This window comes from Pongo abelii, chromosome 2, assembly GCF_028885655.2.
Source record: "Pongo abelii isolate AG06213 chromosome 2, NHGRI_mPonAbe1-v2.0_pri, whole genome shotgun sequence".
NCBI lineage: Eukaryota > Metazoa > Chordata > Mammalia > Primates > Hominidae > Pongo > Pongo abelii.
This window is the reverse complement of record NC_085928.1, coordinates 106,017,737-107,118,991: the sequence shown is the minus strand read 5'-3', so window position 1 is coordinate 107,118,991 and position 1,101,255 is coordinate 106,017,737. Positions and strand designations below refer to the sequence as shown.

General features: G+C 45.5%; 16 protein-coding genes, 2 long non-coding RNA genes, 2 other non-coding genes and 8 pseudogenes across 136 annotated transcripts; 15 read left to right on the top strand and 13 right to left on the bottom strand.

Annotated features, from left to right (window-relative positions):
* Positions 1 to 33,777: 33,777 nt before the first annotated feature.
* On the top strand, positions 33,778 to 67,642 carry PTPN23 (protein tyrosine phosphatase non-receptor type 23). 6 transcript variants are annotated; one of them, XM_009239088.4, is made up of 25 exons: positions 33,778 to 34,054; positions 50,188 to 50,262; positions 58,757 to 58,884; positions 59,110 to 59,186; positions 59,856 to 59,905; positions 60,023 to 60,154; positions 60,433 to 60,513; positions 60,589 to 60,720; positions 60,811 to 60,858; positions 61,239 to 61,295; positions 61,427 to 61,485; positions 61,660 to 61,739; positions 61,854 to 61,968; positions 62,047 to 62,112; positions 62,502 to 62,647; positions 62,933 to 63,244; positions 63,320 to 63,474; positions 63,574 to 63,725; positions 63,812 to 63,991; positions 64,085 to 65,897; positions 65,994 to 66,178; positions 66,305 to 66,409; positions 66,494 to 66,632; positions 66,725 to 66,838; positions 66,917 to 67,642. In XM_009239088.4, the coding sequence occupies exons 1-25, from the start codon at positions 33,971 to 33,973 to the stop codon at positions 67,394 to 67,396; spliced, it is 4,965 nt and encodes a 1,654-aa protein (XP_009237363.4). In that variant the 5' UTR covers positions 33,778 to 33,970; the 3' UTR covers positions 67,397 to 67,642. The 6 variants fall into 6 exon arrangements, with proteins under 6 accessions (XP_009237363.4, XP_009237361.4, XP_063578602.1 ...); XM_009239086.4 differs by having other exon boundaries at positions 33,783 to 34,054; positions 60,053 to 60,154; XM_063722532.1 differs by lacking the exon at positions 33,778 to 34,054 and adding an exon at positions 34,063 to 34,564.
* A 259-nt stretch (positions 67,643 to 67,901) lies between these two features.
* On the bottom strand, positions 67,902 to 134,335 carry SCAP (SREBF chaperone). Of its 6 annotated transcripts, none has more exons than XM_024244270.3 (23): positions 134,137 to 134,335; positions 100,163 to 100,382; positions 92,242 to 92,371; positions 82,399 to 82,556; positions 81,332 to 81,552; positions 81,042 to 81,147; positions 79,864 to 80,036; positions 79,351 to 79,477; positions 77,798 to 77,910; positions 76,311 to 76,405; positions 74,797 to 74,895; positions 74,420 to 74,638; positions 73,210 to 73,586; positions 72,539 to 72,727; positions 72,205 to 72,406; positions 72,001 to 72,116; positions 71,170 to 71,689; positions 70,988 to 71,073; positions 69,291 to 69,373; positions 69,020 to 69,186; positions 68,765 to 68,845; positions 68,372 to 68,578; positions 67,902 to 68,291 (listed from the first exon to the last, which is right to left on the bottom strand). In XM_024244270.3, the coding sequence occupies exons 2-23, from the start codon at positions 100,282 to 100,284 to the stop codon at positions 68,046 to 68,048; spliced, it is 3,837 nt and encodes a 1,278-aa protein (XP_024100038.2). In that variant the 5' UTR covers positions 100,285 to 100,382; positions 134,137 to 134,335; the 3' UTR covers positions 67,902 to 68,045. The 6 variants fall into 6 exon arrangements, with proteins under 6 accessions (XP_024100038.2, XP_024100037.2, XP_063578604.1 ...); XM_024244269.3 differs by having other exon boundaries at positions 71,170 to 71,692; positions 134,137 to 134,273; XM_063722534.1 differs by having other exon boundaries at positions 133,977 to 134,149.
* LOC112132945 (small nucleolar RNA U13) lies at positions 124,945 to 125,044 on the top strand. Its single transcript, XR_002914645.1, has one exon. It is a non-coding gene; the product is annotated as a small nucleolar RNA U13 (small nucleolar RNA).
* LOC129058268 (uncharacterized) lies at positions 133,641 to 140,780 on the top strand. Its single transcript, XM_054550884.1, has 2 exons — positions 133,641 to 134,690; positions 140,646 to 140,780. Exon 1 carries the CDS (start codon positions 133,842 to 133,844, stop codon positions 134,439 to 134,441), a length of 600 nt encoding a protein of 199 aa, XP_054406859.1. The 5' UTR covers positions 133,641 to 133,841; the 3' UTR covers positions 134,442 to 134,690; positions 140,646 to 140,780.
* Positions 140,781 to 146,739: 5,959 nt separating this feature from the next.
* Positions 146,740 to 168,087, bottom strand: ELP6 (elongator acetyltransferase complex subunit 6). Of its 4 annotated transcripts, none has more exons than XM_002813804.4 (7): positions 167,606 to 168,087; positions 165,206 to 165,284; positions 164,237 to 164,307; positions 158,376 to 158,494; positions 156,021 to 156,222; positions 152,623 to 152,769; positions 146,740 to 150,549 (listed from the first exon to the last, which is right to left on the bottom strand). In XM_002813804.4, exons 1-7 carry the CDS (start codon positions 167,657 to 167,659, stop codon positions 150,421 to 150,423), a joined length of 801 nt encoding a protein of 266 aa, XP_002813850.1. In that variant the 5' UTR covers positions 167,660 to 168,087; the 3' UTR covers positions 146,740 to 150,420. The 4 variants fall into 4 exon arrangements, with proteins under 4 accessions (XP_002813850.1, XP_054406850.1, XP_054406851.1 ...); XM_054550875.2 differs by lacking the exon at positions 167,606 to 168,087 and adding an exon at positions 167,390 to 167,538; XM_054550876.2 differs by lacking the exon at positions 167,606 to 168,087 and adding an exon at positions 166,006 to 167,321.
* LOC129058768 (bolA-like protein 2) lies at positions 153,223 to 154,523 on the top strand (annotated as a pseudogene).
* A 48,053-nt stretch (positions 168,088 to 216,140) lies between the features above and the next one.
* On the bottom strand, positions 216,141 to 232,788 carry CSPG5 (chondroitin sulfate proteoglycan 5). Of its 3 annotated transcripts, none has more exons than XM_024244358.3 (5): positions 232,523 to 232,788; positions 230,766 to 231,861; positions 226,611 to 226,799; positions 223,004 to 223,160; positions 216,141 to 216,660 (listed from the first exon to the last, which is right to left on the bottom strand). In XM_024244358.3, exons 1-5 carry the CDS (start codon positions 232,617 to 232,619, stop codon positions 216,499 to 216,501), a joined length of 1,701 nt encoding a protein of 566 aa, XP_024100126.1. In that variant the 5' UTR covers positions 232,620 to 232,788; the 3' UTR covers positions 216,141 to 216,498. The 3 variants fall into 3 exon arrangements, with proteins under 3 accessions (XP_024100126.1, XP_024100127.1, XP_054406848.1); XM_024244359.3 differs by having other exon boundaries at positions 223,085 to 223,160; XM_054550873.2 differs by lacking the exon at positions 232,523 to 232,788 and adding an exon at positions 232,185 to 232,248.
* Positions 232,789 to 239,792: 7,004 nt separating this feature from the next.
* On the bottom strand, positions 239,793 to 436,612 carry SMARCC1 (SWI/SNF related, matrix associated, actin dependent regulator of chromatin subfamily c member 1). Of its 11 annotated transcripts, XM_054550866.2 has the most exons (30): positions 435,859 to 436,134; positions 433,824 to 433,941; positions 427,462 to 427,581; positions 400,162 to 400,247; positions 392,276 to 392,357; positions 390,286 to 390,378; positions 383,298 to 383,367; positions 375,017 to 375,086; positions 368,726 to 368,801; positions 365,023 to 365,148; positions 361,983 to 362,075; positions 360,784 to 360,905; positions 355,654 to 355,778; positions 347,688 to 347,747; positions 343,898 to 343,935; positions 340,569 to 340,690; positions 336,581 to 336,652; positions 334,341 to 334,454; positions 332,775 to 332,928; positions 331,629 to 331,742; positions 325,381 to 325,440; positions 317,085 to 317,343; positions 316,049 to 316,210; positions 292,679 to 292,734; positions 289,923 to 290,037; positions 289,093 to 289,247; positions 276,048 to 276,182; positions 263,900 to 264,161; positions 244,584 to 244,760; positions 239,793 to 242,217 (listed from the first exon to the last, which is right to left on the bottom strand). In XM_054550866.2, the coding sequence occupies exons 2-30, from the start codon at positions 433,830 to 433,832 to the stop codon at positions 242,120 to 242,122; spliced, it is 3,225 nt and encodes a 1,074-aa protein (XP_054406841.1). In that variant the 5' UTR covers positions 433,833 to 433,941; positions 435,859 to 436,134; the 3' UTR covers positions 239,793 to 242,119. The 11 variants fall into 11 exon arrangements, with proteins under 11 accessions (XP_054406841.1, XP_054406835.1, XP_054406843.1 ...); XM_054550860.2 differs by lacking the exons at positions 433,824 to 433,941; positions 435,859 to 436,134 and adding an exon at positions 436,321 to 436,569; XM_054550868.2 differs by lacking the exon at positions 361,983 to 362,075 and having other exon boundaries at positions 435,859 to 436,210.
* LOC129058265 (uncharacterized) lies at positions 246,533 to 264,329 on the top strand. The gene is made up of 4 exons (XR_008523322.2): positions 246,533 to 246,618; positions 248,371 to 248,562; positions 252,090 to 252,906; positions 263,663 to 264,329. It is a non-coding gene; the product is annotated as an uncharacterized LOC129058265 (long non-coding RNA).
* Positions 317,370 to 318,792, top strand: LOC112132593 (HIG1 domain family member 2A, mitochondrial). The gene is made up of 2 exons (XM_063722657.1): positions 317,370 to 317,387; positions 318,287 to 318,792. The coding sequence occupies exons 1-2, from the start codon at positions 317,370 to 317,372 to the stop codon at positions 318,632 to 318,634; spliced, it is 366 nt and encodes a 121-aa protein (XP_063578727.1). The 3' UTR covers positions 318,635 to 318,792.
* Positions 436,613 to 436,716: 104 nt separating the features above from the next.
* Positions 436,717 to 512,554, top strand: DHX30 (DExH-box helicase 30). Of its 10 annotated transcripts, XM_063721529.1 has the most exons (23): positions 436,717 to 436,881; positions 453,847 to 453,994; positions 467,892 to 467,986; positions 473,225 to 473,279; positions 480,583 to 480,678; positions 489,892 to 490,022; positions 491,616 to 491,726; positions 503,244 to 503,545; positions 503,986 to 504,106; positions 505,472 to 505,621; positions 508,064 to 508,216; positions 508,529 to 509,365; positions 509,639 to 509,714; positions 509,798 to 509,902; positions 510,147 to 510,322; positions 510,546 to 510,752; positions 510,835 to 510,916; positions 510,985 to 511,178; positions 511,281 to 511,440; positions 511,553 to 511,710; positions 511,812 to 511,915; positions 511,991 to 512,130; positions 512,228 to 512,554. In XM_063721529.1, the coding sequence occupies exons 4-23, from the start codon at positions 473,252 to 473,254 to the stop codon at positions 512,479 to 512,481; spliced, it is 3,585 nt and encodes a 1,194-aa protein (XP_063577599.1). In that variant the 5' UTR covers positions 436,717 to 436,881; positions 453,847 to 453,994; positions 467,892 to 467,986; positions 473,225 to 473,251; the 3' UTR covers positions 512,482 to 512,554. The 10 variants fall into 10 exon arrangements, with proteins under 10 accessions (XP_063577599.1, XP_054406201.1, XP_054406199.1 ...); NM_001131834.2 differs by lacking the exons at positions 436,717 to 436,881; positions 453,847 to 453,994 and adding an exon at positions 465,733 to 465,779; XM_054550227.1 differs by lacking the exons at positions 436,717 to 436,881; positions 453,847 to 453,994; positions 467,892 to 467,986 and adding exons at positions 465,762 to 465,779; positions 481,796 to 481,824.
* A 491-nt stretch (positions 512,555 to 513,045) lies between these two features.
* On the bottom strand, positions 513,046 to 741,817 carry MAP4 (microtubule associated protein 4). Of its 49 annotated transcripts, XM_054550401.2 has the most exons (22): positions 741,372 to 741,817; positions 689,297 to 689,418; positions 657,497 to 657,738; positions 636,791 to 636,859; positions 589,029 to 589,151; positions 582,574 to 582,687; positions 579,745 to 579,867; positions 577,078 to 578,223; positions 575,949 to 576,071; positions 570,158 to 573,541; positions 564,057 to 564,107; positions 540,222 to 540,328; positions 538,481 to 538,696; positions 534,652 to 534,835; positions 534,006 to 534,065; positions 533,590 to 533,882; positions 531,982 to 532,095; positions 529,932 to 530,024; positions 519,737 to 519,818; positions 517,552 to 517,664; positions 515,518 to 515,707; positions 513,046 to 515,394 (listed from the first exon to the last, which is right to left on the bottom strand). In XM_054550401.2, exons 2-22 carry the CDS (start codon positions 689,416 to 689,418, stop codon positions 515,387 to 515,389), a joined length of 6,957 nt encoding a protein of 2,318 aa, XP_054406376.1. In that variant the 5' UTR covers positions 741,372 to 741,817; the 3' UTR covers positions 513,046 to 515,386.
* On the bottom strand, positions 617,599 to 627,013 carry LOC103890191 (vacuolar protein sorting-associated protein 26A-like; annotated as a pseudogene).
* Positions 741,818 to 741,827: 10 nt separating the features above from the next.
* LOC129058264 (uncharacterized) lies at positions 741,828 to 812,704 on the top strand. Of its 2 annotated transcripts, XR_008523321.1 has the most exons (7): positions 741,828 to 742,060; positions 753,451 to 753,550; positions 754,747 to 754,862; positions 799,485 to 799,600; positions 811,512 to 811,630; positions 812,053 to 812,282; positions 812,507 to 812,704. It is a non-coding gene; the product is annotated as an uncharacterized LOC129058264 (long non-coding RNA). The 2 variants fall into 2 exon arrangements; XR_008523319.2 differs by lacking the exon at positions 754,747 to 754,862 and having other exon boundaries at positions 741,891 to 742,060.
* Positions 776,923 to 777,512, bottom strand: LOC100460844 (large ribosomal subunit protein uL22-like; annotated as a pseudogene).
* Positions 812,705 to 814,898: 2,194 nt separating the features above from the next.
* Positions 814,899 to 846,273, bottom strand: CDC25A (cell division cycle 25A). Of its 5 annotated transcripts, XM_009239075.4 has the most exons (16): positions 846,192 to 846,273; positions 845,607 to 846,037; positions 844,580 to 844,656; positions 842,450 to 842,492; positions 841,592 to 841,628; positions 840,722 to 840,823; positions 838,517 to 838,636; positions 835,624 to 835,758; positions 835,143 to 835,214; positions 832,042 to 832,215; positions 825,625 to 825,723; positions 823,619 to 823,681; positions 823,424 to 823,522; positions 822,054 to 822,184; positions 817,090 to 817,201; positions 814,899 to 816,818 (listed from the first exon to the last, which is right to left on the bottom strand). In XM_009239075.4, exons 2-16 carry the CDS (start codon positions 845,774 to 845,776, stop codon positions 816,678 to 816,680), a joined length of 1,575 nt encoding a protein of 524 aa, XP_009237350.1. In that variant the 5' UTR covers positions 845,777 to 846,037; positions 846,192 to 846,273; the 3' UTR covers positions 814,899 to 816,677. The 5 variants fall into 5 exon arrangements, with proteins under 5 accessions (XP_009237350.1, XP_054406847.1, XP_009237351.1 ...); XM_054550872.2 differs by having other exon boundaries at positions 845,607 to 846,240; XM_009239076.4 differs by having other exon boundaries at positions 840,722 to 840,820; positions 845,607 to 846,207.
* On the top strand, positions 817,655 to 821,333 carry LOC129058767 (small nuclear ribonucleoprotein F-like; annotated as a pseudogene).
* Positions 838,126 to 838,187, top strand: LOC112132872 (U7 small nuclear RNA). Its single transcript, XR_002914577.1, has one exon. It is a non-coding gene; the product is annotated as a U7 small nuclear RNA (small nuclear RNA).
* LOC129058263 (NADH dehydrogenase [ubiquinone] 1 beta subcomplex subunit 1-like) lies at positions 839,024 to 839,606 on the top strand (annotated as a pseudogene).
* Positions 846,274 to 869,383: 23,110 nt separating the features above from the next.
* CAMP (cathelicidin antimicrobial peptide) lies at positions 869,384 to 885,031 on the top strand. 6 transcript variants are annotated; one of them, XM_054550856.1, is made up of 7 exons: positions 869,421 to 869,770; positions 874,130 to 874,765; positions 879,533 to 881,241; positions 882,663 to 883,256; positions 883,898 to 884,005; positions 884,144 to 884,215; positions 884,834 to 885,031. In XM_054550856.1, the coding sequence occupies exons 4-7, from the start codon at positions 883,047 to 883,049 to the stop codon at positions 884,963 to 884,965; spliced, it is 522 nt and encodes a 173-aa protein (XP_054406831.1). In that variant the 5' UTR covers positions 869,421 to 869,770; positions 874,130 to 874,765; positions 879,533 to 881,241; positions 882,663 to 883,046; the 3' UTR covers positions 884,966 to 885,031. The 6 variants fall into 6 exon arrangements, with proteins under 6 accessions (XP_054406832.1, XP_054406834.1, XP_054406831.1 ...); XM_054550857.1 differs by lacking the exon at positions 879,533 to 881,241 and having other exon boundaries at positions 869,384 to 869,770; XM_054550859.1 differs by lacking the exons at positions 879,533 to 881,241; positions 882,663 to 883,256 and adding an exon at positions 875,276 to 875,493 and having other exon boundaries at positions 869,384 to 869,770.
* Positions 885,032 to 900,095: 15,064 nt separating this feature from the next.
* ZNF589 (zinc finger protein 589) lies at positions 900,096 to 930,234 on the top strand. Its single transcript, XM_054551154.2, has 4 exons — positions 900,096 to 900,441; positions 906,899 to 906,951; positions 920,044 to 920,170; positions 927,160 to 930,234. The coding sequence occupies exons 1-4, from the start codon at positions 900,096 to 900,098 to the stop codon at positions 928,620 to 928,622; spliced, it is 1,989 nt and encodes a 662-aa protein (XP_054407129.2). The 3' UTR covers positions 928,623 to 930,234.
* LOC100458027 (large ribosomal subunit protein mL66-like) lies at positions 915,655 to 916,245 on the bottom strand (annotated as a pseudogene).
* Positions 930,235 to 949,520: 19,286 nt separating the features above from the next.
* LOC129058261 (rRNA-processing protein FCF1 homolog) lies at positions 949,521 to 950,816 on the bottom strand (annotated as a pseudogene).
* Positions 950,817 to 953,468: 2,652 nt separating this feature from the next.
* NME6 (NME/NM23 nucleoside diphosphate kinase 6) lies at positions 953,469 to 961,605 on the bottom strand. 8 transcript variants are annotated; one of them, XM_009239059.4, is made up of 7 exons: positions 960,751 to 960,810; positions 959,830 to 960,030; positions 957,840 to 957,936; positions 956,134 to 956,236; positions 955,530 to 955,569; positions 954,480 to 954,640; positions 953,469 to 954,208 (listed from the first exon to the last, which is right to left on the bottom strand). In XM_009239059.4, exons 3-7 carry the CDS (start codon positions 957,927 to 957,929, stop codon positions 954,042 to 954,044), a joined length of 561 nt encoding a protein of 186 aa, XP_009237334.3. In that variant the 5' UTR covers positions 957,930 to 957,936; positions 959,830 to 960,030; positions 960,751 to 960,810; the 3' UTR covers positions 953,469 to 954,041. The 8 variants fall into 8 exon arrangements, with proteins under 8 accessions (XP_009237334.3, XP_009237333.3, XP_009237329.3 ...); XM_009239058.4 differs by having other exon boundaries at positions 960,694 to 960,767; XM_009239054.4 differs by having other exon boundaries at positions 960,677 to 960,765.
* Positions 961,606 to 966,220: 4,615 nt separating this feature from the next.
* On the bottom strand, positions 966,221 to 997,600 carry SPINK8 (serine peptidase inhibitor Kazal type 8 (putative)). Its single transcript, XM_002813794.5, has 6 exons — positions 997,254 to 997,600; positions 996,376 to 996,455; positions 989,163 to 989,212; positions 987,618 to 987,739; positions 975,624 to 975,666; positions 966,221 to 966,382 (listed from the first exon to the last, which is right to left on the bottom strand). Exons 2-6 carry the CDS (start codon positions 996,440 to 996,442, stop codon positions 966,371 to 966,373), a joined length of 294 nt encoding a protein of 97 aa, XP_002813840.3. The 5' UTR covers positions 996,443 to 996,455; positions 997,254 to 997,600; the 3' UTR covers positions 966,221 to 966,370.
* A 42,572-nt stretch (positions 997,601 to 1,040,172) lies between these two features.
* FBXW12 (F-box and WD repeat domain containing 12) lies at positions 1,040,173 to 1,064,409 on the top strand. Of its 11 annotated transcripts, none has more exons than XM_054550843.2 (13): positions 1,040,175 to 1,040,401; positions 1,040,511 to 1,040,629; positions 1,040,733 to 1,040,933; positions 1,041,380 to 1,041,417; positions 1,041,621 to 1,041,778; positions 1,043,432 to 1,043,550; positions 1,046,437 to 1,046,646; positions 1,047,515 to 1,047,673; positions 1,048,819 to 1,049,029; positions 1,049,817 to 1,049,995; positions 1,050,072 to 1,050,202; positions 1,062,789 to 1,062,843; positions 1,063,431 to 1,064,409. In XM_054550843.2, exons 3-13 carry the CDS (start codon positions 1,040,844 to 1,040,846, stop codon positions 1,063,503 to 1,063,505), a joined length of 1,425 nt encoding a protein of 474 aa, XP_054406818.2. In that variant the 5' UTR covers positions 1,040,175 to 1,040,401; positions 1,040,511 to 1,040,629; positions 1,040,733 to 1,040,843; the 3' UTR covers positions 1,063,506 to 1,064,409. The 11 variants fall into 11 exon arrangements, with proteins under 11 accessions (XP_054406822.2, XP_054406818.2, XP_054406819.2 ...); XM_054550844.2 differs by having other exon boundaries at positions 1,063,614 to 1,063,816; XM_054550845.2 differs by lacking the exon at positions 1,063,431 to 1,064,409 and having other exon boundaries at positions 1,062,789 to 1,062,951.
* Positions 1,064,002 to 1,064,346, top strand: LOC112132655 (putative ribosomal protein eS26-like; annotated as a pseudogene).
* A 10,249-nt stretch (positions 1,064,410 to 1,074,658) lies between the features above and the next one.
* PLXNB1 (plexin B1) lies at positions 1,074,659 to 1,100,873 on the bottom strand. 8 transcript variants are annotated; one of them, XM_054550827.2, is made up of 39 exons: positions 1,099,515 to 1,100,010; positions 1,099,321 to 1,099,419; positions 1,096,068 to 1,096,120; positions 1,094,291 to 1,095,403; positions 1,093,551 to 1,093,733; positions 1,093,117 to 1,093,245; positions 1,092,891 to 1,092,991; positions 1,092,459 to 1,092,591; positions 1,092,013 to 1,092,169; positions 1,091,633 to 1,091,741; positions 1,091,450 to 1,091,558; positions 1,090,364 to 1,091,044; positions 1,090,032 to 1,090,154; positions 1,089,705 to 1,089,827; positions 1,089,237 to 1,089,330; positions 1,088,979 to 1,089,151; positions 1,088,699 to 1,088,850; positions 1,087,139 to 1,087,244; positions 1,086,824 to 1,086,960; positions 1,086,376 to 1,086,552; positions 1,085,969 to 1,086,140; positions 1,085,592 to 1,085,834; positions 1,084,724 to 1,084,900; positions 1,084,499 to 1,084,647; positions 1,083,893 to 1,083,993; positions 1,083,566 to 1,083,783; positions 1,083,267 to 1,083,445; positions 1,083,063 to 1,083,129; positions 1,082,687 to 1,082,833; positions 1,081,704 to 1,081,872; positions 1,081,292 to 1,081,395; positions 1,081,133 to 1,081,217; positions 1,080,742 to 1,080,914; positions 1,080,384 to 1,080,544; positions 1,080,142 to 1,080,289; positions 1,077,835 to 1,077,899; positions 1,077,631 to 1,077,706; positions 1,076,529 to 1,076,603; positions 1,074,659 to 1,075,396 (listed from the first exon to the last, which is right to left on the bottom strand). In XM_054550827.2, the coding sequence occupies exons 4-39, from the start codon at positions 1,095,395 to 1,095,397 to the stop codon at positions 1,075,292 to 1,075,294; spliced, it is 6,408 nt and encodes a 2,135-aa protein (XP_054406802.2). In that variant the 5' UTR covers positions 1,095,398 to 1,095,403; positions 1,096,068 to 1,096,120; positions 1,099,321 to 1,099,419; positions 1,099,515 to 1,100,010; the 3' UTR covers positions 1,074,659 to 1,075,291. The 8 variants fall into 8 exon arrangements, 7 of the variants coding, with proteins under 7 accessions (XP_054406802.2, XP_024100699.3, XP_054406800.2 ...); XM_024244931.3 differs by lacking the exons at positions 1,099,321 to 1,099,419; positions 1,099,515 to 1,100,010 and adding an exon at positions 1,100,779 to 1,100,873; XM_054550825.2 differs by lacking the exons at positions 1,099,321 to 1,099,419; positions 1,099,515 to 1,100,010 and adding an exon at positions 1,100,024 to 1,100,269.
* Positions 1,100,874 to 1,101,255: the final 382 nt, after the last annotated feature.

Genomic DNA, 1,101,255 nt, shown 5'->3' with positions numbered 1-1,101,255 from the left:
AATCAGCATCTCCAGTTCCTTTTTTATACTCTAGGCGAGAGGTGCTTTAACTTTGGTGCACATAAAAGTCACTGGAAAATGTTTAAACCACAGATCCGTTTCTAAGTCCCTCTCTAGAGACAGGTTCCCTAGGGCTGGGGTGCAGCTCGGCATTCTGGCGTGAGCAAGTTTCCTTGGTGATTTGCATGCTCTTCAGTGTGAGAACTATACTCCCATCTTCAGTTTCACTTCCCCAAATACAGCCGCCTTCCAGATCTGCCCTTCCAAGATTACACTGTGGTTAGTGTGGTTTTGCCTGTTGGGAAACTCTTCAGTCACACTTTTCCAAAAGTCAGCTTGTGATCAGTCTTGTCCATTGGACTCTTGGATGGCAACTTTATTTTTTCAAGTTTTTGGAAGGCATTTCACTCCCACACACACCCACCAGGACATGTCTTACATATAAACACTATTATCAGTTGAATCTCACGTGGTCCTCAGTAATCCCCATGGAGCAGGTAACATTTTAGCATAAGGAAACTGCCTCAGAATGGCCAAGTAATTGACCTGACTCCAGCTAACCAGTGGTATTGTGAGAAATTGAGACCAGATCTCCACACTCAGAGTTCAGTCTGCCTAAGGACAGCAGTGTCTTCCACCTATGAAGGGAGCAGCATTCCTCCCAAAAGTCATAGACCTTGGAAAAGCAGACTGGGCAGCAAGGGGAAGAGTGAAGAAGCAGGTGCCTTCATGCTGAAAGAGATAGCCAGACTGTCTGGGAACTCTGCCCTCTGGGAGAAAGGCCGGTTGCTTGTAAAGTGGTAGCAGCCCTTTCCATGTAACCTATGCCCCCTTGACCAGAGCCAAAGAGCCCCATGGGTGAAGAGTGGACTGCTAAGTCAAACTGGACTCATCTGCTTGACTTTCCATTTCTTTTTTCTTTCTTTCTTTGTTTTTGTTATTTGGACTCCTTTCCCCCTCATGACCAACAGCAGAGCCCACTCCATTTCACCCCAAAGTCCAGCACTGCTGCTTTTTATTAAGCTACTCACAATAATATAGCAGTACACAACATTGCTTACTGCAGCCTTGAACTCCTGGGCTCAAGCGATCCTCCCACCTCAGCCTCCTGAGTTGCTGAGACAGCAGGTATGCACCATCATGCCTGGCTATTTTTTTTTATTTTTTGTAGAGAAGCGGTCTCACTATGTTGCCCAGGCTGGTCTTGAATGCCTAGCTTCAAGCAATCCGCCCGCCTTGGCCTCCCTAAGTGTTGAGATTACAGGTGTGAGCCACCATGCCCAGCTTAGTTCTGCAGTTCATAAAACCTAAACTTCATAGCATGACATAGAATGTCACTGAGATACTGACAGTTCCTCTCAGCTGCCCAGCAACGGTCTTCAGGATCTCAGTTTAGATGTTACCTTCATGAAAACGTCTCTGGTCAGCGTGGCGCTCCTCCACCTGCTGTGCTGGCCCTTGGCCATATTCTGCCATGCAGTGACCTGTTTGCCTGTTTTACCTGCTACGTGGTGAGCTCTGTGAGACTCTCCATTACTGTAGACACAGCATTGGGCATGAAGAAGAGGCTGAACAATAGCTTCTTGAAGAATTTAGGGACAATCAGGTATATCCACATTCAAATGTAACCTAATCATGCTCCCCTTGTCTTCCTCCTTTTTACATCACTGATTTTTTAATAGTTTCATTGTCATAGTTTACATACCTTAAAGTTCATTCATTTTAAGTGTCCAACTCAATGACTTTTAGTAAGTGTACAGAGCTGTGCAACCATTATCACCATCTTGTTTTAAAATATTTTAATCACTCAGTTAATCCCTTTTGCAGTTAGTTCCCCTTTTCACCTGCATCATCAGGCAACCACTATTTTATTTTGTCTCTATAGATTTTCCTATTCTGGACATTTCACATAAGTGGAATCATATAATATGTGGCCTTCTGTCTCTGGCTTCCTACTTTAGAATAATTTAGAAGTTCATTCATTTTGTAGAATGTACCAATAGTTCCTTTTATTGTTTTTAAATTGTATTCCACTGTATGTCTATACCATATTTTGTTCATTCACCGATTTATGAATGTTTAGATTGTTTCCAATTTGGGGCTATTATGAATAATACGGCTATGAACATTCATGTATAAGTCTTTGTTAGACATATATTTTCATTCCTCTTGGGTAGATCCTAGGAGTGAAACTGCTGGGATCATATAGTAGGTTTAGGTTTAACTTTTTAAGAACTTGCCAAGCTTTTCCAAAGTGGCTGTCCCTCTTTACATTTCCACCAGCAATGTATAATGGTTCAGGTTCCTCCACATTCTTGTGAGCACTTGCACTTTTCTGTTTTATTGTAGCCATTCTAGTGGATGCAAAGTGGCATTTCATTGTGGTTCATTTGCATTTCTCTGACAACTAATGATTTTGAGCATCTTTTCATGTGATTGTAAACCGTTTGTATATCTTTAGTGAAATATCTATTCAATTCTTGCCCATTTTTAAATTGGTTCACATGTCTTATTAATGAATTGTAAGAAAGTTTTACATATTCTGGATACAAATCCTTTATTTATCAAATATATGATTTGCAAATGTTTTATCCCAGTCTTGTCTTTATTTTCATTTTCTTTCTTTCTCTCTTTTTTTTTTTTTTTTTTTTTTTTTTTGAGACAGTCTTACTCTGTCGCTAGGCTGGAGTGCAGTGGCATGGTCTTGGCTCACTGCAACCTCCGCCTCCCAGGTTCAAGCAATTCTCCTGCCTCAGCCTCCTGAGTAGTGGCACTACAGGTGCCCGCCACCACGCCTGGCTAATTTTTGTATTTTTAGTAAAGACGGGGTTTCACCATGTTGGACAGGATGGTCTTGATCTCCTGACCTCGTGATCTGCCCTCCTCGGCCTCCCAAAGTGCTGGGATTACAGGCGTGAGCCACTGCGCCCAGCCCTTTCTCTTTTTTTTTTTACTCACCATTATACTAACAAGGACTCTTTTCATTTTCTTAGTGGTGGTGGTTGAATTGTAAAAGTTTTTTACTTTGATGAAATTTAGTTTATCGGTTGTTTCTTTTATGGATCATGCCTTTAGTGTCGTATCTTAAGAACTTTTTGAAGTCTTCTTGTTTTATTCTTACATGTAGGTATGTGATCCACTTTGTGTTCATTTTTGGCATGGTGTAAGGGAAGAGTCTAAATTCATCTTTTCATGGGCGGATTTCCATTTGTCCCAGCACCGTTTGTTGTAGAGTACCTTTTCCCCATTGAATTGCTTTGATACCTTTGTCTAAATCAACTGGGCATAAATATAAGGGTTTATTTCTAAACTCTTAGTTCTGTTCCATTGATCTGTGCCTGTCCATGATTGTGTGTTATTGATGACTCTGGCTTTAAAGTATTCGTAAGTCATTAAATCAGGTAATGTAACACCTCCAACTTTGTTCTTTTTCAAAATTCTTTTGACTTTTCTAGATACTTTGCATTCCCATGTCACTTTTATGATCAGATTGTCAGTTACTACAGAAAAGCCTTCTGAGGTTTTAAATATATATTGTGTTTAATTTACAGATCAATTTGAGAATTGCCATCTTGACAATATAAAGTCTTCCAGTCTGTGAACATGGAGTTTGTGTCCATTTATTTAGATATTCCTTGATTTCTCTTAGCAATATTTTGTTATTTTCAGTATATACGTCTTACACTCCTTTTGTTAAAATGTTCATATTACTTTGCTATTATGAATGGAATTGCTTGCTGAATTTTGTTTTCAGACTTTTTGGTGCTAGTATATAGAAATACCATTGATTTTTGTTTATTGATCTTATATCCTGTGACCTGTCTAAATCAATCTGTTAGTTTTATCATTTTTTTAAAAAATGTCTGTGTGTGTCTTCCTTGAGATTTTCTACATTATCGTGTCATCTGCAAATAAAGACATTTACTTCTTTCTTTCCAATCTGTATGCCTTTAATTTTTTCCTGTCTTATTGTACTGGCTAGAAATCCAGTACAGTGTTGAATGAAAGTGGCAAAAGTGGACATCCTTGCCTTGTTCTCAATCTTAGGGAGGAAAACCTTCAGTCCATCACTGTTCAATCTGATGTTAACCTGTGGGTTTTTCATCTATACCTTTTCCAAATTGAGGAAGTTTCATTCTGTTATTAGTTTCTTGAGAGTTTATATCATGAATTGGTGTGAGATTTCATCAGATGCTTTTTCTGCATCTATGAGGTGACATGTGGTTTTTGTTCTTTAGCCTGTTAATATTGTTATAACATTAATTTATTTTTAAGATGTTGATCCAACATTGCATTCCTGAGATAAATCCCACTTGGTTATGGTGTATACTTATTTTTTATGTTGTCGGATGTGGTTTGCTAATATTAAGTATTTTTGCATCTGTGTTCACTTGAGATATTTTCTGTAGTTTCCTTTCCATGTGATGTCTTTGGTCAGTAATACCAGCTTTCAGAATGAGTTAGGGAGTGTTGCTTACATCTCTATTCTGAAAGAGTGTGTGAAAGATTGGTATTTTTTCTTTTTAAAATATTTGATAGAATTCACCAAAGGAGCCATCTGGGCCTCTGTTTTTGTGGGCAATTTTTAAATTTCTAATTCATTTTCCTGACTCATCTGGGGTCCCCCTTAGGGTGGGCACCTGCTTCTCTTAGGGGGTGGGACCCTTGTGGTTAGGGAGATTCTTGCCCCACCAGCAGGGATTGAGATCACCAGAGTGAGCATGGTGTGTATCCTTACAAGCTCCTCACTTTTCCTCTCTCCCTTGCCTTAGGGTGCTCACCTCTCCTTGTCTCAGAGACCATCCCTGGTCTCCACTCTTATACTGCCCACCACCACCTTTTTCTAACTTCTGAATATAAGAGGCCTTAGAGCTCAGCCCTGGGTTCTGATTTCACTCCATGCGTTCTCCCTAGCTGGTACCACCTTATCCCACATGTGAGGAAGGTGTCTGGAATCTTATTTTTTGGACTGGCCCAGATTCATGCATTCACTTGGATATGTCCAATATGATCATAGTTCAAAGTGGAAATTTTGATTTTATCCTCAAACCCGGTCATCCCCCAGTTTTCCCCAATCATCTCACCTACCCAGTTGCTCATTCAGGAACCCAGCAGTGGGTTTTGAAGGTGGGAGAAGTTGAGGGTCATTCATTTCCTTCTTCCTCCTCTCCAATAACCAAGTCATGACCTAGTTCTGTTGACACTACTTCCAATCCAGTTCTCTCCTCTCTTGCCACACTAGTCCACACCATCAGCATATCTTTTAGAAGCTGGATTATGGGCTGGGCGCAGTGGCTTACGCCTGTAATCCCAACACTTTGGGAGGCCGAAGAGGGCAGATCATGAGGTCAGGAGTTCAAGACCAGCCTGGCCAACATGGTGAAACCCCGTCTCTACTAAAAATACAAAAATTAGCGGGGCATGGTGGCAGGTGCCTATAATACCAGCCACTTGGGAGGCTGAGGCAGGAGAATCGCTTGAACCCAGGAGGCGGAGATTGCAGTGAGACGAGATTGTGCCACTGCACTCCAGCCTGGGCAACAGAGCAAGACTCCGTCCCCCTCCCCCAGCCCAGAAAAAAAAAAAAAAAAAAACCTGGATTACTACAATGATCTCCTAACTGGTCTTGCTACTTCCCCTTGCTCCCCCTCCAATCTATAGACAGCAGAGCAGCCAGAATGAAATTGTAAAGTTGAAAATTGCAGTGTGCTCAGATCCCTCCAGTGGCTCCCAGGACCTCAGGGCCTATTCTCCTATTGAGATGGCCTGGGGAACAGTTCACACATAGCTCCCCTAACAGACAGGATGTGTGCCCCTGACCCAGGATGGAGGGGCTGGGGCACTTAGCCCCTGCATTCCAAGCAGAGCTCTACTTCATTCTTGATTTTTTTTTTTTTTTTTTTTTTTTTTTTTTGAGATGGAGTCTTGCTCTGTCACTCAGGCTGGAGTGCAATGGCGCGATCTGGGCTCATTGCAGCCTCCGCCTCAGGTTCAAGCAATTCTCCTGCTTCAGCCTCTCGGGTAGCTGGGATTACAGGCACCTGCCACCACGCCCGGCTAATTTTTGTATTTTTAGTAGAGATGGAGGATTCACCATGTTGGCCAGGCTGGTCTTGAACTCCTGACTTCAGGTGATCTGCCTGCCTTGGCCTCCCAAAGTACTGGGATTACAGGTGTAAGCCACCGTGCCCAGCCTCACGATTTATTTTTTAATTAAAAATACTGAATTTTAGGTATGGGGACAAAGCAGTAAACAAAACTGATAAAATTCCCTGCATCTTAGAGCTTAAACTAGAACAAGACTTGTCTTTCCGTCGTATTCAGATCTAATTTTGTGTGTTTTAATAAGATTGGGCTCTAATTTGGTTGAACTGAATCTGCAAGACTCTAGAGGAAGCCTAAACTGGGAGTTTTAGGGTAGGAAAGGATTTGGCTTCATATCTGCTGGGTGTAACAGTGTGGGTGAAGGACCCTGGGAGAGCAGGGCCACGGACGCTATTCCCAGCATTACTTTTATTATTTGCCAGTAGACTATGGCAAACTTGTTCATAATGTTATTTTTTATACTATCTAAGTTTTAGCATTAAGCATGGATTGAGGAGCTTTACATCTTTCTCCTTGATTTTGAATTAAATAACTTTTTTTTTTTTTTTTTTCCTGAGATGGAGTCTTACTCTGTTGCCCAGGCTGGAGTGCAGTGGTGTGATCTCAGCTTACTGCAACCTTCTCCTCCCTGGCTCAAGTGATTCTCCTGCCTCAGCCTCCCAAGTAGCTGGGATTACAGGCATGCACCACCACCACACCCGGCTAATTTTTGTATTTTTAGTAAAGACTAGTTTTCACCATGTTGGCCAGGCTGGTCTTGAACTCTTGGCCTCAAGTGATCCACCCACCTCAGTTTCCCAAAATGCTGGGATTACAGGCATGAGCCACTGTGCCTGGCCAAATTAAATAACTATTATCTAGGTGCTCACACATAAATTATTTTATGTAAACTATTGGCAAAGTTTAAATAATTTTGGATGTGCATGTCCTTTAAAGCCTCACTACTCAACATGTAGTCCATGGACAGGCAGCATCAGCATCACCCGGAAGCAGGGCCTTGTGGCTGGTCCTACAGGCCAGCCTCATCTTGCAGGGCCAGTTTCCCCAGACCTTGTGTGATGTGTGATGTTGACCACCATAGATGGGCCCTGAGTTTCCTGGGAGAAGTCACCCAACCCAGTCCCATCATGTGCAGGATCCAAGAGGCTGGGCCTAGTGACCCACAGAAGACCTGGATGAGGCCAGTAAGCACTCTTTTTTCGTAGTGGAGGGTTCTGCAAGGGAGTGATATGGTATGAATGTGATACGTTTGCATTCTGTGGGCCTGCAAGGGTTGGAAGTAGCCTTTGCCAGCTGAGCATCAGTTTCTCCACTGTGGGAGAGGATCTGAGGGTCTCGACTTATCTTGCTCAGCCCAAACCTGCCCATTTCCCAACATCACTCCAGAGTCACCTCTTGCAGCGTCCCTTTTCCCCTCCTCTTACCCACCAGTGAGTGCCAACCAGGATTTAGGTGCCAAACAGGCCGGGCGTGGTGGTTCATACCTGTAATCCCAGCACTTTGGGAGGCTGAGGCAGGCAGATCGCTTGAGGCCAGGAGTTCGAGACCAGCCTGGGCAACATAGCAAAACCAAGTCTCCTCAAATAATACAAAAATCAGCCGGATGTGGTGGTGTGTGTCCATAGTCCTGGTCTGCTGTTCAGGGAGAAGTTCTGGCTGGAGCTGTGTTATAAAGGTGGGGGCATTAAGAAACTAAAGGGGCTGAGGGGGCTGGCAGCCGACTCCTTCCTGAGCCTCTAAGCCTGCCCTCTGATGGCCCCCAGTTTCTCTCCACGGTTCCTACCCTGACCTCAGGGAGTCCCCCGACCCCCACCCAGAGCCTGACTCATTGGTCTCCTTACCCCACATCAAGCCAGTCCAGCCTCTCTCTAACACTTTATTCATTCACTCATTCACTTAAATCATTTTTTTCAGAAATGTTTTATTAAGCCTCACTTGTGGTTCTCTCCCAAGGGTGGGCTGCCCCCTTTGGGGGTGTCCGGATATGTGAAAGGGCATTTGGTTGTCACGTGACTGGGCAGGGAGCAGAGGTGTTCAGGTCCCTCACAAAACAAACTGCCTCCCAGGATGCCAGGAGCACCTTATAGAGAACCTTGTTCCACAGCCACCTACAGCTGGTTTAGGAGGGTGCGCTGTGAGCCAACACAGTACTGTCTGAACATTGAGAGTAAAAAGATAAGGGAAGGGCATTTCTAACCGGGAGAGCAGAGAGGCTTCCTGGAGGAGGTGACTTTTGAGCTGTGCCTTGAAGGATGAGTAGGGTTTACAGATACAGGATGGGGCAGGAATTCCAGGCAGAGGAAAGCAGGTGTGCGAAGGCAGAGGAGTGTGGACAGGCTCAGAGTTTTGGGGGCTCTCTAAAGGGGACACCCCCGGACTGTGCAGGACAGGGGTGCTGAAGGCCCCAGAGTGAGCTGGATAGGTAGGGAAAGGGAGGTCTGTGGCAGGCCTCTCCTCCTTTTTCCAGCCCTAGAAATGACTTAGGATGTTGGTGATGGTGTCTACTTGACTTTCTCATATAGGTCCCTGACCACAGGCGGTAGCTTGGTGTTCTCAGGCTGGGAGGAGGGCATGGCTGCCTCAGAGGACCCACAACTCCCTGGAGGCACCTGCAGAAGCTACGCTGAATAGTCACCACCATCACCTTCACTGACCGACCCCTCCCAAAAGGCCTGGGTGAGGGGGCTGAGGCGCCGGCAGGCAGGGCTAAAGGATAGGGCTAGAGGTGGCCCCTGGCTGAACTCCCTTCCCCAGAGCCCAGAGGGCCCAGACTCTGAGACTTGTTTCCGTCCTGGCTGCTCTTCTCAATTGCCAGGAGGCTCCACTTCTGCCACCAGTTTTCCCAAATGTGGGATTAAGGGGAGGGTGGGTTTCCAAGGAATCTCTTGGGGCCGGAGCCCAGCCAGGGCCCTGAGAGCACCGAGCGCCCTCAGCCAGCCCGGAACCCTCCTCTTCGCCTCCTGCGGAGGACTAGCAACCACCGAGACCCTCGCATTCCCCACACACTACAAGCCTCCCCCTTCCCAACAGCTTGCGTTAAGAAGTGCTGGATCCGCCCCCACTTTCCAGATGAGGAAACTAAGGCGCCATACTCTAAATTGCCGGCCCAGGCGGCGGCACCCCAGTGGTCGGGAGGTAACCAGGCTAAAGCCGCCGGCGAGGGGAAGGACTGGGTTCGCGGCGGAGTTTCAGGGAGGCGCGTCTGCGGGCTGGAGGAGGGACCCGGGGGACCACACCGGGGCGGGCTCGCCTCTGGCTCGCGCCGGGATCTTTGTTGGAACCGAGGGTCAGGAATCGCAAATACCGCATGAAGAATTCCCCCATGGCCAATCTGCACCCACCCCGCACAATCTCGGAGGGTCACCCACCCCGAGAGTGGCGGGACTGCCCGAGCCCAGGACCCCTGCCGTCCAGGGAAGCCGGAGCCTGGAGGGCCGTGTAGACCCATGGGAACCCCATGCCCCACCGTGGGATTTTCCCCTAAGTCATCCTCAAACCGTAGATGCAAGCCAGAGCCAGGAGAGAGAGACAATCGCTAGGAAGAACCCCAGTGGACTAGATGCGCGTCCATTAAAATAAAGGATGGCCACTTATTTATTTATTTATTTAGATACAGGGTCTCGCTCTGTCGCCCAGGCTGGAGTGCAGTGGTGAGATCTCAGTTCACTGCAGCCTCGGCTTCCTGGGCTCCAGCGATCATCCCACCTCAGCCTCCCCAGTAGCTGCTACCACAGACCAGCACCGCCACACTCTGCTAGTTTTTGTATTTTTGGTAGAGAAAGGGTTTCCCCATGTTGCCCAGGCTGGACTCAAACTCCTGAGTTCAAGCGATCCAGCCGCCTCAGCCTCCCAAAGTGCTGGGATACAGGCTTGAGCCACCCTGTCAGGTGTGTTCTTTTTATATAAATTTAGTAATTTTTAAAGTATGTATTGCTTTTATAAATAAGGATTTGCAATAATTTATAGCAAGAAAAAACAATGAGAAAAAATCATTTTTTCCACATTTGAACCTCAGGTGAAGTGATCAGGTGAGGTGGGTGGAGGGAGACACACATCTTCTTTAGAGCAAGAGAGGAGGGGATCTTTTGCTCACAGGGGCTGGGAGCTGGAGGGATGAAGACTCAGTTGCCCTCCCTGAAGGCACATTTTTGGGGCCATCTCCCAGCTGGAAACACATGCTATCTCTTTAATCCTAAAGCTGAGTTCTAAAGAAGCAACAAAAAAGTCATGATCATCTCCCTTTTACAGGTGAGGGAACAAAGGCACAGAGAGGTTAAGGTTACACAGCTGGAAGGGTGTTAGCCCAGGTCTGCACTTTTCACCAAAGCCAGGGGGCTTGTTAAGTGGTCTCAGCAGAGGTTTAAGGTGCTTCAGCTTTTGGAAAGTAGCCAAAGGATACCGCTTACTAAATGTACAACCCTGAGGGGTCATGATATAGTTTGAGCGTATCTTCCTGCCAAATCTCATGTTGAATTGTAATCCCCAGAGTTGGAGGTAGGACCTGGTAGGAGGTGTTTGGATCATGGGGACTAATCCCTCATAAATGGCTTGGGCCATGCTCTTGGTGGTAAGTGAACTCTCGCTCTGAGTTCACACAAGATCTGGTCATTTAAAAGTGTGTGGCAACTCCCCCTCCATTCCGTCTCTTGTTTCTGCTTTCACCATGTGCCTGTTCCCACTTCACCTTCCACCATGATTGCAAGCTTCCTGAGGCCTCCCTGGAAGCCAAGCACATGCCAGCACCATGCTTCCTATAAAGGGGGCAGAACTGTGAGCCAGTTAAACTTCTTCTCTTTATAAATTACCCAGTCTCAGGTATTTTTTTTAATCTAGCAATGCAAGAACGGCCTAATACAGAAAATTGATAACAAGGATTGGGGCATTACTATAAAGATACCTGAAAGTGTAGAAGTGACTTTGGAACTGGGTAACAGGTAGAGTTTGGAAGAGTTTGGAGGGCTCAGGCCGGGTGTGGGGCTCACACCTGTAATCTCAGCACTTTCAGAGGCTGAGGTGAGTGGATCACCTGAGGTTGGGAATTCAAGACCAGCCTGGCCAATATGGTGAAACCCTGTCTCTAACCAAAAATACAAAAATTAGCCGGTCGTGGTGGCACGTGCCTGTACTCCAAGCTAATCGGGAGGCTGAAGCAGGAGAATCACTTGAACACGGGAGGTGGAGGTTGTAGTGAGCCGACATCATGCCACTGCACTCCAGCCTGGCAACAGAATGGCACTCCATCTCAAAAAAAAAAAAGAGTTTGGAGAGTTTGGAAGAAGACAGGAAAATGAGGGAAAGTTTGGAACTTCTTAGAGACTGGTTAAATGGCTGTGACCAAAATGCTGATAGTGATATGGACAACGAAGTCCAGGCTGCCAAGGTCTCAGATGGAAATGAGGAACTTATTGGTAACTGGAGCAAAAGTAACACATGTTATGCCTTAGCAAAGAGCTTGGCTGCATTGTGTTCGTGCCATAGGGATCTGTGGAAGTTTGATTTAGGGTATCACAGAAGAAATTACTAAGCAGCAAAGCGTTCAGGATATGGCCTGGCTGCTTCTAACAAACTACATTCAGATGTGGGAGCAAAGAAATGACTTAAAGTTGGAACACACATATATATATATATATATATATATATATATTTGTTTGTTTGTTTGTTCATTTATTTGTTTGTTTTTGAGATGGAGTTTCACTCTTGTTGCCCAGGTTGGAGTGCAATGGTGAGTCCAGGTCTCAGCTCACTGCAACATCCGCCTCCCAGGTTCAAGCAGCTCTCCTGCCTCAGCCTCCCAAGTAGCTGGGATCACAGGCATGCACCACCACACCTGGCTAATTTTTTGTATTTTTAGTAGAGACGGGGTTTCACCATGTTGGTCTGTCTGGTCTTGAGCTCCTGACCTCAGACAGTTCACCTGCCTCAGCTTCCCAAAATGCTGGGATTACAGGCATGAGCCACCATTCCTGGCCAGAACTTATATTTAAAAGGGAAGCAGAATGTATAAGTTTGGAAATTTTACAACCTGGCCATGTGGTAGAAAAGCAAAGCCCGTTTTCAGGGAGAGAGTTCAAGCAGGCTGTGGCACAATGACTTGCTAGAGATATTTGCATAGCTAAAAGGCAGCCAAATGCTAATAACCAAGACAATGGGGAAAAGGTCTTGAAGGCTTTTCAGAGACCTTCGTGGCAGCCCCTCCCATCACAGGCCCTGAGGCCTAGTGAGGAAGAATGATTTCATGGGCCGGGCCTAGGGCCCTGCTGCCCTGCACACCCTCAGGACACTGCTTCCCACATCCCGACCACTCCAGCTCCAGCCAGGGCTCAAAGGGGCCCAAGTATAGCTCAAGCTGCTGCCACTTTGCAGTCTCACTTTGGAGAATGCAAGTGGTAAGCCTTGGCAGCTTCCATATTATGTTAATCCTGTGGCTACACAGAGTCCAAAAGTGAAGGCTTGGCAGCCTACGCCTAGATTTCAGAGGATGTATGAGGAAAGCCTGGGTGTCTGGGCAGAAGCCTGCTGCAGGGGCACTGCCCTCACAGAGAATCTCTACTAGGGCAGTGCCAAGGAGAAATGTGGAGTTAGACCCCACACACAGAGTCCTCAGTGGGGCACTACCTGGTGGAGCTGTTGGAAGGAGGCTGCCATCCTCTAGACCCAGGAATGTTAGAGCCACCACCAATGGCTTGCAATTTCAGCGTGGAAAAGTCACAGGGGCAGAGCTGCCCAAGGCCTTGGGAACCCACCCCTCCCACCAGTGTGCCTTGAATGCAGGATATGGAGTCAAAGAAGATTATTTTGGAGCATTAAGATTTAATGAATGGGCTGGGTGCAGTGGCTCATGCCTGTAATCCCAGTGTTATAAATAAAGTTTTGGTGCAGCAAAAGAAATAGCACTTGAATATAAATTTTCTTTTTTTCGTCTCAGCAAGGCAATTTACTTCTATAGAAGGGTGCGCCCTCACAGATGGAGCAATGGTGAGTGCAAACCTGGGCAAGGGAGTGGAAGAGTTTCTCCTGCTGCTGTGTTGTTCCCCTATTGGCTAGGGTTAGACCGCACAGGCTAAACTAATTCTGGTTGGCTAATTTAAAGAGAGTGATGAGGTAAGTGGTTTGGCAGGAAAAATGGTTATGGAATGAGTCAGGGTGGAGAATGAGTCAGGGTGGAGCAGGTAATTGAAATGAGTCAGGGTGGAGCAGGTAATTGAAATGAGTCAGGGTGGAGCAGGTGATGGAAAAAGGTTGCTTTATGAGGAAGTTAAGTTTAAAGTAGAAGGCAAAGAATGGAACATACTGACATATTGATTCTTTGAAGAGAAATTTAGGACTCATAACTAACACCAGGACTTTGGGAGGCTGAGGTGGGCAGATCACCTGAGGTCAGGAGTTCAAGACCGGCCTGGCCAACCTGGTAAAACCTCATCTCTACTAAAAATGCAAAAATTAGGCAAGGTGCGGTGGCTCATGCCTGTAATCCCAGCACTTTGGGAGGCCAAGGCAGGTGGATCACCTGAGGTCAGGAGTTTGAGACCAGCCTGACCAACATAGTGAATCACTGTCTCTACTAAAAATACACAAAAAATTAGCTGGGCGTGGTGGTGGGCACCTGTAATCCCAGCTACTCAGGAGGCTGAGGCAGGAGAATTGCTTGAACCCAGGAGGAGGAGGTTGCAGTGACCCGAGATCCCACCATTGCACTCCAGCCTAGGCGACAAGAGCAAAACGCCATCTCAAGAAAAAAAAAAAATTAGCTGGGCGTAGTGGCACATGCCTGTAGTCTCAGCTACTTGGGAGGCTGAGGCAGGAGAATGGTTTGAACCTGGGAGGCGGAGGTTACAGTGAGCCGAGAGCTCGCCATTGTACTCCAGCCTGGGTGACAGAGTGAGACTCCATCTCAAAAAAAAAAAAAAAAGATTTAATGAATGGCTTCTGGATTTTGGACTTGCATGGGGCCTGTAGCCCCTTTCTTTTGGCCAAATTCTCCCTTTTGGAATGATAATGTTTACTCAATGCCTATACCCCCACTGTATCTTGAAGGTAAATAACTTCTTTTTGATTTTACAGGCTCCTAGGTGGAGGGGACTCATCTCTAGATGAGACTTTGGACTTGAGACTTTTTTTTTTTTGAGTTGGATTCTTGCTCTGTCACCCAGGCTGGAGTGCAGTGGCTCTGTCTTGGCTCACTGCAACCTCTGCCTCCCGGGTTCAAGCGATTCCCCTGCCTCAGCCTCCTGAGTAGCTGGGATTACAAGCATGTGCCACCACGCCTGGCTAATTTTTGTATTTTTAGTAGAGACAGGTTTTCACCATGTTGGTCCGGCTGGGGGACTTCTGAGTTAATGCTGGAATGAATTAAGACTTTGGACTCTAAGTGCTTGGGAGTTGATAAAACAATTTTTAAAATAAATAAATAAGTAGGCCAGGAGCAGTAGCTCATACCTGTAATCCTAGCATTTTGGGAGGCTAAGGTGGGAGGATCACTCGAGTCCAGGAGTTCAAGACCAGTGTGGGCAACATGGTGAAACCCCAACTCTACAAAAAAAATATAAAAATTAGCCAGGCATGGTGGCATGTGCCTGTGGTCCCAGCTACTTGGGAGGCTGAGATGGGAGGAGCACTTGAGCCTGGAAGGTGGAAGTTGCAGTGAGTCGAGATAGCACCACTGCACTCCAGCCAGGGTGACAGAGCAAGAACTTGTCTCAAAAAAATAAAATTGGGCCAGGCACGGTAGCTCATGCCTATAATCCCAGCATTTTGGGAGGCCGAGGCAGGTGGATCACCTGAGGTCAGGAGTTCAAGACCAGCCTGGCCAACATGGTGAAACGCCGTCTCTACTAAAAATATTTAAAAATTAGCCAGGCATGGTGGTGGGCACCTGTAATCTCAGCTACTCCAGAGACTGAGGCAGGAGAATCACTTGAACCTGGGAGGTAAAGCTTGCAGTGATCCGAGGTCGCACCATTGTACTTCAGCCTGGGCAACAAGAGTGAAACTCCGTCTCAAAAAAAAAAAATTAAACAAATAAATAAGATTTTAGGGGACTGTCGTAAAGGCATAATTGTATTTTGCAATGTGAGAAGGACATGAGATTTGGGGGGGCCATGGGCAGAATGATATAGTTTGACTGTATGTCCCTACCAAATCTCAAGTCAAATTGTAGTCCTCAGTGTAGGAGGTAGGGCCTGGTGGGAGGTGTTTGGATCATGGGGGCGGATCCCTTATGAATGACCTGGGCCATCCCCTTCATGATAAGTGAGCTCTTTCTCTGAGTTCACACAAGATCTGGTAGTTTAAATGTGTGTGGCACATCCCCTCCACCTTGTTCCTGCCTTCACCATGTGACATGCCTGCTCACCTTTCACCTTCTGCCATGATGGCAAGCTACCTGACGCCTCCTCAGAAGCCAAGCAGATGCCAGGACCATGCTTCCTGTAAAGCCTGCAGAACTGTAAACCAATTAAACCTCTTTTCTTTATAAATTACCCAATCTCTGGTATTTCTTTATAGCAATGCAAGAACAGCCTAATACAGGTCACTTCCTGTCTTTGTCCCTCAATTTCCTCCTCTGTGTGAGGAAACAGGAAGAAGAATCCCTGCCCTGAGTATTCAGCTGCCACGTGAGGTAATAGTGCAGGAAGGGGAAACTGGAAACCCCCAAAGGTGTTGGTGAGACCAATCCCCTTCCTGTCTGTCCTCTGAAACAGCTCTGCATATTCCCCCAAGCCCAGGGCCTGAGTATAGTCTGGATCCCCAGACTTCACTGGATGAAGCTCTAAATTTACCAGCCAGCCAGCTTTCAGGGCCAAGATTACTATCTTGTCTTACCTTCAGGTGAGAGAGACATTATAATAACATCAATAACGAACAGTAACCAAGCACTTGGTGTCTGTGCCAGGCATTCTTTCCTGCCAGCCATCCTCACAGGTATGAGGCAGGTAATACCTGCTTCCCCACCATCTCCTACCCGAGCCTGGGCCCTCGAGACACTCACCAACCTAGCTAATGGGATGGCCTCCAGCAGTCGCAACAGGGCTCTCTCCATTATTCCCATGGTAGATTTTTAAGGCCTGGGTGACAATCTCATAGCTCAACAGCACTGGGCCACCACTGTCAAGCCTACCAACTGTCAAGCCCTGCAGGCCCCTGCCATTATCCCTTGTCTGATAGACTGCCACTTTTAGGCAGAAGAGATATGTAACTTACTACTCTTTATATATAGCTATTAGAATGCATCTCTTGAAATGATACACATTTTCTAACACCCCCAAAATGCCAGTAAGAATGATTAAAGGGCTGGGTGTCGTGGCACACACCCATAGTCCCAGCTACTCCAGAGAAAAGAGGGAAAATGCTTGAGCCTTCTCAGGAGTTCATCAGCCTGACCCCAACACAGCAAGAGCCCATCTCCACAAAAAATTTAAAAATTAGTCAGGCATGGTGGCACACACCTGTAGTCCTAACTATTCAGGAGACTGAGATGGGAGGAGTGCTTGAGCCTAGGAGTTAGAGGCTCAAGTGTGAGAACAGACACTCATAGCTCATGGCATAAGCTATGATCATGCCACTATATGTATTTAAAAAAAGATTAAAGGTTGAGGGGGTGGAAAATGGGATGGGTAAGGAAATGGGGTGGGAAAAATAAAAATAAAAGCAGAGAGGGGGATTGCGCAGACCAAGGAAGATAGCATGTCAACCCAACCTCCAATTTAGGCATAACTCCTTGTATATAAAATTGAGCACCAATCAACATCCTAACAATATAATTAGTAGCGCATCTGAAAGGATGTTCACTAAAGTTAACAATGCTTATCTCTCTGTTTCTTCTTTTAGCTTTTATTATTTGAAAACTTTAAAAATAATAAACAACTTTCAGTTTTACAAAAATAACAAAAGTATTTTTAAAATGCCTGTGCGGAGTCCGCATTTTATTCCACAATACATCTGCAACTTTTTTTTTTGTTTTTTTGAGGTGGGTCCTGCTCTGTTGCTCTGTAGCTGGGTGCTCTGCATCTGTAGCTACAGGCATGCGCCACCAAGCCTGACTAATTTTTTGAGGAGGCAAGGGTCTCACTATGTTGCCCAGTCTGGTCTCAAACTCCTGGGCTCAAACAATTCTTCCTCCTTGACCTCCCAAAAGTGCTGGGATTGCAGGCATATGAGCCACCATGCCTAGCCAGCTTTTTATTTTTTTATTTTTTATTTTTTTTGAGACAGAGTCTTGCTCTATCGCCCAGGCTGGAGTGCAGTGGTGCCATCTCGGCTCACTGCAACCTCCACCTCCCGGGTTCAAGTGATTCTTGTGCCTCAGCCTCCCGAGTAGCTGGGATTACACGTGCCTGCCACCACACTGGGTTAATTTTTTGTATTTTTAGTAGAGACAGGGTTTCACCGTGTTTGCCAGGCTGGTCTCAAACCCCTGACCTCAGGTGATCTGCCTGCCTCGGCCTCCCAAAGTGCTGGGATTACAGGAGTGAACCATTGCGCCTGGCCAAATTATTATATTTTTATGTTGAGTTGTCCATAAATGTTTTAACATTGAAATATTTTGTATTGGGCCGGGCGCAGTGGCTCACACCTGTAATCCCAGCACTTTGGGAGGCCGAGGTGGGTGGATCACAAGGTCAGGAGATTGAGACTATCCTGGCTAACATGGTGAAACCCCGTCTCTACTAAAAATACAAAAAATTAGCCGGGCGTGGTGGCGGGCACCTGTAGTCCCACCTACTCGGGAGGCTGAGGCAGGAGAATGGCGTGAACCCGGGAGGTGGAGCTTGCAGTGAGCCGAGATCGCGCCACTGCACTCTAGCCTGGGTGACAGAGCGAGACTCCGTCTCAAAAAAAAAAAAAAAAAGACATATTTTGTATTAATATTTCCATGGTGGGGCAGAAACTCCAGTAAAATCAAGCCTTTAGAGGCTGTGGATGTGTTTGTTCAGGGACTGTGTACTCCCTATACGTGACCCACCGTCAGATTGAGAAGCTTAGATTGCCCCCAGCATTGACAGATGAGGAAAATGAGGCCCCTAGCCAGCTTTTTAAAAAGTTCAATAGAACTCTTTTTATTGAGATAAAGTTTATGTACCATAAAATACACCCTTTTAAAGTGTACAATTCAGAACATTATCATCAACCCCAAAAACAAACTTTGTACCATTAGCCGTCATTCTCCCATGTTGCCCTCCTCTCAATCCCTGGCAACCAATCCACTCTGCCTTTATGGACTTGCCTATTTAGGACATTTCATGTAAATGGAATCGTGTCAATCTGTGGCATTTGGTGTCTGGCTTCTTACACTTAGTGCGGTATTTTCAAGGCTCATCTATGTTCTGGCGTGTGTTAGTACTTCATTCCTTTTTATGGCTGAACTGTATTCTGTGGTATGAATAGTCCACATTTTATTTATTCATTCATCAGTTTATAGCCATTTAGGTTGTTTCCATGTTTTGGCTATTATGAATAATGCTGCTATGAATATTCATATACGAGTTTTTGTATGGAGATATGTTTTCAATTATCCGGAAATGTATAGCTAGGAGTAGAATTTCTGGGTTATATGGTAACTCTATGTTTAACTTTTTGAGGAACTGCCAAACTATTTCCCACAGAGGCTGTGTCATTTTACATTTCCACCAGCAATCTGTGAGGGTTCCAATATTCCCATATCCTTGCCAACATTTGTCTCTCTCGCTCTTTTTTTTTCTGAGACAGACTCTGTTGCCCAGGCTGGAGCACAGTGGCACGATCATGACTCATTGCAGCCTTGAACTCCCAGGTTCAAGCAATCCTCCACCTCAGCCTCTCGAGTAGATGGGACTACAGGTGCATGTCATGACACCTGGCTAATTTTTTTTTAATTAAAATTTTTTGTAAAGATGGGATCTCACTATGTTGCCCAAGCTGGTCTTGAACTCCTGGGCTCACATGATCCTCCTGTCTTGGCCCCCAAACTGCTAGGATTACAGCTGTGAGCCACCGTGCCCAGTCTGCCCCTCTTTTTTTATTATAGCCATCCTAGTGTGTATGAAATGATATTTCACTGTGGTTTTGATTTGCATTTTCCTAATGGCTAAAGATGTTGAATATCTTTTCTTGTGCTTATTGTCCATTTACATATCATCTTTGAGAAATGCCTACAAGTCCTTTGCACATTTTAAAATTATTATTACTATTATTATTAATTTTTTGAGACAGTCTCGCTTCGCCCAAGCTGGAGTGCAGTGGTGTAATCCCAGCTCACTTCAACCTCCACCCCCCGGGGTTCACATGATTCTCCTGCCTCAGCCTCCCGAGTAGTTGGGATTGCAAGCGCCTGCCACCACACCCAGCTAATTTTTGTATTTTTAGTAGAGACTGGGTTTCACCGTGTTGGTCAGGCTAGATTCAAACTCCTGACCTCAAGTGATCCACCTGCCTCAGCCTCCCAAAGTGCTGGGATTACAGGTGTAAGCCATTGCACCCAGCCAAATTATTATGTTTTTTATTGTTGAGTTGTCCATAACTGTTTTAACATTGAAACATTTTGTATTAATATTTCCACGGTGGGGCAGAAACTCCAGTAAAATCAAGCCTTTAGATGCCGTAGTGTGTTTGCTCAGGGACTCTGCACTCCCAATATGTGACTCCCCATCAGTTTGAGAAGCTTGGATTGCCCCCAGCGTTGACAGATGAGGAAAATGAGGCCTGTACAAGTTAGGAAACTGGCTGGGTGTGGTGGCGCATTCCTGCAATCCCAACACTTTGGGAGGCTGAGGCGGATTGCTTGAGCCCAGGATTTCAAGACTAGCCTGGGCAACATAGCAAGACCCCATCTCTACAAAAAATAAAAAATTAGCCAAGGGTGGTGGCATGCACCTGTAGTCCCAGTTACTCAGGACGCTGAGGTGGGAGGATTCTTTGAGCCCAGGAGTTCAAGGCTCCAGTGAACTGTGATTGCACCACTGCACTCTAGCCTGGGTGACAGAGGAAGATCTTGTCTCTTAAAAAAAAAAAAAAAAAAAAAAAATGTTGGCTGGGCGTGGTGGCTCATGCCTCTAATCCTAGCACTGTGGGAGGCCAAGGTGGGCGGATCACCTGAGGTCAGGAGTTTGAGACCAGCCTGGCCAACATGGTGAAACACCATCTCTTCTACAAATACAAAAATTAGCTGGGCATGGTAGTGTGCGCCTGTAATCCCAGCTACTCAGCAGGCTGAGGCATGAGAATCGCTTGAACCTGGGAGGCGGAGGTTGTAGTGAGTCGAGATCACGCCACTGCACTCCAGCCTAGATGACAGAGTGAGACTCTGTCTCAACAACAACAATAACAACAAAAGTTAGGAAACTTGTTCAAATTACACAGCCAAGTCTTATGTAGAATAATGGGAAACTGGGAAGATTTACCTGGAGGAGAGGTGCAACAAGGAGATTTCAGTTCCCGGCTCTGCCTTTGAAAGGCTGCAACAAACAAGACAACCAGAATGTTTTTGTGGCCTCAGAGCCAGAATCAGAGATTGGATTCTCAGAGGGAGACATGTCAGTGGGAAAGGCCTCCTGACAACAGTTGCAGCCTAGCATGACGGAGGCGGCTTGGGAGACATTGAACTATGTCTGGACAATCCATTGGCAGGAAAACCGTAGGAAACTGTAGGGGCCATCTGATGCTTGGCCTCTTCGGCATCTATTTCCCCTACCTTTTTTCCCTTCAAATCGGGCCCCAATATTCTTTTGAGGATCTGCATGGTTCTAGGAGTGGAACTTAGACTAACTAGACTTAGTCGAAGTCTACCAGTACCTCCCATCCCTCCATTAATGTGGGTCAGGGTATGCATGTGATTGGCTTGTCCAATTAGAATACATCTCAAAACTTTTGGTGGGAACACAGAACACTTTCTCTTTCTTTCTTCCCTCCCGTCCCTCTCTTCTTCTTCTTCTTTTTTTTTTTTTTTTTTTGAGACGGAGGAGTTTTGCTCTGGTTGTCCAGGCTGGAGTGCAGTGGCGCGATCTCGGCTCACTGCAACCTCTGCCTCCTGGGTTCAAGTGATTCTCCTGCCTCAGCCTCCCGAGTAGCTGGGATTACAGGTGCCTGCCAAAACACCTGGCTAGTTTTTTGTATCTTTAGTAGAGACAGGGTTTTGCCATGTTGGGCAGCCTGGTCTTGAATTCCTGACCTCGGGTGATCCGCCCACCTCGGCCTCCCAAAGTGCTGGGATTACAGGCGTGAGCCACCATGCCTGGCCTGCCTGGCCTGCCTGCCTGCCTGCCTGCCTTCCTTCTTTCCTTCCTTCCTACCTTCTTTCCTTCCTTCGTTTTTTCTTTCTCTTTCTTTCCTCCTCTTCCTCCTCCTTCTTCTTTTTTCTCTTCTTCCCTCTGTTTCCTTTCTTCTCTCTCTCTTTCTTTCTTTTGAGACAGACACTCTGTTACCAAGGCTGGAGTACAGTGGCACAATCCTAGTTCATTGTAGCCTCAACCTCCCAGGCTCAAGCAATCCTTCTGCTCAGCTTCCTGAGTAGCTGAGACTACAGGCATATACCACCACACCCAGCTAATCTTTTTAATTTTTTGGTAGAAATGGGGTATCACTATGTTGCTCAGGCTGATCTCAAACTCCTAGACTCCAGCAGTCCTCCCACCTTGGCCTCATAAACTGCTGGAGTTACCAGTGTGTGACACTACACCAGACCAAGATATTTCCTGCTACTTGGAAATAACAAGGGAGCCTGACTAGATGTGACAAAGAAGACATCTTGGATATGAGGTGGGCTGCCCTTAAAATGAGATCAGCAGCACAGAAGGCACGGAGGAGAGAGAGAAAGAAACAAATCCTTACTGATATTGTTGGCTGCTGGGTCACACTTTGCCTGAAGGTGGAGGGGGCCTCTGGAGTTTACTGTTCAAGCTAGTTTGAGTGGGCTTTTCTGTTATTGGCAACATGAATGCAATAAATATAGGGCTCAGGCATCCAATGGAGAGGGGTGGGGACAAAACCTTGTAGCCTTTATGATCCTGTCAAACCCTAAGCCTCTATAACATGTCCAAAGACTTGGGGTTGGAAGGCAGTAGAGTCAGTCTTGGGAACTCAGGTGGGAGGCTCTCAACTGGAAGAAAGGTGTTTTTGATAGGTAGACTTTACAGGGTATGAGTTCAAATGATCAAACTCTGTTATAGCTACATGAAAACCCTTCAATAACCTGTGCTTGATAATCAACCCAGAGCAGCTTCAGGGTACAGCTGTATGAGCCCCTCCTCTGCTCCAGGGTCCCATAGATCTGGGTTCAAATCCCACCTCTGCCACTTCCCCACTGCTTCTTAGTCAATCTCTCTGGGATTCAGTTTCTTCATCTATAAAGCAGACAGAAAGCTAATATGGGCAACCTGGGCCAATGTGGGAGGTAGGGGAAGCTTCAGGTATGGTGGCTTTTGCTGCAGTGATGGCGCAGAGATGCACTGGAAACCCTTATCAAACACAGAGCTCTTACCCCTGCCAGGCATAGACAAGGGGACTACCATTAACTCGATTTTGCAGATGAGGAAACAAAGGCCCTGGGAGGTTAGGAATGGGACCCAGGCCAGGCGCAGTGGCTCACGCCTGTAATCTCAGCACTTGGGGAGCCAAAGCAGGTGGATCACCTGAGGTCAGGAGTTCAAGACCAGCCTGGCCAACATGGTGAAACCCCATCTCTACTAAAAATACAAAAAAAAAAAAAAAAAAAAAAATAGCCGGGCATTGTGGCGAGCACCTGTAATTCCAGCTACTCAGGAGACTGAGGCAGGAGAATCGCTTGAACCCAGGAGGTGGTGGTTGCAGTGATCTGAGATCACACCACTGCACTCCAGCCTGGGAAACAAGAGTGAAACTCCATCTCCAAAAAAAAAAACAGGACCCAGGCACAGAGCTGGTAAGTGGAGGTGCTGGGGATCCACCCCAGGGTAGTGTCACCCCCCTAGGCTGCTCTGCTCTCAGAGGAGGAGCGGCAGTCTGATGTTGGTTTGGCTGCTGGGGCCTGAGCTGCAGAAGGCGAGGGCAGGATTCCAGGCACCCAGCAAGAGCTTTCTCCAAGACCCATCCACATGTGACTTGACCCTGGGGCCTGAGGTTGGGTGACAGCTGGAAGGTGCAGAGAGCCGGAAGTGGATTCCCCCACCTCACCCTGGGAAAAGTCTTCACCTGCAGGAGATGAAAGATCCCTTTTAGGTGAGTGGTTCCACTCCACAGTTATTACTCCCATCTTCTCCACACAGAGCCAGCACTACAGGCAGCTGAGACCTGTGACTCCTTTTGTATGCCCCCAAAGCCTCTACACCTCCCTTGAGAAGATGGCTGGAGCAAAAAGCTTTCACAAGGGCTGAAGAACTATGATGAAAGAACCCTGGTGGGCCTGTGTAAGCCCCGGACCTCAGTGGCAGCTTCTCTTTGCTATAATGAAGTAGCCAGGAGGCGGGCGCAGATTCTAGGAACCCTTGACTAAGTGGCCTGCACAAGTCGAATGGGGTGAAGAAAGCGGCTGTGGCCACAGTGGGGCCACATGGGGCACCACCTGATGTTCCAAAACCCAAATGGTGGATACAAGTCACTCTACTACCCATGGAGACAGAGACCTTGGCTAGGAAGGCTTTGCATCTGAGAGTCCCACAGGTGATCCTAGTCCTGACCCAGTGGCTTTGGCACCCTCAAGACGGTGCTGCCCAGCCAGCCTGCAGGGTCTCACTGCAAAGGCGAGGATGTCTCAAAGTTCTACCACGTTCTGCTGTGCTGTAGCTCACTGCCTGGCACCAGACAACCTCAGAGGGTGTACTTGGGCAATCCCGAAGGCCCCATCCGCCCCGGAGGCCCTTCCTTCCTTTCAGTGGCCTGAACTTGGGAGTTTGTACCAGCCAGGAGAGGAATAAATTCTCCATTGCTACCTTTCCTTTCACAGACACTGGTACCAAAGGGCCACTTGCATAAGAATTAAATCTGGTCCTGAGCAAAAAAAAGCCCTGATTTTAAATATTTGGGTGTGTTTTTGTGCAGCCAAAGGCCCCTCCAGGATTGTGGCCGTGTTGTGGCAACATTGTGGCCTTGGCGCCATCTGCTGGCCAAGTGACATCCCGCACTCCCCCCAACACCCCCAACCCCTAGTCTGGGAGCTGGGGAGGGGTTGTGATTTTGTGGATGGATTCAGAGGCTTCCAACCTTCCTGAATATTTGCAAACCCAGGATGTTGGATCCTTTCCTAGGGAGAATGTGCCCAGCGCTCCGAGGGTTCCTGGAGGGTCTGGGACCCTCTGGAGGGAAGAGGAGTGCTGCACCACTGAGCAGCCTCTTTTCTGCTCTGACGGGGAAGGTCCCCACTGCTCTCTAGGCCAGTGGAAGAGGGCTGCCTCAGAGGCCCCTCCCCGAGCTCTAGGATCCTGGCTGGTGGCTGGGAGGGAAGGAATAAGATGGGGATTCTTTCTGCTCTGGCCTCCACTCTGCCAAGTGTGAGACCAAGAGAACTCCCCTTCCCCCTTTCCCCTTCTCTTATCCTCCTCCCCACTTCTCCTGCCATAGCAGACCTCTCTTCTGGCCCTCCCTCAGAGCCCACGTGGTGTTTTGGACAGCCCCTTTCCCATCGCACACCTCAGTTTCCCCACCTGTAATGCAGTGGTTCTGGATTCTCATCCACGGGAGATGGCAGCAGGGGAGGACTCCATGTTTCCTGTATGGGTGGCTATGACTATTCCTTCCTGACACAGCTCCTGGTGCTGTACGCAGGAGTCTTTCAACGGTATACAGGCACCCAGCAGGTCACAGGGGCTGATAGTGTCAACTTGACTAAATAAGGCCAGTTTTCCAAAATGGTGGCACCAATTCACAGCCCTATCTACAGCCCCATCTCACCAACACTTATTATTGACAGGATGTATACTCATCATTCTGATGAGCATCAAGTGGCATTTCAGTGTAGTTGGGGTTTGCATTTTCCTGGTTACTGATGAGGTTGGACATCTTTCCATGTGGTTTTGGCTGTTCCCGTAAGTTCCCATCCAAGTTGTGTGCCCATTTTTCCATTGGATTGTTTGTCTCTCTTGAGAACTCATCAGACTTTTTTACATATCCTTAATGGTAATCCTTTTTTGATTATGTCTCACAAATATCTTCTCCTAATTTGGTCTTGTCAGTTCATTTTCTTTATGATGTCCTGTTTTTCTTTTTAACTTTTTATTTTGACATAATCTCAGACTTACATCGAAAAGTTGCATGAATAGTGCAAATAATTTCTTCATACCCTTTACCCCAGTTCCCCAAATGTTAACATTTGACATTTGTGTCCCTCTCTCTTTCTTTCAGTGCCCCCATATATACACACATATCTCCCCCTCCCCTTTCCTGAGCCCCAAGTCACTTGGGAGTAAGGGGCAGAATACTGCCTTTTTACTCCTAAATACTTCAGTGTATATTTCTTTTTTTTTTTTAGACGGAGTTTCACTCTTGTTACCCAGGAATGCAGTGGTGCAATATCTACTCACTGCAATCTCCCAGGTTCAAGTGATTCTCCTGCCTCAGCCTCCTGAGTAGCCAGGATTACAGGCACACACCACCACACCCAACTAATTTTTGTATTTTTAGAAGAGATGGGGTTTCACCATGTTGGCCAGGCTGGTCTCAAACTCCTGACCTCAAGTGATCTGCCCGCCTTGGCCTCCCAAAGTGCTGGGATTACAGGTGTAAGCCACTGCGCCTGGCCTGGTGTATATTTCTTAAAAACAAGAACATTATCCTATATGTAAACATTACCACAGAACAACTGTCAAATCAGGAAATTAACACTGAAACACTACCATTATCTAATCTACAGACTTTATTCAGATTTCATCACTCATACTAGTAATGTCCCTTGGAGCCGAGGTCCCCAGCCCCTGGTATCAGTCCATGGCCTGTTAGGAACCGCACAGCAGGAGGTGAGTGGTGGGTGGCGAGCATTACCACCTGAGCTCCACCTCCTGTCAGATCAGCTTCATTAGATTCTCATAGGAGTGCAAATCCTATTGTGAACTGCACAGGTGAGGGATCTAGGTTGTGTGCTCCTTATGAAAATCTAATGCCTGATGATCTGAGGTGGAACAGCTTCATCCTGAAACCATCCCCTGCCCCTCATCCATGGAAAAATTGTCTTCCATGAAACGGGTCCCTGGTCCCAAAAAGGTTGGGGACCGCTTCCTTAGAACAAAAAGAACATCCCATATCATGTGTTACACTTCTTTAGTATGCTAAAGAGGTATGTCTATGTTTCTTTATACTTTAATCTAGAATAGTATTACTTTGTGTTTCATAAGACTGACTTTTTGGAGATGATAGACCAGTTCTTTTACAGAATGTCCTTCAATTTGGGATTATCTAATGTTTCTTCATGATTAGATTAAGGTAATGCATTTTGAGTACTGTGTCCTCAGAGCATCATACCAGAAGGCACATGATCCAGATTTCTCTCATTGCTGGTGATATTAAACTTCATCATGTGGGTAAGGTGAGGTCTACTAAGTTTCTCCATATATAAAGTTACTGTTTTGTGATTACTAAGTATCTAGGGGAGATACCATGGACTGTGTAATTACCCTATTACTTTATTTCTCAAGTCTACTGGTTTTTATGTCCATTGATGATTTTCGTCAAATTATTAATATGGCTGCCAAATAGTGATTTTCTAATTTTATCCTTCCTCATACTTCATACATCTATTAGTTGGCTTTTGGTTGTTTGTTTGTTTTGTGATGGAGTCTCGCTTGTAGCCTAGGCTGGAGTGCACTGGCACAATCTCAGCTCAGTGCAACCTCTGCCTCCCATGTTCAAGCGATTCTCCTGCCTCAGCCTCCCAAGTAGCTGGGATTACAGGCACCTGCCACCATGCCCAGCTAGTTTTGTATTTTTAGTAGAGACGGGGTTTCACCATCTTGGCCAGGCTGGTCTTGAACTCCTGACCTTGTGATCCACCCACCTTGGCCTCCCAAAGTGCTGGGATTACAGGCGTGAGCCCACCATGCTTGGCCTGATTAGAAACTATCTTAATCCAGTATGACCTCACCTTAATTTGATTATATCTACAAAGACCTTATTTCCAAATAAGGCCATATTCATAGATACTGGTGGCGGGTGCTAAGGCTTCAATATATCTTTTAAGGGGAACAATTCAACCTATCACAGACTCCAATTTGTTGTGTTTTTTTTTTTTCATATGGATGACCAGTTAGCCTGCATCATTTATTCAGTAGCCATCCTTCCTCACTGGCCTGCAATACTATCTCTGAGTCCATTAAGTAGATGTGGATGCCTTGGGTCTATTTCTGGGTTTTCTGTTCAGTTCTGAGGGTCTAATGTTGCATTCCTGAACAAACACCCACACTGTCCCAATTACTCAGCTTTCTAGCAGGCCTAGATATCTGGTAAAACAGGTCTGCTCATTTTGTTTCTCTTCAAGACTGTCTAGTGGCTGGGCACCAGTGGCTCATGTCTATAATCCCAGTACTTTGGGAAGCTAAGGCAGGAGGATTACTGGAGGCCAGAGTTTGAGACCAGCCTGGGCAACATAGCAACACCCTTCTCCACAAAAAATTAAAAAATTAGCCAGGCATGGTGGCACACACCTGTAGTCCTAGCTACTTAGGAGGCTGAGACCGGTGGAGTACTCGAGCCTAGGAGTTTCAGGCTGCAGTGAGCTAGGATCATGCCACTGCACTCCAGCCTGGACAATAGACCAAGACCTTGTCTCTTAAAAAAAAATAAATAAATAAAAGAGAGAGAGACTGTCTAGGCTCTTCTAGGGTCTTTGCTTTTCCGTATAAATTTGAGAAACAGTATGCCAACTTTCTCACAAAAAAACTTGGGAGTTTGGCAGGAATTGCACTGAGCCCATGGATCACGTCTCTTCTTCCAGGAAACCTTCCCTCCTCACTAGCTCCATTAGGCTCTCTGTCCCCTCTGGTTTCACACTATCCCCACCCCATTCTGTGGGGGTGATCTGGCCCCCTTGACTGGCCTGAATACTGCAAACCACAAGAGTATGTTCCTTTCAAAAGTCTCCTTCATGTCTCTTGCGTGTGTCCAGACCAAGATCTGACTATGACGACCCTGAAAGCTAGATCTGAGTGATGCAGTCCTCCTGTCTCCACTCTCCCCTCTACAGAGCCCAGAGTGTTGTCTTAGGAATCCTTGGTAGGGCTCTTCCTCTAATCCCCTGCTCAGTCTATGTAACCCTTAAACAAACTTAGGCCAGATCATATCCCTAGGTCTATTCAAACCCTCCCCATGGTTCCCCAGCTTGTCCAAAGAAAACCCACATCCTCATCATGGTCTTCGAGACCCGACTCCATCTGCAACCACCCGACTCCATCTGCAACCCCTCACCTCACCCCTCCTCATTGCCTCTGTGACCCAGTCTCCTCTATTCCACACATTCACTCGACCTCAGACACTCTGGCCTCCCTGCTGTTCTTCAGGTATGCCAGACACAGTCCTGGTTCAAGAACTTTGCATTTGCTGTTCCCCCTTTCTGAAATACTCTTCCCCTAGTTATGCCCTGTCTTGCTCCTTCACTTCGTTCAGATCTCCGCTCAAATAGTATCTTCTCAGTGAAGCCTCCCCTGACCACCCAATATAAAATTGCATTGTCCCCTACCTATACTCCCACCTTCCACTCCCTGTTTGATTTTCTTCCAACCACAGCAGTTGTTGCCATCTAACATACTGTCTATTCTTTATTGTGTTAATGTCTATGTCCCTCCCTAAAATGGGACCTCATGTGGGCAGAGCTCTTTACCTGTTTTGTTCAACAGCACCTAGAACAATGTCTAGGACACAGTGGGTGTTGAATAAATATTTGTTGAATAAAAGAACTGAGAGAGATGAGACTCACGTCTAGCCCAGACTCTTTTTTTTTTTTTGAGACAGAGTCTCGCTCTGTCACCAGTCTGGAGTGCAGTGGCATGATCTCGGCTCACTGCAACCTCTGCCTCCTGGGTACAAGCGATTCCTCTGCCTCAGCCTCCCAAGTATCTGGGATTACAGGTGCCTGCCACCATGCCCGGCTAATGTTTGTATTTTTTAGTAGAGATGGAGTTTCACCATGTTGGCAAAGCTGATCTTGAACTCCTGACCTCATGTGATCTGTCTGCCTCTGCCTCCCAAAGTGCAGCCCAGACTCATTTATATTCACTTGTTGAGAGACTTTGGGTGGTCCTCTCCCCAGTCCAGGCCTGGGTTTCTACATTGGTAAAATGGGGAAGGGTGTGTGTGTTTTTAAGGGCCCATCCAACTGTGTTGGGTGTGATGGGGAGGCTGTCTTGAGAAAAGGGTGTGCTGCCCCCTCGTGATGAGGCAGACTCTTCCCCAGGACCATCAAGTCTTAGGCTTCTAACTCCCAACTCTGCCTGGAAATACACGTTAGGAGGGCACTCCCTGCCCCGGAGTCACCTTTTCTGCTGTCTCACCTCCACCAACCCATCCCTGCCCTCAGCATTCCAGGCCTGTGAAGGTCCTCTTGGTCTTTGATGCCTTTCATACCAATTGCCCTTCATGTCACTGTGACCCTGTATTATGGGCTAAACGTTGCCCCCTCCATTACTCCTCATTTCATGTTTGAAGTCCTAACCTCCAGTACCTCAGAATGTGACTGAGTTTAAAGGCAGGGTCACCAGGCCCAGGGATAAGATGGCCATTAACAAGCCAAAGAGAGAGGCCTCAGAAGAAACCAACTCTGCTAATACCTTATCTCAGACCTCTAGCCTCCAGAACTGTGAGGAAATACATTTCTGCTTAACCCACTCAGTATGTGGTACTTTCTTATGGCCACTCTAGCAAATGAATACACCCTGGAACTCACAGAATAATTTATTTCATTTGTTGTAGTTCAACTGCAGAAGCACCGTGTGGGGACAAGATGTTCCCATTCCACCTTGGGAGTGGAGGCCAGGGGAAGGAAAGGCAGTAGGGCCAAAGCTATCACTGTAGGAAGCTCATGAGATAGGGACCCATCTGCCCGGCTCTCCTGAATCCTGGAGCCTAGCCAGACCTCCCTCTTGCATCTGCAATTCCACCTACCTGGAATGCCCATCTCTATACGTCTTCTCTGTCTTGCAAGGCCCAATTTAGGGCTTCCTACTTCTCCCCTTCCTCTCTCACTTCCTGTTCCAGCCCATACTGAACTGCAACAGCTTAATCCTGACCCCTTGCTGGCCTCAAGTTTGGGTCCTGGGCTGTCTGTGTCCTGTGGCCAAGCGGCCGCTTCCTTCTTTGCTCAGTAATGCTATGATGTAGTCTCCCAATTCCCAGCCTGCTCTGGACTCAGCTGTTGTGCCTAGGTCTTGCAGCTCCCTTATGGCTGACCACTGCCTCACCATCAGAAAGCCCCAAGGTAGGCTGCTTTATGCTTTTGTATTTTACTTACTACAAATTGTGTTCGGGCAGTTTTGCAGGGTGTGGGCCTTCCCATAATTTCTTTCTTGTGTTTGTTTTGAGATAGAGTCTTGCTCTGTCACTCAGGCTGGAATGCAGTGGTGCAATCTTGGCTCACTGCAACCTCCACCTCCCAGGTTCAAGCGATTGTCTTGCCTCAGCCTCCTTAGTAGCTGGGACTACAGCCACACGCCACCACACCCAGCTAATTTTTGTATTTTTAGTAGAGATGGGGTTTCACTATATTAGCCAGGTTGGTCTTGAACTCCTGACCTCAAGTGATCCGCCTGCCTTGGCCTCCAAAAGTGCTGGGATTACAGGCGTGAGCCACCATGCCTGGCTTTGCCCGAAATTTCTCTATCTCTGACCAGGTGACCTCAAGATGGTCTTCCAGGCTGGGTGCAGTGGCTCATGTCTGTAATCCCAGCACTTTGGGAAGTTGAGACAGGCAGATTGCTTGAGCCTAGGAGTTCAAGACTAGCCTGGGCAACATGGCAAAAACCCATCTCTACAAAAAATACAAGAAAAAATTAGCCAGGCCTGGTGGCACACGCCTGTACTCCAGCCACTAGGGAGGCTGAGGTTGGAGAACTGAGTGAGCTCAGGAGGCCAAGGCTGCAGTGAGCCGACATCACACCATTGCACTCTGGCCTGGGCAAACAGAGCGAGACTCTGTCTCAAAAAAAAAAAAAAAAAAAAAAAAGTCTTCCAGAAACAAGCTCTTCTAAGATGCTGAAAGAACTGGCAAAATTTTTCTTTCTCTTTAAATAAATTATTTGCAAGGTCTTATATATATATATTTTAAACTGTGGTAAAATATACCTAACAAAGTTTACTTTTTTTTTTTTTTTTTTTTTTTGAGACGGAGTTTCGCTCTTTGTTGCCCAGGCTGGAGTGCAATTGTGCAAATCTTGGCTCACCGCGACCTCCGCTTCCCGGGTTCAAGCGATTCTCCTGCCTCAGCCTCCCGAGTAGCTGGGATTACAGGCATGCACCACCACGCCCGGCTAATTTTGCATTTTTAGTAGAGATGGGGTTTCTCCCTGTTGGTCAGGCTGGTCTCGAACTCCCAAATCAGGCGATCCACTTGCCTTGGCCTCCCAAAGTGCTGGAATTACAGGTGTGAGCTACCGTGCCTGGCCACAAAGTTTACAATTTCAAGCGTACAGTTCAGTGACATTAAATTGTTCAGATTGTTGTACAGCCATTAAACAGTAACTCTCCATTCTCCCCTCCCCTAGCCCAACAAACACCATTCTACTTTCTGTCTCCATAAATCTGACTAACTAGGTATCTTAAATAAGCAGAATACAGTATTTGTCCTTTTGCAACTGGCTTATTTCACTTAGCATAATGTCTTCAGGGTTCATTCATGTTGCAGCATGTAACAGAATTTCGTTCCTTTTTAAGGCTGAATAATATTCCATTGTATGTACACACATCATCTTTATTCATGCATCCATCCATCACTGCATGGATTGCTTCTCCCTTTTGGCTACTGTGAAATGGTACTGCTATGAACATTCATGTAATTTCATTTTCTTCTGCTCTAACTCCAACTGGAATGAAGCTAGGCCCTTGACTAAGTCTTGAAAAGGTTTGAGGTTGAAAAGGTTTGAGGTCTCATAACAAAGGGACCTGGGCTCTACCTTGTGGGTGAAGCCTGTCTTAGAATCCCAGATCCCACCCACATCCCACGTTCTCCACAATTTTTCTTTTTCTTTTTTTTTTTTAACACATGGTTTCACTTTTGTCGCCCAGGCTGGAGTACAATGGCACAATCACGGCTCACTGCAACCTCTGCCTCCCAGGCTCAAGGATCCTCCCGCCTCAGCCTCCTGAGTAGCTGGGACTACTCAGTCCCATGCTCATGTACATGAGCCACCATGTCCTGCTAATTTTTGTATTTTTTGTAGAGACGGGGTTTGGCCATGTGGGCCAGGCTGGTCTTGAACTCCCGGGCTTAAGCGATCCGCCCGCCTCGGCCTCCCAAAGTGATGGGATTACAAGCGTGAGCCACCGCACCCGGCATCGTGGTCTCAATATTTCATCCAGAAAGAGTCAAAGGCCTTGACCTCGAGCTTAACACGGACCTGAACCTTTGCTCTTCCCCCGTTTTCCCTTATCAGTAAACAGCCCCACAGCCACCCAGCTGCACAAGCCAGAAGCTTGGAAATCATATTCGACGTCCTCATGCCCTTACATCCATCCATTCCAAGTTCTGATACTTTTGTCTCCAAAATATTCCTCAAATATTTCTCAAAGTGGGCAAAATATTTCTTTGCTCACTTTTTACTTCCCTCTGCTCCAAGCCACAATCACCTGTCTCCTGGAAGACTACAAAAGGCTCACTGATCTCCCAGCTCGCACTTTTGCACTCACTATCTCCAGGCCACTCTCTGTTATTTATTTCTATTGTTACTATTATTATTTTGAGACGGAGTCTCGCTCTGTCGCTCAGGCTGGAGAGCAGTGGCACGATCTAGGCTCACCGCAATCTCCGCCTCCCAGGTTCAAGCGATTGAACCTCCAGCCTCAGCCTCCCGAGTAGCCTATTATTTATTTCTAAAAGTAGGTGATACAGCCATATGATTTAACAATTCCTGCTCTATAGGTCCCCTCTCCAGAGGCAACAGGTGCTCTCCATTCCGTGGTCTCCTTCCAGATACTGTGGGCGTCCCTGGTGCTCACCTGGCCGGATATCTTCCCCCACCCACTTCCCCACAGAGCCCGGGGCCTCCTCGCTCCGCTTGAGAACCTCCATCCAGGCGCTCCCTCCCTATCGTCCGTCTCCCTTGGGCACTGCCCGGTCTCCCAGGCTGGGCTGAGTAGGCCAGTCTCCGGTCAGTCATTCTTCTGTTCCAAAGCTCGAAAGCCTTCGCAGCACTGGGACTGAAACCCCCTGCTCTCAGCTCCGACTCCTTCAGGCCAGGTGCTCCCTCCGCAACCTCTCTAAGGCCCGTTTTCGCGTCATCTCTTCCCAGCGGCCCGCCCTCCACGTCATCTCTACCACAGCACCAGTCCTCCATGGCCCTTGACAATACTTGGGAGGGCAAGTTCATAGGTGAGGGCTCATGCTCTTCCTAGGAGGGAGGAGCGCGGCGGGCGGGACCGGCAGGTGGGCTTTGCCCGGGAGCGCGGAATAAGCTCGCTCCGCGCCTCTCAGTTTAGTGGAGGAAGACTACTATCCCAGAAACCCTTTCGCCTCGGCCTGGCAAGCTCCGCCTCGGCCTGGCGAGCTCCTCCCCGCCCTACTCCCTCCGCGCGAAGAAGACTGAGCACGCGCAACAGGGACTGCGCCTGCGCAAAAGTCTACGCGGGCGGGTGGCTGGGGGCACCGCAACTCCCGGCAGGCCGGTGGCATTTTTCATTCCCTCCCGTGACCAGTGACTTCCGGCACGAAGGGGCGGGGCTGGGCTCGTGGCTGAGCCAGCAGCTGCAGCAGCTACGGGAGTGGCCGGGTGGCCGGCGGGTGCCAGGCGCCATGGAGGCCGTGCCCCGCATGCCCATGATCTGGCTGGACCTGAAGGAGGCTGGTGACTTTCACTTCCAGCCAGCTGTGAAGAAGGTGAGCTTGCCTTCCATCTTCCCCCCTATCCGCCGCGTATCTCCGTCGTCTGCAAGCGCGTGACGCCCCCCTGCGCGCCCATCACCTCCTCAGGCCCGGTCGCAGGGTCCGGTGAGGCCAGGAGGGGCCTCCGCCGGTTTTCCTCAGCCTGTCCCACACTCCGGCGCCCGCAGGCCATTCTTCTCCTCCCCGATAGCCCCGTGCTAGCACCTGCATCTTCATCTGAACCCGCTTCCCGACTTCTGCCCCGAGTCATCCGCGGTTCCCACTGAGGCACCACACTTCCTCCTTCTGACGCTCGGGACCCAGTTCTGCCCCGCCCCTCCTCCATGCCAGGACCGCCCCGCGCGGGAGCGGTGGGCGGCCCTGACCGTGCGGATTCTTCTGCTGCGCCTGGCCCTCGGTGCGCTGTCAAGTCCGCGACCCACCTGGGACAGACACTGGGGATGGCTCAGGGCGTGTGTTTAAAACGTGAGCCCCGGTGGCCCAGGGAGATGCCCGACCCCTGCGGTGAGGGTTTGTTTTACAATTGCTGCGATTCTGTATGGTCTCCCATTCGGGAGTCTCTTTGGACCAAACAATACAATCCCATGACATTTTTAGGAGGATTACTGCTTTTCGTAACCGACTGGAGGGCATAAACAGTGTTGTAGAGCTCGGAGAAATCTTACTGTGTTGGAAGAACAGACGGGCAAGTTTGGCGTTGACTAAGGCAAGGAACTTCCGTGGAGAGGTCCAGGTTTGGTGATTGAACACAGGTGCCCTCCGAGACATCCGCTGTATTGGTAGCACTGAGGGCTAGAGCAGAAATGAAAAGGAACAACCAGGAGGCCGTCGCAGGTGGGGGGCCTTGTGGGCTTAGCACAGCAGATGCCAGAGTAAGCCCCCATCTAGATGGTGCACCATTTAGCGAGACGCTTGGGAAAACAAATAGGAAAAAGAAAATGGGTTTGGAAGTAGTTTCCCAAGAAGCTGTCTCCCCTCTAATCGCCATACACCATTGCCTTAGTTCAGACAGTGTTTGAGTCCATCATCTAGCCTCTTGGGCCCGGGAAATGAGGACAATTGATCCAAAATTCTAGAATTTTGTTAACTGTTATCCAGACGTTGCTCTCTTCTTCATCTGCTGTTTCTTTTTTTTACCTTTTTTTTTTTTTTTTTTTTTTGAGACGGAGTTTCGCTCTTGTTGCCCAGGCTGGAGTGCAATGGCACGATCTCGACTCACCGCAACGTCAGCCTCCCGGGTTTAAGCGATTCTCCTGCCTCAGCCTTCCAAGTAGCTGGAATTACAGGCATGCGTCACCATGCCCGGCTAATTTTGTATTTTTAGTAGAGATGGGGTTTCGCCATGTTGGTCAGACTGGTCTCGAACTCCTGACCTCAGGTGATCCGCCTGCCTCGGCCTCCCAAAGTGCTGGGATTACAGGCCTTCATCTGCTCTTTCATACAAATACAATTGGATGAATTTTTCTAAGACACAACAAAACTCCTGTTTTCTTTTTCTTTTCTTTTTTTTTTTTGAGACAGAGTCTCACTCTGTCACCCACGCTGGAGTGCAGTGGCGCGATCTCAGCTCACTGCAAGCTCCGCCTCCCGGGTTCACGCCATTCTCCTGCCTCAGCCTCCCAAGTAGCTGGGACTACAGGCACCCGCCACCATGCCTGCCTAATTTTTTGTATTTTTAGTGGAGAGGGGGTTTCATCGTGTTAGCCAGGATGGTCTCGATCTCCTGACCTCGTGACCCACCCACCTTGGCCTCCCAAAGTGCTGGGATTACAGGCATGAGCCACCGCGCCTGGCCAAAACTCCTGTTTTCTATTTTACAGAATAGATCCAGTATCTTTTTTTTTTTTTTTTTTTTGAGATGGAGTCTTGGAATAGAGCCAGTATCTTTAGTTTTCCATTAGAGTTCTTCCAGACTTATCCCAGTTCTTTCAGCATTTATTGAGTCCCCACTGTGTGCTTCATCTACTGTGTGCATCTGATAGAGGTACCCTAGATTCTGTTCTCAGTCACTTGCTGTTTCCTTACCATACTCTGTTTCCTCTTCTGTGCCTTTGGTCATGGAATTCCTCCTGCCTAGAAGAGCTCTCATTTTGCCCTGTGTGGTGGTGAGGTGCCCTTCTTCAATCTCTGTGAATTCCATTTTCTTGTCTCCCATCCAACTTTCAAGGTCTACTTAAGCTCTCCTTTCTGCAGAGCCTTTCTTAATCTTTCTACCTGGATTAATCTTTCTCTTCTCTTAATTCCTTAACTCTTTTCATCCTTTCCCTGGTGACAGTTATGTATTCTGTGTTTTAACCCCCCTGTTCAAGTGTGTGTTACCTGAGAAGCATCTCTGTGTTCCCCAGAGCCTAACTGTACCCTCTACATAGTTGGCAGTCAGAAAAATATTTCTCAAATGATTGAATTACAGCTGAGCAGAAATTTAGAGATGGCGACCATAAATATATGGGAATGCAGTAGGTAAAATCTTGGCCCAGAAACTCCTAGGAAGTATTTTTGTTTGAACTTAGCCTTTGCTGCTCTGACCATTCACACCGAGCCCAAAGGGTATTGTGTGACCAGTGACTTCCCTCCATGCACTTGGGCCTCCAGGAGAGGAGTTGCTTATTAGCCCTTTAGCCCGAGGTGGTATCGGATATGAAACAAGTCCTCCTATAGACATTGGAGGAGACTGTGCAGACACCACTGCAGCCTGGGGACTCTTCCCAACCTGCACCCCCTTCCCCAACTGCAGAGCCCCTTCTCTGCCTTCTGCCGCTGGCACCCTTGTCCTGCTTTATCCTTGCTCTGAGCTGCGGGAACCTCTGCCAGTGAATTGGAGCTGAGGGTTAGAATTTAATTTAGAATAGAAGGGTGAAAATTGGTTCTGTTTACATCAACTGGTTAAGTACTATGCTGAACCCTGATAAGCAGACAAATAAGAGACAGCCTTTTTTTTTTTTTCAAGGAATTCATAAAGGAAATTTAAAAATTATAGTGATGACATTAAGAGTAGAAGTATTTGTAGGCCGGGTGCGGTGGCTCACGCCTGTAATCCCAGCACTTTGGGAGGCCGAGGCGGGCGGATCATGAGGTCAGGAGATCAAGACCATCCTGGCTAACACGGTGAAACCCCATCTCTACTAAAAATACAGAAAATTAGCCGGGCATAGTGGCGGGTGCCTGTAGTCCCAGCTACTCGGGAGGCTGAGGCAGGAGAATGGCGTGAATCCGGGAGGCGGAACTTGCAGTGAGCCGAGATCGTGCCACTGCACTCCACCCTGGGCGATAGAGCGAGACTCCGTCTCAAAAAAAAAAAAAAATGATTAAAAGTATTTGCAGTGTATAGAAATACCAGCCTGAGGAGGGGCCATCAGGGAAGGCTTGCCAGAGATGGATTTTAAGGGATGAATAAGAGTTTTCCAGACAGGTAAAGGGGTTCGTTGTTTGAGAGGGCTGGGCTTTTGACATATCTTTCATGGTGGCTAGTACTGATTTTCACTCCCAGTGGACAAGCCTTCCATTATGGCATAATGTGAAATAGAAGCCAGAAAAGCAGGATGGTTTTGACCTGCAGTGGCAAACTTTAGGTTAGGATATTGGACCCGTGTGATTTTTTTTTTTTTTTTGAGATGGAGTTTTGCTTTCATTGCCCAGGTTGGAGTGCAATGGCACCATCTTGGCTCACCACAACCTCTGCCTCCCGGGTTCAAGCGATTCTCCTGCCTCAGCCTCCCAAGTAGCTAAGATTACAGGCATGCACCACCACGCCCGGCTAATTTTGTATTTTTAGCGGAGACGGGGTTTCTCCATGTTGGTCAAGCTCGTCTTGAACTCCTGACCTCAGGTGATCTGCCTGCCTTGGCCTCCCAAATTGCTGGGATTACAGGTATGAGCCGCCACACCCAGCCAGACCCACGTAATTTTTTAGTGAGGAAATGCTGCTGGCCTTGCATCTTCTTAACTTGTGCTTTGGAGGCCAGAGTGCTGATTCACTGGAAACTGATGATGGATGACTCTTGTCCTCTTTATCAGTGAGTGATTTGGCCTCAGGTATTACTGTTTGAAGTTCTTTATTGTTTCTGGCCCAAACACTTGCCCTTAACCAGCTGTACTTGAGCTCAAGTCCGGCTTACTTGGACTGAGCTGTTACATTCATCCCTGATTCATTCATTGAACAAATAGTTATTGAGTGCCTCTCATGTGCCAGCCCTGGGTACAGTGGTGACAAAAACCTGTGTCTTGGCTGGGAGCAGTGGTTCTCACCTGTAATCCCAGCACTTTGGGAGGCTGAGGCGGGTGGATTGCTTGAATCCAGGAGTTTGAGACCAGCCTGGACAATATGATGAAACCCCATCTCTACTAAAAATACAAAAATTAGCTGGGCATGGTGGTGCGTGCCTTGTAGGCCCAGCTACTTAGGAGGCTGAGGTGGGAGGATCACTTGAGCCCAGAGGTGGATGTTACAGTGAGCCAAGATCACACCACTGTACTCTAGTCAGGGCGACAGAGTGAGACCCTGTCTCCAAAAAAACACCACAAAACCCTGTCTTCATGAAACTTACCTTCTGGTAATCTACACAGTAACCCTCATCCTCAAGTGCAGGTGTACATCTGGCTGGTAGCCACCCTGCCTGTCACTTGGCTTCTCTTCATCTCCCATCCTCCCACTCTGGCTGAGTTGATCTCTAAATCTCTACTTTCCCATCAGGCTGCTCATGGCCTGTCCCCAGCTTGCTTCAGCCTGCCTCTCTAACTTCACTCCCCAGTCCTCTCCTATGAGAACTTTCAGCTTCTCTTCCTTCCACATCTGGTCACTGCCCTTGCTCAGGCCCTTACTGGAATTCCCTTCCTCCTGTTTATCACATGGGTTGAACTGTACTTCATTAGGGTCCTCTCAGCCACCCAGCCAGTGTTTGGGCCAGAAACAAGAAAGAACTTTTCCCTCCTCTGAATTCAGACTGTCTTGCTGTCCACCACTAGGTTAGCCTGCACTACACAGTGCACACTGTTTTTTTTTTTTCTTTTTTTTTGGAGACAGAGTCTCGCTCTGTCACCCAGGCTGGGGTATAATGGCGCAATCTTGGCTCTCTGCAACCTCTGCCTCCTGGGTTCAGGCAGTTCTTGTGCCTCAGCCTCCCGAGTAGCTGGGATTACAGGTGTGTACCACCACGCCCAACTAATTTTTGTATTTTTAATAGAGATGGGGTTTCGCCGTGTTGGCTAGGCTGGTCTTGAACTCCTGACCTCAAGTGATCCTCCCACCTCAGCCTCCCAAAGTGTTGGGATTACAGGCATGAGCCACCGTGCCCAGCCCACAGTGCACACTCTTGTTGCCTTTTTTTACTATTCATTTTATTCACATCCAGGTAGAAGCCTGGTTTTTCAGGCTTATGGAATTTTTTCCCCTTCCAGATTTTCCATGGGATGGCTGGCTCTTGAAAAACTAGCTTGCACATGTATGTACATACACAAACACACACATAGAAAGGTAAATAAGAGGACTAGAGGCCTAAAAGGCCTCTGGCTGCTCAGCAGTGAGGGGCATGGGACATTGCCAGTTACCTGTGGTGGTGACCTGTCTTATCTCTTGTCACAGATTTGGAGTCACCCAGTTGCCTGAGCCTGTCTGTTCACTTGTATTTGCAGCAGAACAGCTCCAGGCACAGATGACCTGGATTGTCCATTATTCTCTGACTTGAATCTCATACACCAGAGGCCTATATCCATTTCAGTTAGAGTTTAGACCAGATTCTTTCCTTTAGTCAGGACATAATAAAATATTTGTGTATAGGGAGTGCTTAATAAGCATTGGTTGAATGACCTAGTCTAGTTCTAGGACCTTCTGGGAGAGGTAACCTGAGTCTTCCTCACTGTTGTTCAGACAGGCAAGGGGCCATTCAGAAAAGATGTGGGAACGAGGCCTTGAGTATTATTGTAGGGATTAGACAAGGGGAGGATGAAGGTATGTTTTTATCCCCAGTACTCTTGGCCTGTGGCGGTTTTCTTTCAGGCTTGCTGACATGGAGCAAGGAGCTGAAGATTTCACTTGGCAATACGCCATTCTCTGAATATAGTTAGTCTCATTTGAAATTTAGTAGCTGAACATATACTGTATTAATTAACAATACTGGTCAGGCATGTTGGCTCATGCCTGTAATCCCAGCACTTTGGGAGGCCAAGGCAGGAGGATCACTCAAGACCAGGAGTTTGAGACTAACCTGGGCAACAAAGCAAGACCCTGTCTCTACAAAAAAAAAAAAAAAAAAAAAAGAAAGAAAGGTCAGGTGTGGTGTGGTGGCACACACCTGTAGTCCCTGCTACTCGGGAGGCTGAGGTGGGGGGTATGGCTTAAGCCCAGGAGGTCGAGGCTGTGGTGAACCAAGATCTCGCCACTCCAGCCTGGGTGTCAGACACCCTGTCTCAAAAAAAAAAAGTTTGTTTCTTAGAGTAACCCAAGGAATGCCCTACATTTGAGTCAACTCTGGAACTGGAGAAAAAAGAAACATAATGTAATTGGTGAACAAAAACTAACACATGTGATGCCTTTTAATTGCCTTTTCTTCTTGTCTTATTGCTTTAATTAGCATGATGAAATTCCAAATGTTATATAAAATTAAGAGCAAAGCATACATAGAAGAATGAGAACATACTAGTACAAGAGAAGGTGACACAGAGGGATTAATATTAGGTCTGGAGTCAGGAAATCTGTCTTGGGGTCCTAGCACTATCATTGCTCATCTGTGGTTTCCCCTTTCTCTAATCTGCAAAATCATGGCAGGACCAGGATGGATGTTTCCAGTGATCTCACCTAGCTACAAAATTCTCTACTGTTTGGTGCTCAGTAAAATAGCAGAGTAGCATCATGGAAATAGCATAGCTATTGGAATCAGACCTTGGTTTAGGTCCCCTCTCATTCCTTTAATAGCTGAATGACCTTTAGCTACCACAAAGATTACATAACTAATCCAGTCCTCACTTTTCTTACCTGAAACATGGAACTAATAATGTACCTCATAAGCTTCTGAGAATCAAAATTAATGCTTCTAAGTTCTTTTTTATTTTTATTTTTTTTAGAAATGGGGTCTTGCTGTAACACCCAGGCTGGAGTGCAGTGGCGCGATCTCAGCACACTGCAGCCTCTACCTCCAGGTCTCAAGTGGTCCTTCCACCTCATCCTCCCGAATAGCTAGGACCACAGGCACGCACCACCATACTCTGCTAATTTTGCTTATTTTTTTTAGAGATAAGGTCTCACTGTGTTGCCCAGGCTGGTCTCAAACACCTGGGCTTAAGTAGGTATATAAGTATATACACCTACTATGTACCCACAAAAATTAGTGGGGTACTTGATATGGCCAAACATGTATAGTAATCACATCAAGGTAAATGGGGTATTCATTACCACAAGCATTTATCCTTTCTTTGTGTTATAGACAATCCAATTATACTTTTATTTTTAAATGTAATAAATTATTCCTGACTAGAGTTACCCTGTTTTGCTGTCACATACTAGATCTTTTTTTTTTTTGAGACAGAGTTTCGCCTTGTCACGCAGGCTGGAGTACAGTGGCACAATCTCGGCTCACCACAACCTCCGCCTCCCGTGTTCAAGCGTTTCTACTGCCTCAGCCTCCTGAGTAGCTGGGATTACAGGCACCTGCCATCATGCCCAGCTAATTTTTGTCTGTTTAGTAGAGACTGGGTTTTGCCATTTTGGACAGGGTGGTCTCGAACTCCTGACCTCAGATGATCCACCCGCCTTGGCCTCCCAAAGTGCTGGGATTACAGGTGTGAGCCACCACGCCCAGCCTCAAATACTAGATTGTATTCATTCTGTCTAACTATATTTTTGTACTCATTAACCATTCCCACTCCACCCCCCCCCCAACTCCCACTACCCTTCCCAGCCTCTGGTATTCATCATTCTACTGTCGGTTTCCATGAATTCAGTGGTTTTAATTTTTAGCTCCCACAAATAAGTGAGAACATGCAGAGTTTGTCTTTCTAATGCTTGTAAGTTCTTAGTACAGGTCTTGGCCTATTGTAAACAATATTTTCACCTGAGCATCTTCCTTCCCTGTTTAGGAAATAACTCGAATCCTTATGACAGCTCTGAGCTAGATGTAGCAAGTGATATTAACCCCATTTTACACATGAAAAAAGCCAAGCCTAGGCTGGGCATGGTGACTCACGCCTGTAATCCCAGTGCTTTGGGATGCCGAGGTGGGAGGATAGCTCAAGGCCAGGAGTTCGAGACCAGCCTGGGCACCATAGCAAGACCCCTGTCTCTACAAAATAAAAATAAAAATTAGCTGGGGCCAGGCATGGTGGCTCACGCTTGTAATCCCAGCACTTTGGTAGGCCAAGGCGGGTGGATCACGAAGTCAAGGGTTCGGGACCAGGGCCGGGCGCAGTGGCTCATGCCTGTAATCCCAGCACTTTGGGAGGCTGAGGCGGGTGGATCACGAGATCAGGAGATCAAGACCATCCTGGCTAACATGGTGAATCCCCGTCTCCACTAAAAATACAAACAATTAGCCAGGCGTGGTGGTGGGCGCCTGTAGTCCCAGCTGCTCCGGAGGCTGAGACAGGAGAATGGTGTGAACCCGGGAGGTGGAGCTTGCAGTGAGCCGAGATGGCACCACTGCACTCCAGCCTGGGGGACAGAGCGAGACTCTGTCTCAGGAAAAAAAGAAAAAAAAGAGTTTGAGATCAGCCTAGCCAACATGGCAAAACCCCATCTCTACTAAAAATACAAAAATTAGCCAGGTATGGCGGCATGCACCTGTAGTCCCAGCTACTTGGGAGGCTTAGGCAGGAGAATTGCTTGAACCCAGGAGGTGGAGGTTGCAGTAAGCCGAGATGGCGCCATTGCACTCCAGCCTGGGTAACAGAGCGAGACTCCGTCTCAAAAAAAAAAAAAAAAAATAGCTGGGCATGGTGGCACACAGCTGTAGTCCTAGCCACACAAGAGGCTGAGGTGGGAGGATCACTTGGAGTTTGAAGCTTCATTGAGCTATGATAGTACCACTGCACTCCAGCCTGCCTGACAGAGCAAGACAATTTCTAAAAAAAAAAAAAAACCAAAAAACAAAAACCAAGTCCAGATTTCACAGCAACTCAGGGGCACTGTTTCCCACTTGTAATCTGGTAACTCCTTTCTTTTCTTTTTCCCCTCGGTGGCTGTGATCCCTGGATGTGCCCTCACTGAGAGCTCTCCATGGGTCTTCTCTTATTCCTTCAGAAAAGGATCCCCAGGTACTCCAAAGCCTGGCTGTTTTTGGAGGTTCTCTGGTCTTCTTCCTGTTAGTTGTGTAGGTACTGGGATCCTGTCAGGGCCTCTGGTTCTTTCTCCTGGTCTGCTGCTGGGCCTGCCTTCTCGGCCTCCATTGGAACTTCATACTTCTCGCTAGACTGTTCCGAGTTCTGCAGAGTCCCAGACCATAGCAAAATGGGGACAAGGTCTCTGTCCCTTACTCCAGGAACTTCACCCAGCCTCTTTCTTCTTTTTTAGTGGAGGAGTGATCAGCAGTCACAGAGGATTTTGTTAGGGTTTTAAAAATATCCTTTTTGCTTCTAACAGGCTGCAAATAATAATAATAACATAAATATCCTGGCTGCTCCACTGACTCACTGTGTGGCCAGGGATTCATTTTCTGTGCCTGTTTTTCAGAGTTGTTTGTAAGAACCATATTTTTAAAAAATAGAAATGCTCTGGGAGGTTGATGTGGGTCAACTGCTTGAGCCCAGGAGTTTAAGACCAGACTGGGCAACATAGTGAGACCCCCATCTCTATAAAATAAAAAAAAAGTTTGGGCGTGATGGCTTATGTCTATAATCCCAACACTTTGGGAGTCTGAGGCAGAAGGATTGCTTGAGGCTAGAAGTTCCAGACCAGCCTGGGCAATATAGCAAGACACTACCTCTACAGAAAATTAGCTGAGTATGGTGGCATGTGCCTGTAGTTCTGGCTTCTTGGAAGGCTAAGGAAGGAGAATTACTTGGACCCAGGAGTTTGAGACTGCAGTGAGCTATGGTTGCAGTACCACTGTAATTCCAGCCTGGGCAACAGAACAAGACCTTGTCTCGAAAATAAAATAAAATAAAGTAAAACAATAAAAAATAACTTAAAAACAATTTAAATAGAAATGAAATGGTCTAATATGGAAAGAACATGGGCTCTGGAGCCCAAATGCCTGGGTTTCAGTCATATCCCCATCAGTTATTAGCACCGTGACCTTGGTGAATACCCTAACTCTTTGCCTCAGTTTCCTCATTTCCTCATCTATAAAGTGGTGATGATAATAGTGTCTACCTCTTAGGGTTGTTTTAAGGACGGAGTGATTACTAGGCACTCAGCACAGTGCCTGACCTGTGGTAAGTTCTCAGTAAGCATCTGCTGCTGATCTTAGAGGAGGACCGAGATGAGATTCAGATAGAATGTGACCTCTAGGCATGATTTGCTAGGGGTGGGAGCAGCATCTTTCTGTCACCATTGTGTGAACAGCAGGGTCAGATGTTCCTAGTGATATCACGGGAAGCCTTGTTTCTAGGACATAGGAGTCTCCTGTTCATCTGATTCCTTTGGCCTCTATCCCACGAGACCTCTGAGCTACACTTTTACTCATTTTCTCTAACCTAAGGGTGGGCAAAACCTCTTACTGCAAAGGAGTTAACCACAGAACATTCTCTCATATAGTCAAGTTTTACCTCATAGTTTAGGCCACATTAAAAAAAATATTTTAGTTAATTAATTATTTTTGAGATAGTGTCACACTCTGTCACCCAGGCTGGAGTGCAGTGGCACAATCATGGTTCACTGCAACCTTGAACTCCTGGTGTCAAGCAGTCCTCTCACCTCAGCCTCCCAACTGGCCAAGAGTATAGGCGCACACCACCACACCTGGCTAATTTTTGTGCTTTTTGTAGAAATGGGGTTTCGCCATGTTGCCCAGGCTTGTCTTGAACTCCTGGGCTCAAACGATCTGCCGACCTCAGCCTCCCAAACTGCTGGGATTACAGGCATGATCCACTGTGCCTGGCCTATTTTTATTTTTTAATACGGACAGGGTCTCACTCTGACACCTCAGCTGAAGTGAGGTGGTGCTATCATAGCTCACTGCAGCTTCAAACTCCTGAGCTTAAGCAGTCCTGCCTCAGCCTCCCAACTAGCTGAGACCACAGGCATGCACCACCACTCCTGGCTAATTTTTAAATTTTTTTTCGTAGAGATGGGGGTCTCGCCATATTGCCCAGGCTGGTCTGGAACTCCTAGCCTCAAGTGATCCTCTCACCCCAGCCTACCAAAGTGCTGGGATTATAGTCATGAGCCGTCATGCCCAACCCAAGGCCACTTTTTTTTTTTTTTTTTTAAGTATTTATTGATCATTCTTGGGTGTTTCTCGGAGAGGGGGATATGGCAGGGTCATAGGATAGTAGTGGAGAGAAGGTCAGCACATAAACACATGAACAAAGGTCTGTGGTTTTCCTAGGCAGAGGTCCCTGCCAAGGCCACTTTTTATAGTTGTGTTTTTGTTGTTGTTGTCGTAATTATTTTTGAGGGAGGGAGTGGAGAGGGGGTGGAGTTGGATAGATCAGAGTGAGGATTGTTAAATGCCTGTCAGCTCCCTAAAGTTCTTGGTAAATCCTTATGTTTGTGCATAGTTGAAAATTTCTAGGGGGATTTATTTCATGGCTTTTATCATATTCTCAAAGGACCCACAAAAGGCTAAATAAAAACCACCGATAGGGGAAAGTGGTATTCAGGTACCATTTAGCTCTTCAGCAACTCTTAAGACATTTGTTTTCCAAATTTCAAACATATAGAAAAATTGGAAGAATAATTCAGTGCTCACCCAAATTCTCACTATCTAGTTTTTTTGTTTTGTTTTGTTTTGTTTTTAGAGACGGGATTTACTGTATGTTGCCCAAGCTGGACTTGAACTGCTAGGCTCAAGTGATCCTCCTGCCTCAGCCTCTGGAGTAGCTGAGACTACAGATGTGCGCTGCGCCTGGCTGATTCATTTTTTAATTTTTGTAGAGATGGGATTTATTGTTATGTTGCCCAGTGTGGCCTTGAACTCCTGGGGTGAAGTGATCCTCTGGACTCGGCCTCCCAAAGTGCTGGAAGTACAGGTGTGAACCACTGCACCCAGTGCGTTACCTAGTTTTTTTTGTTTGTTTGTTTTGTTTGTTTTGTTTTTTTAAGATGGAGTCTTGCTGTGTGGCCAAGGCTGGAGTGCAGTGGTATAATCTCAGCTCACTGCAACCTCCCCCTCCCGAGTTCAAGTGATTTTCCTGTCTTAGCCTCCCGAGAAGCTGGGATTACAGGTGCCCACCACCATGCCTGGCTAATTTTTGTGTTTTTAGTAGAGATGGGGTTTCACCATGTTGGTCAGGCTGACCTCAAGTGATCCACCTGCCTTGGCCTCCCAAAGTGTTGGGATTACAGGCGTAAGCCACTGTGCCCAGCTACCTAGTTTTGATGGATGTATTTCACCTTATTTGTTTTCTCTCCAGATAGATAGATAGAGAGAGAGAGAGAGAGAGAGAGAGAGAGAGAGAGAGAGATCCCACAAGCCCTTTGAAAGTAAGTTTTGGACATCACTTTTCCCAGACACATCTCAGCATGTATTTCCTAAGAGTGAGGACATTCTACACAATCACAATATTACTATCATACCTAAGAAAATCTACAATAATTTTCCCCTATCTTTTTTTTTTTTTTTTTTTTTTTTTTTTTAAATTTCGATTTCAGGTTATCAACACATTTAGTATACATTTTAGTATAAGTATATTCCAAATATCACATGGTATATTTAGTATAAGTATCACATAAACATATTTATACTAAAAATTATGTGTTTTTTTTTTTTTTTTTTTTTAAATTTATGAAGTATTTATTGATGATTCTTGGGTGTTTCTCGGAGAGGGGGATATGGGAGGGTCATAGGATAATAGTGGAGAGAAGGTCAGGAGATAAACACATGAACAAAGGTCTCTGGTTTTCCTAGGCAGAGGACCCTGCGGCCTTCTGCAGTGTTTGTGCCCCTGGGTACTGGAGATTAGGGAGTGGTGATGACTCTTAAAGAGCATGCTGCCTTCAAGCATCTGTTTAACAAAGTACATCTTGCCCGCCCTTAATCCATTTAACCCTGAGTTGACACAGCATATGTTTCAGAGAGCATGGGGCTGGGGGAAAGGCCATAGATCAACAGCATCCCAAGGCAGAAGAATTTCTCCTAGTCAGAACAAAATGGAATCTCCTATGCCCACCCCTTTCTACACAGACACAGCAACAATCTGATCTCTCCTTCCTTTCCCCACACTTCCCCCCCCCTTCCTTTCAACAAAACCGCCATCGTCCTCATGGCCGGCTCCCGATGGTCGCTGTCTCTTCGGAGCTGTTGGGTACACCTCCCAGACAGGGCGGCCGGGCAGAGGCGCTCCTCGCTTCCCAGACGGGGCCGCCCGGGCAGAGGCGCTCCTCGCTTCCCAGACGGGGCCGCCCGGGCAGAGGCGCTCCTCGCTTCCCAGACCGGGCCGCCCGGGCAGAGGCGCTCCTCACTTCCTCCCAGACCGGGTGGCAGCCGGGCAGAGGCGCTCCTCACCTCCCAGATGGGGCGGCCGGGCAGAGGCGCTCCTCACTTCCCAGAGGGATTTTCCCCTATCTTTTATGACTTTTCTTTTTTTTTGCAGACTCAGATCCAGCTGGGGTTCTCATATTGCATTTAGTTGTGTTCTGTCCCTTTAATCACTTATTTATTCATTTGTTATTATTATTATTATTTTTTGGAAACAGATTGGAGTGTGCACACAGCTCACCACAGCCTCAACCTCCCAGGCTGATTCTCCCACCTCTCCCTCTTGAGTAGCTGGGACTACATGCGTGGGCCACCATACCCAGCTAATTTTTTTTTTTTTTTTTAATTTGTAGAGATAGGGTCTCATTATGTTGCCCAGGCTGCTCTGGAACTCCTGGGCTCAACAGTCCTCTGACCTCAGCCACCCAAAGTGCTGGGATTACAGGCTTGAGCCACCATATCCAACTTGTTTAATCATTTTTAATCTAGAATAGTCCACTGCTCAACCCCCTCCTTTTACATGACATTAATTTTTTGAAGAGAGTGGGTTCATTGTTGCCCAATTTTCTGAATTTTTCTGAGTGTTTCCTTTTCGTGTTCATCTGTCCTCTGCATTTCCTGTAAAAGCAATCATTTGCTGAGTATACAACACATCTGATAAGGCCCCTCCCATTCCTTAATGCTTATTGTTTGAGGTTGGGGTCACTGGCATGACCCTGCCGTCGGCACACAGTATGATGGAGGCATGTTTGGAATGTGAGCGGAAGAGCAGCTAATATTCAAGGCAGTGACATCTCGGCTGAGTCTTAGTAGAGAAAGTAGGGACAATGTAGATAAGCATTGATACCTGAGAGCAGTAATTCCCAAGTACTATTGGCTAGTTGTCCCTGGGAGGTGCCAGAGGAAAATCCTTGAAGGTTGTGGGGAGCAGGTTGTTTATTTTTGTAGAGACGGGTCTTGCTCTGTTGCCCAGGCTGATCTCTAATTCCTGACCTCAAGTGATCTTCCCACCTTGGCTACCCAAAGTGTTGGGATTACACGCTTGAGCCACCTCACCTGGCCAGGAACAGGTTGTGCAGGGTCATAAACTCTGTGCCAAGATTAGATTTGGTCCTAGAGGCTTTGGGAAGCTACTGCACGCATTCTTTTTAGATTACACATCATTTCCTATCATCTCACTGTCCTGAGATAAGCATGTTTTGGTCTGTCTTCTCCCTAATGGTGTGTGTGTGTTTCAGAAGGATTTAAAGCTAGAAGTGACCTCAGAGTTGTGTTAGAAATAACAATTCTGGCCACTTGGTAAGGGACGGATTTGAAGGGGTGGGTTGTCCAGGACAGAGGTGGCATGGGGAGACAGAAAAGAGCTTATGGACACAGGGACTTTCAGGAGCTGAAACCAACAGGAGAACCAGGGTTAGACTCAGAGGTTTGGGAAAGGGTTGCTTGGTGCTGTAATTAGCTCAGCTGTCGCCTCCCTGCCATTTGTTCCTCTTCTCCCTTTGCTCACCAGGCAGACAGAAGCTGTCACACCGGCTTCCCAGTTCCCATGTGGCTGATTCCTTAGCCATGCATCCTGGGTCCTGGGAAGGGACCTCAGGAAAGATAGGTGGGCCACACACATGATGTGAGTGAGTGTGCTCCCAGACAGAGCAGGCTGCCTCATCTCAGCCTTTCTCAGCCACCTCTCTCTACCTTGCAAACCTTGGTCATGGCCTTAAGGAGCCCTGTGAGGTGGGTATCAGCGCTCTTAGTGTTTGTGGCGTGAGTGGATCTGGCCTCCCAGATTGCTAGCCAAGACACCAGCAGCGAGTACTGCAACAGGGACAGTTGCAGTTGCCTTAGTCTGGTGATCTGAGTTGAACAGGGGGCCCTTTGGGCTGAGCCTCTGCCTCCAGGTGGGTGTGTATGCTCACTGTCCAAGACAGTCTGCTCTGGAGGTGGTGAGTGCCACTGTGGACAGGCACTCTGGTGCTCTCTCTGATGTGGGGAGGTCACTACCCTTCTCACCTCCCACCTGGGCCATTCTCCTCACACAGCTGTAGGTCTTTCCTCACAGATGAGGACACTGCAGATCACATATTTCTATGCTATCCTTTCCCAGGCCAGGAGAATGGGTTGGTAAGAGAGGCTTTCTGTTCCCACTCTTGTTTGGTGCCTCTTGCCTGCAGTTGCTATCAGCTTAGGGTTATGGTTGTCACCCCAAAACACAGCAGGGCCCGATCTTCTAGGGAGGCTTGAGTTCGTGACCCTTTCGGAATCCTTATTAGGACTCCATTTCAGTCAGCTGAGTTCCTTGGCTTCCTGAGCTGGCAGACTCCTGGACTTTGTAGAGAGGCTGCAGCGTTAGGAGGACCTGCCAGAGTGTTGGTGCAGGGTCAAGGCTCTCGTGGTCAGCATTTTGGTGCTGCCTGTTGAGGAGGTGAAGTTCCTGGTGGTCCAGGAGACACGCTTATGGCTGTAGGTCTGCACTTAATCCTGAGCCCTGGTTGGTGCTTGCCCAGGACTCAGAGGGCAAGGCGGGGGTCTTCTCTGCCACTGGCTTATGTTCTTCTCTCTCTATAGTTTGTCCTGAAGAATTATGGAGAGAACCCAGAAGCCTACAATGAAGAACTGAAGAAGCTGGAGTTGCTCAGACAGGTAGGAGGATAGTATTGTCTTTTTATGCATGGGTAGACAGGATTGGTTTGACAGGGAGATAAAGAAACTGCCTAGGCCGGGCACGGTGGCTCAACGCCTGTAATCCCACCACTTTGGGAGGCCGAGGTGGGCAGATCATTTGAGGTCAGGAGTTTGAGACCAGCCTGGCCAACATGGTGAAACCCCATCTCTACTAAAAATACAAAAATGAGGCGGGTGTGGTGTCATGTGCCTGTAGTTCTCAGTAGCCTGTAGGCTACTCAGGAGTCTGAAGCAGGATAATTGCTTCAACCCAGGAGGTGGAGGTTGCAGTGAGCTGAGATCATGCCACTGCACTCCAGCCTGGGTGACAGAGCGAGACTCCATCTCAAAAACAACAAAAAAGAAACCACCCGGCCCATTTCTAGCTTTTGATGTAAAGTGAAGGACAGCTGGACGTGTGACTCATGCCTATGATCCCAGTACTTTGGGAGGCCAAGGCAGGAGGATTGGTTCCTCCTGGAGCTCAGGCCCAGGAGTTTGAGACCAGCCTCAACATAGTGAGGCCCTGTCTCTACAGAAAACAAAAAAAATTAGCCAGGCATGATGGTGCACACCTGTGTCCCCAGCTACGCAGGAGGCTGAGGAGGGAAGATCACTTGAGCCCAGGAGGTTGGGACTGCAGTGAGCCAACCATGTTCATACCACTGTACTCCAGCCTGAGTGACAGAGTGAGATCCTGGCTGTTTAGAAAACAAAACAAAACAAAAAAAGTGAAAGATGTGTGACTCTTCCTTTCACTTAAACACTTAAGAGGCCATTGTAAGGTTATTAATTGGCCTAATTTCAGTATTATTGTGTCTCAGGGAATAGGGAGCCTGAGGAGAGGGAGAGAGGTAGGAAAAGGCCAGCCAGTGAAGCAGTGAGAAAACACGGAACATTTATAAGTCTGCCGTCTTCTATGGGTGCAATTCATGGCACCAAAAACAATTATAATAGTAACATCAAAATCACCAATCACAGATGACCATAACAGATATATAACAAAAAGGTTTGAAATATTGTGAGAATTACTAAAATGTGACACAGTCATGAAATGAGCGCATGCCGCTGGAGAAATGGTGCCGACAGGCCTGTGTGATGCAGAATTGTCACAAACCTTCAGTCTGTAAAAAACACAGCACCTGTGAAGTGCAATAAAATGAGGTATGCTGTATTTTTTTCCTGATTATTGTATGTACTATTGGATAGCAACATGTTTTCCCTTATGTTTTTGTTAGAAGTGTGAGAGTCTGCACCGGCATGACTGAGCTTGAGTACTAGTGATGTAGATACATGCCATAGAAATTAGTAGCTGTTAGTGTTTTCTTGTCTGTCATGGACCACATACCAATCCTTGCAATAACCCAGCAGTATTAGCAACTATTGTCAGTATACTACCCCTCAGTAAATTTTTGGATACATTTTCATTTAGTCTACACTGAGTGAAGATATTTTCTTTTTTCTTTTTCTGAGACCTAGTCTCACTCTGTCACCCGGGCTGGAGTGCAATGGCGCGATCTCAGCTCACTGCAACCTCCACCTCCCAGGTTCAAGCGATTCTCCTGTCTCAGCCTCCTAAGTAGCTGGGACTACAGGCGTCTGCCACCATGTCCGGCTAATTTTTTGTATTTTTAGTAGAGATGGGGTTTCAACATGTTGGCCAGGCTGGTCTCGACCTCCTGACCTCAGGTAATCCACCCATCTCAGCTTCCCAAAGTGCTGGGATTACAGGTGCGAGCCACTGCGCCCGGCCTGGTGAAGATATTTTCTATGTCAGTTATTCAAAATTAGTACAAGGCCAGGTGCAGTGGCTCACGCCTGTAATGCTATCACTTTGGGAGGCTGAGGCAGGTGGATCACTTAAAATCAGGAGTTCGAGACCAGCCTGGCCAACATAGCGAAACCCCCTCTCTGCGAAAAATACAAAAATTAGTCGGGCATGGTAGCAGCGCATGCCTGTAATCCCAGCTACTAGGGAGGCTGAGGCAGGAGAATAACTTGAACCCGGGAGGCGGAGGTTGCAGTGAGCCAAGATCGCACCCCTGCATCCAGCCTGGGCGACAGAGTGAGACTCTGTCTCAAAAAAGAAAAGCTAGAAATTATTACACTTAGTAAGGAAGGCATGTGAAAAACTGAGATAGGCCAAAAGCTAGGCCTCCTGCACTAGATCACCAAGTTAGGAATGCAAAGAAAAAATTCTTGAAGGAAATTAGAAAAGAATTGAATGATGTCATATCTCTGGATATCAGATTCTCCCCCTTCTCCGGGATTTGCTGGTTTTGTTTTTGTGTTTTTGATTGTTGTAGGCTACCCCTGTGCCAAGAATCAGCCTGAAATGTAAACTTAAAGTTTTTTTTTTTTTTTTTTTCCCCGAGATAGGGTCTTGCTCTGTCGTCCAGGCAGGAGTGCAGTGGCACAATCACGGCTCACTGCAGCCTCCATCTCCCCAGTTCAAACCATCCTCCCACCGCAGCCCCCAAGTAGCTGGGACTACAAGTGCACACCGCCGCATCCAGCCAATATTTAAATTTTTTGTAGAGATGGGGTCCCCCTGTGTTGCCCAGGCTGGTCTCAAACTCCTGGGCTCAAGTGATCTGGCCCCAGCCTCCCAAAGTGTTGGGATTAAAGGCATGAGCCGCAGCACCTGGCCTTGTAAACTTAAGGTCTTCACAGGTCTTTTCTGAGCCTGTACCATTCCCTGCACATGCGCAGTGACTTTCTCATTTGCCCTATATATGTGGTTGCTTTTGAACATCTTACTCTTTAGTGTCTGCCTCCCAAAGGAGGAAAAAGAGAAAAATGAAGGAGAAGGGAAAAGATGCCAGGCCTTTAGATCCCTTGGAAGTTATTTCAGCTAGAGGTGAAGAAGCTTACAGCCATGGCGGGAGGTGCAGTAGTGGAGGAGCTGCCTCTTTCTCTGTACCTCTGTGATCAGAAGCAGCAATCAGCAAGATCTCCTGTATTTGGAGGACAGAGTCCTTTTTGTCCATGCTGGCTCCCACAAGCTGCTCCTGGACTGGTGCACAGCTACCTCCCAGGTGCTGGGGGTGGGGGATGGGTGGCTGCTACTATGGTAGGGGCTGAAATTGACCAAAATTAATGGCAGTGAACTGTACTGTCAAAGCCTTCGCCTAGAAGTTGCAAGCCTTTAATAGACTCCAGAGTTAAGTCAGATTCTGCCAGTGCAGCTTGTCTTGGTGGGGAGACCAAGCTTCTTCTTATGCTGTCTTCTCAGAACGCTCCTCATAAATTGAATCTTTAAAAAGGGTTTATTTGAACAAAGTTTGAAAACCAGTGAGATAATCTTAGCCCCTGGGACAACCATCATTTTGCACACACAGGCACACACTACACACAAGGACGCAACACACCCTAGAAGGAGCATTACCACCAATCTCCAAAGCATCCTCTGAGACATATCCTCCAAAGCAGAAGGAAGGCAACCTGCACAGAGCAATGGGCTGGGTAGAGCAGCCCCTGAGAGAGCTGTGAGCCAGCAGCCTTCAGACCTGTGCTTTTCCAGCGCAAAAAAAGCTCACACAAGGCCATCTGGGGTAGCCACTTCCCCTTCCTGGGACTTGGTTTAATTTATCCCAGCAATGTGGGAGTTGGACTAGATCACTGTTTTTTTTTGTTTTTGTTTTTAAAGACAGAGTCTCACTCTGTCACCCAGGCTGGAGTGCAGTCTATCTTGGCTCATTGCAACCTCTGCCTCCTGGATTCAAGCGATCCTCCTACCTCAGCCTCCTGAGTACCTGGGACTACAAGTATGCACTACCATGCCTGGCTAATTTTTGTATTTTTTGTAGACATGGAGTCTCGTATATTCCCCAGGCTGGTCTTGAACTACTGGCCTCAAGCAGTCCTCTGCCTCAGCCTCCGAAAATGCTGGGATTACAGGCGTGAGTCACCATGCCTAGTCTAGATCACTGTTCCTTAAACTTGTGAAACCCCAGAACAAATTTTCTTACATAGGACACAGATAATAATCTTTCAGTGAAAAAGTTATTGGAAGCTTTAGGGAGTCCTCTTTCCCTGATCTGAGCCTCAGTTTCCTCATCTGTAAAACCAGGGTTTGAATAGTTGTTTCTAGGAAGACTTTACTTTTTAAACTCTGAAATAAATTCTTGGCTCTGCGATTACAGGGAATAAAACTGACAGGTGCAGGGGATGCTATGGGGGCGTCACAGCATCAAGCTCTCTCTCAGACTCCTCTGTGCAGCTCTGCGCAGCTCGTCTGAGAGTCTGACAGACCAGGCTAGAACCACAGGGGGCTGCATTCTTGGGTGGATTAAAGGGTACAGGTGATCTCTTGGATCTGGAGGGGAGACTGCTTCCATTGTTTCCCAAAGATGGTTTTAGGAAGTACAAGACAAATTTTATTTTATTTCATTTTATTATTTATTTATTTTTGAGATAGAGTTTCACTCCTATTGCCCAGGGTGGAGTGCAATGGCACAACCTCGGCTCACCGCAACCTCTGCCTGCAGGGTTCAAGTGATTCTCCTGCCTCAGCCTCCCGAGTAGCTGGGATTACAGGCACACGCCATCACGCCCAGCTATATTTTGTATTTTTAGTAGAGACAGGGTTTCTCCATGTTGGCCAGACGGGTCTCAAACTCCCAACCTCAGGTGATCCACCCGCCTTGGCCTCCCAAAGTGCTGGGATTATAGGTGTGAGCCACCGCACCCGGCTTTTATTTTATTTTATTATTTTATTTTTTGAGATGGTGTCTCACTCTGTTGCCCAGGCTGGAGTGCAGCGGCGCAATCTCGGCTCACTGCAAGCTCTGCCTCCCGGGTTCACGCCATTCTTCTGCCTCAGCCTCCCAAGTAGCTGGGACTACAGGCGCCCGTCACCATGCCTGGCTAATTTTTGTATTTTTAGTAGAGACGGGGTTTCACCTCGTTAGCCAGGATGGTCTTGATCTCCTGACCTCGTGATCCGCCTGCCTCGGCCTCCCAAAGTGCTGGGATTACAGGCATGAGCCACTGCGCCCGGCCCTTATTTTATTTTTTGAGATAGGGTCTGTTGCCCAGGCTGAAGTGCAGTGGCATGATCATGGCTTACTGCAGCCTCCACCTCCCAGGCTCAATCACTTCTCCCCCTTCCCAAGCCTGTAGTCCCTGGGACTACAGGTTATGCATCACCACACCTGGCCAATTTTTGTATTTTTTGTAGAGGCGGAGTCTTGCCATGTTCCCCAGACTGGTATCAAAATCCTGGGCTCAAGTGATCCTCCCACTTTGGCCTCCCAAAGTGCTGGGATTGTAGGCATGAGCCACCATGCCCGGCCAAGATTTTTCAATATTTTTATATGTGTTACTTTAGTGAGTATTGAAAAAAACTGTGTGGCTAGCGCGTCACACCTGTGATTTTAGAGCTGTTATTGCTTAGGATGTGGCTCTTAATTTTAAAAATGGGTTGTTTAAAGAAAAATGTTAAGTACAAGTGGTATTTGGATATGGCAGAGGTCATGATGGAGGGGTATGATAAGAATGACTAGATTTGAGAAGCATTGGCCTAATGCTGTGAGCTGCAGCTGTGACATGCCTTATCCTTGCACTGGGCATTCCAGAGGCCTCACTACCAGGGAGATTATCATCCCTGTTTAAAGAAGAGACTGAGTTTCAGAGTCTCCCAAGACACTGCTGGGAAGTGGTGTAGAGTACAACTGGTGCCTGACTCTTCTGTTCCACTATCCCCAGGGTGTATGTACCCCTTCTGAGAGCATCCCTGCTGGCAGCTCAGAGCCGAGCTCCCAGAGTGGAGTGTCCTGGAGGATTTCTTCTGGCTAAGTCCTAGTGAGGGGCTCTGGTCCTCTCTGCAGGGGGCTGAGGGCAGACAGGTGTCAAGCCATCCCCCTCACTGTGCACCTGCTCCTTGGAGGGTGTATTGTTTGCTTTTCTGTTTGTTTAAGCAGAGGGTTCATTTGTTTTTTTGTTGTTTTCCCCCCAAAATAAGAATAGCTCTGTTGTTTATCATAAATATTGAAAATGTTTAATATAAAGAATACATAAACAATATGAAGAATTAAATACATGTCTCTGTCAGATGTATACATATCTATCTATCTATTTATTATTATTATTATTGTTTGAGACCAAGTCTCACTCTGTCACCCAGGCTGGAGTGCAGTGGTGCAACCTCAGCTCACTGCAACCTCTGCTCCCTGGATTCAAGTGATTCTCCTGCCTCAGCCTCCTGAGTAGCTGGAATTACAGGTGTGCACCATCATGCCTGGCTAATTTTTGTGTTTTTAGTAGATACGGGGTTTCACCACGTTGCCCAGGCTGGTCTCGAACTCCTGGGCTCAAGCGATCCACCCGCCTCGGCCTCCCAAAGTGTTGGGATTATAGGCGTGAGCCACCTCACCCGGCCATATCTATCTATTTATATAGAATAAGATAAATTACTTAAATCCTGTCATTCAGAGATAATCATGGTTAACATGGTGTACAGTCTTCTGAATTTTCTTTTTGTTTATGTACCTATTTGTGGGTTTTTTGTTTTTTCTTTTGAGACAGAGTTTTGCTCTTGTTGCCCAGCCTGGAGTGCAATGGCATGATCTCAGCTCACTGCAACCTCCACCTCCCGGATTCAAACGATTCTCTTGCCTCAGCCTCCCAAGTAGCTGGGATTATAGGCAAACACCACCATGCCCAGCAAATTTTTGTATTTTTAGTAGAGACAGGGTTTCACCATGTTGGCCAGGCTGGTATCGAACTCCTGACCTTAGGTGATCTGTCCGCCTCGGCCTCCCAAAGTGCTAGGATTACAGGTATGAGCCACCTTGCCTGGCCTGTGTACCCATTTGGATATCAGTATTTGTATGATCCCATTTGTTACATTCTTTTTTTTTTTTTTTTTTTTTTTTAAGACAGAGTCTCGCTGTTGCCCAGGCTGGAGTGCAGTGGCGCGATTTCGGCTCACTGCAGGCTCCGCCCCCTGGGGTTCACAACATTCTCCTGCCTCAGCCTCCCGAGTAGCTGGGACTACAGGTGCCCGCCACCTCGCCCGGCTAATTTTTTGTATTTTTAGTAGAGACGGGGTTTCACCGTGTTAGCCAGGATGGTCTCGATCTCCTGACCTCGTGATCCTCCCGCCTTGGCCTCCGAAAGTGCTGGGATTACAGGCGTGAGCCACCGCGCCCAGCCACATTCTTTTTTTTTTTTTTTTTTTTTTCCCCCAATAGCATGCCATAGGCGTCTTAACATATGAATAACTAGAGACTCTTGTCTTTAGTTTTCATGGCTGCAGAATATTCTCTTGTGAGGCGCCTTGACATAATTAATTTAAAACAGTCCTCTTTAGTGGGAATTTTGGTGGGTATCCAGTTTTGCCTTTTTTTTTTTTTTTTGAGAGACAGGGTCTTGCTTCATCACCCAGGCTGGAAAACAGTGGCACAACCATAGCTCACTGCAGCCTTAACCTCCCAGGCTCAATCGATCTTTTCCCGTCGGCCTCCCAAGGAGCTGGGACCAAAGGCACCATCACGCCTAGATAATTTTTAAAATTCTTTTTTGTTGAGACAGGGTCTTGCTACATTGCCCAGACTGGTATCTTAACTCCTGGCCTCAAGCAGTCCTCCCACCTTGGCCTCCCAAAATGCTGGGACCACATGTGTGAGCCACTGCACCTGACCTGGAGTCCAGTTTTTGATCCTGGTAATAATGCTGTGATAAATATCCTTGCGTTCATATCCAAGCATTTGCTTTCCTGGATGTCTGTTACTGTAAACTTTTAGATACAGAACTGTGGGTCATGCTGAGTGTGGCAGCTCACACCTTTAATCCCATCACTTTGGGAGGTAGAGATGGGAGGATCACTTGAGCCCAGGAGTTTGAGAACAGCCTGGGCAACATGGCAAAACCTTGTCCCTATTAAATTCAAAAAATTGTGGGCCAAAAGTTAAGTACAGTAAAAAACTTAAAACATGTTGCAAACTGCTTTTCAGATATTTGAGATGGGCTGGGCACAGTGGCTAATGCCTGTAATCCCAGCACTTTGGGAGGCTGAGGCGGGTGGATCACAAGGTCAGGTGTTCGAGACCAGCCTGGCCAAAATGGGTAAACCCCATCTCTACTAAAAATACAAAATTAGCCGGGCATGGTGGCGTATGCCTGTAGTCTCAGCTAATTGGGAGGCTGAGGCAGGAGAATTGCTTGAACCTGGGAGGTTGCAGTGAATACTGCATTCCAGCCTGGGTGACAGAATGAGACTCCATTTTTTTAAAAAAAAAAAAAAAAAAGAGAAAAACTATGTGGGATGGATTCAGTCGGCCAGCTGCCAGCCCTGGCTTGTGGAATGTTTTGTTGAACGACTATAGGTGTAGCCATGGACTTTTTGGGATCCCTTGGTGTGTGCAGTCGGCCAGCTCTGATGCATTTTCCTGGCATTTGTGGGTTAGCTGGCCTGCCTGTCCACTGCCCCATATAACAACAGGCCTGCTTCTCCCATCCTGCCCCCCAGAATGCTGTCCGTGTCCCACGAGACTTTGAGGGCTGTAGTGTCCTCCGCAAGTACCTCGGCCAGCTTCATTACCTGCAGAGTCGGGTCCCCATGGGCTCGGGCCAGGAGGCTGCTGTCCCTGTCACCTGGTGAGAGCCGCAGGCAGGGCTGGAGGATCCCAGGGGGAGTCTGGGTGGTGGGGGTGCTCCTCCCCTCCCTTCCCCCATCTCCTTGCTGCATAGGATGGGGAATGGCCTCATATGGTCCCCCCAGGCCTCCCCACATCCCCACACTGGGGTATTTAGTCCCCTTACCTAATCTCAGGGCCCTGGCCAGCTCCTGCCCTCGAGATAACTGGGGTGCCATGTCTGCAGGACAGAGATCTTCTCAGGCAAGTCTGTGGCTCATGAGGACATCAAGTACGAGCAGGCCTGTATTCTCTACAACCTTGGTGAGCTGCCTGATCCCTTCCCCATGGCCCTACTCCCCAGTCCTGCCAGCCTAGCTTTCAGCCCTTCAGATGGCCACAAAGGCAGTGGGCTGATAAAGGGAGGACTCCAGGATTCCCGCCCCTCCACTGACTTCCCCACAGCCCTGCCAGCTCCTCCACTGTTTTCTGAGCTGGGCCCGGGGGGAGCCTCTGCTGGGGCGAGGTTCTACTGGGCTGGCTGCCACACAGAGTTGCCACTGTGTGCTCTGTCTGGGAGAGAGGGCCTTTCTTCTTTGACTGGACAGCCCCTCCCCACTGTGGTTTTGGGCTGCTTCAGGCAGGAGGAGAGCGTGGCTGGCCTCAGCTTGCCCTGCTAGTCAGCCTTAGCCTGGCTCAAGGAAGAAGCTTGGGGAACCCCAGAGTTCTGTGCAAACATCCCTGAAGCTTCAAGATTGGACCCCTTAGACAGGAGCCCTTCCATCCTCTGCCAAATGCAGAGCAGGAGACTGAGGGCTGGGCAGGACTTCTGAGTTTCCTTGTTCCCTCCAGCTTGGGTGTCCTTGGACTCGTTGCCCTGGTTCTCAGAGCCGTGTTGTCCTGATTGTGGATAACAACAGTGCCCCCTTGGCCTCACCTTCACATGGGTGTGAGCAGCGCCAGGCCCCCTAACACTGTCCCCTCCCTCCCCAGGAGCGCTGCACTCCATGCTGGGGGCCATGGACAAGCGGGTGTCTGAGGAGGTGAGGAGAGGGGCAGTAGTGGAACATGTGGACATACCAGGGAGGGGCAGCCTCCCAAGTATGGATGAATCCTGACCCATGGAGTGGACACAGGCCATCCCTCCCACTCCCTCCCAGGGCATGAAGGTCTCCTGTACCCATTTCCAGTGCGCAGCTGGCGCCTTCGCCTACCTACGAGAGCACTTCCCTCAAGCCTACAGCGTCGACATGAGCCGCCAGATCCTTACGCTCAACGTCAACCTCATGCTGGTGAGGAGGCACCCTGTTTGGAGTGGAGTTGAATCCAGGAAAGGGGATGGCTGGGGAGGGGGCAGTTGGGCCTGGATCCTGGACCAAGGCAGTGAGGGACAAGCAAGGGGCCTTGGCTTTGTTGAATCAGGAGCACAGTGGTGCTGCTTGGAGTGGAGGCAGCTGGGGGAGAGGGCAGTGAAGAGAGATCCCTCAGTCTGCCCCTGGGGAAGGATAAAGGGAAGGGGAAGGGGGAGGCCTTGGGTGAGTGAGGGAGTGCACCTCACATGTCGCCCCAGGGCCAGGCTCAGGAGTGCCTCCTGGAGAAGTCGATGTTGGACAACAGGAAGAGTTTTCTAGTGGCCCGCATCAGTGCACAGGTAGGGACGGGGCTGAGGGGAGGCCTTCACTTTACTGCTGATCCCCCCACTCATTGGGCCCCACCCTGTTCTCAGGTGGTAGATTACTACAAGGAGGCATGCCGGGCCTTGGAGAACCCTGACACTGCCTCACTGCTGGGCCGGATCCAGAAGGACTGGAAGAAGCTTGTGCAAATGAAGATCTACTACTTCGCAGCTGTGGCTCATGTGAGGTCCTGGGGCCCCAGGGTGGGGCAGGGCGGGGCTGAGTGGCCACAGCTCAGGAAGCAAGTCATGGCATCTCTTCTTCTTTCCCAGCTGCACATGGGAAAGCAGGCCGAGGAGCAGCAGAAGTTCGGGGAGCGGGTGAGTGAGTTACAGCGAGGAGGGGCCTGGGGACCAATAGCAGCCTTCAGTGAGATGCTGGTGTGCTCCCACTCCTTACACACCGGAGGGTGGCCTTCTCTGTCTCACCCTGGCCATCACCCTGCTGGAGGCCTGGTGTCTTAAGTGTCGTCCCATCTGTGCAGCCCTCGTCCCTCGGGGTCTGAGGAGGTGGGGCAGGCTCCCTACAGAGCAGGTGGCTGGGGCAGGGTGTGGCACCACCTTGCTGCTGTTGGCTGGGGTGGTGCCCGGCTACCTTCTGAGCTGCTTGTCATCTGATGGACAGGCAGGGCCGGGTGGGAGGCAGGAGGAGAAGGGGTCCAAGCAGAGGACAGAGTAGGCTTTCCTGCCACCCTCCACAGGTTGCGTACTTCCAGAGCGCCCTGGACAAGCTCAATGAAGCCATCAAGTTGGCCAAGGTAAAGCTGAGGAAGGCCTGGCTGCCCCTTAGACCCCTGAGGGTATAGGAGCAAGCCCGGTAGGACTGAGGGGGTGTCCTGGTGCCAGCCTTGGTTGTGCTAAGGCCCCACCCCTGTCCATAACCCCACAGGGCCAGCCTGACACTGTGCAAGACGCGCTTCGCTTCACTATGGATGTCATTGGGGGAAAGTGAGTCTGTGGGGGTGGCCTTGGTTCCTTCTTTTTGTGAAGGGTCTTGTCCCTCTGCTGGCATCTTTGGGAGGAAGACTCCAGTGCCAGAGAGCAGTGTCCCACATGGGAAGTAGGTTCTGGATCCCCGCTGACACCCCGTGACTGCCCACTCCCCCTGTTCCTGATCCCCAGGTACAATTCTGCCAAGAAGGACAACGACTTCATCTACCATGAGGCTGTCCCAGCATTGGACACCCTTCAGCCTGTAAAAGGTCGGGGAGCTGAGAGGTGGGGGCAGAGGTGACGGTGGGGTGGGGACAGGACACAGGAGGCTGCCTCAAGGACTCTGCGTGGGCCTGATCTCCACAATTCCCACCCTCCCCCAGGAGCCCCCTTGGTGAAGCCCTTGCCAGTGAACCCCACAGACCCAGCTGTTACAGGCCCTGACATCTTCGCCAAACTGGTACCCATGGCTGCCCATGAGGCCTCGTCACTGTACAGGTGGGTGGAGGGTGGCACAGAGGGAGGTGGGGTGTCTTGAGATGTGGGTCTTCAGCAAATGCTCTGTCACTTCTGCAGTGAGGAGAAGGCCAAGCTGCTCCGGGAGATGATGGCCAAGATTGAGGACAAGAATGAGGTCCTGGAGTGAGTGTGGGACTTGGGCCAGGAGGCGGAGGCAGGCAGCACTTCCCGGGCCTCTGGGGGCCCCAGGGCTGCCTATGCTGGGAGAGGAATGAAATGTCCATTCCAAACAGGTTTCCCAATGCTGCCTTCCCACCCAGGGTGGTGGGGCTAGTGTGTAAGGCAGGAGTCATGTCTTGGGAGGATGAGGTGCCTTCTGTTCCACCGTTTCCAGCAGTGCCCTGTGCATGTTCTGTGAGACCAGGCCAGACCTGGTAGTAGGGGTCCGAGGTCACAATTTGCTCTCTGCTGAGACCTCAGATTCAGTGGTGGGGCTCGCCCTAGCGGCTCCTTTGACATGGTCAGAGTTGGATCAGCATCCAGCACCCACCTGGCCCTGTTGCTCCCCACAGCCAGTTCATGGATTCAATGCAGTTGGATCCCGAGACGGTGGACAACCTTGATGCCTACAGCCACATCCCACCCCAGCTCATGGAGAAGTGTGCGGCCCTCAGTGTCCGGCCCGACACTGTCAGGAACCTTGTCCAGTCCATGCAAGGTGAGTAAGGGGCAGAGCAAGCAGGTGGAAGGGAGTGTGGAGGTCATCTGCTGTGGCCTCCTCCGTGTCCCTGGTCACCGAGGATGGAGACTGCACCCCTCTAGGCCCTGGCTTGGGCATCCACACCCACTCCTCTGAATCAGCATACCTCATGCACCCTGCTCAGTGTGCGCTGGGCCTCACTCAAGCCCTGACCTGAGGGGGCGGTTCTGTCTCTTGGGGGAGGGGCCCATGGGTGCCCAGTCAGCCTGCCTCAGGGGCTGCCTGTACGATCCACAACCCCAGTGCTGTCAGGTGTGTTCACGGATGTGGAGGCTTCCCTGAAGGACATCAGAGACCTGCTGGAAGAGGATGAGCTGCTAGAGCAGAAGTTTCAGGAGGCGGTGGGTCAGGCGGGGGCCATCTCCGCCCCCTCCAAGGCTGAGTTGGCAGAGGTGAGGCGAGAATGGGCCAAGTACATGGAAGTCCACGAGAAGGCCTCCTTCACCAACAGTGAGCTGCACCGTGCCATGAACCTGCACGTCGGCAACCTGCGCCTGCTCAGCGGGCCGCTTGACCAGGTCCGGGCTGCCCTGCCCACACCGGTCCTAACCCCAGGTGAGCCCCACCAGACCCCATTGGGAGACTTGAGCTGGGGGTTTCTCTGGCCTCACTGACCACTGCTGCCCACAGAGGACAAGGCCGTGCTGCAGAACCTAAAGCGCATCCTGGCCAAGGTGCAGGAGATGCGGGACCAGCGCGTATCCCTGGAGCAGCAGCTGCGTGAGCTTATCCAGAAAGATGACATCACTGCCTCGCTGGTCACCACAGACCACTCAGAGATGAAGGTGGGCTGGGTGAGCAGGGTGGAGGGGCTCTGGCTCCGGGCCCAACCCTTAGGAGTCGAGGCCCTGAGTGTCCGTTCCCGGCCCCCACCCCTCCCTCAGAAGCTGTTCGAGGAGCAGCTGAAAAAGTATGACCAGCTGAAGGTGTACCTGGAGCAGAACCTGGCCGCCCAGGACCGTGTCCTCCGTGCACTGACAGAGGCCAACGTGCAGTACGCGGCCGTGCGGCGGGTACTCAGCGACCTGGACCAAAAGTCAGTGCCCAGTCCTCTGCTCTTTCCCGGAGCCGCCTGGAGCCCACCCCCATGGTTCACCTGGAGCTGGCCCTTCTGCCCACCAGGTGGAACTCCACGCTGCAGACCCTGGTGGCCTCGTATGAAGCCTATGAGGACCTGATGAAGAAGTCGCAGGAGGGCAGGGACTTCTACGCAGATCTGGAGAGCAAGGTGGCTGCTCTGCTGGAGCGCACGCAGTCCACCTGCCAGGCCCGCGAGGCTGCCCGCCAGCAGCTTCTGGACAGGTTTGTGTGGCCCTGGGGCTGTGGTGCGGCTCGGGTCCAGACAGGCTGGGGTGATGGGAGCCTGGCCCCACTTTTTCCCTGCCTGTCCCACAGGGAGCTGAAGAAGAAGCCGCCGCCACGGCCCACAGCCCCAAAGCCACTGCTGCCCCGCAGGGAGGAGAGTGAGGCAGTGGAAGCAGGAGACCCCCCTGAGGAGCTGCGCAGCTTCCCCCCTGACATGGTGGCTGGCCCACGACTGCCCGACACCTTCCTGGGAACTGCCACCCCGCTCCACTTTCCTCCCAGCCCCTTCCCCAGCTCCACAGGCCCAGGACCCCACTATCTCTCAGGCCCCTTGCCCCCTGGTACCTACTCGGGCCCCACCCAGCTGATACAGCCCAGGGCTCCAGGGCCCCCTGCAATGCCCGTAGCACCTGGGCCTGCCCTCTACCCAGCCCCTGCCTACACACCGGAGCTGGGCCTTGTGCCCCGATCCTCCCCACAGCATGGCGTGGTGAGCAGTCCCTATGTGGGGGTAGGGCCGGCCCCACCAGTTGCAGGTCTCCCCTCGGCCCCACCTCCTCAATTCTCAGGCCCCGAGTTGGCCATGGCGGTTCGGCCAGCCACCACCACAGTAGATAGCATCCAGGCGCCCATCCCCAGCCACACAACCCCACGGCCAAACCCCACCCCTGCTCCTCCCCAGCCCTGCTTCCCTGTGCCCCCACCGCAGCCACTGCCCACGCCTTACACCTACCCCGTAGGGGCCAAGCAACCCATCCCAGCCCAGCACCACTTCTCTCCTGGGATTCCCGCAGGTTTTCCAGCCCCGAGGATTGGGCCCCGGCCCCAGCCCCAGCCCCAGCCCCAGCCCCAGCCCCAGCCCCATCCCCATCCTCAGCCCCATCCCCATCCTCAGCCCCATCCTTCACGAGCGTTTGGGCCTCAGCCCCCACAGCAGCCCCTTCCACTCCAGCATCCACACCTCTTCCCACCCCAGGCCCCAGGACTCCTACCCCCACAGTCCCCCTACCCCTATGCCCCTCAGCCTGGGGTCCTGGGGCAGCCGCCACCCCCACTACACACCCAGCTCTACCCAGGTCCTGCTCAAGACCCTCTGCCAGCCCACTCGGGGGCTCTGCCTTTCCCCAGCCCTGGGCCCCCTCAGCCTCCCCATCCCCCACTGGGATATGGTCCTGCCCCTTCCACCAGACCCATGGGCCCCCAGGCAGCCCCTCTTACCATTCGAGGGCCCTCGTCTGCTGGCCAGTCCACCCCTAGTCCCCACCTGGTGCCTTCACCTGCCCCATCTCCAGGGCCTGGTCCGGTACCCCCTCGTCCCCCAGCAGCAGAACCACCCCCTTGCCTGCGCCGAGGCACCGCAGCTGCAGACCTGCTCTCCTCCAGCCCGGAGAGCCAGCATGGTGGCACTCAGCCTCCTGGGGGCGGGCAGCCCCTGCTGCAGCCCACCAAGGTGGACGCAGCTGAGGGCCGTCGGCCACAGGCCCTGCGGCTGATTGAGCGGGACCCCTATGAACATCCTGAGAGACTGCGGCAGTTGCAGCAGGAGCTGGAGGCCTTTCGGGGCCAGCTGGGGGATGTGGGGGCTCTGGACACTGTCTGGCGAGAGCTGCAAGATGCGCAGGAACATGATGCCCGAGGCCGTTCCATTGCCATCGCCCGCTGCTACTCACTGAAGAACCGGCACCAGGATGTCATGCCCTATGACAGTAACCGTGTGGTGCTGCGCTCAGGCAAGGATGACTACATCAATGCCAGCTGCGTGGAGGGGCTCTCCCCATACTGCCCCCCGCTAGTGGCAACCCAGGCCCCACTGCCTGGCACAGCTGCTGACTTCTGGCTCATGGTCCATGAGCAGAAAGTGTCGGTCATTGTCATGCTGGTTTCTGAGGCTGAGATGGAGAAGGTGAGAAGAGGGGGTGGGTGCCCACGAGGGCAGTGTGGGGCAACAGGGCAGGGGATCCTGGAAAACCAGCTCTGTCTTGACTTGTCTGTCCCTCAGCAAAAAGTGGCACGCTACTTCCCCACCGAGAGGGGCCAGCCCATGGTGCACGGTGCCCTGAGCCTGGCATTGAGCAGCGTCCGCAGCACCGAAACCCATGTGGAGCGCGTGCTGAGCCTGCAGTTCCGAGACCAGAGCCTCAAGCGCTCTCTTGTGCACCTGCACTTCCCCACTTGGCCTGAGTTGTGCGTCCACTGCTCTGGATGGTGGTTGGGGGTCTAAGTGCTGTCCAGTCCTTGGTGCTGGGAGGGATGAGAGCCTCAGGTCAGGCCTGGCTCATAGGCTCTTCCCTGCCCCATCCTGTCCCACAGAGGCCTGCCCGACAGCCCCAGCAACTTGCTGCGCTTCATCCAGGAGGTGCACGCACATTACCTGCATCAGCGGCCGCTGCACACGCCCATCATTGTGCACTGCAGGTAGAGGGTGGGCCTGAGGGTCTCTCCTCTATGGGCTCTTGGCCTAGCCTCATACCCCGGCCTCATACCCGCTTCTTGGTACAGCTCTGGTGTGGGCCGCACGGGAGCCTTCGCACTGCTCTATGCAGCTGTGCAGGAGGTGGAGGCTGGGAACGGAATCCCTGAGCTGCCTCAGCTGGTGCGGCGCATGCGGCAGCAGAGGAAGCACATGCTGCAGGAGAAGGTGAGGATCTGGGCAGGTGGGGCTGGGATGGGCCTTCTGTCCCAGGGTGACGGGCCCCTGTCCAGCTGACCTGGCCAAATGCACCTGTGCAGCTGCACCTCAGGTTCTGCTATGAGGCAGTGGTGAGACACGTGGAGCAGGTCCTGCAGCGCCATGGTGTGCCCCCTCCATGCAAACCCTTGGCCAGTGCAAGCATCAGCCAGAAGGTAAGGAAGGTTCCCTGGAAGCTGCTGGGAGAGCCACAGCCTTGGGACTCCCTCTCCTCACTCACTCTGTCTTCTCAGAACCACCTTCCTCAGGACTCCCAGGACCTGGTCCTCGGTGGGGATGTGCCCATCAGCTCCATCCAGGCCACCATTGCCAAGCTCAGCATCCGGCCTCCTGGGGGGTTGGAGTCCCCGGTTGCCAGCTTGCCAGGCCCTGCAGAGCCCCCAGGCCTCCTGCCAGCCAGCCTCCCAGAGTCTACCCCAATCCCATCTTCCTCCCCGCCCCCCCTTTCCTCCCCGCTACCTGAGGCTCCCCAGCCTAAGGAGGAGCCGCCAGTGCCTGAAGCCCCCAGCTCGGGGCCCCCCTCCTCCTCCCTGGAGTTGCTGGCCTCCTTGACCCCAGAGGCCTTCTCCCTGGACAGCTCCCTGCGGGGCAAACAGCGGATGAGCAAGCAGAACTTTCTGCAGGCCCATAACGGGCAAGGGCTGCGGGCCACCCGGCCCTCTGACGACCCCCTCAGCCTTCTGGATCCACTCTGGACACTCAACAAGACCTGAACAGGTTTTGCCCACCTGGTCCTTACACTACATCTTCTCTCATGCCCGCCTGCCCACATCCAGCAGAGCTTCTCAGTGGGCACACTCTCTTACTCCCCTTTCTGCTGCCTTTGGCCCTGCCTGGCCCAGCCCGCACCCCTGTGGGGTGGAGATGTACTGCAGGCTCTGGGTCAGGTTCTGCTCCTTTATGGGACCTGACATTTTTCAGCTCTTTGCTATTGAAATAATAAACCACCCTGTTCTGTGGCTCGTGTCTGAGTCTGCCCATTGCTGCCTCAGCTCCAGTAGCACTGCCAGGAACTTAGCACCTTTTGTGGATGACAAGATGGTACCAAACTGCCACACTACCAGGACAGTTCTTTAAAGGCCCTGCAGTTCTGGCTTGCTCATCCTCCCCGTGCCACACTGTATGTATGTTTCCTCAGCAGCTCTGAGGAGGGTCCAGGCAGAGTGTGTGCACAAACAATTCCAAGAGACACAAGTAGCTCCCAAAGTGCCTGAGAGATGTGGTTTTTTAAAAAAGTTTAATATTATTACAGTCAGGAGGCAGCGGCTGGAAGATACTCAGCTCTTTCCCCCAAGTCCAGGTTCAGTGCACTGGCCCCCACACAGCACCCCAGCCTCCTGCCTGGGCAAGGAGGCCCCGCACTCAGTCCAGCTTCTCCAGCACAGAGGGCACATACACCAGGCTGAGCTCACTGCCAAAGTTGCAGACAATGGCAGCATTGTCCAGCACCAGGATCTGGCGGGCAGGCTGGGCCTCACTGTTCTTCCCCAGGTAGACTGTCTGTAACAGGTCCCCGTAGTTTAGGTCCCAAAAGGAGACACAGCCCTGGCCGCCGGTCACCAGCAGGTTGTCTGAGATGACACCCAAGCTTGCACCACAGCCCAGGTCCTGGAGGCAAGGACATGACAAGCTCAGTCCTGAGTCCTTCCCTAAAATCCCAAGAATCCTATGATCCCCACCTCCTCTACCTGCTGAATGGAGTAGAACTTGATGCCTGTGCTGCGGTCCCAGATGCTGATGAGGTCATCCAGGCCACTGCTGATGACACAGGAGGTGGTACAGGTGAGGGAAGTGACATCCCCACGGTGAGCAAACACATGGCTTACCCGGCTGCCAGTCAGTACATCCCACAGGCAGATGGCCCCATCTTGTCCTCCACTGGCCAGCACCATGGTCTGGGGAAACATGCCAGGGGAGTGGGGTCACCGTGGTATAATACCTCTGTCAACAATGGTGTCCCTGTGCCCCGGTGGGTGGGGCCCTGACTGCTTCCTGGAAGGCCCCTGGGGACCAGTTCCCAGGAGTCAGCAAACATGGGTCACAGGCTCTGTACCCCCCTACCCCACCTGCAGGCCCCTTACCTGGTCAATGTACACGGTCGTGATGGCCCCCGAGTGGCCCTGAAGGGTGAAGAGGCAGCACGAGTCCTCCAGACGGAACACCTGGGACAGGGATGGGCCTCAGGTTCTGGTCTCTGGGATTTTCCAAGTTATACTTTGGCCGGGAAACACCCTCTGTTCTTCACCAGGACTCCTCCAGCCTCTCCCTGATGAATGTATCAGGCTCCCACCCCATGCTGGGCCACTCCAGCACCCAAGAGATGAGACAATACTCACTCTCAGTGTGTGGTCTTGGCTCCCAGTCACCAAGCGCCCAGCAGCGGCTTTCAGGGCTGTGATGGGTTTTTGGTGTGCACAGGGCACTGTGTGGGTCAGGCGACAGGCCACTGTGTCGCTGCTGCTGTACACTGGAGAGGCAGGGGAACTGCCCCGCCCTGGGGTCCCTGAGGACAAAAGGCCAAGTGAAGGATCTCTGAGAAAGCAATGGGCAGACGGCCCCTGCCCATCCCACCAAGTGTGAACACCTGCCCACCCCAGGCCCTCCAACCTCTAAACTGCAGGGGGCTGAGGGCAGTGTGGGTCTCCAAGGAGAAGAAATCAAGGGAACCGTTGAGCCGTGCAGCCACAATCCTGGAAGAGAAGAACAGCTGCCAGGGGACTCTCCCTTACAGCCCCAGCCCTGGGGCTGAGCGTGTGGACACAAGAGAGTTAAGGGCCAGTTCAAGAAGGCACAGGAGGGACATGGCCAAGAGGAAAGCACATGGTGCCAGAACAGATGCTGGAGCCAGAGGGCAACTCCAAATATTAACCTCCTTGTGCCTGTTTCTTCATCCGTAAAATGGGGATAAGAGTACCCACCTCACAGGGTGGTCATGAGAATCAAGTGAGCTAACGTATAAGGTGGTACCTGGTGAATATCACGTAAGTTTGTAAATTAAAAACAAGCAGAGGGCTCCATGTAGCCTGGAGCTGAAGGGAAGGCTGCTGAGGGGAAACAGGATGTAGGGTGGGCTATGTTGGGTGTTGCGGAAGCCTGCATTCGCCACATAAAAGCAGCTTCAACCCAAGCACAGCCCACACCAATTCCTTTTTCCACAAACAAGGATTTTCTTTGCTCTCCAAAATTCCTAGGTACAGTCTGACAGGCAGGGATGGGTATATTTGCCCAGTAACCCCAAAGCCTCAAAGCAGGTGGGGTTCAAAATCTTACTGCAGGGAAAGGCAATGCATGTCTACAACCTCTGCCCATGAATTTGAAGGGCCTACACCAGAGCTGGGGAAGTCACAGTTTTATGATTGGAAGTGGGTGGACAAGGAGAGACCACAGTCACCAGGAACCCTGATGGTCAGGTTGAGACATCGGGGCTTTCCTTAAAGCTAAAACAAGCAGCAAAGGAGAATTTCCAAGAAGCATGGAGGGACCTGGTGAAATTGGCCAGGCTGGAGGGGAAGATGTCAGTCAAGGCCCATGCAGAACCTGTGGTGACAGGAATGACGGCAGCAGCCCACTGGCAGAAATCAACAGCACTAAGGGCAAGGGACGCCCCCTCCCCAAGGAAAAAGAAAGACTCCAGCCCTAGGTCAGATGGTGCTGCCACCAACAGTCAAGGAGCCTTGGAGGAGGAGCCAGTGTGGGACAGGCAGGCGAAGGCGTCCGGCAGAAGGCACCTGGCCATTGGGTGGAGACCCAGGTTCACCAGCTCGGAGGTGAGGCCAGAACCCAGGTGGCTGAGACTCCCCAAGGAGTGTGCATGCAGACGGAGTCCTGGGGACACCCACAGCCAACAGGCTTGCTGAGGAGGCCAAGCACGACAGAGGCAGGGAGAGCAGAGAACAGCTGCCAGCGGCCAAGGAGAAGACAGGGTTCTGCAAGCGCACTCTGTAACTAAAAATGCAACCAAGATACCCCAAAGCCTCAATATTGACAAGCTAATCAGAGAAACTGGCTTCATTGAGAAGGGCGAGAAAGGACAGGAGTTTATCACTCCCTACTGTCACTGCTTAAGGCCCTGGGAGGTCACCATGTGCCATGCCCTATTCCAAGCACATCACACCCCTAATGCTTTTGTTATCTTCCCATCCAAGTGGACTGCCCTCTGCTCCCAGGTGTGGAGCTGGGCACCAAGAAGGTCAATCGAATCATACAGTACAGCAGTGGAAGGGAACCAGGACTCAAGACTCAAGAGAGTATGGCCTAGCCAACAAAGGCTGGGGACATCTGGGGCTGAGGCAGGCCACGCTCACCTTTTGTCCAAGAAGACCAGAGCGGTAATGCCTGAGGAGACCTCCTCGCTGCTGCAGCACAGCACCCCTTCAATGGCGTCCCACACCTACGAGTCCAGAGGCTGTGAGCACCTGCCAGCCAGACAGGCCCACATTCCCCGGGGCGGACAGCCGCTCTGCCCACCTTTAGCCCCTCTGCCCACCTCCAGCCGGCCGCTGCTCCGCCCCACCACGATGAGGTTGCCCTGCAGCTCCAAGCTCCAGATGGAACCCTCCGCACTGGGGGCCCAGGCGAGGGAAGGGGAGCCTTTCTCAGGGGAGCCACCCTCATCCTCAAGAGCCTGGGGCAGCACCGGCCCAGGCGAGGGTGGGCGCAGGGCTGGTGTGCAGACGGCCGCCAGCCCCTCCTCCTGGTACACCCGCTGCACCAGGCGGCTGAAGTCATAGCCTGGGGAGTCCCGAGCGCGGCCACAGACCGCCCGGTGCCGGGGCTCGGGCTGAGTGGGCTGTGAGGACCGAGGCTGCGCCGAAAAGTTGGTGTCAATTAAGCAGGTGAGGTCAGGCTGGTCCCCGAAGAGGGAAGGCGGCGGAGGGCCCCGGGGGCGGTGTCTCAGGGGAGGGCTGTCCCCAGGCTCCTCTGGGCCAGCCTTCCCACCATCTGAAAGTCGTTCCCAGCTCTCCTGAGCCTCAAGCCCGCTGCCCACGCCACTGTCCCGGCGCTGCCTGCTGGGGGCCAGGAGGGCGGAGTGAGAGGGGGCGCGGAGGAGGAGGGTGAGAGGGGGCGCGGAGGAGGGGGGTGAGAGGGGGCGGGGGAGAAGTGAGAGGGGGCGGGGGAGTGAGAAGGGGCAAGGGAAAACGGGTGGGGGGAGAGGGGGGTACGGGGTGGCGGGAGGGGGTGCGGGGGTGGGGGGAGAGGGGGCCTGGTGGGGTTGGGAGATACCTCGGAGGAAGAAAAGAGGGGAGATACGTGGCGGCGGGGGGTGGGGTGAGGGGGGTTGGGGGGGCACAAAGGAGGAAAGTGCAGCCGCACCTACCCTGGGCGCGGAATGCGCGTTAGGCAATCCCCGGTCTGCGCGTCCCACACGCAGACGTGGCCTGCCAGGCAACAGCTCACCAGCAGCATGCCGTCGCTGGCCAGGCACTCGATGTCCTGCGGAAGTCCGGTGTTGGTAAAAGCCCAGTGTTGGTATGGGCCAGGCCCCGGCCCTCCCCTGCCCGGCCACTGTGCCCCTGCTCACCATGAGGTGGCCGCGCAGCACCAGCGGCACGATCTCCGTCTCGGGTGGCGCATAGCCGTAGTCGTCGCAGGGCAGCTCCCCGCGCCTCCGCCGCCCGGGCCCACCACCCGGCTGCCCGTAGTTGCGCGGGCACAGCACGCGGTAGAGGCAGAGAAGCAGCAGCACCAGCACGATGCCGGCGGCCAGGCCCAGCGCCGCCACCCTGCACGGGAGGGCGGACTGCTGTGAGACACACCTCACAGCCTGTCCCCTCCCCTCTGCTCTCTCCCCTACTTTTGCCCACCCGTCCCCCTCCCCGCACTCTATCCCACCCCACCCCACCCAGCAGCCTTACTTGTACAGAGTGACGTCTCCATGGGCCTGCACTCCACCTGGGCCCTTGGGTCCCGCTTCCCAGTGCCCAACAGGTACGGGCCCCGGTGGGGGCCAGGCACTGCGGCCGTCCTGAGGGTGCCGGCCCTCCAGAGCCTCCCTCGGGTTCAGGCGGAGCGTGACTGGGATGACGGGCAGCAGGCTGATGTACCTGGATCCCGACAGTGGGCAGCCTCAGCGGGGGGGGCCTCCCAGGGCTTCCTCCTGCTGTGCCTGCCACCCAGTCCTCTCCCTCCTCCCCAGGCAGGCCTCAGCTCCACCGGCCAGACTCTCCCAGGGGGGTTGGGGACAGAGGTAGGTCCCTCCCCAGCCCAGCTTAGCAGCCAACTTGCTGTCCCAGATACCAGCACCCAAGCAGCCCTGGTGGCCGTGTGGGGTATCTCCCTCCCCACTCCTGGCACAGGTGGGTGGGTCTCATTCTGGTGAGGGCTGGCAGCCTCCGGTGACTCCTCAGAGCAACCTGGGACTCCTCTCTTGGTTTATGGCTGCCTAGACCACCAGTTCCCACCTCACAACCTTATGAATTGTTTTAATTATCTGCATAATTCAAACCTGTGGGCCTCCTGCATTGGGGAAAGGGGATGGGGAGCTGACACCATCGAGTGAGGTGGCACCTGGCACGGCCCAGCTCACCTCTTGGCCAGTGTGATGTTGTAATAGCTGAAGAGCGTCGGCCAGTGGCGGAAGGACAATTTCCTCCAAAGTTCCTCATCCTCAGGCCCCCAGGTTACCTCTGGGACTGGGCTGTCATGGACAACCTCTGCTGGACCTCCACGCTCAGGTGACTCGCCCGGCGACGTCTGGTTCTCAGGTAGCTTAGGGGCATCAGGTGGGAAGATGGAGAAGGCAGGGTCCGGGTGGCTGGCGGGCAGCATGCCACTAGGCACGGGCATGGGAGCCAGGGCTCCCTCACCCAGTGGGCTCTGTTCCGTCACCTGGGCAGCGAGGTAGTTGCGCAGCCCTGCTGGGTCTGTGTATACCAGGATGCCAATCCAGACAACGGTGCCAGCCTGCAGTGGGGCAGGGGGTACTCAGTGGGAGGAATAGGCTCCAACCCCCAGCAGCTTCAGCCCTCATGCTGAGAGGAAGCAGCACAGGGACCTCAGGCCTGGGGATGGAGAGAGGACACAGGCCCCACTGTGTCCTTTCCTCCTGCCTCTCCAAGTCCTCCTGCTAACACTTGCCACTGGAGGGGCCTGCTTCCCTTTCCACAGTTAGAGGCTGAGTTTCTTGGCCTGGAAATACACTGAAGCACCCTGAGGTTTGACACAGAATGTCCCCGCCCCTAATCTCCACCTCAGCTGGAGCCGGAAAGCTGCTACCATTCCTACCGTCAGAGGGCCAGCTGCCTGACCTGCTCCAGAGTCCCCCAGAGGTCCTAGTCCCAGGGGGCCTCAGCCTTCCTCCCGTCTCAGTTCAGCTCCCTGGAAGAGGCACTGCTGCCCCACGGCCAGCCCAGCCCGGCTGGTGACTGATTTTGCCCAGCACTTTCCAGTGTCTGCACACCATGCAGCGGCCGATGAACCCGACCCAGGGAAATGTGGTGGCCACAAGTGGGTCCATCCCAGAGCACTCAACTAACAGGCTCCTGTCCTGGGCCACTCTGGGGAGAGGATGGCTCCTGTACCTGAGAGCCCTGGAGCTTATCTCCCACAGGCTTATCTCCTCAGAAACCACCAGGGTCTGGGCAGGGAGGACACAATGGGCAGCTCCCCGGAGCCAGGCTTCCAGGGGCCACCAGGGCCTAAAGAATACCCCTCGCCACTCTAAGGCCAAGTGCAGCACCACAAGGGGCCTGCAGCGCCGGCCCTCCAGAAGAGGGCAGGGCAGGGGTGGCAGGTACCATGATGAGGCGCTGTGCCAGGCGGGTGCGGGCCAGGAAGTAGACAACACGCAGCCTCTTGGGGAGCCGCAGGTTTCGGAAGGAAGACGGCTGCAACGTGATGGTGTGGGGTGTGGATGGTCGCACAGCCAGCTGCCGCTCATAGCGTGTTGGCTGCCCCACTGGCTTGGCTGAGGGCAGGCAGGCCTCAGGGGGCAGCCGCTTGTTCAGGTCCGCTAGCTGTTGGGGGCACAGTGGTCAGGGCCTGAGTCCACCGTCCAGAGGCTGCCCGCACAGGACTGCTGCCCTGCCCGAGGTCTACACCCTTCTCACCCAGGACTCCCTCAGTACAGCCAGGGCTGAGGAAGCGGGCAGGGCAGGGCTCAGCCCACTCCTACCTCCATCCGGCGAATGTCAATGGACAGGACAGTGGTGAAAAACAGCATCTGAAGGAAGAAGTCAGACACCAGCCCCACGACGGCAAAGAGACAGAACTCCTGGAATCAGAGCACATGGGGGCGGGGGGTGCCGTGACCTCACTGTCCCAGCCCTAGAGGAGCAGTGCCCAGACTGCAGCCACTTCAGAACCGGCAGGGCCGCAGCAGGCAGGACACAGCAGAGATGAAGAGAGATGCTGGTTGGTTCTCAGCTCACATACCACCAGCAGCTCACCCCATCTCCACCAGGGGGCAGCAGAAACCGTCACACTTTCTTCAGAAAGTGCTGAAAGGGAAGGGGGAGTACCTCCCCTGAATCTTCCGGTCCCTCTAGAGAGGACTGAAGGCCTGATCCAACCTGGAAACCTCTAAGCCCCACCAGCCTGCTCCCCAAAAAGTCCTTCCCCACTGAGCCCCCGCCCTGCTCATGCATCACCAACCCAGCTAGAGACCAGGCCTGATTCAGGGGCTCTCAGAAAGGTTCCCAGCCAGCAACTACCCCGGAACAATGAAGAGAGAGAGAGGGATTAATTCTCCTCTAAAACTGAAAAAGGGTGAGCTCTCTGCTCCCCAAGCTCTGTCAGCAGACAAAATTTTCTGAGATGTCGGTGTTGAGACCTCTGGCACATCACCACAGTGCTACTCGGATCTGGGGTAAGACCATGGGGTGCAGATAGTGGCACAGTGGTTGTCTCAGCTCTAACGTCCCAAGACTGTACCCTATCCTGCAGATACTACTGTTTTTCCACGAGAAGCAGCCCACAGCCCATCTGTTCTCTGCTCACCCCCATCCCTCAGCTGGCCTGCCAGCCCTGGGGAAAAGATGGGAGAGAAAAGATGGCATCCTCCCCTTCCTGCAACTCCTTTTGGAATGGCTGGCATCAGTCTGGAGTTCCAGCTCAGTGCAGGGCCACTTCCACCTCTGCTCACAGCCCACAGCTGAGTGAGGGCACTTTGCCAAGAGCAGGGTCACTCTGGGCAATGGGTGGTGGCCCTCCCACCCGTCAGGCCAGGCAAGGCCATGAGTCTGGCAACTGCAGCACAGGCCAGGGCCAAGGGAGGAGACTGGAGGAAGGGTCTAGGAACCCCATGGTGCTTCTCCCTCAGAAATGGGAAACAGGTGTGACAAACTGCACAGCCAGTCCCCAGCTCCTGCCATGCCCTTGCAGCCTCCTCCTGCCACTTGGCTGAAGGGGAAGCAGGCAGGGAGGGGTAGGAAGACAGGGTCAAGGGCAGAGTCTGCCTGGCTAGGTGCTCAATCTCAGAACCCAGCCAGGGTTTGCTGAGCACTTCTGAGCCAGGCATGCCAGGGGCCATCTGTGTGCTGTAGTGATCCGCTTGCCAGGCAAAGAGGTCCCACCTCAGAGGCAAGGATGCCTGTGCTGAAGAGGGGAGCACCCTGCCCATGGCTGCACAGCTAGGGAGCACAGCAGTTGCTTCCATGCTCATCCAGGTGGCAGGCCTTGGGGCCTTACCTGGATGGCGGGCACTAGGGTGAAGTAGCCAATGAGGATGATGCCCAGCTCCGTGGCCATGTTCTTCATGATGGACCAGCTCTCGCTGCTTAGGCCTGCAGAGGGCAGCAACAGGGCACAGGGCAGCACGTGGCCACTCTGCGACATGACTCACACAACCTCATGAGCCTCGGAGTGGCAGAGGCATGGGGAGGCCCCCCAGCCCTTTGAAGCAGCCATTCCACCAAAGCACCCCAACCCTCAGGGTCGTGCTAATGCCCAGGCTTTAAGGGGCCGTCACCACCACACAGCTGCTACAGGAACGGGTGTTCACAGCCTGGAGGGTGCAGGGGAGAGCTATAATCATCAAAAGAGGGAAGAAGCAGAGTGTGGAGATGAGAAAATCCACGAGGAAAGCCAAGTGCCACCCACAACAACCACATCCAACCTCCGCATGTGGTTCTTGTCTGGTCTGCACGGGCCAGCATGACAGTGTGCCCATCAGCCACATGGCAGAAGCACTCGGCGGGTAGAGGACCTGGCTGCGTTCTTCCTCAAGCCCCTTCCTGTGGTAAGCCCTGATCCCACACTATCACACTGCCGCATGTCTAAGGCTCTGTCCTCCTACTGGGTAAGGACTATTTCGCCCCATCTCTTCCTAACTCCATATCCAGCACAGGGCCTGGCTTATCACAGAGGCTGACAGAGGTCTGCTGAATGAATGGACGGCTGCCTACAGCCCCATTCCTCACAGACATGGGGTGACGAGGAGGAAGAGGCTCAAGTGACCAGGCCTCCAAGGCCAGGCTCTCCCTTTTCTCATTTTCCCTAGATCCCCAGCTTCTACCAGCAGGGCCAGAGGGAGCTTTTCTGGCAGCCATGAAGGCAGCATCTCTGAAATGGCCAGCCCCCAGGGCTTGGGCCTAGTGTGCTGCAGTGAGGCAGTAAGAGAAAATACTAGGCGCTAAACTCCCCAGACAGAAAGCCACCACCAAACAGAAGCCCCACCCACACTGAAGTGCAGTGGTGTGATCACGGCTCACTGCAGCTTTGACCTCCCAGGCTCAAGCAATCCTCCCGCCTCAGCCTCTTGAGTAGGTGGGACCACAGGTGCATGCCACTATGCCCTGCTAATTTTTGCATCTTTTGTAGACACGGGGTTTCACCATGTTGCCCAGGCTGGTCTTGAACTCCTGGGCTCAAGTGATCCACCTGCCTCAGCCTCCCAAAGTGCTGGGATTACAGGTGTGAGCCATGGCACCCAGCCTGGTTTACTTTCTTATTGACACATGAACCAGGACGAAGTACAGTCCAGTGGCCCCATGGCTCCCCAGGGCACACACTCAAGAGCTGCCAGGGCCCAGTGGCCCACTGCATATTATGCCGGAGGCAAGAGCAAGGGACATTTCAGGGACTCTGTGTTTGCTTACAGAGCGTTAACAGCAAGAGGAACAGGCCCCTCTCCAGCCCCTCCTGCAGCCCTCTGCCCAACTCTCCCACTGCATTACCTTGGGCGATCCGCAGCTTCACCTCCAGGTCTACCGGGGTTGAGACCACAGACTTGGTGAGCACCAACACATTCTCTAACCCAATAACCACCACAAGGTAGGGAAAAATCTCGCTGGGGACAGAGAAGGAGAAGGTAAGGACAGTGTTGTGGTGGTTCCCAACAGACTTGGGCCCTCGGGAAGGCTGTGGGGTTTCCAGCCTGTCACGGGGGCTGCTGAGTGACTCCCACAGGTGCTGGGCAGAAACCCTCCCTTGTCCACCTCACCCAACAAGACCTGCATCTCCACAGCACTCAGCTTTCAGGCAGGCTCCAGAGCCTTGCAGAGGGGCCAGCAGCCATCCTGTCTCTAGCCATCCAGCACAGGAGGGCTGGAAGAGGCCCCTCAGTGACAGCTGTGCAGCACCACCGCTAGACCACACTTCTGCCGGCCCTTCCCAGGAGAAGACTGCTGGCTAAAGACAATGACTGCTGCAAAGACCCACACCAGTAACTCTGGGCGGACCCATCACAGCTAAATGCAAGGAGATGAAACCACCATGAAGGCCCACTCACCTTTGTTGAGAAGCTGTGTGTGGAGAAGAACGACTGTTCCTACAGAAAGCTCTACCAGCTATCTGGGCCCACCGTCCCACACTCCCCGCAGCAAACCCTAAGAAAGTCTATGTGCGAGGAACGCCAGCCAAGTTATACCTTGCAGGACCTCTGCTTTGGAGCCGAAGGAAGGGAGGGCCCTGTGGAGGGTATGGCAGATGGTATGGGGGAGGGTGGTGTTTAACACCATCAGGCTCAGGAAAGGGAGCCGGTATCTAAGAGCAAGGAAACTACCAGAAACAAAACATGACGTTGCTTTTCATACGACCAGCCTGATGGGCCAAAGTGGGGGACAGGCCAATCCATAATCCATTAATAACCATTAATAGACAGGCAGGCGGGCCTAGCCAGAGCCAAGATCAAAGCCTGAGGACAAGCCGAGGGAAGGGATTCCAGACTAAGGTTCAGAGAGGAGTGGCAAGGGGAAAGTAAACATCAGTGAAAAAGGCGACAAATTACAGTGTGCTCATATCTTCCAAAGAGCTTCCTCTAAAATGACCTATTTCATTAGGCATTTAAATGTTCTAATCATGAAAAAAAGAAATGTTCTCTTCTCTATCTCACACCTCCAGTGGCTTAAGCCATCAAGCTGCAGTGTGTGTGCGGTGTGTGTATATAGAATATATAAACACAGACACACAAATCCGACTACACACATGGAATACATACTCATATATACACAAACATACCAACACCCACCCCATATATACACACCCAGCCCACAAATACACACTTTTGTACATATGGACACTCACTATAGCTAGATATGCTATATACAAACACAAGTATGAATACAAGCCAGACAAAGAACAGGAAGAAAATGTACGTCTTAAATGACAAAAACAACAATGTGAAGACGTGAGGTCACAGCAAAGTCCAGGGAAGGCCAAGTACCCAGAAGTGCAAGGCTCTCTGGCCTGAGCCCACCCTGTGGCCCAGTGGAGCCTGCTGGGGACCTACCCGCCATTCAGGGTGGGTGTCAGGCCGAAGAGTGTGCAGAGTCCCACAGACATGAGCAGCGAGCTGAGCACTGTGACCACGGCAGCCAGGGCCAGCCCCCACTTGGACTTGACCATGTCGATCTTCCCTGGAGGGCAGAGAGGGCATATCAGGGTGGCCCCTCCCCCAGCCCCCGGCCCACTGGGGCTCCCGGGAGTAGGTTGCCCTGACAGTCGAGGAAGGGAAAACTCCTGGTTTCACCAAAGGAAAGGGACAGGCACAAGCACTTCCCAGTGTCATGGACACAGTACACCTTTTAGGAACCCTAACTCAGGAAGGGGCTGAAAGTGGGAAGGGCCCCTGGCCCCACCCAAGCTCCCAAGACCCTGCTGGGGGATGAAGCCCTAGCTCTGATGACCACCAGGTGTGTTCTATCTCTCTACCCCAAGCCACCTCCAGAGCCAGGGAAGCAGGTGACATGGAAATGCCCGTTCAGCTTGGAGAAAGCCCTCAGCTTCCCTGCCATGAACCTACGCGTGGAGAAATAGATGTAGGCAAACAAGATGATGTAGGTGGTCACGAGGGGAATGAGCTCAGCCACACCAATCTCCTCCTTGAAGTGCACGTGGACCAGGCTCTCCGCCCGAAGGCTGCAGTTGGGGCTGGGGTGCAGAAGCATCAGGCGGGCACGCAGGCTGCCCAGGAACCTGGTCAAGGAGCAGGGTGGGGGTAGATGGAAGTGTTGCTCTTGGTTCTGGGGACAAAGACAATCCCTGGACAGAGGGTCCATCAGGACCTCCCTCCTGCCCCTGTGTTGGAAGGGAACTCCTCTACGGTGCCTGAGCTTCTCTATAGTCTCCAGGGGCACTGGGAAAATCACAAAGGGGACAAAGTTTTCTCAGGAGCTCCCCCTGCTCCTTTCTTAGTCTCCCTTTCCGGACCTACTCCAACACTCTCTTTTTTATTTATTTTATGTTTTATTTTTTGAGAGAGTCTCGCTGTCACTCAGGCTGGAGTGCAGTGGCGCCATCTGGCCTCACTGCAAGCTCCACCTCCTGGGTTCACAGCATCCTCCTGCCTCAGCCTCCCGAGTAGCTGGGACTACAGGCGCCTGCCACCACGCCTGGCTAATTTTTTGTATTTTTAGTAGAGATGGGGTTTCACTGTGTTAGCCAGGACGGTCTCGATTTCCTGACCTCATGATCCGCCTGCCTCGGCCTCCCAAAGTCTGCGATTACAGGCATGAGCCACTGCGCCTGGCCTCCAACACTCTTGATTGCCAGAGGCCTAGGAGAGCCGATCAGAAGCACCTCAAGTGCCCTTGCCAATTGGGGAGCTGCCTGCAGTGCCCCACTGGGAAGGATACAGGCCATACAGGGCTCAGTAGTAACCAACTGGGGATGCCTGCCCTAGGCTCAAGAGAGACCATAGGAGGCACCAGGACACTGAGACCGCCAGCCCTGCCTTAGTCCCCTATGCTTAACCAGCTGTCAGGTCATCCCCATTAAAATGTGGTAGACAGCATCATCTAGTCTGAGGGATGTAAACATTCAACAGGAGGCCTGGAAACTCTCCCAAGTTTCCAGGGGGCATTCAGAACACTCTAACCAGAAGAGGGACTACTCAAAGCCACTCTAACCAGAAGAGGGACTACTCAAAGCCTCATGTCACCCAGCAGACCAGTCAAGAGCCCAGGGTGCTGTCAATCTTACTTGGCATGGTAGTGCTGGAAGACCAGGGTGATGGTGTAGGAGACCATCCTCTTCCTGGTGTAGAGGCTCACCCCGCTGTACTTCCCGGGAACACCAAACAACAAGTCTGCAAGCAGAAACCAGCAGGAACTGACAAAGAAATGACAGCTACTGCAGAGCCACCAAGGACCCCTTTTTCACCCCCACCCTGGGAAACAAAGGGTAAACCCTGATCTGCCTAAGCACACATCAAAAAGACGGTGACCAATGGGCACCCTTGCAGGTCTGAAGGGAACTTGTACTGGGGCTACCTTTGAGTGTGGCTGAAGTCTGCAGGGTTTTAGGCTCGTGCTGGTGGATGGTCCCAATGATGTCAGGATCAGCATGGAAGCGTTCCCAGTCATTCTGCCAGAAGTTCCCAGGGGAGAGCAGCAGGCATCCATGCTCAGGGAGTAGGTTCCTGAGCTTCCTGAGGCCTGGCAGCAGGTCGGTCACTTGCAGACACAACTCCTCCAAGCTCCTGGTCCCAGAGCTGCACAGGAGACAGGACAAGGCACCTGCTGTGTCTGCCACCACAGGGCAGACCTGCTGTACTTAGGGGACGTCCTATGTCTGTTCTTCAATGCCCCATATTTGCTCTCTGGTATCGCCAAAGAGCCTGACCACTAGGGCAGCAGGGGGAAGTACTTCCAGGTGGCCAATAACCTAACCATGTGGCTGTCTGACTTTCAAAGTGCATCTGAGGCCCAAAAGCCCATCAGCTCTGAGGATGGGCAAGTGTACTATAAGAGCATGCACAACCCCGCCCACTAAAACACCCTGGCCAGTTCAGTGGATGAGCAGGGACTGGGGTAAATTAGGGGCTTCATTTAGTTCACCAAAATATCTGTCAACGCCACTAGCTAACTAAAACCTGGCAGTGATGCAGCTTGCCAATTACACACATTGTATGCCAAGCCAGCATAACCCAGGGACCCACTGATAGGCAGGGGAGCACAACTTGGGCTGGGGCTTCAGAAGGTAACCCCCAGGTAGAGCTTGCTTCTCGTCGGCAGAGACACCACCATTACATTCACACCATAACCCACAGGCAGGAAGCCATGTGGGTCATGAGTTAGCTCAGTGGACACTGACTCCATCTGAGATGTAAGGATGAGACTCAGGGCTATGTGTGTGCCATCTGCATAGGTCCAAGAGGAATGCAGCCACTGTAGACCCACAAGGATGCTGAGAAATTCAAGGCTAGCTCACCCTCCATCCTTCTTGCTTGTTCTATCTCTGCAGAGCTGACTGGCTCATTGCAGTTACACTGAGGACTATAACTCTCCCTTCAGTATAGAATGGGATTCAGGGAGGCCAGGGTCCCTGAGAGGGGTACCTGTCTCTCAGCACGTGGTTCCGGATCTCCTCCACCAGTTGGAATGCCCGGGACAAAGGTGAACGAAATACATCTACTGCCAGGAGGTTCTTGTGCCAGGGAAACACTGAGGACTTCACAAATATCTGCTGGACATAAGCCACCGGGGCACCCACATACTGCAGAAGAAATGAGGGAGGGCAGAAAGGGCAGCTGAGCACAGGAGGAAGAAACATGGTCCAATTCAAGGGATTTAATGGGCATTGGAAACCGTGCCCCACAGAGTTAAAGAAACCAATGACTAACACAAGTTCTTGAGTTTGCAGGATGGCAGATAAGAAAAGAAACAATTTGCTGAAACCCAGAAACTCCCTCCGCTTATGAGATAAAAGAACTGGCTGAAATAAGCTGGAACCAAGATGGCCGACTGGGGTTGTGCAGAATGAGCTTGCCGATATCACAGCCTGAATTTCCACTGCATGTTTCATACTAACTCCCCCGGAATTTGCACATGGGACCTGTGAGGTGGCATCAAGAGATAACTGAGCATGCTCAAAGACTTCCCAGAAATCACCCTTCCTTCCACCAATCATCTGCTAATCCTAGTATCCACCCTCTAAACCTTTTCTAATAAAATTACTGCCTTAAAGCCAGCACAGGGAGACAGATTTGAGCTGGACTCCTGTCTCCTAGGGAGTCAACCTTCAATATAAAGCTTTTCTTTTCCCCAAATCCCGGTGTCATAGTATTGGCTTCTAGCACATTGGGCAGCGAGCCTCTTTTGCTCAATAACACATCTACTATGGGCAAAGCACTGTGGGACCAGGTGTAGGCAAACTATGGCCTGTAGGCCAAATCAGGGCCCATGCCTGTTTTTCTTTTTGAGACAGGGTCTTGCTCTGTTGCCCAATCATGGCTCACTGCAACCTCAATCTCCCAGGCTCAAGAGATCCTCCCACCTCAGCACCCCCACCCACCAAGTAGCTGAGACTAGAGGTGTGCACCACCACCATGCCTAATTTTCAAAAATGTTTTGTAGGGACAGGGTATCACTATGTTGCCAGGCTGGTCTCGAACTCCTGGGCTCAAGCGATCCTCCCATTTTGTCCTCCCAAAGTGCCACACCTGGCTAACTTCTTTATTTTCTGTAGAGATGGGGTCTCACTATGTTGCCCAGGCTGGTTAGTGCCTGTTTTTCCACTTCCAATTTTTACTGAAGCACAGCCACACCCCTACCATTACTATTGTCTATGGCTGCTTTCACTCTACAACAGCAGGGTCAAATGGCTGCAACAGAGGCCGTCTGGCCCGCACAGCCTAAACGTTTACTGTCTTTATGGAACATGTCTGCTGACCGCACTATAGACTCTACACTCCCCAAAGCGTGTAACCTGTCTTACTGATTCAGGTTTTGTCACTTGCAGCAGAGTAGCGGGTTTTGAGGATCAAAGGACCCAATTTTAAATCACAGCTTTCCAAACATATGGCCTTGAAAACACTTTTGACATCTCTGGATTTCAATTTCCTCATTGTGAAAGAGGAATAACGACATTCACCCTGCAGCATCAAGATGTATGCACACACCACACACACATACAAACAGTGTCTAAGAGATTAGCAGAAATATTAACAATGAACAATCAGGCATTTCACTTCATCTGACCCTCACAACAGCCTGATGAGAAGCAAGGAGAGGCTCAGGCATTGTGCCTGCCTAGAGCTTCACACTCCAGGCAGGGTGGTGCAAGGACTCAAACCAAGGTCTCCTCACTAAATATCACACACTTTTCTCACTAGAATCTGCCATCTACCCTTCAAGAGCTTAACAGGGATGTAAATGACAAGTGTTCACATATGCAACCCTCAGTGACAGGCATGTCGCGGAGCACCCCAAAACATGCTGGGTCAGCCACAGCAGGGTTATGGCCCAGGAGAAGCTGAGTGGAGCCATAAGGTTAGAAAAGAACAGGTAGGAGAGGGGCAGGAGGGAATGTGAGTTGCAAGGGATGCTGAGAGCACAGAAGGCCTGGACATCTGCACCAAGGAAACCTGTCAGGGGATAACAGAAATTACGAGGAAGATGACAAGCAGGCTTAGACTGAAGCCTGACTGAGCTGTCAGGATTTTAATCAGTTGACAAAGCAAAGCCCAGTGTCTCTGAGGTGAAGGGGCAACCTGATGAAAGCAGTGCTCTGGAAAGACTCCCCTGGAGTCGGTGACAACTGGAGACAAGGAAACACGGCCCTAGACAGCAGTGTACTGTGAGGTGTGGACTGAAGGGGGCAGGGCCCAGCCTAGCTGAGGGATGAGGGGCTGTCTCCATGCCTGGGCTGCAGTCGGGAACTCCAAGGGGCATGAGTGTGGATGAAAGGGAGGCCATGGAGCCACTCACCAATGCAGTACTCCAGGTTACAGCATAGGCAAGGGCCAAGATGCTGACCAAGCACAGCAAGTTAATGCCTCCTGGGACCCTGGGCACAAAGGAACAACCAGAGGCAACCGTCTGAGCCTTTGTGAACTTTATGTGGCTGTGCCTTAGTGAGGGCTCTGGGGACAGAAGGCCTCATCACTTTGTCTTCTGTATCACACTCAGCCACTACAAGCTGCTGGGAGGCACAGAAGCACCTGGATGGAGCTGGCTGCCACAAGCTGTGACCAGAACAGAAGCTCACACAGGCCTGAGCAGGGAAGGAGCACTAACCTGGTAAGGAAGATGTGGGCAGGGCCCACATTCACTGTGCTGAGTGAGCTCCCACAATCCCTACTTAATATTCAAGAGAGAAACGGACATGGAAACACTGGTATCTTGAGTGGGTGATGGAGGAAGTAAGGGCCAGTGGGGTCCAGATGCCCCTAGGCAAAAGACTCCTAACTAGAGAGAGGCTGTGGTAGGCAGCCTTCTAACACGATCCCCAACAGTCCACACCTGGTGCTCATGCCCTTGTGTAATCCCATCCCCTTAAGAGTGGGCTGGACCTAATGATTTGCTTCTTACAAATAAATACAGCCAAAGCGATAAGAAATCACTTTTCCCATTAGGTTACAAAAGACTCTGACTCCTTCTCCCACCCTGGCCCCCTTCTTTTGGGAGCCACCAGCCACCACGTTGTGTGCTGCTCAGGGAAGGCTGATGTGGCAAGGAACTGAGGGAGGCCTTCAGCCAACGCACAGTGAGGAACTGAGATCCTCAGCCCAACAGCCTGTAAGGAACCTACCTTTAAGTGAGTTTGGAAGGGGATCCTCCCCTAGTTGACCTTTGAGATGGCAGCAGCCTTGGCTGACAGCTCTATTGTAGTCTTGTGAGAGACCCTGAGCTAAAAGACCCAGATAAGAAAACCATGGCTCAGAGAGATAAAATGAAGTGTCCGAGGTCATACAGTTGATAGGCAACAGAGCCAGGATTGAAACCCAGGGCTGGGTAGCTCTGAACAATATGAGTCTCATGGAGAACAAGACACAGAAGGAAAGGCCTAGTACAAGCAGCGTGGGAGAGGAGCTGAGGTCCTGGGAGCCCTGGAGTCTCCAGCCACCACAGTTCAGAGCATGAGGCTCCCACCCAGAGCTTCCTGGAAACCCTGTGTCCACGCTCACGCAGCCACCACAAACACTGCAATGTTGGCCGTGGAAGTCCAGCATGGAACAAGCCCAGCCACCTCTGTGGACCTGCCAGCTAGGCCTTGGTGTGAGGCTCAGGTTTTCACAATGAGCTAGTCTTGGGGACCCAGGCAGTGCTGGAGACCTCAGGTTTTTGAAAAACGGAATCCTTCCTTTCTATTTAGATACAGCAACCTAGAGCTCCAGGTATTTTACCTTTACACCGGTGTACCCGTGGGCTCCCTCAGAACAGGATGTGGAGGACTCCTGCCACTCAGCTTTTCCTAGAGAAAAGGCCTCCTGATCCTTGCCTTCCAACCCTGGTAGGCAAGGGCTGTGGTGGGAAGAGCAGGCTCAGGAGACCTGCCTGAGTTCAAATCCCAGTGCCACCACTCCCTGGCTGTGTCCCTTGGATGATGGTCTCTATACTCTCCAAGCCTTGTCCCTTACTGAGGGAAATGAGAATAAAACCTCAGACCTCACCAGAGCACCGTGAGGGCCAAACAAAACAACTCCTGTGAACCATCCAGATCTAGCAAAGTGTCTGAAAATATATCAGTTATATCATTTATATTATCCCTTAAAACTATGAAGACGAGTTGGTGTCCCATGCACAATCATCTCAGTCTACAGGTTTCTCCAAGTTCAGTATGATGGGTCTTCTTACCACCATTTTCATCGAGTCATTGCCTCTAAGGGAATGGCTTCCCAATGCCTATGGAATTAAAAGTTAAAACTTCACAGATCAGGAGATTCAACTTAGTTCCACCTAACATGCTCCAGGAAAAACTGCAGACTCACTGTCTCCTAAATAAGCCATACTGTTTATTCAACAAGAAACCTTTCTTGAGCATCTACTGTGTTGAAAACATTGGAGTGTATAAACTTGAATGAAACATGACTCCAATGGGGTCGTCATGTAGAACACAGAGAAGAAGCAGAGGACATATTGTAAGGGAGCTGGGGAAGGCTTCCTGGAGGAAGTGACTCTGAGCTGAGGTTGATAAAGCCTCAGGAGTGTACTTCTGGTGCACACCACAGGGCAGTCCAAGCACACGAATCTTCATTCTCCCCTCTGCTTGAGCAGCCAGACTTGATCGATGACAATGATGACAATGGCAACAGCCACAATCGTTTGTTGAATGCAAGCGATGAGCCAGGCACTGTACTAAACCCTTGCATTGTTTCATTTAATCATAAGAATGACAATGTATAATGTAGGTATAATTATCCCATTTTATGGATATGGAAACTAAAGCACAAGGTGATAGTAACTTGCCCAAGGTCACAGTGCTGGAAAACGTAAAGTGTCTACTGTTTCTTTGTTCTTCTCTTCCTCTGGTAAAAACATCCCTCTGCCCAGTGAGAACCGCCCTTCCCCAAGAGTGGCCACAGAAGCCAATGGTCACAGCGACAACACAGGGTGAGCCGAACTCAGAGCACAAAGATATGGCAGAACTGACTGGAGTCCTTTCTGGAGGACACATAAAGGTTTAACTGTAGGGTGCAGCCATCAATCCCACTGTGGAGATGCACCTAGCAAAAGGGGAGGAGGAGGGCTACATAAAAAGAGAGCCGTCTCCAGCATAGAGAAAGATCCACAATTCAACAAAAAGAAGTCAAACAACTCAAATTGGGGACATCTGAACACACACATCACAAAGGAAGACAGGCAAATACAATAAGCACTTGAAAAAGTGACTAAGGTCATTAGTCATCTGGGAAATGAAAATTCAAATCACAATCACAATGAGATGTCTCTATATTAGAATACGGCTTTTTTAAAAATCCAAACAACTGAAGATACTAAGAATTTTACAGCACAAAGACTGAACCTTAATGTACGTGAATTTTTAAATAATTTAGGAGGCTGAGGTATATAAAAAGAAGGACATTTCATCTCTGTAGTCCTCCTTCTGAAAACCAAAGTCCACAGTGAAATTCTTAACCAAAGTCCAAAGTATATTCAGGTTTTCTAAGTTTTTGCCTAATGTCCTTTTTCTTTTCCAGGATCCCATCCAGGAAACCACGTTACGTTTAGCTGTAGTGTCTGAGGCTTCTTGTAGCTTGCGACAGTTTCTCAGACTTCCCTTGCTTTTGATGATCTTGGCAGCTTCGAGGGGTACTGGTCAGGCATTTTGTAGGGTGTTCCTCAACTAGGATTTGTCTGATGTTTTACTCATGATTATACTGGGGTTGTGGGTTTGGGGGAGGAAGATCAGCGGTAAAATGTCCTCCTCCTCCTCACATATCAAGGGCACAATCAATCAATGTGATTTATCACTGCTGCTTTAACCCCAATCACTTACTGTAGGAGGTGTCTGTCAGGCTTCTTCACTGTAAAGTTACTTTTTCCCACAGTCACACTGTCCTCTTTGGAAGAAAGCCATCATGCATAGTCCACACTTTAGGATACATTACTTAGAATTTTTTTGCCCAGGAGATTTGTCTACTGTCATCCATTCATTTATTTATATTTATTCAAGCATATGGACTCAGGAATGGACTCACAGAGAATTATTTTATATTTTGGGTCATAATTCAATACCGGTTTATTTTGTTGCAAAAATTGCTCTAGGCCAGGCACGGTGGCTCACGCCTGTAATCCCAGCACTTTGGGAGGCCGAGGCGGACGGATCTATCACAAGGTCAGGAGATCAAGACCATCCTGGCCAACATGGCGAAACTCCGCCTCTACTAAAATACAAAAAATTAGCCAGGCATGGTGGTGCGTGCCTGTAGTCCCCGCTACTCGGGAGGCTGAGGCAGGAGAATCACTTGAACCTGGGAGGCGGAGGTTCCAGTGAGCTGAGATCATGCCACTGCACTCCAGCCTAGTGAAAGCAAGACTCCGTCTCAAAAAAAAAAAAAAGAAAAAGAAAAAGGAAAAAAAAAAAAGAAAAAGAAAAAAAAATTGCTCTAGCACTGACCACTGGGGAGCTCTTTCAGTTGCCCCCCTATGTCTCTTTGACATACACTATATTTACTTTAAACTTTGAAAAATCTTTGTCTTCTCTTCCCAAACAGTATAGGATCTCCTCAATGACAGTGAGCCTCCATCTGTCCCCCACATTGTCCCACACCACGCATATGCAATAAACGAGTGCTGAACTGAGCAGTGAGTCGAGTAGGGAAGGAAGTTTTGGCTCCTTGGTATAGGCAGCAGATGCCGGCAATGTGCTGTCTACTGCCCGAGTCTCCTATTTTCCCTTGTTTTTAATTTATTTATTTTTTATTTTTTTAGAGACAAGGTCTCACTCTATTGCCCCAGCTGGACTGCAATGGTGTGATCATGGCTCACTGCAGCCTTGAACTCCTGGCCTCAAGCGATCCTCGTGCCTCAGCACTGGGATTACAGGTATGCACCACTGCACCCAGCCCTACTGTCCCTTTGGAAACCATCCTCCCTCATTCCCAGCAAGGTGCTGACGACAACAATGAAATACCTGCCTTTAGCCATAGGGCTTGGGAAGGGGACAGGCAGGTAACCCTATTCATAGCCAACTGGGCTACCTTTCATCCTCCACTGGATTGGATGATGCAAAAACATGGGGCTGAAGCTGCTAGGGCCACTGTTGGGAAGACCAAGAGTGAAGCTGACCCAGAGAGGACAAAGTCAAGAGATGGACTCCTTTTGAGGCTCAAACTATATTGTGCTTAAGTCAGCCCTGCACCTGGCTGAGTTATATGAACCAAAAATTCCCTTTCATGTACTGTGATTTGGGTTGAATTTTCTGTTCTTCATAACTAAAACAGTCCTTATCACCCACTTCAGTATCGCTGGCCTGTATCTTTATCAAGGACAGTCAATGGAGGTGAGATAACTGACCACTGAGCTGTGTGACACCAGGTGACTGCCCTGGGCCCATCTCCTTCTCAATCCTGCAGGGGATGAGCGCTCCAATCAAAGAGAGAGAAAATGGACAATGTTCCTGATTCCAGAGCCCTCTAGTTATTCTGCACCAACACTTTCTATCATCATCCCATCATTCAAAGAGCTCACAAACACATCACACCCCTTACAGCCTCATCATTAAACATCTATTCCACACCAATGGGCCAAATAAACTCTTCTAGTCAGGAAACACAAATATTCTCTTATGTGCTAAAATTGCATTAAAAGGTTAATGAAGTCCGGACACAATGGTTCACGCCTGTAATCCCAGCACTTTGGGAGGCTGAGGCAGGCGGATCACCTGAGGTCAGGAGTTTGAGACCAGCCTGGCCAACATGGTGAAACTCCACCCCTACTAAAAATACAAAAATTAGCCGGGTGTGGTGGCAACATGCCTGTAGTCCCAGGTACTCAGGAGGCTGAGGCAGGAGAATCGCTTTCAACCCAGGAGACAGAGGTTGCAATGAGCTGAGATCATGCCACTGCACTCCACCCTGGGCAACAAAGTGAGACTTCATCTCAAAACAATAAAAATAAAATGGTTAATGAAGGTAAAAGGTTTAACCAAGAAGGTCCCATAATGAGCCAGTGAGCCAATGGCCAACCTGGGACATAAAGCCACAAAACTGGTTTCACCACAAAACTGGTTTCAGCCAGCATCAGACCATGCATCCTTTGACCTTCATAGGCAGAGCCCCATGAAGCCAGGGTTGTGCACTCCCCACTGACACCATGTATAGTTGTGCCACAGACCTATCTTGCCAGATATGCCTCTATTTCAGCCGCAGAGTCAAGTTCATAACAAGTTACCTGACTACTACGTTAACCAAAAAGGAAATGGGAATATGCTATGACTGTCAGAGACAAGTGGGAGGAGAGCTCTGTTCGCTGAGCTTTGGTTTTCCTCAACAACAGATTCAGCAAGTCCAGCACAAATCCAGGGACCACAGAACAACATAGAAGAAAGGGCACTTTGCCCACACCTGACAGGCAAAAGGTACAGAGATGAGCTAGTCAAGCTTCAATGAGCTCCAAATAATGAGTGCAGTGTGATGGTGAGTTAGGTCCCTTGACTGAGCCCCTCAACTGAAGACCTTTTTTCTCATTTATATCAGTGTTCGGCCCAGAGACAGTCAACTGAAAACAGTACAGTCCAGAAGGAGGAGTAGGCTGGGGTCAGGAGACCTAGAGTTCCAAACTAAATGACTGGCCGAGTGTGGTGGCTCACGCCTATAATCCCAGCACTATGGGAGGCCAAGGCGGGTAGATCACCTGAGGTCAGGAGTTCAAGACCAGCTTGGCCAACATGGTGAAACTCCATCTCTAATAAAAATACAAAATTAGTTGGGCGTGGTGGCGCACACCTATAGTCCCAGCTATTCGGGAGGCTGAGGCAGGAGAATCACTTGAACCCGGGAGGCAGAGGTTGCAGTGAGCCGAGATCATACTACTGCACTCCAGCCTGGGCAACAGAGCAAGACTAAAATAAAAAAATTTAAAAATTTAAAATATAAATAAATAACTGAGGCACTTAATCATTCTGGGCCCCAGCTTCCTTACCTGGAAAAGAGATTTAAAACCCGCACTTTTTGGATTGTGAGGATAAAATAGGACCTGACAGACCTGAAAAAATTAGGTGTGCGATACAAATACTAGACAGTGCTGGCACTCTGTGTCGGAACACTCTCAGGGATGTGCAGTTGTTCTGACTGCCCAGGGACAAGAAGGAGACGGCCTGTGTGTCTGCCAGGATACTGCCGCACACCCATGCAGCATGTGTGAGCAACTCGGGGTATGAACCCAGACCCGGCTGGCCACAGCTAGAACAAGCACAGATCTCAGTTTTACTACAACAGTCAGGCTTTGGCATCATTTGGTGTTTCCTTTCAAAAAAAGTTACTCAATAAATGTATAAACTAGCCAGGTGTGGTGGCTCACACCTGTAATCCCAGCACTTTGGGAGGCCGAGATGGGTGGATCACCTGAGGTCAGGAGTTCAAGACCAGCCCGGCCAACAAGGTGAAACCTGTCTCTACTAAATATACAAAAATTAGCTAGGTGTGGTGGTGGGCGCCTGTAATTCCAGCTACTCTTGAGGCTGAGGCAAGGGAATCACTTGAACCCAGGAGGCGGAGGTTGCAGTGAGCCGAGATTGTGCCATTGCACTCCAGCCTGGGCAACAGGAGCAAAACTCCATCTCGAAAAAAAAAAAAATGTATAAACTAAGTATCTATATGGTACACTGATAAAGCTGTTAAAGTACATGAATTCACAAATCAGAAGCTGACCAACCTCAATCTCACTGGCAGACCCCTGCCTCAGCCAGTCTCCACCCAATGCTCTGTGCTGGCCTCAGGAACATGACGAGTACCCACCCACTCAGGCTGCTCAGTAGGCTCTCCTTGTTTGCGGTCAGAGTCCACAGGCGGGGGCGAGTAATCCTTCACAGGGGTGGTGAATTCCACAGGTCCTGTTCCTGGCAAGGGGAGTTTCAGCAGTGGGTAGCTGGGATGAACAAAAAGGAGGTAAGAATTAGACACTATGAGAGGCAGTCCTCTCTCAGCAGTGACACAGGAGCCACTGGAGTTAATAACTAAATTCTGTCAGGACTGTACAAATGTGAAAAATATTAGAATCACAAAATTGCAAAGCTGAAACTCAGAAGTCATCTAGATTAGAATTTTTCAAACTTATTTTAGTCACATAAACCTTACGAAGAAGCCCAACTGGTAAAATAGACTGTTCTGTTAAATGTTTTCAGGCTGTATAAGCTAAGTATGTATAAATATACTTAGTTATAACATTATATATAACATTAATATATATAATATAAACATATATATACACATACACACACACACACACACACACACACACAGATAGGTAGGTAGATAGGCTCCTGCCACTACATCCAGGTAATTTTTGTATTTTTAGTGGAGATGGGGTTTCATCATGTTGACCAGGCTGGTCTTGAACTCCTAACCTCGGGTGATCCACCCACCTCGGCCTCCCAAAGTGCTGAGATTACAGGCATGAGCAACTGTGCCTGGCTAGTTTATACATTTAATGAGTAATTTTTACTGAAAGGAAACACCAACATTAACACCAACATGTTATAATATATAACATTATATTAATATTTTCAGGCTGGGCACAGTGGGTTATGTCTGTAACCCCAGCACTTTGGGAGGCCCAGGCTGGAGGGTTGCTTGAGCCCAGAAGTTTGAGACCAGCCTGGACAACACAGTGAGACCTCATCTCTAAAGAAAATCAAAAAAATTAGCCAGGCATGGCCGTGTGAACCTGTGGTCCCAGCTACTCAGGAGGCTGAGGTGGGAGGACTGCTTAAGCCTAAAGGTAGAGGCTGCAGTGAGCCATGATTACACCACTGCACTCCAGCCTGGGCAACATAAGACCCCTGTCTCTGAAAGAAAAAAGTTTTCAGAGACTTAATAAAAGCAAGATGCTAAAAACAAACAAAAAAAATCACCTTGCCAAATTAGACATAAGGGAACAGTAAAAAACAAAAGCGGGGGTACCTTTAAAAATCCAGAAGGATTCCAATTCAGATAGCTAAGCAACTGTTCCACTTAAAGGGACAGACCATGAAAATTATGTATAATTAACTAAGGATGCAGTTTATACTAGGATCATGAGGAAAGTTAAGTTAATGGACCCAATACATGAAAAGGAAAAGCCCTGACCTTGCATCAAAAAGTTGGCAAATAAGCCCGGTGCGGTGGCTCAAGCCTGTAATCCCAACACTTTGGGAGAGGCCAAGCAGGCGGATCATTTGAACTCAGGAGTTTGAGACCAGACTGAGCAACATAGTGAAACCCCATCTCTACCAAAAATACAAAAAATTAGCCGGGCATGGTGGTGTGGGCATGGTGGTGTGCACCTGTGGTCCTAGCTACTGGCTGAGGCAGGAGGATCATCTAACCCTGGGAGATAGAGGCTGCAGTGAGCTGAGATCATGCCACTGTACTCCAGCCTAGGCAACACAGTGAGACCCCATCTCAAGTCAAAAAAAAGAAAAAAAAGAAAAAGTTGGCGAATAGATGTACATTTTGTTTCAAATCTCACTTTCTTAAAATTTAGAAATAACTTCTATATAGTACAATGCACAGATCTGAAGTATAAAGTGCAGTAAGTTTTTACATGTATCTGTGTAACTACTATCTAGATCAAGCTATAGAACATTTCCAGAGCCTCAGAAGGCAGCCTTGTGCCCACTCCCAGTCAACGGCATACCGCCTCCCACCACCAAAGGGAACTATTAGAATCTCTATCACTATAAATTAGTTTTACCTATTTTTGAATGTCATATAAATGAAACCATTCATTCTACTTATATACTCTTTTGTGACTGGCTGCTTTCACTCAAATTCTATCTGCTAGATTCTCCACACTGGTGCACATAGCAGATCATTCGTTTTTGGATACATACTATTCCACTAATGAATAAAGTATAGTGCATTTGTCTATTCCACTGGTTGAGGAACATTTGGCTGTTTCTGGTTTGAGCTATTAAGAATAAAGTTGGGCCGGGCACAGTGGCTCACACCTGTAATCCCAGCACTTTGGGAGGCCGAGGCAGGTGGATCACCTGAGATTGAGAGATCGAGACCAGCCTGACCAACAGGGAGAAACCCTGTCTCTACTAAAAATTCAAAATTAGCCGGGCGTGGTGGTGCATGCCTGTAATCCCAGCTACTCAGGAGGCTGAGGCAGGAGAATCACTTGAACTCAGGAGGTGGAGGTTGCGGTGAGCTGAGATGGCACCACTGCACTCTAGCCTGGGCAACAACAGCGAAACTCAATCTCAAAAAAAAAAAAAAAAAAAAAAGGAGAATAAAGTTGGCCAGGTGAGGTGGCTCATGCCTGTAATCCCAGCACTTTGGGAGGCCAAGGCAGAAGGATTTCTTGAGCCCAGGAGTTTGAGACCAGCCTGGGCAACATGGTGAAACCTCATCCCTAAAAAAAAAAAAAAAAAAAAAAAAAATTACAAAAGTTAGCCAGGCATGGTGGTGCACACCTGTAGTCCCAGCTCTGGAGGCTTAAGTGGGAGGATCACTTGAGCCGGGAGGCTGAGGCTGTAATGAGCCATGATCATGCCACTGCATTCCAGCCTCAGTGACAGAGTAAGACCCCCCGTCTCAAAAAAACAAAACATTTTGGGCCAGATAATTTTTTTTTAATTAAAAAAAAAAGAAAGAAAAAAGAATAAAGCTATTATCCTTTATTGGTTTTTGGCCCCATAAGCACTTATTTCTGTTGGGTATATCCCTAGGATGAAATGGCTGAGTATGGAGTTATATGCATGTTTAGCTTAGTAGATGATACCAAACAGTTTTCCATAGCAGTTGTACAAATTTATGTTCCCACTATCACCAGTGTAATAGGAGTTCCAGTTTCTCCAAATCCTTGTCACCTCTTGATATTGTCAGTCCAATTAATGTTAACCATTTACAGGAAGAGACAGTGGTATCTCAGCATGGTTTTAATGTACGTTTTCCTGATAAGAAACAATTTAAAAAATTATTTCATATACTTACTACTGGCCACTTGGATATAGCATCTTTTGTGAAACGCCTCTTCAAGTCTTTTGACAGTACCATGTTTTAAATATTTTAAATATATTTATTATGTTAATTACAGAAAACAATTACACAATCTCCTTACCTTCACAAAAATCAGTTTTTACTTTTCTCTGGCTTTTCCATCTTTACCTACACTCAAAAACCATTTATTAAGTATGTATTATATGCTGGGCACTGAGAATACAAAAGAAAATACTACGGTCTGCCTCCAAGATGCTCTAAGTAGGAAGAGAGAAACAACTACAAGAGAATGTGATCAGAATTCATTTAGGGCTGCTCTGCCTATGGAGTAGCCATTCTTTACTCCTTTACTTTTCTAATAAACTTGCTTTCACTTAAAAAAAAAAAAATAATTTAGGCTGGGCACAGTGGCTCACGCCTGTAATCCCAGCACTTTGGGAGGCTGAGGTGGGTGGGTCACTTGAGGTCAGGAGTTCGAGACCAGCCTGGCCAACATGGTGAAACCCCGTCTTTACTAAAAATACAAAAATTGGCCGGACGTGGTAGCACACGCCTGTAATCCTAGCTACTCGGGCAGCTGAGGCAGGAGAATCGCTTGAACCCGGGAGGTGGAGGTTGCAGTGAGCCAAGATCGTGCCATGTCAGTGCACTCTAGCCTGGGCAACAGAGAGAGACCCTGTCTCAAAAAAGAAAAAAAAAAATTTAGGTTGTGGCTACAGCGTTTGCATAGTAATCACAGAGTATAGTCAGTTTTTGTTCTATGTTTAGACTATACATGTTTTGGAGTCTGCTTGTGCTTTCTGGCTGTGAAGGTAGAAGACTAGGAAGACAGCGAATAATAACAATGAAAAACTCATACATGATATTTAATATGTGCCAGGCACTATTCTAAGCACTTGACATGTACACATATGCCTTGACTTATGACGCGGTTATGTCCTGATAACGCTGTCGTAAATTGAAAATACCCTAAGTCAAAAATGCACGACTAGGCTGAGCAAGGTGGCTCATGCCTATAATCCCAGAAGTTTGGGAGGCTGAAGTGGGCAGGTTACTTGAGGTCAGGAGTTTGAGACCAGTCTGGCCAACATGGTGAAACCCCGTCTCTACTAAAAATACAAAAAATAGCCAGGCATGGTGGCTCATACCTGTAATCCCAGCTACTTGGGAGGCTGAGGCAAGAGAATCACTTGAACTTGGGAGGCAGAGGTTGCAGTGAGCCATGATTGCGCCATTGCACTCCAGTCTGGGCGACAGAGTGAGACCCCGTCTCGCAAACAAAAACAACATAATGTGATTCCAATTTCCTCTCCAAATTAAAATCCACCTTCTCTCATCATGAGCAGCAGCTTGTTGAATCAAATGACTCAATGACTCACATCACTCTCTGACCAGCACGTAGGGCAGTCCCAACTAACATGGCATCTGGGTGCTCTTCTTTACCCCATGGTGCACCCACCACTTACCAGGGCAGGTGCAGATTAACAGTACCCTCTGTCTTGCTGGGCTGCTGCTGGGACATATCTTGGGCCCAGTAGTCTAACCTCCAAGAGTTATAAACAGACACCTCTTGCCATAATGCCTATTTGCTACACATTACATCAGATTTTCCCAGAGGAAAGAATAGTCACTGCACCCAGGGGCCAGGCAGGAAGAACAGCTAACTCTAGCTCACCTGCAAGGCTCAGCACCGGGTTCATTTGAAGTAGTGTCCTTGGCTCTCAGTCACTGAAACCTGCAGCCTCAACAGCAGCTCAGAGAAGAAAGTCACACATCCTCAGTGCTGTTTGGGGTGAGCCTGACTCCTCACATACAGATGCCCTCTCTCACTCCCTGGATTCTTCTGCCTGATGGAGACAGGCACATTCCCAAGCTGTCATTGATCACCACCCCCTCTAGTACTGCTCTGTACTTTCCCTGGGGTGACCCAGTGGTGGTGAGCCAGTGGTGTGCAAAAAGTATTTCTGCAGCTCAGGTGGCTGTTAGATCTGAATAGGGAAATTAAGTGCAGCAGTCCTTTGGGTTTGGCTGTACAAGTCTTTCATCCCAGGAACAATAAAAGGTAAGCAATTAAATGGAAACTGAATGTCTAGCAAAACTACTAGAAGCAGTCTATATCCATACTTTATTTTCTGTAGGCAATCCCAGGCTCTGGAAGAAGGGGGCACTGCTCTGCTGCTCTGGACAGAAAAGCTTCCGTGGGTTGAAGACAATGGTGAGGCTTGTGTCCCTGGATCCATGATCTCTGGTTTTCTGGCCAAGTCCCAGAATCTATGGATTCTCTCATACAACCTTTTATTAGTCTTTGGAGGCTGAGAGACTTCACCCAGCCTTGGAAAAATTTTCTCAAGTCAATCAGGTTTTAAGAAAAAAACAAAATAAAAAAAAAAAACTTTAAGATCACATGACAAAGATACTCGTTTGGGAAAATAAGTACACAGCACTAAGAATGTGACAGTACAAGGCCAGGTTTGGTGGCTCACACCTGTAATCCCAACACTTTGGGAAGCCAAGGTGAGTGGATCACAAGCTCAGGAGTTTGAGACCAGCCTGGGCAACATGGCGAAACCCCAGCTCTACTAAAAATACAAAAATACGCCTATAGTCCCAGCTACTCAGAGGGCTGAGGCAGGAGAATCACTTGAGCCCATGAAGTCGAGATTGCAATTAGCAGTGATTGCACCACCGCACTCCAGCCTGAGCAACGGAAGTGAGACCGTCTCAAGGAAGAAAAAAAAGAATGGGAAAATACAGAAGGGTCTTTCCTCCTCTTTTTTTTTTTTTTTTGAGATGGAGTCTCACTCTTTCGCCAGGCTGGAGTGCAGTGGCGCAATCTCAGCTCACTGCAATCTCCGCCTCCCAGGTTCAAGTGATTCTCCTGCCTCAGCCTCCCAAGTGGCTGGGACTACAGGTGCCTGCCACCACACCCAGCTAATTTTTGCATTTTTAGTAGAGACGAGGTTTCACCATGTTGGCCAGGATGGGTCTCGATCTCCTGACCTTGTGATCTGCCCGCCTCGGCCTCCCAAAGTGCTGGGATTACAGCCGTGAGCCACCGCGCCCGGCCAGGTCTTTCCTCTTAAAAGAAAAACAGAGCGACTACAAAAGAGGAAACCATAGTACCATCAGAGAGTGAAACCAAAGGAGGGCAACATAATGAGACCCCATCTCTACAAAACACAAAAAAACAGCCGAGCGTGGTGGCGCACGCCTGTGGTCGTGGCTTCTTAGGAGGCTGAGATGGGAGGGTCGCTTGAGCCTAGGAGGTTGAGGCTGAGGTGAGCTGTGATTGTGCCACTACATTCCAGCCTGGCTGACAGAGTGAGACCATGTCTCAAAAAAATTATTTTAAAGAAGAAAAGAGAAAGAGGTCAATTAACTTAAAGGAAAAAAAAACCCAAGAGCTGAGTTCTCGGAGCACTCCAAATTCATCACTTATGGGACACAGCTATAAGTATTTTATCTTGTACAACACAATTTAGCAGTTTAAACATCAATACAAACATACTGAGCCAGAGTGAGACCAGGTGACAGTAACACAGGTGCAGGCACCAGAGTCCCTATGGCTTGGATTTGAATTTGAACCCCAGTTTCCCTAATTATTAGTTATGTGGACCAGGCAAATCTCTAAGTCCCTAGCCCACTTTGTTAAAGGGAAACATAACTGGACCACTTCCTAATGTTATACCTGAAGCATCAACACAGCACCCAGCAAGAAACTCTCAGTGATGTTCATCTTTCTTTTTTTTTTTGTACAGACAGGGTGGGTCTTGCTATGTTGCCCAGGCTGGTCCTGAACTCCTGGCCTCAAGTGATTCTCTCACCTCAGCCTCCCAGTGTTGGAATTACAGGTATGAGCACTGCACCTGGCCAATGTTCATCTTTCTTACTGATAATCAGGGAAGAGCTTGAGATCATTAGCAACTGAACTGAACAGGGAGTTCCCTCCTGACTTCTCATCCTCCCTTCAGCATAGCACTGAAAACATCTATAAATATTTTAGACAATGAATCTGAAAAACAGAATTCTTTCCAGAGAAAAGAATAAGATGGGCTCTTTTCACAGCTGTCAGCGTTTTAGAGCTAAAAGGGTCATCAGATATCATCTTATATCAAACTCCTCCTTTACAACGTCATTGTCAGCCATAGCCTTCAGGCTTCTATGAGGCCTTGAGAAAGACAGGAACAAGGGCAGCTACAGCTCTCACAACTGTCCTTGGCAAGTGCAGCTGGCCACAAGAATCAACAAGAAGTCTGAAGCAAGCTCCATGTGAACACAAGAAAATGACTAGAGAGCAAAGAAGCAAGTCTCTGAGGTTAGCCTGCCACGGGTTGTCCGAGTTGTTCTAATGGACTTTGCCTCGCAACACACAAAAAAGGCTCTTGCACTTAACCAGGTACTAAAAGGAAACCACTACTATTGAGAAAGAAAATTGAAATATCATATCTTTCAATTATCTCAGTGTCTTATAAGTATCTAATCATTATTTTGAGATAGAGTACCAGTGATATGAATAAATGTGGTGAATCAGTAGGTCAGGGCCAACCGGGACTGTTTTATTATATTAGCTAACCACGCCAGGACTAGAGTTCTCCACTCACAGTTTTAAGGAGCCCAAGCTCCCATTGTGTAAAAAGCATACAGAGGCCAACGGCCCCATAGTGGTTAGGGTTGGAAAACCTACTGTCCTAAGGCACTGGCCTACCATATCCAAGGCAACCCAAAAACATACCAGCAGGCTAAGATGCAGAACCCCGTGAAGAGGATGATGGGGATGGGATAGGATGCACAGAGGAGCCCATGGTTGTAGAAGGCCCGAGATATCTTCTCACGCAGCCTTTCAGTCAGGGTCATCCTCAGCCGAAGTCACCTTGCTGCCATCCCGGAAAGTGACCATGGATCACCCTGGCACACACTTGACAGCACTGACAAAGAACAACATGTGCAGGTACCTGGTAAGAAAGGAGAAAAGCCAGTTAACAAAGAGTACTTGGCTCTGCACACTAGGGCTGCTGGAGGGAGGCGATAGTTATGTGGCTGGGGAATGTTTCAGAATGCCTGTATGCAAGGTCTAGCAACATCAATCCCAAAACACATACACACACACACACACACACACACACACACACACACTCTCTCTCTCCCTCCCCGCCCAACTCCCTCTCTCCTATATTCGGCAATGCTAAAAGGCCACTCCCCAAAGGGCATTTTTCTCATGTGTGGCACAGGAAACCATGCCTGTATAACAGACGTCACCTTCAGCTGCTCTCTGTCAAACAGGCATTCTTCCCCACTCTTCTCTATGCACGAATCCCACTGAGAGAAGTCCTTTACATAGGGATACAGAGAAAACCTTTACATAGGAATGGCCTCCTCAAAACACACTGTTGTACAAATAGTGATTCACTCATGAAGAATGTCGAGTGAGGTCAGCCCTCAACATAAAAACACCAAAAAGCTTAGGTCTCTGACATAATGGTCACCAAGCAAAATTCACTCTGGTAGAACTCTCTGCTCTTGGTCCTATAGTTGTTCCTGGGAGCGTAAAGGCAGACAGCAGCTCCTGTTCCTGCCTGCCCAGTAGCTGTCCCCTTCTATGAGTTAACAGCAACCTGGTGTGGCTCAGGGGAACCACCTCGCTCCAGAGGATTTAGCCTGGATTAACTATGAGTCAAGGTGCCCCGTGCTGACCCAAGCAATACCAATTGGGCCTCTCTCCCTGGACTTTGACTTCTGAACACAAAGAAACAGGAACTTGGATATTCATGATGTTTATTCATCCCACAGAGGTTCCTGCTCCCAAGATCCCCAGGCTGTTCTGCCTCCCATCTTTTCTGAGGACTGGCTCATCAACTTTTCTTTCCATTTTGTAAGCTATTCTATACCCTTCTAATAAATTATCTTTTTGCTTGTGTTGGCCAAAGTTAATTTCTGGTGTTTTCAAACAAATAACATTAAACCAATAAAATCAGAATAGAAAACTCTAGGAGGCCCAGGGATCTAGAATTATCTTCCCTACTGAGCCCTCTAATGGAATCCAAGTTTAAACCTACTTCTCTTGTTCCATGTTGCTGTTTTCTTCCGTCTGTGCTACAGGGAACCTGCCCAGACACATGTCTTGGCTTGACTGTACTCACTGATGAAAACACAGACTCAAAGATGACTCCCCATAAGTGTCAAGACCAGAAACAAGAAGCAAAAGGAGTCACACCACAGCCAACTCAAAAGCCAAAAGGAACGCCTATTGCTCGTTCTACCTTTCTGAAAGCAGAAGCCTTAAGTGCACATGCAAGTTTCCAATCCAGGAACCTTTTTTTTGGACACAGAATCTCACTCTATTGACCAGGCTGGAGTGCAGCGGCACTCTCTTGGCTCACTGCAACCTCTGTCTCCCAGGTTCAAGTGATTCTCCCTAGTTTTCCAAGTAGCTGGGATTACAGGTGTGTGCCACCATACCCCGCTAATTTTTGTATTTTTTTGTAGAGACAGGTTCTCATTATGTTTTCCAGGCTGGTCTCAAACTCCTGGGCTCAAATGATCCAGCTGCCTCAGCCTCTCAAAGTGCTGGGATTACAGGCACGAATCACCATGCCCCGCCAGTACTTCATTACTTTTTTTTTTTTTTTTTGAGATGGGGTTGCCCAGGCTGGAGTGCAGTGGCACCATCTTGGCTCAATGAAATCTCCATCTCCTGGGTTTAAGCTATTCTCCTGACTCAGCCTCCCAAGTAGCTGGGATTACAGGCGCCCGCCACCACACCTGGCTAATTTTTGTATTTTTGATAGAGACCAGGTTTCACCATGTTGGCCAGGCTGGTCTCAAACTCCTGGCCTCAAGTGATCCGCCAGCCTCAGCCTCCCAAAGTGCCGGGATTACAGGCATGAGGCACTGAGCCCAGCCACTTCATTACTTTTTATGGCTGAATATTTCATCAAATGGGTATGCCACATTTTGTTTCTCCATTCATCAGTTGATAAACATTTGGGCAGTTTCTATGTTTTGCCTGTTGTGAATAGCGCTGTGATGAACATTCTAACATTCCTGTATTTGTTTGAATACCTGTTTTCAATTTTTTTTTTTTTTTTTTTTTGAGATAAAGTTTCGCTCTTGTTGCCCAGGCTGGAGTGCAGTGGCGCAATCTCAGCTCAATGCAACCTCTGCCTCCCAGATTCAAGCGATTCTCTTGCCTCAGCTTCCTGAGTAGCTGGGATTACAGGTGCCTACCACTACGCCCAGCTATTTTTTCGTATTTTTAGTAGAAATGGGATTTCATCATGTTGGCCAGGCTGCTCTCGAACTCCTAACCAGGTGATCCACCCGCCTCGGCCTCCCAAAGTGCTGGGATTACAGGCATGAGCCACCACGCCGGGCCACATTATTCTTGTTTACTTGTTCTCGAACTCAAACTTTTTTTTTGAAACAGAATCTTGCTCTGTTGCCCAGGCTGGAGTGCAGCAGCGCGATCTCAGCTCACTGTAGCCTCTGCCTTCTGGTGGTTTAAACAATTCGTGCCTCAGCCTCCCTTGTAGCTGGGAGTACAGGCGCACGCCACCACGCTTGGCTAATTTTTGTATTTTTAGTAGAGATGGGGTTTCACCATGTTGGCCAGACTGGTCTAGAACTCCTGACCTTAGATGATTTGCCAGCCTGGCCTCCCAAAGTGCTGGGATTACAGGTGTGAGCCACCGCACCCTGTCTCAATTTTTTTTTTTTTTTTTTTTTTTTGAGACAGAGTCTTGCTCTATCACCAGGCTGGAGTGCGGTGGTGCGATCTTGGCTCACTGCAACCTCCGCCTCCTGGGTTCAAGCAATTAACCTGTCTCAGCCTCCTGAGTAGCTGGGATTACAGATGCGTGCCACCACACCCAGCTAATTTTTGCATCCTTAGAAGAGACGAGGTTTCACCATCTTGGCCAGGATGGTCTCAATCTCTTGACCTTGTGATCCGACTGCTTCAGCCTCCCAAAGTGCTGGGATTACAGGCATGAGCCACTGCACCTGGCCAACCTTTTTTTTTTTTTTTTTTCCAGATGGAGTCTCGCTCTGTTGCCCAGGCTGGAGTGCAGTGGCACAGTCTCAGCTTACTGCAACCTCCACCTCCTGGGTTCAAGCGATTCTCCTGCCTCAGCCTGCCAAGTAGCTGGGACTACAGGCACCCACCACCACAGCCAGCTAATTTTTTATTTTTAGTGGAGACGAAGTTTCACTATGTTGGCCAGGCTTGTCTTGAACTGCTGACCTCATGATCTGCCCTCCTTGGCCTCCCAAAGGGCTGGGATTACAGGCGTGAGCCACCGTGCCCGGCCCCCCTCTAGTCTTATGTTTACTTTTTTGTTGTTGTTTTTCTTCAGTTGGGGTTTTTGTGTTTTTTTGTTTGTTTTCTTTTGAGTATATTCATTCTTAGGAGTGGAATTGCTTGGTCATAAGGTAATTTTCCCCAATGTCTTCTCCTAAAAATTTGTAGTTGCACATTTGTTTAAGTCTGTAATCCAGCTGGGTGCAGTGACTCATGCCTGTAATCCCAACACTTTGGGAGGCTGAGGTGGGAAATCACTTGAAACCAGGAGTTTGAGACCAGCCTGGACACTGAGACCCTGTCTTTACAAAAAAAAAAAATTAACAATTAGCAGGGCAGGGTGGCACACGCCTGTAGTCCTAGCTACTTGGGAGGCTGAAGTGGGAGGATCACTTGAGCCCAAGAGTTTGAGGCTGCAATGAGCTATGACCACACCATTGCACTCTAGCCTAGGCAACAGAGCGAGACTGTGTCAAAAAATAAAAATAAAAATCCGTGATCCATTTGAGTTAATTTTTAGATAAGGTGTGAGATATAAATTCCTTTTTTTCCCCTTTGGTCTAAAGATAGCCAATTGTTCCAGCACCATTTGGTGAAAAGACTATCCTTCCTCCATTGAATTGCTTGGCATCTTTGTCAAAAAGCAGTTGTCTGGGCCAGGCACAGTGGCTCACACCTGTAGTCCCAGCACTTTGGGAGACCGAGGTGGGCAGATTGCTTGAAGTCAGGAGTTTGAGACCTGGCTAACATAGTGAAACCCCTTCTCTACTAAAAACAGAAAAAATTAGCTGGGTGTGGTGGCACACACTTGTAATCCCAGCTACTTGGTAGGCTGAGAATCGCTTGAACCCAGAAAGCAGAGGTTGAGCAAGCCGAGATCACGCCACTGCACTCCAGCCTAGGTGAGAGACTGTGACTCCATCTCAAAAAAGGAGAAAAAGGCTGGGCGCGGTGGCTCACACCCGTAATCCCAGAACTTTGTGAGGCCAAGGCGGGCGGATTACAAGGTCAGAAGTTCAAGACCAGCCTAGCCAGTATGGTGAAACCTCTTCTCTACTAAAAATACAAAAATTAGCCGGGTGTGGTGGCGAGTGCCTGTAATCCCAGCTACTTGGGAGGCTGAGGCAGGAGAATTGATTGAACCCGGGACACGGAGGCCACAGTGAGCAAAAGACTGCGCCACTGCACTCCAGCCTGGGCAATACAGAGAGACTCTGACTCAAAAAAAAAAAAAAAGAAAAAAGAAAAAAAAGGCCAGGTGTGGTGGCTCATGCCTGTAATTCCAGCACTTTGGGAGGCCAGGGTGTGCAGATCTCTTGAGGTCAGGAGTTCAAGACCAGCCTGGCCAACATAGTGAAACCCCGTCTCTATGAAAAATACAAAATAGCCAGGCATGGTGGCATGCGCCTGTAATCCCAGCTATTCTGGAGGCTGAGGCAGGAGAATCGCTTGAACCCAGGAGGCAGAAGTTGCAGTAAGCTGAGATAGTGCCACTGCACTCCAGCCTGGGCAAGAGGGAGACTCTGTCTCAAAAACAAAAACAAAAACAAACAAACAAAAAAACTTAATAGAATTTTGATAGAAACTGCATTAAACCTGTTTATCAAATTTGCAAAGAACTGGCATGTTGAGTCTTCCAATCCATGAACATGATATATTTCTCCATCTATTTAGATCTTTGATTTCTTTCATCAGCATTGTATAGTTTTCAGCATACATGACTGTACATGTTTTGTCAGATTTATACCTACCATTTCACTTTTTGGCAACTATGTTTTCAATTTTGATTTTCACATGTTCATTGCTAGTACACTGATTTTTTTATGTTAATCTTTTATCCTGCAACTGTCCTGAAATCACTTATTAGTGCCAGAGTCTTTGTGTGTGTGTGTGTGTGTGTGTGTGTAGATTCTTTGGAAATTTCTACGTAGACTTATCATGTTATCTGTGAACAGAAACATACTTATTTACTCCTTTCCATAATTTCTTCAAATATTTTTTCTGCACCACTCTTTCTACTCTCTTTTTGAGACTTCAAAAACATAAAAGATAAACTTTCTGTTATTGTCCCATGGGTCCCTGAAGCTCTGTTCATTTTTTTTTCATTTTATTTCAATCTCTGTTGGTCGGACTGGATAATTTCTATTACTCTACCTTCATGTTCACTGACTCTTCTGTCTTCTCCATTCTGCTATTGAGCCCACCCAATTAATTTTTCATTTAGATTGTCATATTTTGCAGTAAATAAATTTCTGATTTACTGTTCAAGAGTATTCACCCTTACTTGTTATAGCAAGGTTTTAATTAATATTTTAATTATACTTTGGCTTTTAATTTTTTGATAATTTAACATCTGTGTCATGTGGTTGCCATCTGTTGGCTGTCTTTTCCCCTTATGATTTTCCTGATTCTTCATAGCTGAAGTAATTCTGAATTACTGGACATTTTGAATATTATGCTATGTGACTCTAGCTCTTGTTTAAGTCCCACGAAAAATTTTGAATTTGTCTTTGCAGCAATCAACCTAATTAGGTCCAGTCCACAAGTTCCTACCCACCTTCTGTGGGCTGTGGTACCAATATGAGATCAGTTTTCAAAGCCTTTTAAGTATTATTTTGATTTTTCCCAAGCATACTGTCCAGGGGCCAGTGCAGAACTACTTGAGCAGTAATCTACTCCACAGTTTGGTCCTCAAAGCCTTTGGTATGCTGTTTAGGGTCAGATGCACGTATATGAGTTCTGAGGAACAGCCCAAGAGTTCATATGCAACTTTATGAGTTCAATTTGTTGAGCTCCTTCCTCTACACAATCTTCCTAACACTTTCCAGATCCCAAGGGCCCCTTTCCTGGTCTTCTAGCTAAAAGTCAGGGGTTTAATTTCCCTAACCTGCTGAGTACCTCCCACAACTGTGACTACCTCCAAGGAAAAGCAATGAGAGAAAGGAAAGAACAAAATCAAGGATTCCCTCCATGCTCCTGGGACCACAGTCCCTATAAATAGAAGACTTCCTCTCCTATCCATTTGCCAATGTCACTGCTGTCTCCACCACTACAGAATTACATGGAGGGCCAGAGCAAGAGAAAAGGAGAAAAGACAAAGCAAACAACAACGAGATTTCTTCCTCCATCCCCATTCCTGACCCATGAGGATCCCCTTTCCTACTCCTCAAACTAGAAAGATGGCTTCTGTTAGACCTCTTTCTGTGCACATGCAGCACACATTTCCAGGTATGGGGCTAACTTTAAGTTCAGGCTGGAAAATATTGTATGGAGGAAAAAAAATTATGGGAAACTCACTACCAGTTCACTGGTATTTGGAGTTCTGGTTTCCTTCTCCAATTCACGTGCTAACATTTATCTTTCTGGGGTTACTCCACTGATCCATGCATTCTGTCCAGGGATTTCAGTTGCTCTCTGTCAGACATAAAGAGTGGAGTATGTTTACTCCATCTTTATCACATCAGAACTCTTAAATTTTTTTAATGTGAAAATCTTCCTACATTTCAGGATTCTTTGCCTTCAAAGAAACTTTTTTTTTTTTGAGATGGAGTCCTGCTCTGTCACCCAGGCTGGAGTGCAGTGGTGTGATCTTGGCTCACCGCAACCTCCGCCTCCTGGGCTCAAGCAATTCTTGTGCCTCAGCCTCCCAAGTAGCTGGAGTTACAGGCGTGCGCCACCCCACCCAGCTAATTTTTATATTTTGGGTAGAAATGGGGTTTCACCATGTTGGCCAGGCTGGTCTCAAATTCCTGACCTCAATCAATCTGCCTGCCTCAGCCTCCCAAAGTGCTGGGATTACAGGTGTGAGCCACTGCTCCTGGCCCTAAGGAAACTTTTCACACTATGCCTACTGGCATTTTTCTGTCAATCACATCATTTCATTGTGAGAAGCAGGTAGTACAAGTTTTCTACAAAAAGCACACATTACTTTCACAATTTGAAAAAATAAAAATTATATACAAAAAGTGCACAAAAGGAGAATAGAGGGAAACGTTAGTAGTGGTTGCTTGTCTTTGTGTAATGTGATTATATGCAGGGTTTTTTTTTTTTTTTTTGCTTGAGACAGAGCCTCACTCTGTCACCCAGGCTGGAATGCAGTGGCAGGATCACAGCTCACTGCAGCCTCAATCTCCCAGGCTCAGGTGATCCTCCCACCTCAGCCTGCCTATAGGCACGTACCACCATGAGAGATAATTTTTGGTATTTTTAGTAGAGACACGGTTTTGCCATGTTGCCCAGGCTGGTCTCAAACTCCTGGGCTCAAGCAATCCTCCTGCCTCAATTTCCCAAACTGATTATAGGCGTGAGCCACAACACCCAGCAGAGAAATTTTTTTAACTCAAATCTCAATATCTTTACATTTTTCACTATAAGCATTTATTTATTTTTCTTTTTTTAGAGATGGGGTCTCACTCTGTCACCCAGGCTGGGGTACAGTGGCACTATCATGTCTTACTGTAGCCTTGAATTCCTGGATGCAGTCCTCCCAGCTCAGCCTCCTGTGTAGCTAGGATTACAGGCATGTGCCACCATGGCCAGCTAATTAAAAAAATATATATATTGTGGGGAGACAGGGTCTCACTATGTTACCCAGGCTGGTCTTGAACTCCTGGTTTCAAGCAATCCTCCTGCCTCAGCCTCCCAAAGTGTTGGGATTACAGACGTGAGCCACCATGCAAGCCTATTTTAAATAAACTTTTGAAGTTTAGTATAACATATCACAGAAAAGCATACAAATTATAAGCACACAGCTCCATGAATTACCACCAAGTAAACAAAGCCATGTAACCTAAACACCATTCCATCAAGAAACAGAACATTACCCCAAAGGTCCCCTTTATGAGACCCAATGCTGACTATTTTTCAATTATAAAAGTAAAAATATACATGTTTATATTCAAATATCCAAACAGTCCTGGAAAGCCCTTTTTTTTTTTTTTTTTTTTTAAGACAGGGTCTCACTCTGTCACCCAGGCTGGAGTGCAGTGGCACAATCATGGCTCACTGCAGCCTCCACCTCTCAGGCTCAATCAATTCTCCCACTTCAGCCTCCCAAGTAGCTAGGACTATAGGCGTGCACCACCACACCCAACGAAATGTTTGTATTTTTAGTAGAGATGGGGTTTCACCATGTTGCCCAGGCTGGTCTTAAACTCTTAGACTCTAGCAACCCTCCTGCCTCAGCCTCCCAAAGAGTTGGGATTACAGGCTGAGCCACCCACCATGCCTGGCCCTCACAGACCCCTTCCTATCCCTTTACAATTCGTCTTATCTCAGAGGTCAGAGTGGACACAGATTCTACTAATGCTGTGAGGTGGATACCCTTCTGCACTTAGAACAAAGCCCAAATGCCTCCCCCCAGCTCTCAGGGCTCTGCACAACCCACCCTGGTCCTCCCCAACTTCACCTCGTGTCATCTCTCCCTGTTCTGGTCTCTTCCAATGCCTTATGTGTGCCAACCTCATTCCCATCTCAGGGGCCTGGCACATACTGTTCCGTCCTCTATTCCCTCTTCTCTTTATAGGCTGGTTCCTTTTCATTCTTCAAGTCTCAGCTGAAATATCACTTCTACAAAAAGACCTCCCTTGACCATATGTTTTCCAGTAGTTATCTTTATTGTTCCTTACAGAGCCTATTTCTTCTTTTTCAGGGCATTTAAAACTCTGTAATTGTACAAATGACTTATTCCCTGGTTCACTATCTGTCCTCTGTCAAGACTATAAATAAACTCCCTGTCTGTTCTTCAGGGTCTTTAATAGTACTTGGCATGTTAAATTTTTATTAAATGCACCTATAATCCCGGCTACTCAGGAGACTGAGGTGGGACAATCCCTTGAGCCCAGGAGTTTGATGCCAGCCTGGGCAACATAGTGAGACCCTGTCTCTGAAAACAAACCACTTGTTGAATAAGTGATGAGCAAACCAACCAACTCAACCAGGATCAGATATTATTAGGACAGTGCTCAGTACATATCTTCTCAACTTCTAACTGTGATACAAAGCACCTCAGGCATTCTGGAAGAAAGAGAGAGAGCTAATAATCCCCTCTCTCTGAATGAAATCATAAACAAGGAACACTTCATCCATCCTCTTCTTTACAAATGTCCCAATCTAAATCCTTGTTAGAAATGCAAATTATTGGGCCTATCCCAGACCTGGTGAATCAGCAAATCTGGGGGTGAGGCCCAGAAATCTCTATTTAACACACCCTCCAGCTGACAGTGATATGCTCAAATTTGAGAAACACTGCCCTACCAAACCTGGAGCCCAAGAGTTGCCTAAGTCAACTCTATGGTGCCCACATCTTGAACATATGTCTAAACTGGACGAGCAGGGCAGGCATCGTAGCTAACTAATGTCTGTAATCCCAGCAGTTTGGGAGGCTGAGGCAGGAAGATTGCTTGAGGCCAGGAAAGTTCAAGACCAGCCTGGGCAACATACAGAGATCCTGTCTCTACAAAAAAAAAAATTTTAAATTAGCCAATTGTGGTGGCTCATGACTGTAGTCCCGGCTACCTGGAAGGCTGAGTGGGAAGGACTGCTTGAGCCCAGGGGGTCAAGGCTACAGTAAGCTGTGATTCCGCCACTGCACTCTAGCCTGGGCAAAACAGCAAGGCCTATCTCAAAAAATAAAAAATAAAAAATGAACTGGACTAGTGGCAGATATCCAGAACCACCAGCCTGAAAAATTCTAATAGTCTCCTATCTGATTTTGCTACCTACATTTGCACTTCACTTCTGGTATGTCTTCCCACATGGTCAGCATGGACAGCTTCTTAAAATAAAGACCTGCTTATGGCCAGGTGTGGTGGCTCACACCTGTAATCCCGGCACTTTGGGAGGCTGAGATGGGAGGATTGCTTGAGCCCAGAAGTTCGAGACCAGCCTGGGCAACATAGTGAGACCCCCCATCTCTTTAAAAAAAAAATTTAATGGAAAAAAAAAAGACCTGCTTATGTCACCCCTTGCACAAAAGTTCTGAATGGCTCTCCAGTGCCTGCATATCTGAGGCCATACTTCTTTGCTTATTATACAGGTACACTCAAAATATACTGAAACCTCTTTCCAGCTTTATTCTTTTGTCAAATAAAAATAACTAGTATTTACAAACCATGTGTCAGCCTCTGGCCTAAGACTTTTGCCTACATTATCTCCTGAATCCTTATAAAAACCCTTAAACTAATAACTACTTTTACTATTTCAATTCCACAGATGAAGAATCTGAAGTCCAGAGGTGTAATCTGCCCCCATGTTACCCATCTAGAAGGCCCTCATGAATATCACAGTAATCTTGGGATGTTGGCATTCTTCCCCAAAATAACCTGCATTCCCACTTTCTACACTTTTGCACTCAAGGCTCTCTCTTTACTGAATGCCCTTTTCCTATCTTCCCACTCTAATTTCCCACCTCTAATTTTCTCCATTCAGCCTTCAGGCACTAGATAAAATACCATTTCCTCCATAAGCCTTCTCTAAACATCATCCTATTCATTTTGTCTAAACGTCATCCTATTCATTTTGTGCTAGAAACATGTAAGTACTAATGTTAAAACAATGTTATGTTCAACTTATTAACAGAGATCATCTCCGACAATGCTGAAGACATCTGATAAAATTCAACCCTCATTCTTTTACAATAAGAATAGACAGGCCGGGCGCGGTGGCTCACGCCTGTAATCCCAGCACTTTGGGAGGCCGAGGCGGGCAGATCACGAGGTCAGGAGATCGAGACCATCCTGGCTAACACAGTGAAACCCCGTCTCTACTAAAAATACAAAAAATTAGCCAGGCAAGGTGGTGGGCGCCTGTAGTCCCAGCTACTCCGGAGGCTGAGGCAGGAGAATGGCGTGAACCCTGGGGGGCGGAGCCTGCAGTGAGCAGAGATCGCGCCACTACACTACAGCCTGGGCAACAGCGAGACTCCATCTCAAAAAAAAAAAAAAAAGAATAGACAGATGTTTAGTAGATATGTGTATGCTGATTTACATACATACATAAATACATACATATAGGCCAGGCACGGTGGCTCACACCTGTAATCCTAGTACTCTGGGAGGCCAAGGAGGGTGCATCGTTTGAGGTCAGGAGTTTGAGACCAGCCTGGCCAACAAGGTGAAACCCCGTCTCTACTAAAAAATACAAAAATTAGCCAGGCATGGTGGCGGGCACCTGTAATCCCAACTATTTGGGTGGCTGAGGCAGGAGAATCGCTTGAACCCAGGAGGCAGAAGTTACAGTGAGCCAAGATTGTGCCACTGCACTCCAGCCCGGACGACAGAGACTCTGTCTCAAAAAATAATAATAAAAATACATACATACACATATATATAAAAAATAAATATAGACTTCAACTAAATGTTTACATCTTTCTCAATCTCACAGCTAAAATCAAGCCCAATGGGAACACACTAGAAGTGTTCTCACTAACATCAGGGGCCATACAGGCTATGCATTTAACCATCATTATTTATTACTATTGTGGAACTACTAGTTATCACAATTAGGCAAGACAAAGAAAACACAGGTATACAACTGGAAAGGAAAAAGTTAAATTATCATTATTTGCAAATGATATTATATACAAAATCCAAATATATATACAAAAAAATTATATATATATATAATCAACTGAAAACCTTTTACAGTCGATAAAAGAACCACCATAAGGTAGTGAAATCTAATATATATCAATGCCTTCAAATACATCACCAACAAGCAGGCAGAAGTAAAATAATGATAATATTGATTATAATAATGATTCATTAACACTAAAATATATAACAAAACCAAAAACTTGAAAATAAACTTAAAAAGAAATGTTAGAAATCTCTGAAACTCCCAGCAGGACACGGTGGCTCACGCCTGTAATCCCAGAAATTTGGGAGGCCGAGGTGGGCAGATCACCTGAGGTCAGGAGTTAAAGACCAGCCTAGCCAGCATGGTGAAACCCCATCTCTACTAAAAATACAAAAATTAGCTGGGCATTGTGGCACGTTCCTGTAATCCCAGCTACTCAGGAAACTGAGGCAGGAGAATCACTTGAACCTGGGAGGTGGAGATTGCAGTGAGCCGGGATTGCACCACTGCACTCCAGCCTGGGTGAGAGAGCAAGACTCCATCTCAAAAAAAAAAAAAAGAAACCAAAAGAAATCTCTGAAACTCTGAAAGACAGAAAAGATGACTTCAACAAAAAGAAAAACATGCCACATTCTTATTGAGGAAAAGTCAATATAACGTAACCAAAGTGTCACTCTTCCTACATTCATCTAGAAATATAACAGTCCCAATAAAAACAGGACTTCTTTAACTAAACAAACTTAAAGTTTACACAGAAAAACAAATATAGCCAAGAAAGTTCTGGAAAATAAAGATGATGAAAGGCAACTAACTTCACCAAATAACAAAACATGCTAGAGTAATTAAAACAGTGTGGTCCTAACACAGAAACACACAGATTAATGTAACAGAACAGAATGTCCAGGAATAGACCAAAATGTACACATATGGCAAAGTATATTATATACAGTAAATGATAAACAAGTAGGAGAAAGATTAATTGTGCAACAAAAGGTGTTGCAACAAATGGGTAGCCACGGAAAAAAATTAAGTTGGATCTAACACTTCACATCAAAATAAATTCCAAAAAGCACAGTGGCTCAGGCCTATAATCCCAGCACTTTGGGAAGTCAAGGCAGACAGATCACTTGAGCCCAGAAGTTCAACACCAGCCTGGGCAACATGGCAAAACCCTTCTCTACCAAAAGTACAAAAATTAGCTGGGCATGGTGATGCACACCTGTAGTCCCAGCTACTCAGGAGGCTGAAGTGGGTGGATTACCTGAGCCTGGCAAGGTCCAGGCTGTAGTGAGCCATGATCATTGCTACTGTGCTCCAGTATGGGCAACAGAGCAAGACCCTGCCTCAAAATAAAAATAAAAAATAAAAATAAATTCCAAACAGAGAAAAGATTTAAAGGTAAAATATGAAATATAAAAATTACTTTAAGCCAGGTGCAGTGGCTCATGCCTGTAATCCCAGCACTTTGGGAGGCCGAGACAGGTGGATCACCTGAGGTCAGAAGTTCGAGACCAGCCTGACCAATATGGCAAAACCCTGTCTCTACTAAAAACACAAAAATTAGCCGGGTGTGGTGGTGCACGCCTGTAGTCTCAGCTACTCAGGAGGCTGAGACAGAAGAATCGCTTGAACCTGGGAGGCGGAGGTTACAGTGAGCCGAGATCATCCGAGATCGTGTGAGATCGTGCCACTGTACTCTAGCCTGGACGACAAAGCAAGACTCTGTCTCAAAAAAAAAGATAAATAAGATCTGGAAAAATACAACTACAATTCGTATCAGTGACAAGGTGCTAAGTTCCTGCATATATAAGCAATTTTGACAAAATCAATTTAAAAATACCAAAGTCCGGCTAGGCACAGTGGCTCACACCTATAATCCAAGCACTTTGGGAGGCTGAGGCGGGTGGATCACCTGAGGTCAGGAGTTCAGACCAGCCTGGCCAACATGGTGAAACCCTGTCTCTACTAAAAATACAAAACTTAGCCAGGCATTGTGGCGAATGCCTGTAATCCCAGCTACTCAGGAGGCTGAGACAGGAGAATCGATTGAACACAGGAGGTGGAGGTTGCAGTGAGCTGAGATTGAGCCACTGCACTCCAGCCTGGGTGACAGAGATGAGACTCCATCCCCCCAAAAAAAACACAAAGCCAAAGTCCAACAGAAAAGTCGTCAAGGATATGAATAGGGTTTTTGTGGGGTTTTCCTGAGACAAGGTCTCACCCTGGCTGGAGTGCAGTGGCATGATCTCAGGTCACTGAAGCCTTGACCTCCCAGGCTCAAGCAATCCTCTCACCTCAGCCTCCTGAGTAGCTGGGACTAAAAGCACACACAACCATGCCCAGTTAATTTTTGTATTTTTAGTACAGATGGGGTTTTGCCAGGTTGCCCCGGCTGGTCTTGAACTCTTGAACTCAAGCAATCCGCCCACCTTGGCCTCCCAAAGTGCTGGGATTACAGGCCTGAGCCACCATGCCCAACTTGAACAGTTTTTTTCACAGAAAATAAAACATAAATGGTCATTCAACCTTACTGCAACCAAAGAGAAATAAATTAAAACTCCTCCTGAGATAATATGAGTGTTCATTCTACTACTCTTTCAGCTTTTCTATAGGTTACACTAAAAAGTTTGGGGTTGGGGTGGAATCTAAACAGAGAAACTAATTTTTCACTCATCACAATGGCAAAGATCAAACCGTGTGGTACCACAGTGTTGGTGAGGGTGTGGATAAACAAGCACTGCCCATGCACTGCTTAGGAGCACATGTGGATAAAACCACTATGGAGGTTTATCTGGTAAGAGTTATCAAAATTACAAAAGCAAATCCTCTTCAACTCAGCACTTCTGCCTCTAGTAAGTAACTGGATAGATACACTTGGCCATGCATGGACTGATTGATGCACACAGGAAGTTACTCATGCCAGTGTTGTCTGCACTAACAAAACTTAAAATTCCTCTACAATTCCATCAATAGAGCTCTGACTAAATAAATTAAAGGACATCGTGAAAATGGAATATTATCCAGTTATAAAAGACAACGAGGGGCCAGGTGCAGTAGCTCAATGCCTGTAATCCCAGCACTTTGGGAGGCCGAGGCAGGCGGATCACTTGAGGTCAGGAGTTTTGAGACTAGCCTGGCCAACATGGTAAAACCCTATCTCTACCAAAAATTTAAAAAATTAGCCGGGTATGGTGGCGCGCAGGCCTGTAATCCCAGCTACTCAGGAGGCTGAGGTAGGAGAGTCGCTTGAACTTGGGAGGCGGGGATTGCAGTGAGCCGAGATCATACCATTGCACTCCCACCTGGGTGACTCCATCAAAAAAAAAGAATAAGACAATGAGGAAACTCTTATGTATTAATGATAAACTATCATAAAGAAACATTCAGAGAAAAAAGCAAGGGAGCAGTGTCCTACTTTCATGTAAGAGAACAGAAGTCTCTGCTTATTTGTCTACAAATGCATAAAACACCTGAGAATGGACACATAAGAAGTGGCAGCACCAGCAGCCTGGGGAGAGGATCTGGTAGCCAGGTGCAGGATGGAAGGGAAACTTTCCCATGTAGTTTACCTTTCCAATTTTGTGTCATGTAAATGTATTTCTACACTGAAAAGCTGAAATTAAAAAATAATGAGCAAAGTTTCCTGTGGAAGCAGCAGCCCTCTTCTCTGAGCTTCTCTAACTATGAATTTCCACCTTGCTCATTCTGACTCTCTCAGCCTCCTGGATTGACTGCGTTCCCCTTCAGGAGAAGGGCATAACTGAATCACCTTGTGTTCCCTAGAGCACCCAGCACCTCACCTGGTGCTGAGCAGAAAGTCACTACAGGTCTGCTCACTGTGCTAAACTAGTCCACTGGTGCAAACAATTCATCCCTTTGGGGTAATGTTTTTCTGAAAGTTGTCAAGTGGACCAATGCTAAGGGCAGAAAATTGCTTCTCTGGGCCGGGTGCGGTGGCTCACGTCTATAATCCCAGCACTTTGGGAGGCCAAGGCGGGCGGGTCACGAGGTCAGGAGATCGAGACCATTCTGGCTAACATGGTAAAACCCCGTCTCTACTAAAAATACAAAAAATTAGCCAGGCCTGGTGGCGGGCGCCTGTAGTCCCAGCTACTCGGGAGGCTGAGGCAGGAGAATGGCATGAACCCGGAAGGCGGAGCTTGCAGTGAGCTGAGATGGCGCCACTGCACTCCAGCCTGGGCAACAGAGCGAGACTCCGTCTCAAAATAAACAAATAAATAAAAAGAAAATTGCTTCTCTAAGCTTCAAAATTAGCCAGTAACCTGGGAGAATTTTCAGCAGATCAAGTTAATAGTATTGAAAAAAGGTCGGGCATGGTGGCTCACACCTGTAATCCCAGCACTTTGGGAGGCTGAGGTGGGCAGATCACCTGAGGTCTGGAGTTCAAGACCAGCCTGGCCAACATGGTGAAACTCCGCCTCTACTAAAAATACAAAAATTAGCAGGGCGTGGCCAGGCGCCGTGGCTCATGCCTATAATCCCAGCACTTTGGGAGGCCGAGGCAGGTGGATCACAAGGTCAGGAGTTCAAGACCAGCTGGCCAACACGGTGAAACCCCATCTCTACTCAAAATACAAAAATTAGCTGGGCGTGGTGGCACGCGTCTGTAATCCCAGCTACTCAGGAGGCTGAGGCAGAAGAATCGCTTGAACCCTGGAGGCAGAGGTTGCAGTGAGCTGAGATCGCACCACTGCACTCCAGCCTGGGCAACAGGAGCAAAACTCTGTCTCAAAAAAATAATAATAATTAAATAGTATTGAAAAAATAAAGGAATTTCAGTTAATGAACAAAAGCTGATTTCAGAGAATTTAAAGCCTAAAAACACACATATTCAAGAAGATGAGTACTGGCACATTTTAGAGTAATTGTTGGGATGGCACAGCAACACCCAAATTGAAAGGAGACCAAATTATATTAGTTGGTTGTAATGGTTGTCACAAATAACCGCATGCATAATGTCAACCCTCTTCACAACAGAACATCAACAAACCTATTAAAGATTTTCTTCCACAATGCCAGTTACCTACATTCTTACTCCCTCTTGACCTGGTCAGGAATGACTAACAAAGGGACTGAACTGCTGCTGCTAAGAATCAGTTTTATTTTTATTTATTTATTTATTTATTTTGAGACAGAGTTTTGTTCTTGTTGCCCAGGCTGACGTGCAACGGCATGATCTCGGCTCACTGCAACCTCGGCCTCCTGGGTTCAAGCAATTCTCTTGCCTCAGCCTCGCAAGTAGCTGGGATTACAGGCATGCGCCATCATGCCTGGCTAATTTTTTATTTTTAGTAGAGATGGGGTTTCACCATGTTGGTCAGGCTTGTTTCAAACTCCTGACCTCAGGTGATCTGCCTGCCTTGGCCTCCCAAAGTACTGGGATTACAGGTGTGAGCCACCGTACCCAGCCAAGAATCTGTTTTAAAGCTAGAAACAACTTGAGAGCCCATGGGGGAAGCCTTGTCATTTCACACAATGTCTTGGCCCATGGACAGAGTGTCCTCAGCCTCGGCTCCAGCAGGTACTTGTAGGAGCACAGCCAGGACCAGCCTCCTGCCACCAGCTACACATGAGCATATCAGGCCACACAGGCTAAAGACCCTTTGCCTGATTTCCTGCAAGAAGTGTGCTTTGCTGGAGGGCATCAAAGCTCTTGACAGTTTTATACAATCAAATCCCAAAATGGGAGATGTGATGAGTCTCGTATTACTACTTCAGTATCAGGGGAACCCACCCCCAATATTTCAACATAGGTTCTTTCTACTTTCCGTAAGTGTCGGCCGGCTCAGAAATAAAGAGAAACAGTACAAAGAGAGAAATTTTACAGCTGGGCCTCCAGGGGTGACATCACATATCGGTAGGACTGTGATGCCCACCTGAGCCGCAAAACCAGCAAGTTTTATTAAGGATTTCAAAAGGGGAGGGGGTGCAAGAACAGGGAGTAGGTCACAAGATCACATGCTTCAAAAGGCAAAAGGGAGAACAAAGATCACATGCTTCTGAGGAAACAGGACAAAGGCAAATTCAGAACTACTGATAAGGGTCTATGTTCAGCTGTGCACGTATTGTCTTGATAAACATCTTAAACAACAGAAAATAGGGTTCAAGAGCAGAGAAGCGGTCTGACCTCAAATTTACCAGGGCGGGGTTTCCCAATCCTAGTAAGCCTGAGGGTACTGCAGGAGACCAGGGCATATTTCAGTCCTTATCTCAACCGCATCAGACAGACACTCCCAGAGCGGCCATTTATAGACCTCCCCCCAGGAATGCATTCCTTTCCCAGGGTCTTAATTATTAATATTCCTTGCTAGGAAAAGAATTTAGTGATATCTTCCCTACTTGCACGTCCGTTTATAGGCTCTCTGCAAGAAGAAAAATATGGCTGTATTCTGCCAGACCCCACAAGCAGTCAGACCTTATGGTTGTCTTCCCTTGTTCCCTAAAATAGCTGTTATTCTGTTCTTTTTCAAGGTGCACTGATTTCATATTGTTCAAACACACGTTTTACAATCAATTTGTACAGCTAACACAATAGTGGTCCTGAGGTGACGTACATCCTCAGCTTATGAAGATAACAGGATTAAGAGATTAAAGTAAGACAAGCGTAAGAAATTATAAAAGTATTAATTTTGGGAAATGATAAATGTCCATATTAAAAGGAAATCTTCACAATTTATGTTCAGAGATTGAAGTAAAGACAGGTGTAAGAAATTATAAAAGTATTAATTTTGGGAACTGATATATGTCCATATTAAAATGAAATCTTCACCATTTATGTTCCTCTGCCACAGCTCCAGCCAGTCCCTCCGTTCGGGGTCCCTGACTTCCCACAATACTTCAAGAACTCTTTTTTGGTTTTTTGTTGTTGTTTTATTTTTGAGACAGAATCTCACTCTGTCCCCCAGGCTGAAGTGCAGTGGCACAATCTCAGCTCACTGCAACCTTTGCCCCCGCCCACAGGTTCAAGTGATTCTCCTGCCTCAGCCTCCCGAGTAGCTGGAATTACAGGTGCCTGCCACTGTGCCCAGCTAATTTTTGTATTTTTAGTAGATATGGGGTTTCACCATCTTGGCCAGACTGGTCTTGAACTCCTGACCTTGTGATCCACCCGCCTCGACCTCCCAAAGTGCTGGGATTACAGGCATGAGCCACTGCGCCCAGCAAGAACTCTTAATATAAATGTTGCATGGAAGATGGTTCCAAACACAGTGCAAAGAGGGGAGGAGTTTGTGAGGGGAAATGTGGCAAAGAAGAAAGCCAAGAGATGAGGCTCACCTGGGCCCCTTTTCCTTGGGGTGAGGGTCCAGGAGCCCAGAGCTCTCTCCAGCACACCAGACTTCACCAGCCCCTTCCACCACCTTATCTCCCAGGAGAGCCTCCCCTCTGTATCCCCTTCATGCCCACCAGCTTCTAAGAGCCTTTCATCCTGCTCACCGCTGGCCCTAAGACTCCCTCCACACTCTTCAAGGCAAAGGGTGGTACTCTGGGCTCACAAACCTAAGTGCTGTGGGTTCCTGTCAAGTCACAATGTGTGAAGCCTCACAGATAAACAAATCACATCTACATGGTGCTCATTCCCAAATATTTGGTCAAAGTCTAAAAAACAAAGATTTTGTTTCTGTCTCAAATTGTAAGGCCTGCTGTAAGTTTTAATTGCTTCTTTTTCATATCTATAATCTGGTACTAAGTAAAACTTTCCAGCTAACAGGACAGCTGTGGACTGTGATATGCACTGGGACCACACAATTCTTCCAAATGTTCACAGTCACTTCTCAGACTGGAACTTGCTTGCCTTCCAGACATTTATAGAGGCAAAGGAACAGAAAGCTACCAGATTTCAGAGCTAGGAGAGATGGGATCCTCCAGCACAATATCCTATCGGTAAGGAAGAAACTGAGGCTTACGGAAGGTCATGCCAGATGACCCAGGTCATGTAGCAAATGACAACAGTCAACACTCTGGTTCCAACTCCCAGCCTGGGGAACATTTCCATGACAGAGTTGATTCCGCCGCACCTCCCAACAAAATAATTTGTTTTAACCTATGTAAGAGCAGTCTAGGCTGGGCACGGTGGCTCACTCTTATAATCCTAGGACTCTCGGAGGCCAAGGCCGACAGATCACTTCAGGTCAGGAGTTCGAGACCAGCCTGAGCAACATGGTGAAACCCCATCTCTACTAAAAATACAAAAATCAGCCGAGCCTGGTGACGGGTACCTATAATCCCAGCTACTTGGGAGGCTGAGACAGGAGAATCACTTAAACCCAGGACGCAGAGGTTGTAGTGAGCTGAGATCACGCCACTGTACTCCAGCCTGGGCAACAGAGTGAGACTCCATCTCAAAAAGAAGCAATCTAGCACTCAGATTTAAATGTTTACTATAATCAGTGACAAAGTATTCTACTTCGTTTGTGGTAAAAAAATTAACATAAACATCATTTTAACCCCTTTTAAGGGTACCGTTCAGTGGCATTAAGTACATTCATATTGTTGTGCAGCCATCACCACCATCCATCTTTTTTATCTTCCTAAACTGTAACCTTTTGTCTTAGCTAGAAGATCAACTTTTTCTTTTAACTAGTTTACTATATAACTTGTCAAAGGTTTTTCTGTAAAACAGTCATCTGACAGCCTCTGCCCCATCAGCTATACAACCTCTGCCCCATCAGCTAGTAAAGGCACACGCAGTGAAGCCTCCATTCTTTCAATCTAAGGACCTGCCCGCTTGAAGACAGACTGTAAAACACCTTCATGGATGAGTTATGACTTATGATCAAACACCATGAGAGGCAGCCACTGAAAGGGCTGACCATGAAGACACTATGCCGAAATGAGAAACGCCTACAACCATCCTGGCTAACATGGTGAAACCCCGTCTCTACTAAAAATACAAAAAATTAGCCAGGCATGGTGGCACATGCCTGTAATCCCAGCTACTCAGGAGGCTGAGGCAGGAGAATCGCTTGAACCTGGGAGGTGGAAGTTGCAGTGAGCCAAGATCGTGCCATTGCACCCCAGCCTGGGCAATAAGAGCGAAACTCCGTCTCAAAAAAAAAAAAAAAAAGAAAGAAAAAGAAAAATACCTACTTATTTCCTAGTTGTGAGTGACATCATGTCCCTACTGATGTCCTAGAAGGTTGTGCTTCTCAGCCTCCCTTCCTGCTTCCCTATAGGCTTTGTTCCTGGCCAGCTTTCCTCATCTACCCTTTCTCCCCAGGGCTTCTCAGCCTGACTCCTGGCTCCAAGTCTCATCTGTTTGCTGATGTCTCTCACATACACACCTCTCAAGCCTCTCCCCTAAGCTCCTTATTTACACTATGTCCACTTGGCATCTCCACTCAAATGCCTAATAAGCACTTCAAATCTAACAAGACCAAAAACAGAACTCTTGATTTCCCTACAGTATCTGTTCTTTCCCAGCTATCTCAGTTAATTATACCACTAGCTACCCTGTTTATTCCTCCGGCCGAAAGTTTAGGAAACATCCTACAACAAGCCCACATCTGAAACAGCTGGTTACAACAGTTTTACCTCCAAGTCAGATCCCCAACCTGACCAACCATCATCATCTCCCTGGCTACTCTCCCATCACTGACCATGGGGACAGCAGGAATGCCTCTATTCATTCCTGCCTCACTCCATCCTCGATAAATCTTTCTAAAGTACAAATCACCAATGTCACTACCCTGCTCAAAACACTCCAGTGGGCCGGGGTGCGGTGGCTCACGCCTGTAATCCCAGCACTTTGGGAGGCAGAGGCAGGTGGATCACTTGAGGTCAGGAGTTTGAGACCAGCCCGGCCAACATGGTGAAACCCCATCTCTACTAAAAATACAAAAATTACCTGAGTGTGGTAGTGCCTGTAATCCCAGCTACACGGAAAACTGAGGCACGAGAATAACTTGAACCCAGGAGGCAGAGGTTGCAGTGAGCTGAGAATGCATGACTGCACTCGAGCCTGGCAGCCTAAGTGACAAAGTGAGACTGTCTCTAAAAAAAAAATTAAAAATTAAAAATTAAAAGAAAGCAGGGGCTTAGCCTTCTTGTTCACTGCTGAATCCCCAGAACTTTAACAGTGGCTGACACCTAGGAAGAATTCAATAAGCATCTGCTGACTTGGAAGTTTTTTGGTTTTTTGTTTTATTTTTGAGATAGGGTCTTGCTCTGTCACCCAGGCTGGATGCAGTGGTACAATCGTGGCTCACTGCGGTCTCGACCTCCCAAGTGATCCTCCCATCTCAGCCTCTCACACTGCTGGGACTACAGGCATGAGCCACCACATCTGGCTAATTTATTTTATTTTATTTTTTAATATTTATTTATTTATCTGAGACAGAGTCTCGCTCTGTCACCCAGGCTGGAGTACAGTGGCATGATCTCAGCTCACTGCAACCTCTGTCTCCCAGGTTCAAGCGATTCTCCTGCCTTAGCCTCCCGAGTAGCTGGAATTACAGGTGCTTGCCATTATGCCCGGCTAATTTTTGTATTTTTAGTAGAGATGGGGTTTCACCATGTTAGTCAGGCTGGTCTCGAACTCCTGACCTCAGGTGATCCACCTGCCTCGGCCTCTCAAAGTGCTGGGATTACAGGCGTGAGCCACTGTACCAGGCTTTTTTTATTTTTTGTAGAGATGAGGGTCTCACTATGTTGCCCAGGCTGGGACTGATTTGGGTTTTTTTCTTTAAAGTAGATATTAAACATACATCTCAGATGACAAGTGGAATTTATTCCCAAAGTGCAAGGATGGTTTAACAAAAATCAATTAAGGTAATACGCCACATTACTAGAATGAAGGAGAAAAACAATGATCATCCCAACTGATGCAGAAAAAGCATTTAACAAAATTCAAGATGACTTTTTGATTAAAAAACACTCAATGAAATAGGAATAGAAGGCAATATCCTCAACATAATAAAGGGGCATATATGAAAATCTCACAGCTTGATGGTGAAAGACTAAAAGCTTTTCCCCTAAAATCAGGAACAAGACAAGGATGCCCACTTTTGCCACTTCTATTTAATCCAGTACTGAAAAGTTCTAGCCAGAGAAATTAAGCAAGAACCTTCTCACTGCCTCATTTACCCTTTCTCTCCAGGCATCTCAACTGGACAGGAAGTAGTAAAATTATTTCTGTTCCTAGATGACATGATCTCACATGTAGAAAACCCTAAAGATTACACACACACACACAGCTAATAAATGAATTCAACAAAGTTGTAGGATGCAAAATGAATATGCAAAAATCAGTTGCATTTCTATTGTTCACTGACAGTGAACAATCTAAAAAAAATTAGGAAAACATTCCATTTATAATAGCATCAAAAAGAATAAAATACTTAGGAATAAATTTAAGCAAGGGAGACAAAAGACATAAACTGAAACATTGCTGAAACAAATTAAAGATGTAAAATAAATGGAAAGAAATCCCACTTTCCCACTTTCATGGATTGGAAAATGATACTTTTTTTTTTTCTTTTTTTTAGACACAGTCTTGCTCTGTCACCCAGGCTGGAGTGCAGTGGCACAATCTCAGTTCACTGCAATCTCCGCCTCCCATGTTCAAGCGATTCTCCTGTATCAGCCTCCTGAGTAACTGGGATTACAGGTGTACGCCACCACACCTGGCTAATTTTTGTATTGTTAGTAGAGACAGGGTTTCACCATGTTGGCCAGGCTGGGAAGATAATATTCTTTAAATGACAACGTTATCCAAAGCTATCTACAAATGCAATCCATATCAAAATGCGATGCAATCCTTATCAAAATTCTAACAGCTGGCCAGGCACGGTGGCCCATGCCTGTAAACCCAGAACTTTGGGAGGTCAAGTGGGGAGGACTGCTTGAGCCCTGGAGTCCTCAAGACCAGCCTGGGCAACACAGTGAGACTCCATCTCTACAAAAAATTTTTTAATTAGCCAGGCACAGTAGTACATTCCTGTAGTTCCACCTACTTAGCAGGCTGAGGTGGGAGGATCACTTAAGCCTGGGAGCTCAAGGCTGTAGTGAGCAGTGACTGCACCAATGCATTCCACCCTAGGTGACAGAGCAAGACTCCGTCTCAAAAAAAAAAGAATATTGTCTTCCAATCCTTGAACATGGGATTTCTTTCCATTTACTTGTAAAAAAAAAAAAAAGCTGGGCACAGTGGCTCACGCCAGTAATCCCATCACTTTGGGAGGCCAAGGCAGGTGGGTCATGAGGTCAAGAGATCGAGACCATCTTGGCCAACATGGTGAAACCCCATCTCTACTAAAAATACAAAAATTACAGGTGGCAGGTGCCTGTAATATCAACTACTCAGGAGGCTGATGCAGGAGAATCGCTTGAACCCAGGAGGTGGAGGTTGCAGTGGGCCAAGATCACGCCACTGCACTCCAGCCTGACAACAGAGTGAGACTCTGTCTCAAAAAACAAAAAACACACACAAAAAAAGAAATTCTCCCCATTACTTTGTCCAAAGAAAAAAGGGGGAACCCTGAATAGCCAAAACAATCTTGAAAAACAAGAACTAAGTTGGAGGACTCACACTTCCTGATTTCAAAACTTACTATAAAGCTACAGTAAGCAAAACAATGTGGTACTGGCATAAGGTCAGACATATAAAACAAAAGAGAGCCCAGATCTTCTGTAGTTCATCAGTATGATACCTGGGTGTTTCACACACATGTGAGATGAGTCATTCTCGAACCTTGTTATGATGTCAGCACTACCCATCTAACCTGAAAAAAAGAAAAAGAAGAAGAAGAAAAAAGAACCCAAAAATAAACTCTCACAAATATGATCAACTGATTTTTGACAAAGGTGCCACGACCAGTCACTGGGGAAAGGACAGTCTCTTCAACAAATGCTACTGGGAAAACTGGATAGTTACATGTAAAAGTGAAGTTGGACTCTCATACACAAAAATCAACTCAAAATAGATCAAATAAATGAAAGAAGAGCTAAAACTATAAAGCCCTTAGAAGAAAATGTAAGAAAAAGATCTTCATGATGCCGAATTTAGCAAGGATTGAAAAGTATAGGCAACAAAAGAAAAAAATTGATAAACTGGAATTCATAAAAATTAAAAACTTTTGGCCGGGTGTGGTGGCTCACACCTTAATCCCAGCACTTTGGGAAGCCAAGGCAAGCGGACTGCTTGAGCTCAGAAGTTTGAGACCAGCCTGGACAACATGGCAAGACCCTATATCTTCAAAAAAATATATACAAAAAAATTTAGCCAGGCGTGGTGGTGTGCACCTGTAGTTTCAGCTACTTGAGAGGCTGAGGTGGGAGCGCTGCTTGAGTCCAGGAAGTGGAGGCTGCAATGAGCCAACACTGTAGCACTGCACTCCACTCTGGGTGACTGAGGGAGACTTAAAAAAGAAAAAAAAAAAGTTAAAAATTGTGCAAATCACACAATAAAGAGAGTGAAATGCTAACCAACAGAATGGGAGAAACTATTCGCAAATCATATATCTAACAAGGCTTTAATATCCAGAATTTGTAAAGAATTCCTACAACTCAACAATAACAACAAAATAACAATTAACAACTCAAAGTGAGAAAAGGACTTGAAAAAACATTTCTCTAAAGAAGACATACAGGCTCAGTGGGGTGGCTCATGCCTGTAATCCCACCACTTTGGAAGTCTGAGGTGGATGGGTCACTTGAGCTCAGGAGTTCAAGGCCAGCCTAGGCAACATGGTGAAACCTCATCTCTACAAAAAATATGAATATTAGCCAGGCATGGGGGCACATGCCTGTAGTCCCAGCTACTCGGAAGACTGAGGTGGGAGGATCACTTGGGACCAGAGGCTTGAGGCTGCAGTCAACTGTGATTGTGCCACTGCAGTCTGGGCAACAGAGCAAGAAGACCCTGTCTCAAAAAAAAAAAAAAAAAGAAAGAAAAAAAAACCCAAACAACAACAAAAAAGAAGATATACAAATGGCCAATCAACAAATGAAAAATTGCTCAACATCAATATTCCTTAGAAAATACAAATCGAAATCACAATGAGATACCAATTCCCACCCACTGGCCCTAGGGTACATGTGCACAACATGCAGGTTTGTTACATATGTATACATGTGCCATGTTGGTGTGCTGCACCCGTTAACTCGTCATTTACATTAGGTTTATCTCCTAATGCTATCCCTCCCCCCTCCACCCACCCCATCCCCCGGCAGGCCCTGGTGTGTGATGTTCCCCTGTGTCCATGTGTTCTCATTGTTCAATTCCCACCTATAAGTGAGAATATGCGGTGTTTGGTTTTCTGTCCTTGCGATAGTTTGCTCAGAATGATGGTTTCCAGCTTCATCCATGTCTCTACAACAGACATGAACTCATCCTTTTCTATGGCAGCATAGTATTCCATGGTGTATATGTGCCACACTTTCTTAATCCAGTTTATCATTGATGGACATTTGGATTGGTTCCAAGTCTTTGCTATTGTCAATAGTGCCGCAATAAACATACGTGTGCATGTGTCTTTATAGCAGCATGATTTATAATCCTTTGGGTATATGCCCAGTAATGGGATGGCTGGGTCGAATGGTATTTCTAGTTCTAGATCCTTGAGGAATCGCCACACTGTCTTCCACAATGGTTGAACTAGTTTACAGTCCCACCAACAGTGTAAAAGTGTTCCTATTTCTCCACATCCTCTCCAGCACCTGTTGTTTCCTGACTTTTTAGTGATCCTCATTCTAACTGGTGTGAGGGTATCTCATTGTGGTTTTGATTTGCATTTCTCTGATGGCCAGTGACGATGAGCATTTTTTCATGTGTCTGTTGGCTGCATAAATGTCTTCTTTTGAGAAGTGTCTGTTCATCTCCTTCACCCACTTTTTGATGGGGTTGTTTGATTTTTTCTTGTAAATTTGTTTAAGTTCTTTGTAGATTCTGGATATTAGCCCTTTGTCAGATGGGTAGATTGTAAAAACTTTCTCCCATTCTGTAGGTTGCCTGTTCAGTCTGATGGTAGTTTCTTTTGCTGTGTAGAAGCTCTTTAGTTTAATTAGATCCCATTTGTCAATTTTGGCTTTTGTTGCCATTGCTTTTGGTGTTTTAGTCATGAAGTCCTTGCCCAAGCCTATGGCCTGAATGGTATTGCCTAGGTTTTCTTCTAGGGTTTTTATGGTTTTAGGTCTAACATTTAAGTCTTTAATTCATCTTGAATTGATTTTTGTATAAGGTGTAAGAAAGGGATCCAGTTTCAGCTTTCAACATATGGCTCCTGGATCAATAGTTTCTATGTAGAATAATGAAAACATTCTGGAAATGGATAGTGATGATGGTTGCATAACAATGTGAATACATTTAATGTCACTAAACAGTACACTTAAAAATGGTTAAAATGGGCCAGGCGCGTTAGCTGACACCTGCAATCCCAGCACTTTGGGAGGCCAAGGCGGGCAGATCACTTGAGGTCAGGAGTTCAAGACCAGCCTGGCCAACATGGTGAAACCCCATCTCTACAAAAAATACAAAAATTAGCCAGGTATGGTGGCCCATGCCTGTAGTCCCAGCTACTTGGTAAGCTGAGACAGAAGAATCGCTTGAACCCGGGAGGCAAAGGTTGCGGTGAGCAGAGACCGTGCCATTGCATTCCAGCCTGAGTGACAAGAAGATTCCGTCTCAAAAAAAATCACCAAATAATTTTTGTTTGTTTGTTTTGAGAGTCTTGTTCGGTCACCCAGGCTGGAGTGCTGTGACACGATCCTGGCTCACTGCAATCTTCACCTCTGGGTCCAAACAATTCTTCCTCAGCTTCCCAAGTAGCTGGAATTACAGGTGCGCAGCACCATGCCCCTGCTAATTTTTGTATTTTTAGTACAGGCAAGGTTTCACCATGTTGGCCAAGCTGGTCTTGAACTTCTGACCTCAAGTGATCCACCCACCTTGGCCTCCCAAAGTGCTGGGATTACAGGCATGAGCCACTGCACCCAGCCACCAAATAATTTTAAAAGTATAATGAGCAGAGGCTTGCCTGCCACCATGTAAGACATGCCTTTGCTCCTCTTTCACCTTCTGCCATGATTGTGAGGCCTCCCCAGCCATGTGGAACTTATATTCATTGCTCAACAAGGAAGAGACCTGCAAGGCTATTACCCTGGGCAGCTGGCAAGACTCCATTTTGATCATAGTGCAAAGAGAGCTCCCAGATTGGAACCAGAAATTAGCCACAGTTTCACTGAATCCTTGACCTCTTAGTTCACTGCCAGAGCTCTACTATTGTGAAGAGAGAAGCGGTTTTGAAAGAAATGCTTTTAAATTAAAATAACCAAGGCATTTGAACAAAATAACATTTGGCATTCTTAGGTGACTCTTTTAGACTAAGGTAATGGTAGCAAAACTACTTTTAAGTGTGTATACAGATGGCTGTAATCCTAAAATATTTACATGCTGCAAATTATTTTCAGATTAAGTTGGTTAGCTTACAATAGGGGATCAAGATCTAGCCTTAAGAGAACTTGTTTTTTACCCCATTACCAGTCTTATTGCTGATGCTGGCAAACCATCATACATTTAGGCCAATGGTTATATGTAGGATCAGGTAAGAAGATTACTGCATCTGCTCAGTAAGTGCATCACCGTTGGGAAAAATAAAAAAGAACCTAGGGGACGTAGTCAATGAGGAAGAAGACTGGCACTAGAGACCCTAAAGGGGCTTGGGATGGAGAAACCCAGGTATAGCATAGGGCTGTAGTGAGATGTGGGACTGGTAAAAAGGATTAAGTGAACATCTGTACACAGGAGTTAACACCCTTATCTGGGCAAGAAGAAAGCCTGACAACTAGGCATCAGCTCCTCAGGCAGAAAGCTAAAGGGTCTTCTCTAAGGACAGGAAAGGATCCCAAAGAAAAGAACCTTGGCGGGGCGCAGTGGCTCACACTTGTAATCCCAACACTTTGGGAGGCCGAGGCAGGCAGATCACCGGAGGTCAGGAGTTCAAGACCAGCCTGGCCAACATGGTGAAATCTCGTCTACTAAAAGTACAAAAATTAGCCAGGCGTGGTGGCAGGTGCCTGTAATCCCAGCTACTTGGGAGGCTGAGGCAGGAGAATCACTTGAACCCAGCGGGGCGAAGGTTGCAGTGAGCCGAGATCGCACCACTGCACTCCAGCCTGGGTGACAAGAGCAAGACTCTGTCTCAAAAAAAAAAAAAATCTTACCAGTTCCCCAGCATACTAGTTGGCTCCCTCCTCATTTACCCCAAAGTAACACCTATCAATTAATAAACTTCTCCCCCCACAAAAAAAGTATAATGAGGATTAAAGGATATAGATGAAACAAGAGTGTCCCCAAGTTAATAACTAAGCGACAGACGTAACTGAGTGATAGGTACACAAGGGCTTATTGCTTTCTATTTGGATGTATATTTGAGTTTTACTATAATAAATATTAAAAAACAAACAAGTCTTCAAAATGTGCAAAGCTTTTCAAGAATTTATCCCCTTACAAATTTTGGCAAAAATGAGTACAGAGGAGGAGGCAGGGAAAGGCAAGGCTCAGAGTGATTCAACAGTATAAAAAATAAAAGATAATAAGAATGAGAACAAAGATTTGGCTATAAGAATATGATCATAGTAATATTTAGAACAGGACAGAAATGTGTTATGTATTTTATTGTAAAACCTAGACAAAGAGCAGAAACCATTAAAAACAATCTAGAAGATTAAAACACTAAGTGCAAGCTGGAAGACCCTGGATACAAACCTGACTCTGAGCTTCCTAGTGGCCAAGGCAGAGAGAGGAAAACATCAACATAGTTCCAGTATACTGAGAAGTATACTACAGGCGCATGCCACCACACCTGGCTAACTTTTGTATTTATAGTGGAGACGGGGTTTAACACATGTTGGTCAGGCTGGTCTCGAACTCCTGACCTCAGGTGATCCTCCCGCCTCGGCCTCCCAAAGTGCTGAGATTACAGGCATGAGCCACTGCGCCTGGCCAACACCTTGTATATTTTATGCTTTCTGAAAATGCTAAATATCAAATAAACCACTGGTTCCCAAATGTTTTGATCATGAATGCCCAACAACAAAAATTCAAGTATATGCTCCCAATACATGTACACTTACATATAAATTATATATATGTACTACAGTGATAATACAGTGTACATTATAAAGTACATAATAAAAATTATTATGGTGGTTCATGCCTGTAATCCCAGCACTTTGGAAGGTTAAGGTGGGTGGATCACTTGAGGCCAGGAGTTTGAGACCAGCCTAACCAATATGGTGAAACCCCATCTCTACTAAAAATACAAAAATTAGCCAGGCGTGGTGGTGCACACCTGTAATCCCAGCTACTTGGGAGGCTGAGGCAGGAGACCAAGATTGCAGTAAACCAAGATAGCATCAATGCACTCCAGCCTGGGCAACAGATTGAGACTCCATCTCAAAAATAATAATAATAATTAAATGAGGCTGAAATAAACAGGAAAATTAGTTTTATTTTTTTCCTGAGATCCACGTGCATCTTTATGCTTACACACCAACTTTGGACCCCACTGCAAAGCTTCCTTATGATTTAGCATCCCTGCAACCATTCTAAGTTAGTGCCCTTGACTGCTTAAGCAGAAACTGTCAAATGGCAGTGGTCAAATTGCTGTTACCTTCTTGCTGAGTTCCACCATCCCCACACTCGAGTCAGTGAAGCTGGCTTCCTCCCACCACCCCTACCACCTTCTTCCACTACCCTTACTTGCCAATGAGCAACAGAAAAGACTGTGGGCTGGGTGCAGTGGCTCACGCCTGTAATCCCAGCACTTTGGGAGGCCAAGGCGGGCAGATCACCTGAGATCGGGAGTCTGAGACCAGTTTGACCAACATGGAGAAACCTCGCCTCTACTAAAAATACAAAATTAGCCGGGTGTGGTAGTGCATGCCTGTAATCCCAGCTACTCAGGAGGCTGAGGCAGGAGAATCGTTTGAACCTGGGAGGCGGAGGTTGCCGTGAGCTAAGATCACGCCATTGCACTCCAGCCTGGGAAAGAAGAGCAAAACTCCATCTCAAAAACAACAACAACAACAAAAAAACCAGACTGTGGAAGCCAGCAGGTACAAGAACAGCATAAAAGGATGGACTCTTTTGTCAGCCAAATCTCAGTTTGCAAACACACTCCGTCTCAAATTCACTAGGTGACCCAAGGCCAGTCAAATAACTTTTCTAAAACTCTCCGTAAAGGTGGTGATAACAGTGTTATCTCATCTGGTTATTATGAAAACTAAGTGAGATAAGCTAATATTACAGTACCTAGGACACTGCCTAAACGGCACAAGCGCTCGATATCACCCAGAATTATTACTTCGAGTGGCAAAAGACGACACCTGAACCTTCTTTCTTTAGCCAACTCAGTAAGGTAGCAAGTTCTAACGGAAGGAGCTCAGGTGGCAGAGGTGTAGCAGACCTGGTTTGAAGGATGATCCACCCTTGACAAGCTGGGTGACCTTGTAAGAACCCAGCTTCTCTATGAGGAGTCCTCTCATCTGTTCAACGGGGGTGATGACACAAACTGTATATGAAGTACCTGTCAGAGCCGGTAAAACACTGGCAACCACCAATGGTGAGAGTAAGCAAACAGCACATGAACCTGTCATTCCAGGATCCCTGAGGCACATTCACATGCATGGCTAGATTCTGAGAGAGAAAACATCCCTAAAGTCTACCACCAAATGTTAATATACATACATGCAGTGAAGCCCACAGGCACGGTTCCTTTCCCAACTGGGTAGTTTATTTGTTCATATACGACCTCAGGCAAATCACAATCTTTATGCCTCCATTTTCTTTCCTTTTTTAGTTTATTTAATTCCTGAATCGCATATGCCTCCATTTTTCTAGTCATAAAATTGGAGTAAACTTTTTACCCACCTAATGACAGTGACTGAGGGAACGGGGGAAGGGCCCCAAACCAGTGATTATAAAGTCCATGGAGATCTCTAGAAAGGGGCTGTTTTTGCCGCAATAGCAAAAGAAAAGAGAGAGCGTTCAAGCCAGGCGCAGTGGCTCACGTCTGTAATCCCAGCACTTTGGGAGGCCGAAGCGGGAGGATCATGAGGTCAGGAGATAGAGACCATCCTGGCTAACACGGTGAAACCCCGTCTCTACTAAAAATACAAAAAAGTAGCCGGGCATGGTGGTGGGCGCCTGTAGTCCCAGCTACTCGGGAGGCTGAGGCAGGAGAATCGCTTGAACCCGTCAGGCGAAGGGTGCAGTGAGCCGAGACGGCGCCACTGCACTCCAGCCTGGGCGATAGAGCAAGACTCCATCTCAAAAAAGAAAAAAAAAAAGAAAGAAAGAAAAGAGAGAGCATTCAAACATCAGATCAGTTCATAATAAATTTAAAAAGCCTAATTCTTTCCATTTCAATTTATGACCAAAAGAATAAATATGGAAATATATTTATACAGTGTTAAATATATTTATATAGTGTTTTTTACATCATGTGCTCAATGGGAATACTGCAAATGTGTAAAACACCTAAAATGTAAACTATATGAACACACATTTTAAAAGATATAGGTCTTGGCCGGGCACGGTGGCTCACGCCTGTAATACCAACACATTGGGAGGCCATGGCTTGTATAACGCTTGAGCCCAGGAGTTAAAGACCAGCCTGGGCAACACAGCAAGACCCCCATCTCTACAAAAAATACAAAAATTAGCCGGGCGTGGTGGCACACACCTGTTGTCCCAGCTACTGGGGAGGCTGAGGTGGGAGGATCACCTGAGCCCAGGAAATCAAGGCTGCAGTGAGCCGAGATCGCGCCACTGCACTCCACTCTGGGAGACACAGTGGGACCCTGTCTCCAAACAAACAAACAAAAAACAAGTCTTTAGGCATCACTGAGGAACACCTAAAATGGATACAGCACTAACTAGACACTCTCGACCCTGACTCCCTAATAAAAGCGTCAGTCTTTTGCTCAATATCCTGACCTGACAGCAAACCAATAAAGACACCGCATAACGAAACTCCACGAATTTTTGGCCAAATAAAAGAAACGCAAAGCTAACAACATTAAACCTTTTCTATGGCCGCTTCACAATAAGTATTACAAAATCCCCAGAAAGAGTTTATTCACCTAGCTCCGACTGTCGCCATACAAGGTGGAGCAGTGAGTGACCCGAACCAGGGGCTGACTCCTGCCAGAGCCCCCACAGCGACTCACTGCCCCCCCACCCCCTCCGCATTCCCATCTGCACAACTTTCTGGGATTCAAACAGTCCGGATCCAGGGCTCCCTGCAACTAACGCTATCGTGACATTATAAGCCGGTTTAATACTGAGGTCATAAACTCACTCAGAAGTAAACAGAAGCAACATTAGTGAGCAAAGTTGAGGTTTAAGCAATACGGAAAACTAGAAACAAGCAAAACCAGCAAAGCAGCTAGCGTTGTCTCTCAATAAGATCTTCCAAAAGAGGCAAAGTGGAGAACATGCTCTCCCCCTCACTCCGGGAAACCCAGACAGCACCAAAGCAGGTTCTACAACAGCTGCCCGGAGCAACTAGGCCAGGGGATGCGACGGCGCGCATCTCCCCCCGTCACACCAGAGGCCCGCGGAGATCTGGTGGGGACGCGGAGCTCCAGGGGCCGGCCGGTGCAGGGGCGCGGCCGGGTTGGGGGTGGGGACGCGGCGGCCCTGCCTCCTTACCGGCCTGCGGTCTCCAGGGCCGGCCCGCACGGCTGCTGGACAGCGCCATGCCCACGCACCCCCGCCCCTAGCGGCCCCCATTCCGGAACTCCCAGCTCCGCGCGGCTGGGGTCGAGCTGGGGCCCGCGGGCAGGCGCCCTGGGCACCCGCGTGACGGTACCTGTGGTGGCAGCAGCTCCCAAGCTGCGGCGGCGGCGGCGACGGGGTCGGCAGGGGGGCGGAGCGCTGCGTGCGCGCTCTCGGCCCGCAGTCCGGTGCGTGGCGCCCGCCCTCTCCCTCCTGGCCGCCGGGCGCCCGCCCCTTCACCTCTCACCTCCTACCTTTACCCTCCCGCCCCGCCGCCCTCCGCACGTGCTCCCAGCGGCGTGCGCATGCGTAGTCGAACCCCATTCGCGGCTCCCGTTCGCCCTCTGGTGGACACCGGAGGGAAGTATGGACGGCCGGGCCGGGCCGGGCGGAGCGTGAAGCCGGGTTAGGGCCCGCCGGGTTAGGGCCCACCGGCCCTCATCGGTCATCAAGAACTTGCAGAAAGCCGGGCATGGTGGCTCGCGGTTGTAATCCCAACACTGTGGGAGTCCAAGGCGCGAAGATCGCTTGAGCCGAGGAGTTACAGACCAACTTGGGCAACGTAGGAGACCTCCGTCTCCACAAGTAAAATTAATTAGCCGGCTGTGGTGGCGCGCACCTGTGGTCACAGCTACTCAGGAGGCTGAGGTAGGAGGATCACCTGAGCCCGGGAGGTCGAGGCTACAGTGAGACAAAAAACAAAAACAAAAAACCCACCCTGCACAAGATGCTCATGTTCCCTGTTTTATAATGGCAAAAAATTAGAAGCAGCCGGGCCGAGATACACTGCAAATGCAGATGAAAAGAATAAATAATGTCCATAAAACTAGTTTCCCTATAGACATCTAAAAGCATAAGTTGGCATTTAACCATTTTCCACAGGGAACAGGTATTTGTTATAATAGCAACAGCTATGTTCACCGTTTACTAGGTGTCAGGTGCGGAGCTGGTATTGTACGTGTCCTCGCATTTGGCCCTCCTGAAAACCCGAGGTAGGCCTTGTTACAGGGCCTCACAGAAGGGAAAGGGGAGGCTGCCTCCCCCCGAGGGAAACACAGGTCCCCACCTGCCCAGCTCTGGCCCAACCAGAGACGCTGCCCGGACCACTCTGGGGGGACTTTGATCATGCTACTGCATGCCCTTGCTGTACCCAGGTCTTGTGTCAGAGGTAAGCCTCCCCTCAACCCCTCCCTACTGCCCTGGACACCCGCACCCACCCCAGGGCTACCTGGATAAGGCAGGCCCTGTACCTGCCCTCAAAGGCACCAGCAAACTTCTCTAGGAGTTCCAGAAAGTGCAGATCTAGTCACCATTGCAAGGCAGAAATCAGAGGTGGCCCTTCTGACCGCACCAGCCCCCTGACCCACTACACATTCTTCAAATACCTCCTCCTAAAACCCAGTTCCCACCGGACTCTGGCCTCCCTCCTTGCCCACCACACTATTGTCACAATGAAAGTAACAATGGGGACAGTGGGCCTTGGCCCAAAGTGACTTTCAGGGTTATGCCATCTTCAGCATTGTCTTTTGGCTTAATATGGGAATTTTTATCCTATAAAGAAAGTATTTGCTGGGCGCGGTGGCTCACGCCTGTAATCCCAGCACTTTGGGAGGCCAACGTGGGCAGATCATGAGGTCAGGAGATCGAAACCATCCTGGCTAACACGGTGAAACCCCGTCTCTACTAAAAATACAAAAAAAAAAAAAAAAAAAATTAGCCGGGCGTGGTGGCAGGCGCCTGTAGTCCCAGTTACTCTGGAGGCTGAAGCAGGAGAATGGCATGAACCCGGGAGGCAGAGCTTGCAGTGAGCCGAGATCATGCCACTGCACTCCAGCCTGGGCGACAGAGCGAGACTCCGTCTCAAAAAAAAAAAAAAAAAAAAAAAAAGAATTTTTTAGGTTATTTTTATTTTTACATTTGAGGTCTCACTCCTTTACCCAGGCTGGAGTGCAGTCGTGTGGTCATAGCTCACTGCAGCCTCGACCTCCTGGGCTCAAGTGATCCTCCCAAGAAGCTGGGACTACAGATGAGTGCCACCATACCATTTTTGTTTTTGTTATTTTTATCAAGATGGGATCTTTTGCTGTGTTGCCCAGGCTGGTCTCAAACTCCTGGGCTCAAGCAGCCTTCCCATGTTGGCCTCCCAAACTGCTAGGATTACAGGCGTGAGCCACCGTGCCCATCCTGTTTGTTGTATTAAATGAGAGAGAAGCAACAATAGAGAGCATTCAGGGGAACTTACCTACACCCCTTACCTATCCTGACATCACTCTCTCCAGGTCTGATCCCTTGAAATACCATCATTTGTCCCCTCAGAAACCTTGGGCATGAAGGAGTCCTCCTGAGCCCTAGGCCCACTGTACCAAAGTCTTCTCTCCAGAGAGGGTCGGGAGCCTGTCTTCTAACCACCTCCATGGCAGGACTTACCCAGACTGCCTTGGGAGCTGCTGTCACTCTCCTCACTCACCACCTCTTCCCACCCAACCACTCCATCAAAGCTGTGTTTGCAGAGGACTGACCTTCAGCGAAGTCTGGACACTCCCCCACAAAAAATAAGAGGCTCCAAAACTGACAAGCACCTAGCTAAGTACCTTTGTGCCTTGAAGCATGGCAAACAATCCTCCACTGCCCTAAGAGGACCCACTGAGAACCCTGTGGAGCCTCTGAGGAAGCTGGGGCTTATGGAGCCCTGGTAAATCTGCTACAGAATGTCCCCCATGGAGTATAATGAAGTGGACACGATTTTAGGGCTTCTCCCACAACATTTTTTTTTTTTTTTGAGACACAGTCTCACTCTGCTGTCCAGGCTGGAGTGCAGTGGTGAGGTGTTGGCTCACGGCAACCTCCCCTCCCAGGTTCAAGTGATTCTCCCACCTCAGCCTCCTGAGTAGCTGGGATTATAGGTGTGCGCCACCATGCCTGGCTAATTTTTTTTGCATTTTTAGTAGAGACAGAGTTTCGCTATGTTGGCCAGGCTGTCTCAAACTCCTGATCTCAGGTGGGATCCACCCACCTCGACCTTTCAAAGTGCTGGGATTACGGGCGTGAGCCACCTCGCCTGGCCCTTTTTTTTTTTGAGACCAAGTCTCTGCCACCCAGGCTGGAGCACAGTGGCACAATCTTGGCTCACTGCAACCTCCACCTCTCAGGTTCCAGCGATTCCCAGTCCCAGTCTCTTGAGTAGCTGGGACTACAGGCTTGCGCCATCGCGCCAGGTTTTTGTATTTTTAGTAGAGACTAGGTTTTGCCATGTTGCCCAGGCTGGTCTCGAACTCCTGGGCCCAATCGATCCATCCGCTGTAATCCCGGGATTACAGGCATGACCCACCATGCTCAGCCTCCTACAACATTTAATATGAAAACATAACAGAAAAGTTGAAAGAACCATACAGTGAACACTCATATACCCTAGATTCTACAACTATTAATGTTTTGCTTAGTATCTCATGTCTATCTAAAAAAAATCTATCCTTTTATCCATCTATCTGTAATTGCCCAAGGGTTCTTCTTGCCCACTGCACAGACAAAATCAATTCACTGAGGCCTTGGCATTGCAGTAAAGAGTTTCACTGACGCAAGGCTGGCGATGCACAAGGCCACGCAGAAGATGGAGCTATTACTCAAATCAGTCTCCCCAAAGGCTTAGAGGTCAGGGTTTTTCAAGGATAGTTTGGTAGGCAGGGTGCTAGGGAATGGGAAATGTTGATTGGTTGGGGATGCAATCATAGGGGGGATCCTCAAGCGCTGAGTCAGCCTCTGGGTGGAGTCAGCAGAAATGCAAAAGTCTGAAAAGAAACACCTCAAGGCCGGGCGCGGTGGCTCACGCCTGTAATCCCAGCACTTTGGGAGGCTGAGGCAGGTGGATCATGAGATCAGGAGATCCAGACCATCCTGGCTAACACGGTGAAACCCTGTCTCTACTAAATATACAAAAAATTAGCCAGGTGTGGTGGCGGGCGCCTGTAGTCCCAGCTACTCTGGGGGCTGAGGCAGGAGAATAGCATGAACCCAGGAGGCGGAGCTTGCAGTGAGCTGAGATCATGCCACTGCACTCTAGCCTGGGCAACAGAACGAGACTCTGTCTCAAAAAAAAAAAAAAGAAAGAAAGAAAGAAAAGAAACATCTCAAAAGGCAAAAAGGCAAGTCTTAGGTTCTACAATAATGATGTTATCTATAGGAGTAACTGAGGAAGTTACAAATCTTATGACTTCCAGAGCAATGACTGGTTATCATTTAACTACAGCTACACCTTAGCAGAATTCAGGCCCCTCCTATAAAAATCCTAGCCTTGTGGCTTTTCATTAGTTTTACAAAGGCGGTTTAGTTTTGGAAAGGGCTAATGTCATCCTTGCTTTAAGGTTGAACTATAAATTCCTCCCAAAGTTACTTTCGCCTATCCCCAGGTTGGAGGTTAAAAGCAAGATAGAGCTGGGCACGGTGATTCACTCCTGTAATCCCAGCATTTTGGGAGGCCGAGGCAGGCGGATCACCTGAGCAGGAGTTCGAGACCAGCCTGACCAACATGGAGAAACCCTGTCTCTACTAAAAATACAAAATTAGCCAGGTGTGGTGGCACATGCCTGTAATCCCAGCTACTCAGGAGGCTGAGGCAGGAGAATAGCTTGAACCCAGGAGGCAGAAGTTGCGGTGAGCCGAGATCGTGCCATTGTACTCCAGCCTGGGCAACAAGAGCAAAACGCTGAGAGAAAAAAAAAAAGAAAAAGAAAAGGAAGCAACATGGAGTCAACCATGTCGGGTTTTTCTTACTGCCATAATTTTGCAAAGGTGATTTCATATCAATCCTTTATTTTAAGAGACAGGGTTTTGCTCTATGGTCCAGGCTGGAATGCAGTGGCACAATCACAGCTCACTGCAGCCTTGACCTCCTGGGCTCAAGCAAGCTTCCCAAGTAGCTGGGACCACAGGTGGGTATGACCACTCCCCGCTAAATTTTAGAGTTTTTTAAATAGAGATGAGGGTCTCTCTGTTGCCCAGGCTGGTCTTGAACTCTTGGCCTCAGGCAACTCTCCCATCTTGGCCTCCAAAAGTGCTAAGATTATAGGTGTGAGCCACCATACTCAGCCCCTATCTTATTTCTGATGCACTTCCAGTTAAGCTGCAGAAACCTGATTTTAGTTTTTATATATAGTAAATCAAATGGAACAGTTCCATTTAGCCCTAACTAGGTAGAGCTCAACTTTACTTCAGATTGTTCCCCATAAGAAAGGTGAATTCAGGCTGGGCACGATGGCTCATGCCTGTAATCCCAGCACTTTGGGAGGCCAAGGCAGGCGGATCACGAGGTCAGGAGATTGAGACCATACGGGCTAACATGGTGAAACCCCGTCTCTACTAAAAAAAATACAAAAAATTAGCCAGGCGTGGTGGTGGGCGCCTGTAGTCCCAGCTACTGGGGAGGCTCAGGCAGAAGAATGGCGTGAACCTGGGAGGCAGAGCTTGCAGTGAGCCGAGATTGCGCCACTGCACTCCAGCCTGGGAGAAAGAGCAAGACTCCATCTTGAAAAAAAAAAGAAAGAAAGGTGAATTTGAATTCAGGCCAGCCACGGTGGCTCACGCCTGTAATCCCAGCACTTTGGGAGGCCAAGGCGGGCGGATCACTTAAGGTCAGGAGCTCGAGACCAGCCTCCCAACATGGTGAAACCCCATCTCTACTAAAAATACATAAATGAGCCGGGCGTGGTGATGCATGCCTGTAATTCCAGCTACTTGGGAGGCTGAGGGATGAGAATCTCTTGAACCTGGGAGACAGAGATTGCAATGATCTGAGATCACGACACTGCACTGCAGCCTGGGCAACAGAGTGAGACTGTTGTTGTAACCGAGTGAGTTATAGAGAAACACCACACTTTGAGATGAATTGAGGAGTCCTTTATTAGCTGGCGACCGAGAGACAGCTAGCACTCAAAATTCTCTCAGCCCCAAAGAAGGGTCTAGATTTTCTTTTATACTTTGGTTTGGCAAGGGGAAGGGAAATCGAGCTGAAGCAATCTCACAGAAGTAAAAACAGGCAAAAAAGTTAAAAAGACAAATGGTTACAGGAAAACAGTTCCAGATGCAGGGGCTTTAAATTCATCACAAGGTGATAGGTGCGGGGGCTCTGGGTGCTATCTACAGGACACAAACGCGGGGGCTTAGGATACTATCACCTGAGCGAATTTCTGGGAATTGTGGACAGAGCTTGCCACAGTACCTTATCAGTTAATTGCACTCTTTGATGTGCTGGGAGTCAGCTTGCACAAGTTTAAGTCCTTGAGGAAGGGGGTGGGTAAGGAGCCCTTGATGTCTTGCAAATGAAGGAGCCAAATGGAGTCTGTCCGGCTTTCTCAGCTAAGGAAGAGTCTATTCATATTAAAACAAGGTAAGGTATCACACTGTCTCAAAAAAAAAAAAAAAAAAAAGGAAAGGTAAATTCAAAAACTTTAAAAACTAAATGTAGCATGGAAATCAAGAAATGATAACAATTTCTAATACTTGAGCTTCTACCCTGGGCCAATTCTCAAACCTGATCTCAATTAATCCTCAGAACAATCTTGAAATATAGAGGCTGAGTTTATTTTACAAATGTAGAAAATTTCTCTGCAGAGGGGAGATGATGTGTCCAAGGTCACTCTGAGAACTGAACAGAGGGCCGCCTTCTGGGACCCAAGACTCCAGGTTCCAGCCCACTGCCCAGCTGCCTCACCCTGTCATGAGCACAATAAAGGGAGTTTCATGATTATGTGGATGTGTCTTTGCAATCACTCACACTGAGGATCATGCTTATCATGAATTAGCCATTAGTGATAGCAGCTGGCAACATCTTAAAGTGGAAAGAGCTGCTTCAGGGCCAGACTCCTTTTATTCAAATCCTGGCTCTGACACAAGCAGTACCTCTGTGGCTGGGAGAATTAACTTCACCTCAGGGAACCTCGAATTAGGAGTCAGGTTCCAAGATGCAAACACCACCAACAGCTGTGGGTTTTGAAAACAATAAAATTGGAGGGTGAACACATGTAAAATGCCTACATTGAAATAAATGGTATCTTTTTTTTTTTTTTTTTTTTTGAGACGGAGTCTCGCTCCATCGCTCAGGCTGGAGTGCAGTGGCGTAATCTCGGCTCACTGCAAGCTCCGCCTCCTGGGTTCACGCCATTCTCCTGCCTCAGCCTCCCGAGTAGCTGGGACTACAGGCGCCCACCACCATGCCCGGCTAATTTTTTGTATTTTTAGTAGAGACGGGTTTTCACCATGTTAGCCAGGATGGTCTCGATCTCCCCTGACCTCGTGATCCGCCCGCCTTGGCCTCCCAAAGTGCTGGGATTACAGGCGTGAGCCACCGCGCCCAGCTTTTTTTTTTTTTTTTTTTTTTTTTTTTTTTTTTTGAGATAGAGTCTGGCTCTGTCGCCCAGGCTGGAGTGCAGTGGCACGATCTCAGCTCATTGCAACCTCCACCTCCTGGATTCAAGTAATTCTCCTGCCTCAGCCTCCTGAGTAGCTGGGACTGCAGGCACGCGCCATCACACCCAGCTAATTTTTGTATTTTTAGTAGAGACAGGGTTTCACCATGTTGGCCAGGATGGATGGTCTCAATCTCTTGACCTCGTGATCCGCCCGCCTCGGCTTTGCAAAATGCTGGGATTACAGGCATGAGCCACCGCGCCTGGCCCCAATGGTAGCTTCAATAACCATGATACAATCATTTAAAAATATTTAAAATGTCAAAGTTGAATGAATACATTTATTCAATGTCTTTATTACCTATCAAATTCCTACCATGTGCAGAGACCAGGAATACAATAAGTTAATTTCCTGTACTAAAGAAGTTAACTGTCTTAGTGTTGAACCTTTAAACAAAACCTTATAGGCAATATAAGGGTTATTACAGAGGTCATAATAGCCCATAATAATAACCAATTATTGATTGGTGGGTTCTTGCCAGAAGCAGGTTTTACGATATATTTATCTCAAATAATCCTTGTGATGACCTTTAGAGGCAGGTAAGATAAACCCCTTCTTTTTTATTTAATTTTTTTTTTTTGAGACGGAGTCTCGCTCTGCTGCCCAGGCTGGAGACCAGTGGCAGGAACTCAGATCACTGCAAGCTCCGCCTCCCAGGTTCAAGCGATCCTCCTGCCTCAGCCGCCCCCAGTAGCTGGGATTACAGGCACACGCCACCATGCCCGGTTAATTTTTGTTTTTTGTTTTCTCAGTAGAGATGGAGTTCCGCCATGTTGGCCAGGCTGATCTCTAACTCCTGACCTCAGGTGATCCACCCGCCTCGGCCTCCCAAAGTGCTGGGACTATAGGCGTGAGCCACCGTGCCTGGCCGATAAACCCCATTTTAAGTTGTAAAAACCATTGCATCCAGAGCTCTGACAACTTCTCTGAAGTTCCACAGTTGCTGTGTTGCAGAGGCATCATCAAATGTTGATCCACCTATCCCCAAAGCCCCTGCACTTCTGCCACTGAGCTTGCAAATGCTATGAGGAAAAGGGAATTGGAAACCAAAGACCATGAATCACGAAGAAGATGCTGATGTGATTTTGAGTAGGGCTTTATAGGTTAAGAGCTTGTCAGGCAATAAGAACAACAGCAGTCAGCCAGGCGCGGTGGCTCATGCCTGTAATCCTAGCACTTTGGGAGGCCAAGGTGGGCAGATCACCTGAGGTCAGGAGTTCGAGACCAGCCTGGCCAACATGGAAACCCCATCTCTACTAAAAATACAAAAATTAGCTGGGCGTGGTGGTGCACGCCTGTAGTCTCAGCTACTCAGGAGGCTGAGACAGGAGAATTGCTTGAACCCAGGAGGCAGAGGCTGCAGTGAGCCAAGATCATGCCACTGCACTGTAGCCTGGGTGACAGAGCAAGACTCAGTCTCAAGAAATAATAATAATAATTAATAAAAAGAACAGCAGCAGTGGCTAATCCTTAAACCAGTTACCAGGCCTACTTTACATGTCATTGCTTACTGATCCTAAGAACCCCAATAAAACCCATGAAATGGGCATTCTTGTCTCCCCATTTTTTTTTTTTTTTTTGAGACGGACTCTTGCTCTGTCGCCCAGGCTGGAGTGCACTGGCACAATCTCCACTCACTGCAAGCTCCACCTCCTGGGCTCACACCATTCTCCTGCCTCAGCCTCCTGAGTAGCTGAGACTACAGGCACAAGTCACCACACCCGGCTAATTTTTTTTGTATTTTTAGTAGAGACGGGGTTTCACTGTGTTAGCCAGGATGGTCTCGATCTCCTGACCTCGTGACCCACCCACCTCAGCATCCCAAAGTGTTGGGATTACAGGCGTGAGCCACCGCGCCCAGCTTGTCTCCCCATTTTATAAATAAAATAAACTGGGGCCTAGAAATGTCCCATCGCGGCCAGGCGCGGTGGCTCACGCCTGTAATCCCAACACTTTGAGACGCCAAGGCGGGCAGATCACGAGGTCAGGAGATCGAGACCATCCTGGATAACAAGGTGAAATCCCGTCTCTACTAAAAATACAAAAATTAGCCGGGTGTGGTGGTGGGCACCTGTAGTCCCAGCTACTCAGGAGGCTGAGGCAGGAGAATGGCGTGAACCCGGGCAGGTGGAGCTTGCAGTGAGCCGAGATTGCACCACTGCACTCCAGCCTGGGCAACAGAGCTAGACTCCATCTCAAAAAAAAAAAAAAAAGAAACCCCGTCTCTACTAAGAATACCAAAAATTTGCCGGGTGTGGTGGCAGGCGCCTGTAGTCCCAGCTACTCAGGAGGCTGAGGCAGAAGAGTGGCGTGAACACAGGAGGCGGAGCTTGCAGTAAGCCAAGATCGCGCCACTGCACTCCAGCCTGGGCAACAGAGCGAGACTCTGTCTCAAAAAAGAAAGAAAGAAATGTCCAATCACTTGAGTAAGATCACTATAGTCGGTTATTTCGTTGTTGTCTTCTCTGTAAGCTGATCATACACATGCACCCCTTGCCCAATGTCCAGTGGCTGTGGAGCTCCCAGCTGGATGAGTGCACCTCCCCTCTCCATTGTCAGCCTTGGCCAATAAAGCGTGAGTGAACACGACCTACACCAAGTCTAGCAGAAGCTTTAAGAGCCACTGCTTGTGTGAATGTGCCTCTTGTTCTTCCCCTTAGCCAGGAGAACATAGTCCTCTGTTGGAACTGTTCCTTCAGACCAGGTGCCAGGATGAGAAGCCTTGTGGAGCAGAACTGCAGCACATGACCCATGGTCCCCGATATGTAATGTGAGTGAGGAATGTGCTGGCCGTTTTAAGCCAACTGGGATTTGAGGGCTGTTTGTTACTACAGGAGAGCTGTAAGTGGCCAAGTCAGGATCATAACCTCAACAGATGTAAACACCATAAAATTCACCCATTGTCCAGTGTATATTTCAGTGACTTTCAGTAAATGTATGGTGAAACTATCATCACAATCTTCTTTTAGAACATTTTCATCACCCCCTTCCCATTCGCACTCCCAGCCTCAGGCAACTACTAATTTATCATCTATCTCTATAGAATTACCTTTTCTGGACATTTCCTATACATGGAATCATACTATATATATATGTGTATATATATTTATATATACATATATGTATAGTGTCATACTATATATATCTATTTTGAACATATTTAATTGAATATATATAAAAATATATTTATATATATATTTTTGAGATGGAGTCTTGCTCTATCACCCAGGCTGGAGTGCAGTGGCACAATCTTGCCTCACTGTAAACCTCCGCCTCCTGGGTTCAAGCAATTGTCCTGCCTTAGCCTCCCGGGTAGCTGGGATTACAGGAGCCCACCAACACACCCGGCTAAGTTTTGTATTTTTAGTAGAGATGAGGTTTTACCATGTTGGTCAGGCTGGTCTCGAACTCGTGACCTCAAGTGATATGCCTGCCTCAGCCTCCTGAAGTGCTGGGATTACAGGTGTGAGCCACTGCGCCTGGCCTATCTTTTGTATCTGGCTTAATGGTTTTTGGTCTCACTATGTTACCCAGGGTGGAGTGCAGTGGCTATTCACAAGACATGATCACAGCACATTACAGCATTGAACTCCTGGGCTCAAGTGATCCTCCTGCCTCAGTCTCCTGAGTAGCTGAGACTACTGGTATGTGCCCGACTAGCATACTGCTTTTGAGGTTCACTCATGTTGCAGAATGTATCAGTACTTTAATTCCTTTTTTACTGCTAACATTCCACTGCAGAGATATACTACATGATGATTTTTATCATCAGTTGATGGACATTTGGATTTTTTCCACTTTTCAGCTATTATAATAAACACAGCTGTGACTATTCACATGCAAGTTATTCCATGAAAGGGCCATATATGCAAAATGACCCCCAAATGCAGAAGGAGCTGAGAAACCAAAGAACAAGGCAGACAAATCCAGTTTGTCAGCAGAGGGCAATTTATTAGGGAACTTATGGACACAAGAATGGTCTTGGTCAGCAACAAGTCAGGTAGATCTCCACACCATTATTCCCCAGACCCAGGACTTATATACCATAGGAAAAAGGGTATGTGCACTACAGAGACAATGAAAGGCAACCCTCTAGAACAGGCCAGAATGAGTTGCGCAATAACATCAAGGTTGCTTTGACCTAAAGGTAGGATATATTGTGAGTACATATTCTTACATTAAAGACAGTAAATAAACAAGGAATCAGGAGGCATTCACAGGACTGCGGTTAATCTGAGGTCAACATGGCAGATTAGCATCCAATATGGAGTCACTTTTGTCACCACACAAGAGTTTGTGTAGAACTATGTTTCCATTTCTTTTGGGTAGATAGCTATGAATTGAATGGGTTGAGTCATACAGTATTTATTTATTTATTTAGAGACAGGGTCTTGCTCTGTCACACACTGGAAGTGCAGTGGCGCGATGTCAGCTCACAGCAACTTCCGCCTCCTGGGTTCAAGCAATTCTCGTGCCTTAGCCTTCTGAGTAGCTGGGATTACAGGTGTGTACCACCACGCTCAGCTAATTTTCTGTATTTTTAGTAGAGATAGGGTTTCACCATGTTGGCCAGGCTGGTCTCAAACTCCTGGGCTCAAGTGATTCGCCTACCTCGGCCTCCCAAAGTGCTGGGATTACAGGCTTGAGTCACTGAGCCCAGCCTCGGTTTAACATTTTAAGAAACTGCCAAACTATTTTCCAAAGTGACTGCCCCATTTTACATTCCCACTAGCAATGTATGAGGGTTCCTATTTCCTCTCATCCTTGCCAGCACTTGTTACTGTCAGTCTTTTTGATATAGCCATTTTAGTGGCTATGTAGTGGTATCTCATGGTGGTTTTTTGTTTGTTTGTTTTTTTTGAGATGGAGTATCGCTCTGTCACCCAGGCTGGAGTGCAGTGGTGTGACCTCGGCTCACTGCAACCTCCGCCTCCTGGGTTCAAGCGATTCTTCTGCCTCAGCCTCCCGAATAGCTGGGACTACAGGCTGGGACCACCAAGCCTGTCTAATTTTTGTATTTTTAGTAGAGATAGGGTTTCATCATATTGGCCAGGCTGGTATCGAACTCCTGACCTTGTGATCTGCCCGCGTCGGCCTCCCAAAGTGCTGGGATTACAGGCACGAGCCACTGTGCCCAGCCCTCATTGTGGTTTTAATTTTTAATTCCCTAATAATGTTGAGCACTTATATACACATTAGCCATTCCGATGTCTGCTTTGATAAGATGTCTATTCCAATATTCCGCCTTTTTTTCTTTTTTTTTAAAGAGACAGGGTCTCAGCCTGAGAGACCCTGAAGGGAGGCTGAAGTAGGAGAATCGCTTGAACCTGGGAGGTGGAGGTTGCAGTGAGCCAAGATCGCGCCACTGCACTCCAGCCTGGGCAACAGGGCAAGACTCTGTCTCAAAATAAATACATAAATAAATAAAAATAAAATCCTGGACTCAAGTGATCTGCCTGCCTTAGCCTCCCAAAGTGCTGGGATTACAGGCATGAGCCACCATGCCCGACCAACATCAGGTTTTAATTGATAAGTAAGCAAGGATAAGGAACAGATTCTGTATACATGGAAAAATACAGAGAAAATTATATGCTAGTGATTAATGTCCATTTTCACACTAGAATCATTTTTATGGACCATATCACACCTTATGATCCTGCTTTTCTACCCCTGTATTAGTCCATTCTCACACAACCACCACTATTAAATTAATTAAAAATAAGTTAAACCCAAAGTTGACAGAGCAAAATCTCTGCATCATTGTCAACTGGCTCCATCATTCTGAAGAACAACCTGATAATGTGCCAGGGCCAGTTCCCCCTGTAATTCAGTAATTCCATCAGAGGGTATGGACTAAAATGTCATCACCCCTCACTTCTCACAGGCCCCTGTGCTGGTTTATTTATAGCACTTATTGTGGTCTAAGTTAAATATGTCCTTTGTCGATTCTGTTGATTGCCTGTCTTCTCCTCCAGAACATAAGTTCTATGAGCTCTGCCAGTGACCTGGTTTGTCAGGTTCTAAACAAACAAGTACTTATCCTCACCCACAATAGGTAGAGTATATAAAATTTATAACACCATAATTGATAACTGTAAAAACCAGAACCTACATGCCCAGAGGATAAACAAACTAGAATATAATGATAGCATAAAATGCTGAATAGCTTTTTTTTTTGAGACTAAGTTTTGCTCTTGTTGCCCAGGCTAGAGCACAATGGTGCGTTCTCAGCTCACTGCAACCTCCGACTCCCAGGTTCAAGCGATTCTCCTGCCTCAGCCTCCCAAGTAGCTGGGATTACAGGTGCCTGCCACCACGCCCAGCTAATTTTTGTATTTTTAGTAGAGATGGGGCTTCACCATATTGGCCAGGCTGCTCTTGAACTCCTGACCTCAGGTGATCCACCTGCCTTGGCTTCCCAAAGTGCTGGGATTACAGGCGTGAGCCACTGTGCCCAGCCCTGAATAGCTATTAAACATAAAATATTTAAGGGGAGGCTGAGACGGGAGGATCTCTTGAGCCCAGGAGTTCAAGACTACCCTGGGCAGCAAAGCAACACCCCGTTTCTACAAAAAAATTAAAAACTTAGCCAGGCATGGTGGTGGGTACCTGTAGTACCAGCTAATCAGAATGCTGAGGGTAGGAGGATCACTTGGAATTCAAGTGAGCTAAGAAGTGCCACACTGCACTCTAGCCTAGGCAACAGAGAGAGAGAAACTGTCTCAAAAAAAAATAGTGAAAACATTTATAAACTAAGTGAAGAAACATGACAGCAACATTTATGTCATGTAAAAAATGGTGCCTTGCCCACTCAAAACCGCAGCTCAAATGAAGTTTGCATAAATACTGAAGTCTTAGTCAAAGAATCATTAGATTCTTTAATAACTACTTTCTCTTAATTGCACTCATAACTTTCAAATATTCTATCAGGTCTACAGTATTTTGAGAATAAAAGCAGCTTACTGTTTCAGAGGGATAACATACACAATGGTATGATTTGAAGAGAAGTGTGATAAATTTTTCCCAAAGACTAAAAATCCAAAAAGTTAAAATTAAACAACAGATATGAGCTGGGCATGGTGACATGCACCTGTAATCCCAGCTGCTTGGGAGACTGAAGTGGGAAGAGCCCTTGAGCCCAGAGGGTCGAGGCTGCAGTGAGCTATAACCACACCACTGCAGTTCAGCCTGAGCAAGAGAGAGACCATGTCTCAAAACAAAGAAAAGAGGCTGGGCACGGTGGCTCATGCCTGTAATCTCAGCACTTTGGGAGGCCAAGGCAGGCAGATCACCTGAGGCCAAGAGTTCAAGACCAGCCTAGCCAATATGGCAAAACCCCGTCTCTACTAAAAATACAAAAATTAGCTGGGCACAGTGGCATGTGCTTGTAATCCCAGCTACTCGGGAGGGTGAGGCAGGAGAATAGCTTGAACCCGGGAGGCGAAGGTTGTGGTGAGCCAAGATCACGCCACCACTGCACTCCAGCCTGGGTGACAGAGCGAGACTCCATCTCAAAAAAAAAAAAAAAAGGCCGGGCACAGTGGCTCACACACCTGTAATCCTAGCACTTTGGGAGGCCAAGGCAGGCTGATCACGAGGTCAGGAGATCAAGACCATCCTGGCTAGCACAGTGAAACCCCGTCTCTACTAAAAATACAAAAATTTAGCCAGGCGTGGTGGCGGGCGCCTGTAGTCCAGCTACTTAGGAGGCTGAGGCAGGAGGATGGTGTGAACCCAGGAGGCGGAGCTTGTAGTGAGCCGAGATCGCGCCACTGCACTCCAGCCTGGGCGACAGAGCAAGACTCTGTCTCAAAAAATAAAAAATAAAAAATAAATAATAAATAAAAAAAAGAAAAGAAAAAGAAAATAACAGCTATGTAAGTTCCTTAGTATACAGCAAAATAGTATTTTTTTCATTTTCTTTAAGATAAAATTCATCATAGTATAATTTATATACCAAAAAAGTAACCATTTTAAGAGAATACACCTGGTGTCTACTCTGAGATGACCTCAGCTGAGGGGCTGAGTGGGACTAGTTGTCATCTACAGGATGCGGGGCAAGAGTTCACCTCCTGCAGTCTTCACAGGTGAGGGAGGCACCAGCTCCTCGCCAAGGCCCGATCCGCCTGGCAGCAAGAACATCCCTTACCCCTCTCACCAAGGCCATACACACCTGCACCTACACAGGGCCTCATGTGGCCAAGGCCCTGGTGCCAGGCCCTTGATGGCCAGGATTTGTTGGCATAAAGGCAAGGTACCACAGAAACTGGAGAAGCCAAAGGTCCCCACCCTTGGGTGGGGAGCTGGCCTCTGGGTTCCATGACTGTCAGTCAGCAAGTGTGGACTGCGGAGTGAGGCACAGTTACTTACAGCCTGCTGTGCAGCCTGTGTGCTTCCAAACCTCTCTAGGTCTGTTTCCTCACTGTACTCATAGGGAAAGGGAAAGTACCTTTCCAGGATGGAAATTGAACAAGACAACCCACAGGAGGCCCCAGTGTGGAAACTTACTTTATTCTAGCCATGATTATCCTAGTTGTCACCTTGCACACCTGCCATCTGGTGCCATCTCCTGGCTGGCACATCTATACCCACTCTGGCTCTGAAAGGCATGTCAACCAAAAATGGGCAGCTGGGGCTAAGGCATATTTAAACAAAGGCTCCGAAGGACCCCTTTCACTTGGGTCTAGCATCCAGCCTCTCTCTCAGCAGAGGCAGGATCGTGGTCCCTTGTGTTTTCTGAACAGGGCCCAGGGCAGCCAAGGCATGCCATCACTGCAGCACTCAACTCCACTGGTCACAGTGGAGTCGCCAGTCCAGCCTGAAATATTACTACAGAGGAGAAAGACCCATTCCTGCTATGTTGCTCTATCTTCCACGTCCAAAAACAGTCCTATGTAGCTTCAGCTGCTCCAAAATCAGGTCACAGAACAGCAGGAGACATTCCTTTGGCAAAAAAGGACACGCTTTTGTCCTGTATCTTATACTGGTAAGTGAAGCTCTGATCCCGCTGGGCTGTGGACTGTGATGGTCTCCTCCACAGGATCCTCAGCTACAGAGACAGAGAAGAATGAAAGAGGAGCAGCCACCCCAGGACCTGCTCTACTAGGAACCCCACCCTACCTTCTCTGTGACCTTCAGCTGAGGCCTCTATGAGATGACAGTCAGATGTGCTATCTGGTAATGGGGTCAACTTGTAAAATAAAGCCTATAACCAGCTAACTACAAATAAAGGGTTCCCCTCCATTACAGTAGTCGTATTGGCTCAATATAGAAAATGTGAAAGAGGAAAAAAAAGAAAACGGAAGGAAAAAGTCTTTCAGAGGAAGGCCCTTAAAGTATTTTATGTTTGTTTGTTTGTTTGTTTGTTTTTGAAGCAGAGTCTCACTCTGTTGCCCAGGCTGGAGTGCAGTGGCGCAATCTTGGCTTACTGCAACCTCTGCCTCCTGGGTTCAAACAATTCTCCTGCTTTAGCCTCCCAAGTAGCTGGATTACGGGTGCACATCACCATGCCCAGGTAATTTTTGTATTTTTAGTAGAGGTGGGGTTTCACTATGTTGGCCAGGCTGGTCTGGAACTCTGACCTCAGGTGATCCGCCCACCTCGGCCTCCCAAAGTGCTGGGATTATAGGTGTGAGCCACCGCGCCCAGTCCCTTTGTTCTTTCTTCTAAGCATGGTTTTGTACTAATTTTGAAAATCACATTAGAAATTGTACATTCAATACAGAGGCCCAGGAAGGCTAGATGCCTGTTTTGATGGTGTTTCTGCTGACTACAAAGCTCTGGGGGTCTGGCTGAAGAGAGGCCACAGCTGCCCAGCAGCACCTTCTCCTCAGGCCTTGCTGCAGCACTACAGACATAGCACTGCTGGGCTTGGTCCTCTGTGTGACCTACCAGACTTGCCTCTGAAGGACTCTGGGCCAAGACTCCAAGCCACTGTTGCTGGGTCAGGAGTGCTCAACTTAAGTGAACCAGGAAGCTGTGGTGGAGGCTTGGGAGTGGTTCCAGAAGAGAAGTTTGAGAAGGCGCAGAGCCACATGGCAGCCCATTTAGAGGGGTAGGATCCAGCTTCCCTCCCAGGGCAGGACTCGCAGTTTCTGCCCAAGTACTCCAATTGTCCTGGTAAGTGGCAGCAGTTGGGGCAGCAACCTGGTCCATGGGTACGGCCTCCCCAAGTCGTTTTTCTTTTTTCTTTTTTTAAGACAGAGTCTCACTCTGTCGCCCAGGCTGGAGTGCAGTGGTGCAATCTTGGCTCACTGCAACCTCCGCCTCCTGGGTTCAAGCGATTCTCCTGCCTCAGCCTCCCGAGTAGCTGGGACTACAGGCCCGCACCACCATGCCTGGCTAATTTTTGTATTTCTATTAGAAATGGGGTTTCACCATGTTGGCCAGGCTGGTCTCGAATTCCTGACCTCAAGTGACCAGCCCGCCTCAGCCTCCCAAAGTGTTGGGATTACAGGCGTGAGTCTCTACCTGTAAAAGGAACAGGCCGGGCACAGTGGCTCACGCCTATAATCCCAGCACTTTGGGAAGCAAAGTGGGGTGGGTCACGAGGTCAGGAGTTCAAGACCAGCCTGGCCAACATGGTGAAACCCCATCTCTACTAAAAATATTTAAAAAATTAGCCAGGCATGGCAGTGGGTGCCTGTAATCCCAAGTACTCAGAAGGCTGAGGCAGAGAATTGCTTGAACCCGGGAGGCGGAAGTTGCAGTGAGCCAAGATCACGCCACTGCAACTCCAGCCTAGGCGACAGAGCAAGACTCCGTCAAAAAAAAAAAGGAACAGTGTTGACCTGAATAGACGATGCCTGCTGCAGTACTGCAGAGGAATTTTGCTGTTATTTGATGGCATGCCCCTGCATTCCACTCTAGACAGCTGTCTCCTCTTTAAGAGTGCTCCACTTTGGTCACAAATGGGACCCCCATGGAAAACGTGCGCTGGTCCATGAGGCTAAGTGCCACCTGGAGCACGTCTATTACCTGAAGTCTCACAATTTCCAGTGTTTCCCTTCCACCTGAAGTCATGTCCCAACCAGACAGTCCCTCAGGCCTGACTCTCCCCTGTGCAGTCAAGAATCATAGGTACACGGGCAAGCAGCCCGTTGCCCAGGAGGCCCCTGCATACCTGCCCATGTACATCCCTGCAGAAGCCAGTGGCCAGGCCCTCAGCCCGCAGGATCAGGTGGCTCTGATGACTGAGGCCATTCAGCAGGATGTCATTCTCCTCATCCTCTGCATCTCCACTGTCGTGCACAAGGACCACCATGTTTCCCTGCATCAGATACAAGATGGAAGCCTGCTCCTTACTGGAAGGGACACCCAGAGTCAGGGAGTGCCAGCCTCTCGTTGCCTCCACTCCCCTGTACATCCTCTCACAGATCACCCTCCCTGCTGCTGCTACAGCCAGCCCCTACCTGTGCTCCCAGACCCTAATTCCAGTCACCTACTGGACAACTTCACCCATATTTCACCCACAATGAGCCAACCCATATTTTCAGCTCACTTCATCTAAACCAACAGTCTTCAAAATTAGCTCAATATCCTGAATTCCTGAATGTTACTAGAAGTGTCACCATCCTGCCAGGCACCCATTCATTCAGTCGACAGTTCCTGAATACTTAGAGTGTACCAGATCCCACAGTAGGAATAACAAGTGAGAGATGTGGGCCCAGGAGACAGACAGATGCTGACAATACAGAATGATAAGACCAAGGGAGAGGGAAGCATGAGGTGTATGGGAGCACAACGAAGAGGCATCCCCTCTAACCCGGGGGAGCAGGTCAGGAGGTGAGCTCATGTGAGCTGAATCTCAGAGGTCAAGTAGGAGTTAGCCAAGCCAAAATAGAGGGGAAGGTCAACCCTGCCAAAAAGTGACAGCTTGAATAATGAGTCCTTTCAAAGGAATACTGTTCAGTTGTTAAAAAGAATAAAGCTGGCCGGGGACAGTGGTGCACGCCTGTAATCCCAACACTTTGGGAGGCCAAGGCGGGAGGATCATTGAGCCAAGGAGTTCAATACCAGCCTGGGCAACATAGTGAGACCCTGTCTCTATTTTTAAAGAATAGTAATAAAAGGCCAGGCACGGTGGCTTACGCCTGTAATCCCAGCACTTTGGGAGGCCAAGGTGGGTGGATCACCTGAGGTCAGGAGTTCAAGACCAGCCTGGCCAACATGGTGAAACCCCGTCTCTACTAAAAAAACACAAAATTTAGCCGGGCATGGTGGCATGTGCCTGTAATCCCAGCTACTCGGGAGGCTGAGGCAGGAGAATTGCTTGAACCCAGGAGGCGGAGGTTGCAGTGAGCCAAGATCGTGCCACTGCACTCCAGCCTGGGCAAAAGAGCAAGACTCCATCTGAAAAAAAAAAAAAAAAATTAGCCAGGCGTGGTGGCAGGCACCTATAATCTCAGCTACTTGGGAGGCTGAGGCAGGAGAATCCCTTGAACCTGGGAGGTGGAGGTTGCAGTGAGCTGAAGTCATTGAGGTCGCACCACTGCACTCTAGCCTGGGCAACAAGAGCGAAACTCTGTCTCAAAAAAAAAAAAAAAAAAAAAAAAAAGTAATAAAAAAGAAAAAGAATAAGTGGCTCCTGTAGGGGTGCAAAAACAGCGTGGCCAGGCCGGGGTCTGAGCTGGGGTTCTGTCCCTGCTGGGCTACGGCCCCAGCTGGACTGCTGCCACAGAACTCAGTGCCGAATAACTCCAGAAGAAGCTGCAGTGGGACCCAGAGGCGAAGCATATTGAGGTGGAGGACGTGACCCTCAACCATTGTGCCTGCAGCTTCTGAGTCCTGGTGGTGTTGGCCAAGTTCAAGGGGAAGCTGCTGCTTCAGACACACTGGTGGGTAAACATGTGCCTAGCTGGAGGCTCTCGCACATCCATACTTTTGAGCAGAAAACCCTCATCCCAGAGCAGTGGGCCTGTGAATGGCAGAAAGGAGGGACTGGCATCTGCATGGCCATTAAATTATAAATCAGGACCAGAAAAAAGGGAAAAGAATGAAGCAGATCCATGTGTTATTTTTGGGCAATGGACAACAAAATATACTGTGTATTAATAAATGAAAAAAAAGAAATAGCAAACAGTGTGGATGGCAGGTTACCAGTAATGTGAAGAAAAATGCAGGGAGACAAATATGTGCATATACTTCGAGAGGCCGAGGCAGGAGAATCACCTGAGCCCAGGAGTTCAAGATCAGCTTGGGCAACATAGTGAGACCAAGTCTCTACAAAAAGTAAAAATATAGAAAAAAAAATGTTTTTTTCCTAAAATATAGAAAAAATATACAAAAAAATATTTAAAAAAACCAGACTGGCTGGAAGGATGCACGTTGGAGGGAGGGAAAGAGACAAGAGCACTTTTTGCTAAAGTACCCTTTATACTCTTCCTTCTTTTTCTCTTTTTTTAAACGATGCCCAAGTTTTACTTTTTCAACTAAAAGAAGTATTCTTACAAAAAGAGGGTGGTAGCAGGTCACAGACCCAGCTGGGCTGCAGAAGGTGGCTTTGGCTACTTACTGTCACCCCCTAATCCTAACTGTGCCTTCCACACCCCTAACAGTTCCTCCTCCTCCCATTCTTTCTGCATTACCCTGGTTCCTGGCTCTGCAACTGTAGCCAGGACGGCCTCAGAAGTTCCCTGAACAGAGCTTCCAGGCAGGACTTTGCATACAGGTGTTCAACACACACTGCTGGATACCCACACACCTGGCTAACTCAGTTAGCTTCTCTCTCCCATTGCTCTGTACGCTCAATCTGACCATACCATACCACTGTCCACACATTCCTGCCAGCTACACCATCACACACTGACAAGTGGCTACTGTGGGCCAGACACAGTGCTGGCATGTTACAAGCTTCATCTCACTTCACTCTTGCAGTCAGGTACCTGTGAGGTAGGCACCACAGCCATTCCTATTTTATTGATTGGCCTATTATTATTGTTAAAAACCCTATTATGGCTATTAAGTGCAGTAGTATTTACATCTAAATGATCACAACCAGTTACAGATTTCTTTGTTCCTTCTGTTCCCACTGCTGTACTTGACTAACCAAAAGAAAACAAAAACAAAAACTCTAAAACCTCTATTATGGCAAAAATCTCTATTTGTCCCTCATAACTTGGTGATCAAGGTAATATTGTATATCCTATACTTGTATTGCCCTTTACAATTTTTAAAGTAGTTCATACTCATTATCTTAGCTGATCTATAAAATACACTCAGGGACGATAATAACTTACCCCAGGACACACAGGCTATTCTGACAGACCTGGGACTGCAGCGGTGCCACACGTAACCAGCCCCACTGAATGCAATGTTGATCATCCCTTTATTTTGGGGGGCTTTACTTTTCAGCAATGGCAGGTAAGGGAAAGCAGGGTGGCTGCAAAAGCTTTCTGGGCCTGCTAGAGTAAAGCCAAAACCCCAAGCAAATAAACAGATCACAGCAAGCAAGTGAGGTCTGGACCTGTCTGAGTTCTTGGAAGTCACAGGTGGGCGCAGAGAAGGCAGTTCCATGAGTACCTTTAGTTCCCAGCACACGGTGGCTCTGCAGTAGTGAATGAAGTCTAGCACGGCCACCGCCCCCATGCCCAGGCTCAGGAGCACACTGAGGTCATCCACCAGCAGCACCGGGTACGTCCACCGAGCCTCTCCACTGTCTACTGGCTTTAGGGCCTCCCGTACAAACTCAAACAATGGTTTCAAGTTCCCAGCATTAGCCTCCCTGGAGAGACAGGACAAAAGTTATCAGACTTCACTCTCTCTACAGATGTTTATCAAGGACCAAGTAGCACGACAGGAGAGGGCTAAGGTGGACAAAGAACTGTATCACAATTCTTGGCAACAAAGAGTTCATGATCTCGTTAGAAAGAAAAGGCATGCATGTGTACAGGAGTAATTCAAATATTTCCTGAGGCCTACTAGGTATAAAGCACTGTATTAGAAACTGGGAGACACAAAAATAAACAGCTCCTAGGGCCCTTAAGAGACACCACACATAGCTGGGTGCAGTGGCTCACACCTGTAATCCCAGCACTTTGTGAGGCTGAGGGGGGTGGATCACTTGAGGTGAGGAGATCAGCCTGGCCAACAAGGGTGAAACCCCGTCTCTACTAAAAATACAAAAATTAGCCAGGTGTGGTGGCGCACACCTGTAATACCAGCCACTCAGGAGGCTGAGGCAGGAGAATTGCTTGAACCTGGGAGGCGGAGTTGCAGTGAGTCATGACTGAGATCATCCCACTGCATTCCAACCTGGGCAACAAAATGAGACTCTGTCTCAAAAAAAAAAAAAAAAAGACACCATACAGCCTCTCAACCCAAGAGCTTAAGGAATCTGGAAGATCAACTTGGATTGGGCAGGCAGAAGCCTTCCCAGGAGGTCATACACAGCTGGAAAAAGTTAAACAGGCCGGGCACAGTAGCTCACACCTGTAATCCCAGCACTTTGGGGGGCCAGCGGGGAGGATCATTTGAGCCCAGGAGTTCAAGAACAGCCTAGGCAACAGAGTGGGACTGTATCTCTACAAAAAAAATTTTTTTTAAATTAGCCAGGCATGGTGGTACGCCCCTGTAGTCCCAGCTACTTGGGAGGCTGAGAGGAGAGGAGTGCTTGAGCCCAGGAGGTTGAGTTTGCAGTGAGCTGTGTTTGCACCACTGCACTCCAGCCTGGACAACGGAGCAAGACCCTGTCTCAAAAAAAAAAAAATGAAAATAAGAAGTTAAACAGTAACTCAGATGCCCTGATGGTGAGTGGCAGTGGCCTAAGGCTTCTGTATATGTAACAGATTTGCCCTGTTTCTGACACAAGCCAGCTTGCCTATCTCTGTCTTCTCCAGTGACTACCCCTGGCCATCATTTCTCAGCAATGAGTGGAGGAACAGAGCCCAGGGCCCAGGGCAACTGGCCTACTGCCTTATGCTCCAGGGATGAGCCCCTGGCATTGGGTTATCTTCATTAACAATGAGGACATCTCCCCATACCTTGGGATGAGGTATAACCAGCCCCTGCCTTCAAATGAGGAAACCCCAAGTCAGAGATGCTAAAGGGTGTGTGTGAAGTCACACACAGGGTCAGGAAACATGGCCTCACAGCCACTGCATAAGGGTGTGTGTGTCTGAGAGATAAGGCAGTGGGGGGAAGTTCCTGTGTGGACCACTTTGTAGTGGACGAAGAACAGCAGCCAAGCAGGGAGTCTTCACAGAGCTATGTTTGTGGCCAATGTTCAGAAACGAGGAAAAGCAGGAAAACCAGTCTCAGGCCTGTGATGTTGAATACCAAACCAGGGGAAAAATTTTTTCTTAAATGTCTGAAAAGTAAATATTTTAGGCTTGCAGGTCATATGGTCTCTGTCTCAACTACTCAACTCTATTTGTTGCTGTAGTGCAAAAACAGCCAAGGACAACATGCAAACAAATGAACGTGGCTGTATTCCAATAAAATTTTATTTAAAAAAAAAATTTTTAAAAAAAGGAATTTTTAAAAAGACAATTTAAAAAATATGAAACAAAACAAATGTATTTATAAAAACAGGCAGCTGACCCATAACCCATAGTTTGCCGTTGCAGAGTCTCCACTGTTGCAGAGCACAGGTGTATACTAGGGCTCTAAGCCAGGGCTGGAAAACACAGCAAAGCATATGGTTCTGCCATCCTTCCAGCAAATGATCCTCTCTATAGCTTTTGGGACAAATGTCCACCCTCAGCCCCATGATAAGAGCCAGCATTTGATGATGCTGCAACACCAGAGTAAGTGTCTGACTCCTGAAACCAGTTCCATCCTCCTGCACAATAAGAAGGAATTACACAGCAACCAGGAACCCTGCCTGGGCCCACCTGCCACATGTGTGCTTCTGGGCTGGGCTGCAGGCTGACTGACCTGAGAAACTGCAGGGGTTGTGGCTCCTTTTGAGCCTGGAAGACGACGTCCACTGCAGACTTGAGTCCCTCGAGGAACACAAGCTGCCCACGCTCCCGCGCCATGGTCAGGCTGACACCCTAAACATGAAAAAGAGAGTGAGTTACTGTGCCTTGTAGGGGAACCCATCAGACTAGATGCCAGCTTGCAAGAGGGCACAAGACACCTTCCAAACTTGGCAGAAGTGTATCTGATCACCCAATGTACAGGCCTGTCTTCATTCCCCTGGGTGCTCCCAAACCAACAATCCCCCATCTGTTTTCAGATGTGTATTTCCATTTAATTGTCACATTAAAAGAAAAACTAGCCAGGCATGGTGGCACATGCCTGGAGTTCCAGCTACTTGGAAGGCTGAGGCAGGTGGATCATTTGAGCCCAGGAGTTTGAGACCAGCCTGGGCAACATGGCGAGACCTCGTCTCTAAAAAAAAATTTTAAAAATTTTAAAAAAATTAGCCAAGTATGGTAGTTTGCGCCTGTAGTCTCAGCAACTCAGGAGGCTGAAGTAGGAGGATCACGTGCGCCCAGGAGGTCAAGGCTGCAGTGAGCCATGATCATGCTGCTGCACACCAGCCTGAGCAACAGAGCGAAACCGTCTCAAAAAGACAAAAAACAAAAACCTAGGCCGGGCATGGTGGCTCACGCCTATAATTCCAGCACTTTGGGAGGCCAAGGTGGGCAGATCACCTGAGGTCAGGAGTTCAAGGCTAGCCTGGCCAACACGGTGAAACCCCATCTCTACTAAAAATACAAAAATTAGCCAGGCGTGGTGGCGGGTACCTGCAATCCCAGCTACTCAGGAAACTGAGGCAGGAAAATTGCTTGAACTGGGAGGTGGAGGTTGCAGTAAGCCAAGATCACACCAATGCCCTCCAGCCTGGGTGACAAGAGTGAAACTCCGTCTCAAAAACAAACAAACAAACAAAAAAAAACAACAAAAAAACCCCACAAAATACGGGATGCAGAAATTTAGTATGCCTATCCCTGCTCAGACTAGGACTTCATTTTTTGCTTGTCACTGACTTGAAGCTCAAGGACTTTTTTTGTTTTTGAGACAGTCTCTCACTCTATTGCCTAGGCTGGAGTGCAGTGACGCAATATCGGCTCACTGCAACCCCTGCCTCCTAGGTTTAAGCGATTCTTGTGCCTCAACCTCTTGAGTAGCTGGGATTACAGGTATGCACCACCATACCTGGCTAATTTTTATTTATTTATTTATTTTGAGATGGAGTTTTCGCTCTTGTTGCCCAGGCTGGAGTGCAATGGTGCGATCTTGACTCACTGCAACCTCCACCTCCTGGGTTCAAGCGATTCGCCTGCCTCAGCCTCCTGAGTAGCTGGGATTACAAGCATGTGCCACCACGCCCACCTAATTTTTGTATTTTTAGTAGAGACAGGGTTTCTCCACGTTGGTCAGGCTGGTCTTGAACTCCTGACCTCAGGTGATCCACCCGCCTTGGCCTCCCAAAGTGCTGGGATTACAGGCGTGAGCCACCGTGCCCGGCCTAATTTTTTTATTTTTAGTAGAAACAGGATTTCGCCATACTGACCAGGCTGGTCTCGAACTCCTGGCCTCAAGTGATCCACCTGCCAATATCAGGGAACCTGCCCCGATAGTCACGTAGGTTCTTTTCTATTTTCCCTAAGCGTCGGCCGGCTTGAGAAATAAAGGGACAGAGTACAAAAGAGAGAAATTTTAAAGCTGGGTGTCCGGGGGAGACATCACATGTTGATAGGTTCCATGATGCCCCACAAGCTGCAAAACCAGCAAGTTTTTATTAGGGATTTTCAAAAGGGGAGGGAGTGTATGAATAGGGTGTGGGTCACAGAGATCATGTACTTCACAAGGTAATAGAACATCACAAGGCAAATGGAGGCAGGGCGAGATCACAGGACCACAGGACTGGGGCGAAATTAAAATTGCTAATGAAGTTTTGGGCACCATTGTCATTGATAACATCTTGTCAGGAGACAGGGTTTTGAGATCAACCCGTCTGACCAAAATTTATTAGGCGGGAATTTCCTCTTCCTAATAAGCCTGGGAGTGCTATGGGAGACTGGGGTCTATTTCACCCCTACAGCCTCGACCATAAAAGACGGCCACGCCCAGGGGGGCCAGTTCAGAGACCCACCCCCAGGCGCGTATTCTCTTTCCCAGGGATGTTCCTTGCTGAGAAAAAGAATTCAGCGATATTTCTCCCATTTGCTTTTGAAAGAAGAGAAATATGGCTCTGTTCCACCCGGCTCACTGGTGGTCAGAGTTTAAGGTTATCTCTCGTTTCTTAAACATTGCTGTTATCATGTTCTTTTTTCAAGGTGCCCAGATTTAATATTGTTCAAACACACATGCTCTACAATTTGTGCAGTTAATGCAATTATCACAGGGTCCTGAGGCGACATACATCCTCCTCAGCTTACAAAATGACAGGATTAAGAGATTAAAGTAAAGACAGGCAGAGGAAATTATAAAAGTATTAATTTGGGGAACTAATAAATGTCTATGAAATCTTCACAATCCACATTCTTCTGCCATGGCTTCAGCCGGTCCCTGTTTGGGGTCCCTGACTTCCCGCAACATGCCTCAGCCTCCCAAAGTGCTGGGATTACAGGTGTGAGCCACTGCACCTGGCCTCAAGGACTTCTTAAATATGGTTCATGAACCACCATCCAATTAAGAAACCCTTTAAGATACCTGATTAAAATGTAGATTCCTGGCCGGGCATGGTGGTTCACACCTGTAATCCCAGCACTTTGGGAGGCCGAGGCAGGTGGATCACCTGAGGTCAGGAGTTCAAGACCAGCCTGGACAACATGGTAAAACCCTGTCTCTATGAAAATACAAAATTAGCCGGCTATGGTGGCACATGCCTGTAATCCCAGCTACTTGGGAAACTGAGGCAGGAGAATCACTTGAACCTAGGAAGCTGAGGTTATGGTGAGCTGAGATCACGCCATTGCACTCCAGCCTGGGCAACAAGAGTGAAACTCTGTCTCAAAAAAAAAAAACCACAAAAGCAGACTCCTGGGTCTAATTCCAGAATGAGGGAAGAACTCAGGATCTACATCTCAGCAAACACCAGGGATGGTGATGCATTCTAAATGTGCAACCCACTGCTCCACCTGTGCAGAAATAGGTCACATGGGGCTCGGCATGGTGGCTCACACCTGTAATCCCAGCACTTTGGGAGGCTGAGGCAGGAGGATCCCTTGAGCTTAGGAGTTTAAGACCAGCCTGGGCAACACAGGGAGACCCATTCTCTAAAAAAAAAAAAAAAAAAAAAAGAAAGAGGCAAAATGTAACTCTTTAGACTTTCCATGCCCCTACATCAGGTCTCAATTGCTCATTCACACACAAAATGCCCAGGGTCTTCCAATGTCCAACACCATTTGTTCCAATCGCTGCAGCTGACAGAGAAAAGGACTCCTGATCATCACCCTTGCTCTTGCTCACTACCAGTCTATTTATGTAAGTGCAACAATATGCCATGAGTATAGAAGCTCACGCTCCAGTACTTCACATGTCAAGTACTGTGCCTGCCATTCCTGCTGTGCTGATCATCATTCAAAGGTAAAAGGAAAAGTAGCCAGTTTAGATATGCGAACACACAGCTGTCTCATCCTGAAACAGATCCAGTGGCCATAAAGCCATGCTGCAGAGCCCTGGAATGCAACATGTTTTCTTTACATCCTGACTGTTCTCCCTGGGCTCCTGCCCTGATGTCTAACACAGGAAGTTCTCCCTTCTCTGCAAAGGATGGGAAAGAAAGAATCTACCATTCTCTTACCTCCTCATTTGCTTCTGCCCAACAGAGAAGAGGCAGAGACTTGGTCCAACAGTAAGACTGGATTTTATTCTTTTTTATTTGTATGTATGTATGTATGTATGTATGTATGTATTTACTGAGATGGAGTCTTGCTCTTTTGCCAAGGCTGGAGTGCAGTGGCACGATCTTGGCTCACTGCAATTTCCGCCTCCCAGGTTCAAGTGCTTCTCATGCCTCAGCCTCCCAAGCAGCTGGGATTATAGGCATGAGCCACCATGCCTGGATCCTGAGAAATAAATGAGTAGAATGCACGCCCCATGAGTGAGATGATCCCAAAGTGTTAGGATTAAAGGTATGAACCACCACCCCTGGCAGCCAAGAATTTTTATAGTGAGTAGGCCTTGGGTTTTGTCAAATGCTTTTTTTGCATTAAGTGATATGATCATATGAATTTGTTTCTTTAGCCTATTGACATGGTGGATTACAATAGCTGATTTTCAAATGTTGAACCGGCTTTGCAAAACTGTAATAAACCCAAGTGTGGTGTATAGTTCTTCTTATACATTTCTGGATTTGATTTGCTTATGTCTTGCGGGGGCAGGGGCGGGGGAGTTGCATCTCTGGGAGATTTTTTTTTTCCCTTTTTTTTTTTTTTTTTTGAGACGGAGTCTCGCTCTGTCTCCCAGGCTGGAGTGCAGTGGCGTGATCTCAGCTTACTGCAAGCTCCGCCTCCTGGGTTCACTCAATTCTCCTGCCTCGGCCTCCCGAGTAGCTGGGACTACAGGCGCCCGCCACCATGCCCGGCTAATTTTTTGTATTTTTAGTAGACACAGGGTTTCACTGTGTTAGCCAGGATGGTCTCGATCTCCTGACCTTGTGATCTGCCCACCTCAGCCTCTCAAAGTGCTGGGATTACAGGTGTGAGCCACCGCGCCCAGCCTTTTTTTTCTTTTTATTGAAACGCTGTGTCACTCTATAGGAGCACGCCAACTGCCTGGCTAATTTTTGTATTTTTAGTAGAGATGGGGTTTTGCTGTGTTGGCCAGGCTGGTCTCGAACTCCCGACCTCAGGTGATCTGCCCACCTCGGCCTCCCAAAGTGCTGGGATTACAGGCATGAGCCACCATGCCCGGCCCAAGACTGGCATTTTAAAGATCACTGCTGAAGAGTAGCCCAGTTCTCTCCCTCTCTAAGCCTGGCCTGTCCAAAAACAAACCAGAAAACAGCCCTTCAGCTTCCATTCTCAGGCAGTGAAGTCCACCTAGTAACAGGTAATGTCCCAGGCTAGGTCAGGAAGTTCATCAGCCTTTTGGCCATCTTATTCCTGCCTGCCTGTGTCTGATGTGGTGAGGGGCAGGAAATGAAAGTCCCTCTCCCCACATTGGGGTCTGAAGCCCTAGACTTAGGGAAAGACAGTGGGAGGCATCCAATTTAGCAGCAGACCAAAGTGTGATCTCCAACCAAGGAGGACGAAAATCAAAACTCATATGGAGAAGGAGAAAACCTTAACTTGTCCAGAATGAGTAGAGAAGGGTTTGATTAATTAACATCTACAAACAGCAGGTCTGGTTCTACGAAGTCTCAATTAATGAGACATGCTGAGATGCTACCTTAGCCCCTCAAATAAGGGGTTCAGGATCCCAAGATTTCTTTTTTTTTTTTTTTTGAGACAGTCTTGTTCTGTCGCCAGGCTGGAGTGCGATCTCGGCTCACTGCAACCTCTGGCTCCCGGGTTCAAGTGATTTTCCTGCCTCAGCCTCCTGAGTAGCTGGGACTATGGGTGTGCACCACCACGCCCAGCTAATTTTTGTATTTTTAGTAGAGACAGGGTTTCACCATGTTGGCCAGAATGGTCTCCATCTCTTGACCTCGTGATCTGCCCATCTTGGCCTCCCAAAGTGCTGGGATTACAGGTGTGAGCCACTGCGCCCGGCCCAATATTTCTTTAGTCCGTCTTTTGCTAAGTTCTGTACAATGCAAACAGGAAAGCCAAGCTTTAGACCATGTGTGACACACACACTCACTCAGGGACCTCACCATGGAGCTCCAAAATATTTACCAGCTTCTGTCCCACGATACTGTAGTGGCTGAAGGACTGGATGAGGGCCACAAAGCAGACTTTACAATTAGCTAGAAAACAAAACAGTTGATTTTAAATAAATCCTCTGGTTACAACCAGACTCACTGATTTCATACCTCTGGAAACAAAAGCACTGAGGCAAATCTAGAGACCCAGAGGCTTTGCAACCTGACATACGCGATTTGATTCTAAGATGTACTTTTCTTCTTATTTAACAGTTATATCTTATTTTGCTGGTTCTAAGATATACTTCTGTTAGATGTAGTACTAGGTACTTATTATTATTATTATCATTTGAGATGGTCTCGCTCTGTTGTCCAGGCTAGAGTGGCACAATCATGGCTCACTGCAGACTCAACCTCTCTGGCCTCAAGTGATCTGCCCACCTCAGCCTCCCGAGTGGCTGGAACTATAGGCGTGCCCAGCTAATTTTTGCATTTTTTGTAGAAACAGGGTCTCCCTATATTGCCCAGGCTGGTCTCGAATCTCTGGCTGCAGATCCTCCTCCCACCTGGGCCTCCTGAACGCTGGGGTTATAGATATGAGCCATCACGCCCAGCCATGCAGCAGCCATGTTCTTTAGGAAGCATCTACTGCCAGGACAAAGTGTCAATGGGGTCGAGTGCCCAGAGACCTCGAGATACACAAAGACCAAGGAGCAACAAAATCAGGAGGCCACACAGGACCTCAGTGAGGCAATGTCCACACAGTGGGTGGAGAAGGGGAAGGTAGGACACAGAAACAGTGAGCACATGCCACTCTTTGGCAGGGCTGGGGAGGGAACGAGATGGCCTAGTAATCTGTTATCCTGATAAAATAGCCCCCTAGGTATCCCAACACCAAGGCTTGGCTTGTAAATGCTGTTATTGCTTCCTTAAATAGTTTTGGTTTTTATTATTTCTGCACCGATCTTGGGTTTCTTTTCTACAGCATCAATAAGTCCCATACCTTTGAGGTAGAAGGAGAGAAAGTGGTGTACAAGGAAACTCCCATCTGTCTTGGCATCACAGAGTAAAGTCAGTTTCCCCTAAAAGTTACAAGGAACACAAAAAGGTTAGATTCCCTGGAAAGAGGTCAGCTTAGTGTAGCAATCTAGTCAATTGTGTCCACACCTAAATTTCTACACCTGAAGAGTTTTTTTTTTTAATGATATATATGCTAAGGTACCCTGAAAAGATGGAAATAAGTGAAAATTATGGAAAATCCATGATTAAAGTTATCACTTATTGTTACTCATGATAGGCAAGTACATCTCAGCCTCCACCTCCTCAAAGCAAACAGAGAATAAAATTATTTCTCTTCCTCACTTCTCACATTAGTCACTCAGGAACCAGTCTTAGGAAGAATTGGATCCTGAACAAAGGATGCTTTTACCATCAGACTCCAGTGAAAATCAGATTGCTAGGACTGGAAGAGGCCTTCAAAAGGCCTCCCCGCCAACTACTTTATATTCTGATGCCAATTCTATTCTGTAGGGTGAGGGACAAGGGAGGAAGAAGCAGTTGCTGATAGAGATGTCTGATAACAAAGTTCACCCAATGGCCCTGCTTCAGAGGCCTGATCATGGAGAGCTCTAGAAAGACTTCTAAGAGTGGTCTCTGCAGAGCCTGACTGTCCTGCTCCATTCACCTCTATTTCTGTCAGTGACAGGGAAGGTCAGGATCAAGTGATATCATGCATGCCACCTCCTTGCCGTGTGACCTTCCACAAATGCCTAACTTCTCTGGGCTTCAGGTTTTTTCACTTACAAAATATGAAAGATCGTCAGACCTTCAGGGTTACCCCTGGTGCTGTCATTTCCTGGTGCCCACTTGATTTACTCCATTCTTTCATCTGGCCCTAGGCTGACTTTGGAAGTGCCAGTGGTAACTGGCAAGGTAATCAGAGTCATCTGGACAAGAACTGCCTGGCAACTAAAATCCACAAGGATCTACTGAAAGCTACAATTTGGCACTATGGGGTCATAAAAAGGCTTTAGACACATAGTATCCTGGTTGCCTGGAGGAGTTTACCATTTCATTAGGAAGACAAAGATTATGAATAAACCAGGCTGGGCGTGGTGGTTCACGCCTGTAATCCCAGCACTTTGGGAGGCAGAGGTGGGCGGATCACCTGAGGTCAGGAGTTCCAGACCAGCCTGGCCAACATGGTGAAACCCCGTCTCTAACAAAAAATACAAAAAAAAATTAGCCGAGTAATTAGCCGGGTGTGGTAGCGCACGCCTGTAATCCCTTCTACTTGGGAGGCTGAATAAGGAGAATCACTTGAACCCGGAAGGTGAGGTTGCAGGGAGCCGAGATCGAGCCAGTGCACTCCAGCCCAGGCGACGGAGCGAGACTCCATCAACAACAACAACAACAACAACAAAAATAAAAGAGAGAATAAGCCAGAAGATACGCTCCTGAAAGAGGTTACTCCTACGTTAAAATGTGAAAGGTTTCAAGGTGCCCCGGAGTGTGAGCAGGAGGGTGGAGAGAACAGGTCAGCCTGGGGTGCCAAAGACGGACTTGGTCCAAGCCAATGTTGGCTACGTCCTGCTTCTAACAGTTCTATTAGAAACCACAAGGAGGAATAGTAAGAACAGCAGCGTTCAATACAATGTGCCGATTGCTCCGGGGCGAGGTGGCGGTTAGGAAGCTCGCCCATGAAGATGGCGGCGATACGAACACCCCTGTCCTCTCAGGCCTATTCCGCAGTCTCCTCTAAGCGCCTGGGACCCCCACCCCAGTGAACACGCACAGTGCGCCACAGTTCACGTTCGCGAATATAACTCAACCCCACTGTCGGCCATGCTTCCCAGGGACATTTTTTTTTTTTTGGGGGGGGGCGGAGTCCCGCTCTGTCGCCCACGTTGGAGTGCGGTGGCGAGATCTCGGGTCACCGCAACCTCCGCCTCCCGGGTTCAAGCAATTCTGTCTCAGCCTCCCGAGTAGCTGAGATTACAGGCATGCGCCACCACGCCCGGCTAATTTTTGTATTTTTCGTAGAGACGGGATTTCACCATGTTGGCCAGACTGGTCTCGAACTCTTGACCCTGAGGTGATCCACCCGCCTCGGCCTCCCAAATTGCTGGGATTACAGGGGTGAACCACCGCGCCCGGCCGCTTCCCGGGGACTTTTAAGGACACGCACGGCCTTTGAGAATATGCGAGATGGCCCAGAAGCCCACTTTCGGCGGGCCCAAGTCTCCAGTCCAATCCCCGGGTCGAGCCTCTGCGGACTACAATTCCCAGGTGCCCCGTGCCGGGTCGTCGCGCCATTCACCGGGGTCGTGCGCACCGCCTCCCGGATGCAGTATTCCGCTGCCCTGCCAGGTCCCGCCCGCTTCCGGGCAGCGGGACCTCTTACCTGCTCCGCCCTGTCGGGGGTAGTGTTAAGCAGGTTATTAAGTTCCACGAACATTCCGAGCTCCTGGGACTAGCGCTCTGGAGGAGAACCCGGGGTGCTGCACAGACGACGGAGACTGGAAAGCAAAACACACCCAACAGCCCGGCTCGCGCAAGGAAGCGCGCATGCGCAATGCCAGTTTTGCGAGCCAGCCACAGCCAATGAGGCGGGTGCCTCGATGGGGCCGCTGCGCACGCGCGTAGACGTGCGTCGAGTGCCAGGGTGGGAAACGATGGGTTTCTCTGTGCGACTGCCAGCGGCCTCTGGCGGCTCATTCCGCGCAGATCTGCGTGGGGCCCGAGCCCTCCCAGTGGCCCCCAAGGCTCCACGCGACCGAATATTCTCCTTCCCTTGGCCTCGCTCTCTGCCCAGCCCCGGGCTCCTTTCCTCCACACGTGGCTGTCAAGCGCCTTCTGTATGCCCCACACTCCTGGGAGCTTGGGCTACATCGGTGAACAAAAACAAGGGACCCGGAATTATTATGATTATTATTGTTATTATTTGTTTAATTGAGACGGAGTCTTGCCCTGTCGCCCAGGCTGGAGCGCAGTGGCGCGATCTCGGCTCACTCTAGGCTCCGCCTCCCGGGTTCACGGCATTCTCCTGCCTCAGCCTCCCGAGTGTAGCTGGGACGACAGGCGCCCGCCACCACGCCCGGCTAATTTTTTGTATTTTTAGTAGAGACGGGGTTTCACCGTGTTAGCCAGGATGGCTTCGATCTCCCGACCTCGTGATCCGCCTGCCTCGGCCTTCCAAAGTGCTGGGATTACAGGCATGAGCCACCGCACCCGGCCGACACGGAATTACATCTTGAAAAGTTGTGTGGGGAAAAGCAAAGCGGGATTAGGGAGTACCAATGGGGGCAGGGGTAGGTTTCAGAATTAAAGAGGTTGTCAGAGTGGGTCTCACTACGAAAGTGTGGTTGCAGCCGGGCGCGGTGGCTCACGCCTGTAATCCCAGCACTTTGAGAGGCCTGGACGGAGGGATCACGAGGTCAGGAGTTCGAGACCAGCCTGGCCAACAGTGAAACCCCCTTCTCTATTAAAAATACAAAAAATTAGCCGGGCGTGGTGGGGGGCGCCTGTAATCCCAGCCACTCTGGAGGCTGAGCCAATAGAATCGCTTGAACCCGGGAGGCAGAGGTTGCAGTGAGCCGAGATCACGCCATTGCACTCCAGCCTGGGCAGCAGTGCGAGACTTCGTAAGAAAAAAAAAAAGTGTGGTTGCAACACGCCCTGTATGCCTGTCCTCAGAGCCTTTACACTAACTCTTCCCTCTTCCTGGAATGCCCCTTTTCCCAGATATTCAGCTGATTTTAAAATTCCCCACTTCCTTCAGGTCTTTGCTCAGATGTCACTTTATTTGTGAGGCCTTCCCTGAGCACCTTACTTAAATCACAAACTGTCCTTTTCCCAACACTTCTTTTTCCTTGCTTTTGTTTTTTCCATAACATTTGTATCTATTATACCGCATATAGTTTTGTTCTAGCCCAATCAGCCTCAGATCAGTGGACAAACCTGTAATTCCACCAAAGTCAAGTTTATTAACAGTCACTAAAATAAAAGAATTGTTATATAATTTGGGAAAGAGTCGAATTCAGGTGAAATTTAAGTGAAGCAGTGTTTGATATGCTCAAAGCACAGCACAGCTGTGTGTGGAGGAGTCTTAATCTGGCGTGGACTACAAAGGGGACCCAGGGTCGTTTCTGTGGAAACTACAAGGTTAAGATCGATGTGGAATGTAATCATTAGCTGAAGCTCTGCACCTGGGATGGAAATCGAGGCTGCTTCTCTGTGTCAAAGGGACGTAGATCCTTCAGCCAAGAATGAGATGTTTCATGCTTATTGAAATGTGAGAAAGAGAAAAAAATATTGGCCTGACACTCACAGCTAGGTCTTGGTGTTCCTGTTGAGCATAAACAATTTCACAAAACACCAACATCAGACTGATTGTGACGGATCAAGACAAAACCAGAACATTCCATAGTCATGCTGAACACAAAACATGTACATTGTCCAAGCCACAACCAAACATCTCATTTCCCAGCAAATAAGAGTACCGCTTCTTTACCAATCTCTTTAGCCTGATACAAGTTCTTTTTTTTTTTTTTGGCCTGATACCAGTTGTTTATCACATATTGGCTTTGCAAAGATGCCTCCCTGTAAATAAGATATATCAGGGTACCTAATCATAGAATTACCCCAATCTTCTGACAGCATCCATCCGCGAGCAGAGCTGTACTTCCTTAAACCCTCCCCTAAATCACTTAACAAGCCCAAATCCTATAATTATTTTCCAACACTCTCTTAATGAGACACCCCATGGTTTCCCCATGGTGTACATTCTCCCTCATAGCAATGAGTAATAAACTTAGTGTTTTCAGTAATGAGTATATTCCTGGTGGTCATTGCCTGGAGGGAATAGACATGATGTCAATCAGCAAAGTTTTAATTTTAGAGAACAAAGTTTCTTGCTAAGAAAGCAGTAGTTGCCACCGGGTGAGGTGGCTCATGTTACATGGGAGGCTGAGGCAAGACAATTACTTGAAGCCAGGAGGTGGAGGCTGCAATGAGCCGAGATCACACCACTGTACTCCAGACTGCGCGACAGAGCAAGGCTCTGTCTTAAAAAACAAAAAAAAAAGAAAGAAAAGAAAAAGAAAAAAGGTGGTAGTCTCTCAAAGAAGGGGTTATTTATGAGACTACAGCTGCAGCATGTTTAATCCCAGCTACCTGGGAGACTGAGGGGGGAGGATCCCTTGAACCTGGGAGACGGAAGTTGCAGTGAGCTGAGATGGTGCCATTGCACTCCAGCCTGCACATCTATTAGCTGTGATGATAAATAGCAGGACAGGTTTTCACAGTTTGAGCTAATTTTACGTTTCTTACTTTCCTTATTTGAACTTTAGTACCAGCAGGCAAGAGGACAGGGATTTTTGCCTGTCTTCTTTGTTGTTATTTCCTCAGTGCCTAAAAGACTGCCAGGCATTGGGCCAGGCACGGTGGCTAACGCCTGTAATCCCGGCACTTTGGGAGACTGAGGTGGGCAGATCACTTGAGGTCAGGAGTTTGAGACCAGCCTGGCCAACATGGTGAAACCCTGTCTCTACTAAAAATACAAAAATTAGCTGGGCTTGGTGGCGCATGTCTGTAATCCCAGTTACTCGGGAGGCTGAGGCAGGAGAATCGTTTGAACCCGGGAGGCAGAGGTTGCGGTGAGCCAAGATCTCGCCATTGCACTCCAGCCTGGGTGATTATTTTCCAAAGTGGTTGTACCATTTTACATTCCCACCAGCAATGTATAAGCGTTCCAGTTCCTTGGCAATAGGTGGTATGGTCAATCTTTTTAATTTTAGCTATCTTGATATTACACTGCTTTTTCTTTTCTTTTACTTTCTTCTTTTTTTTTTAAAGACAGAGTCTTGCCCTATCGCCCAGGCTGGAGTATAGTCTGTGATCTCGGCTCACTGCAACCTCCACCTCCCAGGTTGCAGCAATTCTCCTACCCCAGCCTCCTGAGTAGCTGGGATTACAGACGTCCACCACACATCCAACTAATTTCTGTATTTTTATATTTTTGTTTTTTGTTTTTTGTTTTTGTTTTTTGGAGACAGAGTCTCATTCTGTGGCCCAGGCTGGAGTGCAGTGGCACGATCTCGGCTCACTGCAAACTCCGCCGCCTCCTGGGTTCAACAGATTCTCATGCCTTAGCCTCCCGAGTAGCTGGGACTACAGGCACATGCTGCTATGCCTGGGTAATTTTTTGTATTTTAGTAGAGATGGGGTTTCACCAGTTTGCCCAGGCTGGTCTTGAACTCCTGAGCTCAGGCAATCCACCTGCCTCAGCCTCCCAAAGTGCTGGGATTACAGGCATGAGCCATTGTGCCTGGCCAATTTTTGTATTTTTAGTAGAGAGAGGATTTCACCATGTTGGCCAGGCTGGTCTCAAACGCCTGACCTCAAGTGATCCGCTCACCTCGGCCTCCCAAAGTGCGGGGATTACAGGCATGAGCCACCGTGCCTGGCCACATTGCACTTTTAGTTTGCATTTCTGTAGTAATGAATGATGTTGAGCGTTTTTTCGTGTGCTTATTTGCCATCCATATGCCTTTGGTGAAGTGTCTCTGTTCAAAGATTTTGTCTTTTTTTTTTTTTTTTTAGACGGAGTCTCACTCTGTCACCAGGCTGGAGTACAGTGGTGCAATCTTGGCTCACTGCAACCTCCGCCTCCTGGGTTCAAGTAATTCTCCTACCTCAGCCTCCCGAGTAGCTGGGACTACAGGCGTGTGCCACCATGCCCACCTAATTTTTGTATTTTTAATAGAGATGGAGTTTCACCATGTTGGCCAGGATGGTCTCGATCTCTTGACCTTGTGATCCACCCGGCTCAGCCTCCCAAAGTACTGAGATTACAGCCATGAGCCATTGCACCCGGCCAAAAGACAGTAGATTTCTGTATGTTGATCTTATCCTGCAACTTTGCTAAACGTGTTTATTCATTCTAGTAGCTTTTTGAAGATTTCCTTTGGATTTTCTGTATAGATGATTATGTCATCCATGAATAGACAGTTTTCTTCTTCCTTTCTAATCTAGATGCCTTTGATTTCCTTTTCTTGCTTGAGTGCACTGGCTAGAAATGGTGAGAGCAGACATCTTTTATTTCTGATCTTAGGGGAAAGCTTTCAGTCTTTCACCATTAAATATATGTTAGCTGTGGGTTTTTCATGGATGCCCTTTACCAGGTTGAAAATGTTCCCTCTTTTTGATATTCCTTTTTCTGGCCTTGGTAGTTTCCTTGTATGCCGAATGCTTCGTGACCCTCTGCAAGTCTCCAGGTTCTCTCTCTGTGCAACGCTGTCATCTCTGGTGCTCTGTCCTGTGAACTCCAGCTGCCTTGGTCTCCCCAGACTCTTAGCTCTGTCTTTTCTTTTTTTTTTTTTTGAGAAAGAGTTTCACCCTGTCACCCAGGCTGGAGTGCAGTGGTGCAATCTCGGCTCACTGCAAGCTCCGCCTCCGAGGTTCATGCCATTCTCCTGCCTCAGCCTCCCGAGTAGCTGGGACTACAGGCGCCCGCCACTACGCCCTGCTAATTTTTTGCATTTTTAGTAGAGACGGCGTTTCACCGCGTTAGCCAGGATGGTCTCGATCTCCTGACCTCGTGATCCGCCCACCTCGGCCTCCCAAAGTGCTGAGATTACAGGTGTGAGCCACTGCGTCCGGCCTTAGCTCTGTGTTTTCAACTCAAGGAGTATTCCAGGGCCAGGCGTGGTAGCTCACACCTGTAATCCTAGCACTTTGGGAGGCCGAGGCGGGTGGATCATGAGGTCAGGAGATAGAGACCATCCTGGCTAACACGGTGAAACCCTGTCTCTACTAAAAATACAAAAAAATTAGCTGGGCGTAGTGGCGGGCGCCTGTAGTCCCAGCTACTCGGGAGGCTGAGGCAGGAGAATGGCGTGAACCCGGGAGGCGGAACTTGCAGTGAGCCGAGATCGCGCCACTGCACTCCAACCTGGGCGACAGAGTGAGACTCTGCCTCAAAAAAAAAAAAAAAAAAAAATACAGCATGCGGGCATGGTGGCGCACACCTGTAGTCCCAGCTACTTGGAAGGCTGAGGTGGGAGGATCACATGAGCCTGGGAGGTTGAGGCTACAGTGAGCTGTGATTGCGCCACTGCACTCCAGCGTGGGCAACAGAGCGAGACTCCGTCTCAAAAAAAAAAAATAAATAAGGAGTATTCTAGGCTCCACCTTAGTTTCTCCTCACTGTCTGGAAATTCTTTCAAGGCAGTGTGAACGTAGACGATCCTAGATTCATCACATTATTTTCCCATCTCTCATGGATTATATCCTTTGCTGGGAATGGAAGTCTGTGGATTATCTTTTTGTTGTCGTTTTATTTTGCTTTGATTATCTTTTGAGATCCGAAGTTAAGAACATATTCCTTTACTGTTTGAGCTTATTGAGTTTTTTAAAAAAGGTCTTTCTTACCCCAAATATAAAGATATTCTCTTATATTTTCTTGAAAAGTTATAAAGTATTTCTTTTCACATTTAAGTCTTTAATCTATCTGCAATTGATTTTTGTGTTTGGTGTGAAGGAATACAGATCAATTTTAGAATAGCATGTTGCATTTAACTTTGCTGGTAAGTTGATTGGCATTATGTTGTATCTTTTTTTTCCCCTTTTTTTCTTCCATTTCTTTCTTCTTATTACTTTTTGGTTCTACTCTAATCCATATATATTGAATCTTAGATATCGTTGAGGATAATCAATATATTTTTAACATACAATATTGATTCTTCCTATATTTATTAAATCTTGTTTTGATAGTGATGGATTAGTTCTACTTATTTTCCCATTAGAAAGATGCCCTCATTGGCCAGGCGCAGTGGCTCACGCCTGTAATCCCAGCAGGTTGGGAGGCCAAGGCGGGCGGATCACTTGAGGCCAGGAGTTCAAGACCAGCCTGGGCAACATGATGAAACCTTGTCTCTACTAAAAATACAAAAATCAGCCAGGCAGACTGGGCGCGGTGGCTCACATCTGTAATCCCAGCACTTTGGGAGGCCAAGGCGGGCGGATCACGAGGTCAGGAGATCGAGACCATCCTGGCCAACACGGTGAAACCCTGTCTCTACTAAAAATACAAAAAATTAGCCGGACGCGGTGGCTGGCGCCTGTAGTCCCAGATACTTGGGAGGCTGAGGCAGGAGAATGGCTTGAACCCGGGAGGCGGAGCTTGCAGTGAGCCGAGATAGCGCCACTGCACTCCCGCCTGGGCGAAAGAGCGAGACTCCGTCTCAAAAAAAAAAAAAAAAAAAAATCAGCCAGCCATGGTGGTACATGCCTGTAGTCTCAGCTACTCAGGTGGCTGAGGTGGGAGGATGGCTTGAGCCCAGGAGGCAGGGGGTTGCAGTGAGCCAAGATTGTACCATTGTGCTCCAGCCTGGGCAGCAGAGCAAGACTCTGCCTAAAAACAAAACAAAACAAAAAATTATGCCCTCATTAACATACTAAACCATGTCTCTTGGTGAACATATGCAAGAGTTTCTCTAGTATCTGGAGTGGAATTGTTGGGTTATAGGCAGAGTTGAATTTATCATAAAGCTAATAAAGCTAATATACTGTTCATAATGTTGTATTCTTTTTGTCAAAGAGAACTCCCCTCCAATTGTATAAGCTTCAGGTCCTGGAATACTTGGATTTGCCCCCATTGTTGTTTATGCACATGTTGAACAGAATAGTGCAACTATGGAAAATTCAAACAGCTTCTCTGCAGGAAATTGGAGAGAATGGTGTTCGAAGGACTGGAGGAACAAAAGGGTGAAGGGGATTTTACATAGCAATTAGGAAGCTCCTATCTCCCCTGGCCTTGAGCGTTCTCCTCTGTGTTGAAGTGGGCTGGAAGCTTGTAAACTAAATCTTCCAGACTGCTTTTCCAGCTGGTTTCTAATGCAGCTCTGTCAGGGAGACACTGGCAGGAGACTGGAAGGCAGGAAGAAGGAATTTTTCTGTTCATGATCACTTCCCTGGCAGGGTCAGCATCAGTAGTGGGTGACTGGGCTGCAGCAGGCAGCAACAGTCTCAGCAGAGGCAGCAGGGGTGAGCACAGGTTCCTGGGTTCCAGCAGCCACGAGGGCAGCCACACCTCCCATGGTTCTGCAATTCCCATAGCTCCCTCTGTCCACAGTCCCCATCACGCCCTCAGTTCGCCATATATTCAGCTTCTTTTGGATCTACAGGCCTTCATCATCTGCAGTTTCTTTCCATTAGCTCCATTTGCTTCCGTCCCTAGCAGGAATCTATGAACTACCCTTGAACTCAGAGTTCTCTTGCAGGCACCTCAAAGTCTTCATCTTGTTGGCCTCCTGGGAATGGCACCTGCTCTGCAGCTCCCAGTCCTGGATGCATCCTGTAGCCCCACTTCTCTTCCAGGTGCTGGTGACCCTCACTACTAGAAAACAGCACGGGCCCTGCTAGCCCCAGTCCCCTCGCTGCTGCATGGACACCATGGCTCCCTGAGCCTCCCTGTCTCTCAGTTGATGAGTTGCTGCCTCATCAACAGGTTGTTGTCCGACACCTCTATCATCTGTGACAAGAGGGTTTTGTTTGTTTTTTTTTAATAGTACAGATGGGGGCCAGGTGTGGTGGCTCATGCCTGTAATCTCAGCACTTGAGGAGGCTGAAGCAGGCAGATCACTTGAGGTCAGGAGTTCAAAACCAGCCTGGCCAACATGGTGAAACCCAGTCTGTACTAAAAATACAAAAATTAGCCAGTGTGGTGGCGTGCGCCTGTAGTACCAGCTACTCAAGAGGCTGAGACACAAGAACTGCTTGAACCTGGGGATTGAAGGTTGCAGTAAGCCAAAATCACGCCACTGCACTCCAGCCTGGGCAACAGAGCAAGACTTCGTCTCAAAAAAATAATAATAATAATAATAGTGATGGAGTTTTGCCATATTGCCCAGGCTGGTCTCAAACTCCTGGGCTCAAGCGATCCTCCCATCTCAGCCTCCCAAAGTGCTGAGATTACAGGTGTGAGCCACCACGCCCAGCCTAGAGAGTTTTCATACCACAGAGTTGAAAGTGAACCTGTAGAACCCATAAACTTGACAAAAGAAAAAAGTAGGAAGCAGCCTTGGGTTATCTCCAGCACAGCCACCAGAGGGCAGCAGACACTGGCTAAAGCTCTTAGTCACAAGTCCTGAGTGCTTGAAACAGTTGCAATGGCCAGCCAGCACGTGGGCAGAGCCCACCGCAGACAGTCCTCAGAGGTCGGAATCTGCCGTGCATCTGGCAATCTCTCTGCTGCCCCTGCCCCAGCCTGCCCTTAGCTCCTCTCTCTGGAGCCCAGTGGTAGTCTTCATGGGTTCTCCTGCTTCAGGCTGTCCTGACTTAAGGAATGTCCCCACTGCCCTCATCCCTTCACAGCTCCTCTCCAGATCAGAGTGCAAGCCAGAGTCCTCACAGTGGCCTCACAGCCCTGGCTGCTTGGAATCCTTACCCGCTGCCCACTCACTGTGGCACCACCAGGCTCCACGCTGTTACTCCAGGCCTCAGACACAGGCACACTCAGGGGCCATGTGCTTCTGTTCCCTTTGTTTATGAGCTATTCCCCCAGGTGTCTGCAGAGCACGCTTCCTTGAACTCCTTCAGGCCTTCCCTGAGCACACTCTTGTAAGTACACACAGATGGCACCACCACATCCCTTTCAGCGGGACCCAGCGGAAGAGCAGTCACCAGACACCCTCCAGCTCTCTGTTCCTGCAGGGCCCAGCACGGCTGCATACAGCCTCACCTGAGGTCACACCCTTCCTAGGGCAGCCTTCATCTGGTGACTGAGCAAAGCAGGGGCTATAAAGAACTGGCCATTTCCATCTCATGTGGGACTCTGTCTGACTGTCTAACTTCTCCAAGACTTTGTTGGGTGCCCATCACTGTTCAAGTTCTCCTGCCCAATCCTGCTTCCGCCTCCTTCCTTCCACAGGTGTTGGCCTCATATTCCATCTCAGTAAATGCCTCTGAAGAGCCCACACCTGTAATCCTAGCACTTTGGGAGGTCGAGGCAGGAGGATCACTTGAGGCAAGGAGTTTGAGACCAGCCCGGGCAACATAGTGAGACACTATCTCTACAAAAAATTAAATTAGCTGAGCATGGTGGTGCACACCTGTGGCCCCAGCTACTCAGGAGGCTGAGACTGGAGGATCACTTGAAACTAGGAAGTTGAGGCTGCCATGAGCCATGACTGCACCACTGCACTCCAGCTTGGGCAGCAGAGCAAGAACCTGTCTCAAAATAAATAAATAAAAAGAAAGTTGTTCCAGTCACCGGTCTAGCATGTGTACAGCTCTGGGAGACACTCTGCCGGCTTTTCCCAGACCCCAGCCAGCTCCTCCACTTTGACAACTCTTGCGTGCCCAGGCCTCTCCTACTTCTGCCTCACTCCCAGCTGGGGTTTCCTTCCTAATAAAGGACCTCCACTCAGCTCAGCCTCTGGGGAAACAAGGCTAAATACACTCTTTTGTCATCTTTTGCAACCCTCTTGCAAGCACATCTTTCTCCAGCTATACCATAGGTCCTTGTCTCATTACTCACATTTTTTGGCACCTACTGTATCAGAGGTATTCTTCTAGATGCTAGGGATACACGACCTCAGGTTATCTGCCTGCCTCAGCCTCCCAAAGTGCTGGGATTACAGGAGTGAGCCACGGTGCCTGGCCACCAGTGCATGGTTTAGACCAGCCACTGAAGCCACAGCACCGGCTGCCTCAGAAGGGGTGGGGCAGGAGGCTGGGAGGGGCTAAACCAGGACTTGCAGTGGGGACGGGGAGAGGAGAAATGTTAAAAAAAAAACTATCCAGGGCCAGGCGTGGTGGCTCATGCCTGTAATCCCAGCACTTTTGGAGGCCAAGGTGAGAGGATCACTTTAGCCCAGGAGTTCAAGGTTCAAGTGAGCTATGATCATGCCACTCCACTCCAGCCTGGGCAACAGAGAAAAACCCTGTCTCAAAAATAGAAACACAGGCTGGGCACAGTGGCTCACACCTGTAATCCCAGCACTTTGGGAGGCCAAGGTGGGCGGATCACCTGAGGTCAGTAGTTTGAGACCAGCCTGGCCAACATGGTGAAACCCTGTCTCTACTAAAAATACAAAAATTAGCCAGGCATGGAGGCTGTAGTCCCAGCTACTTGGGAGGCTGAGGCATGAGAATTGCTTGAACCTGGGAGGTGGAAGTTGCAGTGAGCCGAGATCACGCCACTGTACGCCAGCCTGGGTGACAGAGTGAGACTCAGTCTCAAAAACAAACAAACAAACAAACAAAAACAAAAACAAAATAAAGCCTCTGGAAATGGTCCTAAGTGCATTCAGAAAATGAATAAATATTTATTCAAGTAAATCTACTAAAACTTGGTAGGATTAATCAAAGCTATGATATTTAAACCAGCATGCATGCCTTCTTTCTCCTTCCCAGTTCAGTCAGATGGAAAGTCCACTCCAGACTGGTTCAGCCAAGAACAAAGGATTCTCTCTCCAACTAGCTCCCAGTTGGAGAACTGTCTTCCCAAGAGGGATAGAATGCCAGCATTTTCCACCCGGCTCCCAGCTACCTGTTGCTGAGGCTAAGCCCTATATGAGTATGGCCCAGATGGTAGCTCTCTTAGTGCACCCAGGCCTCACGCAGGGAATAGACGCTACATTGTGTGTGGTGCCACTGAAAATACTGGGGCCCCTGATTGTCTTAATTCTGGCTCATAAGGCAGAGGCAAGCCAAGAAGACTGGAAGCTACTTCCCTACTCTCCACAGAGTGACAATCTCTTACAGCAGGTGTGTCACACAGCAAGAGATGGGCCATTGTCCCTGACCCCAGCTCCAGAGCTGTGGCTCAGAGATTTTGCCTGGGTAAAGGGGAAGGCCGAGAGCTTCAGATTTTTTCCCAAACAAATTGACTTAGTTTGCAAGAATGTGGAGAAGTTCAAGCCTAATGGTGCTCTCAGAAAAAAATGGAGGTTCTGATAAAAAAAAAATGCCATTAAGAGGAATTTGGAAAATAAATCAGAGATAGAAGCAAAACCATAGGTTGGCTAGTTTACTAGACAGGACCAAGGAAAGATACAGTTAAGAGCCATTCTGGAGTCACAAGTCTCAATCATTGACCTAAAGAGATATCCCTTCAGGCCAGGCACGGTGGCTCACACCTGTAGTCCCAGCACTTTGGGATGCAGAGGCGGGAGAATCACTGGAAGCCAGAAGTTCAAGACCAGCCTGGCCAACATGGCGAAACTCCATCTCTACTAAAAATATAAAAATTAGCCAGGTGTGGTGGCACACGTCTGTAATCCCAGCTACTTGGGTGGCTGAGGCAGGAGAATCACTTGAACCCAGGAGGCAGAGGTTGCAGTGAGCTGAGATCACACCACTGCACTCCAGCCTGGGGGACAGAGCGGGACTGTCTCAAAAAAAAAAAAAAAAAAAAAAGAGAGAGAGAGAGAGAGATTCTTTCAAAAAAAAGCCCAGATATAACTGGATTCCTCTGTAGAGCAATTTGTACCCCAAGGAATTGTTGAAAACAGTAGAGCAATCAGACAGCAATTAGCAGAGTGTAACAGCTGTATGTGGTCAGGGAATGAGATCAAGTCCTGCTAGAATCACTGCCATCCCAGGGTGACTGTGGACATACCCAAGGCTGTGCCCTCTGGTGAGCAACATAAGAGGCTTCACACTATGGGTGGTGATCGGGGTTGGAGTGGTGGCTGATGAATATAGACTTCACTAAATAATCCACTAGTCACCAAACAAATAAACAAAAACCAATAAGAAGCCATGGAACAGAGAAACCAGTGCCCAAAGTTTTACAATATATCACCTAAAATGTCCAGTTTCCAATAACAAATTACATACAAGACATGCAAAGAAACAGGAAGGTCTGACCCAAACCCCAGGGTAAAAAACAGGCAATAGAAACTACCTGTGAGAAAGCTCAGATGTCAGATTTAATGGAAAGACTTCAAAGCAATCTTTATGAATATTTTCAAATAACTAGAGAAAACCATGATTAAAGAAGTAAAGGGGCTGGGTACTGTAGCTCACACCTGTAATCCCAGCACTCTGGGAGGCTGAGGTGGGAAGATCACTTGAGCCCAGGAGTTCGAGACCAGCTTGGGCAACATAGTGAGACCCTGTCTCTACAAATAATTTAATAAACTAGTTGGGTGTGGTGGCATGTGCCTCTGGTCCCAGCTAGTTGGGAGGCTGAGGTGGGAGGATCACTTAAGCCTGGGCAGTCAAGGCTGCAGTGAGCTGAGATTGAGCCACTGCACTCCAGCCTGGATGATGATAGAGCAAGATCCCACCTCAAAAAAAAAAAAAAAAAGAAGAAGAAGAAGAAGAAGTAAAGGAAGGTGTGATGAAAATGTCCCATCAAATAGAGAATATCAGTTAATAGACACTGGGCGCGGTGGCTCACGCCTGTAATCCCAGCTCTTTGGGAGGCCAAGGTGAGTGGAACACTTGAGGTCAGGAGTTCAAGACCAGCCTGGCCAACATGGTGAAACCCCGTCTCTACTAAAAATGCAAAAATTAGCCGGGCGAGGTGGCGCATGCCTATAATCCCAGCTACGTGGGAGGCTGTGGCAGGAGAATCGCTTGAACCCAGAAGGTGGAGGTTGCAGTGAGCCAGCACACCACTGCACTCCAGCCTGGGTGACAGAGAAACACTTCATCTCAAAAGAAAAAAAAAAAAGAGAGAGATAGATAGAAATTATTATTATTTAAAATTTTTTTAGAAACAGCCTCTGTGCCCCAGGCTGGAGTACAGTGGAGTGATCCCAGCTGATTGCAGCCTCGACTTCCCAGGCTCAGGCGATCCTCTCACCTCAGCCACCACACCCAGCTATTTTTATTTTTATTTTTATTTTTTTAGACAGAGTCTTGCTCTGTTGCCCAGACTGGAGTGCAGTAGCATGATCTCAGCTTACTGCAACTTCCGCCTCCTGGGTTCAATCGATTCTCTTGCCTCGGCCTCCTGAATAGCTGGGATTACAGGCGCCCACCACCACACCCAGCTAATTTTTGTATTTTTAGTAGAGACGGGGTTTCCCCATTTTGGCCAGGCTGGTCTCAAACTCCTGACCTCAGGTGATCCTCCCGCCTTGGCCTCCCAAAGTGCTGGGATTACAGGCATAAGCCACTGCGCCTGGACTTTTTTGTAATTTTTTGTTTGTTTTTGTTTTTTTTTTTGAGATGGAGTCTCACTCTGTCGCCCAGGCTGGAGTGCAGTGGCACCATCTTGGCTCACTGCAAGCTCTGCCTCCCAGGTTCACGCCATTCTCCTGCCTCAGCCTCCCGAGTAGCTGGGACTACAGGCGCCCACCACCATGCCCAGCTAATTTTTTGTATTTTTAGTAGAGACGGGGTTTCACCGTGTTAGCCAGGATGGTCTGGATCTCCTGACCTTGCGATCTGCCCACCTCAGCCTCCCAAAGTGCTGGGACTACAGGCGTGAGCCACTGCGCCCGGCCCTTTTTTGTAATTTTTATAGAGACAGGGTCTCAATTTGTCCAGGCTGGTCTTTATCTCCTGAACACAAGTAATCTGCCTGCCTTGGCCTCCCAAACTACTGGGATTACAGGCTTGAGCCACTATGCCCAGCTCAGAAATTATTTTTTAGAAAAAGAATCAAATGGGCCAGGCGCAGTGGCTCATGCCTGTAATCCCAGCACTTTGGGAGGCCGAGGTAGGTGGACAATTTGAGGTCAGGAGTTCAAGGCCAGCCTGGCCAACATGGCGAAACTTCATCTCTACTAAAAATACAAAAATTAGCCAGTTGTGGTGGCACATGCCTGTAATCCTAGCTACTCGGGAGGCTGAGGCCCAAGAATCACTTGAGCCTGGGAGGCAGAGGCTGTAGTGAGCTGAGATCATGCCACTGCATTCCAGCCTGGGCAACAGAGTGAGACTCTATCTCAAAAAAAAAAAAAAAAAAAAGAATCTAATGGAAATTTGGGAGTTGAAAAGTATAATAATTGAAATGAAAATTTTATTAGATGATCTCAACAGTAGATTTAACTGGCAGAATAAAAAATAGAAAACTTGACTGTAGATCAACAGAGATTATGCCATCAAAAGAACAGAGAGAAAGAAGAATGAAGAAAAACAAACATAGCCTCAGAGGAATGTTGGACACTGTTAAATATACCAGTTATATGCATAAGAATATCAGAAGGAGAAGGTAGAGAGAAAGGAGCAGAAAAAAATACTCAGAGAAATAATGGCTGAAAATGTCTGAAATTTGCTATAAAATGTTAATACATCCAAGACACTCGCTGAAATCCAAGTAGGGTAAACACAAAAAGATCAATGAACCAAAACATTATATTAAGAATTCTGAAAGGCAAAGACAAAGAAAAATCTTGAAAGCTGCAAGAGAAATATGACTCATCACTTGAAAGTGAATGCCAGTGCCAATAAGCCTTACAGGTGGCTTCTTTTTTTTTTTAGACGGCGTTTCACTCTTGTTGCCCAGGCTGGAGTGCAATGGTGCAATCTCAGCTCACTGCAACCTCCACCTTCCAGGTCCCAGTTCAAGTAGTTCTCCTGCCTCAGCCTCCTGAGTAGCTGGGATTACAGGCACGCACCACCATGCCCAGCTAATTTTTGTATTTTTAGTAGAGATGGGGTTTCACCATGTTGGGCAGGCTGGTCTCAAACTCCTGACTTCGTGATCCGCCCGCCTTGGCCTCCCAAAGTGCTGGGATTACAGGCATGAGCCACCACACTGGGCTACAGATGGCTTCTTATCAGCAACAATGGAGGCCAGAAGGTAGTAAGAAAGCACATTCAGGCCGGGCGAGGTGGCTCATGCCTGTAATCCTAGCACTTTGGGAGGCCAGGCAGACCACCTGAGGTCAGGAGTTGGAGACCAGCCTGGCAAACATAGTGAAACCCCGTCTCTACTAAAAGAATACAAAAAAATTATCTGGGCGTGGCAGCAGGTGCCTGAATCCCAGGAGGCTGAGGCAGGATAATTGCTTGAACCTGGGAGACGGAGGTTGCAGTGAGCCGAGATCGCATCACTGCACTCAGCCTGGGCAACAGAGCGAGACTCCATCTCAAAAAAATTTTAAAAAAGAGCATGTTCAAAGAGCTCAAAAAAAATGTCAATTAAGAATATTAGGCCAGGCATGGTGGTTCACACCTGTAATCCCAGCACTTCGGGAATCTGAGGCAGGAGGATCACTTGAGACCAGGAGTTCAAGACCAGCCTGGACAGCATAGCAGGAACCCTTACCTCTACAAAATAATTAAAAATTAGCTGGGCACAGTGGTGAGCACCTATAGTCCCAGCTACTGTGTAGGTTGCGGCAGGAGAGTTGCTGGAGCCCAGGAGTTCAAGATGACCATGAGCTTGATCATGGCACTGTACTCCAGCCTGGGCAACAGAGCAAGACCCTGCCTCAAAAAGAAAGAAAATAAAAAAAAAAAGAATATTATATTCAGTAGAGCCACCTTTCAAAATGAAGGTGAAATAGGCCGGGTGCGGTGGCTCACGCCTGTAATCCCAGCTCTTTGGGAGGCCGAGACGGGTGAATCACGAGGTCAGGAGATCAAGACCATCCTTGGCTAACACGGTGAAACTGCATCTCTACTAAAAATACAAAAAAATTAGCCGAGTGTGGTGGTAGGCACCTGTAGTCCCAGCTACTCGGGAGGCTGAGGCAGGAGAATGGCGTGAACCAGGGGGTGGAGCTTGCAGTGAGCCGAGATGGCACCACTGCACTCCAGCCTGGGCGACAGAGCGAGACTCCGTCTCAGGGAAAAAACAACAACAAAAAAAAAGAAGGCGGAATAAAGACATTCCCAGATAAACAAAAACAGAGAATTTGTCACTAGGCTGCCTTACAAGAAATACTAAAGGAAATATTTTTAGCCTGAAAACAAGCAAATCCAGATAGTAATTTGAATCCATATTTTTTGCCTGTGTTTTCATCTTTTTTTTTTTTTTTTTTTTTTTTTTTGAGACAGGGTGTCATTCTGTCACCCAGGCTGGAGTGCAGTGGCACGATCTCGGCTCACAGCAACCTCCACCTCCCAGGCTCAAGGTATCCTCCCATGTCAGCCTCCCAAGTAGGTGGGACTATAGGCATGAGCCACCATGCCTGGCCATTTTTTTTTTTTTGAGATGGAATTTCATTCTTGTTGCCCAGGCTGGAGTGCAATGGCGCGATCTCGGCTCTCCGCAACTTCCTCCTCCCAGGTTCAAGTGCTTCTCCTTCCTCAGCTTCCCAAGTACCTGGGATTACAGGCATGAGACCACCACATCTGGCTAATTTTGTGTTTTTAGTAGAGATGGGATTTCTCCATGTTGGTCAGGCTGGTCTTGAACTCCTGACCTCAGGTGATCTGCCCACCTCAGCTTCCCAAAGTGCTGGGATTACAGGCGTGAGCCACCATGCCCAGCCACCTGGCCGATTTTTAAATTACTTGTAGCAATGAGGTCTCACTACGTTGCCCAGGTTGGTCTCAAATTCCTGGGCTCAAGCAGTCCTCCAGCCTCAGCCTCCCAAAGTGCTGGGATTACAGGTGTGAGACACCACACCCGGCCTTACCAGTGTTTTCATTGCCTTTATACAGAGACAAATTTTTGGAGGTCCTACCATTTTTGCTGACATCATTATAAATTTTGTTGCTTTAGTTTTAGGTCTTCTAATTTTTTGCGTTTTGTTTAGAGACAGAGTCTCACCATGTTGCTCGGGCTGGTCTCCAATGCCTGGCCTCAACCACCCTCAGTGTCCCCAGTAGCTGGGATTACAGGCATGAACCACCATGCCCAGCTATTTAAAAATTTTGTTTTATTTATTTGTTTTCTTACAGATAGGGTCTCGCTCTGTTGCCCAGGCTGGAGTGCAGTGGCACAATTGCAGCTCACTGCAGCCTTCAGCACCTGGGCTCAAGCAGTTCTTCCACCTTGGCCTCCTGAGTAGCTGAGACTACAGGCTCATGCCACCATGCCCGGCTAATTTTTTATTTCGATGGGAGTCTTGCTCTGTTGCCCAGACTGGTCTCAAACTCCTGGGCTCAAGCGATCCTCCCACCTTTGGCTCCCAACATGTTGACATTATAGGCATGAGCCACTGCGAGGGGCCTTCTGGCTGTTTTATTTTGAATTAGAAAGTGTGAGTCCTCCAAATTGGTTCTTTTCAAGATTGTTCTTTTCAATGCAACAATCTGGGTTCCTTGCATTTCAAATGAATTTTAGGATCATCTTGTCAATTTCTGCAAAGAAGGCAGCTGGGATTTTGTTGGGATTGCATTTAATCTTCAGATCAATTTGTGGAGCATTACCATCTTAATAATATTATTATTTTTTATTTTTTTGAGACAGGGTCTCACTCCAATTGCCCAGGCTGGAGTGCAGTGGCATGATTTCAGCTCACTGCAGCCTTGACCTCCCTGGGCTCAGGTGATCCTCCCACCTCAGCCTCCTGAGTCTCTGGGACCACAGGTGCACACCACCATGCCCAGCTAATTTTAATATTTTTAGTAGAGACAAGGTTTTGCCATACGGCCCAGGCTGGTTTCAAACTCCTGGACGCAAGCAATCCACCCACCTTGGCCTCTCAAAGTGCTGGGATTAAAGGTGTGAGCCACTGCACCTGGCCCTCGCGTAATCATATTAAGTCTTCCAATCTGTGAACACAGGATTTTGTTTTTTTTTTTTTTTGAGACGGAGTCTCGCTCTGTCGCCCAGGCTGGAGTGCAGTGGCGCAGTCTCGGCTCACTGCAACCTCCGCCTCCTGAATTCACGCCATTCTCCTGCCTCAGCCTCACGAGTAGCTGGGACTACAGGCGCCCGCCACCACACCCGGCTAATTTTTTGTATTTTTTTTTAGTAGAAACGGAGTTTCACCATGTTAGCCAGGATGGTCTCAATCTCCTGATCTCTGATCTGCCCACCTTGGTCTCCCAAAGTGCTGGATTACAGGCGTGAGCCACCGGAACACAGGATATTTTTTCATTATTTTGGGCTTTAATTTCTTTCAACAATGTTTCTTTTTTCAGTGTAAAAGTCTTACACTTGTTTTGTTAAATTTATTCGTAATTTTTTTTTTTTTTTGACACAGAGTTTCACTCTTGTTGCCTAAGCTGGAGTGCAGTGGCACAATCTCGGCTCACCGCAACCTCAGCCTCCCAGGTTCGAGCAATTCTCCTGTTTCAGCCTTCCAAGTGGCTGGGATTACCGACACACGCCACCACACCCAGCTAATTTTGTATTTTTAGTAAAGATGGGGTTTCTCCATGTTGGTCAGGCTGGTCTCGAGCTCCCGACCTCCGGTGATCCGCCCGCCTCGGCCTCCCAAAGTGCTGGGATTACAGGCATGAGCCATTGCACCCGGCCTTCATAAATATTTTTAAGTAACTAAACATCAAAAAGAATATTTAATTATTTTTGATGCTATTGTAAATGGAATTGTGTGTGTAACTTTTTTTTTTTTTGAGACAGGGTCTCACTATGTCACCCAGGCTTGAGTGCAGTGACACAATCACAGCTCACTGCAGTCTCAACCTCTCAGGCTCAAGCCGTCCTCCCACCTCAGCCTACTGAGTAGCTGGAACTACAGACATGCACCACCATGCCTACCTACTTTTTGTATTTTTTGTAGAGATGGGGTTTCACCATGTTACCCAGGCTGCTCGCAAACTCCTAGACTCAAGTGATCCTCCTGCCTCGGCCTCCCAAGTAGTTGGGATTACAGGCGTGAGCCACCACACCCGGCCATTCTATGTGTTTTGACAAATGTATAATGACATGTTGATACCATTATAATGTCATACAGAATAGTTTCACTGCTCTAAAAATCCACTGCACCACACCTATTCATTCCTCCCTCCTCCAAAAACTTTGTCAACCACTGATCTTTTCACTGTCTCCATAGTTTTTCCAGAGTGTTATACTATACAGTATGTAGCCTTTTCAGATTGGCTTCTTTTGCTTAGTGATATGCATTTACAATTCCTCCATGTCTTTTTTTTTTGTTGAGACAGAGTCTTGCTCTGTTGCCCAGGCTGGAGTGCAGTGGCTCGATCTTGACCCACTGCAACCTCTGCCTCCCAGGTTCAAGTGATTCTCCTGCCTCAGCCTCCCAAGTAGCTGCAATTACAGGTGCCCGCCACCATGCCCAGCTAACTTGTATTTTTAGTAGAGACGGGGTTCCCCCGATTTGACCAGGCTGGTCTCGAACTCCTGACCTCAAGTGATACGCTTACCTTGGCCTCCCAAAGTGCTAGGATTATAGGCGTGAGCCACCATACCCAGCCACCTCCATATCTTTTGTGGCTTCATAATTTATTTACTTTTAGCATTGAATAATAATCCATTGTCTGGATGTACCACAATTTATTCATTCACCTACTGAAGGACATCTTAGTAGCTTTCCCAAGTTTTAGCAATATGAACAGAGCTGCTACAAACATGTGTATGCAAGTTTTTGTGTGAACATGAGTTTCAACTCATCTGGGTAATACCAAGGAGCATGACTGCTGGATCATGTGGCGAGGGTGTGTTTAGCTTTGTCAGAAGCTGCCAAACTGTCTTCCAAATGGCTGTACCATTCTGTATCCCCACCAGCAATGAATTTGAGTTAATGAAATTTTTTTTACATTTTCAGATAGTTGCTAGTGTATAGAAATATAATCGATTTTGTATATTAATCTTGTATTCTGCAACTTAACTCATTTATTAGCTCTAATAGTGTGTGTGTGTATTCTTTAGGATGTTCTGTATTTTCTATATACAATATGCAAGTTCATGGCACATAGAAATAAAGATAGTTTTACTTCTTTTCCAATGTGTATGTTTTTAATTTTATTTTCTTGCCTAATTGTCTAGGCTGGACCTTCCAGTACAACGCAACATCCAGATGTACATTTCCAGCCTGCACCCGGTTCCAGCTACCTCACTGATGTGGAGTTCTAATTGGGAAGGAGGAGCCAGGCTGGCTGGAGCAGGTAAAAGCAAAAAGAGAAAGCAGATAAGCTATGAGTCTGCCTTTCTTCATGGTCCAGGACATATAGCCCTCCTGTGTAAATAACTCACAATCTTCCTGCAGCCAGCTATCACCAGACCCTCGGCTGATAGAAAAATGCAAGTTAGCTCACTGCAACCTTGGTGTTATTATGACTACACAAAGCCCTCTTCAACACACAGCACAAACACCACCCTATAAAATCCCCAGCAAGCCTTTGTCTCTTTGCAGTCAGCTCCTCTCTTGCTGACTTGCCCATTGCACCCTTGCAACATGTTTTCTTACTTTTTCTAACAATTCTACCTTTCTTTACCTACAGCTGTCTTGGTAAATTCTTTTACCGCCTAGGTGACACCAGCCCCAGATAGTTATGACCTGTGACATTTCAGTGGCCCGTATGGTGAACTCTCTCTTCTTACAGGAAATTCTCTCCCCTCTCTCTTTCTCTTTCTCTTTCCCAACTTGGGACCCTTGGTGGAAAGCATCTAAGCACAGAGACAACTGTAGGTCTGTGGCTGGAGCTACACTCTGGCGGGACTGAAAGGTGTCCGTGTGAAAGCGTCTGACTGCCACCAGTCCAGATAGTCGCTGCTCACCCACAACAACTGACATAGCTACTTAGATGCCTAATAGGAGTCTCCAACAAACTCATGATCGTCTCATCAAACCTGCTTCTCCCACAGTGTTCTGCAGTTCTATCCTTCTAGTATTGAAACCAAGTCATCCTTCGCTTCTCATTTTCTTTCTCTTTTTTTTGAGACAGGGTCTGACTCTTTCACCCAGGCTGGAGTGCAGTGGCACAATCTCAGCTCACTGCAACCGCTGCCTCCTCGGTTCAAGCAGTTCTCCTGCCTCAGCCTCCCAAGTAGCTGAGATTACAGGCACCCGCCACCATGCCCAGCTAATTTTTGTATTTTTAGTAGAGACAGAGTTTCACCATGTTGTCTAGGCTGGTCTCGAACTCCTGACCTCAAGTTATCTGCCCACCTCAGCCTCCCAAAGTGTTAGGATTACAGGCTTGAGCCACTGCACCCAGCCTACTTCTCACTTGCTTTCATCTCACATTGGGACCACCAGTAATATCTGTGGTCTCAACCTTCACAATATGTCCAGAATGTGACCACTTCCCACCAACTCTATAACCAGCAGTGCACTCTGAGCCTCCAGCATCTCCTGCCTGGGTCAGTGCAGTAGGCTCCTAACCAGTCCTCTTAGTCTACTCTTGCCCTAGCTTCAGCTAAGTGATCCTTCTAAAATTAAATCAGGCTGGGCACAGTGGCTCATGCCTATAATCCAGACACTTTGGGAAGCTGAGGCAGGAGGATTGCTTGATACCAGGAGTTCGAGATGAGCCTGGACAACATGGCAAGACCCTATCTCTACAAAAAATAATAAAATTAGCCAGGCATGGTGTTGTGCGACTGTGGTCCCAGGTACTCGGGAGGTTGAGGCAGGACTAACTTGAGTCTAGGAGGCCAAGGTTGCAATGAGTCATGTTCACAACTCTGCACTCCAGCCTGGGTGACAAAGTGAGACCCTGTCTCAAAATAAATAAATAACAAAACTAAATCAGACCACATTGTCCTTCTGCTAAGTACCCTTCAATGGCTTTTACCACATTCTGTGAGAAAAGCTGGGGTCCTTACAGTGACCTAAAGGCCAAGGTTTCACTTCATTTCATTTCACTTCCCCTCCCTTCCTCCTTCCCTCCCTTCCTTCCTTCCTTCCAAGGGTGGGAATAACTCAGTCCCTGGCTAGAGGGCAAGGCCCCACTCCTGGGCGGCCCGCATGCCTTGCATTCCATATTCCAGTCCCAGCTCAGGCGCTCCATCACTGAGTGGCGTTGGGCAAGTCATGGGCTCTCTCTGGGCGTCAGTTTCCCCATATGTAAGTTTCCACAGAGGCTGGTATAGGTGGCCAAATGTTTCCTTCCATCCTGACTGTCCAGGATTCTGTGATTCCCTTCTAAGCCACTGTGTCCTCAGGAAATCCCTTGTGCCAGCCTATGGGTAGCTCAGGCCTTTATGGCAGGGTGAGGGTGGCCCCCAGGTCCTGGAGCTTTGGCCTCGAGCAGATCTGGATGGTGCTGGATGCCAGCCACCCACCAGAAGTGGGACTGCGGCTCCCTGTGCCCCCCCCCAAAGCACAAGGCTTGGAGGGCATGGGATTGGCGGTCCCTCGTCACCTTTTGTTCCTGTCTCTGGGGCTTTGCAGGCTAATGGAAACGCAGCCCTGAGAATAAAAGCCCCTTGTCCAGAGTTCTGAGCCCTAATCCTCTTACGTGTCACCAGCGGAAAGCCGGAGCCGGTGGCAGAAGGGCTGCTCTGATTCCCTGCCAGCCTGCCCCTCGTCCCACACTCTGGTGCCAACCCAGTCTCATCACAAAGGGCTGCTGCCCCAGCCAAGCAACCGCACCACTGAATGCAATTACCACTCGGGCCCCGGCGACGGAGTGCTCAGACCGAGAGCTCTGGACAGGGCTTGGATGGTTCAGGAAAGGCTGAGCATCCACCCTGTCCTGAGAGCCACTGGCCAAGTCAGAGCCCCAGCTTTGCCCAGTGTGGCTGGGCCCAAGGTTCTGCCTCTTTCCCTTGGGATCTCAGATTGTTGTTCTAGCCATAAGGGGGCCCTGGATTAGGTAGTCATGGGACCTCTCTTGGCTCCCTCCTCCCTTTAGGAAGCGTAGACAGACCCACAGCTCTCTGCTAAGACTGGCGGGGCCTGGAAGAGGTGGGTGCAGTGGCCTCCCACACAGAACCTCCCTGTCTGAATAGTGGAGGGACAGACACCTCCATACAAGGCAAGAAGTGCCCCTGTTCCAGTGTGGCTTCTCAGAGGATACAGCAACCCGCCTGACCCCTGGGAAAGCTGGACAAGGCTCTGCTGGACTTGGAAGAGTGGGTAGGAGCAGGACAGATGACTGAGGTAGGGTTGGTAGAAGAGGAAGGAGGTGGGGCCTGCCAGGAGGACAGCGGTGCAGCCGAGGACAGCTTTCTGAGGATGGGAGTGAGCAGCTGGCAGCGGCTACACAAGGACCGTAAAAAGTGAACCCTCTCCCAGAGGCCTGGGCATGCAAAATAGGGACACAGGTACCCCACAGAGACAGGACTTCAAGAAGACAGAGGACAACTGGCTTTTTACCTGAATATTTAGTCGGGAGAAGTTAAAAAGTTACCATATAAGCACTATAATGTCAGTGCTTTAAAAGGAAAACAAACAGCCGTGAAGTGAAACGCAAAATTCACCTGAATTTTAAAGATGAAACAAACAACTGTATATCCATGGAGACACTTCAGACTCTGCAGGCAGATCCCGGGCCCTGTCTCGCTCCTTAGCCATATGTTTGAGTAAGGTGGCTATGTAATTGGGTCTACATGCAGTTAGACCACCCAGTCAATCAGACAAGTGTCCCACCTGCCAAAGAGCGCAGCGTGGAGCCGGGGAGAAGGTAGATCCATCCACAGACAAGTGTTTTTTGTTGTTGTTTTGTTGTTGTTGTTGTTGTTGTTGTTTGTTTTTGAGACAGAGTCTTGCTCTGTTGTCCAGGCTGGAGTGCAGTGGCGCGATCTCGGTTCACTGCAAGCTCCGCCTTCCGGGTTCACGCCATTCTCCTGCCTCAGCCTCCCGAGTAGCTGGGACTACAGGCGCCTGCCACCACGCCCACCTAATTTTTTGTATTTTTAGTAGAGACGGGGTTTCACCGTGTTAGCCAGGATGGTCTCGATCTCCTGACCTCGTGATCCACCCGCCTCGGCCTCCCAAAGTGCTGGGATTACAGGTGTGAGCCACCACACCCTGCCGTTGTTGTTTTTTGAGACAGAGTCTTGTTCTGTTACCCAGCCTAGAGTGCAGTGGTGTAATCCTGGCTCACTGCAGCCTCCACCTCTCATTACCCAGCGATTCTCCAGCTCCAGCTTCCCGAGTAGCTGGAACTACAGGTACCTGCCACCACACCCAGCTAATTTTTGTATCTTTAGTAGAGACGTGGTTTTGCCATGTTGGCCAGGCTGGTCTTGAACTCCTGACCTCAGGTGATCCAACCTCCTCACCATGGTGGTCCCCAGGGCTCAAGCCTGCAGCCCACAGGGGCTTATACTTCTGCTTTTAAAGTAATTAATGCAGCCAGCCTGGAGGCTTACACCTGCAATCCCAGCACTTTGGGGGGTTGAAGAGTGAGCCCAGGAGTTCAAGACCAGCCTGGGCAACATAGTGAGGCTCTATCTCTACAAAAAATAAAAATTGGCCGGGAGCGGTGGCTCACGCCTGTAATCCCAGCACTTTGGGAGGCCGAGGCAGGCGGATCACGAGCTCAGGAGATCAAGACCATCCTGGCTAACACGGTGAAACCCCGTCTCTACTAAAAAATACAAAAAATTAGCCGGGTGTGGCGGCGGGCTCCCGTAGTCCCAGCTACTTGGGAGGCTGAGGCAGGAGAATGGTATGAACCTGGGAGGCGGAGCTTGCAGTCAGCCAAGATGGCGCCACCGCACTCCAGCCTGGGCGACAAAGCGAGAGACTCCGTCTCAATAAAAATAAAAATAAAAATAAATAAATAAATAAATAAATAAATAAATAAATAAATAAAAGAAAAGTTCTCTCCTTCCTTCACCTACACCGCCCATCCGCATCCAGTGCTGGGAACTCCTATCCTGCTTGAGCCCAGAAGTTCAAGACCAGCCTGGGCAACATGAGGAGACCCCCATTTCTACACACACATACATATAAAATACAAAATTAGCGGGTCATGGTGGCATGCACCTGTAGTCCCAGCTCCTCAGGAAGCAGAGGTGGGTGGATCAATTGAGCCCAGGAGGTCCCGGCTGCAGTGATCTGTGACTGCACCACTGCACTCCAGCCTGAATGACAGAGCAAGACCCTATCTCAACAACAACAACAACAACAACAGAAATAAAGAAACTTCAAAATATTTTTCCCTAAAGGATTAATAAAAGCATGAAGATGCAGCCTGGGTGAAGCTATTTGAGTGAATAGATAAGAAAGGTGAGAGATAAGAAATACTAGGCTGAGGCTGGGCATGGTGGCTTACACCTGTAATCCCAGCACTTTGGGAGGCCGAGGAGGGCGGATCACAAGGTCAGGAGATTGAGACCATCCTGGTTAACACAGTGAAACCCGTCTCACTAAAAAAAATACAAAAAATTAGCCGGGTGCGGTGGTGGGCGCCGTAGTCCCAGCTACTCAAGAGGCTGAGGCAGGAGAATGGCATGAACCTGGGAGGTGGAGCGTGCCGTGAGCCGAGATCGCGCCACTGCACTCCAGCCTGGGTGATGGCAAGACTCTGTCTAAAAAAAAAAAAGAAATACTGGGCTGAAGTAGGACGTTTTGAATGAGTCACTTCCCCACACTGCAACCTCAATGAAATTCACTGAACTTCAGGTTCCTCCTGTTTTTGAGACAAGGTCTCCTCTGTTGCCCAGTATGGAGTGCAGTGGTGCAATCATAGCTCCCTGTAGCCTTGACCTCTTTCCTTCCTCCTGCCTTGGTCTCCCAAAGTGCTGGGATTACAGGCGTGAACATTTTTTCTTTTTTTTTTGAAATGGAGTCTTGTTCTGTCACCCAGGCTGGAGTGCAGTGGCGTGATCTTGGCTCACTGCAACCTCCACCTCCTGGGTTCAAATGATTCTCCTGCCTCACCCTCCCAACTAGCTGGAATTACAGGTGCACACCACCACACTCCCTGCTATTTTTTGTATTTTTAGTAGAGACGGAGTTTCACCATGTTGGCCAGGCCGGTCTTGAACTCCTGGCCTCAAGTGTTTTGCCCACCTCAGCCTCCCAAAGTGCTGGGATTACAGGCATGAGCCACTGCGCCTGGCTGATTTTTTTCAAAAGGTTAGGCTGGGTGCGGTGGCTCACGCCTGTAATCCCAGCACTTTGGGAGGCTGAGGCTGGTGGATCACCTGCAGTTAGGAGTTCGAGACCAGCCTGGCTAACATGGTGAAACCCCATCTCTACTAAAAGTACAAAATTAGCTGGGTGTGGTGGCAGCCTGTAATCCCAGTTACTTGAGAGGCTGAGGCAGGAGAATCGCTTGAACCTAGGAGGCAGAGGTTACAGTGAGCCAAGATCGCGCCACTGCACTCCAGCCTGGGTAATGAGAGCGAAACTCCATCTCAAAAAAAAAAAAAAAGGAAAAAGAAAAACAGTAAAGGTAATGCCTACATACATCTGAGGGTTGTCATGAGAATTAAATGAAATAATGCTGTTGAGTACTGTGCATAGTATCTGGCTCTGTGACAGTTACTACTAAGCTTATGAATCATGGCTTAATAAAGCCTGAGGATTTGAGGGTTACTCTGGAAGGAATATCCTGGCCATCCAAGGGTTGAGCAGAAACCTTCTAAATTTCCTCATCAAACCCACTGTCCTCAGCAGTCCTGTGTGCAGTGCTGTGCAGAGTGACCTCCCGCCTGCAGGTTAAGCCAGCTAAGCCAACAGGCTGGGAAACGGTCAACTAGCGACCCAGGAAACAACAAGAACAGGAGCTTCACAGTTTCCAAAGCATTGTTCACACTCCCCCCCCCCCACCTCCCCTACCCCCATCAGCTTGCTTTTAGCACCACTGACACTGCACCCTGGGACCAACCAACACACAGGCAGAGAGGAGGGTGATGCCAGGTGAAACAGCCAGGCTCTGGGGCTGAGACTGGTAAAGGTCTTGGCAGGGGGTACAAATGGCACACCCAACAAAGGTGTGCATGGCAGGTGGCACTTGTAGTTAGCTCAAAATTCTGGAGGACAGAATTGGAGCTCAAAAGAATTTCAACAGGTTAGAAATATGATACTCAGTTTTTACAAAGGCCAAGTCTGTCCTTGTGCCCCCAAACCCATCTGAACAAATGGAGTAGTACTTCTATCAGAAAAATGACACTGGGGACCAGCTCAGGGTGACTAAACTGAGAGATGCATGATGTTAGTAAGTCACTGAAGTCCTCAGACCCGGGCAAGAAGGGCCATGATCCTCCCTGTGGGGCAATGCTCCTCAGGGCCAAGGGACATGCCCACTCAGAAGCCACACTCACACCATGCTTGGCACTAGGGATCCCAGAATCTCTTGCCCAAAAGGCTCCAAGCCCCTGCTCCCCTAGCGATGGGGTCTAAGAGGAGGTTAAGGGATTGTGAACAGAGCCAGAACATGTGGCCTCAGGGGGCCACACATGGATCCCTGAAATCCCCTGCATTACAGGTACAGCCCAGGATACAAGGAGAGGGACCAGGTCGGGGGCAGCAGGGCTCCTCTCCCGGCCCCAGCACATTCTCAAACAGAACTCTGAGGAGTCCCAGAAATCTAAATTCAAACTTAGCGTTCCAAGTCATCATGAAGGTCAGAGTGGAGATTTGCTTATTGAATAGTTAGCTTGTACGATTGCTCATAAACTTTCAGACATGGGCCTCCGTGTGTCCCCCAGTCCTGCCCTGTGATTGTTCGTGTGTGCCTGGGCAAGGAGGCATGTGTGCTCCTCTGAGTTCAGGCAGCACCTAGAGAAGTGCAGCCCCTTCTGAACCCCCACAAATGTCCTAAGAAAAGCACCTGTGACATTGAGGGGCCAGGAGAGCTGTCACGTGAGGGTCAGCTGAGGGGACTAAAGACATTCAGCCAAGAGGAGAGAAGGTTCAGGAGTGGTGCTCTGGCTGTATTTTGTTCTTGGAAAGATGATGAAAGAAAAAGGAGGACTTACTCGTTTATTCCAAGCGCTCTGAGAGTAGACTAGGTCCACAGTGTGACTCAGGGTGGGCAGGAGGGCTCAGTGAAAAAATGACCCATCTAACAAAAGGTGGGGAAGGTGGGGAAGTGGTAGAAGAACAAGACAGAGAGTGAAGCACGATGGGAAGTCATGAGGGCCTTTCTGCTGGAGGAAGTCCAACTGTGCGAGGCGCATGATCTTTGAAATTTTGCAGGGATGATTTCAGCCGCAGGTGGAGGTCTGGGGCCAGCCGATGATCAAGCTCGTCCTGCCCTGAGAGTCTCTGAGTCTGCCTGGGGAAAGCACGTTGCAAGTCTCTCACAGACAAGCCTCCCCTGGTCCCTGACATTATGCATCTGAAACTCTTTCCATTTTCCAGGAAGGGTAAATCGAGGCACAGGGCAGGGAAGTCACATGGGTACGTGGTTACCAGCTTGTCCTGCTCCGTGTCAGAGGGGCCTGCAGTGTGCTCCTGCTGGTCATGCTCTCCTCCACTTTTTTGCAGGTTGGCAGGGTCTCTGGGGTGGGTCAGTTCTCACATGGATAGTTCTCTATGAATGCCAGAAGCTAGAGTCCGGTGTCTGGCATTTGGCAGGACCTGGGAAGCCAGGGGAGCCAAAGGGAGGTCTTTTTTTCCTGTGGGAACTCATTCCAGTTGCCAGCAGAGTGAGGAGCAAAGCCATGGCACTTAGCTTTCTGGTGGTTACTCCTGGCAACCTTGTCGTGGCCTTGGACGTGGACCCGGTCTGCCCCAGGGTTTCTGTTTCTCCATCTGTAGAACAAGGGTGAACTTCTGCCCTGGCTGGCCATAGAGCCGGCCGGACCAGGAAGCGTGCTGTCCTCCTTGAGAGGGCCAAGCAGTCACCAGAGTAAAGACAAGTGAGAATCAGGGCCTGCCGCCTCCCAGGAGAGGCCCAATTAGAGCAGCGAGTGGTTCCCACCAGAGGCTCTGGCCGGCCCTCAAAGCTAGCCGCGTGGGCAGGCAGCAGCAGGCTGTGTGATTAACCATGGCAGCCTGGGCCGCCCACTGGGCCTGGCCTCGGGAACTTCCAATGAGCACACATAGTGCCAAGGGGAAAGAGGGCCAGCTCCCTTTCTTCTGTAGCGAAGGGAGGAGGGAGCCGGCCGAGGGAGCACCCGGCAACCAGAAGGCAAACCCAAACAAAGGGCCACGCTTTTGAGGGCTCCTGAGACCTCGGCACAGGCCTCCCCGGGAGCCTCAGAGAGGGGTGGCATCAGGGGTCCAGAGTTCAGCTCACTCCACAGGCCCCATCAATACATCCCAAGAAGGCTCAGCCCTCTTCCAAGCCCAGGGCCACGATGCAAACAAGTGCTGTTTCCATCCTCAAGGAAACAGAGTCTACCATGCATTCATTCATCCATCCATCCATTCATTCAACAAAGACTACCACCTACTGAGTGCCCTGAGACCAGGTAGTGAACAGGACAATCAGGATATCAGGATCCCTGCTCTCAGAAATCTCTATTCTGACTCCTCAGGCAGAAAGCAAGTAAACCAATGAGGAAAAACTACACAGAGGCAAAGAATGGTTATGGGCACTGACTCCACAGGCTGAAGGCTCTGGGTTCAAAGCCCAGCCCTGGCTCCACCATCTGACCACCAGAAAGCTATTTAACCTCTGTGACTGGGCCTCCTCCTCTGTAAGGTAGGATAAGAAAAGTATCTATCACACAGGATAGCGCTAAGAATTAAAGGAGTTAATATATGTAAAGCACTTCAAACACTACCTGGCATATAGTAAATACCACAGAAATATTATTTTTTTGTTTGTTTTGAGACGGAGTCTCGCTCTGTAACTCAGGCTGGAGTGCAGTGGCACGATCTCAGCTCACTGCAACCTCCACCTCCTAGGTTCAAGTGATTCTCTTGCCTCAGCCTCCTGAGTAGCTAGGATTACAAGTGCCTGCCACCACACCCAGCTAATTTTTCATATTTTCAGTAGAGACAGGGTTTCATCATGTTGGCCAGGCTGGTCTTGAACTCCTGACCTCAGGTGATCTGCCAGTCTCGGCCTCCCAAAGTGCTAGGATTACAGGCGTGAGCCACCACGCCTGGCCAAGTATTTATTAAATGAGAAATAAAGTAGTTTCCAGTAGAGACACATACTCTGAAGAACCTGAGCGGGAGGGAAGGTCCGGGGAGGTGTGGGGTGAGGAGAGCCACATCAGGGAAGGTAAAAATTAGTCTGCTTTTGGCTTCAAGTAATAAGAAACCTGGAAACTGGGCAGCTCCAGAACTGGCCATTTCAGGGACTCACGGACATCTTTGAAGAACCAGGCACTTTGCTGCTCTCTGTTCTGTTACCTTCAGCCTTGGCCTCAGGCTGGCGCCCCTCGTAGCCACAAGATGGCTGCCACTGTGCCAAGGATTATATCTAAGGATGTAATGCACATCAGAGGCCACTGGAGAAGAGATCATCTATTCCTGGTGATAGAAAAACTTTCCCAGAATTCACCCCAGTAAGCTTCACTTCACAACTCATTTACCAGAGCAGCGTCACGTGTTCACGCTTAAAACTGATCACCAAGGCTGGACGCAGTGGCTCACACCTGTAGTCCTAGCACTTTGGGAGGCTGAGGCGGGCGAATCACTTGAGCCCAGGGGTTTGAGACCAGCCTGGGCACCATGGCAAGACCATGGCTCTACAAAATTAAAAAAAAATAAAAATTAAGGGCTGGCACGGTGGCTCATGCCTGTAATCCCAGCACTTTGGGAGGCCAAGGTTGGTGGATCACCTGAGGTTAGAAGTTCGAGACCACCCTGGCCAACATGGTGAAACCCTGTCTCTACTAAAAATCCAAAAAATTAGTGTGGTGGTGGGCACCTGTAATCCCAGCTACTCCAGAGGCTGAGGCAGGAGAACTGCAGGAACTCGGGAGGTGGAGGTTGCAGTGAGCTGAGATAGTGCCATTGCACTCCAGCCTGGGGAACAAGAGCAAAACTCCATCTCAAAATAAATAAATGTAAAAATAAAACCAATCACTGGCAAGGTGACAGAGATCACCTGGATTGGCTTACCAATTAGGACTCGCTCCTAAACACAGGGGCTCTCAGAAGAGGCACGGTAACGAAACAAAGACAAGGTCCTCAGGAAGCATCACCATATTGTTGTTGGGTAGGCAACCACCAAATTCTGCAACAGAGGGTCAGGGGAGGCCTCGTTGAGGATGTTGATCTGAGCAGGGATCTGAATGACGGGAAGGAGCCATCCGTACAGTGATGTGAGGGAAAGACATTTTCAGCAGAGGGAGCAGCACGTGCAAAGACTCTGAAGTGAGTCTTGTTATTCAAGGAACATAAGGAAGACCAGAGTGGCCATAGGATGGATTGAACAAGAGGGAAATAAGACGATAATAATAGCTTTTGGAATTTTAAATGTATAGCGAGAATTTAAAAATATTAACTGTAGCATATATATGAGGAGAGAAACAAATGAGTTAGTGTTCTAAGGTTCTTTAATTGCCTGGGAAGAAGATAACAATAATGTTAAAACCAGACATTGACAAGAAAGGGACGCAAGTTATAATTTCTACAACTATGCTATCTAATATAGTAGTCACCAGCCATGTGACATTGAGGGGCCAGGAGAGCTGTCACATGACGGTCAATTTACATTTAAATTAAGTAAAATTAAACAAAATTAAAAATTCAGTTTCTTAGTTGTATTAGCCACACTTCAAATGCTCAATAGCACATGTGGTTACTACACTGAACAGCAGCAACACACAATATTTTAATTCAGTACAGAAAGAAAAATTGGTCAAAACTCTTCTAGAGAAATTACTAAATGAATATAGAAAAAGCGATTAACTTTCATTTCTTTTTTTTTTTTTCTTTTTTTGAGACAGAGTTCTGCTCTATCACCCAGGCTGGAGGGCAGTGGCATGATCTCAGCTCACTGCAACTGCCACCTCCCAGGTTCAAGTGATTCTCCTGCCTCAGCCTCCCGAGTAGCTGGGATTACAGGTGTGCACCACCATGCCTGGAAAATTTTTGTATTTTTAGTAGAGACAGAGTTTCACCATGTTGGCTAGGCTGGTCTCAAACTCTTGGCCTCAAGTGATCCGCCTGCCTCCGCCTCCCAAATTGCCAAGACTACAGGCATGAGACACCGCACCCAGCCTTGAAAAAAGCTAATAACTTTCAAACTGATAGTGGCAAAGCATAAAATGATAAAAATAATCATTTCTTATTTTGCAAACTGGGCAATGGTAATGAATAAAATTTGAAATTTTAATTTTACTCACGGATTTTCAAATGAGATTTTTTTTTGAGACTGAGTCTTGCTTGTTGCCCAGGCTGGTATGCAGTGGCGTGATTTCGGCTCACTGCAGCCTCCGCCTCCTGATCTCAAGTGATCCTCCCACCTCAGCCTCCCGAGTAGTTGGGACCACAGGTGCCCGCCCCACGCCCTGCTAATTTTTGTATTTGTATTTTTAGCAGAGACAGGGTTTCGCCATGTTGGCCAGGCTGGCCTCGAACTCCTGATCTCAGGTGATCCGCCCACCTCAGCCTCCCAAAGTGTTGCGTTTACAGGCGTGAGCCACTGCACCCTACCGAGATATTTTTTTAAACATATTTTATTAGGTATTAGATAGTAGTGCAGGTCAGGTGTGGTGGCTCACACCTGTAAACCCAGCACTATGGGAGGGCGAGGCAGGCAGATCATTTGAGGTCAGGAGTTGGAGACCAGCCTGAGCAACATGGCAAAACCCTGTCTCTACAAAAAAAATTCCAAAAACTAGCTGGGCATGGTGGCACGCATCTGTGGTCCCGGCTTCGCAGGAGGCTGAGGCAGGAGGATCGCTTGAGCCTGGGAGGTCAAGGCTCCAGTGAGCCAAGATTGTGCCACTGCACTCCGGCCCGGGAGACAGAGCAAGACCTTGTCTAAAAAAAGAAAGAAAAATAGAAAAAAAAAATTCCACTATGTTCTACTAAACATTAAAGGAAGATATGGTGCCAATATACACAAACCCCTCAGGAAAATATAAAAAGAGGTACATTGGCCGGGCGTGGTGGCTCATGCCTGTAATCCCAGCACTTTGGGAGGCCGAGGTGGGCGGATCACGAGGTCAGGCGATCGATTCCGTCCTGGTTAACATGGTGAAACCCCGTCTCTACTAAAAATACAAAAAAATTAGCCAGGCATGGTGGCAGGAGCCTGTGGTCCCAGCTACTCGGGAGGCTGAGGCAGGAGAATGGCGTGAACCCGGGAGGCCGAGCTTGCAGTGAGCCAAGATCACACCACTGCACTCCAGCCTGGGCGACAGAGCGAGACTCTGTCTCGGAAACAAACAAACAAACAAACAACAACAACAACAAAAAACACTTGTCCGTGGATGGATCTACCTTCTCCCTGGCTCCACGCTGCGATCTTTGGCGGGTGGGACACTTGTCTGATTGACTGAATGGTCTAACTGCATGTAGTCCCAATTACATAGCCACCTACATAGCCTGGCCACAGAACAAGACTCCGTCTCAAAAAAAAAAAAAAAAAAAAAGAGGTACATTACCCAACACATCTTTTTTTTTTTTTTTTTTTGAGATGGAGTCTCACTCTGTCACCCAGGCTGGAGTGCAGTGGCGCGATCTTGGCTCACTGCAACCTCCGCCTCCCGGGTTCAAGCAATTCTCGTGCCTCACCCTCCCGACTACCTGGGATTACAGGTGCCCCCCACCATGCCCAGCTAATTTTTGTATTTTTAGTAGAGACTGGGTTTTGCCATGTTAGCCAGGCTGGCTTTGAACTCCTGACCTCAGGTGATCTGCCTGCCTCTGCCTCCGCACCCAGCTACTCAATATATTTTAGAAGGCTGACATAACCTTGATACCAAACACCCAAGAAAGTTAGGCAGGTTATAGGCCAATCTAACTTATTAACATATATGCAAATACTAAAAATACACTTTGGCAAATTTGATCTAATAATAATTTGAAAGGTTAATGCATCTGACCAAGTTACGTTTATTCCAAAATTACAAGATTGGTTTAACGTTTGAAAAATCAATGTAATTTTCTGTATTAAGCAAATAAGTTAGGAAAATTACATGATTAGCCTAACAGATGTGGAAAAGCTTTTGATAAAATTTAACATCCATTAAAATTAAAACTCTTCAAAACTATGAATAGAAGAGAACTTTAATGTGATAAAGGGTAGCTGCAAAAAAAGCTTACAGCAGGCAGTCTTAATGATGAAATGTTGAAGGCTTTTTTTTCTCTTTGAGATTGGCAATGATATGAGGATGTCTGCTCTCACCATATGTATTCTTAAGGTACAGAAAGGTCCTGGCTAGTTCGATATCCAAGAAAGAGAATTAAAACGTGTAAGGATTGTAAAGGAAGAAACAAAGCTATTATTATGTGCAGATTACATGATTTTATACATAGAAAATCCCAGTGCACTATGGGAAGCAGAGGAGGGAGGATTGCTTGAACTCAGCAGTTCGAGATCAGCCTGATAACATAGCAAGACCTCATCTCTACTAAAAACCAAAAAATGTAGCTGGGCATGGTGGTGGGCACCTGTAGTTCCACCTACTCAGGAGGCTAAGGTGAGAGAATCGCTTGAGCCCAGGAGATCAAGGCTGCAGTGAGCTGTGATTGCACCACTGCACTCCAGCCTGAGCAAAAGAGCAAGACCCTGTCTCAAAAAAAAAAGAAGAAAAGAAAAGAAAATCCAAAAGAATGTACGGATGAATTATTATAAGGGTATTTAGCAAAGTTTGCTGAATATCAAATCAATACTAAAAAATAATTGAGCTTCTTTACAAAAAGCAGTATGCATGTTTCAATACGAAAAGCAATGTATAACTAAAAAATTAAAAACTAAAAAGTTGGCTGATAGTGGTGGCTCACACCTGTAATCCCACCGCTTTGGGAGGCTGAGGCAGGAGGATGGCTTAAGACCAGGAGTTCCAGGCTTACAGTGTTTTTTGTGCGTCACTGCAGTCCACCCTGGGTGACAGAGTGTGATCCTATCTGTAAAAAAATAAAAATTAAATTAAAAAAAAAAAACAAATCAGCCGGGCTCAGTGGCTCATGCCTGTAATCCCAGCACTTTGGGAGGCCGAGGCAGATGGATCACCTGAGGTCAGGAGTTCGAGACCAGCCTGGCTAACATGGTGAAACCTCATCTCTACTAAAAATATAAAAATTAGCTGGATGTGGTGGTGGGTGCCTGTAATCCCAGCTACTTGGGAGGCCGAGACAGGAGGATCGCTTGAACCCGGGAGGTGGAGGTTGCAGTGAGCTGAGATATCCATGATATCTTTTTCTGAGACTGTGTCTCAAAACCAAACCAAAACAAACAAGAAACCCCAAATCATATGGTATGTGGCCTTTTGAGTCTGGCTGCCTCTGCTCAGCTTAAGGTTTTTGAGATTCACCCATTTGATGTAGCTCATACTTTTTTTTGTTGTTAAATAGTATTCCACTGTATGGCTGTACCACAGTTTATCCACCCACAATTGGCAGACTTTGGGTTATTTTTTGGTTTCGGGGATTATAAAGCTGCTAGCCCCATACATATGCAGGTCTTTGTAAGGACATGTTTTATTTCTGTTGACTAAATATTTAGAAATGCAATTACTGGGTTCTGTACATGTTTACCTTTATAAGAAACTGCCAAATTGTTTTCCAGGGTGGCTATACCAACTTGCTTTCTAAGCCATGTTCCAGTGTCTCCTCCAGTCCTCTTCAGCACTTATATTCAGCATTTTTTTTTTTTTTTTGAGATGGAGTTTCGCTTTTGTTGCCCAGGCTGGAGTGCAATGATGCGATCTCAGCTTAATACAACCTCCACCTCCCAGGTTCAAGCGATTCTCCTGCCTCAGTCTCCTGAGTAGCTGGGATTACAGGCGCATGCCACCATATGGCTAATCTTTTCTATTTTTAGTAGAAACGGGGTTTCACCATGTTAGCCAGGCTGGTCTTGAACTCCTGACCTCAGGTGATCTGTCCGCTTCAGCCTCCCAAAGTGATGAGATTACAGGCGTGAGCCACTGTGCCCGGGCTATTTAGCCTTTTTAATTTAAGCAATTCTAGTAGGTAAGTAGTGGTATCTTACTGTAGTTTTAATTTGTGTTTCCCTAAATACTAATGACATTATGTATCTTTTCATGTGTTTATTTGCTATCCAAATAACAACTTCTTCCCCTTCCCCTTCCCCTTCCTCCTCCTCCTCCTCCCCCTCCCCCCTTCCTCTTCCTCTTCTTCCTCCTTCTGCTGCTGCCCTTCTTCTTCTTCTTCTTCTTCTTCTTCTTCTTCTTCCTCTTCCTCTTCCTCTTCCTCTTCCTCTTCCTCTTCCTCTTCCTCTTCCTCTTCTTCTTCTTCTTCTTCTTCTTCTTCTTCTTCTTCTTCTTCTTCTTCTCCTTCTTCTCCTTCTTCTCCTTCTTCTTCCTCTTCTTCATCATCCAGGTCTTGCTCTGTTCCCAAGGATGGAGTGCAGTGGCACAAAATAAGTTCACTGCAGCCTCAACCTCCGGGGCTCAAGCAATCCTCCCAACTCAACCTCCCTAGTACCTCGGACTACAGGTGCGCACCACCACACCCAGCGAATTTCTGTATTTTTTGTAGAGATGGGGTTTTGCCATGTTGCTCAGGCTGGTCTTGAACTCCTGAGCTCAAGCTATCTGCCTGCTTTGGTCTCCCAAAGTGCTGGGAATAACTTTTTTTTTTTTTTTTTTTTTTTTTTTTTTAACAGGGTCTCATTCTGTTACCAGGCTGGAGTGCAGTGGCGCGATCTCGGCTCACTGCAACAGCTGCCTCCTGGGTTCAATCGATTCTCCTGCCTCAGCCTCCTGAGTAGCTGGGATTATAGGTGTGCACCCAGCTAATTTTTGTATTTTTAGTAGTAACAGGGTTTCACCATGTTGGCCAAGGTAGGGAATAACTTCTATGGTGACCTTTTTGTTCAAATCTTTTGCTCATTTGAAATACCAGGTTGTCTTTTTTTTTTTTTTTTTTTTTTAAGACAAGGTCTCTCTCTCTGTCTCCCAGGCTAGAGTGCAGTGGAGTGATCTCAGGTCACTGTAGCCTCGATCTACTGTGCTCAAGTGATCCTCCCACCTCAGGATACTACCCCCAACCACCCTGTCCCCGTCTCCCACCAGTAGCTGGGACTATAGGTATGTGCTACTTCCCCCACATAATTTTTGTATTTTTTTGTAGAGATGACGTTTTGCCTTGTTTCCCAAGCTGGTCTCAAACTCCTAGGCTCAAATGATCTGCCTGCCACAGCCTCCCAAAGGGCTGGGATTACAGGTGTGAACTACCACACTTGGCCTGTTGTGTTTTTATTTTCATTCAGTTTGAAATATTTTCTTATTCTTCTTTAGGAATTACTGAGTGTTTGAACTATAGGTCTAAATGTGTTGTTTAATTTCCAAATGCTTTGAGGTGAAAGTTTCCAGATACCTTTGTCATTGATTTCTAGTTTACTTCTATTATAGTCAGAGAGCATGCTTTGTATGATTTAAATACATTTACATATATACACACAGTTTAAGAGACAGGGTCTCCCTCTGTCACCCCAGGCTAGAATGCAATGGCATGATAACAGCTCACTGTAGCCTCGAACTCCTGGGCTCCAGCGATCCTCCTCCCTCAGCCTCCTGCATAGCTAGGACTACGGAAATGTGCCACCACACCTGGCTCATTTAAATTTTTGAGGAATTATTTTATGCTCCAGAATATCATCTGTCTTGAGTAATGTTCTTTGTGCTCTTGAAAATGGTATGTATTGTGCTGCTGTAGGGAAGAGTGTTCTATAAATATTGATTAGATCATATTTGATTGTCTTAATTACGTCTTCTATATCTTTATTGATTTTTGGTTGCCATGTACTGAGGGATGGTGTTGAAGACTCCAATTGTAACTGTTGTTTAGCTATTTTTTTTTTTTTTGAGACAGAGTCTCTCTCTGTCGCCCAGGCTGGAGTGCAGTGGCGTGATCTCGGCTCACTTCAAGCTCCACCTCCCGGGTTCACGCCATTCTCCTGCCTCAGCCTCCCAGGTAGCTGGGACTACAGGCACGTGCCACCACGCCCGGCTAATTTTTTTTTGTATTTTTTAGTAGAGACGGGGTTTTCACCGTGTTAGCCAGGATGGTCTCGATCTCCTGACCTCGTGATCCACCCGCCTCAGCCTCCCAAAGTGGTGGGATTACAGGCATGAGCCACTGCGCCCGGCCTTAGTTTAGCTATTTCTCCTTTCATTTTCATCAGTTTTCACTTTATATATTTTGAAGCTGTCAGGTGCATATACTTTTAGGATTGTCTTCTTGATGGACTGATCTTTTTATCATTACATAATGTCCCTCTTTATCCCTTGTTCTGAAGTCCATTTTGCTGTTGCTGTTGTTGTTGTTGTTGTTGTTTTTGAGAGGGGGTCTCGCCCTGTTGTTGAGGCTGGAGTGCAATGGCATGATCATGGCTCACTGCAGCCTCTTTCTCCTGGGCTCAAGTAATCCTCTCACCTGAGCCCCACAAGGAGCTGGGATCACAGGTGCGTGCCACCACACTCAGCTAATTTTTAAAAAATATTTAATAGAGATGAGGTCTCACTGTGTTGCCCAGGCTAGTCTCAAACTCCTAGGCTCAAGCAATCCTCTCACTTTGGCCTCCCAAAGTTCTGGAATTACAGGCGTGAATCACCACACTCGGCCTCTGAAATCTATTTTGTCCATTATTAATATAGTTGAAGGAATTCTTCATCTCCGATTTTGTGGTGGTCTTTTTGTCGTTGTCTATTTCTAGCGTTTTCATGAATCCTTTTTGTAGTTTCTGCCTCTGCTCAAGTTCACCATCTTTTATGTGTTTCATTCACCTTTTCCACTAGATCTTTAAACATATTAATTAGTCTCTGTGTGATAGTCCCATCATCTGGCTCCTCTCTGGCTCTGGTTGTTTTGTCTCCTTTATCACTTGATAAGTTCTTTCTTTTCAAAAAAACAAAAACAAAAACAAAAACAAAAAAACAATAGAGGCCTGGTTAAATAGTATATATGCCAAGAGACGGATGTCTCTCTCTTTTTTTTTAAGATGGAGTCTCGCTCTGTCACCCAGGCTGGAGTGCAGTGGTGCGATCTCAGCTCACTGCAGCCTCTGCCTCTCGGGTTCAAGCAACTTTCTTGCCTCAGCCTCCTGAGCAACTAGGACTACAGGCACACGCCACCACGCCCAGCTAATTTTTGTATTTTTAGTAGAGAGGGGGTTTTGCCATCTTGGCCAGGATGGTCTCAAACTCCTAACTTCAGGTGATCCACCTGCCTCGGCCTCCCAAAGTGCTGGGATTACAAGCGTGGGCCACCACACCTGGCCAATAGATGGATATGTCTCTTTCTTCTGTTTTGCTTTCAGTGTAAGGGATTGAGTTGGTCCAGTTGGTACTAAATAGCAGAGGTGGGTTTGGATTTTGTTGTTCCTATAATTCCTCCAAACATGCCAGGTGTGGTGGCTCACACCTGTAATCCCAGCACTTTGGGAGGCTGAGGTGAGAGGATCATTTGAGCCCAGGAGGTCCAGACCAGTCTGGAAAACATAGCAAGACTCTGTCTCTAAAAAAATAAAAAATAAATTAACCAAGCATGGTGGGAGACACCTGTGGTCCCAGCTAATCGTAGAGGCTGAGGCGGGAGGATCCCTTGAGCCCAGGAAATTGAGGCTGCAGTGAGCTATGATTGCACCACTGCATTCCAGCCTAGGCAACAGAGCGAGACCCTGTCTGTAAAAAAGAAAAAAAAAATGCCTCCACTGGTAGGCTACTTCTACCTTTTGATTAGCATGAGGCCTGAGGTGCAGGAGTGTTCTGCTCAGTGTTTCTGCTCTGCCTCCACTTTCGGCAGGCCCTGTATGCCTGCACCTCAGAGAAAGAGGACTTCTCTTTATGCTTTTCCCACTCATCCAGCTGTAAACTGCCGCTCGCTGCATGTTAATCAGGGCCAATCCTGCGGTGGGAGCAGCTTTTCAGAGTTTTCCTGGTCCAGCTTCAGGCTTAGGCAGATGTTGTGCTCCTGAGTCTCAGAGTGGGACTCTCTTACCTTTTTTTCTTTTTCTTTCTTTTTTTTTTTTGAGACAGAGTCTTGCTCTGTTGCCCAGGCTGGATTGCAGTGACGTGATCTCGGTTCACCGCAATCTCTGCCTCGCAGAATCAAGCGATTCTCCTGCCTCAGCCTCCTGAGTAGCTGGGACTACAGGCACGCACCACTGTGCCCGGCTAATTTTTGTATTTTTAGTAGAGATGGAGTTTCATCATGTTGGTCAGGCTGGTCTCAAACTCCTGGGCTCAAGTGATCCACCCGCCTTGGTCTCCCAAAGTGCTGGGATTACAGGTGTGAGACACTGTGCCTGGCAGGGCTTTCTTGGCTTTCTTGCCCTTCCCTTCCTTGGCAGCCAAACTCTGGCTTGTATCCGTGGAGGGCTGGGTGGGAGAGTTTTTCGCCCCTCCCTCAGTGATGGCCAGCTTCTGCTTTGTGTCAGGGCAGGGTTCTGGGCCCAGGAAAGTTTTCCGCACCTCCACCAGGTGGATATGTCTTTGCTTTGACCCCTGCCTCTGTGACAGTACCTTTGCTTGGAACTGATGGCAGGAGGGGTTCCTGCCCATCCCCCAACAGTTATTTGTGGCCAGGCTTGTAGTGGGGAGAGGATTTTGCTGCACCCCTTCCAGAGGCCGTTGATTTTTCCAGGGGGTTTTCTTGTCCCTCCTTCGGCAGCTTAAGGCTTTTGCTTGGATTGCTAGAAGAGTCTGGAAAATGAGTGGGGTCTTCTTCCCGTGCACCTCTGACTGGTGTTCTCAAGTCTCAGACCCATTACCCAGTTTTTTTCTTTTTGTTTTTTGTATTTTTTTCTTTTGAGGCGGGGGCTTGCTGTCACCCAGGCTGGAGTGCAGTGGTGCAATCATGGCTCACTGCAGCCTTGACTTGCTGGGATTAAGTGATCCTCCCGCGTCAGCCTCCTGAGTAGCTGAGACCACAGGCACACGCCATGCCTGGCTAATTTTTAAATTTTTAATAGAGATGGGGTCTCACACTGTTGACCAGGCTGGTCCCACCCAGTTTTTCCTGTGAGCGCCAAACAGGTTTGTGGAAGAGGCTGTGCATGGCTGCACTCTCGTATCTGGAGCTCCAGGGATTCTGACTGTCCTACTCTTCACACTCCACCTTCTCGCATGTGCTCATGTCCTAACTGTCTTCCTTCCTGCTTTTGTGGTGTTGCCTCTTCCTCCTGGCTCCTGCCTTGGATAAAGCAGCCGCTGTGTCCTCTCTGGCTTGTCATCCTTTGGGATTCAATGTATCTGGTTGCCTCGTGACCTCAACACTTTAATGGGCTCAAGAAGTTGTGATTGTGTAGATTTTCTGACTTTTTCTTGCTATTAGGGTATGAGTGACATTCTCATGTGACTTTCAGGTGGAAACAATGCTTCAGGAATGATTTTATAACCATAAAGGAAGACGGATAAATTTGACTACGTAAAAACTAGCTTTAATATTAACCTAATAGTGGGAAATTGGGAGTCATAAATAGGAAAAAAAATTGCAATACATATAAAGAATAAAGGGGCTCATTAACAAGATATTTAAAGAATGCCCTTGAATCATTAAGAAGACGATAACCTAAAAGAAAAATGGACTCAAGAGTTAAGCAAGTGCTTCACAAAAGCAGAAACTCAGATTGCTAATAAACATATTAAAAGCTGTGCAGCCCGGGTGCAGTAGCTCACACCTGTAATTCCAGCACATTGGGAGGCTGAGGCGGGAGGATCCCTTGAGCCCAAGAGTTTGAGACCAACTTGAGCAACATAGGGAGACCCCCATCTCTACAAAAAATTAGAAAATTAGCCAAGTGTGGTGGCACATACCTATAGTCCCAGCTACTTGAGAGGCTAAGGTAGGAAAAGCCTGACCTCAGGAGTTTGAGGTTGCAGTGAGCCATGATTGCACCACTGCACTCTAGCCTGTGCAACACAGCAACACCCTGTCTCGGAAAAAAAAAAAGCTGTGCAATCTCATTAATAATTAGAGAATGTGAATTAAAATCCCTATTACTTGCCACTACATTTTAGCCAACAAGAATCGCTAAAATTGACAAAGTATAAAACTATCAAGCACTGCTGTGGATGTGGAGCAAAGGCAGTTCATCCACTGTTGGTGGGAGTCATTCACTGATACAACCCCCCCTCTTTTTTTTTTTTTTTTTTGAGACAGAGTCACCCAGGCTGGAGTGCAGTGGCGTGATCTCAGCTCACTGCAACCTCCGTCTCCTGGGTTCAAGAGATTCTTCTGCCTCAGCCTCCCAAGTAGCTGGGATTATAGATGTGTGCCACCACGCCTAGCTAATTTTTCTATTTTTAGTAGAGACAGGGGTTTCACCATGTTGGCCAGGCTGGTTTCGAACTCTTGACCTCAAATGTTCCTCCTGGCTTGGCCTCCCAAAGTGCTGGGATTACAAGCATGAACCACCACGCCCAGCCTGATATAACCACTTTTAACTATGCTCTTGTAAAGGTGAAGATAAGTTAAATTCCACTCTAGCAATTCTGCTCCTAGGTATGTGCTCCAGAATTGCATGCACGTGGGTACCAGGAGGTGAATCCCTTTGATCGTCACATTCTTCTTCTGGTTTTGATAAACCATTGGCCAGAGTGTTACTTAGTCCAGATGGCCATCTGAGTCCTCAGGGAAACTCTGCAATCTTGTTCCTATGTACTTTGTGTCATCTCATGGTTATACACTCAGGAGACAGTATTATTTCCAAGCTTGCTTTGGAGGAGTTCCTCACTCTTTCCCCATAGCTGGTTGTATGCCTGCAATGAACTCTTGGGCTGAGGAAAGAGCTTCTGCTGTAGTACCCAGCAAGGGCGGTATTCCCACACTCCCTGCTCCTGGACCAGTGAAGCTGCCTCTATTCCCCTGCTAGTACCCGCCCTTTCCCTTGGGCCTGGAAAACCCTGAATGAATTTCATGACACTGAGAAATACGCTTCACAAAGCAAAGTTTTTGGTCTGTTTTGTTCATTGCTATATCCCTGATGCCTAGCTAGTCCTAGGAAAAGGCAAAGATTCTATAGATGAAGAGCCTTAAGTTCAGAAAGCACATGGCTCCTAAATAGAGAGAACTTCTAGCTCCAAGTTCAGTGTTTAGTGCTGCTTTCTGGAGCACAGATGAGACTTTTCACCTGAATAAATTATCTGAGAAAGGACAAGGTCTCCAGAGGACTCTTGCCAGGCCTGTGGATCACAGTCATCAAGAAGCACAAACACTCTGGCAGGAAAGGGGACAGGCACAGATGGAAATCAATATACCCTGTTCTAACACTTCAGCCCCTTCTTTGGGTCAAAGACTCTTGGCAACATCCAGTAACTCTATTCCACAGGCCTCCACCATCTCCTGCTCCCCTTCTGATCTGGGCTTTCCTATCCCTCCTGCCTTGTGCTGGGTAGGTGAGACAGAGCCAAAGGCTTTGACACATATTTCATAACACTCTTGTGGCAGAAACAAAACAAAGCACAACACTAAGAAACCCTTATGTCTGGTTGGGATCTAGAATTTACAAAGCACTGTTTTTTGTTTTTTGGAGACAGAGTCTCGCTGTGTCGCCCAGGCTGGAGTGCAGTGGTGCAATCTTGGCTCACTGCAACCTCTGCCTCCCAGGTTCAAGCAATTCTCCTGTCTCAGCCTCCTGAGTGCTTTTTTTTTTTTTTTTTTTTTTTTTTTTTGAGACAGAGTTTCACTCTTATAGCCCAGGCTGGAGTGCAATGGGGCGATCTCGGCTCACTGCAACCTCCACCTCCTGGGTTTAAGTGATTCTCCTGCCTCAGCCTCCTGATTAGCTCGGATTACAGGCGTCCGCCACAATGCTTGGCTGATTTTGTATTTTTTCTTCGTAGAGACAGGGTTTCACCATGTTGGCCAGGCTGGTCTTGAACTCCTGACTTCAGGTGATCCACCCACCTCAGCCTCCCAAAGTGCTGGGATTACAGGCATGAGCCACCACACCTGGCCTACAAAGTACTTTTATATCCAGTCCCTCTTGATTGGGTCTTCTTATGAAAGGATCCAGAGGTACTTAACCATGAAAGACAGGTTCCCTAGTTAACAGAGTCCAGGAAGTCCTAAGCAGAACCAACGAGTTGTCCAAAGTGGGTAAGAGATATGGTTAGGAACCCACGACACACGTCCCAATATGCAGCTCTATGCCACAGCAAAGAGCAGACTGAGCTCATGGTGCCGGCTAAACACCATCTGGGTAAGAGGCCCAAGATGAAAACAGAGGACTTCTGTTGTTAGTAAATGGGAGACTAGGTAAATTCTACCAACTCTTGCACTAGGAGCCAAAACATTTGACAAGCATCAAAAAGCTAACAAGATACGAAAGAATTACTAGGCTAAAATCCCAGAGAGGACATGAATCCAGACAGGTGAGCCCAGCATTTGGGCCACTTAGGCCTGGAGGCAACTGCCCATTTAGCAGAGGCGATGGAGAGAATGGGTTGTGTTTCTGAAAGTTTTGTAGAGCTGGGCAGGGGAAGCTGGAGTATGGGGCCTGCCAAAGGTGGGATACTGGTAAACCACTGCCTGTTTTGAGGTGTGACCTGAGAGGATTATACCCTAGGGTTAAGGATAAACCAGAAGCAAACCAGCCCTTGCATAGTCTGACAGGTCTGTGGCTTGGTTTCAGTGGCTTAGAAAATCTCCAATCTTGAATCTGGATTACTGTGACCCCAGAATTCTAGAGCTCCTGAGTACCTGACAGAAGCAAATAAAATTCCTCTCTGGAGGAAGAAATCATCCTAGGCTTCAAAATATTTTAATAAACAGGTTTTCAAATACAATGTCCAGCACAAAGTAAAAAATGAGGCACATGTGAACACACATCAGGGAGAACCAGCAGAAATTAGGTGACAGAAACACACAGGGATTCCAGTTATTGGAATGATCACAGATTGAACCAGGCAAAATGTTCAAGAAAACTCCTCCAATCATTGGTAAGTCTGGCTATTTGAAATCTTCACTCTCTAATCCCTCCCCATTCTACAACCCCCATCCTCAATCTGCCTTACCCACTGTCTCCAGAGTTGCCTTTACACAAAACAAATCTGACCATCCTTCAGCTCTGTGCTTAAATGGCATTCAAGGCTGTTTGTAATCTGTCCTAAATTGCCCTTTTCAGCCTCATCATATACTCATAATATAGACTACTTTCCTGAGTATTCTACCTTTGCCTTTAATGTCCTCATCTCCTATTTTATCCTGAAAAATGCCTCTTTATCCTTCAAAGTCCAATTTAAATCTCTTCTCTTTGAAGCCTTTCTGAAATATATATATATGTGTGCATATATATGTATATATATAAGGTATATATATATGTGTATGTGTATATATATTTTTTTATTTATTTTTATTTATTTATTTATTTTTGAGGCAGGGTCTTGCTCTGTCGCCCAGACTGAAGTGCAGTGGCGCAATCTCAGCTCACTGCAACCTTCGTCCCGAGTTCAAGCAATTCTCCTACCTCAGCCTCCCGAGTAGCTGGGATTTCAGGTGCCCGCCACCATGCTCAGCTAATTTTTGCATTTTTAGTAGAGACGGAGTTTTATCACGTTGGCCAGGCTGGTCTCGAACTCCTGACCTCAGGTGATTCACCCACCTTGGCCTCCCAAAGTGCTGGGATTACAGGTGTGAGCCACTGCGCCTGGCCCCTTTCTGAAATCTTTTTTTTTTTTTTTTGAGATGGAGTCTTGCTCTGTCACCCAGGCTGGAGTGCAGTGGCGCCATCTCGGTTCACTGCAAGCTCCGCCTCCTGGGTTCATGCCATTCTCCTGCCTCAGCCTCCCGCTTAGCTGGGACTACAGGCGCTCGCCACCACACCCGGCTAATTTTTTGTATTTTTAGTAGAGACAGGATTTCACCGTGTTAGCCAGGACGGTCTCGATCTCTTGACCTCGTGATCCGCCCACCTTGACCTCCCAAAATGCTGGCATTACAGGTGTGAGCCACGGCACCCTGCCCTGAAATCTTAACCCCAACTCTCATAGCTTTCTACACACTGACACACTATTCTAATTATTTGTACTGACACACTATTATAATACTGACACACTGTTATAATTGCTTATGTCTGTTTCTCAAGCAGACTACTAACTTGTTGAGGTTTGGATCTATTTTATTTATTTAGTATTCCTGGCATCTAGCATAGTGCCTGGCTCAGAGTAAGTGCTTAATAAACATTATTTTAATTTTTAGAGGCAGGGTCTCAGCTGTGTTGCCCAGGCTGGAGTGCAGCGGCTATTCACAGGCTTAATCCCATTAATGATCACCATGGGAGTTTTGACCTTTTATACTTCTGAACTGAGCTTGTTCACCACTCCTTAGGCAACCTGGTGGTCCCATGCTCCCAGGGGGACAAGATATTGTTACCAAACTTAGTGTGGACACCCGATCATCATAGTGCACTATAGCCCAGAACTCCTGGACTCAAGTGATCCTCCTGCCTCAGGCTCCAGAGTAGCTGGGACTATATGTGTGTGCCATGCTGCTCAGCTTACTAAACATTTATGAAAGAATGAAAGTGTATATATTTGTTTGAGACAGAGATTCACTCTGTCGCCCAGGCTGGAGTGCAGTGGTGCGATCTGGGCTCACTGCAGCCTCCGCACCCCAGGTTCAAGTGATTCTCCTGCCTCAGCCTCTTGAGTAGTTGGGACTAAAGGTGCCCACCACCATGCCTGGCTACTATATATATATTTTTTAGTAGAGGTGGGGTTTCGCCACGTTGACCAGGCTAGTTTCAAACTCCTGACTCATGTGATCCCCCTGTGTCATCCCAAAGTGCTGGGATTACAGGTGTGAGCCACTGTGCCTGGCCTGAAAGAGTTTTGTTGTTGTTGTTGTTGAGACAGAGTTTCCCTCTGTCGCCAGGCTGGAGTGCAGTGGCACCATCTCAGCTCACTGCAACCTCTGCTTCCCGGGTTCAAGTGATTCTCCTGCCTCAGTCTCCTGAGTATCTGGGACTACAGGCATGCGCCACCACACCCAGCTAATTTTTGTATTTTTAGTAGAGACGGGGTTTCACCATGTTGGCCAGGATGGTCTCAATCTCTTGACCTCATGATCCATCCGCCTTGGCCTCCCAAAGTGCTGGGATTATAGGCGTGAACCACTGCGCCCAGCCAGAGTATTCTTAATAATAGGTGGTACAGACTGTTACAGGCTGAATTGTGTTCCCCCAAAATCCATATGTTGAAGCCCCAATTTCCATTGTGACTGTATTTGAAGATAGGGCTTTTAATGGGCTAAGATTAAAAAGGTGATAAAGGAGGGGCCCTAAACCAAAAGGATTGGTGTCCTTGTAAGAACTGGAACCGACATCAAAGATCTTTCTCTTTCCACATGCATACAGAGAAAAAGCCGTGTGAGGACGCAATGAGAAGACAGCTGTTTGCAAGCCAGGAAGAGAGGCTTCATAAGAAACCAACCCTATTGGGTTGATCTTGCACTTTCAGCCTCCAGAACCATGAGAAAATAAATTTGTGCTGTTTAAGCCACCCAGTCTGTGGTATTTTGTCGTGATAGCCTAAGCAGACAAACACACAGAACACTTCTGATATTTCAAACATGTTTAAATATACATCTTTGCCAGCCTGGCCAACACGGTGAAACCCTGTTTCTTCTAAAAATACAAAAATTAGCCAGGCATGGTGGCATACACCTGTAGTCCCAGCTACGTGGGAGGCTGAGGCATGAGAATCACTTGAACCTGGGAGATGGAGGTTGCATTGAGCCGAGATTGCGCCACTGCACTCCAGCTTGGGCAACAGAGTGAGACTCTGTCTCAAAAAATAAATAAACAAATAAATAAATATAAATAAATATACATCTTTGGCCAGGTACAGTGTTTCACACTTGTAATTCCAGCACTTTGGGAGGCTGAGGAGAGAGATTGCTTGAGCCCAGGAGTTTGAGACCAGCCTGGGCAACATAGTGAGACCCTGCCTTTCCAAAAAAAATTTATAAATTAGCCAGGTATGGTGGCTTGCACCTGTAGTCCCAGCTACTCAGAAGGCTGAGGTGGGAGGATCACTTGAGCTAGGGAGGTCAAGGCTGCAGTGAGCCCTGAACTCCAGCCTGGGTGACAGAGCGAGATTCCACCTCAAAATAAATAAATAAATAAATAAATAAACAAACATCTTCAATGAAGGTTACTCAACTCAAACTTAAAGGAGTGGACACAATGACTAAGAAAATGAATAACTTTTTAAAAAGTTTTATTTCAAGAACTTTGTTTTTTACTGGTATTTCAAAAAAAGGTGGGTCAAAGTACAAAAAAAAGTCAGTTGAATAACAGCACAGGTTTAGAAATCACAGCAGCAGAAGCAATGTACAGACAGCACAGACAACCCAATGTATGCAATTCTGTTCAGTTTCTTTGCTTATTTTAAGTATTTTTTTTGCCTCCTGTACAAAATACATAAAAGCATGCCATGAGATCAGAAAAAGAAAAGAGTTTAACAAATGGTTACAAGAAATAGACTCTGTACAAGAGGAGATAATGTTTCTTCCCATACCCCCCGCCCACTACCCCCGCTTGCTCTCTTCTTGCTCTGCTTTAGGTTAAATTATTCTGAAGACAGTTCACATCCAAGTCAGCCTGGTCACCTTTGCCACCCTCAAGTTTGGGCGACATGGAGTTCTGGATGTTAAATGACTCCTCCTCTTTCAGGCAGGACTTGAGAGCCTCCTGGATTTTGTGGGGAGCACTAGGATCATCCTGGAAGAGGGAAAAAGTTGGGGGGGGGGAGACAATGCATACAGCAATCAAATAATAATATCAGGTTTTTCTATCTGGTTGAAGGAAGCATCACTGAAACAAGGAAAAAGTTCCAAGACTTGAATGAACTAAAAGGAACCAAAGTAACTCATTAGCAGCAACTTTTTAGGAAAGTCATCCTTACAAGCAATGGCCAGGCAGAGAGGAAAACTTTACAGTAATCAGTTTACAAATAACTTTAATTTGGGCCATGTCGAAGGTTTTCTCTTGGACAGAGATTGGGGAGAAAGAGTCCCTTGGCCCAGGTGCCTCTATAGCCTCATGTGTTGATGAGCTCTGCGCGGCCTACTGAGCCCAGCCTTCCTCTGGCCTTCCATCCTGTTGAGTTTTGCTTTCACAAAGATGCCTTGGTCAGGGAACATGTCTCATCAGTGTATACAGTGGGGTATGCATAGGACTAGTAAAGTGTAGAACTGCTCCTGGCTATGCTAGGGGCCTCTCTCCCCACAGTAAGAGCATCTCCTCTGACTAGAGGTCAAAGATGTGTCAGCCTCTCATTGTCACAAGTGAACCTGCTAAAAGATGCTAGCTAGAAAGGTATGTCCTCAATCCAAGCCCGAATGAGCCTGGCTGCCTCAATGGCTTGCCACATTCTGCATCACATGATATTCGCACTGCTGATTCTAATGTAATAATCTATGTATATTGCCTACAGCCCTGTGACAAGCTCCCTCTGACAAACTCCTGAACCTGAGCTGAATTTGCATTTTATGTATTTATGTATTTATTTATGTATTTATTTATTTATTCTTGAGACGGAATCTTGCTCTGTCGCCCAGGCCAGAGTACAGTAGTGTGATCTCAGCTCATTGCAATCTTGAACCCCTTGGGTTCAAGGGATTCTCATGCCTCAGTCTCCCCAGAACCTGGGATTATAGGCACTCGTGACCATGCCCAGCTAACTTGTATTTTCAGTAGAGATAGAGTTTCACCATGTTGGCCAGGCTGGTCTCGAACTCCTGGCCTCAAGGGATCCACCCACCTCAGCCTCCCAAAGTGCTGGGATTACAGGTGTGAGCCACCACGCTGGCCTGAATTTGCCTTTTAAAGGTTCTCAGGAAGCTCACACTAGCACATAGTCCTCCAGGTCTATATTCTGCACATTCAGAGAACTTCTGTGGCAACTCTTGCTTTACTCATTTCCTTTAGGACCACGTAAGGGGAATATACCCAGTGCAATTCAGTGGGCCTCAGTTCTTTCTCTGGTGCCCCAAATAGCTGTTGTAAGTGCTTGGAACTCTGCTGATGGAAGAGGGTGTGTAACCACTAAGGCAGATTCATGGATGGCAAGAAGGTAGAGAGTGTCCTAATCTGACCAGCTAGCTAAGGCCATTCTTGCTTTAACCACTACCAAAATTCAAGATTACCATCATGCTTAAGGACCAGAGTGTTCTCCATAGAAGTCTGGTGAGCCCTCGTCTGTGCTGCCTGCTACCGAGTTTGACCCATAACAGCACTAGGTTATGGGAGTGATGAGTTGGAAAGAAAGTAGGGAAAGACCCCGGGCTTTCCATGGTGCTTGTACACACAGGACACTAGGGTGTCCATGAGTTCTGTGCATATGGAAATCACTGCCAGCTGCCCACTGCCCACTGCCCACAGCCTCACTTGGTGCTTCTCCAGAGGCCCAGATTAAGGAGGACAATTTAGTAGAGTTTCAAAGACTTCACACATGATTTATAGACAGGGGAACACATGTTTCTTGTTCCAATGAGACAAGAACAAGAAAATGAACTTCATAGAGTACTGAGGCAGATGTCAGGCAAGGCAGCTGCACACAGCACGCGCGGCCAGTTGAATGGTCAATCACTGCTTAGAATCACAAAACACTGTGCAGTGACATAAATGTCCATCTCCTGAGACGGAAAGATCTCCATCATACACTGATTGAAAAAAAGGAAGAGGTAGAACATATGTATAGCAAAATCTCATTTATGTTTTAAAAATATAGATATAGGTATGTGTTTGTGTGTGTACATATATATACACACGTGTGTACTTTATGGAGAGGGAGGTGGAGGTGAAGTAGAGCTGCACTTTTTTATTTCATGTACTTCTGTACTGTTTGGGGGAAACCATGGGCATGAAAGCTTGAGAGCTGAGCTATAAGTATCCTAGGTAGGATGGACTTCGAATCACACTAAAATCTAGAACAGGACAAGAGGACCTATAATCACCTCTCCTCTTACAAGGATACAACTTGCTTTTATGTCTTTCAAGATAACCTCCCACCCTCAACTCCTTCATCACATATTCTTTAGGGGCATAGAGGGGTACGGAAACATTCTCATGATGTGAAGAAAAGTGGACTACGTGACTCCTCACAGACCCTGGTCTCAGAGCTCTGATGCCATGAAGGTGGGCTCCCAGATTAAACCTGAGCCCTCGAGGGCTCGTGGGGTCCAGATTAGAAAACTGCCTTCTGAGCCAAGGGATGGAAGAAGCATATCCCAAAAGCAAGAGATATGCAAACAGTGTTATTAGACAAGCTGAATACCTCCAACAAACACAACAGGCAAAGGAATGTCTACACCAAGATGGGGCTCTCGTAACCCAGGTGTTTGCTTCAGAACTTGATCCTATTAAGGCAAGGGTAGCTGAATTCCACAGCAGGTCCAACTGCCTTTGACTTAACAGAAGTACCTCATCTCAAGGAAGCTGGATTAACATCTGGCATAAGTTCCTAGGAACCACTGTGGACTCACTGCTCCCAGCATTCAATCCCAGCAATATGGGCACCCTTCAACCCAGGGGTCATGTGGGTTCAGGCCTGGCCAGAGGCAAACGTCTATTGGAAGAGGGTGGGCAGTCAGTGCTTTAACAAATACATGCAAGAGGAGAGTCTGGAAAGTAAGAAAGAGTTAAATAGGAAAAAGAAAAAAAAAAAAGGCACAGGAACATCAATGGAGAAATCCTAGGAATAAACTGAAATCCTGGAAGGTGTGTCAAATCTTAGCACAACCCAAGTTACCCCCATGGTCTCAACAGCACCGTTGTGGGGACCATCAGGGCAGCCCAGTGTTGGGGCAGCTGCCCTGGGTTTCTGGTGGCTTCATTCACGCAGTGCACCTGGAGCACGGGCAGCTTCTACATTCTCCGTGCCTCCTGACATACCCTTCAAGGCTGGTTGCTCAGCTACGCAAGACACTCACACAGACTCAGCCTAAGGCCCACCAGCTACAGAGCCGCACATCAGCCTGAGGGCAGAAAGGAGCAGAGGAGGGAAAGAGGTGCAACTGGCACAGATACCAGCCACTACCCTTCCCCATCACAGGCCCAAAGCCCCAGACTTTTTTGTTTGCAATCTTTTCAGAGTGTGGCTGGTAGAGGTGATTGCAACAGTATAGGAAAATGACTTGCTCAATCTATTTTATGTATGTAAAACAAATAACACCTTGATGAAAATAAATAAAACTCTCCAAAATTTTAGAGAAAACCAATACCAGCAAGGAGTTTGGGGGTAGGGAGAGAGGGGTGGGGAGAAGCCTCGAGGCAGGCTGGACTCCGGCGCCCCTCGTCTCTCCTCCTGGATCATCTGGAGGATTTCTCACTCTCCCCGGCTGCTGGCACCCCTTGCAGGCAGTCAGTGTGGCGGCTGTAGCAGTGAGCAGGGCTTCACTTCGCAAACAAGTGGCAACCGTGTTCATCGGCAATGGTCACAAGATCTTGAATATGACTAAGTTTGACCTTTGAGTGAGGTGGAGAGAATTAGAGATGAAGGTAGAAAATCTACCAGTACATTCCCTGCTGGATAGGAGAGTCACCCCTCACATCCACAGTGCTTTCAGAGAGGAGAGGATGATGTCCCCTCGGGCACAAGCTGACGGAAAGACACCAGCCTCAATCTCCTTGAAGTCTGGGTATTTGGTTAAAATAAAAAAAGGCACCAGCCTCAAGATCCAAGAGGAGCCAGGAGAGAACCAGAGCCAGATCTTGCTGCTTCCTAAGGGATGGCTTGAGTGCTGCCCTGGCCACCCCATCACCCTGTCTCAGGCAGAGCCCACCATGGCCGACCAGCTTCACCTGCCCCGTGGCTGACCCCCAAGCCCCATGCTAGATCACCACTGCCTATGGCCAACCACCCACTGTGACCGACCACCACTCTCCCGTGGCTGACCACCTCCTGCTCTGCTGTTTTCAAGGCTTGCCATCTTCTGAACTAAGGGTCAGTGGCAGCGTTCAGGTACAAAAGCCTCACTTTCCACAAAGCTGGATCAGCCAAGAACAGGAAACTTTGCACTGGCTGTGTAGCCAAGCCCTCCAAGAGGAGCTCTTTCTTTTCCCTCTCTGGGAAGAAGAAAGGTGTCTAAAGCTGTGGTATCAGAAACACAAGGGTCAGAAACTTTCCTAAGGACGCTTGCACTCTGTCAAGCAGAGTGGGAGGACTCTGTCCAACCGTGGACAGTGAACATTCTGACTACAGGAGCTCCCATCCTGGCAGACCTGCTGCCATCTGCAGGACGGCAGATTGGCCAGTGGAACTGAGAGCCTCTGTAGCCCGCCATCACTCACTAGTATTCAGCAAGTGGTGACTGTGTGCATGTTACTGCAGAGAGCGGGATAATGTGCTCACTGAGACTCTGTCCTGCCCTCAGGGTGCCTACATCTCTGTGGGTTGATGAACGTGGTGACCAATCTTAGAGTTTATAAGACATAGTGTTTCCTTGGTTATAATGTTCATCTTGACCTTACTTGTTGTATCTTGGTACATACCAAGTGAAATAATCTGTTCTTTTTCTACCCTTTACATCAAAGACTTTAAAAAATTATCCTCAGTTCACCTTTTTCATTTCATATTTAAATTCACCCATTTACTTCTCCTGTACCAGGCCAAGATTTCCTGTTCTGGGGTTTTGTGAATGAGGCCACACATTTACTCTTATTCTCTCTTCCCCATTCTGGGGCTGCAATTTCCCCATCTATAAAAGGAAGAAGGCCAGGCATGGTAGCTCACACCTGTAATCCCAACACTTTGGGAGGCTGCGGCAGGAAGATCACTTGAGCCCAGGAGTTTGAGACCAGCCTGGGCAACATGGCAAAACCTCAACTTTACAAAAGTTAAAATAATTAGCCAGGTGTGGTGGCACATGCCTGTAGTCCTAGCAACTCAGGAGGCTGAGGCAGGGGTATCACTTGAGCCCAGGAGTCTAGGTTTGCACTGTGTAATGTGGTAGCATTAACTACCTTAAGAGCTCTACAGCTGCAAGTGGCTAGTGGCTGTTGTAGTAGACAGAGCAGATATAGAACACTTCCATTTCACAGAAAGTTCCACTGGACAGTATTGGTCTAGAGTGCTGAGGCCCCTGGGAGGTCTGACACTCTATAGTCCATGATTTCCAAGAACTTCTTCTAAATTTCCTCTTAAAGTCCATTGTTTCAGTCTGAAGTCTCAGTTTAACTTGCTTATCTGTGTAATAATCTGTGTAAAAATGCATTTATCTTGAAGTATGGAACCTGCATTATATAGAGAATTCTAGGATTTGGATGTGGCATGATTTGAGATTTGGATGGTTTCTGCCTTGTTTTTGAAATTCTCTCTAGTATTTTACTGGTCAGTCTAATCCAGGCAATACACTAGGCCAGGGTCTTTAGAAAATGGTCTATTGGGATCTTTTATTGGATTTCAACTGATATTTATAAGCCCATCCTCCTAAGAACAGGATTACTCCTGGACTTAAGTCTCTGCCAGTGTTTTGTTTTCAGGCCTTGGCCTTAACCAGCTGTGTATAACCCTGCCAGTTCTTAGGATCCTCAAATAGCAGCAAGGACACAGAATTCTTTCCACCCATCCCAAAGAGCAACCACCGTTTGCTTCACTGACCATCATGAAATTCCCCAGCAGTGAAAGCAGAGCCTTTCTCCTTGATATGGAAAATAAGACAATAATCAGACTTCTAAAGCGTAGATGAAGCTAAAAATCATGAGTAATCCTAGAAAAAGATCTTCTCAGCCAGGCAGGTGGCTCACACCTATAATTCTAGCACTTTAGGAGCCTGAGGAAGGAAGACCACTTGAGGCCAGGAGTTCGAGACCAGCCTGGGCAACACAGTGAGACCTCATCTCTACAAAAAATTTAAAAAGAAAAAGACCTTTCGTATTGAAAATTCTGCTTGTCAAATAAGTGATACACCATCAAGTGCGTATTCCCACCTTTGCTGCCCAACCCAGTTACCCTAGGCTGACCTCTAGAGCTCTCTGGGGATTTCATACTCTGAAATAGACATCAGACACGGCCAGGGGCCAAAGCATGCATAAGAGGAGAGATGTGAAGAAAACAAGTTACCTGACAGATAACGTTATCATAGTGAGCCAAGGCACGGGCATGGGGGGAGGAGGTACGGGGAGTGTTGCAAAGTTTCCTTACATTTGGGTGAGAGCCCTCGGCAATGGTGGAGAGGGAGAAGTTATCATTGTGGAGCTCAGATGGGGTCCGGAATTTGCTGGTTAGGAGAGAAGAGTGAAGGAAAAATGTAAGTGAAATAATCACGGCAAAACATGACAATGTCTCAGCTTCTGGATGAAATACTGTATTTCGGCTGGGCGTGGTGGCTCATGCCTGTAATCCTAGCACTTTGGGAGGCTATGGCAGGCAGATCACTCGAGGTCAGGAGTTTCAGATTAGCTTGGCCAACATGGTGAAACCCCGTCTCTACTAAAAATACAAAAATTAGCTGGGCGTGGTGGCAGGTGCCTGTAATCCCAGCTACTTGGGAGGCTGAGGCAGAATTGTTTGAACCCGGGGGGCGGAGGTTGCAGGGAGCCAAGATCATGCCACTGCACTCCAGCCTGGCTGACAGAGCAAGACTCCGTCTCAAAAAACAAAAAAAACAAAAAAAACAAAAAAAAACCACCACAAATACTGTATTTCTTTCTTTATTAAAAAAATTATTTTAAATTTTATTGATAAGTGCAGAACTGTACCTGGTACTGGTTATCGGTTTTTAAAGGCTTTTCTTTTTTTTTTTTTTGAGACAGGGTCTCACTCTGCCGCCCAGGCTTGAGTGCAGTGGCACAATCACAGCTCACCGCAGCCTTGACCTCCTGGGCTCAAGTGATCTTTCCACCTCAGCCTCCCAAGTAGCTGGGACTACAGGTGCATGCCACCACGCCCAGGTAATTTTTGTATTTTTTGTAGAGATGGGGTTTGACCATGTTGCCCAGGCTGATCTTGAACCCCTGAGCTCAAGCAATCTGCCTTCCTCAGCCTCCCCAAAGTGTTAGGATTACAGGTGTGAGCCACTGTGCCCAGCCAAATACTGTATTTCATCAAATGCCATGGATTATCTTTTTTTTTTTTTTAAATTTTACTTTAAGTTCTGGGATATAAGTGCAGAACATGTTGGTGTGTTATATAGGTATATGTGTGTCATGGTAGTTGGCTGCACCTATCAACCCGTCATCTAGGTTTTAAGCCCCACGTGCATTAGCTATTTGTCCTAATGCTCTCCCTTCCCTCTCCCAGATTATCTTAAAACAATTTTTTTTTTTTTTTGTAAAGATGAGGTCTTGCTATGTTGCTCAGGCTGGACTCAAACCCTTGGGCTCAGGTGGTATTCCTGCTTTGGCCTCCCAAAGTCTTGGGATTACAGGCATGAGTCACAGCATCCAGCCAAATGCCATGGACTGTAATAAGATGCACCATTATTTGATGTACCATTAAGAAAAAATAAAAACACTTCCACCACTTAAACCATCATCCAATACTTTCTTATCACCTAGAGCTGTTTTTTTTGAGACAGAGTCTTGCTCTGTTGCCCAGGCTGGAGTGTAGTGGCACAATCTCGGCTCATTGCAACCTCCACCTCCTGGGTTCCAGCATTATCTGGCTCAGCCTCCCGAGTAGCTGGGATTACAGGTGCCTGCCACCACACCCAGCTATTTTTTGTATTTTTAGTAGAGACGGGGTTTCACCATCTTGGCCAGGCTGGTCTTGAACTCCTGACCTCGTGATCCACCCATCGTGATCCAACTGCCTCGGCCTCCCAAAGTGCTGGGATTACAGGCGTGAGCCACCGCGCCCAACCGAGCTTTTCTTATATACTTGAAGTAGTTCATTTAGACTTTAGATAAGGGACTGACAACAATATGAACAGCTAGGAACCCATTTGTGCATGCCAGGGAATTACAACTACATCATAACTACCATGTGGCCAACAGTGATCATAAGATGCCAGTGGCTGGGCACAGTGGTGCATGCCTGTAGTCACAGTTATTTGGGAGGCTGAGGTGGAAGGATCACTTGAGCCCAGGAGTTCAAGACCACCCTGGGTAACATAGTGAGACCTTGTCTCAATTAAATAAAAAAATAAAAAAAAAAAGATGCCAGTGATTGTAAGACACAATCCAATTTCAGAGATGTTAATATGTGGGGAAAAAAGGTATATTTTAGAATAAATAAATTATGGCAGTATCTGCAGTGCACCAGGCACATGTCACACCATCAAAGCAGTAACCAGGCTTGGGAAAGAAAGAAAGCATGTGGAGAAACAAGAGGGCCATGCTCTGTGAAAAACACAGGGCTGGCTAGAGGAGGAGGCCCTAGAATAGGGTCCTGCACCTGGCCTCAGTTCTTGCTTCTCCACTGCCCTGGCTGTTGTTCCTTTCTCTCCCCCATCCTCATCAGCAGCTGCCGTGATTGAAGCAGTCCCATCTCCTGCCCCCTGGATACCCCTGCTCACCCACCCCCTTGGTGTAGGCATGAGGAGCCAGGGGTCCAGGACTGTGTCTTTCTGGAGTGATCACGTGTGTAGATGCAGCCCGCCTCAGTACACAGGCACAATGGAGAGGCCGTACCAGCCCTGCGGCGGTTAGCTGAAAGGCTGCAGAGAGCTGCTGGCATCTCTCTGCGTGAGTCTACCCAGCAAAGGAGCAACAGATGGTGTTTTGTCCTTTTCCCAGGACCCAGGGAAAGTCCTTCAGTCACATTCTCTAGAGGGAGTCTCAGGTCAAGGGGAGGGGGATTAATGGGGCATCAGGTTGAAAGGGAAGTGGGGGCAGTTCTGCATAAATTGTCTCTGGGGTCCCAAGGAAGCTGAACTCCAATCTCCCTTTTTTGACTCCTGTGACACTTCCAAAAGGTTTTCCAACTTTGCTTAGTAATAGGAGTAATTTTCTCATAGTGTATAAGGTCACATCTGAGTGTTCAAGGCATGGGCTTAAAGGCAAACACATGTTGATTCTCACATGCACACAACAGTCACGGCTTTGCTAAGGGAAGAGCTGAAATAAGATTCTACATCCCATATGGCCCTTAAAATCCACAGTAGAGGAAGTTAACCCTAGTTCTCCCCACATATTCTACTCAGGAGAGGTAAAGAGGATTTCCTTAAGTTCCGTGCACTTCTGATTGGACACAGGCTTGACTATCTTTCAAAAAGCAATGCAGTGTGGTGCTAAATAAACCCTTTCTCCTCAGTGTTCACCGAGGAGGAGATGATTTTGGGTGACAGAGGTGAAGGAGTTGGAGTTCCTCCACGCAGAATTGTGAATGAAATCTCGCACTGGCCGCTGGCTGTCACAGTCCAGGGAAGAAGGGTCTATCAGGCAGGTGGGCAGACTGAGTAACTTACTTGGGGACTAGAGGAGGAGTAGCTACATGCTGGCTGCCTTTTTCAAAGCAGGCTCTCAGATGCCTAGGGCAGGGTTTTGGGAAAGCTGCTGGAGAGTGGCAGTGTGCCACAGGGGCTTCACCTCTGCTGCAGCTCCAGCACATTTTGTGTAGGAACAGATGAGCCTGGGTGAATCTTTAGCACAGACAAAACAGCTGGGAATGGAGCACAGGTGCCAGAAACCCTCACGACAAAGTCCCTGGATCAGTTGGAGGGGTGCAGCAGGGTCGGGGGGCCTCCCACACCCTGACCTGGGTGGATGGGTGAGTGACACAGACTCACTTGGTCCTACGCAGCTTGGTATTCTCTGTCTTGAGCAGGTAAAGCTTCTTGGCAAAGAACACCGTCATCATGAAGAGCAGGAGCAGGACAAGGGCGGCCGAGCCCACGGCCACGCACATCACCTGGAAGTCAGTGATGATGGATTCGCAGCGCATCCCCTTGTGCCAGATGTAGTCCTGTGTGTTGCACCTGCAGCAGCGACATTGAGAAACCATGGCGATGGAGCAGGCAGCCACAGCCACAGTAAGGGCCTGGGCCCTGACCCCAACACCTGTCTCCACAGCCTGTTCCTAAGGCCATCTAGAGGAACTGTAATGCTCCGAATCTGCACAGACCTCAGAGCTGGTGTGATCGCCCCTGCCTTTACAACCATTCTATGAAGTGGGCCAGGGAGCTCTGAGGTCTGTGATATAAATGAGGTAACTGAGGTGTAGAGAAACTGAGTGAACTGGTCAAAGTTCTCTGACTGCTAAGTGACCGAGGAGGGAAGGGAATCCTGGTCTTCTGCTGTGCAGCCTCAATGAAGACACCAACAGGATCCTCTCAGGCCTCTCCCTGCCCTGGGCTCTGGGTGAAAGAAAGATGAAAAACAAGAGGAATAAGAGCTACAGCTACAAAGTCCCAGGACCTGCCCTGCACATGCAAACCTATCTTGCTGCTTTGCAGTCCCACCTAGTTCACGTGGCTGAGAAGACACCTAAAAATAAGGAAGTGACAGACAAGGACAAACAGAAAGATGGATGTAGATTCTTCTATCTCTGCAGCCCACCCCGCCAAGTTCTGCCCCTAAAGCTCCCTATCCTAGTACTATGAGAACTGTCATGCAACCACAGTGAGAATCAACCCTCTGGGTGGGTTTTAGTCTTTTTGTTGAGTGACTTTCTCCTGCCCTTGGGGACATTCCCAGGCTCCAACTCTTCCAATGACATTGCTGTTTCCATGGGAACCAGGCTGCTTCAAAGAGGAAAGATGTGGAAGGATACAGAGGCAGGCAAAGGAGGGAGGACATGAACCTCAGGGTGAATGACAGACAAGAGAAAGGGGTCCAGAAATGGGGAAATTATGCACCAGAGAACTGGCTACTCCACATCTAGAATAGGGTGGGGAGACATGGCTAGCAAGAAATTTTTTGTTTTCCACCTGAGCCTCTGCCGTCATGGGGAGGCTATCTGTTTGAGGTTGCCAGGGAATGCAGACCCCTGTAAGTGGGGCCTCTACCCCAGTGCTCTAGAGAAGTTCCGCCACAGCTCTGCTCATTTCCCTGCAGTGGGTCAGGGTGACAGAGACAAAGGCACACTGCAGTCTGCAACCAACGGCTCAGCAGTCTCCTGTGAGTGGAATGCAAAAATAGTTTTCAAGCTGTGGCCAGGCCTGGGTGTACACAGCCACGGGAGGAATCTGGTAGGGAGGCCCAAATGTGATCCTGGGATAGAAGCTAAGCAAGGGGAACTGGAGTGGACATGAGGAGAAGCCCTTGTGAGGCAGTGAGAGGCTGGTAGACCCATGCTGGCAGAGCCATGTAGCTTAGTGAGGAAGACAATCTTATTCTTCCACTTGGGAATTTTCTGAGAGTTCCAGGAGATTCTGGGGACTTTTACAGCTCTCTAGAGGTAGCAAGGGCTCCAAATTTCATACTATTATGGGGAGTTCACTTTGAAGGTGAAAATTCCAGGCCTCCAATAGGATGAAAGATGATGATTTTGCACAGAGGTTGCACAGCCCCCAGGCTAAAATCATCACTATAGTCCCCCAAACTGAATTTTGAGGAGCAAAATCACAGGGTTTCCTCATATTTTTGGTAGCCCTTAATCAACTGGCAAGTTAGTTTATTGCCATATTTTCTTTTTAAAAATAAAATTGCTACGATTTCTTAATCACAGTACCTCCTTCTGGCAATGGCTGGACCACTCCAAGAACTGTGTGGTCACGTCCTATGAGTGACCCTAATGTCATGACCATTTATAATAAAGAAATTCGGCCGGGCGCGGTGGCTCACGCCTGTAATCCCAGCACTTTGGGAGGCCAAGGAGGGCAGATCACGAGGTCAGGAGATCGAAACCATCCTGGCTAACATAGTGAAATCCCATCTCCACTAAAAATACAAAAAATTAGCTGGGCATGGTGGCGGGTGCCTGTAGTCCCAGCTACTCGGGAGGCTGAGGCAGGAGAATGGCGTGAACCTGGGAGGTGGAGCTTATAGTGAGTCGAGATCGCACCACTGCACTCCAGCCTGGGCGACAGAGCGAGACTCCGTCTCAAAAAACAACAACAACAAAAAAAGAACTTCATAGAAAGAAACTGGAACTTAAGTTACAACGCCAAGGACAAAATACTCATTGCTTTCTACATGTTATTCTCTGATATACTACATCAAGACCTAAGGAACTTGAATTCTTCATATACTTGCAGAATGAATAAGAACAAGAAGGATGGAGAATGACACTTGAAAAAGAGATACCCTGGCCGGGCGTGGTGGCTCACGCCTGTAATCCCAGCACTTTGAGAGGCTGAGGTGGGCGGATCACTTGAGGTCAGGAGTTTGAGACCAGTCTGGCCAATATGGTGAAACCCCATCTCTACTAAAAATAAAAAGAGACACACAGATGACAGAAATGCTCCACCTAGGACTAATGGAGACAACCCTCAAAGGAGTCTCAGGGCTCTACTCCACTTCTACAGCCTGTAAAGGATGGAGACAAGCAAACCACCTGATCACCCCAACCTGGGATTCTTCTGGAATCAGGCTGCAAGCTCTCCAGCAAGTTAAATACCTCACTGTGAGGACAGTTCCTAAGAGTGAGGTGAGTAGGGTAATTACTGATGAGCTGCAGACAATGCCCTTAGGAAAACTAAACTCTGAGTCTTTAAAAGGATTATGGATTTGATATCCCAAGGTAGACAAACATCAAAGTAGAAAGAAAAAAGCTACCTCCCAAAATCAAGAAACACCCGCACATCTGCAATGCGAAGACTCTCAGCTTGATTTTGTCTGTGTGAGTGGCTGCATTTTGGGGTCTGTTTCTAAGAAGGTCCTCCCTTTTGAGTTTGCATGCCTACATCCCTTCCAGGGAACTGGCCCCTCCTCCAGCCGTGCACAAGGCATGGAGAGGTGTTCAATAGCTGTCTTTATCCCACAGAGTAGGTTTATGGGCCTACCCCTCTCACCAGTACCACCAGAACTCTCCAGCAAACACCCCTCAACCCAGCCCTCTTTCCAAAACTCTTAAAGAAGTCCCTTCATTTTGCCTTTTTTATTTTTTTTATTTTTTTTGAGACAGAGTTTCGCTCTTGCTGCCCAGGCTAGAGTGCAATGGCGTGATCTCGGCTCACCGCAACCTCCACCTCCCGGGTTCAAGCAATTCTGCCTCAGCCTCCCGAATAGCTGGGATTACACGCATGTGCCACCACACCTGGCTAAATTGTTTATGTTTTTAGTAGAGACAGGGTTTCTCCCTGTTGGTCAGGCTGGTCTCGAACTCCCAACCTCAGGTGATCTGCCCGCCTCGGCCTCTCAAAGTGCTGGGATTACAGGCGTGAGCCACCGCGCCCGGCCTCATTTTGCCTTTTTAATTGAGGGTTTGGGTAAGGACACAACACACAGAGGAAAGACATAATCCTATTTCTGAGGAACTTCTCCTAGTGATAAGGTCACAGGAAGTGCATTTTACCAAGTAATTCTGTAGAAGAAGCCTGAGTGAACATTTCTCCACCTGGGAATCCTGCGACTATACAACCTCTTGCAAATTGTGCCTGTCACAATGCCCTCTGTTTTTTTTTTTTTTTTTTTTTTTTTTTTGAGACGGAGTTTCACTCTGTCACCCAGGCTGGAGTGCAGTGGCACGATCTCCGCTCATGGCAACCTCCACCCTCCAGGTTCAAATGATTCTCCTTCCTCAGCCTCTTGAGTAGCTGGGACTATAGGTGCCTGCCACTGCGCCCGGCTAATTTTTTGTATTTTTAGTAGAGAGGGAGTTTCACCAACTTGGCCAGGCTGGTCTTGAACTCCTGACCTTAAGTGATCCGCCCGCCTCGGCCTCCCAAAGTGCTGGGATTACAGGCGTGAGCCACCGCGCCCGGCTACGCTGCCCTCTGTTGAGTCGTCGGCCTCACATACACTCTTCAGGGTCCCTATGCACCTGCTTGCCATGCCCTTACCTGCAGAAGGCCCCTATGTTCTCCACCAGGTAGCACTGGCCGCCATTGTGACAGTAACTTGGGAAGAGGTCACACACTGACCGGCAGGAGCCGTTATGCCGCACAAAGCCACTGCGGCACTCAGTGCCATTTTCACTGGAGGCCAGGTCCCTGCCTGGCTCTCCTGGGCGGGGCCTGAGGGCGATGCTGCTGCCGGGGACCGACCCCAGAGTGTGCTGTGGAGGGACAGCATGCCACCGACTGGTGGGCTGGCCTGTCCCGGGCCCCAGACCAGGCTTCCCAGTGGGCACTAGAAGCTCATTTTCATCTTCTAGGTCTCCACCTCCTACTGCATCTTTGTCATCCTCCTCTTCCTCCTCCTCTTCATCCAAGTCATCATAAAAGGATGTGGTGGGGTAGAAATCAGATTCATCAAAGGGGGTGAAATCATCGTATAAGTCAAGCAGGCTCCAGGAAGGGGTCTCTCCCTCAGTATCAGGGTGGTTCTCTGAGGTTCCTGGTGACCCTGGGAAGCTCCCCAGGTCTGCGCCACGACCCTCACCATCCAATCCTTCGAAGTAGTCGATGTCAATTATATCTGACGCCGGCTGGGGCTCCAGGGTGCCCTGAAATGGGTAAGTCGGCTCTGGCCCTTGAGGGTCGGGTGTGCTGCCCCCCAGGTTCAGCCAAACCTCCAAGGGGCTCTCCTTGGGGAGTTCAGAAGCTGGGCTCAGCTTGTCGCCAGGAGTGGGGGAGGGTGGCCCGCTGGCCTCTGTAGCCTCAGGAATGGCAGGGGGCATGACTGACTGCCCGAGGACCTCGTGGGGAGCCTGTAGCGTAGCTGGAAGGGCCTGGGCATCGCCGCTGCCCGCCTCTGCGGTCACTCCTCCCAGGCCTGGGCTGTCAGCCTCCAGCCAGGCGGTGCCGGTCACCGCAGCCGACTCCTGCAGCACCTCTTCTGGCCCGGCCAGCTCGCCACCGGGCGCCGTCCACGACGCCTCATCTTCCCCAGCCGCTGGTGGGCCGGCTTCTTCCCGCGTGTCGTTGGCACGCGGCTCCCACGCCGGGCTGCCCTTCACCAGCTCTTCGGCCTCAACCGCGCTGCCTGCCTCACGCGCTGCGGGCGGGAGGGCGAGGGGCGGGGCGTCAGGGCGGCGCGCTGGGGAGCCCTGGAGCCCCGGCCCGCCCCGGTCAGGCCCGCTCGCCTAGACCTGGTCGACCCAGACCTCGCCACCCGCAGACCCCACCGCCCCAGTGTGACCCCAGCCACCCGGCACCTCTAAGCCCCGTCCGGGAGTCTGTCCCCAGGCCCAGGATCACACCCCGCCCAACGCCTCGCAGCTCGGCCCTGCCCGACCCGACCCGCCCCGCCGTCTGAAGAGCCGGGCCAGGGCGGCCCCCAGCTCGGCCCACCCAGAAGTCTCACCCTCGGGAACCCACCCTGAGCCGTGTCCACAGGCGCCCTCCCTCAGCTCCAGGTCCCGCCCCGAAGTCTCACCCTCAGGCCCCGCCCCTGTCCCGCCCCCGGCCCCGCCCCCATCCCGCACCGCGGCCCGCGCTCTCGGGTCCCGGCTACCCCCACCGGGGTCGGCGCCCACCCGGGTCGGCCTTTCCCGGACCCCCAGCGCTCCTGGGACCCTTCCGCCGCCCGGCCGCGGCCAGGCAGTGCCCCGCCCCCTTGCCACAGCTCACAGCTCCACCTGTCCCCGCCGCCAGCGGGACCCCTGCCCTGGGTGGGGCGCGAGGGCCGCGGGAGTCCCGGGCGCAGTCATACCTACCCGGCACGGCCCCAGAGGCCAGGACCAGCGCGGCCCCCAGAAGCAGCAGCAGTGGCGGCGGCCCCCGGCCCGGGCCCCCGCCCCCAGCTCGCCCCATGGCGCGGCGCCCCGACCGCTGTCCGCGGTCCGCCCGGCTGGCTGCGCCCTCGGCTCGCCCGGCCGCCGCGCCTCCCGCCCGTTCTGCGGCCGCCTCAGCCCACGATGGGCAGCGCGAGGAGCCGCATGCCGCCGCCGTCGTCCGCCGCTGTCCCCGGCGCGCCGCGCCTCCCCGCCTCCCGCGCCGCCGCTGCCGCCGCTGCGCTCAGCGCCGCCCTCACCCCGCCCGCCGCGCCGGCCCCGCCGCACGTAGCGCTGACGCCGGCCCCTCGGTCAGCCTGCCAGGGGAACAGACAGACCCCTCGCTGGGGACTAGGAGACACACGGACCGGGAGCGCGGGGCAGGCGCACGGCGCGGCGCGCGGCGTTAGGCGGCAGGTGCGCGGGCGGGAGACCTGTGGGATGGGGCCACAGTCCCGCCCCAGGTGAACAGGCTGCACGGAGCCCCGACCCGGAGGAACCCACCCGCCACGCGGCAAGCACGGAGGCGGGGACGTCGCGGGCCCAGTTACCCGCAGGGTCGGGGCGGGGCTCAGAAGAGCCGCAGGGGGCGGAAGCACGAGCCCCCACTGTGGAAACAAGCCAGGCCCGGGGCGCATGGAGCCTCTCGGATTCTGCACCAATCCCGTGTTCCGGGCGGGAAGGCTCTCCGGGAGGTCTTCGGGTCTCCACGAGGGAGGGGCGGGCGTTGGCAGAGCCTGGCAAGGGGGCGAAGCCGACAGCCCAGGCTCTAATCGGATCAGATCTAATCCGTTCGCAGCCAAAGCCATTAGCCCAGATCTCGCACAGCCAGGCCCGCCAGAACGCATCCCGGGAGCAAGGGGTAAGACCCTCCCTGGGACTGCGGCTACCTCGCCTTCCTTCTAGTCTCCTCCGGGCAGCCTGGGGAGCGGCCTTTAATCCTGGTCCCTTCTCCGGGATACGTCGTCCCCCAGGTGTCTCAGACCACCAAAACTCAGGTTCCTGGGTAGACCAGGGGGGTCTAGATTCCCAGCCGGGCACACATGGACGCCTGGCTTTAGAGTGATCGGTTGGGCCCATTCACAGCTTCAGGGCTCACAGGGCAACCCAAGACCATGCACCAGGAGGTCTGGTTAGTCGCGAGGAGGAACCGCAACCTAGTTACTTAGTTTATTCCCCCAAACCGACCGTCTACCCCTTAATGTGTTACTCACCCAAATGACAGTTAAGAGTATCAGCCCAAGGAGATAGGACAACTCCAGTATTTAAGAGACGGTCCCATTTCTGTCTTAGAGGACCAAATAAGTGACCAAGATGGAGATTCCATCTCCTAATCTTTCTTATACATATCTCCAGATGGAGTTGCCTTGGTTCAAAACCTGTTTCTCAGCAGAACTATGGCTGCAGCCTATTTGCCTAGCCTAGCATCTCCACCTCTCCTGCCTGGTAAACTCCTCATGCCAGAAAAGCTCAGTTCTTATCACCTTTCCCTCTATGAAGCCTCCTCAGCAGTTACACTTATGCCCATCATCTCATCTTATCTACAGTTATTCCTCACTGGACTGCAAGGCACTTGAGTGCACAGGGCTGGTAACAGAGGGAGGCTCCATATCAGACAGGCATAAATGAACGAATGGCAACCACCCACACCCATCCCAGAACCGTGGTCTGGAGCGCCTTGAAAAAAGGGGTAAGGCTCTTTCTTTCATAGTTTCATGCTGCCTCCGGGGACCAAGTAAAATATGTTTGAAACAATAGCCTTCTCTAAACAGGGGACCATATAGGGCTTTGCACTCACCTCAGCCACAGAGGCAGCAACACACCCTTAACTGCCTCCAACCCATCTCTGCTTCCCTTGTGTGCAGTTTAACTCCTGTCACCTTTTACTGTATGTAGACTGTGTTCCTTTGCTTGTTTCCTCAACTCGGGTTGTGGCTGTCAGAGCGGCCTACCTCCTCCTTCCCTTCCTGAGGCCAGTCTGTGTGGGAAGGCCTCATGGATGGGTTCCTTGATGTCTGGGGCATGACAACCACTCACACGTTTTCAACAGGGTTTGATGGAGGAAGTTCTCCCACTCATTTTAAATATATTTTGTTAATTATTTAGGTATCTTCTTCACTTTCCTGGAGATGAAGTCTGCTAACACTTCCTTCAATTTGGAATTTTTTTTTTTTTTTTTTGAGACGGAGTCTCGCTCTGTCGCCCAGACTGGAGTGTAATGGTGTGATATTGACTCACTGCAACCTCTGTCTCCTGGATTCAAGTGATTCTCTGCCTCAGCCTCCCGAGTAGTTGGGATTACAGGCATGCCACGCCCGGCTAATTTGGTATTTTTTGTAGAGACGGGGTTTCTCCATGTTGGCTCAGGCTGGTCTCGAACTCCAGGCCTCAGGTGATCCGCCCGCCTTGGCCTCCCAAAGTGCTGGGATTGCAGGCATGAGCCACCGTGCCCGGCCCAACTTGGGATTTTAAATCAATTGTTGCCACTCAGTTTCATTCTGATCTTCCCTAGTGGATCTCACTAGCAGTTTGAGAACTGAGCATAGCACACTTGGTTGGGTAACACCTCCTCAAGATGAATGGGAAAACTCAGTCAGTGGAATGTGATGGGAAGGGCAGGATTCAGCTGCAGTGACTTTGAGTTAGCAACCTGTCTCTCATATGTGAAAGTGCTTGGTAACCAGAGTGTCAAATGAGTATTTTTTCTGAGCACAGGACTGTGGTAGGGTAGAGGAGATAGAAGATGTAGGAACCAGAGTGAAAGAAAGGGAAACTGACGTCCTTATATCCATGTCCCCATATTTATGTCTCTTGCATCTGGGCATCAGGGATGTTTTATGTGGCAACAGTTTCTTCATTTCTCTGAGGTTCTTAGTGGGTTGGCAGCCTGCCTCCAGAGCTCAGGTAGGCTCAAGGTCCATTGCCATGAACGCAGCCAGCCTCCAACTGCATGAAAAGCCCCTGGCTTGACCAGGGGGCTGCAGTCCAGGGAGTGCTCCAATTGCCATGGCTGGGGGCATAGCTGTGTGGACTGGAAGTTACTGGCTTTAAGTCCTCAGTATTAACCACTAACATTGATATGGTTTGGATGTTTTATTCCCTCCAAATCTCATGCTGAAATGTGACATCCAGTGTTGGACGTGGGCCTAGTGGGAGGTGTTTGGGTCATGGGGGTGGACTCCTCATGAATGGCTTGGTGCTCGAGGTAATGAGTTCTTGCTTCATGGGTTCATGTGAGATCTGGTTGTTTACATGAACCTAGTACCTCCTCTCTCTCTCACTCCTGCTCTCACCATGTGATGCTGGCTCCCGTTTGTCTTCCGCCAAGATTGTAAGCTCCCTGAGGCCCTGACTGGAAGCAGATGCTGGCTCTATGTTGTGTACAGCCTGCAGAACCGTTAGCCAAACACACTTTTCCTTATAAATTACCCAATCTCAGGTATTCTTTATTCTTTTATAGCAACACAAACAGGCTGATACAAACATATTAATGAGTTTTTAGTTTTCCTTGTGCTAATTTGCCTTATTCTTCACAATCACACTACAAATATCTTGTCAGTTCTATTTTACACATCTGCAAACTGAGAGAATTAGCAATTTTGTCCAAGAGTATGCTAATGAAGTGGTAAGGACAGGATTTGAACTAAGACCTGATTCCAAACCCTTTCGTCTTAATATGGAGGCTTTTCATTCCTGCTTGAGAAGAGGAATCAGGACACAGAGGTAGACTATCAATTGGCAGAACAGGTGACCTCCCTCCTCCCCTCCCCAACTCTCCCACCTTCACTTAGCCATTTAAGAATAATGCCATGATCTCTTACCAGGGAACACAGCAACAAGACCAGACTCCTGGTTCTAGGCTGCATGGCAATCTGCTCTGTGACCATTTTACGTGATGTGCCTCTTTACACCATCCCCAGAAAGGGAAGGGCTAAGAGATAGGGGGTCTGAGTTCTTTGTGCTGACCACCACCTCTGGACTGCAGAAAACTCTGGATTCTCAGTTGAGCAAGTGCTGTCATCTAAGGACATCACAAACTGAAGGTGGTAATCTTGTTCAGGCAATGGGTCTGCAAACAGATTGGAAAGGTCTCTTGAATTTCATTACCCCAAAGCCAAACCAGCTGGGAGAAAGCCACATAGCACAAGCAAACACAGGGCCTCACCATGTGGAGCAACTTTTTTTTTTTGGAGACAGTTTTGCTCTTGTTGCCCAGGCTGGAGTGTAATGGCATGATCTTGGCTCACTGCAAACTCCACCTCCCGGGTTCAAGCGATTTTCCTGCCTCAAGCTCCCGAGTAGCTGGGATTACAGGCATGCACCACCACACCGGCTAATTTTGTATTTTTAGTGGAGATAGGGTTTTGCCATGTTGACCGGGCTGGTCTTGAACTCCCGACCTCAGGTGATCTGCCCGGCTGGGCCTCCCAAAGTGCTGGGATTACAGGTGTGAGCCCACCGCACCCGGCCAAGCACCTAAGTTTGTCTGCAGAAGAGACCTGCTGCCTCAGCAGGTGACCTAAGCACTTCTCGGGCATCCTGCAGCTACTGTGGAATAAGCTGACTGTAAACAGGGATGCCACAGGAAACTCATCCATGTCTGAACCAAACCAGACACATCAGCCTGGGCCGATTTGGTTGGACCCACCTTCTATCACCTACTCAGTTCTGAAATTGCTACAGAAATCTGCTAGGGACGATCAGAATGAAACTGAGTGGCTATCACCATCCAAGACTGCTGCCACTTCCTTACATTCTTCTGGACCAACTGCTCCAAGAGGGCACCTTAGATGGTAGATTACCACAGAATCAGAGCAGGAGGCATTTTCCTTGTCACTTGTCTGAAGGTGGCTGTCACACTGTATTAAGGCATGGCCATTTTCCAGAGGGGCGGTGGGAGTATCTCCCCTGAAGGGGTAAAGTTGCGTCAGAATTAGTCAACTGGCTGCCCTCTATAGGTTAAAAGTGCATGGAAAGGCCTTTGGGGGCAGTGGTAGTAAAAATGACTACAATTCTGCATGGCAGGCAGGGGTTCCGTAAGAATTGCAATGGGGCTGGAACAGGAATTGGTGGTCCCAGAGCTAGCTAGCTAGCTGCAGCTGGTTTTGGAACCTCTGTTTAGGTTGATTCATAGCACCTTCTCTATCCCTTTAATCACCTTTTGTGTATGATAGTCTTGCCTCAACTTTGTTCCAAGGACTTCAGGATCACGTGTTTCCTAATGGCCAGAGTGCTGGCATGCCTAAAAACAAGCCACAGGGAAACGAAGCTGGGGGGGAGGAGCTGTTCACAAGGAGATCCAACGAAGGTTTGGGCCTGAAGGCAGGTAGCACTTCCTTCAGGGATATACCTTTGCATCCCATTCTGAGACGACCTCCTTAAATGGAGATAATCCATCAACAGGGGATTGAGGGTGCTTTCACACTGTTTCCAGGAAGACATCCCCCTTTAACGGGAGCAAAAGAACTATGCTCTTGGAACTGTAGAAAGCAGGGGTTTTGTAATAAACAGTCACAGGCAGAGCAGTTTGCAGAGTACTCTGACCAACTGGCATTATATAGACAAAAGCGTGCTCTGGGTATTCAGATGGATGTTTTTCTGGAATGAAGGTCAACCCCTCAGGCTACCATATCCAGCAGGACAGAAATCATGGGAGACCACCCAATTCACAGACTATCCACGTTGTCCCCCAGAAGTTGTCCCCAGGAAACTCTTGATTGCATTGTTTCATTTTCTTCATGAACACTTGGAAGTATGTAAAATATTATTAACCATTTATGGTCTTGTACCCCACCCCATTAGAATAAGTGGCCTGGATGGCATGGGCCCTGCCTACTGTATTCACAACTGCAATTTACCTGTATTAATGGATCAATGTCTGGCACATAGTAGCCCCTCAAATGTTTACTGTGTGAAAGGTCTCATACAATAAACTGTAAGGAACTGTAGGGATCTTGCTCTATCATACAACCTTCTTAACCACTGGTTCTCCAAGGGTGGTTCCTTGACCAGCTTCATCAGCATCCCCTGGGAATTTGTTAAAAATGCAAAATATGGCTGGGCGTGGTGGCTCTCACCTGTGATCCCAGCACTTTGGGAAGCTAAGGTGGGAGGATCACTAGAGTCCAGGAGGTTGAGGCTGCAGTGAGTTATGATGGTGCCACTGTACTCTAGCCTGGGTGACAGAGCAAAACCCCACCTCTAAAAAAATAAACTTAATTTTTTGAGATGGAGTCTCGCTATCACCCAGGCTGGAGTGCAGTGGTGTGATCTCAGCTCACTGCAACTTCCGCCTCCTGAGCAGCTGGGATTACAGGTGCACGCCACCATGCCTGGCTAATTTTTTGATTTACTAGAGACAGGGTTTCACCATGTTGTCCAGGCTGGTCTTAAACTCCTGACCTCAGGTGATTGGCCCACCTCGGCCTCCCAAAATGCAAGTGCTGGGATTACAGGCGTGAGCCACTGCACCCAGCCTGAACTGTTCTTAATTGAATGTGGGGGAATTACTTCATGGTAAGGACCCAGGGAACCTATGTAAGACTGGTTGATCTTGCATGTCCCCCAATATTCTAAAAATAATTCACACACAAGTTTATAAACCAGTCTTTAGTTTGGATAAAGGATTAACCTCCCCCATCACCCTTGAGGAAGTATAGGAATCTGGTGAGACCCAGCTGGCTTTGGTTCTCTTTATTAGAGGCACACTTTCATGAAGAGCAGGGCGTTCATCTCATGGCAGACACAGAATCCTCTTCTTTTGCTTCACTGGATTTACAAGCATCCTGAAAACAATCACTTCTTTTTTTCTGCACAGGGTTTATATCTGTGAGTACCCAAAAGCTGTCCCCCAAGGTTCACAGAATCTTCTGCCCTCAAGGCTTGCCTCCAACTTGGGACTGTCTAAACTGCATCCTGACAAACATTATCCCATTCACTAAGCAAAGCTATTTCTCACACCTGGAGGTGCCAGGATGTTGGCCATCATTTTTGGAGAACTTCCACTCATTTTCACTTTGACCATGCAAATGAACAGTGGGTGAGGTACCCTCAAAATGTATGTTCCTTACACATCATGAAGGTGGGCAGTCGGGAAGGAAGCCCGAGTCATAGAATTTTAACTGCTGACCAAACCAAGACCAGGCGGGGCCAAATGTTTAGGTTCTTCATAGGATATATGAAGAAACTGGTGTATGAATGCAGAGAATGGTACTAGAATCCAGAAATGGTGTTCCATTTATTCACTGAAAAAGAGGGAGATTAGGCCTTCTTCATTCATTTTCTCCAATCTCGCCAAACTCCCTCCCCTCATTTTTTCCAAAATAACAACACACTGACAAACATGTTTGTACAAAAACCACGTATTATTCCCCCCCTCACAAAATCAGGTGGCTGAATTACAGGAATAAAACCAGATCAAAGACATGAAAAGAAAAAGCCACCACTTATACTGAAATATAACAGTGTTAAGAATTCAGGTATTTTGTAGAATTATTACTATAGTAAAAATATTTCCACCTGGATCTTTTAAATTTGAAAGTGATCACATTAAAGACCTGAGGTTACAAGGGACCACAGTATGAACCAGAATTCCATTTTCCTTCTAGGACTCCAGGGGAAAAAAGAAGTATTTGGAATGAGTTTCCTTTGGGAAAGACTGGCAGGAAGTAGGGAAAACCCTGGCCATTGTCAAAAGGCACTGGGGTCTTTCTGGAGCCAAATGCATTGGAACTAAGCTCCAGTAGGAATAAACTCATTCCCATTTCCACTCCCAAGAGTCCAGAACAAACACAAAAGGACCAAGGTCTCCTCGGTTCCAGCATTCCAGTACTCTGATGGTGACCAGGGACACCTGGTTAGAGGCAAACCTGAGGGTTTGAAAGGCAAATCTCAATTGTGGTTTTATTTTTTTTGCTTTCTGATATTAAGGAAAAAAGTTCTAAAGTGTTTTATAAACACCTCCCTATAACCTCTCATATGTAAAGCTTTAGAAAATATATAGAAAAAGATATCCAAAAGATGTCCACCTTGCATTCTAAATAATGAAACTGCCACTTGAGAATGTGAAGTGAGAAAGCCAGGCGCTTTGGAAACCAAGCTCTACCAAAAACACCCTTTCCCCACACATGGAAGGACAGAAGGGAGGGAAGGACAAGAGGAAAAAACCGGGAACTCTCAAGTCACTTATCAGCAGGGGTAAATACAAGCTCAAATTAAGGCATTTTTGTGGCTTGTCCTCTGGGATGGCATTCTACCCTCCCAGCCTGAGCACCCCAAACCTCAAAACATGATGCTCTGACTGCCAAGGGAGTTCCTTGTCACCCTCAGCATCTCTTTGAAAACCCTGTGATAGATGGAATGTGAGATCTCAGAAATGGAAGGCAGAAGGTATAAGGAGCTAATATCCTGCTTCACTTTTCCCATCCCATCCTAACCTTAAAAGTACCGGTTGACGAAATTCTACTCCCTGGCTACTGTAACAAGAGGTAGTTTGGGGACTTGTACCCCCAGCCATCCTAACCAAGTTTCATGAGCTAAAATATTTAGCACTATCTACTTTTTTTTTCTTCTTTTAAAGGGTTTTTTAAAGAGGGAGAAAAAAAAAATGCACACAAAGCAGTGAATAGTAGGCTAGACTCATTGGGGGGTAATTACCCTAGACTCCTAACTTTCCAGGCTAGTTGAGGAAACTAAGGAATGCCTCCCAATATTCCAACCCTCAAAGCTCACACTGCCCCCAGAAAAACAAAACACTCACCCCCAATCCAATGAATCATCTGCATAGAAAACCAGAGCCAGCAGGCCTAGGGAAGGAGCGGATGTTTGTGCTCTCCTCTAGCACATACTAGTTCAGTGGTATGTTCTGCCAGGCAGTGTGAAGGCCCTCAGAGGCCTCACTAGGGAATAAAATCACTGAGGTTCTCCTTCCACATCTCTTTTAATTTTCACGCATTTGTGTATGGCAAAAGTCTCAAACTTTACCATCAGCACCATTCTTAGCTCAGAAAAGCAGAAATAAGGTCACTTATAATACCTTAAGGTTTGTCCCCTGTGGCTATTCCCCCGCTTCTGCCCATCATTATTTTTTGGTTCCTATTAACTTAGAATGCTCTCCTTTAAAATAATAATAACAGAAAGATAAAAAGATAATGATTATATAGCATTATCCATAGAAGCATAAGACAAAGCAAAAAACTGCAAGAGAGCAAAAATGGTAAAGACATAGCATGCTAAAGTTGACAGGACCTGCAGAGAAACTGTCAGCTTACTCCCACACCAGGACAGGGGAGATGCAGGTTATTTTAAGGATGACCAGGGCACACTGTCACCACAGGTTTCCCCTTGAGTGTTGGCTGAGGGCCCAACACAAAAAGTGTCAGAGAGAGGGGTGGTAAGAGTTGTGGGGAGGCACTAGACACGTGCTTGGAGCTGTGAGAAGAAAAATCCTGAAAGAAACCCAAGAAAGTTGAGGAACACAAGTCTTGTCATCCCCACTCCAGCTCATGGTGGTGGGCGTGGATGTTCCCTGCATCTTCCAGGCTAAGGAGCAGCTGAGGCTGGCGGGCCAGGAGCAGGAGGTGGAGGGACACCATCTGCAGGTGGTGGTGGCGGCGGCTGCTGCTGTGGTGGAGGGGGATCTGCAAACATATCCAAGAGTAACTCGTTATTGCTGGAAATACAAGAGACTTAGGAAAGAGCCTATTCAGTGAAAAAAAGACACAGAAGTCATTTCCTTAGTGGCAGGCAACCAATGCACCCTGTGAGGCATTGATTCCACTGTGGTCTATGCAGTTCAATTCCTTCTGAACCTCTGGGGCACTGCTCAAGTTGCTTAGCCTAACCCTAGTGGCTGGGGAGTAGGAGGTGTCTGAATTTCCCCCACCCTCCTTCCAAGCCAACTCCTTCCAAGAATCGCTCTAGACCCTTTCAGAAGTTAATTTTGATTGCATTGTATTTCAATGGTTCTAATTTTATTTCTTCAGTTAAATAATAAGCTCCTTCCTGGGACAGTTCTATGTCTTGTTTTTCTTTCCCCCCAGAGTCCCTAGCCTAGCTGGGCACAAAATAGATTATCAATAAATTCTTGCTATATAAATGTCTCCACCAGGGCCAGAGAGCTTCACTTGAGGCAGTTGCTGACAAACTGGATAGTCCAGGGAGGCCTCCACAGCTCCTGAACTGCAGTCCTTCGATTTTTGGCCCAAACTAGGTCATGTCCTGAAGGGAACAATTAGTATGAGTGTCTGGGACTCTTTCCTATTTCAACTTTACCTGCTTTAGTGTACAAAAGAACCCGAGAGATCATTTAATCCGGGTTTTAAAAACCCCTAGATCTTGCCAGAATTGAAAACATATGGAAACAAAGTGCAGCACTGCTCACCAATCACAGTTCACCCAACTCTATGTCCAAGAGGTTTCTACCAAACCCTTAAGACTCTTGAAAGCATTCTGAAGCTCACTGATCTAATCCCTTGTGTCATCTTTCAGTGGAGGAAATGAAGGGCTGAAGTGGAGAAGCAACTCATCCAGTGTGGCCTACCTAGTATCCTAGAACCAATTCACATGGTTCAGAATTCCCAGAGCACTGACTTATGGCAGGAACCAGGCAGCAGGTGGGAAGGTTCCACCTGAAACCCTCCACATTCTCAAGGAGCTCTACTGAGGTCCCTTTGGGAAGGAATCTTGAAGTACAAAACATGGGTGACCAGCAGGACATGACAGTGGTAAATTGGTAAAGACCAGTGGTAAAGACCAGTGATACTACCTCTGCAATACGGATGGAAAACTGGTCAGCTCTCTTGAAAGGTGAGTTCATTTATGTATGGTCCACAGGGTGGCTTGGCAAACATTTTCTTGCCAAGAAAATGAGGTAAGTACTGTGCTACACAACCTCTGACCACTAGCTTAAGGGAGGTAATTTAAAAAAAAATTGTTGTGATCTTATATACCTAGATAAATTAGTGTCTTTCTTCTGTGCACCTACTTTGTCCCAGACTCTGGGGGCCAGAGAAGAGTTAGACATGTCTCTGTCCATGAAGCCTCCCAGAGTATTAGAGTGTACTTAAGGCACATCACAGTCTCATGTAACCTTTGGTAAGTTCTATATGCCTTCATGTAACATTTGCTAAGTTCTATCCAAGTTTTCATTTCTTGTTTTCTCAACTAAAGCTCCTACAGAGCAAGAATTCTTATGCTTCCTATCTCTCTGAACTATAAATAGTAGCTAAACTTTTGGCCACATGTCAACTTCTACATGAACCTAAGATTACAGATGTGGCTGGGGTACCTGACCCACTACTGGCTGCATTTCAGCATCATCCTCACTGGGAAAGCCTTCTGGAGTAAAATGCAGGCCAGGGTCTCAGAAACAACCCTCAGGCCAAGGCTGAAGCCGAGCAAGAGCCTATGGGAGAAATGACCTGGTTTCTAAACACAACCTCAGACAAGTATCACTTAGCAGCACCAGTGTTTTCCTCATTGAGCTTGCTAGAACTTCATATTTCCTCTCAACACAGCCCCTGAATACTACTTTCTTAGCCTACACAGCCACTACTAATATATCAAAAATGGCTATAAGAAACATATATGTTATTCCAGCTCTAAACTCACTTCTATTCTTTTCTTTACACGCATCAGTTTTGAACCCTGTATCCACAAAAGGCTGCTGTAGGGAAAACCACCACCAGTAGCTCTACATGTCTGTTGAGAGTCATAACAAGACAGGCTTAAACAGGTGTGGGAGAGGAATATCTTTATGGCCCCAATGCTGACAGTGCATGCCATAAAGGCGCAACCCTGATTAGAAGCATTTTGTCACCTGTGCACCTGCCCATCGGGATGCTGAAAAACAGAGACTGAAAACTGGTCTTCGAGAAGCCACTGTCACAGACTGCATCATCCATGGACCTGCCAAATCTCAGGGAGAGAACAAAGCCTCCTTCCCTTATCTACGGCCCTCCAGAACGGACCCTGAGATAATGCATCCCCCCTCCATATTACTTACACATGCCATTAGGTGCTGTCAGGGGTACCCGGGGTCCTAAGATGTTTCCTGGCATTGGCGGCATGCCAGGAGGGGTAGGGCCACTCCCAGAGGGGTGGATGTTGGCTGCAACAGTGGGAATCATGCGGCCTGGCATGTGCTGCCCGGGCATCATGGAACCTGGGCCTGGTATCTGACCTGTGGAGGGAGATTTAAAGTACTGTAAGTATACTAGAAAGGGGTATAAGAAAGGGATCAACTTAAATCCAACTCCTAAATACAAATATCCAACCTTCCAAAGGATCTGAAATATCAACAGAGCAATAATCTGTAATAATCTCTATGTCTAGCTTTTTGTATTCTGGGTTTTTTGGAAGAAGGGTGTTAATGGGGGTAGGTCTGTGGAATGACTGATTATTCTGAACCCTGGCAAGAAGGTGGCTGTAAAAAGAAATGGCAAAGGTCCCCTAAAATAAAGCACTCACTCTGGTTAGTTTGGGTGAGCAGCAGATTGTCAAATGTCTTCCTGAGGATATACAATGCCAAGCACAGCCCACAGGGAATGGAGTGGACTTTAAAAGGAAGTCAGTAAGTAAAAGTCAGTAAAAGGACCACAACTCAGTCCAGATTGTGCTCCATGGCTTACAGGGAAGGTTTGCCCGAAAGGGTATTATTACTGTGAAATCACCATTAAAAGGGGATTTTGATTTGAATCCCCAATTCCTGTCCACAAATATTTCTCCCATTAAAAGCCTCATGTATGGTTCATTAAAAAAAATAATAATAATAATAATTCCTTATAGAGCCCACTATGAAGCACTGGCCTGATAGACTCATAAGGGAAACAAAGACAGCTCCATCTCTTCCTACTGTTTTCTCCCTTTCCTTTTCCCTTCCTTTCCTTTTGTTTTTTTTTGACAGTAGCTCACTGCAACCTCCGCCTCCTGGGTTCAAGCAATTTTCGTGCCTCAGCCTCCCAAGTAGCTGGGATTACAGGTGCCCAGCACCAAGCCCAGCTAATTTTTTTTGTATTTTTAGTAGAGATGGGGTTTTGCCATGTTGCCCAGGCTGGTCTTGAACTCCTGAGCTCAGGCAGTATGACTGTCTCAGCCTCCCAAAGTGCTGGGATTACAGGCGTGAGCCACTCTTCCTATTGTTTTCTAATTAATGACAGAAGACTCTACAGTATTCAATACTGTTGTTCAATACTGAGGGACATGAACACTAAAGGATCATTTGAGAGATGAGAATCATATGAGAATCAATGTAGTTTTTTTCTTTAAATCCAGGGGCTTTGCTATCTATGTAAGGACAACTGTATGAAACTGAATATAGGTTAGAACACAGTACCAAGACAGCTAGAAATAAGAATGCTTGATCTTGAAAAATGTGGAGATGGGACCATTTGATAGCTAACTAGCAATTAAAATACAGAAAGCAGTATTGAACACTGAAACAAGAACACTAAAATACCTCCTGTATTCAGTTTTACACTGAGCCTTCTGACCCTTTAGAATGTTTAGCTAACTTTTTCTGTAAAGAGCCAGATAGTAAATATTTTAGTCTTTGCCAGCCATATGGTCTCTGTCACAACTATTCAACTCTGCAATGTAAGCATGAAGGCAGTCACAGATGATACACAACAAATGGACGTGGCTATGTTCTAATAAATACATCTTTATTTATGAACTCTAAAAGGTTAATTTCACAAATTTTTCATGAGACATAAAACATTCTTCTTCTTTTGATATCCTCCTCCAACCATTTAAACTATAAAAACCACTCTTAGCTTACAACCTGTATGAAAAACAATTGATGAGCCAGATTTCAACCTAGGCTGTAGGCGATCCCTGCTTTGGATATGATGGTAAACACTCACTAGTTCTTAAACCAAGCGATTTGGCTGCTGGGCTTGTTTTGTTTTGTTGAGACAGGGTCTCATTTTCTACTCAGGTTGGAGTGCAGTGGTGCAATCACAGCTCAGTTCACTGCAACCTCAACCACACAAACTCAAGTGATCCTCCTGCCTCAGTCTCTCAAGTAGCTGGAACTACAGGTGAGCACCACCATGCGTGGCTAATTTTTAAATTTTTTGTAGAGATGAGGTCTCACTATGTTTCCCAGGCTGGTAGTCTTGTTTTTTTTGTTTTTTTGTTTTTTTTTTTTTGACACAGAGTCTTGCTCTGTCACCCAGGCTAGAGTGCAGTGACACGATTTCAGCTCACTGGAACCTCTGCTTCCTGGGTTCAAAGGATTCTCCTGACTCAGCCTCCTAAGTAGTTGGGACTACAAGTGTGCACCACCATGCCTGGCTTTTTTTTTTTTTTTTTTTTTTGTATTTTTAGTAGAGACGGGGTTTCACTATGTTGGCCAAGCTGATCTTGAACTCCTGACCTCAAGTGATCCACCCGCCTCAGGCTCCCAAAGTGCTGGGTTTGCAGGTGTGAGCCACCGCACCAGGCCGTAGTCTTGGTTTTAAAGAGTAATAAATTAAGAAGAATACTTTAATGGGCACAATCAAGGCTTTAATTTTTTTTTTTTTTTTGAGACAGAATCTCGCTCTGTCGCAATCCTGGCTCACTGCAACCTCCGCCTCCTGGGTTCAAGCAATTCTTCTGCCTCAGCCTCTCGAGTAGCCGGGATTACAGGTGTGCGCCACCATACCCGGATAATTTTTGCATTTTCTGTAGAGACAGAGTTGCACCATGTTGCCCAGGCTGGTATTGAACTCCTGACCTCAACTGATCTGCCCGCCTTGGCAGCCCAAAGTGCTGGGATTACAGGCGTAAGCCACCGTGCCTGGCCTGAAATTTTTTTATGTAGGACAAATTATATTCTCTACAGAATAAGAAAAGAGAATCAATGCAGTTTTTCTTTAAATCTAGGGACTTTACTATCTATGTAAGGACAACTATGAAACTGAATACAGGTAAGAAGACAGTACTGAGACAGCTAGAAATAAGAATGCTTAATCTTGAAAAATTTGGAGATTGGACCAAATTACAATACACAAAGCAGTACTGAAGATAATTCAAATACAGACTCTCTGTCACTATAGAAAGAGGTCTATCTAAACGAAGACATACAAAGCTTCAAACCACACCCTGCCTATCTCCAGTGGCTGTTCCTTGATCTAAGAACCTGAGAGAGGAGCCCCTTACTTCAGGGGTGTCAATGAAGAGAACTACAATGAGGTATGAGAATTAGGAATAAGGGGCTGGGCACGGTGGCTCACACCTGTAATCCACCTTGGCACTTTGCGAGGCCAAGGTGGGTGGATCACCTGAGGTCAGGAGTTCGTGACCAGCCTGACCAACATGGTGAAACCCCATTTCTACTAAAAATACAAAAATTAGCCGGGCATAGTGGCATGTACCTGTAATCTCAGCTACTTGGGAGGCTGAGGCAGGAGAACTGCTTGAACCCGGGAGGTGGAGGTTGCAGTGAGCCAAGATTGCACCATTATACCCCAGCCTGGGCAACAAGAATGAAACTCCAAAAAAAAAAAAAGTAATTAGGAATTAGGGTAGTCCAGTCTTCTAGGGACTACTTTTGAAAGCAAAGTACATCAACATTATGCCCCAGAACGTACCTCTGGCCCATCTTTCTGGCCCATCTTTCTGCACTATAATGTAACGCAAAGCCTAGCAAAGGAGAATCAGAGATCCGCTTGCTGGAAAATAACTTGGTCAAATCACTTTGGCAAAACCAAGAGCAGCTGCTGGATCTACTCCTACGTGAACACTGCCACTAGGACCAACTGACCATCATTAATTTTTGTCTTTTTGTGCTTGTGCCGTGTATCTAGGACAGAAATAGGCAGTGTTGAAGAGTCTGCCAATCTAGGGACTGACTCAGAGATAAAAGGGACAAATGGCAAGAACACCAAAGGCATACGAGGGATGAGTGCACATAAAGGAGTGAAAGGCAAATCAAGGAAAAACCATGGAAGGAGCAAGCCAAAAAAAATGAAGACTTTCCAGCTGATCAATAAAAATTTGTGAGTAACTTGGAATTGTGGATGAGATATAAGTAAAGTGAAGGAAAGGGATAAGGGATAGGACTAATTCTCAAAACACCTGGGACAGCAGGGACCCAAGGACTCAGGCATCCTTGTGGCGGGACTGTGAGGCCACATGCTGGTAAATCCACAAACCAGTAAGAAATAACAGAAATCCTGGGTGCCTTGGCCCACCCCCAGGGGATATGCTGCAGGACAGCAGGTAGACCTTGATAAGATCTGCATACCTACATCCCTACAACCCATCCTGACTCCTGCAGCCACTCCTCTATTCTCCATCTCTGACCTGTTGTTGCAGGAATGTTACGTAAGTGGAAGCACCATTTGCAACGTTTTGGGATTGGTTTTTTTTCACTCCAGGTAATTTCCTGGAGAGTCACCGGTTCTGTACGCAGCCACAGGCTGTTCCTCTCAGTGCTGGGTGGTGCTCCCTGCTGTGGATGGACCACACAGCCTGAAGAGGACATCTGGTGGTTCTCACTTTTTGGCTACTATGAATAATCTGCTAGGAAAGTTTGTGTACAGGTTAAAAAAAATTTTTTTTAAACACACGGCCAAGCGGGCACGATGGCTCACGCCTGTAATCCCAGTACTTTGGGAGGCTGAGGCGAGATCACCTGAGGTCAGGAGTTCGAGACCAGCCTGGCTAACATGGTGAAACCCCGTCTCTACTAAAAATACAAAAAAATTAGCGAGATGCGGTGGTGGGCACCTATAATCCCAGCTACTCGGGAGGCTGAGGCAGGAGAATCACTTGAACCAGAGAGGCGGAGGTTGCACTGAGCTGAGAATGAGCCATTGCACTCCAGCCTGGGCAACAAGAGTGAAATTCCGTCTCAAAATAAATAAATAAAATAAAATAAAATAAACACACAGCCAAGCCTAAGTTAAAACAATCAGAAAATAATGTGAATGTCACTCCCATTATTACTGAGAGGTACCATTTATATGCAGCATCTATATAAATACCATACCCTTTTGTGGTACCTTACTATCTTTCATCTGTATTACACCGAGGCTTATAAAGGTTTCTTTTTCTTTTTCTTTTTTTGAGACGGGAGTCTCACTCTATTGCCCAGGCTGGAGTGCAGTGGGGCAATCTCGACTCATTGCAACCTCCGCCTCCCTGGTTCAGGTTGAGTCTCCTGCCTCAGCCTCCCGAATAGCTGAAACTACAGGCACATGCCACCACGCCCAGCTAATTTTTGTATTTTTAGTAGAGACTGAGTTTCACCATGTTGGCCAGGAAGGTCTCAATCTCTTGACCTCGTGATCTGCCTGCCTTGGCCTCCCAAAGTTCTGGGATTGCAGGTGTGAGCTACCAAGCCCAGCCAAGTTTTTTTTTTCCCCCAAAACAAAACTGCTGGGTCTGTCATGATTCAAAGGACATGATTCAAAGGGCTACATTAATTCAAAACGGAGTCATGCATGTAGAACAAGGGGTGAGGACTTCAAAAGTAAGGCTACAGAGGACTTAGTGAAAGGTTCTGAAAAGAAGAGAAGCTTGAACCTAATTTTCTGTGGGATGGAAAGCAATTTTTTAGAAAATGTTTAAGAGATGGGGTCTTGGCCGGGCATGGTGGCTCACGCCTATAATCCCAGCACTTTGGGAGGGCAAGGCGGGTGGATCAAGAGGTCAGGAGTTCAAGACCAGCTCGACCAAGATGGTGAAACCCCATCTCTACTAAAAATACAAAAATTAGCTGGGCGTGATGGTGGGCGCCTGTAATCCTAGCTACTCAGGAGGCTGAGGCAGGGAACTGCTTGAACATGGGAGGCGGAGGTTGCAGTGAGCCGAGATCATGCCACTGCACTCCAGCCTGGGCGACAGAGTCAGACTCCATCTCAAAAAAAATAAAAATAAAAAAGAAGAAGAAGAAAAAAGATGGGGTCTTGCTACGTTGCCCAGGCTGGATTAGACCTCCTGGGCTCACGTGATTCTCCTGCCTCAGCCTCCTGTGTAGCTGGGGTTACAGGTGCATGCTACCATGCCCAGCTAGGATGAAAAGCTTTAAGAAGGGATGCAGAGGAGTTAGTGCCTAGAGCAGAGAAAAAGTGCCTTTGCAGAGAAGTATGGGCTGAATGTCAGGCTGATGAGACAGAAAGGAACAGGAGATGGAGATGGCACTCTCCAAGTTCCTTCTTCTTCTTTTTTTTTTTTTTTTTTTTTAAGAGATGAGGTCTTGGCTAGGGGCAGTGGCTCATGCCTGTAATCCTGGCACTTTGGGAGGCCGAAGCAGGCAGATCACGAGGTCAGGCATTTGAGACCTGCCTGACCAACAAGATGAAAATAAAAAAAATTAGCTGGGTGTGGTGGCATGCACCTGTAATCCCAGCTACTCAGGAGGCTGAGGCAGGAGTTGCAGTGAGCTGAGATTGCGTCACTGCACTCTAGCCGCCTGGGCGACAGGGCGAGACTCAGTCTGAAAAAAAAAAAAAAAGAGATGAGGTCTTGCTCTGTCACCCAGGCTGGAGTACAGTGGTATGGTCATAGCTCACTAAAGCAGTTAACTGCTGAGTTGAAGTGATGCCCCCGCCTCAACTTCCCGAGTAGCTAGGATTACAGGTGTGCACCACCACGTCAGCTAATTTATTTATTTATTTATTTATTTATTTTATTTTATTTTATTTTATTTTATTTTATTTTTTGAGACAGAGTCTCACTCTGTTGCCCACGCTGGAGTGCAGTGGCGCAATCTCCGCCTCCCGGGTTCATGCCATTCTCCTGCCTCAGCCTCCCGAGTAGCTGGGACTACAGGCGCCCACCACCACGCCCGGCTAATTTTTTGTATTTTTAGTAGAGACGGGGTTTCACCATGTTAGCCAGGATGGTCTCGATCTCCTGACCTTGTGATCCGCCTGCCTCGGCCTCCCAAAGTGCTGGGATTACAGGAGTGAGCCACTGTGCCCGGCCCACGCCAGCTAATTTTTTATAGAGATGGGGCCTTGCTATGTTGCCCAGGCTGGTTTCAAACTCCTAGGCTCAATGATCCTCCTAACTCAGTCTCCTGAGTTGCTGGGACTATGGGTGTGAGCTACTGTGCCCAGCCACAGGTTCCGTAAAAAGAGGCATCCTCGGGATTGGAGACAGAGCAAGGAGGAAGGGCGAGCATGGAGCTGAGATGCAGAATGAATTTGGGTTTGGTATCTGACTGCTGGGAGTGTGAAGATGGGATGACGTGAAGAGGACACAGAACTTTTGCTTTGGGAACAGATGTAGGCTGGGCAGCCATATAGTGAAATACAGAGGTATGGGTGAAGGGAAGGTATAGAACTCCCAGAGTTTCAAATAGAGCAGTGGTAAACACAGACTTACTATTCTAAGATTCTCCACAAACTGTCAAAGAGGCACCTTTGTTTTTAAGGTGGTACTGTCCCAGCTCCCTTTTGGAAGCCCCTTTTTTGTTCTCTTCCTACCCCACATCACCTGCTAGGCCATTAATAAAAGCAATGCTTTGTTTTCCACACTCTAAATCACTACTACTGATTCTCTAATGGTATTCTAGGTGGTGTGAAGGGCAACAGGAGATGGTTTTGTCGCTGCTGGAAACAGGAGGCCTACTTTTAAGCTAAAAAGTACAACATTCTAGCCTGCAGACGAAAGAACACTCCTAATGGACTTGTTGTGACAAAGGGAAGCCATATACTAGGAGAAATAATGCTGCCCATGTTTATCAACGGGTACAGGTTGCTCGCTTCCACCAAGTCCGACCTGGATAGAGGCCTTAAACAAGTTAGGAAGAACATATTGCCGCCCTTCACAGGTCTCCTCCTCTCTCTCTCTCAATCCCTGAGCTTTGGTTTCCTGAGATTTTATTGATTAAAGCTATGTATGTGGCCCGGTGCAGTGGCTCATGCCTGTAATCCCAGTACTTTGGGAGGCTGAGGTGGGTGGATTACTTGAGATCAGCAGATCAAGAACAACCTGGCCAACATAGTGAAACCTCGTCTCTACTAAAAATACAAAAATCAGCTGTGTGTGGTGGTACATGCCTGTGGTCACAGCTACTCGGGAGGCTGAGGAGAAGATAGTTTGAACCTGGAAGGTGGAGGATGCAGTGAGCTGAGATCGCACCACTGCACTCCAGCCTGGGCTACAGAGAGACTCTGTCTCAAAAAAAAAAAAAAAAGAGAGAGACACACACAGAGACAAAGACAGAGAGAGGAGAAGGTGATGTAAAGATGGAGCAAAGAGAGACATGGCCATAAGACAAGGAATGCTGCAAGCCACCGGAAATTGGAAGAGACAAGGAACAGGATTCTTCCCTATACACCCTGGAAGGAGCATGGCTTTGCTGGATATTGGACCTGATTTCCCAGAGAGTAAGAATAAATTTCTCTTGTTTTAAGTTATTCTGACAGGCTGTGCGCAGTGGCTCACACCTATAATCCCAGCACTTTGGGAGGCTGAGGAGGGCAGATCACCTGAGGTCAGGAGTTTGAGACCAGCCTGGCCAACATGGTGAAACCCTGTCTCTACTAATAATACAACAATTAGCCAGGAGTGCACATGCCTGTAATACCAGCTACTTGGGAAGCTGAGGCAGGAGAATCACTTGAACCCAGGAGGTAGAGGTTAGAGTGAGCAGAGATCACACCACTGCACTCCAGCCTGAGCGACAAGAGCAAACTCTGTCTCAAAAAAGTTATTATAGCAGCCTCAGGAAACTATGTAGGAAACATGTGCTATGCCTTAGGCACTATACTTAAGAGTTTTATAAATGTTAACTCATTCAATCCCCATAACAACACTATAAACCAGGCACTATTATCCCTGTGGAAGAAAGGGAAGGACAGAAAGATTAAGTAGCTTGCCCAATGTCATAAAGCATGTAAAAAAGGGAGCTCAGATCTGATACAGGTACTCTGATTCTAGAGATGGTGCTTGCAGCCAATGTGCACCCCTGACAATCAAGGTCTGGGGAAGAGGGGTCCAACAGGTGCTCAGAGACTATGTGATGCAAACCCTGGTGTCACCAAACTGATTGATCCATTATTTGCCCCATGCTCAGCTCCAGACAGAAATTACTTTCTGAACCAGCAATTCAGAGTATATGTTCCAGCAGAGAAATCAACTATTCAAGAAACAATCTGGCAAAGAGGAGCATCATTGGCCGATTGACAAATACCCATGAAGTGATGTCTACCTATCATGCACTGGGAAATGCCTGCAGGCTCTTGCTCTTAGGCCCAGTAGTACTATTTCCAAAGCTATCTGCTCAGTGGCAATGGCCCATTTACCTATTACCCTACATCTTTATGAATACAAGCTGGAATAGGGCAGCTTTAGGGTTTTCCAAGGCTGTTAGCCCAACAGCTAAAAAAACCTTTCTTTTCGTTTATTATAAATTCTAAAGCCTTGTGAAAAAGATTCTTTATCCTATTGTCACAAACAAGGTCATAAAGCCACTGGGATATAGGTGTTCTGAGTATGAGAGGACAACGGCTCCTTGGCAGCAAAAATGAAGGTCTAGAGGAAAAGCAATTTACTTCTGCTTATGGCACCCTGCAAAAACAAACATCTCTCAGGAAAGCAAGAGGCACCTAAGAGTGAATGATGTCCCTTTGCCATTCAGAGGTTCCTTCTGTCAGACGCTAAGCAACTCAGCACTGGTGTACCTGGGGCAGTGGGTTTAGAGAAAAGACAGGAAGGGAGGTAAGAATAAGGTTGAGTAAGGGTTGACTGTGCCAGGTGATGTGACAGTTATCTCTTTGAAGCCTCCAGGTTGTTAGGAAGATGATGGCACAGGCCTAGTTTTGAGATAAGGAAACTAAGCCTCAGAGAAGCTATGTAATTTGGCGCAAAGTCACAATGAACAAGAGACTGAGCTGAGATTCAAATCCAGGTCTCTCTGACCCTGAGGTCCACTCTCTTTTCCTTTACCCCACCTTCCTAAGGAGTAACTTTCCCCTTAGAAAAGGTAATTTCCAAGGATGAAATCTGAAATGGGGCAGAATTTAAGAAGACTTAGGAGAAGACAAAATCAATTTTGCAGAAAGCAATCCTTGTCCTTAAGAAGTGTAAACATCTTTATGGTTTTTGTGGTGTCTGATATAGGTCTCACCACTTTTAAATGAACAACAGTGTCTGCATTTCCATTAACTCTTACTAACATTAAGAGATCTGGCCCACACAAATCTGAAATGCATAGGAACAGGCCTTAGCAAACAAAGTAAAGGATGTATGTCTTTTCCATTAAAAAAAAAAAAAATCAGGTATTTTTTCCCAGCAGACAGGGAGAGGAAGAAAATGAGAGAGAGAGAGAGAGAGACAGACATAGCATCAAAACAGCAGTATCAAAAGCTTAGAATGGTGGGAGTCTGACCTACATACAAGCTTTTTTTCTTTTTTCTTTTTTTTTTTAAACAGCAGGCATCTGAAGCCTGAAAAATTAAAAGGTTTGCTAAAATTAGGTTTAACTAGTAGAAAAATCTCTCATTCTCTCTCAGGGTTATTATATCTTTTACTGAAGCATTACACTCATGACACTTAATGGAATATTAGTAAAGGACCTTAATTTTATACTTTGGGTTGGGAAAGGAGGGTAGGAAAAGAAAGTGATTCTAGGAAAGGGAACCTGTGAATTCCAGTCTTGAGTACACTTCATCAATCCATTTCTAACTGTCTATAGCACATCCTCTGGCTGAGTCCCCTGGAGAACGGAAATAACAAAATCAGGGCCAAGTGAGGGGAAGCCCAGGCTCCTCAGAGACTGTGCCTTCCCCGCAGCAGCTTCCTGGGGATGCCTGTGACAGACTCTCTTTGTTGAAGACTGGGCCCTCACTGTTCTCTTTGTGAGGGTAACCTGCTACTCCGGAAAGTAGCATAGCAGACTTGTTATCACATGATGTAAGTAGGACCAAAGGCACCGCAGATAATAAAGTCTTGGCTGATGTGATGGGCTACTGCTTTTTTCTTTTTTTTTTTTTGAGATGGAGTCTTACTCTTGTCGCCCAGACTGGAGTGGTGCAGTGGTGTCAACTCGGCTCACTGCAACCTCTGCCTCCTGGGTTCAAGCGATTCTCCTGCCTCAGCCTCCTGAGTAGCTGGGATTACAGGTGCCTGCCACCATGCCTGGCTAATTTTTGTACTTTTAGTAGAGGTGGGGTTTCGCCATGTTGCCCAGGCTGGTCCCGAACTCCTGACCTCAGGTGATCCACTCACCTCGGCTTCCCAAAGTGCTAGGATTACAGGCGTGAGCCACCACGCCCGGCCAGGCTACTGCTTTTCTTTTTCAGTGTGGGGTTGAGTCCAGGGGTGGGTTAGAAAGTGATGATTGGTTGTAATCCTTTCCTGAGCTTTATTTCTCATGAGGTAGGGTTGTGTAAGTAGGTCTGAGAGGCTTAAAAAGCCAACTGTAGCTGGGTGTGGTGGCACGTGCTTGTAGTCCCAGCTACTCAGGTGGCTGAGGTGAGAGGATTGCTTGAGCCCAGGAATTTGAGGCTGCAGTGGGCCATGACTGCACCACTGTACTCCAGGCTGGGTGATACAGCAAAACCCTGTCTCAAAAAAAAGTTCCAGTTTTTTTAAAAGACAGGATCTTGCTCTATCGCCCAGGCTGGAGTGCGGTGGCACAATCTTGGCTAAATGCAGCCTTGACCTCCTGGGATCAAGTGATCCTTCTGCCTCAGCCTCCCAAGTAGCTGGGACCACAGGCACACGCCACCACACCAGGCAAATTTTTTTATTTTTGTAGAGAGAGGGTTTCACCATGTTGCCCAGGTTGGTCTCGAACTCCTGAGCTCAAGCAATCTGCCTGCCTTGGCCTCCCAAAGTGCTGGGATTACAGGCGTGAGCCATCATTTCCAGCCCATTCTAGTTTTATCATTAGAATACCATTGTATTATGTCTGAGTTCTCATCAAATCAGACCAATTCTATTCTGATTTTCTAGGCACTTCCAAAAATTCTTACACTATTAATAATGAGGAAACAATGAAAATATTTAAATCAAACATGTTCTTTCCCTCTGCTTTCACACATAGAGTACACACAAAGGTTTCCCCAATGCAGGCAGCTGACTTAAGATCCATGAGGCAGGAATATTCAAGAGTGCCTCATTTATTACAAATGCCTAGGATGGGCTGGGCCTAGTGGCTCACTCCTATAGTCCCAGCACTTTGGGAGGCCAAGGCAAGAGGATCGCTTGAGCTCAAGAGTTTGAGACCAACCTGGGCAACATAGTGAGACCTTGTCTCTACTAAAATACATCCATGCCTCTGGAGAGCAGAGCTTACCACTGTAATTATATACTAGATTTCTGTCATTTCCTTCTAACTTAATGATAGGTAATCTTCCTTTAAACATGTGCTAAAGTTCCTACAGTCCTGACCATCTCAACTTAAAGGAGATCCCGCCAGGTGCAGTGGCTCACACCTGTAATCCCAGCACTTTGGGAGGCTGAGGCAGGTGGATCACCTGAGGTCAGGAGCTCAAGACCAGCCTGGCCAACATGGTGAAACCCTCTCTCTACCAAAAATAAAAAAATTAGCTAGGCATGGTGACAGATGCCTGTAATCCCAGCTATTCGGGAGACTGAGGTAGCACAACTGCTTTAACCTGGGAGGCAGAGGTTGCGGTGAGCCAAGACTACAAAATTGCACTCCAGCCTGAGTGACAAGAGCAAAACTCTGTCTTAAAAAAAAAAAAAAAAAAAAAAGGAGATCCCAAGCAGTCAGAGGTGCCCTCCTGCTCGAGTAAGCAGCACACCTCAGCAAACAGCAGCCATCACCTAGGCCATTCTCCTCTGTGGTTCCCCATGTGCTTTCATATTAACAGATACCATGGCCCAGGGTGTGGCCAAGGGAATACCACACATGTGCTTAAGAACTGGTTTCTATTAGACTATTCACCTTTTGCCATCTGGAATGGTAGTCTTATAGGGAGAATCTTAATGTAGGCATCATTTGATACAATTTTATAGTTTAAATGAAAAGGAATGAAATGCAGTGCTGTGTATTTCATTAAGATCAACAAAACCTAAAGGTGGTCTAAGAACAGGTGGGGCCAACCTTCAGTTTCCATTTGCCAACTGGATACCAGAAACATTCTACTACATATACTTCCCGGGCCTTTTTGTTTGGTAGGAAGAAACCAAGTTGGGACACTATAAGAGATAGGAACAAAATCTACCAAAAGTTGAAGTTATCAGGTGAGTTAGGAGTAGGACCAAATAATAAGAGCCAAGGAAGAGCAATAGAGGCATGCACACAGTAGTCTCTAAACAAAAATTATACGCATTTGATGAATCAAAGGTAGGGGACAGGGCAGAGGGGCTGAAGAACTTAGAGGTATCGGTACAAACTAAATGGAATATGTACAAGTGCCAGCTTATACCAGCTACAGTCATACCTAGAAGTCCATAAGTGTTTAAGAGCCTAGCAGATTCATAATACCGAGCTGCTACTTTAACAGGCTCTACCACTAACTGATGGAGAGTTCTGTAAAGAATTACATGTAACTTATCTGCATACTTATACAGAGGCCAGAGAGATGAAAAATTAACCACTTGGTAATAAATCTGCCTAGTCCCTCCTCTCAGCACTTCCCCAACCTTACTGGCATTCAGAAGCTGATTATTCCCATCATATATCATAAAGTCTAGCCAAATACCAAAGACAGCCAACTGACCCAGATAATCTTCAGCTCCCAATGTAAGCTGTGGCCTGTTAACTTTTCTGGAACTTAGGAATCATGAGTTGGAAGGACCTGCTCATAGTTCTTACCTTACCCTGTGGTAACTCAGAGACTAAAGCCATTCTGGCCCCAAAATGCTACGGACAATCTTACTTGCCCTGGTTTGAAAGTCCTTTTTAGCTGACCTTTAGAATATGGTCTATCAGACCTACGTGTTAGAACCAGCTTTTTCTGAACTGGTAACTTTAAAATAGTGGGTTTAATTTACTGTTGTTCTTTTTTTTTTTTTTTTTTTTTTTTTTTTGAGACAGGGTCTCTCACTCTGTTGCCCAGGCTGGAGTACAGTGGCATGACCTCGGCTCACTGCAACCTCTGCCTCCTAGGTTCAAGCGATTCCTGTGCCTCAGCCTCCTGAGTAGCTGGAATTACAGGCATGTGCCACCATACCCGGCTAATTTTTCTATTTTTAGTAGAGATGGGGTTTTGCCATGTTGGCCAGGCACTGGTCTTGAATTCCTGGCCTTAAGTGATCCACCTGCCTTGGCTTCCCAAAGTGTTGGGATTACAGGCGTGAGCCACCGCGCCCAGCCTAATGTGCTGTTGCTCTTAATTTTACTCTTTAACAGACTTGATTTTATATTCAAACTCCAAAGCAATCCAACAAAAGGGGTAATTTGGAAAAATTATTATCTTGAATTGCTGGAACTCTCACATACTGCTAGAGTGTAAACAGGCACCACCACTTTGCAAAAAGTTTGGCAGCATCTATTAATCTGAACATATGCATATCCTGTGATCCACTCTTAGGTTCATAAATACTCAGTTCTACACCTTGGATATATACAACAGAAATGTACATAAATGTCTTATCAAAAGACGTGCTCATGTATTTCACAACAGCACAAACTATTCATAATAACTAAAATCCAGAAATCAGTCAAATGTCCAACAGAACAGACTGATAAATAGTACAGCCACAGAACACTGTATAGCAAACAGAAGGAACAAATGTACAACAATGTGGATACATCTCAGATATACAGTGTTGAGTGGAAGAAGCCAGATGTGGTCGGGCATGGTGGCTCACGCTTGTAATCCCAACACTTTGGGAGGCAGAGGCGGGAGGACTGCTTGAGCCCAGGAGTTCAAGACCAGCCTGGGCAATATAGTGAGCCCATGTCTCTACAAAAAAATTTAAAAAGCAGTGGGGTGTCGTGGTGTGCACTTGCGGTCCCAGCTACTCAAGAGGCCGAGGTGGGAGGATGGCTTGAGCCTGGCAGGTTGAGGCTGCAGTGAGCCCTGATAATGTCACTGCACTCTAGCCTGGGTGACAGAGTAAGGCCCTGTCTGTCTCAAACAAAACAAAACAAGGAAAGCAGCCAGACATAATAAATATCATTGTGGTTACATTTAGATAACATTCAACCAGCCCAACGAGTCTACGGTGCTAAAAGTCAGGACAGTTGTTATCCTTGGAAGAGAAGGCGACTGAGTATGATGAGGGCCTCTGTGTGTTGGTTACACATGAATATTCTCTGTTAAAACTCATCAATTCTGCAAGTATAAAGGAAGTAAAAAAAAAAAAAAAAAACTCAGCTGAATATTTATGATTGTGCATTATCCAAAATGTACATTTTATTTCAATAAAAAATCATGAGACTATCTTGTCATAGACTAAAAATAAAAAAAAAAACCTCTCATCATGCACTGCACTCAATAATTCTTTCCTTTACAAATTCACTTTAGAAAAGCCTATTTTTGTGAGAAAGTAAAAAGATTAAAATGACCTATTTCTCTTCCAAAGACTATTTTTATGAACTCTAGTTTGCTGGAACTGCTTCACTAGAATAGCTGTATCTGAATCTGCTGTAAATCCCCTTAGTTTTCCGTCACGGGAGGCAGCACTGTGGCACTGGCCTCACTTTGGAATCAGATGGAGCTCAGTGTGAATCCTGGCTCTACCATGCAGCAAAGCTATGCGGCCTTGCCATGCATCAGTTCTTCAACTGTAAGATGAGAATAAGAAATAAGTAAAACAATGTGGGTGAGGGGCATGGCATACAAACACCTATTGTCACCAAAATCTCATTTAGGGAAGAAAGTAGATGCACCTCTCTGCCCATCTTTTACAAAGTAAATGCAGATGCTAGCGCTCCTTAGATGTTCTGTGAGCAGTTAATGTGAATATGATGCTTTAGCACCATCAAGAGCCAAATACCAAGTAGCTACAGTAAACTTCCTCTTAAAAGTTTATCCCAGTATTTCAGAAACTGAATTTTTATTTATTTATTTATTTTTCAGAGACAGGGTCTCACTCTGTTGCCCAGGCTGGAATGTAATGGTGCAGTGTCACAATCACAGCTCACTTGCAATCTCAAACTCCTGGGTTCAAGTGATCCTCCAGCCTCAGCCTCCTGAGTAGCTAGGACTACAGGTATGCAGTGCCACCACACCTGGCTATTTTTTTTTTTTTTTTTGTAGAGACAGCTTCTCTCTATATTGTCCAGGATGGTTTCAAACTCCTGGGTTCAAGTGATCCTCAAGCCTTGGCCTCCCAAAGTGCTGGGATTAATGGTGTGAGCCACCAAGCCTGGCCTAGGAATTTAATTTTTAAATAACTATTGTTTTTGAAAAATTACTTTGAGATGTGAACTCTGTTAAGCATTTGTATCTTTTGAAAGCTTAACTCTGGAGAAAATCAGATTCCATACAGAGAATTTAAGACCCACTCAAGTAGACAGAAATAAGACCGAGAAAGAATGCATCTTGTTGTGAGCAGGGTAAACTTCTAAGGCTATCTCCACAAATGTCATTTAGAGTGGCAAGTCTGATGATGGTAGTAAATCTCATGATTGCAAATTAATCCTGTGAGTGTGTGTAAACGAAAGCTTCCCAAAGTAAACTCAGGCCTGTTTTTCGGTAAAGTCAATAAAAACTACTAAAACTACAGCCTAAAATATATTTTGGGTTGTGAACTAGTGTGTTGACAATACCATGACTTGGCCAGAGAATTTGCATCCCATCCCCAAAAGCACAAACTTTGGCTCTAAGCACTTGGTATATTACTGTGGATAAGCAAACTATAAAAATCTTAGAAGATGACTTTCACTAGACTAACATAATACACAGCACACACCCATACATACTGCCCTCTAAGAAGAGAAGGAATGTGGGGTTTGGGGGGTGAACTGGAATTAAAAGTACATCTTAGGTTTTAACGATGCTGGCAGTTAAGCTTGAAGGAACTATGAGTTCAACTTCCAAAGTAGTTAAAATTTAGTAAATAATAGCCAACTTGAAACAGTTCTCACAAGCTACAAATGGGACAATTTTAGCATCAAAAAAAGCCAGGCACAGTGGAACGTGCCTATAATCCAGCTACTTCAGAAGCTGAGGCAGGGGGATTGCTTGAACCCAGGAATTTGGGTCCAGTCTAGGCAACTCAGTGAGATCCAACCTCTTTTAAGAAGCAACAAGAAACACAAATAGTATCTATGATAGACTGAAACACACAAAATATTTAAAAATTTATAATTTTACAATATTAAAAATATACACAAAAAAACCCTTCGCTGGTCACCTTTGGTTACTGGGGGGCAGCAACTCATTATACAGATAACCAACAGAGGGAAAATATGAAGCATTTATCCAGGCTTTCCTATAAGAACTGATTTTCAGGGTAACTAACTGAGACACAGTCTCACTCTGTCACCCAGGCTGGAGTGCAATGGCGCAATCTTGGCTCACTGCAACCTCCGCCTCCTAGGTTCAAGCAATACCTGTGCCTCAGCCTCCTGAGTAGCTGGGACTGCAGATGTGCACCACTACACCTGGCTAATTTTTGTATTTTCAGTAGACACAGGGTTTTGCCATTTTGGCTAAGCTGGTCTCGAACTCCTGACCTCAGGTGATCCGCCCGCCTCGGCCTCCCAAAGTGCTGGAATTACAGGCATGAACCATTGCGCCCGGCCTAAAATAGCTATTTAAGAAGCAATTCTGAATGCTCAATTCTAAAACAATTTAGTCAAATGGGGATTTTTATAATAGATGATCCGACTGACAACACCAGAACTATTGATCAATCTTAATTATCACAAAAAGAAAAACTGACATTACAAGAATGCCTGACCTCATAAGTGAATCTTGTCTGGGTGTGGTAGAGCTCATGCCTGTAATCCCAGCACTTTGGAAGGTCGAGGCGGGAGGACTGCTTGAGCCCAGAAGTTCAAGATCAGCCTGGGCTACAAGGCGAAACCCTATCTTTATAAAAACAAAACCAAAAATTAGCCAGGTGTGGTGGCATGCACCTGTAGTCACAGCTACAAAGGAGGCTGAGATGGGAGGATTGATTGACCCTGGGAGGTTGAGGCTGCAGTGAGCCATGATCATGTCACTGCACTCCAGCCTAGGCAACAGAGGGAGACAGTGTCTTTAAAAAAAAAAAAAAAAAAGTGTGAATTTGAACCTGAGCAATCCTCTGGTTTATAGGAAATGTGTGTTTGTGTGTGGGGGTTAGAAGGACTTAGAAGGACATATGACATGACACTGTGCACCTTTGCTGTACAATCAGGCACAGCTACATTGTGGAACAACCCTGGTTTCTTCAACACATAAATGGCACAAAAAAGGGAAGGTGAATTATTACATAGATTTTTAAGAGACATGTCAACAAATGTGTGAATCTTAACTGAATACTGATTCAAACAAACTAAGCACTCAAAAGATATTTAACGAATGATATTAGGAATTATGATTACTTTTGTTTGATGGTGATGATAGTTATGTAAAGAACAAGACTCCCGGCTGGGCGCAGTGGCTCACGCCTATAATCCCAGCACTTTGGGAGGCTGAGGCGGGCAGATCACAAGGTCAGGAGATCGAGACCATCCTGGCAAACACGGTGAAACCCTGTCTCTGCTAAAAATACAAAAAAATTAGCCAGGCGTGGTGGTGTGCGCCTGTAGTCCCAAGCTACTCGGGAGGCTGAGGCAGGAGAATGGCGTGAACCTGGGAGGCGGAGCTTGCAGTGAACCGAGATCCCGCCACTGCACTCCAGCCTGGGTGACAGAGCGAGACTCCGTATCAAAAAAAAAAAAAAAAAGAAAAAAAAAAGACTCCCACTGGTTAGAGATATATTTGAAGTCTATCTCATTTCCCAAAGTGAGGAGGAAAAGATAAAAACAGACTCAAAAATGTTAATTTTGAAGCTGTCCAATAGGTACATGGGGGATTATCATACTATTCTCTCTACTTTATCTACGGTTGAAGATTTCCGTAACAAAAAGTAAAAGTGGCAGAAAGATGATGGTTGTTGAAACCAGGTCATGGGAGTTTGCTGTGTTTTGTGTGTTTATCTTTGAAAATGTCTATAAATTTTTTTACAGTATCAATAATCCAAAGATAAATTCTGAATGAACTCTGAGATATTACTGTCTATTCACAGGCCAACCTACTCAACGAAAAGGCATCATACCAAGAGAAAAAGAACATGGAGAGAAAAAGAACATGGAAGGCTTCATGTAGCGAGAACCCTAAATCTCACATGCCTACAATTTTCTAGATGACAATGAAAACTGAGCAGTCTTCATCAGAAAACACCAACTGTGTGGTTGGCCCCAATGATGCTCTGTGCCTCTGTAGTGACCATAAGCTTTTTACAAGAGCAGGGCCTTCCTCTTACCTGGCTGGGGTGGATGAGGTGGTGGCATCTGGTGGTGCATCAGAGGGTAGGGAGGGGGCTGTTGATGAGGCATCATGCCAGGGTGCCCTGCTGCTCCAAGTGGGGCCAGGCCAGGTCCTCCTGAGTGCTGGTGTGCCTGTTGAGGGTTCTGGCCATGCTGCTGCTGTTCCATTTGCTGTCGTGCTCGTAATTCAGCATACTTCAGCTGTTCCATGTGGAAGTTCTGGCGTTCAGTAAGCAACTGCTGCCTCTGTTGTTCTAGCTGTAAGCAAAGGAAGTGGAAGAGAAATGACACCAGAAGAGGCTTTCAGGATTGGATAACACAAAGGACAACTACATAATGCCTGAATTCCCTCTATCCCATCACACTGACATCACCACCTCACTTCCTGCACTTTCCACAGTGAGAACAAAGGCATTATTTCTTGAGTAGCATATTTCCATTTGGACATCTGTTACCATGGTCAAAGTCTTCTCCATGTTGAGTCTAAGTCTTTCCTTGTAATCCTCCCGCAATAGGGCTACTGCTCTTTGGGTTCACTTGGACACATGTAATCCCCTCTATGTTTGGCAGGCCTTTAGATATCTAAAAATACTTTCTATGGCTGTCTGAGTCTTCCCCAGGTAAAACGAGCCTCTCTTGTCCTTGTAATAGTTTCTCAGATGTTAACATTTCAAGTTCACCCAACCTTCCTATGTGCTCTCTTTTGGATGTGATACTCTCTTGGTTATCGTCTATTTTAGAACATAACACCAGAGTTAAATTACTCTGCATGAGTTGATGTGGCCTTAGCTGCAAAGATATGCATTTCTCTATGTGGAACTTTGGCAGTGCCACTGCAAATCTTAGCTTTCAAGTACCCAAAATTATACTTGGTGACACATTCATGGAATATTTTAGTTGCCTATAAAAAAATTTGCATGAATCTTAGTTTAACAACTACAAGCATTTCAATATTCAAGATAATCTTTCTGGCACCCAAATGAGAATAAAGAGAAATACAGTATTATATGTTTAGTTCACAGAATGAAGCCTATCCTAAATTAATTTAATTCAGGGATGATAAAATCAACCTGAACATGCAGGAAAATGAAAATTCAGATCTCTGAAAGTAGGATAAAAATCATAAGCATAAGGAGGGTTAATAAACCTACTTCTTTTCAATAATGTCTCCATCCCATCATTTTCATGGAAAAATCTGAGTCACTGGGAATCATTTTCTAGTGCTGTGTTGTCCAATACAGCAGTTAGAAGCCACACACAGCTACTGAGCACTTGAAGTGTGGCTAACATGAAATGAGATGTGCTGTCGGTGATGCACAGTAAAATTTGGAGACTTAATATGAAAAACTGTTCATATAAATTACATATAGAAACAATGTATATATGTAGGTTTTACATATACTGGATTATGTAAAACATCATTTCACCTGTTTTTAATTTGGCTACTAGAAAATTTCAGTTATATATATGGCTCACATATTTCTGTCCAATAGCACTATTCTGAGGCATTTAATAGGTTAGGGAAGTATAACATTTTTGCTTTTGGGGGCAGCAAGTTCTGTGGATAAATACTACACACTATTACTTGCAAAAACTAGATGGAATAAGCATAAGAACTAGCCTAAAAATCTGGGCCTTTGGCAGAAGGCCGACTGGGGAAAATCCCTGTGAAATTGAGTGAGAAGCATCACTGGTTATAGGAGAAGCAACTAGGGTATTTCCATGGACAGATGGGGTGTGGGAAGACAGGCCATGAACACAGTATGAAGAAAAGATGCATGAGCAGGCCAAGAGAACAAATAAAGAGAGTAAATGGTATAGCTTATGTCCTGGATTTTGGTAACTGGCTTGTAGACTTTCCTTAGGGAGGGGGAGATCTTCTGAAACAAAACATTTTGAGAGAGGTTGAGGGTTACCAGGAAAAAGCAAGACAGGGTTCTACCATGGTCCTAATAGTCTAGTGTGGGCTCTTCATTTTCTGGGAAAGATGATCTGAAGAGGGTAAAGCCTGGCCTGGTTCAGTTTCCTGTGTGCATGATGAGAAGGGATGTAAGATGTAAACAGCAAAAGAATCTTCTGGAAGTCCAGTTCTGCAAGAAGACTAATCAGATTAGTAAGTAAGAGGCAAAATGACTGTAAAAGGTGGGGTGGGAAATCTAAATATTCTGGCTACAGATCCTTGGTTTTGCTTTCTTCTAATCATTCTTTCTAGGAATTTAGGACTCTGAATTTGCTTAAGAGGTGGCCAGAAAACGTCCTCTTATCTATGTTTTTGTTGAGTGACTACTGGTCTGAACAGCTTGGCTGTAGTCCTACTGTTATGTAAGAACTATGGAATTTAGGTCAAGATATGCTTTATAAGCTGAACTGCCACTGGAAGGAGCAGTGACTCTAAAACGAAATTTTGGTCTCTGCGTTACCTAGCTGAATTTTGGGTTCTGTTTTTAACCAAACTAGCCTTTCTTTGGGGGCTTACCTTAGTATCAAGGTTATTAACCTTGGAAAGAAAAAAAGAATCTACTAATAAGAGGATGAGAAGGCCAAGCTGAGAAGAAAAACTTGTCCAATTTTCCTTGCCTACAACATGAGCTAGCCTGTATTATCCTCTTTATTTTCTGAGTTTCATCTGTCATTTTAAAACTTAGAAGGTAATTTAAAAAAAGTAATTAGAAGAATTAGAAAGGATAAGTGATTAAACACATACATGAACCTGAAAGAGAACCCAGTTTAAACCAAAAGTTCCAATGTGGGGCTAAACACGTCCTATGAGTTGAGAGCAATGCCCAAATAACAGGCTACCAGTTGCCTCCATAAGGGCCATATCTCTGCTCTGCGGCAGATGCAGCAGAGCTTGCCACCATGTACTGGCCTCACCATGCAAATAAAATAACTTTTCTTGTTCTAGATACCTTATTTTTATTAAATCAAGTTGAAGACTGCATTCACTTTTGTGGCAATCAGAAAGAATGTTAACTAGGAATTTCTGAGAGAAAATTGCGAGTACTGGTCATATTTTAAATGCACTTAACCAATGACCCAGTGATTAGGCATCTGGAAATCTGTCCTAGAATACTGTATGTATGCATGTGTAAAGATGGTCATCAAGGCATTCTTTTTGATGTTCAGTTACATAAGATAACCTGAATGGGGGGAAAAAAACAAGTTGCAATAAAAATATTTATAAGATAATCCAAGTATATATAAATGACTGTGTGATCATGTATAAACACATTTAAAATGTTCTGAAAGATACAAACTATTAACAGTGATCATCCATAGAAATGAAACTGGGAGTAGGAGAACTTTTCCCTTTTTTTTTTTTTTTTTTTTTTTGAGATGGAGTCTCACTCTGTCGCCCAGCGCCCAGGCTAGAGTGCAGTGGCCACCTTCTGGGTTCAAACAATTCTCCTCCCTCAGCCTCCCAAGTAGCTGGGATTACAGGTGCCCACTACCACGCCCAGCTAATTTTTGTATTTTTAGTAGAGATGGGGTTTCACCATGTTGGCCAGACTGGTCTTGAACTCCTGACCTCAGGTGATCCGCCCGCCTCGGCCTCCTAAAGTACACAGGCATGAGCCACCGCGCCTGGCCAGAACTTTTTATTTATGATTTGAAAATTTAAAATATCACACACATATGTTTAATAACAAAAAAATAGGCTCCAGCGAACCCAGTTTTTCATACAAGGCTGCCTATGGCCCTGCTCTGAAGACACATCCTGAGCCCCCACTTCCCCTGCTTTCAAAAACCCTGCCTTCCTCTCCCTCTTCACTGTATATGTATAAAGCAGCCGTATCCAAGCGAAATCTAACACAACAGAGCACTTTTCAACACCAAGACACCAAACGCAGACACAGCTGCAAGTGCAGCTGAAGTTCACACAAAGCTCTTCTCCCTTCTATTTGCATAAAACAGGGAGGGGGGTGGGAAAGAGTAAAAGACGGTGAGGGCCACAAAAATCTATCTATAATGCCAAGGACCGAAATATTAGCTGAGACTTGAAGCCTCAGAGCTAAAGTAAATAATCACACCTTCCTTTTCAATGCTTTGTATCAGTGATGAGAAAATCACTGAAAAAACCCCAAATCCAAAACAGACATATCCATCCCTTTTTATACCTGAGGTAAAAGAAAACAATATAATTGCATTTTGCTACTTCCATGTGTACTTCTGGTAACAGAAATCCAAAAAGGGAGCCTGCATCATTATTGTGACTGGTCATTTTATCTTTGTTGCAGTGTGCTTGCTTCATGAGGCCACATGTCTTTCTGCTTCAGAACTGAACCTGCTACTGGGTATGGCTTTCTAATCTCAAATAAAACTACCTTTAATGTAACAGCAAATGTTGAACAATAGATTCAATTGTATGACAGGCAGCACAGAGATGAATTATTACAACTACACAGAAAACAAAGTTAAATATAATTACCCTGGGACACTATGAAATTCTTTTTTGCTATTCTTTCTTCCTTAGTTTGTCATAAAATATAACAAACTTTTCTAAACTTACTATTTGTGAGCATAGCCCATTATCTCTATCTTCAAATTCCATCCAGAACTTCACCATTTCTCTTCACTTCCATGGCTGACACCCTGGTCCAAGCCACCATATCTCACGTGCATTAACCTAACAGCCTCCACACCAAGTCTCCCTGATTCTGACCTTGCTGCCTTATAATTTACTCTAACACAGTAAACAGTGATCCCTGATAAACTGTAAGGAAGATCACTTCAGTCCTCAACTCAAGGTCCCGAAATTATTCCACATTTCAGAGTAAAGCAAAAAGGCCTCTGGACGGCTTTCAAGAATTTCTGTGATTTGGTCACCATGATCTCTTTGACTTTATGCTCCTAACTCCCTTGACTCATTTATGCTCCAGCCCACCCACCTACTCCCTTGTTTCTGAACATGTCAGTCATACTCCTGCCTCAGGGCCTCTGCACTGGCTGTTTCCAGCACCTGGAAGTGCTTGCCCATCAACTGTCAATTTCTCAATAAGGCCTAATCTGATGACACCACTCAAAACAGAAATCCCTTCTCTGTCACTCCCCTAATCTCCCCCCGACTCAGCCCATAACATACACACAAAGCTTGTATGTATACCTATATATATATGCAATATGTAATACCTTATTACTTATATAACTTCCTTAATTCACTCATGGTTTCTAATTATTTGAAATCCACCAAGGCAGAGATCTTTGTTGGGTTTTATCTACCACTGTATCCTCAGTAGCTGTATGCCTGGAAGACAGCAGATGCTCAGTGAGTATTTGGCAAATGAACAAATAAATCATTTTATCTACCACAAAAACTATCAAGGCAGGCTGACTCTCCAGTCTCCTAAGCAATCATTCTTTTCGTATTTCAAGAGCTGGGCCTTTCTTACAAATCATTATCAATCCTCCTCCTCCAGGAATCTTACCTTGATAATCTGAGCTGACCATGACCTCCCCTTTCTTTGAATTTTCATAGCCCCATCATCTCATAGTATTTGGTTTCTTTGAGTCAATGTCTCATCCATCCTTTAACTTCCTTAAGTACAGGGTCTGGGTTTCTCACAGTTCCGAGTTCCCTAATAATCCCTCTTTTCTTAAGGTACACAATTTCTTTCTTTTCTTTTTTTTTTTTTTTAGGACAGAGTTTTGCTCTTATTGCCCAGCCTAGAGTGCAATGGCACCATCACGGCTCACTGCAACCTCTGCCTCCTGGGTTCAAGTGATTCTCCTGCTTCAGCCTCCCGAATAGCTGGAATTACAGGTGCCCACCACCATGCCCGCCTAATTTTTGTATTTTTAGTAGAGACGGGGTTTCACAATGTTGGCCAGGCTGGTCTCGAACTCCTGACATCAGGTGATCCACCCGCCTCATCCTCCCAAAGTGCTAGGATTACAGGCGTGAGCCACAGCACCCAGCCTCTGAAGGTATAAAATTTCTATACCTAGCCAAATGAACTTCAGAGATACAGACAACATTTAGTCCAAAAGCTATAAATGGAATCAGCTCATAGATCCATTCTCAAAGGCCTCAAAGTGTCTTTTAAAAAAACATTCAAATGTAAACGGCTTATGTGGGGCCCAGGCCCTTCAATTCTCTCCAGGTAGTTTAGTCTACAACACAACCCATGTCTGAAACCTGCTCTGTTGACTGCTGTGTGCTTCTGCCTACCATCAAAAGCTACTCAGTCTACAGACACAATGAGTGGTAGACCCACTGGCAGCTCAACACCCTCCCCTGAACTGGAGTGCTTTTCTCATGTCAATTCCCTGACAGACTCTGTAACTTCCATAACTGCCTTTCCTTTAATATTAATGCTTTAAAATATGAGGGAGCTGGAATAGCTACTAATTATAGCTGAGTTCGTGATACCTATAACAAATTCAATTTTTTTTTTTTTTTTTTTTTTGGAGACAGAGTTTCGCTATTGTCACCCAGGCTGGAGTACAATGGCATGATCTCTGCACGCTGCAATCTCTGCCCACCGGGTTCAAGTGGTTCTCCTGCCTCAGCCTCCCAAGTAGCTGGGATTACAGGCGCCCACCATCACGCCCGGCTAATTTTTGTATTTTTAGTAGAGACGGGGTTTCACCATGTTGTCCAGGCTGGTCTTGAACCCCTGACTTCAGGTGATCCTCCCGCCTTGGCCTCCCAAAGTGCTGGGATTACAGGCATGAGCCACCATGCCTGGCCCTGAAATTTTTATACGATTACATTTAATTACAATTACTTAAGACTAAAAAGAACATCTGGCTTTAAGTCATTAGAGGAAAAAAAAAAAGCTTTATATTTGATTTTGAATCTTAATTTCTGAAACCTATTGCTATTTAAACAAAATCAAACGTTCCATTTAAAAAAATGTTATCCTAAAGCTACTGCTTACTAGGTTAAGATGAGCAAGAGTGCACTCTAAAATGAACTGAGGCAGTGTGGGAGGTGGAGAGTTGGGTGCCTCTACTCCTAGCTGATCTATTCACTGTCTGGAGTATCAACTTTATTGATTCATAATAGAAGGATGACAGAAGCTGCATATATATCTCAGAGTCCCTAGGTTAAAATGAAATAGCAAAAGCTCATTTCTTCATAAATTACAAAGTACTAGATAAATACAGAGAGCTGAACAAACAAGTTTGAGATCTGGCTCTGTCATTTCTGACCCATGTAATCTGAGGTACACAACCTACCAGGTTCAAGCTCCAGTCTGGAATGTAAGAAGGGCTAACAAAGAAGTGGCTTATGTTGTCATCCAACATCACTGCTGGATTCTTAAATAAGGGGATTCAAAGCAAATATTATTTTCTTGCTTATGGCTTCCTCACACAGTTTGCCGGGAAATAAAGTGAGTAAATCCATTTAAAGTGCTTTGGCATAGTAACTGACCCAATAAATGCTCACAAAGCCAACAATGGCTTATGAATTTTAAGAATTTTGTACATATTTGTTGATTACTGGTTTGCATAATGGGAGGCATATATTTACCAAACACTTACTATGTATGTGCTAGACACTGTGCCAGGCATATGCCATACTTCTCTCAATTTTCACAAGAATTCTGTGTGGAAATCATCAGTAGAAAAACATTCATAGCTTTGCTTCCCACAGGGAAGGATAGGATGCTAGTGCTAGAGTGAGAAAGAGGTTATGTCTTAATTATATACAAAATGAGCGGGTGGCATTTTGAAATTCAAATGACCCATTTTGGTTGGTCAGAGAACAGGTCTCCAAGCTGGTTGCCAACAATCCTGCTTTCTAATATTTACACCATCCCCACTGAAAACTATTCACCTAACCCAGATCCAGAGTTGGTCTGTGACCAACAGGATGTGGCAGAAGGGATGTGACTCACATGTTTACATTATAAAGAACATCATAGCTCCCATTTTGTGTGCTTTTTCATACTCTTACTTTTTTGAATCACTTACTCAGAAACCATGGCAATTTATAACTAATACAGTTGGATTATTGACATTCATTCAGTAGGGGTAGGGACTGTCTCATACAAAGAATTTTCCTGCCACAAACAGCTGACACCAAATGCTGATTAAGAAAATAAGAATCTACCATGGAAGAATTCAAGCAGAGCAGCGTTGTGTATTGGGATGGAGTCTGGAGAGTATTTTCCCAACATTTTCAGCTGTGTTGTTTTATTCAGAAAATATTTATGAAATACTGTGTGTGATCTGATTAGAAAGTAACATTTTTTAGAAGTCAAAAAGCTGGACACAGCAGCTCATGCCTGTAATCCAAACCCCTTGGGAGGAGAAGGTGGGAGGACTGCTTGAGGTGAAGAGTTTGAGACCAGCCTGGACAACATGGCAAGATCCTGTCAATATTAAAAAAAAAAAAAAATTAGCTGGCCACAGTGTCTCATGCCTGTAGTCTCAGCTGCTTGGGAGGCTGAGGAGGGAGGATCGCTTGAGCCCCAGGAGTTTGTGGCTGCAGTGAGCTATGACTGCACCACTGCACTCCAGCCTGGGCAATAGAGTGAGCCCTGTCCCCCCAGAAAAAAGTCAAAAGAGAAAAAATAGTGAAGTTATATAATTTAAGCAGTTATTTAAAAAATATACACCATACAAGGAAACTTCTGCAGGGCTGAGAGAAGAGGAGCGGTTATACACGGCCCCTTGGTGTCTGGGGGCCAGTGGACAGAAGTGGAAAGGGGATGCGAACTCTGCTATTCTTAGGGGACAGACAACAGGTCCATCAGAAGGTTTAAAAAACCGGGGGACCTGCAGGTTCATTCTTTGAAGAGAAAGCAACTTAGTGCTGAGGAAAGAGCTCCTTGCCAAACTAGATATATTCTGTAAGTGCTCAGGGTTGACTCAATATTCAAGGCTAATGGATCAGTTATGCTTTGCAAATGACAGCAAGACGTCTTACTGCCAGTGGGATCTACCCAACCATCATTTGAATCTTGCATATGCCAACAATCCACTCCACTATATTATAGCCCCCTATTACTCCAGGCCCTCTAAGAAAATCTGTAAAATGTCAAAAGGGAAGCTTATTAGAGAAAGATAAACACAAAGACTCATTCCCTAAAGCTCCACCTGTAGGACGTTTTCTCTGATAACTTCTCCCTCTCCCCATCTCCTGGGGATTCCTCCTTTCTGTTCCCATAGCAGCATATGTACAACTGCTGTACTATACAAACACACTGTATTATCCTTATTTGTTGACTGTTCCCCCCATTAAACTAAGTCTCTAAGGGTGGATTATCCTTTCCACTTTCCCAACTACGGCAACAATGCTGGCACACACTCATTTAAGTAAGGGCCTGTGATGTGCTACTTCTGTGTTAACAAAGACATCTGATTAAGTCCCTGCCCTCAAAAAGTATATACTCTGGTACAGAAATGCGAACCCATGAACTGGTGATTACAGTGCAATTAAGTGCTCTGTGAAGCTGCCACAGCAGTAAATGTGAAGGCCATGCCACCCACAGCTGAGGAATGCAGGAGGTAGGCAAAAAGTGGGGCAAAGGGCCTTCTTGGCCAGAGAAGCAGGATGCAAACAGGTGGCAAAGAGAGTAAGGCTGTGAAGAAGCCTGCATTTGGTCCAGCATACACAGAGGGTGACAGAGATGAAACCGGGGTCTCATAAGCTCCTGGGGCAGGAGACAGTCAATGGTGTGAGAGATGCTTACAAAGACAGAAGCTCAATGACAGATGTAGAGCATGGAGTGAGAAGCACAGTAAGTCCCTGACTAGGCTGCTTCCTAATCAGAGAACTGAGGGTAGGGTGGTATAGACTTGGGGTAGGAGAGCTACTGAAGCAGCCTCTTCCTACTTTTGGGGCCAGCTGGTCTTAGGACAAAATGGATATGGGCTATGGTGACAGGTACTGGGCTACTCATCATGAGGAGTTCAACAGAGGACTTGCTTGGACTGGCCACTAAGAAACACTTTAAATAATGCAAGAAGATACTTAGCAAATGTAAATCCTAAAATGATCAGTATTCTGGAATAATTTCTTTTTAAAGTTCTACCATTTGGAGTCAGAATCTCTTATGTAGATAAAAAAGTCAAAATAGTCAGAGGGAAAAAGTCCTAACTAAATGCTCAAATTTAGCCCATGCTTAGGGAGTCACTAATTCTTTCTCTAGTCAACTCATTACAAAAATTTATTTTTGGCCAGGTGCGGTGGCTCACGCCTGTAATCCTAGCACTTTGGGAGGCTGAGGCAGGCAGATTGCCTGAGCTCAGGAGTTCGAGACCAGCCCAGGCAACACAGTGAAACCCTGTCTCTACTAAAAAACAAAAAATTAGCTGGGCGTGGTGGTGCACGCCTGTAATCCCAGCTACTCGGGAGGCTGAGGCAGGAGAATCACTTGAACCTAGGAGGCAGAGGCTGTGGTGAGCCGAGATCATGCCATTGCCCTCCAGCCTGGGTGACAGAGTAAGACTCCGTTTCAAAAAAAAAATAAAAATAAAAAAAAAAAATTTTTTTTTTTTTCCCACTAAGAGCTTACTTAATCTCTTTTTCTCCAGAACTTCTCCCAAGAAAACCAAATGTTTCTCTGCTTCTAAATTTCTTACTTTTTATGACTTCCACTCTCACTTTTGGCCCTTTTCATAATTCTCTTGGTCCCATTTGGCCCATGACCTTATGTCAAAAGTTTCTGCTCCCGGGAATGCTACATACAAGACTCAGGATGGGCCTACTTCCAGCTACCATTCAGTATAGGAGAGGGAAGAGAAGTGTGAGAAAGCCCAAGGATGGATCTGAGAGAGGATAACAGAAAACTAGGTTCCTAACTCAAGATGAGATTAAGTTCTCCTTTCTAGTATTTATTTTGAAGAAGTCAGGGAATCAAGAAAATCTCTGAACACTTATATAACTGCTGATGAGATTGTACATTGACTGAACAGGACTGTTCAGCCCCTGTGGAAAGCAGTTTGGAGGTTTCTCAAAGAAACAAAAATGTAACTAATATTCAACCCAGTAACACAAAATAAAATAAATTGTTCGGCTGGGCATGGTGGCTCACGCCTGTAATCCCAGCCCTTTGGGAGGCTGAGGTGGGCAGATCATGAGGTCAAGAGATAGAGACCATCCTGACCAACATGGTAAAACCCCGTCTCTACTAAAAACACAACAATTAGCTGGGCGTGGTGGCACGTGCCTGTAGTCCCAGCTACTCTGGGGGCTGAGGCAGGGGAATCACTTGAATCCGGGAGGCAGAGGTTGCAGCGAGCTAAGACTGTGCCACTACACTCCAGCCTGGCAACAGGGCGAGACTCCGTCTCAAAAAAAAAAAAAAAGAAAATAAATCGTTCTACCAAAAATGCACCCGCACATGCATGTTTATTGCAGCTCCATTCGCAATAGCGAAGACATGAAATCAAACTAGGTGCCCATCAACAGTGGACTGGATAAAGAAAATGTGGTACATATACACTATGAAATACTACACAGCAATAAAAAAAAGAATGAAATTATGTCCCTTGCACCACCATAGATGCAGCTGGAGGCCATTATTCTAAGTGAATTAACCCGGAAGCAAAAAATGCCGCATGTTCTCAGTTTTCAGTGGGAGCTAAACGCTGTGTATACACAGACATAAACATGGAAACAATAGACACTGGTGACTCCAAAACGGGAAGAGGAGAAAAGGGTGAAAGATTGAAAAGCTACATATTGGGTACTATGTTAACTATTTGGGTGACAGCTTCAATAGAAGCCTAAACCTAAGCATCATACAATATATCCATGTAACAAACCTGCACAAGTACCTCTGAATCTAAAATAAAAATTAAAACTTAAAAAAAAAAAAAAAAGTAAATCCCTGACTCAGATAAGAGTTATAGTTTCTACTTTATTGGTAACAAGTAGGTAATGAAATAACTCTAAGATCTAAGTTTTGTAGAGTGAAGAATTTAATATCATCATGTATCTTCACAGCCAACATGTACAAGAAGCTGAGATTTAGATAATTCGCTTTAGAGAGTTAACAGAGTGCCTTTTATTTAACATCACTGGCTAACAATCCTTTTGAAAGGGCAAATCAAACATAGAAAAAAGGACAGAAGTCAGCCATGGAGACCAAGAGAACAGGCTACCATTTATTTTATCTAACTTGTGTTTTGTGAAAAGTGACCAAGGTTTAATTGTGAAAAAGCCACTATAAAATTCCAAATACTTACAGCTTCTTTCTCTCTGTCCATGATAGTTTCCAGCTCTTCAAAATGTCGAAGTTTGATCTCTAGTTTCTTCATTTGTGTCTCAACCAAGAGAGCTACCAGGGACTTGATCTTTCTTTCTTCCACTGCAGCCAGGTGCTAAGGGTAAAAGATCATGCAAGCTATTTAGGTAAACATTTGCTTAAAGAACATTAAGAAAATGCTGACAATATTCAAAGTAGAGATTATATAATTTACAATGGTACTCTATATGTCTCCTTTGTAACGTACAATCTAAAATAACTGTCTCTGAATTTCTGGTCCTTATAGAGATAAATCAACCCTTAAAAGATTAAAGGAAATGCCTCATGTGGTAAACTACTACCTTCAAAAGGGCTATCAAGAAGGAGAGGGCAAACCAGGACCCTGATGGGCCAAAGATGAGGACAGGAGGTACTTTGCCACCTACCACCCCATCCTGGCATTCGGTCTGTCCCCTCACTATCCTTTCCTCCCTAAAACTTTTCTAGGGGTGGGTGGGCAGGCAGGCTGCTGAGGACGGCACCTGACACTCTTATACAAAGCCTCTCCCTTCTCTTTGGTGAGCAGTCCTCATGTGTGGAAACAAAGGGGAAAACAATATTTGACCTGTAATTCCAGGTCCAGGTCCATAGCTGGAAAAATAAATACAGTACTAAACAGAAAGGTACTCTGGAAGACTCACTCCTTTGCCACAAGACTGATGGTGAATGCTTCCTGCCAACTCAACAGCACAAACAGGAAGATGCCACATTACTTATATCTGCTGAAGACCCTAACTACTAGCTAGTAATCAATTCCACCCTCTACAGACGTCATCCAAGAACTTCCCCAACAAACTCCCAGCACCATTTTTCATTCACTTTTATTATGTCTGCTGAATTTATGTGTTTATCTTGCTTCTACGCAAGGCTTTTTTTTTTTTTTTTTTTAAAGAAGCAGCGTTCTTCGTAAGAAAAAAAACACCTATGTTGCCTAGGCTGGCCTCCAACTCCTGGGCTCAAGTGATCCTTCTGCCTAAGCCAACTGAGTAGCTGTGACATGCCACAGCTGTGCATGTCACAGCACGCATCTTACCAAGGTCTTAAGAAATAGCATGGAGTGGCTATTTTACTGATCTCTTAATGATCTTAGGTTTCCTATAGAACCTAGGAGCAACCATGCAACTTAATACAGGCTTTTGGGAACTATGCTGAGACCTAACACTTAGACGAAAGCCTAATTTTTCATTCATTTACAGTTGAAAATAAAAACTGTAGTTTTACAGATATGGAGACCCATTTGCAAAAAGATTCAGAAATGTAGACAAGAGGTGACAATGAGGTTTTATAGCTATTAATGATCATGTCTGCCACCCTAAACTACAATGAGCTACATCAATGACACCAAAACTTTAAATAAATATTACGTAATTCAAGGCATTATCATTGTACAATGTTATACAATTTATATTTTTGAACAAAAACATTTATGCACATGATATAAACTGAAAAGTTACAAAGAGGTATAAAATAAAAAGTAAGTCTCCCCCTCACTTCTGTCAGCTATACATCAGTAACTCTTCCTTTGAAGATAATAATGTTATCAATTTCTGGACTATTTTTATGAGACTATGACTCCTAGAACTCAGCTGGTTTGAAAGAAAATGTTTCTGGTATTTTTTTTTTTTTTTGAGATTTATGCAGGAACTTGGTGGGGGGAGCGGTAGGTGGAAAGGGGGTCCTCAAGTGTTATTCAATAAAATAATACCAAAATATTTCCTTTTAAAACTGCAGGTCATTGGTCAGCCGTGGTGGCTCACGCCTGTAATCTCAGCACTTTTGGGAGGCCTAGGTGGGCAGATCACATGAGATCAGGAGTTCGAGACCAGCCTGGCCAACACAGCAAAAACCCTGTCCCTACTAAAAATTAAAAAATTAGCTGGGCGTGGTGGTGCACGTCTGTAATCCCAGCTACTTGGGAGGCTGAGGCATAAGAACTGCTTAAAGCCAGGAGGCACAGGTTGCAGTGAGCCGAGATCCCTCCACTGCACTCCAGCCTGGTGACAGAACAAGACTCCGTCTCAAAAAAAATAAAAAATAAAATAAAATAAAAGAGGCAGCAAGTATCAAAAAAATTAAAAAGATCCACAGCAAGAAACATTACTGAAATTTTAAGAACACAAGACATAGAAAATCCTACAAGCTTTCAGAAAGGCACCTTCCCAAAAAAACAGGTTACCCAAAAAATTGGACTGTATCAGACTTCTTAAAAGTAAAATGAGATGTTTGAAAACAATGGTAAAATGCCTTTCAACTCTGAGGGCTAATGAATTTCTAACTAGAATTTCCTGTATAGCAATCTGTAACACTGTGAATATAGAACAGACATTCCTGAAATCAAGGACTAAAAAGTTCAATTCCTACACATGCTACTGAGGTATGTGTTCTAGCTCAAGTAATGTAGTATCAGAAAAAGATAAAGACCTTAGATTCAAAAGTCACAGACCAAACCTGAGAAAGAAACTCTGAGTTTATAGGGCAAGCGATGATTCAAAAATAAATTGAGGCTGGGCACAGAAGCTCATGCCTACGCCTATAATCCCAGCACTCTGGGAAGGCGGGTGGATCACAGAAGGCCAGGAGTTCAAAACCAGCCTGGCTAACATAGTAAAACCCTGTCTGTACTAAAAATACAAAAAAAAAAAAAAAAAAAAAAAAAAAAAGCTGGATGTGGTGGCACACGCCTGTGATCCCAGCTACTCAGGAGGCAGAGGCTGTGGTGAGCCAAGATCGCGCCACAGCACTCCAGCCTAGGCGACAGAGCAAGACGCTTTCTCAAAAAATAAAATAAATTGAGACAAATGAAACAAGACTGGTAAGAAGTTGATAACCAAAGCTAGATAATGTGTATGCAGACAATATTTTACTACTTTGTCTACTTCTGTATATGTTGTATTTTTTTTTTTTTAAAGACAGAGTCTGGGCCGGCGCTGTGGCTCATGCCTGTAATCCCAGCACTTCAGGAAGCCGAGGTGGATGGATCACTTGAGGCCAGGAGTTTGATACCAGCTTGGCCAACGTGGCAAAATCCCTTCTTTATTTTTCTTTATTTTATTTTTACAATTTTAAAAAAAGAAAGGGAAAAAAAGAAACACCAGCCTCCCAAGTAGTTGGGACTACAGGCGCACACCACCACACCCAGTTAACTTTTGTATTTTTGGTAGAAACAGGGTTTTGCAAGGTTGCCCAGTCTAGTCTCAAACTCCTAAGCTCAAATGATCTGCCTGTCTCGGCCTCCCCAAGTGCTGGGATTACCGGCATGAGCCACCGTGCCCAGCCTACTTCTATATATATTCTAATACTTCCATAATGAAAGTTTAAAGGTGGGTTGGGGTAGGTCAACAAATGGAGCTGGGAAAACTGAATATCCAAATACAAAAGAATGAATTTGGACTCCTATCTCACACCACCCACAAAAATTAACTTAGTGGATCATAGATCTAAATATAAAAGTATACACTAAAAAATTCTTAGAAGAAAAAACAAAGTATATCTAAATGATCTTAGCTTAAGCCAAAGATTTCGAGACATGTAAAAAGCACAAATGATAAAACAGAAAATTAGGTTGGACCTCATCAAATTAAAAACATTTGTACCACCAAGAAGTCCACTGAAAACAGGCCAGGCGCAGTTGCCTACCATCTGTAATCCCAGTGTTTTGGAAGGCTGAGGCAGGAGAATCGCTTGAGGCCAGGAATTTGAGACCAGGGCAACATAATGAGACCCCGTTCTACAAAAAAATATAAAAAATTAGCCAGGTGTGGTAGCACATTCCTATAGTCCCAGCTACTCAAGGAGGCTGAGGAGGAAGGATCACGTGAGTCTGGGAGTTTGAGGCTGCAGTGAGCTGTGATCTTGCTGCAGCATTTCCAGCCTGGGTGACAGAGCAAGGCCCCGTCTTTTTTTTGTTTGTTTTGTTTTGTTTTGTTTTGTTTTGAGACAGAGTCTAGCTTTGTCGCCCAGGCTGGAGTACAGTAGCATGATCTCGGCTCACCGTAACCTCTGCCTTCCAGGTTCAAGTGACACTCCTGCTGCAGTCTCCTGAATAGCTGGGATTACAGGCGCCTGCCACCAAGCCTGGCTAATTTTTGTATTTTTAGTAGAGATGGGGTTTCACCATGTTGGTCAGGCTGGTCTTGAATCCTGACCTCATGTGATCTGTCTGACTCAGCCTCCCAAAGTGATGGGATTACAGGCGTGAGCCACCGTGCCTGGCGAGACCCCATCTTTTAAAAAAAAAAAAGAAAAGAAAAAGGAAAAAGAAAAAAGAGACGAGTAAATGGCAGAGCTGGAACTAAAAATTAAAATTCCAAACCCAAAGGACCATTAGTTATTTTCCAATGCATCTTTGGAATAATTGATACTTGAGTGGATACTTTCCTGGGTAATGCTTAGAAGGGACTTGTGGTAGATTAAAGATGGCCACAAGTTCACTGGCCTTTATTTCATTAAGAGGCAGATCAAGACAGGCTCTCTGCCTTGCTCAATAAAAATTAGTGGTAGCCTTTTCTAAGCCCAGGCCTTACAATCCTGGAAACTTTCATGTCCTGTTTCTTGGAATGTTCCCTCTGGGAGTCTCAAGTTGTCATGTACAAAGTATGATCACCCTGCTGGAAAGACCACAAGGGGAAATTCTGAGACTACATGGAGCGGAAAAAAAACTCAGTTACCCCTGCCAAGGACTAGGATTCTAATGAAGCCATCTCAGACCTTCTACATAAACCTACCTATGAAGTTAATACTACTAAATGACTCAACTGATACATATAGCAGAATTGCCCAGCTGTTTGGTGTTAAAATTTAACAAAATTATGAGATTTAATACAATTGTTATGTTTTAAACTACTCAATTTTGCTATTGTAAAATAATTTGGTATCTGGAAATGGGGAGCTTTTGTAACAGAAACCTAAAATGTTTCTCTTTGGCTTTGGGACCACATAGTCGGTGCAAGCTGAAACGGCTTTAAGAAAACCATCATTAGGTAATAAAGTACAGAGAGGAAAATAGTATTGAAGGTTGAAGAAATAGATCTTTATTATCTAGTAGCACAACTTTTGGAAACACCATCATCTCTAGTCATGTGGAAATAGAAAGGGTAATTAATAAACTTGTGGATATGGCTGGGGCATTTCCAGGCCATGGAAAAATTCTTTTTCTATTTTATTGTAAACAGCTAGAAGAGCATGGAAGTAAAGAAGCAACTATTAGGTTTTCAGGCAGAATTTAGAGGAAATATGAAAAAGTGGGATTTGAATAAAACATTACTTCTCATCTCTGGTTCCTTCCAACAAGAGTCTGAAGCTAAGAAATGGCTTTGGGAGAAAGATCCAATCCAGAGCACTACCAGCAAAGGATGACCTCAGGGTAAAGAGCTCGAGGTGCAGCTATAAAGCTTTTTGAATGGTATTTATAGTAGAACTTCTAAGAGTCTTGAGTATATACCTTAGACCTTTCTACTAGACATGAGGGCCTCTAAGCATCTTTTAGATGTTTTTTTGAGACAGGGTCTCACCGTTGCCCAGGATGAAGTGCGCCGGTGAGATCACAGCTCACGGTAACCTCAAACTCCTCGGCTCAAGAGATCCTCCTGCCTCAGCCTCCCAAGTAGGTAGGATTATAGGCATCACACCACCATGCCTGGCCAACTTTAAAAACTTTTTGTAGAGACAGGATCTCTCTCTGTTGCCCAGGTTGGTCTCTAACTCCTGGCCTCAAGCAATCCTCCTGCCTCAGCTTCCCAAAGTGCTGGGATTATGCTGTGAGCCACTGCGCTGGGTCTAAACATCTTTACAGCATGTCTCATATATATATATATATATTCTTTCATTGAGCTTCTTAGGTCTGTAAGTTAAAGTTTTCATCAAATTTGGAAAGTTTTCACACAGCCAATATTTATTTTTATTCTGCCTACAACACTCTTTCCTTTCTGAAGCCCCATGTTTGGACGCTTACTTGTCCCACAATTTCCTAACCAAGCTCTTTATGACCTTTCAGCAATAACTGCCTCTGCTTTTGTTTTCTGCCTAGCTCATATCACTGTGCTGAAATATTTGTTTCTAACCACTGTCCCTAGTTTTAAACTAGTTTTCTGTGTCACCTCTACAAGTTCACCTCTCAGCTTCTTTGCATCATCATTACTGAAGCTACAAATCTAAGATCCCTCCAACTAGACAAAAAGGGATCCAAAAATTAAGGGCTTTGTTCTCATAACATCTTAACTAAGACTAGGCAAAAATTGGGGGCTTTGTTCTCAAAACATCTTAACTAAGACTAGGGCAAAAAGGGAACTATGTAGGCAAGAAAACATTGGTGTGGCTTTTGTCTAACGGGAATCACTTTTTTTTTTTTTTTTTTTTTTTTTTTTTGAGACAGAGTTTCACTCTGTCCCCAGGCTGGAATGCAGTGGCGTGATCTCAGCTCACTGAAATCCCAGGTTCAAGTGATTCTCGTGCCTCAGCCTCCCAAGTAACTGGGCCTACAGGCACGTGCCACTATGACTGGCTTAATTTTTGTATTTTTAGTAGACATGGGGTTTCACCATGTTGGCCAGGCTGGTCTTGAACTCCTGACCACCCTCAAATGATCCGCCCACCTCAGCCTCCCAAAGTGGGGATTACATTTTAAACACAGAAATCCCATAAAGTTCTTAAAAAATTATAACACCTTGAACTGAAGTAGAAAGAACATAAACTGGGCCTACAACAAGTAGAATGCAGGCCAAGACAGGCAATCAGTGCAAAACTCTGCTAATTTTTTAATGGAAAAGGAAAAAGACTCAGAAGAAAAAACTGAAAGCCCAGAGGGCCAAGTCAAACTGTGGAGAACAATTCTGCGAGTAGGACTGGGCCCTGATGAAGGAACTGGAAATGTGTGCCTGGCTAGATTTCAAATTTGCCATCAATTATGACTGCTCTGTGTCTCCAATTCAAACCCTCCTTGAACAGAGTGCAGTTAACCTTGATGTGTCTCACCCCTGTTATACTAGTCCAGAAAATCTTCAAATTATAGTATCAGCATTCAAGAAGTTGTAAATAGGAACCACTCCTAAAGAGCCTCATCTGTATGTGGACCTGATTTACATAAGATCCGAGACCTCCAACCTCAGCTTGATATCATAATGAGATAAAGAAAGCCATGAGAGATCTATTTTTCAGTGGGGGAAGGGTATACAATTTATGACAAGAGAGTAGACTGTGGAGGGTTAAGGTGGCACATCTTCTACCTTGAGCTGTGCTCTGTGTCCCCTTACCTTGAATTTGGACAGAACATTTGACCAGTAGAGTAGGGCAGAAATTATGCTGTGTCAGTTTGGGGTTCCAAGTCATAAGACACTGGCAGATCCTCCTTCTTGCTGCTTGTGACATTCTTCTCTCAAAGTTCTAAGCTTTGTAAAAAGTCCAACTACTCCTGAGATTACCTTACACCAGCTTCTTAGAAAGGATGTATAGAGAATGATGGTAGCCATCTCAGCCTAGGCATAGGCATACAAATGAAGTTGTCTCTGGCCCTCTATAATAGCCCAGCGATGAGGTAGTACTGAGTGACTCTAGTCAATGCGACATGGAGCACATTTTGACAGCTAAGCCTGCCCCAGTTCCTCACTGCAATATCATGACAGATAATAAAATGACAGAGGTTTTAAATGACTAACTTCAAAGGTAGTTACATCGGTTACACAGCAATAAATAACTGAAACAGGAATATTGCTGATGCTCAGATTACGGATTCTTGAAAGGTCTGGCAACAGTGATGACCAGGGTGTTCCAAGCAGAAGCTACAGGGAGAGGCCCAACCTTTCACATATTGGCTTTATAGAGCCTGAGAAGAATGATGAGGCTTGGGATGGTGCCACAGAAGATATACGGCAGCAGTCCCCAACCTTTTTGGCAGCAGGCACCGGTTTCATGGAAGAGGGTGAAAGACAATTTTTCCACGGGGCAGGGTGGGGGTGGGGGGTGGTTTCAGGATGAAACTGTTACACTACAGATCATCAGACATTAGATTCTCATATGAAGCACACAACCTAGATCCCTCGCATGCACAGTTCACAAAAGGGTTTACACTCCTATGAGAATCTAATTCCGCCACTGATCTGACAGGAGGCAAAACTCAGGCAGTAATGCTTGCTATCACTTGCCCTGTCACTCACCTCCTGTTGTGTGGCCTAGCTCCTAACAGGCCACTGGGGTTGGGGACCTCTGATATATGGAACATAGGAGAAACAACCGGTGATAAATGATTAACGAGAAGCAATAATCCGGCTGGAATAGGGTTGAGGCCAATTTTGCATTACAAAGCATGAATTCTAACGAGTAGAACAGAAGTAGTTTCTACGTAGTCATACAAAAATGAAACTGAACAGGACTAACTGTAGGCAAAATGATCAAATGGGCTATTTTTTCCTGACACATTGAGAGGATTATTAAGGTATGGTAGCAACGATTAACATGCTTAGTGTAAATCAATTTCTATCAACCCTTGTCTGCTAATGCCTTGTGACTAAAGTATACAATGACAATTTTCACACCTCTGAAAGAGTTTCATGCTGGAAGCAGTGGCTGACACCGGTAATCCCAGGACACTGGGAGACTGAGGTGGGCAGATTCCTTGGCACCAGGAGTTTGAGACCAGCCTGGGCAACATAGGGAGACCCCGTCTCTACATAAAATTTTAAAATTAGCTGAGTGTGGTGGCACATGTCTGTGGAACCAGCTACTTGAGAGGCTGAGGTGAAAGGATCTCATTTGAGCACAGGACGTGGAGGCTACAGTGAGCTGTGATCACATCACTGCATTCTAGCCTGGGTGACAGAGCAAGACCCTGACAAAGCAAGCAAGCAAGCAAGAGAGTGAGAGAAAGAAAAAGAGAGAGAAGGAGAGAGAGAAGGAGAGAGAAAGAGAAAAAAGCAAGAATGCATGAAAGAGAAAGAGAGAAGGAGAGAGAGAAAGAAAAGAATGAGAAATTGCAGAAACAATGCATCAAGTCATGAGACATTTCTGGGGGGTAAGAGTCTTCCCGTTGTCCCAGAGCTAATACCCAATTACCACGTTGCCACGAATACAAACCTACTTTTGCCACTTTGAAAAACGTGTAAATGGGGTGGTTTGTAGAATAAATTCAAAGGAAATATCTGTGGTTTTAAGAAAATGTGATCTCTGCTTTCTTGGAAGAACTGAACCTACTATTGCTGACAAAAAGAGAACATGCTCTAATATGGGGGATTTATAGTTTATCCTGGCAATAGTTCTGGGGCCTTCCTTCTTCTCTAAGCCTGAAGACCCAGATAGAAAGGATCTAGAGCACCCAAACAATGGTACTTCTGCTTACACCCACACACCACTCCTTTAGTTGAGACAATTCACAGCTTGTCAGCAGGTGCAATGAAAAAATGGACATGCTCTTGAAGAACCTTTCAGGGGACAATAACAGAAGCCATAAAGCATGCCACCTCATTTGTTTAGGAGACAGACCTAGAACCTCTAATTATCACTCCACGTCAGTATGACAAAAGATTCTTAAGGAAAACTTTTAATAACAAAGCTGTTTATAGACACAGAAAAAGAAAATTAGAATAAGAGAAACTTGGATTGGCTATATAAGTTATATATTAATTATAGTAATTTAAGTGAATTCCTTACCCCCTTAATTACCATGTAGTATGAAAATGATTATGTGTGCTATCAAATTTATCAGATCCCAGCTGTAAGTGGCACTGAAGGGTTCACATGTACCAAGTCGTGCAGCATGAGCATTTGTACACTTTCATAACTCAGAGGGAAACCTAGGTATTTTGAGAATGAAGATACAAGCTCCTAGTAAATAGAAGGAAGAGTGACTGATGACAAGGGAGTGAAAGTTCAATGACCTGGAGAGAAATTCTTCTTTGGACACCTTTTAAATTTTGTATGGAATAGTGAAGGGGCAGGCCAAATGATCCATAAAAGTAGTTTCTCTGCAGTGAAGGAGTCAAGCTATTGTAAGATAATCAGTAGTGTATACCAGATAAATCTTTGTGCCCAAAGTTGCACACAGTAACAGCTACGAGGTCAGAGGAAAATATCATGAAGCATTTGTGAAACTTTAAAAAAAAAATTATTTTTTGTAGAGATAGAGTCTCACTATGCTGCCCAGGCTGGTCCTGAACTCCTGAGCAAAACTGATTCTCCTGCCTTGGCCTCCTAAAGTGCTGCAATTACAGGTGTGAGCCACTGCACCCAGCCTCGTGAAACTTTTAAAAGGTAATCTACCATTTTAGTTCTTCCTATGGCAACATATACTGAAGCATAGCACAGTGGTATCAAGAGGAGAAACTGGCCAGGTGAGGTGGCTCATACCTGTAATCCTGACACATTGAGAGGTCAAGGTGGGCAAATCTCTTGAGCCCAAGAGCTCCAGACCAGCCTGGGTAACATGGCAAAACCCAGTCTCTACAAAAAAATTTAAAGAGGAGAAATAATAGGAAGAAAAAACCATGCTCTGTAAGAAAAGAATGTCCGAAAAAGCTTAGATAGAGATAAAAGAATAAATTCTGTTTGGCAGAACTACAAGAAACAGTTCAGGAAGGACAGGTAAGAAATGAGGGTTGAGAACTAAGTAGGGTCCTGATTATAGAAAAATCCTAAATTCTCTATTAAAGAGTTTGAAATTGTAGCCAGAGAGAGATAGGGAGGTTACTGAAGAAAGTAACATGTTCCTATTTGCATTTTTAAAGATTTCTGCGCATAATGTAGGATTCCATTTATATGAAGTAAAAAAAAAAGGAGAAACTAATCTACCGTGTAATGAGGCAGACTACTGATTACTCTCCAGGGAAGGCAAAGTAACTGGAATAAGAGGAAGCTTCTGGAGGGGCTGGTAACATTGTTTACTGAAATGGATGCTTGTGACATGGGTGGGCTCAGTTTGTCAAAAATTCACAAAGGTGTAGGCTTAAGTATGTCCATTTATTTGAATGTGAGTTATACTTAAGAACAAGTTAAAAAGCAAAAAGATTACATTGGCTGCGGGTTAGAGAATGGGACTGAGGAGACAGGCAAAAGATTAAGGGATGCTGACCTGAGTGAGCAGTTGAACATTAGCAGGTGATTTAAAGCACCATGAAAAATTTGCTGGCTGAATAGCTACGGAAAATGAAGGAACCAGGAGTCAAAAATGAGCCGAGGTTGCAGGTTTGAAGACTGAGGAAGGGCACAAAGGAGAAAGCCCTCTCCACCTCTAGCTCCTCATTTATAATGCGAGAGGCCGGGCACGGTGTCTTATGCCTGTAATATCAGCACTTTGGGAGGCTGAGGCAGGTGAATCACCTGAGGTCAGGAGTTCGAGACCTGCCTGACCAATATGGTGAAACCCTGTCTCTACTAAAAATACAAAAGTTAGCTGGGTATAGTGGTGGATGCCTGTAATCCCAGCTACTTGGGAGGCTGAGACAGGAGAATTGCTGGAACCCAGGAGGTGGAGGTTGCAGTGAGCCAAGATCACACCACTGCACTACAGCCTGGGGGACAGAGTGAGACTGTCTCAAAAAAAAAAAAAAAAAAAAAAAAAAAAAAAATATATATATATATATATATATATATATATATATATATATATATAAAATGTGAGATACTATATATATAAAATGTGAGATACTATGACCACGATAATCCTTAAGGTCTCTAAAACATCTAATGACAGTATTACAGTAAGAACTTGAGCAGCTCAGAGACAAAGAGATGCCCAAACACTCCAGGGTAGCAGAAGACAGACTAAAAAAGATGTTTGCAATGAAAGTGCAAAACCAGACAAATGGTGAAAAAGAGTCAAGTTATATTAGCTGTCACTTAAGCAAGCATGTACCTCAAAACTTCCCAGAGGTGAGGGGGATGTAGGGGAGATAGAATAAAATTAGCTAAAGAATCAGACAGGAGATATCTTTCTGATTCTTTAGCTAATTTTAGTTATTAGGAAGTATTAGCTAGTTTTAGTTATTAGGAAAAGGGCAGGTAGTATAAATTTGTAGGACTTCCAGTTAGTATAATAACAATGATCAGCCGGAGTAACTGTCTGGGTTGACTGAGCATTTGCTGCGGCCTGTAAACACCTCCCTAACCTCCATTGTCTGTATCTATGTCAGATGGGTGGGCATTCAAAACAGTAATCTTGTAGTTTGAATTGGTTCATCACATCAGATTAAACACTTAGAGAAGTAGTTCACAGTAGCTGAATGATCTGGGGAATTAAAGATCATGAAAAAGCATCTTTATTAAAAGATCAAGAACAGTTCAAAATAAAATGATTAGCAATGTTCTAGTAATCACTGTTTCTTGAAATGTGGTATCCTATAATGGAAGGAAACTACCTCTGAAGTCGAATGAAGAACAGGGGAAAAGATTTTTAAAAACTTTACATATTCATGTTTAGAATTACTTAAAATGCTAAATTAACACAGAGAGGAAAATAACATTCTCATGTCTTCTTAAATATGCTCTGCAGCTAATACTATAAATAGAAAAAACCACCCCCAGAAAAGCTGGCAAATTCAAGAAGAAAAAGAGCTATTTTAGGGTCTCTCTCTCTCCTTTCAGTCTGTAAGATCAGGGTGAAGTATTTAGGCAAGGAAACAGGTTTTTGTCTTAAAAATCATAAATATTTCAATCTGGTAGAAATTATTGGAACAATAGTCCAAGATAAGTTCTGCAGGCAAATTAAAAACAAAATGATAATCAGTTCCTTAAAGAGACTTTAAAATTTGCCTTCAATCTCTGCAGTCTTTACAAGGCTAAATGGTACAATGAATGGAATGAAAAAAGTCACCCTTTAGACTGGATCTACTATTTCTATAACTCTCCTCCTGCCTGTGGATTTCTTAACCTAGAAATGCCATTCAAGCAAATAGTCATCTACTATTGGGAGCAAAGCTCTTTATACTAAATGTTCCCAATTAACTAAAAACAATACGACCATTCATGCCTTAAGAGAGCACTGGAAAAGGGCTGTCGGGGCAAACCTTGGCTTTGGTAGCCGCTGAGGCAAGAGCAGCTGCTGCGGCTGTGGCAACATTTCCTTCGGAAATTTCATGTTCTACTTTCTTCTTCCCAGTATCACTTTCTCTTTCTTTACATGTATCAGTGAGTTCTTTGTTCTCTTCAGTCTCCTTTTCTTCTGAAAATATCAGAAAGCTTTATTACTAGCGTGCCCAGTCTCGAAAATCCATCTTTCTTCTTACCTCCACCACCATAACAAACTAGGACTGATGTGACAAAGAGATGTCAATGCCTTTTTCTTCTTTTTAAGAGTTCTGTTGAGCCACTCCATTCATTTAGGTTTGCCTCTATTGGGGACATATTTTCTAAACAGTACACTTGTTTTCCTATCATTTTGCTAAGTTCTATGTGGAGGTCCCTTGGATATATATATTTAAAGGAAAATTCAGGGGAACTAAGTCTAAGGCCAACATACTTGCTCATCAGTCAATGAAATGCTCTAGGAACTCTAGAGTCTGTAGGAAATCAGAAGCGGAGAACAGACTACTTCTCTAAGCCTGACAGGCATGATGGGGTGTATCAGCAACTGACACAGAAAATGAAATGGGAAGTCTGTGAGGTGACTTCAATACTGTTGAATAACTTTTTCTTCTACATGTTAAAAGCACAGAGAAAAAGTGTAGCCACCAGCATTAGTATTAGTACCTATGTGAATGAAACTCAATTACACAGTTATTGTTACATTAAGAAACAAACCCAAAATAAATGAGGAAATATTTCTATATAAACCACCTTCATTTCTCCAGTGCCTTTTACAGTTTTACATAATAATATCTGAGTTTCCTCAAATTACCTGATTTGGTATCCTCACTCACTTCACTATCCTGTTCCTTTTCACTATTTTTTTCATTTTCTCCATCTTGTGCTTTATCACCTTCATCCGTTTCATTTTCCATTTTATTTTCTGCCTGAAAGGGATACAAAACAAGAGGACAGGCAGTGAGCAAAAAAACCCTAGACCTTTTTATGAGTAATTATCTTAGACTAGCAAAAGGTTCCAATATTTTTGGCAAGAAGTAGACTAGATTCAAAAGTGACTTGTAGAGAACAGCTGGAAAAGAACTAATAAATTCCGAGCAATGCTTCTTAACACTTCAACACTTGAGTGCTCATAACATGTTCCTCCAAAGCACAGAGTCGCTGCCCTCTCTGCATACTCTGCTATAAAGCAAGGGTTACAACGCCCAGAGGAATGTGAAGGGAATTAACTGATATTATTTGTTGATTAAAAACAGGCCGGGCTGGGCGCAGTAGCTCACACCTGTAATCCCAGCAGTCTGGGAGGCCGAGGCAGGCAGATCACCTGAGGTCAGTAGTTTGAGATCAGCTGGCCAACACAGTGAAATCCTGTCTCTACTAAAAATACAAAAAAGAAATTAGCCGGGCATGGTGACGGGAACCTATAATCCCAGGTACTCGGGAGACTGAGGCAGGAGAATCCCTTGAATACCCGGGAGGCGGAGATTGCAGTGACCCAAGATCACACCATTGCACTCCAGCCTAGGCGGCAAGAGTGAGACTCCATCTCAAAAACAACCACCACCACAACAAAGTGTGTGTGTGTGTGTGTGTGTGTGTGTGTGTGTGTGTGTGTGTGTGTGTGTGTGTGTGTGTGTGTGTGTGTGTGTGTGTGTGTGTGTGTGTGTGTGTGTACTTAATAATTACTGATTTATTTAAAGAATTAAGAGCATTTAAATGTCACACCATCAACAAAGAAGCAAGTTGAAATGCTGCTGGAAAAGTTAACAAAGTCTTTTAATACAGCCATCTGCTAATAATTTCAGGAAGAACCATGAGAGAACATCAGTGATCATGCTTTAGAAACTGAAAAAACCGCAACTATCACTGACTTCATGAGGCTATATTGTTTGCTTAGAGGCAGGGTCCCCCTATGTTGCCTAGGGTGGTTTCAAAGTCCTAGTCTCAAGTGATCCTCCAGCCTCCCAAGTGATCCTACAACCTTCCAAGTAGCTGGGACTACAAGTGTGAGACACCACACCCAGCTGAAACTCTTTTAGGAATTAAATGAAATAAAAAATGTGAAGTACAAATATCGTCTTTAGAATAATGCAGGAACTATAATCAATTTCATTATTACCCTCACCCTCCCCTTAACTATATACAATTTTAGAATACCACATATAATCAAGACCTTCAATCTTGGCTTATATATATTCACTCAAATTGTGACTGACTGCTCCCTATGTGCAGTAACAGTATTAGGAATACAACCCAGAGGCTGGGCGTGGTGGCTCATACCTGTAATCCCAACACTTTGGGAAGCCAAGATGGGTGGATCACCTGAGGTCAGGAGTTCCAGACCAGCCTGGCCAACATAGTGAAACCACGTCTCTACTAAAAATACAAAAATTAGCTGGATGTGGTGGTGCGTGGCTGTAATCCCAGCTACTTGGGAGGCTGAGGCAGAAGAATTGCTTGAACTCAGAAAACGGAGGTTGCAGTGAGCCAAGATTGCGCCACTGCATTCCAGCCTGTGTGACAGAGTGAGACTCTGTCTCAAAAAAAAAAGGAATACAAAGGCCCACATCCTGACCTTTGTAACCTCCTGTTCTGCCTCACCCATCATGCATTTACAGTCTCCTGTAGAGACTTTTACATTTACAGAAGAGAGACTGAGCCACTAACACACTGGCTACTTTGAAGCTCTTCACACACTGGCTTTAGTGTCTCTCCTCCCCAACTAGTGGGAATCTTTGATTTTCTAATCTCTATTTCAAACTTTATAGTTCTACCTACTCTTTAAAACCTACCTCATATGTCATCTTCTCATTCTTTTCTAAAGATTCTTCTGCAGGCAGTTAGCCCTCATAGGAAATCACTTTTCTGTTATTCTCTTCTGGCACAAGAATAGGACTCAAACCTTAAAATTCTATATTCACAAGAACCACAACTTTTTTTGTTGTTGTTGAGACAGAGTCTCACTCTGTCGCCCAGGATGGAGTGCAGTGGCGCGATCTCGGCTCACTGCAAGCTCCGTCTCTCCCGGGTTCATGCCATTCTCCTGCCTCAGCCTCCTGAGTAGCTGGGACTACAGGCGCCCACCACCACGCCCGGCTAATTTTTTTTGTATTTTTAGTAGAGATGGGGTTTCACCATGTTAGCCAGGATGGTCTCGATCTCTTGGCCTTGTGATCCGCCCACCACAGCCTCCCAAAGTGCTGGGATTACGGCATGAGCCACCGCGCCCGGCCAAGAACCACAACTTTTGTATTCATATTCCCAACTTGTGTATTCATGTTTCCTCTTCTTTTGTGGGAAATTCACATTCCTTCTTCTTCTAATACAATGAAATTAGATGTTTAAAATATAAAAGAAGAGGATAGGGAGTGAATACACCTTCTCCCCAGTGAACAAATGAAAAATGTCCTATATTATATCTTATGAGAACTATACCTTAAACCAGCAAAGTCCAAGTAGCTGATAGAATTATTTTAGAGTCCCCTAAGAGGGACTCAAAAACACCCAAAAAACAAACCATTATGGTCTGAAAGGCATGCTATCTGTGGTTTTACTGCTGTGAGACTTTACCTTTTCAGGCTGCTGACCATCAGGGTCGGCTTCCATTTTTTCCTCTTCAGCTCCTTCTACAAGTAAAAGAATAAGAACAAGTACTCCAATGTGGAAAAAGGTAAAAGCTATTATTATACAGCTGTGAGGGTGTCTGAAATACAAATATATACAGTAATACATACGAATATCATAGCCATACAGTTGACAAAAGAAGTCAGGCACAAAACAACACACACTGTATGATAAAGTTCAAAAACAGGTGAAAAGTAATCTATGGTGTCAGCACTCAGAACAGTGGTTAACAGGCGGAAGGGGTGAGTTATACAGAAAGCAGATTCAGTTGGGAAAGGGGAGGTCCTAGGGTGCTGGTAACGCTCTGTTTCTAGGTCTGGAATTTGTAGAAATGAACTAGGCTGTCTGCTTAGGATTTTCGATTTTGTGTATGTATTAAAATATAAAGGCAAAATAAAAATAATTCATTATTATTTAACAGATGCCTGACAAGTATATATTTTGACTCAGGTACTGGGGAAACACTACTGACCCAGATATTCACTGAAATCTCAAGAGGATAACATTTTGGCTAGACAGGACACAAACCAGCACAGTATAACAGAGGCACATATCAATAAATTACATAAGAAAATTATTATTTCAAATATGAGAAAATTATTAATTTTCTATACTTTTAGGAACCTAATAAACTAATGTCAAACTGTATAAGCAGCCAGGCATGGCCACTCATGCCTGTAATCCCAGCACTCTGGGAGGCCGAGGCGGCTGGATCACGAGGTCAGGAGTTCGAGACCAGCCTGGCCAACCTGGTGAAACCCTGTTTCTACTAAAAATACAAAAAAATTAGCCAGGCGCGGTGGTGTGCACCTATAGCCCTAGCTACTCAGGAGTCTGAGGCAGGAGAATCACTTGAACCAAGGAGGCGGAGGTTGCAGTGAGCCAAGATTGCACCACTGCACTCCAGCCTGGGAGACAGAGTGAGACTACATCTCAAAACAAACCAACCAACCAACCAACCAACCATATAAGCAAAAACTGAGAGTGGCAGGGAAGAAACAAAGACAAACATCATCATAAAGGATTTGAATACACCTCTCAATAAGATATAGAGCAGATATGAACACAAAAAGATGGTACATATGTACACATGCTGAATTCTACATCCACCAATTAGGCAATAATACACATTAATTTCAAGCTGACACAACATTTTAAAAATAGCGATCACAAATTAGGTCACAAAGTGAGTCCTCACAAATTTCAAATAACCACTACCATACAGATCAATTTCTCCAACCACAATGCAATGAAATTAGATGTTTAAAATATAACAATAAACTTCTCTATGCATGGAAACTTAATTGTGGGAAGTAAAAGTAGTAATTACAGAGAACGTAAAGCCTTAGGCTTAAATCAGAAAAGAAATAAAGGCTCAAAGTATATGAGCTCCATGTCCTTTATGAGATAGTGGAAAAAGAAAACAATATAGAAGGTAGGGATGGAAAAAAAGAAAACAGAAAAAAAATACACTGGAGATTTAGAAAAATATACACGAGAATTAATATTCCCAAACATTGGTTCTTTCAAATGATGAATAAAAATGATAAATATAACTGATCAAGAAAAGAGAGAGATAACATAAACAAACTATATGAGGAATGGATGAAAGATCATGACAGAACAAGGTCAAAAAGGAAGTGATAGTATATTCTGAAAAATTTTATTCCAAGTAAAATTTAAAAATTAGATCAAATGGGAAAATTACTAAAAATTTATTTTTATCAAACTGATTCCAGAAGAAAAAGAAGTCCTGAATTGTCTTTACATTAGTTAGAAAAACTGAAATAACTATAAAACTTAAAAATACACAGGTCCAGATGTTTTATACTGGGAAATTCTACCAAACTCTTAGGGAAAAAATGATTACAGTCTTACATAATATTTCCTAGAGAATAGAAAAAGAGGGAATTCCCCTACCTCAGTCTGTGATACCAGTATAACTTTGATTCACAAATCAAACAGGGAGAACGGATAAGAAATATTAGAGGACATTAGGCTAAATCTCATTTGTAATCACAAATGAAAAACTAAGCAAATTATATAAAAACAGAATAGAGCAATATGTTAAAAAAGAAAATCTATACTAGACAGAGTAATATCAAGGATGACTTAATATTAGTACTCTACAAACCTATTTAATTAAATGCATTGAAAAGTATCTGACAAAACTCAGGACTGTCCATTATAAACTCCTGGAAAATCAAGGCTACATGGAAGGTTCCTGATCTCCAAAAGGCTGTTCTCAAAAATCCTACAACAAATAACATTCTTCACTGAAAGATGCCAACAGTATTCTCTATATAAAATTAAGAGCAAGATAAGAATACAAATATTACTATTTCCCTTCAATATTGTCATACAGGCCAAAGCCAACACAGTCAATTAAGAAAAAGAAATTAGGCTGGCCGTGGTGGCTCATGCCTGTAATCCTAGCACTTTGGGAGGCCAAGATGGGTGAATCACTTGAGTCAAGGAGTTTGAGACCAGCCTGGGCAACACTGTGAAACCCCGTGTCCACAAACTATACAAAAACGAGCCAGGCATGGTGATGAGCACCTGGTCTCAACTACTCAGGAGGCTGAGGGAAGAGGATCGCGTGAGCCTGGGAGGTCAAGACTGAAGTGAGCTGAGACCTTGCCACTGCACTCCAGCCTGGATGACAGAGTGATACCCTATTTCAAAGGGAAAAAGAAGGAATAAAAGGAAAGCTGAAAAGAAAATAGTTAAAATGTGCACAGAGTAAAACGGTCTACATACAAAAATCTGCAGAAAATTTATTAGAAATAATGATACGGTTTAGGAAGGTAGTGAGCTATAAAACTACCATAAAAAACCAACTGCTACATTTTGATATGTTAACAAAAAAAATCTAGATAAAGACACGTGAAAAAATAAAACTTGAATGTTATCTTAAACAAGACACAAAAAGCATTTAGGATAAAAATGACAAACATCACTTTTTAAAAATTACTTTTATGTATATTTTTAAGAGAAATGGTCTCTGTAATGCAGGTTGAAGTGCAGTGGCGAGATCATAGATCACTGCAGCCTCAAACTCCTGGGCTTAACTGATCCACCCACCTCAGCCTCTTGAGTAGCTGGGATTACAGGCGTGCACCACTGTGTCTGGCTAATTTTGTTTATTTTTTGATAGAGATGGTGGTTTCACTAAAATGCTCAGGCTAGTCTTAACTCCTAGCCCTAAGCGATCCAACCGCTTCTCCCTCTCAAAGTGCTGGAATTACAGATGTGAGCTATCACATCCATCCCTGAAACATATAACTATTAAAATCAAGGACTTCTCCTCTTCATTAAAAGACTCCAAAAAAAAGAAGAAAGAAGTAGCAAAATGGAAGAAAATATGTAGTGTAGTAACTTGCAAAAGATTAGTACATAAGATCTATAAAGAAAAAGGCAAATACTATACAAAAGTAAGCAAGTCAGGAAGAGTTGCTTTACAGAAGTACATATATCCAATAAATATAAGAAAAGATACTAGGTTTTGCCCAGTGCAGTGGCTCAGACCTGTAATCCCAACACTTTGGGAGGCCAAGGCAGGCGGATCACTTGAGGTCAGGAGTTCGAGGTCAGCCTGGCCAACATGGTGAAACCCCGTCTCTACTAAAAGTACAAAAATTAGCTGGATGTGGTGGCGCATGCTAGTAATCCCAGCTACTCAGGAGGCTGAGGCAGGAGAATGGCTTGAACCCGGGTGGTAGAGGTTGCAGTGAGCCGAGATTGCGCCACTGCACTCCAGCCTGGGCAACAGCGCGAGACTTTGTCCCCCCCCCCCAAAAAAACACCTAATAGAAGACCACAATGAAATGTCATTTTACGCTTGCTAGATCAGCAGAGAGTCTAACACCAGGAAGGACTGGATCAAGTGTTGCTGCCTGAAATGTAAAATAGTACATACGCTTTGGGAAAAAAACTGAAATTTCCAGGCCACGTTTGGTGGCTCATGCCTATAATCCCAGCAATTTGGGAGGCAGAGGCAGGAGGATCACCTGAGTCCAGGAGTTTGAGACCACTCTAGGCAACATTGTCAGACTCTGTCTCTATCAAAAAACGAACAAACAAACAAACAAACAAAAAGCAATTAGCCATGCATGATGGTGCACGCCTGTAGTCCCAGCTACTCAGGAGGATTGCTGAGCCTGGGAAGTTGAGGCTGCAGAGAGCTGTGATCACACCACTGTACTTCAGTTTGGGTGGCAGAGCAAGACCCTGTCTGAAAGCAAGCAAAGAAACAAAAAACTGGAATTTCCTAAAATATTGTTACTCATAGAACCTGTCCACAACAAAATAAGGAGTTGAGCAAGAAGTGTTCAAAGTTCAATATTCAAGAATGTTCACTACTCTTCCTTCACTGACAAATTCATCTGATGAAAAAGTGACAAATGATATAGACAGCAAGCTTAGTGATACAAGCTCCTTATCTTGGCATGTCGGCTGGTTGACCAATCACTTTTTGAGTAGCCCTGCATCTAAGGGAAATCCTGTGTATGTGCACTGTGAGGCATATACAAGACAGTACATGCATGTGTAACATAGAAACCACTGGATACAACCCAAACTGCTCATTCAATAATAGAATGGATAATTAAACTGGATTAGAATCACACAAGAGGATTTTACAGCAGTGAAAATAAATGGCTACATGCATAATGTAACCATATGAATACATCTTAAAAACATAATATGGAGTGAACAAAACAGAAAAAAAAAAGCAAGTCTCGGAAGTCTGACATGGTCATTTAGAGGTCCAAGAAAAAAATAAAGTCTGAATATACCATGTTTTATAAACTTTAAAAACAAAATTACATGTCACACAGTGCTTAAGTACATTTATGTTTGTGATAAAAGTTATTTTCACAGTATTTAGAATGATTCAAACTTCAAGATGCTTAGTGTTGGGAAAGGGAAAGTGAGAGAAGATATGGAAGGAACAGAATGATTCAAATTATTGGTAATGTTCTAATACTTGGTTCAAATGAAATACATAACCCATTAAGACACACTGTAATATAATAATGAAGAGAGCTGAACAAAAAACTAAACAACTAAATGCAGATGGGATTATAAAAAACCCCAAAATGCAAGGCATGGGAGGCTCACGCCTATAATCTCAGCACTTTGGAAGGCTGGTGTGGGAGGACTGTGGCCAGCAATTCAAGACCAGCCTGAGCAACAAAGTGAGATTCCATATCTACAAAAAAATTAAAAATTAGCTGGGCATGGTGATACGGTGGTCCTGGCTCCTTGGGAGGCCGAGGAAAAGGGACTGCTTGAGCCTAGAAGTGCAAGGCTAAAGTGAGAAATGATCACCACTGCACTCCAGCCTGGGTGACAGGAGACCTTGTCTCTAAACAAATAAAAATTAAGGCTGGGCGCAGTAGCTCATGCCTGTAATGTCCAGTACTTTCGGAGGCAGGGGTAGGAAGACAGCTTGAGGTCAAGAGTTCGAGACCAGCCTGGTCAATATAGTAAAAGCCCACCTCTACACAGAAAAAAAATAAAATAAAAAACAAAATTAGCTGAGCACAGTGGCATACACCTGTAGTCCCAGGTACTTGGGAGGCTGAAGCAGGAGGATCACTTGGGCCTAGGTGTTTGAGACTGCAGCAATAAGCTATGATTGTACCTCTGCACTCCCGCCTAGGTGACAGAACAAGACACTGTCTCAAAAGAAAAAAAAAAATTTTTTTTTTTTTTGAGCTGGAGTCTCGCTCTATCACCCAGGCGGGAGTGCAGTAACATGCTCCCAGCTCACTGCAACCTCTGTCTCCCAGGTTCAAGCGATTCTCATGCCTCAGCTTCCAGAGTAGCTGGGATTACAGGTGTCAGCCACCAGGCCTCGTTAATTTTTGTATTTTTAGTAGAGACAGGGTTTCATCAGGTTGGCCAGGCTGGTCTCGAACTCCTGAGCTCAAGTGATCTGCCCGCCTCGGCCTTCAAAAGTGCTAGGATTATCAGCATGAGCCACCGTGCCCAGCCAAGAATAACTTTTTTAAAAACTAAAAATTTTAAAAGGTTGGTTTTATGCAAATAGGAAATGAGGATGAAAGATTAATTTCTGTATTTCTCAGTATCTTTATTAACTGTATCATCCTCTTGGTATTCCATGAAATGGCAAGGTGGGGGAGTCAACCCAATCTTGACTTTCTTCACTCTCTCATCTTCCAATAGCAATTAGTCAATAATTTCTATCAACTCTATCAATGAAAATATCTCAGACTGGGCGTGGTGGTTCACTAGAGCCTAGGAGTTTGAGAATAGCCTGCGTAACAAAGTGAGACACTGTCTCTACAAAAAATTAGCTGGACGTGGTGGTGCATGCCTATGGTTCCAGCTACAAAGGAGGCTGTGAAAGAAGGTTGCTTGATCCCAGAAGGTCTCTTGATCCTAGGTCAAGCCTGCACTGAGCTGTGTTCATGCCACTGCACTTTAGCCTGGGTGACAGAGTGAGACCCTGTCTCCAAAAAAAAAAAAAGCAACCCTCAAATATGCAACCCCACAGTGAGTATGAGCAGACATTAGATGAAGATAAAGGTTCAATCTTCTTAAAATGAGTAAAATTGAAGTTAAATAAAACTGAAATAAAAATTACAGGCTACCTGGGAGGCTGAGAAGGCAGGAGGATGGCTTGGGCCTAAGAGTTTGAGGGTACAGCGGGGTATCATTGTGCCACTACCCTCCACACTGGGTGACAGAGTAAGATCTTGTTTATTAAAAACAAACAAAACCCCCAAACTTCATGTTACTTTTAAAATTTCTTTCTAATCCCATGACAGACTAAGCATAAATTACTTGTAAATAAATATGAATTAGGTCACCTTGACTGAGTTGGCTCAGAGACTGAATAAGTATAATGTGGGAGAAACGCAATATGATTTTTTGTCTCGCAAAGATATCTGCTTTTGAAATGACTACACACCATCTGTAGGTCCACATTCCAAAAAGATGACACACCCACTTTCTGTATTGGTAAGGCAAGCCAAATTTGAAATCAATTCTTTAATTAGCTACGGTTCCAAGATGAAGTTACATAATATTGATATCTATATGATAATAGTACAGATAGAGACAGACTCTCTGTAAGTGGAAAAATCCAGAGACAATGCTCAGGCGTTTGTTTTTGTTTTTTAAGATGGGGTCCCGCTATGTTGCTCGGACCTGGCTCAGACTTTTAAGGTGATGTCTGTTAAGAATTTAATGGTAGGGCCAGGTGTGGTGGCTCACACCTGTAACCCCAGCACTTTGGGAGGCCGAGGTGTGAGGGTCGCTTGAGCCCAGGAGTTCAAGAACAGCCTGGGCAACAGAGCAAGACCCTGTCTCTAAAAAAAATAAAATAAATAATTTAATAGTTTGTTGTGCATTTCTCAAGATGCTATGTGGAACAGTATGTAAAGCAATTTCTATTCCACAAAATATTTGTTTAAATCTCCTATATCTCTTGAAAAAAGAAAAAGTCTCTCTTTGGTCTAAATTCTGGTCTGAATCATAAACCCTTAGGAGGCCGCAGCCTCTCCATGTATCTCATGTCATTTTGTTATTGTTGATAAACCAACAGGTTAAAAATCCTTCCCCAAAAATGTGTAATCTGACCCATGTCTGCAGCATTAAAAGCGGATTAAACGACTTAAACAAGAAGGCATATAACTTAAACTAGTGGGTCACATGCCAAAGTCATTCCAGTAATAACATGGTTAGCAAAAACAGTATGAAGAAAGGTCTAGTAACTATTTCCTAACAGGTTGAAAGAACTGGGAGAGGCATATTGGAGAAGAGATTTAAATGTTTGCCACATAGCTGCCTTTAATATAAGTGTGTAATAATCATGAATTACAACTATTTGCAGGAACCACCCTCCATTTTCTGCACTTCATTTATAAACTGCCAGCAGTTATTTTCAAAAACAGACTGAATCACGCTACTTCTATTGTCTGATGACTTCCCAATGTCTGCAAGGTAACAACCCTTCAAAATCAATCCCATAGCCATCTCGAGCTGCATGCACTTGACCAGAGTACCTGCTCCCCACAGACCTCTTGACATTCATTCCAGAATATGCCACCTACCTTCATTTTTTCCTTATTTGTTCCTGTATAAAATGTCACATTGTTTGTGAAGACTTCCCTAATGGACCCAAGCAAAACTGATTGTGTTTCTTCTGCATGAGCCTCCACTTAAAGTCAAAACTATTTTCATAATAACACTAAGATGTTATTTGCCTTTTCGTTCTCATTCTCACACAGATTTAGAGTCTGACACTTTAGAGGCTGCATGATGCACAATGAAATGATCGGTCAGACAGCGAAAAGAATGCACTCCTGAATTCTTTCAAAAGTTCCTCAGTCTTGAGCGCCTCTGCCTGGCTGCCACCCCGTCTAGGAAGAAGTGAGGAGCGCCTCTGCCCGGCCGCCCCATCTGGGAAGAGAGGAGCGCCTCTACCTGGCCGCCCCGTCTGGGAAGTGAGGAGCGCCTCTGCCCGGCCGCCCCGTCTGGGAAGTGAGGGGCGCCTCTGCCCGGCCGCCCCCTCTGGGAAGTGAGGAGCGCCTCTGCCCGGCCACCCCGTCTGGGAAGTGAGGAGCGCCTCTGCCCGGCCGTCCATCGTCTGGGAGGTGAGGAGCGCCTCTGCCCGGCCGCCCTGTCTGGGAAGTGAGGAGCGTCTCTGCCCGGCCGCCCCGTCTGGGAAGTGAGGAGCGCCTCTGCCCGGCCGCCCCGTCTGGGAAGTGAGGAACGCCTCTGCCCGGCCGCCCCGTCTGGGAGGTGAGGAGCGCCTCTGCCCGGCCGCCCGTCTGGGAGGTGAGGAGTGCCTCTGCCTGGCCGCCACCCCGTCTGGGAGGAAGTGAGGAGCGCCTCTACCCGGCCGCCCATCGTCTGGGAAGTGAGGAGCGTCTCTGCCCGGCCGCCCCGTCTGGGAAGTGAGGAGCGCCTCTGCCAGGCCGCCCCGTCTGGGAGGCGAGGAGTGCCTCTGCCCGGCCGCCCTGTCTGGGAGGTGTACCCAACAGCTCCGAAGAGACAGCGACCATGGGGAGCGGGCCATGAGGACGATGGCGGTTTTGTTGAAAAGAAGGGGGGGAAGTGTGGGGAAAGGAAGGAGAGATCAGATTGTTGCTGTGTCTGTGTAGAAAGAGGTGGGCATAGGAGACTCCATTTTGTTCTGACTAGGAGAAATTCTTCTGCCTTGGGATGCTGTTGATCTATGGCCTTTCCCCCAGCCCCATGCTCTCTGAAACATGTGCTGTGTCAGCTCAGGGTTAAATGGATTAAGGGCGGTGCAAGATGTGCTTTGTTAAACAGATGCTTGAAGGCAGCATGCTCTTTAAGAGTCATCACCACTCCCTAATCTCAAGTACCCAGGGACACAAACTCTGCAGAAGGCCGCAGGGACCTCTGCCTAGGAAAACCAGAGATCTCTGTTCATGTGTTTATCTCCTGACCTTCTCTCCACTATTATCCTATGACCCTGCCACATCCCCCTCTCCGAGAAACACCCAAGAATGATCAATAAATACTTAATAAAAAAAAAAAAAAGTTCCTCAGTCTTGATTTATATTACAGATGGTACCTGACTTATAGTGATTTGACTCATGGTATTTCAGCTTTACAATGGTGCAAAAGCGATATGCTTTCTATTGAAACCATAATCTGAATATCCATATGATCATTCTGCTTTTCATTTTTGATGTAATATTCAATAAATTATATGAGACATTCAATACGTTAGCAAGCTTTGTGTTACATGATTTTGACCAACTGTAGGCTAATGTAGATGTTCTGAGCATGCTGAAGGTAGACTAGGCTAAGTTACGTTTGGTAGGTTAGGTGTATTAAATGTATTTTCGACATATTTTCAACTTACAATGAGTTTATCAGAATGTGATCCCATTGAAAGCCAAGAACCATCTGTATAGCAAACATCAACAGACATAATCCACATAAACTGAAGCATTTGGGGTTCTCCTGGATATCTTTTAAGAGTATAAAGGAGTCCTGAGGCCAAAAACTTGGGAGAACTTACAGTCTCATAGATTTCTGTCTTGTCAAGAACAGAATGAAGCACATGGCAGGAACCCAGTCAATACTTATGTGAGACTGATCACGTCATTCCCTATATTTAACTGCAAGGGTTCCACAAAGCCAGCAATACACAGCCCAAGCTCACAACCTTTGGCATCACAATCTCTATAATCTAGCTACAACCGACCTTTGTAGGCTATTCTTTCCATGTCCTTATTTGAACTTTGTATTGTGGCCAATCTAGTTTATTTCCCATTCTCTGAATAACTTTCCACTTCTGTTTCTGTGACTTCAATCACACTGTTTTACAGAATCAAATACTTTCTTGAATCTGCTCACTGATATTCTAAACCTCTTTTACTTTTTTTTGAGACAGAGTCTCACTCTGTTGCCCAGGCTGGAATGCAGTGGCATGACCTCGGCTCAGTGCAGCCTTTGCCTCCTGGGTTCAAGTGATTCTTATGCCTCAGCCTCCCGGGTTCAAGTGATTCTTATGCCTCAGCCTCCCAAACAGCTGAGATTACAGGGATGCGCCACCACACCCAGCTAATTTTTGTATTTTTAGTAGAGACACGGTTTCACCATGTTGCGCAGGCTGGTCTCGAACCCCTGACTTGAGGTGATCTGTGTGCCTCAGCCTCCCAAAAGTGCTGGAATTACAGGCATGAGCCACCACACCCAGCCTTATAAACCTCTTTTTCTATGTTCAGCTCAAATACTACTTTTTTTTGTGACGCATTCCTCCATGAAAAATTACATGTCCCCTTGTAAGAATTCATTTTTTTTATTTTTTAACAGACAGAGTCTTGTTCTGTCACCCAGGCTGAAGTACAGTGGCACAATGAGAACTCACTGCAGCCTCGAACTTCTGGGCTTAAGCGATCCTTCCATCTCTGCCTCCCAAGTAGCTGGGACAACAAGTGTGCATCACCATATCTGGCTAGCTTTTCTATCTTTTCTGTAGAGATGAGGTCTCACTATAGTATGTTGCCTAGACTAGTCTCAAACTCCTTAGCCCAAATGATTCTCCCACCTCAGCTTCCCAAAGTGGTGGGATTACAGTCATGAGCCACCACAGCTGGCTCCTGTGTAATAATTCTTATAGCCCTTCCTATGTAGAGTCTTCCATGAACAAATAATACTATACTTCACTCTATCGCCAACCCCCCAAATGCTAAAATTATTTTTTTCATGTATGTGTAGCACAAAAAATAGCTTCAATTAGTAGAGGGTATTATCTGTATGTCGCATGACATGACTTGCCCACAGCAAGGGGTATATCTCAAATATCCAAAATGCCTGATTTGATTAAACAATCCCCCAAAGGCAGACAGTTATATTTTGTAATAAAAGCCAATTTCTTCCTGAAAATATACATCCTACTACCTAATAAATATGAGCCATTAGGAAAGTCACGTAAACCCTAGTCAGTCCTTTGAAATTAAATGTCCAATTATGAGCTATTCGGAAGTTTGAGTCTATATTTCAATGTTTTTACTATACTTGAAAGAGCCTTTTAAATATAACAAAGAGAAAAAGAGAAGCCCATTCCACATGATGTAAGTCTGATGATCAAATATGGTTCCACATTTTTTTTACATGCATTGCCCTAGGGTGTTTTCACACATGGTGTTTTAGAAGTGCCTGACTTTAAAAATAATGTTATGGAAATCCTCATGGTGAGAAGAGCGAGGCTACTTATAAGATATGAATAGCATCTGAGGCGAGAATTCTAACAGTCATTTCTGGGCTGTATGTTCTTAGAAAGTTACTTCTTCAGTATTATTTATTTCAGGATTATCTTAATCTCATAATGGTCTAGAAACTAGTTAGTCCTTAACCTTCTCAAAAACTAGGAATGATTAGTTGGGTTCTTTAACACAGAGCTGTGACAACTGTCTCAAGATGTACTCATGGGAAACCTGTAATCCATAGGTTGTTAAGGAGCTCAGTAGACAATCTACTCAATGACATATTTTTAAAAACTCTTGATTATTCTATTTATGATTAAATTTCACCAAAAGTCATCAACTTGTAAGGAAAACACTTCAATTAACTCAATCTCTCAAAACCTGTCCAAACCAGAATTGAGAGGCAGACAGTAAATCCACTCAGTAGCAAAAGAAATGAAACTAATACTTGAAATCAGGAAATATAAATGAGGGTAACAATAAAAGATTTTTGACAAACCCCTGACTAGCCCTTGAATGTACAAGTACATTCCAACTCTCTTGAGGGAAAGGGCTGGTGTCCCAAAAAGGGACTAAAATTCATTGTATTAAATAACTGATGTAGGAAAACGTCCTTATCCTTAGGAAATACATGGTGGACTATTTAGGCTACAAAGAATCAATGAATGTCTTCAACCTACTTTGAAATAATTCAGGCCGGGCGCGGTGGCTCACGCCTGTAATCCCAGCACTTTGGGAGGCTGAGGCAGACGGATCACGAGGTCAGGAGATTGAGATCATCCTGGCTAACACGGTGAAACCCTGTCTCTATTAAAAATACAAAAAATTAGCCGGGCATGGTGGCGGGTGCCTGTAGTCCCAGCTACTAGGGAGGCTGAGGCAGGAGAATGGCAAGAACCCCGGAGGTGGGGCTTGCAGTGAGCGGACATTGCGCCATTGCACTCTAGCCTGGGCGACAGAGCGAGACTCCGTTTAAAATAATAATAATTCAAGAAAAAAATAAAAACATTTATTTAGGTAGCTAAATAAATATCGAACAGTTGAACCTAACTAATAGGTATAGGTATACAAGATTTCACTGTGTTATCCTATCAATGTTTGCTATAAGTAAACAAACTACAAGATAGGCGATTTTATTTAGTTTCCAAGTCATGTAAAAAAAATCTACCTGTAATCCTAGCAAAACACAAGCATAAAATGTGGCCTTGGGTTGAGTGCAGTGGCTCATGCCTGTAATCCCAGCACTTTGAGAGGCCAAGGTGGGATGACGGCTTGAGCTCAGGAGTTTGAGACTAGTCTAAGCAACATAGTGAGACCCTGTCTCTACAACAACTAAAAGAATTAGCCAGGGATGGTGGTGCACACCTGTAGTCCCAGCTACTCAGAGGCAGAAGTGGGAGGATCACTTGAGCCCAGGAGGTCAAGGCTGTAGTGAGTCATGATCATGCCACTGTATCCAGCCAGGGAGACATAGCAAGACCCTGTCTCTTTAAAAACAACAACAACAACAACATAAAGAAAAATTTAATAAAATCTTTATAGAGCTTTTTAATAAAAGCCTTAGTGATGCAATGAAGAAATTTTCTTTGAAAATCAAATATGTTATCTGAATAATAAATCAATTTAACAACTTCTACATGGGGGTATATTCTCAATCGAACAGTTACAGTAAGACTTGAAAAAATATAGGTCAGACTCAGGCCAGGTGTGGTGGCTCACGTCTGTAATCCCAGCACTTTGGGAGGCTGAGGCAGGCAGATTGCTGGAGTCCAGGAGCTTGAGACCAGCCTAAGCAACATGGCGAAACCCTGCCTCTATAAAAAAACACAAAAAAATCAAGGTGTGGTGATGCACCCCTGTGGTCCCAGCTATTGGGGAGGCTGAGGTGGGAGAATCACCTGAGCCCAGGATGCAGAGGTTGCAGTGAGCCAAGATCGTGCCACTGCACTCCAGTCTAGGCAACAGAGTGAAACCCTGTCTCAAATATACATGTCAGACTCTGACACTCTTTTGGTCAAACTGCTCCACTTGCTCCACTTTGCATAAAGTAAACATTAACATTTTACAATAGCCCACAAATTACCTTAACATCTCATATGACCTCCCCTCCCCCACCAATCAAGCTATTATAACTTTACATGAGCCTCCTTGCTGTTCTTCAAGTATGCCAGGTAGCTCCTGCCCGGGGGGCTTTACACTGGCTTCTCCCAATACTGGGAACACTCTTATACTGGATGTCTACATAGCAGTCTTGCTCACCTTATTTACATCTTTGCTCAAAAGTCACTTTCTCAATGAGACTTTCCCTGATCATTTAAAATTGTAATTCCCACACTTTACTCATATCCTTGCAACCCTGCTTTGCTTTTCACCATAGCACATCAGCCAACATACTCTTCATATATAATTACATCTATACACGTTAAGTTTTACTTATTTGATTAGATTGCTGTCCATCTTACACTCTATAAATATAAAATATAAAGTGGAGAAATTTCGGTTTACTTTGTTTACCAGTATCCCAGCATCTAGAACACAAAGAAATGATGTGACAATATGATACACTGAGTTTGATTTTTTGTGATTGTGTCCAAGAAAGCTTCTCTGGCACAGGCTCATGCACTGAATGACACTGACTGAATTTTGGTGTAAAGTTTTTGGTTTTTATTTGAGACATGGTCTCGCTTAGTCACCTAGGCTGGAATGCAGTGGTGTGGATCACAGCTCTCTGTAGCTTGGGCTCAGGTGATCCTCTCACCTTGTCTTCCTGAGTAGCTAGGACTATAGGTTTGCACCACCATGCTGTTAATTTTTTTATTTTTACTTTCTGTAGAGATGGGGTCTTGCTATGTTGACCAGGCTGGTCTCGAAATCCTGGCCTAAAGCAATTCCCCTGCCTGCCAAAGTGTTGGGATTACGAGCATGAGCCACAGCACCCAACCTTCTGTGGGTTTTGTTGGCATTCAGTGGCATATAGAGGAAGTCAACCACAGCTGCTCTGCCTGATGCATTTGCCTATTTCAGGAGACAGGTGTTAAGTTCTCAAGAGGGCCTGGGCTCTTCAGTATTATATTTCCTATAGTATCTAAGACAGAACAGTATTTTGGAGCTATTAAGCCTTTAAAGATGCTTGTTCAATGAATGAAAACCACACAGACACACCTACAAATTTTACTTCTGGCAGCCTGCTACAATGAAGAGAAGTAGAGCTTTGGGATTAGAGAGATTTAGGTTAAATTTCTGGTTCAGATACACACCTATGTAACCCCTCCATGCCTCAGTTTCCTTGCTTTTGGAAAAAAAAAAAAAAAAAAAAGTTACTTCCTCCAAAGGATTCTCCTGAAAAGAAACTCAAATGGCCAATCAAAAATCCCTATACAATGTGGACTAAATATGGGTACTCAGAAGTATTTTTTGTATGCCTAGAATGGTCTAGTCAATGAAAAACAAAAAATATATAAATGTACAGAAATTAATACTTCTTGGTGAGTGACCATAGTTAAAAAGATGGACTGAAGAAGACCCTTCTCATAAGAAAACATTCATTTCCTAAATAATTCCTATGGGAAATCACTTAAAATACAAATGTAAGAGGTGTTTGAGTGTTCATCCAGCTTTACTTTCCTTTCACCATATACATCATATATTTCTTCTCTAATCCAAATTCACAATGAAATGTTAGATAGGTTAATGACAGGAACCCAAAACAAGTACTATGTTTCTTAAGGAAGCTTATTTTCTCTATAGTATGATTTTACCATAGTTAATACCTATGTGTACACATTTGTAACACAGTAAATTATCACAATAAATAGTACCATGAACCCACCACCCAAGTACACTATTATCTTGCTAAGTAAACTCCTATATCACTCGGTTTCAAATCAGTGTGCTACGCAATAAGGCAGTATTTGTGACATGAAATGTAAGAGATATACTGTTGACTTCCTACTACAATTTTGTTGAGCCAATTCCCAAGGGAGAAACATTTGCTGTTTTTCAATTTATTCAATTTGTCAGAATCCAATATAAATCATATTATCTATAATAGTCCAGCATAAGTTACAGAGACCTATTCTCAACTCATTTGAAATATTTATATTATGGTCTGTTTTCCTTACCCTTATTATAAGAGGACCCAAATTCTGTTGCTGCAATTACTGAGTACGGAACACGCTTGAAAGAGGTTAACTGGGAGGCTACTTCCAGATACCGTGAATGAATTTTACTGTTAATGCCACTCAAAGGTCAGCCCTTGTAGTCTCACGTGCCTCCTGTAGCAGTCTAAGCTCTGCATGCTCCACAAACCATAAATTCACTAATGAATCAGGAGAATCCAGCCCCAAAGAAACCAAGGTTGCTAGATACTTCAGTCTTGTTTCAAAATCCACTAAACTAGAAATGGCTAAATTTGCAACCTATTTCATAGCCACTAATGCTCTATGGTATCATCTACCAAAATGTGTTTTCAAAACATACATGTAAAAACACATCCCTCATTTGGCAAAGTACACAAATCTCACTGAATCAAATAAGAAGACTGCCAATGTTTTTTCAACTCCATAACCACAGAGAACCAAAAGACCCTACAAATGAACCAATACCAAAAACATTTAGGAAATTAAGACCCAGGCTTCATTAGCCCCAGGTTTTTCCAGCCTATGCTGGGTACTGTCTGGTGGTGCAGAATCAACATAGAAGAACAGAGACGTGACTTCGCCTGCTAATTTCAGTCTCCATATAAGAAAAAGAAAATAAGTTAATTTTCAAACTAAGAATTATACTCTCAAATTGCTTTTAAATCAAACAGTTGGTACTCTAGGTGTAACCAACGTTAAAAAGAGAACAATTTGCACAGAGGACTGGTATCTTAGTCCATTTTATGCTGCTATAAAAGCCTATCTGAAACTAGGTAACTTATAAAGAAAAAGGGTTATTTAGCTCACAGTTCCACAGACTTAGAAGTTCAAGGGCATGGCCCCGATTCCTAGCAAAGGATTTTGTTCTGTGTCGCAACACGGCAGAGGAGGTCAAAGGAGAAGCAGACAGGTGTAAAGAAGAGAAACCTGAGGAGGGTCCTGAAATTATAACAACCCACTCTGAGGGGAAAGAATCCATTACTGGGATAACTAATCCAATTCCCCAAGAGTGAGAGTGGAAACTCATTCACTACTACAAGAATAGCACCAAGCCATTTATGAAGGATTGGCCTCCACAACCCAAACACCTCCCAACACCATCACACTGGGGATCAAAGTTCAATATAAGTTTTGGTGAGGACAAAGAAACCATATCCAAACCCCAGCAGCAGGGATGAGAGGCTTCATTAATCTGAAAATGTTTCCATATAAGCGAAATGAGATGGCTAGACTGGCACTTAATTCAAGCAAAGTAGAGAGAACAGGGGTAGGCCCTATGCAAAATCATAAAAAATGGTAAGATTTTAGGTTTGAAAGGACCTCACTGATATCCACTTGAACTGCCAAGAAGGGAGCACTAGGTGTTCATATGGTATGTTCTGTAGAGCACTAGCTAGCAATTTTAATTTTTACTTCCTATTATCTTTATTCTAAGAGTAAATGAAAAAGACAATAGCCAGCAATGGTGTCATGTGCCTGTAGTTCCAGCTACTTGGGAGGCTGAGGTGGGAGAATCACTTGAGCCTGGGAGGCAGAGGTTGCAATGAGCTGTGATCACACCACCGTACTCCAGCCTGGGTGACAAAGCGAGACACTGTCTCAAAAAACAATAATAATAGGCCAGGCACGGTGGCCCATGCCTGTAATCCCAGCACTTTGGGAGGCTGAGGCGGGCAGATCACTTGAGGTCAGGAGTTGGAGACCAGCCTGGCCAATATGGTGAAACCCTGTCTCTACCCAAAATACAAAAATCAGCCAGGTGTCGTGGCACACACATGTAATCTCAGCTACTTGGGAGGCTGAGACAAGAGAATCACTTGAGCCTGGGAGGTGGAGGTTGCATGCAGTGAGTTGAGATCACACCACCATACTCCAGCCTGGGTGACACAGCGAGACTCTGTCTCAAAAAAATAATAATAATAATTAAAAAGACAAATGAAAATCACTGTATCTAAAGCACATTGTATATAAATTTCATACCAGTAAGATAACGATGGAAATAATTAGGCAGAATGACAACTATAGTTCTTTAATCACCAGACATACATAGTTTCATAATGATAGAAAAGAAAAATATTAATGAACAATGTAAAAAATGCTGGGAATATACTACTAATAATTACAGAGTCAATAATATTTCTAGGTTGGCTCACGCCTGTAATCCCAGCACTTTGGGAGGCCGAGATGGGCGGATCATGAGGTCAGGAGTTCGAGACCAGCCTGGCCAATATGCTAAATTCCCATCTCTACTAAAAATGCAAAAATTAGCTGAGCATGGATTGCGCGCACCTGTAGTCCCAGCTACTAGGGAGGCCGAGGCAGGAGTATCGCTTGAACCTGGGAGGCGGAGGTTGCAGTGAGCCAAGATCGCGCCACTGCACTCCAGCCTGGGTAACAGAGGAAGACTCCATTTCAAAAAAAGAAAAAAAAAAGCCTCTTATGTAAGAGCACTTCCATTTGAGAAGCCGGTACTACATATAAAGCTGCTTTATTAATTTCACTCCTCTTTAAGACTGATTAAAGAGAAACAGGTAATTAAGTCCTTAATAGCAAAAATGTCTCCTTTCTAACATCATAAAACAGCACTAGTAAACAATACATTACAGAAAGTATCTAATAATACCTGTTCTTCTACAGATGAGATAATTCAGAGCTAACCAGCAAAGGTAAATTGCTTTTTAAAGCCCTATGGCTATGAAGGGTAGAAACAAAGGTAGAACCTAAGTCTCAACTTCTCAAATCCAGTGATGACAATGCAGTCTATAAGAGAGCCACTTTTCATACCAAGAAACAAAGAGACTGAAAGTAACAAGATGGAAAAGTGATTCGATGTAAACAGAAACCAGGCCTGGCACGGGGGCTCATGCCTGTAATCCCAGCACTTTGGGAGGCAGACATGGGTGGATCACTTGAGCCAAGGAGTTCAAGACCAACCAGGAAATATGGTGAAACCCCGTCTCTACTAAAAATACAAAAATTAGCAGGGCATGGCGGTATGCGCCTGTAGTCCCAGCTACTCGAGAGGCTAAGGCAGGAGGATCACTTGAGCCCAGGAGGTGGAGGCTGAGGTTGCAGTAAGCCAAGAGCATGCCACTAAACTCTAGCCTGGGCAACAGAGTCAGACTCCAACTCAACAACAACAACAACAACAAAAAAAGTAAACAGGAACCTAAAAACATCTGAAATGGCACACTAATATCAGATAAGATAGACTTTAAGACACAAAACGTTATATAAGACAAAAAGGACATTCTATAAAAGATAAAAGGTTCAATACATCAAAAAGATGTAACAATTATAAACATACAAGCAACAACAGAGTCTCTAAATATATAAAGCAAAAACAGAACTGAAGGAAGAAATAATTCAACAATAATAGTTGATTTCAATACCCCACTTTCAATAAAGGAGAGAACTATGCAAAAGATAAACAAGGAAGTAGACAACTTGAACAACCCTATCCAATAAGAGCAGAAAACATATTTTTCTCAAATGCACAAAGAATGTTGTCTAGAATAGCCCACATGTTAGGCAACAAAACAAGTCTTAATTACAAATACGGAAATCACACAAATTACCTTCTCTGATTACAACGAAATGTAACTAAAAATCAGTAAAAGAAAATCTTTAAAGTTCACAAATTTATGAAAATTCACAATAACATCCTCTTAAAATAGCCAATGAGTCAAAGAAGAAATCACAACAGAAATTACAAAGTACAGGGGCTGGGCTCAGTGGCTCATGCCTGTAATCCCAGCACTTTGGGAGGCCAAGGTGGGTGGATCACCTGAGGTCAGGAGTTAGAGACGAGCCTGGCCAACATAGTGAAACCCCATCTCTACTTAAAAACACACACACACCCCAACAAAAATAAGCCAGGAGTGGTGGCAGGTGCCTGTAATCCCAGGTACTCGGGAGGCTGAGGCAAGAGAATGGCTTGAACCTGGGAGGCAGAGATTGCAGTGAGCCAAGATCATACCATTGCACTTCAGCCTAGGCAACAACAGAGAAACTCTGTCTTAAAAAAAAGAGAAATTACAAAGTACTTTGAGAAGAATGGAAACATAAATAAATATAGCAAAACTTACAGAATGTCACAAAAGCAGTGCTGAGGGAAATTTATACAGCTGTAAACACCTACATTACTAAATAAGATCTCAAATAACATACTCTACCTTAAAACAACTAGAAAAAAAAGCAAATTTAACCCAAAGCAAGCGAAGGAAAAAATGAAGATTAGAATGGAGAGAAATTATAGAACAGAAAAACAGAATTAATGAAACAAAAAAGTTGGTTCTTTGAAGAGACAAAATTGACAAGCCTTTATCTCGACTGACGTTAAAACAAGAAAAGCAAGTGGATGAAATTACTATAATCAGTAATGAAAATGAGGACATTACTATTAACAGCTATGAGAGAACACTGTGAACTTAAAAAAATAGCTTCAAGATATAATTCACATACTATAGAATTCACCCATTTATTGAGATGTAATTCACATAATATAAAATTCACCCACCGAAGGAGTACAAGTCAATGAAATTTAGTATATCAACAGATACGTGCAACCATCCCCATGGTAAAACTTAAAACATTTTTGTTACTTCAAAGAGGTATCCTTTTGCTATCAACCCCTAATCCTCCATTCCGCTTATGTAGAGCAACCACTAATCTACTTTGTTTTTATAGATTTCCCTCTTCAGGACATTTCTTATAAATGCAATCATATAATATACTGGCTATTTTCACTGGCTTTTCACTTACCAAATGTTTCAAAATTCATCCATGATGTGGCAAATGTAAACACCTCATTCCTTTTTATAGCCAAGTAATATTCCATTGTATGGATATACCACATTTTGCTTATCACATATCAGATGATGGACATTCCAGTTGTTTCCCCTTTTTGTTGTTATAAATTTTTTGCCAACAAATTAGATAATCTACATGAAATGAATAAATTCCTATAAGACACAAACTACCAAAACTGACTCATTAAGAAATGTTTAAATCTTGGTAGAATTATAACAAGAGACAGAATCAGGGCTAGGCGCGGTGGCTCACACCTGTAATCCCAACACTTTGGCAGACCGAGGCAGGTGGATCACAAGGTCAGGAGTTCGAGACCAACCTGGCCAACACAGTGAAACCCCATCTCTACTAAAAATACAAAAATTAGCCGGGTGTCGTGGCACAAGCCTGTAGTCCCAGCTACTCCAGGGGCTGAGGGGGGAGAATTGCTTGAACCCAGGAGGTGGAGGTTACAGTGAGCTGAGACCACACCATTGCACTCCAGCCTGGGTGACAGAGTGAGACTCTGTCTCAAAAAAAAAAAAAAAAAAGAGACAGAGAGACAGAATCAGTAATCAAGAAAGTAAGAAAAGCCCAGGACATGACGGCTTTACCAGTGAATATTACCAAACACTTAAAGAAGAATTAACTCCAATGCTCCTCAAACTTTTCTAAAAAAATAAAAAAAATTCCTAACTTATTCTTTGAGGCTGGTATTACCATAATACCAAAACTAGACAAAGATACCATAGGAAAAGAAAACTACAAACAATATATGAATACAGATGCAAAAATCTTCAACAAAAGACTAGCAAACCAAATCTGATAGCATGTTAAATGGATTATTTACAAAGGCCATGTCGGATTCATCAAAATAAAAACCAAAAAACAAAAAGGGAGGGTGGTTCAACATGTGAGAATCAATTACAGAATAAACTAAAACTTTGGACTGTGGTTGATGATGATGTGTTAAAAGTAGGTTTATCAACTATAACAAATGTACCACTCTGGTATTGATTGTGGGGGAAACTGTGCATGTGGGGGGTAGTCAGGCAGTATACAGGAACTCTGTAATGTCTACTAAATTTTGCTATGAACCTAAAACTGCTCTAAGACATAAAGTCTACTAAGAAAAAAAAAGGGGGGGGGGGGGCAAGAATCTGAGTAGGTATTTCCCAAGGAAGACATAAAAATGGCCAATAAACACATGATATTCAAGATGATTAGTCATCAATGCAAATACAAACCCCAACATCAAACCACTAGATTGGCTATTAAAGGTAAAAATGGAAAATAAGTATTGACAAGGACGTGAAAAACTTAGAAATGTCATACATTACGGGTAAGAACATAAAATGGTATAGCCACTATGAAAAACAGGCTGGCAGTTTCTCAAAAAGGTAAACAAAATTACCATGTAACTCAGCAATTCTACCCCTAGGTATACACCCAACCAAAAGAAGTGAAAATCCTCTGTTCACAAAAAATCTTGTATATAAGTGTTCATAGCAGCATTTTTCATAGTAGTGTAAAAGTGGAAACAATAGGCTGGGTGCGGTGGTTCACGCCTGTAATCCCAGCACTTTGGAAGGCTGAGGTGGGTGGATCACGAGGTCAGGAGATCGAGACCATCCTGGCTAACATGGTGAAACCCCATCTCTACTAAAAATACAAAAAATTAGCTGGGCGTGGTGGCGGGCGCCTGTAGTCCCAGCTACTTGGGAGGCTGAAGTGGGAGAATGGCGTGAACCCGGGAGGCGGGGCTTGCAGTGAGCTGAGATCACACCACTGCACTCCAGCCTGGGTGACAGAGCAAGACTCTGTCTAAAAAAAAAAAAAAAAAAAAGTGGAAACAATAAAAATGTCCATGAACTGACAAATAAATATAATTGGGTATATCCACACGAAGAAATAGTCAGCACTGACAAGAATGAGATACTGATGCATGCTACAACATGGATGAACCTTGAAAACATTATGCTAAGTCAAAGAAGCAGACACAAAAGGTCACATATTATATGATTCTGTTTACATTAAATGTCCAGAATAGGCAAACCCATAGAGACAGAAAGCAGATTGTTGGTGGGTACCACAGCTGAAGAGCAAAAGGAATGGGGAGTGACCACTTAATAAGTATGTGACTTCCTGTTGGGATGAGGAAAATGTTCTGGAATTAGATAGTGGTGATAGACACACAGCATTGTAAATATAGTAGAAGCTACTAGATTATACACTTTTAAGCAGTTAAAATGAGGAATTTTATGTTACAGGAATTTTTCCTCAGCTAAAAAAACCCCCAAAACAATGAATTTAAACCCACTCAGCAACATATAAATTAACATAAGTCCTTTCAATAACCTTTTTTTTCACCTACAGTTCCATGCATCTTTCAGTATTCTTATATCTGTCTATTCAAAACCTGGATCTACAAACAGCAACCAGATAATTCACAACTGTAATACCATTAACAGTTACAAGACAATTTTTTAGTTCTAGCTACCAAAAGAAACAGACGAGAGAAAAAAAATCATGTCCTAATCTTAAAAGACAAGTTTATACTGATCATTGTACTCACTTTTTAGTGCAAGTAAACCCAATTATTTGAGTAAACTGACAGGAATACAAACATATATTAACCCTGTCCCTTAAAAGCAGCAGTGACTCACCAAGCTTCTCTGGCTCATCGGGCCCTGTGCCTGCAATGCAGCTGCTCTCCAGACCGTAGGTGGGATCCACTTTCCCAGAGGCTCGTGCTGCTTCTTGTACTTTCTTGACATGAGCCTCAACCAATTCCAGTGGTACCTCCTCCCGGACCCGAGAAAACTCCTCTGGTTCAAGAATAAAAATGGAACAGCAATCTAACTTTGCACAAAAATTTGCTTCAGTGTAAAACCACCACCAGGAAACCCAACACTGTATTATTGTCTTAGGTGTAGCAACCTCTTCAGGCTCTCAGTCCCTCTATACCAGCAAAATGAGAGGACTAAATGAGATAAAAAAAAAATAATAACGAAATTCTATGGCTCTACATTTTCTCCTACACATCACAGAGCCTTGAAATAAGAGATCTTTCAACTTATGCCAGTAATAATCAAAACTGCTGTCCATATTTTAACTTTGCTTACTAGATTAATAAATCAGAAAAACAAAAACAGCAAGGATTAAACATCCATAAAACCAAGAAGAGTTCTATGATGTGACAAAGTTCTAGTTACAACTAATGTGTAACCCATGAATATTAAATGACTTCCTTTGCTAGTTACACCAAATTCTAAATTAACCACAAAATATGCAATAAAAAACCTCTGTCCCTCCAATTCCTAAAGCTCTTAATTTTAAGGTACATTACTTAAAAATTTTGTAATACTTTTTTTTTTTTTGAGACAGAGTCTTGCTCTATTGCCCAGAGGATGGAGTGCAGCGGCGCGATCTCGGCTCACTGCAACCTCTGCCTCCTGGGTTCAGTGAGCCTCCTGCCTCAGCCTCCCAAGTAGCTGTGACTACAGGCATGTGCCACCACACCCAGCTAATTTGGTGTCCAGTCAAATATTGTAATACTTTTATAAAGAATATGGTATCTTTCACAGGTAATATCTGATTTTTGTTATTTATATTCAAAGAAATGAATGTAATGGCTGGTAATATTTAAATTGAGATAAACTGAGTTTTTCTGTTGAGGAGATGGTTTAGGGAAGTCCATACCCAAAGCCGCTTTTGCTGCAGCAGATGCCACGCGAGGGTCCACCACAGATGCCAAAAAAGCAACAGTACTCATGACTGGATTTCCTGACTGACTGAAGGGGACAGGCTGGTAGGCCAAAGGCCCAAGGGAAGCATCTGAATTCTCAAGGTATGGGTCCTCAATGGGAAGTCTCAAAAAGTGGAGGATGCATTCATCCTGAGTACGACTTCCAACATGTTCCGACACTTTGTTCCAATCATCCTTGTACATCTCCAGGGCCTAAAACAGAAAAAACAGATGCTTTCATGTCAGGTAACAAGAAAGTAATGTGTAATATTAGAAGTTCTTTAGATAGCTTTTATAAAAAAAAATTAATGCAAATATTTATGCATAAATAGAAAGATTTGATGGCTTTCCTTATATTATTTTCAATCAGGTAAGTAAAATAAATAAAAGACATGCATACTGTAAAGCAAGAAGTAGTCCAGGCACGGTGGCTCACACGTATATCAGCACTTTGGGAGGCAGAGGCGGGCAGATCACCTGAGGTCAGGAGTTCAAAAGCAGCCTGGCCAATAACATCGTGAAACCCCATCTCTACTAAAAATACAAAAATTAGCTGGGCATGGTGGTGCGTGCCTGTAATCCCAGCTACTCAGGAGACTGAGGCACAAGAATCGCTTGAAACCGGGAGGCAGAGGTTGCAGTGAGCCGAGATCGTGCCACTGTACTCCAGCCTAGGCGGCAAGAGTGATAGAAAGAAAGAAGGAAGAAAAAAGAAAAGAGGGAGGGAGGGAAGGAAGGGAAGGATGGAGGGAGGGAGGAAGGAAAGGAGGGAGGGAGGGGAGGGGTGGGGTGGGGAGGGGAGGAAGGAAGGAAGGAAGGAAGGAAGAAAGGAAGGAAGGAGGGGCTCTTTTACTAATACAGACAGACATAACTGTTTATGTAGAAAATTCTAAGGAAGCTATAAAAAAAGTACTAAAACTAAATAGCTGAGCAAAGTCACAGGATAGAAGGGCAATAGAGAAACTGAACTATATTTCCATACATAATAGCAATGAACAATTTTAAATATGAAGAAAAAAGTATTTAAAATAACATAAAAGCTGGGCGTAGTGGCACACATCTGTGCTCCCAGCTACTCAGGGGGCTGAGGCGAGAGGATCTCTCGAGCCCAGGGGTTCAAGGCCAGCCTGACAAACACAGCAAGACCCTGTCTTAGGTCCCGATTTTCTCCTGCTGCTGTGGCGCAGACACGGCGACTCCCGGCCCTGTGATTCCGGAGGTCCCCTTTGAACCATCGAAGCCCCCAGTCATTGAGGGGCTTAGCCCCACTGTTTATTGGAATCCAGAGAGTTTCAAGGAAAAGTTCCTTCGCAAGACCCGCAAGAACCCGGTGGTACCCATAGGTTGCCTGGCCACGGCGGCCGCCCTCACCTACGGCCTCTACTCCTTCCACCGGGGCAACAGCCAGCACTCTCAGCTCATGATGTGCACCCGGATCGCCGCCCAGGGTTTCACAGTCACAGCCATCTTGCTGGCTCTAGCTGTCACCGCTACGAAGTCTTGACCCTGAGCCCAGTGTCTGGCCTTGAAAGCTCCGCAGAAATGATTCCAAAACCCAGGAGCAACCACTGGCCCTACCATGGGACTTACTCCCTCCTCTCCTTTGAGAGGCCCATGTGTCGTTGGGGTAGGAAGTGACCCTTTGTGTAACCATAACTGAAAGTTTTTTCAAAAATCCTGGATTCTGTTGTTTGAATGTTACATACTTCTATTCGTGCCACATCTCCCCTCCACTCCCTGCTTAATAAACTCTAAAAATAAAAAAAAATAAAAAAAAAGACCCTGTCTTAAATAGCATAATAAAATACTTAGGAGGAATAAACATAATAAAGAATGTATAAGAGCAACAGACTAGAATGAGTAAAACACTAGAGAACTCAAAGACCCAAATAAAGGGAGAGATATATTGTGTTCATTCATTAAAAGTCTCAGTATTAAGATGTCAATTCTTTCCAAGTTGAACTACAGATTCAATACAATTCCAGTCAAACTCCAAGTAGGCTTCTTTTTAGTAGAAATTGATAAACTGATTCTAAAATTTATAAACTACATACATTTCTAGTTTTATAATTTATTACTTTTTCAGAGAAAATCCTGAAAGAAACCAACAAAAAGAATAAAAGGAGTCTCCGAGGGAAAAACGGATAGAACAGTAGAAAGAAAACCACAACTATGTGGTGCTAAGAATGTTGAGGAATTAATTGGATAAAAAGAATTATTTAGTGGCATACTGAAGTTGCTACTCTCACATCATTCTCTCCAGGACCATGGTTCTCAATGAAGGGTAATTTTTGCCCCCTTGAGGACATTGGCAACGTCTGCAGACATTTTTGGTTGACCCAAATGGGGAAGTGCTGCTGGTATCTAACAGCAAGGAGGGGCCATGTATACTGTAAAACATATATGAACCCTCCACCCCAACAACAAAAAAATCTGGCCCAAATGTCAATACTGAATGCTCCAACTGAAAAACCTTGCATTAGAGCCTAATTTGCTGCTCTACACTGTGAGATTGAGCTTTCTATAACAATAGTTGTCTTCATGTTTACTTTTTCAGTTAATTATTTTACTTCAAAGATTTTTTTTTTCTTAATTTTTAGAGACGGGTTCTCACTATATTGCCCAGGATGGTCACAGACTTCTGAACTCAAGCAATCCTCCTGCCTCAGCCTCCCAAAGTGCGGAGATTACAGGTGTGAAACACTGCACCTGGCCATCAATTCATTCTTAACTCTGGGTTCCAACTGCTGCTCAGGGTTTCATTTCTGCTGGAATGACAGAGGACTTCTCAAAACCCAAGCCAGCAAATGGTCTGACACATTAAATCCCTTGAAAAACTAGGCTAATTCTGGGTTTCCTCTGGATATTCAGTAACCTCAGGTAGTTCGAGAAGGAATTACTTTTTGAAAGATCCAGATTGTAAGAAAAAAGAAAAATAAATCTCACACGGGTCCACGGAAGTAGAAATGTATATACTGGGGCTTTATTATGTTTCTAATTATAAATAGGGATTTTCTAGACATGCTCTATCATGCCCTTTGCTAATGAAATTTTTAATTAAAAAATATTTTTTCATGTTCCTTTCACCAGGGAACAATAAGAAAGTTCATCAAGTTTTTTTCCAGAATAAAGGTGGAGTTGGGAAACCTTCTGAGATACAAAATCCAAGCAAGAATCAGCATCCAGAAGAGCACAGAGTTGAGAATCAGTAAATGTCTGAGCCTAGGAACTGACAGTAATGTTAATAAGAGAGGCGAATAAAAGAGATGTTTTGAAAAGAGAATAATGCGGTGACACACTGGCCAGGAAGGAGGATGATTTAATGAAAGTTTTTAGTAAGTATCTTATAATGCTACAAAACAAGCTTCATTCATCCTGCCATAACCCACGTTCAGGTCTTCATCATTACTTAACCTGGATACACTCACTCTTTTTTTGTGTGTGTGAGACACAGTCTTGCTATGTTGCCCAGGCTGCTGTCCAATTCCTGGCCTCAAGCAATCCTTCCATCTCAGCCTCATAAATCGATTATTATAATTACCTTTCTATAGTAATTTCATCCCTCTCCACGCTGCTAGAGTGAAATATGTTTTACATAAAACATTCTTTCTCTCCTGCCTAAAACTATTTTATTACGTGTCATTATCTTATGAAACTAAGCCAAACATGATCAGGATGCAGCCTACTTCTCCCACCCTATTCCCTACTCTTCATGTTTCAAGAATACACAGGCCCCACTTATCTATTCCTACTAGGTATTGTGCCTATGAACCATTTGTTCTGCACTGGAAACATCATGTTTTAGGACCAACACAGCTATACCATTCCCAGAAGGCTGTTCATTATGTCTTATCTACCCGGCCTGTTTGCAAAGCAACTCCTCTGTATAGCTCTTGTGCTCTAGACATAACTCTATTCATAAAGCTGGGAATTCCGCATTCAAGCTTTGTGTTTTATCTTTCTCTGTCACTTAAGTAGACTATGAATTCCTTAAAGGTACAGATTGTGTTCTGCAGATCTCAACCTGCAGTGTCTGTCATAGAGTCCAAAACACAATACCTAATAAAGTTTACTGAACTCAAACCACAGGAAACTGAACTAAACCAAGAAATAAATCTGACTTAGCTATGGCTCTCAAATGTAAAAAGGCAGTCTGTTTTTTTAATTTAAAAAAAAAAAAAAAAAAAAGGTTCTGTTAGCTAAACCAAGCTTGTCCAACCTGTGGCCTGCAGCCCACATGTGACCCAGGATGGCGTTGAATGTGGCCCATACAAATTCATAAACTTTCTTAAAACACTGAGATTTTTGGGGGGATTTTTTTTTTAAGCTCATCAGCTATTGTTAGTGTTAGTGTATTTTATGTGTGGCCCAAGACAATTCTTCCAATGTGGCCCAGGGAAGCCAAAGATTGGACATCTCTGTCCTTAAGAAAAGTTTTTTAATAGAAGATTTACTATGCATCTTAGTGTAGTTTAAAAGTACATAGAATGATACATTTCCTGGGTTTTGTATCAAGAAAAAGTATGTAAAGTATATGCACACTGTGAGGAAATCTTTCATGTTGGTTACTGAATATCTTCTAATGCTATGTTTCCTATAATTTAGCTGGCATAAAAAATGAGGCGCGGTGGCTTCACGCCTGTAATCCCAGCACTTTGGGATGCTGAGGTGGGCTGATCACGAGGTCAGGAGATTGAGACGATCCTGGCTAACATGGTGAAACCCTGTCTCTACTAAAAACACAAAAAAATTAGCCGGGCATGGTGGCAGGCACCTGTAGTCCCAGCTACTTGGGAGGCTGAGGCAGGAGAATAGCGTGAACCCGGGAGGTGGAGCTTGCAGTGAGCCGAGATCACACCACTGCACTCCAGCCTGGGCGACAGAGTGAGACTCTGTCTCCAAAAAAAAAAAAAAGAGAGAGAAACTCTTACGGTGATATATAAATGTTAATAAATTACAAGTTTTATTTGCTGGCATAGCCTTTATGTCTATTAATTATCTAAGGGAAAATAAATAGCATGAGAAAGCAAAGCATACATGACAAACACTAGAGCTATCACAGGAGAATCAGTGAGCTCACAAATTCAAGTCTTGTCACTTTCAAGCCCAAGAATAATTATAAATGAACAGGAAGAATACTGCAATCAGTTGTGGACTTAAAAGAAATTGTGAAGGCCAGGCACGGTGGCTTGTGCCTGTAATCCCAGCACTTTGGGAGGCTGAAGCGGGCAGATCACGAGGTCAAGAGATCGAGACCATCCTGGCCAACATGGTGAAACCCCGTGTCTTCTGAAAATACAAAAATTAGCTGGGCATGGTGGCGCGTGCCTGTAGTCCCAGCTACTCGGGAGGCTGAGCAGAAGAACTGCGTGAACCCGGGAGGCAGAGGTTGCAGTGAGCTGAGATCATGTCCCTGCCCTCCAGCCTGGCGACAGAGTGAGACTCCGTCTCAAAGAAAAAAGAAACTGTGAACCCAGTACAGTGGCTCACGTCTGTAATCCAAGCACTCTGGGAGGCTGAGGCAGGAGGATCACTAGAAACCAGGAGTTCAAGACCAGCATGGACAGCATAGCAAAACCCTGCCTCTATATTAAATAAATAAATATGTGCATATATATATAGATATGCATGTACATATATATTAACTTGAAAAAAAATTCCTTAATCACTGTGGAATAGAGTGGCTCCATTATCTCTCTTTCATTCTGGTGCCCTGATTGTATCAACAGAATTTCAAACTTCCATAAAGACTGTCATGGCCTTTTATAGCTACTTATTCTTTTTTGTTGTGCTGTTTTGTTTACCTCAAACTTTAGACTTTATATGCCTACTCATTCTAATGACACATTTTCAAGTAGAAATTCCCCACACCTTTTTACAACTAAAGTCTTACTCAAACAGGCCATCATCATCTCGATCTTACAGAGTAATTTCTTTTTAAAAAGTTAATATAAAACCTTACATTATCCTTCATTTCTACCGATTAAAGATCTTTCTTTTTCAAACTGCATTCCTTCATCTATCGAATACATTCCACTTTGACTATTTCCAAAATTGAAATGTTGCCTCCAATATTTACAATAAGATAACAAGGAAATGAACATGACCAGATATTAACCTTCAGCATTTACCCAAAAACTGTGCTTTGATGAAAGATTTTATGAAACAAGGTCTTTTAAAAATCAAAGGGGTGGGCTCAAGAATACGAGAAATATTTGGAATGCTGCCTGTGTGGTATATTTGTTTAATAAAATAGTATGCCAGCCTGAGCAACATGGTGAAACCCCATCTCTATTAAAAATACAAAAAAACTAGCCAGGCACGGTGGTGCACACCTGTAGTCCCAGCTACTCGAGAGGCTGAGCTGGGAGGATCGCCTGAGCTCGGGAAATTGAGGCTGCAGTGGACTGAGACTGCGCTACTGCACACTAGCATGGGGGAAGGGAGAAAAACCCTGTCTTAAAAAAAAAAAAAAAAAGGTACGATGCTATTTTGAAAACAGCAAACCCCAATGAGTCTACCAGATTTATCAATCTATTAGAAAGAGACTATATTTGATTATAAATCCATTTAAAAATACTCATCTGACTTCATATTCTTAAGCTATTAAGTATCTCTAAATAAACTATATAAATCGAAGATGTTAATGGTAAACATCGATGTGGAGAAGTCTTTTATTTCTCTTTGTGTAATTGCAAACAATTCCTGTTGACTGAATTGCAAGTTTAAAAGAAAAATCAAACACTTCACAGATTCCACCTGCAGGAGAGAAAATGCACTGTTGTGTAAGAATACTGTGGTTTTTTGGATGTCTTTAGTGTAAACAGTAGCTCAGTCATTCTTACCTCACTTTTACTACCTACTAATCTTAAATGTGAAAAAGGAGAAAAGTTTCAGCATCAATGTGCAGCAGGAAAAAGAACAACTGTTGCTCCAGTCATTGTTATACAACTTAACTTTCTCTCCAGAGCCCAAAGATTCCAAATAGCAATACAAAAGTGTGTTTATAGTCACCCACAAGCACTGAAAACACGATTCATTTAATTAATATTAAAATCTAGTAGATATGGCTATACAAAATAGTCTTGAAATTGAAAGTGAGTCAGTCAGTACCATAGGAAAGATAGTTAAATAAATAAGTAAAAAGTGAGTCAGCAAAGTTCTCTGCGTATCACTGATACTGAATGGGCATATGAGAATATATTAAAATAGAGGCAAAAAACAAAACAAAACAAGGGATTGTTTTGATTTTGATCACAACAGAGAAAGATAAGGTTGGGGGGAGAAGCAGAAAACAGCAAGAAAAAGTAAAAGAGGAATACAAGAAAGAAATGGAAATAGTTTGATGCACCAATGATACTTCTACAGTAATTACAACTATTGGAACAACCTGAAAAACCATCAGAGCAGTACAGCAACCAAAATGTCACCAAGTCCACTCTATGTGGTCTGGGAACCCAGAGGGCACCAGGCTCTTTTAGGAGGACTGTGATGTCAAACAATTTCCTTGATAATACTAAGACACTACTGCCTTTTTCATTATGTTGACATTTGCATTCATGGTACAAAAGGAGCAGTGACATCTCAGGATAAACCCAGGCAATGACACCAATTGTCTTAGTAGTCACTTTATTTCTAATTGTCACACACTCACAACTTATTTTGTTGTGAGTGTGTGACAATTAGGATTTAGCTTCACTTAAACATCCTCGATGAATCTATAAAAATTATCAATTTAATCATCTCAATACCTAACTACATGGAGACACAGAAAAGGATTTAAGTATCAACTATCAAAGCATGATGGCTGTTCTAAAGGAAAACACATTTGTGATTGAGTTTTGAGCTCCAGTGGACACTTTTTAAAATAGAATACTATAGGTGAGTTTAAAATGCTAGTCACAGGCCAGGCACAGTGGTTCATGCCAGAACTTTGGGAGGCCAAAGTGGGAGGATTGCTTGAGTCCAGGAGTTTGAGACCAGCCTGGACAACATGGTGAAAGCCCATTGCTACAAAAAATACAAAAATTAGCTAGGCATGGTGGCACATGCCCGTAGTCCCAGCTATTCAGGACTGAAGGTAAGAGGATCGCCTGAGCCTGGGAGGTAGAGGCTGCACTGAGCTATGATCAGGCCACTGCACTCCAGCCTGGGTGACACAGCGAGACCCTGCCTCTAAATGAAACAAAACAAAATAAAATGCTAGTCACAGAATCTTAGCACACATCCCATATGCATTAATCTGCTTACCTCCAGGAGTAGAAGGGTCTCCTGTTCAGTCCATTCTCTTCCAGCACTAGCACCTTTACTCTAAGGAAACAAAATCAGAAATTATTTGCTCATTTTTAAATGCTGAAGATGGAACTCAGTAGAATTCTTTTCCAAGCTCAGGGGACTGTGTTATGCAAACTACCAACGTAAGTCTTTGCCTAACAGGAATAAAACACTTTAAGGAGCCTAAACTTCTAAAAGAAATGCTGGCTTATTTCAAAGACTGGCCAGGCGTGGTAGCTCATGCCTGTAATCTCAGCACTTGGGAGGGCAAGGTGAGTGGATCACTTGAGGTAAGGAGTTCTAGACAAGCCTGGCCAACACAGTGAAACCCCATCTCTACTAAAAATACAAAAATTAGCTGAGAGTGGTGGCTCATGCCTACAGTCCCAGCTGCTCCAGAGACTGAGGCAGGAGAACCCAGGAGGCAGAGGTTGCAGTGAGCCAAGACCGCATCATTGCACTTCAGCCTGGGCAATAGAGCGAGACTCTGTCTCAAAAAAAAAAACAACACAAAAACAAAAACCAAAAAAGACTTCCTGCTGTCAAACAAGGACCCATAACTATTTGGATATGTTATTTCTATTATTTTGATACTTAACAGTATCTTTGGCAAGCTAAAAAGGCATATTGTTTTACTGCATACCATAAATCAGCTGTAATATCACAAACTTAGTACACATCTTGGTAATAACTTGAAGAGAGTACTTCTTCCACGATTCAAGGATCAGATGTACTACACACATAAAACACTGACAGGTTCTTGATTCCAACTGCAATAAGTCCATATTATCTCATTTTAAAACATTTCTCAATTATAAAAGAATCTCCAAGTGAGTCCCTAAACTCAAAATCACCTTTCCATGTGAGTCCCTTATAGTTTATGATTCATGTGACGATGTGAGTATTAAGAGAAGTGAGACGGCTTGTGTAAAAACTACAATTTAATCGATTAATTCATACTTCTTTATCTGCAGATCCTGCTGCATTCACTCATCTTCAGGAGACTTGATTTGTAGTATAGCTGATACTATCATGCAGCTATAAACATTACTAATTCAAAATATACATTCTAACATATTTCCCTCTCTCAAAACTCTATTTTGAGAGATTACCATTTAATAAATAAACATTTCTACAATCTGTGATTTTCCTGTATATGTCAATAAAGTTTCTCAGTTTAGATAATTAAAACTCTCAGTGCATTAGTGCTACACACTGCGTGAAAAAAATTACATTCTGTATGAAGGAAGAAAGAAAAAACAAAAATAAAACAACAACAAAATTAAACCCTGATTTGCTACATCTCTGGGGCATTGAATTCATAGCATTGTGACATACGCTGTTCACTTGCACAAAAGAAAACAAATAATGCATCAAAAATAAGTAGTCTTTTAACTAAAGAATAAAAACAGTTGACCTAAGCATTGCAGAATTAAGAATTAAACTCCTACGGTATGGCTTTGTGAGAAAGAAAAGATGCCTGTATCTATAACGCAGAATATACAGCTCAGGTCCCCAAGGATTACTTTTTTTTTTTTTTTTTTTTTTGAGATGGAGTCTCGCTCTGTCGCCCAGGCTGGTGGAGTGCAGTGGCGTGATCTCGGCTCACTGCAAGCTCCACCTCCCGGGTTCACACCATTCTCCTGCCTCAGCCTCCCGAGTAGCTGGGACTACAGGTGCCCGCCACCACACCCGGATAATTTTTTTGTATTTTTAGTAGAGACAGGGTTCACCATGTTAGCCAGGATGGTCTCGATCTCCTGACCTCGTGATCCGCATGCCTCGGCCTCCCAAAGTGCTGGGATTACAGGTGTGAGCCACCACGTCCAGCCCCCCAAGGATTACTTTAAGATAACCAAAGGTTCTTTTAAAAAACCAAAATCAGAGGTAACCACCAATCAGATTTGGAGCCCCAAGAAGAACAAAATTCATTAACATTTAACCTAAATTCTGAAGAAACAAAACCTGAGCAAATATAAGGAAGTCTACAACCTAGACACACATTTATTTATAGGGTAGGTCCTCAACAACCATTTCTCCACTTCTCAGCCACAAAGTGTAGAAAGAATTTTTTCTGCCCCACAGAGTTAAAGTCAATGTTTCTTCTTCTTTTTTAGATGGAGTCTTGCTCTGTCACCCAGGCTGGAGTGCAGTGGCATGATCTCGGCTCACTGCAACCTCTTCCTCCTGAGTTCAAGCGACTCTCGAGCTTCAGCCTCCTGAGTAGCTGGAATTACAAGCGGCCGCCACCATGTCTGGCTAGTTTTAGTATTTTTTTTTTTTTTTAGTAGAGACGGGGTTTCACCATGCCCAGCCCGTTTCCTATCTTGATAACAACTGGCTCTACAACATAAGCCTCATCAGAGCCCACAAAACGACTGCTGAAGCTTCCACATGATTTAAAATTTTTTTTTCTTGTATTAGGCTGAGCATGGTGGTTCATGCTTGTAATCCTAGCACTCTGGAAGGTCAAAAAAGGTGGATCACTGGAGCTCAGGAGTTCAAGACCAACCAGAACAACACAGTGAGATGTTCTCTCTTTAAAAAAACAAAAATTAAAAAAAAGCCGGGTGTGGTGGCTCACACCTGTCATCCCGGTGTGTCTGGAATTGGTGGGTTCTTGGTCTCACTGACTTCAAGAATGAAGCCACGGACTCTTGCGGTGAGTGTTACAGCTCTTAAGGTGGTGCGTCTGGAGTTTGTTCCTTCTGATGTTCGGATGTATTCGGAGTTTCTTCCTTCTGGTGGGTTCGCAGTCTCGCTGGCTCAGGAGTGAAACTGCAGACCTTCACGGTGAGTGTTACAGCTCTTAAGACAGCGCGTCTGGAGTTGTTCCTTCCTCCCGGTGGGCTCGTGGTCTCGCTGGCTTCAAGAGTGAAGCTGCAGATCTTCAGGGTGAGTGTTACAGCTCATAAAAGCAGCGTGGACCCAAAGAGTGAGCAGTAGCAAGATTTACTGCAAAGAGCCGAAAGAACAAAGCTTCCACAGTATGGAAGAGGACCCGAGCCGGTTGCCAATGCTGGCTCGGGCAGCCTGCTTTTATTCTTTTATCTGGCCCCACCCACATCCTGCTGATTGGTAGAGCTGAGTGGCCTGTTTTGACAGGGCGCTGATTGGTGCGTTTACAATCCCTGAGCTAGATACAAAGGTTCTCTACCTCCCCATCAGATTAGTTAGATACAGAGTTTCACACACAGGTTCTCCAAGGCTCCACCAGAGCAGCTAGATACAGTGTCGACTGGTGCATTCACAAACCTTGAGCTAAACACAGGGTGCTGATTGGTGTGTTTACAAGCCTTGAGCTAGATACAGAGTGCTGATTGGTGTATTTACAATCCCTGGGCTAGATATAAAGGCTCTCCAGGTCCTCACCAGACTCAGAAGCCCAGCTGGCTTCACCTAGTGGATCCCGCACCAGGGCTGCAGGTGGAGCTGCCTGCCAGTCCCGTGCCCTGCGCTCGCACTCCTCAGCCCTTGGGTGGTCGATGGGACTGGGCGCCGTGGAGCAGGGGGCGGCGCTCGTCCGGGAGGCTCCGGCTGCACAGGAACCCACGGAGGCGGGGGAAGGCTCAGGCATGGCGGGCTGCAGTCCCGAGGCCTGCCCCACGGGAAGGCAGCTAAGGCCCGGCGAGAAATTGAGCGCAGCGCCGGTGGGCTGGCACTGCTGGGGGACCCAGTACACCCTCCGCAGCCGCTGGCCCGGGTGCTAAGTCCCTCATTGCCCCAGGCCGGCGGGACTGGCCAGCTGCTCCGAGTGTGCGGCCGGCCAAGCTCACGCCCACCTGGAACTCCAGCTGGCCCGCAAGCACCGCAAGCAACCCCGGTTCCCGCTCGCGCCTCTCCCTCCAGACCTCCCTGCAAGCTGAGGGAGTAGGCTCCGGCCTTGGCCAGCCCAGAAAGGGGCTCCCACAGTGCAGCGGTGGGCTGAAGGGCTCCTCAAGTGCCGCCAAAGTGGTAGCCCAGGCAGAGGAGGCGCCGAGAGCGAGCGAGGGCTGTGAGGACTGCCAGCACGCTGTCACCTCTCACCAGCACTTTGGGAGGCTGAGGCAGGAGAATTGGTCGAACCCGGGAGGCAGAGGTTGCAGGGGAGACTGCGCCACTGCACTCCAGCTTGGGTGACAGAGCGAGACTCTGTCTCAAAAAAAAAAAAAAAAAGCCAGGCCCAGTGGCTCACGCCTGTAATCAGAGCACATCGGGAGGCCAACGTGGGTGGATAACCTAAGGTCAGGAGTTCAAAGACCAGCCTAGTCAATATGGAGAAACCCTGTCTCTACTAAAAATACAAAAATTAGCCAGGTGTGGTGGCACACGCCTGTAATCCCAGCTATTTGGGAGGCTGAGGCAGGAGAATCACTTGAACCGTGGAGGTGGAGGGTTGCAGTGAGCCAACATCTCGCCACTTCACTCCAGCCTGGGAGAAAAGGGCAAACTCACTCTCAAAAAAAAAAATTCTTTTGTATTTCTGGAGGTATGATACATATACAATAAAATACACAAATTAGTATAAAACTTGACACAATTTAACTTATATGACAATGTAATAATACTCAAATCAAAACCCAAAAGGCTCCCTCCTTTAAACCTCAATTGATAGCCACTCACAAAAGTATATACTAGTTTGACTTCGGTAACCATAGGTTAGTTTTTCTTGGATCTGAATTTTGTATTAACAAAAACAGGTGTGAGCCACTGTGCCTGGCCAGAAGATGTCTTTTATACTGACTCACATGTTGACCTTTTTTCTATCACTCTTTATTCTTCCGTTAGATCCAGTCAGGTCCCAAAATGTTGTGTCAAATTATAGTTTACCCTGAATCAGGACTTTTGCCATGTTTCTAAATAATGTAAACTTTCTAACAGTTTATTCAATTAATCTCCTTCTGCCTTTGCCATTCTTGTAATTTCTACACGTTATAAATCCCAAATATTATTGTTTAAACAACCTGTATTACTTTATATTTAACCACACAGATTACCCTTTTCTCTGCTCCTTATTCCTTCATGGAGTCATGTGCTTTCATCTGGGATCATTATCCTTCATGCTGAAGACATTCCTTTACTTTTCTTATACTGTGTGCTAGTGATAACTTCTGTACATTGTGAATGCCTACAAATGTCTTTATTTCACCTTCAACTTTGAAAGTAATGTCTACTGGATAGAGAATTCCAGATAGATAGTTTTTCTTTTACAATTTAAAAATGTCCTTTGGCTTTGATCATTTTTGTTGAAAAGTCAGTTATCAGTTTTATTATTGTTCTTTTGAATGTAATATGTTCTTCTCTACCCTCATCCCTACCCTCCATGTCTGCTTTTAAGATGTTAGTTTTTAAGAGATTAAGCATAATGTACCCGAGTGTGGTTTTCTCTATATATAAATTTGGATCTGTTCTTTTTGTGTGTGCGTTTTTCAGTAGAGGCAAGGCTGCTCTTGAACTCCTGGCCTCAGGCAACCCTACTGCCCTGGCCTCCCAAAGTGTTGAGCTTGGCCTGGCTCTGTCTTTCTTGTTTTGTGAGTTGGTATCTTTTTATTTGTTCTGAAGTCTTTTTAGCCATTATATATTCAAGTATCACTCCTCCTCCATTCATTCTCTTATGGGTTTCTAATGATAAACATTAATTCTTTGGACTGTATCATTCATTTTTCTTTTTCTTCTTTTAATAACAGAGACACAGTCTTGCTATGTTGTCCAGGCTGGTCTCAGACTCTGGGGCTCCAGTGATCCTCCTGCCTTGGCCTCCCAAAGTGCTGAAATTACAGGTGTGAGCCACCGTGTCCAGCCTGAACTCTATCTCACATATCTGTTCCACTCTCCTCTCTTTGTCCTGGACCCTCCCTACCTCAATCCAATTTTTTCTCTTGGTACTTCAGTTTCAATATATCTACTAATTTGTCTCTGAGTTGACTAACCTGTCTTCTGCTGTATGCAGTCTGTTATTAAACCTATCAAATAATTTCAAGTATACTTTTCAGTTCTAAAATATTCATGATTCTTTTTACAGATTCTAATTCTCTCTTCAAATTCTCCATTTTCCCCTCGAATTTCTCTAATAGTGCTATTTTTTAAATACCTATCTACTAAGTCATATAGGAATATAAAAAGATAAATGATAATTGTTTTTAAAAATACCATCAGATTTGAGTAGAAAGCTCATTAGATGTATCTTAGAAGGACTAAGATGTGCTGGATTGTAGCCCACGTGTGATTAGAAAAAAAATCCTTACCTTTGCTAATGTTTTCTTGGAGTAAATGTCAGTACGGAGACCAAAGTTCTGCAAATCAATTGGTTTTTCCTTGTTTTTCTCAGGAAAATTTAGCATCTGTTGAGCAGCAGGAACCTGAGTCAAATAAATGATAAATGGCTGAGTTAGCCTCGTTAAAGTCAAGAGGGTAAATGTTTTTTAAAATTTGTCTGGGCCAGGCACGGTGGCTCACACCTATAATCCCAGCACTTTGGGAGGCCGAGGCAGGCGGATCACAAGGTCAGGAGTTCAAGACCAGCCTGATCAAAATGGTGAAACCCTGTCTCTACTAAAAATACAAAAATTAGCCGGACGTGGTGGCACGCGCCTATAATCACAGCTACTCAGGAGGCTGAGGCAGTAGAATTGCTTATAACCCAGAGGCGGAAGTTGCAGCGAGCCAAGATCATGCCACTACACTCCAGCCTGGGGAACAGTGCAAGATTCCGTCTCAAAAAAAAAAAGTTTAATATTGGCACTTAAACCACTTTTGGTGGATTTCCTACAAAAAACAATAAATACCCACACTTCTACACTATACTTCTAACAAAAATTCAACATATAAGTCACATTTTGGTGTCCCTTTAAATCCCAGAAAGGATAACAAATTTTCATTACTATCTTCTATTTCAAGATGGGACAAAATTTATACCTTAGGTTCCTGTGAATCCAACTTAATGCTATATATAATTTGTTTGACATAATCTGTTTGATAATGTATATATGGATATCCACTTTACAAATCTTAGGACAAGTTATAAAGATTTCTTTGCTTCACATTTCTAGAACACAGATTGAAGGAAGGGAAAGAAGATTTTGCATCATCTGCTTACTTATGAGTGTCTTTTTGATGACAGAAGGATAAAGGGAGTTATGCATATAAAAGTAAATTAATAATTTGACAGTAAGGCATTGGGTCTTGGGATTGGTGGGACAGCATTAACTTAAATATTATAGTTCTTTTGAACTATAATATTTACAGTATACCAAAACACACACACAAACAAGCATCAAAGAAATAGCACTAATAATACCATTATAGTACAATAATAATTATTCCTAAATAGGTATGCTATAAATGGCCATTTGTTACTATCTAGGTCTGATGAAAAGTCAACATTAATTTACCTGAGGTGATCGAAGATGCAGAGGCACAAGCCCAGAGGGGGTATCAGCTAATACATTAAAATGAGGAGTAGGAGGAGGTCCCATTGCCATGGGTCTACTTTCCGGGTCAACTTGGTAATTAACGAGTCCCCACTGCTCTAAAAAGGCATGGACCCTAAAGAATAAAGCTTGGAAAGTTAAAATCTAAAGAATCAACTTCATGTGCTTTATTATCATCATGCCATTAAAAACAGAAACAATAAAACAAGTAAATATGCTCAGCAGGCTGTCAAACACCACAAACTACTTGACAGATTTTGTTTGTTATGTGATGAACAATTTCTACAAGCCACAAGTAATGTTGATAACACAGCACCCCCCCCAAACCTATTACAAAGCCTAATCATTTCAATCACAGAAATGAGAGCACAAATATGCATTTAGGTCCACGGTAATAAAAGAACTCACACATAGACCAAATACAGACATAAAAAAAATCTGCATTTTTCGTGACAGAGTCTCACTCTGTCTCTAAGGCTGGAGTGCAATGGCGCAATCTCAGCTCCCTGCAACCTCCTCCGCCTCCTTGGTTCAAGAGATTCTCCTGCCTCAGCCTCCCAAGTAGCTGGGATTACAGGTGCCCGTCACCATGCGCAGCTAATTTTTTGTATTTTTAGTAGAAATGGGGTTTTGCCATGTTGGCCAGGCTGGTCTCGAACTCCTGACCTCAGGTGATCTACCCACCTTGGCCTCCCAAAGTGCTGGGATTACAGGTGTGAGCCACCATGCCTGGCTGTTTTTTTGTTTTTTTTTTTTTTTAATTTTGGCAGAGCTAGGGCGCAGAGCTTATCCACTCCCAACCTGAATCCACTCCATCCCTGGTTATTTTATGATTTGACTAAAAAATTTAAAATGTGAACTGTAAAATCTAGAAAGCTAAATTAAATATTTATTTATTATTATTTTTTTTGAGACACAATCTTGCTCTGTCGTGCAGGCTGGAATGCAGTGGGTCGATCTTAGCTCACTGCAATCTCTGTCTCCTGAGTTCTCCTGCCTCAGCCTCCCCAGTAGCTAAGATTACAGTCATGTGCCACCACACTAGGCTAATTTTTATATTTTTAGTAGAGACAGGGTTTCGCCATGTTGGCCAGGCTCGAACTCCTGACCTCACGTGATCCGCTCGCCTTGGCTTCTTGAAGTGCTGGGAATACAGGTGTAAGCCACTGCACCCAGCCTAAATTAAATATTTAAAATTTTCAACCTCTAAGGCTGAACACAGTGTTCACACCTGCAATCACAATACTTCGGGAGGCTGAGGCAGGAGAATCGCTTGAGGCCAAGAGATTGAGACCAGCCTTGGCAACATTGTGAAACCCCATCTCGACAATAAAATTAAATTAATAAAATAAAATAATTAAATTGAATGAAATGAAAGGAAACAAAATATAATCACCCCCTAAATGACATAACTAAAATTAGGTGTTTTACCCAGTTGAAACAACCAGTTTAATCAAGCAAACATTAGACAGCATGCATAAGTAAATTCCTACAGTTCAATGTCTCAGAAAAAGTCAAACAGTTTACCTCATCACAGCACACACATCTCCAGTCAAGTTCCTCCGACAAGCAGTGCTAGTTAAATACTCTTGGGGGTTTAGGCGATACGTGTCGATCATAAAATTTCGATATGCCAAGTATCTAAAAAGCAATGGCAAAATTCATAAGGTGGACACGTATCCTTTCAGAAACAATGTTACTTAGAAACTCAAAAATCTTCAGATTCCTTAAAAATACAACAACAAATTAAGACAACAGCATAAAAAAATTGATATTATATTGCGCATTTAAAGTTATGAGTAAATTTAGAACCACGAATATGCAAAACAACTTTATTAATGTATAACAACAAGTAATCTAATGACATTAATGTGAAGTAACATAAATTCAAACTTGGTTATGGTGGTAGTTAACTGCAGAATTGGAAACTAACGCGTGGTTACATAGGCTATCTGCCTCACTACCACATATCTATACTTTACTGTGTGCAGGGCACTGTTATAAGCAATGTATGTCTGACAACTGAATCCTCATAATCGCTCTATATTGCAGGTAGGGTCTGCTATCATCCCATTTATGGGTGAGGAAACAAACACTGAGTTGTTACGAGAATATGTCCTAGCCACAGGGTTGGTAACTGATGGAGCCAGAATTCAACGCAGCCAGTGTGGTGGCTCTTCAATCTATGCTCTCAACCTCTGCTGCCTATCACGTCTGTATTTCACACATGTCACGTGGATTTCGCTCTGCAAATAGCTATGTAATTTCCATGGCAGTTCTTTAAGGGAGATCATGGCTGGGCAATAAGTAGAATCCATGAGACCAAATTCAGAAAAGAGCATACAAAAATGGAGAGAGAAATTCAGATTCTGTTACAGCAGATACTAAGGACTTCTGTCACAAAATATAGTACTTAAAAACACGAGTGTTAAGGACTTTGAGACCTAGCAACAGTTCTTGGCACATAAAGAAAACAAAACTCAGGCAGCCAAGATCACACCACTGAACTCCAGCCTGCATGATGGAATGACTTTGTCTCAAAAAAAAAAAAAAAAAAAAAAAAATCAGATTAATACCCTGATTAATACATGGAAGGGTATTTACAGTATTGACAGGTATGTGCTTATATATAGGGACAAGGGTTCCAGAAGTATATACTGATGAATCACCAGGGAAAGACAAAAAGTACTTCCCGCCAAACTTCTTCCTTCCAATAAAAGTTTTTCTATTTCCAATGCAAAACCAAAAAATCCTTTATGCAATTAAGCTCAATTCACATGCAGCTATATCATCATATCTCTCTTTTAATTAGCAGTCATACATCAGGAAGATAAAGATTCTATTTTCTCCTGGATGAATAGAAACAATCCAAAACATACATGCACTCACAAGTTGAAAGTTGTTAGGACAGGCCGGGCTTGGTGGCTCACGCCTGTAATCCTAGTACTTTGATACGCCGAGGCAAGTGGATCACTTGAGGTCAGGAGTTCGAGACAAGCCTGGCCAACATGGTGAAACCCAATCTCTACTAAAAATACAAAAATTAGCCAGGTGTGGTGGTGCATGCCTGTAGTCCCAACTACTTGGGAGGCTGAAGCAGGAGAATAGCTTGAACCCAGGAGGCGGAGGCTGCAGTGAGCTGAGATTGCAACACTGCACTCCAGTCTGAGTGAAAGAGCGAGACTCCATCTCAAAAAAAAAAAAAAAGAAGAAAGAGAAAGAAAGTTGTGAGGATAGACCTGAATTCATTATAGTAAAAATTGGTTTAAAATCCAAACTTTAACTCCAAGAGCTGACGTGCATATAGTTCAAGGTTTAGAAAGAAAAGAATACCCTAGACAACATGGTAAAACCCCCGTCTCCACCAAAAAATAAACAGATAGATAGATAAATAAATAAACATCAGCCAAGTGTGGTGACATGTGCCTGTAGTCCCAGCTACTCAAGAGGCTGAGATGGGAGGATCCTTTGAGTCCAGGAGGCAGAGATTTCTGTGAGCCAAGATCATGACACTGCACAACAGCCTGGGCAACAGAATGAGACCCTGTCTCAAAAAAACCCCAAAAAAATCCCCCAAAAAACAAAAAACAAAACTAGATACAATTTCCTTTGTACCATGGAATGCTATGCAAATGAGACATGAACACTGTTCTGAAAGGAGTATTTGCAAACTTCCAAGAATCAGCAATAAGGAACTCAGGTGGATGCTTGAAGAGCCCCTACTGCACACAGGCAAATAAACAAGTTTTCTAAAACACTGGCCTCACATTTCTGGAGTCTTGGATTTGTTTTTTCCATTGAAGAACTCAGGAAGAGCACGCCGTTCAATCACATGAATACTGAAAAGAAGAAGAAAAAAAGATTTAGGAGTCTTCTTTTTAAAAGAATAAAATCATTAAATATTCTAAGTAAAAGTGATAAATCCAAAACCTGAGTACTGCTTGCCAAAATTAATTGGCTTACACTAGTTTCTATGTATTAACAGCATACAAAAAAGCTAAGGAAAGCTTTCTCTTTCTCACTCCCAATACTTACTGTAGTTTTTCTATTCCCATAACCAAACTAAAAAACTACTATCGACACACTGAAAAGTATACATTTTATTATTTTTTGGGATAATACATCATAACTAGATAAGAAGCCATAAGATATGAAGAATTCTTTGAAAAATGGTGATAAAAACAAAGTAGCTGGCATGGCATGGCAACAAACTGATGAAACAAATGACCAGAGTAGAGACAATGAATTTGCTAGTCTCAGCTTCTCAGGCTGTTAACATAAATGAGCCTTTGTCCAGCCCTCAGAAACACTGTGATAAATTAATAACTTTTTAGTTTTTAGTTTCGGTGGAGGTGCTGGGGAGATATATTAATTTTTTTTAAATTTCAGTATCAATTGCTTTTAATAATACCACAGAAGTACATTTTAACAATATATACAAATGCTAATAATTTTATGAAATGTTATAGGTCATATGCAGAGATCAGGTAAAATGATCAGGCCTAACAGTAAAAAAAAGAACAAACTGTATATCTAGCACAAAGTTTCTGCTGCTAATACAAGTGTGTGTTTCTTCCTGATGACATTTTAGTTTCTCAGTGACTTTCCAGATATGCAACATGTAAGTAGTGGTTGCATGGCAAAGAGCAAATCAATGGTCTGGGAATATAATTCAAATTATTCACTTTTTGAGTACTTGGTAACATTTAAATTAAATTGGATTTGTAGGGTCAAATACTATAAATACAATGAATTACCTGCAAACTTCTAGAAAGATAATTTCTAAGATGAATTAATGCTATATAAATATATATGACTTTTAAAAGAATAACTGTAAGGAACTAATTACATAATTCTAATATAACTCCTAATGTTTTCATTGTTACAGGTTAGGAAAAGCCCACTTTTAAAAAAAATTCTGTATCATAACTAATATTTCTATTATCAAACTGCATGTAATGTGACATGCAAAGATGATCAGGCAAATGAAAACATTTCTGTAAACTATAATCTTACATAGTTATTTACTGTAATGATGTTTCCATTTTCTATTTTTTAATTAAAAAGAAAATCACACATACTTTTTTTTTTTTTTAAGAGACAGGGTCTCATCCTGGGTAGCATGGTGAAACCCCGTCTCCACTAAAACTACAAAAAATTAGCCGGGCATGGTGTTGGGTGCCTGTAGTCCCAGCTCCTTGGGAGGCTGAGGCAGGAGAATGGCGTGAACCCGGGAGGCAGAGCTTGCAGTGAGCTGAGATTGCACCACTGCACTCCAGCCTGGGCATCAGAGCGAGACTCCGTCTCCAAAAAGAGAGAGAGAGAGACAGTGTCTCACTCCTGTCACGCAGACTGGAGTTCAGTGACAAGATCATAGCTAGCTCACTGTAACCTAGAACTCCTAAGCTCAGGCAATCTTTCTGCCCCAGCCTCCAGGATAGCTGGGTCTACAGGCATGTGCCATCACGCCTGGTTAATTAAAAAAATTTTTTCTAGAGACGGGGTATCACTATGTTTGGGCTCAAGCAACCCACCAGCCTCAGCCTCTGAAAGTGCTGTGATTACAGACAAGAGCCATAGCACCAGCCCCCTTTATCTAATTTTAGAGAAAAAGAATGCCGGTTTCTCATGTGTGTCCTCTTAGGCCATTGTACTAACGAGTTTTAAAGTTTGTCAGAACAACTCACTATTTTGGAATAATTAAAACAGCAAAAATATCTAAAGATAGAATATGTTTTTTAAAAATAATTTACTGTTTACTATTTAGTATGTCATATATAACTGTTGATGATATAAAAATTGGTGTCAGTTGACAAAAAGCTACATTAAAAGTACATAAACATAATTTTATTGTGAGCCAAAAGCAAAATTGTGAATGTTTAAAAATTCTGAATGTTAAACACATAATTGCAAATGATAACAAGACTGAGACACTTCCAAATGTTTAAAAATAATTAAAGATAGTAACAAATGTAATGAAGACTGATGTTCAAAGAGATATGTACTTATTCTGTTCCAGGTTATATTTACTGAAAACATTCAGAAATAGCATTCGGGTTTTTTTTGGTTTGTTTTGTTTTTGTTTCTGTTTTTGTTTTTGAGACGGAGTCTCGCTCTGTTGCCCAGGCTAGAGTGCAGTGGCGCAATCTCAGCTTACTGCAAGCTCCATCTCCCGGGTTCACGCCATTCTCCTGCCTCAGCCTCCTGAGTAGCTGGGAATACACGCGCCTGCCACCACGCCCGGCTCATTTTTTTTTTCGTATTTTTAGTAGAGACGGGGTTTCACCGTGTTAGCCAGGATGGTCTCAATCTCCTGACCTCGTGATCCGCCCGCCTTGGCCTCCAAAAGTGCTGGGATTGCAGGTGTGAGCCATCGCGCCCGGCCTATTCAGTTGGTTTTAAATGATGGCCTCCCAAAGTGCTGGGATTACAGGCATAAGCCACCATGCTGGGTGATTTTTTTCCTTTATATAAAGTAGTCCCTTCATATCTGTGGAGTTTGTGTTCCAAGACCCGCAATGGATGCCTGAAACTGTGAACAGGGCCATGAAGTTTTTTCCTACGTATACATATAAACACACACATACCTATGATAAAGTTTAATTTATAAATTAGACACAGGACTAGATTAACAAAAACCAATAATAAAAAAGAACAATTATAACAATTTATTATACACAATTTCATGAATAGAAGATTTGTTCTTATCATAGATCTTAGCAAGCTCAGCACACAATTTTTTTTAAGTCGGAAACATTCACCTTTTTACCTAAAGGAAGCACTTTATACATTCACTTTGGCGTATCTGAACTATCACCATCACTACTTCTATGCATTGGGGCCACTGTTAACTAAAATAGGGGTTCCTTGAACAGAAGCACTGAAATCCCTTGACAGCTAGTCTAATAACTGATACAGATACTAAATGACTAACAGGTGGGTAGCATGTACAGTGTGTCTACATTGAAAAAAAGGATGATTCATATTCCTGGCATGAAACTGCAGGATTTCATCCCACTACTCAGAATCACACACAATTTAAAACTTATGAATTGTTTACTTCTGGAACTTTTCAGTTAGTATTTTTAATCTAGAGTTAATCTAGAGTTAATTTCAAGTAACTAAAAACTTTATAATTAATTTAAAACATTTTATACTACTACTCAAGTATTTGCTTGTCTAAATTATAGCTGATTCTAAATGAGTTAGATTCAAGCTTACAAAATTTTACAAACCTAAATTACAACAAAATCTAGTTTCAATCCCTGAATTGTTTTTCCTTAAAAAAAAAAAAATTCGAGCCAGGCGCGGTGGCTCACGCCTGTAATCCTAGCACTTTGGGAGGCTGAGGCAGGTGGATCACGAGGTCAGGAGTTTGAAACCACCCTGGCCAAGATGGTGAAACCCATCTCTACTAAAAATACAAAAATTAGCCTGGCACGGTGGCGGGCACCTGTAATCCCAGCTACTCGGGAGGCTGAAGCAAGAGAATCACTTGAACCCGGGAGGCAGAGGTAGCCGAGATCATACCACTGCATTCTAGCCAGGGTGACAGAGCAAGACTCTGTCTCAACAACAACAAACAAACAAACAAACACAAACACATTCCAAAGATAAAAATCACTTTCCATCTCCCTTCATCCAAAGTGACAGTAATTTCTGATAAGGAACATGGGCAGAAAGGCACAACCTGATTTCAAGGAAAGTTCTTGTACTGCTCAGTACCATGCTCACAGATGGAAGTGGTCCACTCACCAGTTATAATCAAACCATGATGCATAACTAGGAATAATAATGTGATTGGTCTGCTCTGTCACATTATCTTCCCCAGGGTCAACTGATCGACTCTGATCACCTTTGGCAGGATCTTCATCTTCCTATAGAAAAGAAGACAAAGTTCAAAGAAAGAAAGAACTAGAGAGAGAGAGATATATATATAACATCTCTCACACTTCAGTTGTTAGGTTAAATAAAATGAAGCTCCTCGATTCGATCAGGTATCTGAAAAACAAATTTCAAGTAAAAACAACCTTTCACAGTATTTAAGGTACAAGGTAGCCAGCTGACAGATAAGGTTTTGTTGCTCATTTATGATGAGGGAATCAATGCAGAGAAGGTAGGTCTCTCATAATAAGATTAACAAGTTGACTGAAGAAAGTCTGTTTCAACGCACAGGACTTCAGACTAAATAAATAACTCATAACCCAGATCTCGTTCCATAATAGCTTGCTTCTTCCTTGTCCAGTTTTACTTAATCTGAAGTAAATGTTTACTTGATACACATTTTTATTGTATACATTTAAACGTATCTTAAATACGTTTTTTTGATATTGAAATGTTTTCCAATTTTCTCTCTGTGGTGATTTTATTATTTGTAACCTAATGAAATTATTTTCTATTAAGAAACCAAATTATGGGCTGGGCAAGGTGTCTCATGCCTGTAATTCCAACACTTGGGAGGCTGAGGCGGGAGGATCACTTGAGACCAAAAGATCAGGACCAGCCTGGGCAACATAGTCGGACTTTGTCTCTACTAAAAATTTAGAAATTAGCTGGACATAGTGGTACATGCCTGTAGTCCCAGCTACTCAAGAGGCTGAAGTCAGAAAGATTGCTTGAGCTTGGGAGGTCAAGGCTACAGTGAGCTGTGTTTCCACCACTGCCCTGCACTCCAGTCTAGGCAAGACCCTGCCTCAAAAAAAATAAAATAAGCAAAAATCCAAATTTTGAATCAGTTTTCTTTTACAATGGTTCCACAATTTAATTTCTACCTTTTACTTAATTCAACCTAAATTTCCTGTTACAGTATTTGAAGTGACGATCTAGTGTTACTACCTATAACAGTTTCTATAAGAATAGTAAAAAGGAATAAATTTAAAGCATGAAAACACCAAGGACTCTAGTTATTACTTAAATGATATTGAATACAAATGTGATAATAACGATGACAAGGGTAACAAATTTTATTTCCCAAATCACAGAAGCTAGCAAAAAATATTCTCAATGTTGACCTGATTTTATTTTGGCTTTAGTTAATACATTTTTGTGTTATAGACTTTACAAATCATTTAGGACACAAAAAATTTCCCTTATTCAGAAAAAACAGGAAGAGGCTGGCATTGTAATTAATGAAGGCCAACAGTATAAGTTTTAATGACCTTAATCAGAAAACAACAAGGAAGATGACATTGTGGGAGACAGCTTTAGAGACACTACCTCTAATCCTTTTAAGATATATATGGTATATGGCTTCAAATCCTCTTATCTTTGGCATTAAAACGAAGGAATTTGACTTTCCTTTTTAGCTGTGGCCATAGGCAGGTGCCACCACACCAAGCTAATTTTTTAAGTTTTTTGTTGATGCAGGGTATCTTTGTGTTGTGCTGGCTGGTTTTGAACTCCTGGGCTAAAAGTGATTCTCCCACCTGGGCCTCTCAAAGAACTAGGATTACAGACGTGAGCCACTGCACTCAGCACTTTTTATTAAAAAAAGAGTGTCTTGCACTGTCACCCAGGCTAGAGCACAGTGGCAGGATTTTGGCTCACGCCAGCATAGAATTCCTAACCTCAAGCAATCCTCCCATCTCAGCTTTCCAAAATGCTGACGTCATAGGTGCCAGTCTCTATTTACTCTAAATAATGACATATTTTTGCACAGGTAATGTTCATTAATAAGTGGCTCTTGGCTGGGTGTGTTGGCTCACACCTGTAATCCCAGCACTTTGGGAGGCCGAGGCGGGTGGATCTTCTAAGGTTGGGAGTTCGAGACCAGCCTGACCAACATGGTGAAACCCTGTCTCTACTAAAAATACAAAAATTAGCTGGGCGTGGTGGTGCATGCCTGTAATCCCAGCTGCTTATGAGGCTGAGGCAGGAGAATCGCTAGAACCCGGGAGGCGGAGGTTGTGGTAAGCCAAGATCATGCGATTGCACTCCAGCCTGGGCAACAAGAGCGAAACTCCATCTTAAAAAAAAGTGGCTCTTTGACTAAATAACTTTGATTTTTTTTTTTAAATCATAAGAACAATACAGGTGAAGAGTCATAAGAAACGAGTTTGTTGAAATACTTTTCCGGAAATCCTGTCATGCATATGTTCATCCTTCAATGTATACAACAATGATAAGGATCATCTTAGGGAATTTCTTTGCAAATGAAAAAAAAAAGATCTATATTCAGCAAGTTAAGGAAATTATTTCAAGAAGATTGGGGGTTAATCACACAGTCAAACATGATAGCCTGAGTAAACAAGATGCCATTTATTTTTAAAAAGTTAAATCCTACCTTAAATCTAACATGTTCCAAAAGCATAATGATTGAGGTATCTCTACAGCAGAATTCATAAAGCAGGAAGTAGCTCGCAATAAGGCTCAAGAAAGGTCAAAGCATGATTCAAAGTCTACACTGCATCAATAGAAATGGCAGTGAGAAAAATCAAGACAACACATGGCCCCTGCTCATCTGCACTGTTGGATAACATCTGAAATACTGTGGTCGGCACTGAACATTACCTTGCAACCAGGGGAGTACGAAACTAGAAATTACAGCACATGAGGGACACTAGCAGGGAGGATGAAAATTTCCTCTAAGTAAAATCTTGGGGTCCAAGAAAGTCAAGTATTTTGCCGAGCGCAGTGGTTGACACCTGTAATGCCATCACTTTGGGAGGCTGAGGCAGACAGATTGCTTGAGCCCAGGAGTTCACAACCAGCCTGGGCAACATAAAAAACTCCATCTCTACAAAAAATAAAAAAATTAGTTGGGTGTAGTGGTGCACACAAGTAGTCTCAGCTACTCGGGAGGCTGAGGTGGGAGGGGGATCACCTGAGCCCAGGAGGTCAAGGTTACAGTGAGCCGACAGCCTGTCTCAAAAGAAAAAACTAACAAAAACACCTTCCAGAAATGGTTCTTATGTTGTATTTGTTTTCCTTAGGGGAAAAACTAAAAAAAAAAAAAAAAAAAAATTCAAAAACCAGAAGGGCTTCATAGTCCAAAAATTGGGTTATGTCAAATTCAGTGCTTCTACTGTTCGGTACACAGGACCCTTAGAGAAGCTCTCTCACACCAGGCTTAACTGAATTGTTACCTTTCCTCCTGCTGTGACTGTTTCTTCATCCTGCTCATCTGCAAAACCAAAACACACAATTCATTTTAAAAACAGGTAAATGTTCTTTGGGTTATTTGGAAAATTAATGGTCTAAGAACTGATACTGGACAGAGAAAAGGAATGAAATAGAGCATTATTAAAGCAAAATCACTCTGAATAATTCACTAAATTAGAATTTTACACAGAAGCACAGAGGTAATTAGAAAGTCAAAGCAAAGATCATTAAAAATTTCAAACAGTGGGGAATTTACAATTAATTACTACTTGAGCTAATATCATAGTCATGATCTTAATAACAGATACACGACTTGATTACGATTCTTGTCTCCTGAGTTTTGCTAAAATAACAACATTTTGGGTTCCAGAAGAAGTGAGTAAAGAATGATGAAAGAAAGCCCAGGTAAAATTTATAAACTAGACAGTTGATTTCCACAGTGAAAAGTAAAACTGCCAGTACAGGATAGGAAAGAGGTAGTATTAAAGAACAACACATTACATTATTATATGCCTGTAATATTTAAGCTTTTTATCACTACCGTGACTGCTGGCACTAGGTAAGGCATGATGAAGTTCAAAAAGAACATGGGATGCTGGGTGCAGCAGTGCACATCTACAGTCCCAGATACTCTGGAGACTGAAGTGGGAGACTCACTCAAGGCAAGGAGTCGAAGTCCAGCCTGGGCAACAGAGCAAGATCTTGTCTCTTATTTAAAGAAAAAAGAAAAGAAAAGAAAAAGGGTTGGGTGCAGTCACTCACACCTATAATGCCAACACTTTTGGTGGCTGGTATGGGATATAGCAAAAATAAACAGAAATTTATCAGATTTTGAAAAATGCTATACAAAGAATAAACATAAATATATTATAGAGGAAGTGGGTAGGTGGACACTTCAGAGCAAGTAAACTGGTGTCTCTGAAAAGGTGGCCTTTAAGCTGAAATGTTAAGAGATGAGAAAGACAAGGTAATTATTCCACAAAAAGGAAGAAACGAAATCAAAGGGCCTCCAGTTGGATTGGCTTCGTAACTTCACAAAACAGAAGCCACTATGAACATGAATAAAGGCTGAGCAAAATAGACAAACCACAACAGCAAGTGCAGTGATACAAAGCATTGGCAGGAAAGTAAGACAGACCATGACCCAAATCGGGGTTCTGCAAAATATTTGGAAAAAGGTTACTGAACCTCTTTAAATCTCCATTTCCTCATCAATAAAACAAAACAGTTTAATAGTGAAGTGCAAACACATGTAGAACAAGACCTGACAACTACTCATGCCACCCAGAGATGGAGACGGTGGCTTAATGTGTGAGTTAGTCACAAATACTTGCTAACAAGGAATAGGTGATTCTGGATGTGAAATAATATGGTATTAATTACCAGTAGGAGTTCTGCAGCTCTGCATAGTGACTATTTTTGTCTAGGAAGTAACTAACAGAAAGAAATCTAGGTAAGGCTGCCAAAAACAAACACTTGGTCCATTGGACAATGGTAAACCATACCATAACCAACCTCTTAGTAGAAACTATTAGTTTGACTTAATAATCTCTCCCATTACTCAAAATTACATATTTTTAGTCTGGCGAATTTCATTCCCCAAAGTAGTCTTGGTACTCAATGGAAAGATACTTCTGATAATATTAAATTAGCTGATCCCTAATATTAATAATATCCCTAATATTATCGAATGGTAATATTCAATAAATGTTCTCTTCCTCCTTTCAGATGTGAGAAAATATGCTCCCCACCAAACACCTGAATCTCCTTCAGAGACCTGAAGAATGAAAGAAAGACCTATATTTGATGAGGTAGCATATAAGGCAGAATATAGAGCAGTTAAAACAACAGCTCTGGTCAGGCATAGTGGCTCACGCCTGTAATCCCAGCACTTTGGGAGGCCAAGGTGGGTGGGTTGCCTGAGGTCAGAATCTCAAGACCAATCTGGCCAACATGGTGAAACCGTGTCTCTACTAAAAATACAAAAATTAGCCGGGCGTGGTGGCAGGCGCCTGTAATACCAGCTACTTGGGAGGCTGAGGTAGGAGAATTGCTTGAACCTGGGAAGCGGAGGTTGCAGTGAGCCAAGATCACACTATTGCACTCCAGCTTGGGTGACAAGACCAAGACTTTGTCTCAAAACAAAAAACAAAAAACAAAATACAACAGCTCTGAGAACAAAAATTTACAGTTGATGGATCACTCTCCAAAATACCCACTTGTATCTGCCATCAATAATAACTGTAATTGCCAGGCCTGAAAGCTCACGCCTGTAATCCCAGCACTTTGGGAGGCTGAGGTGGGTGGATCACCTGAGGTCAGGAATTTGAGATCAGCCTGGCCAACCTGGTGAAACCCCATCTCTACTAATAATACAAAAATTAGCCAGGCATGGTGGCACGTGCCTGTAGTCCCAGCTACTCAGGGGGCTGAGGCAGGAGAATTGCTTGAACCTGGGAGGAGGAGGTTGCAGTAACCAAGATCGTGCCACTGCACGCCAGCCTGGGTAACAGACCAAGACTCCGTCTCAAAAAATAATAATGACTGCAATTTATTCAAATACAGAATTCCTTAATTAGAAGATAGAATTGACATCTCATTTTCTAAAAAAGGAGATCTTGAAAATCCCCTTCAGGTTTAAAATTCCGTAAAGTCAAAATTTTAGTATATACTGAAAACATTAGGTTCTCCTTTACAAGTGAAGAAATCAAGCCTAATGTCTCATCTACAACTCTCCAGAACAAAGATGTTTAAAACTACCCTTATTTAATTTTTAAGGAGAATAAGTGATTATACTCTTTTCTATTCTCCTGCAAAATCACTCAAGAATTATACCTTACTTGTGAAAATGTACTCTAAGACTTGGAAATACTAGGAAAGGATGATGTCATTCTCATTTTATACTGCTTAGAAACTTTAATTTGGCTTACAAAGTATTAACACTCCACAGATTTTTGTTCTACCAATACAGTATCAATTTGCATACTGTTACAAAAACAATTCTTTCAGTGACATTTGAAAAAGTACTTTAATTAGAACTATTTCGTTAAAACTCATATTCTTATTCAATTATATTATTACCACCTTCGCTAGTTTGTAGAAAAATATTATGCTCCAAGAGGGGGAGATCACTAAGAACGGCAACAATGGATCACAGGAAATTAACTTTCCTAAAACAGTAGCAAACCAAATCATAATGGCACTAAGAATAAGCCACAGCTAATATCCTGTAGTGGCTAAGCACGAGTCTCACTTAAGAAAGGAGTATCGGCCAGTCACGGTGGCTCACGCCTGAAATCCCAGCACTTTGGAAGGCCGAGACAGGCAGATCACGAGGTCAGGAGTTTGAGACAGGCCTGACCAACATGGTGAAACCCCGTCTCTACTAAAAATATAAAAATTAGCTGGGCGTGGTGGCGCGAGCCTGTAATCCTAGCTACTCAGGAGGCTGAGACAGGAGAATCACTTAAACCCAGGAAGCAGAGGTTGCAGTGAGCCCTGGGTGACAGAGCAAGATTCTGTCTCAAAAAAAAAAAGGAAAAGAAGGAGTGTATCAAGCTGGGCATGGTGGTATGTGCCTATAATCCGAACTACTTGGAAGACTAAGGTAGGAAAATCGCTGGAGCCCAGTAGTTTAAAGCTGTGGTGAGCTATATTACACCACTGCACTCCAGCCTGACCAACAGAACAAGACCTTGGGAGAACAGACTATTAAAGGAGATGACATATTCAAGAGAGAAAGCACAGACCACTGTATAGATTTTAGGTGCTTACCTAGATCTGCTACAGTTCCTCCTTTAACGGGTGTATTTTCACTATCTTTCTTTAGGTTCACTAGAAAAAGAAAAAAAAGAGTTATGTTTATGTGGGAAAGTTGTACTTCTTTTTAGAAAGAAAACAGAATAGGACATGATTAAACGACATGCATCTCACTACAACTGCAACACCATTCAATACACTTTCAGGTAAAAATCATTAAGCCCAGCTATGAAATATTTAACAGACTATAGTCTAATTACCCAAGCACCATATATTTTCATCATAAAAGTAAACAATACAAAATACTCAACAAAACATGAAAATAATCTTTCAATCCGTTCCACAAAAGTTTTTTTTATTAAAGTTTATGATGCATTTGTTTTGATTCTCACTTCTAATCCATTCATTCTTTTAAAAAAATTAAGGAAGAACTAATAATACCTTTTTAGTTTGTTTTGACACAGGGACTCAGTCTGTCACTCAGACTTGAGTGCAGTGGTGCGATCATGGCTCACTGCAGCCTTGACCTCCCAGGCTCAAGCGATCCTCTGATCTCAGGCTCCCAAGTAATTGGGACTATGGGCACATGCCACCACATCTAGTTAATTTTTGTATTTTTTATACAAACATGGTTTCGCCATGTTGCCCAGGCTGGTCTTGAACGCCTGAGCTCATGCAATCCACTCGCATCAGCCTCCCAAAATGCCGGGATCACAGACATGAGCCACTGCGTCCGGCCAAACGAATATCTTTTATACATCTGTATGGATGTCAAAATATATCCTGAGAGTTTTTTAACTCTATGTAAATGTTATCAATACTGTGCTTAGTTCTTAGCACTGACCTTCTTTCCATGTAAGAACTTTGAATTACATTACATTTCTTTTTACAAGTCCACTGTGTCCATAGGTGGACTGTAAGTTAATCAGCCCTACACTGATTGAAACCATGTTTATTTTGAATATTTCACTGTTCAAACACATTCTTTTATAATTATCTTTGTGGGCGCATGTAATTATTTAAGAAAAACTCTAAAAATAAAACACTGCAACTAGAGGTACACATTTTAAAATTTTAAAAACACAGCCAAGGCCAGGTGAAGTGGCTCATGCCTGTAATCCCAGCACTTTGGGAGGTTGAGGCAGGTGTATCACTTGAGGTCAGGAGTCTCAGACCAGCCTGGCCAACATGGTGAAATTCCGTCTGTAATAAAATACAAAAACTAGCTGGGCATGGTGATGCGCATCTGTAATCCCAGCTACTTGGGAGGCTAAGGCAAGAGAATCACTTGAACCCAGGAGGTGGAGGTTGCAATGAGCTGAGATCACACCACTGTGTTCCAGCCTGGACAACAGAGCCAGACTCAGTCTCAAAAGCAACAACAACAACAACAAAAAAACACAGCCAAATTGCATTAAATGTCTTCATTAATTTACACTTTCATCAACAGCATTTGATAGTACTCATTCCTCAAAACTTTCACACTTTTCCATCTACCTTTTAGGTTTTGAAAATCTTATAGATGAAAACAGTGATTTGAAGAACTTGCAAATTCTTAAGTGAGGTTGACCATCTGTTCACACACTTCTTGGCCATGTATTTCTAACAAATTACCAATTTGACATAATCAACAGTAAATACTATGTAATTTAGTCTAAGGGGTTCAGATTCTTTATACATTTTTAGGATTCTAGTCGTTTGTTAAATGGTAAATACTTTCTCCCCCTACAAAAAAAACCTGTTTAAAGTGCTAAATTTCTTACATTTTAACCTCAATTATGTAACAGTGATTCTAAACATATTTGATGAGCTAAACACATAGTAATGGGAAAAAATGTGTGCCCACAAAATTCCTATGCTGAAACCCAACTGTAGTGTCCTGGTATTTAGAAGTGAGGCCTTCGGAAAATAATTAAGTCAGGAGGATAGGCCCCTCAAGAACGGGATTAATGCCCTTATAACTGGGTGTAGTGGCTCATGCCTGTAAGTCCTAGCTACCAGGGATGCTGAGGCACAAGAAATGCTTGAGCCTAGGAGGTGAAGGCTGCAGTGAGTTATGATCGCATAGCTGTATTCCAGTCTGGGTGACAATACAAGTATGCACTTTAAAATAATTAATTTAATGTTATGTGAAGTATATCTCAATTAAAACAATGCTATATTATGCATAAAATCATACACTGGAAAACTGAATGCCTGTTTTCTACTTCACCCGCAGCATCTGTCCCTGTAGTGGTTGAATAAAAGTTACTTTGTCATCCGGGTGCGGTGGCTCATGCTTGTAATCCCAGAACTTTGGAAGGACAAAGCAGGCGGATCACCTAAGGTCAGGAGTTCAAGACCAGCCTGGCCAATGTGGTGAAACCCTGTCTCTACTAAAAATACAAAAATTAGTAGGGCATGGTGGAAGGCACCTATAATCTCAGCTACTAGGGAGGTTGAAGCAGAAGAATCACATGAACCCGGCGGAGGTTGCAGTGAGCAGAGATCGTGCCAATGCACTCCAGCCTGGGCAACAGAGCAAGACTCTGTCTCAAAAAAAAAAAAAAAAAAAAAAAGTTGGACGCAGTGTGGCTCACGCCTGTAATCCCAGCACTTCAGACGGCTGAGGTGGGCAGATCACTTGAGGTCAGGAGTTCAAGACCAGCCTAGGCAACACACTGAAACCCTATCTCTAATAAAAATACAAAAATTACCCAGACATAGTGGTGCCCATCTGTAATCCCAGCTACTTGGGAGGCTGAGGCATGAGAATCACTTGAACTCAAGAGGCGGAGGTTGCAGTGAGCCGAGATTACGCCATGGCACTCCAGCCTGGGTGACTGAGCAAGACGCCGTCTCAAAAAAAAAAAGGGGGGGGGCCAGGCGAGGTGGCTCACGCCTGTAATCCTAGCACTTTGGGAGTCCGAGGCGGGTGGATCGCCTGAGATCAGAAGTTCGAGACCAGCCTGGCCAATATGACAAAACCTCATCTCTACTAAAAATACAAAAAAAAATTAGCCAGGTGTGGTGGCGGGCGCCTATAATCTCAGCTACTCGGGAGGCTGAGGTAGGACAATCACTAGAATCCTGGGGGCTGAGGTTGCAGTGAGCTGAGATTGCACCACTGCACTCCAACCTGGGCAACAGAGTGAGACTCTGTCTCAGAAACAAACAAAAAAAGAAAAACACAAACAAACAAATTTATACAACACTAGAGTCAAACGGCACATGTCCTTTTCAAGTAGTACAAGCAAAGGTTCACCAAAATAGACTATATGCTGTGTAATAAAACAAGTGTGAATAATTTTTTTTTTTTTTTGAAACAGAGCTTCACTCTTGTCGCCCAGGCTGGAGTGCAATGGCGCAATCTTGGCTCACTGCAACCTCTGCCTCCCGGGTTCAAGTGATTCTCCTGCCTCAGCCTCCCGAGTAGCTGGGATTACAGGTGCCCACCACCACACCCGGCTAATTTTTTTTTTGTATTTTTAGTAGAGACAGGGTTTCACCATGTTGTCCAGGCTGGTTTGAACTCTTGACCTCAGGTGATCCACCCGCCTTGACCTCCCAAAGTGCTGTGATTACAGGCATGAGCCACCGTGCCCAGCCAAGTGTGAATAAATTTCAAAAGACTAGATTTTCAGTGAATGATTTTGGGTTTTTTTGAATCGGGGGCTCACTCCTTAGCCCAGGCTACAGTGCAGTGATGCAATCATGGCTCACTGAAGCCTCAATGTCCTTGGTTTCCAGCAATCCTCTCACTGAATAGCTAGGACTACAGGGAAAGGCCACCATGTCCAGCTCTGCCATAGATTTTAATTAGGAATTAACTACAAAATAAGCCAGACATGGTAGCTTACAATTTGGGAGGCTGAGGAGGGCAGATTGCTTGAGCTCAGGAGTTTGAGACCAGCTTGGGCAGTATGGCAAGACCGTGTCTCTACAACGAATAAAAATTAAGCAAACGTGGTGGTGAGCACCTGTATCCCAGCTGAAACGAGAGGCTGAGGTGGGAGGATCACTTGAGTGAGCAGTGAGCCGTGACTGCCAATGCACTCCAGCCTGGGCGAAAGAGCGAGAGACCCTGACTTTTTTTTTTTTTTTAGATGGAGTCTGGCTCTGTCGCCCAGGCTGGAGTGCCCTGGCATGATCATGGCTCACTGCAACCTCCGCCTCCTGAGTTCAAGCGATTCTCTTGCCTCAGCCTCCCGAGTAGCCTGGGACTACCACCACCACGCCAGGCTAATTTTTGTATTTTTAGTAGAGATCGGGTTTCAACTTGTTGGCCAGGCTGGTCTTGAACTCGTGACCTCAAGTGATCCTCCCACCTCAGCCTACCCAAATGCTGGGATTACAGGTGTGAGCCACTGCACCTGGCCTTGACCCTGACTCTTAAGAAAAAAAAAAAAAAATTTCCAAACTCATTTTATGAGGCCAACATAACCATGATAGCAAAACCTGATGAGAAAATGCTAAGAACAGAAAGTTAAAGATCAATATCCGGCCGGGCACGGTGGCTCACGCCTGTAATCCCAGCACTTTGGGAGGCCAAGGCGGGCGGATCACGAGGTCAGGAGATCGAGACTATCCTGGCTAACATGGTGAAACCCCGTCTCTACCAAAAATACAAAAAAATTAGCCAGGCATGGTAGCGGGCAGACCTGTAGTCCCAGCTACTTGGGAGGCTGAGGCAGAAGAATGGCGTGAACCCGGGAGGTGGAGCGTGCAGTGAGCCGAGATCACGCCACTGCACTCCAGCCTGGGCGAGAGCGAGACTCCACCTCAAAAAAAAAAAAAAAAAAAAAAAAAAAAAGATCAATATCCTCCACAAATACAGACTAAAATAATCCTTTTAAAGTATATTAAACAATCAAATATAGCCAACATATTAAAAAAAAAAATACAATGTCATCAAATGAGGTAAATTCCAGGAATGCAAAGTTGATTCAACCACTACAAAAATCTTACAATTAAATATTAACTGATTAAAAGGAGAAATATCATTACATCAGTGGATATTGAAGAACGGTATCAAAATTTGGCATTCATTCATAAAAACTCAGAAAAATCCAGGAAGAAAGCTTCCTGAAATTGATGAAACATCTATTGTGTGATATCACACACCATGGTAAAATATAAATGTGTTCTTTCGAAGACAGAGAAAAAAGCAAAAATATCTGCTTTCTAAACCGCTATTAAAAATTACAGTGGAGGTATAATATAATTGGAGGTTTGTGTAATAGAAAATCCTAAGAAATCTACAAAAAAGTGCCAGAATACATGATTTTTAAAAAAGCAATAGAATACATGGCCAAAAATTAAGGAACATTAATTCTTTCTACATACTAGGAAAAAATAAGTGGAAAAATTTACACTGTAACAAAAAAAAAGAGATATAAATTTAACAAAATGTGAAAGACCTCTAATAAAACATACAAAACACAGAAGAGGAAAAATTACATTAAATGCTGGTGCTAAAACTTACATGGAAAAGCTAAGAGCTATAATAGCAAAAACAATATTGAAAAATGTGAACAAAAGTTGAAGGAGTTTACTCAATTTCAATACTTACTAAAAAAAAACTATAACTCAGGCCCTGTGGTATTAAGTACAATGAGATGGTTAGAATAGAATACTGAATCTAAATGTAGACATGTGTGATGATTTTCAACAAAGGCATCAAAATAGTTCAATGTGAGAAGTAGTGTCTTTTCAGCAAATGGTATACAAACAACTAAATACCTATGTGGGGAATAAAATTAACTTCGACCCTTAATTCATAACATCCTCAAAAACAACTTTAAATTGGGTCACAGACCTAACTATAAAAGCAGAAGGAATAAGCTTTCTACAAGAAAACACAGAAAAACACATTTGCAACACTAATGTAGGCAAAAAATTTCTTAGGACACAAGAAAAGTTAAGAGCACCTGTCCTCCAAAAAAAAAGTGTTAAGAAAATGAAAATCCAAGCAACTGTGAATAAGGGCTTGGTTATACTTAAATTCAGAAAAATCAAATGCTAAATTTATAAATTCACTAGAAAACAGAAAACCAATAAAAAGGACAAGTACTAATTCTCCTGCTTATTATTATTTTTTATCCTTTAATCCCTCCATCTGGAGGTCAAGAACTGCTTGGGACACTTTCCTTGCATCTTTGTCACCTTCAGCCTTAGTGCTTTAGCCTTCGACCAGACAACACACCATCAGCTGAGTGCAAAATACACACAGACCAACGCTGATGAGTCTAGCTTCTCCTAGTATTCTTAACTGCCCTGTATGTATATACATATGTATATACATATATACATCCAGTGCCCATCTTATACATATGTATATTGCCCTATATATCTATACATAGGTATATACATACGTATATTGCCCTACATGTATATACCTATGTGTATACATATATACACCCAGTGCCCATCTTAATTATCAATTGCTCTGTGTTTAGTGCCAGATAAATCATATAGACTTATCAATTGCTCTGCTTAGTGCCATATAAACCATATAGTCTTCTCCTATTTTTAACTGTATACTTCCTGAGTTTTAGTAACTCATCTTACTTTTAGATCCAGATAGCTTCCTATATTTTACAAATTTCTCAATAATGAAAAATAATGTTCTGGTTTTCCTATGCTTTTTTTAAATATTCTTTTCTGTCTGTCACTGTACAAGTTTAGGGCAGGAGAGATAGTTATATGCTTCATATACATCTTAATCTAAATCCCAGATTTTTTTCTTCTACTTTTTCATTATTTTTCATGCTCACAGAATAGTAAAATACAAAAGAGATATAATTTACTACAATCCTTCATCTTAGGCTGTTTTGAAGAACGGTAATTCATCTAATAACCAGAAAAGGTTCTAATTCCTCCTGTTATTTCATTTCAATGAAGTATATTAAAAAAAAAACCTACCAATAACTTTAATGACTTAGTTTCTAGTCCCTAAATTTTAAATCTCCACTTTCTAGTAGATTCCATTGAAATTCTATAAACTTGGATGATTAGTATGAGAGCTGTAATTCACCAACTGATATATATAGTCTCTTATTTACAAGCTGCTCCCACAAAGATGGGTGGAGAAGGCTAATAAATCATAAAATGCCTATCATAGGTCTTTACTTTTTGAAGTATGCTAGAGCTTATTTTTTGAAAATGTGATCACTGGCTCACTGAGGACACAAACATTTAATGGTCAATAAAAAATACCTTATCAATATTTAAAGAACATTTTGGTTTTTTGTTTTTGTTTTTGAGACTGAGTCTCGCTCTGTCGCCCAGGCTGGAGTGCAGTGGTATGATCTCAGCTCACTGCAACCTCCGCCTCCTGGGTTCAAATGATTCTTCTGCCTCAGCCTCCGGAGTAGCTGGAATTACAGGCACGCACCACCATGCTGGCTAATTTCTATATTTTTAGTAGAGATGGGGTTTCACCACATTGGCCAGGTTGGTCTTGAACTCTTGACCTCAAGTGATCTGCCTGCTTTGGTCTGTCTCCCCAAGTGCTGGGGTTACAGGTATAAGCCACCACGCCCAGCCCACTTTGAATTTAATTACATTGAATAGAAGTTAGGCCAGAATTTACATAACTGGTAACTAAGGTTCATCACACTTAGAAGAAATTCATTACTGGAGAACTTCAAATTTGCATTCACATAAAGCATTCCCTAGAGATTTCAATAAGTTGAACTATATATAGGTACGTATTCCACTTTTTCATATGAATGTGATTCTGTTGCAATTTAAAAACCATTAATTTTAAAACATTACTAAATTTAAAGATGTTTTTGGTCGCTGTAAGTTTTCTCGATAAACAAAGAGTAAAACTACTCAAATGATTAAAGAAAATTAAAAAAAGATATCCATAAAAGGGACAATCTATTCATACTTGAAAGTCGAGAACTGTGGACCCACAGCAAGCAATGAATCATCCCATGGTATTGCTGAGAATGACTAAATTAAATCTAACACTCTCATGCAGAAGAATACAAACCATTTTTGGGAAGTACTACTTCTTCTATATTGGGTACAGGTGTTGGGTCTTCCATATCCTTGGTTAGATCTTCTTGCTCATCTTCCTCTTTCTGACTTCTGCGCTTCCCATAAAGGCTAGCTTGGCTAAAATATACAAGTATATGAAATATAAACAAGACTGATTATAGCTACTGATAGCAAACAGTTTCTGAGGTTGTACACCTTCATTATTTGTAGAATATATGCTCAACATCACTTTAAAAGACAAACAGTAGGTCGGTCGCGGTGGCTCATGCCTGTAATCCCAGCACTTTGGGAGGCCGAGGCAGGTGGATCACTGAGGTCAGGAGTTTGAGACCAGCCTGACCAACATGGCAAATCCCCGTCTCTACTGAAAATACAAAAATAAGCCGGGCATGGTGACAGGCGCCTGTAATCCCATCTGCTCAGCAGGCTGAGGCAGAAGAATCGCTTGAACCCGGAAGGTGGAGGTTGGAGTGAGCTGAGATGGCGCCAGTGCACTCCCGCCTGGGTGACAGAGAAAGACTCCATCTAAAAGAATTTTTAAAAATAAAAAAGGCAAACATTAAAAAGAAAAAATTAGATAACTTCCCCCAAATTACATCTAACCAGCCAATAAAACAAAAATAAAAGTTAACAGGCATAAAAAATGGGCAAAAAATCCTACTAGATAATTGCGGGCAGTATCACAAAAGGGACTTAAATTAGTTTAATAAAAGAACAACTGCTAAGGAAATATGATATATTCTAAGATTATAAGCAATCACATATGTGATCAAAGATATATACCATTGTGTTTTAATGGCCCTTTTATCATCCAAATATCAGGAGCTACAAGTAGAATCCCTAAATATAGTACTAATTCTTTCATATAAAATCTTCCACGGCTCTTACACCAAAAATTCAATCAAATCATTATTAATTTTTAAAACTAATAAATGTCAGGGGGCTCAAAAAAAAAAAAAAAAAAAACCCAGTAATGATTCTTTACCTTTAGGGATTACAAGGGATATAGGACAGAAATTTTTACCTCACATGATTCATACAAACACAGAGAAATATGATAGAAGTATTATATTTCAGTGCAGAGAAACGAATAAAAGTACCAAGAAAATACATCATAGAGAGGTTGTAAGGACTGAAGGTCAGAGTTAAGCTGAACCTTGAAAATTGTTTAACAGTTCACTAAGAGGTAAGGGCTGGGTGTGGTGGCTCATGCCTGTAATCCCAGAGGATTGGAAGGGCAAGGCAGAAGAATTGCTTGAGGCCAGGAGTTCGAGACCAGCCTCGGAAACAGAGCGAGACCCCATCTCTACCAAAGAACAAAAAATTTAAATTTTAAGACAGGGTCTCACTCTGTTGTCCAAGCTGGAATGCAGTGGTGCAATCACAGGTCACTGCATCCTTGAACTCCTCAGCTCAACTGATGCTCCTGCCTCAGGCTCCTGAGTAGCTGAGACTATAGGTGCACACCACCATGCCCAGACTATTTTTCTTTCTCTAATTTATTCTAGATACAGGGTTTCACTATGTTGCCTCAGGTGATCTCAAACTTAAGCCATCCTCCTACCTTGGCCTCCTAAAGTGCTGGGATTGCAGGCATGAGCCACTGGCTCCTGGCCCAAAAAGTTTTGTTTTCTTTTCTTTTGTTTTGGTGGGGGCACAGGTAGGAGACAGTCTCGCTCTGTTGCCCAGGCTGGAAAGAAGTGGCACTATCTCAGCTCACTGCAACCTTTTCCTTCTCAGGTTCAAGCAATTCCCATGCCTCAGCCTCCCCAGTAGCTGGGATTACAAGGGCGCTCAATCACACACTGGCTAATTTTTTTTGTATTTTTAGTAGAGACGGGGTTTCACCATGTTGCCCAGGCTGGTCTCTAACTCCTGAGCTCAGGCAATCTGCCCACCTCAGCCTCCCAAAGTGCTAGGATTACAGGCATGGGCCATCACGCCCGGCCTCCAAAAAGTTTTTAATGCTAAGCCGGGCATGGTGGCACACACCTGTAGTCCTAGCCACTGAGGAGGACTGCTTGACCTCAGGGTTTTAAGGTTACATGACTGCACCACTGCACTCCAGCCTTTATTCTGCATCCTGAAGCATTGTCTTGTTTTAATTATTATTTTTATTCATTTATTCCTCAGCAGATGTTATTATACTAATTTAAACCCCTAATTTATTTGTTATCATTTTTTATTTTTTTTCTGCCAAAAAGCAAGATCTTGTCTGGCAAAAATAAACAAATAAAATAATAAAGAAAGACAATGCTTCAGGATGTAGAATAATGACCAAAAGTTATAAGAAAAACACACTTGCTTTGGGAAGTACTGGGTAGCAATCTAAAGTGCACTGTGAAGTGAGAGTGGAAATGGAGAAAAAGCTGTCTGAAACAGCATGCTGGGCCAGCCTGAGTTCTACGGTACAGAACGAATGCTCAAAGTTCCCTTTGAGGGATGACATATTGGCTTAGGTTGAATAGGATACATAAAGTAAAATTTTTTTCCAAATAAAAATCGCATGATGAGTTTTGTTTTTGTTTTTCTTATGGAGTCTTCCTCTGTCGCCCAGGCTAGAGTGCAGTGGTGCGATCTCAGCTCACTGCAAGCTCCGCCTCCCGGGTTCATGCCATTCTCCTGCTTCAGCCTCCTGAGTAGCTGGGACTACACGCGCCTGTCACCACACCCGGCTAATTTTTTTTGTATTTTTAGTAGAGATGGGGTTTCACCGTGTTAGCCAGGATGGTCTCAATCTCCTGACCTCGTGATCCGCCCGTCTCAGCCTCCCAAAGTGCTGGGATTACAGGCGTGAGCCACCGCACCCGGCCTTTATTTATTATTATTTTTTTTAAACAAAAGGAATGAAAGCACACTTGGAAGAGGGCCAAGCAGACAATCTGAAAGACAAGTGCTGCATGATGATTTTTTAAAAGCTTATAAACCTAAAGGCAGCAGAGAGATAAAATACTTAAAGGGGAAGAACATACACTGCAGATGAATGAAACAAAAGTTGGGAAAACAGATTTCAAAATATTTTCTAAGTATATTTTCAACATAATTCTAAGGAGAAATGTAAAATGAGAAAAGGCGTGGTCATCACAAGGCAAATGTATTCCATTAAAGTACATGCATACATATATTTTAGAGAACTCAATCTGGTATGCGTTATATTCAGAGTAGAGGGTACATGTCACCACTGTGAGCCTCAAGCCTCCCAGAGATCACATCTTGGTTCAATAACCACTGGTGTCCTGGCACCCCATTTTATCTCATTACAGTTGACAGTGCTCTCCCTGCAAAGATCTCACATAGCTCCAAAATCTCTGAACAGCAACAGCAATATTCAGATTAGAAATGTAAGAAACAGGCCAGGTGTGGTGGCTCACGCAAATAATCCCAACACTTTGGGAGGCCGAGGTGGAAGAATTGCTTGAGACCAGGAGTTCGAGACCAGTGTGGGTAACAAGACAAGACACTATCTCTACAAAAAATACAAAAATTAGCTGGGTGTGGTATTGCGCACCTGTAGTCTCAGTTACTCAAGAGGCTGAGGTAGGAGAATCGCCTGAGCCCAGGAGATGGAGGCTGCAATGGGCCAAGATCGCACCACTGTGCTCCAGTCTGGGCAACAGAGCAAGACCCTGTCTCAAAAAAAAAAGATGAAATGTTAAATATATATAAAAAGAATGTAGGCCAGGCACGGTGGCTCATGACCCTGTCTCAAAAAAAAAAAAAAAAAAAGATGAAATGTTAAACATATATAAAAGGAATGTATGCCAGGCACAGTGGCTCACGCCTGTAATCCCAGCACTTTGGGAGGCCGAGGCAGGTGGATCACGAGGTCAGGAGATCGAGACCGTCCTGACCAACGTGGTGAAACCCCGTCTCTACTAAACATACAAAAAAAATTAGCTGGGCGTGGTGGCGCGAGCCTGTAGTCCCAGCCACTTGGGAGGCTGAGGCAGGACAATCGCTTGAACATGGGAGGCAGAGGTTGCAATGAGCTGAGATTGTGCCACTGCACTCCAGCCTGGCAACAGAGCGAGACTCCCGTCTCAAAAAAAAAAAAAAAGGAACTGTAAAAAATAGTTACCCCATAAACAGCTAACGAAAAATCTATTTTTATAATTTCAATTTTCATGCCATAATACGTGTGGGCTCAAAAACTAAGTTTTTAAAGGTTTTTTGATGGCTGTAACTTGCTTAATAACATATGAAACTAACAGGTTTTTAAATGTCCCTAAAGACTTCTATTAGTAAGAGTGCTGTCATAACTACCCTTCAGGAAGTAATACGATTCAAGGCATGTTCTGGGAACAGAAACGCCAACTAGGGTAGAGAGGAAAGTCTATATAAGGAAGGTGCAGGAGAGATGTCAATTGTATCTTTACACTTCAAGCAACATCCAAAAAGTTGACTGTCACATGAAAATAATCAATTTACAAACCATAATTGTCTTGCTAAGTCTAAACAATAAAAATTATAATGAAAATATTTTAAGCTAGGCAAACCAGAAATTATGTATCTTAATATATACCAATTAATTATTAAGTACTATTTACCATTTATTAAGTGTGTGTTTAAGGCCAGGCAATGTGCAAAGGCTTTAAAGTCTCATTTAACTCTCAAAACAATCTATTCAGTAGAAATCACAATCCTCATTCAACCAAAGCTCACTAAGTACAAAAGCATAGCTCTGAACCGGGTGTTGTACTGCCATGCTTTGCAGAACATCAAGCAGCCACATATTCATCTCTTCTATGAGCGTATTTGATCACAAATGGGACAAGTGGTAAAATCAGAAAAGGAGACACTAAACATGGTGAATATAATGTTTTAAACTTCTTACCAGTCACGCTTCTCAATACATACTTAAGATACAAAAAAAAAAAAAAAATCCAAGTGATTCTCCAGCCTCAGCCTCCCAAGTAGCTGGACGACAGGCGTGCACCACCATGCCCAGCTAATTTTTATAATTTTAGTAGAGACGAGGTTTCACCATGTTGGCCAGGCTGGTTTTGAACTCCTGACCTCAGCTGATCTGCCCGCCTCGGCCTCCCAAAGTGCTGGGATTATAGGTGTAAGCCACCGCGTCCGGCCTGTTTTAATGCCCTTTGAATCATGTAATAGTTCTTACCCTTTCTTCCCACTCTTCTTCCGTGATTCTGTTGGTGTCGGAGGGGGAGGCGAAGGCGAATGTTTCCTCTTTCGAGCATTAGCTGATGCTTTTCTATCTCTTCTTTCTGGACTTCTGACTGGCTAGGAAGAAGTAAATGGAAATAAGTATGAGCTATCTTTGCTCCTCAGTTTCTACAAATCCTTGGCAAAAGGTGAGTCTCCACACACAAAGAGAACAGCATATCCTTAGTTCAGAGCAAATAAAAAGAGTATCATTAATCATCCAGGAACACCAGTAATCAAGAAACTTTCCCTGACCTTTCAGGTGATACATATCATCAATGGAAATATCGACTATCAGTTATTCAAACTATGCTATAACAGACATGCTGAAACCCTGCACAACTAAAAACTGCTACTGTTCACATTCTGTTTTGAGGTGAGAAATGTATTTCAATAACTACTGGAAAAATATGAAATACACTCTATTAAACTGACAAAATACAAAGACATGCCAAACGATCCTGTGAAAATGTAGCATTATAGGAATTATTCTTAATCTCTAAAATAAACAGAAGATAACTTTATGTCATAAGAAATGTTAAGCAAGATGGCAACATGATTTAAAAGTCAATGTCTAGGCCGGATGCCATGGCTCATGTCTGTAATCTCAGCACTTTGGGAAACCGAGGCGGGAAGATCACTTGAGGCAAGGAGTTCAAGACCAACCTCTCCAACACAGGGAAAGCCCATCTCTACTAAAAATACAAAAAATTAGCTGGGTATGGTGGAGCATGCCTGTACTCCCAGCTACTCAGGAGGCTAAGACATGAGAACTGTTCGAACCCAGTAGGCAAAGGTTGCACTGAATCGTGATCATGTCACTGCACTCCAGCCTAGGTGACACAGTAAGACCTCAAAGAAGGAAAAAAAAAAAGTCAACCTTTATAAGTAAAAACCATCCCGGCTTGCAGATGATACAATTTTATACATAAAAAAAGCTTCCAGACCTAATGAACAAGTTTAGGAAAGTTGCAAGACATTAAGATCAACATACAAAAGTAAGCCTGCATACAGTAACTACCAATTTAATAAAATAGACTATCATAAAGAAAAAAACACCTAAATGATCAGTACTAGATTAGGTAAAAGCATCACAGGCATAAGTAAATAATCTAAAATTAAAACATCAATTAGGCTGGTCACAGTGGCTCACACCTGTAATCCCAGAACTTTGGGAGGCCGAGGCGGGGGGAATGCTTGAGCCCAGGAGTTCAAGACCAGCCTGGGAAACATAGTAAGACCTTGTCTCTACAAAAACAAACAAAAAAAAGTTAGCTGGGTGGGGTGTGCGGCTGTGGCCCGAATTACTCAGAATACTAAGCTGGGAGGATAGCTTGTGCTCAGAAGGTCAAGGTGACAGTGTGCTATGATCACAACACCGCACTTCAGCCTAGGCAATAGAATGAGATTCTGTCTCATGCTAAAATGAAAAAATCCATGAATTAAACATTAATTTTCTCTGTTGCCATCCTACTCCTTACAACTGTATTTCCATTCAGAAGCTCCATAGCATCAGACTGAGAAGCTTAAACACCTTATGAGTATATAATAGTAGTTTGAAAAAAATCTAAAGGATATACACCTTTGAATGATACAGTAAATCTGAAGTTGAATTTTTTTTTTTTTTTTTTTTGAGACAGGGTCTCACTCTGACACCCAGGCTGGAGTGCAGTGGCACGATCTCAGCTCACTGCAACCTCCACCACCCAAGTTCAAGTGACTATGGATCACTGCAGCCTTAACCTCCTGGGCTCAATTGATCCCCCTCACCTCAGCCTCCCATGTAGCTGGGACTACAGTTGGGCACCACCGTGCCCAGCTAATTTTTGTATTTTTTGCAGAGACAGGGTATTGCCATGTTGCCCAGGCTAGTCTCGGACTCCTGGGCTCAAGCCCTCCACCTACCCTGGCCTCTCAAAGTACTGGAATTACAGGCGTGAGCCACCATGCCCAACCCTAAATTTTTTAACAAATATCCATGTTTATATAACCTCCTAAAAAAAATGAATAAACAAACTAAATCTGAACAGAAATGGGTATGAACTGGCCAGTTAAATAATGTAATGTAGAAATTGGAATATTCCTAATGACAAAAAAGCCTTGGATTAAAATATATTCAGTGAAAGCAATTATGTAAGTATATCTTCTGGAAAGGTTAAAATAAGAGAATATGAAGACTCCTCAGCATCATAAGACAGTGGTGGAAAAAAAAATTTTGAATAGTCCAATTCCAAAACAAACAACAACCAACTGCAAGTAAAAAGGTATGACAAAGACTCAACTGTAAAACATTTTTCTTTTCTTTTTTTTCTCTAATTTTTTTTTAATCAGTTGAAGAGACAAGGTCTTGCTACATTGCCCAGGCTGGTCTCAAACTTCTGGGCTCAAACAATCCTCCCACCTCAGCCTCCGAAAGTGCTGGGATTACAGGTGTGAGCCACTGGGCCCAGTCATTTAATATTTTTGTTTCCTAATATTTTTCCTAAAAATTGGCAAGGCATGGTGGCTCATACCTGTAATCCCAGCATTTAGGGAGGCCAAGGCAGGTGGATCAACTGAGGTCAGAAGTTCAAGATCAGCCTGGCCAACATAGTGAAACCCCATCTCTACTGAAAATACAAAAATTAGCCAGGTGTGGTGGCATGTGCCTGTAATCCCAGGTACTTGGGAAGCTGAGGCAGGAGAATTACTTGAACCCAGGAGGCAGAGACTGCATTCAGCCAAGATCATTCCACTGCACTCCAGCCTGGGCAACAGAACGAGACCCCTTGTCAAGGAAAAAAAAAAAAATTAATGTGAAAAACAGTAAGGTTTTCATAGTAAAGTCACAGCACTGAAATAGGTATGAAAGTACTGTACTCTGTATGTCAGTGGTTCAAAGAATATCCATCTCTAAGATTTTCCAATAAAGTAAAACAGGCCAGGCGCAGTGGCTCAAGCCTGTAATCCCAGCACTTTGGGAGGCAGAGGCAGGCAGATCACCTGAGGTTAAGAGTTCAAGACCAGCCTGGCCAACATGGTGAAACCCCGTTTCTACTAAAAATACAAAAATTAGCCAGATGTGGTGGCACGTGCCTGTAGTCCCAACTACTTGGGAGGCTGAGGCAGGAGGATAGCTTGAACCCAGGAGGTGGAGGCTGCAGTGAGCCGAGATCGCGGCACTGCACTCCAGCCTGGGCAACAGAGTGAGAATCTGTCTCAAAAAATAAATAAATAAATAAATAATAAAAGTAAAACAATACCCCAGGAAAAGGAACCAGAAGTCTCTAAAAGCTATCACAAACCCAATACTAACACACCTTCTTCTCAGTGTCAAGTCGTCTTCTAGTGACACCTACCACAAAAGTTGTGCCTTCCACAAGTTGTGCCTTACAAGAAATCATGGGTAAATAAGCAATTGAACGTCTTAAAAGATTAAATGATATAAAATGTCAAGTCCTCCACCCTCAGAAAAGTGGACTGAACTATAACTGTTAAGATGTTTAAGGCCTGTACTTTACACTAACTACCATCTGTGGATTAACAGTTATTTAAGAATATTAAACAGGTCGGGTGTGGTGGCTCATGCCTGTAATCCCAGCACTTTGAGAGGCCAAGGCAGGCTGATCACCTGAGGTCAGGAGTTCGAGAGCAACCTGGCCAACATGGAGAAACCCTGTCTCTACGAAAAATGCAAAAATTAGCCGGGTATGGTGGCAAGCGCCTATAATCCCAGCTACTCGGGAGGCTTGAGGCAGGAGAATCACTTCAACCCAGGAGACAGAGGTTGCAGTGAGCCGAGATTGTGCCACTGTACTCCAGCCTGGGCGACAGAGCGAGACTCTGTCTCAAAAAATATATATACATATTAAACAAAATGAGTTTTGCATAGGAAAACCAACAGCTACATTAAATTCTGCTGTGATTATTACACTTCAGATCTAGTGGGCAAAATCAGCTACACCACTACCCTTCTGCATGGGCCACTTTAAATCTTAATAACCTTTTAAGATTTTCATATCACTTTTTGGGAGGTTGTTGCTTCTGAGATGGCTGTTACAGCCACTTTGGAATTTTCACCTGATGGCACATCAGCCACCAGGTAGATGTGAAAGTTCCTAAGTGGTTTGTATATGACAGCTTACTGATGAAGATTTAATAACATTTAGGCCAAGAAGACAGACTTAATGGTGAGAAACCGTGCCAAAGAAAATACCTCTTCATTCTTGGTTGAAATCCGCTGACGAAAACTCACAGGCTTCCTATTTTCATCCACCTCATAATCCTCCTCATTCATCCATTCATTGAAAATATCAGTGTCCAAAATCCATTTCACATGAACCTAAAACCATATCAAAGCATCAATATCTACACAAATAACAAAATCACTCAAGGTTTTACAGTATTGAAAAGGAAACAAGCTGATTTATTTTCAAAGCCTCAAATGCATAAAACATTAATAATGTAATACTACTGATATGTGAGTTGTAATTTAATCATCTCAATTTTTATTCCATATTAAAGAGAACAAGAAAGCATCAATAATTTATACTAGACAGATTTTGATAGCAAAGTCCCTCAAATTTGTTTTGCTTAATCATTTCATCCTTATGTTCATGAAAATCACTGATAAAAACACTCAACAGCACAGAGCCAAAATCAGTCATTGCTTTAGGCACAAGGATGTCTCTGAGTTTATCAACAACACTCTAAGTGTTGATGGCAGAGCACATTCGCAGAGGCCTATCACCTGCCCCATCAAGTACACATGGTGCTCTATAGAGATCTTTCAGGGATAGCCAAGGCTGAGGTAGGGATGGAAAAGTGACAGTCAGATGGTGGGTTCTTCCCAGTCCTTTATGTGGCCACCTCCCTTGTTTAATTTCATGCTTCCGAGTAAGAATAAAATGAAAGGTTGTGTGGATGTTGTACAAATGTAGATGTATATATACATATAAATAGATACTTAAATCACAGGCCTAACCCATATAACATTCCATATTATCCAACAGTATTTCTCAATGGGGGCACAACTGGAATTTGACACTAGACAATTCTTCCCTGTACAGAAAAACTCAAGTCATGGTGGAGGTTTGAGTTGGAGTAGTGTTGGTTGAAATGAACATGTTCAGTCAAGAACAGATTACAATTATGAAGCCTTCCTAGAACACTGTAAAAACAAGATACACTGTGGCAATGACTAGAAAACAATATGAACTTCCTAGTAATTTGTCAATCTAAACTCCCTGTTTTCAAAGAGCTACTAAACTGGTTATTTGGGATATGCCTTTCAAGTACCTTAAGAATGATACCCATCTGACTACACACCTCCTCTCCCTTGAAAACTATAGTAACACAGTAATATACACAAACACCAAATTACAGCCTGTCCAAGACAAATAAAGCCTCCAATAATGTAACCTGAAAAGACTCCTAAATGGACAAATTATGGGAAGAGTGTATAAACAGAGCAGTATAAATAGAGTGTATAGGCCGGGCGTGGTGGCTCATGCCTGTAATCCCAGCACTTTGGGAGGCCGAGGCGGGCAGATCACCTGAGGTCGGGAGTTCAAGACCAGCCTGACCAACATGGAGAAACCCCGTCTCTACTAAAAATACAAAAATTAGCTAGGGTGGTGGCGCATGCCTGTAATCCCAGCTACTCGGAAGGCTGAGGCAGGAGAATCGCTTGAACCTGGGAGGCGGAGGTTGCGGTGAGCCAAGATCACGCCATTGCACTCCAGCCTGGGCAACAAGAATGAAGTTCCGTCTCAAAATGAATAAATAAATAAATAGAGTGTAAAAATAGAGCCTTAAGCTAGTTAGAAAAAAAAATAGGACTGTGCTAAATAAAAGGGTTAATTAACTGATAGTTTAGAAAATAAATGTCAAAATAGTGTTTTCCAAAGTGTGAGAAACGTGTATACATTGCTTCCTTTTTTTTTTTTAAAAGAGCTGAATTTTCACACGGATAATCCTTTAACTACTGAGAAATCCTTGAAAGAAATCTCCTGAGAAAGAACGTTAGAAGAGTATGTGACAGCTAACAACTGTTTGTGTCAGGCACTATGCTGAACACCTTACGCGTATAATCTCATTTAACCCTCCTAAGCACGGTGAAATAATGCAGGTATTATACTCTCTGGCTTTCCAAATCAGAAAATTGGGGCAGTTTTAGTAAGCTGACTACTTACACTCCTAATGAGAGGCAAAGCTTGGATTTGCACTAAGTTCTCCCTGAGCTCTCAAGTCCTATGCTTTATTATCTCTCTCATAAAAAATACCTTCATATCAAAATAATACAAAAGTCCATGTGTCCTTGGGTAAAACTACTTAACTTGTGGAGCCTAGTTTCCTTCCTAATAATGTGATACCATAGTTAAGTAATCATTCCTAGTTCTGATACTATAATCTACAGGGAAATAGATGTCTAAAAATCCTTCAGTATTACTTCACAACATTACATGGCTCATGAGTCATATGGCTTACTCCTTTACTATTAGATGATAGTATAATTTCAACATTTAATTTCCAAAAATAGTTAAAAACAGAAAAATCTGGGCCAGGCGCAGTGGCTCACGCCTGTAATCCCAGCACTTTGGGAGGTCCAGGCGGGCAGATCACAAGGTCAGGAGATCGAGACCATCCTGGCTAACACAGTGAAACCCCATCTCTACTTAAAAAAAAAAAAGAAAAATTTGCCGGGCGTGGTAGCGGGCGCCTGTAATCCCAGCTACTCAGAAGGCTGAGGCAGGAGAATGGCGTGAACCCGGGAGGTGGAGCTTGCCATGAGATCGCGCCACTGCACTCCAGCCTGGGCAACAGAGCCAGACTCCGTCTCAAAATAAATAAATAAATAAATAAAAGATAAATCTGGAAGAAGGGTACAAAGTAGTGCTTTGTTTTGTACTACTCTTGCAACTTGTAAAATTAATTTTTTTGTTTTGAGACAGGGTCTTAACTTGTTACAAAGGCTGGAGTGAAGTGGCTGCAATCATGGCTCACTGCAGCCTCAACCTCCTCAGCTCAAGCAATTCTCCTGCCTCAGCCTTCCAAGTATGTAGCTAGGACTATAGGGCACTTGACATTATGCTCAGATAATTTTTTTTTTGGTAGCTCAGGCTGGTCAAGCAATCCTCCTGCCTTACCCTCCCAAAGTGTTGTTATTACAGGTGTGAGCCACCATGCCCCACAAACTTTATTTCCACATCAAAAGTTGATTAACAAGTCAATGTATGGACTCTTATTACATTATGGTAGAAATGATTAATAAAGTAAGTCTATATCATTCTAAAAGTCACACAGGCACAGCTTCAAAGCTTCCCAAATGACATCATCAGTGATGTTCAACTCTACTCCTCACACTCCTATCTCACAAACCACAATCTGACCTGCTTTTGGATTCTCCTCAAACATCAAGCACTGCAGACATTTCATCTAAGACCTAGATAATAAAGTCTTCATAGCCATGCGTATCTCGTAAATGGATGACAGGAAAGGGAAACCAACATTCTGTATCTCCTTAGAGAGAACGCTGTAGAAAACAGCTGAGAAGAGCTATTAGATTATTATAAGAATTTTTTTGGCCAGGCACGATGGCTTACACCTGTAATCCCAGCACTTTGGGAGGCTGAGGCAGGCGGATCACCTGAGGTCAGGAGTTTGAGACCAGCCTGACCAACCCAGTAAAACTCCGTCTCTACTAAAAATACAAAAATTAGCCAAACGTGGTGGCGTGTGCCTGTAGTCCCAGCTACTTGGGAGGCTAACACATGAGAATCACTTGAACCCGGGAGGCGGAGGTTGCAGTAAGCCAAGATCGCACCACTCCACTCTAGCCTGGGCGACAGAGTGAGATGCCATCTCAAAAAATATTTTAAAAAGATTATTATAAGATTTTTTTTTGTTAAATCATTTACCTTCCATGGCTTTTCTGGAATTGGTGGATCTTCAATTTCAGAATCAACATCATTACTATGGACCCAAGTATCATAGCTATAAAGGAATCAAAATGAGAAAAACAAATTAGAGTCAAAGGTAATTCATTAGAAAGACTTTTACAAATAATAAGAACATGTTTTAGAAATACTACTAAAATCCCAGCCTGGTCAACATGGTGAAACCGCGTCTCTACCAAAAAATACAAAAATTAGCCGGGCATGGTGGGATGCGACTGTAGTCCCCACTACCCAGGAAGCTGAGGTGGAAGAATCGTTTGAACCCAGGAGGCAGAGGTTGCAGTGAACTAAGATCACGCCACAGCACTTCAGTCTAGGCAACAGAGTGACACCCTATCTCGAAACAAAACAAAACACAACAAAAAACTAAAAGAAATACTACTAAAATCTATTAATAGAAACTTATCAGACACTTTCATCCTTACTATTCTGCCAAGAAAGCTCCTCTGTAGAGGTCACCAGTAACGTATATATTGCTAAATCCGAAGTTCAAGACTAAGATCAAAAAATTTTAAACAGCTGCTTGCTCTTTCCTCAAAGCATTTCCCTCACTTGGCCACCAAGAAAGTACTATCACCTGATAGTCCTTATATTCACCAGCCTCTCTTCAGTTTCCATGTCAGTTTCTGGTCTTAGTCCCAAATGTCTTCAACCTTCAAAAGTTCCTGGGTTCAGTTTTTGGAAAAATCCTTCTCCCTTGCTAATTTCATTCATTCCTATAACTTCAAATATACACTGATGACTTCAAATTTTATATCAGCACTCTCCCATGTATTCTGAACTCAAATCCAACAGCCAACTCCACATCTCCTTGTGTAGAACGTCTAACAAGCATTCCAAACCTAACACTCAAAGCTCAACTTGCAATGCTACCCTAGCCCCAGCGATGTACTCTAGCCAATCATGTCCATTTCAGTAATGACAACTTTATCCTTCCTGCTGTTCAGGCCAAAATCCTTGGAAACAGCCTTGATTCCATTCTCAAGCACATCCTGTAATCAAACTAACTGCAAATGTGACCAGCTCTAACTTCAAAAGTATGTCTAGAATCTATCTAATTCTTACCCCTCCACTCTGCTCACTGGTTTTCCTGCTTCTGCCATTGGTCTCTTGGTCTCTCAAGAGTTAATTTTTCACATAGCAACCATAGAGATCTTTTTGAAAACTAAGTCAGTCCACATCACTCCACTGATCGTTGGAGCTTCCAACAGCTCTCACCCAGTCAGAGTGAAAGTAAAAAACCTAACGATGGCTTGCCATGGCTTCAAGATCTAATTATCTGACAGAGACTCTGACTCCATTTCCTGCTCTTCTCTCCTTACTCATGTTATATTTGAGCCACACAGGCTTTGATAACATTATTCCAATATGCCCTCCTAAGCCTGCATACGCTCTACACAGATTGCTCCCTCACTGTCCAGATATCCATATGGCTTACTCTCTTATTTCTTCACATCTCTTTGCTCAAGGAGCCTCTTTATCAACAAGAACTAACTTACTGACATAAATCAGGCCACCTACTCCAACAAAATCATAAAATAGGCACAAAATTTTTTACCAAAATAAAACACTGTGAATATCACTATACTGACCAGTAAACTATGAAACCAAATGACATCTAGTATGATGACAAGTGCTGGCTTCCTTTTAGCCACCATTCAGAAGTCAGTTCAAAAGAATATGGAACCTGGCCAGGAGCAGTGGCTCATGCTTGTAATTCCAGCACTTTGGGAGGCCAAGGCAGTGGATCACCTGAGGTATAAGGAGCTCAAGACCAGCCTGGCCAACATGGCGAAATCCCGTTTCTATTAAAAAATACAAAAATTAGCGGGGCGTTGTGGTGTGCACCTGTAATCTCAGCTACTTGGGAGGCTGAGGCAGGAGAATCGAATGAACCTGGGAGGCAGAGTTTGCAGTGAGCTTAGATCGCACCACTGCACTCCAGCCTGGGTGAGAGTGAGACTCCGTCTCAAAAAAAAAAACAAAAAAAACCCCAAAAACTCAACCTTATACTCTTCCAGTCTTGATTACAAATTGAAATGTGGGCAGAAGTGAGGGCACAGGCCATAGTTAATTTTTAAAAAGTGAATTAACAAGACCCTTTGAAAAGACAAGACCTGAGCCAGCTGCCACATCTTATTCGATACATAAGGAAAAAGTGAGCAAACAGGCTATGGTCTTAAAATGTGTTATTTTGGAACTTATACCAACTCTATACTTATGTAGCTTGTCATCATAAATTTAAGTTTCCACTGAAGGGTTTCAAAGGGCAAACCTCTTTCCTATATAGTTGCTGAAATATTAAAAGGTGTTTTTGGAGGCAAGGACTACTGACTTGAAGCCTTTGGACTGGGAGTGCTTTACACAAAGAACTTATTCAAATGATGTTTTAAAAATAAGGTGGGCCTAGTGACATGTACTTGTAGTCCCAGTTAGTAAGGAGGCAGAAGAATCACTTGAGCCCAGGAATTTGAGGCCAGTCTGGGCAACATATTTTTTAAAAGTACAAAACTAATCCTTAGGGGAGGGGAAGTTATTCACTTAAATTTGTCAATTATGGTTCACATGAGACTGATTACAAAGCTGACTTGATTTAGTTGTAATTAACTCAAACTACATAAAAAGACTGTATATACTCTTAGAATGTTGAACGAATCTAAAGCCAAACTTACTTCTTTTAAAAATATAATTACAAGTAAAATAAACTTAAATAGACTAACAAAAACAATGCAAAACCTGATGTTTTATGTTTACTGATAAAGAACACACATATATGCAATGGTCTTGTTCCTCCCCAATTAAAATGGAATCTGACTAACCTTAGATCCGGCTACCAATTTAAGGGAAATACAGAGAACAGAGTAATCCGTTCAAATAAACCATAGTGCTGCCATTGAAAAACTCCATACTGTGGTAAATGAAACATGACAAACCAACTGGTTTCTTAAAACCAGTAAGGTTTTAAGAAAGGGGAGGTCATGAAGACAGAGGAAGAACCTATAAAACTATAAATTAGAAAAGTACTTAAATATACCAACTAATCCCAACAGGTAGATTTTATCTAAATTCTAATTCAAACTACTATCAATCAATCAAGTGTGTCATTTAATTGACAACATTGACTGGATTTTTATTTTTATTTTTTTGAGACAGGGTCTCGCTCTGTTGCCCAGGCTGGAGTGCAGTGGCACGATCTCAGCTCAATGCAGCCTCAACCTCTGGGGCTCAAGTAATCCTCCTGCCTCAGCCCCATCCCAAGTATCTGGGACTACAGGCACGTGTCATCATGACTGGCTAATTTTTGTATTTTTTGTAGAGACAAGGTTTCACCACGTTGCCCAAGGTGGTCTAGAACTCCTGGCCTCAAGTGATCCACCCACCTCAGCCTCCCAGAGTGCTGGGATTACAGGCATGAGCCATCATGCCCAGCCATGATATTTTATATTAAGGAACTGTTTGGGTTTTTTTAAGATGACAACGGTATTATTATTTTGAACAGTTTGAGGCCAGGAGGTTGAGACCAGCCTGAACAACATACAGAGAACCCCCCGCCCTGCCTCCACCAACAAAAAATTAAAAAATAAGGCACCTATGGGTGGCACGTGCCTGTAGTGCCAGCCCCCAGGGAGGCTGAGGTTGGAGGATCACTTGAGCTGTCTTCATGCCACTGCACTGCAGCCTTGGGTAACAGAGCAAGACCTTGTCTCAAAAAAAAAAAAAAAAAAAAAAAAAGGCCAGGCATGGTGGCTCACACCTATAATCCCAGCACTTTGGGAGGCCAAGGTGGGTGGATCACCTGAGGTCAGGAGTTCGAAACCAGCCTGGCCAACATGGCAAAATCTCATCTCTACTAAAAATACAAAAATTAGCCAGGTGTGGTGGCATGCGCCTATAATCCCAGCTACTCAGGAGGCTAAGGCATGAGAATCGCTAGAACCAGGGAGGCAGAGCTGAGGTTGCGCCACTGCACTCCAGCCTGGGAGACAGAGTAAGACTCCATCTGAAAAAAATTAAACAAAGAGAGAATGTATTTCTTTTTAAATACATACTAAAACACTTATGATTCAAACGGTGTTTGGGATTTGCTATAAATAATATGAGAAGACGAGAAGTAGATAGAAGTAGAGGTTAAAAGAAAGTGGGGGTGGGGGCGAGGGATAAAAGACTACAAATAAGGTGCAATGTATACTGCTCGGGTGATGGGTGCACCAAATCACCATTAAAGAATTTACTCATGTAACCACATATCACCTGTACCCCAATAACTTATGAAAAAATAAAATAAAAAAATAAAAATAAAAAAAGTAGGTGAAAAAAGACTGACTAGACCTGTAGAAACCACAATGAAAATCTCCACTTTATATGATAAGAATGAAATGAATACTAAAACTGCTCTACTATAGGTTTAGAAAAATATAGTACAAACAATGTTATCCCTATTTCCATGTGCACTATGCAGGCATTAATATTAAATAATTATTTAATAAATAAAAAAAATTTTTTTTTTTTTTTTTGAAATGGAGTCTCTGTCACCTAGGCTGGACTGCAGTGGCACAATCTCGGCTCATGGCAAGCTCCGCCCCCGGGGTTCATGCCATTCTCCTGCCTCAGCCTGCCGAGTAGCTGGGACTACAGGCGCCCACCACCATGCCCAGCCAATTTTTTTGTATTTTTAGTAGAGACGGGGTTTCACCGTGTTAGCCAGGATGTTCTCAGTCTCCTGACCTCGTGATCCGTCCGCCTTGGCCTCCCAAAGTGCTGGGATTACAGGCGTGAGCCACCACGCCCAGCCCCACTATTTTCACTAATATCTAGCTCTTGTTTATAATACTCGTTATTCGTACTATAGATACTGAAACTAGTATGGGTTATAACATGTAAAGCCACAACAGTACTAGGCAAATAAATTTCTGATGAGAAGAAAAACTCAATTTTCGATATAAATTAATTTCATCCTTAGTGGTTTGGCATGAGTAGTTTTTGAAAAAAGCAAACTGATCAGGCTGGACGCGGTAGCTCACACCTGTAATCCCAGCACTTTGCGAAGCCAAGGCGAGTGGATCACCTGAGGTCAGGAGTGCAAGACCAGCCTGACCAGCATGGTGAAACCCCGTCTCTACTAAAAATACAAAAATTAGCCAGGCATGGTGGGGGGGCATCTGTAATCCCAGCTACTAGGAAGGATGGAGGCAGGAGAATCACTTGAACCCAGGAGGTGAAGGTTGCAGTGAGTCGAGACTGTGCCACTGTAATCCAGCCTGGGTGACAAAGCGGGACTCTGTCTCAAAAAAATCTGATCAGTAATAAATACTAGAAAAAAAAATTCTTTATTTTTTGAAGACAGAGTGAGACTCTGTCACCAAGGATGTAGTGCAGTGGCATGATCTCGGCTCACTGCAACCTCCGCTTTCCAGGTTCAAGTGATTCTCATGCCTCAGACACCTGAGTAGCTAGGATTACAGGTGTGCGCCACCACGTCTGGTTAACTTTTATAGTTTTAGTAGAGATGGAGTTTCACCATGTTGGCCAGGCTGGTCTTGAACTCCTGACCTCCTGTGATCCACCCACCTCAGCCTCTCCAAGTGCTGCGATTACAGGTGTGAGACACTGTGCCCGGCAAAATTCATTTCTTAAAAGAAACAAATATAAATTAGCAACCTAATACCACACAGACTTTTTTGGCAACTACATAAAAGATATGAGGTTTTGTTTTTGTCTTTTTTTTGAGATGGAGTCTCACTCCGTCGCCCAGGCTGGAGGGCAACGGTGCAATCTCGGCTCACTGCAACCTCCACCTCCCGGGTTCAAGGGATTCTCCTGCCTTAGCTTCCTGAGTAGCTGGAATTACAGGCGCCTGCCACCACGTCTGGCTAATTTTTTTTATTTTTAGTAGAGACAGGGTTTCACTATGTTGACCAGGCTGGTCTCGAGCTCCTGACCTCATGATCCACCTGCCTCAGCCTCCCAAAGTGCTGGGATTACAGGCATGAGCCACCGCACCCAGCCTTGATACCAGTTTTTTTTAAAGCTAAATAAAGCCATTTATGGCTTATTCATTCACCATTTAATGGTGACCTCATTAAATTTTGTACCTTAAAAATAAGAAAACAGTCAATAAAAGACTCCGTAAGTGAGAAAAATGACTAAATACAAAGCAACAAATTGTCACTGTTCAGAAAATAAAACTATAAATAAATGCGCCTTCCTTTCACAGAAATCTTTATACCAGGTCTCACAGCATATGAACATTACCTGTCTGGGTAAAAGCCCCAATGCACTAACACTTGCTTGTCTTTTCTCATCACTGGTCTCAACCATTCTTCTGGAAGAGAAAAAGAAACAACTTTACTCAAACTGACAAAATAATAAAGAAACTATGATTTTTAGCCTTAATTTTTACTAAGATGTTTTAGTTTGCTAACGAACAACATTTTTCGAACATGCTGTTGCTGGTTTGGAAAGAAAAAGTTTTCTAACTGAGTACTATCTACCAGATTAAAGGGAAATTTCTCAGTCTTTCAGACTTTCCAAACTGTAGGTCTACTATCCATCACTCTTGACAAAACCAATTATCCACTGTGGTAAAATACTCCCATCCCATTCACCCACCAGCCTCCCCTCTCTCTTCTACCCAAATAATAATCACCATATTATTTAACGCTTCACTTCCCATGGTGAACCTCTCATCCCTCTTTCTGTGAGGCTTAGCAATTATTACACATCTTTCAAGATGTAAACCGTACTTCATCTCATTGATGAAAGTTTTACTAACTACTCTGCTTCCTCTAGATTCCCTTTTTCTGATGTCCTATAAGCTGTAAAGTGCTACATCAAAGCTTTTACCAAAAATACTATTTTTACTATTCTTTAACTGCCTCATACCTGTTAGCCCTCCCAACAAGAATGTAAGCAATGTGATTACATATTGTAGACTTTTTTCCAAAGATAAGTGCAAATTATATAATAAAGTGATTCTTAGTATTCTAATCACAGTTAAATTACCTCCACATTTCAGCATTGGTTATCATGTGCTTCTTTGGTAGTCTGAATTTAGCTTAGAAAATGTATGCCTAATAGTAAGAGAGAAGTTCTGAAGTAAGCCCCCTTAAAGCCCACAGCAAAAAACAAACAAACAAACAAACAGATCTAAGTAAATTAGCCAAGTAAAAATTACTTTCCAGTGCAGGTTTTAACAAGATATAGCCTCACTTTCACTGAATAAAGCCATGAAGCCCTCATACCTGTGCTGTTTTTGAAGTATACAATGACTCACCTAACTATATTAAAAGAAAGTGAAAGGGGGCCAGGTGTGGTGGTTCATGCCTGTAATCCCAGCACTTTTGGAGGCACGGGCAGGAAGATTACTTGAGCCCAGGAGTTCAAGACCACCCTGGGCAACAAAGTGAGATTCAGTCTCTTAAAAATTTTTAAAAATAAAAGTAAATAGCTAGGCATAGTGGTGTGCATCTATACTCCCAGCTACTCAGGAGGCTAGGGCAGGAAGATCACGAGCATTATAGTTTGAGGCTGCGATGAGCTATTAATAAGTGCACTCTTACACTTCAGGCTGGGCAAGAGTGAGTCCCCATCTCAAAACAAAAGGTGAAAATGACAGAATCAGGCCCTGTTCCCTAACATGGTAACCCAACATGGCAGAGGAATAAAGAAAAGAAGGGGCCAGAGGATCTTTCTAAATCCCGACTATCTAAACTAACCTGTCCTGTCCCGTTAAGTGTGTCTTGGTGATGTTCTAACTAGTAAAAGCTGCCTTTCAGAATACTGAGTCCATTATCAAAGACTATGCACCTTTATGAAAAAGAAGAAAAGGTATCTTTCCTAACCACAGCTGACTTTGATACAAATTTTGATTTTTTTTTTTTTTTTTTTTTTTTTTTTGAGACGGAGTTTCACTCTTGTTGCCCAGGTTGGAATGCAATGGTACGATCTCGGCTCACCGCAACCTCTGCCTCCCGGGTTCAAGTGATTTTCCTGCCTCAGCCTCCCAAGTAGCTGGGATTACAGGCATGCGCCACCATGTCTGACTAATTTTTTGTATTTTTAGTAGAGATGGGGTTTCTCCATTTTGATCAGGCTCATCTCAAACTCCTGACCTCAGGTGATCTACCACCTCGGCCCCCCAAAGTGCTGGGATTACAGGCATGAGCCACTGTGCCTGGCCAAAAAAATTTTTGATTTTTATCAAGACAATTTTTTTAAATTCTTTGAAAAATTTCCCAATAGCAGAAACAACAAAAGGTGTGAGATGTAAACTCGCCCTCTTCCCAGGTATTACAAATTTATACCCAAGAATTAATTTATAGAAGTATGGCTGAATGACAAAAGAGTAAGGCCAATGCCATTGAAAGATGAATTACTTATATATCCCAAAAGAAGGAAAAGAACATACCATGCAGAGCCACTGCAGAGGCATCACAATAGTCAAGAGGTAGAAGACAGGAACAAGGGGAAGCCTAAGCCAAAGCCTGTATTGGGGTTTCCATAGAAAAGGTAACATGGGGCAGAGTAACAGTTTAAGGTAGGGATGGCTGAATAATTGCAAGAAACACTGGGGTACAGAGGTTGTCTCCAGTTGCCTGGTACCTCGCCCTGGAATGATTTAGAAAAGGGGAAATACTGGTTTGGTGTGTGAGAATTAGATTAGGAGACAGTTACAGCTATATACTCAGATTGGTTGGTTTACATATGAAAGATGTGCTCCTAGTGAAGTTATTATCTTCAGAAATTAGCTAGCCCTCAAAAGGGCAATCTCTCCCCAGGTCATCAAATGCCAGAGCAACAAGAACATAGAAAATACAAATACACAGTTGATATAATAATTAGTATAATATAAAATACAGTTAATAATTAGCATATCATACAGTTAATATAATAATTGAAATTAGCTTGGCTAGAAGAACAGAATTGGGTTTTTTTGTTGGGTGTGGTTTTTTTTTTTTGAGACGGAGTCTCACTCTGTTGCCCAGGCTGGAGTGCAGTGGCGCGATCTCAGCTCACTGCAACCAGCCAGGGTGACGGAATGAAATTCCATCTTAATTAAAAAAAAAAAAAAAAATTTAAAAGGCCAGAACTGAACAACGACAAACAATTTAAAAAGGAGGCCAGGCGTGGTGGCTCACGCCTGTAATCCCAGCACTTTGGGAGGTCGAGGCAGCAGATCACCTGAGGTCAGTAGTTTGAGACCAGCCTGGCCAACATGATGAAACCTTGTCTCTACTAAAACTACAAAAATTAGCTGGGCATGGTGGCAGGGGCCCGTAATCCCAGCTACTTGAGTGGCTGAGGCAGAAATGCTTGAACCTGGGAGGTGGAGGTTGCAGCGAGCTGAGACCACACCACTGCACTTTAGGCCTGGGCAACAAGAGCGAAACTCCGTCTCAAAAAATTAAAAAATAAAAATAAAAAATAAAAACATAAAAAGTACTTGAGTAGGTATTTCTCCAAAGATGATATACAAATGACCAATAAGCATATGAAAAGATACTCAATGTCACTAATCATCAGGACAATGAAAATCAAAACAATGATATATCAGCTTTTATCTGTTAGGATGACCATTATAACAAAACAAAAAATAACAAGTGTTAACAAAAATACAGAGAAACTGGAACCATTGTGCACCATTGGTAAGTATGTAGAATGATATAGCAGCTATGAAACGGTCCTCAAAACAATTAAAAACAGTATTACCATACGATCTAGCAATTCCACTTCTGGATATATGCCCAAAAGAAAGTAGGATGAAAGTAGGATGCTGAAGAGATACTTGCACACCCATGTTCATTAGAGCAGTATTCACAATAGCCAAAATGCAAAAGCAACCTAAATGTCCATCTATGTATGAATACATAAAAAATGGTATACAAATATAATGGAATACAGGCACATGCCACAACATGAACAATAAGGACACTGTACTAAGTAAAATAGGCCAGTCACAATAATACAAATACTAAATGATTCCACTTATATTAGGTAACTAGAGTAGTCGAACTCTTAGAAACAGAATGGTAATCAAAAGCAGTGGCACAAACTTGTCCAACCCAAGACCCATGGGCTACGTGCAGCCAAGGATGGCTTTGAATGTAGCCCAACACAAATTCATAAGCTTTCTTAGAACATTATGAGTTTTTCTGGGTGTGTTTTAAGTTCATCCACTATTGCTAGTATTACTGTATTTTATGTGTGGCCCAAAACAATTATTATTCTTCCAATGTGGCCCAGGGAACCCAAGATCGGACATCCCTGTGCTAGGGGAAAGAGAAAAAGAGATGTTTAATGGGTACAGAGTATCAGTTCTGCCACATGAAAAAGTTCTAAAGATCTCTTGCACATGACTGTGCACAGTGGCTCACGCCTGTAATCCCAAAACACTGGGAGGCTAAGTGAGGCAGGCAACATATCTCTACAAAAATTGTTTTTAAATTAGCCATGTGTGATGTTGTCCACCACTAGTCCCAGCTACTTGGGAGGCTGAGGTGGGAGGACAAGGCTACATACATGCAGCCATGATCGCACCACCGCACTCCAGCCTAGATAACAGAAAAAGACCGTCTCCACAAAAAAAAAAAAAACTATTGCACAACAAGATGTTTATACTTAACACTACTATACTGTATATGTAAAAATGATTAAGATAAATGTTATGTTTTTTACCACAATAAAAAAGGAATACCATATCAAACAGATTCACCTTGAAAATATTATGCTAAATGAAAAGAGTGAGACATCAGAGATCGTATGTCATTATGCTTTCATTTCTACGAAATGTCCTGAACAAATATATCCATACAGCAAGAGAGTAGACTGCTGGTTGTCAAGGACTAAGGTGAGAGAAGGGAAAGTGACTGCTAATAGGTACGGATTTTTAAAGTGATGAAAACATTTTGAAATTAACAGTGATGGCTGCACAACTGTAAATATACTAAAAAATTTTCAATTGTGCACTTTATTATTATATATATATATTTTTTGGAGATGGAGTCTCACTCTGTCATATAGGCTGGAGCGCAGTGATGCCATCTTGGCTCACTGCAACCTCCGTCTCCTGGGTTCGAGCAATTCTCCTGCCTCAGCCTCCCAAGTAGCTGGAATGACAGGTGCCCGCCACCATGCCCAGTTATTTTTTTGTGTTTTTAGTAGAGACAGGGTTTCACCATGTTGGCCAGGCTGGTCTCAAAATCCTGGCCTCAGGTGATCCGCCTGCCTCAGCATCCCAAAGTGCCAGGATTACAGGCATGAGCCACCGGGCCCAGCCCAACTGTGCATTTTAAAATGGTGAATTTTGCTAGGCGCGGTGACTCACGCCTGTAATCCCAACACTTTGGGAGGCTGGGTCGGGTGGATCACCTGAGGTCAGGAGTTCAAGACGAGCCTGGCCAACATGGTGAAACCCCATCTCTACTAAAAATACAAAAATTAGCTGGGTGTCGTGGTGGGTGCCTGTAATCCCAGCTACTCAGGAGGCTGAGGCAGGAGAATCGCTCGAACCTGGGAGGCGGAAGCTGCAGTGAGCCAAGATCACGCCACTGCACTCCAGCCTGAGTAAAAGAGTGAGACTCCATCTCCCCAAAAAAAAAAAAAAAAAACCAGGTGAATTTTATGGTATGTGGATTATATCTCAATTAGCCTGTTATTAAAAAATAATAAACAACATTACTTGGGAGGCTGAGGTGGGAGGACTGCTTGATTCCAGGAGTTCAACACCAGCCTAGGAAATATAGTGAGACACCCATCTCTAATATATTTAATAATAATTTAAAATAATTTAAAAAATAAAAATAAAGAGAGAACACAGCCCAGTCAGGAAGCTGAAAGGCAACTAATATGTATGGATATAGAAAACAAACAAGAAAACAGTGGAAACAATTTAGCTCTACATGGTGGAACACTTTTAAAGTGTTTAACTCTATTTGGATTGCTTCATCATTATTATTGTTATTGCCAATGCTTAATTCTATTAATTAGTGTTTTGTTTGCTTTCTGTTAAGACGGTAAACATAAAATTTACCATTTTAACCATTTTATAAGTAAGCAGTTCAGTAGTGTTAGGTACACCCAGTGTTGCATGTCCAATCTCCAGATCTCTCTGCACATTATCAAACTAAAACCCTACACCCAATGAACAGCAACTCCCTGATGGAGCATTAGCCAGGCTTAAAAAGGAAATTCTAGCACATGCTGTAACATGAATAAACTTTGAAGACATTACACTAAGCAAAACAAATTAATCATAAAAAGACAAATTCTGTATGATTTTATCTAAGGTGGTCAAATTCTTAGTCTCTGATAACCATGTTACATTCAGTATCAATGAATTTCACTACTTCGCGTACTTCATAAAATTGGAATCATATGGTATTTGTCCATGTTATTAGCATGTGTTAAAATTTCCTTCTTTTTTCAAGGCTGAATAATATTCCACTGTGTGGGGCCAGGAGTGGTGACTCACGCCTCTAATCCCAGCACTTTGGGAGGCTGAGGCGTTTGGATCACTTGAGGTCAGGAGTTTGAGACAAGCCTGTCCAACATGGTGAAACCCTGTCTCTACTAAAAATACAAAAAAAATTAGCTGGGTGTGGTGGTGCACTCCTGTAGTCCCAGCTACTCGGGAGGCTGAGGCAGGAGAATCGCTTGAACCCAGGAGGCAGAGGCTGCAGTACGCCAAGATGACGCCACTACACTCCATTCTGGGTGACACAGCAAGACTCTGTCTTAAAACAAAAAAACTGGCCGGGCGCGGTGGCTCACGCCTATAATCCCAGGACTTTGGGAGGCCGAGGCAGGTGGATCACAAGGTCAGGAGTTCAAGACCAACTTGGCCAAGACGGTGACACCCCAACTCTACTAAAAATACAAAAATTAGCCGGGCATGGTGGTGGGCACCTGTAATCCTGTAATCCCAGCTACTTAGGAGGCTGAGGCAGGAGAATCACTTAAACCCAGGAGGTGGAGGTTGCAGTGAGCCGAGATCACACGACTGCACTCTAGCCTGGGTGACAGAACAAAGACTCCGTCTCAAAAAAAACTATTGCACTGTGTGTACATACCACAATTTGTTTATCCATTCACCTAATTATTTTAACCTAGGTTTTGGCTATTTTCCTCTTTTACCAATAGGTATCTTCTTTTTTTTTTTGGTAAGACAGAGTTTCGCTCTTCTTGCCCGGGCTGGAGTGCAGTAGTGCAATCTCAGCTCACTGCAACCTCCACCTCCCAGGTTCAAGCGATTCTCCTGACTCAGCCTCCCAAGTAGCTAGGATTACAGATACCTGCCACCACTCCCGGTTAAATTTCATCATGTTGGTCAGGCTGGTCTCAAACTCCTGACCTCAGATGATCCACCAGCTTTGGCCTCCCAGAGTGCTGGGATTATAGGCCTGAGCCACAGCGCCAGGCCTTGTTTTTTAAGACATGAGATTTCACTATGTTGCCCAGGTTGGAGTGCAATGGCTACGCAAAGGCACAATTATCAATGCCACAGCCTCTAACTCCTGACCTCAAGTGATCCTCCCACCTCAGCCTCCAGAGGAGCTGGAATACAGGCACATATCACCACACCCGGATTTAACCACCTTATTAGTCCTTCTTTTTTTTTTTTGAGATGGAGTCTCCTTCTGTCGCCCAGGCTGGAGTGCAGTGGCAAGATCTTGACTCACTGTAACCTCCACATCCCAGGTTCAAGCGAGTCTCCTGCCTTAGCCTCCGAAGTAGCTGGGGTTACAAATGGGTGCCAGCACACCCAGCTAATTTTTGGTATTTTTAGCAGAGATGGGGTTTCACCATTTTGGTCAGGCTGATCTCAAACTCCTGACCTCAAGTGATCCACCCACCTCGGCCTCCCAAACTGCTGGGATTACAGGCGTGAGACACCAGGTCTGGCCCCCATTAGTCTAAGAACCACTTGACATTGCTGAATATCTCACTAATGTGTATTTTCTACATCACTAATTTTTGCTTTTATTATTTCCTTTTTTGTTAGGTTTAATTTGGTGTAGTTTTTCTAATTTCTTAAGAAAGATGTTTGGACCACTGATTTCTAACCTTTCTCCTTTCCTAATATAAAGAAATAAATGTTCCTCTAGGCATAGCTTCTACTACATCTTTTAAAAGTTAATGTTGGCTGGCGCAGTGGCTCACACCTTTAAACCCACCACTTTGGGAGGCCAAGGTGGGCAGATCACGAGGTCAAGAGATTGAAACCATCCTGGCCAACATGGTGAAACTCTGTCTCTACTAAAAATACAAATATTAGAGCTGCGCATGGTGATGGGCGCCTATATTCCCAGCTACTCAGGAGGCTGAGTCAGGAGAATCTCTTGAACCCGGGAGGTGGAGGTGGCAGTGAGCTGAGATCGCACAACTGCACTCCAGCCTGGGTGACAGACTCCATCTTCAAAACAAAACAAAAACAAATAAAAAGCTGGTTATTCTGTTTAAGTCTTTGAGGATATGACATAAAATCCATTTGGTATGATGTATGAGCTTATCTGTTCACAACACAAAACTAACTTACCATCGTCTTGTGAGGAAGAATATGGGTAAATGTGGTGGGAAGCTTTTGACTTCTCATCCGTAAATGTTCCCTGGAAAGCAAATGAACAAAAACCACAAAAATAAAGCACATGGCAATGAACTATGAGATCCCAGATACAAATTCCATACAAATTCTAAAAGCATGGTTTTACTTATAGACTTTATTAAAAAAGACTTGCTTCTTTTTAGTCAAATAAAAAAAGTGATTAACAACAATACACCAAAAAATTGTCTGCACAGTTTAGACTGCTGTATAGAAAAAGTAATTCGAGCACCTATTAGCTAGTTCTCTACAGATGTCTCTCTCTGGGTATCCATATCAGTAATATGGGTACTACTAATTCTTTTTTTTTCCTGAAATGGAGTCTTGCTCTGTCACCCAGGCTACAGTGTAGCAGCACAATCTTGGCTCACTGCAACCTCCTCTGTCTCCTGGGTTCAAATGATTCTCCTGCCTCAGCCTCCCGAGTAGCTGGGATTACAGGCACCCGCCAGCACGCCTGGCTAATTTTTCTATTTTTAGTAGAGATGGGGTTTCACCATGTTGGTCAGGCTGGTCTTGAACTCCTGACCTTAGGTGAGCTGCCTGCCTTGGCCTTCCAAAGTTCTGGGATTACAGGTGTGAGCCACTGTGTTCAATCAGGTACTACTACTTCTTAAAATTACTTCCAAAGTCATCACAAATCATCATTACTTCAAGTGAATCAATGCCATTCCTGGCCTTGAGCCATAAGCTAGGACTATGTGCAAGCATAACACAGATATATTGTCAAGTTCAGTTTCAGACCACCGTAATAAAGCATTACAAAATTAGTTGCACAAATTTAGTTTCCTGATGCATATAAAAGTTACATTTATGGCCGGGTGTGGTGGCTCATGTCTGTAATCCTAGCAATTTGGGAGCCAGGTGGATCATTTGAGGTCAGGAGTTCGAGACCAGCGTGGCCAACATGGTGAAACCCCATCTCTACTAAAAATATAAAAATTAGCTGGGCGTGGTGGCACACGCCTGTAATCTCAGCTATTCCGGAGGCTGAGGCAGAAGAATCACTTGAGCCCAGGAGACAGAGTTTGCAGTTAGCCAAGACGGCACCACTAGTTTGGGGGACAAAGTGAGACTCCGTCTCAAAAAAATAAAAAACAACAAAAAAGTTACATTTAGGCCAGGTGCAGCTGCTCACACCTGTAATCCCAGCACTTTGGAAGGCTGAGGTAAAAGGATCACTTGAGCCTAGGAGTTCAAGACTAGTCTGGGCAACACAGTGAGACCTTGTCTCAAATTAAAAAAGAAATTAGCTGGCACTTTTGTGCCTGTAGTCCCAGCTACTCAGGAGGTGAGGTGGGAGGATCATTTGAGCCCAAGAGTTCAAGGCTGCAGTGAACTATGATTATGCCAGTGTACGTTAGCCTGGGCAATACAGTGAGAGAGACCGTCTCTCAAAACAAAAATCAAAAGTTAAGTTTACAGAGTTTTAGAAAACAGTGTACGTACCTTAATTTAAAAATATTTTATTGCTAGAAAATGCTAACAATAGCGGCCGGGCCCAGTGGCTCACGCCTGTAATCCCAGCACTTTGGGAGGTCGAGGCAGGTGGATCACCTGAGGTCAGAAGTTCGAGACCGCCTAGCCAACATGGTGAAACGCGTGTCTACTAAAAATACAAAAAATTAGCCAGATGTGGTGGCAGGCGCCTATAATCCCAGCTACTCAGGAGGCTGAGGCAGGAGAATCCCTTGAAACCCGGAGGCGGAGGCAGAGGCTGCAGCGAGCCGAGATCGCACCATTGCACTCCAGCCTGGACAACAAGAGCAAAATGCCATCTCAAAAAAAAAAAAAAAAATGCCAACAATCACCTGAGACTTAAGCAAATCAGTCTTTTTGCTGCTGGAGGATACTGCCTCAATGATGCTGGCAGCTGACTGATCAGTGTGGTGGTTGCTAAAGGTTAAGGTGGCTGTGGCAATTTCTTAAGTCAACAGTAAAGTTTGTCACATTGATTGACTCCTTTCACATATGATTTCTCTGTAGCATGCGATGCTGACAGCATTTTACACACAGCAGAATTTCTTTCAAAACCCTGCTGCTTGCTTTATCAACTAAATTTATGTAATATTTAAAATCCTTTGTTCTCATTTCAACAATGTTAACAGCAACTGTGCCAGGAGTAGATTCCATGTCAAGAAACCACTTTGTTCATCCATAAGAAACAACTCTTCCATCTGTTCAAGTTTTGTCATGAGATCGCGGCAATTCAGTCACATGTTCCAGCTTCACTTCAAATTCTAGTTCTCTTATTTGAACCACGTCTGTAGTTACTTCCTCTACTAAAGTCTTTAACCCCTCAAAGTCAATCACGAGGGTCACAATCTACGTCTTCCAAACTTCTGTTACTGTTGATATTTTGACCTCTGATGAATTGCATGTGTTCTTAGTGGCATCAAGAATGATGAATCTGTTCCAGAAGATTTTCAATTTACTTTACCCAGATCCATCATAAGAATCACTAACTATAGCAGCTCTATCTTTACAAAATGTATTTCTTAAATAACAAGACTTGAAAGTCGAAATACTCCTTAAAACATGGCTGCAGAATGGAAGTTGTGTTACTATGCATAGAAATAACATTAATTTCCTTGCACATCTGCAACAGAGGCTTTGGTGACTAAGTGACTGTCAATGAGCAGTAATATTTCAAAAGAAATTGTTTTTCCTGAGCAGTAGGTCTCTACAGTGGGCTTAAAGTATTCAGTAAACCATACTGTAAATAGATGTGCTGTCATCTAGGCTTTGCTGTTTTGTTATGGAGCACAGGCAAAATAGATGTAGCATAATCTGTAGGGCCTTACTATTGTCAGAATGGCAAACGACCATTGGCTTCAACTTACAGTCACCAACTGCATTAAGCCACAAAATAGCCTGGCTGAAGCTTTTAAGCCAGGCATTGACTTCTCCAACTATGACAGCCCTAAATAGCATCTTATTTTAATAGAAGACTATTTCATTTACATTGAATATCTGTTGCTTGGTGTAGCCAGCTTCACCAATTATCTTTACTAAATCTTCTGGATAACTTGCTGCAGCTTCTACATTAGCACTTGCTGCTTCAACTTGCATTTCTATGTTCTGAAAACGGCTTCTTTCCTTAAACCTCATTAGGCAACCTCTGCTGGCTTCAAACGTTCCTTCTGCAGCTTCCTCACCTCTCTCAGCCTTCACAGAATCGAAGAGAGTTAGGCCTTTGTTCTGGATTAGAATTTAGCTTAAGGAAATGTTGGGCTGCTTTGATCTCCTAACCAGACCACTGAAACTTTCTCAGTATCAGCAATAAGCATGTTTTGCATCCTATCATTTGCATGTTCACTACAGTCCCACTTTTAATTTCCCTCAAAAACTTTTCCTTTGCACTAAAAGCCTGGCTGTTTGGCTTAAGAAGCCAAGTTCTCAGCTTATCTTGGCTTTTGTCATGCCTTCCTCACTAAACTAAATCACTACTAGCTTTTGATTTAAAGTGAGAGATAAGCAACTCTTCCTTTGACTTGACCAGCTAGAGGCCATTGTAGGGTTATTAATTGGCCTAATTTTAATACTTGTGGGTCTCAGGGAATAGGCAGGCTAGACAAGAGGTAGAGAGATAGAGAAGTGGCCAGTCAGTGGAGAAGTCAGAACACATACATTTATCAATTAACTTCACCATCTTCTATGGGTGTTGTGATAAACCAAAGCAATTAAAATAATATCAAATAGCACCTATCACAGATCACTATAACATGTATAATAATACTAAAAAAGTAAGCCAGGCACGGTGGCTCACACCTGTAATCCCAGCACTTTGGGAGGCCGAGGGGGGGCGGGGGGGGGGGGGGGTGGCTCACGAGGTCAGGAGTTCAAGACCAGCCTGGCCAACACAGTGAAACCCCGTCTCTACTAAAAATACAAAAATTAGCCGGACGTGGTGGCGGGTGCCTGTAATCCCAGGTACTCAGGAGGCTGAGGCAGAGAACTGCTTGAACTCGGGAGGTGGAGGATGCAGTGAGCCGAGATCGCGCCATTGCACTCCAGCCTGGGCGACAGAGAAAGACTTTATCTCAAAAAAAAACAAATAAACAAGCAAAAAACTAAAAAAGTTTGAAATACTGTGAGAATTACCAAAATGTGATATACAGACATAATGTAAGCACATGCTGTTGGGAAAATGGCACCAACAGACTTGCCTGACACAGTTTCCACAAACCTTCTATTTAAAAAAAGGAGCAGGGTGGCTGGTGGAGGGGGGTGCTGCAGGGCGGGTTCCGTGGCTCACGCCTGCAATCCCAGCACTTTGGGAGGCCGAGGCGGCAGGGGCAATCTCTTGAGGCCAGGAGCTTGAGACCAGCCTAGGCAAGACCCTGTCTCTTCAAAAATAAAAATAAAATAGCCAGGTGCAGTGGAGCACACCTGTTGTTAAAAAAAGAACAACAAGAAGGCCGGGCAAGGTGGCTCATGACTGTAATCTCAGCACTTTGGGCAGATCATGAAGTCAGGAATTCGAGACCAGCCTTTCCAATATGGTGAAACCCCATCTCTACTAAAAAATACAAAAATTAGCAGCGCAAGGGCCGGGTGCGGTGGCTCACGCCTGTAATCCCAGCACTTTGGGAGGCCGAAGCGGGCGGATCACGAGGTCAAGAGATCGAAACCCTGTCTCTACTAAAATACAAAAAAATTAGCAAGGCGTGGTGGCGGGCACCTGTAGTCCCAGCTACTCAGGAGGCTGAGGCAAGAGAATGGCGTGAACCCAGGAGGCGGAGCTTGCAGTGAGCCGAGATCAAGCCACTGCACTCCAGCCTGGGTGACAGAGTGAGACTCTGTCTCCAAAAAAAAAAAAAAAAAAAAAAAGTATATATACACATGTATATATACACACACGTGTGTGTATATACGTATATATACACACATATATGTACGTGTGTGTGTATATATGTAACATATATATACATATATGTAACAGCTAAATATTCAGCATAAATTGTAGGCAATATATAAAATGTTTCCAGTGTGACCCGGTAGCAAAAAGAGTAGGTAATTTCAGCTTCAAGGCAAGAAACAGCAGGTTAATTTGTTCTACTTCTACCCTGGTAACATTCCACATATACTTTAAACTGCATTTGACAGTCAATCCAATAAAAAGATATTCCAAAAGAGAGGTTTAAGGGATCTGTTCAAAGCCATAATACTAGTGAAAAAAGGAAATGGACTTCAGATTGCCCAATATGATAAAATAATTATATTACCTTACACTTTGAGAGAGATGTCATATATAAGAGGAAGAATGTACTCAATCTATAATTGCAAGCAGTATTAGAAACATTAACTTTCAGAACATGCAAGATATTTTACTAAATGCTAAAACATAATTCAATTGGTAATCTCTTTTGCAGCAGGAAAAAAAGACATTTCATGAGGTTTCTCAACCAATTCTAAGGATCCATAAAACGCAGTCACACAAAGAATGTTTCAGAAAATTATCTTCTACATAAGTCTCCTCAGCTAGCTTACTATGTGATGGGCTTAATTACAGTTTAGTCACGTGTAATCATAAACTTACATGTAGTAAATACCCAAAGTCTCAGCCTAAAATGAAGTCAGAAGAAGAAGGCTAAGATGTCAGAAGACAGTACTAGTACATGTGTATCAAGACAAAGCAAGCTTGAGGGGGGCAGAATTTTTCTGAGACGGTGTCTTGCTCTGTCACCAGGAGCACAGTGGCGCCATCTCAGCTCACTGCAACCTCCACTTCCTGGGTTCAAGTGATTCTCCTGACTCAGCCTCCCCAGTAGCTGGGACTACAGTGGCATGCCACCATGCCCAGCTAATTTTGTATTTTTAGTAGAGACGGGGTTTCACCATGTTGGCCAGGATGGTCTCGATCTCCTGACCTCGTGATCTGCCCGCCTTGGCCTCTCAAAGTGCTGGGATTACAGGCGTGAGCCACTACGCCCGGTCTTCAACTGTTTTTTTTAAATCATATATGTAACAGAATACATAAAATGGGGGGTTAGGGGAGACAGGATTACTTGAAAGTAATATTTCATTTCTTCTTACCAACAATTATGTTACCAACTCTATTTGACTTTATAATCTCTGTGATGTAGAGTTCTGTGATACATAATACACTGGTCTCCTTAGGTCTATGTAAGCACACTTTACAATAAGACTAATGACTCCATACCAATGACTTTATTAAATGCTATTCCAGGCTAAAAGCTAAAGATGAGGGGAGAGAAAAAAACATTGGTACTTTAAGAACTCAAAAAGAGGCCAGGTATGGTGGCTCACACCTATAATCAATCCTAATACTTTGGGAGGGCGAGGCTAGAGGATGACTTGAAGCCAGGAATTCAAGACCAGCCTGGGAACATAGTGAGAAACCATCGTGGCCGGGCACAGTGGCTCATGCCTGTAATCCCAGCACTTTGGGAGGCTGAGGTGGGAAGATCACTTGAGGTCAGGAGTTCGAGACCAGGCTCATCAACATGGCAAAACCCCACCTCTACGAAAAGTACAATCAGCGGGGTCTGGTGGCACACACCTGTAGTCCCAGCAATTTCGGAGGCTGAGGCACGAGAATCGCTTGAACCTCGGAGGCAGAGGATGCAACGAACCGGGATTGCACCACTGCACTCCAGCCTGGGTGACAGCGCGAGACTCTCTCAACAACAACAAAAAAACTGGAAGATCTCTTGAACCCAGGAGTCCAAAGCTACAGTGAGCAAGGATGCTAGGATAGTGCCACTGCACTCCAGCCTGGGCAACAAAGTGACACCTCATCTCTATAAAGAAAAAAAAAAAAACTCAAGAAAAAAATTTCTTTTGATGCAAATGTATCAAAAAATCCAAAACATTACTATGGTTGACATTTATTAGAGGCTTACAACTACAAAATGAAGTGATCGTGTCTATTATTATCTGAAGTGATTGTGTCTATTACCTGATGTCGTTTGATGATATCTTTCAATTTGTTAGCCAACTTCAGATCAATGTCTGGAATGAGGTAGATGTTGGGTCTGGTCAAACAATTGTTCTGAGGATGAAAAGAACAGACTTTCAAATTCTCTTAGTTTTGAAATAATATCACATTATTTATGCAATATACAAACCACCCCCAGATAACCTTTTCTGCCACAAAAAATATTGAGAAGCATGACCTAAAGAAATTCAGCAACTTTTTCATTAAGATACCATACCAGATTGCCAGATTAATCTTCCTCCCCAATTTTACCCAAATTTACTTTAATGGTCTAATATAGTGTTTTTAGCTATGGAAGGGATTACAGTTAATCTTAAAAATAGCAATGGCAAGTGGCTCACGCCTGTAATCCCAGCACTTTGGGAGGCCGAGATGGGTGGATCATGAGGTCAGGAGATCGAGACCATCCTGGCTAACACGGTGAAACCCTGTCTCTACTAAAAATACAAAAAAATTAGCCAGGCGTGGTGGTGGGCGCCTGTAGTCCCAGCTACTCGGGAGGCTGAGGCAAGAGAATGGCGTGAACCCGGGAGGTTGGAGCTTGCAGTGAGCCGAGATCGCACCACTAAACTCCAGCCTGGGTGACAGAGTGAGACTCCATCTCAAAAAATATATATACAAAATAAAATAAAATAAATAAAAATAAATAAAAAATAGCAATGGCAAAACACGTATGTTAACTCCCCAAATCATGAAGAAAACTCTCACCCAACAAACAAAACATATCCAATTGTTTCCCTAGCTAAGAATCTGTGGGACAAACAACTTCCACATATTAAGTTAACAATAACATCTAACTGAATTTTTGCCAGCTACCTCTCCCCAGGAAGGTTAATTTAGTGATCACCATAAATTATCAAACAATAAACATATTAGGAAACACAAATAAGGACATTAAGCATTCTTTTCCAGGTTATAATACATTTAGAGAAATAATATGTATATTTATGGTACAACCATGGAACAAATCCAAAGAAAATATTCAATCAAGTGAACAGTAGGATGGAATAGTGTTTATACTAAATAAAATGAAGGCAGGCCGGACTCTGTGGTTCATGCCTGTAATCCCAGAATTTTGGGAGGCCAAGCAAGCAAATTGCTTGAATTCATGAATTTGAGACCAGCCTGGCCAACATGGCAAAACCCCATTTCTACAGAAGATACAAAAAAATTAGCCAGGTGTGATGGCGTGTGCCTGTAGTCCCAGCTACAGGGGAAGCTGAGGTGGGAGGATCACTTGAGCCCGAGAGTTCAAAGCTACAGTGAGCCTAGCTCTGACTGCACCACTGCACTCCAGCCTGGGTGACAGAGTGAGACCCTGTCTCAAAGAAAATAAAAATAAAATAATAAAATAAAGACAACTCAAACAATACATTAGGTAAAATTAAGAAAATTATCATAAATTATTTCACCATAAATTTTAATACTCTTAAAGACAAGATTAATCATAGCTCTAATCCCCAAACACCCATAAAAATAATAAAACAATACCTTTCAGAACATTCATTTTCTTCCTTTGTTCTTTTGGCAATCCAGTAAAGCCAATCTGGTTTTTTTTTTTTTGAGAGCCAATCGGTTTTTTGTTTTTGTTTTTTGAGACGGAGTCTCGCTCTGTTGCCCAGGCTGGAGTGCAGGGGAGCAATCTCGGCTCACTGCAAGCTCCGCCTCCCAGGTTCACACCATTCTCTTGCCTCAGCCACCCGAGTAGCTGGGACTACAGGTACCTGGAACCACGCGCAGCTAATTTTTCTTTTTTTTTTTTTTTTTAGTGGAGACAGGGTTTCACCGTGTTAGCCAGGATGGTCTCGATCTCCTGACCTCGTGATCTGCCTGCCTCGGCCTCCCAAAGTGCTGGGATTACAGGCGTGAGCCACCGTGCCTGGCCAGCCAATCTTAAAACTGAAAATATATTAAAGGCAAACTTGTTAAATAACCTAAGTTTCCAAGTTACCTGCACCAATGTTTTTTCAATGTTCATAAACATTTCCACATTACGATCCATTCGAGATGGGTTCTGTAGGTCAAACCTCCGCCTAAAAAAAAAAGAAAAACCCTAGTTAATTTGTCTCCCAGCTTAAACACAAATGAAAACTTGGTTTTAGAATTCAATGCAAATGAGTTAGAAAGATTTGGAAATTAAAATAACTCTACAAAACGTGTGAGATATTCTCTCAGTAACATAAGAATACATAGTATCAACACCCTTATAAAAGATATATTAAGATCCACCTCAGTGAAAATGAAGTGTCAATTCCATGACATATCTATCTAATTTTCCTTAAATCTAAGACATCTTACATCTTATAGAAAAGCAGTCCACAGATCCAGGCTGGGCGCAGTGGCTGACGCCTGTAATCCCAGCACTTTGGGAGGCCGAGGCAGGTGGATCAAGAGGTCAGGAGTTCAAGACCAGCCTGGCCAACATGGTGAAACCCCATCTCTACTAAAAATACAAAAATCAGCTGGGCATGGTGGTGCACACCTGTAATCCCAGCTACTTGGGAGGCTGAGGCAGGAGAATCGCTTGAACCCGAGAGGCGGAGGTTGCAGTGAGCCGGGATCACGCCACTGCAACTCTAGCCTGGTGACAGAGCAAGACTCTGTCTCAAAAAAAAAAAAAATCATTTGTTCAAATTCAGCAGTATCTGTGTTCTCTTAGATAAAGGAAAGCATCTTGGGTATTTAATTCTGATACAGCTGTAAGACTTGTGATTTAAACAGACAATTTTTCTCCAAATAAAATTTTTAACTGGCCACAGTAGCAGTCAAGAGCAGAGATTATCCCTTAATCTGAAATCACTTGATAGCTGGAGGTATCCCAAACCCACAAGTATGAATAACAAGTACTGTTTTCCTAAATGTGGTAAAATTGATCTATTTACCTTTACTTGAAACTCTTCTCCAATGTCTCTTCACATTAAGTTCCCAAGCATGTCACCTCCATTTGGTTAAATCTTTACAAAGTCTAATGCCTGTTTCTCCTTACTTTTTATTCAATACCTACTTTGTTTTTGCTCTGTTTTAGTTCTTTTAACACTAGCATCCAGGAGAGGAGTAGAGTTTAGTGACTGAAAGTAAGGATTGTGGAAAACTACATTAGTCTTGAGCAATTTGTTAACCCAAGGATCGACTGCTTCATAAATATAATAGCCTACTGTGGGTTTTTGTGAAGGTTAAATGAGGTATATATTAGAACAGTGCTTAAGTTTAACATAAAGTAACTTGATCAATAAATGTTAGCTATAGTTATAATTTTTGTTTTTTGAGGCAGAGTCTCACTGTGTCACCTAGGCTGGAATGCTCTGGTGCAGTAAGAGCTCCCTGTAACCTTGAACTCCTGGGCTCAGGGGATACTCCCACCTCAACCTCAGCCTTGCGTAGCCGGGTCCATAGGCACCAGCCATCACACTCAGGTAACTGTTTTTTATTTTTATTTTTGTAAAGCCAAAGGTCTCACTATGTTGGTCCAGACTGGTCTCAAATTCCTAAGCTCAAGCAATCCTCCCACCTCAGCCTCCCAAAGTGCTGACATTACAGGGGTGAGCCAACACGCTTGGCCCAGTTATAATTTTCTTAATCATTACCAGATACTGCCTAGAATTAGGCAGTCTAAGTCCAGAGCTCATACTCTTAACTCACATGTCATGCTATTTTATTCTGGAGATGTTCCCCACACTTCCAATCTTTCTTTTTAAACTCTGTAGCCTTTCCAGGATGTTACTACCCACTCAATGGGCCTGACACTATCACTTCCAGAATCAGTCCCCAAGTCACTTGCTCTATAAAGCTAAGCCTATCTTCTTTCATGTTGTTGTTGTTTTAAATGGAGTCCCACTCTATTGCCCAGGCTGGAGTGCAGTGGTGTGATCTCGATTCACCACAACCTCTGCTTCCTGGATTCAAGCGATTCTCCTGCCTCAGCCTCCTGATTAGCTGGGATTACAGGTGTGCTCCACGACACCCAGTTATTTAATAAGTAGAGACAGGGTTTCACCATGTTGGCCAGGCTGGACTCGAACTCCTGACCTTAGGTGATCGCATGCCTCAGTCTCTCAAAGAGCTGGGATTACAGATTACAGATGTGAGCCACCACGCCCGGCCATCTTTTTTTTTTTTTTAAAGACGGACTCTCGCCCTGTCGTCCAGACTGGAGTGCAATGGGGCAATCTCAGCTTGCTGCAACCTCCTCCTTCTGGGTTCAAGCAATTCTCCTGCCTCAGCCTCCCGAGTAGCTGGGATTACAGGCACGCACCACCACGCCCAGCTAATCTTTTGTATCTTTAGTAAAGACAGGGTTTCACCATATTGGCCAGGCTGATCTTGAACTCCTGACCTCGCGATCTGCCCACCTCGGCCTCCCAAAGTGCTGCAATTACAGGTGTGAGCCACTGTGCCTGGCCCACACCCAGCTAATTTTTTTATTTTTAGTAGAAATGGAGTTTCACCATGTGGGCCAGGCGGGTCTCGAACTCCTGACCTCATGATCCACCCACCTCAGCCTGCCAAAGTGCTGGGATTATAGGCATGAGCCAGTGCGCCGGCCTTTCATGTTCTTAATACATCCTGTGCACAATGCTGATACAGCCCCATCAAAGAACTATCTTGTTAGTGAGACATCTCATTAGATACCCTGAGGACAATGGCCAGGTTTTTAAAACTTTTCCTTTACAGCCCTACTGGCTAGAAGAATGTGCAGCTTTATAGAGCAAACTATAAACTGCACTCCAGCCTGGGCGACAGAGCAAGACTCTGACTCAAAAAAAAAAAAAAAAAAAAAAAAAACTACAATCTAATTTTCAAAATTAGAATATTGTGACTTTGTAAAGTTGTAATGAAATGACTCTAGGCAGTGAACATCAATGTCTGCCCATTACACACATAAACAACCAGACATTGTATACCTCCAGATAGAAGAATAAAACATTATCTATGATTATTATTGTTGCCAAAAAAAGATAAGGAACCAAATCAGACTAAGCTTCTACCACCAGTTTACAAGAAATTTAGAAGACCATGTTAAATGATAAACTGGAGGCATATAAGCAAAATCTAATAAAACATGGACAATCCTACGAGACAACTATTTCAGTAGAGCGGAAGGTACTTGTGAGAAAAAGAGACAGAAGAGATAGACAACTTTATCTTTCTCGAAGAGAGTCATATCAACCAAAGGCAACGTCTGCACTGCACCTTGTTTGAATATTAATTCAAATAAGACATAAAAATCATTTATGAGATGAGAAATTTGAACGCTCAACGATTTAATATTAAAAATTATTGTTAATTTTCATATCTGTAATAATGGTAGTGTTATTATACTTTCTAAAATCCTATTTTAGAAATAAATACATGGCAAAATATCTAAACTTGACCCTTAAACAACATAGGCTGGAAATGAGCAGGTCTACTCATATGTGGATTTTCTTCTACCTCTACCATCCAAGAAAGCAAGAACAGCCTTTCTCTTTCCTCCTACTCCTCCAACTACTCAACGTGAAGACAAGGATGAATATCTTTACGATACACTTCCATTTAATGAATAACAAATATATTTTCCTTTCCTTATTCTTCAATTCTTCACCCCTCATTCTTCATACTTACATACCTGTTTTCAGAGCTCTAATTGCCTCCAGGATATCTATTTATTTTACTATTATTTTTAAAAATAAAGATGGGGTCTTGCTATGTTGCCCAGGTTAGTCTTGAACTCCTGGACTTAAGTGATTCTTCTGCCTCATCCTCCCAACGTGCTGGGATTACAGGTGTGAGTTACCACATCTGGCCCCACTACGATGTTTGCCACCCTTTTGGGGTATGGCATACTAGACCCTCCTGTGGGGATGGTCTCCAGGGTATTATAGCTTGCTGTCATCGTACAAAGCTCCTTATTTGAGGCCAGCTTTTGCCACTTTTCCACAAAACTGTTTGGCTCTATTGTTGTCTTGCCTTTGGCTCAGTGTATTTTTGTTTTTCCTTTTAGAAGTTTGCTTCTGATGCCCTTTTACAGGCATGAGCCACCACGCCGGCCTAATGATTATAGTTCTAATTTGCATTCCTCTTTCGGGTTGAAGCTTGAACATCTTTCTGTATTATTAGAAAGCAAAACTTAATATAAACATTCCCAAGATAGGGTTCCAGCCTGCTGGGTGACAGAGCAAGACTCTGTCTCAAAAAAGGAAAAAAAAAATGTAACAATCTCTTCAGAACTGCAGGTAAAAATAAACAATGTCCTAATCTCTGGGCATGTGGGCACTAAGAGTCAATTCTCTATTACTTAATTGAACTTGGTATTTAATCTCTCCTTTGGGAGATCTGTTTGGATTCCCATGAATAGGTCAAACTTGTTATCCTTCAGTTACATGTAACTATACTTCAAAACTCTATACAAAGTTGTATCCTTCAGGAGAAAAACCATAAATAAGACACTCATTGATTTTGCCTATTTAGAAACATCCAGAAAGATCAAACTTAACATTTCAATTCTGTAATCTCTCTTTCTGTTTTTGACACAGGGTCTCTGTCACCCAGGCTGGAGTGCAGTGATGCAATCTCGGTTCACTGCAGACTCTACATCCTGAGCTCAAGTGATCCTCCCACCTCAGCTTCCCGAGTAGCTGGGACTACAGGCATGCGCCACCACACCCAGCTAATCTTCCTATTTTTTGTAGAGGCTGAGTTTTCCCACATTGCCTGGGCTGGGTTCAAACTCCTGGGCTCAAGCAATCTGCCGACCTCAGCCTCCCAAAGTGCTGGGATTACAGGCATGAGCCACCACAGCTGGCCAATTCTGTAATATTAATCTGTACAGTCTCTTCACAAATATGCTAGTAATTACCAGGTATTCCCATTCAACCTCATATGCATGACATTAGAGTTTCGTGTCATTAGAGACTAAAACAAAGACTACTGAGAAGTCAGTAAGAAAGAAGAACCACAATGAAATATGAAGAAAATAGTGCTTGCCATAATAACAAAACCAGCAAACTTTGGACCTAAAGCCAGAAATGCAACCTAGACTGTGAAGTTCAATTAAAGAACACAAAGTACTGAAAGGCATGTTAGGCATGGGGCAAGTCAGGGCATGGTCAGAATGACAGGTCAGTATGCAGATATCCAAACAGAGTGGGGAGTTACTAAAATATGCACTCACTTCAAGTGTGTGAGGCACAAGAGATGAGAGAAGGTGCACACTGAAACTGGATACATAACTATACCTGAAAGGAAATAATTCTGGCACAATCTGCATAAAAGACTTGGAAAAATCCTTATTCCTGACAATGCTAACCCTATCCTTTACGTCTTTTTTAGTCCCACTTTTAATTTTAAGGAAACTGTATTACATATTTCTTTTTTTTTTTTTTTTTTTTTTGAGACAAGCCACTGCACCCGGCCTGTATTACACATATCTTTCTAAACTACTGCAAGTGATTTCAGATAAAAATATTTCACTGTGGCCGGGCACGATGACTCATGCCTGTAATCCCAGCACTTTGGGAGGCCGAGTCTGGCGGGTCACCTGAGGTCAGGAGTTCAAGACCAGCCTGGCCAACATGGAGAAACCTGGTCTCTACTGAAAATAAAAAAATTAGCCATGTGTGGTGGCAGGCACCTGTAATCCCAGCTACTCAGGAGGGTGAGGCAGGAGAATCGCTTGAACATGGGAGGTAGAGGTTGCAGTGAGCCGAGATTACACCACTGCACTCCGGCCTGGGTGACAGAGCGAGACTGTCTCAAAAAAAAAAAAAAAAAAAAATTTCATTGTGCAGAAACTACAGACACAAAGCAAGTTCCACAATATGTGACCTAGGAAAAATCATATCACTTTGGTATTCTATCCTCAAGTGTCCAGGTTAGGACTTGTGATAGAAGCTAAACAAGAACCAAGGACAGAAAAGAGTTCCAACTGGGAACCCAGAGTCAACAGTAGGGTACAAACCATCTCTACAAGTACAGAGACATGCCATTGGTCCTAGATCAGGGAATACCGTCGTGAGAGGTCCAACATCAGAGCTACACACAGAACTGGAAAACAGAGAGCTACCTCCGATAATAAAAACAAAAAAGTCTCATGCTCTTTTAGTCAGTATCTTTTTTTTTTTTCGAGACAGCCCAGGCAGGAGTGCAGTGGCGCAATCTCAGCTCACTGCAACCGCCGTCTCCCGGGTTCAAGCAATTCTCCTGTCTCAGCCTCCTGAGTACCTGGGATTACAAGTGCCTGCCACCAAGTCTGGCTAATTTTTTTTGTATTTTTAGTAGAGACGGGGTTTCGCCATGATGGCCAGTCTGGACTTGAACTCCTGACCTCAGGTGGTCCAAATCAATATCTATTAAACACCATCCATATATAAAAAGTTTCAGTAAATACACATGTAAGTTTATATCTCCTACTATTTACTATATAAATAATTTATTTAATTACACACTTGTCCTTATTGTTGATCTAAATATTTATTTGCACTTCCCAGCCATAAAGTATTGGGTTAGCTTAACTTTTAAAGTAAAATATATAAATTACATGTGTATTCTCCTGGAAAGATGCTAAGGTTATAAACTGTGCACAGCTAACTCAACTGAAAATACCAATTTCAGGACAATATACTCCACTCCCCCAGCCCTACCCTGTGAAGTATGTCCCTGACAACTCCACAGCTCAGGACATCACTAGTCCCAGTAACTGATGGAAACCCCAGAGTCCAAGAGAAAAAAAAGAAATAGTACCAAGAGAGACAGCTAGAAAAGGGGAAAAGACTGAAGGGAGCAAAATGGCAGGAACATCTGCAGGGATTCTCAATCTATCTCCAACACTGACCTAGGCAAAGATCTGTATTTCTCCTTTTATGCCTGTCCTGAGGATAGCAAAATGGAATACTCTTGAAAGCCTAGATAACTTGATCTCTTAAAACTGCTATCTGGCCAGGCACGGTAGCTCATACCTGTAATCCTAGCACCTTGGAAGGCCAAGGCAGGTGGATCACCTGAGGTCAGGAGTTCGAGACCAGCCTGGCCAACGTGGTGAAACCCCATCTCTACTAAAAATGCAAAAATTAGCTGGGCGTGTGGTGGCAGGTGCCTGTAATCCCAGTTACTCAGGAGGCTGAGGCAGGAGAATCACTTGAAGGTTGCAGTGAGCTGAGATCGCGCCACTTCACTCCAGCCTGGGCAAAAAAGCACAACTAAGTCTCAAAAAAACAAAACAAACAAAAATACTATCTATCCACTTCAAATATAATGTATGAGTTCATTATACACACTTACACATTTCATGGCAAGCCTACCTTCTAATTTGCTAACAATGTACACCTGTTACTATAAAAATCAAACATAAGAAATCACTTGCCTAATAAATACTTGGTTGTGGCCGGGTGCGGTGGCTCACGCCTATAATCCCAGCACTTTGGGAGGCTGAGGTGGGTGGAGTGCTTGAGGCCAGGAGTTCGAGACCAGCCTGACCAACATGACAAAACCCTATTTCTACTAAAAATAGAAAAATTAGCCAGGCATGGTGGTGCACACCTATAGTCCCAGCTACTCAGGAGGCTGGGGCATGAGAATTGCTTGAATCTGAGGCGCAGGATGCAGTGACCTGAGATTGCACCACTGCACTTCTAGCCTTGCCAACAGCCTTGGTTGGTCCTATTTTTAAGACCCTGTCTCAAAAATAAATAAATAAATACGTGGTTGCTTGATATTTTTCTTGGATGTAGAAACAAGGTAAATTAGGGCTCTTGGTAAAACACATTAATCATAATGTGCTTACAGGATTTTCTAACACAAGGAAACAGGACTTAAAAGTAAATAACTTAAGATCAAAACATGCAAATAAACACAAAAACTTACCATCCCTGTTCATTTTTATACTTGTAAGCAGCCCCAAGAATGTGACATAAGGTGCCTCCAGCTTTGAAATCCATGAAACACTTTGCCTAAAAATGATACAAATTACACATGAGAAAAATAAAGCTTCTGACAAAATTACTCATGTCTGAATTCTAAGTTTTTTAAATTCAAAGATATAAACAAATACGAATTAAACAACCTCCTTAAACATCTTCTCGAATAAACTGAGGAATCAATACATTTTTCTAAAAGTAGATCAGGCTGGGCATGGTGGCTCATGCCTGTAATCCCAACACTCTGGGAGCGTAAGGCAGGAGGATCACTTGAGCCCAGGAGTTCAAGACTAGTCTGGGCAACATAGGGAGATCCAGTCTCTAGAAAAAAATTTAAAAATTAGCTGTGCATTGTGGCACACACCTGCAATTCTATCCAGGAGGCTGAGGTGGGAGGAATCACGTCAGCCTGAGAGGTTGAGCCTGCAGTGAGCCCTGATCGCCCTACTGCACTCCGGCCTGGATGACAGAGTGAGATGCTGTCTCAAGAGAAATCAAATGAAATAAAATAAACTGAACTGAAACTACTTTCTTGTAGCCAGTACAGTGGCTCACACCTATAGTCGCAGCTACTTGGGAGGCTGAGATGAAAGAATCACTTGAGCACAGGAATTCAAAACCAGCCTGGACAATATAGCAAGACCCCATACCCCTCCCCAAAAGAATTCCTTTTAAATTCCATAAACATATTATAATTTGAGTAAATAATCTGTCAAAAGAAAGATTTTAAAAAGTTAAATCTAGGCCAGGAGCAGTGGCTCACATCAGTAATTTTTTTTTTTTTTTTTTTTTGAGATAGAGTTTTGCTTTTGTTGCCCAGGCTGGAGTGCAATGGTGCTATCTCAGCTCACTGCAACCTCCGCCTCCCAGGTTCAAGTGATTCTCCTGCCTCAGCCTCCTAAGTAGCTGGGATTACAGGCATGCATGACCACGCCTGGCTAATTTTGCATTTTTAGTAGAGACAGGGTTTCTCTGTGTTGGCCAGGCTGGTCTCAAACTCCCGACCTCAGGTGATCTGCCCGCCTCAGCCTCCCAAAGTGCTGTGATTACAGGCATGAGCCATAGCGCCTGGCTACACACCAGTAATTCTAACATTTTGAGACACCAAGGTGAAAGAATCACTTGAGCCCAGGAATCTGAGACCAGCTTGGGCAACACAGTGAGATCCCACCTCTACAAAAAATTTAAAAATTAGGCCAGGTGCAGGAGTGGCTCACACCTGTAATCCCAGCATTTGGCAGGCCGAGGCGGGCAGATGGCTTAAGCACAGGAGTTCAAGACCAGCCTGGGCAACATGGTGAAACCCCGTCTCAACAAAAACTGCAGAAGAAATTAGCCAGGCATGGGGGGAGTGTGCCTGTAGCCCCAGCTACTGGGAGGCTGAGGTAGGAGGATGGCTTGAACCTGGGAGGCAAAGGTTGCAGTGAGCTGAGACCACGCCACTATACTCTAGCCTGGGCAATAAAGCCAGAACTTGTCTCAAAAAAATATAAATATAAATATAAATATAAATTATAAATATAAACATAAATATAAATATAAAAATTAGCCAGGCATGGTGGCACATGCCTGTAGTCCCACCTACTCAGGAGGCTGAGGTAGGAGCATGCATGAGCATGGGAAGTCAAGCTGTAGTGAACTGTGATGGTGACAAATCCAGCCTGGGTGACAGAGTGTGACCTTATTTCAAAAATCAAATTTTTTTTATAAAAAAGATAAATCAAAATGGTTCCAAAGAAAATGTCTGTAACCCCAGTACTCTGGTTGAGAAAGAAGGCAGGGAGGAAGGGAGGACTGCTTGAAGCCAGGAGTTTGAGGCCAGCTTGGGCAAGGAAGTGAAACTTTGTCACAAAGAAACAAAACAAAAAAAGAAAAAAAGAAATGTAAGGATAGTGGACTTTTTCGCCTTATAAATTCTTGACTATAAATATACAAAAATTAGGCCAGGCATGGTGGCTCACGCCATCCCAGCACTTTGGAAGGCCAAAGTGGGTGGATCATGTGAGGTGAGGAGTTTGCCACCAGCATGGCCAACATGGTGAAGCCCCATCTCTACTAAAAATACAAAAATTAGCCAGGCATGGTGGTGGGCGCATGTAATCCCAGCTACTCGGGAGGCTGAGGCACGAGAATCGCTTGAACCTGGGGCAGAGGTTGCCAAGATCACACCACTGCACTCCAGCCTGGGTGACACAGTGAGACTGTCTCAACAAAAAAATTAAAATAAAAATAAAAACATAAATTATGCAAAAATTGTAAGTGAACACTTTTATTATACTTTTTAATCTTTTTGAGACAGGGTCTCACTGTGTTGCTCAGGCTGGAGTACAGAGGGGTGATCATGGCTCACTGTAGCCTCTGCCTCCTGGGTTCAAGGAATTCTCATATCTCAGCCTCCCAAGTAGTTGGGATTACAAGCAAGTGCCAATACGCCCAGCTAATTTTTTTTCTGTTTTTTGCATATTTAAAAGACAAACTTTTGCCATATTGGCCAAGCTGATCTGAAACTCTTGTTCTCAAGTGATCCGCCCACCTCGGCCTCCCAAAGTGCTGGGATTACAGGCATGAGCCACCGCACCTGGCCTATTATAATATTTTAATGACCATAAAAATGTGGTGTAACTATATAAAACTATAACTAATAGCTAAAATCTATGCCACAATTCAAGAGATCTGTGCTTTACGGATTAAAAATGTAGCTCAAATTAAACGAAATGGTGAATAATTTCCACATTATGAAGGTAAAAACAATATAAACTGAGCATCAAATAGGCTAAATAAGATGAAGTGTTATTAGAAACACCCATGCATTTTTTTCTCTAAAAACTATTACTACAAAATAATATACTGGAAAGAACCACATAGGTAGCAAACATTAAAAAGAGAGACAAAAAGCAGAATGGTGGTTGCCAAGGAAAGAGGGACAAGGAATGAAAGTTATTGTTTAATAGATACAGAAGTGAGCATAGTTGCTCCATCCCATAATCCCAAACCTTGGGAAGGCTGAGGCAGGAGGATCATTTGGGCCCAAGAGTAGAAGACCAACCTGGACAACATAGTGAGACCTCATCTGTTTAAAAAAAAAAAAAAAGTAATAAATAAAAATAAAAAGTATCCTGTAATCCCAGCACTTTGGGAGGCCAAGTTGGGTGGATCACTTGAGGTCAGAAGTTTGGGACAAGCCTGGCCAACATGGTGAAATCCCATCTCTACCAAAAAATACAAAAACTAGCCGGGCGTGGTGGCACACACCTGCAGTCCCAGCTACTTGGGAGACTGAGGTGGGAGAATCACTTGAACCTGGGAGAGGGAGGGTGAAGTGAGCTGATGTCACGCCACTGTAACAGAGTGAGACCCTATCTCAAACAACAAATAAAAATCATTTAAATGGCATATTTTGTTACAGATATTCTAACATAATTAAATATAAATAAAATTTTAAAAAATAAATAGGCCAGGCACAGTGGCTCACGCCTATAAAACCAGCACTTTGGGAGGCCAACGAGGCAGGATCACATGAGACCAGGAGTTCAAGATCATCCTGGGCAACATAGCGAAACCTCATCTACAAAATAAATTATAAAACAAAAATAAGCCGTGTATAGTGGCACATGCCTGTGGTCCCAGCAACTCAGGAGGCTGAGGTAAATGGATTGCTTGAGCCTGGGAAGTTGAGGCTACAGTGAGCTGTGACCACACCACTGCACTCCAGCCTGGATGACAAAGTGAGACCCTCTAAATTACACACACACACACACACACACAGAGAGAGAGAGAGAGAGAGGCGGTGGGGAGAGGGATAGAGAGAGGGGGCAGGCAAATAAAAAAGGTGGCTCACACCTATAATCCGAGCACTTTGGGAGGCCGAGGTGGGCGGATCACGAGGTCAGGAGATGGAGACCGTCCTGGCTAACATGGTGAAACCCCGTCTCTACTAAAAATACAAAAACTTAGCCAGGCATGGTGGCAGGCGCCTGTAGTCCCAGCTACTCAGGAGGCTGAGGCAGAAGAATGGCATGAACCCAGGAGGTGGAGCTTGCAGTGAGCCGAGATCGTGCCACTGCACTCCAGCCTGGGTGACAGAGCAAGAGTCCATCTCAAAAAAAAAGAAAATGCACGAGTCATTATAATTCTGTAGTGCTGACATCTTAAAACAGACTAATGTAGGCTGGGCGCGGTGGCTCACGCCAATAATCCTAACACTTTGGGAGGCCAAGGTGGACAGATCACAAGGTCAAGAGATCAAGACCATCCTAGCCAACATGATGAAACCACGTCTCTACTAAAAATACAAAAATTAGCTGGGTGTGGTGGTGCACACCTGTAGTCCCAGCTACTTGGGAGGCTCAGGCAGGAGAATCACTTGAACCCGAGAGGCAGAGGATGCAGCGAGCCGGGATCACGCCAGGGCACTCCAGCCTGGCGACAGAACGAAACTCCATCTCAAAAATAAATAAATAAATAAATAGACTAATGTAATTGGTAGGTATCTACTACGGTAGAATGAGACTTACTTCTCCTACAGAAAGCCTTCCCTAAATCCCCAGATTGGTCTAAAATGTTCTCCTCAAACCATGCATGTAATCACTATTGCACTTCAGCATAATACTGACATGACTGATTCATATATTTTATGTGGAATATGAATTCCTTGTGGACAGGAACAGTGCTTATTCAAATCTATCACCAATATTCAGCAATGTGCCACCTGACAACATAGGTAACCTGAATTTTCTCAACGGTTCAACTGTATTGACACCACTTAAAATTAGAGATCCACGCTACTCAGAAATATACACTGAGCAGGCCATAACAATAAAACATCTATATAAATAATTTAAGGTCAATTTCTCAACAGATATTAAATTTGAAAAATGAAATCATTACCAAATATATGCTTAAGACAAAGTAATTTTTTTTTTTTTTTTTTGAGCCAGAGTCTCACTCTTGTCACCCAGGCTGGAGTGCAGTGGCGCAATCTCGGCTCACTGCAACCTCTGCCTCCCGGGTTCAAGTGATTGTCCTGCCTCAGCCTCCTGAGTAGCTGGGATTATAGACACGTGCCACCACGCCAGGCTTATTTTTGTATCTTTAGTAGAGACAAGGTTTCACCAGGTTGGCCAGGCTGGTCTTGAATTCCTGACCTTAGGTGATCCGCCCGCCTCAGCCTCCCAAAGTGCTGGGATTACCAGCGTGAGCCACCGCGCCCGGCCAACAAAGTAAATTTATTCAGCCACTACAGGGACAGATGATGAGAATGAAGTAGAAAACAGATTTGCCAGGTGTGGTGGTTCATGCCTATAATCCCAACACTTTGGAAGGCCAAGGCAGGCTGATCACGAGGTAAGGAGTTCAAGACCAGCCTGGCCAATATGGTGAAACCCTGTCTCTACCAAAAATATAAAAATTAGCTGGGCGTGGTGCCAGGCGCCTGTAGTCCCAGCTACTTGGGAGGCTGAGGCAGAAGAATTGCTTGAACCCAGGAGGTGGAAGTTGCAGTGAGCAGAGATCACGCCACTGCACTCCAGCCTGGGCAACAGAGCAAGACTCTGTCTCAAAAAAAAAAAAAAAAAAAAAAAAACCAAAATTGACATTCAATTTTCCAATGGTAAAATATACATAAAAGCAGTGTAATCCCAGCACTTTGGGAGGCCACAGTAGGAAGATCTCTTGAGCCCAGGAGTTCGAGACCCACCTGGGTAACATAGGGAGACCTTGTCTATATTATTTAAAAATAAAAATAAATAAAAAGGAATAGAGGGATCTCATGAACCTATCAAAGGTACTAGTTCCAATAATGAAGTTCAAGGAGATAAAAACCTCGGCTGGGCGAGGTAGCTCACGCCTGTAATCCCAGCACTTTGGGAGGCAGAGGAGGGTGGATCACGAGGTCAGGAGTTCAAGATCAGCCTGACCAACACGGTGAAACTCCATTACTACTAAAAATACAAAAAAAATTAGCAGGACTTGGTGGCACACATCTGTAATCCCAGCTACTCAGGAGGCTGAGACAGGAGAATCGCTTGAACCTGGGAGGGAGAGGTTGTGATGAACCAAGACTGCGCCACTGTACTCCAGCCTGGGTGACAGAGCGAGACTCCATCTCAAAAACAACAACAACAAACCTCTACAGATGTGGCAGAATAAAATGGTACTGGCGGGGCAAGGTCTATTCTTACATCAAGGATTCTTACGGCCTGCACACAAATGGATCTGGGATAGAAACGGACTTGGGATTGGCTCAAAAAAGCTCAGTAACACAATCACCCAAATGAAAACCTGAGAAATCAAAGTCAGGTAATGGAAAGCTGGAGACAGGAACAAGAAACTTCTTAGAGACATTCACTGAACCTTGACTGTATCTCCCATTCCAGCCCCATCCTATAAACCCCCATGCTGAAGAGGCCCTGCCCTAATTCAAAATGAGTATAGTTCTTAAACATTCCCTAAATAAAAAGCACAGGATGTTAGAGCAAATACTTGTTAATTCGTATTGGAAAACCTAAAGAAAAGGTAGCCGGATGCAGTGGCTCGCACCTGTAATTCTAACACGTTGAGAGGCCAAGACAGGAGGATCACTTCAGGCTAGGAGTACAAGAACAGCCTGAGCAACATAACAGAGCGAAACCCTGTCTCTAGAAAATAATTAAAACAAAATTAGCCCGGCATGGTAGGAGGTACCTCCCAGCTACCCAGTAGGCTGAGTCAGGAGGGCTAGTTGAGCCTAGGAGGCTGAAGCTGCAGTGACCCATGATCACAGTCCTGTCTGAAAAAAACAAACAAACAAAGTAGCAAAAACTGAAATTTCCAGAGCCAGCAAAATGATGCCTTATATGAGTATCTCAACAGCTGAACACTCCAATTAGAGACTCTGGAGGTCAAAGTCAAGTCTAACAGGCTGCCTCTACTCTCAACTGTGTAACCCAATTGCTTTTAATAAACAATTCTATCCCTGGCTGACTCTACTGGAAATTTAATCTGATCTTATCCTGGGTATATATAAGTGGTCTCACCCTACTTATTTATAGCCCACCTAAAATCTTGCTGAGCTGAATGAAACTTAGAATAAATCTAGGCCAGGCACTGTGGCTCACGCCTGTAATCTCAGCACTTTGGGAGTCCAAGGGGGGCGGATGATGAGGTGAGGAGTCTGAGACAATCCTGGCCAACATGGTAAAACCTCGTCTTAGTTGGACGTGGTGGCACACGCCTGTAGTCCCAGCTACTCGGGAGGATGAGACAGGAGAATCACTTGAACCCGGGAGGTGGAGGTTGCAGTGAGCCGAGAACGCGCCACTACACTCCAGCCTGGGCAACAGAGCAAGACTCCACCTCCAAAAAAAAAAAAGAAGAAAAGAGAAGATAAACCTACTACAACAATTTGTGCCATGGATTCCTTATTTCTTTATTCCTTTATTTATTCATAAAAGACAGAGTAGGCTGGGTGTGATGGCTCATGCCTATAATCCCAGCACTTTGGGAGGCCGAGGTGGGCGGATCACCTGACATCGGGAGTTCAAGACCAGCCTGGCCAAGGTGAAACCCCGTCTCTACTAAAAATACAAAAAAATTCAGCCGGGCGTGGTGGTGCACGCCTGTAATCCCAGCTACTCGGGAGGCTGAGGCAGGAATCACTTGAACTCGGGAGGCGGAAGTTGCAGTGAGCCGAGATTGCGCCACTGCACTCCAGTCTGGGCAACAAGAGCAAAACTCCATCTCAAAAAAAAAAAGACAAAGTAGTGCTAACAATTGGTAAAAACAAACGTGTGTTTCTATGAAAGGGGTATTCACATTTATAACACTATGTTTAGGTCTATCAGTCAATAAATGACTGTGCCAGAAAAGGGATGTGAAGTAGTAAATAAGCAGAGAATGTGTCCAAGAAACCAAGAAAATTCACAGGAAATCACAGTCATCCTCACACCTTGAAAATGGTTGAGAGAAAAAAATACATCATTTAAATTCCAGAATTCTTATACCTCACAAAATAAAATGACACACGTCAAAAATTCCGTACATTTACTTATCTATTTAACTTATTTGGAATTTGTATTATCAGCACCTCTAATGATAGGTCATTGCTACTGTAATAGTCTTGGAGACAACAAAAAGTATTAGCATTGATACCAATCACTGAGAATTTATCATGAAGCACTTTTGACTTATTTCCTCATTTACTTGTCACAACAAGCATATGAACTTTACTCTTTTTTTTTTTTTTTTTTTGAGACTGAGTCTCTCTCTGTCACCAGGCTGGAGTGCAGTGGTGCAATCTCAGCTCACTGCAACCTCCGCCTCCCAGGTTCAAGCAATTCTCCTGCCTGAGCCTCCTGAGTAGCTGGGACTGCATGCGCACGCCACCATGCCCAGCTAATTTTTGTATTTTTAGTAGAGACGGGGTTTCACCATGTTGGCCAGGATGGTCTCGATCTCTTGACCTCATGATCCATCTGCCTTGGCCTCCCAAAGTGTTGGGATTACAGGTGTGAGCCACGGCTTCTGGCCTGAACTTTACTCTTTTACACCCATTTTACAGATGAGAAAAGTGTTGCTGGCTCCAGCAATATTGTATACTAAAGAACTATTACACCCTACCACTATAAACATGTAGAAATGTTGGGTAAATGTAACACACATTATTTTAAATGAGCAGCTGAATTCCTAGAAAGAAAGCAAATCCCCAGGTGCAAAAATTAAAGGGAGGAAAAAAAAGAAACAACTAAAAGTCAAAGTGGTAATCATGCGAGGTAAAAAATACAACCCTAGGCTAGGCACAGTGCCCCACGCCTGTAATGCCAGAACTTTGGGAGGCCAAGACAAGCAGACCACTGTAAGTCAGGAGTTCGAGACCAGCCTAGCCAACATGGTGAAACCCTGTCTCTACCAAAAAGAGAAAAATTAGCCAGGCATGGTGGCGGGCACTTGTAATCCCAGCTACTTGGGAAACTGAGACAGGAGAATCGCTTGAATCCAGGAGGCACAGGCTGCAGTGAGCTGAGATCCTGCCACTGCACTCCAGCCTGGATGACAGAGCAAGACTCTGTCTCAAAAATAAATAAATAAATAAAAATTATCCGGGCACAGTTATGCACATCTGTAATCCCAGCTACTCATGAGGCTGAGGCAGGAAAACTGGTTGAACCCGGAAGGTGGAGGCTGCAGTGAGCCAAGATTGCACCACTGCACTCCAGTCTGAGTGAGAGTCTGTCTCAAAAACTAAATTAATTAAGGCCAGGCACGGTGGCTCACGACTGTAACCACAGCATTTTTGGAGGCCAAGGTGGGCTGATCATGAGGTCAGGAGATCGAGACCATCCTGGCTAACACGGTGAAACCCCATCTAAAAAAAAAATACAAAAATTAGACGGGCATGGTGGCAGCCTGTAGTCCCAACTACTAGGAAGGCTGAGGCAGGAGAACAGTGTGAACCTGGGAGGCAGAGCTTGCAGTGAGCTGAGATCGCGCCACTGCACTCCAGCCTGGGCAACAGAGCAAGACTCCGTCTCAAAAAAAAAAAAAAAAAAAAAACACCTAATTAAATAAAAAGTGAATTAAAAAAAAAAAAAAGAATTATAAGTTTAAAATGTAAAACAGGCCAGGCACAGTGGCTCATGCCTGTAATCCCAGCACTTTGGGAGGCCAAGGCTGGCGGTTCATGAGGTCAGGAGTTCGAGACCACCCTAGCCAACATGGTTAAACTCCGTCTCTACTAAAAATACAAAAAATAGGCCAGGCGCAGTGGCTCATGCCTGTAATCCCAGCACTTTGGGAGGCCGAGGCGGTTCAATCATAAGGTCAGGAGTTTGAGACCAGCCTGACCAACATGGTGAAACCTGTCTCTACTAAAAATACAAAAATTAGCCAGGCGTGGTGGCAGGCACCTGTAATTCCAGCTACTCTGAAGGCTTAGGCAAAGGAATCGCTTGAACCCGGGAGGCAGAGGTTGCGGTAAGCTGAGATGGTGCCACTGCACTCCAGCCTGGCTGACAGAGCCAGGCTTCATCTTAAAAAAAAAAAAAGCTGGGCGTGGTGGCGGGCGCCTGTAATCCCAGCTACAGCTACTCGACAAGCTGAGGCAACAGAACCATTTGAACCCAGGAGGCAGAGCGTGCAGGGAGCCAAGATCGCGCCATTGCACTCCAGCCTGGGCTACAGAGCAATACTGCCTCTCAAAAAAAAAAAAAAAAAACCTTCTTGAAGAAAATACAGTAGAATATATACATGACTTTAGAAAAGGCAAAGATTTCTGGCCAGGCGTGGTGGCTCATGCCTGTAATCCTACCACTTTGGGAGGCCTAAGCGAGCAGATCACCTGAGGTCAGGAGTTCGAGACCAGCCTGACCAACATGGAGAAACCCCGTCTCTACTAAAAATACAAAACCAGCCAGGCATGGTGGTGCATGCCTGTAATTCCAGCTACTCAACAGGCTGAGGCAGGAGAATCGCTTGAACCCGGGAGGCGGAGGTTGCAGTGAGCTGAGATCGCGCCATTGCACTCCAGCCTGGGCAACAAGAGCGAAACTCCATCTCAAAAAAAAAGGCAAAGATTTCTATAAGAACACAAAAAGTACTAACAACACAGAAAAATTTTACTAAATTGTTCTGTATCAGGAAATGGCAAATAATGGTCCACGGGTCAAATGTAGTCCACTCTTGTTTTTGTAAAGTTTTACTGAAGCAAATTCACATTCATGTATTTTTTGTGGCTACTTTCACACAATAGCAGCAAAAGCGAGTACTTGCACCACAAACCATATAATCCAAAAAGCCCAAAATATCTGGCATTTTACAGAAAAAGTTTACCGTTTCCTGCTGTATATTACAATTACAAACCTCTGCTCATCAAAGGACATCATTATGAGAGTAAAAACATAAACTATTAAGTGGGAGAAGAGATCTGTAATAAATATTTCTGACCAATGAACCATATCCAGAATACCTAAGAAAAATTCAGCCAGGTATGGTGACTCACGCCTGTAATCCCAGCACTTTGGGATGCTGAGCTGGGAGAATCACTTGAGCCCAGGAGTTTGAGATCAGCCTGGGCAACAAAGCGAGACTGTCTCTACAAAAAAACAGAAAAAATTATCCAGGTGTGGTGGTGGGGACTGGTAGTCCCAGCTACTTGAGAGGCTGAGGTGGGAAGATCCTTTGAGCCCAGGCGTTTGAGGCCGCAGTGAGCTATGATCAAGCCAATGTACTCCAGCCTGGGTGATTAGGCCAGACCCCGTTTCAAAAAAGAAAAAAAAAAGAGAGAGAAAGACCAATGTGCAAATTTTTAAACAGGCAAAAGATTTAAACAGGTACTTCTCAAAAAAGGATAGCCAAGTGGCCAATAAATAAAGTTGCTCACATTAATTATTAGCAACTAGAAAATAATGCATTATAACCACAAATCTACTGAATAACCAAAATGTAAAAGACAAAAAGATTCCAAGGATTGGTGAGAAAGTAGAAAATGAGAATGCTCGGCCAGGTGTGGTGGCTCATGCCTGTAATCTCAGCTCTTTGGGAGGCCGAGGCAGGTGGATCACGAGGTCAGGAGATTGAGACCATCCTGGCTAACACGTGAAACTGGTGAACCCCTACCTCTACTAAAAATACAAAAACTTAGCCGGGCGTGGCAGCACGCACCTGTAGTCCCAGCTACTCAGGAGGCTGAGGGAGGAGAATGGCATGAAACAGGGAGGCAGAGCTTGCAGTGAGCCGAGATCCCGCCACTGCACTCCAGCTTCGGCAACAAAGCGAGACTCCGTATCAAAAAAAAAAAAAAAAAAAGAAAGAAAGGAAGAAAGAAAATCAGAATGCTCATACACTGTTTGTGGGAGTATAAATTGGTAGAACTGCTGTGGAAACCTGTTTAGCAACATCTACTAAAGTTGACCAACCTATGACATAGCAAGTAAACTCTCAAGAACATAACCAAAAGAAACATCTATGTTGAGCAAAAGAAATATATAAAAATATTCACAGCAGCACTATTTATAATAGCTCTAAGCTGCAAATTACCCCAAAAGCCTATCAATGACAAAATGAATAAAAAAAAATGTGGTGTATTCCCACAATGGAATACTATACAGCAACTGTTGTAAATTATGAAACAGCTATTGAAAAACAACAAGGGTCTCACTGTGTCACCCAGGCTGGAGTGCAGTGGAATGATCACTACTCACTGCAGCCTCCAACTCCTGGGCTCAAGTGATCCTCCCACCTCAACCTCCTAAGGAGCTCCGACCACAGGAGTTTGCCACCATGCTAACGCTAATATTTTAATATTCTGTAGAGATGTGGTCTCACTATCTAACCCAGGCTGGTCTTGAACTCCTGGGCTCAAGCAATCTTCCCACTTCAGCCTCGCAAAAAAAAAAAAAAAAAAACTAGCCACATGTGGTAGTATATGCCTAGGCTAAGACAAGAGGATTGCTTAAGCCCTAGAGGTCAAGGCTGCAGTGAGCTGTGTTCATTCAGGACACCACTCCAACCTGGTAACACAACAGGGTACCATCTCAAAAAAATAAAAATTAAAGTTTTACCAGTACACAGCCATACTTATTATGTACTGCATATACATATACTCATTTACGCATTGTATATAGCTGCTTTCATATTACACTGAGTGGCTGTGACAGAGTCCACAGAGCCTACAGGCCTAAAATATTTACTATCTAAAATATTTACTATCTGTCCCTTTATTTAATTAATTAATTTATTTATTTAGAAACAGGGTGTTGGCCGGGCGCGGTGGCTCACGCCTATAATCCTACATTTTGGGAGGCCGAGGTGGGTGGATGACCTGAGGTCAGGAGTTTGAGACCAGCCTGGCCAACATAAATACAAATACAAAATTAGCCAGGCGTGGTAGTGCATGCCTGTAATCCCAGCTACTCAGGAGGCTGAGGCAGGAGAATCGCTTGAACCAGGGAGGTGGTGGTGGCGGTGAGCTGAGATCGCACCCTTGCACTCCAGCCTGGGCAACAAGAGCGAAACTCTGACTCAAAAAAAAAAAAGAGGAGAAACAGGGTGTCACTGTCGCCCAGGCCGTAGTGCAGTGGTGCAATCTCAGCTCACTACAACCTTCGCCACCTGGCTCAAGCAATCCTCCCACCTCAGCCTCCCAAATAGCTGGGACCACAGGGGCCCTCCCAAACACCTGGCTAATTTTGATATTTTTGTAGAGACCAGCTTTTGCCATGTTGTCCAGGCTGGTCTTGAACTCCTGGACTCAAGTGATCTACCCACCTCAGCCTCCCAAAATGCTTGGATTATGGGAGTGAGCCACAGCATGCAGCATACTCTGTCCCCTTAGGAAAAAATTTAGGCTGGGCGTGGTGGCTCATACCTGTAATCCCAGCACTCTGGGAGGCTGAGGCGGGCAGATCACGAGGTCAGGAGTTCAAGACCAGCCTGGCCAACATGGTGAAACCCCGTCTCTACTAAAAATACAAAAATTAGCTGAGCATGGTGGCGCGTGCCTGTAATCCCAGCTACTCGGGAGGCTGAGGCAGGAGAATAGCTTGAACCCGGGAGGAGGAGATTGCAGTGAGCCAAGATCCCGCCACTGCACTCCAGCCTGGGACAGAGCTAGACTCAGTCTCAAAAAAAAAAAGAAAAAGAAAGAAAGAAAGAAAAAATTTAGCCAGGCATGGTGGCTCACGCCTGTAATCCCAGCACTTTGGGAGGCTGCGGCAGGTGGATCACCTGAGGTCAGGAGTTCAAGACCAGCCTGGCCAACATGGTGAAACCTCATCTCTACTAAAAATACAAAAAAATTAGCTGGGTGTGGTGGCGGGTGCCTGTAATCCCAGCTACTCGGGAGGCTGACGCAAGAGAATCGCTTGAACTCGGGAGGCTGAGGTTGCAGTGAGCTGAGATCACGCCATTGCACTCCAGCCTGGGCAACAAAAGCGAGACTCCATCTCAAAAAAAAAAAAAAAAAAAAAAAAAAAGAAAAAGAAAAAATGTATCAGCCCGTACACAGCAATGACGACAAACAAATTACAACTATAAGCAATAATACAGAAAAATTTGACGCCGGGCATGGTGGCTCATGCCTGAAATCCCAGCACTTTGGGAGGCCGAGATGGGCAGATCACTTGAGGCCAGGAGTTCGAGACCAGCATGGCTAACATGGTGAAACCCCATCTCTACCAAAAATACAAAATATCAGCTGGGAATGGTGGTGCACACCTGTTAATCAGCTACTTTAGAGGCTGAGGCATGAGAATCGCATGAACCCAGGAGGCAGATTGCAGTGAGCCAAGATCATACCACTGCACTCCAGCCTGGGCAACAGAGAGAGACTGTCTCAAAATAAAAAATTAAAAAAAAGAAATTTTTACAAATGTAATATTTGCCTGCATGCTTCAAAAATGTTAAGTCATGGGCCAGACGGAGTGGCTCATGCCTATAATCTCAGCACTTTGGGAGGCCAAGGCTGACAGTTACCTGAGGTCAGGAGTTAGAGACCAGCCTGGCCAACATGGTGAAACCCAGTTTCTACTAAAAATACAAACATTAGCTGGGCGTTGTGGCGCATGCCTGTAATCCCAGCTACTGGGGAGGCTGAGGCAGGAGAATCACTTGAACCTGGTGGGGGAGGAGATTGCAGTGAGCCAAGATCGTGCTACTGCACTCCAGCCTGGGCAACTGAGCAAGACTCTGTCTCAAAAAACAACAACAACAAAAAATGTAAGTCATAACAAACAGATGTCAATCAGCTGTGCATGGTAGCTCAAAGCAGCAATTCCAGTACTTTGGAAGGCCAAGGCAGAAGGACTTCTTCAGTCCAAGAGTTCAAAACCAGCCTGGGTAACACAGTGAGACCCTATCTCTATCAAATTAAAAATTAAAAAATTTGGCCAGGCGCTGTGGCTCACACCTGTAATCCCAGCACTTTGGGAGGCCAAGGCAGGCAGATCACTTGAGGTCAGTAGTTCGAGACCAGCCTAGCCAATATGGTGAAACCCCATCTCTACTAAAAATACAAAAACTAGCTGGGTGTAGTGGTGCACACCTGTAATCCCAGCTACTCGGGAGGCTAAGACAGGAGAATGGCTTGAACCCGGGAAGGGGAGGCTGCAGTGAGCTGAGACTGCGCTACCACACTGCAGACTGGGTAACAGAGCAAGACTCTATCCAAAAAAAAAAAGAAAAAAAGAAAAGAAAAGAAAAGAAAAGCCAGGCGTGGTGGAATGTGTCTGTGGTCTCAGCCACTCAGCAGGCTGAGGCAGGTGGATCAGTTGATCCCTGGAGGTCAAGGCTGCAGCGAGCTATGACCACACCACTGTACTTTAGCCTGGGTGACAGAGCAAGGCAGTATCTCAGAAAAAAAAAGAAAAAGACAGGCTGAATTATCTCAAATTAAATAAGACTAAAAATATATAACTAAATAAAATATGTGGTGTTGGTGTGGATCTTACAAAGGACACTTTTGAGACAACTGGTGAAATGTGAAATAGATTATATGGTAAATAATGGTATTATATCCAAGCCAATATCCTAAATTTGATCACTGTATTTGCCAGGATAAATCCCATGTTCTACAGAGATCTGTGCCTCAGTCTCAAGTCTCTCAAGCTATTCCCTCCCTGCTAGATTGGACTTGATGGATGATGACAACTCAAGTGACTACGACTCCTGATTTCTTTCACTTAAGTCCATCCTTTTATTCTTGCTTCCAAGACCTATATGCTAACCTCTGCTTTCTCTCTCATCCATTCCACAAAGTCCCAGAATCAGCATAATTTTGGCAAAACAATACCATTCTCACATACGGGTCATAAAATGTTCAGTAAGAGAGATCATAACATTTGCCAAATTCAATAGTTTTCTCCTATTTCTTTTTTTTCTTTTTCTTTTTTTTTTTTTTTTTGACACACAGTCTCACTCTGTTGCCCAGGCTGGAGTGCAGTGGCACAATCTTGGCTCACTGCAACCTCTGCCTCTCGGGTTCAAGCAATTCTCCTGCCGCAGCCTCCTGAATAGCCGGGATTTTTTTTGTATTTTTAGTAGAGATAGGATCTCACAAGGTTGACCAGCCTGGTCTAGAACTCCTGATTTCAGGTGATCCGCCCGCCTCAGCCTCCCAAAGTGCTGGGATTACAGGCGTGAGCTACCACACCCAGCTTGTTTTCTCCTATTTCTTTGCCACAGAACATTTTTAGAAACTCAGAGGTCTATTAGGAAAAATTGTTCAAAGTGAAACTTGAAGACAACAGATTCTTCTTAGCCCTCTGCATTTACTCCTCCCCTCCCTCTTCTCAGATGCTACGGGTACTCCCCAGGAAATAATTATAAAACCAGTGATCAAGTCCAACTCCAACTGTAAGCCCCTTCTTATTAACTTCATGTTCCAAATGGTTTATTCAATCAAACGAAAACAGACTGTTAAAGTGACAGTCCTCCAACTCCCACCCTTTCCATTACACCAGACTGATCCAGTTTGTGAGAATTCCTGCCATGAGGTCAGTCATACTTACTGGGGAGAAATTCAAAGGTGTCAGAAAGAGATAGCTTATGAACTGTGACTCATCTAAAACATCCCAAAATAGTATTAGCCAGTTCAATCACACCACCACATTTGTTAGAACTGGCTATGACAACATTTTATGCTCAATGTATTTACAGGTGTTCTACCAAATCACATAACAATTGAAAATAAATTTAGAAAATGTTGAATGAGGCTAGGCGCAGTGGCTCCCACCTGTAATCCCAGCACTTTGGGAGGCCGAGATGGGAGAATCACCTGAGGTCAGGAGTTTGAGATCAGCCTGGCCAACATGGTGAATCCCTGTCGCTACTAAAAATATAAGAATTAGCCAGGTGTGGCTGGGTGCAGTAGCTCACGCCTGTAATCCCAGCACTTGGGGAGGCCGAGGCGGGCAGATCACGAGGTCAGGAGAGCGAGACCATCCTGGCTAACACGGTGAAACTCTGTCTCTACTAAAAATACAAAAAATTAGCCAGGCATGGTGGTGGGCGCCTGTAGTCCCAGCTACTCGGGAGGCTGAGGCAGGAGAATTGCTTGAACCCAGGAGGCGGAGGTTGCAGTGAGCCGAGATCATGCCACTACACTCCAGCCTGGGCAACAGAGCAAGACTCCATCTCAAAAAAAAAAAGAGAAAACGTTGAATGATAGTTCCCTTAAAATAGGTGTATCCATCTCCTCAATGCATCTCCTTCTTCAACAGTAATAATCTTTCTTTTCCTTTTTTTTATTTTTTAATCTTTTTTAGAGACAGGGTCTCACTTTGTTGCCCAGGCTAGTCTCGAGTTCCTGGGCTCAAGTGATCCTCCTGCCTCAGCCTCCCAAAACATTAGGATTACAGGCATGAGCCACCACACCCAGCCCTTTTGGGTCAACACTTTCAGAGGACAAGGCAGGAGGACAGCTTGAGCCCAGGAGTTTGGGACCAGCCTGGGCAACAATAGCGAGACTCCAGCTCTAAAAAAAAAAAAAAAAAAAAAAAAATTATAAAAACATAATAATTTTTTCAGTGAGTTCTGACAACTGCTTTAAAATAAGTCAGTATTACACTTTACATTTTTGTAGATACATTAAGAAAAGCTCAATTTCACAAGATTGTTGCTCAGGCTAGTCTCAAACTCTTGAGCTCAGAGGACCCACTCACCTAGGCCTCCCAAACTGTTGGGATTATAGATAGGCATGAGCCACAGTGCCCAGCTGAGATTTTTTTTTTTTAAGAAAAAAAAAATACATATACAGTATTCTGTTTTATGTTTACACTATATTTTCACAACACAAAATACTTCAGTTAGGTTTTTTTTCTTAAACAGGGTCTCACTGTCACCTAGGTTGGAATGCAGTGGCATGATTATAGCCCACTGCAGCCTCAACCTCCTGGGCTCAAGAGATCCTCCTACCTCAGCCTCCCAAGTAGCTGGGACCACAGGCATACACCACCACACCAAGCTAAATTTTTTATTTTTTGTAGACAAGGGCTCTCACCATGTTGTCCAGGCTGGTCTCAAACTCCTGGGCTCAAGGACTCCTCTAGCCTCAGCCACCCAAAATGCTAACATTATAAGCATGAACCACTGCACCCAGCCTTTCTCTTTAGGAAAAAAAAAAAAAGAGAAAGAGATACTGATGGGATTTCGCTCTATCACTCAGGCTAGAGTGCAGCAGTACTATTGTAACTCATGGCAGCCTCTAACTCCCGGGATCAAGTGATCCTCCTGGGTCAGCTCCCAAGTAGTTGGGACTACAGGCACACACCACCATGCATGACTAATTTTTAGTTTTTCTGACAAATAGGGTCTCAATATGTTGCTCAAGCTGGTCTCAAACTCCTTGCCTCATGTGACCCTCCTACTTCAGTCTCCCAAGTAGTCTGGATTACAGGCATGAGCCAGTGTGCCCAGCTAAATATGTACTGTTTACTGTACATTGGCCATACTTCAGCAAAGCTGGAGGACACATTATGGGGAGAGACAGAAAGATGAAAAAAGTAAAAATATAGAAAAAATAAATAAATGAAACATCAATCAAATAAATAAGTACAATGTCAGTGAACTCAGGTTTCTACCTATGAATCCACACGGTACAGAGTACAAGCCTGCACTGAAGTTGATCATAGCTTTCCAGAGCCTTGCCCACCACCTGGTCCAGCATGCCCTCTGCCTGGAATACTAGTCCATGTCTCCAACACAGCAGCCCGTATTTTGCAGCCTACTGAGCTCTATCTAACTGGTCATGCCACATCATGTAGGCCCACTGCCCTTGCACATGAATTATAAAGGCCAGAAGCTAGCTAACTAGATTTTTCAGATTTAACTCTTCTTCTACAGTAATTTGTTTTATCCACACATGTGGCTGAGCAGTTCAGTTAGACTATTTGTTTTCTCCATGTTGGCAAATTATTTCCTACATGGCCCCCAAGTTACAAGAATATCTATGAGTTCATTAGTACAAAATTCAAAAACAAGCAAAACATAATACTGTATTATTCAGGGATGCATACTAACACAGTGATACCTATAAAGAAAAGCAAGGAGGCCAGGCGCAGTGGCTCACGCCTGTACTCCCAGCACTTTGGGAGGCTGAGGCAGGTGGACCACCTGAGGTGGGGAGTTCAAGACCAGCCTGAACAACATGGAGAAACCCTGTCTCTACCAAAAATGCAAAATTAGCCGGGCGTGGTGGCGCATACCTGTAATCCCAGCTAGTCTGGAGGCTGAGGCAAGATAACCGCTTGAACCCGGGAGGCGGAGGTTGCAGTGAGCCAAGATCGTGCCATTGCATGCCAGCCTGAGCAACAAGAGCGAAACTCCATCTCAAAAAAAACAAAAACAAAAACAAAAAAACAAAAACGGCAAGGAAAAGATTATCTGTGGGGAAAAGGGGGAATTTATGGTTGGGAAAGGAACATGTACGTTTGTTAGGGTTGTTAGCAATTTCTGACCTGGACTGTGGTTAAATGGATGTTCTCTTTACAATTATTTAAGTCAAAATTTATTGTACTCACTTTCTATATATTTTGCAATAGGAAGTTGTTTAAAAAAAAAAAGAAATAAACGAAACCATTATTCCACAAGTAAATTTCCTACACTATTTTGCTTAAACAGGTGCTTATATTCCACTTTCATCAGACAGAGTTCTAAGCTACAAACTCAAATGCTCACTTCAAATATATATACAACACTTACGGTCTCCTTCCTAGTCCCATGTTCCCAAAGATAGTCTCTCCATTCTGAAATTCATACGACGGCAGAGTGAAAGCAGTTCAGGAATATAACATTCTACATTTTTCCTCCAGTTGCAAATTATTATTATTTTTTTTTTTGAGATGGAGTCTCCCTCTGTCGCCCAGGCTGGAGTACAGTGGCGTGATCTTGGCTCTCTGCAACCTCCGCCTCCTGGGGTCAAGCAATTCTCCTGCCTCAGCCTCCCGAGTAGCTGGGATTACAGGCGCCTGCCACCATGCCCGGGTAATTTTTGTATTTTAGTAGAGACAGGGTTTCACCATGTTGGCCAGGCTGGTTTCGAACTCCTGACCTCAGGTGATCCACCTACCTCAGCCTCCCAAAGTGCTGGGATTACAGGCATGAGCCACTGCCCCCAGCCTAAATGATTTTTTTAAGTGCAATGACAGGTTTACAATTTTGGGCATAAGGGTACATGTTCTCAAGATCTCCTGGAGCTGTGTCACGTAAAAAAGAAAACAAAATCTTGGATATCTCCCAAACACAATTAAAATCCAGTTACTTGAGACTCTCACTTAACCTTCTACATTTCTTACTCTCAGAGCTTTCCTCTTTTTTTAAACACAGATGCTTATAATCCACTTTAAAATGCAGAATAAAAAAACGGCCGGGCACTATGGCTCATGTCTGTAAACCCAGGACTTTGGGGGGCCAAGGCGGGAAGATTGCCTGAGCCCAGGAGTTCGAGAACAGTCTGGGCAACAGGGCAAAACCCTGTCTCTACAAAAACAAAATACAAAAATTAGCAGGGTGTAGTGGTGCATGCTTATTGTCCCAACTACTCAGGAGGGTGAGGTGGGAGGATCTATCTGAGTCTGGAAAGTACTAAAGCCTTGGAGGGCTTGTGGGAAAATTAGAAACTTTACTTGTAGTGAAGGTAAAATGTTATTTTTCTTTTTTGTTTTGTACCCACATCTTCTTAACAATTTTTTTTGTTTCAAATCATGTGTTTGCTAATGCAATATACCTTTAGCCTTAGCCCTATGAAATGCTTGGTTCTTTCTAAATCTCTTAGCATTTGATAGAAAAAGAGCCAGCTGTCTGACATCCAGCATGACTTGGGAAGTTACTATATAAAGTTCCACTCTAGCTGGGCATGGTGGCTTATGCCTGTAATCCCGGCACTTTGGGAAGCCGAGGCGGGCGGATCACGAGGTCAGATCAAGACCATCCTGGCTAACACAGTGAAACCCCGTCTCTACTGAAATACAAAAAAAAATTAGCCAGGCATGGTGGCGGGCGCCTGTAGTCCCAGCTACTTGGGAGGCTGAGGCAGGAGAATCGCGTGAACCCAGGAGGCAGAGGTTGCAGTGAGCCGAGATCACACCACTGCACTCCAGCCTGGGCAACAGAGCATGACTCTGTTTCAAAAAAAAAAAAAAAAAAGGTTCCACTCTGATTTTTTCTTTTTTTTTTTCTTTGAGATGGAGTTTCGCTCTTGTTGCCCAGGCTGGAGTGCAATGGCACAATCTCGACTCACTACAATCTCCACCTCCCGGGTTCAAGTGATTCTCCTGCCTTGGCCTCATGAGTAGCTGGGATTACAGGTATGTACCACCACACCCGGCTAATTTTGTATTTTTAGTAGACATGGAGTTTCTCCATGTTGGTCAGGCTGGTCTCGAACTCTCAACCTGAGGTGATCCACCCACTTCAGCCTCCCAAAGTGCTGGGATTACAGGTGTGAGCCACCGCACCCAGCCTCCACTCTGATTTAAAAAAAAAAAAAGTCCAAATAGTGAACTCGGCCAGGCGCGGTGGCTCACACCTGTAATCCCAGCACCTTGGGAGGCTGAGGCAGGTGGATCACAAAGTCAGGAGTTCGAGACCAGCTTGGCCAACATGGAGAAACCTTGTCTATACTAAAAATACAAAAATTAGCTGGGCGTGGTGGTGGACGCCTGTAATCCCAGCTCCTCGGGAGGCTGAGGCAGGAGAATAGTTTGAACCCGGGAGGCAGAGGTTGCAGTGAGCCAAGATTGCACCATTGCACTCCAGCCTGGACAACAACAACAACAAAAAAAAAAACAGTGGACTCTTTTTTTTAAGACAGAGCCTCAGCTCACTGCAACCTCTGTCTCCCAGGCTCAAGTGATCCTCCCACCTCAGCCTCCCAAGTAGCTGGGCCTACAAGCGTGCATGCACCACCACACCCAGATAATTTTTCTTGTATTTCTTTGTAGAGACAGGGCCTAATGTTGCCCAGGCTAGTTTCAAACTCCTGGGCTCAAGAGTTTTGACCACCTTGGCCTCCCAAAGTGCTGAGATTACAGGTGTGAGCCATGCCCAGCATAAACTCTTATACCATACTGATTACTCAGGGAAAAAACTTTTTAAAGTATATGATTTACATGTCTCACTGAAACATTCTTTGCTTTGTTAATTATCTATCTCATCGAATTTTGTTTTATACCATTATGGATTGTATCAATCCCTTTCATCTGGGAAAATGCTGAACACCATTTTGAGAGGAAGGCAAGTACATCGGGTTCCAGTGGCACTAAACCAAGAATTGTATTTAATTACGGCTTCTGCCTAAAAATATTCTTCCCTAATATTTTAAAATCTGGAACTAAATAATGGTTTAGTTCCCAGGAGTCAAATAGCCTACATATAACATTCTCTGAAAATACCATTTCTGAAAAGATTAATACATTCCTAATTAAGAATCCCAATATAATTTCAAACGTATTATGTAAAATACTTTATATAATGCAATCTGTAATTTTACTCTAAATTATATGTTACAATTAATAAAGTGCAATCAATATATACTATATGATAGTGAATTAAACTATTGAAAACCTAAATCAACAGCTAATTTGATAATTCTAGCCCAGTTCATAATGTAAAAGAACAGGAAATGAATACTTTAGCTGTAAAGGAACATGGAACTTTCAAATTTTTCACACATAAAATACATAAGACACACACATCCCACAGAAAATGATAATGATAAAGCAAATGGGTAAAATGTTAACAACTGTAGATTCTGAGTGAAGGGAAAATAAAAGTTCTTCATACTAATCTTGTAAGTTTTTACTTTTAAATATGTTTAAACTTTTGTTATAAAAAACATCAGGCAGCTAGCTGGGAGCGGTGGCTCACATCTGTAATCCCAGCACTTTGGGAGGCCAAGGTGGGCAAATTACCTGAGGTCAGGAGTTCCAAGACCCAGAGAGGCCAACCTGGTGAAACCCTGTCTCTACTAAAAATACAAAAATGAGCCAGGCGTGGTGGCCGGCACCTGTAGTCCCAGCTACTGGGGAGGCTGAGGCATGAGAATCGCTCGAACCCAGGAGGCGGAGGTTGCAGTGAGCCAAGATCGCACCACTCTACTCCAGCCTGGATGACACAGCGAGACTCCATCTCAAAAAAAAATAAAACAAATAAGGGCCGGGCACAGTGGCTCACGCCTGTAATCCCAGCACTTTGAGAGGCAGAGGCAGCCGGATCATGAGGTCAGCAGTTCGAGACCAGCCTGGCCAAGATGGTGAAACTCTGTCTACTAGAAAATACAAAAATTAGCCAGGCGCAGTGGCGGGCGCCTGTAATCCCAGCTACTCCGGAGGCTGAGGCAGGAGAATTGCTTGAACCGAGGAGGCAGAGGTTGCAGTGAGTAGACATCACGCCACTGCACTCCAGCCTGGGCGACAGAGCAAGACTCCGTCATAAATACATACATATACACACACACACATACATACATAAATACCAAAATTGACTAAGCCACCTTCTACTTTCCCCTATGATGTGGTTTCCCATCACCTTCAAGATAAAATGCACACTTCTAGCACAGTAAACCAGTCCTTTTACGACTGACACTGGCCCACCTCTCTGCTGATTGTCCTCTACCTACCCTCAGCTCTAAATGTGCTGAACTATGTGCAACTACCTTTAAGTACCACATTTTCTCAGACCATAACGCTTTTTTTTTTTTTTTTTTGAGACGGAGTCTCACTCTGTCACCCAGGCTGGAGTGCAGTGGCGTGATCTCGGCTCACTGCAAGCTCTGCCTCCCAGGTTCACGCTATTCTCCTGCCTCAGCTTCCCAAGTAGCTGGGACTACAGGTGTCCACCACCATGCCCGGCTAATTTTTGTATTTTTAGTAGAGACGGGGTTTCACCTTGTTAGCCAGGATGGTCTCGATCTCCTGACCTCATGATCCACCTTCCTCAGCCTCCCAAAGTGCTGGGATTACAGGCATGAGCCACTGCACCCCGCCAACCATAACGCTTTTATGTATTGCACCACTGCCTGAAAATCCCATCCTCCCCCACTTAGCTGAAGAACTCACACTCAACTTTCAAGACACAATTCAAATGTCCTTTTCCACAGAAACATTTCCTGACATCACCAAGTAAGTCAAAGGCTCTACTCACACAGCTCATTAGACTGTGAGTTCCCTGAGGACAAATATACAGTATTTGTTTGTACTCTTAGGACCCTGCACCTAATCAAATTCTTAACATTTGCTGAGCTCCAATCAGTGGAGAAAAGGAGCCCTTTTAAATAAACTTTTCTGGAATAACCAGATAACCATAAGGAAAAACATAAAAATGGATCTGCCATTTCCCACACTAACTACCAGGGCAAATCCTAAATGGATCAGAGAGTGACATGTAAAAATAAGGCTAGGGCCGGGCACAGTGGCTCACGTCTGTAATCCCAGCACTTTGAGAGGCCAAGGCAGGCAGATCACGAGGTCAGGAGATTGAGGCCATCCTAGCTAACACAGTGAAACCCCGTCTCTACTAAAAATACAAAAAAAAAAAAAAAAATTAGCTGGTGTGGTGGCGGGCGCATGTAGTCCCAGCTACTTGGGAGGCTGAGGCAGGAGAATGGCATGAACTCGGTAGGCGGAGCTTGCAGTGAGCTGAGACTGTACCACTGCACTCCAGCCTGGGCGACAAGAGTGAGACTGTCTCAAAAAAAAAAAAAATAATAAGGCTGGGCATGGTTACTCATACCAGTAATCCCAGGACTTTGTGAAGCCAAGGCAGGAAGATCACTTGAGCCCAGGAGTTCAAGACGAGCCTGGGGCCAGGCACAGTGGCTCCCATCTATAATCCCAGCACTTTGGGAGGCTGAGGCGGGTGGATCACCTGAGATCAGGAGTTCAACACCAGCCTGGTCAACATGGTGAAACCCCATCTCTACTAAAAATACAAAAAAATTAACCAGGCGTGGTGGCAGGTGCCTGAATTCCCAGCTACTTGGGAGGCTGAGGTACAAGACTCACTTGAACCTGGGAAGCAGAGGTCGTGGTGAGCTGAAATTGCACCACTGTATTGCAGCCTGGGCGACAGAGCAAGACTTTGACTCCAAAAAAAAAAGACCAGCCTAGGCAACACAGAAAGACCCTGTCTCTATCTTTATAAATTAAAATTTAAAAAAAGTAAAAAATGAAATCATACAAGTACTAAAAGAACACATAGCTGAATTCCTTTATAACCTAGGAACGATAAAAGCTTCCCAATTATAATTCAAAATGAGAAAAGTAACCACATCAATATATTTAACTAAATTTCTTCAACTTTTTGGATAATAAAAACATCACAGGCAAACAGATTTATAGCAAGATCACTGAAACAATACTGTTTTTAAAAATTTTATTTATTTATTTTTTTGAGACGGAGTGTTGCTCTGTCGCCCAGGCCGGAGTGCAGTGGCGCAATCTCGGCTCACTGCAAGCTCTGCCTCCCGGGTTCATGCCATTCTCCTGCCTCAGCCTCCCAAGGAGCTGGGACCACAGGCGCCCGCCACCACGCCCGGCTAATTTTTGTACTTTTAGTAGAGATGGGGTTTCACCTTGTTAGACAGGATGTTCTCGATCTCCTGACCTCGTGATCCACCCACCTCAGCCTCCCAAAGTGCTGGGATTACAGGCGTGAGCCACCACGCCCGGCCTACTATTTCTTATTCTCAATTACATTTGAAAGATCAGTAAGTTGTTAAACGGTTTAGTGATCAAGAACAGTCCTCACAAAAAAGGTCTACTGATCATAGATTCATACAGGCAGCTAACAGCATGCTAGAAACAACAAAAACCGAAATGAATTAAAAGACAAAAATTATGAGGAAATATATGACAGACAATTCCTAAAAAGCTAATATTTGTAAAATCAGAGTTCGAAAATATAAATAAAGGAGTATAAGATAGCAGAGGCTGGGCACAGTGGCTCACACTTGTAATCCCAGTGCTTTGGGAGGCCGAGGTAGGCAAATCACTTGAGTTCAAGACCAGCCGGGCCAACACAGTGAAACCCCACATCTACTAAAAATACAAAAATTAGCCAGGTGCGGTGGGTGGTGCATGCATGTAGTCCCAGCTACTCGGGAGGCTGAGGCAGGAGAATTGCTTGAACCCGGGAGGCAGAGGTTACAGTGAGCCGAGATCACTCCACTGCACTCCAGCCTGGGTGACAGAACAAGACTATATCTCAAAAAATAACATAATATAATATAACATAACGTAACATAACATATCATAACATAAAAATAAAAATAAAGGCCAGGTGTGGTGGCTCACACCTGTACTCCCAGCACTTTGGGAGGCCAAGGTGGGTGGATCACTTGAGGCTGGGAGTTCAAGACCAGCCTGGCCAACATGGTGAAACCATGTGTCTACTAAAAATACAAAAATTAGCTGGGTGTGGTGGCGCGCACCTGTAATCCTAGCTATTCAGGAGTCTCAGGCACAAGAATCGCTGCAGTGGTTGCAGTGAGCTGAAATCACACCACTGCACTCTAGCCTGGGTGACAGAGCGAGACTCTGTCTCATAAATAAATTAAATAAAATAAAGATAGCAGATAAGGGCCGGCATGGTGGCTCGCGCCAGTAATCAAAGAGCTTTCAGAGGCCAATGCAGAAGGACCACCTTCCCGCCAAAAATTTGAGACCAGCCTGGGCAACACAGCAAGATCCCATCACTACAGAAATTTAAAAGTCACCCATTTGTGCGTGGCAGCACGTGCTAGTAGTCCCAGCCTCTTGGGAACCTGAGGTAGGAAGATGGCTAGAGCCGGGAGATCAAGGCTACAGTGCACTGTGATCAAACCACTGTACTCCAGCCTGGGCAACAGAACAAGACCCTGTCTGTAAAAACAAAAATAAAACACGCAATTGCAAGGACACCAAAATTATATTCTCACACAAGTTCAGAAGGTATCTCACCTACAAAATGTAAAAAATTCCATAAATTCTATTTATGGCACAAGACCTGCATCAAGAGAAAGCATGGAGAAGACTCGGTACAGCGAGAGGATAGGGAACTGCAACATAGTAAAATATTGTTAGGTCTTCACAATGACTGCTGCAATATTTAATGCAAATGTTAAATGCCTCTTCAAAAAGCAGCTTCCTACAGTTAAAAAGTAGTAATATTCTATAACTAAAAAAAATTTTTTTTTTTTTTTAATTCTACATGCTAGCAGCAGCAAAGGAAAAAAGTTGGATGCTACAACTAAAAATATACAGCAACTGAGGATGCCCAAATAATAGTAAGCTGATGTACTTACAGGGAGTTTGGTGAAGGCCGGGTTGGTGACATGCTTCCCAAAGGCATCTTCCTGGAACTGAAGAAGCTGCACCACCAGCCCAGCCAGTGTTTTATTGGTAGGAGCATCCGCATGAACATACTGCAAGATAAAGACAGGCATTCAAAAACTAGTACAATTTTTGCAGAAGAAAATGTTGGCTTACTTCCTAGTACCTACTAAGTACTTACATTATGGGAAATTTATAGATGTCTGAGACACGCTCTGTGCTATAAAGGAGCTTACAAAAACAAATATGTGTGTGCATTTAAAAATGGTTAAGACGGTTAATTTTTTTTTTTCTTTTCTTTGAGACGGAGTTACGTTCTTGTCACCCAGGGTGGAGTGCAGCGGTGCGATCTCGGCTCACTGCAACCTCTGCCTCCCGGGTTCAAGCCATTCTCCTGCCTCAGTCTCCCGAGTAGCTGGGATTACAGGCATGAGCCACTACCCCCAACTACTTTTGTATTTTTAGTAGAGACGGGGTTTCACCACGTTGGACAGGCTAGCCTCAAACTCCTGACCTCATGTGACCTGCCCCCGCCTCGTCCTCACAAAGATAAATCTCCTGTGTTTTTTATCAAAAAAAAAAAAAAAAAGTGAAATATTATCCATATTAACGTAAAGAATGTCAAAAGCCCAAACCAGTAGTAGACACATCAGCTAGGAAGCTTCACAGCAAGGAAAAATAATGGGTAACACAACAAGAAAAGAATAAATTAGTGAGTTAAATGTAAAAGTTTCATTTGGCAATTAAATGTTCAACATCACTTTGAGTAGCCAATACACTCAAAAAAATTTTTTTTCTTTTTTTTTGAGACAGAGTCTTGCTCTTTCACCCAGGTTGGAGTGCAATGGCACCATCTCAGCTCACTGTAACCTCCGCCTCCAGAGTTCAAGCGATTCTCCTCCCTCAGCCTCCCTAGTAGCTGGGACTACAGGCGCGCAACCACCATGCCCGGCTAATTTTGTTTGTATTTTTAGTAGAGACGGGGTTTCACTATGTTGGCCAGGCTGGTCTTTAACTTCTGACCTCATGATCTGCCCACTTCAGCCACCCAAAGTGCTAGGATTACAGGTGTGAGCCACCACACCCGGCCTCAAAAAGTATTTTTAAATCTCCAATTCCAAGCAAGGAAAACATCTGTACCTGCCTTTCAGGTGGACAAGAGAGAATTTTTTTTTTTTTTTTTTTTTTTGCTGGAGCAAACTTTCGAACTACCATCCAACATTTCAAGGTTAATGTGGTATGTCTCTATTACAATAAATATTTTTTAGATGAGTGGTGTATGGTCAAAATTACATCAACTGCAAAGTCTACAATTATTATGCATAGGACAAAGGGCACACAATTTCTGCTACTACCATTGAAACTTACAGCACATAAAAAGGCAATCATTTACTTTTTTTTTTTTTTTTTGAGATGGGGTCTTCTTCCATCACTCAGCCTGAAATGACGAAACCCCGTCTCCACTAAAAAACAAATACAAAAAATTGGCTGGGTGTGGTGGCACACACCTGTCCTCAGCTACTTGGGAGGCTGAGGCAGGAGAATCGCTTGAACCTGGGAGGTGGAGGTTGCAGTGAACCGAGATTCATGCACTCCAGCCTGGGTGACAGAGCCAGACTCCGTCTCAAATAATTAATTTTAAAAACTTTTTTTTTTTTGGAGTCTCACTCTGTCACCCAGGCTGGAGTGCAATTGTGCAATCTCTGCTCAGTGCAAGCTCTGCCTTCTGGGTTCACACCATTCTCCTGCCTCAGCCTCCCAAAAAGCTGGGACTACAGGCACCCACCACCATGCCTGGCTAATTTTTTGTATTTTTAGTAGAGACGGGGTTTCACCATGTTAGCCAGGATGGTCTCGATCTCCTGACCTCGTGATCCACCCGCCTCGGCCTCCCAAAGTGCCGGGATTACAGGTGTGAGCTACTGCGCCCGGCCAATTTTAAAAACTTTAAAAACTACATACTACTTTCCCCTTCCTTATACTATATTGATAATTTGCAACAAAAACTAGCAAGCCTAGTTTTTGAAGGACCATATACTTTTTTTTTTTCAAGACAGTGGTTTCTTGCTGTCTCCCAGGATGGACTACCGTGGTGTAATGACCGCCACCGCAGCCTCAATCTCCTGGGCTCAAGTGATCCTCCTCCTCCACCTCCCGGAGAGCTAGGACTACAGAGGCGTGCCAACACATCTGGCTAATTTTTTAATTTTCTGTACAGAACCGTTTTCACCAACTTCTCTGGGCTAGTCTAGAACTCCTGGGTTCATATGATTCTCTCACTTTGGCCTCCCAAAAAGTACTGGGATTAGAGGCATAAAGTACTGCACCTGGCCCATATACTTTCAAGTGAAAATTTGGAATCAGTTTTTCTCCAATGTACTCAACATAGTACTTTTTTTTTTTTTTTTTTTTTTTGAGACAGTCTTACTCTGTTGCCCAGGCTGGAGTGCAGTGGTGTGATCTCGGCTCACTGGAAGCTCTGCCTCCCGGGTTCACACCATTCTCCTGTCTCAGCCTCCCGAGTAGCTGGGACTACAGGTGCCCGCCACCACGCCCGGCTAATTTTTTGTATTTTTAGTAGAGACGGGGTTTCACCGCGTTAGCCAGGATGGTCTCGATCTCCTGACCTCGTGATCTGCCCGCCTCGGCCTCCCAAAGTGCTGGGATTACAGGCGTGAGCCATCGTGCCCGGCCCCGTAAATTTTTAATAAACGGTATTCAAGGGCGGGGCGCGGTGGCTCACACCTGTAATCCCAGCACTTTGGGAGGCCGAGGCGGGCAGATCACGAGGTCATGACATCGAGACCAACCTGGCTAACGCGGTGAAACCCTGTCTCTACTAAAAATACAAAAATTAGCCGTGCATGGTGGCACTTGCCTGTAGTCCTAGCTACTCGGGAGGCTGAGGAAGGAGAATCGCTTGAACCCGGGAGACGCAGGTTGTAGTGAACCGAGATCGCGATCGTGCCACTGCACTCCAGCCTGGGTGCACTCCAGCCTGGGTGACAGAGCGAGACTCTCTCTCAAAAAATAAAATAAATAAAATAAAATAAAATAAACTTGGAAATAGACCTGCTATGTACCCACAAAAATTAAAAATTAAAACTCTGGCCAGATGCAGTGACTCACACCTGTAATCCCAGCACTTTAGGAGGGCAAGGTGGACAGATCACTTGAGGTCAGGAGTTCAAGACCAGCCTGGCAAACATAGTGAAAACCCGTCTCTACTAAAAATACAAAAATTAGCCAGGCATGGTGGTGTATGCCTATAATCCCAGCTGCTTGGGAGGCTGAGACAGGAGAATGGCTTGGATCCAGGAGGCGGAGGTTGCAGTAAGCCGAAAGTGCGCCACTGCACTCAAGCCTGGGTGACAAAGCGAGACTCCGTCTCAAAAAAAAAAAAAAAAAAACTTCAAGTATGTCTTACAAAACTGACAAAATACATTGTACATATCCGCAAGATACCTTCATAATCTTTAATAAGCACAGGTTTCCTAAAGGAGCCATATAATGTACTGCACTTTTTTTGTACACGGTAAAGCAACATAAAAAAATAATGACCGGCCGTGCACAGTGGATCACACCCACAATCTCAGAACTTTGGGGGGCCGAGGCAGGTGGACCACTTCAGGTCAGGAGTTTGAGACGAGCCTGGCCAACATGGCCAAACTCCATCTCTACTAAAAAAATACAAAAACTAGCCAGGCAGAGTGGCACACACCTGTAATTCCAGCTACTCAGGAGGCTGAGGCAGGAAAATTGCTTGAACCCAGGAGACAGAGGTTGCAGCAAGCCAAGAGCATGCCACTGCACTCCAGACTGGGTGACACAGTGAGACTCTGTCTCAAAAATAATAACTACAATCTTTATTTTACAGATAACTAAACAATGCCAAACTCTATAGCTGAAAAAAACAATGTCCTTGAAAAAGGCTGTTCAGATGGAACCAAATCAACATTTCAGGTAAATATACATACATATGTAAACATATATGTAAATATATAGATGTAAATATATATATTTTTTCTTTTTTTTAAACCGAGTTTCGATCTTGTTGCCCAGGCTGAAGTGCAATGGCACGATCTCAGCTCACCACAACCTCCGCCTCCCGGGTTCATGCAATTCTCCTCCCTCAATCTCCCAAGTACCTGGGATTACAGGCATGCGCCACCACATCTGGCTAATTTTGTATTTTTAGTAGAGATGGGGTTTCTCCATGTTGGCCAGGCTGGTCTCGAACTCCCAACTTCAGATGATCCGTCTGCCTCGGTCTCCCAAAGTACTGTGATTACAGGCGTGAGCCACTACACCTGACCTCAGGTAAATTTTTTTTTTTTTGAGACAGAATCTTGCTCTGTCGCCTAGGCTGGAGTGCAGTGGTGTAATCTCGGCTCACTTGCAGCCTCTGCCCACCGGGTTCCAGCGATTCTCCTGCCTCAGCCTCCTGGGTAGCTGGGATTACAGGCGCACGCCACCACGCCTGGCTAATTTTTGTATTTTTGGTAGAGACAGGGTTGCACCATGTTGGCCAGGCTGGTCTCAAACTCCGACCTCAGGTGATCTGCCCGCCTTGGCCTCCCAAAGTGCTGGGATTACAGGCGTGAGCCACCATGCCCGGCCTATATTTTTAATAACTATAGTGAATATAGGCTGGGTGCAGTGGCTCATGCCTGTAATCCCAGTACTTTGGGAGGACGAAGTTAGAGGACTACTTTGAGTCCAGAAATTTGAGACCAGTCTGGGCAACACAGTAAGACCCTGTCTCTATTTATGTATTTATTTTTTGAGACACTTTCGCTCTGTAGCCTAGGCTGGAGTGCAGTGGCCCAATCTCAGCTCACTACAACCTCCGCCTCCCAGGTTTGAGTGATTCTCCTGCCTCAGTCTCCTGAGTAGCTGGGACTACAGTCGTGCGCCACCACACCCGGCTAATTTTTGCATTTTAATAGAGCGGAAGTTTCATCACATTGGCCAGGCTGGTCTCGAACTCCTAACCTCAGGTGATCCACCGGCCTGGGTCTCCCAAAGTGCTGGGATTACAGGCGTGAGCCACAGCCCCCAGTCTCAGTCCAATTTTTAATAAACTATAAAATATTTAATTCTGATTAGATTTTTTTTTTTTTTCCAAATCATCCCGCCAAATTACCAAACATGAAAATGCATGTAGGCCAGGCACAGTGGCTCACGCCTGTAATCCCAGTACTTTGGAAGGCTGAGGCCGGTGGATCACCTGAGGTCAGGAGTTCAAGCCCAGCCTGGCCAACAGGTGAAACCCCAGCTCTACTAAAAATAACAAAAATTAGCAGAGCGTGATGGCGGGTGCCTGTAATCCCAGCTACTCAAGAGGCTGGGGTAGGAGAATCACTTCAACTTGAGAGGCCGAGATCGCACCACTGCACTCCAGCCTGGGCAGAAGAGCGAGACTCCATCTTAAAAAAAAACAAAAAAAAAAAACAAAACACTGACTCCTAATTAAGAAATTTTAATTTCTATGTCATAAACAATTAATCTGGTTTTTTTTTTTGTTTTTTGTTTTGAGACAAGGTCTCACTCTTTTGCCCAGGCTGGAGTGCAATGGTGCCAACACAGTTCACTGCAGCCTCGACCTCCTAGGCTCAAGTGATCCTCCAAGGACCCTGCCTCAGCCAAGTAGCTGGGACTACACATGCATGCCACCACAACTGATTTTTTTTTTGTTTTTTTGTTTTGTTTTGTTTTGAGATAGGGTCTCATCATGTTGCCCAAGCTGGTCTCCAACTCCTGGGCTCAAATGAACCTCCCACCTGGAATTCCCAAGTGCTGGGATTACAGACGCAAGCCACTGCAGGAGGCCCAATTAATCTTTTGATCAAAAAAAGTCTATCATATTTTATTTAAGAAAACAAAAATTTATTAGTCTCAAAATATTTCAAGTAAGAGTCAGTGTGGGCCAAGTGTGGTGGCTCACACCTGTAAGCCCTGCACTTTGGGAGGCTGAGGCAGGCAGAGAGCCCCGGAGTTCGAGACCAGCCTGGGCAACACTGCAAAACCCTGCCTCTACTGATAATACAAAAAATTAACCAGGTGTGGTTGTTCATGCCTGTAGTCCCAGCTACTCAGGAGGCTGAGGTGGGAGAATCACCTGAGCCCAGGAGGTTGAGGCTGCAGTGTGCTATGATCTCACCACTGCACTCCAGCCTGGGCAACACAGCAAGACACTGTCTCAAAAAAAAAAAAAAAAAAAAAAGAAAATTCCTAAATGAAGTCTCGGTATCTTCCATTTGAAAAAGAAGGTAAATAATATCTATCATTTAGGACTGCTGTGAGGATTTTAAGTGAGTTATACTTTAAGTACCTGGCACATGGTAAATGCTCAGTTGTTCACTGAATGCATGAGCTGAATGCAAGAGTTTGGGGTTGCAGTGAGCTACGATCACATCACTGTACTCCAGCCTGGGCAACAGAGAAAGACCCTGTCTCAAAAAAATAAAGTAAAATGAAAATAAATAAAAAACGACACTAGCAAAATCATGTTTACTGAGACTGAAACTGTTGTCTGCTCTGAAAATGCAGTATTAAATGCACTAGAAACGGTTAGTTAAAACCAATGCGTACACCAAATAGAAATGCACTGTGTAGAAAAGAAGCAAAGAACTTTGTGATAATATTTTCACCACTTCAACACTAACACCCAGAGACTGCAAAGATTCTGGCTGTCAGGCCTAGGGTATATACGATTCTCAATCTCAGTAGACCCTAGAAATACACTCTGGCTTTACAAAGTCCTGAGAAGTCAAAGGTAACTTTGTCTATAAAGTCTCAGGGATAGTGAATCAACATTAGCCTAGTGGTCTCAATACTGCTGGGCAATTCCTCAAACTGCTTTGTAGCCACTTCCCTACCCACCCAAACAAATATCGAAGGATTATCCATGCCTAAAGCTTCTTATAGTTGAACCCAAACTGATGCACACTGAACAGTGTGGAGAGGTAGAAATTACTGAAATTTGCCTTTTTCTACTCTCTTCCTTGAAATTCAAAGGAATATGCCTCTAGATTATTTTTCTTTGTTAAAGCTTCACTGAATTTAAGACCCAAAGCATTGGCTAAAAGGAATGTAATAAAAAAGAATTAACCAATATTTTCATAACATATTCAATTCCATTAGCCACTTCTGGAAGCTCTATTATTTACATTTAAAAAGTGACCAATTTATCACTGTGTAAGAAAGGGCAATATTACTAAAAATCTACAGTCTAAATATAATTTCAGAGGGGGGAACAGTCCAAACACCTAAAAATATAATTACTGTCTCTCACTTCCTCAAACTTCAGATAAGATATGTAATTTCTCTAGCTGACCTTCAAAAACAAGAAAGAAAGAAATGGTCATTTCTGGGTTTTTGGTTGTTTTTTTTTTTTGAGACAGTCTTACTCTATTACCCAGGCTGGAGTGAGTGCAATGCAGGCTGGAGAGCAATGGTGCAATCTCGGCTCACTGCAGCCTCTGCCTCCTGGGTTCAAGAGATTCTCCTGCCTCAGCCTCCCGAGTAGCTGGGATTACAGGCATGTGCTGCCACACCCGACTAATTTTGTATTTTTTGGAAAGACGGGGTTTCACCATGTTGGTCAGGCTGGTCTCGAACTCCTGACCTCAGGTGATCCACCCGCCCGGCCTCTCAAACCGCGCCCGGCCAGAAATGGTCATTTCTGAATGTACCACGTGTAATGCCAAAGGAACCCAAGATCCCTGCCCATGCCTCCTAATAACTGCCAAACACTGACAGGCTTCACTGAGCTGTAGAGGCCAAATAAATAGGTTCCTAAACTAGTTTATATTTTCATTCATTCAACAAATATTTACTAAGCAGCTACTAAGGGTAAGGCACTAAGTATCAGCCACGTTCCCGGATACACTGCAGTGAACAAAGCCCTTGCTTCAGTGCTATGATTCTCAATAGGAGAAAGTACAGAACTAAACAGGGTGATAGGAAGACCTCAAAGGCTGGGGAGCCTTTTTGGCTACCTGCTTCATTACACCCTTTAAGGGAGTCCTCCTGAATATTTACACAAAGGGGAAGTTGAAAAAAAAAAATTTGTTATAAACAAGGGATTAAGTCAAAACTTTGAAAACTACTGACTCGGCGGAACTTCCGTTCCAAAGGTAGGAGAAATAAGTAAATGAATAATTTCAAAATGTGGTAAATACTACGAAGAAAATAAAGGTGACACAAGAAAAGTGCTCTAATAAAAACTAGGTTCTTGGGGAAGGCCTCCCTTTAGAACACTTTACGTACAAGTGAACATTAACTCTCACGCCACACAGAACCAGAAGTACAATGAGGTAGAAACCGTCGTTAATAGTTCTCACCCATCCTAGAATGCATATTACCTGTTAGTAATTAACAAATACAATCATCCCAGTCGTTTAGCAATTCAACAACAGGTAGCAAACCCCCTCGAGACTTTGAATACTCTCTAAACAAAACTTGAAGCTGCTTTCACCACGCTTGCTCGGTCTTTAGGGATCATTGTTCACACACCTAAGGCAGCTGACAAAAGAGAGAGAGCCACACTCGCTTAGTGGCTGAGCTCGACCTGCTCTGGCACACGAGACTGAGCCGGGGCTTTCACCAGGGGTGCGTGGGCTCAGAGGAGCGAGCCCCGAACCCCGGTCAGGCCCTGGGAGCGCGGGCGCCCAGAGCGGGCGGCGGGGGCGTGGCGGGCCCGGCGCCTGCCTTTGTTGTCCCTCGTGGCGTGCGGGGGGGAGGGGCGGCCCGAGGCCCGCGAGGCCAGCTGCCGCCTCCGGCCCCGGTCGCGTGGTCTCCCGGCCCCCACGGGCGCGCGAACCCACCTTCTTGTAGTGCTTGCCCAGCCAGACCCGCACCGAATCCAGCTGGGACACCGTCTCCGGGCTCTCCCAAAACTTGGTGGCCGGGCCCCCATCCTTCCGCCGATAAACAGCTAGGCCTGCGGCTGCCGCCGCGACCCCCGAGCCCGTGGCGCCTACCGCTGCCCCCGGCCCGCCGCCGCCCGCCGCTGCGGCCATCGTCGCAGCCCGTCGTCCCCACAGCCTGGCCCACCCCACCCCACGCGGTGTTTCCCGGTCGTTCCCGCGCGCGCCCCCGCGCGCGTAGCCGCCACTGCCGCTTCCCGGCCCCGCCCAGCCAACCCCCTTCCGGCGCGGACGCCCGGCCCCGCCCCATCTCGGAACTGGCACTGTATCTGACGCGAGCCAGCGCACACGCATGCGCAGCACTCGTGCGGGCGCGCCTTGGTGTGGCACGTCCTGCAGCCTCAGCCGCCTCTTCCGCCATCCTCCGTAGGCTGCATTCTCCCCTAGTGAGCGCCGGTCTTTGAGCCTTGCTCTTTCCTCGCTACCGACGTCGAATCATTATGCGGTCAACAACCGCAGGTGGGTTATGTGTCATAGCCTGCCTGCGCTGGAGGGAAAAGGCCTGGTGCGAGAAGTGCCGAGGGGAAAGCCTGTCTAGGGTATCGAGTGCTGGCCGAGGGCCCTGCACGCGGACTGGGACTGCGCCGGGCCCCGCTTTCCCTCAGACCCTCCACCCCCAGCGGCCCGGCGGCATTTGTGAACAGCCATCTGGGACTCCCACGCCTAGGCTTTTCGGCTTCACAGGCCTTCCACTCCCTCAGGGGTCCAGCCACAGCGGCTCATTCCTGCCCCAGGGGTCCTTGCACTGGCTCTTCCGAGACCTCAGCAGGTCTTCCCTTCTGATTTTCACTTACGAGACGCGTTCAGATTCACTGCTTCAAAGGACTTCAGAAAGCAGTTGTCAGATCTTAATCTTGAACAACTGTTCACACCCATACACTTTCTGCATAGCGCTCACCACGACCCGGTGTTTCTAGTTTCTCATTTACCTTCCACATAAATTACACGAGAACCTAATCTTAACTTGTTCACAGGTGTATCCTGAACACCTGAGACAAGGAATAGATGTACAGTATATACTTGATGAGTTAATGAATGGCCCACATAGAAGCCGAAAATTTTTAAATGATTAACAAGGTATGATTGGCCGGGCGGAGCACTTCGGGAGGCTGAGGCAGGAGGATCGATTGAGCCCAGAAGCTCTAGACCACCACACTCGTCCCCGTCTCTACAAAAAGTACAAAAATCAGCCAGGCGTTGTGTTGCAAGCCTATGGTCCTAGCCTCTTGGAGGGCTGAGGTGGGAGGATCGCTTGAGCTGGGGAGATGGAGGCTGCAGTGAGCTATAATCGCGCCGCTCACTACACTTCAGCCTGGGCGACAGAGCGAAACCCTGTTTCAGAAATATGAAAAGTATGACTGGCCATCATGGAGTTGTGAACATAATGCTATGTGATCGCAGAGAAGCAAGTAGCTAATTGCTTGTGAGAAAGTGACTAACTGCTGGTAAGTTTTTGAGATCTTTTAAAAATGAGGGTATGTACATGTTTTCAGGATCTCCTGAGGGCTATGTCACGGACAGTAAAATATATTAAATAAAAAAGTTAATAGAATGTGATTAGGAGGGCCAGGCGAGATGGCTCACGCCTGTAATCCCAACACTTTGGGAGGCCAAGGCGGGCTGATCACGAGGTCAGGAGTTCCAGACCACCCTGGCCAACATGGTGAAACCCCGTCTCTACTAAAACTACAAAAATTGGCCAGGCGTGGTGGTGCATGCCTGCAATCCCAGCTACTCGGGAGGCTGAGGCAGGAGAATTGCTTGAACCCAGGAGGAGGTGGAGATTGCAGTGAGCCGAGATCACACCACTGCACTCCAGCCTAGGCAACAGAGCCAAACTCGTCTGAAAAAGTTTTTAATTTGAAACTTTCTCAGATTTAACAGAAAAGTTGCAAATATAATACAAAGAACTTTTCCTGAATCATCTAAGAGTAAGTTGCTGACATAATACGCATCACTATCAAAAATTTTAATGTGTATTTTCTACAGACATAGTCTATATATTCTCTTACATAATCACAATACAATCATTTATACCAGGAAATTAACACTGATGCCATCCCCAGACCCCATTCAGGTTTTTCCTATTGCACCATGAAGTCCTTTATAGCAAAAGTTTCCAGTTCAAAATCACACTTTGCATTTAATAGTTTCATCTCCTTCAATATGGAACAGTTCCTTAGTCCTTAAACCTTAACAACATTGATACCTATGAAGATTACAAGGCATTTATTTTGTAGAATGACTCTCAATTTAAGTTTGTCTGATGTTTGTTCTTTGTGTTCTTTGCATTGCATTCTATCAGGTGGTGCATAATTTCATTTCTCCTGTTACATTGATGACAGAGTATCATCCAGGTTTCTCTACTGTGAAGTTATTCTTTTTGCCTTTGTAATTAATCACTATTTTCTATGGAGGTATTTTGTTTTTTTTTTTGCTTTTGGGGTTTTTTTTTTTAGATAAAGTCTTGCTTTGTCACCCAAGCTGGAGTGCAGTGGTGTGATCATGGTTCACTGCAGCCTCCACTTTCTAGGCTCAATTGATCCCTTTGTGGAGGTATTTTGAAAGTATATTGGCCCGGTGCAGTGGCTCACACCTGTGATCCCAGCACTTTGGGAGGCCAAGGCGGGCAGATCATGAGGTCAGGAGATAGAGACCATCCTGGCTAACATGGTGAAACCCTGTCTCTACTAAAAATACAAAAAATTAGCCAGGCATGGTGGCGGGCACCTGTAGTCCCAGCTACTTGGGAGTCTGAGGCAGGAGAATGGCATGAACCCGGGAGGTGGAGCTTGCAGTGAGCTGAGCTCGCTCCACTGCACTCTAGCCTGGGTGACAGAGCGAGCCTCCGTCTGAAAAAAAAAAAAAAAAGAAAGTATATTAAGGCCTGGTGTGGTGGCCCACGCCTGTAATCCCAGCACTTTGGGAGGCTGAGGCAGGCGGATTACCTCAGGTTAAAGACCAGCCTGACCAACATGGAGAAACCCCATCTCTACTAAAAATACAAAATTAACCAGGTGTGGTGGTACATCCCTATAATCCTAGCTACTCGGAGGCTGAGGCAGGAGAATGGCTGGAACCCGGAAGGTGAAGGTTGCGGTGAGCTAAGATCGCACCATTGCACTCCAGCCTGGCCAACAAAGAGCAAAAACTCCATCTCAAAAGAAAGAAAGTATATTTAAAAAAAAAAAAAAGTGGCCAGGCACTGTGGCTCACGCCTGTAATCCCAGCACTTTGAGATGCTGAGGCAGGTTGATCACCTGAGGTCAGGAGTTCAAGACCAGCCTGACCAACATGGTGAAACTCTGTCTCTACAAAAATACAAAAATTAGGCCAAGCGCAGTGGCTCAGGCCTGTAATCCCAGCATTTTGGGAGGCCGAGGTGGGCTGATCACCCAAGGTCAGGAGTTCAAGACCATCCTGGCCAACATGGCCAAACCCCATCTCTACTAAAAAATACAAAAAAATTAGCCAGGCATGGTGACAGGCACCTGTAATCCCAGCTACTCGGTAGGGTGAGGCAGGAAGAGTTGCTTGAATCTGGGAGGTGGAGGCTGCAGTGAGCTGAGTTGTGCCACTGCACCCCAGCCTGGGCAACAGAGCAAGACTCCGTCTCAAAAAATATATATGTAAAAATTACCCGGGCATGGTGGCATGCACCTGTAATCCCAGCTACTTGGGAGGCTGAGACAGGAGAATCGAAGAATCGCTTGAACCCAGGAGGCAAAGGCTGCAGTGAGCTGAGATCAGGCCACTGCACTCTAGCCTGGGTAATACAGCGAGACTCCCACTCAAAAAAAAAGTATATAAATAATTCATTTCCTCATCAAACTTTCCACTTATTTTTGTCACACAAACTCAAACCATTCCAAACTTGGCTAAATACATATTTGTAAATTTTTCTCTCACAGTGAGAGATTTGGCTGCCATTATTCTCAATATGTTCATTTGTTTTCTTAGTTCTCCTAATATACCCAGTCTCCATGCTGAGTTGCCCGCCTACGTATGCACTCTCCAACCAACCTTCCCAACATCTCATGCTAGGCCACCCTTAATATGCTTAGACATGCCTTGCTCTCTGCAATCTGACTTTAGGACTGAATTGAGAAGGGATGATAGGGGATTAGGAAAGATAAAAATGTCACCCTTGGCTGGGCGCAGTGGCTCACTCCTGTAATCTCAGCACTTTGGGAGGCCGAGGCGGGTGGTTCCCTTGAGGTCAGGAGTTCAAGACCAGCCTGGCCCACATGGTGAAACCCCATCTCTAAAAATACAAAAATTGGCTGGGCATGGTGGCTCACACCTGTAATCCCAACACTTTGGGAGGCAGAGGTGGGCAGATCACCAGGTCAGGAGTTTGAGACCAGCATGGCCAAAATGGTGAAAACCCATCTCAACTAAAAATACAAAAATTAGCCAGGCATAGTGGTATGTGTCTATAATCCCAGCTACTTGGGAGGCTGAGGCAGGAGAATCACTTGAACCCAGGAGACAGAGGTTGCAGTGAGCCGACATCATGCCACTGCACTCCAGCCTGGGAGACAGAGTGAGACTCCGTCTCAAAAAATAAAAATAAAAAATACAAAAATTAGCCGGGCATGGTGGTGGGCACCTAAAATTCCAGCTACTCGGGAAGCTGAGGCCGGAGAATTGCTTGAACCCGGGAGGCAAAGGTTGCAGTGAGCCAAGATCATGCCATTGCACTCCAGCCTGGGTGACAGAGCAAGACTTCACATCAAAAAACAAAAAAAGTCACTCTTGGCCGTGCGCTGCGGCTTATGTCTGTAATCCCAGCACTTATGGAGGTTGAGATGGGTGGATCCTTTGAGCCCAGCAGCTCCAGACCAACATGGGCATCATAGCGAAAACCCATCTCTACAAAAAATACAAAAATTAGCCACCAGGTGTGGTGGCACATGCCTGTGGTCCCAGATACTTGGGAGGACTGCTTGAGCCTGGGAGCTCCAGCCTACAGTGAGCCATGATAGCGCCACTGCACTACAGCTTGAGTAACAAAGGGAGACCATATCCAAAAAATAAATCTAATCAAGTCTAAATACATAATAATATGGTGGCCACAATCAGCTGCAGATAGTCCTTTTATTTTCTTTTTCTTTTTCTTTTTAGAAACGGAGTCTGCTTATGTTGCCCAGGCTGGAATGCAGTGGCGCCATCTCGGCTCACTGCAGCCTTCACATCCCGCGTTCAAGCAACTATCCTGCCTCAGCCTCCCAAGTAGTTTAGACTACAGGCGCCCACCACCATGCCCAGCTACCTTTTGTATTTTTATTTTTATTTATTTATTATTATTATTTTTTAGACGGAGTCTCGCTGTGTTGCCCAGGCTGGAGTGCAGTGGCGCGATCTCGGCTCGCTGCAAGCTCTGCCTCCCAGGTTCACGCCATTCTCCCGCCTCACCCTCCCGAGTAGCTGGGACTACAGGCACCTGCCACCGTGCCTGGCTAATTGTATTTTTAGTAAAGACAGGGTTTCACCATGTTAGCCAGGATGGTCTCGATCTTTTGACCTCATGATCCGCCTGCCTCTGCCCCCCAAAGTGCTGGGATTACAAGCATGAGCCACCACGCCTGGCCCACTTTTGTATTTTTAGTAGAGACAGGGTTTCACCATGTTGGCCAGGCTGGTCTCGAACTCCTGACCTCGTGATCCACCCGCCTTGGCATCCCAAAGTGAAGGATTAGAGGCTTAAGCCATCATAACCAGCATTTTTTTTTTTTTTTTTGAGATGGAATTTTGCTGTTGTTGCCCAGGCTGGAGTGGAGTGGCGCGATCTCAGCTCACTGCAACCTCTGCCTCCCAGGTTCAAGCTATTCTCATGCCTTAGCCTCCTGGGTAGCTGAGATTACAGGCACCCACCACCATGCCCAGCTAATTTTTGTATTTTTAGTAGAGATGGGTTTTAACCATGTTGGCCAGGCTGGTCTTGAACTCCTAACCTCAGGTGATCGACCTGCCTCAGCCTCCTGAGGTCAGGAATTTGAGACCAGCATGGCCAACATGGTGAATCCCCATCTCTACTAAAAATACAAAAATTAGCTGGGCATGGTAGCAGGCGCCTGTAATCCCAGCTACTCAGGAGCCTGAGGAAGGAGAATCAGTTGAACCCAGGAGATGGAGGTTGCAGTGAGCAGAGATGGTGCCACTGCACTCCAGCCTGGGCAACAAACAAAGCAAGACTCTGACACACACACACACACACACACACGGCCAGGCACAGTGACTCATGCCACTTTGGGAGGCAAGGTGGGTGCATCAACTCAGGTTAGGAGTTCGAGACCAGTCTGACCAACATAGTGAAACCCCATCTGTACTAAAAATACAAAATTAGCCGGGCATGATGGCGCATGCCTGTAATCCTACCTACTTGGGAGTGTGAAACGGGAGAATCACTTGAACCTGGGGGGCAGAGGTTGCAGGGAGCCCAGATCGCACCATTGCAATCCAACCTGGGCAAACAAAGCGCAGGTTTTTTTTTTGAAACTCTTTCAAAAAAAAAAAAAAAGTTACTCAAGTAGAAACAGACAATCTGGCGGGGTGAGTCCTCAGCCTCCCACGTGGCTAGGACCAGAGGTATGCACTACCACGCTCGGCAATTTTTTTTTTTTTTTTAATTTGAGACGGAGTCTCACTTTGTCTCCCAGGTTGGAATGCAGTGGCGCGGTCTCGGCTCACTGCAAGCTCCGCCTCCTGGGTTCATGCCATTCTCTTGCCTCAGCCTCCCTAGTAGCTGGGACTACAGGCGCCCGCCACCACACCCAGCTAACTTTTTGTATTTTTAGTAGAGATGGGTTTCACCATGTTAACCAGGATTGTCTCGATTCCTGACCTTGTGATCCGCCCACCTCAGCCTTCCAAAGTGCTGGGATTACAGGCGTAAGCCACGCGCGCCCGGCCACACCTGGCTAATTTTTAAATTATTTGTAGAGACAAGGTGTCACTATGTTGCACAGGCTAGTCTCAAACTCCTGGGCTCAAGTGATCTTCCCACCTCAGCCTCCCAAAGTGCTGGGATTACTTACAGTCTTGAGCCAAGGCACCCAACCTGTATTTCTGTTGGGATTTCTTTTTCTGTTTTTTGGTATTAGGGTGATACTGGCTCATAAATGAATTCGTTCCTGTTTTTGAAGAGTTTGTGAATAATTGGTATTAATTTTGCAAACATTTGGTAGAATTAAGTGGTAAAGCCATCTGGACTAGGCTTTTCCTTGTGGGTAGGTTTTTTATTATTAATTTAATCTTTTTTTTTTTTTTTTTTTTGAGACAGAGTCTCACTCTGTCGCCCAGGCTGGAGTGCACTGGTGCAATCTCGGTTCACTGCAACCTCCACCTCCTGGATTCAAGCAGCCCTCCTGCCTCAGCTTCCCAAGTAGCTAGGACGGCAGGCACACACCACCATGCCTGGCTAATTTTTGTATTTTTAGAAGAGACAGGGTTTCGCCATGTTGGCCAGGCTGGTCTCGAACTCCTACCTCAGGTGATCTGCCCACCTCGGCCTCCCAAAGTGTGGGGATTACAGGCGTGAACCACCACACCTGGCCTATTAATTCAATCTCTTGTTATAGATCTATTCATATTATCTGGGGTTTTTTGTTGTTGTTCTTTTTGACATGGAGTCTCCATCTGTTGCCAGGCTGGAGTGCAAAGGTGCTATCTCGGCTCACTGCAGCCTCCACCTCCCGGGTTCAAGTGATTCTCCTGCCTCAGCCTCCAGGATAGCTGGGATTACAGGTGCACGCCACCATGCCTAGCTAATTTTTTTTTCTTTTTTTTCTTTTTTTGAGACAGAGTTTCACTCTTGTTACCCAGGCTGGAGTGCAATGGCGCGATCTGGGCTCACCGCAACCTCCGCATCCTGGGTTCAAGTGATTCTCTTGTCTCAGCCTCCCCAGTAGCTGGGATCACAGGCATGTGCCACCACACCCGGCTAATTTTTTTTTTTTTTTTTAGTAGAGACGGGGTTTCCCCATGTTGGTCAGGCTGGTCTGGAACTCCTGACCTCAGGTGATCCACCCGCCTCAGCCTCCCAAACTGCTGGGATTACAGGCATGAGCCACTGTGCCCGGCCAGGATGTCCTAGTTTTTGTTTTGCTTTTTTAGGCAGGGTCTCCGTCTGTCACCCAGGCTGGAGTATGTGGCTCTATCACATCTCACTGCAGCTTCAACCTCCTGGACTCAAGCAGTCTTCCCACCTGAGCCTCCAGAGTAGCTGGGACTACAGGCTTGTGCCACCACACCCTGCTAATTTTTGTATTTTTAGAAGAGGCAGATTGGGTTTTGCCGTATTGCCCAGAATGGTTTCCAGCTCCTGGGCTAAAACAATTTGCATGCCTTGGCCTCTCAAATTCCTGAGATTACAGGCATGAGTCGCCTCCAGGGGCCTGGATAGGCAAGTTAGAATAATTTCAGCATGCCCTGGGGCATAGGGGCTTTCCCTAGTCATCTCCTACCTGTCCCCAGGGTAGTTAGGGCAGGAGGATAGTGGTTGGGGATTTGGACTCTGGATTGGTTGGTTTACATATAAAAGGCATACTTACTGGCAAGTCTTTTACTGTCTCTAGGAATTGACTAACCCGGGTGGGGGCAGTCCCTCCAGAATCAGCAAGGCCTCAAGATGTCAAAGCATCAAACTAAAGAAAATAGGTCTGGTGACTCATGCCTGTAATTCCAGCATTTTGGGAGGCCAAGGCAGGTGGATCACCTGAGGTCCAGAGTTGGAGACCAGCCTGGTCAACATGGTGAAACTCCGTCTCTACTAAAAATACAAAAATTGGCCAGATGTGGTGGTGCATGTCAGTCTCAAAAAAAAGTGTAAACAACAACAGAAAAATAGAGAAATTCTACTTTACCAAAACGTAAAATGTTGTGCTTCACAGGACACCCACAAGAAAATAAAAGGACAACTCATAGGATAACAGAAAATATTTGTATGGTTCAGACTGCAGTGGGCCATGATTGTGCCTCTGCACTCCAGCATGAGTGATGAGTGACAGAGTGAGACCCTGTCTCAAGGGAAAAAAAAAAGAGAAAATAATTGTAAGTTATAAATCTTTTCTTTTTCTTTTCTTTCTTTCTTTCATTCTTTTTTTTTTTTTTTTTTTGAGATGGAGTTTTGCTCTTGTTGCCAAGGCTGGAGTACAGTGGCAGGATCCCTGCTCACTGCAACCTCCGCCTCCCAGGTTCAAGGGATTCTCCTGCCTCAGCCTCCTAAGTAGCTGGGATTACAGGTGCCCACCACCACACCCGGCTAATTTTTGTATTTTTAGTAGAGATGGGGTTTCACCATGTTGGCCAGGCAGGTCTCAAACTCCTGACCTCAGGTGATCCATTCACCTCGGCCTCCCAAAGTGCTGGGATTACAGACGTGAGCTACCGTGTCCAGCCTCTTTTTCTTTTCCTTTTTGGCTTCTTATTTATTTATTTATTTATTTATTTATTTATTTATTTTGAGACAGAGTCTCGCTCAGTTGCCCAGGTACAGTGGTGCGATCTCAGCTCACTACAACCTCTGCCTCCCAGGTTCAAGCGATTCTTCTTCCTCATTCTCCCGAGAAGCTGGGATTACAGGCACCTGCCACCATGCCCGGCTAATTTTTGTATTTTTAGCAGAGACGGGGTTTCACCATTTTGGTCAGGCTGGTCTCGAACTCCTGACCTCATGATCCCCCCGCCTTGGCCTCCCAAAGTGCTGGGATTACAGGCTTTAGCCACCGTGCCTGGCTTTAGCTTTTTTTTTTTTTTTTTTGAGACGGAGTTTCACTCTTGTTGCTCAGGCTGGAGTGCAGTGGCGCAATCTCAGCTCACTGCAACCTCTGTCTCCTAAATTCAAGCGATTCTCCTGCCTCAGCCTCCAAAGTCACTGGGATTACAGACGCCCATCACCACTCCCAGCTAATGTTTTGTATTTAGTAAAGACAGGGTTTCACCATGTTGGTCAGGCTGTTCTCAAACTCCTGACCTCAGGTGACCCACCTGCCTCAACCTCCCAATGTGCTGCAATTACAGGCATAAGCCACTGCGCCCAGCTTTTACTTTTTTTTTTTTTTCTTTTAAACACAGTCTTGCTCTGTCACCCAGGCTGGAGTGCAGTGGGACAATCCCCGCTCACTGCAACCTCCACAACCTCCACTTCCTAGGTTCAAGCAATTCTCATGACTCAGCCTCCTGAATAGCTGGGATTACAGGCATGTGCCAACTACGCCCAGTTTATTTTTGTATTTTCAGTAGAGATGGGGTTTTGCTGTGTTGGCCAGGCTGATCAAAAACTCCTGGCCTCAAGTGATCTGCCTGCCTCAGCCTCCCAAATTGCTGGAATTACAGGTGCGAACCACCGTGCCCAACTAGGGGTAAGTCATAAATTTTATAAATTTTATAAGAAACTTGTGGCCGGGTGTAGTGGCTCACGCCTGTAATCCCAGCACTTTGGGAGGCTGAGACAGGCGGATCATGAGGTCAGGAGTTCGAGACCAGCCTGGCCAACCTGGTGAAACTCCATCTCTACTAAAAATACAAAAATTAGCCTGGTGTGGTGGCAGGCACCTGTAATCCCAGCTACTTGGGAGGCTAAGGCAAGAGAATGGCTTGAAACCGGAAGGTGGAGTTTGCAGTAAGCCAAGATCTCGCCACTGCACGCCAGCCTGGGTGGACGAGCAAAACTCCATCTCAAAAAAAAAAAAAGAAAAAAAAAGAAACTTGTTTCTAGAGTATAGAAAGAGCTCTTACAACTCAGTAATGAAAAGACCAGTAACTCAGCTGACCAATTAATCAATAACCCAATGGAATAAACTTGATACATGCAACACTGGGGAGTCTTACCCAAGAGTATATAGTGTATGATTCAGTATACATGGAGTTACAGAATAGGTTAAACTGAAGTGTGGTTGCCTCTGGGGAAGTGAAGGGGCATGAGAGAACTTTCTGGGGTGATGATAATAAGCTGCAGTTTGATACAGATTTATATTACACAGGTGTCTGCATACCAACTTATGGAATGATATGCAAGAGTTGTGGATTTTACTGCATGTAAATTTTACCTCAAAAGAAAAGAACTCTAGGAGCTGGCTGTGGTGGCTGAGTCAGGAGGATTGCTTGAGCCCAGGATTTCAAGTCCAGCTTGGCCAGTGTGGCAAGATCCATGTCTAAAATTAAAGCATCAGGCCAGTGCAATGGCTCATGCCTGTAATCCCAGCACTTTGGGAGGCCAAAGAGGGTGTATCAATTGAGGTCAGGAGGTGGAGACCAGCCTAAGCAACATGTAAAAACCCCATCTCTACAAAAAAGTTTACCTGCATGTGGTGGCACATGCCTATAGTCCCAGCTCCTTAGGAGGCTGAGGCAGGAGAATTGCTTGAACCTAGGAGGCAGAGGTTATGGTGAGCTGAGATCATACCACTGCACTCCAGCCTGGGGACAGAAGGAGACTCTGTCTCAAAAAAAAAAAAAAAGAAAAATCAGAAACTGCATGACCATTTACCAGCCATTACAGCCATTAGCTTTCTCAGTTTATGGTAAGTTTACCAAAAACGTTTCTCAAAAACATAGCAAAGGCCAGGTGCGGTGGCCCATGCCTGTAATCCCAGCACTTTGGGAGGCTTAGGTGGGTGGATCATCTGAGGTCAGGAGTTCAAGACCAGCCTGGCCAACATGGTGAAACCCCACCTCTACTGAAAATACAAAATTAGCTGGGCCTGGTGGCGCATGCCTGTAATCCCAGCTACTTGGGAGGCTGCGGCAGGAGAATTGCTTGAACCTGTGAGGCGGAGGTTGTAGTGAGCTGAGATCGTGCCATTGCATTCCAGCCTGGGAAACAAAAGCGAAACTTCATCTCAAAAAAAGAGGAAAAAAAAAAAAAAAAAGCCTGGGCACAGTGGCTCATGCCTATAATCCCAGCACTTTGGGAGGCCGAGATGGGCGGATCGTGAGGTCAAAAGATCAAGACTATCCTGGCCAACATGATGAAACCCTGTCTCTACTAAAAACATAAAAATTAGCTGGGCATGGTGGCGCGCACCTGTAGTCCCAGCTACTTGGGAGGCTGAGGCAGGAGAATTGCTTGAACCCGGGAGGCGGAGGTTGCAGTGAGCCAAGTTCGCACCACTGTACTCCAGCCTGGCGATAGAGTAAGACTCCATCTCAAAAAAAAAAAAAAAAGAAAGAAAGAAGGAAAACATATCAAAAACTAGGCTTAGCAAACGTTTTCTGCAAAGGTCCCGATGCTCTCTGTTGCAACTACTCAACTCTGCCATGAAAGTTCAAAAGCAGCCACAGATGATATATACATGAATGAACATGGATGGGTTCCAATAAAACTTTATTTACAAAAAGTTGGCAAAAAGGGCACGGTGGCTCATCCCTATAATCCCAGCACTCTCGGAGGTTTAGGCAGGAGGATCACTTGAGACCATGAGTTTGAGACCAGCCTGGGCACAATAGTGAAACCCTGTCTCTACAAATAATTTTTTAAGAATTAGCCGGCTGGGCGTGGTGGCTCATGCCTATAATCCCAGCACTTTGGGAGGCCAAGGCGGGCGGATCACCTGAGGTCGGGAGTTCGAGACCAACTTGACCTACATGGTGAAACCCCGTCTCTACTAAAAATACAAAAATTAGCCGGGCGCAGTGGTGGGCGCCTGTAATCCCAGCTACTCGGGAGGCTGAGACATGAGAATAGCTTGAACCCGGGAGTCAGAGGTTGCAGTGAGCCGAGGTCGTGCCATTGCACTCTAGCCTGTGCAACAGAGCGAGACTCCGTCTCAAAAACAACAACAAAATAAAAAATAAAAAGAATTAGCCAGGCATGGCCGGGCACGGTGGCTCACGCCTGTAATCCCAGCACTTTGGGAGGCTGAGGTGGGTGCATCACGAGGTCAGGAGATTGAGACCATCCTGGCTAACATGGTGAAACCCCGTCTCTACTAAAAATACAAAAAATTAGCCGGGCGTGGTGGCGGGCACCTGTAGTCCCAGCTACTTGGGAGGCTGAGGCAGGAGGATGGCGTGAACCCAGAAGGTGGAGCTTGCAGTGAGCCGAGATTGCGCCACTGCACTCCAGCCTGGGCCACAGAGCAAGACTCCGTCTCAAAAAAAAAAAAAAAAAAAAAAATTAGCCAGGCATGGTGGCACATGCTTGTGGTCCCAGAGGATTGCCTGAGCCCTGGAAGTTGAGGCTGCAATGAGCCATGATTACACCACTGCACCGCAGCCTGGGCTGCCAAGTGAGAGCTTGTTTCCAAAAACAAAAAAAGTCGGTCGGACACAGTGGCTCGTGCCTGTAATCCCAGCACTTTGGGAGGCCGAGGCAGGTGGATCACTTGAGGTCAGGAGTTCAAGACCAGCCTGGCCAACATGGCCAAACCTCGTGTACTAAAAATACAAAAATTAGCTGGGTGTGGTGGTGCAGGCCTGTAGTCCCAGCTACCTGGGAGGCTGAGGCGGGAGAATCGCTTGAACCCAGGAGGTGGAGGTTGCAGTGAGCTGAGATCGCACCACTGCACTCCAGCCTAGGTGATAGAGCAAGAATCTGTCTCAAAAAAAAAAAAAAAAAAAAAAATTCCTCACTGCAACTTCTACCTAGGATCAAGCAATTCTCGTGACACAGCCTTTGCGTAGCTGAGATCACAAGTGTGTACCACCATGACTGGCTACTTTTTGTACTTTCACTAGAGATGGGATTCGAGACCAGCCTGTCTCAAAAAAAAAGAAAAAAGAAAAATTAGTGGAGCATTGTGGTGGGCTTGAAGAATTGAGAATCGCTTGAACCAGGGAGAGGAAGGTTACATTGAGCTGAGATCCTACCACTACACTTCAGCCTGGGTGACAGAGTGAGACTCCATCTCAAATAATAATAATAATAATGGCAAAATAAAAACATATTGGCTAGGCGCGGTGGCTCACGCCTGTAATCCCACCACTTTGGGAGGCTAAGGCAGGTGGATCACGATGTCAGGAGTTCGAGACCAGACGGACCAACATGGTGAAACCCCATCTCTACTAAAAATACAAAAAAATTAGCCGGGTGTGGTGGCGTGTGCCTGTAATCTCAGCTGCTCAGGAGACTGAGGCAGGAGAATCACTTTAACCCAGGAGGTGGAGGTTGCAGTGAGCCGAGATCGCATCACTGCACTCTAGCCTGCGCGACAGAGCGAGACTCCTTCTGGGAAAAAAAAAAAAAAAGATTAACACTAATTAATCTTTGACAAATTAATGATGCGTGTTTAATTTCTGGTGAATCACTAAGAGTAGAACCATACTAGTAGAGTTAAAAAGAGGTACAGAGTAGTAGAGTTAAAAATAAAGGACAATAAAAGAGCGGGAAAGAACTAAAGCGATGCCAGGCGCTGTGGCTCACACCTGTAATCCCAGCACTTTGGGAGGCTGAGGCAGGCAGATCACGTGAGGTCAGGAGTTCGAGACTAGCCTGACCAACATGGAGAAACGCCATCTCTACTAAAAATACAAAATTAGCCGGGCGTCGTGGTGCATGCCTGTAGTCTCAGGTACTCGCGAGACTGAGGCAGGAGAATCACTTGAACCCAGGAGGTGGAGGTTGCAGTGAGCTGAGATCACACCATTGCACTCCAGCCTGGGCAACAAGAGCAAAACTCTGTCTCTAAATAAATAAATAAATAAATAAATACAAAATTACCCGGGCGTGGTGGCGCATGCCTATAATCCCAGCTACTTGGGAGACTGATGCAAGAGAATCGCTTGAACCCGGGAAGCGGAGGTTGCAGTGAGCCAAGATGGCGCCACGCCTGTAATCCCAGCACTTTGGGAGGCCTAGGGGGACGGATCAGGAAGTCACCACATGGCGACCATCCTGGCTAACACGGTGAAACCCCATCTCTACTAAAAAATACAAAAAATTAGCCGAGAGTGGTGGCAGGCTCCTGTAGTCCCAGCTACTCGGGAGGCTGAGGCAGGAGAATGGAGTGAACCCGGGAGGCGGAGCTTGCAGTGAGCCGAGATCGCGCCACTGCACTCCAGCCTGGGCGACAGAGCGATACTCCGTCTCAAAAACAAAAAACAAACAAAAAACAGCCGGACGTGGTGGCCAACATTGTGAAACCCAGCCTCTACTAAAAATACAAAAATTAGCCAGGCGTGGTGGCGCATGCCTGTAATCCCAGCTACTCAGGAGGCTGAGGCAGGAGAATCACTTCAACCCGGGAGGCGGAGGTTGCAGTGAGCCGGGATTACGCCACTGCACGCCAGACTGGCAACAAAGTGAGACTCCATCTCAAAAAAAAAAAAGGAAAGAAAGAAACAGGTTGGTGATTGGCTGACATTATGACAGAAGTACTGGAGCCCTGTGGGGAAATTAATACGCTGCTGACCTCTAGTGCCTAGTAGAAAAATTACATTTTCCGGCCGGCCCCGGTGGCTCATGCCTGTAATCCCAGCACTTTGAGAGGCCGAGGCGGGCGGATCACGAGGTCAGGAGATCGAGACCATCGTGGCTAACACGGTGAAACCCCGTCTCTACTAAAAATACAAAAAAAATTAGCTGGGCGTGGTGGCGGGCGCCTGTAGTCCCAGCTACTCGGGAGGCTGAGGCCGGAGAATCACTTGAACCCGGGAGGCGGAGGTTGCCAGTGAGCCGAGATCATGCCACTGCACTCCAGCCTCGGTGACAGAGGCAGGAGAATGGCGTGAACCCGGGAGGCGGAGCTTGCAGTGAGCCGAGATTGTACCACCGCACTCCAGCCTGGGCGACAGAGCGAGACTCCGTCACAAAAAAAAACAAAAAAGAGAAAAATTACATTTTCCACTCAAAGACCCAGTGTGCAAGGGACTGGCTTACTGGTCACTGGTTTATGTGTTGTGAGCAGAATAAGCACCCAAGTTTAAACTTTGTTTGTCCATTATGATAATAGATATGTTTTGATGCATTGCTGTCATAAACTTTTTTTTTGTTTACCATGTTTTTTCTTTTTCTTTTTATTTATTTATTTATTTTTCAACTATGTTGGCCGGGCTTGTCCCGAACTCCTGACCTCAAGTGATCCACCCACCTCGGCCTCCCATAGTGCTGGGATTATAGGCGTGAGCCACCACGTCCGGCCTCTACTCTTTTTTTTTTTTTTTTTTTGAGTCTCTCTGTGTCACCCAGGCTGGAGTGCAGTGGCATGATCTCGGCTCACTGCAACCTCCGCCTCCCAGGTTCAAGTGATTCTCCTGCCTCAGCCTCCCGAGTAGCTGGGACTACAGGCGCCCACCACCACGCCCGGCTAATTTTTGTATTTTTAGTAGAGACAGGGTTTCACCGTGTTAGCGAGGATGGTCTCGATCTTCTGACCTCATGATCCGCCTGCCTCGGCCTCCCAAAGTGCTGGGATTACAGGCGTGAGCTACCACGCCCAGCCTGTTCTTTTTTTTTTTGTTTGTTTGTTTTTTTTTTTTGAGACGGAGTCTTGCTCTGTCACTCAGGCTGGAGTGCAGTGGCGCGATCTTGGCTCACTGCAAGCTCCGCCTCCCGGTTTCACGCCATTCTCCTGCCTCAACCTCCCGAGTAGCTGGGACTACAGGCGCCCGCCACCACGCCCAGCTAATTTTTTTGTGTTTTTAGTAGAGACGGGGCTTCACCGTGTTAGCCAGGACGGTCTTTTTTTTTTTTTTTTTTTTTTTTTTTTGCGATGGAGTCTCGCTCTGTGGCCGAGGCTGGAGTGCAGTGGCGCAATCTCAGCTCACTGCAAGCTCCGCCTCCTGGGTTCACGCTATTGTCCTGCCTCAGCCTCCCGAGTAGCTGGGACTACAGGTGCCCGCCACCACGCCCAGCTAATTTTTTGTATTTTTAGTAGAGGCAGGGTTTCACTGTGTTAGCCAGGATGGTCTGGACCTCCTGACCTCATCACGATCCGCCTGCCTCTGCCTCCCAAAGGGCTGGGATTACAGGCGTGAGCCACTGTGCCCGGCCCAGCCTATTCTTTTAATAGTTACACTGGGCCAGGTGCGGTGACTCATTCCTGTAATCCGAGCACTTTGGGAGACCGAGATGTGTGGATCACTCGAGGTCTGGCGTTCGGGACCTGCCTGGCCAACATGGTGAAGCCCCGTCTCTGCAAAAAATACAAAAATTAGCCAGATGTGGTGGCAGGCTCCTGTAATCCCAGCTACTCCGGAGGCTGAGGCAGGAGAATCGCTACAACCTTGGAAGCGGAGGTTGCAGTGAGCCACAATAGCGCCACTGCACTCCAGCCTCGGCAATAGAGCCAGACTCCGTCTCAAAAAAAAAAAAAAAAGTTACACTGATATTTGTTTTATACACACAATTTTAATACCATTTTCTCTAACAAAATCCTGAATTATTGAGTGTCTTTAGTTTCCTTCTAAATAAGACCTGATTCTTCCTCCTGAATCACAAGCAGGCATGATTGCCCTAACGGTTGATTCTATTTCCATTGACAGAAATATAGTTACAAAATGGGATCCAGTTGTGGCCAGTGAAGCATGAAGAGACTCTAGAGATTTTACGAGAACTGCTGAAGCCCTCTTGCAAGAAACCCGACGATAAGGCCTACTCGAATGATGGAAAGCAGTTCATGTTAATGACAAAGTGAGCCATTGAATCAATCTACCATGAGTTGTGTCCTACCTACCTAAGGGCTTCCTGTTATATGAGATAATACATTTTCTTGTACTTTAAGCCAGTTTTTTGTTTTTGTTTGTTTTGCTTTTTTTGTTTTTGTTTTGTGAGATTTTGTCCTGCTCTGTCACCCAGGCTGTAGTGCAATGGCATGATCTCAGCAACTGCAATCTCTGCCTCCTGGGTTCAAGCGATTTTCTTGCCTCAGCCTCCCAAGTAGCTGGGATTACAGGCATGCACCACCATGCCCGGCTAATTTTTGTATTTTTAGTAGAGACGAGGTTTCACCATGAACTCCTGACCTCAGGTGATCAACCCACCTCGGCCTCCCAAAGGGCTGGGATTACAGGTGTGAGCCACTGCACCCAGTCAATTAAGCCAGTTTTGAGTCAGGTTTTCTGTTCCTTGTTGCCTAAAGCATTCCAACAGACATATTCTCTTTTATTTTTTCCTAAGATTTTAGTTCCATCTTTTATTTTTGCACAAAAAGTTATTTGAATAGTAAGTAGTAAATTGAAATTTTGCAATATATTTTACTAATATCAGTGAACGGTGCTGTTTATTATATCCTATTCCTTTCTACTTGATTAATTTTTCTTCCTGCAAAGTATATTCTTTTTTCTTTTCTTTTTTTTTTTTTTTTTTTTTTTTGAGACAGAGTCTCGCTGTGTCACCCAGGCTGGAGTGCAGTGCAGTGGCACGATGTTGGCTCACTGCAACCTCCACCTCCTGGAGTCAAGCCATTCTGCTGCCTCACCCTCCTGAGTAGCTGAGACTACAGGCGCCCACCACCACGCCTGGCTAATTTTTTGTATTTTTAGTAGAGACAGGGTTTCACCATGCTGGCCAGGCTGGTCTTGAACTGAGCTCAGGCAATCCACCTGCCTCAGCCTCCCAGAGTGCTGGGATTACAAGCATGAGCCACCAAGCCTGGCTGCAAAGTATATTCTTTAGTGGGACCATCTCTTATGTATTATATAACCAAAAATCTCTCTCTTTTTCCTACTCTAGAAAAATAGTTTTGCTGGGTATAGAATTTTAAGTTGACAGTTATTTCTCCTCAGCAAATTGAAAACTGCTCTATTGCCTTCTGCTCCCTATTACTGTTGGGAAGAATGTTATCACATTGATTTCCACTGCAGATTTTGTGCCTTTCCTCTCTGGTAGATATTAAGATTTCTTTCTTTTTTTTTTTTTTTTTTTCCTCAGAGTCTAACTGTCACCTGGCTGGAATGTAGTGGCAATCTCGCCTCACTGCAACCTCTGCCTCCCAGGTTCAAGCGATTCTCCTGCCTCAGCCTCCTGAGTAGCTGGGACTACAGGTGCATGCCACCACACCCAGCTAATTTTCGTATTTTTAGTAGAGATGGGGTTTCACCATGTTGGCCAGGATGTTCTCAATCTCTTGACCTCGTGATCCACCCACCTCGGCCTCCCAAAATGCTGGGTTACAGGCATGGGCCACTGCACCTGGCATAAGATTTCTTTTTCTTTTTCTTGTTTTGAGACAGTGTCTTACTCTGTCACCCAGGCTGAAGTGCAGTGGCATGATCATGGCTCACTGTAGACTCGACCTTCCTCGGCTCAGGTGATCCTCCTACCTCAGTCTCCTGAGTAGCTGAGACCACAGGTGCATGCCACCACGCCTGGCTAATTTTTTATTTTTTGTAGAGACAAGGTTTCACTATGTTGCCCAGGCTGGTTTTGAAATCCTGGCCGTGTGTGTGTGTGTGTGTGTGTGTGAGAGAGAGAGAGAGACAAGGTCTTGCTCTGTCACCCACGCTTAAATGCAGTGGCAAGATCATGGTTCACTGCAGCCTCTCCCTCCTGGGCTCAAAGTATCTTCTCGTCTCACCCTCTCATGTAGCTAAGACTACAGGTGCATGCCACCATGTCCAGATGATTTTTTTCTTATTTCTTGTAGAGACAGGGTCTCACTCTGTTGCCCAGGCTAGTCTCTAACTCCTGGGCTCAAGTGATCCTCCCACCTCGTCCTCTCAAAGTGCTGGGATTACATGTGTGAGCTACCGCACCCGGGCTCATTCAGATTTTTTAAAAGCCTAAATGTTGGTCCTTTGGCAGTACCATTTTTAACAGTAAGGGCTGGCCGGGTGTGGTGGCTCATGCCTGTAATCCCAGCACTTTGGGAGGCCGAGGTGGGTGGATAACAAGGTCAGGAGATCGAGACCATCCTGGCTAACACAGTGAAACCCCATCTCTACTAAAAATACAAAATACTAAAAATACTAAAAATACAAAACAAAATTAGCTGGGCATGGTGGCAGTCACCTGTAGTCTCAGCTACTCGGGAGGCTGAGGCAGGAGAATGGCGTGAACCCAGGAGGCGGAGCCTGCAGTGAGCCAAGATCACGCCACTGCACTCTAGCCTGGGTGACAGAGTGAGACTCCGTCTCAAACAAACAAACAAACAAACAAAAACAGTAAGGGCTAAAAAACATTCCGGAAAGCTAAGCTTGGTGCCTCGCACCTGTAATCCCAGCACTTTTGGAGGCCAAGGGAGGAGAATCACTTGAGCCCAGGAGTTCAGGGCCAGCCTGGGCAACAAGGCAAAACCTCATCTCTATAAAAAATCAATCAATAAATTAGCTGGGTGTGGTGGCATGCGCTTGTGGTCCCAGCTACTCAGGAGGCTGAGGTGAGAAGATTGCTTGAGCCCGGGAGGTTGAGGCTACAGTGAGCCATAATCATATAGCTGCACTCCAGCCTGACAGAGCAAGAGACCCTGTCTGAAAGAAAAAAAAAAAAAGCCTGGGTGTGGTGGTTTATCTGGTTAACATGAGACCCCCATCTCTACAAAAAAAAAAAAAGAAAAGAAAAGAAAAAAAAGCTAGCATGTATGTCTGTAGTCCTGTCTACTCGGGAGGCTGAGGCAGGATAATCCCTTAAGCCCAGGAGTTCAAGGCTGTAGTGAGCTATGATTGCACCATTGCACCCAAGCCTGGATGACAGAGTGAGATCCTGTTTCTTCTTTTTGAGACAGAGTCTGGCTCTGTTGCCCAGACCGCAGTGCAGTGGTGCAATCTTGCACTGCAAAACCTTCGCCTTCCAGGTTCAAACGATTCTTGTGCCTCAATCTCCCGAGTAACTGGGACTAGAGGCACGTACCACTACGCCCAGCTAATTTTGTTTGTTTGTTTATTTATTTACCTGAGACAGAGTTTTGCTCTTGTTGCCCAGGCTGGAGTACAATGGCGTGATCTCGGCTCACCGCAACCTCTGCCTCCTGGGTTCAAGTGATTCTCCTGCCTCAGCCTCCCGAGTAGCTGGGATTACGGGTGCCCGCCACCACACCCAGCTAGTTTTGTATTTTTTAGTAGAGACGGGGTTTCTCCATGTTGGTCAGGCTGGTCTCGAACTCCCAGCCTCAGGTGATCCACCCGCCTTGGCCTCCTAAAGTGCTGGGACTACAGGTGTGAGCCACTGAGCCTGGCTGGGGAATTTTGTTTATTTTTGGTAGAGACAGGGTTTCACCATGTTGGCCAAGCTGGTCTCAAACTCCCAACGTCAGGTGATCCACCCGCCTCGGTCTGCCAAAGTGCTGAGATTACAGGCAGATAACAGGGGAGTGAGATCCTGTTTCTAATAAAAAAGAAAACGAAAAAAAATCGGCCAGGCGCGGTGGCTCACGTCTGTAATCCCAGCACTTTGGGAGGCCAAGGCGGGTGGATCACAAGGTCAGGAGTTCGAGACAGCCTGGCCAATATGGTGAAACCCAGGCCGGGCACAGTGGCTCACACCTGTAATCCCAGCACTTTAGGAGGCTGAGGCAGGCAGATCACTGGAGGTCGGGAGTTCGAGACTAGCCTGACCAACATGGAGAAACCCTGTCTCTACTAAAAATACAAAATTAGCCGGGCGTGGTGGCACATGCCTGTAATTCCAGCTACTCAGGAGGCTGAGGCATGAGAATCACTTGAACCTGGGAGGTGGAGGTTGCGGTGAGCCAAGGTAGTGCCATTGCACTCCAGCCTGGACAACAAGAGTGAAACTGTGTCTCAAAAAATAACCAAACAAACATGGTGAAACCCTGTCTCTACTAAAAATACAAAAATTAGCCAGGCATGGTGGAATGCGCCTGTAGTCCCAGCTACTCAGGAGGCTGAGGCAGAAGAATCGCTTGAATTCGGGACATGGAGGTTGCGGTGAGCCAAGATCATGCCACTGCACTCCAGCCTGGGCAACAGAGTGAGACCCCATCTCAAAAAAAAAAAAAATTAATAAAAATTAATTCTGGGCCAGGCTCGGTGGCTCACGCCTGTAATCCCATCACTTTAGAAGGCCGAGGTGGGCGGATCACTAGGTCAGGAGTTCAAGACCAGCCTGGCCAACACCAACATGGTGAGACCCCATCTCTAATAAAAATACAAAAAATTAGCTGGCGTGGTGGTGTGCGCCCGTAATCCTAGCTACTCGGGAGGCTGAGGCAGGAGAAGTGTTTGAACCGGGACCCAGGAGGCAGAGGTTGCAGTGAGCCAAGATGGCACCACTGCATTCCAACCTGGGATACAGAGCGAGACTCTGTCTCAATAAATAAATAAATAAAATTTAATTTAAAAAAAACTCCTAAGACTGGGCACAGTGGCTCAGCCTGTAATTCCAGCACTTTGGGGCGGGTGGATCACCTGAGGTCAGGAGTTAAAGACCAGCCGGGCCACCATAGTGAAACCTCGTCTCTACTAAAAATACAAAAATTAGCTGGGCGTGGTGGCACGTGCCTGTAGTCCCAGCTACTCAGGAGGCTGAGGCAGCAGAATCGCTTGAACCTGGGAGGCGGCGGTTGCAGTGAGCTGAGATCGCACCACTGCACTCCAGCTTGGGTAACAAAGTGAGACTCAGTGTTTTAAAAAAAAAAAAAAAAAACAGTCAGGGCTTGGTGGCTCTTGCATGTAATCCCAGCACTTTGGGAGGCTGAGGCAGGTGGATCACCTGAGGCTGGGAGTTTGAGACGAGCCTGACCAACATGGAGAAACCTCATCTCTACTAAAAATACAAAATTAGCCAGGCGCAGTGGCACATGCCTGTAATCCCAGCTACTCGGGAGGCTGAGGCAGGAGAATCACTTGAACCCAGCAGGCAGAGGTTGCAGTGAGCCAAGATCGCGCCACTGCACTCCAGCCTGGGTGACAGGGCGACACTCTCTCTCAAAAAAAATTTCTAGGTGCAATACATCTCTTTCCAGTTTTACTAATATATATTTTCCAATATTGAAAATAACTGACTTGGGCTGGGTGCGGTGGTTCACACCTGTAATCCCAGCACTTTGCGAGGCCAAGGATCACAAGGTCAGGAGATCGAGACCATCCTGGCTAACACGGTGAAACCCCGTCTCTACTAAAAATACAAAAAGAAAATTAGTCGGGCGTGGTGGGGGGTGCCTGTAATCCCAGCTACTCAGGAGGCTGAGGCAGGAGAATGGTGTGAACCCGGGAGGCACGGCTTGCAGTGAGCTGAGATCGCAGCACTGCACTCCAGCCTGGGAGATAGAGCAAGACTCTATCTCAAAAAGAAAAAAAAAATAATTTATCTATTATTACTATTGTTAGGAATTTTGCAGTAATACTAAGGATTTACTAGCTTTTGAAGGTATGATATTGGTTTTATGCTTATGCTGAAAAAATAGGAATCTTGTAGAGATGCACCCTGTTATATTTACAGATTAAGTGGTATGGTTTTTTAAAATCTGTTGGGCATTAGGGCATGGGGACCTATAGATGAGGCAAGGTTGGCCTTCAGTTGATAATCCCTGAAGCTGGGTGATGGGTAATATGGGTGTTCATTATACTGTGAGGAACTGTGTAGATGCAGGTCTGGAATTTTACCCTACTTACAAGCTGTTAGTGAGCCTGCTACTATTTCTTCCATCCTGGTAGAAGATACAAGACTCCTGGGTCAGAGACAAAACAAAACAAAACAAAACCATAATCACAGCAAAAGGAGCAGCCAGGACAACATGGTAAAACCCATCTCTACAAAAAATACAAAAATTAGCCAGACTTGGTGCGTGCCCATAGTCTCTACTACTCCAGAGGCTGAGGTGAGAGGACTGCTTGAGCCCAGGAGGTCAAGGTTGCAGTGAGCTGAGATCCCACCACTGCATTCCAGTGTGGATGGCAGAGAGAGACCTCTCAAAAGAAAAAAAAAAAGCTGGGTGCAGTGACTCATGCCTGTAATCTCAGCACTTTGGGAGACCATGGCAGGCAGATCAGTTAGGGTCAGGAGTTTCAGACTAGCCTGGCCAACATGGTGAAACCCTGTCTCTACTAAAAATACAAAAATTAGCCGGGCATGGTGGTGGGCACCTGTAATCCCAGCTACTCAGGAGGCTGAAGCAGGAGAATCACTTGAACCTGGGAGGCAGAAGTTGCAGTGAGCCGAGATCGCACCACTGCATTTCAGCCTGGGTGACAGAGGGAGACTCCATCTCAAAAAAAAAAAAAAAAGCCAGGCTTGGTGGCACCTGCTTGTAGTCCTAGCTATTCTGATTACTGAAGTGGGAGGACTACTTTAGCCCAGGAGCTTGAGGCTGCAGCAATCTATGATTGCACCGCTGCATTCTAGTCTGGGCGATGGAGCAAGACACTGTTTCAAAAAATCCAAACAACAAAACAAAAAACCCCAACATTTCCTTCAAATTTTTCCATGTCTGTACATTTGATCTAACTTGTTTCTTTTTTTTTTTTTTTTTTTGAGACAGTCTCACTCTGTCACCCAGGCTGGAGTGCAGTGGCATAATCTCCGCTCATTGCAACCTCCGCCTCCTGGGTTCAAGCAATTCTCCTGCCTCAGCCTCCCAAGTAGCTGGGATTACAGGCGCCCACCACCACACCCGGCTAATTTTTATATTTTTAGTAGAGACGGGGTTTCACCATGTTGGCCAGGCTGGTCTCGAACTCTTGACCTTAAGTGATCCGCCCGCCTCAGCCTCCCAGTGCCAGGATTGCAAGCGTGAGCCACCATACCTGTCCTAACTCATTCTTTTTTATTGCTGCATATTATTTCATTAAATTGATGTCATGGACTGAATTATGTCCTTCAAAATTCATACACTGAAGCCCTAACCCTCAACTGTGACTGCATTTGGAAATAAGGCCTTTAGAGAGGTAGTTAAGGTTACATGTGGACATAAGGGCAGGCCCCTAATCAGATAGGACTATGTCTTTATAAGTAGGGGAAGGGTCACCAGAGACCCTTCTCTTTGCGCACACAGAAAAACAGCCATGTTAAAGACAGAGTTAAAGGTGGCTGTCTTGCTCTGTCAACCAGGCTGGAGTGCAATGGCAGGATCACAGTTTACTGCAGCCTCGACCTCCTGGGCTCAGGCAATTTTCCTACCTCAGCTTCCTGAGTAGCTGAGACTACAGGTATGTACCACAACGCCTGGATAAATTTTTTCAATTTTTTGTATAGATGGGGTCTTACCACTGTTGTTCAGACTGGTCTCGAACTCCTGGGCTCAAGCAATCTGCAGGACTCAGCCTCCCAAAGCGCTGGGATTACAGGCATGACCTACTGCTCTGGGCAAAAATTTTCTTTCTTTCCTTTTTTTTTTTTTTTTTTTTTTTTTTGAGACGTAGCCTCACTCTGTCACCCAGGCTGGAGTGCAGTGTTGCGATATCGGCTTACTGCAACCTCCGCCTCCTAGGTTCCAGTGATTCTCCTGCCTCAGCTTCCCGAGTAGCTGGGATTACGGGTGTGAGTCACCATGCCCGGCTTATTTTTGTATTTTTTAGTAGAGTTCGGGTTTCGCCATGTTGGCCAGGCTGGTCTCAAACTCCTGACCTCAGGTGATCCACCCACCTCGGCCTCCCAAAGTGCTGAGATTACAGGTGTGAGCTACTGCGCCTGGCCTTTTTTTTTTTTTTTGAGACAGGGTCTCACTCTGTCGCCCAGTCTGGAGTGCGGAGGTGCGATCTCAGCTCACTGCAACCTTCATCTCCCCGGTTCAATTGATCCTCCCAACTTTTTTTTCTTTCTTTTTTGAGACAGAGTCTCGCTCTGTTGCCCAGGCTAGAGTGCAATGGCGTTATCTCGGCTCACTGCAAACTCTACCTCGCAGGTTCAAGCGATTCTCCTGCCTCAGCCTCCTGAACAACTGGGATTACAGGCATGTGCCACCACGCCCAGCTAATTTTTGTATTTTAGTAGAGATGGGGTTTCACCATGTTGGTCAGGCTGGTCTCGAACTCCTGACCTTGTGATTCGCCTGCCTTGGCTTCCCAAAGTGCTGGGATTACAGGCATGAGCCACCACGCCTGGCCGATCCTCCCAAGTTATCCTCCTGAGCAGCTGGGACTACAGGCGCATGTCACCAAACCCAGCTACTTTTAGTATTTTTGTAGAGAGGAGTCTCGCCTTGTTGCCCAGGCTGATCTCAAATTCCTGGGCTCAACTGACCTGCCCATCTCAGCCTCCTGAAGGGCTGGGATTTCAGGCTTGAGCCACTGTGCCTGTGGGAGATATGTCTATTCAAGTATTTTGCCCCCTACTGGCCTACAGGAGCCTCTTTTGGAGTGCGTCCTCTTCGTCTTTAATTTTTTTTTTCTTTTTTTTTTTTTTGAGATGGAGTTTTGCACTTGTTGCCCAGGCTGAGTGCAATGGTGTGATCTCAGCTCACTGCAACCTCCGCCTCTTGGGTTCAAGCGATTCTCCTGCCTCAACCTCCCGAGTAGCTGGGATTACAGGCATGCGCCACCATGCCCAATAAATTGTGTATTTTTAGTAGAGACGGGGTTTCTCCATGTTGGTCAGGCTGGTCTTGAACTCCCGACCTCAGGTGATCCGCCTGCCTGGGCCTCCAAAGTCCTGGGATTACAGGCATGAGCCACCACACCTGGCCTTAGGTCTCGATTTATTTGTGGCTGGGCATAGTGGGTCACACCTGTAATCTCAGGATTTTGGGAGGCTGAAGTGGGAGGATCGCTTGAGGCCATGAGTTTGAGATCAACCTAGGGTATCATAGTGAGACTCTTTCTCTACAAAAAATAAAAAATTATCTGGGCGTGGTGGCATGTGCCTGTAGTCCCAGCTACTCAGGAAACTGAGGAGGGAGGATTAATTGAGCCTGGGAGGTTAAGGCTGCGATAAGCCATGATGGTGCCACTGCACTCCAGCCTGGGTGACAGACTGAGACCCTGTCTCAAAAAAAAAACCAACAAAAAAAAGACATTTGCATGCTATTCTCATCCTCTCTACCAGACTATAACTTTCTTTGGAGCAGGGACCACGACTTTATCACTTAACTTTCCCAACAACATTGCAAACATAATCTGAGTGAAGCTGAATCCATCATCTTTTCCAATTCTTGTGTCCCTTAATTATGTTAATAGTGCATAATCCTTTCAGTCAATATGGTACAGATCTCAAAGTCATCTCTCCACACACTTGTGGCCTGGGCTCAGCCTGCTGCTCAACAGTCACCCCTTCATTTCTTTCTTTCTTGCTTTTCTCACTGTTGAGTATAGTTGAATCTTTCATTCTCTCTCGGGATCTAATTAGCATGCTAGTTTCTATTTTCCCAGCTGATTGAACCCTTTCACTTCCAGAAGAAGCTTTCTAAATTACAGTATTGGCCCAGCGTGGTGGCTCACGCCTGTAATCCCAACACTTTGGGAGGCCGAAGTGTGCGGACCACTTGAGGCCAGGAGTTCGAGGCCAGCCTGGCCAACATGGTGAAACCATCTCTAGTAAAAATACAAAAATGAGCTGGGCATGGTAGTGCACACCTGTAATTCCAGCTACCTGGGAGGCTGAGGCAGGAGAATCGCTTGAACGTGGGAGGTAGAGGTTGCAGTGAGCCGCAATCACGCCACTGCACTCCAGCCTGGGTGACTGAGTAGAGACTCTGTCTCAACAACAACAAAAAAGTGCAGTATTTTACTCTCCTAATAATTTTTTAAATGTCTTACCAAAAAAAGTAAAAATTCCTTAGTATGGCACTCCCCAACAGTTTTTCAGTTCTATTTCCTGTAAAGTTTGCACACACATCCAACCCTCTGGTCACACTGAACTACTGAATATTCCTAGGATTTGCCCCTTGTTCCACTCGGACGTCTTTGTTCACGCTCCTTTCATTTTGCCATTCAGGAGTAACCACTCCTTTCTCTGAACTCTTGGAGCACCTGATACCTCCCTTCCAGCATTTACCACTTTCCATTTCCTTCACACAATGTTGTCATCTTCTCTACTAGGCTCTAAGTCCCTTGAGGCAGGGCCTTTGTAGCCTCCACACCAGCTTAGCAACTGATACACAGAGCACTCAGATGTCCGTGCAGGGATCTCTTTATTCTCCACACAACACAGCACCATGCCCTGTTCAGATGCACTAATTATTTGAATGAATAAATGATGTTCCACCCCCACACCCCGGTCTTCTAGCCAATGTAGAGAGAAAGAAAAGAGATACATGTTGAACTGTTTGCACACAAAAGTGACGGGATATGGCACTAATTCTTCATACAGGCTCAAAGGCCACATCTTTTTTTTTTTTTTTTAAGTTTCACTCTTGTCGCCCAGGCTGGAGTTCAATGGCACGATCTCGGCTCACTGCAACCTCCGCCTCCCGGGTTCAAGTGATTCTCCTGCCTCAGCCTCCCAAAGTAGCTGGGATTATATGCGCCCGCCACCATGCCCAGCTAATTTTTTTGCATTTTTAGTTGAGACGGGGTTTCACCATGTTGGCCAGGCTGGTTTTGAACTCCTGACCTCAGGTGATCCACCCGCCTTGGCCTCCCAAAGTGCTGGGATTACAGGCGTGAGCCACCACGCCCGGCCTAAAGGCCACATCTTAAAACCATACTCTGTAAAATCCTGACCCAACTTCAGACCTACGCCACTGCGTTGTTTCCTTTTGAAGCTGAATTCCACTGAACCTATACTTGAACCTTATCTAGAGGACTACAGCGTATAATTGGGACAATCCCCTTTCTCATTCCTAAGAAGTGATGTGGCCGGGCGGGACCTCCAGATTTCCAGCAACTATGACTGGCACTCTCCCCGCGACCAGCAAGTGCCACCCTGTCCTTTGCCCAACGTTGTACAGTTTACGAAATCAACGAACCAACACGTTGATTTCATCTTCCCTGCAACCTGGGGAGACAAGACAAAAATGCTCACCTCTCTAAAGAAACAGATTAGAGGAGAGATGGGGAAGAGAAGAGGCGTGGCTACGAGCTGTGGCGGGGAAGGCGGGTGGAATCCCGGAGCCCGAGCTGGAAACCGTTCCCCGCTCAGCCATGACCGGGGCTGTTTATTCGCATCAGGAGGCGCGGGTGGCTCGCAGAGGGCACGAAGACCCTCTCCGCTTTCACACTGCAGGCAGCTAAGTCGCCGAGAAAGGCGGCAACTTGACGCCCGACCCCGCTACCCCGACCCGCTCGCTCTGTGACCCCAGAGCAGCCGGCGCCAGCTCGTCCCCTTCGCGACTCCGCCGGAAGTCTCGCCTGCACCGCCGCCGCGCCCCATTGGGCCGGGTGCTGGGGCATCCCGGGCGCTGGGTGCCCCGGCCACGACGAGCCCCAGGTGGGGCCGGGCTCCAGGCCCGCGGAGGAGCGGAGCCGTGCGCGGCAGACGGACTCCGTGACTCCGGGTGGGGAACGCCGGGCTGGCGCCGGGACTTCCGCCACGGGACCCGGAAGGGGCCGCGCCGCCGCTGCTGGGAGTTGTAGTCCGGCCGTGGTTGGGGGAGCCGCGGCTCATGCGCGGTGCACAGAGGCTTGTTTCACATCTGTAACAACAGGTGAATTGGGCTTTTTATTCTCCCCTTTCGTGCCCTCTTGAGGAGCCTGCCGCGGCCGGGGGTGGTCGTCGTGAGGAGGGGGCCCGGTCCGACCGCCAGCCTGGCGGAGAGTGGGGCGGAGACGCCGGCGGGCCCGAGGAGCAGGCCGGGCATCCTAGGCCTGCCCGGGAAGCCGGCCCGACCGATCCGTGGGCAGCCAGGCCTCGGCCTGCCGTTGCCATGGAGCCCGGGCGGGGGCGGGGGCCAGACCGGTCCGCCGGGGCGGGCCTCGCAGCCAGGGGCTCCGCGGAGGCCGTGGGAGAGGCCGCTTCATTGGCGCAACGACGCCTTCGCCTCAGGGGATGCGCCGTTTCCCCAGGCAGGGCCTGGAGGAAGCCTCCTGAGTGCCCCGAGACCTTTGTCTACTTCTCCTCCTTCCCGGTGCTGCCCGGACCGTTCGTCCAGAGGGAGGCCCGGTGCCTTCTGGCCCCCCTAGTTTGCCCCCTTTTGCACCGACCTTGTCACTGGGGGAGGCCAAGGGGTGAGGTATTCTTTGTTTGCTGGTGGTAACTTGCCCCATTTAGCAGGGGAAGACCAAATGCATGTTGGGTCCTTTGTTTGCAGTGAACTGGAGTCCCAGGGGTCCTCAGAACCCCTAAGCCAGGGGTATGGCATATCTAGTCGTTGTGTAGCAACATTGGTCACTTGAATTGTGATTTTTCAAGGCAGGGGCTGTTTCACTTTACAACCCCACTCCATGAGGGTTTGCCATACACTAGCAGGTAGACTGCAGAAGGCCACTTACAGGCTTTCAACCTGGTTTTAGTTGCAGCTTATGGGCCAGAGTGAAATGAGACGTTGTCTGGTGATTTCCCTTGAAGTTTCTTGCAAGGTGGTAACCCCACTGTCATTGTGGGTCTTGACTACATCTTGTAATTTACACTTAAATCTTAGAGATTTAAGGCGATGTGCAGAAACTACATCCTTTGCTGCGTTTTCTACCTGTGTTGGCTCTTTATCCCTAAAAGATAGTTGCTCTTCAAGTGTTTTAATTTATGTAGCTGTGATACAAAATTTTATTAGGGCCGGGAGCGGTGTCTCACGCCTGTAATCCCAGCACTTTGGGAGGCCGAGGCGGGTGGATCACCTGAGGTCAGAAGTTTGAGACCAGCCTGGCCAACATGGCTAGACCTCGTTTCTACTAAACATACAAAAATTAGCCGGGCATGGTGGCGTGCGCCTGTAACCCTAGCTACTTGGGAGGCTGAGGCAAGAGAATTGCTTGAACCCAGGAGGCGGAGGTTGCAGTGAGCCAAGATCGCGCCATCGCACCCCAACCTGGGCAACAAGAGCGAAACTCCGTCTCAAAACAAAACAAAACAAAAACCACACACAAGTTTTATTAGCTGTTGGATCTTTCTTGCCCCTTTCAGCCTTTGAAGATAACAGTATAATATGTCTCAAGGAATGAACCGTAGTACATTTAGGCAACAGCATAATATCCTGGAAATAAATTTAGCCTAGTATAAGCATGGAGGGTTTTGGAGTCAGCATGCTTCAATGCTGATTTCCATCTGCCCTGAGGCAGCTATGGGATCTTGGGCAGGTTGTGTAACCTGGGCTTCAGTTTTCTTCTTTGGAAAGATAATTCCTACCTCATTGGATAGTTGCCTGGATTAAATGGGATAAAGTCTATGGAAGTATGTTGTGAACTGTAAAAATGGTATTCAACTTTGAGTTATTGTTATTTTCCCAATCTTGAAGAGTATTATAGCTTCTTTATGTTAGATTATCATAACTATTATGGGATTAGAAGTCAAAATGGAAGTAGGTTTTGCTCTGGGCTTCCAGAAAATGCTTTTCAGGCTTACAAGGCTTTCTTTACCTTGACATCTTCTTAGATGATGTCAGAAGACTTCAGCACTTCTACAGGTGCTAGTGTAGGACAGCTCACAATTTAATGGGCCTAGAATGGGTCATGGTAAGTCCTGATTTGTAAGGCCATTTTGTCCAGTATGTGCCCTTCATGCCACTAACAAAATTTGTCCTTGTTAGAGCTAGTAAATGATGGTTGGAGCAACTTTCTTTCCCTATGGGGCCTCCACTGTATTGACTCAGCGTTGTACTTCTCAGGAGGAGGCCCAGCCTCGTGATGAGGAATAGCAAGGAGAGAATTCAGCTCCAGTTCAAAAGCCTACAAAATCTGAGACTGTCATTGCTTTTATAAGGTAAGTTGATTTAGCCGTGCACAGAGCAGTGGTGGATCTGATGCTCAGCCATACTATAAAACAAGAGGCATGTGTTAAACCTATTTCTGACCATTTTGGAAGAAGGATATCATTTATTTTATTTTATTTTATTTTTGAGACAGAGTCTCGCTTTGTCCCCCAGGCTGGAGTGCAGTGGCGCGATCTTGGCTTGCTGCAACCTCTGCCTCCCAGGTTCAAGCAATTCTCCTGTCTCAGCTTCCCAAGTAGCTGAGATTACAGGCGCCTGCCACCATGCCCAGCTGATTTTTTTGTATTTTTAGTAGAGACGGGGTTTCACCATGTTGGCCAGGCTGGTCTCAAACCCCTGATGTCAGGTGATCAGCCTGCCTCAGCCTCCAAAATGCTGGGATTACAGGCATGAGCCACTGTGCCCAGCCAGAAGGGTATCATTTTTAATTAGTCATTGTGGAGTCTCTGTCCTGGAACCATGCCCTAGTGACTGTACCTGGAGTTAAACTGTATTTCATTATGCAGGAAATCTTGATATAATAGCATTTTACTTATCTGTAAATTACTTGAGACATATTGAGCTACAAAGATTTTTTGTTTTTGAGACAGTCTTGCCATGTCGCCCAGGCTGGAGTGCAGTGGTGCAATCTCGGCTCACTGCAACCTCCACCTCCTTAGTTCAAGCAATTCCCCTGCCTTAGCCTCATGCCACCAAGCCTGGCTAATTTTTTTGTATTTTTTTTTTTTTAAATGGAGTCTCACTCTGTGTTGCCCAGGTTGGAGTGCAGTGGTGCGATCTTGGCTCACTGCAACCTCCGCCACCTGGGTTCAAGCGATTCTCCTGCCTCAGCCTCCTGAGTAGCTGGGATTACAGGTGCACACCACTATGCCTGGCTTATTTTTGTATTTTTAGTAGAGATGGGGTTTCACCATTTTGGTCAGGCTGATCTCAAACTCCTGACCTTGTGATCTGCCTGCCTCTGCCTCCGAAAGTGCTGGGATTACAGGTGTGAGCCACCGTGCCTGGCCAATTTTTTTTTTTTTTTTTCTGAGATGGAGTCTCACTCTGTCACCCAGGCTGGAGTACAGTGGTGCAATCTTGGCTCACTGCAACCTCCGCCTCCTGGGTTCAAGCGATTCTTCTGTCTCAGCCTCCTGAGTAGCTGGGACTACAGGCGTGCACCACCACGCCTGGCTAATTTTTTGTATTTTTGGTGGAGATGGGGTTTTACCATGTTGGCCATGCTGGTCTCGAACTCCTGACTTCGTGATCTGCCTGCCTTGGCCTCCCAAAGTGCTGGGATTACAGGAGTGAGCCACCGCGCTCAGGTGTGCCTGGCCAATTTTTTTGTATTTTTAGTAGAGACAGGATTTCACCATCTTGGCCAGAATGGTCTCGAACTCCTGACCTCAGGCAATCTGCCTGCCTCAGACTCCCAAAGTGATGGGATTATAGGCGTGAGCCACCAACCCTGGCCCACTACAAAGATTTTTTAACATTACTGCATTATGGCCCGGCATGGTGGCTCATGCCTGTAATCCCAGCACTTTGGGAGGCTGAGGCGGGCAGATCACAAGGTCAGGAGTTTGAATCCAGTCTGGCCAACGTGGTGAAACACTGTCTCTACCAAAAATACAAAAATTAGCCAGGCGTGGTGGCGGGCGCCTGTAATCCCAGCTACTAGGGAGACTGAGACAGGAGAATCACTTGAACCTGGGAGGTAGAGGTTGTAGTGAGCAGAGATCATGCCATTGTACTCCAGCCTGGGCAACAAGAGCAAGACTCTGTCTGAAAACAAAACAAAACAAAACACCATTACTGACTGCATTACAAGGAAGACAGCTTTCTTTTGGATCTCTATGAAATGTTCTAGAGCTCTGTAAATTCTATCTCTAAAAGATCCTATCTTGATTCTCATAGTATCATTTTTTAGATTAGTACAGGAAAAAGAGTGGTACATGAGCCTAAATTGACATATTGGGCTAGAGGATTAGGGGCTTTTAAAAAGCAAAACTGGCCGGGCACAGTGGCTTATGCCTGTAATCCCAGCACTTTGGGAGGCCGAGGCAGGCAGATCATGAGGCCAAGAGATCGAGACCATCCTGGCCAACATGGTGGCCAACATGGTGAAAGCCCATCTCTACTAAAAATACAAAAAAATTTAGCCGTGCATGGTGGCGTGTGCCTGTAGTCCCAGCTACTTGGGAGGCTGAGGCAGGAGAATAGGTTGAACCCGGGAGGTGGAGGTTGCAGTAAGCCGATATTACGCCATTGCCCTCCAACCTGGTGACAGAGCGAGACTCTGTCTCAAAAAAAAAAAAAAAAGCAAAATCAAGAGTCTATTTGCAAGTAAATTAACTTACACATTTTTTTTTTTAGAGACAGGGTCTCACTGTGTTGCTTAGGCTGGTCTTGAACTCCTGGCCTCAAGTGATCCTTCACCTGGGTGTCCCAAAGTGCTGGGACTACAGGCATGAGCCACCACACCTAGCCATTAAATTTTGCTTTTTTTTAAAAAATTTTTTTTGAGACAGAGTTTTGCTCTTGTTGCCCAGGCTGCAGTGCAGTGGCACAATCTCATCTCACTGGAATGTCCACCTCCCGGTTTCAAGTGATTCTCCTGCCTCAGCCTCCCACGTAGTTGGGATTACAGGCATGCGCCACCACATCCGGCTAATTTTGTATTTTTAGTAGAGACGGGGTTTCTCCATGTTGGTCAGGCTGGTCTCAAACTCCCGACCTCAGGTGATCTGCTCGCCTCGGCCTCCCAAAATGCTGGTTTACAGGCATGAGCCACTGCACCCGGCTTGCTTTTCGTTTTTTTTTAAGAGAGACAGGGTCTTGCTTTGTCACCCAGACTGGAGTGCAGTGGTGTGATCACAGCTCACTGTAAACCTCAAAATCCTGGGCAAAGTGATCCTCCTGCCTCAGCCTCCTCAGTAGCTAAGACTGCAAGCATGTACCACCACACCTGGCTAATTTTGAAAATTTTTTTTAGAGATGCGGTCTCACTATGTTGCCCAGGCTGGTCTTGAACTCCTGGTCTCAAGTGCTCCTCTCATCTCAGCCTCCCAAAGTGCTGGGATTACAGATGTGAACCACTGTGCCTAGCCAGTTTACCATTTCTTAGCAATAGAGCATTGTTTCTTTTTTTTTTTTAATTTACTTTTTATTTTTATTTTTTTGAGATGGAGTCTTGCTCTGTTGCCCAGGCTGGAGTACAGAGGCGCGATCTTGGCTCACTGCAACCTCTGCTTCCCGGGTTCAAGCGATTCTCCTGCCTCAGCCCCCTGAGTAGCTGGGATTACAGGCATGCACCACCACAGCCGGCTAATTTTTGTATTTTTATTGGGGAGGAGGTTTCCTCATGTTGGCCAGGCTGGTCTCGAACTTCTGACCTCAGGGTGATCCGCCCACCTCAGCCTCCCAAAGTGCTGGGATTACAGGCATGAGCCACCGCACCCAGCCGAGTTTTGTTTTTTGTTTTTTGTGTTTTTTGAGACAGAGTCTCACTCTTGTTGCCCAGGCTGGAGTGCAATGGCGCGATCTCGGCTCACTGCAACCTCTGCCTCCCGGATTCAAGCGATTCTCCTGCCCCAGCCTCCCGAGTAGCTGAGATTATAGGTGCCTGCCACCGTGCCTGGCTAATTTTTTGTATTTTTTTAGTAGAGACGGGGTCATGTTGGTCAGGGAGTATTGTTTTTTAAGTAATATTCACTTAAAATGTTTTAGATTTTATAATATTCTGGTTTTCTTTAAATTAGAATGTCAAATTACGCACTTTTTATTTTCATTTGGATAGAAGGTATCTATGGAATGTAACTTCTTTTTTTTTTTTTTTTTTTTTTTTTTTTTGAGACGGAGTCTTACTCTGTCGCCCAGGCTGGAGTGCAGTGGCGCGATCTTGGCTCACTGCAAGCTCCGCCTCCTGGGTTCACGCCATTCTCCTGCCTCAGCCTCCCGAGTAGCTGGGACTACAGGCGCCTGCAACCATGCCCGGCTAATTTTTTGTATTTTTTAGTAGAGACGGGGTTTCACCGTGTTAGCCAGGACGGTCTCGATCTCCTGACCTCGTGATCCGCCCGCCTGGGCCTCCCAAAGTGCTGGGATTACAGGCGTGAGCCACCGCGCCCGGCCGGAATGTAACTTCTTAAAGTAAATGTTATCATTGTTGATATTGTATTGAAGTTTTCTCTGTGATATACCATATCCTATGGGCTGAAATTTCCAGCATCCCTTAGGGAGTGGAGGCCATCAGAGGAGACCTGCTATGGACCTGAAAGATTCCGCCCCAGGTCAGCCCTCCACTCCCCACCTCCCCACAATTTGAGAATGAGAGAGAACAGGAGTCAGGAGCAGGAGTGTTGGCCCCAGTAGACTCCAAGCAATGTTGGACATGATTCTGATTTGCTAAACACTGTGTAGATGTTTTTAAACAAAGTCCACTTAAAGTTACTGCCCTAATCAAGGAGTACTGGATTATAAAAACATCTATAAATCTGAATTTGAGTATTTTTTCAAACAAAATTGTTAAACCAGAGGTGTTGCTTTTTTTTCTTGTCATCTCTTAGTCCTCAGTTAAATATACTAATAAGGAAAATGCACCAAAACTTTTGGCTAATAGTTGTGCTTTAACTTTATATTTGTTACTTCATAGAGACTCTGTTATGAAAAGCTTTGTATTCTGAATCACTGTACAGTTGTTCTTTGATCCTGTCAGTCAAATCTCATTTTTAGGGTCTTGACTAGGTTTTATGAAAGCCCAGTAAGCCAGTTTGCCCATAAGGCAGTCATCAGTCCTATTTCCTGATGCCACGTGACAGAAGGGGTCCATGTAGAATTTCGTTTCTTCCTGGAAGTCCCAAGGAAACCTACAAGTATTATGATAACTAGGAAGGAAACCTGCAAGTATTATGATGAACTGGGAAGGAAACCTGTAAGTATTATGATGAACTAGGTAGAACTACATGTCTCTCATGTGAAAGGCATCTCCCTCTGTTTAACAGGATGTGGGGAGTTTTAGGACAGGGAAGAAAGTGCTCAATTAGAAAGAAGCAAAGACAGTTACTCTAGAGTGGAGCTGGCCTTCTAGTCCTCAAGACTGGGGAGCAGCAGTTGGGGCTCATTAGTGAAGAGTTTCATTTTTTTCATTTTCTGGACAGTGCTCTCCATGTTACTGAAGTCTTCTTTGTGGGTTGCTGGACCAGGAATATTAACCATTGCCTCTTGGCCCTCCTTGTTCTCAGGATTCCAGCTTTCCCTCCTGGCCAGAAATGTTCAGCCTGGACTCATTCAGAAAAGGTAAGACTGCAACTGTGCTTGTGACCTCATGCCCTTCCTTATTGGGATGGGCAGCTCTGAGGGCTGTGAAAGTCTCTCCCCAGTATGTAGTTTTGGCCCATTTCTTTGGGTGGTTTTCCAAAGTCCTTTCCTATAGCCTTCCTTTTGCATGGTGCTTATAATCTGTGCTAACCCTTGCCATCGCCTTTGCCATGCTTCCTCCTGGTGCTCCCTTCTGCGTACTCCCTGCTTATTAAAATCCTTTTTTTTTTTTCTGAGATGGAGTCTTACTTCTGTCGCCCAGGCTGGAGTGCAGTGGCACGATCTCGGTTCAGTGCAACCTCCGCCTCCTGGGTTGAAGCAATTCTCCTGCCTCAGCTTCCGTAGTAGCTGGGATTACAGGAATCGGCTGCCAAGCTCGGCTAATTCTTTTTTTTTTTAGTTGAGACGGGGTTTCACCATGTTGGCCAGGCTGGTCTCAAACTGTTGACCTCAAGTGATCCACCCACCTCGGCCTCCCAAAGTGCTGGAATTACAGGTGTGAGCCACCGTGCCTGGCCTCTAAAATCCTATTTTTCTAGGCTAGTATTTTATACCATCTCCTTCATGAACCTTTCCTAATTCTGTTGACCAAATGCAATCTTTCTCCAATCTTCCTCAGTACCATACCTGTTCGTTCTCATGGTTAGTCTATTCTGAATTAATCATTTTGTCACTAGATTGGAAGCTCCCTGTAGCCAGGGCCTGTTGTGTGCTTTTATCATGCATAGCACCTGGCCAGCATTTTGCACATAGTAGACCTCAGTAAACACTGGTGGAAGTGGATTGAGTCTGTATTAGGCTGTTCTTGCATTGGTATAAAAAAATACCTGAGACTGGGTAATTTATAAGAAAAGAGGTTTAATTGGCTCACATTTCTGCAGGGTGTATAGGAAACATGCTGCTGGCATCTGTTTGGCTTCTGGGGAGGACTCAGGGAGCTTTTACTCAGGGGCAGAAGGTGAAGCGGGAGCAGGCATGTCACATGGCAAAAATCAGGATCCAGGGAGAGAGTTGGGGAGGTGCCACACAATTTAAACAAGATTGGCTGGGCATGATGGCTCACGCCTGTAATCCCAGCACTTTGGGAGGCCAAGGTGGACGGATTGCCTGAACTCAGGAGTTCCAGACCAGGCTGGACAACACGGTGAAACCCCGTCTCTACTAGAATACAAAAAATTATCCAGGCGTGGCAGTGTGTGCCTATAGTCCCAGCTACTGGGAGGCTGAGGCAGGAGAATAGCTTTAACCCGGGAGGCAGAGGTTGCAGCGAGCTGAGATTACACCACTGCACTCCAGCCTGGGCAACAGAGCAAGACTCAGTCTCAAAAAAAAAAAAAAAAAAAAAAGCCATGTGTGGTGGTGGGCACCTGTAATCCCAGCTACTCGGGAGGCTGAGGCAGGAGAATTGCTTGAACCTGGGAGACGGGTTGCAGTGAGCTGAGATCGTGCCATTGCACTCCAGCCTGGGCAACAAGAGTGAGATGCCATCTCAAAAATAAATAAATAAATAAATAAAATAAACAAGATCTCATGAGAGGCTGGGCTCAGTGGCTCACGCCTGTAATCCCAGCACTTTGGGAGGCCAAAGTGGGCGGATCACTTGAGGTCAGGCATTTGAGACCAGCCTGGCCAACATGATGAGACCCCTGTCTCTACTAAAAATACAGAAAATTAGCCAGGTATGGTGGTGTGCTCCTGTATTCCCAGCTACTTGGGAGGCTGAGGCATGAGAATTGCTTGAACCCAGGAGGTGGAGGTTGTAGTGAGTCAAGATCGTGCCACTGCACTCCAGCCTGGGCGACAGGGCAAGAATCCATCTCAAAAAAAAAAAAAAAGATTTCATGAGCATTTACTCACTATCGCAAGGATAGCAGCAAGCCACGAGGCATCCACTCTATGACCCTTCAACAGCAGAGATTACATTTCTTTTTTTTTTTTTGAGACGGAGTCTCACTCTGTTGTTGCCCAGGCTGGAGTGCAGTGGCACGAGCTCGGCTCACTGCAACCTCTGCCTCCTGGGTTCAAGCAATTCTCCTGCCTCAGCCTCCCGAGTAGCTGGGACTACAGGCGTGCGCCACCACGCCTGGGTAATTTTTGTATTTTTAGTAGAGATGGGGTTTCGCCATATTGGCCAGGCTTGTCTCTAACTCCTGAGCTCAAGTGATTCGCCCGTCTCGGCCTCCCAAAGTGTTGGGATTACAGGCGTGAGCCACCGGCAGGAGATTACATTTCAACATGAGATTTGGGTAGGGACAAATATCCACACTATATCAAAGTCATTCTTACATTAGTGATCATAGAAACTCTGGCAAGTCTTGCTGGGCGCGGTGGCTCACGCCAGTAATCCCAGCACTTTGGGAGGCCGAGGCGGGCAGGTCACGAGGTCAGGAGATCGAGACCATCCTGGCCAATATGGTGAAACCCCGTCTCTACTAAAAATACAAAAAAAAAATTAGCCGGGTGCGATGGCGGGTGCCTGTAGTCCCAGCTACTCGGGAGGCTGAGGCAGGAGAATGGCGTGAACCCAGGGGGCAGAGCTTGCAGTGAGCCGAGATCACACCACTGCACTCTGGCCTGGGTGAAAGAGCGAGACTCCATCTCAAAAAAAAAAAAAAAAAAAAAAAAAGAAACTCTGGCAAGTCTTGAAATTAGTGCTCTACAGCAAACGGAGTGAGGGGGTTGCATAGGCAATGGCAGAATTGAGCCATGACAGGGCTTATAGGGTAGAGTTCACTGTGTGTTTATAGGAGGTAAAGTAGCTTGTGGGGACTTTAGGGGCCAGATCCTGAGAGCTTTGTATTTCTTAGAACATGACTTTTCTTCTTCAAGAGACTGAAGAGTAAAGGGCCTGTAGCCCGTGTTGAAGCTGATCCTGAGGCTTCTGTCTGAGGATATTTTACAAATAAATAAGAACCATAACAGAACGTCTATAACTGCTGATTAAACAGGTCTTCCTGATTGTGTCTTCTCTCTCTCTAAGTTGTGTTCCTCGAGGCCTGGGAAACCCCTGGCCAAGTGGTGCCCTGTGTAAACCATTGAATGGGGCCAGAAGGAGGGCTGGACGTACCAGGGCTCAGAGAGCAGCCTGTCCCTGTCTCCTTGTGTGTCTCCAGCCACTCCATCTGTTTTCATATTGTTTGAAAAAATTTATTTCAGTCATCCTCATCCTGGGCTTTTTTTTTTTTTTTTTGGCCAACTATATGTAAGAAGGAAAAAACTGAACTTGAGATTAGTGTGGGCAGCACATTTTTTTTTTTTTTTTTAGCTAAAATTAGCACTTTGTGTTTACTTACTAACTAGTGGGCTTTATTGTCTACCCACTTGTAAAAGGTCGATGAAAACAGGTTTTCTTATGGTGAGTGTCTCTGAATTAATAGTACTGATTTTGTAAAGAGATGGAAAGCCCAATAAAAATCATGATCCTCGGCTGAGCACGGTGGCTCACGCCTGTAATCCCAGCACTTTGGGAGGCTAAGGTGGGCAGACTACTTGACGTCAGGAGTTCGAGACCAGCCTGGCCAAAAACGGGGTGAAACCCCGTCTCTACTAAAAAAAAAAAAAATACAAAAATCAGCTGGGCATGGTAGCAGTCACCTGTAATCCCAGCTACTCGGGAGGCTGAGGCAGCAAATCGCTCGAACCCGGGAGGCAGAGGTGGCAGTGAGCTGAGATCACACCACTGCACTCCAGCCTGGGTGACAGAGCGAGACTCTGTCTCAAAAAAAAAAAAAAAAAAGAAAAATTTTTTTTTTCTGTCTGGGGGCCGTGTCCCATGCCTGTAATCCCAGCACTTTGGGAGGCCAAAACAAGAAGATTGTTTGAGCCAGGAGTTTGAGAGCAGCCTGGACAGCATTGGGAGACCCTGTCTCTCTGTATTTTTAGCAAGCTCCACCTCCCGGATTCATGCCATTTTTTTGCCTCGGCCTCCCGAGTAGCTGGGACTACAGGCGCCAGCCACCACGCCTGGCTAATTTTTTGTATTTTTAGTGGAGATGGGGTTTCACCGTGTTAGCCAGGATGGTCTCAGTCTCCTGACCTCGTGATCCACCCACCTTGGCCTCCTAAAATGTTGGGATTACAGGCGTGAACCACCGCGCCCGGCCATTTTTTGTTAGTTTGTTTTGTTTTGTTTTATTCTGTATTTTTTTAAGAAATAAAAAAATAAATAAATAAAAATATATATATATTTTTGGTGGAAACAGGGTCTTCCTATGTTTCCCAAGCTGTTCTCAAACTCCTGGCTTCATGTAATCCTCCTCCCTTGGCCTCCCAAAGTGTTGGGACTACAGGTGTGAGCCACTGTGCTTGGCTTGAGTTTTCCTTTTACATGTTTCTTTGCTCTTCATCATGAAATTATGAGCTCCTACGGTGTCATGAACCTTGAGAGGAAATGTAAATTGATGTGAAAGTTGATGTGAAGCTTGAGGTTCCCGAGTTTGATTGACTGGGGCTTGAATCTGGCTTTCGCTAATACTAGCAAGGTGTTAACTTACCTGATCCCGTTTCCTACCTGCTATCTTCAGGACTACAGTGAAGATATTAGAGCTGAAATATAGGAAAAGCACCTGGCTGTGGTCGGTGCTCAACCCTTACTCTTGGGCATGGTATGCCTTTGATAAATACTGGAGAGCTATAGCCTTGCCTCAGCATGCAGTGTGCTGTGAGGCTGCATGATTGAGCACCTGCTATATAGGAGACACTAGGGTGAAGAGAGCTCTATTTCAGAGATGCTTCTTGGTACTCTGGAGCTTATAGCCTCAATAGGATGGGCCATTTGATGGTTCTGATGGAAACAGCTATAGCAATTCCATGCAGCATTGTGGATGGTGGCCCACTGGGTCTTGTGGCTAGCTACCATCTTCTCATTATGTAATTTAACAAAGCTGTTGGCGAGAATGCCCATGTTCCTGGTAAGTTACTTGTTACTGCCCTTGCCAGCATCTTAACTCAGCTGTCTGATTTATTACCTGTAATGCCATCAGACTCAGGCTACAAAGAGCAAGCTGAACAATAAAAAAGAGCAAACAAAAAAAAAAAGAAAAAAAGAGCAAGCTGAGTCTTTCACAGCCAGCACAAAACTTTGAAAAATACTGGATCAATAGCAAGAATGTGCATTTTCTCTCCAGGTACATGGTCAGAAGTGGGCTCAGTGAAGTTATGGGATTGTAAAAACTCTCTCCCAATTGCTGAAAATGCTTAATGAGATAATAACTAATCATTGAATCATTTATTCTTTTTTTTTTTTCAATCCAGCATCCCTGGATGTGAATGAGGACCCTCCTTAAACAGGAATGGAGAGGTTGAGCTGGTCATTTCCAACCTTAGCTTCAAGGCAGAACTGGAATTAGTTTCAAAATAAACCTTGATCCTAGGCACTTAGTTCTAGAAGATCCTACAAGCACGTCTGCTGTAACCCTATGTATGTTTTCTGTAAAATCACATACCTATAAAATAAAAAGAAAAAAATCACACATCTATAATATTATAAGAGAGCTTATGGGAAAAATAGAATTGGGCCAATGCAACTGCAGCTTTGTGACCAAAATATGACAAAAACAATTATTGGTGCTTGGGAAGATGCTTTGGACCACCTAGACAGGCAGCTCAGGGTGATGTGATGCTGCAAATGTACAAAGAGCCGTCTTCTTTTTTTTTTTGAGACGGAGTCTTGTTCTGTGGCCAGGCTGGAATGCAATGGCACGATCTCAGCTCACTGCACCCTCTGCCTCCCGGGTTCAAGTGATTCTCGTGCCTCAGCCTCCTGAGTAGCTGGGACTACAGGCACACGCCACCACGCCCTGCCAATTTTTGTATTTTTAGTAGAGACGGGGTTTCACCATGTTGGCCAGGATGGTCTCGATCTCTTGACCTCGTGATCCACTGGCCTCAGCCTCCCAAAGTGCTGGGATTATAGGCGTGAGCCACCGCGCCGGGCTACAAAGAGCCTTCTAATGCGAGCAGAGCTGGCAGTTACCGAGGAAGCCCAGGTGGAGGTGGAGTTCTGAAACAGCCACTGTGGTAAAGGAGTGTGTGCAGCTGGGACTGTGGGGGAGGAGGGTTGGAGTGCAGGACTTGCTTCCCCCCCAACATTTTGTTGTGAAAAATTTCAAAAATACTGAAACATTGAAGAAATTGTATAGTGAACACCTTTGTATCTACCACCTTGATTCTCTATAGGTATAGGCACTCAATTTTAATAAAAAAAAAAATAGCTGAAAGGGCTTTTTCTTTCCTGCTGAAGATTATAATTCTACTCCTGCTTTTTCAGATCCTTTGCCTTCAGAATTTTTTGAAACAAGAGTCATGTTTTACTGATATCTTTCTCCTCTTTACCAATTGTATATGAGTCAATTTGCATTCCACAAATGAACATCTTTGTAGAACAGGTGGTTTCTCAAGCTTCAGGTGTGCGTGGCCATCTCTGCTCCCCTTCTACCCCATTTACTATACTGAAACCAGGGGGCAAAGAGAGCAAAGAGTGCATGCATTTCTCCCAGCCCCCAGACTAGTGACTCTCTGAATGTCACCATTTAGGTGGTTTAAAAGGACCTTAAGCCTTCCTTACCCATGTATTTCCACCTTCCCGTGGAAGACTCAGTGAGTGTCTTAATTTTCGTTCATGTACCTCAAGTTTTTGGGACTTCTTAGAAATGTACTTTCTGGTTACTAATAAGTAGCATTTAGCCCCCAAATGAATGGAAGTATTTGGAATGGCAGGTTGTTCTCTTTTAGAAAGAGGGAGAAGGCTGGTAAGCGTGGGTCTGGTTTTAGCTCTCAAGCTGGACCCACATAGTCCAGTCGTCCCTCTCTTGCCCAGCTCTTGGAGGGAAAGAATGATTTGAGATTTGGTGGCTGAGGTAGCCATCCGGGGAACCCATAGCAAAGGCGTAGGTAGCTACCATAAGAAGCAGACACGTGGTGCTTTTGAGTTGACGTAGTACCAAGGCTTTCAGCTTTCTCCTGTTGTCCTGTCACATTCTCACAACTTAAGACTAAGAGAAGTATATAGGATGGGTGTTAACCTCATAGCGGGTAGCTAAGGGAACAGGAAGAGTTTGAGGGCTCTCTCTAAGGCTGTCACGTATCACATCATATGAGACGCTTGCCTTCTTCCTGTGTGGGGTTGTTAGTGCTGTTCCTCAGAACCTGTGGCTGCTCCCAGCACTGTCCAGCAGCCCTGTTGCCCAGAGCTCCTCACGGATGCTCTGAGTGAGTCAGTTCAGGGGTCTGTGACTGTGAGGGGTGAGAACATGTCGCCCTGATGCCCTCTCTCTTTCCCCAGATCGGGCCCAGCACAGGCAGCGTCAGTGCAAACTTCCCCCACCCCGCCTTCCACCCATGTGTGTCAACCCTGCCCCAGGAGGGACCATCTCTCGAGGTAAGGGAGGAGTCTTGCCTCCAGCAACAGCTTGGTCCAGGGTCTGTGGGGAGGTGGGTGGCAACGGGAGCCCTGGTGCCAGGGCCACAGGCCTCCAGAAAGCGAGTGAGGAAGGGTGGGGTTAGCAGAGCTATTGGAGCCCTGAGGGAGAAATTACTTGGAAAAGTCTGGATTTTTTCATGATCCTTGGACTCATGGCCTGCACCCTGCAGTCTTCTTGGGCCTCCTTGTGTGGCCTGGACTAAAGCCTAGGCTCAGTTTGGGTGGTTCTCTCAGCACCAGCATGGAGAATCCGCAGGGCTTGGGGCATCGAGGCTCCTAGAAGTCCCTGATCAGGTGGCTCAGAGAGCAGGGTGCTTGTAGCAGGGCTGGAACAGACAGCCCTGACTCAACCCTAGTGCTTTCCATCTTGGAGGCTTTGGAGATACACACAGATCACTTTCCTGTCTCCCATGTGGCACCTCAAAGCACTTTACTGACATTAAAATGTGCCTCTCAGTCCACTTGGCAAGGTAGGCTGTCCTTTTGATTGGGGAGAATGTTAGAGCACCAGGTAAGTGGCAGCTTACCTCAGGCCCTACCAGTACCCAGGGATGGCACCAGGGATAGGACCCAGGGAAGCATCGCTGCACATGAGCGCCTCCTCTTCTCCCTCAGACTTATTAATATACCTTTTCCAGGCCTGCTAAGGCCAGTGCTCCTGGAAGCCTTTTTGTCCTAATAGCTGCTCTTTTCTGCCCCATAGGCTGCCTGTTCACACCCCTCTACCTAGCAGAAGGAGCCCTGTTTTAGGTCATAGAGTCATTTTCTCATCTAGAGACAGCATGTCTACTCTAGGGTCTGTCTGTAAAGTGCTTTGAAGGTCAAGAGCTCAGGAGAGTGTGGGGAACACAGAGCACCTCAGTTTCTGCAGCCCATGCTGCTGCTGCGTCCCAGGCAGTTTTCACACTCCTGCTGCCGTGGCCCTGACTACTGACAGCAGGATAGAAATGAGTACTTCTAGCCCCCTGACCATTTGACTTAGGTTTTAAAGAAATGCCACCCCCCTACCGTTACCAAAACAAGAGTTGATTGCCCTTTTTTTTTTCTTTCTTAAAATGCCCTGTAACTCGAAAAGGCTGAACGTTAACATTTCCAACATGGCAGGTGAGTGGCTCTGAGAGTGTCAGATGTGCTTTGGCTAAGCTTGAAGACGGTTAGTCGGGGTTAACCAGGCAGTTGGCTAGGCAGTGCCTTCTTGAGCACACGTGGAAGAGAACACTGATCACGGGATGGGCAGTTGCTGCCTCTGGGGCAGACCCACAAGTGCTGTGCTCTCTTCCCCAGAGGAGTGCAGACCCCGAGCCTGGTGGTCTCTCCTCACAGCTGCGCCTCCAGGAGGCATCCGTGGGTATGTGCATTTTGCCTTCTCTCTCTCAGCTGGAAGCAACAGCCCTCTTGGCCTGCAGATAGCAATCAGGCCTCTCCCCTGTGCTTTCTAGCTCCTTAGAGGCTTCACTGGTGCTCCTGCCCTTAAGGAGATGTGTTGCAGCAACAGTCTCTCTGGTGTTTATATAAGGAAAACAGTGCACAGAAAATGGTGGCCATTTATATCGATCACAGTACTCAGCAGAATCAGATTTGGAACTGAAAAAAAATGATCACCTCCCTACTTCCTTGACCCCCCTTCCTCCACTGCCAATGTCTTCCCAAGGCTTCCTTGCAGGGTAAGGGGTGAGTACATCAAGAAACTCACCTCTGGCTGTCCCCTGTCACTCGGCCCCACCTACTCAGATTTGAGACACAGAAAGCACCGTGGGATGACACTTCTGGCAGGATCTTGGGGGCCACAAACTGATCTTTCCTGTCCATTGCCTCAAATAGATGTGTGCCCTCTTCTTGATGTGGTGGTTTACGTCAAGAGACTTGTGGCTGGCCGGGCATGGTGGCTTACGCCTGTAATCTCAGAATTTTGGGAGGCTGAGGTGGGTGGATCATCTGAGGCCAGGAGTTCGAGACCAGCCTGGCCAACATGGTGAAACCCCGTCTCTACTAAACATACAAAAAATTAGCTGGGCGTGGTGGTGCATGCCTGTAATCCCAGCTACTTAGGAGGCTGAGGCAGGAGAATTCCTTGAACGCAGGAGGCGGGTGTTGCAGTGAGCTGAGATCGCACCACTACACTCTAGCCTGGGCAACACAGCGAGACTCCGTCTCAAAAAAAAAAAAGAGACCTATGGCTTATGTGGAAGGGGAAGCCATGAGGACGGATGACCTGGTAGGGCAGTCGGGTGCCCACCTGGCTCCTGTAGCTCCTCTTACCCGTCTCCTTGCCAGCCAAGTGGATCCTTTCTTGCCATTTTGACCACGTGTAATATATCTAAATATGGTTGGGTAAGTTGCCAAAATATAGGCTGAGACCCCTGGTTTCTTTAGGTGTTGGTGGTCCCTTCCACTGTCCCTCCAGAAGTTCTCTGCTCTGCCCCAAAGCCTGAACTATCTTGGGCTTCCTCTTGTTGCCTTTTTCTGGGGCCTCCAAAGTATAGGTTCCTAAAGCATTCTCCCATGTATTCAGCAGATCCTTTACGCCTTAATTCTGTGCTGCTAGATGTAGTTGTTTAGCACATGTAGTACCAGATGTCATCCCCGATCCAGAAGTGGATAGAGAGATTGCTGAGCCAGTAAACGCTTTCTTTTTTCAGAACTTCCCTCCTTTTTCACAGGGAAAGGAAGCAACTTTCTCTCCTCCAAGAATACAGAGGAGGCTTAATGTTGGTGTAAAGAAAGGGGTGCATGCCTAAGGCTCTCTCTTTTTTTTTTTTTGGCCTTTGTTTTATTTCTTCTAACTTTCTATTTTTATTTATTTGTTTATTTATTTGTGAGATGGAGTCTCGCTCTGTCACCCAGGCTGGAATGTGGTGGCATGATGTCGGCTCACTGCAACCTCTGCCTCCTGGATTCATGTGATTCTTGTGCCTCAGCCTCCCTGGTAGCCGGAACTACAGGCATGCACGAGCATGCCCAGCTGATTTTTTTGTATTTTTAGTAGAGACGGGGTTTCACCATTTTGCCCAGGCTGGTCTCCAACTCCTGGGCTCAAGTGATTCGCCTGCCTCAGCCTCCCAAAGTGCTGGGATTACAGGTATGAGCCACCGTGCCTGGTCTTTTTCCTAACTTTCTTTTCTCTTTTTTTGACGGAGTTTCGCTCTTGTTGCCCAGGTGGGAGCACAATGGCGCGATCTTGGCTCACTGCAACCTCCGCTTCCTGGGTTCAAGTGATTCTCTTGCCCCAGCCCCCCAAGTAGTTGGGAATACAGGCATGTGCCACTATGCCTGGCTAATTTTTTGTATTTTTTTAGTAGAGATGGGGTTTCTCCATGTTGGTCAGGCTGGTCTCAAACTCCTGACCTCAGGCAATCTGGCCACCTTGGCTTCCCAAAGTGTTGGGATTACAGGCATGAGCCACCGTGCCCGGCCCTTTTTTCTAACTTTCTTTAAGGTCCTTTACTGATTGATTGATTGATTGAGATGGAGTCTCACTCTTGTCCAGGCTAGAGTTCAATGGTGCAATCTCGGCTCACTGCAACCTTCCTCCTGGGTTCGAGCCATTCTCCTGCCACGGCCTCTTGAGTAGCTGGGATTACAGGCACCCACCACCATGCCCAGAGCTAATTTCTGTATTTTTAGTAGAGATGGAGTTTCACCACGTTGGCCAGGCTGGCCTTGAACTCCTGACCTCAGGTGATCCACCCACCTCGGCCTCCCAAAGTGCTGGGATGACAGGCATGAGCCACCACACCCGGTCTTTAAGGTCCTTTAGAGGAGGAGTTGACAATCTTTTTTTTGTAATCATCAGGTAATAAATATTTTATGCTGTGTCGGGCATATGCTGTTGCAGTTATTTGACTCTGCCATTATAGAATGAAAGCAGTCATAGATAATGGCAAATAACATAATAGAATAACATAGTAAATGAGCGTGGCTCTGTTCCAATAAAACTTTCTAACAACAGGCAGGGGTCTGGATTTGGTCTGCAGGCTGTAGTTTGCCAACTCCTGCTCTAGACCAGTGAGGAGAAGATCGCAGAAGCAGAAGAGTTCCAAGAGCTGCTGTAAAGAGTTGCCCTTATCTTACAAGAGTCAGTGAGGTTTGTGGAGGTGAAATACTTGCTCAGGGTGACTCTTGCTGTTAGAACCCGGTTGAAATAAATGAATAGGAAAAGGGGACTGCATTAGTCCATTTTCATGCTGCTGATAAAGACATACCCAAGACTGGGTAATTTATAAAGAAAAAGAGGTTTAATGGATTCACAGTTCCATGTGGCTGGAGAGGCCTCACAACCATGGTTAGAGGAAAAAGGCACATCTTACATGGTGGCAGACAAGAGAGAAAGACAGAGCCAAGTGAAAGGGGTTTTCCCAGCCGGGCATGGTGGCCCATGCCTGTAATCCCAGCACTTTGGGAGGCTGAGGTGGGTGGATCATGAGGTCAGGAGTTCAAGACCAGCCTGGCCAATATGGTGAAACCCTGTCTCTACTAAAAATACAAAAATTAGCTGGGCATGGTGGCGTGTACCTGTAGTCCCAGCTGCTTGGGAGACTGAGGCAGGAGAATCGCTTGAACCCAGGAAGTGGAGGTTGCAGTAAGCCGAGATCGTGCCAGTGCATTCCAGCCTGGGTGACAGAACAAGACTCCATCTCAAAAAAATAAAAATAAAAAATAAAAAAGGCCAGGCACAGTGGCCCACGCCTGTAATCCCAGCACTTTGGGAGGCCAAGGCAGGCGAATCATGAGGTCAGGAGATCGAGACCATCCTGGCTAACACATTGAAACCCTGTCTCTACTAAAAATACAAAAAATTATCCGGGTGTGGTGGCGGGCACCTGTAGTCCCAGCTACTCGGGAGGCTGAGCCAGGAGAATGGTGTGAACCTGGGAGGTGGAGCTTGCAGTCAGCCGAGATTGCACCACTGCACTCCAGCCTGGGCAACAGAGCGAGACTCTGTCTCAAAAATAAATAAATAAATAAATAAATAAATAAATAAATGAAAGGAGTTTTCCCCTTATTAAACCATCAGATCTCTTGAGACTTACTCACTACTATGAGAACAATATGGGAGAAACTGCCCCCATGATTCAATGACCTCCCAACCAGGTCCCTCCCATGACACATGGGAATTATGGGGGCTACAATTCAAGATGAAATTTGGGTGGGGACACAACCAAACCAAGGACAAAGACCCCCCTGGGAACAAACTAGTTGGCTGGCATCCCTGGATTTTTTTTTTTTTTTTTCTTTTTCTTTTTGAGACAGAGTCTCACTCTGTCGCCAGGCTGGAGTGCAGTGGCGCAATCTCGGCTCACTGCAACCTCTGCCTCCCGGGTTCAAGCAATTCTCCTGCCTCAGCCTCCCGAGTAGCTGGGACTACAGGCGTGTGCCACCACGCCCAGCTAATTTTTGTATTTTTAGTAGAGATGGGGTTTTACCGTGTTGGCCAGGATGGTCTTGATCCCCTGACCTCATGATCCACCCACCTCAGCCTCCCAGAGTGCTGGGATTACAGGCATGAGCCACTGCGCCTGGCTGATTTTTTTTTAACATAAAAATCTAAACATCTGTTCAACACATGTGTTGTAAACTAGAAAAAATAGTATAATGAACCCGCAAGTACCTGCCACCCAGCTTCAACAATTAACTCATGGCCAGTGTTGCTTTGTGTATAGCTCTTCATTTTGGTTTCTTTAGAGGCAAATCTAAGAAATCATGGCATTTCAGCCTTATGCCAAATGGCTGTCAGAACAGAGTGCTATCCTGAGGGCTTCCTCAAGTGCCATAAAGGGCTTGGGTCCTGCTGTCCAGGTGGGGCCTCTCTGTCTAGACTGTTGTCTCCTTCAGCTTTCAGATACCATTTTCTTTTCCTTTTTTTTTTTTTTTTTTTGAAATGGAGGCTTGCTCTGTCACCCAGGCTGAAGTGCAGTGGCGTGATCTTGGCTTACTGCAACCTCCGCCTCCTGGGTTCAAGCGATTCTCCTGCCTCAGCCTCCCGAGTAGCTGGATTACAGGCGTGCGACACTATGCCCGGCTAATTTTTGTATTTTTAGTAGAGATGGGGTTTCGCCATGTTGGCCAGGATGGTCTCGAACTGCTGACCTCAGGTGATCTGCCTGTCTCAGCCTCCCAAAGTGCTGGGATTACAGGCGTGAGCCACTGCGCCTGGCGAGGAACAGCACTTTCACTGCTGGACTTTACGCTGGACCAGCTCAATTCTTGGCAGTTTCCAAAGTTGGGTGTTTTCACCTTCCCCTCCAGCCCTGGGGATTAAATCTGTTTCTGCTTATGTTGAAGAGGTCTTCCTTGGCCTGGCTCCAGATTTTCTTTTTCGTTTTTTAAACTTTTAATAGAGTTGGGGTTTCACTATGCTGCCCAGAATGGTCTCAAAATCCTGGGCTCAAGGGACCCATCCGCCTCAACCTCCCAAAGTGTTGGGATTACAGGCATGAGCCACCGCGCCCGGCCCTGGATCCAGATCTTCACCAGGTTTACTTTGTAAGCCATTAAATAAGATGGGGCTGCCAATTTGCCAGAGGCACGTGAGAGGTAGTTAGTAACAATTGGTAGGACCTAGAGGGAACTAACTTTGCTTCCTTAGATGACATTGAGCTAAGGCCTAGCATTATTTTCCCCCCAAAAGCCTCATTCCATCTTCCTGCCTCCCATCCACATGACTGCTGGTTTAGATTTGCTGGAGAGTGAGCTCTGAAGGGCCGCGCCGAGCCAACCTACTGAAGGCCCAGGGCTGTCGTGAGCGAGGACGGGCTGCGGATGCCCTCGCCTAGGCTTGGGCCTCGGGTCCGCCCAGCCCGCAGGGGGCGCGCGGCGCTCGGGCCGGCCGCTCCCGTTCTCTTCGTCCGGTCCTTGCCGCGCACAGGCCTCGAGGTCGGCGGGAGCACGATGGCGGCCGCTAGGAGACTCATGGCGCTGGCCGCCGGCATCTCTCCGCGCCTGCAGCCGCTGGGTCCCCGCGCTGCTGGGCGACAGGGTCGCTCGCGCGGCTTCTCTTCAAGCTGCGCCCACCCCGACCACACCAAGGAGGCCGCCGAGGCCGAGTCAGGGATGGCCCCCGGCGGGCCTGGGGAAGGCGACGGAAGCTTGGTGAACGGTGAGGGCATCGGCGGGGAGGGCGGTCCGCAGCGCCCTTGACTCCTGGGATGGCAGAGCTAGGGGCGCGGGCCGAAATCGGGCCTGGCGGCCGGGGGTCCTCTCTTCCATAGTGGCCAAGTTCGCCATCCGTCGGCGGGCAGCGGCCTTCCTGTTTGTGAAGCTTAGCGTGGCACAGGCTCGAATGGACTCTTAGAGTACCTGCTCCCGGCAAGAATAGGTAAGAGGTGCGAGACCTCGAGGGAGTGGGGAAAACGAGTAAAAGTCCAACTCCTGCCAGGATGAGTGGCCAAGGGCTAGAGCTTCTAGCGACAAGCATGCCCTCACCAGTGTGAGAAATAGCCCAAAATAACTTCTGGGACATCAGGATCTCAAATAGAGACAGAATGACTGCTCTGGTGGATTCCAGCTTTGTGCCTCCCAAATAGTGCAGAGAATAAAACTGTTGAAAGCATTAAGGATGGGTAGAGAGCGCCAGCCTCCACCAACCTTATCGAGCTGAAGGTGGGGGCGGGGTGGTGGTCTCAGTGCAGCTCTATTGTTAAACCAGTGGGTGTAATGGGCTACTCGAAGTTGGGTCCCTTTGTGACCAACCCCCCCGCCTCCCCCGGCCAAGTCCACTTAGATATGGTTTCTTAACTGCTTGACTCTTAGTTGCTTTACAAGTTACCGCTTAGAGGGAGACAGGATCAGGTGTCCTCCGTCCTGGCCACTTGACACAGGAGTCTGTCCCAAGGAAACAGTCTCAAACCAGGCAGCAGAGTTACATCAGAACGCTTGGAAGCACTTTTTGAAAATATAGAGTCGCCTCCAACATCGCTCCCATTCTCAGGTCCCCTGTGGGGAGCTGGATGTCCATGCGGTGAAAAAGCTCCCCAGGTGATCAGTGTACACGCAGGTGCACATGTGCATATATACAGCTCCTTTTGGAGCTGCCAGAGGCTACAGTGGAGAATGATATGGCCCCCCATGTTCCTAGCAGACCTCTTCATGACCTGGTTAAGCCTTGTGTCTGGTACAAGCTTACCCTAGGTAGATATCTCTTCCCTTTCTGCTCTGGGATTAATCCAAAAAACAAGTGAAAAGAAGCGAGGTACCTCTCATGGTATCTGATGCATCGATTTTCCCCTTGATTCCAGAGAACTTGGGGGAGGAGTAATTCATGCCTGCTCAGATGTAGAGGTTTCCTTTTTTTTTTTTTGAGATGGAGTTTCACTCTTGTTGCCAAGGCTGGAGTGCAGTGGCGCGATCTTGCCTCACTACAACCTCCGCCTCCCAGGTTCAAGCGATTCTCCTGCTTCAGCCTCCCAAGTAGCTGGAACTATAGGCGCCTGCCACCAGGCCTGGCTAATTTTTTGTATTTTTAGTAGAGACGAGGTTTCACTATGTTGGCCAGGTTGTCGAACTCCTGACCTTGTGATCCACCCGCTTTGGCCTCCCAAAGTGCTGGGATTACAGGCATGAGCCACCACGCCCAGCCAGATGTAGAGGTCTTTAATCAGTCCCCACACATAGTTTCGTTCTGTGGGAGTCTTTTGCAGTGTGCTTAGATACGGTTGAGAGCTGGGGCCTGGTATTCAGCATCTGGATCTCATCACTTGAGATACATGGGGCCAGATCTCTCTTGTGTGTGTCTTATTTTAGGAAGAGCCTTGCATTGTCTTGATCTCCAGTTTGTGTGTGTGGTGGATTTTTGTTTTTGTATTTTTTGCTTGCTTGTTTGTTTAGTGTCTTCTTTCAGACATCAGACTAGGGGGGTTTATTGACCAACCAGGCTTTTGTAGGTGATGTATGAAATCAGGAGGTTGGGTGGGGAAGAGGATGCTGGTAGGATCCCTTCTGTGGTGTGTGGGTCACTGGCCCTTCTTCAGGAGATGGTTATTCAAGTGGGTCTGGCCCCACTCTTCCCTGTAAACCCTGAAGTCATTCCTCTTTTCTTTTCCAAGATGCTCCTGGGTGGTTTGGGGTCATGAGCCAACATCCTCAGAATCCAGCCCAGGGTTGCCCTGATACACACCCCATGGAGTTTTTAAAAGAAAAAGAACAACTGTAATGCTTTTGTTCTTATTTTCTTAGCTTCTAGGGACCTATTAAAAGAGTTCCCACAGCCCAAAAATCTTCTCAACAGTGTGATTGGAAGAGCCCTCGGCATCTCACATGCAAAAGACAAACTAGTCTACGTGCACACAAATGGACCGAAGAAAAAGGTAACTCTGCTGGTGGCAAGGAAAAACATTGGTATGACTCAGAAAGGAGGCTGTTTGTCCTTTCTCTCTTAGGTTTGTTTGTCAAGGAGGCCATAGAATGGGTTTCCTGAATTAAAATGGTCAGCAGAGACTCAGAGCAAAGCTAGGTTTGAAGAAGAGCCAGAATACACATGGCTGGTTTAGGGAAGGGGAACACAGGGCAAATGAGGTGCCATCTTATCTAAGACAGGCGCCTATACGGATCCTTGGTTTTTGCCCCCATCGACTACGGACTGCAGAGGGTTAGAGTTGATGATAATTCTTGCCCTTAGAGTCTTATAGATTCTGGAACCATAGAAGCATGCCGGTAAACCATTCTGGATGATTTTTTAACATTTATTTTATTTATTTTTGTAGAGACAGAGTCAGAGTCTCTCTGTCACCCAGGCTGGAGTGCAGTGGCGCAATCATAACTCACAGTAACCTCAAACTCCTGGGATCAAGTGATCCTCCCGCCTCAGCCTCCATAGTAGCTGGGATTACAGACAGGTGCCACCACACTCGGCTAATTTTTTCGTATTTTTTGTAGAGACGGGTTCTTGCTATGTTGCTCAGGGTGGTCTCAAACCCCTTGGTTCAAGGGATCCTCCCTCCTTAGCCTCCCAAAATGCTGGGAGCCACCACTGCTCTCAGTCTGGATGATTTTTAAAGATAAAGATGGGGCCTGGTTGTAGTGGTTCATGCCTGTAATCCCAGCACTTTAGGAGGCGGAGTAGGGAGGATCCCTTGAGCCCAGGGGTTTGGGACCAGCCTGGGCAACATACTGAGACCCCATTTCTACAAAAAATGAAAAAGTTACTCAGGCATTGTGGTGCAGGCCTGTAGTCCCAGCTACTAGGGAAGCTGAGATGAGGGGATTGCTTGAGCCCAGAAGGTTGAGGCTGCAGTGAGCTGTGATCGCGCAACTGCACTCCAGCCTGGGCAACAGCATGAGATCCTGTACCCCACAAAAAAAAAAAAGATGAGGCCAGGCGCGGTGGCTCATGCCTGTAATTCCAGCACTTTGGGAGGCCGAGGCGGGCGGATCACGAGGTCAGGAGATCGAGACCATCCTGGCTAACATGGTGAAACCCCATCTCTACTAAAAGTACAAAAAATTAGCTGGGTGTGGTGGCGGGCGCCTGTAGTCCCAACTACTTGGGAGGCTGAGGCAGGAGAATGGTGTGAACCCGGGAGGCAGAGCTTGCAGTGAGCCGAGATCGTGCCACTGCACTCCAGCCTGGGCGACAGTGCAAGACTCTGTCTCAAGAAAAAAAAAAAAAAAAAAAAGATGAAGTTGGATCCCAGCTTGGCCTCTGGCTAGAACATGGCACCTTGAAGAAGCAAAACAACTTGGGGTAGAACAGATGGTTTCACAGTGAGACAGTTAGAGCCTTATAAGGAGTTAATGATGGAATTGGGGTTCTGTCCTCTGTTCTCAACTCTGAACCTAAGCACATTGCTGCTGTGAGGTCTGCTGCTGTGAGGTCTACCACTGTTTATTCTCCATGTAATTTGCAACAACTCTGTAGTCTGGAGTGGCAAGACCTCTGATTTCTCTCTTCTCTTCCCCAGAAAGTCACACTGCACATAAAGTGGCCCAAGAGCGTGGAGGTAGAAGGCTATGGCAGCAAGAAGATTGATGCTGAGCGGCAGGCTGCAGCTGCGGCCTGCCAGCTGTTCAAGGTGACCCTCCCTCAGTGAAAGCCACTCAGACCTTCCTCCTGGGAAACTCCTTGCCCTTTGTTTTTATTGGTAGAGGTTGGCCCATTGTTCTACCACTCACCTGTCCTGAGCCCTTCCCACTTCCTGATTCCTTTCTTACTGTTCAGCCAATGAGATATATATATATATATTTTTTTTTTTCCTTTGAGTCAGAGTTTCACTCTGTTGCCCAGGCTGGAGTGCAGTGATGCGATCTTGGCTCACTGCAACCTCCACTTCCAGGGTTCAAGTGATTCTCCTGCCTCAGCCTCCTGAGTAGCTGGGATTACAGGTGGCCACCACCACACCTGGCTAATATTTGTATTTTTAGTAGAGAGGGGGTTTCACCCTGTTGGCCAGACTGGTCTTGAACTCCTGACCTCAAGTGATCCACCTGCCTAGGCCTCTCAAAGTGTTGGGATTACAGGCTTGAGCTCGTAATCTATTTTCTGTGGTTTTAAAAACCGCCCGGCCTATTTTCTGTGGTTTTAAAAACTACAGAGAGGAACTACTTTATGAAAAACTTCCGACACACAGCGTGATGGATATATTTCCATGTTGGTTTCTGTTTTTCTTTTCTCATCATTTCATGTAGGTTTTTCTCTATAGCAATGTAGTCCTGTCTTACTTTTTTTAATTTTTAAATTTTTTTAAATTTTTGTTTGAGACGGAGTCTCGCTCTGTTGCCTGGGCTGGAGAGCAGTGGCGCGATCTCAGCTCACTGCAAGCTCCGCCTCCCGGGTTCACGCCATTCTCCTGCCTCAGCCTCCCAAGTAGCTAGGACTACAGGCACCCGCCACCATGCCCGGCTAATTTTTGTATTTTTAGTAGAGATGGGGTTTCACCTTGTTAGCCAGGATGGTCTCAATCTCCTGACTTCGTGATCTGCCTACCTTGGCCTCCGAAAGTGCTGGGATTACAGGCATGAGCCACCACGCCTGGCTAACTTTTTTTTTAATTTTTAAAAATATTTTCATTTTTAGGCCGGGCACGGTGGCTCACGCCTGTATTCCCAGCACTTTGGGAGGCCGAGGTGGGCAGATCACGAGGTCAGGAGCTCAAGACCAGCCTGACCAACATGGTGAAATCCTGTCTCTACTAAAAATACAAAAATTAGGTGGGCATGGTGGCGGGCACCTGTAATCCCAGCTACTCGGGAGGCTGAGGCAGGAGAATCATTTGAACCTGGGAGGTGGAGGTTGCAGTGAGCCGAGATCACACCATTGCACTCCAGCCTGGGCAACAGGATGAGACTCCGTCACAAAAAAAATAATAATAATTTTTTTCATTTTTAGTAGAGACGAGGTCTCACTATGTTGCTCAGGCTGGTCTCTAACTCCTGGCCTCAAACAATCCTCCTGCCTCCACCTCCCAAAGTGCTGGGTTTACAGACATGCGGCACCGTGCCTGGCTCTAATTTTTTTTGAGACAGGGTCTTGCTCTGTTGCCCAGACTGGAGTGCAGTGGCGTGATCATGGCTCACTGCAACCTCGATCTCCCAGGCTCAAGCCATCCTCCCACCTCAGCCTCCCCAGTAGCTGGGACTGCAGGCCTCGCCACCATGCCTGGCTAATGTTTTTGTATTTTTTGTAGAGATGGGATTTTTCCATGTTGCCCAGGCTGGTCTCAAACTCCTGGTCTCAAGCAATCCTCCCACCTCAGCCTCGCAAAGTGCTGGGATTACAGGTGTGAACCACCGCACCCGGCCAGGTTCCTAAGTCTTCATCTCTGCTCTGACAAGAAAAAGCCACAGGATGTGTATTCCCTCAGCTTCTCTTCTACTCATGGTCTCCAGGATTTTACTGTTCCTTCTCTTTCCTGCATTTGAAGAGGAAGGTCCCTGTTGCTATTCTGGGCCCCCATAGTACCCATCTCTTTTCTCTGTTCCTGTAATGGTCCATTGCTATAAAGGAATACATGAGACTGGGTAATGTATTAAAGAAAAAAAGGGGGTTTATTTGTCTGACAGTTCCGCAGACTGTACAAGAAGCCTGGTGCCAGCATCTGCTTGACTTCTGGTGAGGCCTCAGGAAGTCACGGTGGAAGGGAAGGGGAGCTGGTGTGTCCCACAGCAAGAGAGAAGCTACAGTCTTTGAAACAACTAGCTCCTGTGTAAACTAACAGGGCAAGAACTCATTCATTACTGTGGGGAGGGCATCAAGCCGTTCCTGAGAGATCTGCCCCCATGACCCAAACACCTCCCGCCAGGCCCACCTTTGTCACTGGGGATCACATTTTGGCATGAGATGTGGAGGGGCAGATACCCAAACTGTAATAGTGCCCTTTTCTGTGTCTCTTCTGCATCTCCTCTCTTGCCCTTTTGTTTAATTTTCAGATTTTTCCTCTTCTGGTTCTTTTCTATAGGCCTCAAAAATACTCAGTGCTCTGATTTTTTCCCTTGGCTCTGATCCACTGCAAACAGCTCTCTGTGCTTGTATTTTCTCCACTCTGCTGACTTGGCCATCTTCGTTCATGTCCTCTAGTTACTTTTTTTTTTTTTTTTTAAATAGAGATGGGGTCTTACTATATTGCTGAGGCTGGTTTTGAACTCCTGGGTTCAAGCCATCCTCCCGCCTCAGCCTCCCAAAGTGCTAGGATGACAGGCATGAGCCACTGCACCCAGCCTATGTGTATTTTACTCAATTTAAAACATAGAAAAAAAAGGCTTTAGTGGACCACTCTAAATACTTTTCCTTGTTGCACACTTTAGGTATTTAGTTTTCTCTCTGAAGGCCTTTTCCTTTTTCTTTTTCTTTTTTTTTTATTCCTCTCTCTCATCGTCTTGGCATTTTCCTTATTGTTGAACCTTGAACTATTCTTAATGAATGGTTATATCTGGAGGGGCTGATAAAATGATCCATTTTATGTTAACTTGAGAGTCAGTTAATATCTTTTTTTTTTTTTTAATAGAGACAGGGTCTTACTCTGTTGCCCAGGCTGGTCTCTAATTCCTGGGCTGAAGCGATCCTTCTGCCTCGGCCTCCCAAAGTGCTGGGATTACAGGTGTGCGCTGACTGCCTGGCCTCTGTGTACCTCTGTATCCCCACAGTGCTCTGTAGCCTTGGCACTGCCATGCATTTCGTCCTCAGCCACTGGAAGACCTCTGCTTCTCTTTTCTCTCTAGGTCACTCTCAAGTACCTTTTCCTCTTCCACCCTCTAAAACATCTTGATTGATTGATTGAGATGGGGTCTAGCTATGTTGTCTAGGCAGGTCTTGAACTCCAGAGCTCCTGCCTCAGCTCCCAGGTAGCTGGGATTACAGGCACACACAACCATGCCCAGCTAATTTTCTTTCCTCCATGGAGAATCTTGTCTCTTATAGGTTCAACCATTCTCTGTGTGTTTAATGTCTCGAAAATATCCATCTCCCATAGGGTAGGTCTACCTCAGTGATTCTCAACCATGGATGATTTTGTTCCTCATGGAACATCTAATTCTTTTTTTTTTCTTTTTGAGACAGGATCTCACTCTGTTGTCCAGGCTGGAGTACAGTGGTGCAGTCTCAGCTCACTGCAACCTCTGGCTCATGGGCTTAAGTGATCCTCCCACCTCAGCCTCCCAAGTAGCTGGGACTACAGGTGTGTGCCACCATGCTCAGTTAATGTTTTTATATTTTTGGTAGAGACAGGGTTTTGCCATGTTGGCCAGGCTGGTCTCAAACTCCTAAGCTCAAGCAGTCTGCCTGCCTTGGCCTCCCAAAGTGCTGGGATTACAGGTGTGATCCACTGTGCCTGGCCTCTTTTTTTTTTTTCCCTGTAGAGATGGTGTCCCGCTATGTTGTCTAGGCTGATCTTGAACTTCTGGGTTCCAGTAATCCTCCCACCTTAGCCTCCCAAAGTGCTGGGATTATAGGTGTGAGTCATGGCTCCTGGCATAATTATTTTTTTATTGTCTTTATTTAATGTGTACAATATGTTTCATATTCACATACACTTTCATAAACACAGAATGAAATGAATACTATACTCAGGCAAATTAACATATCCATCACCTCAAATAGTTATCTTTTTTTGTGGTAAGAGCACCTAAGGCTGGGTATGGTGGCTCATGCCTGCAATTCCAGCAATTTGGGAGGCTGAAGTAGGCGGATCACTTGAGCCCAGGAGTTTGAGACAAGCCTGGGCAACAGGGCGAAAAGACTTTTTTGTATTTTATAAAAAATACAAAAATTAGCAGGGCATGGTGGTGTTTGCCTGTAGTCCCAGCTACTTGGGAGGCTTGAGGTGGGAGGATTGCTTGAACCTGGGAGGCAGAGGTTGCAGTGAGTCGAGATCATACCACTGACCTCCAGCCTGGGCAGCAAAGCAGGACTCTCTCTCTCTCTCAAGAAAAAAAAAAAAAAAAAAAAAAGAGCACCTAAAATGTACTCTTGGCTGGGCGCTGGCTCATGCCTGTAATCCCAGCACTTTGGGAGTCCGAGGCAGGCGGATCACGAGGTCAGGAGTTCGAGACCAGCTTGGCCAACATGGTGAGACCCTGTCACTACTAAAAATACAAAAATTAGCCGGGCGTGGTGGTGCATGCCTGTAGTCCCAGCTACTCGGGAGGCTGAGACAGGAGAATCAATTGGTCGAACCCAGGATGCAGAGGTTGCGGTGAGCTGAGATCACACCACTGCACTCCAGCCTGGGCAACAAGAGCAAAACTCCATCTCCAAAAAAGAAAAAAAATGTATTCTCTTAGCAAATTTCCAGTTTATAATACAATATTATTAATTATAGTCCTTATGGTGTACATTAGATCTTTAGACTTACTCTTCTTTATATATATGTAACTTTACATCCTTGGACCTACATCTCCCCATTTCTCTTTTCTTCCTGCCCATGGTAACTACCAGGTCCACTCTGTTTCTGTGTATTCAGCTTATTTTAGATTCCACATGTGAGATCATGTGGTATTTTCGTTTTATTTTGTTTTTGAGACCGAGTCTTGGCCTATTGCCCAGGCTAGAGTGCAGTGGCGCGATCTTGGCTCACTGCAACCTCCCCCTCCTAGGTCCAAGCAATTCTCATGTCTCAGCCTCCCAAGTAGCTGGGACTACAGGCATGTGCCACCATGCCCAGCTAATTTTTGTATTTTTTGTAGAGATGGGTTTCGCCATGGTGGCCAGGCTGGTCTTGAACTCCTGACCTCAAGTGATCTGCCCTCCTTGGCCTCTCGAAGTACTGGGATTACAGGTGTGAGCCACTGCTCCCGGCCCACGTGGTATTTTCTTTGTGTCTGGCTTACTTAGCATGTCTTCCAGGTTTATCCATGTTTTTACTTTTATTTATTTATTTTGAGACAGGGTCTTGCTCTGTGGCCTAGGCTGGAATGCAGTGGTGCGATCATGGCTCACTGCAGACTCCATCTCCTGGGCTCAAGAGATCCTCCCACCTCAACCTCTGGAGTAACTGAGACTGCAGGCGTGCGCCACCACACCCAGCTAATTTTGTAGAGATGGGGTCTTCCAGTGTTGCCCAGACTGGTCTTGAACTCCTGAGCTCAAGCAATCCACCTGTCTCAGCCTCCCAAAGTGCTGGGATTACAGGCATGAGCCACTCACCTGGCCGGATCTCCTCTTCTTTAAAGGCTGAATAATATCCTGTTGTGTATATGTACCATTCATCCTTTGATAGATGCTTAGGTTGTTTCCGTATCTTGACTGTTGTGAATAATGCTGCAGTTAACATGGGAGTGCAGACATCCCTATGAGCTGATGATTTCATTCCCTTTGGGTATATACCCAGAGCAGATGTTGCTGGACCATATGGTAGTTTTATTTTTAATTTTTTGAGGAACTTCTTTTTTATTTTATTTTTTATTTTTTGAGATGGAGTCTTGCTCTGTTGCCCAGGCTAGAGTGCAGCAGCGTGATCTCGGCTCACTGCAGCCTCTGCCTCCTGGGTTCAAGCAGTTCTCCTGCCTCAGCCTCCCGAGTGCCTGGGATTACAGGTGTGTGCCATCATGCCTGGCTAATTTTTGTTTTTTTTTTTGAGATGGAGGTTCGCTCTCGTTGCCCAGGCTGGAGTGCAGTGGCGCAATCTCAGCTCACCGCATCCTCCGTCTCCTGGGTTCAAACAGTTCTGCCTCAGCCTCCCGAGTAGCTGGGATTACAGGCATGTGCCACCACGCCCGGAATTTTGTATTTTTATTAGAGATGGGGTTTCTGCATGTTGGTCAGGCTGGTCTCGAACTCCTGACCTCAGGTGATCTGCCTGCCTCGGCTTCCCATAGTGCTGGGATTACAGGTGTGAGCCACTGTGCCCGGCCAATTTTTTTGTACTTTTAGTAGAGATGGGATTTCACCATGTTGGCTAGGCTGGTCTCGAACTCCTGACCTCAGGTGGTCCACCTGCCTCGGCCTCCCAAAGTTCTGGGATTACAGGCGTGAGCCACTGTGCCTGGCTCTCTTTTGGGTTTTCTATATATAAGATATGTCATTTGTAAGCAGGGATAATTTTACTTCTTTCTTTCCAGTTTGGATGCCTTTTTTTCCTGTCTGCCTGCTTTTTCTAGTACTTTTAGTACTATGTTGAAAAAAAGTGCTGAGAGTGGCCAGGGGCCATTTGGCAATGTCTGTAGGGATTTTCGTTGGACACAGGTGGAGGAGTGCTACTGGCAGCTGTAAGATCAAGGCCAGGAATGCTGCTTCCCAGCTTACAGTACACAGGACAGCCCCCTATAGCAAAGAATTACCCTGCCCAAAATAGCAATTATGCTGAAGCTGACATCCTTCTCTGCCTGGCTGACTGGCTGGCTGGATGTTTGAAGGCACTTTAAACTCAGACTTTTGTTTTTTGAGATGGAGTCTTTCTCTTTCGCCCAGGCTGGAGTGCAGTGGTGCAATGACGTGATCTTGGCTCACTGTAACCTCTGTCTGCCTCTCGGATTCAAGTGATTCTCCTGCCTCAGCCTCCCTCATAACTGGGATTACAGGTGCCCGCCACCATGCCTGGCCGATTTTTGTATTTCTAGTAGAGATGAGGTTTTACCATGTTGGCCAGGCTGGTCTCAAACTCCTGACCTTAGGTGATCCGCCTGCCTCTGCCTCCCAAAGTGTTGGGATTATAGACATGAGCTACTGTGCCCGGCCATCCCAGCCTGTCTGAAGCAGGTCATTATCACATTTTTCTCCATCTGTTTTTCTCTTCCCCGTCTATGTGTATAGTTTTTGTTTTGTTTTGTTTTGTTTTGAGATGGTGTCTTGCTCTGTCGCCCAGGCTAGAGTGCGGTGGCACAATCTCGGCTCACTGCAACCTTCACCTCCTTGGTTTAAGCGATTTTCCTGCCTCAGCCTCCCGAGTAGCTTGGGACTACAGGTGCGCACCACCATGCCCGGCTAAGTTTTGTATCTTTAGTAGAGACAGGGTTTCACCATACTGGCCAGACTGGTCTTGAACTCCTGACCTCGCGATCTGCCCGCCTCCCAAAGTGCTGGGATTACAGGTGTGAGCCACCGTGCCCAGCCTAGTTGTTTTTGTTTTTTTGATCATAGCGATCCTAACGGGTGTGAGATGAGATCTTGTTGTGGTTATAGGAGTTGTTTTTTATTCTAGAACTCAGCCTTTTATTCTCTAATAGCTGTACTCCCAGTTCTTCAGCGTTTCCCTTTCCCCCCAAACCAGATGTCTTTTTCCGCATTGCCCGCAGGCTTGGTGAGACGTGCTGGCAGCGCAAAGGGGAACTGAGTCAGCAGCCACAGCCAAGAAGAAGGTGTCCACGGGAGGACATAAATGCACCCCAGCCTCCTAAATAGAAGAGGCTTATTCTTGAAGAATGGTCCTTGCCAGGGCCGAGGGCTGGAGCAAGGCACTCCAGACTCAGGCCACTGTGGCTTAGAGCCCGGGTGAATATGCGTGGCTGTGGGGAATGAGAATGAATGTGGGTCTGCCTGCCGGGCCATGGGGTAGACGGGCAGGGAGGAGCTAGAACTCCAGGGCCTTCGCTGTCACAGGGCAGAATGATTTGAACCTGCGGCTGCTGGGGCTTCTGACTAGTGGTGATTGATAGAATGACACAGCCAAGTTTGCCTTTAGGAAAAATCACTGACAGCAGTAGTTTTTGGCAAGACCAGAGACAGGGACACTGGATGGAAGAGAACACCAGCGGCAGCAGTGGAGGAGGTTTCTTCAACGGTATTAGAGGGCCAGGCATGAGGGCTCATGCCTATAATCCTAGCACTTTGGGAGGCCGAGGTGGGTGGATCACAAGGTCAGGAGCTCGAGACCAGCCTGGCCAACATGGTGAAACCCCATCTCTACTAAAAATACAAAAATTAGCCGGGTGTGGTGGCGCGCGCCTGTAATCCCAGCTACACAGGAAGCTGAGGCAGGAGAATCTCTTGAACCTGGCAGGCAGAGGTTGCAGTGAGCTGAGATAATGCCATTGCACTCCAGCCTGGGTGACAGAGCGAGACTCTGTCTCTAAAAAGGAACAACAACAAAAATGTATTAGAGAAGTTGAACGGACAGCGCCTGGACAGTTGAGGAGGCGGGGGGAAGAATGGGTTGGAGGAGCAGCATGCGCCAGCAGGGGGAGCTGTGGACGAGCAATGGGCTGGTGCCTAGGTTATGGCGAGAACAGTGGCTAATGGATGTTGGTACAGCTCAGGACCGGTGTGGGAGCATGGCCAGGACCAGCAGTGAGCCTGTGGGGATGAGATCCTCTGGTCTAGTGAAAGAGTGGTTGCAAAGGCAGGGGGAGAACGGTGCTGTCCTGCTGGGGAAACCAGGCCAAGGAGGGATGCTTGTATTGCCGCTTTGTGGAACCAGAGGCGTTCTTGTGAGAAGCGAGGCAGTGACGCAAAAGTGTGGCAGCTGAGCCTTGGATCGGGCCATGCCCCAAGGGTTCGCGGATGTGTGTGTGGCATACCTTGGCCCCATCGTCTGTCCCATAATCCTGCTGTTTTCATGTGTCTATTCTTAATAGACAAACTTTAGAATTGGTTTGTCAAATGCTTAATAAGAAGCCTCTGCAGACTTTGATTGGAATTGTATTCAATTTATGGATTAATTTAAGAGGTTTTTGTCTCCTCACACATAAAAGTTCTATCATCCAGGAACGTATATCTCCATGGATTTACATCCCTTTGCCAAGTTGTGTGCTTAGTCTATACCTTTCTGACTCACCTTAGTTCACCTTAGGTAGGTGATGGTTTTTGTTACTGTTGTGAATAGAATTTTAAAAATTAAATTTAATTATCTCAAAAACCCAAGAAAGTTTTACAAAGGCAGGCCATGGTCACTCTCCAGCTTGTCATGAGTCGGGTGGGACTGAAAGCTCACCGTAGAGAGGTTCCTGGCCCGTGGCCCCTGCTGTCTGCTGTCACATGGCCCTGACGTTCACCTGACAGGCCTTGTTCTTGCTGTCCCTCAGACTTTGTCGCCTTCACCACTCCCAGTGGCAGCTCCTGCAACCTATGTTTTCTTCGCATTTGCTCCTGTTCTCCCAGCTGCTCACTCATCTCACTCACGTCTTTGTTCCTTAGACCCTGGCCATCTGCATTTCTCTTCTGCTGCTTAGATTCCTTTTTTGTTTGTTTTTGGAGATAGGGTCTTGCTCTGTTACCCAGGCTGGAGTTCAGTGGTGTAATCATGGCTCACTGCAGCCTCGATCTGTAGGCCTCAAGTGATCCTCTTGCCTCAGCCTCCCAAGTCTCTGGGACTACAGGCACATACCACCACCCCTGGCTAACTGCCTCTTATATTCCGAACTGCTTGAGGGCAAGGACCAGGTCTTGTCTCTCCTGATGATGCTTAGGTGGCCAACATGTTGCTGTGTACATGCTAGAGACTTAGGCAATGTTTAATTTATATTTTCTGTAGAAAAGCATGAAGCTGTAACACATTTAAAATCATATTTTTGTATAAATAGCTTTAACATTTCAAGTTATTTCTCTAGAATGTATTCCTAATATAGGATTCTTATATTCTCTCTTTTTTTTTTTTTGAGACGGAGTTTCGCCGGAGGTTCGCTCTTGTTGCCCAGGCTGGAGTACAATGGTGCGATCTCAGCTCACCGCAGCCTCTGCCTCCCGGGTTCAAGCGATTCTCCTGCCTCAGCCTCCCGAGTAGCTGGAATTACAGGCATGCACCACCATGCCCGGCTAATTTTGTGTTTTTAGTAGAGATGGGGTTTCTCCATATTGGTCAGTCTGGTCTCAAACTCCTGACCTCAGGTGATCCGTCCACCTCGGCCTCCCAAAGTGCTGGGATTACATGCATGAGCCACCGTGCCCAGCCTTCAGGATTCTTATATTCTTATATATAACTTCTTATAACAGAAGTTATATCTGTTTCATGGTGTGGGCTACATAGGTTTTTTGTTTGTTTGTTTGTTTTTTTGTGGAGTCTGTATTGCCCAGGCTGGAGTGCAGCAGCACCATCTCAGCTCACTGCAACCACTGCCTCCTGGGTTCAAGCGATTCTCCTGTCTCAGCCCCCTGAGTAGCTGAGATTACAGGTGCCCACCACCACACCCGGCTAATTTTTGTATTTTTAGTAGGATGGGGTTTTGCCATGTTGGCCAGGCTGGTCTCCAACTCCTGACCTCGAGTAATCCAACTGCCTGGGCCTCCCAGAGTGCTGGGATTACAGGTGTGAGCCATTGTGCCCGTCCGGCTACATATTTTTTTTTTTCTTTTCTTTTTTTTTTTTGAGACGGAGTCTTGCTCTGTCGCCCAGGCTGGAGTGCAGTGCCATGATCTTGGCTCACTGCAAGCTCTGTCTCCCGGGTTCACGCCATTCTCCTGCCTCAGCCTCCCAAGTAGCTGGGACTACAGGCACTTGCCACCACTCCTGGCTAATTTTTTTTGTATTTTTAGTAGAGACGGGGTTTCACCGTGTTGGCCAGTTTGGTCTCGATCTCCTGACGTCATGATCCGCCCGTCTCGGCCTCCCAAAGTGCTGGGATTACAGGTGTGAGCCACCGTACCCGGCCCTACGTACTTTTTAATTGCTGTATTTACTGAAGCTTCCTATATGTGAATGTATCTTCTTGGGCTCGGTGCGGTGGCTCACACCTGTAATCCTAGCACTTTGGGAGGCCAAGGCGGGCGGATCACTTGGGTCCAGGAGTTCAAGACCATCCTGGGCAACATGGTGAAGCCCTGTTGCTACAAAAATTCGCTGGGCGTGGTGGTGCATGCCTTTAGTCCCAGTTACTTTGGAGGTTGAGGTGGGAGGGTCACCTGAGTCCAGGAGGCAGAGGTTGTAGTGAGCCGTGATTGTGCCACTGCACTCCAGTCTGGGTGACAGAGTGAGACCCTGTGTCAAAAAAACAAAAAACAAACAGTATCTTCTGCTCACCCATTGCCATATGGGGTTATTTGTTTGCATCAAAGCTAGGCATCTTTCAGTGGTCCATGCCCAGTTCTGGACTAGGGGCTGAAGTGGGTAAACAGATGAAAAACTATGGCTCCACAACACAAGGGACTTAACGGTGTAGCTGGACACGGGCCAGGCCGACTGAGGTGTAAAGATGGTATGAATCCTTAAAACGTCCCTTTTCCCCTCCAGGGTTGGGGTCTGCTGGGTCCCCGGAATGAGTTGTTTGACGCAGCCAAATACCGAGTGCTAGCTGATCGCTTTGGCTCCCCTGCCGACAGCTGGTGGCGTCCGGAACCCACCATGCCCCCTACTTCCTGGCGGCAGCTGAATCCGGAGAGCATTCGACCAGGGGGACCTGGGGGCCTATCCCGCTCTTTAGGCCGGGAAGAAGAGGAGGATGAGGAGGAAGAGCTAGAAGAAGGGACCATAGATGTTACCGACTTCTTGTCCATGACCCAGCAGGATTCCCATACTCCACTCAGGGACTCAAGGTACAGATGGGGGATGGGGATGCAGCGGAGGCTGGCTGTGCCTTGACACGGGGATGGGTGAATGTTCTCTGCTAGCTTTCTCTGAGATGGGAGCGCCCCTGCCTCACATTTCAGCCTGTGTGCCCCGTCACTCAGTGTGTGTCTGCCCATTCTTGGGGGACAGCCAGCTGTGGTCTTCTATGTGGCTGGGCTTTTGCAGACCAGCAGCACGGAGCCCCTGCTCTCTGCTGTCTTATCTGTGTGAGGGAATGGAGGGAGCAGTCCCCATGCAGTGTGGCTGTGGGAGGAGCAGAGACGCCCGGTTTCCCATCCATTTCATGCCTTCTGGCCTTCTGGCTCCCTGCTGCAGCGCAGCATCCTCACCCCTACATTGCAGAGCCTCAGGGAAGTTGGTCCAGGAAGAGAGAGAATTCTTTCAGTTAAACTTTTGGTCCTCCCAGGGGGAGTTCCTTTGAGATGACAGATGACGACAGTGCCATTAGGGCTCTGACCCAGTTTCCACTTCCCAAGAACCTTCTGGCCAAGGTGATTCAGATTGCAACGTCATCCTCCACAGCTAAGGTGAGTTGGGTCTCCTAGAAGTGTGTGTGGGGGCCGTTTACTTGGTCATGTCTGGTGTTCCCTAAAGGCAGGTTTAGAGAGGGCTGAGGGGGTGTGTTCCTCCAGCCCAAACCTAGGCCAGGTGGAGGAACTCTGGCTTGGGAGGAAAAGCAGCAGGTGTGATAGAATGGAGGTCAAGTCTCAGCAGCACAGGGAGTGGGCTTGGGGGCTGCAAGGGCAGAAGACCCATACCTCTTCTGGGCGGTGGATTGTCAGTGGGGAGGGGTTAGAGGTGTGGGTCTTGGTGAGGTGTGAATTTCTCTCTTGCTACCAGGCGAAGGGGCTTTGGTTATGAAACGCCTAACCTTGTTTTTACTTTAACTTGTTACTTTGAATTTTGTCCTGCTTGTCTCTTTAATCACCTAGCCTTGCTTCTCGTGTAAATAAGACTCTCTAGCTAAGAAAGCCGGACAAACTCCAGTTGACCCCTTAATTTACAAGACACTAAGGGCTCTTCACCCAACCCCCTTTCATAAGGAGTTGGCCTGGGTAAACAGATCCTCAGCATTTCAAAGGAGCCCAATTAACTGATAAGGTACTAACACCAACAATGTATGAAGTTCCCAGGAATTTTCTCCAAGAGATAACAACATAAAACCTTGAGTTCGTGTCCGGCATAGACCCTATATCTAATTATAATGAAAGATTTAGAACCTTGCACCTGGTACCATTGCTCTTCTTGTAACCATTTGTCTTTTAAGTTGTTTATCACTCTGTAACCATTTTGATTCTTTTGATTCTTGCATGTTGTTACTTCTGTAGAATTATTACATTTAAGTCCCCCTCCCCTTCCTAAACCCAAGTATAAAAGTTAATCGAGCCCCTTCCTCGTGGCCGAAAGAATTTTGAGCATTAGCTGTCTCTTTGGCCGCCGGCTTAATAAAGGACTCTTAATTCGTCTCAAAGTGTGGCGTTTCCTTAACTCGCCTAAGTACAACAGTTAAGCAGAGCTTCTGTCCAGGTGCAGGGCCTTTTTGCTCCCGCAGGATGCGCCCGGTTTTTAGCTCATGCTGACAGCTTCAACCCACAGCTGCCACGACGTTGCTGAGATGACAGTGGGCTAGGAGGGCAGGTGGTGGCATTGCCCAAGCACTGTCTTCTGCAGTGGAAGTCGAGGTATAGCAAGAGAAGCGAGCCTGGGACTAGGGTGCCTGAGCCCATGGGTCTGCTCCTGGCTATGCAGCAACACCTCTAGCATGGCTCACGCCTGGCACCTGCTGAGATGGTGGCTCATTCTGTCTCTGGGTTCCTTGGCATTCTGAGAATGCCCCAAGTCTCTTCCCATTCCCTACCTTTCTGTAACCATCTCTCTTGCCTTCCATGTAGAACCTCATGCAGTTCCATACTGTGGGCACCAAGACCAAGCTGTCTACACTCACCCTGCTCTGGCCCTGCCCCATGACCTTTGTTGCCAAAGGGCGCCGCAAAGCAGAGGCTGAGAATAAGGCGGCAGCCTTGGCCTGCAAGAAACTGAAGGTGAGTCCAGGAAGGTCCTGGGTGTGATGCATGAGTGTCTTGAAGCTCCCCTCTGCCAGTGGCAAATGGGTCCCATTTTCTAGGAAATGAAACCACCACAGCAGGCCTTTTGCCTGGCACAAAGACAGCTGGTATGCAGGCCTCACTTGTAGGCCCTGTGGCTGTTGCCACGGCTTTCCCAGAGGCCCTGTGGAGATACTTTGCCTGTGACCCAGCATTTTCCACACTGTTGGCCTGAACCTGGTGAGGCCGGGAGGAAACTTGCTCATTGTTCTGAATAGTATAAAGCTGGGAGGAGCCGGGCCTGTTGTGAGAGGCAGACCTGGTGTCCAGTATGATCCTGATAACCCGGGTTTTGTGGGCAGAATGAATAATGTGACTTGTGACTGCAGTGACGATTGAGGAAGCAGTCAGCATCAAGGTAGAGACAGTGTGGCAGACAGCTGGCAGTTCTCTTTTTTTTGAGACAGGGTCTCTGTGGCCCAGGCTGGAGTATAGTGGCACAATCATGGCTCACTGCAGCCTCGACCTCCTAGGCTTAAGCGATCCTTTCACCTCAGCCTCCTGCATAGCTGGGACCATAGGTATGCACCACCACTCCCAGCTAATTTTTAAACATTTTTTGTAGAGACAAGGGTCTCACTGTGTTGCCAAGACTGGTCTTAAAATCTTGGGCTCAATCAATCTTTCTACCTTCACTTCCTAAAGTGTTGGGATTGCAGGTGTGAGCCACCGCTCCTGGCCATGGCTGTTCTCTTGAAAGGGGCTGGTGGAGTTAGCTGATGGCACAGTAGTGGGAGGGAGTTGGGATTGCGTCTGACTGCCTGAGGAGTTAGTAATCTCAACCCATGTTGGTGGAGGTTTAGTTTGCAGAACAAGACAGAAATGGGCCTGCTTTACTCTGAATGGTCAGGTGCACCATTTCATGGGTACAGTTGGCTCTGGGAACCATGTTTTAGTTACAGCTGATGGTGAGAGGTAACAAGAACCTGGAGAAAGACGAGGAAGAGGGGACAGGCAATTGGTGAGATAAAGAGGGCACAGATGTGCTACCTGTGACTCGAGGGCAGAACAAGGACTGAGTAGAACTGGAGGCATCTGAGCTTTGGCCTGATGCACATGCACTGTGAGCAGAAGCACCTTGGCATGGTAGGGGCCTGTCTGGGAAGGACCAAGCTTTGCAGTGGCTGGAGGGCCATTTGTCAGTGAGGCTGGTGGGTAAAACCCATGAAGTCTGGGGAGAGGGCGGAAGCCTGTTCCTGCAGCAAGGAGCTTGTGTTGGCACCTCCTGTGGTACGGGGACCAGATTCCTGTCCTTTAGGTCCTTATAGCTGATGGTGCCAGCACACCCAGAGGCAGGGGGTTGGCCCCTGTTGGGGGAAGACTTCTTTAAGGAGGGAGTGTTTGATCTGGGCTCCGAAGGGTGAGCAGAGTCCAGCCATTAGAGGTGACAGGAACACAAGACTAGTTTTACCCATGTGCCTGAGGTATTGGAATGCCATGTTTTATCTCTGGTGAGGTGGCGTTAGGTATGTAGGGAGGTAAGACACAGTGTTTTCCTTCCAGTGGCTTGTTTGATCAAGTTGCATTATAATCAACATTTACAGGAAATTCCACGTGCGTCTGTATATGATGGGGTCACAGATGGGTCAGGTGCCATGTAGGGACTGGGAGACAGGATGGAAGGATTGGGGGAGGAAGGCTTTGATGAGGCAGCAAAGGAAGAGGGAGTCTGTGGGGTGCGTTCTAGCATCGAGGGCCTGGCCTGGCTGGTCTGAGGGTACATGTTGGGAATTCACGGAGGTGACAGTGGCCAATTGTGGTGTTGGGGGGGCTCTAGCCGCACAGCGAGCGGTTTCTCCTCAGGGCCTTCTCCAGACGTAGGGCTGTTCTGCTGTGACATATCAGGTTTAGCTTTTCTTGAATTAACTTTATTATTATTTTCTTTGAGACAGAGTCTCACTCTGTCGCCCAGGCTGGAGTGCACCGTCACGATTTCGGTTCACTGCAACCTGTGTCTCCAGGGTTCAGGCGATTCTCATACCTCAGCCTCCCTAGTAGCTGGGACTATAGGTGCTGGCCACCCACCTGGCTAATTTTTGTATTTTTAGTAGAGACGGGGTTTCACCATGTTAGCCAGGCTGGTCTCGAACCCCTGATCTCAGGTGATTTGCTTGCCTCGGCCTCCCAAAGTGTTGGGATTACAGGCGTGAGCCACCGCACCTGGCCTGAATTAACTTTATAGTTCATTTTTTAAAACATTTATTTTGGTAAGTTTACATTTTCCTAGTTCATAATTTCTCCCTCCATCACCATGTCAGCCAAAATCCAAAATCTCTTAGAGATTACTTGGCACAACTTCTGCCTTGGAGCTCCTGAGCTTGTCTGGGCTGGTTTTTGGGGAGCCCCAGAGCATAGACTGTCTTGCATGTCCCCCTGCAGAGCCTGGGCCTGGTGGACAGGAACAACGAACCGCTTACACACGCCATGTATAACCTGGCCTCTTTGCGTGAGCTGGGTGAGACCCAGCGCCGACCATGCACCATCCAGGTGCCCGAGCCCATCCTCCGCAAGATAGAGACCTTCCTGAACCATGTAAGAGGCCCTGCATCCCTCACCACCCCTGCTCCCTGTAGTCTGCCTCCATCTCTCCAGACTGAAGGCCTCCATCTGCGACAGGCAGTAGTACCTCCCCATTCTCTTCACTGAGATTGGGGCCTGGGAGCCCCCTGGCCTGAGCAGCCCAGTCTTGCCCACAAGGATCCCGGGGCAGTCATGGACTAAAGTAATCCTCTGCCCAGCGGGTTGGGCCACAACATCTGACCCAGGCGAATCCTGCAGAGTGGCTGGTTGTGTGTGAATGAGGAATTTCTTTTTCATTGTTTTGCTTACCTCCCTGCCCTCCAGTACCCTGTGGAGAGTTCATGGATCGCCCCGGAACTCCGGCTGCAGAGTGATGACATCTTGCCCTTGGGCAAGGACTCAGGGCCTCTGAGTGACCCTATCACAGGCAAGCCCTACGTGCCCCTGTTGGAAGCAGAGGAGGTACGTCTCAGCCAGAGTCTGCTAGAACTGTGGCGGCGGCGAGGGCCGGTCTGGCAGGAGGCACCCCAGCTACCTGTGGATCCACATCGGGACACCATCCTCAACGCCATTGAGCAGCACCCGGTGGTGGTCATCTCTGGGGACACGGGCTGTGGGAAGACCACGCGCATCCCCCAGCTGTTGCTGGAGCGCTATGTGACCGAGGGCCGCGGTGCCCGCTGCAATGTGATCATCACCCAACCTCGCCGCATCTCTGCTGTGTCTGTGGCACAGCGGGTCAGCCACGAACTGGGCCCCTCCCTGCGCCGGAACGTGGGCTTCCAGGTGCGGTTGGAAAGTAAGCCCCCAGCCCGAGGCGGGGCCCTGCTCTTCTGCACTGTGGGTATCCTGCTGCGTAAGCTGCAGAGCAACCCCAGCCTGGAGGGCGTGAGCCATGTCATCGTGGATGAGGTGCATGAGCGGGACGTGAACACAGACTTTCTGCTGATCCTGCTCAAGGGCCTGCAGCGGCTCAACCCGGCCCTGCGGCTGGTGCTCATGAGTGCCACAGGGGACAATGAGCGCTTCTCCCGATACTTTGGTGGCTGCCCGGTCATCAAGGTGCCTGGCTTCATGTACCCAGTCAAGGAGCACTACCTGGAGGACATCCTGGCCAAGTTGGGCAAGCACCAGTACCTGCACCGGCACCGGCACCATGAGGTGAGGGACACCCCCATCCCACCCGAGGCTCCTGGCCTTTCCTCCGTGGATGCCTCTCCTCCCTGGCCCTGGGGCTTGGTGGCCTGGGGCAAGTTACCCTCCCCAATCCTCGGTTTCCTTGATAGAAACTGGGGACTAACCCTGCCTCCGTGGCACGCATGTGAGGATTGGAGTTGATGTCAAGCGGCTCCGTCTCACTGAGTCAGGTGGCTGTGTCCTTGGCATGACCCCTTACCCCGGGGCTGTGACTGTGGCCTCTCTTCCCCACCCCAGTCTGAGGATGAATGCGCACTCGATTTGGACCTTGTGACTGATCTGGTTCTGCACATCGATGCTCGCGGGGAACCAGGTGGGTGCCTCCCCTTCTGTCCCATGCTAGCCCTGGCCACGTTTGCAGCAGCAGCTGGCTCATGCCCCAGGGCTCCTTTACAGGTGGGATCCTGTGCTTCCTGCCTGGGTGGCAGGAGATCAAAGGAGTGCAGCAGCGCCTCCAGGAGGCCCTGGGCATGCACGAGAGCAAGTACCTCATCCTGCCAGGTGAGAGCCCCAGCGGAGGGACCAGGGACCTTTGGAAACCAGCCTGACCTCTGTCCTAGCGACTGACCCAACTGGGACTCCAGGGGCCCTGGTTTCTGACCAAGCTGTGGCACTTTTCACTGGGCATAGTGTTTATCTGCGCCTGTTTCATCAAAATGGGGTCAAAATCCTTGCCCTGCCCACATTCCAGGGGGGAATTCTGGTGGAAGCAGTGCCCATAACCAGTGTGTGTCTTGCCCACCAGTACACTCCAACATCCCCATGATGGATCAGAAGGCCATATTCCAGCAGCCTCCAGTTGGGGTGCGCAAGATTGTCTTGGCCACCAACATTGCTGAGACTTCCATCACAATCAATGACATCGTGCATGTGGTGGACAGTGGGCTGCACAAGGAAGAACGCTATGACCTGAAGACCAAGGTGGCACCTACCTCCTGGGCCCGGCCAACCACTGGGGGAGGGACTCCGTTTCAAGGTGGTCCCCAGCCCAGATCTACCTTAGACCTGCTTTGTGTGTCTTCAGAAGGCCACGCTTGTGGGGTCTCAGTGTTCCTGACGTGGGGGGCTGGTGAGGGTTCCTCAGGGAGTGGGGAAGCACTGAGGAAGTGGCATCTGTGTGCTGCTTACCTGCCCCCTCCTCCAGGTGTCCTGCCTGGAGACAGTGTGGGTGTCAAGAGCCAATGTGATCCAGCGCCGGGGCCGGGCAGGCCGCTGCCAGTCCGGCTTTGCCTACCACTTGTTCCCTCGAAGCCGGCTGGAGAAAATGGTCCCTTTCCAAGTACCAGAGATCCTGCGCACACCTCTCGAGAATCTGGTGCTGCAAGCAAAAATCCACATGCCTGAGAAGACGGTGCGGCAGGGCGGGGCGGGGGCTGGCCTGGGGACCAGGCAGGTGGGAGGCAGGCTCATGGCGGGCTCTGGCTCTGTCATAGGCGGTGGAGTTCCTGTCCAAGGCTGTGGACAGTCCAAACATCAAGGCAGTGGACGAGGCTGTGATCTTGCTCCAGGAGATCGGTATGTGGGGGCTGGGCTGGGCTGGGGAGTGGCTCTCGAGGGTGGTACTGACAGCTGAGCCGTTGCAGGGGTGCTGGACCAGCGGGAGTACCTGACCACCCTGGGGCAGCGCCTGGCTCACATCTCCACCGACCCCCGGCTGGCCAAGGCCATTGTGTTGGCTGCCATCTTCCGTTGCCTGCACCCACTATTGGTGGTCGTTTCCTGCCTCACCCGGGACCCCTTCAGCAGCAGCCTACAGAACCGGGCAGAGGTGGACAAGGTCAGTCCTGGCTCCTTCCTGGAGCCGTCCACCCACTGCTGTTCTGAGGGGGTGTTGTCTAGCCCCTGCCTGTGATCCGGCTGCCCTCTTCTCCCCTCCCAGGTGAAAGCACTGTTGAGCCATGACAGCGGCAGTGACCACCTAGCCTTTGTGCGGGCTGTCGCCGGCTGGGAGGAGGTGCTGCGTTGGCAGGACCGCAGCTCCCGGGAGAATTACCTGGAGGAAAACCTGCTCTACGCACCCAGCCTGCGCTTCATCCACGGTCAGTCGGGCCCACACCTGCTCTCCTGAGCCCCTCCCACCCCCACTGAGCTTCTGTCACCCCCAGCCTGTGGCTAGGGGCTGTAGGTTCACCGCACATTCTGTCTCCCTAGGACTCATCAAGCAGTTCTCAGAGAACATTTATGAGGCCTTCCTGGTGGGGAAGCCCTCGGACTGCACCCTGGCCTCCGCCCAGTGCAATGAGTACAGTGAGGAGGAGGAGCTGGTGAAGGGCGTGCTGATGGCCGGCCTCTACCCCAACCTCATCCAGGTGCTGCCTCTGGGAGGGAGTGCAGTTCACCAGGTCCCAGCCTTCTTCCCTGTCTGCAGCTCCTTGCTCAGCCCCACCCGTCTTTTCCTCCATCCCTGCAGGTGAGGCAGGGCAAGGTCACCCGGCAGGGGAAGTTCAAGCCCAACAGCGTCACATATAGGACCAAATCAGGCAACATCCTGCTGCACAAGTCGACCATTAACAGGTGAGGGCATGCAGGCCTGGATGGGGCAGCTGGGATGGTCCAAAAGGGTGGCCTCACCAGCCCTGTGTTCCCTAGGGAGGCCACACGGTTACGGAGCCGATGGCTGACGTATTTCATGGCAGTCAAGTCCAATGGCAGCGTCTTCGTCCGGGACTCCTCTCAGGTGCACCCGCTAGCTGTGCTGCTCCTGACCGACGGGGACGTGCACATCCGTGGTGGGTGCCTGCAGGCCTCCCGCCCACCCCGCTCTGCAGCTGCTCCTCCGGGGCCTGGCCTCACCACAGTTCCCCACCATCTTTTCCGTTCCCTCAGATGACGGGCGCCGGGCCACCATCTCACTGAGCGACAGTGACCTGCTGCGGCTGGAGGGTGACTCGCGTACCGTGCGGCTGCTGAAGGAGCTGCGGCGGGCCCTGGGCCGCATGGTGGAGCGGAGCCTGCGCAGCGAGCTGGCTGCACTTCCCCCCAGCGTGCAGGAGGAGCACGGGCAGCTGCTTGCGCTACTGGCAGAGCTGCTGCGAGGACCCTGTGGCAGCTTTGATGTGCGCAAGACAGCTGACGACTGAGCCCTGCTTCTGCTGGGGCTGTGTACAGAGTGCAAATGTTTATTTAAAATAAAGTTCTATTTATCCCTTGTGACCATTGCTGTCCACTAGGGGCTCCTCTCTCAGGGCCTCCATACACTGGGCCACAGTTCTCCAAAGAGGAAGGAGGAAGGTAGAGAGAGAAGAAAGTGAGATGCTTATTGCTGGGGGACAGGGGCTGCCCGTGGCCCCAAGTCTTAAGAGAGAAAGAAGAAGGGGGTTAGAACCTCCTCCGTTCGCCAAGAGCATGAAGCAGCGGTGCTGTTAACCACCCCAGTCCCCTGGCACAGCTGCTGCTCTGAGTACCCACCACGGGAAGCCTGTCAGAACTGTCACTCCTTGTAGTTTTGGACAGTAAGTGTCAAGTAGCCCTTTATCAGGCAGACTAGGGGAGAGTTCCGCAGGTAGCCGAGGCCCAGGGCTATGTGGCACAGTGGTCCTTCCCGTGTCCACATCCACAAGTTGTTCACAGCCAAGGGGCTGAGCTGAGGGCAGAAGGATCAGGGAGGTAGATGCAAAACGAGACACAGAAGCACAAAGCCTGCGTGATGGGACATCAGGCAGCTTTATTTACTCTTAAAACTGTTTGTTACAACAGAATCACAGACTGACACAGGTAATGGCTGAGCCATAAGCAAATCGAGAAGTACAGAAATGTCCCACCCCAAACGGCTGCGGAGTACACATCACACAGGGCCTCTGGTCCCGGCCTTCTCAGGTGCTCTGGTGTGCAGGATCCTTCAAGGGAACTCTGACCACTCCTGTTGTCTACCTAGAGAGCACTCCACTTGGGCCACCTACACCCAACCCTTGGCCAAAGGAGTGAAAGGACCTGGAACCTGTCATCAACCTCAGCATCCTCATGACCCCAGGACAGACGCAGTGGAGGCAGCAGGTACTCTGGGCCTGTGCTGTTGTCCCTGGGGTGTCTCCTGACTACCCAACCCAGTTTCCTTCCCACTTTCATCCCAGCAGGCCCTTCTTCCTGCTGACAAAACACTGGCTCCCTCATGTTCTGGGCACAGCGGAAGTGTTCTGCACATGGTCTCTACGGAGGAAAGCTGGTTCCCCTGGCCCAGGCAGCACTTCCTCCGTGAGTCCCTGCAGTTTCCTGGTGTGTGCTTGGAGAGCTAGGGACATGGTGTCAAACCTCCACAAGGCACTGCTACCTCAGAAGGGGGGAGGACCTGTCAGGCCCAGGACAGCCTCCCTGCACATGGAGATCAAATCTAAACCTAGGTCAAGACTCCTAACTTCTCCAGCTCCAAGGGATGCCAGGACCAGGGAAGGGCAGAGGTCAGGAGGGCGCCTGAGGAGGCCAAGTCTGGGGCAGCCTCCTCAGAGGCAAATCTACACTGCAGCCAATCCCCCTCCAGAGAAGCCCTTGGAATCTCCCAGGCCATTTCACTACAAACTTATGTTTGAATCCTTTATTAGAAACCATGCAAACTTTAATACAAAAAATACAAGTGCAATAAGAATCTTTGTATCAATACAGTTCCCGGGATTTCTCCTCACTGCAGCCATCCCAAGGCCTAGCTGGGGATGCCCTCTGTGGGCCTTGCCTCTCCTCCCTCCCCTCTCCAGTCAGGGCATAAGGGAAGCAGATGGCCTTAGTCTCATGCCTTTTATTTTTAAATTTCCAGACCTGATTTCCTACTATCTGCTTGAGGCTCCCCTGGACATGAGGGCTTGCATGTCCTAGGGTGCGGGTGCCGGCCTGAAGGAATTCCATCTCCTGGCCCTTTCTTGTTCTCCAGCCCTGGCTTTGTATCCTAGGGCTGACCACCAGATCCCAGGGAATGGGACAGAGATGCCAAAACCAGCCTCTTGGTTAGAAAAGAAAAGCAGCATACACACAACAAAATGGCAAAACCAACCAGTCCACGCTCCAAGAGCCCCTTGTGTGCCTGACCGGCTCACCAGCCACAGCCTCTGCACCCCTCTTCCCTGCCGCACCGCCTCCAGGGCCCTAAGCTGCCCACATCCTCCAGCAGGGGTGGCATAAGGATATCTCCGCCCTGTTCCCTCTAACACTTACTGAGGACTTTCATGTAGACATGGCTTCAACCTGCAGAACTATTTCGCCAGTTTTTAGGTTATTAGAAAAAAATAAAAGGACAAAACAAGAAAAATGTGACAGCAGCTAGGCGGGTATGTTAAGCATGGGGACAGGCAGCACTGACCCCCAACTTGGGGCAGGGCAGCAAGAAGGGCCCGACACCACCTGCATGGGGGAGGGGGCGCATTTGTGGGGCCAAAGGGAGAGGCAGTGGCTTAAGCTCCACAGTCAGTGTTGTGTCACCACTCGGAATCCACCTCCACTCTTCCCTCCAGGTAGATCCAGGGAGGAGGGAGGGCATGTCAGTTTCTTTTGGGTTTGGACCAAAGAACCAAAAAAAGATGAGGGTGGAATCTGCTTCTCCTCTCCTAGATCCCCAATTTAGCCTCAACCACCCCAACCCCCTCCCAACCTCCTCCACGGAGCAGTGGCGCAGTGATGGGGCAAGACCAAAGCAGGGAGATGGGCCCGGGCTGGGGAGTGAGAGGAGGTATGGGGCAGGGCTGCCGCTGCCCCGGGCACGCAAAGCAGGAGGAAAGGCGAGCCTAGCGGGCTGCCCAGCATGGCGCCCAAGTGCTCACTGGTCTAGTGGACAGCCCGGGAAAAGGGGCCAAGGACCCGGGAGCCCGAGTTGGGGCCGCCAGGGAAGTGTGGGGGGCGGGAGACAATGTCGGCCCCGTGGTCGGTGCGGGCCCTGGCATTTGCCCGGAACGTCAGCCTGTAGGTCTCAATCTGCAGTGACATGGGAGGAGGGAAGGGAGAGGGGAACAAGGGAGACAAGAGGGGAACACGGGGGAGACGGAAGACGAGACCAGAATGTCATCATTAGATGCCTGGAAAATAAAAGGTTACTTCGTTAAAATTTAGGCCACACTCTAGTCAAAAACAAAGGAGTTTCAATTTGCGGCCAGTGGCAGGGCCCCTGGCTGGCCCTTAGGCCGAGCCCAGCCACTTACTTGTCTCCTGGATCTGGCTGTCCAAGGTCTGGGCCTCCCTTTGGTCACCACCCCCTGACAGGGTGGGGTGGCCATTGAGGCCACTGGCTGAAGTGGGGGCACCAGTTTCAGGCGCTGCCTCAGAGATGGCCGGCTCCTCCCCAGCAGGGGGGCCCGGACACAGAGGAGCCTCGCTGCCACCGCCCTCAGTCTACAATGAAACAGTGGGGGAGACAGTGCAGGGTCAGTCGGGGGTGGGGAATGGGATGGGGTGATGGTGGTGGGTTTCACACATAGCCCCCACCCTTGCTGCCCTGGCACCCACTGGCTCAAGGCACAGTCGCTTGGAGAATCCCAGGCAGGTGCCCCGGCCCCACCCACCCCACCTCACCTGGGAGACCAACTCCCGAGGGTCAGGAGCAGCTGGGCCAGTGACACACTCTCAGAGCCCCTCTGTGGCATGTGAGGCTCTGATGAAGCCTCTCTGAGGGCAGAGGTGCCAGGCCTCAGGCTGGTACCAAATAAGTAGCCATGACAACAGTGAGCAACAAGCCTGAAGAGTAGCCCCCCGAAGGGTGCAGCCCACCCTCCCAAACCCTCCCTGAACCCAGGCCACCCCCTTGCACACAGAGTGGGGTCCTCAGTAGCTCCCGGGCAGCCCTGCCTGCACATCTGTCTGGTCAGGAACACAGGTGCTGAGGCCTTGTCTGTGCTGGGCACTATTCTGGGACCAGGGGTCCATGGGAGACAGAAAGGTGTCCAAGGAGGTATAACCCAGGGAGACTGTGGAGGCCTGGAGGGCTTCATAGGAGGAGGACATTTGGGGGACATGGAACACTCAGTGTTAGGAAGGCAGAGAAGAGAGAACAGCTGCGAGTGGCCACTGGGGAGCTGGAAAGCCTGTGTCACCAAATACCCAAAAAGTGACAAGGGAGAAGTGGTTTCTAATCGGCATAGTGAGAAATAGGCCTCGATTAAAAACAATAATTCCAGAACTAATAAAGGGATATAATGTGAACAAGGAAAAGAACACAAGGCTTGGGGTCAGAAAAGCCCAGATGTGAATCCTGGTCCACACTCGCTCGCTGTGTCCTTGGACAAGAGACTAAAGCCAAGTTAATGCCCCACTGAGACGGGCGCGAGAACGGCATCCTCACGAGATGTGGGGGGCACGAACTGAGAGCCTGTGGCAGCAAGGACCCCCCAGATGTTCCTGGAAGCTGATCAAGGCTTCAGTCAGAGCATCAGGAGAGGATGGGACAGGGGACGGGCTGGGCAGTGGCTGGCACTGGGGAGCAGAGATGGAAGGGAAGGCCCAGGGCAGTGGCTCCTGGCCCCTCTCCCCTGCACACCTGAACCCGAGCAGCAGTAGCCATCCTTGTGCTCGGGGTCTGCAAGACGCCCCTCATGGGCCCCTCACCCATGGATGACATGGAACAAAGGACAGACAGCATCTTGGCACACAAAAGGTCTCACAGTACTGTGGAAGGAGGAAGGGAGGAAAGAGGAGAGAGGGAAGGGAGAAGAGGCCCAGCCAGTCGTGAGGATGGGAACCTCTGCCACTTGAGCTCTGTCCCAGAGCCCTGCAGAGGGAGGCCCCAGGCAGCCTGCTGTCACTGGCAGCTAAGAATGTGCTGTCCTGCTCCCAGCCCAGGAGCGGAGCCTGACATGGGGTGGGAACCCACATTCCCCTTGCGCGAGACAGCCAGGGAGAACTGTGTGGTGCAGAACCCCTGGCTCGCCTGGGGGTGGTCTGTGTCCCAGCCTGTGGCCTTCTCAAATGGCTGGATGGGCTCAGTTAGGAAGGCCATGGCTCTCAGGAGCAAGGTTCTGCCTCTAGCTGACAGGTGAGGGGTGGCTGGGCTGGGGCCTCTTCACTTCTGCCTCGGTCAGGACTGATGATACATGATGGGAAAACAGCAATGGTGTGGGTGAAGACATGACTCCTGAAGAGACTGAGGGGCGGTGACAGGTGCCTACCTGTGAGGACCCTGACCCTAGCTGCATAGTTCCCACCCCTCCCCAGCTGTGTCTCCCCAGCGACCCACTCGCTACCTTCACAGCGCCTCCTGCAGGTAGGTGGCCCACATTATCGAGGGATCCCACCTTGGCCTGGGCCTTCTCCTTGAAGTTCAACTTCTGACTTTCAATCTTCACATCTCCTCCACCTGGAACCACAGAGGAACTGGTCACCTAGGGTAGCAGAGGAATATCCCTACAGGCAAAACCAGGACTAGTGAAATGCCCAATCTAGAAATGAGAAAGATGTGACCTGCTTCTGGGTGGCAAATGAACAGTGAACACGTTTGTCTAAAGAGGGCTTCTCGTATCACAGTGAGGCTGAGATAATCTCTCCGTCCAGCCAGTGGGAATACCTCCAAGGGAAGGAACGCCATCCCTTCCACCACCCCATGCCACAGCCACCCAGCTGCAGGCCAGGCTTGGGCAGGCCTGGGGCTCCGAGCACAGCCTCCGGGGTGAAGCCTCTGCTTCTCTACTCCGTGTGGGAATGCCCTTCCACTAACTGGGCCAGGCAGTGCTTCTCAGGCACAGCCTCACTGAATTCTCATGAATGCCCTGTCGTCACAGCCACGGTCCCTGCTTCACAGTGGGTAAAACTGATACTGCAAAAGAGAAGGGTCTCACCCAGAGTTACCACCAATCTGCTGATTGACAGTGACAGGTTGTGAAAATTGAGCCCCTAACCGTATCACACTCTAGCAAAAAGAAGGAATGATAAAAAGGAGAGAGTGGCCCCGAGGCTGTGCGCTGAGGAAGGAAAGACATGGACCAAGGCAGGCCCGGGATCTAGTGACCTCAGGCTAGGACGGGGAGGGAAAGCGGTCTGAACTCACGCCCAGGGTTCAGAGCTCACTGGCCAGAGTGTGCCCATGAGACCAAGGGGAGGGGTGCAGGACGAGCTGCCCTCAGTGAGTACCCAGCCCCTCCCACGCCCAGCAGCATGGCTCCCCTTGGGTCCCTTCTCCTGTTCTTCCATCTCCTCTCAGCTCACATGGCAGACCTCCACGCACAGCTTCTGGCTGAGGTCTCCCGGTGTCCCATATTGGGAAACCCAGCCCTGGCAAAAACTAGACCCTAAGTGACTCAGTGTCATTAGAGAAGGAAGTATCTCATAGGAGATTTCCCAGATAAAAGGGGAAAAAATGGTTAGTTAAGGACAGAACTGTTTTGATCTTTCTAAATAGAACACATTCTAAACTGGATCACACTCTTCGCTGAGAGGGAAAGGAAGTTTTTTTTTCTTTTTGGAGACAGAATTTCGCTCTGTTGCTCAGGCTGGAGTGCAGTGCCATGCTCTCGCCTCACTGCAGTCTCTGCCTCCTGGGTTCAAGCAATTCTCCAAAGGCATGCGCCACCACACCTGGCTAGTTTTTGTATTTTTAGTAGAGACAGGGTTTCACCATGTTGGTCAGGCTGGTCTCAAACTCCTGACCTCAAGTGATTCGCCCACCTTGGCCTCCCAAAGTGCTGGGATTACAGGCATGAGACACCGCGCCCGCCCTGAGGGAAGAGAGTTTTGCCTTCACCTTATCTGGCCTGTGGTGGCTAGCCTTCTGGGATACCAGGTCTGCCAGCCAGTGTGCCTGCTGCTGCAGCAGTCCTACCCACAAATCTGCTGTAGACCCAAGAACTAGGACATGAGGCTGCTAGGGGACTACCCAAGGCAAGAGCCCAGCCTCTGCACAGCGACTTCCACAGAGGCACTAGGCCAACCATGTTGCCGGAAGGAAACTGCATTAGTGCAAGTTGCTGAATGCCTCCCATTCTCCTGCCAGGGCTAGCGGCTGATGCTTCACTGGTTGGGAGCACCCTTTGCTCCTGCATCTGATAGGTGGGACCTGAACACTGCCCTCTATACAGCTCCTTCAGTAGTAGCTCCTGTAATCCTCGTTTAGAGCCAACCCAGGTTCTCAGCTCAGAGTGCACTGCTTCCCCAGGCCTAGCTCAATAGTTCCACACACACACTAGGTACTCAAGAGAATGCCTCTGCAGACGGCTGCTGTAAGAAACTGCTCCTCCTCCACTTAAGAGGTTAGCACCCAAACTCCTGCTCCATGACAGGAGGAGGACTGTGTTGTTTCCACTGCGGTGTCCTGGGTAGTCTTCGTGGGATGCTAAAGGCACAGAGATGAAACCTTGCCAGCCAGCGGGTTGCCCAGCTGACCATGGCAGGACTACATACCCTGGAGTCCCAGTGGGCAAGGGAGGTACCACTCACCAGGCTTGTGCTTGATGTTAGCCTTAGACCCACACTTGGAGGAGACCTTAGAGATGTCCACTTTCTTGTTCTGAATCTGAACCTGAGGAGAAGGACACAAACGACTCATTCAGAGAGAGGGTATACTGTTGGAGCCAACCCCATGCTACCTTTTAAATCTTCTCCATGTTCAGGGTTTCTCGCTCCCTCTGTAAGCTGCTATCTCAGTCTGTTCAAAGACAGGGTCATCTCCCTAACTACTTAAAAGAGCCCTCGACCCACCCTGGCCCTGCTCTTCACTTCTTTTTTTTTTTTTTTTTAAAGATGGAGTCTTGCTCTGTTGCCCAGGCTGGAGTACAGTGGTACGATCTCAGCTCGCTGTAACCTCCGCCTCCTGGGGTCAAGCAATTCTCCTACCTCAGCCTCCCGAGTAGCTGGGATTACAGGCGTGCACCACCACATCTGGCTAATTTTTTTTTATTTTTAGTAGAGACAAGGTTTCACCATGTTGGCCAGGCTGGTCTCGAACTCCTGACCTCAGGAGATCCACCCACCTCAGCTTCCCAGAGCCCAGAGTGCTGGGATTACAGGCGTGAGCCACCATGCCTGGCCTTCACTTTTTTTTTTTTTTTGAGACAGAATTTCACTCTTGTTGCCCAGGCTGGTGCGATCTTGGCTCACCCTAGCCTCCATCTCCCGGGTTCAAGTGATTCTCCTGCCTCAGCCTCTGGAGTAGCTGGGATTACAGGCATGCGCCACCACGCCCAGTTAATTTTGTATTTTTAGTAGAGATGGGGTTTCTCCATATTGGTCAGGCTGGTCTTGAACTCCCAACCTCAGGTGATCCACCTGCCTCAGGATCCCAAAGTGCTGGAATTACAGGTGTGAGCCACCACGCCCAGCCACCAGCCTTCACTTCTAACCCCACCTCCAGCCAGACCAAACCACCGTTTCCATACCCCACAGGCCTTTCTGTGCAGACCCTGTCCATGCATGCTCCAGACAGCTCTTCTGTCATTTCACCAGGTCCAAATACCAGCACCAAGGCTCCCACGAATATCCCCTTTGTTCCATCTCAAAACCTTACCTATCAACTCCTTGCCCAGAGAAACCTGGAATAACATATTTACTTCCAGTCCTTTTCAATGCATTTTCCCCTTGGGGGAGGAGAGGGGGTGGGGTGTGTGTGTGTGTGTGTGTGTGTGTGTGTGTGTGTGTGTGTGTGTGTGTGTTACTTCCAGTGTGTGTGTGTGGGAGGAGAGGGGGTGGTGTGTGTGTGTGTGTGTGTGTGTGTGTGTGTGTGTTACTTCGTGTGTGTGTGTGTGTGTGTGTGTGTTACTTCGTGTGTGTGTGTGTGTGTGTGTGTGTGTGTGTTACTTCCAGTCCTTTTCAATGCAATTTCCCCTTGGGGGAGGAGAGGGGGTGGGGTGTGTGTGTGTGTGTGTGTGTGTGTGTAATCATAGTATTACTGCTTAATCCATGTTATAACAATTTTCCCAGCCAGGTGCATTGGGTCATGCCTGTAATCCCAGCACTTTGGGAGGCTGAGGCAGGCAGATCACCTGTGGCTAGGAGTTTGAGACCAGCCTGGCCAGCACAGTGAAACTCTATCTCTACTAAAAATACAAAAATTTGCATTTAAAGGTGGTGCATCTTGGCCGGGCACGGTGGCTCACGCCTGTAATCCCAGCACTTTGGGAGGCTAAGGCGAGCGGATCACGAGGTCAGGAGATCGAGACCATCCTGGCTAACATGGTGAAACCCCGTCTCTACTAAAAATACAAAAAAAATTAGCCGGGCGTGGTGGCAGGCGCCTGTAGTCCCAGTACTGGGGAGGCTGAGGCAGGAGAATGGCATGAACTCGGGAGGCACAGCTTGCAGTGAGCCGAGATCACGCCACTGCACTCCAGTCTGGGCAACAGAGAGAGACTCCGCCTCAAAAAAAAAAAAAAAAAAGGTGGTGCATCTTTAAGTCTATAGCCATGCATCCCTCTGGGTTGCTGGATGGGGATTCCAGCATTCCTGTGAGTGGCCCCGCTGTCCTCTGGTATGTACTGTGGGAGAGCCTGACTTTCCAACACATCAACTCCATGTAGTGTTGCACCGTTCTGGTGGGTTTCACCACAATCTATTAAATGGTGAGCTACCTTCCTGAGCCCTGTTTTCCTTTCTTTGGTGTCAGGAAATATGGTCTTCACCATGTTCCCAGAGGACAGATATAATGCCACCAGTATTTTTGTATTTGCACCCACAGCCCAAGGCCTGGCACAGAATAACTACCCACAATCCCCAGCTTGCCAGAGCCATTCTCAGTCTTGTCTCTAAAACTCGGCTCATGCCTAACCCAGCAAACCCATTATGTTTTCTTCCCCATCCTTCAATGCCCAGCTCAAAGGGTGCCTTCCATATGGCCTCACATAGCTCTCGCTTCAATCCGTCTCTTTCTCATATCATCTCTTGAAGGGACACCACCAGGAACTATATCATAATGGCTTCACGTGTTTGATAATTACATACAGAGTAGTTACTACTGTGAAAACACACAGCCTCTACTTTGTCTCATCTTTCCAAAAAGTCTGCAATTTTCCCTAGATAGAAATTTTTTTCTTTTCTCCTCAATCTATAGTTCATTATACAGATATTTATAGGTATCTCCAAAATGGAAGTTTAGGATACAGCACAGATACCTCCTCCTAAGTATGTGCTGATGACACCATTGTAAGTGCTTTATCTGGGTTTAAAACAAGGTATCTTGTTATTTGTCAGGGGAAGAAATGGCCAATTCAAGAAGAAGGAGCCATGAAGGCCTCATCCAAACATCTCCCTATCCTTATCCCTCATAAGAGAGGGCATAGGGAAGGGTACTTTTACCAGCCAAAGATCTGATAGCTGCTTAAACCAACCCAACATGGATCTTGAAGCAATGGTGACAAGCTCATCTTAGCTGTAACCACAACATCACCTGCAGGAAGTTAACAGAGTCACTCTCCAAGGCCTGGGCCCTCACCAAGATGTAGAGCCACACATTTCTTTCTCGTTTTCTTTTGAGACAGGGTCTCACTCTGCCACCCAGGATGAAGTGCAGAGGCATGACCTTAGCTCACTGCAGCCTCAACCTCCCAGGCTCAAGTGATCCTCCCAGGCTCAAGCCCCTCAAGTGGCTGAGACTACAGGCGCACACCACCATGCCCAGCTAATTTTTGCAATTTTTTGTAGAGAAGGGGTTTCGCCAAGTGGCCCAGGCTGGTCTCGAATTTCTGGGCTGAAGCAACCCACCTGCCTTGGCCTCCCAAAGTGCTTGGATTACAAGTCTGAGCCACTGCATCGGCCAGGGCCACAGATTTCTTGACAGTGTTCCATATTTGAAGGCTCTATCTCTTGACCTTTTGTCTAGTATGCAATTAAAGAATAGTTGAGGGGCAGTCAGTTTCACGTTATGGATGTATTCCAGCTAGTAAATGAAGACGTAATGCTAGAATTAGTCTTACCACGGCATATGCCTACTGAACCCACAGGTCCAGGAATTGCCAACATCACAAAAAAAGAGACAACCGAAGAATGAGACATGAATGTAATTTCTCACAGAATAAACCTCATTACCTACTTACATGTCATGCTAGCATGTGGGGAAAAAACCAAAACCAAATAAATTTAAAGAAAATTGAGGGACAACAGAATATGTTAATTAAAACCATGAGGATATAATTAGAAGAATCCAGATTCTAGGACAAACCACTGAGCTTACCCATCAAGGAAATTACCAGTAAAAAAAACAATGAGCCAGGCACAGTGGCTCACACCTGTAATCCCAGCATTTTGGGAGGGCTGACGTGGGTGGATCATTTGAGGTCAGGAGTTCGAGAACAGCCTGGCCAACATGGTGAGACCCTGTCTCTACTAAAAATACAAAAGTTAGGCTGGGCGCAGTGGCTCATACCTGTAATCCCAGCACTTTGGGAGGCTGAGACGGGTGGATCACCTGAGGTCAGCAGTTCGAGACCAGCCAGACCAATATGGTGAAACCCCATCTCTACAAAAAATACAAAAATTAGCTGGGTGTGGTGGCAGGCACTGTAGTCCCAGCTACTCGGGAGGCTGAGACAGAATTCTTGAACCCGGGAGGCAGAGGCTGCAATGAGCAGAGATCGTGCCATTGCACTCCACCCCGGGTGACAAAACAAGACTCTGTCTTTTTTTTTTTTTTTTTTTTTTTTGAGACCAAATCTCACTTTGTTGCCAGGCTGGAGTCCAATGGCATGATTTCAACTCACTGCAACCTCCGACTGCCTGGTTCAAGCCATTCTCCTGCCTCAGCTTTCCAAGTAGCTGGGATTATAGGCACGCACCACCATGCCCAGCTGATTTTTGTATTTTTAGTAGAGCCGGGGTTTCACCATGTTGGCCAGGATGGTCTAGAACTCCTGACCTTGTGATCCACCTGCCTCAGCTTCCCAAAGTGCTGGGATTACGGGTGTGAGCCACCACGCCCGGTCGAGACTCTGTCTTTAAAACAACAACAACAACGACGACAACAACAACAACAAAAACCCAAAAGTTAGCAGGGCATGATGGTGCACGCCTGTAATCCTGGCTACTCAGGAGGCCGAGGCAGGAGAATTGATTGAGCCCAGAAGGCGGAGGTTGCAGTGAGCCAAAATCACGCCACTGCACTCCAGCCTGGGCCACAGAGTGAGACTTTGTCTCAAAAAAAAAAAAAAAAAAAAAAAGCTGCTGGCTCACACGTGTAATCCTAGCACTTTGGGAGGCCGAGGTGGGCGGATCACAAGGTCAGGAGACCGAGACCATCCTGGCTAACATGGTGAAACCCCATCTCTTCTAAAAATACAAAAAATTAGCTGGGCATGGTGGTGGGCACCTGTAGTCCCAGCTACTCAGGAGGCTGAGACAGGAGAATCACTTGAACCCGGGAGGTGGAGGTTTCAGTGAGCCGAGATCGCGCCACTGCACTCCAGCCTGGGTGACAGAGCGAGACTCCGTCTCCAAAAAAAAAAAAACAAAAAACCTAAAACCTAGGTAGCCCACACCATGAAACAGATGTAGCTTCTGACATAAGAGTCCTATGTTAGGAATACATCCTAGAGAAATAACTTGAAATGTTAAAGCTATTTATACAAAAATATGACTTTAAATGTGTTATAGCTTCATGCCTGAGGGACAGAGCGAGACTATGTCTCAAAAAAAAAAAAAAAAAAAAAAAGAATGGAGTGGGGACTTGTAGAGTAAAAGCAACTTAAGATTAAAAGAGTTGAAGCTTGTGTTATATCTTATTAGTGTTACTATTTTAAATATATGGATCAATATATGCATTTTTTTTTTTTGAGACGGAGTCTCGCTCTGTCGCCCAGGCTGGAGTGCAGTGGCGTGATCTTGCCTCACTGCAACCTCTGCTTCCCGGGTTCAAGCGATTCTCCTGCGTCAGCCTCCTGAATAGCTGGGACTACAGGCACGTGCCACCATGCCCAGCTAATTTTTTGTATTTTTAGTAGAGATGGGGTTTCACTGTGTTAGCCAGGATGGTCTCGATCTCCTGACCTCATGATCCACCTGCCTCAGCCTCCTAAAGTGCTGGGATTACAAGCGTGAGCCACCGTGCCCAGCTATATGCCGAAGTATTAACAAATAAATAATATATCTAGGACTGGCTTCAAAATACTTGGGATAGGCATATACAGATAAACGAAGACTGCTCATGTAGACAGTAAATGAGGCAGGGTAAAAGGTACATCAAGTTCATTTTACTGTTTTTTTCTACTTGTGTGTGTTTGAAAATTCCCACAATAAAAAGTTGTGGTTTTTTTTTGGTTTTTGTTTTTTGAGACGGAGTTTCGCTCTTGTTGCCCAGGCTGGAGTGCAATGGCACAATCTCGGCTCACCACAACCTCTGCCTCCCAGGATCAAGCAATTCTCCTGCTTCAGCCTCCAGAGTAGCTGGGATTATAGGCATGCACCACCAGGCCTGGCTAATTTTGTATTTTTAATAGAGACAGGGTTTCTCCATGTTGGTCAGGCTGGTCTTGAACTCCCGACCTCAGGTGATCTGCCTGCCTTGGCTTCCCAAAGTGCTGGGATTACAGGCATGAGCTGCTGTGCCCGGCCCAATAAAAAGTTTTAAAAAGCTTAACTGAGCCTCACTCACTTTAATAAAGTCCACCACCTCTAGGCCTACAGCCCTCCCTCTTTAGGTGGCTATGTGGAGGAGTCTACAATCTGCTTCCAAACGATTCCCCCACACCACCCTGCCTCCACTGTATGCTCCAGCCTCAGGGAACCATGTGCGGTGCCTCCTTCATGGGCTGGCCCAAGTGTCCCCTCCTCAGGGACCGCAGAAGCCACGCTGGCTCTCTGTGGTCCTAGGAGCAATCACAGCATCACACACCTCGCTCTGCTTGTGCTTACACAGGCTGCCTGCCGCTCTATGAGAGCCTGCAGGCACACTCCAGGTACCAAAACATGCTGTGGAAGTCAGCTGCCAGCAGGTCTCAGTGCCCACTACACATGCACAGCCCCTTGCAAGGGTGAAATGGAACCAAAACGGACACAAAATCTTAACTGGGACCAGCCACAGAGGAAGCCACTATGTTGTCACTGGCTCATCACTCCCCTCCCTCCCCTCCACTGGTGTCCTCCTGGCTCTCATCAAGGGGTATGTCTGTCTGTCTGTCTGTCTGTCTGTCGGGGGCATTTTTGGAGCACTAACTAGGATCCTGTTTTGAGCCTCTCATCCTGGTGGTAACTGCGTTATTTCTTTGTGTATGTGTGTGTGGGTGGGGAGTGGTGGGGGGTGTGTAATGCTGTTCTGTCTGCACAGCAGGTCCTCCCCCGCTTTTTTTTAAGACAGTGTCTCTCTCTGTCACCCAGGCTGAAGTGCAGTGGTGCCATCATGGCTCACTGCAATCTCAACTACCCAGGCTCAAGCAATCCTCCCCTCTCAGCCTCCTGAGAAGCTGGAACCACAGGCACATACCACCTAATGACGCCAGGCACATGTCTGGCTAATTTAAAATTGCTTTGAAACCCAGGCTGGTTTTGAAGCAATCTTCCTGCCTAGGCCTCCCAGGGCCACCGTACCTGGCCTTATTTAAAAATTTTTTTTTTTTTGGGACTGGACGCAGTAGCTCTTGCTATAATCCCAGCACTTTGGGAGGCCAAGGTTGGTGGATCACCTGAGGTCAGGAGTTCGAGACCAGCCTGCCCAACATAGCAAAACCCCGTCTCCACTAAAAATACAAAAATTAGCCCAGGTGTGGTGGCTCATGCCTGTAATCCCAGCACTTTGGGAGGCCGAGGTGGGCGGATCATGAGGTCAGGAGATGGAGACCATCCTGGCTAACATGGTGAAATCCCGTCTCTACTAAAAAATATAAAAAATTAGCTGGGCATTGTGGCGGGCGCCTGTAGTCCCAGCTACTCGGGAGGCTGAAGAAGAAGAATAGCGTCAACCCGGGAGGCAAGCTTGCAGTGAGCCGAGATCGCACCACTGCACTCCAGCCTTGGTAACAGATTGAGACTCCATCTCAAAAATAAAATAATAATACAACACAACATAATATAATATAACATAACATAACATAACATACAAAAATTAGCTAGGCATGGTGGCAGGCGCCTGTAATCCCAGCTACTCGGGAAGCTGAGGAAGGAGAATCGCTTGAACCTGGGAGGCGGAGGTTGCAGTGAGCCGAGATTACGCCACTGCACTCCAGGCTGGGCGACAGAGCAAGACTTTTTTTTGTAGAGACGGGGGTCTTACTATGGTGCCCAGCTGGGGGGCTCATCATTTTAAACTGCACATTTCCTTGTGGTGGCTTTAGGGAGGGACTGACAGAGACTATGGAAGGAAACAAAGCACCTGGGTCCAGCTGTGGTCAACTGTTGTTTACCCTCATCTTCCCACCAGGAAAGACTGCTCACAGTAGTCTCCCTAATTCTCTCTGTTTAAGGAAGCCTCCTGAAGTGAAAAGGCTTAAAAAATACATTCACCCTCAAAACAACAAAACAAAACAAAACAAAAAAACCCTATACATGTGAGGTCATGTGCAGGCAGTGTGGAAAGATCACAGCAGGTGATACATTAATGATGACTATTTTCAGAGCTCTTATATGCACCACACAACACACACAAATACATCTCTATGTCTCACCTACACAAGTGACCTGGTTCCCTCAGAACCCCTGTTCACCTTCTGTTTTCATCCAGGACAAAGCCAGGCTCAGCAGCTGCCTAGGCCCCTCGTGGCTGGATCTTTGTCACCTCACTTCAGCTGATCCTATTCCAGGCTAATTAGTCTGGTCAAGCAACTCCACCCGAGTGTAAAGGATGCCATTTCTACCCAGGCCAGGAAGAGGCAGTGGTGAGAAGATGACCAGGAAGGAGGGGCAGGAAGGAGACTTGTGTGGGGCAAGAATGAAAGCTCATGGCCGCATTCCTCAAGATAGAACTGCTGGGGGTGTCTGTAGGCCATGGGCAGGATGTCATGATCACCAAGGAGGAGGCAGGAGGGTTAACACAGTCTAAAAATGATAAGGGTAAGTGGAGCAGGACCTAGTCCGGTTCAGGACAGTAAGGAGAAAGAACTGAATGAACTCAAAGGAAACGGAGGCAAGACAGGCTGTCTCACTTGGCCTGGAAGGGAGCGGTGAGGGCAGGGGCTATGCATGGCGGCTTCTGGTGCCTCTGACACAACTCCACAGAGTACCACTTGCCTAGGCACTGTCACAGTGACAAGCAGAAAGCACACAGGGTGTTCTTCACACACTCAACGACAGTAAGACTTTGCCCTATCTCTCCCTAGACCACAACCTCCCTGTGAGCTGGGATCACCTGTGTCCCTAATACACATCATAGAGCTGGCACACAATGGCAGCAAGACAAAAAGAAGGATGTTTGGGTGGAAGAGGAAAGAGGACAAAAAGATAAGGAGGGAAAGTCTGGTCGCAGTGGCTCACGCCTGTAATCCCAGCACTTTGGGAGGCCAAGGCAGGCAGATCACGAGGTCAGGAGTTCAAGGCCAACCTGGCCAGCATGATGAAACTCTGTCTCTACTAAAAATACAAAAATTAGCTGGGCGTGGTGGCGCATGCCTGTAGCCCCAGCTACTCGGGAGGCTGAGGCAGGAGAATTGATTGACCCTGGTAGGTGGAGGTTGCAGTGAGCTGAGATCACACCACTGCACGCCAGCCTGGGCAACAGAGTGAACTCTGTATCAAAACAAAAACAAAACAAACAAACAAACAAAAAACAGGAAAAGGGACTAAAAAAGGAGGGGAAGAAAAAGGAGGAAGGGATTAGAGAAGGGACAAAAAAAGGAGAGCAGAAAGGGAAATGGGAGGGCCGGGTGCAGTGGTTCATGCCTGTAATCTCAGCACTTTGGGAGGCCAAAGTGGGTGGATCATGAGGTCAGGAGTTCAAGACCAGCCTGGCCAACATAGTGAAATCCCGTCTCTACTAAAAATACAAAAATTAGCCGGGCATGGTGGTGCGTACCTGTAGTCCCGGCTACTCGGGAGGCTGAGGCAGGAGAATAGCTTGAACCTGGGAGGTGGTGGTTGCAGTGAGAGATCACACCACTGCACTCTAGTTTGGGCAACAAAGTGAGACTGCATCTCAAAAAAAAAAAAAAAAAAAAAAAAAAAGAGGGAACAGGAGAAGGTAGGGAGAGAAAAGAAAGTAGAGGAAAACCCAGAGAGCTGGAGAGCAACAAAGGTGAAGAAAAACATGGGGAAGGGATAGGAAGAAAATGTTGATTAATTCTTATTTTATAATAACAAGGATTCAAAGATGAGCTCTGGAAAGATCCAGACATCTGTCTCAGAGAAGTTACTCCCACGGTAATTCAAGGGCATGCAGACAGACATACGCTTCCCAGGAACGGACTCCAGACAGGCAACAGGTCTGCTGCTGACCGCTGTGCTCAGACCCAGGCTCTGACATAGCTGGAGAAAAATCCAAAGCCTCCCACCCATATGGGTAAAAAAGATACTGAGTGGATATCACCATGCTGGTGTTCAGGGGCTCGCCAGAAACACCCTGTCTAACATGGGAGCATCAAAGTCCCTCGCTTTGCTAGTCTGCTTCTTAGAGAACGCTACAGCTCAGGCCACTGGGATTCTATCTACATGGGCACCTGGCTCTCTGCCTAGTATACCCCACAGTGGGCTATATCTCAGATGCCAGCTAACCAGAGCTTATACTTACATTACCACCTCCAGGGACATGCTTAATATTGTCCTTGGAACCACACTTGGACTGAATATGGCTGTAGCTCACTTTTTTGGAGACTATCTGGACCTGGAGTGTTAGAAAACAGAAAAAAACAACACAAAGGGAAAGGACTGGTTAGAACCGACACAGGGAAGGCAGTGAGTCCACATGTGATCACAATGACCAACAAAAAGTGTTGTTAAACCTCCACCCCCACCTTCTACAGAACAGATGTGGAAAAGCACAGGAAAAGAAATGTGAAAGAGCAAGAAGGGGAGTGAAAAACGTGAACAGACAACACAACGACAGCAGCAGAGCTGCGCAGGCACTGCATGTTGGTCATCACCACTCCTTGGGGGCGGGGCTGTGGTTCACAAGGCCCAGGCAGCAGCCCAACCTGATGCCCAACCAGGCACAGCCCTACCTCCTTGCTCTGCTCCCTCCTCAAGAGCTGGGCACAGTGTCCTTGGCTCTTCTCTGCAAGTCTTATTATGTGGACCTGTTTTCACCCGAAGAGCGTGCTTCCCTTAAATCTGGGCCCTGGAATGGCTGCAGCCAGACCCACTCTCAGAAGCCAAGGCTGCTCTGAGAAGCCTTAAATCTGGGCCCTTAAATCTGGGCCCTGGAATGGCTGCAGCCAGACCCACTCTCAGAAGCCAAGGCTGCTCTGAGAAGCACTGGGCAGCTGGCAACAAGGGCACGGATGATACTAACAGGAAGGAGGGGCCAGTGCTCAGATGTGAATACAAATGGATACAGAATCTCCAACACCAGGGGAGCGGCTACAGCCTCCACACTTAGCCCATTTGTCTCAGGGCTCGAGAAGGCATAGTATTTTTGACTCAAGGGTAAAATATCTTCTTGAATCCTCCATATGCCTAATCCTCTGCCCTGTGAGATGCCCATGCGGAAAGAACAGGCTCTAAGCAGGGCAGCAAGGACGCCCAAGCCTGGGGGCACAACCACACTGTATAGTACGGGAATGGCTTCCCCTGGAACTGAGAAACACCAAGGTCTTGGCTCTAAGAGTCTGGAACAAAGAATCCTAGGATCTTCTCAAGAAGGAATAGTTGCCAACTTCCTTTCTTTGCAAATGATGCAGGTCCCAGGCTGAAGAGTTCTCCACAGAGTACAGAAATCCTGAGAAACTCCAACCCATATACCTCATTGTACCTACTCATTTCTAGCCTTTTTCACAACTTTGATGGTAAACAAGTGGTTAGCAAACTACTTAATGAGCTTTGGTCTGAACCTAGGACCTCTAGTAGTCACCCAGAAGCCACGGTGCAGCTTTCTTCACTGTAGGAATGCCCTAGGCTGAGACTTCCCATGCTGGTCCCTAAGGGCTGGAGTGCAGGCTTCTCTGGCAGAGGCACACCTACCTGCTACAGCTAAGGAAGGAAGGTGTTGCAAGCACTCAGGAGGGGCCTGGTTTCCAGGTTTACAGAGGCAAGGGGAAAGAATCTGTGGTTTCAGCTTACCTCTGCCCTCCAGTTGATGCTGCATGCCTACACTAAGTGGGTTTCCACTGGGAATGAGCATCCTAACTTTCAGTTAAGAGGTGACCCGGGGAACTAGGACAAATGAAGTTATCTCCATACCCAGCAGCGTTATGAGAGGGATCTTTTAGTTCAAGGTAAAGCACAGGGGCTCCAGGGTTCCAGGTGGTGGAAATTACCCCTGCCATGTCTTCTTGATAACAAATGTGGGTGCACTGTATTTGCATCCATACCAGGTAGGTTTCACATCAAGGTCAGTGTGAAGGAAATGAATGAAAGTCTTTGGATCCATTTTATCCAGCCAAAAATTATATATATATTCATTCTCCAAAGGGCTAATGGGCTCCCAACTCTATTAACTTTCAAGGTTAATACAAAAAATTTTCTGATGGCTGAGTCATCAAGCACAGAGAAGGGAATATAGGGGAGAAGAAGTAGAAACTAGTTAGGGAAAGGGAAAAAGTGCAAGAGAGGGCAAGTGGCTCAGGCTGGAAGAAGTATTTTACCATCTTCACCTTCCAGAGGTGGGTCTAAATAAAACTCACTTTCCCCGCAGGTTGTTTCTGTGCACTTGCAATTGGGCCGGCTGTTTTAGTGACTGCATTAGATTCAGGCTTTCGGGTTGTAGCAGCTGCCTCTGTTTTTTTCTCTACTTTGGCCTGGATGGAGATAAAGGGAGGGCAAATTTCAAATCAAGAGGATAAGAGCTCAAATGCCAAGAAGGGAAGAAGGCTGTAGGGGACTCAAATCCAGGTCAGGCCACCAGGCAAAAGCAGGTGGCCTTTGATCCTAGGCAAAACCACACATTTCCCAGGGTAGACCAAGTCAAAGATCCTTAAGTAGAGGGCCACAAAAAAAGGAGCTGCAGGCCATAGTCTTGAGACATGAGGAACAGATCAAGACACTATTTAATGGAGAAAAGGCACAAAGGAAGGCTAAGACAACCAAATTAGTGATTCTGAGAGTGTGCTGGGGCATGATTTTCAAATTACAATACCCGCCACCCCATGCCAAATATTCTGACATGCCCCAAGCAGCTGCCACGGTTACAGGAAGTCAATACTGATAGAAAGTGTCACACTCTTTAGGTATGTTGGAGCGGAAAACAATTCACTAGATCAAGTCACTCAACTCCCCACCCAAGACCTCCTGTAAATTTTGCACCATGAAACCGTAAGAGCAAAGACAGGGGGAGATAGGCCATCAGCAGCACAGCCCAGAGGCCTGCTGGGCACACCAGAGCTACTGTCGCTACCACAAGCAACTCTCAGGCTCTTCTCTAGACTGATCTCAGTTTGCCATCAGTGTTTTCCAACAGCACCAGGATTCCACTTCATTTTTGTCCCTCCTGAATTTCTTAACAGCTCCAGATTAAGCAATTTAAGTATTCTGCCCTGGATGGTGGTGGTGGTGTAGAGCTAGTGAATGACCTAGGAGATGAGATGGTCACTACCCCAGGGACCCGAACATTCTCAGACGGACTTTCATCACCACCTTTTCACGCAGAGTTCCCATGGTTACCAACAGTTAAATAATTCTGGGATTGATGCAACCAGAAAATCTTAACCACCGGAAAATCCTAAAAGTGAAGCACTGTGATCTTTCTCCATCACTATATGCATTGCAGTCCTGCTGTTTAGGAAGGCCAGAGGCTCACAGCACGACTCATCCTGGCCACAAGAGGACACCCTAGTCCTCTTTCAGATATATTCCACTCAAGTCATGGGTTGTGGAAGTAAGAGGTGTTCTACCTTCTGCCTATCCTGACATTCTCTGTGCAGGCTAAGAACCATGAAAAACTAGGCTCATGTCAAGTGTCTCTCTTACTTGCAGAGTCTCTGAGGCCTCCTCTGTTTCTTCTATAAAAGAATCCTTTTACATCGAAGCAAAAATGTAAACCTGTAAACCCAGACCCCAACATCTAGAACAGGAGCCTTTCTTATTGAGACAGGAAGAGAAAGCCCAGAGCTCAGCCTACCCCGCCTCCCTGCTGCTGGGGCACAAAGCCCACTACAGAGACCAGGCTGAAATACCCTGATGCTGAGTCCAGTGTCCTAACTGCCTGCTTCTTTGGTGGGCCTGGGAACAGTGGGTGGAAATGGAGGGAAGAAGCAGGGGCCAGCATGCCAGGACCCCAAGCTCCCTGGACCCACCCGGCCTCCTCCAGGCTGATGCTTGATGTTTTCCGTGGAGCCAACCTTGGAGCGGACATTCTTCAGATCAGGAGCAGAAGCATTGGTGGCTAGGCGGCTGAGCCTGGGGGTGGTGGAGCTGGGTTTGGCCGAGGTGGGCTTCTTGTCTATGGAAGGAGTTGTGGAGGGCCGGGAGGGCATGGGTGTGGCTTTGACTCGGGTGGGAGCCACCCCTGCAGCGGGGGCTGTCCCACTGAGAGTGGTGATTTTCTTCATGGAACTGGTGGAGGTGCTCTTTGGGCGACTCAAGTCAGCTGCAAAGAAGGGAGTGAGAGATAACACGGGTTCAGGGAGAGAGAGAAAAAGGGAGACTTAAGCCACAGAGGAGGTGGGGGTTCAAGTTAGGGGGCTCTACAAAATGGCAGATGGGCTATTACCTGGTACAGACTTTGCAGTCATCTTCTTGACTTCTGCAGGTTTTCCCTCAGTCTTAATGGCTGTACAAAATATACTTATTAATATAACATTTAACAAACTGACCTGTTGGATAGTTCATCCAATAGTGAGATTCCTCATTATTTAACAATTACTGAATATCTGCTTTGAGCTAGGGACTGTGTTAGTCCCTGGGAATGGAGTGGTAAATTAGATGGTCAGGCACTGCGTCTTATTCTTCTCTACTGCCCTGATAAGCCTTCTATGTGGCCTTAAAAGTAGGCTGTCAGCACATGCCTATGGACTTCTTATCATCATGTAAGCCCATGAGCACCATGTGCTAGGTGCTGTGGGTTACTAAGAAGGCAAGAGTAAATTCTACCTGGAAATTCATGAGCGGTACATTTTTCTGCCTTCACTCAAGATTTTTCTGAATACATACAACTGCTAAGCTCACACAGAGATCAAGGCTTGTTAAGTACCAGGCCCACAGGGCTACCACTGTTCCAGGTAGCCCACTAAGGACTGGTGTGTAAGCAGGCCTGCACGGCTGTTTGTGATACTAGCTAGAGCTATGGCTGGGACAAAGCCAAGATCCCATTTTCCCCTCTCTAGTTCCCATGGGAGAGAGAGACAGGCAATACTCACCAGTGGGCTTCTTGGGCAGGAGCGTGGAGGGGCTCCTACTGCTTGGGCCAATTGAGGCAACAGCGGTAGCTGTTGTGGTTTTTGCAACAGTCTGAGTGCTCTTGGATCCAGATCTGGAGGCCAGGGCAGAAGCTGGCTTGGATGGTGAGGCCCGCTTCTCAGGAGCCTTTGCATCTGCAATGGGCTGGAAATAGGAAAGTGGGAATGAGGCCTGCAGGTCAGCAATAGCCCCAAGGAGTCACACTACAAGATGCTTCCTTTTTTGTTTGTTTTGTTTTGTTTTTGGAGATGGAGTCTCGCTCTGTTGCCCAGGCTGGAGTGCAGTGGCATGATCTCGGCTCACTGTGGCCTCCACCTCCAAGGTTCAAGCAATTCTCCTGACTCAGCCTCCAGAGTAGCTGGGACTACAGGCATGTGCCACCACGCCCAGCTAATTTTTTGTATTTTTAGTAGAGACAGGGTTTCACCGTGTTAGCCAGGATGATCTCGATCTCCTGATCTCATGATCCGCCCGCCTCAGCCTCCCAAAGTGCTGGGATTACAGGCGTGAGCCACTGCACCTGGACACAAGATGCTTCTATACAACCATGTATTGGAGAACAGGAGGTACTGTGGGTTCAGCAGCTACTGACAGGAAAATATATATGGTTCTAAGAGCAAAGTCCTCCACATAAAGCAACAAACTGGTCCTCCACATAAAGCAACAAACTGGCCAATGCAGGGTGCTGTGTGATCTGAGGGCACGCAACAGAGAGTAAAACTACTTCAATCCAACCTGAGCCAATGAGAATGAACAGCCCTGATGGGTACATCACCACAACCTACGTTTGCCTCCAAATCTACTGCATTATATACATATACACACACACACACACACACACACACGCATGCATATATTTTAATGTAACCTCTGTAGAAATGCCAAAAATACTAATGTATTTAATGTAATAAAATCTAATGTATTATACTTGACCAAAGATTAAACATACACAAACAAAAACTAAAAATTATGTTCAGTCAAATTGAGCCATTCTTTTGGCTGACACGCACCTAGAGAATGCTGAACAGGACTGAGCTGCAGATGGAGAGGCCACTGGCCAAATCTGGGCCAGAAGCGTGAGCTGCAGCCCTACTCCAGCAAATCACTGAGCCTCTGAGCTTTATTTCCTCATCGGGATAAGGAGATTAGAACGGAGGGTGATGAAGGACCAGGTTTGATAATATGTGATGTCAGGAAATAAAGGATGAAAGGTCTCAGCACAGAGATGATGAGAAGAGGCAGGCCTGACCAACAGAAGGGATAAAGAGCACTGATATCACAGCTACAGTCCGAGAGCAAAAGGGAAAAGGTCTCTCAAGTGTAGATGCTTGGCACTGGGTCACTCTAGTTCCTTTTACATGGAGGCTGGGAATGATGTCTCTAGTGAATAACGGAAAGAATCAATTTAGCCTGGTTTCTACGGGGACAGGGGATGAAGACACTATTTTGATAAACAAATTACCACATTACAAAAGAGAGTATGCCAAATCACAGACACAGTGGGCTCAGCTCTCTTCCTCCAAGAGAAGTGGCTATAAAGAGGGCAGTATGTAGGTAGCGACAAGCAGGATATCGTTAAATGGAAAAATCAGCTAAGGAGGTACTTAGAAATTAAGGGCTGGCATCCAATCAAATAAAGTCTAACTCTGCAAATGTAGGGTAATGACGATTTCCACAAATAAATGCCTTAAGTATGGTGTGAAGAACTCTAAGGCTGGAATCAGGGGAAGTGGTTCTGCTACTAGCTCTGCTGGAAACATGTAGGATTTTGGCCAGAGGGATTCCCTTTTCTATTGCTCTAAAATTTGAGGACTAAACCAGATGCTCTCTGGGATGTGCATCAAATTTTTAAGACTATGACTATTATTCACAGAATAATCTAGCATAGTCTTATTATTTTGCCATAAGGGTAATAATGATAAAATAAGTTAGAAAAAAGTTATGTGGGATAGAAATCTCAAAAGGATGTTGCATCTTTTAGATGTCAGGCTCTTGGCTTCAAAAACCTGCAGAAGTTAACTGGAGCTATTCTGCTGTTTCCCAATTTACATTTTCTTCTCTGCCAGAATCATAATCTACTTATTTTTTCTGAATAGGTTTTTCCCTCTCTGTCTCTACAAATCTTTCTACCAAAATAAGCTGCAGATGAAGAGGCCACTGGCCAAATCTGGGTCAGAAGCCTGAGCTGCAGTCCTGGTTTGGCCCCTTAATTCTAAGTGTGCTATTTGGCAAATCGCTGGGCCTCTCTGAGCTTTATTTCCTCATCTGGATAAAAGAGATTAGAACAGGACTGGTGCAGTGGCTCATGCCTGTAATCCCAGCACTTTGGGAGGCCGAGGCAGGCGGATCACCTGAGGTCAGGAGTTCGAGACCAGCCTGGCCAATGTGACGAATCCCCAGCTCTACTAAAAATACAAAAAATTAGCCAGGCGTGGTGGCGGGTGCCTGTAATCCCAGCTACTTGGGAGGCTGAGGCACAAGAGATGCTTGAACCTGGGAGGCGGAGGTTGCAGTGAGCCCAGACTGTGCCACTGTACTCCAGCCTGGGTGACAGAGTGAGGCTCCATCTCAAAAAAATATAAATTAAAAAAAAAGTTCATGTATATAAAGCAACTAGTACAGTACACTTCATTTATATGATTATTATAGAGTGAAATTTCACTAGACACCTCTCCTTCCTACACTTTCCTTTGTCACCCCCCAGGAGCTGCTGCTGAATAAGCAACAGTGAGGACCTGCTGCCAGGGCTCCAGGCACCTCCCCTCTGCCCTCTTATTCAAACCTATTGTTTTCTAAAGATCAAGAAAAGCAACCAACTGGATAAATGAGGATCAGAGAGAAAGCTTTATAAGATTTTATCATTACTAGTTTATGAGAGGATTTTTCAGTTTCTTGGCCAGGGTTTCAGCCTGGACTTCAACCCCTAGGTTCCACAGTTTTCTTCACCATATTAAATTAAAAACTGACATTTTAACATGGGAAACTATTTCGTACCATGAATTTAAAGAGTACTATCAGGCTGACCTAAAGGCCCTTCTCAAATAAGCCAAGACGTTAAGGAAGGCAGCCACAGCCTCCACTATCCTCTCCTCCTGGAGCAATTCTGTAACACTAATGCTGCTCCAAATGTGACCAGTTTCTGGGCAATACAGAAACCATGGGTGACCTGGAAAACTGGATGACTTCAGAAGTAGCTCAGTGAGAGGTGGCCTAATGCCCAAAGCAAAGTAAGTTATCACATCATGCTGGAACATGCTGAGATAAGCTGGAAGAGCTAGTTATATCACAATAGTAATGGATAAAACTTCTGCAGGATGATAACAGGGAAAGACAAAGAATTACATTTGATGTGGGAATTATACCAAAAAAGAATACCTAATTGGTATGTGGAGTAGAGGAAACTGGTTAATAAGTGCTTAAATAGGTAAAGAGTAGGTAGTTGAGAGAAAGGAGGAAGAACCTAAGTAGATGGAGTATTACCTCCAAACAGGGAAGGGAAAGGTAAGAGCATAAAAAGGCTTCAAAATGTTAATGGCTGCATCAATGGGCCCCAAATTGATTTCCTTTTCTTTTTTCTTTTTTTGGCTGTTCCTTGTGGAGCAGGGCTAACCCATAGGCAGTGCGCCCAGAGTAGCCATGCCAATTTTTGAATCACCCTCTCCCCCATTTCCCTTGTCTTTTCCAAATTCCACCAGCCTGATTCCGTTGTCTGTTAGCAACAAGGATCTGTCTATCTGACACTCAGAGGGGAACAATTTTCCTCGGCACAGTAGTTAAGTGACCACTTACCTTTGGCTTCACGTCTTTTGAAGGTAAGATGGAAGGCCTGGCAGAGGCGACGGCAGGGCGTTTGGGTGGGGCAGCTGGTACTAAGCCTGAAGCAAGGCTCATGGGTTTTTTATTCAACCCACCAATGGTGGTGGGAGCTGGCTGCTTAGGGAGAGAAGTGGGCTGTGTTTTGGCTTTCGATGTTGAAGTCTTTGCAGGTTGAGTGGTGGCCAAAGGCTTTAGGTTGATTGTTGTTTATTTTTTATTTTTATTTTTTAAAGGGCAACATCAAACACACAGACAAGAATAAAAACAAATTAAAAAAAGTATAAATTGCACAATTCAAAGTAAAATTATAAGCAATGAGGATAGATGCAACTTAAAATTAGCATTTCTTTCTTCTGAGCTCAATAAATAATGGAATGAGACCAGGATAGAGAAAGAAAATGGGCAATAGTTTCTTTTTCTTTTCTTTTTTTTTTTTTTTTTTGAGATGGAGTCTCTCTCTGTCGCCCAGGCTGGAGTGCACTGGCGATCTCGGCTCACTGTAAGCTCTGCCTCCCAGGTTCAAGCGATTCTCCTGCCTCAGCCTCCCAAGTAGCTGGGACTACCAGCGTGTGCCACCACGCCCAGCTAATTTTTTGTATTTTTAGTAAAGATGGGGTTTCACCGTTTTAGCCAGGATGGTCTCGATCTCCTGACCTTGTGATCTGCCCACCTTGGCCTCCCAAGGTGCTGGGATTACAGGCATGAGCCACCGTGCCTGGCCTGGGAATAGTTTCTTAATGATAGTGGCACAAATTCTGGCAGTTTGGCACCTGAAGACTTAATTCAGTAAAACAATTAATTAACTCTTAATAATTAACTAACTTTTGATGCTATTCTAAAAGAAAAGCATCAGGAGGTGATTCAGCCATTATTACCTGTATTTTTTTTTAGTAACTTTTTAATTTTTTGAAGACTCTGGACAACATGCTGAAACTACCTGTATCTTGATGGGACAACAGCAGCCACAGCCTACAGTGTGGCTTTTGAACTTTGCAATAAGTACTAGTTATGCATCTGAAGCTATATGATCCACCTTCAAACTCTGCATTCTTTTTTCATGAATGGATATTTCAGAATCTTTTTTTTTCTTTCATCTAACACTGAGATAATAGCAAATAATTCGGAATTTATTTCAGAATATTTTTGCAACTGTCCTTTTTGTTGTTGTTAAGGGAAGCTGAAACAATCTCTATAGAACTTTTTTTTTTTTTTTTTTTGAGATGGAGCGCAGTGCAATGGCATGATCTCAGCTCACCGCAACCTCCAACTCCTTGGTTCAAGCGATCCTCCTGCCTCAGCCTCTTGAGTAGCTGGGATTACAGGCATGCATCACCATGCCCAGCTAATTTTAGTATTTTTAGTAGAGATGGGATTTCACCATGTTGGTCAGGGTGGTCTCCATCTCCTGATGTGATCCGCCCGCCTCGGCCTCCCAAAGTGCTGGGATTACAGGCATGAGCCACCATGCCCGGCCTCTACAGAACATTTTTTACAGATACATAAGATAATAGGGTCAAAGGCTGAGATTTTAAAGTTGGTTTAGGCCACTGTGGTAAATGAGAATACAAGATATTTTCTAAGCATGTCCAAACATGAGGAAGGACAATAATAGCTCAGAAAAAAGAAATTTCATTCGTGATTCAAGCAATAACAGCAGAAGATACTCCGTTTAAAAATTATGGCACTAGAAGATAACCACCATTTTGGCACCTACCTTTGTTTTCTTCTCTGGGCTTGGTGGGAGCTCCTTGTTTGGTGGGGTGGTGATATCATTTCCGGTCCCACTCACAGCAGGCCTTCCTTCTTCTGGCCTGGCTATTCCTAAGGGGAGAGGATGGGTGGGAATTATACTAAGCAAACATTTTTCACACCCATTTTGAAAATACAAGGTTTAGCAAAGACAGACCACTAACTAGCACTTCATTCTGAAAAAAGTCCACAGGGCTGTGCTGCTGAAATGTGGACAAGCCTCCCAAGTTCTCATTGTGATGGAGGACAGTTTTAGATTCCTCAGATTCAGGGAGCCTGACCCTGTGGAGAAGCAGTCTAAGTGGCACATGCACAAATGATCAGTGGAAAGAAATGGTCCTTTAAGTTTGGTTTCCTTTCCCTAGAGACCAAAGGGACTCTGTCTTCCAACCACTAGCTCTCCAAGCAATAGGACAAAAACCTCTTCTACCAGTCTATCTTTGGAATAAAGGTTGCTGTGAGATGGGATAAGAGCCAGAAGATCATTCAATGACTCCCTTTCCTTCCTTTCCCTATAAAGAACCATTTTATGGAGGATGTGAGATTAACCTGATCTAGTTCTAACAGTGACCCAGATTTTCAACAAGGCCGAGGAGACCCATGGAACCAGACTCAGGGCCAGAAATAAAGTCTCCTGCCTAAGGCAACATAGCCTCCTCTCTGTGGAGAGGTTACTCCAGATTTCAGTAGGACTATACCTGAGAGCATTAAAATACCGTGAAATGTATAACCTTGCTGTGGGGAAGGCCTTTCTAACTGGCACAAAGTCAAGAGGCCACAAGAGATAAGTTTGACTAAAGAAAAATAAAAAACTTCAATGTGGCAAAAACCAAAATAAGACAAAACACTACAATAAAAGTCAAAAGGCAAATGACAAACAGAAAAAATACTTGACCCTCATACCAAAGACAAAGAGCTTATTCTATAAATTACTCCCACAAATCAGTAACTACTACAAAAGCCAATAATCCACTGGGAAAATGCAAAACAATATGAACAGACTTTATAGAAAAGAGAAACAAAGTTTTTTGAAACTATGAAAAGATGTACAATGTTAAGTATAAGAAAAATAAAAATTTAAACCCCACTGAAATGCCATTTTATTTTTTGAGACAAAGTCTTGATCTGTCGCCCAGGCTGGAGTGCAATGGTGCGATCTCGGCTCACTGCAACCTCTGTCTCCCCTGTTCAAACAATTCTCCTGCCTCAGCCTCCCAAGTAGCTGGATTACAGGCATGCACCACCACACCCAGCTAATTTCTGTATTTTTAGTAGAGACAGGGTTTCACCATGTTGGCCAGGCTGGTCTCAAACTCCTGACTTCAAGTGATCCACCCACCTCAGCCTCCCAAAGTGCTGGGATTACAGGCGTGAAACACCATGCCTGGCCTGAAATGCCATTTTAATACTAACATATTGTCAAAAGTCCAAAAATTTTAAAATAACTATTGAGAATAATATGGGGAAATATACTTGGTAGGTACGTGAACTGCTATGACCCATAGGCAGGGCTGCCTGGCAGTGTCATTTTCTGAAAATTACAAGGACAGATAAATTCTAATCTAGAAAACCAATTTCTAGTAATTTATCCTAGAAGGGTATTTACACACCAGCCAAACAGTAAATGTGCAAGATTTCCACCAGATCATTGTTTCTAAAAGCAAAAGAACAACCCAGAAGTCCGTTAATAGAAAACTGGTTATTATGGTAGAAATAACAATGTAATCTCTGAATGTGAAAAAATAAAGCATGGAGAAATTCTTTTATGATTACTATGCAATGGTCTCTATTAAGTGGAAAAAAAAAAAAACCAACAAAGCATAAGTATAATGTGAAACTATTTGTCTTGAAAAGGGATGGGGGAAAATATATTGCAAATATACTTGTATATGCATTTTAAAAGAATCTTTGAAAGGATTGTAATTAAACAGAACAACGTTTTTGAGGGAAAGGATGGGACACAAAACTGGAGAGGTTAGGAGGCTTAAAACTTTGAGAAATAATTACAGATTCATACGAAGTTGCAAAGAAACACATAGGGAAGGTCCCTGTGTACCCTTTTACCCAATCTCCCTAAGTGCTGACATCCTATGTAAATATGGTATACTATCAAAACCAAGAAACGGAGACAACCCACAGAGCCTACTCAGATTTTTCGCTTTACATGCACTCATTTGTGTGCGTGTGTCTGCGTGTGTGTGTAGTGCTATGCAACTTTATCAAGTGTAGCTTTGTGTAACCACCACCACCTTAGCCTCCCAAAGTGCTGGGATTACAGATTACCTGGCCTGGAGTGGCTGTAGCAATCAATAGGGCTCCTTCATGTTACCCCTCTATAGCCATATCTACCCCATCCCCTTTCCAATCCCTAAATATATGCAACTACTATGTTCTCCATCTCTATAATAACTTCCAGTACACTATATTTAAAAGAGTGGTGCAAGTAGATATCCTTGCCTTGTTCCCAATCTTAGATAGAAAGTATTCACTTATTCACCATTAAATGATGTTAGCTGTAGGCTTTCTGTAGATGCTCTTTGTCAAGTTAAATAAGTTCCTCTCTATTCCTACTTTGCTGAGAGTTTTAACACGAATAGCTATTTGATTCTGTTAAACGATTTTTCTGTGTTGACAATTTATTTTCTTTAGACTATAACAGATTACTTTTTTTTTTTTTTTTTGAGATGGAGTCTCACTTTGTCGCCCAGGCTGGAGTGCAGTGGTGCGATCTCAGCTCACTGGTGGGCAAGCTCCACCTCCTGCCATTCTCCTGCCTCAGCCTCCCGAGTAGCTGGGACTACAACAGGTACCCGCCATCACACCCGGCTAATTTTTTTTTTTTTTTTGTATTTTTAGTAGAGATGGGGTTTCACCACGTTAGCCAGGATGGTCTCCATCTCCTGACCTCGTGATCTGCCTGCCTCGGCCTCCCAAAGTGTTGGGATTATAGGCATGCGCCACCATGCCCGGCCGACAGATTACTTTTGATTATTGCACTAACTTTGTATACCTGAAATAATTCCAATTTCAGTTTTTTTTTTTTTTTTTTTTTTTTTAAGAGATGAAGTCTGTTGCCTAGGCTGCAGTACAGTGGCGTGATCACAGCTCACTGCCACCTCGAACTCCTGGGGTCAAGAGACCCTAATGCCTCAGCCTTCCAAGTAGCTGGGACTACTGGTACGTGCCACCATACCTGAATAATTTCCAAAAAGCATTTTTTTTGAAGAGATGGAGGTCTTGCTATGTGGCCCAAACTGACTGGTCTCAAGCAGTCCTCCCACATTAGCTTCCCAAAGTGCCGGGATTATAGGCACAAACCACCATGCCCCATCATAATTTCAATCTTTTAAATTGATTCAAGTTGGTTTTATGACCCAAGATCCATCTTGGTGAGTGTTTAATGGACACCTGAGAAGAATGTATATTCTGTCACTGAGTGGAATTTCTATCAAGGTCTATGAGATTTTGTTGTTTGATGGCACTGTTACATCTTTACTAACATTCTGTCTAGTAGTTCTATCAACTGTTCATAGTGGGATATAGAAGTCCCCAACTGTAATTGTGACTTTGTGTACTTCTCCTTTTAGCTCTGTCAGTTTTTGTTTCATATTATCTTGATGCTCTGTTTTTTGGTGTGTATACATTTAGAATTGCTAAGTTTTCTTAGTGGGATTGATCCTTTATTCTCTTCTCTGACATCTACTTTTGTCTGATATTAGTATAGTCACTCCAGGCCAGGTAATCTTTAATCCCAGCACTTTGGGAGGCTGAGGCAGAGGATCACTTGAGGCCAGCAGTTTGGGACTAGCCTGGGCAACAAAGTGAGACTTCCTCTCTACAAAAATCGAAAGAAAATTAGCAGGGCATGGTGGTGCATGCCTATAAGACTCACATACTTGGGAGGCTGAGGTGGGAAGATTGCTTGAGCCCAGTGAGTCAAGGCTGCTATTAGCTATGACCAGGCCACTGCACTCCAGCCTGGGCAACAAGAAAAAACAACTATATATATATATATATATATATATATGCATAAATAATCATTATATATAGCTACTGCTACTTAAAAAAATTGTTAACATGATATATTTCTTTCCATCTTTTAACTTTCAACCTACCTATGTCCTTATGTTTGTTATGCATTTCTTGTAGATGGCATATACTTGGACAATTTTTTTTCTTTTTAAGACAGGTGTGATCATGGCTGACTGTACTCACTGTAGCTTCTACCTCCTCAGCTCAAGCGATCCTCCTACCTCAGCTCCTGAATAGCTAGGACCACAGGCACGTGTCACCATGCCCGGCTAATTTTAAAATTATTTGTAGAGATGGGTTCTCCCTGTGTTGCTCAGGCTGGTCTCGAACTCCTAGGCTCAAGTGATCCTTCTGCCTCAGCCTCCCAAAGGGATTACAAGCAGGAGCCACTGTACCTGGCCTACCTGAGTCATTTTTTTAAAAAAATCTACTCTTCCAATCTTTGTCTTTTAATTGTAGTACTCAGACCATTTGCTTCTAAAATAATTCCTGATGGCCAGGTACAGTGGCTCACGCCTATAATCCATTCAGCACTTTGGGAAGCCGAGATGGGCTTATCACCTGAAGTCAGGAGTTGCAGATCAGCCTGTCCAACAGGGTGAACCCCATCTCTACTAAAAATACAAAAATTAGCCAGGCGTTGTGGTGGGCGCCTGTAATCCCAGCTACTTGGGAAGCTGAGGCAGGAGAATCGCTTGAACCTGGGAAGTGAAAGTTGCAGTGAGCTGAGATTGTACCACTGCACTCCAGCCTGGGTGACAAGAGTGAAACTCCATCTCAATAAATAAAAAAATAAATGAAATAAAGTAAAATAATTACTGCTATGTTAGGGCTTAAGTCTGATATTTTTAATTTGTTCTCTCTTTTTCTCATTTCTGTTTCACTTTCCTGCCTTCCTGTTGGTTACTTGAACATTTTTAATCTTTTTAATTTCCTTTTTTCATTTTTTCAAATTACGTCTCACCCAAGGTTACCTGAACATTTTTTAGAATTCTATTTTTATTAAAAAAAAAAGTTTTTGAGTATATTGCTCTGTATAGTTTTCTTAGTGGTTGCTCTAGGTATTACAATATACATACAACAAACTGGTATCAATGTTCTACTACTGTTTTTTCCTCTAGAGATGGGGTCTCACTGTGTTGCTCAGGCTGGTCTCAAACTCTGAGCACAAGTTATCCTGCCGTCTTCAGCCTCCTGAGTAGCTGGGACTACAGATGCACACCACCACACCCAGCTATGTTTTACTACTTTGAGTGACCTACTGGAACCTTACTTCCATTTAGGATGCTTTATTTTCTCCCTACTTTAATTTTTTTTAAAAGACAGAGTCTCACTCTGTCATCCAGGTTGGAGGTAGTGCTGCAATCTCGGCTCACTGCAACCTCTGCCTCCCAGGTTCAAGTGATTCTCATGCCTCAGCCAACCAAGCAGCTGGGATTATACGTGTGCGCTACCATGCCCAGCTAATTTTTCTTTTTATCTTTAGTAGAGATGGGATTTCGTCATGTTGCCCAGGCTGGTCTCAAACCCCTGGCCTCAAGTGATCCACCCACCTTGGTCTCCAAAAGTGGTGGGATTACAGGTGTGAGCCACTGCGCCCAGCCTTAAGATATGTCTTAAGTGTTTCCTCTTCATAGATTAAGCACTACATCAGATGGCATTACAATTTGTGCTTCAAATATGATTTATGACTTTAAAAAATTCATGAGGAGATAAGTCTATTTTTTTTTTTTTTTTTTGGGAGACCGAGTTTCGCTCTTGTTGCTCAGGCTGGAGTGTGGTGGCATGGCTCACCACAACCTCCACCTCCCGAGTTCAAGCGATTCTCCTGCCTCAGCCATCCAGAGTAGCTGAGATTACAGGTATGCGCCACTACGCCCGGCTAATTTTGTATTTTTAGTAGAGACAGGGTTTCTCCATGTTGGTCAGGCTGGTCTCGAACTCCTGACCTCCGATGATCCACCCGCCTCGGCCTCCCAAAGTGCTAGGATTACAGGCATGAGCCACCTATTTCCATATTTTTACCCATTCTATTGTTGTTCTTTTATTTCTGAAATTCCAAGCCTCCTTCTGTTACCATATCTTATCTTTTTGGAGAGCCTCCTTTAGCCATTCTCTAAGGGTATGTCTACTAGCAACAAATTCTTAGTTTTCCTTTATCTAAAAATGTCTTTTTTATTTATTTCCCCTTCATTCCTGATGGATTGTTTTACCAAATAATTTGCAGTTGACAGTTCTTTTCTTTTGGCACTTGAAAAATGTTGTGCCACTTCTTTTTGCATTCCCCAGTTTCTGATAAGAAACAGGCTGTCATTTAAATTGCTGTTTCCTCAGCACCATAAGGAAGGTTAAAAAAAAAAAACTGCTGTTTCCCTAGTGCATCATATCTCTTTGCTTGTTTTTACAGATTTTTGTCTTTAGTTTATAAAAGTTTAATTATGAAAAGTTGTGGCATGATTTCTTCGCATTATCCTATTTGGTATTTGTTCAGTTGCTTGACTCTATAAGTTTTGTCTTTTATCAAATTTGGGAAGTTTGTAGTCATTATTTCTTTGAACAGCTGTTCAGCCTTGCTTCCTTGCTCCTCTCCTGCGATTCTGATGATACAAATGTTAGATCTTTTGTTATTGTCCCATGGGTCTGAAGATATGTTTATTCCTTGTAGACCATTTCTTCGTCTGTTGTTCAGATTGAATAAATCCTATTGATCTGTCCTCATCTTCACTGATTCTGTCCTCTGTTATCTGCAGTCTGCTGCTGAGCCCATCGAAGTTTTTAATTTTAATTATTATATTTTTCATATCGACAATTAACATTTGGTTCCTTTTATGTAACTTCTATTTCTTTACTGAGGTTTTTAGTTTTCATTTGTTTCAAGAGGATTCATAATTGCTTGTTAAAGCACTTCTATGATGGCTGCTTTAAAATTCTAATTTTGTACTTTAGCATGCAATCACCCTGTTTATATTTAGTCTACAGGTTATGACTAGTTCTGATGACAATTTGGTTTCTAGAGCCCTTGCAATGCATTTATGGCCTGTTGTGTTCTGGTTCTGCTAAGGTTCTAACTAATCCCTTTTGGTACTGCCTGAAAGGGCTGTAGGGACTTACCTGGGTCACCCAGTGTCAGCACATAGGGGCTGAGTGATGCTGGAACCACAGAATAGAGAGAGCTTCCTCTGGACTGCTCTCTGGCTGCCTGGGACCCAGGCAGACCTCCTGTTTGATCTCTGCTGGAGTTGCTGGGAGCAGGAAACACCTACCTTGGGAGCTTTCTCTTGCTAAGGGGAAGGAAGTAGAGGTTTTGAAACCTACGAAAGTCTCCTGCCCCTGGGTAGAGGATTACAAGACACCAGGGCTATAGAAGCCTACCTGGTGCTGTTACCTGGTAGGGGACAGGCCTCCCTGCAGTTGCTGGTGATGTGGGCGGATCGGGCCTATAGCTTCTGCTGAGTATGGAGAGGACAACAGGAAGGCCCTTATGGGCTGCATTGACACTGTACCTGCAGGCAGACTGAGCCCACTGCTGGGGATGGGTAGTGAAATAGGGCTCACCATTAGGTCTTTGCTGGGTTTTTTTCTTTCTTGTTTTTTTGGCAATAGAGAACAGATTTTTCTCTACTTGTTTTCTTTTTTCCTTTCCTTTTTTTTTTCAGTCTATGCCTGTTGGTAATTCCAGGTTACAGGCCTCTCCAGTGCCCAGCCAGGGATATGTAGGAGACAAAAAGAAAACCCAGGGGATGGGCGCAGTGGCTCATGCCTGTAATACCAGCACTTTGAGAGGTCAAGCAAGGAGGATCACTTGAGGTCAAGAGGTCAAGGCTAGCCTGGGCAACATAGCAAGACCCCATCTCTACCATCCATCCATCCATCCATCAATCAATCAATCAATCAATTCATCAGTCCCAGGGAATTCACTGTATTGCCATTCCTCAAGTCCTGAGATCCCTACCAGGTTTGCCTTCTTTCTACCTCATATTCTTTTATGGAATTATCTTCAATTATTTCCAGAGTATTTAGTTGTATTTACAGGGGAGGAGCAGAAAACAATGAGTTGATACCATCTTGTCTTGGTAGGAGGTTTTTGTAATGGAGAGCACTTTGTACTTTTTGATGTTTGAACCATATGTACTTTTAGTCAAAAACTGAGTATTTTTCTAGTTTTAAAATGTAATGGGGAAAAACCATAGCCAACAACTGTGCAAATTTGGTAACGCCTTTGTTTTTTTTGTTTTCTCTTTTTTTTTGAGATGGAATCTCGCTCTGTCACCCAGGCTAGAGTGCAGTGGCACTATCTCGGCTCACTGCAAGCTCCGCCTCCTGGGTTCACGCCATTCTCCTGCCTCAGCCTCCTGAGTACCTGGGACTACAGGCGCCTGCCACCACGTCCGACTAATTCTTTGCATTTTTAGTAGAGTCGAGGTTTCACCGTGTTAGCCACGATGGTCTCAATCTCCTGACCTCGTGATCCGCCTGCCTCGGCCTCCCAAAGTGCTGGGATTACAGGCGTGAGCCACCGCGCCCGGCTAATGCCTTTGTTCTACAGCAAGCTCAAAGAAGATCTTACTTGTGTAACTAGCTGCCATTGGCCCCAGACCACTATAAATATTTTTCAATAAGCTCAGCATTTTTCAGTAAACAACATATTTCATAAAGTCGCATTGTCTATGATACAGGCATGCAGTAACTCAACCTATACAAATAAATGTAACTGTGCATAAGCAGAAATTGCTTTCTCTCTCCCAGATGGTAGCTCTCACCAAGCCCTCTTCCTTGTCTCATGGATACACAAGGCAACTTCTTTTTTGTTGTTTGTTTTGAGACCTGATCTTGGTCTCTCTCCCAGGCTGGAGCACAGTGGCATGATCTTGGCTCACTGCAGCCTCATCCTTTTGGGCTCGAGCAATCCTCCCACCTCAGCCTCCCAAGTAGTTGGGACTATAGGTACATGCCACTATGCCCACCTAATTTTTGTATTTTTTCATAGAGATGGGTTTTTTGCCATGTTGCTCAGGCTGGTCTCAAACTCCTGGCCTGCCAAGTAATCTGCCTGCCAAGGCCTCCCAAAGTGCTGAGATTACAGGCATGAGCCACCAAGCCCAGCTATCAGGTAATTTCTAGAGACCACCACCCACATGTCCCCAGAGTTTCACAAAAGCAATGTCTGAAGTGGAACTTATTAACTCCTTCACTGAACTGTGCTCTTCTGTTGGGTCTTTCCATTACCTATACTACCACTGGCTGGGAAAACCAGCCTCACATCACAGCATGACCTTCAATTCCTTTTTCTCACACATCTTCCACATTCCAGTTTCACTTTATCTTCACCTGTTATATTTCCCCTCTCATGTCCTCAGCGTTTCATCTGCCACTACCTGAATCAAATTTCTAACAGGATTGTTTGCCTTCAACTCTTTGTCTTCCAGTTCATCACACTCACTGAGAACAAGTAAATCTTCCTAAAGCTGACCTGGAGCTACTTTATCTGCTATCATAGGCAGTTACCACAGTTTCAGAACATGGTAGTAAGCTTTAAACTTTTCAGTGGGACATTTGAAGCTTAGCAAGATGGATTCCAAACAACTTTCTAGAATTTTCTCCCATTATTTCTTGCCACATATGTAAAGACGGCTTTGGAATATTTCCTTAACCTATACTCTCTCCTCCAGAGAAGCCTCAAGGTGAATGAAGCAGGTGGGTCTAAATGGCTCAGATTGGTTAAGAAGGCTATGGGACCTGGTATACAGCTGACTGGACCAAGCTGAGCCAATAAGATATAATTACTCACTCATTGTCAGTATAGACAAAGACATGGAAATAACAGTCATGCAACATTGGAACCCTGCCATATATGGTGGTAACAAAGCTGGCCACAGAGCTCAAACCATGGCAACTCAATGCTATTCTGTCCTGGGCAGAAAGAGTCACAAGGGAAGCAAAAAGAGGTGACAGAGGAAATACAGATTTTTTAAAGGAAGAGAATGGAACACATGTGCAGGGAGAAGCAGAGGTCCCAAGAGAGATATACACAATGGCAGCAGCCTGGCCACATTTCCTGTGACTGGATGCCCTGAGATTCTTCCATTGTTCTTTTACCTAACATGAGCTGTCTAGGCTTCATACCTTTGTTTAATATGAGTTCCCTTGCCTGGAAGGCTTTCCCTCCGCATTATTTGGCATCCCAGGGTTCCAAGGCCCACCTCAAATGTGACTTCCTCCAAAATGTTTCCACGATTCACAACCCTCCCACTGCCTCCCAGTCCTCCAACTGGATCGAAAGTTGCTTGAGGATAAGTATAATTTCCAGTGCCTAGATAGTGAACGCAAATGGTAGGCATGTTAAATGAAACAATCTTCATATAAAAGTTTTATCTACAGAGTGGTTAGCAGAGACAGCATTTAAACATTTATCGGATGAATGGATCGGTGGATTTGTCAGTCATCTGAAATTTTTTTCTATTAGCACAAATTTCTGTTAGTGTGAATTAGAAAGAACTTGTTCTGAAACAAAGTCTTCACTCATGATCACCTAGAAGGTATGTGGTACTGAACAAAGCACCTGGGGATCAAGAAATAGATGACAAAGTCCTGTCCAGGAGGAGCTTACAGTTCTGTCACAGCTAGAAGGAAGCAACAGTATGGGACACCTGAATGCTTGTAATTCTGGAGTCATAAGAAATCAAAGAGGAACTATTAAGCTTCTTTGCCTCCATAAAAAACAAAATGTTTTTTATCTCCATAAAAAAACAAAAACCCAAAACACCTGTATGTCTTCTACTTACCACTCCCCTAGAAAATACCATTTCTTACTTTCAAAGAAAAAAAGTAAAATTTCAAAAAAATGTACTGAGAGTAATAAATATTAGAGAAAACAGGTCCCAGGAAACAAGACTATTTTTTTTTTAAACAAGCAAAACACATGTTTTAAATCCCCATTTACAAGTTTGTGAATTATGGCCCTTTGTGCTCAAACTGGACTCGGAGAAACACAAGCTTTTTTAGACCACCACAATAAGAGCTGTAGGGGGATGGGAGACGGGGAAGAAAAGAAAGGGCCAGGAAGAAAGACACAAAAGGCTGTCACAAAGACCGCAAAATTTAGCTGTTTATTAGGTTGCAAGTCTCTCCTTCTCTCCCTGCTTTCTCTTTCTTCTTTTTCTCCCCACAAATCCTCTCAAAACACATACAAAAAGAGAAAACTAGAAGCAAGATTGGGTCAAACATGAAGAACACAGAAAGAATATTAAATAGCTAGCTTTAAAGGGTTCTTTTTCAGTTTGAACAAAAGTAAAACGTTCTCAAAAGCAAAAAGAAAACAGAGCTTCCACCCAGATCGTGCAACTTAATAAGAGGTTAGTGCTGATAAACCCATTGTGAATCTATACAAAGTGACAGATTTTCAAGCAAGGAAATCAATCAGTTGGGATTGGAGGATTTAGAGCTCAGGAATCATCTGGTTCAAACCAACAGGGAGCTGAGGGCTGGGTGGATGGGGGATGGGTTGGACAGGGTGACATGAGGTCAAGAAAGGGGCTCTAGTTTTTATACCCACCATTCTCTGACCCCATTCCACCCCAAACCCGCATACTCAATTCACATTATCTGTCATGCTAGCAAGACATTCGGCTTGACCCTGCAAGATTCACTTTGTTCTCTTTCTTGCCTCACTCCCAGCAAGCTTCCAACACAAGGGAATTAAGCTTTCCCCAGGCAGTCACAGAACCCAGCTGTAAAAAGCTGCTTAGTGCTCTGCCGGTAATCTGTCACTTTGGTTCCTTCCTTGCTGTCTGCTTGTTCCCAACGGAGGCAAAATTTAGAAACATACCATCACGTGGGGGCTTTTCACACAGGAACGATGGAGTGCTCTGGGTTGCAGTGACCTCAATTTCTTTCTTCCCTGCCAGGGCCGTCTGTCCTGGCTGTTTCTCTCCTCGCTGGCAAACCTGCGAGCATGTATCAATTCTAGTTTCGCTAAAATCTTCCTGCCCTTTTCCCTTGCTGCTTCCTTCAGGAATCTGCTCCAGCTTACTATGGAGATATAATCCAGCAGTGCCGAGTTCCTTCTTCCCAGAGTTGCTGCTGCTGTTGCTGAAGTGAGCCAATTCTTCTCTCTTCTTGGCCACTGGTTCCTCACAGATGAAAGGAGGTATCTCTTTAGTAGACAAGATGGGCAGTTTCCCAGGGCTCAATTTGTAGCTAGCTGTCTGTTCCTCACCCACAGTCATGGAGCGCTTCATAGCAGGAGCTCCCAGTTTCCCAGGCGTAGGACTAGGCATTGGGCTACTAGGGGGAGGCAGCAGGCCAGAAGAAGGCTCTTCTCGGGCAGGGAGTTCAGGGTACTTATCTGCAAGGTTGACAGCTGGGGGAACTGAGAGGTGAGAACATTCAGACAGGGCCCTGCGCACTGCCTTTTTCTGCTGGGGGGCTTGGTTGAGCACAGCCTCCTCCTCGGTAGAACTCAATTTCTCCAACTCCTTATCATGGTCTCTGATGTGACAGCTTGCATTCAAATGTTCCTGGGTGAACACCATAGTGACTGGCGGAATGGCGGTGGGTGAATGCTCAATAATGGGGGCTGGGTGGGCTAGAGACACCAGGAGTGGGGACTCACATTTCAGCTGCTCAGAGTTATCATTTACCACCCCAATCACTGGGCAGCCAGGGGTGATGCTATTCTCCATCTCTCCCGGAGTTGTGTCCCTTGAGCCCAGAGAGCCTTGAGCCACTGGATGAAAGTTGGGGTTCCAAACACTGGTTTCCTGCTCCTTAACATATGTGGTAGGGATGTCAGCAGCCCCAGGGAAATCCAGATCTGACTGGCTCTTGGTCTCTAGTCCATTCTTCCCTGCCACCTTCCCCTGAACTGGAACGGTTTTGTTTTTGTCTGGCCCCTCTATGAGTCCCAGATGGAACTCGGAGGTCTTCTGGTGTACCGAGTTCCCCTCCAAGGGATGGCAGGTCTCTGAAATCACATACCTGCTCTCAAGGTGACCTGAGGCTGCTTGACAGTCCTTGTCCTGCACTTCAGTGCTGAGCTCTTTGTCTAGCTTCCCCTCAAAAAAGCAGAGCTTGTTCTGCTCCAGGAAGCTGGCATTCTTCACAAGCCCATCTTTCGGTTGCCCGTCCATGCTGACATTCAGCCCAATTTCATTCAGTTTGCCCTCTGTCCTCTGCCACTCGAATCTGGCTTGACTGATTTCTTTTGGGGAGTCCATTCGGCACTCTGCAGGCTTGCCCTTACTGAGCTGACCGTACGCGGCAGTGAGACAGGCTGGCTGCTTGTCTGAGAGCGACATCGTCTCTCTTCCACTGCTCTCCCTGCTTTCGCTCCTGGAGCTCTAATACCACCTACGATCACACAGAGCTTGCAGTGACATCACACCAATTCCCCAGTATTCATGACAAAATTCATCTCTCCCTCAATGCCCCTCTCTCCTCAAGCAGTTGGGTATTAAATGTACTTACAAATGTGAAAGAAAGAAAGAAAGGAAGGAAGAATGAATGAAAGAGAAAGGAAGGAACCTGCTGCTTTCTGCACAACGAAATGCTACTTTAATCTGAGAATGTAATTTCCTGTGAACTAGCACTCTGTTTAGATCTGCAATTTAAAACACAGTATGGTGCCAATCCAAGCACTAAGGATAGTAATTATTTTGGCTTTCACTGATATAGATACGTGCATACCCACACACTCATTTATCTGATACCATGCCCACCCTTCCACATTCACCCACTCAGAAAACTGTTTTAAAAATAAGCGAGACTCATTTGCCAATCCCCAGCTATAACCCCGAAGAACAATGAATCCAGGAAATTGTTCAAAATTGGACTAAAAAAAAAAAACCCACACCTTAACGTAGTATTAAGATTGCAGGCATTCATTCTCAGAGGAAGAGTGGGTTTGCTGTCATAGCAACTTATCAAACTAACTTGAAAACTGACTTGAGTGGGGTCCCCAAAACCCGTAAGAGCTCCATCTGTAGCTCTGCATAATGGAAGAGTTTAATAAAGGGTTCATTTAAAGACTTCCATGATCAGGGCTTTGGGGATAGATATTCTAATTATAAGACATTTGTGTGACAACATACCCCTTATGCATTTACGCCTGTCCCTGCCCCCACTTGGTTCCTTGGATGAGCTGGGTTGCTCCCTCCACTACCAAGCCCTGCTCTTTACAGCCTAATAATCTGTTAGGTGTCACGTGAACACACTGGGGGCAGTGCATCTTTCTCTGACCTCCAGACTTAGGGACTCTAACAATTGTAGCTTGGAGTTTTCCTCACTCACCAGAGCTTACTGCTCCCATTTAACTCAGCATCGTCCTTTGCTGCCCTGGGCTTTGAGCTCACAAATTGTATATTCAAACTGAAGGAACCATAAAACAAAATTGTGGGAAAAAAATTACACTATAAGGACAGGCTATACTCTTACTTTGAACAAAGCTGATTTTTCTTGTCTAGCTGTAAGTTACTGTCTTGCACTAACATAGCACACTGGAAATATTCTATCAGAAATCCAAGAGAAGTCTTTTTCCAAGATGAAGAAAAGATTTAGAATTTTTTTTTTTTTAAAGGCCATTTGCCATAAACTGCAATGATTTGATTACAGTTTTTAAACAATGCCTTTAGAAAAAAGGGAAAGTTAAGATTGTTCTTTGGTCTATAAAATGTAAAGAAATTACCAAGGTCCGCATAGGAAAGCTTGCTAAACTGTAGCCTCTGTCCCCAAGAACTCACCTTCTCTATTCATACCACTCAAGTTCCCAACAAGAGTGCAGGGATCAACCTTATATACCTTTCGCATTACCTTCAGTACCTGACACAGGGCTACATTCATGATCATGAGTGGCAATGTTGCAATGCTGAAAAAAAAATAAATTTCCATTTACCTCTGTCCTGAACATGAACTGAGCCTCATATACATTTCTTCCCCTTGATCTTGAGCTGTTTAGTAACAATACATGACAAAGCACAATACAGATTAACTGGCAAGGAACCTGGTTTACATACTCTATGGCAAAGATCTTGCTAAGGAAAAGGAAGTGAGGTATAACAAAATGAAGAATGCCAGGAGAATCATGATTCTAATTAGTAACAAGAAAAAATATGATTGGCCGGGCATGGTGGCTCACACCTGTAATCCCAGCACTTTGGGAGGCTGAGGCAGGTGGATCACGAGGTCAGGAGATCGAGACCATCCTGGCCAACATGGTGAAACCCCATCTCTACTAAAAAATACAAAAAATTAGCCGGGCGTGGTGGTGGGCACCTGTAGTCCCAGCTACTCGGGAGGCTGAGGCAGGAGAATGGCGTGAACCTGCGAGGCGGAGCTTGCAGTGAGCTGAGATCGTGCCACTGCACTCCAGCCTGGGCGACAGAGCGAGACTCCATCTTAGAAAAAAAAAAGAAAAAATATGAGGCAAGATTGGGTACAGAAAGGCCTTGGTAATACAACATAGTTGAATTCTAGCTTTCTTATCTTTTTTATACACATAATTAAATAATATAATTAAGTATGTACAATATGTGATGAAAATTATGAAAGTCTGGAGGTGGCTGGGTGCCATGGCTCACACCTGTAATCCCAGCACTTTGGGAGGTTGAGGTGGGCAGATTGCTTGAGCCCAGGAGTTTGAGACCAGCCTGGGCAACATGGCAAAACCCTGTCTCTACAAAAAGTACAAAAATTTAGGTGGGCATGGTGACACACAATTGTGGTCCCAGCTACTCAGAAGGCTGAGGTGGGAGAATTGCCTGGGCCCAGTAAGTCAAGGCTGCAGTGGGCCATGATCACATCACTGCACTCCAGCCTGGGTGAGAGGAAACCCTGTCCAAAAAAAAAAAGGGGGATGGGGAAGATATTGTTGTAATACAGTCCGAATATACCAGAGGAAAACTCTGGAAAATACCTTAGAAATCAGGTAAGCCTCAACAACCCCATTCTCTCAAAACTAGTCGCCCCCCACAAACGACACACACATATACACCCTCAATTTACTGACATGGTGGGGAAAAAATTAATTTGGCTTTGAGTCAGAAGGCCAGATTTTAAAACCTGTGTCACTTAATAGTTAAGAGTCTTCGAAATTCATTTAACTGCTCTTAGCTTCAGTTTCTTCCTCTATAAAAGGAGGGGAATCTTTAAGGTGCTCTTGGATTCAGTTTTACCACTTTCACTTCTGAAGTTGAAACAGACATTCAGGTAATCACAGGCCCGCTGCTATGTCCAGCCACAGTGTGATTTCAACTTGGGGCTCCACTAGGCAGTACGTTCAGTAACCTTTCTGTCTCATGTGAGAGTGCTGCCTATTGGCAGAGGCATGACTGGGCGTGGCGGACGTTGCAGCATTATCTGAAGAAAGTGGTAGTTGGCCCTTATATTCTGAAGAAGCGGAAAATACCAAGGCAAAGAAGAAGCATAGAAACTTGTTCCTTATAGCCAAATTATTTTGAGTTCTGGCCAGCCTACCCAGACTCACTTCACTAGTTCATCCCTACCCAACAGCTAAGGCAATAACCAAAATTAAAGGTCTCTGCTACCTTCAGATATCACATATTCTGCCTCAGTAATTCTATCCATAAACAGCAGACTGCAAAATGTGAACCAGCCAAAAGACCAAGAGCAGAAACCAGAAGAATGAAGCTAGCCAGGCACAAAGGAGTGCATATTCCAGACTACAGTTCATACTGTGTAGATCATAAATGTGGTCAAACTGAAAAAATATAATTATGAGGTCAACATCTAGCAACTGGGCCAAGCACTGGCTTCATAGTTACAAGGCTCAGGAGACAGAGAGTTGAAAGAGGCAATCTGGGGAGGGGGGCAGTCAGAACAAGAAGTTCAAGCCCATAGAAGGGGCGAGTACCCAAGACATCATGCCAGCCAGATGCTCAGGCATACAGATAAGCTTGGTGGTCACCCAGGGGTCTGAGTACAATAAAACACATAGCCGTGAGGATTGAGGGAATATATATAAAAAGCATTTGACAAAGTAGTTAAAACACAGAAATACATATTGTATCTACTGATGCTAGCTTTAAAAAAACAACCAAGAAGGCCGGGCGCAGTGGCTCATGCCTGTAATCCCAGCTCTTTGGGAGGCCGAGGCGGGAGGACTGCCTGAGGTTGGGAGTTCGAGACCAGCCTGAACAACATGGAGAAACCCTATGTCTACTAAAAATACAAAATTAGCCGGGCGTGGTGGTGCATGCCTGTAATCCCAGCTACTCAGGAGGCTGAGGCAGGAGAATTGCTTGAACCCGGGAGGCAGAGGTTGCAGTGAGTGGAGATCGTGCCATTGCACTCCAGCCTGGGCAACAAGAGCGAAACTCCATCTCCAAGCAAACAAACAAACAAAAAAACAACCAAGAAACTGTACATATATATATATGAAGTAGGTTTTCCTACTCCCTATAGGGAATCTGATGTGTAGTAATAATAACAACAACAACAAAAGTAAGAAAGCCTAAGTCCCTGGACTGGAGAACTGCTGCACTCTGGTAAAGATAGACAAAAACAAAACAAAACAACCACTACTACTCACAAGAAACAACATATGAATCGTAATTGCAATCACTAACAGATAAGAGAAAAAGAAAAGCTAAATTTCAAAATCTGGGGCACTGCCTAAGGAAAGTAAATAACCTATTCCCTGAATCCCTTTTAGGACAAGGGTCCATTATATCCATCGACAGTACTGCAAAGACACTAAAGTATGTGTGACAGTACAGAGTCAGAATGCTGGGGCTTCCCTAACAGACCCCTCATTTTACAGAGGAACAAAATGGTGTCCAGAGAAAAAAAGTGGTTTGCCCATAATCAAATGGTGAAAACTTAATGGAAAAGCCACAAAGAAGATGCTAGGTTTCTGACTGCCAGTCTTCCCAAACCGCTGAGCAAAAATTAATCTTAGTCACTAGATGACTCTCCTTTTCGATGTATCTTTTTTTTGTTTGTTTGTTTGTTTTTTTTTGAGAGGGGGTCTCACTTTGTTGCCCAGGCTGGAGTGCAGTGGTGTGATCTCGGCTAACTACAACCTCTGCCTCCCGGGCTCAAGCAATTCTCCTGCCTCAGCTTCTGGAGTAGCTGGGATTACAGGCCCACACCACCATACCTGACTAATTTTTGTATTTTTAGTAGAGACAGGGTTTCACGATGTTGGCCAGGCTGGTCTCGAACTTCTGACCTCAGGTGATCTGCCCAACTTGGCCTCTCAAAGTGCTGGGATTACAGCTGTGGGCACTGCGCTCAGCCCAATGTATCTTTTGTGATCATTGAAGTACTTCAAACTTTAATTTGGAATTATAATTTAGTTCTTTTGTGATCAATCCAAAACTCCCAAATTAACACACAGTATGCATACACATGTGTGTGTATGTGTGTGTGTTTAGAGGAGCAAACGCGTGTTTGAAATAAGGGAGAAAAAGAAGCAATGCACTTAGTTTCGGTGTTTACATCTTAAGAACGGTCTTGTTTTAGGCCGGGCGTAGTGGCTCATGCCTGTAATCCCAGTACTTTGGGAGGCCGAGGCCGGTGGATCACAAGGTCAGGAGTTCGAGACCAGCCTGGCCAACATGGTGAAACCCTGTTTCTACTAAAAAAAGATACAAAAAATTAGCCGGGTGTGGTGGCAGGCACCTGTAATCCCAGCTACTTGGGAGTCTGAGGCAGGAGAATCGCTTGAACCCGGGAGGTGGAGGTTGCAGTGCGCTGAGATCCCGCCACTGCACTCCAGGCCAGGTGACAGAGTGAGACTCCATATCAAAAAAAAAAAAAAAAAAAAAAAAAAGGAATGGTCCTGCTTTAATTATGCAAAGAGTGAGTAAGGTGTGGGTGACTTATTCCTTAGCAAACTTCTGTTTCTAATTTCCAGTCTTAAGAGAACTTAGATTTATGTTAATATCTTTCTATGGTGCCTTAGCACTGTAAGTTTCCTTTCATGTGGCTTCTGAGTAGGAAGACAGATTCAGCCTCACTAAGAAAAAGCAGAGAACCAGAGGCTTTTACAGAGGGGAAGGGACAGAGTAGCTTATAGTTTCATTACACTAGGCCGGGCATGGTGGCTCACCCCTGTAATCCCAGCACTTTGGGAGGCCGAGGCGGGTGGATCATGAGGTCAAGAGATCGAGACCATCCTGGCCAACGTGGTGAAACCCTGTCTCTACTGAAAATACAAAAATTAGCCGGGCGTGGTGGCATGCACCTGTAGTCCCAGCTACTCGGGAGGCTGAGGCAGGAGAATTGCTTGAATCCGGGAGGCGGAGGCTGCAGTGAGCCGAGATCGCGCCACTGCACTCCAGCCTGCCAAAAGGGCGAGACTCCGTCTCAAAAAAAAAAAAAAAAAAAAAAGATTACACTATTGCTTTTGCAAGGCATACAAAGATATTAAATGGAAGAATAATTAATGGCTTTGTTGCATCCCAAATGAGGTGAATGCCACCTGGATGACAAATGATGGGGAAACCCTAGTATAGAATAATTAGTAAAACTCAAGAAAGGCTGGGCATCGTAGCCCATGCCTGTAACACCAGCACTTTAGAAAGGTTAGGTGGGAGGATCACTTGAGGCCAGGAGTTCAAGAGCCTGGGCAACATAGTAGGACCCACATCTATACAAAAAAATTAAAAAAAATTTTTTTTTTAGCCAGGTGTGGTGGTGCATGCCCATAGTACTAGCTACTTAGGAGGCTGAAGGAGGATCACTTAAACCCAAGAGTCTGAGGCTGCAATGAGTGAACTATGATTACGCCACTGCACTCCAGCCTGAGTGACAGAGACCTTGTTTAAAAACAAAACAAAACAACCCACAAAACACCCTGAGAATGGCCAGTTCAGTACTCCAGTCCAAATAAGAATTACAGACATAATCTCACTCAGGGATGCAGATTTATCCACAGGAAATAGCCACAGCAAGAAACTCCAATCTCCCAGCCACTGTAAAATTATATCAAGTTGGTGGATGAGGTAAATACATGAAGTTTGAAAAGGGTGAGCCTGCCTAGGTAAAAAGAAACACACTTAAGTACCAGAAAGACTAAGTCCTAGATTCAGCTGCCACTGGGATTCCTTGTCTCTAGGTTCTTCCTCCCCAGGAGCTGGGATTACAGGTGTCCCAGCTAATCACCACACCCAGCTAATTTTTGTATTTTTAGTATGCATAGGGTTTCACTATGTTGGCCAGGCTGATCTCGAACTCCTAACCTCAGGTGATCCTCCCACCTCAGCCTCCCAAAGTGCTGGGATTACAAGTGTGAACCACCGCACCCAGCCCCTTGCCTCTAGGTCCTATTCCTACTCACTCACCTCTGCAAAGTCTCTTTGAACCCCTCCTGAGTTCTTCATATTATCACAATACTCTATCTCGTTTTAGAATTTAGAAACCACACTGTAATCTTTTATTTATACGCCTTTCCCAGGAGCTTCTAGAAGGTAGGATGTGAACTGTGCATTTGTGCCATGTGGGTGCACTGCACAGTGCTTGACTCACAGTAAATAAGCTTTCAAAAAAGATCTGCTCAGTGAAAGGATGAGTAGATTCCTTTTATACTGCATCTGCATCATTTGACCTGATCCGTTCCATCGTTAAAGCTGTCTTCAACCCAACCCAAGAGGTGGTGATCTGGAATGTCCTTTGAGCTAAACATTGTGAAGTTCTATTCCATTCTGTCTGAGTTTGAAGAAAGTGCATGGATTCCTGTGTGTCTGGGCAGAAGGTGGTTTCTAGGACTCTTGGCAAAGCCTGCAGGTCTCTAATCCCAGTACATGTACTGGCAGATATTTCTGTTTTAGCTTTGTGCTTGGAGTTAGTATTTAACCTGTTCAGGGCCTTGGTTTTTATACATGACAGACAACTAGTTTCTCTGCATTCTTTCTTATCAGTTACCAAGGCAACACTACTTTCCAGATTGACCAATTGTTCCCAGTTATTGCCTCCAGGAAACAATTATCATTACAATGAAAGTCAATAATTCTACTATTAACAAGGATTGATGACACTCACTCCTTGTTAATAAAAGGTAAACTTGTCAAGTTATAATCTAGTTTCTTGCCTGGAAGTAAATGTTCCAAGTGTTCAGACATACATACATATAGGTAAAACTATTTCAGAAACCATATTCTACATTTTAGAAACATTTCTCACGTTTTAACTCAAGAAAATAAATCATGATTCTGATTAACTTTCAAAAGATGAGAAGCAAACAGACAGAATGAATAAGCTGAGGCGAATAATCTGATTTATGTGAACCAAAGACATGAAAATGCTTATGGATAAGAAATACTCTAAAGGCCGGGCATGGTAGCTAAGGACTGTTAATCCCAGCACTTTGGGAGGCCGAGGCAGGCACATCACCTGAGGTCTGGAGTTTGAGACTAGCCTGGCCAACATGGTGAAACCCCGTCTCTACTAAAAATACAAAAACTAGCTGGGTGCGGTGGTATGCACCTGTAGTCCCAGCTACTTGGGAGGCTGAGGCAGGAGAATCGCCTGAACCTGGGAGGTGGAGATTACAGTGAGCTGAGATGGCGCCACTGCACTCCAGCCTGGGCTACAGAGGGAGATTGTCTCAAAACAACAACAACAACTCTAAAAACTACAACTTGGAAATATTAAACCTTTGTTCTTTTAAGTCTAGTATGGACCCTCCCATAGCCCTCCCCAAAAGAAAAGAGAATCATCCAACTAAACTAGGTAGACAGATAACCCATTTCTTCAAGCAAAAATCTAAGATCTTCTGCTTTTAGAGGCACACAATACCCCTAAGATCCTTCAGGAGCTTACTTTCTTTTCCCCAGTTTCATCTCAAAATGTTTCACAGATGTCCCTGTTTCCCAAACTTGACTTTATTCCATGCACCTGCACTTCACTATGTATGCCTTTACACAGCTGTCCCTTAGAATTCTTTACCTTAATTTGCTCAGCAAACTCTTAGCCATACTTTCAGAGTCTCCTGTGTGAAGATTTCTCTAGGTCTTGTAGGAAAACTTAGTCCCTTTCTGCTCTGTATTTCCATAGGATCTAGCTCACACTTCTATCCTTTTTCAGAGGAGTAAACTTCTCTCACTGGAGAAAGAAAATTGTCTGTTTTCCACCCTGGAATCTCTGAAGAGTAGAGAATGTGTTTTACTAGTCTATTTTTAGAGTAGGAGTAATGTCACTTGGTATCTACTGAACGAATGAATAAACTAAATACTAAAAAGTACAAATCATGCTGTGTGTCCGCTATTTGCAGAGCAATAGGCAATGTTTATACACTTTGGGAGGCCAAGGTGGACGGATCACTTGAGCTCAGGAGTTCAAGACTAGGTTGCGCAGCATGGCCAAACCCAGCCTCTACAAAAAATACAAAAATTAGCCGGGCACGGTGGCACACACCTGTAGTTCCAGCTACTTGAGACTGAGGTGGGAGTATCACCTGAGCCCAGGAAGTGGAGGCTGTAGTCAGCCGAGACTGTACCACTGCACCCCAGCCTGGGCGACTGAGCAAGACCCTATATTAAAAAAAAAAAAAAAAAAGAATGGAAGCCCCCTTACTGTCACCTCCATATCTTAAAGAAATAACTGTATCTGCAATACTGTAAATCAAAACTAAGTTTTTATTTTAACAGTGTGTTCAGAATCCCCCAATGCTATTTGTCAACCAGAGGGTACAAGTAAAGGGTGAGGGAATATGAGGGGAAGAAGCTTCTTTTAAAGTAGGATATTCAAGCCAGGCATGGTGCCTCACACCTACAATCTCAGCACTTTGGGAGGCCAAGGAGGAAGGACTGCTTGAGGCCAGGAGTTTGAGACCAGCCTGGGCAACAGAGTGAGACCCCATCTCTACAAAAAATATTCACCAGGTATGGTGGTGTACACCTGTAGTCTCAACTACTTGGGAGGCTGAGGCAGGAGGATGACTTGAGCCTGGGAGGTCGAGGCTGTAGTAAGCCGTGATCATGCCACTGCACTTCAGCCTGGGTGACAGAGTGATACCTTGTCTCAAAAAAAAAAAATACAAATTTAACAAAACAAAGTAGGATAATCAATTGTTGCTTGATTCATTTCAAAGAATATTTAAATGTTCTGGCTCAAACAAGGTAATGACCGCACAGTATTTTTTGGAGATTAAAAGAGTTTAGGATGGCAATGAGTATATAGTAAGGTTCAATAAATGGTAGCTATTTTTAGCCATGTGACTAGTCCCAATAGATTTCATCAGCACGGTAGTAAGAAAAAAAGCCAGTGGGGTCGGGCGCAGTGGCTCATGCCTGTAGTTCCAGCACTTTGGGAGGCCGAGGTGGGTGGATCACGAGGTCAGGAGTTCGAGACCAGCCTGGCTAACATGGTGAAACCCCATCTCTACTAAAAATACAAAAATTAGCCGGGCGTGGTGACACATGCCTATAATCCCAACTACTCAGGAGGCTGAGGCAGGAGAACTGCTAGAACCCAGGAGCCAGAGGTTGCAGTGAGCCGAGATTATGCCACTGCACTCCTGCCTGGGCGACAGAGGGAGACTCTGTCTCAAAAAAAAAAAAAGAAGCCAGTTGAATCAGAGGGCAAGTGGGGTGAGAGTAATGAGGAAAGGAACTTCACAAATGGCACTACAGTTAAGAAAAGACATTACCAAATGGGTACTTCTCCAGTTGTAAAATAGTAGCAAGTTCTAAGATAACAAATGGTTTTTTCATCTGCTGAGCATATTTTATTTATGTACAAGGGCCTTGAAACTGTTAAGAATTCTGGGTTTATAAATTACTTCAAGTTTCACACCAAGAGAGTTTCTCACCATAAACTGACATTCCCAGCTGCTGGTAGACAGTTGATGAGCTCAAGCAAACTGAAGAAAGAAATGAAAACCAGATTATAAGAAGACCAGGCTTCATTATGACAAAGAGAGGGCCTATTTACAGGGATCCCAAACTGTCCCATTCACAGCAGCAGCATAGCAAGTACACTGTCACTCACAGTTCTACTTGGTTTCCAGGGGAACAACTAACATGGAGCGGGTACTGGAATCTAATATGGATCATCCTTTCAAGCTTGTGCTTCCCTTCACAAAAAACACAATCCTATAAGAAGTCCTTTTCTGGCCAGGTGCGGTGGCTCACCCCTGTAATCCCAGCACTTTGGGAGGCCAAGGTGGGCGGATCACGAGGTCAGGAGATCGAGACCATCCTGGCTAACACAGTGAAACCCCGTCTCTACTAAAAATACAAAAAATTAGCCAGGCATGGTGGTGGGCGCCTGTAGTCCCAGCTACTCGGGAGGCTGAGGCAGGAGAATGGCGTGAACCTGGGAGGCAGAGCTTGCAGTGAGCCAAGATCGCGCCACTGCACTCTCGCCTGGGCGAAAGAGCGAGACTCCGTCTCAAAAAAAAAAAAGTCCTTTTCTGAAAAGTTGAGCTTAGACTTCCTGACGTATTGCATTAATCTTCCCTGCCTGGAAGAACATGCATAGTATGCAAAGAAACCTTCTGTTAAAGTTTCCCTAAATTTGAGAGCAGCATGAAAAAGTAACAGTAGAGCAAACAGTAAGCTGGAAGAGACTTTGGCAATATATTCACTTTCCCTACTTCCAAACAGGGTAAGATCAGCAAAAAGATAATTCACTTATAATTCAAAAAATGTCATTAGGCATCATGTATATATAAAGCTCTAGGCTGGGTGTTAAAAAGTACACGTAAATAAATCAAACAGACTCTCTCTGGACAATAAAATGCTAGACAGAGTCAAGAGACCTAGATTCTAATCCTAAATTAACCTCTAATTCACAGTTTATGTTTTCATGATGTATCTTTATTTCTCCAAGTAGAAAAGTGTTTAATTAGTGCCTAGATACTAAAAAAAGTCTATTTTATATTTACTAATTGTCAACCTTCATCTTTTTCTTTTTAAGTACCTGAAACTACCGGAAGCTTCTGAAGCAAGTCTAAGAAAAGCATGGATCTTAGAAACATAAAGACTTGGATTCAAATTCTAACCCTGGCACTTCACCAGCTATGTGACTTTGACAGCCTCCATTTTCTCATCTGAAAAATGGAGATAATCTTTAATACTCTTATTTTATGTGTGTGTGTACAATCTATTTACCTATTTCTAGATAACCAGGCAAATAAAATCAACTCAATAGGTGGTAGGTGCTATTATTATTATTTTTTTTTTTGAGATGGAGTCTCACTCTGTCTGGAGTGCTGTGGTGCGATCTTGGCTCACTGCAACCTCTGCTTCCTAGGTTCAAGCAATTCTCCTGAGCCTCCTGAGTAGCTGGGATTACAGGCGTGTGCCGCCATACCCAGCTAATTTTTGTATTTTTAGTAGAGATGGGGTTTCACCATGTTGGCCAGGCTGGTCTCGAACTCCTGACCTCAGGTGATCCGCCCACCTCTGCCTCCCAAAGTATTGGGATTACAGATGTGAGCCACTGCGTCTGGCCAGTGCTATTATTATTAACACCCAGATTAGTTAGAGGTACTATTATTTTTACTAACACCACTAATAATATCTTTTTTTTTTTGGGCGGGGCGCTGGGGGGGGGTGCGGGGCGGGGGATGGAGTCTCACTCACTCTTTCGCCCAGGCTGGAGGGGCAGTGTTGTGATCTTGGCTTACTGTAATCTCTGCCTCTTGGGTTCAAGAGAGCAATTCTCCTGCCTCAGTCTCCTGAGTAGCTGGAATTACAGGCATGCGCCACCGTGCGTGGCTACTTTTTGTATTTTTAGTAGAGACGGGGTTTCACCATGTTGGCCAGGCTGGTCTTGAACTCCTGGCCTCAAGTGACCTGCCTACCTCAGCCTCCCAAAGTGCTGGGACTACAGGTGTGAGCCACTGTGCCCAGCCAACACCACTTGTAATATCTTTACTGTCCAAACAATGGAAACCATGGGTGACACCATTTGACCACAAGACGAATGAGAACAAGGTATGTGAGAACTGGTAGCAATTTGGGGGCAGGGCAGTTAACATGAATGATTCAAAGCGAGGAACAAATATAAACACCAGTGATGGACTAACAAAACACGTGAACACATTATGCTGTTCGACAGAAAAACTCGATATGCAAGACATAAACTCTCCCTACGATAAGCTAGAAACAGTGACTTCAAGAAAAATATTGAGTGGATTAATTTTTCTTCTACAAAACTGAAAAATAAGAATAGGACAACTCTGAAAAAGAATAATAGGGCAAGGGGTTGGGCTAGCTCTATTAGATTTAAAATATATTAGGAAGCCTGGTGGAAAGATCAATGGATCAGGAAAGAAAGTCCAGAAATAGACCAAATACATGCAGAAATTTAGGGCATGACAAAGGTGGCAGTTCAGTGGGAGATCGATTATAAACACGATGGTGGGATGACCAAGTAACCCTGCCTCACAACCTTATAAACAAAACATACCAAAACAACAACAACAACAACAACAAAACCCACAAACAAGCGAATTCTAGATTAGCCAACAATTTAAAATGAAAAACATTAATAGAAGAGAAAATAAAATCTTTTCATAATTTCAGAGCAAGGATTGGCTTTTATAAACTTGATAATACATGAAGAAGTCATTAAAAAAAGTCAAAAAAAAAAAAAAAAAAAACACAGCTGGGCACGGTAGCTCATGCCTGTAATCCCAGCACTTTGGGAGGCTGAGGCAAGTGGATTGCCTAAGGTCAGGAGTTCAAGACCAGCTCTACTAAAAATACAAAAAATTAGCTGAGCGTGGTGGCAGGCACCTATAATCCTAGCTAGTAGGGAGGCTGAGGTAAGAGAATCGCTTGAACCTGGGAGGTGGAGGTTGCAGTGAGCCAAGATCGCGCCATTGCACTCCAGCCTGGGCAACAAGAGTGAAACTCCATCTCAAAAAACAAAAAAACAAACAAAAAACACCACACACACAAAATCTATGCCATGAAATAATTTTTCACCGATTAGATCAGTACACATAACCCAAAAAAAAAAAAATCACACTAGTAGAGAAAGGCAGGGAAACAGGTATTTGTCTATGTTGAGGGTGGGAGTAGAGATGTGCCTTTCTCTACAAGGGACATCTCTGTAGGCCTACAGAGAGCAATATGGAACACCCATCAAAATTATGAATACATATTCTTCAAACCAGAGATTCTTACTCTGGAGCCACTTTTTATTACACAGACGCACACGCATGAGGATGACATCCTATAAATACAAAGATAGTTTATGTACCATATTTCTAATGAAAAAAAGTTGGGAAACACCGAAATGTGCATCAGTAAAGAAGTACTGGCCAGGCGCGGTGGCTCAACACCTGTAATTCCAACGCTTTGGGGAGGCTGACGCAGACAGATCATCTGAGGTTGGGAGTTCGAGATCAGCCTGACCAACATGGAGAAACCCCGTCTCTATTAAAAATACAAAATTAGCTGGGCGTGGTGGTGCATGCCTGTAATCCCAGCTACTCAGGAGGCTGAGGCAGGAGAATCACTTGAACCCAGGAGGCAGAGGTTGCGGTGAACCGAGATCATGCCATTGCACTCCTTCCTGTGCAATGAGAGCGAAACTCTGTCTCAAAAAAAGAAAAAAAAAGTACTATAATACATTAGTATATACCTATGTAATGAAATAGTATACAGCTATCAAAAAAGAATGAGTCCTATCTAGAGACATGTACCAGGAAAAAAGATTTAAAAAAAAAAAAAAACGAGGCCTCTTTCTTTATACTGATTCTTTTTTTTTTTTGAGATGGAGTTTCCCTCTTGTTGCCCAGACTGGGGTGCAGTGGCGCGATCTCGGCTCACTGCAACCTCTGCCTCCCAGATTCAAGTGATTCACCTGCCTCATCCTCCTGAGTAGCTGGGATTACAGGCATGCGCCACCACACCCAGCTAATTTTGTATTTTTAGTAGAGATGGGGTTTCTCCACGTTGGTCAGGCTGGTCTCGAACTCCTGACCTCAGGTGATCCACCTGCCTCGGCCTCCCAAAGTGCTGGGATTATAGGTGTGAGCCACTGCACCTGGCTTCTTTATACTGAGTCTTAAAAGATCTCCTTAAAAATTAAGTTTAAAAAGAATAGCACACATCAGTATGTATGTATACGTCTCATTTATATGAAATCAGGAAATTTATATGTTATTGCTTATTATACATAAATTGTCTGGAAGGATATATAAGATATTGTGAACACTGGTTGCCTTTGGAGAGGGAAAGCTGGAAGGCGGTTAGTGGAGGGAGGCCAACTTACGTTTTACTGTATACTCCTTTGTACCATGTGAATGTATTAACTTATTCGACAATTAGTTTTAAAATTCTTTTTAACTATTAAAAAAGCATACATTGTCCTTAGGGAAAAGGTGTGGTAGAATTTATAGAAGAAACAATAAATTTTGTCCCAAACCCATTATCCTTCCCATACCCACTCTGTAAGGCCACTGCTAACACAGTCTCTGAGCCTGACCTGACCCACGCAGGGCCCCAAAAGTTCTGCAGTACTGGTCTTGCTTCCTCAAGAACAACAAATCCTCTTTCTGCATTTCTTTGGAAGTACTGAGCAAAAAGAGATGGCTGGGATTTCACAGAAATTACATGTTAACTTTTGGATCACTGCTGAAACTAAAGAATGGGTCTAGAAGCCAAAACGAAAGAACTGGATAGAACACTGGAAATCTCAATGAATGCTGGAAAGCCCTCTACATACTATTTCATTTTCTGCCTTGGTAATAGGGTAGCTAATAGAAGATAAAAACAGAGAAGCTGAGAATGTCTTATGCAAATAACAACCTTTAGCATTCTTTACTCACACAGCAGTATTCTTTAGTGGGTACATACTCATGCATAGACAAGCTTTACCCAAAAGAACAAGTCCATACCATGCAGAACACAATCCCATGACGAAACCTCTCTAAAAGCCTGACTGGCTACTAAAACCAATTGGTGTTTTTTTTAAATTCTGGAGTTAGTAGCTACATCATGCAAGCTGGGAAACAGTGATTAAGAAATAGTGTCACTTGTAGGCTGTGAAAAATCTCAAAGACAAGGGAACATTTTTTGAAAGCTAGATTCAGGGAAGCCACGATTAAATGTATACTTTTTTGGGGAACTGGGGGTGGGGGGAAACGGGGCTACCATTTCTAAATCTTAAAGGAATCATCTTCTTAATCTCATTCCAATTACTTGACTGAGTAGAGCCAAAAAAGAGTAAAATTATGAGGAACACAACATGGGCAAGTTTTATGGACTATGTTTGATGGACACAGACCATGCCCAAAACTCAAACCCACATGCAACTGTGGGGAAATGGATATAAGCAACAAACTGGTCAAAAAATGTATCTGTATCATTGAGAGATCATTTCCCATTACTAGAAACACAAATAAATCGGTGCCTACCAATGCTGATTTGAGGCCACCATTTCCTCATAAGGAGGTGGACTGATTTCATTTAACCTAAAAGCAGTTTGGATATTTAGTCCCACCAGCACAAGCTACATATAAATTGAAAAAAATCTCATGCACATAGCTAGACATGAAATATTTTCTTTCCTCCTGTGAATCCTTATACCAAGTAATGATTAAAACTTAGCTGTAAACTTGATACATAGGAGGCATAATTTAAAAAAAATTAAGAAATGGATGATGATAGGTCTTTTGTTAGACAATTCATTGAAAATTCAACTTCCCCTAAAATTCAACGTTCAGTGCTGGGTAAAAAAGGCATGCAACCAAGTTACCAGCCTCCTCAAGCAGGACACAAGGAACACATTGGCTGCAGAAAACACACAGTAGCAGTTACAGGTTTCATGCCAACAAACCAATGATAACAAGGATGATTAGAGTCTGGATGGAGCCAAGGCACAAGCTCTTTGCCTTTCTGATGCTGACTCAAAAGCCACAAGCACACACATTTCCCCATGGCAGGTTCATACCAGCAGACTTCAGTTGCTTATATCTCTCTTGTTCCTGGATTGTAGACTTTGGCAAAAGTGGAGTAAGTCCTCGGGACTTGGTAGGTCTCATGTAGCCTTTCATTGGTTCTGCCATTCTGCTTCTATCTTCCTTTTTCCCTTCTCCTTGTGTCTTTGATTCAGATTTTTCTGTCATTTTCTGAGGTGACTCCAAAATCTTATCTTTGGGTTCTGGGAGTCGAATACCCTTGGAAGCAGTCATTATTACTAACTTATCCACCACCTCTGAAGGAGGAGCTTTGACTTTGCTATGTAAGAAATCTGACTGGATTTCTGGTGTTGGCAAGGAAACACTTTCCAATTCCGTGATTTTACAAGCCAGACTAATTTCTTTTAATTTATCATTTTCACTTTTTGGAGACAAAAGAGTCAGATCTACCTTCTTATTCAAACTATCTGAACCTTTGGAATTTCTATCTTGAGCATTTTGGTCCTCACAAAAACTGAGCTTTTGTGCTTTGTCTCCCAGTAAGTCAGGAATCTGAACTGGAACAGACCCTTCTTTAGTCTCTTTCTCTTCGTTCACTGGATGTGCTGGGAAATTACCTCTATCTGCATATCCTTCTAGGGCTCTGGCCTCTCCTGGTAGGCTCTGGTCTTCTACTGGCACTCCAGGAAGGAGGTGACCTTTTGCTAGCTCTGTGACTTTCTCTACTGAATGCTTAGACGCACCATTGTGCACTGACTCAGATTCTCCTATCACATGCCCTTCATCGATCCCTGCTTCATTTTTCACGGAATCAACAAGCTCAGCTTTATTCTTAAGAGAGTGATCTCCATGACTGTTAACTGTTTCTATGGCTGCTGTAATAGGTAGAGCAACTCCTCCTGTGCTTGTAGAGGGCACAACAGCAGAGGGAGCCTTGGGTCTTTCTTGACCTGGGACTCCATCTTTGGTGCAGTTATCTACCATTAATGATTTGGAAATCTGGGCTGGCGCTATCTCTTGCCCATTTTTTGCCAAAGTATCTGGAAAGGAATCACCTTCCTTTACTACTTGAGGAGTAGGAGTGGGCAGTTTTTCACAGGCTGCTGATTCCAGAACCTCTAGAGGAGATGATTTATTTATCAGCTCTGATGGTGTTCTGGGACAGGTAAATGTAATATTTCTATTTTCGTCCATATAGGCCATTCCTTCAATTCCCTGGTCCCCTGTGGTTTCCATGGGAACATGTATTTTTGTTGCATCTATCTTATTCTCCAGAATGTGCTTCTCAGGAGAACTATTTTTAACCTTTTTACTTTTTCCATCATTACTCCTTTTACTTGGTTTGTCAGCCACTGCAGTGTATCTATTGGCTGCATCTGTCTTATTCTCCTCAGATACTACTGAAGGAACAAATCCTGCCCCCTGGATTTGCTCTTGGCAGCTCACATCTGTCACCTTGGCAGGTAGTTCAGTAACAGTAGAAGCCTTGACTGTGCTTATTTTGTTTTCCCCAAGAGTCCCAAGCTCAACAAAATTAACCTGAAAATTTCCACCCTTCCTGTCAACTACTTCCACTGTGGGTGTATCTGGTGTATGTGAGAACGAAGAATCATGCATTTTGGGGAAAGTAAATCCTATTTCCTTGCTTTTATGGGGAATACTACCAGCATCTCCATCCTTCCCTTCAAAAGGTGGGCTGAGGATTTCTTCCTTCCTCTCCATTCTAGCAGGCTGTGTGGAATAATAATTTTTAAACTTTTTGCTTTTGCCTTCATTGCCTCTCTTTTTAGGCTTTTCAGAAATCCAGGGAGCTGCCTCATGATCCTTCCATGGACACCTTCCTTCCTTGCTCTGGTTACTGACACCCATATCTTTGACTACATCTCCTGTTTCTGCACTAACACCAGAAGTCTGAGTCATGCCTGATCCACTTTGTAAAGGAATCAATGCCTGCATGATGCCTGCCACCTTAGGCTGAGTCATCTCTTTAGGCTCCCCCATCACCACTGCCTCCATGAGATCAGCCTTAGTGCCTGGTTGCTTTGAAGAATTCAGCCCCAGCTCCTCACTCTTATCCTGAGTAGTTATTCCTTCAGTTTTAGAGACTGGCTCACTCGGTATGAGAACAACCCTTCCGTCCTTCTGGCTGTCCAGAAGAAATGGCAGCTCAGATTTTGCTTTTACTTTCCCAGAATCTGTTCTCATTTTCCCAGAACTTCCCCTTCCCTTCCTGCTTTTGCCATCACCTGCCATTCTCTTAAATGGTTCATTCTCTACCCCAGGGACCTGTACCAGCACTTGGCCCTGCAGCTGCTCAGAAGTAAAGATGCTGATCTCTTGTCTTTGGTTGGGAAAAGCTTCCTTTTTTAGTTCTTTATCCTCTTCAGTTCCTTCAGGAAACTCCTTCAGTTTGACATTCTGCAGTTTAGTCATTTTACTTTCATTATTCCCTTCTTTTAGATTACATTCTAATGGATTACTTGCTATCAAAGTGGGTATCAAATTTGGTATTTCTTTTGCTGCTGTGGGTTTTGAAACTACACCCATAACCTCTTGGTCCAAGAAAGGAGAGCAACCCTCTTTGAGTCTGATATCCAAAGGAGTTTCTACAGTGTATGCAGAAACTTCTGCTAGGGGTCCTTTCAGATTGAGAGGGCCTACTGACTGGCTTTTATCTACAGGAGTCTTCAGGTGGGGTGCAGGCTGTGGTTTGTATTCATGTTGCTTCAGCAATTTCTTGTCTTGGCTTTGTGGTACTGACTTGTTACCTTTGCTCTCTTCCTCTACTCTCAGCTTAGACTGAGAACTCATTGCAGTTTTGGGGGTTTCTTCGGAAGGATATAAAGGAATTCTGAGACTCTCTGAGACAAAGTTCTCAGCTACCAGTCTGGCTGCACTGGAGTTAACTACACATTCCCTTTTCAAGTTTTCTCCAGATACAAGTCCATATTCTGTACCCATAGTGGTAGGCTGGCTGGGGAGAACACCTGATTTTTGTGTGTCAGCTGCAAAGGGATGACCTTTAGGCTTATCTGCATTGTCATCATCCCAAGGTCCTCCAGCCCGGGGTTGGGAATATCTCTTTTGCTTTGGTTTCTTCTTCTTTTTCTTCATCATTATTGGTGTGCTTTCTATATCCCAGGCCTCCCTGCCAAGATCCCTCTGGGGTTCAAGTGAGTCAACATGAATACTTTTTCTTTGGTTCCCAGGCCCACCACAGGAGGATGAACCAGAGACCCAACCTGACTCAGACAAGGAGCAGTGGCCCAGCCTGTGATCAAGAGTCTTCCATGGAGGAGAGCCTCCCAGCAGCTCAGGAGGGACCCTGGCAGGCTTGGGCCGGGGTGACCTGCGGTCACTGGGTCTGCAAACTTGTTTGGCTTGTGTGGGAGGGGTACCGCAATACATGAAGTTGGCTAAAATTCCAAACAAAAAACTCCTTGTTATTGTTTCTTAAAAAAAAAACAAACAAAAAAAAACAACAACAAACAAACAAAAAACCCAGACCATATAATGACTAATTTAAGGAGACTATTTTCACTAATACATATACTACTTACTGTAATTTGCTCAGGAAAACAGTTTTTTCTAAAACATTTCTCACTTTGAACTGGCGCTAGCAAAAATATTTAACAGATCATCATCTCAGGTAAAGATTGTTTTCAAACATTTATAAAATATTTGAAATTTCAGAAGTAGCAGGATTGAACTTTTAAAAATGAAACATTTCACATCTTTTAACCTCTAAAAATAAGCACTTACTGCCTGTAAATCTCATCTGATTTATATTGGTCATTATTAGTGCTTGCCTCTTTTTGGTGAAATTTATTAATTGCTTCAGTTAAATATACATGATTTTGGACAAAATTTATAATTCTAAGACTTGGTTACCAATATTAAACTAACACTTGTCAAACAAATCAGATAGATTCTGGGAGCTAGATCAGAAGGCCAGACTTAAGTCACTTCACGCACACACACAAAATATACTGAATCCACATTTCGGTCAGAGAAAAATTATCATAATTCCAGAACCAGAGTATCCTACTTTGAAAGACAAATATGTTAAATTTCAACATTCTGCTCCTAAACGTACTTCCCAAAAGACAGAGAAATATATACGTTAAGTAGGATAATTAATTTTAACAATTAAGATGAATACCTTTGGAAGAGTTTCAGCAGGTGATCTGGTCTAACCTTCCTCCAAGTTAATATAATATGGATCCAAGATCCTGGCAAGAGTCTCATTAAGAGCAGGTATATGCCAGCTCCTGTCAAGTCTGACCCAATAAATTGATTTCCAAGAATATTATAATATGTAAATAGTGCATTTCATTCTTGTCCTTACCCCTCCAATATCCTCTAAATCCTAGCCTTTATTTAATATCTCAGGTTAATTACTGCATCGCTCAAAAATTGCTAGGCTATAGTAACCCCCAGTATTTATAACACTTAATTCAGCAATTAATCGGCAGCTATTCAGTGCCATCTTTTATACTATTTTATTCAATTATTATGTAAATCTTGGGTTTCAGAGTTCATGCCTGAGAACTTATCTCTTCATTCCGGTTATAATATAATAATTCAGGGGCAAGGACTGGGACTTAAATATCTGTGTGCCTTAACATGGTGTATTTTGTATACCATAAGCACTTGATAAATCTTTACTGATTTGTTGAGTCAGTAAAACAACATTTAAAAAAAAAAAAAAATCACACATTTATTTAAGCTCTAGTCTTGTGCTAGGTAGTGTGCAAACATTAGAGATTCTAAGTGAAATAAGTCATGGCCCCTTATGTCCCATATGTCAGGATGTCCACATTCCAATCATAGTCACAGAAAAGTAAACAGAAAATCAAGTTGATAATCATATACATATGCTTCTGAGTTATTAAAAACAGGTAATCTTAAAATTCACTGAATAATCAAACTTTAAATTGGAAAGTATCTTACAGAAGTACCTCTCAAAGTTTAATGAAAATTAGAATTATCTGGGGATCTAATTAAAATGCAGATGATAATTACAAAGGCCTAAGGTACAGCCCAAGATTCTGCATTTCTACCAGCCTCTCAGGCAATGTAGATGCTGTTGGGCCATGGAACACTGTAACTAGTAAGGCTTTAGAGAACATTTGACCAATTAATTTATATTATAGCTGAGTAAACTGAGATATAGGCAAGTTATGTAACTTGCCTAAGACCACACAGGATAGAATAGTGAATAGCTGAACCAGATCAAAATTTGGGTGTCCTTTCTTCACTATGAAAACAGTGGAGAAGGTCAGGCGCGGTCACTCACGCCTGTAATCCCAACACTTTGGGAGGCTGAGATGGGCAGATCACCAGAGGTCAGGAGTTCGAGACCAGCCTGGCCAACATGGTGAAATCCCATCTCTACTAAAAATTAGCTGGGTGTGGTGGCAGGCGCCTGTAATCCCAGCTACTCACAGGAGGCTGAGGCAGGAGAATTGCTTGAACCCAGTAGGTGGAGGATGCAGTGAACCAAGATCAAGCCATTGCTCACCAGCCTGGGTGACATAGTGAGACTCTGTCTCAGAAAACAACAACAACAACAACAACAACAACAAAAAAAACAGTGGAGAAAAAAAATTTAGGTATCCTGATTTGCTGTAGTAGTAATTTTTAAAGATATAACAAGCTGACATTCTGTCTAAACCAGATAAAATCTGTCTAAGAGAATTGACTTCATAAACTATACTGCTGATTACCACCATACAACAGGGAACTAGAGACAATGTCTACCATCACTACTCTATCGCCCCTAATTTGTTTCAAAGAGTTCATTTTGTTTTCCTAATTTACCTGAGGTCTCTGAAGAAAGCTCAGAAGGTTGACTGTTGCATGGTTTCTTTTCCTCTAGTTTTTCTAACACAGAATCCTCACCGGCCAGCAAGCTGCACTTCTTCCCCGTTCCTGTGACGGTTTCTAAAGGTAATAACAAAAGCCACACACGTTTCAGAGAAGCATGATTTCAGCCATTTTCCACCTGCCAGAAATTGGATATGGGATTAGTTTCTGAGGAGTTCTCCTACAAGGGGCAGCAAAGGAGTGAAGTGATAGTTGGAAGCTGAAGTTGGGAAGGTATGTCTAGTTATGTTACATTTTTTTTTTTGAGATGGAGTTTTTCACTCTTTGTTGCTCAGGCTGGAGTGCAATGGTGCGATCTCGGCTCACCACAACCTCCGCCTCCCATGTTCAAGTGATTCTCCTGCCTCAGCCTCCCAAGGAGCTGGGATTACAGGCATGCGCCACCATGCCCGGCTAATTTTGTATTTTTAGTGGAGACGGGGTTTCTCCATGTTGGTCAGGCTGGTCTTGAACTCCCGATCTCAGGTGATCCGCCCACCTCGGCCGCCCAAAGGGCTGGGATTACAGGTGTGAGCCACCATGCCTGGCCGATGTTTCGTTTTTTAAGATGGGAAAAATAACAAACGTTTGTTAAATGGGTGGGAATGATCCAATGGAAAAGGATTTAAATTGGTGTGGGGGCAAAAAAGGGAAGAATACGTGGGGCAATATATCGAGTAGGAAAGAGGAGATGGAATCTAGGGCAAAATGAGGAGAGGTTGGTCTTAATTAGGAGCAGGAACAGTTTACTTATAAAAATAGGGGAGTTTTCATAAGCAGAGTCCATGGATACAGACACAAGTAGTTGGGTAGATAATGGAGTAGAAGTTTGTGGATGTTCTATTTTATTGCTTGACTTATCTGGAAGAAAAACAAGACAATCAGCAGAGAATGAACACAGAAAAGGTGTTGGAGGTGGGAGGAGGGTAAAGGTGGGAAAGAGTTGTCTAGGAGAGCAGGAGTATGAATAAACTTGCAAAGTACAGTGTGACTGTCTGTACTTTACCTGGCATGATGTTTGTCCTTAGTCTTCTTGAGACTACCCTGATAGAGAGAAATACTGAGAATAAGCACAAGCACGTACCTGGTGAAATCATGAAAGTAGGTGCAGCTGACTGCCCCACATCCTGCAGAGATTCTAAATGGGAATCCTCACTTATTCCTTTTTGTGTTTGTGCAATTTCCATGTCTTTAATTGGAACTGGTGTTGCCTCTGTTTCTGAGAGTGGTGGAACATCTTTGGCTGGAGTCACATTGTTGGCCGGGGTCAGAACCCCATCCTTAGCCAGGGGTGCTTCTGTTTTGAGGGCTGGGACCTGATCCTCAGTCAGGGCCACCTCCATTTCTGGAGGCAGACATACGTTCTTGATGAGAACTACTTCTGTTTCTGGAGGTGGAGCCACATCCTTGCCCAGAGCCATTTCTGTTTCTGACAGTGGAGACATGTCCTTCAATGAGCCCACTTCTCTTACTGTGGACAGAGCCACATCCTTGCCCAGGGCCATTTCTGTTTCTGGGAGTTGAGCCATGTCTTTGACTGGGGCCACCTCTGCTTCTAAAGGCAGTGCTTTATCCTTGGTCGAGATCACATTGGTTTCTGGGGGCAGTGTCATATCCCTGGTCAGGGCTACCTCTGTTTCTGAGGACAAAGCCACCTTCTCAGCAGAGGATATTTCTGTGGATGATATAATGTCGTTAGCCTGTGCCACCTCTATTTCCGAGAGTAATATCAAATCCTTGGCTGGGTCTATCTCGTTTTCTTTGGGTGGTCCCATGTCCTTGAAAGGGGCCAAGTCCATTTTTATAGGAGATGCCCTCTCTGTTTCTTTGAACAGTGTCACATCCTTGGCTGGGGCTACCTCTGTTTCTGTGGGCAGTACCACATTCTTGGCTGAGGACACATCTGTTTCTGTGGGCCATCTGACATCCTTAACCAGGGCCACTTCTTTTTCTATGGGTAGTTCCATGTCCTTGACTAGGGCCATATCTGATTCCATGGATGGCTGCATGTCCTTGGCCAGTGTCACATCTAATTTGGTGGGTGATTCCATATCTTTAGCCAATGCCACCTCAGTTTTTGTAGCTAGTGCCATGTCCTTGGCGAGGGCCATCTCTGTTTCTTTAGATGGTGCCATGTCAGTAGTCTTCAGTCCCATCATTATTTCCAATGCTTGTGCTGGTGGCCTCTCTTCTGATGCCATTTCTATCTCCTTGGCTAGCTCTAAGGGAACTAAATTGGAAATTTAGTCCACATCATTGTCTACTCATACCTTTGCATTAAAAATGCTTACTTTCTTCAGGCATAAGATTATTTGGCTTTTGTGACCATAAGACTGTACACATAACTAAGAATTAATGTTAGACCGGGCACAGTGGCTCACGCCTGTAATCCCAGAACTTTGGGAGGCCGAGGCAGATGGAACATCTGAGGTCAGGAGTTCGAGACCAGCCTGACAAACATGGTGAAACCCTGTCTCTACTAAAAATACAGAAATTAGCCACGTGGTGGCAGGCGCCTGTAATCCCAGCTACTTGGGAGGCTGAGGCAGGAGAATTGCTAGAACCCAGGAGGCGGAGTTTGCAATGAGCCGAGATCGCGGCATTGCACTCCAGCCTGGGGGACAGGGCAAGAGTCCGTCTCAAAAAAAAAAAAAGAAGAAGCTAACGTCAAGTAACATACTAACATATTCTGCCTACTCTTTGACAGTCTCAACACTTGGAAGAATAAGATGTAAAATACTGGGAGGACAAGTAGTGGAGGAGAAATGGCAAAGAAGAGAGAAAACATAGGCTTCAAAAAATAACATGGGCACAGAGTTAGTATTAGAAAGATAATCTGTGGGACAGCAGGTCAGTCATGCTTCCTATCAAGAAAAACCCCAGAGTTCTAAATCTGTACTGAATTTTTGTTTTTGTTTTTTGAGACAGGGTCTCACGCTGTTGCCCAAGCTGGAGTGCAGTAGCATGATCTCGGCTCCCGGGTTCAAGCGATTCTCCTGTCTCAGCCTCCCTAGTAGCTGAGATTATAGGTACACACCACCACGCTGAGCTTATTTATTTATTTATTTAGCTCTTTCACCCAGGCTGAAGTGCAGTGGTGCAATCTTGGCTGACAGCAACCTCTGCCTTCCGGTTTCAAGTGATTCTCCTGCCTCAGCCTCCCTAGTAGCTGGGATTACAGGCACCTGCCACCACGCCCGTAGAGATGGGGTTTCACCATGTTGGCCAGGCTGGTCTCGAACTCCTGACCTCAGGTGATCTGCCCGCCTTGGCCTCCCAAAGTGTTGGGATTACAGGAGTGAGCCACCGTGCCCGGACCAATTTTTGTATTTTTTGTAGAAATGGGGTTTCACCATGTTTGCCGGGCTGGTCTGGAACTCCTGACCTCAAGTGATCTGCCTGCCTCAGCTTCCCAAAGCGCTGGTATTATAAGTGTGAGCCACCACACCAGGCCGTAAATCTGTACTGAATTAAAAAAAAATTCTGATACCTAATACAATGAAAATGTGATGAAAAAAATATATATATACATTAAAAAATACAAAAAGTATTTATTTGCCCGTTAACCCTAAGTGTTATAGTTCAACAATTTAATTCCTCCAGTGGTGATATCACTAATATAAGCAAAACATTTGTGATAGTTCTGAAATTTTTATACCTGCTGTAAGCTGCTAAAAAATACACCTGATGATTTATATTGATTACCAATACTGCAACCATTAACTGATAAAGGGAGTCTCTAATAGTTTACCTGCCGTTGGCTGAGGAGGTTCTGCAACAGCCTCTGGGGAAACAAAGGACTCCGAGTGTGGAGAGTTTAAGGCTTCCACAGACCACCCCTGAGGTACAACAGCTGTGTTGCAGGGAGACATACCTAATATTGAAACACAAATACATTTTGAAACTTAGTAAACATTGGAAACAAAAGGTATTTGATATTTAAAATCAGCTGCATATATTGCCAGGAAGACACAGACTAATAAAAACAATGCAAAAAAAGTTTTTTTTCCTTTTTTTGAGACGGAGTCTCGCACTGTCACCCGGGCTGGAGTGCAATGGCACGATTTTGGCTCACTGCAACCTCCGCCTCCTGGGTTCACGCCATTCTCCTGCCTCAGCCTCTCAAGTAGCTGGGACTACAAGCACACACCACCACACCTGGCTAATTTTTTTGTATTTTTAATAGAGACGGGGTGTCACTATGTTGGCCAGATTGGTCTCGAAATCCTGACCTCGTGATCCACCCGCCTTGGCCTCCCATAGTGCTGGGATTACAGGTGTGAGCCACCGCACCCGGCCGACAACGCAAACAAGTTTTAAGGGAAACACTGCTGACATTCTTCAGGTTTTAGCTAGTTGTTAGTAGGTGGTATAGTATATCCCAGTAGTGCCATTAATCAACATTCATTGGCTACCTTCTACAGGGTAATATAAAGATTCAAAATATTAATGATTGAACTCTAGTTCCAACACCACAACCAACATAATATACTATAGTAAAAAACTGCGAGTCTTAATTTCTTCATCTGCAAAATGAGATTAACACCTCCCTTTCCAACATTAGAAGACAATTTTATTAAAATACTTTGTAGCAGTTTGTTGTTGTTGTTGTTGTTTTTGAGATGGAGTCTCACTCTGTTGCCCACGCTGGAGTGCAGTGGCGTGATCTCAGCTCACTACAACCTCCACCTCCCAGGTTCAAGTGATTCTCCTGCCTCAGCCTCCCGAGTAGCTGGGAGTACAGGCATGCGCCACCATGCCCAGCTAATTTTCTTATTTTTATTATATTTATTTATTAATTTTTGAGATGGAGTCTTGCTCGTTGCCCAGGCTGGAGTGCAATGGCACGATCTCAGCTCACTGCAACCTCCACCTTCTGGGTTCAAGTGATTCTTCTGACTCAGCCTCCTGAGTAGCTGGGATTATAGGTGTCTGCTACCACGCCCAGCTAATTTTTGTATTTTTAGTAGAGACAGTGTTTCACCATGTTGGCCAGGCTGGTCTCGAACTCCTGACCTCAGGTGATCTGCCCACCTCCGTCTCCCAAAGTGCTGGGATTACAGCCATGAGCCACCACACCCGGCCTAATTTTTCTATTTTTAGTAGAGATGGGGTTTCACCATGTTGGCCAGGCTGGTCTCAAACTCCTGACCTCAGGTGATCTGCCCGCCACTGCCTCCCAAAGTGCTGGGATTACAGGCATGAGCCATTAGGCCCAGCCTAACTTTTGTATTTTTAGTAGAGACAGGATTTCACCATTTTGGCCAGGCTGGTCTCAAACTCCTTGCCTCAAATGATCCATCCGCCTTGGCCTCCCAAAGTGCTCGGATTACAGGCGTGTGCCACTGCACCCAGATGTTTTTTTGTTTTGTTTTGTTTTTGTTTTTTTAAGACAGGGTTGTCCAGGCTGGAGTACAGTGGCATGATCATGGCTCAATGCAGCCTCGACCTTCTGGGCTCAAGCAATCCTTCCACCTCAACCTCCTGAGTAGCTGAGACTACAGGTATGTGCCACCACGCCTGGCTGAATTTTAAAATTTTTTGTAGGACAGGATCTCCCTATGTTGCCCAGATTGGTTTCAAATTGCTGGGCTCAAGCAATCCTGTCGCCTCAGCTTCCCAAAGTGCTAGGGTTACAAGCATGAGCCACTGTGCCCAGCTGTAAATGAAGAAGTAGACAAATGTGGCTGGGTGCAAAGGCTCACGCCTGTAATCCCAGCACTTTGGGAGGCTGAAGCGGGTGGATCACTTGAGCCCAGGAGTTCAAGACCAGCCTGGGCAACGTGGCAAAACCCCATCTCTACAAAAAATTAGCCAGGCATAGTGGTACACACCTGTAATCCCAGCTGCTCAGGAGATTGAGGTGGGAGGATCACCTGACCAGGAGGCCAAGGCTGCAGTGGGCCGTGATCGCATCGCTACACTCCAACCTGGGTGACAGAGTGAGACCCTGTCTCAAAAAAAAGGGGAGATTACAGCCCAACTGTGAATCTGTGAATTGTCTCCTTTGATTAATCCAAAGAGAGCCTTGTCACACCCACAGCCCCTAAATCTGACTTTTCTTAATGGTTAACTTCAAAGGTGATGTGTGAAAGGCCATGTTGATTGTTTGGCATTAAATAACTAAAGGACACCAGAATATGCCACCCCAAAATATGTTACTTTGGCATAAGGACTTTTTTAAGCTGAAGGCTATTATTAGCCTGGAGATGGCACCATAGGAATCTACATAGCAACCTTTACTAACTAGCTTTTACCTACCATTTACCTGTCTCCCATAATTTACGGCCCCTAGAGACTCAAAAGTCTTTTCCTTCATCTTCTCACTTCTCAAAAAAAAAATTTTAACATTCTTTATTGAAGAAGCTATATAAGGTGGAATTCTAAAGCCACCTCTTGTGGAGTTACTCATTCTCTAGGTACCTCTCATGTACATATTAAATTCACATTTTAAACTTTGGTCTCTTTTTTCTTGTTAATCAATCTTTTGTCACAGAGCCCTAGTCAGTGAACCAAAGATGAGTAAAGAAAAAAATTTTTCTCCTTCCCTACAGAATAAATCCATTTGGAGAAGCCATACCGTAACTGTCTTTCAAGGGATCATTTTGTCCTGCAAATATTGAAGTATCAGCTGTTGCACTGGAAGGAAAGACCAAATCTGCCAGGTCATCATCATGGTACATCTTAAAGGGATCTGGAATATAGAAGAAATCCAAAACTCATTCCTGGTGAATGCAACTAGGAAGATTAATATTTCTTTTTTTTTTTTTCTGAGGCGGAGTCTTGCTAAGGCTGGAGTGCAGTGGTGCCATCTTGGTTCACTGCAACCTCCACCTCCCAGGTTCAAGCAATTCTCCTGCCTCAGCCTCTTAAGTAGCTGGGATTACAGGTGCTCGCCACCATGCCTGGCTAATTTTTGTATTTTTTTGTAGAGACAGGGTTTCTCCATGTTGGCCAGGCTGGTCTCAAACTCCTGATCTCAAGTGATTTGCCCACCTCGGCCTCCCAAAGTGTTAGGATTACAGGCGTGAGCCACCGTGCCCGGCCAATATTTCTTATTATCCTATGATGAATATAGATGAGTTGTCAACAGTAAGTAAACTGAAATCATATGTGACTGCACATGGTAGAGAATCAATATTCACTAATTCATTTGTTATGAGTTAATAATAAATAATCCCTCCTCTAAGATTTGGTTATGTACATCAGATAGCCAACAAATGTATAAAACAAAAAGGGCAACTAATGCTCAACTGTATAACGAACACTCTAAGAGGTTAAAGTATAGAGAAAACTAAATTTTCAATATATATTTATATAACATTCATTTTAAGTTACTTTTTAAAAAGACAGAGCCATTAAGAAGCTTAAAAAAAAACCAACAAGTAATTTTTCACCTCATGTGGACATGATGAAGAAAACTGCATTTCAAAACTGTCTGAATGGGACAAGATAAACAATTGTTATCCTAACAGAAGAAATAAACTCTTGACTCAGGAGCTGGCATGAATAAAAGCACTCAAAACATCAGGTAAACTCTTTGTGATTTTGTACATGAAAAAAAAGCAGGGCCGGGCATGGTGGTTCATGCCTGTAATCCCAGCACTTTGGGAGGCCGAGGCAGGCGGATCACAAGGTCAGGAGATTGAGACCATCCTAGCTAATAGAGTGAAACCCCATCTCTACTAAAAATATAAAAAAAATTAGTCAGGCGTGGTGGCACGTGCCGGTAGTCCCAGCTACCCGGGAGGCTGAGGCAGGAAAATCGCTTGAACCCGGGAGGCGGAGGTTGCAGTGAGCCGAGATGGCGCCACTGCACTCCAGCCTGGGCGATAGAGTGAGACTGTCTCAAAAAAAAAAAAAAAAAAAAAAAGATAAAAGAAAAAAAAGCAAAGCTGTTCAGGCTAAACAAGGGTTCCACTTTCTGAAGAGGCCTTCTTGGAATTTATCTTATTATCTTAATCATCCTGAAGGCTTGTTAAAATAAAGATTGCTGGTTCCTGAGAATCTGCATTTCCAACTAGTTCCTGAGGGACACTAACACATCCCTCCCTTAAGACACTTCAATTGTCAGAGACAGCTGCATAAAAGCCCAGGCCTTGAGAGAATGTTCATTTTCTTGGCTCTGAGGCAGCTATACCACCCTCTTTTTGTAAGAAATTTCAGGATTAGGGGAGACCACTGCATCGGGAAGTGTGAACAAGCAGAAGGCAATATTGGGAAACTTGTTGAGGCTTCTTCTTCAGAAAACCATGGGAGCCTGGAAAAGTGGCACACACTCCAGCTACTTGAGAGGCTGAGGTGGGAGGATCTTCTTGAGCCCAGGGGTTCAAGGCTGCAGTGCACTATGATATGGCGACTGAATAGTCACTGCACTCCTGTCTGGGCAACACAGCGAGACCTCCCATCTTTAAAAACAAAAAACACAGCCTGTTTTTTTTTTTTTTTTTTTTTAAAAAAAAACACCGTTATTTTCAAAAAACGGAAAAATTAGCCAGGCATGGTGGCGCATGCCTGCAGTCCCAGCTACTCAGAAGGCTGAGGTGGGAGGATCACTTGAGCCTGGGGAGGTTGAGTCTGTGGTGAGCTGTGGTTATACCACTGAGCTACAGCCTGAGTGACAGAGTGAAACTCCATCTCAAAATAAATAATAAAAACAGAACAAAATTAAAAAAAAGAAAAGTAGGGGAGATAGAATATGAGAGAGATGATAAACATTGCTTCTTCCCAGTTCTATATGGTTTGGGGTAGCTTGCTGCTTGCTCTGCCTTTCACACTTCCCTTGAGGGAAAAAAAGATTCTTAAAGCATCAAACAGAGTAAATTCTGGATGGTTTGCACCTTAAGATGGGAGCTTGCTAAATTACATGTAAAAATAGATGATTCTTACAGAGTTCTGTCATTTAGTCATTAATTTTTTACTGGGTGCCTACCACATGGCAGACCCAGTATGCTCTAAAAAACCCAAAGATGTACAAGGTCAGGGATGGGAACATTTAGCCACAGGATATATTTTGGTTCAAGTCAAGGGAGATCTTTGCTTGATAAGTATTTAAGCTGAGAACTAAAGAACTGAGTGGTTATGAGGAGGAGGACAAACCTTTTCTCTCTCTACATTCCCTCTCCTCTAATCCCACAATTTAAAATTCCATCTATAGGTTGATGACACCTGAATTTATATCTCAAGACCTCTAGACCTCTCCCCTTATTTTCAGACTTTATGTAGCATGTTTCCAAATCTACTCATTATATAGTCTTTCCATCTCTAATGGCATTCTATCCTTCTATGTTTTTTGCAAAACACCTTGGAGTCATCCTGGACCTCCTCTTTTTCACACACCACAGCCAACCCATCAGAAAATCCATTGCCCTTGACCTTCAAAATGTGCCCCAGAACCTATTTCTCCCCCAGCTCCATGACTAGGGTTTCTCACAAGGTTGCAGTCCAGCGGTTGGCCAGGGGCTGTGGTGATCTGAAGACTTGACTGGGGCTGCAGAACCTGCCTGTTAAGATGGCTTACACGGCCGTTGAATGGAGGCCTCTGCTCCTCTCCAATGTGTGCCTCTCTATATCAGCTGGCTTTCCTCATGATGAGTAAACCCAGAGTGATCAAGATGGAAGCTACGATATTTTTTTTTTGAGATGGAGTCTCGCTCTGTCGCCCAGGCTGGAGTGCAGTGGCGTGATCTCAGCTTACTGCAACCTCTGCCTCCCGGGTTCAAGCAATTCTCCTGCCTCAGCCTCCCAAGTAGCTGGGACTACAGGCACCCGCCACCACACCTGGCTAATTTTTTGTATTTTTAGGAGAGACAGGGTTTCACCATGTTGGCCAGGATGGTCTCCATCTCTTGACCTCGTGATCCACCTGCCTCAGCCTCCCAAAGTGCTGGGATTACAGGCGTTGAGCCACAGCGCCCGGCTAAAGCTATGATATTTTCTGTAATTTAATCTTAGAAATGACACACTATTATTTCTGCCATCTATTCTACGATCACACAGACCAAACCTAGTACCACATGGGAGGTGACTACACAAGGGTATCAATACCAGGAGGCAGGGATCATTGGGAGCCATCTTGGCAGCTGACTACCACACTCAACTTTCAGGAAATTAAACTCCACTGAATTTTTTTTCCTACTCAAAATTGGTCATTCCTTTGTTACCCTTGCTGGCTCCTCTTCTTCCTGATTTAAATTATTTATTTATTTATCATTTGAGCTTGGGCGGTCAAGGCTGCAATGAGCCCAGATTGTGCCACTACACTCCAGCCTGGGCGACGGAGGGAGATTCTGTCTCAAAAAAATAAAATAATGAACAAAATATGGTACAGCCATACAATGGAATATTACGTGTCCATAACGAAAGTACTGATACATGCCACAAAATGCAGGACTCCTCAAAACATTATGCTAAGTGAAAAAAAGCAGTCACAAAGAAACCACTTTATATGATTCCCTTTATATAAAATGTCCAATCTAAGCAAATTTATAGAGACAAAAAGCAAATTGGTAGTTGCTTAGGGTTGCAGTGGATAGGGAGATGGGGGTGATATTTAAAAGGTACACAGTTTCTTTTTGTGGTAATAAAAGTGTTCTAAAATTGAATCTGGTTATGGTTATAACCATAAATAGACAAATAGATAAGTAGATAGAGTACAATTCAGCGGAATTTTTTTGGAGACAGAGTTTCGCTCGTTGCCCAAGCTGGAGTACAATGGCACGATCTTGGCTCACTGCAACCTCCACCTCCCGGGCTCAAGTGATTCTCCTGCCTTAGCCTCCCGAGTAGCTGGGATTACAGGTGCGCACCACCATGCCTGGCTATTTTTTTGTATTTTTAGTAGAGATGGGGTTTCACCATGTTGGCCAGGCTGGTCTCGAACTCCTGACCTCAGGTGATCTGCCCGCCTCAGCCTCCCAAAGTGCTGGGATTACAGGTGTGAGCCACCACGCCCGGCCAATTCAGTGGAATTCAGTTACTCTATTTTATTTATTTTATTTTATTAAGACAGGGTCTGGCTCTGTCACCCAAGCTGGAGTTCAGTGGGACAGTCTCGGCTCACTGCAACCTCTGCCTCCCGGGCTCAAACGATCCTCCAAACTCAGCCTCCCAAGTAGCTGGGATTACAGGCGCCCGCCACCATGCCCGGCTGATTTTTTTATTTTTAGTAGAGACGAGGTTTCACCATGTTGGCCGGGCTGGCCTCGAACTCCTGACCTCAGGTGATCCACCCGCCTCGGCCTCCCAAAGTGCTGGGATTACAGGTGTGAGCCACCACGCCTGGCCTAAGTTACTCTATTTATCTACTCTATCTACTCTACCTATCTGTCTGTCTGTCTACACATCTATCAGGGACAGGGTCTTGCTGTGTTGCCCACGCTAGAGTACAGCAGCACGATCCTAGGTAACTGCAGCTTTGAAGTGGCAGACTCAAGTGATTCCCCCACCCCAGCCTCCCGAGTAGCTAGGACTACAGGCATGTGCTGCCACAACCAGCTAACTTTTAAAATTTTTTGTAGAGACAGAATCTCATTATGTTGTTCAGGCTGGTCTCAAACTCTTGGCCTCAAGTGATCATCCCACCTATGCCTCACAAAGTGCTGGGATTACAGGCACAAGTCACTGAATCTGGCCAAATTATATACTTTAAATGGGTAAACTGTATGGTATCATGAATTATTGGCCAGGCGCAGTGGCTCACACCTGTAATCCCAGCACTTTGGGAGGCTGAGGTGGACAGATCATCTGAGGTCAGGAGTTTGAGATCAGCCTGGTCAACATGGTGAAACCTTGTCTCTACTAAAAATATAAACAATTAGTTGGGTGTGGTGGGCACCTGTAATTCCAGCTATACGGGAGGCTGAGGCAGGAGAATCGCCTGAACTCAGGAGGCAGAGGTTGCAGTAAGCTGAGATTGCGCCACTGCACTCCAGCCTGGGTGACAGAGCGAAACTCTGTCTCAAAAAAAGAAAAAAGAATTATATCTCAATATAGCTTTTTCTTCCCCCCCCCCCCCCCCCCGCCAAATTACTTTGTATCTAGGAAAGCCAATAACTGACAAATGGTACAGAACATCACATACTAGGTTATTTGAAACAAATGATGAGCATCTTATATGTTAGATGTCAAAAAAGAAGCCTTATTTAAGTGGAAACATAACTTGAGCTCTCAACCTGGCTAACAGGGAAGTACCAAAGCTATTCCTTTGAGGCTCTTTTGGAACTCATTCTTCCTACCAACTCTAGCTCTGGGCTACTACAGATAGGCTTTTTTTTTTTTTTTTTTTTTTTTTTTTTTGAGATGGAGTTTCGCTCTTGTTGCCCAGGCCGGGGTGCAGTGGCGCGATCTCGGCTCACTGCAACCTCCGCCTCCCAGGTTCAAGCAATTCTCTCTCCTGCCTCAGCCTCCTGAGTAGCTGGGATTACAGACATATGCCACCACACCTGCCTAATTTTGTATTTTTAGTAGAGACAGGGTTTATCCATGTTGGTCAGGCTCGTCTCGAACTCTCGAACTCAGGTGATCCGCCCACTTTGGCCTCCCAAAGTGTTGGGATTACAGGCGTAAGCCACCACACCCGGCCTGTTTTTAATTTTATAGAAAGTGGGTATGAATCAGCTTTCTCTTCTGTCAAAAAAGGATACATATATTTGGCAGAGTTAGGTAAGAAATACCGATAATGTGTATATAAAGGCTCTAGCACTGTGCCTGGCACAAAACAGCCTGGTTTAACATTACCATAATAATTCCTTCTGGAAGAATTAAGGTTCTAAGGTACTATGGATCCTCTAATCTTCAGTGTATATGAATTTCAGATAATGTATTTAAAATAGGTTTTGAAGAACAGGGAACTAGAGGGCATTAACTGTCTCAAAGGAAAGGATAAATGAAGAAGAGAAAGGGACAAACCAATGCTAAGGTTGTACTTTGTGATCTATACTTAAGCTAAAATATTTTCATCTGAATGGTGGTTGTAGCTTTTTCACATTTATGTCATAGCACACATTTAGTAGTCACGAGCAAGCCAGCACTTACCAGTCTGGATAGGATTGACCACTTGCTCAGGTTGGAAACAAAAGTTGGTATCTTCTGGCCAGTTCTGGCTATTTGGGTATTCCTGGTAGGCCATTTTCTCTTCAAGGAATTCAGTTGGAGACCCTTAATATAGAGACACAAAACAAAAGTTACAAGATATTACAGTTTTCTCCTCCACTACAGTGGAATTTCTACAAAGTATTACAGCTAGTACAATATAAAAAAATCCTATCTAGCTAGTGTCTTACAAGAAAACTTTTTTCTTTTAATTGAAAGATAAAAGGAGCTGGGTGCAATGGTGCATCGGTAGCCCCATTTACTTGGGAGACTGAGACAGGATTACCTGAACCCAGGAGTTTGAGGCTGTAGTGCACTATGATCGCACCTGTGAATAGCTACTGCACTCCAACCTGGGCAACATAGCAAGACTCCGTCACTAAAAAAAATTTTAAGATAGAAGGAAATAAAGTAGGTCATTAAGGTTAAAAAAACACTACAGAGTGACTTCTAGGTTATGCAGGCACGAAGAGGGTAGTGATTTCTCCACATGAAAGAACAAAGATAAAACTGTCAAAAGCAACAATTTCAGGGAGCTGGAATTAAAAAAAAAAAAAAGCCAGCCTAAATAAGTGGAAAGGTATAACATGTTCAGGAATGACAGATTCAATACTGTTAAGATGGCAATCCTGAAAATGACGAATATATTGAGGAAATTACAAAATAAGCTCATTCCATAATTTATATAAAAATGCAAAAAACCTAGAAAAGCCAAAACAATTTTGAAGAAAAACAGTTGAAGGGCTTACACAACCTGATTTCAAAAGTTATTATAAACGTACCAACTCAGGCCGGGAGAAGTGGCTCACCACCTGTAATCCCAACACTTTGGGAGGCTGAGGCAGGAGGATCACTTTGAGGTCAGGAGTTCGAGACCAGCCTGACCAACATGGTGAAACCCTGTCTCTAGCAAAAATACAAAAATTAGCTGGGCATGGTGGTGCATGCCTGTAATTCTGGCTACTCAGGAGGCTGAGGCACGAGAATCACTTGAACCTGGGAGTCGGAAGGTTGCAGTGAGCCAAGATTGTGCCACTGCACTGCAGCCTGGGTGACAGAGCAAGACTGTACCAACTCAGTGTGGTATTGACAACACACTTAGATAAATGGAACAGAACAGGTTCAGAAAGAAACATACAAAGTTAGGGTCAACTGGCTATCTACAAACATAATATAATTCAACATAATTATATTCAACCCAGAAAAAAATTTTTTTTTTCAACAAATGATACAGAAACAACTGGACACTTACCACATAACATACGTAAAAGTTAACTCGAAACAGATCAAAGACCTAACGTAGCTCACTTGCTAACTTATTATGCAAAAAAAAAAAAAAAAAAAAAAGATAAGACAAAGACCTAATGTAAGAGTTAAAACTAAAAAAACTTATAAACAGGAGAAAATCTTTGTGACTTTGGATTAGGCAAAGATTTCTTAGACATGTCACCAAAAGCACGATCTGTAAGAGACAAAATATATAAATGGGACATCATGAAAATTTAAAACTTTTGCTTTTCAAAGATACTATTAAACGGCCAGGCACGGTGGCTCACGCCTGTAATCCCAGCACTTTGGGAGGCCGAGGTGGGTGGATCACCTGAAGTCAGGAATTCAAGACCAGCCTGGCCAACAGGGCGACACCCCGTCTCTACTAAAAAATACAAAAATTAGCTGGGCCTGGTGGCGTGCGCCTGCAGTCCCAGCTACTCGGGAGGCTGAGGCAGGAGAATCGCCTGAGCCTGGGAGGCAAAGGTTGCAGTGAGCTGACATTGCCTCACTGTACTGCAGCCTGGGGCAACAGAGTGAGACTGCGTCTCAAAAAACAAAACCAAGCAAAAAAACAAAAGACAACAACAAAGGTACTATTAAAGAAAATGAAAAGAGAAGTCATAGACTTCGAGAAATATCTGCAAATCATAAATCTGATAAAAGATTTGTATGTAGAAGAGATTATAATCTCTCACAATACAATTATAAGATAAACAACTCAATTTAAAACTTGATGGCCAGGCGCAGTGGCTCACGCCTATAACCCCAGCACTTTGGGAGGCCAAGGTGGGCAGATCACGAGGTCAGGAAATCGAGACCATCCTGGGTAACACAGTGAAACCCTGTCTACTAAAAATACAAAAAAAAATTTAGCCGGGCATGGTGGAGGATGCCTGTAGTCCCAGCTACTCAGGAGGCTGAGGCAGGAGAATGGCGTGAACCTGGTAGGCAGAGCTTGCAGTGAGCGGAGATCACACCACTGCACTCCGGCCTGGGTGACAGAGCGAGATCCTGTCTCAAAAAAAAAAAAAAAAATTGGCTAAATATTTCAATAGACATTTTACCAAAGAAAATATATAATGCGTAATATGCACATGAATGAAGCTCATCAGTCCCTAGGGAAATGCAAATTAAAACTACAATGAGATCCTACTACAAAACCACTGAAATGGCTGTTATCAGGCCAGGCACAATGGTTCATGCCTGTAATCCCAGTACTTCGGGAGGCTGAGGCAAGAAGATCACCTGAGCCCAGGAGTTTGAGACCAGCCTGGGCAACACAGTGAGACCCTGTCTCTACAAAAACATACAAAAAAAAATTAGCCAAGCATGGTGACGAGTGCCTGTAGTTTCAGCTACTCAGGATGCTAAAGCAGGAAGATTGCTTGAGCCTGGGAAGTCGAGGCTGCAGTCACCTGTGATCACACTACTACTGCCTTGGTGACAGAAAAAGGCCCTATTTTAAAAAAAAGGCTGTACAAAAAGACTGACAGGAGCAATTTTGAGAATGTGTAAAATGGTAGTTTGGTGGTTTCCTTTTATTTATTTATTTTTGTTTTTCTCAAAGGTGCTCTTTTTTTGTTGTTGAGACAGGGTCTTGCTCTGTCATCCAGGCTGGAATGCAGCAGTGTGGATCATGGCTGACTGCAGCCTCAACTTCCCAAGCTCATGCAATCCTTTCACCTCAGCCTCCCAAGTAGCTACAAATATAGGTGCTTGCCACCACACCTGCCTAATTTAAACAATTTTTTTTTTTTTTTTTTTTTTTTTTTTTTTTTTTAGAGACAGGGTCTCATTATGTTGCCCAGGCTGGTCTCCAACTTCTGGGCTCAAGCAGTTCTCTGATCTCAACCTTCTCAAGTCCTAGGATTACAGGCTTGAGCCACTGTGCCTGGCTCTATCTATATTTTTAAAGACTAGTCAAGTACAACAGTGAGAAGCAGGGAAAGAGTGGAACATGGAGTTCAATCTGTAACTGACTGTGAACAATTGAGATAACTCACTACCTTTGGACCAGCCTCTTTTTATTTTTTAAATAACAGCTTTATTGAGTATAATTCACAAAATTCACCCTTTTAAAGTAGAGTTCAAAGGTTTTTTAGCATATACACAGTTATACAACCATCACCACTATCTAACTTCAGAACATTTTCTTCACTCCAAAAAAGAAATCCCATATCTTTTCTCCTTTCCCACTTTTCCCTACCCCTTGGTAACCACTCGTCTACTTTTTGTTCCCAAGGATTTGCCTAATCTAGATATTTCATATAAATGAAGCTACACAATATGTCATCTTTTGTGACTGACCTCTTTCATTTGGCACAATGTTTTCAAGGTTCATCCATGCTGTAGTATGGTAACTGAACTTTATTCCTTTTTATAGCCAAATAACATTCCACTGTGTAGATCCACCACACTTTGTTTATCCATTCATCAGTTGACATTTGGTTGTTTCTACTTTTTGGATATTGTGAATAATGCTGCTATGAACATTCATGTACAGGTTTTTGTGGGAACATGTTTCAATTATCTTGGATATATCCCTAGGAGTAGAACTGCTGGGTCATAAAGCAACTTTATGTTTAATATTTTGAGACACTGCTGTTTTCCAAAATGGCTGCATCATTTTACAATCCCAACAACAATACATGAGGACTCCAATTTCTTCACATCTTCACCAACATGTTGTTATCTTTTTTTATCGTAGTCACCCTAGATGTGGTAAGAAGTGACATCTTATTGTGGTTTTGATTTGGACTACTCTAATGACTAATGATGTTGAGCATTTTTTCATGTGTTCATCTGGCATTTGTATGTTTTCTTTGGAGACGTGTCTGCCTAAGTCCTGTATCCATTTTTAATTTCTACTTTACTTTTAGAGGTGGGGTCTCATTATGTTGCCCAGACTATTAGAGTGCAGCGGCTATTCACAGGTGCAATCATACTGCCTTGCAGCCTCAAACTCCTGGGCTCAAGTAATCCTCTTGCCTCTGCAAGAGACACCTATAGCTGAGACCACAGGTGTACACCACCGTGCTTGGCTATCTTTTTTTGTTTTTATTTTTGAGACAGTCCTGCTTTGTTGCTCAGGCTGGAGTGCAGTGGCATGATCACAGCTCACTGCAACCTTAAACTCCTGGGCTCAAGAGATCTTCCTGCCTCAGCCTCAAGAGTAGCTGGGACTACAGGTGCACGCCACCACGCCTGGCTAATTTTTTTAAATTTTTGTAGAGAAGAATCTCAAAAGCATTATGCTAAGTGAGGAAAGCAAGACACCAAAGAATATATACTGTATGATTCCATTTATATGAAATTTCTAGAACATACAGAACTATAACAGGAAGCAGATCAATGGTCACCTGAAACTGTAGGTCAGAATAGGGACTGGCTTTGTAAATGGGCTCAAGGAAACTTTTAGGGTAATAAAAAAATGTTCTAACGATGGATTACAGTGATGGTTGCACAACTCCATAACATTACTAAGAATCATTTCTACTCCGTAATTTTAATAAGAATCATTTACTTCCACACTTACAACAGGTAAATTTTTGGGTATGTAAATTACACCTCAATAAAGTTTTTTTCTTTCTTTTTTTTGAGACAGGGTCTCACTCTGTCACCCAAGCTGGAGTGCGGTAGTGCGATCATAGCTCACTGCAGCCTCGACCTCCCTGGCTCAAGCGATCCTCTCACCTCAGCCTGCCAAGTAGCTGGGACTACTGGCATATGCCACCCTGCCCGGCTTTTTTTTTTTTTTTTTTTTTTTTTGAGACAGAGTCTCGCTCTGTCACCCAGGCTGGAGTGCAGTGGTGCGATCTGGGCTCACTGCAAGATCTGCCTCCCGGGTTCACACCATTCTCCTGCCTCAGCCTCCCAAGTAGCTGGGACTACAGGCGCCTGCCACCACGCCCGGCTAATTTTTTGTATTTTTAGTAAAGACAGGGTTTTATCATGTTGGCCAGGCTGGTCTCAAACTCCTGAACCCAAGTGATCTGCCTGCCTCAGCCTCCCAAAGTGCTGGGATTACAGGCATGTGTCACTGCATCTGGCCCCAAAAGCCAACTTTAAATGGGATGTCAACACAAATAGGTTACCCAGGGCTGAATGTGGTGAAATTGGGTTAATTATGTAGTTTAATTTTCTGTACTCTATGTATGTATTCATCACCATTTCAGCAGATATGTAAGGCCAATTTTACATAGGTCACACATACTTGTTTTTAAACACTGCTGGAGAAGAAATCTCAAGGCTGACTAAAGCAACAGACTCAGGCACTGGGTAAAGAGAGGGACAGGACAGCAAGAGCTAATCTACTGGTGGTGACCAGGCAGCACTGAATCAACAGCACCACAACATATTAAATAATTTTTTTAAAAAAGCGATTAGGGTTTTGAACCCTACTTTTCCCCGGTCAAATTTCTACCCTTTCAATACCTTCTAGTATTTGCTGTATACTGATGGCATACAGTTTTGAGACAGCGTCTCCCTTTGTCTCCCAGGCTGGAATCCAGTGACTTGATCTCAGCTCACCCTAAACTCCGTCTCCCAGGCTCAAATGATCCTCCCACCTCAGCTTCTTGAGTACTGGGACTACAAGCATGTGCCACCACACTCGGCTAATTTTTGTATTTTTGGTAGAGACAGGATTTCACCATGTTACCCAGGCTGGTCTTGAACTTCTGGGCTCAAGGAGTACACCCATCTTGGCCTCTCAAAGTGCTGGGATTACAGGCCACCGTGCCTGGCCCAGTCTGCTTTCTTATAAACAATATTAGTGCGGCTCATAATTTACATATTACTAACAAATGAATCAGTGACTCCTTCTATTTCACACACTCAGCTCTTTCCTTGTCTTTTTTTCCCCCCAGTGGTAACCTCAGAACTTTAAAGTGAAAGGAACCTAGAGGATCACCTAATCCAAACCTCTAAAGTTTAAACCATGCCACATTTGTCCAGATAATTCATTTACCAATTTAAGCACCTACTGTCAATTGCTACTCCAGGCATTAATGATTCAGCAGTAAACCAAATGGTGAAATGTCCTGCTCACCACCATTACCCTATGCTTAGGCACTATGAAAACACAGAAGCAAGAATTAGTCCAGTTGAGAGTTTAAGACATGCCCAATGATGCAAACTTCTGCAAGCTTTAATTTTCATAACTAATACCTACTTCATAAGGCTAAGGTATGTGAAAGTGCTTAGAAAATTATGAGAAACATGCTAAATTATTGCTAATCCTACAATAACCATTATGGTTTATGTAGGATAAGTGTCTACAATGCAGTAAGTGCTACTTATAGGAGTTTAAAGAAACAGTCACACAACACAGTCGTGGGATGATCTAGGATCTTCCTGTAGGAGACTAGAACTTAATTGAATCTAGGAAGATAGAAGGATGTAACTAAATGAAGCTGGGAAACAGAGAAAGAGACAAAGTGGGGAAGACACACAGCAAGCAAAATAGAAGTTAGGGCCATGGGCAAGAATGGGAAAACCAAGAGCATATCACTTTGGATGAAACATATTTATGAAGGACAGCAGTTCTTCATAAAGGGCAGAGAGAGCAGCTGGGCACCAGAAGACCTTAAGACTTCTAAAGGGAAACCCACCCCTAGGAACCATCCCATTCCTCTATTTGGTCCTGGTGTTTTGCTTTCCCCACCGAAGAAGTAGACTTGTGATTCAAGCAGGCCCAAAGCCCTTTTGGAGAAACCTGATATACAGACATTTTAGATATTGAACCATAAGAATATACCTGAGCTGGCCGGGCGTGGTGGCTCACACCTGTAATCCCAGCACTTTGGGAGGCTGAGACGGGTGGATTACCTAAGGTCACGAGTTCGAGACCAGCCTGACCAATATGGTGAAACCCCGTCTCTACTAAAAATACAAAAATTAGCCGGGGGTGTGGTGGCGTATGTCTATAGTCCCAGCTACTCAGGAGGCTGAGACAGGAGAATTGCTTGAACCCGGGAGGCAGAGGCTGCAGTGAGCCGAGATCACACAACTGCACTCCAGCTGCAGTGACATAGCGAGACTTAGTCTCAAAAAAAAAAAAAAAAAAAAAAAAAAGTTAGGAATATACCTCAAAAAAATTAAGAATTTTATATAAGAATATAAAATTAAGAATATAGCTGCCAGTGGCCATCTTTCTCAACCCTGAAAGACACTGCCTAAGAATGAAGCCAAAGAAGGTGTAGGGAGGAAATAAGGGGAGAAAGAGGAGGGTGGGAGAGAGACAAAGAAGGAGAAAAGGAGAGAAAGAGTCCAGGCACGGTGGCTCACACCTGTAATCCTAGTACTTTGAGAGGCCGAGGTGGGGATCACTTGAGGCCAGAAGTTTGGCACCAGCCTGACCAACGTGGTGAAAACCCGTCTCTACTAAGAAAACAAAAAATTAGCCGGGTGTGGTGGTAGGCATCTGTAATCCCAGCTACTCGGGAGGCTGAGGCAGAATTGCTTGAACCTGGGAGGCAGAGGTTGCAGTGACTTGAGGTCACGTCACTGTACTCCAGCCTGGAAAACAGAGCAAAACTCTGTCTCAAAAAAAAAGAAAACAAAAAAGGGGGAGGAGAAAAGAGAGACTTATGGATCAGGTATTATCCTAAAACCCTTATATGTTAAAAAAAAAAAAATCTAGCTACAGGCAGGCAACAAAATATACAAATATACAATGCCTAGTTCTTATAATGGCACGCGTAACATTGAGGAAATCTCTAAAAACAAAGTTTCTTCACAGGACAGAAAAGCAATCTAAACCAAAAAGAAATATGCTAAAGGAGGAAAACAGAACTAGAAAACAGAATCGGGAGCCCAGGCACGGTGGCTGGCGCCTGTAATCCCAACACTTTGGGAGGCCAAGGTAGGCAGATCACCTGAGGTCAAGAGTTCAAGACCAGCCTGGCCAACATGGAGAAACCCCATCTCTACTAAAAATATAAAATTAGCCAGGCATGGTGGCGGGCTCCTGTAATCCCAGCTACTCAGGAGGCTGAGGCAAGAGAACTGCTTGAACCCGGGAGGTGGAGGTTGCAGTTAGCCAAGATCACGCCATTGCACTCCAGCTTGGGTGACAAGAGTGAAACTCCGTCTCAAAAAAAAAAAGAAAAGAAAAGAAAGAAAACAGAATCAGGAGATCCAGGTTCTAATCTTGACTCTGCCACTTAACTTTAGGTGTGACCTTAAGACTGTTAGAGCTACACTACTCACCCAGAATTAAAAAAAAAAAATTGTGCTACATAATTTCTGAAGCCCATTTTAATTTTAAAATTAATTCTGAGACTTTTGACTTATCCATTCATCTTTATAATTCTCAAAAATCTGGTAAAACATAACTTACAAATAAGACTCAGCAGTTATTAGACAGATGAAATACTTGGTCATTTAATTAGATGAAAGTACCTGTTACTTGTCTAAGCCAGAAAAATGACAATGAATCAAAGAACAAACCACAGCATTCTCGGGAAGGTTCACAAGTGGCATATACACTGAGCAGAGGGGAAGAAAAGGTGATGAAACTTGGATAAACGCCTTTTTAAATTAGTAAAAATATTAAAAGCAATGTTTTTTCATAGGATTAATATATTTGTCTTAGTTCTTGAATCACAAAACACAAATGTAATAAAACAACCCCATTCTGGATTACTGCAGTGAAATTAATCAGAACATTATAGGAGAAAGATGTCTCTGATGTTCTCCGGTTGAAGCTAGGAATCAATCTCAGAACCTTTGGCTACCTTCAAGAACAGCTTTTCCTTTTTCTTCTTTTTTTTTTTTTTTTTTTTTTTGAGACGAAGTCTCACTCTTGTCCCCCAGGCTGGAGTGCGATGGCACAATCTCAGCTCACTGCAACCTCTGCCTCCCGGGTTCAAGCGATTCTCCTGCCTCAGCCTCCTGAGTAGCTGGGATTACAGGCGCCTGCCACCACGCCCGGCTAATTTTTGTATTTTTAGTAGAGATGAGGTTTCACCACGTTGGCCAGGATGGTCTCGAACTCCTGACCTCAGGTGATCCACCCACCTCAGTCTCCCAAAGTGCTGGGATTACAGGCATGAACCACTGCACCTGACCATTTTTCTTCTTTTATTATTATTATTATTAAATATTCTAAAAAATCTATAGAGGGAAAGGAGGGAGAGAGCAGCTGGGCACCAGCAGACATATTTGAGTTCTTACTTTTATTTTATTGAGACAAGATCTCTGCTGCGTGTGGTGGCTCATGCCTGTAATCCCAGCACTTTGGGAAGACAGAGGCAGGCAGATCACTTGAGGTCAGGAGTTAGAGACCAGCCTGGCCAACATGATGAAACGCTGTCTCTACTAAAAATACAAAAATTAGCCAAGGATGGTGGCGCACACCTGTAATCCTAGATACTCAGGAGGCTGAGACAGGAGAATTGCTTGAACCTGGGAGGTGGAGGTTGCAGTGAGCCGAGACTGTGCTACTGCACTCCGCCTGGGCGACAGAGCGAGATTCTGTCTCAAAAGCGGGAAAAAAAGGGAACTGTTAATTGAGACAAGGTCTGTCTCCCAGGTGTAGTGGCACAATCACAGCTCACTGCGGCCTCAACTTCCTGGGCTCAAGCAATCCTCCCCTCTCAGCTTCCCCAGTAGCTAAGGACACATATGTGTGCCACTACGCCCTTCTAATTTATTATTATTATTATTTTGGGGGTAGAGACGGGGTCTCCATCATTGCCCAGGCTGGCGTTGAACACCTGGGCTCAAGCAGTCCTCCTGATTTGACCTCCCAAAGTGCTAGGATTACATGCATGAGCCACCACACCAGGCCCATATTTGAGTTCTTAACCCTGGCTTTGCCACAGGCTAACCATGTAAATTTGGGACAGCCCTTTCATCTCTCTTAGTCACAGTAATGACCTCTAAGGATACTTGTTCAGTTCTAAAATTATGGTTAAGTAAAGAACATTCTACCAATCTTCAAGTCACATCCTATTTAGAGAAGGTGCACCTACCCATCTATTTCAAAGCTTATAAAGACAATGTGTTTAGGGCTTCAACAACACAAAACATTATTACGGCAAACGTTAGATGCTAATCTAATAGCCTTCCTCACCCATCAAATGAACCCATCCCAGGCTTGTTCCCTACTACTCCAACAGGAAAGTTATGCAGTAAGTAGGCTGTCCCCTCATGGCTCCTGCTAGAGCCTGTGCTCCACTCTGCCCCTGTGCCTTTGCTCCTGAGATCACTGATCCCCTGCTTGAAATGTCTCCTCCCTGATCCAATTCCAAAGCCACCACTTGGGCCTCATAGCTTCCACAGAACCTCTCTGATGACTTTAATGCTCACTTTCCACTACTTAGCTCTTTCACCATTTACTGTTACTAGGAAAGAATTTAGTCCTTAAGCACATGTTTTCCTGTTAGTCTTTTTAAAAAAAAATTAAAAAGTCTTTAAGTATTCTATTTATCATTAAAATTTTCATTATTTCACATGTTAGTAAGTGAATTCATTAATGTTTAAAAAGAAAATACTGTGCTTTTACTACTTTTATTTCCTCACAATGCCTAGCTCACTGCATGAGACAGAATAGTATTCAATAAATAAGTTGCTATCAAATTATCACGAGATCATTATTTGGGCTGAATGATGTAAGTTAAATTCACACTATACACCAAACTTCTTGGAAAGTGATTTGCATTTATTATAAAGAGCATAAGGTTGGTGACATAATGTTTTTTTTAAAAAAAGCATAAGGAATTCCAAAATAATTTAAACAACAGCCTATCATTTCTAAAATAAACATTTAAAACTGTGATTCTGCTTATATTTCTTACTCATGGTAAGCAACTGTAAAGAAATACAGTTTTTGTTTTTTTTCTTAAACAACCACCTCTTGATCAAAAAATAGTTTTTAACCAGAGAAATGGGTACATTTTCCTCACCCCTCCTGGAGAAGGAGAATGAAAGTCTGTTTTTTTTTGTTTTGTTTTCTTTTTTCTCCTTTTTTTTTTTTAAATTTTTTGAGGCGGAGTCTCACTCTGTTGCCTAGGCTGGAGTGCAGTGGCACGATCTCCACTCACTGCAACCTCCCAGGTTCAAGCAATTCTCCTGCCTCAGCCTCTCAAGTAGCTGGGATTACAGGTGTGCACCACTGTGCCTGGCTAATTTTTGTATTTTTAGTAGAGACGAGGTTTCACCATGTTGGTCAGGCTGGTCTCAAACTCCTGACCTCAGGTGAGCCACCCGCCTTGGCCTCCCAAAATGCTGCGATTATAGGTGTGAGCCACCACACCTGGCCCAAATCTGGTTTTAAGATGCAGAATTTTGCTGGTTATTCCCTTCCACAGGGTGCAGCACAGCCTGGAGCAGCTATCTCAACAGGAAAGTTCAGAATCACCAGTCCCCTGCCATCAGTATTATTAAGCAGCATGTTTGACCAGAGGCTCACTCCCACATCTTTATTCAATACTGCTGACCTAGATTTTGTTCTTAAAACTACACAGCAGAAGCAGGCAAACTCCCCTATAGAAACAACAGCCTTCAGAATAAATTTTTTTAGCATAACTGCAATCTATCCAGAGAGTCTATTTCAGTAAAACTATGGAAAATGAAATTCGAAACAAGAAGCAATTTACATAATGCAGCAGAAACAATCCTTACCCCTACCACTGGCCATCCCTAGAGACTTTGATTCTCCTATAAAAGTAGAATGGGGAAGGACAGGGGCCAGTTTTCTATCTCTGTGAAATTGAAGACATTTAACAGAAAAGTCATATGGATAAACATTTAAAGTACTAATTAAACAACTAGCATATCTACACCTCAAAACTAGACTAATTCTGTCACATATGATCCATTCCAAGTGCAAGATAGACTGATGGATTTTAAATAACAATACAAAAAGTTCATTGACATGGTTTCAGATTCCCCATGGTAGTTCAAGAAACTACCACTTGGCTGGGTGCAGTAGTTCACCCCTGTAAACCACAGCACTTTGGGAGGCTGAGGTGGGAGAACTGCTTGAGCCCAGGAATTTTTTTTTCATTTTTGGAGACAGAGTTTTGCTCTTGTTGCCCAGGCTGGAGTGCAATGGTGCAATCTCGGCTCACTGTAACCTCTACCTCCTGGGTTCAAGCAACTCTCCTGCCTCAGCCTCCCAGGTAGCTGGGATTACAGGCAGCCACCACCACACCTGGCTAATTTTTTGTATTTTTAGTAGAGACGGGGTTTTACCATGCTGGCCAAGCTGGTCTCAAACTTCTGACCTCAGGTGATCCACCCGCCTCGGCCTCCCAAAGTCCTGGGATTACAGCGCCTGGCCAGAGCCCAGGAATTTGAGATCAGCCTGGGCAACATAATGAGACCCTATGACCCTATCCCTACAAAAAAAAAAAAAAAGAAGAAGAAGAAAAGAAACTACCATTTGTGAAGTTTTGATGTCAGATCAAATAAGAATATCCATAGTTACCTGGAAAAAAATCTGTCAAAATATTCCTCCTCCTAACTACATATTTGTGTGAAATGGATTTTCTTCATATACTGCAACCCAAACAACATATTGTGACAGACTGAATGCAGAGGCAGATATAAAAATACAGCTGTGTTCTATTACGACAGACATTAAAAAGATTTTTAAAAGCAAAACCACGGCTGGGCTCGGTGGCTCACGCCTGTAATCCCAGCACTTTGGGAGGCCGAGGCGGGCGGATCAAGAGGTCAGGAGTTCGAGACCAGCCTGGCTAACATGATAAAACACTGTCTCTACTAAAAATAAAAAAAAAAAAAACTGGGCATGGTGGCGTGTGCCTGTAATCCCAGCTACTCAGGAGGTTGAGGCAGGAGAACTGTTTGAACCCAGGAGGCAGAGGCTGCAATGAGCCGAGATCGTGCCATTGCACTCCAGCCTGGGCAACAGGGCAAGACTCTATCTCAAAAAAAAAAAAAAAAAAAGAAAGGCAAAAATGCTACCACTGTCCTTACTAATCTCCTTCATTTTTGAAACTATACTTCTCAATAAAAATATTGTTTATTATTACTTTTTAAAATGAGATAAGTATTTTTCAGGTTTCTCCAGTTTTAGTTTGATAAATAGATATAACCCTCATAAACACAAGCTCTTTGGGGGTCTTTACTAAGGGCTGTGCTAGAATTTGGTCTCTAAACTCCTTTGCAGTTTTAGAAGTCTGTTAGTCCAAATCCCTATATACTCCAGTGCAGGCTCACTCTTGTAGCCTCCTCCAGCCCCGTTCTTCCCTCTCCCCACTCCCTGCAGAAAGTCAAGAAATCCAAGACAAAGTTTAGGCTTCATTATGCTTTTGGGATAGAAGCTTAGCCATGTGAGAAATGAAAAAATACACAACATAGTATCTCATTAAGAGCTAAACTTAATCATAAAGACGTTAAAATGGCATAACAATAAAAATTAAGAAAAATTAATGCTGGCAAAGGTGCTTCACAGAAAAGAAAGGGAAAAATGTCTGAATGTGGTATTTTCATTTACTATTGACAGTTTTTTTTAAATTAAAAACTTTTTTTTCTATTTATTTTTAGAGATGGGGTCTCACTTTGTTGCCTAGGCTGGAGTGCAGTAGCTATTCACAGGCATAATTATAGCTCACTGCAGCCTTGACTGAGCTCCTGGCCTCAAGTGATCCTCCCACATCAGCCTCCCATGTAGCAGGGACTACAGGTACATGCCACTGTGCCCTGACAATCACCACTGTTTTTGTTATTTATTTATTTTTTTCACGCACACAGGGATACCAATTACTGTTGACATTGTAAGTAACGCATGTGAGAACATCTTAGATTATTAGATAAAACAAAGGTGACAAGGAAAATATATTCATATACATACATATCTTACAGAATGCTAAAATAGTTGTGGTAAAATTGTATTGATTGTTGAATCTGGAAAAATGTATAAAGTTCTTTCAACTTTTCTATAAATTTGAAATTATTTCAAAATAAGCTGGGCATGGCGGTTCACACCTGTAATCATCGTACTTTGGGAGGTGGAGGCAGGAGGATCGCCTGAGCCCAGGCATTGGAGACCAGCTTGGGCAACGTAGCAAGACCCCAACCTCTACAAAAAAATTTAAAAAATTAGCCAGGCATGGTAGTGCACACCTGTCGTCCCAGTTACTTTGGAGGCTGAGGTGGGAGGATTGCTTGAGCCAGGATTTCAAGATTGCAGTGAGCTATGATAGAACCACTGCACTCCTGGGCAACAGACCAAGACCCTGTCTCCAAAAACACAAAAGAAAAAAAACTTTCAAAATAAAAATATTTCAATAAAAAAAGTGACAGGAGAAAGCCTACTCCTTTCTCAGATTTTCAGCCGACTCCATTTTTTATAATTAAATAGATCCAAATGTTCATATCCAACTATATTAGCGTCTTTCTCCACTGTATTAAATTAGCAAAAAGCCCACTAACCCTTCTTGATTTAAAATAATATTTTAGGCCGGGTGCAGTGGCTCATGCCTGTAATCCCAGCACTTTGGGAGGCTGAGGCCCACAGATGACATGAGGCCAAGAGTTCAAGACCAGTCTGACCAACGTGGTGAAACCCCATCTCTACTAAAAATACAAAAATTAGCCAGGCGTGATGGTGCATGTCTGTAATCACAGCCATTGAGGAGACTGAGGCAGGAAAATTGCTTGAACTCGGGAGGCAGAGGGTGCAGTGAGCCCAGATCGCGCACTGCATTCCAGCCTAGGCAACAAAACAGGACTCTGTCCCCCCTCCCCCCAAAAAAAGGCTTCAAACCCATCTCAATTAAAAAAACAAAAATAAATTAATGATATTTGACATCCCTACAATGTTGGGAAGACTCTGAGTTTAGCCCTCTAACAATATTTGAAAACACCAAGGCATTTGAAGGAAATCTCCAGCAGGAAGGAGATAACTTTAAGATCACATGGCACACTTGTTTTGCTTCAACCAGAAATTCTGCTGGATGTGTCTCAGAGTGGCCATAGGTGAAGGATGCTACCCTGAGACCATAACACAGGCTAAACTGGCAGTAGCTGAGCTGTAAACTCAAAATACTGTAAATTCAGAATACTGAATATTTTCAGTATTCTACCTCCTACAACACTTGATTTATTATCATACTGAATGTACTTGTTCCTATAAACACATCTCTCTACACAACTTCCTATAAAAACATGTGTCCCTGGCAAGGCGTGGTGGCTCACACCTGTAATCTCAGCACTTTGGGAGGCTGAGGCAGGAGGATCACAAGGTCAGGAGATCAAGAACAGCCTGACCAACATGGTGAAACCCCGTCTCTACTAAAAATACAAAAATTAGCTGGGCGTGGTGGCACACGCCTGTAATTCCAGCTAATCAGGAGGCTGAGGCAGAAGAATGGCTTGAATCCGGGAGGCGGAGGTTGCAGTGAGCCGAGATCACGTCACTGCACTCCAGCCTGGGCAAGAGAGCAAAACTCTTTCTCAAAAACAAAAACAAACAAACAAAAAAAATGTGTCCCCATGCAACTTCCTTTCTCATTCTCCACAGTCTGTTATACATACTTTCTTTTCCAGCTCACTCCATCCAAAATATAGTATTTTACTTTATAATGATATTATATGACTGCTGTTTCCTCTACCATAAATTTATCTACATCAGAGCCCATCATTACTTCTTTCCTTCCTATTTATGAGAAAAATATAATCCCCCATTTTTATTTCTTTTTAATTTGGGGAAAATGCTAAACCAGAGAATATGCAAAATACACGTGATTCTCCTTTCCAAGGACAGCACTTATGCAAACATGCCCTTTATCACCTTCTTGCCACCCAGTCCTCCAACCTCCTAGACTTAATTTTTCATTCCTTCTCTCCTCATTTCTCCCCCTCTGGCTATGAGCACAGTTAAATCTCTGGCATCTTTAAAACACAAGTAAAATCCAAACTGTATTATATATATATCCCCTATAGAAGAATCTATGGATTAAAATAAATTTAGATTCTAATTCTAACAAGCTAGTTTTTGTTTTTTTTTCTAATTATGAGATAACTGGTGAATTGAATACTGACTGGATATTTGGTACTAGGGAATCGGTGTGTGTTTGTTAATGGTATTGCAATTATGCTCTAAAAAGGAACCTTTTTTTTTTTTTTTTTTTTTTTGAGATACATGCTAATATAAAGATCAAATGATCTGGGGCTTGCTTCCAAAAAACACCTAGGGTTAAATGGAGGGAGTGATTGAGAACAGATGAAATCAGATTGCTGGCCGGGCACGGTGGCTCACACCTGTAGTCAGGAGTTCGAGACCAGCCTGACCCACAGGGTAAAACCCCGTCTCTACTAAAAATACAAAAATTAGCCAGGCATGGTGGCATGCGACTGTAGTCCCAGCTACTCGGGAGGCTGAGACAGGAGAATTGCTTGAACCCAGGAAGCAGAGGTTGCAGTGAGCCGAGATCTCATAAATGTACGCCATGAGAATCTATGCATACATTTAAAACATGTATGCATAGGTTCTCATAATGTATGCATAAACAACCTATGCATACATTTAAACATCTGAATACAAGATACAGTTCCTCCATTCTCTGTTTAGTCCTTTGAGAACAAGGACTGTGTCTTTCTCTTCACTATTCCCAGCACCATGTATCTGGCCTGATACCTAGGTGGTGCCTAATAAAGGATGTTGAATGGAGAAATGATTGTAATTTGGAGGGAAAAAAATTCATCTGGAGATAAAAATACTGGCTGGTATTCTTATGAGTTTTTCTTAAAAGATGCAATCTACAAATTAAGATTCTTCTTTTTGCAACACCTTTGTTCTACTGAATTTTATTTACTTTTTTTTTGCTGAATATTAAAATATGATAATTTTATCTTTTTTATTTTTTTGGAGGCAGGGTCTCACTCTGTCACCCAGGCTGGAGTGCAGTGGAGCAATCTTGGCTCACTGCAGCCTCAACCTCCTGGGCTCAAGTGACCTCAGTCTCCCAAGTATCTGGGACTACAGGCACACGTCACCACACCCAGCTAATTTTTTGTATTTTTCTGTAGAGACAGGGCTTCGTCGTGTTGCCGAGACTGGTTTTATTTTATTTTATTTTTTTTGAGATGGAGTCTCGCTCTGTCGCCCAGGCTGGAGTGCAGTGGCGTGATTTCGGCTCACTGCAAGCTCCGCCTCCCAGGTTCACGCCATTCTCCTGCCTCAGCCTCCCAAGGAGCTGGGACTACAGGCGCCCACCACCACACCTGGCTAATTTTTTTTTTTTTTTTTTTGTAGTTTTAGTAGAGATGGGGTTTCACCATGTTAGCCAGGATGGTCTCGATCTCCTGACCTTGTGATCTGCCCACCTCTGCCTCCCAAAGTGCTGGGATTACAGGTGTGAGCCACCACACCCGGCCCCATAACTTAAATGCTCAGGACTATTACACTATAGAAATTTACATTAAACTAAATCAACACATTCTAAGAAATAAATTTGCCTGGTCAGAGTAGGCCAAAACGAGAGTAAAAGAAACAACTATTGGCTGGGCATGATGGCTCACGCCTGTAATCCCGCACTTTGGGAGGCCAAGGTGGGCAGATCACCTGAGGTCATAAGTTCAAGACCAGCCTGACCAACATGGTGAAACCCCATCTCTACTAAAAATACAAAAATTAGCCAGGCATGGTGGCACAAACCTATAATCCCAGCTACTCATGAGGCTGAGACAGGAGAATCGCTTGAATCCAGGAGGCGGAGGTTGCAGTGAGCCAAGATTGTGCCATTGCACTCCTGTCTGGGTGACAAGGGTGAAACTCCGTCTCAAAAAAAAAAAAAAGCAACTATTAACAATTATGTCAGGATAACAGACATAATAAACCAGGGCTATCATATATCTATGACATGATATACAAAACAGGAATTCCCTTTAAATGTCAATAACTTATAATGAACCTTATCTCTATTTTCACATTCTGTTAAACAGGTTAAGCAGGTTATATTTATGAAAGTATTTAAATTATGCTAGAAATTTAAAAGTTTTTGGTTTAAAGCCAGAAAAATGATTTACAAGTAGCCATAATCAAAATCAACTGTGGCAGAAATCACATGTAAACATTAAACTGTATTCATACCCACACTCAATTTTCAATGGCTTCAAACCCATTCTACCAGTTGACTCCAGGCAACTATAGGTAACTGAGATTCTAGCTCTAAACTGAAGAAGAAAAACCACTTTCCAAAGTACAGCAAATTATTTAAGGATATTTAATATCTTCATTATAGAAGATGATTAGAATCCTAAAACATCACAAGAATTAAGGAAATTTATGTCCAAACGTTGTACTTTTTTCTTGTCTTTGGTTCCCTCAGATTCTGACAGATTTCTTTACACTTGAATAAGAAGTCTGCCAGCAGGGTGAGTGGGTCCTTGGAGGGGTTTTCCACTCCCTTTTTACCCCTTCCTCCTCCTGGCACCCAGCTGGACTTGTGGCCCAATCTCCTACCCCAAGCCACATTCAGCCAGGTAGGGATTTCGGTTTTAATCCCTGGTCCTCTCATTCAACACTCAACCTTGGGTACCTTTCTTTCCTACTCTGCCTCATTTCCTCTTAGTGTACAACAAGGGAGGAAAGGCCAAATCATCTGCCAGAACCCTCCTAGAAAAGAGAAATCTCAAGCTGGGCCTGGTGGCTCATGCCTGTAATCCCACCACTTTGGGAGGCCGAGGAGGGCAAATTGCCTGAGCTCACGAGTTCAAGACCAGCCCGGGCACAGTGAAACCGCATTTCTACTAAAATACAAAAAAGTTAGCGGGGGCGTGGTGGTGGGCGCCTGTAGTCCCAGTTACTCAGGAGGCTGAGGCAAGAGAATTGCTTGAACTCGGGAGGCAGAGGTTGCAGTGAGCCAAGATCGCACCACTGCATTCCAGCCTGGGTGACAGAGAGAGTCTCAAAAAAAAAAAAAAAGAAAAAAGAAAAAAAGAAAAGAAAAATCTCTGCTTCTTTGCATTACTCATAGGTAATTAAAGGCTATGACAACAATACTTGATGCAGCAATTTGCTTTCTACTCTGAAAACATGCAATAAATATACAAGTCTATGTCTTTTGTACCCACTGGTCATAACCATGACCTACTCTTTTTTTTTTTTTTTTTTTTTTTTTGTCATGGAGTTTCACTCTTGTCGCCCAGGCTGGAGTGTGTACAAACACATACCAAGTCATCAGAAGAGGGGTCAATCCATGCTCTGGCAGGTGATCAATTTTCTTTTTTTTTGAGACAGAGTCTCGCTCTGTCGCCCAGGCTGGAGTGCAGTGGCACAATCTTGGCTCACTGCAACCTCCGCCTCCCAGGTTCAATCAGTTCTCTGCCTCCACCTCCCAAGTACCTGGGATTACAGGTGCCCGCTACCATGCCCAACTAATTTTTTTGTATTTTTAGTAGAGATGGGGTTTCACCATGTTGGCCAGGCTGGTCTTGAACTCCTGACCTCATGATCCACCTGCCTCGGCCTCCCAAAGTGCTGAGATTATAGGCGTGAGCCACTGCACCCGGCCGATCAATTTTCTTAAACCAAATCAAATAAGGTGTCCTTTAACTCAGCTACTCAGTATTCTACATTAATCCATTTCAGTTGGTTGACTAGGTCAAACTGCAGTTTTTCTTTCACTAATTTGGATGAATCAAACATAAAAAAGACAACAATTTAATGCTATCTTGAGCTGTAATCACTACTTCATTCAACTATCCCTTAAGTACATATACTATGTGCCAGGTTCCACTTAGGTTCTAGGGATAAAGCAATAAAAAATCACCACCCAGCTGGGCATGGTGGCTCATGCCTGTAATCCCAGCACTTTGGAAGGCTGAGGCGGGCAGATCACCTGAGGTCAGGAGTTCAACACCAGCCTGGCCAACATGGTGAAAACCCGTCTCTACTAAAAATACAAAAACTAGCCCGGTGTGGTGGTGTGCATCTGTAGTCCCAGCTACTCAGAAGGCTGAGACGGGAGAATTGCTTGAACCCAGGAGGCGGGGGTTGCAGTGAGCCGAGATTATCCCACTGCACTCCAACCTGGGCAACAGAGCAAGACTGAGTCCCCCCCCCAACAAAAAGAATCACCACCCACAGAGAGCTTACATTCTTGGCAAGCAACATCAACAACATAGTACCAGGAATGATGCGGGGTGGGGTAGGTATCCTGCTGTACTTAGGCTGGCTAAACTACATCTGGAAATTGTATTCCATTCTAGGCATAGGTTAAGAGGGACGCCATATTAGTTATCAATTTATTGCCTTTCAGTTCCAAATCTACACTTTACTGCTCTGCTTTGCAATAATGAAGCTAGATTCTTCAAATGTTTTTCTTATGCCAATAGCAAGCACTGGAGGAATACTACAGGAGGAAGAGGATTTCCTCCTGGTTCCACTGTGTTTTCTTCTCTTCTTTCTCCCGTGGCCTCTTGTGATGCGTGGGACACCCAGCGGTGCTCACCCACCAGTTTAGTGATACCACCTGAAGTGGCTTCAGGTGAGTTCCAGTCACCCCAGCTAACTTCCCAGTGATTTTCGACAGCACCCCCCACAGCAGCTTCCTAGACAGTTTTGTTGGCACTCCAGCAAACAATACTCTTGCTTTTAACCCTTGGCTGGTGCCATCCTCAGGAACTTCAAACTGCAACAGACTACAGCTTTACCTTCTTCAAAAGGTCTGAATCTCAGCCTTGGGTAGGCTCTCTCTCCAATCTGTCTCTTTCTTTCATACTCTGCCTCAGGCACAGAGGGAGTAGCTGCTCCTACAGCTGATACACCTACATCTTTCAGAGTTCTCTTTACCCTTTAATGGTTAATCTAGTACTAGTTAATAATTCTTTATGTTAACTTTCCCTTGTTCAAATTGCAATATTTCTGTTTCCAGACTGAACCCTGACCCAGAACTGGTACAAAAAGTAGGGTGATCTCCAGTTAGAATGGCAATCATTAAAAAGTCAGGAAACAACAGGTGCTGGAGAGGATGTGGAGAAATAGGAACACTTTTACACTGTTGGTGGGATTGTAAACTAGTTCAACCCTTGTGGAAGTCAGTGTGGCGATTCCTCAGGGATCTAGAACTAGAAATTCCATTCGACCCAGCCATCCCATTACTGGGTATATACCCAAAGGACTATAAATCATGCTGCTATAAAGACACTTGCACACGTATGTTTATTGCGGCATTATTCACAATAGCAAAGACTTGGAACCAACCCAAATGTCCAACAACGATAGACTGGATTAAGAAAATGTGGCACATATACACCATGGAATACTATGCAGCCATAAAAAATGATGAGTTCATGTCCTTTGTAGGGACATGGATGAAATTGGAAATCATCATTCTCAGTAAACTATTGCAAGAACAAAAAACCAAACACCGCATATTCTCACTCATAGGTGGGAATTGAACAATGAGAACACATGGACACAGGAAGGGGAACATCACACTTCGGGGACTGTTGTGGGGTGGGGGGAGGGGGGAGGGATAGCATTGAGAGATATACCTAATGCTAGATGACGAGTTGGTGGGTGCAGCGCACCAGCATGGCACATGTATACATATGTAACTTACCTGCACATTGCACACATGTACCATAAAACCTAAAGTATAATAATAATAATAATAATAAAAGAAGAAAAAAAAAAAGTAGGGTGATCTCAGAGGACAGACTTAAAAACATGGGATTTAGAAATTGGTTTGGTGGCACTCTTGGGTTTAAGTGCAATGCTAAGCACCTTGCCAATGGGAAAGGGGATGCTAGTAATCCAGGACATGCAAGATCGAGGCAATAATATACTGGCAAAAACCTTCAGAACATGTGTGGGAGTAGATCATATAGCTGGAGGTGGCTCTAACAGTTCACTTCATTGGTTGACTGAAATTTTAGACTCGAGTAAATTATGTTTAAAAAAAAACAAAAACAAATTTCAGCTGTGGCACATGACTGGGCTTGGTGGAGTTTCAAGATGCTGATGAATTTAAGGTCTGGCGCTTGAAAGAATCAGTGAAGCTTTTCAAGTAGATGAGATATATTTGAATATGTAACCTTTAGTATCTACAGAATAGAGGTTGCTTTTTTTGTTTTTTTGGTCCCTTTCATAGTGGTAGCAGGGGTGAATTCTGAGGTGGCCCCAATCATCTGTAGGAATACTCACCTGACAGTTTCGTGTTTCTCCCCATAGCTGAGTTGGTCTTCTAGAAAATTTCTATAGAATTCAATTCCATTATTTAAAGTAGCTTTTCTATGAACCAGCTGTGGTCTGTAACTTGACAGTGTTAATACAAAATAGCAAGACCTAATCATGGTTCACATACTCAACAAATATATAAGACTAGTTTTTCAAGTAGGTCAGTTTTGGAACACATTAATTGTAACTAGATTAGCTATTTTACAATTAAGACAACTTTATAAGCTGCTTTAATTTATAAAGGTTTTAAAATTACATTCTTTTGACTCTAAAGATTATTATTTTACAGCATATTCTTAAATATTACTGTTGAGCCATATATATGACAATGGTGAACTTTAATGAATATCTGCACATCTGTAGTAAAATGCAATGCTACCTTCATTTTTTTGTTGGTATGCTAAAGAAACTTTTTAAAGTATCTCACTTTTTAAAAAGTTGGTCAGATCGCGAGATCAGGAGTTCGAGACTAGCCTGGACAATATAGTGAAACTCTGTCTCTAATAAAAAATACAAAAATTGGTCGGGTGTGGTGGCACATGGCTGTAGTCCCAACTACTCGGGAGGCTGAGGCAGAAAAACCGCTTGAACTTTGGAGGCGTAGGTTGTAGTGAGCCGAGATCGCACCACTACACTCTAGCCTGAGTGACAGAGCAAGACTCCATCTCAAAAACTAAATAAATAAAATACAAAAAAAATTGGTTTGTGTATTTTATATGCTCACATATTTTTCCACGGTACTGTAGGTCATTTTAGTGATTAAATTTGACACTTTTGACAGAAAAACAGGTCAATTAGTTCCTTGGGATCAAAAAGGGGTTGATTGCAAAGGGGCAGGAGGGAATTGTTAGAGTGATTTTACAATGGTTCTGCATCTTGAGTATGGTATGACTATGCATTTGTCAAATCTTAGGGTGAATTTTACTGAATGTAAATTCATGCTTCAATAAATAGGACTTTTAAAACTTACAAAAAAAAAAAAACACGAAACAACAACAAAAGGACTGGGTGCAGTTCACACCTGTAATCTCAGCAGGGGGGCCAAGGTAGGAGGCTTGAGCCCAGGAGTTCAAGACTAGAATGAGCAACATACAGAGACATGAAAAATGGATTTTTCATGTGTAACCTATGTTGCACAAAAAAGCTCGAAAGATAATCCTTTCACTCAGGCATTGAGAAATCCATTAGTGAGGCTGGGCATAGTGGCTCACACCTGTAATCCCAGCACTTTGGGAGGCCGAGCCAGGTGGATCACTTGAGGCCAGGAGTTCAAGACCAGCCTGGCCAACATGGTGAAACCCCGACTGTACTAAAAATACAAAAATTAGCCAGGTGTGGTGGTGCACAAGTGTAATCCCAGCTACTTGGAAGGCTGAGGCATGAGAATTGCTTGAACCCAGGAGGCAGAGGTTGCAGTTAGCCAAGATCGTGCCACTGTACTCCAGCCTGGCTGACAGAGTGAGACCCTATCTCAAAAAAAAAAAAAACAACAACAACAAAAAAAGAAATGCATTAGTGAGGGGATCACCTTCATCCTTGAAAAGCTCTGTGGTTGCTCCCCTTTGCAGTGTGTCCCTGTTCCCCTAGACATGGGTTGGCAAACTTTATTTATAAAGGGCCACAGATAAACATTTTAGGTTTTACAGTCCCTAAGGTCTCTGTCACAACCCCCAGGTATGGCCATGGGAAATGCCAGCACTAAGTGGGTTCCCTGATTTAAAGGGGTAACGGGATTCTAAAATAACAGAGGCCAAGTAGCAGCATGTAATCACCAAAGACAAGGTGGGAACATCTACTATAAAGACAGTAGAGTTGTACTGGTAATCAGAACACCTTGGCCCACCAGGATCTTTGGCAATAATTGATCACACAGTATTCCACAAGCAGCCTACCAAAACAGATTCATCTGTACAACTGAAAAAAACTCCAGCTCTGGTAGTAAAAACCTGACTAGAAAAGTTTTGACCTCTCATCTAATTTCTAGACCCAAGTCAATTAACAAGCCCAGGTCCCCTGAGGAATAACCTGTAGTGTTCCCACAAGTACAAGTACATACTGTAAATCCTCATCCAAGCTTCCCCAAAGGCCATTTACTAAAGTGACTATGGATTAGAGAAAAGGAAATACCCAGACCTTTCGGGGATTACTAATTCCCGGGGACTCAAAATGCTACTGTGGCCTATCAGTCAAAGTGAGTGCTGACAGTGGTCAGGTAATAGATGAAATGCTTAGCTCAAATCTACCTCACAGTGGACCCCATAGTACAATGGACCTACTTTATTGTTATCTCCTCAGTTCCTGAATAAATACTTGGAACAGACATACTTGGCTATTGGCAGAACTTCCATATTGGCTTTCTGACCCAACTGATAAGAGTCATTTTAATAGTAAGGGCTAAATGGAAGCCCCTAGAACTTCCCCTCCCTACTAAGATATTAAGCCAGAAGCAATACCACCTCTCAAGAATTAAAGAGCTTAATGCCACCATCAAGACTTGAAACAAACAGGGTAGTGATACCTATTATAACTTGATTTAACTCGCCAGTTTGTCCTGTGCAGAAGTCAGATGGATCTTAGTGACTATCATAAACTCGTGGACTATCATAAACTTACTCTGGTGATGATTCCAACTGCAGCTGATGCCCCAGATATAGCATCTTTACTGGAGCAAATCAACATGGGTCACGGCACTTGGTATACTGCTATTAACCTGAATAATGCCTTTTTCTTCATACAAATCTGCAAGAACCACCAGAAGCACATTGCTTTTACCTGCCTTTTATGTGCCTATGAGTCTAGCCTCAGGGCTACGCCATTCTCCTACCATAATGTAGCCCACAGAGATCTTGATCGTGTGACATTCCAAAAAAATAAATGAATAAGCACGTACACACACACACACACACACACACATTGGTCAACTATACTGACATTATGCTAATTGGGTCTGATAAACAGCAAGTAGCAAATACGTTAGATGCTTTAGTAAGACATATACAAAGTAGTTGATGCGAGATAAACCCTACAAAAATTCAGAGACCCACTGCAGCAATGAAATGTCAGGATTCAATTGCTCAAAACATGTCAAAATTTCCCTTCCAAGGTGATTAAGTTGCTCTAATTAACATCACCAACAATGAAAAAGAGGGTACAATGTTTGGTAGGCTTCAACCCAGCTACAAAGTTACCTACAAGGCTGACAGTTTAGAGTGGGTTTCAGAGCAAGAGAAGATTCTATAGCAAGTTCAAGCTGTGGTTCAAGCTGCTCTGCCATTTGGGCCTTATGATCTGGCAGATCCAATGATACTTGAAGTGTCCATGGCAAATAGGGATGCTGAATGGAGCCTTTAGCAAGCAAGAATAAGAGAATCACTGTCCAGACTTCTAGAATTTTGAGAAAATCTATGCCCTCTTTTGCAAAAAAATTATTCACCTTTCAAAAAATAGTTTCAGACTTGCTGTTGGGTCTTGGCAGAGACCAAATGCCTAACCATGGGACATAATGCAACCACGTGTCCTGAGCTTCTCATCAGGAACTAGATGTTATCCAACCTATGTAGTCTAGCTTGGCATGTGCAGTACGATCTATCGTCAAGTGAAAAACACGTAAAAAAAAAAAATTCAAGCAGGTCCAGAAATATGAGTAAGTTACACAGCAGGTAGCTCAGACTTCAGCATTGAGTCCTGTTGCATTGCTTCCTCTCCCTCAATCCAAGTCAATGGCCTCCTGAAAGCTCCATATGACCAGCTGACTGGGGAAAGAAAAAACTCAAGTCTGGTTTACACATAGCTCTGCATAACATGCCAGTATCACCCAAAAGAGGACAGCTGCAGCACTACAGCCCCATTTAAAGAGGTAGGACTGAAAGGCAGTGATGAAGAAAAATCTTCCCTTCAGAGGGCAGAACTTTGAGGGGTACATTTGGTTTTCCCTTTTGCCTGAGGTAAGACATGGCCAGAAGCAGAGATTTATACTCATTTATGAACAATTATTAAGGATTGTGTTGGCTAGTTAGGAACTTGGAAGGAAATGGTGACAAGGAAATCTGGGGGAAAGATATGCAGATGAAACTCTCAGAACAGGCACAGACTGTGAAGATATTTGTGTCCCATGTGAATAATCATTTGTATTCACTGTAGAGGAGGCTCTTAATAAGCAAGTTGACAAAATGACGTACTTCATGAATATCAATGTTAGACACTTTCCATAGCTACCAGAGTGCTTGCTCAATAAAACCCATGGAAAAAATGATCATGAAGGCTGTGCATGGGCTCAACAACATGATCTTCCCCTAAACAGGGTTGACCTGACTAAAGCTACTGCTAAATGTCTAATCTGTTAATGGCACAGACTAGCTCTGAGCCCTGAATATGCACCATTTCCCAAAAACTAGCTAACCACCTGGTGGCAAGCTGATTATGCTGGACTTCTATTATGGGGAATAAGGGCAGGGGTGAGGGAAGAGATTTGTCCTCACTAGAACAGACATGTATTCTGGATACAGATTTGCCTTCTCTGCCTATAATGTTTTTGGCAGTTCCACCACCCATGAACTTACATGTAAGTGCCCAATCTACCACCATGACATTCCACACAGTGTTGCAGCTGCTTCTTTTTTTGAGATGAGGTCTCCCTCTGTCACCCAGTCTGGAGTGCAGTGGCACGATCTTGGGTCACTGCAACCTCTGCCTCCTGGGTTCAAGTGATTCTCCTGCCTCAGCCTCCCAAGTAGGTGGGACTACAGGCATGTGCCACCATGCCCGGCTAATTTTTTAAAAATTTTTAGTAGAGATGGGGTTTCACCATGTTAGCCAGGCTGGTCTCGAACTCCTAACCTCAGGCAATCTGCCTGCCTCGGCCTCCCAAAGTGCTGGGATTACAGGTGTGAGCCACTACACCTGGCCAAAAAAAAGATGTATTTTTAAAATAGAGACAAGGTATGTTACCCGGGCTGGTCTCAAACCCCTTGGCTCAAGTGATCCTCCTGCCTTGGCCTCCCAAAGTGCTGGGGTTACAGGCATATGTCACCGTGCCAAGCCCACACAGCATTGCTCCTGACCAAGAAAGTCATTTCATAGCAAAGAAATGCAGAAATGGGCTCATGTCCATGGACTTAACTGGTGTTGTCACACCCTATCACACAGAATGGTTGGCCTAATTAAAATAGGGAATTGATTACTGAAGACTAAGTTACAGTTTCAGGGAGACAACACCCTGAAAGGATGGGGTAATGATTTCAATCAGAGACCCCTTACATGGTGCTGTCTCCTCCCACAATCAGAATATACAGGTCTGGGAATCAAAGGGTAGAAGTATGTGCGGCTCCACTCACTATTATATCTAGCAATCACTGAATTTTTGCTTTCACTCCTAACAACTGAGTTCTGCTGGCTTGGAAGTGTTAGTCCCTAAGCAGGAAATATATCTACTAGCATACACAACAATGGTTCAATTGCATTAGAAGATGAGACTGCCACTTGGCTACTTGCGACTCCTTACACCACTGAACCAACAGGCTGAACCTATTGGTTGGGAAAGATTGAGCCCAATTGTCAAGGGGAAACGGTTGCTGCTACATAGTGAAAGCAAGGAGAACTATGTCTGAAACCCAAGGGATTATCTAAGGCACCTCTTAATACTTCCATGCCAAAAATAAAGATTAATGGAAAACTACAGCAACCAAAAAAGGACTGGACTAATGAGGGAATAAAAGTTTGAGTCATTTCACCAGGTAAAGAACCTCAACTAGCTGAGGTTCGTGCTGAAGGCAAGGGAAACATGAAATAGGTAACTGAAGAAAGAAGCCTAGATATCAACTATGGCCTCATTACTAATCACAGAAATGAGGATGAACTTTCTCTTTGTTATATTTGGCATTTATTTGTATATTCTAACCATTTTCTTCTTTCCTTCTTCCCACTATTGTAAGTTGGAATTAGTTTAGTTTTGTTTTGTTTTTTTGAGACTGAGTCTCACTCTACTGTCCAGGCTGGAGTGCAGTGGTGCGATCTTGACTCACTGCAACCTCTGCCTCCCAGGTTCAAGTGATTCTCTTGCCTCAGCCTCCTGAGTAGCTGGGATTACAGGGGTGTGCACCACACCCGGCTAATTTTTTTTTTTTTTTGAGATCAAGTCTCACTCTGTGATCAGGCTGGAGTGCAGTGGCAAGATCTCGGCTCACTGCAACCTCTGCTTCCCGGGTTCAAGCAATTCTCCCGCCTCAGCCTCCCAAGTAGCTGGGTCTATAGGTGTGCGCCACCACACCTGGCTAATTTTTGTATTTTTAGTAGAGATGGGGTTTCACCATGTTGGCCAGGATGGTGTTGATCTCTTGACCTCGTGATCCACCCAACTCAGCCTCCCAAAGTGCTGAAATTACAGGCATGAGCCACCGCACCCGGCTTGAAATTAGATTTATAATACAACTTTTGGTAACAAACTAGTCAGTGGAACTTTGTTTACTTCCACATGAAAATCTTTAAAGCTTATGCTGATGCATATCTGAATGCTTATCATCAAAGTGTGCAGTAAAAGAAAAAAAAAAAAAAGGCAGTTTAAGAAAATTTGAGCATTTCAAAGAAAGCACTTTTAAAAATGTATATACATGAAGGTGGCCGGGCGTGGTGACTCACACACCTGTAATCCCAGCACTTCTGGAGGCCAAGCGGCTGGATCACCTGAGGTCAGGAGTTCGAGACCAGCCTGGAGAACCCCCGTCTCTACTAAAAATATAAAAATCAGCTGAGCGTGGTGGCACACACCTGTGGTCCCAGCTACTTGGGAGGCTGAGAGGCAGGAGAATCACTTGAATCTGGGAGGCGGCGGTTGCAGTGAGCCAAGATCGTGCCATTGTACTCCAACCTGGGCAAAAGAGTGATTTTCAAGGGAAAAAAAAAAAAATGTGGCTGGGAGCGGTGGCTCACATCTGTAATCCCAGCACTTTGGGAGGCCAAGGTGGGCAGATCACGAGGTCAGGAGATCGAGACCATCCTGGCCAACAAGGTGAAAACCCCGTCTCTACTAAAAATACAAAAAGAAATTAACCGGGCGTGGTGGCGGGAGCCTGTAGTCCCAGTTACTCGGGAGGCCGAAGCAGGAGAATTGCGTGAACCCAGGAGGTGGAGCTTGCAGTGAGCCAAGATCGTGCCGCTGCATTCCAGCCTGGGCGACAGAGCGAGACTCCATCTCAAAAAAAAAAAAAATGTACATACATGAACAACATTTTGCTGTATCATGAAATAAATGTAGTGCTGTAAGATAAAGGAAGATGAATATAAATGGAGTTTTGGCCATTTTTATTTTTATTTTTTTGAGATGGAGTCTTGCTCTGTTGCCCAGGCTGGAGTGCAGTGGTGCGATCTTGGTTCAATGAAACCTCTGCCTCCTGGGTTCAAGCAATTCTCCTGCCTCAGCCTCCCAAGTAACTGGGATTACAGGCACTCACCACCATGCCCAGCTAACTTTTTGTATTTTTAGTAGAGACAGGGTTTCATCATGTTGGCCAGGCTGGTCTTGAACTTGGGATCTCAACTGATCCGCCTGCCTCGCCTCCCAAAGTGCTGGGATTACAGGCATGAGCCACCATGCCCGGGCAGAGTTATGGCCATTTTGCCCCTCCACATGCTGCAGCCATCTTTAACCTGTTTAACTTAATGATTATAGTTTTGTTTTTCTTTTTTCATCTTATTCAGTATATTTCAGGCTATTCAGCAGATGCTTGTGATTCTGGAGTTTCAAATCACTGGTGAAAGTTTATTCTGTTTCCTCAGTTTTTCAGGAGCTTTTCTCCATAAAATGATCTGCTGCCTAAAGTACCCTCTGTCTTCCTCATCAACAGGAGCTAAATTCAAAAAGTACCTTACTGAAATTTTTTTGTTCTTAACTTTCATCATTGGAGTTAGGTCATATCCTGCTAACAATAGTCTTATTGATCAGTTGTAACCCCATATGTTGTATTTTTATTCTTACTTATAAGAGGTAAATTTTTGTAACAGTCACATCCTTTAAATGATACTTCATTATCATTATTCAAATTCTATATGTAGACAATCTTCAATGCCCACTTCCATCAGGATAGCTGGCAAGTTGGTGAACAGTAAGATCACATTCTTTTTACCAAGTCTGTCAGTCTTCTTACTACTAACACTTCAATACATCAAGAGGACATTAGCACCAATGTAAGATTCTCATGACTTTTCAACATGTATAAATTCAAAATCACAACTTCTGAGTCAGTTCTCCAGGTAAGGCTAGTTCTTTCACTAGGTTTACAAACTCTTGAATATTACTCCTATCATAGAAAAGTTCAATTTGACGTACAAATTCAATTCTAATGTTGTGGTGCTCTAGCCTCTTTCTAGACTCTTTCACCTTTCCTGAAACAGATTCTCCATCATAGAGGAGATAGTGTTTTTCTACTTCGCCATTTTCAGTTTTCACTTCTGCCATTTTCTTTGTTTCCTTATCATTAAGGACAGTATCAATCTCACAAATCAGACCAAAAAAGCCTCCAAAAAACCTCACTGTCAGTGATACTGCCACATCCCCCAATACTTCACTCCTCTTCCCTCAGAACTCCAAGCCCCCAGCTCCCATCACATGACCTTGGCCCTCTGCTGCTGGAACTTCTATTTGAGGACTGACAAACAGCCAGCAGGCCAGGCACAGTGGCTCACACCTATAATCCCAGGACATTGGGAGGCTGAGGCCGGAGGACTGCTTGAGCTCAGGAGTTTGAGACTAGCCTGGGCAACACAGCAAAACCCTGACTCTATTAAAACAAACAAACAAACAAAAATATAGCCAGCAATGGATACAATGACTATGGGGCTGAGCATGTCCTCATTCCTCATTTTAGAACAAGGGTGAGAGTTTCACCCTCTGACATAGCTGTATCTTGTTAGGTAGAAACATAAGAGTTTCATTGTTATATGGGAGCTCAAATGTGTGTAAAGTGCATATGGAAGCTAAGTAGCCAAAATAGTAGGCTATGCAAGTAATCAATATATTGCCTCTCAATTCCAAATCTACCTTTCATTGCCCTGCTTGTAATAATGTAAACATTTCTTCCTAGACAGCTGGCATGATGACACTAAGCAGAGAGCATGGAAGGAAAGGGGTTCTCTTCCTGGTTCTAGGGTGCTTTTGCATCTTCTTAATTCCATGGTGTTCTGCTGGTGTGCAGAACACCCCATGGTGCTCATCCCAACAAGCTTTAGTGGGTACTCTCATGGACATCTTCCCAGGCAAGTTCCACCAGTGCCTCAAACAGGCTTGCTGGTGATGCCGTAGCACCCCCAAGTACAGCTTCCTGCTTAACTACCTTTGAGGCAGGAGACCAGCAGGACTTAATTTCCTGTCGCACCCTGCTGATTGGAACAAGATCTGGCTGAAACCAGCAGATGCTGACAAAAGTAACCTCTAGTTGCCCTCATGGTTTATTAGCATAAAGACACTCCTACCAGTGCCATGGCAGTTTACAAATGCCATGGCAACAGCCTAGAAGTTACCTTATCTGATTCCAGAAACTTCCAGTACCTTTTCCAGAAAGTTCTAAATAACCTGCCTCTTAATTAGCATATAATTAATAACAGATATGAACAGCTAGCTAGCAGCCCACAGACACTGATTCTGGGCACACTGCCTATGGGTTAGCCCTGCTCAGCAAGAAGCAGCACCGGTTCAATAAAAGTTTCTTTCTCTCACTACTGGCTCACCCTTAAATTCTTTCCTGGCAAAGCCAAGAACCCTCCCTGGGTTAAGCCCCAATCTGGGGGCTTGTTTGCCCCACATCACCCTGACCTGCAGCAACTCAGCAAACATCTTTACTACCAAATGGAGACTTCCTCCAAGATATGCAATCAGCTTTGGAGGTGAGGGAGGGGGGCATACTTTTCCAAATTTGTTATTTCTTTGTGTACTCTGCCCCAGCCCTAAGGGTAGTGACTATTCCCTATATCTGTCATTCCTGTATTCTTTAGAGTTCTCTTTACCCCTGTAGTAAATTCTCTGTTCAATTTATGGTATAGCTTCTGTCTCCTGAATAGACTCTGATCCAAATATTGGCCATTAAAAACAGCATAAATCTACATAATAGGAAAGAGTGAAAGAAAAAATGAAAGATGTTTAACCCAAAGAAAATAAATCAGAAGGCACATGTTAATCTCTAAATGTCTAAAAAGCTATCACCTACTGCAGAACATACTGTATCTGTGTTGCTCAGCACTAATAGCAGCAGCAGAAACAGCAGAATGCCTGTTCGTTTTACACATAAAAACTGAAGACCAGAAATATTAATTTGTTAAATAGAAAGCAAAATCCTTCAATGAAGACCTCTAAGGAGTCTAATGTTAATACTTAAGTTTACAATTGACATAGTTTTGCATCTTCTCATTTCATTTTAAATTGCTGAAAATCCACTGGAGGGCCAGGCTTGCCAGTTTTTTGCAGTGAGAGTCCTAAGTTAATTTTTTCACAAGAAACAAAACAAAAAAACTCTTCTTTCAGTCTGCCTGGAGCTCACTTTTGAAGTTTCACCTCCAGTTTTGTCCTCTAGAAACAGAGCATTTCTGCTTCACAATGGATCGATATGCTCCAGTTACATCCGATTAAAATACTGTTACACAACCAATTAAGTAGGAAAAGGGGCTGATGGTCAAACAGAATGATTTATTAACAAAAGTATATAATGGGTTGAACTGTAAAGACTTTCTATGTGGACATTAATCATCATTCTAATATCATCTTACATTTAAATATTAACCCCTTCAACGAGGTTTCAAAGCACTGAAAATAATTTCTGTCACTTCAGGCAAACAACTATTTTTATAGAGCTCTCCTTTTACACAGCAGGAATCTTAGCCTCAAAGAGGGCAAACAACTTGCCTAAGAAATCAAAGCTAGTAGGTGCTCTATCCACAGCTTCCTCAAAATTTAAACAAATTCATGACAGATAACATATTTCCAGAAAGATGTGTACCAATAACCTGGCAAGAATTATTGCAATTGTATCTGGTCTTGTTTTTAAGTTTCTTTTCCCATGTGAGGCCGGAAGCCTATAGATATTAAAAATTATTCATTCAATAGCTACAGAGGATCTACTATCCACCAGACAGTGTTCTAGGTGCTGGGCCACAGCAGTGACCAAAACAAAAGCCCTGTCCCTCTCATAAAATTTGTTTCTATAATATCTTCTTCTGGTGGGGAAAGGCAGATGAGATAAGTAAACTATACAAATTATTAGAAAGTGACATGACAAATGCCACGAAGAAAATTCAAGTAGAACAGTGGCATGAAAAAATAGAAGGGGTGCAATTTTTAAAAAGATAGTCGAGAAGTACTCATTGAGAAAGTGAAGAGTCAATCATGAATATATCAGAGGGAAGAACATTTCAGGCAGAGAAAACTGCTAGTGCTCAGAGCTCAAGGCAGATACCCACCTGGCTTGTTCAAGGAACAGTAGCAAGAACACCATGAAGCAAAGTAAGTAAAGGGGTAACTAAGAAAACATCTGGTCAGAAAGATGACAACGACATCAGAGGGCCTTGTGGTATTTCACAAGGACTTTGGCTTTTACTTTGAGACGAGAAACCACTGGAGGGTTCTGTGCAAAAGAACAGCATGATCAATGTACACATTGTAGACATTTTTAAGAATATGCTGCAGGGAGCAAGCAAATGGAAGCAGAGAGACTAATTTGGGAAGTTATTACAGTAGTCAAGGTTAATGATGGTGGTCCAATCAGGGAGAGAGCAGTGGAGGTGGCGAGATGTGGTCAGGTTCCAAATATCTTTTTCTGACAAACTAGGTGTGTGTGGGGTGTGAGAGGAGCAGAAGAGGACAGGGAAACCAAATGTTTAGCCTGAACAACTAGGACAGAATTTCCATTTAAGGAGATGGGGAGGCAGGTGGTTTTTTTCTTCTTTTTCTTCTTTGTTTTGATTTTGGGGTGGGGCAATCATGAATTCAGTTTAGAACATTTCAAATTTGAGATGTCAATTCTACATCCAAATGGAGATTTCAAGCTCGAATTTCAAATGTCCTTAGTTCTCACTCAACCCCCTCATGGAATTTAACCAATATTGTATCTGTTCTTACAAAATGTTCCCCATAACTGCTTAGCATTTAAGCAATGTTTACATATTTGTGTATTTCTCTCTGCAACTGGACAAACCAGAACAAACTCAGAAGATACCTAACATATAAAGCATCCCTTTAATTCTGAAGAGATCTGTGATATAAATGATGGTTAATTTAAAATTTTTTTCCCTTTAAATATGAGCTGCATTTGTTTATTTCTACCATTTTAACGATTTTTAAGTGTACAGTTCAGTGGTATTAAGTACATTCACATTGTTGTGCAATCATCACCACCATCCATCTCCAGAACTTTTTCATCTTGCAAATCAGCAACTTTGTACCCATTAAGCAACAACACATCCATTCCCCACCTCTCCCAGCCCCTGGGAACCACCATTCTACTTTGTTTCTGTAAATTTGACTACTTAAGGTAATTCATATAAATGGAGTATATTTATATTTGTTTCTGTAAATTTAACTACTTTAGGTACCGCATATAAATTTGTATTTTTGTGACTGGCTTTTTTCACTTAGCACAGTGTCTTCAAGGTTTATTCATGTTGTACCATATCAGAATTTCCTTCCTTTTTAAGGCTAAATAATGTTCCATTATATGAATGTACCACATTTTTGTTTATTCATTCCATATGTTGATGGGACATTTGGGTTGCTTCCATCTTTTGGCCACTGTGAGTAATGCTGCTACAAACATGAGTGTACAAATATCTGTTCAAGTCCCTGATTTCAATTCCTTTGGGCATATATCCAGAAGTTGGGTTGCTGGATCTTACAATAATTCTGTTTTTAATTTTTTAAGGAGCCACCATACTATTTTCCATAGCACTTTCATTTTACATTCCTACCAGCAGTACATAAGGGTTCTAATTTTTCCACATCCTCATAAACACTTGTTAATTTCTGTTCTTGTTTTCATCCTAGCCATCCTAATGCGTATGAAGTGATATTTCATTGTGGTTTTGATTTGCATTTCTCTAATGATTAATGATGCTGAGCATCTTTTCATGTATTTCTTGGCAATTTTTGTATCTTTTATGAAGAAATGTTTCTTCAAGTCCTTTGCCCATATTTTTAATTTTTTTGTTGTTGAGCTCTAGGAGTTATTTACATATTCTGGATATTAACTCCTGAGAAGATATAAGATTTGCAAATATTTTGCCTCCATGGGTTGCCTTTTCACTCTACAGAGATAGACAAAAATTTTCAATTTTCATATAGCCTAATTTATCTGTTTTTTCTTTTGTTGTCTGTGTTTTTGGTGTATATCCAAGAAAACATTGCCAAATCCAATGTCATGAAGATTTCCCCCTATGTTTTCTTCTAAGAAATGTATAGCCTTGGTGCTTTATTTAGGTCTTTGATCCATTTTAAGTTAATTTTTGAATATGATATAAGATAATGGTCCAACTTAAAAAAAAAAGAGAGAGGGAGAGACAGGATTTCTCTCTGTCTCCCAGGGTGAAGTGCAGTGGTGTACTTTACCATAGCTCACTGCAGCCTTGAACTCCTCAGCTCAAAAGATCTTCCTGCCTCAGTTTCCTGAGTAGCTGGGACTACAGGCCCACACTACTTTTTTTTTTTTTTTTGAGACGGAGTCTTGCTCTGTTGCCCAGGCTGAAGTGCAGCGGCGCAATCTCGGCTCATGTAAGCTCCGCCTCCGAGGTTCACGTCATTCTCCTGCCTCAGCCTCCTGAGTAGCTGGGACTACAGGCGCCCGCCACCATGCCCGGCTAATTTTTTGTATTTTTTAGTAGAGACAGGGTTTCACCATGTTAGCCAGGATGGTCTCGATCTCCTGACCTCGTGATCTGCCCTCCTGGGACTCCCAAAGTGTTGGGATTACAGGTGTGAGCTACCGCACCTGGCCAGTTTTTTTTTTCTTTTAAGAGATGAGGTCTTTCTACAGTGCCTAGGCTGGTCTTGAACTCCTTGCCTCAAGCAATCCTCTCACTTGGCCTCCCAAAGCGCTGGGATTATTGGCATAAACCACTGTTCCCAGCAGGATCCAACTTTTTTATGTGGATATCCAGTCTTCCCCACATCATTTATTGAAAACACTATCCTTTCTCATTGAATGGTCCTGGTACCGTTGTCTAAAATCATCTTACAATGTATAAAAGAGTTTATTTCTGGGCTTTCCATTCCGTTCCTTGATCTATATGTCTCCCTTTAAGTCAATACCACACAGTTTTGATTATTATAGCATTTCAGTAAGTTTTGAAAATCAACAAATGAGACTTCCAACTTTGTTCTTTTTCAAGATTGTTTTGGCTATTCAGGAGGGCTCCTTGAGATTCCGAATGGATTTTTCTATTTCTGCAAAAAACGTTCAGATTTTGAGGAAAAAAGATCATCTTTTAAAAACACATTTAGGGCCGGGTGCAGTGGCTCATGCCTGTAATCTCAACACTTTGGGAGGCCGAGGCGGGCAGATCACCTGAGGTCGGGAGTTCGAGACCAGCCTGACGAACATGGAGAAACCCCATCTCTACTAAAAACACAAAATTAGCTGGGCGTGGTGGCACATGCCTGTAATCCCAGCTACTTGGGAGGCTGAGGCAGGAGAACTGCCTGAACCCAGAGGCAGAGGTTGCAGTGAGCCAAGAATGGGTCACTGCACTCCAGCCTGGGCGACAGAGCGAGACTCCGTCACAAAAAACAAAACAAAACAAAACAAAAAACACATTTAGGCTGGGTGCAGTGGCTTACGCCTGTAATCCCAGCACTTTGGGAGGCCAAGATGGGCGGATCACTGAGGTCAAGAGTTTGAGACCAGCCTGGCCAACATGGTAAAATACTGTTTCTACTGAAAATAAAAAATTAGCTGGGCATGGCGGGAGGTGCCTGTAATCTCGGCTACTCAGCAGGGTGAGGCAAGAGAATCACTTGAACCTGGCAGGCAGAGGCTGCAGTGAGCCAAGATCATGCCACTGCACTCCAGCCTGTGCAACAAAGCAAGACTCCTTCTCAAAAATAATACAATAAAATACACATTTAGGCCGGGCACAGTGACTCACACCTGTAATTCCAGTACTTTGGGAGGCCAAGGTGGGAAGAACACTTGAAGCAAAGAGTTCAAGCCCATCCTGTGCAAAAAAGCAAGACTCTGTCTCTACAAAAGATTTTAAAAATTAGCCAGGCATGGTGGTGTGCACCTGTAGTCCTAGCTACTTGGGAAACTGAGGTGGGAGGATTACTTGAACCCAGAGTTCCAGGCTGCTATGATCACACCACTGCACTCCAGCCTGGGTGACAGAGTAAGACCCTGTCTCAAAACAAAAAAACACTTTAAATTGTCCTACCAGTGACCGACATTTCAACTGCTGCTTCTGAGGCCCCTAGAGGCTCATAGTTGTAGCGATCATTTGTGTGTATCTTTCTTATCCACAACCGTAGCATTTTTCACAAGGAATTTATCCTTGAGAAATGTAAAAAGCATGTAAAATTTAAAGCTAACAGAACTTAAGCAAGCAATAGACGATTCAATAATAATTGTTGGATACTGCAATACCTCACTTTTCACTAATGGATAGAACAACAAGACAGAATACCAACGAGGAAAGAGAAGACCTATATAACACTATACACCAACTAGATCTAACGGACATCTTACAGAACATTCCACTCGCATCAAGAGCAGAATATACATTCTTCTTCAGGACAGACCATATGTTAGGCCAGAAAACAAACCTCAATATATTGAAAGGGATTGAAAGAATACCAATTATGTTCTCCAACCACAATGGGATGAAATTAGAAAGTAAACAGAAGATTGGGGAATGCACAAATATACAGAAATTAACACACTCCTAAATAATCAACACGTCAAAGAAATCACAAAAGAAATTAGAAAATACTTTCAGATGAATGAAAATGAAAACACAACATATCAAATCTTAAGAGGTACAGCTAAAACAGTGGTAAGAGGGAAATTTATAGCCATAAACACCTATATTAAAATAATAAAATAAAATAAAAATCACCAATCACTAACATAACCTTCTACCAAAAGAAACTAGAAAAATAGCAAACTAAACTCAAATTAGGCAGAAGGAAGGAAATAAAAAAGATTAAAGTGGAAATAAAGGAAACAGAGGAGAGAAAGTAGAGAAAACTCACCAAAACTGAAAGTTGGTTCTTTCAAAAGATGAAAAAAATTGACAAACTTTTAACTACATTTATGAAGAAACAAGGAGAGAGGATTCAAACTACTAAAACCAGAAATAAAAAGGAGATATCACTATGAATCTTACAGGAATAAAAAAGGTTTATAAGGGAATACTAAGAACTGTAGGCAAACAAATTATATAACCTAGATGAAATGAACAAATTTCTAGAAACATAAAAACTACTAAAACTAACTCAAGAAAAAAATGTTTGGGTGGAAAATTCCAAAACTAACATCTGTGGCTATCTCTATAGTTTCTAACAATGCAGCTCAAGAATTAGCACCTGGCTAGGCGCAGTGGCTCACACCTGTAATCCCAGCACTTTGGGAGGCCAAGGTGGGTGGATCACCTGAGGTCAGGAGCTCAAGAACAGCCTGGCCAACATGGTGAAACCCCATCTCTACTAAAAACACAAAAATTAGCCAGACACGGTGGCGGGAGCCTGTAACCCCAGCTACTCGGGAGGCTGAGGCAGGAGAATCACAAGCCCTGGAGGCAGAGGTTGCAGTGAGCCAAGATCACGCCACTGCACTCCAGCCTGGGCAATAAGAGCAATACTCTGTCTCGCGGGGCACAGGGAGAGAGAAAAAAAAAAAAAGGATTAGTACCATAATAGATGGAGTTCCTTCAAATTTCCTCTACAGAGTTGAAGGATCTCATCCTCTATGGTAAGGCATAAGCAGACAAATCTTATGTTAAGAGAATCTTGTTTTGAATTAACCTCTTGGTTAATTAGACACTTCTTGTGCCCCCACCTCACACTCTGTTAAGTTCACCACTTATTCTAGCTATTGCTACAGCATCCAGCTGCACATAGGTGTGATTTGACAGCACTTTGTATCAACCAAACCAGAGTTTTCTGCCCTACAACTTCTCTGACACCAAGAGACAAGACATCTGCAGCCTGGCACCACACAAGTGCAAATCCAGAAGTACAAGAGTGTTAGGCCCAGGAGGCAGAGCTTGCAGTGAGCCGAGATCGCACCACTGCACTCCAGCCTGGGTGACAGAGCGAGACTGTGTCTCAAAAAAAAAAAAAAAAAAAAAGTGTGTTAAGCAATGAGAGATGGTAAATGGTGAATAAATGTTATCCACTTCTATAACCAAGATACTCAGGTAGCGAACACTGAGAGGCATTCTATACAGGCCCTCAAAAGACTTAAGCCCACTTTGCCCACAGCAGTGACTAGGTTAGTAGTCATACTTCACTGTATTGTCTTTTCCTCTAATTTCACTTTTCCCAGTATCCCACTCTTGTGCCCTGGGGCCAATTCCCAAAATAAACTACCTACATGCAAAGCCCTTGCCTCAGTGTGGATTTTCGCTCAGTAACTAGAACTTAAGATAGGTTTTTAAAAGATTCTTTAAAGGCCGGGCATGGTGGCTCATGCCTGTAATCCCAGCACTTTGGGAGGCTGAGGTGGGCGGATCACCTGAGGTTGGGAGTTCAAGACCAGCCTGACCAACATGGAGAAACCCCGTCTCTACTAAAAATACAAAATTAGCCAGGTGTGGTGGCGCATGCCTGTAATCCCAGCTACTCGGGAGGCTGAGGCAGGAGAATTGCTTGAACCCAGGAGGTGGAGGCTGTGGTGAGCCGAGATCGTGCCATTGCGCCACGCTCCAGCCTGGGGAACAAGAGCAAAACTCCATCTCAAAAAAAACAAAACAAAACAAAACAAAAACATCAGGAGGCTGGGCGCGGTGGCTCACACCTACAATCCCAGCACTTTGGGAGGCAGAGGCAGGTGGATCACCTGAGGTCAGGAGTTCGAGACCAGCCTGGCCAACATGGTGAAACTCCGTCTCTACTAAAAATACAAAAAATTAGCTGGGCATGGTGGAGGGCACCTGTAATCCCAGCTACAGCTACTTGGGAGGCTGAGGCAGGAGAATCGCTTGAACCTGGGAGATGGAGGTTGCAGTGAGCTAAGATCGTGCCATTGCATTCAAGCCTGGGCAACAAGGGCGAAACTTCGTCTCAAAAACAAAAACAAACAAAAAAAAATCAGAATTATATTTTCACTTAAAGCTCAAGAAGAAGCTATTTTGTCTTATTCAATACAAAACCCCAAAAGAAATTGAAATAACGTGGCTTAGAGTATAATTAAATGCTTGGCTTAGTAAAGGATTCTAGTCCATGAGCTGGCTTCAATGGAGTCTTAACACTCTAAAAGTAAATGTAACATCTTGTATATGGGTATATGTGGACTTTTCTGAAAAGAAATTCTGTATTTTTATTAGAAAACTATGAACCAAAAAAACTTTAAGAAACATTAGGTGCTGTTAATTTACTGATGTGTCTCCAGCATGCAACTCATTATCTGGAAAATGAAAGAAAAGAAAACTTTGTTCCAGGAATTTGGTGGAGTTGGGATGGATGTCTTGCTATGTCTATACATAGCAACATAATGTGCAGCTTATGTTTGGGCTCCACTTGTGAGTTATGATGCCAATTTACAGCATGGCTCCAAAAGCTGTTCAGAGACTCTAACACACCACAGATTTATTTATCTGTTAATATTTCACATTTTTGGTGCTTTTGCATTTTTCTGATGCTAAATCCTTTGCATCCTACCAGATGAGATAGTGATGAAGCACACAGAATACCTTCTGTGTCATGATATTCTAAAAAAGCAGTTTTACTGTTTCACTGCTGGCATGACTTTACACATGCGAACAGTTATCACAATAATAAACTGTTTACCTACTCTAATTACGATGAAAACAACCAGTAACACTGCCATTTGTACAGCACTTAGTGCAATGTGTCTAGCCCCAAACACTGTAAATAAGAGTAATTTACCTCCATGGTTGCACAGAGCTTTATCCCACAAATAATTTGTAGTTAAGTCTTGTTAAACCTTCACTGTAATAGAAACAGCATCAACATAAAATTGAGGATAATCCAGTATTACACATGATTTAGGAATGAAACTAACATTCTGTGCCTGCCGGACCAGTCCTGTATCTTTGCCTAGAACACCCTCTAGCCTCCCACCATGTTATCAAGTCAATAAGGAGGAAGAATCCAAATGAAGCCAGGTTTCACTTCGCATCAGGGATGAGGACAATAACAAAATTCAAGAATTGCTTCAATTACCAAAAGCTTTAAACCTAGGGTATGTATAAGAAAGTTAATGGTCAATTATTCCTTACAGTATATCTGTGCTTTAAACCTGAGAACAGATTACTGAGCTGTTTTAATAAAAAGGAAATCTAAAAACATTAAATTAAGTGTTCTTAACTAAAATGTCTGCCAAGCTTAAAAAGTTCCTTATGCTATGCAAATTACTTAGATATAAAATATTTTTAATGTCTTAATTCAGTCAACATATTGTACTTGCAACCCTACTGTAAACAAACACTAACCCAGAATGGCTGGGGAACTGCATGTTTTGTTGAATTCTTCCCAGATACTGCATACCGGGTTATCAAATAATAAAGTTATCAAATTAAATGTTACTGAATGTAGTAAATTTTATTTGATAATTCAGGAGGCACTTTAGGAAGACTGTGAATGTGAATTTTAACTGCACTAAACTAAATGAAGCGTTAGAAATTAATAAATGTAGTATTAGAAAGCATCTAACAACAATTGATATACCATGGAAACTTCCTTTTGGAATAACTTCTTTATACCTTTCTGTCAAGTGACTTTCTCACCAAATGACATTAAATATCAGTAGTCATTTGAACTTCTTAACTTTTATAATTCTGGATAAAAGAGAGTTTACAATAACTATCAAAAATCATAAGTGAGCCGGGCACGGTGGCTCACGCCTGTAATCCCAGCACTTTGGGAGGCCAAGGCGGCCGGATCACGAGGTCAGGAGATCGAGACCATCCTGGCTAACATGGTGAAACCCCGTTTCTACTAAAAATACAAAAAATTAGCCAGGCGTGGTGGTGGGCACCTGTAGTCCCAGCTACGCGGGAGGCTGAGACAGAAGAATGGCGTGAACTCGGGAGGCGGAGCTTGCAATGAGTGGAGATCGTGCCACTGCACTCCAGCCTGGGCGACAGAGCGAGACTCTGTCTCAAAAAAAAAAAAAAAAAAAAAAAAAAATCATAAGTGAAAATGCTTGACGAAAACTTAAAAGTCCATACAATTAATCTGGGTGGGATTAGAAGCTATATTAGACCTAGAACTTGGGCCTCAAGTCTTTACCCAACTTGTGTTTTAGTAACATTATATTTCAACAATTATGACCCCAACCAAATCCAGTCCATAAGTTGTTAATGTAAGATGTTTATTAGTGGAATTTATTTAGTACAGTAATCACATTAAAAGTCCCAATATACAAACTGTTGAAGTCTAAAGTCACAAAAAATACAAACTTAGGTATACGAATGAATTTATAAAAACATTATTTAAAAACAAAGTTCTACATCTTCAACATTGGGCCAAAAAAGGAAAAAAAAAGAGAGAGAGAAAGAGAAAGAAGGCATATGAAAATCATCACATTTCAACAAAGCAGCCCTGACCAGTCTGGCTGCCTCACCATTGAGATACTGGATCACTTGGATGTGACCACTATGGCAATACAGCATTTCATTATGGGACTGGCTACTTTGTATAAAACTATATGTGAAACATAAAATTTCTTTCTTTCAAAATGAAACATCCAAGTGAAATGGATAGAGCTAATATATACCAAATTTTAGCTGGCTGTTAGTAGAAAATTTCAACAATTCTATAAGTTCAAAAAGGAAACATATTTGAAAAAAACAAATTTCAAACAAAAATAAGCATAACCAAATGGAAATAAAAGAATAAATAAATATCAATCATGAAGTGTGAGTGTACACAACGGAAAGTCATACCCAGGCTTCTCCACTCATAACTTAGACAGCTACAGGGACTGGTTACGAGCAATAGAAAGATGTCAAACATGATTTTTAAAAATAACTACTACCAGTTTTGAAAAGTTCCCTGGTGAAAGAAACCCAAAAATCAACTTAATAAATAACTGTACACCAAAGGGAAAGGGCTGTGTTTTATTTGATGGTGTGTTCTCTATGGCAAGAGAGTTTTAATATTTTATCAACTGCTAAGAAGATAAGCATAACCTCTTTCCTTTAAAACATATCACCCTCAAGTGTCTTCTGTCCAGAATCCATAGAATAAATTTTTGTCAGAGAATCCAGCCCTTGTGACCAGATCCCTGTAGAAGAGGGAATGCTTCCTAAATTCCAGAAGTCGCTGCAGGGATTCAGTTTAAACTTTCATGATATTCTAATCTTACCATCTCAAAAGTAGTTTTGTATCAGGGGATCTAAAACAATGTATATCTGGCCAGGCACAGTGTCTCACACCTGTAATCCCAGCACTTTGGGTGGCCAAGGCGGGTGGATCACTTGAGATCAGGAGTTCGAGACCAGCCTGGCCAACAAAGTTAGCTGGTGTGGTGGCGCACACCTGTAATCCCAGCTACTTGGGAGGCTGAGGCAGGAGAACCACTTGAACCTGGGAGGCAGAGGTTGCAGTAAGCCAAGATCGCGCCACTGCACTCCAGCCTAGGCGACAGAGTGAGACCCTGTCTCAAAAACAAAAAACAATGTATATCTCAAAATCTTTCTCAGAACATGGTGCCAATTATTTCTTTTAAGCTGAAATAATCTGTACCTTGGGGGTTATAAGAACCTGAATAATCAGTAAAAGGATAGAAAACTTTAAAGTATTTCAGATCTTAAACCAGAATTCCTCTAAGATTTCAAAACATGGTCCATGTTTTATGTTATATTTCTACAAATACAATCAAAGCTTACCATTGTACAGTACTAATCTCAACTGGTTCTAGATTTAAGCAATTAGTTTGAAAAAATTAGGAATGGGAATAAGAAAGTCCTGTTGAAACAATCCTTAGATTGTTAAGAGTCCGTCTCCAAAAAAAAAAAATTTGGCCCAACTTGCAAATAATAAAGGATTATTTAATTTGGAAAAATACTCTAGGATTACTCAGAACTACTCAATTTAAAAACTTAAAATATCTATCATTATTCAGATTTTAGTAAGGTGGAGAGAAACATAGGTAGCCTGTAAGATTAACCTTCCCTAAAAGCAAGCTCAGAGAAGGAAAGAGGAGGGAGAAGAAAAGGAAATTCACTGCAGTACTGGTGGCCTCAACCCCTTTATGAAAACACATGTTCTCATTTGGTGTTACACTATTCTGATTCATGTTGAACATTTGAAAACCAAAGGAAAAAGGTCAACTAAAAATATTTAAAGAAAAAAATGTGAGAATGAATCAAATGATAAAATCATAAAGAAAACAAGAAATAAAAGACATTAGATAACCTTTGTAAAAATTACTAAAATTAAAAAGAATTCATTTTGCACTTTGTGTTCACAAAGGGAAATGAGGCTCCATCAAACCCTGCAGAGCAGAAGAGGAAGCAGGTTGTTTGCTCAGGCATCAGCAGAAATAGGCCCCGAAGAACTACCCTCAGTTTCTTCTACATCGTGTCCAGGAAGGAAAAGCAAAGCTCTGCAAAATGCTGAAGGTTTTAGAAGTATAACGGTGCTTAGGAAAGATCACTGGTCTGGTGTTGCAGCAGCCCCAGTGTTGAGAGACACGCTAGGCTTCTAGGAGGAGAAAAATAGAGAGGGAGGAAGAAGTAGGAAGGGGAAGGAAAGGGTGGAAAAGCACAGGTCATTAGTAAATAGCAAGTTCAGTATCACAAGATGCTCATAAACCAAAGCTATTAATGAAGCTGGTTTGCTCTCGGGACTATAGATAACATTCTGAAGGAAACAGAAATGGGAATTTTCAAAATGGCATTGAGTTAGATGCTCCAGGTAGTGATGGCCAAATTAGAATGAAGTCACCACATGCTCCAAAAACATGCACTGTCATCCCCTCCCTCCACCTTCCCTCCCCTAATAAAACATGCATATTTTCAGTAAAGTATCTTTTTTTTTTTTTTTTTTTTTTTTTTTGAGACGGAGTCTTGCTCTGTTGCCCAGGCTGGAGTGCAGTGGTGCGATCTCAGCTCACTGCAACCTCCGCCTCCCGGGTTCAAGTGATTCTTCTGCCTCAGCCTCCCAAGTAGCTGGGACTACAGGCATGTGCCACCACGTCCAGCTAATTTTTGTTATTTTTAGCAGAGATGGGGTTTCACCACATTGGCTAAGCTGGTCTCAAACTCCCAACCTCAGGTGATCCGCCCGCCTTGGTCTCCCAAAGTGCTGGGATTACAGGCGTGAGCCACTGCGCCCGGCCAAGTATCTATTTTAATACAGTTAAGTGGTTAAATTCAGAACTCAAACAACCCAGGTGTGCAAACTATATGCTACATAAGGGCAGAGAGGTATCCAAGAACAGAACGACCTACTCTCATAATGCCACTGGGTAGTTCATAAAGAGCCAGGTTCTTTTTTGTCACAAGGGAATCCTGAAACAGTGAGGGCCAGGATACAGTTTTTACTCTTCTATTTTGTACTACTAAGACCTGGCAGCAGTAAGCACCTGCTACACAGAGTTTGAGTCTCTTCTGGTCAGGCATGACTTCCTACTGGAGAAGAAATCTACTCTTGTTTTTGTAGTTGTATCCTTCCTGGATGAAAATGGCATCCACTCTTTCAACTGCCTAATCAAATCAATCCCCTCCAGGCTTTCCTTACCCTGGTTAACTGGTTCCTGCTTAAAGAAAGCTGAATTTACTCATTTTTTAAAAGTTCATGTTCAAACTTCTCCTTTAATCACAGGGATATTTGCATAAATGTTTTCTTAAAAACCACATCACATAGATGACTGCTTTCAAAACAGACACAGAAAGTCAATACTACATTTGACTGAGATTATCAAAGAAATACAAAAACATCAATTCACAAAACTGGAAGATAAAGTGGCATTTCTGGTTGTTTCTAGCTTCTAAAGTAAAGAGTTCCTAATTTATTCAGTTGCTAATAAGGATGTAAATGTCACTTGGTAAACATTCACAACAAAAAGAACTTGGTCATCAAAAAATCTGATGTATAAAGATATATACAACTTTCCTATGGTCATAGAATAAAGAATAAACCCTAGAATAGCTGCTATTGCTAACAGAAAGCTTTCTGGAAACCTTAGAAACAGAGAAATACTGTGGTGCCTCACAGAACGGCTTCTCATAGCTGAGGTATGCATATAAGAGAAATACAGAAATATGACAAATCTAGTAACTACCTCCACTGCAATAATATGAATCAAATGTATGGCCCAGTTAAGAGCACACTTGCAGGAAACAATGGGATTGATCATTAGAAGTCAGCTCATCTGGGTTAGCAGTGTTGGCCTGATCACAACTGCAAAGTAAATGCAGGTATTTATGAAAATAAAACACACAACTCTCACATCAGCTACTTAAGAAAATATTTATATAGTATATCCCTGGGACTTCTGCTACTGCTTTGAGAATTTTGCTCACTACAAAGACATTGGGGCAGGGGGTTGGTGCTAGTTATGAGACAGGAACCCACAGGAACTCAGTGCTAACTGAAAGAATATCAAAACCCTAGTAAAGAGCTAAGAGTTTAGTTAGAAGTAAATTTCAAAAGCAACAGTTAAGGGAAAGATAAAGGAAACACACTGGGGGCAAAATAAATAACTCCTAATTTGTTGCTCACTGGCTTCCTAACATTGAACTGTAGAAAGCTAAATGCAATGTGATTCAGGGAACAGACCTGCTGTTTCAAAGAGTTGTAGTGGCCAAATTCCTCCCATGTAACATATTTTGGTGATTATTATTCTGCACCTACAAAAGTATTTAAGGTTGATCCAGTTCTTGTGTGGTACAGCTCCAATAAATATTCAAAAAATATCAAAGGAAACTCATTATTCTCCTTCCATTGTTGGAGATTTTACATGGCAAGGTCCTGGGTTTAAATACCTCCAACAAGAACACTACCACCCTCAGAAATAATTCATATGCTTCCATTAATAATGCTCTTCAAAGGAGATTATCAAGGTGTTCATTGTAAGTGCATCACCTACACATTTGGGGAATCCTGGGAATCACTTACCTGTAGTATCGCTCCCTTCTATTCCATGACCACCATTGGCTAGCAGTGTTGGTTTAGAAGATGGAGTATCTGCAACAATGACAAATAATTACCCATTGTGACAGACAGAAAAATGAAAAGCAGATCCAACCACTGTCTTATTAAGGAGTTTTTCTCACTCTTCATAGCATTAGGTTAAAGCAATTAAAAACTGTTCAAAATTTAAAGATTTAACAAAAGGAAACCGAGAAACAGAACAGAACAGAATCATTAATTCCTAGGGCACCCAAGCTCTGTAAAGTATCAGTTCCACAGGAGAGCCCTTCATAATAGCAAGTCTAAATCTTTTTAATTCTGTAAATTGTCAAAGATTACCATCAAAGTCAGTAAAACCATCATGGAGCAACACAGGTTTGGTATCAGCAATTCAAATCCAAATCAAACGCTCCAAGAACACGAGGGCATTTGTTTTATTATTATTATTATTTTTGAGATGGGGTTTTGCTCTTGTCACCCAGGCTGGAGTGCCATGGTGCAATCTCGGCTCACTGCAACCTCCGCCTTCTGGGTTCGAGCAATTCTCCTGCCTCAGCCTCCCGAGTAGCTGGGATTGCAGGCACCCGCCCCCATGCCCAGCTAATTTTTGTATTTTTAGTAGAAATGGGATTTCACCACGTTGGCCAGGCGGGCTCAAACTCCTGACCTCAGGTGATTCACCGCCTTGGCCTCCCAAACTGCTGGGATAACAGATGTGAGCCACCATGCCCAGCTGAGGCCATTTATTAATTACTTATTAATTCCCACACAGGAAATCTAGGGTACCATCATTGCTTCTGAATGAAGACTGCATGGAGGTAACCAGCTGTACTTCTGGAAGCAGAGGACTCCTTTTTTTTTTCTTTTTTTTTTTTAAGGAAATTAGTTGTATCTCATTCCCTAATTTTAAGGAAATTAGTTGTATCTCCATCTTTTCATGTGTTTCTCTGCCATCCCTTTGTCTTCTTTGGTGACTTGAATGGTCAAATTTTTTGACTATTTTAAAACTGAACTGTTTATTTTCTTATTATTGAGTTTTGAAAATTCTCTATGTATTCCAAATATCACTCCTTTATCAGATAAATTTTGTAAAAATTTTTTCCCTGTTTCTAACTTATACTGTATTTTCATTTACTTAACTGTGCCTTTCAAATAGTTTTTAATTTTTATGAAGTAGGTCACAGGATTTTTTTCCCCATGTTTTCTTCTAGAAGTCTTATAGTTTTCATATTTACATTTCACGTTGAGGCCTATGGTACATTTTGAGTTAAATTTTGTATATGGTGTAATGATGTGGGTCTAAGTTTCTATTCCTGTACACTGACACCTAATTATTACAGAGTCATTGGTGGAAAAAGTCATCTGCATTCTATTGAACTGCCTTTGCACCTTTGTAAAAAAAAATCAACTGACCATATTACATTTGGGTTTATTTCCGGGCTGTTCTGTTCCATCAATTTGTAAGTCTATCCATTTTGCCAATACCATCCTGTCTTGATTACTGTATTTGTACAGTAAGTCTTTTTGATAGGGAGTCTCTCTCTGTCGCCCAGGCTGGAATGCAGTGGCATGATCTTGACGCTCTGCAACCTCCACCTCCTGGGTTCAAGAGATTCTCCAGGCTCAGCCTCCCCAAGTAGCTGGGACTACAGGCACGTGCCACCACGTCCAGCTAATTTTTTTTTGTATTTTTAGTAGAGACGAGGCTTTACTATGTTGGCCAAGCTGGTCTCGAACTCTTGACCTCAGGTGATCTGCCTGCATCGGCCTCCCAAAGTGCTGGGATTACAGGCATGAGCCACTGTGCCCAGCCGTTAAGTCTTAAATAAGGTAATATGAGCCCTCCAACTTGGGTCTTTTCAAAAAATGTTTTCATTTGTTTTTGTTTTGTTTTTTCGAGACAGGGTCTCATTCTGTCACTCAGGCTGGAGTGCAGTAGTGTGATCGTGGCTCACTGAAGCCTCAACCTCTCAGGCTCAAGCGATCCTCCCGCCTCAGCCTCCCAAGTAGCTGGGACCACAGGTGCATGCTACCACGCCTGCCTAATTTTTCATTATTACTACTTTTTGGAAAAACGGGGTCTCCCTATGTTTCCCAGACTGGTCTCAAACTCCTGACCTCAAGCAATCCTCCCTCCTTGGCCTCCCAAAGTGTTGGTATTACAGGCGTGAGTCACTGTGCCTGGCCTTGTTTTGTTTCTTTGTTTTTCCATATAAATTTTAGAATCAGTTTTTGATTTATATTAAAATTCTTGATGGGATCTTATATGCAATTGCATATAAGACTATATAGATCAATTTGGGGATTGACTATGTAGATCAGTTTGAGGATGTACAACTTTTTCTGAAAGTCTCTGACTATATCTAACATTTTAGCAACCAGCCTAGCTCTGCAGTCACCTTGCTGACCCCAAGAATTCAGAGATATTATTCCTAAGACAATAAGATGAATATCTACAATATACTCTACTAAAATAAAAAATGCAAGATTTTACTTTGGAAGACCACAAACATGTTGTCTAACCCCTTAGTCCTCATAAATACAAGTCAGAAATCTTTCACACAAGCTTCTCGTTGAAAAGATCATTCATTCTGTTACTTAAGGGGAACAGCCAAAGAGAACAATCTAAAAGAACAAGGCAGTCCAAAACCAGAATATAATTTAAATAAAAGAAGGAAATAAGGAAGGAAAGACAATAGAATTCTATTAAATACCCGCTATGTAACACATACCCTGCTAAGTCTTCACAAACTGCATTTTACTTATCCAGAGAGATGCCATAAATATGCGCCATCCCACATTTGGCTTAAGTAAATTCCCTTTCACATTCACACAATAAGCTTATAAGATTTATTCTTCCTCGCTCAAGAAAGAATGCATATTTTTAAAAACTTGCTTCCTTAAAGAATGCATATTATAAGAAAATGGAAATTACAAAAACTGATATCCAGCGAGTGGTATAAGAGCAGCTATTAGAGTGATAAAACCTTTTAAAATTTGATAACCAGCATTGACAAGGGTAATTTCATTACATCATTTGGGGGAATGTAAATAGGAATAACCTTTTTATGAGACAATTCGGCAGCCTATCAAATTCTGCAATACTCAACTCAACAATCCGTTTTAGGTATTTAGTTCACAAAGAGACATAAAAGTATAAAAAAGTGAATATAAACAGAATGTTTATTATGGCATTGCTTAAAAACAGCAAATGTCCACCAACAGATTCATTATAATATTGTAAAATAGTACACAGTAATAAAAGAAATGAGAGCACTTCGTGTTACCGATACAGGAAGATAACAAGTATCTAATAGCTAAATATAGATAAAGGCCAAGACACCCTAGGGTATGCCTATAGTCCCAGCTATTAGGGAGGCTAAGGCAGAGAGAGGGGTGTCTTGAGTCCAGGAATTTGAGACCAGCCTGGGCAACACAGTGTGACCCCATCTCTAAAAATAAATAAATAAATAAATAAATAAGCTGGGTGTGGTGGCACACGCCTATAGTCCTAATCTCTTAATAAAAAATAAAAAATAACCTGGCCAGGTGCAGTGGCTCAAGCCTGTAATCCCAGCACTTCGGGAGGCTGAGGCAGGTGGATCACTTGAGGTCAGGAGTTCGAGACCTGCCTGGCCAACGTGGTGAAACCCCGTATCTACTAAAATACAAAAAATTAGCAGGCATAGTGGCGTGTGAATCACAACTACTCTAGAGGCTGAAGCACAAGAATTGCTTGAACCTGGGAGGCAGAGGTTGCAGTGAGCTGAGATCGCGCCACTGCACTCCAGTCTGGGCGACAGAGCAAGACTCCATCTCCCAAAAAAAAAAAAAAAGTTTTATTCCCATATATTTACCTATGTGATTAGAGTTTCTTCACTATGATAGCTACAAAAACAGGAAAAATTGCTCAATCCTATTTAATCAGAGAAAGAAATATTGATCCACAGACCCATGATTTAATTGAGAAAAATAACAGACCCCATCATGTTATAAGAAAAGCATTTCCAATCAAATTCAACTTTTATAGTAATAACATTAAAAATTACAACGTATGTGGGCCGGGCACAGTGGCTCACGCCTGTAATCCCAGCAATTTGGGAAGCCAAGGTGAGCGGATCACTTGAGGCCAGGAATTCGAGACCAGCTTGGTCAACACAGTGAAGCCCCGTCTCTACTCTTCTTGAGGAAACAAATAGGATTAAGTGAAAATGAAGGGAGATTTAAAAAAAAACATAATACATGTGATAGACTGATAAATTTCCTCTGGACCAAGTTAAAACACAGAACCTTTGTCACAGGAACTTTAAAAATTAAAATTTAAGTTTACATACATATTTAGTAGCAGAAACATATTAGCACAATCAAGAAAAAACTTTCAAGCATAAAAATGTATTACATTAGGATAAAAGTCTGAGACATGTTATGGAAATAAGAGTTCAAGGACTCAAAAGAAGAATTTAAATTTCCAATGATAAAGAACAGCTTGTTCGTATATTTTTAAACTAGATGATGGAAACCAAAATGCTATATATTTAGAAGCATTTGGATACATTTAGCAGAATGAGGTAACTTATTTTTATGTGGCAAAAGTAAAACATTCTCAAAATTACATGTTTTACAACTAAACTTTTGCTACAAAATTTTAGATGTAAACTTAATGTACAAAGAGACAGAATTTATCAGAATTCTGAGTATGTGACCAAAAGTTAAGACCACTACTTTAGACCAAGTTAAAAAGAAAGCTTGATATATACTGACAGAGAGTTTTCTAAGATGATAAAGTAAAAAAAGCAAGTTAAAATTCATATGGTTTGATTCCATTTTTATGAAACTAAAGCCACTAAATTTTTTATTGTATGTTTGTAACTGCAAAGAATAAAGTCTTAAAAGATCTACCCTTCTTGAGGAAATAAATAAGATTACATGAAAATGAAGGGAGTTGTTCTTCGTTTTTTGTTTGAGACAGAGTCTAGCTCTATCGGCAAGACTGGAGTGCAGTGGCGCAATCTTGGCTCACTGCAACCTCTGTCTCCCGGGTTCAAGCAATTCTCCTGTCTCAACCTCCCAAGTAGCTGGTAGCTGGGACTACAGGTGTGCGCCACCACTCTCAGCTAATTTTTTTATCTTTATTAGAGAGAGGTTTTCACCATATTGGCCAGGCTGATGTCAAACTCCTGACCTCAAGTGATCTGCCCACCTCAGCCTCCCAAAGTGATAGAATTACAGGTGTGAGCCATGACACCCAGCAAAGATTTTGACTTAATTTTTAAGAGAGAGGGTTTTGCTCTGTTGCCCAGGCTGGAATGCAGTGGTATAATCACACCTCACTGTAACCTCAAAATGCTGGGTTCAAATGATCCTCCTCCCTCAGCCTCCCAAGTATATGGGGACAACAGGTGTGCATCGCCACAGTTGGCTAATTTATTTATTTATTTATTTGAGATGGAGTCTCCCTCTGTTGCCCAGGATGGAGTGCAGTGGCACAATCTCGGCTCACTGCAACCTCTGCCTCCCAGGTTCAAGCGATTCTCGTGCCTCAGCCTCCTGAGTAGCTGGGGCTACAGGCGCGTGCCACCATGCCCAGCTAATTTTTTGTATTTTTAGTAGAAACGGGATTTCACTGTGTTGGCCAGGCTGGCCTCTAACCCCTGACCTCAGGTGATCCACCTGCTTTGGCCTCCCAAAGTGCTGGGATTACAGGAGTGAGCCACCACGCCCAGACAATTCTATTCTTATAAAGACAGGGTCTCACTAAGTTGCTCAGGCTGGTCTCAAACTCCTGGGCTCAAGTGATACTCCTGCCTCAGTCTCCCAAGTAGCTGGGACTACAGGCGTGAGCCACCACGATCAGTCTCGTCCACTGAGCTTTAATTCAATACTACTTTATTTATTTTGTTGCTCAAATTTTTCCAGTGTTGGCTACTGGGAACTCTCAGTTGACTCCTGTGTCCCTTTGACACACTATCTCTGTCACTGTGGGCTTTGGAGCATAACTCCCGAACAGTCTGTTTATAAATGATCTGTGCAATTAAAGGTAAATTTTTTTTCCAGTGAAGGGCACAAATAATGAGAGATTTAATCGCGAATAATATGCATAATGGAAGTCTCATTTGCACACACCTGTTTACTTTCTCCCTGCCTTTCCTCCTGCCTCAGCCTCCTGAGTAGCTAAGACTACCACCACACTCAGTTAATTTTTTATTTTTTTTTCTTTGTAGAGATGCAGTCTTGCTGTGTTGCCCGGGCTGGTTTCAAACTCCTGGCTTCAAGTAGTCTTCCCGCCTCTGCCTCCCAAAGAGCTAGGATTACAAGTGTGAGTCACCATGCCCGGCCTCCCTGGTATTTTTGACCTAAAATGTGCAAAAGGGAATTTCTGATTCATAAAATGTGACTTTCATATAAGATGCAGCAGAACACATTTCAACTGGCTTGGAAACCAGAAAATTATTCAAAAGCTATTTGCTTAGATACTAAAATGGTAGGTGAAAGTTGGATTAGGTACAGGATACATACATAGCCTCAAAATATCTCCTCACAAATTACTTATTCATTACAAAGAGAAAAATATAAATTTTACAGTACAGAGGCTGGGCATGGTGGCTCATGCCTGTAATCCTAGCACTTTGGGAGGGTGGGGAGAGCAGATGGCTTGTGCCCAGGAGTTCAAGACCAGCCTGGGTAACATCGCAAAACCCTGTCTCTATAAAAAAAAATACACAAATTAACCAGGTGGCCAGGGGGTGGTGGCTCACGCCTGTAATCCCAGCACTTTGGGAGACCGAGGCAGGCAGATCACTTGAGGTCAGGAGTTCGAGACCAGCCTGGCCAATATGGTGAAAACCTGTCTCTAATAAAGATACAAAAATTAGCCAGGTATGGTGGCACGCACCTGTAATCCCAGCTACTCAGGAGGCTGAGGCAGGAGAATCACTTGAACCCAGGAGGCGGAGGTTGCAGTGAGCCGAGATCATGCCACTGCCCTCCAGACTGGGAGACAAAGTGAGACCCTGTTTAAAAAAAAAAAAAAAAAATTAGGCTGGGCGCGGTGGCTCACGCCTGTAATCCCAGCACTTTGGGAAGCAGAGGTGGGTGAATCACCTGAGGTCAGGAGTTCGAGATCAGCCTGGCCAACGTGGTGAAACCCCATCTCTACTAAAAATACAAAAATTAGCCAGGCATGGTGGTGCATGCCTGTAATCCCAGCTACTCGGGAGGCTGAGGCAGGAGGATCACCTGAACCTGGGAGGCGGAGGTTGCAGTGAGCCAAGATGGTGCCATTGCACTCCAGCCTGGGTAACAGAGCAAGATTTTATTAAAAAAAAAAAATTAACCAGGCATGGTGGTGCATGCCTGCAGTCCCAGCTACTTGGGAGGCTGAGGCTGGAAGACTGCTTGAGCCTGGGGAGGTCAAGGCTGCAGTGAGCCAAGATTGTGCCACTGCACTCCAGCTAGGGTGACAGAGTAAGGCCCTGTCTCTAAATAAACAAATAAAATAAAATAAATGTTTTTTTTAATTAGAAAAAAAATTACAGTAAAGAAAACAGGCAGACACTAACAAGTGATGAAAGTTATTATCACCAATAATGTGATTTAGTGACATCATGTGCTTCCTGACGTGGTGCACTTAGGACACATCATATTTACATAGTACTACTGCCAAAAATGTGTAACTTGAATCTAATTATGAGGAAATGCCAGGCAAACCCAAATTAGGGGACTTCTAAAAAATAACTTGCCCATACTATTCAAAATATTAAGGTCATGAAAGACAAAGAAGAGCTAAGGAACTGTTCCAATTAAAGAAGACCGAAGAGACATGAAAACTAACATGATTCCAGATTCAACTGCAGACAAGAAGAAAAAAATTAGAAAGGAATGTGTTGAATCTGTTGGGACAACTGATGACAATGAAATAAGGTTCGTGGATTAGACAGGAATATCTCATCAACATTTAACTTCTGATTTCTATCATCATATTCTTGTAATGTGCTAATGCCTAGTTCTTCGGGTAAAGAGGTGTGAGTTCTGCAGTTTGTTCTTAAATAATCCAAGGGGAAGGAAGTATATGTAAATATAACGAGAATGATAAAGCAAAAGTGCAAAACAGTAACAATAAATCCAAGTAAAGGGTACATGGTAGGTTCTTGGCTCTGTTCTTGCAGTGTGAAGTTTAACAAAGTCATTTGCTTGCAGAATATTATTTAAGAGATGGGGTCTTTGGGGTCTTACTATGTTACCCAGACTGGACTCAAACTCCTAGGCTTAAGCAATCCTCCCTCCTATTAAGTAGCTCGGGTGGGGCTACAGGTACATACCACCATCCTGGCTTGCTTGCAGAATATTTTTAGCAATGAAGTGTTTTTTTTTTTTTTTTTTTTTTTGAGATGGAGTCACTCTGTCGCCCAGGCTGGAGTGCAGTGGCACAATCTCAGCTCACTGCAACCTCCACCTCCTGGGTTCAAGCAATTCTCGTTTCTCAGCCTCCTGAGCAGCTGGGATTACAGGCGCATGCCACCACACCTGGCTAATTTTTGTATTTTTAGTAGAGGCGGGGTTTTGCCATGTTGGCCAGGCTGGTCTCAAACTCCTGACCTCAGGTGATCCATCTGCCTCGGCCTCCCAAGTGCTGAGATTACAGGCTTGAGCCCCCGGGTCCCGGCCCCCTGCTTTTCTTTCAGACCAGGGTACTATTATTATGAACTATACATTTTGGTACGATATTTTTTTTCCCCAAAGAGAACTATTAGTTATGAGATAAAAGTCTATTTTCAAATCAAAGTCAGAAAATAACTATTTTTGCAAAAATGTCACACTAATTTTTTATGCATAGATATAAACTTCCCTAAATATGATCATGAGACTATTAAGAGGGTTTAGGATTAGACCAAGTACGCCTACCCTAAATAAATATCTACCATTTTGGAGACACAATTGCTTGTTAGTCTGTACATTAACACAACCCAAACCTGAATAAACTGACAAAAACCATTTCAATTCAGTGTAATAAGCAATGATTACACATCTATCATGTGCCAAGAGCAGTGATCTCCAATGCAGATCTGGCCATGTTTCTCAGTACCCCTGTCCCCTCAGTTTCTCACAGACCATGAGATTCTTCATAATTTCACTTGATCTGCTTCTCCATGATTCTCTCCAGTCACTTGTCACTGTAACCTTTGATTTCTTAACCCTGAGAAACTTGAGGTTGCTAGTAAACTTTGATTATGCTGTGCCTTCCTGCTTTTGCTAAATGTGTCATTCTCCATGAAATACAGTAGTAAACAAAATATTATTCCTGTGCTAGAGCATGTTAATAAGTGTAAGATAACAAATAGCTTAATTATGATCTTACAAGCACTACAGAGGAAAGAGGAAAGTTCAGGGAAGAAAAGCACTTACCAAGAGGAAGATGAAAAGAAAGGCTGGCAGGGTGTGGGGGTAGTGGGAGGTCTAGAAGGGAAAGGGAACAGAAGTCAGGGAATGTTCTGGAAAGTTACATCTAAATCCAATCTTAAAGGATTTTAGAACAACAACTCTAGCAAAAGCTTTATATAATATCAACCTCCAGCCCAGAACCATCCTCTGAACTCCGGACTCCTTATCTGTCTATCCATCTTCTCCATTTGGATGACTAGCAGGTAACTCAATGTGAACATATCCCAAGCTAAATTTCTTCTCTTCCCTTCAAATCCTACTCTTTCTATAGCTTTCCCCATCTCAGATGATGGCAATTCTTTCCTTTCAGTTGCTCAGGCAAAACCCCTGGAGTAATACTGGATTTGTCCTTGGCAATATCAAGGCCTTATACTTAGGTAAGAGAAGTTTTGGGGTCATGCATATGTTAAAGTCTGATGAGAGTGAATTCAAGAGGAAATGGAAGGAAAGGAATTGGTGCCAGGTAGTAGATACGTCTCTTTAAAAGAAAGCAGGCTGGGCACGGTGGCTCACGCCTGTAATCCCAGCACTTTGGGAGGCCGAGGCGGGCGGATCACGTGGTCAGGAGATTGAGACCATCCTGGCTAACACAGTGAAACCCCGTCTCTACTAAAAATACAAAAAATTAGCCGGGCATGGTGGCACACGCCTGTAGTCCCAGCTACTCGGGAGGCTGAGGCAGGAGAATGGCGTGAACCCGGGAGGCGGACCTTGCAGTGAGCCCAGATCGCGCCACTGCACTCCAGCCTGGGCAACAGAGCAAGACTCTGTCTCAAAAAAAAAAAAAAAAGAAAAGAAAGCAAAGCAAAAAAAAAAAAGGTAGATGAGATGGATGTGAGATTCAGACAGGATTTTTTTTAATGATAAAAAAAATTATAATATGTTTGATGCTGGTGAATGACCCAATTGAAAGAAAGGAACTGATGATGCAGGAGACAGAAGAGATAACTGTCACAGCAGTGGCCTGAGTGACAGCATGAACAGTTCGCCCGTAATAGAAAAACAGCAGACAATAAGGGCACAGATGAACATGGGTTAGGAGGAAATATGTGGTGGGACCATGTGGAAGTTCTGTTCTGATTAAGCCAATTTATGAATATGATTTATGAATATGAACAGGAGAGCAAGTGCCAGCAGTTTCAGAGAGTAGATGTGAAACAGTTGTCTAGGAAAGTGAAATATTTTACAAACTCACGTGAATTAGTGGCAGAGTCCCTCAGTTTGTGCTCTGTATTGAAATGAAGCAAGATTCTTTTACATTTCCTGAACATATGTCTAATAATTCTGCTTTTTGAATTAAAAAATGGATTTTTAGTTTTTAAAAACTATCAGTGAGATACTAGATCAAGTAGAAAGTATGTGTTCATGAAAAAGGTATAGTTTCACAGAAAGAACAGGGGTTTATTTTATTTTATTTTTTTGAGACGGAGTCTCGCTGTCGCTCAGGCTGGAGTGCAGTGGCACGATCTCGGCTCACTGCAACCTCCACCTTCTGGGTTCAAGACTCTCTTGCCTCAGCCCCCTGAGTAGCTGGGATTACTGGTGTGCACCACCACGCCTGGCTAATTTTTTGTCTTTTAGTAGAGATGAGATTTCACCATGTTGATCAGGCTGGTCTCGAACTCCTGACTTCGTGATCTGCCTGCTTCGGCCTCTCAAAGTGCTGGGGATTACAGGCATGAGCCACCATGCCCAGCCAGAACAGGGGTTTAAAATGAGAAGATCCGGTAGCTCACGTCTGTAATCCCAGCACTTTGGGAGGCCTAGGCGGAAGGGCTGCTTGAGGCCAGGAGTTCGAGACCAATCTGGGCAATACAGCAAGACCACATCTCTATTTTAAAAATATTGTTTTAATTGTTTAATAAAAATAAAAGTGAGATGAGAAGATCTGGGTTCAGGTTGTGCTGTCATTCTTAACTAAATGATCAAATGCAACCTTCTCATTTCTAATACTTAAGCTTCACCTGGCAAGTGAGACTAAATGCAGTAATACAGGATGTCAACTGCACAGTGCTAAACAGCTATTGTTATTCTCACTGTTATTAGCTATTGTTATTCTCACTGTTATTAACTATATGTTGATCAACTATAAATTTATCTATCAACCACCTATAGAATAACTGTAGGCTGATCAAGAAACTTTACTAGAATAAAATAAAATGAAAGCAAGAAGAAGAGGTTAGAAAGGAAGAAGAGAAGCTGGATTCTACTATACATATAACACCTCACAATCTAAAAATATAAGCCCAGGAGAGAATAAAAACAACGTTAACAACACTAAAAACAATAAGGTTGACAAGTAGAAAAAAGGCTTGTATATTTCCCTGCCAGATAAGACATACTGGACCCTAATCATTGGAATGCTGCACATTACTGGACAAGTCCTAATTCAAAAGATGCTATACTGTGTTTTCTCACTGACTGACTTCCCCAAAGAACCCCCATTTCATGAAATGAAAACTTTCTCAGTGAAACACACACAGCATCGAAAATAGCACACTTTTTTTTAGAAACTAATCACATTCTCTGAGATATAAAGATATTCAAATTTACTTTATTTTGTTGATTCCCTCTCCCCAGGAGATGTCAGATTCCCACAGCAGGCAAATCAGCTTGGCAGAGAAGTAGCAAGAACCTGAGAAGGCATGTGTGCTGTGAGTCAGCCTTGGGCAAAACAGCCAGGTCTCAATGCAAGGGAACCCTCTGGTGCTGTCAGACCCATGCCAACCCTGCCCTCTACTGGCCAGTTAAGCTGGTTGCAATTTTCTGCAAAAGAAAGGACCAGTCTGTTAAGGACAAATTCTGCAGTATCTATTAATAGTTGTCACTTAGGCCCTTTTCCATGGATTAGTGTTTCTCAATCATGCATGTGTATCCGAGTCACCTATTATGGCTTGTTAAAACAGACTGCTGGTGTGTGGCAGGGTGCGGTGTCTCCCACCTGTAATCCCAGCACTATGGGAAGTCAAGGCAGGAGGATCACTTGAGCCCAGCAGTTCAAAACCAGTCCAGTCCAGTCCAGGCAACACAGTGAGACCTTGTCTTTACTAAAAATGCAAAAAACTTAGCCAGGCCACTGCCCTATGTTAATTTCTTATTCTATGGGAATAAGCTTTTAGCTTCAAAGGCCTTATGGAATGTTGAGGAGAAAGCATTTTCTCAACTTCAGAAGAAGAACTATTTAATCACACAGAGAACAGAAAAATTAAATGACTTGTTCCATAAATGTGCTACTTGTGTCTGAGGGTCAATACTGTGCTAGATGATCATCTGAAAGAACAAGAGTCACAGATGTGTTGCTTCGTCATTCACATCTAAGAGAAAGCTTCTATCTCTTGTCTCCCTCACCTAGAAAATAGGGCCATATAATGCTGATAATGAACAATTCAGGAAACCACCATTTTTTAAGGAAAAAAGTCAGGTAGTACATAATTTTCTTTTTCTTTTTTTTCTTATTACAGCCATGGTGCAAAACAAGTAGTATACATATCCTGAAAAAGTATTTGAGAATTGTTTCCCAAGGTGATAGGCATTTTAGAAGAAGAGTTTGACACTAATTTTATTTCTAGGTATTGGTATTTAGATGGTTTACACAGGCAATGCTAAGATAAAATACTTGTAGAAGCAAGAATAAGTTGAAGTGCAAAAGGAAATGAGTATAGTAGATCCACAGAAAAGGAATAAAGGTCAGGGGGTTCTTGTGTTGCCAGGCATGAAGGCAGAAATCATACTTAGAGAAAAAAGAAATTTTCCTACTTTGTCATAAATGCCATAAAAGCAGCCCTGCTTTCTTACCTCTCATTTTATAAGTTGAAGACAATTAGGGTGGACACATAAGAATTAAAGGAAATAAAACACCATTGTTCAAAGAGTTCTATTATGTGTAACCTACTCAACCGTCCCTTCTATATTTAGAGGCAAGAAAATGGTTGATAAACTTCCACTGGTTGGCCTAAGTAAGCCTGCTGTAAGAACATATCCAGAGCACTAGGCTGGGTGCAGTGGCTCACACCTGTAATCCCAGTGCTTTGGGAGGCTAAGGCAGGAGGATCGCTTGAGGCCATGAGTTCCAGACCAGCCAAAGAAACATAGTCAGACCGTCACTATAAAAATAAAAGGATAAGCAAGGCACGCGCACCTGTAGTCCGAGCTCTTCAGGAGACTGAGGCAGGAGGAACCTTTGAGCCCAGGAGTTACATTAGATGTTGCAGTAAGCTATGATTCTGCCACTGCACTCCAGCCTAGGCAACATGGAAAGAACCTGTCTTTTTTTTTTTTTTTTTGAGACGGAGTTTCGCTCTTGTTGCCCAGGCTGGAGTGCAACAATGGCACGATCTCGGCTCACAGGAACCTCTGCCTCCCGGGTTCAAGTGATTACACTTGCCTCAGCCTCCTGAGTAGCTGGGATTACAGATGCCCACCACCACGCACAGCTAATTTTTTTGTGTTTTTAGTAGAGACAGGGTTTCACCATGTTAGCGAGGCTGGTCTCGAACTCCTGACCACAGGTGATCCACCCGCCTCAGCCTCCCAAAGTGCTGGGATTATAGGCGTGAACCACCACGCCCGGTAAGACCCTGTCTTCAAAAAAAAAAAAAAAGTGTCAGCAATCAGCAATAGTTTACTGAACCTCATCTAAGAACAAAATCAAACTTAAAGTTAGATGTATAATAAAACATTAATGAAGTCTAGGGCCCTTCCATCACTTCTAAAGACATATTCAGAAGAACATCTTGTTTAGAATGTTCTCCAGGAAAAACACAAATATGAAACCTGTCATTATGGCAAAAACCGTCAGTCCGATAATGTATAAAAATCAGACCGACAGCAGAGAAGTCTCCATTCATAAAGAACTCACTAATTGCACCAGATTTCTACAAGACTAAATAAGGCGGCTTCCTGTTTTTCTTATTTGATGTCTCCAAACAGCCATCACCCCTTCCTTTTATTCTTAGTTAAGACTTCTACAACTTTTAGGAAGCTGGTATGGAAAAAATGTAGTAATTTACAACCTATCATAATTATAAACTTTATTATTATTATTATTTTTAGAGACGGGGTCTCTCTCTGTCACCCAGGCTGCAGCACAGTGGTGCTATTATGGCTCACTGCAGCCTCGACCTCTGGGGCTCAAGTGATCACCTCCTACCTCAGCTTCCTGAGTAGCTCAGACTACAGGCGCACACTACCACGCCTAGCTATAGTTATAAACTTTAAACATGGTATCTTCAACAAGTTCGTGGAAAATGCATTCTATGAAAAAACTATTCATGGATTTCAAGGGAGTTTTTTTGCATCAAAATAACTCATACTCCAGCCTGACCAATATGGTGAAATCCCATCTCTACTAAAAATACAAAAATTAGCTGGGTGTGGTAGCATGCACCTGTAAGCCCAGCTACTCAGGAGGCTGAGGTAGGAGAATCTCTTGAACCCAGGAGGTGGAGGTTGCAGTGAGCCGAGACTGTGCCACGGCACTCCAGCCTGGGTGACAGAGAGACACTCCATCTTAAAAAAAAAAAAAAAAAAAAGCTCATACTAACTTGTTATAACATGTCTGAACAGGATCTAGTTTGAAGCACTAAAAAGGATAAAACATCAGTTTGAAAAGAGCCCCTAACAAAGCAACATGAATTCTGCCAAAATTGAAGCAAAAGCAAATGGCAAATTTATGATGAAGCTTGGATGAAAGAATGGTGAAATCACTGATGCTTTGTGTAAAGTTTATGGGGACAATGCCCCAAAGAAATCAGTAGTTTACACATGAATAACTTGTTTTAAGACACCAGCCAGATGCAGTGGTCCGCACCTATAGTCACAGCTACTTGGAAGGCTGAGACAGGAGGATCACTTGAGCCCAGGAGTTCAAGGCTGTAGTGTGCTATGGTTACACCTGTAAATAGTCACTGTACTCTAATTTGGGCAATGTAGTAAGACCCTGTCTCAAAAAAAGAAAAAAAATAAAGGAGGAGATGATGTTGAAGATGAAGCCCACCATGGCAGACCACCAATATCAATTTGAGAGGAAAAAAGAATGATCTAATTGAAGAGGACTGACAATTAGCAGAAACAATAGCCAATACCACAGACATCTCAATTGGTTCAGTTTATACAATTTTGGCTGATAAATTAAAATCGAGCAAACTTTCCACTCAACTGGTGCCAAAACGGTTGCATTCAGATCAGCTGCAAAGAGCAGAGCTTTCGATGTAAATTTTAAACAAGTGGGATCAAGATCCTGAAGCATTTCTTTGAAGAATTGTAACAGGAGATGAAATATGGCTTTACCAGTATAATCCTAAAGACAAAACACAATCAAAGCAATGGCTACCAAGAGGCGTAAGTGCTCCAGTCAATGCAAAAGTGGATCAGTCAAGAGCAAAGACAAGAGTTTTTTAGGATGCTCAAAGCACTTTGTCTGTTGACTTTCTGGAGAGCCAAAGAACGATAACATCTTATTATGAGGGTGTTTTGAGAAAGTCAGCCAATGCTTTAGCAGAAAAACAGCCAGGAAAGCTTCATCAGAGAGTCCTTCTCCACCAGGACAATGCTTCTGTTCATTCCTTTCATCAACAAAGATAATTTGTGACAGTTTTGATGAGAAATCATTAGGCATCCACCTTACAACAGTCCTGATTTGGTTCCTTCTTTTTTGTTTCCTAATCTTTAAAAAAATCTTTAGTAGCAACAAAAAATTAAAAACTTAAACAAAAACTTTAAAGGGCATCCATTTTTCTTCATTTCTTCATTTTTCTTCATTTAATAATGTAAAAAAGCCAGGCACGGTGGCTCACACCTATAATCCCAGCAGGAAGGAAAAACAAATATTTACTCCAAAAAATTTGGATTCCTTAATGGAAAACGGGAAAGTCTATTCTCTCTTAATCCATAATGGATGGTGGAGACAATTGTTCTTTGACTGACTAACATAAACAAAGAAAACCTAGTATGAAGAAAGGAATGATAAGACGTAAATATCGTAGCGACTAGTCACGGTTGAGATGCTCTTCCCATCCTAATATTAACTTACCCTCATCAGTCATAGATGAAAGAAGCTAGCTGCTTTTCATTTTCTAATTTCCTTTAACTGTGCATTGTTTCCATCATCTGGGACTGAGCCTAGGTGGATAAGGACAGTGAGGTGGTAGCAGTAGATTTTCTTGTGCTTCATCTTGAGTTATTTGATCCATGTAACATTAACTTGACCCAAGAGGAGGAAAGTTTTTAAGACATTATTTTATTTATAAAAAATTAAATCCTCCCTGCTATTTTTGATATGTAAATAACTTAAAAGTTCAGGCCAGGCATGGTGGCTCATGCCTGTAATCCCAGCACTTTGGTAGGCCGAGTCAAGTGGAACACCTGAGGTTAGGAGTTTGAGACCAGCCTGGCCAACATGGCGAAACCCCATCTCTACTAAAAATACAAAAATTAGCCAGGCATGGTGGCGCATGCCTGTAATCCCAGCTACTGGGGGGTTGAGGCAGGAGGATTGCTTGAACCTGGGAGGTGGAGGATGCAGTGAGCAGAGATCGTGCCACTGCACTCCAGCCTAGGCAACATAGCAAGACTCCATCTCAAAAAAAAAAAAAAAAAACAAAACAGTTCATTAACTCAGAAAGACTACTCCAGAAATTGACGAGTGGTTACTCCAGGAAGGAGAACTGTCTGGCTAGGGTGTAGGAATTGGGAGAATTCGTTTTACTGTATATCCCTTTGGACCAATTGGATTTTGTACATGTGCATTTGTTAGCCTGTTCAAAAAATATATGAGTTTCTGGAAAACTGAATTAAAGGATAAAAATAAAATATGAACTTTACTTCTCAACATAAGCTTTTTCAACATCAAGATACTTTTGTAAGCAATGATAGCAACTTTTTTTTTTTTTTTTGAGACAGAGTCTCGTTCTCTCGCCCAGGCTGGAGTGCAGTGGCACATTCTCCACTCACTGCCACCTCCGCCTCCCAGGTTCAAGTGATTCTTGTACCTCAGCCTCCCGAGTACCTGGGATTACAGGTGCACACCATTACCCCTGGCTAATTTTTGTATTTTTAGTAGAGGCGGGGTTTCACCATGTTGGCCAGGCTGGTCTCAAACTCCTGACCTCAGGTGAGCCACCTGCCTTGGTCTCCCAAAGTGCTGGGATTACAGGCGTGAGCCACTGCACCTGGTCTGGAGTAAATATTTATATGGATATAATTAGATCTTAAACTCTCAGTACTTTTTTAAATGAGTTGTGGTCTGCCCCCCTCCCCAACACACAAATTAAACCTATATTAAGGAAGCTGGTTTTCTTCCTCCCCTTAGGCTGTAGAAAGCCAAAAGCAATGTCACTCCCACCCTAACAACAAGAAACAGCCAGATCAACTACAAAAAACTTGAATTAATTGGAAAGCTACCTAGTAGTATGAAATCCAAAGAAAAACAAGCCCCTCCAGGAAATATGGGAGGTGAACACCAGCTCTCCTGTGTCAGACCATGTGCAGAAGAGACATTGGGTACCCTACAAGCAGGTAAGAAAAATTCAAGTAAAAATTGTAGTGATTTGTCAAAGGTAAATGAAGGCTAGCATGAGACTATGGGGCCCCTCAAATCCACAGACACAAAGGGAATTCACACTCATTTGCAGGATTGTCTTCACAGATGTCTGCCGCATGCTCACAGGAAAGACTGGAAGCAGGGTGAGGGACCAGACAGTGCCTCCCTCCGTGGTACAGACCTGGAGAAGGCCACCACCATTAAGGGAAAAGCATGAACCCCTCCCACTGGGATCTTTCTCTCCTGGGGAAGGAGTACCAAACCCTGTTAGCCCCAGAGCACACAAGAAGACCGGCTGTAGCTAGGGAAAGAGTAATAGAAACATACTTTATAAACCTGAGAGAGGAGCAAGAAAAACTCCTCATCCAGGATCTTACACCAATACCATTAGAAGACGCTACTACTGTGAGAAGGATAATAACATTGAGAAAGACCCAACCCGTGAGATTAAGCACAGGATTAAGCACAAAATGGGACAATAAAAAAACAAACTCTGCCCGCCACCTGGCTAGAACTCTTCCGATAAGAGGGAAAAGAGCATGGACAAAGACCCCTCTGAGGCACAGGTACACAGGGAAGGCTGAACGAGTGGAGCAAGCACATTAAAGAAATACCTTCCAGGGCCTCAGTTCCCACTCTAAGCACAGAATTAAAGGGATTGAAGTACTACGGTAACGACAAAACCCAAAACTAGCTCAGCTCCTGTTAAAATGACTAAACCCAAGACACATGCCTATTTCCAACCATAATACCTTTTGGCCTCAGCCTACTATTTTACATGTGAGATCCAGCATTCAATCAAAAACTAAGATACACACACACACACACACACACACACACACACACAAAGCAATCAGACTGAGAGATGACCCAGATTTTCAAATTATCACACAGAGATTTAAAACAACTATGATTAATATGTTAAAGTCTACAGTAGAAAAGGTGGAAAACATAAATGAACAGATGGGAAATTTTGGCAGAAATAAGGAAGCTTAAAGAGGCAAACAGAAATGCTAGAAATTAAAAACATAAAAAATGCTAAAGTAGATAATGCCACTGAAAGCTCATCATTAGATTCAACACAACTATGAAAAGAATCAGGGAATTGGAAGATAGGTCAAAAGAAAGTACCCAAAGTAAAACCCAAACAGAAATAAAGAGAGAAAAAAACTAACAATGCATCCAAGAGATACAGGACACTATCCAACAATTTAACAAAAATATAATCGGAATCCCAGAAGGAGAAAAGAAAAAGAATGGGGCAGAAGAAATATTTTAAAAGATAATGGCCAAAACTTCCCAGACTTAACCACTTCAAAAGCACAGATCAAGAAGCTCAGAGAAGCCCAAGCAGAAAAATTCCAAAATATCATCTAAACACAACATATTTAAACTGCTAAAAAAAAAAAAAAAAAAAAAAAAAAGATAAAATCTTAAAGGCAGACACAAAGAGGAATTCACAAAGGAAATATTTTAAAATATTTTTAAATGAATGAAAATAAAAATACAACATATCAAAATCCATGGGACACAGCTAAAATGGTGATTAGAGGGTAATTTATAACATTAAGTAATTACATTAGAAAAGAAATGTCTCAGATCAAAACCTGATTTAAGCTGTCACCTTAAGAAACCAGAAAAAGAATAAATCAACTTAAGTAAACAGAAGAAAGGAAAAAATAAAGATATGAGAAGAAATTAAAAACAGAAAGACAATAGAAAAAAAATTAATGAAACCAAAAGCTGGATCTTTCAATACAATTGATAAACCTCTACCTAGACTTATCAAAAAAAAAAAAAGAATGAACGAAAGAAAGAAACATCACAAATGACTAATATAAGAAATGAAAGAGGGGACATAATAGATCCTACAGACATTAAAAGCATATCTCCATTAACCTGCAACATTTATGCCAGGAAACGGACCAAGGAATTCCTTGAAAGATACAAACTACCAAAGCTAACTTAAGAAACAGATAACTGGAATAGTTCTATGATCTCTGAAAGAAACTAAATTCCTAGTTTAAAAATCTGACAGAAAATTCCAGGCCCAGATAGCTTTATTGATGAAGTCTATCAAACACTGAAAAGAAGAAAAAATATCAATCTATGCAAACTATTCTAGAAAAGAGAAAGAAGGGAACACTTCCCAATTCATTTTATGAAGTCGGCGTGACCTCAATTCTAAAACTGGACAGAAGACATTATGAGAAAACTACAGACCAATTCCCTCATGAACACAGATACAAAAATACTCAACCAATTATTAGCATATCTGATCCAGGAAAATGGCAAATTTCTCTTAAAGGCTTTAATTATGCTTTAATCCTGAGCTGGGATGACCCCAAAGACAACAAATGGCATCTGATTCCAGTCTAAATGAAGTTCTGATATAACCGCAGAATTTTATTTAACTTTTCAAAGCTACTTTCAGAGAAAAGGCACAGTAGACAGTTTAATTTAGGAAATTAAGAAGATTATATGGTTGTTGAAACATTAGAGAAGAAACATTAGGGTTAAAAGTTATCTACAGACTCATGAACGCTCACTCAAAGGGTAGTAAGTCTGCCTTCTCAGTATCTAACAAAGAAACAAAGTTACTAGCCTATACTAAAAAAACTCAGCTCAATTCTCAGTTTCCAAGATTACGACCAAAGGCATAATCCCTAACCTGCTTTCTGAACATATATAAGCAGTCTGGTTTAAATACTTACCTTCAATCTGGCTAGTTTCTGAGCACGGTTTCTTCTTTGACTCTGAGTTCCCGGTTTTCTCATCAACATCCAGGAGAGGAATATAGTCTGTTTTTCCAACAGTTTCTCCCACAACATCATCAAAGGCCTCTGCCTCTAGTGTGGCAATGAAGTCCCGCTTTATCTCTCCCTCAATGTCTGGAGATGGCTCTGTTAATGCATCTGCAAGACTGAGGTCGGCCATTCTGCACCGCTGCAACTGCCTGGTGAAGAGGAAAAAGATCTTTCATGTAATGAGCACTGCAAAAGGAAAAACATTTCTAGAAACGCTTGTCAATTGTTTGAAACAAACAAAATAATCAAAATCTAAGATTTTACAGCTAGAAGAGGCTCCCTCATTTGAAAGATGAGAAAAATAAAGCTAAGAAATGGATAGTCTCACCCAAGGTAACTCACTGCTAGTTACTCTTTTCTCACATTTCTGGGGGTGGAGGAAGGTGGTGGTGGCAGGACAAAGCAATTGCAATTGTGTCCTTTCTATTTATAAGAAAAGTGAGGTGTAAAAAAACCCACAATCAACATATCCAAAGCTATAGCCAGTAAGATTCAAATCAGGTCTTTACATAGTTACATTACTATCGGACAAATGAATTCAACTTTCTTGACCAAAGACTGTGAGTATGGATCTTATCTTGGAGTAAGTACCTGCTTCTTCATGAATCACTTGTGGATAGCCCTGTCAACTAAACTACTTAGCCCTGCCACCATTAAAAAAAAAAAAAAAAAAAAAAGACACGTTTCCCTCAATTAGCTAAGGGAGATGGTCCCTCTCTGTAGTCACGTATATTACCATTTTTACAGACTACCAGCTTCTTAATTACATAATCTGCAGTTAAGAAGTAAATCTACTGGCAGCCATAAAAAAGAACGAGATCATGTCCTTTGCGGGAACATAGATGGGAAACAGGAGGATATTATCCGCAGCAAACTGACACAGGAACAGAAAACCAAATACCACATGTTCTTACTTATAAGTGGGAGCGAAATGATGAGAACTTATGAATACAAAGAAGGAAACTGCAGACACTGGGGTCTCCTGAAGGGTGGAGGGTGGGAGGAGGGAAAGGAGCAGAAAAGATAACTACTGGGTACTGGACTTAATTGAAATAATCTGTACAACAAACCCTTGTGACATGTCTTTACCTATGCAACAAACCTTCACATGTACCCTTGAACCTAAAATAAAGTTAAAAAAAAAAAAAAGAAGTAAATCTATAAGCAAACCATAGGTGAATAGCCTAGAAAATACAGAAATAATGTAGTAAAAAGAGCCAAAGGGGCCAGGTGCAGTGGCTCACACCTGTAATCCCAGCACTTTGGGAGGCCAAGGCAGGAAGATCACTTGAGACCAGGAGTTCAAGACCAGCCTGGCCAACATGGTGAAACCCCATCTCTACTAAAAATACAAAAATTAGCAAGGCATGGTGGTGGACACCTATAATCCCAGCTACTTGTGAGGCTGAGGTACGAGAATCGCTTGAACCCGGGAGATGGACGCTGCAGTGAACCGAGGCTGTGCCACTGCACTCCAGCATGGGCGACAGAGTGAGACTCCGACTCCCCCACCAAAAAAAATTAAAAAAAAAAAAAAGAGCCAAAGGCCTGCAATAAATTGAGCACCATTCAAATGCAGGGCATAATAGGAAATAAAGTGTGCAAGGTACTACGCCTGCTTTCAAAAAGTCTAACAGAAACTCCAAGAGACTCCATAGGATAAGCTGATAAGTTGACATATAAGCTATGTTGTTGACAAGGTAAATACAAGTCAAACAGATCCTTAGCTGCATAGTGTAATGGCTACTACTTGTGTTTGTCCAGAAATCTATTCTTCCTCTCTCCCCTAATACAAACCAATCCCTACCCCTATAGGGTTTGGGACATGACTAGAGTTGGGTCAATCAGAAGTCAAGAAGAAGACAGTTGGAAAGGACCATTTATTGACTACACACTGGAAGAAAAGTCCATGGGTGACAGCTATTTAGTTGCCCTGGTTGACTACTTCAAGTCTAAGTGAGCGGCCTTCATTTTTCTTTTGCCTAATTTAGCCAATCTATTTCTGTTTGTTTACAATGGAAGAATCTCAACTAATACACAGTCTTTCTCCAACCCAAACTTGAAAAAGTCAAAATATACTATGATTCAAGCCACTTAATTGTCTGGCTTTCCTTTCAAGCTCTTCTCCACCGTCTACCTCTCTCCAACAAATGTACTTAGGAAAAAGAAATAGAATTAAAGCAAGGAATATGGTCCTACCTTCCTTCCTTCCTATTCTATCTTCATCTTTGTTCCCACACACTCCTCTCCTCCCACTTACATGCTGTGAGGCTACCACAATTACAAAACATGAAAACGTGTACAAAGCAAATACTTCCAGACCCTGAAAAATCAGAAGTCATCGTACCCCCAATTCCCAAATCCAACAAGCAAAGGGTGTTGCTATATATTAGAGTGGTGGCACAGAGCCTTAAGAATCAAGATCCGATACCCAAATAAGTACAGACAGGATAATTAAGGCCAGGGGCAAGATCTACATCTTGTAGGCAAATGCCTAGAAAAAGAAGATAGTAAGTGTTCAGTACTGGGAATGCTGGAGATAGTTTGTCTCTACCTATATGGAGCTTAGTGAAAACATTTATTACATATTCTTTATATTATCTAAGAAAAAAATACAATACCAAGATTTGGAAAGACACTAAACAATCAATTATATTTATATAGACTTCCAAATAAAATCTAAAAATTTCAAATAAATTTAAGCCTCCTTCCATGTGCCTAATTTTATGAGTTTTCCTATTTGAAATAACAACCTTAATTCCTCATCAATAATTTTAAATGATTATCTTTTCAAATTCTAGATAGTACAATTATACAAAAACATAGTAGAAAGAGCTGTTTCTCTGATTTCTTTTCTTTTTGAGGCGGAGTCTCGCCTCACTGCAACCTCCACCTCCCAGGTTCAAGTGATCCTCCTGCCTCAGCCTCTCTAGTAGCTAGGATTACAGGTATGCACCGCCACGCCCAGCTAATTTTTGCATTTTTAGTAGAGACAGGGTGCCACCATGTTGGTTAGGCTGGTCTCGAACTCCTGACCTCAAAGTGATCCACCCACCTCGGCCTCCCAAAGTGCCAGGATTACAGGTGTGAGCCCCTGCGCCCAGCCTGATTACTTTTCTTAAAGCAAATGTGATATTTAAATTTCCTGTGACTATACTGAGTTCCTAAATCATATCTTTTTATTTTTTATTTTTTTCAGACAGAGTTTCACTCTTGTGGCCCAGGCTGGAGTGCAACAGCACCATCTCAGCTCACCGCAACCTCCATCTCCCAGGTTCATGCAACTCTGTCATCGTAATACTTGGAATTTGATTAAGTTCATTTAGGTCTCAAAAAATGTCAAAAGACACTTGTGAGCCAGGTGTGGTGGCATGCACCTGTAGTTCTAGCCTTTCAGGAGGCTGGGGCAGGAAGATTGTGACTAGGAGTTCCAAGCTATAGTGTGCAATGATCATGTCTGTTAATAGCCACCACACTCCAGGTGTGGAGCCAGGATTGCCTCACTGCACTCTAGCCTGGGTGACAGAGCAAGACTTTTGTCTCAAAAAAAATAAAAATAAAAAAAAAAAGAAAATCACACTCTGAGCCAGGTGGTTCACACTGCAATCCCAGCACTTTCAGAGGCTGAGGTGGGAGGATTACTTGAGACTAGGAATTCAAGACCAGCTAGGCAACATACTGAGACCCTGCCTCTACAAAAACTAAAAAAAAATTAGCTGGGCACAGTGGCATACACCTACATCCTAGCTACTCAGGAAGCTGAGGTGTCACAATCGCTTGAACCCGGGAGGTTGAGACTGCAGTGAGCCATGATTGTGATGACACCACTGTACTCCAGCCTGGGTGACAGAGTGAGACCCTGTCTCAAAAAAATTTTAAAAATAAAAATAAAAAATAAATAGGGTACAGAGGCTCATGCCTGTAACCCCAATAATTTGAGAGCCTGAGGCAGCTGGATCACTTGAGGCCAGGAGTTCGAGACCAGCCTGGCCAACACGATGAAACCCCATCTCTACTAAAAATACAAAAATTAGCTGGGCGTGGTATCACACACTTGTGGTCCCAGTTACTCAGGAGGCTGAGGCATGAGAATCACTGGAACTTGGGAGGTGGAGGTTGCAGTGAGCTGAGATTGCACCACTGTACCCCAGCCTGGGTGACAGAAAATGTCTCAAAAAACAAAAATTAAATTTAAAAACTTTTAAATAAATAAGCAAAAAATAAATCACACTCTGGCTGTTAACATTAAGGCCAAAAATAAATATATAAAAATAAAAAAATAATAAATTTAATTCCATTTAGAAACATCTAATAACTATAATAAAGATAAATCCAATTTAATCAGTCTGTTAGAAGAAAAATAGCGACAAGAGCAAATTATGCCAAAGAAAGACACGCACTGAGAGAGTTTAATAATAGATGTCATAAAGAAGCTGTTGAATCCTCTCCATAAAAAAGTAAATATGGGCCGGGCGCAATGGCTCACACCTGTAATCCCAGCACTTTGGGAGGCTGAGGCAGGCAGATCACAAAGTCAGGAGATCGAAGCCATCCTGGTTAACATGGTGAAACCTCCTCTCTACTAAAAATACAAAATATTAGCCAAGCATGGTGGTGGGCACCTGTAATCCCAGCTGCTCGGGAGGCTGAGGCAGGAGAATTGCTTGAACACAGGAGGTGGAGGTTGCAGTGAGCCAAGATTGTGCCACTGCACTCCAGCCTGGGTGACAGAGTGAGACTCCGTCTCAAAAAAATTAAAAAGGTATTAAATTGTACAAAACTGTTATGATCAGCCATTCCAAAGCACTGGACATCAACAAACTGTAGAACACAAGTTGAGAAGCTTTGCATTCTTGAAATCTGCTTGAGCTTTGGTTAAGACCAGGAAGAGTCTATGGCCCTTTTGTCTAGAGCTGTTTCCACCCCTATCTTAGCCCACAGCTCAGTTTGGTCAGCAAGAATTACACTTTTATTAGTGTGATGGTTACCACTGAGCATCAACTTGATTGGATTAAAGGATGCAACATTGATCCTGGGTGTGTCTGTGAGGGTGTTGCCAAAGGAGATTAACATTTGAGTCAGTGGGCTGGGGAAGGCAGACATACCCTTAATTGGGTGGGCACCATCTAATCAGCCACCAGCGAACATAAAGCAGGCAGAAAAATATGAAGAGGCAAGAGGGGCCTAGCCTCCCAGTCTACATCTTTCTCCTGTGCTGGATACTTTCTGCCCTCGAACATCGGACTCCATGTTCTTCAGTTTTGGGACTTAGGCTGGCTCTCCTTGCTCCTCAGCTTGCAGACAGCCTTTTGTGGGACCCTGTGATCATGTAAGTCAATACTTACTAAATTCCCCTTTTTATAAACATACATATATATCCTATTAGTTCTGTTCTTCTAAGAAAGCTCTGACCCCAGACTAACACAGATTCTGGTACCAGGAGTGGTTCCAGAGGAACAGAATGTTAAGGATGGAGCTCTTTTGTTGGTTTGGGGGTTTCTGGAGTTGGCTGCTTAACATGATTGATCCAAAAATGCTAAGGACTCTACTTCTAATAGCATGGAGAACACTGATAGTCCTTGGTGTGAACTGTTTAGAGAGTTATGCAAAATAAATGCATTTGACACTCCTGATTCACTGCTCATGAAAGGCAAGGACTTTAGTGACTCTATACATAATACCTTTGACCATATGTGGAAAACCAACGAACATAATGAAGCTGGTTGGTTGCTCCTAAGTTCAGTGAACAAAGTGATGAAAGAAAATGATGAACTCAGGGATTCTGTTTCCTGGCTTCAGAAGCAGATACTGAGTCTCAAATCTGCTAAGACTGCCCTGAGTGGGAGTCTTAGCTCCTGTTGAGAAAGAGCTGAAATTGTGGAAAAACAGACATAAGCTCTTATCATGCGAGTGGCTGACCTGCAACGAAAGATGCATGCACAGCCACCTGAGGTGTCTACTGCTAAAGTGAGGGCATTGGTTGGAAAAGAATGGGACCCTGCAACTTGGAATGGGGATGTGTGGGAGGACCCTGATGAAGCTGGGGACACTGAGTTTGTAAACTCTGGTGAACCTTTTTTGCCAGAAGGAACAGCTTCCCCATCCCCCATAGTGGCAACATATCCCCCCATCCCACCATCAACCTTTCCATCTTTGTCTAAGGAGATAAAAACCCTGAGCTGCCTGAGGCAAGAGTCATGGCCTCCCCTCAGGCAGTTGCCAGGCAAGACAATGTTGATTCTTCTCGGAAGGTACCTGCAACACCCGTTTGCTTCTAGACCTATAACTCAAGTCCCACAGATCCCTAGAGGTGAGGTTGAGAGTGTGACCCAGGAGGAGGTGCGCTACACTCAAAAAGAACTGTTCTCGGCCAGGCACGGTGGCTCATGCCTGTAATCCCAGCACTTGGGGAGGCCGAGATGGGCAGATCACGAGGTCAGGAGTTCAAGACCAGTCTGGCCAACATAGCGAAACCCCATCTCTACTAAAACCACAAAAAATTAGCCGGGCGTGGTGGTGCACGCCTGTAATCCCAGCTACTCGGCAGGCTGAGGCAGGAGAATTGCGTGAACCCGGGAGGCGGAGGTTGCAGTGAGCTGAGATTGTGCCACTGCACTCTAACCTGGGCAACAGAACGAGACTCCCTCTAAGAAAAAAAAAAAAAAAAAGAACTGTTCTCTAATTTATATAAACAGCAATCTGGAGAACAGGCATGGGAATGGGTATTAAGGGTATAGGATAATGGCGGAAGGAACACAGAGTTGGATCAGGCTGAATTTATTGATTTGGGCCCACTAAGTAGGGACTCTGCATTTAATGTTGCAGCTCGGGGAGTTAAAATAAGGTTCTAATAGTTTATTTGCTTGGTTAGCTGAAATATGCATTAAAAGATGGCCCACTGTGAGGGAGCTGGAAATGCCTGATATCTCTTGGTTTAATGTAGAGGAAGGGATCCAAAAGCTTAGGGAGATTGAGATGGTGGAGTGGATTACTCACTTTAGACCTACTCATCCCAGCTGGGAGGGTCCAGAAGATATACCCTTGACCAATGCCTTGTGAAATAGATTTGTGAGGGTAGCACCTGAATCTTTGAAGAGCCCTGTAATTGCTCTTCTCTGTATGTCAGACCTAATGGTGAGAACCGCAGTCACTCAACTACAAAATTGAAATACGAGGGGAATAACTGGATCCCAAGGTGGCAGGGGCCAAGTAGCAGCACTCAACCATCAAAGGCAAGGTGGGCGTAGCTACCGTAACGGACAGCAGAGGCAAAGTGACGATCAGAATAGTCTGACTCATGTAGAGCTCTGGCATTGGCTAATTAATCACGGTGTTCCTAGAAGTGAAACAGACAGGAAGCCTACTGCATTCCCACTTAATTTATACAAACACAAAACTTCTAGGTCGAATGGATGAAAGACTAATTTGAATTATAAAAAGAGAATCACGGCCCCTCACTCAATACATTTCCAGACTTGAGCCAGTTTACAGACCCAGAACCCCTTGAATGAAGGGGAGGCCAGGTACCCTTGAGGAAGGACCCCACTACTTTACTGACAATTTATGCAGTGAATCTTTCTCCCATCCTTCCCCAAGGAGACCTCCATCCAACCTTTCACTTTGGGGACTACTGGACACTGGCTCTGAGCTGACGATGATTCCAGGGGACTTAAAACATCATTGTGGTCTTCCAGTTAAACTAGGGGCTCATGGAAGTCAGGTAATTAATGAAGTTTTAGTTTAGGTCTGACTTACAGTGGGTCCAGTGGGTCCCTGGACTCATCCTGTGGTCAGTAGCCCAGTGCCAGAATGCATAATTGGCATAGACATACTTAGCAGCTGGCAAAACCCCCACACTGGCTCCCTGACTGCTAGGGTGAGGGCTATCATGGTGGGAAAGGCCAAACAGAAGCCCTTAGAGCTGCCTCTACCTAAAAAAATAGTAAATCAAAAACAATATCACATCCCTGGAGGGACTGCAGAGATCAGTGCCACCATCAAGGACTTGAAAGATGCAGAAGTGGTGATTCCCACCACATCCCCATTAACTCTCTCATTTGGCCTGTGCAGAAGACAGATGGATCCTGGAGAATGATAGTGGATTATCATAAACTTAACCAAGCGGTGACTCCAATTGCAGCTGCTGTTACCAGATATGGTTTCATTGCTTGAGCAAATTAACACATCTCCTGGTACCTGCTATGCAGCCACTGACTCTGCAAATGCCTTTTTCTCCATTCCTGTCCATAAGGCCCATCAGAAGCAATCTGCCTTCAGCTGGCAAAGCCAGCAATATACCTTTACTGTCCTACCTCAGGGGTATATCAACTCTCCAGCTTTGTGTCATAATCTTATTTGGAGAGACCTTGATTGCTTTTTGCTTCCGCAAGATATCACACTGGTCCATTACATTGATGACATTATGCTGACTGGATCCAGTGATCAAGAAGTAGCAAACACACTGGACTTATTGGTGTGACATTTGCATGCCAGAGGATGGGAAATAAATCCAACTAAAATTCAGGGACCTTCTGTCTCAGCAAAATTTCTAGGGACCCAGTGTTGTGGGGCCTGTCGAGATATTCCCTTTAAAGGATAAGTTGTTGTGTTTGGCCTCTCCTACAACCAAGAAAGAGGCACAATGCCTAGTGGGCATATTTGGATTTTGGAGGCAACACATTCCTCGTTTGGGTGTATTACTCCGGCCCATTTACCGAGTGACCTGAAGGGCTGCCAGTTTTGAGTGGGGTCCAGAAGAGGAGAAGGCTCTGCAACAGGTCCAGGCTGCTGTGCAAGCTGCTCTGCCACCTGGGCCATATGACTCAGCAGATCCAATGGTGCTTAATGTGTCAGTGGCAGATGGGGATGCTGTTTGGAGCCTTTGGCAGGCTCCCATAGGTGAATCGCAATGGAGACTTCTAGGATTTTGGAGCAAGGCCCTGCCATCTTCTACAGATAACCACTCTCCTTTTTTTTTTTTTTGAGACGCAGTGTCACTCTGTTGCCAAGCTGGAGTGCAGTGGTGCGATCTCAGCTCACTGCAACCTCCGCCTCCCAGGTTCAAGCGATTCTCCTGCCTCAGCCTCCCAAGTAGTTGGGAATACAGGTGCATGCCACCACATCCAGCTGATTTTTGTATTTTTAGTAAAGATGGGGTCTCACCATGTTGGCCAGGATGGTCTCGATCTCTTGACCTTGTGATCCTCCCACCTCAGCCTCCCAAAGTGCTGATTACAGATATGAACCACCATGCCCAACCAACTAGTCTCCTTTTGAGAGTCAGCTCTTGGCCTGTTACCGGGCTTTCGTGGAAATTGAATGTTTGACTATGGGTCATCAAGTCATCATGCTACCTGAACTGCCTATTATGAGCTGGGTGCTTTCGGACCCATCTAGCCATAAAGTGGGTTGTACACAGCAGCATTCCATCATCAAATGGAAGTGGTATATATGTGATCGGGCTCAAGCAGGGCCTGAAGGCACAAGTAAATTACATGAGGAAGTGGCTCGAATGCCCATGGCCTCCACTCCTGCCACCCTGCCTTCTCTCTCCCAGGCTGCACTGATGGCCTCATGGGGAGTTCCCTACCATCAGCTGACAGAGGAAAAGAAGATTAGGGCCTGCTTCACAGACGGTTCTGCACAATATGCAGACACCACCCAAAAGTGGACAGCTACAGCACTACAACCCCTTTCTAGGACATCCCTGAAGGACAACGACGAAGGGAAATCTTCCCAGTGGGCAGAACTTCGAGCAGTGCACCTGGTTGTGCACTTTGCATGGAAGGAGAAATGGCCAGATGTGTGATTATATACTCATTCATGGGCTGTAGCCAATGGTTTGGCTGGATGGTCAGGGACTTGGAAGGAGCATGATTGGAAACTTGGTGACAAATTTGGGGAAGAGGTATATGGATGGACCTCTCTGAGTGGTCAAAGACTGAAGATATTTGTATCCCATGTGAGTGCTTACCAACGAGTGACCTCAGCGGAGGAGGAGTTTAATAATCTAGTGGATAGGATGACCCATTTTGTGGACACCACTCAGCCTCTTTCCCCTGCCATCACTCATGGCCAACAAAGTGGCCATGGTGGCAGGGATGGAAGTTATGCTTGGGCTCAGCAACATGGACTTCCACTCACCAAGGCTGACCTGGCTACAGCCACTGCTGAGTGCCCAATTTGCCAGCAGCAGAGACCAACACCAAGCCCTCAGTATGTCACCATTCCTTGGGTGATCAGCCAGCTACCTGGTGGTGGATTGATTATATTGGACCTCTTCCATCATGGAAAGGGCAGAGGATTGTCCTCACTCAAATAGACACTCTGGATATGCGTTCGCCTATCCTGTATGCAATGCTTCTGCCAAGACTACCATTTGTGGAATGCTTTTTCTGGTTTGTCGTTGTTGTTGTCGTTGTTTTGAGAAGGGGTCTCACTCTGTTGCCCAGGCTGGAGTGCAGTGGCACAATCTTGGCTCATTGCAACATCTGCCTCCCGGGTTCAAGTGATTCTCCTGCCTCAGCCTCCCAAGTAGCTAGGATTACAGGCACCCGCCACCACACCCAGCTAATTTTTTTATTTTCAGTAGAGACAGGGTTTCACCATGTTGGCCAGGCTGGTCTTGAACTCCTGACTTCAAGTGATCTGCCTGCCTCGGCCTCCCAAAGTGCTGGGATTACAGGCGTGAGCCACCGCACCCGGCCGACTCATGGAATGCCTTATCCACCATCATGGTATTCCACGCAGCATTGCCTCTAACCAAGGCACTCACTTTACAGCTAAAGAAGTGCGGCAGTAGGCTCATGCTCATGGAATTCACTGGTCTTACCATGTTCTCCATTATTCTAAAGCAGCTGGATTGTCAGAACAGTGGAATGGCCTATTGAAGTCACAATTACAATGCCAACTAGGTGACAATACTTTGCAGGACTGTGGGAAAGTTCTCCAGAAGGCCGTGTATCCTCTGAATCAGCGTCCAAAATAAGGTACTGTTTCTCCCATAGCCAGGATTCATGGGTCCAGGAATCGAGGGGTGGAACTGGAAGTGGCACCACTCACCATCACCCCTAGTGATCCACTAGCAAAATTTTTGCTTCCTCTCCTGCAAGATTACGTTCTGCTGGCCTAGAGGCCTTAATTCCAGAGGGAGGAATGCTGCCACCAGGAGACAATAACGATTCCATTAAACTGGAAGTTAAGATTGTCACCTGGACACTTTGGGCTCCTCCTCCCTTTAAGTCAACAGGCTCAGAAGGGAGTTACAGTGTTGGCTAAGGTGACTGACTCAGACTATTAAGATGAAATCAGTCTACAACTTCACAACGGAAGTAAGGAAGAGTATGCATGGAATACACGAGACCCATTAGGGCATCTCTTAGTATTACCATGCCCTGTGATTACTGTCAATGCAAAACCACAACAGCCAAATCCAGGCAGGACTACAAATGACTCGGACCATTCAGGAATGAAGGTTTGGGACACTCCACCAGCAAAAAAAAAACCATGACCTGCTGAGGCAAAGTTAATACAGAATGGGTAGAAGAAGGTAGTCATCAATACCAGCTATGACCATGTGACCAGCTGCAGAAATGAGGACTGTAACTGCCATGAGTATTTCCTCCTTCATTTGTTAAAAACATGTTTGTGTATGTATACACATGTACTAATATCTTCACTTTATATTTCCTTTTCATCATGTGACATAAGATTTATTGATTTCATAACAGCATTTAAGTATTATTAACTTTATGTAATAGTATTTGGGTTGGGGATTGGTGGGTTTCTGGTTGTATGAAGGATAGTTTTATTACATTAGGTGTAATTACGACCTTATTATTGTCTTTATTTGAAGATTACATATGATCTCAGGAGATGTGTATGGGTTCAAGTTGACAAGGAGTGGACTTGTAATGTTAATACTGTCAACTTGATTGGACTGAAGGATGCAATATTGATCCTGGGTGTATCTGTGAGGGTGTTGCCAAAGGAGATTAACATTTGAGTCAGTGGGCTGGGGAAGGCAGACCCACCCTTAACTGGGTGGGCACCATCTAATCAGCCACCAGCGAACATAGAGCAGGAAGGAAAACATGAAGAGATGGGCCTAGCCTCCCAGCCTATATCTTTCTCCCATGCTGGATGCTTCCTGCCCTCGAACATCGAACTCCAAGTTCTTCATTTTGGGGACTCGGATTGGCTCTCCTTGCTTCTCAGCTTGCAGACAGCCTACTGTGGGACCTTGTAATCATGTAAATCAATACTTAATAAACTCTCCTTTGGAGATATATCCTATTAGTTCTGTCCCTCTAAGAGAATCCTGACTAAAACAAGTAGTGTGGGGCTCGTGACAAAAACTGATAGCTTTGCTGCCAAAGGGGGTCCTGTGGCATGACAGAGCTGTTGTCCACAGCAAATGCCATCTCACACTACTGGAATTATAAATTCCACTATTTGAATAACCACTGCCGAATTCAGAATTTAGCAGCTTTTCTGAAGAAACCATAAATAGGAATTCAATGGTTCCTACAGTAGGAACTGGACATGGTAATCCCAGCCTGTAATCTCCCAGCACTTTGGGAGGCCAAGGAGGGCAGATCACTTGAAGCCAGGAGATTGAGACCAGCCTGGCCAACACGTAAAACCCTATCTCTACTAAAAATACAAAAACAGAATAACTATAACTAGCTGGGCGCTAATTTTTATCATTTAGATGGTACGCACCTGTAATCCCAGCTACTCAGGAGGCTGAGGCAGGAAAATCGCTTGAACCCAGGAGGCGGAGGCTGCAGTGAGCCAAGATCACACCACTGCACTCCAGCCTGCGTAACAGAGCGAGACTCTGTCTCCAAAAAAAAAAAAAAAAAAAAAGTTCCTATAGTAGTAGTGGCACACCTGTGACCCATTTACAACAGATGAATGTGGGTGGGAAGCCCTATTTCTATGCTCGTCCAGCCTATTTTACATATAAAGTATTATTGTAACTCCAGATCATGACAGGGAAAATGCTGAGAAATGAGTTCATTAAAGAGCTTTTAAAAGCCTAACAGATTATAATGTCAAAGGGTTCCATGAAAAGCAACTATTCAGTTGCTTTTACTATTCAGTTATGCCATTTCCCTATTCTATCTCTGACAACTATTATTAGTAGTTATCTTTTGGGAGCTGTTATGAACCAAAAACTAAAAAGGATGTCTATAACTAGTTTTGATAGAGGCAGGAGGCAAACAAATGTCTAGGCAGACGGGGGCGGGTCCTCAGTGAAACCCGAACTTTAATCCGGAAACTGTCCTGGGTAAATCCTCAGATTGGATTAAGAACCTGCCTTCCCGTTTGGCATGATTGATCCCCATCCTTCACCTATTTAACCTGTACCTACCCTTTCCTAATTGGTTTTCTACACTGTCCTGCCCACCTTTGAGTGGTGTCTTCGCTTTGACCTTTTTTGCATACTCACAAACCAATCAGCACACACTCCCATTCTGAACCAATAAAGAGCCCCAGGCTCAGCCATATCGGGGAACTTTCCTGTCTTCAGATAGTAGAACCACCTACCATGTTCTCTCTTTTTGCTAAGAGCTTTCCTTTCGATTAATAAATTCTATTCCACTCACTCTTTGATGTCCACGTGCCTAATTCTTCCACTCGTGAGATAAGAACCTGGACCTAGTTGAGCAAAGGAGCAAAAATCCTGCATCAGTTTCATGGTCAAAGAGAACTTAAAAGGACATCTGTGCCATCCTTAACAACATACCACAAAAGTCCAAAATTTAATTTTCCCCAGAAATACATAATGACATTTACGTGATGCAATCTACTCAAAACTTTTCCTAATTTAAGGCACAGGGTAAAAATAGTCAAAAACACCGATACATTTTAAATATCATTTATCAGAATGCAGATTATCAAAGGGCAGCTTTTATCCATTGTAATCTTTCCCCTACCCAACCCTCAGCACCCCCACCCCCCCACCACACACTCCCAGATGACTTCCTGGGCTGCACGTGGTTCATGGAATATGAACAGTAGCTAAAATTCAGCCTAAGAGGGTAAAACTGATAGAAAATTATACAATTGGAAAGTGGGAAGGTCATGAGGCTATGAGCGCATCTAGCTAGCCACTTAGCATCTGTATTTCATCAACAGTTAAGCTATTCTTTACTTGTCACCACATAAATAGAGTATGATTTTAAAATACACACACACACCCCTTATAGAAAATGATCCTAGAAAGGTAATGCTAGTGTCATCTTTCAAGTTAAAGTACTGTTGTTTTTTTTCCCAGAAATCCTCAGTTTTCAATAAATTAAAGAGATTATCCAATTTTATAGTTATTTTATTCTGAAACATGTATAAGTACAATACACTCTTTAAATGCTCTATAGATGTTAAACTCTTTCAAGTATTCCAAAATTAATTTTAATAAATTCATGTATGAATTTCATCTCACACAGAATTACTTGAAGTTACTTACTATTCGGTTATGCCTTAAATGCTTAGTTACATATTTTATGGATAAAAGGATATGACACTATTATTTTCAAATCTGGATGTTCAGGAGGATCAAAAAATGAACGCTTGTGAATGAGAAGCATTTACTCTAAAAAAAAAAAAACCTCTCATTGACCAATTGACCATTTATACTATTCCTCTTCTATCTATACAGATAATAAAGTTAACTTTAAATAGATTTGTGAGTAAGAGTCAAGAGAATTTGAAAGCTGGGTACAGAAGTTCGTATGCTTTACTGAAGCACCAGTTTAATCTGACACTCACTGTGGCCTTGAATGAGTCACCTTTCAGGGCTGAGTTCTCTAATCTGTAAAATGAGAGTGTTATGTTAAATGTTTACTGAGGTTGATTATTCTATCAGATACTTGTAATTCGGCTGCATCATTTCAGTTAGCTATAAATAAACCCCCTAAGATTCTCAATGTGAATATGAACAACTATCATTTCATATTATTTCATATATCAAGTATTCTCATTTATAACTGGGTTGAGGTTTATTAAAAAACAAAAGCTTTTTGGCAAAGGGAGGGACTGAAAACAAATTCACCAGTGCATGGTGCCCTGCTTGAGCCAATCTGACTGGAGCTTAAGAAACTCTACCCAGTTCTGGCTAACATCAAAGGAGACTCAACACCACTCTGCCAGAAAATAAGCCCCGTATTATCTAACCAGGCACTAAAGGAACACACAGTTTTCAAGCACAGCACTTTGTATATCCGATCTTTCATTCTGATGACATGCCTGAAGTGAAACTATTAGTGAGCTGGGTTTTTGAAAATATGTAAACTAAGGCAAGAGGCAACTACATGGCATGATGATAAAATACTCTCTTGACTACAATCTCACTATTAAGAGCTAGGTGCTCATAAACAGGAAATAAGGATATATGATGAGGCCACAGTACTTTCTCTGTTGTATGCTTTACTTTGGATAGTTCACAAACTCTGGAGTTAATTACTGTACTAAAAATATTTTACAGGTCTATACAGATTAAACAGTGTTAATATCTAACTTAATTACACAGAAGTTCTGAAGAACCTTTTAAGCTCCATGAAGTCCTCCTGAAAATTTTAGGTCATTCGCATCTAGAGCCACTCACTTAGGGTCTGAGCTCATTCTGTCTGATGAGAAATTGGCAATCTGGTTTACCAATGGCCTGTTGCTGTCTCTGTCCTCTTCTATTCAACCCTTGAAAGGTGCTACTATGGTTGCTAAAATGAAGGGAAAAAACTCATGAAAAGCTAGAACGAGCTTGGGCAAAATGGCAAAACCCCATCTCTACAAAAACATGTAAAAATTAGCCAGGCATGGTGGCACGTGCCTGTAGTCCCTGCTACTCAGGAGGCTGAGGTGGGAGGACTGATAGAGCCCAGGAGGTTGAGGCTGCAGTGAGCCACTATTGCACCACTGCACTCCGGCGTGGGCAACAGAGTGAAACCCTGACTCAAAAAAAAAAAAAAAAAAAAAAAAAGCAAGAACAGAAGCCTGATTCCCACCATCATACTCACTTTTCCTAACCACTGTACTCACTTTTCCTAACCTCTGTAGTACCTTCGTTTCACTGTGTCACATTAGCCAAATTTCTACCAACATTCATTTGCAGTAGCCAGCATTCTCTTTTTAAAAGTATAGAATCCTATTTCTTAATTTAAAAGTGGGTAAGAAAACATACACCCCTGGAAAGACCATTGTTCATCCCAGAGATGGTTCTATTGAAGATGTCTGAGTTTTTGGTTCTGGTGTGAAAAACGAAGAAAAATATTATGGCAACATGAGAACTTTCAGGGAAAAAAGCAGATATAGATATGGTATCAAAGTAGGGAGAGGGTATACAGGCCCAGGAGCCCTAGGAGGCAAAAGAAAGGGAGTTAATACAATGCCAAAGAGAAGCTTGGTATCTTTCAAAATATCGCCTCCTGTCAGTTTCAGCAGAAAGAAAGAAACTTTCTTCTCAGTGACCTGGACTACTTTGAGGCAAATCATTTTGAGTTCCAAACAACCCATTTAATAAACTTTTAATAATTATTACTAAAGGTAGGATACTGCTTATAATGCTCACTTATATTTTCTCTATAACTGATAGCCTGTTCTTTTTGGGTGGGGGGAGGGGGGCAGTTATGGACAAGACACAGAACCGTAAAGATATCTGGGTTAATGTTTTCTTTTATACGTTTGTTTTTGCATGACATTTAAATGACAGAGAATTCTAAAGCCAACACTAAGCTGCTATCCTAGGACATTAGTGAGAATGCTGTGGCCAAAATATAGTGCTCATTCCTCAGGCTTGAAAGGAACCCCACGTCGCCAGTGTGGGAGATCATTTATAATCTTGACGGATACAGGTATAGCCTGCTTCATAATAATTTAATATTCAACATCAGATTTTTTTTTTAGTATGCCTAGCAGGTTTTTAGTTACTAATTAACTTTATTACCCAGATTTGTTTCTTACTGAACTTCTTTCAGAGGCCTGTTATACATCAAGCTGAACTTTGTCTGGCAGCTGTGCTGTTTTTAATTTATTTAACCACAAAACCTTGATTTATACTTTCAAGCAAAATGATATTTTACTTAAAAATAAATCTTTAGCAAGGATGTCTATAGGAATCAACTACCAACTTACACAGTTCACAGACATATATGATTCCTCAGACAAATCTGAATTTCTCCTGCTTCTCCTCCAAACAAGACTTGCAGATAGCAACAGACAACTGACGAAGATCTTGACTATCCTGAGCAATAAACTACAACCCCCCTTGTAGAATATATTAACTGTCCACCACTAGGTTCCTTCCTACACAGTTCAAGGACAACAGCTGTGCTATTACAAACTGATGGAATTTCCAGGCTTGACAGGGTTCTGTTCGTAACCACCATTTGTCCTGTTCATCATAGGATTAGCAACAGCAGAGAGCCCTTGATTACTAGAATAGCTGAGGCCATCACACAGCTACATTCCTACATGAAAGAACACACTGATATAGGTTTAAAGAAGTTACATTTTACTTTCATGTAGTTACCAGAGTCCCCCCCCACCCCCCATTTAAGGGAGCCCTGTTCTCTGGATATAAAAATACTGTATACACTTGCACACACATACTCACATACATAAAACCTTGCATCACAAAGTTAAAATGCTACCTTGCTTACTTACAGGAACTATCCAGGCAGCTTGTGTTCAGTCCTGACTAAATGCATTTTGGATCAGGCACCTGCCTTCAACATTTCTGTCCAAATGAATTTCAATCTATTTCTCCAGGAAGAATACACCAGATACCTCCCACTGTCAGCCATGTGATACAGGCAGCATGATGTCTGAAGTCTGGTTATGGTTATGTAGGCCAAAATAAGAAATGACAATGACACAGCACTTACATTTCTGATATCACCATCCTTAAGAATGAATCTTCCATTTTATCTGAATTTTTTAAATGAGTAAAACTTTAAAAGAGTCTTAATACCTAACCCCTCAAAATTTTGAAAAAGACAAGGAGCATTTTTCTAAACTTTACATTTATCCCACTTCCTTCCTCTAATTAACACAGGAAAACATTCAGAGTTAATCTATACCAATCCAAAAATTATTTCTAACCACATTCTAAAGGTTTTTTTTTTTTTTTTTTTTTGAGACAGGGTCTTGGCCTGTTGCCCAGGCTGGAGAATGCAGTGGCATGATCTCGGCTCACTACAACCTCCGCCTCCTGGGTTCAAGTGATTCTCCTAACTCAGCCTCCTGAGTAGCTGCGATTGCAGGCATGTACACCACCATGCCTGGCTAATTTTTGTATTTTCAGTAGAGACAAGGTTTCATCATGTTGGCCAGACTGGTCTCAAACTCCTGGCATCAAGTGATCCACCCACCTTGGCCTCCCAAAGTGCTGGGATTACAGGCATGAGCCACCGTGCCTGGCTCTAAAGGCTTACACCAGTTGAAATGATCTAGGATCCAATCCCCTCACTTTAATAGATGAAAAAAAAAATGAGAAATGGAAAAAACAAGTCACTTATAAATAAGGCTGAGACAAAGGATCAGGCGAAAAGAGCCAGAGAACACCAAAAACAGAAGCAGAGCGTGACAAAATAAGCAAAACCTCATAGTTTTGTAGTTTCTGCTTTTATCTAACACAATGACTTCACTGTACTTCAAATACCTTTTGAATTATAGCTGCTTATATATACCTTTACCTACCTACCACTTATACCTACCTATCTTTTCTTCTTCAAGGAGGGAGGCAGGCAGGAAGAACCCTGAACATCAGGAAAACATTCCACCTGATCTTTAAAGGGACCCCAATGCCTAGATGTCTTTTTCTTTTTTTTTTTTGTAAATCCAAACTCTTACGTGTAATATCAAGGCTGAGAAGACTCAGTCCTATCACCTACCATAATCATCAGCAGCTTTCCATGTGGGGTCTCCCTACAATTTAGTCACATGGGACCATCTGCCATCTTACATTATCACTGTACACCCTATGCTCATTTGCTCTCCAAACTTGAAGTTATCTTCTCTCCCTCCTCATTTGTGAAAGTCTTGAAATCAAGGTCCACATAAATTACCTTACCACCTTTTCTGTGATGGCTTTTTAGAATCTTTCTCCCACTAGTATTCAGAACTAATACATCATCTGTACTTGTAACAGTAGAGTCTGGTCTATACTGTAGCTCAGTATAGACACCAGGGACAGGTTTCGTGGAAAACAATTTTTCCACAGATAGCAGGAGAGGTGAGAGGGAGGAGATGGTTTCGGGATGAAACTCTTCCACCTCAGATCATCAGTCATTAGATTCTCATAGGAGCATGCAACCTAGATCCATTGCATGTGCAGTTCACAATAGGGTTTGCGCTCCTATGAGAATCTAAAGCCACTGCTGATCTGACAGAAGGCAGAACTCAGGCACACTCATCGCAAAGTTAATGTAATGCTGTTCACCTGCTGCTCACCTCCTGCCGTGCAGCCCAGTTCCTAACTGGCCGTGGACTGGTACCAGTCTACAGACAAAGGGCTGGGGACCCCCCACTGTAGTTAGTTGTATATACCAGCTCCTGTAAACTACTGGGTCCCAGAAGAGAAGGACCACATAAAAGTGATGTGCACACTTTCTCTGTTCCTAGTAGATTACACAGGAGACAGGCCAAAATGATAAAAACCAACAAAACAAGGGGCTAAAAACACATTTCTAAAATGACACAATGGAAGTTATTAGAAATTGAATCTAATTTGAAATTAATCAAAAGTTCCAAAATTACAAAAACTCTTCACAACTAGAAAAAGAATAAACAGATTCAAGGTTGAAGGGTTATCACCAATAATGAATATTCACCTTGGCCAGGCATGGTGGCTCATGCTTGTAATCCCAGCACTCAGCACTTTGGGAGGCTGAGGTGGGTGGATTATGAGGTCAAGAGATTGAGACCATCCTGGCCAACAAGGTGAAACCCCTCTCTACTAAAAATACAAAAATTAGCCGGGCGTGGAGGTGTGCACCTGTAGTCCCAGCTACTCGAGAGGCTGAGGCAGGAGAATCACTTGAACCTGGGACGTGGAGGTTGCAGTGAGCCAAGATCGTGTCACTGCACTCCAGCCTGGGTGATAGAGCGAGACTCTGTCTCAAAAAAAAAAAAAAAGAATATTCACTTATTTTCTTCCACTTTCTAAACACAGTTTGTACAAGAGCAAGCATGTTGTCTGAAATTATAGGAAAAAAGCCAGTAAGGAGTAACCGTACGAACCAGCTCTCCATGCTGGTCATCTTATCATTATTAGGCATAGCAATAAAAATAGCTCTCTCTGCTTTTAGAAAAGCATGACATGATGTAATGTGGCAAAAACAAATATTCAAGATGGTCGACCAGTTACTGGCCTGGCCTGGTCATACCTGTAATCCCAGAACTCTGGGAGGCCAAAGCAGGAAGACCACTTGAGCCCAGGAATTCAAGACTAGCCTGGGCAAGATGGCAAGACACCACCTCTACAAAAAAAAATTTTTTAATTAGCTGGGCGTGGTGTTGTGTGCCTGTAGTGCCAGCCTCTCAGGAGGCTGAGGCAGTAGGATTCTTTGAGCCCAGGAGCTTGAGGATGCAGTGAGCTATGATTACAACACTGTACTCCAGTCTGGGTGAGAAAGTGAGACCACATGTCTGAGGGACAGAGAGAGAAAGAGAGAAAGATATCAGCTACTACCATCATGTTAATATGATCATATAAATATTAAAACTTTATAATTATTAAAATATTAAATCTCTATAGTTATCAGCTCATATATCTGTCAGAAAGTAATAAGCATATCATGTAACTTTAGGATGACTTAGTGCTGAGGAGATTGGAAGAAAGGAAGAATATTCATACTTGATCAGCTCTTAGCTTTTGAGAACTATTTTATTAAAGAAAAAATTCTCTTTTGGCTGGGCATGGTGGTTCATGCCTATAATCTCAACATTCTGGAAGGCTGAGGCAGGAAAACTGCTTGAGCCCAAGAGTACAAGACCAGCCTGGGCAACACAGTTGAGACTGCGTCTCCACAGAAAACATTTTAAAATTAGCCTGCACACCTATGGTCCCAGCTACTTGGGAGGCTGAGGTGGACGGATCACTTGAGCAGGGGAAGTTCAAGGCTGCAGTGAGCCGTGATAGCACCACTGCACTCCAGCCTGGGCTACAGAGCGAGGCCCTGTCTTGAAAACAATAGATAACAAAAGAAAAACTTCTCCCATTAAGCAAAGTGAAGTTTCACTCTATTTTATATCAGTGAAAATGAAGAAAAGTGGAAAGTAGAAGAGGACATAGGAATTTGTGCTGCCAATTCTGTAATTTTTGTTTTGTTTTGTTTTTTGTGGGGTTTTTGAGACAGAGATTTTTGTATATTTAGTAGAGACAGGGTTTCACCATGTTGGTCAGGCTGGTCTTGAACTCCTGACCTCAAGTGATTCGCCTGCCTCAGCCTCCCAAAGTGTTGGGATTACAGGCATGAGCCACCATGCCCACCCTTGTAATTGTTTATTTACAATGTGTCCCACCCAGAGTTCCCCTTACACTTGAGTTCCTAGATGGCTAGGATAGCATCTTTCTCACCTTTATCCTGGACATCTAAATATAATAAACTTGAAACCTCATAGGCTCTCATTAAATGCACATTTGTCCGGCTATGTGCGTTCTGTTCCATACCACGATACCAGCCTTCTCTTGCTGCGGTTGATGTCTGCACAGCTGGAAGCACTCTCATAGTTCTTCTAAGTATTGGTTCTGGGCACGACTAGGGTAGAGTAGCTCAGCTTTTCTGAGCAAGAAGGAGAAGATACAAACTCTATGGGAGTACTTAACAAGCATTTTGTAGTTGTGGCAAAGGCCTTACTTTGACCTAATATCTTACAGATGCTTTCAAAAAGGGGGGGGGGGGGAATATCATTATTAAATGAAAATTGAACAAGCAAAAGTTGAAGAGATCTTTCAAGTTATTAGTTAACATAACTTTTAATATTTTACCTGAAATACAAGTAAAAATCTGAGTTAAAAGTAAAAAACAAAAAACACTGGATCAGAATTGTTCAGGGACAGGGTTAACAGGGTTAAGCAATGAGTTTTATTTGTTGTTGTTGTTTTGTTTTTTTAGAGACAAGTCTCACTATGTTGCCCAGGCTGGAGTGCATTGGCTAGTCACAGGTATGCTCATTGTGCACTACAGCTTCAAGCTCCTGGGCTCAAGCGATCCTCCAGCCTCAGCCTCCCAGGTAGCTGGGACTAGAAGCATGTGCTACTGCACCAAAAATCTCAGTGTTGTTGGTTTTCTTGCAGTAAGGGTAATCATGACACAGAGAAATCTCATTTAAGTTGATTCCGAGAGGCACCCACAATTGAGGGTCACTGAATTAATCAACAATCTACCTAATCCATTCAAGATAAAATTCACCGAAATGAAATACAACACAGGATTAATACAACTTAACACTAGAAAGACATCACATTCCCCCTTGTTAGGAAGGTGTTTTAGAATCAGTTTACTAGACGTAGAATCTGAGGCATGGATTTTTGTGCAAGTGATTTACTAAGGGAGTGCTTTTAGGAGAAACCTATAAGGTTTTATTTTATTTTAAGGTTTTAAGGTTTTACAATATTTTAAAAGTATCAACTATCCCCAAACTAATCTATAGTTTTTTTTGTTTTTTTTTTTAGAGAGTCTCACTCTGTTGCCCAGGCTGGAGTGCAGTGGCACACGATCTTGGCTCACTGCAACCTCCGCCTCCCAGGTTCAAGCAATTCTCCTGCCTCAGCCTCCTGAATAGCTGGGACCACAGGCGTGCGCCACCACACCCAGCTAATTTTTGTATTTTTAGTAGAGACAGGGTTTCACCATGTTGGCCAGGCTGTTCTCAAACTCCTGATCTTGTGATCCGCCCGCCTTGGCCTCCTAAAGTGTTGGGATTACAGGCGTGAGCCACCACGCCTGGCCTAATCTATAGATTTAACATAACCCCAAGCAAAGTCCAGTAGGTTTTGTCTTTTCAAATCAAACTGAAAAGTTGATCCTAAGTTTTATATAGTAATTTAAAAAGTCAAGAACAGCTAAGATAATCTTTGAGAACAAACTTAGAGAAACTTAAACTACTGGATATCAAAACTCACTCATGGATTGAACCATGTGAAAATGCTGAAAACTGATGAGTTTCTAACCTATGGCAATGTCATATGTTTGAAACTAAAAATACATATAGTAATGAAGACATTGTGGTACCTGCACTATCACCAAGAAAGAGGCCAATGTACTTGGTGTGCTGAACATCTGGAAAAAAAACAAAAAACAAGAGGCCAATGCAAGAGAACGGTTTTGAAACGGAACTACATGCATATGGATACTTAATATCTGACAAACGTGACACTGCAAAACAGTGAGGGAATTAACTGTCTTTTCAATAAGTGGTGCTGGGTCAACTGGATATTTTGAGCTCCACCTCACAGTATATACAAAAAGTAATTCCAGGTGGATGGCAGCCCTAAATGTGAACGGTAAACAATAACATGGCTAATATTTTCATGATCATGGAGGCAGATGAAGAAAACGAACAGACAATGGAGAGAGTAGAGAGACAGGGAAAGAAGAACGAAAAAAGAAAAGCAAAAAGAAGAGGATGAGGTGGGAGGATCATTTGAGCCCAGGAATTTGAATACAGCCTCGGCAAGGTGGCAAGAAGGGAGGGAGGGAAATTCCCCTCAGCAGTACTTAGCAACTTACAAGAAACAGATGGGCTTATTTCTAATTGTAACACTAAATGATTTTTTTTATTTTTATTTTTATTTATTTTTTTAAATGATTTTTTTTTAAATGAAGTGATGCCTTTAAAACTGAGAAAAAATATTTTGAAGCTAGATTTTTACAGCCAACTCATCCATTAAGTGAAGGCTAAAATGGGAAATTCAAACACACAATTTAAAAAAAAACTATTGGCTGGGCGTGGTAGCTCATGCCTGTAATCCCAGCACTTTGCAAGGCTGAGGCGAGCGGATCACAAGGTCAAGAGATGGAGACCATCCTGGCCAACATGGTGAAACCCCGTCTCTACAAAAAATACAACAAAATTAGCTGTGCATGGTGGCGTGCGCCTATAGTCCCAGCTACTCAGGAGGCTGAGGCAGAAGAATCACTTGAACCCGGGAGGCAGAGGTTGCAGTGAGCCAAGATTGCACCACTGCACTCCAGCCTGGGCAACAGAGCGACACTCCATCTCAGAAAAAAAAAAAAAAAATTTATTTTCCAGGCATTCTTGCTGAAAATGAACCTCAGTACAGACTCCAGGAAATGAAAAATGAACACAGCATCCTATGAAAGCTGCAATATCCAAGAAATAGTACCATTCGCCTACAAGAGAAATGAAATGCAATCCTAGGATGACGATAATGCACTAGGATCTAGAAATAACTGTCCAAAATTAACCTTTCCACAGTGTAATTTAAAAAGACCAATGACTTAGACATGTGGTGCAAATGGTATATGAAAAAAAGTGCAATTAAAAACAGGGGAGGGGAGCAGTTCACTGAAAGAGAACTACACAAGAAAGTACTAATCCAAACATAAGGCAAACTGAACTATGGCATTATTCTGAGATAATTATATATTTTAAGGAAACAAGGCTTAGAATTAGAACACGCTCATCAAACTTACATAAAATGGATCCATAAAGAAGGATATGTTGTATTTACACACAAATGAACATGTACAATATAATGTGTCAAGAAAGAACAAAAAAAGAGAAAAGAGAAGGAGGTGGAAAGATGGAAATGACTCCAAAACAGCAGCTGAAATCAACTGAAAGACTTTTGCTGACTCTCCGAGTTTACTCTTAAGTGGGCAGAAGTCAAAGAGAACTTTGCCTGCTCACTGGAATGTGTTTCTCTATTGGTCTCGAAGTCTACATGTGCTGACCTTTAAAAGACAGTATAAGGTTTGTCTGTTTTCCCTTCTGCTAGCAGGCTGCTAGACTGAACATGGTAGACAATGACTTTCCCTCTGAAGTTGGCTGTGTTCAATATTCTATTGTTTTTCTTATACCAGCACTGAGAGATTTTTGCAATTAATGTATTTTTAATCATTAAAACTAAGCAAGCCATGACAATATAAAAGACAAACTTACACCACAAATGAAACTACTAACAAAAATAACAAATATACTTATCTGGGGATGGCAGGGGTTGTGGGGAGACCCTCTCCTAAACATAGCAAGCACCAAAGGGCTGCTTTGACTTGCAATACTAAATTCCTTCCAAGAAATTTGGAAGTAAATTCAGAGTAACCAAAGATACAAAAAGCAATATGCAATAGGAGAAAGTATTTGGTTGTGAATAAAGAATCAAAAAATGGGCCAGGTACAGTGGCTCACGCCTGTAGTCCCAGCACTTGGGGAGGCTGAGGCAGGTGGATCATGAGGTCAAGAGATCGAGACCATCCAGGCCAACATGGTGAAATCCTGTCTCTACTAAAAATACAAAAATTAGCTGGGCGTGGTGGAGCGCGCCTGTAGTCCCAACTACTCAGGAGGCTGAGGCAGGAGAATCGCTTGAACCTGGGAGGCAGAGGTTGCAGTGAGCTGAGATCACACCACTGCACTCCAGCCTGGCGACAGAGTTTGACTCTGTCTTTAAAAAAAATAATAAATAAAAAAGTAAAAAAATGTACAAAATGAAAGGGACTGTGGCAAAGATGGGGATTCTGTTTCTTCTCCCTGGGTGCTCAGAAAGACATTTCCTATTTCCCTTGGAGTTAGAAGTTGAGACCATGTGAGTGGGTTCTAGACAATGCAATGTGAGCTGAAGAATTATGCTTCACTACAAAGCACTTTATGAAATTCTGCTTGCTGGTGCTCTTTGCTATCAACCAACTAAATACAAAGAATCCAGCAGGAGACTCCAAGACACCAGATGGAAGGAGCTCAAATTCCTCAATTACATGACAGCCACAGGCCAAACACTCATACTATGACGTGAGCAAGAAATAAACCATTATTTTGTTAAGTCACTGAAATGCTAGTTACGTTAAAGAGATAGCATCAACTATCCTAATTAATAGAGATCTTACGTATCTAACATCCTCATTTTACAAATAAGGAAACTGATGAACAATGAGCTTTCCAAAAATTATACTAGTTGGTAGGAGAAACAGGTCTCCTGACTTTCTATTCAGGGACTTTTACACAGTAAAAGATTTCTGTGCTACATTTATAAGTAAAAGTCATTATCCCAATATTTGTTCCAAAACCACAAAAAGGCAGTGCAATCATTTCTCTTTCTTTCTTTTTTTTTTTTTCTTTTTTTTTGAAGCAGGGTCTCACTCTGGTGTCCAGGCTCGAGTGCAGTGGCATGACCACGACTTACTGCAGCCTCAACCTCCTGGTCACCTCTGTTTGTAAAAAGAAAAGAATTCTCCATGAAGTTCTTTTTCAGTCTACCATTTTATGATTTGACTCTCTTTATGTCGACAAAATTTCTTGAGTATCTATTAGAACTATATAAGATTGTGGATATCTGACCATTTATTTACTAACAAAATGTGATTTCATATGGCTTGACTTAATAATAAATGACAAGCACTGCGTTTTTAAAAAGCACTAATTTTATTAGGTATACATACCTACACACTTTTTTTTTTTTTTTTGAGACAGAGTCTCTGTCATGCAGGCTACAGTGCAATGGTGCGATCTCAGCTCACTGAAACCTCTGCCTCCTGGGTTCAAGCAATTCTCATGCCTCAGCCTCCCAAGTATCGGGGAGTACAGGCATGCGTCACCACGCCCAGCTAATTTTTGTATTATTAGTAGAGACGGGGTTTCACCACACTGGCCAGGCTGATCTCCAACTCCTGACCTCAGGTGATCTGCACACCTCAGCCTCCCAAAGTGCTGAGATTACAGGCGCGAGCCACCATGACATCTTTTTACAAGAAGAAATAATATGCTGACTCGGCCGGGTGTGGTGGCTCACACCTATAATCCCAGCACTTTGGGCGGTCAAGGCGGGCAGCTCACCTGAGGTCAGGAGTTTGAGACCAGCCTGGCCGACGTGGTAAAACCCTGTCTCTACTAAAAATACAAAAATGAGCCGGGTGTGGTGGCGCACAACCATAATCCCAGCTACTCAGGAGGCTGAGGCAGGAGAATTACTTGAACCTGGAAGGTGGAGGTTGCAGCGAGCCAAATGTTTTGGCCAAAATTGTTGCAATTACCATGTAAACATAAATCCTGCTTGCCTATTATTCCATCAGTTTACACTTCCACTTAATCAAGGATTTAAGATTGAGTTTGCCTTATCAGGCTCACAGAGGCTTAAATTACTTGTAAATAAACATTCCCACAAGAGACTACATCATAAACGCTCATATTTATTACATCCCACTCAAATACAACAGTTTCTCTTTTAAAAACTGGCAATCTATACAAAACAGCAATTTAGATTGGCCTTCAGGAGAGGTATGATTCTTAGTAAATCACATTACATCAAAATGCTTTATTCTGAAGATGTAAGAAACGAACATATTTTTACAAAAACACTATATGTCAAGTGAATAATGAACTTGTATGGTTAAGAGTGTATGAAAAACTTATTTCCCTTGTCTTTAAGATTTTTCTAGAAGACTCTTAATCTTCCTATAAAACCACCTGTCTGATAAAAGGAAGTCTGAAATCTTATCTCCAAATAAATCTTATCTTAATTAATAAAAGACTAAATTTCAGAAGTTTCTCAGATTTCATTTTTGCTGTTACAGTAATTAAGTTATGCCATTATCTTATGCAGTTGATTTTAAGTGATGAACACCACCTACATCATTACTTCCATATAGAACCACCACCAATTAATTAGTTCAAACTAAAAACAATGAAATAAAGTATTAAAATGTTCTCCATAACTAAGAAAATACTGTCATTGTCAGCTTTACTATTTCTACCCATCACCATGACTACCCTCCAAAAACCCCACATATCAATACAGCTTTCATCAAATTAGAATCAATTTGCTTGAAAAAACAGAAACATATGCATCACCCATTAATATGTACACATCTGCCAGATAATGATTAGAGGCGGCAAGTATGCCAAGAGTCCAAAAAGCAGGTGAGAATCTTCTGTAGCCTAGAAAAAGGTATATCTAGAGAAAACACAGTAGTCTCCTCTATTCCCAAAGCACTTAAGACTAGTAATACTTCCTGATGTCTCCAACTCATAAATGGTCATTGTTTCACAGCTCAAGTAAATACATGTATGAACATGTAAAATAAAAAAGAGTAAGGGAGAACCTTCAATTCTCCAGTTTACTCTCAAATTTTAAAACTCAGAAAAGGAGATCCAAAGTGGTTTCCCTTTGCCAAAAGCCATCTAGAAAACTAGAGACAAAGCTACAATTAGGACAAACATCTCCCAACTCCCACCAAGCCCAGAGTTCCCTCCCCAAAATGAATACTCACTGAACCCACAAAAGAAGCACCAGTTCAGAGTGCAAACCTAGGTCAAACAGGCCCCTTGGTACAGTGGCCCATATAGTGTTTTGAAAAATGGCCAATATCTCCAAAATCAGTAATCTTTGCATGAAAATACAATTTTACAGCTTTTTAAAAAAACACAGGGCTAGGTGCGTTGGCTCAGTCCTGTAATCCCAGAATTTTGGGAGGCTGAAATGGGAAGATCACTTAAGCCCAGGGGCTCGAGACCAGCCTGGGCAGCACAGTGAAACTCCACGTCTACAAAAAATTTAAAAAAAATTAGCCGAGCATGCACCTGTGGTTCCAGCTACTCAGGAGACTAAAATGGGAGGATCGTTTGAGCCCAGGAGGTCAAGGCTGCAGTGAGCCATGATTGCGGGACTGCACCTCAGCCTTGGGTGATAGTGTAAGACCCTGTCTCAAAAAAATAAAAAATCAGAAGATCAGGCCATGACTATGTATTTCCACTTAGCAACAATATACTGGAGCTGAGAAATAACTGCCTCTGTAGATACCCATTCACACAATATCTGCAGCATAAGTTCTTAATCGAGACCAACTTCACTCACTTTAACTTCAAGAACGTTGCAGGGGCCAGGCACTGTGGCTCACGCCTGTAATCCCAGTACTTTGGGAGGCCAAGGTGGGCGGATCACCTGAGGCCAGGAGTTTGAGATCAGCCTGGCCAACATGGCGAAACCTCATCTCTACTAAAAACACAAAAATTAGCCAGGTGTGGTGGCACACGCCTGTAGTCCCAGCTACTTGGGAGGCTGACACAGGAGAATCACTCAAACTCAGGAAGCGGAGGTTGTAGCGAGCCAAAATCGCACCACTGTACTCTAGCATGGGCAACAAAGCAAGACTCCGTCTCCGAAAAAAAAAAAAAAAAAAAAATTTGCAGGAGTTTAAGTACGATACAGCTGCACTAAAGCTACTTAAATCAACATCAACTCTAAACATTTCTTATTGGCAGTAGAATTTTGGCTGGGTTTTAGTGGCTTGGTTTAACTAAATCACAAAGTCAGTAGACAGGAAAGGTGGGAGAGGGAGAGAAATGGAAAACAAAAGTACCACAAAATGGCTGGGCACGGTGGCTCACACCTGTAATCCCAGCACTTTGGGAGGGTGAGGCAGGTGGATCACAAGGTCAGGAGTTCCAGACCAGCCTGGCCAAGATGGTGAAACCCCATCTCTACTAAAAATACGAAAATTAGCTGGGCGTGGTGGCGGGTGCCTGTAGTCCCAATTACTCAGGAGGCTGAGGCAGAGAACTGCTTGAACCCAGGAGGCGGAGGTTGCAGTGAGCCAAGATTGCGCCACTGCACTCCAGCCTAGGCGACAGAGACTCCTTCTCAAAAAAAAAAAAAAAAAAAGTACCGCAAAACTAGTGGTAATTCCTTTAGAACATAATCAGAACTTCATTCACACATCCAAATTGTCAGGCACAGTGGCAAAGGTCTGTAATCCCAGCACACTGGGAGGCCAACGCGGGCAGATCGCTTGAGCCCAGGAGTTCAAGACCAGCCTGGGCAACATGGCGAACCCCTGCCTTGATAAAAAATACAAAAAAGGTTAGCTGGTTGTGGTGGCACACACCTGTAGTCCCAGCTACTTGGGAGGATGAGGTGTGAGGATCACTGGAGTCTGGGAGGTTGAGGATGAGTGAGCCGAAATTGTGCCACTGCACTCCAGCCTGGGCAACAGAGTGAGACTGTCTCAAAATTAAATAAGCCAGGTGGGGTGGCTCACACCTGTAATCCCAGCACTTTGTGAGGCCAAAGCGGGCAGATCACTTGAGGTCAGGAGTTCAAGACCAGCCTGGCCAACAGGGTGAAACTCCATCTCTACTAAAAATATAAAAATTAGCCAGGTGTGGTGGTGGGCACCTGTAATCCCAGCTACTCGAGAGGCTGGCATGAGAATGCTTAAAACCCAGGAGGTGGAGGCTGCAGTGAGCCGAGATGGTGCCACTGAACTCCAGCATGGGTGACAGAGCGAGACTCTGTCTCTAAATAAATAAATAAATGCATATTTTTTTAAGTCTTACTTCCCTAGGAAGCAATAATCACTAACTCCTTTTTCAGTTTTGTCAATGACCTGAAAAGCTTGGTCCTGACACCTCTGCTTTATGGAAAAGGCAAGAATGCATACTGATTCCTAAGGTAGTAATCTGAATGGTTTAAAATTCCATACATGTAGCTACAGACAACTAGTATAATGGCAGAGATGTTACATGATATTTTAAGATCTAGTTCCAGTAGTAATAAAATTGTAGTAAAAAGAGGTAGGTCAGGCACGGTGGCTTACGCCTGTAATCCCAGCACTTTGGGAGGCTGAGGTGGGAGAATCACGAGGTCAGGAGATCAAGGCCATTCTGGCTAACACGGTAAAACCCCGTCTCTATTAAAATACAAAAAATTAGCTGGGCGTGGTGGCACGCACCTGTAGTCCCAGCTACTCAGGAGGCTGAGGTAGGGAAATCGCTTGAACCCATGAGGCAGAGGTTGCAGTGAGCCGAGATCGCTACTGCACAGAGCAACAGAGCAAGACTCCATCTCAAAAAATATATATATATAATATATGTATTATATAGTCATATGTAATATTATGTATTATATATTATATATTCACATGTAATATATATTATATATTTTATATATATGGCATTTCTGGCCAGGTGTGGTGGCTCACATCTGTAATCCCACCACTTTGAAAGGCTGAGGTGGGAGGATCATCTAAGGCTAAGAGTTTGAGATCAGTCTTGGCAACATAGTGAGACCCTGTCTCAATTAGGAAAAAAAAAAATTTAAACACAGCATTTCCAGTCCTTTCAAACTCAGATGAAGTTTAATTAAAATCTTCAGGGGACACCCCAGTAAAGCAACAGCATACCTCACACCCAGATGCTGGTTTCTAATACCATTCTCTGATAAAGAAACCAAGACTCTTTGGAGAAATGACTAATTCTAGGACTGAGAACAAAATATTCAAGATGAGCCTGAAATACCTTGTATTTCCAGAAAGTTAGGAAGTGCTAAAAAAAAAAAAAAAAAAAAAAAAATATATTGATAGGGGTAAGTTGGCCGGGCGAGGTGGCTCAGGCCTGTAATCCCAGCACTTTGGGGGGCCAAGGCAGGCAGATCACCTGAAGTCAGGAGTTCAAGACCAGCCTGACCAACATGGTTAAAACCCGTCTCCATAAAAAATACAAATATTAACCAGGCATGATGGTGGGTACCTGTAATCCCAGCTACTCGGGAGGCTCAGACGGGAGAATTGCTTGAACCCAGGAGGTGGAGGTAGCACTGAGCCGCAATTGTACCACTGCACTCCAGCCTGGGCGACAGAGTAAGACTCCATCTCAAAAAAAAAAAAAAAGATAGGGGTAAGTCAATTACAGAGGAGTCAACTAAAAAAGTTCCCAATGACCAAAGCTGGAACAATATAAACAATAGACTGAATAAATAAATGAGAGAGAACAAGCAAGTCTTCAGTGAATAATTCCAAATAACAAGATACTCCACTTCCAAGAGGTGGAACATAACCCTTCATCCTTTACATGTGCATAGCACATAGTAACCTCCTTCTAAAGAGTACAATATGAAAATGGGGGGGGGGCGGGTAAGAGAAATATGACAAATACTACCTAAGCCAAGTGATCAAGACTAATATCAACAGTGATAAATCAGCTGGGCGCAGTGGCTCACGCCTGTAATCCCAGCCCTTTGGCAGGCCAAGGCAGGAGGTTCACTTGAGGCCAGGAGTTCTGACACCAACTTGGGCAAGCAACATGGCGAAACCCTATCTCTATGAAAAATACAAAAATTAGGCTGGGCGCGGTGGCTCACACCTGTAATCCCAGCACTTTGGGAAGCCAAGGTAGGGGGATCACAAGGTCAGGAGATTGAGATCATCCTGGCTAACACGGTGAAACCCTGTCTCTACTAAAAATACAAGAAGTTAGCTGGCTGTGGTGGCACATGCCTGTAGTCCCAGCTACTTGGGAGGCTGAGGCAGGAAAATCGCTTGAACCCAGGAGACGGAAGTTACAGTGAGCCAAGTTGCACCACTGCACTCCAGCCTGGGTGACAGAGCAAGACTCCATCTCAAAAAAAAAACAAAAAAACAAAAAAATTAGCCAGGCATGGTGGTAAGTGCCTGTAGCCCCAGCTACTCGGGAGGCTGAGGTAGGAGGATCACTTGAGCCCTGGAGGCCAAGGTTGCAGTAAGCCACGATCGTGCCACTGCAACCCAGCCTGGGCAACAGAGCAAGACTCTTTCTCAAAAAAAAATTAGCTGGGCTTGGTGGCATGTGCCTATGGTCCCAGCTATTTGGGAAGCTGAGTTGAGAGGAAGCTTGAGTCGAGTCCAGGAGGTTCCAGTGAGCTGTGATCACAGCACCGCACTCCAGCTTGAGTGATAAAGCAAAACACACACACACACACACACACACACAGAGAGAGACATAAATCATGCTGACATGATTTGATAGTATGCACCCTTGATATAATGTGATAAGAGTGGCACTTTACCTCTGTGATCTTCCTTCTAAAAAGCATAACCCCTGTCTAATCATGAGAAAAAGATCAGACAACTCCCAACTGAAGGACACGCTGCAAAATATCAGACCAGTACTCCCCAAAACTGTCAAAGTCATCAAAAACAAGGAAGGTGTAAGAAACTGTCATAGCCAAGAGAAAGCTAAGTATGATAACTAAACATAATGTGGTATCCTAGATGAGATCCTAGAACAGAGAAAGGCATTTAGGTAAAAATTAAGGAAATCTAAATAAACTATGAACTTTAGTTAATAATAATGTATGAAAATTGAGGTCAGGAGTTCGCGAGCGGCCTGGCCAACATGGTGAAACTGCATTTCTACTAAAAAATAAAAATAAAAAAATTAGATGGGCATGGTGGTGTGCGCCTGTAATCCCAGGTACTAGGGAGACTCAGGCAGGAGAATTACTTGAATCTCGGAGGCGGGGGTTGCAGTTAGCCCAAGATCACGCCACTACACTCCAGCCTGGGAAACAGAGCAAGACTCTGTCTCAAAAAAAAAAAAAAAAAAAATTAGCCAGGTGTGGTGGCAGGCACCTGTAATCCCAGCTAATCAGGAGGCTGAGGCAGGAGAATTGCTTGAACCCAGGAGACAGAGGTTGCAGTGAGCTGAGATTGCGGCACTGCACTCCAACCTGGGTGACAGAGAAAGACTCCTTCTCAAAAACAAACAAAAAACAAAAACAAACAAAAATTCTAGTAATAACCAGTATTTACTTCCAACTTAAATCTGATCCACGACCTAAAACTGCACTCTGAAATAATCTACAATTCCCCTGAGAAACTTAATAAATACAGAAAAAAGTATGTATATCAATTAACTTACAAGTCTCTAATCACTGCAAACTAGCTGACTCTCGTTAAAGCTTCAAATCTTAAAGTTCTACCACTGGTACTCTTAGAAGCTAACTTATCCTTGTTGATCAGAGAGAGACAACAGTGACCAAGTCTAATAAAAGCTTATTCATGTACACAGAAACAAAACAAAGTAACTTGGCGATGTGCACATCTAATATTTCCAACCAAATCACAAAACTTTAGAAAGGGCATTTGAATCCAACCTCCTTATTTTAAAAGTGAGAAAAAGTCCAAGGAGATTAACAAATATATTTGTTCAAAGTCATCCCTGAGTTCTCAACTAAAAGTAGAATTTCTTTTCTGTCCTATATCCCAAATCAGGAAGCAGGGGGAAAAGGTAGGAGGTATTATCATTCTGATCATCATTTCCTATGCTAACTTAGAACGCTTTCGTTTCTCAGGGATAAAGAAGGTGAGTCCAGCTATATCTATGTATTGGAAATAGCATCACATAGCTCTCCTTTTTAAAATGGCATGCCCTCCTCATATGGATTTTTATCTTCTATAACTATCAGTTATCGCACTATGCTTCTACAGTCAGTATCTATGATGTGAAAGTTGAGGCCCTGGTTAAAGCTTCTTAAATCTACAATTGTATTTTGTACAAACAGAAAAGTAAGTATATTAGTTTTCTTTCCAGTTGTCCTTAATTTTTTTAATTGAAGTGAAGTTTACATAACATACAATTAACCATTTTAAAGTACATTATGATTTCCCTCCAGTTTCAAACTGTCCTTAAGAATTTTTTTTATTTTTATTTTTATTTTTTATTTTTTTGAGACGGGAGTCTTGCTCTGTCACCCAGGCTTGAGTGTAGTGGTAAGATCTCGGCTTACTGCAACCTCCACCTCCGAGGTTCAAGTGATTCTCCTGCCTCAGCCTCCAGAGTAGCTGGAATTATAGGTGCACGCCACCACAGCCAGCTAATTTTTGTATTTTTAGTAAAGATGGATTTGTTTCACTATGTTGGCCAGGCTGGTTTCAAACTCCTGACCCTAGGTGATCTGCCTGCCTCGACCTCCCAAAGTGCTGGGATTACAGGTGTAAGCCACCGTGTCCAGCCAAGAATTTTTAATTAAAGATGCACTAATCCAAATATAGACGAGGAGCTACTCAATTTTCAGTTAATTAATCACATCTGAAGATAATGATGGCCTATGCCCTCATATCAAGTGTATCCTGAGCCCTTTTATCATTCTAATCTCTTTCTACACGTGGCCAACCAGAGTGCATACACATTGTGCCAAGTACCTTTCACCTTTTTCTACATATCAGTAGTATTCTATTACACAGAAAACTCACACTCCTGCCCTAAACATAACCACAGAGTTAGGCTTATTGTGTGGTTAGCCTATCTGGCATGCCTTTGTCTCACAAATGCTTAGAGGACATTTCACACTACTTAGAAAGGAATGATCTCATCCCACTGACCCAACAGCTAATTTTATCAAAAAGCTTTTTGTTAAAAGCTGTGATAACCCAGGAAACCAGATCTATTTTTACTGTTATGGCAAGGAAAAGGAACAGAGAAAATCATAGGGAAAAATCAGCTCACACATTGACCATTTAAAAAAATCACTTCGGGGCCCAGCACGGTGGCTCATACCTGTAATCCCAGCACTTTGGGAGCCCAAGGCAGGTGAATTACTTGAGGTCAGGAGTTCGAGACCAGCCTGGCCAACATAGTGAAACCCCCGTCTCTACTAAAAATACAAAAAAAGAGCTGAGCGTTGTGGCATACATCTGTAATCCCAGCTACTTGGGAGGCTGAGGCACGAGAATCGCTTGAACCTGGAGGGGGAGGTTGCACTAAGCTGAGATCATGCCACTACACTCCACCCTGGGCGACAGAGACTCTGTAACCAAAAAAAAAAAAAAAAAAATTTTTTTTTTTTTCACTTAGGCCAGGTGCAGTGGCTCACGCCTGTAATCCCAGCACTTTGTGAGGCTGAGGTGGGAGGATTGCTTGAGTCCAGGAGTTCAAGACCAGTCTAGGCAACATACTAAGACCTTGTCTCTACAAAATATACAAAAATTAGCCAGGCATGGTGGCACATGCCTGTAATCCCAGCTCCTTGGGAGGCTGAGGTGAGAGGTTTGCTTGAGATCAGGAGGTTAAGGCTACAGTGAGCTGTGACTGCACCACTGCACTCCAGCCTGGGAGACAGAGAGACATTGTCAAAAAAAATAATAACTTATTCTACAGTTTTCCCCCTTTCTTTGGTGTCTGGCTACAAGTGAACAAAAGGAAAAACTTTCAGAATTGTTTAATGCAAGAAAAAAATCATTATTTTAACAATTAAAAAGCAAACTTCATATTACAGTCCAAACACTAAACCTACCTTGGGTCTGATTTGTATGGGGGAAAAAAAAAGGATTTCTCTCCAATATGACCCCAAGAAATATACAACTCTTCAGTGGGAGATGCAATATAATAAAATGACAAAATATTAAAATTAAAAGAAGAAGAAGAAAAGAAAAAGGAAAAAAAAAAAGAAACTCCAACCTATATAAAAAAATAAGAACTAGACCAGATGCAGTGGCTGACACCTGCAATCCTGGCACTTTGCAAGGCCGATGAGGGAGGATTGCTTCAGCCCAGGAGTTCCAGATCAGCCTGGGAAACACAGGGAGATCCCATCTCTACAAAAAATTTCAAAATTAGCCAGGCATGGTGGTATGTGCCTGTGGTCCCAGCTACTCAGGAGGCTGAGGTGGGAGGATTGCTGGAACCCAGGAGGTTGAGGCTGTAGTGAGTCGTGATGGCACCACTGCACTCACTCAACAGAGTGGGATCCTGTCTCAATAGACTAAAAATAAAAATAAGAACAGCCAGCTGGGCATTGTGGCTCACACCTGTAATCCCAACACTTTGGGAGGCCAAGGGAGGCGGAGCACATGAGGTCAGGAGTTCGAGATCAGCCTGGCCAACATAGTGAAACCCCGCCTCTACTAAAATTACAAAAATTAGCCAGGTGTGGTGGCACACACCTGTAATCCCAGCTACTCGGGAGGCTGAGGCATGAGAATTGCTTGAACCTGGGTGGTGGATGTTGCAGTGAGCCGAGATCCCACCACTGCATTCCAGCCTGGGCGACAGAGTAAGACTCCGTCCCAAAAAAAAAAAACAGGAGTTATTGCAGACTTATATTCCAGAGACCATTCTGATCACTTTACATAAATTACTTCGCTTAATATGTTGAACAACTCTAGGACATAGATAACCCCATTTAAAATGAGGACACCAGGGCACTTAGAGGTTAAATAACTTGCCTAAGATTGCTCAGCTAGTAAAGTGGCAGGCCTCCAACTCTTAATTTACTACCAAATATTGTCTCTCACAGCAGTCTTTATAGCCAGCTCTATGCAAAGCTAAATGATCATTCAATAGATTGAAAAGTCAAAGGCTATGATAATAGCCTTTAACAATTAAACACTAGTTTAATTGTTTATAACGCTACCTCCCACCTTTTCCACCCATAGCCACCCAATCCCATCCAGGCTGGGTAACCAGTTAGCTCCCTTCACCAACACCACTACCAACCTGACCCTCAAATGTAACAAGTGAAACTGCCACACATTAAGCATTCATCTCCTATTAACTTTATGCCTCCTGTTTTTTAATTCTTAAAAATACTTGTTGTTCATCATTTATCATATTTCTGTGTACTCAAAGTACATGAATGTGCCCTCTATCTTCGTAGGTCCAAGGGGGCGCCTTCTTGATATCGTCATGTATAGAGCTATGGCCAAATGCTTTGACATAGGGTATGCCCCTCCAGACCCTTGACAAGGCTGTTCTTTCTATGTAAACAGTACCAGTCTCTGAGCTAAAACACCTAAGAAACACAAAATAGATCAAGAGCACTGTTTAGAGTGACTCTCCGTAAGTTTATATGTATCAGTATGCATATGAAAACCAAATGAGTGAAGGTGGCTGATGTAAACAAAAGAGCCTGCAGCAGGCAAACATAAGCAATGAAAGCTAATATAGTATCTTCTGGTGTGTAGACCAGCTGTCTTTCTAATGGTGAATGTTAGCCTACAGTAAGATAAAACAAAAGATGACTATAAGGCTGAGAGATAAAGACTAAAATGAGGTTACTGGCTTACAGCCTGAAAAGTATTCTGAAGCCAAAAATCAGATACAGAATTTGGACCCCTATGAAATGCATAAGGCTCTCCCCAAATCTCAGCTACACCTCCCTACCCTGTCATTGATTCTTAGTGGGTCAGAATACATCCAGTAAGAATACTAGCATCAACATGAAATAAAATCTAAAAAGGAAATAAACTCTAGTAAATAAAGTTCTGAGGAAAGTAAAAAAGGGTCCCTCCAAGAATAGGAAAAGCTGTCACAAGAGCTACAGAACCTCCCTTTATCTCTTCATGTGCTGGATTGATCCTATATACTCAAAAGCTGCAACAGAATGAGTAACATATGAATAAGAGTGGAAAAGAATACTAAATCAAAAATGATTTATATCAATTACTGTCCATCTTCAATACTAAAATAATTCTTTCACACTTAATAATTAAAATGCTATTCTTCTTCTCTACCTTTTCACTTTATTTATTTATTTATGAGACAGGGTCTCATTCTGTTACTCAGGCTGGTGTGCAGTGACGCAATCTTGGCTCATTGCAGCCTCGATCTCCCGAGGCTCAGGTGATCCTCCCACCTCAGCCTCCCAAGTAGCTGGGACTCCAAGCACGTGCCACCACGCCTGGCTAATTTTTGTATTTTTTGTAGAGACAGGGCTTCTCCATGTTGCCCAGGCTGGTCTCAAACTCCTGGGCTCAAGCGATCCTGTCACCTTGGCCTCCCAAAGTGCTAGGATTACAGGTGTGAACCACAGCACCCAGCTTCCATATTTTCAATACCTACCCCTCAACCTACCTCCATCCCTATGAAAGTCGCCATGACTTCAGGAGCACTCTATATGATATGTACTTCTAGTACACAGTTGATATATGACATGTGCTTCTACTATACAACTTTATTATTTACGTGCCTATTACCCTCTATTAACTGTGAGCTCAAGAGTGAGGATTTTCGGCCAGGTACAGTGGCTCACGCCTGTAATCCCTGCACTTTGGGAGGCCAAGGCGGGCGGATCACCTGAGGTCAGGAGTCCAAAACCAGCCTGGCCAACATGGCAAAATGCCATTTCTACTAAATATACAAAAATTAGCCGAGCATGGTGGCAGGCGTCTATAATCCCAGCTACTCAGGAGGCTGAGGCAGGAGAATCGCTTGAACCCAGCAGGTGGAGTTTGCAGTGAGCCGAGATCACGCCATTGCATACCAGCCTGGGCATCAGAGCAAGACTCCATCTCAAAAAAAGAAAAAAAAAAAAAAAAAAAAGAGTGAGGATTTTCAGAGTATTTGGATGCTCACCCAGCACCTATCCCAGTTCCAGGAGCATGGCAGATGCAAAAGAATGTATGAAAGAGTGAAGGAAAGAAAAATATGTGTTTTTCTAATTCTCAAGTCTTCATTTTTTTCTTTTTATTACCATCCATGGCAAAAAAAAATTTATATTATGATCCATATTCACATACACATATATAAATGAAACAGAAGTTTTATAAATCAATACTCATCCATATTATGTACAATGCACTGAAAATTTTTTTTTTTTTTTTTTTTTTTGAGATGGAGTCTCACTCTGTTTCCCAGGCTGGAGTGCAGTGGAGTGGTCTCGGCTCACTGCAAGCTCTGCCTTCCAGGTTCATGCCATTCTCCCGCCTCAGCCTCCCGAGCAGTGGGGACTACAGGCGCCCGCCACCACGCCCCGCTAATTTTTTGTATTTTTAGCAGAGACGGGGTTTCACCGTGTTAGCCAGGATGGTCTTGATCTCCTGACCTTGTGATCCGCCCGCCTCAGCCTCCCAGGGTGCTGGGATTACAGGCGTGAGCCACCGCGCCTGGCCTACTGAAATCTTCTATTCCATTATCTTCTAGTGTTGTTTTGCTTTTAAGAGTTGGCTATAGGCCAAGTGCGGTGGCTCACACCAGTAATCCCAGCATTTTGGGACGCCAAGGTAGGCAGATCGCATGAGCCCAGGAGTTCAAGACCAGCCTGGGCAACATGGTGAGACCCAGTCTCTACAAAAAATACAAAAATTAGCCAGGCATGGTGATGCACGCCTATAGTCCCACCTATTTGGGAGGGCTAAGATAGGAGAATTACCTAAACCTGGGGAGGCAAAGGCTGCAGTGAGCCGAGATCATACCACTGCACTCCAGCCTGGGAGACAGAGTAAACTGTGTCTCAAAAAAAACAAACAAACAAAAACAGCAACAGAAAAAAGAGTTGGCAGTGAGTCATAATTTGAAAATTTCAGTCCTGGTAAAAATCAGTCTCTTAACAGAAAGTGGTACCATTAAAACTGGTTTTCAGTTTTCCAGTGCTGACGATCCCCTCACGAGAACAGGCCTCTCACAAAGAATCTCCCTCCCTCTCCAGAAAAAAAGAGCAAGCACAAGAAGTGCCTGGTGCAGAGCCCCAATTCTTACTTCCTGAACGTGAAATGCCCAGGATGCTATAAAATCACCATGGTCATCAGTCATGCACAATAGTAGTTGTTGTGTCTGGCTGCTCTGCTGTCCTCTGCCAGCCTACAGGAAGGCTCTCCTTCAGATAGAGACAGCACTGAAAGAACCCTGATTCAAGATGAGTGGGAAACTATATCAATAAACACATATGGATGCCAAAAATAAATAAAAGTAGTTTTCAAACTTTAACGTGGACATCCCATGGAAAGGTGGTTTAAAAGAGATTATGAAGTTCTATTCTCAGAATTTGATTTAGTAAATCTAGGTAGGAGTCCAGAAATCTGCATTTTAAAGGAGTCCAAATGGTTCTGATGCAGATGATAAAACAATCCTTATCAGAAACATGCTTACATAATTTAAGATTTAATCTGAAAAGTCATAGCTTGAACTCTTCTTGCACTAAGTTAAAGGTTAAACAAAGTACCTGCAGGAGGATTCTGTCCTGCTAACAGACTGGTTTTTAATCTGAACACTGTTTGGCTCAACAGTCCTTTCACAGACTTCCTCTAAAGCAACTTGGTAAGCCACTAAAATCTAACTGTTCCTCTTAACTACAGCCCTTTGCACCAAGAAAACAGAAGAATGATATAAATGAAAGGCATTTCTGTTGCCTAGTCATTGGCTCTATAACTGAAAGGGCTTTTGAAAACCAGTCACATTGACTATACAAGTGACATATGCAGTCATCAGTTTGGAATCTCTAAGGACTACAGCTCAAAAACAATCACTAACAGCTCAAAGTCTGACCCCAAAGTGCTTAAAAGCCACTGATGAAATAAAACTTTCATAAGAACATTCTACAATCCACGCTTCTACTCCTTGCTATTACAAGCCAATAGGATCTTAAGGTTTTAAATTTGACAAAATCATATTATTTATTTTTATTTATTTATTTTTTTTTTTGGAGACGGCGTCTCACTCTGTCGCCCAGGCTAGAGTGCAGTGGCGCGATCTCGGCTCACCGCAAGCTCCGCCTCCCGGGTTCAGGCCATTCTCCTGCCTCAGCCTCCCTGAGACTACAGGCACCTGCAACCACGCCCAACTAATTTTTTTTATTGTTAGTAGAGATGGGGTTTCACCATGTTAGCCAGGACGGTCTCGATCTCCTGACCTTGTGATCCGCCCACCTCGGCCTCCCAAAGTGCTGGGATTACAGGCGTGAGCCACCACGCCCGGCCTATTTATTTATTTTGTAAGATAGAGTCTCACTGTTGCCCAGCAGGAGTGCAGTGCCGCAACCTCGGCTCACTGCAGCCTCTGCCTCCCGGATTCAAGCAATTCTCCTGCCTCAGCCTCCTGAGTAGCTGGGACTATAGGCATGCGCCACCACACCCAGCTAATTTTTGTATTTTTAGTAGAGATGGGATTTCACCATATTGGTCAGGCTGGTCTTGAACTTCTGACCTTGTGATCTGCCCACCTCAGCCTCCCAAAGTGCTGGGATTAGAGGCGTGCGTGCGCCACCACATCCAGCCAATTTTTGTATTTTTGATAGAGATGGGGTTTTGCTGTGTTAGCCAGGCTGGTCTTGAACTCCTGACCTCAGGTGATCTGCACACCTTGGCCTCCCAAAGTGCTGGGATTACAGGTGTAAGCCACCATGCCCAGCCAATAAAATTGTATTTTAAATGCACCAAGTACCTGAGTCAACAATCCAAAAATGATATTAAGAAAACAATTCTGCTTAAAATAGCATAAAAAAATACTTAAAAGAAGTGAACAATTTATTTATTCATTTATTTTGAGATGGAGTTTTGTTCCTGCTGCCCAGGCTGGAGTGCAGTGGCACAAAAATCTCGGCTCACCACAACCTCTGCCTCCCGGGTTCAAGCGATTCTCCTGCCTCAGCCGCCTGAGTAGCAGAGATTACAGGCACATGCCACCACGCTCGGCTAATTTTTGTATTTTTAGTAGAGATGGGGTTTCATAATGCTGGTCAGGCTAGTCTCAAACTCCTGACCTCAGGTAATCCACCTGCCTTGGCCTCCCAAAGTGCTAAGATAACAGGCATGAGCCACCGTGCTCGGCTGAAGTGAACAATTTATACTCTGAAAAATACAAAAAAAAAATTCCTGAAAGAAATTAAGGAAGATTTAAATAAATGGAAAGACATTCAAGTTCATGGATCAGAAGATTTAACATTGCTAAGATGGCAATGCTTCCCAAACTGATCTACAGATTCAGGCGCAGTGGCTCACTCCTGTAATTCCAACACTTTGGTAGGCCAAAGTGGGCGTATTACTTGAGCCCAGGAGTTCAAGACCAGCCTGGGCAACATGGCAAAACCCCATCTCAGCCTGGGTGATAGAGTGAGACCCTGTGTCCAAAAAAATACACAAAAATCACACCAAGCTTCTTTGTAGAAATTGACAATCAATCCTAAATTCATATGGAAATTCAAGGGACCCAGAATAGTTAAAACAACCCTGAAATAAAAACAAGGTTGATGGACACATACTTTCCACTTTCATAACATACTACAGAAAGCTATAATAGTCAAGACAACATGGTACTAGTATAAGCACAGACAAAGTCCTGGGAGGATAGCACACCCGAATTCCACCAGGAGAGATGCTCCTGCTCTCAGGACCTCTCCAGACCTTGTCTTATATATCTCTTCAGCTGGCTATTTATTTGTATCCTTTAAAATATCCTTTGTAATAAACTGGTAAACGTGTTTCCGAGTTCTGCGAGCTGCTCTAGCAAGTTAAGCCCATGGCTATAAATGGGAACACCAATTTATAGCCAGTCAGTCAGAAGCACAGGTAAAATAAGCTGGAGCTTACAACTGGCATGTGAAGTGTGGGGAGAGGCAGTCTTGGAAACTGAGCCCTCAACCTGTGGAATCTTGATGCTATCTCCAGGTTGATTATGTCAGAATTGAGTGGCTGTCAGCTGCAGAAATGACTGCTTGCTTGCCTGCTGGTGGGGAGAAATCCCCACACATCTGCTTTGAGTAGGGTGCTATAAGAATATCAGCAGTAGGAGAAACGGAGTTTGTTTTTTCCACACACACCTGTATCTAAAATACCAAACACCCTGGCAACTTAATAATAAAAAGACAAATTAATTTAAAAATGAACAAAGAATCTGTACATTTCTCCAAAGATAATATACAAATGGCCAATAAACACATTAGTCACCAGAAAAATGAAAGTCAAAATCACAATGAGATCCTACACCCAGTAGCATGACTAAAATAAAAAAAAAAAGGTAATGAATGGCAAGTGTTTTAGATGTGGCAAGAACTGGAACCCTCATATACTGCTAATGAGAACATAAAATGGTGCAGCCACCTTGAAAAAGTCTGGGAGCTCCTCAAAAGGTTAAACAGAGTTACCATATGAAAGCAGAAATAACCCAAATGTTCCTCAACAAATAAATGATAAATAAAATGAGGTACATACATACAATGCCATATTATTCAGCCATAAAAGGGAATAAAGTCCTAATACATGCTACAAGATGGGTGAACCCTGAAAACAGTTACAAAAGACCACCTACTATATTAATCTGTGTATATAAAATATCCAGAGTAGGTAAATTTATATAGAAAGTAGATTCATGGTTGCCTGGGGCTTGTGGTTTATTGTATTACGGACTGATAAAGAATATGGGATTTCTTTTGGGGGTCATGAAAATGTTCTAGACTTTACTGCACTAATGGTGCACATGTCTGTGAATATACCAAAAAACAATGAATTGTACATTTTATTTATTTATTTATTTTTTGTGATGGAGTCTTGCTCTGTCACCCAGGCTGGAGTGCAAAGGCAAGATCTCGGCTCACTGCAACCTCTGCCTCCTGAGTTCAAGCAATTCTTGTGCCTCAGCCTCCCAAGTAGCTGGGATTACAGGCACGTGTCACCATGCCCGGCTAATTTTTGTATGTTTAGTAGAGACAGGGTTTTGCCATGTTGGTCAGGCTGGTCTCGAACTCCTGGCCTCAAGTGATCTACCCGCCTCAGTCTTCCAAAGTGCTGTGATTACAGGTATGAGCCACTGCGCCTGGCCTGAATTGTACACTTTAAGTGGGTGAATTGTATGGTATATAAAATATATCTCAACAAAACTGTTACCAAAAAGAGAGATAACACCAAACACATGAAACTTCCTTCCTATGAGATTATTCTTAATACTAGCTTTAAGGATATTTCCTTTTTGCATTACTTTTAGAATATTTTCTACAAATATTATTTGCAATCAGTCCAAGTTTTTCAAAAGCAAAACTTGTCAAAAGAAACATACTTTGTTAGAGATGCATATACAAACTCTGCAAAGAAAAGGCTAGTTAGGGGGTACCCCTAAAAACTAAGAAGAAAAATTAAACTTTCCACAGTTTACAAACAGGCAGCTTTCGTTTTACACGATAGTGCAAAACTGTTAAAAGTAAGAATGCACGCTGAAACCATGCAAAGTGATCATAACAATTAATGAGAAAAACTGCAATTGCTCTGTAATCTTTTTTTTTTTTTTAATTGAGACGGAGTCTCGCTCTGTGTCCAGGCTAGGGTGCAGTGGCGCCATCTTGGCTCACTGCAATCTCCACCTCCTGGGGTCAAGCAATTCTCCTGCCTCAGCCTCCTGAGTAGCTGGGACTACAGGCACGTGCCACCACACCCAGCTAATGTTTGTATTTTTAGTAGAGATGGGGTTTCACCATGTTGGCCAGGATGGTCTCCATCTCCTGACCTCATGATCTGCCCACCTAAGCCTCCCAAAGTGCTGGGATTACAGGCGTGAGCCACTGCACCCAGCCGCTCTGTAATTTTTTTTTTTTTTTTTTTTTGAGACAGCCTCGCTCTGTTGCCCAGGCTGGAGTGCAGTGGTGCAATCTCGGTTCACTGTAAGCTCTACCTTCCAGGTTCACGCCATTCTCCTGCCTCAGCCTCCTGAGTAGCTGGAACTACAGGCACCCGCCACCACGCCTGGCTAATTTTTTTGTGTTTTTAGTAGAGACGGGGTTTCACCATGTTAGCCAGGATGGTCTCAATCTCCTGACCTCGTGATCCACCCGCGTCGGCCTCCCAAAGTGCTGGGATTACAGGTGTAAGCCACAGTGCCCGGCTGCCACTCTGTCATTTTTTAAAAATTTTGGGCCAGGCACAGTGGCTCATGCCTGTAATCCCAGCACTGGGAGGCTGAGGTGGGCAGATCACTTGAGGTCAGGAGTTCGAGACCAGCCTGGCCACCATGGCGAAACCTCATGTCTACTAAAAATACAAAAATTAGCCAGGCGTGGTGGCACACGCCTGTAATCCCAGCTACTTGGGAGGCTGAGGCAGGAGAACCATTTGAACCTAGGACGGGTTCACTACAGAGGTTGCGTGAGCCGAGATTGCACCACTGTACTCCAGCCTAAGTGACACAGTGAGACTCCATCTCAAAAAATAATTTAAAAAATAAAATAAAAATTACCCAGGGGTGGTGGTGCGCACCTATAATCCCAGCTACTCGGGAGGCTGAGGCAGGAGAATTGCTTGAATCCAGGAGGTAGAGGTTGCAGTGAGCTGAGATCGCACCACTGCACTCCAGCCTGGGCAACAGAGCGAGATCCTATCTCAAAAAAAACAAAAATTTTTTTTTGTTGAGGCCAGGCATAGTGTCTCACACCTGAGATCCCAGCACTTTGGGAGGCTGAGGCAGGCAAATCACCTGAGGTCAGGAGTTCAAGCCAGCCTGGACAACATGGTGAAACCCCATCTCTACTAAAAATACAAAAAATTAGTCAGGCATCGTGGTGTATGCCTATAATCCCAGCTGCTAGGGAGCCTGAGGCAGGAGAATCGCTTGAACCCAGGAGGCGGAGGTTGCAGTGAGCCGAGATCGCAACACTGTGTTCCAGCCTGGGTGACAAAGTGAGACTCAGTTTCAAAAAAAAAAAAATTTCATTGAAACATTAAAAACTCTGTCAGTTATAATTATAGGAAAATTGAAAGAACAGGAAAACTAATTATTAATGCACTAAAGCAGGAGGTGAGCGAAGGGCAAGCGAGCATTTCTGCCTCCTGTCACATCAGTCGTGGCATTCTCATAAGAGCACAAACCCTACTGTGAACTGTGCATGCGAGGGATCTAGACTGTGCACTCCTTATGAGAATCCAATGCCTGATGATCTTCTGAGGTGGAAGAGTTTTATCCCGAAACCATCCCCTCCCCCAGTGTCCCCTTCCAAGGAAAAACTTTCTTCCACTAAATAGTGCTAAAAAGGTTGAGGACCACTGCACTAGAGAACATAGAAATACTGAAAATTATAATGTTTAATTTCTTTGAAAAAATTTATTAGGGGTAGTTTAAATAGTGCTTACATTCTTCTCATCATACAATTTATGATATGCAATAGACATCTTTTCTTTTCCTTTTTCTTTTGATGCAGAGTCTCACTCTGTCTCCCAGGCTGGAGTGCAGTGGCGCGATCTCCGCTCACTGCAAGCTCCGCCTCCCGGGTTCACACCATTCTCCTACCTCAGTCTCCCGAGTAGCTGGGACTACAGGTGCCTGCCACCACGCCTAGCTCATTTTTTTTTAATATTTTCAATAGAGACGGGGTTTCATCCTGTTAGCCAAGATGGTCTCGATCTCCTGACCTTGTGATCCGCCTGCCTCGGCCTCCCAAAGTGCTGGGATTACAGGCGTGAGCCACCGTGCCCGGCTGCAACAGACATCTTTTCTATGCCTTAGCCAATTGTCACACTCCTGTCTGAGTCTAGAATAGCATCAAATACTTTATGTTTCGTATTTCAATATCACAGAATACCTTCGAGAGTTCTTTCACTATGCAATTTCTTGCATCACTTTTTTTTTTTTTTTTTTTTTTAACCAAAGCACTTTCTTCACTTATGTAGATATGCTCACCTTCACTAAGTTATTTTGGCTACATATCCAGAGTCTTTTGAATGGGAGCATCAGCATTCCCTCAGTGATCTATTTCTTCTATAACTCCATTTGAGTTCAATTTGAATTTCACCTCCACTGTTGTTACTTTTTGGTTTTTTGCTGAACTTTCATCTTTTTCGGCCAATTCTCTCTATCGGTTATCGATTTTTCTTAACTATCACACAGATTTATCACTGGGAGACAAGGAGGTAACACAAATCCATGCTTTGCACAATTGTTACTTATGTAGTGACAGAAGAGCTGGCAGCGAATTTTGTACTTTATACGATTATTCAGTTAATATGCTGTGTAAAATTTAAACCATGTTATTAGGGAATTGGTCTTATTTAACCAAACCACGGTAAGTGAAACGTGTGTATATGAGAACCACATAAAGCAACAACTCCCTGTATATCACATCAGAAAATCACAGAACTTAAAAGCCTTCTTCACAGTAATCTAGCCACAGTGTGTATGTGGACCCTTGATGTAGATACTGATGACCCGTCTACTTCCTGCCTGACCATTTCAAGTGATGCCCACATTACTTCACAGGGTGGCTCTTTCATTGTTGAACACTTCTAACAGAAAAATAAAGTCCCCAGCTAGTATAATGGTCAAAAGCACAGGTTCTAAAATCAGACCACCTGAATTCCTATCCTTGCTTTTCCTCTGTTGAGCTAGGTAAATTTGGGCAAGGTATGTAATCTCTCCATGACTGTTTCCTCATCTGTAAAATAAAACTGTTAGCCGGGCGCGGTGGCTCACGCCTGTAATCCCAGCACTTTGGGAGGCTGAGGCAGGCAGATCACAAGGTCGGGAGACCGAGACCATCCTGGCTAACACGGTGAAACCCCGTCTCTGCTAAAAATACAAAAAATGAGCCGGGCGTGGTGGTGGGCGCCTGTAGTCCCAGCTACTTGGGAGGCTGAGGCAGGAGAATAGCGTGAATCCGGGAGGCGGGGCTTGCAGTGAGCCGAGACCGCACCACTGTACTCCAGCCTGGGCGACAGAGTGAGACTCCATCTCAAAAAAATAAATAAATAAATAAATAAATAAATAAATATAAATAAATAAAAATGTTAAGGCCTTCAATCATGAAGTTGCTATGAGGGATGGCAAGTGTTCAGTAAATTATAACCTATATAATTAATCATATTATCATCATCATCTGTAGAGTGCTTAGTCTTCCTTATCCATCCCCATGTACCTTGGTTCAAACCCCTCACCTAGATTCTGCACTAGACTCAACTGAACACTGACAGTCTCTCACCCAGCTCTCCATATGGTCACCAGAATTCTCTCTCTAAAAATAAAATCTGACTCCCGTCAGCCTAAACAATTTGGCCTAAAGCCATCAGGTAGGGTAGAGCAAGCAGAGCAAAATCAGAGTCCTCGTTTAGGGGTGGGGAGGAAGCCATGGTGGCTGAAAGCAGGGTATCAAATACCAAGCAAAGTGGGGAGGGAATTCATGTGGTAAGGTGGCCTGGCCCAACATAACTTATAAGGAGTCAAAAGATAGCTACTATTTTAAAAGATGACATGAAACCTACAAATTGAGGAAACACAATAGTCCAAGAGGGAAAGAAAACCCAACATCTGTCAAGTAGACACAATTACTTATTTTAACTCAATGTTTTCTTGTTTCCTTGTAAACGCATGGGTGTTTTGGTGTTCGTTCATTTTGTTATTTTCTTAGCACTGGTTTTCACAAAATTCACTTTCAGAATAAAATTTCATTTGGAATGATGTCTCTCTTGAATTTGTCAACAAAAGGAAACTCCTAGTGATGCCTGATCATCAGCTACACAAATATTTGGTATCTGAAAAAATGCTGGTTCTTTAAAAAACACATTTGTGGTTTCTCTATCACTTAAAAAACAGAGAGAGAGAGATGTTTGGCACAGTGACACACAGCCTATAGTTCCATCTACTTGAAAAGCTGAAACAGAAAGGATTGCTTGAGTCCAGGAGTTCAAGGCTGCAATGAGCTATGATTATGCCTGTGAACAGCCACTGTACTGGGCAATGTATCTAGACTCCCATCTTTTAAAAAGAGAGAGAGAAAGAGAAAGTACAAAAGAGAAAAGAAAATGACAAGAACAAAGAAAAAAGCAGAGAATATTAACTGTGAATCTAAAATAGGTTGTAGGGCTCCTCCTGATGCTGTAACCTGATCATGGTGCACACTGATAAGCTCCCATTACAACAACATAAGAAAGCCGCAGACAATGGAGCAAGCCATCACCTTCCTTGTATTACAATCTCATGTCTTGCTTTGGATGCTGTGCCTCCTAACCACACCTAGTAAAAGTAGCATCACTTATTTGGCAACATCTAGTATTTAAGAACCAAGTAAAGGCCTGAAAGGAATTACCAGGCAAGACTAGATGGTACTGTGCAAGGAACACACACTTTATCATCAGGTAGATCCAGATCTCAATTATCTTTTTATTTATTTTTTATTTTTGAGACAAAGTCTTCACTCTGTCACTCAGGCTAGAGTGCAGTCGCAGGGCCAAGGCTCACTGCATCCTCAACCTCCAGGACTCAAGTGATCTCCCACCTCAGCCTCCAGAGTAGCTGAGACCACAGGTGCATGCCGCCACACTGGGCTAATTTTTAAAATTTTTTTGTAGAGACAGGATCTCACTATGTTGCCCAGGCTGGTCTCAAACATTATGACATTGATACATAACTGTTAACTAGACTACAGACCTTATTCAGTTTTCACTATTTTTTTAACCTGCGTTTGTGGTGTGTGTATTTCTAAGCAGTTTTGTCTCATGTATAGATTTTTATAACCACAACTGCAATCAAGATACAGAACTGTTCTGCTACCTCTCTGTATTTATAGCCCCTCCACCCACTACCCCCCTGTCCCCTGGCAATCACTAATCTATTCTTCATCTTTACAGTTTTGTCACTTTGAGAATGTCATACAAATGGAACTATATAGTATGTGACCTCTTGAGATTAGCTTTTTCACTAAGCATATTACCCTTGTAGTCTATTAAAGGTGTTGCAGGTTATCTATAGCTTGCTTGTTCCTTTTGATTGCTCAGTAGTATTCCATGCTATGGATGTCATATGTTTTGCTTTACACTTGTTGACACAACATTTGGATTGGTTCACATTTTGCTGTTTTGAATAAGTCTGCTATGAACAGTTATGTACAAGTTTTTAAGTGAACATAAATTTTATTTTATTTGGAGTAAATAACCAAAGGAGTGATTTCTGGGTAGTATGGTAAGTATATGTTCAATTTTTAAAGAAACTGCCAGCTGGATCCAGCGCCTGTAATCCTAGCACTTTGGGAGGCCAAGGCAGGAGGATTGTTTGAGCCTAGGAGTCTGAGACCAGTCTGAGTAACATAACCGTACCCTTTCTCTACAAAAAATGCAAAAATCAGCCAGGCATGGTAGTGCATACCTATAGACCCAGCTACTTGGGACGATGAGTGGGAAGATCACTTGAGCCCAGGAGTTCAGGCTGCAGTGAGCAATGATGGCACCACTGCACTCCAGCCAGGGTAACAGAGTGAGACCAGGTCTACTAAAAAAATTGACTAGTAAAAATTAAATTAAGGCCAGGCGTGGTGGCTCACGCCTGTAATCCCAGCACTTTGGGAGGCCAAGGCAGGCAGATCGCGAGGTCAGGAGTTCGAGACCAGCCTGGCCAACATAGTAAAACCCTGTCTCTACTAAAAACACACACACAAAAAAATAGCTGGGCATGGTGGCGCGTGCCTGTAGTCCCAGCTACTCGGGAGGCTGAGGCAGTAGAATCGCTTGAACCCAGGAGGTGGAGGTTGCAGTGAGCCGAGATCACACCACTGCACTCCAGCTTGGGCAACAGAGTGAGACTTCGTCTGGGAAAAAAAAAAATAATAAATTAAATTAAATTAAAAATTTTTGGCCGGGTGCAGTGGCCCATACCTGTAATCCCAGCAATTTGGGAGGCCAAGGCGGGTGGATTACCTGAGGTCAAGAGTTTGAGACCAGCCTGGCCAACATGGTGAAACCCCGTCTCTACTAAAAATACAAAAAGTAGCTGGGCGTGGTGGCACACACCTGTAAATCCCAGCTACTCGGGAGGTTGAGGCAGGAAAATCGCTTGAACCCGGGAGCCAGAGATTGAAGTGAGCGGAGATGACACCACTGCACTCCAGCCTGGCAACAGAGCGAGACTCCATCTCAAAAAACAAAAAAAACAGTAAAGTCAAAAGGCAAATAACGGAGTAGAAGAAAATATTTGTGTTACATATACTACATAATGGATTAATTTTTATAATATACTAAGTGCTCTCACAAACAAACAGAAAAACTATCAACAACCCAACAGAAGAATGAGTCCAGGACACAAACTCTTCATAGAAATCCAAATAATAAATGTGAAAAAAAAAATTCAGCCTCTTTCATCTAAAAAGAAATACAAATTAAACAATGAGATGCTACTTTTCATTTATCAGAAAGCTTCAGTTTTCATTTAATATTCCTGTATTATCTGATTTTCTTAGTGTTGCTTCAATTTATCATAAACTTAAAAAAAAAAAAACTACAGAGGACAGGCGCGGTGGTCCACATCTGTAATCCCAGCACTTTGGGAGGCTGAGGCAGTCGGATCACAGGTCAAGAGATCGAGACCATCCTGGCCAACATGGTGAAATCCATCTCTACTGAAACTACAAAACTTAGCTGGGCATGGTGGCGCATGCCTGTAATCCCAGCTACTCGGGAGGCTGAGGCAAGAGGATCACTTGAACCCAGGAGGCGGAGGTTGCGGTGAGCTGAGATCGCGCCATTGCACTCCAGCTTGGGCAACAAGAGTGAAACTCCATCTCAAAAAAAAAAAAAAAAGGCAGAAAGCCAAAACTATTCTAAAAGTTTTCTTTAATCCCTCATATATCGTGGTACAAAAATTGACAAACAGAGAAAAGAATGGAAGAATGAGGGAAGGGAACACAAACATCTTGGATTCACAGTCTATTCAAATGCTAATCAAATCACCTTTGAAAACCATTCAATTTACACACACACACACACACACACACACACTCTTAGGCCGGCTGTGGTGGCTCATGCCTGTAATCCCAGCACTTTGGGAGGCCAAGGTGGATGGATCACCTGAGGTCAGGAGTTCAAGACCAGCCTGGGCAACATGGCAAAACCCCATCTCTACTAAAAATACAAAAATTAGCTGGGTGTGGTGGCGTGCACCTGTAATTCCAGCTACTAGGAGGCTGAGGCAGGAGAACTGCTTGAACCCAGGAGGCGGAGGCTGCAGTGAGACAGAGCAAGACTCTCTCTGAAAACAAAAACAAAAGAAAATTTTAAAAATTAAACACACACACTCAGACCCACATTTCCTTTTCAAGTCAACCAAACCACAGCCAGTCTTTAATTTCTTTATAGCACCATTGAGACTCTTAAATAATTTCTTTGAAATAAACTATAAAAATCAGACTCTTGTACACAATCTTTTTTATGGTTATTGATTTTGGCAAGATAGGGGGATTAAAAGACGGAATAGTCTATATAGCTATGTGAAGTCTACCAATCTAGATATTCATCAATTATGAAATAACTAAGAATCATTTTAGTTCAAACTACCATCACATAATCATGTTCATTCAACAACCACATCCCAGGCTCTGGACTAGGGTTCATGGCTCCCAGCAAGGACATCGTAATATTCCAGACTAGACTACACTGAGTCCCTTAGGTCCCTAAGACTCTTTTTTCTATCATCTGTATATCCCCAATACATTTAACGATTTTACATAAATTATAAATCGACCATGTAAGATAATATCCTACTGCCAATGTGAGGGCTAAAAATTTGATCTTGCAATTTGTTTAGTCTAATTCTCTTCCAGAGTTTCTTAACACCTTTACTACTGAAATTTTGGATAAGAAAATTGTTATGAGAGGTGGTCCTCTAAACTGTAAGATGTTTAACAGCATGCCAATAGCACCTTCCCAGTTGTGACCCATGAGAAATGTTTCCAGATACTGTCAAATGTCCCCTAAAGGGCAAAATCACAACTCTACCCCTACGCCCACTGAGAGCCATACACCATAAAAATCTAGGAGTTGTGAGTGCAGGGAAATGGAAGGATTAGGTGGAGGAGTAGCTAAGGAGAACAGGGTGGGTTTTTTTGTTTTTGTTTTTTGAGACAGAGTCTCGCCCTGTTGCCCAGGCTGGAGTGCGGTGGCGTGATCTTGGCTCACTGCAACCTCCACGTCCCGGTTCAAGCTATTCTCATGCCTCAGCCTCCCGAGTACCTGGGATTATAGGCGTGCACTCTCTCACCCAGCTAACTTTTTGTATTCTTAGGAAAGACAGGGTTTCACTATGTTGGTCGGGCTGGTCTTGAACTCCTGGCCTCAAGTGATCCACCTGCCTCAGCATCCCAAAGTGCTGGGATTACAGGTGTGAGCCACCGCATCCTGCCTGAGTAATGAAAATGTTCTAAAACTGATTGTGGTAATGGATGCACAACTGTGAAAACACTGAAAACCACTGAACTGTACATTGTAAGTGGCTGAACTGTATGTTTTATAAATTATATCTCAATAGAGCTATTCTTTTTAAAATTCAGATTCTGGACTCCACTCCAGATCTCATAAATTAGAATCAAAAGCAGAAGGCCAAAACTATTCTAAAATACCTTCCAGGATCACCAGGAGGACATCTGGGGTTCACAGCCAGACAGTGATGAACATCTCAAACCACAAGATACACAGACCGGCTAAGAGGAGAATGAGCTTGCTGTGCACTACCCAATGGTTAACTGCTTGGAAAAATATGGAAACTGATAACGTGTTAAATATGTTCAATAACACATCTCAAATTTATGTCTAAGAACACATTTCAATTTCAACTCCATGTTAAGTTGAAAGGATAGCTTCCCAAACAAATTATGACATATGTACCTTCACCTTTAAAGAAACAGAAACTAAAACAACTCCAAATATTATATGCTTTTACATCTACATTCATTCATTAAGTGGTTTTATAATTACTGGTTTTGAGTTACACTGCAGCTACTCATATCAGAAGAAAAAGATAACATAAAGTACAAGAAAATAAAATTGAGTATAATTTTTAATTAGACCTGATGCATCAATCTGAATAGCTAACACCAAAAATCCTAAGCTATGAAATCTAAATTTCCCAATAAATCTGAACATCTGCAAGTATACCACATAGCAATTAGAAAAAACTGTACTATGGAAAAGATTTAAGTCATTCTGGTTTCTGTTTTGCAAGTTCCAGCAGAAAACTAATGCTAGGGTTCATTGAAACAAACACTGCTAGTATCTCCTATTTCCTCCAAGAACAAACAAGAAAGCCATTATTATCTCAAATGTTCTTCTGAAAAGTATAATGACCCTTCTTATAATATTATGGAAAATATGAACAAGAATTTTAATCAAAATAGCATTTGTAAAGCCACGTGAACACTTTTATTTTCATTTTATTTTTAAACTTTAAAATCTAAATACCTACCCAAATACCCGGTATTTCTAAAACTAATGACTAAATCTGATTTACTTCTAACTCTCTCTAGTATATAAGTGATGTCTGAACTATGAGATTCACGTGAAAAAGTACGTCGTTTATTTGTACATGAACTGTCTCTCAGGCACTTGACCTAGGGGAGTAACACATATAGATGATCTCCAGAATGTGCATATTACAACCTGATTGATACCAAATTGGTGCTATATTCATATATTTATTAACAAGGAATGATGCTTATAATATATTCAGCAAAAAGTTCATGAGTAGTATACATAGTTCTTGTTTTCACAAGAAAAATATGTATATATATTCAAAGGAAATGTCTAGAAGAATATATATGAAAATGTTATTCTCTTTTATAATTTTTGTGTTTCTAAATTCTCTACATTAAATAAAACTTTTCTTTTTGCAAAAAGAAAAAATAAATGTCATTTTAAAAACACACCCAGGCCAGGCATGGTGGCTCACACCTGTGATCCCAAAACTTTGGAAGGCCGAGGCAGGCAGATCATGAGGTTAAGAGACCAAGACCATCCTGGCCAACACGGTGAAACCCCATCTCTACTAAAAATACAAAAATTAGGTGTGGTGGCACGCACCTGTAGTCTCAGCAAGTCAGGAGGCTGAGGCAGGAGAATCACTTGAACTCGGGAGGCGGAGATTGCAGTGAGCCGAGATCGCACCGCTGCACTCCAGCCTGGCAAGAGAGCGAGACTCCACCTCAAAAAAACAAAAAACAAAAAACAAAAAAAAAATCAGCTGAGCAGGCCAGGCACGGTGGCTCACGCCTGTAATCCCAACACTTTGGTAGGCCAAGGCGGGTGGATCATGAGGTCAGAAGTTCGAGACCAGCCTGGCCAACATAGTGAAACCCCGTCTCTACTAAAACTACAATAAAGTAGCTAGGATTACAGGTGTGGTGGCGGGCGCCTGTAATCCTAGCTACTAAGGAGGCTGAGGCAGGAGAATCATTTGAACCTGAGAGGCAGAGGTTGCAGTGAGCCGAGATCATGCCACTGCACGCCAACCTGGGCGACAGTGTAAGACTCCATCTCAAAAAAAAAATTAGCTGGGCATGGTGGTGGGCTCCTGTAATCCCAGCTACTCAGGAGGCTGAGGCACGAGAATCGCTTGAAATCAGAAAGCAGAGGTTGCAGTTAGCCAAGATGATACCACTGCACTCCAGCCTGGGTGACAAAGCAAGACGCTGTCTCCAAAAAAAAAAAAAAAAAAAAAAAAAAAAGAAAAGCCCCAACAAAAGTCAGGCTTCTTTAGCTAAAAGACCAACAAAGTAGCAGTCTAGCAAGACAGAAATGTTTTAGACAATAACCAATCTACTCCAGCCAAACACCAAGAAAATACTGTGGTTTAAAACCTACCTGTTCTAGTAAAGGCCAAGTGGGGAGCCTAGATTTCCAACCTCTCAAAGCTGTAATTAGGCACTCAACACCCCGTCCAAGGTGGAGACAGAGAAAGCCAAGTAGGGTAGCTAGGAATTTCATCCCTGCAGACCAGTAACAAGGTCAGTGGTGACCACATGGGGAACCTGGGCCTCCACCATATTATATCAATACAAACGGCAGTTTCTTTAAAAAGTAAGCATGCGACTACCATATGGCCTAGCAACTGTACTCCTAGGCAAACTGCCGAACTATTTTTCAGAGTGGCTGTACCACTTTACTGTTAACTGTTTCAATGTCAATACCCTGGTTGTGATATTGTACCATGATTCTGCAAGGCATTTCCACCAGGGAAAACTGGGTAAAGGGTACAAGGGATATCTCTGTATTATTGTTTCTTACAATTGAATGTAAATCTATAATTATCTCAAAATTAATTTATTTAAAAAAAACTGTGTTTAAAAACTAAATTAAAAAACACAAATATACTAAATATTTAGACTTAAGGCTGAACTATGAGTTACATATCCTTATATCCCAAGCACCTACACCAAAGCCTAGAACATATTAGACAATAAATATTTATTGAATTAGATTGAGCATACAATCAGCACTTCAAAAATATAAGATGCTTACAAACCTAACAGTTCCATTTCATTGGCTGTAAATAAAGTAACAATACCTTAAAACAAGTGCAAAAAAGTTACCTTCAAGAAAATATAAAGTATTCTGGAATTTTTTCAAAGAGAACAATGACTCAGTCCTAGACTACAATGACTTAGATATTACCTCATTATTTTAGCTAATTTATTGTAGGGAGAGAGGGAGGGAGGCCAGCAGGCCAGCTGGCCAGCCTGCGAGGCTTAAAAAGTACCATGTATATAATTTAAAAATTAGCATATAGTAGGGAGTCTTTAGAAACTAGGTAGCAAACATAAATACTACACATACCCACCCACTTGCAAAGGTGTTTTAAGCCAAAAATCTTACTCTACTTGTCCAAGTTTCATCGGTATTTCTGATTTTCACTAGGTCTGGCTGAATAGGATTATGTCTTATCTTTTAGAGTAACTATCAGAACTGGTGATTATCTCCATCATCTATGAACACAGTCCTTTTCATCTGATAAAACTGGCATTCGGTAACAAGAAAGTATCTTATTTTATCAGAATGACCCAAGTAATTCATTAATTAAAGAAAAAAATGTATACAGGGATCTTTATTGTTGCTTTGGTTTGTTGGTTTTCTAAAACCAATAAAACAATTGTCTTTTCCTGCATAAACACCTGATTTGAAAATCTAGATACAATATTATTTTATTTTATTTATTTTTGAGACGAGGTCTTGCTCTGTCGCCCAGGCTGGAGTGCAATGGCACGATCTCGGCTCACTGCAACCTCCACCTCCCGGGTTCAAGCGATCTCCCTGCCTCAGCCTCCGAGTAGCTGAGATTACAGGCGTACACCACCACGCCCGGCTAATGTTTGTATTTTTAGTAGAGATGGGTTTCATCACGTGGGCCAGGCTGTTCTTGAACTCCTGACCTCAGGTGATCTGCCCTCCTCTGCCTCCCAAAGTGCTGGGATTACAGGTGTGAGCCACCACACCCGGTATTACAATATTATTTTAAACAGCCTTCATCATTAAGTAATGAAAGTGAAAGTAGAGTCAGCAGTCAGTAAAAACACTTTGTGATTGAATAATTCAAGTACAGAATTAACAGCCAAAACTACATGAACTGAACAGATAATGATAAAAACCCAATCAGGGCCAGGCACAGTGGCTCACGCCTTAATCCCAACACTTTGGGAGGCCAAGGTGGGCAGATTGCCTGAGCTCAGTTGTTCGAGACCACCCTGGGCAACATAGTGAAACCCCGTGTCTACTAAAATACAAAAAGTTAGCCAGGCATGGTGGCGCGCGCCTGTAGTCCCAGCTACTTGGGAGGCTGAGGCATGAGAATTACTTGAGCCTGGGAGGTGGAGGTTACAGTGAGCCAAGATCGTGCCACTGCATTCCAGCTTGGGCAACAGAGCAAGACTCCATCTCAAAAAAAAAAAAAAAAAAAGACCCACTCAGGATAGCAACATTACAATAATGGCAAGCCACACTTATTTTGATCCTTTATGGTCCATATGAACACATGAAATCTTAATTATTTGAAAATTCAACAACTTTTGGGCCGGGCACAGTGGCTCACACCTGTAATCCTAGCATTTTGGGAGGCTGAAGCGGGTGGCTCACGCCTATAATCCTGGCACTTTGGGATGCTGAGGCAGGCGGATTGCCTGAGCTCGGGAGTTCGAGACCACCCTGGGGGCAACATGGTGAAACCCCATCTCTACTAAAATACAAAAAATTAGCCGGCTTGGTGGTACACACCTGTAATCCCACCAACTCAGGAGGCTGAAGCAGGAGAACTGCTTGAACCTGGAAGGTGGAGGATGCAGTGGGCTGAGATTGTGCCACTGTACTCCGGCCTGGGCCACAGAGTGAGACTCTGTCTCAAAAAAAAAAAAAACTTTTGAACATCTCTCTCTTAAACCTCTGGCCTTTAAAATCCCAATCATATCATATTTAATATACATGGGTTATTAAATGGGTTCAGGTATTGTTAGTCTGCAGTAGAACTCTGCAACAAACAATAAACAGTTTCATCACCAAAAGGTACCTGGATGTCATCTCAACTAGTAAAAACTCAGTCACTCATATATCACTGACATATCTCCTTTGGACCATGATATAGCACAAGGCAACTCATTCTGTTGATCTTTCTCAGCCACTATGAAGTTTATCACTCATGCCTGTAAATGGTACGTGGTCATGAACTGCTAGAGAATAAAGTCCAAGAGAACCCACCAAAACTGTGGAAGATTAAAAGATTGATGGATCATAAAAAAAAATGGATTATAGCCTTAAATGTAAGATACAAAACTATAAAACTCCTAGAGGATAACACAGAAGAAAATCTAGGTGACCTAGGGTTTGGCAATGACTTCTTAGATACAACCCCAAAAACATGATGTAGGAAAGAAAAAACTGATAAGCTGGACTTTATTGAAGTTAAAAATTCTGATCTGCAAAATACACTGCTAAGAGAATAGAAACACAACAGACTGGGAGAAAATATTTGCAAAACACATATCTGACAAAGAACTGGTATCCAAAATATACAAAGAGGCCATTCCTAGACTTAGGCCAAACTAACTTTGTTTGGGAGGAACTTAGTTTACAGTTTAGGTTAGTTTTCCCAAAACAAACCCCCTTCCTGGCTGAGGACTAGACTGCCTTTGCAGGACTAACAAATTCTAACAAGATTAGAAATTATGGTTTAGGAGTCATGCAGCTAGAGGCTGCAAGATTCTAAACCTCCCTAAATTACTCCTGGGGATAACATCATTATTGTAAAACCCAAGATCGTGCTTGAGATATTTTGCAGACCCTATATTCAATGGATTAGCTGGCACCACCCAGACTGATATAAACTGGCCTATCTTGTCTTGTGGCCCCCATCCAGGAACTGACTCAGCACAAGACGACAGCTTCAACTAACTATGATTTCATCTCCAACCCGATCAATCAGAACTCCTGACTCACTGGTCTCCTACCCACAAAATTATCCTTTAAAACTCCAATTCACAAATTCTCAGAGAGACTGATTTAAGTAATAATAAAACTCCGGTCTCCCACACAGTCAGTTCTGCTTGAATTACTCTTTCTCTACTGTAATTCCCATCTTGATAAATAGGTTCTGTTGAGGCAGCGGGCAAGGTGAACCCGTTGGGCGGTTACAATTATACAGTCATGCATCACATAACAACGGGAATACATTCTAAGAAATGTGTTAGGTGACTTCATCATTGTGCAACCGTCATAGAGTGTATTTACACAAACCTAGATGGTATAGCCTGCTACACATCTAGGCTATATGGTATAATCTGTTGCTCCTAGGCTACAAACCTGTACAGTATGTAACTACTGAATACTGCAGGCAGTTGTAACACAATGGTAAGCATCTGTGTATCTAAACGTATCTAAAAACAGAAAAACTAATGTGTCATGCCAAGCATTACATCACTAGGCAATGAAAAATTTTCAGCTCCACTATATAGAAAGTACTCGTCTCTACAAAAAAAGAAAAAAAATTGCCAGCCTTGGTAGTGTGCACGTGTAGTCCCATCTACTATGGAGGCTGAGGCAGGAGGACTGCTTGAACCCAGAAGTTCCAGGCTGCAGTGAGTTATGATCGTGCCACTGCACTCCAGCTTGGGTAACAAAGCAAGACACTGTCTCTTTAAAAAAAAAAAAAAAAAAAAAAAGTCTATTAATTTTAAAAAAGAACCTCTGCACAATGGAATGATCTTCATTCTTTATATACTACTGTACCACCTCATAACCATGACTAATATTACTAATACCACTCACATCTCAAACATAGCAATCTAACTCCTTACAACTTAAAGTGTCATCTGTAGACCAACAGGATTAGCATCACCTTATAGATCAGAAATTCAAAATCTTGGGTCCCACACTAAACCTTCAGAATCAGAATCTGCCTTATAAAAAGATCATGTGATTTGTATGCACACTAAAATCTGTGAAGCCCTAATCTAAATCTTTCATTTCAAAGGCCACACAAGGCAAGGGGGACAGAAATCAATGCCCTCAGCCCTCCCAAAGTTAAGCCTTCTAAGACACCCCACCATATACCTCTCCAATCTAAACCAAGCCCCAAATTTTTCACTATCCCTAGCGGACTACATAGAGGCCTGCCTTGGTGTTGAGCAAATCAAAAGAATAAAAAATTCCTGAGAAATCATAGCCACGGAGGAATCCCTGTATGCACTGGCATCCTAGTTTCTTATAATCTGGATAAGCCAATGACTGTCAAGTCACGCAGTTTGAGGAAATAAAATACTAGTGATGCCACAGAGTACCTGACAGATATTAACACCAAGGCTAACTTCTCAAGGAACAATGTAAGCCAGAAGATAATGGAATGATAAGTTCAAGGCTGGACAGGGTGGCTCACGCCTGTAATTCCAGCACTTTGGGAGGCTGAGGTGGGAGGATTGCTTGAGTCCAGGAGTTTGAGACAAGCATGGGCAACATAGTAAGACCCCATCTCTACGAAAACAACAAAAAAGAAACAATAAATTCAATAAACTGAAAGAAAATAAAATGCAATACTAATAAACATACAAACAAACATACAATACTATGCCCCCCAAAAAAGTAGTTTTCAAGGATGAAAGAAAATATATACCTATATAGTATATCCATAGAAGTTTTCTGGGGACAGGGTCTTTGCTGTTGGTTAGATTCTCAAAGGGATATATACTCAATGAAATTAAGAACCACTTATTTACAAAAACATTAAAGGTCATTCAACTTAACTACCTCCTCAGTATCTCTAAATACCCTGGCTCTGTTTTAACATAAGTTAAACTCAGTATCTTACTTTAACATGAGGAAACTCACTGTCTTATAAGAAAGTTACATTCCATTTTTCTTTTTAACTTCTACTTGATGGTCCTTGTTCTTTGGTCAAAGCAACAAAATACTAAATCTAATGCCTATTCCACTTGCCAGATCTTTGATATACAGTTAGCCCTCCAAAGCCACAGGTTCCACATCCTTGGATTCAGCCATCACATATATATTTATTTTATTTTATTTTATTTTATTTTTTGAGACACAGTTTCACTCTGCCTCCCAGGCTGGAGTGGAGAGGCACAATCTCCTCTCACTGCAACCATTCTCCTGCCTCAGCCTCCTGAGCAGCTGGGACCACAGGCGCCCATCACCACACCTGGCTAATTTTTTGTATTTTTAGTAGAGATGGGGTTTCACCATGCTAGCCAGGATGGTCTCGATCTTCTGACCTCGTAATTCGCCCACCTCAGCCTCCCAAAGTGCTGAGATCACAAGCGTGAGCCACCGCACCCAGACTCTAATTCCTTAAATAATGTCTCAAATCATTTTAATTACTCCATCACCAGACAGACTGTTTTCTTCTGGAAAGAATCTATCCATGCTCTGAAAATGTGCCTCTTAAAACTGAACACTCTCATTTTACAGTAGAGGGGAAAAAAACCTCAACACAATACTAAAGGTCTGGAATATTATGTTCCCCTGTATTTTCATTTATATTTTTAATTTTTTTTTTTTTTGGCGTGATTGCGCCAAGCTGGATTGCAGTGGTGCAATCATGGCTTACTGCAGCCTCTATCTGCTGGGCTCATGCAATTCTCCCACCTGAGCCTCCCAGAGTAGCTGGGACTACAGGCACAAGCCACAGTGCACAGCTAATTTTTAAATTTTTTGTAGAGACAGGGGTTTCACTTTCTTAGGTTTAAAAATATAGAGGCAGTCTGGGCATTTATGCTTCTGACTACCTGAATAACACCACCTCCTCGTTACTGTCTCAAAGTTAACAAGAGAAGCCTTTTTTTTTTTTTATCCCCAGACAGGGTCTCACTCTGCCACCCAGGCTGAAGTGCAGTGGCACAATCTCGGCTCACTGCAACCTCTGCTTCCTGGGTTCAAGCGATTCTCCTGCCTTAGCCTCCCGAGTAGCTGGGATTATAGGCATGCACCACCATGGCCGGCTGATTTCTGTATTTTTAGTAGAGACGGGGTTTTGCCCTGTTGGCAAGGCTGGTTTCGAACTCCTGGCCTCAAGCAATCCACCTGCCTTGGCCTCCCAAAGTGCTGGGATTACAGGCGTGAGCCACTGCAACTGGCCCAGAGAAGCATTTTTTTAAAAACTATTTTAAATAATATTTAAGGACCAAGTGTGATGGCTCATACCTGTAATCCCAGCACTTTGGGAGGCTGAGGTAGGCAGATCACTTGAGCTCAGGAGTTCAAGACTAGCCTGGGCAACATGGTGAAACCTCATCTCTACAAAAAATACAAAAATTAGCCAGGCATGGTGCCACACACCTGTAATCCCAGCTACTCAGGAGACTGAGGTGGGAGGATCATTTGAGCCCAGGAGGCAGAGGCTGCAGTGAGCCGAGACTGTGCCACTGCACTCCAACCTGGGTAACAGAGCAAGATTCTGTCTCAAAAAAAAAAAAAAGGAATATTTAAGTAATAAACATCCAGCTCTACTAATTAAAAACTAATGAAAATTAACTGAATCCTTGGTTGTGAGTCAATTCAACAAAGCACCATGAACTCCTTAAGGCATTTATTTTATTTATTTATATTTTAGAGGTAGGGTCTCACTATGTTGTCCAGGTTGTACTTGAACTCCAAGGCTCAAGTGATTCTCCTGCCTCTGCTTCTCAAGAAGCTGGGACTGGCCAGGTGTGGTGGCTCACGCCTGTAATCCTAGCCCTTAGGGAGGCCAAGGCGGGTGGATCACGAGGAGTTCGAGACCAGCCTGGCCAACATGGTGAAATCCCGTCTCTACTAAAAATACAAAAAATTAGCCAGGTGTGGTGGCAGGCGCCTGTAATCCCAGCTACTCGGGAGGCAGAGGCAGGAGAATTGCTTGAACCCAGGAAGTGGAGGTTGCAGTGAGCCAAGATCGCACCACTGCACTCCAGCCTGGGCAACAGAGCGTCCGTCTCAAAGAAGCTGGGACTATGGGCACAGTTCACCATGCCAGGCTCCTAAGACATTCATTTAAATCCACTTAGTCATTCATACCTATTCACAGTATGTATAATATTTACAGTGTGTATCATGACACTTTTAATAATAAAGTCAGTGTTTTAAAGTCAGTGTGTATTGTTTCTTCTATTTTACTTTTTAAAAAATCACCTACAGCACTTAACCACAGTGTATGCACCTAGAAGGTATATAAATATCTGAGGTATTAAATTGAACACAGTAGAAAGAATGCCAGAGATTAAAGTTCAAATTCTGACTCAGCTACAACTTAGTAAATGACCTTAGGAGAAGGCAGAATTATTCTGGGACGCAAAGTGGTTCCAGTAAGTCCATGAGTTTCATATTTCACAGCCAATTTGCCATCTATATAACCCAATGAAACTTACAGGGAATGTAATTTCCATTGAAAACATCAATGCTTCACCAATTCCATATACACAAAAATTATTTTTTTATTTGTATCACTAGACAGTATCTTACTAGCATTCTGAAGGTCACCTATCCCAGTCACAAAGCCTTTAATTCTCACAACCTTGATTTTATAAATAAGGAAACAGACTGATCTGCCCCAGACCTCACAGCTATTATGTGGTACAGATGAAACCTGAACCTTGGTCTTTTGACACTCAGTCCAGTGCTATTACTGCCATACTATAGTTGCCTGTCACTGACAATTGCAAAGTTTGTTAATTTTGGCAAGTCTGCCTTAGACTTTTAGACAACACACTGTTGAAAGGCACCCCACCTCTGACTGATGAAATATGCTGACTGGTTTGCCTCTGAAGCATCTCAGCAAGTCTCAGCTATACTGAGCACACCAAAGTTATTCAGAATAACTTTCAAACATTTTTTTGTCCCTATTGTTGTTATCTTACTTTAGCTTGATAAAGAACAACTGTCTGGGTAGCCACTGACACTCTTAAAATATACCCAGCCCAAGAGAAACTTGCTAAAATGGAACATACTAAATTGGCTGGGTACTAAAGCCACTGGCTATATCAGAGAACCTCATTATCGGTGACCCAAACTTACCTTTAATTATCAGATATATGACCATGCAATACTGATGTTATTGTTTTAAGAAAATCAGATGTGATTAAAAGTGTGAGATTATCCCTTTTTTTAACCTATTAAACTAGCAATATTATTGAAAAAAAATTTTTTTTTCTGAGACAGGGTCTCACTCCATTACCCAGGCTAGAATGTAGTGGCATGATCATAGCTCACTGTAACCTCAAACTCCTGGGCTCAAGTAAGCCTCCTGCCTTAGCCTGCTGAGTAGCTGGGAACACAGACACCACCATGGCCAGATAATTTCTTTAAACTTTTTTTGTTTTTTTCAGAGATGGGGTCTTGCTATGTTGGCCAGGGTAGTCTCTTTTTTCTTTTTTTTTCTCCCTCCTCAGGTGCTACTTAACCAGGCGTGTTTTGAACTCCTGGCCTCAAGTGATCCTCCCACCTCAGCCTCCCAAAGTGCTAGGATTACAAGTGTGAGCCACCATGCCCAACCACGTTTCTTTTTATCCTTCTTCTTCTTCACAGAGACCTCTTCTTCTACCACTACTACTTTTTCTTCTTCCCCATCTTCTTCAATTTTAATTTTACTCTTGGCCTTTTTTGCTTTCTTTTCAGTAATTTCATCTTCTTTACCTGTTCTATTTGAGTTTTTTTTTTTTAATTTTTTACTTTTTGTACAAATGGGGTCTCACTATGTTGCTCAGGCTGGTCTTGAACTCCTGGCCTCAAGCAATCCTCCCATCCTTGGTATCCGAAGTGCTGGGATTCCAGGTGTAAACCACTGCACCTGGCCCTATTTTGTGTTCTTGTAGAACAGGTTGGAAGTGTGGACCCACCAATCCATTCTTTTAAAAAAACATTTTAATATTTTCTTATTAAAAGGGAACTCTGAGCCAGGTGTGGTGGCTCACACCTGTAATCCCAGCACTTTGGGAGGCAGAGGCAGAAGGATCCCTTGAGGCCAGGAGTTAAGAGACCAGCCTGGGCAACATAGTGAGATCTCGTCTCTACAGGAAAAAAAAAAAAAAAAAGCAAAAACTTAGCCAGGTCCATATGGTGGTGAGCACCTGTAGTCCTATCAACTTGGTAGGCTAAGGCAGGAGGATCACTGGAGCCTGGGAGGTTGAGGCTACAGGGAGCAGTGATCACACCACTGCACTCCAGCCTGGGTGACAGAGTGAGACCTTGTCTCAAAAAAATAAATAAAATGAAGTAAAAGGGAACTACCCCGTTTTGAAGTACAGTGTGCTTTTAAAAAGCATTTCTCCATGTCTGGTAATAAAAGGCAGACAAAAATATAACAAACAAATGGGTCAGATACTGCCCTTTAACTGCAAATGGTTTGTTACTCCCATGTCTCTGTAACTTAGTGAATAAGAGGGAAAGGAAAATAAGTAAGCTTGAGTTTACTCAAGAAGAAATCTGAGGGCCAAGCACGGTGGCTCACAGCTGTAATCCCAGAACTTTGGGAGGCCAAGATGGGCAGATCGCTTGAGCTCAGGAGTTCGAGACCAGCCTGGGCAACATGGTGAAACCCTGTGTCTACAAAAAAAACACCAAAAAAAATCAGCCAGGTGTGGTGGCACACGCCTATAGTCCCAGATACCCATAAGGCTGAAGTTGGGAGGATCACCTGAAACCAGAAGGTCAAGGCTGCAACGAGCCATGATGCCAAACCACACTCCAGAGCCTGGGCAATGGACTGAGACCCCCGTCTCAAGAAAAAAAGAAAAGAAAAAGAAAAAATCTGAACACAGAATTAACAATGAACATAGCCAATCATTGTGATAAATACTTTTAAATTCATGAAAAAAGTATCCGGGTGCGGTCACTCACACCTGTAACTCCAGCACTTTGGGAGGCCAAGGCAGGTAGATCACTAGAGGTCAGGAGCTCAAGACTGGCTGGGCTAATGTGGTGAAACCCCATTAGCAGTGTGCGGTGGTGCGTGCCTGCAGTCCCAGATACTCGGGAGGCTAAAGCAGGAGAATTGCTTGAACCCAGGAGGCAGAGGTTGCAGCGAGCCAAGATCGCACCACTTCACTACAGGCAACAGAGTTAGACTTGGTCTCAAAAAAATAAAAAATAAAAATAAATAAATTAATCAGGCCAGGCTCAGTGGCTCACGTCTGTAACCCTAGCATTTTGGGAGGCCCAGGCAGGTGGATCGCTTGAGGTCAGGAGTTCGAGACCAGCCTAGCTACTAAAAATATAAAAATTAGCCAGGCATGGTGGCATGCGCCTATAATCCCAGCTACTCGGGAGGCTGATGCAGGAGAATCACTTGAACCCAGGAAGCGGAGGTTGCAGTGAGCCAAGATTCTGCCACTTCACTCCAGCCTGGGCAAAAGAGTGAAACTCCATCTCAAAAATACTACTACTACTAATAATAAATTTGGCCGGGCATGCTGGCTCATGCCTGTAATCCCAGCACTTTGGGAGGCCAAGGTGGACAGATCGCTTGAGGTCAGGCACTCAAGACCAGCCTGGCCAACATGGCAAAACTGCGTCTCTACAAAAATTAGCTGGGTGTGGCAGCGTGTGCCTCTAGTCCCAGCTACTTGGGAGGGTGAGACACGAGAATCACTTGAACCCAGGAAGCAGAGGCTGCAGTGAGCCGAGATCGCGCCACTGCACTCCAGCCTGGGCAACAGAGTGAGACTCTGTCCCAAAAAAATAAATAAATTATAAATTCATGAAAAAACTATTTTTTTAATGAGGCCAGAACACATTTCCCTAGGGAAATAATATATAAAATCAAATTAATGTTCCTATTCTTAAACACCTAACTTTATGATCCTTAGTATTCTGAGTTCCAGAAACAAAGGATAATTAGGCGCAAGAGGCACAGAAAAGCAGAGACAAACGTGAGAATTGCCTTTTCTGGACCTCAGGAAGCATTTTATAATAGGTAAAAATAGTTTTACAATATCCCACTTCCCTTCTGTGCCATTTTCCAAGTCATTAGTGGCATTATGCTCTGCTAAGTCCCACTACTATAGCACCTGACTGCAGCATCAATTGAACATACACTTGCCAGTAGAGAAAGAGAAACAAGAAATGAAGTATGGTCTCTGACTTCAAGGGACTCTCAGGCCAGTGGCAAGATATATTTAATTTTAGGCCAAGTGCAGTGGCTCACGCCTGTAATCCCAGCACTTTGGGAGGCTGAGGCTGGTGGATCACTTGAGGTCAGGAGTTGGAGACGAGCCTGGCCAACATGGTGAAACCCTGTCTACTAAAAATACTAAAATTAGCTGGGCATGGTGGCACATGCCTGTAATCCCACCTACTCAGGAGGCTGAGGCAGGAGAATCACTTGAACCTGGGAAGCAGAGGTTGCAGTGAGCAGAGATTGTGCCACTGCACTCCAGCCTGGGCGACAGAGAGACTCCATCTCAAAAAATAATAATAATTTTAAAACAATATGGAAATCCAAAGGAATACACACATACACACACACACACACACACAATTAGCATTAGTAAACAAGTTCAGCCAGGCGCGGTGGCTCACGCCTGTAATCCCAGCACTTTGGGAAGCTGAGGGGGCGGGATCACCTGAGGTCGGGAGTTTGAGACCAGCCTGACCAAGATGGAGAAACCCCGGCTCTATTAAAAATACAAAATTAGCCAAGCATGGTGGCACATGCCTGTAATCACAGCTACTTGGGAGGCTGAGGCATGAGAACTGCTTGAACCCAGGAGGCGGAGGTTGCGGAGAGCCGAGATTGTGCCATTGCACTCCAGTCTGGGCAATAAGAGTGAAACTCCATCTCAAAAAAAAAAAAGAAGAAAAAAAAAAGTTCAGCAAGGCCACAGAATACCAGATCTATAAAAATCTTATATTTCTCTATACCAGCAATCAACAACACAAAATGAAATAAGAAAATAATTCCATTTTCAATAGCATCAAAAGGAATAAAATACTCAGGAATAAATTTAAAGTAAAAGACTTGTACACTAAAAACTACAAAATAGCTGGAGAGGATGTGGAGAAACAGCAACACTTTTACACTGTTGGTGGGACTGTAAACTAGTTCAACCATTGTGGAAGACAGTGTGGCGATTCCTCAAGGATCTAGAACTAGAAATACCATTTGATCCAGCCATCCCATTACTGGGCATATACCCAAAGGATTATAAAGCCATAAAAAAGGATGAGTTCATGTCCTTTGTAGGGACATGGATGAAGCTGGAAACCATCATTCTGAGCAAACTATTGCAAGGACAGAAAACCAAACACCGCATGTTCTCACTCGTAGGTGGGAATTGAACAATGAGAACATCTGGACACAGGGTGGGGAATGTCACACACCAGGGCCTACCATGGGGTGGGGGGAGCGGGGGAGGGATAGCATTAGGAGATATACCTAATGTAAATGATGAGTTAATGGGTGCAGCACACCAACATGGCACATGTATATATATGTAACAAACCTGCACATTGTGCCCATGTACCCTAGAACTTGTAAGTATAATAATAAAAGAAAAGAAAAAACAAACTACAAAATACATTTTATATATATACACACTTTTTTTTTTTTGAGACAGAGGCTTACTCTGTTGCCCAAGCTGGACTGCAATGGCAGGATCACAGATCGACGTCCTGGGCTGAAGGGATCCTCCCACCTTATCCTCACCCTGATAAGTAGCTAGGATTACAGGGGCAAGCCACCACACCCAGCTAAGAGAGTGTGTGTGTGTGTGTGTGTGTGTGTGTGTGTGTGTGTGTCTTGATATGTCGGGCAGTGTGTGTGTGTGTGTGTGTGTGTGTGTGTGTGTGTACAGATAGGGTCGGGCAGTGTGTGTGTGTGTGTGTGTGTGTGTGTGTGTGTGTGTGTGTGTGTGTGTGTGTGTGTGTGTGTGTGTGTGTGTGTGTGTGTGTGTACAGATAGGGTCTCAATATGTCGGCCAGACTGGTCTCAAACTCCTGGGCTCAAGCAATCTTCTCACCTCAGCCTCCCAAAGTGCTGGGATTACAGGTGTGAGCCACCACCACACTCAGCCTACAAAATATTCTTGAAAGAAATTAAAGACATAAACAAATGGAAAGGCATCCCACGTTCATGAAGTGGAAGATCTGACATTGTTAAGATGGCAGCACTCTCTAAATTGATCTACAGATTTAAGGCATTCCCTATCAAAATTCCAACTGCCTTTTCTGCAAAAGTTGCCAAGTTGATCCTAAAGCTCAAATGGAAATGCCAAGGATCCAGAATAGCCAAAACAATCTTCAAAAGAACAAAATTAGAAAACTCACACTTCCTAATTTCAAAACATATTACAAAAGTCCATTAATCAAGACAGCATATTTATGCAGATAGTAGCAGATAGTAGTACCACAGGGTGAAAATACAAGAAAGCAAGTATGGTGGTACTGGCATAGACGTACACCAATGGAATAGAATTGAAAGTCCAGGCCGGGCACGGTGGCTCACACCTGTAATCCTAGAACTTTGGGAGGCCGAGTCAGGCGGATCACTTGACGTCAGGAGTTCGAGACCCATCTGACCAAAATGGTGAAACCCCGTCTCTAGTAAAAATATAAAAATTAGCTGGGTGTGGTGGCGCATGCCTGTAATCCCAGCTACTCAGGAGGCGGAGGCAGGAGAATTGCTTGAACCTGGAAGGCAGAGGTTGCAGTGAGCTGAGATCACGCCACTGCACTCCAGCCTGGGCAACGGAGCAAGACTCTGTCTCAAAAAAAAAGAAAGTCCAGAAATAAGCCCACACCTCTATGGTCAATTGACTCGAAACATGGATGCTAAGATGATACACAATTCAATGGAAAAAGAAAAGTCTTTTCAACAACTGGTTCAAGGACAACTAGATATCCATACACCAAAAAAAACAAATGAAAAAGATTTTGGGCCGGGGGCGGTGGTTCACGCCTGTAATCCCAGCACTTTGGGACGCTAAAGCAGGTGAATCACCTGAGGTCAGGAGTTCGAGACCAGCCTGGCCAACATGGTGAAATCCCAGTCTCTACTAAAAATACAAAAATTAGCTGGGTGTGGTGGCAGGCACCTGTAATCCCAGCTACTCGGGAGGCTGAGGCAGGAGAATTGCTTGAACCCAGGAGGTGGAGGCTGTAGTGAGCCGAGATCATGTCATTGCACTTCAGCCTGGGCGACAGAGTGAAACTCCATCTCAACAAAAAAAAAAAAAAAAAAAGAAAAAGATTTTGGACTCCTATCTTACACATCATGTATAAAAATTAATTTGAAATTGATTAAAAAAACTAAATATAACAGATAAACTATAAAATTATTTAAAGAAACATAAATTACATCTATAATCCCAGCATTTTGGGAGGCAAGGAAAGTGGATCACTTGAGCCCAGGAGTTCGAGATCAACCTGGACAACATAGTAAGACCACATCTCGGCTGGGCGCAGTGGCTCACGCCTGTAATCCTAGCACTTTGGGAGCCCGAGGTGGGCAGATCATGAGGTCAGGAGATCAAGACCATTCTGGCTAACATGGTGAAACTTCATCTCTACTAAAAATACAAAAAAAAAATTAGCCAGGCATGGTGGCGGGCACCTGTAGTCCCAGCTACTTGGGAGGCTGAGGCAGGAGAATGGCATGAACCCGGGAGGCGGAGCTTACAGTGAGCAGAGATCGCGCCACTGCACTCCAGCCTGGGCGACAGAGCGAGTCTCCGTCTTAAAAAAAAAAAAAAAAAAAAAAAAAAGGTTACCAAAATTAGCCAAGCATCATGGTGCACACCTGTAGTCCTACCTACTCAGGAGGCTGAGGTGGGAGGATAGCTTGAGCCTGAGAGGTGGAGGCTGCAGTGAGCAGAGATCATGCCACCGCACTCCAGCCTGGACAAAAGAGAGAGACCCTGTCTCGGAAAGAAGAAAGAATGAACAAATGAATGAAAGAACAAACGGCAAGAGAAATCTTTATCACCTTAAATTAGGCAACCATTTCTTAGATGTGACACCTATAGCACAAGCAACCAAGAAAAAACTAGATGAACTGGACTTCATCAAAATTTAAAACTTTTGTGTTTCAAAAGATACTATCAGTCAGGCATGGCGGCTCACACCTGTAATCCCAGCACTTTGGGAGTCCAAGCAAGAGGATTGCTTCAGCCCAGGAGTTCACTGGGCAATATAATGAGACCCCATCTCTAATTAAAATTGTTTTTTTAATTATCCAGGTGTGGTGGCACACACCTACAATGCCAGCTATCCAGGAGGCTGAGGTGGAAGAATCACCTGAGCCCTGGAGGTCAAGGCTGCAGTGAATCATGATCGTACCACTGCACTCCAGCCTGAGTGACAGAGCAAGATTTTGTCTCAAAAAAGAAGAAAGCCGGGCATAGTGGCTCACACCTGTAATCCCAGCACTTTGGGAGGCCGAGGTGGGCAGATCACCTGAGGTTGGGAGTTCGAGACCAGCCTGACCAACATGGAGAAACCCCATCTCTACTGAAAATACAAAATTAGCCAGACGTGGTGGCGCATGCCTGTAATCCCAGCTACTCAGGAGGATGAGGCAGGAGAATCGAATCACATGAACCTGGGAGGCGGAGGCTGCCGTGAGCTGAGATCGTGCCATTGCACTCCAGCCTGGGCAACAAGAACGAAACTCAGTCTCAAAAAAAAAAAAAAGAAAGAAAGAAAGAAAGAAAGAAAAGAAAAAAATAATTTTCTGGTTTTAATTTTTTTTTTTTAATAGAGACAGGGTCTCACCATATCGCCTGCCCCAGGCTGGTCTTGAATTGCTGGGCTCAAGCAGTCCACCCTCCTTAGCCTCCCAAAATGCTAGGATTACAGGCGTGAGCCACCACGCCTGGCAATAAATTATTTTTTAAAAGGTTAAACATAATTAACATATAACCAAGCAATTCTCCTTCTAGGTATTTACACAAAAATAAATGTCCATATAAAAACATATCTGAATCTTCACAGAGCATTATTCATAATAGCTAAAAAAAATGCAACTCAAATGTTCATCAATGGATGACTGCATAAACAAAATGCATTATATCCCATGCAATGTAATATTATTCAGCCATAAAAATGAATGAAATGATACATGCTGCAACATGGATGAACCTAAAAGCATTATGCTAAATGAAAGAAGCCAAACACAGAAAGGCCATTTATTGTATGATTCCATTTATATGGAATGTCCAGAATAGAGACAGGAAGATGATTAGTGGTTGCCAGAGGCTGGGTGAATGAAGGGAATGGAAGAGACTGCTAATGGGTATGAGGTTTCTTTTGGGGGTAATGAAAATGTTCTGGACTTAGATAATGGTGGTAGTTGCACAACATTGTGAATACACCAAAAACCACTGAATTCTATGATTTTGTTTTGTTTTGACAGGGTCTCACTCTGTGGCCCAGGCTAGAGTGCACGATCATGGCTCACTGCAATTTCAAATTCCTTGGCTCAAGTGAATGATCCTCCCACCTCAGCCTCCCAAGAGTCTGGGACTACAGGTGTGCACCACCATGCCTGGCTAATTTTTTTTTTTTTTTTTTTGTAGAGACAGGGTTGCCATGCTGGTCTCAAACTCCTGGGCTCAAGCAATCCTCCCACCTCAGCCTCCCAAAGTGCTGGGATTACAGGCATGAGCTACCATGCCTACCCCAAATTGTATGCTTTAAAATGGTGAGTTTTATGATATGTGAATTATGTATCAACTTTTTTAAATGTGAAATGACATATGCCCAAAGATATATATTGAGGAAAACACCAAAGAAGAGCAGGGTAGAAAGGGACCATGAATGACCTTCTCAAGGTGAAACTTGAGCTGATATGTAGAGAACTAAGCCTGTAAATCTGCCTTATCCCCCACTTTCTCTGCTCCCAATCCTTCCTAAACTCAGAAATCACTTGTCACCCAAAGCAACACACTCACTGCCCAAATTCAAATTATTTCAATAAAAAAAGTTCTTCCCATAAGAAAATGACTGAGAGCTCTCCAGAATCCTACCAGTGGATTTCTATTCCTAAAAAAGAAAGTGGGCTAACCCAAGTGAATTATATGCTGAGCATCCCAAATCCAAAAATCTCAAACCTGGGCTGGGTGTAGTGGCTCATGCATGAAATCCCCAGCATGTTAGGAGGCTGAGGTGAAAAGATCACCTGAGCCTAGGAGTTTGAGACCAGCCTGGGCAACATGGTGAAATGCTGTCTCTACAAACAATACAAAAATTAGCTGGGCATGGTGGCACGTGCCTGTAATCCCAGCTACTCAAGAGGCTGAGGCAGGAGGATCAGCTGAGCCCAGAAGTTCAAGGCTGAAGTGAGCTGTGATTATGCCACTAAACTCTGGCAACAGAGTGAGACCCTGTCTCAAAAAACACACAAAAATCCAAAATCTGAAATGCTCCAAAATCTAAAACTTTTTCATGTCAAAGGAAATGCTCACTAGAGTGCATTTTGGAATATCTGTATACTACAGATATTCCAAAATCCAAAAAATCCAAAATACGAACAATTCTGGTCTCATATTTCAAATAATGGATACTCAACCTATATCTGATTAAGAATTTCAAGGCTGGAGCTGGGTGCAGAGGCTCACGTCTGTAATCCCAGCACTTTGGCAGGCCAAGGTGGGCAGATCACTTGAGGTCAGGAGTTCAAGACCAGCCTGGTCAATATGGCAAAACCCCATCTCTACTAAAAACACAAAAATTAGCTGGGGCCTGGTGGTGCGCACCTGTACTCCCAACTACTTGGGAGGCTGAGGCGGGAGGATCGCTTGAACCCAGGAGGCGGAGGTTGCAGTGAGCCGAGATCATACCACTGCATTCCAGCCTGGGCGACACAGCAAGACTCCATCTCAAAAAGAAAAAAAAGGCCGGGCGCGGTGGCTCACACCTGTAATCCCAGCACTTTGGGAGGCCGAGGCGGGCAGATCAAGAGGTCAGGAGATCGAGACCACCCTGGCTAACACAGTGAAACACCCTCTCTACTAAAAATACAAAAAATTACCTGGGCGCGGTGGCAGGCGCTTGTAGTCCCAGCTACTCGAGAGGCTGAGGCAGGAGCATGGCGTGAACCTGGGAGGCGGAGCTTGCAGTAAGCTGAGATAGTGCCACTGCACTCCGGCCTGGGCGAAAGAGTGAGACTCCGTCTCAAAAAAAAAAAAATCTATAACTAAATTTGTTGTAACTTTGTCTTCTGACAATAATAAAAGGCTTAGAAAGCACATTTCACGAGAGGTAGCTGGGGGAAAAGCCACTAGTGTGGAAAAGAAAAAAGTGGGACAAAATAACTGTCATTAAATAGGTGCAAAGTTGAGATTAGAGCTACAGGGAATAACTGTAGACAGAAAAATTAGGACCACTGAAGAGAAACTGCAGGGAGGCAGATCTACAATCATTATCTGGAAAATCTTTCTAAAATGACAAATCTGCAAACCTGGAACTGGTAGCAACCAGCTGTGAAGTACTTATCTTGGGAAATACCTGCATAGAGAACTGGAGGAATCACCTGTTATGTGAAACATTTGTCTAGATTATCTCTAAATCTCTTCTATGATTCTTTGAGGAGGAAGAAGTCCAGAAAAAGAATTGTTTTTGCTCTCAATACTGCTAAAAGTATTTTTTTAAAAAAAGCTAAATACCAGGAACTTCTTTAATTAAAAGCAACATCCCATCAAGAAGACAAAGGTTGATTTGTTAGTCAAGATAATGAGACTGCTTTCCTTAGGATCAAGTATAGCACTGGGAGTGAGAATAGGTCATTTGGCCAGGCACAGTGGCTCACACCTATAATCCCAGAACTTTGGGAGGCTGAGGTAGGGGGATTGCTTGAGGCCAGGAATTCAAGACCAGCCTGAGCAACATAGCAAGACTCTGTCTCTTAAAAAATAAACAAATAGGCCAGGTGCGGTGGCTCACGCCTGTAATCCCAGCACTTTGGGAGGCTGAGGCAGGCGGAGCACGAGGTCAGGAGATCGAGACCATCCTGGCTAACATGGGGAAACCCTGCCTCTACTAAAAATACAAAAAATTAGCCGGTTGGCCGGGCGAGGTGGCTCACGCCTGTAATCAGAGCACTTTGGGAGGCCGAGGTGGGCGGATCACGAAGTCAGGAGATCGAGACCATCCTGGCTAACATGGTGAAACCCCGTCTCTACTAAAAATACAAAAAATTAGCCGGGCGCGGTGGCGGGCTCCTGTAGTCCCAGCTACTAGGGAGGCTGAGGCAGGAGAATGGCGTGAACCCGGGAGGCAGAGCTTTCAGTGAGCCGAGATCATGCCATTGCACTCCAGCCTGGGCGACAGAGCGAGACTCCGTCTCAAAAAAAAAAAAAAAAAAAAAAAAAAAACATTAGCCGGGAGTGGTAGCAGGCGCCTGTAGTCCCAGCTACTCAGGAGGCTGAGGCAGGAGAATGGTGTGAACCCCGGAGGCACAGCTTGCAGTGAGCCGAGATTGCGCCACTGAACTCCAGCCTGGGAGACAGCGAGACTCCATCTCAAAAATAAATAAATAAATAAATAAATAATAAATCTTCAATTCTAGATACAATCACTCACTTCCTGTTTGGCCAAGGGTAAATGATTTCATCTCTCTACCTGAGCTTAAAAACAGTAATTTAAAATACCAATATTATGGGAGTATAATTTAAATTAGTTAACGACTGCAAAATGCTTTGGAAATTTACTTTATATGACAATTAAGACTATTTTTTACTTCATATATATATTAGAGTTGAAAAAATTAGCAGGTATTATTCATTAAATGAGCCAAATTTCTCACTTTCGGAGAGAGAAACAAGGAAGAGAATGCTAGAATGAACTCTGTGGTGCTGGATCAGCATCAGAGATATCAGTATAAACTCATGTTTATATTTATATACAGACAGATACAGAAGTAACGAAGATATGTGTGGGTCAGTATATATACATATTACTTCCTAACTATCCCCTGAGAGGGCCTAGAAGCAGTGATACCCTAGCAGTAATGAGTGCATCAAGCTCATTTAGAAACCAGATAGTGGCTTCTAAATACTCTTCTCCAACAGAAGGAACCAGGACACCTTGGAGAAATGGCTGATTTTAGGGTTGGGGCAGGTAAAGTATAAGATGAGACTGGGGCATCTTACAGTGCCAGGAAGCACAAAAGTGCTAAAAGACAAAAAAAGGTAGGGAAAGGTATTTCAAAAGAACACGGTGCCAATGTTAAAATGGCCAAAGCTGGAACAACTTGAGCAACAAAATATAGTACTGGATTATAAGCAAAGAAAAAAATATTCATGGGTCCATGTTGACATAAATGATTTAATAAATAAATGGGGGAGGCATAAATCTTCCTTACAAAAGGATTCCAAATCATAAAAGTAGAAAGAATTAGAAAAATAGAAAACCAACAGAATAACATAATCAATGCTGCCGCAGACAAGATTCATTAATGAATGCTAAAATAAGTAGAGGAAATTTTTAAGGAGAAATCAGATCTCTGTATAACCTCACAGTTATCTTCCCCAAAATATTAACTAATTACTTTAGGAATTTTAACATGCCCACAAATTCTTTGATACTCCTCCCTTCAGGGGTTGGAGCTTAATTCCCTTCCCCCGGAATATGGATATGACTTGGTGACTCATTTCTAGGTTCTATCAAGTAAAATTAAAAAGCAGAAAAATAGTCACTTTACAGTGCAGAACATCACTTTAATCAAGTTATCAAAGTTAACAAGGCACAGTGGCTCATGCCTGCAATCCTAGCATTTTCGGAGGATGAGGCGGGTGGACTGCATGAGGCCAGGAGTTCAAGACCAGCCCGGGCAACATGGCAAAACCCCACCTTTACTAAAAATACAAAAATTAGGCGTGGTGGCACGTGCCTGTAGTCCCAGCTACTTGGGGGGCTAAGGCACAAAAATCACTTGAATTGGGTAGTCAGAGGTTGCCGTGAGCCAAGATCATGCTACTGCACTCCAGCCTGGGCAACAGAGCAAGACTTTGTCTCAAAAAAAAAAAAGTTAATCAGTAACAAGTCATGTTGATATCAGGTATTCCCAGATATGATGTGACAAGAAGGGTAAACCATCTCTATGGTATTTTTCCCCAAAATGCATAACCTCAGGCTAATCATGAGAAATCACCAGAAAACCCAAAATGAGAACCATTCTACAAATGCATGACCACTCAACTTTAAAGGTGTCAAGGAAAGATAGGGAAAGAGAGACTAAGAAACTGTCACCTATTGGAAGAAACTAAAGAATCGTGACATCTAAATGCAATGTGGTATCCTGGATTGGATCCTGTAACAGGAAAAGGACATCAGTAGAAAACAGGAAAATCAGAGTAAAGTCTGTAGTTTGGTCAATAATATTCCACTAATGCTAATTTCTTAATTTTGATAAGGGTATCAGGTTATATAAAATGTTAATGCTAAGAGAAATGGAATGAATATAGAATGTATATAGAAAGTCTGTACTACCTTTACAACTCTTCTGTAAATCTAAAATTATTTAAAATGAATTTTAAACTATTTTCCATATAAAAAGAAGTGAGGAAAGTTATAAATAAAAAAATTTTTTTTTTGAGACAGTCTTGCTGTAGCCCAGGCTGGAGTGCAATGGTGCAGTCTCAGCTCACTGCAACCTCTGCCTCCCGGGTTCAAGTGATTCTCCTGCCTCAGCTTCCCGAGTAGCTGGGATTACAGGCGCCCGCCACCACGCCCAGCTAATTTTTGTATTTTTAGTAGAGACGGGGTTTCACCATGTTGGCCAGGCTGGTCTCGAACTCCTGACCTCTTGATCCACCCACCTCAGCCTCCCAAAGTGCTGGGATTACAGTTATGAGCCACCGCACCCAGCATAAATAAATTTTTAAAAGATATTTAAATATATGCAAACTAATAAAATATGTTTACAGTAAGATTAACTTTTTTTTTGAGATGGAGTTCCACTCTTGTCGCCCAGGCTGGAGTGCAGTGGCGTGATCTTGGCTCCCTGCAACCTGTGCCTCCCAGATTCAAGCGATTCTCCTGTCTCAGCCTCGCAAGTAGCTGGGATTATAGGCGCTTGCCACCATGCCAGCTAATTTTTGTATTTTAGTAGAGACAGGGTTTCACCATGTTGGCCAGGCTGGTCTCAAACTCCTGACCCCAAGTGATCCTTCTGCCTCGGCCTCCCAAAGTGCTGGGATTACAGGCACGAGCCATCATGCCCAAGCCAAGAAGATTAACTTTTTTAACTCATAAATAATCACAATAGCCGGTCGCAGTGGGAGTGCCTGTAATCCCAGCTACTCAGGAGGCTGACGCAGGAGAATTGCTTGAACCCGGGAGGTGGAGGTTGCAGTGAGCTGAGATCGCGCCACCGCCACTGTACTCCAGCCTGGGAATACAGTGAGACTCAGTCTCAAAAAAAAAAAAAAAAAAAAAGAATAAGAACAAGAATCACAAAAGTTAGCCAGGTGTGATGGTGCACATACACAGTCTGAACTACTGGGGAGGCTGAGGCAGGAGGATCACTTGAGGCCAGAAGTTCAAGGCTGCAGTGAGCTATGTTCTCCCCCAGCGCTGACAGAACAAGACCCCATCTCTAAAAAAAAAAAAAAAAAGGAAAAAGAATCACAAAAGTAAAAAGTAATTGTGTTGACTTTCAAGCTTAAAATGTTAATGACATCCAAAATAGTTCACCATAAGGTCTGCATTGAAAGACTGGCCTAGGAGCTCTAAAACGGTAGATGAGTATGATGAATATGATCCCGTATATGTATCAGTGTGCTTTATTACCCCCTTTTTTTTTTTTGCAGGGGTGGGCAGGTCTGGCTCTTTCAGCAAGCCTGAAGTGCAGTGGCACAATCATATCACTGGAGGCTTGAACTCCTGGGCTCCAGTGATCCTCCCACCCCAACCTCCAGAGTAGCTGGGACTATAGACACATGCCACTACACCTAGCTAAGTTTGTTGTTGTTGTTTTTGTTGTTTTGCTGTACACTAAAATTATCTGGGGACTAAGTTGTTTTTGCTTTTTTTTTAATGGAGACAGGGTATCACTATGTTATTCAGGCTAGTATCAAACTTCTGGCCTCAAGCAATCCTCCGCCTCAGGCTCCCAAAGTGCTGGAATTACAGACATGAGCCACACAGCCCTTTGATCCCCCTTCTTAACCTTAATTGTTCTCAACTCACTCACTCCTAGCAAAAAGTCTACAATAACCTGGTTCTAAAAGTGCTGTTTAGAAAGACAAAGTGAAATCAGTGATACTTACTTGGTTTCCTTTTCAAATTGACTATATACATGAACTGCCAAGATGCCTTCCACTGGGTCAAAATGTTCCTCTCAGATTTTCTCACATCTTAAGGAAATCTAAAAGCTACATAGCAACTACTCACGCTTAATCTTTAAAAAAAAAAAAAAAAAAAAAAAGCAAAGTGATTCCAAAAATTTTAACTATCAAGAGCAAAAGTTTACAGAGCCAAAGCATTGATCACCAAATTCAGAAACAACATTAGGAAAGAACAAGACACTATGAGATCAGGAAGAACCTACTCTCTGACTAAAGCTAAGCCACCTATATATAAGAAAATCCAGGTGCTTCCTTCACTGTCAGCAAACAATGGAAAATGACTTTTTAATAGGTAATATAAATGTATTTGTAAATTTGAAAATTTTAACAAAGGGATGCTGGAATGACAAATATTTGAAGAGACTACTTAAAAAACAAGTGAGACAGAGTAGGAAAATGTGTTAAGACATCCTCCAGCACTGTATGTGTGTTTTTACATTGGGGAAAGGGAGACTCACTAGACTTTTGTTCCTTGATTAAAATACCCGTAAGGCCAGGTATGATGGCTCATGCCTGTAATCCCAACACTCTGGGAGGCCGAGGCAGGTGGATCATCTGAGGTCAGGAGTTCAAGACCAGCCTGGCCAACATGGTGAAACCCCATCTTTACTAAAAATTCAAAAATTAGCCAGGCTCGGTGGCTCACGCCTGTAATCCCAGGACTTTGGGAGGCCGAGGCAGGTGGAACACGAGGTCAGGAGATAGAGACCACCCTAACACAGTCAAACCCTGTCTCTACTAAAAATACAAAAAATTAGCCATGCGTGGTGGCACGTGCCTGTAGCTCCAGCTACTAGGAAGGCTGAGGCAGGAGAATCGCTTGAACCCAGGAGGCGGAGGTTGCATTGAGCCGAGATTGCGCCACTGCACTCCAGCCTGGGCGACAGAGTAAGACTCCATCTCAAAAATATATATATATATGTGTGTATATATATGTATGTGTATATATATGTATGTGTATATATATGTGTATATATGTATATGTGTATGTATGTATATATGTGTGTGTGTGCATATATATATATATATGCACACACATACACACACACAAATTAGCCAGGCGTGGTGGTGGGTGCCTATAATCCCAGCTATTCAGGAAGCTGAGGCAGGAGAATCGCTTGAACCCGGGAGGCAGAGGTTGCAGTGAGCCAAGATCATGCCACTGCACTCCAGCCTGGATGACACAGTGAGACTCCATCTCAAAAAATAAAATGGAATAAAATAAAAATAAACGGCCGGGCATGGTGGCTTGCACCTGTAATCCCAGCACTTTGGGAGACCAAAGCAGGCGGATCACTTGAGGTCAGGAGTTTGAGACCAGTCTGGCCAACATGGCGAAACCCTGTCTCTACTAAAAATACAAAAATCAGCCGGGTGTGGTGGCACATGCCTGTAATCCCAGCTACTCTGGAGGCTGTGGCAGGAGAACTGCTTGAACTCGGGAGGTGGAGGCTGCAGTGAGTCGAGATCCTGCCACTGTCCAGCCTGGGCGACAGAGCAAGACCCTGTCTCAAAAATAAATAAATAAATAAAATTTAAATTTAAAAAATACCCACTAAGAATATCTAGTGCCTTTCCAATTCCACAATCAACTACCTTTTTATTACTGATTAGGCAGCCCAGAGCAATGGAGGTGTCCTGGTCAGTGGATAATTAAATCCAATTGTGCACATGGCACTTAATACTTCCAACACGCATTAACTGGTATCTGGTTTATCAGCCTCTGGTGAGTTTGTTTACTTTGCATGAATAAATTCTGCAGCACTTGAATCATCCCAATGTAAACCAAAATTCTGAAGTTTCTGAACTACTATGTGGGGGTTGGAGAGACCTTGGTTTGGTTGGATACCATTTTTGCCACTTAACTATCTGTGTGACCTCTTCTTTCCATCAGTCTCAATTTCCTCATCTGTTAATAAACATAGCTAGTGCCTGGGAGATGGCAAGTGCTCAAAAAGTGACAGCTTTATTATTTTGAAGCTAAATTTGAAAGGAAGTGTGTCACTGAGGTGAAAACATTTCATTTGAAAAGTAGTAGTACAGATCAGCAAACTACGTTAATTTAAAAGACACAGCCTGAAGAGAGATATCCCAATCTTTGGAGCTGAGAAAAGCAAAGTTTAAAAGTTGCAAGTAAAGTACACACTGCACAGTACAGATGGGAGTCTCCTGCTTAGCAACTTTAATGTTGTCTACCAAACACCCAGCTTGTAATAGAGCATGACAACTGTTCACTCTAAATCCATGTGCTCAGCTTGGATTCAGGATTGATTTATAAAAATAGCTGCTGGTGGTGCTCTTTGAATCTCTCTGCGCTGATGACTGGGCAGTGTTACCCTAAAGGCCTAGAGCAGCTGTATTCCCTCACCACACCCATTTCTCTGTCTACCCAGCCAAGCTGACGGCACCCTGCCCCCGCCCCCCATCTCTACAGCATACTATTCTCCCTCCTCCTGGGCTGAGTGAGCAAATTACAAGCACAAATATCCCCTGATGCAATGCCACAACCATCCCTGGGAAAGAGCAGAGGCAGTTGCCAAAAGCACAGCAGCAGGGAAATGGGCGGGAGACGCGCGCGCGCAAACACACACACACACACACACACACACACTGCAAGAAACACTGCAATGCTATGCCACCAGGGAGAGAGAATCGAGAGGCCCTGCGGAGCAATACTGTAACAGGACCAGAGAAGGCAAAGGAGAAAAGGGGGTTTCCAGTAGAAAGCTGGGTAACACTAACCTTCCCGAGGAACACGTATTTCATCCGAGTTTGTGTCCTAAAGCACAAACCTAAAGGTAATCAATCACTGCCTCTTCCCCAAAGCAGCAAATGCATTTAATTTACCCGTTCCTGGAAGTGAGCAAAACTCTCACAACTCCTCCACAGGGCAATTTCACCAAAGGGATCTAACCCACAACGGCAGAGAACTTGTTCCATGTGCTAAATCACAATCTCTGTTCTGGGTAATGTTTCCAACTGCCCCTCCTAGTCCCTGTACCCTCCCCACCCCCACCCTAATGCGACCCCTTCGCACTCCCACTGCCAGACACACGCTTTAGTCCCCACACAGTGCCGGGGCCTTTGCAAGGGGGAAGAGCCCCGCCTAGGGCCCGGTTCTCCAGACCACCCCTCAGCCCCACCCATAACCCCTGGCTGGACATACTAAGGCTCACCTCAGCCTCACATCAACTGACCCCTATAAAGCTTCAGAAAACGACCCCTGAGTTCTCCTACACCTCCGAACCCCACCCAGGGCCCCAGACTGCGGCCGACCCTCGCTCCGTGGCTCAGCCCCATCCAGAGCCCAAGGCATGTCGCTCGGCCCCACCGCCCCGACCCTCAAAGCTGGACCTCTCAGCCCCCTCACTCCAAGGACCCCCCTAGATCGCACCTCAAAGACTCCGAAGGTCAAGGCCGCCAGCCCCCCGCCTGGCCCCCTCCCTCGGACGCCCCCGCGTCTCGCAGGCCGGCGGCCACCGCCCTTCCACGCCTCGGGCGGGCCCCGTGGGGTACCCGGCTGCCGCAGGACAATGTTCGGGCAGTCCCGGGACAGTGAGGAGGCCGCCCCTCCAATCGGACCCCGCCTGCGGCTGCACCTACCCGCCGCCGCCGAGACGGAGCCGGAGCAGAAGGGAGCCAGGAGAGCGCCGGGAAAAACCGTGAGGAGCTGGGAGACGTCGGGAGGAGCCGGGAGCCAGCGAGCTAGCCGGAGGGGCGGGGCGCAGGGAGGCGGCCGCTTCCTCGTCGCCTCTTGAGGGCCAGCCCAAGGGAGGGACGCCGCCACCGCCTACCCAGCGGGCGCCGCCGCTCCGGCCAATAAGCGTGGCGAGGGGGAGGGCGGAGGGCTGTGGCGGACCAATGGGTGCTGGCCCTGCCCACGACCTCTCTGCAGAGCTGCGCGAGCCGCGGGCGGTTGGGGCGAGGGGCGCCTAGGGGCTCTAACCTCCCGCCTGCGGCCTGCGAATGCCGAAGCGGACGGCAGGCCGATCACTGCCTCCGCTGTTCTATGATGGCCGTCGCTCTCTCTCAGAGTCTGGGCGCCTGGAGGCGAGGAGAGTGCGAGAGTCGGCGCACACGCGGACCGGGCCACCAGCGGGTGGGGCCTGTGGGCTCTGTGATGTAACCTGGGAGGGGCGCGGGGCGGGGCCTAGGTCGCGGGCCAGCTGGGCTCTGCAAGGAACCCTTAGTGGAGCGGGAGGACGCCACAGGTCCTCGGCGGGGCTCCGCTTCCGCGAGCCGCATGTGGCTGGTGAGCTCTGAAACGTGTCTGGCTCAAGTTGAGATGTGCTGTAAGTGTACAATACACACCAAATTTCCAAGACTTAGTACCGAAAAAAAAAAAAACTCATAATTTTTAAATGGTTACAAGGGATAATTAATTATAACAAAATTGATGACAGTTGGGGTATATTTGGTTAAGTAAGAAATATTGAGGCCGGGCGCGGTGGCGCACGCCTGTAATCCCATCACTCTGGGAGGCCGAGGCGGGTGGATCACTTGAGGTCAGGAGTTCGAGACCACCCTGACCAACAATGGTGAAACCTCGTCTCTACCAAAAATACAAAAATTAGCCGGGCGTGGTGGCAAGTGCCTGTAATCCCAGCTACTTGGGAGCCTGAGGCAGGAGAATTGCTTGAACCCGGGAGGCGGAGGTTGCAGTGACCTGAGATCGCACCACTGCACTCCAGCGTGGGCAACAGAATGACCCTGTCTCAAATAAAAAAAAAATAGGTTTCCTTTTCTGGTGAAATTAACATTACTTCATTCCAAAGCCCCAGATTTTGTGGAATCCTTAACTTACTGTTGTAGGAAAACACACAGGTGGGAGCTTTAAAGTTACTTTGATCATTCTTCCTGCTGCCTGGAGTAGCCAGCATATTCCTGTCCCAGACTTCAGGAATAGAATTGGCTTTGAGCTCCTTTGTAGTTAGATGGCTAGGAAAACTCAAAAGTATTGGAATGTTCCATTCCTTCTGTAAACCAAGAAGTATCTGAGACAGGTCTCAATTGATTTAGGAATTTATTTTGCCAAGGTTAAGGACATTCCCGAAAGGAAAAAACACAGAATCACAGAAACAGTCTGTGGTCTCTGCCTTTCTCCAAAGATGAATTTGAGGGATTCAGTATTTAAAGGGGAAAAGTGGGCTGGAGGGAAAATAGGGAGAGAACAAGAGAAAAGGAGCAGGTAGGGGAATAGTCAGTCAATTGTGTATTGTGTCAAGTATGTCTGCTTAGGAATGAAAGGCAGCTTGTGCATGACTCAGCTTTCAACTTAATTTTTTCCTTTTGGAATAGTGAATTGGGGTCCGAAGTGTTTGTTTTTTTTGAGACAGAGTCTTGCTCTGTCACCCGGGGTGGAGTGCAGTGGCACGATCTCGGCTCACTGCAACCTCCGCCTCTCCGGTTCAAGCAATTCTTCTGCCTCAGCCTCCCGAGTAGCTGGGACTACAGGCGCACGCTTCCACGCCCAGCTAATTTTTTGTATTTTAGTAGAGACGTGTCACCGTGTTGCCCAGGCTGTTCTCGAACTCCTGAACTCAGGCAATCCGCCCGCCTCGGCTTCCCAAAGTGCTGGGATTTACAGACGTGAGCCACCACGCCTGGCCCGAAGTGTTTTTTTTGTTTTTTTTTGTTTTTGAGATGGAGTCTCCCTTTGTCGCCCAGGCTGGAGTGCAGTGGCACGATCTAAGCTCACTGCAACCTCTGCCGCCCAGGTTCGAGCAGTTCTCTGCCTCAGCCTCCCAAGTAGCTGGGATTACAGGCACCTGCCACCACACCTGGCTAATTTTTGTTTTTTTAGTAGAGACAGGGTTTCACCATCTTGGCCAGGCTGGTCTTGAACTCCTGACTTCGTGATTCACCCGCCTCAGCCTCCCGAAGTGCTGGGATTACAGGGATGAGCCACCGTGCCTGGCTGAAGGGTCCGAAATTTCATTAAGATTTATTTTTCCCCAGGGCCAGAAGTAGCTCACAGCTGTAATCCCAGCATTTTGGAGGCCAAGATGGGAGGATCGTTTAAGCCCAGTGGGAGGGTCTTACTCTGTTGCCCAGACTGGAGTGCAGTGGTACAGTCATGGCTTACTGCAGCCTCCACCTCCCAGGCTCAAGTGATCCTCCCACATCAGCCTCCTAAGTAGCTGGGACCTCAGGCTTCTGCCACCACACTCGGCTAATTTTTTAAATTTTTTGTAGAGATGGGGTCTCACTGTGTTGCCCAGGCTGGTCTCGAACTCATTCCCTCAAGCTGTTCTCCTATCTCTGCCTCCCAAAGTGCTGGGATTACAGGTGTGAGCCACCACACCCAGCCTTCTTTAAGACAGTCACCATGTTATGTGTAGAGCTAGAGACCCAGGAGTGATTCTCAGTTATTCCCTTCCTTTTCCCCTCATACCTACCAGATTTTCCTCCTGCCTCAGAAACAGCTCCACTGACACATGCTGTTCTGGTTCAGTCCTTTTTCTTTTTCCTGTATCCTGCCATAGTTTCTTTCAAGCCTTCCCCTTGCTCCTGCTTCAGTCCAAATATCACAACCTTCTGTACCATCCCCTTCCATTCATAATATCCTCCTGCATCCCTTGTATGCCTATTACAACACTCACCATATATGTGATAGTTATTTGTATAAATATGGATCTGCCTGGCCAGGCGAGGTGGCTCACGCCTGTAATCCAGCACTTTGGGAGGCCAAGGCGGGCAGATCATGAGGTCAGGAGATCAAGACCATCCTGGCTAACAAGGTGAAACCCCGTCTCTACTAAAAATTAAAAAAAAAAAGTATATATATATGTATATATATGTGTATATATGTATATATGTGTGTATATATGTATATATGTGTATATATGTATATATATGTGTGTGTATATGTATATATGTGTGTATATATGTATATATATGTGTGTGTATATATATATATGTATATATATATATGGATCTGCCCTAACAGATTGCATCTCAAAGTACAGGTTCATTCTATTTCCCCACTTCCAGTGGAAAAGAACATTCCCTCCAGTTCCAGGGTGCCCAGGATGAAAAGCACAGAACCACTTATTCTGGACATACTGCCTATGGGATTGCCCTGCTCCACAAGCAGCAGTAATAAAAAAGAAAGAAAAACAAGAAAAGCATAGAACCTCAACATCTCAAAGTTGGAAAGGATCTTAGCAAGCACTCAGTCTCATGTCTAAGGATGTATTCTTGAGACTTTACAAGTTCACAATAAGCCATCTCAGGATTATATTTGAGTTATCCTTTAAAAGCATGCTTTATGTCTATTCATCCAAATTTTGATGAAAATGTAGGCCAGGACACAAACATTGGCAGAATCCAATAGCTTATTTTAGAGGCTTTCCTCCAGTTTTAACCTAAACCCCTTCAATGGCTTTTCATTGCATCAGAATCCTAAACATGTATTTCAAGACCTTGTGCAATGATGCTGCCTCTGTCTTGCCTCATCTGCCTTTTTTCTCACTATGCCCAGTATCATCTGCCTTCCCTGTTTCTTGAACTTTCTCTCGTCAAGGCCCTCCTCATATTGTTTCCTCTGCCTATCCTAATGTATGATTAATATGATTTTCTGCCAGGCATAGTGGCACACGCCTGTAATCCCAGCACTTTGGGAGGCCAAGGTGGGAGGATTGCCTGAGTTCAGAAGTTTGAGACCAGCCTGGGCAACATGGTGAAACCCTGTCTCTACAAAAAATACAAAAAAAAAAAAAAATTAGCTGGGATGGTGGTGGGCACCTATAAGTCCCAACTACGTGGGAGGCTGTGGTGGGAGGACCACCTGAGCCTGGGGAGGTTTAGACTACAGTGAGCCATGATCATACCACTTGCACTCCAGCCTGGGTGACAGAGTGAGACCCCATCTCAAAAAAAAAAAAAAAAAAAAGATGTGATTTTCCACATCGAAAATTTGAGAGACTAATAAGAGAGTTCATGGCCAGGCATGGTGGCTCATACCTGTAATCCCAGCACTTTGGGAGGTCGAGGTCAGGAGTTCGAGACCAGCCTGACCAACATGGTAAAACCCCGTCTCTACTAAAAATACAAAAATTAACCAGGTGTGGTGGCTAACGCCTGTAATCCCAGCTACTCAGGAGGCTGAGGCAGGAAAATCACTTGAACCTGGGAGGCGGAGGTTGCAGTGAGCCAAGATCACTCCATTACACTACAGCCTGGGCGACAAGATTGAAACTCCGTCTCAAAAATAAAAAGAGTTCAGCAAGGTTACTGGGTACAAAGTTAATATACAAAAAGGCATAACAGCATATATACCAATAATCAATAAGAAAACAAGATAGAAAAGAAAAACCCTACAAAAATGAGATACCACAACACACCTACTAAATAGAATGGCCAAAAGCCAGAACACTGGCCCGGTGCGGCGGCTCACGCCTGTAATCCCAGCACTTCGGGGGGCCGAGGCAGGCAGATCACAAGGTCAGGAGATCAAGACCATCCTGGCTAACACAGTGAAACCCCGTCTCTACTAAAATTACAAAAAATTAGCCAGGCGTGGTGGCGGGCACCTGTAGTCCCAGCTACTCAGGAGGCTGAGGCAGGAGAATAGCGTGAACCCAGGAGGCGGAGCTTGCAGTGAGCCGAGATTGCGCCACTGCACTCCAGCCTGGGCGACAGAGCAAGACTCAGTCTCAAAAAAAAAGCCAGAACACTGACAACACCAAGTGCTGGCAAGAATGTGAAACAATAGAAGCTCGCATGCATTGCTGCTGGGAATGCGAAAGGTACAGAACTTTGGAGGACAGTTCAGCAGCTTCTTACAAAACTAAATGTACTCTCATATGACCCAGCAATTGCCCTCCTTGGTATTTACTCAGAGGAGCCAAAAATTTATGTCTACACAGGCAGGGCACGGTGGCTCATGCTTGTAATCCCAGCACTTTGGGAGGCCGAGGCAGGTGGATCACCTGAGGTCAGGAGTTCAAGAGCAGCCTGGCCAACATGGCGAAACCGTGTCTCTGCTAAAAATAACAAAAATTAGCTGGGCATGATGGTGGGTACGTGTAATCCCAGTGGCTCGGGAGGCTGAGGCAGGAGAATCGCTTGAACCTAGGAGGCAGAGGTTGCAGTGAGCCGAGATCATGCCATTGTACTCCAGCCTGGGCAACAAGAGTGAAACTCAGTCTAAAAAAAAAAAAAGAAAATTATGTCTACACAAAAACCTGCACATAATTTTTTTTTTTTTTGAGACAGAGTCTCGCTCTTTTTGTCCAGGCTGGAGTGCAGTGGCGCCATCTTGGCCCACTACAGACTCCGCCTCCCAGGTTCAAGCGATTCTCCTGCCTCAGCCTCCCAAGTGGCTGGGATTATAGGCATGCGCCACCATGCCGGGCTGATTTTTGTATTTTTAGTAGAGACGGGTTTCACCATGTTGGCCAGGCTGGTCTTGAACTCCTGACCTCAGGTGATCCGCCCGCCTCGGCTTCCCAAACTGCTGGGATTACAGGTGTGAGCCACTGCACCCAGCCTCACGAATGTTTATAGTAGCTTTACTCATAATTGCCAAAACCTAGAAGCAACCGAGATCTCCTTTAATAAATGAATGGATAAATAAACTGGGATTGGAAGAACGCACCAAAAAAAAAAAAGGCTAGCCTTGGGTGGTAAGATTACATAGTTATTATTTACTCCTTTATACTTTTCCAAATTTTATACTATAAATCATTTCTTTCTTTTTATAGTCAGAAAAAGTTCAATGAAATTTTTTTTTTTTAGAGACAGGTTCTCACTATGTTGCCCAGGCAGGAGTGCCGTGGTTATTCACAGGTGCGACCCCACTACTGATCAGCACGGGAGTTTTGACCTGCTCCATTTCTGACCTTGGCTGGTTCACCCCTCCTTAGGCAACCTGGTGGACCCCTGCTCCCAGGAATTAACCATATTGATGCTGAACCTGGTGTGGATGGACGTGTAATCCACATAGCGCACTACATCCCAGAACTCCTGGACTTAAGTGATCTTCCTGCCACAGCCTCCCAAGTAGCTGCTACTACAGGCATGGGCCACCCCACCTAGCACTTTATTTATTTTTTATTTTTTTTATTTTTGAGATGGAGTCTTGTTCTGTCGCCAGGCTGGAGTGCAGTGGTGCGATCTCAGCTCACTGCAACCTCTGCTTCCCGGGTCCAGGTGATTCTCCTGCCTCAGCCTCCCAAGTAGCTGGGACTACAGGCGTGCGCCACCAGGCCCAGCTAATTTTTGTATTTTTAGTAGAGACAGGGTTTCGCCATGTTGAGAGGATGGTCCTGATCTTTTGACCTTGTGATCAGCCCTTCTCGGCCTCCCAAAGTGCTGAGATTATTACAGGCGTGAGCCACCACGCCTGGCCACACTTTGTTTTTTTTTTTTGAGACAGGGTCTCACTCTGTTGCCCAGACAGTACTGCAGTGGAACAATTTTTTTTTTGAGATGGAGTTTCGCTCTTGTTGCCCAGGCTGGGGTACGATGGCATGATCTCAGCTCACTGCAACCTCCGCCTCCCCGGTTCAAGTGATTCTCTTGCCACAGCCTCCCAAGTAGCTGGGATTACAGGCATGTACCACCACACCCGGCTAATTTTTTATTTTTGGTGGAGACAGGATTTCTCCATGTTGGTCAGGCTGGTCTCAAACTCCCGACCTCAGGTGATCCACTTTCCTTGGCCTCCCGAAGTGCTGGGATTACAGGCGCGAGCCACCACACCTGGCCTGCAGTGGAACAATCTTACCTCACGGCAGCCTCAGCCTCCTGGGGTCAAGCCGTTCTCCCACCTCAGCCTGAGAGAGTAGGCTGGGACTACAGGCACATGCCATCATGCCTGGCTAATATTTTACTTTATACTTTTGGAGAGACGGGGTCTCCCTGTGTTATCAGGCTGGTCTTGAACTCCTGGCCTCAAATGATTCTCCTGCTTCAGCCTCCCAAAGTGCTGGGATTACAAGTGTGAGTCACCATGCCCAGCATCAATAAATACTTTTTTTAAATTTTTATTCTTATTTTTATTTTATCTCTTACAGAAAGGAAATAAATACATTTTAAGGTAAGGCAAGCAACAGCAACAACAAAAATCTTCACAGAGTGAAACAATAAATAAAACTGATGTGGTACTGAGTAATAAAACTAACAATAGGTTGTAAGACTTTCTATAGAAAAATATTATAAAACTTTACAACTTTTAGAAGAAAATATAAGGTCGGGATGCTGTGGCTCACACCTGTAATCCCAAGACTTTTTGGGAGGCCGAGGTGGGTGGATCGCTTGAGCTCAGGAGTTCGAGACCAGCTTGGGTGACATGGTAAAACCTCATCTCTACAAAAAATACAAAATTAGCTGGGCCTGGTGGTGCACGCCCATAGTCCCAGCTACTCGGGAGGCTGAGAGGGGAGGATCGCTTGAACCCATGGAGGCGGAGGTTGCAGTGAGCCAAGATTGTGCCACTGCACTCCAGCCTGGGTGACAGAGTGAGACTCTGTCTCAAATAAATAAATAAATAAACCTATTTAAAAAAAAGAGAAAAGAAAATATTGGGCAATATCTTGATGCTCTCAGGGTGGGGATCTTGCTGCAATTTTTCGGTACCAAAGCTTGTCAGATAAACACAATTTTGCATACCAATTTTATCATAATTTATGATATTTATGTTAGGATTCCATGGGAAGAGGGAAATACAATTACATGGATTAGAATTTGAATAGAATAGGGTCATAGCATTTTAAGAACCAGAAGGGTCTTTCAGAGGTTCTTTTGGATTATTTTAGCCCAATCCTTTTTCAAGTGAAGTAATTGAGATATGTTGAGGACCCACAGAAAAATGGCAGAATCCAGGCTTGAACTCATTTTCTTACTCTCATGTGGGTGCTTGTTGCACTTACCCCTTCTTTCATCTTTAAACTAATGTAGGCTGGCGCTGGACGCGGTGGCCCACGCCTATAATCTAAGCACTTTGGGAGGCTGAGGCAGGTGGATCACCTGAGATCAGGAGTTTGAGACCAGCCTGGCCAACATGGTGAAACCCCGTCTCTACTAAAAACACAAAAATTAGCTGGATGTGGTGGTGTGAGCCTGCAGTCCCAGCTATTCTGGAGGCTGAGGCAGGAGAATCGCTTCAACTCAGGAGGCTACAGTGAGCCAAGATTGCGCCACTGCACTCCAGCCTGGCAACAGAGCGAAACTTCATTTAAAAAAAAAAAATAGGGCCAGGTGCCATGGCTCACGCCTGTAATCCCAGCACTTTGGGAGGCCGAGGTGGGTGGATCACCTGAGGTCAGGAGTTTGAGACCAGCCTGGCCAACATGGTGAAACCCCGTCTCTACTAAAAATACAAAAATTAGCCGGGCATGGTGGCAGGCGCCTGTAATCCCAGCTACTCAGGAGGCTGAGGCAGGAGAATCGCTTGAACCTGGGAGACAGCGGTTGCAGTGAGCCAAGATGGTGCCACTGCACTCCGTCCTGGGCAGCAAGAGTGAAACTCCATCTCCAAAAGAAAAAGGAAATGGGGTCTTGCCCAGCCTGGCCAAGATGGTGAAACCCCATCTCTACTAAAAATACAAAAATTAGCTGAGCACAGTGGCAGGTGCCTGTAATCCCAGCTACTTGGGAAGCTGAGGCAGGAGAATCACTTGAACCCGGGAGGCAGAGTCTGTGTTGACCCGAGATCACGCCACTGCACTCCAGCCTGGGCGACAGAGCAAGACTCCGTCTCAAAAAAACAAAATACAAAAAAAAACAAAATAAATGGGGTCTCACTATGTTGCGCAAGATGGTCTCAAACTCCTGAGCTCAGAGATCCTCCCACCTCAGTCTCTTGAGTAGCTGGTATACAGGTGTGAGCCACCATACCTCATACCTGGCTAGCTATCTTAATTTTTGATTTCCTGTAAAGTGATTAAAATGAACCCCTATCTTTTTTTTTTTTGAGACGGAGTTTCACTCTTGTTGCCCAGGCTGGAGTGCAATGGCGTGATCTCAGCTCACCGAAACCTCTGCCTCCCAGGTTCAAGCCTTTCTCCTGCCTCAGCCTCCCGAGTAGCTGGGATTACAGGCATGCGCCACCACACCCAGCTAATTTTGTATTTTTAGGAGAGGCGACGTTTCTCCATGTTGGTCAGGCTGGTCTTGAACTCTTGACCTCAGGTAATCCGCCTGGCTCAGCCTCCCTAAGTGCTGGGATTACAGACGTGAGCCACCACGCCTGGCCAAAACCCCTGTCTCTTAAAGCCATCATTGGCCAATAAACCCCTATTGATGTAAGCCACCATTAGTATCTGTCATTTGCAGCTAAATGCAATCCCAACTGATATATGGAGTAAAAGTCCTGGACTACAAGTTGAGAAACCCCATTACAGTCCCAGCTCTGCCAGGAACAAGCTATGTGGCCTTGGGCAAGCCATTTCCCATCTCTGGACCTCAGGTTCCTCATCTCTACCAGTGGAAGTAGAACAAGATGGTGATGGTCTCTTTCACCTCTTACTTTCTTTGGTCTCATTCATCGTTCATGCTGTATAATGTGTAATATGGCACTTCTTTCCTCTATGACTACTTCTTTGAAGGTTCACCCAGTGTTCCCTTGTTCCTGTGACCTCAGGACTAATTACAATGGCCTGTCTCCTTTGAGTGAATGCTCCTTTGGGGCATTCCCTGAACACAAAGTCCCTCTAGCTAGATCCTTATTTTCTCTTCCTTTGGTTAATTTTGTTTGTTTGTTTTTCCGAGAGATGGGGTTTCACCCTGTTGACCAGGCTGGTCTCAAACTCCTGACCTCAGGTGATCCACCTGCCTCGGCCTCCCAAAGTGCTGGGATTACAGGCGTGAGCCACCATGCCTAGGCCCTCTTCCTTTGGTTAATTTTATATACCTACACCTAGGCGGAGCACAAAGGAGGGAAGGGATTGTTTCTACTCTAAAAATACTGGAGTACCATGCCCACCTCTGCCCCTAACCCCTAAACATGCTGTGTGATTTCTCCTCTTGGGGCTTCAAATGCATCATTTATGAAATAAGGGTGGCAGACTGTCAAAGGGCCCTTCAAGCCCTGGCATTCTAAGACTGAATTATAGCTTCTAATTTTCTTCTTTCACTGTGATAGCACTTCGCTTGTTGTGAAGTGCTTTGCTCTCTGGTATGAGAGGTTAGGCTTTCTATGACTCTGAGATAGTCTGAGTTAGTATTACTATCCACATTTTGAAGTTGAGGAAACAGATTTAGGGATGTGAAGTTGTGTACCCAAGATCACTGATGGGGCTCAGGGCACCCCACCCCAAAATATGACTATAGGAGATCACAGCATGCTGCCCCAAAATATACCTCTTTGGCATATTTGAGCTGATTATTCTGAGAAACTGCAGACACAGGAGTAGCTCTGAAAATCTGTCCTTTTATAAAAGAACTTCACATCTATAAAGGAAATCTACATTAGTAGATTATCTGTATTAGGAAGAGAACTGCTCTGAGATAACATTTTATCTTATCTTTTATTTTATTTTATTTTGAGACAGAGTCTCACTCAGTTTCCCAGGCTGGAGGGCAGTTGCACAATCTCGGCTCACTGCAACCTTCACTTCCCAGGTTCAAGCGATTCTCCTGCCTCAGCCTTCCAAATAGTTGAGATTACAGGCTCACCCAGCTAATTTTTTGTATTTTTAGTAGAGATGGCGTTTCACCATGTTGGCCAGGCTGGTCTTGAACTCCTGACCTCAAGTAATCTGCCCACCTCAGCCTCCAAAGGTGCTGGGATTACAGGCACGAGCCACCACCCCCAGCCCTGAGATAACCTTTATTACCTGAGAGACTTTTTATCTGCATAGCAGAATGCCCTTGGTTCACATATGTTTCCTCCCCTTGCCCTCCTGTGGCTTGTTGCCACCTACCCCTCCCTCAGGCAGGTCTGTATTCCTTTCTGTAGATCAGGATGCTATATAAGCTTCAATAGTCTGACCCTTCTAAGGGTCTTATGTTTTGTGGGACTCCTGTGTGTATATACATAATTAAATATAGTTTTTCTCTTGTTAATCTGTCTTATTTGAATTTAATTCATAGCCTGGCCAAAGAACCTAGAAAGATAGAGGGGAGACATTTTCCCCTCTCCTAGTACGCACCTAGTTACCCAACCAGTAAGTGGTAGATCTGGAACTAGAGATCACATCCTTTGACTCCTTGCGCAGTGCACTTTCCACCTCATCTTGAATTTTTTTTTTTTTTTTTTGAGGCGGAGTCTCACTCTGTTGCCCAGGCTGGAGTGCAGTGGCGCCATCTCAGCTCACTGCAAGCTCTGCCTCCTGGGTTCACACTATTCTCCTGCCTCAGCCTCCCGAGTGGCTAGGACTACAGGTGCCCGCCACCGTGCCTGGCTAATTTTTTTGTATTTTTAGTAGAGACAGGGTTTCACCGTGTTAGCCAGGATGGTCTTGATTTCCTGACCTTGTGATCTGCCTGCCTCGGCCTCCCAAAGTGCTGGGATTATAGGCGTGAGCCACCGCGCCTGGCCTTTTTTTTTTTTTTTTTTTTTTTTTTTTGAGACAAATTCTTACTCTGTTGCCCACGCTGAAGTGCAGTGGTATGTTCATGGCTCACTGCAGCCTTGATGGCCCAGGCTCCAGCAATCCTGCCACCTCAGCCTCCTGAGTAGTTGGGACTATAGACATGTGCCACTACACCTGGCTAAACTTTATTTATTTTTTAGGAACGGGGTTCTCACCATGTTGCCCAGACTGGTCTAAACTCCTGGGGAGCTCAAGGGCTCAAGTGATTCACCTTTGCCTCCCAAAGTGATAGGATTACAGGTATGAGCCAGCACTGTGCCTGACTGATTTTTTTGTTTGTTTTTTCTTTTTCCTTTTTCTCTCCAGGATCTGCTTCCTGGCTATAATCATAATTGCTCTCTCTGTTCAGAGCTTACCATAGATCACTCAGAATTAGCCAACTATGGCCAATTCAGTAAGCCTTTGGTGAGATCCTGCTTCAGAAAAGGTTTTCTGAGAGGAGATGAACATGAAAGGATTATTTTAAAACATGCTTGCCTTAGCTCTTTGGCACTTCCTCACTTAGCTTGGAATGAAACAATGGGCAGATTGGATAAACTAACTTGTATTTAGGAAAGAACTGCATATAATCATGGAATTCCTGTGGGCACAGTCCACACTGACTCAATTAGTGTGGACAGAGGACTTTGCAGGGAAGCATTTTTTAAACACTTAGGAATAATTTTGCCAGGCACAGTGGGTCACGCTTGTAATCCCAGCACTTTGGGAGGTTGAGATGGGAGGATGGCTTGAGCTCAAAAGTTTGAGACTAGCCTGGGCAGCAAAGTGAGACCCCATTTCTACAAAAAAAATTTTAAAATTAGCCAGGGCCAGGAGTGGTGGCTCATGTCTGTTATACCAGCACTTTTAGAGGCTGAGGCAGGTGGATCACCTGATGTCAGGAGTTTCAGACCAGCCTGGCAACATGGTGAAACCCTGTCCATACTAAAAATACAAAAATTAGCCAGCCATAGTGTCAGGTGCCTGTGATCTCAGCTACTTGGGAGGCTGAGGCAGGAGAATTGCTTGAACCCAGGAGGCAGAGGTTGCAGTGAGCTAAGATCCTACTGCTGCACCACTCTACTCTGGGTGACAGAGCAAGACCCTGTCTCCAAAAAAAGAAAAATTAGCCAGGCATAGTGGCATGTGCCTGTGGTCCCAGCTACACAGGAGGTTGAGGCAGGAGGATCCCTTGAGCCCACTAGGTCAAGGCTGCAGTGAGCCGTGTCAGTACCACTACACTCCAGCCTGAGTGACAGAGCGAGATCCTGTCTCAAAAAAAAAAAAAAAAAGAAAGAAAACAAAACGAAGAAGAAGAATAAAATACAAATTAGCACCATTAAAACAAAAAAAATTTCTAACTTACTGAAAATTTGCAAAAATAAAAATAGTATGTAGAACTCTCACATACACTTTACCAAGAGTCACCTATTTTATTTTATTTTATTTTGAGGTAGTTTCACTCTGTCATCCAAGCTGGAGTGCAGTAGTACAATCTTAGTGGACTATAGCCTCGAACTCCTGGGCTCAAGCAATCCGCCCACCTCATCCTCCTGAGTAGCTAGGATTACAGGTATGTGCCACCACACCTGGCTAATTTTTTTATTTTTTGTAAAGACAAGGTCTTGACGTGTTGCCCAGCCTGGTCTCTAACTCCTGGTCTCTAGCGATCCTCCCACCTCAGACTCCCAAAATGCTGGGATTACAGGCATGAACCACTGTCCCAAGCCTATTTTATATTAGATTAGTGGGTACATGTGCTTGTTGGTTTCATGAGTATATTGCATAATGGTGGGGATTGGATTTCTAGTGTACTCATTACCCAAATAGTGAAGGTTGTACCTGACAGGTAATTTTTCAACCCTTGCCCCCGTCTCAGCCTACCCTGTTTTAGAGTCCCCAGTGTCTATTATTTTCATCTTTATGTCCATGTGTACCCTTTGTTTAGTTCCCACTTATAGATGAGAAGGTATTTGGTATTTTTTTTGTTTGTTTATTTCTTTGTTTGTTTTTTAGCCAGGATCTCACTCCCATTGCCTAGGCTGGAGTGCAGTGGTGCAATTTAAGTTTACTGCAGCCTCGACTTCCCAAGCTCAGATGATCCTCCCGCCTAAGCCTCCCAAGTAACTGGGACTACAGGCATGTGCCAACCAGCCCAGCTAATTTTTTGTATTTTTAGTAGAGATGGGGTTTCACCATGTTGCCCAGGCTGGTCACAAACTGCTAGGCTCAGACGATCTATCCACCTTGGCCTCCCAAAGTGCTGGGATTATAGGTGTGAGCCACCATGCTAGGCCAAGTGTTCCCTTTTCTCTGCATCCACACCAACATCCGTTTTTTGACTTTTTAATAATGGCCATTCTGACTGGTATAAAATATCTCATTGTGGTTTTAATTTCCACTTCTATGATGATTAGTGATGTGGAACATTTTTTCATATGTTTGTGGCTACTTGTATGTCTTCTTTTGAGAAGTGTCTGTTCGTGTCTTTGCCCAGTTTTTAATGGAGTTGTTTGGTGGGTTTTATTTATTTATTTTTGCTTTATTTTTATTGAGATGGGGGTCTCATTATGTTGCCCAGGCTGGCCTTGAACTCCTGGGCTCAAGCAATTCTCCCACCTTGGCCTCTCAAAGTGCTGGGATTACAGGCGTGAGCCACTGTGCCCAGCCATGGAGTTGTTTGTTTTTTTTTCTTGTTGTGTTGTTTATTTGTAGATTTTGTACATTAGTCTTTTGTCAGAGACATAATTTATAATTTTTTTTTTCGAGACAGAGTCTTGCTCTGTCACCCAGGCTGGAATGCAGTGGTGCGATCTTGGCTCACTGCAAGCTCTGCCTCCCAGGTTCACGCCATTCTCCTGCCTCAGCCTCCTGAGTAGCTGGGACTACAGGCGCCCACCACCACGCCTGGCTGATTTTTTGTATTTTTAGTAGAGACAGGGTTTCACTGTGTTAGCCAGGATGGTCTCGATCTCCTGACCTCATGATCCGCCCACCTCAGCCTCCCGAAGTGCTGGGATTACAGGCACAAGCCACTGCGCCCAGCGTTTTTTGTTTTTTTTTTTTTAGACGGAGTCTTGCTCTGTTGCCCAGGCTGGAGTGCAGTGGCGTGATCTCAGCTAGCTGCACGCTCCGCCTCCTGGGTTGACGCCATTCTTCTGCCTCAGTCTTCTGAGTAGCTGGGACCACAGGCACCCACCACCACGCCTGGCTAATTTTTTTGTGTTTTTAGTAGAGACAGGGTTTCACCGTGTTAGCCAGGATGGTCTCAATCTCCTGACCTCGTGATCCACCCACCTCGGCCTACCAAAGTGCTGGGATTATAGGCGTGAGCCACCGTGCCTGCCCTAATTTACAAATATTTTATCCCATTCTATAGGTTGTCAGGTTGTGTGTTTACTCTGTTGATTATTTCTTTGGCTGTTTACTCTGTTGATTATTTACACTATATCTACATGGAGATAGTGTCAGATCCTACAGGTGGAGGGCTCAGTCCCCAAAACTATCCCCAACACACACCAGCTACAAGTTCCAGCCTCCAGAACTTCTGACTGACCAGCTTTAAGTTGGGGTCCCCATGACCCCTTCGTGTTTAATTAATTTGCTAGAATGTCTCACAGAACTCACGGAAACACTTACTTAGGTTTACTGGTTTATTATAAAGGATATTACAAAGGATGCAGATGAAGAGATGCATAAGGTGAGGTGTGGGGGAATGGACGTGGGGCTTCCATGCCCTCCCGAGGCATGCCAGCCTCCAGGAACCTCCATGTGTTCAGCTATCCTGAAGCACTCTCTAAACCCTATCCTCTTGGTTTTTTGTTTGTTTATTTGTTTTTGTTTTTGTTTTAAGACAGTCTCACTCTGTTGCCCAGGCTAGAGTGCAATGGCGCGATCTCAGCTCATTGCAACCTCCACCTCCCAGGTTCAAGCAATTCTCTTGCCTCAGTCTCACAAGTAGCTGGGATTACAGGTGCCTGATACCACACCCAGCTAATTTTTTTGTATTTTTAGTAGAGATGGGGTTTCACCATGTTGGCCAAGCTGCTCTCGAACTCCTGACCTCAAGTGATCCACCTGTCTCTGCCTCCCAAAGTGCTGGGGTTACAGGCGTGAGCCACCGCGCCCAGCCTTTCTTGGGGTTTTATGGAGGCTTCATGGCATCAGCATTCCTTCCCCAAGGGTATAGAAATGTGGAGCATTTTTTCATACATTTCTTGGCTGCTTGTATGTCTTCTTTTGAGAAGTGTCTATGTCTTTGCCAAGTTTTCCTGGGAGGATCTGAAGACCCACAGTCAGAAAGGTGGAAATAGATTAGAGTCCTGCTTTGGAGCAGGTGAAAGAACAGGGGAGAGATTCTGTTTCCTGAGGCTTAACACACCTAACATTATAAAAAAAAGCTGTAACAAGGACTATGGGAGTTATGAACTAGGAACTGTGGAGGAAAACCAATGTATAACACCACATGGTGAGAGATCAGGGTCCAGTTTCATTCTTCTGCGTATGGTTAGCCAATTTTCTTAGCACCATTTACTGAACAGGGTGTGGATTCACCTTTTTTTTTTTTTTTTTTTGAGATGGAGTTTTGCTCTTGTCACCCAAACTGGAGTGCAATGGCGCGATCTCCACCCACTGCAACCTCCGCCTCCTGTGTTCAAGCAATTCTCTTGCCTCAGCCTCCAGAGTAGCTGGGATTACAGGTGCACGCCACCACGCCCACCTAATTTTTATATTTTACTAGAAACAGGGTTTCACCATGTTGGCCAGGCTGGTCTTAAACTCCTGACGTCAGGTGAGCTTGCGCTTCAGCCTCCCAAATTGCTGGAATTACAGGCATGAGCCACTATGCCCGGCCAATTCACCTATTTTTAACATTTTGCCATTTGCTTAATTATGTGCTATATATATATATGCCACACACAAATAATATTTTTTGAGCCATTTGAATGTGGGTCATATGCGTTATAACTTTTTACCCCTAAATACTTCAGTGTGTATTTCTAATAATAAGGCTATTTTTTATACAATACAGATTTCAATCTCAGTAAATTTAACATTGATTCAAGAATTCTATTTAATCTCCCATCCATATTCCAATTTTGTCAGCTGACCCAGTAATATCCCTTATAGCATTGTTTTTCTCTTCCGGAGCAGTATCCAAATATCACATTCAGTTGTCATGTCTCTTTAGTTTCCGTTAATATGGACCATTTTCACATCCTCTGTGTGTGTGTGTGTGTGTGTGTCTTTTATGACATTGATATTTTTTAAGAATATAGCTACCCCTAGGCCGGGCGCGGTGGCTCACGCTTGTAATCCCAGCACTTTGAGAGGCTGAGGCAGGCGGATCACAAGGTCAGGAGATGGAGACCATCCTGGCTGATATAATGAAACCCTGTCTCTACTAAAAATACAAAAAATTAGCCGGGTGTGGTGGCACGCGCCTGTAGTCCCTGGCAGGGACTACTCGGGAGGCTGAGGCAGGAGAATTGCTTGAACCCGGGAGGCGGAGGTTGCAGGGAGCCAAGATCATGCCACTGCACTCCAGCCTGGCGACAGAGCGAGACTCCGTCTAAAAAAAAAAAAAAAAAAAGGAATATAGCTACACCTTTTAAAAATGAGAATGTGGCCAGGCGGGTACCTCATGCCTGTAATCCCAGCACTTTGGGAAGCCGAGGCGGGTGGATCACCTGAGGTCAGGAGTTCAAGACCAGCCTGGCCAACGTGGTGAATCCCTGTCTCTACTAAAAATACAAAAAAAATTAGCTGGGCCTGGTGGTGGGCGCCTGTAATCCCAGCTACTTGGGAGGCTGAGGCAGGAGAATTGCTTGAACCTGGGAGGTGGAGGTTACAGTGAGCCGAGATTGCGCTACTGCATTCCAGCCTAGGTGACAGAGCGAGACTCCACCTCAATCATCAATCAATCAATAAAATGAGAATGTGTCTCATTTGGAGTGTCTGATTTTTTCTCATAGTTGTTTCGATTATGCGTGCCAGTCCAGAATACTGCACAATTGATGCTGTGTTCTTTTCAGGGCTTCTCATATTGGGAGGCATGTGGTGTGTCCATCTGACCCTCACTGTTGGATGTTCATTTTGGTTATCAAGTCAAGTTGTTTTCTGATTTCTCTGTATTGCTTCCATTTTTTCCCTTGCAACTAACAAGCAATCTGTGGAGAGACTGGAGAGATGCTCTAAGACGGGCTTATATCCTGATCCTCATCAAAATATCTCCCAGATACAGATAGCACCCATTGATGATTCTTTTTTTTTTTTTTCTTTTTTGATACAAGGTCTCACTTTGTCGCCTAGGCTGTAGAGCAGTGGCACAATCTCAGCCCACTGCATCCTCTGCTTCCCAGGCTCAAGCCATCCTCCCACCTCTGCCTCCTGAGTAGTTGGGACTACAGGTGTGCACCACCACACCTGGCTAATTTTTGTATTTTTTGTAGAGATCGGGTTTTGCCATGTTGCCCAGACTGGTCTCAAACTCGTGAGCTCAAGCAATCCGTCTGCCTCAGCTTCCCAAAGTGCTGGGATGACAGGGGTGAGCCATCATGCCCAGCCCAATAATTCTTTTCTAAATCAGTCTTTGCTGTAATGGTTGCACAGTGATGATGACTTTCCATTCCACCTTTCCCTCCCCATTTGCCTGTTTGATACTTGACATTTTGATATAAACTACATTCCTCCCTTCTCAAGGGGTACAGTTTTGACATCTTTCGAGGTAAGTGAGATCTGGAGTTCCACTAGAAAGCAGACATTCTTGTGTAAGGCAAGAGAAGGAGATAGCCTGCCTTGCCTAGTCCTTGAGAGCAGAGAAAGAGTGACCTGGACCAGTTACTCCAAGGACTCCAGCTAAAGGAGCCGAGACCTTCAGAAAAGCAAAGAAGCAGAGAGGAATATGCAGAGGCTTCACAAACAGGCTTAGTTTGAAACTGTCTCTTCCCTTTACCTGCTGTGTGATCTTCATCAGCTCATCAGCTCACCTAGCTTCTCTTGGCCTCTATTTCCTAAGTAGTAATATGGGATAATTCTTACCTTAGAGGCTCATTGGGAAGATCAATGGAAACAATTCTCATGTTTTGCTAGGCCCACAGTGTGCTTAATGACAGATGCATATTATATAGAATATGGGGAAATTATTTTGTGCTTTAATTTTGTTTCATTTCAACAAATGTTTACTCAGAACCGACCACACACTAAGGCATTGTGCTTGGAGCTGGAGACAAAATAAATCAGCCCCTGAAAGTTCACAATCCAGAGGAAGGAAAATACAAATTTAATTCCACTCCTAGGTATTTACCCAAGAGAAATAGAAACCTATGTCCACATAAAGATTTGTTTAAGAATGATCATAGTAGTGGATCTCACTAAGATAGTAGTTTGGAGATTACCAGAAGCTAGGAACCGTAGGCAAGAGGGGGAGATGAAGAGAGGTTGATTGATGGGTACAAAAGTACAGGTAGATAGAAGAAATAAGACCTAGTGTTCAATAAATAGTAGTATCAGTAGTGATTAAACAATAATCTATTGTATATTGTATATTTTTTATTTTATTTTTTGTTGTTGTTGAGACAGAGTTTCACTCTTGTTGCGCAGCCTGGAGTGCAATGGCACAATCTCGGCTCACCGCAACTTCCGCCTCCCGGGTTCAAGCAATTCTCCTGCCTCAGCCTCCTGAGTAGCTTGGGACTACAGGTGCATGCCACCACGCCTGGCTAATTTTGTATTTTTAGTAGAAACAGGGTTTCACCGTGTTGGCCAGGCTGGTCTCGAACTCTGGACCTCAGGTGATCTGCCCACCTTAGCCTTCCAAAGTGCTGGGATTACAGGTGTAAGCCACCATGCCCGGCCTGTTGTATATTTTTAAATACCAAGTACAGAATAATTGGAATGTTCCCAGCATAAAGAAAAGATAAATGTTTAAGGTGATGAATTTCCCAATTACCCTGACTTGATTATTACACGTTATTTGAACACATCAAAACATCACATGTGGCCGGGCACGGTGGCTCACCTCTGTAATCTCAGCACCCAGGCCGAGGTGGGCGGATCACTTGAGGTCAGGAGTTCGAGACCATCCTGGCCAACATGGTGAAACCCCGTCTCTACAAAAAATACAAAAATTAGCTGGGCGTAATGGCGCATGCCTATAATCCCAGCTATCTAGAGGCTGAGGCACAAGAATCGCTTGAACCCAGGAGGTGGAGATTGACGTGGGCCGAGATCTCGCCACTGCACTCCAGGCTAGCGACAGAGCAAGACTCCGTCTCAATAAATAAATAAATAAATAAATAAATAAAGTAGTGCCAGGCACAGTGGCTCATGCCTGTAATCCCAGCACTTTGGGAGGCTGAAGCGGGTGGATCACTTGAGGTCAGGAAGTCGAGACCAGCCTGGCCAACACAGGAAAACCCCGTCTCTACTAAAAATACAAAAATTAGCCCAGCATGGTGGTGTGCGCCTTTAATCCCAGCTACTCAGGAGGCTAAAGCAGGAGAATCACTTGAACCCAGGAGGTGGAGGTTGTAGTGAGCCAAGATGGCACCACTGCACTCCAGACTAGGCGACATAGTGAGACTCCATCTCAAATAAATAAATAATTTATAGTAAATAAATTAGCTGGCACAGAGTTGGGCACCTGTAGTCCCAGCTACTCGAGAGATTGAATCAAGAGGATCACTTGAGTCCCGGAGTTTGAGGCTGCAGTAAGCTATGTTCACACTACTACACTCCAGCGTGGGTGATGACAGAGCAAGACCCTGTTTCAAAAAAAATAAAATTTAGGCCAGGCACGGTGGCTCATACCTGTAATCCCAGCACTTTGGGAGGCCGAGGTGAGTGGATCACAAGGTCAGGAGTTTGAGACCTGCCTGGCCAATGTGGTGAAACCCATCTCTACTAAAAATACAAAAATATTAGCCGGGTGTGGTGGCAGGAACCTGTAGTCCCAGCTACTCGGGAGGCTGAGGCAGGAGAATTGCTTGAATGCAGGAGAATCACTCGAATGTGGAGGCAGAGGCTGCAGTGAGCCGAGATGGCGCCACTGCACTCCAGCCTGGGCGACAGAGCAAGACTCTGTCTCAAAAAATAAAAATAAATAAATAATAAATAAAATTTTGAAAAACAATGCTTATAGCAACTTTATTCTTTTTTTTTTGAGATGGAGTCTCGCTCTGTCACCCAGGCTAAAGTGCAGTGGCGCAATCTTGGCTGACTGCAACCTCTGCCTCCCCGGTTTAAGCAATTCACCTGCCTCAGCCTCCTGAGTAGCTGGGATTACAGTAGCGCACCACCATGCTAATTTTTGTATTTTTGTAGAGACAGGGTTTCACCATATTAGCCAGGCGTGAGCCACCGCGCCCATCCACAACTTTATTCTTAATAGCCACAAACTGGAAACATGATACTGTGAAATATACATAGTCATGCAACGTTTTGGTCAAAAAGCTGCATATATGACAATGGTCCCATAAGATATACAGATAGATTAATAGATAGATAGATAATTGTTTTTTTTCCTAGAGAGGGTGTCTCATTATGTTGCCCAGGCTGGTCTTGAACCCCTGGTTCAAGTGCTTCTCCCACCTCTACCTCCTAAAATGCTGGGATTACAAGGTGTGAGCCACTTAGCCCTACCCTATAAGATTATAATACTGCATTTTTGGCCAGGCACGGTGTGGCTTGAGCCTATAATCCCAGCACTTTGGGAGGCCAAGGCAGGTGGATCGCTTGAGGTCAGGAGTTCGAGACTAGTCTGGCCAAGATGGTGAAACCCTGTCTCTACTAAAAATACAAAAATTAGCCGGGCATGACTGCAGCTGCCTGTAATCCCAGCTACTTGGAAAACTGAGGCACGAGAATTACTTGAACCCAGGAGGTGGAGGTTGCAGTGAGCCGAGATTGTGCCACTGCACTCCAGCCTGGAATAGAGCGAGACACAGTCTCAAAAAAAAAAAAAAAAAAGATTATAATATTGTATTTTTACTGTACCTTTTCTATGTTTAGATATGTTTAGATACATAAATATTTACCAGGTGTTACAATTGCCTGTAGTATTCAGTGCAGTAACACGCTGTACAGGTTTGTGGTGTAGGAGCAATAGGCTACATCCTGTACCCTGGGTATTCTAGGTATTTAACAGGCTGTATCATCTAGGTGTGTGTAAGTACACTCTATGGTGTTCGCACAATGATGAAATCACTTAGTGATGCATTTCTTAGAACACATCCCTCTTGTTAAGCTAAGTATAACTGTATTTGGTCTTTATCCCAGTTTTCTGGCATACAACTCCTAAAATTATTGGAATTCAAAGTGGTATTTTTGTACACTATTAAGATGCCTGGTGGCTGGCAGCCCCTAGGTAGCTTCAGGATGGGGGCTGGTAACAGCGAAGACCAAGGCAGATGAGAGGGCTGTAACTTTTCAGCACCACTCCCCAACCTCCTGGGAGAGGAGAGAGGCTGACAGTTAAGTCGATCACCAATGGTTAATTATTTAATCAACCATGCCTATGTAATGAAGTCTCCATTAAAAATCCAAATGAGGCCAGGCACGGTGGCTCACACCTGTAATCCTAGCGCTTTGAGAAGCCGAGATGGGCAGATCACTGGAGCCCAGAAGTTCAAGACCAGCCTAGGCAACATGACGAGACCATGTCTCTACAAAAAAATAAATAAATACAAAAAAATTAGGCTGGGCGCAGTGGCTCACGCCTGTAATCCCAGCACTTTGGGAGGCCAAGGAGGGTAGATCACCTGAGGTCAGGAGTTCGAGACCAGCCTGGTCAACATGGTGAAACCCCATCTCTACTGAAAATACGAAAAATAGCCCGGCGTGGTGGTGCATGCCTATAATCCCAGCTATTCAGGAGGCTGAGGCAGGAGAATCGCTTGAGCCCAGGAAGCAGAGGTTGCAGTGAGCTGAGGTCGTGCCATCGCACTCCAGCTTGGGCAACAAGAGCAAAACTCCGTCTCAAAAAAAAAAAAAAAATTAGCCAGGTGTGTGGTGGTGTGCACCTATAGTCCCAGCTACTCAGGTGTCTGAGGTAGGAGGATTGCTTGAGCCTGGGAGGTTGAGGCTGCAATGAGTTGTGCACTCCACTGCACTCCAGTCTGGGCGACTGTATTAGTCTGTTTTCACGCTGCTGATAAAGACATATCTGAGACTGGGAAGAAAAAGAGGTTTAATGGACTTACAGTTCCACATGGCTGGGGGGGCCTCACAATCATGACGGAAAGCAAGGAGGAGCAAGTCATGTCTTAGATGGATGGTGGCAGGCAAAGAGAGTTGTACAGGGAAACCCTGCCTTATGAAGCCATCAGATCTCATGAGACTTATTCACTATCACGAGAACAGCATGGGAAAGACCTGCCCCCATGATTCAATTGCCTCTTACCAGTCCCTCCCACAGCATGTAGGAATTCAAGATGAGATTTGAGTGGGGACACAGCCAAACCATATCATCAACAGAGCAAAAACCTGTCTCAAAAACAAAAAAAAACAGAATCTGAATGAGCTTCTGGATAGCTAAACACTTGGAGGTTGCTGGAAGGTGGCATGCTTGGAGAGGGCATGGAAGCTTGGTGCCCCTCCCTCCATACCTCACCCTATGCATCTCTTCATCTGTATTCTTTGTATTAAACTGTATAATAAATCAGTAAATGTGTTTCTCTGGGTTCTAGGAGCCACTCTAGCAAATTAGTTGAACCCAAGGAACTTCAGTCTATAATCAGTCTGTCTGTAGCACAGGTTAAAAAAACCTGGACTTTGCCATTGGCATTGGAAGTGGCAGGGGCAATCTTGTGGGACTAAGCCTTCAACATATGGGATCTGACTCTATCTCTGGGTAGATAGTGCCACAATTAAACTGAATTGGAGGATATCTAGCTGGTGTCCACAGCCGAAGGACTACTTGCTTGGTGTGTGGGGAAAACCTCCCATACACTAGTCACAGAAGTATTGTTGACTGCTGAGTAAGAGAATAGGAAAAATCACTTGGTTGGTTTTTTTTGTTCCTCCACCTATAATGTCATGTTTGGTGTCAGAAGTGGGATTTGCTACACCAGCCCTGCTCATGGAAACATGTAGTTTGGGAAGAAAAAGGATAAAGGGTGGGAGGTGAGGAACTTTTGATTCCTGGGTGGCTGTGTGGTCCCCCATGGTATGAAGTATCAGCTGTGCTACAATCAGTTACAAAAGGTAAAAGTTACCAATAAAATTTAGAGATGGATCCAACTCCCAGGGAGTAGGTTTACCAAATGGATAAAGAGATGCAAACTAGGCTGGGTGCAGTGGCTCACGCCTGTAATCCCAGCACTTTGGGAGGCCGAGGCGGGAGGATCACTTGAGGTCAGGATTTCCTCAACATCAACCTGGGCGACATGGTAAAACCCTGTCTCTAATAAAAATACAAAAATTAGGCCGGGCACGGTGGCTCACGCCTGTAATCCCAGCACTTTGGGAGGCTCCAGCAGGCGGATCACCTGAGGTCGGGAGTTTGAGACAAGCCTGACCCACATGGAGAAACCCCGTCTCTACTAAAAATCCAAAGTTAGTCGGGCATAGTGGCATGCGCCTGTAATCCCAGGTATTCAGGAGGCTGAAGCAGGAGAATCGCTTAAACCCGGGAGGTAGAGGTTGCGGTGAGCCGAGATTGCGCCATTGCACTCTAGCCTGGGCAACAAGAGCGAAACTCTGTCTCAAAACAATGACAACAACAACAACAACAAAAATACAAAAATTAGCTGGGCATGGTGGTGCGGGCCTATAGTCCCAGCTACTTGGGAGGCTAAGGTGGGAGGATCACTTAAGCCTGGGAGGTGGAGACTGAAGTGAGCCTAGATTGCGCCACTGCACTCCAGCCTGGGTGACAGAATGAGACCATGTCTCAAAACAACAACAAAGAAATGCAAACTAATAAGAAAAAAACACAAAATTTCAATTCCTTGTTTACTGTTATATGTAATAGCTAAAAATGAAAGTAAAAGGGAGTTCTGGGTCAATCTTGATGCTAGACTAATCTCAGCTTTCAGTTAGTCTGAGCTTTGGCCACAAGCCACAAAGCCTCCCCAAGAAGGGAAAAATTATAGAGAGACAACAGAAAGTACCTCTAAGACCTGTGGTTACCAAAAAGGCAGTCAATGCGGGGAAGCGGCAAAACCAAGATACTGTGAAAACTAGAGGGATGGTATGAAGGAAGCGTTTCATTTTGTGGATTGGTATCATCAGGTTCCTGAGGAGGCTTTACTAAAACGGATTTTGAGAGCAACAAATTTAGGAGCAGTATCTTTGGTTTGAAGTGCTGCATAGTGAAAGAGCATGTTTGGGTTGATACAGGACCCACAGCTCACTATAGAACAATCACAGATAGCTCTACGAGACACAGACACATAGGAGGTTATTCCCAAGGGAACAGCCAGCCTGATGGACTGGATAAAAGCCATGGTAAGGTCTGTTTACCCTGCAGAGGGGGACTGCCTGGCTCCACCTACAAATGCCAAATGGAACATTCAGATGAAGCAGCTGATATACTTCATATGCAAACTATATGGGACTGGCTTTAGGATAAATGACATATTCACTCACTTAATGTTGCCAAGAGCCCTTTAATGGGAACCCCAGCCCCGCAAAATAACTATATTGCTGCAAAAGGGAAAGACAATTCGGGAAGCCTTATCAAATGTACTGTCTCAGATTCCCCTCATGAGTCTTTCAGATGCTAATAAAAACACTACGTTAGCCATTGTTTTGGACAAAGCGGGCCCCAAAAGACCAGACTAAAAACTAAAATGGGCCGGGCAAGGTGGCTCACGCCTGTAATCCCATCACTTTGAGAGGCTGAGGCTGGCGGATCCTGAGGTCAGGAGTTCGAGACCAGCCTGACCAATATTGTGAAACCTCATCTCCACTAAAAATACAAAAATTAGCCGGGCATGGTGGCGGACACCTGTAGTCCCAGCTACTCGGGAAGCTGAGACAGGAGAATTGCTTGAACCCGGGAGGTGGAGGTTGCAGTGAGCTGACATTGCGCCACTGCACTCCAGCCTGGGCAACAAAAGTGAGACTCTGTCTCAAAAAAAAAGGAAAAAACTAAAATGGAATCACTCATGCTAAAATTACATGTTAAGAAACCAAGCTGTTTACCTGACCTTCTTAGAAATCAGAAGAATGCGAGATAATAGCCAAATTCCCAAACAGGCCAGTTTTATTCAACATGATGATGAAGTTCCCTCTGTGTGTGTTTTTTGTTTTTTTTTTTTTTTTGAGACAGAGCCTCGCTCTGTTGCCCAGGCTGGAGTGCAGTGGCGTGATCTCGGCTCACTGGAACCCCTTCCTCCCAGGTTCAAGCTATTCTCGTGCCTCAGCCTCCTGAGCAGCTGGGGCTACAGGCATGTGCCACCACACTCAGCTAATTTTTTTGTATTTTTAGTAAAGACAGGGTTTCACCATGTTGGCTAGGCCGGTCTCGAACTCCCGACCTCAGGTGATCCACCTGCCTCGGCCTCCCAAAGTGCTGGGATTACAGGCATGAGCCACTGTGCCTAGCCTCAACTAACTTTTGGTATTTTTAGTAGAGACAGGATTTCACCATGTTGGCCAGGCCAGTCCTGAACTCCTGGCCTCGAGTAATCAGCCCACCTCGGTCTCCCAAAGTGCTGGGATTACAGGTGTGAGCCACTGCGCCCGGCCTGTTTGTTTGTTTTGAGACAGAGTTTTGCTCTGTTGCTCAGGCTGGAGTGCAGTGGTGACATCTTAGCTCACTGCTACCTCTGCCTCCCAGGTTCAAGCGATTCTTGTGCCTCAGCCTCCCAAGTAGCTGGGACTGGCATGTGCCACCATCCCAGCTTTTTTTTTTTTTTTTTTTTTTTTTCATTTTTAGTGGAGATGGGGTTTCACTATGTTGGCTAGGCTGGTCTCAAACTCCTGGACTCAATTGACCCACCCACTTTGGCCTCCCAAAGTGCTGGGATTACAGGCGTGAGCCATCGCGTACAGCCTCCTCTGTTTTAATCCTTACAAAAAAGTAACTGACATCAACCAATCAGTTATTTTTTAATTCTGTTTTCCTGTACCCATCTTACAAAGAAAGTAACTTGGAAATGACAAATCTGCTTTTCGTGCTTTGTTTCTGTTTTCATCAGCCCTTCTCTCTCTTTTTTTTTAAAGATGGTGTCTCACTCTGTCGCCCAGGCTGGAGTGCAGTGGCGCGATCTCAGCTCACTGCAAGCTCCACCTCCCGGGTTCACGCCATTCTCCTGCCTCAGCCTCCCGAGTAGCTGGGACTACAGGCGCCCGCCACCACGCCCAGCTAATTTTTTTTGTATTTTTAGTAGAGATGGGGTTTCATCGTGTTAACCAGGATGGTCTCGATCTCCTGACCTCGTGATCCACCCACCTCGGCCTCCCAAAGTGCTGGGATTACAGGCATGAGCCACCACACTTAGCCATAATTTTTGTATTTTTTTGTAGAGACAGGATTTCTTCATGTTGCCCAGGCTGGTCTTGAACTCGGGCTCAAGTGATCCACCTGCCTTGGTCCCCCAAAGTGCTAGGATTACAGATGTGAGCCACCATGCCCAGCCTCATAGTTTCTTTTCTTTTTTTTTTTTTTTGAGACAGTGTCTCACTCCCTTGCCCAGGCTGGAGTGCAGTGGCGTGGTCTCAGCTCACTGCAACCTCTGCCTCCCAGGTTCAAGCGATTCTCCTGCCTCAGCCTCCCGAGTAGCTGGGATTACAGGCATGCGCCAACATGCCCAGCTAATTTTTGTATTTTTAGTAGGGCTGGGGTTTCACCATGTTGGCCAGGCTGGTCTTGAACTCCTGACCTTAAGTGATCCACTTGCCTGAGTCTCCCGAAGTGCTAGGATTACAGGCATGTGCCACCGTGTCCGGCCCAGCCTTATAATTTCTAAGGGCCTGATGGGGGCGGGTTGTGCCTTTACCCCATTTGGTAAAATTGCTGTTAACAGTGAATACAGCTATATTGCCTGGTGGTAAAAATAGCCCACTAGTTTTGCACTGTGTAGCCTTACCCTATCTGAATGGGAACGGACTGAGGAGAGATACTTGATAGACTAGTATTGCTGCCTGCAATCAAGGCCAGCACAGTGGTTGAACCTAATGTCCCTTCCAAAGGTGGAAAAGTTTGGGTATAAATGAAGAAGAAATCGTAGCCAAGGGTAAACAAATGATTAAATGGGTTATATAATGAGAGAAATCCAATGTTACATCAACACTTCCAAGAGATGACATTGTCTCAGCTCAATTATACCAGATGCTATGTTTGCTGAGACAACTCCTGGTTTTGGAACCTGACAAGATTGAATGGAAGTCTGCAAACCTGAGTGACCTTGCCCTGAAAAATACATTTATATGATATGATATAGACTAGACTAATTACTAATGATTAAATGGGATTCCAGTAATTTTGCCAGCACTTTTCATTGTATATCCTTTTGATGTAAGGGATCTGTGTTCAAAGACTAGGGGTAGACTTCGATATTGTGAAATATATATTTGGCTTTTGTCCCAGCTTCTTGGCATACAACTCCTAAAATCCTTGGAATCTCCAAAGAGATAAGTGTGTTTTGTATGCTACTGAGACCAGCCTGAGCAACATAGCAATACCTCATCTCTACAAAAAATGCAAACATTAGCCAGGCTTGGTGGCATATGCCTGTAGTCCCAGCTGTCCAGGAGGCTGGGGTGGGAGGATTGGTTGAGCTCAGGAAATCAAGGCTGTAGGGAGCTGTGATTGCACCACCACACTCCAGCCTGGGCAACAGAGTGAGACCCTGACTTTAAAAAAAAACAGCAAAAAAAAAAGATGTGGTGGCAGACTCCTTAGTTCCAGCTACTCAGAAGGCTGAAGTAGGAGGATCTCTTGAGCCCAGGAGGCAGAGGTTGCAGTGAGCTGAGATTGTGCCACTGCACTTTAGCCTGGGCAACAGAGTGAAACACTGTCTTAAAAAGGAAAAAGAGAAAACGACTAATAAAACAGACTAAGTCTGATAAGAAACATTTACAATCTGTTCTCTCTGAAGCCTGCTACCTGGAAGCTTCATCATCTGCATAATAAGAACCTTGGTCTCCACAGCCCCTTATCTTTTTTTAGACAGAGTCTCGCTCTGTCGCTCAGGCTGGAGTGCAGTGGTGCGATCTTGGCTCACTGCAAGCTCTGCCTCCCAGGTTCATGCCATTCTCCTGCCTCAGTCTCCCAAGTAGCTGGGACTACAGGCGCCCGGCACCATGCCTGGCTAATTTTTTTTTTTTTTTTTTTGTATTTTTAGTAGAGACGGGGTTTCACTGTGTTAGCCAGGCTGGTATTGAACTCCCGTCCTCGTGATCCGCCCACCTCAGCCTCCCAAAGTGCTGGGATTACAGGTGTGAGCCACCACACCCAGCCCCACAACCCCTTATCTTAACACGGAGACTCCCTTCTATTGATTTCTGGTCTTTAGATAAACTCTCAAACTCTTTTAACCAATGGCAAATCAGAGACTCTTTGAAGTCCATTTATGACCTAGACTTGGAAACACCCCCCACTTGAAGATGTCCTGCCTTTCCAGACCAAACCAATGTACATCTTACGTGTATTGATTGATGTCTTCTGTCTCCCTAAAATGTATAAAACCAGTCTGTGGCCTGACCACTGTAAAAACGAAAGGTTCCTCTTCAAAGACTTTCCTCCCCATTTAATTAGGAATAAACACTAACTTCTCTTAGAAGCAAAATTTATTCCAAGGCCTGTGCTAACATTCTTAAATATCTGCTAGCCATGATAAAGAAATCAATGTACTTTATGTTTTTAGCTTCCAAGGTGTTTTTACCTTTCTTAGCATTCCACAAGTTACTTTCTCCTTCCTTTGTTCTCCTCTACCTTTACCTCTTTTAAAAAGTTCTAAGTTGCTAGCCAATCAGGACAAATACAGAATGTGAGGTCCCATTCCAGCCAATGGAAACCAGACACAGCAGTAGGGTGGATGTGTCAGGTTATAAATGACCCTGTCTCCTTTGTTCAGTATACTCTCGTGGCAAAACTGCTGGTGAGTGTACCCTTTCTGCAGGAAGTAAAAATGGCCTTACTAAGGAAATTATATTTATGTTCAAGTGCTATTTCTTTACGGCACTGAGAAACAAGCATTTCAAACATCACCTTGGGCACATGTTCTCAAGATCTCCTGGGGCTCTGTCATGGCCCATGGTTACTCATATTTGGCTCTGAATAAATCTCTTCAAATATTTTACCGAGTTTGACTCTTTTCTTTGACAGTACCCTTAAGATTTGTTTATTTCTTTTTCTTTTTCTTTTTTTTCTTTTTTGAGATGGAGTATCACTCTTGTCGTCCAGGTTGGAGTGCAGTGGTGCAATCTCGGCTCACTGCAACCTCCACCTCTCGGGTTCAAGCGATTCTCCTGCCTCAGCCTCCCAAGTAGCTGGGAATACAGGCACACACCACCATGCCCAGCAAATTTTTGTATTTTTAGTAGAGACGGGGTTTCACCATGTTGGCCAGGCTGGTCTCGAACTCCTGACCTCGAGTGATCCACCCACCTCGGCCTCCAAAAGTGCTGGGATTACAGGCATGAGCCACCACGCGTGGCTTTTTTTTTTTTTTTTTTTTTTTTTTTGAGGTGGAGTTTTGCTCTTGTTGCCCAGGCTGGAATGCAATGGTGCAATCTCAGCTCATTGCAACCTCTGCCTCCTAGGTTCAAGCGATTCTCCTGCCTCAGCCTCCATAGTAGCTGAGATTACAGACATGTGCCACCACATCTGGCTAGTTTTGTATTTTTAGTAGAGATGAGGTTTCACCATGTTGGTCTGGCTGATCTCAAACTCCTGGCCTCAAGTGATCCACCTGTGCGATATGATGAGGTTTCTCTTCAGATAACCTGATCAATCATTTATTCTTTAATTCATAGTACCCCCCCTTTTTTTCTCCTTTTTCTCCTTTTTTCCTTTTTGCCTTTGTTAGATGCCCAGGCACGCCGCCACAGTACCAGGCGTTATCAGTACCAGCTCACATTCCTTTCCTTATTTGGAAAGAGGACTAACTTTCTAGCTCATTACAGACACCCCTTACCCTTCCTCTCCACTTTCTTTTATGTGCCCACCCTATCTAAAAAAAATCAAATGTTTAGCCAACCGGGATTAGTTTAGGTTGTATGACCGGAACCTTGCCAATGGGGAAAGGGTACGGGGCAGAACTTGCGTCAGCACTAAAGGCTCTCATGCCCCTTTGTTCAGGTGTGCTCTCATGGCAACTGGTCAAGGAGGCACCCCTCTGCACAGAAATAAAATTGCTTTGCTAAGGATCCTTTGTTCAAGTGTTCAATTTCCTTAGGATTTTGAGCGTTATTCCTAATACACCTGCCTCGGCCTCCCGAAGTGCTGGGGTTACAGTTGTGAGCCACTGCGCCCGGCCTATTTTTTATTTGTTTATTTATTTTTGAGACGGAGTCTCACCCTGTTGCCCAGGCTGGAGTGCAGTGTCAAGATCTTGGCTCACTACAACCTCTGCCTCCCTGGTTCAAGCGATTCTTCTGCCTCAGCCTCCTGAGTAGCTGGGATTACAGGCATGCCACCACACCCAGCTAATTTTTTTATTTTTAATTTTTTTTTAGTACAGACGGGGATTTCACCACGTTGGCCAGGCTGGTCTCAAACTCCTGATCTCAGGTGATCCACCGGCCTTGGTCTCCCAAAGTGCTGGGATTACAGGCATGAGCCACTGCGCCCGGCCGAGATTTGATTATTTCATTGTGTGGAGACTAACTGGCCATGTTGTCTTCTGATTAACCCCTGTTCTGGGAAGCAATGCATTTTTGATATGTACATTATGTAATCCCAGCACTTTGGGAGGTTAAGACAGGAGGACCCCTTGAGTCTATGAGTTTGAAACCAGCCTGGGTAACATAGTGAGACCTCGTCTCCACAAAAAATTAAAAAATTAGCCAGGCATGCCCCTGTTAGTCCTAGCTACTTGGGAGGCTGAGATGAGAGAACTGCTTGAGCCCAGGAGGTCGAGGCTGCAGTGAGCCAAAATCATGCCACTGCACTCCAGCCTGGGTGACAGAGCCAGACCCTGTCTCAAAAATAAATAAGTAAATAGGCCAGGTGCAGTGGCTCACGCCTGTAATCCCAACACTTTGTGAAGCCGAGGTAGGCAGATGACCCGTTGCCGGGAGTTTGAGACCATCCTGGCCAACATGGTGAAACCCCGTCTCTACTAAAAATACAAAGATTAGCTGGGCGTGGTGGTGCACACTGGTAATCCCAGCTACTCAGGAGGCTGAGGCATGAAACTCTCTTGAACCCTAGAGGCGGAGGTTGCAGTGAGCCGAGATCACACCACTGCACTCTAACCTGGGCAACAGAGTGAGACTCTGTCTCAAAAAATAAACAAATAAATAACGATAAAGCAAGTATGATAAAGTGTTAATAGGCCAGGTACAGTGGCTCACGCCTGTAATCCCAGCACTTTGGGAGGCTGAGGCGGGTGGATCACGAGGTCGGGAGATGGAGACCATCCTAGCTAACACAGTGAAACCCTGTCTCTACTAAAAAAAATACAAAAAAATTAGCGGGGCGTGGTGGCGGGCGCCTGTAGTCCCAGCTACTCGGGAGGCTGAGGCAAGAGAATGGCATGAACCCGGGAGAGGGAGCTTGCAGTGAGCCAAGATCGCGGCACTGCACTCCAGCCTGGGTGATGGAGCGAGACTCTGTCTCAAAAAAAAAAAAAAAAAAGTGTTGATAGTAAAAACAAAGTGCCAGAGATATGGGTGTTAACTTTAAAATTCCTTCAACTTTGCTGTATATTTGAAATGTTTCTTTATAAAATGTTGAGAAGACGTTCACACACAATGCTGTATACTTCAAATTGGACTTTAATGAGTGGTACATAGAGAAATAACCAGTTTGGCTGGGTGCGGTGGCTCACACCTATAATCTCAGCACTTTGGGAGGCCAGGTCAGGTGGATCACTTGAGGTCAGGAGTTTGAGACCAGCCTGGCCAACATGGCAAAACCCCGTCTCTACTAAAAATACAAAAATTAGCTGGGCATGGTGCGCACGTGTAATCCCAGCTACTCGGGAGGCTGAGGCAGGAAAATCACTTGAACCTGGCAGGCAGAGGTTGTAGTGAGTCGAGATCGCGCCACTGCATTCCAGCCTAGGCAACAGAGCGAGACTCTGTCTCAAAAAAAGGAGAGAGAAATAACCAGTCCGCTGAGGGAGCACAGAAGAGAACATGATCATTTCTGCTGGGACAGGTGGAAGTGAGGGTTAAAGAGAATCTTATAGCAGAGGAGTCCAAGGAACTGGGCCTGAAAGACAAGCTTTTAAAGGCAGAGGAAGACAGAAAGTGGAAAAAGGGCATTTCATTAGATAAAAACCAGGGCAACATGAGAATGCAAGGCCCATTTGGGAAGCTGCAAATCAGCAGAGACTCTGGGGGGCAGAGCAGCAGGGGAGGAAGCTGACAAGCTGAACTGTGCCCAGGCCTGGACGGCGTGAAAGACAGACAGGAGCATCTAGTTTTGACTCAGTCAACAATGGGGACCAGGTGCAGTGGCTCACGCCTGTAATCCCAGCACTTTGGGAGGCCGAGGCGGGTGGATCACTTGAGGCCAGGAGTTTGAGACTGGCCTGGCCAATCTGGCGAAACCTCATCTCTAATAAAAATACAAAAATTAGCCAGGCATGGTGTTGTGTGCCTGTAGTCCCAGCTGCTTGGGCGGGTGAGGCACAAGAATCCCTTGAACCTGGGAGGCGGAGGTTGCAGTGAGCCGAGATTGCACCACTGCACTGCAGCCTGGGCAACAGAGTAAAACTCTGTCTCAAAAAAAAAAAAAAAGAAGAAGAAAAAAAAAAAAGCCAATAGGGACCAAATACAATGGCTCACGCCTGTAATCCCAGCACGTTAGGAGGCTGAGGTGGGAGGATTGCTTGAGCCCAGGAATTAGAGACCAGCCTGGGCAACACAGCAAGACCCTGTCTTTATTTATTTATTTAAAAAAAAGACAGAAAGAAAAGGAAAGAAACAACAATAGGGAGACGCCAAGCAGGGTGTGTGTGTGAGATGGGTGGAGGCTTGCTCTGGAAAGGCTCGTCTGACAGAGCAGAGGAGATGGGGAGAGAGCCAGTTGTAGGGAGGAACAACAAGGCTGTTGGTCAAGGTTTTCTATTGTTTTCATTAGCAAGCTGACAATCAGTGCAACTTTTGTGACAGAAAAATGGTCATGACGGCCTGGTGCAGTGGCTCGCGCCTGTAATCCCAGCAATTTGGGTGGCCGAGGCGGGCAAATCACCTGAGGTCAGGAGTTCATGACCAGCCTAGCCAACGTGGTGAAACCCCATCTCTACTAAAAATACAAAAATTTGCTGGGCGTGGTGGTGCACACTTGTAATCCCAGCTACTGAGGAGGCTAAGGCAGGAGAATCCCTTGAACCCGGGTGGCAGAGGCTGCAGTGAGCCAAGATCATGCCATTGCACTCCAGCCTGGGCAACAAGAGTGAGACTCCATCCCCTGCCAAAAGAAAAAGAAAAAGAAAAATGGTTATGACATGACCTTCCCAGAGGCAGGGCAGCAAGATAATTCAGTTTTCAGTGTGTCCCAATTCCCAGTTTTCTGGGAACTCTGACCTCCCTAAAGACTTTCTGTTTCTGTTTGAAGTTCTAGGCTGTCCATGGACCTTCCTTCTGGCCCTCAGCCACCACCCAGAGGATGCAACTCCAGAATGAACACACTAGGAGTCAGGAAACTTGGTTTCTAGCCCCGCTTTTGCCACTTTCCCTCTCTGTGCCCCAGGCTTCTCATTTGTAAATTGGTTGTGTTGGTATGATTGTTTTCCAGGCTTCCTTCCAGTTTCAAAGTTTGTTTTTTTTTTTTTGAGACAGGGTCTCACTCTGTCACCTAGGCTGGAATGCAGTGGCACAATCACAGCTCACTGCAGCCTCGACCTCCTGAGCTAAAGCAATCCTCCCACCTCAGCCTCCCAAGTAGCTGGGACCACAGGCGTGCACCACCACAAATGGCTAATTTTTTTTTTTTTACTTTTGTAGAGATGGAGTCTCTCCGTGTTGCCCTGGCTGGTCTTAAACTTCTGGGCTCAAGTGATCCTCCCTCTTCAGCTTCCCAAAATGCTGGAATTATAGGCGTGAGCCACGGCTCCTGGTCTCAAGACTTCTTTAATCTGGTCTTCTTGCAACCGGCCTTCTAGGTCCTCTCTCAAATGTTCATTTACCCCTTGACTTGCAGTGTCTTTGTGATCTTGGAGACCCTCCTCTGTTCTATCCATCTGCCTGTTTTACCTCCTTCCTCCCCTGTCAAGAGTGTCACTGCAGTGTCCAGATCCAGCTCCTGGCTGGGACATGAAAGAGCCCTGCTGACAGGTAAAGGCCTCTGAGCCTTAGGGGGTGAGCTTGTGAAAGGAGTGACAGTTCCCACTTCCCTGGGTTGTGATAAAGATCAACAGACTGCCTTGTGGAATCACCCAGCCTGGGGTCTGAGCACCAGCCACCCAGCTCACCTCTACACCTTCCCTTTCTCTGAGCCTTATTGAGCTCTAGGGAAAATTCAAAGTTTTTTTTTTCCCCTTTTAATTGCATGTATTTTAATGCTGAATTTACTTCCGTGCCATAAGTTTTTGTTTCTTCAGTTTCTTCTGGGATCTTTTTCTTCTGGGCAACCTCCTCTTCTGGTTTAGGAACAATCTGTTCCTTTTCAGTAAGGACCATCTTGATGTGGCAGGGAGAGCTCATGTATGGGTTAATCCGACCATGAGCTCTGTAGGTCCGGCGGCACATCTTAGGTGCTTTGTTCACTTGGATATCCTCAATGACCAGAGAATCTACATCGAAACCCTTAAATTCAGCATTACTCTCTGCATTTTTAAGCATGTGCAGCAAAAATTCAGCACTCTTTTTGGGCCACCAATCTTGTGTCCAGCCCCACTGCTTGGCCTGGGTACACCTGCCAACTTTACCGTTGTAATGTCGGAATGGTACGCACTGTTTCTGTAAAGTGACATCTTTCAGATACTTCGTGGCTTTTCATACATGCATATCCATGATGGCCTGGGCAGTTTCACGAGTGCTCTTAAAGTGAACACGAAGATTGGAACTTCTTGATTTGCATGATTTTGTGGGGTTCTCTGGGTCAAGTGAATAGTGAACCATTTTCACAGATGACCTCAGGCTGCTTAGGGAAAGAGGAAGAGCGATGGCTTCTGGGAGAGCTCATGAGAACTTCGAATTCAAAGTTTTACACACATCACCCCCTTGAGTTCTCACACTGAGGTTGGAATTTGTTCTCCTTTGACATCTGATAAGGAACTGAAGGCTCAGAGGAGCTACACAACTTGCCCAAGGTCACAGAAGGAGATCCAGGAAATTCACAACCAAGCCATGAAAACGAACAGTTACTCAGTATCCTATGCACCCAGCACTGACTTTTATTATTATTATTATTTTTTGTTGAGAGATAGTCTCACTCTATTACCCAGGCCGGAGTGCAATGGCACGATCTGGGCTCACTGCAACCTCCACCTCCCGAGTTCAAGCAATTCTTCTGCCTCAGCCTCCCAAATAGCTGGGATTATAGGTGCGTGTCAACACGCCCAGCTAATTTTTGTATTTTTAGTAGAGACGGGGTTTCACCATGTTGGCCAGGCTGGTCTTGAACTCCTGACCTCGGGCGATCTGCCTGCCTTGGCCTCCCAAAGTACTGGGATTACAGGCGTGAGCCACCGCAGCCAGCCCGAGCGCTGACTTAAAAATGCTCAGTGGCGCCGGGAGCGGTGGCTCACGCCTGTAATCCCAGCACTTTGGGAGGCCGAGGCGGGCAGATCACCTGAGGTCGGGAGTTTGAGACCACCCTGACCAACATGGAGAAACCCCGTCTCTACTAAAAATACAAAATTAGCTGGGTGTGGTGCCTGTAATCCCAGCTACTTGGGAGGCTGAGGCAGGAGAATCGCTTGAACCCAGGAGGCGGAGGTTGCAGTGAGGCAGAGATCGTGCCATTGCACTCTAGCCTGGGCAACAAGAGCGAAACTCCGTCTCAAAAAAACAAAAACAAAAACAAAAACAAAATGCTCAGTGGCTCATGCCTGTAATCCCAGTACTTTGGGAGGATGAGGTGGGAGGACCACTTGATCACAGGAGTTTGAGACAAGCCTAGGCAATATGATGAAACCCTATCTCTACAAAAAATACAAAAATTTACTGGGCATGGTGGCATGCACCTGTGGTCCCAGCTACATGGGAGGCTAAAGCAAGAGGATCGCCTGAGACCAGAAGTTTGAGGCTGCAGTGAGCTGTGATTGTACCACTGCACTCAGTCTGGGTGACAGAGCGAGACTGTCTCAAAAAATAAAATAATAAAATAAAATAATATATATATACACCGTGATCCCCACTGCTAGACTCCACACAGGCCCTGAAGAGCTGACAGAGAAGAGTAAAACACACTGCTACTTGGGGGAGCCTGTCCAGGGGGTGCTGGTGCACAGATGGGGAGGCGAGGGCAATGGGGTGGGTTGTGCTCAGCAGCCTGGGACAGCAAGAGAGAAAGAGGTGGCATTTGCTGCTTTCTAGGGAACAGTAGGAGTTCCTGGACTCCCTCGTTCACTGAGAACATCCTGATATTTCACCTGGGGGCGAATTGTTGCTGGTGGCGGGACAAGGCAGAGGAGGGCCTTCCAGGCTCCCTCAAAGACATGGAGTCAAGAAGCTGAGGCATATATCTTTCCTGTTCTCCCGGGGGAACGCACTGTCCTCCCCCTCCAGCCTGGACAGCATTGCATTCATTTTCCTCTTGTTTGTGTGTGTCTGTGTGTGTGTGTGTGTGTGTGTGTGTGAGTGATTTTTTTTTTTTTTTTTTTTTTTTTTTGAGACTGAATCTCACTGTGTCACCCAGGCTGGAGTGCAGTGGTGCAATCTCGGCTCACTGCAACCTCCACCTCCCAGTTCAAGCAACTCTCATGCCTCAGCCTCCTGAGTAGCTAGGATTACAGGTGCGTGCCACCATGCCTGGCTAATTTTTTTGTATTTTTTTAGTAGAGCTGGGGTTTCATCATGTTGGACAAGCTGGTCTGGAACTCCTGATCTCAAGTGATCTGCCTGCCTCGGCCTCCCAAAGTGCTGGGATTACAGGCGTGAGCCACCGCACCCTGCCTCATTTTATCTTTTGGCATTTAGCTTCTCTGTTAATATTACGGTCATGTCATTCATACGTTCATTTGCAGAATGCACATTTCTTTTCTTTTCTTTTTTTTTCTTTTTTTTTGAGACAGGGCCTCACTCCTCACTCCAGTCTCCCGGGCTAGAGTGCAGTGGCATGATCACAGCTTTACTGCAGCCTTGACCTCCCGAACTCAAGCAATCCTCTTGCCTTAGCTTCCCAAGTAGCTGGGACTACAGGCACACAACACCATCCCAAGCTAATCTAAAAAATTTTTTGTAGAGACAAGGTTTCCCCATGTTGTTCACGCTGGTTTCAAACTCCTGAGCTTGAGCAATCCTGTTGAAATTACAGGTGTGAGCCACCGCACCTGGCATACATTTCTTGAATGCTAACTATGCACACGACACTCTGTATGCTAGTTGTGTGAGGCACACAGATATGAATAAGGCATCCTAACCCCCGGTGGCCACTAAGAGGGAGCTACATATATAAATAATCATAATACAAGGAAGAAGATGTTAAGTGGTCCAACTAAGGTTAAGATAAAGCATTATAAAAGTTCAGAGATGAGAAAAATAATTTACAAAGGGCAGTCGGAAAAGATTTCATGGAGGAGGCAACATTTGTGTTCACTATTGAAGGAGAAAGAACAATTTTTAAATGTAAGGAATAGCTGGGTATAGTGGCTCACGCCTGTAATCCCAGCACTTTGGGAGGCCAAGGTGGGTAGATCACCTGAGGTCAGGAGTTCGAGACCAGCCTGGCCAATATGGTGAAACCCCATCTTTACTAAAAATACAAAAATTAGCCAGATGTGGTGGTGCACGCTTGTAATCCCAGCTACTTGGGAGGCTGAGGCATAAGAATCACTTGAACCTGGGAGACAGAGGTTGCAGTGAGCTGAGATAGCACCACTATACTCCAACCAGGGCAACAGAGTGAGGCTCTGTCTCAAAAAAAAAAAAAAAGTTAATGGACAAGCTGAGATGGGCTTTCTGGTTAGAGGGCACAGTGTGAGCCAAAGTAGGCCCTGCAAACTTTTGGATTATGTAACCCTTTAAACTTGTGAGGCCATGTTGGTATAGCTGGCTCACTACTACCTCCCCAGCATCTGGCCTGGCCTGGCCTGGCCTGGCACACAGAAGGCACTCAGTAAAAATGTGTTGCTTTTTTTTTTTTTTCTGAGACGGAGTTTTACTCTTGTTGCCCAAGCTGGGGTGCAATGGCATGATCTCGGCTCACTGCAACCTCTGCCTCCCGGGTTCAAGCGATTCTCCTGCCTCAGTCTCCTGAGTAGCTGGGATTATAGGCATGTGCCACCACGCCCAGCTATTTTTTTGTATTTTTAGTAGAAACGGGGTTTCTCCATGTTAGCCAGCTGGTCTTGAACTCCTGACGTCAGGTAATCTGCCCACCTCAGCCTCCCAAAGTGCTGGGATTACAGGCATGAGCCACCACACCCGGCCTAAAATTTGTTGCTTTGATCAGTGGTTCAGTTTGGCTGGAGTGCAGGGAGCTTGGAGAGGGACAATGGGCAGAAGGAAAATCTTAGTTATTCATTGCCTCACAACAAATTACCTCAAACCTTTGTGGCTTACTACAACAATAAACATTGATTATCTCTCACAGTTTCTGCAGATCAGGAATTTGGGAATGGCTTGGCTGGGCGGTTCTGGCTTGAAATCTCAAGAATTTCAATCGCATTTGGATAGGGCTGCATCGCCTGAGGGCTTGGCTAAGGCCAGGGGATTCCCTTCCAAGGTCGCTTACTCACAGGGCTGGCAAGTTGATGCTGGCTTTGGCAGGAGATCTCGCTTCTTCAGCAGGTGGGCTCTTCCACAGGGCTGCTTCAGGTCCTTATGATGTGGAGATTGACTTCCTCTAGGGTGAGTGGTGTGCATGGAGGCATGCACCTGTGGTCCCAGCTACATGGGAGGCTGAAGCATGTAGTGAGTGATCCAAGAGGCAGGATGTAGGAGGGAGCTGTAACCTCTTCACAGCCAAGGCTTTGAAGTCATTTCTATAGCATCACTTCTGCTACATTCTGTGCACTAGAAGCAAGTCATTTAAGTCTGACCCACTTTCAAGGGAAAGTGAATCAGCCTCCACCTTGGAAAGGGGAAATAGCAAAGAATTTGCAGGCATATTTTAAATCACCACAGACCATGAGGGCAGGAAGGTTTATCTGCTCAGAACTCAGGGGCTCTTCAGCTGAGTGGGACTCCAAGGGATCCAGCTTTCTGTGGGGATCCAGCAGTCCTGCCCTGGTGCCATCTATCCAAGGGACTGTGGGCTCCTGGCAGCAAAACCAAGAACCAAAGCAAGACCCAGTGCTGCCTGCTGTTGAGAAATCTGAAGTGGCTCAGACCAGGGCAGGGGGTGCTCACCATCTGGCAAGCACATAGCAAGAGGACATGAGCCCTTTTCCCCCAGGAGAGTCAGGGAAGGCCTCCTGGGGGTGGCATCTGAGCTGCATTATTTCAGAGCTTTTATTAGGCCCATAGTGTGGGGCTGGGTGTATACACAGAAGGTTAAACGCGCCTGGTATGGTGCTCAGCAGGCATCGGAAGCCATGCAGGAGACTTGAGGCCTGGGGAGACTCCCACTGACCATAGCAGCAGACAATGTCTCTGCCCCGCAGATGGTGAGACCTTTCTAATGCCACTTGGTGTTGGCATACAGCTTTTCAGATGGGTGTGGACTGTCCCACAAGAACTCTGTGAGCTCTGTGGGGCAGGCTAAAGTGTGCTGGAGATTGTATGTGTAAACTTTGTTTGCTCATTTCCCCATTCAAAGGTCCTTCAACATTGTTGGGGTCTTCTCCCCTTTTCTGCCCCTACTTCTCTGAATGTGCTTACCCTATATGGGCCTGTTTACCTCTCTGCTTTTTTTTTTTTTGAGATGGAGTTTCGCTCTTGTTGCCCAGGCTGGAGTGCAATGGTGCGATTCGGCTCACCACAACCTCAGCCTCCCAGGTTCAAGCAATTCTCCTGCCTCAGCCTCCTGAGTAGCTGGGATTACAGGTGCGCACCACCATGCCCAGCTGATTTTTTGTATTTTAGTAAAAACAGGATTTCTCCATGTTGGTCAGGTTGGTCTCAAACTCCCGACCTCAGGTGATCCTCCTGCCTTGGCCTCCCAAAGTGCTGGCATTACAGGTGTGAACCACTGCGCCCGGCCCTTTTTATTTTTTTAAATGGAGTTTCACTCTTGTTGCCCAGGTGGGAGTGCAATGGTGCGATCTTGGCTCACTGCAACCTCTGCCTCCTGGGTTCAAGCGATTCTTCTGCCTCAGCCTCCCAAGTAGCTGGGATTACAGGTGTTCGCCACCATGCACCTGGCCATTGAACTTTCTTTATCTAGGTACTACACATCTCCCCAGAACCAGAGAACAGCAATGATGTCAGTGGGGAATCCCAGGCAATTGGCACTAATGTCTACAGTGTAAGCACCTACAGAGTGCAAATTAATGTATATGTAGTTAAGGCTGGGCGAGGTGGCTCATGCCTGTAATCCTAGCACTTTAGGGGGCTGAGGTGGGAGGATCACCTGAGGTCAGGAGTTTGAGACCAGCCTGGCCAACATGGTGAAACCCCGTCTCTACTAAAAATACAAAAATTAGCCAGGATTGGTGGTGCATGCCTGTAATCCCAGCTACTTGGGAGGCTGAGGCAGGAAAACCACTTAAACCTGGGAAGTGGAGGTTGCAGTGAGCCGAGATCGCACCACTGCACTCCAGCCTGGGTGACAGAGTGAGACTCCATCCCGAAAAAAAAAAAAATTAATATATATGTAGTTAAAATTAATTGAGTTGTATACATATTGCCTTTCACTGTATATAAATTATTCCTTTATTAAGCAAAACAAATAATATTAGTAACCCTATACCTGATGCTCATCATAAGAGAGACCCACACGTGTGCTAAGTAAATGAATCAAATCACATTACCCAACAGACCTCAGCCTGTCTAAGACTCAGTAGGAGGTAGGGTTTCAAAGAAGTAAAGAGTGGCACTTTTTGAAGTGCCAGCTTGTCTTTCTGGAGTCCCTCAGTGTTAGCGTTTAAATGCAAGCATTAAGCCCTCTCAATACTTTTTGTTCACTTCTCTAAAATTTTGGTAGGCTGGGCGTGGTGGCTCACACCTGTAATCCCAGCGCTATGGGAGGCACAGATGGGAAGATCACTGAAGGCCAGGAGTTTGAGACCAAAGTCCCATCTTTAAGGAAACAAAAAATTTTTTTTAATTAGCCAGGATTGGTGGCATGCACATGTAGCCCCAGCTACTGGGGAGGCTGAGGCAGGAGGATCACTTGAGCCCAGGAGTTCGAGGCTGCAGAGAGCCATGATTGTACCACTGCACTCCAGACTGGGTGATAGAGCAAGACCCTGTCTCAAAACAAAAAAGATAAGTAGGCCTGGAACGGTGGCTCACACCTGTAATCCCAGCCCTTTGAGGGGCTGAGGCAGGCCAATTGCGTGAATCCAGGAGTTCAGGACCAGCCTGGGCAAAATAGCAACACCTCTTGGCCGGGCATGGTGGCTCACGCCTATAATCCTAATACTTTGGGAGATTGAGGTGGGCGGATCACCTGAGCGCAAGAGTTCAAGACCAGCCTGGCCAATATGTGAAACCCCGTCTCTACTAAAAATACAAAAATTAGCCAGACTTGGTGGTGGGCACCTGTAATCCCAGCTGCTCAGGAGGCTGAGGCAGGAGAATCGCTTGAACCTGGGAGGTAGAGGTTGCAGTGAGCCAAGATTGCGCCACTGCACTCCAGCCTGGGCAACAAGAGTGAAACTCCATCTCAAAAAAACAAACAAAAAATCATAGCAAGACCTCATCTCAAAAAAAAAAAAAAGGGAGAGAGAAGGGCTATGGCCTTTGGTCAGCACCCTTTCTTGGCCTGGAACGTCCAGCGCAAGGGGCAAGTGGGTCAGAAGAGATGAACTCAGGGCTGGGTGCAGTGGCTCATGCCTGTAATCTCACCACTTTGGGAGGCTGAGGCAGGCAGATCACCTGAGCCCAGGAGTTTGAGAACAGCCTGGCCAGTGTAGTGAAACCCAGTGTCTACTGAAAATACAAAACTTACCTGGGCTTGGTGGCGCATGCCTGTAATCCCAGCTACTTGGGAGGCTGAGGCAGGAGAATGACTTGAACCTGGGAGATGGAGGTTGCAGTGAGCCGAGATCCCACCACTGCACTCCAGCCTGTGTGACTCTGTCTCAAAAAAAAAAAAAAAAAGAAGAAGAGATGAACTCAAGGCATATGAGACCATAGCCAGGAGCACACATCTACCTTCTGCATTACAACAGGCTACTCCCCTCCCTGTCCAAACAATCTGGGTGAAAGCCACCTCTAAGCATTTCTCCTGGCATGCATCACCACCCCAGAATCTGCCCAGAGATCAGCACTGATGTCAGTGGGGAATCTCAAGCAATCAGCAGAGGGGTGTGCAGCCTGATTTGTCTCTCTGGGGCACCCAGGTGAGAAAAACCCTGCCCAGGGGCATGTTTAACTGGTTTATATATGGAAGTTCCTGGCTCAGAGAACTTGGCTGAGAAGCCACAAGGCACCATGCAGCAGCCAGGTTATATACCTGCCCATACCCAAGACCCACATTTGTGCTCAGCGACCTTCCTTAGAAACAGGAGACAAGCTCTCCCTCTCCCCTCTCCCCTCTCCCCTCTCCCTCTCTTCGGTCTCCCTCTCCTTTTTTCGGTCTCCCTCTGTTGCCAAAGCTGGACTGTACTGCCGTGATCTCGGCTCGCTGCAACCTCCCTGCCTCGGGCTCCTGTGATTCTCCTGCCTCGGCCTGCACCGAGTGCCTGGGATTGCAGGCGCGCACCGCCACGCCTGACTGGTTTTTGTATTTTTGGTGGAGACGGGGTTTCGCCGTGTTGACCGGGCTGGTCTCCAGCTCCTGGCCTCCAGTGATCTGCCCGCCTCCGCCTCCCGAGGTGCTGGAATCACAGACGGAGTCCCGCTCACTCAATGCTCAATGTTGCTCAGGCTGGAGTGCAGTGGCGTGATCTCGGCTCGCTACAACCTCCACCTCCCAGCTGCCTGCCTTGGCCTCCTAAAGTGCTAAGATTACAGCCTCTGCCCTGCCGCCACCCCGTCTAGGAAGTGAGGAGCGTCTCTGCCTGGCTGCCCATCGTCTGGGATGTGAGGAGCCCCTCTGCCCGGCCGCCCCGTCTGGGAAGTGAGGAGCACCTCTGCCCGGCCGCCACCCTGTCTGGGAGGAAGTGAGGAGCGCCTCTGCCCGGCCGCCCCGTCTGGAAAGTGAGGAGCGCCTCTGCCCGGCCGCCCCATCTGGGAGATGAGGAGCACCTCTGCCCGGCCGCCCGGTCTGGGAGGTGAGGAGCGCCTCTGCCCGGCCGCCCCGTCTGGGAAGTGAGGAGCGCCTTTGCCCGGCCGCCACCCTGTCTGGGAGAAAGTGAAGAGCGCCTCTGCCCGGCCGCCCCGTCTGGAAAGTGAGGAGCACCTCTGCCCGGCCGCCCCATCTGGGAGATGAGGAGCGCCTCTGCCCGGCCGCCCCGTCTGGGAGGTGAGGAGCGCCTCTGCCCGGCCGCCCCGTCTGGGAGGTGAGGAGCGCCTCTGCCCGGCCGCCCCGTCTGGGAGGTGAGGAGCGCCTCTGCCCGGCCGCCCCGTCTGGGAGGAAGTGAGGAGCGCCTCTGCCCGGCCGCCCCGTCTGGGAAGTGAGGAGCGCCTCTGCCCGGCAGCCCTGTCTGGGAGGTGTACCCAACAGCTCCGAAGAGACAGCGACCATCGGGAGCGGGCCATGAGGATGATGGCGGTTTTGTTGAAAAGAAGGGGGGGACGTGTGGGGAAAGGAAGGAGAGATCAGATTGTTGCTGTGTCTGTGTAGAAAGAGGTGGGCATAGGAGACTCCATTTTGTTCTGACTAGGAGAAATTCTTCTGCCTTGGGATGCTGTTGATCTATGGCCTTTCCCCCAGCCCCCTGCTCTCTGAAACATGTGCTGTGTCAACTCAGGGTTAAATGGATTAAGGGCGGTGCAAGATGTGCTTTGTTAAACAGATGCTTGAAGGCAGCATGCTCTTTAAGAGTCATCACCACTCCCTAATCTCAAGTACCCAGGGACACAAACACTGCAGAAGGCCGCAGGGACCTCTGCCTAGGAAAACCAGAGACCTTTGTTCATGTGTTTATCTCCTGACCTTCTCTCCACTATTATCCTATGACCCTGCCACATACCCCTCTCTGAGAAACACCCAAGAACGATCAATAAATACTTAATAAAAAAAATAAAAATAAATAAATAAATAAATAAACACATAAAAAAAAAAAAGAAAAAAAGAAACAGGAGACAGAAGGCCAGGCACAGTGGCTCATGCCTGTAATCCCAGCACTTTGGAAGGCCAAGGCAGGCAGATCACCTGAGGTCAGGAGTTCGAGACCAGCCCGGCCAACATGGTGAAACCACGACTCTACTAAAAATACAAAAATTAGCCAGGCGTGGTGGCAGATGCCTGTAATCTGAGCTACTTGGGAGGCTGAGGCAGGAGAATGGCTTGAACCCTGGAGGCAGAGGTTGCAGTGAGCTGAGATAGTGCCACTGCACTCCAGCCTGGATGACAAAGTGAGACTCCTTCTCAAAAAAAAAAAATATGATGTTATGTACTCCAAAGTCATGCTGTACTGGGTTCCAGTCATGGTTCCTTCACTGATGAGCTGCAAGGCCTTCAGATGATGTATGATGGTACCAGAACCCAATGTGCCCTTGATAAGTGGAATCAGGATCAATCATCATCATCATCATCATCATCATCATCATCATCATCATATTTTAGTTCTATTGGAGTGGGACATAAGTTGGCCATGACAGGTTGTGGGTTTTGTCACCTACAATATGCAAAGAAACATGGAAAAGAAAATAGTGGACAGAACAGATTGCTGAGAAGCGGAGCATGGCCCTGGGAGGCAGGTCACACACAATCACCTAGCCCTGTTCTCAGCAGGAAGAATCCATTCTCACTCAGGTCACTTGCTCAAGCTGGGGACTAGCCTGCCCAGTTTAGACGGGAAAGTCATTGGAGAGGACCTTGTTCAGCCAATGAACAAGAGAAATGCCCACACTTTCTTCCAAGATAGAATCCAAGGGGGCTGCACCTAACATGATTCCTCTAAGGCTCCTCCTGGACTCCTGGCCACTGTGGCTGTTGTCCATATCATCAGGAATGAAGCCCGAGCAAGTAATTGAGGCCAGGGCATCTGGTTGTAAGCACTGGCTTTGTCGCTTACTAATGGGTGATCTTGAGCAAGTTGGTTAAGCTCTATAAACCCCAAGTTGCTCATCTATAAATGAAACAGTCATAAACCCTCCATCCACAAAGTTACTGAGAGGGTCAAGGAAGATAACAAGGATGAAACTACGTGAATGATAGGGAAAATTATTATTAAATAGCAACTTGGCTGGGGCTTCTAGATTCTGGTTTTGGCCCTGCCCTTCTCCTAGGGTAAATCCCTTCCCTTCTCTGCACATTCTGAATAGTGGGGTTAAAAGAGTCTCTGTGTTTGGCCAAGTCTGACAGTGAACAATGAGATGATCGTGGTGGGAAAAGCAGGCGATGGGAACTGCTGGAAAGTCCACACAAGGCCAACAGACAGCAGCAGCTAGTGCTGAATGATGAAAGGAAGTGACCCCACGTGCGTGGCCATGGGCGGTCCAAGATTCTGGCAGCCCTGGGCTTACGCAGGGAGGCCCCAGCTGATTGGCCTCAGTTTCCTGAGCAGCTCCGGGATGAAGCCCACCCCTGAGCGCCAGGGCAAAGCTGGGGCAGGGCCACTTGGAGTGGGAGGGGCAGGCCAGGCAGACATTATGTCATCCGTGCATGTATAAACCACAGGCCCACCCTCCCAGGGCCCCAGCAGCCCTTATGCTCTCTGGCCAGGATCTCTGAGTTCCTTGCTGTGTCCCCAACCCTTCACATTCCAGGCTCCCAAGGAACTGAGCTGGGACCTTCTGGGCTTCAGTCCAAGCAGCTAGTTCTAATTACCCCACCCCCTCATCCCCCAGGAATAAACAATATAGCCTTAAACGAGGGCCACTGCTCAGCCTTGAGGAAAACACTGGGCCACGGTGAATGTTTATTTCTTTATACCCACACTTTGTTCCAAGATAGAACCTGAAGGAGCTGTATTTATTCTCATTCTCCTGTCCCCTCCCTGGACTTCCAGGCACTTTGAGTTTCACTTGCTCACATTCACAAGACCCTCTGGGATAGTAGAGGGGACAGGTTTTGAATCAGAAACGTGGGGGTTTGATTCCAGCTCTGCCTCCTTAGTAACTGGCAAGTCTCCCAGTCTCTTGGAGCCTTAGTTTCCTTGTCTATAGAATGGGGCCTATAATATGGACTCACTGGGTTGCTGTGAAGGTGATTCGACTTGGGGCATGTCAGGTGGCTATGCACAGTAGGTGCACCTGAGATGACCTTCCGCTCTCCTTTACCTTTCCATTACACCAGGATTCTCAGACTTCAGAACCACAGGAGGGTTATTAAAGCTCAGATCGCGGGGCCCCACCACCACCAAAGCCTCCGATTCAGATCCTGAGGTTTGCATTTCTAACAGGCTCCCAGGCCTGCTGCTGCAGCTGCTCCAGGAGCCACACTTTGAGAACCATTGCCTTAGAAACTCCTGACCTCAAGTGATCCCCCTGCCTCGGCCTCCCAAAGTGCAGGGGTTACAGGTGTGAGGCAACGCGCCGGCCCCAGGTAGTTTTTTTTTTTTTTTTTTGAGACGGAGTTTCGCTCTTGTTGCCCAGGCTGGAGTGCAATGGCACGATCTTGGCTCACCGCAACCTCCGCCTCCCGGGTTCAAGCGATTCTCCTGCCTCAGCCTCCCAAGTAGCTGGGATTACAGGCATGTACCACCACGCCAGGCTAATTTTGTATTTGTAGTAGAGACGGGGTTTCTCCACATTGAGGCTGGTCTCGAACACGTGACCTCAGGTGATCCACCTGCCTCGGCCTCCCAAAGTTCTGGGATTACAGGCATGAGCCACTGCGCCTGGCCAGTTTTTTGTTTTTTTGAGAAGGAGTTTCACTCTTGTTGCCCAGGCTGGAGTGCAATGGCGCGATCTTGGCTCACTGCAACCTCTGCCTCCTTGTTTCAAGTGATTCTCCTGTCTCAGCCTCCCGAGTAGCTGGAATTATAGACATGCGCCACCACACCCAGCTAATTTTGTATTTTTAGTACAGGCAGGGTTTCACCGTGTTGTTCAGACTGGTCTAGAACTCCTGACCTCAGGCGATCCACTCTCCTCGGCCTCCCAAAATGCAGGTGTTGTTTTTTGTGTTTGTCTTTGTTTTTTGTTTTGTTTTGTTTTTTGTTTTAAGACAGAGTCTTGCTCCGTCGCCAGGCTAGAGTGCAATGGCATGATCTCGGCTCACTACAACCTCTTCCTCCCTGGTTCAAGCGATTCTCCTGCCTCAGCCTCCCGAGTAGCTGGGACTACAGGAGCGTGCCACCACGCCCAGCTAATTTTTGTATTTTTAGTAGAGATGGGGTTTTACCATGTTGGCCAGGATGGTCTCGATCTCTTGACCTTGTGATCCACCCGGCTTGGCCTCCCAAAGTACTGGGATTACAAGCATGAGCCACTGCCCCCGGCCGGTAGTTTTTTTTAATAGCTTTATTGATATATAATTTACATACCATAAAATTCACCTATTTTCAATGTACAGTTTAATGAGTTTTAGTAAATGTAGAGAGTTGTATAACCATCACCAAAATCCAGTTTTAGAACATTCCCATTATCCTAAAAACTTCCCTCTGGCCCATTTGCAGTCAACTCTCATCTCCACTCCAACCTGCAGGCAACCCCTATTCTGCATTCTGGCTCTATGTTTCACCATTTCTAGGAATGTCACATATATTGACTCATACAAGGTGTGGGCTGTTGTGTCTGGCATTTTTCAGAGAGGTTCATCCATGCATGAGTATCAGCATGTCATCAGTAGCTCACTCCTTTCTACTGCTGAGTAGCTTTCCATTGCATGGATATACCATAGTTTATTCACTCACCAGTGACAGACATTTGAGCTGTTTCCAGGTTTTTTTTTCCCAGTTTTTTTTTTTTTTTTTTTTTTTTTTTTTTTTTGAGACAAAGTCTCACTCTGTCACCCAGGCTGGAGTGCAGTGGTGCAATCTCGGCTCACTGTAACCTCCGCCTCCTGGGTTCAAGAAATTCTTCTGCCTCAGCCTCCATAGTAGCTGGGGTTACAAGCGCGCACCACCACGCCTGGCTAATTTTTGTATTTTGTTTTTAGTGGAGATGGGGTTTCACTATTAACTCCTGACCTCGTGATCTGCCCACCTCGGCCTCCCAAAGTGCTAGGATTACAGGCATGAGCCACCACGCCCGGCCTTTCTGTTTTTTATTTTATTTTATTTTATTTTATTTTATTTTATTTTGAGGCAGAGACTGTCTTTGTCACTCAGGCTGGAGTGCAGTGTCATGAATTTAGCTCACTGCAGCCTCTGTCTCCCAGGCTCAAGTGACCCTCCTGCCTCAGCCTCCCAAGTAGCTGGGACTACAGCACATGACACATGCCCAGCTAATTTTTGTATTTTTAGTAGAGACAGGGTTTCCTCATGTTGCCCAGGCTTGTCTTAAACTCCTGGGCTCAAGCAATTTGCCCACCTCAGCCTCCCAAAGTACTGAGATTACAGGTGTGAGCCACTGTACCCGGCCTGTTTCTAGTTTTATGAGTAAAGCTGCTATGACCATTCATGTACAAGCTTTTGTGGGAGCATTGTGCTTTTTTATTTTATTTTATTTTTTTGAGATGGAGTTTCACTCTTGTTACCCAGGCTGGAGTGCAATGGCACGATCTCGGATAACCGCAACCTCTGCCTCTTGGGTTCAAAGGATTCTCCTGCCTCAACCTCCCGAGTAGCTGGGATTATAGGCATGCGCCAACATGCCTGGCTAATTTTGTATTTTTTTTTCTTGAGACGGAGTTTCGCTCTTGTTGCTCAGGCTGGAGTGCAATGGTGAGATCTTGGCTCACTGCAACCTCCGCCTCCCGGGTTCAAGCAATTCTCCTGCCTCAGCCTCCCAAGTAGCTGGTATTACAGGCGTGAGCCACCGCGCCTGGCCTAATTTTGTATTTTTAATAGAAACGAGGTTTCTCCATGTTGGTCAGGCTGGTCTCAAACTCCCAACCTCAGATGATCCACCTGCCTTGGGCTCCCAAAGTGCTGGGATTACAGGCATGAGCCACTGTGCCTGGCCTATTTTTTATTTTTGAGATGGAGTCTTGCTCTGTTGCCCAGGCTAGAGTGCAGTGGCACAATCTCGGCTCATTGCAACCTCCACCTCTCGGGTTCAAGTGATTCTCCTGCCTCAGCCTCTGGAGTAGCTGGGACTACAGGCACACACCACCACGCCCAGGTGATGTTTTGTATTTTAGTAGAGGCGGGCTTTCACTGTGTTGCCTTGGCTGGTCTTGAACTCCAGAGCTCAAGCAATCCGCCTACCTCGGCCTCCCAAAGTGCTAGGATTACATGCGTGAGCCACCGTGCCCGGCCTATTATTATTATTACTATTATTATTATTTTGAGACGTAGTTTTGCTCTTGTTGCCCAGGCTGGAGTGCAGTGGTGTGATCTCAGCTCACTGCAACCTCCACCTCCAGGTTTAAGCAATTCTCCTGCCTCAGCCTCCCAAGTAGCTGGGACCACAGGTGCACACCACTACGGCTGGCTAATTTTTTGCATTTTTAGTAGAGGCAGGGATTCACCATATTGGCCAGGCTGGTCTCGGACTCCTGACCTCAAGTGATGCGCCCACCTTGGCCTCCCAAAGTGCTGGTATTACAGGCGTGAGCCACTGCACCCAGCCTTTAAATGCTTTTTTTTTTTTTTTTTTTTGAGAAGGAGTTTTTCTCTTGTTGCCCAAGCTGGAGTGCAATGGCGCAATCTTGGCTCACTACAACCTCCGCCTCTGGGCTTCAAGCGACTCTCCTGCCTCAGCCTCCTGAGTAGCTGGGATTACAGGCATGTGCCACCATGCCCATCTAATTTTGTATTTTTAGTAGAGACAGGGTTTCCCCATGTTGGTCAGGCTGGTCTCAAACTACTGACCTCAGGTGATCCACCCGCCTCGGCCTCCCAAAGTGCTGGTATTACAGGCTTGAGCCACCGTGCCCGGCCTCTTTAAATGCTATTTTTAAGAGTAAATCCTGGCCAGGCGTGGTGGCTCATGCCTGTAATCCCAGCACTTTGGGAGGCCAAGGCCGGTGGATCATAAGGTCAGGAGTTCAAGACCAGCCTGGCCAAGATGGTGAAACTCTGTCTCTACTAAAAATACAAAAATTAGCCGGGTGTGGTGGTGGCCCCTGTAATCCCAGCTACTTGGGAGGCTGAGGCAGAGAATTGCTTGAATCTGGGAGGCGGAGATTGCAGTGAGCCGAGATCCTGCCACTATACTCCAGCCTGGGTGACAGAGCGAGACTGTCTCAAATCAAAAAAAAGAGTAAATCCTAATTTACCAACCCACCCCTTCCCACTCCGTAGTGAGTGCAGCCCGCTCTGTTGGCGGTATGAGACAAGAGATAATTCCAAAAGACTTAACGGGAGCCCCCAGCCTCCCACCAGCAGCTCACCAGTTGAGATCAAACTCAGACCTCTCCCAGGCCCTGCCATCCCATAGCCTCACCTCACCCATTGTCATTTCCCTCCCCTACATTACCCCAAATGTTATGCCTTGATTTAGAGCAGGCGATTAGAGGGTTTTGCCCTCAGTTAAATTAAACTTCTCAAAGCAGCCAGTAGGGAAGAGAATGAAAACAGGATTGACCCAGATCTCTTCAAAATCCTGGGGCTTTTCATCAATCCTGAGCATCAGTAGGCCTGGGATGTTCTCATGGAGGAGGCACTGTCTGGTCCAAAACTAGTGTCTTCTCTGTGTGTACAGCTAGTCCGCAGCAAACTCAGGACCCAACACTGGCCTTCTACCACAAACCACCCAATTCTTTGCTGCTTTTTTGCTCCCCTGGCTTGGCAGACTTCGTGTCTAAAACGCCTAGACTCTGCTTCTCATATCTCGGGCACATCCTAGCTGCTGTCTGGGAAAGTATTGTTCTTGTTCCCCTTCTGAGCCCTTTCATCTGCCACATGGCAAGGCAGTCAAAGCTGTATTCTCTCTAAATACACAGTCACTTGCAAGGGCCTGAAAGAGTCCATAGAGCAAAGGCTGCCTATCCATAACCCTTTGCTCCAAGCCAGGAGCCAGTTTCTCTCTCCAGTTTCAATGATCCTCTCCCATGTCCAGGCAGTTTCTGGGCTTAAATAATAGCCCATGCCATTTGGTGGAGGAGGTTCTGGCTTCAGAATCCAAATGTCTGGGTTGTGTTCCTGGGGCAGCAGGGACCTCAGGCTCTTTTTTTTTTTTTTTTTTTTGAGATGGAGTCTTGCTCTGTACCCCAGGCTGGAGTGCAGTGGTGTGATCTCGGCTCACTGCAACCTCTGTCTCCTGGATTCAAGCAATTCTCCTGCCTCAGCCTCCTGAGTAGCTGGGATTACAGGCATGCACCACCACATTCTGCTAATTTTTGTATTTTTAGTAGAGACAAGGTTTCACTATGTTGACCAGGCTGGTCTCAAACTCCTGACCTCAGGTGATCTGCCTGCCTTGGCCTCCCAAAGTGCTGGGATTACAGGCATGAGCCACCACGCCTGGCCCACGTTTTATTTTTCATAAAACATTTCCTGAGTGTCTACTATTCATTCTTTCATCCATTGGTTTGTTCATTCATCCATTCAACAGAAATTTCAAGTGCCAACAGTGTGCCACAAACTGTGAAATGCACTAGAAAACAAAAAAAGGAAAAATTTGTGGCCAGGAACAGTGGCTCATGCCCGTAATACCAACATTTTGGGAGGCTGCAGCAGGTGGATCACATGAGGCCAGGAGTTAGAGACTAGCCTGGCCAAAATGGTGAAACACCGTCTCTACTAAAAATTAAAATATTATCCAGGCATGGTGGCGGGCACCTGTAATCCTAGCTACTTGGGAGGCTGAGGCAGGAGAATTGCTTGAACCTGGGAGGTAGAGGCTGCAGTAAGCCAAGATTTTGCCATCACACTCCAGCCTGGGAGACAAGAGTAAAACTTCCTCTCAAAAAAAAAATATAAGTACCTATATATAGATATCTATATTTATATATATTTATATATCTATCATATATTTATATATCTATCTCATATATATATATATTATGTATATATGAGACAGAGTCTTGCTCCGTTGCCAGGCTGGAGTGCTTGTGGCATGATCTTGGCTCACTACAACCTCCACCTCCCAGGTTCAGGCAATTCTCCTGCCTCAGCCTCCCGAGTAGCTGGGACTACAGACACCTGCCACCACGCCTGGCTAATTTTTGTATTTTTAGTAGAGACAGGGTTTCACCATGTTGACCAGGATCGTCTCAATCTCCTGACTGCGTGATCCCCCTGCCTTGGCCTCCCAAAGTGCTTGGATTACAGGCATGAGGCACCGTGCCTAGCCCCAGATATATATTTTTTTTAGTTAGCTGAGCATGGTAGTGTGTACCTGTAGTCCTCAGCATAGGAAAGGCTACAGGTTTTATATATATAACAGAAAACAGAGACTTTGGGATGTCGTGATTCACCCAAGGTACCAACTAAAAAGTTGCACAACCAGACTCAAATTCAAGTCTCCTGATGTTAAATTCAGTTCATTTTATGGGACACCTCATTGCCAGACGGACGGGGTAATTAATAAATGAGTAAGACAGGGCCCCTCCCTGCAAGTCTCCACAACTGATGTTTCCCGAACACTGGACACCTCCCCTCATTGTAGCCTTTTTCTTGATGCCCTATAAGAAGTACTTGTTTTTATGACTGCCATCTTTCCTTCTGGGATTCTGGAAGGCAGAGGCAGTTCTGACTCAGCTCCATGTTCTAGGAGCCTGCCCAGAACAAGGTATAGCAACTGAATGACGCCAATGTCCGTCTGGGTTCTTAGCTCCAACAATGGCGCAGGGCTCAGGGCACAGATGCTACCCCAGCTATACAGAGGCTGGGAAAGTGGAGGTCTGGCTTCTGTTTGGGGGAGGCAGGACTCAGAGTGGGAGAGTCTCCAGCTAAAAAGAGTGTTCAAAGGCTCTGCAAGGCCAAAGAGAATACCAGGCTGTGTCCTGGCCTGAATCTGGGTGGGTGAGGAGATCTATATACATTTAGCTCTAACTGAAAGCTAGATTAAGGAGGCCGGGCGCGGTAGCTCATGCCTGTAATCCCAGCACTTTGGGAGGGCGGATCACGTGGTCAGGAGTTCAAGACCAGCCTGGCCAATATAGTGAAACCCCGTCTCTACTAAAAATACAAAAATTAGCCGGGCATGGTGGAGCACGCCTGTAGTCCCAGCTACTTGGGAAGTTGAGGCAGGAGAATCACTTGAACCCGGGAAGCAGCGGTTGTGGTGAGCCGAGATCGTGCCACTGCACTCCAGCCTAGGGAACAGAGGGAGACTCTGTCTCAAAAAAAAAAGAGAGAAAAACAAACAAACAAAAAGCTAGATTAAGGAATCCTCCCAGCAGGGTCTCAACATCCCTGTGGAGGCTTAGAGCCAGGTTCAAGACTTCCGATGGCCAGACCAGGCGCGGTGGCTCACGCCTGTAATCCCAGCACTTTGGGAGGCCGAGGTGGGTGGATCACGAGGTCAGGAGATTGAGACCATCCTGGCGAACAAGATCAAACCCTGTCTCTACTAGAAATACAAAAAATTAGCCGGGTGTGGTGGCGGGCGCCTGTAGTCCCAGCTACTCAGGAGGCTGAGGCAGGAGAGGCGTGAACCCAGGAGGCGGAGCTTGCAGTGAGCCGAGATCACGCCACTGCACTCCAGCCTGGGCGACAGAGGGAGACTTCGTCAGAGGGAGACTTAGGATGGCCAAAGCTGCTCCAAGAGATTATTGGCCAAGAAGGCCTTTGAGCTGGACCTGGCCAGATAGCCTTGCCCTGCACAGGCATGGAGACACGCAGCCTCTGGGCCATGCCACGCCTAGGTGTGTGGGCAGGGTTCGCTGGGAACCACAATACTTAGGAGCAAAATGTGGCTCCTTCCTGGCCGCCAACTTGAGGAGGGGTCATCAAACATGACGTTGAGCCTTCCAACAAACAGGGCCCAGCTGAACTGTGTGACACTCTGATACCCTGACAAATGCTCAACTCCTCTGCCAACCTCAGTTTTTCTAAGGTCAACTCTACAGAGAACAGAAAGAGCCAGAGATGTCGGGAAAAAAAATGAGAGAAATTATGGGTTAAAATATAATCTAAAATAATCATGGCCAGGCGCGGTGGCTCACTCCTGTAATCCAGCACTTCGGGAGGCCAAAGAGGGCAGATCACGAGGCCAGAAGTTCGAGACCAGCCTGGCCAATATAGTGAAACCCTGTCTCTACTAAAAACACAAAAAAATAGCTGGGTGTGGTGGCGGGTGTCCGTAATCCCAGCTACTCAGGAGGCTGAGGCAGGAGAATCTCTTGAACCCAGGAGGTGGAGGTAGGAGTGAGCCGAGATCACACCATTGCACTCCAGCCCAGTCAATAGTGCAAGACTCCATCTCAAAAATAATAATAATAAAAAAAATACAGGCCGGGCTTGGTGGTTCACACCTGTAATCTCAACTCACTGGGAGGCAGAGGTAGGATTGCTTGAGGCCAGAAGTTCAAGATCAGCCTGGGCAGCATAGCAAGACTACATCTCTGGCCAGGCGTGGTGGCTCACGCCTGTAATCCCAGCAGTTTGGGAGGCTGAGGCAGGCGGATCACGAGGTCAGGAGTTCAAGACCAGCCTGACCTACATGGTGAAACCCCATCTCTACTAAAAATACAAAAATTAGCTGGGCACAGTGGTGCGTGCCTGTAATCCCAGCTACTTGGGAGGCTGAGGCAGGAGGATCACTTGAACCAAGGAGGCGGAGGTCATCCGTGGTTGAGAGCCACTGTCTCTTTGTTTTTTTTTTTTTTTTTGAGATGGAGTCTCGCTCTGTCGCCCAGGCTGGAGCACAGTGGTGCGATCTTGGCTCACTGCAAGCTCCACCTCCCGGGTTCATGCCATTCTCCTGCCTCAGCCTCTGAGTAGCTGGGACTACAGGCGCCCACCACCACGCCCAGCTAATTTTTTGTATTTTTAGTAAAGCCGGGGTTTCACCACGTTAGCCAGGATGGTCTCGATCTCCTGACCTCGTGATCCGCCGCCTCAGCCTCCCAAAGTGCTGGGATTACAGGCATTAGCCACCACACCCGGCCCATTTCTTTTTCTTTTAATTAAAATTTAAAAATTAAAAAATAATAATCATATGGACAAAGCCCGAGAGAGCAGAGGAAGGAATAATTAACACTGCCCAGGGGAGTCTGAAGAAGCTTTGGAGGAGGATTGAACTGAGAGAAAAAGATTGGCAGGAGTTTGTTGTGCAAAGAAGGGGAGGGACAGGTGTTTCACCGGAGGGAGCAGCATGTTCAGGGACACACAGCTGTGAACAGGCAAATTGTTGAGGAACGCTGAGAAGTTTGGCTGGACCTGAGGACGAACAGGCAGGCAGGAAGTGAGGCAGGAAAGGCCAGTGAGCAAAACGGAACATGAGACCTTGCTGTGACCTTCAGACAATCTAAACTGCTTGAGAGGTTGAGAAGCTTTGCATTTGGAAGGGAAATTAGCATTTGTGCTGAGAAATAAAGCCGTGCATGGAGCGACAACTCTGTGTCCAGAGCTTTACAAGCATTTGCTCTACATCACAATAAAGTGTGTATTTCACAGACAGGGACACAGAGCTATGGTCTTTCTGCAGTGCAAGCTCTCTGCGAGCAGGGAACACGACCCCAGCATAGCCCTACCAGCTCCTTTGAGGGTGAGGACACCCTCACTTGGGAAGAAGCAAGTTGGAGCTTTATTTTATTTATTTATTAATTATTATTATTATTATTACTATTGAGACAGGGTCTCACTCTGTCACCCAGGCTGTAGTTCAGTGGCGTGATCTTGGCTCACTGCAGCCTCCACCTCCCAGGCTCTGGTGATCCTCCCACCTCAGCCTCCCTGGTAGCTGGGACTACAGGCATGAGCCACAATCCCTGGTTAATTTTTTGTATTTTTTGTAGAGATGGGTTTGCACTATGTTGCCCAGACTGGTCTCAAACTCCAGAGCTCAAGTGATCTCCTGGCCAGCACTGTGGGAGGCTGAGGTAGGAGGATTGCCTGAGTTTGGGGAAGTTGAGGCTGCAGTGAGATCATGCCACTGCACACCAGCCTGGGCAACAGTGTGACACCCCATATGAAAAAAACAAAAAAACTGTTGGATGAAGTTTTCTGTAAATATTACTAGTTGTTTTAGTTGTCTCTTGGCTTTGGCCAACACCTTTGGGAAGTATCTCCCAGACTGTCTGTGGTTCACCAAAGTCATGTGGAAAAGGAAGGGGCTCCATTCACTCACTTCCATAGTGATGCCCAGGGTGAGAGTGCTCCATAGAGCACTCCCCCGACAGGCAGGCTGCTGAGGGAAGACTTCCTGGAGGGCAAGAGGCCTAGATGACCCAACTAGGAAGAGAGGGAGAAGTGGAGGGGTAGAGCGGGAGGTGAGCTCAGGAATGAGGGCAGGGTCTGGTGGAGGCCGCTTGGAGAGGCCACTCAGAGGGAAGAATACCTGCTCCTGGCTCTGCTTGTCACCTCTTGGTTCCTTGTTTCCTCATCTGCCTCAGTAGGCTTCTCTGATCTGGTGTTGGGCAGTGGGAGAGGGTGGAGGAACCACCTTCGCCTCAGCCAGAGTATGGGCCAGGTCCTCTGTGGGGGCAGCAGCTTCATGGCTTAGCCTTAGCTGATTATGGTGGCCTCGCCGTGCCTGTCTGTCCATCTGGAAAATGGGCTCAATAATGGTATCTGCCTCATAGGGTTTCACGAGGACTCGAGGGAGATGACTTTTGCTGCTGTCTTGATTTCGTCTGTTGTTTTTGTAGTTACACGGAGGATAACAGATGAATCAGACACTGAACCTGCCCAATCCTATGTGCTGGACTCATCATAATCATGCCTGGGACTTTTGAGAACTTACTGGAACTGTGCTACGTACCCTGTATGTATTAAGTCATTTAATTTCCTTCCTTCTTTCCTTCCTTCTTTCCTTCCTTCCTTCCTTCCTTCCTTCCTCCCTCCCTCCCTCCTTTCCTCCCTTCCTTCCTTCCTTCCTTCCTCCCTTCCTTCCTTCCTCCCTCCCTCCCTCCTTTCCTCCCTTCCTTCCTTCCTTCCTCCCTCCCTCCCTCCTTTCCTCCCTTCCTTCCTTCCTTCCTTCCTTCCTTCCTTCCTCCCTCCCTCCCTCCCTCCTTTCCTCCCTTCCTTCCTTCCTTCCTTCCTTCCTTCCTTCCTCCCTCCCTCCCTCCCTCCTTTCCTCCCTTCCTTCCTTCCTTCCTTCCTTTCTTTCAGAGGGAGTCTCGCTCTGTCGCCCAGGCTGGAGTGCAGTGGCACGATCTCAGCTCACTGCAACCTCCACCTCCCGGGTTCAAGCGATTCTTCTGCCTCAGCCTCCCAAGTAGCTGGGATTACAGGTATATGCCACCATGCCCAGCTTATTTTTGTATTTTTAGTAGAGATGGGGTTTCACCATATTGGACAGGCTGGTCTAAGTCATTTAATTTTCAAACCACCCTGCTATTTATCCACACTTTACAGATAATGAATCTGAAGTTTTCATCCACCCGTCCCCTCCTCCGCTCAGGCGCTCACCAAATCTTATGCTCATGAGGTTCTCAGTAGCCTGTGCTTTGGGGCAGCCCAAACTTCTTAGCACACCCGGCCCTCCTGACCCAGCCAGATGTCTGGGCAGGCCTCGGAGCTCCCAGACCAGTCACCGCACCCTGTTTCAGCCACACCTGGCCACCTTCCCTCCCCCGCTGGGTAGCTTGGCAGCTGCCAAGGCTCCTCATTCTTCCTTCTGCACACCCAGCTGTTTGGGCCCTGGTAAATGCCACGCAGGTGAGGTGCCTCAGCTTCCATCGGCCCTGCTACCCTTGCCCTCGAGGTGCAGCATAGGCGTGGGGTGGGAGCAGGGGAGAGACAGGGTGTCTCCCAAGCTCAGGAGAGCTGAGACTAGACTGCAGCTGAATCACAGCATTAACCCATCTAGAACCAGGGCTCAGGAGAACAAAAATGCCTGTGCATGGCCAGCTGGATCGAGGGAGAGACATGATGCCCAAGAACCTGAGTACCCAGGAGGTGCCCTCTGCCCAGATGCGGGGACAATTTCTCTCACTCATCAAACTTAGATCAAGTGGCCCCAATCTCTTCCTTCATTCTCAACTATTGGTTCAGGACCCATCATGAGGTCAGGAAGGAGAGGGAAAGCAGGGTCTTCCTGCCGTAAATTAGTACATTAAGTCTTTCTTTCTTTCTTTCTTTCTTTTTTTTTTTTGACAGAGTCTCACTCCATCGCCCAGGCTGGAGTGCAGTGGCACCATCTCAACTCACTGCAACCTCCACCTCCAGGGTTCAAGTGATTCTCCTGCCTCAGCCTCCCGAGTAGCTGGGATTTCAGGCGCCCAGCACCACGCCTAGCTAATTTTTTTATTTTTTAGTAGAGACAGGGTTTCGCCATGTTGGCCAGACTGGTCTCGAGCTCCTGGCCTCAAGTGATCCACCTGCCTCAGCCTCCCAAAGTGCTGAGATTACAGGTGTGAGCCACTGCGCCCAGCCAGAAATTAAGTCTCATAGAAATTCAATGTCGGGCTGGTGTGGTGGCTTGTGCCTGTAATCCCAGCATTTTGGGAGGACGAGGAGGGTGGATCACCTTTAGTCTCTACTAAAAATACAAAAATTAGCTAGGCGTGGTGGCCCATGGCTGTAATTCCAGTTACTCGGGAGGCTGAGGCAAGAAGAATCTCTTGAATCTGGGAGGCAGAGGTTACAGTGAACCGAGACCACGCCACCGCACTCCAGCCTGGGTGACAAGAGCGAAACTCCATCTCAAAAAAAAAAAAAAAAAGAAAGAAAGAAAGAAGAAGAAATTTAATGTTGGTGTCACCAAGAGATTGCTTCTGGGCTCAGTAAATTGAAGCCCACATTTGGAACTGAAGGCCAGAGGTGAGCAACCTGTCCCAGTGCTCAGCAAGGCGGCCGATGCCAAGCCAGCACCCTTCCCACCGTTCTGTGCTGCTTTGTGTTAGAGGAAGGAAATGTCCTGTGTGAATGTACTTTTAACAGAAAGAGAAGACAAAAATAGCCAAAGAATGCTATAAAGGACCCTGAAAATAATCTCCCATTTGTTCAGGGACCACTGAGTTCCTTGGTGGGGTGGACCCAGTGTCCTGCAGAAAGGAGACAATGGCTCAGGCCTTCAAGGATTTTCTTCCCTCCAGACTCACTCCTGTGGGGCTCTTTCCATCGGGGCTCAGGCCTGGGAGTGTTTTCTCACCCCATTATTCCTGGAAACTCCACCTATCACACAATTTCCCTGTCTCACTCACCATTCTGCAGCCAGAGGCAGGGCTTGACAGTGAGGTAGGTGGGGCCAGAGCAGAGGCTTCATGTTTGGTGGCAGTAGGAGTTACCAGGCTAAGGCCTGGAAAGTCCAACACAGAGCTCTGTCCCTGTCACTAACTCTGAAGCTCGCGCTCGGTGGCTCCCTGAAATTGCCCTTTCCAACTTCCCACCAGTCAGCCTACTCTCCACCTCCCTGAGAAGCAAGCTCAGCAGCCTGTCTCTTGAGAAGGTGACTTGAAAGTGGGAGAAAGTCAAGAAAGAGTCTAGGCCACCAGACGTGGTGGCTCACACCTGTGATCCCAGCACTTTGGGAGGCCGAGGTGGTCAAATCACCTGAGTTCAGGAGTTCGAGACCAGCCTGACCAACATGGAGAAACCCCATCTCTACTAAAAATACAAAATTAGCCAGGTGTGGTGGCGCATACCTGTAATCTCAGCTACACAGGAGGCTGAGGCAGGAAAATCGCTTGAACCTGGGAGGTGGAGGTTGCAGTGAGCCAAGATTGCACCACTGCACTCCAGCCTGGGTGACAGAGTGAGTCTCAAAAAAAAAAAAAAAGAAGGAAAAGAAAAAGAGTCTAGCCTTAGAACCTGAAGCCCAAACATCTACTTCCGTCTCTGCTGTTTGTTAACTGAGTACCGGAAGCAACTCACCCACCTCCACGAGCATGAGTGTTTGCATCCATAAAACGAGGGTGAATTCCATCCTGTGAGAATCAAATGAAAATGGCCACATAGAAGAGAAAACAGCATCCCCAAAATTAGTCCTCAGAAACTTAAGTCCAATGAGATACTCCATGGAGAAAAGGCTCCATGGGCAAATAGGTTTGGAAAATGCTCTGTCGTCTCTTGAAATTCATGATGCATGCTGGCAGGCCAAGGGCTCTGAGAAACCCTGCAATAAAGAAACTAGGTGAAAATTGTTTAACAACAGGTGCGCACCACCATACCCAGCTAATTTTTTGTATTTTTAGTACAGACAGGGTTTCTCCATGTTGCCCAGACTGGTCTTGAACTCTTGGCCTCAAGTGATTCTCCTGCCTTGGCCTCCCAAAGAGCCAGAATTACAGGCGTAAGCCACCGTGCCTGGCCATATCACCATATCATGCCATTTATATAAGCGATTTGAGCGTCTGTGGATTTTGATATCAACGGGGGTCCTGGAACCAACTCCCCACAGATACCAAGGGACAACTGTATTATTCAAATATATCTAAGTTATTCTAACATATGTTTTTTTTTTTTTTTTCCTTTTTTTTTGAGACGGAGTCTCGCTCTGTAGCCCAGGCTGGAGTGCAGTGGAGCGATCTCAGGTTACTGCAAGCTCCGCCTCCCGGGTTCACGCCATTCTCCTGCCTCAGCCTCTGAGTAGCTGGGACTACAGGCGCCCGCCACCATGCCTGGCTAATTTTTTGTACTTTTAGGAGAGATGGGGTTTCACTGTGTTAGCCAGGATGATCTCGATCTCCTGACCTCGTGATCCACCTGCCTCGGCCTCCCAAAGTGCTGGGATTACAGGCGTGGGCCACCGTGCCCGGCCTCTAATGTATGTTTTATGCTGCTATAACAGAATACATGAGACTGTAATTTATTTACATTTATTTAAAATAGAGACAGGGGTCTCACTATGTTGCTCAGGCTGCTCTTGAAATCCTGGGCTCAAGCAATCGTCCTGCCTCAGCCTCCCAAAGCACTGGGATTGCAGGTGTGAGCTACCACGCCCAGCTGAGACTATTATTTATTTATTTATTTATTTATTTAAATTTTCAATTTTTTTGTGGGTACATAATAGGTGTATATATTTACAAGGTACATGAAATGTTTTGATACAGGCATGCAATGTGAAATAAGTGCATCATGGGGAATACAGTGCCCATCCCCTCAAGCATGAGACTGTAATTTTTTTTTTTTTTTTTGAGATGGAGTCTCACTCTGTCGCCCAGGCTGGAGTGCAATGGTGTGATCTTGGCTCACTCCACCCCCCGGGTTCAAGTGATTCTCCTGCCTTAGCTTCCCAAGTAGCTGGGATTACAGGCACCCGCCACCACACCTGGCTAATTTTTGTATTTTTACTAGAGATGGGGTTTTGCCATTTTTTTTTTTTTTAGATGGGGTTTCGCTTTTTGTTGCCCAGGCTAGAGTGCAATGGCACAATCTCGGCTCACTGCAACCTCCACCTCCCAGGTTCAAGGGATTCTCCTGTCTCAGCCTCCCCAGTAGCTGGGATTACAGGTGCCCGCCACCATGTCCGGCTAATTGTTGTATTTTTAGTAGAGATGGGGTTTCACCATGCTGGCCAGGCTGGTCTTGAACTCCTGACCTCAGGTGATCCGCCAGCCTAGGCCTCCCAAAGTGCTGGGATTACAGGCGTGAGCCACCACGCCCGGCCTTTTTTTTTTTTTTTCAGTAGAGTTGGGGGTTTCGCCATGTTGGCCAGGCTGGTCTCGAACTCCTGACCTCAGGTGATCCACTCAACTCGACCTCCCAAAGTGCTGGGATTACAGGTGTGAGCCACTGTGCCCAGCCAAGACTATAATTTATAAAGAAAATAAATTTATTGGCCAGGCACGGTGGCTCATGCCTGTTCCCAGCACTTTGGGAGGCTGAGGCGGGCGGATCATGAGGTCAGGAGATCGGGGCCATCCTGGCTAACACGGTGAAACCCCATCTCTACTAAAAATACAACAAATTAGCCGGGTGTGGTGGCAGCCTCAGCTACTCAGGAGGCTGAGGCAGGAGAATGGCGTGAACCCGGGAGGCGGAGGTTGTGGTGAGCTGAGATCCTGCCACTGCACTCCAGCCTGGGTGACAGAGCGAGACTATGTCTCAAAAAAAAAAAAAGAAAGAAAAGAAATTTATTTCCTACACCTCCTGAGGCTGGGAAGTTTAAGAGCATGGCGCCAGCACCTTGGAGAGGGTCATCCTGTGGGAGAATGGCAGAAGATGGAAGCCAGTGCAGAAGACAGAAGAAATCAGCTGAACTCGCTTTGAGAACAAACCCAGTCTCGAGATAACTAACCCACTCCCATGATAAGAGCATTAATCCATTCATGAAGGCAGAGTCATCATGACCTAATCATCTCCTAAAGGCTTCATGTCAATTAAATCTCATGAGTTTCAGAGGGGACAAGAATTCAAACCATAGCAATACCTAAATATAGATAAAGGCCAGGACACCCTAGGGTGTGCCTGTAGTCCCAGCTATTAGGGAGGCTAAGGCAGAGGGGTGTCTTAAGTCTGGGAATTTGAGACCAGCCTGGGCAACATAGTGAGACTCCATCTCTAAAAAAAAATAATAGGCCGGGCACTGTGGCTCACGCTTGTAATCCCAGCACTTTTTGGGAGGCTGAGGTGGGTGGATCACAAGGTCAGGAGATCGAGACCATGGTGAAACCCTGTCTCTACTAAAAATACAAAAAATTAGCCAGGCGTGGTGGCAGGTGCCTGTAGTCCCAGCTACTTGGAGAGGCTGAGGCAGGAGAATGGCGTGAACCCAGGAGGCAGAGCTTGCAGTGAGCCGAGATCACACCACTGCACTCCAGCCTGGGCAACAGAGTGAGACTCCATCTCAAAAAATAATAATAATAATAATAAACATAAATAAATATAGATGCACACATCCATATCCATATACATTATGTATATTTATACATGCATAGAAAAGGTCTAGAAGGTACGCCCCTAACTTAATAGGGGCTATCTTTTCAGAGGGACATGGGATTAGGAAGGGTGAGAGTACAGTGAGGCTTGCAGTATTTCCATGTTGCCTTAGTCTTCCACTGTTGCTGTTGAGCAGCAGCTATGTGTTGTCTCTGTGTCGGTCCTCTGGCCTTCTGTTCAGCATGCGCTTTGGTATCCTGCATCTTTGGTATACTGTCCTCGTTACATACCCAAATGTGGATTTCTTCTTATTTACTCTGCTTGGGATTCATGGGATTTCTTGATTTTGGGGATTTAAGGTGTTCATCAGGTATTCTTTCTTTAAAAAGTTCCTTTCTTGGCAGGTGCTGTGGCTCACACCTGTAATCCCAGCACCTTGGGAGGCTGAGGCAGGCAGATCACGCAGTCAAGAGATCGAGACCATTCTAGTCAACATGGTGAAACCCCATCTTTACTAAAAATGCAAAAATTAGCTGGGCATGGTGGCGCATGCCTATAATCCCAGCTACTCGGAAGGCTGAGGCAGGCGAATAGCTTGAACCTGGGAGGTGGAGGTTGAGCTGAGATCGTGCCACTGCACTCCAGCCTGGGTGATGGAGTGAGACTCCATCTAAAAAAGAAAAAAGAAAAAAAAAAAGCCTTTCTTGGCCGGGCATGGTAGCTCACGCCTGTAATCCCAGCACTTTGGGAGGCTGAGGAAGGCGGATCACCCGAAGTCAGGAGTTCAAGACCAGCCTGGCCAACAAGGTAAAACCCCGTCTCTACTAAAAATACAAAAATTAGCCGGGTTTGGTGGCACATGCCTTAATCCCGGCTACTTGGGAGGCTGAGGCAAGAGAAAGACTTGAACCCTGGAGGTGGAGGTTGTAGTGAGCCAAGATCGTGCCACTGCACTCCAGCCTGGGCAATAGAGTGAGACTCCATCTCAGAAAAACAAAAACAAAAACAAAAATTGCCTTTCTTCTATTCTTTCTTTTCTTTCCTTCTGGGACTCAAATTTGATATAGTTAGATTTTCTCAGTATGTTCTGTCTCTTTCCACCTATTTCATGGTTTCCTAAGGGTCATAAGTATGTATCTCATTCCATTCCAAATAATCTTCTAACACATTTCTCCAGCATATTAGCTCTCTCTCCAGTTGGATTTAATAATTCTTTTTTTTTTTTTTTGAGATGGAGTTTCACTCCTGTTGCCCAGGCTGGAGTGCAGTGGTGTGATCTCTGCTCACCGCAACCTCCGCCTCCCAGGTTCAAGCAATTCTCCTGCCTCAGCCTTCTGAGTAGCTGGGATTACAGGCATGCACCACCACGCCCGGCTAATTTTGTATTTTTAGTAGAGACGGGGATTCTCCATGTTGGTCAGGTGGGTCTCAAACTCCCAACCTCAGGTGATCCACTCATCTCGGCCTCCCAAAGTGCTGGGATTACAGGTGTGAGCCACCGTGCCTGGGCCAGTTGGATTTAATTCTAAACTGTAGTTTATCCCATCGAGTTTTACATTCCTTTTTTCCATACGGAATCTCTCTCTGTCACCCAAGCTGGAGTGCAGTGGCGCGATCTCAGCTCACTGCAACTTCTGCTTCCCAAGTTCAAGTGATTCTCCTGCCTCAGCCTCCCAAGTAGCTGGGATTACAGGCACCTGCCACCACGCCCGGATAGTTTTTGTATTTTTAGTAGAGAAAGGGTTTTGTTGTGTTGGCCAGGCTTTTTTTTGTTTTGTTTTGTTTTTTGAGACAAAGTGTCGCTCTTGTCGCCCAGGCTGGAGCACAATGGCGCAATCTCAGCTCACTGCAACCTGTCCCTCCCGAGTTCAAGCGATTCTCCTACCTCAGCCTCCCAAGTAGCCGGGATTACAGGCGCCTGCCATCACGCCTGGCCAAATTTTTGTATTTTTAATGGAGACAGGGTTTTGCCATGTTGGCGAGGCTGGTCTCGAACTCCTGACCTCAGGCGATCCGCCCACCTCGGCCTTCCAAAGTGCTAGGATTATAGATGCGAGCCACCGTGTCTGGCCTATTTTTATTTTTATTTTTGAGATGGAGTCTTGCTGTGTTGTCTAGGCTGGAGTGCAGTGGTGTGAACTTGGCTCACTGCAACCTCCACCTCCTGGGTCAAGTGATTCTCCTTCTCAGCCTCCCGAGTAGCTGGGATTATAGGCGCCTGCCAGCATGCCCAGCTAAATTTTTGTATTTTTAGTGGTGATGGGGTTTCGCTATGTTGGCCAGGCTGGTCTCGAACCCCTGACCTCAGGTCTCCCAAGTGCTGGGATTATAGGCGTGAGCCACTGCACCCGGCCTATTTATTTATTTTTATTTTTATTTTTGAGACTGGATCTCACTCTGTCACCCATGTTGTAGTACAGTGGCACAATCTCGGCTCTCTGCCACCTCCACCTCCCAGACTCAAGCAATCCTCTCACCTCAGCCTCCAGAGTAACTGGGACTACAGGCACACACCACCACACCTGGCTAATTTTTTGTATTTTTTGTAGAGACAGGTTTTCGCCACGTTGCTTAGGCTGGTCTTGAACTCCTGAGCTGAAGCGATCCATCCACCTAGGCCTCCCAAAGTGCCGGGATTACAAGTGTGAGCCACTGCACCCAGCCGGACAATTATATTATTTATGTTTACAAGAATGAATCAGAGGCCAGATGCATCAGCTCATTCCTATAATCTCAGCACTTTGGGAGGCCGAGGTGGGAGGATCACTTGAGGCCAGGAGATTGAGACCTGTCTGGCAACATAGGGAGATCTTTGTCTCTACAAAAAAAAATTTAAAAAAACATTAGCTGGATGTGATGGTGTGCATCTATAGTCCCAGCTACTCAGGGTGAAAACCTATTCCCCATCCCTACCCCTCCTAAAAAGAATAAGAGTCTGTGGAAGGCTAGGAGCAGTGGCTCATGCTTGTAATCTCAGCACTTTGGGAGGCTGAGGCAGGCGGATCACCTGAGCTCAGGAGTTTGAGACCAGCCTGGACAACATGGTGAAACCCTGTCTCTACGAAAAATACAAAAATTAGCCAGGCGTGGTGGCAGGTGCCTGCAATCCCAGCTACTCAGGAGGCTGAGGCAGGAGAATCGCTTGAACCTGGGAGGCGGAGGTTGTGGTGAGCCGAGATCCTGCTACTGCACTCCAGCCTGGGCAACAAGAGTGAGACTCTGTCTCCAAAAAAAAAAAAAAAAAAAAAAAAAGAGTTCTGTGGAAAAAGAAAGGCATTCCCTGCAGGTGTCAGCAAAGGTAAGGAGGTCCCAAAGAACGGAATAGTAAGGAGTCCTTGGGGGAGGATGGGGATGTTGCCCAAGCCCATCCTTTACACGTGAGACCTCTGGTCCAGAGAAGTGAAGTGTTCTGCTCAGTGTCACACCACTGGTCAGGGGCAGACCAGAATCAGAAAGTAGGCCTTATTTCTTCATTAGAGTCTAGGAAGCGGCCAGGGGAAAGAGGCTGCGCTTGAGAAGGTTAAGGCCTATGACCCACCCTGCATCATCCAAAGTAAACTAGGAAGGAAGTGTAAAGAAACCCCACAAAGATCGGACATTTTTCCATGATGACCACATTGATGCATTTATTAAAAATACAAAATGCTAATAATCCAAACCAGCCCTCTTCCCTTTTTTCCCCTTTGGGAGCCCTTGCACTGCGGTGCATGAAACACATGCTTAGACTAGGCCATTGGGAACTGCAGCTTGGACAAGGAACAGCCACAGCTTTGCCTGTACTCAGAGCAGGCAAAGTGCCATTAAATGCAGCTGGAAGCCAGGGCAGGGGAAGGGGTGGGAAGCTCCTGGAGAGCCCCCAGCTCCTCCCAGTTACTGACTGGCTCTGGAGGAGAGGAGCCAGAAGGCAGAGATACCTGAGGAGACAAACCTGGGGCACCACTGCCATCTGACGTCTTCCTATGGCCATTGCAGTGGTCATGGCCCCAAGCCCCGCGGGCAGCCTGGCAGCAGAGTGAAACAAGAGGGCAAAGAAAGCCTATCGGTGGAAGTTTTTATTTACCCTTGACAGTGGGTACGTGGGTGCTTTGTATGTCTGAAATACTTCATATTGAAGAAAGACATCCATATTGAAAAACTAAACAGAAAACATAAATGGGAAATGAATCAACATGTACAAAGTAGCCACAGTATGGAGGTGCGGATTTGACTTTGCCTGCGGAAGAGCTGCCCTGCTCTGGCCAGCACTGGAAGGGACTCTGCCTCCTCTGTTCTGGGAGTGTGCAAGCAGGGACACTGGACTGGGCTTTGCACAACTTCCAGGAGTCATTGCTTAGAAATCAGAATGACCAAGACCTTAAGGTCTTAGAATCATCGAGGTAATCCACCCCCATCCCAGCTGCCAGGTCATAGTTACACAGAGGCTGAGCACGCCCAGTGCCACACCCAATGCCACCCAGTTTTCCCCTGCTGCTGTTTCTGCCTCGCCTCCCTGTCCCTCCCAAACCCTACCCTAGCATGGGCAGGCTTTGTGTCCCAAGGTCACCAGTGACATATGTCCCACCACAGGCAGCCCAGCTTAACCTTATCTCTGAGACCTCCTTGTGGCTGCTCCCTACCCCTCCCTGCCTGGCTTCCTGGCATCCTGCCTCTAACCTCTCTCTCTCTGCTTCCCTGTCTTCTACACTGGTAGAACTGCCATTTGGATACGTGTGACAACTTGCTGTCACCAGCCTGGATATTTCTCTGGAGCACTCCTCACATTCATCCCTTGACCACTCAGGCAACCGGACAGTCACTGCCCAGATCCCCCCATCCACATAGGAGCTCAGCATGACAGCCCCTCTTTTTTATTTAATTTACTTATTTCAATTTTTATTTTTATAGAGAAGATGTCTTTCTATGTTGCCCAGGCTGGTCTCAAACTCGTGGCTTCAAGTGATCCACCCACGTTGGCCTCCCAAAGTGCTGGGATTACAGGCATGAGCCACTGCACCCGGCCCAGCCCCTTTTTAAAATGTTTTCTTTTGAAATAATTTAAAGCTTACAGAAAAGTTGCAAGAATAGTACAAAGAATTCCATTATACCCTTTGCCAAGAGTCATATATTTTAACTTTTTCAAATTTTGCTGCATTTGCTTTCTTCCCTTTGACTCTGTCTACTTCTCTCTCTCTCTCTCTCTCACACACACACACACACACACACACTTAACCTGTAATATTTCAGTGTATTATTTCCTTAGAACAAGGATGTTCTCATACATAACTGCAGTATAATTATCAAATTCAGGAAACTTAACACTGAGTTACTAATTTTACCTGGCGGGTCACAGTAGCTCATGCCTGTAATCCCAGCACTTTGGGAGGCCGAGGTGGGTGGATCACAAGGTCAGGAGTTCGAGACCAGCCTGACCAAGATGGTGAAACCCCATCTCTACTAAAAATACAAAAATCAGCTGGGTGTGGTGGTGGGTACCTGTAGTCCCAGCTACTCAGGGGGCTGAGGCAGGAGAATGGCTTGAGCACAGGAGGCGGAGGTTGCAGTGAGCCAAGATTGCGCCACTGCCCTCCAGCCTGGGCAACAGAACGAGTCTGTGTCTCAAAATAATAATAATAATAATAATAATAATTTTACCTAAAGTTCATATTTCAGTGTAGTCAAATGTTCCAAAAATGTCCTTTATAGTACTCTTTTTCGGTTTGGTGCAGGATCCCATCCAAGATCACACATTTCATTTAGTTGTCATGTCTCTTGAGTCTCCTTTAATCTGGAACAGTTCCTGGGCCTCTCTTTGGTCATGTATGACACTGATATTTATAAAACATGCAGGCCAGTAATTTTATAAAGTTCAACTTGGGCTTTTTCAATATTTCCTTTCCTTGTGTATTTCTTTTTTTCTTTTTTTTTTGAGACAGAGTTTCACTCTTGTTGCCCAGGCTGGAGTGCAACGGTGCATTCTCAGTTCACTGCAACCTCCACCTCCCAGGTTCAAGCAATTCGCCTGCCTCAGCCTCCCAAGTGGCTGGGATTACAGGTATGTGCCACAACACCCAGCTAATTTTTTGTATTTGGTAGAGACGGAGTTTCATCATGTTGGTCAGGCTGGTCTTGAACTCCTGACCTCAGGTGATCCACTTGCCTCGGCCTCCCAAAGTGTTGGGATTACAGGCATGAGCCACCGTGCCTAGCCATGTATTGCTTGATTTCCTGCTCTGAGTGCCAGTGGTCCAGCCACTTCCTCAGGTCAGGAGCCAAGAGACCATCCTGAATCCATCCCTCTCCCTCACTCCCATCTACCCATCCATCACCAGATCCCAGCACCTAAAGCCCTTCCCTCCTATGCCCCAGCTTCTGCTGCGACTACAATTATCATCATTCCTTACCTATCATCCATCCTTTGTCTTGCTCTCAGCAATTACATGGCTTCACACTTCTCCCTTCTTAAACCCTCTATAGGCTGGCTGCTCAAAGGGTAGCAAAATGATCAGCAGCTTTGAGAGTTTGTTAAAAATGCAGAACCTCAGGCTGCGACCCAGAGCTGTGGAATCAGAATCTGCATTTTAACAAGTTTCCCACGTGTTTGAGAAGTCCTGCTCTCATAGATCCCGAGGCTTACAGACTCCTCAGAACGGCGTTCAGGGATCCTCCCCAGCGCCCACCACAAACTTCTCCTACCTTGTCCACAGGTATGAATGCATGGTATTTCCCCTTTGAACACAGTTTCTTTTTCCTGGAACACCCTGTCTCGTGAGACCCCTGCTGAAGGTTAGATTTGAACATCGCCTCCTATGGGGTCCACTTCTTGCTCTTGAGCCCCATGTCCTCTGGACCCCTTTCTATCCTAGCTTCTGTTACGTGGAAATGTTACACCTAAGACCTCGTCATTTTTAGTGACTATTTCTCCCACTAGCCGGTGAACGCCTTGAGACAAAGCCTGCATCTTACACACTTCCTTATCCTCAGTGCTCAGCACAAGTCAAACGTTTATTGAACGAGAGAAACAGCTTTTCCTCCACGGAGGCCCTTCCAAGTAGATTTGAAGTGGGTATTGCAAAGGGGCCATATGCAAAGGGGACATCCAAATGCCAGAGCCACGGTATGTTGGGACAGGGGCAGTCACAGAGAACATCTAATTCTTTTTTTTTTTAATTTTTTTTTTTGAGACAGGGTCTCACGCCTGTCACCCAGGCTGGGGTGCAGTGGAACAATCTTGGCTCACTGCAGCATTGACTTCCCTGGGCTTGGGTAATCCTCCCACCTCAGCCTCCTGAGTATCTGGGACAATAGGCATACACCACCACACCTGGCTAATTTTTTGTATTTTTAGTAGTTACAGGGTTTTGGCATGTTGCTCAGGCTGGTCAAGAATTGCTGGACTCAAACTATCCGCCCACCTTAGCCTCCCAAAGTGTAGGCATTACAGCCATGAGCCACTGCACCTGGCCGGTAAATCTAGTTCAAATTCATTTGTTATTTATGAAGAAAGGCCCCAGAGGGAGAAGTGACTTACTCCAGGTTCCTCTGCTGGAGAGATGTAGCCTGAGTCACTATTGATTCATGCTTTGCCCTTCCTGGAGCCAAGTGCTCTTAACTGTAATAAGCAGAGAAATAAAAATCAAAGTGAGTCACGGATGGATGAGCACATAATGGAGATTGTTTTGTTTTAGAGATGGGGTCTCACTATATTGCCCAGGCAGGTTTTGAACTCCTGGGCTCAAGCAATCCTCATGCCTCAGCCTCCCAAGTAGCTTTATAGGTGCACAATTTGTAAAGTTTGAAAACATGAGGCCTGGCACAGTGGCTCACACCTGTAATCCTAGCACTTTGGGAGGCCAAGGCAGGGGGATCACCTGAGGTCGGGAGTTCGAGACCAGCCTGACCAACATGGAGAAACCCTGTCTCTACTAAAAATACAAAATTAGCTGGGCGTGGTGGCACATGCCTATAATCCCAGCTACTCGGGAGGCTGAGGCAGGAGAATCACTTGAACCCAGGAGGTGGAGATTGTGGTTAGCCGAGATTGTGCCATTGTACTCCAGCCTGGGCAACAAGAGTGAAACTCCGTCTCAAAAAAAAACAAAAAGAAAAGGAAAATCTGAATCTATCTTCTTGCTTAGGAAATAGTCATAATACCAGGGAAGGATAAGTGTTACCTTTATGGGGGTTGGGTGCAGCTGAAGAGTTTATGATGAAGTCAGGGTAGGCAAGGGGCTTCAGCTAAGCTGTTCATTCTTAAGCTGGTGTGTGAAATATGAGTGTTGATTTTTTGTACATCTTTGCATACTTTAAATTTTTAAAATCTGAATCAGATCACACCTTGGATGGAATAGTTTTCCCCAAAATTTAAACTGAGTTAAGTTTTGCCCATGGTTTTGAGTTAACCAACTCTTGACCTTGTGGGTGTCCACACATAAATTTTTCTATAGTAAATGCAAACTTTCTGCATGGCAGGCTTCCAGCTCTAACAAGCAAGTTTCAGAGAGCAGGGGCATTCTAGAAACAGAATCCTGACCTGTTAGTGAAGCATAAAATGAGCAGAGGCTAAGGCTGAGGTTGCATCTTAGCATATGGGCTAAAGAGGTCGTTTCATTTTACAGGCAAAAAAACCATTAAACTCTCAATAATGGGTTGACTTAATTTGCAATTTTAGGAAGGATAGATCAGACAGGAAGCCAGCTGGCCTTTGCAGCAATCCACAGAAATATTACTTGCTCAAAGTAAACTTTAAAAACCATGGTGGCTCACATCTGTAATCCCAGCACTTTGGGAGGCTGAGGTGGGAGGATTGCTTGAGCCTGGAAGGTCGAAGCTGGAGTGAACCGAGATCACACCACTGCACTCCAGCCTGGGCAAGAGTGACTGTCTCAAAAAAAATATGTGTATATATAATATAATCAAATATGCCTGAACCCCTAGTTTTCCAACCCATACATAAAGGAACACGTGTTTTCTATTCTGGGCGTCCCTCTGTGCTTCAGCCCAATATACTTTGTCCCCAGTAGCCCCCAGCATCACTAGTTATGTGTGGGCACTGCAGCTGTGACCTCCTGGCCTCAAGTGATCTGCCTGCCTTGGCCTCCCAAAGTGCAGGGATTACAGGCACGAGCCACGGCGGCTGGCCTCAGGCACACTTTTTATGCGCCCATTTCATCTTGCAAATCAATCTGAACCACAAGTTTTTGGACTCAGAGCTTCTTGAGGAAATGTGGCTATCCCAAACACTAATTTTAGTTAATGTGGTCCCAGGACCTTAAAGGGAAATGTAATTCTCCTTAAATCCATCAAGAACTAGGCAGACAGCATGGGTTCAAGATCTTTTATTTTCAGAGCTTCCAACAGTTGGTTAGTAATGCTAGCTAAGCTGGTATAATCTGAAGGCCATCCCACCTTTCTCTTTAGGCACTCAACCAACAGAATCTCTTTCTTACAAACAAGATCATCAACCAGTTGGAATCTGTCTCAATACGCGTGTAGGAAGAAGTCCTCTCCCCCACATTTTTCCCAACAAGATTGTTTTATAGCCAAATGTAACTCAAACCCATAACACAGCAACTAGCCATCTCCAGCATCACTGATTCCCACCCCCCCACCCCAAGAATAGGAAGTTGAGGTAAGAGGGGAGAGACTGTCTCCTGTGTTAAGAAAAACCCGCCTACACCTCAGTGAAGCCGTGATGGTAAGGAGGCTGGCACCAGAGGGCAGGGATGAGTAGGCACTGAAACAGGCCTCTCTAGAATCAATGAAGTCCGCCCCAGCTCCTTGGATGAGGTGTTCTTTTGAAATTCCCACTTTTATGGGGTTAGATAAGGGGACAACCGGTGATGATTCATGACTTCCTGTCTCTCAAATTAAAACATGATAAACCCAGAAAGTTTCACCTTCAAAATCCACCAAGCTCCCTCCTGAGAAAATTCTATCCAGTCATGTCCATGCCAGCACCCACTCCCTTCTCCTAATGCCCAGGGCTTCCAGCCCCTCTCCTCACCCTTGGGTGGCCCATCCAACACTGATTTGATACTCTTTGACTCATAATATGACCATTTTTTAAAAATTAGAAAATAAAAGCTATCAATATCACAGCAACATAAGGAAGACACTCAGTGGACATGCTCCTCCCCCATCCTGTGGAGCCCATCTACCCCCACCCCCCTTCCCTGGGAAACCTACACTGCAACATTCCAGCACTGAGCCGGGGGTGGCCCAACAGATGCTGCCTCAAGTGCTTTCCTGACTGTGGCTCCTATACCAGCCAATGTCATGGAACTGGGGTGAGGAAGAACAGGGCCACACCTCCCACCAAATAGATCTCAGTAGCCAGTGGTGGGTCTGGGAGATTTAGCTTATGTCAGGCAGCCAAGTCTGGGTCCAACGCTCTCACCAGGACCTCAGTTCTTGGCTTAAACAGCAGCAGCCCCAGTACCACAGCGCCTCCTGGGGGTGACAGAGCACCTAGCTTTCTGTCTGATAACTTACAACAGGTTTGCATTTTCTTACCCCCTTCTTTTTTTTTCTTTTTTAAATTAAAAGCCGAGGTAGTCCCTGGGATAATAAAACCCTACCTAGAATGGCAGTATTTCAACCTAATGAAGCAGTAAAATAAGTCTCCAGAGTTAGAAAAAAAATAAAGTGATTGATGAAGTTGAATAAATTAAAAGATACGGATTATCCCACAAAGACCTTTCCTTCCCAGGTTGTCTTTGCTATTTGGCCAGCAGCATTTCTGTGTAACTTCTCTACTCCCCTCCGTCTCCTCTCCCCTCATGAGATGGCTGGAGCCCGATAAGGCCCCGGCTGGTTCATCCCACTGTGGCTCAGAGCAGCTTGACACGGTGCTCAGAACTGCATTGTGGCACGGTTCTGATATGGACGGAGGACGTCTAACAGGGACAGAAGAGGCGTAGCCAGCAAGATGCCCTGGGCTCCAACCTTGGGAGTGTGGGAGGTAGGTTTAAGGCATGGAAGTCCCAGGCCCCCTCTCCAAACGTCACACAGCTGTCCCCTTTGCTTAAGTTTCTCTGCAGCAAAGAGGGTAAAGGGGGACGGAGGGAAGCTTGGGCTGCTGCTGGCTGGTCCTGCCGCCCTCAGAGCTTCTTCAGACGACTGTACATCTCCCTCTTGCTCTTCTCCCCTGCCCAGGTCCGGCTCTTGGTGCGGAACTTCTTCAGGTCTTCTTTAAAGTCCTCGTGGTGCATGGGCCGGTAGCTAGGGGGCTCACAGTAAGACTGAGGGGACAGGAGAGAATGAGGTTAGGGTATACCTGCCTCACATGTACAGAGGAAACCCACAACCTGGTGTCCTCTCTGCCTAGGGCTACAAGGCTGAAAGCGGCCAGGCAGACCTAGGTGGCCAGTTCTACAGGGGCTTTCTTTGGGTTCAGCAGATACCCACCTTGTCCCCCGACCCCTGGAAAGAAAGTCATGACCACCAGACAGATCCATTAGTCTACCACTGGGGGCAGGGGAGGAGGGATGCTCTCTGCAACCCAAGTCTTACCTGGCATTTCATAAAGAACTCCTTGTATCCCCCCTTCAGGACATACAGCTCAGGGTAGTGGAGTTTGGGGTATTCATTACCCAGGCGATCTCTCTCTCTCACATACCGGCACCTAGTCAGGGGAAGGAAGGCCAAAGCAGGGTTAGCTTTTCCAGCACACAGCAACAAGGCAACGCAGTCAAAGCAGCAGTTGTGGTCTAAGTCCCCCTTATACACATCTTCCCAACTTTACATTTATTCTTAGAAACAATCAGTGCTGAGTTGCAAGTTCCTGGCCACATGAGCAGCACTCATAGCCAGTGCCAGTAGATGGTCTCTTCCCCAACTTTCCTTTCTCCAACAATCCTAGCATCTGAGTCCTGCCCAGCACCTTCACCACCAGTTTGTGGCAAGTTTCACTATATGAGCCAGATTCCCCTTGCTTTCTCCACCCCAGCCTTCTCTTCAGCCAGGCTCCCTCACTCACCTCAGTCTACATAAGTGGGCTTGTTTCTTTCTGTGGCTTTTAAAGAGGCTGAACTTGCTCCTGCCTTGGGGCCCTGTTTCTATCCTCTACCTGGACTGAATGGTCTTCAATATCCAGCCAATGGCTGCTTACTGCCTCGCCCTTGGTGAAAAAGCCCAAGGCCCCAAGTCCTTCAGAGGCCTACAGCTCATCACCCCTACTGCTGCTCTGCCCCTTGTTCACCCCACGCCAGCCCCTGCAGCCCCACTACTGTTCCTCCAGCCTGCCTGGGAGCTTCCACCACTGGCCTTATTTTCCTCTGAAGCACCTTCTTTCTTTTGAGACAGAATCTCGCTCTGTCACCAGGCTGGAGTGCAAGGGCATGACCTCGGGCTCACTGCAATCTCCGTCTCCCGGGTTCAAGCAATTCTCCTGCCTCAGCCTCCCAAATAGCTGGGACTACAGGCGTGTGCCACTGCCCAGCTGATTTTTGTATGTTTAGTAGAGATGGGGCTTCACCATGTTGGCCACGATGGTCTTGACCTCTTGACCTTGTGATCCACCTGCCTTGGCCTCCCAAAGTGTTGGGATTACAGGAGTGAGCCACCGCACCCAGTCACCTTTTTTTTTTTTTTTTTGAGATGGAGTCTCACTCTGTCGCCCAGGTTGGAGTGCACTGGCGTGATCTCGGCTCACTGCAACCTCTGCCTCCTGGGTTCAAGGGATGCTCCTGCCTCAGCCTCCAAAGTAGCTGGGATTACAGGTGTCCGCCACCAGGCCTGGCTAATTTTTGTATTTTTAGTAGAGACGGGATTTCACCATGTTGGCCAGGCTGGTCTTGATCTCCTGACCACTCTGAAATGTAAGTTCCATGAAGGCAGAGATTTTTTGGTCTGTTTTGTTCACTGCTCTTCTCCCTCAGTATCTAGAAAGGTATCTGGTACACAAGAGCCAAGAGTATCTGCTGATTTTCTCTTGAAGCTCAGTGGTTTGGGGCCTTTGGTAGCTGCTCATGAGGGATGGGCAGCAGCTTCCTCAGCAGCTTGTAGCTTAAACCATCTGCCTGTGGTTAAAACCAGTTTGGCTGGGCGCGGTGGCTCACACCTGTAATTCTAGCACTTTGGGAGGCTGAGGCAGTGGATCACGAGGTCAGGAGTTCAAGACCAGTCTGGCCAAGATAGTGAAACCCCGTGTCTATTAAAACTACAAAAAATTAGCTGGGCGTGGTGGCAGGCGCCTGTAATCCCAGCTACTTGAGAGGCTGAGGCAGAGAACTGCTTGAACTCGGGAGGAGGTTGCAGTGAGCCAAGATTGTGCCACTGCATTCCAGCCTGGGCGACAGGGCGAGATTCCATCTCAAAAAAAAAAAAAAAAAAAGAGTTCACCTGTGAATCCCAAATCTTTCCTCAGTGGATTAACAGAAAGCCAGTGATGGCGAAGCTCAAGTGGGGAACAAAGTGTAAGGGGTATCTGTAGATGGTGATATAAACATGCAGCTTGCAAATACAGAATACAGAGATGGGGCGTTGTCTGTATATCTAGGTGAAGTTTCAATATGGTATAATAAAGTCCTTTATATTAGAGGTGTTAAAGAGGAAGATGGTGAAATGAGAGAATTAAGAGAATAGCACCTTTTGGGCTGGGCATGGCGGCTCACACCTATAATCCAAGCACTTTGGGAGGCCAGGATTGCCTGAGCCCAGGAGTTTGAGACCAGCCTGGGCAACACAGTGAGACCCTGTCTCTACAAAAAATACAAAAATTAGCCAGGCATGGTGATGCATGTTTGTGGTCCTAGCTTCCTGGGAAGCTGAGGTGGGAGAATCACTTGAGCCTGGGAGACAGAGGCTGCAGTGAGCTGTGCTCCTGCCACTGTACTCCAGCCTGGACAACAGAGACTGACCCTGTCTCAAAAATTAAAAAAAAGAGAACAGCATCTTTTGTGGGTTTAAAAAAAATTTACACGTGTGTATGTGTGTCTAGATTAGTTTGTTTCAGGCCTGTAATCCAGCACTTTGGGAGGCCAAGGCGGGTGGATCACTTGAGGTCAGGAGTTCGAGACCAGCCTGGCCAACATAGCGAAACCCCATCTCTACTAAAAATACAAACATTAGTTTGGCATGGTGGCATGCGCCTGTAGTCCCAGCTACTCGGGAGCCTGAGGCAGGAGAATTGCTTGAACCCGGGAGGTGGAGGTTGCAGTGAGCCGAGATTGCACCACTGTACTCCAGTCTGGGTGACAGAGCAAGACTACATCTCAAACAAACAAACAAACAAAAAAAAACTGCTGAGTGAATAATTCCATTCATCAATGAGCATCCTTTGAAGACAGATGTTTGAAGGACTTATGAGATGACAGTCAAAAGTGTCAAGTTCTACTGTAGTTGCCTGTGTGTAGAGCATGTACATACAAATGTGACAAAATGTTAAAAATTAATAAAATCAGGTGAAGTGTGTGCAAGTATAACCTTTGTGTGTGTGTGTGTGTGTGTGTGTGTGTGTGAGAGAGACAGAGTCTCACTCTGTCACCTAGGCTGGAGTACAGTGGCATGATCGTGGCTTACCGCAGCCTCGACCTGCCGGGCTCAAACCATCCTCCCACCTCCTATTTTTTGTAGAGGTGGGGTCCTGCTGTGTTACCCAGGTTGGTCTGAAACTCCTGAGCAAGTGATCCTCCTGCCTCGGCCTCCCAAAGTGTTGGGATTACAGGCGCCACTGTGCCCAGCCATAACCTCACCTCTTCTTGAGTTTTAAAATGGTTCAGGCCAGGCGCGGCGGCTCATGCCTGTAATCCCAGCACTTTGGGAGGCTGAGATGGGCAGATCGCGAGGTCAGGAGATGGAGACCATCCTGGCTAACATGGTGAAACCCCGTCTCTACTAAAAATACAAAAAAATTAGCCAGGCATGGTGGCGGGCACCTGTAGTCCCAGCTACTCGGGAGGATGAGGCAGGAGAATGGCGTGAACCCAGGAGGCAGAGCTTGCAGTAAGCCGAGATTGTGCCACTGCACTCCAGCCTGAGTGACAGAGCGAGACTCCGTCTAAAAAAAAAAAAAAAAATGGTTCAAAGGGGTGGGCACAGTAGCTCATGCCTGCAATCCTAGCACTTTGGAGGCCAAGGAGAGAGGATTGCTTGAGGCCAGGAGTTCGAGACCAACCTGGCCAACATATTAAGACCCCATCTCAAAATTTGAAATTTCTGCTGGGCGTGGTGGCTCACACCTGTAATTCCAGCACTTTGGGAGGCCAAGGCGGGTGGATCACCTGAGGTCAGGAGTTCAAGACCAGCCTGGCCAACATGGTGAAACCCCCATCTCTATTATAAATACAAAAATTAGCTGGGCATGGTGGTGCACGCCTGTAATCCCAGCTACTCAGGAGGCTGAGGCAGGAGAATCGCTTGAACCCAGGAGGTGGAGGTTGCAGTGAGCCGAGATCATGCTGCATTCCAGTCTGGGTGAAAACAGTGAGCCTCCGCCTCAAAAAAACAAAAAAAAACAAAAAAAAGAAAGAAAGAAAGAAAAAGCCAGGTGCAGTGGCTCACGCCTGTAATCCCACTACTTTGGGAGGCCGAGGCAGGCGGATCACCTAAGGTCGGGAGTTCAAGACCAGTCTGACCAACATGGAGAAACCCTGCCTCTACTAAAAATACAAAATTAGCTGGGCATGATGGTGCATGCCTGTAATCCCAGCTACTTGGGAGGCTGAGGCAGGAGAATTGCTTGAACCTGGGAGGCAGAGGTTGCAGTGAGAAGAGATTGTGCCACTGCACTCCAGCCTGGGCAACAAGAGCAAAACTCCATCAAAAAAAAAAAAACTGAAATTTCTTAATTAAAAAAAATTTTTTTTAAATAAATTGGTTCAAAATAAAAAGGTGGCATAGGAACATGGTCCTGCAGAAGTCTCCCTTGGACCATCCTAGTTAAGCTGCACTCTCTGTCCTACCTCTCTGCCTGTCCTCCTGTTCTCCTAGCATTTACATGGATCCCCACTTGGATATCTGCTGCAGCAGGGTCCTTGTTGGTCCTGCTCCCTGTGGTATTTTTACTGTACTGTGCTTTACCGTAGTTACATTTTTATTGTCAGTGCCTGACACATAGCAGGCTTGCAATCCTTTTAGAATGGACACAGATGACTGATGGGCAGCTCTTTGGCCCCCTTTTTTCTTTTCACCCTGAAATTGGTAATAATATCAAGTGTTTCAAAGCATCATATCATATCAGGTTTTACAGAATGAGAACTTCACACTTTTCTGGCATTTGCATAAGGAATGGTCACTTTGTACTTGAAGGAGGTCACATGAGAACAGTAGCCCCACAGGTCAGACTAAGGACAGTCGGGGAGACTGGAAGAGCCAAAGTTCACCTCAGGATAAAATTACATATGAAAATGGCTTGTTATGTGCAAGAGGTTGCTTGATATGCTAAAATATGCTCCAAGTGCAAGCCACAAACCACCACGTCCCACAAAAGCATCATGGAGCCTCTGCCCCAGAACCCAGTTCCGTGCAGCACTCACATGCGGGGACCTCTCTCAGAAGAAAACTCGCAGTGAAACACAACAATGACACGCTTGCCATCAGTAGGTACAATGGGCTTCTTCAGTAAGAAGTCTTCAACCTCTTCTTCCATGTGCAAGTTCACTGCACCCTATGAAGACAACAGAGACCCTTGGAACCTGCACGTTTCACACATGAAGTAATGATTCAGCAAGATGTAATGACTCATCAAGAGTGATCTTTAAGTCCACAAGACCAGTTTGTGATTTTTGCAGTTCTTCTGCACTTAGTACACTTAGTACACTACAGTGTACTAAGCCCAGTAGACCATCTGGCACCTGTATCTCAATGGAGCTTTGTGGGTCCGTACACATTCATCATACAGTAATGCACATGGGGACTGGAAACGGGCAATTCAAATATGACGATGGTACACTTTATAGGTAGTTTTATAAATTTGGGGATTTTCAAAAGCTACAAGACAATGGCAAACAGTACCATCGTATTTAAAGTACCTCCTTACTATATTTAAACACTATTAATCGGGTAAAACATTAAAATGGCAGGCCAGGCGCCATGGCTCACGCCTGTAATCCTAGCACTTTGGAAGGCTGAGGCGGGCAGATTGCCTAAGCTCAGGAGTTTGAGACCAGCCTGGGCAACATGGTGAAACCCTGTCTCTACTAAAATACAAATAAATAAATAAATAAATAAAATTAGCCGGGCGTGGCAGCGTGCGCCTGTAGTCCCAGCTACTTGGAAGGCTGAGGCAGGAGAATTGCTTGAACCCAGGAGGCAGAGGTTGTGATGATCCGAGATCATGCCACTGCACTCCAGCCTGGCGACAGAGCGAGACTGTCTCAAACAAACAAACAAACAAACGATTAAAATGGCAAAATCAGTTCCTTTCTTCTTGGGAACGTGTGTCCCAACACGCCCCTCCACCAGGCAGCTTGCTGAACAATCAACTTTGGAGGCATCACTAAGCCTGGCACAGACACCGGGACATGTTGCCAGAGATGGGCTTCTCATCAGGAGCCCTGGGGTGCTCAGACATTGGTACCCAAGCCTCTTAAATGCTACGAAACCCATTCTGGTCCCCCTGAATGACTTAAACATCAGTGGGTACCTCCTACAAGTGTCCTTGATAATGATGGTATGAGGGAGAAACATGAAGAGTAACTGTAGCACAAGGTGGTAGAGAGTATTGCAGACAAGGGAACATTCGTTAAGAGCACCCGGAATCAAATGCCTTCCACACTCACTGTATTGTTTTAAAATTCTAACAACTAGCATATGAGCTAAGTGGCCAGGTGTCACTGTCCTCCCCACTTTAAAACCACAGATCCTGTTTAGGGCTCCTTCTACAGCAAGTCTCAGGAATCCATACCTTGATGTGGCCTCCCTCGTATTCATATGGGTATCGACAGTCAATGATAACAAACTCTTTAATGAGGTTGGCAAACTTGCCATTCAAAACAGATGCCATCTGTTGAGAGAAAACGAAGGAGAATCAACTTTGACCGTCAGGAAAAACTAGATTCAAGTACCCAATGTGTGGTAGGTTCCAAAACGATGGACTTACAATTTCTGGAGAGATGTATTTTAAATCCTGATGTTTCCCAGCAACTGTATGAAAGAGATAACCCTTAAAAAGAAAAAAAGATACTTACAGAATCTGAAAGCTTATTCACACTTATACTGTTTTGTCTGGCTGGTAGGAGGTATCTTTTAAAAAACAAACATTAATGGCCGGGCACGGTGGCTCACACCTGTAATCCCAGCACTTTGGGAGGCCGAGGCTGGTGGATCACCTGAGGTCAGGAGTTCGACATGAGCCTGGCTAACATGGTGAAACCCCATCTCTGTTAAAAATACAAAAATTAGCCGGGCGTTAGCATGCACCTGTAGTCCCAGCTACTCAGAAGGCTGGAGTGGGAAAATCACTTGAACCCAGGAGGCGGAGGTTGCAGTGAGCTGAGATTACACCACTGCACTCCAGCCTGGGTGACAGAGCGAGACTCCATCTCAAAAAACAAACAAAGAAGCAAACAAACATTAGTTAGTACACACTAGTTACTCTTCTAGTTACTTCATTAACATCCTGACATTTAATTTTCACACAAAGCAATGAGGTATATTATCCCCATTTTGAGCACCTTATCCAAGGTTACCTAGCTAGTAAGGCAGATTTAAATAAACAAACCTCAGGTAATCTCATTTTTCTCCTGCTTTTGTCAAGAATCCACATGTCAGTAGTTAGACTGTGAACAGCACTTAAACATACAGATTTCACTTATTTACTGAGCACCTGCTATGTCCAGTATGGTGTGGGGCACTAGGGATAGGAAAAAAAGAGACCTAGCCCAGCCTTGAGGAGGAAGATGCGCACATTAGCAATTACTCATTAGGGTGACTGGCTGAGCCAAGAGTTCATCTATCCCCATGCATAAGCCCATTAAGACAAATATAACCAGGCCTCAATTCAAGTTGAAAATTCCACTGAGTGTGGTGGTGCATGCCTGTAGTCCCAGCTACTTGGGAGGCTGAGGCAGGGGGAGCACTTGAGGCCAGAAGTTCGAGGCTACAGTGTACTAAGATAGCATGTGCGAATAGCCACTGCACTACAGCCTGAGTAATATAGTAAGATGACATCTCTCCCTGCCAAACAAGAGAAGGTTCCAAAACTGAGGATACAGCTGGGTCTTTGCTTGTTCTCTTCATTCTCCCTGCTCCTTCGAAACCCATTTGGGCTGAAATATCAACAGCCCAAGCCCATACGTTCCCCAACCCCCTAGCCAAGACACACCCTTTTACTTCTCATGGCATGCCGTTTATGTTTACACCTCACTAAAATTTATTTCAGTCTACCATGTGGTACACGTAGTTCATGTCTCACTTCTCCAACCACATGCTAAATTCTTTGAGGGAAGGAAATGGATCTCATTTTGGAATCTCTGCCTAACACATAAAGGCTTCAATAAATGTTAACTAAATTAATGAATAAAACATTGATCTGGTAACCTTCAAGTCAAAATGTGATTAAAGAAGCTGCTATTGACACATTCCCTGTCCTAGCCTTGTATTTTACTGCAGCCAAGCCTTCATGTAGCATATCAGGCTATTAGAAAATCGTCCTCTAGACTTCCTGAAGGGCCTTTTCCCTCAATGGCCAAGCTTCTCTGAACGGAGAAATTCAGTCTCAATCCCGGACCTTCTAAGATAACCTTTCAACATGCAGACTTGTAGTGAGGCTACAGATTTATTTCTGCTTTATACTATCCTGCTAATTACTATTTTTATAATAACACAGTTCCCAGAGAGCCTGGTCTTTGGGTTACAATCAAGGTGGTTGGTGGACAGCTCCCTACCTAAAACTGCCCATCAGCTATAGTGATATCTACAGTCTCAGAAACCAACATATACCTGATCATGAGAAACTAAGTTTGCTTCCCTACCTTTAACATTCTTTTAACTGTGCTCTTTTGGAGGTATGCCAGGAACCACCCTGGGGAGGGAGACAGGCTGAGTGGGGTTCTAAATACCCACACTCCCTCCTACACTTGCCAGAGCAGCTCTGCTTGCAATTACCTTGGAGAAGTCTCCTATAAGGTCCCTTGGGTCATTGTCCAAAATGTTCTCAATGGTTCCTTTGGGGGAAGATGCCAGGGATAAAGACTGATGAAGAGTCTGTAACAAATCAAAGGTACAGAATGAGACAAGGGTTCTGAATGGAACTTCTGAAAACATTCACTTGGAGCATGTCTCGAGGAGACTGAAATGTTAATGCCTACATTTAGTAAGAAGTTTTTATTTTATTGAATCTGGAGTGAACAAAAACGAATGTGGGTTATTGACTAGGTCTCCTATTATTCCAGTGTGTAACCGAATTGCTCTGAAACTAAGTTTTCCTTCCTTCCTTTAAAAAAAAAAAAAAAAAAAAAAAAAAAATGGGGGGGCGGGTGGTTTGGCTCATGCCTGTAATCCCAGCACTTTGGGAGGCCAAGGTGGGTTAATCACTTGAGCCCAGGAGTTCCAGATCAGCCTGGGCAAGGCGGGTGAATCGGTTGAGCACAGGAGTTCCAGACCAGATCACAGAGCAAGACCCTGTCTACACAAACACACACACACACACACACACACAAGCCGGGCATGGTGGTGTGTGCCTGTAGTCCCAGCTACTTGGGAGGCTGAAGTGGGAGGATCACCTGAGCCTAGGGAGGTCAAGGCTACAACAAGTGGTGATGGTGCCACTGCACTCCAGCCTGGGTGACAGAGTGAAACTATCTCCAATAAAAGAGAAAGAAACAAGGGGGGTTAAAACTAGGACTAAGTTTAGAAAAAGTATGTCTTAGCTTTTTTTTTTAAAAGACAGAGTCTCGCTCTGTCGCCCAGGCTGGAGTGCAGTGGCGTGATCTTGGCTCACTGTAACCTCTGCCTCCCAGGTTCAAGCGATTCTGCTGCAGCCTCCAGAGCAGCTGGGACTATAGGTGTGTGCCACCACGCCCGGCTAATTTTTGTATTTTTAGTAGAGATGGGGTTTCACCATGTTGGCCAGATGGTCTTGAACTCCTGGCCTCAGGTGATCTGCCTACCTTGGCCTCCCAAAGTGCTGGGATTACAGGTGTGAGCCACCGCGCCCGGCCTACGTCTTAGCTTTATTCAATGAGAAGAGGAAGCCAGCTGTTAAAAAGGGGATAATCTGAGCAAAAGGATAATATTTGCAATACACAGAAACACATCAAATGTTTTAACCCATGAATTCCTGATTATTATTGAAAAACAATTATAAGTCTTGCTTTCAACTTTGGAAGATGCTTGGTAGGGCATTATTTGGAAACTGGCAAATAAAGAGATCCAATATTCATCCTGCCTTTCCCAAGGGTAACCACAGTGTTTGATGAGTGTAAGTTTCTCTTTATAGACATATTCTAGCTAATTAATGAGGAAAGAATGTAAAAACTGCAGTATCATCTTTCTGAAACCCTGGTGAAATGAAGTAAAAAATCTGGGCAGCAATCACCAATGGCTGCCTGGCACATTATACCTCCTGATCAAAGTAGACAAAATCATCTATGTGATATTCTTGCCAAACAAATAGAACCGGAATTCAATCCATCCTTTCCAGAGTTAGGTTAAGGCAATATAGGGGATAGAAGACAATGTCTGAAGACCCCACAGGACTGTGGGAACCTTTGCAGGACAAATGACTTGAGCTCTTCAACAAATAAAAATATGCAAGAGGGAAACAGATGGAGCACTGAAATCTGAAGAGTAAGAGATCTATTGACCAACTACAGTGTATAGACTTTATTTGGATCCAGATTTTAATAAATAAACTGTAAAAGTACTTAGGAGACAACTGCAGAAAACTGAACCCAGACTGGATATTTGACATTTGATAGTAAGAAATTTAGCTCTGCCGGGCGTGGTGGCTCACACCTGTAATCCCAGCACTTTGGGAGGCCGAGGTGAGTGGATCACTTGATGTCAGGGGTTCGAGACCAGCCTTGCCAACATGGTGAAACCCCGTCTCTACTAAAAATATAAAAAATTAGCCAGGAGTGGTGGTGGGCGCCTGTAGTCCCAGCTACTCAGGAGGCTGAGGCGGGAGAATTGCTGGAACCTGAGAGGCGGAGGTTGCAGTGAGCAGAGATCAAGCCATGGCACTCCAGTCTGGGCGACAGAGCGAGACTCGGTTTCAAAAAAAAAAAACACCCAGAAATTCAGCCCTGTATGACATGTTTGTGTGAGGAAAACACTCCACAAACTCAAAGTGCTTTTTCTTATTCCCTCACTCAACAACAACAGAAGACAGAAGTGCTGTTACCCCAGATATGAGGGGATTTCTCCCTACCAGCAAGCAAGCAAGCAGTTCTGCAGTGGAAAATAGCCGGGTGCCGTCCAATTCAATTCTGACACTATCTACCTGCAGAGTGTTAGATCAGGAAGTTGAGGGCCCAGTCCTCAAAACCGCACCACCCTTCAGACACCAGTTGGGCCTCTGGAACTTCTGATCTACGACCACCAGCTTTAAGTGGGGGTTCCCATGACCCCTTCTTTTGGTTTAATTTGCTAGAAGTGGCTCACAGAACTCAAGAAAACACATTTACCAGTTTATTATGAAGGATATTCAAAGGATATAGAAGAAGACATGCATAGGGTGAGGTATGGGAGAAGGGACATGGAGCTGCCATGCTCTCCTTGGGTGCCCCAACCTCCAGGAAGCTCCATGTGTTCAGCTATCCAGAAGCTCTCTGAACCCTGTGCTTTCAAGGTTTTAGGGAGGCTTCATTGCATAGAAATGATTGATTAAACCATTGGCCATGAGTGATCAACTTGACCTTTAGCCCCTCTCCTTTCCCTAGACATTGGAGGGTGGGGCTGAAAGCTCCAACCTCTAATCATGTCTCTGTCTTTCCAGTGACCAGTCCCACCCTGAAGCTATCAATCATTAGTATACAAAAAGATATGACCTTGGATATTCCAAAGATTTTAGGAGTTATATGACAAAAGGAGAGAAGACTAAATATATATTTCACAATATCACAGGTATGATAACTGTACTCTAGCAATGCTTGACATTTTCTCCACAATGGAATTTAAAATACTAAAAATTAAAATATATGAAAATAAACCAAAACATGAGGGCCAATATATATACAAAATAATTATTAACAGTATTATTTTATCCAAGAAAATTTTACAAATATGGAAATAAAAAGGTCAATCTCTATTATGGTAAAAGAAAATGAATATTCTGGCCAGGCGTAGTGGCTCACACCTGTAATCCCAGCACTTTGGGAGGACGAGGCGGATATATCACCTGAGGTCAGGAGTTCAAGACCAGCCTGGCCAACTTGGTGAAACCCCACCTCTACTAAAAATACAAAAAAAATTAGTTGGGCCTGGTGGTGGGCACCTGTAATCCCAGCTACTCAGGAGGCTGAAGCAGAGAATTGCTTGAACTGGGGAGATGGAGGTTGCCATGAGCCAAGATCCTGCCACTGCACTCCAGCGTGTCTCAAAAAGAAAGAAAAAGAAAATGAATATTCTTTTTTTTTTTTTTGAGATGGAATCTCACTCTATCACCCAGGCTGGAGTGCAGTGGCGTGATCTCTGCTCACTGTAACCTCTACCTCCCGGGTTCAAGCGATTCTCCTGCCTCAGCTTCCTGAGCAGCTGGGGATTACAGGCCCATGCCACCACACCCAGCTATTTTTTGTATTTTCAGTAGAGACAGGGTTTCACCATATTGGCCAGGCTGGTATGAAACTCCTGACCTCGTGATCCACCCGCCTTGTCTTCCCAAAGTGCTGGGGTTACAGGAGTGAACCACAGCACTCAGCCTGAATATTATTAAATATTGATAGATATTTTCTGACATGTATATAATGTAAAGTTTCATAAATGTTCTTGCCCTTATAACCCAGAATTTCATTTTTAATTAGAAATAAAAGGAAAATCAGGGGAAGGGAAATTCTAAATGTCCAGAAGGTGATTTATTCAATTATTTCTATTACACTTGTAAGTCAAAACACTATCAGCCGGGTGCATTGGCCTGTGCCTGTAGTCCCAGATACTTAGGAGGCTGAGGTGGGAGGACTCCTTGAGCCCAGGAGTTCAAGGCCAGCCTGGGCAACACAGTAAGACCTCTTTTCTACAAAAAATTAAAAAAAAATTTTTTTTAATTAACTGGGCATGGTGGTGCATGCCTGTAGTCCCAGCTGCTAGGGGGGCTGAGGCGGGAGGAGTGCTTGAGCCCCTGGAGGCTGTACTGAGCTGTGATCGTGCTACTGCACTCCAGCCTGAGCGACAGCGCTAGACCCTGTGCCCCCCACAAACAAAAAGAACAAAAACCAAAACCAAACAACTGTCCCAAAACAAAAATACTATGCAGTTATTAAAATATTCTAAATATTTTCTAAATATTCTAAATATTTAGAATAGTTCTAAATATTTAGAACAATACTTTAAAAACATTCATAAAGCATTAAAAACAAAAGCAGATATGATAAGGCAGTAGGCCTAAATGCTAAATGTTTTCCTAGCTGTCATCTCTCTAACCTTTTAAGACTGTGATGAGATTTACTTAAACCTTTTCATGCCACAGCAGTTCACCATTTTATAATGCTTAATACCAAACCTCAATATAAGGACAGTATAATGAAGGAAAAGCATAAAATAAACCAGTGTTTTGTGTGTCTAGCCACGGAATAAATAGAAAAAATAACACAAAGGACCATAGGACTTAGGCCCAGACAACCATGACACTAGCTCACCGATGTAAGGTGCTGTGTCTAACACCTATGATCCTGGCACTTTGGGAGGCCAAGGCAGGAGGATCGCCCTGAGCCCAGGAGTTTGAGACCAGCCTGTGCAACATGGCGAAAGCCTGTCTCTACAAAAAATACAAAAATTAGCTGGGTTTGGTGGCACACACCTATAGTCCCAGCTGCTTGAGAGGCTGAGGTGGGAGGATTGCTTGAGCCTGGGAGGTGGAGAGTGCAGTGAGCGGAGATCATGCCACTGCACTCCAGCCTGGGTGACAGAGAGACCCTGTCTCAGAAACAGGAAACAACAAAACAGCCTATACAACTATGAGCAATGCAATGAATTAACTTGAAGAATTAGACAGACAGGGCTGGGCGCGGTGGCTCATGCCTGTAATCCCAGCACTTTAGGAGGCCGAGGTGGGCGGATCACAAGGTCAGGAGATCGAGACCATCCTGGCTAACACTGTGAAACCCCGTCTCTACTAAAAATACAAAAAATTAGCTGGGCGTGGTGGCGGGCTCCTGTAGTCCCAGCTACTGGGAGGCTGAAGCAGGAGAATGGCATGAACCCGGGAGGCGGAGCTTGCAGTGAGCCAAGATCGCGCCACTGCACTCCAGCCTGGGCGCCAGAGCGAGAGTCCATCTCAAAAAAAAAAAAAAAAAAAAAGACAGACAGACCTTTATAAAAATCAAGTATTTAATAGGCCATGATAGGTCTGGATTAAAAGGAAATAAAATATCTATAATAAATGATAATAAAAACATTTCAGGTCAAAAGTTATGAGACAAATCTAAAGCAGTGGGAAATTCATAGATTCAGATAGATTTATCCAGAAATAAGAAAATTAAAAACGAATGAGTTAACCATTCAACTCATGAGCTGGAGACAGCAACACAACAAGCCCCAAGAAAAGCCTGCTCTCTCTAGGCAAAGGATGGCCTATTGAGGCAGAAGACTTTTAGACAATAATCATTCTACTAGTCAACACAGAAACAATTATGGCCAACAGCAAGCGGGGGCCACCACCTTTGCCCAGCTGTCATACAGTTCCCCAGTCACCACCCCACTGGGATGGAATGAACTTCTGCTCCCTCCCAGCAATAATGAGACAAGTTCCCACCCAAGGTGTCAATGGAGTTTGTGCTGGGGAACCCGGACTTCCACCCACACCTTTCTTGCAGTATCAGAGGAAGCCTGCTAAAATATAAGATTTACATAGACCTGAGACTCACAAATATACAGGAGACAATGGAAGAATCACTGGTCATACCAAGAACCAGAAAAATCCCAACTTGAATAGGAAAAGACAATCAATAGATGCCAACAACACTATGGATGGATGTTGGATTTGTCTTACAAAGATTTTAAAGCAGCCATCTTAAAAATGCTTCAACAGGCAATTATGAACATACTCAAAGCAAATGAAAAACCAACATGAAAACAGCCAAGTATCAGCCAGGTGTGGTGGCTCACACTTGTAATCCCAGTGCTTTGGGAGGCCAAGGCAGGAGGATCGCTTGAGGCTAGGAGTTCAAGACCAACCTGGGCAACATCGCTAGATCCCATCTCTATTAAAAGAAACACACACACACACACACACACACACACACACAACCCCACAAGACCCCAGCAAATCTTAGCAAAGAAAATAAATGAACCACTAAGTGGAAATTTTTAGAACTGAAAAATACAGTATCTGTGCTAGAGCAAAAAGGAACCTAGGAAACTAACCTCATGGGCCTTCTCTGGATTAGTTGACTCTTTGGGGCTGGCCCCAGACATGCTCTTCCTCCTCTTTGTATTTCCAGGTGGAGACTCCTCTTGAGATCGTTCTGGTCTCTTCAACACTGACCGAGTGCTGGAGCTACACAGGGAAGGGGAGTCAAACAGCTTGCTTCGATTGTCCTTACAGGAAAAAAAACAGACAGACCCAACTTTCATTAAAACCTGTTCACTTGAATGGTAAGACAAATAAACCAAAGGTTTCCTGGGATGATTTAAGATCAATTCTAAATTAGCAAACAGACACTGCCGATTCATCTAGTCCTAGCAACTCTCATAGGGCCTGGCACATAGTAGGCACTGAGCACTTAGTGCTCAATGAATACATAGCTGACATTATATAGAGACGAGCAAAACGTCCTTTGCCCTCACAAAAACTGTCTACATAATCCTGCGTCAAGAGAAGTGCGACCTTCCAGTCAGGAAAACATTTTTGGCTTACCTATCTTCCCCTCCATTTTATTACTTGCACCTTGCTTAATTAAGCAGCTCAACGGGTTTAAATACCCCACCTAAATCCAGAAAAGATGTACAGTAGCCAAGTTATAATAAAAATGGGGACATCATTGGTTAAGGTATAGTTAAGATGGTAAATTTGGAGGGAGTGGGGATGGGCAGACTAGCAAATGCCTTTCAAAATTGTGTTCAAAGTCTTTTTTTCTACTTGGTCTTTTAAAGACTAATTTCCCAGGCTGGGCGCGGTGGCTCACGCCTGTAATCCCAACACAGTGGATCACCTGAGGTCACAAGTTCAATACCAGCCTGGCCAACATAAAGAAACCCCGTCTCTATTAAAAATACAAAAAAATTAGCCAGGCGTGGTGGTGCTTGCCTTTAATCCCAGCTACCCAGGAGGCTGAGGCACGAGAATCAGTTGAAGCCAGGAGGTGGAGGTTGTAGTGAGCGAAGATTGCACCACTGCACTCCAGTCTGGGTGACAGAGCAAGACTCTGTCTCAAAAAAATAAATAAATAAATAAATAAATAAAGACGAATTTTCCAGAGTCCAAGGGAAGCCAATCTGACCAGTGGTAGCGAGAGTCAGCTCTCTAAACGCATCTCAGCCTATTCTCGACTCCATGTGTCTTGGCCTGGCTTTTCCTTCTGCACAGAATGTCCTTTCACATCTCAGTAAACCATTCATTTTCAAGTTGATGCTAACACTTCAATGTCACTTCTTTGAAATCTTCCTGATAGTCCCCAGTAGAATGGATCACTCCCACATCTGGTCCTATAGAGACCAGGGATTTTCTCCCTCTTTTGTCTGAAGTTTATTTTCCATTACAGCTCCCAGCAATGTTTAGTTTGTAATAACCATTTGTGGAAGACATTTCCCCACTATTAAGAGCTTACAAGCCCATGCTTATGATTTTAAAATCAAATCTATAAAACTAATAGCCACTTCCAAAATGTTCTCACATTTTATATAATTTTATGCCTATCAAAATGACCTGGTAAATTTACTCATAACATTTGTACTGGGTTAACATATTTTCTCAAAAGCCATGCACATGAATGCACTATAATCCGTAAGTGATCTCAAAACTGTAGCTTGGCTGGGCGCGGTGGCTCATGCCTGTAATCCCAGCACTTTGGGAGGCAGGTGGATGGATCACCTGAGGTCAAGAGTTCGAGACCAGCCTGGCTAACATAGTGAAACCTCGTCTCTACTAAAAATAACAAAAAAATTAGCCAAGAGTGGTGGCGTAAGCCTGTAGTCCCAGCTACTCAGAAGGCTGAGCCAGGAGAAGCACTTGAACCCAGGAGGCAGAGGTTGCAGTGAGTCAAGACTGCACCACTGCACCGCACTCCAGCCTGGGAAACAGAGGGAGACTCTGTCTCAAAAACAAAACAAACCAAACAAACAAATAAACAAAAAAACTGTAGCTCATTTGTCCTGTAATTATAGTTCAGGTTATTGATAATTAAAAAATATGAACTTATCAATTTAGATGTGTACCTAAGGGTGTATATCTCTGAATATACAGGTGTATATACCTGTGTAGGCACATTCTTGCTTCTAACTTTGAAAATATTCCTATGATGAAAACACGAATCTATAGCGTGTGTGTGTGTATATATATGTGATTTTGAATATATATACACACATACACTATAGATTCTGTATCTACATATACTATGCTTTCTGTTTGAAAGTATCCCTGATGGAAACACAAATCTATACTGTGTGTGTATGTGTGTATATATATATTATATTACTTTATATTATATATATAATATATATATTATATTACTTTATATTATATATATAATATATATAATATGTAATTTTCAAAATTGAAAATATCTACCTGAAAATACCCAGCCTCAGGAAGGTATTTTCAATGAAAAAAAAAAAAAAAAAAAAAAAAACATCCAGCCGGGTACAGTGGCTCATGCCTGTAATCCCAGCACTTTGAGAGGTCGAGGTGGGCAGATCACCTGAGGTCAGGAGTTCGAGACTAGCCTGGCCAACATAGTGTAACCCCGTCTCTACTAAAAATACAAAAATTAGGTGGGTATGGTGGCAGGCACCTGTATTCCCAGCTACTCGGGAGGCTGAGGCAGGAGAATCACTTGAACCTGGGAGGCAGAGGTTGCAGTGAGTCAAGATTGCACCACTGCACTCTAGAATGGGCAATAAGAGCGAGACTCCGTCTAAAAAAAAAAAAAAAAAAAAAAAAAAAAAAAAAAAAATCCTGTTGCTTGTCTAATTTTATGCTAGGTTCTGTGGAATATAAATGAGAATAACCTAAAAAAAGTAAAGTCTTCAGGCTAAAGGTTTCAGATAGGCTTTTTTCAAACTAACTAGATGGTAAAAGCTAGGAATGACCATGGTCCCTCCTAACCCACACTCCTTATAGATCAGGAGACATGCAGAGAGATATCATGACTAAAGGTCATAATTTGTAGGTAGCCAAAGTGAGGCCTAAAACCCAGATCCCCAAATCCTATCATTCATTTCAATCTTTGGCTATACTCAACTAAGGACTACTCTGTCCAGTGACCCAATCACTCAGGGCTTCCTCCAGACACACTAGAACAACTCACAAGGTTTGCAGTTCTCATGACGAGAGGAGCTGTCCAGAGGCTTGCCATGCACGAGGGGGTCTCCTCCTCATTCTAAAGAAACAGAAAAACTGATTTTAAAAAGAGCCTGTAGAGACTAACATTTGTTTAAGTGCTTTAGGTGTGTTTCTCCCTGAAGAATACCAGACAGGCCTGGATAGGAAGTATCCTTAATGTACCATCCTATACCGTTCTGATTTCATATTTCTTGCATATAGACTGTTAGTTAGCTCCTTCAGGGTAAGAAGGATCATATGTCTTCTTTTGACACCCCCGTCCCCCAATCCAAAGGATTTAATAAGGCTGGTAGCCCTATTATTAAATGAATTATCACCAAATGAACAAAAATATCAGCTAAGCAAGCCCCGGGGAACTGCTATTGCTGTTCTTTTTCACATCACATGACTTCTCCAGAGGTAATTAATTAGTAGAACAGATAGGAACACACACACACACACTGTACCTTCAGATTCTCTCCATCGAGAAGGTCCACGAAGCCATCATCCTCATCAGACAAAGTGGCTGTCACAGGTGACTGGGGTGTAAAAAGAGGAATGAAATTCCCTGGTTCACTGCTATCTCTTTCATTTGAGGAAAGCTGTAAGACAAAATTCATGGATTAATAATAAATGAGAGCTCTGGTCCACTTTGATTTCCTTGAATGGGTCACTAGTTTTTATGATGAAAACATACTATGTTATACTTGTTATACAAAGCAAAATTTTAGCCATTACTGATTATATGAAAATATATCCCAAGATTATAAATGATTTGATGTCCACACACAGCCCTGAGTAGTCAGTAGCCTTCACAGAGAACTCTTGCCAGAAGCAGTTCACCTTATAATGGGTACTAGAGATAGCCTCTTGTGAAGAACAAGGTTTCTTTTATTAGGAGGTTGCATCAGTGAACACCGATCAGCACTGAGGACTGTGACAGTATGAGAATCTGCTGAAATGAGTTAGGGCAAGCAGATGCAAATCTCTATAGAGACCATAAAATGGCCTAGAGAATGTACTTATATATAACTCCAGTTCTGACAGGGGGGAATAAAAGGTAACCTCCTTCTATAAAATCTATCCTCGTTCTTTAGACTTGGGATTTAAATGGTGCTAATTTTTTAAATGAGGAACTATTGTGTGCCAGATAGTACGATATAATCTTTATACATATAATCCAATAGAAGCCTCACAATACACTAAAGGTAGCTAATCCTTTCCTTTTTCTTTAGCAAATCAGGAAACTGGTGCTTAAGAGAGGTTGCCAAGATTATACACCTCACCTGTTTGACTCCAAAATCCAAACTCTTCTCACTACACTATCTCCCTAGGAGAATGCCATTCCTGGAATTAAAATGGCGGTACCTCATTAGCCAACCTATAGTCATACTTTTTTTTGGGAAACCTCTAAACATGGAATATAGAAAATTTAGAAAAACTGCTCATAAATCCACACCTGAAGATAAATCCTACCAATACAAACACTGCTAATACTGAATTATTTATTTTCTAGGCACTTTCAAATCCAGAAAAAAAAGTTTATAGAGTTATTTTTTTCACAGTAGCAGGGTAGTCCCAATGTTATGACCTACAAGTAATCCTTAAAATCCAAATCTCTTTGGGGTATGAATCTGTTGTTAGTTAAGTGGCCCTCCGATTTTCTGAGTGGATCATGCACCAAGGAATCCTCTCTGCAGCTGGCCTATTCTGGTTCTGGCATTAGCTTTGCTTCACAATATAAAACAAGTTCTGAGCAGTCTCTAGTCCTCCCCAAGTGCACACTCGGGGAAATGGCAAATTTTTTTAGCCAGCTGAGCCTAGGGGTAGATAACTTTATTATGGGGCAGTACCTTTATCACGAAAGCTCACACTGTATCACACCAACGTTTGTGAGGTATGTTCTGGGATTCCTAGGTGCAGATGTGATACAGGCTCTAGTCGCTAAGCACACACCAAATATATTGTTTCTGATTCCCAACTCTTAAAGCATTACTGTGTACTTGGGAATTTAGAGATTGCTTATTGAGACAGGGATTCATTGTCCAGGCTGGAGTACAGTGGTCTGATCATAGCTCACTGCAGCCTCGAATTCTTGGGCTCAAAGCAATCCTCCCACTTCAGCCTCCCGAGTAATTGGGACTACAGGAAAAAGCCACCACACTCAGCTTATTTTTTAACTTTGTACAGATAGGGTCTCACTATGTTACCCAGGCTGGTCTTGAACTCCTGACCTCAGGTGATCCTCCCACCTTGGCCTCCCAAAGTGCTGGGATTACAGCCATGAGCCACCGCACCCAGCCAGAGATCATTAAATCCTGGTTTCCTACTTATGTATATCCTTTGATAAATCATCCAAACCTCTCTAGTGGTACTTTCCTAATCTGTTCAAGTGGGTTAACTCCACTTACTTCACAAGACAAGAACATATAAAAGTGCTTTGTGCAAATGATAGACAGAGTAGCAATACTGGCTGAACCGCAGAACACAAAGCAGATTGGAAAGGTGTATTTTCAGATTTAAGATCCTAGGTAAACCTGGAAGCCAAATGTGGTCATCTTGCTCAAGTTGGGCCTCTCTAATCTATAGATGCTATCAGTTAATCCAATTCAGACCAACAGCAGGAAACTCTGGAAGTAATGACAGTCCCTGTCTGGCAAATACACAGCCCTGAAACGAGTGACCCCAAAACTGCCCAACAGCCTGAGCGTTCACTGGAATCCATAATAGTTCTTTAAAAAAATAAAAAATAAAAAAAATAGAGATGTGGTCTCACTATGCTGCCCAGGACTCAAGCGATCCTCCTGTCTCAGTTTTCCAAAGTGCTGAGATTATAGGCATAAGCCATGGCACCTGGCCCATAACTGTTCTTAACAAACCACCTTTGGAAGAAGTCAAGTGCTCTCTCTCCAGTTCTTTGAGAAGCACTTAGAATGCATAGTAAAAGAGCAAGTTTTAAGTAAGAGATCTAGCGTTATGGCTCTTTTAAAATTTGTCTCGCAGGCTTTCCAGTTTTTGCCAGAAAGCCCTTAAAAAAAAAAAAAAGAAAAAGAAAAAAAAATAGGAAATCTAATCTCACCACACGTACATTCAGGATGACCCAGGATTTCCCAGATTAACAAAGTCAATTATTCCTTGCACAACTCCAATATTTCAAACACCATCTCCCACTCTTACTACCGCCTGTCTGTTCTCCAGACACAGCAAAACCACCAAGAATGCTTGACAGTCTAGTTTTAAAAGACAAAGTCAAGGTAAAAACAGCTAGCGCTACTGTAGTGCCTTCAATTCTGGATGAAAGAAGGTGTTTTAATCCTTTCTTCCTGTCAGGAATTCCCCTCTGAAAGCCAGAGCACATACCATCCGAGCTGGGGCAGAGTTCTGCCTCTGTGTGAAGAGATCTTTACCCTCCTGGAGTCCATGAGAGTGTAGGCAGCCACGAGATACAGGTCTTACTGGCTTCTTAAACTCAAAGGCTTCCTGCAAGACATAGTCGAGACATCTACTGTCCATGAAAACCAACTCGGGCCTCAGCTTGGGTGAGAGGCAAGGAAGTGGGCACTGATCGCCTTTCTGCCTCCGAATTAAAGTTTCACCTAATTCCAACAATGGATCTGTGTAACTAAGAATTTCCAAGCCTTTGTCAACAGCTAACTTCTAAAGTAACATCTTTTTCTTGTCATACTGTATTCCTACAAGTATCTGCCAAATATACAAAACACGATGAATAAGCTAAATCACAAACTTTCTGAAATCTAAAGCAAAAATAAATAAAATCTAATATAATTGCCTGTGAATAGTTGTCAGAATTTTCCATCTAGGTCCATCTGTTTCAGGGCTTCATATTTTCCACCTCTTCCTACCAACTGGAGATAATTTTTTCTACTCAAAATTATTCTATTCTATACTAAAAGCAATGAAAAAAAAAAAAAAAAAAAAAAGCCCTACTGGTTTACACAACGTGGACGATTCTTACAAGCATAATGTTTTTTAAAGCCAGATATGACAGAATACATATTGTATGATTCCACTTTATGGAATGAAAGCACTCACAGGTCCCTTGCCCTAAAATATTCACTTAAGAACTCATAATTAAGTGTTAAAAGCAGTAATGGCTAGCACTGGCGCAGATGGCTGAGTTCCCCGTTGCCCTTGGTCTCGGGGTCGCTGTCGGCACTGAGGCTGCAGCTATCATGGTGAACTTACTTCAGATTGTGTGAGACCACTGGGTTCATGTTCTTGTCCCTATGGGATTTGTCACTGGATGTTATTTAGACAGAAAGAATGATGAACGGCTACCTTCCGGAACAAGAGCATGTTATTTAAAAGGGAATTGCGATCCAGTGAAGAAGTTACCTGGAAGTAAAGACTGGCTGAATTATAGAATGTTCACATTTTAAAGTTCTGAGAGAAATAAAAACGTGATCAAAAAAAAAAAAAAAAAAGAAAAGCAGTAATGGCTAATATTACAGTGATTTCTATGCCAACACAGTACTAAGTACTTTCTGCGCATTAACTTTTTAACCATCAAATACAACCTGATTGTCCCGATTTTACAGGTGAGAAAACCAGACCTTGCAGGTTAAGGAATGTGCCCAAAATATTGAAGTAAAACAGGACAACTCCAGAGTGAGAGCTCTTTAACCACCACCTATGCTGTTTTCTCTTTAAAACAAAGCTCCAGACAAGCAACCCTGAGAGAAGCCATTTCGGGGGAAAACCAGGCATCAGTACAGCTTTGCCCTGGTAAAAAGCACTAGAGGCTGATACACTGCTCCAAGCACTCAAGGCTGGAACTCATTTCCATATTCTTTCTCATGACAGTTCCCAAGTTGATAAAGAAATCATCAAGAAGAGTTCATGGACGCAGTGGGTTTCACATTAACCTGAAGATTGTAAGGATTTTGAACTGTGGCATTTCAGCAGGAATGGAAAAGGGGAGAAAGTAAATATATAGAAATACAGTAGAGAGAAGGCTGAAAAAATTACAACTGTTTTGGATGCCTACTCTGTGCAATGTCTAAAAGAATAAAAAAGCCAGGCTCATTCAGGGTAGATAACCACAAATTCACCTTCCAAGCCACCATTTCAGTTACTCTGAGATTCTCTAGAACTTGTTGACCCTGTTCTTACAAATACTGCCAAAGAGCCTTTTCCTAAGCTTACAATTCATTTCAAGGTCAGAGCAGAGGCAAGGACAGCCTGGGCAGAGCCTTCCAGACAAACACTATTTGTACATGTAATTACTCCTGTGAGCTACCATCTGAGCAACTCCTGCCTGTCAGGCAGCATTTTCAATACTTCATAATCTTACTTATTGCCACAACATCCCTAAAAGGTATTACTACTCCTATTTTACAGAAGAACAAAGAAGACTAAAAAGAGAAGAATTTGCCAACATCACACAGCTAGTAAGCAAGATCCAAACCCAGATTTCTCTGACTCCAAAGACTACACATAATGGCCAAGTTTAGTCTCCCAGAAAGCAGCCCAGCCACTTCTAAGCCACTGACAGCCTGTGGGTTTCATCTCTGCCTCAGGTTAGTACATTGAAGTCACACTCACATTTTCCTTGTTCTCATCTGGGTCGATGAGCTGAAAGATGTCATGGTCAAGAGAATCAGAATGGCTCCTCTTCAGAGCTGGACTACATCCCAACAGCTTCTGCTATCAAAGTAAAAAAAGAAAATAATTAAGGCACACAAATAAAATTTCAGTGGAAAATTCAGTTCTCAAAAGAAAAAAAGGGGGAGTTGAATAGGGGGTAGGCTAGCTCCTCACACACTGCAGTAGGTAACCAGTAAATGTGGCCAGGAATCCACCTTGCCAGGACACAGCCAGGACATAGGATAGAAGTTTCCATTCCATGGGTTTACAGCTAACCTCACAAGGTCTACAGTGTCCCCCTCAACAGGGATTACAGTGCCAAATCAATCCCCAAATAACATTTGCATAAAAGAACCTTTCCTGGTTTAATAAAGCTCTGTTAGAGATGGAGGAGAAATTCCTCCAGACCGAACATCTTGAGTACTTATGAGACTAAGGAAAGGCTGGGAATAGTGGCTCTTGCCTGTAATCCTAGCACTTTGGGAGGCTGAGGCAGGAGTTTGAAACCAGCCTGAGCAACAGAGTGAGACCCCCATCTCTACAAAAAATACAAAAATCAGCCGGGTGTGATGGTGTGCACCTATATATAGTCCCAGCTCCTCTGGAAGTTGAGGTGGGAGGATCACTTGACCCAGGGAAGCAGAGGTTGCAGTGAGCCAAGATTTTGCCACTGCACTCCAGCCTGGGTGACACAGCAAGACCTTGTCTCAAAAGAGATTAAAGAAAAGCAGTTTTTACTCTCTAAATTAAGTCTCCTATCAAGGTCATGCTGGTAGCTAAGGAACAGATAACAGGTATTAGCTCAAAATAAACAAGGAACTAACTTACAGATAGGGAATGTATTCTTCTCATGGGATTTTCAAGGCTGTAATGAGATCAGAAGGTAAATAATGAGAATAAAACAAATAAAGAGGTATTCATATTAGCAGAGAGATAGTGTTTAGCCTGCAGCTTGGGGGTATAGTCACAGACTCCCATTTTCAGCAAGAGATGGGAGAATAAATTTCTGAAGCTGTCAGGTTCCCAGGAGCACCCCCAACACTAGACTTCTAGGTGAAAAAAACAAACCCATGTCTTTTCTTAAAATACACACATTCGGCTGGGCGCGGTGGCTCACACATGTAATCCCAGCACTACGGGCACTACGGGAGGCCGAGGAGGGTGTATCACTAGGTCAGGAGTCTCGAACTCCTGGCGTGGTCAACACGATGAAACCTTGTGTCTACTAAAAATACAAAAATTAACCAGGTGTGGTGGTGCACGCCTATAGTCCCAGCTACTTGGGAGGCTGAGGCAGGAGAATTGGTTGAACCTGGGAGGTAGAGGTTGCAGTGAGCCACTGCACTCTAGCCTGGGTGGCAGAGTGAGACTCTGCCTCAAAAACAAACAAAAAACAAAACAAAACAAAAAAAACCCACATGTTCTCATAAGGCTATGATGTCAGAGTACAGAGTAAGGGTTTGGGTAAGACCCAAACAGAACACCAAAATTATAGCTAAAATAAAGGAGAAAAAGTTCTGAAAATTGCTGACACAAACTATTCATTCTTGAGATTCCAGAGTGTTTCTAGGGACAGCTAAATCCAGGGCTCCAGTCCAGTGTATGAAGAACTTCATTTAAATAAGGTATTTAAGTTTAGACACGTTTTTTTCTACGTATAAACATTTGAAAGCAGTGAATACGTACTTTTCTTTACTGTCCAATGGCCCAGGAGAATCTAGACAGAAACCTATGGGGAAAAAAAAAAAAAAACTCTCAAGAAATAATACAAAAAACACCATTTTGTCGTCAAAGTTAAAACACTAAAGAAAGTACCTGGGTCTTTATTTAAGTGGCAACAAATATTCATGGCTTGTACTTTTGCCAGAATTGATGTTACGTCTATTAGATTGTCAAAAATGTCATGTTTGTACAAGTCTTAATATTTTCATAGTGTATTTACTGTTTTTTCTCCTATTTGCAAATAACATCAAGGGAAACAGGATTTGAGAAGAGGGTGAATGAAACTGATTCATATCATGATTGTTTGGTTATTCAGATAGAGGTGACCCAGATAACTTTCTGTGAGTTCCAACCACAGAAACAATAGGTACCAGATTTTCTTGGCATAGTTTTTAAACATTTTATCTTGTCAAATCATATGGGGTTTGAAAAATACAACTACTGGCCGGGCACAGTGGCTCACACCTGTAATTCCAATACTTTGGGAGGCTGAGATAGGCGGATGGTTTCAGGCCAGAAGTTCAAAACAAGCCTGGGGCAACATAGCGAGACTTGTCTCTACCAAAATTCAAAGACAATTAGTTGGGTGTGGTGGCACGTGCCTATAGTCCCAGCTACTTGGGGAGGCTGGAGTGGGAGGTTCACTTGAGCTCGGAAAGTTGAAGCTACAGTGAACCCTGATTGTGCCACTGTACTCCAGTCTGAAGACTGGGAAATAGAGCAAGACCCTGTCTCAAAAAAAAAAAAAAAAAAAAAGGCCAGGTGCAGTAGCTCACCCCTGTAATCTCAGCACTTTGGGAGGTCAAAGTGGGTGGATCACCTGAGATCAGAAGTTTGAGACCAGCCTGGCCAACATAGTGAAACCCCGTCTCTACTAAAAATACAAAAACTAGCTGGGTATGGTGGCCCACACCTGTAATTCCAGCTACTAGGGAAGCTGAGGCAGAAGAATTCTCTGAATCTGGGAGGCGGAGGTTGCCTGGGTGACAGAGTTGAGACCTTGTCTCAAAATGAAAAAGAAAAATACAACTACTGGTCATGACATGCAAGGCAAGCACTTGCTGCCTTTAACAAAATGACACCAAGGTGTCCATCTCACAAAAGGCAGCAGGGTGAAGGAGACACTGTTCAGCATTACTTGTATGCCAGCTCAGACGACGCAGACCCACCCACCCATAGCTCATGTGTCTATGTAGCCTTATGGAAAGTGAGGTGTTACAGCCCTTGCTCACCACACTGCTACAAGTGATAATCCTATCCCCAGTTCTATATTAAATTACATTCTACATACAGAAGCCTACATTACATTTTAAGACTTTTGCTCTTGCAGTTCCTTTAACCTAAAGGATCTTTGCCCCAACGGTCTTATCTGTACAAATACAGATAAACTCTGCAGTAATATGAATTCATGAAGAATGAAATGCACTGGCAATTTCCTCCATAGCAGCATCACTGAAATGATTTCATGACACTGTACTTCCAATAATTTGACCCTGTATTTTAACCAGTAAGATTGCCTGAATGCCACTTACGGTGGTATGGTGAATTATACTTTACTACCCATCCTTCAAGGGTAAGCACACACCACCTCCTTACAGACATTTGAAACCTATTTCCTTTCTTCATAAACAGCCACAAGGGCTCCTTTGTATTGTTCCTAATAATGTTTATCACCGGGCGCGGTGGCTCGCGCCTGTAATCCCAGCACTTTGGGAGGCCAAGGTGGGTGGATCACCTGAGGTTGGGAGTTTGAGACCAGCCTGACCAACATGAAGAAACCCTGTCTCTACTAAAAAATACAAAATTAGCAGGGCATGGTGATGCATGCCTGTAATCCCAGCTACTCGGGAGGCTGAGGCAGGAGAATCACTTGAACCCGGGAGGTGGAGGTTACAGTGAGCTGAGATCATGCCATTGCACTCCAGCTTGGGCAACAAGAGCGAAACTCTGTCTCAAAAAAAAAAAAAAAAAAAAAAAAAGTTTATCACCCAATGCCATGACTTCCTCAAGTTCTCACCAAAACTAACCTCCTGGGTGAAAAGGCATGTTTCAGGAAATTCAGAGTATTGCTCCCCACACAGCAGACTTAAATACCTGAATCTGTTGACTCGGAGGAGCCCATTCTCTGCAGATTACTGTTGTTCTTCACCTCCAGTGGTTGCGCATAATCACTGAAACCAACAGAAATAAACCATGAATGATTTATAGGATATAATTAAAAGGTCACATGCAGGAGATAGGCCATGAGATTAAGAAGCAGCCAGGCTGCCAGAAACCATTTCTAGGCCACACCACAAGTGGCAAAGATCCCACTTTGCCACTCTGAACACCCAATTAGCACTTGGGCAAAGGAGAAAAAAGGAGTGGGTGGGCATGGCCTTGGACCACATTGCAGGTTATGATGGCTATGGCAAATGTTGGAGTATTTCCTAAAATAAAAGCATGTGTTCTAAGTACCGTGACAGAGTCGGGATGAAAGTTGAACAGGACACTTTCTGCTGTGCAGAAGTTGGGAAACGCACAAGACATGTGCTTAGCAAACGGGATGCCAGAGATTGAAGGGAAAGTAGCTCTTCCGAGGGAAACACCGTGGGATGCATTTTTTGCTATCAGGAAAAGCCCAGGAAGCTTTCCGAAAGTTGGGTAAAAAGACCTGGCCTTAGGAAAGCAGCAGAGTAGACATCAGGAATGTGCACGGGGCGAGGGACTGAGATGATTTTACATAAACGCCAGGAAAGAAAATGCCATGGTCCTTTGTTGAGAAGGAACAAAGATCACACCAAATCACAGCCTGATTTTCCCCGCGGGGGTAGATTCCAAAGAGCTTCCAAGGATAGACAGAAGGAGAGTACGGAGCAATCCGAAAGGGGTGAAGGTGGGCCTGGCTCGGGCTTAGGCCCGAGGATCTCCACCTCTTCCCCTGGGAGGTCCGGACGGCCTCTCCCGCCCAATATTCCGCCCGGGCGGGGGTGCACATGGCAGGCCCTAGCCCGGCTGTCCCCGAGCGGCGAACCCGGACGGACGGGTCTCGCCCTTCTCCTGGTCCGTTTCCTGGCCTGATCTCCCCAAGGCCGACGCCGAGGCCAGGGGCCTGGAGCACCGCCCGCCGGTCTCTCCTCACCTGCCCAGCCCCTGCAGCTGGTCCATAGTGACGGTCAGGTTGGTGACAGGCGACAGTCCCCCGGCGGCTGAAGCGCCAAATAGCGCCTTCACGACGGGCTGCGACGCGGGAGGGGGGCTGCAGGCGAAGAGCAGGCGGCGGCGGTGCGGGGGCTCCGGGCCCAGTTCCATGGCGGCGCCCGGCCTCGCAGACCTCTCGCTCCCTCTTCCTCCGCCTCCGCCGCGACCGCCCCGCCCCACCGACACCGGCCTCGGCAGCGCGCCACCGGCGCCCGCGGGTCAAACACAAACACGACTCCGCGGTTCAGGGACGCGGCTGCCGCGGGCAAGCGGCGCGGCCGGGCGGGTGTGCGGACCCTCCAGGCGCCAGCCACAAGCACGGGTGCTTCCCTCTCACGCCGCGAGGCCAGCGGGCGGGCGGGCGCCGGCAACCTGAAGATTAAATCCAAACAAACGCGGCAGGTCGGCAAGAGAAGGCGGGCGAGAGCCTCGAGGCAACGGCCCAGGCTCACGCTGTCTTCGCTGTTCTCCCACCCGCTTGCCCAGCTCCGGGTAGCAGAAAACCGAGCCGACCTCCACCTCTTACCCAGCTTGTCGCGGCCAAGCCGGCCTTTCGCGGTAATAGCGACTCAGTGGGGGCCGCTGCTGCCCCGCCCCCTTTCCTAGTTGGCGCCAAACGGAATCCACCAATCAGTAAGCAACTTCTCCTCCTCACAACCGAATGGCAGCTAGGCTGGGCCAATGAGAGGGGAAGAAGAAAGCAGCTCGCGGGACTCTGCCAGGTCATCCGCTCTCAGAAGGGGGCGGAACCCAGAGGAGACGAGCGCGGATCAAAATGAGAGGGGGATCAGAGGTCAATGAAAACTCCCAGCAGAACCTGCGAGGCGCTGCTCGCGGCTGAAAGGCCCCTTTGCCCCGTCGCATGCTGGGAAGCGTAGTTCCCATCGCGAGCCGTGGTCCAGTTAGATTCGGCCCCGTTGGGCCTCCGCTACCTCTCCCCCAGCCCGGCGCCCCACACCCTGCGGGAATGTGGAGGCTAACGAAGACCTGTGGAGGTCTGGCCGGATCCAGCCTTGGCTCGGCCTCTAACCGTGCAGTATTGTGGACCCCTTTCTTCCGCCCCGGGCCTCCAGGCCCCAGTTTATAATGAAGGATGGAATGGAATGACCCCCAGGACTGGACTGGACAACCATGGCCCAACTCTGGAGGGCTCACAGACACTGGGTGCTGCTGGCCTCATGGGATTTGAACCCCGCAGTACAACCTGTGCTGTGGGCCTCAGCATTTTTTGCTCACTTCCATTCTAGCCCTTATTGGATGCTCTTAGAATCATTTATTTCTTTCCCACCACTTCTTAGACCCCTGGGAGCTCCTAGAGAGCAATAACAGCAAATATAATAATAGCAAATAATAGCTAAAGTTTACATAATGCTTATGCACTTGACACTGTTCCCAGTGTGTTAATCTGTATTAATTCATTTAATCTTTACAACTCTGTGACATAGGAATTATCCCCATTTCCTAAGTGGGCATATTTACTTTTATAGCGCCTGCACCTGTGGCAGCTCCTAGACGGATTTTGAGGGCCATAAATGCATGATTTAATTGCAACCTACTGCTGGGCGTAATGGCTCACGCCTATCATCCCAGCACTTTGGGAAGGCGAGGTGGGAGGATTGCCTGAGCCCACGAATTTGAGACCAGCCTGAGCAACAAAGTAAGACACCCTCCTGCCCCCTACTCAAAAAAAAAAACAAAACAAAACAAAAAAACCCCTACAGTTTGAAAAGCCATGATGGACAGGTGGAAGCCCCAAACCTTTGGCCCCAACACCAGACCCTTCACAGTGAAGAACCTCCCTCTCAGGATTCATCTCCTTTTCTGCGCAACAGTGCTCCACCATCCAGGAACCTCCCTTCCCTCCAGAAACCCCAGGCTATTTAGGCCTCTCTGCACAGTTCACATGGTCTCTGGTCCCACTGTTTCAAATAGTTCTCCCTGTCGTATCTCTGAATACTTTCCTCTCCTCCTGTGTTTTATATGGTTTAATACATGGCTCAACAGGCCGGGCGCGGTGGCTCACGCCTGTAATCCCAGCACTTTGGGAGACCAAGGCGGCGGATCACGGGGTCAGGAGATTGAGACCATCCTGGCTAACATGGTGAAACCCCGGCTCTACTAAAAATACAAAAAATTAGCCGGGTGTGGTGGCAGGTGCCTGTAGTCCCAGCTACTCTGGAGGCTGAGGCAGAAGAATGGCTGAACCCAGGAGGCGGAGCTTGCAGTGAGCCAAGACCGAGCCACTGCATTCCAGCCTGGGTGACAGAGCGAGACTCCGTCTCAAAACAAAACAAAACAAAACAAAACTTGGCTCATCATTCCTGTTACTGCATTCATTCATTCAACATATGTTTATTCAAGGATTACTAGAACAAATTCAGTGCTTGAAATAATGCCACAATCCCTGCTCTCAGTGAGCTCTGGTCCGCTGAGCATAAAGCGCCTTCTAATAATGGAATTATTACCATGACAATAGCTGTGGTTTGTGGAGGGACAGTGGGCACCTAGAGGAGGGGCGGGGACTGGGGAAGGCAGTACGGTGGGGGGCACGTCCTAAAGGAGATTAAAGCTAAAAGTGAAGGTTGCTGGAGAAGGGGAGCTTGGGGCTGGGGGGAAGTGCTTTCTAAGGAAAGGGCCCTTGGCAGCCAGGAGGTGAGGAGGAATGCCGTACTTGCCGGGAGCTACTCCTGAGTTGATCCAGTCGGTTCTAGAATGGGCACATGGGAGTGGCTGTGAGGGACAGTTCTTGAAAGGATCGGAGCTTGCTGAAGAGTTTGGCCTTATCCTGTGGACAGTGGAGGGTGTGTGATAACCGGATCAGATTTGCTTTAGGGTGGATCAGTGGAGGAGAGTGGGGAGGACTGAGGAAAAAGGACGGGGCTGTCCCAAAAGTCTGAGAGATTCTGAAGCAAGGTGGGGGCCTCAGAGACAAAGGAAGGGAATGATCCTGGGAGCCCTGAAGGAGGTAGATCTCATCAGATTTTGATAATTGAGAGTTAAGATTGTAGGGGGCTAGAGGGAAGGGAGGAGGCTAGAATGATTCTTAGGTAATGATTCAAGTACCTGGGTGGATGTAACATTTCAACAATTGGAGGGATACTTCTTGGAGGAATTTGATGAGCTCAGTTTTGTGCTGGTGGACTGGCTGGGGGGTGTAGTCAGGAGACAGATTTGGTGTTGATTAGCATGAAGATGGTAATGCCCATTGAGGATGTACAAAGGGTTTTTAGGACCCTGGATCTGGGGAGCACCAGCATTGAGGACTTGATGTAGCGAGATAGGACCGCAAAGCTGGGGCTGAGAAAGAAACCACAAGGGAGTAGCCGAGTCCATAGTTCAGAGGTGCACCCAGGAGTCAATGAAGGTGGCTGGAACGAGGTCATGGGCAACCATGGAAATCATTGTAGGAAGGCGAGGAGGTGGCCACAGAAGGCCATGGGAAGGGAAAAGTTGGCACAGAAGCTACAATACAGTTCAAGTGTGCCAAAATGCACGTACACAAATATTCATGGCCATGTTAATCATTTTAGCTCCAAACAGAAAGCAACCCTAATGCCCATCAACAATAAAATGGGTACATAGAACAAAGTTATTTTATACAGTGATGAAAAGGACAGAAGCACTACCCACAGTAGGAGTGAATCTCACATCAATGTCAAACATAAGAAAGAAGACACAAAAGAGAACATGCTGTTTAGGTCTGGCTCACACCTGTAATCCCAGCACTTTGGGAGGCTGAGGCAGGCGAATCACTTGAGGCCAGGAGTTCGAGACCAGCCTGGCCAACATGGTGAAACCCTGTCTGTACTAAAAAAAAAAAATACATATATATGTATATATGTATATATAATATGTGTATATATATACATAATATACATATATGTGTATATATACATAAAATATATATACACACACATATATACATATGTAATACACACAAACATATATATACACACATACATACATACACAAAAATTAGCCATGTGTGGTCATACACAACTGTAATTCCAGCTACTATGGAGGCTGAGGCATGAGAATTGCTTGAACCCAGGAGGTGGCGGTTGCAGTGAACCGAGATTGAGCCACTGCACTCCAGCCTGGGTGACAGGGCGAGACTCCGTCTCAAAAAAAAAAAAAGTTAGTTATGGTACTAGTTATCTTTCAGAAAGATGGTGGTGACTGCAAGGGGCCATGAAGGGGATATTGGCAACTGGTCACATTCTGTTTCTTATTTATTTTTCACTTTTTGAGACAGAGTCTTGCTCTGTGGCCCAGGCTGGAGTGCAGTTACATGATCATGGCTCACTACAGCCTCGAACTTCTGGGTTCAAGTGATCCTCCCACCTCAGCTTCCTGAGTAGCCTGAACTACAGGCATGCACCCATAAACCTAGCTAATTCAAAAATTTTATTTTTTATTTTGGCTGGGCATGGTGGCTCACGCCTGTAATCCCAGCACTTTGGGAAGCCAAGGTGGGTGGATCATGAGGTCAGGAGTTCGAGACCAGTGTGGCCAACATGGTGAAACTCCATCTCTACTAAAAATACAAAAAATTAGCCGGGTGTGGTGGCGCACACCTATAATCCCAGCTACTTGGGAGGCTGAGGCAGGATAATCCTTTGAACCCAGGAGGCAGAGGTTACAGTGAGCTGAGATCATGCCATTGTACTCCAGCTTGGGCAACAGAGCAAGACTCTGTCTCGGAAAAAAATATATATATAATTTTAGAGACAGGAGTCTAACTATGATGCCCAGGCTGGTCTCAAACCCTCGAGCTCAAGCGATCCTCCCGTCTTGGACTCCCAAAGTGTTAGGATTATATGCATGAGCCACTGCGCCTGGCCACTTTCCGTTTCTTGATCTGGGTGCTGGTTACCTGAGTGTGTTCACCTTGTGGAAATTCATTGAGCTACACACTCAAGATTTGTTTGCTGTTCTGTATGAATGGTGTATTTCAATGAAATGTTTATTATTAGTGATAAAAAGCCTTTCCTTGATGCCACTTTCCCCTCCAACTATATTCATTCCTTCCCTTCACAGTAAAACTCCTGGCCAGGCACAGTGACTCACACCTGTAATCCCAGCACTTTGGGAGGCCGAGGTCAGGAGTTCAAAACCAGCCTGGACAACATGGTGAAACCCCATCTCGGCCCGGCATGGTGGCTCACGCCTATAATCCCAGCACTTTCGGAGGCCGAGATGGGTGGATCACAAGGTCAGGAGTTCAAGACCAGCCTGGCTAACATAGTGAAACCCCGTCTCTACTAAAAATACAAAAAATTAGTGGGGCGTGGTGGCAGGCACCTGTAATCCCAGCTACTCGGGAGACTGAGGCAGGAGAATCGCTTGAACCCGGGAGGTGGTGGTTGAAGTGAGCGGAGATGGCACCACTGCATTCCATCCTGGGCGACAGTGCGAGACTCCCTCTCGGAAAAAAAAAAAAAAAAGAAACCCCATCTCCACTAAAAATACAAAAATTAGCCAGGCATGGTGATGGGCACCTGTAATCCCAGCTACTCAGGAGGCTGAGGCAGGAGAATCCCTTGAGCCGGGAGGCAGAGATTGCAGTGAGCAGAGACCAGGACACTGTACTCCAGCCTGGAAGACAGAGCAAGACTCCCTCTCAAAAAAAAAAAAACCAAAAAACAAAACACAGTAAAACTCCTCAAAAAAATTGTCTCTAATTTCTCTCCTCCCATTTTCTCTTGGACTCACTCTCATCAGACATTGATTTTCCCCACTCCATGGAAGTGGTTTTTTTTTTTTTTTTGAGATGGAGTCTCGCTCTGTCGCCCGGGCTGGAGTGTGGCAATCTCGATTCACTGCAACCTCCACCCCCTGTCTCCCGGGTTCAAGCGATTCTCCTGCCTCAGCCTCCTGAGTAGCTGGGATTACAGGTGCCCGCCACCACGCCTGGCTAATTTTGTATTTTTAGTAGAGACAGGGTTTCACTGGCTGGTCTCGAACTCCTGACCTCAAGTGATCTGCCCGCCTTGGCCTCCCAAAGTGCTGGGATTACAGGCATGAGCCACCGTGCCTGGGTGGAAACGGCTTTTGTCAAGTTCTCCAGGGACCTTCATTTTGCTGAATACAGTGACCAATTTGCAGTCCTAGCTTTACTCCACCCAGCAGCCACCCATCATCCTCATTGTGTGCTTGGCCACTCCTAGAAACTTTCGGTTTGCTAGGTTTTCAGAGCACCACTCTCAGATTTTCCTCCCCTCTCCAGTTGCTCCTAAAATAGTAAAAAAAAATGATACCGTGGAGAGGTCATGATGGAGGGAACTCATTGGCCCCAGAAGGTGGGAAGCAGGCATCCAGGCATAGCAGGAGAGGACAGCCCTGGACTTCCTGCAGGAGCTGGGAGCTCCTTTGGGGCCCTGTGGTCCCTTGTTCCCAGCAGCAGCATAGAGCCTGGCTCATGGCGACAAGGACAAATGTTTGTGGAGTGAATAAAGAATAAGACTTTGAATGTTATCCTGGAGGCAGTGGATTTAGAAAGAGTCTCTGAGAAGCCATCATTCCTCCCCTCCTTTTCCCCATGGAAGATAGACTGGATTATGGCTTGGGGTGGTGAGATGGGTTCCTAGGGTTCTTTTCTCTTCCCAGAAGGTTGAGGAAGGAGTTTTCATCCCACTCTTCCCATTGGAGGGCATGGATGTAGCACCCAGGAAGGCCACCGGAGGGCACTATTTTCCCAGGAGACCATTATTTGGGAACGAATTGAGAGTTGCTGGTAGGAAAGAATAAAGCTTAGCACACGTGTGAGAAACCAAATACACCCCTCTTTCTGGGATGTTTCCAGAGTCTTCTGCAAGGTGGGACATGCTCAGGGCCAGGAGCCTTACACCTGTGTTGTTGGTCTCAGTTGGCCCTTTATCTTATATTGCAGCCTCTTTTTTTTTTTTTTTTTTTGAGACAGGATCTCACTCTGTCACCTGAGGCTGGAGTGCAGTGGTGCAATCTCTTGGCTGACTGAAGCCTCAACCTCCTGAGCTCAAGTGATCCACCCCCGTGGCCTTCCCAAAGTGCTGGGATTACAGGTGTGAGCCACTGCATCTGGCCTGTGGCAGCCTCTTGACGACTCTTGGTCTCAATTGTACACCTCTAGAAAATGAGAGTAATGGCCGGGCACGGTGGCTCACGCCTGTAATCCCAGCACTTAGGGAGGCCGAGGCGGGCGGATCACGAGGTCAGGAGATTGAGACCGTCCTGGCTAACACAGAGAAACCCCGTCTCTACTAAAAATACAAAAAATGAGCCGGGCGTGGTGGCAGGTGCCTGTAATCCCAGCTACTTGGGAGGCTGAGGCAGGAGAATGGCGTGAACCCGGGAGGCGGAGCTTGCAGGGAGCGGAGATCGCGCCACTGCACTCCAGCCCGGGCGACAGAGCGAGACTCCGTCTCAAAAAAAAAAAAAAAAAAAAAAGAAAATGGGAGTAATGGCTCCTGGCCGGTCTCCCATACAGAGGCATCAGCAAGAGAAAACAGAGTAAGTAGTAGAGATAGTGGTTGAAATGAAATGTACCGGAGAAATTCCAGGGGTTGGCCAGGTGTGGTGGCTTAGGCCTGTAATCCTAGCACTTTAGGAGGCTGAAGCAGGAGGATCACTTGAGCCTAGGAGTTCAGGACCAGCCTGGGTAACAGCGAGACTCCGTCTCAATATTTAAAAAAAAAGAAGAAAGAAAGAAATTCGAGGGGTTTCTAATCCACACTGTCGCCCTCACCCCACCCCTGTGCTAATTGTGTTTCTGCATGTATGGTTAGTTCATTCCTCTTTATTGACACACATTACTGAGTGTGTGACGCTACACTCATGAACACTGCTTTTTTTTTTTTTTTTTTGAGATGGAGTCTCGCTCTGTCGCCCAGGCTGGAGTGCAGTGGCGTGATCTCAGCTCACCGTAAGCTCCGCCTCCTGGGTTCACACCATTCTCCTGCCTCAGTCTCCTGAGTAGCTGGGACTACAGTTGCCCGCCACCACACCTGGCTAATTTTTTGTATTTTTAGTAGAGCCAGGGTTTCACCGTGTTAGCCAGGATGGTCTCGATCTCCTGACCGCGTGATCCGCCCACTTCGGCCTCCCAAAGTGCTGGGATTACAGGCGTGAGCCACCGTGCTCGGCCCTGAACACTGCTTTGAGTGGGTGTCCAACGTTAACGTTCTGTGGAAGGTGATTCCCCAGTAGACGGAGGTGATGAGTTAGGTCAGAGCCAGTGGGCAGTGAACGGAGGCCACTGGGGCAGTAGGGAGCCATAATAGGTTCTGGAATAGGGTGAGGATTTCATTTCAAAGGGCTGAGTTTTCTTGTGAGGGTTCCTGGGGTCCTGCTTCTGGAAGGCAGAGTTACTAGGCAGCATCTGAGCCCTCCTTACAGCTTATACCTGGGTGCTGTGCCCCTGCACAGAACGGACTCAGAGGAGAGGAAATACCCTGTGCTGGGGGCTGGGAGGGGCTGGAGACCTGCGCAAGCTGGACCTGTGCTGTTGTTGCTCAGTCCCGGCCTTTCTCAATCCTTGGGCCCCTGGTAGGTGAATTGTTCCTGGATTCCTTCCTGTCCTAGTTGAATTAGAGCCTCCTGCACCATCCTGCAGATGGCTGGTTGATATTAAGCAAAGTGCAGTGTGGGGAAGGGTAAAGGGATGGCAGGGTGGGGATTGGAGGCATGGGTTTTAGAACCTATCCCTTTCTAGCCCTGAGCAATGCTTGCCCCAGAAGGAGTTGGGGCTAGGCCCATTCCAATCCTTCCAGCCTAAGATCCGGACTCCAAGGCATGCCCCAGGCCTTCTGGGATGTTTGTATGTTCTGTGAAAATGGGAACAGATTTGAAGAAATCAGAGTTAATCAGAGTGAAACAGGTTCCTTTTCTGTGGCATTACTCAGTGCCTTTAACAAGTGATGTATTGTGAGTCTTCAAGAAACAGCAGGAGGGAGGTTTCACATACTTCCTTGCATGAGGAACCCTTTTCACAGAGAATTTTGCAGACCACTGTTCCATGGAACACGATTCTCCTGCCTCAGCCTCCTGAGTAGCTGGGATTACAGGCATGCGCCACCACGCCTGGCTAATTTTGTATTTTTAGTAGAGACAGGGTTTCTCCATGTTGGTCAGGCTGGTCTTGAACTCCTGACCTCAGGTGATCTGCCCACCTGGGCCTCCCAAAGTGCTGGGATTACAGGCGTGAGCCACTGCGCCCAGCCCCTACTTTCTATCTCTATAGTTTTGTCCTTTCTGGACATTTTGTATAAATAGAATCATCCCATATGTGACCTTTGCATCTGGCTTATTTCACTTAGTGCAATGTTTATGAGGCTTATTTGTGTATGGCTTATTATTGTATGGTTAGTTCATTCCTCTTTATTGACAAGCAGCATTCCATTGAATGGATGTACCACAGTTTCATGGACATGTTGATGAACACTTTGGTTGTTCCTGCCTTTTGACTGTTGTGAAAAAGTTGCTATAGGCAGGGCGCGGTGGCTCACGCCTGTAATCCCAGCACTTTGGGAGGCCGAGGCGGGTGGATCACAAGGTCAGGAGATCAAGACCATCCCGGCTACAATGGTGAGACCCCTGTCTCTACTAAAAAATACAAAAAAATTAGCCGGGCGTGGTGGCGGGTGCCTGTGGTCCCAGCTACTCGGGAGGCTGAGGCAGGAGAATGGCGTGAACCTGGGAGGTGGAGCTTGCAGTGAGCCAAGATCACACCACTGCACTCCAGCCTGGGCAACACAGCAAGACTCTGTCTCAAAAAAAAAAAAAAAGAAAAGAAAACGTTGCTATGTACAATTTTTTTTTTTTTTTTTTTTTAGACAGAGTCTTGATTTGTCGCCCAGGCCAGAGTGCAGTAGTGGTGCTATCTTGACTCACTGCAACCTCTGCCTCCCGGGTTTAAGTGATTCTCCTGCCTCAGCCTCCCAAGTAGCTGGGACTACAGGAACATGCCACCACGCCCAGCTAATTTTTGTATTTTTAGTAGAGATGGGTTTCACTATGTTGGCCAGGCTGGTCTTGAACTCCTGACCTCAGGTGATCCACCCGCTCCAGCCTCCCAAAGTGCTGGAATTACAGGTGTGAGCCACCACACTTGGCCTGTACTTTCTTTTTTTCTTTTCTTTTTTTTTTGGAGACAGAGTCTCACTCTGTTGCCCAGGCTGGATTGCAGTGGCGAGATTCTCCTGCCTCAGCCTCCTGAGTAGCTGGGACTACAGGTGTGTGCCACCATGTCCAGCTACTTTTTTGTATTTTTAGCTGAGGCAGGAGAATCACTTGAACCCAGGAGGCAGAGGTTGCAGTAAGCCGAGATCATGCCACTGCACTCCACCCTGGGTGACAGAGCGAGACTCTGTCTCAAAAAAAAAAAAAAAAAAAAAAGAAAATAACTGTTTGGTGGGTGACTGTTTCTGCTGAGCAAGACCCTACCTTAGAGGCCACCTCTACTGTACTGGGGAGAGATTTCCCATGAAGGGGAAGAGGAAGTAGTCTCCTCTCTGTAGCCCTATCAGTGAGTTTGAAAATAACCCTCAAAGCAGCACTGGGGCCCTTCCCATCACTAAGGCAAAAACCCAAGTCCTTGGGGGTTGTCATGGTAACAACACCTTGAGAGGGCACCCATGTTCTGTTCATGGACATGTTGCACATGGACTCTGGCCACCTGTGCCAGGACATGATGTGTGCATGGGATTCCTCTACAGTCTCCCTCATCCCTGCTCAGGGCACTCCTGTGAGTTCAAGGCAGGGGTCACCACTGTTCCCATTTGGTGGAGGAGGAAACTGAGGTAGAGAGGGGGTTGTCCAGTGCCACAAAGGGACATCGTAGTGGGTCAGGTCTCTTTCAGCTGAGTCTGTGCTCTGGCTGCCCTGTCTCCCTGTGGTGGAAACTGTCCCCCTGCACTCCATCCTTCAGCACCACAACCCCTACCACAACCCTCTTCATCTTTAACCTTTTTCCAATTTTCTCTTCCATAGCTCCTCTGGTCAAGAGATTGAGATTCAGCTTTCATGGATGTATTAGAAATCAAGGCTGCACACAGTGGCTCACACCTGTAATCTCAGCACTTTGGGAGGCCGAGGCAGGCAAATCACTTGAGCCCCGGAATTCAAGACCAGTCTGGGCAATAGTGAGACTCCCTCTCTACGAAAAAAATAAGAATAAAAATAGCTGGGTGCGGTGGAGTGCACCTGCGGTCTCACCCCCTAGAGACACTGAGGCAGGAGGATCGCTTGAGCCCAGGAGTTAGAGGCTGCAGTGAGCTGTGACCACACCACTGCACTCCAGCCTGGCAACAGAGCAAGCCGTGTCTTACAAAAAAAAAGAAAAAAAAAATCAGGAGGTTGACTCTGACTTGGCCAGGGCTAGCAGCTGCTGAATGTCTATGAAAGCTCAATATCGTCGTGGCGATGGCATGGCCTCCAGGTCGCCAGGCTGGCCAGCTCGCTGCCACCTGTGCACATGCTGCACTCTACACTGAATTAGTTGCTGCTCATGGAATCTGTGGTGATCGTCTCACCATCATACCTTGGCTCACACCATCCCCACCTGCTGTGCTTTCACCCACACAATGTCCTACCTGTCCCTGGGGGCAGTAGTACTACCTTTCACGGTCTCTCACACAGCGGCCCTCCCTGTCTAATAGAAACATTGTGTTCTTGATCATCTAGCCGAATGGTGAGTTCCCCAGGGCGGTGACTACCTCGGAATCACCTCTATGGCCACCACAATACACGTGGCGCAAGGCCTAAGAATCAAAAGACCTTGGGACATATTGGAAACACACACAGAGCCAGCTTGATGGTGGCTGTCTCTGGGGAGTGGGTCTGGGCTTAGACTCACTTTTCATTGTGTACCCTTTCTTATTATTTGGGTTTTTCACTAGGTTTCTTGTATATTTCTTTTCATAATAGGAAAGGAAGAAAGACTCTCATAGTAAAGCGGGATGGGGCTTCTCTCAGGAACCACAGGGGACCCTCACCTGTGGTGGCCCCAGCTTTGCCAATTGTGCAAGCCACTTGTCTCTGCCCCATCACCCTTCCACAGGCAGTACCTGGCCTTTCAGGGAATCTTGCCCCTCCAGGCCCCTCACTGCCTCTCCCCACAGGCAAGTCCTGGATTTTATCATCCTGAATTTGCTGCTTCTGCTTCTCCTCCTCTTCTTCCTTCTCCACTCATCCTTCCCCTCCTCTCCACTCTATTCCTCTTTCTTGTTCTCCCCTTCCTTCTTTAAAATTATTATAACTGTTATTAAAGGACATAGTCTTCTTATTAAAAAAATCCAAACAGTCCTGGCGCAGTGGCTCACGCCTGTAATCCCAGCGGTTTGGGAGGCCTAGGTGGGCAGATCACTTGAGGTCGAGAGTTCGAGACCAGCCTGACCAACATGGAGAAACCCCATCTCTACTAAAAATACAAAATTAGCTGGGCGTGGTGGCGCATGCCTGTAATCCCAGCTACTTGGTTCAAGTGATTCTCCTGTGTCAGCCCCCCAAGTAGCTGGGATTACAGGCGTGCGCCACCATGTCTGGCTAATTTTGTATTTTTAGTAGAGATGGGGTTTCTCCATGTTGGTCAGGCTGGTCTCAAACTCCTGACCTCAGGTGATCTGCCCACCTTGGCTTCACAAAGTGTTGGGATTATAGGCGTGAGCCACCGTGCCCGGCAAAAAAAAAAAACAAAAAACAAACTTTTGATAGAGCCAGGTGTGGCGGTTCATGCCTGTAATCCTAGCACTTTGGTAGCCTCAACTTCCTGGGCTCAATTGATCCTCGTAGCTCAGTCCCTAGTTGCTGGGACTGTCAGAGGCATTTAAACCAAAGCAACTCCATCTTGAATCGGAGCTGAGTAAAATAAGGCTAAGACCTACTGAGCTGCGTTCCCAGACAGTTAAGGCATTCTAAGTCACAGAATGAGATAGGAGATTGACATAAGATACAGGTCATAAAGACCTTACTGGGGCTGGGCGCGGTGGCTCATGTCTGTAATCCCAGCAATTTGGGAGGTAGAGGTGGGCAGATCATCTGAGGTCGGGAGTTTGAGGCCAGCCTGACCAACATGGAGAAACCCCATCTCTACTAAAAATACAAGATTAGACTGGGCACGGTGGCTCAGGCCTGTAATCCCAGCACTTTGGGAGGCCGAGGCGGGCAGATCACGAGGTCAGGAGATTGAGACCATCCTGGCTAACAGGGTGAAACCACATCTCTACTAAAAATACAAAAAATTAGCCGGGCATGGTGGCAGGCGCCTGTAGACCCAGCTACTTGGTTCAAGGCTGAGGCAGGAGAATGGCGTGCATGAACCCGGGAGGCGGAGCTTGCAGTGAGCTGAGATCGTGCCACTGCACTCCAGCCTGGGCAACAGAGCGAGACTCCGTCTCAAAAAAAAAAAAAAAAAAAAAAAATTAGCCGGGCGTGGTGGTGCATGCCTGTAATCCCAGCTACTTGGGAGGCTGACGCAGGAGAATCGCTTGAACCCGGGAGGCAGAGGTTGCAGTGAACCGAGATCGCGCCATTGCACTCAAGCCTGGGCAACAAGCATGAAACTCCGTCTCAAAAAAAAAAAAAAAAAAAAAACCTTGTTGATAAAACGCGTTGCAGTAAAGAAGCCGGCTAAATCCCACCAAAACCAAGATGGCCACGAGAGTGAACTCTGGTCATTTTCACTGCTACACTCCCACCAGCTCCATGACAGTTTACAAATGCTATGGCATTGTCAGGAAGTTACCATATGTGGTCTAAAAAAGGGAGGCATAAATAATCCACCCCTTGCTTAGTATATCATCAAGAAATAACCATAACAATGGGCAACCAGCAGCCCTCAGGGCTGCTCTGACAATGGAGTAGCCATTCTTTTATTCCTTTACTTTCCTAATGATCTTGCTTTTGCTTTGTTCTGTGGACTTGCCCTGAATTATTTCTTGGGCGGTATCCAAGAACCCTCTTTTGGGATCTGAATTGGGACCCCTTTCCTGTAGCATCTTTCTGGAGACTATGAAGGGAATATAGTGTGGAAATCCCCAACCCAAAGGCTAACTGTGTAAGTGGTGGGGTCTGGTAACATCTTTCTGGTGAATCCTGAAAGGACAATATTGAAGAAACCACCTGCCCCAAAGGAAATAGACTGCAGGACTAATTGGTGGACTTTGGGTAAGTGGGGATGCCTATATCTAGGTAAAGAATGCGATTGGGTTAGAGGCCCAATTTAGGGAACTTTTAGAGTCTCTCCTAAGTCAGAGTGGGTTAGAGGCCCCTTTCTTAATAAAAGGCAGGAGGCCAGGTGCGGTGGCTCATGGCTATAATCCCAGTACTTTGGGAGGCTGAGGTGGGTGGATCACCTGAGGTCAGGAGTTCAAGACCAGCCTGACCAACATGGCGAAACCCCATCTCTACTAAAAATACAAGTAACTTGGTGTGGTGGCGCAAGGCTGTAATCTCAGCTATTCAAGAGCCTGAGGCAAGAGAATCACTTGAACCCAGGAGGTGGAGGTTGCAGGGAGCCGAGATCATGCCACTGTACTCTGGCCTGGGCAACAAAGCGAGACTCCGTCTCAAAAATAAATAAATGAATAAAAATAAAAGGTAAGAATGCTTGACTGACCTTGGGTTAGAGGCCCAACTTAGAAGGGTTAGAGTCCCTTTAAGATTTAGGGAGTTGGAGGCTTCTCTCAGTAAACTCCCTCTCAGCTAAGAACAGGTTTAGCATTACAGGATGTTAACTGCTATTCTCTTTGGATTGATCTGCCTTTCACTCTTTGCTGTTGGTCAGGCTGGTCTTGAACTCCCGACCTCAGGTGATCTGCCCGACTCGGCCTCCCAAAGTGCTGAGATTACAAGTGTGAGCCACCGCTCCTGGCCATGATGATTTGCTCTTTAACAAAAATGTGTAAAGGGTTTATGAAAATCTTACCTTATGGTCAAACTGATTAAGATTAAAATACATTTGTCTATAAGGTTTTATTAAGAATTGGGTTTGCCGGGTGTGGTGGCTCACGGTCTGTAATTCCAGCACTTTGGGAGGCCGAGGCGGGCAGATCATGAGGTCAGGATTTCAAGACCAGCGTGGCCAATAAGGTGAAACCCCGTTTCTACTAAAAATACAAAAATTAGCCAGGCATGGTGGCAGGCGCCTATAATCCCAGCTACTCGGGAGGGTGAGGCAGGAGAATCGCTTGAACCTGGGAGGCAGAGATTGCAGTGAGCCGAGATTGCGCCACTGCACTCCAGCCTGGTGACAGAGCAAGACTCCGTCTCAAAAAAAAAAAAGGAAAGAAAAATTGGGTTTGACATCAATAATGCATTAATGTAACAGTGACATTTGGCTTATTTGGTATAAAAGTCATACAAGGCCGGGCGCAGTGGCTCACGCCTGTAATCCCAACACTTTGGGAGGCCGAAGCTGGCAGATCACCTAAGGTTGGAAGTTTGAGACCAGCCTGACCAACATGGAGAAACCCCATCTCTACTAAAAATACAAAAATGAGCTGGGCATGGTGCCGCATGCCTCTAATCCCAGCTACTCTCCTGCCCGGCTGAGGCAGGAGAATTGCTTGAATCCGCGAGGTGGAGGTTGTGGTGAGCTGAGATCATACCATTGCACTCCAGGCTGGGCAACAAGAGCGAAACTCCGTCTCAAAAAAAAAAGTCATACAAAAGCATTGTCAAATATAAAATGGTGTTTGGTTTTCTTTGGGCTGTATTTGTATAAATATGTTATTGGTATGTGTTCCCAAATTATGGAATACTCCTATAATTCTGGCTTAGTGTTTGTTATTAATAATTATAATTCTTACATAAAATCATTGTATGACACAGAGGTAACCAAATTTCTTTCTTTTTTTTTTTTTTTTTTGAGACGGAGACTCGCTCTGTCGCCTGGCTGGAGTGCAGTGGCGTGATCTTGGCTCACTGCAACCTCCGCCTCCTGGGTTCAAGTGATTCTCCTGCCTCAGCCTCCCGAGTAGCTGGGACTACAGGTGCCTACCACCACGCCCAACTAATTTTTGTATTTTTAGTAGAGACAGGGTTTCGCCATGTTGGCCTGGATGGTCTCGATCTCCTGACCTCATGGTCCACCCAACTTGGCCTCCCAAAGTGCTGGGATTACAGGCATGAGCCACTAAGCCCTGCCTGTCAATTGTGTTGTTTTGTTGTTGTTGTCGTTGTTGTTGTTTTGAGATGGAGTCTCGCCCTGTTGCCCAGGCGTGGCACGATCTTGGCTCACTGCAACCTCCACCTCCTGGATTCAAGCAATTCTCCTGCCTCAGCCTCCTGAGTAGCTGGGATTATAGGCATGCGCCACCACGCCCAGCTAATTTTTGTATTTTCAGTAGAGATGGGGGTTTCATCATGTTGGTCAGGCTGGTCTCGAACTTCTGACCTCGTGATCCACCCACCTCTGCCCCCCAAAGTGCTGGGATTACAGGCGTGAGCCACCATGCCTGGCCTGTTTTGTTTTGAGACAGAGTCTTACTCTTGTCGCCTAAGCCAGAGTGCAATGACGTGATCTCAGCTCACTGCAACCTCTGCCTCCCAGGTTCAAGCGATTCTCCTGCCTCAGCCTCCTGAATAGTTGAGATTACCCGCCACCACGCCCAGCTAATTTTTGTATTTTTAGTAGAGAAGGGGTTTCACCATGTTGGCCAGGCTGGTTTTGAACTCCTGACCTCAGGTGATCCACCCACCTCGGCCTCCTAAAGTGATGGGATTACAGGCGTGAGCCACTGCGCCCGACCCAGTTGTGTTTTTAATAGTGGCTATCCTAAGATGTTTTGTCATCCACAAACAATTGTCTTGTTTGAATCTTCTTTAAAAGGTGGTTTTGGCCGGGAGTGGCTCACACCTGTAATCCCAGCCCTTTGTGAGGCCAAGGCGGCTGGATCACTTGAGGTCAGGAGTTCAAGACCAGCCTGGCCAACATGATGAAACCCCACCTCTACTAAAAATACAGAAATTAGCTAGGGATGGTGGCGTGCGCCTGTAATCCCAGTTACTCAGGAGGCTGAGGCAGGAGAATTACTTGGGCCCAAGAAGCGGAGGTTGCAGTGAGCCGAGGAGATGCCCCTGCACTCCAGCCTGGGTGACAGAGCAAGATTCTGTCTCAGAAAAACAACAACTAAAAAGGTAGTTTTAGGCTGGGCATGGTAGCTCACATGTTTAACCCCAGCACTTTGGGAGGCCGAGGCTGATGGATCACCTGAGGTCAGGAGTTTGAGAACAGCCTGGCCAACATGGTGAAACACCATCTCTACTAAACATACAAGTTAAAAATTAGCTAGGCATGGTGGCAGATTCCTGTAATCCCAGTTACTCGGGAGGCTGAGGCAGGAGAATTTCTTGTGTCCAGGAGGCAGAGGTTGCAGTGAGCCGAGATTGCACCATTATACTCCAACCTGGGCAACAAGAATGAAACGCTCCCCCGGAAAAAAAAAAAAAAAAAAGAATGAAACCCCATCTCAAATTAAAAAAAAGAAAAAGAAAAAAAGGTGGTTTTATAATCAACTATAGCACTCTAACAGGTGTTTTCTTTTATTTATTATTTTTTATTTTTTCAGATGGAGTCTCGCTCTGTCACTGAGGCTGGAGTGCAATGGCATGATCTTTGGTCATTGCTATATCTGCCTTCTGAGTTCAAGCCATTCTCCTGCCTCAGCCCCCCAAGTAGCTGGGATTACAGGTGCATGCCACCACGCCCAACTAATTTTTGTATTTTTAGTAGAGACAGGGTTTCGCCATGTTGGCCAGCCTGGTTTCAAACTCCTGACCTCAGGTGATCCACCCGCCTTGGCCTCCCAGACTACTGGGATTACAGGTGTGAGCCACCACGCCCGACCAACAGGTGTTCTTAAATGCAGGTTTCTGATAACTTTGGAAATTATGACATTAGAATAGTGGAAAAAACTTTCAGAACTCTCATGGAGAACTGAAATGTTCATGAATGTCAAACAAATGTTAACTGAATGGACTAAATTAATAGAAGTCTAAAATAATCCTTTTAACTTTTTGCTTAAAATGCTGGTGATTCTTTATTTTGTTTTTCAGAATCAAGGAAACTTCTTTTGTGCTATTTACAGCTTGTAGCAATTAAGTATACTCCTGTCAACAAAATTTGGAGCATATTTGTTTTTCTCTACCTGATTTCTCCAGAATTTGGAAACTAGTTGTGTGTATTTTTAACTTATGGCAATATAGTTATTTGCAAAAGTGCAATAAGAATCTGTTTTCTTTTGCAACAGGACACATTTGGAACAACTGGTTATTTTACCAACGCTTTGACTGGAATGGTGTTCTTTCCTTTAAGGAATCAAGCTTGACTTGTAAAGCCAGTAAAAGCCTCTTAGGGAACTGGTCTCATCCCTTGTCTACAACAGCCTCTGTACAAGGTTTCTGGCCTATAAGTAAAGAATGTCACTTTCTAACAGGTCCAGGAGCCCCAAGTTATCTTGGGACCCCAAGAAGAGAGGAATTTACTCAACTCATAGATACAAACCCATGGCAGTGCTCAGCTCTAAAAAGGTCTTATCTAAAATGCCTTCTATGAATCAGAGTTCCATCAGAGCCAATTTAAAAAGTGCTTATGTGAAAAATAATTATTCTTGCTGCACTATACAAATAATCAGGCCAAGTATAACAAAATAAATTGGTCTTACCACAATTTGTCTTTAGTAAAAATGGGAAACTGGAGAAAGAAATTATGTTTCAAGAACTATGGTACACTTGTTAGTAAATTCTAGTCTCATCAGTTGTTTTTAAGTTTGTTTCTGCAATTTAGGCTAACCTTGCTTATTCCTGTGACCCAACCGGTGATCTCTAACTGCTGCTCAGAAGAAACAAGAGGGATGCATAATGTAAAAATCTGGATCAATATCTAGCAACCCCATATCGGGCACATTGCAATGAGCTAGCAACCCCATATCAACTTGATTCCAACAGTTGCCCGATTCATGGAAAGCTTTCTAATTTAGTTTACTTGGATAATTTTACTTATCTTGTTTTAGTGCTGTGGAATATATTGCTGTTGTACTCTTTGTGTAGGAATGCAGAACAAGCTTACTCAACATTTTCTTTTTTTTTTTTTGAGACAGAGTTTTGCTCTTGTTGCCCAAGCTGGAGTGCAATGACGCAATCTCGGCTCACTGCAACCTCCACCTCCCAGGTTCAAGCAATTCTCCTGCCTCAGCCTCCCGAGTAGCTGGGATTACAGGCATGTGGCACCACACCTGGCTAATTTTTGTATTTTTAGTAGAAACGGGGTTTCACTATGTTAGCCAGGCTGGTCTCGAACTCCTGACCTCAGGTGATCCGCCCACCTCTGCCTCCCAAAGTGCTGGGATTACAGCCGTGAGCCACGGTGCCTGGCCCCTTACTCAACATTTTCTCTGTGTGTGTGTGTGTGTGTGTGTGTGTGTGTGTGTGTGTTTGTGACTTAATCTCACTCTGTCGCCCAGGCTGGAGTGCAATGGCGTGATCTCCGCTCACTGCAGTCTACCAGTCTGGAGTGCAGTGGTGCAATATCAGCTCTCACTGCAACCTCCGCTTCCCGGGTTCAAGAGTTTCTCCTGCCTCAGCTTTCCGAGTAGCTGGGACTACAGGCGTGCGCCACCACGCACAGCTAATTTTTTATTTTTAGTAGAGACGGGGTTTCACCTTGTTGGTCAGGCTGGTCTCAAACTCATGACCTCAAGTGATCCACCCCCCTCGGCCTCCCAAAGTGCTGGGATTACAGGAGTGAGCCACCACGCCCAGCCTCAACATTTTCTTAAATTGAACACTTATTAATCTTTCAGATGTCACCTTTTGTCAGAACTCGAAAGTTATGAATGGCCGTCACCATACTAGTGCTTTCTGACTGAGCTCCTCTCTACCCTGAATACAAGAGACCCTCATAGTTAGGCAGGAATATCATTGCCCCTATGCAGCCTGAAGAAGTTAGACAAGATGGATCTTCATCCCTCTGCAACCCTTAGGGTTAAGGGTTCTCTTATAAAAGGATGGGGGGAAATGTCAGAGGTGTTTAACCACAGCAGCTCCATCTTGAATAGGAGCTAGGTAAAATAAGGCTAAGACCTACTTGGCTGCATTCCCAGACTGTTAAGGCATTCTAAGTCACAGAATAAGATGGGAGGTCAGCACAGGATACAGGTCATAAAGACCTTGCTGATAAAACAGGCTGCAGCAAAGAAGCAGGCTAAATCCCACCAAAACCAAGATGGCCATGAGAGTGACCTCTGGTCATCTTCACTGCTACAGTCCCACCAGCGCCATGACAGTTTACAGATGCCATGGCAACATCAGGAAGTTAACCTATATAGTCTAAAAAGGGGAGGCATGAATAATCCACCCCTTGCTTAGCATATCACCAAGAAATAACCCTAACAATGGGCAACCAGCAGCCCTTGGGGCTGCTCTGTCTATAGAGCAGCCATTCTTTTATTCCTTTACTTTCCTAATAAGCTTGCTTTTGCTTTGCACTGTGGACTCGCCCTGAATTCTTTCTTGTGCAAAATCCAAGAACTCTCTCTTGAGCTCTGGATTGGGACCCCTTTCCTGTAACAGGACTACAGGTGCACGCCATAACGCCCAGCTAATCTTTTGTATTTTTTGTAGAGATGGTGTCTCCCTATGTTACCCAGGCTGGTCGTGAACTCCTAGGCTCAAGTGATCCGCTCTCCTTGGCCTCCCAAAGTGTTGGGATTACAAGCCTGAGCCACTGTGCCCTGCCTGCCAAAACTTTTCTCTTTATTTCAAATGTGATGGAGAAGACAAACAAATTGCTTAAAGAAGTCACAGAGTGTGAGAGGCAAAGAGGCAAACCAATGATTCAAACCCATGTCTGCCTGACTTCCAGGGTTTAAGGTCCCAACTAGCCCTTGGGGATGGCTTCCTGCCCTGTTGAGAAAACCTGCTGTTAAGAACACCTGCTGTTTCTGCAGCATCCATTACGGAACAGCCATGTCCCAAGTTCTTTACTCACACTGACTTATTTATTAGATGTCATCCTTTATCAAAACTCACCCGAGATCCATGCTTTCCAAGGCCAGTTTTGCAGAGGGGGAGATGGAGGCACAGAGAGGTTGCCTAGCCACTTGTCCGAAGTTACAAAGCAAGCGTCAGAGCTGGGACTTGAACTCCGGCCCTTTGGCTCCGGTGTCCATGCTCTTGCACATTTTATAGCATGGACTTCATCAGAATCAACTTTCTTAGAGCCTGTCCCATCTGTCCCACCCTGGGAGAGCAGAAGGCTCACCCACTTCCTTCAGAAATTTTCCCAGTTTCTCCTCAGGGACATTGCCTCGTGGGAAAGCTGAGAAAGATATTTTTGGAGCCTGGAATGCTTGTGTCTTTCCTGGCTCAACTTCTGGGGACCTCTCTAAGGGGTGGGCTTGAGGAAATCCCGAGTGTCCCTTCTGAGCTCACAGGGCTGAGTGCCCATCTATCCACCCCATGCTGCATGCCTCTGTGGTCCAGGGCACACTCAGAACCCGGAGAACCCACAGTCTGCAGGAAGACAGACAAGCAAATGGACATGACTCCATGTCACTTGGGGTCTCCCAGCCCCAGCCTCAAACCCCTTTTCCCTGCCTTGGGTCCTCCTGCTGCTCCTTCCCCCATCCTTCTCTGCCTTGCCCTCTCAGGACCAAAACAAAGTCTCATTTTGACTCCCACAGGAGCAGCTTATTGAGGATTTCCGCAGAATCCCCCAAGAGACATTGAGTACTTGCTTTGCAGTCACAATACTCTCACACTCTTCGCTCTTCGTGACTTCCACAGCTATTCTACTGCGGGGAAAGTGCTGAAACAATGGCGCACAGGGCCCAGGAGCCCTAGGCCAACTGAGCTAGGCTTTCCTGAAGAGGGGGTCCTTCTCAAAGAGGCTGGGATGAGGGTGGAAGGAGGATGTTCCAGCCAAGGGAAGTTCCAGCCTGTTGTGTGTAGGCCCCAGGGAAGGCAAGTTTCTATGCTTGCATGGGTTCCAAGGGCACTGGGCTGGAGAGGAGGGCACAGGCCAGCTCTCCAAGTTCCCAGTTGCCCGCTAGGTTTGGGTGGCTGGGGGTGCTCCTAATTCTGCAGCAGGCAGAAGGAGCACTGGCATGGGGTTGAACCCCAGCATGGCCACGCCCCACCTGGGGCCTTGCCAAGCCCTTTTCTCCTTGTTCTTTGAGGGCCTCAGTTACCCCTTCTGGACAATGGAAAGTTGCGATAGTCAGTGTTGTTTGTCACTCGCTTGAATGTATGGGCTTAGAGCTCTTTCTTAATTTCTTTTTTTTTTTTTTGAGAAAGAGTCTCGCTCTGTCGCCCAGGCTGGAGTGCAGTGGCTCGATCTCGGCTCACTGCAAGCTCCACCTCCTGGGTTCACACCATTCTCCTGCATCAGCCTCCGAAGTAGCTGGGACTACAGGCTCCTGTCACCATGCCCGGCTAATTTTTTGTATTTTTTAGTAGAGATGGGGTTTCATCGTCTTAGCTAGGATGGTCTCGATCTCCTGACCTTGTGATCTGCCCACCTCGGCCTCCCAAAGTGCTGGGATTGAAGGTGTGAGCCACTGCGCCCAGCCCTTAATTTCTTAAAGAAGAATTTACCAAACCAATAAATAAAGTCTTAAGTGCATGTTGTTATGTTTCCCAGATGATTTAAATCTCCGTGATTTGAGGAATTCTTGAAGCCACTTCTTGAACCCCTTCCTGCTATGGCTGTTTTCTGGTGCTGGTGGCAGAGCTATGGCCATGTGACCTGTGCGGTCATACAGGGCCCCTGCACTCAGAAGGGCCCTGTACTTAGTTCAATGCTCTGTTTTTGAGGTCTTGAAATTGAACAAAGGGCCCCTCATTTTCATTTTGCATTGGGTGCTGCAAATTATGTAGCCAGTCCTGGCAACAGTGGCTCCACACTCCCAACAACACAGGAAGGGGCTCCTGGAGGCCATTCTATGAGGAACGTATTTCCCTCCATACTTGCCCAGAGTCTCCGTGGAGTCTTTGTTCCTGGTCTTAAGCAGCCAGAGGAGCAGGAGGACAGCCTGGAGGGGAAGGAAGAGAGTTGGAGGTAGCACAGGGCAGAAGGGCACCCCTAATTCAGCCTGTCAATGCCCAGAGTTCAGCAGATTGAAAAGCTGAATACCCAGCACCTCTTGCTGCACTAGACTATAGGAGAGACACAGGGCCGGTCAGGGTAGTGTTTGGTGGGCTCAAGACAGAAGGGGACAGGGAGCACAGCTGAGAGAAATAGGAGGCCCCAGATCAGACCAAGAGAAACTGTGAACTGGAGCCAGAGGTCTGAGTCCTGCCATCAGCCATGACTTAGCCAAGACCTGCCTCTCAAGGCAACTCTCCCACCTGGCTCTGGACCTCAGTTTCTTCCCTTGCCAAATGGGGCTGACGGTTACCCCTGCCCTGTCCTTCCAGGAGTGCTGTGAGCTCAAAGGAGGTGGACACACAGGAGCCCTTTGTATCTTAGAGGACCACACACACAGGTCACATCCCTGGACTCAAGTGGCCAGACTCCATAGACGCCATGGCCACGGTGCGGCTGGGAGGAGGCACACAACATAATTTCCATTGGCTCCATTTCCCCAGCCACACCCCTCTCAGGGGTCCCAGTTTGAACTCAGATCCAGGTGGCACCTGGCCCAAGGCTCCCTGCATGGTATTGTTACCACGACAACCCCAGAAATTAGTGTTGGGGCTTTTCCTTTTGTGACAGGATGGGTCCCAGAGGCCCTACACAATACTGTTGCTGTGGGCAAGTTTGCTGGGAGATAACTCATTTCAATGGGGCTGCCCTTGCCCATATAGGTGACCACCATGGCAGGGGCTCCTTGCCCAATGGAGAGAGCCCCCTGCTTCACCAGCTGTAGGGACAGCAGCTGTTTTCCACTCACAGCCAGGGTTTGACATTGATCTACACGACTGCCACTAGTCCCAGCTCTACCCATCCCCAGCAGTCTCCATCACCCATCACCCCTCCTGGGTATCCATCTCCCTCCAACCTGCAATCTCAGCTCCTGAGGGCTCTTCTCTTGTGCTCTTGGCTTATTAATTCTATTTCAGGAAGGAAAGAAAACCCTAGGGAGGGAAGTTGTCGCTGGAGATAGGATCAGTGGTTCTCAACTGATGGTAAGTGGGCAGGAAGGCGGCCTTTAAAATCTCCTGAATTGCTTTTTGGAAATAAGCAAAAGCCAGGTGTCACTTGGATCTGAGTTCAAGTTGAGATCCCTGAGAGGGGTGGGGCTGGGGAAATAGTGGAAATTGTATTCTGATGTCTCCTCCTTTCTTCGTCTCAGGGAGTTAGTCTCTTCCGTCTTCACCTCTCAAAAGGCATACAGGTGGGCAGGGGCCTGGGGAGCCTCTGAATGGGGCAGTTTCCACCCTTCCAGGGCATCCATGAGCAGATGGACTGACCTCCACTGGGGACAAGCCGGGCTGTGGGAGGAATCACATGGGCCCCCCAGGAAAGGCGTGGGGATGTGTGGGGCCTAACATGGAGTGCCCTGCCTTACTCTCTCCTCCTGGAAGTTGCACTCCGGAGGGTCTCCTGGAGGCTGACCCTGAGATCCCGGGGGGTTGCAAGTCTTTGTCTTGGCAGAGGAATGGAGAGATGCTTCCCAAAGCAGTCCCGTGCCCAAGGGCAGGCCTTGCCTGAGGAGTCCCAGCTGCCCTCTCCATATTCATGTCCAGAGTGAAGGCCTACCTACAGGAACTGGCACCCAAACCCACCAGGCTGCCCCACAGCTGAGCTGCCCTGAGCCTGGTCCTTTTCTGGAAAGCTTGTGCATCCTCCAACTCAGCCTTGGCCTCCACCTGTGCCCAGCCCAACTTATCGTTCAACCCCAGACTTTGCTGAGAGAAGCTAGAAGAAGTTCTGTCACTGAAGCCAGGACATCTTGTTGCAGATCAGGCCTGGGCTGGGATAGACTCCAAGGCTTCCAGCCCTAGCATTAGCAGCCCAGTTCATGTGGTCACCATGTCTCTGGTCCTGCACCCTGTGTGCTCCCTGCAATGGGGCCTTTAAGAGATCTTTTGGCATGTAGAAGGAGCCCCTATGGTCCAAACCACAGGCCTGGTCCTTCCCTCTCATGCCTTGTTTGACCAACAGGAACTGTTCATTGCCCTTTGGAGTAGAGCAAGCAGTGAGGGGTATGGCAAGAGGGGAGGGGGCAGGCTCCTGGAAGTCTCAGGCCCCCAGAAGCAGAACAATTCCTCAGAACAACTGGTCAGAGTTAAGTGAGAGTAGGCTGGGTGCGGTGGCTCATATTTGTAATACCAGCACTTTGGGAGGCTGAAGCGGGTAGATCATGAGGTCAGGAGTTCGAAACCAGCCTGGCCAACATGGTGAAACTCTGTCTCTACTAAAAATACAAAAAATTAGCTGGCCATGGTGGCGTGCGCCTGTAGTCCCAGCTACTTGGGAGGCTGAGGCAGGAGAATCACTTGAACCTAGGAGGCAGAGGTTGCAGTGAGCCTAAATAGGTCACTTAGAAAATTTATGTTTGGGCCAGGCGTGGTGGCTCACGCCTGTAATCCCAGCACTCTGGGAGGCCGAGGTGGGCAGATCACGAGGTCAGGAGATCAAGACCATCCTGGCTAACATGGTGAAACCCCGTCTCTACTAAAAATACAAAAAATTAGCTGGGCATGGTGGTGGGCCCCTGTAGTCCCACCTACTCAGGAGGCTGAGGCAGGAGAATGGCGTAAACCTGGGAGGCAGGGCTTGCAATGAGCTGAGATCGCGCCACTGCACTCCAGCCTGGGTGACAGAGCGAGACTCCATCTCAAAAAAAAAAAGAGAGAAAATTAAATTGATGCTTGGCTATTGGCTTGGGGGAGTTTTTTGTCCAGTTATTTTTTTGTTTAAGTGACCCTGGCACCCCTTGTGCTGGGTGATGGCCTGGCTGGGCTTGCTTCTATCTTAGGCTCCTTCTGGAGTTTAGGATTCCCGCCCTCTGCAACCTCCTCACTTACCCACCTCCTGTGGTCTACTTGGACTCAGAACAAGCCCCAGTTTTCTACTTGGGGCCCCCACTGAGTCTCTTGTGGACCACTGTCCCCTTCCCTCTGTCACTGTTTCCAACTCTCTGCTCCCCTCCTGTCTCCTCGTCCAGCCCCTGCTGGCCACCATGCCTTTGCTCAGGCTGTTCCCCTGGCCCTGTCACTCTCCCTTCCATCTCAAGTCTGCCTTCTTCCCAGATTCCTCCCCTGACACTGTGGCCTCTGCCACCTCCCCTTATGCCTTCTCCTGCAGTAGGGGCAGCAGCAGTCTTGCCTGAACTAGATTGGTGTTGCCACCACAGCTGCACCATGACCTCAGGGCTGCATATCTGCATGAGCAGCCCTGAGATCTCCAATTATTTTATTATTTATTTATTTTTTTGAGATGGAGTTTTGCTCCTGTTGCCCAGGCTGGAGTGCAGTGGAGCGATCTCAGCTCACTGCAACTTCTGCCTCCTGGGTTCAAGCGATTCTCCTGCCTCAGCCTCCTGAGTAGATGGGATTACAGGCGCCCGCCACCATGCCCAGCTAACTTTTTGTATTTTTAGTAGAGACAGGGTTTCATCATGTTGGCCAGGCTGGTCTCAAACTCCTGACCTCAGGTGATTCACTCACCTCGGCCTCTCAAAGTGTAGGGATTACAGGCGTGAGCCACTGTGCCCGGCCAAGAGCACCAATTCTAAATCCACCCGTGACCTGAGTGGTGTGACCTGGCTGTTGGTTGGCATCTTACCCTGGCAGTAACAAAAAGGATGGCTGGAGAGTGGGGACCTGGGACATAAAGGGAGATGGGGAAGGCTGGTCTGGGGTACAGGCAAGGTGACAGGAGAGGAGGCAGCATGGAGTTCTGGCCTCCTGCAGGGGTTCTGCCACCGGGGAGCACAAGGGAAAGAAGGAAACTGACCAGGTTCTGAGCTGGGATTTTTATTGGGCTGGGCAGAGATGTCCACAGTGGATAGTTTGGAAAAGGCTGAGATGGGGGACTGCAGGATAGGGTGGTCAGGAGAGCTTGGAGTAGTTGGAGCCGTCTTAGAAAGTCTTAGGCACAGGCTTTTGGTTTGACTGCTTTGGAAACAGCCATTTGAAATGCTTCTTGAAGATTTTTCTTTTTTTTTCTTTTTTGTTTTTTTTGAGATGGAGTTTTGCTCTTGTTGCCCAGGCTGGAGTGCAATGGCGTGATCTCAGCTCACTGCAACCTCCACCTCCTGGGTTCAAGCGATTCTCCTGCCTCAACTTCTCGAGTAGGTTGATACAGGCATGAGCTGCCATGCCTGGCTAATTTTGTATTTTTAGTAGAGACAGGGTTTCTTTATGTTGGTTAGGCTGGTCTTGAACTCCCGACCTCAGGTGATCTGCCTGCCTCTGCCTCCCAAAGTGCTGGGATTACAGGCATGCGCCACCAAGCCTGGCCACTTGGAGATTTTTCTTTTCTTTTTTTTTTTGAGATGGAGTCTTGCTCTGTCACCCAGGCTGGAGTGCAGTGGCGCGATCTCGGCTCACTGCAAGCTCTGCCTCCCAGGTTCATGCCGTTCTCCTGCCTCAGCCTCTGGAGTAGCTGGGACTACAGGCACCCACCACCATGCCCAGCTAATTTTTTGTATTTTTAGTAGAGACGGGTTTCACCACGTTAGCCAGGATGGTCTTGATCTCCTGACCTCGTGATCTGCCTGCCTCTGCCTCCCAAAGTGCTGGGATTACAGGCGTGAGCCATTGCGCCCAGCCAGAAGATTTTTCTTAAGCCTCTGAGGGTTCGCGTGATCTGGGGAAGGAGGAGTCAGACATGGTTGGCATTAGCCAGGGCTGGGTCCTGGGGGCTGGGAGGGGTAGCATATTCCTGCCTAAGGTCAAGGTCTAGAGTTTCCTCTCCCTTCTCAGAGGAGGGACAAATGTGGAGGGTCCAGAGGAGTCTGGCAGCGAGGAGATGTCCCAGGTTGGCCAGGAGGCCTGGGGGACTGTCCAGCCCTGTGCTTAGCTTGCTGTGTGATCCTGAGCATATCACTCAACCTCTCAGAGCCTTGGTTTTGTCTCCAAGTTGGTCCTTCTTCAAGCTCAGATGCTGCTATTGTTCTAAGGCATTGGTTCTCAAACTTCACTGTGCATCAGAATCACCTGCAGGGCTCATTGAAACACAGATTGCTGGGCCTTAACCCCAGAGTTTCTGACTCAATAGGTCTAGGGTGAGGTCTGAGAATTTCCATTTCTAACAAGATCTCTGCTAATTTTTGTATTTTTGGTAGAGATGGGGTTTCACCATGTTGGCCAGGCTGGTCTCAAACTCCTGACCTTAGGCGATCCACCTGCCTCGGCCTCCCAAACTGCTGGGATCACAGGCGTGGGCCACCGCGCCTGGCCTGGGTGTTAGTTTTTTTGGTTGTAAAAGTGGATGTGTGTACTTGTGTGTGAGTATATCTGTGAAATTTGCAATTGCAATTCTACTTGCTGTTGGTATAATCACCTAGGCACTTACTGAGTGATTATCACTTACAGGAGGCCATCTGCAGCTTCTAGCCTGAGAGTTCTCAATCCCGACTCCACGCCATGCCAAATTGAACTGTGAAGTTGTGGCCTGGGCTTACACATTCTTCCCAAGTGATTCCAGTGGACCAACAAGGATGGGAACCCTCCTGCTCTGTGGAGATCAAGGCTCAGGGTGGTAAAGAGGCTTGCAAAAGGCACTAAGTAGGGCAATGGCTTGGCTCGCAGCCATGTAGTCAGTCTCTCAGGAGACTCCTCAGGGCTGAGATGAGTATAGAGGTCCCCGAAAGACCTGTCCAGCATGTGGCAGTCCAGCCCTCCAGCCCTTGCCCTTTGCTCTGAAGCCTCCCAGCCTGAAGTTCTGGCTTCTGGACCCACTCCTCTGCCCTCCAGTCCTTCTCCAGGGATTTGCTCACCCCAGCAAAGTTTTGGGATTCACAGATGGGCAACTTCTTGGGGTCCTCAGCAGCACTGAAGTACCCCCAGCAGTTCTTCACTTGCTGTTGGGGAGAAGAACGAGTTCAGATCATGGCCATTTACTCAGGGGGCTCCAGTGTGGTGCCTGGAAAATCCCAGCCTGGCTGAAGGGGTTGCAATGATTACTTAACTGCTTGGCTTTCCTCCACACAACTTGTGTCACATGAAGTAGTAAGTGGGAAAGAGGGAACTGAGCCTTAGCAGAGGGTCCTGACACTCAACCCGTCCCAAATTCCCACCCTCATGGCAGCCCACATCTGCATTTCCAGTTTGCTGCAGAGGGCAGGAGGAGGGGCTTGAATTCTTCCACTCGTCCCCATGAGAAGGACAGCAAGGTTGGTGGGTGGGGGGCATTGAGTCCAAGTCCTGGTTCTGCAGTTTTCTGGATAGGGGTCCTTGTTCAAGTGATTTATCTGTGGGCCTCATTTTCGTCATCAGCTGGCTCATCAGCCTTATCCAGGTTCTCCTGGGGGCTCTCACCCTCTCCCCACACTCTGATGAAGCCAGCCTGCCTCTCCTGCAACCCTTCTTCGGGGAAGGGAAACAAATGTTCTCATATTGGCACACAAAAGAGTACAGGCACACAAAAGAGGCAGCAGCCTCTTCGGCGATCACTTGTTCCTGCAGCTCTGTGTTGGCCTAATCCTTGACTAACTCCCTAAGTGTTTTTCGCATATACAGCCCCGAAGGCACTCAGATCCTGGAAAGGTCAACTGCTGAGGTTACACACTCTATGAACAGCATTAGAAATGGCTGGACACGTGCCCAGAACCCATTTGGAGACCTTGGCTCAGGTCTCTCCCCATTCAAGGCCTCAGAATCTGCATCCAGAAACAGAGAGGACTGGAGTATTCAGGAGGTGGCCCCTGAAACCCTCTGTGACCTCAGATGGAGAGGAGGTAATTTGGGCTGCATGTCTCAGCTCAAAAATAGCAACTGACATCTGCGACCTGGCCTCCATAGCTCTTAGCATCTCACCATCCTTGGCTACAGGCTCCTAACCTCGCCCACAAGGCAAGGGAAGGATCTGTTCCCCAGTCACCTTGGGGAACAGAGGTTCCAAACTGGGAGATGGTGGAGGATGGATCCCCACAAGCCATGATTCTGGGGCTCCCAGAAACTGCACCCCTTTCTCAGTGCAGCCTGAGTGATGCTCCTATAATAAAACTGCCACCCGAGGAGGGCCTACTATGTACCCTTGCAGAGCTACTTCCCTGCGGCCATGGCATCCAAGGCCTTCTCCAGTCAGCTCCCTGCTGGAGGATGGCCCACTTCTCACTGTTGTCTCCCACACAGCGAGTTTTTTCTTTGGAGGCATTATCAAGCAGGTGCTTCTAAAACATTTGGAGAAAGACAGCATGTCACAGGGACAAAGCTGGCCCTTCCCACCCAGGGTTGTCACAGGATCTTCTCTCCTTCCAGCTCCCCACCTCCAGCCACACTTCTCTGTCTAACTCAGCATTGTCCAATAGAACTTTCTGTGACCAAGGAAATGTTCTATATCTGAGACATCCACTGTAACTGACTGTTGAGCAATTGAAATGGGGGTAGTGTGACAGAATAATTTTGTTGTTGTTGCTATTTATTTATTTATTTATTTATTTATTTTGAGACGGAGTCTTTCTCTGTCACCCAGGCTGAAGTGCAGTGCTGCGATCTCGGCTCACTGCAACCTCCGCCTCCTGGGTTCAAGAGATTCTCCTGCCTCAGCCTCCCAAGTAGCTGGGATTACAGGCATGCACCACCATACCCAGCTAATTTTTGTATTTTTAGTAGAGATGGGGTTTCGCCATGCTGGTCAGGCTGGTCTTGAACTCCTGACCTCAGATGATCCACCTGCCTCGGCCTCCCAAAGTGCTGGGATTACAGACGTGAGCCACCGCGCCCGGCTGATTTTTAATTTTAATTAAGTTCAATTAATTTGAATTGAAATTGAATTGCCACTTGTGCTTATGGCTACCATATTGGCTAATGCATTCAAGTAGAAGTGAGCAAGGTCTAATGAAAAGGGAGCAATGAGAGGGAAGCTGGTCAGGGCTCAGGTCAGGCAGGAGCCAAAGAAGGAGGAAGGAAAGAGTCCATTGGAATGAATATGAGGGTCACTAAGCAGGGGGTGAACAGCAGGAGACCTGGCACGCAGTCTCTGGCCACTGGAGGCACAGGAGTGCTGGAGCTGTACAGGGTTTATAGATTGCTGACAAGGAGACAGGCTGGGAGTTGGGGAAGTGCTCAGGACATGGTCACCTGGCAAGAAGCTCAAGGCCTTGTCTTCCTCATTGGTGGCAACGTAGGGTTGAGAAAACTGGATTGTGCAATGGGCCCCTGGCTCTGGGTTGGTATTGCTGGACAAGACAGCGTGTGATTACCTACAGCTGCCTTGACCTTTCCTAGGAGAAACCATGCTGTGGTTTGACCATCCCCCTCCCCTGCAAAGGACGACAGCAGGTTCCTCTGAGTGGTATATCCAATATCCAGGTCTTTCCTTTACGGCTGGGCAGAGCCTCCACCCCTAGACACCACGTCCCAGGCCCTTCTTGGGAATCAGTCTAGGAAACAAAGGCACATTTACTGGAAACTGCCTATCACTATCCCGTGTATAGTGTTTCATTTGACAAATGATTCCTGAACTTGGGTCTGGACCTGCTGGGAGCAGCCCTTACCCATTTGGGCCCTCTGAGGGCAGAGCCCAATGCCAGTTCTGAGAGGGGCCCAGTGAGGAAAGGAATCCTGACCTTAGGGAGTCTGTGGGCTGAAGGGAATGCAGGGGCTTGCCCTTGGGAGTCCCTGTCTGAGGGACAGACAAGACTGTCACACTTGGGAAGCCCTTGGCCTGGGAAAGAGATGCAGCCCTGTAATCAGGAGCCTGGACAGAGGGAGAACTTGGGAAAGCCCTGTCTGAGGGGCATCCCAGGGCTTCATGACTCTTGTCTGAGGACACCTGTGGTCTTACCCCTGGGACTAGCCTGATGGATAAACACAGCCTGAGGCTAAAGGTGGGGTTGGTGAGCTGTCTCCTAGCCTGGTGTTGGTGAGGGACGCATCACAGAGGATGACACCTGGGGGCTGAATCCAGGGGACAACCTGGAGAGGCTGAGTCTGAGCTGAAATGTTACAGGGGCCTGGGTAGTAGGTGATGTTATTAGCAAGAAGAGGAGCACAGTTCCCCAACAAGATACATATGCACAGTTTCATGCGTGCATATGTATCTTGTTGGGGAACATTTGGGCTAAGGCCATTGCCAAGTAAGGAGACCTGACCCTGACCTCACTTGCCAAAACATCCCGGGAGTGCAGGACTTCACAGTGGACATGCACTTTCTCACTCACTGTTGCATTTGAACAAACACTGCAGGGCATCTCATTCCCATCCTACAAATATGAGAACATTACCAGGAAAACAAGGCAACTTGCTCAAAGTCACGCAGCTAATAATCGACGGTGCTTGAGACCCGCCACCCCAGGTCTCTTGGCAATGCAATTCTGCAAGTGAAAGAAAGGCAGAAAGGGGAACTTGTCCTGAGTCTGGGCAGAACCTGTGATTGGCATTCCCTGTCTACCACAGGGTACAAGCATACCCTGCCCCATGCCCCAGGTTTAGGGAAGGAAACTTCTGCCTTTGAGTATATATTCAATGCATTGCTCCAATGCATTGCTGTCTACAAGGTTGGGGCTACTGTCCCAATGTTTGCACGAGAAAGGTTCAGGGAGGGAGGCAATTTACCAGAAGTTAGCTCATGGCCTGGGTCACCCCAATTTTCTATTTTTGAGTCAGGGTCTCGCTGTGTTGCCCTGACTGGATACAGTGGCATGATCACAGCTCACGGTAGCCTCCATCTTCTGGGCTCAAGCAATCCTCCCACCTCAGCCTCCCAAGTAGCTGGGACCACAGGTGCACACCACCATGCCCAGCTAATTTTAAAATTTTTTTGTAGAGACAGGGCCTCGCTCTGTTGCCCAGGCTGGTCTCGAACTCCTGTCCTGAAGCACCACGCTTGGCCAACAATGTTACTATCTGTGGAGCACACCATGTTTACTTCTGAAATATTAACCTAACAGGTCACATTAATAACAACAAAAACAATTCACACGTACTGGCCACAGACCATGTTGTATTTGACCCTCACAACAATTCTACAAACTGGACACTGTGATGATCATCCCTGTTCTACAGATGAGGAGGCAGGTGCAGAGCAGACACACTGGTATGCAGATACACAGCTGGTCGCGGCAGGGCTGAGCCAGTAACCCAGTCAGCCTGATGAGGGAACCTGGGCTCTTTACCTGCAAAGCCCTGGGCTTTCTGTGCTGACTATAGATTCTGGGCATAGGGAGGGACAGGGACAGTAGCTCACCCACAGAGACAGAGGCTGGCAACGAATATGGTTCCTGGGATTCCCATCCCAGGACTCCCTCCCCAGTGCTCCTCAAGGGGATGAACAAACTGCCTGCTTGGTTCTCTACTTTTCAGACAAGTTGGCCATTCTGATGAAGGTTGTCTCAGGGGCAAGCAGGCCTGAGGAGGTGGGTGCTTCCACCAGGACAACCAGGGCTGCAGACATGGAGCCAGGGAGGGAACGCAGAGTGGGGGCTAAGCTGGGCCTTGTTCGCCAATGGGGGAGGGATTGTGGAGTGGGAGAGGGTAGCTCCAGCATCTGCTCATCTGTGGAAGGTCTCCCAGAGCCTTTAGCAGCCTCCGTGCATCAGGTTCCCTGATCACATTGTGTAGGAGTTGGAGCCTCCTGGGTCTGCAGGAGAGGAAGGGGCCACTTAGAGAAGTGGGGGTGGGGAGATTCAGAGAGAGAGAGGAAAGAGAGAGAGATAGAAAGAGAGAGAGAGACAGAGGGACAGGGGCTGCTCAGGCCTTTGTGAAGGGACATTTATCTAGCTCTCAAGTCTTGATGTGGAAAAGCCTCACTTTTTTTTTTTTTTTTTTTTTCAGACGGAGTCTCACACTCTTGCCCAGGCTGGAGTGCAGTGGTGCCATCTCAGCTCACTGCAAGCTCTGCCTCCTGGGTTCACGCCATTCTCCTATTCTCCTGCCTCAGCCTCCCGAGTAGCTGGGACTACAGGCGCCCGCCACCACGCCCAGCTAATTTTTTTGTATTTTTAGTAGAGACGGGGTTTCACTGTGTTAGCCAGGATGGTCTCGATCTCCTGACCTCGTGATCTGCCCGCCTTGGCCTCCCAAAGTGCTGGGATTACAGGCATGAGCCACCGCTCCTGGCCCTTTTTTTTTTGAAACGGAGTCTCGCTCTGTCACACAAGCTGGAGTACAGTGGCGCAATCTCGGCTCACTGCAACCTCCAACTCCCAGGTTCAAGAGATTCTCCTATCGCGCCACTGCACTCCAGCCTGGGCGACAGCAAGACTCCATCTCAGAAAAAAAAAAAAAAGAGAGATTCTCCTGCTTCAGCCTCCCAAGTAGCTGGGACTACAGGCGCATGCCACCACGCCCAGCTAGAGACGGGGTTTCACCATGTTAGCCAGGATGGTCTCAATCTCCTGACCTCGTGATCCGGCCACCTCGGCCTTCCAAAGTGCTAGGATTATGGGCGTGAGCCACTGCGCCCGGCTAAGCCTCACTTTTTTTTCTCATTCCGCCTTGCCTAGAATCTTCTGATCACTCTATTAATGGGGTGAGCCATTATGAAAAAGGCAAGCTAGTGAGAGCCTCCTTTCTCCCTCCCTAGGAGGAGGGGGCACCCATGGGTTCTAAAGGTCTAAAGTCAGCCTCCCTACCTCAGGTAGTGGACACCGACCTGCATGTGCCAAGGGCAGGACTCACTCCTGGAACCTGGGAAGCCTGGACCTTGTGAGATGGCCCCGAGGGGGAAAGCAAGTGCCCCTGAGTCCAGACTTCTGCAGTTGTATCAGAGGGCCTATGCAAGCTGCTTGGGATCTGGCTGATTTCATGTGAGGGCATGTCCAGCACTGGCCGAGGTGGAACGTCCTCTTGAGGCAGTTGGAAAGGGGCTCTGAATATGCCAGATCTGACCTAGAGGAACACAGGAGCATGCAGCTCTCACGCCCTAGCCTAAGGACTAACATTGCCATCTGCTTCTCCCTGGTTTGGCTTCTTGGGGATCCTGAAACCAGTCAGAAGGGTAGAGGAAGCAGGAGAGCCCTGAGAGGCCTGATATCCCTGGATGGCCCTTTTCCCAGCAGCCATAAAGTACTTGATGTGCAAGCCCTGCTTGACCAAGAGGCCACTGGGGCAACACTTGAACTGTGAAACCAGGTTGCACAAAAGCCCACTTCTTCCTTCTCTCAAGGCCAGGTGTGCAACCGGTGGCCTTCGTCCAGGCTTCCACCTTCCAGGAGCCCTGCTGTCCAAGCCCCCAAGTATCCCACAGGCCAACTGAGGTCAGGAGGTACCCCAGGCCTCAGGGCCACATGGCCAGTCCACAGAGGAGCTGGGACCGGAATTTGCCTCATGGACGCTGGACCCCTCTATCAGTTTGGCCCTTTATCTCTCCTGGCTGTGGTCTCTCCCTCTCCCAACACCAGCCAGCCACCCCAGCTTGGTGTCTCAGCCAGAGCACCAAACAGGGAGTAATTTGAGGTCGAATCAGGAGAGACTTCCTGGAAGATGTAGGGGCAAAGAGGAGATTGCTGTGCCTGGTTGGAGGTCAGAGAAAGCTTCATGAGGTGAAAGGGCAGGCCAAACAGAAGGATCGGGGCAGAGCTGGGAGAAAGAGCAGGAGGCTCAGATGAGCCCATGTGATGGGGGCATACGTGACAGTCTGGCACTTGGGGTGCGCAGGACTGGGGTGAGGGCAGTGGGAACAAAAAGGCCACAGGCCCTGATGCCAGCCTAGGGGGTGTGTGGGCTCCTGAAGGTAGAGGGTTGAAATGGCCAAATTGGTGGTTTAAAGGAACCCCCGGACAATGGTGTGGAGGGTGGACTATGGTCTGGGGAGAGCCTGAAACCTAGAGAAGGTGGAGTCTGGAGGCTGCGGCAGCACTGCATGGGAGAGAAGATGGCGGCAGGACCCAGGCACGGGTGGAGGGAGAGGCCAGAGGGGAGTGCTTTCAGGAGGAAGGAGGCGAAGGTGCTTCAGGGCTCATGCAGCGGGCACTCAGCAGAAGAGCAGTCAAGGGGGCCCAGTGGGGACAACCGGGACATTCATGGGAGTCTTGAACTCAGAGATACAGACTGGGTGGTGTCTACCTATTATAACTGGTGTCCTGGGAGAGGGCGTCCCCAGGGAAACCCGAGGCCAGGGAAGAGAAGCAGCCCAGGAGGCGACCCCACACGCTCTCAATATTAAGAAGACAGCCCTTAGGGGAGACCAAGAAGGACCCACCAGGGAGGCAGGAGCAGGAGAGTGGCATCAGGGGAGACTGGGGCAGCAGGAAGGAAGGCTCACCAGTGCCTGTGCAGACAAAGACCAGGCTTGAGGGTGGCCAGTGGACCAAGGGTGGGTTGGCCAGCCTTCAGTGGCCTCCAGTATGAAGAAGAGTGAAAAGATGGGGTCAACAAGTGTAGACAACCTTTCCTAAGACTTAGCTTGGGAGAAGCCAGGGTGAAAGGCCATGTCTGGAGGGGCTTGGGAACATTTTGAGACTGAAAAAAATAGCGAAGAAGGATGCAGAAAGGGATAGATGGAGCAGAACCTTCGTCTGGCTGACAGCTGGGTCCAGAGAGCAGGTGGTATGGCCTTGAACTGAAAGGGCAACTTGTCCCTTGCAAGAGTGAGTCTCTAGGTTGGGGGTGGCTATTGTCTTCATTTACCAATTCTTTTTTTTTTTCATACTGAGTCTCACTCTGTTACCCAGGCTGGAGTGCAGTGGCATGATCTCAGCTAACTGCAACTTCTGCTTCCCGGGTTCAATGGGTTCAAGTGATTCTCATGCCTCCGCCTGTAGCTGGGACTACAGGTGTAAGCCACCATGCATCGCTAATTTTCATATTTTTAGTAGAGATGGGGTTTCACCATGTTGGCCAGGCTTGTCTCGAACTCCTTATCTCAGGTGATCCGCCCACCTCAGCCTCCCAAAGTGCTGGGATTATAGGCATGAGCCACCATGCCCTGCCTCATTCATCAATTCTTAATCAATGCCTACAGGGTGCCAGGCAATGCCTAGAGCTGGAGATTTAGCAGTCCATCACCCTGACTCCTGAAGAGTAGAAGGATGTAGAATAGGCACCTGGCTCTCTTCCTCTCTGGATGGACTTAACGCTCTTGAGCAACCCTGGCTATGACAATCTCCTGTCGGGTCTGGGAGGTTGTCAGAGATGGTGAAACCACTTCCTCATCTTGCACACAAGGAAGGCCTCACTCACTGCCCAGCAAGTCCTGTGAAGCAATAGCCAGGGACTGAAGCAAACCCCAGCCCACACCCTGGCAGGCAGCCAGGGATGGGTGGATCAGGAAGGCTCCTGGTTGGGCTTTTGCATCAGGCTCAGGCTGGGCATAAAGGAGGCTCCTGTGGGCTAGAGGGAGGCAGACATGGAGACCATGAACACCCAAATGGATGGCCACTCCCTGGGGCGGTGGTCACTGGTGCTCCTGCTGCTGGGCCTGGTGATGCCTCTGGCCATCGTTGCCCAGGTCCTCAGCTACAAGGAAGCTGTGCTTCATGCTATAGATGGCATCAACCAGCGGTCCTCGGATGCCAACCTCTACCGCCTCCTGGACCTGGACCCCAGTCTCACGATGGTGAGCTTTGGGGGACGTTCAGCTCTGCTCTGGCTGGGCTTGGCCACCTGTTGTTCCTTCTGCTCCTGCTGCACCGCCTGCCAGGAGGGCATCTTCCCCGTTAAGTGTGGTCCCGTGTTTTCTAGGGAACTTTCTAGAGCTCGTGTCTCCTCCCAGCATGAGAGCTTCCTGCCTTATAATTCCTGCTGTGGCAGAGATACCCTCACCCCGACCCCATGCAGGTGTTGGGACTTCTGCGAGCTCCAGGCACTAGAGTGGGGTCATTGGCTCTGGGCAGTGACCTCCTCTGCTTTAAGTCTCTTCTGTACCACATTACCCCACACAGGGAAGAACTCTGTCCAGAATTTAGGTTCCAGTGGGCATGTCTTGTCCCCCAGGAAGCCTCCTGACTTCCCTTGCCCCCACCGCAGAGTGGGAGGGGCTCCTTGTTAGAGCTCATCTGAGGTCTGATCCTACTCACTGTTCACCTAGGAGGGTAGGAATGCCTCAGTCCTCCTCCCCTCAGTACCCCAGTGCCAAGCCCAGCACCCAGTGCCCATTGCACATCAGGTACTGTTGAAAGCCTGCCCTCTTGGTAGGGAGGTCATGGACACAAATCAGAAAATACAAGAATGAGCCTCCCCATTTCCTCCCCTGACTAGGATGGGGACCCAGACACCCCAAAGCCTGTGAGCTTCACAGTGAAAGAGACAGTGTGCCCCAGGAGGACACAGCAGTCACCGGAGGATTGTGACTTCAAGAAGGACGGGGTGAGGCTGGGGGCTGGGGGTGTTGGTGGGTGCCTCCCAAGGAGCTGAACAAGGGCCACCTGGGGAATATTTCCCAATGGGATGCGGCTGGGAGGTTATGGCAAATGGTTTCAAGTTTGACCTTGAGCTTCTTTCCAGCTGGTGAAGCGGTGTGTGGGGACAGTGACCCTCAACCAGGCCAGGGGCTCCTTTGACATCAGTTGTGATAAGGTGAGTGGGCTGTTCTGGGATGCAGGGGCTGATGGGGGCATAGAGTGTGGACCATCCAATGGGTCAATTAACTACTCCCCCAACCCAGGGCAGAGAAAGCCCCTTCTACCCAGGGCTCTTCCCCAAACCTGAGCTCCATCTCCAGGGCCGGCTCTGGAATCCCTTAGAGCGGTAGCTCTCCAAGTGTAGCCCTTCCTGGGAACTTGTTAGATATGCAAATTCTCAGGCCCTACTCAGACCTACTCAGACAGACTCTGGGTAGGGCCCAGAAATTCGTATTTTGATAAGCTTTCCAGGAGATTCCGGCTCCTGTAAAGTTTGAGAGCCACTGTCTAAGAGTACTCAGCTCTCAGGCCTGTGTTCCCATCTCAGTGTTGCTGGGCTGGGCTGTGTGACCCTGCAGAGCCCCTCACCATCTCCGGGCCTCGGTTTTCTCATCTTTTTACTGGGTGTAGGGATTCAATCACATGCTTCAAAGGTCACAGCCAGAGGTTGAACTGGGGCCCCAAAGCTCCTGTGGGGGCCCACGAAGAGGGGCGTCTAGGTGGGGAGGGGTCTTGGATTGACCCTGGGTAGACCCCCGACAAGGAACCTGTTTCTTCCTGTACACAACCCCAGGATAACAGGAGATTTGCCCTGCTGGGCGATTTCTTCCGGGAAGCTAGAGAGAAAATTGGCGAAGAGTTTAAAAGAATTGTCCAGAGAATCAAGGATTTTTTGCGGAATCTTGTACCCAGGACAGAGTCCTAGTGTGTGCCCTACCCTGGCTCAGGCTTCTGGGCTCTGAAAAATAAACTATGAGAGCAATTTCCTCAGGCTTCAGTCTCACTTGTTTTGCCTCCTCTCTCTTACCATTACTGAGCCCTTAGCTCAGGGAGGCCACGTGTGAGTGTGGGTGTGTGTGAGTGTGACACAGAGGTGGCGAGGGCAGTGTTCCATCCAGGAGGACACAGGGTAAGGCAGCAGGGCCAAGAGGTCCAAGACGGCATCCCCATTCTCAGTGGAACCCCCAGCGGGGAATTAAGGAGCTCTACTCTGTGTGTGGTGGTGGGGGAATGCTGTGGAGCTGTTCCTGCTCATGGGGAGGTGACATTCGAGGGAGGGGCCAAGCGTGTTGTTAACACTCAGAGAAGGATGGTCCAGTCCCATGGGTGGCTGGCCAACTGGGTGCGGTCTGCCTGCAGGTACAATTCCCATAAAATTCCAATGCTTCCTAAAAGACTTAACTCAGGAAAGCCCATAACTCCTGGCATTTCCTCTGGCATTGGGACACATCACAGTTTCTTCAGGTGGGTAGCAGATTTAACTTGTGAGCTTGTGTTTAGGGATTGTTAAAAAAAAGAATATGGCCGGGTGTGGTGGCTCACACCTGTAATCCCAGGACTTTGGGAAGCGAGGCGGGTGGATTGCTTGAGCTCAAGAGTTTGAGACCAGCCTGGGCAACATGGCAAACCCTGTCTCTACTAAAAATACAAAAATGAGCTGGGCGTGGTGGTGCATGCCTGTAGTCCCAGCTACTTGGGAGGCTGAGTTGGGAGGATTGCTTGAGCCTGGAAGGCAGAGGTTGCAGTGAGCTGAGATTGCGCCACTGCACTCCAGCCTGGGTGACAGGGTGAAACAAAAGTGAGTGGGCTCATAAAAACCAAAGACAGGCCAGGCGCAGTGGCTCATGCTTGTAATCCCAGCACTTTAGGAGGCTGAGGCTGGTTGATCACCTGAGGTTGGGAGTTCGAGACCAGCCTGACCAACATGGAGAAACCCTGTCTCTACTAAAGTTACAAAAATTAGCCAGGCATGGTGGCACATGCCTGTAATCCCAGATACTTGGGAAGGCTGAGGCAGGAGAATCACCTGAACAGGAGGCAGAAGTTGTGGTGAGCCGAGATCATGCCATTGCACTCCAGCCTGGGCAACAAGAGTGAAATGCCGTCCCAAAAAAAATAAATAAAATAAAAACCAAAGACCAAGAATATGCTGGGTGTGGTGGTGCACACCTGTAGTCCCAGCTACTTGGGAGGCTCAGGTGGGAGGGTCGCTTGAGCCCAGGAGTTCATGGCTGCAGTGAGCTATGATCATGCTAGTTCACTCCAGCCTGGGCAAAGGAGTGAGACCTCTTCTCTAAAACAAGCAAACAAACAAAAAAAGGAGAATCCTGCTCAGTGGAGTGAGGTGCTGTGGCTAGAAGAGACATGCAGAGTGTGACACATAGGTCGCGACTCTGTTGTGCTGGTGTTTCAGACACGGCTCATGTCCTCCCCACTCACCATTCTGTAGCCACTAGAAGCACCTGCAGCTTTTTGCTATGGGGTTGCTCAACTGGAAGTACTGGGAAGTCTGTGCTCCAGGGAGCAGCCTCAACCAAAGATAGGTGGGAGTTGGTGGAAAAATATTTTTTCTTCTCACCCTTGGGGGGCACACTCGGAGATGTGTTTCACATCTCCCAGAGGTCCCCAGGTGGGCTACCCTCAACAAAGACCTGTTCATGACCACATCCTCTTCTGACTTGTTCGTGCCCTGTCTCAATTCTCTACATTCCTGCAGGTGCTTTCTGTAGTTGCTTCCCAAATACACTACTCTCACTTAAATCCTTAACTCAGGTCTGCTTCCAGGCCAACCTAAACTAAGACACAGGCACCCCTCTCTGAGAGGAAGAGAAGGCAAAACCTCACAAGAACACTTACTTTGTTTTCTGTCATGCTTGCTTCTTCTTTTCTTTTTTGAGATGGGGTCTCACTATGTTACCTGAATGAATTCCTGAGCTCAAGCGATCTTCTTGCCTCAGTTCCCAAAGCATGAGCCACTGTGCCCTGCCCATGCTTGCTTCTTCATGATGAGGAGGTGTGGCTGATTTCAAGCAGGTTAGAGGAGGTAGATGCTTCTCACTCTGTATCATTACAGAGTGCTAGAGAGAGTTCTAGGGAGGAAACTCAGGGGCATATGCTGTGTCAGAGGCAATTGTTACATTTTCAGGATTTTTTTTTTTTTTTTTGAGATGGAGTCTCTCTCTGTCGCCCAGGATGGAGTGCAGTGGCGTGATCTCAGCTCACTGCAAGCTCCGCCTCCCGGATTCACACCATTCTCCTGCCTCAGCCTCCTGAGTAGCTGGGACTACAGGCGCCCGCCACCACTCCCGGCTAATTTTTTGTATATTTAGTAGAGACAGGGTTTCACTGTGTTAGCCAGGATGGTCTCGATCTCCTGACCTTGTGATCTGCCTGCCTTGACCTCCCAAAGTGCTGGGATTACAGGTATGAGCCACCGCGCCCGGCCTAAATTTTCAGGACTTTTTGAGCTCGGTGTTAAATTCTTGGCAGCTTAAAATTGGCCGTGGTAGGAGGGAGTATTTATACCATGGAAACCTGCAAATGCTGCAAAGCAGCATCCCCAACCCCAGATGTCACACCACTGCCCAGACTGAGGGAGGGGTCACTTACAAGGATACCAAGAGCCTGTGCCGACTGCATCTATTTCCAGTTTCCTCCCAGGATTATCCATCCTGCTACCGTGACAACCCTCCTATTACCCCTGCCCTGCCTTGCCCTTTGATAGTCTACATGGGCATTAGTGAGATGGCCCTCGCCATGAACCAGATCGATATAATTCAGGCTGGATTTTTTTTTTTCAAGATGGACTCTTGCTCTGTCACCCAGGCTGGAGTGTAGTGGTGTGATCTCGGCTCACTGCAACCTCTGCCTCCCGGGTTCAAGCAGTTCTCCTGCCTCAGCCTCCAGAGTAGCTGGGATTACAGGTGCCTGCCACGCACCCAGCTAATTTTTGTGTTTTTAGTAGAGATGGGGTTTCACCATGTTGGGCAGGCTGGTCTTGAACTCCTGACCTCATGATCCGCCTGCCTCAGCCTCCCAAAGTGCTAGGATTACAAGTGTGAGCCATTGCGCCTGGCCTTGGATTTTAATATTGTATATTCATTGTTATTGTAGTCATTTTAATCTTCTGATTTCATTTTATTTATTTATTTATTTTTTGAGATGGGGTCTCACTCTGTTACCCAGGCTGGAGTGCAGTGGCAGGGTCTTGGCTCACCGTAACCTCCACCTCCCAGGCTCATGCCATCCTCCCACTTCAGCCTCCTGAGTAGCCGGAACCACAGGTGTGCACTACCACACCCGGCTTATTTTTTGTATTTTTAGTAGAGACGAGGTTTCGCCATGTTGCCCAGGCTGGTCTCAAACTCCTGAGTTCAAGTGATCCACCCACCTCGGCCTCCCAAAGTGCTGGGATTACAGGCGTGAGCTACCATGCCCAGTCCAGTATCTTGATTTTTAGCATGCAGACTAGTTTTGCCTGATTTTGAACTTTGTTTATTTATTTATTTTTATTTTTTATTTTTTTTTTGAGACGGAGTTTGACTCTTGTTGCCCATGCTGGAGTGCAATGGGGCAATCTCAGCTCACTGCAACCTCCGCCTCTTGGGTTCAAGTGATTCTCCTGCCTCAGCCTCCCTAGTAGCTAGGATTACAGGCATGCACCACCACGCTGGCTAATTTTTTTTTTTTTTTTTTTTGAGACAGAGTCTCGCTCTGTTGCCCAGGCTGGAGTGCAGTGGTGCAGTGTGGGCTTACTGCAACCTCAGTCTCCCAGGTTCAAGCAATTCTCCTGCCTCAGTCTCCAAAGTTGCTGGGACTACAGGCGCGTGCCATCACACCTGGCTAATTTTTTGCATTTTTAGTAGAGACAGGGTTTCATCGTATTAGCCAGGATGGTCTTGATCTCCTGACCTCATGATCCACCCACCTTGACCTCTCAAAGTGCTGGGATTACAGGTGTGAGCCGCCGTTCCCGACCCAATTTTGTATTTTTAGTAGAGACGGGGTTTCTCCATGTTGGTCAGGCTGGTCTTGAACTCATGACTTCGGCTGAACCGCCCGCCTTGGCCTCCCAAAGTGTTGTGATTACAGGCGTGAGACACAATGCCCAGCCTTGATTTTGAACTTTAAATAAGTGGAATGATATGATACATATTCTTTTTGCCTGGCTTCTCTCTCTTAATATTATGTTGGTGAGATCACCTCTGTTGATGATGTGAGGTAGAGATCAAGTTTCTTTTTTTCTTTTTTCATATGGATATCTAATTGACCCAGCACCTTTTATTGAAATAATTATTTCCCAACCCCGACATTTTTTTTTTTTTTTTTGAGATGGAGTCTCGCACTCTCGCCCAGGCTGGAGTGCAGTGGCGCCATCTCAGCTCACTGCAAGCTCCGCCTCCCGGGTTCACGCCATTCTCCTGCCTCAGCCTCCTGAGTAGCTGGGACTACAGGTGACTGCCACCACACCCAGATGATTTTTTGTATTTTTAGTAGAGATGAGGTTTCACCGTGTTAGCCAGGATGGAAATCTCCTGACCTCGTGATCTACCCGCCTCTGCCTCCCAAAGTGTTGGGATTACAGGCGTGAGCCACCGCGCCCAGCCTGACATATTTTTTAAATACTGTTTTATTTTCTGATTATAAAATCAAGACACATGCCAAGCATGGTGATATGTGTTTGTAGTCCCAGCTACTTGGGAGGCTGAGGCAGGAAGATCACTTGAGCTCAGGAGTTTTAGAATAGCCTGGGTAACATAGCGAGACCCCCATCTCTAAAAAAATTTTTTTAAAAATTAAGACACATTAAAAAGCCTTGACAATCCTGAGCATTGATAAAGTTGTGGAGGGTGGAGCCATCCTGGGGAGCCATTTGAAAGTACCTAATAAATGTGAATATATGTACACCTGTGAACCAGCCATTCTGCCCCTTGGTCTACAGCATAGAGCAGCTGTTCCCCAAGTATTGTCTGGGAACCCCTGGGGGCAACGTGAGACTTTCAGTGGGTCTGTGAGGTAAGATATATTTTTTTTCTCTCTAAATAGCTCTTAAGTGGAGTTTTGGAGACTATGTGGTATCTGATATCTTTGGGGAACAGCTTCAACACAACATCCTGGTGACCTTGCACATATCCACACAGGCCATGCAGGCAAGTTTTGAACCACAGTTTTTTTTTCTTCTTTTTGAGATGGAATCTTGCTCTGTTGCCCAGCTGGAGTGCTGTGGCGTGGTCTCAGCTCACTGCAACCTCCGCCTCCCAGGTTCAAGTGATTCTCCTGCCTCAGCCTCCCAAATAGCTGGGATTACAGGTGCCTGCCAACACGCCCAGCTGATTTTTTGTATTTTTAGTAGAGACGGAGTTTCACTATGTAAGCCAGGCTGGTCTTGAACCCTGACCTCAGGTGATCCACCCACCTCAGCCTCTCAAAGTGCTGGGATTATAGGTGTAAGCCACCACGTCCAGCTTGAACCACAGTTAATCTGAATCTTGGCAGAATTCCCTGTGGTCCTTCCTGGGACATGAGAGCCTAGAAGCTTGTGAGGAGCTGCTCCCCTAGGCCACTTCCAACTTGCCTCCCTATATCTCCTGGGAGGGTTCTGGTGAGATATGTGGCTTTCTGCCTTGGCCCTTTAGGGTTTAGTTGTATACTCTAAAACCACTTAACCGGCTGGGCATGGTGGCTCACACCTATAATCCCAGCACTTTAGGAGGCAGAGGTGGGTGGATCACCTGAGGTCAGGAGTTCTAGACCAGCATTGCCAACATGGCGAAACCCCACTACTAAAAATAACCTGTAATCCCAGTTATTTGGGAGGCAGAGGCAGGAGAATTGCTTGAACCTGGGAGGCAGAGGTTGCAGTGAGCCGAGATTGTGCCACTGCCCTCCAGCCTAGGAGACAGAGCAAGATTCTGTCTCAAAAGAAAAATTAATTAATTAGAAAAAAATAGCCTGGCACGATGTCTTATGCCTGTAATCCCAGCACTTTGGGAGGCCGAGGCAGGCGGATCATTTGAGGTCAGGAGTTCGAGACCAGCCTGGCCCACATGGTGGAACCCTGTCTCTGCTAAAAATACAAAAATTAGCAGGGCGTGGTGTCACGCGCCTGTAGTCCCAGCTACTCGAAAGGTTGAGGCAGGAGAATCATTTGAACCCGGGAGGTGGAGGTTGCAGTGAGCTGAGATCATGCCATTACGTTCCAGGCTGGGTGGCAGAACGAGACACCATCTCAAAAAAAAAAAATAAAGTAAATAAAATAAATAAAAATAAAACCACGTAACCATCACAGACACTTAAAACCAACAGTAAGTGCAAAACTACGCCTACTGCATATTCCCTGATCTCTCTATTGTTTTCACCCCAGATCTCAGCTGCTTTAAGGAATAAAAACCTCCTTGGAGGCCTGCCTCCTCTGCATCGCCCTGCATTCCCTGAACTCCCAGCTGAGGAGATAAGGTGGTCTCCTGGCAGCTGGAGTGCCTATGTAAAACTGTGTTTTTGCAAAAAAAGGACTTGATAGAGTTTGGACAAAACTTGCAGTGCAGAGAAAAAAAGTCAAATTAACTGTGTGGTTTGGGTGGACTCATTGTGTGTAAAAATGTATAATTGGTATTAACGGTGTATTACATCTTTGAACCTTAAATGCTCATAAAATGTTAGAGAAAATTGCTTTGATGTCCAATGCTATAAATGATGTTCTGTTGATTGGCAAGCCAGAAATGTCTACTTTCTGTGTTAACAGCAGTCAGCATGGGTGACTGGTAAACCCCAACAAAACTCAGAGGACTGCTTGCCAATTAAAATTTCTTGAAACAACACGGGTGGATTCACAAGGCTAATCTCTCCGGCAGTCAAAGAACAATTGCTGCCTCTTACAAAGTAAGAACTCTATATTCCCAGTATTAACACTACTGCTGCATACCAAACTTGTAATTCCTTTCAAAAGCTGGCCCATTTATCTTCTAGTAAAAAACTGGCCATACTACACAGGAGTCTGGCCCCACCTGCATCTGCAGCGATCTTTGACCTCCACCCTCTCCAGACTAATGGCTGTACTTTTCTTCCCAGATTTTTCCTTTATTCAGGTTTTAAAGTGTTTCCGTCCATTCAGTTGACTCTGGCCCCACTGTGGCCCTTGAAACTAATCTGTTATGTTTTATTCGATTGACATTTCGCAGACCCAAGTAGCTGATCCTGCCAAATGTATTGTGGAAATAGATGCTTTCAGTATGAGTGATATTTGTCCTGACCTTAAGGGATGCTCCCAATGGGGAAAGGCCACTGTCAGAACAGTGGCAGTGGGACAAGTGCAGAATTGGGAGCCCAGCAGGCCACACGATGGCAGTAAAGCAGCATATAATACAAGGCTGGGACAGTGCAGGGGCACTCTACCCACTAAAGAGCCAGGAGAGGCAGAAGTGCTAAAGGAAACCCAACACCCTGTGTGGACTGCCCTCCCACTCAGCCAATTAGTCCCAAAGAACCTTAACATTAAGAGTGTGGGTGACTGGTAAGTATGCAGACTGGAGCCTGTGGCAAAAAGATGTAGCCGCTAAGCAATGGTCCCCCTGTGGACTTGGATAAAGCATTTGTCTGATGCCACTACCAGGTATATCCTTTTTGAGAGGAAATTATTGGCTTGTTATTGGCTGTTAGTGGGCATTGAGAGACTAACAAAGCAACAGCAGGTGTTATTATGCCCTGACATCCATGAGAGGGTCAAAAATGAAAACACCAACAAAACGGATTTTTCCCAGAAAAGAAATAAACTAAGAGTGTAGCAGGAAGAGCCGCACACAAAACCCTTCACACACAGAGTTGAGGAAGGAAAGGGCTTTATTTGGCCGGGAGCGTCAGCAGACTTATGTCTCCAAAAACCGAGCTCCCCAAGTGAGCAATTCCTGTCCCTTTTAAGGGCTTACAACTCTAAGGGGGTCCATGTGAGAGGGTCGTGATCGATTGAGCAAGAAGCAGGTACATGATGGGGGGCTGCATGCACTGGTAATCAGAACGGAACAGAACAGAACAGGACAGGGATTTTCACGATGCTTTTCCATACAATGTCTGGAATCTATAGATAACACAAGCAGTTAGGTCAGGGATTGATTTTTAACTACCAGGCCCAGGGCGCGGGGTCAGGCTGTCTGCCTGTGGATTTCATTTCTGCCTTTTAGTTTTTACTTCTTTTTTCTTTGGAGGCAGAAATTGGGCATAAGACAATATAAGGGGTTGTCTCCTCCCTTAAGAGTTTAACATGTGCAGGAAAAAGTGGCTAGTCACCTTCTAGACATGGCTGTCTCAAATGTGGGGGTTTGTGCCAGAGCTTCCTGGGGGCTTTGGTACACCACTGTTTCTGAAAATGCCTGGGCTTGATTCAGAGACACATCAGCTCTGTTAAACGCTGATGGGGTGCATTGAGCCACTGCAGCTGTTCAGCCTCCAGGAAATCCATTTTTTTTTTTTTTTTTTTTTTTTTTTTTAGGATGGAGTTTTACTCTTCTTGCCTAGGCTGGAGTGCAATGGCACAATCTCAGCTCACTGCAACCTCTGCCTCCCGGGTTCAAGCGATTCTCCTGCCTCAGCCTCCTGAGTAGCTGGGATTACAGGCACCCACCACTACACTCAGCTAATTTTGTATTTTTAGTAGAGACGGGATTTCACCATGTTGGTCAGGCTGGTCTTGAACTCCCGAACTCAGGTGTTCCACCCACTTTGGCCTCCCAAAGTACTGGGATTACAAGCGTGAGACACCGTACCCAGCCAGAAATCTGTTTTAAACTGCAATGGAAAAGGGGAGAGAGAGTGAGAGAGAGAGCAGAGCTCTGGGTTGTGGTGTTTGCTCTGGAAAACATCTCCTACAATTCATCTTGTTAACATTTTCACTGACTGGTGGGGAGTAGTCGATGGACTGGCAATGTGGTCTGGTGCCTGGCAGTGGGGCAACTTGATGATTAAGTCTCAAAGACTGAGGTCTTTGTAGGGATGAACATTGTGGCAGCAGACTGCACTGGACTCACAGCCCGGTTCATGACTCCTGTGGCTGCCCATGAAAAACGACCATTCAAAGATGAACATCAATGGAATCGACAAGTTAATCAGAACTGTGCTGGCCAGGTAAGGACCACGGCCATGTGGACATACTATCACACAAGGCATGGTAATCCATCTGCAACTCAGGACTACATCACCAAATTTGGCATAGTGATTCCAGCACGGGAGGCCAAGGAAGTCTGGCAAGTGTGCCTGACTGCCAGCTACACAGTTGGGTGACAAAGGGAACTCCAGGGTGCATAACCAGGGGTGCTATCCCTGTCTGCACAATAGACATGGGCCAGACTATTCGAGAATTCTTAGATGGACTATGTTACATATTTAGATTCCCTGAACACATCTAATCAACAATGGGCTACTTTTACAGTAAAAAGTACCCCAGAGGCCTGACGCTGTGGTTCACGCCTGTAATCCCAGCCCTTTGGGAGGTCAAGGTGGGTGGAACACCTAAGGTCAGGAGTTTGAGACCAGCCTGACCAACATGGCGAAATCCCGTCTCTACTAAAAATACAAAAATTAGCTGGGTGCGGTGGTGGGCACCTGTAGTCCCAGCTACTTGGGAGGTGAAGGCAGGAAAATCACTTGAATCCAGGAGACAGAGGTTGTAGTGAGCCAAGACCGCACCATTGCACTCCAGCCTGGGTGACAGAGCGAGACTCTGTCTCAGAAAAACAAAACAAAACAAAACAAAACAAAACTCTCCATAGTGGTGATAAAAAGTTGCATTGCCTGACTTCTTGCTGGCTTTTTGAGGTAAGGGTATGTGCAGTCATTGAGCTCTTGCTGGGTGATTAATATTTGATGACCAATAAAGATTTTTTTTTGAGATGGAATTTTGCTCTTGTCGCCCAGGCTGGAGTGCAGTGGCTCGATCTCGGCTCACAGCAACCTCCTTCTGGGTTCAAGCGATTCTTCTGCCTCAGCCTCCTAAGTAGCTGGGATTACAGGCACCTGCCACCACGTCCGGGTAATTTTTGTATTTTTGTAGAGACGAGGTTTCACCATGTTGGCCAGGCTGGTCTCAAACTCCTGACCTCAGGTGATCCACCTGTCTTGGCCTCCCAAAGTGCTGGGATTACAGGCGTGAGCCACCGTGCCTGGCCTAAGATTCTTATCTATTTATAGCAACATTAAATGGACTAAGACAAAAAAAAAGTAAAAAAAAAAAGATTCTTAATCTAAGGACTCTTAGAAATCTTCTGACAACTGCTGACTGCAGGAGTGAACAGCCTCCACTAGAGATGACAGAACAAGATTAACTTTCTAGGCACTGATATAATTTTCTTAAGCCTCAATCTATAATTGTTGAACTCTTTTATAGATTTTCCATAGACTATAGCAATTGCCCAATGTCCTAAGTTTAAATGATTATTGGACCCTGATCCCACTTCAGCAAAATGCCGCTGCTGAGACTGCTACTACTTTATGTGTGAATGTCAGGCCTATACTTGTCTGTGAAACACAAGCTAGTTTAAAACTCTTTGGCTGGGCGTGGTGGCTCACGCCTGTAATCCCAGCACTTTGGGAGGCCCAGGCGGGCAGATCATTTGAGGTCATTTGAGGCCTACATTAGTTTAGGCAGATAGTGAGGGCAAAAGAGTCCTTGGCAGAACTTCCCTTTCTAACAAAAAGCAGCCCAAGAAATCACTTCTTTTCTAACAAAGCACAGCCTGAAAGATCGGGCTGCAAACATAGATAAGGAAGCTGGAAGCTTGCACGGGGGGATGCTGGCAGCTGCACTGATAGAAATGGCTACCTGGGGCCAGGCATGTCTAGCATGGGGGCTCCACTTTCTCTTTTTTGTTAGCACGTGCACAGTAAGAAAGAAATAAGCAGCAAGGAGTAGCTCTCTGCTTAGGCAGAGGACCCACCTGCATAATAAAAGATTGGGGTGGGGGCCGCCAGAGATTCACACTGTATGCAGATGGCACACCTGGTCCTAACCAGTTTTTGTGCCCTATGCAGATCAGATACCACCTCCCCACCAGCTCATCTATAAAAACCCTAGCATTTCACTGCTCATCAGCAACCTATTTTTCCAGGACCCATCTCTGTAGCAGAGAGTTATTCTTTCTTTTGCCTATTACAATTCTGCTCTAAACCTCACCCTCTATGTGTGTCCATGTCCTTGATCCCTGTGACTATGAGACCAAGGACCTCAGGTGTCACCCCAGACAACAAGGCCACTTCAGTAGGGGAAGAGGGGAAGGGCTCTATCCTGTGACCTTGCACATAACCATGCAGCCTCTCAGGCAAGACTTTAACTGCAGTGAATCTGAGTCTTGGCAGAACACCTTGTAATCCTCCTGGAACATAAACTCCTGGGAGGCTTGTGAGGATCCTCTCTAATGCCATCTTCCATTTGTCTCCCTGTCTCCCTTATAAGAGTTTTCTTTTTTTTTTTTTTTTTTTTTTTTTTGAGACATGAGTCTCATTGTCGCCCAGGCTGGAGTGCAGTGGAGTTCACTGCAACCTCCGCCTCCCGAGTTCAAGCGATTTTCCTGCCTCAGCCTCCTGAGTAGCTAGGATTACAGTCATGTACCACCATGCATGGCTAATTTTTGTATTTTTAGTAGAGACGGGGTTTCACCATGTTGGTCAAGCTGGTCTCTGCCTTCTGACCTCAGGTGATCTGCCCGCCTCAGCCTCCCAAAGTGCTGGGATTACAGGTGTGAGCCAGGGCGCCCAGCCTCCTTATGAGGGTTTTGTTAGGTATGTGGCTTTCTGCTCTGGCTCCCCAGGGTACAGCTGTAGGCTATAAAATTGCTCAATTGCAGTCTAGAATTGGCTCCTCAGCAACAGGCTGTCCTATTATTTGTGATGTAGTCATCTGGTCCCTTTTGTTTTGGTGTCACTTAGTATAAAGGCCGCAAGGAGCTGACACCTTTGGCACTTTTCCTTTTGCTGTCTATATGTGTAATAAAATGTTAAAATTGAAGAAAGGTTCACTGTTACTTAACCCATCAGATCTGTCAGGAGTTTGCTTGGTCCTCCTGCTATTACAACAGCTTAACAGCTATTACAACAGATTGGATGCAGAAGCAGATGGAAAATTCAGCTTATTTATTTATTTATTTATTTATTTATTTTGGTGGAGTTTTAGCTCTTGTTGCCCAGGCTGAAGTGCAATGGCGCAATCTTGGCTCACTGCAACCTCCGCCTCCCAGGTTCAAGCGATTCTCCTGCCTCAGCCTTCCGAGTGGCTGGGATTACAGGCACACACCACCATGCCCGGCTAATTTTTTTGTATTTTTAGTAGAGACGGTGTTTCACCATGTTGGCCAGGCTGGTCTCAAACTCCTGACCTCAGGTGATCCACTTGCCTCGGCCTCCCAAAGTGCTGGGATTACAGGCGTGAGCCACTGCACTCTGCTAGCTTCTTCTATTAAGTTGAGTATTAAAGAAATTTGCAAAACTGTAAAATAATGCCTCTTTTGTTACTAAATTTTTTAAAGGAAAACATATTTTCATAAAAATATGTTAACAAGTAATGGGTTTATTATTGTTTTTAAAATGAATATATACATATATGAAATTTCTGCATTGAAATATCTGGTTTGGTAAATAGTGATGAATTTAGCTCACACAAACAAAAGTATAACCACCCAATGGGTCCACCTTGCCTGCTGCCTAGACAAAGCCAGTTTATCAAAGACAGGGAAATTGCAATAGGAAAAGAGTAATTCGGCCGGGCGCGGTGGCTCACGCCTGTAATCCCAGCACTTTGGGAGGCCGAGGCAGGCCGATCACGAGGTCAGGAGATCGAGACCATCCTGGCTAACACAGGGAGACCCTGTCTCTACTAAAAATACAAAAAATTAGCCGGGCGTGTTGGCGGGCGCCTGTAGTCCCAGCTAATGGTGAGGCTGAGGCAGGAGAATGGCATGAACCCGGGAAGCGGAGCTTGCAGTGAGCTGAGATCGCGCTACTGCACTCCAGCCTGGGCGACAGAGCGAGACTCCATCTCAAAAAAAAAAAAAAAGAGTAATTCATGCAGAGCCGGCTGTGCGGAAGACCAGAGTTTTATTATTACTCAAATCAGTCTCCTCAAAAACTCAGAGATCAAAATTTTTAAGGATAATTTAGTGGGAAGGGGGCCAGTGAATCGGGGTGCTGATTGGTTGGCTCGGGATGAAATCATAAGGAGTTGAAGCTGTTCTCTTAGGCTGAGTCAGTTCCTAGGTGGTGGCCACAAAACTGGTTGGCAGGTCCAGGTGGGGCCATTCAGTTGTCAGAAATGCAAAAATCTGAAAAGACATCTCAAAAGGCCAATCTTAGGTTCACAATAGTGATGTTATCTTTAAGAGTAATTGGGGGCTGGGTGTGGTGGCTCACGCCTGGAATCCTACCACTTTGGGAGGCCAAGGTGGGCGGCTCACCTAGGTCAGGAGTTCGATACCAGCCTGACCAACATGGAGAAACCCCGTCCTTACTAAAAATACAAAATTAGCAGGGCGTGATGGCGCATGCCTGTAATTCCAGTTACTCGGGAGGCCGAGGCAGGAGAATTGCTTGAACTCGGGAGGAGGAGGTTGCAGTGAGCCGCGATCGCACCATTGCACTCCATCCTGGGCTCAAAAAAAACCAAAAAACCAACCGAAAAAAAAAGAATCCAAAAATATTAGCCAGGTATGGTGGTGCGTGCTTGTAATCCCGGCTACTTGGGAGGTTGAGGCAGGAGAATCGCTTGAACCCAGGAGAGGGAGGTGGCAGTGAGCCGAGATGGCACCACTGCACTCCAGCATGGGCGACAGAGTGAGACTCCGTCTTCCTTTTCCCTAAAAAAAAAAAGAATAATTGGGGAAGTTGTGCTTCAAAAGAGTAATTGGGGAAGTTGTGCGTCTTAGGGCCTCTGGAATAATGGCTGGTAATATTTAGAATTCCAGCCCTTCTCATCCTAATTTGGTGGCTGGTGGCCTTTCATTCATTTTACAAGAACAGTTTAGCCCTTGGGAAGGGCTATTATTTAAACTATAAACTGAATTCCTTCCCAAGGCTAGTTCGGCCTATGCCCAGAAGTGGACAAAGACAGTTTAGAGGTTGAAAGGAAGATGAGGTGGGTTAGGTCTGATATCTTTTACTGTCATTGATAAAGCTCCGATGACTGGAGGAACACCAGGGTCCTTGGTCTCTGATAGGATTAACAACACAGACACACGTGGAGTGGTTTTAAGGAGTGAAAAGTTTAATAGGCAAGAAAGAAGGAAGGAAGACGAAAACAGCTCCTCCATACAGAGACAGAGGGAGCGGGGATTCCAACAAAGAGAAAGCGCCCTGTGCGGAAAAGTGGCTGCTTATCTTAGGATGCTGGAGGAGGCGGTGTCTGGTTTCCATAGGGCTCAGGGGATTAGTTTGATCAGATGTGTCATTTATGTGGCAGCCAAAAACCTGGCCCTCCCACCCTAGCTTTTTAATATGCAAATGTAGGGCTCCATGAAGTTCTACACACGTGGGAATATGTGGGGGGTGGCCATGTTGCCAGGCACGTGTCAGGGCAAACAAGAGGACGGCGGGAATCGCCATGTTTGGGTGCATCCAGTTTCTAATAGCCTGCATTTCCATATCAAAGCTTGCCATCCGGCTCTAGGAGCCCAGGCTTTCCTGCTAGACAAGAAACCTTTCTGGAGCTGCTTTAAAAGAAACAAAAACTTCCCAAGGACCCCTTTTCTTCTCTATCTGCTTAAAATAATTTCTTAATAACTCCTATAACATCATAATTTCCTTAGGTATAATTTTGCAAAGGCGGTTTCAAAAGCTCTTTGGGGTCATCAGTAATTTTTGAGAGTGTAAAAGGATTTTAACAACAAAAAGTTTGCGAACGACTGTCCTTGAGAAGCTCTCCATGGATGCGCATGAGTCTGTCCAATTGGAGTCCTGGTGTATTTCTACATTAGATACCACACAGCAGTGAACACACAATGAACAGGTCAACACGTGTCATTATAGAACTGCGCAAGAGAGCTAGTAGCAGGCGTTGTAAGTGTATTTATATAATGTTTACAACCATGGAAAACAACACTATATTTTGCTTATGGGTACCTGTGGTAAACACAACCCCAAATATTGCGGCCGAGGGGGACCTAGAGGGTCAAAGTGCGCCTCAGCATTTTCTCTCGCCCTGCACAAACCGCATTCCGCCTCGAGAACTACGCTTCCCGGCAGGCTGCGCGCCGCACGGTGCCGCACGGTACTGCACTTCACCCAGTCCTGCTTCTTTCTTCTGGCGCCGCCAGTGGCCCGCGGTGCGCATTCTAATCCGTTTCACACACGGTGCTGCTACCTCGTTTGCTTCGTGCATGCGTGCGCAGATGTGGGCCCCGCGGGAGCAGCTCCTGGGCTGGGCTACGGAAGGTGGATCGGGGCCGCGAGACCGCCTCCCCCATTCGGTGCTCCAGCCGCAGGCGCCGGACAGGCGTCGGCCGTATCTACCAGGGATGCGCTTGGGGTGCGAGCTGTGTGAGGCGTTGACTACCCCTACAGCGGCTCTTACTCCCCTGGGGGGCCAGGTTCCTCCCTAGGTGTCCCGTACAGTCTCCACGGTGCTCACTCCACGACTCTTCACCGGGCCTCCTGCACTTGTGCACTCCGGCAGTCACTGGCCATAAATGGCTGCTGAGCATTTGAGATGTGTAGAGAGCAACTGAAGAACAGCATTTTGTATTATTATATTATATCATATTTATTTTGAGACGGAGTCTCGCTCTGTCACCCAGGCTGGAGTGCAGTGGCGCGATCTCCGTTCACTGCAATCTCCGTCTCCCGGGTTCAAGCAGTTCTCTGCCTCAGCCTCCCGAGCAGCTGGGATTACAGGCGCCCTCCACCACGCCTGGCTAATTTTTGTATTTTTAGTAGAGACGGGGATTTCACCATGTTGGCCAGGCTGGTTTTGAACTCTAGACCTCGTGATCCGCCCACCTCGGCCTCCCAAAGTGCTGGGATTACAGGCGTGAGCCACCGCGCCCGGAGTATATTATATTTTTATATTTTTTGAGTCGGTCCGCAGTGCAGTGGCGGGATCTAGGCTCACTGCAGCCTCCGCTTTCCCAGACTCAAGTGATTCTCGTGCCTCAGCTTCCGGAGTAGCTGGGATTACAGGCGGCGCCTCACCACCCCGGCTTTTGTATTTTTAGTAGAGGGGATTTCGCCATATTTGCCAGGCTGGTCTCGAACTCCTGGCCTCAAGCAATCCACCCACCTTGGCCTCCCACAATGTTGGGATTACAGGTGTTAGCCATCTCACCCGGCCCAAAAGACTTTTTTTTTTTTTTTTTTTTTTTTGAGACAGTCTTGCTCTGTAGCCCAGGCTGGAGTGCAGTGGGCGATCTCCGCTCACTGCAACCTCTCCCTCCCAGGTTCCAGCGATTCTCCTGCCTCAGCCTCCCAAGTGGCTGGAATTACAGGCACACGCCACCACGGCCGGCTATTTTTTTGTATTTTTAGTAGAGACGGGGTTTCATCATGTTGGCCAGGCTGGTCTTGAACTCCTGACCCCAGATGATCCACCTGCCTCGGCCTCCCAAAGTGTTTGGATTACAGGTGTGAGCTACCACGCCCTGCCCCAAATGACTTTGTATGTAACAACAGGAACAGTCTAGAACAGGGCTGGGCAAACTTTTTTCTGTTTGGTTTTTTTAGAAACAGGGTCTCCCTATGTTGCCCAGGCTGGTCTCCAACTCCTAGGCTCAAGGGATCCTCCCGCCTCGGTCTCCCAAAGTGCTAGGATTACAGGTGTGAGCCACTGCACCTGGTCTTGCAAAAGTTTTCTTTTAAGGGCCGGGTGGTAAATGTTTCAGGCTTTGTAGGCCACACACGGTCTTTGTTACGACTAGTGGTCTGCTGTTGTGTGAAAGCAGCCAAAGACCATAGGTAAACGAATGAGCATTGCCGTGTTCCAATAAAACTTTCTTTATAGACATTGAAATTTGAATTTCGGCTGAGTGCAGTGGCTCATGCCTGTAATCCCAGCACTTTGGGAGGCCAAAGCAGGAGGATCCCTTGAGCCCAGGAGTTCAAGACCAGCCTGGTCAACATAGCAACACCCCATCTCTACTTTAAAAATAAAATAAAATAAAATAAGCTGGGTGTGGTCCCGTACACCTGTAATCCCAGCTACTCTGAGGCCGAGGCGCAAGAATTGCATGAACCTTGGAGGCAGAGGTTTCAGTGAGCCGAGATCGCATGACTGCACTCCAGCTTGGGTAACAGAATGAGACTCTGTCTAAAAAAAAAAAAAAGAAATTTGAATTTCATATATAATTTTCATTATTATGAAATATTCTGTTTCTGATTTTTTTTTCAGCCAGTTAAAAATGTAAAAACTGGCCCAGCGTGGTGGCTCACGCCTGTAATCCCAGCACTTTGGAAGGCTGAGGCTAGGATCACTTGAGCCCAGAAGTTTGAGACCAGCCTGGGCAACATAGTGAGACTTCATCTTTGTGTTAAAAATTTTTTTTCTTAAGTAAAGACTATTCTTAGCCTTTGGGTGGTATAACAACAGGTGGCAGGCTGGATTTGGCTTGTGTGTAGTTTGCCAAGCCATTGTTCAGCATGTAGCTGTTTGTCCTGTGTGGGAGCCCTTGTGCCTCCTTCCATCCACTCTTTGAGGGTGGTGGGCTTTGTCTCTGCCTACTGTGCCAAGACCAGTTCAATTGGATAGCAAAGCTAAAGAAAGTAAAGACAGTGGGCCGGGCGCGGTGACTCACATTTGTAATCACAGCACTTTGAGAGTCTGAGGTGGGTAGATCACCTGAGGTCAGGAGTTTGAGACCAGCCTGGCCAACATAGTGAACTTCTGTCTCTACTAAAAATACAAAAATAGCTGGGCTTGGTGGTGCGCGCTTGTACTCCCAGCTACTCAGAAGGCTGAGGCAGGAGGTGGAGGTTGCAGTGAGCTTAGATCGCGCCACTGTACTCTAGCCTGGGCACCAAGAGTGAAAGTCCATCTCAAAAAAAAAAAAAAGAAAGTAAAGACAGTAACACTAAGTTGAACTTTAGAAGGAGAATAACTTTTCCCTCTTGTCATGAGTGTCAAAGAAGATGTTTTGTGGTCACAGAGCTAGAAAGGTTCTTTGACTTGCCTAAGTGCTTCCCAGATGTGTCCAACATGGGCGGAGACACCTTCTCGTGAGGTCCTGGAGTGTGCCTGTCATTCAGTATCTGTTCCCTTCTTGGAGGACTTATTTGCCTCTCTGAAGGATTTGCCTGTGAGTGGTCTCATGCTGAGGAGAGGCACCTAAGGAGTCAGGGCAGAGTCAGGACTCAGGAGGTAGGATCCCTTAGTTCAGCTGTGTGAGGTTACTCTGTGTCCCTCATTTTTTTCCCACCTGCTCAGTAGGATCAGAACCACCTGTCCCTCTGGAAGGGCGAGGCTTAGATGGTCTTTTTGGCTGAAAAGACTGAGGCGCTGCCTCCTTGCCTTGTGTTTTGCTCGGATGTAGCCACTGGGAGTGGCCAAATAATGGTACTCAGTTTTTCTTCTAAAACTTTAGAACTTGAAATAGTAAGATTGCTTTGTTTTCCTCCTGAGTTTAGTCAGGAAAACAGTAACTTGCAAAATTACCCAAGACAGTTATCAAACAAGACTATAATTTTATATATATTTTTTAATTTTAAAATGCTGCTCCATTTACACAAAAATGTGCAGTTCTGGATAGATATATAGTGTAGGCACATATTATGGGGCCAGGATGATGGTTTTCTAGGGCATGCAAGAGGAGAAATTGTATATATGTCTTTATTAAATCACTTGACACATTCTCATCACTTAATACAAAAGCCAGAGTTGTTGTTGGGGTCTGTTTAGAGTGTTTTTCCAGGGGTGATGATTTCAGCAGGGATGATGTCATTATCACATTTAGGGCCTTTTTTTTTTCTTGCAAACCCAAGGACAAGGCTATCCTTAGCCTAATTCCCCACAGTAACTGCACTATTACTCTTTGGGGAGCTCAAAAATAGATGGGACTAATTATAAGCTTTCTTTTTTGCTTTGAGATGGAGTTTTTTACTCTTGTTGCTCAGGCTGGAGTGCAGTGGCACGATCTCGGCCGACTGTAACCTCTGCCTCCCAGGTTCAAGTGATTCTCCTGCCTCAGCCTCCCGAGTAGCTGGGATTACAGGCATGCGCCACCACACCTGGCTAATTTTTGCATTTTTAGTAGAGACAGGGTTTCACCATGTTGGCCAGGCTGGTCTTGAACTACTTACCGCCCACCTTGGCCTCCCGAAGTGCTGGGATTATGGGCTTGAGCCACTGCGCCCAGCCATTATAAGCTTATATGTATCTTTTCGGAGACAGGGTTTCCCCGGCTCTGTCACTGAGGCTGGAGTATAATGGTGTGATCTCTTACTTCATTGCAACCTTTGCCTCTGGGGCTCAAATGATCCTGCCACTTCAGCCTCCCAAGTAGCTAGCCTACAGGTGTGCACCACCACGCCTGGCTAATTTTTTTATTTTTTGTAGAGACGGGGTTCACCATTGCCCAGGTTGATCTCGAACTTCTGGGCTCAAGCAGTCAGCCCACCTTGGCCACCCAAAGTGCTGGGATTACAGGCATGAGGCACCGTGCAGAGCCTGGCCAGCTTCTATGTATCTTATAAACACGTATGCCTGGAATAAAGGGTGTCAAGGAGGAAGCTTCAGACTGCTGCTAAGACCCTCCTCGCCCTGAGAGGCACTCCCTTCCCCAGACTCTGTCCCTTCTACAAAGGCACAGGTCACAGGTTAGAAATATGACATCCCAATTCCTTTTCTGAACTTTCAGAATCAGTGACACCCAAGGATCAGAAAAACATTCTTCTTTCCCCTCAGCAAAGATACGGAAGGGAAGGCTGGGCGCGGTGGCTCACGCCTGTAATCCCAGCATTTGGGAGGCCGAGGCGGGCAGATCACCTGAGGTCAGGAGTTGGAGACCAGCCTGGCCAACATGGTGAAACCCTGTCTATACCAAAAATACGAAAATTAGCCGGGCATGGAGGCAGGCGCCTGTAATCCCAACTACTCGGGAGGCTGATGCAGGAGAATTGCTTGAACCCAGGAGGCGGAGGTTGCAGTGAGCCGAGATCGTGCCGTTGACCTCCAGCCTGGGTGACAGAGTGAGACTCCGTCTCAAAAAAAAAAAACAAAGATATGGCAGGGAAAGCTTGAGCTTCCCTCCAGAGATGTTAAAATTCCACAATAGGCCAGGCGTGGTGGCTCATGCCTATAATCCCAGCGCTTTGAGAGGCGAAGGTGGGCAGATCACTTAAGGTCAGGAAACCAGCCTAGCCAGCATGGTGAAACCCCATGTCTACAAAAAATACAAAAATTAGCTGGGCGTGGTGGTGCATGCCTGTAATCCCAGGGAAGTTGAGGTGGGAGGATCACTTGAGCCCAGGAGGTGGAGGTTGTAATGAGCAGAGATTGCGCCACTGCATTCCAGCCTGGGCAACAGTGAGACCCTATCTCAATCAATCAATCAATCAATCAGTTCCACAATAATTTGAAGAGGAATGAGAGTCTGACAAGCTGTGCTTTAGAAATGCTGTTGTAATGGTCTTTAATACTTTTTTCTCCTTTTACTAATGCTCTTTTGTAAAATAAGGAATAACATTTACAAGTTTTTAAAACAATATAATAATTATTATTTTTATTATTAGAGATGTTGGTCTCATTGTCGCCCAGGCTTGTCTTGAAGCCCTGGATTCAAGTGATCCTCCCACCTCAGCCTCCCAAACTGTTAGGATTATAGGCGTGAGCCACTGAAACCGGCCTGACACATTTTTAAAAAATACATTTTCATTAAATCACAGATTTCTGTTTCTGTGTTTAACATTTTCTTTTTTTTTTCTTGAGACAGAGTCTTGCTCTGTCGCCCAGGCTGGAGTGCAGTGGTGCGATCTTGGCTCACTGCAAGGTCTGCCCCCCGGGTTCATGCCATTCTCCTGCCTCAGCCTCCTGAGTAGCTGGGTTCATGCCATTCTCCTGCCTCAGCCTCCTAGTAGCTGGGACTACAGGTGCCCGCCACCATGCCCAGCTAATTTTTTGTATTTTCAGTAGAGACGGGGTTTCACCATGTTAGCCAGGATGGTCTCGATCTCCTGACCTTGTGATCGGCCTGCCTCGGCCTCCCAAAGTGCTGGGATTACAGGCGTGAGCCACCGCGCCCGGCCTAACATTTTCATAAACTATTTTCGAGATGGAGTTTTGCTGTTGCCCAGGCTGGAGTGCAGTGGCGTGATCTCTGCTCACTGCAACCTTCGCCCCCGGGTTCAAGCGATTCTCCTGCCACAGCCTCCTGAGTAGCTAGGATTATAGGCGGTGCACTACCACGCCTGGCTAATTTTTTTATTTTTAGTGGAGTTGGGGTTTCTTTGTCATGTTGGTCAGACTGGCCTCAAACTCCTGACCTCAAGTGATCTGCCTGCCTCGGCCTCCCAAAGTTCTGGGATTATAGGCGTGTGCCACTGTGCTCGGTCCATTTTCATAAATTAAAAAAAAAAACACGTGTAACTGGAGTCACATAACACATGGGGGGAAATGATGCCTTGTCTCAACAGTTTTGCTAATTTTTAGGGTAGAAACATGATCAGTGCTTAGAGTTTACCTTACTACATTTAATTAAGATCAGTGTTTCTGTAAAAACGTTATAGGGAAGTGGTGCAGAGCATAGAGAAGTTGACTCAAGCATAAGGCAGGAGGTGAGAGGAGCTCGGGGTCTGGATCAGCTGAGAAGGCTCAGGTGTCCACAGCCAAGGTTCAGAGGGCTCTTGGGGATCCTCATGATGGGCCTGGTAGGGCTGGCTTCTCAAGGCTGCTTCTTTCTTTCCCCAGCTCTGCCTGCCAAGGATTCTGCCTGGCCCTGGGAAGAGAAGCCTAGATATCTGGTGAGTTGGGCCCACCTTTCTCTTTTCTGAAATGCTGGCTCATTTCTCAGAGAATGGGCTCATCTCTCTTTCTTGGGAAGGGAGGAAGTGATTAACATTTAAGTGGTTTATGCCTTGTGTTAGCCATTGTTCTAGGCATATTATAATGGTTTTTGCATTTAGTCTTTCTATTTTTTGTGCTTATACAAAAATATGACCAAGTTTAATATTAATTCAGAGTATTCTAAAATATAATGGTAACTTTTTATAAAAACCTTGGGTTATTAAGATCCTAAAATGCACTATTAAAGTTCCCTACATCAACATTTGCACAAATAATTATAACACTTTAATAGTATCTAATAGTCTGATCTTGTACATTGGACCTCTTTTTCACATTTTATTTTAGAAAACAAAGATGCAAAAGTAGAAAAAGAGTTAATGAACTCTTCTGTATCCATCATCCCACTTCAGCAATTATCAACTCATGGCCAATTTTATTTCATCTCCATTCCCACTGGATTAAAGAAAATCCAAGGCATCATACCATTTAATCCATAAATATTTCAGTCCTGTGTTTAAATCATTAACAGCTGTAGGAGATGGGTGGTGACATCCCCATTTGAGAGATGAGATCATCTGGCTTAGAGGGATTACATGATTTATGCACAGGGACACGTGGATGGCCAAATGGTAGAGTCAGGAATGAAATCCAGATTTCTCTGATCTCAAACCATGAATTTTCTGTGATGCCTTCTTGACTGTTTTTTTCTCCTAGAAAACTACCCAATGATAAAAGAACACACTTTCCAACTCTACGAAATGAGGTTTTGTTTTGGATGAAGAGCCCCATAGAGTTCACCCCCTTGTTCTGATGTTGCATATCCCTCTCCCCCAACCCCTGTGATCTTTGCTATACCAGAAATTTAATTTATTGGTTTCTGGGCACAGGACTGTGTGAGATTCTGGGAGCTAGCCAAATACAGTTGTTAAATTCACTGTCCTTATTCTCAAAGATCCAAGATTCTTTAGGAAACGATGCATATAGACAGGAAATAATGACACTGGTAATAATTATGATGAAGACAGCTAAAACTGTAAAATAGTACAGGGAAAGACTAAGTGTTAGCCTGTAGCTGTTAAAACAATGCACAGCCACAAAGAATGGTCTTAGGTTTGGATTGATAATCAAATTCATGGTATGCAATGTACTTTAACCCTGCATTAAATTCGCGTAGCTTCATGAAGGGATAGAGTATAGGAGACATAGTAGCCACACCATTCTTCTCAGGAGGTTTTGTACCAGTCTCTGGGGCAGCTTCCAGGCCATAGGGGCCAAGCTTGATTGATACAGATGAGGGTGACTTGGGAGCAAATTACTTCATTATCAGGGAAGCAGCTGCCTTTATTTTCCCGTATTCCCTTCTCTGCCCCAACCTTTTTTTTTTTTTTGAGACAGAGACAAGACAGCTCTTGTCGCCCAGGCTGGAGTGCAATGGCGCGATCTTGGCTCACTGTAACCTCCACCTCCTGGGTTCAAGTGATTCTCCTGCCTCAGCCTCCTGAGTAGCTGGGATTATAGGCATGCATCACCACGCCCAGCTAATTTTTGTATTTTTAGTACAAACAGGGTTTCTACTAAAACGGGGTTTCACCATGTTAGCCAGGCTGGTCTCGAACTCCTGACCTTAGGTGATCTGCCCGCCTCGGCCTCCCAAAGTGCTGGGATTATAGGCATGAGCCACTGCCCCGGCCCATCTTACGTTTTCATGCGCTTCAGAGTAAGTTGCAGATCTCAATACATTTCACCTCTAAATATTTCAGCATGCATATTATTAAGTAGAATTCAATATCGTTTCTGATTTTTTTCTGAGGTAAAATGTACATACAGTGAAATGCACAAATTTTGAGTTTACCATTTGTGATTCAGCACTTCTAGTTTAGCACTTCTACAGCTATTTGTTAGGCATTCACATAGCTTCCTTTTGGATGTGTCTGTTCAAAGTTTTGACACATTTAAAACAATTTATGGTTGACATATAATGTTTGTACCTTTTTATGGGGTACAATGTGATGTTTTCACACATGTATACATTGTGTAATGATCAAATTGGGGTAATTAGCATATCCATCACCTTAAACATTTATCATTTCTTTGTGATGAGAACATTCAAAAGCCTCTTTTCTAGCTATTTTGAAATATACAATTCTGGCTGGGAACGGTGGCTCACGCCTGTAATGCCAGCACTTTGGGAGGCCGAGATGGGCGAATCACCTGAGGTCAGTAGTTCGAGACCAGCCTGGCCAACATGGTGAAAACTCTTCACTATTAAAAATACAAAAATTAGCTGGGCATGGTGGCGGGTGCCTGTAATCCCAGTTACTCAGGAGGCTGAGACAGGAGAATTACTTGAGCTTGGGAGGTGGAGGTTGCAGTGAGCTGAGATCGAGCCACTGCACTCCAGCCCAGGTGACAGAGCAAGACTCCATTTCAAAAAAAAAAAAAATACAATTTATTATTGTTAACTCTGAGCTTCCTACTTTGCAATAGAATGCCAGAACTTATTCATCCTATATAATGTAGTTCTGTATCTATTGACCAATCTCTCTCCTGCTTTCCTCTCCCCTCCCCCGTGCATCCTCTGGTAACTACTATTTTACTCTCTACTTTCTATTTTTTTTTTTTTAATTAAATAGAGACGGGTCTCACTATGTTGCCCAGGCTGGTCTCGAACTCCTGGACTCAAGCAGTCCTCCCCTCTTGGACTCTCAAAGTGCTGGGATTACATGTGTGAGCCATTGCACTTGGCCTACTCTCTGCTTCTTTGAGAACAACTTTTTTTTTTCTTTTTTTGAGACAGAATCTCCCTCTGTTGTCCACGCTGGAGTACAGTGATACGATCTTGGCTCACTGCAATCTCCGTCTCCTGGGTTCAAGTGATCTCCTGCTTCAGCCTCCTGAGAAGCTGGGATTACAGGCGTGCAACACCACACCTGGCTAATTTTTGTATTTTTAGTAGAGACTTGGTTTCATCGTGTTGGCCAGGCTGGTCTCGAACTCCTGACCTCAGGTGATCCGCCCGCCTCAGCCTCCCGAAGTGCTGGGATTACAGGCATGAGCCACCATACCTGGCCCATCTTTTGTCATATATTTGTTTTGTGAATATTTTGTTCTAGCCTGGAGCCTGCCTATTCATTTTCTTAATGTCTTTTGATGAGCAGGAGTTTTAAAATTTTGATGAAGTTTGTTAAAACTATAAAATGGTTTTTTAAATATGAAATTTTTGTATTTTTAGTGGAGACGGGGTTTCACCATGTTGGCCAGGCTGGTCTCAAGCTCCTGACCTCAAGATAACCTCCCACCTCGGCCTCCCAAAGTGCTGGGATTGCAGGTGTGAGCCACCGTGCCCGGCCTAGATCAATTTCTTATGGAGCTAGATTCTCCAAGACCACCAGTTCCATTCTCCCTGTGAATCTTAATGGTGACTTGATGAATATGAATTTATTGGTTGATTTAGGGACCAGTGACTTTTGAGGATGTGGCTGTGCTTTTCACTGAGGCAGAGTGGAAGAGACTGAGCCTTGAGCAGAGGAACCTATACAAAGAAGTGATGCTGGAAAATCTCAGCACGCACCTGTAGTTCCAGCTACTCGGGAGGCTGAGACAGGAGAATCACTTGAACTTGGGAGGCGGAGGTTGCAGTGAGCTGAGATCACACCACTGCACTCTAGCCTGGGCGACAGAGCAAGACTCCGTCTCAAAAAAAAAAAAATTAGCTGGGTGTGGTGATGCGTACCTGTAATCCCAGCTACTTGGGAAGCTGAGGCAGGAGAATCACTTGAACCTGGGAGGCAGAGGTTGCAGTGAGCTGAGATTGCACCAATGTACTCCAGCCTGGGCAACAGAGTGAAACTCCATCTCAAAAAAAAAAAAAAAAAAACTGTTTAATTTAAAATCACCTTTAAGTTGAGGTGATTTTTAGTTTTTTTTGGTGTGGTATGAGATAGGGATTGGCGTTCTTTATTTTTAAATTTGGGCGTTCAGTTCTTCCAACACTGTCTTTTTGAAAAGACTTTCCTTCCTTCATGAATTCCTTTGATACTTTTGTTAAAAATCAATTGTGGGGCCAGGCACAGTGGCTCATATCTGTAGTCCTAGCACTCTGGGAGGTCAAGGCAGGTGGATTGCTTGAGCCCAGGAATTCGAGACCAGCCTGGGCAACATGGCGAAACCTCATCTTTACAAAAAGTACAAAAAATTAGCTGGAGTTGTTCGCCTGTAGTCCCAGCTATGTGGGAGGCTGAGGTAGGAGGATCTCTTGAGCGTGGGAGGTTGAGGCTGCAGTGAGCCATGTTCACACCACTGCACTCCAGCCTGGGTGATGGAGTGAGACCCTGTCTCAAAAAAAAGAAAAATAAATTGTGGGTCTGTTTTCTGGGTGCTCTGTTCTGCTCCATTGAACTCTTCTCACATTTGTATTGTGCTCCTCACTAATGTAGTAGCTTTATGGTAAGTCTTAAAATCAGGTAGTGTAAGTCCTTAAATTTTATTATTATTATTATTATTATTATTATTTTTGAGACAGAGTCTTGCTCTGTCTCCCAGGCTAAAGTGCAGTGGCGTAATCTTGGCTCACTGCAACCTCCGCCTCCTGAGTTCAAGCGATTCTCCTGCCTCAGCCTCCCTAGTAGCTGGGACTACAGGCACGTGCTGCCACGCATGGCTAATTTTTTGTATTTTTAGTAGAGACAGGGTTTCACCGTGTTAGCCAGGATGGTCTCGATCTCCTGACCTCGTGATCCACCCACCTCGGCCTCCCAAAGTGCTGGGATTACAGGCATGAGCCACCACGCCCAGCTGTCTTTTGCATTTTTATATAAATATTGAAATCTATCAATTTGAAATTGAAAGTCTTATCAATTTGTACAATGGGATTTTGATTGAATTGCTTTGAATTTTTATATTAGTTGGAGGGAGAATAATATCTTTTTTTTTTTTTTTTTTTTTGAGACAGAGTCTCGCTGTCTCCCAGGCTGGAGTGCAGTGGTGGGATCTCGAATCACTGCAGGCTCCACCCCCTGGGGTTCACGCCATTCTCTTGCCTCAGCCTCCCGAGTGGCTGGGACTACAGGCGACCGCCACCTCGCCCGGCTAATTTTTTGTATTTTTAGTAGAGATGGGGTTTCACCGTGTTAGCCAGGATGGTCTCGATCTCCTGACCTCATGATCCGCCCGCCTCCCAAAGTGCTGGGATTACAGGCGTGAGCCATCGCGCCCGGCCATGAGAATAATATCTTAACATTACTGAGTTTTCTGGTCCATCAGCACAGTATCTCTCCATTTATTTAGACCATTTTTTCCTCATTTATGTAGATCTTTATCTTAATAATCTGGGCATTTTTTATTTTTATTTTTTGAGACAGAAGATCCCTCTGTTTCCCAGGCTGGAGTGCAGTGGTGCAATCTCAGCTCACTGCGGCCTCTACTTCCTAGGTTCAAGTGATTCTCTTGCCTCAGCCTCCTGAGTAGCTGGGATTACAGGCGTGCACCACTACACATAGCTATTTTTTGTATTTTTAGTAGATGGACTTTTGCCACGTTGGCCAGGCTGGTCCCAAATTCCTGACCTCAAGTGATCCACCTGCCTTGGCTTCCCAAAGTGCTTCGACTACAGGTGTGGGCCACCATGCCCGGCCATCACCGTTTAGTATTAATGAACCAATAATAATGGTGGTTATTAACTAAACTCTAACTTTATTCAGATTTCTTTAGTTTTAATGACCATTTTCTGTTCCAAGATCCCATCCGGGTTATCATATTACACTTAGTTGTCATGTCTCCAAGGAAGTACTAGTCATATATATATATATATATTTTTTTTTTTTTTTTTTTTTTTTTTTGAGATGGAGTCTTGCTCTGTCGCCCAGGCTGGAGTGCAGTGGCACGATCTAGGCTCACTGTAAGCTCTGCCTCCTGGGTCCACGCCATTCTCCTAGCTCAGCCTCCCAAGTAGCTGGGACTACAGGCACCTGCCACCACGCCCGGCTAATTTTTTTTTGTATTTTTAGTAGAGACGGGGTTTCACCATGTTGGCCAGGATGGTCTCAATCTCCTGACCTCGTGAGCCAGCCACCTTGGCCTCCCAAAGTGCTGGGATTACAGGCGTGAGCCACCATGCCTAGTCAGATATTTTGTAGATTGTCCCTTACTTGGGATTTGTTTGATGTTTTCCTCAAGTGAGAGGATTGCTTGGGCCCAGGAGTTCAAGACTAATCTGAACAACACAGCAAGAACCCATCTCTATAAAAAATTAAGAAATTTGCTGGGATTGGTGGCATGTACCTGTAGTCCTAGCTACTTGGGAGGCTGCCGTGGGAGGATCACTTGAGTTCAGGAGGTTAAGGCTACATTGAGCTATGATTATGCCACTGTACTCCAGCCTGGGTGACAGAGCAAGACCTTATCTCTTAAAAAACAAACAAAACAAGCTGGGCGCAGTGGCTCATGCCTGTAATCCCAGCTACTTGGGAGGCTGAGGCAGGAGAATTGCTTGAACCCAGGAAGTGGAGGTTGCGGTGAGCCAAGATCGTGCCATTGCACTCCAGCCTGGGCAACGAGTGAAACTCTGTCTCAAAAAAAAAAAAACTAAACAAAAAATCAGTTGATGTTTGTGTCAGTCATTTCTGGACTCTATTCTGTTCCACTGATCTATTTGCCTTTGTTTTTGCCCATACCACACTGTCTTGATAAAGGTAACTTTATAATAAGTCTTGGAATTGGGTAATATGAATCCTTCAATTTTATTCTTCAGTATTTTGTTTGCTATTCCAGGTCTTTTGTCTTTCCATGTAAACTCCACAATCAGTTTCTTGATAGGTACAAAATAGCTTGCTGAGTTTTTGACTGGGTTTGCATTGAATCTATACATTGAGATCAGAAGAGCTGATACCATAATACTGAGTCTAACTGTCCATGAACATAGACTGTCTCACCATTTGTTTAGATCATCTTGGATTTCTTTCGTCAGTGTTTGTAGTTTTTCACATATAGACTATGTACATGTTTTGTTAGAGTTGAACCTAAGTATTTAATTTTTTTGGTGCTCTGTGTGTATGTGTGTGTGTAAAATTTAAAATTCTAATTGTTCATTGCCGGTATATAGGAAAGCAGTTGACATATAGGAAAGCAGATGATCTTATATCCTGCAACCTTTCTATGCTTGCTTATTCGTTCCAAGATTTTTTTTTTTTATTTCTTTTTGTAGATTCTCTGGAATTTCCTATGTAGACAGTCATGTCATCTGTGAACAAAGACAGCTTTACTTCTTTTCAAATATGTGTACATTTTCTTTTTCTTGTCTCATTGCAATAGCTAGGACTTTCAGAACAATGTTGAACAGGAGTGGTGAGAGAAAACATCCTTGCTTTGTTTCCAGTTATCTAGGAAAAACATCTAGTTTCTCTCTATAAAGTAGGATATTTGTTGTAGGTTTTTTGTAGATGTTCTTTGTCAATTGAGGAAGTTCTGCTGTATTTCTAGTCTGCTGAGAGCTATTACTTTTTATTTTTTATTTTATTTTTTAAGACAGTCTCACTCTATCTGTCAGGCTGGAGTGCAGCAGTGCCATCTTGGTGCATTGCAACTTCCGCCTCTTGGGTTCAAGTGATTCTTGTGCCTCAGCCTCCCAAGTAGCTGGGATTACAGGTTTGTGCCACCACGCCCAGCTAATTTTTGTATTTTTAGTGGAGACGGGGTTTCACCATGTTGGCCAGGCTGGTCTCAAGCTCCTGACCTCAAGTGATCTGCCTACCTTGGCCTCCCAAAGTGCTGATATTACAGGCGTGAGCCACCATGCCTGGCCGAGAGTTTTTACTTTTTTTTTTTTTTGAGACAAAGTTTCGCTCTCTCTCCAGGCTGGAGTGCAGTGGTGCGATCTTGGCTCACCGCAACCTCCGCCTCCCGGGTTCAAGTGATTCTCCTGCCTCAGCCTCCCGAGTAGCCGGTATTACAGGTGCCCACCACCATGCCTGGCTAGCTTTTATATTTTCAGTAGAGACATGGTTTTGCCACATTGGCTGGTCTCGAACTTGTAACCTCAGGTGATCTGCCTGCCTTAGCCCCCCAAAGTGCTGTGATTATAGGCGAGAGCCACCGTGCCTGGCCAGAGACAGGGTCTTGCCATGTTGCCCAGGCTGGTCTCAAACTCCTGGGCTCAAGCAATCCTCCTGCCTTGACCTCCCAAACTGTTGGGATTACAGGCACGAGCCACCACGCCTGGCAGCTGAGAATTTTTATAATCACTAGGTGTTGGGTTTTGTATTTTCTGTATCAAATGATATGATCATATGATTTTGTTTCTTTAGCCTGTTAACATGGTGGATTACAATGATTGATTTTCTTTTCTTTTTTTTCAAGCCCACGAGCCTAGTTTATGACATTCCATTGAGCAAAACTCCTGTCCCCAGCACTGAGTATGGCCCAAGCCCCACAGCAGTTGCCAAGGGACCCAACTGCCTGCCCTGCCTGCCTCTAGCTCCCAGCATTGCTACTGGGGAGGCCAAGGGTACTGAAGTTTGTCCCACTGTCCCCTGTCCATACATGTCAGAGGGGTCAGGCCGTCATGGTGGGGTGGGGCAGGAGTATAGTTGTGGCCCAGGGCTTGTGAGTAGGCCTCCTACTCCACAGTGCAGGTGCAGGAGGAACTCTGGAAGCTCTGCTCTCTGTCAGTGATACAGCTTCCAAGGTGTTCTTGAGTAGCAGACATTGTCCCTCAGGAGGGGTGACCCCAAGGCCATGAACGCCCTGTTCCAGGGGAGGCCTTTTTTGTAGATGGGCATGAGGGTGTGGGGACCCCAGTGGGTCAGGTACTAGTTGAGTTGGGGTTTGCCCTTTGGAACAACTCCTTCAGGAAGCTGAGGCCTGTGATTTGGTAACAGACCTGCTCTGTAGGCCATCTTCACACACTCCTCGATCTTGCAGTGCTCTTCCCGTCATAGGCCTGTGATCTTTCGGGGCAGCATGCCTCCATGAGGCTGGATGAACTGGCTAAGCAGCAAAAGATCATCATAGTTTTACTTGTGGTTCAGGTTCCAATGGCAGATGGGGCACTGGCCAGAGGGGTTAGGAGGATTTGGACTCTTCTTGGGAGTCGCTGTGATACAGCCTTCAATTATAGTTGTCTTTCCTTCTTGGATCTCCACCACGTCCCTGAACCTGCGAGCTGGAAGCTGAGATCAGCTGGTCACTGCTGGGCCTGCTAGGAGCCCACAGGGAAGCTGCCCACAGCCAGACACCAGAGCCTCAAAGGCCGCCATCTTGAAAAACCGACTCTGACCTCCACAATGATTGATTTTCAAATGTTGAACCAGCTTTGCAGAACTATAATAAACCCAAGTGTGGTGTGTAATTCTTCTTGGACATTTCTGGATTTGATTTTCTTATATTTTGGGAGGGAGTATTGTATCTCTGTGAGATATATTGATTTGTAGTTTTAATTTCTAATGTCTTTATCTAGATTTGCTGTTAGGGTAATGCTGGATTCATAGGATGGGTTAGGAAATGTTCCCTCTGCTTCTATGTTCTGGAAGAGGTGGGGGTCTTCTATAGTAAAAAGGTTTTGTTTTTGTTTTTATTTTGTTTTTTGTTTTGAGACAGAGTCTTGCTCTGTCTCCCAGGCTGGAGTGCAGTGGCATGACCTTGGCTCACTGCAACCCCTGCCTCCTGGGTTCAAGTGATTCTCCTGCCTCAGCCTCCCGAGTAGCTGGAATTACAGGCGTGCGCCACCACACCCAGCTAATTTTTGCATTTTTAGTAGAGACAGAGTTTCACCATGTTGGCCAGGCTGGTCTCGAACTCCTGACCTCAGGTGATCTGCCTGCCTCAGCCTCCCAGAGTGCTAGGATTACAGACATGAGCCACTGAGAAAAGTTTTAATTTTGGTGAAGTCTGGTTTATTATTTTTTCTTTTATGGATTGTGGTTTTGGTGTCATGTCTAAGAACTCTTTGCCAAGCACTAGGTCCCAATATAGATCTTCTCCTGTATTTTTTCTAATATTTTTATATTTAAATTCGTGATTCATTTTGAATTTTTTTTTTAATAAAGTGTGAGGTTTTAGGTTGAGGTTAATTTTTTTGTCTGTGAATATCCAGTTGGTCCAGTGCCATTTGTTGCTAAGTCTATTCTTCATTGAATTACTTTTACAAAAATCCAATTTGGGGTATTTGTGTTGATCTCTTTCTGGGTTTTTGGTTCTTTTCTATTGATCTGTGTATCTATTCTTCCATAGATACCCTGTCTCAAGTATTGCAGTGATCAAATAGTAAGTTTAATATCAGGTAGAGTGATCCCTCTTACTTTGTTCTTCTAGTTTCTTTGCCTTATCATATATATTAGGATAAGTTGTCTATATCTACAAAAAAATCTGGTTGGGATTTTGATGGGAATTGTGTTAAATCTATAGATCATTCTGGGGAAGATTGACATCTTTACTATGTTGAGCCTTCCAACCCATGAACGTGCTTTGTCTCCCCATTTATCTAGATCTTCGATTTTTTTTTCCATTGGCATTTTGTAGTTTTCAGTGTACAGATGTTACACTTGTTTTGTTGGATTTATGTTAGGCACCTCTTTTTTGCAGGAGTGATTGTAAATGGTATGTTTTTAATTTCAGTTCCCACATGGTCGTTGCTAATCTATAGGAATACGATGGATTTTTATGTGTTCATCTTGTATCAGTACTCCTGGACTCACTTATTAGTTAATATGATCATTTTTATAGATTCCTTTGTGTTTCCTACATAGAAAACCATGTCCTTGGCAAATAGGGGTAATTTTATTTCTTCCTTACCAGTCTCTATGCTTTTTACTTCCTCTTCTTGCCTTGTACTGGACAGAATGTTTGATTACTTTTTGAGAACCAAAAATTATTTACTTATTTTAAAAATCAGTTTTCACCTAAATATAAAACATTCTATTGCTTAGTTATAGCAAATTGTAATAGCAAGTGTTTACTGTATGTCAGGCATTGATGTCAGTGCTTTATCTTTATTAAGACAGTAGGTGTCATTGTCAAGCCCATTTTATAGATGTGGAAACTAAGACACAGAGAGGTTATGTATGTTTCCAAAGGTCATGTATTGTATAAGTGGCAAAGCTGGAATTTGGACTTGTGTGGTCTGACTCCGTAGATTGGGCTCCTACTACATCCACTGTGCAAAAAGCCTAGCTTCCATTGTAGCTGAGCCTGTAGTTTTATGTTTCAGTGGAAGAACTAGAGGGGGAAGAGGAGTCAAGAGAGAAATGGAGAGGATATTGGAACATGAGAGACACAAGGCTTGAACAAGAGAAATTATGAGACCTGCGGTATAAAAAGAAAAGGGGAAAGATCACTGAGAATATGAGAACCAGGATGTGCCTGAAGCAGCAGGTCATGGAAAGCATGTAAGGGACAGCAGCCCACACCACTGCCTGCTCAGGCCTTGGCTGCCTGATCCTGGGTCCTAGCCTGCTGTCTAGACTTTTTGTCCTCCCTCCTACACTGTGCCACGTGGCCTGACTGCCTGGGCTGCTGGCTATAGATGTGACATCCCTCCCAAAACTTCTCACACACTCAAGGATTTCAGCATCTACACCTAGTTTCCTACTCTTAGCTCAGCGTCATTATTATTCTCTACTGCTTCTGCACTTCTGTGCTGGGTTTTATTAAATCTCTTTTATAGTCCAGCTCTCAGGGGAGGATGCTAGGAAGCTCTGGCTTGGTAGCCTTGCAGTGTGTTTCCTTCAGCCCCTACTGTCATCTTTGATTTGATAGAAGCTTAATTAGTTTAGCTTTAGAACCTGGAATATACATTACCAACTCCTAGAGTGCCAAGGACCACTTGGAAGGTGGACAAGAAGATTGATGTATACCTGAGAATAGAAGGAAGAAGCTGAGTCAGAGAAGAGGTACTCAGGGTGATCAGAGGCAGCTGGGAATGTTCCCCAAAGTCTGCACAGTGAAGTTAAAAATCTAAAGCAAGTCCGAGGCAGGCAGATCACTTGAGGTCAGGAATTGGAGACTAGCCTGGCCAACATGGTGAAACCCCATCTCTACTAAAAACAAAATACAAAAAAAATTAGCCAGGTGTGGTGGTATGCACCTGTGGTCCCAGCTACTTGGGAGGCTGAGGCAGGAGAATTGCGTGAACCTGGTAGTCAGGGGCTGCAGTGAGCCGAGATCACGCCACTGCAGTTCAGCCTGGGCAAGTTAGGAGTGTCATGGAATACCCATAGGCTGAAGCAGTTTGTCACTGAGCAAATAATGCTTGAATTCAGTAGAAGTAAGTTAATTGGTGACTCCCTTGGTATCTGAGGGCAACGCCACCTTTCAAGTGTAACTAAAGATAAAACACCACTGAATACTCATTTAGAAGATAAGAGACTTGAAGATGAAAAAGCATACGGTGTATGTTTTTTTGAGACAGGGTCTCACTCTGATCACCCAGGCTGGAGTGCAATAGTGCGATCTCAGCTCACTGCAGCCCTGACCTCCTGGGATCAGGCAATCCTCCTACCTTAGCCTCCTGGGTAGCTGGAACTACAGGTGTACACCACCATACTTGGCTAATTTTTGTTTATTTTTCATAGAGACAGGGTCTCACTGTGTTGCTCAGGCTAGTCTTGAACTCCTGGGCTCAAGCAATCCTCTCACATCAGCCTCCCAAGTAGATCCATTTTTTTTTTTTTTGAGGCGGAGTCTCACTCTGTCACCCACGCTGGAGTGCAATGGAGGGATCTTGGTTTACTGCCACCTCTGCCTCTCGGGTTCAAGTGATTCTCCTGCCTCAGCCTCCCGAGTAGCTGGTACTACAGGCGTGTGCCACCACGCCCAGCTAATTTTTGTATTTTTAGTGGAGACAGCATTTCACCATATTGGCCAGTCTGGTCTCAAACTCCTGACCTCAAGATAACCTCCCACCTCGGCTTCCCAAAGTGCTGGGATTGCAGGTGTGAGCCACCATGCCTGGCCTAGATCAATTTCTTATGTAGCTAGATTCTCCAAGACCACCAGTTCCATTCTCCCTGTGAATCTTAATGGTGACTTGATGAATATGAATTTATTGGTTGATTTAGGGACCAGTGACTTTTGAGGATGTGGCTGTGCTTTTCAATGAGGCAGAGTGGAAGAGACTTAGCCTTGAGCAGAGGAACCTATACAAAGAAGTGATGCTGGAAAATCTCAGGAATCTGGTCTCGTTGGGTAAGGACATGTTCTTTTCCTTCATTTTTCCATTCAAGTATTTACTGACCATATTCAGTGTGCCAGCCAATGTTTTAATCTCTTAGAACATATCAGTGAATAGAATAATAAAGCATTTCTTCTCTCATGGAGCTTATATTCTAGTATAGGTAGACTGACAATATACAATAGGCAGCATATATAGGTAAATTATATATGTCAAAGGATAATAAGTGCTACATAGCTAAAAAAAATGTATGTATAAGACATATATAAATATAAGTAGAGTAGATTAAGGGAGATCTGAAGTGCTGGGTGTGGAGGCAACTGGCTGAACTTTTAAATTGCGTGATCAAGGTAGGCCTCTATGAGGAAGTACATTTGAGCAAAGGCTTGAAGGAGGTGAGGAGGTTGGATATGTGGGTCAGGTGGGAAACTGCTCCAGACAAGGGGAAAGCAGTGCCAAGGCCCTGGAGGCAGGAGCATATCTAGCCCTTTGGAGGAAAAGCAAGGAGGCCAAGGTGGTCGGAGTACAGAGAACAAGGAGGAGAATAGTAAGAGATGCCTTCTATGACCTAGAAGTTGGAAATGTTTAACGTTTAAGGTATAAATCTGTTAGTTTGATGTTTTATAGATTACTGGATATCATACATCATGTTTTTATTCACTTATTTAAATACTAAAACTGATTACTAGGTTAGCAAATACAAAATTATTCCAGATATTCCTGAGTTCTTGATGAAAGTCAGATTTTCAAAGTTCCTCACATTTCTCTCAGCATCTTTCTCAAGGTTTGTCTTCATCTGGCATAGCTATGAATTAAATAGTTCTGATTTGTTCTCTTTATCTCTGCTTAGACCTATTTTGCACTGCTTTAATCTAATTCGAATTGGCCTCATTTCAATCCTAGTTGCCTATTTCTGTTTCAGTGTAGATTCATCCATTTAAGTTAGCTTTCAATTGGCCAATCTGATTTGGTCTTGTTTCATCTGGTCTTGTTACTCTCTATCTTTATGCTCATACATTTTGTTGATTCTGAAGAATATGTTAAAATTGCCTTAAAATAATCTGATTCAAATTAATCTTGACCCTGAAACTTTGGATCTCACTGGATCCATTTCAGGTGTTAAACTGTTTTCATCCTTGATCCATCTTTCCCTTTCTCTCTACATCACTTTTTCTCTTATTGCTGAATTATTTAAAGCAAATCTCAAATATCATGACATACCACTCCTTCATATCACAGTGCAACTCCAATAAATAAGGACATTTTATTTTATTTATTTTTTTTGAGATGGAGTTTCATTCCTGTTGCCCAAGCTGGAGTGCAGTGGTGCGATCTTGGCTCACTGCAACCTTTACCTTCTGGGTTCAAGCGATTCTCCTGCCTCAGCCTCCCGAGTAGCTGGGATTACAGGCACGCACCACCACAGCCAGCTAATTTTTTGTATTTTTAGTAAAAACGGGGTTTCACCATGTTAGCCAGTCTGGTCTTGAACTCCTGACCTCAGGTGATCTGCCCACCTCGGCCTCCCAAAGTGCTGGGATTACAGGCATGAGCCACTGCACCCGGCTTCACATTTTCTTATATAACTACAGTATCATGATCAGAATTCAAAGTTATCAGTAGTGCTTCAGTATCATCCAACACCTAGTCCATGTTCAAATTTACCTGATCATCTCAAAAAAGTTTTTTTGCAAATTTGAATCGGGATTCTGATGAGATCCACACATTCCATCTTCTAAAAACTTCTCTTAATTTATATCAATTCCTTCTCTCTCTCCTTGTTTTTTTCTTCCCTGTAGCCCACGGATCTGTTTGTAATGTTCTGAATCTAGAATATAAACCTATTTTAGATAATATCATAATTTTTGCATGGTAGGTTGTAAATCAAGAGAAAATAGTTTTGAGCTTTACCAAGAGGTGTTCACCAATATGAAAAAAAATACATCACTCATGGCAGTGCTGCTTGTGGTGTTTGAGTAACCGCTTGCATAGCACACTTAGGTCTGTCACCACTAGAACATACATAGTCATCAATAAGGCACATCCATGTGTGTCTGCATTTGTAGCTATCATGTCCACAATGATCTTCCTGTAAGCACTTGATTGCTCTGGTATGTCTCATAATATAGCCCTGTCAAGAGATTACATATTGAAATGAATATTTTTATTGTAAATTACTTTCTTTTTTTCTTTTTTTTTGAGACGGAGTTTTGCTCTTGATGCCCAGGCTGGAGTGCAATGGTGCAATCTCGGCTCACTGCAACCTCTGCCTCCCTGGTTCAAGCAATTCTCCTGCCTCAGCCTCCCGAGTAACTGGGATTACAGGCACGTGCCGCCACGCCCGGCAAATTTTTTTTGTTTTTAGTGGAGACAGGGTTTCATCATGTTGGTCAGGCTGGTCTCAAACTACTGACCTCAGATGATCTGCCTGCCTCAGCCTCCCAAAGTGTTGGGATTATAGGCGTGAGCCGCCACGCCTGGTTCCTTTCTTTTTTATGTTTCGGATAGGGCATTACATCATTAAAACATTCTGCAGTTGGGTGCGGTGGCTCATGTCTGTAATCCCAGCACTTTGGGAGGCCAAGGCGGGTGGATCACGAGGTCAGGAGTTCAAGACAAGCCTGGCCAACATGGTGTAACCTCGCCTCTACTAAAAATACAAAACAAAAACAAAAACAAAAAAACAGCCAGACATGGTGATGTGCACCTGTAATCCCAGCTATGCAGGAGGCTGAGGGAGGAGAATCACTTGAACTCGGGAAGCGGAAGTTGCAGTGAGCTGAGATTGCGCCACTGCACTCCAACCTGGGCAACAGAGCAAGACTCCATCTTGGAGAGAAAAAAACACAAAACATGAGTACATTTAATTAAATATGAATTTTGTTTCAGGACAGTAAGTGAGATGTTATGAAATATAGGTTATAAAAAGGAGGCTTTTGTTCTGACAGTATTAGAGAACATCTTCTGCCTAACCCTCTAGTCCTTTTTTAATTAACTTGGCTCCTATCACTCATTTACTCAAAAGTATATATTGACTATTAAACGCTGGGTCTAGTTCTGCATTCTTAGAATATACCAGTGATATGTATGGGAGAAGGGTGCTGTAGACATAGAAACCAGCCAGTGTACATCATCAGGAGGGGAGGAGAGTGTGGCTCAGATGGAGCAAATGAAGACTGGAGTCAAAGAAGCAGTAGGTGGAACCCAGTGGGCCCTCTAAGCAGCTTGGCTTTTACTCTGAACATTATGGACTTTCTTTTTTTTAAGTTGAAGGGTCTTGTTTAGTAGAAATGTAGAATAAAGAAGGAAGAGGCCAGGCACGGTGGCTCATACTTGTAATCCCAGCACACTGGGAGGCCGAGGTGGGCGGATCATGAGGTCAGGAGTTCGAGACTAGCATGACCAACATGGTGAAACCCTGTCCCTACTAAAAATACAAAAATTAGCTGGGTGAGGTGGCACGTGCCTGTAATCCCAGCTACTCAGGAGGCTGAGGCAGGAGAATCGCTTGAACTTGGGAGGCGGAAGTTGCAATGAGTCGAGATTGCACCACTGCACTCCAGCCTGGGTGACAGAGCAAGACTCTGTCTAAAAAAAAAATTAAAAGGCCAGGCGTGGTGGCTCACACCTGTAATCCTTGCTCTTTGGGAGGCTGAGGCAGGTGGATTGCCTGAGCTCAGGAGTTTGAGACCAGCCTGGGCAACATGATGAAACCCCGTCGCTACTAAAAATACAAAAATTAGCTAGGCATGGTGGCACACGCCTCTAGTCCCAGCTACTTGGGAGGCTGAGGCAAAAGAATTGCTTGAATCTGGGAAGCAGAGGTTGCAGTGAGCCAGGATCACGCCACTGCACTGCAACCTGGGCAACAGAGACTCTGTCTCAAATAAATAAATAAATAAATAAATAAAATAAGAGAAAGAATTGGCTTTAGTCACCCACTCCCATTCCATTCTTCTGTTCCTGCTTCTAGGGCAGAACTCTTTGGCTCCAGGGCTTAGTTTCTTTTGGATGGATGGGGGTCTAGTTGGCTTTATTATTTATTTATTTATTTTAAATTTTTTTGAGACAGAGTCTTGTTCTGTCAGCCAGGCTGGAGTGCAATGGCGTGATCCCGGCTCACTGCAACCTCCGCCTCCTGGGTTCAAGTGATTGTCCTGCCTCAGCCTCCCAAGTAGCTGGGATTACCGGCGCCCGCCACCATGCCCTGCTAATTTTTGTATCTTTAGTAGAGATGAGGTTTCGCCATATTCGCCAGGCTGGTCTTGAACTCCTGACCTCATGTGATCCACCCGCCTTGGCCTCCCAAAGTGCTGGGATTACAGGCATGAGCCACTGCGCCCGGCCTTTTTTTTTTTTTTTTTTGAGACAGAGTTTCACTCTTGTGGCCCAGGCTGGAGTGCAATGGTGGGATCTCGGCTCACTGCAACCTCCACCTCCTAGAATTGAAGCAATTCTCCTGCCTCAGCCTCCTGAGTAGCTGGGATTACAGGCGTGCACCACCATGACCGACTAATTTTTGTATTTTTAGTAGAGACAGCGTTTCACCATGTTGGCCAGGCTGGTTTCGAACTCCTGATCTCAGGTGATCCCGTCCTCATTGTTCTCCCAAAGTGCTGGGATTACAAGTGTGAGACACTGTGCTGGCCAGAAGAATTGTTTTAACCAAACATGTGTAGACCCATGGATTCATTCCATCCTATGCAGAGTCCTGGTCTTCCATATTTAATTAGCACAAATGCCATAAAACTGACTTCCTACTATTTAGTAGTTCTCCCTGTGAACTATTCAGTAAAGTTTCTTTACTGTTCATTCCCTTGCCTGACGATTAAACTCAAAATTTTTATTTATTTATTCACTTGTATTAAGTTCTGATGGTCTTTATTACCTGAATTTGGATTCTAAGCTCTATTATTATTATTATTATTATTATTATTATTATCCTTAATAATAATAATAGACCCCATAATAAATATCACTCACTATGGGCCCAGCATTGTGCTTTGTGCTCTTCAGGGCTTTACATAAAGACCAAATTTAATGCTGGTATTATTTCATAGATCGGGAAATTGAAGTTTAGAAGGATTAGTAACTTTGTGTCCACAGTCATAAAGTAAGAAAAGACAAGACAGGGTTCAGGATGCCAAAATATGTGTTCCTAAATACTCTAAATACACCACAAATAACTCTGAACTTTTTAAAGGTCTATGTTCTATAAATAATGAGATCCTTGCTACTTTGACTAGGCCTTTGAAGAAAAGAAGCCAGTGAGAATTAAGCCCCCTGACATAGATGCAATACCTCTTGGGAAAGCTAACCAACTTTGGCCTTTGAACTACATCTAGGGCCAGGAGTGTTCCAGGCTTTGACTACTCTAGGCTTGCAAAGCTGCCATCCAGACATCTTCATCATCAGATTCCCAGACACCCAGCCCAACTGCTCCAACTCTCTCAGGACAGGAAGAGGGATGAGGACTAGCTAAGCTATGCTGCTCTAGAGGAGCTACTGAAACCAGGACCCCCATCCATCCAGAAGAAATGAAGCCCTGGAGCCATAGAGTGCTGCCCTAGAATCAGGAATCGAAGAATGTGGTGGTGGGAGTGGGTGACTAAAGCCAAATGGGGCTGGGCACTGTGGCTCACGCCTGTAATCCCAGCACTTTGGGAGGCCGAGGCGGGCGGATCACGAGCTCAAGAGATTGAGACCATCCTGCCCAACATGGTGAAACCCTGTCTCTACTAAAAATACAAAAATTAGCTAGATGGAGTGACGGGCGCCTGTAGTCCCAGCTACTTGGGAGGCTGAGACAGGAGAATCACTTGAACCCGGGAGGCAGAGGTTGCAGTGAGCCAAGATCACGCCACTGCACTCCAGCCTGGCGACAGAGTGAGACTCCGTCTCAAAAAAAATAAAAATAAAAATAAAAATTCTCCTATTTATTAGTTAGGCAAGGGTCTTCAGTTAGGCTGATAAAGGGTCTGGCCTCCTGGATTACAAAAAGTTCATGGTTGTTTGTTATCTTCAGCTGGTTAGAAACAGTTGCAATTTAATTTTGATATTTCTTAGGAAAGTGCAGCTAAATGGTAACATTACTGTATTTGCTGACTTGTGGAAAACAGGGAAGAGCAGATCTTGGATTGGAGGACCAAGAGCCAGCCTTCTTTAAGTCAGTTGTGCCTGTCTTCTCCACTGATGAATCCTTACTTCTGGTAGAACCTGGCATGTATCTTCCTCTAGTAAATATCTACTTATGAGTGGGGAAACTCAAATGAAGGCTTCCTATGCACATTCTTCAATACTATTCTGTACTGCATTCTACATCGGGGGACATCGAGACTAAGGACTCCTATCTCAATCCATCCTTTCTTCTCAAAGGAAAAGTCACAAAGAGCATTCCCGTATAGGTCATAAAGACTGTTCTCTCAGTGGAAACAAATGCTTGTGGCATCATGTGATTATGGTAAAGGATAATTTTAGTATAATTGTAGATATTTACAGCACTGAGGATGTCTCGGATGCCTACTTGGAAGATTCTCTGTTGCGTTAATATATAGAATAGATTTGGCTGTGGGTTTTTTTGGATTAAAGTAAAATATGTAATATGTAAAAATGGAGTGCAGTGTATAATCTGAGTCTAATCATGGGAAACATCAGGAACTTTTTTGTGACGGCGTTCACCGTGTTGCCCAGGTTAGTCTTGAAGTCTCGAGCTCAGGCAATCCGCCCGCCTTGGTTGGCCTCCCAAAGTGCTGGGATTACAGGCATGAGCCACTGTGCCCAGCCCTTTGTGTTATTCATATTCTTGCAACTTTTCTGTATATTTGAAATGATTTCCAAATCAAAAGTTTGAAGAGGTTGAATGAAAATATAGGTCCTGCACAGCACATCTTGGGGAGAAAGACTTTAATCATTGAGAATGATTAATGGGCCAGATCTTATCATAAAACAAGAGCCCAGTCAGCCCTTCCTGTGACTCTTCTGACTGGAAACTTTCTTTCTTCAGCAGAATCAAAGCCAGAAGTCCATACCTGCCCTTCTTGCCCTCTGGCCTTTGGCAGTCAGCAATTCCTCAGCCAAGATGAGCTACACAATCATCCTATTCCAGGTTTCCATGCAGGAAATCAACTCCACCCAGGAAATCCCTGCCCAGAGGATCAGCCACAGTCACAATGTCCTTCTGATAAAAATCACAGGGGGGCTGAAGCAGAAGATCAACGAGTGGAAGGAGGCGTCAGACCCTTGTTTTGGAGTACAAATGAGAGGGGGGCTTTAGTGGGTTTCTCTAGCCTGTTCCAGAGACCACCAATAAGCTCTTGGGGAGGCAACAGAATATTAGAGGTACAGCTCAGTCCAGCCCAGAATGCAAGCTCTGAGGAAGTAGACAGAATTTCCAAGAGGGCAGAAACCCCAGGGTTTGGAGCAGTCAGGTTTGGAGAGTGTGCACTAGCTTTTAACCGGAAGTCAAACCTGTTCAGACAGAAGGCAGTCACAGCAGAAAAATCTTCAGACAAAAGGCAGTCACAGGTGTGCAGGGAGTGTGGGCGAGGCTTTAGCAGGAAGTCACAGCTCATCATACACCAGAGGACACACACAGGAGAAAAGCCTTATGTCTGCAGAGAGTGTGGGCGAGGCTTTATAGTTGAGTCAGTCCTCCGCAACCACCTGAGTACACACTCCGGGGAGAAACCTTATGTGTGCAGCCATTGTGGGCGAGGCTTTAGCTGCAAGCCATACCTCATCAGACATCAGAGGACACACACAAGGGAGAAGTCATTTATGTGCACAGTGTGTGGGCAAGGCTTTCGTGAAAAGTCAGAGCTCATTAAGCACCAGAGAATTCACACAGGGGATAAGCCTTATGTGTGCAGGGATTGTGGCCGAGGCTTTGTAAGAAGATCATGTCTCAACACACACCAGAGGATACATTCAGATGAGAAGCCTTTTGTTTGCAGAGAGTGTGGGCGAGGCTTTCATGCTAAATCAACTCTCCTCCTACACCAGTGGACACATTCAGAGGTGAAACCTCATGTGTGTGAGGAGTGTGGGCATGGATTTAGCCAGAAGTCGACGCTCAAATCACATCGGAGAACACACTCAGGGAGAAGTCTTATGTGTGTGAGGAATGTGGGCGGGGATTTAGCCGGAGGATATTCCTCAATGGACACTGGAGGACACACACGGGAGAAAAGCCTTACACGTGCTTTGAGTGTGGGCGAAACTTTAGCCTCAAGTCCGCTCTTAGTGTACATCAGAGGATGCACTCTGGGGAGAAGCCTTATGCATGCACAGAGTGTGGGCAAGGCTTTATCACGAAATCACAGCTCATCAGACACCAGAGGACACACACAGGAGAAAAGCCTTATGTCTGCGGAGAGTGGGCGAGGCTTTATAGCTCAGACAACCCTCCACTACCACCGGCGTACACACTCCAAGGAGAAACCTTATGTGTGCAGCCAGCGTGGGTGAGGCTTTTGTGATAAATCAACTCTCCTCGCACACGAGCAGACACATTCAGGGGAGAAGCCTTATGTGTGTGGGGAATGTGGGTGGGGATTTGGCCGGAAGATACTCCTCAACAGACACTGGAGGACACACACAGGAGAGAAAACTTACGCGTGCATCGAGTGTGGGCAAAACTTTAGCCACAAGTCCACTCTCAGCTTACATCAGAGGATACACTCGGGGGAGAAGCCTTATGCATGCATGGAGTGTGGGCGAGGCTTTAGGAGGAAGTCACAGCTCATCATACACCAGAAGATACACTCGGGGAAAAGCTTTAGAGGTGCAAGCAGTGAGGATGTGATTTTAGCAACAAGTCAGCCATCAGCCACACCAGCGGAAATGCTTAGGGAGAAGACTTGTTTGTAAGGTAATGTGGACAGAGCTGTACGTGGACATCATTACTTGTCACATGTCAGAGGACACACTCGGGAGAAGCCTTCATGGAGTGAGAGTAAGGTGTTGGCTGGAAGTGGCCCCTTAAGAGATACTTGGAGTCAAATCTATCCACTGTACGCCCACCCCACTCTTGTTCTAAGAGCTTTGGGGACAGTCTTTTGACCCCTTACATTCCTTTAGATGTGAAGATGACAGAGATCTAACTTCTCAGAGCAGAGGTGTCAAGTGACGGTCCCCTTGGAGGAATGGTCTTTGCATCTGACTACTTCCTCCTGCAACTGTGTTCTTCCATTGGCTTCCATGACACGCTCCTGCTTTATTTTTTTCTACATCCCTAGCTTTGCTGTATCCTCTCCTACCCCACCTTTAGATTTTACTCAGAGTTCAGTCTCCAGCCCTACAATCTGAGGGACTCCTTTACCAGGTCCCCTTCCTAACCCTCCAGTCCCAAATCCAAGATTCTTTAACCACACTCTAAAAGTTCTTCAGACTCAGGACTTAAACATAGCCACGCCACCTTGGCCTTCAATGACAGGGATCTAGCAATGCCGCATCATCGGCCTTCCAATACCAGGTTTAAGGGTTTTTTAAACACAGCTCCTCTTAAATCCTCCAACCTCAGTATCCAGTGTTTTAGCCATGCTCAGGTGGCTAAATTATGTCCAGGAATGGTGCTAGGGCCTTTAGCCATTTGTCTCTCCTCACACTCCCAGGGCCCATATGGCCCAGGTTCTGACAGTTTGCCTTACTCCGTTGGCCTGGGACTAGCCCTATCTGATACCCCGTGTCAATGAGTGTACCTTGGAGAGCTATCCACTCAGGCCCCAGTGCCTTTATTTGCCAAGAGACTCTGCCACAGAAAAGAAGGGGAGAGATGTTCATGTAACCTCAAAATACTTAGGCTTGGTTTTGATGCTAGAGAGGAAAGAGGACTTGGAAAGAAAGAAGGAATGGCTGGTCCAGAGGCTTTTGTCCACTCCTTCTTACTGGAAGTGGTTGATCTCCAGGGAATCCCCAAGGTTAGCCTGGTTAGGGGAAGGGCTAGGGGTACCTGGAATGTAGGATCTCTCCCCTGCCTGGCCTACCACCCTAATGTGTCCAGAATTGGTGGGTTCTTGGTCTTGCTGACTTCAAGAATTAAGCCGTGGACCCTCGCGGTGAGTGTTACAGTTCTTAAAGATGGTGTGGCTGGAGTTTGTTCCTTCTGCTGTTGGGACGTGTCCGGAGTTTCTAACTTCTGGTGGGTTTGTGGTCTCGCTTCAGGAGTGAAGCTGCAGACCTTAGCGGTGTTACAGCTCTTAAAGGTGGCGCATCTGGAGTTGTTAGTTCCTTCCGGTGGGTTCATGGTCTCGCTGGCTTCAGGAGTGAAGCTGCAGACCTTCGTGGTGAGTGTTACAGCTCTTAAAGGCGGCGTGGACCCAAAGAGTGGCCAGCAGGAAGATTTATTACGAAGAGTGAAAAAACAAAGCTTCCACAGCACAGAAGGGGACCCGAGTGGCTTGCTGCTGCTGGCTCGGGCAGCCTGCTTTTATCCTCTTATCTGGCCCCACCCACATCCTGCTGATTGGTCCATTTTACAGAGAGTGTATTGGTCCGTTTTGACAGGGTGCTGATTGGTGCATTTACAATCCTCTAGCTAGACATAAAAATTTTCCAAGTCCCCACTAGATTAGCTAGACACAGAGCACCAACTGGTGTGGTTACAAACCTTTAGCTAGACACAGTGCTCATTGGTGCGTTTACAATCCTTTAGCTAGACACACAAGTTCTCCAAGTCCCCACTAGATTAGCTAGACACAGAGCACTGATTGGTGCGTTTATAAACCTTGAGCTAGACACAGAGTGCTGATTGGTGCATTTACAATCCTCTAGCTAGACATAAAAGTTTTCCAAGTCCCCACCAGATTGGTTAGACACAGAGTGCTGATTGGTGCATCCACAAACCCCAAGCTAGACAGAGAGTGCTGATTGGTGCATATACAATCCTCCAGCTAGACATAAAAGTTCTCCAAGACACCACCCAACTCAGGAGTCCAGCTGGCTTTCCCTAGTGAATCCCGCACCGTGCCGCCACAGAGCTGCCTGCCAGTCCTGCGCTGCACGCCTGCACACCTCAGCCCTTGGCAGTGGATGGGATGGGCAGCGCCTGTTGGGGAGGCTCGGGCTGCGCACGAGCCCATGGGGGTCGGGGGTGGCTTGGGCATGGCACACGGCAGGTCCCAAGGCCTGCCCCATGGGGAGGTGGCTGAGGCCCGGTGAGAATTCAAGCGCGGCGTGGGCAGGCTGTGAGTGCTGGGGGATCCGGTGCACCCCCTGCAGCTGCTGGCCCGGGTGCTAAGCCCCTTAATGCCTGGGGCCTGCGGTGTCGGCTGGCCGCTCTGAGTGCGGGGGGTCCCCGAGCCCACGCCCACCCGGAACTCGTGCTGGCCTGCAAGCCCCGTGCACAGCCCTGGTTCCCGCCCGCGCCTGTCCCTCCACACCACTCCGCCAGCCGAGGGAGCCGGCTCCGGCCTCGACCAACCCAGAGAGGGGCTCCCACAGTGCAGCGGCGGGCTAAAGGGCTCCTCAAGCGTGGCCAGAGCGGACGCTGAGGCCGGGGAGGCGCTGAGAGTGAGCGAGGGCTGCTAACACGTTGTCACCTCTCACTAATGCTGCCCCTTTCCCATGGCCTGAGCTAAAAGCCACAGAAAGTGTGTGTATGTGTGTGTGTTTAGGGGTTGCTGGGCAGGGGAAGTGTGGGACACCATCATTCCACAAGACCTCGAAGTTACTTCTCCCATAGAAAAACGAAAGTGGAAAAATTAGTGATCATACATCTACTTTAAACATGAGGGGGAGAAAAAAGTGTTCATTTTCTATTAAAATCCATGTAGGCACTGTCGAGACACCGCACAGATCTGGTCTGGCAAGAGGACTGTCAGGTCCAGGCAGTCACAGGAAGAGATTGTAAGCTGCAATAAATCTTTCTGAGTCTCTCTTCAAAGGGTTTAGCCTGCTAACTTCCTTATCCTTGTTCTCAAATTCAACTTTCTTGTTCTTCCTTACCCCTAGTTACCGTAAACAGCCTACCCCATTCTTGTCAGCTCTAATCAATAACTCACATCTGTTCCCTTGGTTACCTGTACCCATTGTTCCCCCGAAACTGCACGTCTCACACTCCACCTCTGTACCTCATGTCCCCCTCTCCTTCTATATTTAGGAAAATATGTACAAGTGGCCAATTGGGTCAGCTCAGATTGTGCAGTCTTGACCCCAGCCCATGGGGGAGTGACACAGAGATAGGGACTGCGTTAAGGATAAAAATCCCCTGGTCTCCTTTGTTCTCTGTGCTCTTGTGATCTTGATTGACACAAGTGGCACCGTTCTGCAGAAGTAAATTACCTTGCTGAGAGAAACTTTTGCCTGAGTGCTGGTTTTACTTGATGGCACCGAGCATCTAATCCTGGAGCATTTTATATCCAACAATTCTGGGGGCTCGTCCGGGATCCCCATTCTTTTTCGGGAAGGGGTCTTCAGTCACCCTACCCAGGGGAGACGCTTCCCACTGCCCTGTTGCTGTGGCCTCAGGGATGGGAGATCGAGACTCACCTGTTGTGACGAATAAACCTGGACTCTCAGCAACGCGGGGAAGAGAGACTTGCAATACTGTGGCAACCAGGTAAACTGCACAGACCAAGGTAGAAAACGTCGCAGGGGCAACAAATTACTTCTTTAGTGGTTTTGCGGGGGTTGGGGCATTCTGGAGGTTGAAAGTGCATGAATGGTAAGCACTACTGCTGTGTGCAGTGGGACCAATCTGCAGTTCCGTGGTCATCTCATATGGCTTAGGGCGGCCCTTTGGGGGTCCCGTCAGGGGTTTATACTGACCCGCCATCAATGCTAAAAGTGACCTGGAACATTCCCTCAAGGGAAGCGGCCAGAGCAGACAGTGAAAGAAGGGTGCAAGGAATCTCCAGCAGGTGGAGCTAAAGGATAGGCGAATTGAGCCTTAGCAAAGCTTCCAGTGAAGAACAGGCAAGAGACCCCTAATACGAGGGGTTGAGCCACAAGGAACCCCCCAAATAGGCAAGAGATCCCTAATATGAGGGGTTGAGCCACAGCAAGCCCCCACTAGGCAAGAGATTCCTAATACGAGGGACTGAGCCTAGCCAAGACCCAGTATGGTAAATAATACAAGCAAAAAAGATAAAGTTAGCAACAAAGATATACCACTGATAGTCCCCTAGGTCTCAAAGATATACCACCTGATAGCCCCTCAGGTCTCAAAGATATACCACCTGATAGCCCCTTAGGTCTCATGCTAAAAGGTTGGAAAGATAACAAGAGAACTAAACATAGGACAAAGGAACAAATGATAAAATATTGCTGTTCTATTTGGTCTCAAAGACCTATCCTCAGTCCCTCAATCTTCTGGCCAAAGTTTGGGTCGACTAAGGGTATACTATATCAACTTTTAATTCAACATGTAAGTAATAAAAGCCCAGTTTCTCAAGAAGAACTGAACTATGCTCTTTGTTGGAAGCAAAGACCTGTCCTCCCTTTTCCCTTATGCACCTGCCCCTCCTGTAGAACCAGCGAGAGAAGGGGGGATCCTGGCAAAGAGAACAGCACACGGGATCCCCAAGACCATCCTCCACCTAATACCCCTAGTCCCCCTCCTAATACACCCAACCCTTCCCCTCAGGCCCAGCCTAAGTCCCCCTCCCTGGAAAAACTCCAAGCTCCTAATTCACCAGGTTGCTTTTGCTGGGCTAGTAACATCAAGGATCCACCGCAACATATCTGCATCGTCCCTCCCATAGTATGCCCCAGCGGCAGGCAAAGCCCATGCTCCTGCCCCCTGGCTGGTCCAACGTCCCAGCACCATATTGACGGCAGCTCTGCAAGACCCATGGGCCAGGCCCCAGCCTATGCCCCGAGCAGACTACATTATGGGATATCTGGCTTACTTTTGCCAAGGCCAAGTAATATGGGGCCTCAGCCGCAGCTCCAAGCCACTAGGCATCCCTGCGGCTAAGTCTCCTGAGCAAGTGGTAAATAATCTTTCAGCTGATATATCCGCTAGCATTCGTTGTGGTCAGGCCAGTGTTAAAAGTAAAAATATCCACCAGAAAAGAGCTTTGATTCTTTAAAGTCGCTTTTTTGTTGTTGTTGTTTGAGACGGAGTCTCACTCTGTCACCCAGGCTGGAGTGCAGTGGCACCATCTCGGCTCACTGCAAGCTCTGCCTCCCAGGTTCACGCCATTCTCCTGCCTCAGCCTCCCCAGTAGCTGGGACTACAGGCACCACCACGCCTGGCTAATTTTTTTGTATTTTTTAATAGAGACGAGGTTTCACCATGTTAGCCAGGATGGTCTCGATCTCCTGATCTCGTGATCCGCCCGCCTCAGCCTCCCAAAGTGCTGGGATTACAGGCGTGAGCCACCGTGCCCGGCCTCTTAAAGTCACTTATATTAAAATGTGCTACCAGAAAAGAATTACATGTGTAAAGTATGAGGCTATTCTGTTAAAAAGGATGGTTTAACATTAACTACTGATAATTCGCGTAACCTAGCAAGTTTCTTAATGAGAGATCCAAATCAAAAAGAAAGCACACATGTTTAGATTTAACTGATTACCATACAAACGTCCGGCCAAACTTAGGAGAAACCCCCTTCAAAAGTGATTAAGGGAAAAAGAATGCAACAAGTGTTCAGTGATTAATGAAAGTTCCTAGAGAAAATCAAAGTGTTTAATAATTAGTCTATTCAAATTTATAAGCTGTCTGCACTCAGTCAAGCTTTAAAGTACCTGCAGGACCCGAAAGAACCATCTATACTAATTGTAAATACGCCTTTACGGTGGCTCATACATTTAGAAAATTTCATACTGAATTAATTGTAAAAGTTAAAGCCTTGTTTATGAGGAGTTAGTCACCCAAGTGTTAAATAACCTTCAGTTACCAGAAAAGAAAAAAATAGCTATTGTCCATGTCCCCAGGCACCAAAAAGCCTGTCTTTCAAGAGTCAAGAAAATAACCTAGCAAATCAGATAAGCCAGAAAATAACCTAGCAAATCAGATAACGCTACAGGAGCATTTCTCCTGTAGGTGCTAAAGGGAACTCAGAGAAATGTTATTCAAACCTCTTATGAAGGAAGTCCTATCTCCATCTACATTAGAGGACTCATTAAAGACCCCAAGCCATGTATAGCACAGTCAAAGTTTATACGTGTACAGGAATTTGTACCCTGAGCCAAACAAGTCTAGAGACTTGGTTGCCATAAATCAAATGTCTTCTGACTTCTTATTACTCTACTAAGAATCCAAACTACCTCTCAAAGCAATCTAACATTCCTACATACTTGGTTTATCTTCCACTTTCTCTTCCCTCAGAACTCACAATTTTCCAGTATAGGCGCCACCCCTAGAGTTTCCAGTACCTCAACACCAGCCTGAGGAGCCAGCCTAGTGCTTCTAACCACTGAAACTGCAGTCCAAACAGCAAGAAAAGATAGACCCATCACACCCAAGTCAAGAAAGCACCGCCATCCCCGAAGTTGTGGGTCATTATCCAAGGGAAAAAAACCCCTCAAACCTAAGGTTAAGAAACATTTAACACTCTTTTATCTATTCTATTCCCCTTTCTTCTTTCCTCATTCTCTTGCTGACCTTGTTATCAATGTAACTAGGTCAGACTCACCCCAAATCATTACCTTTGGTGTTTACCTTGTCATGCCTTGTCAAAACGATGAATACTGGCAAAGATATGTCTCTACTTCAGAAAAATACCTCTGCCCCTTCAGAGAAGCCACTGACCCCGTGCCTTGCTCATGGCGGGGGTACCAAGGCACCCCAAGTTGGGAGATATGTTCTCAATGGGCAGATGTCATCCTAACTACCAGAGAACACGGCGGGACCTCCCCAGAAAGCTGTACCAACCTAAAATCTTGCCTCTGCCTTACCAAAGGAATCATCCCCTCTAATTGTCAACTTCACCACTGTAACCCAGTAACAATCTCTATTAATGCCCCTACTTCCACCAACCCTGCGCCCCCTTTAGAATGCTTGTATGGATTAGGAGCAGAGGTCAATGGATATGACCATAAGGCTTCTTTAAAATATGCTTTATTGACCCCCCCTTCTTCTTCTCCATCTGAACCTTCTACTCTACCTAGCAACAATGCCAAAGTAAATATTGTAGAAGTAAAAGATTTAAGACAAACCCTAACAATTGAAACAGGATATCAAGATGTAAATGCCTGGTTGGGATGGATTCAATATTCTGTCTGCACGTTAAACAAAAGCAATTGTTATGCTTATGCGCACTGCAGACCAGAGGCCCAGATTGTCCCCTTTCCACTAGGATGGTCCTTCAATCGACCAGGCATGGGCTGTATAGTAGCTTTTTTTCCAGGATTCCACAGCCTGGGGCAACAAATCATGCCAAGCGCTCTGTCTGCTATATCCTGAAGTCCAACACCCTGTGGGTCAGCCCCTGAGGACCATCCAGCTTCCATCTCCCAGTGTCAGTTTCACCTCATGTCTCTCACAACAGGGGGAGAATTTGGCATTCCTCAGAAGCTTAATGGGATGCAGCGAGCTTAAGCCCTTCCAAGAGCTTACCCATTAGTCTGCCCTTAGTCATCCTCTAGCGGATGTATGGTGGTATTGCGATGGACCCTTACTGGACACTGCCAAGTAACTGGAGCAGCACTTGTGCTCTTGTCCAATTGGCTATCCCTTTCACCCTGGCATTTCTTCAACCAGAGAAAGAAAAACCACAACACCGAAAAATAAGAGAAGCCCCTTATGGGTCTTTTGACTCTCAAGTTTACATAGATGCCATTGGAGTCCCATGGGGAGTGCCTGACAGGTTCAAAGCCAGGGACCAAAGAGCTGCAGGGTTTGAATCCATATTTCCAGGGGTAACTATTAATAAAAATGTAGCTTGGATAAATTACATCTATTATAACCAGCAGTGGTTTATTAATTATACCAGGAATGCTATCAAAGGAATAGCTGATCAATTAGGGCCTACTAGCCAAATGGCTTGGCAAAACAGAATAGCTCTAGACATGTTATTAGCCAAAAAAGGTGGAGTCTGTGTTATGATTAAAACCCAGTGTTGTACCTTCACCCCAACAACACTGCCCCCGATGGGAGCATAACAAAGGCCTTGCAGAGACTTACTGCTTTATCCAATGAATTAGTTAAAAATTCTGGAGTCAATGACCCCATTTCAGGATGGCTAGGAAAGTGGTTCGATAAATGGAAAGGAATCATGGTCTCAATTTTTATTTCCCTTGCAGTTGTAGTAGGCTCATTGGGTGTTGTGTCATACTATGCATCTGTGGGCTAATACAAATAATTGTACAAACACCACTTACTAAAGCCTCCCTTAGTTCTCCTCTACCTTATTCAAGTAAGCTTTTCCTTTTAAAAGATCAAATCGAATGACAAAACCAAGACATGTTTAAAAAGTTTGAAGAGAAAGGATCGTAAGAAAATTAAAAGGGAGGAATTGTAAGATGCAATAAATCTGAGTTTCTCTTCAAATGGTTTAGCCTATTAACTTCCTTATCCTTGTTCTCAAATTCAACTTTCTTGTTCTTCCTTGCCCCTGGTTACCATAAACAGCCTATCCCCCTTCCCATCAGCTCTAATCAATAACTCACATCTGTTCCCTTGGTTACCTGTATCCTTTGTTTCCCTGAATCTGCACATCTCACATGCTCCACCTCTGTACCTCATGTCCCCCTCCCCTTTTATATTTGGGAAAATATGTACAAGTAGCCAATCGGGTCAGCTCAGATTGTGTGGTCCGGCCACAGCCCATGGGGGAGTGACACAGAGACAGGGACTGCGTTAAAGATAAAACCCCCCTGGTCTCCTTTGTTCTGTGTGCTCTTGTGATCTTGATTGACACAAGTGGCACCCTTTTGCAGAAGTAAATTGCCTTGCTGAAATAATTTGCCTGAGTGCTGGTTTTACTTCATGGCACCGAGCATTTATTCCTAGAGCATTTTATATCCAACAAGACGCAGAGGGGACCTCTGTCCAGGCCAGGGCAGATGGCTTTTGGTGCCTTCTAGTCAAGAATCACCCCTTCCTTTGTCTCTTCGAAAAGAGGATGAAATCAGGGCTGTAATGGCCTCATCTGTGCAGTAACAAGCTTGAGGTGTTGTGAGATCTTCGCAATAAAGGGTTGCAGGGGAGGGAGGGGTGGGGAAAGGAGTAGCTGAGTCTCTGGTGTAGAGGCTGACAGCTCATTTCTGAAGGATGATAGGGGGCCCCATTCAAATGACTGCAAGGCCCAGTAAGTCAAACTGAGATCAAGGCAGGCTGTCTCCCTGTCAACCTCATCCTTCAACCCTACCCCCAAGGTTCCCTGGCTCTGCCCATTTTTCGGTTGTTGTATTTGGCCCTCCAAATCCTTCATCCCCTTTCCTTGAGCTTTGTCCCTCAGTGCAGCTTCTCTCTCAGCACACACCTAGGGACTGCTCTTTATCCCTCCCTGTGGACTTGTTCTTCAGCACTGAATTCTCCCTTTGTTTCCCAAATTTTATTGAAGTGGTGCCTGCAGGGTAGGATGGTGGGGAAGAGTGGTTTGGGAGGAGCCACAGAGGGCTCTGGAGGGGCTACTTGCAACCTCTGCTGCTTGCCCAACATTTGGGGAATGAGGATAGGACTTCCCAAGATTGGTTCCAGCTGTCACTGATCCCCTACCTTCTCCCTCTCTGAGGAATGGCTCCACCTCACTTTGCCAGTTTTAGCATCTTAGTGGTCTGCATTTAGGGGCCACTTTCCCATAAGCCTTTGCGGGAGTGCTTGCTCAGTGCAATCCCAGGGGTCTTGGTTTTCCGCAGCTGTTCCTTTCCAACATCACTCTCTTCTCTCCCCTGCCTTGTTAACCCTCCTTTCCCATCTTGAGGGGTCCCTTCATGTCCTGGCCTCAGGAATTCCTCTTTTTAGGCCTTGGAGTGAGGTGAGAATCAAGATCTCCACAACTGGCTCCTGTGATTCAGATGCTGGGCCCTGTGGTAAACCTCTCCAGGAAAGGAACAGGCAAGGGTGGAGTGAGACTTGGGCGTTTATAATGAGTCTTCAAGGGATCACGGGCTCTGAGAACCGTAGAACTCAGGACTTGTGAATCCTGCATAGCTCCTGGGGAACTGAGATAACGCTGGGCTCAGATTAGGAATCCGGGGCTGCTCGCCACTGGGGGAAATGAATCCCACTGTTCACCCTGACTCGGGTGATTCAAGGGCCCTGATTCCCCAGGGCCATGTTTGATTAAGAAGAGTAAGCCCAAAGGAGAGGTTGTGGAATGATGAGTGTGTGGAAGGGAGATGGTTAGATGAGGGTTTGAACTTGGAGATTCCAATTCCATGGGGGAGAATTTTGTGTGGTGGGAGGCTGACAAGTGAGAACTTCTGTGAAATATTCTAATAGATACTGGGAAGAGGTATCTGTCTTTTGAAATATCCAAGCTTTTATGGATTTCTATATTACCTCTTGTTCTCAAGCTGAATCTATACTGAAGATTTAAAAAATCTGGTATATCTGGGCCAGGCACAGTGGCTCACATCTGTAATCCCAGCACTTTGGGAGGCTGAGGCTGGCAGATTACTTGAGGTCAGGAGTTTGAGACCAGCCTGGCCAACATGGTGAAACCCAGTCTCTACTAAAAATTAGCTGGGCATGGTGCACACGCCTGTAATCCCAGATACTTGGAGGCTGAGGCATGAGAATAGCTTGAACTTAAGAGGCAGAGGTTGCAGTGAGCCAAGATTGCACCACTGCACTCCAGCCTGGGTGACAAAGCAAGACTCTGTCTCAGAAAAAAATTTTTGTTTCTTTAATCTTAATAAGTGTTTTATGTAATTTTAAGTAAAATGTACACAAATGAAGAAATAGAAAATGAATTTACTATTTAGTAGTAAATTACAAATTTGTTAAAACAAATACATCTAACCATCTTATGTCATTTCATATGGGTATAAATAACATTTTTAAATGTTGGAAGTTATTCTCTTATAGGAAATAATGATCATATGGAAGCTAGTTTTGTGTCTGGCAGATAGTAGTTGCATAACAGCTTGTATTTTTTTTTTTTTTTTTTCACTACCAAACCTACCTTTGGAAGATGAACCAGTCCTTGAAGCCCAGCTTCCAATCCAGGCTTTTTCCTTTCTGCCTCATTAACCTTGTCCAATCAGGTCTTTGACAGTCATTAAGTCATTAAAGCTGTGATTTCTCCTTCTCCTGGGAGTCTATATTGTTGCTGTTGAGCCGGCCAGAAGGGAACTGAGATCACTTCTCTTTATGAGAAAAACCCTGAAAGGGAGAATCCTGTGACACACGTGAGCATTCTCAGTACAAGCATGTAAAACATCCGTGAACCGTTATACAGTCTGCAGTGGGAGCCACAACAGGACTCTGGATTGGCTCAAAAGCCCCACTTGGCTGGGCACAGTGGCTCACATCTGTAATCTCAGCACTTTGGGAGGCCAAGGCGGGCGGATCACTTGAGGTCAGGAGTTCTAGACCAGCCTGGCCAACATAGCGAAACCCCATCTCTACCAGCTGATCTGTTCCCAAGCAAAGAAGAGAGACTACCAAATATATGATGTTGGTAACAATAGCGTGCCTATCTTATAGATGAGCAAATAAAAACAAATGTAGATAATTTGGCCATATTCACACAGCTAATAAGTAATGGTACTTGGCTTTAGCCTGGGATTCTGGAAACATCTGGAGTCTGGGTCTGAGGGATTGTTCTGTTCAATTCCTTGCACCCAGGCAGCCTGGTTCTTCAAATTCCTCTGGTCTCCTAAAATCTGACTAATTCTGGCCGGGCGTGGTGGCTCAGGCCTGTAATCCCAGCACTTTGGGAGGCTGAGGTGGGTGGATCACCTGAGATCAGGAGTTCGAGACCAGCCTGGCCAACATGGTGAAACCCTATCTCTACTAAAAATACAAAAATTAGCCAGGCGAGGTGGCTGGCACCTGTAATCCCAGCTACTCAGGAGGCTGAGGCAGGAGAATCACTACTCAGGAGGCAGAGGTTGCAGTGAGCCGAGATCACGCCACTGAACTCCAGCCTTGGCGACAGAGCAAGACTCCGTCTCAAAAAAAAAAAAAAAATCGAATTCTGATACAAGCAAGATTTAGGTGTCTGCTACACCAGACCCATCTCCAGGGACCTCTCAGGTGAGGATTGCAACGTGGCCTATTGACATTTTCCAAGCTGGAAACCTCTATGATAAGGCACTGCAGAAACAGTACCTGGTAAACATTTGTACTTCTTATCCCTGGAACATTGGATCCTTCCAGCTTAGAATTCCTTGTTAGTGGGGACGGAGTGGGGAGATGTTTCTACCAAAGAGCACAGGCAGTGTCTGCTAAACTACTGTTGTTACTAACTTGGTCATTCTGGCTTTCCCATGATGGTAGGCTGGCAGGAAAAGGGAGGAGACATTATACTTACGTAGGTCATTGACCCTGATTATCATGCATTGGTGATGTTGCTACTCAAGTATATCTGAACCCAGGAGGTTCTGTGAATGCTTCCATACCCAGGCATAACCATCAGTGGGCACTTGCAGCAATCACAGCTCTCTATTAGGGTAAGTCAGCTAAGGGATCTGACCTCTTAGAAGTGAAAGTCTGTTTTCCCAGTAGGTAAGCATCTTCGACCTGTAAAGGTTGGCTCTGGGGGCAGGAACTATAATATGGTTGATAAAGGAGGGAGGTAATAAGAATCAATTATGGCTTCAGGCCCAGTTGTAATGGTGGGAAATGTTATCTTTTCTACTAATCCGCTTATATTGAGTCTTAAGTAGAGATCGCGGCTCACCAGGTTCTTGCCTGACTCTCTGATATGCTGAGCTACATGCAGAGCTGGCGCATGGGCAGACCCAAACACAGGCAGGGGAGGATGGCACTGAACAACTTTTATGCCCCATCTCACGTCCTCTTGGCCCACATTCCTACCCTGACCATAGCTGCACTCAGGTGAAATCAAAGACCTCCTCACCGTTTCTCTCATGCTCCTTCTAGGAGCTTCTCTGCTGATGCAGTGTGGGAAGCCTGCAAGAGCCCCTCAGCCTTTCTGCAGTATGCAAGTCTGGGACTGCAAATGGGTTAGGTCTCCCTGGCAAATCACTGACAACGGATGATGAAACCAATGGACAAACAACCAGCCTCCTAGGCTTTGGTGGGAGACTGAGGACCACCAACTAGATCGAAGCCCATTGTCCACAGTGGTAACCAGCTCAATACCCTATGCTTGGGATGGCCTTCCCTTCTCCTTTCTTTTACTCTCTTAGTGTCCTGATGCCTGTTTTCTGAGATCCCTTCCTAAAATAAACTACTTGCACATAAGTCGCCATCTCATGCTCTGCTTTTGGGAGGCCCTGAAGCATAGTGTATTAGTCTGTTCTCATGCTGCTAGTAAAGCATACCCGAGACTGGGCAATTTATAAAGAAAAGAAGTTGAATTGACTCACAGTTCACATGGCTGGGGAGGCCTCACAATTATGGCTGAAGGCAAATGAGGAGCAAAGTCATGTCTTACATGGTGGCAGGCAAGAGAGCTCGTGTAGGGGAACTTCCGTTTATAAAACCATCAGGTCTTATGAGACTTACTTACTGTCACAAGAATAGCACAGGAAAGACCCAACCCAAGATTCAATTACCCCCCACCGGGTCCCTTCCACAACATGTAGGAATTATGGGAGCTACAATTCAATATGAGATTTGGGTGGGGACACAGCCAAACCATATCACATAGACACAAGAGCTATTGAGACAAGTGTAAGCCTGTGACTCCTGGGACTACTAAACCAGAGGAAGAGCTCTCGCCTGAATTATAATTTGTGTTGGGAGGGTTCCCTTTCAAATTTATATTGTGTGGGAACTCATAATCTCAGTTGTCTTCTTACTCTCCTGTATCCTCTGTTCCTCTCTTTTGGCAAAGAACTAGAGCCTATACATCAATTTATATTTTACCAGTCCTTCAAAATGTCCATAAGCTACCAAATTTCCCTAAACTTGATATATTTCTCCTTAAGTCATAATCAAACTTAAGTAACAGTCTATACTCATTGTCTTTGTTTCCTTAAATCCAAGTTCTCCATTTTCTTGCAATTTTCACTTACAGGATCATCTAAAATTTGTGGGTGAGGTTTCTTTACATTGGAAATTTGTAGGGAAACCCCACCTGGAACATCTAAAAATGGGAAAGAGTTGGGGGTCAGAGCCACGGATAAGATACGAACGTCCCAGATTGAGACTACGTGGGAAAAACATGTCTAGTGTCTGGGAAGAGATGTTATTTTGGGAGAGAGAAAAAAGCCACTCAATTGTGGTTGCACTGCCAGAGACCCGGTTACCACCCAGTCATCCATAGCACAGAAAGTCCCCCACTTACAATGGTTTGACTTCCATTTTTCAACTTTATGATGGTATGAAAATTATATGCACTCAGTAGAAACTGTACTTAGAATTTTGAATTTTGATCTTTTCCCAGGCTAGCAACACGCAGTATGATACTCTCATGATGCTGGGCAGTGGCAGTGAGCCATAGCTCCCAGGCAGCCACACGTTACAAGGGTAAATGATGGACGCTACAGTTCACTGTGCTGCCCGATAATTTTGCCCAACCATAGACTAGTGTTTTGTTTGTTTGTTTGCTTTTGTGGCAGTGTCTCACTCTGTCACTCAGGCTGGAGTGCAGTGGTGAAATCTTGGCTCACTGCAACCTTCTCCAGGGCTGAAGCAATCCTCCCACCTCAGCCTCCCAAGTAGATGGGACTACAGGAACGTGCCACCACACCCAGCTAATATATATATATATATTTGGTAGAGACAGGGTTTCACCATGTTGCCCAGGCTGGTCTCGAACTCCTGGCCTCAAGTGATCTGCCCATCTCAGCCTCCCAAAGTGCTGGGATTATAGGCATGAGCCACCGTACCTGGCCTAATGTAAGTGTTCTAAGCACGTTTAGGTAGGTGAGGCTAAGCTATGATGTCCAGTAGGTTAGGTGTATTAAATGCATTTTTGTCTTATAGTATTTTCAATTTAAGATGGGTTTATCTAGATGTAACCTCATTGTTAAGCCGAGGAGCATCTGTATTATCTTTGTAGGTACAGGCAAACCTACAGGAAACCTAAAATTCCGGTCTTGGCTCACAGTTCCCAGTCCCATGAGTTACAAATTTTCAATGGCTAACCAGAAGACAAACCAACCCAAACTACCTGCTTCTGTAAAATGCTCTAAGAGGGATGGGAGGAGCTATCTTCTCTCCCAGGACCTAAAATAAGAAGTGTGAAGCCTTAGGAAGAGACTGACATCCCCATTTATAATGAGAAAACTTTGAATCACAGAGGTTTATAAATGACTGAAATGCTTTTCAGAGAGACTATATTTTACCATTCTCACTCCCAATGCCAGAATTCTCTGACTCAATTGCATGAGAATTCTGGCCTCTACTTTTGGGGGTGGGGGAATTGTTGGAATTTCTCAATTTTAATCATTCTTGGTTTGACTCAAGCCTCCAGCCCCAGCTCTCTTGAGCTGCACACTCTCCCTGCCTTACCCTGCCCTCTGCCCCTTTGGAAACTCTCCTTAGTCCCAGGCTTCTCACTCTGAGAGACTCAGGCAATCCTGGGCCTCTAATCCCATATTGTAGCTATGCATGCTATTGAGTTGGGCTTTCCATCTTAGCTGTCAAGGGCCTATTGTATTTTAATTTTTTAGAAATAGGGTTTCGCTCTGTCACCCAGAGTTCAGGGGCATGATCATAGCTCACTATAGCCTAAAACTCCTGGGCTCAAGCCATCCTCCTACTTCAGCCTCCTGAGTAGCTAGGATTACAGGTATACACCATTACACCTGGCTAATTTTTTTTTTTTTTTGGTAGTGACAGGGTCTCACTATGTTGCCCAGGTTGATCTCAAACTGCTGGCCTTGAGTGTCCTTTTGCTTCAGCCTCCCAAAGCACTGGGTTTACAGGTGTGAGCCATGGCACCCAGCCTAAAGAATCTATTTTATTAGGGGATTTGATGACTCAAAGTTTCCCTTTCTGCTAGTCTAATATTACAGTCACTCTTATAAAACAGCAATGGTATGCTTTGGCTATGGTGCTGTGGCTGTGGTCTACATTTCCTGGGGTTGGGTGTAAGAGTAACAAAATACTCTACTGGGGTGCTGCTGTAACAAAATACCTGAAACTGGGTAATTTACAAAGAACAACAGAAATTTCTTTCTTTTCTGTTTTTTTTTTTTTTTCCTTTTTTTTTTTTTTAAGACAGGGTCTTGCTATGTTACTCAGGCTGGCCTTAAACTCCAGGCAGGGCTCAAGCAATCATCTTGTCTCAGCCTCCTGAGTAGCTGGGACTCCAGGCATGTGCCACTGTACCCAGCAGAAATTTCTTTTCTCACAGTTCTGGAACTGGGAAGTCCAAGATTAGGGCTCCTGCCCCTGGACCTGAACCTGGATCTTTGGCTTTGATGTTGGACCTTGTGTGTGGATATGAACTTTGAACCTGTACCTTGGAACTAAACCTCTGACTTGGATTTGTTCTGCATTTTGGAACTCACCTTAGACCTGAACCTTGGTCATGAAATGGATCTGAATCATTCTTGGGTCTTGGACATGGGACTTGGACCTCCATGTGTATCTTGGACTTAGGACCATGATCTGGACCTTGTAAATTGACTTGGACTTTGGACTTGGACCTTGGACTAGAATTTGTCCACGGCTGTGGACCTCATCTTTGGATCTGGATCTGGACCTGGTCTTGGATGTTGGACCTAGATGCAGGCCTTGATTTGATTTGGAACATGGACTTAGTCCTTGCACATGGACCAACACCCGAGTCTTTGGAACTGCATCTTGGACCTTGGATCTGAAATTTAAACAGGGAGGTGACCTTTATTTCTTGTATTTGACTTTATAACTGGAAATTCAATCTCTACCTGGATTTTGGACCTGGATCTCAGACCTTGCTTTTTATTGGGCCATGGATCTTATACCTGAAACATGGAAATTGTACCTGGATTTGGACCTTTGACTTGGACCTGGATCTGGACCCAGGGATAAGATTTGGACCTCACTTGCAAATTTTGGTAATGAAATTTTCCTTTGCTCCTGTAGTCCTTGGACCTAGGCTTCAGTCATGGATTTGGACCTTAGATGTGACCATCAGACCTTAGAGTTGAACCTAATTCCTGGTCTTCAGTCCTATAACTCAGAATGAATTATGCATAACCTTGGACTTAGAACTTAGATCTGGATCTTAGAGCTGATACTTGACCTGGTACTGGATATTTAACCTTGGACTTCAGACATGGATTTAATCTGGGCCTTGGGATAATTTAAGATCTAGAAGTGGACCTAGAATAAGACCTTGGCCTTCTGTGCCTGAGCCTGGACTTTGGAAGTGGACTTTGGGCCTTGTAACTCAACCTTGAATATGAGCCTCAAATGTAGACTGCGGGCCAGGCGCAGTGGCTCACACCTGTAATCCCAGCACTTTGGGTGGAAAGCTGAGGCAGGTGGATCACTTGAGCTCAGGAATTCGAGACCAGCCTGGGGAACATGGTGAAAACCTGGCTCTACAAAAAATAAAAAAATTAGCCAGGCTTGGTGGCACACACCTGTAATTCCAGGTACTCAGGAGGCTGAGGCAGGAGGTTCACTTGGGCCCAGGAGGCAGAGGTTGCAGTGAGCTGAGCTTGTACCGCTGCACTCCAGCCTGGAGGACAGAGTGAGACTCTGTCTCAAGAAAAAATAAAAAATAAAATAAATAAATAAATAAGAGAAAATACAGCATGTTTGTAAGATCTGTCTCTTGATGATCCAAGAAAGACAGGAAATAATTGCCAGAGTAATGCCTTGAGTAGGTGGGAGGAGACAGGATCTTCTGCACAGATTGGGGTAACTTTAAATAGGAACTTGGAAGGTTTGCCCATTGTTCATCCTAACAAGAAGGAAGCAGAGTACATAAGCACAGATGCAGATAGGTGGCTCAATGTGGTCTTGGGAGTCTGAAAAGTTTCTCTTCTGGCTGTTTTTGTTACTTTCCTGAAATAGGAAGTAAGGTTAACAGCTGGAGAGTGAGGAAGTGGGAGGAGGTGTTGGAGGTTTGAAGAGAAAGGAGAATACATGAATATATCTAGGAAAGTGGAGGAGTGGACACTCTAGGAAGACGTGGGAGACATAAGACAGGGATGTAGAAGGGACTATGACTTAAGAGTAAGATTTACTGATTTAAGATTTTCTTTTTTAGCTTAAAAGTAAGAGAGTGGTGGCTCATGCCTATAATCCTAGCACTTTGAGAGGCCGAGATCGGTGAATCGCTTGAGCCCAGGAGTTCAAGACTAGCCTGGGCAACATGGCAAAACCCCATCTCTACAAAAAATACAAAAATTTGTCCAGCATAATGGAGCATGCCTGTAGTCCCAGCTACTTGGGAGGCTCAGGTGGGAAGATCACCTGCGTCAGGGAGGTGGCAGTGAGCCGAGATCACGCCACTGCATTCCAGCCTAGGTGACAGAGTAAGACCCTGTCTCAAAAAAAAAAAAAAGAAAAAAAAAGAATTTAGAGATGGAGGAATTCTAATAATGTCAAAGATTAGAGTATGGATACTATTCATTACCATTAATAAAGGAACAATATGCCTGGTACTGTGCTGGGTGACAGGGATACATGCATGAAGAAAACAGCCTTTGCACTAATGAAATTTGTTCTCCCAGCAGAAAGCCAGATTTTAAACAAATAAGCTATGAGGCTGGTCTGAAGGTAGTGAGTTATCTCAGTTGTTCAGTTAGTTACAGGTTGAACGCCTTGTTCTACTCTTTCCCCTTTTTCACTGCTGCACTTGACTAGTCTTTAAAAAAAAAAAAAGATAGGAATCATGACTTATTACAATGGTGGTACATGTTATGAAGAGCATGATACACTGCATGACAGAGTAAAGAACTAGGAAAACCTAGTTGGACTGCAGGATGTAGGAAGGCCTTCCTATGGAAAGTACATTTAAGTTGGGACCTGAAGGAGAAACAGGAATGAGCCAGGCAGGAAGTAGGGGGACCTCATGGGTAAAGACCCTAGCAGGTAGAGAACGTCCATCAAGCTCCAGCACTAGGAGTGGGTGAGTGGTGAGAAAGGACACTGAAGAGTGCTGTGGGGGAGTGCTGGTCTTTATTCAGTGTGCAGTAGAGAGTTTTAAATGGGGGTGACCTGAAGAGATGGACATTTAAAAATAATTTTTTTTTTTTTGAGACGGAGTTTCGCTCTTGCTGCCCAGGCTGGAGTGCAATGGCGTGATCTCAGCTCACTGCAACCTCCGTCTCCTGGGTTCAAGCGATTCTTCTGCCTCAACCTCCCGAGTAGCTGGGATTATAGGCAGGCACCACCATGCCCGGCTAATTTTGTATTTTTAGTAGAGACAGGGTTTCACCATGTTGGTCAGGCTGGTCTTGAACTCGCGACCTCAGGTGATCTGCCCTGCCCACCTCGGCCTCCTAAAGTGCCAGGATCACAGGCGTGAGCCACCACACCCGGCCTAAAAAATAATACTTTTTTAATGTGTGTGGAAAGGTGGATTGAGGGAGGGGGTGGATGGTGAGAGTGGAAGAGACAAGTTGGGAGGCTTGAGATCCAGCAAGAGATGAAGGGCGCTTGGGCCAGGATGAAGCAGTGGATGTGGAGAGCAGCAGACACACCGGACAATGATTTCAGACGTGGGTGCAAGACTCGGTGTTTCCTTCCCTCTTTTCTCCTGGCTGCTCCTCCCTTACTGCTTCCACCTGAGCTCACAGATGCCCCAAACCTAGTCTTCATCTGAAAACCTGTGAGAAAAGATGATTAAGTCTAAGTTTTGGAGTGGCTACACAGCAATACGGTAGCAATAGGTAACTAGTGTGCACAGCTAAAGATGGGGGAAAACCAACACATGTTCACGATTGTTCAATGTGAAATTAATTGTAATAGCAAAATTTTGGAGACCATTTAAATGCCTGTTATTGAACAGATTATGGTATGCCCACACATGGAGTATTACACAGCTGTAAAACACAGAATAAAGAAGACTGTTATGAGCTTTTATGAAGTGACTTCTAGATTATATTTCAGGGTTAAAGAAAAGACAAAATGCAAAGGAGTATCATGACGTATGTTACCTTTTGTGTGAGGAGGAAGGGGAAACACATTTTTTCAAAAAGAAATGTAAGAAGAGTAAACCAGAAACAAGTACAATGGATTTTTTTTTTTTTTTTGAGACAGGATCTCGCTGTCACCCAGGCTGGAGAGCAGTGGCACAATCACGGCTCACTGCAGCCTCCACTTTCCAGGCTCAACTGATCCTCCTGCCTCAGCCTCCCAAGTAGCTGGGACTACATGCATGTGCCACCATTTTTATTTTATTTTAAATTTTATTTTATTAAAACTTTTAAAAATTATTTTTTTACCTGAACTACACAGATGTAAAAAATTATTTTATTTTTCTAAAAAGATGCAACAAATTATTTCTTACTGTAAATGACAATTTATAATTGTATAAATTTATGGGTTACAAAATGATGTCATAATCTGTGGATACAATGTGGAATAATTAAATCAAGCTGGTTAACATATCCATCACTTCAAATACTTAGCATTTTGTAGTGAGAACATTTGAAATTTACTCTTAGCAATTTTGAAATGTATAATACTCTACTAACTATATTCACCACACTGTGCAACAGACCTCAAAAAAATTATAAAATGAATTCTTCCTGTCGGAGATTTTGTATGCTTTGACCATCATTTAAATTTTTTAAATGCAACAAAATATCAATTTCAAAACAGCATGAAAAATTGAGTGTGTTTAACCATACTCAGCTGATAACAGGGCAAATGAGTTGAACAGAATAACATTCTATTCCATGTTTAATGAACTGGCAACAAGACAAAGTTCGTGGAAGAAAGGCAGAGGAACTTGGGCAAGAATTAGAACCGAGGGGCTCCATAATCATCTGACATCAGTTCCCATGTTATATCTATGGTTAGAAATGTACATGATAGGAACTCCAAGAATCTTAGGATTCTTCTAAGGTCCCAGGTTCGTGGCTACAACACTTATGCTGAGTTACTCTCTGTGCTAAGCAGTTATCTGCACAGATTCCTTCCTGTGCATGGTAATTTGGTAATCGTTCAAATTTTGGATCCTTGGCAATCCTTTAAGCCACTTGATACTTTGCCCCAATTTCTCAGTTTCGGCCTTTACACAATCAGTCATACAAGGGATACACTTGGCATATAGACAGTTCATCACTGATTGCAGTATGTCTCATTTGGCTCCAATGGAAAAGTTGGTAACGTTGGAATCAAACAGGATGTGGTAAGGTGGACCCAGCTGTGTAATATATTGGAAAAATAAGCAGGAAGGGTATTGGGGAACTTTTCTTTCCTTCAGCATGCTGGGATATTTCTTTTCTTTTTAGGTCTTTATCATTTTCTTTAAGCCTGTGATATCAGAGACTAAGCATTCGCTTCATGGTCGCAGACTTCCTTGTTTTCTTTTGCTCTCCCATGCTCATGTCATACTCTTATTTTTTTAAGACAGGGTCTCACTCTGTCACCCATGCTGGAGTGCGTGCAGTGGCTCAAACTGCACTGAAGCCTCAATCTCTGAGCCTCAAGCAATCCTCCCACTTTGCCTCCCAAGTAGCTGGGACACAAGCATGCACCACCACACCCAGCTAATTTTTTTATTTTTATTTCTGTAGACACAGGGGTCTCACCATGTTGCCCAGGCTGGTCTCAAACTCCTGGACTTAAGTGATCTTCCCATCTCAGCCTCCCAAAGTGTTGGAATTACAGGCATGAGCCACTGCGCCCAGCCTATTTTTACTTTTTATAGAGACAGGGTCTCACTATGTTGCCCAGGCTACAATTGGTTTGCTATAGGGAATAGTTTTTTTTGTTTTGTGTTTTTTTTCTTTGAGACGGAGTCTCGTTCTTTCACCCAGGCTGGAGTGCAGTGGCACAATCTCGGCTCACTGCAAACTCCACCTCCTGGGTTCAAGAGATTCTTCTGCCTCAGCCTCCCGAGTAGCCAGGACTACAGGCGCGTGCCACCACGCCCCGCTAATTTTTGTATTTTTAGTAGAGACGGAGTTTCACCGTGTTAGCCAGGATGGTCTTGATCTCCTGACCTTGTGATCCGCCCGCCTCGGCCTCCCAAAGTGCTGGGATTACAGGCGTGAGCCACTACACCTGGCCATCTAAACTTAATTATCTCCCAAATGTCCCATTTCCAAATATCATTACATGGGGGTTAGGGCTTCAACATATGCATTTTAGGGGGATATAATTCAGTCCATAGCACTTTGTCTTTTGGTGGACCTGGGTGCTGGGTGTGGTCATTACTATTGGAGTGTCATTGCTCTCACATCAGTGCAAAGGACTATACGTACCTACATACATACAAAAACATATTTACATCTATCTCTATAGATTTAAATACACAAGTTCACACTGATATCACCAATTCAACACCACAGGGTTTATTCTGGTTTTCTCCCTTTCCGTATTTGTGGGAGCCAGGTTTTTATGAGAGACAATTTTAGTGGGAGATAATTCTGTGTCTCTTGTGGAGACACAGAATTCTGTGAAAATAGAATTTTCTGTGAAAATAGAATGAAAATAGAATAGAAACACAAGAATTTATGAAAATAAATGTTTGCATAATTAATTCTCTGTCTTAATTGTCGGAGATTTTGTACCCTTTGACCACCATTTAAATTTTTTAAATGCAACAAAATATCAATTTTGTTGATATTTTGTGGGCTGAGATGTTGACAGATTTTGTTCCAGACTATTTCAAGGATTTTTTTTTTTCTTGAGATGGAGTTTCACTCTTGTTGCCCAGGCTGGAGTGCAATGGCATGATCTCGACTCACCACAACCTCTGCCTCCCGGGTTCAAGCGATTCTCCTGCCTCAGCCTCCCGAGTAGCTGGGATTATAGGCATGCGCCACCACGCTTGGCTAATTTTTGTATTTTTAGTAGAGACGGGGCTTCTCCATGTTGGTCAGGCTGGTCTCGAACTCCCAACCTCAGGTGATCCACCCCCCTCAGCCTCCCAAAGTGCTAGCATTACAGGCTAGCATACCTGGCCATTGTGCCCAGGTATTTCAAGGATTTTTGTACAGCAAATGGCCTTAGAAGACAGAGATAGTATCTCCCTAAGATTGTGGTTCCTTAGCCGTGATGCAAACCTGCTGTGTGTTAACACTTTCCTGGGCCTGCCAGTATTGCCCTGTGGGACTTGGAGGGCAAGAGGGACCAAGGCTAACACACTGCCTGCTGTGCCCTGAGCAGTAGTCTCTGCCCAAGTAATCTTGTATTTTCTGCCAGCATTCATGAAGCTGGCTCCCTAACACAAGAAGTTGTTGAAAGTTCTACTCAGCTTCTTAGCCTCTCAACTGCCTCTTCCAGAATCAGCAGGTGCCCTTATGGAAAAAGTGGCTGTAAGTCCCAGGCTCACTTCTCTAAGTTTCCTTTGTGTCCTGAATTTTGGTTCTATATTGCCAGCTGATGCTTTCAGATAGATGCTGTTTATATTTTGCACAGCTTTTCTAGTTGTTCTCTATGTTCAGTGGGTCCAAATTTCCTGGTCTACCATTAGTGAAAGTGGTAGATGGTGAAGGCAATTTTCAACTCAAAGAAAGGTTTCAAGGCCACCAAAAAGAGAGAAATACACATGTACTGAGAAAGAAAGTCGACCTCTCATAAGAAGTGTCACAGGTTTGTTAGGTCACACACATACCAAACTGACCCATTTGATCCTGAAAATAAAGACTGTCTCGTGCCCCAGACCCCTCCTATGGATACCCTATTTGACCTTGAGGCTTAGTTCCAAAGCCAGCTACATCTTTTATAAAAGCCTTTCCACCCTATCTCCTTCACCTCCTCACCCAGCCAAAGGAAACCTTCTTTCCTCTGTTCTCCCACAGGACTTCATACCTGTTAGGGCACTTCTCCATCTCTGCCACATGTTATAGTTGGCTGACTACCCAAATTTATAATTAGCAACTTGAGGACCCAATCATGTCTTAACCATCTTTGCATTTTTCAGTATGCCTTGAATTAGAGAATTTATGAAAATAAATGTTTGCATAAGCTGATAAAGGAGATGAAGAAAAATGCAGAGAAGGAGAAAACCAAGGGCATGGGATCAGAAAATCCAAGAGAAGAGAGTGTTTCTGGAGAATGAAGCAATAAGTGAATGCTGCTGAGAAGTCAGAATGATGAAGTCTGAAGTTTCCCCTAAATGTGGCAGCACAAAGGATTCAGGAGAACACTGACTTTTATTGAGGAAGACACGCCAAATGTTGCTTGGAGTCACTGCATTTTTTAGGCAAGTCAATTAGACAAGCTTCTTTTTTTTTTTTTTTTTTTTTTTGAGAGAGAGTCTCACTCTGTTGCCCAGGCTGGAGTGCAATAGCACGGTCTCGGCTCACTGCACCCTCTGCCTCCCGGGTTCAAGCAATTCTCCTGCCTCAGCCTCTGAGTAGCTGGGATTACAGGCATGCACCACCATGCCTGGGTAATTTTTGTATTTTTAGTAGAGATAGGGTTTCACCATGTTGGTCAGGCTGGTCTCAAACTCCTGACCTTGTGATCCGCCCGCCTCAGCCTCCCAAAGTGCTGGGATTATAGGCGTGAGCCACTGCGCCTGGCCTGGCAAGCTTCTTCTTGAAGAAGGATGAACAGTTCTCAGCAAAGAGGAGTCATCATTCTTCTGAACCACCATGAACATTCCAGAGAAGAGGTAGACAGAAAGCTAGATTCTGGAGGATGTGCTGCGGTGAGCTAGGCCCTCAGGCAGGTGGTGGTGCCCAGCAGAAATGGCACTATAAGCCCAGGCTTCCCTGGTCCTAGGAGAATGTTTTAGACTAGATGTCTAAGAGAAAAGTCTGGGCACTGCCACTGGTCTTCATAGACCTGCATCAGGCTGGTCCTAGGCCTCCTGTTCCAGCTACATAGTGGACACCTCCCTCTGGGCTATAGCACACAGGGCCACAGCGCAACTGGGGCTCTTCCTCCTCATACCAGCGCTGTTCACTGAAGTCAGGGAAGAAGGCTGCAATCTCTCTGCTGGCTGAAACCACAGAGTCTGTAAGGGGAGATAAGACAGAGAAGGGGTTCTCACATGGTAGAAGCAAGAGGCAGTCATAATCAGCTTCAGAATCCTGAGCCTCTACTCTGCCTGCCCCTTCAGTCCTGGGGCATGTAAAGAAAGTCCACAGGCCACATCTGCCAACATGGCTACAAAGACCAGAAACACCAATGGAAGAAAGCTCACTGGAGGGACCTGGCTGTCAACTCTATCACACAGCCTGCCCACTAAACCCAAAATATCCTATGGCTATGGACAGGGGACTCACCCGAACCATGGGTGGTGTTGCGGGTGTCAGTGAGGCCGAAACTCCCACGGATGGAATCTGGGGCCACATGGCGTGCTCGGAACACTCTGGTGGGTCCCATGAGCGTCCTCCAGAGCTGGATGGCATCCTTGTGGGCAAGGATGTAGGCTCGGATTGGCCCGCTGTGAACAAAACAAGAACATGTAAAGAATCTGGCCATCTAGACTAGGAGGGTGTGCTGTGAGCAGGGCCTGAATAAAAACACTCTCTACGTTCTGAGAGTTTTCCTGCCTTTCCCGCTGAGTACCAATGCTGCTTCAAATAGGTGATGCAGGGCTCCTGCTGGTGTACATAAAGCCTGCAGAGATCAGCAGGGTGGCTATGCAGCATTCAACAGGACTCTTCTAACCACCACAGGACAGGTGCCTAACAGCTCAGCATCAGCTCAGTGGCAGCCCCAAACCCATGTTTCTTCAGATTTGACATTGATTACAACTTTATTTTATTTTTTGAGATGGAGTCTCGCTCTGTTGCCCAGGCTAGAGTACAATGGTGCAATCTCGGCTCACTGCAGCCTCTGCTTCCTGAATTCAAGTGATTCTCCTGCCTCAGCCTCCCGAGTAGTTGGGATTACAGGCACCCGCCACCATGCCCGGCTAATTTTTTTGTATTTTTTTTGTTTTTTTTGAGACTAAGTTTCACTCTTGTTGCCCAGGCTAGAGGGCAGTGCCACGATCTTGGCTCACTTCAACCTCCGCCTCCCAGGTTCAAGCGATTCTCCTGCCTCAGCCTCCCGAGTAGCTGGGATTACAGGCACCTGCCACCATGCTGGGCTAATTTTTTGTATTTTTATAGAAACAGTGTTTCACCATGTTGGCCAGGCTGGTCTCAAACTCCTGACCTCAAGTGATCCACCCACCTCGGCCTCCCAAAGTGCTGGGATTACAGAAATGAGCCACCGTGCCTGGCCTGATTACAACTTTAAAGAATGGCAGTGAAATGAACAAATCCATTTGGGGCAGGGGAGATTAGCCTCAGTGGATAAAGATGCTGGAACCAAATTAGAAGTACCTGGCCATGAATTCCACCAGCCGCTGATAGAAAAAACGCCCTGCAAAGAGAGAGGACCTTCATCAAGATACCTTCATCCTGGTGCCCAAGGCAACTTTCTGTACTTCTACCTCCTTACCTGGAATAATAAAAATTGTTTTAGAGAAAAGAACAAGGACCTTGGAGTCTGACAAACCTGGGTCTGAATCCAGGGTCTGCCACCTACAACCTGCGTAGTTTTGGGTAAATCATTAACCTCCTAAACTTGGCTTCCTAATCTGTGTACGAGGGATATAACACCTACTTTTTAGGGTTGTTGGGAAAACTGAATGAAAAAATGAGCATTAGGACAATGTTTGATGGTAAACATTCATTCACTATATGTTAACTACTGATATTATCAGACATAAAACTAAGTTTCTGGTTGGGACTACAAGGTAGAACCCTCCTTGGGAAAAGATGGATAATCATGAAAAGTGTGTGTTTTAAACCAAGATTTTAGAAAACTGGCTGCAACTGTACACGGTTGGTAGGTCAGAGAGCCTGCCATTGTGTTCCAGGTAAAATCTCTCTTATGGCCTCTTGGGATTGAGGCACCTTCCATTCAGAGGACTACTGATCCTACCTTCATGCTCTCGGTAAAACCTCTGGCAATCTTCCTTTCTCCACAGTAGTTCTCTCATTCGTACAATCAGGAACTTGTTGCTTAGAATCTGCTGATGAACAGCCTGAATAAAGACCACCCCCAAAATAAAAATCAATCAGGAGACTGAAACTGACCAAAAGAAACCATGAGGACCACTTGTTGCTCAGGACTTGAGGGTTTGTCCCACTGGACGGTGAGAAGACGAGGTGGGGTGAGGTCAAGACCTTCAGTCACACAGCCAGAGTGAGCGCCTTGGGTGAAAGGGGATAGGATGCGCTGTCTCTGCTCTTCCATACCTATAATCCCTTGAGCTCAAGACCACAGGACCCACCACTCAGACCACCGTAAAAGTCTTGTTAGTGGTCCTGCCTTGGGTTTCTCTCACTCCCTCCAAACCATCACACTTGATAGATGAGAAACTCTATAATTTACACGTCACACTCTGGTCAGAAGGTGTTAAGCAGTTCCTGTTATTCAAGGAATGAAGTGCAACCACTTTAGCCCAGTGCTCAAGGTTATACTTTCCTTACTCTGTACCAATTCTCTAGTCTCACCATCACAGGCTGCCTGCGGCCCTCAGACCCATCACATGCATTCCTGCCTCAGCGTCTCCCTTCTGTGCAACACCTGTCCTTCTCCTGGCACTAACCAAAGTTTACCATTCCTTTGAGGCCCAGCTGAGTCCTGCCACTTCCAGGCGCCCATTCCTGACTGCTTGGATCTTCCTCTGCACCATAGTGGGCTTACTTAGCAGTGCTACTCAGTTAGTATTTATCAAACTATGGTACACAGAATGTGAAAATGACCCCGAGCCCCATCAAGATTTCCCACCCTAATCTTCAGGACTGTGAATATGATGCAATATGATTATGTTACATTACATAACAATAGATCAGATTTTGAGGGAAATTAAGGTTACTAATCAGTTGATTCTGCTGTAATCAAAAGGGAGATTATCCAGGTGGGCCTAATCAATCACATGAGCCCTGTGGGATTAGAATTGTGACGGCTTCTCAATGCCAGGCATTTTCTCTGGCTAGAGGCTGAAGAAGTCAGAGAGATTCAAAGCATGAGAAGGATTCAATGCACTGCAGCTGTCTTGAAGACAGACTGGGCCATGTGATGAGGGATGTGAGTGGTCTCTAGAAACTGAAAGGAGTTCCTGCCTGAAGGCCAACAGGGAAATGGCAGCCTCAGTCCTACCATCACAAGAAATCAACTCTGCCAACAACCTGAATGAGTCTGGAAGTGAATTCTTCCCCCAGACCCTCCAGATAAGGGCCTGATCAGCCAATACCTTGACTTTGGCCTTGTGAGACTTTAAAAGCAAACAACTCAGCCAAGCCTACTGGAACCTCTAAACTATTGAACTGTGAAATAACAAACGAGTGTTGTTTTAAGCTCTCAAGCCTGGAGTAATGTGTTATGTAGCAATAGAAACTAACAAATATACATTGTCTTGATATTTGGTTCTATTATTTCTTTGGGTCCTTTCTTATATTTTAGGTCTGCCTCAAGTCTCCAATAGATTCTTAGTCTCCTTAGGTCAGAGTTCATGGCTTCTAGCTTTGCCTCCACAGCATCCAGCACAAGTCTGTGTTGTCAGTCACCATAAATGGCCCAATGGCACCTGAAGCAGTGGCAATTCCCAGGGCATGCGGTAGAGGCTTAGGATTCATTCTTACCTCTAGAATCAGCGGATGGGCGACTGCATCAGGCTTGATCAGGGCTAGAGTGAGCTGGAGAGCCTGAGGGCTTCGCAAGATTGAGGCCATCTCACTCCTGCCATTAGAGAGCTGTATTAGGAACCCTTCAGGACGACACTCCCAGCCTTCCCTACATTGGAGCCACGCAGTCTTGCAAGCCAACGAGTGCTCTCACTCCTGACACTCATAAAGAACCTGATAGTTTCATCTTAAGGCCATATACATTATTTTATTTAATTGCCCATTTGGGCTCATGGGATCAAGGGAAGGGAGTGGTAGAGGGAGCATTCAAGTTCCCCCGTGGAGTATACAATCTAGTGCAACTGTAAGCCTATGAGGGAATTACCCATTAAAAGAAACTCAAGTTTAAAAACTACCTGTCTCTGCCAGTATCCCTTCCTAACTTCCTTTTGTATTTTACAGAGGATTTACAATTTATACTCCTAAACAGCCTATCCACAAGGCCTATTCATAATGATGAATTCATCTCTTAAAATCTTCCATCCCATAGTGCTCTTCTATCAAATCTAGAATTGGAAGATTGATGGACAGGAACTGAGGTGCTACCAGGATACCAAAAAGTCTGCTGGATAAACACCATCTCTATTCTAATATTATGGAGAGATCAGGATCTCCAGTGCCCAAATCAAACCTGTTAATACACTCAGCTGTCCTCAGTGGCAAGACCTGTCAACAAGCAACTCCAACATCAGGAACAAGTCATAACCATTTTGCATCTGAAACAGTGCTTGACACAAAGGTGCTTGATCAATTTTATTTACTAAATAAACCTATATAGTCTTATTTCTATTCATCTTTGTATTCCTAATGTCTAGCATGGTGTAAGAGCTCAATATTGTAGAAATGATATAATGGACATAAAAGCATTTTATAAACTGGACTAAGGGAATTTTGAGGTCTTTTCCAACTGTGAAATCCGAGTTATACGTGAGAAATTTATCACCTCTGCAGGAGTAAAGACTTTGTCTCAAAATCTCATCTCAATATTATCTCTCATTTGGCCATGCGTAGTGGCTCACACCTGTAATATCAGTACTTGAGGCCAGGAGTTTGACCTGGGCAACAAAGCAAGACCCTGACTCTACTACATATGTGTGTGTGTATATATATATAATATATATGTGTGTATATATATAAAATCATTTGTCGACAAATACAGAGAAGGCTTCCATTAACATAGGCAGGGACAGAGTCTAGACAACATTCTCATTTATCTTATCCTAAAAACTGTCAATCATGTTAAAGGTGGTATTAGAATCTGGCCCAAGCAAAGAAACTGCCATGGTCTCTCCTATTCATGTCCTTTCTACAGCTTTCAACCTGATTTTCCACTCAAACCATAAAGCCACACCCAATCTAACCAGTACAAGATCAGCTAACCCACTCTCCCTAATGCCACAGGTGGTAACACGTCATTTTCAGCAACTGTCTACAGAGACATCCATGACACCTCCCCTTCCTCACTCTTCATATCCACACGATCACCAACTTCTGGCAATTTTCCCTACCTAATATATCTCAAAACCCATACCATTCTCCCACCCTCAACTGCTACCACCATAACTCTAAGACATCATCATTCCCCTCTGGACATCTGGACATCTTTGGTCTCCCAGTTTCTGTCCTGCCAACCTCTACAATCTCCACACAGCAGCCAAAGTGAACCACACATGCAAATTTAATCATATGGTTCCCCTCCTTAACCCTTTAAAGGGCACCCTGCTCTTAGAATAAAAACCAAAATCCTTATCACGGCCTCCCAGGCTCTGCATGATCTTGTGGTTCCCCACGTACCTCTCTAGCCTCATCTGGAACCCCACACTCCCTAAGTTTCTCTAGCTCCAACCTCATGGGCCTTTCAGTTTTGAAAGACTTTCTGGCTTGACAGCCTTTGTGTGAGTAGTTTTCGCAGTCCTGAATGTGCTTTCTCTGGTTGCCTCCTGCTCACCTTAGTGATCTTAGCTCACTTCCCCTTACACTTTCTCACAGCTTGCAAGTTCTCTTCAGTTCCGTCTTCACCACCAGAAGGTGTAAGCAGTACCTAGCACACAGCTGGCTCTTAACAGTATCTGAATGTACCAACGAATGCACCTCATCCAGCCATTCCAAGGCCAGGCTGCTAGGGGTTCTCGTGGCAAGAACACGCGGCCTGTAGGGAGGACATGGCTCCTTTACTAACGCAGCTAAGTTGTGGCTGTCTTGACTCTTGGTTTACAACAAACTGACAAGTCGAGAATCCTGTTAGACTTAAAGGTGACTCCATCAGAGAATTAAAAATTTTAGGCAGGGCGCGGTGTCTCACGCCTGTAATCCCAGCACTTTGAAAGACCGAGAAGGACGGATCACGAAGTCAGGAGATCAAGACCATCCTGGCCAACATGGTGAAAGCCTGTCTCTACTAAAAATACAAAAAAATTAGCCAGGCGTAACGGCGCGCGCCTATAGTCACAGCTACTAGGGAGGCTGAGGCAGGAGCATTGCTTGAACTCTGGAGGCGGAGGCTGCAGTGAGCCGACATCGAGCCACTGCACTCCAGCCTGGCGACTGAGCCAGACTCCGTCTCCAAAAAAAAAAAAAAGTTAAGCTGTCGGTACACTGCCCCCCCAGCACTTGAGAGGGCCACCACTCGCTTCCTGGAGGGCGGCGGCCCAGCACTGGTCCACCCACGCGCGGCCGGGACCTGCGCCCCTACCCCTGTGGCCACGCCCTCCAGCCCCCCGGGCTCACGGCCTCAACTCTCGACCCAGCCCCCTACTTCTCTAGGCCTGCAATCGCGCAGCCCTCACCCCTCGTACCCGGGGCCTAAGCCCACCCCAGATTCTGGGTCATTCGGAGCCCCAGTGCAGCGGAAGTCCGGCTCCGGGTTCACCTTGTCCTCCGGCACAGGGCCCGGCCACCAGGCGCCACGCTGGATAGCCTGCGGCCCTCGCGGGGTCCTTCAGGCGCTCGCTGGGCAGCCCTGCTCGGGGTCCTCGTCCGGTTGCGCCGCGGGGTGAGGCAAGGTGTGAGGAGCCCTGGAGGGCGGCGGGTTTCCCAGGCGCATGCACTTGCGGCGGACGGGACGAGAGGATGAAGCCGTCCTGGGCGCCGGAACTCGCTTGTGAGAACCGCCCCTCGGAAGCCGACCTGGGCGCCCTCGGCGGGAGGGAGTGCTGGGCGGGTTGCTGGCGCAGCGCTACGCAGTGTGGCGGAACCCAGAGGACCGGACGGGCTCGTTCAGGGTGGCGGCCCGGCGGGGGCGATGCCCGCCAGCAGAGACACCGATGGGAACCTTGCCCAGTTATTTTCTTTGCCTAGGGTAGTTCCTGGAACATGGTTGATGCCCAGTATTTGTCAAAAGTACGCGGAGGGCAAAGAACTTAAGCGCTGGATCGCGAAGGCACAGGCCCTTCAAAGTCTTTTGAGCTCTGAGCGATACATTAGCGTGAAGGATCGTAGCTAATATGGGGGTTGATGAAAGAGGATCCTTGGCTGGAGTCCAGGTGTGCATAGGGCATGAGGAAAGCAAGTCATAACGGCCTTTCACGTGTCATTAGGAATCTGGGCAGCAGGGTGTGGTTTGGGTTACTCTGGAGTCTATTGAAGCAGCCCAGGATGAGGAGATGAGAACTGGGGGTATTCCTGGTGTGTACTGTGATGTGTGGAGAGGATGGGGACAGGGAGAATGGATCGGGGGTCAGCTGTGGCAGGTGTGACCAGAAACTTGGTGACAGGTTGAATAAAGATGGTAAAAAAAAAAAAAAAAATGTGTTTTGGTTTCTTGGGGTTTTTTTTTGAGGGAAATCACTGAGAATGAGAAGAGTGAAAATAAACGATAACTGTCATCAATTTAAAGACTTACTTGCACGTTTAACTGACTTCAGTGTCTGCCTACACAGGTATTGCCCTCTTGGAAGGTTTGTCCCCAACTCCTCATGGCTTCTCTCTCTGCAGCAATAAGAAGCCACTTCCCAATAGTTTCCTGATACCCACTCACCTTTGGGAACTTCTGAGGAAAGTTTTGCCAGTCTCTCCAGAGACTCTTGCATCTCCTCTCTTTTTGTTTAGACCCTTGACCACCACCCCCTACTCTAACTTTAACTCCTCTGATACTCAGTTCCAATCCTAACCCAAGCCCTAGTCCCTGAATTTATAATCCTTTAATCCTAGACCTGGTCTCTAGATCCTGAGCCCTTGATGCTTATCTTCTAACCTCCTAATCCCAACCTCAAATCCCTAAACCTCAACCCATGAATTCTGACCTCTGATTCTCAAACCTCAAGCTCCCAACCCTGACTCCAAAAATGACAACCCATTACTTCTCCCTATGCGGAATCACTGACAGAGGGAGTTTTAGCAACTGAATCTGCAGCAGGTCAAAGGACCCAGTGAGTTAGGCAGCAAACTACTCTAAATACAATATATGGTGGATAACAGCAAGCCTAAACAAATCTTCCTCAAAGATGAGCAACACAAGTCTCAGTCATTATGATTATACCTCTGTATCTCAACAAAGGGGCTTAAATCAGCAAGTCATCCCAGCCCCTGAAGGAAGAGAACAGTCCTTGCAAGTTGCAAAGCTTTCAGAGGACATGGGTGGCTCAGTAAAGCCCCTGTTCTAGGACACAGCAAAAGAAACAACACAATAACCACCATGGCCCAGCAGATGAGGGCCACAGCCAGCATCGTCACCCCTGAGTCTGCCTTCCCAGTATGATCATCAGGACTTCAGAAGTCCCAGCAAACCAGTTAAACAGAAGACAAGAACCTTATGTGAAACCAAATTCCAGACAACTGATATAGATGGCATTCCAGAATCTGCAGCATTCCAGCATGCAACAAACTGCAATAAGTGACACAGATCTCTCCCCAACAGACACCTTATGAGAAGCAAGGGGAAAAAAATGCTCCAATAACATGGAATCCCAGAATCTCTTCACCATCCCACCCTCAAACCCCTCCCCATTGCCAGGATGCTATGGCATAAGAGACAAAGGACAATTCACAGTAGTAATAAAAAACATTTACTAAACACTCAGAAACAGTACTGACCAGGTGCCTCATTCAATGCTACGCTTATGTGAATTCTGTATGTATACTGTACTTAGATATAATTTTTTAAAAAGTTGATACTGCTAAAGCCTTGCTTAGATGGAAATTTGTAGCCTAAAATACATATATTAGAAAAGAAGAAAGACTGGAAATTCAGTAAGCCTCCATCTCAACAAGTTAGAAAAAGAGGAACAGAGCCTCAGAAACCTGTGACACATCATCAAGCATATAATATTGTTATTATTATTATTATTATTATTATTATTTTGAGGCAGAGTCTCGCTCTGTTGCCCAGGCTGGAGTGCAATGGTGCAATCTTGTCTCACTGCAACCTCTGCCTCCTGGGTTCAAGAGATTCTCCTGCCTCAGCCTCCCAAGTAGCTGGGATTACAGGCACCTGCCACCACGCCCGGCTGATTTTTGTATTTTCAGTAGAGACGGGGTTTCACCCTGCTGGCCAGGCTGGTCTCAAACTCCCGACCTCAGGTGATGGATTGCCTGCCTTGGCCTCCCAAAGTGCTGGGATTACAGGCATGAGCCACTGCGCCCGGCTGTTATTATTTATTATTAACTATTGCTTTATGCAGTTGTCTTTTAAATCATGTAGGAGAATAAAAGATTTACAAACAAAACCATATATTTATACTGTCTTTAACTGTGTAGTTACCTCTACCAGTTCTCTTTATTTCCCCTTGTGGATTTAAGTGTCCTTTCACTTCAGCCTAAAGTATTCCCTTTAGTATTTCCTGTAGGGTGGATCTGCTGGAGACAAATTATTTTGGTTTTTATTAGTTTTGTTGGTCGTCTTACTTTCTCCTTCATTTTTTTTTTCTTTTTTTTCTTTTTTTTTTTTTTTGAGATGGAGTTTTGCTTTTGTTGCCCACACTGGAGTGCAATGGTGCAATCTTGGCTCACTGCAACCTCTGCCTCCTAGGTTCAAGCAATTCTCCTGCCTCAGCCTCCCAAGCAGCCGTGATTACAGGCATGCAACACCACACCCAGCTAATTTTGTAATTATTTTTAGTAGAGAGGGTTTCACTGTGTTGGCCAGGCTGATCTTGAACTTCTGACCTCAGATGATCCACCCGCCTCAGCCTCCCTAAGTGCTGGGATTACAGGAGTGAGCCACCGCTTTCCTTCATTTCTGAAGGATTTTCTTTATGGATATAGAATTCTTGGCTGATATTTTTTTCTGTTAGCACTTTGAATATGTTATCCTACTGCTTTGTGGCCTCTGTGATTTCTGACGAGAAACTAGATGTTAATCTTACTGAGGATCATTTGTACTTAATGATTTGCTTCTCTTTTGCTGCTTTCAAAATTCTCTCTTGGTCTTTGGCTTTTGACGGAGATTATGATGTGTATAGGGGTGGATTTCTTTGAGTTTGTCCTACTTGGAGTTTGCTGAGTTGCTTGGATGCATATGTTAACATTCTTTGAAAAATTTGGGATATTTTCAGCCATTATTTCTTCAAATATCTTTCTGCCCTTTTCTTTCTTCCTTCTCCTTCCTGGACTACTATTATCTTTATGTTGTTATGCTTGATTATATCCCACAGGCTTCCAGGGCTCTGTTCCTTTTTCTTTCTGCTCCTCACACTGGTTAATGTCAATCTTTCTTCAAGTTCACTTGTTCTTTCTTCTGCCTGTTCAACTTTGCTATTGAGCCTCTCTAGTGAATTTGTCACTTTAGTTATTGTACTTATCACCTCAAGAAAGTTACATTTTGAAAAAATAATTTCTTTATGATGTTCTCTACTTGTTCACACACATTCTTATACTTTATTTCTTTAGACATAGTTTATCTCTTTGAAAAAATATGTATACATGTATGTATGTGTATTTTTTTTAATAAGGCCTCACTGTCACCCAGGCTAGAATGCAGTGGCACAATCATAGCTCATTGTAGCCTAAACCTCCTGGGCTCAAGCAATCCTCCCACCTCAGCTTCCTGAGTAGCTAGGACTACAGGCACATGCCAGCATGCCTGGTAATTTTTAATTTTTTTGTAGAGATAGGGTCTCACTATGTTGTCCAGGCTGGTCTTGAACTCCTGGCCTCAAGTGATCCTTTCACCTCAGGCCCCCAAAGTGTTGGGATTATAGCCATGAGTCACCTGCCTGGGCTGATTTAAAGTCTTTGTCTAGTAAGTCCAACATTAGAACTTTCTTGGCAACAATTCCTATTGACTGATCTTTTTTTCTTGTGTATGGGCCAGACTTTCTTGTTTCTTTGTATGTGTCATAATATTTCGTTGAAAACTGGATGTTTTAAATAACATAATGTGGCAACTTTGGAAATCAGATTCTCCCCTTCCCCCAGGTTTGTTGTTGCTATTCATTTGTGTAGTGATTTTTATCAATTAATTTTTTAAAGTATGTATTCTTGGTAGCGTGTAACCACTGAAGACTCTGTTCCATTAGTTTAGTGGTCATCTAATGATTGGACATAGTGTTTTTAAATACTTGAAACCAGTAAGTCTTTCTGCCTTTGCTGAGGTATTCTGTATGTATTGAGCCATGCCTTCAATGGTCAGGCATGCAGTTTACAACTCTGCTTTAGACTTCATTTCTTGCTATTCAGAGCATTAAAGTCAGCCAAGGTGAGCACATAGGGCTTTCTAAAGATTCTCCTGGACATATTACAGACCTGCTCATGCCCTTGGTCTTCTAGATTCCTAGAAATATGCCAGAGCTTTTCAAAAGCTCCATGGACATTCTATTCTCAGCTTTTTCTTTTACTTTTTTTTTTTTTTTTTTTGGTTGTTTGTCCCAAATGTTATCACTGCTTAAGGCTGTTGCAAATTTTAAAAATTGAGGCTGTTTGTTTTTGACAGATGCCCCAGGGAAAAAGTTCTCAGTGAGAGAACTCTCAGTCAGGTTAAAACAAAACAAAACAAAACAAAACAAAAAGCCAAAAGGCAAGCCAGCTGGAGGAGGTCTCTAGGGAACTGCCAGGCAAATCAAATAACGATCATTTTCTGGAAATGGTGTTTTTGGGGACCTCCAAACCTGTTCTTCCCCCTTTAATGTCTTTTTGGAGGCTGGTTTCCACCATGATTTCAGGGCTGGTTTAATTTAAGCCTACAGCAGAGTTGGGGTAGGGAGAATGGGTACAGGGCAAGTTAAAAACACCAGAAAGCTTGCTTTTCTTACTAAGATTTTAGATTTTTGTGGTCATTTGCTCACAATCTGTGTAAGAACAGAGGGAACCCATGGCATGAGTCAAGTAGTTTTGGGATGAGAAAATAGAATATCTGATATATTTTAAAGATTCTTATTAATCAAGAGAAATGTTTGCCAGCCAGGTTTTCTGCTGAGAATCATTTATTGAAGACATAAATCAATGAGTTTGATCCAACCATTAGTAATTAAAGGGGATATATTTGAAGAGGCAACCATTGTGTTTCACTTGGCCATCTGGAGATTCAGTAGGTTTTATAATTCTTTGTCGTACGTTCAAGAGTTTTCCTGCAAGAGAAGTATCTGCTTAGAGAAATCCAATTTGAGGAAGTTAAGAGAAAAGCCACCACATTTGTAACCACAACCATAGTTCAGCAGGGGAAATATTAAACAATTATTCTTTGAATTAAGGTAGGTTAGAGACATTCTAATTTCACTGGAGAAGAAAAAAGCAGAGTGAAAGTCGGTGGAAAAGAGGAAGGCAAAGGATGGGGATGTCTGGGTGAGACTTTGGACCCCAGGAGAGCCTCTGGGAACTCCCGAGGGGGTAGAGGCAGTGGAGTTGACATGAAGCAGGGTCCTGGCAGAGGCCTGTTGGGGGATATGGGAGGCACAGAAGATGGTGTTAAAGAACAGAGTCTAGAGGTTGACCCACTGGATTCAAGGCCCAGCCCTGCCAGTTCCTAGCTCTGTGGGTTTGGGCAAGTCACATGGCCTCTCTAGACCTCTGCTCCTTTGAATATGAAATGTAGCTAATAGCGATGCTTTCCTCATGGCAGGGCTGTGAGGAACACAGGAGAGGAGATACAGGCAAAGCATATGATGCGGCACAGGGCACGTGTCTGGCAATTAGTGATATCGTTAGTCTTCCTGTTACAGATCTCTTGTGTGAGTGTGTGTGAGATCCTATCAAAAACAGAGTTTCTATGCTGCTTTGCTGAAGGGCTGTAGGGAGGAGCCACTATTCATTCATTCATTCACTCATTCATTCATTGCCTTTCTCCTCACACCAGAGCCAACGATTTCAATGAGTTCAGTGTGTATTTTTTTATGTTTGTGCCAAATATATATTGTGTTTATTTTTAGTTTATATAATGCTGTCATGTTACTTGTATTATACTGTCCCTTGCTTTTCCTCTCAGTGCAGTATTTTAAGATCTATCCATATTGCTAACAGCACATCTAATTTCTTCTGAAAGCTGCATTGAAGTCTGTAAGGACTACCTTCCACAGTTTACCTATTGATTTCTTGACTAGTCTCACTCAGGCGATCCCCAAACCTGAATAACCCTGCAATAGACATACATGTCATTTTACAAGACGATGAGAGAATCTCTTTGTGATTTCCTAGGGTTGGAAATGCTGGACCATGAGATATGAATATATTTAATTTCTTACTTTGCCTAAAAATGGTAGATTGCTTCCCACAGTGTCTATAACTGCCTTCATTGTCACCATAGATCATGAGAGTACAGATATCTCCATGTCCAACCAGCACTGGATATACCCAGCCTTCTGATTTTTTCTAGTATAATAGGCAAATAGGCATCTCATTGTATTTCAATTTGAATTTGCCCCGGTTATTTATGAGCTTTTGAATATCCTTTATATAATTAGCCTTTTGTCTTTATTCTTCTATAATAAAACCATTTGCCTATTTATCAGTTTGCTGTAGGTTTTCTTGTTGCTTATTTGCATGTACACTCTATCTTCTAGCTTATTGCAATAGCTCCTCTAGTTCTGTCAGCTGTTTACTCACTTATCCATAGTGTCTTTCATTTATCAACGATCTTAAATTCAACTGGTTATTGACTGGGAATGAAATGAAGTTTTAGAATAGAGAAAACTAACATAGTCCTAATACTTAAGTTATAATCTGGAGCATAGACTGTCTCTCCACTTATTCATATGATCTTAAATATCCTTTGGTCAAGTTTTAGTTTTCTCCTTTGAGTTTGCTCATACATCCAGCAGAATTTCAGAACTCCCCCACCTTTTTTGTTTTTTCAAGACAGAGTTTTGCTCTTGTTGCCCAGGCTGGAGTGCAATGGTGCGATCTTGGCTCACTGCAACCTCTGCCTCCCAGGTTCAGGTGATTCTCTTGCCTGAGCCTCCTGAGTAGCTGAGATTACAGGCATGCGCCACCATGCCTGGCTAATTTTTGCATTTTTAGTAGAGACAGGTTTCTTCATGTTGGTCAGGCTGCACTCGAACTCCTGACCTCAGGTGACCGACCTGCCCTGGCCTCCCAAAGTGCTGGGATTACAGGCGTGAGCCACCACGCCTGGCCCAGAACCGCCTTAATAGTGTTAATATTTGTGATTCAGCCCATGCCAGAATTGATGATTATCATATCTTTGTTTTTGTCAAAGTGTCATTTAGCAAACAGATACAAAAATGGAAAGATTCAAGGAAAATAAAAATGTTCATGTAGCGGTCTCTGGGGAGGTGCTTTGCACTGGAGTGCAGCCATCTTCCAAGAAGGGATTTAGTGATAGGCTTTGTGATGGTTACTTTTATGTGTCACCTTGGCTGGGTCACAGTGCCCAGATACTTGGTTGAACATTGTTCTAGATGTTTTGGTGAGGGTGTTTTTGGACGAGATTAACATTTAAATTAGCGGACTTTGGGTAAAGCAGATTGCCCTTCATAATGTGCGTAGGCCCCATCCAATCAGTTTAAGGCATTAATAGAACAAAAAAGCCTACTCCCACCCAACCGCCCACCCCTGAGCAAGAAGGAATTCTGCCAGAAGACAGCCTTCAGACTTGAACTGCAATGCCAGCTTTTCCCTGGGTCCCGAGCCTACTGGTGCACCCTGCAAATTATATTAGGGTGGATGGTTAGCAATCTCTTCTACACTTTGCAAATATGTAAAATATATATAGTAGCTCAGGCTCTCTGGTATTGTGTTAAACAAGTGTCCATGACTTGTGTCTAAACTCAAAGGGAAGGAATCTCAAATTTCTGTTTTGTCAGATAGATTTGTAGCTTCAGCTTTCTTTTAGCTTATAATTGATTCTCATGCTTGGTTGCATATATTTATTTTCTGTTTTTCTGTGTCCTTTTAAAAACCAAGTATGTCTTTGTAGGCAGCACGTTGTTGGATCTTCTTTTTCTTTATCCAGTTATCCAGTCTGAGAATATCTGTTTTTTGATTCACTGAGTATAACCTATTCATATTTACTGTAATTACTGTAATTACTGTTATATTAAGATTTCTTTTCATTTAGTATTTTCCTCTTTCATCTCTCTCTCACTCACTCTCATTTAAAATTTTCTGTTTTTTTTTTGAGACGGAGTCTCACTCTGTCACCCAGGCTGGAGTGCAGTGGCACGATCTCGGCTCACTGCAAGCTCCGCCTCCCGGGTTCACACCATTCTCCTGCCTCAGCCTCCCGAGTAGCTGGGACTACAGGCACGTGCCACCACACCTGGCTAATTTTTTGTATTTTTAGTACAGATGGGGTTTCACCGTGTTAGCCAGGATGGTCTCGATCTCCTGACCTCAAGATCCACCCGCCTCAGCCTCCCAAAGTGCTGGGATTATAGGTGTGAGCCACCGTGCCTGGCCTTTTTTTTTTTTTTTTTTTTTTTGAGATAGAGTCTCACTCTGTTGCCCAGGCTGGAGTGCAGTGGCACGATCTTGGCTCACTGCAACCTCCGCCCCCTCGGTTCAAGCGATCCTCCTGCCTCAGCCTCCTGAGTAGCTGGGACTACAGGTGTGAGCCACCACATCTGGCTAATTTTTATATTTTTTATTAGAGACGGGATTTTGCCATGTTGGTCAGGCTGGTCTCGAACTCCTGACCTCACTCAGGTGGTCTACTGACCTCAGCCTCCCAAAGTGCTGAAATTACAGGCATGAGCCACCACACCCAGCCATTAATTATATTCTTAAGAATATAATTTTTTATCGTGTTTGAACATTTGAAAGATAATTTGGGGCTGGGTATGGTGGCTCAGGCCTGTAATCCCAGCACTTTGGGAGGCCTAGATGGGAAGATTGCTTGAGTCCAGGAGTTCGAGACCTACCTGGGAAAAATAGTGAGATGCCATCTCTACCAAAAATACAAAAATTTGGCTGGGCGCGGTGGCTCATGCCTGTAATCCCAGCACTTTGGGAGGCCAAGGTGGGCAGATCACGAGGTCAGGAGATCAAGACCATCCTGGCTAACACAGTGAAACCCCGTCTCTACTAAAAATACAAAAAATTAGCCGGGTGTGGTGGCGGACGCCTGTAGTCCCAGCTACTCAGGAGGCTGAGGCAGGAGAATGGTGTATACCTGGGAGGCAGAGCTTGCAGTGAGCTGAGATTGTGCCACTGCACTCCAGCCTGGGTGACAGAGTGAGACCCCATCTCAAAAAAAAAAAAAAAAAAAAAAATTAGCCCAGTGCAGTGTTGTGTGCTCATAATCCCGGGTATGTGGGAGGATTGGTTGAGCACAGGAGGTTGAGGCTACATGAGCTGTGATTGCACCACTGCACTTCAACCTGGATGACAGACTGAGGCAAGGCAAGGCAAGGCAAAGAGTAAGGAAAGGGGCAAGGGGGAAGGAGGAAGGGGAAAGGGGGAAGGGAAAAGGGACAAAGAAAGGCAAGGAGCAAGGCAAGGCAAGAAGCAGGGAAAAGCAAAGAGAGGGGTGAGACAAGGGGCAAGGCAAGGAACAAGGGGCAAGTGCCAAGGCATGGGACAGGGCAAGGAAAGACATAAGGCAGGGCATGGGGCAAGGCCAGGGGCAGGGCAAGGGCCAGGTTATGGGGCAGGTCAAGGGGGCAGGGCAGGGGGCAAGTCATGGGGCAGGGCAAGAGGCATGAGGCAGGGCAAGGGACAAGGCATGTGGCTGGGCAAGACTAGGTGAGGGGCAGAACCAGGGGCAGGACCAGGGCCCAGGGCCAGGAAAGGAACAGGAATTTGCCAGGGAAAGGGGCAAAGCCTGGGGCTGGACAAGGCAAAGGCAAAAAGACAAGGGCAAAGGTAAAGGCAAGGCAAGGCAAGAGGAAAGGAAAAAATAAAGGAAAGGAAAGTGAGGAAAAATGACAGGAAGGGAGAAGAAAAGAAAGAGAAAGAGAAGGAAGGAGGAAAGAAGGAAGGAGAGAAAGAAGGAAAGAAGGAAAACTTGGCTGGATATAACATTCTGTGATATACTTTGCTATGGTTTGAATGTGTCCCCCAAAGTTCATGTCTTGGAAAAATAATCCCCAATGCAACAGTGTTGAGAGGTGGAACCTTTAATAACTTATTATGTCTTGAGGGCTCTGCCCTCATGAATGGATTAATGCCATTATCACAAGAATGGGTTAGTTATTGTGGGAGTAGGTTTCTGATAAAATAATGAGTTTGGATCCCTTCTACTCTCTCTCTCACACACACATGTGCATGTGTGCACGAGTACATGCTTTTTGACCCTTCCGCCTTTTGCCATGGGATAACATAACAGGAAGGCCCTCACAAGATGCTGGCATCTTGATAGTGGACTTCCCAGCCTCCAGCACCAGAAGCAGTAAGTTTCTATTGTTTATAAATTACCCAGTTTGGGGTGTTCTGTTATAGCAGCACAAAACAGATTAAGATATATATATTTTTTTCCCCTTTTAACTCCTGAGGATTATACACACACATTACATGTACACACATATTCCTTGTTTTTTTGTTTTGTTTGTTTGTTTATTTTGTTTTTTGTTTTGAGACGGAGCCTCGCTCTGTTGCCCAGGCTGGAGTGCAGTGGCAAGATCTCAGCTCACTGCAACCTCCGCCTCCCAAGTTCAAGTCATTCTCCTGCCTCAGTCTCCTGTGTAGCTGGGATTACAGGAGCGCGCCACCACACCCAGCTACTTTTTGTATTTTTAGTAGAGATGGGGTTTCACCATGTTAGTCAGGCTGGTTTCGAACTCCTGACCTCATGATCCACCCATCTTGGCCTCCCAAAGTGCTGGGATTACAGGCGAGAGCCACCACGCCTGGCCCGTTTTTTGTTTTTTTAAGACAGAGTCTCACTCTGTCGCCCAGGCTGGAGCACAGTGGTGTGATCTCGGCTCACTGCAACCTCTGCCTCCCGGGTTCAAGTGATCCTCCTGCCTCAGCCTCCCGAATAGCTGGGATGACAGGTGCCTGCCACCACGCCTGGCTAATTTTTGTATTTTTAGTAGAGACAGGTTTCACCCTGTTGGCCAGGTTGGTCTCGAATTCCTGACCTCAGGCGATCTGCCTGCCTTGGCCTCCCAAAGTGCTGGGATTACAGGTGTGAGCCACCGTGCCCGGCCTTCCTTGTCTGCTTGCATCCAGTGTTGTTGTGTGAAATCTGATGCCAATCTGATATTTTTTTTTTTTTAGAGGGAATCTTTTCTCTAGAAGCTTTTATAATTTCTCTTTATCTTTGATATTTATAATTTTATTATAATGCATCCATGTGAAGGCATCTTTCCTCTTTGCCACTCTACTGAGCCCTTTCAAACTGAGGTCCTTCATAGTTTTATTTCTGGAATATTTACTATTATTTATTCAAATATTTATTCTGTTTTTATTTTCATCATCTTCTGGGACTCCTACTACCTAGATTTTGGCACAAGTAGCTTATTCTCCATATCTCTTTGCTTTCCATATCTCCGTATCATTTAGAAGGCAGTCTCTCTAATAAGTAATCTAGCAGCCTGGGTGGTTTGGAGGAGGAGAAAGGAGAGGTAAATGCCAAGGGTAGCTGGCCAGTCCCCACCTCTTTTCATCAACTCTGCCCCAGTGAGGCTTTGACACTGCCCTGACATTATCCCTCAGAAATGGCCCCTGCTCTCAGGGTTGTTGCTGCCATTTTCTATAGTGAAGGGTCAATAACCAACACTCCGAGGCTGCATGAACTAAAGCAAGGGCAGCACCCAAAAAGCTATCCTCTAGGCCTCCTTTGTATTGACACCTCTGGTCACCCTCCCTCAAGGCTGCAGCCATCCTCCTCCACCAAGCATGGATCAGTTCAAGACAGCTTTCCATCTTCCTAAGAGTATCTCAGGTTTCCCCTTCCCCTCTTTTCCCTTTCTTTTCCCTTCTCTTTCCCCTTCCTTCCTTCCTTCTTTCCTTCCTTCCTTCCTTCCTTTCCTCTCTTCCTGCTTTCTTCCACTTCCTCTTCCTCCCTATCCCTCTTCTTTCTCCATTTTTATATCTTCTTTTCTTCTTTCTCTTCCTACTCTCTCTCTCTCCCTCCCCACCTCTTCTGGAATTATTAGTTTCCTCAAACTCCACTTGATTCTCTAAGGACTGATTTAGGGGAAGGTGCCAATAGCTCATTGTAGTTCATCATTATGGTTGGCTCTTAATGCAATTATACACTCATATATATGAGTACATATCTTTATTAAGCCTATATCTCATTTGAATTCATTCAAGTGTACATCTCATTTGAGTTTCATGATAACCCAGACAGATGAGTTCTAGCTGAGTCACAGAGGTATTAACTGAAAGACTTGTGACTTTTTCTTCAATGCTCTTCCCCAGACATCACATTCTGTACTTGGGATACCTGGGCTCACTACCTATACATAAGAATAACTAAAGCTGTCAGTGGTACTAGCTCTAGATCACTGAGTTTATGCAATGAGTTCTGACTTCAGTCTGCATTCTTTTTTTTTTTTTGAGACGGAGTCTTGCTCTGGCGCCCAGGCTGGAGTGCAGTGGCGTGATCTTGGCTTACTGCAAGCTCCACCTCCCGGGTTCACACCATTCACCTGCCTCAGCCTCCCAAGTAGCTGGGACTACAGGCGCCCGCCACCAAGCCTGGCTAATTTTTTTGTATTTTTAGTAGAGACAGGGTTTCACCATGTTACCAGGTTGGTCTTGATCTCCTGACCTTGTGATCCGCCCGCCTCGGCCTCCCAAAGTGCTGGGATTACAGGCATGAGCCACCGCGCCCGGCCCAGTCTGCATTCTTAATCTCGCAAATCCTTGGCATCCAAGCTTCCTGAATTACTTTATAAAAGCAATATTAATTATATCAACAATTTCATCAGAGCCTTGGTAGAGAGAAAGAATTGTGCTCTGCAGTAAAATTTTCAGGTGGTCTCCTATAGTTAACTTTTCATCCATGGCGCAATTAATGTTTGCATTTGAAATAAATGAATAAAATGCATCTTTGTCTTAAATAGACTGTTGAGGTCCCAACATGATGTAGGGATCTCCCCTAGAAGATTTAGGATTTTCTAGTCCAAATGTGATGAAAGGAAGCTCACTGTATTTGGATGCTGCACAATTATTTTCTGGATCACTCTGATTTAGGGAAAAATCTATCATTTTATACTGATATGATATCTTCCTTACCAATCCCTCTTTCTGCATGTCCCTAAAACTCTTCTCCCCTATTAAATATTAGTCTTTACTTTGGCACATAAGTGATTCTTAGAACACTTTGAACACCATTCTATAGATATCCTTAAATTTAAAACCACCCCTTTGAAGTTAAAAGTTTAAAATGAATATAAGACCAGAGATTTATTTGACAAGAGTCATAGACTGAGGTACGGTCCAGATATAAAAGGAGGGATTTAGCAGGATTTTTAATGAGTGAGCCCAGCTCAGCAAGAATCTGACAGAAGTAGAAATCATGTGAGATCTTTTCATAGTTACCCCAAATCATGAAAGTGTCTAAAAGTTCTCGTGATTTCTCTTTAGTGGAACTAGAGAACATTCGGGTAATGGACCATCCCTAAGGGAGTAATATGTGTGCTGGTCTGTAAATCAGACGAGCCCTGTGAGTTTGTCATGGAGATGGTGTCAGAAGACGTTGTCATAAAATTATTACTAACTTATATAATTGTCCGATTTTCCCTGCTTTACCTCCTCCCCTCTTTCTTTTCTCTTCTACATTGATTTCTCCCAGTCTTGCTGCCACGCCTCATAATGCAATAATGATCTCTATGGCTTCGGCTGAGTTCTTGCTTTGGACTATAACCCGGAAGTCAGGGATACAATCTCTAGACCTAGGGCTCTGGCAAGTTCTGGCCCATTCACTTTCAGAATAACTGTTCACATTTCAATTAGTGTCTTTCATTAATATCCTAGATATTGGACATGACAGGGAAGAGCAAGGGTGAAATAGATGTTCTTTAAGCTGAATTATCAGGCCAAAGTACGTTTCTTCCTCCAGAAGGTGTTATTTTTGGTTGGGGAGATTTGAATATGAAGTATGTATTAGAAGATGACAATGAAATAATTAGTTGTAATAAGACCTTTTGAGTATGCAAGGAAATGTCCAAACTTATTAGAGAGGAACTCTGAAGTATGTAGGAGTGAATAACATGATGTCTGAGACCTGTGTTAATATACTTCATCAAAGAAAAAAGAGAAATAAAAGAATAGAGGGAGGAAATGTGGCAAAACATTACAATTTACTGAATACACGATAGGCTTATGGGATCTATTATTGTCTCTACTTTTATGTATGTTTGAAAATGTTCATAACAAAACATTTAAAACCCTCTAAAACAGTGAGCTCTTAACTTATCTAGTTTACTTCTAAAAATAAAAAATAAAAGTGTTTTTACTTACACATTGTCCATCATACAGTTTAGTTATGTTAAGCCCTTCAAATCTGAAAGAAATTATATTTTAAAATTATTTTTGCTGTATGGTATATCATAAATTATGACTAAATTTTACTTGATAATCTTTGGCTAAGTTTGGGAAATAAACATTCTGCTAATAATGCATTCTTAACAAATATTTAAAAATTCTATTATATGAATTTTTATTTGTCAAAGAGATTGAATATATAAAACATACTCAGTCTACAACAAAATACAGAAATTCAAAATAGCCTTTGAAAATTCAAGTAGAAATACAGAGGATTAGAAAAAGAATGTGTCTTAAAGTTAAAATATGCATTTAATCCAGTCTATCATTGTTGGACATTTGGGTTGGTTCCAAGTCTTTGCTATTGTGAATAGTGCCACAATAAACATACGTGTGCATGTGTCTTTATAACAGCATGATTTATAGTCCTTTGGGTATATACCCAGTAATGGGATGGCTGGGTCAAATGGTATTTCTAGTTCTAGATCCCTGAGGAATCGCCACACTGACTTTCACAAGGGTTGAACTAGTTTACAGTCCCACCAACAGTGTAAAAGTGTTCCTATTTCTCCACATCCTCTCCAGCACCTGTTGTTTCCTGACTTTTTAATGATTGCCATTCTAACGGTGTGAGATGGTATCTCATTGTGGTTTTGATTTGCATTTCTCTGATGGCCAGTGATGGTGAGCATTTTTAATGTGGCACATATACACCATGGAATACTATGCAGCCATAAAAAATGATGAGTTCATGTCCTTTGTAGGGACATGGATGAAATTGGAAATCATCATTCTCAGTAAACTATCGCAAGAACAAAAAACCAAACACCGCATATTCTCACTCATAGGTGGGAATTGAACAATGAGAACACATGGACACAGGAAGGGGAACATCACACTGTGGGGACTGTTGTGGGGTGGGGGGAGTGGGGAGGGATAGCATTGGGAGATATACCTAATGCTAGATGATGAGTTAGTGGGTGCAGCGCACCAGCATGGCACATGTATACATATGTAACTAACTTGCACATTGTGCACATGTACCCTAAAACTTAAAGTATAATAATAAAATAACATTTAAAAAAAAAGCTTTCACATGTAAAAAAAAAAATGCATTTAATGAAAGCTGAAACATCGCTACTGACCTTACAGAAACACAAAGGATTAAAAGAGAATACTATGAACAATTGTATGTCAATAGATTAGATATTCTGGATGAAATGAACAAATTCCTAGAAACACACAAATTATCAAAACTGACTCAATAAGAAATAAAAAGTCTCAACTGACCTATGACAAGTAAAGATACTGAATCAGTAATAAAAAATGTCCCGACAAACACCAGATGGCTTTAGTACTGAATTCTACCAAATTTTTTTTTTTTTTTTTTTGAGACAGAGTTTTGCTCTTGTTGCCCAGGTTGGAGTGCAGTGGCGTGATCTCAGCTCACTGCAACCTCTGCCTCCTGGGTTCAAGCAATTCTCCTGCCTCAGCCTCCTGAGTAGCTGGGATTACAGGCATGTGCCACCAGGCCTAGCTAACTTTTTGTATTTTTAGTAGAGACTGGGTTTCATCATGTAGGCCAGGCTGGTCTTGAACTCCTGACCTCAGGTGATCCACCCACTTCGGCCTCCCAAAGTGCAGGGATTAAAGGCATGAGCCACTGCACCTGGCCTACCAAATATTTTTAAAAGATTTAATACCAGTCTTTCTTAAACTCTTCCAAACAATACAAGAGGAGGGAACACTTGCTACTTCATTCTATGAGGACAACATTACCATGTTATCAAAGACAGACAAAGACATCACATAAAAGAAAACTATAGACCAATATCCCTTATGAATATAGATGCAAAGATTCTCAGAAAAATACCAACAAATTGAATCCAACCACATATTAAAAGGATTATACACCATGACAAAATGGCCTTTATCCCAAGAATTCAGAGCATTTCAAAAAAAAAAATCAGCCAATTTAATAATATCACATTAACAGAATGACAGAAAAACATTGCATGATAATATCAATTGATTCAAAACATACACACATAATATTCAACAAAATCCAACACCATTTCATAATAAAACACCCAGAAAACTAGGAATAGAAGAGAACTTCTTCAACATGATAAAGAACACTTATGAAAAACCCATAGCTAATATCGTACTCAATGGTGAAAGACTGAAAGACCTGTATAAGATCAGGAACAAGACATGAATAATCTGCTTTCACCACTGAGATTCAACGTTGGACTGGAAATTCTAGGCGAGCAATTAGGCAAGAAAAAGAAATAAAAGGCATCCAAATTTGAAAGGAAGAAGTAAAATGATCTCTATTCAAAGATGATATGATTCTATATGTAGAAAATCCCAAAGAATTAATATAAAAAATGACTGAAGCTAATAAATTCAGCAAGTTGCAGAGTACAAGATGAACACACAAAAATCAGTTGTGTTTCTATAACTATAAATCAGCAATGAACAATTTCAAAATAAAATTAAGAAAACAATTCAGTTTACAACAGCATCCAAAAAAGAAAATACTTAGTAATAATCCCGGAGGTGAAAGACTTGTACACTCAAAACTACAAAACTGAAACTGCTGAAAATAAATAAAGAAGGCCTAAATAAATGAACGACATCCCATGCTCACTGACTGGAAGAATTAATTTAAGATGACAATACTTCCCAAAGCAATCTACAGATTCAATGCAATCCCTATCAAAATTCCAGTGGCCTTTATATTTTGTGGAAATAGAAAAGCCAATCTTGATATTCATACAGAGTTGCAAAGGGCCCTAAGTAGCCAAAATCATCTTGAAAAAGAAACAAAATTGGAAAACTCCAAATGTCCAATTTCAAAAACTTACTATAACACTACAATAATCTTGCAGTCTCAGCTACTTGGGAGGCTGAGGCAGGAGGATTGTGTGGGCCTGGGAGTTCAAGACTGCAGTGAGCTATGACCACACCACTGCTCTCCAACCTGGCAGACACAGTAAGACCCTGTCTCCAAAAAAAAAAAAAAAAAAAAGTATAATAATCAGTGTTACTGGTACTAGTATTAGGATATAAATACAGAACAAAAGAAAAGAATCAAGCGTCCAAAAATAAACTCATATATCTATGGCCAATTGATTTTCAACAAGGGTGCCAAGGCCATTCAATGGGGGGAAAGGATAGTTTCTTCAACAAATAAAGCAGGGACAACTGGATAACCACATGCAAAAGAATAACATTAGACAGGGTGGGCATGGTGGCTCATGCCTGTAATCCCAGCACTTTGGGAGGCCGGGCAGATGACCTGAGATCAGGAATTTGAGACCAGCCTGGCCAACATGGTGAAACCCCATCTCTATTAAAAATACAAAAATTACCCAGGCTTGGTGGTGGGCTCCTGTAATCCCAGCCACTGGGGATGCTGAGGCAGGAGAATTGCTTGAACCCAGGAGGTGGAGGTTGCAGTGAACCAAGATCGTGCCACTTCACTCCAGCCTGGGTGACAAAGCGAGATCCTGTCTCAAAAAGAAAAAAAAAAAAAAGTTAGACCTCTATCTCACACCATATATAAAATTTAATTCAAAAATGGATCAATGAAGCCAGGTGTGGTGGCTCATACCTGTAATCCCAGCACTTTGGGAGGCCGAGGTTGGGGGATCACGAGGTCAGGAGTTTGAGACCAGCCTGGCCAGCATGGTGAAACCCCGTCTCCACTAAAAATACAAAAAATTAGCCGGGCATGGTGGCGCACACCTGTAGTCCCAGCTACTCCGGAGGCTGAGGCAGGAGAATTGCTTGAACCTGGGAGGCAGAGGTTGCAGTGAGCTGAAATCACACCACTGCACTCCAGCCTGGGAAAAGAGTCAGACTCTGTCTCAAAAAAAAAAAAAAAAAAAAGGATCAATGGGCTAAAACTACTAAACTCTTAGAAGAAAAATTAGAAGTAAATCTTTATGCCTTTGAATTTTACAGTGGTTTTTGGGTGTAATAGCAAACGCAGGAACAACAAAAGAAAAAATAGATAAATTGATTTCATCAAAATTAAAAACTTTGTGCATCAAAGGACATTATCATGAAAGTAAAAGGCAACCTATAGAATGGGGGGAGAAATATTTGAAAATCATAGTATTTAGTATTCAAAATATATAAAGAATTCTTACAACTAAAACATAAAAAGACAACACAATTTTTAAAAAAGGGCAAAGACTTGAGTAGATATTTCTCCAAAAAAGGTATATGGATAGCCAAAAAGTACATGAAAAGATATCCAACCTCATTAGTCATTAGAGAAATGTAAATGAAAACCTGAGGAGATACCATTTCACACCTACAAGGATGGATATAATAATATTTTTAAAAAGTACTAGCAAGGATGTGAAGAAATTGGAACTCTCATATTTCCGGAAGAATGTAAAATGGTTCAGCCCCTATGGAAAAGTTTGATGGTTCCTCAAAAAGTTAAACACAGAATTACCATATAACTCAGCAAATTCCACCCCTAGGTGTATAACCAGAAGCCTGAAAACAGGTACTCAAATAAATACTTGTACACAAATGTCTATAACAGCACTATTCACAATAGTTAAACGTGGAAACAACCCAAATTTCCATTAATGAATAAATAAAAAAATTGTGGTATATACACATAATGGAAAACTATTCAGTAATACAAAAACAAATGAAGACATACACCACACTGTGGATGAACCTCAAAATGATTATGTAAGTGAAAGAAGCCAGACACAAAAGATCATAGGTTGTATAATTCCAGTTATGTGAAATATACAGAACAGTAAATCTGTAAAAACAGAAAGTCTATTGCTAGTTGCCAGGAACTGTGGGGAGGAGGGAATGGGAAGTTAACTGCTTAATGGACATGAGGTTTTATTCTGGAGTGACAAAAATGTTTTGAAAGTAATAAAGGTGGCAGTTTTATAACATTGTAAATGTACTAAATGCTACCGATTTGTTCACTTTAAAATGGTTCATTTTATGTCATATGAATTTTACCTCAATCTTTAAAAATATGCATTTGCACCCATTTATAGTTATAAGAACTTTGATAAGTTGCTCCCCTCAGGTCTCAGTGTCTTCATTCAAAAGTGAGCCCTTTTGCTTGGACAGTGAAAATGGAGAAGTAAGAATCTTTAAAAATTCTCTCCTCCACGAAAGCAACAAGAACACTGGAAAAAATGGTCAGAATCAAGTTTTCCAGAATTCTGGGAATTAAAAAAAAAATCAAACCATGCAGCAATCCAAGGAACATCTATTCAAGAAAAATTGCTGCATCTCAGTAAGAATAGTGAGTTTCGTGGCATTTTATCTTGCTCTGAACACATCTGCAGCATTCCCAGTTCCATGGTAGTAATGAAAAACAACCACCCACGCTGTTTTGGTTACTGTAGCCTTGTAGTATAGTTTGAAGTCAGGTAGTGTGATGCCTCCAGCTTTGTTCTTTTGGCTTAGGATTGACTTGGCATGGTACTGGTACCAAAACAGAGATATAGATCAATGGAACAGAACAGAGCCCTCAGAAATAATGCCGCATATCTACAACTATCTGATCTTTGACAAACCTGAGAAAAACAAGCAATGGGGAAAGGATTCCCTATTTAATAAGTGGTGCTGGGAAAACTGGCTAGCCATATGTAGAAAGCTGAAACTGGATCCCTTCCTTACACCTTATACAAAAATCAATTCAAGATGGATTAAAGACTTAAACATTAGACCTAAAACCATAAAAACCCTAGAAGAAAACCTAGGCATTACCATTCAGGACATAGGCATGGGCAAGGACTTCATGTCTAAAACACCAAAAGCAATGGCAACAAAAGCCAAATTTGACAAATGGGATCTAATTAAACTAAAGAGCTTCTGCACAGCAAAAGAAACTACCATCAGAGTGAACAGGCAACCTACAAAATGGGAGAAAATTTTTGCAACCTACTCATCTGACAAAGGGCTAATATCCACAATCTACAATGAACTCAAACAAATTTACAAGAAAAAAACAAACAACCCCATCAAAAAGTGGGCAAAGGACATGAATAGACACTTCTCAAAAGAAGACATTTATGCAGCCAAAAAACACATGAAAAAATGCTCACCATCACTGGCCATCAGAGAAATGCAAATCAAAACCACAATGAGATATCATCTCACACCAGTTAGAATGGCAATCATTAAAAAGTCAGGAAACAACAGGTGCTGGAGAGGATGTGGAGAAATAGGAACACTTTTACACTGTTGGTGGGACTGTAAACTAGTTCAACCCTTGTGGAAGTCAGTGTAGTGATTCCTCAGGGATCTAGAACTAGAAATTCCATTTGACCCAGCCATCCCATTACTGGGTATATACCCAAAGGACTATAAATCATGCTGCTATAAAGACACATGCACACGTATGTTTATTGTGGCATTATTCACAATAGCAAAGACTTGGAACCAACCCAAATGTCCAACAATGATAGACTGGATTAAGAAAATGTGGCACATATACACCATGGAATTCTATGCAGCCATAAAAAATGATGAGTTCATGTCCTTTGTAGGGACATGGATGAAATTGGAAATCATCATTCTCAGTAAACTATCACAAGAACAAAAAACCAAACACCGCATATTCTCACTCATAGGTGGGAACTGAACAATGAGAACACATGGACACAGGAAGGGGAATATCACACTGTGGGGACTGTTGTGGGGTGGGGGGAGTGGGGAGGGATAGCATTGGGAGATATACCTAATGCTAGATGACGAGTTAGTGGGTGCAGCGCACCAGCATGGCACATGTGTACATATGTAACTAACTTGCACATTGCGCACATGTACCCTAAAACCTAAAGTATAATAATAATAAATTAAAAATAAATAAATAAATAAATAAATAATAAAAAATAATTAAAAAAAAGAAAGAAAGAAAAAAAAAAAGAAAAACAACCACCCACAATTATGGTGAAAACAAGCAGCCTGGCAGTACCTGGAGGGAGAAGACTGGTGTTGGAATGCCTTCAATGCACCATTACCAGAGAATTGTCATTATTTGACCTGTCTGGGTGGTTCTCTGAAAGACCCATTTGCAAGGCTTTTATTTGACCATACTCAAACCTCTCTTGGTGCAAACAGCCTTTTCACTGGGAAAACTTGTTGAAAACAATCAGAGGCAACTGTTTAACATCATGGCTGCTGCATGGTGTGTAACAGTTGTGAAAAACAATAGGTTAACCAAGAGCTTAAAAGTAAGTTAGGCAATGAGATGTCCACAGGAGGTTTTGAAAAGCTCTAACATGTTACTGGAAATACAGAAGGCCTTGCAGCCAGTGTAAGGCTTTCTGCATGCTCAGAAAAGACCAGAGAAAGTCCCAACATCTCATCTCTAACTAATCTTGTGGGTCTGTGCAAACATCCAGTGAACACTAAAGTGTAGCTTTAAACTTCCTGGTTGAGTAGAGACATGCCCCAGTGCACAAACAAAGTTTTTGTTGTCAAAGACTGGGAGATTTATTGGTTCCAGCCATTTAAGGAAATTTTTGTCCAATCATTAGCTGATACTAAGATAATGAGCAGGACCAGATCAATGGCCATACATGACAAAAAATGTATACTTTACAGGATTATTTCAGAAGTCACTAAACTAACAAATGGCAACAACAACAAATAACAGCAACAAACCTTGGATAGAGGTGAGAATCTGATTTCCAGAGTTGCCACATTATATTATTTAAAATATTCAATTTTCAACAAAATAGTCACGGCACATACAAAGGAAAAGAAAGTATGGCTCATATATAGGATAAAAGTCATTCAATGGAATCTGTCACTGAGGAAGCCTAGATGTTGGACTTACAAGACATTTTAAATCAGCTATTTTACTTATGTTTAAAGAACTGGGCTGGGTGTAGTGGCTCATTCCTGTAATCCTAACACTTTGGGAGGCTGAGGCAGGTGGATCACTTGTGGTCAGGAGTTCAAGACCAGCCTGACCAACATGGTGAAATCCTGTCTTTACTAAAACTACAAAAATTAGTGGGACGTGATGGCACAAGCCTGTAATCCAAGCTACTTGGGAGGCTGAGATAGGATAATTGCTTGAATCCAGGAGGCAGAGGTTGCAGTGAGCCAAGATCATGCCACTGCACTCCAGCCTGGATAACAGAGTGAGACTCCATCTCAAAAAAAAAAAAAAAAAAAAAAGAACTGAAGGAAACCATATGTAAAGAACAAAGAACTAAAGGCAAGTATGAGAATGATGTCTCACCAAATAGAGAATATCAATAAAGAGACAGAAAAAATTTTTTAAGAACCTGAATAAAAATTCTAAAGTTGAAAATTACAATGACCTAGAATGAAAAATTCCCTGGAGGGGCTCATACAAGATTTGAGCAGACAGAAGAAAGAGTCAAATTTGCTTGAAGATAGGCCAATGAATAGTATCCAGTTTGAGGAAAAGAAAGAAAAATAATTATAAAGAAAAAAGAACAAAATGGGTTAAAATGCCTCACATAACCAATAAGATAAAACCCAATTCAAATTGGGAAAAAAATGAACATAGCCACAGAGAAGTGTGGGATACTGTCAAGGGCGTCAACATATACATAAAGGGAATCCCTCAGGGAGAGGAGAGAGAGAAAAGGCAAAAGAATACTTGGAAAAATAATGGCTGAAATTCCCCAAGTTTGATGAAAAACTGTTCAACCAATAAGTTCAAAAAACTTACAATAGGATACATTCTAATAGAGCCACACATAGACAAATCATTATAAAACTGCCAAAAGACAAAGGCAAAGAGAGAATCCGAAAAGCAGAAAGGGAGAAGTGAATCATCACATGTAAATGATCCTCATACTGCTTCTAGCCTCCATGAATTCTGATGAATTCATGTGATTCCTCCATCAGGAGTTATGGAGGCTGGAAGCAGTGGGATGACAGTCAAAATGCTGAAAGAAAATGAGAGGTGGCCAGGCACGGTGGCTCACACCTATAATCCCAGCACTTTGGGAGGTGGAGGAGGGTGGACTGCTTGAGCTCAGGAGTTCAAGACCAGCCTGGGCAACATGGTGAAAACCTGTCTCTACCAAAAATACAAAAAAAAATTTAGGTGAACATGGTGGGGTGTGCCTGTAGTCCTAGCTACTCAGAAGGCTGAGGTGGGAGGATCACTTCAGCCCAGGAGGTCAAGGCTGCAGTGAGCCACAATCATGCCACTGCACTCTAACCTGGGTGACAGAGTGAGACTTGGTCTCATAAATAAATGAATAAATAAAAGAAAAGAAAATGACAGCCAACCAAGAATTCTATGCCCACCAAACTATTCTTCAGAAAGAAAGGTGAAATTAAGATATGTCTAGATAAAGAAGAATTGAGGCAATTTGTTGCTAGCAGACCTACAAAATACTAAACAGTCCTTCAGGCTAAAATGAAAGGATCATAAGCAGAAACTTGAATTCACGTGAAGAAATAAAGAGCCAGTTAAAGTAACTATATAGGAAAATAATAGACAGTATAAACATATTTTTGTTTGTGAATCTTTCTCTCCTATCTAAGAGGCAACTGCATAAAACAATTATAAATCTGTGTGAATGGGTGTACAATGAATAAAGATGTAATTTGTATAACAAAAACAGTTCAAAGAAGGATGGGGAGAATGGAGCTATTTAAGAACAGCATTTTTTGGCTGGGCGTAGTGGCTCAAACCTGTAATCCCAGCACTTTGGGAGGCCGAGGCGGGTGGATCACCTGAGGTCAGGAGTTTGAGACCAGCCTGGCCAACACGGTGAAACCCCATCTCTACAAAAATACAAAAATTAGTTAGGTGTGTTGGTGTGCGCCTGTAATCCCAGCTACTCGGGAAGCTGAGGCAGGAGAATCACTTGAACCCAGGAGGCAGAGGTTGCAGTGAGCCGAGACCACAGCATTGCACTCCAGCATGGGCAACAAAAGTGAAACTACGTCTCAAAAAATAAAAAAAAAAAGGAGCATTTATTTATTTATTTATTTATTTATTTATTTGAGACGGAGTCTCACTTTGTCACCCAGGCTGGAGTGCAGTGGCGTGATCTTGGCTCACTGCAAGCTCCACCTCCCTGGTTCACGCCATTCTCCTGCCTGAGCCTCCTGAGTAGCTGGGACTACAGGCGCCCGCCACCACGCCCAGCTAATTTTTTGTATTTTTAGTAGAGACGGGGTTTCACCGTGTTAGCCAGGATGGTCTCGATCTCCTGACCTCCTGATCTGCCTGTCTCAAAAGAACTTTGCTCTGTTGCCCAGGCTAGAGTGCAGTGGCACCATCATGGCTCACTGCAGCCTTGAACTCCTGGGCTCAAGCAATCATCCTGACTTCCAAGTAGCTAAGACTACAGGCATGTGCCACCATGCCTGGCTAATTTTTTAATTTTTTTGTAGAGACAGGGTCTTGCTATGTTGCTCATGTCCCAAATCCCTAGGCTCAAGCAATCCTTCTGCCTCAGCTTCCCAAAGTGTTGGGATTATAGGCTTGAGCCACCCCTCCAGGCAAAAATATTTTTTAAAATTTTTGTAATTCAGTTGGTATTAATCCAAATTAGATTGGTATAAATTAAAATTTAACTTGTAAGCTCCAGTGCAACTTCTAAGAGAATAATTTCTTTTTTTTTGAGACGGAGTCTTGCTTTATCTCCCAGGCTGGAGTGCAGTGATGCAATCTCAGCTCACTGCAACCTCTGCCTCCTGGGTTCAAGGGAGTCTTCTGCCTCATCCTCCTGAGTATCTGGGATTACAGGCATGCACCACTACACCCGGCTAATTTTTGTATTTTTAGTAGAGACAGGGTTTCGTCATATTGGCCAGGCTGGTCTCGAACTCCTGACCTCAGGTGATCCGCCCACCTCAGCCTTCCAAAGTGCTGGGATTACAGGCGTGAGCCACCGCGCCCAGCCAGAATAATTTCTGAGATGCACTGAAAGGGAGCTCTTTGGAGGCCATCTCTCAGATATCTCCTGGTTCCAGCATCATTTGACTCTGTGATGCTGCGCATTCCCCAGGTGATGCTTTCTGATTGTCAGGTGTCGGCGTCTGTGGCAGTGATTGAGGCTGACACCAAAGTTGTTTACGTTACAACTCTTGTATGGGTTCTAGTGTAAGCTTTAGCGTTTATTCAGCCAAGAATACAAGAAAGTCCAATCCTGCCCAGCCAAATATCTCTTATCCTGATCAAGAAGATTCTTATTCCTTCTCTAAAGGAGAAGCTGAGAAGAGGAAGGGGAGAGAGACTTAATTCTGATCTACTCTTGTGTTTTTGCTTTTCTCTCTTAAGATACTGCACTCAACCTGTAAGCCTTAGTTAGACAAGGGTGTGGCTTTTCTCCTTAAAGGAGAAAGCAGATGTCAGAGAATCCTCCTAACTCTATAGGGAGTTTCCTTAATACAAACCCCTGCTCCTCACTATTCCCCTTGGGGCTCAACAATTGGGCATTTCACTTGTGTGTTACTCAAAGCTCCTAACATGTGATGGGTGCAGAGACTAAACCACATACTAAGTTGGAAGCAAAAGAAAGTTGTTTTGGAAAATAATATCCATTTTAGGACCAATAAACTATTTGCTAGGAAGATTCTTCACCCAGCTTCCTCTTCCTCTTCTTTTTGTTCTTTGTTTCTGTTCTTTGGCCTGAGGGGGCATGAGGATGACCTTCATGTAGGGTCACATTATCTAAATGCTGTGGCTGCTTGTTTCTGAGTGCCTCCACTTGAGGCTTGTCCAGGTCACACACAGTGCCCTCACCTTAGTGGATTTCTGTTTCTGCATTGTCTGAATGATCACATGTACCTTTTGAGGTCACAGAGAGGGATGGAAGAAAGGGAGGAACAAATACTGGAGGAATGTCTGGAGAGAAGATCTCATTGGATGATGTAGGAAGTGGGCTGAGGTCATCACCCTCTTTTGACCACCCTTAACCTCTTGACTTGAAAGAAAGGGAGAACAAAATTAGGACTTACAGAATTTTGGAGCAGAGATGGCAGTCACTACTGTAGGTAACCTGGTCACTGCCACAAATAGGTTCACTGGGCTTGATGTAGGATAAAAACCAGCAGTTATTTATATTCTTGAGGCATTCAACCTGAAGGTGAGACACACACAACTGCTTCAGACACTTTCATCCAGGTCCTTTGGCCATTATTATGTATAGCTTGGGAGGTGGATGGAATACGAGAACTAGACCAGGAGTTCAGAGAACAGGATTCAGAAGCCTCAGTGTTTGACCCCAACAGTTACCACCCACAATATGTATATAATTGTAAAATAATATATAATCTGTGCACTCTCCAGTCTCCCATAAATTCTTTATTAAGATAAAAATACCGGCCGGGCGCAGTGGCTCACACCTGTAATCCTAGCACTTTGGGAGGCCAAGGCGGGCGGATCACGAGGTCAGGAGATCCAGACCATCCTGGCTAACAGGGTGAAACCCTGTCTCTACTAAAAATACAAAAAAATTAGCCGGGAGTGGTGGCAAGATCCTGTAGTCTCAGCTGCTGGGGAGGCTGAGGCAGGAGAATGGCATGAACCCGGTAGGCGGAGCTTGCAGTGAGCCGAGATCACGCCACTGCACTCCAGCCTGGGTGACAGAGCGAGACTCCGTCTCCAAAAAAAAAAAAAAAAAAGATAAAAATACCTGCCCTCTGTAACCTAACACTCATATTTTTGTACCAACCCCAAAATGTGATTGTTAGGTTACAGAGAGCAAAAGTAGGGAAATGTCTTTCCAGGTTAAAATTTCTGATGAAGAGCCAGGCATGGCGGCTCACGCCTGTACTCCCAGCACTTTGGGAGGCCAAGGTGGGCAGACCACAAGGTCAGGAGTTTGAGACCAGCCTGGCCAACATGGTGAAACCCCATCTCTACTAAAAATACAAAAATTAGCTGGGTGTGGTGGCATGCACCTGTAGTCCAAGCTACTGGGGCGGCTGAGGCAGAAGAATCACTTGAACCCGGGAGGCGCAGGTTGCAGTGAGCTGGGATCGTGCCACTGCACTCCAGCCTGGGCAACAGAGCAAGACTCCATCTCAAAAAAAAAAAATTCTGATGAACATTATCATATGTGGTGCCTCAGATGGCCGGGGCTCAAACTTGTCACAGCAGGTTGAAGACATCGAAGGAAGGAGATGGAGAAAATACCTCATAGGGCCTTGGTGTGAGGGAGGCAGTGGGTATGCCTGGCATATCATGGTGGAAAGAGTATCCACTGTGGCATAGGACCTACCTGAATTTGTGCCAAGACATCCTCATCCATTTATTGGTGCAAAATACTTGCTTTCTACCCCACAGGTGAGTTATGTAAACCGATTGGGAGAACCCTTGAGAAGAGGGCTCAGGAACGTATAAAATGTGCTACACATACTTGGTGACTCAGCTTTTATTGTTCTGTTATTCCCATGCAAGCCCCCTCCACTGCCCACCTCCCAGAAGAAAGAGCTGGGGCTTTTGGGGAAACTGGCTCTCTCCCCATTCCTGTTCTTGGGAACCAAGGAAGCAGTACTCACTATTGTTTTGTCTAGCTGACCTCTTTCAGAGGCCATAGGAAGGGGGAAGTCTGGAAGACAAAAGCACATACAGAAAAGTTGCTTCTCTGTCTTCTGCCCTCAGGGAAAAAGGTAAGATGAGGGGAGCCCTAGTTGGCACACAGGAAGCATCAAACCCCATCAGAAGAGGCTGGGCTCCTCTTTGATGCAAGCTGCCCTCTAAAGGAGCAAAGAATCAGGAAATACCTGCCTTTACCTTCTTGTAAAATGGAATTCTTAATTCTAGCCCTTCCATTTCATAAGTAACAACTTCTATAATCCTTGTCAGTTATTTTTAGTAAACATGCTCTAAGTTACAAATGACCATGAATTCATTATATTGAGATGCCCTAAAAGATGCTGAGTTTCATTAAGGCTTACATATTCAATCCAAAGCAGTCTTTGCAATTACGTATGTATATAAAATTTTATATAAGTATATATTATAATCACATGATATAATTTTATAGTATATAATATGTATAATATGTTACCAACTCTCATATATACCAGCTTTCTTGAGTATAATTCACATATCATAGAATTTTACCAGATTTTAAAAAAATGTTTTGACCAGCCTGGCCAACATGGTAAAACCCAGTCTCTACTAAAAATACAAAAATTAGCCAGGCATGGTGGTGCATGCCTGTAGTCCCAGCTACTTGGGATGTTGAGGGAGGAGAATGGCTTGAACCCAGGAGGCAGAGGTTGCAGTGAGCCAAGATTGCACCATTACACTCCAGCCTGGGCGAAAGAGCAAGACTCCTTTAAAAAAAAAAAAAAAAAAAAGTTTTGAGACAGAGTCTTGCTCTGTCACCCAGGCTGGAGTGCATTGACATGATATGAGCTCACTGAAGCCTCAACTACCTGGGCTCAAGTAATCCTCCTACCTCAGCCTCCCAAGTGGCTGGGACTACAGGCATGCACCACCATGACCGACTTATTTTCTTGATTTTTTTGGTAGAGCTGAGGTCTCACTATGTTGTACAGGCTGGTCTGGAATTCCTGGGCTTAAGCATTTCTCCCACTCAGCCTCCTAAAGTGCTGGGATTACAGATGTAAGCCACTGTGCCCAGCCGAATTTACCAATTTTTACCATCATATAGAGGATTTTTTTTCTTTTTAAATAATTCACCTAAAGTTTACAGTTTGATGGTTTTTAGTATATTCACAGTTATGCCATCATCACCCCAAAAAGAAACCCTGTAACCATTAGCAGTCATTTATCGTGTTCCTCTTCCAACTATTTCCCTCCTGCCCCACCCTCGCCCCTGAAAAACAATAATCCACTTTGTTTCTTTTTGTTTTTTTAGACAGACTCTCGCTCTGTTGCCTAAGCTGGAGTGCAGTGGTGTGATCTCAGCTCACTACAACCTCGGCCTCCTGGGTTCCAGTGATTCTCCTGTCTCAGCCTTCCAAGTAGCTGGGATTACAGGTGCACACCACCATGCCCAGCTAATTTTTGTATTTTTAGTAGAGACGGGGTTTCACCGTGCTGGCCAGGCTGGTCTCGAACTCCTGACCTTAGGTGATGTGCCAACGTCAGCCTCTCAAATTTCTGGGATTACAGGCATGAAGTCCCACCAAGCCCAGCCTCTACTTTCTGTTTCTGGAGATTTGCTTTTCTGGACATTTCATATAAATGGAGTCATGCAATGAAGTATGTGGTTTTTTGTGTCCGTGTTTTAATGTTCTAACTATATTGTAGCTTGTATCAGTACTTCATTCCTTTTTATAGCTAAATAATATTCAATGTATGTATAGTCCACATTTTATTTATCCATTAATCAGTTAATGGACATTTGAGTTGCTTTCAGTTTTTTGCTATTATGAATAAAGCTGCTATGAATATTTATGCACACATTTTTGTGTGGGCATGTGTTTTTATTTCCCTTAAGTATGTACAAAGTGTGGAATAACCAGTCATATTCAAACCTTTTAAGGACTTGCTAGGCTATTTTCCAAAGCAGCTGCATTTTACATTCCCATCAGCAATGCACGATGGCTTCAATTTCTTCACATCTTTGCTAATGCTTGTCATTATCTCTCTTTTTGCTTATAGCCATCCTAGTAGGCATGAAGTGGTATCTCTGTTGTTTTTGTTTGTTTTGTTTTTTGAGACAGAGTCTCGCTCTGTCACACAGGCTGGAGTGCAGTGGCGTGATCTCTGCTTACTACAACCTCCACCTCCCAGGTTCAAGCAATTTTCGTGACTCAGCCACCCGAGTAGCTGGGATTACAGGTGTGCACCACCACGCCCAGCTAATTTTTGTATTTGCAGTACCTCAGGTGATCTGCCCACCTCAGCCTCCTAAAGTTCTGGGATTACAGGCATGAGCCACCACTCCTGGCCATATTGGTATCTTTATTGGTATCATTTGAATCACAAAAGTTTTTAAAAGTCCAATTGATCTTTTTGTTTTTGTTGTTCCTTTCTGCCTTTGGTGCCATTGTTAAGAAGGCTTTGCCTAATTCAAGGTCACAAAATTCACTCATATTGTTTCCTTCTAATAGTTTTATAATTTTAGCTCTTACATTTAGTTCCGTGATCCATGTCGAGGCATTATAATTTGTGTCCATGGTGTGAGGAAAAGGTCCAAATTTATTCTTTTGTATATAGATATCCACTTGTCCTAGCAGCATTTGTTTAAAAAGATTATTGTCCACTGAATTGTCTTCAGACCTTGTTAAAATCAATTCACTCCAAATGTAAGGTGTTTTTCCCCTGGATTCTTAGATTTTATTGATCTGTATTTCTTTTTCTTTTTCATAAAACGTATGACTCAAACATTGACCTGTATTTCTATTCTCATGCTAGTACCAAACTGTCTTGATGTCTATAACTTTGTAGTAAGCTTTGAAATTCAAAAGTGTGAGTACTTCAACTTTGTTTTTTTTTTTTTTTTTTTTTTTTTTGAGATTGTTTTGTCTGTTGTCAGTCTTTTGCTTTTCCATATGAATTTTAGGATCAGCTTTTCCATTTCTGCAAAAAAGCCAGCTGTGGTTTTGATAGGATTTGCATGGAATCTGTAGATTGATTTCTAGAGTATTGCCATCTTAACAATGTTAAGTCTTCCAATCCATGAAGATGGGATATCTTTATGTTGGTTTAGGTCTTCTTTAATTTCTTTCATCAATGTTTTGTAGTTTTCAGTGCGCAAGTCTTTCACCTCCTTTAGTAAATTATCCTTAGGTATTTTATTATTTTTGATGCTATTGTAAGTGAAATTGTTTTCTTAATTTCATTTTCAGGATGTTCATTAGTAGCGTATAGATATACAAATGATTTTTGTATATTGCTCTTGTATTCTGCAAACTTGCTATTAACCCTAACAGTTTTTAGAGTATTCCTTAGGACTTTCTATTCACAAAATTATGTCATCTATAAACAGAGATCATTTTACTTCTTCCAATGCTATCTGGATAACTTTTATTCATTTTCTCTTGCCTAATTACCCTGGCTTGAACCTCCAGTACAATGTTAAATAGTAGTGGTGAGAGCAACGTTGCTCCCACTCACCCCCTTTGTGCTATTATCAAATATATTACATTTCTATATGTTCTCTATGTTAGAGAACATATAGAATACACTCAAATAAACATTTCCATATAGTAGGAAAATTACTTTACATGATTTCAATCCTTTTAGATTTATTGAGGCTTGTTTTATGATCTAGGATATGGCCTATCCTGGAGAACATTGCATGTGCACCTGAGCAGTATGTGTATTCTGATGTTGTTGGATGGTGTAGTCTGTAGATGTCTGTTGGGTCTACTTGGTTAATAGTGTTGTTCTAGTCTTCTATTTCCTTATTGGTCTTCTGTCTAGTTGTTTTAGCCATTATTAAAAGTTTGAGGTGATGTCTCCAACTATTATTGTTGTATTATCAATTTCTCCCTTCAATTCTGTTAGTTTTGCTTCATATATTTGGGGCCTTATTTTTAGGTGCATATATGTTCATAATTGTTTTATCTTCCTGATAGACTGACCCTTTATCATAACATGTCTCTCTTCATTTGTAGTAACATTTTTGTTTTGAACTGTATTTTGTCTGACATTAGTATAGCCATTCCAAATTTTTATGGTTGCAGTTTGCATGATATATTTTTCTCATCATTTTACTTTCAGCTTATTTGTGTTTTTGAATCTAAGGAGTATCTCCATATAAAGCATATAGTTGGATGTTGGTTTTTTTTTTTTTTGTTCAGTCTGACAGTTTCTGCCTTTTGACTGGATTGTGTAATTCATTCACATTTAACATTTTTATTGATATAGTTGGATTGACTTCCACCTGCCATTTTACTTTTTGTTTTGTGTGTGCCTCCTTTTTTCTCAAGTCCTCCTTCACTGGTTTGTGTTGCACTAAGTAAGTAAGTATTTTTTAATGTAATGTTGTAATTTTTTTTTTTTTTTTTTGAGACAGCAGCTCACTCTGTTTCCCAGGCTGTAGTGCACTGGTACATTCCTGGCTCACTGCAACCTCCACCTCCCTAGTTCAAGAGATTCTCCTGCCTCAGCCTCCCCAGTAGCTGGGACTATAGGTCTGCACCACCATGCCTGGCTAATTTTTTTTTTTTTTTTTTGAGACTGAGTTTCACTCTTGTCACCCAAGCTGGAGTGCAATGGTACGAACTCAGTTCACTGCAGTTCACTGCAACCTCTGCCTCCCAGGTTCAAGTGATTCTCCTGCTTCAGCCTCCCGAGATGGGAGGCTGGTATTACAGGCATGCTCCACCATGCCTGGCTAACTTTTGTATTTTTAGTAGAGATGGGGTTTCTCCAAGTTGGTCAGGCTGGTCTCAACCAATGCCCAACCATCCTTTCTTTACTTTTCTTTTTTTTTTTTTTTTTTTGAGATGCTGGGCTGACCTAAGCTAGGGTGAGGGCAATCAGGGCCCCACTACTCTCAGTCTGCCTCACCTGGGTTGGAGCCTCAGTCTCACAAGTAGGAGATGGGTGGGAAAAAAGAGGACCCTGCCTCTGGGACTCACTCTCCTGGAATTTAGCCTCAGCAACACAAAGGTATGGAGGAATGAAAAAGGTTGATGACGTGTCCTTCCCAGGGAGATATACCATTGCCCCCTGTAAGCTTAGGGAGAGAAGAGAAACTCATCTTGGCCATATATGTCCAGAGTAGATCTTCCATCACACTGCGCTGGGAAGAGGAGGGGAAAGATAGGCAATGGCTTAAGTTCTACACATTCTTGCTGTTCCTACCTTTTGAAACATTTATCAAAATGTGTGGCCTGGCCGGGCGCGGTGGCTCATGCCTGTAATCCCAGCACGTTGTGAGGCCGAGGCTGACGGGTCACTTGAGGTCAGGAATTCGAGACCAGCCTGACCAACATGGTGAAATCCTGTCTCTACTAAAATACAAAAATTGGCTGGGCATGATGGCGGATGCCTGTAATCCCAGCTACTTGGAAGGCTGAGATGGGAGAATCGCTTGAACTTGGGAGGCAGTGGTTGCAGTGATCTGAGATGGTGCCACTGCACTCCATCTTGGGCAGCTGAGGGAGACTTTGTCTCAAGAAAAAAAATGAAAGTGTGGCTGGGTGAGGTGGCTCATGCCTGTAATCTCAGCACTTTAGGAGGCCAATCCAGATGGATCACTCGAGGTCAGGTGTTCGAGACCACCCTGGCCAACATAGTCAAACCATGTCTCTACTAAAAATAAAAAAAATTTAGCCAGGCATGGTGGCACATGCATATTGTTCCAGCCACTTTGGGGGCTGAGGTGGGAAACTCGCTTGAACCGAGGAGGTGGAGGTTGCAGTGAGCCGAGATCACACCACTGCACTCCAGCCTGGGTAACAGCAAGACTCTGTCTCAAAAAAAAAAAAAAGTGTGTTAATATTAGGTATGAACCGTGATATCTATATATCTTCCACCACTGGTGTGTTCAGGTACCACTCCTGACACATAACCCGTGTCTAGCCCAGTTACTGGCATTAAGATCAACACACAGTATATATTTATTGGATATGTAAATAAATGGGTGCTGGGAAACCCAACATAGTAGTAAGGGCCACATCACAAAGGCTTTGTGTTTATTACAGCAGAACTAAGATAAGATTTGCACTAAAAATGACAACTATTGTAGCAGTGGTACACGGGTTAGAGTAAGTCAAGTTACAGGCAAAGGGAACGGTTAAGGAGAATAAAAAAATATTTTCATGAAATGATGAGAAACTTCACTGAGGAAGTCACTGTTGTGGAAATGTGGACAAGCATGAATTTACATGATATATGAAGTGTTCTATCAACTGAACTTAGTCACTGGTTATGGGCATACGGGGAGAAATAGGTTTGAGGAAAAAATATAAGGCCACACAACTACGAGAACAAGGAAAGGGTGATTTGCAAGAAAGATGGAGTGGTCCACTTTGGTTGAGTTATGGTGTGTTCCCGACAGAGGATGAGACTCAGCCAGAAGGGAACACAGCAGGCTTGCAGGGAGGCTGATGCCAATGGCTGATATGCTCAGTAGCAGTGGGGGTGAGGATTGAATGAAAGGTGAGGAAGTGTAGAAATATACCTAGATTTATCAACAGATGATTAAATTGGAGAGGGAAGGGGAGGAGAGGGACCAGGTTTATTTGTTTTTTACGTAAGATATGAGAGTCATGAAAAATAGTTTTCAGCTTGTTACAGAACTCTCCTAAGATGTGAGAGCCTTGAAGAAAATGTTTTAAGTGAGACACCATACCAATGGAAAGTAAGAGATTGAAGACAAGTAGGAAAGAGTTGCAGAAATCAAATAGAAAAACATGTTGAGGCCTTCAGAGATTCCCTACAGTTAACTATAAGCACAACTTTTGCTAAAACCCGCCATTAACCAGAATAATATCTGAGTCTACTTTCACATAGTCTAATGAGTTTCTTTTTTTGATTTGAGATATGTAAATATACAAGCTCTAGAAATGTACATTTCTGAGGTTTAAATATCTTAGGTAGTAACCTGGCATTTTGGAAAGTTCAATGTTCCTGGACTTGGATGGTTTGGATTCAAATCCCAGCTTTGATAGTAACAACATTGTATGAATCCTTTCTCTGGGTTTTAATTTCTACATTTGTAACATGAGAAATTAGGATTAAATAAAACTGAACAGCACTTCCACTTCCATCTCTAATTTTCCCATGATTCTAGATTTACTGCAGAAAATGTGGGCAGAGCAAGGACACATAACTCACCAATTGCAAAGGCCATCCACATGGAGGTAGCTAGAACAAGGATGGCATCTGAGCAGGTCCCCTTCATGGTGACAGAAGAACTGTGGAAATATGCAACTTTTGATGTAGGACAAACATCTATGTGAAATACAAGTTCTCACAGAGATCCCTCACTGACCAGGAAATGAAGTCTAAATACTTTGTTCTTTCCTCAGGTCATTTGGAATGAATTGTGTCTGAAGAAACTCAATTGTTTAATTCATTTCCCTAAAATCATTGGACATTTGAAAAAAAAAAATCTTAAAAACAGAATTTTAGAAGATGCCAGAAAAAGAGTTAGTAAAGAATGCTTGCAAGGGAAAGAATAAACACCAAGAGTTTTTCAATAAAATATTTAAAAGTAGCCGGGCATGGTGGCTCATGCCTGTAATCCCAGAATTTTGGGAGGCCAAGGCAGGAGGATCACTTGAGCCCAGGAGTTCGAGACCAGCCTGGGCAACATAGTAGGACCCCATCTCTGAAGGGCAGTCACTCAACAACATGTGTAAGTCAGCAGGCAATAAGAAACAAGAAGGGACAAAACACGAAACCTCACTCCTATACTTGTAATCTTCCCTAACGTTGTTACTTGGTGTTAATACTTAGTATCCAGTAAAATTACTGAAAGGAAAATCATAGTATATTTACCAACAGCTTACTTGCATTATTGAAATTATTATAGTACATACCAATTGATATTTTAATTACTGGTTTCTATTCTCTTCATCCTACACATTTTCCAGGTAAACATTTTTCATTCTATATCGAGGTAATTTCTACCCAAGGCCTCCCCTGAGAAAAATAACAAGTAATAAATAATACAACCCTTAAAAGTTTGCAAATTAAGAAGTCCACTTTACCTGCTGTGACTCCCACGGTTGCTCTGAGAAACTGGCTGAACAGGATGGTTTTTATTGATAGTTTGTTCATAATGAACTAGGAAGGAAGGCAAAGCTTATTTGTCTTTTCAAGGTTCCAATGCCTGGCAGTAGAAGAGAGTGAGCTTTGAAATTAGGAAGTGTAGATATGACTCAAATCTATTTCTTTCAACTCTAAATTCTGTAATGCCTAAATCTTGTGAGTTCATATTTCAAATTTCTGAGGGTGGTATGTACTGTCCAGTACTACTCAAAATCTAGCTATTCTTGTGAAAGCTGAACCTACCATTTTAGACGTATGTCATACACAATTTTTGAATTTCTACATTTTAATTTGCATTATAATTATTACATTCAAGACAGCTTCAGATATTGACACAATACTATAAATTACCACATCTGCATTGCAGTTATTTTATCAAGTCAGGTGTTCACTTTATCGAAGCATCTGCTTTAGATTATTTCTATTGACTCATAGAGGTTCTATTTATTTTTATTTCTTTAGAGACAAGGTCTTGCTCTGTTGCCCAGGCTGAAGTACAGTGGCATGATCACAGCTCACTGCAGCCTTGAACGCCTAGCCTCAAGTGACCCTCTTGCTTGGCCTCCCAAAGCATTGGGATTACAGGTGTGAGCCACTGATCTGGCCTGACTCATAGAGTTTTAAAGTAGAAAATTACCTTATATGGAATCCTCCAAGTTCAGTCTTATTTAGCAGAGTTGAGAAATCTGGAGATAGAGTGCTCATTTCCCTTAAATGATAGCTTGTTCTACCATTTGAACAAAAATTCTGCTAACATTTTTTAAAGCAGAAGTTCAGAAGTTATTGGTTATCATAAATTCCTCAGGTCTAAGTCCTAAATGAATGGCCTTAACTGGGGACATGCCACATAGTTCTGGGAGGTCAAGTGTATTTTCCCAGCACTGCTCTGATCAACCACAGTGTCTACCATGGTGGTCTTCAAAATTTTTGCTTTTAATCCCTCTAAATTTGGTGCCTGCTTATATGTATTTTTAAGTGACATGTAAAATTTTCCATCAGAAATTTTAATAGGCTGGGTACTGTGGCTCAAGCCTGTAATTTCAGCACTTTGGGAGGCTGAAGCAGGCAGATCACTTGAAGCTAGGAGTTCGAGACTGGCTTGGCCAACATGGTGAGACCCTGTCTCTACTAAAAATGCAAAAATTAGCTGGGCGTGGTGGTACGTGCCTGTAATCCCAGCTACTCACGAGGCTGAGGCACGAGAATCGCTTGAACCCAAGAGGCAGAGGTTGCAGTAAGCCGAGATCGCGCCACTGCACTCTAGCCTGGGGGACAGAGCAAAACTGTCTTTTGTTTGTTTGTTTTTCAGTTGCAAGATTTAATAGAGTGGAAACAGAGCTCCCATATGATGGAAGGGGACCCAAAGGGGGTTGCCGCTCCCTGCTCGAATGCCTGGGTTTATATCCCAATCATTGTCCCTCCCCCTGTGTTCTCAGGCGATATATGATTTGACTATTTCTTTACCTCCTGCTTTTAGCCTATTTTGTATTTTAGTGAGCCCTCTTTACTACCTGATTGGTCGGGCTTGAGCTGAGTTACAAGCCCCTGTTTAAACGTGCGTGTGGTCACCTTCCCTAGCTAGGCTTAGGAATTCTTAGTCAGCCTAAGAAATCCAGCTAGTCCTGTCTCTCAGTCCCCTCTCTCAACAGGAAAACCCAAGTGCTGTTGGGGAGGTTGGCCGACGACTGCTCTAACTGCTTCTTGCTGAACTGGGGCATAGTAGGGGTCATGCAGTTGAGATTTCCTCGGGAGGGGTGCCTTTGATGTCATCTATATCAGAGCATGAGCTAGCAGGCCGGTCCAGGGATCCCCGGTAGATCTTAGTCATGGACTGCATCTGGGGCTCCATTTGAAGAACATTTGTAGTTTTACAGCTTTGATTCTGGAAAAGACAAACGTAACAAGGAGGTTAAAGATACAGGGATTGAAATATATGGCCTGAAGTGCAGGGGCATATGGGTGTGGGGCTGAAAGTGGGGTTTCCTTTAGAAAAACTCCTATACGATGGTGCTTCAATATTTCCGGGAAGCCGCATTCTCCATAGCTCTTGGTAAGGGGAGCTACTGGTAGTATAGCGGCATGGAGGGGATTACCCTATACTAGGGGTCCTTCTATAAGCCTTTCTAATGGAGGGTCCCACCTTGTGGCTCTTTTGGCTTCAATATCCACTTGGCGGTTCCCTTCTATTTCCCTTTCCTTTCCTTTCTGATGACCCTGGCAGTGTAAGACTGCCACCTCTTTAGGTTTCTGTACAGCCAATGATAATCTCCTAATGGCTTCCTGATGTTTGATAGGTGTTCCCTCAGAAGTTAGGAATTCCCTTTCTCTCCATATTGCTGCTTGGGCATGGAGGACTAGGTAAGCATACTTAGAGTCTGTATAGATATTTACCCTTTTTTCTTCTCCTAATTCTAGTGTATAACGGCCCCTGCTTTTGCTAGAATGTCTCTCCCTAACAAGGGAATGGGGCTTTCAGGCATAATTAGAAAGGCATATGAAAAGAGTAAAGTTCCCTAGTCACAACTTAGTGGCTGGGAGAAGTATCTAGTGACTGCCTGTCCTAGGACCCTTCGGATAGTGACAGATGTGGAGGACAGTTGTCCGGGACAGGAGAATAAGACTGAGAAGGCCGCGCTAGTGTCCAGCAGACAGTTAACCTCCTGGCCCTCAATGGTCAAGCATACCTGGGGAGGGTGATGCCAGGGGCTGGCGCTTGCCCCAGGCACCCTCAGTCCTGCTGCTGGATCATCTGGTTAGTGGCTTCTGACTCAGAGGACCTTCATCCCCTGGGGCAGTGGGCCTTCCAGTGATACCCCTGAAATAAGGGGCATGGATGAGGGGGTGGCTTCTTACTATTCGGACAATCTTTTTTAAAGTGTCCTTGTAGACCTCACTGGAAGCAAAGCCCTATTAGGCATTCAATTTGCCCAGCCTTTCCCTTTTCCAGAGCCTCCAAAGTCCGCTTGCCTGAAGGCCACGACTAAAGCGGTGGCCTTCTTTTTATCCCGTTTGTCCCGTTCTGCCTGCTCCTCCTGATCACTATTATAAAAACTGAGGTTGCCAAGTTCTCAGTTTAAGTTTTGCTCCGGGCTTAAGGCGGACTTTTGAAGTTTTTTTCTAATGTTTGCAGCTGAGTGATAAACTTACCCTTTAAAATTAGTTGGCCTTCAATTGATTCAGGTGACAGGGAGGTATGCTTCCTCAATGCCTCCCTTAGTCTCTCCAGAAAGGCAGTAGGATTTTCTTCCTTTCCCTGTGTTATAGTGGACATCATTGAATAATTCATAGGCTTCTTCCTAGTTTTCCTTAGTCCTTCCAGCATGCAAGTTGGCAAATGTCTGCGGCACCAATCGCCATGTTCTGATTCTGCGTCCCAGTGAGGGTCTACACTGGGAACTGCCTGCTGGCCTGGGGGAATTGTTCTCTTTCCTCTGTTGTCATCCTATCTTTGACCTAACTGAGATACCAGAGATTGCCAAACTCTCGGGCTGTAGTTATAGCGGCACTTCTCTCATTTGGGGTTAGTGTCTGATCTAGCAGTAACATTATGCCTCTCCGTGTCAGATCAAAGGATTGTCCTAACCCTTGTAAAACATCAACATAGCCATCAGGGTTATCTGAGAATTTACCTAGGTCTATTTTAATTTGCTTCAAGTCTGAGAGGGAAAAAGGTACACGCACTCTGGGCCGAATTCTCCTCCTCCCACCGCTTCGAGGGGGCATAATCAGGGAATATTGGCACTCTTTGGTTCATTGTTTACCCCTTTCTCTATCTCCTTTTGCACCATTTGTGTTGAAGGGGGGTCCTTATTAGTTGGGGAAGGAGCCGGGGGAATGCCAGGGCAGGGAGGTAGACTCTGAGGGCTTCCTGTAGGGCATAAGTTACACTTTTAACATAATTGCGAGTTGTCTCTTAATGAAAAGAAAGTTTGCCATATGGCACTTCACTCCATTTGCCCTATTTTCTACAAAAGAAGTCTAGCTGTAAGATGGTGTTATAATTTATACTTCCCTTGGAGGGCAGGTTTCTCCCTCTTGAAGAGGATATGGTGGCCAGGGGTACTGCAGAAGAATATAAGTCTTTTCTTTCTTAGCATCTGAGGGTCAAATTGGTCCTAATTCTCCAGAATACATCTTAGGGGCATTTTTGCTTGGGGGGGAACGTTTAAAAAGAACATAGGGATGCCAGCACCCCTAGTCATTTTCCGATGAGCATTAGTCCTAGAGCATCCTCTATGGTCCTAATGCTTATTCTTTTTCAGGGTGCATAACCACCCACGGACCTCTGCTTATCAGATTAGTTACACTCACTGATGTAGCAGTCCTGCACCTGTTTTCCTGCCCTTCTTGACCACAAAGAAAGGGGTCCGGGCTGCTGGATTCTAGTGGTCCTTTACCAGCATGCCCGACATTGCCTTTGCACTCAGGAGTGAGTTCTAGAGCTGGGCTGGGTTTCTGAGTATTTCATAACAACCCAGTTGCCCCATCAAGATGCATTTTCATAAACAACAGTTCTTATGCAAATTCGTTTCAGAGAGGGTGTAGGTAACCTTTTGAGTCAGGATTGAGATAGAGTTTTTGCCCACTAGGGCCTTTGTCCTTCTTTTCCTTTGTAGGAATATGCCTTAATTATCGATCTTAAGATTTTGTTGCCCCAGATTAAGTCCTTTTGGGTACGAAGTATGAGAGATGGATCCTGTTTATCCTATGTGCCTTTTTCCTACGAGAAGGAGAGCGAGGAGAAAAAGATGGGCTTGCTGTTTTTGTAAGTACTTTAAGGCTTGGCTGAGTGCAAACAGCTCGCAGGTTTGAGCAGACCAATTATGAGGCAATTCTCCTAATTCTGCTTCCACAAGAGTTTCCTTATCAATTACTGAATACCCATTGTGGTTTTTTCCTCAATCACCTGGGAGGAACCATCTGTCGTCTTGTCCTGAAGGGAGTTCCTCCTAGGTCTGGTTGGACCTTTGTATGGTAATTAAGATTTAAATCCCCTGTTAGGAAATCTGCTGGGTTAAGGGAATTATCAGTGGTTGGTGTTAAATCACCTTTTTCTAACAGAATAGCCCCATACTTTAAGAATTTTGAGCTAGTAAGCTACCTTTTTTTTTTTGGATTTAGGATTGTTCTGAACTGGTGAGGTGTGTTCACAATGAGGTTCCTCTAAAGGTTATTTTTCTACTTTATTCTGTTAGCAAAGCAGTTACCACTACAGATTGAATGCATCTGGGCCATCCACGGGTTACTGGGTTCAGGATTTTTGATAGGAAGGCTACGGGTTGTCAGTGGTCTCAGTGTTTTCGGGCTACGCCCTTGTTTACACTGAGAGCAAGGTAGTATTGGAGTGTTATAGGGTCATAGAGAAGACCTTTAATTATCAATTATAGGTTCTAAATTTACCTTGGCTTTTAAAGGAATAGGGTACACTGTTTTTTCTTTGCTACCTCTCTCTTTCCCTTTTTTCTTTCTTTCTCTCATTGACTTTCTGCCTCTTCCTCTCTCGGTCTTTCTTTTTTTAGATGGATTTTGGAAACGCAGCAGAAGGACGTTCGCTCGTTGCCCCTATTTGCCACTATAGGAACATGTGCCTCCCTTTAATTTACTCAAATTCGTTTTAATCCTGATCTATTATGTTGTTGTAGACCCAGCTCCAGTTGTTAAAATACTGCGTTATCAGTTCTAAGGGCCTGGCCAAGGAGCCAAGGCTTGGAGATTGTATTGCAGGGGGTAGTAAACTGGGTAGAAATTAGGGGAGGAGAGCATCTTACACAATGGGAGAGCAATTTTCATAGCCATTTACAAACTTGGGGCCCTGGCAAGGGTGGTGGGGAATGGGTCCCACATAACAGCCCATGTTGACAGCTATATACCTAAATTGGGAGGGACAGCAGGGGCAAGACTCCCTGGGTTCATAGCCTAGGTACCTAAGGCCATAGCATAGAGCTTCCTTAGATCCCTTTGGAGATAGAACTTGCTCTAATACTTGGGAGAGGAAATGAAAGTCTGAAGCATTGGTACCTAGGAGGCAGGGATCGGAGGAAGTAGATTCAGAGGTAAGGAGAATTTTTGGGGCTACACTTTCAAGAAAGTCATGGTTGGGACCCAGGAGGTATGGGTCAGAAGGAAAGGTAGGGGTGCACACGTGGGCAACTGTTGAGTAGAGACTTCTGGCTGCGCCATGATCTCGACCAGCCAATGCCGTGAGTTCGGGACGACAGCTTTCTGCCTGTAGTCGGCCCTCGGCTTCCCCCCAGGAAATTGTGAAAGCGGAAGCTGGTTCCAGGCAGACCAACGTTCCTAATCCCAAAGAGTTGGGGGTTGTTAGAAAGCCTTTTCCCAGAAAGCCTCACAGCTGAGTCTTAAGTCCAGTGGCCATGCTAATCATTTTTAACCAGCCGACAGGTGCCCGGTGTTTCCTCTGATTCTAAGGAAGGATAGGACAGGATAGCAAGCTAAAGTGGTCCAATATTACTCACCACTTTGCAGAATACCTGTACGGGCCACCAGCTGTTACCAGGTGGGTCTTTGTTCTTAGAGCTCCCGAGATGGTGGCAGGCCGCTCCCAAGATGGCGGCAACCTTTTGTTCTCTGACATGGGGTTCTTGGCCTCACGAATTCCAAGGAATGGAACCTTGGGACATACAGTGAGTGTTATAGCTCTATTAGAAGCTGTCGGTAACGGAAGAGAACCCTGGAACCCAGCAACAAGTGTTCAGCTCAATTAGGATGAACCCAGGCACTTAGCCACGCAGGGACAATGGCGAGCCTCTAGCCTGATTGGGAGTGGCAATGGGCACCTCGCTGGATCAGAAGCATAAGCAGACACCCTGCCCAATCCAGAGGGGTGGAAGCCAATGGTGGATCAGCGATGGTGGCTTTCAGCAGTGGTGGACAGCGAGTGAAAGCTCAGCTCGAGCCGGAACAAACACGGACCAGAAGAGTGTGCAGTTGCAAGATTTAATAGAGTGAAAACAGAGCTCCCATACGAAGGAGGGGACCCAAAGGGGGTTGCCTGCAAAACTGTCTTAAAAAAAAAGTTTAAATAGTTACAAATAACTCAATTACTGGCCTAGTTTAAATATTACTGTTTTAAAATAAAAATCATTATCTTAGCTATAACCCATGGAATTTACATTCTATGGCAATTTGATTTCACATTGTATATTTGAAAGCCACATGGATGAACTCGGTTAAAAATTTTATGTCATTTCTTTTTCTCCTTGAATGAACGTTTCATTCTGCTTTCTCCACGCAACTTTTATTTCAGTGCTGTGCTTGATGGTGAGTTACTGATCATGCCTTTCTACTTTTAATCATCAGAAATATGCAAATAAATGGATTTTTCAAATTTCCTGGGATCATAGGATATAAAGTTTTAATCTGTTTCTCTTGAACTATTGTCACAGTTAGTAGTACATGTCAATCAAAACATAGGTATACTATAAAATTTGATAGTTATTTGATGTAGAGGTACATTTCTTTCTTTCTTTCTTTTTTTTTTGAGATGGAGTCTCACTCTGTCCCCCAGGCTGGAGTGCAGTGGCGCAATCTCGGCTCACTGCAACCTCCACCTCCTGGATTCAAGCGATTCTCCTGCCTTAGCCCCCTGAGTAGCTGGATTACAGGCACACGCCACCATGCCCAGCCAATTTTTGTATTTTTAGTAGAGATGGGGTTTCACCATGTTGGCCAGGTTGGTCTCGAACTCCTGACCTCGTGATCCGTGTGCCTCAGCCTCCCACAGTGCTGGGATTACAGGCGTGAGCCACCGCGCCCAGCCTAAGTATACATTTCTTACTGTGATGGATTGATTTGGTTTGGATCTGTGTCCCCACCAAATATCATGTCACATTGTAATCCCCAGTGTTGGAGGTGGGGCCTGGTGGGAGGTGATTAGATCACAGTGGTGGTTTCTCATAGTTTAACACCATCCCCCTTGGTGCTGTTCTCCTGATAGCAAGTTCTTACAATAACTGGTTGTTTAAAGGTGTGTAGCACCTCCTCATTCTCTCTCTTCCTCCTGCTCAGGCCATGTGAGATGCCTCCTTCCTGCTTTGCCTTCTGCCACGATTGTAAGTTTACTGAGGCCTCCCAAAAAGTAGAAGTCTATACAGCCTGTGGAACCATGAGCCAATTAAACCTCTTCTCTTTATAAATTACCTGGTTTCACGTATTTCTTTCTTTCTTTCTTTCTTTTTTTTTTTTTCTTGAGACAGAGTCTCACCCTGTCGCCCAGGCTGGAGAGCAGTGGCGCAATCTCGGCTCACTGCAACTGCCACCTTCTGGGTTCAAGCGATTCTCTTGCCTCAGCCTCCCGAGTAGCTGGGATTATAGGCATGCACCACTACACCTGGCAAATTTTTGTATTTTTAGTAGAGACAGGGTTTCACCATGTTGGCCAAGCTGGTCTTGAACTCCTGACCTCAAGTGATCCACCCACCTTGGCCTCCCAAAGTGCTGGGATTACAGGCGTGCCTGGCCGCACATATTTCTTTAAAGCAGTGCTAGAACAGACTAATACATGGTTGATGCTTGCTGATGCTTTTCAGTTAGTTTAAATATCTACCCTTGAATATTACTTGTTGATAGAATGACTCAGGATTCAACATCAGTTCTATATTTATTCTTTGTTTTCCAGACCCTGAAAAATCATGTTTACAATAAGTAAGTAGATGGGAATTGAAAGAGTTTTATATAGCAGTGTCACTTAAGTCTTGGAAGTTCTTCCAAATTTTATACCAGAAATAACATTGTGATAGGCGAGTGAGGTCAGCAAGATGGCTTACACTAGAGTTGCCTGGCTCTTGTTCCTCCCCTACTTCCTGCCCCCAAAAAGGAAGCAAAACAATAAATAACTAACTATATTTTGTCTAGAGTGGCTGAGGAAGTGCATGCAAGAGCACCAGGAGAAGAGCGAAACTCTTGCAGAGCATGGGAGCCCAGGATAGGGCCATAGGGTGGGGAGTGAGGCATCTGCCTCTGCACACTGTCTCCCCTGCCAGGATCAGATGGGAGCCAGGGAGGACTTCTTCCAGGGAAAAGGTAAGCTGAAGACCCTTGGCTGTCCCCATCACCACCACAGATGCCAGAAGTCATTGCTACAGGAGTGTCCCCCAACTGCCCCTGTCCTCACGGGGCAGAGTTCAATGTGAACAGTTGCCAGGAGTCTGCATGGCTACATTATCCCAAAGCGGAACCTCCTTGACATCCCTAATCCCCGTGACCTTAACGGCTAGCATGGGGCCATCTTGAAACGGGACCCCTATCTGTAGTGCGGCCTACCTGGGGGCCAGTAGCCGCAAAACCCTCCATCCCTGAGGTCCTGCTGTAATTCCACTAAATTCACATGGGTACCTGCAGCACCAAAACCCTGGATGCCCAGAGTGTAGGTCCAAAGGAATAACTGGGATCCTAAGCCCAAACCCACAAGGCACTCTATCACCCAGGGACACTGGCTGACCTACACTGCAGGGAGGCCCCTGCAGCCACTGGGCCCCAAGCACCCACTCCAGGATTGACAGCTGGCCTGGAGTTGGCCCTGAACCACCAGAGAGCAACTGTCACAGGCAATCACCTAGTCTCCTTGCCCATGGCAGCTAGCCAGCCCACTTCCTCAGTCACAACAGTTGAAATATCCAGACAGAAAGTCAACAAAGAAATATTGGGCTGAAACTACACCATATACAAAAAGGACCTAACAGACATTTATAGAATATTTCATTCAACAGCTGCAGAATACACGTTCCTAACCACACATGGACCATTCTCCAGGACAGATCATCACATTAGGAAGTAAGAAGTGTTCTCTGCTGAGCTAACCTCTTCAGTGAAACTCTTCCTGACTTAATACATATTTTATTCCATTATTTGATTCCCTTATCTTGCTTTATAGATCTCCATTTCAATGATCTCCACCAAAAACGTTATTGGGAATGCATTCATTCGTTGAGTGATTATTTCCACCTTTAGATGAATGGTAAGCTCTGGAAAGGAGTAAACTCTGTTGTTACTCCTGTTCTAGGCATCTTCTCTTGAGGTTTGAAATTAGGACACCAACAGTTTGGTGACCTGTAGGTGAACCGTGGCAATGGTACAGGATTCATGCCCTAATTCTTACCCTTCTGAAACATGTCCAAATTTTTGTGCATCCTTACCCAACTCACCGCATATTTCACTTGTGCTAGGTTGAATGCTTGTGGATTCCTCAACGCCAGGTAAGGTCCTATTAAGAAAAGTTCTTAGCACAGTTGCCCTTTTATCTGCCTATCCAATGAAACAGGCAAGCAGGTAGAAGCCCAGAAAGACAATGTTTGCCTCAGTTTACAGGCAATTTAGTCAGTGCTGCCTGACTGGCTTTTCAAATGAATGATACAGTCAAGAGCTTACTTAGCTTATTAAATGACAAATAATAATAATAATAACAAAGGGAGTATATAGAGAGTTGAAGAAAACATTTATTCAGTGCCTACTCTGGAATGGGCATGGTATCGTAAATGTTTATATGTATCATATATATTTAAATATTTTTTAAGCTGGGCACAGTGGCTCATGCTTGTAATCCCAGGCTTTGGGAGGCCAAGACAGGAAGATCACTTGAGGCCAGGAGTTCAAGATCAGCCTCGGCAACATAACAATACCCCTGTCTCTACAAAAAAAATAAAAAATTAGCCAGGTGTGGTGGCGTGTGCTTGTAGTCCCAGCTACTCAGGGAAGCTGAGGTTGGAGGATTGCTTGAGCCCACAAGTTTGAGGCTACAGTGAGCTGAGCTCACACCACTGTACTCCAGCCTGGGTGACAGAGAATGACCTTGTCTCAAAAATATATATATATATATTCACGTTAAATTTTATTAAAATATATGTATGCATACAAAATATATGTACTTTGCATGCATATATTTTGTATGCATGTATTTTAATAAAATTTAACATGATGCATGAAATTATTACTGAAATTTAATATTTTAAACAATCACTTTAAATTCCCCAAGTACTAATCACTGAGAATCGAGAATGTCAGACCCTGAAGGTTGCTGAAATCTAATCCAAACCAGTCACTTGACACATGAACAGAAAGTGAGGCTCTACTGATGGAGCACTGGAAAGAAAATATTAAGACTAATTTTCCCTTACAGGTGGGCAGGTTTCAATGAATCATAGAAAAATCTTAATTTATCTTCATTTGGCATGGTAGGCACCTCCAGGTTAGGACTTAAGATAGTGCGGGTCACGCTTCAGAATCTCACATAAATAGACATGGTTAAGAATCATTTTTTTGTGCTAATACTTAGAATCCCCAGGAAAAACTCTGAATTCATCTCTTAGAAATCGGACGTTAGGCCGGGCGCAGTGGCTCATGCCTATAATCCTAGCACTTTGGGAGGCTGAGTCTGGGTGTCACTTGAGGCCGGGAGTTCAATACCAGCTTAGGTAACATGGTGAAACCCCATCTCTACTAAAATTACAAAAATTAGCCGGGCGTGGTGGCACATGCCTGTAATCTCAGCTACTTGGGAGGCTGAGGCAGGAGAATCGCTTGAACCCAGAAGGCGGAGATTGCAGTGAGCTGAGATGGTGCCACTGCACTCCAGCCTCGGCAACAGTGTGAGACTCTCTCAAAAGAAATAGGACATTGGTAGAGGACTATATGGTCACACATAAATAGAAAATTTTTAATATTGTTCCTAGTATTTGTATGTGAAATAACATTTTATGGAAGATGGCAGAGGAAAATTTAGAATTCTAAAACACTTTGGCTGGGCGTGGTGGCTCATGCCTGTAAATCCCAGCACTTTGGGAGGCCAAGGCGGGCGGATCACTTGAGGCCAGGAGTTCAAGACCAGTCTGGCCAACATGGTGAAACCCTGTCTCTACTAAAAATACGAAAATTAGCCGGGCATGGTGGTGTGTGCCTGTAATCCAGCTACTCAGGGGGCTGAGGCATGAGAATTGCTTGAGCACAGGAGGCGGAGGTTGCAGTGAGCCAAGATCATGCCACTGCACTCCAGCATGGGTGACAGAGCAAGACTCTGTCTCAAAATAAAATAAAATAAAACACTTTAAAAATCAACTTTAATTAGAGTCAGTGTTAAACAGCAAATGGGTATTCTTAGAAGATTATCCTAAATGAAATCTAAGTAGTTAGGGACAGAAAGGTTCAGAATATCTGAACCCTTTCCAAATCTAACCCACACTGCAGAATATTCCATTCCAAGTTCTCAGAAAGTGGTAAGATATAGAATGCTAAATATGTGTGTTTATTAAAAAAAAATTATCCCAGTTTCAAAGTACATATTTAATGGAATATTTAATATGACAAGAGAGTATGGATTAGAAAATCATTTAAGTTTGAGACATAGAACGCAAAGGCATGGAATCAAGCAACCTAGATTTTGCCATATTATAGAAAGCCAGCATATTTTTAAGATATTTAAAGACAAGCATGCTGGGTGTGGTGGCTGATGCCTGTAATCTCAGCACTTTGGGAGGCTGAGGAGGGTGGATCATCTGAGGTCAGGAGTTCGAGACCACCCTGACCAACATGGTGAAACCTCGTCTCTACCAAAAATACAAAAATTAGCCAGGCATGGTGGCACATGCCTGTAACCCCAGCTACTCCAGAGGCTGGGGAAGGAGAATCGCTTGAACCACGGAGGCAGAGGTTTCAGTGAGCCGAGATGTGCCACTGCACTCCAGCCTGGGCGACAGAGACTCCATCTCAAAAAAAAAAAGAAAAGAAAGAAAAAGAAACATAAGCAGATAAGCAGGTGGGGAAAGAAGGAGAGAGAGAGAAAAGAAGTGAGCAAATGGATAGTTAGAGCTCCACAGAATAGTAATAGTGGAGATGAAATATTAAGAAGTTTTGTTTTGTTTTGCTATGGAGTCTCGCTCTGTTGCCCAAGCTGGAGTGCAGTGGCACCATCTCGGCTCACTGCAACCTCCGCCTCCCAGGTTCAAGAGATTCTTCTGCTTCAGTCTCCTGAGTAGCTCGGATTACAGGCGTGTGCCACCATGCCCAGCTAATTTTTGTATTTTTAGTAGAGACAGGGTTTCACCAGTTGATCAGGCTGGTCTCGAACTCCTGACCTCATGATCTGCCCGCCTCGGCCTTCCAAAGTCCTGGGATTACAGGCGTGAGCCACCGTGCCTGGCCTTGAAGTTTTGTTTTTTTATAAAGGTAAGAGTGATGTTTGATTACATGTTTCTATTAAAGGATTTTTTCCCTCAGTGAATCAATGCTTGACTAACATTAAAGACTAAATAATGAAAAATGACAAATGAAAATAGTTTCTAAAAAGGATTTTTAAAATCTACAGAAGGATCTATGACAAAGAGAGAAGCCAGGATAACAGCACTCAAATAAGTAAGAGAAAAGGAGTTAAGAAAAATAAACAAACAATAAAAGTGGGCAGGAATCTGAAACAGAAAAACTGAAGACTAACAAAATAGGCAATAATCATCAAGTGAAAGAAAATGACTCACTATATAAGCTTAATTTCCAAAGGGATTGATTTGGTATTAGGTGCTTCAAAAAAATGAGATATATATATATAAAATATATGTGTCATAATATATATATATGTCAATTATATACAATGCATACATATGTTATATAAAACATGTACTTCTCTAAAACAGTAGGTTTTTGAACACAGATATGAGCTGAGATAATTAGAAAGAGTAGATTGCTTAAGAGGAAAAGCACAATGCAGTGTAAATACAGCTCAGAAGAAGCCTGGATGGATTTATTACCATCCATTGGCCTCTGAACTTGATTACAAATTGAGGAAACAGTCTCCCTAAAATCCATGTACACTCTTACTCTCTAAACTTTGACAATTTTTTTTGCATGAGCAACGCAGCACTGCCACTTTGGCATTACTCTGACATTGCAACTCTGACATGTTGCAATATTTTAGAGTCTGTTAGAGCTTAGAGAAGATGACAAGGTCACATTTTGGATGTGTGATGGGATAAAGGTGATCATAAAAGTCAAGTATGAGTGGAAATGTCTCAGCTTTATATGCTATATGAAAATAAGGCCAGTAACTCTGATGTTACTGTCAAGTGTTAAGTTTGCTTTCTTCTCTTAAGAACTTCATAGCCAGTGATTTCATGGTGTTCAACATACAGTGATAGGCTCAGACTCAACAGTGATGGACGCTTTCTCAGGCTCACTAATCCTTAACTGAAGACGATACAAATGGGACTGTAAGCCTGTTCATGAGCATTCAAGCGAACTATTTTCTCAATGAAAAAAAATACATCAGGCTCATTCAGCCAGTGCCCAGAGGGAAGGTGGTAGACGAACATATATTAAATATAATTCATGTGATAATTGCTTTGACGATCTCATCTAACTATAGTCATGCATCACTTAATGATGGGGATACGTTCTGAGAAATGCGTCATTAGGCGATTTCATCGTTGTGTGAACATCATAGAGTGTACTTACACAATCCTAAATGGTATAGCCTACTATGGTATAGTGTATGGCTCTTAGACTACAAACCTGTATAGCATGTTACTGTACTGAGTACTGTAGGCAATTGTGACATGAGGTAAGTATTTCTGTACCTAAACATATCTAAACATAAAAAAGGTACAGCATAAATACAGTATAAAAGATAAAAATGGTACCACTTGTATAGGGCACTTATCGTGAATAGAGCTTGCAGGACTGGAAGTTGCTCTGGGCGAGTCAGTGAGTAAGTGGTGGGTGAATGTGAAGGCCTAGGACATTACTGTACACTCTTGTAAATGTAACACTGAACACTGAGGCTACACTAATTTAAAATTTTTTTCTTCAATGATAAAGTAAACTTAACTTACTTTAACTTTTTACTTTATAAACTTTTTAAAACGTTTTGTCTACTTTGTAATAACAGTAAGCTTAAAACACAAACACATTGTATGACTGTACAAAAATATTTTTTTGATATCCTTATATATAAGCTTTTTTCTTTTTTTTTTTTTTTTTTTTTTACTTTTTAAACTTTTGTTAAAATCTAAGACACAAGGCCAGGCGTGGTGGCCCACACCTGTAATCCCAGCACTCTGGGAGGCCAAGGTGGGCGGATCACCTGAGGTCAGGAGTTCGAGACCAGCCTGACCACCATGGTAAAACCCCATCTGTACTAAAAATACAAAAATTAGCCAGGCATGGTGGCAGCCGCCTGTAATCCCAGCTACTCGGGAGGCCGAGGCAGGAGAATTGTTTGAACCCGGGAGGCAGAGGTTGCAGTGAACTGAGATTGCACCACTGCACTCCAGCCTGGGCAACAGAGTTAAACCCTATCTCAAAAAACAAAAACAAAACCAAAAACAACAACAAAAAAAACTGAGACACAAGCACATTAGCTTAGGCCTATATGGGGTCAGCATCATCAAGATGTCACTTAGCAAAAAGAGTTTTCAGCTCCATTATAATATTATTGGACCACTGTCATATATGTGATTCATCGTGGACTGAAACGTTGTGCCGTGCATGACAGTATTAAAATATCTTGAGATGTGTGTGCTATAATGTTTATTTTGCAGATTACAATGATAAAAGTACTTTTATCAGCAAGAATAGGTAGATAAATTCACACAGCACTTTGGCTGGAAGACTTAGGAAGCTATATAGCTAAGGCTGATCAAGAGGAAGCGCCTTGATCAGAACTGCAATTCCAGGAAACAACCCTTTGTCTTCTTCATTGGAGAGCCCAGTTGGCATATTTTCCAACATTTCCTCTTGCCTGAAATATATGAATACTCATCTAACTGACCTCTACTGCTAGGACTGTGGCTCAGGGGTGAGAGTCTCTCTGTGTGTGGTCAGGAGCAGCTAAACTCTGGGTTATAACTTTGGGAACCTCTGACCTCATCTTTTTCCAGAGCTGTGATTATTATGTCATCTGCAGCAGTAATGACAGTGGCTAAAGGGACATCATGCTAATTCTCTAAAAACATTTCATCCAAGGTATTAATTATTGTAAACAACTACTAGTGGTTAATGAAAATATCCAAAGAGACTGTCAAAAGTAATTAGCAGAGAAACTTTCCAGCAATTTCCAGAGGGATGGGAAGCAGATATCCTCAGATGCAGTAAATGAGTGTAGAGAATTGAATTCTACTTTCCAGATAGAATTATGGTTCCTTTGAGGGATAAATTTCCCTGAATGTGTGATTCTACATACTTCCTCACAAATCTTAAATACCCAGACATTTATGATAGGAACAGTGAAATAGAAACACAAGAAAGAGTGGAACTTCCCGGTGAAGATTCTTACTAACAAAAGAAAATTAGATATATATTTTAAAAAGGGTAGAACTGCCAAGAAGATAGAAATACATAAGGACCATTTTTTCTCCCACCAATGCCATCTTAACAAAGAGGAAATGCTGATTTTGTCCAAAACTATTAAGAGAGACTTTAACATAACACTATAGGAGTAACTCCTGAATTAAGCATGAAGGAAGTTTTTGAGGGATTGATGGCTATAGTAGCCTCATTGAAACTGTGGTTTTAGAGAAGTCTAGGAAGTGGAGGCAAACATTGTTATGTAAGAAACTCTATTCAATCTTTTAAAAGTGGAAAGAGAGGATTTTTAGCATTTATCATATCCTCTGGTACACATACATCATACCATGTCACCCAGAGAACTTTCTACTTCCTATCCATGAGATTCAATTAGCATGACGTTCTCAGTATAGTAAAATGTCAAAATGATCAGGATCCCTTCAGATACATTGTGACATAGTACAGAAAAGTTGCCATTATCTGTGGAGAGAAACATGAATTGCTTTCTTATCTAGGTAAATGAAAATTGCTTTTGATCATCTTTGCTGATAAAGATGAAAAAGAACACATTCTTCAGATAAATGGGCACATACCACCTGCCAGAGCCTGTTGATCTAGTCCTGTAAGGTTAACACAATATGCACAGCAGCTGCTTATGAAACAACCACAGGGTTAGGGTTAGGGTAGTTGACTCTCATCTGCCCTGATCCATCTTGTTTTTGCAGTAGTCATTCTTGGGCTATGATGGGTCCTATATCCCCTTTGTCTTTCTTCATGGCTGCAATTTTACCTGAGTGAAGTATGACTCTGCTTTACACTATTTTGATCAGTCAAGGCAGTTTTGGGAATAATCACTTACTTCTACTTACTGTAATGAATTTTACTTTATGGGTCATACAACCAGTATGTGTGCTCTGCCAGCTGCCAGGCATATCCATCATAATTTTATAATTATAGACCAGGGAGCTGACAATAGGGTAAGTTTGCAGAACCGCTGGATCCAACAGAAGATGGACTTGGGACCAGGCGTGGTGGCTCATGCCTGTAATCCCAGCACTTTGGGAGGCTGAGGCAGGCAGATCACTTGAGGTTTAGGAGCTCGAGGCCAGCCTGGCCAGCATGGTGAAACTCATCTCTACTAAAAATACAAAAAAATTATCCAGGCATGGTGGCACATGCCTATAGTCCCAGCTACCTGGGAGGCTGAGGCAGGAAAATGGCTTGAACCCGGGAGGTGGCGGTTTCGGTGAGCCAAGATCGCGCCGCTGCACTCCAGCCTGGGTGACAGAGCAAGACCCTGTCTCAAGAAAAGAAAAAAAAAAAAAAAGGATGGACTTGGGCCATGTATCCTCTGGTCCCCACATGCCCCAGTTTAACATTTTTATCATCCTAGTATCAGGGTGAGCTCATTATCTATATCCAATAGTCCTCAATAAATCTAGGCATATTCCCTTCCCTAGTGTTTATTACTTGGGTCCGTGGCCAGAGGTCCCACTGCAAAGACTGGGTAGATATAAGTTTTCTATACTTGCAGAGGTTCTGTTGCTTTCATTCTCAACAACACCCAGGTCCCTATTCAAACAATGGGCCCTATGTGCAAGAACTAGTTCAGATGTCAAAATTGTAGGAAGGGTCATAATTTTCTGTTTGGTGGCTGACATGAATCTTCTGTATGCCTGATCTTTGTCATTTCTGGTCGTAGAAGCTGAGCAATATCATCACTGGCTGCCCATCCAATCTCATCCCTAGGAACAACAAGACCTATTTGCCACAAATCTTTGTGGATCAAGGCCCCCCAGTTTGCAAAGTCAGCCTTTACTTGGAAGATGGTCCTGAGAAACGAAAGTGCGGAAGTGGGGAAATGAGACAAGGAAGGTAGAAAAGCCATCCAAGGTGGCGTTAATGAGCAGGTTTCTGCTCACTCCCACTTGGGGAATCGCTGAGAAATGCTATGAAACAAACTCGGAATCCTCCCAGTTGAGTATGTAAAGCTGCAACATTTTTCCATCAACTCCCATGCCCCAGTGTTTGACTTTTACCCCCACAGCCGTGGTCCCTGCCTGTGTTCGAACGAGTAAGCTCATGTGATACCACAGAAAGCCTCAGGCAGAGAAGAGATGCCCACATGTGAGATACTACGAAGATGATAACACACGGGAAGCCGTCCTGCCCTCCGGCTGCAAGAGAACTCCGGTGGGCCAAGGGAGCACCAGGGGGTCACCAGCAGTGTCTGACACACATCTCAGTGCAATCTAGTGAATGAATCAGAGCTTCCATTCCCCAGGACAATCAGTGGAACCACTCTATTCCTCTTCATTGAGGACCTGAGAAACTTGCCAAGTTGCTTATAAATGTGTTCAAAGCACAGAACAAGTTCAGAGAATCATATTTTCTCTAAATTCTTATTCATTTCAGGAAAAGACATTTTCTTATTAGAAGACATTTAACAGGGGTCTTTAAGATTTCAAGATCATAAATATCAGCCATGGGCATCCTACACTCATGTGGTTTGAGAGTTGCTGATTTACTCTCACTAGGAGAATGTGGCTTACCAAATTGAGAGCCACTGAGACACCTAATTGTGGGGAGAAATTATGGATTTTCCTAAATGAAAGAAAATAGTCATGAAGTAGAAATACACTTTTTTTTTTTTTTTTTTTTTGAGACAGAATCTCACTCTGTCATCCAGGCTGGAGTGCAGTGGCACCATCGTGGCTCACTGCAATCTCCGCCTCCTGGGTTCAAGCAATTCTCCTGCCTTAGCCTACTGAGTAGCTGGAATTACAGGGGCCCGCCACCACGCCCAGCTAATTTTTGTATTTTTAGTTGAGACTGGGTTTCACCATGTTGGCCAGGCTGGTCTCGAACTCCTGACCTCAACTGATCCGCCCACCTCGTCCTCCCAAAGTGCTGGGATTACAGGCATGAGCCACAGCGGCCGGCCTGAAATACACTTTTTCAAAGGCTGATTTTTTTAATAATTATGGGTACTTACAAAGAACAATTTAAATACCAATTTACAATGAATGGGAAGAATTTTCCACCAGAAAAATAGTGAAATTAAACTTAGATGAATAGATGTTATTTGGTGGAATGTGGTAAAAACATGTTTATCCTTCATGTAGAGGTGTCAATCCTCTTTGCATCTGGATGGGATCTTTTGAGGACCCACTACCCATGGGCTGACACACTTGACAGACACCAAGTCCTGTGGGTGACTGCTGGGCCAGGGTGGTTAAGGCGTGGTTGATTCTCCACTGTTTTTCATCCCACTTGCATATAGTAGGCTCTGAGGCCACAAAGAATGGTGGAGCCACATCAGACTCCTGTGCCAGTGGCAGATAAACTTCATGTGTTATCTCTAGATTCAGGCAATTTATCTCACTGAAAAATTGTGGTGGTTGCTGTTCCAGAAACTGGAATAACCTTCATTGATATGGAAAATATCAACTTTCAACCTAAATAATGGCTCTTGGGATATGACTTTGGCAGAGATTCAGTAAGGTCCTTGTGATCCCCATGTGTAGAAGAGAGCAAGGGAAACATCAGATTTCTTCATATTAGACTGGAATGATTGTGCCTGAGCTATGATGTGATTTTTCTGTTATTTTGCAGGTTTATATTTATTGTCATGGTCTAGTCAGCAGAAGATATTTTCTCTTTTCTTAAATTATGGATCTGCAAACCTTCAGGAATGTTTAAGATTTTCATGTAAATAGAATGGGTTTTTGAAATACAGCTCTTTCAGAAAAAAAAAAAAAAGAAATACAGCTCTTTCAAAATCATGGTGAAGACTTAGCTAGAAAGTAAATTTGAATATGAAATTTATTCAAGAGGCATCCTGATGTCAAAGGCATTTGACTATGCACTGTTTTATTAGTTATATTGCTACATACAAACTACCCCCAAAACTTTACAGCTTTAAATAAACCGTTTATTTAGCTCATTTTTTTGTGGGTTGGCAATTTGGGCCTGGCTCAGTCAGGCTGTTCTTCTAATCCGTTTCTGACTTAGCTGCATCTCAGCTGGGCTCATGCACGCATCTGCAGCCAAGCGGCAGGTCACTCGGGTGCTGCTCATCTCGAGTGACATCACTTATGTGGCTGGAGGATGATGATGGTCCATTTGTATGACAGGAGTAATGAGGCTGTGTATCTCTGCCATCCAACAGGCTAGCCCAGGATTGCTTGGAATGGGCATGGTTCCCAGAGAGAGAGGAGAAGCATGCCTGTCCTCTTGAAGCATAGGCTCTGAGATGGCACAGTGACATCTTGGGGGCTCTGTATTGGCCAAAGGAAGTCACAAAGCCAGACCTGATTCAAGAGGTAGAGAAGTAGGACTCATCTTGGGAGGAGCTACAAAGTCTCATTGTAAAGGACCACACACACCAGGAGGCATGGGAAATTGTACCCATTTTTGCAAGCTACTCCAAGTCTAGATTTTTCTCTTTCTTTCCCTAGAAACAACTACCCATGAGCATTCAAATTTGTATCAATTGTCTATAATTAAGCCCTCTCCTAATTTGCATATCTTCCCCCAGAACAAGAAAAATCTATTCTCTTTATTAAGATATTCAGTGTCAATTGTCACTTGAGAAACCTCCTTGGAGGCATCATCTGTAACTCTATGGGTTTATCAAACATTTATCTGAAAAACGTAACTCTGTTCAGAAAAAGGCAGGTGGTAGTTTGGGATTGTCCAGCAATACATATTATGTATTTTTTGATATTGTATTTCTTTCTATTGAGAAAACTAATTCTATAATTCTACTATATTTTTCCTCATGAAAGGGTGGGAAAATATAAAACACAACTAAACCTGTTCTAACTCATGTAGCTGGATCTTTGTGACTTCAACTTCATTTATGTTGGATGTGACTCATCTTTATCTAGCCCTTTGGAATATCGCTTTGGGGACAAATGAGCATGTTTAGAATATGTCTGAAATTCATGTAAGCTCAAGAGAAATTTTTTTTTCTATCTTTCCCAGTGTTGTGGAAATACGTAATTAAAAACAAAATATTCTCCCAACTCAGAAAACCTCTTCACAAAGGTAAAAGAAATAAAATAATTTCATTTTTATTTTTAATTTAACTTTTTGAGACAGGGTTTCACTCTGTCACCCAGGCTGGAGTACAATGGCACGATCCTGGCTCACTGCAACGTTCGCCTCCTGATTCAGGCAATTCTCATGCCTCAGCCTCCCATGTAGCTGGGATTACAGGCATGCACCACCAGATCCGGCTAAGTTTTATATTCTTTAGTACAAAGAGGGTTTTGCCATATTGGCCAGGCTGGTTTCAAACTCCTGGCCTCAAGCAATCCTCCTACCTCAGCCTCCCAAAGTGCTGGGATTACCAGCGTGAGCCCCAACACCCAGCTGAGAAATAAAATAGTTTTAATAAGCACCCAACCAGAATGTGATGTGCATCACAGGTGATCCACTAAGAGACTGCAGAGACAGAAAGAAATCTCACCCTTTCATATAGCAAAGCAGATACGATCTGTTACATACATGTTCTCAAAAATAAACAGTAATTAGTCCTTAATTAGTCTTCAAGTAAGAGAACTTGATAGCACCATTTATTGCACATAGTTCAGCCTAAATTCACCTGGTAATTGGGGTGTCCATCTGTGGTAGTAGTGGTTTTATACAAAAGCAAAATAAACTTTGATCTTTATGACAGGAGGTAGTTTTGCAACTGGGAGCAAGGCACCCAGTGAGGTTAGACTCCTACCCCTCATGGAAACCAGGAGATAGGGATGCCCTTATATTTCATTGAAATGTAAACATCAAGGGAGATAGTGCCCCTACAGCTCCTAGGTCTTTGAGAAAGAAATCCCTGGGTCATAAAGTTGGCAAGAAGCTTATTTAGCTTCTTAAAAGCTTTTTTTTTTTTGAGACAGGGTCTCACTGTGTCACCTAGGCTGGAGTGCAGTGGCATAAGCATGGCTTACTGCATCCTTGACCTCCTAAGCTCAATTGATCCTTCTGCCTCAGCCTCCTGAGTAGCTGAGACTACAGGTGTGCACCACCACACCCAATAATTTTTGTATTTTTTGTAGAGACGGAGTCTCCCTGTTGCCCAGGCTGTTCTCAAACTCCTGGGCTCAAGCGATCCACCTGCCTCAGTCTCTCAAAGTGCTGGGATTATAGGCGTGAGCCACTATACTTAGCCTACACGCATTTTGAGACAGAAAAAGAACTTACAGTGACAAATTTTCTGAAGTAATTCTCTAAGAAAAGGGAAGGGAGGGAAATCTCTTCCCTTATTTTCAACCAGAAGTAAGCCTCATTTTAAATTTGTGTTTGCCCTTACATCAAGCAAGAGCTCTTCTGTGTTAGCCATGGTTGCTAGTAACTGTGTTTAGAGAACTCGTAATTCTCATCAGCTTAGAATTTATTCATCCATCCCATCATTCATCAGGTTATAATTAAATCACATGCACCAGAAACAAGCCTGGACTATGTTTATTCAGAAGTGAATCAGAGGGGCAGATTCCTTTCATCAAAGAAATTATATTCCATAGAAGGAAACAGACAATAAGCAAATAAATAAATAAATTTACTTAATAATTTATTTACAATCTAATTACAGGGGCTGTTGAGGGTAATGACAAATAAAGTAGCATGAAGGACAGAGCTGGATGGGAAGCGTTATTTTAGGAAGAGCTTTATGTGGCGACGGTGTTTGAGCTCAGCCGTGAAGGGGGTGATGAAGGACTACAGAGAAGATGAGGGCAGTTAGCCTCATTAGCAAAGAGAAATCCAGAAAAACACTGAGATTTCTGGCCTGAACAAGGGAATAAATGTTAGTGGCCTTTACTGTGAGTGGGAACACAGGGAGAATGTGTGTTTGTGGGAGCGGAGAGAATTCTGTTTCAAACATGCAAAATCTCAGCTGCCTTTTAAGCACAAAAGTACAGATGCTAAGAAGACAAACAGTTATATAGTTTTTAACTCACATATAGTGTGAGGGAGGGAAGGGTATACAGATATGGGAGTCATCAGTATATAGATCTCATTGAAACCAGGGATCCAGACTTCCTTTTCTGGCTGTTGGAGTGATTTGTGGAAAACTCGTGCTCCCATGAAAAACAGATTAAGAAGGAAATAAGATTTAAAAAAATTAATCTGTATGAAACCTTCAGAGAGCTGCCTAGGCAACATGGATTTGAGTGGGCAGATGGCAAAAGGAAGTGAACTGGTGTGGTGAGCCAGAATTCGTTATCTGATTTTTGCCTGTGGGCATTTGGCTGTTAATAGCACGAAGGAGCCTGAAAACCCGGGCACAAGGAGGTCTAGGTAGAGTTGCCGCTAAGAGACCAAGAGGTGAACAAAACGAAGTGACAAAATTGGAATGTGTGATGGCAAGCAGTCAGGATTTGGGTGGCCAATATCCCAGGGAAAGGAGGTAGAAGGATGAGACCCTAACACCTGGTTCGGTTTCTCCTTCCACTTCATGCATTTGTCAGATTCTTGGACTGCATTGAGTAGGGGAATAAGAAGTTGGGCAGAAATCCCCTAACATATGTCCTGGTTTCTCAAGGCTAAAGAGGAAAACACTGAATTTCAAGGCCCAACCAAGTCAAGGGCCTCCTTAGTAAATACACTACACTTTGGGCTGGGTGACCTCAAGGTGCACACCTGAGGTAACATCAAGGCGATCCAGAAGTAGATCTTAAATGTAGCTCAATCTTGGCTGGGCATGGTGGTTCACGCCTGTAATCTCAGCACTTTGGGAGGCCGAGGCGTGTGGATCCCTTGAGGTCAGGAGTTCGAGACCAGTCTGACCAATATGGTGAAACCTCATCTCTGCTAAAATTACAAAAATTAGCTGGGCATGGTGGCAGGCACCTGTAATCCCAGCTACTCAGGAGGCTGAGGCAGGAGAATCGCTTGAACCCAGGAGGCAGAGGTTGCAGTGAGCCGAGATCGCACTATTGCAGTCCAGTCTGGGTAACATAGCGAGACTCTGTCTCAAAAAAAAAAAAAAAAAAAAAAAGTGCAATCTTAAAATGCTGCAAATTGGTCTCCTGTCATCTCAGTGCCTTGTCTGATTAACATAATTTTACCCCAGTCTTGATAAAGAAGTGAATAAATTAATCACTTACATAGATCAGTGGAGCATAATGGAGAATCCAGAAACAGATCAACATATATACAATCACTTGATTTTAAGCAGAGGTCAGAGAAATACAATAAAGAATGGTCTTGAGAGTCACAGGATGAGAAAAGAAAGAAAAAAAAAAGAATGGCCTTTTCAACCCATGGTGTGTGTCCATTGGCTATCCCTATGGAAAAAGTAATTCACAGTAATCACAGGTTTACATATGAAATGTGAAAAGAATAAAGATTCAAGCAATAAGTGATTTTGTGGTGGGCAAATGTATCTGAAAAAGGAAACACAGTCCATTAAAGAACAAAACTGATATATTGGGTTTCATGAAAGAACTTCAATTTATCAAAAGCCACCACAGAGGAGTACAGGGGAACTTGGGAGGAGAGGCGGGAAATGGAACTGTTCTATACCTCAAATACAGGTCATTACACAAACATAGGGTTAACTAGGTTAATTCACAATATTCTTTGCCAGAGAAATGCTGGCCATATTCAGGGAGGAGGAGAATTATACCACAAAGGAGCTACAGCGCCTGTTCAACATGTGTCAGCAAGACTGGAAGTTGAATATTCAGTGTGTCGCAGTTCTCTGGGCCTTAGTGCTTTCTTCTTTTAGGAGGGAAACAGAATAGAAATGTCTTCATTGGTAACTTTGAGGATTTAATACTTGGAACAATGGCAGTAAGGTAGGAAGTGTCCAAAGTATGTTAAAGTTCCTGGGCATCTGGTGGGTGAAGAAAGGAACAAGTCATAAGCGATGAGTTATCTTTCTTTGTGCAGGTCCAGGGAAAACTCTGGCCCCACCATGGGCCCACAGTTCTACTTTTTTGTTGTTGTTGAGACGGAGTCTCGCTCTGTTGCCCAGGCTGGAGTGCAGTGGCACAATCTCAGCTCCCTGCAACCTCCGCCTCCTGGGTTCAAGCGATTCTCCTGCCTCAGCCTCCCAAGTAGCTGGGACTACAGGCATGTGCCACCACACCCAGCTACTCTTTGTATTTTTAGTAGAGATGGGGTTTCACCATATTGGCCAGGCTGGTCTCGAACTCCTGACCTCATGATCTGCCCGCCTCAGCCTCCCAAAGTGCTGGGATTACAGGCATGAGCCACTGTGCCTGGCCCCCAGTTCTGCTGTCAGACCACCATGGCTCTGGTGCTTCCCTTACCGCCTGGGTTTGTATCGAGTGCCCCAGTGTGCATGGCAGATGCCATGCGAGTCATCTCCTTCCCATGTGCCTGTCACCTCACCCAAGACAATGGCTCTGAATCTGTGAAGACCTGTTCTAGCCATGTACCTTCTGAGTGCACCTGAGGCCGCCAAACACAAGATTATTCAATGAGCACATGAAGTTCCATTTTCACAGCCCTTTGTGCAGCTTCTAAATTCAATACATGCAAAGCGATGTCCTCCTCTCCCGACAGACTTATGTTTTCTTCTGGGTTCCTGGTCTTCAAGAATGTCTCATCACCTTGCCTTCTATCTGCCCCGCCTAGACACCTCTGTCCATGGACCTCTCTGTGGCCCCCATGTCCTGCATGAAAGCACTGGAACCTATAGATCCCTTTCCCTCTCTGCTGAGACTCTTGGTCCCAACCCCACTCTCCATTCCCAATGCTCTTGCCTTGGTCCACAGCAACCCTGCGTCCCACAGGATCATTTCAGGGCCCTCCCAAACCCGCTGGCCACGCGATTTTATTTACTGCTCAGGACTCTCATGACTCCACTTGGCAGTGCAGCTTTCAAGACCTCCTGTCCAGACTTCTCTCCCATTCCACATTTCCAGATGCTCTCATTTCTGCCCATTGGGCCTGCCCTTTACATTGTCTCCTCTGGCTCCTGTGTGGCCTTGGTAGATCCATGCCCATCCTGTGAATTGAAGTTCATTATGGGAGAACACTTTCATCCCATGCCCAGGCAGAGAGCAGGGTGGAAGAAGACCGTGGGAGTGGCTCAGGGCTCATTAAGACAGAGTACAAAGACCAAGTCATGGTCCTTGGGGTGGGGTTTGGAGAGAGGGAAGGAGGGAAGTAGTGACACTCATGGCCTGAGTTTGCTGGCTGTGGACCTGCTAAGACCCCTTCTGGCATGAAACAGCCCCAGATTCCTCACATGGATGAGGAGGAGACTCTCAGGTTGTGTGGTCTCCCCAGGACATGACAGGGTAGAGGCAGGGCTCCTCGTTAGCCCTGAGTCTTCTTGATACCCACAGACGGCCCTACAGGCTGGCATGGGTTGTAGGTGGCCTGCCACTGCCCACCCATGCAAATTTCCATTCTACTGTCATTGTCCCCTTCATTGGCCTTCCCTGAATACTAAGGGTGGTAGTTCTTAGGTGCCACTGTGGTACAATGAACAGGGGTGGGACCCTCAGCCAGGCCCAGGCAAGTACTTGTGTGGTCCTTCTTCCTGACACTCAGGATGAATAGGTCTCCTCCAAGAATCTTGGGGCAGAGATGCTCAGGATTCTCTGGTGGCTTCAAAACCAATCAACTGCACTTTGGTGGAACAGAATTTTCTTCCCACTCTGACTAGATCCCTACAACTGAGAACAGTGAGCAGAGGAGCCTGGGTCAGGCTCCTGGATCACTTTGTCTTGCTTCCAAGTTTCTGTCTCTGCCATTCTTTTTGTCTTTCATAGTCTCCATTTGTCCTTTTATTTCTCCTTCATCTTTCCAAACTTTTCTCTCTCATATAGATATTCATTCATTCACTCAATCAGTTACACATTCAACAAATATTAACTAAATACCTACTATGTGCCAGGCACTGGGCCAGGTCTGTGGACTGGTCAGAGGAAACTGCAAGAGGCTGGGAACTCAACAGGGTTGGGTAGAGCAACCACCTCGCCTTCCTAGAGCTTGCCAACCTAGCCTTACCTGCGCTCTTTTGCTCCCTCAGAATCTTCTGAGCTAGTCAGACAGAACAGGAAAAGTGAAGCCTGAATTCTTTCTCTGGTGAGCCCCAGGGCTTATGTAAGGAACTACAAAGAGTAGGTACACATTAAATATTTGCTGAATAGATGATGAATTACAGAGCTGAACTTGTGACCAGAGGGATGCAGTTTGGAGGCACAGGAGACTCTGAGGAAACTAAAGGTTTGAGAGAATAGGGGACTTGCTTCTGCTTTTGTTTCTCAGGAGCATAGAAAGTGAATTTGTAAATCTCAATGTCTACAGCACTCAGGGAACTGAATGTTCACCTCTCTAAACATCAACTATTAAAATTAACTGCAGGGACAAGATGGAGAAGAGACACTTAGCCCTATACTCCTGCTGTAACTTTGAACATTGTTTATAAAACAAATATAAGACAACTCTGAAAGGTGGGAAGAAGAAGTAAGGCCAGCTCGTGATCTCAGGACCTGAGGAAAAACACAGCTGTGAGTTCCCTGGATTTTCTTTTTGCTTCATATTTTCTGGATTGTGTGCTGGAGAAGCTGGCAACCCCAAAACACCAACAGGCATGCAGAAAAAAAGCTCCTGGAAAAGCCTCCCTCAACCAAGTAACTAAGAAAGGGGCAGCCTAGTGTTACAGGATCTTTGGGGTGTTGCTTTTCTGGCTGGAAACTTCTGTAGCCAGTGATGCCTTTGCCTAGGTTCCTGTCCTGCATCCAGGAAGAATGAGTTATGCAGACAAGTGGAGGGTGACCAAGACAAAGAGGAGCTTTATTGAGTGTTAGAACAGAGAGGAGACCCACAGTGGGTACCTCCTCTCTGCAGGCAGGTTGTCCCATCAAGTGTTCAGCTCTCTGCAGAAAGGAGGCCCTGGTATGGGTGGCTCCTCTCTGCCGGCAGTTTGTCCTGTCATCTGCAGCTCTCAGCAGAGAGGAGGTCTTGGAGAGGGTAGCTCCAATCTGCAGCTAGTCATCCTGACGCCTGCCCAGCTCCTAGCCAAGAAGAGGCACTGGAGTGGGTTGCTCCTCTCTGCAGCTGGTAATCCTGATGTCTCTACAGGTCTCTGAAATTCTCAGCAAAGAGGGTAGCTCCTCTCTGCAGCTAGTCATCCTGTCATCTCCGCAGCTCTGGCTGAGCCCAGGGCTTTTATGGGCCTCAGAGGGGAAGAAGTGTATGCCAGTTGGTCCATGGGTGGCCATGGGCAGGCCCAGAAAAGGGACCAGTTTCCCACTCCGGTTGGTGGGACTGGCAGCTCAGCCTCCACCCTTCAGGCCCTCCCTGGGAACCCACCCCCTTCCACCCAGGAATCTGTCTGCCTCTTGCTACCATTCATGGCACCTGGGCTTGGCCCTGACTTTGTTCTAAGATCAGAGCTAGTGCTGGGAGCAGGAAGAGACCAGGCATTGGGAGCAGACACTTCTGAGCCTGTGAGGGCAGGGGGGCCTTCCTGGGCCCCCAAGAGTGCAAGAATGCCTGAGTCTGCAGCCAGGGTTTGAGCGGCTACAGCTGCACCCAGGAGAGCAGGCCTCCTGCCTGCTTCCAGACCTGCGAGACCACAGGGAGGCTGATCAGCAGCCACAACTTGGGCAGCAGCAGCCACGACTTAGACAGCTGAAGCCCCATCTGGGATGATGGGGCTCCTGCCTGCTCCATGGAGTGGGAGGCCTAGGTCTGCAGTGCGGTTTGGGCTGCTGCAGCTGTGCCTGGAAGGGCAGGGCTACTGCCTGCTCTGTGGAGCTGGAAGCCCTGTAGGGGATGGGGGGACAGAGCTCCTGCCTGCTCTGTGGAATTAGAGGCCCCAGCCACCTCCCTGCTGCAGCCAGTGTCTTGGCAGTAGCCACTCTAGATGGACCACTGCTACCATCTCTACCAAGATAGTAAGCATTTACACAATAACAGCTCTACTCCAGCCAAGCACTATAGAAAAAAAGCTGTGGCCCCCACCCCTACCCATGCCAGCAAAAATTTAATGGGGAACCTAGACTTCCACCTTCACCAAGGTGAAACAAGGTGCTCTTCCAAAGAGGATGTCACAGAAGGCTGAGTGAAGAACCAGAACTTTTTATCCCTGCCCAGCAGTAACGAGACCTCCCCCATGGTATTACTGGAAACCACATGGGGGTTCTGGATTTTCACCCCTATCTGGTGGTAGTGAGACACCCCTCCTCATTCCTATTGGGGTGGTGTCAGAAGACACCTAATGGAAAGCAGAACTTTGATCACTGCCAAACAGTAACAAACATGTACTCTGCTCCACATTGTCAGTGGGGAGCAGTAACAAGTAACTGCACCCCCATCCTGGCATGTGTGTGTCATATGAGGTTGAGTGGAGTGTTGGGAAAATTGGATATGTACAGACAGAAGAACAAAATCACACCCTCATCTCATACAATATACAAAAATCAACTCAAAATGGATTAAAGATTTAAATGTAAGACCTAAAACTGTAAAACTATAAGAGAAGAGAATTGGGGGACCCTCCATGACATTGGTCTGGGCAATGATTTTTTTTTTATATGACCCCAAAAGCACAGGCAACGAAAGCAAAAATAGACCAATGGGATTGCCTCAAACTAAAAACCTTCTGCAGAGCAAAGAAATCAATCAATAGAGTGAAGAGAAAACCTATGGAATAGGAGAAAATATTTGCAAATGACATATCTAAATGGTTAATATCAAAAATATATAAGGTACTCAAACAACTCACTAGTGAGAAAACAAATAACCTGATTTAAATATGGACAAAAGACCTGAATAGATATTTTTCCAAAGAAGACATACAAACGGCCATGAGGTATATGGAAAAAATGCTCAACATCAATAACCATCAGGGAAATGCAAATTAAACTCACAATGAGATATCACCTCACACCTGTGAGGATGGCTATTTGATTATCAAAAAGGCAAAAAATAGAAAGTATTGATGAGGATATGGAGAAAAATGAACCCTTGTACACTGCTAGTGGGAATGTAAATTGGTACAGCTATTATGGAAAACAGTATAGAAGTTCCTCAATAAATTGAAAACAAGACTACCATAGATGCAGCAGTCTCATTTCTGAGTATATATCCAAAGGAATTGAATTCAGTTATGTCCAAGAGATATCTGCACTCTATATTCACTGCAGCATTATTCACAATGCCAAGATATGGAAACAACCACAGGGTCCATCAGCAGCTGAATGGATAAGGAAAAGGGAATGCTATTCAGCCTTTAAAAAAAAGGAAATCCTGTCATTTGCAACAACATGGATGCACCTGGAGAACAGTATGTAAAGGAAATAAGCCAGGCACGAAGACAAATACGGCATGATCCTAGTTCATGTGGAATCTATAAAAGTTGAAAAGCAAAGAGTAGAATGTTGGTTACCAGAGGGTGGGCATTGAGGGGTCTAGGGAGATGTTGGTCAAAGAGTACAAAATCATACTTAGGAGGAATAAGTTCAAAAAATATATTGTACAATGAGGTGACTATAGTTAATAACAATGTTTTATATACTTGAAAATTGCTAAAAGAGTAGATCGTATGTGCTCTCACCACAAAAAAATTGATATGTGAGGTAATACGTATGTTAATTAGTTTAATGTAGCCATTCTGCAATGCATACATATATCAAAATATCATGTTATACCCCATAAATATATACAATTTTCATTTTCCAACATTAAACATTAATTAATTAATTAATTTAAAGGAGGAACAAGTGGGAAACCTGGATTTTTACACTCACTTGGGAGTAACAAGGAAGAAAAGAGGCAGGAATGCATGAGCAATGCTCTCCTGCCCTCGTTCCTGCCAAGCTAGTGTCAGAGGAGGCTAGCTAAAACAGAAGACTTAAATAAAATCCTGAGTCTAATCACATAATACCCCAAATGTTCAAGTTTCCATCAAAAATCACACCAAGATCCAAGAAACTCTCAACTTGAATTATAAAAGACAAGCAAAAGACTTCAACACTGGGATAACAGAGATGTTAAAATTATCTGACAAGGATCTTAAAGCAACCATCATGAAGATACTTCAACAAGCAACTGCAAGCACATTTGAAGCAAATGAAAAATAGAAAGTTCCAGCAATGTAAAAGAAGCTATAAAGAAAAAAATGGAAATTTTAGAACTGAAAAATAAAACAACCAAGTTTTAAAACTCTGTGGGCCTACAACAAAATGGGAAAGACACAGGAAAGAACCAGTGACCTTAGGTAATTGAATCATGAGGCCGGGTCTTTCCCATGCTGTTCTTGGCATAGTGAATGAGTCTCATGCGATCTGATGGTTTTATAAAGGGGAGTACCCCTACACAAGCTCTCTTTTGCCTGCTGCAATCTAAGATGTCCCTTTGCTCTTCATTCGTCTTCTGCCATAATTGTGAGGCCTCCCCAGCCATGTAGAACTGTGAGTCCATTAAACCTTGTTTTCTTTAAAAACAAACAAACAAACAAACAAACAAAAAAACCTGTGACCTTAGATAGAAAACAATAGAAATAATCCAGTCAATGATAGACAATAGACCAGAAAAAGAATCAGAGTTTCAAGGACTTCTGGGACTATAACAAAATATCTAATATTTGTATCACTGGATTCCAAGAAGGAGAGGAGAAAGAAGATGAGGCTGAAAATGTATTCAAAAAAATCATGGCTGAAATTTTCCCAAATTTAGCAAAACATGTAAACCTACACATTAAAGAAGCCAAGAAAACCCCAAACAGGATAAACACAAAGAAATTCATGCCAAGACACATTATAATCAAACTTCTAAAAACTAAAGACAATGAAAGAAATCTTAAAAGCAGAGAAAGAGAAGAGACAACCTACAACAATTTTAATAAACAACAGACTTCTCATCAGAAACCACGGAGACCAGAATGAAGTAGCACAACATTTTAAGTGCTGAAAGAAAAGAAATGTTAACCCAGAATCCTATATCCAGTTAAAATATCCTTCAAGAATGAAAGAGAAATCAAGACATTCTCAGATGAAGGAAAACTAAGATTTTTTTTCATCAATTGACCTACGCTAAAAGAATGACTAAAGGAAGTTCTTGAGATAGAAAATACAAAAAGAAGGCATCTTGGAACATCAGGAAGGAAGAAATAATAGCAGAAAGAGTAAAATTATGGGTAAATATATCTTTCTTCTCTTTGAACAAATGAAACAAAAATTATAACATTGATATTGTTCTAGATGGGCACACGGGAAATATTTAAGACAATTATAAATAGGAGAGAGTAAATAGACTTAAAGGGACATACAGTCTCTAAACATCATTCAAACTTATAAAATGTGGGCTTCAGTAGACTGTGATAAGTTATATACATATAATGTAATACATAGGGCTATCATTTAAAAAATCTATATAAAGAAATACACTCAAAAACATTATAGAAAAATCAAAATAGAATTCTAAAAAATATTCATGTAACCCACAAGAAGGCAAGGAAAAGAGGACAAACAAATGAAAAAGAACACATAGAAAATTTTAAAATAAATAAAATGACAGTGTTAAGACCTAAAAAATATCAGTAATTCCACTAAATGTAAACAGTACAAATATACCAGTTAAAAGACCTGGCAGAGTGTATTTTTAAAATGACCCAACTATGTGCTGTATACATGAAACTCACCTCAAATATAATTGTATAGGTAGATTGGAAGTAAAAGGATGGAAAACAATATACTATGCAAACAATAATCAAAAGAAAACAGTAGTAGTTATATTAACATCAGGTAAATTAGATTTCAGAGCAAGAAAATTACCAGGGACAAAGAGAAACATTGCCTAATAGTAAAAGGGTCAATTAACCAAGACATAATTCTAAATGTATATATCAAATAACAGGGCTAGAAAACACATGAAGCAAAAATGGATAGAGTTGCAAGGAAAAATAGACAAATCTACAATTATAGTTGAAATTTCAACACGGCTTTCTCAACAATTGACAGAATAACTAGACAGAAAATCAACAAGTGTACAGAAGAATTCAACAACATTATCAAGCAACATAATATAATCAACATTTATAGAACACTCTATCCAGCAACAGTAAAATATAGATTCTTTTCAAGCACCCATGGAACATTTACCAAGATGGACCATATCCTGGGCCACATAACAAACTTCAACAAATTAAAAAGAATTGAAATTATAGGCTGGGCATGGTGGCTCATTCCTGTAATCCCAGCACTTTAGGAGGCTGAGGTGGGTGAATCACTTGAGCTCAGGAGTTTGAAACTAGTGTGGGCAACAGGGCAAAACCCCATCTCTCTACAAAAAACAAAACAAAACAAAACAAAATAGCTGGGCATTGTGGCACACACCTATAGTCCCAGCTACTCGGGAGGCTGAGGTGGAAGGATCACCTGAGCCCCGCGGTCAAGGCAGCAGTGAGCTGCGATTGCACCACTGTACTCCAGCCTAGGTGACAGACTGAGACCCTATCTCAAAAAAAAAAAAAAAAAAAGCATTGAAATTATCAAGAGTATGTACTCTGACCACAATGAAGTCAAACTAGAAATCAATAACAAAAAGATACCAATAAAATCTACAAACTACATAAACTACTTAAAAACTAAAAACTACATAAAAACTAAACAACATACTTTTAAATATCTCATGAGCCAAAAAGAAGTCTCAAGAGAAATTCTTAAAACTAAATTTAGGCCAGGCACAGTGGTTCACGCCTGTAATCCCAGCACTTTGGGAGGCCAAGGTGGTCAGATTTCTTGAGGCCAGGAGCTCGAGACCAGCCTGGCCAACATGGCAAAATAGTGTCTCTACTAAAAATACAAAAATAAGCCAGGCATCGCGGCTCATGCTTGTAATCCTGGCTTCTTGGGAGGCTGAGGCACAAGAATTGCTTGAACCCAGGAGGCGGAGGTTGCAGTGAATCGAGATTGTGCCACCGCACTCCAGCCTGGGTTACAGAGCAAGACTGCATGTCAAAAAAAAAAAAAAAAAAAAAAAAAAAAGAAAGAAAGAAGGAAGAAGGAAGAAGAAGAAAATCCAACATAACAAAATTTGTGGGATGCAGCCTAATCAGTGCTGAGAGGAAAATAAATAGCAAATATTTTACTTTAGAAAAGAGGGAAAGTCTCAAATCAAGAATCTAAGCTTTAGTCTTAAGAAAATTTAAAAACAACAAAAATTAAAAACAGAAAAACAAAACATAAATGAAACAAAAAGCTGCTTTTTAAGAAAGATCAATAAAATTGACAAACCTCTACCAAGACTGACAAAGAAAAAAAAGACAAGACACAAACTCAGTATCAATAATAAAATGGAATATCACCATAGACCTTGCAGACATCAAAATAATAATAAAAGGAATATTATGGTCAACTCTTCACACACAAATTTGATAACTCAGATTAAATGGACAGATTTATTGACAATCACAAACTTACTACCATTTCCTCAATATGAAATAGATAATCTGAGTAGCCTTATTACTATTAAAGATACTGAATTTGTAACTTTAAAATTCTAAAAAAGAAATCTTCAGGTCCAAATAGTATCACTGTAGAATTCTACCAAGCATTTAAAGAATAATTAACACCAATTATACACTATCTCTTACAGAAAATAGAAGACAACATTTCCCAACTCATTTTATGAGGCCAGTTGATATGGTTTGACCTGTTTCCCTGCCCAAATCTCATGTCCCATTGTAAACTCCAAAATTGGAGGTGGGGCCTGGTGGGAGGTGATTTGATCATGGAGGCAGATTTCTCATGAATGAATGGTTTAGTGCCATCCACTTGGTCTGTCCTTGTGACAGTGAGTGAGTTCTCATGAGATCTGGTTGTTTAAAAGTGCGTAGCACCTCCCCACTCTCTCTCTTGCTCCTACTTCGGCCATGTGACAGGCCTGCTCCCACTTCGGCTTCCACCATGATTGTAAGTTTCCTGAGGTCTTCCCAGAAGCTGAGCAGATGCAACATGATGCTTCCTGCACAGCAGAAATGTGAGCCAATTAAACCTGTATTCTTTATAAATTACCTAGTCTCGAGTATTTCTTTAAAGCAGTGTGCAAAGAGACTAATAAACCAGTATTACCCTAATACCAAAACCAAACCAAACACAGTACAAAAAAGAAAGAAAACTACAGACTAATATCTTTCATGAATTTAGACACAAAAACTCTCAACAAGTTAATAGCAAATTGAATCCAACAAAGTGTCAAAATAATTACCCATCATGATCAAGTGGAATACCAGGAATGCAAACCTCATTCAATATTTGAAAAAAATCAATGTAACCCACTATATTAGCAGGCTAAAGAAAGTGACATGATTATATCAATTGATACAGAGAAAGCATTTGACAAAATCCAACACCCATTTATGATAAACAAGAAAAAAAACCCCGAGCAAACTAGGAATAGAAGAACTTCTTCAACATCTGTAAAAAACCTACAGCCAATATCTCCCTAAAATCAGGAAGAAGATAAAGATGTTGGCTCTTACCACTCTGACTCATCACAGTACTAGAAGTCTTACCCAGCATGATAAGGCAAGAAAAGGAAAAGAAAGGCATATAGATCAGAAAAGAAAAAATAAAATTGTCATTTGCCAGTGACATGATAAAAATATTCTAAGTAGAAAATGTCAAGGAATATTCAAAATTAACTCCCAAAATTAATAAGTAAGATCAGTAAGGTAATGGGATGCAAGATCAACATATTAAAATAAATCTTATTTCTGTATACTAACAAGAACACATGGAAATTGAAACACAGACTATTATAATTGCTTCCAAAATTGAAATATTTAGGAATAGGTCTAACAAAACATGACAGGACCAGCATGCTGAAGTGAAAGAAATCAAAGACCTATATAATGGACAGACCACGTTGATTAATTAGAAACTCAACATCATAAAGATGTCAATTCTCCCCCAAACTGATACACTGTATAGATTTAATGCAATTTTTATCAAAACTCCAGGATTCTTTTTACAAACAGAGACAAGTTTATTCTAAAATTTACGGCTGGGTGCGGTGGCTCACGCCTGTAATCCTAGCACTTTGGGAGGCTGAGGCACGTGGATAACCTGGAAGAAAATACAAAATCCAGAAATAAACTCCCACAAATATACCAGCTGGATCCTTAGAAAGGTATAAGAACAATTCAACAAAGGAAGGGTAGCTTTCTCAACAAATGGTTCTCTAAAAATTGGCATAAGCAAAAAGAAGAAGAGGAGGGGGAAGGGAGAAGGAGAAGAAAAGATATTCATCATCCCTAATCATTATAAAAGTATAAATCCAGACCGTGGTGAGATATCACTGCACTCCTATTGGACTGCTAAATTAAAAAACAATAGTGGTTAACAGGGCCTGGGGGAAGGGGTAACAGGGAGTTATTGTTTACTGGGTACAAGTTTCAGTTGGGATGATGAAAACATTCTGAAGAATGGGTAGTGGTGATGGTTGCACAAAAGAGTGAAAATAATGCCACTGACCTGTATGCTCAGAAATGGCTGAAATGGTAAATTTTATGTTTTGAATTTTTAATGACAATACCAAATGCTGACAGTACTAAGTACCAAAGATGTGGAGAAACTGTGCTGGTGGGAATGTAAAATGGTAAAATCAGGCTGGAAAATAGTTTGTCCATTTCTTCACAAACTAAACATAACTTGTCATAGAACTTACTGAACTCCTTGACGTCTATCCCAGAAAAATGAAAACTGTGTCCACACAAAAACATGTATACAACTATTCAGAGCAACTTCATTTGCAATAACCAAAAAGTGGAGACAACTGAAGTGTCCTTCAATAGGTGAATAGTTAAATCCACTGTGGTACAGCCATACCATAGAATACTACACAGCAATAAAAATGAACTAACTATTGACACACACTACAATTAGGATGGACCTCAAGGACATTACACTCAGTGAAATAAAATCCAGTCAAATAGCAGAGAGTTCCATTTATATAGCATTCTCCAAATGACAAAATTATAGAGCACAGATTAGTGGTTGCCAGGGGTTAGGGGTGGTGGGGAGAAGGGAGTTCATGTGACAATGAACAGCTATGTGTTGGATGTGGTAATGGGATAGTTTTGTGTCTTGATTATGAAGGTTGTTACAGATATTCATGTATGTGTCTGATGAACTGGCATAGAACTATACACACACAGTGCACCAATCATATGCTATCGTTTCGTATGATGTAACCATTGAGGGAAATTGGGTAATGGGTATATGGGACTTCTCAGTACTTTTTTTTTTTTTTTTTTGAGACAGAGTCTCACTCTGTTGTCCAGGCTGGAGCACAGTGGTGCAATCTCAGCTCACGGCAACCTCCATCTCCTGGGTTCAAACAATTCCCTGCCTCAGCCTCCTGAGTAGCTGGGATTACAGGCGCCCGCCACCACGCCCGGCTAATTTTTGTATTTTTTTAGTAGAGACCGGGTTTCACTATCATGGCCAGGCTGGTCTTGAACTCCTGACCTTGTGATCCACCCACCTCAGCCTCCCAAAGTGCTGGGATTACAGGTGTGAGCCACCACGCCCAGCCAGTACTATTTTTATAACTTCCTATGACTATATAATTACCTCAAAATAAAAAAGTTAAAAAATTAACTGTAGACGTTTGAGATGAAAAAATTCCTAAGCTCTCTTTCCCATTCTGAACCAATGGAAAGGAATGTTTCCCTGAGGACATGGAATTATACACACAGATATCTGAGCTAAGTGGTCACAGAGTGGGGCCCACAAAATGGTCCCACCATCTGTTCTGCTGGTGCTGTGCTGCTCTCTTTAGCTCAGCCATCTCTTCTTCAGTGACAGAGCTCAGGGCCAAGTGACCCTGATAGGTCCCACCCACAGCAGCAAAAGGCCAGGAGGCCTGGCTGGGTTCCCAGTAGCACAGGCACTGGGAGGGCTGTACACACACCCCTGCTTCACAGGGAAACTGTTGTTCCTTGGTAACTGAGGGGATTGCAGAGGCAGGATTGCCTAGAGGTTAGGAGCATGGCTGTGGAGTCAAATGGCCTGGTGTGATTCCTGACACTGCCACCAACAGCTGTGTGCCTTTGGCCAGGTGATAACTGCCCTGTGTCACTGCGCCCTCAGAGTTGTTGTAGGGAGTACATTGGTGGACCTGAAGGACTGGTGACCAGACTTTCTGGGAAAGTGTTCCCCAGATTCCACCTGGCTCAGAGATACAGATTTCACAGACTTTAGCATCTACCATAAGGCCAGCACCATGCTAGACATTTCTTTTTCAAGGTACTCCTTTCGGCAAACCCACTTGAGTTCCATTCTTCAGATAAAGAACCAAGATGCACTGAAATTACATGATCTTCTCAGAGACTCTCACCCAAAGAAAGGCACAGCTGGGTTGAACTCCCATCTCCCTCTGATAGGCAAGCCCAGCTCCTTCCCCCTGCAGGGACCCCTTAGAGCAGGGCCTCCTCACCATCACTGAGCAAACCTGCATAAGTGGCAGTGAACAAAACTGACACCTGAATCATGCACCTCAACTACAACACCCACATTTGAAAGGAAACCTTCCTTGCCCCCCTTGGAGGAAGTGAGCTCAGTTTTGGGAGAGGCTGGGGTGTGTATCAAGCACCACTCTCAGTAAAGCTACAGCGGTAGCCATGGTAGGAGTGATTTTTAGTATTTCACATACAAAAAAAAACCTGCTTTAAGAATTGAGAACCAGGAAAAATTGTTCTTCCACGTGAATGGCTGTGCTTCCTTCTCTCGGGGACTGTGGGTGGCTTACCCATGGACTCCTTTGAACTGGAAGCCAGTGTCATCTCTGTAAACATGTTAGTCTCCTGTGAGACTGTTTTCACAACCTTTTAAAATTATGATTTTTATTTCCATTATAACAAGTTATCAGTTGCATGAACCTTAATCAAACGTGCCTCTAATTCTTTAAATTAGGCCCAGCAACAACAGAAGGAAAGAAAAAATCCTCTTAGCCTAGCATTCTGGAGACAGAAGTATATATGTTTATTTGTATCAAGTTTTTTCTGTTATTCCTTCCAATTTAAAAATAAAATATTAAAAGGAAGTTTTAGATAAACAGAATCATGAACCCATAACAGGAATATATTCATTTTAATATATTCTCCTCCATCATTATCCACTTGCATGAATATTTACTTAAATAATTGTGAGCAAATTTAAAATACCAATTTAGGATCTACTTGATATCATTTAACTATAAATGTTACATTTTAAATTTCACATGGGTTCCCAATCATGATTTTTAAGTTTTCTCATATTTCACAAAGTTCGACATCTCACATTTACAAATTAACTGACTGACTCTGCAGAGTCACTATACAGCTTACAGCACTCAGTCCCTGTCCCTGGCTTACATCCTTGAGGTTCCCATGAACACAAAACGTGCCTCTGGAAGAGTCAGGGTACCAAGTCTATCATTTTGCTTCTCTGTATAAATGGAAGCATAAATTTGTCCCAAAGCTACTTTGTAGTGAAAGCATAATTTGTTACCCTTTTGCACTCTCTGCAGTGACTCCCACCAGGGAATGTATCAGGGCCAGCGGGTGTGACACAATAATTGTACCCCAATGTGGGTTGAGATTGCCCACCTGAGCCCCACATCTCTGAAGCCAGACAGAAGTCAGTCATGCCCTGCTTACACTGGAGACAGTTGAGTCCCCCAGCCTGAGCCAGGGACAACAGGCTGACTTCTGTGGTCCTTCCTTATTTCTCTTAAAAATCTCTCTTTCATGTTTCCTCTCTTAGGTGTTTCCCTCTGTCACCATTTTAAAAAAATGTATCTTCTGTGTTCTTTCCTATTTTTAGTCAGCATTCTCTTTACTTCATTTCTTTGAACACATTTTGTATTTTTTTTTTTTTTTTTTTTGAGACAGGATCTCATTCTGTTGCCAGGCTGGAGTGCAGTGACGTGATCATGGTTCACAGCAGCCTCCACCTCCTGGGCTCAAGCAATTTTCATGCTTCAGCCTCCTGAGTGGCTGGGACTACAGGACCATGTTTTATTCAGTTGTTTAGCATTTTAAACTCAAGGCTAAAAATATATCCACTTTCATTCTTCTCCTAATCATTCCAAGTTTTCCCAATTCCCTCTTCTCTTTGAGCCATTAGAGCATAACAGCTAAGAGCACTGGCTCTGGGGCTGACTGCTGGGGTTCAAACCTGGTGCCATTTCCCAGGGGTGTCACTGTGGGCAAATCACCTAACCTCTGTATGTGTTGGCTCCCACCTATGTGTTCTAAAACTGGTGCCTGGGATTGGTTTTAATCAGGTGTGGCAAAGCGTGCAGACACAGCAATGATTGTCACGAAGGAAGAAGTTTATACTCAGGGATCCCTATAAATAAGAGGCCTGGCTCCCCACGCAGGGCCACATGGAGAGCACCAAGGGTAGTCAGGAGGCAGAAGGGGCGGCACAGCATAGGCCTGAGCCTTTACTGTGTTTTCTGTAAGAAAGGCAGAGGGCAGAACAGGGTAAGCCTTTTAGAATGGGCTAGTTTAAATGGTTCTGGCTGGCTTTGAGGCATAGGGGCTGTCCCTAGTTGTCTGGTACCTGGCCCTGGGTTGATTTAGGGCAGGAGGAATATTAACTTGCTGTGTGAGAGTTTGGTAAAGGAGATGATTGTGGGTGTGGGCTGTAGCTTGGTTCGTTTGCGTAAAAGGCACTCTCCTTTGCTATCTGGCTAGGCCTGGGAAGGGGAGTCTCTCCCCAGTCAGCAAGATCACAAATGCCAGAGCATCAAGAATACAGAAAATTAAAAATATATAGAGAATACAGCTGGCCCTGTGATGGATGCCAGACAAATTCAGAATCTAAGAGAACACAGAGCACCCTGGTAAGGTGGCCAGTAATAGGACTTACCTCATCTAGCCATTGTGAGGATTAAATAGATGAGCCCCTGTAAATTGTTTAGACGGGTGCCTTGCCTGCAGAAGGCGCCATGAAAGGTTTGCTCTTACTTCTCCCCTTGCTACACTCCCTTGACTTCTCAAGCTATGTCGTCCCTCCCTCTCTGTCCTACTCTCAGGCTGCCCGACTCCTTATCGATCCCTCTTCTCAGGTTTCCCCAGCTGCCTGCTTTAATCTACATTCTCCTAGACAATGTCCAGGCCATTCTCTCACCTGCATCTTATCTTTTGCTTAGACTATTACGGAGTTACCATTTCACGTCTCTCAAATTTTACATCTCTTAACTCTTGTGACATTTAGATTTGTCTTTATTGTTGCAATGTGTCTTTCTCTGCCCCTTTTCTGGTAGCATCCCACCACCACCACCCCCCAACACACCTTCCTGTTCCTCTATTTTTTGTTTTTTTTTGAGATGGCGTCTCGTGCTGTCGCCCAGGCTGGAGTACAGTGGCGCAATCTCAGCTCACTGCAACCTCCACCTCCCAGCTTCAAGCAATTCTTCTGCCTCAGCCTCCCATGTAGCTGGGATTACAGGCGCCCGCCGCCACGCCCAGCTAATTTGTTGTATTTTTAGTAGAGACAGGGTTTCACTATGTTGGCCAAGCTGGTCTCAAACTCCTGACCTGGTGATCCACCCGCCTCAGCCTCCCGAAGTGCTGGGATTACAGGCATGAGCCACTGCACCTGGCCTCTGTTCCTTTATTTCAAATTCATTCATTCACTCATTCGGCAATTTGCTTCAGTTTCCTTATGTTTGCCTCTTTCTCATCTGTCCTCTTTTCCATTTTATTCCTACTCTGTCTTGTCTCACAGTCCACTTACAGTTATATTTCATATCTGTATATTTTATAATATTTGTGCTTTAATACTTTTAAAATATCCTTTATTTTACTGTTTCTTCTCTTCCCTTGTCATATTTTAAAGTGTTTTATTTCTCAGCCCTCTATATCCTTGCATGAATTCTGTTCCTCTACAATAGAGTCCGTTCCAAGCTTTCTGTCTTCCTGTGTCCTTCCATGGCCCTGGCTGTCTCTGCATTATTTCCTTTTAATGGGATACAAATCTTTTCCCCTTGTATTCTTCTCACTCCTCTCCACACACCCCTTGATTCGCCTTTCCCCACGCCCCTCTAGGTGCTTCTTGGTCTTTGCTTTTCCTTTTTATCTCCTCACCATGTCAATTTGTATTTTTCCTCTCTCTTACTACTGTATCCTAAATGGGACCCCCGACAACCACTCCTGTGTGTCTGCCTGGAGGCAGCAGTTTTAAGAAGGGTTGGCCGCTGAGCCTCACAGAGGGACCCCCATCTTATGCTGCAGCGAAGTACCATAGACTGGGTGGCTTACTAACAACAAATTTATTTCTCACAATTTTGGAGGAGAGAAGTCCAAGAGTCACCTGTCAGCACAGTCAGGTTCTGGTGTGGGCCTTCTTCCAGGTTGCAGCTGACACTTTCTCATGTCCTCGCATGACATAAACAGGGCTAGAGAGCATTCTGGGGTCATTTTTATAAGGTCACTGGTCCCATCATAAGGACTCTGCCTGTGACCCACTTACCTCCCAAAGGCCCCCTACCTCCAATCACACCGAGGGTTAGAATTTCAACCTAGGAATTTTGAGAGGACACAAACACTCAGGCTATGACACGGTCTTTAGAAAATTCCAGAATGAGTTGTCAGGTTCTTGGGAGATCTGTAACTGTGGGAAAGCGTCACATCCCAGGGAAAGGCACCGGCTGGGAGAGCCATCCCAGACAAGGCCTGCTCCTTTTGCGCGGACCTCTGTGGAGAAGCCAGCTTGGCACATTCTTTCTCCTCCACTGCAAAGTTAAATGCGAGAAGGTAGAAACCTGCTGGCTTTGAGAGATGAGCCCTACTCACCAGATTCAAGATCCCAAGGTAGGCACAGGCATAGGGCAAGCAGACTCCAATTCCAGGAGTTTGGAACTTAAATAAAGTCATAGAGACACTCGGATCTGATCAGAGTGCATTCGGTGACATTTCCTAGAGGGTCCTGACAACTTCATCTGCAACTGAGGCTGCCCCAGGTTCTGCACCTCCAGCTCACGGTGCACAGGTGTTGCTGAGCTCCTCTAAACAATGAACAGCACTAACAAGTGGGTTTAGGTAGGGATGCCGCCAGCTGTGTGGATCAGGCCCCGGGGGAGAGGCCGGGGTGGAGGTCAGCCTGGGAGTCTGCACACCTGCAGCTTGTTTCTACCACACACAGATGGGCACGGGTGAAAATCTTTACAAGTGCTGCAGACTTTGGCAAAGCCTTTAAATTCAGAGCAGCCCAGAGAGGAGAAAGGAAAGTGGATGTGGGTTCAGGCCACGTAAAATGGAGATCCGATTGCCTGACTTAGCTTTGAAGCGAATCTTCTCTTTCTTGGACCTGTTCGGCTTGCTGCAGGTTTCCCAGGTGAACAAGGTAAAGGCCTTCCACCTCCCATTGCCCCCCATGCCTGCTGCTTCTCTCGACCAGTTTGAGCACCACTTTGCAGAATAGCAGAGGGCTACATTGAGGCTTTGGGGATTAGCATCCTTCACACTGAGGGCCTCATATTCTGTTAAACGAAAAGGACAAGCTGATATCCAGGAGTTGTGCTGACTAAACAGTCCTTGAGGCTCCCATTTCAAGCCCTAGGAAATCAACACTTCTTCCTGTGAACTCATGGGAATACCCAGTGCCTGCATTAGCAGTGATAGGTCTCTGTTGTTACCATTTCCTTATCTCCCCACACTGAGAGTGCTTTGAGAGCTGGAATCCCATCTGATTAACCTGTGCGGGCCCAGCTCCCAGAACAAATAATAGCAGAGGATTGCCCCTGCTGTCTGATGTAACTGCCTGCTTGTCTCTTCCTTTCTCTCCCATAGCATTGGAATAGGATTGCAGACAGCGATTACCTGTGGAGGTAAAGGGAAGGGAAAGGGGAAGGAGGGAAGGGGAGAGGAGATCATCTGACTGCGCACCCATGCTGCGTACCGAGGCCTGTGTGGCTGTGTTGTGAGATATACGCAGGAAAATTAGTGTGAGTAGGGGGTTGTGATATAACCGGGGCTCCAAGGAGGTGAACTGACTGAGAACAGCCTGATGGGACTGTGACACCGTTTCCAGGTCACTATCTCTGCAGAGATGGGACTGCAGCAACTTCACCTATCAACACCTGGGCACACACACATGGAAGCAATTTTTCCTGCATCAAAGAAGGAAGGAGCTTCGATTGGCATTGGCACAGCCGCGTAACTTTATCTACAAAGTAACTAAGAACATCGGTATGGGGACAGGTGCCCTAGAGGAACATGAGCAACTTGTTTTCAGAGGTCCACTCTATTTGATTTTTGCTGTGTGTAGCTGTGTATTCTCATTCAGTAAAGGGAAAAGGAATTAAAACTGAACCAGACTGGGTTGCCGTGATAGCCATGTGATATCTCCCTGCTTCCTCTCTTGTCCCCACCATCTGTGCTGAATGAAGAAACTAGAGTGATTTTTTTTTCACAACATAAAATCAGGTCCTGTTACTCCCTTTTTCCTAAGGCTTCTCATCCCTCCCAGAATAAAAATCAGAAAAAAAAAATTAATGGGAAACTCTAAAAAACAGAGGCTTGGCTGGGCACAGTGGCTCATGCCTGTAATCCCAGAACTTTGAAAGGCCGAGGTGGGCAAATCACTTGAGCCCACAAGTTCAAGACCAGCCTGGGCAACAAAGTGAGACACCCCCCCCCCATTCTCTACGAAAAAATTTTAAAAATTAGCCTGGGTGACAGGGCCAGACCCTGTCTCTAAATAAATGCATACGTAGGCTCTACTGCTGCAGCCTCAACCTCCTGGGCTCAAGAGATCCTCCTGCCTCAGCCTCCTGTGTAACTGGGACTACAGGGGTGCACCACCACAACCAGCTGACTTTTTTTTTTTTTTTTTTTGAGGTTGAGTCTTGCTCTGTCATCTAGGCTGGAGTGCAATGGCACGATCTCGGCTCACTGCAGCCTCTGTCTCCTGGGTTCGAGTGATTTTCCTGCCTTAGCCTCCTGAGTAGCTGGGATTACAGGCATTTACCACCACGCCCAACTAATTTTTGTATTTTTAGTACCGATGGGGTTTCACCATATTAGCCAGGCTGGTCTTGAACTCCTGACCTCAAGTGATCCACCTGTCTTGGCCTCCCAAATTGCTGGGATTCCAGGCATAAGCCACCATGCCTGACTATATTTTTTAAATTTTTTTGTAGAGATTAGGTCTCACTTTGTTACCCAGGCTGGTCTTGAACTCCTGAGCTCAAGCAATCCTCCTGCCTCAGCCTCACAGGCATGAGCCACTGTACTTGGCCTAATCCTGACAACATTTTTTTTTTTTTTTTTTTTTTTTAAACAGAGTCTCATTTTGTCACCCAGGCTGGAGTACAGCAGCATGATCTTGGCTTGCTGCAACCTCCGCCTCCTGGGTTCAAGCAATTCTCATGTCTCAGCCTCCCAAGTAGTTGGGATTACAGGCACCTGCCACCATGTTAATTTTTGTATTTTTAGTAGAGACAGGTTTAGCATGTTGGCCAGGCCGGTCTCGAACTCCTGGCCTCAAGTGATCCGCCTACCTCAGCTTCCCAAAGTGCTGGGATTACAGGCGTGAACCACTGTGCCTGGACTTGATAACTCTTTTAAAACTCAGAAAAGTCCTCTGATGGAGAGATTTTAATATGCCTTTTATATCTATGGAAACTGAGGATAAAAAGGAAAAGCAAGTTGGCCAACATCTCCCAAATGGCCAGTCTGCCGTGGGAACCTGTTTGGATGACTCTGAAGCCCAATTTCTATCTTCTCCATATTGTTACCCAAACCTTCCTAAGAGGGTAAAGAAATATTTTAAATTATCTTCTTTTGGTTTGGATCATCCCTTAACTATCTGGTGGCCAAGTCTTCTATGTTTCCTTCTAGCATTTGAGACACAGTTGGCTTATCTCTCAGGAAATAGCCTTACAATGGATGAACAGGAGAAATCAATCATTTGTAGTGTATCTCCAAAGCAAGAGCTTTGTGCCTGGGATGTGCAAGAGGTGAGTCTGGCCAATATGTAGCAAAAGTACTGCATACTTGCATCCATCCTGTTCTGTACATGAAACGGAAGTGCTGAGAGGAAAATACTCGGAAGTGGTAACAAAAACAAAGTGTCAAATCAGGTTTTCTATCATGTAATTTGTGACCTTTTCATTTGGACCATAGACACACATAGAATTCACTTTTGTTGTTGTTGTTGTTCTTGTTTGTTTGTTTTTTGAGACTGAGTCTTGCTCTGTTCCCCAGGCTGGAGTGCAGTGGCACTATCTCGGCTCACTGCAAGCTCCGCCTCCTGGGTTCACGCCATTCTCCTGCCTCAGCCTCCCGAGTAGCTGGGACTACAGGCACCTGCCACCACGCCCGGCTAATTTTTTTGTATTTTTAGTAGAGACGGGGTTTCACCGTGTTAGCCAGGATGGTCTCGATCTGCTGACCTTGTGATCCGTCTACCTCGGCCTTCCAAAGTGCTGAGATTACAGGTGTGAGCCACTGCGCCTGGCCTTTTTTTTTTTTTTTTTTTTTTTTTGAGACAGTCTCACTCTGTTGCCCAGGCTGGAGTGCAGTGGCGCGATCTCAGCTCACTGCAACCTCCGCCTCCCGAGTTCAAGCGATTCTTGTGCCTCAGCCTCCTGAGTAGCTGAGATTACAGGCGCACGCCACAACGCCCGGCTAATTTTTGTATTTTTAGTAGAGACGGGGTTTTGCCATGTTGGCCAGGCTGTTCTTGAACTTCTGGCCTCAAGTGATCTGCCAGCCTCAGCCTCCCAAAGTCCTGGGATTACAAGCATGAGCCACTGCGCTTGGCTGAGAATTTACTTTTTAATATGTGTTTCTATATATAAATTTGTATAAGGTCTTATTTTCTACCAATAACATGGAGTGCATTTGTGAAATAATTTTTGGGCTTTGTGCATCTTTATTACCTGTTCTATTTCCTCTTTGTCAATGATTGGCATTTGTTACATTGGCTTTTTCAGAAAGTGGTCTTTAGCTCAGATGATCTCCAAGGCGCACAAAGGATTCATCTCAAAACTGAGTGTGGCTTTTGTCTAATGGTATAAACTGCAGTGAGGTTCTTAGGAGACCCATAAAGTTTTTGTTAAAGAGAATTACATTGGGAGAAACACTGTCAGCTTGGATTTAAAGGGGCCAAAACACACAAAAGGAAAAGAGGCCTTTTGGATTTCAAAACTTTTACAGGCAGGAAGCAGACTACCAAAACAATTTAGCTAAAAAATTGGGCCACCACATACAGAAAGTGAAGGATGACTCGGACAGAATCAAGAGCCTAGAGAGTAGAACCAAGAGTCATTAAAGATCTTTCTGGGCCTTGAGTCCTAATTAACAAATTGCCAGCATGTTTTCTGTTGGTGGGCCTTGAGTCCTAATTAACAAATTGCCAGCATGTTTTCTATTGGATTTCAAAATTTCTTGTAGCAGTGATTCCTATTTTTCCATTTTCACCTTTTCTGAATGACAGTGACTATGCTATCCTGCGCTTCCCCCACACTTGTACTTTGGGGATGGTGAGGGACAGATAACTTGTATATTTAGTTCGAAGATTTTCACATCAAGATAAACTGAATCTAAAGAGCTTCATCTATACCTGGACCTAGAAACAATGAGATCCTAGATTCTGCAATGATACTATAATGGTATGAGACATTTGAGAGCATTGGGAGATGGTGGATATATTTTCATGTAGGGGGAAACTGAATTACTGGAGGCTATGGGGCAGACTACAGCTGCCAATCTCTGAGATGGCCCAAATATCTTTCCCCCACGATAATCACGATCAATCTTGTGTGGTCCACTGCCACAGTGAATAGGGCTGACCTGTGGAACCAATAGGATATTGTGGAAATTATGGTGTATAATTTCTGAAGCTATGTCACGAAAACAATTCTTCACTCATGGGTCATCAGCTCTTGGAGATCCAGCCACAGTGTTATGAGAGCTCTCAAGCAGCCCTCCAGAAAGATTTGTGTGGTGAGGGACTGAGGACCCTTGCCAGTAGCCAACACCAACTTACACAGCTATATGAGAGGCCATCTTGGAAGTGAAACTTGACTTCACCCTCATGAGAGACGTACAGCCAGAACTACCCAGTCAAGCTACCCCTGAATTTCTGATCAAAAGAAACAGAGTTAGCAAAAGCCTGTTTTAAGCCACTGAATTTTGGGATGCTTGGTTACATGGCCATAGATATTACTGCATAGGCAACTTGTTATAGTGTGAGAAATCAAAATAATGATTACATTTGGGTGCGGGGAGCCGTGGGGGAGTTGTTAAATAGAGCATATGCAAAGGGGACTTCGGGAGGGCTTAGAAGTGGTACATTGGTAATCACTTGTGATAATTTATTAAACTTCGTGTTCTTTTCTTGTATGATATACTTCACAATTTTTTTAAAGGCTAAAGAATCATCTAGAAAGACAACTATTCTATCTTTTATGTAATGTATAAAGTTGAATAACAATTTTAATGATAGTTAATACATTTTGGGTTCCTACTGTGTCCTAGGCAGAATTCTAAGTATGTTTCATGAGTTGTGAAAGGTAATGACAGCCTCATTAGAAGGCATGATAGAAAGTGACTTGCTGAAGGCTGTACTGTGAGTAGGAGGCAGAGGTGACTTGAACCTATGAAGTCTGATCATTCTTTGCACCTGTTATGTACCAAGTTCTTGTCTATGAGCATAGTGTGTAGTTCCTGTTTTCATGTTCACGCCTCCAAAATATTGAGATGTGGAGAATTTTCATATACTTTGCCCAGAAGCAAGAAGATCTGATTTGGAAGAGGCTTCCAAATAAACATGGGCAGAATGAAAGCACAGTAGGTGTAAGGGTTCCTTAAACACAGGTCGTATTACTCTCGTTTTCTAGGGCACCATCATCTGGTCAAGCCCAGTCCAGGAGTTCCATTTATCAAATCTGGTAACCCTCCCTCAGATGCATCTCGCCGTCACTATGGATCGGAAAAAAACTATCAAAGTGTGGAACTGTCAGGACAGGGACGCTCTGGCCGTTCTCCCCATGCCAGAGCCCTGTTATTGCATGGAAGCCTATCTTACAAAGGATGGCCCATTCCTGATGGTAAGTGAGCCCTGAATTTAGAGGGGGACCAAAAAAATCAAATGCCTGCTGTCTTGTCAGGCATCTGTGTCACATTACTGTCCTATCCCTTTTTTTTTTTTGAGACAGAGTCTCACTCTGTTGCTCAGGCTGGAGTGCAGTGGTGCAATCTTGGCTCACTGCAACCTCTGCCTGCTGGGTTCAAGCAATTCTCCTGCCGCAGCCTCCTGAGTCGCTGGGACTACAGGCACACACCACCATGCCTGGCTAATCTTTTGTATTTTTAGTAGAAACTGACCAGGCTGGTCTTGAACTCCTGACCTCATGATCTGCCCACCTCAGCCTCCCAAAGTGCTGGGATTACAGGCATAAGCCACAGTGCCCGGCCTATTTCTCTTGTCATCCTTTCCACATATGCTGCAAGTCAATCACAGTATATCAATGAATGTTATACAAACCTCTGCACTATCTTGGCCCTTGACTTGCCTCAAGTACATTTCCCCAGCAATTCTTCTAAAAACAAAAAGCCAAAAACTTCCTGAATTACTTTATATGTGCCTCTTCTTTCAAGGGTGTGTTATTGTCCAGTCCATGAACTTGGTTGGGGACAGTTGAGGGAGAGAGATGGCTTTGGGGTGACATTGAGAAAAAGCATAGTGTTGATGTGCTAATGAATAACTGTCCTTGAGAAGAATGCTCTGGGGCTTGGAAAGTTTTATTCCATGGAATTATCCCAACAGTGTCTCAAGCTAGACTGGTCAGAGATTTTGATCTCCATTATGTGATTGAAGAAACAGTGGCATATCTTGCAGCTCACAGTGCTGCCTCCTCTGTACTTCGGGATTTCACATATCTTCCTATTGATATGGTGGGGATGCTTTGGTTTCAGGTGGGCGATGCTGCAGGTGACATCTACACATTTACACTGCCTGGGTTAAGGGATGTTTCTAAAGTTACTGCATTTCAATATGGTATTGTACTTCTACACTGCTCTCCTGACAAGAAATGGGTATTTGCATGTGGGACATACAGTCGTACCTTGCCACAGGTAGGTGCTGTTCTGTGTATTTCAATTTCAGGATGGGAATGTCAAGTTAGGAACCATGCAGAGAAACTGCAGAGCTCAGTGAGGACGAGGCACACTGCTCCTTCCTCTCTCAGACCACATCACAAGGGGAATCCATTGTGATGGTCAGGAAACAATGCTCTTTGAAGTAACAACATCCAGTTGCTGTGGCAAATGTTTAACAAAAACTCATTCATGAAGCCCGAATTTGCCAAAGAGATGGAAGAGGGTGAGACAGGTATCAAGAATAGGGATTGCTGGGCATGGTGGCATGTACCTATAGTCCCACCTACTCAGAAGGCTGAGGTGGGAGGATCGCTTGAGCCTAGGAGTTCCAGGCCATAGTGTGCTATGCTGATAGGGTGTCCACACCAAGTCTGGCATCAATATGTTCACCTCCTGGGAGCAGGGGACCACCAGGTTGCCTAAGGAGGGGCCAACTGGCCCAGGTCAGAAACAGAACAGGTCAAAACTCCCATACTGATCAGTAGTGGGATTGCACCTGTGAATAGCCACTGCACTCCAGCCTGGGCAACATGGTGAGACCCTACCTCTTAAAAAAAAAAAAAAAAAATTTTTTTTTTTTTTAACAAAAATATCTTTGTCCTTGTTCTCTTTTGCCTTCTTTACTTTTATCTATGTTGGCTGGAAAGTATAGAGAAGTCCAAAAGTAACTGAATATGCAACAGCCTCTGAATATCACTCTGAGGAAGGCTTTGGCCTTTGAGCAGGCCATGTGTAGTGGGGCACTGGTGGACTGGGCACCAAAGAGGGAGGAGTTCAGAAGGCAGGTAGTAAAAGCCACACAGCCCTTGACTTGTTCCCCAAGAAGGGAAAATCTGCTTAGCCAACCTCAACTTGACCAAGGGTTCAACATGGCAAGATGGTTTCATAACACGTTAGCATGCTTCAGGGACATTGTTCTGTGAATGGGACAGGAAGGATAGGAAGACAGTGAGTTCCTTGTATACTGGAGTGATAAGCAGTGACCACTCATCACTCCTGAGATGCTGAACAAAGCTTTGGCCACAAGATGAGAATTTCTAAGAAGGCTCTTCTGGAGTCACTCCTGTACTGAGAGGCTATAAGTTCCCTGCCCCTGACCACGCACGCGATGCTCTCTTTAGGTATTCCTCACAGAGTCCTTACTGAGGCCATCAGAAGGCAGTGCTCCTCTGTCTACCTTTCTCCCACATAAATTATGTGCCAGCGCCTGCTGGGCCCCAAAGGTGAAAAACAGGATAACACTGATGTCCCAAAGTAGCACTGGAAAAAAGACAGAATTTATCACCTTTGATCTAACAACCAAGAAGACTGGAGGCCAAACAGTCATCCAAGGTAGGCTGTGCCACATTAGAAACACTTGTTTCTCTTCCTCATCATACAGTCATTCGTGTTTAGCTATAATAAATGGATCAGTCTGTATAAAGGGAGCAGGGGATTTCTTTTTTTTTTTTCTTTTTTTTTTGAGACGGAGTCTTGCTCTGTTGCCCAGGCTGGAGTGCAGTGGCGCAATCTCGGCTCACTGCAAGCTCCACCTCCCGGGTTCACGCCATTCTCCTGCCTCAGCCTCCCGAGTAGCTGGGACTACAGGTGCCTGCCACCATCCCGGCTAATTTTTTGTATTTTTAGTAGAGACAGGGTTTCACCCTGTTAGCCAGGATGGTCTCAATCTCCTGACCTCAGGATCCGCCCTCCTTGGCCTCCCAAAGTGCTGGGATTACAAGCGTGAGCCATCGCACCCGGCCAGGAGCAGGGGATTTCTTTAGCTGGAGGTGAACCCACCCCAGTTTGGCCCTAATACCCATGCTAATCTCTACCCCCACCCCATCCTCTTGGGCGAACACATATAGATTTCTATCATGTTTTAGGGCCTGGGTTCCAATGCCCAGGGGATTGTTTATTGTCCACAAACCTCTGTTCCTGTGTCCCAGCACCTGTTACCACAGTCAGTGATATGTATTTGTCAGGCCACTGGACTACCCTTCATTTTCTTCCCTGGAATGGAGTCTGTGGAAGTGGGGACTATGCTTTTTTATTCAGTGTGAGGATATTGTTATTATTCAATGACCTGATCTTTACTTCCTTATGTGTGTGTGTATATATGTGTTTTACGTGAAAACAGCACATGAGGTTGCAAGTTTCCAGGTGGCAGCTCATCTGAAGTGCCCTATCTGGATGGGAGCCAGTGATGGATATATGATTGTCTTTACCAGTGGGCCATACTTGTTACTCTTCAGCATCACTGGCTTCCTGCTGCAACGATTTGAGGACCACCAGGCAGCCATCAACAACTTCTGGGTGGTATGTATGATTCTCCTCCACTGCTTTTTGATCTGACTTTGACTCCTTGGCCACTCACTCTGGCTATCCTTGGAAGGATCCTTGCTATGTGCTCACCACATCCGAGAACTCTGTGCACGTGTACGTGTGGGAAGAAGGAGGCCGCCATCCATACCTCAGGAGCTGCTGTCACCTGGAAAACACGTGGCATGATCACACAACAGACAGGTAAGCTCTGTTTTGTGACGTAAACATCCCCTGAACAACTTTTTTTTTTTTTGAGACGGAGTCTCCCTCTGTCACCCAGGCTGGAGTGTAGTGGCGTGATCTCAACTCACTGCGACCTCCGACTCCCGGGTTCTAGCAATTCTCCTGCCTCAGCCTCCCAAATAGCTGGGATTACAGACGTATGCCATCACACCTGGCTAATTTTTGTATTTTTAGTAGAGACGGGGTTTCACCATGTTGGCCAGGATGGTCTCGATCCTCCTGATCTCGTGATCCACCTGCCTTGGCCTCCCAAAGTGCTGGATTACAGGCGTGAGCCACCGCACCCTGCCGAAAACTTCTAATTTCTACATCAAGATGAATGAAGGGAGAACAGGGATTTTTTTTTTTTTTAAGGTTCTCTGAGGATAGATACCAATAAACTCATGCCTGAAAAGAGAATCGCTAGTTCTTGAAGTCATGGCACTTGCAATACATGTTAAAAGTCTTCCCAAAGTGGCTCTCAATTTATATTCCCATGAGCAGTGGATAGATTATGTCCCAATACCCTGTGTTTTCTTGCTGAGTTGTACCTTTTGTGAGTTCATTAGCCACTTGGTTGCTGCTTCAGTGAGCTGCCTTTCCCTCCATTTTGCTGATTTTTGCCCCTAGTTTGCTTGCCTTTAAATTGTTTTTCTTGAGATTTTACGTGGTACACGTAGAAGTCTTGTCTCCTAAGGCTTTGCAGACATTTTCTTCCAGATTATTGCTAGTCATTATACTGCTTATAGTGCTTTTTTGGCAACAACTAAGAAAATACATATATCCTTTGCACTGCCAGCACCACTAAAAAGAATTTACTGTGAAGCTATACCTCCAATCATTCAAGTACATTGGCTGTTCATTACAGCATTTGTGATAGTCAAGAGCTGGAAGCTCCCTAAGTGTCCAAACATAAGAGATTGTTTACCATCGTATATCCACATAAGGAAGTATCAGGGAGCTGTTAACTTTTTTACAAGAATAGGAAAATGTCTATGTTCAGATAATGATTTCCAGTGTTTTGAGGCAAAAATACTTTAAATATCTATAATCATGCTTAGCAGACTTTCATGGTTTTTGCTCTCTATATCATATCTAATAAATTTTAGCCTACACCAATCATAAATACTTATTTCCTTTCAATAATTTCAAATACTTCCCCTGGATTTGTTTTCTTTCTTACATTTGAATGGATGTATAGTGATACCTCATTGTGATATTTATTGTGCCTTTTCCCAATGACATTGAGCAATTTATTTGCCATCCACATATCTTCTTTAACACATTTTTTCAAATCTTTTGACCATTTTTTAATTGGGTTGTTAATATTGAGTTTCTTAATATTGAGCTTTGATAGTCCTTTATATATTTGGAATACACGTCTTTTATCAGATAAGGGTTTGCAAATATTTTCTCCCGCTCTGGTTTGTCTTTCTATTCTCTTCACAGTGTCTTTCAAAGAGCAAGTGTTAACTTTGAAGTACAATTTTTCTTCTAAAATGACTGGGCTTGGGGGATTGTATCTACGAAGTCTTTGCCTAACCCAAGATCACAGAGATGTTCTAAGATTTCCTCTAAAAGTTTTACAGTTTAGGGTTTTACATTTAGGTCTCTGATGTATTTTGAGTTAAATTTTGTAAGGGAAAGATAAAGATCAAGATGTATTTTTTTGTATATGAATATACAATGATTCAGCACCATTTGTTGAAAAAACTCCTTACTCCATTGAATTGCCTGTGTACCTTTGTCCAAAATCAACCATATTTACATGGGTTAATTTTGAGACTTTCTCTTTTGTTCCAATCATCTATATATGTATCTCTTATCAAATAACACACTACATTGAAAATGTAACTTTATAGAGACTTTGAAATCAGATAATATGAGTCCTCTAACTTGTTCTTTTACAAAATTATTCAGACTATTCTGGTTTCCTTGTTTTCCAAGTGAATTTTAGAATTGGTTTGTAAATTTTTACAAAAACTCTGAGATTTATATTGGAATTTGTTTGGATCTAGAGATTAATTAGGGGAATTGGCATCTTTACTATTTTGGCTCTTTCAATACATGAACCTGAATATCTCTTACTGTTTTAGGCCATCTTTAATTTATCAGTGTTTTTGTAGTTTTTAGGATAAAGATTTTGCACATATTTGTAAAATTTATACCTAAATATTTCGTGGTTTTGGTGCTATTATAAAGAGTACTGTCTTATTTCAATTTCCATTTTTCATTACTAGCATATAGAAATATGACTGACTTTTGTATATTGACCTTGTATCCCGCAACCTTGCTAAACTCATTCATTCTAATAGCTTTTATTCATAGATTGGTAGATAACTTTGTGCTTTCTCTATGTAGACAATCATGTCATCTGTCAAACAGTTTTCTTTCTTTTCAAATGTATGCCTTGTTGTTCTTCCCTTTTTGCATTGGCTGTAACCTCCTGTGTAGCACTGGAGTGGAGAGCCAACATCCTTGCATTGGATGAAAAGTGTTTGGTCTTTCACCATTATTATTATATTCACTGTATGTTTTTGTAGATGCCCCTTACTGGGTTGAAAATGTTCTCTTCTAGTCCTAGATGGCTGAGAGGTTTTTATTGTCATGAATAGATGTTGAATTTTCTCAAAGGCATTTTCTGCATAAATTGATATAAGCATATAGTTTTTCTTTTTTAGGTTCTTAGTAAGGGGAATTATATTGATTTTCTTTTTTGTTAGTGGTCAGGACAGAGTATCTTATTAGTTTTTAATTAACAAATAATTATATATTTATGGCGTACAATGTGATTTCATAGATGTATATATTGTAGAATGATTAAATCAAGCTAATATATCAATCACTTCATACACTTACTTTTGTGGTAAAAAATACTTAAAATCTACTCTCAGCAAGTTTGTAAATATGATACACTATTATGAACTACAGTCATAATATTATGAACTACATAATATTACATACATAATATTATGTATGTACATAACATACATAATATTATGTTATATATTATATATTATATTATAATATTATGAACTATAGTCACCATGCCGTGCCACAGATCTCTGAAACTTATTCCTCCTGCCTAATGGAAACGCTGGGCCCTTTGACCAACCATCTCCTCATCCCGCCTCTCTCCCAGCCTCTGTTAACCACCATTCTGCTCTCTGCTTCTCTGAGTTCGATTTTTTTGTTTTTTCTTTAAGATGTCACACATAAGTGAGATGATGCAGTATTTGTCTTTCTGTGCTTGGCTTAGTTCACCGAACATAATGACCTCCAGATTCATCCATGCTGTTGCACATGACAAGATTCCCTTCTTTTCTAAGGCTAAATGGTATTCCATTGTGTGTGTGTGTGTGTGTGTGTGTGTGTGTGTGTGTGTGTGTGTGTACACATATACCACATTTTCTTTATCCATTCATCCATTGATATACACTTAGGTTGATTCCATATCTTGGTTATTGTGAATAGTGCTGAAGTGAACACGGGAGTAATGAGAGTGCAGACATCTCTTCAACATACCAATTTCAATTCCTTTGGATGTATACCCAGGAGTGGGATTGCTGTATCATATGATAATCCTATTTTTAGTGTTTTGAGGAACTTTCATGTTGTTTTCCATAATGGCTGTACTAATTTACATTCCCACCTACAACGTACATGGGTTCCCTTTTCTTCACATCCTCACCAACACTTGTTTATCTTTCATGTTTTCGACCATAACCATTCTAACACCTCTAATGAGGTGGTATCTCATTGCATTTTTAATTTGCATTTCCCTGATAATTCATAATGCTGAGCATTTTTTCACATATTTGTTGGCCGTTTTATGTTTTCTGTGGAAAATAGGCAATGAAGAACATTTGCCCATTTTAATATGGTGGTTTTCTTGCTATTGAGTTAGAGTTCTTATATATTTTGGATATTAACCCTCATATGTATAATTTGAAAATATTTTCTCCCATTCCATAGGTTGTCTCTTTGATCTGATTTCTTTCCTGTGCAGAAACTTTTTAGGTTGATGCAATCCCGTTTAACTATTTTTGCTTTTGTTGCCTGTGCATTTGGGGTCATATCCAAAAAATCATTGCCCAGATCAATGTCACAGAGCTTTTCCCCTGCACTTTCTTCTTGTAGTTCAGGTTTTATATTTAAGTCTTTAATCCATTTTGAGTTTTGTATGTGATGTGAGAAAAAGTCCCAATTTATTTTCTTTTCATGTGACTATCCAGTTTTCCCAATGCCATTTATTGAAGAGCGTGTCCTTTCTCCATGTGTTCCTGGCACCTCTGTTGAAAAACAATTGACTATAAATGCGCAGGTTTATTTCTGGGATCATTTATTCTGAGCTGTTTGTCAATGTGCCTGATTTTATGCCAATATCATGCTGATTTGATAACTGTAGCTTTATAATATGTTTTGAAATCAGATAATATGCCACCTCCAGCTTTATTCTTTCTCAAGATTGCTTTGAGTATTTGGGGTCTTTTGTGGTTCCAGTCATTTTAGGATTGCTTTTTCTATTTCTGTGGAAAAGGTCATTGAAATTTTGATAGGGATTGCATTGAATCTGTAGATCATTTTGGGGAGTATGGACATTTTAACAATATTCTTCCAATCCATGAACATGGGATAGCTTTCCATTTATTTATGTCTTCTTTTTCTTTTATCAGTGTTTTATAGTTTTCAGTATATCCATCTTTTACCTCTTTGGTTCAATTTACTTAAGTATTTCAATTCTGGATGCTGTTGTAAGTGGATTTTCTTCATTTATTTTATTGGATATATGGAATTTCTGAACATTAAATCAGCCTTGCATTCCTAGACTAAACCCCACTTACTCATTTTATATTACTTTTTTTTTTTACATATTGCTGAATTGAGTTTAATACTTGATGATTGTTGGGTTCTGTGTTCATGAAGGATATCAGTTTGTAGTTTTCTTCTTCTTTTTTTTTTAGATGAAGTCTCGCTCTTGTCCCCCAGGCTGGAGTGTGATGGCGTGATCTTGGCTCACCGCAACCTCCACCTCCTGGGTTCAAGTGATTCTCCTGCCTCAGGGTGTTATTTCTTCCTTAAATGTTTAGTAAACTTCAGTAGAACAATCTGGGCCTGGAGATGACTTTTTTGAAAAGCTTTTAACTATAAATTCCTTAATAGTTATAGCACAACTCAGATTATCTATTTTATGATGGGTGAGTTTTTACAGTTTGAATTTCCAGCAATCAGTCATTTTATCTAACTTGTCAAATGTGTGTAGATTTGTTTTTTAATCTTCTTAATGCCTGTAAAATTTGTAATATGAACTCCTTAATTCGTAATACTGGTCAATTTGTGTCATTTCTGTGTTGTTTTGTTTTGGTTTTGGTTTTGTGTTTTTTGGTCAGCCTTACTAGAGGCTTATTAATTTTAATTATTTTTTCAAAGAAACAGCTTTTGGTCTCTTTTTATTTATTTTTTTTAACAACCTCTATTTTGCTATTCTGAATTTGTCTATGTCAGCTCTTAAATTTTATTTTCTTGCTTCTGGTTACTTTTATTTTGCTATTTTTTCTTTGTTTGTTTGTTTGTTTTTAGACACAATCTCAACCTGTCAGGCTGAAGTGCAATGGGGTGTTATGTCGGCTCACTACAACCTCTGCCTTCTGGGCTCAAGTGATCCTCCCACCTCAGCCTCCCAGAGTAGCTTGGATTACAGGGGTGTACCACCATGCCAGGCTATTTTTTAATTAATTAATTTATTTATTTATTTGTGGATATTGGGTTTTGCCAGTTTGTCCAGGCTGGTCTTGAATTCCCAGGCTCAAGCAATCTGCCTATCTAGGCCTCCCAAAGTTCTGGGATTACAGGCGTGAGTCACTGTGCCTGACCTTTTTTAGTTTCTTAAGGTGGATGTTTAGATCATTGATTTCTGACCTCTTTTTAAAATGTAAGCATTTGGTGTTCTAAATTCTCCATTAAACACTGCTTTAGCTGCAATCCTCAGATTTTGATTTTCATCCATTCAGTTCCATATACTTCTTTGTTTCCCTTTTCCTCTTTGAGCCATGGACTATTCTAAAGTACGTTTAATTTCCAAGATTGGAGATTTTATTGTGATCTTTTTGGTCATCAATTTCTAATTTAAAGCAGTTATGGCCAGAGAGTATATTCCATATTTTCTTCATTTATAGTTGTTAAAATCTGTTTTGTCAACCAGGATATGCTCTATCTTGCCGAATGTTCCATGTGAGCTTGAAAAGAATGTGTATTCTCCTGTTGGGCACAATGTTTTATAAGTGACAATTAGATCACCTTGGTTGCTCTTCTTCAGTTCTTTTCTATCCTTTCTGATTTTCACTCTAGTGATTCTATCAATTGAGAGACTGTTGAATTTCCTATTACGGATTATTTATCCTCTTTGTTCTATTAGTTTTCACGTATCTTGCAGCTCTGTAACTTGCTGCATACACATTTAGGATTAATTTATCTTCTAGGTTAATTGGCCCTTTTGTTTTTGTGTAATATCTCTCCTTGTCCCTGGTAATCTTCTTTGCCCTGAGGTCTACTTTATCTAATACTAATTTAGCCACTCCTGCTTTATTTTGGTTAATATTTACATGTTATATTGTTTTTCATTCTTTTACTTCCAACCTACTTATATCATTATATTTGAAGTGAATTTCTTGCAGATAGAATCTGGTTGGGTCATGCTTTTTATCCATTATGCTAATCTGTTTTTTAAGTTTAAATATAAAACTCTAATGGACAAAGAATACTTGTATATATTTATGGGGTACAATATAATGTTTTCTTGCGTGTATACGCTGAAATGATCAAATCGGGCTAATTAACTTATCCATCACTTCAAATATTTATCATTTATTTGTGGTGAAAACATTTAGAATTTCTTTGAGCTATTCTGAAATACACAATATGCTATTATTAACTATAGCCACCATGCTCACCAGAATTTATTCCTCCTGACGAACTGAAACTTTGTACCCTTTGACCAACACCTCCCTGTTCCCTGTCTAACCCCCTGCTCTGACCCTGCTTGGCCTCCGGTAAACACCATTCTATCTTCTACATCTACGAGTCTAATTTATTTAGATTCCATGTATTAAGTGAGATCATCAGGCATGGTGGCTCACGCCTGTAATCCCACCACCCTGAGAGGCCAAGGTTAGGGGATTGCTTGAGCCCAGGAGTTCAAGGCTGCATTGAGCTGTCCATGTTTGCCCATTTTTTAATGGATTTATTTGTTTTTTACTTGAGTTGTTTAAGTTCCTTAGTGGTTCTGAATATTAGGCCTTTGTCAGATGCTTGATTTGTGAATATTTTCTACCATTCCATAGATTGTCTGTTTACTCTGTTGATAGCTTCTTTTGCTGTGCAAAACCTTTTTTTGTTTTGTTTTGTTTTTGAGATGGAGTCTCACTCTGTCACGTAGGCTGGAGTACAGTGGCACAATCTGGGCTCACTGCAACCTCCGTCTCCTAGGTTCAAGTGATTGTCCTGCCTCAGCCTCCTAAGTAGCTGGAATTACAGGCATGTGCCACCACGCCTAGCTAATTGTATTTTTAGTAGAGATAGGGTTTCACCATGTTGGCCAGGCTGGTCTTGAGCTCCTGACCTCAAGTGATCTGTCTGCCTCAGTCTCCCGAAGTGTTGGGATTACAGGTGTGAGCCACCGTGTGCAGCCTGTGCAGAAGTTCTTTTGTTTAATTAGGTCCCACTTACCAATTTTTGTTTTCATTGCAATTGCTTTTGAGGATTGAGTCATAAATTCTTTCCCAAAGCCAACACTGATGTCTAGAATAGTGTTTTCTTAGGTTTTCTTCTAGGACTCCTATAGTTTGGGGTCTTACATCTAAACCTTTAATCCGTCTTGAGTTAATTTTTGTGTATGCTGAAAGGTAGGGGTCCACTTTCACTCTTCTGCATATGGCTAGTCAGCTATCCCAGCACCATTTATTGAATAGGGAGTCTTTACCCCATTGTTTATTTTTGTCAACTTTTGTTGAAGATCAGTTGGCTGTGGGTGTGTGGCTTCATTTCTGGGTTCTCTATTCTGTTCCTTGAGTCTTTATTCTGTTTTTGCACCAATACCATGTTAATTTGGTTATTATAGCCTTATAGTATAGTTTGAAGTCAGATAATTGATGTCTCTGGCTTTCTTCGTTTTCCTCCAGATTGCTTTGGCTATTCAATATGGAATCAGGATCTTTCCTGATACCATATAAATTTTAGAATAGTTTTTTTCTAGTTCTGTGAAAAATGACATTGGCAGTTTGATAGGAATAACACTGAATCTGTTGATTGCTTTGGGCAGTGTGGCCATTTTAATGATAATTGCTTCTTCTACTCCATGAGCATGAAATGTTTTTGCATTTTTTTTTAATGTCACCTAGGATTTCCTTTTTTATTTTTATTTTATTTTTTTTTTTTTTTGAGGCAGAGTCTTACTCTGTTGCCCAGGCTGGAGTACAGTGGTACAATCTCAGCTCGTTACAACCTCCACCTCCCGGGTTCAAGAGATCCCCCTGCGTCAGCCTCCCAAGTAGCTGGGACCACAGGCATGTGCCACAACACCTGGCCAATTTTTGTATTTTTAGTAGAGATGGGGTTTTGCATGTCGGCCAGGCTGGTCTCAAACTCCTGACCTCAAGTGATCCGCCCGCCTCAGCCTCCCAAAGTGCTGGGATTACAGGCGTGAGCCACCACGTCTGGCCTATGATTGCTTCTAGCAGTGTTTTGTAGTTCTCCTTGTAGAGATCTTTCACCTCCTTGAGTAGATGTATTCCTAGGTAACTTATTTTGTGGGGTGCTGTTGTAAATGAGGTTTCATTCTTGATTGGCTCTCAGTTTAAACATTATCAGTATATGGAAATGCTACTGATTTTTGTACATGGATTTTTGTATCCTGAAAACTTATTGAAGTTGGTTTCAGTTCCTGGAGCATTTTGGCAGAGTCTTTAGGGTTTTCTTTGTATAGAATCATATTGTCTTGGAGCATAGTGGCTCATGCCTGTATTCCCAGCACTTTGGGAGGCTGAGGCAAGATGATCACTTGAGCCCAGGAGTTCGAGACAAGACTGGGCAACATACAGAGACCCTATCTCTTAAAAAAAAATATATATATATATATTAGCCAGGCATGGTGGTGTGCACTGGTGATCCCAGCTACACAAGAAGCTGAGATGTGAAGATCACTTGAGCTCAGAGGTTGAGGCTGCAGTGGGCCATGATTGTGTCACTGCACTCCAGACTGAGTGACACAACAAGACCCTCTCTGGGGGGATTTAAAAAAAATACATATTTTATATATATATATATATATATATATATATATATATATATATGTATACACACACACACACACACATATATATATAAAATCAATCATATTGTCATATTGTCCACAAATATAGTTTTACTTCTTCTTTTCCTATTTGGATGCCCTTTATTTCTTTCTCTTGGCTGGCTGCTCTAGCTAGGACTTCCTAGCTAGAGCAATCACTACTATCACTACTAATCACTACTGGTCACTACTATGTTTACTAGGAGTGGTGAGAGTAGGCATCCTTATCTTGTTCCAGTTCTCAAAGGGAATGCTTCCAGTTTTTACCTATTCATTATGACGTTGCCTGTGGATTTGTCATTGATGACTCTTATTTTGAGGTATGCTCCTTCAGTGCCTAGTTTCTTGAGGGTTTTTCTCACAAAGGGATACTGGATTTTATTGAAAGCTTTTTCTGTGTCTATCGAGATGATCATATGGTTTTTTGTTTTTAATTCTGTTTATGTGGGGAATCATATTTATTGACTTGCATGTGTTGAACCAACCTAGCTCCCAGGAATGAAGCCTGCTTGATCATGATGAATTAGCTGTTTGATTTGCTATTGGATTCAGTTTGCTACTATTTTCTTGAGGATTTTTGTGTCTATGTTCATCAGGGATATTAGCCTGTAGTTTTCCTTTTTCATTGCCAGTACCATTTATTGAAGAGACTGTCCTTTCTCCATTGACTGTTCTTGGTAATTTTGTTTTAAAAAAAATCAATTGACCTTAAATGTGAGGGTTTATTTCTGGGCCTTCTATCCCATTCCACTGGACAATGTATCTGTATGTATGTCAGTACCATGCTGGATTTTTTGTTTGTTTATGGTTTGTCTCTGGGGATAAAAACACAAGAACCGGCTGGGCGTGGTGGCTCATGCCTATAATCCCAGCACTTTGGGAGGCCAAGGCAGGCGGATCACGAGGTCAGGAGATCAAAATCATCCTGGCTAACATGGTGAAACCCCGTCTCTACTAAAATACAAAAAATTAGCTGGGCCTGGTGGCGGGCACCTGTAGTCCAGTTACTCAGGAGGCTGAGGCAGGAGAATGGCATGAACCCAGGAGATGGAGCTTGCAGTGAGCTGAGATTGTGCCACTGCACTTCAGCCTGGGCGACAGAGCAACACTCAGTCCCAAAAAAAAAAAAAAAAAAAAAAAAGCCCACAAGAACCATGATGTTTTGATTACTATAGTTTTGTGATGTATTTTAAAATCTGGTAATGTGATGCCTCCAACAAATGTGCTAATGAGGTTTGCTCAAGATGGCTTTAGCTATTTGGGGTCCTTCTACATTCTGTGTGCTTTATTTGTTGTTTGTTTATAACATTATGCTGCTGACTAGGGATACTCTGTTTTAATTGGTATATTAACTTCTTTCAGCATTTGAAAAATGTTGTGCCTCTTCCTTCTGGCTTCCATGATGTCTGAGAAATCCATTGTCATTCAAATCTCTGTATCTCTCTAGATAATGTGTCATTTTGCTCTGGTTGAGTACAAGTTATTTCCTTTGTTTTTAATTCTCAGAAATTTGATTAGGATATGTCTGGTATGAAATTCTTTGAGTTTAACCTGTTTGGGTTTGATTAACTTTTTGAATCTATAGGTCTACGAATTTGGGGATGTTTTCAGCTATTATCTCTGCAGTGCTTTGTTGGCAGAGGAAGGGGTACCTTTTTTTTTTTTTTTTTTTTTTTTTTTGAGACAAAGTCTCACTCTTTTGTCCAGGCTGGAGTACCAGTGGCACGATCTCAGCTCACTGCAACCTCCACCTCCCGGTTTCAAGCAATTCTTCTGCCTCAGCCTCCCAAGTAGCTGGGACTACAGGCATGCACCACTATGCTCAGCTAATTTTTGTATTGTTAGTAGAGACTGGGTTTCGCCATGTTGGTCAGGCTGGTCTCAAACTCCTGACCTCAGGTAATCCACCCGCCTTGGCCTCCCAAAGTGCTGGGATTACAGAAGTGAGCCACCACACCTGGCCTGGGGTACCATCTCTACTCACGTCAGTGCACTGGGGGAGATAGTCGACAGGACTCCATCTCAGTGTCTTCAGGGCCTGGTGGGGAGGGGAGAAGTGTCACCTTTACTTGAGTTAGTGCAAGGCAGGGATGGTCAACAGGGTACTAACCCTACCTGGGCTCCTGGTGGAGAGGGATAAAAGTGTCACTTCATTAATACAGAACAAGAATCAACAACAGAGCTATGCTCCCAACCATTTCCTCATCATACAGTGGGGAGGGAAGCGTGGCATCTCTTATGATATTCAATTGGAGTAGAGCAGGTATACTCAAAAGGGAGCAGAATTCTATTTTAAAATAAAAATCCAGGGCTGGGCACAATGGCTCACGCCTGTAATCCCAGCACTTTGGAAGGCTAAGGCAGGCAGATCACTTGAGTGCAGGACTTTGAGACCAGCCTGGGCAACATGCTGAGACCCCATCTCTGAGAAAATATTTATTTATTTATTTATTTTTGTCGGGGGGGAGGATGGAATCTTGCTGTGTCGCCCAGGCTGGAGTGCAGTAGCGCGATCTCAGCTCACTATAACCTCCGCCTCCCAGGTTCAAGCAATTCTGCCTCAGCCTCCCAAGTAGCTGGGACTATAGGCGTGCGCCACCACGCCAGCTAATTTTTTGTATTTTTAGTAGAGACGGGGTTTCACCATGTTAACCAGGATGGTCTTGATCTCCTGACCTCGTGGTCCGCCCACCTCGGCCTCCCAAAGTGCTGGGATTACAGGCGTGAGCCACCGTGCCTGGCCTACAAGATAATATTTTTTTAAATTAGCTGGGCATGGTGGCGCGTGCCTATAGTTCCAACTACTTGGGAGGCTAAGTTGGAAGGATCATTCGAACCCAGGAGATGGAGGTTGCAGTGAACTGACATGGTGCCACTGCACTCCAGCCTGGGCAGTACAGCGAGGCCCTGTCTCAGGAAAAAACAAACAAACAAAAAAAACCTCTCTAATCATCATTAAACCAGATAATCTGTCAAATCAGATACTGACAATTCTGGCAATAATATTTGAGAGCAGGTTGGGATTGCTATTCCTGCAAATAATAATCAGTGTAACTTTCCCTGATTTTATGTAGTTATTCAAAACCAAATCTAAGAGCACAAAGGACCAATTAATTTGGAAAGAATATTGATATCTTAGTCAAGTTCTAAGTCAGTATTAACAATGGATGTACCTACTTTCTCTTTTGTTCACTGATGATCTTATTTTTCCATTGACAGCTGCATCTCCAGTGTGATGTGTGATAATGCAAGCATAGTACTTAGGCTGAGGAAAGTAAGTGACTCCAGCATTCTGGTGATGTATTCTTTGAATACGTAATATGGAAACTAACAAAATTGACCTTGCATCTTCTGCAATGTAGTAAAGAAATTCTGTTTGCAAGCCCAGAATGATTATTTTAGTGAAATTTAGATGTTGTGGCCTGAAGTGGTGGCACATGGCTGTAGTCCCTGCTACTTGGGAGGCTGAGGTGGGAGGATCCTTTGAGCCCAGGAGTTTGAGCCTGCAGTGAGCTGTGATTGTGCCATAGCACTCCAGCCTGGGCAACAGAGTGAGACCCTGTCTCAGAAGAAAATGAAAATTAAAGAACAATGAAAGTGGTCATATGACATGGCCAAAGAGATCTGGTTAAGCCATTTTCTTGATTATAACAGAACAGAGTCTATAAGGTAATACATGGGCAGCGGAGACCAAGGTAGAAGATAAGACAGAGGGAGAGAAATGTGTGGAGTCATGTACAAAGAATGTCACTTGCCAAAGGGAACACCAATAAGTAGGATCCCACAAGGATCTGCAATTCCCAGATAACTTAGGTTAAAAAGGGGGTAAAATTGAATTGCTGTTGGGCTTTCATTTTCCAGAAACATGGTGGCCCAGAGCAAAGCATGGATAGCACCTCAGCATTGTTCAAAACTGCAAACACAAAACAAAACTAAAAAAATCCATGGTTAGATGGCTGGACTAGAATAGAAACTTCCAAAATTGGAGAATGAAAAAAATCCAGAAAATTCAACAAATGCTGAAGTTAATGTCTTGTTTCATAGAATTCCAAAGGCTACATGATGAAATACAGGCCTCCACCAAATTGGTGGTGAGATCAGAAATCTACAAGATCCGGCACCCTCAGAAAAGTAATACTCCTTGTAGGTAAACTGAGGGAAAATCTATTCATTAGAGAAGGATGAACAGCTACCTCCTTCAGCTTCAGAGATGGGTGAAATCAAGACAGAGAAACAATCACCTTCAGAGAATTCCTAACCATAACAAAACTCACATTTGGGGTTTATATCAGTCAAGGTCCCAGGATGATAAAGATGTCGCATACAAATTAAAGTAATTTGAGGAAGGTTTAATAAAGGAACTATTATAATTTGGGGCACAGTTTTTTTCTTTTTAAGTAGATGAATTGGCTCTCCAGTCTGTGCCTCCAAGATGACAAAGAAAAGGAACAACAGTCATGCCAAAAAGGGCCGTGACCACGTGCAGCCTATTCGCTGCATGAACTGTGCCCGACATGTGTCCAATGACAAGGCCATTAAGAAATTCGTCATTTGAAACATAGTGGAGGCCACAGCAGTCAGGGACATTACTGAAGTGAGAATCTTCAATGCCCATGTGCTTCCCAAGCTGTATGTGAAGCTATAATACTGTGTGAGTTGTGCAGTTCACTGCAAAGTAGTCAGGAATCGATCTCATGAAGGTCACAAGGACCGAACACCCCCACCCAGATTTAGACCTGCGGGTGCTGCCTCATGACCCCCACCAAAGCCCACATAAACAGCTGAGTCCTTCAAGACTGAAGACTATTCTCTGGAGAAAAATAAAATGGAAATTGTACTTAATATTGCATGTTGAATGTGTCTGTGCCAGATAGGGTGGGGATTTTGTGTGTTAGAGCAAGTGTGAAGCGACACGTAGTATTTTCATGGGGAAGAAAGCTTATTCATGTAAATTAAACCTTAATTGTTTGCAGTCATACCCTTGGCCTCACAATTTGCATAGCCGTGTGAAGTAAAGAGGGTTTAGGCATCTGTTAAAGAAAAAAAAAAATAGCCAGGCATGGTGGCTCACGCCTGTAATCCCAGCACTTTGGGAGGCCAAGGCGGGCGGATCACGAGGTCAGGAGATCGAGACCATCCTGGCTAACACAGTGAAACCCCAGCTCTACTAAAAATACAAAAAAGAAAATTAGCCGGGTGTGGTGGCGGGTGCCTGTAGTCTCAGCTACTCGGGAGGCTGAGGCAGGAAAATGGCGTGAACCTGGGAGGCAGAGCTTGCAGTGAGCCGAGATCGTGCCACTGCACTCCAGCCTGGGTGACAGAGCAAAACTCCATCTCAAAAAAAAAAAAAAATAGATGAATTGGGAATGAAAAACTTAGAGAAGCGTTATTCTAGCACCCCTTTAGTGGCCATGCCTCTGGTCTTAGGTGGCTATGGCCACCTACGTCTGACTTGGGCTCAGTCATCCAGGCTTGATTTTCTTTCTTCCTCAGACACGGGAAGCACTACTTGGTAGGCACCATCCAGTGGGAACCAGCTAACAATCCCCTAACAGTGAGGGTGATAAATAGGTCACTAGGGCACAGCAAGGCACTGAAGGATAATGGCTCGTTGTAGCTGGCATAAAGAAGGGGTGTTGAATTTTACCATCTCGCCTCTTCTGTTTCCTGGTATGGCCTGAGTTTAGTTACTACTGCTGAGTGGAGGCTAACTCTAGACTCCAGAGAATTACACAAGGCCATTCCCTTTATGAGAGCACCTCTACCAGATGGCATCATTTTAATGGATGACATTCAAGATAACATGGCAATGAATGGTTTACACATGTGATGGACATGTTCTATTCAGTAAAAATTTCACAGGAGATGGAAGCATCCCTAACACCACCCACATACGTGTTCCACGGAAAGCACTTGGGACAAACCTAGACCTGCTTCTGATGCCCAGGAGATAAAATTCTAATTGCCTCTGGACCAGGTAGCACCATTGGGTGACACTTGGGAGAAAAACGGATCCTCTGCTGCTGGTTCCAGATGGCCTATGATTTTAAGCCCTCCTCTGCTGCTGTGCCTCTTCTTTACCTGAGAAGTTCTTACCCTCACTGGTGTCGACTGTACCTAGTCTGACATTACCTTCTGGCTTCTAAAAGAGGGGTCTATGTGCTTGTAAGCACATCTCACTGTATGTGGATGTCTACACCAAGCTTTATAGATAGCCAGGGACGTACACCCAAAGGCCAGAATATATCATTCTGCTAAACAGATATATCAAAATCTCCTTTTCTCATCTGTTCTCCTGGCTCTCCCCACTAAATACATAGATTGGCTGTGAATAGGCTTTGAAATTTTAGTTTGTACCCTTGCAGTATTCTGGGTCCTAAAGATACGTTCACTGACTCCAAGCCCAGGCATTACAAAATAATATACGATGTAGATCATGATTATTTGTAAAGAGATCGAGACAAGATCTCACTATGTCACCCAGGCTGGCCTCAAACTCCTGGGCTCAGGCCACCCTGTGTCAGCCTTCCGAAGTGCTGGGATTACAGGCGTGAGCCACAGTGTTGGTCACAATTATGAAAGAGTCTCAGACCACGGGATCAATTGTTATAAATGAGCCAAAGACAGCCTCCAAGTATTGACTCCAGGACTGTTTATTTTTTATTTATTTTTGAGACGGAGTCTTGCTCTGTCACCAGGCTGGAATGTGTGGCGCGATCTCGGCTCACTGCAACCTCTGCCTCCCAGGTTCAAGTGATTCTCCTGCCTCAGCCTCCTGAGTAGCTGGGACTACAGGCACATGCCACCAAGCCCAGCTAATTTTTGTATTTTTAGAAGAGATGGGGTTTCACCATGTTGCCCAGGATGGTCTCGATCTCTTGACCTTGTGATCCGCCTGCCTTGGCCTCCCAAAGTGCTGGGATTACAGACATGAGCCACCGCGCCCGGCCCTGGACTGTTTGATGCAGGCTGAGACCCATTAGCCTAAGATTCTGGGGACAAACTCAAATTTTTACCTACCTAATTATTTTTAAAATGGCCCAAACAAGCAGACTTTTAGTCCTTTAGAGCCTGCCTGCTTTGCATGTCGTCTCCCATCCCATCCCTCCCCACAGACCTCATCTGACGGCTATTGCCCTTTGGTAAGATAGTGCCTTCTGGTTATAACACCCTAGGCTGCTACAGCCATTCAGAGCTCTCTGACCCAGAGATTCCCATCTGCTCCCACGCCCCTGCTGCTGAGCAACATCACCTAGACACAAAGGTCCCCACTCCCATCTCCTCTCTAAGTGTTCCCTTGCTCTCCTCCCCTTCTGGATGGTAGCTCCTGCACCTCAAGCCTCTAGATAGTCTCATGCTATGAGGAACTTCCCTCTCACACAACCCTACTCAAGCCCCACTCAGTAAAGTTTGCTGCCTCCCATGGTCGCATCTTTTTCTTTGGTCAGCTCCCAGATCCCTCAAACCCCTACAGATCTGTATCCCAAATATATAAAGAGCTCTCAAAACTCAATAAGAGGCCAGGTGTGGTGGCTCATGCCTGTAATCCCAGCCCTTTGAGAGGCCGAGGTTGGCAGATCACCTGAAATCAGGAGTTCAAGGCCAGCCTGGCCAACATGGTGAAACCCAGTCTCTACTAAAAACACCAAAATTAGCCGGGCGTGGTGGCAGGTGCCTGTAATCCCAGCTACTCGGGAGGTTAAGGCAGGAGAATCGCTTGAACCCAGGAGGCGGAGACTGCAGTGACCTGAGATTGCGCCATTGCACTCCAGCCTGGGCCACGAGAGCGAAACTCTGTCTCAGAAAAAAAGGGAGATAATTCAAATAAGTTTATATAGTACCATTACCAAAATGCTGCTTTCAGGAGAATTAATATTTTCCTTTCTGATTGTTGGAAATCTCACATTTGAAAGATTAGCAATACCTCAGATTATTTTGGCATAAACTTAAAAAGGAGAAAAAAATGAAATATTTAGAAACCATAATTTGAGAAGCAGCAAAATATGTTAATTGGAAACTAATATATTTTCCTGGGTTACAAGTAAGTACTTTTTTTTTTTTTTTTGAGATGGAGTTTCACTCTTGTTGCCCAGGCTGGAGTGCAATGGCGCGGTCTTGGCTTACCAAAACCTCCACCTCCCCGGTTCAAGCAATTCTCCTGCCTCAGACTCCTGAGTAGCTGGGATTACAGGCATGCACCACCATGCCCGGCTAATTTTGTATTTTTAGTAGAGATGGGGTTTCTCCATGTTGAGGCTGGTCTCGAACTCCTGACCTCAGGTGATCCACCCACCTCGGCCTCCCAAAGTGCTGGGATTACAGGCGTGAACCACTGCGCCCGACCACAAGTAAATACTTTATCCCCTCATAGAAGCACACAGTTTTACTGCAACTGAGTAGCTTCTCCTTTTTTTCTTGAGACAGGATCTCGCTCTGTCACCCAAGCTGGAGTGCAGTGGTGCAAACACGTCTCATTGTAGCCTCAACCTCCTGAGCTCAAGCAATCCTCCTGCCTCAGCCTCCCAAAGTGCTGGGATTACAGGCGTGTGCCACCACCCTGCCCTCAATAATTTATTTTTCTTCGAGACAGGGTCTCACTCTGTCACCCAAGCTGGAGTGCAGCGGTGCAATCTTGGCTCGCTGCAGCCTCAACCTCCCAGGCTCATGCGATCCTCCCACCTCAGCCTCCTGAGTAACTGGGATTACAGGTATGCACCACCACCCCTGGCTAATTTTTGTTTTTTTCTGTAGAGACAGGGTTTTGCCATGCTTCCCAGGCTGATCTCGAACTCCTGGGCTCAAGAAATTATCCCACCACAGCCTCTCAAAGTGGTGGGATTACAGGCATGTGCCACTGTGCCTGGCCCCTCAATAATTTCTTAAAGGAAATTACCACATGAGAATTTACACAATGGACACTGAACATCATTCAAAAGGAAATGTAGACTTTAAGCAGGAAGTATTATTAGAAATAAAAACGAAATTTTTATAATGACAAAAAGATCAAAACAGAGATAATAAAATTTAAAATATATATGCATGCCTTGCTTCAAATATAGGATCCAAAAGTTGACAGAGTTAAAAGGAGAAATGGGCACAGCCATGGGAGGTGTGAGAAGGGAGCCAGTGGGAAAGCAAAAGACTGAAGAACAAGGAGACTGGGGTGGGGAATAAGAAGTAAAGAAGGACCTGGGCTTGGCTGGTCCTCCAAGGAACCCAGGGACCCCGTCCAATCATGGACAGAGGACATGGGCTCAGGAGGTGGACTGAGGCCCCTGGTGAGAGCGGTAGGGTGGGAGGTGGAACCTGCACAGCATGGAGCAGTGGGAGCCTGGGGTTCCATCTGGAGACATGGGTTCTAGTCCCACTTGCTGTGTTTTTGGGGCATGTCACTCCATCTCCCTGGGTTCAGCCTCCCCAGGGAAGGACACTCTCTCCACCCTTCCCCAGCCTGGCCCTCACAAACGATGATGCCAAAGCAGTATCCTTCATGTGTGGGGTTAGCGATAGGAGTGCTGGCCAGACAGAGGATAGAGGTAGGGCCTCTGGCATCGTGTGGAGCCTGGATCTTGCTCTGCAGTCTGAGAGAACCCAAGGAGAATCCTGGGCATGGGAGGAAGAGCCAAGAAACCTCTCAGGCTGGATGACAGCCTCTGTGGGCTCACACCGTCCTCTACCCTAGGAGAGGCCAGGGCAAGGTGTGCACCCTGCTGCTGTGCACCTTCTCCTTGTCCTCCTCCGAGGCCTCAGGCAGTCGCCCAGTTGGGTCACTCTTCACCAGGGTTAGGCCTGGCACCTCGGCATGGAGGGCCAGCTCTTGCCCACAGGCTCTAGAGGCCCTGAGGGTCACCAGGGCCCTTCCCCCTCCCATGACAGCTTGCACAGGATACTCTCTTTGGAAAGGTGGTTAGGGACTCACACCTTACAGAAGAGTAACCAGAAGCTTGGAAAAGATGACTGTTCCTAGGTGATCAGTGCCAGGGCCTGGCCAAAGCCCACTTCTCAAGCTCCAAGTCCATGGGGTGTTCCACCAGAACATCATTCCTCAGTGAGCAGAGCCTCTGCCTGTCCCCAATGCCACACACACACATCAAACATACACATCAAACATACATACACACACACACACACACACACACACACACAGAGTTCTGCTGCCTTCACTCCAGTCAGCAACCCGGGCTGGGCGCAGGCGCAAGGTTTTGTCTCTGCGTGGGGCTTGGGAGTGCCCCACACACATTTCTTTGGGTGTGGGGAACCAGGTGCCCTGCCCCCCGCCACAGCTCTGGATGTGTCTGTGCCTGGCCCTGCTGACTTCGTCTGCCCTGAGATGAAGCTGTAGACAGAGCCTGTAGTGTGGAGTCTTCCTTGGGTCCCCATTTGCACACCCAGCATCCCACCCAACCTGGAGAGAAGGTGAAGAGGCCCAGTCAGCCCCCAAAATTTGGTGTTTCCAAGGTCCTTCAGGTGGACAGGGCAGTACGCCCAAGGAGCACTAGGGCATGGAGTGTGGTGGAAAATTCTGCAAGCCAGGGGGCTGGAAACCAAGTACTGCTATGGCCGTGACCTTGTGGCCTTGAATGACAAAGCACCTGCTAGGTGCCTCCCAGGACAGCAGGTCCTTGGGCCGGAGGCAGTTTTCTGCCCACTTCTTCACCACTCAGCAGTCCAGAGGCTGCCCTACCATTCGGGCTCCCCTGCCCTCTGGCTTCCAGGTGGCTTGGCCAACGGGATGGGCTGACAGGAGTCTGGGCAGTGGAGAGGAGCAAGAGGCCAGGGTAATTATTCCCCTAGCATCCTCCCTCTGAAGCTTCCACCTTTAGCCACAGCCCCACTGGTCCTGATGACTACTCCGTCCCTACCCCTGGAGCCCAGGACTGATAACAGCTGTGCTTCACCATCCCTTATTGGCTTCCCAGAGCCCGCAGCTCTGTAAGTAGTCCCCTCATTAAACTCTCTTCCAGCTGCATCTTTCCTGGTACATGCTGTCAGTTTCCTGCCAGGAGCTGGACCGATCCAGCATTTGATAAATGTTTCTTCATTAAATCCCGCCAGGTGCCAGCTTGGGATCCAACCCCATGACACAGGGTGGCTCCTGCCACATGCCAGAATGTCCCTGCCCTTCTCTCCAGAGGCCCAGTCAGTGAGAGGAGGAGGAACTAGAATCCAGGTCTCCTGCCTCCCAGAGCAAGGCTCCTGTCACTCCACTCCCTGGGGCTGCTTGGGCCTGAGATCTTGAGGCAAGTCTGGTGGCGGAGGAGGTCTTGAGCAAGAGAGGCTTGAATCCTCTCTTCCTAGTGGCACTCATTCACTAGGGCAGCAGGTGCCCCAGCAGCACCGACTCACCAGAGTGGGTGGAGGGGCCAGGTTATCAGGTTCCCAGGCACCTGCAGCATCAGCCAGCATGCAGCTCCTGGCTTCCCACGGGTGCCACTGACTCAGCAGTCGGAGGCTGTGGGTAACACTGCTGCCCCCTTTGCCAGCTTATAGGTGACAGAGGCTTCTATAGTCACTCACCGCTGGATAACTACTCCCCTTTTTGTCCACACACTTTCATAATCAATCCCTTATATTTAAATTCCTTCCATTGGAAACACCTAGAGTGGTTTCTGCTTTTTTTTTTTTTTTTCTTTTTGAGACACAGTCTCATTCTGCTGCTCAGGCTGGAGTATGGTGGCATAATCTCAGCTCACTGAAACCTCTGCCTCCCAGGTTCAAGTGATTCTCCTGCCTCAGCCTCCCCAGTAGCTGGGATTACAGGTGCACACCATCACACCCGGCTAATTTCTGTATTTTTAGTAGAGATGGGGTTTCACCATGTTGGCCAGGGTGGTCTCGAACTCCTCACCTCAAGTGATCCACCCACCTTGGCCTCCCAAAGTGCTGGGATTACAGGTGTGAGCCACCGTGCCCGGCTGTTTTCTTGACTAGTCACTCACTGTTATCTCAACTATGTCCTAAGACATAGCTCACCCTAAAACCAGAATTCACGTTAAAGACAAGGTAAGATTACTCACTAAGCTTCAGCACTACTGAATTCCACTGTTGTGATTTCTCTCTCTCTCTCTCTTTTTTTTTTTTTTTGAAGGACAGGGTCTCACTGTCACCCAGTCTGGAGTGGAGTGGCATAATCTTTCACTGTAGCCTCAAACTCCTGGGGTCCAGCAATCCTCCCACCTCAACCTCCTAAATAGCTGAGACTACAGATGTGTGCTACCATGCCCAGCTAATTTTTAAAAATTTTTCGTAAAGATGGGGTCTGGCTATCTTGCCCAGACACCCTCATTGGTAGCTGCTTCTGATAAATTCCACACTATGGCCAGAAGATGGCAGCAAACCACCAGCTTCAGCCACTTACCTGTGGCCCAGGACACTGGACCAGGTTTCCAAAATCTGAGCTTCAGATTCCTAGACCTCCAGAGGTTCTCTTCATGGCCACCTGGACAACTGGCAAACCATTGTTTCCTTACACGTGCACATATCATCCAGATAACTGAAACTCTTATCAATAAAACCCCAACATCACAACCAGGGCATAAATTCTCTTTCAAACATCATGGTGATATCCTTATCTTAGATTTTTGGTAAACATTTGGAATTGGATAAACCATCATCCTTAATTAAGACAGAACCCTTTTTTTTTTTTTTTGAGATGGAGTTTTGCTCTTGTCACCCAGGCTGGAGTGCAGTGGCGCGATCTCTACTCAGTGCAACCTCCGCCTCCCGGGTTCAAGCGATTCTCCTGTCTCAGCCTCCTGAGTAGCTGGGATGAGAGGCGCCCGCCACCACACCCGGCTAATTTTTTGTATTTTTAGTAGAGATGGGGTTTTGCCATGTTGGGCAGGCTGGTCTCAAACTCCTGACCTCAGATGATCCGCCCACCTCAGCCTCCCAAAGTGTTGGGATTACAGGGGTGAGCCACTGCGCCTGGCCGACAGAACGCTTTTAAAGAGAGATCCATAAAACATCGCCAGTCAGCTGACCTAGGTAGTTTGGGGTGTATTTGTTCTTCAGTGTGCCATCCTTAGGGAACCTGGTGGAGGAAACACATGCATCAGCAGCCATTGGTGCCAAGCAGAACACAGCTAGGTTCCCTGTATCCCCCAGCACTGCCCAGAGTCACCTGTTGGCACTGGCCAGTGGGATCCAGAGTCCTGACCATTTGGAAGGTTTCGGGTGGCTTCTAAGAATTCCAACATTCATCAGCATAAATTCAGCTGTTATCTTAATTAGCACGATTCTTTCAGTATCAGAAAATTAGTAAAAATATAGAACTCCTGGGTCATGTAACCATTTGGACCATTATTCCAATTTTTAAGTTGGTGAAAGCGCTTTTTAATAAAGCAAATCACTCCATAAAACACCTTAAGGAGCCCCTGGTGGTAATGAGAAACAAAGGCCCTTTGTATGCTAACAGGTTTGTGAAAAATGTAATAATGAGGGCACACTTTCATTGCAGTCTTAATAAAAATTAGGAAAAGATTGATCAAACTGAATTACAAATGTTCTATGCTGAAATTGTGGCCATGACCCAAGTTAAGTGATCACAAATTCTTGCTGGTGTTGGAATCTCCATTCTTGGTCATGGTTTGGAGTGAAGACAGAATTTCCTATCTTCTTGTGCCAGGTTTTTCTTTTCTATGTCTGTTATTATAACAATGTTCTGAGGCGGCTGAGCCATGACTCAGTGAGTGACTCAGAGCACGTTCAGTACTCACCCCTCCAGCGGGCACGTGCCCAGGCTTGCAGGCACATGGCCTCCCTCTCTCGGGAGCCTTCACCTACCCCTAAAACCTGCAGGGGCCTGAACCTGGAACAGAGAGGCCTCTGGAACAGAGGCATGGCTCTGTCGAGGTCTGTGGTGCTGACCAAGGCAGCTTCCCTCTGTGTCTGCTTGAAGTCCACCCCCAAGTGGATTTCCCATCCACCCTGCTCCTGAAGATGGTCAAGATGGAGACCCATTCCATGGTCTCCAACGGGAAAAGTCAGGACCATTCTGGGTGGCTATGAAAACCTGGCCAGAGCATCCAAGCTCACATGCTCCCAAATGATGGCACCTGGCTGCTGACCTGACTGTGGTCCCCACATCCAGCAGAAATGGGAAAGAAGGGACAATGGAGCCACTGCGAAGAATAGCAGCTATGACTACCCCGGCACAGACAAGACCAACATGGCTCCTTAGGGACAAGGACTTTGTGGATGGCTTTATTTAGGGCCAAAAAGAGGCAAGGGATAGGAGTCCTCCTGGAATTCTATCAGTCTCTCTCTCTCCAAACACTCAATGAAGACCTCGAGGGGAGGATGGGGTCTCTGTGCCAGACAAGAGGAAATGCTAAGGGTCACTGAGTTATGGAGGGTAAGGAGAGGGCCAAAGGGATGATCCCTTTGAAGGCCTCAAGGCTGAAGGGCCCTCCTCTCATCTGCCAGGCATAGCTGCCACCCTATCTCTTCTGTTCCATGGGGGGCTGGCCTTCTGCTAAGGCCGAGGGTGGTCTCAGTCAAGAGGGGTATCAACCCCCTGCCCTACAGACCCAACTAGCAACATGAGACCAGATAAGACAGTCTCCAAGCTCACCTCCAGCGACAAATCAGGAAGAACCATATAAAGCGGCCTTCATGGAGGCAGACAGTTTAGGAGCTGGCCCTAGGATGCCCTGATTTGGAAGGCAACACAGAAACCCTAAGTCCAGGAAGAGGACCATGGAAAACAGCCCTCGAGACCCCCTCTGCCTAGAGTTGCCTGTAATTATGTCATCCTTTCCTAGTCCCTTTCAAGATAAATAGAACATGAGTGGAGAAGTGAGAATACGCAAACTGCAGATAAAGCAGGCCCCCTTGAAGAGACTGTAGACCCCTCTATCTCGGTCACCCCCCCTGCCCCAGATGGGGTTCTTCCTTCACGGAAGATTTGACCTCACCAGACCCTGCCCAGGAGTCAAGGAGAGCCTCAGCCAGCCCTGCAGTCTGGGATATGATGGAGGACCATGAGACTCCCCAAGGGTGCAGATACCACCTCCCCCTGGTACCTGCCAGGCATAGCTGCTGTCCTAGTAGCCGGGGGCTGGGCTGGGCTCACACATCAGACTCAGTGCAGTGTGTTATCCTTTAATGAAAAGCTGGGTCAATGGAGCCACCACTCTCCCCAAGACCCCCCCTGCAGCAGATAGCCCTCACCATGGCTACCTATGAGGCAGGGCAGCCCTGTGGCAGCCAGCCCTGCTGAGGGGTCAGTTTGTAGTGGCCTAGGAGAGGCGTTCAACTCTTAGACCTAGGATGTGGCAGCAGCAACAAGGCCAGAGGCAGCTCAACTGAGGTCAGGGATGGTGGAGGAGGCAGACAGGAAGCGTGGAGCTCTCCTCCTTCCTCTCCAAATCCCAGTGTGGCCAAGGCCAGTGTTCAGGAACAGTACAGTCTCCCCAGGGGCCTGGAGGCTCTTCCGGCCACTGTCTGAAAGCCCTTAGTCCCCAGGTCCCTGCAGACCAGTGTCACAGGGTCACTGGACTCGGGGAGCAGGCTGGGTACTACCCCATGAGCCTTGAGGCCCCGGGCCTAGGAGGTGGATCCAGCAGTGCCAAGGCCAGAGCCACCAGGAGACTGGGAGTCGCCTTCCACTAACTCTGCTTGTCAGTCACTACAGGCACCTAAGAAGGTGGCCTCTCCCCAGAGCTTCCAGGGCTGCCCAGGCCAGGCTGAAGCAACAGCTGGCCGTGGCTCCTGGGTCCCTATAGATCTGTGACCTTGTTTTCCACAGCAGCTGCAATCTGCTGGAGCCGATAGCCCAGCTGCATCTTCTGGGCCGTGCCATCCTCCTCCAGGGCAGTGATGATCTGAAACAGAGACCGATGCCATCAGGGGAGACTTCTTTGGCCAACGTGTTTGCTGCAAAATTCAACAACCCTCCTAAGACGTTGTGGCACGAGTGGGATAGAAGGCCAAGAAACCCAGCCGGTCACTTCATGTACTTTCTGGGACCTCAGGGCCTCGCTGGCGGGAGGGGTAATAACATCAAAGTCACTGTGGGGTTTCAGGATGAATAAGGTAGGAAATGAAGGACCTGACTCAGTATCGAGCCCCTCAGAAGCCCTGCTGCAGCCATCCTGGCTAACCCACCCACCAACAGCATTTCCCAAATTCCTGTCTGCCCGGTGCCAGACAAGGGGCAGAGACCCAAGAATGACCAGACACATGTGGTGGGAAAACAGACACTGATCAAACACGAACCACAAATTGGGGGCTGCCACCAAGGGGACCGGTAGGAACCAGAGGGCAGCAGCACTTGGGAAAACAGCTACTGCCCACTATGTCTCCACGAGGGGACATGCCTGCATCACACCCTGCCTCCCCCACGCCCCATGCCATGGCCCACACCATGCCCAGGAAGGCTGTGGGCCATGAGGCAGGTTCCTCATCTCTGAGCAGCAACAGCCATGTCACTGGTGCCACACAAACATCTAAGTGTACTATTCCACCAGGCATCCAGCAGGTTGACTGGCAGGTGCTCAGCTCTTCAGGCACAGCCCAGGGATCCTCCAAAAAGCTTCACCAGCTCCAGTGTACCCTTACACCCCTGGCCCTGTGCCTGGACTCTCCTCTTCGCAGCTCATGCAGCCAAGCCAGGCCTGCACTTGCATGTTGGCCATGCCCAACATGCTGCCAACTCAGCAAATGCACACCATCTCCAGGCCCTGGTAGACCCCTTGGCCCCCACAACCAACAGCACTGTGCCTCGCCATCCTGCTGGGGAGCTGGAATGGGGAGCAGTAGGACAGGTGAGAGCACAGCCAATGCCAGGAAGCCCACTTGGAAAACACTTCCCAAGCCACCGAGGGGCCCGGCCCTCCCACTACTCTGTCCCTGGGGAAGACCAAAGCCCCCACCATGAGTCACAGGGTCAGAGCCCCTTAAGTCTCCTGGGAGGCCTTGGGTCAGCCTCCCAGTCGGGGTCCAGGGCCTGCCCACCTGGTCATAGTACTTGTTGATGTACTTGTAGAGTTCATGCAGGGCCACTCGCGCCCCGAGGTCTCCGGAGTAGTTCTAGGGAAGAGGCCAAATAAAAGGTGAGAGAGACGAGGGGTGCAGACAGCAACAGGAGGCAGCCCAGGACCCCAGGGAAGGGTTGGGGGAGAAGGGGACCTGAGAGGTAGAGAATGGGATGGGCACTACAGTGGGAAGCAGAGTCCCCTCCATGGCCCAGGGACCCCAGGCCAGGTGTGCCAGACGGGGACAGAACAGGACAGAGCAAGGGGGCCTCCTTGATAGGAAGACAGCCCAGGTCTACCTGCTTCAGCAAGGTCTGGGGTTTCCACTGAAGCTCTGCCTCTCTCGCCCCCTTGAAGTTCTAGCCCAGACCCTCTGCCACCCAGATGACTCCAGAGCCAAGTGGCACAGATGCCACTTGCAGGCTGACAGCCCAGCATGATTCTGCTCTGGCCTAACTCAAGTATTTCCTGAGGTCACTCTCAGGCCCCTCCATGGGGACATCTCTGAGCCTCAACTTCTTCACCTGGACGATGGAGTTGGTGTCACCTAGCTTGTGGAGTTTTTGTGAGGATCAAATAAGACAATCAAAGCACCCCATGAAGGGCTTCACACACAACACCCCAAAATTATATCTGCTATTAGTGTTGTGGTTGTCATCATCATCAACATTTCAGAAACATTGTTCATAAACTCCCTGGAGTTACATTTTAGGGCTGTTTTAGGAATGGGAGAGGTGAAGGGGACACCTGTGCCACCAAGGGAGGCACAGCAGTGGGAAGACGCATGCAGGCAGACCCAGGCAGGCCTGGGGCTGAATCCCAGCTACCTTGCAAGCGCCTGGCTGAATCAGGGTACATGGCAGCTGCCAGGACAAGACCCCTGCTTGCTCTGTGATGAGATGGTGGGAGCCCTGGTCTTTCAGTGGCAGTTGGAACATTCTGCATTTATGTTTCCTGCCCCAACCAGCTCACAGGGCTGCTGAGGTTCCCAAGGGCTTCCCTGCAAAGGGGCAGTGTGAAGGGGGCAGGACCGTTGTGGCAGGAGGCCTATGCCCAACCCAAGAAGCAGAGGGAGGCCTTACCCAGGACAGTTCAGCCAGGACAGAGTTCATCTCTTGGTCGCTGGCTGGGACAGTCTGTCTGATGTCTGCATAGTACCTGCCAGAGAGCCAGGGCACAGCAGCTGCTGGGTAAACAAGCCCACTCCCCCGCTCCCAGCCAGAGCCCATCCCCCGAGCCTCAGCTGCACACACCCTCCAACCTCTACCCACCCCACCCTCCAGTACCTTTCCACCATCCGCTTGTACCGGGGGATGTCCCGTGCATACAGAAGTTTGTTGATTGGGGAGTCCTGGACATAGCAGGAGGGCAGCAAAAGAGGAAGGAAGGAAGGATGAGGGTCCCTGTTCGAGTGATCAAGTGTCCTGGGTTTCCCAGTACTGCTTCAGTTTTGAAAAGGAAAAGTCTCAATCCCAGGAAGCCCATGAGTCCCGGAAAACCAGGACAGGTGGTCACCCTCGCCTACTTCCTTCCGCAGGAGCCTCTGCTGCTCCCTCCCTTCCACCAATGTCCAGTCTCTGATGTCATCGGAAATCATTTCTCAGCTCCACATGCCACCATCTAGATCCAGCAAGAGCCCAGTACATAGGGCAGGAAGCGTGCTGTTCACTCCCAGGGTCATCATTTTAAAAATGAGCAAACAGACCCAGAACATTACCTAAGCGGCCACAGACCACCTCACTCCCCAGTGGCTGAGCTAGGATTTGAAGCAGGTCTGTCCAGTCAGTTTCCACCACTTTAACACACCTAGACACAGCCTCTACCACTGAACTGGGTTCAAGTCCCAGCAGCCATGGGCTCTGGGCAGCATACTTCTATTCTCAGGACCTCTCCTCATCCTAGAGCTGCTGGGATGGTGAGAATATCTCGAGGTGGCACTGTCCCCCGTGAGCAGGGATCCAAGGCCAGCTCCTCTGTCAACCTGAGTCAGGATTCGCGCCTTCTCGACAACTCCCCATGGGGGAACCCTTGGCATTCCTTGTTCGGACTACTCCTGAGCTACCCAGGAACCATTTGCTGTTCTGCTGGGAAGGGGAGGTACTGGGAGGATCTGGCAAAAATCCCAGCCACCACATAGGGTCTACCCTGGAGGTGGCCCTGCGGGTCCTGGTGTGGCCCTTTGATTCTTAGCTCATTATAGGCATGATGACAGCATGTGGAACAAAAATGGCTCCCAAAAGAGTGCTACAATTTTGGACAGAACTTTCCGTTTTTGTTTTTGTTTTCAGACAGGGTCTCGCTCTGTTACCCAGACTGAAGTGCAGTGAACAGCACAGTCATGGCTCACTGCAGCTTCAAACTCCCAGGCTCAAGCGATCCTCCCACCTCAGCCTCCCTAGTAGCTGGGATCACAGGCACACACCAGCACTCCTGGCTAATTTTTCTATTTTTTGTAGAGACGGGGTTTTGCCATGTTGCCCAGGCTGGTCTCAAACTCCTGAGCTCCTCAGGCGATCTGCCCACCTCAGCCTCCCAAAGTGCTGGGATTCTAGGTGTGAGCCACTGTGCCCAGCTAATTTTGATTTTTCCCAGAGGTGTAGGGATGTATCTCTCAAGAAGTCCCAAGCCAACTGAGACCTGGGGGTCTAGGCTAAGCAGAGCCCCACTCATGGACCTGCAGAGTCACACAAGGGCCCTGCCTACTGGGTGCTTGAGCAGACACCTTGGGGACCTCATATGTCAGGGGACTCCTGGCTTTGACAGCTGTGACAACAGACTCCCAACCTCTGTGCTCCCGGACGGCTCAGACCACTCAGTCTCCTGTGCTTCCCAGCTCCCCTCCTCACACATCCCTCAAACCGTGACACCCCCTGAACTCTCTTCCCTACTTCCCTACTGGCAGGCAGACACCTCCACCACCCTAAGGAATCAAACCCACCCAGCAGCCCAGAGCTGCTCTGGGATTGAACAATCCATGTCTCTATCTGGAAACCCCACAAACACCAGACTCACCTTCTCCAAGTCTAAGCTTACCATAGCCAGAGGCCCAGGGATCATGTGTGACCCGCCTCCTTTTTCCTCATCCCCCACATCCAACCTTCAGCTTCTGCCTGCCCTGCACCCTCCCACCCAGCTTGAACCCAGCCACTGCTTGTCAGGAGGACAGCACAGCGCCCTCTTGGGACTCCCTCACTCAGCTCATCCATCACAGCAGCCACAATGTTCCACCAAACTCTCAGGTCTGGTCACACCACTTCCCTGTTCCCAGACCTTCTGTGGCTCCCACTGCCCCAGGAGTGAGTCCTGACCAACTGGCCCTGGCCTACTGCCACACCTGGTCAGCATTCTATGCCCCAGCCACACCAGGCTGTACTTGCTGCACACAACTTCACCAGTGAATTGGCACACAATGCCCCCTCCTCTTGCTCATCCTTTAAAACTGAGGTGGCCCCGGGATGAAGCCTTGGCTTGGGAGGTCAGAGGTCTCCCCTAAGCCCTCCTTGAAGTTCTCAGAAAAGCCTGGAATCTGAGTGCACACACAGCACTGTCCACCCTCACCCATCCCCCTCCGCGTCCATCCCAGACTCGCTCACCCGGCCCAGCTTGTGGTCGGCCAGGGTGCAGGCATCCATGAAGGTCTGTGCAATGACAAGGAGCACCGCATCCATGTTATCAGATGTTTGCACGTCGAACACAAACTGCGGGTTTTTTATTATATTGATCCAGAACCTCAGAGGCAAGCTGCGGGTGGGGCAGGCATGGCCAATGAATGTGCTGGGGAGGCAGAAGAGAAGACCCCCCACACACACCTAGAGCCCACCCAGCTCCACCCCACCTGTTGGTCTTCCAGATGTGGATGGTGTCCTGGTCGGAGATGCCATGCTGCTGGGCCTGCTCATCCAGCAGGTCAAAGAAGTACTTCACAGCAAGTGGCACGGGGCGGCTGGTGCTGAGAATCACCTGGAATAGATCATCCACGAACTTCTGCAGGGTGCCCTGTGGGAAGGAAGAAGCAGAGAGGTGTGGTCAGCAAAGGGCCCTCAGCAGCAGCCCAGCCTCAGACACCCCCCGGCACTGTGCCTGCACGAGCCCCACACCACCCCCAAATCCCACGAGTGGCCATGCTCTCCCTCAGCCCAGGCCCCACCACCTTGGCAGGCCCCGCCCCACCACCTTGGCAGGCCCCACCCCACCTTCATGGACAGCAGGCGGGTCAGGTAGATCTCAGGGATGGCCTTGGCACGCTCACGCTCCCCGCCCCGAAGGCTGCCCCTCCGAGGCCTGGGCGGCTCCGGCTCATCACTTGGCTTCACCAGGTGCCAGGGCCGGATGCCCCCCTCATCTACATCCTCCAGCATTGGGGTCCCTGTACCAAGAGCCCACAGCTGTCACCCCTCCCCAGGTGCCACCTCCCCAGGCCCCCTGTTTCTTGCCAGCTCTCCCAGGGGTGGGGGCACCTGGTTGAGGGCTTTCCTGGGTAGAAAGGAAATAGGCACAATCCTGCCCTGAGGCCCAGAAGACCTTCCCCATGACTCCGGGCTGGGCACAGCAGGGGCAGAGGACCGTGATGGGGGTGGTACTCACGCTCTCCAGGGACATAATCCTGGTTTTCCCGGAGCACATGCTTGGTGAGGCAGGGGACGAGGGCCACAGTTGCTCCATCTGGGACCTGCTGAGCACAGCTGGTGATCCCTCCACCAGTCCCACCCCACCATGCCCTCCTCCAGCTCCCACCCCTCCTACCTTGTAATGTTGCAGTGTGTTCAGGCGCCTCCACAGACCCTGGACCTCAGAAGTGACATCCTCGTCAGAAAGAATGAGGTGCCCAGCCACCCCAGACCGCCACTCTGCAAGGGCAAGGCAGAACTGGGTGCAGGGCTGGAGGATACCCTTCCCCTAGTGGAGCCCATATCCTCTTCCACAGGGACACCAGCCCCTCCATCATGGGGCAGCCTTACTCAACCTCTCCAAAGACCAAGAGCAGGGACCCCTCCCCAGATGAGAGGCTGTCCAACAAAGATGTTCCAAAGCCAGTTTCTGCCTGCCTCCCAGCATCCTCCCCACCCTGAGTGATGAGCTGTCCCTGTAGAGCTGGTCCAGGGCCAGCCCAGGCCCAACATTGGCTCAGGTCCCCAGGGGCTCTCCACGCCCTCACCAACATCAAGTGTGCGAGGGTCTGGCCGCTGGGTGAGAGGCACTCCTTTATAAAGCTGGTCTAGCATCTTCTCCTTTGCCTGGGAGATGGTGTCACAGTCTAGAACCTTCACGGGCACGCCCTGGGCCTCTCCTGCCCCAGGCCCCACAGCCAATAGTGCATTCAAGGTCTGTGCAGGACACACAGGAGCCATCAGGGTTCATGTACACTCAGGATGACCAAGACACAGGCCAAGGGCAGGGACAACTCATGAGGAGCTGCTGCCTCCAATCCCCACGCACCACACAATCCCTAACTCTTGTCTCTTCACCTGCCTGCCTTCCCCAGGGACAGCAGCTTCCTCCCCATTGTGACCCCAGCACCTAGCACAGTGCACTTGTAAACGACTATGGGGTAAATGGCAGGAAAAAATGAGTGAGCACAAGTCCCTCATCACTCAGATCCCCAGGTTCCTGGCTGAATGGGTCAGGCTGATGGAGCTTCGGGAAGCCTGCATGAGCAAATATTCCCACCCATCCGACAGGGGAGGGGTTCAGCAGGCCTGAATGGGGGTTTCCACAGGAACCCTCGTGCGTAACTAAGGGGAAAGCAAACCCAGAGAGAAGTGCCTGCCAGAGTGAGGCTGGCTTGGTGGGCAAGGCCGCATCCCTGGTAGGAGGACCAGGCAGACAGGGTCAGGCCCTGGCACAGCTCAAGCCCATGGTCTAAGGTAGGGCTGGCTCCTCCCAAACCGTGGTTGTGGCTACCCTGGTTCCATCCCTAGCCTGGGGCACATAGAGGCCTTATCATCAAAGTCTGCCCTAAACTGCTATCCTGCTAAGCTAGTCTGACGGGCTCTCTCCAGCAGCCAGCCAGAGGTCAACCCAGCTCTACATCCAGGTACCCACATCAGAAGCTGGTGTCCAGACCCCACACACCCACACACTCTCCACCCTCGCCCTCACCGCACTCAGACTGCAGGCCACACACTTGCACACCCTCACCAGGGGACGGTACTCCACATCCTCTCTGAGCAGGCGGTTGTCGTTCAAGGTGTATTTGGCCTTGCCTGTCACACTGTCCACTGGCCCCTTATCCACTTGATGCTTAATCCCTCGAAAGAGCATGTACAGAGGCTCCCCTACAGAGTCCTAGGAGAGCACAGGCAGTTAGGGCCCCCCCGGCAGGTGGCAGAGGTGTATGGGACATGATGCACACTGGGGAAGGGGACAGGACATGGGCTTAAGGGGACTGAGGACAGGCTGAGCAGGCGTCTATGCTCTGGCACAAGTGTCTGAGCTGCATGCTGGCTGAGGGCTTAGCAGTTTGGAGGGCCTGACCCTCCCTGGACAGGAGCCCTGTCCACCTCTGCCCCCTCACCCTCACGAAGGTGTACAGACAGATGGACATCCAGTTGGTGAGCAGCTTCTCCACCACGGTCTCTGTCCTGAGATGATGGGAAAGGGGAGTGCCAGGGTCAGTAGGTGGGGCTGCGGGCCTCTCTATCCTGCAGACCCCCCAGCCCGAGGCCCCACCCCAGCTCCAGCCGTCCAGGGCCCACCCAGCCCCAACAGCCACACACACCTGCGCAGCATCAGCTTGGGGTTCTTGGCCACATACTGGGCAACCAGGTCACTGAGCAGAGTGCGGAGGATGTCAGTGAAATACTCAAGCTTCCCATGCAGAGCCACGGTGAGCAGAGATGCCACGTAGGCACGGTCCCGAGCTGAAAAGGTGCGCTGGCTCTCCAGCGTGTGGATGAACTGCAGCCAAAGAGAAGGGATGGGAGAAGGGGGTTGGGGGATAGAGGGCTGGGCTCAGAAACCATGTCCTGGAGAAGGGGCAGGGCCAGGGGCAGGCCAGGAAGATGCAGGTTGGGGCACCTTGGTGAGGAAGAGCTTGCTGTTGAGCAGGTTAGAGAGCTGCCCCAGCCCTTGCTCCACGGTGGGCCGTCTGCTCTCAGGCACACCCAGGTCCCGATGCAAGGGCGACTCGCGGTGCCCAGGGAAGAAGATCCTCTCTGCATACACCTTGTAGTCGAGGAAGGGGATGCCACTGCCCAGGAGGTCACTGGTGAGATCGGTCATCTCAGTCATGAGGTCTGTTAAGCAGAAGAGGCCAGGTTAAGCACCTGTTAAGCACCAATCCCATGTGACGGGAGCGGGTTTGGGCAGAGCCCTGGAGGGCAGGGCCCCTTCTCCCAGCCACACCTGTGAATTCCTTCTTGCAGCGATCCCGCACACTGCTCTCCAGATTCTCCAGCTGGATCTGAACCTTCTTATAGTCCCTCAGGGCCTGCTTGCTCTTCCTCCTGCTCAGCCCCAGGGTCAGGAGTGGATGGCCGGATGAGTCCTACTGGCTCAGGCCTGCCTGACGATCCCCAGGCACACCCTGGCCTCATCCAGCACAGTCCAACGCAGCCATGCCAGCCAAGCTCAAGCCTAGCCCAGTACAATTCAGCCTGTCCCCTCCCAAGCAAGTCACACACACCCATGCCCTGTCTAGCCCAGCACAGTTTAGTCTCGAGATCAGCCAACCACAACCAGGCCAAATCCATCCCACAACCTATTTTTATAAATAAAGATTTGTTAGAACACAGCCACTTTCATGTGTTTCCATGTCGTCCCTGGCTGCCTTTGTGCCACAGTGGCAAAGTTGAGTTGTTGAGCAGAGACCACTTGGCCTGCAAAGTGTAAAATATTTACTCTCCGGCCATTTACAGAGAATGTTTCCTGACTTCTGGCCCAGTCTGTCCCTTCCCAGTCCAGCCAGATCCCACGACCTGCCCCAGCCCAGCCACATCTGGCTGCACCCACCTGTACATGAGGACAATGATGATGACACCCAGAGCCAGAAGAGAGGTGCCCACCCCCAAGCCCACCTGGGCTGCCACAGGAAAAGCCCCAGGGCTCTCGCCGTCATACTGCACGTGACCCAGGGAGAAGCGCAAGTTCCCCATCTGCACCTGTGTCGGGAGCCACCTGTGAGCGAGGGTTCGGCCCAGGTCAATGCCCAGCCCGGCCAGGGACCTGCCCACTGACCGTGAACTCAGGCAAAGAGTCAGGTGCCTCTCGGAGGGCATGGTGCCGTGGCAGGGGCTGCTCCACGGGGGGCTCGCAGTACAGGTGGTGCCGCGTCAGTGTCTTCACCACACAGGGGCCGTCCCCTATCATAGCCACCACCTCCTCCTTGGACATTGCAAGGTCCAGGTTCTCCCCCTGGAACAGAGGGTCACCGATCAGTCACTCAGGACCCTTCCCTCAGATCCTGTCCTCCCCAAATGTGGGAAGGACCCTGAGACCCACTCCCAGCAGCAAAGCTGACAGCCTCTCGGCACCCTTCCCGAGTGCAGGCCAGTCACACGGTGTCCTCCAAGCTGCTCCTCATCACCCTTTGCTGCCCTTTCCTATCTTTCTTCTCCAGAACCTGCCCAGTTACCTAACAAAGCCAGAGCCCCCAATCTGTGTCTGATGACTCACCAGGGGGATGATGATGGCGTATCGACCTGTGGTCTGCCCGCATGCCCATCTGCTGCCCACTGTGTATGTCCAAGACACATGCCTAGCACATGTCCATGTGAGCCAGGCTGCCAACGGGGGTCAGCCCGACGGCCTACGTGGACCACACCACCCAGCTACTGCACAGGCCGAACATACAAATGCAGTCATTCCAGAGCCTGCCACGGAGCGCATCAGGACCCGGGCCACCAGCCAAGCAGTCAAGCTCGTGCCAGATGCTAGGCTAGGCACCCCCCACCAGCCCCCTCTGTCCCCACCACAGCAAGGATGAGGGGCCATGTTCATCCACCGGCCCTTGCTCTACTGTCTCGGCCTCTCCACCACACACAGCAGTGCTGTCCAGCCAAGGGAAGGGTCTCAGGGCCCTGCCAGGTCCAAGTAGGAGCTGTACCTCCACGGAGAACACACTCCCAGGCTTGTGCCGGAACGGCATGGTGGGGTCCTCAGGGTTGAGTGGCTGCAGGGTGGGGTCGGCCTCGTAGGAGAAAGGTGTGGGGTTCAGTGTTGCAAAGTCAAAGACCAGGTTGTCAAGGATAAATTCCACCTGGACCCAGGGGTCCTCAGGCAGGCCTGGCAGGGCAGGTGTGTGGCACGTGATGAGCTGGGAGGAGTTGACATGGCATGGCTCCTCAAACTGGAAGGAAGACAGGCAGGTTGACGAGGGGCCAAGCAAAGATGGGAGGAGCCTCCTCTGGCACCTGCTCTGGCTGTCCCCAGGGTGTGGTATGGGGCAAGGGGAGACTGTAGGGGTACCCAAGGGTGTCCTACTTGCTGGCCACTGCAGGAGGGTCCAAGGGAACACGCCGTCTCCGGGACCACGCGACGCCTCCGTCCAAGCCCCTGGCTGGGCTGCAGCATTCTCGAGACCACGGTCACCCGGATTCTTGGCGTCTGTACCACGTCCAGATTCTGGCCACGGACCCATATCTCACGTCCTCCACTGAAATAGACCATGAGCTTACGTAACGTAAGATGGCTTATGTTACCTGGACCTAAAGCACAGCCCAGTCCCGGCTAGGTCAGCTCAGCCCCAGCCCCAAACCACACGACCCCTTGCCCCTACTAGCAGCATGGGATTCTCAGTGCACCAACATAAAGCCCTACAAACCCCCACATAGTGGAGCTGCAAAGATCTCCCTGCCACCTGCCATGCAGCCACGCCCTTGGCCCAACACCTGAGGAAGCTCTTGGTGGGGCCAGCAGAGGTGATGTTGGGGTCGAAGGTGTACTTGAACTGTCCACGTTGAAGCCTCCGCTCCGTGGCCCCAAACCACACAGCCACAGGGAGCGTGGCAGGCGTGGGGCGTGGGCTGGTCTCACACCGCAGTTGTTCTGACTGCTGCTCCGGCAGCCTGGGAGGGGAGGTGGGAATGAATGCAGGGGCGCAGGCAGGGGAAACTTGGACCACTCAGGCCCCAGCTGGCTTCTCTCAAGCGCTGACTACAATCTCCACCAGGTGTCCCTGGAGGTGCACTCCCACCACAGCTGGCTAGGGAGGGTCTGGCCACTCTCTGAAGGAGCAGACTGGCACTCTTCCCCTTTCTGCTCTCCCCAGGATCTCAGACCCCTCCATCTTTCCTCTGGAGCACATGGATTTTTGCAGGATGAGGAAGTGGCCCTCACAAGTGACAAGGCTGGTCTCCAACCACCACTCGGATGTCCTCCAGACGCCCAGTCAGGAGCTTGGAGCCATTCAGGGTGAGACGGGTGCCCCCAGCTCTGGGGCCGCGGGCCGGGAAGATGGAATGGACCTTCGGGTCCTGTGGGACAGACAGGGAGAGAGATGAGCATCAGACCAAACACAGGGAGGCAGGGACAGCCTGAGAGACAGGATGGCCCAGGACTGGGAGCCCCACCAAGGCATAACCAGATGGGTTGAGAGGAGCCACCAGAGAGGGTGGCCCGCTGGCAGCTGGGGGTGGCTCAGCAGTCAGGTACCTGGTAGGCAAAGTCGTGCTCTGAGACACCACGTCCTCTTCCCGGCACCTCCACCGCTGCGGCGCCGGCCACCTCCTCCCCACTGGCCCCGGTGATGCACACGAGGCTGTAGGCACAGGGCAGGCTAGGGGGTGCCAGGCTGCATCGAGGGCCCCTCAAGCTTACCTGGCAGCCCCTCTCCCTGCCCCACTGTCAGGTGGTCTTCCCCTTCCCATGCTCCACAAGATTGACAGAGACCCTCTCTCACTTTGGAGGGAATTCTTTATGACACATCAGAAGGCCTTGGTATCTGAGAATTAATATTTGTGGCTTCAATCATTTAAGTTCAACCCCAGGGTCCCCAATAAGGAAGAATTTATCTGTGGCATAAATTTACAAAGGGGCCCTGTCAGCCTGGTTGTGGGGCGAGCTGCTGAGCAAGTGAGTGGGCACAGCTAGCTGCCCACGTCCTCCGCCACGTCACATGCACAGTACCCACTCAAAGCATGGTAGAAACTTGATTTATTCAGGAAAAAGTCCCTAAAAGCCTCTAGTCAGATAGGGGAATACAGGTGAAAGGAAAGTGAACCATCTAAGAAAATGCTGGTTCTTAGCCAGAAAATAGAAGCTTGGGCAAATTAACTTCCAGAGTGCTAAGCCTGCAGTGGCTCAACTCAGTGACACTGTCACAGTTGTTGCAAACACTAGGAAGACACAAGTGACATGTGAGCCACCCAGGGGAGGCTCCAGACAGAATATATGCTAATTGCTTCATAAATCACAGTAGTCTTATGGTCTGGAACACTAACAGTCTAGATAGTCACCGTAAGTTCTCGGTCATAACACATTCAGGGGACACTCCGTGCTCCAGGAGAGTGGTTCCTTGTTTCAAATACAGATTTGGGGGCCCCACCGTGGGCCTCCTGAATCCAGATGTTTGCATTGGTTTGGGACAGGGTCTGCAGGTTACCCTGATATTCAGCCACGTTTGGGCCCTGCTGCTTGTGGACATCTCCTTAGGAATGTCCTGCGTGTGTACCTTTGGGGCCTGCAACCGCTGTCCAGGTTACCATAACCCAGGAGCCCCAGGAAGGCAGCAGGGGTCCCTAGAGACGACAGTGGAGCCTGGCCCTCGGCAGGTGTGCTCTTCTGAGGTGTGCCTTCCAAGTCTACCTTCCTGAAGAGCCTGGCAGCCCAGGACAATGCCTGGGGAAGAGTGAGCTGGTGAGAAGGCCAGCCCCTGAGCTTATCTGTCTGATCTGAGGGTCCTGCTGCCACAGCTATTAATATATCCACAGTCCCTCAGAAGACCAGGTGAGCAGAGCAGGAAGCAGAGCCACGAGTCAGTTCTGGGCAGTGACAGGCCCAGGAAGGATTCCGCAGCAGCCCATGCCAGGAACCTACAGGTGTGGTGGGTGCTCAGGGTCTTCACTGGCAACGCTGGCACTCGGGCATTGTGGCCAGAATCAAGGAACAGGGAGGGGGGGGGCAGATGAGCGGTGGGTGGGAGGCCCCAGGCAGCAACACCAACCGCAGAGGCCCTAGGCTGTGCTGTGCTCCTGCTGGGTGCAGCCAGCTTACCTGCTGGAGACCTCGTACTCCTGGGCATCCACAGCACAGGGCACTCCAGCCACCGTCACCATGCCCAGCACATCCTGCACATGCTGGCCCAGGTTGGAGCCCCTGATGGTGACACGGGTGCCTCCGTCTATAGGCCCAGTCAGTGGCTCCACCTGTTCCAGGACAAGGACTGCTCACCTCTACTCAACTGGAAAGGCAGCCCCAACCTCCCACCTTTGGGCCCCCACACCCTCCCTCTAAGGGCAGCACTGAGGAAGGGATGGCCAGGCTTTCAACAAACCGAGTGGATGAGGGGCGCTGGGCACTGGGTGGCCACAGCCTCAGCCTCACCACAGGCCTCCCGGGTCACACAACGTGGATGCTCCCCCTCACACCACACACAGCCATACTGGGGCATGGCAGTTTGGCAGCGGCTGCAGTCTCCATGTCCCACGGAACAGTCATATAGTACCACTGGGGGTGGCAGAGACACATGTGAGAGGCAGGCCTGGGAGAGCCCTGCTACCACCGCCAGCCCAGCAGCCCGCAGGTGGCTCACCATGCAGCCCCTCAGCACTGTCCACACGCAGACGGCCGGCCCGACGCAGAAACAGCCCCACACGGAGCTCTGGCTGCAGAGCCTCATAGCTGAGCTGGAGAAATGGGAGTGGGTTCAGAGTCAAGCACCGGGGGAAGTGTCAGGCCTGGGGAGGGGTTAGTCAGAGAAAGGACTAAAACGACCAGTTAGGAGCATAGGGTCAGAGGGACCCCATGGGGCCACAAGTTGGAGGGCAGAGCCAGAACTGGAGTATGGGGACCCCATGGGGTCTCAAGTTAGAGGTCAGAGCTGGGATGCAAGGATTCCATGGGGCACATGGTCAGAGGTCAGAAATGGGTGTGGAGACTCCCTCAGGGCGACAGGGTCAGAGCATGGCTCTGGAAAGTGTGGTGCAGCCAGCTACAGTTGGCAGCCAGCCTGTGGCCAGTGCAGTGCACCCGTGCCCACCCAGGCGCTCGTGGTGTGCACCTGGTGCTGCTGGCAGGTGACATGGCACTGGGTATCTGGAGGTGGCTCACACTCGACCCGGGCCTCAACCACCACCTCGAGGCCCTCCAGCTCCATCACACACTCATTGTCTCCTGGGCCGTCCTGAGGGCAGAGAACACAGCTGTTGGGCAGCTTCAGGAGCTGGGCCCAGGGAGTCCTGCAGGTCACCCAACAGATCCCCCACCACAGCCTCTGGGTTGGAGTTGAGTCCTCGGACTCTGCCCTCTTCCTGCTCCCCAGGGCTTGTGCAGAGTTTGTCAACAGCTAAGGAAGCTGCAAGGACAGCAGCAGGCAGGACACACTGACCTGGAAAAGGTGCAGGTTCCTGCCTAGCAGCCGGATTTCCCGCTCCACATGGACCGGCATCAACGTGGAGCCCTGAACGCTCTCCACACAGGGGCAGGAGCTTGCCCCCGAAGTCACCTCTTCCTGCAGGCACCAAGGGCAAGGCAGTCTATGGAGCCCACCCTGCCCAGCTCAGCCCTCTGCCTTGCCAGATTCCAGGGGCAAGGCCGGTGTGGGGCTGCAGACTCCACCCTGCCCCTCACCCCTCCCAGTGCAGAATCACAAGGCAAGCTAGGGGTAGCGTCTTCCCCACATCCCCTCCCCTGAGGCCTACTTCCTGGGCTGGGCCTCACCAGCTCCCAGAGCCCGGGGGTGTCATACTGGTAGTCGAGGCTGGATGGGAGGATGAGGGGGGCGGGAGGGCCCTCAAGCTCTGCTGAGTCTCCATCACCTGAGAGGAGGGTGGAAGTGGAGAAGGCGGGTGCGTCACCCCCCGTCCACTCGTCCGCCTCAGGCAGCTCGCCGCCTTCTCTCGTGAGCCAGTCCAGGGCGGGCTTCACGGAGCCCATGGCCCCTGGGAAAGTGGTGGCAGGAACAGTGGCAGGGGGCAGGTCCAGGGGCACTGTGGGATGAAGGGCCTCGGGGCCAGGGTCTGCAGGGGGCACTGCTGCTACCTCTGAGGGTGACAGCGGGGAGGCCAAGAGGTCCTCAGGTGTGGCTGAGGGTCTGAAGTCAGTGGGGGCGGGGAGAGCGGTTCCAGGTCCATTTGTGGGGCGGGGAGGGGAGGGCTCCTCATGGAGAGGCGACTCTGTGGAGCCAGGGGAAGATATGGGGCCAGAACCTGCCCATGGCCCCCAGGGGCTGAGCAGGGAAGGACTGGCCCCAGGTGAGATGTCCGAAGCTGTGGCTGTGGAGGGAGCCCCAGGCTCCACAGGAAGGGTGTCAGGAGCAGGGGTGACCAGGGCTTTGGGGGCTATGGGTGGGGAGGGGCTGGGTCCATCTCTTGCAGGAGGGTCTGGGGAGACAAGCGGGCTCTGAAGGGGGAGGCAGAGGAAGACAGGAAGGGCCACTCAGCAGGCAGGCGCGGGACAGGAGGCAGGCAGGCACAGTGTATGTTAAGAAGAAAGGAGACCAAGGAAAAGAGAAATAAAAACAGCCCATTAATTCTCCACAGGAGAAAACTGCGGGGGAAGGCTCCAGGGGTGTCTGTGCCAAGGTGGGGCATGAAGGCCAGACCTCCCTTGCCTCTCAGCTACAAACGCCCTCTCCCAAAACAGGCAGGATGTATCGGCGGTTGTTCTCCAGGGAGTCCGTCACACACAGCGGCTCTGGTGCTCAGGACAGAGCCTCACATAGGCAGACAGACCCCGGGCCATGAGAAAAACTCACACTGGGACCCTCAAACCCCCCGGTATGGCCCAGCCCAAAGTCACACTCACCTGATGGCTTGCAACCATGGGCCCGGCATCACACGAGGCCTTGTGTGTGCACAGGTGCTGCCAGACACACCAGTTACACCCCCAGCGGCTGCTCACACAGGCCTGGCACCTGCACAGAGCACAGCCATGGGGCAGGGGTCGCCACGGGGAAGCCCAGGCCTAGGGACAGGGCGAGGAACTCACTGCGCAGATGGGCGGAGTTCAGTGACCGCCACACAGTCATAGAAGGAGAGGGAAGTTTTGGCGATCACAACGGCACCAAACCTGAGCTCCACGCTCACGGATACATAGTCTGCAGAGGAGGAGAGAAGGCCAGTGTTAAGCAGCAAGGAGGTGCACTGAGACCCAGAGCCGATATCCTGAGCCCTTGAATGGGGAAGAGGACCCGGGATGAGGGAACACAGTCCAAGGGCACAGAATGGAGGCTTCAGGTGGTTGGGGAGTGAGAGGACTCAGAGAAAGGCATCCATTCATGGCTCTTTGCCTGGATTCACACTTTAACCCCACCGCATCCCCTGAAGCAGGGCCTGGCCCCCCCCAGGCTGGCCCATTCTCTCACCCACCGGCTCCTCTCGGCAGCACTGGGGCCTCACTAGGGTCTGGGGAGGGGCACATCACACCAGAACCAGTCAGCAGGGCAGGACTCTGATGTTCCCCAAAGTGGCAGGAATATGACTCCCCTGGCCACAGGGGTGGCAGGTCTGGCACTGATAGGAAAACCTGCCAAGAGAGCCGGGGACACACTGTTGGGGCTAGTGGGCGACAGACCAGGGCTCACATTTATGGGGCACCCAATGTGGGCAGGCACCAGCAATCAACAGCCCTCAGGCCTCCCCAGACACCCTCTGGCCTGAGTTAGAAATAGATGGGGAAACTGAACTCCTAAAAGAAGTGACTTGTGTGAGGCCATGTGGTATCTGGCATGTCTGACACCAGGATCCAAGATCTCTACCCAGACCTTGATGCCCAGAGCCCTCCCCACCAGGGCCCTGCCTATCTGATCATTCACCTCCCTCGTCTCCTCTCGGCTGATGTTGGCAGGACTCATGGCTGCCACTTGCAGACAGCCCAGCTCAGGCTGGAAGCTCCATAGCCACTGCTCTGGGCCCTGGCCCCTCGAGCACTCAGAACGGTGACTGCACCTGGGCGAGAATGACCAGTGTCTATCTGTGACCCTCACGGGACACTGCGAGTTCATAGGGTAGGGACTCCTACAATCTGGAGGACCTGGGCAGGGCCCTAGAGTGGGCATGATACAGGCTCCTGTGTCTGCCCTGGCAGGGCACTGATGCCCAGTGCACAGGATGGGGGTGAGGAATCGGGGTGTCTGGGGATCAGGGGTTGAGATTCAAGGGCTAAGGGTCGGGAATTCTGGACAGGACAATTATGCAGGATCATTGTGGGCTTGAGGCTGGGGCTGGGATGGGGTCAGGAATCTGACCTGCCAAGGAGCACGCACCACCCACAGTATGGGTCCCTGTGAGCAAGGCAAGATGCACAGTCCAGGTGCTGAGCACAGGAGGCCACGGGAACCTTCAGAAGCTGTGACAGCAAAGAGGACCTGAGGCCAGCAATCCAAACACCAGTGGCTCACCCACAAGTGGGTCCCTGGCCCCACCCAGAGGCCCCTCCCAGCAGCCATGCCCTGGCTTGTGCCTGGCACTCACTGTGCTCTGGGTCATGACATACAGGTGCTCAAAGGTCCCATCAAAGGTGAGGTCTCTGCTCACTGCAGACCCCTGCTGGATGCTCTGTGTGGAGTATGGGTGGCCATCGCTCCCTGGGCCCAAGTAGACCTGGGATCAGAGACCACAGGGTCTGGGACCCAAGTCCATGGCCAGAGGCCCAAAGCCTTCCCCTCCTCCACTCAATCGAAGTAATTTACAGATAGAATTTCCTCCTGGGCAGTCACAGGTCATACCAACCAGCCTAGCGGGGATGGAGGAAAGTCACAGGTAAACACCACCCAGTCCTGGGGTGAGGAGCTCAGGTCATCTCTCCTGGCCCAGGGGTCACAGGGATAGCTTAAACCAGGCTGGGTCCCTAGCAACCTGTTCCTTCCAGATGGTGGGGCAGGGGCCAGTACTTCCTGTGGGCTCACCCTGTGCAGCTGCCCTTGACTATCACCCAGGAAAGCGATGGTGTGTCCATCTTCCATGGTGACTGCCACAGCTGTTAGCTGAGTCCCTGGCCACTCCAGAATTGGTGTGGCTTCCAGCGGGACCCGGCTGGCCATGGGGCTGGGCGTGTGGTCTGAGCCACAGGGATAAGCATCCAGGGTGTCCTATAGGCAGCAAGAAGCATCAGGAAGGCCCTCCCTGGATAACCTCCTCGGCCACATCCTCCCTGGACAACCTCATTCCCTCCCCCAGCCGCTCTGGTAGCTCTCCCTATACAACTGTGTTTTCTCTGCTGGCCCTCCTGGGACAACCTCATCCCCACCCCCAGTCTCTCTTCCCTTTTTTATCCATCCTGAGGCTACAGCTCATCAATCCCGACCTCACCTTCCTCTCCTGCTCAAGAGCCAAAGGTCTCATTCCATTCTAGGTCCCTGTCCCTACCCAAGAACCCCCAAACACCCTCCCAATCCACCGACACAAGTGCCACCCCTCCAGCATCCTGGTCCAAGCCCATCCAGACACTGCTGCCACCCGCATGCCAGGTTTGTGGTAAGGTACCCTTCCACTGCTCAGCCAACACAGGAAGCACTTAATATCTGCTGATCTGATCATCCTTGTGCTACCACCAGCTGCCCTAGGACTCTCTGGGCAGCTCCTTGGCTGCAAATGCTTGGCCAGTGGCCTCAGAGAGGGGGAAAAGTGGGGCAATACTGGAACTCACCACTGGCAGCTGTGCACAGTCAGAATTCACATCATACTCGATGTAGGCCACCTCGGTCCCATCCTCAGCACGACCCTCCCGGGTGTAGCAGGCATCTCGCGTGCGATTAGCAAGCCGGTCCACCTCATCCAGGGGGAAGGCACAGAGGGCAGAGGCTCCAGATGCCCCAGCAGCCGCCGATGGGGGCCGGCCCACAGTGGGGGGTGCAGCCGAGGAGAAGGCTGCAAAGAGCACCTCCCCATGCGCCACCTCCCTGGACGTGGCCACAGCTGCAGCCTGGATCAGCCCGTAGCGGCCACCTTCGCAGGCCAGAGGCAACTCCACATAGGAGTAGTAGTGCTGGTCCTGGAGGCACACTCGAGATACATAGGCACGAAAGGCTCTAGACTGAGCCTGCAGGTCCCGCCGCAGGAACAGGAAGTAGGCGCTGGCCCCACGTGCAAAGGCACTCACGAAGTGGTGGCTGTACTCAGAGAGGCGGCCCACTGCCAGCTTGGCTGTCTCTTCATAGGAGAAGGCAGCTTGGGGGTCCGGCGGCCACAGGGCCCGGGTTGTGATGGGTGGAATGCCACCCCCCACACCCCTGCTGGTGTATCCTCGCCCCACAAACAGGAGGGGCTCCCCTGCCAAGCCCTGGGCTACCAGCCCCACGGTGCTGACCGCAGGATCATTGGCAGCCACATATTGTGTGTCCCCAGGCCGCTCTGGCCGCAGCAGCAGCTGTTCGAGCTGCCCCAGGCGCCGCTGTTCACAGACCCCCTGGTGCACGCTCCCGCACACCACCAGGGCCCCTGGGCTCACCAGGAGCAGCTGGTTCGGGTTGTTGGTAGGCTGGGCCTGGGGGCACTCATCAGGCATCACAGGTGGCAGGCAGTCCCTGCTGTCTAGCACAGGGCCGGTGGACACTGTGGCCTCCAGCTGCAGCCCAGGGCTCAGCTGGAACAGGAAGTTGGTAGCCCCCAGGTAGAGGGTGCCTGAGGTGGGGTCCCTTGCCAGATGCTGCAGATACGTGCCATTGGGAGTGAAAGCAGCTGGTGGAAGGGGCTGGAGGGTGAGGACCCACCCGGCCCAGAGAGCCTGGAGAAGAGCTGGGCCCAGAGCAGGCATGGTCACCTGGCAGGGAGAGAGGTCGAGAGAGTGGGGCTCACGTGGATGCCAGAGCACCCTGGGGCCACTGGTAAGGGATAGGACTGTGGCATTGCCAAGATGCTCCTCCTAACCTACGGGGTGAGCAGACGAGGACCAGGCTTCTTAGATAGGCACTATGTCCAGGATGACCCCAGGACCACACACTAGAACGAGGTCAGAAATTAGAGACACTTCCTAGACAACACTGCCCCATTCTCTACAGGCACGATTCTCTCAGGAGACCTGCACCCCACTCACCATCCCCCCAGATCAGAGGGTGAGGGGCTGAGAGGCCATGCCCATGAAGCAGGGTCTGGATGGGGCAGAAAAGCAGGTGATGGGAAGGAGGGGCCCAGACCCCAAGAAAGGAGAGGCTCTACGTGGATGAGGGTTTCCCGGGCAGAAGGAGGAAGGAGAGGGAGGTCTCCTGAACCAGCAGAATGTTAGAAGCAAGACAGGAGTTGGGTGCAGGGCCTTTCAGGCCAGGAATCCAGAAGGGTAATAACCACAGAACCAACAGGCTTGAGAGACGGGAAGAGTCTCCAGCTCGGAGGGGTGGGGCCTGAAGGGCTGCACCCCACCTCCGAGAGCCCTCAGAATAGGTAGGAGTCATGCTGTTCCTAGATATCTAGTGTGAGGTCAGGCTCACCTGGCAGGGCCGGCTGGATCAGGAGACAACAGCATGACCCGTGTGGGAGTTACCTAGCAGGGGGGAAAGCTGAGTGTGAAGCTGGGGCCTGGGCTGCAGGCACGTGGAAGCCCTGGGCTCCCCACTGGGGAGGCTGCACAGAAGCACCCCCTCCCCACCGCCCAGCCTGCTGGTGGAGCTGGGCCCAGCCTGGCCCCTGGCCACCAAACACATTCCACAGAGGACGCCTCCTCAGAGCCCACACGAGGAGGGGGAGGGCAGCAGAGCCAGGCACCCGAGGGGCCTGGGAAAGGTCAGCTAGGAAGGAGCCCCACGGCTGGCAGGGCCCAGCCAGGCCCCCAGCACAGCCTTCTCCCTGTGAGGTCCCTCTCTCTGCTCAAACTCCACCCTGTAAAGGCACCCAGGTACACACCCTCTACATGGCCAGGGGCTGTCCCAGCCCAAAGGGCCACCAGCGCTTCAGCAGACAGGCAGTCGCACAGCAAGATACATACACACCACCCACCCTGTATGTATACGCCTACAACACACACATACACAGAGAGAGAGAGAGATGCAGATGCCATCTATACACACAGCACAGTGACATACACAGACACAGCCACCCATGTTCAAACACCACATGAAGACACATCCATATAGAGACAACTCCCCCACACAGAAACACACTGCAGGCACATATGTCACACTCACCCGAGACATTCAGACCACCACTCACATTTAGACATACACACGCACACTCATGCACACGCCCCTCGTTCGAGAGTACTTAGTTGGAGCCCTACATACTAGAGAGCTGTAGAAGCTGGGCCATCTCTTGCTATTTCCTCTCCTGCGGTTCAGAATAGTGCCAGGGCCCAAGATGTGGGGCAAGTGGAGTGTGTCCTGGAGGAAGGTGCCACGCCTGGCTGTTCCCAGGCCCATCCCCAGGACCTCCCCAGATTTTGGGTGCCTGCTTTCCACACAGACCCCTTCTTGGGCCCCAGCTGAGGCTCCTGAGTCCCTGAACCAAGAAACTATGGCAATACCACCTTCCCCAGTGGTCCCCAGCCAGGAGCACCAAGGTTGGTGAAGTGCTGGGACAGACAATGCATCTCAGACTGGGAGACACTTCCCCTACTTGCCTGTGCCCAGGCCACGTTGCCCAGCCCCTCCCATCACCCAGCTGCCAAGCTGTCTGTGCAAAATATCCCAAGTGCTTGCTTCTCCCAGGTCGGCTCATCCTAGCAGAGGCCTGAGCAGGGTACTCCTGAGGCTGCCCTGAAGTGAACACGGGCACAAGGCTCAGGGAAGGGTCCAGCAGCCTGGTGGAAGCCAGGACACTGGCCACAGCCCGGTGGGAGCAGGGGGGCCGTGGTCACAGCCTGGCTGGGCACTGCTCCCGAAATAGCTTGGGGGTTTCCATTTTTAGTGTGCAGAAAACAGGGCAGCTCTATGGGAGCAGGAACAAGGCTGCCTCTGTTTGCCACCCAAGGGGGCGGGGGGAAGGGGGCAGCAGAGAAAGTCTCGAACCCGGCCAGGATCCCAGGACTGTGGCAAGACCAGGCTGCCCAGGAGCCCCCCATCTAGCTTCCAAGGGATGAGGAAAGAAAGTTTCTTCCCATGGGAAGACAGAGTCCACCTGAGGATGGGCAGAGGCCACCTCTTGCAAGGGGCTACTGTTCAATTCTCCTGCCACCGCATGCCAGGGATGGGCCTTGGGCACAGGGTCCCATAGTTAGACCAATACTCACTCCTACATGCTTACAAATATTTGCTCAGAGCCTACTGCGTGCCAAAGTTCTCCAGCCCTCAAGGGGCAGTAACAAAACCACTCCCCATATGTGAAATCAAAACTGCATTGATGGATGACAGAGCCTTGGGAGATGAAAAAATGGTAAAAAAAAAAAAAAAAAAAAAAAAAAAACCACCACTGGATGAGGAGACAACAGGAAGAAATGGGCGGGATCAGAACAGCTCCTGGCCAGGCCACTAGGAGGTCGGCCGCTGACCCACTCCAGGGAAAGTGGTCAGGCTTCTGCAATCAGTCTCCCCGTAAATCAGGACCTAGCATCCCCTTGCCCCTCCACACATACCATGGGTGGCGGAAGGAGGAGAGAAAGAAGAGCAGTGACTTTTTCTCCTCCATTTCAGGCACATGGATTTCACTTAACCTCTGCCACAGGCCACTGAGCAGCTCCCAGCCCCTCCAACCTAGCCTCCCAACTCCCAACTTCTCAGGACTTTCCTTGAGCAAAATTGGAGTACACCCCTCCCCCAAGAGCCTCTGGGGCACCCCAGAGCGGGAGGGATAAAGGCCTACCCCTCCAGTCCACACCTCTCCCACCCGATCCATGCCAGTGCTCCCCCACACATGCCCTTCGTTCCTGCCAGCCTGAACTGCAAGCTGCTTGGCTCCTCCAGCCGCCGCACAGGCTCTTGCCACTGCCTGGAATGCCCACTCCCTCGCTATCCCATTAACTCCTACACCAACCATCTTCTCCCTGGGGAGCCTCCCCTGTCCTCCCAGGCTCCTGAGGAGGCCGCTGCATGCGGTGGACAGAATGGACACACCTAGCCACCACCCTGACAGGCACGGCCGCTCTGCCTCAGGCTTTCCGAGCCTCAGATTTCCTAGTTGTACAATGGGAGGCAGGATTGCTCTGACCAGTAAACATGATACAGTGTGTGCCTGGCATTAGTGATATCAACCAGGGTCACCTTTCTCTCTGTTCCACCCTCCTACTCTGGACTTGAAGCTCCTTGAAGGCAGGGAGTATGGCTTCTGATTCAGAGGCCCCAGCAACTTACACAGACTTCAGCACAGACCAGATGCTCCCTGCATGGTGAACGAACCCCCATTTCACAGCCAAAAAAACCCAACAAGTAGGTGAGATGGGGGCCCACAATCCCTCCAAGCCACTTGGTCTCTCAAAGGGAAGACATTGGTCCCACTTTTATTAATGACCAGGCCAGGGCAGACTGAAAAGGCTGATCTAGAACCGGACCTCACATCCCCAACTTACACAGCCAGGATCTCCTGCCCACTCCCAACATCTGAGGCCCTGCTCAGGCTCCCAGCCAAAGCCTAACTCTGCCTGTGCCCAGTGATCCCCCACACATGCCCTGGAGTCTCTTCTGGGCCCACCCTACTCTGAACCTTTTCAGGGGGCACAAGACTGCCCAACTTCTGTCTGTAGAGCGAGCACCTCCCGGACCCCCATGGAGCTGTCCTCGACAACAAAAGGGGCTCACAAACCCCGCCATTGCGCACCTGCAGAGGGGCCATAGGACAGCCCACATTTGCCTTGCCTGCCAGTTAGTGGGAAACCGGCCTTCCCGTTTCAGCCTCCTGCTCAGCTCCCAGGGTCCACTACAGAGATGAGTTATTCATTGACAGTGCAGTGGTGCCCGCTGCCCGCCCTGTTTTGTGTGTGTTGAGGAGGGGTGGGGAGATCCACCATTTACCAGGCACCTGCGATGACCCAAGGCGCTCATCGATCACCCACTTAATATGTCTGTGTGTGGAGAGGAGGGTCCCCCCCCCGCCCGGGGGTCAGGAGGCTCGAGGTCCGCCTTTGTCAGTCCCACCGGGAGCAGCCAGAAAGGGCTGTTACTACTAAGGGGAAGCCCCGACCTCCCCACTTGGCTCGTCCTTGACCCTCCCCAACCCCTGGACCCCGAGGCGAGGACCCCATCAGTGGCCCTGGGAGGGCGGGGAAGGGGCCGGCCGGTCCCCGGCGGCGACGGCGAGGAGGGGGCGCGGAGGAGCAGCTCCACCTCCTCAGTCTCCCAATCGCGTTCCAGGCGGAGCCGCCAGAGTTTCCCTTCGCGCGGAGAAGTGTGGTCCCAACTCTCAAAACCAAAGCCGCCCACCACTCACCCAGGCCGCCCCTGCCCGGCGGGATCGGGGCCCCGGCCCGTACAACCTCGGGAGCCCAGTTCCTCGCCGCCCTGGCCCCGAGCCCCGCACTCACCACCCGGCCGGGCCCCGCGGGATGTGCGCGCCGAGGCGGGCGCCGGCCGCTCCCGGCTCGGGCTCTGCGCGCAGCGGCCTCTCCCCGGGTCTGGCGGAGCCGCAGCTGTTACCCGGAGACCGAGGGGCGGAAAACTGCGCCCGCTGCCCGCCCCTCCCGCGCGGCGCTGCCACCGCAGGGAACAAAGGAGACAAAGCCGCGTCGGCCGGGCCCGGCTCCGCTCCTTCCCCCTCGCCTGCCGGGCTGCCCTCCCCCCGCCCGCCGCCCGGGCCAGGCCGGAAGCAGCCCGGAGAGCCGGGCGCGCGGCCCCGAGCCACCCGGGACCCCGCATTCCAGCCCCGCGGGCTCCGCATCGGCCGAGGGCTGGGGACCCGACCCCTCCCGCACGGGGGAGGGCGGGGGCGGGCTGCACCGCGGCGGTCGCCATGGCAACGCGGGTAGCCCGGAGGGGTGAGGAGTGAACCCCGGGAGCCAGAGCTGCCCCGCCCAGTCGGCCTCACCTGCTCGCCTCCTTGGAACCGGAACTGGGAACTTTCCCAGTTGCCAGGGGCCGAGGCGGGGGATCGCGCTCCGCACCCGCAGGTGCTGGTGGAACAGCGTCCCGGCCTCTTCCCGCCCGTCCAGAGCCGGGTAGCACCCGGGTCCCTCACCTGCCCGACCCGTTCTCCTGCCAGCGCCCGGCCTCGCCCCGCGCCCGGAGCTCCCTTTCCCTTTCTTACCCGGCTCCGGTGGTCATCCTCCCCAACTTTCTTTACCTGAACTCCAAGACGCCTTGTTTCTCCTCTGCGCACCTGGCCCTGCCCACCGCCCCTGCTCCCAGTACTCCCCAACAGCCAATCCCTCCTTCCGGCCCCCACCTCTGGCTGTTTGAGAAGAGCATGGGCTTTGGACCTGGGCTTGCGCCATCAACTAAGCCATGTAACCTGACACCAACCCCCCCCCCCCCAGCCTATTTGCTCACCAGTAAGTGGGGGTGATACCACCTCTAGCGGGGCTGTGAAGGCAGAGAACCTGGGCTGCAGAGGCGCACAAGCAAGGGCTCACTTCCTTCCTTTCTTCCCAGCCCAGGACCCAGACCTGGACCCACCCCAAGCTGAGAAGCGTTGGGCAAGTCTCGGCTCCCTCACTGGCAAACACCTGGGCCTTCTGCAGGAGGAAACGCTGGCAGAAGGGTTCTCTCCTGGGGACCCTTTGTCTCCTGTGCAGGGCCCTTCACACCCTGGCATGCCCAC

Bases quoted from the DNA above. Each gene is read 5' to 3' on its own strand.
- PTPN23 (XM_009239088.4), top strand. From the start codon at position 33,971: ATGGAGGCCGTGCCCCGCATGCCCATGATCTGGCTGGACCTGAAGGAG. The intron at 34,055-50,187 runs GTGAGCTTGCCT...CTCTCTCTATAG, and splicing joins TCCAGCCAGCTGTGAAGAAG to TTTGTCCTGAAGAATTATGG. The intron at 58,885-59,109 runs GTGAGAGCCGCA...CCATGTCTGCAG, and splicing joins GCTGCTGTCCCTGTCACCTG to GACAGAGATCTTCTCAGGCA.
- SCAP (XM_024244269.3), bottom strand. From the start codon at position 100,284: ATGACCCTGACTGAAAGGCTGCGTGAGAAGATATCTCGGGCCTTCTAC. The intron at 81,148-81,331 runs GTAGCCCCAGTA...TTCTGCTTGCAG, and splicing joins GACTTCAGCCACACTCAAAG to ACTTGTTGTTTGGTGTTCCC. The intron at 68,846-69,019 runs GTGAGTATTGTC...TCCCTGTCCCAG, and splicing joins GCCAAGACCACACACTGAGA to GTGTTCCGTCTGGAGGACTC.
- LOC129058268 (XM_054550884.1), top strand. From the start codon at position 133,842: ATGCGACGGCGCGCATCTCCCCCCGTCACACCAGAGGCCCGCGGAGAT.
- ELP6 (XM_002813804.4), bottom strand. From the start codon at position 167,659: ATGTTCGTGGAACTTAATAACCTGCTTAACACTACCCCCGACAGGGCG. The intron at 164,308-165,205 runs GTATGGGACTTA...TTTGTTTTCTAG, and splicing joins TCTCTCCTTCTACCTCAAAG to CTAATTGTAAAGTCTGCTTT. The intron at 158,495-164,236 runs GTAAATATTTTG...TTTCATGTTTAG, and splicing joins GTATCGTGGGACAGAAGCTG to GGTGTCAGCCTGACCATGGC.
- CSPG5 (XM_024244358.3), bottom strand. From the start codon at position 232,619: ATGGGGCGAGCTGGGGGCGGGGGCCCGGGCCGGGGGCCGCCGCCACTG. The intron at 231,862-232,522 runs GTAGGTATGACT...TCCCGCCCGCAG, and splicing joins GGCCTCTGGGGCCGTGCCGG to CGCGTGAGGCAGGCAGCGCG. The intron at 216,661-223,003 runs GTAACTTGTTTT...TCCCTCTTCCAG, and splicing joins ATGATAACGTTATCTGTCAG to GATGATCCTAGTGCTCCCCA.
- SMARCC1 (XM_054550860.2), bottom strand. From the start codon at position 436,515: ATGGCCGCAGCGGCGGGCGGCGGCGGGCCGGGGGCAGCGGTAGGCGCC. The intron at 347,748-355,653 runs GTTTGTATTCTT...TTCTTTTTCTAG, and splicing joins AGTAGTACTTCCCAAAAATG to TGAACCTAAAGAAAGATAGT. The intron at 332,929-334,340 runs GTAAACTGTTTG...TTTATTCTTTAG, and splicing joins GATGTGTGTGCTGTGATGAG to GGTCCATGCCTTTTTAGAGC.
- DHX30 (XM_054550222.2), top strand. From the start codon at position 487,480: ATGCCCTCGCCTAGGCTTGGGCCTCGGGTCCGCCCAGCCCGCAGGGGG. The intron at 509,366-509,638 runs GTGAGGGACACC...TCCCCACCCCAG, and splicing joins ACCGGCACCGGCACCATGAG to TCTGAGGATGAATGCGCACT. The intron at 511,179-511,280 runs GTCAGTCCTGGC...CTCCCCTCCCAG, and splicing joins ACCGGGCAGAGGTGGACAAG to GTGAAAGCACTGTTGAGCCA.
- MAP4 (XM_054550401.2), bottom strand. From the start codon at position 689,418: ATGGAGTCTTACTCTGTCGCCCAGGCTGGAGTGCAGTGGTACAATTGC. The intron at 578,224-579,744 runs GTAAACTATTAG...TTTCCAATTTAG, and splicing joins ACCTCCTCAGCCAACGGCAG to TTCCCTTAGAGCTAGCCAAG. The intron at 540,329-564,056 runs GTGAGAAACTCT...CTCTCCCCTTAG, and splicing joins GCTGGGAATGTCAGTTTATG to GAATAGCCAGGCCAGAAGAA.
- CDC25A (XM_009239075.4), bottom strand. From the start codon at position 845,776: ATGGAACTGGGCCCGGAGCCCCCGCACCGCCGCCGCCTGCTCTTCGCC. The intron at 835,215-835,623 runs GTACAGTGTGTG...CTGTTTCTTTAG, and splicing joins TCGATGGAGAGAATCTGAAG to AATGAGGAGGAGACCCCCTC. The intron at 823,682-825,624 runs GTAATTGCAAGC...TTTCTTTTTAAG, and splicing joins TTATAGGAGACTTCTCCAAG to GGTTATCTCTTTCATACAGT.
- CAMP (XM_054550857.1), top strand. From the start codon at position 883,047: ATGGAGACCATGAACACCCAAATGGATGGCCACTCCCTGGGGCGGTGG. The intron at 883,257-883,897 runs GTGAGCTTTGGG...TCCCCTGACTAG, and splicing joins TGGACCCCAGTCTCACGATG to GATGGGGACCCAGACACCCC. The intron at 884,006-884,143 runs GTGAGGCTGGGG...GCTTCTTTCCAG, and splicing joins GTGACTTCAAGAAGGACGGG to CTGGTGAAGCGGTGTGTGGG.
- ZNF589 (XM_054551154.2), top strand. From the start codon at position 900,096: ATGGAAAACAACACTATATTTTGCTTATGGGTACCTGTGGTAAACACA. The intron at 906,952-920,043 runs GTGAGTTGGGCC...TGGTTGATTTAG, and splicing joins AAGAGAAGCCTAGATATCTG to GGACCAGTGACTTTTGAGGA. The intron at 920,171-927,159 runs GTAAGGACATGT...TTCTTTCTTCAG, and splicing joins CAGGAATCTGGTCTCGTTGG to CAGAATCAAAGCCAGAAGTC.
- NME6 (XM_002813797.6), bottom strand. The intron at 955,570-956,133 runs GTAGGATCAGTA...CTCTCTTTGCAG, and splicing joins GTTTTACCGAGAGCATGAAG to GGCGTTTTTTCTATCAGCGG. The intron at 954,641-955,529 runs GTACTTCTAATT...TTTTGTTCACAG, and splicing joins CTGGTGGAATTCATGGCCAG to CGGGCCAATCCGAGCCTACA.
- SPINK8 (XM_002813794.5), bottom strand. From the start codon at position 996,442: ATGAAGGGGACCTGCTCAGATGCCATCCTTGTTCTAGCTACCTCCATG. The intron at 989,213-996,375 runs GTGAGTTATGTG...TTTGTCTTCCAG, and splicing joins GTGGATGGCCTTTGCAATTG to ACTTCCCCCTTCCTATGGCC. The intron at 987,740-989,162 runs GTGAGTACTGCT...TCTCACCTTCAG, and splicing joins GTCAGCTAGACAAAACAATA to GTTGAATGCCTCAAGAATAT.
- FBXW12 (XM_054550843.2), top strand. From the start codon at position 1,040,844: ATGGAGATCCGATTGCCTGACTTAGCTTTGAAGCGAATCTTCTCTTTC. The intron at 1,047,674-1,048,818 runs GTAGGTGCTGTT...TGCTCTCTTTAG, and splicing joins ACAGTCGTACCTTGCCACAG to GTATTCCTCACAGAGTCCTT. The intron at 1,050,203-1,062,788 runs GTAAGCTCTGTT...TTCCATTGACAG, and splicing joins CATGATCACACAACAGACAG to CTGCATCTCCAGTGTGATGT.
- PLXNB1 (XM_024244931.3), bottom strand. From the start codon at position 1,095,397: ATGCCTGCTCTGGGCCCAGCTCTTCTCCAGGCTCTCTGGGCCGGGTGG. The intron at 1,093,734-1,094,290 runs GTGAGTTCCAGT...TGCTGCCTATAG, and splicing joins ACTGTGCACAGCTGCCAGTG to GACACCCTGGATGCTTATCC. The intron at 1,086,141-1,086,375 runs GTGTTGGGCCAA...GGTCTATTTCAG, and splicing joins CCCACCAAGAGCTTCCTCAG to TGGAGGACGTGAGATATGGG.